This window comes from Chiloscyllium punctatum, chromosome 3 (genome assembly GCF_047496795.1).
Source record: "Chiloscyllium punctatum isolate Juve2018m chromosome 3, sChiPun1.3, whole genome shotgun sequence".
Lineage (NCBI taxonomy): Eukaryota > Metazoa > Chordata > Chondrichthyes > Orectolobiformes > Hemiscylliidae > Chiloscyllium > Chiloscyllium punctatum.
The window spans coordinates 96170943-97176273 of NC_092741.1; the positions used below are offsets into that span (position 1 = coordinate 96170943).

Here is a 1005331-nt window from a genome sequence, read left to right on the forward strand (position 1 = left end):
TGTTGCAAATTGTTTTTTGTAACTATTGGAGAGTAGTTAAATTCCAACTGTAATGTTCTTGTTGATTTCTGGATGAAAATGTAAATCATCGCTGAATGGCAAGGAAATGGCCATGTAAACCTCCCACATTTCACCTATAAGACAAACACACACCACCTTACCCTGGGGCATTCAATTTCTTGTAGGTCAGCAGAGCAAATTAACTCTTTAATATCATATTCCCTCCTTTTATCATTCCCGTATAACCACCTGGATGGAGGATGACAAAGGCACTACCAATTTATTCATAAGAACCTTACAGCCAGTACTTAAGCAAGTTATTGACACAGAACATACAATGATTATAACAACAAAAATCACTAGCCCATGCAGTAGATAGGATTTCCAGGATCCTCCCAGTAGCCATCCTAGCCAGCCATCTCTGTTCTAAGGGCCTTGTCTAAAATTATTCAATAGGTTCCGAATAGACTAAACAGCATGGGTCATGTTGTATAATTCATCCGTAACCTGGGTGATGCAATTGTCCCCCACTATTGTACACACACTCCGCCCCCGCCCCCGCCCCCACCCCCAACTGGGTCAACGGGATAGTCTACCACATATCTGGTCTGTTGTGCATAGAGCCTTAACTCTGCCAATTCCCGATTAATTGCATCCAGTCCCCTAATTGTACTGTTTCCATGGATGATTAACCCACAAATGAGGTAATTTCAGTTTTTTGCTGTCATAGTTCCTGCTGATCCTCTGAGGGACAGTGTCCCCAGGAATCTGGAGCCAAGGGAAAAGCCTAGAGTTAATGGGTCCTTCCAATCTGCACAAAACTCCTGACTGATAGCTCGGGTTACTATTCTGCGATGGGTAAGTGCCTTCTGTGGGCATGAAACAATGAGGAGTCCTACTGTCCCTACAGCAAACCGGACAGGGAGAGCCGGGGTGGTCGTAGTAAAGGTCCAGTTGAGAAAGAACACAAACTCTCTTTTGACCCAGTAGCATTTCACCACTCGGTTATTGGCAGTCACGAACTGTTTATGCCTCCAGTTTCTCTCCTGATTGGAGTTTTCTCCTGATCCGATCAGTTGGTGGTCATAAAAAGAATATGACCAAATGGCTGAGCTGATATGGGTTCCATGCAATGCCTACAAATCCTGCAGTAACATTTAAGCACCTTTCCTTGTCACAGGTGCAGGTAACTATTTCATTGCTTAGCTGGCATGTCTGCAGGCGCATTATTTGTGGGCACAAGAGGTATTTGTGGGAAACAAAGCATAGGCACAGCCCCACCCCTGTCCTTAGAAGAAAAGTGGATAGCTCATGGGATCATACCTGGGTCCTTGTGCAGCTAGGGGGCTGAGTTTTACCTGAAGCTATGCACCATCCCGATGACATCCTTCTAAACATCCCGCTCTGACCTACACAGGGGGTGTCTGAAGTATCTATGGTATATAGGCTGAGGGGGGTCCACCCAGGAATGGCTACAAATAATGCTTCTACTGACTGTACAAGTGGGTAACACACAGTTCAATTACCATGCAAAAGTACATGAGCCTTATAAAACAAATTTTCCTCTAGGCCTAATACCGCAAAGGCTGACATGATACCATAGAATGTGAATGTAGTCTTTAGGCCATCTGAGGGGCTCTTCGTTTACAGTCAGGTGGAGCCAACTCCGGCCTTGGGCTTTGACTGCTGTTGGTGTCTGCAGGAATGGTCCTTTCCACCTGTGTCCAAGCTTGGGGTGATCCCAGTCTTTGATTAGCATGAGTTTTCCTGTTTGTAATCTGGGGGCTCACTCTGGTCACTATTCCTGCTGCCTGAGGGTGGTAAACACAATGGAATTGCTGCTGGATATGCAGCACCTCACATAGCTCTTTGTTGATTTTTCCTATAAAGTGGGGGCCATTGTCTGAACTAAACTGCCGAGGCACACCACACTCTGTCAGGAGTAATTTTACCACTGATGAGGCTTTATTATTAGTGGTCGGAAAGGCTTCGATCCATCTACTAAATATGTCAATAATAACAAGACAATACTTATAACAATGTACGTGTGGCAGTTCAATGAAATCAAGCTGCATGCATTTGAATGGACCACCTGGCAATGGTGTTCTCCCTGCTTTGCACCGCACCCTTGACTGGTATTGTTTTGCTGACATGTTAAACATGATCTGACACACTTTTGGCCTGTCTTGGCCAGTCGGAGGTGCTACCAGGTACTCAATATGATATTACTCATTCCCTCCTTGCCAAGGTGGGTGTCAGTATGAAGACAGTCAGTCAATCAGCATTGGTAATAAAAAAACATCAGGTATACAAACTTGGCCAGCTGGGGTGATCCAGAGGCCTTTTGACGCAAAGTGCGAACACCCATGGATCTTCCATATTTGTTTTTCTGGATCAGGGGTGTTCCCCTGCAAACTTTGCAGTGACAATGTCTGGTGTGCCTGTTGTTTTTGAGGCAGGTGATCAATTTAGTGCCTGCCGGTTCCCAGAGGACCCAACAGAATTGCGAGCTGTTCCCGCGTCTCTGGCACTCGATCAGCTCTGGCATTGCCATTGCTGCTGCCCATATTGTCCATTACATGGGAAACACATTTGATTATGGTCAATTGCTTGGGGAGGAGGATGGCTTTGGGCATATAGTGAGTTCTGAATAGGTAGGTGTCCCCGAGAAGGTCAGAAATCCGTGTTGTGACCATAGCTGGCCAAAGTCATGGGCCACACCAAAAGTGTATCGTGAGTCCGTATATACATTTACTGATTTTCCTGTGGTCACGTTACAAGCCCGTGTTACAGCAAAGAATTCTGCTTTCTGAACAGATACTGGGAGATTGAAGAAGGCTGATTCCAAGGTGTCTGTATGGTTCACGACTGCGTATCCTGAAAGGGTAACTCCTAAGAGTGATATTGAAGAACTACCATCCACAAAGAGGGTAAAATCTGGTGTGGGTAATGGGGTGTCTACAAGGTCTGGTCAAGGGAAGGTTAAGAAGTGGTTGTGCAAAAGGCAATCATTGGGGGAGGGGAGGGGTTCTGAATGCTCCTCTGGGGGTACTCTGGAAGATCGCTTGGTTCAAGTTGAGCAATAGAAGGTCAGAAAGGGGTTATTGAGAAGATCTACTTCGTAACGGCTAAGTCGAGCTTATGTAAGGTGTAGGTTCTGATGGGAAGTCAAGAGGGTTATAATGGCATGTGACAAAAAGATAGTCAGGTATTTTTGAAGAGTAATATTGGAAGTGGAAGTTACAAGGGAGTAGATAGCCAGGCGAGTTTGTGAGCAGGGTGGGAGGCCCATGGCGACAGGGTCAAGGCGAGTTGAGTAATAAGCCACTGGTCTTTTGCGATCCACGTGGGTTTGGGTTAAAACTGCAGTTGCACAGTCCTCTAGGATACTGGCATACAACTGGAAGGGCCGTTGTATAATGGTCTTCCGAGTGCTAGGGCACCGGCAAGGGCTGTTTTTAATTCAGTGAAAGCTGTTCTTCATTTAGGGTGAGGTTGTTTGAAGCCTTGCTTGAGGCCAAAGGGGTTAACTGTTTGGTGAATAATATTACATTAGGGAACCACTGTTTGCAGTAGTTAACGAGAGTCATAGAGATATACAGCACGGAAACAGGCCCTTCAATCCAACTTGTCCATGCCGACCAGATATCTCAACCCAATCTAGCCCCACCTGCCAGCACCCGGCCCATATCCCTCCAAACCCTTCCTATTCATATACCCATCCAAATACCTTTTTAAATGTTGCAATTGTACCAGCCTCCACCACTTCCTCTGGCAGCTCATTCCATACACGTACCACCCTCTGCGTGAAAAAGTTGTCCCTTAGGTCTCTTTTATATCTTTCCCCTCTCACCCTAAACCTATGCCCTCTAGTTCTGGACTCCCCACCCCCCACCCCTGACCCAGGGAAAAGACTTTGTTTATTTATCCTATCCATGCCCCTCATGGTTTTATAAACCTCTATACACACCTCAGCCTCCGACACTCCAGCGAAAACAGCTCTACCCAATTCAACCTCTCCATATAGCTCAAACCCTCCAACCCTGGCAACATCCTTGTAAACCTTTTCTGAACCCTTTCAAGTTTCACAACATCTTTCTGATAGGAAGGAGACCAGAATTGCACTCAATATTCCAAAAGTGGCCTGACCAATGTCTTCTACAGCCACAAAATGACCCCCCAACTCCTGTATTCAATACTCTGACCAATAAAGGAAAGCATACCAAATGCCTTCTTCACTATCCTATCTACCTACGACTCCACTTTTAAGGAGCTAGGAACTTGCACTCCAAGGTCTCTTTGTTCAGCAACACTCCCTAGGACCTTACCATTAAGTGTATAAGTCCTTCTGAGATTTGCATTCCGAAAATGCAGCACCTCACATTATCTAAATTAAACTCCATTTGCCACTTCTCAGCCCATTGGCCAATCTGATCAACTAGGCCTAAGAAGGCTTGCAGTTGCTTGGCACTTGTAGGCAGAGGGGTCGGTAGAATGGGTGTGATACATTCCTGGGTTAACTGTGGGTCAGAAGCACTAAGCAAGGTTTCCAGGAATGTGACTCGGCGCTGGGTGCGCTGAAACTTGCTGGCTGGTATTACTTAGCCCCAAGAATGGAGGGCTTTCAGGAGACAGTTGGTATTTGTGATGTTATCAGATTCCGAAGGGCTAGCTAGGAGCAAGCCATTAACATATTGGACAATGGTGGAGCCGCCCAGGAGCCAGAACTCTGAAAGCTGCTGGTGCAAAACCTAGGAGAATAAAATTGGTGAATGGACAAATTCCTTGAGGGAGGTGCATCAAAGTGTACTGCTGACCTTTGAAGGTAAAGGCAAACAAATATTGGGAATCTGCTGCTAGAGGGACAGCGGAGAAAGCATGCTGTAGATCAACAAGGGTGAAAATACAGGTGCCAGCGGGAATGCTGCTAAGAATCGTTGCAGGGTTTGGCATGACTTGGTGTAAAGGCTGGACTATTATATTGATCTGCCCGAGATCCTGTACTAATCTCCATTCTGGGTGCCCTGGCTTTGGGACAGGTAAAATGGGGTGTTGCAAGGCGATTGGCAGGGGACTAGAATGCCTTGTTGGAGGAACGCATCTATCAAGGTTGATATTCCTTGCATTGCTTCTGGTCTGCTTCTGGCGATTCCTTGCATCGCCCCGGTATAATCTGGATCTTTATAGGCTCCAGGGGAGTGTATCCTACTTCATGCTTAGAGGCCGACCAAAGGTCTGGAAAGGCTCCTTCCAAGAGGTCATGTCAGGGTTGATAGTGGAAAATATGCCCAGTACAGTGAAAGGGCTGGAATAATAAGTTAAATTCCCCTCGGTCAGCTATTGGGGAACATCACTGGGGTCTGACTGCTGCTGTAAACAGTGTGCTAAGAATCCCAGGGCCTTTGCTTTATATCCGTTATTCACAGACAAGGTAATATGAGGAGAAACCAACCCTGGTTGATGCCATAGGTGGATAGGAAAGTCCACTAAGAGGGCTGATCCCTCCTTACTTTCAATGTGCCCTATAACAGTAATAGCGACAATCGAACCTAGGAAGGGAACAAAGGTTGCTGCCAGCTCAGTGGAAGCTCCAGTGAAATCATAGCAAAGGGTTGCATGGGATCAGGGGCCTGCAGGGGAGGTGTAAAATCCTCTGACCTCAAATTGACAGCCCACTACTGGGGGGGTGCAATAGATCCACAATTGTCTCATTCCTGATGAATGGCTTTTGCCCGAAACGTCGATTTTCCTGCTCCTTGGATGCTGCCTAACCTGCTGTGCTTTTCCAGCAACACTCTAATCTAGACTCTGGTTTCCAGCATCTGCAGTCCTCACTTTTGTCTTAGTGATGTTGTTTTCAATCAGCTAATCTTGATTCGGAGAAAACACAACAAATCCCTTCCTTCTAAGTTAATCCCTAAATCAAGGGTTTGGGCAAATCGGATGGTACAGATCTGAAGGCCAAGTTGAACAGTTACTGGTTCCGTCGGGAGATATGGTCTTTCCTTCCCAGTTAGGCTGCTAAGGTTTACAAAGGTGGGTGAAAGTCCAAACTTGTGTTGGTGCACACAGGAGGTTTCAAGTGTTGAAGCTGTGGCGCCAGTATCAATCATAAAGGGGATTTCGTTGCCCTCAACAGTCAAGCAAACTATTGGTTCATCCTCAGGGTCCTTAGTCAATATGGAGTAAATCAAAAGGGCAGATAGACAGGCTGAGAAAGGGTTACTGATTGAGAAAGATCATGTCCTGTTTTGGGATCTATATTGTTGCTGTACTTGTGGGCATTCTCACTGCCAATGATCCCTGCCACCCCAATTAAAACAGCCCTGCGCTGAGCTTTGCTTCGCCAGACGGGACAGGCCATGACAGGGGCGGGATGCAACTGTTGTAGTTGTGGAAAGGAGGTGAAGGGGCATGGGTTAACGGTAAAGAGGAGCACTGGGGCCATCCGGGTGAGAAGTATACCCATGCTATACCCATTGACTGGGTCTACAACAGGAGCATCAGAACCCCTGTGACGGGGCTGACAAGGAGGACGCTGTATCATTTCATATTTGACTGTAGTCTGTTTAGACTCTTTAATGCTATTCCAGTAGTAAGTGAGTGCCCTTCTCATTTGTGGCTGGGTGTAGTCTGGTCAATCCACATTGTCGGTCCGAATAGCTGTGGTAACCCCTTCTGGAACACTCTGCAACAGAAGGGCATTAAACTGGGGTGAGGGATTCCCTGCATTATAAGTGGTGTCACCTGCATAGGTGGCGTATATAGAACAGAACTGATCCCAGAAACCTGAACCCTCCTCCCCCTGCATTGGATGACACTCCAATACTTCAGTTCTATCCAGTGTTTGTTGCAAAGCCCTTTGAAGGGCTCCCCCAATTACCTGGATTTGGTCTCCGGGCTGGGGAACTGCACTGGCAAAGGCCACCCAGTCATTATGTCCTCCCAACTGGGTTTTCCATCTAGATCCCTCATTCGAGGTCAATGTCATACAGCAGAAACTGTAAAGATCCTGAGGTGTGGCTTGATACATTTGGATCGTGCCTAGAATTAATCTATAAAATCGTTGGGGTTTGTTTTTCAGATTGGGGCATGGGATATAATTAAACACGTCTCTTGGGGTTTCCAAGGAGTGTAAACTTGCATAGTGACCTCTCCTGCCTCTCCAGAGTTCATGTTAGAGACTGTCTCAAGTAGGGAACTGTCTCAGTCTGCGTTTATGGAAATCCTTCTCCTTTCTTCTTTGATGGGAAGGACTAGGGTCGACCAGTTCTTTTACAATCTTTCTGGGCCATCCCTTGTCTTCGGGGTTGTAATGGTGAGGCTCGTCATGTTCAGTACTACTGTCTGTGTTGGTGTTTTAGGATAAATTGTTCTGTCCCCTATGCCTCTCAAAAGGGCTAGTCCCTTGCTGTCTCCAGGTGTTTGATCAGGTTCTGAAAGCAACTGTGTTGGTGAAACATTCCGAGGTCTGGTTCTGATTGGGACGGGGATGGTCAACATTTCCTGGGGACTGAAAATCCGGCGGTAGCAGAGGGTAAGGTGGGAGTAACAGTTGCTGGTTCTCAGACTGAGGCTGAGGTGCTGGTGCACTGACAGGGGTATTAGGGTCCTGGGGTTGATATGACAGGGCACTAGACCGAATTTGCCAACCCTCCTCCAGGTCACCGGTGTCATTGTTCTGGAACAGTATTGGCAGACCAGACATGTCAGGAAGTACCCACATTTTATTCCCACTTGAAAGTTCAGCTTGGTATTTCAACTCTAATTCCTTATTTTGCCTCTCCTTTCTCAATTTTTGCTGTTTTCCTTTACTCATATCATAATCCTCAAACTGACTTATCAGCACCTGCCAAGAGTTTCCCTCATTATCACACATTCTAATCCGTCTTTGACGTGAACTATTCTCCCAGCTAGTCTGTTTAGATTTGTTCGTAATTTCCTCTATAGTCTTTCTCCATGTGGATATTAAAGTTTTCCATTTAGTCCCTGTATCTCATTTCCAGATTTCCTCCTCTGTCTTAAAACATTTGTCTATGTCCTGAGTTCCTCCCAGTGGCCAAATTTCATTTCCCAACTTTTTATTTCAGCAGGCTGACAGGCGCCTGAACCTTTCTTCATTTTGGGGGTCATCCCGGCATAACCGATACAAAGGGGTCCCAATGACTGACTTATCCAATGTTTGTCCCATTTTTGTTTTAAGGTCTGAATTTCTGACTTATCTCTATACACTAGTCTAGTGCCTTTTAGTTTCCACACCCACTTTGGGGTCCTGACCTTTGAGTGGGGGATCTCCCCTCTTAACAACAAATCTAAGGCAGGGTGATAGAGACAGACACAGCAGTTTATTTTTACACGATGCACCGGAATCTCAAACCTCACCACTAAAGGACTTTAACCCCTTTTTACCAAGGGGACTTTAACCCACTTTTTCCACAGGACTTTAACCTCTGAATTCCCAGTAACTGATGATTCTGAAAGCAAACCTGTCAGTGTGCAAGTGTTTAAGTTACCTCAGAGATCCCTTCACCACAGAGTCCTAGGGGGCGAGAGATCAACTGAGTGTTAAGTTTAGAGAGAGAAGCATCAAGGTGTTGCTTACCTTGTGGGCCTATCTGTCTCATGCAACCAGCACTCAGACAATCACTTATTCAGTCCACCTTGGTTTCTCCGTGTACGTTGGAATCCCACCACTCCAACAAGGCAGATGAACTCAGGGCATGGTTAGGAACATGGGACCGGGATATTATACCAATTACGGAAACATGGCTCAGAGATGGGCAGGACTGGCAGCTTAATGTTCCAGGATAAAAATGCTACAGGAAGGATAGAAACTGAGGCAAGAGAGGAGGGGGAGTGGCATTTTTGATAAGGGATAGCATTACAGCTGTGCTGAGGGAGGATATTCCCGGAAATACATCCAGGGAAGTTATTTGGGTGGAACTGAGAAATAAGAAAGGGATGATCACCTTATTGGGTTTGTATTATAGACCCCCTAATAGTCAGAGAGAAATTGAGAAACAAACTTGTAAGGAGATCTCAGCTATCTGTAAGAATAATAGGGTAGCTATGGTAGGGGACTTTAACTTTCCAAACATCGACTGGGACTGCCATAGTGTTAAAGGTTTAGATGGAGATGAATTTCTTAAGTGTGTACAAGACAATTTTCTGATTCAGTATGTGGATGTACCTACTAGAGAAGGTGCAAAACCTGACCTACTCCTGGGATATAAGGCAGGGCAGGTGACTGAGGTGTCAGTGGGGGAGCACTTTGGGGCCAGCGACCATAATTCTATTCGTTTTAAGATAGTGATGGAAAAGGATAGACCAGATCTAAAAGTTGAAGTTCTAAATTGGAGAAAGGCCAATTTTGACGGTATTAGGCAAGAACTTTCGAAAGCTGATTGGAGGCAGGTGTTCACAGGTAAAGGGACGGCTGGAAAATGGGAAGCCTTCAGAAATGAGATAACAAGAATCCAGAGAAAGTATATTCCTGTCAGGGTGAAAGAGAAGGCTGGTAGGTACAGGGAATGCTGGATGACTAAAGAAATTGAGGGTTTAGTTAAGAAAAAGGAGGAAACATATGTCAGGTATAGACAGGATAGATCGAGTGAATCCTTAGAAGAGTATAAAGAAAGTAGGAGTATAATTTAGAGGGAAATCAGGAGGGCAAAACGGGGACATGAGATAGCTTTGGCAAACAGAATTAAGGAGAATCCAAAGGGTTTTTACAAATATATTAAGGACAAAAGGATAACTAGGGAGAGAATAGGGCCCCTCAAAGATCAGCAAGGCGGCCTGTGTGTGGAGCCGCAGAAAATGGGGGAGATACTAAATGAATATTTTGCATCAGTATTTACTGTGGAAAAGGATATGGAAGATATAGACTGTAGGGAAATAGATGGTGACATCTTGCAAAATGTCCAGATTACAGAAGAGGAAGTGCTGGATGTCTTGAAATGGTTAAAGGTGGATAAATCCCCAAGACCTGATCAGGTGTACCCGGGAACTCTGTGGGAAGCTAGAGAAGTGATTGCTGGGCCTCTTGCTGAGATACTTGTATCATCGACAGTCACAGGTGAGGTGCCGGAAGACTGGAGGTGTGCAAACGTGGTACCACTGTTTAAGAAGGGCGGTAAAGACAAGCCAGGGAACTATAGAATGGTGAGCCTGACCTCGGTGGTAGGCAAGTTGTTGGAGGGAATCCTGAGGGACAGGATGTACATATATTTGGAAAGGCAAGGACTGATTTGGGATAGTCAACATGGCTTTGTGCGTGGGAAATCATGTCTCACAAACTTGACTGAGTTTTTTGAAGAAGTAACAAAAAAGATTGATGAGGGCAGAGTGGTAGATGTAATCTATATGAACTTCAGTAAGGCATTCGACAAGATTCCCCATAGGAGACTGATTAGCAAGGTTAGATCTCATGGAATACAGGGAGAACTAGCCATTTGGATACAGAACTGGCTCAAAGGTAAAAGACAGAGGGTGGTGGTGGAAGGTTGTTTTTCAGACTGGAGGCCTGTGACCAGTGGAGTGCCACAAGGATCGGTGCTGGGCCCTCTGCTTTTTGTCATTTACATAAATGATTTGGATGCGAGCAGAAGAGGTACACAGTTAGTAAGTTTGCAGATGACACCAAAATTGGAGGTGTAGTGGACAGCGAAGAGGGTTATCTCAGATTACAACAGGATCTTGACCAGATGGGCCAATGGGCTGAGAAGTGGCAGATGGAGTTTAATTCAGATAAATGCGAGGTGCTGCATTTTGGGAAAGCAAATCTTAGCAGGACTTATATACTTAATGGTAAGGTCCTAGGGAGTGTTGCTGAACAAAGAGACCTTGGAGTGCAGGTTCATAGCTTCTTGAAAATGGAGTCATAGGTAGATAGGATAGTGAAGAAGGCTTTTCGTATGCTTTCCTTTATTGGTCAGATCATTGAGTACAGGAGTTGAGAGGTCATGTTGTGGCTGTACAGGACACTGGTTAGGCCACTGTTGGAATATTGCGTGCAATTCTGGTCTCTTTCCTATCAGAAAGATGTTGTGAAACTTGAAAGGGTTCAGAAAAGATACACAAGTATGTTGCCAGGGTTGGACGATCTGAGCTACAGGGAGAGACTGAACAGGCTGGGGCTGTGTTCCCTGGTGCGTCGGAGGCTGAGGGGTGACTTTATAGAGGTTTACAAAATTATGAGGGGCATGGATAGGATAAATAGACAAAGTCTTTTCCCTGGGGTTGGGGAGTCCAGAGGGCATAGGTTTAGGGTGAGAGGGGAAAGATATAAAAGAGACCTAAGGGACAACTTTTCACGCAGAGGGTGGTACGTGTATGGAATGAGCTGCCAGAGGAAGTGGTGGAGGCTGGTACAATTGCAACATTTAAAAAGATATTTGGATGGGTATATGAATAGGAAGGGTTTGGAGGGATATGGCCTGGGTGCTGGCAGGTGGGGCTAGATTGGGTTGGGATATCTGGTCGGCATGGATGGGTTGGACTGAAGGGTCTGTTTCCATGCTGTACATTTCTGTGACTCTTTGACTCTCTGTACGTGTTTATTATAAATGAACTCACATCAGAACTTCCAGCCTATCACGGGTCTAGTTCAGTTTCTAGTCAATAGTTACCTCCAGAATATTGATAGTGGAAGATTCAGCAATGCCAATGTCAGTAAACATCAAAGACCAATGGTTGTCTCTTGCTGAAGATAGTCATTGTTAGGATTTATGTCGCACAAATGTGCTTGTCATTCAAGCCTGGATGTTTGCAAGGTCTTGCCGCATGTAAACACAAATTGTTCCAGTGCCTAAGCAGTCAAGAATAGTGCTAAGTTTTGTACAAACATCAACAGATGCACCCATTTCTGCCTTTATGGTACAGGGACGGTCATTAATAAGCACTTAAAGATGGCTAGGCCTAGGACACTACCCTGAGAAACTCCTGCAGTAATGTCCTGAAGCTAAGATGACTGACCTCCAACAACAACCATCTTCCTTAGTGCTTAGGTATGACTTTAACCAGCAGAGAGCTTATCCCCTGATTCCCATTGACTCGTGAATTCCTGACGCTACACTCCGTCAAATGCAGCATTGAAGTCAAGAGCAGTCATTCTTACTTCATCTCTGGAGTTGAGTTCTTATGTTCATTTTTGGACCAAGGCTGTAGGGAAATCCAGAGCTCAGTGGCTTTGGAGAAACACAAAGTGAGCATCAGTGAGTAGGTTATTCATTTGAGGTGCCTCTTGAAAGAACTGTCGATGACACGTTCCATCGTTTTTCCTGATGATTAAGAGTAGACTAATGGAGTTATGATTGGCTGGGTTGGATTTGTATTGCTTTTTTTGCACAGCACATACCTGGGCAATTTTCCACACTGTCAGGTAGACACCAGTGTTGTAGTTGTAGTAGAACAGTTCATTTAGGAGTGCAGCTAGTCCTGAAGAACAAGTCTTGAATACTATTGTCAGGATGTTGTCATGGTCTGTCACTGTTGCAATATCCTATGCCTCCAATTGTTTCTTGATGTCACATAGAATGAATCAAACTGGCTGAAGACTGGCATCTGTTATGCTGGGGACCTCTGAAGGAATCTAACATGAATCATTCAGTACTCTGGCTGAAGATAGATGGAAATATTTTGGCAATGTCTTTTGCACTGATGAGCTGGGTTTCCCCACTGTATAGATTGGGGATATTTCTGGAACCAGTATTTCATGTTAACTATTTAGTTGCCCACAGTCATTCACAACTAGTAGTGGCAAAATGCAGAGCTTAGATTTGATCCGATGGTTGTGGAGTCACCTACTCCTGTCTATTGCATGCTGTTTCCACTGTTTCACATGCAAGTCGTCCTGTATTGTAACTTCATCAGGATGACACCTTATTTTTAGATGTGTCTGGTGCTGGTCCTGGCATGCTGTCCTGTACTCTTCATTGAATCAAAGTTAATCTCCTGACTAATAGTACAGTGGGAGACATTCTAGCTCAAGAAGTTACAGATTTTGGATGAATTCAAAATTTCTGCCGCTGCTGGCTAACAATGGTTCATGTCTTCCCAGTTTTAAGTTGTTAGATCTGATTGAACTCTTGAACCCATATTGCTGGCATTTAATTGTTGCTAGTGCAATATCCAATGGCAACACTGTAAGGAGAAAGCCAACCACAACATTCTGAGGTCATTGAGAAGTCTTGTCAGTGATACTGATATCAGTTTTTCTTATTCTTTTACTTACAGATCATTTATTTCACACTCAGTGGTAGCTCTGTTGTCCATTTGTGCATCCCCTTCAAATGAGGCAGATGATACCTCTAATTCAGTAACTATCTTAGAACAAATATGCACAGTCTAGTATCGTTAGAGCATGAACAGTGACCCAATCGAGCAAGGAACAAGAGTTGGCCACTTGGCCTTCAAAGCTCCTCCACCATTCAATAACACCATATCTGATTTGATTTTAATCTAAACCTTACAAAAAACAAAGAACAAAGAAAATTTACAGCCCAGGAACAGGCCCTTCATCTCTCTAAGCCTGAGCTGATCCAAATCTACTGTCTAAACCTGTTGCCCAATTCCTAAGCATCTGTATCCCTCTGCTCCCACCTACTCATGCATCTGTCCAGATGCATCTTAAATGAATCTACCATGTCTGCCTCTACCACCTCTACTGGCAACCCATTCCAAATGCCCACCACCCTCTGCGTGAAATACTTGCCACGTGTATCCCCCTTAAACTTTCCATCTGTCACCATGAAAGTGTGACCTCTGGTTATTGAATCCCTCACCCTGGGAAAAAGCTTGTCTCTATCCACCCTGTCTATATTCTTCATGATTTTGTAAACCTCAATCTGGTCCCCCCTCAATCTCCTTTTTTTCTAATGAAAATAAACCTAACCTACACAACTTCTCTTCATAGCTAGCACTTTCCGTACCAGGCAACATCCTCGTAAACCTACTCTGCACCCTCTCCAAAGCGTCCACATTCTTTTGGTAATGTTGTGATCAGGACTGTACACAGTATTCTAAATGCAGCCGAACCAATGTCTTGTACAATTTTAACATGACTTGCCAGCTCTTGTACTCAATACGCCGTCCAATGAAGGCAAGCATACCATATGCCTTCTTGACCACTCTATCCACCTGTGCAGCAACCTTCACGATACAATGGACCTGCATTCCCAGATCTCTCTGCCCATCAAGTTTTCCCAAGGCTCTTCCATTCATTGTATAATTCGCTCTAGAATTAGTCTTGCCTAAATGCATCACCTCACATTTGTCTGGATTGAAAACCATCTGCCACTTTTCTGCCCAACTCTCCAGTCTATCTATATCCTCCTGTATTCTCTGACAGTCCCTTACGCTTTCTGCTACTCCACCAATCTTCGTGTCATCTGCAAACTTGCTGATCTTACAGTCCTGCATAATCTATATTCCCCCAAGGAATAAAGAACATATTTATCTCTACCTTAAAAATCTTCTAAAATTCTGTATCCATTATCTTTTGAGGAAAGGAATTCCAAAGACTCTCAACTCCCCCGGGCAGCACAGTGGCTCAGTGTTTAGCACTGCTGTCTCACAGGCACCTGGGTTTGATTCCAGCCTCGGTTAACTATCTGCATGGGTTTCTTCTGGTTTTCTCCCACAGTCCAAAGATGTGCAAGTTAGGTGGACTGGCCATTCTAAATTGCCTCAGTGCACATGCTAAGTAAATTAGCCATGGTAAATGCAGCGTTGCAGGGATAGGGTGGGTCTGGGTGGGATACTCTTCAGAAGGGGAGTATGGAATTGATGAGTCAAATGGCTTGCTTCCATACTGTAGAAATTCAATGATTCCCTGAGAGAACAAAATGTTTCCTCATTACTATATCACATAGGTGCCCCCATTTTTAAAACAATGATTCCTAGTTCTGGATTCTACCACAAGAGCAAACATCCCATTCCACATCCACCTAGTCATCACCTCAAGATCTTATATGTTTCAACTAAGTTACCTCTGACTCTTCTAAACATCAGAGGACACAGGCCTAATTTGTCTTACCCTTTTTTCATAAGGCAATTCGCCCATTCAAGGCATTAGTCTAGTAAACCTTCTCTGAACTTCTTCTAACACATTTATGTCTTTTGTAACTACAGTGATGAGTACTGTGCACAGTATTCCAGGTATATTCTCAGTAATGCACTGTGTAACTGAAGTATAACCTCCCTACTCCTGCATTCAACCACACTTGCCATTAAACATAATTCTGTTAGCTTTCCTGATTACTTGCAGTGCTTATATATGAACCTCTGTAATGCTTGCACTAGGAAACCCAGATCTCTCTGCATCTCAGAGCTCTGCGATGTCTGCAATCAAACCATTTAGATATCATGCTTTTTTTCCCATTTTTTCTGCCAAAATGGATAATTTCATACTTTCCCACATGTACTCCATTTGCCAGATCTTTGCCCACTTACTTAACCTACACATATTCCTTTGTCTTATGTCATCGTCAGACCTAACTTTTCCTATAGCTTTGTGTCATCAGCAAATTTACCTTCATTCCTTTCATCCAAATCATTTATATAAACTCTAAGGAGTTGAGGGCCTAGCAGAGATCCTCCTGGCACACCACTCATGAAATCCTGTCAGCTTGTAAAAGCCCTATTTATTCCTACTCTCTGCTTCCAGTGAGCCAGTTAATCTTCTATCTATGCCATTCTGTTACCCCCTACACCGTGAGCTTTCATTTTCCACAGAAACCTTTATATGGTACTTTTTGGAAATCAAAGTACAATCCATTCACTAGTTCCCTTTTATCTACAACACAAATTATTTCTTCAAAGAACTCTAATAAATTAGTTAAACATGATTTCCCTTTGACAAAATTGTTTTAGCTATGCCTAATCACTTTGAACTTATCCAAGTGCCCTTTTATGATATGTTTAATAATAACTTCTAACATTCTCTATAACAGATGTTAAGCTAACTGCCTGTCGCTTCCTGCTTTTTGCCTTCCTCCTATTTTCCCATCATAAGTAACCTTCTGAATCTATTGAGTTTTGGAAAATTAAAACTATTCCATTAGCTATTTCACTTGCTACCTTTTTTAAGGGTGAATCCATTAGGACCTGGGTCTTGTCAACTCACACGTCTAACAATTTACTTACCTTTCCCTGGTAATTGTAATTTTCTTGAGTTCCTCCCTCCTAATTATTCATTTACAGTTATTTCTGGTAAGCTACTTTTATCATCTCTTGTGAAAACTGAAGCAAAATATCAATTCCTTGAAAATGGAGTCTCAGGTAGACAGGGTAGTAAAGAATGTGCTTGGCAGGCTTGGCTTTATTGATCAGTGCATTGAATATAGGAGTTGGCATATCATGCTATACAAGATATTGGTTTAGCCTTTTTGGAGTAGTGTTCAGTTCTGGTCTCCCTGCTATAGGAAGGATGTTGTGAAATTTGAAAAGTTTCAGAAATGATTTACAAGGTTCTTGTCAGGGTTGGAAAGTTTGAGCTATAGGAAGAGGCTGAATAGGCTGGAGCTGTTTTCCCTGAGCGTTGAAGACTGAGGGGTGACCTCATAGAGGTTTATAAAATCATGAGAGGCACGGATAGGGTGAATAGCAAAGGTCTTTTTCCCAAGATAGGGGAGTCCAAAACTAGAAGTCATAGGTTAAAGGTAAGAGGAGAAATATTTAAAAGGGACCTAAGGGGCAACGTTTTCATGCAGAAGGTAGTGCATGTATGGAGTAAACTGCCAGGGGAGGCAATGGAGGTGGGGACAATTACAATATTTAAAAGGCATCTGGACAGGTAAGTGAATAGGAAGAGATTTGAGGGATATGGGCCAAATGCTCGCAAATGTGACTAAATTAGTTTAGGGTATCTGGTCAGCATAGACGAGTTGGACCGAAGGGTCAGTTTCCGTGCTGTACATCTCTATGACTCTAAATCATCTACCATCTCTTTATTTTTCATTACTAATTCTCCAGACTCATTTTCTATAGGATCAACGTTTTGTTAATTATTTTCTTTTCTAAACATCTGAAGAAATTTTTCCTGTTTTTATAATTTTGGCCAACTTTCTTTCGTACCCTAATCTTTCCCTACTTGTTAAACTTTTAGTAATGCTTTGTCTTTTTTAGATTCTGTCCAATTTTTTGACCTGCCATTTATCTTTGTACAATAATACATATTCTCTTTGACTTTTTCAATTAACCATGTATGGTGGGTTTGTATCTTAGAATTTTACTTATTTGCTGGAGTGTACTATTCAGAATGTCCTGGAAAGTTGGAATATTCACTTAAAAGTTTGATACTGAATCTCTATTGTCCTATGCTCTAAGTTAACTTTCCAGTTCACTAATTCTACTTTCATTACCTCATAATTGCTCATGTTTAAAATCAAAACAGTAATCTTGAACATATACTTATTTTTCTTAAACTATGTAAAATTCAATCATATTATGGTCGTGATCCCCAGTGTTCATTCAGTGCAAGGTCAGTAATTAATCCCATTTCATTGTTTTAAACATAGTTTAATATAGTCTGCTATCTGATTGGTGCCATAATATGCTGGTCTAAGAAATTGTTCCAAAAACATTCAATAAATCCCTCACCTAGATTACATCTTCCCATTGGATTTTTCCACTCCAGATATAGTTTAAAAATCTTGACGATAATTGCTTCTGCCACACTGTCACAGTTTCTGCCTTGATGTCCTGTCCTACCCTATGGTTACCATTAGGGGGGACCTATAAACAACACTTATAAGTGAACTCTTTGCCTTTATCATTCCTCATCTCTACCCAGACTACTTCTACATTATAAACAAAACAAAAAAGGGTTAGTGGACCCGTTAACTTTGATTTCTCTCCACAGATGTTGCCAGACCTGCTGAGATTTTGCAGCAATTTCTGTTTTTGCTTCTATATTGAGGCTTCTTGAATTTAGGTCATCGTTTTCTATTGTATAAATACAATTATTAATTAACAGAATCATTCCTCCACCCCTTCCTTGCTTCACGTTTTCCTAAATGTCACTAATAATTTGGTCCCAATCTAAGTCATTCTGCAGCAATTTCTCTGTAATGGCCATTAGACCACACTTATTTATCTTAATCTGTGCTACTAGTTTGTCTGTTCTGCTTTGAATGCAAATTCAAATACAGAGCCTTATGCTTTGTCCTGTTATTATTATTGTAGCTGCTAATCTTATTTGCTGATTTGCTCTGAGATCTGCATTTTCTGTCCTGACCTGTCATTGTCTGTTTCTCATTTCCTATATTAATTTCTTCCCCTGTTGAATTTTCCCCACACTGATTCACCACAATTTCCAAAATCTATGCTGAGAATAACTTCTGTAGTCCTGCTAACTATGTCTCTGGGCAAATATCTTAACAGGTGGTGATAGGCCAACTACTTAAACCATTGTAGTTTGTAATGGTTAGATACAACTGAAAGGCTTACTAAACCACATCCGATGATAGCTTAGCATCAAGTATTGGCCAAATATGGCCTGATTTAATGAAGATAACAGGGCCTTTTCTTCAAAGGATTGATAATAATATATCCATTGTCGTTCATGGATTCTTTGCTATGTCACTGTAACCTAATTCAATTCCATTCATAATCATTGCCCACTATTAGTCCAATTACATTTTTATCATGGTCTCTGATCTTTTGGAATACTTGCAAGGGTGGGAGGAGAATTTGCTGGAGTGGATGTTACTGCTGGCAGTTGTTTTAAAAATGGTCTGAAAATTCCAAACAGGATGATCACTTTATATTACAAATTGGAGAAATGGGGAGACGTGAATCCAGTGGATGCTGGAGTGAATATGGTTTCTTTTCCTCAAGGACTATAATCCTATGGAGAGCATGTTGTAATGCATTTGTATTCAATATGGGGCTATCACTCACACTAAAACATTAAATGGGTTATCTTTTCTGTAATTTATTGGTTACTGGGTAATATTTAGTAATGTGTTTTTATTTTGTTTGGTGTAGGAAAAGTCCTAAAAACTAAAATATTATTGTTCATTTCCCGTAATTTGGTTTATTGAAATTTGAATATCTTTTTAAAAGTTATCAGTTTCTATGAGGATCGCAACAGGTTTCATGGTTATTTTTAAAATTTATGACTGTATCACATTGCCCAAGTTTTAGTTTTAGGATGATGTCAGAGTGACAGATGAGGAAAATATGTAAGATTCTGACTGGGCTTCTTTGGGTAAATGCCTGAGAAATGAGCAAACAAATGGCTGTCATCTATTTTGTGGTGGACTTACTCACTGCACTAGGATTAAGTCTTGATTCTGTCCCTGATTATCTAAATAAACGTGACTAAATAAAAGTCAACAAAATTAAACTATTATGTTTTGTCTAAAACTTGTCTTACATTGAGAAGAATCATTTTTCTATCTGATAACCACATGCTCACATACTCTGTATTTATGGAGGAGTCTAGTATAATGGAGCATGATTCCATAATAAGGTGTCAACCATTTAGAAAGTAGAAATATAGTATGGTAGTTAAACTTCACCTGATGTAATGAGTGCAGTTCTTAGCCCTTTGCCTAACAACAGATATACTTGTTATGGGAAAGTGCTGTAGAAGCTCACCACACTAATTCCTGGTTGGTGGGACGGCCTCTTTGAGGAGACAGTAAGAGTCTGTATTTTCTGGAGTTTAGAACAATGTGAATCAATCTCATAAAAATTTAGAAAATTTGAAAGGGATAGACAGAATAGGTGCATAAAGACAACCACCTGATGAAGGAGCAGTGCTCCGAAAGCTAGTGCTTCCAATTAAACCTGTTGGACTATAACCTGGTGTTGCGTGATTTTTAACTTTGCATAAAAGATGTTTTCCTTATCTGTAGGATTGAGAACCAGCAGATGCAGTCTCGGAATAAAAGGTAGCCAGTTACAACTAGATATGGAGGAACTTCTTCACTCAGAAAACAGTGAAACTTTGTGTGAAAAAAGTGGAAGTTCTGCCATTAAGTACGTTCAAAATAGAGGTTGCTAAGTTTCTAATTACTAACGACATCAAGGGCTATGGGGTAGATAGTGAACTTGGCATTGAGATAGTTGATCAGCCATGATCCAAAATGGCACACCAGGCTCAAGGGGCTGTATAGCTTTATCCTGCTGCTATGTTCCAATGAAGTGGAATTTCTTCTCATGGACAGTTAGTTATGTTATGAATCATTTATCTCAGAGATAGTGGGAGTGTAAAATTGACTATACTAAAGGACAATTAGAAAAATTTTCTTTTATCAACAAGGAAGTCAAGGGCCACATGAGGTTGCAGAGAGGAAAGTGGTTCTGAGGCCACAATCTAATTGGCCATATTCTTTTTACAGGGCACAGAAGGCTCATTAAGCCACATAGCCTAATGCTGTTCGTAGTTTTTATGTTCTTTTATGTACTAAAGTGATAAATTAGCCAGGATTCTCTCTCCTGATCATCTACTGGGAAATAAATACAGTGTATGTGAGCATGTGGTTATCAGATAGAAAAAAAGATTCTTCTCAATGTAAGACAAGTTTTAGACAAAACATAATAGTTTAATTTTGTTGACTTTTATTTAGTCACGTTTATTTAGATAATCAGGGACAGAATCAAGACTTAATCCTAGTGCAGTGAGTAAGTCCACCACAAAATAGATGACAGCCATTTGTTTGCTCATTTATCAGGGAAATGCCAACAAACAATCGGAGGCAACCTGCCTGGTTTATAATTTCAACAAAGCCTTTTTGTTAAAGGCTAGTCATCATTAATGGGTAAATTTTCAATGACAATTGCCCTCCCAATCAGAATCCACTTGTCAACTAATCCACACTCTCTTCTCCTGAAGTATAAATGATGAATATCCTGGCAAATACCAGGCAATGACCATCTCTAATAAGAGACAATCGAACCAGCACCCCTTGACATTCAATGGTATTAGCATCACTGAATCCTCCACACGAACATCCTGGGGTTACCATTGACCAAACACTCAAATGGACTCACTGTATAAATATAGTTGATAAAAGAGTAGGTCAAAGGCTAGGAATACTGCAGCACATAACTCACCTCCTGACTCCCCAAAGCCGGTCCACCATCTACAAGGTATAATTGAGGAGTGTGATGGAATATTCCCCACTTGCCTGGATGATTGCAGCTCCAACAACACTCAAGAAGCTTGACACCATCAGGACAAAGCAGCCTGCTTGATTGGAGCCACATTCACAAGTATTCTTTTCCTACATTGATGCTCATCAGCAGCAAAGTATACTACCTACAAGACACATTTCAGAAATTCACCAAACATCTTTAAAATGTCACTTCTATCCAGAAAGACAGGGCAGCAAAAACTGGGAACACCTTCACTTGCAAGTTCCCCTCCAAGCCGCTCACCATCCTGACTTGAACATATATCACCATTCTTTCACTGTTGTTGATGCAAAATCCTGGAGTTCCCTCCCTAAGGACGTTAAGGTACAACATACGGTAGGTTACGGGTGAACAGATACAAGGGAACACCACCTCTGCAAGTTCCGTTCAAGCCTCTCACCATCCTGATTTGAAAATATATTGCCTTTCTTTCAGTGTCACGAAGTCAAAATCTTAAAGTTCAGTCCCTAATGACATTGTGGATGTGCTTACATAAAACAGATGACAGAGGTTCATGAAGGCAGCTCACCTTCTCAAGGGTTACTAGGGATGGGCTATAAATGCTGACCCAGTCAATGATGCCCACATTCCACACATGAATTTGAAAAATGAAATAATAGACTAAAATATTGTGTGCCCCCACTGGATATGTTCTGTTTGTGGGGACGGCACAACATGTAATTTAGAAAGAGTACCCATACAAGTGATGCACTTAATGGTTTTGTATATGTTAATCTGCATGCAGTATACCATAGAGACGTGGTTGTAATGGAACTGTCTGGTGCAGAGCATAGCAGCAGCAGCCCAGTACAGAGAGGATGCAGTGACCTGGTGTAGCGAGGAGGCAGCAGCCTGGTGCAGATCATGATGGCAGCCAGTGGTCAGACCCCATGGAGGCCCCTGTTGCTGGTCTGCTGTGGAGAGCCCTTCAAGCAGGACTCTGATGTTTATCTTTTTAATTTTGCCTCTTGCTTTTCTGATCCATGGCTACTGTGTATAGCTGTAATGTAACTTTTTGTTTTTTTTTATTTGTCTATTCTTTAACTAAGGATTTAACCTAGGTTTTCTGTACTAAGATGGTGCCATGTTGGTCACATTGTTATACTGTGACTAGTCTTGTAACTGAACAAGCTTTATCTAAGTACCTTTGTATCGAAGTGAGCACTGTAAGTGGCAACTTATAAACATTTCACAGTACATGTGACAATAAAGCTAATTCTAATTCTAATTCATATTTGAGCATTGTCAGTGTTCTCAGAACAGAGTGCGAGCATGTTTCAAAAATTAAAGATTTTCCACAATGATTGGGGTTGAATGGGATTTAAACATTTGCCTTCTACTGTACAGAGACTGACCTCTTGTGGATTCCAATTGTATGACACATTTAATTGCCATATCTTAAAGTGTCTGTTTGAATGCCTGTATTGCAAAACGCTATTACATTACTTATATAAAACAATAATTAAATAATTCATTGAAATTCACATATAATTAATTTAAAATCTTGAAAATGTTCCTAACTTAAACTTGGTTAAAAACTGAAGTACTGCTCTAAGATATATCAAGTCATGGTGCTTTTTGTTATATACTTTTTCAAGATTTCATAGATTAATTTTCATATTATTTTCAATTCAACAATGATGGTAAGTTTGCATTGTGAGCATACAGTGGTGACCTGAATCAATAGGGCTCAAGTTTTTTGAAACATCAAACCAAATTCAATCTGGATAAAAGTGAGGTGAGATCAGAGTGATGTTGGAAAAGCACAAGTCAGGCAGCATCCGAGGAGCAGGAAAATTGACAATTCGGGCAAAAGCCCTTCAGCAAGAAAAGAGGCAGGGAGGCTCCAGGGTGGAGAGATAAATGGGGGGAGGGGGCTGGGTGGGTGGGCCTGGGAAGAAGATAACAAAGAGTAAAATAGGTGAATGGGGGTGGGGATGGAGGTGAAAGGTCAGAGGGGAGGGTGGAGCGGATAGGTGGGAAGGGAGATTGGCAGGTAGGACAGGTCATGAGGACAGTGTTGAGCTGGAAGGTTGGAACTGGGGTAAGGTGGGGGGAGGGGAAATGAGGAAATTGGTGAAGTCCACATTGATGCTAAACTCTGGCTTCCAGCATCTGCCGTCCTCACTTGTGCCTATAAGGGTGAGGTGATGCAATTGTGCAGGTCACACAAAGGAAGAAGGATACGATGAATGATAGGATGCCAGGAAACACGAAGGATCTTGGTATACATGTACTTAAGGGATTAGGACAGGTGGACAAAGATGATAAGATGGCATTTGGAATAGTTACTTTATTAGCCAAGGCATAGAGCAGAGAGGTTAAGGTGGGGCTATAGAAACGTTGGTTGGTTCACAGTGTGTGAAGTTTAGAATTATAGGAGGGATGTAATAGCACTGGGGAGGATGCAAAGGAGATTTACTAGGATGTGTAATGGAAAATTAACATTTAATTCTGAAATCTATAAAAGCATGGTTGAAACAAAGAAGTAAGGGCCTGACTTTGCAAAGCATTGCAGACAGACAGAAAAAATGTAAAAGTTAAACTGACAGTAAGGAATTACAAGGACAGTAAACGATCATATCAACAGTCAAGGAATGAGAAAAACAACTCCATATGTGAAAAGGAACTCAAATGTTCCAGGCTCCTGGCCTTGAGATGTTGATAAGGAGAAGTGAAGTATAGTGTAAAGGGAAATGTGAAAGCCGTCAGGCGCCCCTTACATGAGGTGTCTTGCCAATGTATTGGGTCAACTCTGCACAGTCCAAAAATAAACTTATTCTTTGCTCTTGCTAGCATTTGAGTCGAGTCGATTTAATTTCCACGACAGTAAATTTGGGGGCTCGCCCAGGATCCCATGACTGAGTAAGATTCTGAAGATTCCCAGGAGGAGTAGGTGCCAGCGCCTTGAAGGTCTTTCACTTCATCTCAAGCGTTAAGTTGGCCCCTTTGCACAAGAGGGCTGGGAATCTGTGGATCGCCCCAGCGCCAGGGTCCGAATCAAACAGGGTCGGGATAAGAGTCGTGGCTTAAGTAATCCTACATAGAGACTCGTTCTAAGAGAATAAGTGAATCAGGAAGAGAGTCCAGTGAACTCTCGCACGGTATTCAAGTAAAACTCAAGGGAAGGGATTGCTGTCTCTAGAGTGTTTAAGAGACAGCAAGTTTAAGGGTGGTTTTAGACTTGGAGCCACCACTGGCTGAGTTGGACTTGCCAACGTCGTACCAGGTACGTGGTTTCTTGGACCAAGGCATTGAGGCGGACGTGCCCAATGAGAAGGGACCTCCGGAGGTAAAAGCAAGTCATATTGGGAAAAAAAGATAACGGTACTGCGAGAGAAAGAGAGAGAGAGAGCTGAACACTTTTCCAATAACGCTGAAAATGGGCTCCAGCAAGAGCAAACAAAAAGAGGGTCCACAGAGGACTTGGAATGGTCAATCAAAATACAATACATGCTAAATAATTATGGCCCAGGGTCTGTAAGGCAGTTAGAATTGTGGATCAAGGAATGTGATTTTTCGGAGGGAGAGAGTTTTAGTAAAAGGCAGCTGGAAATACTGAAGTCACAGTTGGAGGAGAGAGAGAAGGAGAAACAGAAGGGAAAAATAAATGAATTGGAGTGCTTATAACATGTGGAAGGCGGAGGCTAATATCAGGGAAAGGAAATCTTCAATAAAAGATAGATCAAATACGCATACAAACACCAGCACACATGCAGACGCACACAGAAAACAACCTAATGAAGCTGTACAGTGTCTTAAGTTTGTTTCAGATCCTGACCTTAATGGCTGAACTCCGAGACCTACAGCCCCCCCCTACGAGATCCGCCTGGCGAAGATTCCAAGTCAGCAGCGGCCGCCTCAGGATCTGCTGGATCACCAGTAGCATCTCATACCCACAACAAATCGAAGCAAGAAGCCCAAAAGAAAGATGGCCACTCCAAGACGGAAAGGCATCCAGGGCCAGTCCGCAATCACTCCACGACATACAATCACCTAAGCAGGTGGTTCTGCAAGCACCAATGGTTGAGGTTGTAGGACCAGAAGGGTATCCGATGTTGGTCCACCGGCCATGGACCATGAAGGATTTGGAGGGTGTCTATGCGCAGTGCCTGACCCACGCGAGGTTGGAGGTAATAAGTTCACCGAATAAGTGACAAAGTTCTGCATCGAGTTCCGTCCCAAGTTACAGGAGATGAGACGTCTCCCGGGAAGAAAACTGGGTGCCGATGTCACCAAAATCAGGTATAACTGGCCAGCCGCAAACGTCCACACTAGAGCAGCCGACCCGCAAGCGGAGCAGAATGGTGACTTTAATGCTTTTGCTGCAGCGCTGGCAACTGCCTGTAGGGAGGCATTCCCGGTACGAATGGACATGATCAAAATTGCAATCTGTAAACAACAAGAAGGTGAGACAGTGTCCCAGTACTGTATGTGCCTCACTGAAGTCCATAACACCCATAGTGGACTGATACAACCTGAGGACATAATGACGGCAGAAATCACACCGTATGAGGCACACCTGAGGAACAGCTTCATCAATGGAATGAAGGACGAAATAGCAAAAAAGGTTAAAGACACGTATTACCTGGGACACGGGAAAGCTGAATTTATTAGAACAACATGCGATACATGCTGAAAAATTGCTGGCCCAAGAGAAGGATAAGCGGAAACTAAAGATGGAACAGCAAGCACATAAAGCTCAGCTTACTATAATGCAAATGGTTGCCCAGCTATTGGAAGGAGGTGCTGCGAAAAATGAGAGAGAGAGAAGTGGAGGTCGCGGAAGAGGTGAAGGTCGTGGAAGAGAGGCTGGTAGAGGTAGATCTGGTGGGTGCTTTGTTTGTGGAGCAATGGACCACTGGGCGAGACAGTGCCCGCACAGACAGCCTCAGTTGGCCCTGGAGACTGGACAGCAGGATGACTGACAGGGGATGACTAAAGTGGAGGTGGGCCGCCCACAAAGTACAGGTAAGCCTCTTTCCTTTATGCGTGGCTCCAAGACTCGCTTATGCTAATCTCCTCTACTAACCTAATGGGCACTGAAACATGTCCCACCTCTATATTGAGCGCTGAGATTGCAAATATGCTCAGTATAATGATGATGCGTATAAGTCAATGCCTACCTCTATGTTATATGTGGAAGGTACGCCAGTTACCTTTTTGGTAGATACAGGGACAACATATTCAGTCCTTAAATCAAGCCAGTTCAGAGAGTCAACATAAATAAAGACGAGTGGAAGGTTCCTCAACTCAAAGGGTGCATCAGGAGTCGTGATACAAGAGAGATTTATTAGATTAGATTACTTACAGTGTGGAAACAGGCCCTTCGGCCCAACAAGTCCACACTGACCCGCAATCCACCCATTCCCCTACATTTACCCCTTTACCTAACTCTACGGGCAATTTAGCATGACCAATTCACCTAACCTGCACATCTTTGGACTGTGGGAGGAAACTAGAGCACCCGAAGGAAACCCACGCAGACACGGGGAGTATGTGCAAACTCCACACAGTCAGTCGCCTGAGTCGGGAATTGAACCCAGGTCTCTGGCACTGTGAAGCAGCAGTGCTAACCACTGTGCCACCGTGCCACCTTTTTTACCTATCTCTGATGTCTTCTCTATACCTTTCCTCCTAATATATTCAAACTATGACCCCTCGTACCCGACAATTCTGCCCTGGGGAAAAGTTCTACTGCACCCCTATTGTGTGAAACCAGTAATGGGGAAACATTCCAATTCTTGTTTCTGTTATCAGAATTCTGTCCTTTAAATCTGATGGCTTGGGATCTCATAGTGAAACTGGGGTTGGATTGATCAGTACCCCGACAGGCTTGCAGGTAATATAAAAAGAAGATTTACCAGTGCAGGCTGTAAAATACAACTCACGACCCCTAACATATGTCTATGAATGGTGATTAAGCCAGACAGCGATAAGTTCAGTGAGCAATTCACTTGCCCTGGAAGCAAGTAACCTTGTGAATCCTATGATCACCGATTTTCTTGCTGGGGATATGCTGCACTGCACAGCACGCATACACCGCGATGGCCCTGATGAATCATACGAGAAGGATTGGTTCAGGAGATTGGTTAAACCAGATCAGTTGTTATTGTGCGAATTTTATTGGAATGATCACAGATGTGCAGTTAGTGTGAACTTATCTAAAGTATCTGTGACGGCAAGTAGACCCTATCTTTTTGATGTGGAAGGCTTTTTCCTCACTGTGTCATTGGCGAAGGCGTCCAGCGACAGGTGGCAGGATTTGGGACCATGGGTACTGAAGGCACAAAAAACGTCTTCAGGCCCGATGTGGGTATCTGGTTCAATGCAGATATGTGGACGTATAGGAAGAAACTCAGTTGGCTAACTCAGGCAGATAGGGCAGTCCAGGTAACCCACGTTAGCCCTGAAGTGCCTAGGAGGGTAGCCTGGTATTTCCCTAAGGTAGGAGTCTCGGACCCAAGATTAAAAATGGTCCCTACTGAGTTGTGGGCAAAAGGCAAACATGATGTGGGGCTCATATGAGGCTGTGAACCCATAAGAATAACTTGAAATCGGGGGCTCAGCAAGATGGCGGCCATTCTGTGGAACTGCTATGGACAACTCTGCCGAACAGCCAAGGCATACTGGTGTTTTTTGTCATCCCTGCCCAACTTATGTGTTGGAATTATTAGTTTAGAACCTTACAGAACACATATTTGTTTACATTTGGGAGTGGGAAGGATGCCAATGGGAAAAGGAGTGAGCATACAGCAGCAGGGAGGACACTCCCCTGCAGGACCTACCACACCAGAGACTTCAGCAGCAGCAGCCTCTCCTGACAGACTCAGAGGAATTGGCTGCAGCAATGGAGAGTTGGAGCAGTGATTGAGAAGATCCGTGGGGAGATTCATGCCCAGGTCCAACCTATTGCACCCATGCTGCAGAAGCACGAACAGGAGATCCAGAGCCTCGGGGAGTGGCTGGAGGAGGAGGAGGGTTGAACTAAGGCCGCGGAAGCTGTGATGGAGTCCTCATCCAGTCGAATCCTGGTGCTGGAGCGAGAGGTGCGGGCCTTGCGAGACCATATCGATGCCCTCGAAAGGATAAATGTCCAAATGGTTGGGCTCCCTGAAGGTGAGGAAGGTAAGCAGCCAGTCAGCTTCTTTGAAAGCTGGCTACCGAAGTTTTTGGGCCTTCACATAGAGTCCAGCAGGCTGCAGATTGAAAGGGCTTATTGAGTTACAGTGCACAGGTCAGGGCCAGTTTCAGCACAAGCAAAAAGTCATAGAAGCTTCCAGATCCCTGGGAAAAGATCCACAGGCACTGCTGTACAAGGGGTCAAAAATCATGTTTTTCCAGCATTTCTCTGCAGCTGTAATTCAAAAGAGGAAGTCCTTCGATGAAGTTAAAAAGAGGCTGAGGAACCTGGGCATCCAGTACTCCATGAGATACCCCACAGGGCTCCATTTCAGCCACAAGTTTATACATTTGACTCAGCGGATAAGGCTAAAAACTTTGTAGACACTTTAAAATGGACGAATTGGCTTGAAGAATACAATTAACATTTGTTCTCTTTTTTATCTTTCCCCATGTTTTCCCTCCTTTTTTTTATTCCTTTCTTTATCCCTAATAATTTCCATTTTGGAAAGGGGGGAAAAAATTTTGGAATAAGTTGTTCCTTTTTTTTAATAACTGGATTTTCTGATGGGAAATTTTGTGGATGTTCTTGGTTGTCTCTCCCCCTTTTGTTTTGTTCTGTTTCTCTTTTAGTCACAAGTAGGAGTGACATGAAGCCAGGGATGGGTGGACTGCTCATCCTGACTTTGTCTTTTTTCTGTTGATTGAAGGATCATCTCCTTGTTTTTTTTCTGGCCTAAGGCTGGGGCACAGACCGGGTTTGAAGGAGCTGTGAAGGAGACAATGGGTAGAGTGAGTGCCCCCTATGGCAGGGGGAAAAGTCTTCCATTCAAGATTTTATAGTTTTTTTTGTAGTTTTTGGTAGTAATAGTTGTTACAGTTATAATAGAGTAGTTTTTGTATATATGGTTCTTCGACTCTACGAGTCTTTATTTACTTAAGCTCGGCGATTTGTAAGCAGGGTTCTCCCTCTGAGGGTTCAAGGGTTTCTGAAAGGGGATATGGCTAAGAGTCTTATTAAATGGTGCACCTGGAAAATTAAAGGAAGTCATTCGCCTGTTAAAAGGAAAAAAGTGCTTTCTAGCCTTAAGAGGCTTTGTTGCAAGAAATCCATCTTGATGATGGGGAATACCTGATTTTACAACAGGTGAGTTATTCTCTTCATCCTTTACTACTAAAAGTAGGAGAGTGGTGGTACTTATCCAGAAAAATCTTCCATTCACATTATTAGAGCAGGTGAAAGATGAGCAGCGACGGTTTGTGATACTTAAAGCCCTGATACATGGGGGGGAATATGGCATTTTAAATGTCTACTGTCATCCAGCCCATCCCCTCAAGTTTTTGATAAGTGCTTTCTCTAAGTTGAGTGCTTTTAGAACATGGCACATTATTATAGGGGGGATTTTAATTGTCTTTTGAATCCAACAGTGGACAGAATACCTTGTGGGCCCCCAACTATTTCTTCGCAGGCCAAGCAGGTGGTTGACTTATGCGAGGAGTTGGGGCTGGTGGATATTTGGAGATGTCTTCACCCTACCGGCAGGGACTTCACCTTTTTTTTCAAACCCACATAAATGTCACAAGAGGATTGACCTCTTTCTGGCTCCCTTGGCCCTTCTAGATTCAATTATGGGTTGTAAAATTGGGAATATAACTATCTCTGATCACGTGGAGTATATTTGGAGGTTAAGGCCAAGAGTGAAGGGCTAGGTTTGCGGCACTGGCGTTTGGACCCTTTTCTCCTTAAGGATTCCAAATTTGTTGAATAAGTTTTGAAGGGGTTTCAGGAATTGTTGACTATCAACTCAGGCACGGCCAGTAGTCCGTCTATGCTATGGGCGACTGCTAAGGCCTTTGCTAGGGGATTAGCTATTTCCTATTTGGCTCGCCAGAAACGACAGAAGGGGGAACAGCAGCATCTACTTGAGATGCGGTTGAAAGCCGCTAAGGTGGCACATTTTGTGCGGCCTTCGGTGACTAAGCTACAGCGGATCATGGCCCTCCGGGTTGCCTTGAAATCAATACTGATACAAAATGCAAAGAAAGAACTTGCTTTTGCTAGACAAAGCCTGTTCGCCTATGGGGATAGGCTAGGGAAATATTTAGTGTACCTGACTAGGAAAAAGCGTGCTCCCGATCCATTACTGCAATCAGAGACAGCACCGGGGTCCTTGCATACGATGCTAAAAAGATTAATGAGGCTTTTCGGAGCTTTTACTCTGAACTGTATTGGTCTGAAGGTTGCGAGGACAGGAGGGCTAAAATGGAGACCTTTTTTAAGAACTTGGACCTCCCAGGAGTAACCTTGGAACAGGCCTCTTTCCTTAATGCCGCCTTGACAGTTCAGGAAATACAGGAAGCAACTAAGCAACTTCAGAGTGGGAAAGTGCCTGGCCCTGATGGTCTCCCGGGTGAGTTTTATAAGGAGTTTATAGGGATTCTGTCAGGGCTGATGCTGGAGATGTACAATCACTCCTATATTCATGAATGCCTACCATCTTTGAGATAAGCTAATATTTCTTTAATTCTTAAGAAGGGGAAGGTTCCTGAGGATAGTGCCTCATACAGGCCCATCTCTCTATTAAATTCAGATTTCAAGATTCTGTCCAAGGTCCTGGCGCTGAGATTGGAAAGGGTGTAGCCCCATATTGTTAAAGAGGACCAGACAGGCTTTATAAGGGGCTGTAGGTCCTCAAATATTAGAAGGTTGCTGAATATGGTCCAAGTTGTCGCCAACGATCGATTCAGGGGATGGTGATTTCCTTAGATGCAGAGAAAGTATTTGACAGGGTGGAATGGCCATTTCCTTTTTTATGTGTTAGAACAATTTGGGTTGGGTGGAGTCTGTGCTAGGTGGGTGGAGGTTTTATATCACCACCCTCTGGCCGCAGTCATCACCAACAGGGTGAAGTCTGAGAATTTTAGGATTGGTAGGGGTAGTCAGCAAGGCTGCCCCCTCTCACCGTTGTTGTTTACGTTGGTGATCGAGCCGCTGGCAGAGGCCATTCGTCAGAACGTCCACATAACCACTCCGGAAGTGGGACTGAGGGCACACAAGATTACACTGTATGTGGATGATGTCCTTCTGTTTTTATTGCACCCGATGACCTCCATACCCCATTTGATACAATGTATCAATTCATTTGGGGCTATTTCAGGATATAAGATTAACTTTGAAAAATTGAAGGCTACGCCTTTGGGGAACCTTAAGGATGTGCCAGAAGTTGTAGGTGGCCCTTAGTTCCCTTTAAGTGGTCACGGGCAGGATTCCGATACCGAGTCATTTTTATTACCCCCAAGCTTGATCTGTTATTTTGGACTAAATTTGCTCACTTGCTCGACAATATTAGGCGAGATCTCCAAAGATGGGAGGCTCTTCCAATTTCATGGCTGGGTCAAATATCTCTCATTAAGATGAGTGTTCTTCCTCATTTGTTGTATCCCATGCGTATTCTCCTTATAATGTTGCCCAGGTCAATGCTGCAGAAGCTTATGGGGTGGTTTGGTTCCTTTGTCTGGCATCGTGGGCGGCCCCTCATCAAACTTAGTAAATTGCAGTTGCCTCAAGGAGGGGGAGGCGTTGATTTCCCAGACATCAGGAGGTATCAATAGAATTCCCTACTGTCCTTTGTCTGTGATTGGGTAGGTAATGATACAAATGCAATATGGCTGGATATTGAGGCTTCCCAGGCAAAGTGCCCTCTTATTAACCTGTTGTTCATGCTGAGGGGTGACCTTATAGAGGTTTACAAAATTATGAGGGGCATGGATAGGATAAATAGACAAAGTCTTTTCCCTGGGGTCGGGGAGTCCAGAACTAGAGGGCATAGGTTTAGGGTGAGAGGGGAAGGATATAAAAGAGACCTAAGGGGCAACTTTTTCACGCAGAGGGTGTTACATGTATGGAATGAGCTGCCAGAAGAAGTGATGGAGGCTGGTACAATTGCAACACTTAAGAGCTTTTTGGATGGGTATATGAATAGACAATAGACAATAGACAATAGGTGCAGGAGTAGGCCATTCTGCCCTTCGAGCCTGCACCACCATTCAATATGATCATGGCTGATCATCCTTAATCAGTATCCTGTTCCTGCCTTATCTCCATCACCCTTGATTCCACTATCCTTGAGAGCTCTATCCAACTCTTTCTTAAATGAATCCAGAGACTGGGCCTCCACTGCCCTCTGGGGCAGAGCATTCCACACAGCCACCACTCTCTGGGTGAAGAAGTTTCTCCTCATCTCTGTCCTAAATGGTCTATCCCGTATTTTTAAGCTGTGTCCTCTGGTTTGGCACTCACCCATCATCGGAAACATGTTTCCTGCCTCCAGAGTGTCCAATCCTTTAACATTCTTACATGTCTCAATCAGATTCCCCTCTTAGTCTTCTAAACTCAAGAGTATACAAGCCCAGGCTCTCTAGTCTTTCTCTGAGGAAGTCCCGCCATTCCAGGAATTGACCTCGTGAACCTACGCTGCACTCCCTCAATAGCCAGAATGTCTTTTCTCAAATTTGGAGACCAGAACTGCACACAATACTCCAGGTGTGGTCTCACCAGAGCCCTGTACAACTGCAGAAGAACCTCTTTGCATCTATACTCAATCCCTCTTGTTATGAAGGCCAGCTTGCTATTAGCCTTCTTCACTACCTGCTGTACATACATGCTTACCTTCATTGACTGGTGTACGAGAACACCCAGATCTCTTTGTACTGCCCCTTTATCTAAATTGATTCCATTTAGGTAGTAATCTGCCTTCCTGTTCTTGCCACCAAAGTGGATAACCATACATTTATCCACATTAAACTGCATCTGCCATGCATCTGACCACTCACCTAACCTGTCCAGGTCATCCTGTAATCTCCTAACATCCTCCTCACATTTCATCCTGCCACCCAGCTTAGTATCATCAGCAAATTTGCTAATGTTATTACTAATACCACCTTCTATATCATTAATATATATTGTAAAAAGCTGCGGTCCCAGCACTGATCCCTGCGGTACCCCACTGGTCACTGTCTGCCATTCCGAAATCAAGCCGTTTATCACTACTCTTTGTTTCCCATCAGCCAACCAACTTTCAATCCAAGTTAGTACTTTGCCCTCAATACCATGCGCCCTAATTTTGCTCACTAACCTCCTATGTGGGACTTTATCAAAAGCTTTCTGAAAGTCCAGGTGCACTACATCTACTGGATCTCCCTTGTCCATCTTCAGAGTTACATCCTCAAAAAACTCCAGAAGATTAGTCAAGCATGATTTCCCCTTCATAAATCCATGCTGATTGACCTATCCTGTTACTACTATCCAGATGTGTCGTAATTTCATTCTTTATAATGGACTCCAGCATCTTTCCCACCACTGAGGTTAGACTAACTGGTCTATAATTTCCTGCTTTCTCTCATCCACCTTTCTTAAAAAATGTTACAACATTAGCCACCCTCCAATCCACAGGAACTGATCCCGAATCTATCGAACTCTGGAAAATAATCACCAACGCATTCACGATTTCTCGAGCCACCTCCTTCAGTACCCTGGGATGTAGACCATCAGGCCCCGGGATTTATCAACCTTCAGACCTAACAGTCTCTCCAACACCAATTCCTGGCAAATATAAATTCCCTTAAGTTCAAGTTCTTCAGCCACTGTTACCTCAGGGAGATTGCTTGTGTCTTCCCCAGTGAACACAGATCTGAAGTACCAATTCAATTCTTCTGCCATTTCTTTGTTCCCCGTAATATATTCCCCTGTTCCTGTCTTCAAGGGCCCAATTTTAGTCTTAACCAATTTTTTTGCCTTTCACATACTTAAAAAAGCTTTTCTTATCCTCCTTTATATTTTTGGCCAGTTTACCTTCGTACCTCATTTTTTCTCTGCGTATATCCTTCTTAGTAATCCTCTGTTGTTCTTTAAAAGCGTCCCAGTCCTCTGTTTTCCCACTTATCTTTGCTATGTTATACTTTTTCTCTTTTAACTTTATATGTTCCTTAACTTTCCTCATCAGCCACGGCCACCCATGCCTCCTCCTAGGATCTTTCTTCCTTTTTGGAATGAAATGATCCTGCATCTTCTGCATTATACACAGAAATATCCGCCATTGTTCCTCCACTGTCATCCCTGCTAAGGTATTGCACCATTGAACTTTGGCCAGCTCCTCCCTCATAGCTCCATAGTTCCCTTTATTCAACAGAAATATTGTCACTTCCGATTGTACCCTCTCTCTCTCAAATTGCAGATTGAAGCAATAGGAAGGGTGTGGAAGGATATGGGCTGAGTGCTGGCAGGTGGGACTAGATTGGGTTGAGATATCTGGTCGGCAGGGACAGGTTGGACAGAAGGGTCTGTTTCCATGCTGTACATCCTTATGACTCTATGACATAAGTTATGGACCACTGCCGGAACTCCATTGTCATTAGCACAGTTAATATACATTAGCATGGAGGGAAATGCCTCAGAGTGGGGGTTGTTTATCCAATAGTTCGCCACTTACACCTATAGTTGGCATGCCAGGGTTCCGACCAGGAACGATGGACTCAGGGTTCAAAATATGGGCAGCAAGATGAGTTTCTAGTTTGGGAGACTTGTTTGAGGGGGAGGTTATGATATCTTTTGAGCAACTGAGCCGCAAATACAGGTTGCCCAGCAGAGATCTTTTCCATTTGTTTCAGGTTAGGGATTTCATCCAGAAGAAGACTACGCTTCTCACTAAGCCCTATAAGCCAGATACAGAGAGGTTGTTGCTACGTTCCACAAACACCCTTTCGGTTACTGCCCTCTATCGCCTGCTGGGTGGCAGGGCCTGGCAGGATATTAACCAGTTATGTGAGGTCTGGGAGCAAGAGCTAGGAGTGGAGATTTCTTCTGAAACATGGGAGAACTATGGGAGAATACTCAAAAGATCTCAATCTGTAATAGGACATGCGCTACGCAGTTAACAGTTCTGCACAGTGCTCATCTGGCACCAGACCGTCTGGCAATGTTTAAAAAAGGGGCATCTTCAGTATGCCCCAAATGTAAAATAAGTGTAGGTACTCTTACCCATTGCTTCTGGACATGCCACAGGCTCCGTGTTTATTGGAGCACTGTGACGGGAGGGATAGGGAGGGTATTGAGGACTGAAGTCAAAGTAAGACCATAAGACATAGGAGCGGAAGTAAGACCATTTGGCCCATCGAGTCCACTCCACCATTCAATCATGGCTGATGGGCATTTCAACTCCACTTACTCGCATTCTCCCCGTAGCCCTTAATTCCTTATAACGTCAAGAATTTATCAATCTCTGCCTTGATGCAGAAACAGGCCCTTTGGCCTAACCAGTCCTGAGCCATTTCCCTCTGACTAATGCACCGAGCACTATGGGCAATTTAGCATGGCCAATTCACCTAACCTGCACATCTTTGGACTATGGGAGGAAATTGTACCAGATTGTATTGTAACAACGGAATTTGTTAAGTGTGTACAAGAAAATTTTCTGATTCAGTATATGGATATACCTACTAGAGAAGGCAAAACTTGACCTCCTCTTGGGAAATAAGGCAGGGCAGGTGACTGAGGTGTCAGTGGGGGAGCACTTTGGGGCCAGCGACCGTAATTCTACTCGATTTAAAATAGACTGTGTGCAGTTCTGGTCTCCAAATTTGAGGAAGGACATTCTGGCTATTGAGGGAGTGCAGCGTAGGTTCACGAGGTCAATTCCTGGAATGGCGGGACTACCTTACGCTGAAAGACTGGAGCAACTGGGCTTGTATACCCTTGAGTTTAGAAGACTGAGAGGGGAATCTGATTGAGACATATAAGATTATTAAAGGATTGGACACTCTGGAGGCAGGAAACATATTTCCGATGATGGGTGAGTGCCAAACCAGAGGACACAGCTTAAAAATACGGGATAGACCATTTAGGACAGAGATGAGGAGAAACTTCTTCACCCAGAGAGTGGTGGCTGTGTGGAATGCTCTGCCCCAGAGGGCAGTGGAGGCCCAGTCTCTGGATTCATTTAAGAAAGAGTTGGATAGAGCTCTCAAGGATAGTGGAATCAAGGGTTATGGAGATAAGGCAGGAACAGGATACTGATTAAGGATGATCAGCCATGATCATATTGAATGGTGGTGCAGGCTCGAAGGGCAGAATGGCCTACTCCTGCACCTATTGTCTATTGTCTTTTCCCTGGGGTGTAAGAGTCCAGAACTAGAGAGCATAGGTTTAGGGTGAGAGGGGAAAGATATAAAAGAGACCTACGGGGCAACTTTTTCACACAAAGAGTGGTACGTGTATGGAATGATCTTCCAGAGGAAGTGGTGGAGTCTGGTACAATTGCAACATTTAAGAGGCATTTGGATGGGTATATGAATAGGAAGGGTTTGGAGGGATATGGGCCATGTGCTGGCAGGTGGAACTAGATTGGGTTGAGATATCTGGTCAGCAGGGATGGGTTGGACCAAAGGGTCTGTTTCCATGCTGTACATCTCTATAATTCTAAATGGACGGAAGCATTCCCCACTTCTAAACAGGATGCCAGTGCAGTAGCCAAGGCTTTGCTAACTGAAATAATTCAGAGATGGGGCATCCCTGAAAGGCTCAGTAGTGACAATGGGACACCATTTTTCGATAATGTCCTACAGCAGATCAGTGATTACTTGGGAATAAACATGAGACAACATTGTACCTACCACCCAGCGAGCAATGGGGCAGTGGAAAGAGAAAATGCTATCATAAATTGACAAAATGCTGTGAGGAACTAGGGGTGACATGGACAAAGGCACTTCCAATTGTGCTAATGTATATGAGATCTAGAAGGAGAGGAAGAGCCAATCTTAGCCCGTTTGAGATTTTGTTTGGTAGGCCGCCCAACACAGGAATTGGCCAAGACCTAAGGTAAGACAAATAACAGACCACTGTGAGGATGAGATGTTATGTTACTGTATATAAAACTCTGTACACTTTTGTCTCAAATACAGAATCAAGTGAAAGCAGCACTATCCCAACCAGCAGAAGCTGCATGATCTAGAACCTGGAGACTGGATAGTGGTGAAAGATTTCAGGAGGAAAAGCTGGAAGGTGAAGAGGTGGCTGGGACCATTTCAAGTGCTCCTTACAACACGATAGCTGTTAAGATCACCAAACAAGGCACGTGGATACACGCCAGCCATTGCAAACATGTAGCTGGACTTGAGGAGACATCGGATGACACTGGAACCAAATAGGTGCAAGTAGTGAAACTCCGAAAACCAGATTGGACTAATATACATATGGATTGTAAGGTTGTTAGATGCCTTATATAAATATGGAGCTGCCCCAGCTCACACTGTTAGCAAGTTCCCTGGCAGGACTACTCGTAAGGACAGGGATGTCTGGGATACAGCCGCAGACAGTAATCTTAACCAAGGGTGCTAAGGGGACTTTTACGTGCGACCCATGGCTGTTTAGTAACCAGGATGACTATAAATAGGACAATAAATATTTATGCAGGGATCCTTGTGGTCCCAGTGACTGGCACTTAGTAGTAGCCACTACGGCTACAGGGACATCTGACACGGGAAATAGGTATTCTATTATCAAGGAAGGAGGTTCCCTGGTCACGGGTGATAATATCCAAGACTCAGGAGAGTGATGAGGGAGCCTGGTGATGTGGAATAGATAGACCCTTCTCCGACATCTATAGGCAGGAGAATATAATGGTACAGTTGCCCCCCCCATCCCCGTAAATGCAGTGCAGAAGGTCCTACAGGAAATAGTAGCACCAGGGCACGGCAACCAACCAAATCAAATCATGTGGCATTCCTGGGTGGGCACACAGCCCAATGGTGGACTGTCGAACCAATTACAGAGAGCCTGGCAAGAAATGCTAGCTGCCTGCTTCTGCGGGCAGCGACTACCCTGACCTTGATAGGGGGAGCAATTAGGGCAAATCTCGCGCCACCACCCGAACTCAAGGCTAACTGCAGTCACAATACTGACATGCTTCCGACCACAGCCTTCCATATAGTGGACGGCAAGGGAGAAACATGTATTTGCACAAATCAGGGGAGAACTCATTTGGGGATCTCCCAGTGTACTATTACACCGTACTTGAACAATGACTCTTGCTCAGCAACCTACGCAAATGGTACGATCATAAACATTACTTGTTCCTTTATCAATAATCAGGCCATGATGGCAGGTATAATATGGACCTGTGGAGAGAGAGGGTACCACCACCTCCTTCTGGGATGGAAGGGATGCTGCTACCCCACAGTACTGTCCACTGGCAAGACAGTGTTCGTCCCAAAGGCCAGTAACGAGTGAACCTGACAGGACATCCCACGGCATTGGAATGGGTGCACACTCGCAGACCCAGGAGAGAACATTGGTCTATTCTTTTGGGAGTAGGGACAATGGTGGCAATAAACAAGATTAATGGCCTCGCACGTAGCGTATTACTGTTAGCAAATGAGATGGAGAAAGGTCTAACACTCATTAATACTGAGTTAACGTCAGTAAGGGAATCAGTGATACTCCACATTAGTACTCCACATACTGACGGCTGAAAGAGGGACCGTCTGCAAAATGTTAGGTACCTCATGCTGTTTTAATATTCCTGATGAGTCCCAGAATATCACTAGTGTAATAAATCATATGAAGGCGGCAATAAGACTGCCTCCCCCAGCAGATGACTCCTGGTTCCAATGGCTTACCTCCCCTTGGGGAGTATGGGGGTAGGATTGGTCATACACATTGTGCTTTGTATAGGACCCTGCTTGTGTACCTGCCTACGCCATTTGCTTATGAATGCAGCGGGATAGCAAATGGTTAAACAATCAGAGGCCCTGGTAGTGGGGTCTGTTTGGAGGTGGCGGAAATGTCGGCGGATGATTTGGTTTATGCGAAGGTTGGTAGGGTGGAAGGTGAGCACCAGGGGCATTCTGTTCTTGTTACGGTTGGAGGGGTGGGGTCTGAGGGCGGAGGTGCGGGATGTAGACGAGATGCGTTGGAGGGCATCTTTAACCACGTGGGAAGGGAAATTGCGGTCTCACTACCAGGGATATATTTCCCTCCCCACCCCTTCCGCCTTCTGCAAAGACCGTTCCCTCCGTGACTACCTGGTCAGGTCCACGCCCCCAAACAACCCACCCTCCAATCCTGGCACTTTCCCCTGCCACCGCAGGAACTGTAAAACCTGCGCCCACACCTCCTCCCTCACCTCTATCCAAGGCCCTAAAGGAGCCTTCCACATCCATTAAAGTTTTATTTGCACATCCACTAATATCATTTATTGTATCCGTTGCTCCCGATGCGGTCTCCTCTACATTGGGGAGACTGGGCGCCTCCCAGCAGAGCGCTTTAGCGAACATCTCCGGGATACCCGCACCAATCAACCACACCGCCCCGTGGCCCAACATTTCAACTCCCCCTTCCACTCTGCCGAGGACATGGAGGTCCTGGGCCTCCTTCACCGCTGCTCCCTCACCACCAGACGCCTGGAGGAAGAACGCCTCATCTTCCGCCTCAGAACACTTCAACCCCAGGGCATCAATGTGGATTTCAACAGTTTCCTCATTTCCCCTTCCCCCACCTCACCCTAGTTCTAAACTTCCAGCTCAGTAACTGTCCCCATGACTTGTCCGGACTTGTCCTACCTGCCTATCTCCTTTTCTACCTATCCACTCCACCCTCTCCTCCTTGACCTATCACGTTCATCCCCTCCCCCACTCACCCATTGTACTCTATGCTACTTTCTCCCACCCACACCCTCCTCTAGCTTATCTCTCCACACTTTAGGCTCACTGCCTTTATTCCTGATGAAGGGCTTTTGCCCGAAACGTCGATTTCAAAGCTACTTGGATGCTGCCTGAACTGCTGTGCTCTTCCAGCACCACTAATCCAGAATATGTACAGGCACACCAGAGCAAGTGATGATACCATCAGAAAGCAGTGTTGCAAGTAGATGGTGTCTGAGGAAAGGCCTGGTGCTCCATTAGCAATTTGATGTATAGCTATCTGGCTCTGTATATTTCTTATGTCATTATTGTCATAAAATGACAAAAAGGGGGGAAATGTAATGGAAAATTAACACTTATTGTGAAATCTATAAAAGCATGGTTGATACAAAGAAATAAGAGCCTGACTTTGCAAAGCATTGCAGACAGACAGAAAAAATGTAAAAGTTAAACTGACAGTAAGCAATTACAAGGTCAGTAAACTATCATATCAACAGTCAAGGAATAAGAAAAACAACTCCATATGTGAAAAGGAACTCAAATGTTCCAGGCTCCTGGCCTTGAGATGTTGATAAGGAGAAGCGAAGTATAGTATACAGTGTGAAAGCCGTCAGGCGCCCCTTACATGTATCAGGTCAACTCTGCACAGTTCAATTAGACTAGATTCCCTACAGTGTAGAAACAGGCCCTTCGGCCAACGAGTCCACACTGACCCTCCGAAGAGTAACCCATCCAGACCCATTTCCCTCTGACTAATGCACCTCACACTACAGGCAACTTAGCATGACCAATTCACTTGACTAGCACATCTTTGGATTGTGGGAGGAAACCCACGCAGACATGGAAAGAATGTGCAAACTCCACATAGACAGTCAACCCGAGGCTGGAATCGAACCTGGGTTCCTGGTGCTGTGAGGCAGCAGTGCTAATCACTGAGCCACCGTGTTGCCCTTTGCTCTTGCTAGCATTTGAGTTGAATCAATTTAACTTCCATGACAGATGTTACCTGGGCTGTAGAGTTTCAGTTATGAAGAGATATTGGACAGGTTGGGTTTGTTTTTCTTACAGCAGGGGAGATTGAGAGGGGACAGAAATGGGAGGTATAAAATTATGGGGGACATAGAAAGGGTAGACAGGAAGAAACCTTTCTTCTTGATGGAGGCATCAGTAACCGGGGACATTGTTTTAATGGGGCAGAAATTGTAAAAGAATTGTGAAGATCTTTTTAACCAAGAGGGTTGTGGGAATCTGGAACAAGAGTGGTAGAGACAGATATCATTATAACATTTAAAAAGTACTTAGATGAGCATTATGGGCCAAGTATTGGAAAATGGGATTAGATGTTGGGCCAGATGTGATGGGCCAAAGTACCCTTTACTTTGTTGCAGACCTCTATTACTCTATGATTCAGTGATAGATGATCAGAGGAATAGATAGAGTAGACAGTCAGAAACTTTTTCCCCGGGTACAACAGAGTGTTACAAGGGGACATAAATTTAAGGTGAAGGGTGGAAGGTATAGGGGAGATGTCAGGGGTGGGTTCTTTACCCAGAGAGTGGTGGGGGCATGGAATGCGCTGCCCGTGGGAGTGGTAGAGTCAGAATCATTGGCGACCTTTAAGCGGCATTTGGATAGGTACATGGATGGGTGCTTAATCTAGGTTAGAAGTTCGGCACAACATCGTGGGCCGAAGGGCCTGTTCTGTGCTGTATTGTTCTATGTTCTATGTTCTACTATAAGAATAAGCCAGGAGAGCATTAAGGTGCATTCACATAATGCACAATTTCATCATTGAAAATTTGAACCAAGTTACCCCATAATGTAATATATAAGGAGCAAGACAGAAAATTCCTCAATTAAAATAAGTGTAATTATAGTATTTTTTAAAATTTTGTTTCAGATAGAGCTGGAAATTTTCAGCAGGTCTGACATCATTTCCTTTAACTCACTCATGGGATGCAGGCAACAGTGGCTGGACCAGTATTTATTGCTCATCCCTAGTAGCTCTTGAGAAGCTGTTGGTGAGCTGCCTTCCTGAACCATTGCAATCCATGTGATAGTACCATTGAATTGTATCATGGCCAATATAAAATTCTCTCTTGTTCATAGTCATTGCCTGGCATTTGTGTAGTGCATATTTTAGTTGCCTCTTTTCAGTTGTGCAGTCTTCAGTGAACATCCTCACCTCTGACATCAAAATGGAGAGAGGATCATTGATAAAGTAGCTGAAGATGGTTGGGCCTACACATTATCCTGAGAAACTCCCACATAGATGCCCTGCAGCTGAGATAACTGATCTCCCAGAACCACACAATTTTCCTTTGTACCAGGAATGATTCCAGACAACAGTTCTCCCCTAATTTACATTGACTCTAGTTTTGCTAGGGAGATTTGATGCGGAATAGAGTCAAATGTAGCCTTGAGTCAAGGCCAATCACTCTTACCTCACCTGTGAAATCCATGTTTGAACCAAGGTTGTAATGACATCAGAAGCTGAGTAACCCTGGTGGAACTCAAGGCATCACTTAGCAGGTTATTGCTGAGCAAGTGCTGCTTGATAGCACTGTTGATGATAATTTCCAAGACTTTACTGAGATCAAGAGTCGACTGATGGATGGTAACTGCCAAATTAGAGGTGTTCAGCTTTTTTGTGTACTGGACAGATCTGGGCAATTTCCTTAGAGCAGAGGAGATTGAGAGGGGACACAAATGAGAGGTATAAAATTATGAGGGGTATAGAAAGGGTAGACAGGAAGAAACCTTTCCTCTTGATGGAGGGATCAGTAAAATGTCATATTGCAGCTTTACTGAATCAGCTTGGCTAAGTGCTATAAGTTCTGGAGTACAAATCTTGATTGGTTGCTGCAATACGGTCAGGATTCATAGTCCTTGCAATATCCAGTGCCTCCAGCTGTTTCTTGATATCACTTGGAGTGAATCAAGTTGTTTGAAGACTGGTACTTGTGATGCTGGGAACCTCTCGAAGAGGTGCAAGTGGATCATTCACTCAGCGTTTCTGGTTGAAGATTGTTGCAAATGCTTCAGCCTTATATTGTACTAGTGTGCTAAGCTCCCATATTCTTCAGGATGGAATATTTGTGGAGCCTCCTCCAATGAGTTGTTTAATTATCCACCAACAGTCACGACTAAATGTGCAAAGCTGCAGAGCTTAGATCTGATCTGTCGCTTGTGGAATTGCTTAGCTCTATCGCTTGCTGCTTTGGCATGAAATTAGTCCTGTTTGGTAGCTTCACCAGGTTGGCGCCTCATTCTTAGGCATTCCTGATGCTGCATATGGCAGCCTTGCAGATACCCAATCATGATCTGCTAGATCTGTTTGAAGTCTATCCCATTTAGCACTGTGACAATGCCACAGAAAACAAGGTAAGGTATTCTCAATGTGAGTGTGTGGAGGGAGAAACAGAATTAACAGGCCAGATTTTGTGTGGCTGGTGGCTGCTAATCTAGTGGTCAGAGAAGCAGCAAATAAATTCTGTCAGTTATATTTTCCTTAATTTTCCTGGGAGGTGGGCATTACTGGCAAGGCCAGCAATTATTGCTGATCATCCTTCAGAGCTTGCTAAGCTACTAAGGGTCAACCACATTATTGCAAGTCTTGAGCCACATGCAGGTCAGACACCAGGTAAGAATGGCATATTTACCTTCCTATATATAAAAAAAATACATAGGTTTTATGGGTAATCAATAATTTCATGATCACCATCATGCTGCTGAACAGGAGTTGCACTGTGCATTGAAATTGCCTTCTCCAGTTGTGAAGTTATCTTCTGTTGTGTGCAAATTACTTCTTGTAGTAGTAATATATGATGTGTGAAATTTTCACACTCCCTTATTCTGCCTATCAACCCAGCTGGTAGCAATCATCAAGACAAGTATTTACAGTTCCAGCGCTGATGCTGAAAGAAATTGTTAATGCAGTGCCCTGGTATGTTGGTAAATTTGTGGAACAGAATCATTGGTACTCAAAAGGTGAGAAAGGGAATTTAAAATAAAATACACCCAAGAAATTATGCTTGTGAAATGGTTGGTTTCAAATGTAATTAAGGGATGATTTAGTCCCATTATTGATACTATTGGTGTCGTTAATTTTTTTTTGTCTTCCAATTTCACTACCTCCCCTGGACAATGCTACTACTGCTCACTTCCTATCAAGCCTTTCCACCCAGAATCTTGTTATACTATTTAACCTCCTGTGCCCAATTTTGGAAAAAGGCAAGATGAAAAAGTAGCATTTCCCTCCTCCATTCCACTTTCTGCAGCAAGCTCTAAATATTGATAGCATCAAAGTATGGGGTTATACTTATGTCATTAGACATTTCTGACTTGACAGGCAATTTCCACAAAAATAACTGCGCACAGAGAACAGACAACAATTTCAAATGCAGCCCTCAATGGTGTTCCCAAAGCCAAGATGACTTTAAACAGTTTGCTCTCAAAGATGGGCATGTCTCAATCAAAAGGCATAGATCCATTCCACATGAATCAATTGATCCTGGTCATAGGCATTTCAGCAGAGTAGCAAGACGAAACTTACTCCTAACATCTTTGTGGTTTGGTATTTGAATTAAGTTCCGAATACTCCAGGGAATGATTTGACTTGTACTAGATTTATACTATTTGACATTTGTTTTTCTTAAAGACAGTGTACTCCAAGGGTTCTTGATATGCAGTTTTGAATAAAATCATCTCATCTTACTGCAACTATTCACAAAAGATCTCTGTTTCATATCAGAGGTAATTTGATTTTGGAAACCATTCACTGTCAAAAAAAAGACAAATGATTCTGCCTATGGTCACTGGAAACAATCTGTGACAAGATGCACAGATCATGAATCCAGCCTGTAAACACAGACAGCAGCAAAAAAAAACGTTTCTACATAACTCTATAAAGGTCATTGTTTGCCTTACAGTCAGAGAATGTGTACCTTTGTGCAAAGGCAGAAAAAAGGCATGTTAATTTTCCTTCTGTGTTCCTATTTATTTCCGAATTCTTGAAAGAGTTATGGGTAGATAAGGGAAAAGTAAGGAGACTACAAAAGATGTCGTGCATTTTTTATTTATTCACAGGATGTGGGTGCGCTGTCTGGGCTGGAATTTATTGCCCATCCAAATCACTCAGAGAGCAGTTAAGCTTCAACCACATTTGTGGATTTGGAGTCACATGTAGGCCAGATGAGGGCAACGAGATTTCCTTCTTTAAAGGACATTCGATGATTGTAAAATAGATAGGAATCCACTCCAGTGCTACTCCAAGGTTAAAAGATCTGAACAGGAGGAAGCACAAAGACTAAAATATGTTTTCTTCTCTTGAGTATAGCACAGATGCTGTAGAATTACAATTTTTAGGTCCAAAAAAGTCAGCAGCATTTGGTTATCCTATCCTATCCTTCACCTGGGCAAAAATTACAAGCATATACCACTGGCCATATGGAGATTATTTTCCATAGTTCTACAAGCTGAGCAATTATAAATTCACCACTTCCAATATAATTAATGAATCTCTTAACTTGACATCAACGTAATGTGGCCCAATGGCGTCTTCAAAAGCTCATGACTAGTGCCTACCTGTTTTTTGTGTTTGTGCGATGGAACAGTCATATCAACCACCTGATGTTCTTGGAACTTTTACAAGTTAAAGCAAATGGACACATTGAATCAATTTAGTTGCAAAAAGAGCCATTTCATCCAATGACAATTGCTTTCTAAATGTTTAGGCTATTTGCTGCATCATCAAAGTGCCAGGAAATGATCGTCTCCAAGAAGAAAGAACCTAATCATCTTCCTTAGACATTCTTTGGCTTTCCCAGCATGGAATCTCTCACCACATCCAGGGGAGGTCAGCATTCATCAGAACTTCAATTGAGTGAACCATATAAATACTGGTAATTTAAGAACTGGAAATTCTGTCAAAACATATTCTGACTCCCCAGAGCATGTCAATCATCTACAAATATCCAGAATAAAGTAGTCCATTTGACTGGGAATCCATCTAATAGCCTCAACATTCACTCACTTGACCCATAGTGACAACAGAATGTACAAACTGTAAGAGACACTACTGCAAATTATTAAGGGTCCTTCAACAGCACCTGACTGTGTGTCAGATCAAGTGACAGTATTGTTGCTTTGAAGTGCCCCTCCTCTTGGTCTTTAGCTTCAGGCAATGCTGACTGGCCAGGTGAAAGTTTTTCAATCTCTGAAAGTAGTTTTTCACAAGGGGAGGGTTAGGATGAGTGAAGAGGAAGTGCATGTAAAGCTAGAGGTATATTGCGATATAATCTGCAGCTTGCATGCTATCCAAGATTGCATCACGAAGGTGAAGTGTTATTTCTGACAGTGTGTAAAGGCTGGTATGTACATTCAGGTCATACTGGACAACTCCATCAATCATCAACACCAGATGCCATGGCTTCAACGTAGCCTCATTAATAGTCAAGCTCCATCTCCTAGGAGAGAGTGGGGATATTGAGATATGCTTGACCCCTATTTGTTTTCCTAAGTGTTATTAACAATCTTGTATTGCACAAGGTAGGGAATGTGTTGCAATGCATTTTCATAATGTACCTGTCATGGTGGAATAGCTGGAAGCAAAAAGAATCTTCAAGAAGCAGATATAAGACTTGCAGGAGTGGTAAATGTGTGTGATGAATTGGATTGAATGAATGTTAGACAGGATTATTGATTGCTAGAGATTGCTTATTGGTGAACAATTGTTCTGGTGTAACTGGTGAAATGTATGAGATTGGTGGTTTTGTGAGGAAATACTATTTGAAGAAATAGTTTCTCACCTTGCCCACTTAGGCAAAATTGTTGAACATTTTTAGCACTGTATCTAGATCCTTGAGACCAGATTATTGACATTGATTTTCTTTATTCTTTCATTGTTTCTGGAGGACCACATTTGTGAAGTTCAGCTCTATCTTCCTTTCTACTTTCAAAATGAAGACCTCCAGTCAGATTAAGTAAACTTATGTAGTGCCTTCAATGTAATTAAATATCCCAAGGCGTTTCACAGGAATATTACCAAAGTATGACACTGACTCTTATAAGATGACATTAGGTTCAGACTTTTTAAATCAAATTCCACCATCTGAAATGGTAATAAGACACACTTCATCAAAACAATCCTCTACAGGTCTTCCTCTGAAAGAGATTGAGAGAATTTTGTGACTTGCTGGTTGCTGACGTGGAAGAATTCAATCAAAATGAAGTTATATATTTTTCATACCTTAATCAAGTTGTGGGATACGTCATTTTGTCTCTGGTTACTACCAGATCACATATCCCAGGCACTTCAGTTGCAATCTATTATGCAAAAGGTTATTTCAAAGGCAGTATTCTATTATTAATTTACTTGACTGAAAAACAAGTAGTAGCCTAGAAATAAAATGATGTAGACACCAAAAATGCAACAGGAACATCTACTTATTTTTCGTCTGGAGAGAGACAAATGTAATGTCTAAGAGTTGGAAAGGAAAGAATGGAATAAAGAAGATGAGAGCTATATAAAAACAAATGGACTGTAAGTAATGCCAAACAGAAAGTGAGGGAGGAACAGCAAAAATCCTGGTGAAGAACAACTGGAGTGATGCAATTTTTCAGACACCTTTGAAATGCTTGTTCTCTTTTTCATATTGTATCCATCTGAATTATCCATAGAAATCCCATGAGGGTTTGAGATCTGGAGGTAAACTTGGGAATGACCTATGTTCTTCTCTTGGGTTGGACCATGCTTTGGATATAGTTAGAGATGGAAAACCAGGTTGTTTTATCTGCATTTCATCATATCATCTACTATAAATGAAAGACAATCATCAGTCAATGTAACAAATTTAAACTTTTAAATAAACATTCATGCATCAATTATATGCAGGGTAACAACTATTCTATTCTGATCTTGCATCTAAGAGATGTGACACTTATTCCCATTCAACTCCAACTCAATGATTCCAAGATAGCGAGATTTCAGGTGGCAACATTTGTTGCAGATATTTATCTAAGGATAGTTTCACTGTCCGTAAGCTTCCAAACAATGGTATCCAGGCACACACATTTTATCGTATCATACTGTATATTATTTATAACTTTTCAATTTGGTCTTTTAAAAAAATTTTCAACACACAATCTTGCAAACAGTCACTAAAACGTATGTTAAAATGTTAAATGATTACTGCCACAACCTTATGCAAATCATGACAAATACTGAAAGCAAAAGCAGCATGCTCTCACCCTCTTACAATGAGTCAAATGACCTCCTTCTGCACATAACAATTCTGTGATTTTGTTTTGAAATCCTATTCCCATGAAATTACCAACTATAACACTATTTATGACCAGACCGAGTGTCAATGTGAAAAAATTACTTTTATTACGCCTTTTGCATTTAATTACAAATTTCAACACTTCCTCTATTTGCAGTAATTAGCAGAATGTTTTACAAAATAGCTACAAAAAGGGAGTAGCTGAAAATGTGTTGCTGGAAAAGTGGAGCAGGTCAGGCAGCATCCAAGGAGCAGGAGAATCGACGTTTCGGGCATGAGCCTTTCTTCAGGAATGAGGTAAGTGTGCCAAGCAGGTTAAGATAAAAGGTAGGGAGGAGGGACTTGGGGGAGGGGCGTTGGAAATGCGATAGGTGGAAGGAGGTTAAGGTGAGGGTGATAGGCCGGAGTGGGGGTGGGGGCGGAGAGGTCAGGAAGAAGATTGCAGGTTAGGAAGGTGGTGCTGAGTTCGAGGGTTGGGATTGAGACAAGATGGGGGGGTGAATGAGGAAACTGGAGAAGTCTGAGTTCATCCCTTGTGGTTGGAGGGTTCCTAGGCGACCGCCTCCAACCTCATAGTCCCACAACCCCGCACCGCCCATTTCTACCACCTGCCCAAAATCCACAAACCTGACTGCCCCGGCCGACCCCTTGTCTCAGCCTGCTCCTGCCCCACTGAACTCATCTCTGCATACCTCAACACGGTCATGTCCCTCCTAGTCCAAGAACTCCCCACCTACGTTCGGGACACCACCCACGCCTTCCACCTCCTCCAGGATTTTCGCTTCCCCGGTCCCCAACGTCTTATCTTCACCATGGACATCCAGTCCCTGTTCACCTCCACCCCCCATCACGAAGGACTCAAAGCCCTCCGCTTCTTCCTTTCCCGCCGTACCAACCAGTACCCTTCCACTGACACCCTCCTTCGACTGACTGAACTGGTCCTCACTCTGGACAACTTCTCTTTCCAATCCTCCCACTTCCTCCAAACCAAAGGACTAGCCATGGACACCTGCATGGGCCCCAGCTATGCCTGCCTCTTCGTAGGATATGTGGAACAGTCCATCTTCTGCAGCTACACTGGCACCACCTCCCACCTTTTCCTCCGCTACATCGATGACTATATCGGTGCTGCCTCGTGCTCCCACGAGGAGGTTGAACAGTTCATCCACTTTACTAACACCTTCCACCCCGACCTCAAATTTACCTGGACCGTCTCAGACTCCTCCCTCTCCTTCCTAGACCTCTCCATTTCGATCTTGGGTGACCGAATCAACACGGACATTTACTATAAACCGTCTGACTCCCACAGCTACCTAGACTATACCTCCTCCCACCCTGCCCCCTGTAAAAACGCCATCCCATATTCCCAATTCCTTCGTCTCCGCCGCATCTGCTCCCAGGAGGACCAGTTCCAATACTGAGCAACCCAGATGGCCTCCTTCCTCAAAGACCACAATTTCCCCCCAGACGTGGTCGATGATGCTCTCCACTGCATCTCCTCTACTTCCCGCTTCTCCGCCCTTGAGCCCCGCCCCTCCAATCGCCACCAGGACAGAACCCCACTGGTCCTCACCTACCACCCCACCACCCTCCATATACATCGCATCATCCGTCGTCATTTCTGTCACCTCCAAACGGACCCCACCAACCTCCATATACATCGTATCATCCGTCGTCATTTCCGTCACCTCCAAACCGACCCCACCACCAGAGATATATTTCCCTCCCCTCCCTTATCAGCGTTCCGAAAAGACCACTCCCATCGTGACTCCCTCGTCAGGTCCACACCCCCCACCAACCCAACCTCCACTCCCGGCACCTTCCCCTGCACCCGCAAGAAATGCAAAACTTGCGCCCACACCTCCCCCCTTACTTCCCTCCAAGGCCCCAAGGGATCCTTCCATATCCGCCACAAATTCACCTGCACATCCACATACATCATTTACTGCATCCGCTGCACCCGATGTGGCCTCTTCTATATTGGGGAGACTGGTCACCTACTTGCGGAACGTTTCAGAGAACACCTCTGGGACACCCGGACCAACCAACCCAACCACCCCGTGGCTCAACACTTCAACTCCCCCTCCCACTCCACCAAGGACATGCAGGTCCTTGGACTCCTCCATCTCCAGACCTTAGCAACACGACGGCTGGAGGAAGAGCGCCTCATCTTCCATCTAGGAACCCTCCAACTACAAGGGATGAACTCAGATTTCTCCAGTTTCCTCATTTCTCCTCCCCCCACCTTGTCTCAGTCCCAACCCTTGAACTCAGCACCACCTTCCTAACCTGCAATCTTCTTCCTGACCTCTCCGCCCCCACCCCCACTCCGGCCTATCACCCTCACCTTATCACCCTCACCTTAACCTCCTTCCACCTATCGCATTTCCAACGCCCCTCCCCCAAGTCCCTCCTACCTACCTTTTATCTTAGCCTGCTTGGCACACTTTCCTCATTCCTGAAGAAGGGCTCATGCCTGAAACGTCGATTCTCCTGCTCCTTGGATGCTGCCTGACCTGCTGCGCTTTTCCAGCAACACATTTTCAGTTCTGATCTCCAGCATCTGCAGTCCTCACTTTCTACAAAAAGGGAGTATAAAAACAAGTAAATAAGAGATCATTTAATTAACATTAAATATCTTTACAATTCTATTAGGAAACAGAGGTTAGTTAGAATCAAAACTTGAAAACTGATTATTGTAATATTGTTAATGGAAAAGTAAGGAAATGCTCACTCTGCAAGTTACTTCGCATCAGTATTTACAGCATAGGAAGAGTTCAGCATGCCAGACAAACCAAGAATGTTATTATTGAATCTCGAATGAGAATATATCTGAATTAAAACCGGCAAAATGGTAATGAGGAAATTCATGGCACTTAAGAGTGATAAATTCCTAAGGATGAGAAGGTTACCATTGCAATGTTTTAATGAAAATAAGTCAGAACAGTATAGATGCCCAAGTATGATCTCCGAACTCTGACTTCTAAGGAAGGATCACTTAACCTGAAAAGTTAACTCTGATTTCTCTCCACAAATGTTGTCAGACCTGCTAAGCTTTTCCAGTAATTTCGGTTTTTGTTTCTGAGAATATAACATCTCTTGCTTTAAACAAAGATTCTCTTAACAGCTGCATAATTTCAATCATTTTTAAAATTTTTAATCTAAATTATATAAACTTTACAACTGTAAAAATTAAAGTCTGAACTTAAAACTTTTTGAATGCTTGTTTTCTTTTCTCAGAAAAGCCCATTATTCACTTTGTTGCTCAAGTATTGAAATGTTCTGCCCTCTTCTTCTGAACTGAAGTAGCACAACTGAGTCGGTCTTTGGCCTGCTACCCTGTCACCTCAAGATCTGCATTACAAATTTGCAGTTTGTAATTCTCTTCCAACTACTGCGTGTCTTCCACTAGTTTTTTCAACTTTCTGCTTTGCTTTTCTTGTCTACTTGGCTTCTTACTTTTTGTATTTCCTTTTCTTTTTTTAAAAGCTCTAAAATACCTTGTAATTTGTTACTAGTCTCCAGTAATCCTTCTCTGACTGTTACTGTGTTAAACTGCATCTACAGTTCTCTAATCATTCACAGAATCCTTACAATGTGGAAATACGCCCTTCAGCTGTCCCTCCGAAGACATCCCACCCAGATCCACCCCTTTAACCTATCACTGTAGGCCTGCATCTCCCATGGATAATCCACCAAGCATATGCACCTCTGGACCCTATGGGCAATTTAGATGGTCAATCTATCTATCCTACACATCTTTGGACTGTGAGAGGAAACCCACATAGACATGGTGGAGAATGTGCAAACTCCATACAGACAGTTGCCCTGAAGCTGGAGTTGAACCCGGGTCCCTGGCGTTGTGAGGCCGCAGTGCTAAGCACTGAGCCAATGTGCTACCCCCTGCTAATTTACCACCTTGTATCAACATTATTTTTATTCCATACTCTGACACTTTTGTCAGTCAACAATCTACTTAACTTCTATTTACGTTTCCTCTGCTAACTGTACAAATTGCAATTTCTTTTCTCTATGCTGTTTTCCAGCATACCATTTTATGCTCTGCTCAGTATTCAGGCTTTTTAGGTCAGTGACTTTATTCTCTTATTCTACCTTTTCACCTTGGATTGCTCCAAATTTATGGAAATCTTCCTTTTTAACTGCTTAAATGTTCTGAGTTACCTCTCTTTCCTTTCTTAGCACAAACTCTTTGTGTCTTTTGATATTGGCTTTGAGAACTCTAATATCTGACAGCAATCCACTCATTTGCCTTTGCATGTTTTTTCACATGGCAATGAATTTACCCAAACTATTGGAACCAAGCCTTTGGATAAAGTCAAACTATAGGTTCCAAGCTTTTGGGAGTCACTTCCATTTCCTGAAGTTCTCATTCAATGTTTCTTTTCAGTTTCATTGGTACATTACAAGGACTTGAAACACTATTTTCTTCTCAGAATCATTGGCAATAAGATATTTAAGATCTTCAAAGAGTCCACCTCATCAAACACTCCATGTATATTTAGAACAGATTTTTTTTTTGTTTTCGATTGGAGGGCACTTTTAGTAGACAATAGACAATAAATAGGTGCAGAAGTAGGCCATTCTGCCCTTCGAGCCTGCACCACCATTCAATATGATCATGGTTGATCATCCTTAATCAGTATCCTGTTCCTGCCTTATCTCCATAACCCTTGATTCCACTATCCTTGAGAGCTCTATCCAACTCTTTCTTAAATGAATCCAGAGACTGGGCCTCCACTGCCCTCTGAGGCAGAGCATTCCACACAGCCACCACTCTCTGGGTGAAGACGTTTCTCCTCATCTCTGTCCTAAATGGTCTACCCCGTATTTTTAAGCTGTGTCCTCTGGTTCGGCACTCACCCATCATCGGAAACATGTTTCCTGCCTCCAGAGTGTCCAATCCTTTAATAATCTTATATGTCTCAATCAGATCCCCTCTCACTCTTCTAAACTCAAGGGTATACAAGCCCAGTCGCTCCAGTCTTTCAGCGTAAGGTAGTCCCGCCATTCCAGGAATTGACCTCGTGAACCTACGCTGCACTCCCTCAATAGCCAGAATGTCTTTCCTCAAATTTGGAGACCAGAACTGCACATAGTACTCCAGGTGTGGTCTCACCAGGCCCTGTACAGCTGCAGAAGAACCTCTTTGCTTCTATACTCAATCCCTCTTGTTATGAAGGCCAGTATGCTATTAGCCTTCTTCACTGCATGCTGTACCTGCATGCTTACCTTCATTGACTGGTCTACAAGAACACCCAGATCTCTTTGTACTACCCCTTTACCTAAATTGATTCCGTTTAGGTAGTAATCTGCCTTCCTGTTCTTACCACCAAAGTGGATAATCATATATGTATCCACATTAAACTGCACCTGCCATGCATCTGACCACTCACCTAACCTGTCCACGTCACCCTGTAATCTCCTAACATCCTCCTCACATTTCATCCTGCCACCCAGCTTAGTATCATCAGCAAATTTGCTAATGTTATTACTAACACCATCTTCTATATCATTAACATATATTGTAAAAAGCTGCGGTCCCAGCACTGATCCCTGCGGTACCCCAATGGTCACTGCCTGCCATTTCGAAATGCAGCCATTTATCACTATTCTTTGTTTCCCATCAGCCAACCAACTTTCAATCCAAGTTAGTACTTTGCCCCCAATACCATGCGCCCTAATTTTGCTCACTAACCACCTATGTGGGACTTTATCAAAAGCTTTCTGAAAGTCCAGGTACACTACATCTACTGGATCTCCCTTGTCCATCTTCTAATCTTCAGTGAAGTCTATGCACCTCATGATTTTGAAGTATTGTTCAACTATGTTCTTTCAACTTTTCAGGAACATTCAGATATATGATGTTATTCTATGGTCCAGCTTGATGTTTCAGGTTCAGATTTATTTCTCACCATCTTCTTAATCTGAATGGTTCTGGGAAATGTCAGATCCATATTTTTGTGCAATTGTAAGATTCCTATGCTTGGTATGAAAAAGTATTGTTTTCTTTCTCATTTATACTGTTGCTTTGCCTCTGCTAATTTCTATGCAATTTTTTTTCATTATTTAGTATACCTTTTCCCCAAGGTTGACTTTTCCACAACCTCTGAAATTCGATGCATATGTGTGATTTCCTTCTGGAAAATTTCAAACCAGCGCCCCCAGGAAAACATATAGACCAAATACTGAACTACAGAAGCAATCATCCCAGCACCCACAAATGAACCTGCATTAGAAAATTATTTCAATGAGCCACGACACACCACAGCACAGAGGAACTACAAAGAGCAGAGGAAAATCTCATATACAACATATTCCAAAAGAATGGGTACCCAATGAACACAGCCTGCTGAATTCTCAGCAACAAACCCAAACAAGCAGACAAAAAACATTCCAGAAACCCTAGCCACTCTCCCCTACATCAAAGACATCTCAGAAATGACTGCCAGACTATTCAGACCTCTTGGCATCATGATAGCTCACAAACCCACCAACACACTAAAACAGCAGCGAATGAACTTAAAAGACCCTATACAGACAACAAGCAAAATAAATGTCATTTACAAAATGCCTTGCAAGAACTGTAATAAACACTACACAGGGCAAACTAGGCAGAAAACTAGCCACAAAAAGACATGACTCACTATCACTAGTATTCTTACATACAGATGAGGAAGAACATCACTTCGACTGGGACAAAAAATCCATCCTAGGACAAGCCAAACAGATACACACATGAGAATCCTAAAAGCATAGCATTGCAACAAACACATCGACTTGGACCCCATTTACTACCCTCTCAGAAAATGAACTGAAAATGACATTACCACAGGAAATGACATTACCAACCCAAGGAAACCTAAATAGAAAGGTCATAACACCAATGCTTCATCAGAGGCTCACTGATGATGTTACCCAGTATGGTGATGAAACATCTGAAAATGAACCTTCCAGCTCAGTGAGCAAAATTACATCCAGATTGCCTTCTGTATGTGAATTATTAGTCATCCACAACTCTGGCACATCTTTCTCTATGTTTAGTGTTCATTCTTTCATTACTGTTTAACGCATCAATACTGTTGCCTTTGCCTGGACATAACTAAAGAATAGCCATATGAGTCGTTATTATCTTCAGCCTTTGTTTCAGGCAAAAGCCTTCATCAGGAATATGGGGGTAGGACAGGAGGAGGCTGAGAGATAACAAGGAGGGGGGGGGGGGGTTGGTGGGGGAGGCAATAGTCAGAGTCAAAACCTGTAGTGCTATTAAAGCTCAGCAAATCAGACAGCATCCAAAGAGCAAGAGAGTCGACACACGCATCCCCACTGTGCTGTGGCTGACCACTTCTAAGCCCCCTCCCATTCCACCAAGGACATGGAAGTCCTGGGCCTCCTCCACTACCATTCCAAGCCACCTGACATCTGGAAGAAGAACGCCTTCTCTTCCTCACTAGTTTCCAAACCTCCCCTGCCCCCACCTCATATCAGATTCCTGATGAAGAGCTTTGGCTCGAAACATTGACTCTCCTGCTCATTGGATGCTGCCTGACTGGCTGTGCTTTTCCAGCACATTTTTTGATCTCCAGCATCTGCAGTCCTCACTATCTCATATCAGATCCAACTCGCACCACCCTCTTGACCTGTCACACCTGTCCAACTTCCCTCCCGCCAACCTATCACAATTACCCCACCACCTGCATCCACTTTCTCCTTCCCAGCTACCTCCGCCCCCCACCCTCCTATTTATCTCTCAGTCCCCTTCCCTACCCCACATTCCTGATGAAGGGCTTATGCCAGATGCGTCGACTCTCCTGGTCCTGGGATGCTGCTGTGCTTCCTCAGCACCTCACATCTCGATCAAGCTACGAAAGCCTGTGATTTCACACAAACTATGTTGAACAAAGGGTCAGTTTGACTTGAAACGTCAGCTCTTTTCCCTCCTTACAGATGCTGCCAGACCTGCTGAGATTTTCCAGCATTTTCGCTATGTTGGACTATAACCTGGTATCGTGTGACTTCTCACTCTGGATTCGGAAGAACAGAATGGATTTGAAATAAACTTTAAACAGTGGAACTCAAAAGTTTTGAGTGGGAGTTTGTCCATACTACGTTATCCCCATTGGAACGGCGAGACCATTTTCAAATCAAGAACCCCAATTTCGTATTAGGGAAAACTTTGATCTCGGCTCTCGCTCTCTCTTGGCCACATCAGTAACATCCTACCTTTCGGACCAGCTGGGCTTCGGGCTCAGCGCACCCTGTTTGGTGTTCCCAGGCCGCCCCGCCCCGAGGGTGTGGTCCTATCCACATCATGGAGCACCCACCGACCAATCGGAGTAGGGCTGCGGAGCTTGGTCCCCGCGGTGGCAGCGTCATAACGGTTTCAGAGCGTGGCTGAGCGCGAGGAGTGGGCGGTGAGATCGCGAGCAGGTGAATCGCGGGAGTGGGAGTGTTTGTGGGGTTGGGGAGGGGGCTGACCCGACCCTTCCTGTCCCGTCAACACTCCGACACCGCTTGGGGCCGCTTAATATTAACGCCGAGGGAGGGATCACCGAGCTCTACTCCTTTCTCCTACTGGCTGTGGGCAGACTCCCGATGTGGCGGATCAAAGGATTTTTCTTGTAGCAGAATCTGATTTATTTTAAGGCAGTTTATTATTTGAGGGAAATGTCAGCTCATGTAACTCATTTCTGCGCAGGTTCATAATGGATCTTACCTCACTCGTGTACCTTTTAAAATACGGTGTTGCAGGATCAAAGCTAGAATACACTATTGTAAATACCCTAACTATATTTATTATTTCCCCACTTGGGCTAGAGGATAAATCTTGTTTCAGAGTCTGTGGTGGCGTTCTGAGTGAGACCCATGTAGAATTAAGTGTGAGATGACCCAAACAGAATCACAAGATGACACAGTAAAGAAGGGGGTCATTTGAACCATCTTGTTGGTGTCAGTGCTTTGCTTTAAGTAGCCCTTCCTGTGCTTGATCCGCCCAGTCCAACGAATCTTTCCATATCAAGTATTAATCCGGTTTCCTTCTGAAAATTGTCATGAATCCACTTCCGTCAGCTTTTCGCCTATCCCAGATCACAGTGTCCTGGGTAATTTATTTTTTCTCTCTGATTTCACTTCTGGTATTTTTGCTAATTTATCACTTAAAATCTGTGTCTGTCTGTCACTTATTACTTGTCATTAGAAACAGTATCTCAGTAAAACAATCGAAATCTTTCACGACGTTGAGCACTTCTAATAAATCTCCCTGTAGCTAGTCTCTAAAGGAGACTAGTCTCACGATTTTAGCATTTTTGTGAAAATGTGATGCCCAACATTGTCCATAATACTAGGATTAAGTGATGTTGTCGTGATAATGTTACTGGACAGATAATTCAGGGGCTGAGGCTAATGCTTTGGGCATGTGGGTTTAAATCCAATTTGGCAGAAGGTAGAATTTTAATTAAATTTGATAAATTTGGAATGCAATGCTAGTGGCACTTTGTTGGACTGAAGGTTCTGTTTCTGTGCTGTATATATCTATGACACTAAACCCTTGTCAGTTGCTGTAAAATCCCACCTGATTCACTATTGTCTTTAAGAAATCTGCCATCATTACATGTACTGATACTGGCATTTGACTCCAGACTCAAAGAATGTGGTTAACTCTGAAATTGCCTAGCAAGCAAAAGCACTTGGGAATGGACAGCAAAATGCTATCAGTCCTGATGAGTTATAGAGTCATAAAGCCAAAGCTCTGTCAAAAATGCCTTTTTAACAACTTCTCAACATGTTCTGATATCTTCAAAGGACAAAATATTACTTTTTGTTTTTCATTTTTGTGCCCCTTTATAGTTATACTATGTTATTCATTTTGACTTTCTTCATTCTTTCTCAAATGGGCTATTACGCACCTGTTAAATTTAATTTGCTATGAATCATTTCACCAGATTCCTGAAATCAGTTACTGTATGTTCCACATTTTAATGCATTGGACTCCTTATCATTGTTATAAATGTTGATACTTTGCCTTGGAAACTGATGACCAGGATATTCACATATATTTTAAAGAAAACTGGCATTAATACTGACATTTATGAGGTAGCACTGTATACATCCCTCAAGTCAGAGAACAATTGCTCAGCACTACCCCAAAGTTGTTGTCTCTTAACAAAACTTGTATCCATGCAACTACTGTTCTTTTAATCCTTCAATTCTGCTGAATTTACTTTTTGGCACTTTGAAGTAAGATGAAGAACGGCATTGGTTTTGTCACATGGCCAATAATTATTAAGCACGAATTAACTATGGGATGTCTTCGTTATCCTAAAGTTGAGCTCAGATCTGTTTTCTTAGACTAAATGTTGCCATGAAGGAAGCAAACCTTACTTAGTTCTGGCTACTGATGCATACCAAGTAGTTCACCTAAAAGAATGACAAAATTTTAAGTCGTGTGATGACAATGTATTTCAGTGTAAGATTGAAAAGTAAAAAAAAAAACTTTAAGGGGTAAATTATAAGAGATGAAAGGAAACTTGCAAGGATCGATGAGGAGAAATTTCAAAACTACAATGAGAAATATTTAAACTGGAGTTGAACCTTAGAGTCATAGAGATGTACAGCATGGAAACAGACCCTTCAGTCCAATCTGTCCATGCCGACCAGATATCCCAAGCCAATCTCGTCCTTCCTGCTAGCACCTGGCCTATATCCCTCCAAAACCTTCCTATTCATATACCCTTCCAAATGCCTCTTAAATGTTGCAATTGTACCAGCCTCTGGCAGCTCATTCCATACACGTAACCACCCTCTGCATGAAAACGTTGCCCCTTTGGTCTCTTTTATATCTTTCCCCTCTCACCCTAAACCTACGCCCTCTAGTTCTGGACTCTCTGACTCCAGGGAAAAGACTTTGTCTATTTATCCTATCCATGTCCCTCATAATTTTGTAAACCTCTATAAGGTCACCCCTCAGCCTCCGACGCTCCAGGGAAAACAGCCCCAGCCTGTTTGGCCTCTCCCAAGAGCTCAAATCCTCCAACCCTGGCAACATCCTTGTATATCTTTTCTGAAACCTTTCAAGTTTCACAACATCTTTCCGATAGGAAGGAGACCAGAATTGCACGCAATATTCCAACAGTGGCCTAACCAATGTCCTGTACAGCTGCAACATGACATCCCAACTCCTGTACTCCATTCTCTGACCAATAAAGGAAAGCATACCAAACGCCTTCTTCACTATCCTGTCTACCTGCGACTCCACTTTCAAGGAACTATGAACCTGCACTCCAAGGTCTCTTTGTTCAGCAATACTCCCGAGGACCTTACCATTAAGTGTATAAGTCCTGCTAATACTAGTTTTCCCAAAATGCAGCACCTCGCATTTATCTGAATTAAACTCCATCTGCCACTTCTCAGCCCATTGGCACATCTGGTCAAGATCCTATTGTAATCTGAGGTAACCCTTTTCACTGTCCACTACAGCTCATTTTGGTGTCATCTGAAAACTTACTAACTGTATCTCTTCTGCTCGCATCCAAATCATTTATGTAAATGACAAAAAGTAGAGGACCCAGCACCAATCCTTGTGGCACTCCACTGGTCACAGGCCTCCAGTCTGAATAACAACCCTCCACCACCACCCTCTGACTTCTACCTTTGAGCCAGTTCTGTATCCAAATGGCTAGTTTTCCCTGTATTCCATGAGATCTAACCTTGCGAATCAGTCTCCCATGAGGAACCTTGTTGAAAGTATATAATAGCAAAGGAAAGATAATTGGTTCTGTCGATGAATACACAAAGTAGAGCTAGCTTGAAACTGAAAAGATAAACATTATACAGCAGATAAAACAAAAGTCAGAGCACATGTATAGAACAGCGGATATCTGCAGAATGAGTATGAAAACTGTAAGTCAGCATTAAAACATGAAGGAGAGAAACAAAAGTTTATTATTATATTAGTAACAATCGATTAATGTTGCATGGATTGGGTAAATGGATAAAGTCTTTTCCCTGGGTTGGGGGAGTCCAGAACTAGAGGGCTTAGGTTTAGGGTGAGAGGGGAAAGGTTTAAAAGACACCTAAGGGGCACTGTTTTCACACAAAGGGTGGTGTGTGTATGGAATGAGCTGCCAGAGGAAGTGGGGGAGACTGGTACAATTGCAACATTTAAAAGACGTCTGGATGGGTACATGAATAGGAAGGGTTTAGAGGGCTGTGAGCCAAGTGCTGGCAAATGGAACTAGATTAATTTAGGATATCTGGGTAGCATAGACGAGTTGGACTGAAGTGTGTGTTACCATGCTGTACATCTCTATGACTCTGTAAGAGAGGCAAATTTGTCGTGGGAAGTGAAGGAATAGCAATGGTACCAAATAATATCTCCTTTTTGAGAGAGGTCACATCAATTGATATGGAAATTGCAGAACTACTTGAGCTGTATATGGATAATTAGGAGGCTCTGTTATTCAAAAAATCTATTAAAGATAGAGTTTAATTTATCATCCAAATATTCTATCAATAATTTCTGAAAAAATGTTGGAAGCTATGACCAAAACTTTTCAGACTCCTGGAGGGTAGAATTTGATGTCGTCTGCTGTAACATTTTTGGTAGTGATGGAGCATTTAATCACATTTGAGAATGCTGGTTAGGACCTCCATTAGCCTTCACCCCACATTTAATTGTCTCATTCTGTGAGAAAAATGTTATTGCAGATTTAATGAACCAGATAGCCTGTTTGTGCTCAAGCATTTTATTAAACTGCAAAGTTTTTAATTGGGAGAAAGTGAGGACTGTAGATGCTGGAGATCAGAGCTGAAAAATGTGTTGCTGGAAAAGCGCAGGAGGTCAGGCAGCATCAAAGGAGCAGAAGAATAGATATTTCGAGTATAAGCCCTTCCTGAAGAAGGGCTTATGCCCGAAACATCGATTTTCCTGCTCCTTTGATGCTGCCTGACATGCTGCGCTTTTCCAGCAACACATTTTTCATCAAAGTTTTTAATTGGTCTGGTTGAACAGGTGTAGTGTAAATAATAAATCAATTGTACATTTGAATGGAGAATTACTAGAAATATATCAGTAGTTGTCTGACATAGAGTCATACAGCTGGAAACCGATCCTTCAGCCCAACTCATCAATGTTGACCAGGTATCCCAAACGTAACTAGTTCCGTTTGCTGGTGTTTGGTTTATATCCCTCTAAAACTTTCCTGTTTGTGTACCTGTCCAAATGTCTTTTAAATATTGTAATTGTACTTGCCTGTACCACTTCCCCTGACAGCTCATTCCATATATGCACCACCTTCTGTGTTAAATAGGGCCCCTCGGGTCCCTTTTATATCTTTCTCTTCTAGTTTTTGATTCCTCTCCTCTTGGCTGTTCACCTTATCTAAGCCCTTCATGATTTTATAAACCTCTACAAGGTCACCACTCAGGCTCTGACACACCAGGGCAAGTCCCAGCTGATCCAGCCTCTCCAGTCCCAGGAATATCCATGTAATTTTTTTCTGCACTCTTTCTCGTTTAACAACATTCTTCCTATTGCAAAATGACTAGAACGCAGTATTCCAAAAGTGGCCTTACCAATATCTTCTACATATGCAAGATGACATCCCAACTCTTATATTTAAAGCTCTGTCCAATGAAGCAAACATGCTAAACATCTTTATCACTACCCTGTGTACATGTGATGCCATTTTCAAGAATCTATGAACCCCTTGGCCCCTCTATTCAACAACACTCCGCAGGGTCCTACCATTAACCATGTAAGTCCTGCCTTGATTTGCCTTACTAAAAATGCAACATCTTCCATTGATCTAAATTAATCTCTATCTGCCACTTCTTGGTCTTCAAACTTTGTGAGAAGATTTGTAGCTCGGGTGCTCGTTGTTGTGGTTCTGTTCGCTGAGTTGGAAATTTGTGTTGGAGACATTTCGTCCCCTGTCTAGGTGACATCCTCAGTGCTTGGGAGCCTCCTGTGAAGCGCTTCTGTGTTGTTTCCTCCGGCATTTATAGTGTATATATAAATGCCAGAGGAAACAACACAGAAGCGCTTCATTGGAGGTTCCCAAGCACTGAGGATGTCACCTAGACAGGGGACGAAATGTCTCCAACACAAATTTTCAGCTCGGTGAACAGAACCACAACAACACTTCTTGGCCTATTGTCCCATAAGATTGTACTCTTAGATAATATTCTTTATTATACCACCAATTTTACTGTCATCCACAAACTCAACACCCAGCTTATTCCTTACTCCACCACAACTATCAAGTTCATTCTTGTTTCAGCGAAGGGTATCATACCAAAAGTAGCATTAGGCATACAATCAGTTCTGCCATAACATGGTAGTTCCATTCTCATGCAACCCCTGTGTTATAAGAAAAATGCTTAATAGCAGCACTATCTAAACTATTGGGGCTAGAATCATGTTCTAACCAATATGTGTTTTAAAAACATTGTCCCCAATTTGTCAATTGTGTTATATCAAATTCATATTAACAGAATGTACATTGTAGCAGAATGACCTGTACCTAAAAATAAGGTCTCACACAACATTGTGAAGTGATTCTGATATACATGCAGACCTGATGCAATTTCATAACTAAGGAAATTAAATATCTTGTCTGTTGTGAGATGGAACAGGGATATGGAGGAGGAAGTTTGGGGGTAGTAGAAAGAGTAGAAAAAGAAAAAGAGGTGATAACTCATGAATATCCACTAGCGTGTTGACAGTTGATGGGGCAGCATGTACTAAGAAAATTGTTTCTCTCCTTTTCTGTGAAATAACTAGCTAAAGTTCTGAATATTGAGAAGTTTAGATAAATGTGAGGTGCTGCATTTTGGAAAGGCAAATCAGGGCAAGAATTATACACTTAATGGTAAGGTCCTGGGGACTGTTGCTGAACAAAGGGAACTTGGCGTCCAGGTTCATAGTTCCTTGAATGTACTTACCTTTATTGTCAGTGCATTGAGTACAAGAGTTGGGAGGTCATGTTGCCTCTGTACAGGACATTGCTTAAGCCACCTTTGGAATACTGTGTGCAGTTCTGGTCTCTCTGCTATAGGAAGGTTGCTGTGAAACTTGAAAGGATTCAGAAAAGATTTACAAAGATGCATCCAGGCTTAGAGGGTTTGAGTTATCGGAAGAGGCTGGACAGGCTGGGGCTATTTTCCCTGGAGCGTCAGAGGCTGAACGGTAGTGTTATCGAGATTTATAAAATCATGAGGGGCATGGATAGGGTGAGTAGCCAAGTCTTTTCTGTGGGGTGGGGGAATCCAAAACTGGAGGGTATAATTTTAAGATGAGAGGGGAAAGATTTAAAAGGGATCTAAGGGGCAACCTTTTCTCGCAGAGAGTGGCATGTGTATGAAATGAACTGCCAGAGGCAATGGGGGAGGCTAGTACAGTTACAACATTTAAAAGGCATCTGGATGGGTATATGAATAGGAAGGGTTTAGAGGGATATGGGTCAAATGCTTGCAAATTGGACTAGAATAATTTACGATATCCGCTCGGCATGTGTGAATGAGACCCAAGAGTCTGTTTCCATTCTGTACAGCTCTATGACTATTAATAGAGATATTCTATGATTTTGCTGTCCTTGGCTCCTGTGTTATCATTTTGCCAAACAGCGTATGCAAATAATGTTGACTCTTCTGTTTAGATTCCCTCTAGACAGAGTAGATCACAATAATTCGGCTCCACTATATTTCTTTTGGCAGGCCTACAGCATTAAAATGTTGGCCTTATTATTATATGCAATTCCTATCTGGCATGGCAGATTTCTCTGCTATGCTTATAAATAAAAATGAAGTAAAAGGAGCAACAAAAGGCAGAAGTCAGTATGTCTGTTTAGTCTCTTATTCAAACTTCTAAATTTCTACTTTGGATGCAGAGTGGTTAGGGTTTAAATTGTGCCTGAACTGGTGGAAGTTTTTCTTTCCTTCAAATTTCTGCTCAAACTCTTTTGTATATTGCAGAATGTGAAATCTGCCATTACTGAGTGCAATTTGGCAACATTTAAGAATGTCGCTTTAAAGAATATTCCCTGATAAGCGTAAGAGCAGTAACCTGGTGTTGTTCAGTTTAGTACAGTTGAGAATGGATTTATCACAATAAGCATTTTAATATATTTATAAAGAGTTAGTGACATTTTTAATTTTAAAAAAACTTTTAAAGTTTGCTTTTTAGTGTTCTTGTGCTCAATAGGGAAGGGTCTATTTTTAAATCAAAGTTGTGCGACTAACTGAGGAGGCCACTGAATAAGAAAAGGGTTGCCAGGTCCTTCCTCTTCGTTTGGGAGTAAAATAATTTGGGCTATCCTCTCCAAAACTGGAAGAAAAGGAGAAACCTTGTCTGGTGTTTCGACAAAAGAAACTGCATGCTCGATCCACAATTTCAACCCCCAGACAAGAGAATTACAGTAGCTAAATTGTTATTTTTAAAAAGCAAAACTACTGCAAAAGGCTTTCTTGTATTTGATTTGCAACAATAAAAAATGTTAGGATTTGATGCCAGTATGTTACGAGCTCAATAAGAAGTAGAAGATTTAAAAGTTCTGTCCTTAATCAGTTAAAAGATTTATTGAGACTGTTGTGGGAATTATAATTTCATCCAAAAGCCAGAAAAAGCAAATTTTTAAAAGGGGTGGCTAAATATTTGCAGGTGGAACCTGAGGTCAATGATTAGCCGAGAATAGCAGAAAAGTGGACCAGCAGAAGTATCGAATTTCAAGAAAAAACAAGCAATGATCAGGAGGTGTAGGAGAGGGAGAGAAATGGAAAAGAAAGGAAAGAACAGCGAAGGAGGACAGAGAATTTTAGGAAACTTAAAATGAAACATTCATTAAATTCTGAATATGTAAGAATCTTGAACTTTCCCACCAAATTCTTCCCTTTCCCTTCCGCTTACTCTTGAGTGTTATGAATCTCAGCAACATTAACAAATTTGTCAAAGAGTTAAAGATATATGTAGCTAATATATCTCACTTTTATGCAGATATAATGGCACAATTTTTTAACAATATCAACTCTTGGATGTATAGTGAACAAAGTGCAATTGCTACCGATAGACTTAGTACCAGTCTAAATGAATGAATGAATGAATCAAAACGTGCTGTAGTAAACCAAATGGACTAAGTAGAGTTATGAATGAATAAAGATGCAATATAGTAAACAAAGAGCGATGAGTAGAGTTACTGGTATGAATGAACAAATACGATTTCGTTTAAGTGTTAACGCGAACATCAGTTTCCTTTGTACGAGGTTTATAATGCAATATAGTAGGGTCAACTTTTACATGAGATATATGGAAAATACAAGACTTTTTGTCCAACAATAAGGGGTCAACTTTTACACAAGATCGACTTACACGAATATATAAGGTAAAACCCCTATCTTGAAATAACATTGAACACTGTTGTATAATTTTTCTTCAGTACTTATGTTGAGAATGGTAGTATACTATAGACAAATCCTTTTAAGACTTCAAACTATTGGACAGGGAGGAGGCTTGTTTTATTGGAAAACGTATGTAAGTTGCTTGCAATTTTCCATCCAGGGAAGATTGTGAGTGACACAGCAGAGATTTCTCACTGATTGTGTGGGAGTGCATTTAGCTAAAGTTCTCAAAGTTTCAAAAATTCCATATGTTTTCACATCATCTCTTCTAGCAATTGCACCATCTCAGCAATGTATATCCTACATATCTAAACTTTGATGCTGTTTGTGACCATTTTATTTAGAAATATTTATTGGTACTAGTTATGCCAGAGAAATAAATGTACCCTTGGAACTGGACCCCAATTAAGTAAGCACTTCCCAGATTAGATGGGGAACAAGAGAAAACTTTAGTTGTAAAGAGGTTTTAATATTGCATTGAGCTATTGCATTGATATGTAAACAAAGTTGATAGATGTTATTTCTGTGTTGCAGCTGGTGTCTAAATACCTAACAGTAAATAAATGAGTATCATGACACCTCACATCAGGCAGATGTGTCTTTGCTACTTTGCAATTACCTTGACTCTCACTGAAGCTATATCTCTCCAGCTGAATCAACCAAAAGTGCTGCTGGTATCGTTTGATGGATTTCGATGGGATTACATCCATAGAGTTCCAATGCCACGCTTTAAGTATGTCATGGAAAATGGCATTCATGTAAATCGGGTTACAAATATTTTCATCACAAAAACCTATCCAAACCACTATACCCTTGTTACTGGGTTATACGCAGAGAACCATGGAATTGTAGCAAATAAAATGTATGATCAGGACTTAAATAAAACCTTTTCTATGGATGGAATGGACATATTTGATCCAGTCTGGTGGGATGAGGCCTATCCACTTTGGGTTACAAACCAGATTCAAGGCCATAAGAGTGGGGCTGTAATGTGGCCTGGTACTGATGTTCAAATACACGGGATGTACCCAACTCACTACATGATCTATAATATCTCTGTTCCTTTTGAGGATCGAGTGACCCAGTTGATTGACTGGTTCAGAGGAAAAGAACCTGTTAATTTTGGCCTGTTGTACTGGGAAGAACCTGATCAGACAGGCCATGAGTTTGGGACTGACAACCCTTTCTTGGATAAAGTCATTGCAGATATTGATCTAAAACTTGGCTACCTTGTAGAACAACTTCAGAAAGCTGGACTCTGGAACACGATAAACTTAATAGTCACAAGTGACCATGGGATGACTCTGTGCTCTAGAGACAGGATCATTGAATTAGATCTATACATTGATCGTGATCTGTACACATGGATTGATTTTACACCAGTTTCTGCTATATTGCCCAAAGAAGGTAAGATAACATTTATGACGGTTTCTTTTGATAAATCTTGGATTAAACAAATTTGGAATATAATTCCGAGGTCAGCTATCTTGAACCTGAACAAAGCAACTTAGAAATTTTCTTAATGTTGATAGACTGAGTTGTGGAAAAGAATTGGGTTTTGGATGTCCACATATACAAGTCACTGAAGGCTAATGCACAGCTATAGAAATTAATCTTAAACCTAAAGGAATATTTACTCAAATGGATTGGACTTAAAGCACAAAGGGGGGATTTCAGAGTAGCATTATGTTGATGTACCACCCAGACCAGTGTAAGGTGGTCAGCTATTTACAATTTCTATAAATGACTTGAATGAGAGGATGGGCAATGCATTTGCCAATGACTTAAAAAAGATGTGTAGGAACATTAATTGTGAACATGAAGCTATAAAACAATATAGATAGGTTAAGCGAGTGGGCAAAGATGTGGCAAAATGGAGCACAATGTGGTCAAATGTGAAATTGTCCACTTTGACAGTAGGAATATTACCTAATGGTGAGAGATTGCGGAGATCTGAGATGCAGATATCTGCGTCACCTAGTGTATACATTACAGAAAGTATATGCTATAACTATATATTAAATCAGGAAAGCTAATAATGTTGTTCTTTATTGCAAGGGGAATTGAATACAAAGGAAAGGAGGTTATGCTTCAGTGGTACAAGGCACTGCTGAGACTACATCTGGAGCACTATGTATAGTATTAGTCTCCTCATTTAAAATATGAATGTAAATCTATGGGAAGCAGTTCAGGGAAGATGTATCATATTTAATACCAGGAGTGGAAGGTTGTCTAATGAGTAAAGGTGGGACAGGCTAGGCTTTTATCTGCTGAAGTTTAAAATAAGAGGTAACTTGATTGAAAGGTTTATGATGCTGAAAAATCTTAACATGATGGATGCGGAGTGAATCAAAAAGTAGGGGTTATTGTTTAAAAATCAGGACTTAGCTATTTAAAACAGATGATATCAAATTTTGTTCTTCAGAGGATCATCAATGTCTGGAACTCTCCAAAGAAGGTGGTGGAAACAGCATCCTGAATTTGTTTAAGACAGAGGTGAATAGATTCTTGCTTAACAAGGGGATAAAACTTTATAAGGGATAGGAGGAAATGCAGATTTAGGGTTACATTCAGATTAAATAGTGAAGACAGTTTAAGATGCTGAATGTGCTATTTCAGTTCCTTGTTCGTGTGAATGCTCTAGCTTCATTTCCAGCTATCTTCCAACAAAAAATTTGAATGTGCTTTTTGCACCAGCCACTGATGTGACAGCCATTTTGTTTGGTTGCAGGTAAATACTATGAGATATATCATGCTTTAGTGAATGCTCACCCCAATATGACTGTGTACAAGAAGGAGGATATTCCAGATCACTTTCGCTACAAGCACAATAAGAGAATCCAACCAATAATAGCTGTGGCAGATGAAGGGTGGACAATTAATCAGAATAAGACAACTGGAAAATTTAATTGTAAGTATTTTATTTTTAAAAATGCTTTCTAAAATTCTTTTAAATAAATAGAAAATTTACATGATTTTTGGATAAGGCAGTTATTAATAAAGGGGGGCAATTTCTTCTTGTGTCTAGCTATGCACTTTTGTCACTCTTCAACTATCATAAGCACATTACATGCTTTTATTTGGCTACTTCAAAGCACATTGAGAGAAGATTGCATTAATTTAGAAATCTAAAGACAAAAAAAAATTTCAAACTGCAAGGATAAAGAACTGATGCATGCACCACAATATATGAATTGCTCTTAATAAGACCATAAGACATAGGAAAATAAATTAGGCCATCCAGCCCATTGAGTCTGCTCCACCATTCAATCATGGCTGATAAGTCTCTCAACCCCATTCTCCTGCTTTCTTCCTGTAACCCTTGATTCCCCTTGACAATCAAGAACCTATCTATCTCTGGCTTAAATATACTCAATGATCTGGCCTCCACTGTCTTCTGTGGCAGTGAATTCCGTAGATTCACCACTCTGGCTGAAGAAGTTTTTCCTTATCTTTATTGTAAAAAATCTTCCCTTTACTCTAAGGCTGTGCCCTAAGGTCCCATTCTCTCCTACCAATGGAAACATCTTCCCAACATTCACTGAAACTTACAGAATACTCAATGGCCTGAACAATTATGTCCTCCCTCATCCTACTAAATTCCGTCGAGTGTATTTGCAGAGTCCTCAAACATTCCTCATATGCTAAGCTTTTCATTGCTGGGACCATTCTCATGAACCTCCCCTGAACTTGCTCCAGGCCAATTTATCCTTCCTGAGCTATGGGGCCCAAAACTGTGCACAATACTCAAAATGTGGTCTGACCAGAGCCATATAGAGCCTCAGAAGTACATCCCTGCTTCTCAAGTCCTCACAAAATAAATGCCATCATTGCATTAGCCTTCCTAACTACTGATTCAACCTGCAAGTTTACCTTTAGAGAATCCTGGACTAGAATTCCCAAGTCTCTTTGCACTTCAGACTTCTGAATTTTCTCCCATTTAAAAAATAGTCATGCTTCTATTCTTAGAAAAGTGCATGATCTCATACTTCCCCACATTGTACTCCATCTGCCACGTCTTTGCCCAATCTTCTAACTTGTCCAAATCCTTCTGCAGTCTCCTCACCTCCTCCATACTACCTGTTCCTCTACATATCTTTGTTCGTCTGCAAACTTAACTAGTATGCCCCCCAGTTCCTTCATCTAGATCATTAATGTATGAAGTGAAAAGTTGTGGTCCCGATACTGACCCTTGTGGAACACCACTTGTCACCGGCTGCTATTCCTGAAAAATAGAAATACGTAAATATATTTGTGTACCAATTTTCTCTCTCAGTCTTTTTTAAGCATCTTACTATTTGATTTCCATTGAAATTGTCTTCCATTCTGAGTGCACTTATAGTTTGAGAGTATTTTCAGTACAACTTTTTAGTATTTAATGATCATCTAAAGCTAGACAGAGCAAAAGTGATAGTTGTAAAATCTTACTGGTTCACCAGTGACCTTTTTACAGTGTCCTTGCCATTTGGTCTAACCTATATGTGTCTCAAACTGAATTGGTTAAATCCTGAGTTCATTCTGAAGTCACCTAGCAAGTCATTCTGTTGTATCAACCATACTAAAACAGCTAAAGTTGGGCAACAAATGGCTATCATGCCACTGGCATTCATATCCCAAGTTCCTAACTGAATACGTAATGTTCAAATTGTATCTATCAAAATGATGCATTTTTTTAAGTTAATATCCCCTTTTAGAGATTTACTTTTAAGTGTAGATAACTCAAAACTTAACATGTTTCCTTGGTACTCAACAAGGAACTTACATATAATAAGAACTGATACTCGCGCACCCACATATGCAAGGTTGCCTGGGGATTGGTCAGTTGTTTCTTAGCAACTTCATCAAGCTTTTTGATCATCTTAGCAGCTAGTTCTTTGTTTTCTAGTTCTGACATGATTAATGAAATGATAATCTCATCCCTGCCAAGTTCTTGGTTGCCAAGCAACCAGCACATATAGTGCATTTGTTATAAATTTAACAGTAATTTTAACCTTAACAATTTTATATTCAATCTGATCTAGATTGCCACCATGCAGTTATCACCTTTTCAGTTTCCTTAACAATAGCACAGTTACACCACATTAATCACATGTTTAGAATCAAGATAACAAGACCTTTGGATTTAAGTATCACTTAAACTTTGAGTACTGCAAACAAACTTCACGTCCTTAAAGATTCATATGTTTAGCTGAACACACATTACAGATTCAATATGTTACACCATACCTCTCCATTCTCTTGTCAGCATTTGTTTCTTTTCCTCTTAGGTTGTTTATGTACATCACTCTTCAGCATGCAGGTATAGCAAATGGTAAAGAAGGCAAATGGTATGTTGCCTTCATAGCAGCAGACATGTCTTACTGCAACTGTACAGAAGTTTGGTGAGATATCACCTGGAGTATTGTGTGCAGTTATGATCCACCTATCTGAGGATGGATATTCTAACTATGGAGGAAGTACAGTAAAGGATAACCAGGCTGATTCCTGAATGGCAGGGCTGATGTAAGACATATGACATTTTATGATCAGCCACAAGTGATGGAGCAGGCTTGAAGGGTGAATGGTCTACTCAATTTCTCATTTTTGAAGTTTCACCAGATGTCATACTGCTTGTGGCGCCAATGGGAAAAGGCAGCAGTTAGCTTAAAGAGTCTGACCCTTTAAATCTAATCAGGTTTATTCAGAGTCTAGTTAGGTTTTGATAAAATCTTCCAATTCATGATTCCCTGGCTTCCCCCAAAGAATTCCTTTTTGGAAAACCTCTCCCATAATTGTTTGCTTTTCTAGTTCCTTGCTTCTTGTCGAACTGACAGAGAACATCACAAGGTCACAACAACCCCACAAACTGAGCTATGTCCAGAAGGTTTGAGGATGTTCTGATACGGAGTGAACTTGTGCATTTATTCCCCAGTTCATCCACCAGGTGGTTACTTGTATTTCTTTGATATACAGTTGCTTCTTTTCGACATCTTATGCACTTGGTCTAACTCCTATTGGACTTTGGTCATATGCCATGGCTGTGGAGGTAGGGCAAAGGGGATTCAGTTTAAAAAGAAAAGTGGTCCAGACAGATGTCAAATTGGCATTGGTCACAGGATGACTATTTCTTATTGTCTAGGTCCACTAGCTCCATCTGTTCTACTCAAGTGTAGTTTTGGGGCCAAACAGACCATACCATTGCCTAGGGTGCATTGTGTTACACCATGTCAGAATGATTTTTGGAAGGCTGTCATAACTTATCTCCTCTTGCTTGGGCATGCTGAGCAAGACTCATGACCACTGATGCTACCTTCGTAGTGCAGTTAACGGCAATCTTAAACCTGCATGAGGCTTCCTCCGTAGCCTAGGTAGATTTAAGAGCACATTATATAGTTCATTCCTCCATATTTCATCACTCCAGTGACATTACCAGTATTAAATTCATACTTGGTTTCTGTATTTACAAAGGAGGGTGGAACAGAGGCACAGTGGCACAGTGATTAGCATTCTTGCCTCACAGCATCTGGGACCTGGGTTCAATCCCATCCTTTGGTGAATGTCTGTGTGGAGTTTGCATGTCTTCCAATATCTACATGGGTTTCCTCTAGGTTCTTTGGATTTCCCCCACAGTCAAAAGATGTGCAAGTTAGGTGGATTGGCCATTCTAAATTGCCTAGTAGTGTCTAGGGATGTTTAGGCCAGATGGATTAACTATGGGAATAGAGTGGGAGAGTGAGGTGTCTCGGTGGGATGTTTGTCAGAGGGTCAGTGAAACTTGATGGGCAAAATGGCCTCTATCTGCACTGTAGGAATTCTGTGATTTTATGAGGACACAAATAAGATGCAGAAATGATGGAGAACACAGTGATTAGTGACAGGGAGGAACGGAACCAAATCTGTATTAGTAGAGAAATGGTGTTGGAGAAATTGTTGGGATTAAAGGTTGATAAATCTCCAGGGTCTAATAATTCACATCCCAGAGTACTTAAGGAGAGTCCGAGATATAGTGGATACATTGATGTTCATCTTCCAAGATTCTTTGGAGTCTGTAATATTTTCTAATGTAGTCCCACTATTCGAGAAAAGGAAGGTGGAGAGAAGACAGGGAGTTATAAACCAGTGAGTCTTGATATTGGTCACAGGAAGATGCTAGTCTCCATTATCACTGGTTTTTTTAGCAGAGCACACGGAAACAGTGGTAGAATCGGACACAGCTTGGATGTGTAAAAGGGAAAATATGCTTGACAAATCTACTGGAATTCTTCAAGGATGGAATGAGTTCAGTTGATCAGGGAGCCCAGAGGATGCGATTTATTTGGACTTTCAGAAGGCTTTTGACAAAGTCCCACAAAAGAGATTAATATGTAAAATTAAAGTGCACAGGATTTGGGGTAGTGTATTGAGCTAGATAGAAATTGGTTGGCAGACAGAAAAAAAAGAGTGGCAGGCACTAGAGGCATACTGCAGGATTCCAGCTATTTACAATATATGTTATGATTTACATGATGAAACTAAAGATAATATGTCAAAATTTGCATATGACAGAAAGCTAGGTGGAAGGAAGAGCTTTTTAGGAGAATGCAGAGATGTTGCAGTGCAGGCTGAGCGGTCAAATGCATGGCAGATTCAGAATAATATAGCTAAATATCAGGTAAATTGAGAGCGAGGAATGTTCATCAAGACTTGGGTGTCCTTGTGCATCAGTCACTGCAAATAAGCGCACAAGTGCAGCAAGCAATAAAGAAGGCAAACTGTATGTTGGCCGTCACAATGAGAAGTCTCCAGTACAAGAACAAGAATGTCTTGCTGCAGTTATACTGGGCATTGGTGAGGCCACACCTGGAATATTGTGTGTTTTGATCGCCTTATCTGAGGAAAAACACTCTTTAGAGGAAATGCAGCAAAGATTTACCAAGTTGATTTCAAGAAAGGCAGGATTGATGTATGAGGAGAGATTGAGTCAGTTAGGATTGTGTTCACTGGAGAAAGTGAGTACTGCAGATGCTGGAGATTAGAGTCGAGAGTGTGGTGCTGGAAAAGCACAGCAGGTCAGGCAGCATCCGAGGAGCACGAAAATTGACATTTCAGGCAAAAGCTGTTCATCAGGAAGTGTTCTCTTGTGTTCACTGGAGTTCAGGAAAGTGAGGGTGGAATCTCATAGAAAACCTATAAAATCTATCAGAATTTTTTAATTCATTCATGGGATGAAGGCATCATTGGTTAGGCCAGCATTGCCTATCCTTCCCATTCCTAGTTGCTTAAAGGACAATTGGTGTGGGGTCTGGTATCACATGAAGGCCAGACCAGGTAAGGATGGCAGTTTCCTTCCTTAAAGAACATTATTGAACCAGATGGATTTTTTTTCTGACACTTGACAATGGTTTCATCTCTTAATTCCAAATTCTTTCTTATTGAAATCAGCCTTCACCATCTGTCCTGGCAGGGTTTGAACCTGTGTCCCCAGAACATTATCTGGGTCCTTGGATTAACAGCCTAGTGAGAATACCATCAACCCTACTGGAATTTAACAGAATTTGTCAGATTAGATGCAGGAAGAATGCTCCCTGGGGGGGAAAGTGGTCATATTTGAGCATAAGGGGTAAAGCTTGTCAGACTGAGATAAGAAATTTGTTCACCCAGAGAATGGTGAACCAGTGGAATTCACTGTCACAAAAACTGTTTGAGGCCAAAACATTGTGTTTTCAAGAAGGCGGTAGATACAGCTCTGGTGGCTAAAGGGATCAAAAAAATATGGGGAAGGGCAGGATTCTGGTATTGAGCTTGATGATCAACAATGATCATATTGAATGGCAGTGCAGACTCGAGGAGTAAAATGGTCTACTCCTGTTCCTCTCTTCTACATTTCTATGTAAAAGACAGTGGGACTGCTAATGGTGGTAAAGGAATAAAAGATGTAAAATGCATGTGATCAGAGTCTCAATAGAAGGAAGTAGGTTAATTCCACTGAGAACAAAGCTAACAAGACACAAACAACGTGTGGTAGAGAGCGGGTGGGATCAAAATGCAGGACAGTGTTCATACTCTGAAGTCATTAAGTTCAACATTGAGTCCTGAAAGCTGTAAAATGCCTAAGTGGAAAATGAGGTGCTGTTTGTCCCAGCTTGTGTTGAGCTTTGCTGAAACATTACAGTAGCTGTAGGATGGAAATCTTGGCATGGAAGTGAAGTGGTTTGTTGAAATGACAAGCAAGTGGATGAATGAAGTTATTCTTCGAGACAGGGCATAGATGTTCTGCAAAGCAGTGACCCAGTCTGTGTTTAGCTTTGCCAACGTAAAACAGACTGCATTGTAAGCAATGAATACAGCAAACTACATTGAACAAAGTACATATAAACCGAAGTTTCATATGGAAAGTGTGGAGAGAGGTGAAATGAGCACTTGTTGCAACTTTTCTGGTTATATGGAAAGGTACATGTGAGAGTGAGGAAATATTTAGCCATGATGGAAGACTGGAAGGTGTCATGAAGGGACAGACCCTATGGAATGCTGACAAAGAAGGAGAGGGGGAGATGTGTTTGGTGGTGGGTGGAAGTGGCGGAAATGGCAAAGGATGATCCTTTGAATGTGGAGACTGGTGAGGTGGAAAGGTAAATACAATGAGAACTCTGTCCTTGTTCTGGAAGACGGGGCAAGTAGTGAGGATTCAGAACTGTGGGAAATGAGTCAGACATGGCTAACGGCCCTTTCAATCAAGAAGGATAAGGTTAACATATCACTGGTATATCTGTGGAAAATAGCATCATCAGAACAGATGCAATGGCATCTCTTTTCCCCCACTAACACAGTGTATTTTTGGTCAACTCTGCTGAGAGTAAAGCCTGATTTTCTCTAATCAAACCTATATTCTCACCTATTTTGCATTTCAGTCTCAACTTTACCACTCTTAAGGATTCCGTCTTTTGCTTTGGGCACCTTCACTATCTCTTCTACTTTCTCCTCCCCACTTTGCCAACAAAATAAAGTCATTTTCCAATCCCCTTCAGTTCCAAAGAAAAGTCATTGGATTCAAAACATTAACACTGTTTCTGTCTCCACAAAGTTAAAGATCACACGACACTAGGTTATACTCCCAACAGATTTATTTAGAAGTACAAGCTTTTGGAGCGCTGTTCCTTTAGTTACTGCCAAACCTGCCAGGTGTTTTCAGCAATTTTTGTTTTTAATTCCAGTGAAGTTAATCTGGATTGACTGTCATAGTTCTTCCACTCTTCAGCTCACTCCCAATCCTCCCTTTTACTGTGGTTTAGGTTGTTTTGCTGACATACCAATCAACCCTATTTTCTCTCCACTGATGTTGTCAGACCTACTGAATTAGTCCAGCATCTTTTTGTTTCCTTCACAGTCCTCTATATCTGACTACATTCTAGGCCATCATCTTACATTTTGTTATATTCCCAGGTTCCCTCATTTCCTTGATGCCATGCACTGGCACTTCCATGGGATAGAACATAGAACATTACAGTACAGTACAGACCCTTCGGTCCTCGATGTTGCGCCGACCTGTCATACCAATCTGAACCCCATCTAACCTACACTACTCCATATACGTCCATATGCTGTATAACTTTCCATCAATAGTCTTCAGGTACCACCCATCTGTCTCTTAAATGACATACATACTGTCATTGGCCTTCATGGTCCTCTAAGGCCTTTTTCCTTCCTGTTTTGCATGATTGATTTCCTCAGAAACTGGATTCTTAAGTTGAGCTTCCGTGAAATCTGGGTGTGGGCTCACTAATGTGACCTCTTGATTATCCGTATTGGCTGCCACTATTCTGGACTCATCGTGATCCCAAGACTACTTTCAGTACAATAACTAATGTAGAAAGCTAAGTACCCTATGTTGTATGATTGATTTAAAGAACATATCTAGAAAACAAAGGAAAATGAATTCAAAGTGAGAATGTTAACACGTTGTCTTGGAGTTCGTCCCCATTCATAGGTATTCACCCTCCTAGCTGGATCGTTATTCACTCCTTTACCTGTCCAACTGTTCTTTCTCTTTCAGCTCTACCCTTACCTATCGTTTACTCTTTACCCCCTCCCCCAACCCTATCTTCTGCATATAAACTGATACTTTCCTAGCTGCCATCAGTTCCATGGAAGGATCACTCAACCCAAAATGATAACTCTGATTTCTCTCCACAGATGCTGCCAGGCCTGTTAAGCTTTTCCAGCAATTTATGTTTTTGTTGGAGTATGGAAATGTTTCCTAAAACCAAATAAGTTCAATAGCTAAGTATTTCTTCAATTATAATATGGTTACTGTGGCTTTATTATGAGTTGTCTCAATATGCATTTTAAAAATTATTTAGGATAGTGAAAACGTGTTTGTTATACTCACCTTTATTGGTCAGAGTATTAAGTATAGGAGTTGGGAGGTCATGTTGCGCTAGGTCACATTGGTTAGGTCACATTTGGAATATTGTGTGCAATTCTGGTCTGCTTCCTATCAGAAAGATGTTGTGAAACTTGAAAGGGTTCAGAAAAGATTTACAAGGATGTTTCCAGGATTGGAGGATTTGAGCTATAGGGAGAGGTTGAATAGGTTGGGGCTGTTTTCCCTGGAGCATCGGAGGCTGAGGGGTGACCTTACAGAGGTTTACAAAATCATGAGGGGATTGGATAGGATAAATAGACACGGTCTTTTCCCTAGGGTGAGGCAGTCCAAAACTAGATAGCATAGGTTTAGGGTGAGAGGAGAAAGATATGTAAGAGACCTAAGGGGCAACTTTTTCACACGGAGGTTGGAACGTGTGTGGAATGGGCTGCCAGAGGAAGTGGTGGAAACTAGTACAATTGCAACATTTAAAAGGTATCTGGATGGGTAAAGGAATAAGAAGGGTTTAGAGGGACATGGGTCAGGTGATGGCAGGTGGGACTAGATTGGGTTGGGATATCTGGTCAGCATGGACGAGTTGGACCGAAGGGTCTGTTCCGTGCTGTACATCTGTATGACTCTGTGGTTTGTAACTTCTTAAAACTGTATCAAGAGCAGTTAGAGTATCCAAGTACATTAGCACCTGTCAAAACACACTTTCTGTTCCCATTGCTTATTGCAATTGAATTGCAGATGCATCTGTGCACTTGCATGTGGATCCACGTGGTCATTTGTAATGATAGAATTTGCTGTGTTGAGCATAAATTCTCCATTCAATAAGGACTTTCAGGAATTATGTGCTCATTTGAAATTGATTTTGTTTGTCACACAACTGCTCTTTTCTTTCCTTTAGTGGGTGATCATGGATATGATAACACCATAAACAGTATGCAACCATTACTGATCGCCCATGGTCCTGCTTTCAAGAAGAACTTTACCAAGGAAATCATGGATATTGTTGATGTTTACCCATTAATCTGCCACATTTTGGGAATTGTCCCAATGTCCAATAATGGCACCTTAAACAATGTTCGAGAATTATTAGTTGATGGAAAAATGATCGCAACTGAAAGTTCAGTTGTGGATATTGTATCCCAGGGTGAAATAAACACAAGGGGTTCATATGCTTGGCTCGGAATTCTCCTTGGAAGTGTACTGGTTGTTTGTTTTCTTATAGTATTTGTACAGCAGGTTACAAAAAGCCAGATGTCTGGATTGAATATTCACCAAGGTGAAATGTCTCAACCCTTGCTGTCAAGATGAATTTGAGTGTATTCATCCTCAATTTGAGTGAACTGTTCTTTGATATAGAACTTAACGTTTCTATATACCTTCTGTCAATTGTCATTGATCATCTCAAAATGGTATTAACTATCTGAGAGACTGTAGTCATAAAATATGTGAAATTAGGGTTATAGTTTTGCAGATTCAGAAAATATGTCTGTCAGTATGCCCTGTAGCAGCTTGGGATGGTAACAGTACTCAAGTGGGTCAGATCTACTAGTGAGTATAGAAAATAATGCCATAGAGAAACTTTATTGAGTGATGACTACATGATTAATGTTAAAAGAATTTGGTTAAGAAATATTTACTCAAATACCTTATTATAATTAAAAACTTCACATAACAGCCATTCTAGCAACTGTCACCTGTTGTAAGTCACAACCTAAGACATTACAGGCAGAATTTTGTGGTTCACATTGTTAGGATGGAGAGAGGGAAGGATGGGGTAAAAGCAAGTGGTAAAATTCCCAAGGTGGTCCTCCTGCTACCCCTCCTGCCTCTCCCAACTTAGCTGCAATTTTATGAGGGTCAGATGTGGCCAACTATTTGTCACTTAAAGACTGCCCTGTTCACCCTAAATCTCAACTCTGATGCTGTTTTGAGTTATACAGTGAGAACCCCAGCAAGTCACCACATTTAGGCCTCAGATGTGAAAAGAGTGAGGTCCTCCCTGAAGGATCCCCTTTCCATCAGGTGCCCACTCCCAGACACTGTCAAATAAGTGGGATTGGGTTAGATCCTGCCTCTACTTAACTAATGTCACTTAGTGTTAAGTGACTGTGAGACCACCAAATGTCCCACCAATGTGTTTCATAGCAAGGCAGGAAACTTTATTATTGTAAAAACCTTGCTCTACATCTTAAGCAGCAATGTTTATATCCGTAGATCTTGTAATGTGGCTAACTGGAATGTCCTTCCTATTTCAAGCTAAACTGACCTCCTGGACATCTTACCCAAACAGTGGTTTTATTGTAAAAGTACATGTTTAAACACTATAGCTAAATAATGCAAGGACTGGGGAAGAAAAAGAAGGGAATATCAAACTTCAGTGAAGATGTGTTACTTTATAATTAAACATTGGAAAATTATTTGGTGACCTGTCTCCTCCACATGGAACTCAAACTAACAGTAATTATTACAAGCTGTATTTTTGTATTGAAGTTTCACATAAACCATGATTTTCTAGAATTAATTCCTTCATCACTGTTCTGTTAGTGATTTAGAAGTGACGCCTAAATCATTGTTGTATGTTGAGATCCAGATCCAATTGTGAGTTACTAGTTACTTTGTAGAGAGTAAATCCCTAAGTTGCAATCAAAGAGGTCCCAGATGGAATCTATATACGAAGTATATATGAAGCCTTACGTATGAAGTTTTGATAGTTGTACTTATATTTTTCTGATTAGTAGAATTACAGAAATCCTCATCCGAGTTAGTCAAAATGCTATAACCAATATAGAAAATGCTGGGGAAAAGGACTGACCCAGCATCTATGGAGAGAGAGAGAGACACAGTTCACTTTTCCAGTCCAGTGTACTTTTCTTCAGAAGAATTTTCAGCAAATTATGTTTGTTTCAGATTTTCAGCATTCACATCAATTTGCTTTTATTACACATATCTATGGTTGGTAAAAATATTTTAAGTGTAATTGCAATTCTTGTTCCTCTTCAACTAGGAATTATTTCATGTTGCTTTCACTTGAGTCACTTTGAAATTAAATCTAAAAATGACACAACACCAGGTTATAGTCCAACAGGTTTAATTGGAAGCACACTAGCTTTCGGAGCGACGCTCCTTCATCAGGTGATGGTGGAGGGCTCAATCCTAACAGAATTTATAGCAAAAATTTACAGTGTGATGTTACTGAAATTATACATTGAAAAATTGATTGTCTGTTAAGCCTTTCATCTGTTAGAATACAGTGATAGTTTCACTTTTTACATGTTTTGTGATTTACACTGTCAGTAGTGTGGTGCTTGAAAAGCTCGGCAGGTCAGGCAGCATCCTGCTCTCCTGCTCCTCGGATGCTGCCCAACCTCCAGTGCTTTTCCAGCACCACACTCTCAACTCTAAACTCCAGTATCTGCAGTCCTCACTTTCACCTGTGACCTTATCAGTAACCATCTCCCTGTGACCCCTATCCCACCCTACTTGCTTGTCTCCACAGATTAAGCATTGATCCTTGGTGAAGCCTTCTCTCTCATCCAGCTAAGAAATTTTCTTTTCCAGCGTGTTCAGTCTTTGGAATTAGATTCCACAGAAGGTGGTGGAAGTAGTGCATTTGAAATAAAGAAGGAAGACTCATTCCTGTTTTCTATATGCTCTTCTAGCCCTATTTTTCCCCACCCATGGTACTTTGGCCTTCATTCTTGACTGCATTTAATCAATTGAGACTGTACGTTTTGGAATAAATTTCTACCTACTCTCCTGACAACCCATCTTGTCCACCTTTCTAATCTTTGCTATTTGTTGGTGAAGCACATTGGGTATTTGCTATGTTAAAGTTACTACATAAATGCAAGTGGCTGTATTTTCTGTAATCATGATCAAATGCACCCATTTGTGGCTCTAATCTGCCAGAGGTACAGCTTTACCCATACACTGGTGGAAGATATTTATTAGCATTCAAGAAATCCTATGGTAATTTGGGACACTTGGATCATACACTTAAAACAGAATTTACAAATAAATGAAGCTGATCACCAAGTGGGTTTGTTGTCACATTGTTAAATTAGAAATCCCTGGAAAAGAAACAAAAACAAAATGCAGCTTATTCATTTGGTAGAAATATTATTTAGGGCATATTTCTTTCAATTCCTTTTGTGATCAAAATGATTTAAATAGAGTTGGTATTCAAATTAAAACCTCAACTGCAATCTAAGTAACTTATTTCTTTGAATTTTTCTGGTTTACTCATTTGGGAAGCGACATCACTGAAACAGTGGAGGTGGGGGATAAGAGCATGGGGAAGAGTGCACACTGCATCAACTGACCGTGTAAAGAGTACAACTTACGGTTCTAAAGGCAAGAGTTAGCAGTTTGTTTGCATAACTTTTAAACTGTAATAAGTTAAGATAAATCTTCAAGGAAAAATTGATAAATGCAAATTGTAGTAAATGGATTAAGAGCAATGTAAATGTATTTGATTCAACTATTGCCATTTGATTTTGATGTTTGTCAAAACAATTCATTAAAAAAAATCAAAAAAACTCGTCAAATTGTGATTTTTTAAAAAATGTTCTAGTGTGTGTATTATATATATATATATATATATATATATATAGTGAAATGGAGCTGTGTACTGTGGCATAATTTTTTTTTGTCTAATTTGAAACTTTATTGAACTGTCACTTCAATGTAAACATTTCTCCGAGAGAAACAACTGGTGGTAGTTTAACCTGACAATCACCACACCTTAGATGGAGGGGGGAAGAGGTTTAGAAGCAGAATCATTCCGCTAACCTCAGTTAGTGCAGGAATTCAACCAATACTATTGATATGACTCTGCATCACAAACCAACCATCTGTCCAACTGAACTAAACTAACCTCTTAATAATAGTAAGCAAAGGCTGTGTCTTAGCATTACACTAACTCTGAGAATAAAGCCAAATTAGTGAATTCTTGGTAATAGATATAACTGGAATATATATTACTTACGTCTAAAGATCCATCAATTTAAAAATTGCAAGGACATGTTAATTTAACAATTGGATTCGAATCTAATTTACTAAGAGACAGCAAGTTGTGACAGTACAGAGCCATATGTAAAAGGACAGTGATTAATATGATTCTGCAGTTTCCATTAATTATAAAGCATTTACAAGAACAACTTCAAAAAGTAACATACAAAGAAATCTCAACAATTGGTGGAATAAGTTATGGGGGGGGGGGGGGGCGGGGGGTGTGGAATGTACAGAATGATGCACAAAGTTTAATGTTAATAAAATTAAGGCCCAGGTGTATTACAGAAACCATGTGATTTCCTGCAAAAAAAAGCTGATAATTCCTTTTGTTGCAGAATGCTTACCAGGTTGGGATTGAATGCTAAAAGTCATTAGACCCAGCAGCAAAAATTCATCTTTGTAGATTTATAATGATATATATGTATATATTTTGAGGTAGCTTGCCAGTTTTAAATTTGAGTAGTTGTAACTCATTCAGTGCTTATCTTTAAGTCTTGGTGGGTGGGGCGGGGGTGGGGGAATAAACCAGTGACCGATATTGAGGATCAGTAACGCCTTTAATGACTTGGTAAAGTACTGAAGAACCCAAAAGAACTTGGGTTCAGTCTGCATTCAATTCTGACAAATTTGAAAGTGAGATCCTGAAACAGATGTTTAGAGTTCAATGTAAGAAAAGAATCCCAAGGGTGCTTTAGGCATCACCAGAGACAAGTGTCCAAAGTATATTGTTTTTATTTCATGCGTTTGAGACATTGGAGAAAGTTTTTTTTTCCTCAAGAGTCTCTGTAATGCAAATGAAAAAGTTCATTGAGGATTCAATTCTTCTCCCTTTCCTACACCCAAGCCTGGCCCTACTGGACTAGTAGCTAAATTAGGTAATGCTATAACAGCACTTCAAAACAAGGAGAAATTTCAATGAAATGCTCCAAAACAGTTAATTTTCAAAGCTTTTGCTTTCTTTAAGGATACTTGTATTTTCCAATCCATCAGATTGAAAGCCCTTGGAACAGAAATAAAATCTGCACATCTTGCATTTGAATTGGTTAAGGTGAAAAAGAACACATGGAAACAGTTGCATAGTGGTCATGTCACCGGACCAGTAATCCAGAAGCTCAGGGTAATCCATTTAGGAGATGAACTCAAATTCCACCATAGCAGATGGTAAAATTTAATCTGGAATCAAAACTCTCTCAATGATGGTGACTGTAGAGCTAATCATTGTTGTAAAAACCGATCTGGTTCACTAATGTCCTACAGAGAAGAAAATTTGTCATCCTTACCAGGTCTAGCATGAAGGTTACTCTAGACCCACAACAATATGGTTAGCTCTTTACTGCACTCTGAAGTAGGCAACACCCAAATCCTATTGAATTTTCTTTTTAAAAGTCTGATCAATTTACACAAAAGTGTCTGAGGTTAATATTTAAAGGGCATTGACAGTATAGCTTTGTTACATGTAATTCTATTTACAACAGGCATATCTCATACAACTAAATGGGAGAATGAAAATGAGAGGATATTGATGTCTGTTGAATTTTGTTGATGTAAGAAGTATCAGCCAGTTTAGTTCAGGGGAATGGGCTACCTGGATTACCATTACAGAGGGTTGGCATGACCTTGAAGCACTGAATATCCTCCTTCAGATGCATAATGATATGAATCATTGGTCATTTTAACAAACAATAAATGGAAATAATCCTTGGAAGATATTACTTTACACTTGAACTATGAAGCATGCAGCTTTTACCTGTAAGGATTAGAGAAGGAACCATAGTAAAATGATCCAGTAACTTTCAGCAGCAATGAAAGGAATAGGAACAGTACCTCCATAACCACAGATGATTGAAATGACAATATGATTTCAATGATATGATGTAAACATTTGATACAAATAAAAAATCAAATTAAAATATTTATTGTTCATTTTTAGAATCCAAATAAATGAGAATACAACCAATTTCTGAAAAGTCTTATTACTTTACAGTCATTTATGTACCAAAAGTATCTTATTTGGCTTTGTGTTCGAAAGCCGATTTTTGCTTTCTAAATGCTAATATTTACCATTCTAACATTGGAACATAGCACATTAATAAAGGACAGAATTGTTATTTGAGTTCCCAAGTGATTCAAAACCAGAAATCTAAAAATGAGAAACACCTCCACTTTAAAATTAACCATATTATTGTTGAAGTAATCCATTATGATTGAGGATATACTCAAGTTCAGTATTACTAAAAAATTAAATCTTACAACTAATGATCATGTGATAAATGCTAAATTTAAAAACTACATGTGCTAATTTGTGAATCAACATTTTTAACTTAATTATTTAGCATCCACTGCGTTGCCAAAAAAAAATCAAAGTTGTGTTTTGACTTATGAAAATTAAGAATCCTAGTCCTGAAGCAAATCGATCTGATGAATTGTACAACACAATATTGACAAGAACAGTTTATGAATTGCTAATTTTTTCTTTACATTTTGAAATTCTGAAAGTAATGGGAGGCAGGTTTAATGTTTCATGACTGTGTTCATTTTGTTTTCTCAATTTAAACAGCAGTCTTTGTTGGGGAGCAAGTTTGAGTACTCCTGATACAGGGCTTTTGCCCAAAACGTCGACTTCGCTGCTCCTTGGATGCTGCCTGAACTGCTGTGCTCTTCCAGCACCACTAATCCAGAATCTGGTTTCCAGCATCTGCAGTCATTGTTTTACCTAAATGAAATAAACTGCCTAATTCCTTATTAAGTACTATATTGTTCACACAGCTTGTACCAAACATCTCCAAGTATAATGTGATTGATGCATGATGCAACTATCAGATTTTTTGATGTTGAACATTTACAAATCTTGTGTAGAACATGATCATATTATGTTATTACATTGGCGCAGGAGGGAAGAGAAAGACTGGAACAATGCCATTAAATTTACTATAGAATTATGTCTAGGAATATTAATAAGCCACACTTTTATAATAATTTATAAGTGTAATGTTTGAAAAGGTAATGGGATTTAAAAGCAGCTGAAGAGCTATTTTTATTATTTTATTACTTCAATTTACATAGCACCATTCATGATCTCTCAAAACCCTAAAGCATTTGAAGTGTAGTCAATTTTGTAATACAGGAATCAAGACAGCTTATTTGTGCACATGCTCTCACAACCAAAAAATGAATAGTTCATGTTTTAGGTGGCAGCTAGATGAGTAAATAATTGACCAAGACTCTGGGAGAACATGCATACTTTTTAAATATGTGTAACATATTAGTCCTATACTGAACACAATTTAAATAACTTTATTACTTCTAATCATCATACTTCCTTTAATTCCATTACTTAATGTCTTGTATTTTCTTTTCATTTTGCTAACTTTGAATGCAACTTCTCATGTTTTTTTTAAGTTAAATGAAAATAATCAGCTTTGGCTATTAATGACTTCAAATCAATAGATGAAAGACTTGAGATCGAGTTGAAAACTCAAATAATGGATGGGTTCCAATAATATGTCACTACACCTTTAGCATTAGAGGATTAATGCTCCTAGGTAACTTACCTCATATTTTTACATGGAGTTTACAACTACATTCAAGTAAAAAGAGGAAACTTTCAGGAAGTGAACTCTTATTTTCTTTTCTTGGAGTCACATATCTAGTACAACTGAATCTCTAACTTTGTCTCTATTGCAAAGATTAAGCTGGCAATTGAATGTACAATGGGAATACTGTTCCAGGAAAATGCAAGCTATTTAGCAGAGCAACTTTTAACATAACTTTATTGAGGTGAAGTATTTCCTATTTTCTTATTTGGAAAGTTAATCAAACAATTTTTTGTTTGAAACTTAACAAGAATTCTCTCATTAACTAGCATAAATGCATGAAGTTAACATTGTGCATTAAAATATTGAAAAAGAAACTTAAATACTCAAGGTTTTGAAGAATATAATCCAAGCAGTAAAAAATGCTGTTAACATCTAAAATTTATATCATATTGCCTTCGACTGCTCATTAATATATAATGAAAAGCAATTAGCAATAAATACTGTTTGCATCATTGCCACCTGAACTTTGGTGTCAAAAAACATCTTGTACTTTAACTGTTGCCCACACAAGTTCTTTTTATAAAACCAGCAGGTTGAAAAATATGCAAATGGAGTGATAATGTGTTGGAGCACTTTCCATACTACACTGGATTCAGAAGTGAGGTACTGTATAAACATTTATTACATTGGACAGAATCTTGTCCCATTCTGTGCGAAGTTTAGTTGTGTGTGTGAGTGTGTGAGAGAGAGACAGAGGCAAGATGGGATTTGATCAGGCAAGAAGTTGGGAAGTTAGCATGTCGTGACTCCACAAACTTCTGTCTCCACCCAAATTCAGTCCATGACAGGATGGCCCTTTTAAGCCTAAATTGAATTCTCATCCCCCTGCTTCTTGGTATTAACTCTGCAGGGACTTGTATCTTGCCAAGTGGGGAACATGACAAGCAAACTTGCTAGCTCCTGGTTGGTTGGATATCCTCATTTAAAGGCAGTTGGTGTTCGATTGAGGAACTTTGCAGGGGTCGCTGTGAGCTATTCCTTTGACCCACTGCATCTCTTTCCTCATGTCTCACCAACACTAGCCTGGGATCCAGTGAAAACACTAGATGGTTGCAAGACCTCTAAATGACTAGAACTCTGTGCCCTGGAGTATTTGATCCCCAGATTTTAAACAGAGTGTCTCAATGCTGAACAAGATGTGGTGAGCCTTCCCAAAATGAAGTAACATAGGGTTCTCACCTCTCTTGCAGCCTTTAAGACCACTGTTACTTGCACAAGATTCTAACCTCCAATGTAAGAAGTAACAGTCAATACATGCTGTATGATTCCTTTTGCTTTAGCTATATAAAGCCACATAATTAAATGCACTTGATTGCTGGCTCATACTCAACAAAGAGAACTAGAAGAGTAGTAAACAAATACAGGTGAATTGAAATATGGGTACAATCAACATCTATTCAAGTTGTTATGAGACAGCACAGTCATAACTTCGAGGATCTGGATATTGTAGACCATTAAAGTACTAACTGGAGATTTTTTTTTAAAAACCTACTTCCTCTGGATGGTTGCAATCCATCAAACGGTCATCATATTACAAGCATTGGAAATAATAATTCTTATCATCATAGTGGTTGACCGGGTTAGCAGTAAAAAGTAGTGATAAATTAGTGGTAAATGTTCACAATGTTCTTTTCAAAATACGCCATCTTCAGCACAATTAATATGAGTAAAAACTTTAAATGAAAATTGCTAAAATAAATGTTACTTTTTCAGTTAATGTTTTACTAAATCCTAAATTACAAGTTCATTTCACCCTACCCCCCCTTATAAATTCTATTAAAACTTATCTCCAAAATATAATCTGTTTAAATCATAGTTTAGTCCTAATATTTATGTGCATATTTCCCAATAAACTACTTCAATAACTTTGTGAATATGCAGATAACATTTTCATATATCATTCCTTTGACTCCTCGACTGCCAGCAGATCCAGAGCCAACCTCAAAACAAAAAGACCATTTGAATGCATTGCCACATTGAAGTAAACTGTAGCATTAGAGCTACAGATGCTGACATTATTTTACAGCATTATTCTCCAAGATATCCAAAGTCTTGTCCTCCTATCCATATTCACTATTCATCTATTTATATTCACTTTTTCTTTGAATAAATTGGTTCTGTACTTAATAAAACTGTTAAAGACATTGCATTTTGTGGTCAATAGGCTCCATCATTTCTTTTTAAATCAGTGGCATCTGGAATTCTGATAAATGCCACTGCAAACCCTAAAGTATAATCAAATGCAATCTACATTTAAGCACTAACTAAACCAAAGTCTGTCAGGAAACCTTATTGCTACAACAGGGTTAATGCACTGACAAATAATTTCATCTAAATATACACATATTTGCAGTTTCAATGCACACTCAGTTTTTGGCTTTTTGAGGCTGCACTGTCTACAGTTTCACAAATTTGTTTTTGAAGTTAAGAATTGGAGAACTCAATCACAATTTCAGGCCACCCCAACCTTCAATTGCTGTAAATTAAATTTCCAAATATTCCTATCAAATCTGCTGTAATCAACTCCATCTCAGTTCACGAAAACTATTTTTATATTGACTGCAGGTGTGGATAATCCATGAGAATTGTCATTTTGTTTTTGCTTCATTTGAACTGCTTTCTAACATATCACTTCTAATCTACTATAAATTGTCTTGTGAGTTTGAGCTGTGTACAGTCACTTGCAATCCTAAATGCAGGGGAACTTTACAGAGTTCATTTCAGGAACTGTCTGTATAAATGGGGTAAAATAAAATTGAATCTTTTTAAATGTGGCAGGGATTAATATGGACAAGAACAGATTTGTGAACCTCATTATTTCAGCTTGAATTTTGATAACGACCATTATGAGAAGCAGGTTAATTCCTGTTACTTGGGTGATTTCATCATTACAGCATGCAAGTTAAAGGAACTTGCAGTATTAAAAAGTACTTGGATCATGGAAAGACAAAATAATTCTATTGCTAATATCTCTAAAAATAAAGCACTTCTCCCACTGCCACATTAAAATAAATACATTTTACGACCAGCTTTCCACAATAGTAGGCTCAAAACTACCCTATTAAAGGATCATCATCGTCGTCATCCTGTAACTGGAGACGAGCAAATTCATGTTGTGGTGAAATTCGCTTTTTCATTAGTATTATAAGACAGGACAATGTTACCAATACCATCAAGGAGCCAATTACAATTCCAATTACATCTGGTAGACTCACACATGGCTCATTAGCCAACAAACATCTCACATTTGCAAAGGTTCCATTGTTAGCCTCCTCCTTCAATCCCAGGATGTGGCACATTAACGGGTAGATATCAACACTGTTAATGGTGTTGGTTTTATAAGACTTTCGAAATGCTGGTCCATGAGCTACCAGAAGAGGATGCATGCTGGGTAAAGCATTATCGTAACCATGGTCACCCACTGAAGAAAAAAAGCAAAACAAAAGTCAGTCTTGAAACTTCCTAGATATTGAAGAGATTATTTTCCATGTTTGTACTCCATAATGTGGATCATTCATTGTCCAATGGACACATGCATAAAGCTCACTGCACACACAGTTCAACAGGTTTATACCAGGTTTATCTTCAACATGATCTTCATATACCTTACAAATCCTCAACCATTAATAAATCCATTGTTACTTACACTTCATGTTTTTATTTAGCTTCCTTTTAATACACAATTAAATTTCTTTCACCATATACTTCCATGAATATGTTAATTTAGGAAATTGCTTGTGAAAAAGTTAATAGATATTAATGGCACAATATCTTTGACACTATAAATTACAATGTAATTTTTTAAGTGTTAATACTATATCCTAATTTTCCCTTTGCACAGATGCCAATAAATTTGTTTCTCACATTTTGCATCTGATATCTGCTGATTCCATGTGCTCCAGTTCTCTGTGACTTTGTTTTGGATATCCTTTTTGTTTTTGTAAAGATTACATACATTTTTCTAGCAAAGCATGTTTCTTTCAATGTTTGTCAGTGCACCTTACCAGTTAATCATCTTAAATCTAATCTTCCACACTTTTCTGTACATCTCTCAATGCCTCCACATGCAACACAAACATGGGCTTCTCTTCACTTTAACTTTAGCTTACCAAAATGGTAGCCTAAACATACTGATGTGATTACTAGGTTTGTTTGATGTTGTGGTTCTGTTCGCCGAGCTGGGAATTTGTGTTGCAGATGTTTCGTCCCCTGTCTTGGTGACATCCTCAGTGCTTGGGAGCCTCCTATGAAGCGCTTCTGTGATCTTTCCTCCGGCATTTGTAGTGGTTTGAACCTGCCGCTTCCGGTTGTCAGTTCCAGTTGTCCGTTGCAGTGGTCGGTATATTGGGTCCAGGTCGATGTGCTTATTGATTGAATCTGTGGATGAGTGCCATGCCTCTAGGAATTCTCTGGCTGTTCTCTGTTTGGCTTGTCCTATAATAGTAGTGTTGTCCGAGTCAAATTCATGTTGCTTGCCATCTGCGTGTGTGGCTACTAAGGATAGCTGGTCGTGTCATTTCATGGCAGTTCAAGATGGTGGTGCTGAGTTGGAGGGTTGGATCTGGGATAAGGTGGGGGAGGGGAGATAATGAAACTGATGAAATCGACATTGACGCCATGTAGTTGGAGGGTCTCAAGGCAGAACATGAGGCGTTCTTCCTCCAGGCAGCAGGTGTATAGTGTTTGGTGGTGGAGGCGGCCCAGGATTTGCATGTCCTTGGTGGAGTGGGAGGGGGAGTTGAAGTGGTCGGCCTTAGGGCAATTTGGTGCATGTGTCCCAGAGATGTTGTCTGCAACGTTCCACAAGTTGGTGTCCTATCTCCCCACTGTAGAAGAGACTACATCGAGAGCAATGGACACAGTAGATGAGAAGTTTGGATGTGCAGGAAAATCTCTGCTGGATGTGGAAGGATCCTTTGGGGCCTTGGATGGAGGTGAGGGTAGGTGTGGGTTTTGTACCTCTTGTGGTGGCAAGGGAAGGTGCCGGGAGTGGAGGGTGGGTTGGTGGGGGGGGGGGGGGGGGGGGGGGGCATGGACCTCATCACCTCAGGGGATCTCCCATCCACAACCTCCAACCTCACAGTACTGGAACCCCACATCGCCCAGTTCTACTTCTTCCCCAAAATCCACAAATGTGACTACCCTGGTCGACTCGATGTCTCTGCTTGCTCCTGCCCCACCAAACATATCTCTGCATACCTTGACACCATCCTGTCCCGCTTGATCCAGAATCTCTCCACATACATTTGGGACACCAACCATGCCCTCCACCTCCATGACTTTCATTTCCCCGGCCCCACGTGCCAGTCCTTGTATACATCCATCCACCATGCTGAAGGCCTTCACCAAGCCCTCCGTTTCTTCCTCTCCCACCAACCCAACCAGTGCCTCTCCACTGACACACTCATTCAATTGGCTAAACTTGTCCTCACCCTCAACAACTTTTCCTTCAAATCCTACCACTTCCTTCCGATCAAAGGGGTAACAATTGGTACCTGCATGAGCCCCAACTATACCTGCTTCTTTGTCGGGTACGTGGAACAGTCCGGCTTCCATAGTTACACTGACACCATCCCCCACTTTTTCCTCTGCTACATTGATGACTGTGTCAGTGCCACATCGTGCTCCCACGAGGATGTTGAACAGTTCATCAACTTCACAAACACCTTCCACCCTGATCTCAAGTTCACCTGGACCATCTTGAACACCTCCCTCCCCTTCCTGGACCTCTCCTTCTCTATTTCCAGCACTGACTCAACATGATCATCTACTTCAAACCCACCAACTTCCAAAGTTACCTGGACTACACCTCCCTCCTACAAAAATATCCCTTATTTCCAATTCCTGTCTCCGCCACATCTGCTCTTAGGAGGAGCAATTCCACTCCAAAACATCCCAGATGGCCTCCTACTTAAAAGGACCACAATTTCCCCTCCCATGTGGTCAGCAACATCCTCCAGCTCATCTCATCCACTTTCCACACCTCCACCCTTGAACCCCACCCCTCCAACCGCAACAAGGATAGAACCCCACTGGTCCTCACCTTCCACCTTTCGGCCATGTATAGTCAGATCCCACCACCAGAGATATATTTACCTCCCCCCCCCACCTTATCAGCATTCTGCAGAGACATTTCCTCCATGACTCCCTCGTTAGGTCCACTCCCCCCACCAACCCACCCTCTACTCCCGGCACCTTCTCCTGCCACCGCAAGAGGTGCAAAACCTGTGCCAAAACCTCCCCCATCACCTCCATCCAAGGCCCCAAAGGATCCTTCCACATCGAGCAGACATTTTCCTGCACCTCCAAACACCTCATCTACTGCATTCATTGCTCTCGATGTGGTCTCCTCTACACTGAGGAGACAGGATGCCAACTTGCGGAACATTTCAAAAACCATCTCTGGGACACACGCACCAAAATGAACCCGCCACCCTGTGTCCAACCACTTCAACTCCCCCTCTCAATCTGCCAAGGATATGCAAATCCTAGGCCTCATCCATTGCCAAATCCTAGCCACCCAAGGCATGGAGGAAGAACGCCTCATGTTCAACCTAGGAATCCTCCAACCACATGGCATCAACATTGTTTCACCAGTTTCCTCATCTCCCCTCCCTCCACCTTATCCCAGATCCAATCTTCCAACTCAGCACTGCCCTCTTGAACTGTCCCACCTGTTCATCTTCCTTCCCACCTATCCCCTCCACCCTATCACCATCACTCTTCACCTGCATCTACCTATCGCCTTACCAGCTACCTTCTTCCCCTCAGTCCCATGCCCCTCCCATTTATCTCTCAGCCCCCTTTCCCCTCATTCCTGATGAAGGACTTATACCTGAAATGTCGACTTTCCTGCTCCTCAGTTGCTACCTGACCTGCTGTGCTTTATATTATTTTCTGTTATCTACACGTTTAATAGTACTATGCAGCCAGCTTGACCTCAAGCAAGGAGAAAGTGAGGACTGCAGATGCTGGAGATCAGAGTTGAAAAGTGTGGTGTTAGAAAAGCACAGCAGGTCAGAGTTGACATTTCGAGCTGGACCCTTCATCAAGAGGGGGAAGGGGGCTGCAAAATAAACAGGGGGAGGCAGTTGAGGACTGGAGGAAAGGTAGTTGGAATGGCAATAGGTGGGCGAAGATAGGTTATTGTGATAGGTCGGTGGGAAGGAAGATAGACATGTAGGTCAGATCAAGAGGGTGGAGTCAAGTCGAAGGTTGAAACTGGGATGGGGAATTGTTGGGGGGTGTGGGGAGAATTTGGAAACTGGTGAATTCAATGTTGAGGTTGTGTGGTTGTAGGCTACTGAGACAGAAGATTAGGTGTTCCTCCTTCAGTTTGTGGGTGGCATTGTTTAGGTGGTGATGAAGGCCCAGAATAGACATGTCATGGGGGAATGTGATTGGGAGCTACAGGAAGATTGAGTAAATTGGTGCGTACAGACGAGAGATGTTTTGTAAAACATTCTGCGAGTTTGGTCTTGGTCTCTCCAATTTTGAGGAGACCACATCAAGAGCAACAGATGCAGTAAATGAGATTTGAGGATGTGCAAGTGAGTCTCTGCCGGATATGGAATGATCCTTTGTTGCTTTGGATGGAGGTGAGGTGGGGAGGAGGGGGGAGCAATGGTGGTGGTGTCTGATGCTGCCTGACCTGCTGTACTTCTTCCAGCACCACACTTGATCAACTCAGACTTATTCAGTATCTGCTGTGCTCACTATCTCCTAACAGAAAATAATATGGAGATTGAAAGTGGAATGAAACTAGGAGCCATATGTAATCAAATATCATGCAGTTCGAGAACATATTGGTAGGTGGTAGGACCTGTACAGACTGGGGCTCAAGCCACACTTTGAGAACAGAGTAAATGATCTGAAATAGAAAGGTGTGCAACTTGAGATGATGGCAATTTATTATTTTGCTGATTTTATCCACCTAAGTAATAGAAACCTCAGAAAACTTGTAAGGAGATCTCAGCTATCTGTAAGAATAATAGGATGGTTATGGTAGGGCATTTTAAATTTCCAAATATCCACTGGGACTGCCATAGTGTTAAGGGTTTAGATGGAGAGGAATTTGTTAAGTGTGTACAAGACAATTTTCTGATTCAGTATGTGGATGTACCTACTAGAGAAGGTGCAAAGCTTGACCTACTCTTGGGAAATAAGGCAGGACAGGTGACTGAGGTGTCAGTGAGGGAGCTCTTTGGGGCCAGCGACCATAATTCCATTAGATTTAAAATAGTGATGGAAAAAGATAGACCAGATCTAAAAGTTGAAGTTCTAAATTGGAGAAAGGCCAATTTTGATGGTGTTAGGCAAGAACTTTCAAAAGCTGATTGGGAGCAGATGTTTGCAGGTAAAGAGACGGCTGGAAAATGGGAAGCCCTCAGGACGGAGATAATGAGAATGCTGGATGACTCAAAAAATTGAAGGTTTGGTTAAGAAAAAGGAAGCATATGTAAGGTATAGACCGGATAGATCAAGTGAATCCTTAGAGTATAAAGGCAAAGGAGTATACTTAAGAGGGAAATCAGGAGGGCAAAAAGGGGACAAAGGGGACATGAGATAGCTTTAGTAAATAAAATTAAGGAGAATCCAAAGGGTTTTTACAAATACATTAAGGTCAAAAGGGTAACTAGGGAGAGAATATGGACCCTCAAAGATCAGCAAGCGGCCTTGTGTGGAGACACAGAAAATGGGGGAGATTCTAAATGAGTATTTTGCATCAGTATTTTCTGTGGAAAAGGATATGGAAGATATAGAATGTAGGGAAATAGATAGTGCAAAATATCCACATTACAGAGGAGGAAGTGCTGGATGTCTTGAAATGTATAAAGGTGGATAAATCCCCAGGACCTGATCAGATGTACCCTAGAATTCTGTGGGAAGTGAGAGAAGTGATTGCTGGGCCTCTGATATTTGTATCATTGATAGTCACGGGTGAGGTGCCGAAAGACTGGAGGTTGGCTAACATGGTGCCACTGTTTAAGAAGGATGGTAAGGACAAGCCAGGGAACTATAGACCAGTGAGTCTGACGGCAGTGGTGGGCAAGTTTTTGGGAGGGAATCGTGAGGTACAGGATGTACGTGTATTTGGAAAGGCAAGGACTGATTCGGGATAGTCAACATGGCTTTGTGCGTGGGAAATCATGTCTCACAAACTTGACTGAGTTTTTTGACGAAGTAACAAAGAAGATTGATGAGGGAAGAGTGGTAGTCGTGATCTATATGGACCTCAGTAAGGCGTTCGACAAGGTTCCTTATGGGAGACTGATTAGCAAGGTTGATTTCACGGAAAAGAGGGAGAACTAGCCATTTGGATGCAGAACTGGCTCAAAGGTAGAAGACAGAGGGTAGTGGTGGAGGGTAGTTTTTCCGACTGGAGACCTGTGACCAGTGGAGTGCCACAAGGATTGGTGCTGGGTCCTCTACTTTTTGTCATTTATATAAATGATTTGGATGCGAGCATAAGAGGTACACAGTAAGTTTGCAAATGACACCAAAATTGGAGATGCAGTGGACAGCAAAGAAGGTTACCTCAGATTACAACAGGATCTTAACCAAATGGGCCAATGAGCTGAGAAGTGGCAGATGGAGTTTAATTCAGATAAATGCGAGGTGTTGCATTTTGGGAAAGCAAATCTTAGCAGGACTTATAACACTTAATGGTAAGGTCCTAGAGAGTGTTGCTGAACAAAGAGACCTTGGAGTGCAGGTTCGTAGCTCCATGAAAGTGGAGTCGCAGGTAGATAGGATAGTGAAGAAGGCGTTTGGTATGCTTTCTTTTATTGGTCAGAGTATTGAGCACAGGAGTTGGGAGGTCATGTTGCGGCCACTTTGGTTAGGCCACTTTTGGAATAGTGCGTGCAATTCTGGTCTCCTTCCTATTGGAAAGATGTTGTGAAACTTGAAAGGCTTCAGAAAAGATTTACAAAGATGTTGCCAGGGTTGGAGGATTTGAGCTATAAAAAGAGGCTGAACAGGCTGGGGCTTTTTTTTCCCTGGAGCGTTGGAGGCTGAGGGGTGACCTTATAGAGGTTTACAAAATCATGAGGGGCATGGATAGAATAAATTGACAAAGTCTTTTCCCTGGGGTCGGGGAGTCCAGAACTAGACGACATAGGTTTAGGGTGAGAGGGGAAAGATATAAAAGAGACCTAAGGGGCAACATTTTCACACAGAGGGTGGTACGTGTATGGAATGAGCTTCCAGAGGAAGTGGTGGAGGCTGGTTCAATTGCAACATTTAAAAAGGTATTTGGTTGGGTATATGAATAGGAAGGGTTTGGAGGGATATGGGCCAGGTGCTGGCAGGTGGGACTAGATTGGGTTGGGATATCTGGTCGGCATGAACAAGTTGGACCGAGGAGTCTGTTTCCATGCTGTACATCTCTATGACTCTAATTAGGGGGTGATACCAAAAAGTGAGACTGCCACTACAATCTGTCAGTAATATTTATTATAATGGGACAATTGGAGGGGGGTGTATGTTAAAAAACAAGTGAAGCATTGATCAAATGGACAGCATCGCCCTGAATTGTTCCAAGATTTGACTGCAGCTGCATTGATACACAGCCAGTCAATTGATGATTATTCCATCATGCTGCTGACTGGAGCATTTTAGGCAGTGAAAAGGGTTTGAGGGATTGGGGATGGCACTTGTTGCAGAATGCCCATTTTTGCCCTGCTAGAACTAGGTGTTTTGGTGAAAAATAATTGTGAAGCTTTACCACACACACCCAACATACTGAAACAACACTGGGAATGAAAGCTCAAACTTCAAAAACAAAAATATATCCTTTTGCATTTTGAACTTACTCCTGGTGATTGATCCATTCTGAACAATTGTCCACCCTTCATCAGCAACAAGAAGAATTGGCTGAATCCTTTCATTGTGTTTGTAGTGAAAACGGTCTGGAATATCTTCTTTTAAATATACCTTCATGTGACTGTCACAGTTCAACAACAATTTGTACACATAACTTATGTCTGTTAGAAAAAAAACAAAATGGAATCATGTGTTGAACCTTATATTCAAAACTGACTAAAATTGCATGTTAAAACAAAAGACATACTGTATAACTCTGCTATGTACAATTCAGAAGACAAAAGGCATGTTGGCCTTTATAGCAAGGGGATTGGAATACATGAATAAAGAAGTCTTGTTACAATTGTTCAAGGTTTTGGTGAGCTTATATCTGGATTGTGTGTGCTGTTTTCATCACTACATTTAAAAAAGGAAACATATACCTGCATTGGAGGCAACATAATTAAGATTCACTAGATTAGTCCCTGGGAGGAGTTGTCCTCTGATAAGAGGCTGAGCAAATCAGATTTATATTCTATGGAATTCAGAAGAATGGTTCTATTGAATCGTACAAGATTCTGAAAGGTAAATCCTGAAAAATTGTTTCCAATAGTTAGAAATCAAAATGCCGGAGTAGTCTCAGTATAGAGGCCAATCATTTTGGACCGAGATGAGAAATTTCTTGAGTTAAAGTGTCGTGAATCTAGAGTATTCTCTTTCTCAAATGGCTCTGGAGTCTCCATCTTTGAAAACATGCAAAGTTGGAGTAGACAGCTTTTTGGTCTCTCTGGGAATCAAGGGATATTTAAATTGGGCAGGAAAGTGGAACGGAATCCCAATTTAGCCATGGATCAGCCGTAATTGTATGGAATGGCATAGCAGGTTTGACAGGCTATGAGGTTATTTTAACTTAGACCATTTGAATTTTCAATCCTTTCTTTGACTAGACTTAAAAGTTACAATATGTTTAAACTGAAATTGTCACACTTCTTTCCCTGGACACTGGTCATTAGATATTTAATATCAGGTACACTGTACTCTACAAAACCATAGCTATGTGTTCTGAAATTACATCAAATCGCTAACTGCATCAAGTATATTTACTCCTTGCACAGCTGATTACAATATTTTCAAGAACAAAAACATAAATACAGTCATCATTTCGACAAGCTTAAAGAAAACTTAGTCATATTTAATCAAATATATAAGAGGCATAATCTTGTTTTTATCTGTAAATACACACCAATAACCCTCATACAAATAAATGTTACTGAAGTACCCAAGTTTTAGTAAAGCAACTGAAAGAAACATTACAATCACTTTAATGATGTCAGCCCCACATGACGATATAAAATTGGCCTTTCTACCTATGTCACTAGCAGGAGGTGCACAAGATCAGGTGGAACTCAAACTCAAACTCAAACTCCGGTTTCCTCCCACACTCCAAAGACGTGCAGGTAAGGTGAATTGGCCATGATAAATTGCCCGTAGTGTTAGGTAAGGGGTAGATATAGATATAGATGTAGGGGTATGGGTGGGTTACGCTTCGGCGGGGCAGTGTGGACTTGTTGGGCCGAAGGGCCTGTTTCCATACTGTAAGTAATCTAATCTAATCTATTAGGCTTTAATGGACAGTCACATTTATTGAGATAGAAAGCCATGTTGCTCATGACCCAGTCAGTCTCTTTGCAGGATGATTAGGTTAAAACAGCTTCCTCAAGAGTTCCCCTGCTGATTTCAATTAATCAAATGCACTGAACTGAAGGAATAGTCCAAAAATCCTAGCAGCAGTAGGTCTTTTGACAAGTTGACCTTTTTCTTTAATATGGATGATTATGATGGGAAGTTGACTCCCCCACCATCAACACTCTGCTGACTAGGAGTGTCAGTAACCAGAACGTACCAGTTTCAGACAATTGACAAAAGGACTGGAAGGAAGAGAGGAATTATTTTATGGTGTGAGCTATTATGCTCTGGAATGCACTGACAGCATGCTAGAAACAGATTTTATGGTAGTTTATAAACGGAGAATTTTCTAAAATGGTTAAAAAGGCAGAAAAAGCTGAGGGCTATGAGGAAAATAGCAGGGCATTGCGTCTAATTGGATACCACTTTGAAATAGGTGGCTCAGGCACATAACACTGACAATTGCACGTTGATACCGGAATTTACCAGTCATCAACATTACTTTCAATTGATTTCTGCACTAATTTGAACAGGTACAACAGACAACAACTATAGAAGGTGCCACATGGATACACCAAATGAAGCAATAAAATCAACCAAGTCACAGCAGATGCTCTAGTTACATGACCAGATGTGCTGCAAAAGAAGTGGATCCTAATTTTATTGGAGCAAAGCCCAGATACTCTTAAGAGGGGAAAAAAAGGAAATGAAATTTAACTTTTTAAAGCCAATTTTTCTGAGAATTATTCATATAACAGGTCATACTTTGGGCCTTTATCCTCTACAGTTTAAAAGGTTCAGAGTGATCTCATTCAAGCACACAAAATTGTTATGGTGATTGACAGAAGGGTAAATGCATGAAGGAATGTTCACCTAGCTGGGGGTTTATAGAACCAGGGGCAAAGTGTCAGAATAAGCATCACACCTTTGAAGGTTCAGTTGTTGAGTATATTTATAACTGAGATTGATAGATTTCTACATATTAAAAAAAGGCATACAGGGAAGATGCATCAATGATGTTAAAGCAGAATATCAGCCATGATGTCACTGGTCAAATCTTGCTCCTTTTTTTATGTTCTTTCCTTATACTATAGACAGACAAAAGGAAAAACAAACAAATACAACCTTGTTTACAACCAGAAACACCCACAAAATCTCAGCTTCTCATACCCTTTAACTAAGAATTAAGTCAGGAAAAGTCTTCCATATGCCATTCTCCTCTCCTTCCCTTTAGTGTCTGCATTTACCTTGTGGTTTTCTCTCTCATTTATTTCACATTTTTCTCCCTCCTTCTTCCCGTTCCTGCCTCCTCCCTGGTAATTCACCTCCCATTTCACTTTCACTTTTTTGATTTGCTTTCTCTCCAAACCCAACCATTTTCAGATTTCTTCTATTCAGCCACAATCCCCATCTCCCACACATTCTGTTTGTTTTCTTCATCCATTCTCTTTCCTCTTGCTGTTTTTTTTAAAATCATCGAATGACTAAAAAATGGAACAGTAAAATGGCCTTGGTTGAGTGAAATAAGAAGATGTATTCAAAAGTAGCAATTGGAACAGAACCAGGGCCAGTGCAGTAGCCATCAGACCTTCTCTGGTACCTTTAATATAATAGATAATCAGAGAACTTTAGGGAGAGAAATCCAAAGATAGGACTCAATCAATTCAAGACAGAAATCAAAACTCTTAAGGGCAATAACGAAAAGGTCAGTTTCAGAAGAACAGATGGGGGGAATTAGGTTATTTTAAATTCTTCCATGGCTTTGCCCAATGCCAATGAAATATGTCAGTAAAGATAGAGTGCTGGACAAATAGGACAATAATGTCATTCAAGAGGGCATCAAGAACGTTAACTGTTTGGTTTATATGGAGTAGTGGTTTGGGAGAAATTATAAAGATTGTAGTTTGTCACTGAGAGTGAAGACAAAGGCCAATAATCTTGTCTACAGCAACACAAAAACTGTAATAAAAATAATGACAATTTGGCACCACAAGAGGAATTTTAACTGTTTACTGCTTCCAAAAATACAGTTAAGTCATATGGTACGGAAAAAGACTCCAACTAGCCCACGCTGACCATGTTCCCAAACTAAACAAGTCCCACCTGCCTGCACTTGGCCACATCCCTCCAAACCTTTCCTATTCATGAACTTTAAAATGTTATAACTGTATCTGCATCCACTATTTTCTCTGGCAGTTCATTCCACAAATGAACTGTGCTCTGTGTAAAAATAATTGCCCCTTCTGTCCTTTTCAAATCTTTCACCTTAAAAATATGCCCCCTAGTTTTCAACTCCCCACCTAGGGAAAAGACCCTGGTTATTCACCTTATTTATGCCCATTGTGATCTTATAAACCTCAATAAGATCAGCCATCAACCTCCTATGCTCCAGCGAAAATGATCGCAGCCTTTCCTGTCTATTTTTATAGATTAAACCCTCCATTCCTGGCAAGGTCCTGGTAAATCTTATCTGAACCCCCTCAAGTTTAATAAATCTTCCCGATAACAGGACAACTAAATAAAAACAAAAGCTTAAAATTCACAAAATAGCCCTATTATCTAATAATGGTAATTTATCAATTATGTAGCAAATTGAGAATCTATCAGGGCAACACCACTCTGCTGTTAGCAAGATGCCACTTCCGTGACACATAGAGTCAGAGTCATAGAGGTGTACAGCATGGAAACAGACCTTTTGGTCCAACTCGTCCATGCCAACCAGATATCCTAAATTAATCTAGGCCCATTTACTAGCATTTGGCCCATATCCCTCTTGAATGACATTATTGTCCTGTTTGTCCAGCACTCTATCTTTACTGACATATTTCATTTAATATATCCCTCTAAACCCTTCCTGTTCCTGTACACATTCAGATGCCTTTTAAATGGTGTAATTTTACCAGCCTCCACCAGTTCCTCTGGCAGCTTATTCCATACACTCACTACCCTCTGCATGAAAACTTTGCCACTTAGATCCCTTTTAAATCTTTGCCCTCTCACCCTAAACCCTCTAGTTCAGGATTCCCCCACCCAGGGAAAAGACCTTGTCTATTTACCCTATCCATACACCTAATGATTTTGTAAACCTCTATAAGGTTACCCCTCAGCCTCTGACGCTCCAGGGAAAACAGCCCCAGCCTCTCCCTATCGTTCAAACCCTCCAACCCTGGTAACATCCTTGAAAATCTTTTCTGGACCCTTTCAAGTTTCACAACATGGGGGAGAACCAGAATTGCACTATATTCCAAAAGTGGCCCAACCAATCTCTTGTACAGCTCCAACATAACCTCCCAACTCCAATACCCAATGCTCGACCAATACGGAAAGCATACCAAACGCCTCTTCACTATCCCATCTACTAGCAACTCCACTTTCAAGGAACTATGAACTACCACACCAGGGTCTCTTTGTTCAGCAACACTCCCCAGGACCTTACTATTAAGTATATGAGTCCTACTCTGATTTGTTCTTCCAAAATGCAGCTCCTCACATTTATCAACATTAATCTCCATCTGCCACTCCTCGGCTCATTGGCCTATCTGATCAAGACCCCATAGTACTCTGAGGTAACCTTATTAGCTGTTCACTACACCTCCAATTTTGGTGTCATCTGCAAACTTACTAAACTATACCTCCTATATTCACATCCAAATCAATTATATAAATTACAAAAAAAGCCGTGAACCCAGCACTGATCTCTGTGGCACACCACTGTCACAGGCCTCCAATCTGAAATGCAGCCCTCTACCACTACTCTCTGTCTTCTACCTTTGAGCTAGTTCTGTATCCAAATGGCTCGTTCTCCATATTCCATGATATCTAACCTTGCTAACCAGTCTACCATGAGGAACCTTGCTTTACTGAAGTCCTTATCGATCACGTCCACTACTCTGCCATCATCAATCCTTTTTGTTACTTCATCAAAATACTTAATCAAGTTAGTGACACATGATTTCCCAGCCACAAAGCCATGTTGGCTATCCCTAATCAGTCCTTGCCTTTCCAAGTACATGTAAATCCTGTTCCTCAGGATTCCCTCCAACAACTTGCCCACCACCAATGTCAGCCTCATCAGTCTATAGTTCCCTGGCTTGTCCTTACCATAGTTCTTATTGCACCCAATGCAGAGGAACCTCGATTATCTGAATATCGGATTATCCAGCAAGACTGCAAGATCCCAATGCTTGGCTAAACTAGGTTATCTGGCATTCGATTATCCGGAATTCAATTAACCAAACAAAATACTCCCACCCGTGGTCTTCAGATAATCAAGGTTCATCTGTATTCCAAAACTGGCCTAACCACCAGTGTCCTACACAGTTGCAACATGACCTCCCAACTCCAAAACCTGATGCTCTGACCAAAAAAGGAAAGCATAGTAAACACCTTCCTCACTATCCTGTCTACCTGTGACTCCATTTTCAACCTGTACTCCAAAATTCATTGAGAAAGATGAACTTGCTGTACATGCACAGTAATTAAAAAGCAAACTCAAAGAGTATTATGTTCAGTAATTTCAAATCCAAGCACCCATTGGATGACATGCAAGATACTATTTATTTCTAGTCAAACTCGAGCATTAAAATTAAGCAGAGATTTTCAATCTCAGGTTTTAATTATGATTGGAGAATTCTTTTACTTTGCTTTGCATTTTCATTTAATCTATTTTAATCTTCAATCTTTTTCTTCTTTGTTTCTATTTTTGCACCTGATTTGACACTGAATTCACTCATTAACACATACTTTCATTAGAGCCTGTAACAATCCTTCAATCCAATTTGTTAAACATACAGTTACTTGACCTGTTCATTCAGGTCCAAAATGTCTATAACGGGCAACAGAATTTCAATCTTGCATTTCCAGCAGGTTTTCACAGAAAATGTTGTTATAAATGCCAATTGTTGACTGGTCACAAGAAGTTATGAGCCAATCAAGGATTGAGTTTACTTTTCAACAATTAGTTTTAGTTTAGTTGGTATTATGATTGAGCAAGGGAAGTATTAATATTATACTGACCACAGTTTGACAGAATACAAGCCATGTTTCTGTTGCAAGTGAGGTTGGCCTTACAGTCCAGGTCAAATGTAAGGTCATGGTTTTATTACTGCTTTACTGACCACAGGCTAACATACGCTCAGTAACAGAAGATACAATTTTATTGTAAACAAACTCTGAAGCCATTTTGAAGTGGAACAACTTTTGCTTGAAGTTACACATTAAAAAACAACTCTTAGCAATCCAGATTGCAGTTAAGAGAAGACAGAAGAACTTCAGTCAACAGAAGGAGACACATGCCCTGTCAGCAGTAAGCTGGTGTTCTGAAGTGAATCAACTGGTCCACTGCCTATATTAAGTATCATTTCTTTGTGGGAGAAAGTGAGCACTGCCGATGCTGGAGATCAGAGTCGAAGAGTGTGGTGCTGGAAAAGCACAGCCGGTCAGGCAGCACCTGAGGAGCAGGAGAATCGACATTTTGAGCACAAGCTCTTCATCAGGAATAGCTTATGCTCAAAACGTCGATTCTCCTGCTCCTCGGATGCTGCCTGACCGCTGTACTTTTCCAACATCACACCCTTTAACTATCATTTCTTTGTGTTTATTGTGATAAGTTTCAAAGAACTTATGTAAACATACTTATACATGAGGTTACTTAGAGCAAAGCAAGACTGGAACAACTTTCAGAACTCCATTTATAAATATGATTGACTTACATTTTATCATTAAGGTTAACGTGGACACTCCAGATCTAACTCTAGTAAAAACATTTGTGGCTTAGAAAGTGGAAATTTGCCAAAACAACCATCCAGCACAGGCTACCAATATGAGCAGAAGATACTATCTATGCTGCTTGCTGATTATAAATGATTCCTGTGTGCAGCTAACACCATTATTGGCCTTTTAGGATTCAGCCAATAATCAAAAGATGCTGGAGGTACCAAAATCTGAAACAGAAACTGAAGGATTTCTGCCAGAAATGCTCAATAGGTCAGGCAACATGGTCCTGAATGGACTACGCTCCAGAAAACTGGTTCGGTCTCAATGGACTGAATGACCTGTCTTCCATGCCAGTAATTACTTGAGTTCAGGCAGCATCTATTGGGAGGGATATCTGAAAGGTTAACGGTTTCTCTCTCTCTCTCTTCACAGATGATGTTTGGCTAAAATTTATTGCTCAAATCATTATTACAAAAAACAGACTATTAATCACACTGCTACTTATGAGAGCTGCTCTATGCAAATTGGTTGCTGCATTTCCTATATCAGAATAGTGGCGACACATCAAAAGTGTCCCGAAAGTGTGGATCCAAAAGTGTTTGGATGTCCCGAATTTGTGAATGGTGCTACATACATGCAAATTTTGTTTTACACACCTGAGCCCGCAAGGATAATGCTTTTCTCACATCATATAATTTATGTGCAATGTATCTAAGGTGTGAATAATTTAACATAGTTAGATACTGTATATTAGCAATATATGCACCAGAATCCAGGTACCAACACAGAATTATGCAATTTCAACTTTTGCTTGGTTTAAAACAGAGGTTTTCAAACCAGGGTCTATGAGAGAATCACTAGATGATTGATGTTAATTTCTATAACATAATCCGGTTTTTATTGAACTACTAAATATATTTTGTGAACATCCAAGTACATCTTCTACTATTATAGTTAGAGCTGTTAGAGTAAAAATTATAATCAAGGAATAGAAAGTCTTTAAACCTGTAGTTCAGAATATTATAGTACAATTTCTTATATCTGACTTGATTCAGAATCTCATTTTAGAAATAACATGATTCTACAGTTGTTCAGTCAAAATTGCCTATTTATCACTACTTACTGTTATGGGGCAATATAGCTGTTACTGGAGAGCGAGTCACCTCTGTATAGTTATCACGTCCAATACATTTATCCAATTCTATAACTCTGTCTTTAGAACATTGAGCCATTCCATGGTCACTGGTGAGAATTACATTAATTGTGTTCCAAAGTCCAGTCTTTTGAAGTTGCTCAATTAAATAGCCAATGTGACCATCCACTTCTTTCAACATATTGACTAGCTGTTGACTTTCGGGTCCATAATGGTGTCCAGTGGAATCAGGCTCTTCCCAGTACAATGCACCAAAATTAATGGGTTCTGTTGAGTTGGTAAACCATTTTATAATGTGGTCAACTCGCTTATTGAATGTGATATTGTGGTCATAATTCAAGTAGTAGGAAGGGGTTGTATTTTGTATGGACACATCAGTACCAGGCCACATTACTCCTCCACTCTTGTGCCCTTGTTGCTGATTAGTTACCCAAATTGGTGTAGCCTCATTCCACCAAAATGGATCTTGGTCTGCGAAGACTGAAAAATTCTTTCTGGTGGCTGCATCATACATTAAATTGGCCACAATACCATGGCTTTCTGCATAGCGGCCTGTGACGATGGAATAGTGATTTGGGAAAGTTTTAGTAACAAACACATTTGTTAGATGCTTCACATGTGCCCCATCATCAATCATTTTCTTCAAGTTTGGAAAGCTGTATCGCTCAAGATAGTCAGCCCTGAATCCATCAAAGGACACGAGAAGCAATCTAACCTCGGAGCCGCTTGTTGCATTATTGCAGTGGCACTCGAGGAATCCAGACACAAATACCAAGATGTACCAGAAGCTATGCATTCTAGGATAATTTTCTGCAAGCAGCCACAGCCTTATAAACCTTCAGAAAAGCCTGCTTGGTACACTGAAAGATACAAGACAGTCATTAAATGGCAAAAGCAGCAATCAAAATATGAGTACCTATACTTTATATTTTGAACTTTCCTTTTTTTAAAAAAAAGAAAACAATAGTAACAAAGAGATTCTCACTACTTTGATACCAGCATTTGGCAGGTCCTTTTTGTCCGTGACAAGCACTGTATTAATGCTACAATCTTTGCCTATATCACAGTTTGTGACAAAATATATCAGGCAATTGTTCCAGTAAAGCCAATTTGTTGAGATAAATACTTTGGAATCAAATTACAAAGAAGAAATTGCATATGAAAGCTCAAGCTTCACTAATTATATAAAATAGTTATAATTAAACCAAAGAAAATATTGCAACATTTTCAATTTCTCTTGAGAGAGTTAGGAAAAACTTAATTCATTACCTCAGTTAAACCACATTAGAAAATGTCAGCAAACTTTTGGCACTATTTGTGCTGGACTGGAAATTTTTGAGATGTACTTAAGTTAGTTAACAATTTGCATCATAAATAGATCAGTCACACAAAATCCCTATTTGTATTAACAATTAATAAAAAGGTCTTGGTAAGCTAGTCTATCATAACGATACAATTCTAATAATCTATAAAATTCATTTTTATTATCAGAAAAATTAGACTGAAGTCATCGAAGTTGAAACATCAATACTGTAGAATATTTGACATTTGCCTTGTCAAATGGTCAGTGCTTTGTCATTTTTGAGGTGAACAGTAATCAAGTAATCCTGTTCTCCCAAGAAGTTAAGAGTCAGAGATATACAGCAAGGAAACAGACTCTTCAGACCAACAAGATATTGCAACCTAATCTAGTCCCATTTTCCAGCATTTGGCCCATATTCCTCTAAACCCTTCCTATTCATATACAAATCCAGATGCCTTATAAATGCTGTAATTGTACCAGCCTCCACCACTTCCTCTGACAGTTCATTCCATACATGCACCACCCTCTGCGTGAAAAAGTTGTCCCTTAGGTCCCTTTTATATCTTTCCCCCTCGCACCCTAAAGTGCCCTCTAGCTCTGGACTCAGCCACTCCGGGGAAAAGACCTTGTCAATTTATCCCATCCATGCCCCTCAAGATTTTATAAACCTCTCTAAGGTCACCCCTCAGCCTCTGACACTCCAGGGAAAATAGCACTACTTATTCAGCCTTTCCCCATAGCTCAAATCCTCCAACCTTGGCAACTTTCTTGTAAATTTTTTTCTGAACCTTTTCAAGTTTCACAACATCCTTCCAATAGGAAGGAGACCACAAATGCCACAATATTCCAAAAGAGGCTTAATCACTGTCCTGTACAGCCCCACCTGACTTCCCAACTCCTATACTCAATGCTCTGACCAGTAAAGGAAAGAATACCAAATGACTTCTTCACTATCCTATCTACCTGCCACTGCACTTTCAAGGAATTATGAGCTTGCAGTCCAAAGTCTCTTTGTTCAGCAACACTCCCCAGGCCGTTACCATTAAGTGTATAAGTCCTGCTCTGATTTGGTTTTCAAAAATGCAGCACCTTGTATTTATCTAAATTAAACTCCATCTGCCACTCCTCAGCCTATTGGCCCATCTGATCAATATCCCATTGTACTTTGAGGTAACCTTCTTCACTGTCCACTACATCTCCAATTTTGGTGTCATCTGCAAATTTACTAACTTGCTCACACCTAAATCATTTATATAAATGACGAAAATCAGTGGACAAGCAACCCTCCACCAGCACCCTCTGTCTTCCACCTTTGAACCAATTCTGTATCCAATTGGCTAGTTCTCCCTGTATTCCATGAGATCTAACCTTGCTAATGACTAATAATTAGAAGTCTTAGAGATTTCACAAAATTGCAGGTACAATTGACAAATAGTGATCATTTTGGGAAAATGGCATTGGTCTCATGAAGCTCACAATCACATGGGTCTAGATTTGGGAGTCTGCAACAAAGCAATGGAGTGCATTGTTTGGCTCAAAAGAAAGCTGTGCACAAAGATACAGTTACATCCGTGGCATAGATCTCTTTTCCTGACTGCAGTTTAAGTTTGGAACCAGGGCAAGGGTATTTCCAGTGATGCGTCAGTGGTGATGTCAGCAAGCAAGGCCAAATGCATTACTCTCAGACAGCAAACAAGGAACCTAAAAACATTTTATCCTTTACTTTTAATATAAATTTTCTACAATGAAATAAATGATTACGATTACGCTAACTAGGATTTAGATGGAAGGTGTCAATGACTATAAATGTAATTTTGTTAGAAACAAATCTGTAACCTTCAGCAATACTAACAGTGTAAGAGTGGACGTTAGAGTCAATTCAACTAATTTTCCATTAATGAGTTGGACAGGTGGGTTGAGGGAATGGAATCTCAACTGCACGCCCTCTTGGAAAACAGTACTTAATTTTTACCTCCATAAAAGCGAATGAATTTTGAGAGAGTTAACATTTCATCTGCAGAATTACTAACAGCAACCTGTGGATTTCCAAGGTATTCCATACCCATGTAGACTCCCAAAGTTCCTGTCAATTTCAGTTGAGTAATAGCAGCAAACATTGATAGTGACATTGAAGGTGCCAATGTTAATTCCACATTAAACTCTAAAAGGCTTATTGAAATATTTAGCCACATCTGAAATAACTTTGATATTAGGTCATGATTAGGAGATGCCGGTGTTGGACTGGGGTGTACAAAGTTAAAAATCACACAACACCAGGTTATAGTCCAACAGGTTTAATTGGAAGCACACTCGCTTTCGGAGCGACGCTCCTTCATCAGGTGATAGTGGAGGGCTCAATCCTAACACAGAATTTATAGCAAAAATTTACAGTGTGATGTAACTGAAATTATACGTTGAAAAATTGATTGTCTGTTAAGCCTTTCATCTGTTAGAATACAGTGATAGTTTCACTTCTTTCATGTATAAATCACAAAACCTTTTTTTTAAAAAGTTGCATTCTCGGGTTAGCTGTTAACAATGGTGATGACAATATGTTGAAGGTGTTGACCCCTGTGTTCTTTGTCTATGCCATGATGTTTAGATTGATTCTAATCTAAAAAGTGAGATAACGGAGTTTTACATAAATTCATGCAGTTTTTAAGTAAAGTACAATGTAACCCTGCAAGTACAAATTCACCCCACAAAATATATGTGTGCTTATGGGTCTTTGTCTGCGTGTGTGTGTCTGTCTGGGTTGGGGTTGTGAGTGTGAGAAAGTGTATGTGTGTGTGCAGTGAGTGCAGAGTGTCTTAAGTCTGTGAGGGGGTGCATGTGAGAGTGAGAGTGTGTGTCTGTAAGGGTGTGTGTGGGTGTCTGTGTGCACGTCTGTGTATATGCGTGTCCGTGTATGTGTATAGTGGTCACCTGTAATGTGACATAAACCCAAGGTCCCGGTTGAGGCCCTCCCTATGGGTACCGAACTTAGCTATCATCTTCTGCTTGGCCACCTTTCTCTGTTGCCTGTCCCGAAGTCCACCTTGGAGGATGGTCACCCAAAGGTCCAAGGCTGAATGTCCTGGAACACTGAAGTGTTCCCCAACTGGGAGGGAACCCTCCTCTCTGTTGATTGTCGTGCAGTGCCCATTCATCCGTTGTTGTAGCCTTTGCTCGGTTTCCCCAATGTACCATGCCTCCGGGCATCCTTGCCTGCAACGTATAAGATAGACAATGTTGGCTGAGTCACATGAGTATCTGACATGTACAAGGTGGGAGGTGTCCCCACGCGTAATGATGGTATCTATGTCCACACTTTGACACGTCTTGCAGCATCTACCGTGACAGGGTTGTATGGAGTTGTCCTGAGAGCCGGGCAGCTTGCTACGAACAACGTTCTGTTTGAGGTTTGGCGGTTGTTTAAAGGCAAGTAGTGGAGATGTCGGGAAGGTCTTGGTGAGGTGCTCAACCTCATTGATAATGTGTTGCAGGTCACAAAGAACATGGCGTAATTTTTCATCTCCTGGGAAATACTGAACAACGAAGGGTACCCTATAGTTTGCAGCACGTGTCTGTCTCCTGAGGAGGTCATTACGGTTCCTTGCTGTAGCACGTCGGAACTGGCGGTCGATAAGTTGGGCATCGTACCCAGTTCTTGAGGGCATCCTGGAGTATTTCCAGGTGCCCATCACTTTCCTCCTCATCTGAGCAGATCCGGTGTATGCGTAGGGCTTCTCTATAGGGGATGGCTGTTTTAATATGTTTGGGTGGAAGCTGGAGAAGTGTAGCATTGTGAGGTTGTCTGTGGGTTTGCGGTAGAGTGTGGTGCTGAGGTGACCATCCTTGATGGAGACGCATGTGTCTAAGAATGAGACAGATAGTCGAGAGTAGTCCATGGTGAGTTTGATGGTGGGATGAAACTTGTTGATGTCACTGTGTAGTCTTATCAGTGACTCCTCACCATGGGTCCAGAGGAAGAAAATGTTGTCAATTTGTGAATTTGTACTTTCAAGTTTACATAGTACTTTGCTCAAAAACTGCATGCATTCATGTAAAACTCCGTTATCTCACTTTTTAGATTAGAATCAATCTAAACATCATGGCATAGACAGAGAACACAGGGGGCTAACACCTTCAACATATTGTCTAGCTATCACCATTGTTAACAGCTAACCCGAGAATACAACTTTTATAAAAAAAAAGGTTTTGTGATTTATACATGAAAGAAGTGAAACTATCACTGTATTCTAACAGATGAAAGGCTTAACAGACAATCAATTTTTCAACGTATAATTTCAGTTACATCACACTGTAAATTTTTGCTATAAATTCTGTGTTAGGATTGAGCCCTCCACTATCACCTGATGAAGGAGCGTCGCTCCGAAAGCGAGTGTGCTTCCAGTTAAACCTGTTGGACTATAACCTGGTGTTATGTGATTTTTAACTTTGAAATTAGGTGTTCTTCTATATGACGGATTCTGGGAAGGGTTAAGGAAAGTTAGGCAGAAATCATCCCAACATAGATTAGATCAAAAAGGGACCCTATAGTACTTTTAGGTTGTATTATTGTACAAAGAGTGCACACATTTTTATTGGTGTGATTAGTTATTATTTTTGATTCAGAACCAAAGTAGAATCAAAACTTGTAAAAGTTTTCTGCAAACCTGAGGATGAAGTGAATGAATTTTGACAAAGGTATTAAATGTCTGCACAAAACCAGTTTAATTCTTGCATCATTTCAAAGGATATACCAACTTTCCCGAAATATAAATGTATCAGTCTTAAGAATATACATTTTGACAAAATAATGAGCCAGCATTTCATATTAACATAAAGCTAGCTTCGTAGCTGTAATGTAACAAATTTAATCCAATTAATGCTACCATATACGCATGTACCAATAGAGGAGTCTCCTATGAATAGATAAAGGATCCTAGTTTAACAACTCAGGCAGTTCATATTCTAAATTAATCATACTACCAGTTTAGTCAGCTACTGGGCTCAATACAGTATTTTTGGAGCCTCCCATACTACTGGCTAATTTGTAGTGATAGCGTTGTAGAAGTGTATGACTGTATTGCAAAACTTTTACAAGCAACTGCTAGCTGAATATATAACTGTTTCTACTCCAAGAACTTCACAACAGCCTGCATTTTGAAAAGTAAATCCACCATCTTTTTCTTCACTAAAAGTTCTAATATCTGATGTGGAGGGGTGGATGGGGGGAGCAGAGGGAAGAAGTATTAACACCAGGATAATTTTATCCTGGTGTTGCTTTTTAAAGCCTCACTAAAGCATTGACTGAAGACCAGTGCTTTGACATGTGTGTTTCCTACAGGTAGGCAATGTGTCTACTCACTGGTGGTGCCTTGACGATCAAGTATATAAAATGTAGATTTACAATCAAATAGTAAAGCATACATATGAATGTTCTCAATCCATATCATGCACCATATGTTTAAGTATTGTATCCAATCTGGTTCAAGCAACCAATCTGTATTCTGGTTAGCAGAAAGTAAGGGGTTTGCCAGCCCTTAAGATAGTTCACAGCCATTCCTCCCCAGAATGAGAAAACCAACATGAAGAACTTGAGCTTTTCAGAGTTGGGGAAGGAAAAAGTAAAGCCAAGAGGCACAAGGTATAAAAGACAGTCAACTACTCTTCAAATTATAGTATAAAAGAGAACCAGAGGATACCGATTGAAATTGGTAAAAGACAAATTTAGAATAAATTGAAGGGAGATCTTTGCACAGAGCATGAAAAATGAATTGAATAATTGTGTCATGGAGACAAAAACTCTGGATTTTCCTTGATGAAAAAGGTAAGTTTAGTCAAATGCTGTATCAACTTCATTTAGCTTGGTGCTGTTGTGAGGTAGGAGGAAAGAAGAGAATGTTCCTCACCTAATATGCAAGTGTTATGAGAAGTGATTGAAATCAACATTAAAAATGGATTCTGAAGACAACTTGATTGCTTCTGGAAAGAGGATGTACTGAATCATAGCTCTAATAAAAGAAAAACAATTTTGTCTATGAAACATTCTGCTTATTGACACGTCCTTCTGGTAAGAATGTATGGAACAATCACTTACAGAAAGTATCTAGTTGAAACATACACGTCAAACCAGTATTGAGATAAAGGCCCTAGTTTTACCTGCCTACGCTTGGTGGTAATCGGTCAACGGGACAAACAAAATAGTGGGAATTACCTACTGTATCCCTTCTGCTCCTTTCCGATTCTGTCAACATTCTGTTCTTTTATGCCGGCCACCCACAGGAAGTAAGTGTGGTCCTGATTTAAATTTATGCATCATGATGCAATGATGTTTCAATTTCAAGAACTAACGGAAAAGTGGGGGGAGCTGATGTGCCAGCCCCACAGGCAAAGGACTAGGAAACTAGATCATGCTTCAGAAAAGGCACAGGTGACTCCTCTGGCCTCAAACATCTACTTTCTCCTCCTTCCAATCATAACAATACCTGCTGCTACCATTGGCGCCCATCTCCATTGTTCCCTGATTCTGGCCATCTGTCAGCCGCTCACAATCCTGCTCCTGGACAGGCTGTTATTTAAACCAAACTCTGTTATTAGGACTGCCAGCTTGTTACACTGTTCCCAGGAATTGAAAATAACACTTAAGCAGAAACGCAACTGACATCATTCATATTTCTCCAAACACACTATGTGGTAGGAATGATGCATTGTAAGTTTAGTACCAGTGCAGTAGTTAGTGATTTAGCATCCTGAAATCTTATGTATGCACAATCACTAGCTACTGGCCTTCATTGGCCTCTTTATTAGTTCAATTCAATTCATTTTGAGTTAACTGTTCCACACCCCATCCAGCCTCCAGGAAAATGGCTCTGATGTAAGACAGTACTGGCAATTACACTCCCATTCAACTTCATTCATAAGCATTAATCCCACACCTAAATGCATAAAATAATTTTAAACTTTACCACCACTCATTGTTAAAATAAAATATTGAATGCTCCACAAACAGAAATAGTTAGAAATATATTTCAGATCCATAAACATTTGAAGGGATAAACCGTCAACCACTGAATACTTGTAAAACAGGTACTGCGTTGTGGATGTAACACAAGTAGCTAACCACAAAGCTGGAGGACGCGGGGAAATGAAACAAAAACAGAAAAAGCAGCAAAACCTAAGGAACTGAAACAATAAATTTTAACAAACAGGTTCACAAAAATAATATGATTACCACAGCCAAAAAAACTTTCCTATCAAGTTACTGTTATGCAGATTAACAACATTTTACCTATGCAGGTAACATGATTCCATCTTCTGTCAGCATTTGGTCTGACCTGCCAGGAACTTGTGAAGGATATCCAAAAATTGGAGGAAACAGACTTTAGACACGATGGTTGATTTTCCAAATTTGCTGTTCAAATAAGTAACGGTATTGACAAAGATATCAACTTAAAATTAATAATAATCTTTCTTAATCACATTTGCAGCCCAACTTAAATATTATTGCTTATTGACATTTTTAAAATGCTCTTTGCTGTAATTTAACACAGACAGGTTCGACCAGCTTTGTACATACAAGTAAATCATGTGACCTTTAATGAGTGAGAAACTATGGCTCTGACTATATTAACTGGAAATGAAAACTGGATTATGGAAGTAACTTACAATATTATAGTATATCTCAATTGTTAGAGAGTAAAGATAACATTTCTGATCTTATTATTTCTGTACTGGGATTCTTAGTGTTGGAAAGCCGCATTTCCACAACAGCATTAACAACTACTCTTTCAAGTTTTTCTCCCAAAGCAGAAAATCCTTGATCTTTCTTTGCTAAAGTGGCATAGTGGTCATATCACTGGATTAGTAAACATGAACCAAGACTAATGCTCAGGAAACATAGGTTCAAATCCCACTACAGCAGTTGATCGAATTTTAATTCAACTACCAACCATTGAATTATAAAGCTAGTCTCAATAATGGTGGTAATAATGAGTAACTGTTAAAAACAAACAGATTGTGTGGTTCCCTAGTAACCTTTAGAGAAGAAAATCTGTCATTTTACCTAGTCTGATCTGCATTTGACTCAAGACACACGATAGTATGGTTGACTTTTAAGACGGCCTCTGAAATGCCCAAGCACACCAATATGTTCAAAAACAAATTGAAATGAGCAACAAATGTTGGCTTACCAGCAGCACATTCATCCCATGAAGGAATAAAAAAATGCATACTGACATTATCGTCTGAGGGTCATATCGGACTCAACATTGACTTTGTTTCTCTTTTCTCAGATGTTGACAATTTTTCCAGTACTGTACTTTTGTTTTATTTTAACAGAGAGCTGAGAGAGTGTTAAAGTGTCAACCTAGATTACAAATACCTCAAAGTCTCCTTTGATTTTATAATTTTGCTCTCTTTTGGTCTTCACTGCATCCACTGTGGTTAACAATAATTGTAACCTAAAATGATGAACTTAAGACAGATAATTAAGTTTCTTTCTCCAGAGATGCTGTCTGACGTTTTCATTAGTTTTTGTTTTTACATTCACTTGCTGGTATCTACATTATGCTTTTCATCAATGCAAGATACTGCAGCAACATTTGAAACAGAAGATGGGGATGGTAATAATGATGGTGCGAAGGATATGGTAGTCACATGATTTATCGTGTTGGATAGCACCCAGAGGTCTCGATTACAAAACACGCCAGACTAGCTGTAAAACTTAATTCAATTAACCTAACACTATGTGGGCTGGCATAAGTAAAATATAGCCTAAAAAAAATCACAACATCCTTTTGACAAGGTATCTACGCTGTCCAGCTGGCCTACATAGGGTTCCAAACCCACATCATTCTGTTGACTCTTAATGACCAGAGGGCAACCAGAAACTATACGTAAATATTATTCACATACCACAAATTAACATGCAAACTGGTGAGTGGGTGCAATGAAGATCAAAAAGACAAGATTACTAAATCAAAGGAGACCTTGAGGCAAGTTCAACTATTTGTCATCTAGACTGAGAGAGTGCAAAAATGAAACAAAAATACTGGAAAAATCTGCAGCATCTGAGGAAACAGAAACAAAGTTAATATTGAGTCTGATACAACTCTCCTTTAGAGGGAGTGCTGTATTGGCACAATTGATAGTCATCAGACTCTGGGCTGCCTACTGGGTTCATCGTTTGTTTCATGACTGCTGCCAGGTTGCGTCATCTGGTTACTCCGCTATGCTACTTCATGCTGGCGGCCACTACCTCTGGGGTCCACTCAGTTCCTCTGGGTTGGCTGTGAGGTTTTGGCTTTCCTGCTCCCTCCGTGATGGCTGTGGCTAGGCTGGGTGGGCTTTTCATTCCCTCCTTCCCCCTGGAAGCCAAGACTGCAGGCATTCTGCAACAGATCAATGGCACAGAGCAAATAAGCAGCATTTTGCCAATGCTGTTCAGTGGAGGATGGTAGCTGAAGATGTTCACCAGCTCCCCTGCATTGTTGTACTGCTGTGCATGCTACGGTCTGCAGCAGAAAGCCCTGCATCTCTGACTTCCGTCTCTTGTGGGAATTCTCTGCTGAGCTCAAACATAGACAGTACCCTGTCAATTACATGGGGTGACTCTATCATGTCCATGTGGGATGTAAGGGCAGAAGTGATCTCTCAGGGTGCTTCTGTTGGGTGGTGGGGGTGTCTAAAGGGATCTGAACCTGCTGGGCCAAAACTCACTGGTGCAGACATCAGGCAGTGGTGTGGCATATGGAGAGGCCATGTTGGAAGGCCAGGCAATGGAAACATCCTGAACGAAGATAAGGAAGCTATGCTAAAATGGGTCAGGTGCTGCATTATAGTAATCAACATCAAAATGGTTCTCTGGGCACTCAATGAGATTTCAATTTCCCAATAACTTCAGGAATTTAAACCAATTTGATATCAAAGAGGGCAACATTAAACAGACTACCAATAATTGGTCACTTTATCACATTACTTTGAGAGACTTTTCTGAGCACACAGTTGGTGGCCAAGCTTCGATACATTACAATACTGACTACATCAGCCTTGGACACTAAAATGTCAACCAATGTGTACAGTTTTAAATAAAAGTTCATGTTTTCTTTGTTTGACACATCAAGGAGTGATTCTGCAAATATTCAACACGAAGCAGACCTAAAACCTTGTCACAAATTTTTTAGTTTCCTCCCATTATTCCACATTTTTAATGAGGATCCTTGGATATTATAAAATTGTAATTCATTATTAATTGATTTTCCACCAAGGCTCAAAATAACCTTGGCTCAAATGAATCAAGCAGGTGTGATTCCAAAACGTGCAAGCAAGGTGACAAACATGAATATCTGTTTTTGTTTATATTTCCTTATAACATTAATATACACAAATATCCTGATTGAGCTCTTTACATTACACTGTTAAAATTGAAAACTCCTGTAGAAAAAAATAATTTTCCTTCACCACAATCAGAGCTATTGCACTATATATTTTCTACAGTAACAACTCAGGCTATTTACAGTGTATCTTTGTTTCTGAAACCTTTGCTTCAGTATGGACAGAGATCAAACATATTGCTTATTATATATTAGATTTAGTACAACATGATTAGTATGACATAGCTAGTATGCTTTGATTATTTAAATAACATTTCATGTCACATGATGGAATTGTTGGAAAAGTCTCTTTGAAAACTCTTGTGTTATGCTATTTTGAAACTAAATTGACTAATGATCCATGTGGTTTTCATGTCCAGCCAATTACCAAACATAAACAGCTCTAAGTACAGAACATGAACAAAATTCCAGTTTCACAGTTAACAATATTTTTTGAAAAATAAATACATCTTGCAACATTTATGGAAGAAGACAGGAAAGGAGAAAAAGAGCAGTAGAGATTTCATAAAGGTTTACATGTTTTAATATACAAGGATAAACAGTTTCCAGTAGCAATGAGGTCAAGAACCATAGGATGCAGACAGGAATGTGTGAATGTATACTTTTTTTATACTGCAACAAGTGGTTGTGACCTATAAAACACTGCTAAAGGGGTAGTAGAAACAGATTCAATCTTAGTATTCAAAGGAGAATTGGATTTAATAAAATGAAAAATTTATAGGGTTAAGTGGGAGGAGCAGGAAAATGGGTTTAACTAGATAGCTTTGGCATAGGATTGAGGGCCAACAATCAACCATGCCTCATGTCACCCAACCATTAAATCCTTCATAGACACAGGAACAGGATTGTGCCATTCAGCACATTGAGCCATTTAATATGATAATGGCTGATTGAACACTTCAATGCCTTTTATGCATATTATTGCCACAACCTTTATGCCATTGAAAATCAAACATTTATCAACTTCTACTTTTATCATACTCAAAACCTGAGCTTTCACATCCCTCTGGGGTACAGAATTCCAAACATTCACCACTCAAGTAAGACAATTTCTCCTCAGTCGTAAATGGCATCTCCCTTCCCCTTAACTAGTGTCCTCTAGTTCTAGGCTCTCCAAGCAGGGGAAACATCTTACCTGCTTCGATTCCTTTAATTATTTTGTAGATTTGAAAGAGATCACCTCTCGTTCTTTGAAATTCTACAGGCCCAGTTTGCTCTCTTTTTGGGGCAGTCTTGCCCTTTTGGGAACAAGTCTGATGAAGCATTGTAACATTTACTCTATGGCAATAATACATTTCCTGAGATAGAGACAAAAAACTTCATATGGAACTCCAGGTACAGTCTAACCAAATTCTTAAACCATTTGAAGAAAGACTTCACTATTTCTGAACTCAAATCCTCTTGTGATAAATGGTAATATTTCAATACCTGTCTAATAGCTTGCAACACCTGTCATTAGTTTTTAGTGATTTCTTGACAAGGACACCCAAGTACCTTTGTACATTACTTTACAACCTCCAAGCATTTAAGAAATATGCTGTATATCTGTTTTTCCTACCAAAGTGAATAACCCCACATTTATCCACAGTATATTCCATCTGCCATGTTCTTTTTAACCAATCGCTAAGCCCATCCAAATCCTCCTGAAAACATTTTATATTGTCCTCATGGCAAATTTTCTGTTTAGCTTTATATCTCCTGCAAATTTTGAAATATTATGTTTGGTCACTACATAAAATTTCATTGATATATATTGTGGACAGCTGGGACCAAATTACAGATCCTTGTAGTACATACAAATCCCAGCCTGTCAATGTGAGAATGACCTATTTATTCCTTTTGCTTTTGTTAACTAACCCTTAATTCATGCCACTACATTATCACCTATACCATGTTAACTAATTTTGCCAAACAACTTCCTGTGAGGAGCCTTACAAAAAGCCATATGAAAATCCAAGCTTCAGGAATTGCAGAGATAAGGAGGGGTTTGAAAACAATGAATTTTTAAAAATTTGGACATTGTTGAGTCAATTCAATGACTCAATCAAGGACAAATATAATGACTGAACAGGATTTTGACATAACTAGGAAATTAGCATAACAGCTTTGGACCAAGGTGGAAGATCACCCTGAGAAATTCATAAGTAACAAAGGCATGTCTGGAATTTTCAGTACATGAACTGCGGCAGGGGTGAAACGTGGTGATTTTGATGAAGATGTTATGGGTCAGAAGCTCAGGGTCAAATAGGGCACCAATAAGATTGAGGGAGTCAGGAATGTGGGGACAGAATTGGTAGCAGGGACTGAAGACACTGGGCATCCCGAAAGCGATGAGGCAAGATCAGAGAAAGTGGAGCAGTCACGGGGTGGCTGCCAATTACAACTGGTCACCCTACCTCTTGCACTGGATTACACCTCTTCCCACCCTACCTCTTGCAAAAATGCTATCCCGTATTCCCAATTCCTCCGCCTCCGCCGGATCTACTCCCAGAAGGACCAGTTCCACCACAGAACACACCAGATGGCCTCCTTCTTTAGAGACCGCAATTTCCCTTCCCACATGGTTAAAGATGCCCTCCAACGCATCTTGTCTACATCCCGCAATCAGACCCCACCCGTCCAACCGTAACAAGTACAGAACGCCCCTGGTGCTCACCTTCCACCCTACCAACCTTCGCATAAACCAAATCATCCGCCGACATTTCCGCCACCTCCAAACAGACCCCACCACCAGGGATATATTTCCCTCTCTACCCCTTTCCGCCTTCCGCAAAGACCGTTCCCTCCGCGACTACCTGGTCAGGTCCACGCCCCCAAACAATCCACCCTCCAATCCTGGCACTTTCCCCTGCCACCGCAGGAACTGTAAAACCTGCACCCACACCTCCTCTCTCACCTCTATCCAAGGCCCTAAAGGAGCCTTCCACATCCAAAGTTTTACTTGCACACCCACTAATATCATTTATTGTATTCGTTGCTCCCGATGCGGTCTCCTCTACATTGGGGAGACTGGGCACCTCCTAGCAGAGCGCTTTAGGGAACATCTCCGGGAAACCCGCACCAATCAACCACACCGCCCCATGGCCCAACATTTCAACTCCCCCTCCCACTCTGCCGAGGACATGGAGGTCCTGGGCCTCCTTCACCACTGCTCCCTCACCACCAGACGCCTGGAGGAAGAACACCTCATCTTCCGCCTCGGAACACTTCAACCCCAGGGCATCAATGTGGACTTCAACAGTTTCCTCATTTCCCCTTCCCCCACCTCACCCTCATTCTAAACTTCCAGCTCAGTAACTGTCCCCATGACTTGTCAGGACTTGTCCTACCTGCCTCTCTTCTTTTTCACCTATCCACTCCACCTTCTCCTCCCTGACCTATCACCTTCATCCCCTCCCCCACTCACCCACTGTACTCTATGTTACTTTCTCCCCACCCACACCCTCCTCTAGCTTATCTCTCCACGCTTCAGGCTCACTGCCTTTATTCCTGATGAAGGGCTTTTGCCCGAAAAGTCGATTTCGAAGCTACTTGGATGCTGCCTGAACTGCTGTGCTCTTCCAGCACCACTAATCCATCCTCAATCTACATCTAGAATGTGACATTCCGTTTCTGGATAATAAGGGGATGTGTGTGAAATTGAAGTGGCTGTATCATCAGAGATAATGTAAGTGTAAGAGGAAGAGAAGCCATTGCAAAACATCTCGCATGTTCACCCTGGAGAGTGCAGTGTTATTTCGTCTACTGATCTCATCAGTATGACCGGGTCATATGATATACAATAGATCGAGTTGATGTCCGACATGATAATCCGAAAACGGAAGAACTGTTAACAATTACTAATCTGGCCAAAGCTCTGTCATGAAACATTTAACCACAATTCCCCGTGTATTGCCAGCATTTAAGAAAATGAAACAGCTTCGTTTTGGTGGTTTCCAAATAAAAAATCCGCCCCTAAGATTTACGACAAATATGACTCAGAATGAAACGCACTAAATGAAACCGGTTGCGCTGGTTGTGTAGTGATCTGCAGTAATGAGGTCTGCAAGATACAGTGGCTTACTGAAACACGGGAATAACTCGCAAACACTGCCCGCATGCTATCGCCTGAGCTGCAGAATGTTCTGCTCCACAGCCTCAATCTCTGACTGACACCGCGGCTCGGTCAGTGCTCCAGACTTCACAACTTGCAACATCAACCCACTCAGAACCGTCCGGCCTCTCTGCTTACCTCTCGTGTTACTGTACCTGGCCAAGAACCTCTACACGAATACATACAGAAAAAGCACGCTCCTAACAGAAGAGCAAACAGTAAACATGAAAACAAAAATGGAACGAGGTAACCACAATCGTCCTCCTCTTGACTTCCGCGTCCTACATGTTAGGAGGATTTGATTGACACCCGAGGGGGTGGGCTTTCCAGTGCACAGAAAATTCTACAGGGTATTACCATTTCTTTCATCTTGTCCCACAATTTTCCCCCACAAATACAGCAGTTTTTAAAACGCGTTAGAATAAATACAATTAACTCAAAAGTACCGGGTTTCTTAATCGATCTCCTCCAGGGGTAAAGTATCAAAGTTTAACACTGGGTAGAGTTTAGAATTTATGTGACAAAACTACAATGATGCGCTTTCCAAATATGATGGTAATACCCTAATTATTTACTGATACCTTAGACCTAACTGTCCATGTCGTATTCTGGCGGTGTTACGGGGTGAGACCATTTCCTACGATGGTTCACAACAAACAAAACCCAAAGGCCTGGACCCATTTATTTTGCTAAACTCAGAATTAGCTCCAGCAACAGAGTTGCTCCAGTTTCCACACTCCCAAATTGCAAATGAAAGTTTTTCCATTGACAAAACACTGCTAAATTTAAAAAAAAATTAAAATTATTAAACTAAAATTTTATGAGAAATTTGTAAATGAAAGATAAATGTTTGTTGATGGTGCTTTTCTGGGTGTTTTCAACAAAGATATTCTCTAAGGAGAGTGCAACCCTGCAAGGACAATGGAGACTTTGCCTTTTACTCACATCCCAACCGACTGACGAGATGATGCAGAGGTGCTTGTGATTATAGTAAGACAATACGATGCCCATTGCTGGCACCATATTGCATAATTAATCCTCACCAATGACCATCATGTTGTGTGAATTAGCTGAATTCTTGGTTACTGTAATGTAGATTTGCTGCCATCATTCTTTTTATATTGGGACCTACATTGTCTAGTGTGACTGTGGAAAACCATTAGGTAGTCCAACAAGAAGAGATTCTGACAAGTTATATTGATATGGTACACATAATTATTAACAACGGGGATACCGAGATGGTTTTTGGCCTGTCTGTTAAGAGGAAAAATGATTTCCTACCTTCACTGTGCACCTCATAATTTTGTACACTTTAATCAGGTCCTCACTCAACCATCTCTGCTCTAAGATAAACAACTCCATCCTGTCTAATCTCTCTTCATAGCTGAATCACCCCAACCTCGGCACCATACTGGTGAATCTCTTCTGCAGTCTCTCTAGTATAATCGCATCCTTCCTATAGAGCTCCAGTTATGGCCTTACTAAAGCTTTAAACAGCTCCATCAAACCTTCCTGTTCTTGCATTCAGTGCCTCAACAAATAAAGGTAACCCATATGTCACCTTAACTGCAATATGAAAATGTCATGCTGCCTTCAGGATCCATGGATCACACCAAGGCTGCTCTAATCCTGTCCACTTCCTACAATTCTACCAGCTATCATGTACTCCCTTGCCTTGTTAGTCCTTCCAAAAAGACGTCCTCACATTTTTCACTATTAAATTCTATTTGCCACTCTTCTACCGTTTGACCATAGAGTCATAGAGATGTAGAGGACAGAAACAGAACCTTTGGTTTAACCCATCCATGCTGACCAGATATTCTAAATTAATCTAGTCCCATTTACCAACATTTGGCCCACATCCCTCTAAACCCTTCCTATTCATATACCCATTCAGATGCCTTTTAAATGTTGTAATTGTACCAGCCTCCCCCACTTCTTCTGGCAGCTCATTCCACACACACACTACCCTCTGTGTGAAAAGGTTGTCCCCTTAGGTCCCTTTTAAACTTTCCCCTCTCACCTTAAACCAATGCTTTCTAGTTCTGGACATCCCCACCCCACGGAAAATATCTTGTATATTTACCCTATCCATGCCTTTTATGATCTTATAAACCTCTATAAGGTCATCCCTCAGCCTCCGACACTCCAGGGAAAGGAGCTCCAGTCTATTCACACTCTCCCTTCAATTCCAGCCCTCCACCCTGGCAACACCCTTGTAGATCTTTTCTGAACCCTTTCAAGTTTCACAAAATCCCTTCAATAGAAGGGAGACCAGAATTGCACACAATATTCCAAAAGTGGCCTAACTAATTTCGTGTACAGCTGCAACATGACCTCCCAGCTTCATACCCGATGCTCTGACCAATACGGGAAAGCATACCAAATGCCTTCTTCACTATCCTATCTACCTGCAACTCCACTTTCAAGGAACTATGAACCTGCACTCCAAGGTCTCTTTGTTCAGCAACACGCCCCAAGACCTTACTATTAAGTCCTGCCCTGATTTGTCTTTCCAAAATGCAGCTCATCAAATTTATCTACATTAAACTTCATTTGCCACTCCTCAGCCCATTGGCCCATCTGATCAAAATCCCATTGTACTCTGAGGTAACCTTATTAGCTGTCCAATACACCTCCAATTTCGGTGTTGTCTGCAAACTTACTAAACTATACCTCTTATGTTCATATTCAAATCATTTATATAAATGACAAAAAGCAGTGGACCCAGCACCGATCTTTGTGGTACACCACTGGTCACAGGCCTCCAGTCTGAAAGGCAACCCTCATCCAAGACCGTCTGTTTTCTACCTTCAAGCCAGTTCTGTATCCAAATAGCTATTTCTCCGTATTCCATGTGATCTAACCATGCAAACCAGTTTACCATGAGGAATCATGTTGAATGTCTTACTGAAGTTCATATATATCACATTAACTACTCTGCCATCATCTATCCTCTTCGTTACTTCTTCAAAAAACTTAGTCAAGTCAGTGACACAAAGCCATGTTGACGATCCCTAATCAGTCTTTGTCTTTCCAAATACATGTAAGTCCTGTCTTCCTCAGGATTTCCTTCAATAACCTGCCATCAATGTCAGGCTCACCAGTCTATAGTTCCCTAACTTTTCCTTCCCACCTTTCTTAAATAGTGGCACCATCTTAGCCAACCTCCATTCTGCTGCACCTCACCTATGACTATTGATGATACAAGTATCTCAGCAAGTGACCCAGCAATCACTTCCCTAGCTACCCAGAGTTCTAAGGTACACCTGATCAGGTCCTGGGGATTTATTCACCTCTATGTGCTTTAGATATACAGAACCTTCTCCTCTGTAATATGGACATTTTTCAAGATGGCACCATCCATTTCCCACATTCTATATCTTTCATGTCCTTCTCCACACTAAACACTGATGGGAAATACTCGTTTAATATCTCCTCCATCTCCTGCAGTTCCACATATAGGCTGCTTTGCTGATCTTTGACGGGCCCTATTCTCTCTCTAGTTACCCTTTTGTCCTTAATGGATTTATAAAATCCTTTTGGATTCTCCTTAACCCTATTTGCCAAAGCTATCTCATGTCTCCTTTTTGCCCTCCTGACTTCCCTCTTAACTATACTTCTACAGTCTTTATTCACTTCTAAGGGTCAGTCTCTGCTGTCTATACCTGACATATGTTTCCTTCTTGTTCTTGACCAAAACCTCAGTTTCTCTAGTCATCCAGCTTTCCCTACACCTACCAGCCTTGCTGTTCTCCCTAACAGGAGCATACGGTCTCTGGACTCTTGTTATCTCATTATTGAAGGTTTCCCATTTTTCAGCAGTCCCTTTATCTATGAACATCCTCCCCAAATCAACTTTTGAAAGTTCTTGCCTAATACCATCGAAATTAGCCTTCCTCCCATTTCGAATTTACGTTTTAGATCCGATCTAACCTTTTCCATCATTATTTTAAAACTAATAGAATTATGGTCGCTGGCCCCAAAGTGCTCCCCCACCTACACCTCAGTCACTTACCCTGCCTTATATATCTAACAAATTCCTCTCCATCTAAATCCTTAACACTATAGCAGTCTGGGTCTATGTTTGGGAAGTTAAAATCCCCTACCATAACCACCCTATTATTCTTACAGGATAATTTGTAAAATCTCCTTACAAATTTGTTTCTCAATTTCGTGCTGAGTATTGGGGAGGTCTATAGCACATCCCAATAAGGTGATCATCCATTTCTTATTTCTCAGTTCCATCCAAATAACTTACCTGGATGGCTTCCTAGGAAGATCCCCCTGAAGTACAGCAGTAATGTTGTCCCTTATCAAAAACACCACTCCCCCTCCTGTCCTGTCCCCCTTTTTATCCTTCCTTTTGCATTTGTATCCTGGAACACTAAGCTGCTAGTCCTGTCCATCCCTGAGCCATGTCGCTGTAATTGCTATAATATCTCAGTCTCATGTTCCAAACCATGCTCTGAGTTCAACTGCCTTTCCTGTTAGGCCTCTTGCATTGAAATAAATGCAGTTTAATTTATCAGTCCGACCTCGTTCTCTGTTTTGTTCTTGCCTGCCCTGACTGTTTGACTCGCTCCTTTTCCCAGCTGTACCAGTCTCAGATTGATCTCTTTCCTCACTATCTCCCTGGGTCCCACCCTCCGCCTTCCCCCCCCCCAACCTTACTAGTTTAAATCCTTCCGAGCAGCTCTAGCAAATCTTCCTGCCAGTATATTTGTCCCCTTTCAATTCAGGTGTAATCTGTCCTTCTTATACAGATCACTTCTATCCTAGGAGATTCCAATGATCCAAAAATGTGAACCCTTCTCCCCTGCACGAGCCCCTTAGCCATGCATTCATCTGCTGTATCCTCCTATTCCTACTCTCACTAGCTCATAGCACCAGGAATAATCCAGATATTACTACTCTCAAGTACCTCCTTTTTAAATTCCTGCATAACTTTCTGTATTCACCCTTCAGAATTTCATCCTTTTCCCTTCCTATGTCATTAGTTCCAATGTGCACAATAACCTCCTGCTGGTCCCTCTCCCCTTTGAGAATATTCTGCACTCTTTCCAGGATATCCTTGATCCTAACAACAGGGAAGCAACACAAACTTCTGATTTCTCACTGCTAGCCACAGAAATGTCTATCTGTGCCTCTGACTAGAGAGTCCTCTATCATAATCAATTGCTTGGAACCTGATGTACCCAATCTGTTAATACTGTCCTGTAGTCTAAGGCTTTCTTTCTTGCTATAAAGCACAACACCAATTGTCATGTCATTTGCAAATTTACTGATCATACCTCCTACATCCAGGTCTAGGTCATTAATGTACACAACAAACAGTAAGAGACCCAGTACTGAGCCATTGGACGCAGACGTCTGATCCAAAAAACAACTTTCGACCATCACTCTCAGCCTCCAGCCACTAAGCTAATTTGGGATCCAAATTGCAAAAGTTCATCAGTTCATGGCATATAGCAGCAGAATTAGGCCAATATGGCCCATCGAGCCTGCTCTGCCATTCGATCATGGCTGATCTGCTCCTCGCTCCCATTTTCCTGCCTTCTTCACACAACCCTTCAATTCATTACCAATTAAAACTCTGTCCAGCTCTGCCTTAAATTTACTCACTGTCCCAGCATCCAACGCACTTTGTGGTAACGAATTCCACAGATTCACAATCCTTTGACAGAAGTAGGTTTTTTTTGTTAGCAGCAGGAGGAGCGGGAGTGATGACCAGGGGGCTACCAGGAAGGTACATGACTGCTTTGAAAAGTTACCTCAAGTGTTAGGGCCCTCCATTTTTTGTTTAGCAGCAAGAAGAGCTTGTGGAACGACTAGGGGCTGCCAGGAAGTTAAATTACTGCTTTAAAAGCTTTCCTCACGAATAGGCAGAGTATTCGCTGAGCAGAAGCAGACACAGGACTGCTGAGTAAGTGAAGTAATATATTTGGGTGGTTGCATGACCAAAAACACTACTTAGGTATTGTCTCCCACCCATCCTCCTTCTCTAACCAAAAAAAAAGTTGTGTGTGCCAGATTGGTAAAGTAACTAGTTTTTTAAAAATTCTTTATTCTTCTACAGTCTCTCTGGGAATTTAGAATGGTGGGAATGGAGGTTAGGGTAGTTGAATGTTCCTCCTACAGAATGTGTGAGGTAAGGGTCACCACTAGTGTCCCTGCTGATTTCATCTGTGGAAGTGCTCCTCAAAAACCGCATTAGGGAACTGAAGCTGGAGCTGGAGCTGGATGAACTTCGGACCTTTCGGAAGGCAGAGGGGGGTACAGAAGAGTTACAGGGAGGTAGTCACACCTCAGGTACAGGAAAAAAACAGATTTGGGCTACTGGGAGAAAGTGAGAACTGCAGATGCTGGAGATCAGAGTCAAGAGTGTGGTGCTGGAAATGTACAGCAGGTCAGGCAGCATCCAAGGAGCAGGAGAATCGATGTTTCAGGCAAGACCCCTTCATCACGAATGAGGCTTGTGAACCAAGGGGGTTACAGTCAGGGAATGGAAAGGGAACTGGCAGGCAGTGCAGGGATCCCCTATGGCCATTCTTCAATAATAAGTATACTGTTTTGGATACTTATTTTTGGGCCAGTGGAATTACCAGGGGTAAGCCATGTGGTACAGGTCTCTGGCACAGAGTCTGTCCCTGTTGCTCAGAAGAGAAAGGGGAGAGGAGTTGAGCATTAGTCACTGGGGACTCCATAGTTAGGGGGACAGATAGGAAGGTCTGTGGGAACAAGGGAGACTCACAGTTGGTGTGTGGTCTCCCAGGTGCCAGGGTTTGAGATTTCTCTGACCGTTTTCTTGGGGTCCTTGGGAGGGAGGAGGAGCAGCCCCAAGTCATGGTCCACATAGGCACCAACGACATAGGCAGGAAAAGAGATGGGGATTTAAGGCAGAAATTCAGGGAGCTAGGGTGGAAGCTTAGAGCTAGAACAAACAGAGTTGTTATCTCTGGTTTGTTACTTGTGCCATGTGCCAGCAAGACGAGGAATAACGAGAGAGGAGAATTGAACACGTGGCTACAGGGATGGTGCAGGAGGGAGGGTTTTGGATACCTGGATAATTGGTTCTCATTCTGGGGTAAGTGGGACCTACAAACAGGATGGTCTACACCTGAACCAGAGGGGTACCAATATCTTAAGGGGTAAATTTGCTAATGCTCTTTGGGAGAGTTTAAATTAATTCAGCAGGGGGGTGGGAACCTAAATTGTCGTTCCAGTGTCCAGGAGGCAGGGTGTAGTGAGGCCAGAAATAAGATTTCAAGGTCGCAAGAGTGCGCCGGCAAGCAGGAGGATGGTTTGAAGTGGGTCTACTTCAAATCCAGGAGCATCTGGAATAAGGTGGGTGAATTTGCAGCATGGGTTGTACCTGAGATTTTGATTGGCCATCTTGGAGACATGGATAAAGCAGGTACAGGAATTGTTGTTGCAGGTTCTGGGATTTAGATGTTTAAGTACGAACAGAGAAGGTGGTAAAAGAAGCGGAGGTGTGGCAGTGTTAGTCAAAACTAAAAATCACTCAACACCAGGTTATAGTCCAACAGGTTTATTTGGACGCTCTAGCTTTCAGAGTGCTGCTCCTTCATCAGGTGGTTGTGGAGAATAAAATTGTAAGACACAGAATTTATAGCAAAAGTTTACAGTGGGATGTAACTGAAATTATAAATTGAAAAAGACCCGGATTGTTTGTTAATTCACTCAACCACGTTGGTTTCAGTTCTTTCATATGTAAATCGCAAATCTTTTGAAAAAAATTACATTCTCAAGTGAACTTTAACAATTGGTGTAATGTCGATAAGGTATTGAAGGTGTTAGCTCCCTGTGAGGCTGTATGTGCCACAATGGTCAGACTGATTCTAATCTAAAAAATGGATTTACAGAATCTTACATGGATTCATGCAGTTTTTGAGCAAAGTACAATGTAATTCTGCAAGTACAAATTCACCCCACAAACTTAAATGTGTATGTGTGCATGTGAGTGTATGTGTGTTGGGGGTGGTTGCGGTTGGGTAAAGTGTAAAGGGGTTTAAGTCTGTGAGAGGGTGTGTGGGAGTATATGTGTGAATGTATGAGGGTGTGTGTGTGTGTGTGTGTGTGTGTGTGTCCGTCCGCCTGTCTGTGTGTGTATAGTGCAATTGGGTCACCTGTGGAGTGACATGAATCCAAGGTCTCGGATGAGGCCATCCCCATGGTTTTCAGCCTTTGCTCGGCCACTTTGCGTTGTTGCCTGTCCCGAAGTCCGCCTTGGCGGACAGTCATCCGAAGAGCCAAAGTTGAAAGTCCTGGACTGCTGAAGTGCTCTCTGACTGGGAGGGAACACTCCTGTCTGCTGATTGTTCTGCGGTGTCCATTCATCCGTTATCGTAACCTCTGTTTGGTCTTGCCAATGTACCGTGCCTCAGGACATGCTTGCCTGCAGCTTATGAGATAGAAAATGTTGGCTGAGTCACATGAGTACCTGCCACATACATGGTGGGAGGTGTCCCCATGCGTAATTGTGGTATCCATTTCGAAATTCTGACACATCTTGCAGCGTCTGCCATGACAAGGTTGTATGGTATTGTCCTGAAAGCCGGGCAGTTTGCTGCGAACAATGATCTGTTTAAGGTTTGGTGGCTGTTTGAAAGCGAGAAGTGGAAGTGTGGGAAAGGTCTTGGCGAGGTGTTCATCTCATTAATGATGTGTTGCAGGCTGCGAAGAACATGGCATAGTTTTTTGGCTCCTGGGAAGTACTGGACAACAAAAGGTACCCTGTCAGTAGCAGCTTGTGTCTGTCTCCCGAGGAGGTCCTTACGGTTCCTCACTGTGGCACTTCAGAACTGGCTGTCGATGAGTTGAGCATCGTACCCCGTTCTTATGAGGGCATCCCTGAGTACTTCCAAGTGCCCGTCACGTTCCTCCTCATCTGAGCAGATCCGGTGTACGTGTAGAGCTTGTCCATAGCAGATGGCTGTTTTAATATGTTTCAGGTGGAAGCTGGAGAAGTGTAGCGTTGTGAGGTTATCCGTGGGCTTGCAGTAGAGTGTGGTGCTGAGGTGACCATCCTTGATTGAGAGCATGTGTCCAAGAATGAGACAGATAGTTGAGAGTAGTCCATGGTGAGTTTGATGGTGGGATGAAACTTGTTGATATCACTGTGTAGTTTTTTTACTCCTCGCCATGGGTCCAGAGGAAGAAAATGTCAACAATGTACCTGGTGTATAGTGTTGGTTGGAGGTCCTGTGTAGACAAGTCTTGTTCGAACCTGTGCATGAAACTTTTGGCATATTGGGGTACAAATTTGGTCCCCAAGGTTGTCTCATGTGTTTGGATGAAGAATTGGTTGTCAAAGGTGAAGACGTTGTGATCAAGGATAAAGCAGATGAGTTGTAGGACAGTGCTCGGTGATTGGCAGTTGTTGGTGTTGCGTACTGGGCTGATGCCAGAACGGATTTCGGGACAGGCAACAACGAAAGGTGGCCAAGCAGAGGCTGATAGCCAAGTTTGGTACCCATGAGGATGGCCTCAACCGGGATCTCGGGTGACCCCATTGCACTATACACGCAGACACACAAATACAAACACACACAGACTCTCTCTCATAGACTCACACATACACTCCCACACACCCTCTCACAGACTTAAACCCCTTTACACTTTACCCCTTTACATACACACACCCTCTCACAGATACTCATAATATGCCCTATCCCCCCAACACACACACACACACACATGTGCACACATACACATATCAGTTTGTGGGGTGAATTTGTACTTGCAGAATTATATTTTAGTTTGCTCAAAAACTGCATGATCCATGTAAAACTCTGTAAATCCATTTTTTAGATTAGAATCAGTCTGACCATTGTGGCACAGATAGCCTCACGCAGGGAAGCTAACACCTTCAATACCTTATCTGGGCTGACATGACACTAATTGTTAAAGTTCACTTGAGAATGTAATTTTTAAAAAAAGTTTTGCGATTTGCAAATGAAAGAACTGAAACCAGCATGGTCATTCTAAAAGATGAGAGACATAACAAAGAATCCGGGTCTTTTTTAATATATAATTTCAATTGCATCACACTGTAAACCTTTGCTATAAATTCTGTCTGACAATCCTATTCTCCACATTCACTTGATGAAGGAGCAGTGCTCTGAAAGCTAGCGCTTCCAAATAAACCTGTTGGACTAAAACCTGTGTTGAGTGATTTTTAACTTTGTACACCCCAGTTCAACACGGATGTCTCCAAATCAGTGTTAGTGTCAGACAGTAGTACGGTGGCAGAAAGGACATTTGAGGACTTGTCCTCCGAGGTAGTATGGGCTAAGTTTAGAAACTGGAATTGTGAGGTCACCATGTTGGGAGTTTCCTGTAGGCCTCCAAATAGTTTCAGAGGTGTAAAGGAAAGGTTAGCAAAGATGATTCTGGATATGAGTGAGCATAACAGGGTCATTGTTATGGGGCCACTGTTGTTTGTCATTTTTACAAATTAGCTGGATAAGGATGTAGAAGGATGTGTTCGTAAATTTGTGGGTGACACCAAGGTCAGTAGAGTTGTAGATAATGCCAAAGAATGTTGCAAGTTACAGAGGGACCTAGATAAGCTGCAGAGCTGGGCTGAGAGGTGGCAAATGGAGTTTCATGTGGAAAAGTGTGAGGTGATTCACTTTGGAAGGAGTAACAGGAATAAAGAGTACTGGGCTAATAGTAAGATTCTTGGTAGTGTAGATGAGCAGACAGATCTTGGTGTCCATGTGCATACATCCCTGAAGTTTAAGTATGCAAATTAGCTTGCTGAGCTTGAACGATTGTTTTCAGACATTTTGTCACCATATTAGGTAACATCATCAGTGAGAGTCTCCGATGAAGTGCTGGTGCTATGTCCCACTTCTCTATTTATAGGTCTTGGTTTCTTAAGGTGGGTGATGTCATTTCTGTTTTTTTTCAAGTGAAGGTAGATTGGGTCTAAATCAATGTGTTTATTGATGGAATTCTGGTTAGAATGCCATGTCTCTAAGAATTCTCATGTGTGTCTTTGTTTTGTCTGTCCTAGGATGTTTGTATTATCCCGGTCAAAGTGGTGTCCTTCTTTGTCTGTATGTATAGAAGCTAATGATAGACGGTCATGTCTTTTGGTGGCCAGTTGGTGCTCATGTATCATCATCACAAACTACAACAAATTAGAGGAACCATTCATCACCATCAACAATATCCTAACAGGCATAAAATTCACAAAAGTGGAGAACGTGCTGGGATTGGAGGGCTTGAGCTACAAGGAGAGGCTGATTAGGCTGGGGCTGTTTTCCCTGGAGTATCAGAGGTTGAGGGGTGACCTTATAGAGATTGTTAAATAATGAGGGGCATGGATAGGATGAATAGCCAAGGTCTTTTGTCCTAGGGTGGAGGAGTTCAAAGCTAGAGGGCATAGGTTTAAGATGAGAGGGGAAAGATATAATAGGGACCTAAGGGACGACTTTTTCATGCACAGAATGGTGTGTATATGCAATGAGTAGACATGATTCCCCATGCACAAACCCATGTTGACTGTTGGTTGAGTTGTGACCTGCATGACCACAAGGAATGGACCAGATGTGCCATTCAACCACTTCCCTTCACCACCGCAGCTGCAGAAAGAAGAAAAAAATGGATTTGATTCAAAAGTTAAATGAAGAATAGAAAAGAAATAAGGATGGGAGAGGGAGTGAATGGGCCATTAGCCGAACACTTCCTACCCTGCTGCCTCCGCCATCTTAAGTTATTTCACAGTTATTTTGTTTTTACATTTATTTTATGTTCTTCCCAACTCTCTTCCCCTTCATCTACCTCACAGACAAAGTGGATCTTACAGTATTAGGCGTTAATCCTGTGTGATAGCCGAATGAGATGGCACATATTATCAAAGGAAGTGATGCAATGTCACGTGATCTTGCCCTCTATTGCATCCTCCTGGTAAGTTGAAGCTACTTGGAAGATCTTTCTTAGATGAAATTTTGTTTTCTTTGCCTGAGTAGTCTGTAAATATTCTTTGGCAGAAAAATATTCTAGGTTCATAGAAGAATGCAATGATAAAGTTGAAAAGGCTCTGTTGATGCTGTCTGTGGTTAGACCATATGGAGCTTGTAGATATGGGGAAATTGTGGATCAGGAATAGTTGTGAGTCTATAAGATAACAGGTTCTCACATACCACTAAGCAGTACATTTCCAACTTTGTCTGTTTGCCACTCCACTCCCTCAGTACATCCTCCGTGACCTCATGAAGTAATGTATCTCCTTCCCTGCTCAGGTCCTGCTAATAGTAGATCTTCAGTGGGTGGAAATGTGTCGAGATGCAGGTTAATGCTCCAAAAAAATAGCTACCAATCAGTGCTTCAATGCTAATCTTCATGCTCTTATATTCCATCTTGAAATGAATGCTAACATTGCATTTGCCTTCCTAACTGCCAACTGATCATTTTAATCTTAAGAAAATCCTGAACTAGGATTCCTATGTCCATTTATGCTTCAGATTCCCAAAGCCTTTCACATGTAGAAAATAGTCAATGCCTCTATTCTACCTACCAAAGTGCATAATATCAAACTTTTGCACATTGTATTCCATCTACCACTTCTTTGCCCACTCTCTAGCCCATCCAAGTCCTTCTGCAGCCTCCCCACTTCCTCATCACTACCTATCTCTCCACCTATCTTAGTCTCATCTGCCAGATTAGTATAGGCCTTGGTTCTTTTCTTATTTAGCAGCCTTTTGAATGGCACTTTGTCAAAGGCTTTCTGGAAATCCATACAGATCATATCTGCTGGCTTTCCTTTGTCTAATTTGCTTGGTACCTCATCAAAGAATTTGAATAGATTTGTCAGACATGACCTCCCTTTGATGAAGCTGTGCCAACTCAGCCCTATTTTGCCATGCATTTCCAAGTACTCTGCAATCTCACCCTTAAGAAGGACACTTTAATCTTACTAATGACCCAAGTTAGGCTAATCGGCCTATGATTTCCTGTGTTCTGTCTCCCTCTTTTCTTCAACAGAGGTGTTAAATTATACATTCTCCAGTCGTCTATGAGCCTCCCCTATTCCAGTGACTCCTGAAAGATCACCATTATTAGCACTACAACATCTTAGGACATTTCCTTCAGAAATCTGGGGTGTAGACCATCTGGTCTGGGTGATTTATCCATCTTCAGACCTTTCAGCTTCTGCATCACGTTCACCCCTGCCCCTGCCCCTGCCCCTAACTTGCTTTAAGTTCTGGTATGCTACTTGTGTCTTCCTCTATGAAGACTAATATAAAATACCTCTTCAGTTCTTCTGCTGTCTGATCCAATGAACTTAGTGGCCCAGTGATGAGAATTGGTTGAGGGGATAATGAAGGAGTAGATCTGTGAATATCTGTGCTGGGTGCCTAATTGTTCATGATAAAGATAAACAACTCAGAAGAAAATGTGGAGGGATGATAAGTAAGTTTGTAGATGCCACAAGGATCCACTGGGACATGATAGAGCTGTATGACATTATAAGGGTGAGGTTGGATTGAAGGCAGCTATTCCGCTAAATGAAAGGGTCAATAAGGGGACATAATTTGAAGGTGAAAGACAGGGGATTTAGGGGGATTTGAAGAAGATGTTTAAACCCAGAGGGTAGTGGGAATCTAGACTGCACTGCCTAGGAGGGTAATTGAGGTGGAGGGGTCTCTTCTGCACTGTATGATTCTATGATCCCCTGATGTCCCGCAAGAAGGCACCACATCACTCCATGGCACTACTGTAGCTCCCATTAGCTACAGCTCAACACTTCCATTAAACTGCAGAAAGCAAATGTAAGATGAATGTTGAAATTACCAAACAGTACGGCCCACCAATCTTTCTAAGGGAGAACCTTGTGTTTAAATGGCACCTGTCTGAGCTTCTAGCAAAGGTGCAAAAGCTTGTGACTTAAATCAAGAATTTACTCAATTGGCAATCGATCCTGTCAGTTTCCGACCAGATGAATTGGATCAAAATGTTACCCCACCAATATGTATTAAATCAGCAATACACAGGTAATAAAAGTAATACCAAAAGCTCAATGCTTTTCCACCAATAAATTCCTGAGATGAAGTACAGTGTATTTGTGATTTTCTGAATGCAGACTGATGTAAGGAAACAGTTAAATCCTTTAAATTATAATATAGCATGTATATGTTTCTGCATAGCATATTTCTGTTAGAAAACTGAAAATATTAGTTTAATTTCCAGTAAAATATTGTGGAAAGGTCAGTGTTTTTTTAACTGGCATGGATTGCCCTTGAAAATAGGTGAAGTACTGTGGTGCATGATTAACCCACACTTGTTCACTGTAATGTGCACCAACTTCATGCTGCATGATTTCAGCATCCAGCTGTTGATTAGGTGGACAGATCGCAAGCAGAAAATATTTTCAATGGTTAGCATCAGTTATAGCTAACCTGCATTACATTAAAGAATAGTGCAACATAGAAAAATAGAGGCCTGATGATATTTGAATGTTGCTCTGGACGTCTTTGGAAAAGATGGAAAGGAGAAAAAATATCATACTTTCAGGAGGCTCTCCAGATACATGCCCAAGCACATAGCTATCTATTGCCAGGAGATTAACCCCAGAATCTGAATGAAACTTTAAGAGGTTATCTCAAATTCTGGAAATGGTCGGTGTATGGATTATCAAATACAGTCTTGACAAAGGGTTTTGGCATGAAACATTAACTTTCCTGTCCCTTGGATGCTGTCTGACCTGTTGTGCTTTTCCAGCTTCACATTTATTGGCTCTGACTTCCAGCATCTGCCGTCCTTACTGTCTCCTAGTCACTCCATCTTACCAACTGCATAATAAGTCTCACATACTGTTCAATTCACTTACTGCCCATCACTCATCTGTCAACAATCTCTATCAATCTCCTCTCAAACCTGAATTCATATAGGAACATAGGAAAAGGTGTAGGCCATTCAACCCTTCAAACTTGTCATTTAATATGAACATGGATGATCAAACACTAACCCCGTATTCCTTTACATCATTGGTATTTATAAACCTGTCAATCTCTGCCTTAAACATACTCAATGACTGAGCTTCCACAGCTCTCTGGGGTACAAAATTCCAAAGGTTCACAACCTTCTGAGTAAAACAAGTATCGAAAAAATTCCTAAATTACTTCCCCCTTATTTTGAAATTGTGTTTCTGATTCTCCCCAACCAGGAGAACCATCTTATCTGCATCTACCATGCTTTTAAATATTTTGTGGATTTCAATTAAATCACCTCTCATTCTTTGAAATTCTTTGAAAATACAGGACAAGTTTTCCAAATTGCTTTTCATAAGACACGTCTGGAACAAGTTTGGTGAAGCTTTGTTGCAATAGCAATAAAATCCTTTCCAAGGTAAGATGATCAAAAGCATTCCAAGATGTGGTCAATACAACTGAAGGAATACATTGCAACTCCTGTTAGTACTTTCTCTGTGATAATTGCTAATATACCATTAGTCTTTCTAATTGCCTGCTATGTCAGCATGTTACTGTTCAGTAACTTATTGAACAGATCCATTTGTACATCGATAATTTCTAACCTCTGCACAATTGTTCTTCCTATGAAGTGGATAACCTCACACTTTTTCACATATGTTCCATTTTCCATGTTCTTGACTGCTTAATAAGCCAGTTCAAATCCTCTTGAAGCATCTTTGCATCTTTCTCACAGCACATATTCCTATCTAGCTGCATATCATTTGCAAACTTGGAATGTCCCCACATTCAAATCAAGTGTATATATTGCGAGTAGCTGAGGCCCAATTACTGTTCCTTGCATTGTCCACTAATCTCAGCCTGCCACCAGAGGAGTAACCAATTTTTCCTACTTTTCTTCCATGTTGGTTAGACATCCTTCATCCATGCAAGTACATTGCCTCCTATCCTAAGTGCTTTCATTTTTCTAAACAAATTTCTGTGGGGGACTTTACCAAACCCATTCTGAAAATCCACGTACAGCATTCCACATCCACCAACTCCCCTTTATTAACACTGTTGGTAAAATCTCAAAACCCCCAACAGGTTCATCAGGTATGATTTCACATTCACAAATAAGCTTCACCGAACCTCACAACTACTTTCTGCTGGAAGTCTCATACCCACATCTCTATAAATCATTTTACCTTTCTGATAAACTCAGAGACTGAGATTATGATTAATACAACATTACAGTAAAACCAACACTCACTTGAGAATTTTAAGCAAAATAGTTTCAATTAAATCATAGTTACTTCTTGGGATCAATTTGATATGACGTTAGGTTGCTTAGGAATGATCCATGACCAAACTTGTACTGCTTATTCACTGAGTCTTCCCATGGATTTGTGTACAGTTTAAAAATAAATCATTCAGTAACACTGAGCTGGTGAATCTAAGATGACTGTACATTGCTTAGGAGTGATCTTTGACTGATTTTGATCTGGTTGTTAATATATATTTTCTGTTCTTTTAGGTGCTGCCCATTGATACACATCTTTTGTCTTCTTCCTTGAGTGCCCCTGTATGGGAGTTTTACATGGGGTTACCTAGATAGTTTTAAGAGCTCATTCACAATCTTCATCTGGATGTGGATTGGTAACCTAGATGGAAAAAAATCCATTAAATCAAAAACAGCAATCCGTGAAAATGAATGTATTCATCAAACTAAAGCACCACATTGGCAAAGCTCCTCCAGCAATTGGAGATGACGGCATCATAACTTTCAAGCAAGGTGACATCTTGGAGGAGGGTGGTTGGAGTGGCAACCTTGGTGAGATGGTGATGGCGGTCTGGTTTGGCAGCAGAGTCAGGAACTCTTGGTTGCTGTCGGCCCAGAGTGGGGCCTTCTGGTGTAAGCGAGGCAGGGGCTGCAGCGGCGTTAGCATGGTATGCCCAGAGCCAGGAGTCCTGGTGGCTAAAAGGTGGCAGCGGTGCCAGGGACTCCTGGTTGTAGGGTGAGTGTGGGTTGAACATGTGACCTGGCATCAGCGGGGTGGAACCAGCAGCGAAGAGATGGTGCCTCAAGAGTGGTGACTCCTTTGTTGGTGGGTCTGGTGCAGGCAGCGGTGAAGCAGTGATAGGATGGCAGCACTTAAGTCATTAGTGAGCAAGCTCAGAACTCTCTTTGAGTTATATCATTTATGCTTTTTATTCTGAAATTATTTTGGGATTGTGGGACTGTTGAAGCTTTTCACTGTATTTTACTGTATTACTCATTGTAAAATGCAAATGAAAATAAATAAATCATTCACTTTGGGTATAAAAAATGAGTTTCATTGCTGTATGTCATTTGTAAGGTTAACTGGAGTTTTCTTCTGGGTAGTTGGGTGCATGATTAACTGCTGGTTGGTTAATGCGTTCCCAAGGTGCACCCTCTACACATTTCCTGCTCAAGGAATTTAACTAATAAGTTTTCCGCTACAAGCTTTCTTAGTTTTAGTAGTTATTAATTTTTCCAAGGGTACAATGAGTGCAGGACACACAATAAATCCAGTTGAGTAAATTGTTTGATAATTCAGGCAAACTAAAGACTTGATAAAGACATTTAGGAAATCTTTTTGTTAAAACTAAAATTCATTAAGTGACAAGCGGTGAGGTAATCCTTTGACAACATATGAGGTCTGAAGAAGGGAAAAATATATAAATATGGAATGTTAAAACAGATTCTTCAGAAATCTAAAAGGCTTTATCAGCTGATTGCCTCAAGCTCAAAACCTGTGACACAGTGACTTCTGTGGTACATGGTACTGCATATGTATTTTGTGGTACATGGTACTGCATATGTATTAATCTAAAATCAGTGCTTATAATGGTGCATGTGTAACTGCTGTTATTAATAATTTCCATTGTATGCTTAGTTCTATAAAAAGGCATATTTATCTTGAACTCTATTATCATGTGGAAACATTACAGACTTACAATGAAGAATATTCATTCTCTAACAGTAGATCCAGATGAAGAGGACAAATGTGTTGATATTATTCATAAAATAGAAATTTTAGAATTTGAACTATCTGATTTTCAAGACAGCTTTGTTAACATATTTTATCACAGCATTATCAACCTGGATGCATGATTACAAAAATTTACTTCATGGAAAATCATGGAAACTAATTTGATAAAAGCGAAATACTGTGGATGCTGAATTTGAAATAAAAACAGAAAGTGCTGGAATTGCTCTGCAGATCTGGCAACAGCTGTGTATAGACAAACAGTGTCAACATCTTAAATCTGATATAATCTCTGAAGTTTAAACACACTTAATGACTAAGAGCCCTTTTGATGAGCATTCTAACACAAAAAAGGATCTGATAGTTTGTGATTATTTATAACCTCTCACATCTTGATATGTGTACAACATCATGTAATAAATTTGATGGGTTGTATAGACAGAGCTTGGAAAGCAGACTGGCTTCTGGTTTGGAATCAACAGTGGAAGAAGCAGTAATCTGGGACTGTTATCTCATTCCCCATGCAATTGTTCACTTTATCTTACATACATCAGCAGATCACTCCAACATCCCCACTACCACATCTGCCCAACTACAACAAAAAAAGGTTAAAACTTCACAATATGCTTCTATTAGAAGAGCTAACATGAAAAGAACATAGTGCAAACAGGTTTCTCTTCTTTGCAAGTCTAGATGTGTCATGTTTGATTTTCACAGCTCACAAGCCCTGTGAAATTCCACCACTTTTTTATTTTAGCCTGCAGATATAAAACCTATGAAAAAAATGTCACTAAGATGTTGCCCTCCTGTCAACACTATGTCTTTAGTTGTATTCAATGTTGTTTATTGGCATGAAGAAAGAAGCTGGTATAACATGCTGGTTATTCACTATTCTGTAAGTTTAGATATTTTCTAATCATTCTGTTTACGGATGTTTTTACACACATATAGAGCAAAAGAGACTTGAATGAAGTTCTCCTGGCTTGGAAGTAAGACACTTCCACTGCACTATAAGAGCCTTTGTTTTGTAAGTTTGAGATATTATTCTGAATAAGAAACATTGTGATTAACTAACTTAATAACCTGTGAAAAACCGAATTTATTGTGGGTGAGGACACATGGGAGTTGTCTTCAAAGTAATTGCAATTGCAAAATCTATCTTCACTGCAAAACCACAAAACTGGGCGTAATTTCTTTCTAAAATTCAAATTAGTGAGATTATTAATAAGACTTGCTGTTCATGTAATTAAGTAAGAAATGTTAAATAAGATATTTAAAAATATGTAAAGAGTCCAATCTAGGTGATTCCGCCCCATACCATGCGTCAGCAAAGAAATTTTGTGATTTGGAAGTAATTTGAGCATTGACAAGTCCTGCCTGTCCAACAATACCAGTTTATTGGGGGACAAACTTATTGTGTTAAATTGGCAATCCTTGTCTTACTGATTGCACTGCTGTCTAGAATGAGATGATGTTTAAAAAGTATAATGGGCTCAGGCATAGTATAGTGGGATATTTGAGGATGAGAAAGATGTCCAAGAATAATTTTAATAAATGAAGTATGCTGAAAACTAGATACAATTTGTAAAATGTGAACATATGTTTTGGTGGGTAATGATTCTAGAAAGGAAGGTTCCAGAATTGAATTGAATTGAATTTATTGTCACCTGTACCGAGGCACAGTGTAAAGATTTGTCTTGCGAGCAATACGGGCAAATCACATAGTTAAATAGCATAGCTAAGTAAATAATAGGTAAACAGTGGCAAAAACCAAAACACAGGTACAGGCGAATGCTAAGAGTTTGCGAGTCCATTTAGTATTCCAAAGACAGACGGGTAGAAACTGTTTCGAAATTGGCTGGTGTGTGTGTTCGGGCTTCTGTATCTTCTCCCCGATGGTAGACGTTGTAGAAAAGCATTGCTTGGATGGGATGGATTTTTGAGATTGCTGGCAGCCTTTCGTTGACAGCAGGCCTGGTAGATGGATTCTGCAGATGGGAAGTTGGCCTTTGTGATTGTCCGGGCCGAGTTCACCACTCTCTGTAACCATCTCCGATCTTGAATGGTACAGTTGCCATACCAGGTAGTGATACATCCAGACAGAATGCTTTCGATGGCACATCTATAAAAGTTGGCAAGGGTATTTGCCACCATGCCAAATTTCCTCAGCTGCCTGAGGAAGAAGAGACGTTGTTGGGCCTTTGTTATCAGTACGTCCACATGAAGAGTCCAAGAAAGCTTGTTGTTGATGACCACTCCCAGGAGCTTGACACTCTCCACTCATTCCAACTGTGCTGTTAATGTGTAGGGGGGCATGAGTAACATCCCGCCGAAAGTCAACAATGAGTTCTCCAGGGATTCATGAATGAAACAAATAGTACAATAATGGATGTGAAACTGGATGAAAGGAAGTGATTGAGGAAGCAAAAACATGAAAATTACACTACCTGGTTGAGTCCAAAACCATTGCTGTAGATGATTATGGATCTGATGAATTATGAACTTGATTATGAATATGAGGAATTTCCCTAAAAGTTTATTGAAGGTATGATGCACCTGGGCATGATACAATAAAAGATATCCCTCTATTAGCAATTTGGAAGTCAGAAAAGCAATGTCAAAATAATTAATTGTTGTATTTATCATGAGGTGGTTGTACTGTATCATGAAAAAGTGTTTGATAAACCATCCACTTTCTGAGATATTGCAATCATGCAGGATGATAAATCCACTCCCTGATCTTTTGAGAAAATAACCTGAATGCATAGCAATGTCTTGTACATTATGTGATATTGAGGTGTGATTTATGTGCAAGTGTGATATAAGGACATAATGTTTAGGAGCAGAGATAGGCCATTTGGCCCTTTGAGCCTATTTCTGTAATCAATAACGATCATAGTTGATTTTCTATTTCGGAGTCATCACAAAAGTTAACAATTTTATATATGTACGTAAAATTTCCAAATTTACCTGTCTTTTTGGATCTAGGTTAACAGAACACATGGATCAAGTTTCACTACTTAACAAAAATTGCTATTCATGACAAATAAATAGATTGCAGTTGTGGCACAGTGGTTCAGTGGTTAGTACTGCTGCCTCACAGTGCCAGGTTTCTGCCTTGGGTGACTGTCTGTGTGGAGTTTGCACATTCACCCTGTGTCTGCATGGGTTTTCTTCAGATGCTCCTGTTTCCTTCCACAATCCAAAGATGTGCAGGTTAGGTGAACTGGCCATGTTGAATTGTCCATAGCGTACAGGGATGTGCAGACTAGGTGAATTAGTCATGGGAAATGCAGGGTTACAGGGATAGGGTCTGGGTGTGATGCTCATTTGGAGGGGTGGTGTGGATTCATTGGACTGAGTGGCCTGCTTCCACACTGAAGGGATTTTATCATACCGGTAAATAACAATGAGCTGTTGATATATAACTCTACTGGTTAATCTGTAACTCCCTTGAAAAGCTTTCTGTGTACAAATATACAGATAAATAGAATCAAATAAAACCTTGGTATGATGCATAGAAGGAAAAAACTGCAAAAGCAGTTCAATGACCACTGACAACAATGTCTGTTGGGAAGATTCTTTCAGCTTGCCAGGACTTACTGTTTCTCGATTCCTCTTCTCCAGTTAGTTTAACTTGATTGTAGAGCCACTGAGTGACTGGTTCACAACTTATGAAATCTCTGACTTATTTATTTAAACCAACAGCTTACAACAATTGGTGAGGGAAAATAAATTGACATCCTTCAAACTTTAAGTGCTTTTTTTCTCCTGCAAAGAAAAGGATCCCAGCTCCACACCCACACCAGATCCCAGCTCCCAGCCCTGCCAAGTTTTCACCATCCCTCCAGACCTCCACCTCACTGAGGACGAACGATCAGTCCTCAGCAAAGGACTCACCTTCATCCCCCTCCGTCCACGCATCAATGAATTTAATGCACGTCGTGACGTCGAACACTTCTTCCGCTGCCTCCGCCTCCGAGCTTACTTTCACAATCAGGACTCCCGCCCACTTTCCAAGGACCCCTTCGCCCACCTCCAACACACTGCATCCAACTGGACACCCTGCGGTGGCCTATTATCTGCCCTCGACCTCTTCATTTCCAACTGCCGCCGGGACATTAACCTGTCTACCTCCCTCCCCCACTCCAACCTCTCACCCTCACAACACGCAGCCCTCCAATCCCTCTGCTCCAATCCTGACCTCACCATCAAGCCAGCAGATAAGGGGGGAGGGGGGGTGCAGTGGTAGTCTGGCGCACTGACCTCTACACCGCTGAAGCCAAACGCCAACTCGAGGACACCTCTTCCTACTGCCCCCTCGACCATGACCCCACCCCCCATCAGCAAACCATCATCTCCCAGACCACACAGAACCTCAACACCTCAGGAGATCTCCCACCCACAGCTTCCAACCTCATAGTCTGGGAACCCCGCACTGCCTGGTTCTACCTCCTTCCCACAATCCACCCTGGCCGACCCATTGTCTCAGCATGCTCCTGCCCCACTGAACACATTTCTACCTACCCCGACACTGTCCTATCCCCCCCTAGTCCAGGAACTCCCCACATACGTTTGAGACACCACCCACGCCCTCCACCTCCTCCAAGACTTCCATTTCGCCGGCCCCCAACGCCTCATCTTCACCATGGATATCCAATCCCTCTACACGTCCATCCGCCATGACCAGGACCACCAAGCCCTCCATTTTTTCCTCTCCCGATGTCCCCAACAGTACCCTTCCACCGACACTCTCATTCGTTTGGCCGAACTGGTCCTCACCCTTAACAATTTCTCCTTCTAATCCTCCCACTTCCTCCAGACCAAAGGGGTAACCATGGGCACACGTATGGGCCCCAGCTATGCCTGTCTCTTTGTTGGCTACGTAGAACAGTCGATCTTCCGTAATTACACCAGCACCACTCCCCACCTCTTCCTCCACTACATTGATGACTGCATTGGCGCCACCTCATGCTCCCACGAGGAGGTTGAGCAATTCATCAACTTCAACACATTCCACCCTGACCTTAAATTTACCTGGACCATCTCTGACACCTCCCTCCCCTTCCTGGACCTCTCCATCTCCAGTAATGACGACCGACTTGACGCTGACATTTTTTACAAACCCACTGACTCTCACAGCTACCTGGATTACACCTCTTCCCACCCTACCTCTTGCAAAAATGCCATCCCGTATTCCCAATTCCTCTGCCTCCGCCGTATCTGCTCCCAGGAGAACGAGTTCCACCACAGTACACACCAGATGGCCTCCTTCTTTGGAGACCACAATTTCCCTTCCCACGTGGTTAAAGATGCCCTCCAATGCATCTCGTCCACATCCCGCACCTCCGCCCTCAGACCCCACCCCTCCAACCGTAACAAGGACAGACGCCCTTGGTGCTCACCTTCCACCCTCCCAACCTTTGCATAAACCAAATCATCCGCCGACATTTCCGCCACCTCCAAAAAGACCCCACCACCAGGGATATATTTCCCTCTCTACCCCTTTCCAACTTCTGCAAAGACCGTTCCCTCCGCGACTACCTGGTCAGGTCCACATCCCCCTACAACCCACCCTCCCGTCCTGGCACCTTCCCCTGCCACCACAGGAATTGCAAAACCTGCGCCCACACCTCCTCCCTCACCTCCATCCAAGGCCCTAAAGGAGCCTTCCACATCCATCAAAGTTTTATCTGCACATCCACCAATATCATTTATTGTATCTGTTACTCCCGATGTGGTCTCCTCTACATTGGGGAGACTGGACGCCTCCTAGCAGAGCGCTTTAGGGAACATCTCCGGGACACCCGCACCAATCAACCACACCGCCCCGTGGCCCAACATTTCAACTCCCCCTCCTATTCTGCCGAGGACATGGAGGTCCTGGGCCTCCTTCACCGCCGCTCCCTCACCACCAGACGCCTGGAGGAAGGACGCCTCATCTTCCACCTCGGAACACTTCAACCCCAGGGCATCAATGAGAACTTCAACAGTTTCCTCATTTCCCTTTTCCCCACCTCACCCTAGTTCCAAACTTCCAGCTCAGCACTGTCCCCATGACTTGTCCTACCTGCCTATCTTCTTTTCCACCTATCCACTCCACCCTCCTCCTTGACCTTTCACCTTCATCCCCTCCCCCACTCACCTATTGTACTCTATGCTACTTTCTCCCCACCCCCACCCTCCTCTAGCTTATCTCTCCACCCTTCAGGCTCTCTGCATTTATTCCTGATGAAGGGCTTTTGCCCGAAACGTTAATTTTACTGCTCCTTGGATGCTGCCTGAACTGCTGTGCTCTCCCAGCACCACTAATCCAGAATCTGGTTTCCAGCATCTGCAGTCATCATTTTTACCCAATTGGAATTGATGTTAGCCTGTAATCTCAACTCAGATAAATTTTAGATCATTAAAGGCATTTAGTCAGCATTACTACATACAGACTAAGTTTCTACAATGATAGTTTTCAGTCTAGAAAAAAATTCTATTATAGAAAATGTCTCCAAAGTTATCCCTTTAAAATGAACTAGGACATACCTTGAAGATAGATTGGTGCATATATTTCAGGGCTAGTTTTCAGAGAGGTGGGCACTGCTGGGCTACAGTGCTTTATCTCCCCTTCAATAACCCCTTTGAGTTAGCCAGCGTCCACTTTTTTCTCACGTGAGATGGTTTGCATTGCCCTGAACTGGCTTAACACAAAAAATATTCAATTAGAAATATGGGACTTTTACTGATGGTAGTTAACAGATGAAAATATTAGCAAGTTTATTTGGTGATGGGAGAAAAATAAACATTCATTTGTGTGTAAGAGCAGTTCCAGACATAATTTAAAAAGGGCTAATTTCAAGGCTTTGGCAGTGCAGTGGTAATGTCCCTACCTCTGGGCTAGGAAATTTGGGTTCAAGTCCCACCAGCTTCAGAGGTATGTAATAACATCTCTGAACATGTTGATTTGGAAATATTTATACAAAAGTATTAGTTGTCTTTGCCCTTGCCAGGCTTTGCATGTAATTTGATTAATTGGAAACATGGGTGATTTAGTGGTTATGGATTATGCATGAAAGGAGCCATGGGAGATTTTGTGGGAAAAAGCCATTATAGACATACAAAACAAAGGGAATGGTACTGTCCCTACCTGTGCAAAGGAGATCTGGGTTCAAGCTTGGGAACAGTGATCATAATTCGGTACGTTTTAGAATACTCATGGACAAAGACAAGAGTGATCCTAAAGGAAGAGTGCTAATTAGGGTGAAGGCCAACTATAGCAAGATTTGGCAGGAGCTGGGAAATATGGACTGGGAGCAGCTGTTTGATGATATAGTAAATCCATATTTGATATGTGGGAGGCTTTTAAAGAGAGGTTGATTTGAGTCCAGGACAGACATGTCCCTGTGAAAATGAGGGAGAGAAATATCAAGATTAGAGAGCTATGGATAACAGGTGAAATTGTGAGGAAAAAGGAAGCATACATAAGGTCTAGGCAACTGAAAATAGATGAAGCTTTGAAAGAATATCGGGAAAGTATGACCAATCTGAAACGAGGAATTAAGAGGGCTAAAAGGGGTCATGAAGTATCTTTAGCAAACAGTGTTAAGGAAAATCCCCTTTCTCTAGTTACCCTCTTGCTCCTTATATATTTGTATATAAGGAGCAAGAGGGTAACTAGAGAAAGGGGTGTCCCAGTCAAGGAGAAAGGAGAAAAGTTATGCATGGAGTCAGAGAAAATGGGTGAGATTCTTAATGAGTATTTTACGTTGGTATTCACCGAGGAGAGGGAAATGATGGATGTTGAGGTTAGGGATAGATGTTTGATTAGGTCAAGCCAGCATAGGGAAAGAGGAACTGTTGGGTATTCTAAAAGACATTAAAGTGGACAAGTCCCCAGGTCCGGATGGGATCTATTCCATGTTACTGAGGGAAGCAAGAGAGGAAATAGCTGGGGCCTTAACAGATATCTTTGCGGCATCCTTGAACACTGGTGAGGTCCCAGCGGACTGGAGAATTGCTAATGTTGTCCCCTTGTTTAAGAAGGGTATCAGGGATAATACAGGTGATTATAGACTGGTTAGCCTGACATCAGTGATAGGAAAGCTGCTGGAGAAGATACTGAGGGATAGGATCTATTTACATTTGGAAGAAAGTGGGCTTATCAGTGATAAGCAGCATGGTTTTGTGCAGGGAAGGTCATATCTTACTAACTTAATAGAATTCTTCAAGGAAGTGACAGTTGATTGATAAAGGAAGAGCTGTCAATGTCATATACATGGACTTCAGCAAGGTGTTTGATAAGGCTCCAAGGTAGGCTGATGGAGAAAGTGAAGTCGCATGGGGTCCAGGATATGCTAGCTAGATGGACAGAGAATTTGCTGGGCAACAGGAGACAAAGAGTAGTACTAGAAGGGAGTTTCTTAAAATGGAGAACTGTGACAAGTGGTGTTCCACAGGATCTGTGCTGGGACCACTATTATTTGTGATATACATAAATGATCTAGAGGAAGGTATAGTTGGTCTGATTAGCAAATTTGCAGATGACACTAAGATTGGTAGAGTAGCAGATAGTGAAGGGGACTGCCAGAGAAAGCAGTAGAATATAGATAGATTAGAGAGTTGAGTGGAGAAATAGCAGATGGAGTTCAACCTGGGCAAATGTGCGGTGATGCATTTTGGAAGGTCCAATTCTCGAGCGAACGATATGATAAATAGAAAAGCCCTGGTGAAATGAAAAAGTTGATGTACAGAGAAACCTGGGTGTTCAGGTCCATTGTACCCTGAGTGTGACAATACAGGTCAATAGAGTGGTCAAGAAGGCATATGGCATGCTTTCCTTCATCGTACAGGGTATTGAGTACAAGAATTAGCAGGTCATGTTACAGTTGTATCGGTCTTTGGTTCGGTCACATTTGCAATACTGCATACTGTTCTGGTTGCCACATTACCAAAAGGATGTCAATGCTTTGGAAAGGGTGCAGAAGACGTTCACCAGGACGTTGCCTGGTATGGAGGGCGCTAAATATGAAGAGAGTTTGAGTCGAGTAGGATTATTTTCATTAGAAAGATGGAAGTTGAGAGGGTCCTGATTGGGGCCTACAAAATCATGAGAGATATAGACAGGGTAGATAGCAAGAGGCTCTTTCCCAGAGCGGGAAACCCAATTACTACGAGTCACAAGTTCAAGATTAGTGGGGAAAGGTTTAAGGGAAATATATGTGGAAAGCTCTTTATGCAGAGGGTGGTGGGTGCTGGAACATATTGGAGTGGAGGTGGTAGAGGCGGGCACGATAGCGTCATTTAAGATGTATCTAGACAGATACATGATTGGCAGGGAGCAGAGGGGTACAGATCCTTGGAAAATAGGTGACAGGTTTAGACAGAGGATCTGGATTGGTGCAGACTTGGAAGGCTGAAGGGCCTGTTCCCGTGCTGTAATTTTCTTTGGTCTTGTTCTTTGTTCCACCTGCTCCAGAGACCAGTGGTGTGCACAAGGATCGGTCCTGGGTCCACTACTTTTTGTCATTTGTACAAATGATTTGGAAGTGAACATAGGAAATTTTTAGATGACACCAAAATTAGAGGAGTAGTGGACAGCGAAGAAGGCTACTTCAGAATACAATGGCATCTTGATCAGATGGATCAATGGGCTGGGGAGTGGCAGATGGAGTTTAGATAAATGTGACGTGCTACATTTTGGAAAAGCAAATCAGAATAGAACTTATACACTACATGGAAGGTCCGGGGGAGTGTTGCTGAACAAAGAGACCTTGGAGTACGGGTTCATAGTTCCTTGAAAGTAGAGTCACAGGTTAGTGAAGAAAGTGTTTGGTACGCTTTACTTTATTGGTCAACACATTGAGTATAGGAGTTGAGAGGTCATGTTGTAGTCGTACAGGACATTGGTTAGGCCACTTTTGGAATATTGCGTGCATTTCTGGTCTTCTTCCTATTGGAAGGATGTTGTGAAACTTGAAAGGGTTCAGAAAAAATTCACAAGGATGTCACTAGGGTTGGAGGATTTGAGCTACAGGGAGAGGTTGAATAGGCTGAGGGACTTTGGTAATGAAAAGGGACAAAGTAGGATGGAGTTTTGTTATGGACTACGCCAAACCACTCAAAATATTCTTCTGCAGGCAGCCCAGACAAAATTTTGCTATTTGATTTGTTAAGTGTACAGTGAAAATTGCCCAGAGTAAGTTAGCTAGGTTGCCTTCCAGGTTTTAAAACAGATAGACTGAAACACAAAGAACAGAAATATAGAATACCCACAGAACCCAGTCTATCCAAACTAGACGTAATTATGCTGTTCCAAAAAATATGTGCAACAGTTCTCAATAAACAAACCCCTTAAACACAGAGCAAAAATGAAACAAAGGCTTATAGGTCGAAGTTAGAAAGGCAGAAGGAGAGAGAGTCTAGCAGCCTGTTTCCCCATAGCTCACTGCTGAACTGAACTGACTGACAACAAGAATTCAGCTTCCAGGATTGACCACTCCCCTTTCATTATACAGGTTACTTCTAAAACATGAAAGCTTTGGCCTAAAGTCTCATCTGTTTACGTAGAAACAAAAAGGCCTCCCAACAGCCTTTACATCTCTATACCATCCAGCTGATTTGGAGCCCAGTCTGTTTTACGACCCCTCTGAGAAAAAAATTAAGGACACAGTCTCCTTAAGAAAAGGAACAGCTTTTAGAAAAAAAGACCAGCTTTGTGACAGTTTGCATTGAACTATAAAACACAAATAAATAGTTGTGGAAGACCTGCTTCCTACTTCAAAAAATGGATGACCAGCAATGGAACAGGTTCAGGGCTATTCACATTTCATTCTATTTGCAGTGTCATCTGAGAGTTTGCTCCTGCTAAAATTTCAAATTGTTTAGGTTCTGCTTTAAATTTAACACCTTAATTTCTGGACTAATTTGATGATATTATTTACATAGTCACATTAATACTGTGGAGAGATGTGAATTGAAGTCCTGAAGAATATAACTTTGGTAATTCTAATTCAGAATGAGTACCCAAACCTGAAATTAAAATTATTCAACTTGGTTAACAGTAAAAATAAACTAAGTTTTTTTTAATATTCAATTAAGTCACTTATTATATAGAACCACCTGGAGGTAGGAATAAGTTGAAGGTTTTATTTACTATGTGACACTTGTCACGTAAAATAAATACTTGCATGACAGAATGTGATGGCACGCACATCTCTGCCATGTACATTATGTACATTAATAATCTAGCTACCTGACAAAAGAAGCAGTGCTCCGAAAACTTGTACTTCCAAGTAAAGCTGTTGGACTATAATGTGGTGTTGTATGATTTTTAACATTAATAATCTCATTAAGGAAGGTTGTAAGTGTATTGGAAGCATTGGGTGGGTTGTCGCAAGATTGGAGAGGCTAGGTTTATTTTAGCTGGAGTTTAGAAAATAATAAGTGACTTGATTAGAAGATCCTGAAAGGCTTTGACAGAGTGCATGTGAAAGGATGTTTTGTTGGGTGGAAAATTCAAGAATGAGAAGTCACTGTTTCAAAATAAGGGTTAACCCAGTTAAGACTGCTGTGGAGAATTCTTTTTCTTACATAGGGTCATTACGGTTTGGAACTCTTTTCCTCAAATTCAGAGGATGCAGAATCTTTGAGTATTTTTAAGGCACAGATAGATGAAGTCTTGATAAACAAGGCAGTGAAAGGTTTTTATAGACAGATGAGAATATGGAGTCAGCAGATCAGCTGCGATCGTATTGAATGACTGGCTGGGGGATGGAGAGGGTGCAGGCTTGAGGTGCCAAATGGCCTAATTTATATATTCTTATGTAGATTATACAAATGACATAATGCCTGGCAATGGCTATATTTATTACATAAGTGTGTGCACATTTAAGTTGACTGTCATGTGGTCTGGGGCATGTGGAGAAGTAGATGATAAGGAAACAGTTAGTTTCTTTCCATTAAATTTAGCTCTTCTGTTTTGTCGGAAGGCTGAAAATTTCACTGTTGCTTCCATTTAAATGTCCAGCTGAAATGTAAATTTTAATTGCCAGAGTCAGTCTTTGTAAGTGTGTGGGAAACCTTCTTGTTAAAACTGAAAATCATTAAGTGTATAATGGGATAAATTATTCCTTTAATAACATTGGAATCTGTACTAGAAGAAAACATTAAGAAGCCTGAAAGAGCTTAAAAAGCTGTTTCCCTTGAGTTTGAATTCTTTGATCTCTCTGGTAATTTGTTTGACTGTAACCAACCCTGTGTTTATACAATTATTGCCAGTTATGATTATTACTTTATATATCTCATTCTTGATGGTAATAATTATCTTTTTATATTTAATTCCTGTGGAAGTCATAACTGTCTTTGGACCCTGTGTGGAATAAAATGTAAAGTTGTCATATGTCTAGTCGTTCAATAAAAAGAAAGAGACAACTGATAGGTTAAACCACTGAAGGTCATCACATCTCCAGGGACATGAGATGTTGAGAAGCAGAGTCCTTCTTGGTAACCTCAGCTGGTGCAGGAAATTGAACCCATGATGTTGACATCACTAATCAGCTGTCTGGCCAACTGAACTAATTGACGCCCAACATGTGGGATGACATAAACTTGTAAGTAAAACTTCCATTCCCTAACAAGTGTAAATAAGCCAAGTGGAATGTTTCCATCATGCTATTTCTATAAGAATTCCAGTGCTGTCTCGAAGAACAACAACTCACCTGTCTCCTGGCTTGTATTGCTCTATTGGGAAAGCAAGCTAGTGTATAACGCAAAGGTTTATCAAGCTGTAAAAAAGCAAATCAGTAAGGCAGAGACGGCACAGAAATGGAAAGGAGCCTCTGAACACAATCGTATGTACTTCCTCTGCATTGATCATTCGAATGATACCTCAAACAACTAGGACTACTTATGACATGAGATCATGCTATCATTCATCTCTCGCCAACATGGAAAGAAAATGACAAGAAGGCTGGGATGCAAATAAAGAGGTACACAAACAGGGCATACATCAACTAAGGACATACCCATGTTCCAGCTGACTGCAAGCAAGCAACCCTCCCAGCCCACTCCACCACCCTCCCACCGGGGTATAGAACATAGAATATTATAATGCAGTCCAGACCCTTTGGCCCTCAATGTTGCATCGACCTGTGGAACCAATCTGAAGCCCATCTATCCCACGCTATTCCATTTTCATCCATATGTTTATCCAATGACCATTTAAATGCCCTTAAAGTTGGCGCGTCTCCTACTGTTGCAGGCAGTGCATTCTACACCCCTACTACTCTCTGAGTAAAGAAACTATTTCTGACATCTGTCCTATATCGATCACCTCTCAATTTAAAGCTATTTCCCTTGTGATAGCCATCACCATCCGAGGAAAAAGGCTCTCACTGTCCACTCTCTGATTATCCCTCTGATAACATGATTGCATGTTGTAAGTAGTCCTAGTTGTTTGAGGTATCATTCGAATGATCAATTAGTAATATGTGAACTGTAGTTTTGAATAGCTTGAACCATCTCACTTGCTTTTTGTTAGATTTCAACATTTTGTTTAAAATCAAAAGTGCTAGATAAATTCAGCAGGTCTGGCAGCATCTCTAGAAAGGAAAACATTTTGTTTATAGGCTGAATGAGAAATAGCAACAATCAGTATCAAAACAATAGTCATAGGGCAAATAAAAAGTAAGTGAATCAGCTAGTAAAATTAATAGTCCCAAGAATATATTGCATTAAATGGCATTAAACCATTGGCGTTACAAAACAGCATATCCTCTGATTCAATTGAAGCAATGCCATTGAAGATCTGCTATAATACAATAAAAACAACAAACGGTTGATACTAATGAGTATGTGTAGCTATATGTATCAAAAGTAAGACTGAAGTTCTCAGGGCAGTCACCAATATTCTTCCAACTGTATAAGATCATGAACACATAGCAAATGAAGGGTTTTGAATATTTGGTAGCTTCATGTAGTATATTTATGGTGAAGGCTAAAGATATAAATCCATGAGAAGCAGGTTCAGCCATAAGTCTCATGTTAAGAGGTTATTGGGTGTCGTACATGTTGTTCAAAGGCAATGTCATCTCTATCATTAGCTAGTGACCTAGGAACATTGGAACAGGACAAGGCCATTCAGCCTCTCGAGCCTGTTCTGCCATTCAGATATCATGACTGATCTGTGGCCTAACTTCCTATACTCCCATTGGCCCATATCCCTTTCTACCTTTGCTTAATAAAAATGTAACTATTTCAGATTTAAAACTGATCTAGCAGTCAATTTCCAAGCTATATCAGTAGTTTGCTCTCAGTTCTGTGGGCTTCGATCTTAGTTAACAGTCCCTTATGTGGCACTGTATCAAATACCTTCTGGAAGTGTATTTCATAACATCTATAGATAGTCCCTTGTCCACAACCTTAATCACCTCTTCAAAAAAATTCTATGAGTTTTGTCAGGCATGACTTATCTGTCAGGAATCCACACTCTTAGAACCATGTGATGTCAAACGCAATCAATTCACTTAAGAACTTAATCTCATGAGCATGTTTGGGCAAAATCTGTCATGATGTCTGGTGCTAAGTGATGTCGATGGAAATCAATCTAAGCATTAGTGAATGAGTTAATGGTAAGTAATTACTGCTTGACAACACTGTTGAGGATTCTTTCCATTGCTTTATTGAGCTTGGATCAATAGGGCAATGACAGGAAATATTAAATGAAGGTGTACATTTGGAATACTAAACACCATCAACCAAAGCTTTATCCTGCAAGCAGATTTGTGGGTGACACGGTGGCACAGTGGTTAGCACTGCTGCCTCACAGCGCCTGAGACCCAGGTTCAATTCCTGCCTCAGGCAACTGACTGTGTGGAGTTTGCACGTTCTCCCCGTGTCTGTGTGCGGGTGCTCCGGTTTCCTCCCACTGTCCAAAATGTGCAGGTTAGGTGAATTGGCCATGCTAAATTGCCCATAGTGTTAGGTAAGGGGTAAATGTAGGGGTATGGGTGGGTTGTGCTTCGGCAGGTCGGTGTAGAATAGTTGGGCCGAAGGGCCTGTTTCCACACTGTAATGTAATCTAATCAAATATTTTAATTGACCAAACATTTTGTTATCCTCTGTCAAAATAGAATTACATAGAATAGATGGCCTCATATAAAAGAAATGTTCTTTACTCAATGAAAATATGTCCCCTCTATCTACATTTTGTGGTCTTATATAAAACAATACTTCTTTTCACCTGAGTACATGTTTACCACAGCACCATTCATGTCCATCATCCGCCTGTTATATTCATGATGACTGATAGCTCATGTGACAGCAGCTTCTCTTTAGAGCTATTAGTGGAACTCTGTATTGTTCAAGGTTGTGTACCATTAGGCTGAAATGTTAACCATAAACAGATTAACATGCATAATTTATACATCCTATTCTAGACTTTTTTTCCAATAAGCAACATGACAAAAAATGAGGTACCACAGAAAACAATGTCAGTGAAAGTTTTGACATTCTGCTCAAGAATTTCCAGGCCAAACATTGCCAGATGGTATTCTTTTTGATGAATGTATCACTTTGTTAAAGATCTGATATTAAAAGCCACCATCTGTTGGGTTTTCTTCTTTAGTCATGAAATATCCTCCTAACAACAACTTGCAATTAGAAGATACTGTAGAAAATGTCCCAAGGTGCTTCACAAGAAGGTCACCAAATAAAATTTAACATGGAGCACGAAAAGGAGATATTTGGACAAATGACTCAAAGTTAGGCAAAGACATACGTTTTGTGAGAATTAAAAAAGGGGAAAAGAGGTGAATGGTTTTGAGAGAAAACTTCAAAGTTTAAGATTTTGGCAGCTGAATGCACAGTCAACCTTCTTTGAGCAATTAAAATCAATTATGCACATGGAACCACAATTGGAATGTGGCTCACAGCCAAATATATTGATGGATTTAAACATTTTTATTCATGCATGTGATGTCCATTAATGCATCACTGGCTGGATGGCATTTATTGCTATCTAGCACTTATTACATTCTTAGTTGCCCTTGAGAAGGTAATGGTGAACTGTGCCCTTCAAACACTGCAATACATTTGTCCTACTAGTTTAGGTAGGTCAATCTGCTGTTAGGGAGAGAGTATTTGGGAAAGAGCAACACTGAAAGAACTGCGATATATTAACAAGTCAACTTAGTAAGTGGCTTTGAGTGGAATATGCAAGTCCTTGGCACTTGTATGATTTGAATGTTAATTGACACTTGTCAGCCCAAGCCTGGATAATGTATAGTTCTTGCTGCATTTTTACAAGGACTGCTCAGTAAATGAAGAGTCCAAAATGGTCCTGAACACTATTCAGTCATCAGCAAACACTTCCAATTCTGACTTTACTGTCGAGAGGGGATCATCAATGAAACAGCTGAAGGTGGTTTAGCCCAGGACCCTACCCTGAGGAACTTGGAGCCTCTTGTGGTGCAGAAAACCCAGTACCCCTGGGTTCGAGTCCCATCTGCTTCAGAGGTGTGCTTTAGCATATCTGAACAGGTTGATTTGAAAATATCTACAAATGAATGATGCTCTTGTGGTGCAGTGGTAGTGTCCCTACCTCTGGACAAAGAGGTCTGAGTGCAAGTGCCATCTGCTCCACATGTGTATAGTAACATGTTTGAACAGGTTGATTAAAAAATATCTACCCTGAGGAACTTCTGCAAAGATGTCATTTGAGCTGACATGACTGACCTCTAACAACCACAACCATCTTCCTTTGTGTGAGGTATGACTCCCACTAGCAGAGTGTTTTTCCTCTGATTTCCATCTACTCTAGTTTTTCTAGGGCTCCTTGATACCACACTCAGTCAAATATAACCTTGATGTCAAAGGCAGTCACTGTCACGTCACGTCTAGAAGTTAGCTTTTTTGTCCATATTTGAACCAAAGCTATAATAGGTTCAGGAGCTGAATGGCCCTGGCAGAAGTGAAGCTGAGTGTCAGTGAATAGGTCATTGCTAAGCTTGTGCAGTTTGATAGCACTGTTGATGACAAATTGCATCACTTTACTGATGATTTAGAATTTACAGTAGACTAATAAGGCAGTAACTGGCCGAGACATACCAGGCAACGTTTCTCATTGTTGGTTAAATGCTAGTATTGTAGCTATACTGGAATAGCTTGACTAGGAGCACAGTATGTTCTGGAGCACGTGCCCTCAGTATTATCACTGGAATGTTGTCAGGACCCACAGCTTTTACTGTATCCAGTGCTTCCAGCCTTTTCTTGATATCATGTGGAGTGAATTGAATGGACTGAAAACTGGCATATGTGATCAGGAGTAGGCCAGATAGATCATCCACTTGGTGTTTCTGGCTAAAATGGTGGTAACAGCAGGAGAATTCCTTGACCAGGTTTAACCTGATGCCATGTGACATGATGGTGGAGGACATTAATGTTGAGGACTCCCAGGGCAACTCTCTCCTGATTTTATACCTTTGTCCTGCTACCTCTGCTGGATCCATGGACATAAGCTAGGCTGTTGTTTGATTTTTCTGTGACCTGTCTTCCAATTTTGGAACTAGCTCCCAGATTTGACAGACCTTGTTTGCCATTGTTGTTTCCGGGTAGCTTAGTTGATGCCAGCTGGTCTGTCTGGTTTCAATCCTTTTTTGAGGCTTTTTAATTACTGATCAAGCTGAATGGCTTGCTAGACCACACTAATGTGAGGCTGGCATCAAATAACACTTGCCAGGTAAGAAAAGCAGTTTTCATTCATGAAAGGGGCGTAAGTGAACCAGATGTTTTTTTTTAAATGAGAAACAACTGTGGTTTAATTTAAATTCTTAATTAAGTGATTGCAATTCCACATTTTTATTGAATTCAAATTCTCTCTTCTATACTAGGTCACTGGATTACCAATTCAGTGACAATTGCATGACCTCTCCATTACAAGGGCTGAAGAAGATTATAGAGATAGAGTTCATTTATGATCATGCTGGTGCTGATTTAATAGTGATTGCTTCCAGTTTTGCTCTCTTGAGTGTGCATTTTAGAGTTTAGGGTGGAGCTAAGTATTTTGAGTTTTCTTGCCAAGGCTTCCTCAATCCATTTTACTATTAATCTAAACTACCTTTTGTGTGTATGATATATAGTTTTCAATCATTAGTTTGAAATTAATAATTAATTCAATACACCATCAAGAAGATTTCAAGTTATCATAACTCACACCAAGTTTACATTGATTTCTACATCTGGCAACACAATATTGTTTACATATTCCTTTCCTCCTCCATAATATTCTAATCTCCTGCAGCTGCCCTATCATTATCTGAGATACTTGCACTTTTCTGAATTTCATTGTTTTAGAATTGATCAGCATGCCTAATTCCTAAACTCTAAAGTGCTCTCCTTGAAGCTTCCTGGCTCTCATTTCCTTTAAAGTTTTCCTTTAAACCTGCCTTACTAAACGAGCTTTCAGTCACTGCCTTATTGACAAAGTGATAATTCTCCTATGATATTTTTGATAAGTTAAAAGTACTATATCAATACATATTGTTACACCATGCCATACTTGAATCTGGTATGATTGATTCAAAACTGTTCACCATTCAGGTCTGAAAAAACTTTCACAATTTTGTAAATGTTAAGGTTTTCACATTGAATGACAAACAGATCTTTCTGGCATATAAAATTACCCTTAACATGTTGAAATACCTTTAAATTAATTTGTAAACTAAAATTAAATTTGCCCACTCTGTAACTTCCATATTCATTAGAAAACCACACAGTTTTAGAGAACATGTCAGTACTAAGACTATGCTTTCATTCGTTCATGGAATGTGAACATTGCAAATAATACTAGCGTTTGTTGCTCATTCCTAATTGCCCTTGAGAAGATGTTGGCAAATCGCCCTTTTGAACTGCCACACTCCATCTGTGGTGAGGTTCAGTCCTGTTAGGAAAGGATATAAGGAAGAAGAACAGTAATTTCATTTAAATCCTCTAGGTGGTATACTAGCAATGACTTTAGACAGCCTTTTTAAATGTTTTACTCCAGCCAAACTACCTGTCACTTGTCCACCTACAATTGCACAGTTTTGTCCAAGTTTCTGAAATAATTGCACATATCACTGCATCCCAGAATATTCTTGAGATCGAATATAAAATGACGGAATTAATTGGATCACAAATTTGTGCATGAGCAGATCAGCTGATCAAAGATTTTGTATTATTTTTATACATGTTTTTCTTTCCAGCTCTGTATGAGGCCACATTTATCAATGTATTAAAACAATACAAAGAGGTGCGAATGCTAAATTTCTCCAGCCATTTGTGATTTTGTTTGCATTAATGCATTATCCTCTATGAATAAATCTACTCCTCTAGATTTCAATTCAGTCATTCAGCTGTATTATCATCAATACTGCCCTTGAGCTTGCCTGACTTGGGGATTATCTTACCAATATTTATGAGAAAAGTATAATGATTTTCAAAATTGCACTTACAGTCATACCATCTTGGTTTCTTGACCCCCAAAGAAAATCCAATTATTTTCAAACAGGGAAGACACCGGGTGATCATTAGACAACTGTTCAATAAGTGTTTGAATCTTCCTAAGGGGCTTGTAACATCACTGATATGAACTGATTCTGTAGCATAGCTTAAGGATGTGAGTACATTTCTAATATCTTTCTGATCATAGACATTATATCACATCTGTGGCACAAAATTATATATCAAATTTTATTATTTCTTTTAAGTATGTTTACATTTGTTTTTCATTGAGTTTCTCAATGTGTAGCAGTGTTCAATTAGTGAAAGGATTCCAGCCAAAAAATGTTTCAGTTGATAAGGAAAAATGAAAAAAGTGGCTGTTAACTCTAGACTTGAAAAGGCTCTTGTAAATGTGATGGGATATTCTCCACTTGCCTGGATAAGTGCAGCTCCAACAACACTCACGAAGCTTGACAAAACAGACCACTTGATTAGCATCACATCCACAAAGATTCAGTCACTCCACTAAGCCTCAGGAGTAGCACTGTGTATTATTTAAAAGATGCACTGTAATACTTAGCTCAAGATCGTTAGAGAACACTCTCCAAACCTACAACCACTTCTATCTAGAAGGACAAGGGCAGCAGATACATGGGAGCACCACCACTTGCAACATCTTCGCCAAGTCACTCATCATCCTGACTTGGAAATATACCGCTGGTTCTTCACTATCATTGGGACAAAATCCTGGCATTTCCTCCCTAGCGGCATTGTAAGCAGCTCATCACAACTTTCTCAAGGACAATTAGGGAAGGGGAAAATGTACTGGCCTATGTTGGATAGTGAATTTCTTAATATACTGTTTAAATCTCTTGATTTACCAACTCATCTGCAAGAGTAAGTAAGTTGGAGTACCACTTGCGTCCTCCATAGCATTAAGGCAACATATATCAGGGGCCTTCTGCATTGGTTTGATCTAAACTTCCAATTCTCTCTGCCAATACCTGTGCCTACAATAATCCCAGAGCTGCTTCTGCCTCCCCCACAGTCATTGACAATTTAAACTCCTCAACTATGCCCTCCATCTCAGTCAATGGCTTTTAAAGCCATCTGCCTTGACATGGTCCCAGGGCTGTGAAATACTAAGCCAAAAAATATGACACAATATTTGAACAGAAGTACGGTCCAAAGATGATGAAGCAAGAATTCTTTATTCCAATGGCATCAGGTCAATACAAACAGGAAAGGTCATTAAGGGCAAACACAAACTGTGTACTCTACGCATATGGAAGGACCATGCAGGTTATACTAGGCTCAGGAAGTCCAGGAACCTCTGCTCACCCTTCCCATCAGCCTTCTCTCCACCAAAGGCACTCTTTTCATCCAGTGAGAATATGTTCACCTGCTCCATCTTCCCTCCCTCACCATTATCACCTGCTGGTGGTACTCCCACAGACTTGCTCTGCTCCCTTGCTCAGTGCCATCCATCACTGTTGCTGGCGACACGCTAATACAGGTGCTGCTGCATGGATATATTGTTTCCACCCAATTGTTTAGTGCTTTAGTGAACAGAAAACATGACCAGAGGTCATCCTGATACAGTTTTCACAGTTTGGCAGTTTAGCTTTACTCTGCAATCTGACATCTGTTGTTGCAGATTGATGTGTATCATTCATGATAGACATGTGGTTATTATCTGGCGTTTGCCTTCAGTATCTAAGTCATCATCCTGTGTGATGGGTAGCTGATGACATGTAGTTGAGTTCTGTCACTTGCTCCTTCAAAGGATTGAACAATTCTTAGTCATATAACCTAGGCTTGGCACATGAATGGAATATCTTTCCCCATACCCATGTGTTTGTGTGAAAATCTCAAACCTCTATGCTTTTTTTCTGGTTCACATTTGGATAACAGTCTTTGTGGTCATTGATCATGCTGTTGTTGTATTTCTCCCTTTGTTTCAACTCTGCATCATGTACATGTGGTTGGGCAGTGACATTGTGGCTGGGAAATGCTGTATACATTTGTCTCCCAATCATGAGTGATGCCAGTGAGAGTAAACCATTGGCTGAAGAAATAACACAGATTTATCATAGATATTTGAAATCTTGGCAAACTGCTTTACATTTAATGAATATGGGTTTTACGGTAACAGTACATGCTGTGAAACTCTTTGGCTGAGAGTATTCAGAAAATCAGTATGTTGAACACACTATTTCCTGCACAATTTGAAAGGATGAACAATTGTACACAGGGCCATTGTTGGACAAATTTATCGAACTACACTGAACATACTGAATATGGTTGTAAACATGTCAAGAACTATTTACTTATTTGTCACATAAAAGGAAATTTGGTGAAATATTCAGCTATCAGAATGTACTCATGCCCTTGAACAAGAAATATCAATCACAATCTTGCACTGTAGCAGAAGAGGAATTTTCTTTGGAAGGAGAAGTTCTCTTACTGGTTGAAGTTGATTGAATTGGCATGTTTCACACAACTTGATTAAGCGACCGATGTATTTATTTATGCTCGACCAACATATGGATTAACACATCAATTTTTTTGTGTGTCCACGTGACCTATATGTATATGGTTTAGTATGCATTGACACAGAGATTGCAGAATTACAACTTGTCTGCTTTTTGAGTATTACATTCTTTGGGAGACCTAGTTTATCTTTGAATAACCAGAGCAAAATCAAAAATAGCTCAGGAACCTATTGGTTGCATTCAGGCCACCCACTGATGGTGATCTTTTTGAGCTATTGCAGTTGGTCATCAGTTGAAGTAGCTGATTTAATTTCCTCAGCTTGCGTGACTAAACTGTATAGGATCAATGTTGCAGTCTTTAATCTTTCGTGCTGCAATTGTTGATTTCTTTTACCTTGTGGGTCATTTTGATATGTAAGATCGATAATGCCAATGCAGGGGATGATGGACCTGTTGTGAGCAATTAACTTATATAGATTAGCTTGGGAGGCAAAGGTAAATCTTTGGAAGCTTTGTTGACATTGATCTATGGTTGGCTCTTCTTCATATGCTGTTCTGGAACATTGCATTATACTTTGGATTTGATTGATTGACTGATTTATTTATTGCCAGATTTCTCTGGGTTACTAGATTTCTTACAAATTTTAGCCACACGTCCTCTTATTGACATAACTGGAATTTGTCACGAATTGCGGGATACAGTCTTGCTGGGTGAGACAAGCCATAAATTATAAAGATTTGGATATTCCATTGAACTGTTCAATAGATGCAATAGTTGTTTCAGAATCAAACATTTGCAGATAACATTGGCCTTCTACAATTATTTTGAATTTACATTCCTCTTCTAACAGAGAGCAAATGGTATATTCTTTGAGTTTGTCCAGAATTGTTTTTCTGGAAGGTTTGATTAGATTAGATTATTTTTTATTTGGAAGATATTAATTAGATTAGATTACTTACAGTGTGGAAACAGGCCCTTCGACCCAACAAGTCCACACCGAAGCGCAACCCACCCCCCTACATTTACCCCTTATTAGCATGGCCAATTCACCTGGCCTGCACATTTTTGGACTGTGGGAGGAAATTGGAGCACCCGAAGGAAACCCACGCAGACACATGGAGGACTCCATGCAAACTCCACACAGTCAGTCGCCTGAGGTGGGAATTGAACCCAGGTCTCTGGCGCTGTGAGGCAGCAATGCTAACCACTGTGCCACCCATGGTGCTGTACACAGTGGCACAGTGGTTTGATAATTGTAGTGGCAATGACCATTTCTTGAAGTCTCTCAGCTAAACTTACTTCATTGAAATCACATTCTCTGTCTTTTAATCAGCATCTACCCATGAGCAACAAGAACACGAGAAATACAAGGTTAAGGGGATAGCTGCAAATATGACTTAGGACATTTATATATGGAATAATTAAGAGAGGATAAGAGTGTAATGAACTCAGAGGGGAGAGAACACAATTAATTAATCGGTTTGAAATCAGCAAGGATTAAACATTTGTATTTGATGGGGGGGTGGGTGGGATGCAGTGAAGATAGCTCAGCAAGAATATTTTCATTGTACTGAGGTAGGTCACAGAGAAAAAGGATTTTCTCTGAAAGGCAAGGGGTCCAGTAAGATATGATCTTATTAGAAAACAGTGCCTCAGAAGTAGGGTAGCACATCAAGATGTAGCTTCATGATTAAAAGGCTCCACTGCCACTACAAAAGTTGGGCTGGGAATAAGTGGTAAAATGAATAGTCAGGGAGGGGAGAGCTTTATTTAGGGAGAATGAACCATCACCCCCTCAGTCAGGATTGCTGATGCAATCATCGACAATAAATTTATGGGTGATGACTCTTGTTCACAAGGTGTTCTGCAAGGAGTTGTGCAGAGGAGCAGAGCCCAGAGGGATCAGCTGCCATGGCAGGACCATGCGATTATGAGTGACAAAAAAAAGGAAAGAAAGGAGCAGAAAAATATTGAAAATAGAGTGATGATCTGGGTCACCAAAATGCACATATAATTGGACACAGAAAAAACTCAAGCTTTGTAAGAAAGGATTAAATTTTTCCATTTTACAATTAAAATGTTTTGGCAAGTGAGCTTCATGATCTGCCATAGTTTGGAAAGACTTTCCTCATGGAAACTTCTGCTCTTCACCTCATTAATCATGAACAAAACTCTTGGTTGCAGCTTTCTTGTGGAATCATGTGATCAGATAATTGGAAGTACTCACCATTAGACCATAAGACCACAAGACCATAAGACATAGGAGTGGAAGTAAGGCCATTTGAGCTATCGAGACCACTCCGCCATTTAATCATGGCTGATGGGCATTTCAACTCCGCACTGTCCCCGTACCACTTAAGTCCTTGCGAGAGCAAGAATTTATCAATCTCTGCCATGAAGACATTGCACTCCGTGGCAATGCATTCCACAGGCCCACCATTCTCTGGCTGAAGAAATGTCTGCTCATTTCCGTTCTATATTGACCCCCTCTAATTCTAAGGCTGTGCCCACAGGTCCTAGCCTCCCCGCCGAATGGAAACAATTCCCAGCATCCACCCTTTCTAAGCTATGCATTATCTTGTAAATTTCTATTAGATATCCCCTCAACCTTCTAAACTTTAATGAATACAATCTCAGGATCCTCAGCCATTCATCGTATGTTAGGCCTACCATTCCAGGGATCATCCGTGTGAATCTCTACTGGACACCATCCAGTGGCAGTATGTCCTTCCTGAGGTGTGGGGCCCAAAATTGGACACAGTATTCTAAATTAGAGCTTTATAAAAACTCAGAAGCATATTGCTGCTTTTATATTCCAATCCTCTTAAGATAAATGACAACATTACATTTGCTTTCTTAACCACGGACTCAACCTGCAAATCACCCTTAGAGAATCCTGGACTAGCACTCCCAGATCCTTTCGTACTTTGGCTTTATAAATGTTCTCACCATTTAGAAAATAGTCCATGCTCACGTTGAATTTCATCAGCCATTTCCTGGACCTCTCCAAAACTGTCTAAATCTTTCTACGGCCTTCCCACCTCCTCAGAACTACCTGCCTGTCCACCTAACTTCTTACCATCAGCGAACTTCACTAGAATGCCCCCAGTCTCTTCATCCAGATCATTTATATATAAAGTGAACAGCTGGGGCCCCAACACTGAACCCTGTCGGACACCACTTTTCACTGGCTGCCATTCTGAAAAAGAACCTTTTATCCTAACTCTCTGCCTTCTGTCAAAGAGCCAATCCTCAATCCATGCCAGTAGCTCACCTTGAACACTATGGTCCCTTACCTTACTCTGCAGCTTCCCGTGAGGCACCATATCAAAGACCTTTTGGAAGTCTAGATAGATAACATCCACTGGGTTTCTCTGATCTAACCTACTTGTTACTTCTTCAAAGAATTCTAACAGGTTTGTCAGGCATGACCTCCCCTTACTGAATCCATGCTGACTTCTTCTAATCAGACCCTGCACTACCAAGAATTTAGAAATTTCATTCTTAACGATAGATTCTAGAATTTTACCTACAATTGAGGTTAGGTTAATCAGCCCATAATTTTCCATCTTTTGTCTTGATCCTTTCTTGGACAAGGCGGTTACAATAGCGATTTTCCAAACATCTGGGACGTTCCCTGAATCCAGTGATTTTTGAAAGATTACAACCAATGCCTCCGCAATTTCCTCAGCCAGCTTCTTCAGAACTCTAGGATGTAGCCTATCGGGGCAAGGAGATTTATCAATTTTTAGACCTTTTAGCTCTTCTAGCATTTTTTCTTTTGTAGTGGCTACCATTCTCAACTCTGCCTCATGACTCTCTTTAATTATTAGGATATTACTCATGTCTTCCACTGTGAAGACTGACACAAAGTACTTATTTTTTATATAGATATTTTTATTGAAAAAGAAGATTTTTCAGATTTTTTACAAAATTATAAAAATAGTACAAAATAGTGTATTCCACTTTACAATGTAATAACAACAACAATATAAAATTTAAATAAAACTGACTACTAATCTATTCTACAAAGTACTAAAACATAAAATAGGATATCATACATTACCAACAATAAAAAAGGAGAAAAGAAAATAAGTAAATAAATAAGTAAATAAATAACTAGGTACATATTCAAAATAAATTTATATCAAGTCATAACAAAACCCATATTTATACGGGATTCCTCCTCCCGGGAACCCCCGAACCAGCCAGAACCATCCCCATGACTAAGCAAAGGCCCTGAATATGACCGATATATCTGCTTCAATGTAGTTCAAAAAGGGTTGCCATGTTCTGTAAAATAATTCAGTTTTTTGGTGCACCATATTCATAAGGAAGTCAAGGGGGATATATTCCATGACTATCCTATGCCAATTTGAAAGTCCAGAAGGACCTTCGGATATCAAATTCACTAAGATGTTTTTCCTCGCACAAAGGAAAGGATAGTAAATAATTTCCTCCCATATACATCCGAAGAGGGGAAATTTAGGGAGCCCAAAAGTAGAGACACTGGGTTCAATCCAATCTCTGTACCCAGAATCTTTCCCAAGGCATTTGCTACACTGTCCCAGTATCTGCGGATCTTATGGCATGTCCACAGACAATGTGTGAGAGTACCAACTTCTATTTGGCATTTAGGACACATTGGCAATGCTCCTGCCTTGAACTTTCCAAGTCGCTCAGGTGTCCGTGAGCCCTATGAAGTATCTGCAATTGAATAGCCTGAGTGCCATTACAGATAGAGATCTTCCTAGCATTTTCCCAGACATCCTCTCACATCTCTAAGGAGATTTCCATCCCCAATTCTTGCCTCCAGGTTTATATAACCGTTCCATATCCTTCGACACCTTATTACATAGTAAGTGGAAGAGAGTACTGACCAAGGGCGAACCCATCGGCCGAAGCACTCTCCGTACAATATCCGATTTATAAGGATTAATTATCAATATGGCCTTCTTTTGTATGAAGTCTTGTATTTGAAAATATCGAAAAAGGTCCTTGCTAGGCAGCCCAAACTTCTGACGCAGCTGTTCAAAGGACATCATGACCTCCCCATCAAACAGATCTCCCAAACAGGAGATACCTCTGGTCTCCCAAATTTTGAATAAAGCATCCGTCAGCCCTGGCTGGAATCCTAACGTTCCCACTATAGGGGTGTAAGGGGAAGTTTTTTTTGTAGATTACCCTCATCCTGTCACATTATCCTCCAAGCTTTGATTGTATTTAATACAATAGGATTTTTATAATGATCCATAATAACTCTCATCTTGTCCATAAATAGTAGATTGATGAGGGGACATTTTGCTTGGGAGGCCTCAATATCTAACCAGATTGATTGTGGGTCACAAGAGACCCAATCAGCTACGTAAGATAATAGAGAGCTCAATTGGTACCTTCTGAAATCCGGAAAATCCAGCCCACCCTTTACTTTTGGAAGCTACAGCTTTTCTAATGTAATAAGGGGCTGTCTATGACTCCAAATAAAGGAGCCAAGCCAACCATAGAGCTTATGCAGTGCCTGTCTCGGCAGCATCAAGGGGAGCATTCTCAAAGGGTATAAAAGGCACGGTAGAACATTCATCTTAACCAAAGCTGTTCTACCTAGCCACGATATCAGGAGATCTTCCCAGCGTTGAAGATCCTGTCTTATTTTCTCTAAAAAGTGTGTATAGTTGGCTCTATACAGCTGACCAAATGCTGGTGAAATAAAAATATCTAAGTAAAGAAAACCTCTCAGTGACCACCGAAAGGGGAAAATTGGATATGCTGGCAAGACCTCCCAGTGGCATGGCCTCCGATTTCATAAAATTGATTTTGTAACCTGAGAACATACCAAATAAGTTAACCACTTGAATTAAACGGGGTATAGATGTCAATGGATCAATTAAGAAAAGGAAGATGTCATCCGCATAGAGAGTGATTTTGTGCTTGCCCCATCCAACCTCCGGAGCCGTTCTATTAGGTTCAGCCTGGAATCCATCTGGTCCGGGCGCTTTGCTGATCTGGAGCTGCCTCACCACCTCCTGTACTTCCTGGGTTTCCAGGAGGGCATTCAAGAATGACACCTGTTCTGAGGTTAGGCCCAGGAGGGCCAGATTCTTAAAAAAAGACTCCATCTTCCTTGTTCTATCCTCACAGTCCTGTGACTTATACAATTCGAAGTAGAACTTTCTCAAGGCTGCATTGATCTTCTTACGATCACAAATCAGGGTACCAGCACTCTCTCTAATACACGTAATGGATTAGGGAGTCTTTTTCTTTTGGCAAGGTATGCTAGATACCTACCAGGCTTGTCGCCGTATTCAAATAATCTCTTCTTCGCAAATAATATCTCCCTCTTTGTTGCTTGAGTAAGTGTGGTATTCAAAGTAGCCCTGAGGACTGTGATCCTCTGTAGTTTGGTAATGGAGGGCCTATCAACATACGCTGGCTCAGCCGCCTTCAGGTGAGTCTCAAGCAGACACTGTTGTTCTCCCTTTTGTCTTTTCCAGATCACAGAATATGAAATAATCAAGTCTCGCATGTATACCTTAGCAGTCTCCCACATCACCAAAGGGTTACTGGCCGTGCCTTAGTTGATATCCCAGAAGGTTTTAAATTCCTGCGAGAAATATTTTATGAACTTATTATCCTTCAATAGGAAAGGGTCCATATGCCAATGTCAGGAACCTATCTCATCATCACTAGTCTTAACTTCCATACATACTGCGGCATGGTCGGAAATAGTTATATTACCTATTTTACAAAACAATATTGAGTTCAAAAAGGTCAAAGGGACAAAAAACATATTGATTCTAGTATGGCACTTTGTGGATTAAAATAAAAATAAAGTCTCTACCCTCAGGGTGAAAACACCTCCACATATCTACCAGCCCCAACTCCCTATTCAGATCCGCCAACTGCCCAGATCTCAAAGATATGCCAGCAAAGCTCCTAGGTATCCTGTCCACCTCTGGGTCGATGATACAATTAAAATTTCCTCCTATAATTGTGTGGCGTATCCCGAGAACAATCAACTTGGAGAATGCTTCTGTTACAAATTTAATAGAGTGAGCTGGGGGGGGGGGGTGTAGTGGGGGGCAATAAAGATTAAAAATCCTGTATTCTTCTCCATATATTAGGGCTATAATTAATATATACCATTCAGATTCTTCTTTTTTATGGCTTAGCATTTGGAAGGGAAGATTCTTCCAAATACGAATGGCCACTCCCCTACTTTTTGAGCTGAAAGATGAAAAGAACATCTGGCCAAATTCACCCTGTTGCAGTTTCAAATGCTCCTTATCAAGTAGATGTGTCTCCTACACAGGGGCTAAACCAACACTTTCTTTTTTAAGACTTGAAAATATCTTTTTCCTTTTGATTGGTGAGTGGCTCCCCTTGACATTCCAGGTGCACCACCTAAACAAATGACTAGCCATGATTGTCCAAGTAAGCCCGAGACCCCCCAGGAGGAAGACCCCACCCAAAAGACATTGAATAAAAACCAAAAAAAAAATCCCCTTATAAAACAACTCCTTAAAACAACTAAATCAAAACAGCTAAGGACTACTCCTAAAAACAACATAAAGCATAATTAAAAGGAGACTTTCCCCCTTGTTCACAGGAGGCACTACTAACTTCTAATACTCCCACCATAACATCTCCCAGCTAGAGCCATGCCCTCGGCCCAGACATTACAAAGTAGAATAAATAAATGCCAATATCTTATAAAACAGGAGTTGAAAGTGGGTGACCCACTCATCCCCCCCACATTATTACCTAGATACACTTAGTAAAACAGCATAATATAAAAATATATAAAATTACAAAATTACAATCCCAGCAAGTATTAAGCAACCAAAAAAAAACAACTCATAAACATCCCCCAATAATCGAATATACCATGTGCCTTATAGATAAGAGTCCAAAGAAAGGATAAAGATTGAGCTCCACCCCTCCCCCCACCCCAAGGAAGGATGGAGAAGAGAAAGAGGGAAAAAGGAGGAGAAAAAAACAAAAGGGGGGCAGAATAAAGTCATTATCCATACAGTTCAAGTTGTGCAGTCCATTTGAGAGCATCCAGGAATTCTTTTACTTTTTCCAGTGACCCGAAGTTATATACAGATCCTCCATGACTGAAGCGCAGCATTGCTGGATATCGCATAAAATATTGCATATTTAAATCCCTCAGATGCTTCTTTGCCTCATCAATCGCCTTCCTCTTGCGAACCATAACCGGAGAAAAGTTCTGGAACAACATTATTTTGGAGCCCTTATATCATGGCATAGGAATTCTCTCCCAAGATTCTGGAGGCCTCTAGCAGCATTCATATTTTCCCTGTAATGTTGAAGTTGAACCAGGACCGAGCGGGGGTGCTGGTCTGACCCAGGCCTGCGCACAGCAACCCGATGGACCCGCTCAACCCGCACTCAGCCCAGCTCTGATTCCAGTTTCAACAGCTGTGGAGCCATTGCTCCAAAAATCGAGGTTGTCAATATGTTCCTCTAGGGTCTGGACTCGACGTTCCAGAGCCCGGATCTGACCCATGGATGACTCAACAGTGGTCTTGGAGGCAGCAGCCCGTGGCTCTGCCCACCCCCCCACCCCAACACACTGCCCAAGTTTCTCAATCTCTCGATCATGCTTCTGCAGCATGACCAAGATCGACTCCCACCTGGACCGGATCTCTTCAATGGAGCAACAATCTTCTCTCGGAGTAAGTCCCCTGGGATGGCCGTGGACGTCTCTGTTGCTGCGGGGTGAGGTGGGTGGAGGGGGGGTCTCTGCCTGTTATGAACTTTGAGAACCTTTCCCTTTAGTCATTTTAAAAAGCATCAAACTGCTAAAGTTTGATGCAGAATGACCAAAGCTGCTGGGAAAAAAACTATTTTAAACAATTTAGCAGGTGAGGTGGGGGTGGGTACCCCACTTTGCCTGGGTCTTGGGCAGAGCTCTGCAGACATCAGATTAACTGGCTCGCCACCATCTTGCATCTCCTCACAATATACTTATTAAGTTCTTCAGCTATTTCCTTATCTCCCATCACTAGCCTTCCTGAATCAGTTTGGAGCAGCCTCTCGTTTGTTTCTGATGTATTGAAAGAAACTTTTACTATCATTTCTAATATTACTGGCTAGCTTACCTTCACATTTGATCCACCCTTTCCTTATTTCTCTCTTTGTTATTTTCTGTTTGTTTTTAGTTGTCTTCCCAATCTTCTAATTTCCCAATGCTCTTGGCCACTTTATAGGCTCTGTCTTTTTCTTTGATACATTTCCTGACCTCCTTTGTCAGTCATGGCCGTCTATGCCCCCCGCCCCCCACCGCCAGATAATCTTTCTTTTCTTTGGGATGAACCTCTGTACTGTGTCCTCAATTACACCCAGAATCTCCTGCCATTGTTGCTCTACTGTCTTCCCCACTCGGCTCTGCTTCCAGTCGATTTTCAACAGTTTCTCTCTCATGCCCCTGGAATTACCTTTATTTAACTATAACACCATTACATCCGATTTTGCCTTCTCTCTTTCAAACTGCAAACTGAACTCTACCATATTATAATCTTTGTCTCCTAAGTGTTCCCTTACTTTAAGATCTTTTATAAAGTCTGGCTCATTAAATAGCACTAAGTCCAGAATAGCCTGCTCCCTTGTGGGGAGCAGGCTATTAACATCACAAGCTGTTCCAAAAGCCATCCTGTAAGCATTCCATGAATTCCCTTTCTTTGGGTCCACTGGCAACATTATTCACCCAGTCTATTTGCATAAAAGTCCCCCATGATCCCAGTGGCCTTACCTTTCTAACACACGCTATCTATTTCCTGGTACATCTTGCACCCCTAGTCCTGCACCACTGTTAGGAGGTCTGTACATAACTCCATTATGGTTTGTTTGCCTTTGTGACTCCTCAACTCCACCCACACAGAGTCCACATCATCCGACCCTATGTCATTCAGTGCTATAGATTTAATTTCATTCTTAACTAACAAGGCAACCCCGCGCTCTCTGCCCACCTCCCTGTCTTTTCGATAAGTTGTAAATTCTTGGATATTTAACTGCCAGTCCTGTACCTCCTGAAACCACATCTCTGTGATGCCTATGACATCATAACCATTTATGATGATTTGTGCCTTTAATTCATCTACTTTGTTACAATTATTACCATTGCCGGGACTTTCTGCTGTTCATACTGCTGCACCATATTTAAAGCCCAGCGCACAGACCTCACACTGTGGTGTGTGTGACTGTTGTTACCAAACACAGGGCTCACAGGACAAGTAAGCTTATCCATAATCCAAATTTATGGATAGGGACCTGGATTGATGGTGGACAGGGTTGTAAAGAGGAGGGTTGTCCTTTATCCAACTTATTGCTCCATGAGGCCATGCCATCAAATATAACCAACCTCAACACAGAATGCTGTTTGGATCAATGCAGTGTCCTGGGTGAAGGAGACTCGCAGTAGTGCAGGACTAAGGTCATTGATGTTTTATTCTCCACAAGGGTAACTGTAAGCATTCTCTCTCTGCTACTACGCATGCATAGGATGAACACTCACTTTAACTCTGTCATTGCACATACATCTCATGCAGGTTCACGGACTAAAACCTTCACTACTGCATGCATCATGTACATACAACGCCTCCCCTTCTCCAGGACAACTAACTGTTACTGTCCTCTGTGCTCCCTACTCACCCACCTGGGGCATCTCACTACCTCTCCTGCTCATGCAACACCACTAACTGCTCTTATATCATGTTCCATCATAGTCAATCCCTCCCTTTGTCTCACTGCAGGAGAAATTGCACCACAATCAATCCAGGATGTGTCAAGACCAGCAGAGGATGTGGCCTAGCAGACATGAAGCTTCTCACTCCCTACGAAGAGAAAATTCTGGATTTGGCCAGAGAGTAGCACAGCTGATTAGGTTGAGACATTGACGTGATGTCAGAACATCTGGCTCGGTAAGCTGGATCACAGGTTGGAGGAGGCCACCAATATTATCACTGTCATACTGATTTGTGGACAATGTGGACAATCACTGTATCCTTCAATGTTATCTTAGTAGTTAAAACAAGGCCGCAAGGACTCCAGTTAAAGTTATCTCTACCACCCGGTTTACCAACATTCCAGGTCTCTATCCATAAACTTGGGAGCAAGCTTACTTATTCTCTGAGCCCTGTGTTTGGTAACAACAGTCACACATCACGGTGTGACGATGTGCAGTGGGCTTTAAATATGGTGCAGCAGTATGAACAGCAGAAGGTTCCGGTGGTGACAAGTACTTCCATGCGCAATCAATGAAAAGATAATCTGTAAGACAGTAAGATAATGCAATTTTAATAAAGGAACTTCTGAGCTCTCACATCCATCACAATTAAACCTCAGTGCAGCATGAAGGCTACACAGCAAGGTCATTATCAGGCCTACATAAGTAACTCTCAGGTATTCTATGTTGCATAACCAAAGTTTTCATGCCACACTGAGAGTAGAATTCTGACAGTAAGCCAACATGCTAGCCCCACACTTTGCCCATTCAAAGTAAAGGCTCCCTTCCATATCACACACCATGTCTTTGTATGTTTATAGTTCAGTGTGACATAATTGCTTGATGGCAAAAGTTTTGATGTCCATTCTTGGACAATGATTGATCAGTTGATGAAGTTTAACTTGAAGCCAGATAGGTGGCATTACTGAATCAATGGATGCAAGATTACTGCAATTGCCTCCAGCAGGGCCTCAAATTCTTCAACAAAATTATGCTGCCCCTGAAGAAAATGTCCACCCTCACTGCATGCAGCATCAGCCATTTTGTGTAGTTTTTGAGCAGCTGATCTTGATTTGATGTAGCAAGATTCCAATTTCATGGCAGTGTGAGTAACTTGTAGATTTTGCATATGGCACATAAATTAATCTCCATCCCTCAGATTCACTTTTGTGTTGCTGTCTCTGCAGCCCCTATGATCTTTCAGCCTCCCTCCATTTTCATGCAGCCTCGTTCTACAAATGTACATTTCTGTAGTACTTATTGGCAATCTCCAACTCAGGAGCCAAATTTGAGCTCATTTATATACCACTTTCAATTCTCTTGTCTTCCGCATACGAAAATGGCAACACCCATAGAGTCCATGATTTTGAAAATTCTTGTTGGTCCTTCCTCTTCCCCATACTGTGACCTATTGAATTCCTCCCACCATTTCTGGAGCTCCCAAGCTGTCCTGTTTACTATGAAGTCCCACTGTAAAATCTCCAACTTATTCCTATAACTGTCTCTGTTTCTACAGAGACCCCACACCCCAGATTTTTGTTTGCCATTTTCGTATGCGGAAGACAAGAGAATTGAAAGTGGTATATAAATGAGCTCAAATTTGGCTCCTGAGTTGGAGATTGCCAATAAGTACTACAGAAATGTACTCTGGCCCAAGCAAGTGAATCATTAGCAAGGTATAGTCTAAAGTGTAAAAACTGGAAGGACCACTAGGCCAGTTGCAATCGTGGCAAGAAACTAGAGCAGAAGAGTGCTGTAAAATGATTAAAGTTACTTTTAAATTTAAGCAACAATACAGCAGATCAGACACTGTAGTGGGGTCTCATGGTATAATTCAATCAGTGCTGAAGCATCTATCAATACGCAGGGGAGTTCAGAAACTTGGACTTCAATTCTGAGTAAAGATCCAGTGCTGACTGAGGCAAGCAAAGAATATAATAGTAGATTGAGTAGCTCAGACTAAGAAAATAGCCATATGATGTGACACAGATAAGTTAACCAGATTTCCAAAAGTCAATGCCAGAATATATAGTAAAGCTTTGGGAGATAGGTTAGTGATTTCACACATGTAGGTCATGTGATGCCTTCTTCTGGATAATCGCCAGCCAGAATTGGCAACCCTATTAAGACATTGATTGAATGTTCCCTTTAACTTTTGGATCTAACTTGCCTAGCAGTCTATTTCTGTGTCATGCTCCACGTAGATCTTGGTGATTTGCAACGGTAAGGTCTAATTGCCAAGATCTAAGTGCCAAGATCTTACCATTGCCAATCACCTTCACATCCACTTAGCCCTGAGAGAGAGGCAATGTGGCCTTGAATAACTAAAGCATTGAAAAGAGTATCTATCTTAAGAATAAGCTATTATCATCACCACCTTTTAAACTAGATGGTGCTGAAAATGCTCAGAGGAATTGCATTGCCTGGAGTCAAACTTGACCTCTCTTGATTAACTAGTTCAAATGCATGGTCTCACAGACCATAGGCGTTATAGGGTAGATTATGGCTATGGACATAGCTTTTCCAGTGGCAAAAAGCTATTTTATAATTTATTTTCCTGTGTGGGACATGATGGGAAAATTACAGACTGTACTGGAAAACAGGTGAAAGAACACAATAGTTTCATAATTACAACCATCCTTCACCGTGAGGATCATTTTAGCAAAACCAAACTTCCTCTGGCCCTGGATTATGGTTAGGAAGATATCTGGGCATGTGCATGTGTCTTGGAACAGCCACTTAAAGATTGGTGAGATGGCAACATTCTGATTCCTAGGGGGCACTGCAGCATGAGGTAAAGGAGTGGGGCAAGTGAAAAGATGTTGATGATGTTTTAAAAGGTGAAATGTTTATGTGAAGAGGGGAAAGCTGCAAACTGGGATGTTTCATACAACATGAATGCACAATTTGATACACAAATCATTGGAACCCTGAGACATTTCATGCAAAACCTGAGACTGTTCCAAGTACGTTGGTGTATCTGGTCATTGTAGACAGAGATAATCCTTGAGGAGGATAACTGCTTTTATTCAAAAGTCATCTGTTACAATTTTGTTGAAAATGAATTTGTGTGGCTATAATATGAGTGTGGACTGAAGTAGTGCCTCCCCAGTCAATCTGTTTTCTCAATCCTTCACCTTAATCAAAAACCACAAGTGTTGTTCAACAGAGCCATGTTCATTATGGAGCAGTATTAACATACTTACACAAGTTTCAGCTGATTAATTCTGAATTTATAAAAATCGCTTTTTCTGAAATAAGCCTGTCAAAGAGATTTTTTAATATTTCATATGGTTTTTAAGCAGCTGTAGTCACACTCAGTATGACCTTTATGTTACCTACAGTGAGGCTGCATTGTGTTGATCTTTTAAAATCTGCCTTGGGAACAACAACGAGCTTTGAAATGTGAAATTCTTTTGTTTGCATGAAGAAATCCTTTTCCTGGTTTGTTTCCAACAGTTTGACTTCTGTGGAAAATGGATCAGTTGAGCTTAGCTGTGAACAGATATTTAAACACATTTCTGTTGAGCTTTGTGTGAAGGAAATCAATCCTGTACACAATTAGGGTGCAGCGATGAAATGGTTAAAAGTTGATCCATTTATAAATATAAGCAATATATAAAAGTAAGAACTATGTTTCCTGTTATTAAATTGCACTCTTTTATAACCTGAATGTTACAGCAACTGAAAAGAGCTGGGTCAAAATCCTGGAACTCCTCTCGAACAGCATTGTGGGTGTATCTACACTGGTTCCAGAATGCAGTTCACCATCACCTTCTCAAGGACAAGAAGGGATGAACAATATATGCTGACCTAGCCCAGACACCCATATCCCCAGAATGAATTTTTAAAAATCAAAGAAACTTAAGTTGTTGCTGATGTCGTTATCATAATTTAATAATAAGTAAATAACCGAAATCTGCATTTATTCAAAAATAGTTTCTGGTTGATAACTGTGTGAATAGTTTGTGGTAAATTGTTTTCTTCTGGCTGTACAGTACACAAACTTACATCAAATACATGTCCAGCACCATTCTGATCGAAACTCTGGTTTCCAGCATCTGCAGTCCTCACTTTTGCCTACATGTTCAGATGATCCATTGTTCCAAGTGTAAAATGCAACGGTTTCAATTGCTTCACTTAAAGTTTTCAATGGGTTAAACAACCTAGTGACAGAAAAGATTTAGCCACTCTTAAGACTAACCAAGATCAGCATATTTTGTCAGAGGAATACAGATTGGATTTAGCAAGTCAACAACATCATCTTGTAATTAAATCACGTTTTTTGATTAAGAAAGTATAATCCTTATTGACAGTGACCATTGTGCCTTAACCTTCCTGTTCTCCATGAAACTCTTCATTTTAATTAATCAAATCATCCTAAAATCAAAGGCAAGCCTTTGGCAATTGGGATTGTGTAGATAGGGAGCTCTGCAGATTTTGAAGCATTTAAAATATTAAACAGACTGGATGAAAAATTGAAAATCAGATATATTCTGGAAACATTAAAAATAAAAGCTCACCTCTTGACTATTACTTTCATGATGAATGTGTGTCATAAACAACACATAGCTGAAGTGACCCAATAAATTTAAATGGGTGCTTTTAAAGGAGCAAAGTGCAAGTTCTGCAGGCCTTTCTTCATTATGATGTCCTTCGTTATCATGTCCAGTAAAAGAAATACTGCAAACAGAAAGAATAACATTTAAACAATTATGCTAAGACAATGCAGGTTAATTAGCTACTTTTTAAAAGACAGATTAATGTTTCATGTTGGGTAAAATATTCATAAAATTGAAAGTGAGTTATCCTTTGGATGAGGTTGCCAAGTAATGGAAAACATTTTGCTTTTGACCAGTAAGAACTGTGTGGGGATGTTTATTTTTATATATTTTACATTTTGCTGACTTATTTTAACAATGAAAACCATGTTCTTTTAAGCAGATTAGTTGACATCTATTGGACAATGGGAGATGATGCATTATACACAGTTGAATTAACTTATTTATTCCAAACCAACAAAGTTGTAACTGAGTTACTGTCTGAGTCAGCTTTGTTTTCAAGAGATAGATATTGAGCAGGCAACTGAGAGAACTCCCCATTTTAGTTTCAAATACTGCCATGGGATCTTTTGCATTCACATAAGAGGGCAGATGGTTCTTCAGATTAACATCTCATCTGAAAGATAGCAGCGTTAAACGTAAGCCTGTAAATGCTACTAAGACCACCTGTTTCACACAGGTAGAGGGTTTGAATTTTATGTAGACAGTAGGGAGAATACCATTTAACCTGAAAATGTGAGTGGTGGGGTGTGACGGGATTGTTCTAATGAGTAGTGGAACCTGGGGCTGCAATTTATTGCTGACAGCCCATTAGGTGGCTGTCACCATGGCTGTACTCCCTATTAAGGACAGCAGCCCACTCCCATGAACTGTCAGCTCAATTAGAGGTTTGGCAGGTTAGCAATGCCAAAGGGACAATACTGGGTTGCAACTACAGGATTATAGCACATTGATGGCCAGGTGCCCTCAACTTCAGGCAAATTGGGTCTGAGAGCACCAAAATCAATCAGACAGGTCCCAGATAGTTGGAGGGCAGAGAGGGTTGAGTGTTGGTTTACTGAGGGCAGGTGGCACTGTTACTGTGGGCATGGCCTTTGCCACTGGGTTGGTTCCTGTGCACCAAAGCGTACTTAGAAAGGGTTTGTCCCCTGCAGCCTGTTGACAGGCTGTCAGATTTTACTGGATGGCCTCCTTACATGGTGGAGTGCTCTCCAAACACCAGCAAAATGCCAGCGCTAGCAAAATGCTATGGCATTGGGAAGATAAAAGGCATGCCATGTGCCGCCTCCCTGTGCCATTTTTACCAAGCCTCTCTTCTCTGAGCCAGTTCCCAAAGGATTGCTAAAATTCAACACAAGAGTTCACAAGCTGACAGCTAAATTTGAACTTTTATTTTTATGCAACAATATCATAAATGAGCTGATTAATTGGTGTACAGATTTGGATGAAGCTCAATAAAGTTTCAACACAATTTAATTTCTGATTACTTGTGGCATTTGCAAAACTGTAAATTTCCATTAGGAAATTGATTGTACTGGGCTGTGCTCTTTTCAAACACCAGCAGAGGAACTTGGTTAGGATGCTGGTCAGAAGAGGAGCATGGTAAGCAAGTTATAGCGTCATAGAGATGTACAATACAAAAACAGACCCTTTGGTCCAACTCATTCATGCCAACCACATATCCTAAACTAATCTCATCCCATTTGCCAGCACTTGGCCCACATTCCTCTATGCCCTCTAGTTCTGGACTAGCCCAATGAAAAGATCTTGTCAATTTACCTTATCCATGCCCCTCGTGATTTTATAAACCTCTATAAGGTCACCCTTTAGCTTCTGATGTTCCAGGGAATACAGCCTCAGCCTATTCAGACTCTCCCTATAAGAAAGATTGCCAATCACTACAATTAAAGCAACCTTCTATATCAACTTAAAATATTACTTTTTTTCTACACTTTAGACTTATTACTTCTTTCACTGTGAATTCAAAGAAGCCACGGTAAAACACCAAGAATACCAGATATAAGCTGGTTTGCTTTTGAGAGAGATCGATCCATCTTACAGAACTTTGCAATCATTCAAATGTAACTGGTGACATGGTATTGTTCATGTTTTTATGCTCCCATATCTTTTTTTTATATTGAGGAGTGACGAGTTAACCTTCCTATCATTAGGTCTAGACTTTGATCCTTTCCTGTTCTCTCTAAATGATCCTGAGCTAGTGAATTTCTAGCATTATCTGTCTTGAAATGAGTATTCCTGTGCTAGGGACTTACAAAATTATGGTGTATCTATCTTGGCTACTACTTGATATTGTGGTTTGTGGTGTGTGCTTCATTAGTGCTCAGGATCCAAGATGATCCAGGCTATTCTATAAAGAAAATATGTGGACAGTATATTACAAAAGCTTCATAGAAGGCAATTGTCATAATCAAAAATATTTTATATATGGATTGCAAGTCATGGAATTTATCCATAAAATAATCAACTATATATGTTTTTTGAATGATTTTAATGATTTAAATGAGGAAATTAAATGTAGTACTTCCAAATTTGCTGATGACACATGTCTGGGTGGCATGGTGAGCTGTGAGGAGAATGTAGAGATTTGGTCAAGTTGAGTGAGTGGGAAAATGCATGGCAGATGAAGCAAAAGGTAAAGTCATCACAGCCTGCTGAATTATAGGGTTGCTTTCTCACCAAAGACAGGTGACTGGTGGTGGGCTATCCCGATGGTCACCACACCTCAGCTGAGGGGAGAGGTTCAAAGGAGAATCATTTGTGGTAACCTCAGTCAGTTGTGAGAATTGATCCCACACTGTTACATAACTCTGCCTCACAAAACAGCATCCAATCAACTGATAATGTATAATGTGAATAAATAGGAGAGTATCCACTTTGGTTGCAAAAGCAGGTGGCAAATTATTATCTGAAAGGCAATGGATTGGGATACAGGGAGATGCAATGAGACCTTTACAGTTGCTAAAACTAAGCATACAGGTGCAGCAGTCATTGAAGAAGGCAAATGGTATGTTCGCCCTAGTAGTGAAAGAATTTGAGTACAGGAGCAGGGATGTCTTTCTGCAATTGTACAGGGCATTGCGGAAACACAGCTGGAGTAACATGTGCAGTTTTAGTCTCCTTATCCATGTAAGAATATTCTGGCTATGGTGGGATTTCCCAGACTCATTCATGTGATGGCAAGACTAATGTACACAGAGAGACTGGATCAGGTAGGATTGTAGTCATTAGAATTTAGAAGAAGTTGAGTGGGGGGATAGGGGCGGAATTTCATTATAATCTATAAAATTCTAAGAGGACTATCCTGTGTAAATGTAGGAAGGATGTTCCTGATGACCAGGGAGTCCAGACTCAGAACGAGGGGTTACAGTCTCATGACATGGAACAGGTCTTCTAGACAAATTTGTTGAGAAATTTCTTTATCAGAGAGTGGTGAACCTGTGGAATTCTCTGCCACAGAATAGGGTTGAGGCCAAAACATTGAACATGTTCAAGGAGTTGGACATACTCCTTAGAGCTAAAGGGACCAAAAGATATGGAGGAAAGAGGGTATTAAGTTGGATCATATTGAAAAGTGGAGCAGGCATGAAGAGCTGAATCACCTTCTCCTCTTATTTTCTATTCAGCACTTTTTACCACTGATGGTTCAGGGAACAATATCAATTTGCATGACAGGACACTCATCAGATTCACTGCTAATATGCCAATTTGAGTTTCAACATCTTCAGGGGGTTATCTTAACTTGATCAAAATACATCCACTCGCACAGAGTTAAAATTGGCCCTGCTGTCCAAAAGTTCCAGAACAAATTGTTGTCTCACAAACTTTTCTGTGACTCTGATCATTTAAGAGTTCCCTCAGGTCAAGGGACTGTTTTTTTTGAAATTTTATAAGACACTTTTATCCATGTTCTACTGATGACGATGATGACTTGGTACTACTGTATTTACTTTGACTTGATTCTAATTTCTAGATACCTTAGTTAATTATTTCTCTTTCCAGTACTTTTTCAATAAAATTGGTCAACTGACTAATTACGATTGGTGTGATCTTTTTTCACAGATTTTCAGCTGTGCTTCTGATGTTTCCAACTGTGGTTGAATTTTGATCTGTTGGTTCAATTTCACAAAAAGTGAGAGAAGTGGAACACTATTAATAATTTTCTAGTTGCTCACACTGCGTAAGCTGTTGTTTATCTGAAAGCTACAACAGAGAACATCTGAAACCTTATTTTACATGATGTGATTTGATGCATTATGAGTCTAAATTCTGACAAAATTCACTTCAAAACTCAGAAAACAGCTCAGATAAACTGGATGTGTTGTTATGCCATCTGTAAGGTAGATGAAAAATATTTACTTGCCACATAATGCTCATAGTCTAACTTTTTCTTACCCTGCATGTGTAGTACACATTTCTGATCCTAGCTTCCATTGTTAGGGGCCTCAGGAATATGTAGTGTAGCTACAATCCAGCTGAAATATTGTAGTGTAGGATCAAGAAGGGAAGCCAAGCTGTGCTCCCTTTTTACAACACTAACAGCCATATTCGTGTAGGAGAAGAGTTCAATTGTCCCGAAACCTTACTAAAATGTTACAAAGAGATTTGTGGGTAAGTTAAGTGGGTAGGGGATTAAGGTGATTGGTAAGTGGGTGAGGGAACAGGCTTACAGAGTGTGGGGGAGTGAAGCTGGCAGGTAGATGTGGGAGGCAGGATGACAAGTGGATGAGGTGTTATGGTGAAAAGGGCTAGGTGAGCTGGCACATAAATTAGGGTGATGGGGTATGATAGTAGTTAGATAAGGGCCCAAGGTGGCAGGTGTGGGTGGGAGAAGATGGCTAGTGGGTGAGGAGGTGGAATGGTAGGTTGGTCAAGGGGTTAACTGGCTGATTGATGGATGAGGAGTGGCTTTAGAGTTACAGAGTCATATAGCATAGAAACAGGTGCGTCAGCTCACCATGTCTGTGCCCTCCAACAAACACCAAACTACACTGATCTCATTTACCTGTACTTGGTCAATAGTCTACTATGACTTTGCATTTTAACTATTCATCCGATGCATCTTAAATGTTGTGAAAGTATCTGCCTCCACCACCCTCTCAGGCAGCATGTTACAAATCTGGACCACCCTTTGGATGAAGAAGTTATTTCTCAGATCTCCACTAAATCACTTGCGCCTCACCTTAAACTTATTCCGTCTAGTTTTAAACATTAATGCCATGGGGAACAGATTCTCACAAACTTCTCTGTCTATATCTCTCATACTTTTGCATACTTCAATAAGTCCCCCTCAACCTCCTCTGCTCCAAGGAAAACAAACCCAGTCTATCCAGCATCCCTCAAAAACTGAGACCATTCCCCCTTCTCCTCTAACATCCAGGTGAATGCTTTCTGTACTGTCCTCATGTAATCAGTAATGTCATTCCAGTAATGTGGTGACTAGAACTGTAGCATTCCATCTGTGGCCTAACCAATGTTTCATAAAATATAGGAGACACACAGTCATAGTGCATTCTACACCCTGGGAAATGAAGGCTGCCAATCTGTATGCCTTCTTCACTACCCTGTCTACCTTGCTGACAACTTTATGGATCTATGGACTTATACATCAAGGTCTTTTGGGATCTATCATTCACTGTATACGTCCTTCCCTTATTAAACTTCCCAAAATGCATCAACTCATACTTATCAGGATTAAATTCCATCTACCATGCTCTGTCCAATTTAGCAGCTGATCAATATCAGACTGAAGCCTGAGACCATCCTCCTTAGTATTAACAACACCACCAATTTTTATGTCATCTGCAAACTTACTAATTATACTTTCTACATTCACATCCAAGTCGTTAATGTAATTAACAAATGCAAAGGTTCCAGGATTGATACCTGTGGTACACTGCTGGGTCACAGGTTTCCAATTACATACACAACTCTCCCACCGATACCTATGCCTCCTACTTGTAAGTCAGTTTTGGATCTAGTTTACCAACTTCCCTTGGATTTCATGAGTTCTTCTCGTTTGAAACAGCCTTCCATTTGGAACCTCATTAAAGCTCTTACTGATTTTGTCCCCTTTTCAGAAAAACTCAATTGAATTAGTCGGATAGGATCACCCTATAACAAATCTATGCTGATTATCCATGGTCAGCCCTACCTTTTCAAGTATTGATTAATCCTGTCCTTCAGAACATTTTCAATAATTTCACTACTATTGATATCAGATTAACTAGTCTGTAATTACTTGGCCTAACCTTGATGTCCTTATTAAACAAAAGAACCATTTTAGCTATCCTCCAGTCATCTGGAACTCCACCTGTGGCCAGTGAAGTATTAAATATATCCATCGGGGCCCCAGCAATCTCCTGCCTTATCCCCCATAGCAGCCTGAGACATATTTCATCAGGGCTTGGAGATTTATGCACCTATAGCCTGCTAAAACATGTAATACCTCCTCCTTATTAATCTTAATCTGTCCTAGAACCAACCATCCAAACTGAACTCTCTGACTACAATGCCGTTCTCACCCTATCTTTGTAATTCTCTTTCTCTTAATATACTTATAAGAAGCATTGGAATTTTCCTTGATCCCATCTGCCAAGGATATTTTGAGGTCCCTTTGCCTTCCTAAATTTCTTTTTAAAATGACCTCCAACAAACTTATACTTTCAAATGGTCTCCCATTTTCTTAATGCGCTTTATGTAACTTATGCTTCCTTCTTTTTCTCTTGATATCCCTTGACATCCCTGATGTTCCCTGGACCTGCTGCCCTTGCCCTTCACTCTTCACAGAACACACTGGCCCTGAATTCTCACTATACTACTTTTAAAAGACTTCCACTTTCCAAATATAAACTGACCTGCAAGTCATTGTTCCCAATCTATGTGTGCCAGATGCTGTCTACTGATTGAAATTGGCCTTCCCCCAGTTTAAACACATAACTTCTGCACTATCCTTACCCCTTTCCATAAAGGCATGGAAACATACAGATTTATGGTCACTATCCCCAAAATACTCACCCATTGAAACTTAAACTATCTTACTGACTTCATTCCTCAGGATTAGGTCTAGCACTGCCCCTGTCTAGTAGGACTATCCACGTGCTAGCACAGAACAGCTCTCCCGGATGCACTTTCAAAATTCCAACCTGTCTTATCCTTTCATACTAAGGTGATCCCAGTTATGTAAGGAAAGTTGAATTCCCCTATAACTATAACCTTGTTTCTCTCATATCTTTCTGTGATTTGTTTACATATCCGCTCCTCTATCTCACTCTGATTGTTGGGAGGCCTCTAGTATAATCCCAACAAGATAATTGCCCCTTTTTATTCATAAACTCTGCTGAGATATCCTTGTTTGACTCTTTCCACAATGTCCTCCCTCATTACTGCAGTGATGGTTTCCTTTCTCAATAACGCAATACTCCCAACTCTCTTACTCCCCCTTCCCTACCTTATAGTGCCAGAAACTTCTATACCCTAGAACGTTGAGGTATTAGTCCTGTCCCACATTCAACCATGTCTCAGTGATTACAACAATATCATGTTCCCACAAAATGATCAATGCTCTAGGTTCATCTGCCTTACCAGTCAAGGCATTAAAATCGGTACAATTTAGCTTTCCAGTCCTCCCATGTACCTTATCCTGTTCACATCTCCTCTGTCTACTTTTCTACATTCCTTGTATATCTGATTCAACCTTGCTCCTGACATATCTATTCTGTGCCCCATCCCCCTTTCAAATTAGTTTGAAACCTCCCTAACATCACAAGCAACCTTCCTAACAAGGATATTATATCCATTCTGGTTGAATTGCAGCTTGTGCACGTCCCACCTACCCCAGAAGCTGTCTCAATGATCCAAAAATCTAAAGCCCTCTTCCTATTGGGCCAGAGCAAATAATCCCTCCTCCTACCATTCCTTTAGCCACACATTCATCTGACCTGTCTTCCTATTCCTATACTCAGCTATGCTTGGCACTGGAAGTAATGCGGAGATTACAACCTTAGTTGTCTTCCTGTTTAATCTATTATCACGCTCTCTAACCTCATGTTGCAAGACTTCATCTCTTTTTTCCCTATGTTCTTTGAACCAACATATACTAACAACAATGACTCCTGGCTGTTCACCAACCCCCTTCAAGAATGTACAGCAACAACTCTGCAACATCCCCAATCCTGAGACACCAGAGAGACAACCATTCCAGCGTCTCTTATCATACCATGTTCCTCATACAACTGAGTTCCCTATCACTAAAGTTCTCCCAGTCTTTTTCCTGCTCTGCTCTGCACCACAGCCAGCCATAGTGCCACAAACTTGGCTGATGCTGCTTTCCCCGAGGGGCCATTCCCCCCACTCCAACCAGTATCCAGCACATTTTAAGAGGGGTTATTTGAGAAGGGGACTTTTTGGGTGAGGTGTGTGTTGGGGGCAGCCACAGGAGATTCCAACACTGCCCACACTTACTAGTCTTCCTGATGGTCATCCAATGCTTTCATGCCGGTGAAGTCCTTATTTGCACTGTGAGCACTTACTTGTGATTTAGTGCTGGTGTCAGGGTGTGGCGAGAGTTGGTTGAGGTTAGGTTTGGGGGATTGTTGGGGCATGGACAGGATTCAGTGGTGTGTCAGAAGTGGTCAGTTTTATAGTTCCCCCAGAATTAGGGCAGCATTAATCCCTCAAATCAGTTTCTTGGGTAACTGTCCAGGTAAGTGAATCAGAATCCTTGGAATTCTCTGACTCTAACTCACTGATGAGAAGTTTTATTCGAGGGTTCCAGATGCTAGGTAATTGCCCATCAGAAGTTTAAACTTCCTGAGGGTAGTCCATTTTTTAGGATACATTACTGCAGTGATTATTTGCTCTGACCCAATTTATTGCTGACATAAATCATACACTGGACAATACTCCCTCTGGTTGTCTTACTGTTTCATTACCTTGAACCTTAGTCTTCAAATCTCCTTAAATCCCTTTGCCTCCACCCTTCTTTCTACCTTATTTTCAAGGAATATATTAACTTTTTTTTTGTTTCTCTCTAATCCTTGCATTCAGCTTCACTCAGTGTCCAATGCCATTAAGTCTGTGTGTGAAGCACCCTGGTATTTTGTTTCATGTTAAAGGACGTTATAGCAACAGTAGTTATTGCATCTTAAGGTACTTTTTCAACTTTAATCTTTTTCCTTTGACGTACTTCTTAAAATTAATGGCATAGAAAGACAACACACAAAATTAGGTGGCATTGTAGACAGTATAGATGATAGAATAAATTTACAAAGAAGATACTGATAGGCTAAGTAAATGGGCAAAACTGTAGCAGATGGAGTTCAATGTAAGCAAGTGTGAGGTAATCCATTTTGGATCAAAAAAGGATAGATCAGGACACTTTCTAGATGGTATGGAGTTAAATGTACCTACTAGAGATGGCGCAAAACTTGACCTACTCTTGGGAAATAAGGCAGGGCAGGTGACTGAGGTGTCAGTGGGGGAGCACTTTGGGGCCAGCGACCATAATTCTATTCGTTTTAAAATAGTGATGGATAAGGATAGACCAGATCTAAAAGTTGAAGCTCTAGATTGGAGAAAGGCTAATTTTGATGGTATTAGGCAAGAACTTTCGAAAGCTGATTGGAGGCAGATGTTGGCAGGTAAAGGGATGGCTGGAAAATGGGAAACCTTCAGAAATGAGATAACAAGAATCCAGAGAAAGCATATTCCCGTCAGGGTGAAAGGGAAGGCTGATAGGTATAGGGAATGCTGGATGACTAAAGAAATTGAGGGTTTGGTTAAGAAAAAGAAGGAAGCATATGTCAGGTATTGACAGGATAGATCGAGTGAATGCTTAGAAGAGTATAAAGGAAGTAGGAGTATAATTAAGAGGGAAATCAGGAGGGCAAAACGGGGACATGAGATAGCTTTGGCAAACAGAATTAAGGAGAATCCAAAGGGTTTTTACAAATATATTAAGGACAAAAGGATAACTAGGGAGAGAATAGGGCCCCTCAAAGATCAGCAAGGTGGCCTTTGTGTGGAGCCACAGAAAATGGGGGAGATACTAAATAAATATTTTGCATCAGTATTTACTGTGGAAAAGGATATGGAAGATATAGACTGTAGGGAAATAGATGGTGACATCTTGCAAAATGTCCAGATCACAGAGGAGGAAGTGCTGGATGTCTTGAAACGGTTAAAGGTGGATAAATCCTCAGGACCTGATCAGGAACTCTGTGGGAAGCTAGAGAAGTGATTTCTGGGCCTCTTGCTAAGATATTTGTATCATTGATAGTCACAGGTGAGGTGCCGGAAGACTGGAGGTTGGCAAACGTGGTGCCACTGTTTAAGAAGGGCGGTAAAGACAAGCCAGGGAACTATGACGGTGAGCCTGATCTCGGTGGTGGGCAAGTTGTTGGAGGGAATCCTGAGGGACAGGATGTACATGCATTTGGAAAGGCAAGGACTGATTCGGGATAGTCAACATGGCTTTGTACGTGGGAAATCATGTCTCACAAACTTGATTGAGTTTTTTGAAGAAGTAACAAAGAAGATTGATGAGGGCAGAGCAGTAGATGTGATCTATATGGACTTCAGTAAGGCGTTCGACAAGGTTCCCCATGGGAGACTGATTAGCAAGGTTAGATCTCATGGAATACAGGGAGAACTAGCCATTTGGATACAGAACTGACTCAAAGGTAGAAGACAGAGGGTGGTAGTGGAGGGTTGTTTTTCAGACTGGAGGCCTGTGACCAGTGGAATGCCACAAGGATCAGTGCGGGGTCCTCTACTTTTTGTCATTTATATAAATCATTTGAATGCGAGCATAAGAGATACAGTTAGTAAGTTTGCAGATGACACCAAAATTGGAGGTGTAGTGGGCAGCGAAGAGGGTTACCTCAGATTACAACAGGATCTGGACCAGGTGGGCCAATGGGCTGAGAAGTGGCAGATGGAGTTTAATTCAGATAAATGTGAGATGCTGCATTTTGGGAAAGCAAATCTTAGCTGGACTTATATGTTTAATGGTAAGGTCCTCGGGAGTGTTGCTGAACAAAGAGACCTTGGAATGCAGGTTCATAGCTCCTTGAAAGTGGAGTCACAGGTAGATAGGATAGTGAAGGCGGCGTTTGGTATGCTTTCCTTTATTGGTCAGAGTGTTGAGTACAGGAGTTGGGAGGTCATGTTGCAGCTGTACAGGACATTGGTTGGAATATTGCGTGCAATTCTGGTCTCCTTCATATCGGAAAGGTGTTCTGAAACTTGAAAGCATTCAGAAAGGATTTACAAGGACGTTGCCAGGGTTGGAGGATTTGAGCTATAGGGAGAGGCTGAACAGGCTGGGGCTTTTTTCCCTGGAGTGTCGGAGGCTGAGGGGTGACCTTATAGAGGTTTACAATATTATGAGTGGCTTGGATAGGATAAATAGACAAAGTCTTTTCTTTGGGGTCGGATGTCCAGAACGAGAGGGCATAGGCTTAGGGTGAGAGGGGAAAGATATGAAAGAGACCTAAGGGGCAACATTTTCACGCAGAGGGTGGTTCGTGTTTGGAATGAGCTGCCAGAGGATGTGGTGGAGGCTGGTACAATTGCAACATTTAAAAAGGTATTTGGATGGGTATATGAATAGGAAGGGTTTGGAGGGATATGGGCCGGGTGCTGGCAAGTGGGACGAGATTGGGTTGGGATATCTGGTCGGCATGGAGAGGTTGGTCCGAATGGTCTGTTTCCATGCTGTACATCTCTATGACTCTAAATGATATGCAAAGAAATGTGGGGTTTCAGATATTTAAATGTCACAAACAAAAATACTAGCATTTATATCTAGAGGACTGGTGTTTAAGAATACAGAAGTTATGCTATAGGTACTCAAAACTCTGGTTAGACTCTCATTTTGAGTACTGTGAACAGATTGAGGCACCACAACTTAGAAAGATATACAGGTCTTGGAGGGAATACATGCAGGTTTACAAGAATGATACCTGAACTTCAGAGATTAGGTTTGTGAACAGATTATTTAAATTAGCCCTGTTTTCTTGAGAATTTAGGTTAGAGGGTGATCCAATCAAAGTCTTCAACATATTAACAGGAAAAGACAAGATAGATAAATGATTACCACTGTTTGGGGATTTGAGCATCTCAGGGCATAGTTTAAGAATTAGGGCCAGACCATTCAGGAGAGACGTCAGGAAGTACTTCTATGCACAAAGAGTGGTAAAGGTATGTATCTCTCTTTCACAAGAGGCAGTGGATGCTGAATCAGTTGTTAAATTTAAATCTGACAAAAGCAGGTATATGAAGTTAGGGCACCGATATGAAATGATCTCATTGATTGGCAGAGCAGGCTCGAGGGGTTGACTGGCCTACTCCTGTTACTAGAATATTCACCTTTGTGCAATTTTTAAAATATATCATAAAGGAAAGGTTGCCATTCAGGTCCATTATGGCACTCGGGGGAAAAAAAATGAAGCTTGCCCCTTTTGTCTCCGTTGTGTTCATTTTATGTTAGCTGTCAATCTCTTCCTTTCTCACTATTTTCTTCATCTCTTCCTTTCGGAACGTTTCGAATTCAGCCCAGTCCTGGACTGTAGTATCAACCTGTCGTTTCTCATACGCCCCCTTTTCCTCCTTTCCTTTTTATTGCTATTCTATGCTTTTCATTCTCTTCCTTTTAACCAACGCCTCTGGAAGCGCCTTATTACGTTGTTCCATTTTCAAAGGAATTTTGTAAAAAGCAGGTGTCAAAAGCTTTGTCAAACATCTGTGATTTAGATACAAGCAACTTTTAAAAGCCATGTGCATTGGCAGTGAAAAATTTTTTTTTTAAAAAGATTGTAGGAAAGTTAGCAACGCATCCACTCGTCAGTTATAAGTCACCAGGGTAGTTAATGATCCACTCTGAAACATATTTCATTTTTAAACTTCCTTCTCTGTCAGAAAGTGAAAGTTATTTTAACACTTTGCACCATTAGACTGTAACTCTTTTTGTTGTATTTTGTGCCCGAGTATCGAACGGACCTCTAACTTCTGACTTTGTTTTTAGAAAAAGGGCTGCGTATCCAATAACAACCACGACACTCCTTATCTACTCGCACTTGAACCTCTGCAAATACCGAGTGGGATCTTTCAGACCAGCCTCTGGCCCCACGGCTCTCTACATCACTGGCGCCACACAGGTTTCACCTTCACCCTCGCCGTCCCCCACTCGCCCCTCTTTGAAGGAGCAACCGAGATTTTTTCGCGCCAATACAAAATTGGATAGAGGGTGAAAAGAAGACCCCATGGAGAACGGCCTGGAAGAAAACGTCTACGAAGCCCCCGACATGGAGCTCGAGTTGACTTACGACCCTTCCCTGCAGGTGGACGACGGGGTGCAGTACGATGAGGTGGCCCGCTCCCCCTCGTCCTGTTCCGCTGCCTCGAGCTCGGAGAGTGAGGGCAATCTCAGCGATCAGCGGTGCGAGCCCTCCGGCGACAGCGAGCCTCCCGACGGCAGCGTTTACCAAGAGGTCTTCGACACTCCGGTGGAGCTGGAAGAGGTGCAGAGCGACAGCCAGAGCTCCGGGACTTACGGCAGACACCTGAACGGCAGCAGCCCGGGCCAGAGCAGTGACAATGGCCAGCCTTTCGAGATTTCTCTGTATGTGAAGGTAAGGGACCTGCAGCTCTGGTAAACATGCACAACCCCCTACCTACCCCCTCAATAAACTCTCAACTCCCAGACAAATAGAAGCGTTCGTTTTGAAAAAAGCTTTTCCTCTTCGCAACAATTCCTAGGTGAGTAAAGTCACCGGAATTCCAGATCGTTTCTCGGAACGCTCACGGGAAACGTAAAAGCTCCTAAATATTCCGATATTTTTTTACTTTCAAAAAATTATTTTATACATACGAGCACGGAACAATTCAGTACAAACTTTGCAGAAAGTGCATGGAATTTCGACATTCTGAGGTTCAATCCAATTGCAGCAATTCAATTTTTATACGAGTTTTTTTTGTATGAAGCGTACAGTCGACATGTTTTGTGTTTTATTTATTCAGGCGTTGCTTAATCCAGGATTTAATTGTCGCCAGGAACGTATTTCGGTGGAGGTGAATGCAGGGTGGAAAGTGGAAGAGAAATTGATAAACTTTTCTCATTTTGGAGGAGAGGGGAGCAGCACTGATGATATCATTGATATACTGGAAAAAGAGTTGTGGGTGGGAGCTGGAATAGGACTGGAACAAGGAATGTATTTCATATGCCAGAAAGAGATAGGTGGTGCTGGATGGGGAGGTTCAGCCCTTTTTTTCCAACAAGGACTGGGGAGCCCTGAGACCGTCCTGATGTGAGATGAATGTGTAAAACGATTGTAGGCCCATTGTAAAGAGGAGGCGGCTGGAGCCTGCGAACTGGAAATTCTGAAACTTACGTAAAGCATCATAGACATTATGGATGTAAATGATAAGAAATCGGACAAGGGGAAAAAAGATCAAGCCAAGCTAGGAAGAGATGAGTTCAGTTGCACAGGAGCAGTCCTGGGCAGTCCTGTTTGTGGATTTTGGAAAGGAAGTTGAAGCGAGCTGTGCAAGGTTGGGAGACTGAGCTTGGATGCAGTGGTGGAGGGGAGATCACAGCATGAAATGAGGTTAGTGACTGTTGTGGATGCAGTGGCGTGGTGTTCCATGGTGGGGTCATGGTCAAGGGGGAGTTAGGAGGAGGTATCTGAGAGTTGGTGCTCAGCCTCCACAATATTGAGGACAACAACAGCACTACCCTTGTCAGCAGAGAGAAGAATAGTTGGGTGGACAAAGACTGAATAAAGGTCAGCCTGGGAGAATTAATAGCTGCCACTTGGAACCATAAGTGGCTGATAATGGGTAGTTTGTGGTAGCAACCCATGTGATGACATGGCCTGGTGTGTGGAGATTGGGGTAAGGATGTAGGAGAAGATGATCAGACCTTAAAATTATTGAACTCAATATTGAATCCAGAAAGTTGCAGGCTTCCCATGCGAAAAAATGATGTGTTGTTCTTCTAGGTTGTGCAGAGCTTGGCTGGAGCAGTGGAGCAAGCTCGCGACAGGTATTGGCCAGGGTGCATGGTGGTCTGTTATTTAAACCCAAAATGTTCCCCTATACTTTCATGATTTAGAGAGTTAATTCATTTCTGGCCCCAAACCAATGTGTGCCACAGACCTCAGGGAATTCTGTTCAGTGTTCCTGCTGTTCAATGATGTATGAGATTTATTGGAGCTCTTCCATCCGCATTTGCTAGACGACCTTCCAACTCTCCTTCAGCACCTTACATTGGTGGACACCGTAGTGCAAGCATGATCTTTGCTGTTTTCTTGCTCAATTCTTGCAAAATTTGACATTTGGTATCTGAGCTCTTTGCTACATGTCCACATGCTAACAGGTTTATCTGTTTATCTGAAAGCTATTTCCAGGCTCCAGCTACAACTCCCCATCACACAGACAAACCAACCAAAAATAAATTTCCTGCAATTTGCCTCACAGCAATGAGACATCCCTGGGATATCTCCAATATAAATTCAAACAAACCACGTCCAATTCCTTCTGGTCTGTATTATTCAGTCATTGCCATTGCTCTTCAAGTTCCCTGAATGTTACTCATTTCAGAGACCTCCAATAGTTTTCCCATGGTATTTGGTTTTGAACTTCTTTACAAAAATAAATTTATTTTACTGCAATTTTAAGGAAACAACCCAAAGTGCACCTGCCAAAACAAATTGTAATTTGCTGAGACTTATTTTTAACTGCTTAACTTATTTTAAAGATTTGATTTTTCATGTGAATGTAACTTTACACCTGAAGGTAGATTCTACTGAAATGTTGTCACTTCTCTCTACACATGTTGAGTCTGACATATTCAGTGTTTCCAGCATTTTCTGTTTTTTTTTGTTTTGAATTTCCAGCATCTGCCATATTTTGCTTGAACTCACTAAATGGTTCCAGGACTATGATTTAGGTGAATTTGCGTTCCACTTATGAAAATGCTTTCTATTCATTAACCAGCTGACTGAGGCTGCTAAGAATTAACTTAAAATATGCTTTTTATTTTGAAGAGCATTTTGCCTTCTGCCTGAGTCTCAACAGTACATTTCCCATGTTTACTGGAACATGGCTTTCATCCTTTTCTTCTAAACCATATAATACTTTTCCTGGCCAGTCGCTAGAGTCATAGAGGCTGTACACCTTCGGTCCAAGTTGTCCTTACCGACCAGATATCCTAAATTAATCTAGTCCCATTTTCCCACATTTGGCCCATATCCCTCTAAACCCTTCTTATTCATATACTCATCCAGATGCCGTTTAAATATTGTAATTATACCGGTCTCCAACACTTCGTCTGGCAGCATATTCCATACATGCGCGACAGTCTGTGTGAAAAGGTTGCCCATTAGGTCACTTTTAAATCTTTCCCCTCTCACTTAAATCTATGCCCTCTAGCTTTGGACTCCCCTACCCTGGCGAAAAAGACCTTGGCTCTTTACCCTATCCATGCCCCTCATGATTTTATGAACATCTATAAGGCCACCCCTCAACCTCTGATGCTGCAGAGAAAATAGCCTATTCTGCTTCTCCATAAAGCTCAAACCCTCCAACTCCAGCAACATCCTTGTAAGTCTTTTCTGAACCCTTTCAAGTTAAACAATATCTTTCCTCAAGCAGGGAGACCAGGATTGAACACATTATTCCAAAAGTGGCCTAACCAGTAATTGAGCAACTGGCAGGTGTTATGGACTAGGTCAGACCCCCTCAGACCATTTCAAGAAGGTAGCCCAGACCCTAACTTGTCTGGCTATTTTGAGTAGGGTAAATGGATATTCCATGAGTGATGCAGCTGGTCTAAAACACCTCAGTTTGTTTTAAACAAAATAGAATTTATTTATGGAGTACCGAATTAAACACAAACAAAAGTAAATAGGTTACAAAATAACTTAACCTATCCCGACTTAATGTTGCTGTTTCAAATTCCTGCAACAATCCCCATAAACGCCACTTGTTAAAAAAGTTAAAATCAAACACAGGGTCTTACAGGAGAGAGAGATGGCAGAGAGATTCAGCATGGAACACCTTCATCCATGTAGCTGTTTCTTTTGGATTCTCAGCTAACAACGACCAGCAGCTTTAAACAGCCAGACTGCTAAAACCAAAACAAACCAGAGAAAAGCTGAGATGGGAGAACTGGCCACTCCCCTTTCATTGCACAAGTTTTTTTAAAACTTCAAAGCTTTTTCAAATAGATAAATGCAGACAAATGGAACCCCTGTCTTTACGACCACTCTGGGAGAAAAAAAACAAGGAAAACCGAACCTTGTCCAAGGAACAGCATCATCGCAAAAGTTGGAGTCACTCTTATGGACTAAGCAGAGATGTTCAGCAAAATGGTCACCAGTCTGCATTTGGGACTTGCCGATTATAGAGTCATAGAGATGTACAGCATGGAAATGGACCCTTCGGTCCAAACGTCCACGCTGACCAGATATCCCGACCCAATCTAGTCCCACCTGCCAGCACCCGGCCCATATCCCTCCAAACCCTTCCTATTCATATACCCATCCAAATGCCTCTTAAATGTTGCAATTGTACCAGCCTCCACCACATCCTCTGGCAGCCCATTCCATACACGTACCACCCTCTGCGTGTAAAAATTGCCCCTTAGGTCTCTTTTATATCTTTCCCCTCTCACCCTAAACCTATGCCCTCTAGTTCTGGACTCCCTGACCCCAGGGAAAAGACTTTGTCTATTTATCCTATCCATGCCCCTCATAATTTTGTAAACCTCTATAAGGTTACCCCTCAGCCTCCGACACTCCAGGGAAAACAGCCCTGTTCTGCCCCTCCCTGTAGCTGAGATCCTCCAACCCTGGCAACATCCTTGTAAATCTTTTCTGAACCCTTTCAAGTTTCACAACATCTTTCCGATAGGAAGGAGACCAGAATTGCATGCAATATTCCAAAAGTGGCCTAACCAATGTCCTGTACAGCTGCAACATGACCTTCCAACTCCTGTACTCAATACTCTGACCAATAAAGGAAAGCATACCAAATGCCGCCTTCACTATCCTATCTACCTGCGATTCCATTTTCACGGAGATATGAACCTGCACTCCAAGGTCTCTTTGTTCAGCAACACTCCCTAGGACCTTACCATTAAGTGTATAAGTCCTGCTAAGATTTGCTTTCCCAAAATACAGCACCTCGCATTTATCTGAATTAAACTCCATCTGCCACTTCTCACCCATCTGGTCCAGATCCTGTTGTAATCTGAGGTAACCTTCTTCACTGTCCACTACACCTCCAATTTTGGTGTCATCTGCAAACTTACTAACTGTACCTCTTATGCTCGCATCCAAATCATTTTTGTAAATGACAAGAGGTCGAGAGCCCAGCACTGATACTTGTGGCATTCCACTGGTCACAGGCCTCCAGTCTGAAAAACAACCCTCCACCACCACCCTCTGTCTTCTATCTTTGAACCAGTTCTATATCCAAATGACTAGTTCTCCCTGTATTCCATGAGATCTAACCTTGCTAATCAGTCTCCCATGGGGAACCTTGTCGAACGCCTTACTGAAGTCCATATAGATCACATCTACTGCTCTGCCCTCATCAATCTGCCAACTGCCAGTCTTCTGGCACCTCACCTGTGACTATCGATGATACCAATATCTCAGCAAGAGGCCCAGCAATCACTTCTCTAGCTTCCCACAGAGTTCTCGGGTACACCTGATCAGGTCCTGGGGATTTATCCACTTTTAACCATTTCCAGCACTTCCTCCTCTGTAATCTGGACATTTTGCAAGATGTCACCATCTATTTCCCTACAGTCTATATCTTCCATATCCTTTTCCACAGTAAATACTGATGCGAAATATTCATTTAGTATCTCCCCCATTTTCTGTGGCTCTACACAAAGGCCGCCTTGCTGATCTTTGAGGGGCCCTATTCTCTCCCTAGTTATCCTTTTGTCCTTAATATATTTGTAAAAAACCTTTGGATTCTCCTTAATTCTATTTGCCAAAGCTATCTCATGTCCCCTTTTTGCCCTCCTGATTTCCCTCTTAAGTATACTCCTACTTCCTTTATACTGTTCTAAGGATTCACTCGATCTATCCTGTCTATATCTGACATATGCTTCCTTCTTCTTCTTAACCAATGGAGGAAACCACATTGTGAGCAATGAATACAGTCGACTAGTTTGAAAGAAGTACAAGTAAAATGCTGCTTCATCTGAAGATATGTTTGGAGCCTTGGTAGTGAGCAAAGTAAAGATAAAAGGGTCAATGTTAGACCTTCTGGAATTGCATGAGAAGGTTGAAGGGTGTTGAGAAAGTGTTAGGAGTAATCTTGAAGTAGACCATGGTGTTGCAGAGGGAGCGGTCCTTGTGGAATGCTGACAGTGATGGTGAGGGGAAGTTGTGTGTGATGATATCTTGCTGGAGATGGTGGATTTTTGACATCCGTTTTAACATTAGTTTGTTGTGTTTACACTCGTCCATGTGAGCTGAGAGTTCTGTTGTACAAAGCCCAGATAAACTAATACTGTTGCATACTTAAAAGGGATTTTCTTTCAGCAGTTTTATAATATAGTACATCCAATGTTTGTTAGCCTGATGTTTGCATAAGTTAATGCAAATACCTAAATGTTGTAGAAGCATAGAAATTGGTGCAGGAGTAGGCTATTCGAGCCTGCACCACCATGCAATATGATCATGCAATTTCGGTATCTCACTCCCACTTTCTCACTATTCCCCTTGATGCCTTTATCCGTAAGGGCCACATCCAGCTCCCTCTTGAATATATCTAATGAACTGGCCCCAACAGCTTTCTGTGGTAGAGAATTCCACAGGTTCACTGTACATAGAACTAGATGATAATACAGCCAAAGTTATATTATGGCAAAAAAATTTGCAAGCTTCTGTTCTCTCTGATTTTTATTCCTCTTCCACTCTACAGAACAACACCTCCATTCTATAAAACATTTGTACATGCAGGAAGATGTCTTTAAGTCCTTTCTGAATGTTAAGCAGCATAAGAAACAGAAAAGGTTGTGTGAAACCTGTGGGTTAGGTAAATAAAAATATATTCCAAAAGCTCAGGTCTCCTGTACTGAGTGCTGGGATTACTTTGCATCATTGAAAATGCTTTATATTTTTGAATATAAACTTTTGCTAATATTTTACATGTTTGTTTGACAGAAACTATGAACTTTGCTTGGCATTTACATTATTAGTGATATTTTTATGTCTATTTATTTGTTTGGAAAGTTGATTAGTCTCCCACTGCTTTTTTTCAGATGATTTAGATGGTAAAGTCATCAAGAACTGGCACTCAATGTGGAAAATTATCCCAAGGTATTGAATTATAAAGAAAAGGGACCTAAGAAGAGGTTAGGAAAAGTGGTCAAAACTTAGTAAAGTGGTTAGAGTTTTAGAGGAGAGGGAGGTAAAGAAATAGAAGGGGACTGGTGTAGCAAGCAGAATAGCATACAATCGCTGTTATTTATGTAAATGAACGTGCGGTGGAGGGCAGTAAGATAAAGAACATTTGGACTGATTGGTTGCAATGGTAATGAAGCAATGAAATAAGTACCTCAGTGGCTTAAGAACAACAGGCAGGTGATGTTGGAGAGGATAGTTTACAGTAATTTGGAACAGTAGGAGCTGAAATTCATCCTACCAACATGGAGATTTTGAATAACCTGGTTTTGCTTCTGTTCAGCCAAATTGACTTTGGTGGGAATCAGAGTTTCAGCTAGGTAGCTAACAACAATAGATTCAGTCATCTCAATGTTAGAGAAAAGTGTTACTTATTCAAGACTGAGTAATGAAGATAAAAATTAAAAATAAAGAACTTTCGGAAATCTGAAACAGAAATACCTGGAGAACCTCAGTAGCTTAAGCAGAATCTGTAGAGAGAAGATCAGTTATTATTTTGAGTCCAGTGAACTTTCATCAGATGAGTTTCTGCAACACTTTCTCTTTTTTGTTTCTGGCTAATGAAAAAGCAGTCTGCAAGTAAGGCAGAGCTGGGAGGTTACATGTTAGCATGCATGTGGGTGCTTTACTAGGTGTTTGAATATGGTGTGGCCAAGGCGAAGCAGGCAGATGAGGATGCCTTTAAGGGAATTCCATGATGGTAGAGGGGAAAAAGAATGCGAGGGATGCCCTGATTAGGATCAAATAATTAACAATGGAATAAATCAAGAGATGTCCCATGGAGTTGAAGAAAGGGATAGATGTGTTAGCGGAACATGTGTAATTGAAGGCTACAGAGATGTAGAGGATTAATACTGAACCATTATTATAGTTGGAGAACTTTGTGTTCTGAGTCTGTTGAAGTTAATTAAAAAGGGAGGGGTAGATGAAGTGAGCACATTATTGTGAATGAATATATCTTTGTGTGATAAAGATTTGAGATGAGATCATAGTTAGTGAAGATAGTGGTTGAGGATGATCTTTTTCAGGAGGGGCGTTAGAGCACTGAATTTGGACAGATTTTGTAGAAGTGCGAAGTAGAATTAGCATCTCTATTAACATTCGATTCAAGTTAGCATAATCAGCATCTTGCCCAAGATGCTGATTATAAATTTCCAACAATACCGTTTTATAGCTGCATTGTATTTCTTGGAGGCAAACATATTGAAAGTGGGAATACTTGTTTTCCCAGATCTCTTTCACCCTGCGGTTTGTGTGTTTTCTTAACAGCTCTATCAATGAAATCAGTGTAATTTTGAAAAAACAATTGTAGATCACCACCTGCCTGGATTCTGGATTATGATTCACTATTGTTAATATGTTGAAAATAATGAGGGGGAAGTGCACTTTTTGCCCAAGGATGGGAACCTGCAATAGAAGTGCAATTTAATTTAAAAATACCCCTTTAATGTCATGCATAAAACTGTGTCACATAAGGAGATGGTGGCATCATAGTAATCTTACTCGACTAGTAACTTAGGCTAATATTCTTGTGACAGGGTTTCAGATCCCACCATGGCAGAAGCTGAAATTTGAATTCAATAAAATCTGGAATTAAAAGCTAGTTTAGATATTAAGCATTGTTCATTATTATCTGGTTCACTAATGCCCTTTTGGGAAGGAAGTCTGCAATTCTTGCCTGGTCTGTCTGATGTGTAACTCCAGGCTCAGAGCATTGTGGTAAAAACAATGACTGCAGATGCTGAAAATCAAATACTGGATTAGTGGTGCTGGAAGAGCACAGCAGTTCAGGCAGCATCCAGCGAGCAGCGAAATCAACGTTTCGGGCAAAAGCCCTTCATCAGGAAATCAGAGCATTGTGGTTGAGTCTCAACTGCCCTCTGAAGTGGCCTAGCAACCACTCTGATGTATCAAACCATGATAAAATTGAAAGACACTCATGGATCACAGAGTATGATCTAGGCACTGGAACTGTCTATGGTAAACTCAACCCTGTCAGTCCTGCAAACGGCACATGACTGATATCTGAGGCTTGTGCAAAAGTTGGAAAAACTGTCCTGCCTGACAGTCATAAGTCAAGCTTGAAGAACCATAACTGACAGACAATGTTGCAGACACTATTATCACCATCCCAGGGTAAGTCCTGATCTACTGGGGAGACATTGGTATACAATTGACAAGGAGCTGCCCCGAGAGTCCTTAACATTGACGCTGGATATCATGAAAACTCATGGCATCAGGTCAGTATGAGCAAAGAACCTTCCTGTAGATACTACCTATCGCTGTCTTACACACCCTCCTTACACTCTTTTTTTTTAAGTAGATTAGATTACTTACAGTGTGGAAACAGGCCCTTCGGCCCAACAAGTCCACACCGCCCCGCCGAAGCGCAACCCACCCATACCCCTACATCTACCCCTTACCTAACACTACGGGCAATTTAACATGGCCAATCCACCCTAACCTGCACATCTTTGAACTGTGGGAGGAAACCGGAGCACCCGGAGGAAACCCACGCAGACACGGGGAGAACGTGCAAACTCCACACAGTCAGTCGCCTGAGGCAGGAATCGAACCCGGGTCTCTGGCGCTGTGAGGCAGTCGTGCTAAGCACTGTGCCACCATGCCGCCCCTCTGTAAAACTCTGTAAAAACACAGCTGATGAATTTGAATTTTTCCATGTTGAAGATCACTCGAAAGGAGCACTGAAGGGCACAAGGGCACAGAATATAGGGGGACTTAGTGAGAGTGACACAGTGGCTCCATGGGGGTGGCACCGTGGCTCAATGGTTAGCACTGCTACCTCACAGCACCAGGTTCGAATCCAGCATCAGGCGACAGTCTGCGTGGAGTTTGCACATTACCCCTATGTCTGCATGGGTTCACTCCGGGTGCTCTGGTTTCCTTGCACCATCCTAAGATGTGCAGGTTAGATGAATTGGCCGTGCCAAACTGCCCATAGGATACATGGATGCATTAGTCAGAGGACATGGAGAGTAATTGGGTAGGGGAATGAGTCTGGGGGGGGTTACTCTTCGGAGGGTTGGTGTGGATTTGTTGGGCCAAGTGGCCCATTTCCACACTGTAGGAATTCTATGAAATGTGGGACTTCAGTATTCATTGCAATGGGTGGCTCAGCAGCACTGTTGCTAACAGCTGGCCAGATTTTATCGGGTACAGTTGCTAGACAGGGTCTGCAGTAGGTGTTGAGGGAAAAACTTACCTGAACCTATCATCCCTAAACTACCATTTGTTGATAAATCAGTCCATGATTATATTGGTAAGAGTAATTACTGCATGGTCATTGTGAAGGTCAACATCTGTGTTTATATTGAGAATCCCTTGCATTATGTTGTGTAGCATAATGAGTGGCAGTAACACTGTACTAAATGTGGTAGACTTTGAGTAGTTCGAGCTGATCAAAAATGAAAATCGATGAAGCTTTTGGCCCATCAGCAGTAGCAGAATTGTATTTAACTGCAATTGGTAATCTCATGAGCTGGCATTTCCCCACTGTACCATTAACATCAAGCCAGGAGATCAACCCTTGTTGAATAAAGAGTGTGGTTGGGCATGCCAGGAACAGCAGCATGCATAGTTAAAATAATATGTCTTACTGAAGCAACAACACAAGGCTTACTTGCAAGCCAGACAACAGAAGCAGCATTCAATAGACTGGGCTAGGTGATGCCAACCAACAGATCAGAGTTATATACCAAAGAAAGAGAAGGCACCAAAATATCCCCATCCTCCACATTCTGGGAGAGGTAAGTAGAGGGAAGTGGGGAGGTAGCATATCTCTGCAAAAGATGAAGTTAAAGTGTTTGCATTCATCTTCAGTTAGAAATACCAAGTAGATGATCTATCTCACCTCCTTCTGGAGTCCACTTCCTCACAGATGCTAGTCTTCAACCAGTTCAATTCAGTCCACATAATATCAAAAAATGGTTGAAGGCACTGGATACTGTAAAAACTATGGCCCCGACAGTGTTCCAGTTAGAGTGTTGATAATGTGCTCTGGTGTTAGCACTGAGGGGGTAGCATGCTATAAATCTAGCCCTGCTATTATGTAAGTTGAACCAAATGTTAAAGTTGTTTCTTTAAGGTACGCACAATACCCCAATTTACCTGACTTTCAGACTATGGCTAATAGAAAGCACAGACAGGTTTCTGTACTAAATCAGAATTATTATTTATTCTTTTGACTTTAGTTACAAATAAACATGTCAATCATTGGCATACAACACTACTATCTGAAACTCCAATCCGCCTTACACCCATACATGCAAATAAGTCGGGAAGATAGATAGTGAGTTTTGAGAAGATTTGTAGCTCAGGTTGGGGTTCTGGATGTAATTTTGCTCACTGAGCTGGAATGGTTTGTTTGAAACGTCTGAAAACAAACCTTCCAGCTCAGCGAGCAAACTTACATTCAGGAAAGGTGGATTATTAATGGAGGTAGGAAAAAAAAATGGAAAGTCAGTTCAGTTGTATTTTCTTCCTGATTTTGATTTTGAGATAATCATTCTTTCACTAGCCAGGTCCCTGGTGTTCTGATGTCTTTCTTCCCCAAGCTTCTACTAGTTTGTAGGGAGCATAGAGTGACTGATTCACTTGAAAAATAATTTATCAATTCACCAGTCTCAGCTCACGGCAAATGCTATGGGAAAGGTAACTTTTTTTTTCAAGTTTTAAACCATGTATGTTTTACTGCAGAGAACATCACGTCCTTCTGTGTCTTTTTCTCTCTGTGTCTGTGTCTTTATAAGTTGTTTCCAGTTCCAGCATGCTCAGTTAGCTGACAGCCAATCATCTTCATTTGTGAACAACTCCTTGGCTGATTATCCACACGTTGTAGGAACCCATAGCCACAAAACAGAGTTCACAATAGATATCAAATTCCTTGCTATGAAATTATACATCCATTACTAGTTCTTCTTACAGTCCATAGATTTAAAGACACAAAATTAAAAAGACATAGTTCTTACATCAGGCAGCTAGCTAATTTGTTTCAGTACAGTTACAATATTGGCATTTACCCAGCAATGTGAAAAGTTGCCCTGGCCAGAAAATGCAGGGCAGATCCAACCTAGCCAATTACTAACCCAATTACTAACTCTAGATCATCAACTAACTCTAGAAGGGTGTTGTCAGGGCTATCAAGTGGCATTTGCAAACAAATAATCTGTTCATTGATACTCAACTTGGATTCTGCAAGGGCCATTCAACTCCTTCTTTCATTCTGGTCTGGGTGCACACACATGACTCCCACCCACACAACCTTGTCTTATTTGTGTCTTGTTCACTTTGTTCCTCCTATAAGGGACTCAGTCTCTGTCTTTCACTCCTTTAATTTGCATCCATTTTACAATTTCTTTCTTTTTTATCACTATTAACAACATCTTTGCCTTTTGCACTGGGGCTTTCCACTATCTGTTTCCTAACACTACTTCTATGTCAATAGCACCATCACCATCATTGAATTTCCCAGTAATATCCTGGGGGTTACCGTTGACCAGAAACAGAACAAGACCAATCGTATACATATGACAAGTGCTCGTCACAGGCTCAGAATTCTGTAGTGAATAAGTTGCCTTCTGTTTCCCCAGTACCTGTCCAGCATTTACAAGACATAAATAGGAATGTGATGAAATACTCCCCACTTGGTTGAGTACTGTTCCAATAACACTTGAACATGAATATTTTCCAGGCAAAGCTGCCTGCTTCATTGGTACCAAATCCACCACTTCAGCACTCACTCCCTTTGTTGCAATACATTGTATGATCTGCAGTTATTTTCAAGTCTTCTTTGACTGCATCTTCCACCCTTCAACCTTCGAGTACCAGGAAAGATAAGTATGGTAGATGCATGGGAACATCATACTTCAAGTTCCTTTCCAAGCCCCACGCTATCCTGACTGGCAACTATATTGCCATTCCTTTTATTGTCATTCGATCAAAGTTCTGGAACTCCCACCCCAGCAGCAGTTTGGGTATCCTTATACACAAAGGACTGCAGCGTTTCAAAAAGGCAGCTCACTGCCACCTTTTTGAGGGCAGTTATGAATGGGGTAATAAATTCTGGTTATTCACCAATACATACATTCCCTCGCAGCTTCTTTTCTTACAAAGAAATAGACTGAGAGACAGATTGGCAGAATTATTGTGTTCACTGTGCAGCTAAATTGTTATGGTACTTGGAACCAATCAAAGTAACTTTCAGCCTTGCCACTTGCATGATTATTTGGGGAATAATGATGATTGGAAATAAAAGCAGAAATTTCTGGAAAAGCTCAGCTGGTCTGGCAGTATCTTTGAAGAGCATCTGTGGTTCTTTGGTATAACGCTTAATGATGATTGGAAATTTGCCCAAGTTTTGTTCATCTAAGTTAATAGGATGAGTGTTGAATATTCCACTTTGGGTGGGTGAACTATACCATTAGGCCATCCCAAGATGGCATTATTAAAAAATTCTCTCTCTTTTCAGTCTACATGGTAGACCACAAGAGAAGGATTATTCTGTGCAATGTTGTAATTATCAAACAGAACATCCCTCGACTCTGTGATCACATGGATGATCTATTATATAAGGCTAGAGGTGTTTAGGACAGTTCTATATTTAATACCTTTGGGTGACATACTTCTCCCCATTAGTTTGAAAGAATGTTTACTGATTTTTGTTTTGTTCCACTGTAATTTCCACTGCTGCCTTTCTCTCAGGCAACAGAGGACTGTTAATTCAGAGATATGCCACCTTTGTGACAGGGGACCGGACAAGACAGGAAGGGAGAAAACCAAGGGGAAATTTAACACCAGAACAGATGAAAATAATGGCTTGCATTAAATAATGACACGATTATTTTTTCTGAATTAGACCCATGTGTGTTTCAGATTTCCGTGCCCTGAGCTGCAAACTCTGTGTAGTAACACACAATCAGCTGCACATAGACAAAGTTTAATTAGTTTGTACTTTGTACAGTTCCTAAAACAGCCTTCAAAATTAACAATTGAGGTCAGAATTTGAGAAAAACAGATAGCAAAGTTCAGTTCTAGATTGCAAGCTCAGAACATACTTTGTTCACAAATTGTCCAAAGAGCTAAGATTGACACGTTAATTTTAATTTGTCTTTGAACTTGTGCTAATGTAATGAAGACAGGTGGGCACCTTGAGCATATCATTCCCATCAGATTTTGGGTTTTCTTATCTATGAATTGCCTGTTTACCTTGAAACATGCCTGGTGCAGCTCAAATGGTATATTTATTGTGGGCTATAACAAGTATATCCACCCATCAAAGTATTCTTTACAAAGGTATTCAGCTTGTTCATTTTAATCGTTAAAGAGTTTAATCTACATATACCCTGTGAACAATATATTGTTTTGGTATCCTCATTCAATTAAATTATTTTATGAATTGTATCTTATTTAATGGCATGACTGATCATTGTAAATTGCTACATGGAATAGCATTCCTCATAAGGATGAAATCACTGTTGGTCTGCTCAGGAGCTTCTATTATGCTATTCTCTAACCAAGACACTGTTTTCTTGTTCACTTCAGTAAAATCTCAGTAGCTAACAATAAATTTCTAATCTCACTGTGTGTAGTCTTATGGAATAGCCAAGATATTTCCTCAGAAAAATGGTACAACATTCCAGTTAGCTAAGCGCGACATTGAACAAAATTGGGAGTTGTTTCATCTGCCAAGCCATGCCAAGATTGGTGGCTGGGGAAGATGGGAAGTAAAAAGCGTGTACTTTTAAAGAGTTCTTTATCATTTCATGTAAACACATTGAGTGATATACTTCAAATGTAATCAATTAGTTTGAAATGCAATCTGTTTTCATACAGATAGAGTATCTGCATTTTTAAAAAGTACTGCAAGAGCCTATCTGGAACACACAGGTTAATGATTTATTTTTACTGAGGTTATTTTGTGTATCCCTTACTAGTGCAGTGTTCACTTTAATTATATAGAGATGCTTGCTGTGGTTACACAGGGAGAGATTGGTGATAAGACATGAAGATTATTCCCACAGGGTGGATGATGCATTACACAGATATACAGGTGGATGTGGTTTATAGGTTGTAAATCGTGTGTTACTGTAAGTGCCAATGTGTGCAATGGTGAATGTGAAACTTCTTGATTATTTTTTAGTTGGAAAAAGAAAATCTGAAGCTGTTTGATTCACCATAATCAGGCTAATTATTCAAACAAAATTATTTACTTTGATTATCTAGATGTTGTGTTGTGAAATACTCTACATAAATCTCCCTCCTGCCCTATCCCTCTTGTTCCATTAGAACCCAATTCTTTGACCAACCATCTTAATATTTTCTTCTTTTGGCACAAAATTGATTTCTGTCGAATGACGTTTCAGTGAAACAATTCTTCATATCTTGAAGATCAAGGACTAATCCAGGTTTGTAATATGTTATACGTTTGTGTAAAGCTCCACTTTTAAATTTTATGAAGTAAAATGTGAGATCTGCATACAACAAAAGCATTTTATTTTGGGAATAATGTATAACTAATCATGTTGAAATCTAGGCTTAAATTTTCCAATTAAATCATTCAGTGCCTTAATAAGAACAGCGTATAATCATGTAGTGCTTTTTTTAAACATATTGAAATATTCCAAGAAGCTTCACAAGACACTCTTATAAGTATCACACCAAGACTGATAATGAGATATTGGGTCAGATTGGTAGTTTTTAAGGACTGTCTGAAAGGAGGACAGCAAGTCAAGAAGGTGTAGGGAGGTGACCCTGGATGAATTGTGGAAGAGAATCTTTAGAACTCAAGAATAGGAACTGTTAAAGGCTGGGGGTGGTACAAAAATATAATTTAAAAAGCTGATGGAAAATTATCTTTAACTCAAGGGGCTGGAATGCAAATAGTTGAATGCTATGTTGTAGTGTTGTTTTTCTCCGCACTCCTCCAACATTTTTTTGTTAGCAACCAGAATGAGCAAATTTATATTATTTCATTTTAGAAAATTAAGGAGAGGATTAATTCGCATGTTTAAGGTGCTTTAATGGAGAGAGAGAATTTATTTCAGCTAGTGAGATGGTCCAGAACAAGTGGAAAATAATATTAAACTAGAGCTAAGTTATCCAGGGGTGATGTCAGAAATGAGCTGGAGTGATTTAGCTGCGAAGAGAAACTAGATAGGGAGGGGTAGTTTCTCTGAGCAGAGAAGGATGAAGATAGCATCTGATTGAGGTGTACAAACTTCTGAACAGCATGGACAGTATAGATAAGCAGCACCTTTTCTCCTAGTAAAGGAGTCAGGAACGGGGGATACAGTTTTAGGATAAGGAGCAGGAAGTTCAGAAGAGTTGAGGAAATATTTTTCACCCAGAGGGTTATGGATATCTGGAACTAATTGCTTGAAAGGGTGGTAGAGGCAGGAGCCCTCAAGACATTTGAGGATTATTTAGATGAACATTTCAAACAACATAGCAAACAAGGTTACAGGCCACAAGCTGCAAAATGGGATTAGAATAGATAGATGTTTAATGACTGGTGCAGATGTGTTTGGTGGAAGATACTCTTTCTGTGCTGTAAAGATATATGACTATGATACTTAATATGCTGAGTTACGTTGTACCAGTGACTGGATTTGTTGTGATCCTCTTGAGTGAAGTTACAGAGAAACTGTTTGCATTACAGTTTGTTCGATAACATATTTTCAAGTCAGGTACAGTAAGAATACTGCCTGTCGCTACATTGTGTTGATTGCCCAAATTTCAAAATCTAATCATAGCTGGCTTCAACTAGCTTTACAGATCATAAGAAAGCATGATAGAAGTTCTGAAATCTTCTAGATGTGGATTGTTCTATTCTCAGTATTGAGATGGTACACAATCCAGTTGTACTAATGAAGTAGCAGAGGAGGACATTGAGAATACAGGGCACAAACTTGTGTGACCTTTGAGGTATGGGTAGTTGGGATGGGGAGTAGGATTAAATTTTGTGTGTCACTTTTATTGTTTAGTTAGTGTTAGAACTATGTTCACGTGAAGCTGCAGATCTTCCTTTATCAAGAGACCATGTGCAAAGGAAATTAATAAATGAATGAAACAATAACCAAACTATATATCTCCTGCAGTTAGAAGGATGTTAATACAAGTGTTAATACAGTTTCAATTATGAACTTCTGAACTGAAATAAACATGATCTGATAAAACTTAAAGAAAACTTCTTTCTGAATTCAACTCTTGATCTTCTCAACTAAAATTCTGCTGTTTTCAGTTAATTTCTGAAAACAAAACCACAGGGGGACCCTATTTTGTGATTGTCTGTCTGAGTTACATACACTCATACTTATGAATGCAATCTCCTGTAAGGGTGTAATTTTAAAGATCCAACAAATGAATGTTTCGGGTGTTTACGAATGATTCCTTAATGTTGTTCTGCATCGTGTTCCAACTTGCGTATAAATCGACTTGCAAGTGGACTCCAGAACAGAACCCTTTCACAACCTGAGACTGCCTGTAAGGGCTTAATGTGTTTGCATCACCTGTCATAAACCTAAAAGCATAAACATCTTATTCCATTAACATTCCTATAGAGATTCTACTAAGACCTGAATTGAAATCACATCTTCTTGGAATTGGCACATTTAGGTTACTGTTCCAGAATTATTTTGATTCTTTTTAAAAAGAATCATCCATTGCACTAACCCATATCCATATCCCTTTGCTTTTGAAAACAGTCGAAATACTAAAAATTATATATTGCACCATTAAAATGTGCCAAAGCAGAGCTAAGGAATAACACATTGTTTCTTATCCAAAAAAGTAAAACAAAAATGCCAGAGAAGAGAAAAGGACAAGGCCGAGTGTCCTGATCACCACACAAGGAAGTGGTGACTGGAGCCCAGCTAATGTGCTGGGTTTAACTAGCACTGACCTTGACATGCGTCTGGTGGGGCACATCTCAAGCTGGCAATGGCAGGATTCACGTAAGTGATGGTCAGAGTGAATTGCCTTCCTGTTTTGGTTTTCTTTCTCCTCCAAGCCTCTTTTGAGGTGAGAGTGGCAGCCCTTGACTTCAGGGCTGCAGTCAACTGATTGTGGCATCAAGGAACCCTAGCAAAACTGGAATCAATGGTCCTGATTGCTGGAGGTCAGTCATTTCATCTCAGTTCCGAGGCATCTCTGCAGGAGTTCCTCGTGGTAGTGTCCTTGGACCAACCATCTTCAGCTGCTTCATCAATGACCCTCCTTTCATCATTAGGTCAGAAGTAGGGATGTTTGCCAATGATTGCACAATATTCAGCACCATTCACAACTCCTCAGCCCAACTGAAACAACCAATGTTCAAATGCAACAAGAGATATGGACAATATCCAGGCTTGGGCTGACAAATGGCAAGTGACATTTACCCCACACAAATGCCAGGCTATATTCATCACCAATAAAAGACCCAATTTTACTGCTCCTTGGATGCTGCCTGAACTGCTGTGCTCTTCCAGCACCATTAATCCAGAATCTAGTTTCCAGCATCTGCAGTCATTGTTTTTACCAGTAAGAGACCATCTAACCACCATCCCTTGACATTCAATGGTATGACCATCACTGAATCTCCCACTATCAAAATCCTGGGGGGGGTTATCATTGATCAGAAACTGCACATAAACAAACAGTGGCTACAAGGCAGGTCAGAGATAAAATTGGATCAAATTATGGTCAAGCTTCCGTGAAAGGTGTGCTTTCAGGCCAGTAGTTCATGAGATCGATAATTAATCCTATCTTGTAAGTCAAAACCAAGTATCATTTACTCTGCTCTCTGGTTAGTGCCATAATGTGCTGGTCTAAGAAATTGTCCTGAAAACAGTGAATTCCTCGTGTGGAACGTTCAAAGATGTTAGTAGAGAAAGAGATTCATTCAGCACAGAATCAGATCCTTATGTCCAACTGACATATGCTGACCAGACATCCCAATCTGACCCAGTCCCATTTGCCAGCATTTGGCCCATATCCCTCTAATCCCTTCCTATTCATATACCCCAACAGGTGCATTTTTAAATATTGTAATTGTACCCTCCTCCACGACTTCCTCTGGCAGCTCGTTCCAAACACATCACCCACTGTGTGAAAATGTAGCCCGTCATGCAGTACAGATTTTGACTCCCCCACCCTGGGGAAAAGACTTTGGCTATTCACCCTATCCATGCCCCTCATGATCTTATAAACTTCTATAAGGTCACCCCTCTGTCTCCAACGCTGCAGTGAAAAAGGCGCCAGCCTTTGGCCCATATCCAGCCTCTCCCTATAGTTCAAACCCACTACTCCTGGCAACAACTTTGTAATTCTTTTCATACAGAACTGGCTCAAAGGTAGAAGACAGACGGTGGTGGTGGAGGGTTGTTTTTCAGACTGGAGGCCTGTGACCAGTGAAATGCCACAAGGATCAGTGCTGGGTCCTCTACTTTTTGTCATTTACAGAAATGATTTTGATGCAAGCATGAGAGGTACAGTTAGTAAGTTTGCAGATGACACTAAAATTGGAGATGTACTGGACAGCGAAGAGCATTACCTCAGATTACAACAGGATCTGGACCAGGTGGGCCAATGGGCTGACAAGTGGCAGATGGAGTTTAATTTAGATAAATGTGAGGTGCTGCATTTTGGGAAAGCAAATGTTAGCAGGATTTGTACACTTAATGGTAAGGTCTTCGGAAGTGTTGCTGAACAAAGAGACCTTGGAATGCAGGTTTATGGCTTCTTTAAAGTGGAGTCACAGGTAGATAGGATAGTGAAGAAGGTATTTGGTATACTTTCCTTTATTGGTTAGAGTGTTGAGTACAGGAGTTGGGAGGCCATATTGCAGCTGTACAGGACATTGGTTAGGCCACTGTTGGAATATTGCGTGCAGTTCTTGCCTCCTTCCTATGGATGTTGTGAACCTTGAAAGGGTTCAGAAAAGATATACAAGGATGTTGCCAGGGTTGGAGGATTTGAGCTATAGGGAGAGGCTGAACAGGCTGAGTCTGTTTTCCCTGGAGTGTCGGAGACTGTGGGGGTTACCTTATAGAGGTTTACAAAATTATGAGTGGCTTGGATAGGATAAATAGACAAAGTCTTTTCTTTGGGGTCGGAGAGTCCAGAACGAGAGGGCATAGGCTTAGGGTGACAGGGGAAAGATATAAAAGAGACCTAAGAGGCAACTTTTTCACGCAGAATGTGGTACATGTTTGGAATGAGCTGCCAGAGGATGTGGTGGAGGCTGGTTCAATTGCAACATTTAAAAAGGTATTTGGATGGGTATATGAATAGGAAGGGTTTGGAGAGATATGGGCCGGGTGCTGGCAGATGGGACTAGATTGGGTTGGGATATCTGGTCAGCATGCTCGGGTTGGACCAAAGGGTCTGTTTCCATGCTGTACATCTCTATGACTCTATAACCTCTCTAGTTTAACAGCATTCTTCCTATAGCAGTGCAACCAGAATTGTACATAGTATTCCAAAAATGTTCTCACCAATGTCCTGTACAGCAACATGACATTCCAGCCTGGCTACCTATGACTTCACTTTCAAAGAATTATGCACTTGCAAGGCAAGGTCTCTTTGTTCAAAAGTGCTTCGCAGGGCCCTACCATGGTTTGCCTTACTAACATGCAACTCCTCGTTTATCTAAATTAAACTCCATCTGCCACTCCTTAACCCATTGACCAATTTGAACAAGTTTCTGTTGCAAAATGAGGTAACTTTCTTCACTCTCCACTACACTACCTATTTTGGTGTCAGGTGCCAACTTAATTATCATTCCTTATGTATTCATATCTAAATCATTTGGCATGGTGACTCAGTGGTCAGCACTGCTGCCTCACAGTGCCAGGGACTCACGTTTGATTCCAGCCTCAACCAACGGTCTGTGTGGAGTTTGTACATTGTCCCCGTGTCTGCATTGGTTTCCTCCAGGTTCTCTAGTTTCCTCCTACAATCCAAAGATTGCAAGCTAGGTGAATTGGCCATGCTAAATTGCCCATAGCGTTCAGGGATATGTAGGCTAGGTGCATTACTTAGGGGAAAAATGTAGGGTAATAGGGCAGGGAATGGGTCTGGATGTGTTACTTTTTGGAGGCTCGGTGTGGACTTGTTGGGCCTAATGGCCTGTTTCCACACTGTAGGGATTCTATGATTCTCTGATTCTGTAAATGACAAAAAGCAGTGGACCCATCACTGATCCTTGTGGCACACCACTGTCACAGATCTGCAATCCAAAAAACAACCCTCCACCACCATCTTCTCCTACCTTCAAGCTAATTTTGTATCCAATTGGCTGGCTTCCCCTGGATCCCATGTGGGCTAACCTTACCAGTCTACACTGCAGAACATTGTTGAACGCTTTGCTGAAGTCCCTTTAGACAACATCTACCGCTGTGCCTTCATTTTTGTCACTTCTTCAAAAAACTCAAATCACGTTGGTGAGACACAATTTCCAATGCACAAAGCCATGCTGACCCTATCAGTACTTGCTGTATGCAATATGCATGTAAATCTTGTTCCTTAGATTCCCCTCCAACAACTTACCCACCACTGATGGTAGGGAAACATGAGGTGATGCGAAGAAGGGAGCTATAGAAGTTTCGCACAACCTCCACCTAGACTGTGATTGACAACTGTTTGTTTAGTTCTGCATCCCTCACAATCCATTAACAATTATATTGAGGGTACTAAACAAAAGGTAAGTAATAAGAAAGGGCAGAGAGAAGCTGAGGGTGGAAAGAGTCAAGAACAGTAAAGGAAAAAGATATGGAGGGTGCAACATCATAACAATTATGAGAGAGATCATGCTTACTAATAATATAGTGTGAACTTCCTATCAGTGTCACAAGGAGTACGTGTAATACTTAGTTAGATTGTGTTGATTGCACTCCTATTGTGAAATGTATCCTCTGACTCACCATGGCCAATGCCTATAAAAACTCTTTGCAGTTTTTATAGATAGTGTGAACAGCAGAAGGTTCAGTGAGTGTAAATGTTGACTTGATCATATTGTATCTTACACAGTGGATTTAAACATAATATTGGTTAGATTTATCAATTGCTGTGGCACATAAAATGCAGCTATCAGTCATGCAAGTATTTCTAGTCAAATGAAACAATAGGAGAATTTTCTTCTCTTTTAGCTGCTAGCTGCAGTGGTACTGGTACTTGTAATCCAATTTTGGCCCAAGAGCAGTCAGAAATACTTTCTTACTGAAGTTAAAAAATACAACTTTGGCGCATTCTATTTTTGAGATTGTATCAATCTTTGAATCAGAAATATATTGTAAAGGTAGACCACATGGCCTGAGGAAAATATTGATATTCATCATTTTCCTGACATTTCTATAGTGAGGTTTGCTGTGATTTAACAAATGGAAATGCCAGGAATCTGTAAAATTTAAATAAAGCTTCATTGGCAAAAAATACTGTACTACAATATAAATTAGTGGTGCATTTTGCATAACTTCATGGGCAAAACAGATTACAGTGAAATATTTTATGCTAAAAGTCATTTTTAGCTATCTGTCAATACTTTTATAAATAAAATGAAATGGTATGCCCTTAACTCCTTTGTCCAAACTATTCCCCTGTTTGACGGGCATAAAAGTGAGAAATGTTGGCTTTGCTTGAATAGTATCAAACCATGTTAAGAGAGAGAATTTGCTTTGAACCTACAGGAAATAGTCCAGACAAATTCTTGCCCTCGTGATCAAGTATGGTTGAACTTTTGTGTTCTGGGACACTGAACAGCAGTTTCAGGCCTGTTTAGTTAAATGTTGCTGAAATCTTGTTTATCAGCAGCTATGTGAGTACATTTAATGATTAAAGGTCCATTAAAATAACCATGCAAAGGAAAAGCCAGAAAATGAAAATACCTTCAGATTTACAATTTTGATTCTGTTATTAGCTGATTGTTCAACTTGTTTATTACATACTGATATAAAACAATGTTCATAAGTTCAAGGTGTAAGGTTTTCATTTGCAAATCATATGAGGCAATCACTCTCATCAAAATCAAATATAAGACTAAAAGTGAGAAACTGATTGTTACCTGATTGATAGGACTTTGACACGGCAACATAGAGGAGTGTTGGTACAGTGTCAAGTCAGGATGGTGTGTGGCTTGAGGGATATTTGATGCCTCGGTGCTCCCACTTGTCTTTCTATATAGTGGAGCTCACTGTTTTGAAAGATGCTGTCAAAATAGACTTGGTGAGTTACTGCAGTGCATTTTGTACACAATACACACACTGCTGCTTCAGTTTGTCAGTGGTGGTGGTGGGAGTAAATATTGAAGATAATGTATGAGTGCCAATCAAACAGGTCAGTTTATCCTGGATGGCATCAAACGTTTTGCAAGTTTTTGAAGCTGTACTCCCCAAGGCAAGCATAGAGTATCCCATCACATCGAATCCTGACTTGTGCCTTTTAAATGGTGGACAGGTGTTCAGTTGTCAGGATTTTACTGAGTTAGTTACCTCAGAGTTCCTAGCCTCTGACCTGCTAATGCACCCTTATATTTATGTGGCTGGTCCAGTTCAGCTTTTAGCCAGGGTAACCGCCATGATGTTGTTTGTTTGTAGGGGACTCACTGGTGACAATGCTATTGAATGTCAATGCACTCTTACGCCAAAGTCTTGCAGCTCCAGATGGAACACCCCAAATCATTAAGTTCCTGTTGAAGAAGGGTGAACCGACCCATCTTCTTTATTCTTCCATTCCCCTCTGGTTGGTTGGAACAAGGTTAACTTAAAATCCCTTCCTATCTACCAGACCCAAATGAACTTGTTTCAAAATACTTAATAAATAAATGCAAGAAGAATTAGAGAGTGGTAGAAGAAATGAAAAACCTTGGAATGCATTCCCAAATGTCCCAGATGGCACTAGGATGATAGATAAGATGGCATATGGGATGTTTTTCTTCATTAGGAGAGGTACCTAATAGAAATTCAGGGAAGTAGTGTTGAGACAATGGAAGATACAAGTTAGGTAACAGTTGGAAACTTGTGCATGTTTGATTACCATATAACAGGCAGAGACATAATTGCTGTAGAGAGAGTCAGAGGAAATTTAAAAGAACATTACTATAGTTTGAGGAAAGATTGGATGGGCTAGCGTTGTTCTTCTTGGACTGAGGAGGCTGCGGGCTGACTGCGGCTGACATATACCCAATGAGAAGCTGAGATAAACCAGCCAGGAAAGACCTTTTTTTTCCCCTTGTGGAGAAGTAAATTACCGTGGCCGCAGATTAACAGTAGGAGGATTAGATGGGACGTGGGAAAAGCTCTTTGAGCGAGGTGGTGATGCGTGTCTGGACTTTGCTGTCCAGTTTGCTGGTTGAGGCAGAAACCTTTAAACTCATTTAAAAGGAACTTGGATCTGCCGCTGGAGTGCTGTAACTTGCAAAGCTATGCACCAGGCACTGGTAAGTGACTTAGAATGGGCGACTAATTTATTCAGCTGGCATATGTATCATGGGCTAAATAGCCTTTGTGCACTGTAATTTTCCTGTGGTCTGATATTAACATGGATTATATTAACATGTTTTTTAGGCGGTCAGGCTGTGAGTCCAGAGTTGCTGAGACATCAGTGACAAGTTTCAGAAGCAGGAGCCTGTGGAGCTGTAAGAGGGAAGATATTCTACAAGGCCGTTTAAGAGATGAGCTTTGGGAACTAATGTTAAACAATCAATGAGCTAATAAGTCAGCTTACATTTGTTTTAAGGATCTCAGGGAGACCATTAGTTGAACATTAACTAGATAAAGTAAAATCTGCTAAATGCACAGAAATTTTCCAAAAGGAAACTGATTACAGGGCTTTAGTGTGGAAGTGAGGGTGAATGTTTTGAGGTTTCAGTGACTGTAAGGATATTTCTGGATTAAAAGCAATGAATCTTTTCATTTTATATTTGCAGTGGGAACTCTCCAGAAGTTTTTTGTTTGTTTGTTTAACACCGCGTTTGTGTTATTTTGCTAAAAGTACATTGGCAGTATCTTGCAACTAACATCCATGGATACCAGAAGGAAGATAAAACTTGTGGCCTTCAAGCCAGGTTCTATCTAGGGATCCTGCTTGTCCGATGTTGTTTAGCTGAAATCAGAACATCTGACACTTTTATGTGGCATGAATCATACCTATGTGACATTAATTCTTTAATAATTTTTATTATAATCCTCTTCTGCTGTTTTCCCTCTTGTCGTGCTTCAACAACACATTTTACTGCCTAACAAAACGGAGATGACCTGATTTCAGGTGTTTACCAGTGTTGACAGTCGAGCTTTATAAATGTCAAATTTCTGACTCCATGGTTGAGCTTTTCTTCCTGATGTGCATCGAATGGGGATGAGGATCATGGTCACTGCACAACATCTTATGCGGTGCTTTACAGAACATGTGTTATTGAACACTGAAGCTGTACTTCATTCTGCTGCAATAGATTTAATCATCAGATGTTTGGAACAGTTATGGACAAATAGAAATAGGGTCAGATGGTGTATAATCTGTGTGAGTAGAATTGAGGAACCACAAAGGTTAAAAAAACCTTTGTGATTCCTCATGTATAGGCCTCCAAACAGGAGTCATGGGGTGCAAGATACACCAAGAGATAGAAAAGATGTGTAGGAGAGGCAAAGTTACAGTAATCATGGAGGAATTTCAATATGCAGGTGGACTGGGAAAATCCAGTTGGTAGTAATTCACAAGAAAAGGAATTTGTGGAATGCCTATGACATGGCTTTTTGGAGCAGCTTGTAATGGAGCCCACGAGGCAACAGGCAAAACTGGATTTAGTGTTGTGCAATGAGGCAGACTTGATAAAGGAAGGAACCTTTAGGAAGCAGTGATCACAACATGATCGAATTTACTCTGCAATTTGAGAGGGGGAAGACAGAATCAGTGGTAATGGTATAAAGGCAATTACAGAGGCATGAGGCAGGAGCTGGGTAGAATTGACTTGGAGAGGAGCTAGCAGGAAAGACAGTGGAAGAGCAATGGCAGGAGGTTCTGGGAGTGATTCAGGGACACAACAGAGAACCATTCTGAGGAAAAAGAAGTATGGTCTAAGGAGGATGAGGCAACCATTGCTCACTAGGGAACCCTCGGATAGCATAAAAGCAAAAGAGTAAGAATATAAAGTAATAAAGAAAATGGGAAGCCAGAGGATTGGGAAGCTTACAAAGACCATCAGAGGGGCAACAACAAAAAAATAAGGAGGGAGAAGATTAAATATGAAGTTAAACTAGCCAATAAGACTATAAGAGTTTCTGTAGATATATAAAAGGCAAACGTGGACATTGGGCTGCTGGAAAATGACACTGGAGAGATAGTAGTGGGGCACAAAGAAATGGCTGAGGAACTGAATAATTACTTTGTGTCAGTCTTCATGGTGGAAAACATGAGTAATTTCTCAAAAATTCAAGAGAGTGAGGGGCAGAGCTGATATGGTGGCTATCACCACGGAGAAAGTGCTAGAAAAACTGAATGGCCTGAAAGTGGATAAACCACCTGGACCAGATGGATTACACCCCAGAATTCTAAGGGAAATAGCTTAAGAGATGGTGGAGGCTTTCGGGATAATCTTTCAGGAATCACTAAAATCAGGGCGGGTCCCAGAGAACTGAAAAATTGCTGACATAACACCCCTATTTAAAAAGGGAGTAAGGCAGAGGACAGAAAATTCCAGACCAATTAGCCTAACCTCGGTTGTGGGTAAGATCCTGAATCCATTGTGAAGGATGAGATTTCGAAATACTTGGAAGCATGTGGTAAAATAGAGCAAAGCCAGCATGGTTTCATCAAGGGAGATCATGCCTGACAAATAGGCTAGAATATTTTGGGGAAGTAACAAGCAGGTTAAACCAAGGAGAGATGTAATCTATCTCGACTTCAAAAAGGCCTTTGACAAGGCTACTGAGTAAGATAAGGGCCTATAGTGTTACACACAAGGTGCTAGCATGGATAGAAGCTTGGAACAAATTGGAGATAAAAGGATCCTTCTCAGGGTGGCGGCTGGTGACAAGTTGTGTTCCACAAGTTTCAGTGTTGGGATCACAACTTTTCATGTTATCTAGAGGTCTATTCTGCCGAGGTTTTCAGATGATACAACGATGGGTAGAAGGATAGGTAGCATTGAGGAGGCTGGGAGTTTGCAGAAGGATTTGGACAAGTTAGGAGAGTGGGCAAGGAATTGGCAGATGTTGTACAATGTGGAAAAGTGTGAGGTCATGCACCTTAGCAGGAAGAATAGAGGCATGGACTATTTTCTAAATGGGAAGAAAATTCAGAAGTCTGCCATGCAAAGAGACTTGGGAGTTCTAGTCCAGGATTCTCTCAAGGTAAATTTGCAGGTTGAGTCAGTAATTAGGAAGGCGAATGCAATGATGGCATTTATTTTGTGAGGACTTGAGAAGCAGGGATGTACTTCTGAGGCTCTCTAAGCCTCTAGTTAAACAACATTTGGAGTATTTTGCTCCATATGCCCCATATCTCAGGAAGGATGTACTGGCCCTGGAGCGTGTTCAAGGGAGTTTCACGAGAATGGACTCAGGAATAAAAAGCTTAACACATGTGGAATGTTTGAGAACTCTGGGTCTATACTTGATGGAGTTTAGAAGGATGGGGGGGGGGGAATCAAATTGAAATTTATAGAATACTGAAAGGCCTGTACAGAGTGGATGTTGGGAAGATGTTTCCATTGGTAGGAGAGACTAGGACCCAAGGGCACAGCCTTAGAATAAAGGGAAGACTTTTTAGAACAGAGATAAGGAGAAACTTCTTCAAGCAGAGATGGTGAATCAATGGAATTCACTGCTGCAGAAGGCTGTGGAAGCCAGGTCATTGAGTATATTTAAGCCAGAGATAGATAAGTTCTTGATTGTCAAGGGAATCGAGGGTTACAGGGAGAATGGGGTTGAAAAACCTATCAGCCATGATTGAATTGTGGAGCAGACTTGATGGGCTGAATGGCCTAATTTCTGCTCCTTTATCTAATGGTCTTAAATATTAATCCTCTACTAGACACTCAGAACTGTCAAATGATTCATCAAGAAACACAATGCAAGAATAACCATAACATTATAGTCTAAATTTTCTGGTTTTGTGTTGATCACTAAAGTAGCTTTCCACGTATACCTATCCTACATTGGGCTCAGGAAAGCCTGAAGACATGTAGAAAATCAAATACTTTTTTTTCATAGACTCCTATGGTTGTGCTTAAATGCAAGTTCTTATCAATTAAGCACAGTTATTGGAAAGATAACATTCCTAATTACACCTGGAATCACTTTTTCTGTTCTGCAACTTTCAACCTTGGCACTATTCTGTACCAAGGAGCTTATCTCTCCACTGATGTTTTGCAAGTAAAGAAAAATAATTTCTAACCTTGTGATGATCTAGAACTGTAAACCGTGAAAGATGTGATGAAATGTGCATTTGTAATTACAGTCTGAGCACTCAGCGATATTAAAACAGTTACTGTGGTTTAACAGAATTGACTGATCCAAGGAATTGCTTTCCTTTTTTAAAAATATTTTTATTGAAAACTGTTTCTTTACAAAATTAGAAAGTTACAGAAATATTAAAATATAGGATCATAACATCAAAAACAATAATAAACAATAGAATAACTACTATACTACTCTACAAAAGAAATCAAAACTATACTTATTACAAATCAATAAATAATGCCACTCAGCGCAGCAAGACCACAGCTCTCAACCTTCAAGAACATCAATTATTGAACCCACATTTGTTTGAAATTCTTTCTCTCACGGCCTTAGGGTTATCAGACCAAACAGTTTAGACAAAAGCCCTAATCAAAATGGCGGACCCGACCTGCTTCCAAGTAATTCAAAAAGGGCTGCCACATCTTGTAAAAGTTGTCCATTTTCTGATGCACCATATTTGTAAAAGAGTCTAAAGGAATGTGTTCCATAATTAACTTGCGCCATCCCGACAGACCCAGGAGTTCTCAGACACTCAACACATCAGAATGTTCTTCACACAAAAAGTGAGAATGTTAAAAAGTTTTTTCCCATGTTCATCTAAGCAAGGTCAATTTGGCAGACCCGGGAGCAAAGAGACCAGATCCACCTTGACTTCGGTTGCCAAGACCCTCTCTTTTACTCCTGCCACAGCGTTCCAATATGCACAGAGTCTGTGGCAGACACACAAACAATGAGTAAGGGTACTTGTATTTATTTTACATTTGTGGCACATTGAAGATGTTACCTGCTTAAATTTCACAAGACGATCTGGGGCCAAATGAGCCCTATGAAGAGCTGCATAGCATGGGTCCTATTACATATCGAAATCCTCTTCGCATTCTCACAAATGTCCTCCCATGTTTTCAAAGTGATCTTAACTCCTAACTCTCTCTCTCCCAGACCTCACAGGTCGATGTCACCCAAGGAACCTCCCCCCAACAAATGATAGGAAGTACTCACTAAAACTGTGCTCTTAGCCTGAAGTACCTTTTTTTCTGTATCAGATCTATAACATGCAGTCAAAAGCAGTTCTCCTTTCGGATAAAATCTCTAATCTGAAAGAAACAGAAGAGATCCCGACTTGACAATTCATATTTCTGAGTTATTTGATCAAACAATATCAATGTTTCACCCTCAAACAGACCAAAGAAGACATTCCCTTATCCACCCAAAGTTTAAATCTGAGATCCATTGTCCCTGGCTGGAAACCTGGCATGCCAACTATTGGAGTAAGAAAAGATGTCTTAGACATATTACCCTCCATTGCCCTCATTGCCCTCCATGCTTTGACAGTGTTAGTAACTATTGGATTATGGCAATGTTCTGCAACAGACCTCATTTTGTCCACAACCAACAGGTTGATAAGAGGACACTTCGTCTAGGAGGCCTCAATGTCCAACCATGTCAACGCTGAGTCCCCACAGGCCCAATCACTTAAAAAGATAGGAGGGAGCTCCGTTGATCTCATCTACTGTCCAAGAGGTCCACTCCCCCCAATCCCTGGAGCAGTTGCAGTTTCGCATGCTTAATAAGGGCTGCTTATAATGTCAAATAAAATAACTGAGCCGGCCATTCAATTTCCAAAATGTTTGCCTCGGAAAGAGCAAAGGGAGCATCCTCAAAGGTCACAATAAGCAAGGAAGAACATTCATTTTGATAAGAGCGACTTGACCCAACCATGATATTGGAAGGGACCCCATCTCTGAAGGTCTTGTTTAATCTTGTCAAACAAATGAACAAAAGTAGCCTTGAATAACTGATCAAAGCTCAGGGTAATAGAGAGGCCCAAGTAAAGAAAACCTCCATGTGCTCAATTAAAAGGGAACCTACCTTCCACGCCAAGTGTTCACCTAAGACCACCCCCCCCCCATAGGTAAAGCCTCTGACTTTGAAAAGTTGATCTTGTAAAGGTTCTTTCCTGAGAAAGAACCAAATGAATGAATACAGTGTATCAAACAAGGCACTGAGACTGCCGGGTTCGAAAGAAAAATAAGAACGTCATCCAAATGTAGTGTAATCTTATGCACCTTCTATCCCACCTTTGGGGCAACTATATTAGGGTTCCCACGAATGGCCTCCACCAACGGCTCAATCACCAATGTGAAAAGCAAAGGTGAAAGGGGACAGCCTTGCTGACTGCCCCTACCAATGTCAAACTGATCAGACCTTATACCATTGGTGAAAACCGCCGCTACAGGATCACTGTAAAGGACCCTTACCCATCTAGTAAACACTTCACCCAGGCCAAACTGCTCCAGAGTATAAAAAAGATATGGCCATTCCACCCGATCAAATGCCTTCTCCGCATCCAAAGAGACCACTAATCCTTGAATTGATTGTTATTTGCACACTTGAATCATGTTAAGCAACCTCCTAACATTATTAGAGGATCTGTGACCCTTTATATAGCCCATCTGGTCTTCTTTAACAAAAGAGGACAACACCCTGTCCAACCTCAATGCCAGAGTCTTAGACAACACTTTAAAATCCTAATTTAAGAGTGAGGTAGGTCTATAAGAAGCACATTCCTCCGGGATCTTCTCTTTCTTAAGGATAAGAGAGATATTAGCCTCTCTCAAGGATGGTGGCAGGCAATCCTGACTTTATGAATAGTTTATACATGTCTCTCATCGGTCCTGACACTATGTTAACAAATGCTTTATAAAACTCACTGGGCAAGCCATCAGGGCCAGGCGCCTTTCCACTTTGAAGTTGCCTAACTGTCTCCAGTATCTCTTGTGTACTAAGGAGAGATGCTTGCCCAAGAAGATCCAAGTTCCTGACAAAAGACTCTGTTTTATCCCGTCTATCCTCACAATATTCAGACTGATGCAGTTCAGAATAGAACCTCTGAAACACTGCATTGATCTTTTTAGCATTACAAGTAAGAGTCTCATTCCCTTCCCTAATAGAAGCCATTGATTGGGAGGCATTCTTCTTCCTAACTAGATATGCCAAATATTCAAACAAACTTTGCTTTGTAAAGGAAACTTTCTTCCTGGCTGTATGTGTTAGTATGGAGTTTAGGGTGGATCAAAGGGCTGTGATCTGCTGCAGCTTAGTCACTGACGGTCTACTGTAATATGCCATCTCAGCTGCCTTCAGTCATGCCTCAAGCAGATGCTGGTGCTCTCCATTTCATCTCTTCTGACTCGTCGAGTATGAGATAATTATCCCTCTCGCATAGGCCTTAGCAGTCTCCCAAAGAATGGACAGATTACTAGCTTTACCTGAGTTGGTGGCCAAAAATGCTTCTAATTCCCAAGAAAAGTACTCAGCAAACTTGCTGTCCTTGAGGATGAAGGGATCCATTCGCCAGTACCGACAGCTCATTGCATTACCCTTAATCTCGACCACGAAATATACAACTGCGTGATAAGAGATGGCAATATTGCCAAATGAACAAGATAACCATCAAATCTAGAACAGCCATGGGAGTTAGGAAAAAAAATCAATCCTTGTATGGCACTTATGAGGATTGGAAAAGGACATAAAATCCCTGCCCATAGGGTAAAAATGTCTCCAAACATCTACCAACCCCAGTTGCACACATAGATCACCCAACTGTTTAGATTGTGGAGAAAGTTTTGGGGGGCCTTTGGGCATTCTATCCAGCACAAGATCCATAAGGCAATTAAAGTCACCCCCCTTATAATAACATGCTGTGACACAAGGCTTAGATAGCGCACCAGTCAAACACTTAAGGGGTTGGTCCAGAGGGCGATAGACATTCAATATACCATATTCTTTGCCATGTATTAGGGCCCTAAGGATAACAAACCAACCATCTTCATCTTTAACACAATCTATTAAATTAAACGGAAGATTCTTCTGAACGAGTCTAGCCACCCCCTGCTCTTGGTGTTCAAGGATAAGAAAAACACCCAATCAAACCCGCCTTGCTGTAACTTCAAGTGTTCCTTATCATTAAGGTGAGTCTCCTGCAATAGGGCAACATCCACCCTCTCCTTTTTGAGGCTCGATAACACCTTTTTCCTTTTAAATGTTGGATGGATCCCTCTAATATTCCGTGCACCATTTAAGATCACTGCTTGCCATGATCCTTTGCAACCACCTTTGACCTGCCAAGAGGAAGAATTCTATTTACAGTATGCTGAACATTTGAAAAGATGACACAAGGAGTCTTTTTACAAAAAAACAAAAAACTAAACCAACTACAAAACACAAAAGGCATTTAATGGGGGACTCTACCCCCTGCCCATACAGGGCGCTTACACGACCCATGCACATCTCCATTCCCCCATCTAGCTTGAGCCGTACCCCAGACCCAAGCAATGAAACGAAACAACAAAATAGTGAGCACTCCGTCCACCCCCAACTATAAATCAACATCAGTCCTAATCAGAGGAAAGAAAAACATACCAACAGCAGCTTCTTTAAAAAAAGGGTAACATTACAAGAAACATAGCAAGAGAAAAAAACATTATTGTCCATGTGTATAAATCCATCCGAATTATTTTAACATGTCCAAGAAATTTTTCACTTGTTCTGAGGAGTCAAATGACCTCGCCATCTCCTCGTGAAGCACCTCTGGGTAGGGTTTTCTTTCTTAAGAATTATGTGAACAATGGTATTGATTCCTTTATTATATGGGCAGAGTAACACTTACTTGGCATTGAGTAATAGATCTTACTATTTTTTTGTTAATTATAGATTGTGTATTTAGTCTGATCACTCTACCACCTTGTAAACTAATCATAATTAAATATTTCATTTTTAGTCCGTAAGAAATGTAAGTGGAACTTGATGCTGCTATTCCACTTTTTAGATGAAGCTGTGCCGTCCTTGGCAGCTTAGTAAATGAGAAAGCTTTTTATAGAACTACTCCCCTCAAATCAGATATGCTCACTGAGTAATGGCCCGTTTAATGACTGCATTAAGAAGTAAAGGAACATCTGTTATTATTTCTATGGAAAGCGGCAATATGTCAGATCATTGATTGATTGCATTTGAAAAGTTTTATGGTTTTCCACTGATTAACAGAGGTGAAGAAAAAATTGTTATATTTTGGGGAAGTACATATGTACTGTGATGTTCCTTAGTGCAGGTGTTAAGTTGATAATTGTTAGCTTTAAGCCAACCATACTGCACTCACCCACACGATAATTCAAGCTAATTTTCCATATCAACCTAATAGAAACAGCTTTGATAGACTTCCAGCATAATTGCTCTGTGCTCAGGAACCAAACTTGGGGGATGGGAGGAGTCAAGAATTATTATCTTCCTCTGATCTCTGTAGCAGTATAAGCAGATTGACTTGTTTCCAAGAAGGTGAAGCACTGACAGCATCCAAGTACTTGACAAAGTCTGTGACATGGAGGTGCTGGTGTTAGATTGGGGTGGACAAGATCAGATGTCAGATGACACCGGTTATAGTCCAACAGGAAATCACAAGCTTTCAGAGCACTGCCGCTTCATCGGGTGAAATGAGAGAGAAGCATATGGGTACAGAATAACGCCGAGTTTGGATGTTGCAGAATAAAGAAACGTTATTTAATTTAAAAGTTTATAGGCAGAGAGATCCAAAGACATACAAATGGAGTGAGTGGGGGGTCAACAGGCTGAATAATAGGTGACTGCAGGTAATCAAGCGTGTCAGATGGTGTGAGTAAAGTGTCAACAGCTGAATAACTAGCAAAGGGATGACCTATAATCCGATTAAATGAGGCAGAGAGATAATTACAAAAAAAATTTAAAATAAGCTGGTACTGGAGACAAACCATATGTCTAGAATAACATGCTAGGTATAAGAGTCGCATGCCAAGGATCTAACCAAAGTAATAAGTAATCCAAAACTGTACAAACTAACTAAGGTAGAGAAATCATGACACTATCACCTTGATAAATTGTTGAAACAAGACAGTAAGGAAGATTTTACAGATACAGGACAGTGTGGTGGAGTCACATGTAGCGTGACATGAACCCAAGGTTACAGTTGAGGCTGTCTTCATGGGTATGGAAGGTGGCTATCAGTTCTTGTTTGATGATTCTGCGTTGTTGTATATCTTGAAGGCCACTCTGGAGGACACTTATCTGAAGATAAGAGGCTGAATGTGTCCCCCGAATGGGAGGGAACATTCCTGTCTGACGATTGTTGCGTGGTGTCCATTAATTCCTTATTGTAGCATCTGCATAGTCTCACCAAGGTATCAAGCCCTGGGGCATCCTTGCCTGCAGCGTATGAGGTAGAAAACATTGGCCGAGGTACATGAATATCTGCCATATATGTGGTGGCTAGTGGTCCCATGTGTGATCGTGGTATTCTTGTCGATGATCTGGCATGTCTTGCAGAGGTTTCTGTGGCAAAATTGTGTGGCATTGTGATCGATGTTGTCCAGAAGGTTGGGTAGGTTTTGCTGTTGTATAAAGGCGAGAAATGGAGGTGTAGGGATGGTCTTGGTAAGATGTTCGTCGTCATCAATGACGTATTAAAGGCTGTGAAGATCATGGCGTAGTTTCTTTGCTCCAGGGAAGTACTGGACAACGAAAGGTACTCTATCCTGTGTCAGTCTTCTGAGGAGGTCATTGTAGTTTTTAGCTGTGGCACAAAAGAACTGGCATACTGTCCAGGTGCATATGGCAGTTGCTCTGTTCAGGATTGTAGGAAACTACAGAGGCTGGTGTGCACAGCCCAGGCCATCACGGGAGCCAATCTTCCAACCGAGGACTCCATTTACACGACTTGCTGCCACAAAAAAGGCTGCCAACATCATCAAAAGCCCTTCGCACCCAGTAATGATCACCTACAGCCTTTTCCGTCAAGCAGAAGATATCCTGGCCACACACACCATTAAGTTCAGGGTCAGCTTTTTCCTAGCCATTATTGAGTGTCCACTTTAGCCTCAAATAATGCTGACCTTGCTAACATTGATTTCTCTTGCATGTCTTGTGCATATGATGCTCATCTCATTGATTGACAAGGATTCCTCAGGGCATGGTGTATTGGCGAGAGCATGCAGACACTATGACAATGAATGAAGGAGCACCAAGCAACAATTGCTAGACAGGAATGTTCCCTCTCAGTTGGGGAACACTTCATTGGTCAAGGACATTCAGCCTGTGATCTATGGATAAGTGTCCTCCAAGGCGGTTTTTGGGATACACAATCATGCAGAATTGCCGAGCAGAAACTTATAACCAAGTTCTGAACCCATGAAGATGGTCTCAACCATGATCCTGGGCTCACGTCACGCTACATATGACCACATCACACTTCTGTAACTGTAAAATCTTCCTTACTGTTCTGTTTTGACACTATGAACTTGATAAATTGTTATTTTGTTAATTGTTAATTAAATAATTGTTAATTATTTTGTACAGTTTTGGATTACTTACTTACTACTTTGGTTAGACCTTCGGCATGCGACTCTTATACCTAGCATGTTATTCCAGACATATGGTTTGTCTCCAGTACCACTTATTTTAAATTTTTTGTAATTATCTCTCTGCCCCATTTAATCAGATTATAGGTCACCCCTTTGCTATTTATTCAGCTGTTGACACTTTTATCACGCCATTTGATACTTGATCACCTGCAGACATCTATTATTCAGCCTGTCAACATTTCACTCACACCATTTGTATTGTCTTCTGATCTGTCAGCTTATTGATCTCTCTGCCGATAAATTGTGTGCCTGTGTACTTCATTCTCACTTCACCTGATGAAGTGGCAGCACTCCTAAAACTTGTGATTTCAAATAAACCTGTTGGACTCTAACCTGCGATCATCTGATTTCTGACTTTGACAAAATCTGCAATTGTAGAAAACTTCATCAATTGTGCCGTTTAAAATTGAATACTTCACCTTTCAGACCTAAAGCAATCTTATTCCATTACTATCCTAGTGTCATTGGTGACTGATTTTACAACAGTGGTAAGGCAGTCATTTCATTTTGTTCAACAAATGAAATTGGCATGAAGGACAATGTGAAATAAAATTGTTGCATCATTATTATCTTCTGTGATTCAGCAATGAGGTCATTTCCAGAACTAGCTATGTCTTGAATTGAAAAATGCAGTGCTGGAAAAACACAGCAGGCCAGGCAGCATCCGAGGAGCAGGAGAATTGACGTTTCGGGCATAAGCCCTTCCTTTTCCAGCACCACATTTTTCAACTCTGGTACTCCAGCATCTGCAGTCCTCACTTTCTCCTAGCTATGCCTTGAGCCAATTTGTTCCAGTACAGCTACAGTGCCACTACCTGACCATATGGATGCCTAAGTAATGCCACCTTCATAATTAAAACAAAAAAATTCCAGGCTGTCTTTGGAGTTGGCACTAAAACACTTGTGAAGTACATTTTAAAGACTTACTGAAACTGTTACCAACAAGTTTTATTGCATATCTATTGAAAAAATTGACAGTTCAGGACCATCCCACAAGAGGCAGGGTTTTTCAGATGGCCAGGATTTCTACTTTGCCTTCTCAAGAGTTGGGAGGGAATGTATCCACAAATTGTAGCAGCTGGGAACACATTTACCAAAACTGGCTGCCGTGCTCTGAGTTAAATTGTAGGTAGGCTATGGGTGACAGGAATCACACCCGACAAATCTTACAGCTTGCATGCTTACTGATGGGGAAATCTGTAAAATTGTGCACAGATCTGTTTGAGAAATTTTTATCTCCATTAACTTGCTTCAGTTTCAGAAACTTGTATTGGTCACTTGCATTCCATGCTGCTGTCATTAACTGCCTGTGTTAGCACATTTTAGAAAAGTTCATCCTTGTTAAGAGGAACAGGAATTCAATTTAGTTCACATAGTGGGAGTGATCAATGCAGATTTCTCATACAGCCGTGGAGTGATAGAGTCACACAGCATGGATGCAGCCCCTTCGTCCAACTTGTCCATGCCGACCACATTTCACAAGCTAAACTAATCACAATTGCCTGTATTTGGCCCATATCCCTCTAAACTTTTCATATTTCTGTGTCTGTCCAAATGTTTTTTGAATGTTGTAATTGTACCTAAAGTTGCTCTGGCAGTTATTTCCATGTACGCATTACCCTCTGTGTGAAAAAGTTGCCCCTCGTTCCCTTTTAAAACCTTTCCCCTCTCATCTTAAACCTATCCCCTCAAGTTTTGAATTGCCCTACCCTAGGCAAAAATGATTGTTATGCCCCTCATGATTTCACCCCATAACCTCCTATGCTCCAATGAAACATGTCCCAGCCTATCCAGCCTCTCTTTATAACTCAAACCTTCCAGTCCCAGTAACATCCTTGTAAATCCTTTCTGCACCCTTTCCAATTTAATAATATCCCTCCTATAGAAGGGCGATCAGAATTTTACGCAGTACTCCAAAAGATGCTTCATCAACGTCCTGTACTGCGCAACATGACATCCCAACTCATACTCAATGCTCTGATGGGTGAAGGCAGGTGTGCCAAACACCATCTTCACCATCTTGTCCTCCTGTGACCCCACTTTCAAGGAACTATGTACCTGCACCCCTAGATCTCTTTCTGTTTGACAACATTCCCCAGGGCCCTACCATAAATAGTGTAAATCATGCCCTAATTTGCCTTACTAAAATACAACTCCTCCCATTGAATTAAATTAAATTCCATCTGTCATTCGTTGGCCCTTTGGCTCAGCTGGTCAAGATCCTGTCATACTCTTAGTAAACCTTCTTCACTGTCCACTATGCCATCAATGGTGGTGTCATTTACAAGCTGACTAATCATACTTTGTATATTCTCATCCAAATCATTTATATAAATGACAAAGAACAAGCAGACCCAGCGCCAATCCTGCAGAACACCGCTGATCACAGGCCTCCAGTCCGAGAAACAATCCTCTACCACCGTCCTCTGTTTCCTACCGTCAAGCCCATTTTGTAACCAACTGGCTAGCTCTTCCTGGATTTCAAGTGATCTAACTTTGTTAACCAGTCTATCATGCAGAATCTTGTCAAAGACCTTACTAAAGTCCATGTAGGCAATGTCTACCATTATGCCCTAATCTGTCGTCTTGATCACATCTCATGCACAAGGCCAAGTTGACTATCTGTAATCAGACTTTGACTCTCCAAATGCATGTAAATCCTGTCTCTTAGAATCCCCTGCAAAAATTAGCATCAAAGCAAAACACTAAATACTAGAAACCTCAAGTTGTATGTTTGCTTGCTGTACTGGTAGATTTGTTCTCAGATGTTTTGTCACCATGCTAGGTAACATCAGTGAGCTTCTGGTGAAGTGCTGATATTCTGTCCCGCTTGCTGTTTGTGTGTCTTGGTCTGGTATGGTAGGTGATATCACTTCCAGTTTTTTTTCTGAGAGGTTGGTAAATGGGGTCCACATTGACATGTTTGTTAATGGAGTTCAGGTTTGAATGCCATGCCTCTAGGAATTCCCATGTGTGTCTTTGTTTAGCCAGTCCCAGGATGAATGTGTTGACCCAGTTGGTCATGTCTTTTGTTGGCCAGTTGGTGCTCATGTATGCTGGTGGCTAGTTTCCTACCCGTCTGTCCAATGTAATGTTTGGTGCAGACATTGCTGGGTATTTTGTACAGACTTGTGCCTCATAACCCACTTCACCTTCAACGACAAGATCTACAAACAAATCAATGGGATGCCTATGGAATCACCAATATCAGAACTCTTAGCAGAAGCAGTTATGCAGACGTTAGAACAAACAGCCCTTCCCATAGTCCAGCCCAAGCTTTGGGTCCACTATGTGGATGACACCTTTGTCATTACGAAACGCAACAAATTGAGAAGAAACGCTTGAACACCTAAACAACATCCTTACCAGTATAACGTTCACCAAAGAGTAAGAGAATAATAACAGACTCCCCTTCCTAGGTGTCACAGGAGAACGAAAAGCCATTGGAAAGCTGCAGACCAGCCTTTACAGGAAAGCCACACATATTGACCACATACTCAACTACAGGAGCAATCATCCCAATACCCACAAATGGAGCTGCATCAGGACATTATTTAAATGAGCCACAACATGCTGCCACAACCAGGAACTAAGAGAAGCTGAAGAAAAACACCTGTACAATGTATTCAGGAACAATGGGTACTCAATAAGCACTGTCCATCGATTCCTACACAGCAGACCTAAACACGAAGACACTACATGCCCAGACACTCTCGCCACCCTGCCATACATTAAAGACATCTCGGAGATGATGACCAGACTACTCTGGCCCCTAGGCATCATGGTAGCTCACAAACTACCACCACACTGAAACAGCTCCGGATGAATTCAAAGGACCCCGTTCCAACAACCAGCATACACAAAATACCCTGCAAGGACTGCAACAAACATTACATTGGACAGACTGGTAGGAAACTAGCCACCAGGACACATAAGCATCAACTAGCCACCAAATGACATGACCAACTATCACTAGTATCCTTAACCAGAAGTGCTATTACCCACCACAACAGACCAACACACATAAATAGCAAGCGGGACAGAATACCAGCGCTTCAAATCAGAGACTCACTGATGATGGTACTGAGCATGGTAACAAAACGTCTGAGAATAAATCTACCAGCACAACTGAGTGACAAGCTGAGCTACAAATCTCCAAAATCGCAAACTGAAAACCTGAAATTAAAAACAGAAAATGTGTGAAATAATTAACAGATTTGGCAACCTCTTTTGGAGAGAGAAAAACAGTTTAATATTTTATGTTGGTGGCTATTCATCAGAATTAAGTAGGACTGGAAATGTCACAAATTTTGAGCACATGAAAGGGAGGAGGGTGAGAAAAAAACAGCAAAAGGAGGCATTTGTGGTATGGTAGAGGGAAGGAGGACCTAAATAACTAAAGGTTTCATGGTGGAAACAAATGGGATGATAATAGGACCAATGAAGAATGTTTCTGAATGAGCTGTTCATGGCAAGACATCTGTTCTCTGAATGTAAGGCAGTCTGTTCGGAAAGAAATAAGAGAGAAAACCAACAAAAAAGGGGACCAAGATTATGAAATAAGATTATTGCATCCAGAATGTTGAAAGAGATGCTGTACTTGAAGCTTGTGTTGCACTCCATTGGAACACTAACAAACAAAGGACCGTGAGAATGGAGTGGAATTAAGGCAGGAAACTAAAAACAGTTAACTGGAAAGTCGTCACTTTTTTGTGGAATGTTCACAGATATTCTAAAAGTGGTCAAAAGAGGTTTGACCACCTCAAAGTGAAGGAGATCACATTATGTGCAGAGAATCTTATATGCTAAGGTGAAATAAATACAAATCATTTGCTGTTTGAAAATCAATAGATATGATTATTGATATTATTGGCATTCCACTTTGCTTTGAATTTATTCCTTAACTTCAGATTTCATGTCCCAGAAGCATTTGAAGTTGCATTTATCAAAATCAAAGTTTCAGTATTTGGACGTGAATTACATTTAACTCCGATTTCCTGAATTATTTGCATATTTTAGATGAATGCACGTGTGGGCGGCACGGTGGCACAGTGGTTAGCACTGCTGCCTCACGGTGCCAGAGACCCGGGTTCAATTCCCGCCTCAGGCGACTGACTGTGTGGAGTTTGCATGTTCTCCCCGTGTCTGCGTGGGTTTCCTCCGGGTGCTCCGGTTTCCTCCCACAGTCCAAAGATGTGCAGGTCAGGTGAATTGGCCATGCTAAATTGCCTGTAGTATTAGGTAAGGGGTAGATGTAGATGTAAGGGTTATGAGTGGGTTACGCTTCGGCGGGGCGGTGTGGACTTGTTAGGCCGAAGGGCCTGTTTCCACACTGTAAGTAATCTAATCTAATCACATGAACTTCTCCAAGGTATTTTTGAAATAGTGTTGTGAAGCAGAATTAAGTATTAAACCATTAAGGCATCTACAGTTTCCCACATCATCTGTAACTTCACATAACCATTTCCAACAGGCTGTATGAACAGAGAAGAACACTTCTGCAGAGGTCACTAGGACTAGCATAAAATGTCACTCTGATTTGAGCTTGTTAAATCAGTGCCACTTTTACTCTTGTCAAAATAAATTTTCGAGCTTTAAAAATCTAATGCTGGTTCCACATTAGCTGTTAAATAGTCCATTTTTAAAGGTTTAAAGGTTTATTTTGACAAACTGTTAATGATCAAGCAAAAAACAAAATAAAAGTAAAGAACTCTGAATGCTAAAGGTTTGAAAAAAAGGAGAAATTTCTGGGAAACCTTAGGTCTGTAAGCATCTGTGGAGAGAAAGCAGAGTTAATAGTTTGGGTCCAGTGGCTTTTCCAGTAGTAGCTGGGAAAAGGTGATATTTATGCTGATGTTGCTAGTAAAGGAGTGAGCAAATGTGTGAAAATGCAGCCTAGAGAGAGTGAGAGAGAAAGAAAGATAGGCAAAGTGATGGTTGATAGTAAGGCAGGGAGGAGGAAAAGCTGATAATAGGGACAATGAGTAGGTGAAAATGGGTTGGTTGTGCTGAAAGCAGCCCATGTCATGACTGGGAGGGGTAAAGGATATGGAAGATGGTGTTCAGGCTCTGAAATTATTGAACTTGATATTGAGTCCTGAAGGCTGCAGGGTCCCTGAGTGGAAATGAGGTGTTGTTCCTCCAGCTTATGCTGATCCTCACTGGAGCACAGCAGCAGGCCTGAGACCAAGGCGTTGGCCAGGGAATATGGTGATGTATTGAAATGTCAGGCAACTGGAAGCTCAAGGTCACTTGTACGGAATGTATCATTCATCTGTTTGGCTTGATGGCTCAGTAATGCTTTAATTTGGTGAATTTTATGGTTTCTAAAATGTAACAGTTGCAACCATCCTCTATTGTTGTGCTTGTGTGACTGAACTGTTTCTCTGTTTCCTTGGTTTGTGGAATGACACACATTTGGCAATTCACTCCATTTTACAGAAATTACCTTTTGATCATTCTATTGCACTGTTTGACATTATATCAGTGAACATAGCTTTGTGTTTATTGTTTGAAGAACAATAGTATTGCATGTCTGTACAAGCCTGCCCCTCATTCTTCCTTCCAGAAAAGCATTTTATAACACAAGTACTCCTGTGAATTAGATTTTGAAAATATAAGTACAGCTTGCTTTTACTCATGTTTCTTCAGAGATCAAATCAAATGAAAATCTAGAAAATTCTGACATCTTTGTAGAGTAAATCTTGTCTACTCCACAAGACTGGGAGCAAACAATGTGATTCCTTAATAAATAGTCAATACAATGCCAAAGGTTGATTACTAAACTTAGTGACCTTGGCTTAAGCCCACTCTCTGCAACTGAATCCTTAGTTTCCTGACCCACGGGCCACAATCAGTGAAGATTGGGGACAATATTTCATCCTCACTAAAACTCAACACTGGAACCCCCCAGGGGTGTGTACTCAGCCCCCTACTGTATTCACTGTATACCCATGACTGCATCGCCAAATACCAGACTAATGCCATTTACAAATTCGCTGATGACACCACCATAGTCGGTTGAATCTCAGATGGCGACGAAACAGATTACAGACGGGAGGTGGAAGACCTGGAAAAATGGTGCACTCAGGACAGCCTAGCTCTCAATGCCAGCAAAACCAAGGAACTCATTATTGACTTTCGGCAGGATGTTACACATCAACAGCACAGAAGTGAAACGAGTGGAGAGTGTCAACCTCCTGGGAGTGGTGATCCACAACAAGCTTTCTTGGACTCTTCATGTGGACGCACTGGTTACAAAGGCCCAACAATATCTCTTCTTCCTCAGGCAGCTGAGGAAGTTTGGCATGACGGCGACCTTGACAACTTGTATAGATGTGCCATTGAGAGCATTCTGTCTGGATGTACCATGACCCGGTATGGCAACTGTACCATTCAAGATTGGAAATGGTTACAGAGAATGGTGAACTTGGCCTGGACAATGACAAAGGCCAACCTCCCATCTATAGAATCCATCTACCAGGCCCACTGTCAAGCAACAGCTGCCAGCATTCTCAAAGATCCATCCGACCCTGGCAATGTTTTTCTACAACCTCTACCACCGGGGAGAAGGTACAGAAGCCTGAACACATGCACCAGCCGGTTTGAAAACAATTTCTACCCTACTGTTGTTAGAATGCTGAATGGACTCACAATCTCTTAACATTTGCCTGTACCTATGTTTTTTTGTTTTTGCCACTGTTTACCTATTATTTACTTATCTATGCTACTTAACTCTGTGATCTGCCTGTGTTGCTTGCAAGACAAAGCTTTTCACTGTGCCTCCATACACGTGACAATTAATTTAATTCAATTTATTTTAATTCAATGTTGCAACTTCCTTCTCAATAAAATCAAAACCATATGACAGTTTAAAGATGAATTAACAAGATGGCTTTTGATGTAAATGTTAATACAGAAGATACAGTAAAGGCAAATTATGGCATTGCTTTACTTCTGATGATGTTTTATTTAAATTGATCCATTTCTTGCATGTGTCACTGCCTGCATCTCATTCTCTTTCACTCTTCCCCTCTTTCTTACATTTTCGACATGACCTACATACAACAAGCAGCAGAGGAGTCAGGAAGCTGATGATCTGTCAGGTGCCTTCAGCTGAAAACATACATTCCCTAGTTGTGGAATCTCATATTCTGTTATTGTCATTTACACCAAAATGCCGCGGGAAAAAAAATGCTCATGTTACGATGCACCACCCTTAGCCAAAGTTTCATTAACATTTTGATTCTTTATATCCAACTTGTATAAGCTGCTTAGATGAATTCACACTCTATGCTTGAACATATCCTACCTCCCTGCACTGATAGATAGGTGAACGCTTCAGAGCTATGATTGTTCAAGTGCAATACTTGTAAGAAGAATGCGATGGGTGAAGTTAAAATTTAAAATTTGCTGCTCGTGTGTAGACTGCTGGAGTCCTCTAAGGCTAATGTCTCTGATTCTTTTCTCATTGGTCTTCCCATCTTGTTGTCCTTCTCCTTCTTCATTACCTTTTAATCTATTGGTACTAAGATTGCTACTGGGTTCATGGTTCCAACATCTGGTCTGATGTTAGTGAAAAAACAGGAATGCATGCCAAAGAGCACAATGTGTATCTGTTTGCTTTTCATTCCCCAGATGGTACAGCCCTTGTTGCCTAATCCTTCCAACAAATGTGACAGTTTCATCTTAATATTCAATTTTATATACAGGAGCCTGATTGACCAGTGACATCCCACCACCCTCCCACTCAAATAGAACTACTAAAATTGCTAGTGATTCTTAGCTGCCCATATTTTAAACGGTTAGTGATTATCTGAAGGTGATAAGGTAGCTGTATCTAAAGTTTTTAACCTTAATTCCATTAATGTTGACTGATAATTTACCTTCAATACAAAGTCATTAACACAGAGCTCATATAATCAATTCTTCTGGTTTCTGTTTGATACTCCTTTTGGATACATGCTGTTTTTCCTTACTAAGTGAAAACAAACCTGGGACCCTTTCATTTTGCACTTTGCATTCTGAGAATCACTCTTTCAGAATTAGATTTTTACAAGATGGTTGTACTACATTTTTAAGCTTTGATTTATTTTTCCATGTTTCCTTTTTACAGTGCTCCCTTTGGAGTACAGTTTTCTCCACCATTATTGTTGATGGCTTTGTTGTTTCCCCTTTGATTTGATTTATCATTGTCATGTACCTAAGTAGAGTGAAAAGTTTTGTTTTGTGAGCAGTACAGGCAGATCATAACATACAAGGTCACACAGATCATAGAATGGTTAGACAGAGTGAGGCATACAAGGTTATGGCTACACAGGAGGCGCACAAAATCAAGATCAATACTAGATTTGAAATTAAAGAAGTTCATTCAGCAGTTTGATAACAGCACGAAAGAGGCTGTTCTTGAACCTGTTGTTACAAGTACTTTATGTTCTGCCTGATGGAAGAGGTTAGAAGAGAGTATTACTCGGGTGAGAGGGGTCTTTGATGTTGGCAACCTTTCCGTGGCAACGAGCAGGATAAATGGAGTCAATAAATACAAGGTTGGTTTTCGTGATGGTCTGGGCTATGTACACAATATTCTGTAGTTTCTTACAGTCCTGGATAGAGCAATTGTCATACCAGGCTGGATAGAATGCTTTCTATGGCACATCCATAAAGGTTCATAAGCGTCCTTATGGACATGCCAAATATCCGAAGCCTCCTGGGAAAGAAGAGGCATTGCTATGCCTTCTTGACTGTCACATCTACATGAGAGGTCCAGGAAAGATCGTTGATTATCGTCACTCTAGGGACTTGACGCTCTCAACCCTCATAATCTCAGTTCCATTGATATAGATAGGGTCATGTCTGCCCCCTTCCTGAAGTTGATGATCAGTTCTTTTGTTTTGCTTACATTGAGAGAGAGGTTGTTATCATCGTACCATGACACCAAACACTCTATCTCCTTCCTGTATTCTGACTTATCCAACCTACAATGGTGGTGTCGTCAGTGAACCCGTAGATGGCATTTGTATGAAATTTAGTCACACCATTGAGTGTGTAAAGGGAGTACGGTAGGGGTTTGAATGCACATCCTTGCGGGGCGTCGGTGTTAAGGGTTGCCGTGGAGGAGGTGATGTTGTCTATCTTCACTGAGGATCAGGAAGCTGAGGATCCTTGCAGAGTTTGGAGCTGATATCGAGGTCTCTGAGTTTTGAGATCGGTTTGGTTAAGGTTAACCTGTTGAAAGCGGAGCTGTAGTCGATAAGTAGGAGCCTGATGTAGTGATCTGTATTATCCAAATGTTCCAGGGATGAGTGCAGGGCTAGGGAAATGGCCTCCACTATGGACCTGTTTCACCAGTAGGCAAATTGCAAGGGTTTGAGGTAAGCTGGAAGGCTAGAGTTGATGTTAACCATGACTAACCTCTCGAAGCACTTTGTGATTATGGAGATCTTCTTTGTCTTTCTTCAATCTTCCTCTTTAAATTTTGTCCATTTTACTAATTCACTCAACATTGCTGCTCTTTTCCCTGATCTTACTTTCATAGAGATCCTGAGGCCCAGCTTCACTCCTCACTACAACATCCATTTCCACTACTCTTTCTCTTTCCCGAATGCATTGATTAGCCCCATTCCCCACCCCCAAATATTCAGCTCCCACGCTGTCCCTTATACCCCTATTACTTTGACTGTACCCTCTCAATCTCAGTTTGTTACCTCTATTCCTCAGGATTATTCCATTGCCATGATAACCATGCCCTTTAAGTTGCTGTTCCTTCCATTTCTTTGCATCCAGTCTGTAAACTTCTTTAAATTGATTCTCCCTCTCCCCATTTTGTGAATTAGGCCATTTATAATTTGTTATAAGTTGATCTCCTACTCCCTGCCATAGATTCATAAAGCCTCCTATCTAATTACATTTTCTTGCCTGCCTTTTTAAAAGTTTTGGGTGGGCCTGGAAAATTCTGTTGGTTGTGACTATAGTGCATGCTATTCAAACACTCATCTCCAGAGGGTAGCAGTGCGTAGAGGATTGATGTGCTGTGATGCAGTTCTTCTATTGTTGGGCTGACAACAGTTCCAACAAATCAACAAGTGCTTTGCTCATAATTTATTCTTGTAAAGGAATTTTAACCAATTCAAATTCTATCTGAAGTTTTTTATAATTTGTACACCATGTTGCACTTAATGATTTTTATTCCTTTGAAAATATCTTTCACAACATTCCTCAAGGCATTGTTTTTTTCGATGGGGTCAGTGCTTTTTCTGTGGTGTTTTAACAGGCAGTGTAGATTTTAAAAATCAAAATATAGGTTACTCTGAGCAAAAACAACCATGGGAGGAATCCAACGCTCAGACTAGAACTATCTGTAACATTAAATAAAGAGTGATTCACAATCTCTTATCATTTTTATTCTGTGAAGATACATTTTGTCTCTTTAACATGAACATAAACGTAAATGTAAGCATAACCCAGTTTATACTCTTCATGTTTTTGCTAACCTCTGTGGATGGATGAGAAAATTAACATTAGTTTTTCAGCAGTAAAACATCTTTCTAGGAAAGTGTAATGTATTTGATGAAGCCACTTGGTTCAACAATGACTAAGTAAATAAAAACAGAAATCTACATCCATTTCGCATTTAGTTAAAATAATTAAAATCCACAAATCTTAATGTTGGAGAAAATGGGCTTTTAACATTTCTGTTAGCTAGCTCACTGTTCTCCCCTATAGAATCATAGAGATATACAACACGGAAACAGACCCAACTTGTCCAGCTGACCAGATATCCTGAATTAATCTAGTCACATTTGCCAGTATTTGACCCATATCTCTCTAAACCCTTCCTATTCATAATTCATTCATGGATTGTGGACATCACTCATTAGACCAATATGTATTGTCCATCCCAAATTGCCCAGAGAGCAATTAAATAATTGTCAACCACATTGCTTAGGTCTGGAGTCATACGTAGGCCAGACCAGGTAAGGATGGCAGTTTCCTTCCCTAAAGGACATTAGTGTTTTTTCGACAATGGTGTCATTGGACTTCTAATTCCAGATGTTTATAGAATTCCCATTCCACTCTCTGCCATGGCAGGAATTGAACTTGGGTCCCTAGGACATTTTCGAGGAGAAAGTGAGGACTGCAGATGCTGGAGATCAGAGCTGAAAATGTGTTGCTGGAAAAGCGCAGCAGGTCAGGCAGCATCCAAGGAACAGGAGAATCGACGTTTCGGGCATAAGCCCTTCTTCAGGCTTATGCCCGAAACGTCGATTCTCCTGTTCCTTGGATGCTGCCTGACCTGCTGCGCTTTTCCAGCAACACATTTTCAGCTCCCTAGGACATTTCCAGCGTCTCTAGATTTATAGTTTAGCGAGAATATTACCAGGCCCTCATATCCCCAGAAATTGAAGTCATATGCCAATCTAGGTAGGGATAGAAGGTTTTCTTCACCAATGCTTCATTCAAAGGAACAAAAAAAAATGCAGTGGAATAGATTAGACTCTATAGTTCTGACTGAAATAGAAATATTGGTCAAATGGCAACCCTGTGCAGTTATATCTATAATTTCTAGGTAATTGACTGTATACAGTTGTCTTTAGTGTTACTTGGGGGGTATACAAATGCTTGGTGATTCCAATTATTTGTACATTTGTTTATTTCAGTTCATTTTCATCAAGTTAATATTAATGTCTTATTTCAGATCAAATATCAGGAAAGGATCCTAAGGTATGAGGGTGCTTAAGGAAAGGTTCATTGTCTCGCTCTTAGTATTGTTATGCACGTTTGTTGAATAACACAACAGTATTATTTGAGCGTGATAGTTCCTAGTTAAACATTAAACAATTTAAAAACTGACCTTGAGCACACTCCAGTGTCATAGAGTTATACAGCTCAGAAACAGATTTTTTGGTCTAACTAATCCATGCTGACCAGATGTTGTAAACTAATCTAGTGCCATTTGCGAACATTTGTCCCAAAACCCTCTAAACCCTCCTTATTCATGTAACCATCCTGGTGCCTTTTTAAATGTTGTAATTTTATCTCCCTCCACTACCAGTCTGTTCTATACATGCACCACCCTCTGAGTGAAAAATCCTCAGATCTCTTTCAAATCCTTTCCCTCCCACTTTAAACCTATACCTTCTAGTTTTGGACTCCCCTATTCTGGGAAAAAGACCTTGGTTATTAAGCCCCTCATGATTTGATAAACCCCTATAAAGTCACTCCTCAGCCACCGTTGCTCCAGGGCAGAAAAGCCCCAGCCTATTCAACCTCTCCCTATGGCTCAAACCCTCCAATCCTGGCAATATCCTTATAAATCTTTTCTAAATGTTTTCAAGTTTAACAACATCTTTTCTATAGCAGGGAGACTAGAATGTGTTTTAAACAATGCAACAATTTACCTTTATAAACAGGATTTTGGCTGTAGTTTGATTTTTTTAAAAGTAACTTTTGCAGATATTCCAATTATATTTACTTCCAGTTTAGGATATTCTTCTGGCCCATTTGAATTGAATTTGGAAAATGATTCGCTTTGGTTATTTTAAATTGAAACTCAGTAATTCGTGATTTTGAACAGTCCGTTGTGTTAACCAGTCCATAATGTGTACTATTTCAACTGTAGTTCAAATAATGAAAGCCCATTATGATAATAGAACTTTAATCAATTCAGAGTTCAAAATAATTGTTCAAAAGGAGATTTTTAAAACCGAATAATTTGCAAGGTAAGAAAAATGCAGCTCTGAAAAGCATTAGTTCAGACAGGTCAAATTAAATAAAGGATTTTGTTTGGATTGATAGCTCCACTTACTAAATGGAATTTGAACTAGGGTGTGCAGATTATGAGCTCAGCAACTTCCTCTGTCCACGATTGGTTCAATCTCGCACTTTGACTTCAGCTAAAAATAGAATTGGTATATAAAAATAGCAGTGTGTTCTCTCATTCTGCTGCTGAACATTTTACTTGACTATCAGTTCACTTGCACAGCAGCACAGATCCTGGCGCAATACAAAGTATTTGTGTTCAAATCTCAAATTATTCAGGATGTCAATATTTTGACTTGCCACCTAGAGTGCAGGGGTTTATGACTTACAACAGCAAAACCTTATCAAACTACTGTCAAACCTGTCCCTCAGAATTGCATGTGTAACACTAAGGGAGTGACATCTTGGCTGGATTGTCTGTTTACAGTTTATGATTTTTTTTTCAGCATTAGGAAGCCACGAATTACTCTGAATAGTGTATATTTATATAATTGTTGCAGGGAACTGCCATGACTTATTAAAATATTTGGTATATGTCTCAAGTTTACAATGAGGAATCCATGTGTTGTGTGACAATGCCCTCTTGTTAAATGGCATAGAATTAACACAGATCTAGTGGCATGTTGCTGGGCATTTGTAAGATCCTGTGGGCCTCAACAGAATTGTATTCTATGTTAAGCTGTAAATTGGCTCAGAATCTGCCATTACTGTCAGACCAGATTCACTGACAACTTAAAAGGACCATGCTAGGAAGAGCATCAGGCAAACCTAAAATTGAGTTTCTAACCTGGCAAAAATACATGAGACTACATGCATGCTAAACAGCAGGAGCAATATACTTTTTACAAATCTAATTAATTCCACAACCAGTGGACATAAGAAAGCTGGACGCCACTGTCACATCCAATTGTGACTGATGGACAGATAAACAACTAATAGAAGGAGGCAACTCCAAAAATATCCCTGTCTTTAATGATGGCTTCACCCAGTCGTCCAAAACTGACAACTGTGCTATTGTGAAGCTCAAAAGGAGGCTCAAGGTGGATCATCCACTTGGCAGATCTGGCTAAAGATGGATACAGATGCATCAGCCATGCCTTTTGCTTGATGTGCTGGGCTGCTCCATCACTGATAACGGATTTGTTTGTGAAATATTCTCCAGTTACTTGTTTAATTGTGCACGCCATTTCATGACTGGATGTGGCAAGACTAGAGCTTTGACCCAATCCATTGGTTTGAGAATGCTTAGATCTATTGCATGCTGTTTAGTGTGCAATATTACTGTTGTTGTTTCACCCGGTTGACACCTCCCATTTATTAGCATGCCTGTTACTGATCCTGGCATGTCCTTCTGCAATAATCATTGAATCACAGAATTTCTACTTTGTCCAGAACTGACGTGATTTTGTAAATTTTTATCAAATCTCCTTTAATTTTCATCTTTTTCAGGAAAAAGCCTCAATTTGTCCAACCTTTTCTCATAACTGAAGTTTCTTACTGCAGATGCATTTTTGTAAAGTGCTTCTATACTCTCAAATGCATTCACATCCTGTAGTGTGGCAACAGAACTGTACAGAGGCTCCAGATGAGGTCTGAGCAGTGTCTTCTATAAGTTCAGTGTAATGTCCCTAACCTTATAAATAAATGTTGGGCTCGCCAGTAAAGCCCACATCCTGTGAATGAATTTTTAAAAATGTGTTCAAGCATCGTCTCTAACTAGTTTTCTTTCTCTCTCTCTCTCCCTCCCTCTGTCTCTCTATCTTTCTTGTCCTGGGCGTACACCAGTATTTGAAATTATACATGCTGTACTTTATTAATGTTTGAAACAAATGTACCAAGTCCCACCTGCATTCCCAAAAGCCATCACTGCTTACCAGACATCTGAAGGCACCATCTAGCTAATCCCTCATTTTATTTCAAAACCTGTTTGGTGTACCAAAACTTGAATTTTGAGTAATACATGTTGTTAATTGTTGACTGGATTGAGAATTAATTCTTCTTGATAGAAAGCATCACCACACTGAAAACCTCACAAATCCGATACCTGAATCAGTTGAATCCGGTCAATATTGTAATATTGTGTTATGTAAACTTCACTAGCTTGCATTTGACTTGATCCAGCACTGAATCCTGTAATTAATTTTAGAAGTGTCAACTGGAAAGAATACTACTTGCATGTGCATTCTTATGGGGGTAAAAAAGAATGCTGTTACTCAAGGAACTTCAGACATTTCTGGAATTGTCTGCATCTGTAACAGATCGATCTTTATCTTTATATATTTCAGGAATCACTTCGTTAATGAATTTGATCACTAAAGAGATCACAGGATTGGATTAATCTCTGCTGAATGCGTAATTCGATCACTCCTGTTTAAAAGAGGTCATTAAGTCGATTACTTTAGCTTCAAAATATAAGGAGGAAAAACTTGATTGGTTCTGTACTCTTTCAAATTGGGAATCTAAAAGTATTGAAATGTTAAATATTATTTACTAGGACTAAAGGACAATTTTATCTGAACAAATGCTCTGTGCTTAGAAAAATGAGAGACTTTTACCAAAAACAGTAACTGCATTATTTATAATCAGATTAATATTCTAGCTGGTTGTGTATCTTCTGAATAGGAGTTACTGAGACTGTCAGTACTGCATAAGCAAACCTAATTATACATACTACAATTAAGAATAATTTATCATAATTACAATCAGTTTATTAAATGTGGGGAAAAACATAACTTGATACCAAACAGTACTTTTTCATCTTCCTCACAACAAAGAATTGTGATAAACATATTTTAGAGGGCTTCTTTAGGGGATGGAATTGCAGTGTGTTTTACCACATGGATTACAAATTTAATCAAAGGTTCTACCATAGAATTATAAGTTTTTTGCATCAAATGTTTGTGGACTAAATTGAAAACAATAAGGTCTGCTCCAGTAAGGTGATAGTGACCACCATTCAGTTATGTTTACTTTAGCAATGGAAAGGGATAGGTATATAATGCAAGGCAAGAGTTGTTGCTGGGGGAAAGGCAATTATGATGCGATTAGGCACGATTTAGGATGCATAGGATGGGGTAGCAAACTGCAGGAGATGGGCACAATTGAAATGTGGAGCTTATTCAGGGAACAGCTACAGTGTGTCCTTGATGAGTCTGTACCTGTCAGGTATGGAGGAAGTAGTGGAGCGAGGAAGCTGTGGTTTACTAAAGAAGTTGAATCGTTGTCAAGAGGAAGAAGAAGGCTTATGTTAGGATGAGATGTGAAGGCTCAGTTTTGGTGCTTGAGAGTTACAAGTTAGCCAGGAAGTACCTAAAGAGAGAGCTAAGAAGAGCCAGGAGGGGACACGAGAAGTCACTGGCAGGTAGGATCAAGGAAACCCTGAAGCTTTCTTTCGGTATGTCACAAATAAAAGAATGACTAGAGAAAGATTCGGGTCAATCAAAGATAGTAGTGGAAAGTTGTGCGTGGAGTCCGAGGAGAGAGGGGAAGTGCTAAATGAATAATTTTCGTCAGTATTCACACTGGAAAAAGACAATGCTGTCAAGGAGAACATTGCGATACAGGCTACTAGACTAGGTAGAATTGAGGTTTACAAGGAGGAGGTGTTAGCAATTCTGGAAAGTGTGAAAATAGATAAGTCCCTTGGGCCGGATGGGATTTATCCTAGGATTCTCTGGGAAGCCAGGGAAGAGATTGCAGAGCTTTTGGCTTTGATCTTTATGTTGTCATTGTCTACAGGAATAGTGCCAGAAGACTGGATGATAGCAAATGTTGCCCCCTTCTTCAAGAAGGGGAGAAGAGACAATCCTGATAAGTATTGACCAGTGAGCCTTACTTTGGTTGTGGGTAAAGTGTTGGAAAAGGTTATAAGGGATGGGATTTATGATATCCAGAGAGGAATAAGTTGATTGGGGTAATCAACATGGTTTGGTGAAGGATAGGTTGTGCCTCACAAACCTGATTTAATTCTTTGAGATGGTGACCAAACAGGTGGATGAGGGTAAAGCAGTTGATGTGATGTGTAAGGATTTCAATAAAGCATTTGATAAGGTTCTGCACAGTAGGCTATTGCACTAAATACAGAGACGTGTGATTGAGGGTGATTTAGCATTTTGGATCAGAAATAGCTAGCTGAGAGAAGACAGAGGGTGGTGATTGATGGGAAATGTTCATCCTGGAGTTCAGTTACTGGTGATGTACCACAAGGATCTGTTTTGGATGCACTGCTGTTTGTCATTTTTATAAGTGACCTAGATGAGAGCATAAAAGGATGATAGCTTAGTAAATTTGCAGATGACACTGAAGTCAGTGGAGTTGTAGATAGTGCTGAAGGATGTTACAGGTTACAGAGGGACATAAATAAGCTGCAGAGCTGGGCTCAGAGGTGGCAAATGGAGTTTAGTGCAGAAAGTGTGAGGTGATTCACTTTGGAAGGAGTAACAAGAATAAAGAGTACTGGGCTAATGGTAAGATTCTTGATAGTGTAGAAGAGCAGAGAGATCTCAGCATCTCTTCATAGATCCCTGAAAGTTGCCACCAAGGTTGATAGGGTTGTTAAGAAGGCATATGGTGTTTTAGCTTTTATTGGTAGAGGGAAAGTGTTTCAGAACTATGCAGTCATGCTGCAGCTGTACAAAACTCTGGTGTGGCCACACTTGGAGTGTTGCGTATAGATCTAGTCACTGCATTATAGAAAGGATGTGGAAGCTTTGGAAAGGGTGCAAAGGAGATTTACTTGGATGTTCGCTGGTATGGAGGGAAGGCTTTATGGGGAAAGATTGAGGGCCTTGAAGCTGTTTTCATTAGAGAGAAGAAGGTTGAGAGGTGACTAATTGAGACATATAAGATAATCAGAGGGTTAAATAGGGTGGACAATGAGAGCCTTTTTCCACTGATGGTGATGTCTAGCACCAGGGGATGTAGCTTTAACTTGAGTGTTGATAGGTATGGGACAGATGTCAGAAGTGGTTTTTGCTCAGAGTAGAATGGGCTTGGAATGCATTGCCTGCAACAGTAGTAGACTCACCAACTTTAAGAACATTGGATATAAACATATGGATGAAATTGGAATAATGTTGGATAGACAGGCTTCAGATTGGTTCCACAGGTAGGTGCAACATCGAGGGCCAAAGGGCCTATATGGTGCTGTAATGTTCTATGTTCTAAGACTTTGAAAGTCCATTTCAGTAATTCTAGATCATTAGAACACCTATTTTTTCCATTGGGACAGCATATCAAGGATATATCATAAGCCACAATTTCCAGGTGGTTTCAAATTTCATTGATATTCATTCTGAAGATTGAAATGAATATTGCAAGAATTCTTTCTAATGAAGCTTAATATTTCCATTTAATACCTGTTAAAGGGACCTTGCCTTTATTTAATTTGTATTTTTAAAAATTGGGGACTGAAATGAGAAGATGTTGTCTTTTTTAAAAAGAAACTGGTTGAATGGGTGGCTACAGCTTTGAAAGCAAGTAACCTTACACCCATTGCAGGCTTCATACAAGTAATGGAATAAGCAGTAATTACAGAGTTACAGGCAGTTTGGTGCTGAGGGGTGTTTAATGCAACTTTTGCTGGCAAGACGTTGATTGATCTATAGACTAGTGACCAGTTATCAGTGACATTGACATTCTTTTGCTTGTGTGATTGATTCTCAGATGACTGAACAGCTTGCACCTGGGAACAAGTTACAGAGAAAGAGAAGTATTCGGCTCTTCCCCAGCTTGGGAATGGTCTCTCTATAATCTGGCATCAAAACTCATTGTAAACCTGAAGAAACCAGTTTACCTTTCCTTCAGTAGTTGTAAGCTGTGACTTACAACTGATAAGTCGGAGACATTTTTGACAGGAAGGAGAGCCATAAGATTATCTGAATAACAATGCCTGGGAACAAAGACAACTGAACTGTCTTTCCAGCTTTTTCATGCTATTATAACCTATTTACCCAGGCGAAAGTGATGACTGCAGATGCTGAAGATTAGAGTCGAGAGCAGGTCAGGCAGCATCTGGGGAGCAAGAGAGTCAATGTTTGGGGCAAAACCCCTTCATTAGGAATGAGGAACCTATTTATCCAGTCTGACTGTGTACATGTGTAATGGTGCATTTTTAAGAGGATTAGATTTTTAAGTAGCATTATGGTTTATAACTGTTTGTTAGTAGTTAGAGTCTAATTATTTATAATAAATAGTGATTCTTATTCAGTACAGAAATCTTGTCTGTACTTCCTATCTTTCTGGGTCTAAAAGTCATATAAATTGGGGAAACTCTGCGTGCTTTTTAAAAATGTTTTACTTTTGTGAGCGTGCTGCCCCAGTGAGACATGACACTATTTAACTTACAAGTTACTATCAGTCCTGTGATACCAGTTCCTCCATGTCACAGAATTAGGACGAATGATTATGATCTATATTCTCAGGCATGTGGTAGTTTCACTTTTTTTAATATTAAAACATTCAGAGGTAACTGTTACTTTGGGTGGTTATTCCTTCTTTGTTGGGTTTTCCTGTCAGAAGGTATCCCAGGGTGGCAGTGATGAAGTACTCTTGACAATTTGAGCAATGTTGATAGAAGCTATTGTTGAGGCACATAGACCATTTGCTATCTGATAGACCCAGGAGAAAGTGAGGACTGTAGATGCTGGAGATCAGAGTCAAAAGGTGTGGTGCTGGAAAAGCACAGCAGGCAAGCAGCATCCGAGGAGTAGGAGAGTAGACGTTTCGAGCATTAGCGTTTTATCAGGAATCAGGATAGACCTAGTCAAGGCTGAATCTGACGGAATTGGTTTCATTTATGAATCAGGATTACCTCCAGATTTGTTGAGTTTAGAGGTAACCTAAATTAGCCAGAAGGACTTCTGACACAAGGCACATACTTATTTAATACTGACTGATATATTGTAATTCAGACGTAGCACTGTATTTAATGTACAAAACCATTAAAACTTTGTGAATTATGCACTGTTAGCATAGAACCACCTGTATTGCAGGTTGTAGGTTGATTACGTTAGTGATAGAAATTTCCATGTGATGACTGAAAAAACGCGATAGTAGCTGAAGTAAGAAATGCCCAAGTCTCATTGGGATCATCAATAATCTGAGAATTCTTGGCTCCATTTTCCTGCTTTTTCCCAATAACCCTAGATTCTCTGTAGCCAAGAGCATGAGAGTTAAGGACACCTTGTCAGAACCTGAAACGAACTGGAATGGGACTGGAGAAATTCACTGTAATGGGTCTGGTGTTTACCAATGAGATATGTAGGCCGAAGAAAGCAGTTTTGCTGAGGGAGTGTGAACAGCTGATGTCTAAATCTCAAAAAAAAACACAGAGGGTCATGGTAGAGGGTTGTTGTTCAGACTAGAGGCCTGTGACTAATGGTGTGCCTCAAGGATTGGTGCTGGGTGCACTGTTGTATCATTTATAGAAATTATTTGAATCACAACATTGGAGACATGGTTAGTAAATTTGCAGATGACACCAAAATTGGTGATATTGTGGACACTGAAGACAATTATTGAAGAGTACAATGTAATCTTGATCAATTGGAGCAATGGGCTGAGGAATGGTAGATGGAGTTTAATTCAGATAAATGAAAGGTGTTGTATTTTGGTAAGACAAACCAGGGTAGGGCCTGTGGAGACAAACTGTGAGACTTAGAGGTGTTGGTACATATTTTTTGAACATGGTGTCAGAGATAGACAGGGTGGTGAAGAAGGTGTTTTTATGCTTGCCTTCATTGGTTAGAGTATTGAGTACAGGAGTTGGGATGTCATGTTTCAGCTGTACAAGACATTGATAAGGCTATATACGGAGTACTGTGTGTAATTCTGGTTGCCCTGCTTTAAGAAGGATGTGATTAACTCAAAAAAGATTTCCAAGGATGTTACTGGGACTGAAGGGTTTGAGTTATAAAGAGAGGCAGGATAGGCTGGGACTTTTTTCCCAGGTGTATAAGAGGCTGAAGGTGACCTTGTAGAGGTTTATAAAATCATGAGTGGCATACATAGGGTGAATAGGCAAGGTTTTTCCCCCAGGATAGGGGAGTCCAAAACTAGAGGGCATAGGTTTAAGATGAGTGGGGAACATTTTCAAACAGAGGGTGGTATGAAGTGGTAGATGCGGGTACAATTACAATATTAAAAGATATTTGGACAGGTACACAGATTGGAAAGCTTTAGAGGAATATGGGCCAAACAAATGCAAATGGGACTAGTTTGAAAACCTGGTCGGCTTGGATGAGTTGGACTAAAGAGCCTGCTTATGTGCCTTATAACTCTGTCATATAAGACTGTTAGTACCCGAAAGGTTAAGGACATCTCGACTGACATCATAAAAAGTAATCTGTCCATCAGATTATAAATACTGGGAGGAGCGAAGAGTTCTTTCTGTTCTATGAGTTCTTTAGGTGTTCAACAAAAGGTGCCTAGTGTTTCAGTAATTGTCCTTGGTGTGAACAAAAATAGTAACGAATAATTTAGATTAAGCTGAGCCTGATTCTTGTATCTCAGATATAATGTAACTGGTTACAAGTAATATGCAGTAAACCTGTTTATTGTTCATCAGAATTGAGCCTGCCTTCTGCTGAGGAGTACATGTGGGTATCCTTCCCAACATGAGTGGCTTAGATTGATGAGAAAGTGAGGACTGCAGATGCTGGAGATCAGAGCTGAAAATGTGTTGCTGGAAAAGCACAGCAGTCTAGTTTTGACCTGCTGCACTTTTGCCTTAGATTGATGCCAACAAGAAAGATTGTGTCACCAATCTACCTGAAACGTCTTAGATGATTCTGGAGGAATCCAATGACACAATCTCTGGATTACTACTTGAGGTGTGAGCTAACTGATATTGGGTGAATAAGACAATAGTGTTGAATGCATAACTGAACATTGTGTGGCAGAAGTGGGTTGTGACTAAGGAATCAGCTGCTACTGGCACTGGGGTGGTGAGAACTGTACCATTGGAACGGCCTTCAACTGACCTACACTCGGGCCAATTTACAGTGAATTGTACAGCTAAGATGAATTGTACACTCATCTTAAACCTATGCCCTCTAGTTTTGGACTCCCCTATCCTGGGGGAAAAACCTTGCCTATTCACCCTATGTATGCCACTCATGATTTTATAAACCTCTACAAGGTCACCTTCAGCCTCTTATACACCTGGGAAAAAAAGTCCCAGCCTATCCTGCCTCTCTTTATAACTCAAACCCTCCAGTCCCAGTAACAATTAAAGAATTGGGAAAAGTTTCATGTGAAAGGATGTTGGAAAGTTAATGAGAAAAGGCAAGGCAATAGTGCGGGCTAGCAATTCAGACAATACTTAGAATCACAGAAGTGGTAAAATATGAATTATCCATTTTCAACTTCAGTCATCTAGTTTTAATATCAGAGACTTTCATGAAATAAAAAGCAATTTTTAAAATGAAGAAGCATAGACCTAAAATGGCCAAAGTGATCAGCTGACTACACACTGGGGCAATCAGGGAAAACGAGAATTTATGAAATAACCTGAACTGAAATTAAAATGTTATCTACAAGCCAGTCATCCAGTTAGGCACCACAGAACTCATGTTGCCTGTTTTAAAATATAGTTGTCCAGTAATGTGCTCCTTAATTACCTACGGTCGCCTGCAACTATTCAGCTTGAGCTGCACAATAGAGCAGCAGAAAGGCCAAAATAAACTCTGATGGTAACAGTCTTTCCCCCTCTCGAAATTGAAACAACTGTTAATATTTTGTCTGGCCATAACCAATTTATTTTCATTAAGGTAAATACATTTTTAAAAACTATAATAATTGGACATAATAAAACTGTAAACTTTGTGATTTTTGATATAATTTTTCCTGGTTTATCAAGAGTGCTGGTTCATAAGTTGCCAGTTAAAACAAAGTTTGCTGTATTTCTATAGCCATGGCACTTTGTTCTAAAAGGTTTTTGAAACTTAGCTGTCGAGTAATTGATTAATTTTTGGTTCACTAAAAGGCTTTATTTGTGGCCCAACTTGGTATATAATGGGGCCTCAAAGGCTTTTCTAATGTGCTGTGGAATTTTTTTTAAGCCTGGAGGAGGCGCTGTTGCACACTCAACTTCAGGTTTTTTTACACACCTCTGAAGATTTTGAAATAGGATAGCTGTATAGAGCAGTCCTGAGAAGGGAGTGATGGATTTAACTGAATTTGATTAGTTTGGAATGATAAATTAGTGTTAATCTCAGTTCAGAAGTGGTTACCTAAACTGAGTGCAGTGAACCTCAGATTCCTTTTGGAGCTATCACAATTCCAGTTTAAAAATTGAAGTCCCAAGTGACATATAACTGCCAAGGTGTTAGATATAGGGATACCAGTATGAATATTTATGAATGGTGTTATTCTACCAGGGGTGTTTTAGGTAACATAGCAAACCAGCTTTGTTTCTTTTCAATTTATAAAGGAGTGTTTTACAATTAATGTGATGATATTTTTACTGTGTTTTAAAATCTTTGTATTTGCATTGTAAATAAATAGTTAGGATTATTTAATTTCATAATTCTTTTTGGAATTTTATTTGTACACAGTATGCAGAAATGTGCGCTTATGGTTCAGCAAGAGATGATTTGTATAAAACCAAAACAAATAAAATTATAATCTATCAAGACAGGTTCTATCTGGGATCTGACATCAGCTGGAATTATGACAGGTTCTGAGCTAGGAATGGTATTCAGGCACCTCAGCTGCCAAACTACACTGACCATCAATAAACCACTGGTATGGTGCTACTGATCTTCTAAAATTTATAGGTGGGAAATTGTGAGCATGTATTCCTGGAAATTTCCAATATTTAAATCATTCGGCAAGGTCTTTTCAATTATGTAAGCTCTCAAAATTGGCTATATGTTAAAGGTGCCTCTGTGTCTGTGGTAAAACTGTATTTGTTTTTTAAAAAATGACATGAAGGATTGTTTTAGTACTGCAGCACCAAGCTACAGTCATACAAGATGATTGGATCCAATCTTTGTTTCACTAAGTTGCAAGCTGCAGTCGCTGTTGAGCATGACCACAGTCATGACCACAAATCCTGCTCCGTGGTGTGGGGGAAATCTATGAGAAAAGTCAGTTCAATATTGCTGCAAATGCTGCATTACCTGAGGCTGCAGCTGATTTAAATGACAGTACTGCCTACTTGAAAATTATCTGAAAAACTCTTAGGGGATAAATCTGAGTGTGTGTACAATTCAATGGATAAAATAAGCATTAGGAGATGGAAATTATTTTGGGTCCATTTACAAGCTCAGACTCAATGTTGTATGAGCAGCATACACCCAAGCACTTCCCTAATGATTGTGAAAAGATTTTTTTTAAATGAATCTCTTGGCATAGGTTTGGTCCTACCTTAATGGATTTCAGGGCAGGATGTCTAAAGCCAGTAGTCCCCATGAACTTATCAGAAGACTAGTTTCTGGTCCTACCAATTGCAGCAATGAATTTAGGGAAGAGACTTCCTGTGTGTGATTTTACTGTACTCAGGATAATTATGCATTCTTCCCACCTCCCGTCTATAAAGATTAAACGTAAATATGGTGTACTGCTTTTGGCTTTAAAGCCGCAGGTTCAGTTTCACTCAATGAATGGGTGAGGTGATGAATGTCTGCCTATGTTGAATAATCTCAGCATTTTTCAGTGTGCCAGCATGAATTGGATGTTAATCAGTGAGGTGAAAGGAACTGTCTGCCTTATTGGTTGAAAGAAAATAAATAAAAAGAGATTAGTGGTTACTGACAGATTGGCTCCTCCCTCTATGTGTAACCCAGCCCCTCTCTTACTGCCAAAGACTATTTTTGGCTGCCTTCCTATCTCGCTTCGAACATGCACAATTAATAGAAGTAGGCAGAGAGAAGCTCTGCACTGTAAAGAAAAATGAAACTAGAGGTACTTGTTGCTTTCTCTAAAGATCATTACCTGTAGTTGTGTATCGCAACCTGGAATTATAGCACACTCGTCTTCAATGAAAGTTTTCGTAAGATGGCAGGAAAACGTTGGTGATATTAAGTTTCACCAAATGATATTCATATCTTGATGGAACTGTCCTGGTGCAGACATGAGTGAGTGGTTTCTTATGGATTATTGAAGCTCTGAACTGAAGAACAACAGGGGGATCAGAGGATCTAAACCCACTTTGACATGGCTGACTTGGATCCTGCCAATGGATTAGACAAGCACCCTGAAATTGAACTGTTTGTTAAGGTAATGCTGTCTAAGCTAGGTCCTTCATCATGCAAGGCAGAGGGATTTTATTTAGAGTTACAGGTCTGTTCATAGAATGAGCATGAAGACCCTATACAATGATATTTCAAAATGGTGTACTGTCATATTTGTAGTTTAAACACACTGAAGTTTGCAATAAGCTTTTTATGATCACCTGTTTTTGTAATATTTGTACAACAGGTGTGTCCATTGAAACGTTGGTTTGAGCTGCTCACGAGTGACTACTGGAAAAGATAGTGATGTCATACAGTAAATACTCATCAAAAACAATAGTTCCATTTCACAATCAGTTATAAACTTATAAACACAACAGAACATAATGCCATCTCTCCTAATAAAAGGAATATCCATCAAGCTTCTATCATGTTACATAAATTAGTCTCGTTTATCCTGCTGGCTCAAAATTAAAACTGGGATATTTTCAGTGGCTAAATAACAATGTATTTCATTATATGTTTACCCAGTTCTCTCATTTAATTAATTGGAAAGTAGTATTGCCAAATAAGTAGCCCACTGAGCATAAAGATCCAAAGTTTAATTTCTATTTTTAACTGTTAACAGATCTCCATCAAAGTGAATGAAATAGACCAAATTTTTCTCCATGTTAATTCATTGTGCAGTGGCAACAGTAAAATCTGTTAGTAGCTGAACTGTATCAGTTAGGTAGTAGAATTCAAAATGTACTGAGACTGCTTGAGACTGTACCTAGACACAGCTTGTACTTATTTTAATCAACTTCTTTGGATTTGTTATAACACAGCTCCAGATCAGAGATTTGAACCAGGATATATTGGTTCAGAGGAAGAGACATTGCCCTGCATTACAACTTGTAAATTAAAAAAAAAATTTTTTAATCAACTTGTTTAGAGATGTTGTTACACACCCATGGAACAGGTGATGCTTGAACCCGCCGCTCCCAACTCAAAGGTAGAGATACTACCACTATACAAGAAGTGCCTCACTCCAGTCACATAAGTGGTATTTAAGCTGTTCAGTGGTTTGGTCCCATGTGTTTGACTAATTATGTCCATGAAGAAATATGTAGAAAACGAAACTGCAACACTTTAAACAGAGTGATGTCAAACAGTGAATAATAAACAAAATGTTAATCTGGACTATTCAGACTACAGGTGGTAGGGATTGAAATGCAAATTCAGGACTGATGTCAGGAGGCCTTCCTTCGGACAAAGATTTTGCAGTAGAGATCTGGTCTCTGGGTAGAGTAGTAGAGGTGCAATTAACCTTTAGAATCAATCCACAACCAGTTAGTAGCAGGCACAGAGGAACTGTAATTCCTTGGAATCTGCACCGTCTGAATAAGAGGGGCAAAATACCCAGAAAACGGAAAAAAAATTTAATTCCAATGAGGAGAAAAAAACAATCTCTTCATTAGTCTGCCTGAGCTCTATTTGTTGAGATAAATATAACCACGTTTTCAAAGCTGCAACTTCAGACTACATATGAAATAAAAATGTAGCTCTGCAGCTTAGCAATAGGTTGCATAATTCTGTGAGAAGCAAAAGCAAGTTGAATGGACTTGAAAATCTACTTTGTATCTGTGTACCTATGAACTGAAATTTTCCATCCAAGTGACATCAACCTGAATGAAGTGTCAGGAAAATTTTCAGGGAGCATCCTACACACCAAGGACAATACTGTGGGGCAGCACAGTGCAGAGGCAGCACAGCAGCTCAGTGGTTGTCCCAGTGTCTGAGGTCCCGGTTTGTTTCCACCCTCCAGTGACTGTCTGTGTGGAGTTTGCACATTCTTCCCACATCTGCGGTGGTTTCCTCCAGGGGTTCTGGTTTCCTCCCACAGTCCAAACTTGTGTAGGCTAGGTGGGCTAGCTGTAGGAAATGCAAGGGTACAGGGATAAGGTGGGGGGAGGGGAAGTGGGACTGGGAGAGATGCTCTTCAGATGTTTGGTGTGGACTCGATAGGCTGAAATCTCCAATCAGGGCCAGTTAGAAATTTAGCCTATTAGAATTAGAAATAATGCCTACTGTGCATTATTTTAGAAGTCCCTGGCTGCCACATGTCTGTTGAGTGCAAAGTCCAGACCCTTGTGTGGAATTAAAATGGTTGACAGGCATTATGGCAGTGATGTTTGGCCTTTGATTTGTGAAAACCCTTGAAAATGTCAACATTTCAATTGATTCTCTGTGATAAATTCCAGAAGATTAGTTCAGCTACCAAAGCAACAACATAAAGATAATACCAGTTATTGGTTTTTATTAATGGATTTTATTTTTGGGGTGGCATGGTGGCTCAGTCATTAGCACTGCTGCCTCACAATGCCAGGGACCTGGATTTGATTCCAGCCATGTGTGACTGTCTGTTGTAGAGCTTGCACATTTCTCCCTGCATGTGTGTGGGTTTCCTCTGGTTTCCTCCCACAGGACAAAGATGTACAGGATAGGTGGATTGGCCATGGAAATACACAATTACAAGGAAAGGGTAGAGGGGTGGGTCTGGGTGATCTGCTCTTCAGAGGATCAGTCTGGAATCGATGGGCTGAATGGCCTGTTCCCACTCTGCAGGGATTCTATGATTTATAAAACAACAAATGAAAAAAATTTGAAGTCTTGAGGAATTCACTACAAACCCTTTGCACATCCCAAGAGTGCCAACCACTAAATTCTGGTTTGCTTTTAATGAACCAGATCATTACACTGCACCATGCACAGTTCAGTGTTACATTTTACAAGCTGGTTTTTCCAGGGTCCATCCCTCTTTATATATTCTTGTGAATAAGTGTAAGCCATCTAGAGTGTGAAATTCTGAAAGCATGTCAAACACTAACGGGTGTGAAGTTTGAGTAAAACTTTCAAATTTGCTGAAGTCCACCCTAAATATGTAAGCCAGATAATAACCAATTATAATACATTTGCACTGCTGAAGGAGGCCACTCAGCCCATTGAGTCTACATCAAAGAGCATCTCATCCAGACTCAGCCCCCTACCATATCCTGTAACCCCACATTTAGCCAATAGAAATAAAAGTTGTTATTGAACTCAATTAAAAAACAAAGAACTGCTGATGCTGGAAGTCAGAAACAAGATCAGAAATTGCTGGAAAAACTCAGGTCTGGCAGCATCTGTTAACTTTTATTTCAAAAATATACTTTATTCATAAAAATCTTTATATACATACACAGTCACTTAAGCAGTTCAGTTCTGCACAGTAGCATATGAAGAAACAAAACAAACAACGGAGTTTGACTGTATCCAGCAAACAAGCCCATTTCTTACTTCTACAAGTCTATATTTACATACATTTGAGGCATTGGGAGGGTCCAATAACTGAATGGACCCGATTTAACTTCAGCAGAAAGATCTTTAGGTGGTGATCTTTCCAACTGCACCTTGGTAGCAGCTACTCCAGACTTAGTGCATCCCTCATCACATGATCCTAGACTTTGGAATATGCCAGTCTACAAAATATGTTGAGGTCAACTTGTTTTTGAAAAAAGTTGCTTTTGAAGACCATAAAGTTTTGGGTAGACCAAAGAGTCTCCTTCACTGAGTTGATAGTCCTTCTTACGCAGTCGATGTTTAGTTTGGTGTGCATCCTGGAGAATAGACCTTTTATAGAAGAGTCCTGCATCACAAATCTACTCAGGATGAACCTTGACAAAAACGTCTGCACCTCTCTCCAGATTTCCTTTGCAAAGGCACATTCCCAAAGGAGATGTGGAGATGGTGACAGTCTCAAATCGCTGCCGTCACCCTCCCATCTTGGTGATGCCAAGAGTCTGGGCATTTGTGAAGGACCTCACAGGTAGTGCCCTACTCCTCACTACCCGAGCAATGTCTTGGTGCTTGTTGGAAAGTTCTGTTGATGAGGCATTCTGCAAAATGACTAACAGTTTGCTCAGGGAACAACCCGACAGAAACCAGACTCTCCTTTTTCCTGCAGGGTCTTATGGATACGACGTGCTGACCACTTCCTAATGGACTTGGAGTCAAAGGTGTTTCTCTTTGCAAATTTCTCATTAAGGAGAATGACGAACTGATTAATCAGATATTGCACCTGAGAGCATTGTATTGCACCAGAACAGCAAATAGCTCAAAAGTGGACAGTGGGGATTGCATACCTAATTATCCTTTTGAATGAATGAACTGACTGTCAGATGACTTCCACCTTGGAAGAAGAAATGACAGGGGAGCTGTTTGTTCAGGCAAGTTAAGTGGGGGGAAGCTGTCTGTGCTTCTTCATAAATACACCAGTCAAATGTTGCGCTCTACATTTACTGCTGTGCATCAACAACACAGTTTGATTTATTTAAACAGTGTACATTCCATGTGTGCATATTAGCCCCTCTGGTAACATCAAGGCAGTGTATAATCATGGATGACCTGTTAAAATTCAGAAAATCAGCTTGAGATTCATCCATTTGGATTATGGAGTTAGCTGGCCTGAGGTTAAGAGAAAGCACATCATATTTTGCGCAGCACTAAAGAAAGTCCTTTGCAATCTGAATCTGGATAGAGCAACATTGGGAATATGTATGAGAGGTTATGATCTGGCTGTAACACCAATGGAGACCATTCACCATGGCAATGTGTGTTTCAGCATGTCCAAGGCACTTGGAATGCCATAAAAATAAAGGGTGCTTGAACTGTATATACAACATGTACACCTAAGTAGATTCTCAATGTCAGTTCAAATAAAAAGGCCTTCCTATAATATTATTGCAACAAGTAAACACCAGTTCAAATCACAAAGTGAGACATGCACAGAAAGAAAACATAGGTGCCCATTGAATAAAAGCATATCACAACTCTCTTGCTTGATGGCATTTGCTTTGCAACCTTGGCTCACAATGTTGGTAAACTGGCTGGTGGCTCTAGATCACATAAAATTATAGAGATATACAGCATGGAAACAGAACCTTCAATCCAACTCGTCCATACCCGTTAGATATTCTAAATTAAATCGAGTTCCATTTGCCAGCACTTGACCCATGTCCTTCTAAACCTTTTCTATTCATGTACCCATCCAGATGCCTTTTATCTGTTGTAATTGTACCAGGCTCCGCCACTTCCTCTGGCAATTCATGCCATACATGCAGCACCCTATGTGTGAAAAAGTTGCCCCTTACATTTTTTTTAAATCCTTCCCCTCTCACCCTAAACCTATGCCCTCTAGTTCAGGACTCCCCCTACCCAGGGAAAAGACCGTGTCTATTTACACCAACCTTGCCCCTCATGATTTTATAAACCTCTATAAAGCACCTATCAGCCTCCAAAACTGGCAACATCCTTGCAAATCTTTTCTGAACCCTTTCAAGTTTCACAACATCCTTCCACAATATTCCAAAAGTGGCCTAACCAACATCCAGTACAGCTGCAATATGACCTCTCAACTCCTATACTCAATACTTTAACCAATACAGGAAAGCATACCAAATGCCGCCTTCACTATCCTATCTACCTGAGACTCCATGTTCAAGGAACTATGAACCTGCACTCCAAGGTCTCTTTGTTCTTCAACACTCCCCAGAACCTTACCATTAAGTGTATAAGTTCTCCTCAGACTTATCTTTTCAAAATGCAGCATCTCACATTTATCTAAATTAAACTCCATCTGCCACTCCTCAGCCCATTGATCCATCTGATCAAGGTCCCGTTGTACTCTGCAGTAACCTCTTCATTGTCCACTACACCACCAATTTTGGTGTCATCTGCAAACTTAGTATTCTCAAAAGATTATTAACTATGCCTTTTATATGTGTACCTTGCCTTTAAGGACTACAGGTGCTGTGTAAGTATAATGTTGTGATTCTCCCTCGCAGTAGGCCTGCAAATTGCATGCTGTGATACCAGTTCATTTGATGTAATTCCATTTCATAACTTGTAATATGTTTTACTGTAATGAATAAGCTATCCTATGGAGTTGATCAATCCTTGACAAGCAATTGATTATTAGATCATTATCATTAATATGACAGTACTCTGAACTAAACAATTATTTGAGCTATGCATGGTCAGTTTGTGTTTTAGCAATGGCAGCTGAAAATGAATTGCTGGAAAAGCGCAGCAGGTCAGGCAGCATCCAAGGAACAGGAGAATCGACGTTTCGGGCATAAGCCCTTCTTCAGGAATGGCAGTATGGTGTGCTATGGTCACTTTATTGGATCTTGCATTGCGTAGGTTCACATGTCAAGAATAATAATTTGAGTACCACAGGCACTATTGGGTCGGTGTCTCCAATAGACAATACTGTTTTTAGTACATGGTCATGGATACTCCATATTTATCCAAATTCAGTGTTTCATCCAGTTTGTTTATAGAGTTAATTGGCCCAAGAATAACAGAAAGCACATTATAGTTAAATTGAGCAGGAGATTAGTACAATGCACTGAGCAATTAATTTTTGAAATAAAACTTTTTTAAAAATTGAACTAATGTTTAGTAAGGTAGAAATTAATTTATTTCCCAGGTCCCATGTAGAATTTGAGCAATGTATTTATAAAGAGGTTGCTGCAGTTGGTGTTGTCCACTAGCATTTGTCTAAATATAGCTTAAACCTATAAATATCACCCTTGCAATGAAACTAAAGATATGGGTTGGCTGAAATATTTTCCTGTGTTAGTGTGAATCATGCGTTGATCACGAAGAAAGTTATTCCCTTTTCAAAACTGTTGAAGTATCTATATTCTAAAGCTCCATTTGCATTAATCTAAAATTGTTGCTGATTCAAAATGTGGGTACTAGTAGTGTTCAGTTTTGTTCTTTCTTCCTGGCTTTAAAAAAAAGGTGCTTGTGCGTCCAGTTTCACTGAAATAATGACTATATCAGATACAAAAGAACAAACATAAAACTTAATTGACAATCCTTTCTTCAGACTAACCTCTGTGATTCTGGGCTATATAAAGTTGAGCATTTACTTCCACAATTTATTTCTAAACTAAGTGTGAAAATAATTCACTGCAAAACACAACAGCAGTGCCAGGAAGGCAATGCCAAAATGTAGGAAATACTGTACTTTTACGATGCAGGGTTACTCACTTCAATACAAGATGAAATAGAGACTGAATTAGCTTCACAGTCCAACATTCTGAAGGTATGTAGCAATCTTCATTGGCATACGGCTGTCAGTGACAATAGAATCTGCAAGGGTGGATGAAACTCCAGTTAGTAATTTGAAACACCAGTGTTTGGATCAAATGTCAATAGTGAAGAGAAAATGCATTGGAGTAGATTCAATTCTGAATTTTCACTGCCACTTTGAACATCATAGATACAATGAGTGAAATAGTTTTTTAAAACATTTCTCCTAAGTTTTTTTGATGCACAACATTTTGTCACAGATTTTCCTTCCTGCATGTCTTCCTTGTCTTGGCAGAGTTGAGAGATAGCTAGAAACCTTATGATACTGTATCAGCTGACACCCAATAGCAGGGAACTTTCCAGAAGGTTTGCTTCACATGGTCCAAATATATATCAGTAATGCTACTCACTAATGGCATGATGCTGAGATGAGCTGAGTGCATCCATCACTAGTTTATCAGTAATGTTTCTGAAAACAACTTTGCAAATATACCTGGTGACGTAAGCTAGGAAAGCTGGTCATTTTAAAAAGGTATTCAACCACCTTCTATTTGAGAAACACTAAGCTCAATCATGATTTGCTGTTGTTAGAAGTAAAATGTCGAAATATTTAAACATGTTGGTGTGATAGCTAATCATTACCAATGTCAGCAGCAATGTTCTCTTTCATAGTCAGAACTATGTCAATGATGACAGAGACAGAAAATCAAGGTAATGAAAGCTAAATGTGAGATTGTACAATAACAAGGAATCCAACTGAGAAGGAAACAGTAAGGGCTGCAGATGCTGGAAGTCAGAGTCGATAGACGTGAAGCTGCAAGATCACAACAAATCAGGCAGCATCTAAGGGGCTGGAAAATCAATATTTTGACCTGAAACCTTTCTTCAGGACTTGGGTGGGTGTGGGGGAGGGGGAGGGGGGGGGTGGAAGGGAAACCAGAAGTATACAGAGGGAGGGGGAGTTGTACTGGGGAAGGTAGACCAGATGGTGATAGGTAGATGCAGGTAGGGGGTCATTGCAATTGGTCAGTGGGAAGGGTAGAGCGGATAGGTGAGTAGGAATATGGACAAGTTAGGATAGGTCAGGATGGCAATGAGGAGGGGTGGGACTAGACATGGGATAAGACTGGGGAGGAGGGACTTTGAAGTCAATTTTGAGGCCATGGGGCTGTAAGCTTCCTAGGTGAAACATAAGGTGTTGTTCCTCCAGTTTCTGTTTGGTCTCACTTTGACAGTGGAGGAGGCCAAAGATGGTCCTGTCGCTGGGGACATTAAAGTGAATGCCTGTCAGAGGGTCAGGTTGGTTGATGCATGCAGAGCATAGATGCTCTGCAAACCGGTTCCCAAGACAGCATTTGGTCTCCCTGATATAGCGGAGACCACATCGGGCGCAATGGATGCAATAGGTGAGGTTGGATGATGTAAGATGAATCTGTCATATCTGGAAGGATTGTTTAGGGCCTTGGACATAGATGTGGGGGCACCTGTTGCACCTCTTGCAGTTGCAGAGAAAGGTACTGGGTGTGGTGGAGAAGTTGATGGGGAGTGTAGAGTTAACCAGGGAGTCATGGCATGATTGGTCCCTGGAGAAAGCAGACAGGAGTGGGGGAGGAAATATCTTTTCGGTGATGGGGTCTGATTGTAGATACAGAAATGTTGGAGGATGATGCATTGGATTCGGATGTTGGTGGGGTGGTATGTAGGGACTAAGGGGACTGTATCCTTGTTGGGGGGGAGGCAGTTTGAGGGCAGAGGTGCGGGAAATAGAGGAGATGCAGTTGAGGGCATGTTAATTACCAAGGAGCAGAAAATATGGTAGCGAGTTTTGAGAAGATTTCTAGCTCAGGTTGAGATTCTGGATGTAGGTTTGCTCGCTGAGCTGGAAGGCTCATTTTCAGATGTTTCGTCACCCTCCTCCCCAGCCTTATCCCATGTCTAGTCCCACCCCTCCTCATCGCCATCCTGACCTATCCTAACCTGTCCATATTCCTACTCACCTATCCGCTCTACCCTTCCCACTGACCAATTGCAATGACCCCCTACCTGCGTCTATCTATCACCATCTGGTCTACCTTCCCCAGCACAACTCCCCCTCCCTCTATATACTTCTGGGTTCCCCCCCCCCCCCAACCTGGAGAAAGGTTTCAGGTCAAAATATTGACTTTCCAGCCCCTTGGATGCTGCCTGATTTGTTGTGATCTTGCAGCTTCACGTCTATCGACTCTGATTTCCAGCATCTGCAGCCCTTACTGTTTCCTTCTCAGTTGGATTCCTTGTTATTGTACAATCTCACATTTAGCTTTCATAACCTTGATTTTCTGTCTTGGTAACATCATACTAGGTAACATCATCTTTGAGCCTCCGGTTGAAGCATTGCTGATTTCTATTTATATGTTTGGGTTTCTTTGGGTTGGTGATGTCATTTCCTGTTCTTTTTCTCAGGGGTTGGTAAATCAGATCCAAGTCAATGTGTTTGTTGATAGAGTTCTGATTTATTAGGATAGAGTCCCCTTAGTCCTCACATACCATGGCACTAACCTCCAATCCAATGCATCATTCTCCGTGATTTCCACCACCTACAACCAGACCCCACCACCAAAACGATACTGCCTTCCCCATCCCTGTCTGATTTCCGCAGGGACCATTCACTCTGTGACTCCCTCATCAATTCTACACTCCCCACCAACTTCTCCACCACACCCAGTACCTTTCCCTGCAACCGCAAGAGATGCAACACCTCCCCCCACACCTCCCCTCTCACCTCTGTCCAAGGCCACAAACAATCCTTCCAGTTCTGACAGAGATTAACCTGTACATCATCCAACCTCACCTGTTGCATCTGTTGCTCCTGATGCGGCCTCCTCTATATTGGGGAGACCAAACGCAGTCATGCGAACCGGTTTGTGGAGCATCTGTGCTCTGCACACATTAACCAACCCAACCCTCCAGTTGCCAATTACTTTAATTCCCCTTCCCATTCCCCCAGCGACATGACCATCCTTGGCCTCCTCCACTGTCAAAGAGAGCCTAATGGAAACTGATGAACAACACTTTTTATATTCCACCTGGGAAGCTTGTAGCCCAATGGCCTCAAAATCGACTTCACCAGCTTCAAAGTCCCACCTCCCCCAGCCTTATCCCATGTCTAGTCCCATCCCTCTTCATTGCCAACCCGACCTGTCCATCTTCCACTATCCGCTCCACCTTTCCCACTGACCAATCACAATAATCCCCCCGACCTGCATCCACCCATCATCATCCCACCTCTCCTTTCCCCAGCCCCACCCCCACCCCTCTATATACTTCTGGGCTCCCTCCTCCTCCCTAGTCCTGATGAAGGGGTTTGACCCGAAATGTTGACTTTCCTGCTCCTTGGATGCTGTGCTCTTCTAGCTTCACATTTATCAATCCTGCTGTGAAGCCCTGTTTTTCAGTATTGTCAATTCAGTTAAGGTTTCAGAGTATTTGATTTAGAACAAGGATGGCTATTTTAATGGGAAATGTGAAATTTAGCAAGTTTGGTTGTCTAACTTGGATCCAGTGCATCAAAAAACAGGGGTGGAGTAAGAAGTATCTTTTGGTGGCGGGGTCTGATTGTCGGTGGCGGAAATGTCGGAGGATGATGCATTGGATTCGGAGGTTGGTGCTGTGGTATGTGAGGACTAAGGGACTGTATTCTTGTTGGGAGGAGGGGGTTTGAAGGCAGAAGTGCAGGAGATGGCGAAGATGAGGGATTCCTTAGTTACTGTGGAAGGGAAACGACAGTTCCTAAAGTAGGAGAATATCTGGGTGTCCTTGTGTTTCAAAGTATAGTTCTAGTGACAAATTATGCTTATTGTTTTTATTTGTTGCTTGGATATTAGTGTCACTGGCTAGGTCAATATTTAGCCAATTTTTATTCCCATCCCTAATTGCTCTTGAAAAGGTGATGGTGAGTTACCTTTTTAAACGCTGCCCTTGAAGCAAGGGCATGTGGAGACAGGCAACAAACTCTGGTCAACCATCGATGCCCACATTCCAAGAGTGAACAAAAAACATCCTTGTGGTGTTGGTACACCCACAGTGTTACTTGGAAGGGGGTTTACAACCTTTACCCTCTAACAGTGAAGGCACAGCAATTATAGTTAAGAATTAGGGTGGTATTTGTTTGGAGAGGTACTTCTCATTGATGGTACTGTTGCATCTGTTGTGTTTGTCCTCCTAGATGGGAGAGGTCACATGCTTGGAAGGTGCTGCCAGGTATCTTGGTGAGGTACTGCGGTGCATCTTATAGATACTGCCACTATATAGGTGGTGAAGGGTGTTTTCATTTATGTTGCAAGGTGAGGTACTAATCCAGCAGGCTGCTTTATTCTTAATTGTGTTGAGCTTCTTGCATGTTAGAACTGCACCCTTCCAGGCAAATGGAGAGTATTCCACCATGCTCCTGACTCTCTCTTGTAGGTGGTGGAGAAGCTTTGGTGATTCAGGATGAAATTTACACTGTAAAGACTATCCCATCTCTGACCTGTTTCCCTTTTGAATAAATAATTTCAGGAAAGGGGGCATGGAAAAGGAATTGAGTGTAAATTGATCAGATTCAAGAAGAGATAGACAAGCATTGAAATTTTAAGTAGAATGATCTTTGTGGAATAGTCCATAGCCTACCTTGAAATCAAATAGAGCACAAAGATTGCAAACATTGATAAGAATACAGAGAACATCGTAGGGGATCCCAAAACTATTTGGATTGGTCTTGTCATTGTTAACTGAGAACAGGTTGTTGAATAGCTAATCTGAGAATAGAGAAATAATGAAAGGTTGAGAGAAGATGCAAAGTGATTGTGTTATACTTATGCAAGGAAACCCTCTGTCTTCAATTGACTTGACCTAAGAGGAGCATGAGGAAACAGGACATGGATGAATCCATACAGGGTTAACAAGGTAATTGTTAAAGAGTGGAAGGAGATGTTACTGCTAGAGATATTCTGGCTATGATCAGATGGGCAAGAGTGGAACCAAGTAGGAGCAGTTCAGTTGAGTTGTATAACGAGGATGGTGCAGTGAATTGAAGTGAGTAAGAATTTAATTTGTTCACTGCATCAAGATTTTAGGGTAACAACCAGTGTCTTTAGTGCTGATCTGCTCATCCTAAATATATTTGTGAATTCTGCACACATCAGGAGGCATTATTTAACATTGTGGGAAATGGGCTTAATATTTGATTAAAATTGGATTGTTTTTCCAATGCACATGGCAATCTTCCTGCATGGATGTGGAGCTGGAGTCATTGTTGATGCAGATTGATGTGTGGAAACGAAGTATGTTTCTGGCAGGGGCCTGAAAGATCCTCAAGGGCCCTTGTCAAGAGGTCCAATGATCTCAAAAGACTGGTCAGCATCAGAGAAATACTTTTTTGTTTGGCATTTTGAACCTTCCACTGTCTCAGAGCTCAAATCACCACATCCCTATCCATCACCCAGCAGTACCTCTGGCACTTGGGACACTGGCCTAACACTTCACCCTCACACAATGACGAATGCTGCCAATTTCATCTCCACATTGCTGCTATGTTTACTTGCACTTTTTAAAATTCACTTGTGGGAAATGGCATTATTGGCTCGCTGGCCTTTCTTGCTCATTCACAGTTGCCCTGGAGAAGGTAGTGGTGAACTGCCTTCTTGAACCATTGCAGTCCATGTGCTATAGGTAGACTCAATGTCCTTGAGGAGGGAATTCCAGAATTTTGACCCAGTGACAGTGAAGCATTGCCAAGTCAGGGTGATGAGTAACTTGGGAGTGGAACTTGCAGGTGGTGGTGTTTCGAAATATCTTTTTAGATGGAAGGGGTCATGGGTTTGGAATATGTTGTCCAAGAAGCATTGGTGAATTTCTGCAGTGCATCTTGTAGATAGTACACACTTATAATTGAGGGAGGAGGGAGTGTATATGATGTCAATCAAGCAGGCTGCTATGTCCTGGATGGTGTCAAGTGTTTTAACTGTTGTTGCAACTGTACCCACCAGGACAGTGGGAAATGTTCCATCACACTCCTGACTTGGCTTTGGGGAGTCAGAAGGTGAGTTACTCATCGCAGTATTCCTAGCCTCTGACCTGCTCTTGTAGCCACTTTGTCTATGTGGTGAGTTCAGTTGAGTTTCTGGTCAATGATACCTCCAGGATGTTGATAGTGGTGGATTCAGTGATGGTGGCACCATTAAGTGTTAAGGGGCAGTGTATAATTGTCTCTTATTTGAGATGGTTATTTTCTGGTAGTTGCATGGTGTGAATGTTACTTGCCACTTTGTCAGCCCAAGGCTGGATATTGTCTAAATCTTGTTGCATTTGAACATGGACTGCATCAATATCTGTGAAATTAGAAATGGTGTTGAGTATTGTGCAATCATAAGTGAACAGCCCCAGTTTTGACCTTATGATGGAGGGAAGGTCATTGGTGAAGCAGCTGCAAATGGTTGGGCCTAGGAGACTCTCCTGGAGGAGTTCTTCCAGAGATGTCCTAGAGCTAAGTTGACTGACCTCCTTCACTACAATCAAATTCATATTTGCCAGGTCTGACTCCAAACAGTGGAGCATTTATCCCTGATACCCATTGGTTCCAGTTTTGCTAGAGTTCCTTGATGCCACATTCAGTTGAATGCAGTCTGAATGTCAAGGCCTGTCATACTCTCCTCACCTCTGGAAATCAATTATTTTGTCCATGTTTGAACAAAAGCTGTACCATGAGGTCAAGAGCTGAGTGGTCCTGGTGGAACCCAAACTGAGTGTCAGTGAGCAGGTTATTGCTGAGCAAGTGTTGCCTGATATCGCTGTTGAGACACCTTCCACCATTTTACTGATGATAGAGATTAGACCGACGGGGTGGTAATTGGCCAGGTTGGTTTTTGTCCTGCTTTTTATGTACAATTTTCCACATTGCCAGTGTTGTAACTGTACTGGAACAGCTTGGCTAGGGGAGCAGCAAGTTCTGGAGCACAAGTCTATTGCTGGAATGTTAACCGGGCCCATAGCCTTTGCAGTATCCAGTGTCTCCAACCATTTGATATAATGTGGAGTGAATCAAAATGGTTGAAGACCGGCACATGTAAAGCTGGGGACCACGGGAGGAGCTCAAGATGGATCATCAACTTGGCACTTCTGGCTGAAGATTGGTGTGAACACTTCAGCCTTTTGCACTGACTTGCTCTGCTCATCTGTCATTGAAGATATAGATATTTGTGTGAGCCACCATTGGTGATGGACATTGAAATCCCCCACCCAGTGTATACTTTGCCATCCCCAGTGCTTCCTCCCTTTCATTATCTGCTTTCAGATGCAAGAACTATAACCTGCCCAACCCAGGCAGCCGCAAGAGGTAGAGACAGAGACCATCAATTGAGTGACTGTGGCAGGACTGCAGAGCCTAGATTTGATATTGGTTGTGGAATTACTTAGTTCTGTATATCACTTGCTGCTTTTGTTGTTGGACACAGAAATAGCTGTGCTTGGTAGCTTCACCAGGTTGACAGCAGATTGGTAAGGATGAGGCCCAATATGTTTTTCCCTCTTGGTTCCTTCACCCATCTGCCGTAGACCCAGCCTAGCAGCCATATCCTTTCAGACTCAACCATCTCAATAGATAGTGCGGCTGCTGAGCCACTGTTGGTGGTGGACATTGAAATTGCCCAACCCAGTGTACGCTTTGCCATCCCCAGTGCTTCCCCCAAGTGTTGTTCCATTTGATTCTCTGCTTTCCTATGCAAGAATTGTTACCTGCCCAGTCCAGGCAGCCTCAAGAGATAGAGATGGAGACCATCAGCACAGCATTTTTTAAATAACCTTTTCACCTTATCTGACACTCTTCATTTACAGCTCAGATATTGGCACTGTGCGCACCTTGTAAGTTCATGTTGAGTTGTGATAAGTCAGTGTTGTTATCCAGCCACGAGTGGATGGCAATCAAGCATAGTGCCAAATAAAAATACTGTGTTGCTGTAAAATTGAAATAAAAACATAAGTGCTGATTATACTGAGCATGTGGGGCAGCATCTCTGGATGGAGACCAAAGTTAATCTGTAATCTTTCATCTGTAGAGGATGTTTTATTTGCCAGTCCTCTGGAGGCTGAGGGCCCAGGGAAGTTGATGGGGCAACATACAGGAAAGTGTTGATCAACATGGAGATTGAGACACTGGATGTTCTGATTATACTATCAAACAGCTGTCAGTCATAAACAAGGTGCATGAGGGAGAGTGGCACCACCTTTACAAAGGGCATTGTGGAGAGCTTTAGAGATCGGCAACCTATACTTGATCTCCCTATCATGGCACAGTATGCAGGGGAACCATCATTGTTGTTTTTATTTAAGCAACATTCCTCTTACAGCATTTTTATGGACATGTTGCCTACTCCTCCACCATCCCCCTATGGGAATATGGTAGCATTCTGATAAACACACAAAAACACCTTTCAACATTAGCTTTTTCAGACACTTTCCTAGTAAGAAGATAAATTGCTATGAATTTTACCTCTGGTCCGTCAGAAGCCTGACCCAAACATGTATTTATGTAGTGTATTTTGTGACCACTAGATGTCTCACTCCACTTTCCACCAATAAAATACTTTTTGAAGTGAATTGATAATGTAGGAAATATGTCAGCCAATGGGCACAAAGCCAACTCCCACAATGACCACACAGTCAGTTATAGTGACAGTAATTAAGGGATAAACATGTTGATCAGGTCATTGGGATACCTTCCTGCTGTTCTTTGAAACAGTGCTATGGGCTCTTTTACAACAATCCAAGCATTTTAGAGTCCTAACTGAAAGGCAGCATTGCCCAGCACTGCACTAGACTGTCAAACTTGACCTTTTGTCCCTGGAGTGGGACTTGAACCTGGAATCATATGGTTTAGAAGGAATGTTACCAACTGAGCACAGCTCCAATAACAGAACTGGAGAATCTATCCTGTTGCTTCATACTACTTTAATCAAGGGTGGATAATACAGAGATTTCCACACCTTGTTTGTTCGATTTTTATTTCTTCTAATGACACATTAGTTGGTTGGGACATAAGACATCAGGATAATACTATTTCCATGTACTTGTGTGCTCACAGGGGTACTGAAAGGTAGGTGGGTAGCAGGCTGCAGTGTTACCTCTATGGGGATCTGTAGCAAACCTGCCACTAAAAGCAAATGGATATCTCACAAATGAACAAATTCTGCAGAGATTATGGAGCAATAATATAGCTTGGTAAAGTAATGGAGCGTTGAAGCAATATGAACCTCTGTATTCACAAACACTTAAACTGTAGAAGGAATAAACCATTTTCTGATGTCCAAACTGCAGCTATCGCTGACATACCTGATGCAACCAAAGCTATGTTAGAACGACTATAATTGGCAGCAGTATTTATGCAGTGACACCAGCTGAAAGTACACATTTGTCAAAATTAAGTCAAGACAGGATTAACTGGTCTATGTTTCTCACCCTGCCATATAAATATTACCATATTGTCAGAACTGACTGCTAGGTAATGAGTAACTAGTCTTGACACTGTAAGACCTGTGGTGTCCATAGAATTGTATCTGATTTGATAATAGACATCTCCAGAGGAATGGGGACAAAATGTTTATAAATTGCAGTCACAATGGACCAAATTTTGCTTCCTAAGAGGGCGTAAGTTTGTATGCAGCTGGGAATTTAAAATCTGCAGAAATTCAAGTAGGAAAATAGTTCCAATCTATTAATATCTATGATTAATTTGATGGAGGTGGGGGAGGGTGAGAGTGGTGAGAAGAGAAATGTATTACATACTAATACCTGGAAAAGTGCTGGTGTAGTGGTATTGTCTCTGGATGAGTAAGCCAGAATCCCAGGTATAATGCTCTGGGTGCATGGGTTTGAATTTCACCATGATAAATCAATGATTCTGAAATAAAAACCTAGCCTAATGGTAAGCATGAATCATTGTTGTAAAAACCCAACTGGTGTCATAATGTCCTTTTTAGGGAAGGAAATCTGTCATCATTACTTTGTTTGACTGACCTGTTGCTCTCTGAAGTGGCCCAGCAAGCCACTTAGTTCAAAAGCAGATAGGGATAAGTTATTAATGTTGGCCCAGCCAGTGACACCCACATCCCATGAATATTTATATATTTTTAAAATTCACATAACTAGAGCAAAATATCAACACAGTTTCCACGCATATTAGTAATAGTTACACTGGAGAATCCAAATTTTAGGTGCTGTAGTTGTATGCGTGTACTAATAATTTACACCAGTCATCTTCCACTCTATTCATGTGAATCTGTTTAAATCTATTCTTTTTATCCTAAATGTTTATCTAGAATCCCCTTAAGTGCATCTATACTAATTATGTCACCTCAGCTACTCTGTGGCAGTCAGTTCCACCTTCTAATCACCCTCTTAAATTTAGTGCACATCATAAATTTTCTGAGCTTCCTGAAACCCAATGTGGATGAGAATGCACCTGCCAATGAAGGGTGATTTAAAGATAAGGGGTAATATTCAGTGCATACGATATTAAACCTACAGCTTTGTTACTATTGGATCAATAAATTGAAGACCTCAACAGATATCAATAGATATCTGGCGAAGAGGAATCAAAGATCATCAGAATGATGTTATTGGGAAAGATCCAAGAAAGGAGGCAATCAGACTGAGGTAGTGACAGTGGTTGGGAGAGGATAGATAACAATGGTGGAAAAGTGTCTTGATTAGTTTCTATGGGAGGGAGTAGCGGTGAGGATCAGGGCAGTTGTGGTCACAATTGATGGCTGAATTGGGAGAAGCTCTTGTGTTCCTCTCAGCTCCATATTCAAATGAACACTTCATAAATAATAGGATCCCTATAGTGTGGAAGCAGGCCCTACAGCCCAACAAGTCTACACTGATCTTCCAAAGAGCTCCCACCCAGACCCATCCTATACCTGTAACCTCACATTTGCCCAAATAATCTGCACATCCTTGGACACCAAGGGCAATTATTTTGCGTAGCAAATACACATAACCTGCACATCTTTGGACTGTGAGAGAAAACTGGAGGACCCAGAGGAAACCCATGTAGACACTGAGAAAAACAGTCATTCAAAGCCGGAATTGGATCCAGGTCATTGGTGCTGAGGCAGCAATGCTAACCACCATGCCACGGGGCTGCCTCCTTACTGTGTTTGTTACAGCCTGCAGCAGTCCTTTTTAAGCTCTGCCTGGCAAGCCACAGGTAGGGTATGGTTATCCTGAATGCAGCTAAAGTAACCCAATATTTCAGAGGAGGCTTCAAATAGTCATTAAGTTATTAACATATTTAACTAAAAGAAAACGGTACTTGCATGTATCTTTGAAGGACCTTTGAAGACCTTAGGATGCCTTTAGATGCTTAGAGCCAGTGAAATACATTGACAGGGATCACACTTCAAACGTGAGGGTTAAGGTATCTGCTTTAAGCATCTCAGCACCTGATTTTTCCTCTCCATTTGTCCACCCCAAAATGACAGACACTCATGGCTCAATAAGCATGTGATTTCTGTCTACTATGTCAGAAGCTTAGGAGCCCATTTCTGCCTGAAAAGTAAGCATTGCATCTTAGACAACCTTAATCTTGTTCTGGTTAAGCCATTTTTGATTTGAACTTGATTTATTATTGTCACATGTACCTAGGTACAGTGAAAAGTTTTGTTTTGCATACAGTACAGCCAAATCATAGCATACAAAGTGCATTAGAGTAATAGAACAGACCAAAAGAATATGATGTGATGGCTGCAGAGAAGGTGTACAAAAAGAAATCAATGTTGTATTTAAAATTTGAGCGGTCCATTCAGAAATCTAATAAAAGCAGGGAAGAATCCGTTCTTGAATCTGCATGTTGAAGCTTTTGTATCTTTTGCTCAATGAAAGGGATTGAAAGAGGAGGTAACCAGGATGAGAGGGGTCTTTGATTATGTTGACTGACTTCCTGAGACAGCGAGAAGTATAGATGGAGTTAGTACATGGAAGGTTGGCTTGAGTGATGGACAACTGTGTTCACATCTCTTTGGTTTATTTATGCTCCTAGACAGAGCAGTTGCCATACCAAGTCAGGATGTGTCCAGATAGAATGCTTTTTAACGTGCATCTATAAAAATTGGTAAGAGTCTTTATAGACATGCCATATTTCCTTAGCCTCCTGAGGAAGTAGAGGCGACGTTGTGCTTTTTTAACCATAGTGTCAATATGGATGAACGAGGACAAATTGATGATCAGTACTCCTGGGAACTTGAGCCTCTTGACCATCTCCACCTCAACACCATTGATGTAGATAGGGGTGTGCCTGAAGTCAGTGACCAGTTCTAGAGCGATTGTTATTTTTACATCATGTCACTAAGTGTCTGCAGTCAGTTCTGCTATTACATGTGTTTCTTCAATGCGAATTTGTTATAATGTGATTGAACAACTTACACCATTATTTGTAGAACACAATATTTCCTTAATTGGCTATAACATGATTCCAATCCCATTAAATGGTGCTGCTATTATGCAATTTTCTTATAACAAGGGATTGTATGGGGATGGAACTATTGTGTTATATCAGACAGACTGTACGTCTTTCCTGTATTCTGTTTTGTCATTGTTTGAGATCCGCCCTATAACAGTGGTATTGTCAGTGAAATTGTAGATGGAGTTAAGATGGAATTTGGCCACACAGTCATGCGCGAATAGGGAGTATAGAAAAGGGCTGAGTAGGTCTTGGAGTTTGAAGATTAATTTAGTTGGAGTTATGGTTTCATCTTATTTTCATTTCATTCCACTTTTCACCAATGACTCCAGGCATTAGCCTGATCAAATTTTCAATTTGGTGCTCAGCAAGGAAATTGTAATCATACTTCATGTTACTTGAATTCACAAAGCAAGGCCCTTTACTAATAAATATGCTGTGGAACAGTCAGCATGATCTAGACATGTCTAGACATGTTTGATTGCTAGAAACCTAATCAAAGATTTAACTATGGAAACATAAACAAATACCTGCTTTTTGCATAGCAATCTAATTAATAAGAGAAACCTTGTAACTAATGGGAATATTGAATTAACATTACCTTGGCACTCCTCTGGACAATGCCACTTTATGGTAGGATAGCATTAGTTCTGCTCCCATTTATATACATGAAGTACTCCAACAAACAATTTGATCATAGGCTTATTCATTAGTGTTGGTGTGTTCATGGTCAAATGTTTGTTTAATTTTGAAGAAGGAGTTATGAGAGATTAATAGACTTATTCTTCTGGTGACTATTAATATGATAAGTGTTCGCAGGAGGAAATGAAGCAAGTTTGTTATCAGTGCTTATGAAATAAAATCCCGCAGTAGGATTTCACAGCTTTAATCTCTGAACAGAACTTCACTAACTTAAGTTGTTTCATTTCTGTCCTGTGACCTGAATAAATAGAGTAATAGATTAGCATTTATTTTGTGCAGTAGTTTCATGTCTTACAAATTAGATTGAATGCCTAACTTGTTCCTTGATTAGAGGTCATTCCGTAAAAGTGCTGTTATGTGATGAGGAAGATGCAAATGAAGTTGCAGGCCAAATTAGTTTCATCTGTCTTAAATGCACTTGCATTTTGCTGTCTTACTTTTTGATTCCAGTAGAATCAGTGTTACAACAGAATTTGTCCGCCACATTGAGGTTTGCCAGTTATTGGTTATTTCCTAGATCTTTCACCATTTGGAGTATGTTGTGTTGAATTATTGCACTGTTCTCCATGTTATTCACTTGATGAAAGGCTCATGTCAAACCTAACAGTAATAAATATTGAATATTAGTAGTCACTTGACACATTCCATTTGGCTATTGTTGGATTAGTGATCATGCTGCATTATTTGTTGTTAAAATGTTGATGTTTTTCTGAATGAATGTTACTTTGATAAGAGTAGCTGTGAGTTGCAACTTTAGCAACTCTGGTTTGGGTAGGAACAGTGGAAAGATTTTAAGTGAGCTCTACATTCCTCACTACCCTGCAAATAATTTTTTTTTTGCCTGAAGTTAACACAATTAAATTAGCCATTATTGTTATGGTCATAAATAGAAATGTACTACAGTAAAATGAATGCTGACGTATAGAAATCCAAAGCAGGATGTTAATCTTGAAGGCTCTATGAGTGTTGTGTTATCACATCTCCCTTTTTAAAATCAAAGTTAAATCACAGAAGTGATTTTAATTAATAGATGTTTAATAGAACGCACATAAAAATCTTGTATTAAATAAACTGAATTCCAGAACATGCAAATATTTAATTTGTTTGATGGCATCAATGAGAAAAAAAAATTAAATTTTAAGACCTGACAATCTCAGCTCAAAAATGAGAGGGGAAGAAAGCTTGCTCCATTCCTACCATCATGGTGGCAGTGACAATCTTCCATCAATCATCAAGTCAGAGTTATACAGTATGGAAGCAGATGCTTCAGTCCAACTAGTCCATGCCAATCATGTTCTCAAACTAAACCACTCGCACCTCCTTGCTTTTGACCCTTTTCATTCCTGTACTTATCCAAATGCCTTTCAAACATTGTAACTCTATCTGAAACTACCACTTCCTTTGGCAGTTCATTCCATACAAAAACTACTTTGTATTTTTAAAAAAAAGGTTGCCCCAATGACCTTTTAAAATCTTTCTCCTTTCTCTCTCACCTTAAAAATATGTCCCTGAGTTTTGAAGTCCCTCACTTTAGTGAAAAGATCTTTGGTGTCTATACCCCTCATGATTTTATAAACCACAACCTCCTGTACTCCAGTGCAAAATGTTCCAGGCTAATTTTATAACTCAAACACCCTCCATTCATACTAGCATCCTGGTGAATCTAATCTGAACTCTCTCCAGTTTAATAATATCCTTCCTATAGCAGGGTGGCCAGAACTGGTCATGGTACTTCAGAACAGGCCTCATCAACATCCTGTACAACCTCAACGTGATATCCCAGCTCCTAAACTCAGAAGGTCTGAACAATGAAAGTAAGGATGCTAAATATCTTTTTAACATTTTGTCTACCTATGACACAAATTCCAAAGAATTATATGCCTGAACCCTTACATCTCTCTGATCTATAACGTTACCCAGGGCCTTACCATTAATTGTATAAATCCTGCCCTTTGTTTGTTTTACTAAAATTCAGTTCCTTGCATTTATCCAAATTAAATTCCAATCTGTCACTCCTCAGCCCATTACTCTAATCTCTTTATAATCTTAGATAAGCTTCTTCACTGACCACTATATCACCAATTTTGGTGTCATCCACAAACTTACTAAACATGCCTCCTATATTCTCATTCAAATCATTTATATAAATGACATACGAAAGTGGACTCAATACTGATCCTTGTGGATTACCACTGGTCACCGGCCTTCAGGCCAAAAAACAACTCTGCACCACTGCCCTCTGTCTGCTGAAACCAATATTGTATCCAATTGGTAACCTCACTCTGAATCCCATGTGATCGAACTTTACTAATTAGTAGGGCCAAGCGGATTAAGAATAATAATTTCACCTAATTGAAATTCAACCTCGGCCAGGGAGAGATCATAGAAGTAGGTATAGGAGTAGGCCATTCAGCCCTTCCCATCTGCTCTGCCATTCATTATGATCATGGTAGTTTGATCATTGTTACCTACCAGTGGAAATCTTTTCAGTCATAGGATTTAATGTGATAATTCTGAGGAACTATTCAATATATTTTAAAAAACTGACAGGTTTAATTATGAAGATCATCGGTTGCATAATTGCATTCCTCATTTTTCGTGGTGTTATCACTTTGGTGTGTTCCGTCTCCATGTTACAAGCCTTTCATTCAGTTTTGAAATAGTGTCAGCACCTGAATTGTAAATAAGTCAACTTGCACCAAAGATGCTGATTGACTGTTTCACTTTTTTTTTATATGCCAGGCTTCTAATATTCAGTATTTTCTTTTTAATTCCACTATCATCTGTTGTTTACCTGAGGTACGTAGATTAAGACCTTTTCTCTTTTTGCTATTTATCGAGAGGCAGCTTAATCTAATGGAGACAATGGAATTTTCATAAATATTTCAACTACAGTAGTGAGTTTAAATTTCAGCCTTGGCTTTCACCACCTGTCTCACATTTATAACTTGTAAAGGACCTTCAGTGCTCTTGGACAGAAAACAGAGTGGAAATTTGGCTCCGATTTACTTTACGCAACAAACATCATGACTACTTTACAGCACTGAATTGTAACGCATATATACTTTTAAGAATGACAGTAATTGAGCCAAACCTATTTCAAAATGTCTTGTCCATTATCAGCTTCATGACAAGCATAATGTGACTGACAATACGACTATCACCATTGAAAATGGAATTTTGGGGGTGGGTGAGAGGTATGGTAATGAAAACTGGATGGTGCACTGGATTAGTAGATTACCTTTTATGCTCAAGTTCTTGGGGTCAAATTCAATGTAAATTGATGGAATGGAAATCTTCTTGGTACTGTGGCTAAATTTGTTTATTATGAGGCGGTATAGTCTCTGTCTTGGCAGAGTTAGAACTCTCTCTTCCATGGACAGAGGATTGTGGGCCCATAATTCTTGAATGTATAATCTCACTGGCAGGCTAATACTACACTGAGGAAGTTCTACGGTGACCTGGTTATTGTTGTTCAGATGTATTGTTAATATTAGAAATTAGGTGATCCCCCAGATGGAAGTAAAACATCTTGCACCATCATTTAGAGCAGAATAGAGGCATTCTCCTGCTGTCTTGACCAATATTTATCTCTCAGCACAATCCTGTTGGCAAGAAGGTGATGTCATTATATTATTGTGCAGGCCACAGCAGCTTTTCAGCTCCAGCCTATCAAATATCATGTGGTCCTGAGGCCAGATAGCCATGAGGAATTTAGGTTGGTGAGAGTGATTATGGTACAGTGGCTCAGCTCCATAAAATTAAATTTACTTGCACAATGTTGATGCCTCCCCCATTGTGTACCTGTAAAATTAGGTGGAAAAAGCTCATTCCCCTACTCTTTCCAGTAATTTATTGCCATTGCAAATGTAGCCCAAATATGTTAACACATCATAATAACAATTGGTAGCTCAGTGATTGTATTCTTGGACCATGAATGGAAGAGCCTTGGGAAAAGTTGATGTACAGAGAGATCTGGGAGTGCAGGTCCTTTGCACCCTGAAGGTTGCTGCACAAGTGGATAGAGTGGTCAAGAAGGCATATAGTATGCTTGCCTTCATTGGACGGGGTATTGAGTATAAGAGCTGGCAAGTTATGTTAACATTGTATAAGACATTGGTTCAGCTGCATTTAGAATACTGTGTACAGTTCTGTGTACAGTACAGTTTGTGGACACTTTGGAGAGGGTGCAGAGAAGGTTTACAAGAATGTTGTCTGGTATGGAAGGTGCTAGCTATGAAGAAAGGTTGAGTAGATTAGGTTTTTTTTCATTGGAAAAAAGGAGATTGAGGGGGGAAACTGATTAAAGTTTATAAACTGATGAAGGGTATAGATCGGGTGGATAGAGACATGCTTTTTCCCAGGGTGAAGGATTCAATAACGAGAGGTCACACTTTCAAGGTGAGAGGTGGAAAGTTTAAGGGGGATACACGTGGCAAGTACTTCACACAGAAGGTGGTGGGCGTTTGGAACGCGTTGCCACCAGAGGTGGTAGAGGCAGGCACGGTAGATTAATTTAAGATGCATCTGGATAAATGCATGAGTAGGTGGGGAGCAGAGGGATACAGATACAGATGGTTAGGAATTGACCGACAGTAGACAGTACATTTGGATCAGCTCAGGCTTGGAGGACCGAAGGGCCTGTTCCTGGGCTGGAAATTTTCTTTGTTCATTGTTCAAAAATTTACAAATAAACTGGAAATGAGTTCAATTCCCACCAAGACAGCTGAAGAACTTGGATTCTGGTAAATACATCAGGAATAAAAAAGCTAGTATCAGTAAATGGTAATTATGGCATTTCTGGGTAGAAGCATCTGCCACCATTCCACTTATCCTTGACTACTGGTCTAGTTGGTTTACCATGGTACAGATACAACCACTAGTAAGTCTTAACAAAAGTCCCTTGTGTTAACAGGTACAATTTATCACTTGATAGCAATTATGTATAAGTTACATTAGCTAGCTAAATATTATCCTGATAGTCTTTGGAACAGATGTCACATCTGTCAGTTTCAAGATCCAGAACTATCTCCACATTTCCCCACCTATAACTGTATGACATTATCAGACTGAGTGGAACCTAATGCAGCCTGATGAAACATTAATTCCTTCAGAACCACTATCTTGTAAACAGTTATCATGAAGCTGCCACATTATACTAAAAACAATCTGATTCACTGCATGACCATCATGGAAGGAAATCCTTTGTTCTGTGATCTGGCCTACATGGGACTTCTAAGCCACAACAATATAGCTGAGTGTTGAGTTCTCTCAGAATGGTCCAGCAAGTCACTCAGTTCTATCAATACAGTTATAGGTTTCAGCCACTGCCACACCCAGCCAATTTGATCCTATAAAGTCTGTCTCAATAACTCGTGAGAACTTGTGCCAAAATCAGACAAAACTATACTACACATTAGTGAAGCATAGCTTCAAACATACACAACATCTTACTTTAATCTAAAAGATGATTTATCATTAGAGACTATTCAGATGTCTGCATTCTGGTACTCAAGGTTCCTTGTATCAATACTTGATAGTGTGAAGCGAACACCAGACATTTCTGCATAATAAGCAACAGCAGCATATAGGAGCTTTAAAAATCTCTTGGTCCTTCACAGGGACATTATAAAATGAAGTATGACACAGTCACACAGGAGGTATTGGGTCTGATGAACAAGACAAGTGTCTTTCAGGACAGTAGGCTATAGAAGTGAAAATATGTAGGGAGGGTATTCAAGACCATAAGACATGGAAGCGGAAGTAAGGCCAATCGGCCCATCGAGTCCACTCCGCCATTCAATCATGGCTGATGGGCATTTCAACTCCACTTACCCGCATTCTCCCCATAGCCCTTAATTAATGTGACATCAAGAATTTATCAATTTCTGCCTTGAAGACATTTAGCGCCCCAGCCTCCACTGCACTCTGCGGCAATGAATTCCACAGGCCCACCACTCTCTGGCTGAAGAAATGTCTCCACATTTCTGTTCTGAATTTACCCCCTCTAATTCTAAGGCTGTGTCCACGGGTCCTAGTCTCCTCGCCTAATAGAAACAATTTCCTAGCGTCCACCCTCTCCAAGCCATGTATTATCTTGTAAGTTTCCACTAGATCTCCCCTTAATCTTCTAAACTCCAATGACTACAATCCCAGGATCCTCAGCCGTTCCTCATATGTTAGACCTACCATTCCAGGGATCATCCGTGTGAATCTCCACTGGACACGCTCCAGTGTCCTTCCTGAGGTGTGGGGACCAAAACTGGACACAGTCCTCCAAATGGGGCCTAACCAGAGCTTTATAAAGTCTCAGGAGCACAACAGTGCTTTTATATTCCAACCCTCTTGAGATAATTGACAACATTGCGTTCGCTTTCTTAATCACAGACTCAACCTACATGTTGACCTTTAGAGAATCCTCAACTAGCACTCCCAGATCCCTCTGTACTTTGGCTTTACGAATTTTCTCACCGTTTAGAAAGTAGTCCATGCTTGTATTTTTTTTTCCAAAGTGCAAGACCTCGCATTTGCTCACATTGAATTCCATCAGCCATTTCCTGGACCACTCTTCCAAACTGTCTAGATCCTTCTGCAGCCTCCCCACTTCCTCAGTACTACCTGCCTGTCCACCTAACTTTGTATCATCGGCAAACTTCGCTTGAATGCCCCCAGTCCCTTCATCCAGATCATTAATATATAACGTGAACAGCTGCGGCCCCAACACTGAACCCTGCAGGACACCGCTTGTCACCGGCTGCCATTCCGAAAAAGAACCTTTTATCCCAACTCTCTGCCTTCTGTCAGACCAATCCTCAATCCATACCAGTAGCTCACCTCAAACACCATGGGCCCTCACCTTGCTCAGCAGCCTCCCGTGTGGCACCTAGTTTGGGTCCTAGGCAACAGAAGCACGGCTACAAGTGGTGAAGTGATTAAAATCAAGATATACAAGACTCAAAATTAGAGTAGCAAGGATATGCCCGAGTTATGGAGTTGGGGAGATTATGGAAATAGGGAAGGATGAAGCTGTGGAGAGATTTTCAAACTAAGATGAGTATTTAAAAATCAACATGTTGTCCAGCCAATAACCAATAAAGGTGTCAGCAAGCCCAGGAGTGATGAGGAGGATGGGAATGGAGAGATGTTAATGAAGATATGGGCAAAAGATTTTGGATGGCCTCAAATTTATGGAGGATAGAATATTGGAGAACAGCCAGTAGTGCCTTGTAGTAGTCATCTCTAGAGGCAACAAAGTCATGGATGAGCATTTTAGCAGTAAATGAACAGAGGTGAGCAAAGTCTTGATAATATTAGGTGAACATGGACAATATTAATGATGACATGAACATAAGATTGAACCTTATTATGGGATTAAATATGACACCTAGGTTGGAAATAGAATGACTTAATCACTGTCAGGTTGAGGGATGAAGCCAAAAACCATAGGCCTTTACATTGGGGACTGAAGTAAGAGTGAGTTTTTGCCTTTTACCCTTCCATGTGAAATGTTTTGTAAGCCTGACATCTTTGAGATAGCACTTTCTGCTGTGATAACTTAAAAAGTTATGACGCAAATGACTAAGGGATGTGTGCTATGACAGTTCTGTGCAGAATGGAGGATTTTTGAATACATAGATTGATAATTGGTGCTAAGGACACTTTTTTTATTAGGTTTTTTTGATCTGTCGGTATTCTATGTTAGTCTATTAAGACATGAGAACCAATGGTTGCATAGCATTGCTATTGCTATCGCTATCACAGTGATCATTAAAACAGATAATGTGGAAGTTCAGGAGCAGTATTCAAGTGAAAACAACAAACTGCAAACCTATGATATGTAGCTGAGAAGAATAACTGTAAATTTCAGCAGCCACATTCCTATCAATCAGAATACTTTTCATTATACTACTATGCAATTTTAATTATATTGGGATTATGTTTTTGCTCCTAATATTTTGTTGAGATTGCATTTGATTCCTTTATGATAGAATGTATACCAAATCAATAAATTAGGCCTATAGATTATTTGCAGGACTTTTGTTTTCAGCCTCCGGTGATATACAGTCTTTGGGGAGCTAAGGTATCAGCTGTTCTTCAACAAATAGTGAAGGATGTTCTAACAAAGACTCAGCTGTTCTTTATTGACAGAGAATACAAAGACAGATAGAATCTGTAGTTAATATAAAAGCACAGTAGTTATTTTATTATCACAAGCAACCTCCGTCACACAGTTCATTTGAAACCAGAATAAAGACGCTATCTTTTCATCCAAACCAAAAGGAACCGCATTAGCTTTTGAGAAAATAATGTATTGATAGTGACACTTTGATAGCATCACATTCTTTGAATGAAAGTGGAGTCATAGGCAGATAGGACTGGAATGGGAGAGGGGGCCCAGAAGTATATAGGAATTGGGAGGTCATGGTGCAGCTCATATAGGACATTGGTTAGGCCACTTTTTGGAATATTCTGTGCAATTCTGGTCTCCCTCCTATCAGAAGAATGTTGTGAAACCTGAAAGGGTTCAGAAAAGATTTGCAAGAATGTTGCCAGGGTTGGTGGGTTTGAGGTACAGGTAGAGGCTGAATAAGCTGGGACTGTTTTCCATGTAGCATAGGAGGCCGAGGGATGCTCATATAGAGGTTTATAAATAGACAAGGTATTTTCCCAGGGGTGGGATACTCCAGAAATAGAGCACATAGGTTTAGGATGAGAAGGTAAAAATTTGAAAGGGACCTAAGGGGCAACCTTTTCACACAAAGGGTGGTGCTTGCATGGAATGAGCTGCCAGAGGAAGTGATGGAGACTGGTAAAATTACAACATTGAAAAGGCATCTGGATGGGTATATGACTAGGACTAGTTTAGAGGGATGTGGGCGAAGTGCTGACAACTGGGACTAGATTAGTTTAGGGTATTTGATTGGCATGGATGGGTTGGACCGAAGGGTCTGTTTCCATGCTGTACATCTCTATAACTTTAAGTGTATATCAAATCTGCAATTACAGGTCTTTTGTGTGCTGCTGTTCTTTACATTTGAAGTTTGAGCCTACTGATGAAAGTATTGGAACCGATAACAAAACTGTTTGAGGAGCATTCAGCTAAGTTTACCTTTCTGACTTAGAAGGCAAGAATTTGAACATGTTCAAGTGAAGCTCAGATACTAAAAGTTGCTTGGTCATTTAGGAAGGAATCTCCTTCTGTATTTTTGATATGTTAATATATGATTACAAGGAGCAAAATAATAGTCCATTAAAAATGATTCCAGTATTAAGTATTTTAAAATAAGTTATTATGAATAACAGAGCATGAGTCCAAACATAGGAACAAAATTAGATAGCCTGTCTGCTAATATCTGGAAAAACTTCAGTTCTGGCAATATAATGAAACTGGACATTGGATCAAAATTCTGAAGAAAGTTATCTTTGTGTCAATGTATTTGCATAAAATGTAGTAAAGAAATCATGAGCCTTTTTAAAGTAGATTAACAATTTAACTGAGCTAGTTCACATAGCATTTTATTCTAGCATGTTAACCAATGAGCTGAGAACAGTGATCAGTGGAATTTCAATCCCTTTGAGAATATGAGAATAAACATGTGTAAACTGATTCATTTGGGACTACAAGCCCATCCCTTTTTACTTAGAGGTTGTTTGAATCATTGTCATAGCAATCTAAATAAATTGCAACTGGTGTGGTCTGATGGACATCTGGGGCAACTTTCTTTTAAGATTAAACCGAGATTTCCAATACATTACATTTGAATTGTTAGAAATGAGTTCTAGTGATCAAAAATAGAAAGATGCTATGTGCACAGTTTTCCAATGTGAGTTTATTGTCGCCATTTTCAGCACCAGATGCATATAAAGATATACAGGGGGAACCCTTGTGATGGGAGGGGAAATTTTCAGGTAAGTGAATTGCAAAGCAGTAGGACTTTAAAGTAGATAAGGTGTTGAAACAATAGTCGGAAAGCTTGATTGGTCAGCTCAAAATGCATTTCAGTCAATTAACAGCTTTTAAAAGAGACCAAGAGGAGGGAGTGACAAGAGAGTTACAGAAACTAGAGAGTTACAGAAACTCAAGGTTCAGGTGTCAGTTTGCAAGCAATTGATGTCATTTCCTAGCTTCAGCGTCCCTGTTTGAAATATAATGAGGTAGTTTCCAAGATCCACTACTTCTGAGTTACTTTCAAAACATCATCCCTGTGAGTTGTTATTACAAGGAGATTCCACTCGTTTTTAGGCCGCACCTTGCTGGTACTGTCATGCAATAATCTGTTCCATGCTGCTTGATAGTTTTCAGTGTCCTTGTATCTGGCTGTACTGACTCCACCTCTATGCAAACAATGTTCCACTGTCCTTGACAGTTAAGTACACCAGTGTCTGCATATTGGCTACAATCTCAAAGTTCCTTGTGACCATATCAACATGTTGGTATTCATCAGCCTGGCAAGCTTACTTTAATGAATGTCAGCCGTGCCTTCAGTGCCAAGTGAGTGGATGCAAGAAAGATCTAATATTAGTCTTGTGGGTGTTCAAATATCTTAGTGGGTCTGCCATATCCACTTCATTTGGGAATATACATGTTCACCTTTATTAATTATCATCATCATCATTAATCATTAAAATGCCAGTTAACATAGGCCACTTCATGTTACACTGTGTGACTGTGCCATTGTGCAGTTCTCCTCCTTCTAAAGGCCTCCAATTGTGAGATTCAACTGCATGGGAAACCCATTGGTATGCGGGAGGCATAAGAAAGACATGATGTAAGTGTTAGAAATGGATGTGGAGCAGGTCTTGGTAACTAGAACTCATCATTGAACAATGTATGTTATAGAAAGAGCCAGGAGACCTTGGAGTGAGTACTTAGACATAATATCACTTAACCTGATGTCATCAGCACTGATAGCTACAACATTTTAATTAAAATTACTTGTATTCACATAGTGCCTTCCACAAATTCAAGACATGACAAACCTCTGTAGTCAATTACATACTTTTCGTTGTATGGTTACTCTTATAAATAGGAGGTGCCACAACCAATTTCACTCAGGAAGAGTCCACAAACAGCAATATATTAATGACGAGGTAGCATGTTTATTAAAGCTGGTTGAGAGATAAGTGTTGGCCAGGGTACCAGGAAGAACTTCCCTGCACTTCTTTGAATAATATAACAATATCTTTTACAAGAAAAAGGGCATTAGTACTAACCAATATAAATTTCTTATCGGTAAGACACATATAGAGCATAAATGCTAACAGAAAATAGTATTTTTCTAGAAGAGTGAAAATGACTTAGAAATGGCTGGAGTGCACGTATCTTAAAGCTATTGGATCTTACCTAGTCTTTTCCTCATACTTAGCAGAATCTACCAAAACTGGACATCTATTTAATGTAGTCGTAATTAGGAAAAGATCCTGCATTCTCAAATGTGAGTTTGTTGCAAATAATGTGGAAATTGATTTTTTTTTGTTATATACTTTGCAGACAATATATAAATTACTGTTTAATTCTCCTGCAGGCTGGCATTGATGGAGAGAGTATTGGTAATTGCCCCTTTTCTCAGCGTCTCTTTATGATTTTGTGGCTGAAAGGTGTTGTGTTCAATGTCACAACAGTTGACCTAAAGAGGTAAGGGATTAAAGTTTACTTAAAATAAATTCTAATGCAGATCACATGCCACTTAACAAATCAGATGCATTTGAAAAGGACTATAAACATTTATAAAGAGAGTATTCAAGGATTTTGCTTTTGTAAAGACACCATTTTTAAATCTTGGGTTGTCCTTTGATATCTCATTCTGTCTTCTATTTGGCATCCACTTTTGCTGTCTGTTACCCCATCCTTCAGCTTCATTATCACTTAGCCCTGTCACTAACAAGGTCAATCAGCTGCCTGAGTCCTGTTCTTTGGAATTTTTGTCTACTATTTCTCTTTCCTCTTTTAAAATTGTCCTGGAAATCTCTTTTCAGTTAAGCATTTGTGCACCTGTCTTAAACTCTCATAGATTGTTGTTACTCCAAACACTTTTCCGCTGGTGTTGTTAGCTGTCACTTTTTTAGTATTGCTCTCAAATACTTTTTTCCCCTTTGGTTAAGATGCAGACATCATGGTTGAGTTTTTTTTTTCATTTGTGGGAAAAGGGTGCTGAGGCCACTTTAAAGCTGACTCAATAAAATGATGCAAACATTAGAGAAAAGGCACTGAATTCCATTGGTTAAACACAAATATTATTCGGTGATTCCATTTGTATGTTTCTATGTCCTCTGCCCACACCACTCTCCTAACTGCCGTCCAAGGCGCCAAGGAATCCTTCCACATCCATCAGAAATTTAATTGCACTTCTACCAATGTCATCTACTGCATCCATTGCACCCGGTGTGGTCTCCTCTACATAGGGGAAACAGGACACCTTCTTGCGGATCATTTCAGAGAACATCTCTGGGACACCCACACCCACCAACCCCATCACCCCGTGTCTGAACTCTTCAACTCCCCCTCCCACTCCATCAATTACATGCCGGTCCTGGGCCTCCTCCACTACTAAACCATGAACACCCGATGCTTGGAGGAGGAAAGCCACATATTCTGCCTTGGGACTCTGCAACCACATAGGAAAAATTGGATTTCAACAGTTTCCTCATCTCTCTTCCCCCAACATTATCCCAGTACCAAGTTCCAACTTGGCACCGCCCTCCGGACCTGTCCATCACTCCCCCTCTGACCTATCACCTACTCCCTCACCTTCATCCACCTGTCACTTTCTCAGCTACCTTCCCCCAAACCTCACCCCCTCCCATTTACTTCTTGGCCCCAACCCACAAGTCTCATTCCTGATGAAGGGTTTATGCCCGAAACATCAATTCTCCTGCACCTCGGAAGCTGCCTGACCAGCTGTGCTTTTCCAGCACGACACCCTCGACACTGTCAGTGAGTCCATCTCAAGTCATTTGACTGAACTCACAGTTCTATGCTGGGTAGCTGTTTGAGGTTCTGCATAATAATGAGGCTTTCAAGCTCAATGAGAAGTGGACTCTTACTGCTAACACCATACCTTCTGTCAGATGTATTAATGATAATTGTGTACAATTCAGCAACAAGATGATTTAATCTATCCAGAGCTGCACAGAAGAATTAAAAAATAAGGAGGCTACTGTATAGATTCTCCTCATCTCAGACCTAAAGTGGCATTCCCATTCATTATGCCCATTAATTTAGGGGAAACACCCAAACAGGGGAAACACCCGACTTGCATCTACCATATCTCTTTTAATATTTTGTAGGTTTCAATTAAATGACGTCTCCTCCTTTGAAACTCTAGAGAACACAGATCCAATGTTTATAGGATAGTCCTGCCATTTTGGGAACAAGTCTGATAAGTTTTTATTGCATTCCCTCCTTCCCCTGAGGTAAGGAGACCAAACTTCCGATGTGGTCTACCAAGCTTCTTTTGCAATTGAAGTAAGACTTTATTATTCCTGTACTCAAATCCTCTTACAATAAAGGATAACATTCCATAAGCCTTCTTAATAACTTGCTGCACCTACATATTAACCTTCAATTACTCATGAACAAGGACCATTTGTACACATACATTTTCTAACTTCTCACCATTTAAGAATTACTCTACATGTCTGTTTATCCAAAGAAATTAGATAACACCACACTTATCCACATTAAATTCCACCAGTCATGTTCTCATTCATTCAAAAGACATTCCCACTTTCCTTTATATCACCCACAAAACTGAAAATATGCAAATTTAGTCCTCAATTCCAAATCATTAAAATGTATTGTGAACAGCTGGGTCCTAAGTACTGAACCTTGCAGTACCCACTAGTCACAGTTTGCCAGTACAAGAATAACCCATTTATTCCTACTGTTCTCTGTCTATTAGCCAATCATTAATCCATAATAGTACAATACCTTCCATCTCTTCTGACAATCGTAAATATGCCATGGTCATCAACTATTCTTTATCAGTTTTGATATTAATATTGATTTTTTTGGAAGATCATCATCAATGATTTGGCTATATCTATAGCAACTTCCTTCACACTCTGGGATCTAGACTTTCAGAACCTTGACTGTACCTAAAGTGAATCCATATTTGTTGTAACCAATGTTGCTGCTATTTCTAGCAACTGTTGGGCCTTTCTTTAATGTATTCAGGTTTGATGTTATTCAAAGCTAGGTGAAAAGGTAAGCTGTGAGAAGGCTGCGAAGAGAGAGACAAAATAAATGAATGATCACTAAGGTGGCAATGAGAAAATAATGTGGGGAAGTGTGAAGTTATTTAACTTGTTAAAAAAAATGTAAATGTTGATATTCAGAGAGGCTTTGGTGTACTCAGACAGAAGTAGCTTCCCTTGACTGGGGAACATGGACTATGGGAGCAATCCTCCGTATAAAGGGGTTGATCATTTTGGACTGAGATTAGGAAAGGTTTTTCCAGTCAGAGAGTTGTCGATGCTCCATCACTGTGTTTAAGACTGAGATAGGTAGATTTTTTATAGGAATCAAAGAATACAGGAATCGGGCAGGAAAGTGAATCTGAGGCAGATGATCAACAATTTCAATTTAAGACTATCATTTGTTCCATTTCATTTTCCAATAACTGCCTGAAATTGTGGTTTTTTAAAAATTGGTTAACTATTTCAAATTTCTACAACCAAAATAATATTCTTCAGCCTGAGCCCAGTTCACTTCAGAAAACTAAACAATTCAGAGCAATGTATCTGATTTATTTGCTATCTTTGTATCCAGTAGTTGCAATTATGGATAAATTTTGTTCCTTATTTATAGAAAACCAGCTGATCTACATAACTTAGCTCCTGGTACTCACCCTCCATTTCTGACATTTAATGGAGAGGTCAAGACAGATGTCAACAAAATTGAAGAATTCTTGGAAGAGGTACTATGCCCACCAATGTAAGTACATAACACGTCATCTTTCATTTCACACAGTTAACCCTGGCTCTAGAATCCCTCTGCATTTCAGGACTCTACACTCTCTCAGCATTGAGATAACACACTTCTATTTTATTGAGTTTGAGAAGATTTGTAGCTCAGGTTGAGGTTCTGGATGTAGGTTTGCTCGCTGAGCTGGAAGGTTCATTTTCAGACGTTTCGTCACCCTACTAGGTAGCATTTTTAGTGGGCCTCCAGGTGAAGCGCTGTACGTGATTGCTGCTTTCTATTTATATGTTTGGGTTTATTTGGGTTGGTGATGTTATTTCCTCCAGTGATGTCATTTCCTGTTCTTTTTCTCAGGGGGTGGTGGATGGGGTCTAACTCAATGTGTTTGTTGATAGAATTCCAGTTGGAATGCCATGCTACTAGGAATTCTCTTGCATGTCTCTGTAGACTACTCAGACCCCTTGCATCATGGTAACCTACAAACCCACCAACACATTAAAACAGCAGCTAATGAACTTGAACAATCCTATACAGACATCAAGCAAAACTAATGTAATTTACAAAATACCCTGCAAGAACTGTAACAAACACTACATTGGACAAACAGGCAGAAAACTAGCCGCCAGGATACATGAACATCAACTAGCCACAAAACACCATGACCCTCTCTTACTAGTATCAATAAATACAGATAAGGAAGGACACCGCTTTGACTGGGACAACACATCCATCTTAGGACAAGCCAAACAGACACACAGAGAATTCCTAGAAGCATGACATTCTAACTGGAACTCTATCAACCAACACATTGAGTTAGACCCCATCTACCACCCCATGAGAAAAAGAACAGGAAATGACATCACCAAAGTAAATTATATCGCCGACCCAAATAAACCCAAACATATAAATAGAAAGCAGGAATCATGTACAGTGCTTCGCCTAGAGGCCCACTGAAAATGTTACCTAGTAGGGTGACGAAACATCAGGAAATGAACCTTCCAGCTCAGCGAGCAAACCTACATCCAGAACTTCTATTTTATTCTTTGGGGCAAAATAGAAAATTTTACACTTTTCTGTTATACTTTATTTACCAGATCTTTGCCCAATCACTTAAATTACCGATTTCTCTTTCTATGTTCCTCACGTCCTTTTCACAATTTCCTTTCCTTTTTAATTTTAAATCATGTGTAAATTTATCAAGCATAGCTTTGGTTCCTCCATCCAATGTGTTTATAAAAATTGTAAAAGGTTGAGGCACCAGCACTGACCCATGTGGCACACCAATATTTGCTTCTTGTTAGCCAGTCAATGTGTTGCCGATATGAATGAGCTCCTATTTTCCTCAATAGCCTTTGATGTAGCCCCAAATCAAAAGCACAAAGTAAGTACAGTATATTTATTGTTCTCCTATATCCACAGCATATATTTATCTTCAAAGATCTCCAGTAGAGTGGTTAAACATGTCTCCCCTTGATAAAACTCTGATGCTGCCTGATTTTCTTGGTCAGGCGGTGTCCTGCCGTAACATCATTAGTAATAGTGTCTAACATCTTTCCTCTGTCAGATTTTAAACCATTTGGCCTGTAGATGGTTACTTGGAGTTAGTAGTATGAAAAATGGACAGCAGAACCTTTTGGAAGCTAGGAACAATTAGATTAGATTAGATTAGATTACTTACAGTGTGGAAACAGGCCCTTCGGCCCAACAAGTCCACACCGCCCCGCCGAAGCGTAACCCACCCATACCCCTACATCTACATCTACATCTACATTTACCCCTTACCTAACACTATGGGCAATTTAGCATGGCCAATTCACCTGACCTGCACATCTTTGGACTGTGGGAGGAAACCGGAGCACCCGGAGGAAACCCACGCAGACACGGGGAGAACGTGCAAACTCCACACAGTCAGTCGCCTGAGGCGGGAATTGAACCCGGGTCTCCGGCGCTGCGAGGCAGCAGTGCTAACCACTGTGCCACCGTGCCGCCCGACTGTTTGTGGACTGTTTGCAAAAAGGACTGTAGTTCTGTGGATAGTTTGTCCCCATCCTTTTAGGAATAAAAGAATTACGTGTCCAGGAAGTGTGTGATTCAATATCAACATTAGTAAGATTGAAGTTAGAGTCCATTCAGCAGTCTAATTATATCAGGGAAGAAGTTGGTCTTGAACTAGTTGGTTCATGTGTTCAAGCTCTGTATCTTCTGTCTGATGGAAGAGTTTGTAGTATTCACTAGTATTTGTAATTTTCTTGAGTTCTGCTTTCCCTTACACTTCCTGATGTAAAGATATTACTAGAGTTTTATTTGTAGTTTCTACAGTGAAGACCGGATGGCCCATTCAATTCATCTGCCATCTCTTTTATTTTCCATTGCTGATCACTAGAGAACTAACATTTGCTTTATCCCTTCCTTTTGTTTTAAAAATCTTTCTAGTTATGCATATTTTCTGCTTTTTAAATTTCTTGTCAGTGTTTTGATGTACTCTAATCTTGCCCTTCTTGTTAATCTTCTAGTCATTCTTTGCTGCTTTTTATATTCCATAATCTCTTGGCTTCCAGTTGAAATTTTTTTATTGTAACAAATGACAAATTCCTCTTAACTGAACACTATTTTCTTTTTTGTCACAACTTTTACTTTAACTGTGAAAAGTACACCTATCACACCCATCATACTCTCCACAGAATAAAAGTTCTTTTTTTGCAAATAGTCCACAGTTATGCGTAGATTCCAATGGGTTGTCCTATTCATATTTTGTCAAGTAGTGACTGTCTTCAGATGCTTTCCTAATTTTTTGGAGGCTTTCATAAATCACTAGCTCCAAAGTCTGTTTCAGTTATTCATCTTTTCCTTCGTCCAGCCAGACCAAATTCCCAAGAATTTGTCATGGCTATCTGATGTGAGTTTTTAACTAGAAACCTGTACAATCAGTTGCAGGAGCTTGCAATGTCAGGCAAGCAGTCTTTTCTCTGCGGAAGACTTATGACCAAGTAAGAAGATGTGAACTGGCTTCTCTCTTCACAGCTTTCTTGACCAGTAACAATGAAGGTGTCAGGTAAAATATAGGTAAATTGTTTTTGCTGTAAGAAGTAAGGAGCCAATCTTAAGGTTTTATTGCATTAAAGAAAGAACAAATTTATTTCTGTTCTTGGGATTAGGAAGTGATAATGACACCACATCATGCATTATGTTTTCGAGCAGTCTGTTAGGCACTTGCACACACACACACAATAATGCATGTATGAAGTTAAAGCAGAATAATATCCAATACAAAAAAAGTAAAAAATATACAGTGCACATTTCCTTGGTTGTCCTTGCGACATTAGATTTTAATTTGAAACCATGTTTGGTTAGTTGGTTTCTTGAACTGTCAGTAATAGTGAATATTGCAGTTATCTTTAAGATCTGACTGTTTGGTGTTTCTTCCCAGTTAGTGCTGCTGATCTGGGCACCTTAAAACTTTGTCCTCCTATTCAATTCTGTATTCTTAATAATCTCCTCTTGTTTGTCAAAAAGTCTCCTTGAGATAGCAGCTTGTTTGTATTTTCTGTGTCAGTTGGAGCTATTGTTTACACGTTTGATATTGCAGACAATGTCTCGTCTCAAACATGTGAAATCTCTCAGTACTGTTAATCAAATAAGAGGTGAAGTCTTCTTATGCCTTCAATAGGGTTTAGTTGATTTGTTTCATTACCCCAAGGGAAAAAAAATCATACTGTCTTCAGTTTAATCCTCACTGAATCCTTGTAACTTGGCTAATCTATGTGGGTCACAACTATGGACAATTAAAGTCAGACATTTAGTCCCTTTTTAAAACTGGCAATGAAAGTCTGAAGTATTAAATCACCAATCGAATTTATAAATTAATAATCCCTATTTTAAATCATTATGACACCATGCAGAACCTCTGTCTATCATCTAAAGGAAACGTATAATCTATTCATCAAATGTCTTCCTCTGCCCTCTTCCCCATAGCATGTGAAACAATTGACTTTGTATCTCCGTAGAAATGCTAATTAGATATCCTTATTCTCAACACCCAGACATAAATGGCTAATTTACAATACATCTAATACTTAAACAATATTGCCAATACCTAAAACATCTTTCTGAAGAAGGATCACTGGACCCAAAACGTTAACTCTGATTTCCCTCCTCAGATGTTGCCAGACCTGCTTTTTCGAATAGTTTGTTTTTGGACCTAAAACACCTTTCTTTGACTTGGGAGACTGAGATCTGGATTTTTATTCCAAAGGTGTATACACAGACCTGGAACAATATTTAGCATGCCACTCACCTAAGGACAAAGTGCACTGAGTGGTATGATCTAAATTCTGCAGTGGTGATGGTGGTGCAAGATATAGTCAGGTCTGTTATCCCAGATGCGGATTCAAAGACACTGAGGGGGGTTTATTAAAAAGCCCACTTTGATTTTCTAGGACTTTGTCCAAGTTACTTCATTAACTATTAGGTCCATCAGTAGTTAATCCCTTATTAAAATAAGTATTTTTGTTCATAACCCTACATTAAAGATCTTTTGATAATGAACTTGTCAATCAGACTATGAACTTGAAGACCCATTATTGTATTGCAAGATTGTGAAAACCATTAGACAGTAATTATACAGTAATGATAATACGTCCTTCCTCTTCCATCCAACATTACCTCATTGCTACTTGTCTCATGGCCCTTGGAAAATCCCAGACTTGCCTAGATTTCAGGGCATTCTTCATTGCTGTTCCTCCCTGGATAGTAAATATTTTCTATTTAAATGGTTCAGAGATGTGCAAATGGGACTCGAACATAGGCCTCCTGCTACAGTGCACCACAAGAGGCTCCACTCCCAGATAAATGCCTGCAGTGCATTCAGGGGCTGTTCGTACTGCAGTCAGCTGTTTAAGATGGGAATACCGCCCTATCCTAGGAGAACGTCTCACCTGATGATAGTTAAAGCCCATTAACTACAACATTAAAATGAGGCAAAGCTGGCCAAACTGAATTAGGCCTGTCTGCTGACATCACCCTATAATACATACATTGAATGTGTCTTTGTTGGCTGATTATCAATTAAATTTTTGGTAGTAGCACAGGAAGGGACAGCAGTAGTTACTTTACTGCCCCAGTAGAAGAAACGAAGCAGGTCTAAGTAAAAGCTTCATAAACAAATCCTGTATTTCCCTTGAACATTGAGCATTAATTTTATTAGGATAATTTAAGAAGGTTATATCCATACAATATTTTAATCCAATTTGCAGGATATGGAAATAGGTAACATGTTTACATTAAAGAAAAGCTTTTCTAAGGTCTTGCCTTAAGAAAGATCATTCAGCCAGCAGCAATTTTCAAAGAAAATTACTGGTGTGTTGTCAAAACAATATGCGAGCACAGTCATGGTGAAACGGACATTATCTATTTAATGTGTAGATGTAATCTCTACATCCTCTCTCTCTACAAACATATATTCTACACATTATTTTTGGAGATTACCACTGTTACCAGCACCACAGTGGCTCAGTGGTCAGCACTGCTGCCTCACGGCACCAGGGACCCAAGTTCGATTCCTTGTCTGGGTGGAGATTGCACATTCTCCCTGAGCCTGTTTGGATTTTCTTTGGGTTCTCTTGTTTCCTCTCACAGTCACAAGCTGTGCAGGTTAGGTGGATTGGCCATGGTTATGAGATTATGGGGTTAGGGTGAGGGAGTGAATCTGGGTGTGATGCTCTTTCGAAGGTAGGTGGACTCGATGGGCCAAATTGCCTGTTTCCACACTCTAGGGATTCTCTGAATAATGTTACAATTATATATGCATGAATAATTTAACTAGAGACTTTAAGGTCTCTGTGACATCGACAGATTGATATTTGACTGCTGCATTATGTGGACACAATGTCTGGAATGCCCCTTTTGTGAATACAGAGCTAGATTTGAAAAAAAGCAATATACTACTTGAGACAGGTGTCCCATTCTTCAACTTGTGCTGGTGGAAAATTGATGACGATAAGGACAACATTTTATTAGACAAAACATTTTCCTCTGTTTTCCTTTTGATTAACTGATTACGAATGGAACAGAACATGTCGCTTGAAAATGGATTAGAGTAGCTTCAAGTAAATATTTTATGCCATGAGTGAGGTTTTTTTATAGTTGATATAATACCACTAAACTTCAACCAGGGCCATACGTAATACCTAAAATGGTTATAAAGGTGTAAAAGTTCCCCCAATTTCACATTAGAACTTTAGCAGAACAATGGTAATAATGCTAAAGCTAGGAAAAGATGTTTCTTTAGGATTTCCTCTTAAGGTCTGGGAAATTCTACCCAATTTACTTTTATTAAGAACTGTGAGAATGAATAGGACCTCTGAGTTTGATTTTACTGGCAAATTAATTTGTTGTTCTTCTATTTTGAAAATATGCTTCTCATCGTCCCTGTTAAATGATTTCTAGTTTTGGATCTTTTTCTTCTCTGACATTTTCTTCTCCTCATCTGACTTTTATTTGTGCATTTATGACAAGGATCATTGAATAGAAATGAGGAAATGTCTCAATTTTTCCTTTTCCAATGCTGGAAATGCTAAGGTCATCTAGCACCATTCAATACTGAAATTGAAGTTCTGACAACTTAGCTGTCTTTGTGGATTGGTTGGTCACTGGGAGAGAAACAAAACACAGTTACCAGACTGCATTCTTTCCCTTTTTTTCTAGGTTCTCTCATCTGTTCCTAGATGCCAATATTGCTTGCCGCTGACCACTCTGTGCTCCTCTGTGTTGAATCAGAAAGTGTAGTGAGGGCACGGAATGAACTTTAATGTATCACACTAAAAGTAGCTTAACATCAGCACTACAGATCGAGCTGATTGAGTCCTCAAGGACATTGATGCATGGCTAGGTATGCAGCAAGGGTGAGGGAAACCACAAGAAGCAAACACATTTTTGAATTCATCCTCACCAATCTGTCTACCATAGATTTATCTATCCATGGTCATATCAGTAAGAGTGACCACTGTTCAGTCTTTCCAGAGAGAAGTCCCATTTTCACATGAAGATACCCTCCATCATGTTGCTTGGCACTACTGCCAAGCTAAATGGGATAGCTTTCAAACAGATGTAGCAACTCCAGATGGGCCATTCATGAGTGCTGTTGGCCAACAGCAGCCACAGAATTGTACTCAAATGCAATCTGCAACCTCGTGGCTCAGCATTTTCCCCTACTCGGACATTACCATAAGACAGGGGAGAAACCCTGATTCAATGCAGAGTGCAGGGGGTATGCCAACAGCAGCACCAAGCATATTAAAAATGAGGATAGGATAAAAATGTGGACTTCACCAGTTTCCTCATTTCCCCTCCCCCACCTTCCAGCTCAGCACTGTCCCCATGACCTGTCCTATCTGCCAATCTCCCTTCCCACTATCCGCTCCACCCTTCCCTCTGACCTATCACCTTCATCCCCACCCCCATTCATCTATTGTACTCTTTGCTACCTTCTCCCCAGCTCCCTCCTCTTTATCTCTCCATCCTGGAGGCTCCCTGCCTCCCCCGAAACGTCGGTTTTCCTTCTTCTCGGATGCTGCCTGACCTGCTGTGCTTTTCCAGCATCACTCTGATCTAAACTCTGGTTTCCAGCATCTGCAGTCCTCACTTTTGCCTACTTAAAAATGAGGAGTCAACCTAGCGAAGCTGCAACACAGGAATGCTTACTGCTTGTAATAATGGGTGGTCATGAAAGATGCAAATCTCACCAAACATTACCAAAATAGCTAGTATGTGAGATTGAAAGGAACTCATATTCGTGCATTGTTAGGTTTTCTACTGATATATCCCATTGAATTCAGTAGCAGGAGCTTTGCTTTGTATCAGACAAGATACAGGAATTGGGTGGTGCAGGGGAAGAGTGGTCTGTTGATGCTGACACTGTTCATTTTCATTGCTGATGTTGGTCATCATACAGCAGACAAAATTTAAAAGCTGCAGTAATACTTAAATGTGAATTTTATGAATGCTGTTCTAATTTGAAACTGTCAAGTGAATCACCCTATGTCCTATGATCAAATTGTACATTAGTGATGTTAGAAAAGGCAAGGGTATTCTGAATTTTTCGGTGATATGTGATCGTTGTTACAGACTTGCAACTTAAATCCCTGTGGGAAAAAAAATCATTGGGTGTTTCTATGAATGTCACAACTACATGACAATTTCATGAATATGGTATATGTTGAATATGAGAATGCTAATAAGAATGGTCAAAGATCGATTTGTATCTTTTTTCAGGTACCCTAAGCTTGCAGCAATGCACCATGAATCAAATACTGCTGGAATTGATATCTTTGCAAAGTTTTCAGCATATATTAAAAACACAAGGATAAATGCGAATGAAGGTGAGAATTAAAGCTCATATTATTAGACTAGAGATTGTCAAACTTCAACATCAGCAAAATGTTACATGGACACTTAGATATTCCTTATATTTTAGCCTGTGTAATGAGACAGGAATAATTAATAATGTCATAATTAGGGATCTTGTTGGAAGGAACGATCACAATATGGCTGAATTTAGAATACAGATGGAAAGTGCAAAGATAAAATCCAATATCAAAACCCTGTGCTTAAACAATGGAAACTACAATAGGATAAGGGCAGAGTTTGCTAAAGTAGACTTAAGCAAAGACTTTATGGTGGGACAGTTGACTAACAGTGGTGCAACATTTCAAAGTGCTCAGCAAAAGTATATACCATTAAAAAAGGAGGGACTGTAAGAAAAAGGGTAGTCTGCCATGGGTGTCTAAAGAAATAAGGGAGGCAATCAAATTGAAAGAGAAGGCACACAAAGTGGCCAAGGTCAGTGGAAAACTAGAAGATTGGGAAAGCTTCAAACATAAACAGAAAGCCACAAAAAGCTACAAAGAGCAGTAAGATGGATTATGAGAATAAACTAACTCAGAATATTAAAGACAGTTAGCAAAAGCTTCAATAAAAATATAAAATGAAAAACAGTGGCTAAAGTAAACATTGGTCCTTTAGAGGATGAGAAAGGGGATTTAGTAATGGGATATGAGGAAATGGATGAGGCACTGAACAGGTATTTTCTGTCGGCAAAGAGACAAAGGTAGGTGAGGACCTGGAAACAATCATTATCATGAAAGAGATAGTGTTGGGCAAGCTAATGGAGCTAAAGGTAGACAAATCTCCTGGCCCTAATGGAATGCATCCCAGTATATTAAAAGAGATGACGGAAGAAATAGCAAAAGGAATTGTGGTAGTTTTCCAAAATGCACTGGACTCTGGGTCATTTCCAGCAGATTAGAAAACAGCAAATATGACGCCACTATTTAAAAAAGGAGGTAGACAAAAGATGGGGAATTATAGACCGGTTAGCTTAACTTCTGTAGTGGGGAAAATGCTTCAGTCTATTAACAAGGAAGAAATAGCAAGGCATCTCATTAGAAATTGTCCCGTTGGGCAGACACAGCATGAAGGGCAGGTCATGCTTAATCTGGAATTCTCAGAAGACATTACAAGCACAGTGGAGAACTATGCAGTAGATGTGGTGTATCTAGATTTCCAAAATGCATTCAACAAGAAGTCGCACAAAAGGCTGCTGCATAAGATAAAGATGTAAGGCATTGCGGACATTGTATTAGCATGGATAGAGAATTGGTTAACTAACAGGAAGCAAACAGTGGGGAAAATTGAGTGTTTTACTGGTTGGCAATCAGTGACTATTGGTGTGCCTCAGAGATCAATGTTGGAACTGCAATTATTCACAATTTACATAGATGATTTGGAGTTGGGGGCCATGTGTAGTGTGTCATACTTTGCGGATGACATCTGAGATGAGATCTAGAGCAAAGTGTGCAGAGGACTGTGAAGCTTTGCAAAGGGATATAGATAGTTTAAGTGAGTAGGTAAAGGTCTGGCAAATGGAATAGAATGTTAATAAATGTGAAGTTATCCATTTTGGTAGGAATAATAGTAAAAAGGACTATTACTTGATTGGTAAGAAATTGCAGCAGGCTGCTGTGCAAAGGGACCTGGATATCCTTGTGCATGAATCAATGAAGGTTGGTCTGTGGGTGCAACAGGTAATTAAGAAGGCAAATGGAATTTTGTCCTTCATTGTTAAGGGGATTGAGTTTAAAAGCAGGGAGGCTATGTTGCAGCTGTATAGGGTGCTGGTGAGGCCACACCTGGAGTACTGCGTGCACTTTTGGTCTCTTTAACTTGAGAAAGGATTAGATTAGGTTAGATTCCCTACAGTGCGGAAACGAGCCTTTCAGCCCACCAAGTCCACACCGACCCTCCAAAGAGCAATCCACCCAGACCCATTCCCCCTACATTCTTGTTGCTGTATTGTATTAATAAAGTTAGAACCTTCAGGTTCAGTAAGTTAAAATGTGCGGTCTTAGTGTAACTCATTTGTTGTTTAGGGTACTGGGCAGAGTTAACATGGATTCAGCTATTAAAATTCTAGCCAGCACTTACTCAAGGTTGATTATCATCAATTTTAACAAAATCTTTTTTTAGATTATTTAGTGTGGAAATAAGCCCTTCAGCCCAGCAAATCCATACCGACCCTCTGAAGAGCAACCCACCCAGACCCATTCCCCTACACCTAACACTACAGGCAATTTAGCATAGCCAATTCACCTAACCTGCACATCTTTGGACTGTGGGAGGGAACCGCAGCAAACTCACACAGACACAGGGAGAATGTGCAAACTCCCCACCAACAGTTGCCCAAGATGGGAATTGAACTCAGGGTCCTGGTGCTGTGAGGCAGCAGCGCTAACCACTGAGCCACCGTGGATGTACTGCCACTAGAGGCGTTGCAGAGGAAGTTCACAAGGTTGATTTCAGAGGTGAGGAGGTTGGTTTATGAGGAGAGACTGGGATTATATTCATTGGAATTTAGAAGTATGGGGGGATCTTATAGAAACATAAAATAATGAAGGGAATAGATAGATAAGTAAAGAGGATGTTTCCACTGGCAGGTGAAACAAGGACAAGAGGGCATAGCCTCAAAATTACAGAGAGCAAATTTAGGACTGAATTGAGAAAGAACTTCTTCACCCAGAGGGTTGAATGTATGGAATTTCCTGCACAATGAAGTAGTTGAAGCTTCCTCAATAAATGTTTTTAAAGCTAATATGGGTCATTTTTTGAACAGTAAAGGAATTAAGGGTTATGGTGAGAGGACTGGTAAGTGGAGCTGAGGTTACAAAAAGATCAGCCATGATCTTATTGGATGGCGGAGCAGGGTCAAGGTGCCAGATGGCCTACTCTTGCTCCTAGTTCTTCTGTTCTAACTTGGTGTGTATCTGTACTAAGCTGAAGAAAGACAATGAGGAAGAGTCTTCATTGTTCAGTTTTCTAAAGTAGAATGTGAATTTTGAGGTCACCAAGGATTTATTTGGCAAGGAAAAAATAAATGCAACTCAGTTACTCCTCTGAAACCGGTCATCCTGTAATACTGTGTTTACAATGAACAGAAAATCCATGTCACTCTCAGGATGTCAACTGACAAGGGAGTTCTGGGAATCCATCAGGGACAAGATAATATAGGAGTTAGGACAAACCTTATGCAATCATCTTACACATATCATGTATAGGATGTATAGTACGATTTGACATCTGAAGATAGCTTGATCCTCTTTCTCAAAAATGTTGCAGTGAGTTGAGAGAGGAAACTCTTGTAAGCAATGACGTGGAGGCTTGGATTCTCTTGTACCCCCTGCACAAGGAGAGGATTCACAATTTTATAAATTCTGTCCATTATTGTACAATGAAGAGTGTAATTATTAATCTGAGGAGCTGGATTATTGCATTTTAAAATTGGATAAACATAATCAGACTATGGTAAAATTATAATTGTGTTGAATTGTGACATCTGTAAATCTGGTGTCCTCTTTGTATTGTTCTTTTTGTTAGAATTAAGATCACAAGTTCATTAATATCTTAATTTTTCATGTCCTCACATAAATTTTCTGAGCTCTCGCTGCTAACATTTTTCTTACAACTTGTTAATTAAAGGATCAGTTCATAATTGTAGCCTTGTGTGTAGTGGCAGTCTTGAACTTCCTGTGCTGTACTTGAAGCAATTCATCTTTTAATTGTCATTGACCTGCAACAACAGCTCCGCGAGGAAGGAAGTCAGTATAACTTCAAATAACAAAATGTGCATTAGCACAGACTTCTCGTATCTGTTCCTAAGCATTACTTACATTTCAAAGCTGCCAAAATATTCTTGGTAGCATTTGGAGGCAGTTGCCCATGAGTATTATACTAAAATCTAAAATTAGTGCATTTTTTTGTATTAAATTTAGTTGAGTGCCTGACACGTGTCAAAATTCTGTTGTTTAAGTGCCTCCAAGCTAGCCAACAACAGTCATTAATGAAGCAGTTGATGATATTTGGGTCTAGGACACTCTCCCGAGAAACTTCTGAAGTTGAGATAATTAGCCTCCAACAGCCAAGACCATCTTCAGCCAAAAGGAATGTTTCCCTCAATATTATTTTAAAAAATGTATTCATAGAATTTGGGTGTCATTGGCAAGACCAACAGTTATTATCCACCTTACCAAATCTACAGCTATCTTAGATATATCAGATGGCAGTTGAGAATCAATCACGTTGCTGTAAATCTAACATCAATCCTAGTTTATAATTCGACAAGGACAGAGGATTTTCTCTTAAGGACTATAGTGACCAGATGATGCCATTACTAATATTAGTTTTGTTTTAAATTTCAGATTTATTTAAATAACTTAATTTAAATTTCCAGCAGCCATAGTGGGATTGAACACTTGTCTCCATGTCATTGGTCCAACAATTCAGATTACACCTTCAGTAGCATAACTACTGGGTTACTGAACCTGATTGATCTCAGTTTTACTGGGGCTGTTTGGTGCCAAACACCCAATTGCTAACTTGATGTCTGGTGTAATCACATTCACCTCACATCTTCAAGGGTGTAATAAGGTCTGGAGCTGAGTCGTCCTGGGAGGAGCTTCTGTCGGATTCTCAGTTTTTTTGTGAGTATACAATGCTGAATAGTACTTTAGAGAAGCCCTTCCATTTCTTTGATTATTGAGAGTAAGCTATTGGAGATATGATGACTGGATTGGACTTGTATTGCTTTGTATAGACAGGATACATTTGGGGCAATTTTAAAGTTTGTCAGGTAAAAGCAATTTTTTATTTTGGCCAGAAACATGGCTAGTTCTGGACATCTAGTCCAGCACTACTGCTAGGAAGTTATCAGAAGCCATAGCCTTTGCAGTATTCAATGCATTTAGTTGTTTCTTAATATGAGGACATAGTGATATAATGATAATGTCACAGGATTAGCAATCCAAACCTCTGGGCAAATGTTCTGAGAACAATCTCAACATGGCAGATGATGAAATCTGAATTCAGTAAAAGAAAATCTGGGAGCTAGCCTCATGGTGACCATGTAATCACATTCGATCGTTATTGAAGAGATTATGTAACAAGACTGCCATGTACTGATCTGATCAATTGGCTGTGGGATAACATAGCTCTGCCTGTAGCATGCGACTTCCACTGTATTTTCTGCTATTGCAGTCAAACTGGAAGTCAGTGTTGTTAATATCATTGTTGTACCCAGAAGGAAGTCAGCACCTATTTCAAACATAGACACATCACAATGCTACTGATGTTACCATAGTGCACTAATTGGACCCTCTCCACTTTGTTTGTTACCTGGTTAGCTACTTCACTGGCCAAACCACTTGTAATTTTCCTCGTCATCTCTTTTTGGACCTTTCATTACCTTTCTCCTTGCACTCTGTACCCTTACTAGCACAGTATGTTAAATAGCCAGGGTGCAGGGCACTGAGTGACAAGGGAAAGTGAGAGTTCTGGAGCCTGATGGCTATTAATAGAGTAATTGGAGAGTTAAGACTATAAGACCGTAAGAAATAGGAACAGGAGTAGGTTGTTTAGTCTGAACTGACATTCCTCACATCCACTTGCCTGCCTTTTCCCCATAACCCTTCATTCCTTCGATCGCAGACTTAAGTATACTTAAGTATACCCACAGTTCCAAAATTCTCAACTCTTTGAGAGATATTTCTCCCTAACTCAGTCTTTATTCTGACACTCTGCCATTTCTATAAAGTCTACTGATTCTCCTCTATCCACTCTGGTTGAGACTTCGTCAAAGCTCTAATAAATTAATCAAGCATGATTTCCCTTCCAAGAAACCTTGCTGACTCTGCTTGATGAGATTACAATTTTCCAAGTGTGCTGCTATTACTTACTTAATAATTGATTCCAATACTTAAAATAGATGTTAGGCTAATCTGCCTATAACTTCCCCATTTTTTGCCTTATGTATAGGTTGTAAACGAATATTGTTTTAAAGTAACCAAGAAGTTTGGTTCTTATGAAGAGCTGAAGGCACCTTATTAAAACAATTGTTGTTCTGAAAGCATTGTAAGAACAATAAACCCAGCAATAGATTAGCAGGGTATTTTGTGTTTATATTGAACCTGTGATTACCTCCAGTAGAGTAAGATTTTTTTGATTAAACTACAAAAGGGTTTTGGTACAGTTTGGTTGGGATGTCACAGAACTGAATCGACTGATGAATGCCTGCAACTAATGATTAATATCCATGTTGTGTTGGTAGTCATAGTACTGTGTCCCTCTGATATCTGGAGATTTTATTTTGAAGTCTTGGAACAAGCATTTTCCCATCACCAATTTACACACTTCTAATAGCTCTTTGTTTCTTGTTACATTCATAGTTCTGTGAATGTTGCAATTGTGTTTTAAGATGAGTTGGAATTAAGTGCGAATAAAAGTGAATATTCCATCATAGATTCTGAACCAACAAGATGAGCTTGGGGAAAGAGAGGAGAAAAAGAGAGAGGGGAAATAAACAGTTAAATTAAAACAAAAAACATTTCATTCATTGAATTGAGAAGGAAGTAACTATGAGGTTAATCTCAGTTGTGCTGCCCAGTAAGAGATGGTGGATCACAATATTACCAAGGTTTGAAAATTTCAAAAGGTGCATGGCTTCTTGCTCTAAAGGTAACATTTTTTTTCTGTTAACGGTGGTGTTGATTGTCTGTTAGGTGATGTTTCTTCTAAATTGGTAAGTTGTTTAAATTACAAATTCAAGCGTTGATATCCTGAAAGCAGCCCTTAATTAGCTTTAGTATTCCTGCTCAAGTTAGGTTGCTACATTCCATTTTCATAAATTAACATGAAATTGAATGGACAAGTAATTTTAACTTCAATGATTGAGTGTATGAACAGGAAGGATTAAGAGGGATATGGGCCAAATGCTAGCAAATGGGACTAGATTAAGTTAGGATATCTGGTCGGCATGTATGGTTTGGGCTGCAGGGTCTGTTTCCGTGCTGTACTCTATGATTTCATAAACTAAAAATAATCCTACAGTGCCCTCTCATGCTATTGGAGGAACCTGCAATACTAGTATACCTGCTGTCAATTAATATATTATTCTTGTTCAATTAGAATGGATCTTGATGCTTTTCTCTTTCGTTACTCTGTGAATGTCACAATTGTGATTTAAGATTAATTTGATTGGAGTGAAAATAAAAGTGGATAGCTCACCTTAGGTTCTGAACCAACTAATGAGCTTGATATGAGTGGTAAAAGAAGATTTTAATCATTGATATATACAGACAGATTCAACAGCAAACTCTACTGCTTATTTGAATTATATGAAAATATAACTACTTGACAGCAATAAAGTTTTGTAACTCCCAGTAACTGATTATTTGTAGTAGATTGATTAGGTTTCCTTAATTGACTAAAAAAAACACAAACATGGTTATGAAAATTAGTTTTATCCTTTGGTTGCCACCTGGTCTACAGATATCTGATTCTTGAGAAACTAATATATCAAAAAACCCATTGAAACCAAACTGAATAATCTAACATAAAGCATGATTGGTAAGTAATATCAAATTGCAATTTGTCATCTGTATAAATTTTCCACTAGGGAGAACATGCAACACTTAATGCCGTTGTAATATTGCGTTTGCATGTTTTATACTGCCAGTTTCCTTTTTTCTGTAAAATCAGAAGAAAAAAAGTAAACTTTTACATTTTGTACTTGACTGCATCCAAACATCAATAAAGTATTTAACTTCAATGAAAAATTGAGAGCACTATTTATCAGTGTTATGATCGGTAAAGCCACTAGAAATCTTTTAAGGTGAACACTAAAATGCAACAAATTTCTTTTGCATGTTTAGCAGTTGGAATTGCATTGAATATTGAGATAATGCAGTGAAAGATTTTCCCTTGCAGTGGTTTCAGACCCATTGCCGTATCCTCACCTAATACCAATTGACTCCTAATGAAGTATTTATTTAGCATCATAGCACAGCTAAAAATATTTTCAAATACTGAAATTAGGTGGTATTATTTAGCATTTACAGAAGCATTCCAATTGGGTAAAATATCAATTCACAAAGTATTTGTGATACCTTTGGACGTATTTCCATCTCTGTGTTTCACTTGGCACCAATAGAACTTAGATAGGAAAGCTAATGAATCCTTTAAGCTGACAGATGTTAGTTGTCTCTTAATTTAGGAAAAGTAGTGAATTAACTAAAAAAAGACTCAATTATCTGAACATAACTATTTGTAAATTCATTGTGAAAATCCAAATTCAAGCCACTCTAGTTTTTAGCAGCTATTACAAATTATTGGTGCTAAGAGGAGACAAATAGTAACTTTGGCTGAAATTGCAACGTTAAATTTAGGTCAATTTCACTTCGCTGATGGTTTATTTATTTATTTTAAAACACACACAATGGGCAGTTTAATTCCGATGGAGCCTTGAATGTGTGAAAGCTAGCAGTCATTCACATTACCATGAGATAGTTTTGAGTTAATATTTGATTCACTATGATTAGGGATAGATGCAAGGAGATCAGTTTGATCATTTATAGATTTTATGTTGACATCAGCAGTCCAGTACTATAGTATCTAATCCCTGTAAAAGGATTGCTTATAGGGATTTGGTTTATTAGTGTTTGATATTGGAATAACAATCCAGACCTATGAAGATTCAAATCCTTGAATTCCAAACCAACCTTAACACTGTGGAATTTAAATTGATTCAATCAAATCTGGAATTGAGAACTATTATCTCTAATTGTGACAGTAGAACTATTGGATTGTTGTAATAACCCATCTGATCCATCAGTGCCCTTTAGGGAAGGGAGTCTCTTGTCTTTAGTTGATCAAGCCTGTGTTTGGCTTGTACAAGAATGGCCCTGATATTCCCATGATCAGACACTTGTTGGAGCTGTGGACTTGTTCAGATGACATGGAAGTTCCCCAAGCAATTGACTCTATGGGATTTGTTCCTCTGTCATTTTCAGGACTGGCAAGAAGTCTAATCAAAGCCCTGAAAGATCTGGATGGTTACCTGAACACTCCACTGCCCGAAGAGATTGATGCTGACTGTGTTGATGATGTCACCATATCCCATCGCAAATTTCTTGATGGCGATGAGTTCACATTGGCTGATTGCAACCTTTTGCCCAAGCTTCACATTGTGAAGGTAACCAATACATATGTATAAAACAAAACTCTGTAGGCCAACCTTTGTTTTTAACAGTTGGTAAAGAATTTTCTAGTTTTTTTTTCCTGCTGTATATAGTCCTGTGTTTTGATGAGATTTTCCACATTTGATTCTGAACAATTTGGAAAGTTGGTGGTTATCTGTTATGATGCATGAGGCCTTTTTACACCATTTCCCCCTCTGTTGTTTCCCGTATGTTTCTGCTAATGGAACTCTAAATAAAAATAGAACGGTGCTGTGATTTTGGGATTATATGACAATAGTAACTGATGACTGAGTACTACCCTGATGTTGAAGATTGTGTAACACTAAATTGCTTTATTTAGAACTATGGCAACATTTCTCAGAGGTCTGAGCTCTCAGGATGTAGGAGCAAATGTTAGTGTACTCCAGCAGCACAAAATGGGTTCATGTGGCAGTTGTTATTTCACCAGAACAATTTTAGTTAACTTGAAGAACATAGCCACGATTCTTAATATCAAGCTAAGTAAAAGCATCAGTGAGGTTAAGAAAAGTGTCCACAAAGGCATTCTGTCAAAGCTTCAGTCAAAATACATCTGGATATGGTGAAAAAATCATAATCCAACTTGCCACAATTGCATTGAAATTGCCAATTTCAGTCCTTGCGCATGAAAATAAAAGGATATTTTGTTCTATTCTTGACCCTACACAATTCGTAAATTCTGCATCCCTGCACTTCAGTAAAGGAAAACCACAGAACACCAGTCTCTCTCTCTGGACTAGGACTCTAGCAACTTCCATTGATTGGGATAGGGGCACGCAAATACTGAAATTTCTATTCTTAATTAAGCAATCAACTGGAACTGTAGAGCCCATGCAGAAAACATCACCTGCACATTAATAAACTTTGAGAATGAGATTTTTTTTAAAAGTAAATTTCTTTATGTTTGCTCATACAAAATGTTATTTGGAACGGAGAAGATCTGGAACTTCAACTAGTTAGAGAATAAAAGGAATCTCTCTTTAGAAAACCAACAACAAACAAAACCATTATTATGACCACAGTGAATTTCTTCAAGATAGAAGTAAAGGGGAATATTTTGACTAATGCATGATGTCTGTTGCTTTTCAGGTTGTAGCAATGAAGTATCGGAACTTTGAGATCCCAGCAGAAATGACAGGAGTCTGGCGATACCTGAATAACGCCTATGCACGAGATGAGTTCACCAATACATGTGCGGCAGACAATGAAATTGAATCTGCTTATGCAGATGTGGCAAGACGGCTTTCAAGATCTTAGATCGAAAGTACAGTCATTAAGGATCAATGCTAATGCTACAAAATGGGCTCGTATCACAGGACTGCGTTTGATTGCCTTGGTTATTAAACCTAATCCCATTCGCTGACACTATAATATTTCAGCTGCTTGTTTTAGTTTTAAATAACATGACAAATTTCTAATCAAGCACTGAGCATAAATTAAGTGTGATGTTCCCCTGCCTGCCACACCCACCCTCCCGAATTAATGAGTGTCCATTGTTCATTTTTTGATAGAAGCTGTTTGGAGTTTATTGCCTAATCTTAAAATTGCAGCTAACCTTTAGATTTACATTTCAAGGAACCGAGTTAATGTGACACTTCTTGTGATAGAAAAAGTGCTGCAAATTATAAAAATATCCGCAGCCACAATGATTCAATTTATTTTTCCAAAGCGTAAATTGACTGTTGAATTTGGAGCTCAAGTTGAGTCTTTATGAAACTGAAATAAATTTAGGCTGAGAAGCCACTGAATTACGATTGGCTACCCTAGTTAACTCAGACCTCACAAGCTTCAATCTCAGGCAAGCAAAAATAAAACTTTAGTGATCGCCGATTGGAGCCTTTTTAAAAATAAATTTCTTTAACATTTGATCAATCAGAATATTTGTAATTTTTTATGATACTTTAATTGTATCTGAGAGCCAGGTCAGTCTTAAATGAATCAAATATGACAGCTTCTTCTAAGGCATACAAGCCAAAATATTCAGTTATGCTTTTGAATGATGTTCCTGTTTCATTTCAAGGCATTTTAGTGTTTTATTTCAACTCTGCATTGTCAGTGGAATTATTGAGGGGGTGTTTTCTTATATGAATGCTTCCCATTTGTTTTTATTTTTCAGTCTCATTTCTGAGCTGTGATCACTTAGATTAAATTAAATGAGGCCTAATATTACTTTGAAACATATTTAACATGAAAATAAATCTATTATAGCTTTTCTGGCATTTTAAGTCCCAAAGCCCTTTACAGTATACCTAAGAAAAAGATGTGGGATTAACAAAAGAAAAGTCTGCTATATCCCAGAAAGCAATTGAAATTTTTATGTTATAGAGCTGCCAAATATAAATTGAATATTTTGCAGATAACATTAGGCAGACAATTGGAAATCGAACAATTTCATAACTTATAGTTTCTAACCGTGTGTGGTATTAGTAGTGCATCTGTTGTTGTGTTAAGAGAATTTTATTTGTCCACTATTTTACGAAAATAACAGGAAATAAGATGGCTGTAGCCCACAGCAGACATGAAATAGATCTTGTTACTGTAAACTAACTGGGTGCTATCATGAACCCTTTTAGACTGGAGAGAGATTCACAGAAAACAAACCACCAGATACACAAATTTCAGGTGTGGGCAGGTTGTCTCATCTCCATTTTCCAGAATAAAGTTAAAGATGACTGATCAGAAATGATTTTGAAATGTGGGAATTTATTAACTAAAAACTAAAACAAGATTGTTATCGTTTTGTTAATTAAAAATCAGTGTTCGTATTGATGGCAAAGACTAGTGATGCTTCTTGTTATAGCATCAGCAAAATAGTACATAAATGATTAAATTGCGCCCTCTTGTGATTTTTTAAAAAATTAACTGTGGACGATTTTGCAGACTGAACCATGATTTGTTGTAACTGAGCATCTAACAGTGTTTGGCATTTGTTTGACTTGCCCCAACTCATTTAAGTTTTTTAGTTCTTTGCATTACCAGCTTTTGAAAGTTAAAGCCGATTACAGTGCAGTGAGGGAAACTGAGTATCTGTGACCTGACTGAACAAGATTGGCGGAGTCAGTGTTGGACTGGGGTGGAGAAAGTTAAAAAGAAAATCACACACCACCAGGTTATAGTCCAACAGGTTTATTTGGAGGTGCTAGCTTTCAAAGCGCTGCTTCTTCATCAGATGGTTGAAATTAAATTCCCACCTGATGAAGAAGCAGCGTTTCGAAAGCTAGTGCCTCCAAATAAACCTGTTGGACGATAACCTGGTTTTATGTGATTTTTAACTCTATCCATCTCCTTAACCATTGACATTGAACCATTATGAGATTAACAGCTCAAAGACTGACAAGGAAATGCAAGATAGAATGAATGAAATCAGAGTCAAATTAGGTACAGAGTAATATTGTGGGAAAGAATGAATGGATAGAGAGAGAAAAACATAGATTTATTTTAGAAAAACATTCATCCCATGAAAAATCACCTGATGGTTCCTGAATGTATTTGTAATAATTTATGATAGATAGCTTAAGGATCACGTTCTGGCCTATTATGATTGCTTCAGACAAGGACACAGCAAGGTTTAACTAAACAACACACATAATCCAGCGGGTTGTCCATTTTGTCTTGTATTACAAATTTAGCCAGATTTGAGCCAAAATGATAAAACTACAGTAAAAGACTCTATGACAAGGTGTTGCATTCTATTTTAATGAAACTCATCACAGATTGAAATTTGTATTCCATTTTATTTTAAAACAAATTTTTGCTTTGTCCAGTAAGGCAACTGACCAGGGTGGGGCCATTTTACTCAATCGACTCAAAAGTTCACGTATTTGCACCACAAATGCAACTATTGATCCAGAAAGTTATTGACTTTGTTCTGTTTAAAAGAAGCTTTTGTTGCTGTTTCACTTCATATTACTTAAATAGTGTTGATTCCATTGATTACTGATCACAATTCATTGATCATTGAATGTTAAGCCTTGTACTTCTGTTTGGGAACATCTATCTTCAGTTGTTGGTGCCCTTACAGATTTACTCAATTTATTTCTGTATTAGTGGTCATTTCAGACGCTGATGTTTTCCACTTGGTAGTAACTGGTATTCTTCTGGGATGGATTTTCCTACATTAGTACCTCCAATACCTCTGAACTACTACTTGCCACTTTTTCCCTGCATTTACCCCAAACTCACCTTCATGTGCAGCCTCATTAGAACTAAACCTTGCTGAAGGATACAATGCCACTACATGGTACACCCAATTCAAGGGAACAAGACAGCATTGAAGAGGATAGGTGAGCTTGGAAGACTGCACTATTGATTTGCTTGAAGGCCAAGACTTTGCTTTTCTTGTCTTGGTTCACGAGAAAAACTGTGGTCTGTTATCTAATCTGTCTACATCAGCAATTCTATGCCTAGCAAATATTTTTTGCTGGGCTCTAACAAATGTATCTGTGATGGTAGTATATAGCTTTTTCACCTGTATGAATCATGAACAATATAATAAGATTGTCCATCAAACAGAAATCAATCTGTCTGGTGGGAAGAGTGATGAGTATCAGTGGCTCTCAGTTTTCAAGCCTGTGAATAGTGCAAGCTTCACCGTCAGCACTGTGACTGGAAGGAAACCAGTCTCTGTGAGTGCACTGTTAACTGAGATGATCTTAAGTTGTTTCTGAAAAATGTTGTCTTCTTTCCCTTGATTGTATATTTATATACCACACACTATTCCTAGTGTTAGGGACTCTTCCTACCACTCCATAAGCAGTTAATAGGAATAGAAAAGCACATTGAGATCCATATGATTAACCAGCCTGCCTAAGTAACATCATATGCTCTCATAAAGCTCTTTGCAATTTTCTTAAATGTATTACCAAACTTCATCTTCACAGCCATGCTTTGCAAATTGGCAGTGCAAATTGGCTCTAATTTTTACTTTCCTCTATTCCTGTAGAGGGGTGATAGATATTAAGGCATATCACCTTCACATTATAATGTTACATCTCAGATTATGGTCCCTGGGTGGAACCTTGACTATAGTCTATATTGTGGACGGCTCCTTCTACAGTTATACCAAAAACATCTCATCATTCCCACCAGCAGAAGTAATCTAAACACTCAAGATTTTCCTGGCTGCTTGACGTTTACTGAAGTGGGAGTCATGTCTCTGCACTTGATTACAATTGAGTGATATACTATAAGACTCATACATTGTTACTTGTTTAGTCACCTCGTGTACACTGTTAGATGACTTTGACTTTTTATATGGTCTTTGCACATTTCAGGGACATAACCAATTCAGAAATAATAAATTTGTTTTAGATCTTAAGTGAATATTTTTACAGTAATTTGCTTTGCTTCATTGCTATTTCAAAATTCCTTCGTAGAGCCTAAAATTTCACTTTCAGTTTATTTCATAGCCACAATTTTCAGATGATACAAAGCTACCAGAATTTGAGAAATTGATTTAAAAATAGAATTGATAACATTATTTTAAAAAGGAAAATAAAATGTCAATTTGATTTTAATAAAGGCAAAGTCACCATATCCCCACTGTACCATAGGACTGCTCTCTAACATTAGAAAGAGATGACTGGTGGTGTTTTAACCTGGGGGTCGCCATGCCTCAGGCAGAGGGAGAGGTTGAGAAGAAGAATCCTTCACATTAACCTCAGCTGGTGAAGGAATTGGACTTAGGTGTGACTGAGCTAATCAACCCCATATCTGACATAAATACAGTAATAACCCACCAATGGAACTGACTATACACTGAATGAACTATCTTTCATTTGGTACAATTTGCCTTCCTTGTGTTCAATCGTATCACCTGTTGCTGTGTAGGGCAACCACCTGGAATAGCAGAACAGTTGTCATACCACTGAGAAAACAAGCTGCACTGTTGATGTAAAATTACAATTTATTTCACTAATGTCTTGTACACCCATTAGTTCATTCAGCAGGTTGGAGCCAAAGTTGAGAATCTGTGCTTGATATATTTGGATTTTTTCATTGCAATTTTTGAAAAGTGAGATTTAAGAGGCTTTTAAAATTCTAAAACTTCTGAAAAGTTTGGATTGTATAATTATTGAAAGATAATCTTCAACAGTTGCAGAATCAATAAAGAGAAGTCACTTATTTGAAACTGCGACCTGAAGTGTTAACAGAAAGTTGAGCAGAGGTCCTTCATGTGGGGTTGCTCAGAGGGCGAATTTCTTTCCACAGAAAGTTGTCTAACCAGAAATCATACCATCCAGCATGACTGTGGGGACAGATTGGGATAATATAGGGATTAGTTTGAGTTTACTGGAGCCAATAACCAACACACAAACATGATGGGTATAATGTCCTGTTCTAGTACTGTAAGTTTTTCTGGTTCTCAAAAGCTATTATTTGCCAATGGTTTGTGACCTCTGCAGCTCCATGTAATATATTAATGATATACAAGCTACTGTACTTCTTAACATAATTGTAACTGAAAATGCAAACAGTTGAGTAACTATAGGATTATTATTAAAACCAGACTTTCTTATTTTATTACTTGTGATTATGAATATGTTCAATGGCATTAGCAAAGTTCTTTTAAAAAGTACTTCCCTTATAAGATATCATTTGATGTAAATTGAGTCATTTTCATAACTCTTGTTTTAGATTCTTTTAAACCACAAAAGTCTTTGTTTTTATTCATTACTAGCCAAAATAATTAGTAAATGGCTTTCATAATTTTAATTTTAATTGATTTGATGACTCCCTTAACTTACATAATAAAATGTTTGTCTTGTACATGTATATGGCATTACAGCAAGCCTGTTTGCAAATCTTAATCACAATGGTGACACTGCTGGATGAGTTAGCTGCTGAAATGATTTAATAATTTGCTCTGATTATTTGCACTGGTTAGATAATTACTCTTCAGTCTTGACTGGCAGCTGCTAAGGAAATAAAAATTGTATATTTTCACAGCACACGTTGAATCCTCTTGTCTTTTTTGTAAATAATATAAACTGGAACCAATGCTAATTGAACTAGTATTTTACACTCTTTGAGAACTGAGAACCCTTTCACTTCAGCTGCTGCTAAATCCTACATACTCTATCAGTGCAACATTGGTGAGACAATGTTTTGCTTCTTTTCAATGTTGTGATTACCCTAGAAAATAATGTGTAATTTTTCTGTATTTCTGTCATTTATGGTTAGAAAATGCCAGACAGCTGGATATATTTTTCAATGAGTTGGAGGTCATTCCTGAGGCATATGGTTCTCCCAAGTTCTAATTATAGAAAGAGGGTTGGCCAAGATTCAAGTAGAAAGTACAGCTGAAGGGTGTTTTATTTTTGCTACTCTTTGAAGCTCACAGCCTCTGTTCTGCTGCTGTTTTATAGAATGGTAGCTGGATTAAGGATTAACAATTCCGTTTCTGAACAAAAAGATAAAATATGGATGTGGATGACATGAATCAAATTATCTTGAGCTGAGGCAAAACAGTTAAATGCAAAATGAAAAATACTGATTAAAAATGATACTCCACTGCACGAGCGCTGTGACTTAAAAGAGTTTTTTTTCAAAATGCTAATTGCACAAATTATCATCTACTCTTTGATACAGGAACTGAACACTGCCCTTTCTGACTGGTGTTCTTTGATACAAAATTAAAAGTGAGCAAACCTCATTTGCTCTGGTCTTTGAAGCAGCAGCTGTGGAAATGGATTTTATTCTGGACTTTGTAACTATATGAATCTAGAACTCACCCCTTAAACTGCAGCAAGAGAAAGTTTACTTGTACATATGTTCCTGAAAGAAAATGACAGCTAAAATTGACTCATAGTTGTACTAGTATTGACTGCTTAGAGAATGAGTGTTTTTTTCAAAGTAACACTTATTGGAACTTTGCTCTTTGTAATACTTCACATGCCATTGTCAAGATAATTTGGTGAGTTAATCTGTCCATGTCACTAATTCACTGTCTTCTATTTATCATACTGAAGCAATAACTGCTGGTCCCAGGACAGCATAAATCCTAAACATTGCTATTCGATAATAGTTAGTCAGATTCTTCAATCTCACTGTAACCTAACCAATTAGCAAATCTGGTTAGGTCTGTATGTTATCAGAATAAAGTGGGTGTTCAATATATATTCTAGATGGCTTCTATACTCTAATTTAGACTGATGGGAAGGACTAACATTTATATTCACACCTTTTAACAGAAAAACATCCCAAGTGACAATTATTCAAAAAATGTTGAAGCAAAATATTGTATGTGGAACTTCAAAAGCATGAATACTTAGCACTATCTTTCAATTTAACTTCCAAACTTAGCATCAGCACAAATATAAAAGTCTTGCTATCTGGGGTTAAATGGCATCAGCTGACCACAGACCTCTTGCTTTCCTCACCTTAATATCTCCCCACTTGATTTTATGCTTTCTAAGAATCAGGAATAGCTACGACCCAGTTATAGTTGCATAAAGGTTGATTGAAAGAGCACTCTCAATGTATTGATGAAGAAGAACCATCATGTGATTCAACAGATATTACCCCAACAACAGGACTCCTATAAAGTCAGGATCTGCAACTAGAACTGATCATGATTAAGTGGCCAGGCCAGAGCACAAGGATATGACCAACTAAAGGTCACGGATGAATTCTGCTGCAGAGGTGTCTGGTGAAAATTTTGTTTGAGGGATACAGATGTTTGGTGCATTTCATGCTAACCTCCATTCACTTTCAAGGAACTTGGAGGATTTTGACTTCAACGTGGGAGAGGGCATTGTGAAGAAATTGGAACTCATCCTTTCCAGGGAGGAAGTTGTGGTTAACTTGGTGAAAGCACTTTTAGATTCAGCCATGTCCAGTGGCCAACATCTCATTTTCCATTGCAACAAAGGCAGTAATCAGCCGGCATCTCAATGTTACATTAGAAACTCAGACTGAGGTTGTGAGATCCATGTTTTTTTTATGCTGGCTCAGACAGTTACCATAATGGCTGCTGATCTTGGTGCTCAGAATTGGCTTTGCTGACAATCTGGCAATCTACACACTAATAGGTCAAGGATTGTTGAGTTGTGTGTGTGTGTGTGTGTGTAAGGAAGAGAGAGGTATATAGTCATTCCTGGAGCATGAACTTGCTGTCCTTTATATGTGCAACTGCTACTGCAACTCTCTCAGTGCCCTTGTTATTGCCTGTGAGTAGCCTGAACTGCACCTGCCAATGCCAAGGTGACACAGTCAGAAGCTGGGTGTTTTAAGCCCAAAGCTCTTTAAGATCAATCAGCAAGGCCATCTTCCATCTTCCCCACGTAAAGTAAGCATCTTTTCACCAGTCATACTACAGTCCCCAGTGTAGCACTACACAAGGGCACTGGGATAGACAAAGGCACCAGCCAGATAGGCAGTTAAGGAAATGCACAAGGGAGAATAATTTGTTCATGTTTATTTAATTGGATATGTTCATTGCAAGCCTGTTATCAAGGGGATGACTTGATGGTCCATGGTAGTGGAATGGCAAGTAGAGGAATAGTAAAGCCTTGGTGATAATGAGTGGATTTTCCAAAGAAAATTAAGTCTGAATGGATGCTTCCAGAGAGCTTATCCAGTAGATACAGTAGACCAGAAATATTGCAGAGTACGGTAGCGCTCCACCCAAAACACTCAGATATGGATCCACTGCTACAGTGTCCTGATAGTCTATTCCATAATCATTTTTCTAATTTATTCTTTCCCTAGATATGAGTATTGCAACTTTTAGCCATATCGAATTGTCCTTGGTAAAATTGATGATGTACCAACTTTCATAGCTGCAGTTCATGTGGTGTAGGTACACTTGGTGTCAATACAGAGGTGCTTTTGAGCCAGTGATTGTAAAGAATAGATATATAGTTTCAAGTCAGAATGGTGTGTGGTTTGGAAGGGAGGTGTTCCCTTGCATCTGTAGCATTTGTCCTTCTGGGGATTTGGAAAGTGCAGTCCATGGAGCCTGGCTATATTGCTGCAGTGCATCTTATAGATGGTACACTGTGCCACTGTGCATTAGTGGGAAGGGACCAAATGTTGAAAATGGTGGGATGGTGCCAAATGAGCAGCCTGCTTTCATCCAGGATGGTATTGAGCTTCTTAAGCATTGTTGGAGCTTCAATTATTCAGGCAATTGGGGAGTATTCCATCATACTCCTGACTGAACTGAACTTTGTGTGTATGATGGACTGGCACTGCGATGACAGGAAGTGAGTCACTCAACACAGAATTCCCAGTCTCTGAACTGTTTTGTGACCACAGTATGTATATGGCTGATTCAGGTCAGTTTCTAGTCAGTGCTAACCACTACCAAGGTGTTAATGGTAAAAGGTAATGGCAGAGAAGATCATTGACGTAAGTATGTCTCAAGCAGCTGCCTCTGGTTCTTGGTGGCAAAGATGCAGGATGGCAGTCACTATGATTGTAGTAGGTTATGGATTATTGCACACTGATGACTTATTAATGTGGTTGTAATGATCCTTTTAATGCATTGTTAAATTGATTCTGCAGACCAACAAATGGCTCCCTGCATGATTGGAAATCCCACTATCTGAAGAAATTCACTGAACTAGTTCTCTCTGCCTAAGGAGGAAATGTTAATATTCTCTCCTGTCACATCAGACCTCTGTTACCTTCTGGATATAGATATTCACAATATCACCTGTTCCTGCCTAACATGATCTGGTTGCTTAGACCTTGATAGCCATCAGCAGCACCAACGATACCCAAGTATCCTGTCAAAACAGGTGGTAAAGCATTGTTAAATCTGAGGAACATTAAGTATGGCTCCTGGGGAAGGTATAGATGGTGGAAGAGCTGCATTATGTCTCACAGTCAGGACATAATTTGCCTGTAAATGACATGCTCATGACATCATCAGTGCATCATAGCATGTGACCTGAGGCTATAATGTCTCAGTCTCCATTTTACCACTTGGACATGATATGTTATTGAGGGTATTGCTGGCCAACATACCTGTCTCAGGCTTGCTGCAGTGCTCAATGAAGCTCAGCACAGCTGGAAAAAGAGCACCTCACTTGAGAACTCTACAGCTTTCTGGACTCAATATTGAGTTCAACCATTTCAGGCCTTGAGACACCTTCTCCCATATCCTTACACCAACCCTCATACACCAGGCCTTGTTATCACATGGTCTGCTATATTACCCATTGTTAGCCACAAATAGTCCCCATTAGTAGCTATTTATTCTCCTAGACTGACCATTATCATTCCTTTGTCTGTCCAACTATTCTTCTCTTTTTTTGAACTCTAGCTCCACCTACTGTATATTCCTTACCCATTCATCCCCCCAACCCTATCTTCTGCCCAAAAAACAACTTTTACCTGAGCTATCATCCATTCTAAACTGGACCCGAAAGTTTAACTTTGATTTCTCTCCACAGATGTTGTCAGATCTGCTGACATTTTCCAGCAATTTCTGTTTTTAATGTGTTGAGGGAAAAAAAAATCATTTGTGGGATGTGGGCATCACAGGTGGCTAGCATTTTTATTACCTGTCCCTAGCCACCTTTGAGAAAGTGATGGTGAGCTGCTGCATCGAACCCCTGTGGTCCATGTGCTGTGAGTTGACCCATAATGCTCCTAGGCAGAGAATTCCAGGATTTTGACCCAGGGGAAGTGAAGGAACAGTGATATATTTCTAAGTCAACATGGTGTGTGGCTTGGAGGAAAACTTGCAAGTGGGAGTTTTCCCATGTTTCTGTTGCCCTTGTCCTTTTAGATGAAAGCATTCATGAGTTTGGCAGGTGCTGTCTAAGGATCTTTGATAAATTTATGAAGTTCATCTTGCAGATAGTACACACTGCTGCTACTGAGTGTCAGCGGTGAAAGGAATGTACATTTGTGAAGGAATGTACACATGCCTGTCAAGTGGGTTGCTTTGTCCTGGATTGTGTCAAGCTTCTTGAGTGTTGTTAGAACTGCACCCATCCAGGCAATGACACTCCCGACTTGTGTCATATAGATGATATTTAGCTTTGGTGTGTCAGGAGTTGAGTTACTTGCTGCAGTACTCCTAGTCTCTGACCTCCTCTTATAGCCACTATGTAAATAGTGTCCAGTTGAGTTTCTGGTCAATGGTAATCCCAAGAATGTTGATAGTTGGGTATTCCGTGATGGTAATACTATTGCATATCAAGGAGCTGTGGTTAGATTGTCTCTTATTGGAAATGGTCAATGCCTGGCATTTATGTGGTGTGAATGTTATTTGCCAACTTGTCAGCCCAAGCCTGGATATTATCCAGATCATAAATCATCACTGAATCCCTACAGTGTGGAAACAATCTCCATTTGGTCCAACAAATCCACACCAACCCTCCAAAAATGTAACCAACTCAGATCCATTCCCCTACCCTATTACTCTACATTTATCCCTGACTAATGTACCTAACCTACATATCCCTGAACATTATGGGCAATTTAGCATGGCCAATTCAGCTAACCTGCACATCTTTGGATTGTGAGAGGAAACTGAAACACCTGGAGGAAACACACGCAGACACAGATAAGGCTGGAAACAAATCCAGGTCCGCGGCACTGTGAGGCAGCAGTGCTAACCACTGAGCCATCATGCTGCCCTGCATTTGAACATGGATTGCTTCAGTATCTGAAGGATGGTGAATGGTGCTTAACATTGTGCAATCATTGGCAAACATTCACCTTTCTTACCTTATGATGGAGGGAAGATAATTGATGAAGCAGCTGAAGATGGTTGGGCCTAGGACATGACCCTGATGAACCCCTGCAGAGATGTACTGGAGCTGAGATGACTGACCTTCAACAACCACAATCATCTTATTATGTGCTAGGTATGATTCCACCAACAGAGAGTTTGTCCCCTGAGACCCATTGATTCCAGTTTTGCTAGGGTTCCTTGATGCCACACTCAGTTGAATGCAGTCTTTATGTCAAGAGCTGTCATTCTCTCCTCATCTCTGGAATTCAGCTCTTTATTCCATGTTTGAACCAACATTATAATGAGGTCAGTAGCTGAGTGGTCCTGCCAGAACCCAAACTGGTATCATTGAGCAGGTTATTGCTGAGCAGGTGCTGTTTGACAGCGCCATTGATGCCACCTTCCATCACGCTACTGATGGCCGAAAGTAGATTGAAGGAGGAGTAGTTGGCTGAGTTGGTTTTGTCCTGCTTTCTTTTCTCAGGGCATACCTGAACAGTTTTCACACATTGTTGGTTAGATGCCAGTGTTGTAAGTGTACTGGAACAGCTTGACTAGGAGAGCAGCAAGTTCTGGAGCATACTTCTTCAGTAACCTTTGTTGTAATTCAACAACTAAATGTTATGTCCAGATACTTACGTATTTGAATGCAACATTTGCATATGGCAGTGTGTCTGTTTGATGTTTGAAGGCTATAATATCTTGGAACTTTGTTATGTTAAAGGTGATAACATAAGCATTGTCATACAAGGTAAATAGCCTGGTGGATACAGACTCACATCAGAAGTGCTTTTAGAGAAATCCTATGGTGGGTAGTGCTATTAGTGGAAAATTCTCCTTTGTTAAGTAGAGCTTCCGTTTGTCAGTTATAAAATTTCACAGATACAGAACCAGAAGCATTGCAACTAAAGCCTTCATATCTTTTGTAGATTTGGTTTGGACATGTGACAAAATCCTAACTGGTCCTTTGTAGGTGTAACTACTTTTGACAACTGTAAAAACAATTCAAATTACTTCCACAAATCCTTGAAGAGCAGGAATAGACATAGTCACTTGATCTGTAAGGTGGATAGCTACCCATGTAAATGAGACTGGTGGACTGGGGGAAGGTTGGTTAAGGTTCCTCATGAGTACAAGCCTGCACTCGAACTGCACAGACCAACTTTCAAAACTCTTGTGTCAAACGAACTGCAATGGTTGATTGCTGCTATGATTGCCGTAATCTATTCTGACGAGTGTGTTGTGTAAGCTAAACAGTAAACAACTGGTGCTTATGCCATTTACTGACCTTAAGGTTTCATAGGACTGGCACTAGCAACAATCCAAAGCCCAGTTTCACCATTTCTTGTGTTTGTGCTCTGTGTGGCTGTTTAACTGTAACACTGATGATGAAACGTATCTTATACTTGCAGTTTTAAGTTTGACAAACCTATTTCAAATTCTCTGGTCTTAGCTGCTTGAACTGTATGTTTATTATGTCAAGGTTGCTTTGTTTCAAAGCCTCCCCTGTACCTAATGGCCCTCTAGTGCCCTCTGCAGCAGAAAAAGATCATAGCATGAGCAGGCAGGCAAAGTCGAAAACAAAAATCTAATTTTAGAATTGTGGTTTGCTTACCACCCATTTTCAAATGCTAATAACCAGCCTTCAAATGGTGCAGTGTTTCTTCTGCACATCTACAGAAACAATGTGATCGCTTTACACAAATCCCATAAACGTGGAGCAGGGTTGCATTAATTGCCAACAACTCGTGAGTATCAAAATTTCCAAATAAAACTGGCTTAAAGATGTCCTTAAATCATACCAGTACTCCCTATCTATGGTAAACAACTTGGATAATGGCCTGTAATTTGCAACAGCAGAACATTTAAAGGCATCTGCTGCCAGTTAGACATGCTCTTAATCATCAAGGATTTTTAAACGTTTTTATGCAGTAGTTTATTAAAAGTACCAACTGATTAAAGAAAAGTCTCAGTAAAGGAAGCTGAGCACTTGGAATCTGTGTGAGACAGAAAAAACAACTGAGCATTTCCTTAACCAATCTGACTAAAATGCAAGGATTGAGTGTAAGAGAGAGTGAATATAATGTCAAAGCATGTAAAGAAAGGAACAAAGGTAAAGGTGGAAAAGAGAGATTAAGAGAGGAATAAAAGGAATTTTTAACAATTACAAAAATGTTATATTTTTTAAATTGTCAATTTCTCTGTCCGAGAAGTAGCTTCGATGTAATTAGCCCATCATATTGTTAACAGGGAATTTAGAGTGTCTGAGCAAAAATAATTTTTTTGTGGCAAGATCAGTTCATAATTACCACTCAAATACAGTCCCTCGAGCTATTTCATGCACTAAGATCCCTCTGTTCCTCCACACTGCCAAGAATCCTATCCTTAGTCCTGTACTCAGCTTTCAAATTTGACCTTCCAAAATGCATCACCTTGCATTTATCCAGGTTGAACTCCATCTGCCACCTCTCAGCCCATCTCTGCATCCCGTCAATGTCCTGCTGCAGCCTACAACAGCCCTCTATACTGTCAACGACACCTCCAACCTTTGTGTCATCTGCAAACTTGCTGACCCATCCTTCAATCACCTCATCCAAATCATTAATAAAAATTACAAACAGTAGAGGCCCAAGGACAGAGCCCTGTGGAACACCACTCACCACAGACTTGCAGGCAGAATATTTTCCTTCTACTACCGCTCGCTGTCTTCTGTTGGCAAGCCAATTCTGTGTCCGGACAGCTAAGTTCCCCTGTATCCCATTCCTCCTGACCTTCTGAATGAGCCAACATCTGGCAGAACTTAAAATTCAATTCATAAATCTGCAATATAAACCTAGTAGCTGTAACAAAATGAACTAATCATTGTTGACGTAAATATATCTGGTTTCATTAATCTCCTGTAGTGAAGAAAATCTGCCAATCATACCTGATCTGACCTACATATGACTCCAGATCCACAGCAATGTGATTGACTTTTAACTGCTGTCTGTAATGGCCCACTAAGTCACAGTACAAGGGCAACTAAGTATAGTTAACATTGTTGGCCTTTTCCTGTTACAAATTCCATCGTGCACATTTGCAGTAGTGATTGTCTTTATAAGTTTGTCACTCTTCTAAGTACTTTCTCTTGCCAGTGGAGCACCATCACTTTGTGTCTCACAGCTCATTAGCTAACACTTCAAAGAAACTTCAATTATTATGTAAACTCTTCTGCTCTAATTGCTGTATAATTTTAAGTTTTGCTACTTGGGTATAAACAATATCAAAACACTATAAAAATTACGACTGAGCAGATTATGTTGCCATGGGGGTCTGAGTTTTATCTGCCCTGATACAATCATCCTTGCCTTTTAATCCTTCTTTATTTTATTCAGTTACCTGCTTACAATGCCACAAAAGAACAATTCATAAGAATAACATTTCTGATATTGCTCGCTTCAAATTATTCAAATGGCTAAACTGACTCACAATGCTGTTTGTGAAATGCTTTAGGTCCCTGCAGTGAAAGCCCCTTTGAGAGACTCGTGCATATGAGATGAAACCAGACATTTTGTACTTGCCTGTGGGCTCAGTTAGACTTTATTGCCTGCTTTTTACCGATTAAGATCATTTGGAATTAAGGATTTAAGACCAAAACAGCAGTGAACAAGGGAGAGGAGATGGTCTGCAATTAGATGTTCAAAGTTAGGTAATGATTATTTTTAAATATTAATGATTGATTCATGCTCACTATCAGCCATTAGAATTTAATGCTCAGAGGCCATAATATTGGAATAATGATAAATATTAAACCTAAGTAAATGGCTGCTATCTCCTGATGGTGGAGCTGTGCAACTGTGTAATGATAGTGAGAGGATTGTTAAGTACATGTGATATAAAATAATATTTTCTTTGCAGTTTGTGGCAACTGGTTATCAGCGATGAAGGAATGATAATCATGTGGAGATAAGGTTTAAGGTCTGTGCTATCATCTAAACGCAATAATGATGTGAGTGAGACTTGCAAAAAGGATGGAACTAGGATAACTCGGGGTACAGATGTCTGCTGCATGATCATGTTTAAAGTATTAATAAATGCTGTTTAAAGAAATACTTTTGAGGTCTGTTCTGAGCTTCTCTGAATAGACAAACACAGATGATGGGCTGAATGGCAGCTTTCTGCATTCTGACAATTCTATAAAATGAGCACACCCTGCTATTGATACAAATAAAGGTCAAAATCTTATGGTCTTTGAAAAATATCAGCCATCATGATTTTTTTCAGCTTCTGATGTCTGAAGCACACCATTTGTTAGTATTTTTCAGAAGACAGCCTATAAACAAGCTGTCTCCAATTTCTCTGTCCAATTAAACACTGCGGATCAGTTCCTGAGACAGAAGGGCCAATCAGAGCAGTGCTGAACAATCAATAGCCCCAAAAGGATGCTGCTGAGAAAGGTGGGAGAGCACAGTTGCACTTTGAGATGGAGGCACCCACAAAAGAATGCTACATTTCAAATAATAAAAATGCACACTTGTTGCAAATTGTATGTAGAGCCTTTTGTCGAGTCCATCAGGAAGGATGCAAGCCTGAAAAGGGGTGACTATTCCAGGCAGCAGAGGCCTGCAGGTCAAAGCCTCCCTCTCCTTGGATGATGCTGCTGTTTTTTTTTGCTCAGATCCACTATTGGTGCACAGACTCCTCAACATCTGCGACAAGTTTGAAATGGCCTCAACAGGTAAAATGAGGCAAGAGCAAAGCCATGATCTCTGGAAACTGGACTAACCAATCCTTTAGCCCCTCACTGTCAGGTTATCCAAAGGTGCAGGGAATATGATTCCGAGAGGCCTGGGCTTGTGCATATCACCAATTCGAGGCATAAACTGGTAGATGGGACAGTTCTCCCTCTCCATTCTGGGCAAAAACTTGGTCGTCAGGTGTGAGGTGCTCTTCATGTTGTATGTGGCACAGGTCTGGCAAATCACCCAATCTTGCACCATTGCAGTCACCCAAACCATCTTCCACTTCATCTGGAGGTCAAAGATTGACCAGGTCTGAAGGGACACCATGTACAAAGCACCGGGTAACAGGCCGGGGGGTGGGGGAAGAACATACCCAACGCAACCTTCATCTTGATGGCCACCTTCATGTGTGGCTGCATAAAGCTTTGTGTAACTTCACGATTTGCCAACACCAAGTGTAACTATGTACTAACATTATACCTCTCCCTGGCATTATGAAGGATGGGTCTGGCCTTGTTGACATGGAACACTCTAAGTTGTTGGACTGTTCCATATCAGCTATTCCTTTTGTGAAGGAAAACACCTTTGACCACAAGTCCATCAAGAAGTGATCCGCATGTAGCATCCTCGAGATCCTGTGGGGAAAGGTAGAGGGCATATCCTGTTGCTTTGTCCTGAGCAGACTGTCAACGTCTTGGCTGCTACTTTCTCTGCAATCTCTCATGACGTTGTTTCCTCCTGGATTGAAGAACTGCATGAAAGGATCTAAATCTGAATTTACCTGTTTATCAAGGGGTATGTTTATGGGATGTTACTATATTGGAACAGTCAATTAGTAATTAACTATATCTACTATTTCGTCAAGTTTTCCAATAGCTAAGTTATTCTAAATTCCTTTCTTATCTATAGTGTTTAAATATATTGTGTTTTGCTTAACATTGAGTAATTTGACCAGTCTCATCACATCTGGAACATGCACTTCACATCTATCTTCAAAATAAAGAAAAGTTAGGATCTCATCTACCTTCTTAAAATATTTTGAGGGGGTCTGGCCTGGTCCATAACAATGTGCTGAGGAATGCACTAAAGTTTAGGGCACATGCCGCCAGCGTGCAATGGGGAAAGACTACCATCTAAGGTCATTCTGCTGAAGTACAATGGAGGTTCAGTTATCAGACCTTTTCAGCCTCAAAATATATGTAAATATAGCTCTGCATAGTAAAAAAAAAGCCTAGTCTTTTTTTAACATTTGCAGAGAATGCCAAATATCTAATATTTATTGTTATTCATGTACAAAAACTGTATAGAAATGCTTCAGTAACTGTATATAGATAAAATTTATATAAACAAAATATATTTTTGCAATTAAAGATAAAACACACGTGTCATGCTATCAGAGTGAGTGAGAATCCTTTAAAGGGATTGCCTGTGGCCATGGCTGTGGTCATCTCTTTCTGGCAGCTGGGGGTTTGGGGCAAGTGTCTGATGGCCTCGTTGACTGCCGCTGAGAGGCCACCATCAGGTAACTCTGGATTTCAGCATTAGTGAAGGCTGTGTCTATCATCATCAAGATAATAGTAATTTATAGAAATCGCCCTCTATGCACAGCCTAATTGGTAATTGCCCGAATTGGCTGCCTGCCTCTATGCAACAGGTTACAGTTTTCACGATAACCTGCAAATTAAAAAGGAAAGAATGTAAGGATTGGATCTCTAATGCAAACAATTTTCAAATTCTCTTCCAGCTTCAAAGCCACATTCTCTGGCCTCCGAAAATGCCTGAAGTTTTCACATTTCATTTAGAACCTGAATGATTTCCACCACCTATCGGTGTGATTTTGCAAACACAGGCTCAGGTATATAAAAATTCCACAAGTTCATACCATTACATTGATTGACCAATATTGGGTCAGCTGTGAGTCTGACCTCAGAGTGAAAGCTTCATGGCTTCAAGTTCCAGTCCAAGCTCGAACACAACAGTCAAGGCTAATAGTCCACTGCAATACTGTATGAAGTATCTTTTGAATGAGATATTAAACTGAGACCTTCTCAGATAGATGTAAAAGATGGCACCATTTTTTGAAGACAAATTAATCCTGATGTCCTGACCAATATTTATTTCTTGATCAATGTCACAAAAACTGAATCTAATTATTGTCATATTGCTCTCTGTGGGAGCCTGCTGAGCACAAATTGGCTGCTCTGTTACTAGCATTACTACAGTGAAAACTCCTCAAAAGTACTGAATTGGCTCTACAGCCCTTTGGAAAGTCTGCTGGTAATGAAACATTCTGAATAAATGCATGAGTTTCTTTCACAAAACCTTGTCTTGTCTAATGTTCTGGTGACGAGGAAAAATTCTACATACCTTTCAAAATAAACTGGGCAGCATTAGTTTACAGAATGACTTCAAAATCCTTTAGTCGTGAACTATATCAGCAAGATGATCCAAATAAATCTCTCTATAGAAATATTGTGCTAAAGTTTACCAAACATTGGCTAAGTTTCAATTTTGCAGAGTTTCATAGGGGTTTTCAGTGAGCTTTTGCAAATTTTCTCCTGTAATTCTCTGCAGCTCACCTCTATCTTTATGCATCATGTTGCTATGATCCCACTTTTATGTTATCTTGTACACAGAAGCAACAGACATATTCTGTTGTCAGGTCCTCCTGGAGTTTACACCATTGGCACCATATTTGAAATCTACCAGTAGACCAGGTCAAACACTGGCTGCACCGAATAGCCCTCCATAGTGTGCACTTGCTGGGGTGGGGGGAAACAAATCAAAAGCATCTGTGGGCACACTGGCAGCATAAGAGATACTTTTGGAAATACTAGGCCTCATTTGTAAATGTATTGCTGTTTAACATTATCATCAGTCTGATTGAATGTCATTGTTACTGCAGCTACAAGAATCAAACTACATGTTGGATCTATCCTTACTGCCATACCATGTTAGAAACCTGACAAAGGGAGTGCTACTCTATCTCCAACACCCAACAGAGTATAGCATCTCATCATTGTTCAATTTGGGAGCATCACATGATGTAAACTATTCAAACAGGTGAAAATTTTAATTTTTATAGGTAAAGAAAATAATCAAAATGAATTGCATTTTCTTTTGGAAACAAATAGGGGCTATTGCCTTTCTAGCAACAATAAATTTAGTCAATGAATGATTTCACCATCTAGATCTCACCTATTGGGACTGGGTGTTAATTCAATCCTATCTGCGTTGTTGCAATCAATGCTGCACCACTCTATCTGGCTGAAGATGATGTTCCACTTGCTCAATGGTCTCACCACCTTCTTTAGAAGACTTCAGCTTCTGTCCCAGTTTTTCAGCGTCCATCACAACCCCTCTTTCCAGTTGTGCACAGCACAGCATGCAAGGATTATATAGAACTCTCTGACTGGACTGGACTGGAAAGGCCTCCCAAGCTAATCCAAGCATTGGAACCTCATCTTCAGGAGATCTGCTCCACGATACCCTGGTGGAAGAATGAGCTGCATTGTATCTATGCTTAATCTCCATGAGGGGGCTGAATAACAGAATCATCCGCCACAATCACAGAGGGTAGCCCTTTTCTCCCAGTAACAATCACTGGTAAGGCATCCAAAAAACATTTGAAGAATGTGAGAGTTCTGAAGGATATAGACATCTTAGCAGCTTGCAGGATATCTGGATTAGGTTTCTAAGGAGTGGTACTGTTGAGCTCATCACGTGGAAACAAAATGAAGTGTGATCAGTTACAGCCTTGATATATTTGTGGGTTGATGATTGAGAGATCACACTTAAATCTCTAGTGGATATTTGGAAGCAGCTAGTTGCATAAAGATTTAGTTCAGCTGTCACTTGGATCTTGGATTGTATTTGTGAACATGGCCCTGGGTTGACACTTATAAGATCACCTGTGATTACCTCTGCTTCACAGAGATGACTGTGTTGAATCTGCAATAACCAATGACATAGACAAGATGCTTTTGTGGCCAGGATTTGTATCCAAAGAGTTGAACACTTCACATGCAGGATGCTATGATAACAGAAGTCTTTAACTGTACTGTGTAAATGCCTAAATAATACAATTACCCCTCTAGGTCTCATCACTCACAAATACAGGGTGCATCCTCAAACAGCAAATAACTATATTCTCCACCCATACTGACTGTCATGGCCGCCATTTCTCATTTTCTTGAGTGTTTCGATCAGAGTGAAAGGCAATGAAGGCCGCACCCTGCAGAGTGAATCCCATGTTCAGTCTGCTAATCCAGTGGATTGTCCCAAACTATCATGTTCTTTTCTTCCTTCCACACCCAGTTATCGATTCGGTTCTGAGTTTCCACACATTCCCACTCACCTCTTTCAGTTACATCTTCATCTCTCCACATTACCTCCCAAACCCTGGGTCTCAGCTTAGTCATGCCAAACGTAGTGAGGCACTGACACCTCACCCCCATCAAAACCAGAGTGGTGGTAACCATGATGGTAACACCCCACCATCCTAACAACAATAATACATCATACTTTCTCACTCTTATATGTTTATGTATTCCCCCCTTTTCCAGTTATTGTCTCCTCCGCACCACCGCATGCTGCCTTCAATCCTTACAATTGACTTCCTCAACTACAGTAGCCACTGATATCCTGCTTGAATTCAGGAAGTAGACCACCCCAGGCAGACTGTAGTTCATCTCCCTGACCAACTTGGAAGAACAACCCTAACTGATGAGTGACCTGCGACTGATCTGTACAGAAATTCATGGCTGACCTACTGTGGCTTTCTGGACCAGTTGCACTGAACTTACAGGACTAACTACGCTCCAACTCCCAGACTGTAGTGATACAGAACCTCTGATCCTGACCACCTCCAAGAGGCTGATTGATTGTGCCCAAGCCCCCAAACTGATAACAGACAACGCCTTTGACTTACTGTACCTGGATCCCCTGACTGACATCAGTCCCCCTCGGCTTGACCAAGGTCTGCTCCCTTTAGATTTAGAGACATGGCCATTTGCTTGAAGCACATGCAGTACGCTTGCTGTAAATGTTGATAGTTCAATACAGTACATTTAACATTGATGTAGTACAATACTATACAGCAATGCACCCACACCTTTGACTGATCACTACAGCCATAAGCTGGAATTCCTGTGAGCCTGTAAGTTCTGAATGAGGCAGCAAATGTAAAATGCCTATTTTAAAGTAACACTCATGCCTAAGAAGGGAGGGAGGCTGAAGATGGGAAATTATAGCCTGTTAGCCTGATTTTCATCGTTGGTAAGACTTCAGACTCCATTATTGAGGATGAAATTACAAAGTATTTGCAAGTGCATGGTAAAACAGGGATGATCATGCCTGACAAATCTGTTAGAGTTATTTGAGAATGTAACAACTGAGTTAGATAAAGGATAGCCAGTAGACATTATCTATTTGGATTTCCGAAAGGCCTCTTCCAAGGTGCCACACACAAGGCTGCTAAATAATGTAAGGGCCCTTGGTGTTAGGGGATTATAATGGCATGGATAGAGGATCGGCTGACTGGCAGAAGGCAGAGTGGAGGGTAAAGGGTCTTTTTCAAGATGGCAGCAGTGACTGGTAGCATTCTGCAGGGGTTAGTGTTGAGACCAAAACTATTCATGATATATATTAATGATCTAAACAAAGAAACTGAGTGTATTGTTGATAAGTTTGCAGATGACACAAAGATAGTTGGAGGAGCTGGTAATGTTGAGGATGCAGGGAGGCTGCAGAAGGGCTTGGACAGGCTAAGAGAGTAGGCTAAGAAGTGGAAAATGGAATACAATATCAGGTTATGCACTTTAGTAGGAAGATTTGTGGCATAAACTTTTTTCACTTAGAAAATTTTCTCTGGAAATCTGAAGCAGAAAGTGTCTTGGGAATCCTCCTTCGGGATTCTCTTAAGATTAATATGCAGTTAACAGTTAGAAAGGCAAATGTAATGTTAACATTTCTTTCAAGCGGTCTAAAATACATGAGCAGGGATGTACTGCCAAGGCTGCAAAAGGATCTGATCAGACCACGTTTGGAATATAGTGTGCAGTTTTGGACCCCATATCTAAGAAAGGATATGTAGGCCTGAGAGGGGGTCTGGAGGAGGTTTGCAAGAATGGTCCCAGGGACAAATGGTTTATCATGTAAAGATCTGTTGAAGATTCTGGGTCTGTACTCGATGGAGTTTAGAAGGATAAATGAGGATCTGATTAAAACTTACAGAATACTGAGATACCTGTATACTATGGACATGGAGAAGATATTTCCACTAGTCGGTGAGACTAGAGCCCAAGGGCACAGCCTCAGATGATCCTATAAAACTGAGATGAGGAGAAATTTCTTCTGCCAGAACATTGTGAATCTATGGAACTCATTGCCACAGAAAGCTGTGGAGGCCAAGTTGTTGAGTGTGTTAAAGTCTGAAATAGAAAGGTTATTGATTAATAAGGGGATCAAGGGTTACACGGAGAATAAGGTTGAGAAATATATCAGCCATGATCAAAGGGTGGAGCAGACTCAAAGGAGGATTCCCAAGACACTTTCTGCTTCAGATTTCCAGAGAAAATTTTCTAAGTGAGACAAGTCTATGCCACAAATCTTCCTACTAAAGTGCATAACCTGATATTGTATTCCATTTTCCACTTCTTAGCCTACTCTCTTAGCCTGTCCAAGCCCTTCTGCAGCCTCCCTGCATCCTCAACATTACCAGCTCCTCCAACTATCTTTGTGTCATCTGCAAATTTAGCAACAATACACTCAGTTTCTTTGTTCAGATCATTAATATATACCATTAATAGTTTTGGTTCCAACACTAACCCCTGCAGAATGCTACCAGTCACTGCTGCCATCTTGAAAAAGACCCTTTACCCTCCACTCTGCCTTCTGCCAGACTAATTCTGCTCCAATATTTTATGGTCTTATTTTAAAGCATATAAAGGTAAGGCAATACAGGTATACTGTGAACATCCAAGCAAACTGAAGTGAGTAAATGCTAAGAATGACAAAAACCCTGAGGTGCCCCCTGCTGTGATGCATTAGATAGGTACCTGTTTTTATGCACAAAGCAACCTGACAGCAGCATTACAATGCAAGGTGTTGACATACTCCAAAGTGCAGCATTGAAGTGGAGAGCTGTATCCCAAGTGAATTGAAAAAGTGCCAACATGATGTGGTGAGACTGGCACGTGTCTGAAGCTAACTCTGTATATAGGGAATGCTGATGGTTGTTGCCCTTGGAAGGTACCACAAGCTGTTGGAGACTGTTGCTCAGTTTGGAAGCTGGAAGAACAAATGGCAAGCTGGAGCCAACAGGTGCCTGTTCAGGCTTTCATGTGAGGAATTGTTGCCATGTGGGAGAATACCAAGCTGCACACAAGTGAGGTGAGTTTAGGTCCTAATGAGATGTAAATGCATACAAATAGGACAATTGCTACACATTACTGAGGTTCTCATTTTGCCATTAAACTTTGGGTAGAAAATCAGGCTTGTTCTTCTCAATGTCGAGGATCTTATCTTTCTGATCTCGCTATATTTTTGCAACTGACTCCACATAGCTGACGGGAAGATCCAACATGATGCTTGGTAGCATACAACTTGAATATTGCTGGGGGTAAAAAAAGACAGTCCTGAAGCTTTTCATCAGAATGAAGTTAAGAATATAAAGTTTCAAATGATCACAACAAGTTTGGTTCAATTCAGATAGGCCAAGATATTCTCCATGGGGAACTGTGGCTTTCCAAATTCCAGGGCATTTCAGAAAAAGGGCCCAAGGCGTGAATATATTCCTTTCCATTTGCAGAAAATGGATCCCTGTATATGCATATACATCATTTATAGCAAATGTATCTGAGCAGCAGCATGTATAAATTTAATGCTGGGTACATAAGCTTTACATCCCAATGAGTGACTAATTATATCTAACAGTATATTCCTTTGGTTGTTTGTAATAGTCAGAGTAAAAACTATGCTCAACCAGCCTGGGCTTACAAAGCCAAGAATTAGGAATCGGCTGGTAGATGTGATTCTACAATTGGGTATCTGCTAAGCAATCCTCAGTAAGCTAAGTGATCCTAAGTACCACCGTAAATCTGATACAAGATGATCAGTTGATCTCATAATGTAGTTTGTTTACACTTGGTAGAAGTGTGGGCTTAGGTTGTTGTCCTTTTTCAATTCTGTCATGATTCAACGCAAAGAGTCTAAATATTGCAAGCTCCCACGTGTACTTACCACACTGACCATATCACCTGCTTGAGTCCTTACACCAAATGTGGTTAAAAAAATTATGTCTACGGACTAAAATCAATACAATATGTTGTGGTTGAAAGGGGGGATCAACTTATACACCCAGATTTTTGGAGCCATAAAAAAATTATCTGCCAAGTCAATTTATATGCTAAAATTTATGGTATTTGCTGATGCTACACTCACCATGTATTCTCCCTGCAGCCAAAGTTTACAATTCTTTCCTTAATTGCTTTAGGTAAACTCCACAAAGCTTGACTTATCATAACAGGTGCTGTTAAATATCTCTCTAAAATACATACTAGCTGAGGAGACGAATTTATCGTTCTAAGCTTGAGTTGGATTTGACATGATTACTGAAAAGACCCTAAAATGCAATTACACAAACTTGTACCTAAGACCGTCTATGGAATTTCAGTCTTCACCCATCATACAATTAACTATAGCGTATCATTTTGATGAAGTAAATAATCTGATGTACAGGTGTGTTTGGATTTTGGAGACAAACAGCAGTCTCAGCAATGGCTGCTGCTCATCATTTAAATCCGGTTGGCTTTTGGCTTCACCAAACTTCCTTCCCACATTTCTCACTGCTTGTCCTGTGAGAAACACAGCTCCTGCACATTTAGGTGCTTCATATTTCAAAGTTTCAGTGCCTGTGTTTCCATGTTTTAGCCTTGACATGGAGTTCATCACGGCATTGGGGGTTCAGATCCAGAGATTGAATTCCCACCCGTCCCACCCTTCTTTTGGTATAGACACATACCAGTTTGCATTTGTCAAATGGAAATCCCTGTCCAGCTGTCTTGGCATTCCTCATCTCCATTCTTCTAAAATTGCTTAAGTTTAATGTTGCCATGGGTAATCCATCCTGTTTATCTATTTCCAATATATACTTACATATATTTACCAGAGGCCAGATAAAGGCAGGTTGCTAATTCCATTAGAGATATAAACAAATGAGCACTTGTATAAAATAACAAAGTAATTACTTACATATGTTAAACAGTAAAATAAGACAATTAATACATTTGTAGGTCCTACTTTCTTCTTTTGTAAAAGCTCCTCTAGTTTATCTTTCCACGCTTCAGGCTCACTGCCTTTATTCCTGATGAAGGGCTTTTGCCCGAAACGTCGATTTCGAAGCTACTTGGATGCTACCTGAACTGCTGTGCTCTTCCAGCACCACTAATCCAGTTTCTTATTTTGTACCCTAGTGAAAATTGAGCATACAGTACTGTGCATTGTTAATACCTATATCCCTTTAACATCAGAATTTGGCAGAGTCACCCATGCAACTTTCATTACCACATTCTTATTTATTTTGAAGGTAATAACAATGTGGTTTTGGAATTTTGTTTGGTAGTTTGTTGATCTATTGCTGAATTCTTAACCATTTATCCTGCACTCTTCTCTTGACCAGATTTATTACTTTTGCAGCTTTTTGGATGAATTGATCATTTTGCACACTGTTGCACAGCCAAGTCACTAAAGAGATATATCTAGATTGTCATAATTGAGGAGGAAGTTACAATATTCAGATAAAGGCAAATACTTGCGATGGTTGAAAATTCCCCATATTCTTGGAAACACTCACTAATTGGGTAACACTTTGGCCAAGATTTTCCATTTTGAAGCAACAACCCTCTTGGCTGGGATCATATCTATAATATCCAGTGTAAGTTATCTCATATGATCACATATTTCTCAGCTGATTATTTATGCAAGCCAGACAATGCACAAGTTAGTCAGTGAATCACATATGACAAGCCAGCGGGTTTCAATACCAGCAGAATCTGCCAGGGTCAGAGGTTCTGGCACCATATTTAAAGGACAGCTGGACAGCACTTCAGTCTCTACATCAAGAACTTTACAGGACCCTATCAGAATCACCTCCAGAAGTCTAGAAAGAGCTGTGAAGAAGTTGAAGCTGGTTGCTGAGTTTACAAATGCAGTCTTGTAGATATTGCAGGGCAGAGTCACGGAGAGAAGACTCATTCTGTTCCAGATGGATGACAAGGAGGTCATTCTATCAGATCCAGCCAGCCTGGCAGTGGAATGCAGCAGGAGTCAGTGCCACTGGCCTCCACAAAATGGACAGATAGGGAGCATTACATTAAAATAAATGGTCTTCTGCACTCTGCAAGGGTAAACGGCATCTGCTACTATATACTTTTATGATGTCATTCACTCTGCTGACAAATATGCATCTCATAAACAATCAGAGACTGCAAACCTCAGCATCACATGCATGATGCGAACTCAAGGGCACACACCGAGCTGATCCTCCAAATACTAACCCTGCCTGCTCACTGAGTTAACAAATTGCCAAATTGCATGTCAATTTACTGCAAATGTGGAGTCAAATGGAGGAACAGGCTTTATAGCCAAAGTACCCACAGAATCACAAAATTGTTATGGTGCAGAAGGACACCACCGAACCTGCTATATCTATGCTGCCTCTGATCTGTCACAATGTTGGTCTTTTTACAAGGTTACTATGCCCTTGAGTTTTTGTTTTCCAGATAGGGGGTAATTGGACAGGCTCCAACTAGGCTGGGCTTGAAAGGTTCATTAGGGCCCTTTTTGTTTACCCCTAACAGATAATGCCTTGAGCCAAAGGCTTTCATGTCTTAAAAGAAAACCGGTATAATCAATGGGGAGTGGCCAGTTAGCTGTATAGTTAGCCTTTGTTTAGATTATAGAGTTTTTGATCCAGTTCGGTAGCAGTGTGTGTGTGAAGAAAGTCTACTAGGGCAATTCCAGCCGGGTACTGGCTCTCTCTCTTCAAGCTTGTAAGCCCTGATTTGTTTCATTTTTACTCTTTGTGCTAAGGAATGTGTTTATTGGGACTATTTCAAGTATTTTCAGAACAACATCATTAAGTTGGGATAGTCTGTTGGGTTTTGGAGAGGGTAAGTTATCCGGTATTCTATTTTCTGTTCTTTATGTTTCATTCCATAATCTTTGTAAATAAATTCTATTTGTTTAAATCTTGGCAGTCAGATCAGCTAATTCACTCTGGGAATACTCACTATACACTTTTCTAAAACAAATAGCTAAGTTACAGTCTGGGCTATCGCTTAGAAATCTTTTGAAGGGTCAGGCCTGGTCCAGAACAGATTGGGGGCTCTTTGCAGCATTTAAACAGCAAGTGGTAGATGTTAGTGTCTTATTTTGGCTGTTGATTTAGTTAGTGTAAACAGCGATTGGATAGCAATGGCTCTTTCAGTTATCAAGGAGGTTCTGGAGGTGGAAGAAGTGACCTGGGGGTTTTACAAAAGGCAACTAAGACCAAGCTGTAGGAATTAGTAGACAAGCTGGAGTTGAAGTTACCTCTTAACATGATGAAAGATGAGGTGATCTCAGCAGTAGCTCAACATTTACATTTGCTGGAAACACCATCAGGACCTGTAGACATAGCTAAACCTCAATTGCAAATTAAGAAGCTTCAGTTAGAAGCCGAAATGAAACAGTTTGAGTTATGATTAAATTTAGAAAATGACACTTAGAAAGGAAAGTCAGCTTAAAAGGATGGAGATGAAGACTGAAGGTAAGCTTAGTCAGGAAGTAGGGTGAACTCATGTGGAAGAGCAGAGAGTTAAAGCAGCAAGGTTAGCAGATGAAGTGGCTGTTGATTATGAGTTTGCCCATAAAACAGTTAGCTTCCAGAATCAATTTCAGTCCATGAGGGACAGAAATTGGGGCAAAGACAAATCCTCCCGTGAAAAGGGAAAGTTGATCTTAATGAAGATCATAAGGACAACTTACCCCAAGGTAAAAAGGAAACTCTTGAAAGGGTCAAAGAAGGTGAAAAGCTCTGGTGTTTCCATTGCAATAAAGTAGGCTACGTGAAATCACTGCAAAGGTAAACGTTTATTCACATAGGCCAGGAGCAGCAAGTAAGGAGGTTACAGTATTAAGGGACACAGGATCCTCTCAGTTTGTGATGCTGAAGGATGAGGAGATATGTACTCCTGAAGGACTATTGCCAGAAAAGGTACTGGTAACAGGAATTCATGGTGAGACTAAAAACACTCAATTATGTAAAGTGAGGCTAGAGAATCCAAGAAGAGTGGAGAATTTATGGTAGAGGTACTGGGACAAACTCTCAACTCCAGGCGTAGAATTTGTCCTTGTGAATGATATAGCTATTTCACCAGTAAGTGTGCTGCCTATTGTGGTTGAAAAGCCAGTGGAGACTCAGGGAACTGAAGCAGTGCAGGACTTTTACCCAGGAATCTTCCCTGATTGTGTAGTGATAAAGTCACAGCGTCACCAGTTGAAACAGGAGAGATCAAAGGGTATACGATAAGGAAGCTGAAGTGGCATTAGCAGAGACTATGTTCAATCAGATAGTTGAGATAATACAGGAGCAAATATGTAATCATGCAGGTATCGTTAGCTCTGCAAAACTCATTGAGTTTCAGCAGAAAGATGAAAATTTAAAGCAGTTCTATCAAAAAGCATATACTGAGAAGGAATCTGAGTGTTATTACCTGAAAAATAATGTCTTAGTGAGGAAATGGAGACCATCACATATTTAAGCAGATGAGAAATTCATCAAATTGTCTTGCCAGTGAGGTATAAAAGGGAGTTGTTGAGATTGACACATGAGCTACCACTTGGAAATCATTTAGGAGTCAGGAAAACACAAAAAACACAAAGAAATTTCTACTGGTCTGGACTGCACAAGGATGTAGTTGAATTTTGCCAGACGTGTCATACACGTAAGGTCATTGGAAGATCACAGACGATAATAAAACCTGCACCTTTAATACCGATTCCAGCAGTTGAGGAACCTTTCACAAGTCTTGATTGATTTTGTAAGTCCATTATCTCAAACAAAAAGTAGAAATCAGTATTTATTGACAAATAATAGATGTATCAACTAGATTTCCAGAGGCTGTCCCATTTTGCAATATCACAGCTAAAAGGATTGTAGAGGAATTACTCAATTTTTTTTACCGGATACGGACCACCAATAGAGATAAAGCTGGATCAAGGGTCAAACTTCACATCCAAACTATTCAAGGAAGTCATGGACAGCTTCGGAATATAACAATTCAAATCTATTGCCTTCCATCCAGAATCACAGGGAACGCTGGAAAGGTGGCATCAAACACGAATTACTAAGGTCTTATAATCAGGATTATCCAAATGATTGGGATAAGGGAATTCAGTTTGTGCCTTTTGCAATCAGAGATGCACCAAATGAATTGACCAAATTCAGTCCATTTGAATTAGTCTTTGGGCATGAAGTGAGAGGACCATTATAATTGATTAAGGGAAATTAGTAAGTCAGAATTCAGAGACCACACATTTGGACTATGTGTCAAATTTTAGAGAATGATTAAACAGAGCTGGGGAGTTGGCTAGACAGCATTTAAAAATATTGCAGCATGTACTGAAACAGGAAGCTGACAGGAAATCAAAATTTTGCAATTTTGCTATCAGGGATAAAGTATTGGTGTTATTTCCAGTAATCGGTGATCCTTTAAAAGCAAGGTTTAGTGGACCTTATCAAATCAAGAGGAAATTGAGTGAGGTGAACTACTTGGTAAGGACTCCAGACAGGAAGAAATCTCAGAGTGTGTCATGTGAATATGCTCAAAAGGTATTTTGACAAGGAAGGGAAGCAAGAGGAGCAGGTGTTAATGATTACAACCCAAAAGGAAGAACCAATTTCAGAGCATTCTAAATGGGACATGCCGCAAATTAAATTGGACAATGAGGAATTTGTCAAAAATTGGGATAAATTATTGAGTTATCTTCCACAAGAGAATCAAAATGACCTGGAAGAGTTATTATTATTACATGGAGAGATATGTGGAAATAAACTGGGGAGTACTAACCTAATTGTGCATGATGCAGATATAGGAGATACTGTTCTGATTAAGCAACATCCTTATAGGCATAACCCTTGAAAGTTGGCACAAATTCAGAAGGAAATTGAACACATGCTCCAAGACGACATAATCAAAGTGAGTTACAGTGACTGGTGCTCACCCATAGTCATGGTGCCAAAGCCAGATGGTACCCAACCATTATGTGTGGACTATCGCAAAGTCAACACTGTTACAAAGACTGAGGCATATTTAATTCCATGGTTGGAAGACTGAGTTGAAAAGGTGGAACAGGCAACTTACATTTCTAAGTTGGATTTGCTCAGAGACTACTGGCAGGTACCTTTGTCAGAAACAGCAAAGGCAATTCCGGCTTTCGTGATGTGAAATGGACTATATCAGTTTAAAGTCATGCCAATTGATATGAAAAATGCTCTGGCCACATTTCAAAGATTAACCAATAATGTCCTTGCTGAATTACCCAACTGTGTTGTGTACACCGATGACCTGGTGATTTTTAGTCACACATGGAAGGAATATTTACAACATCTACCAGGCTTGTTCAGTCGACTTCAGAAGGCAGGCTTGGTGATAAACCTGGCTAAAAGTGAATTTGCCAAAGCCCAAGTCACCTTCCTGGGCCATGTTATTGGACACGGACAAATGGCACCACGGGATGCGAAAATGAAAGTAATTGGGGAATTTCCCATACCATCAACAAAAAGAGCAGTATTATGGTTCCTGGAATTGAGTGGAATTTATCGAATGTTTGTGCCAAACTTTAGCAGTGTAGCAGCTCCATTCATTGAATTGCTGAAAATAGGCAGAAAATTTCAGTGGACAGCAGACTGTCAGAGGGTAAAAACAATGACTGCAGATGCTGGAAACCAGATTCTGGATTAGTGGTGCTGGAAGAGCACAGCAGTTCAGGCAGCATCCGAGGAGCAGACTGTCAGAGGGCATTTGACTGCCTTAACCACTGTCTTGGTATTAGCTACACCTGATTACACAAAACCTTTCAAGGTGGCTATCAATGTGAGTGATGTTGGTGTTGGTGCTATGGTCCTGCAGGAAGACGACAACAAGATAGAAAGGCCTATTGGGTACTTCTCCAGGAAGTTGAACATTCTTCAGCAGAAATATTTGACAGTTGAGAAAGAGACTTTAAGCTTGGTGTTGGCATTACAGCATTTCAGCGTTTATATTATCAGCAATACATCTGAGACAATCATATACACTGATCATAACCCATTGAAATTTGTGGAGATATTTAAGGACAAAAATGCCAGACTGGTTAGATAGAGCCTGTTGTTATAGCCATTCCATTTGAAAATTGTGCATGTGGCAGGTCAAGAATATTTGATTGCCGATGCATTGTTGAGATTCGAATGAGAGATGGAGGCGTTTGGTGGTGGGAGAACCACAAACTGAATCCCAATGTAGTTGTGCATGTTTTCATGTTTATAGTCAGTGAATGTATGTATGTGTTTTAGGGTACTCTGCATTTTTGTGGGGTTTCGAAAAATAAAGCCATCTTTGGATATTGATGGTTCATTTTTTTAAGGGGGAAGGCGTCACAATATTGGTCCTGTTCCAAGGTTATTATGCCCTCAAGTTTTTTTCCTAGAGAGGGGGTAATTGGCCAGGCTCCAACTAAGCTGGGTTTGAAAGGTTTATTGGGGCCCTTTTTGTTTACCCCTAACAGATAATGCCTCCCGCCAAAGGCTTTCACGTCTTAACAAAGGCGGTATAATCAAAGGGGAGTGGCCAGTTAGGCTGTATACCTAGCCTTTGTTTAGATTCGAGTTTTTGATTCAGTTCAGCAGCAGTGTATGTGAAGAAAGACTGCTGGGGCAAGTCCATCGGGAATTCTCTCTCTCTCTCTCTAACTTTAAGCCTGTTTTTTTCATTTTTATTCTTTGTGCTAAGGAATGTGTTTATTGGGACCGTTGGAAGTATTTTCAGAACAACATCATTATTATAAATTCTGTTTGATTAAAACTTGGCAGTCAGATCAGCTAATTTACTCCGGGAATATACACTATACACTTACCCAAAACAAATAGCAAAGTTATGGTCTGGACTACCTACTTAGAAATGTTTTGAGGGATTGGGCCTGATTCATAACAGAGCGTTTTAACGTAATGCCAACATCTGACTTTTCTCTGGAACCTTGAACATTGTTCCTATTTAAATAATCATCAAATGCCCCCTTGATTTGCTTCAATTGAAGCTTTCTCCACCGTCCTTTCAGGCAGTGTTTTCCAGACCTAAACCACTTCTAGTGTGCAAAAGTATTTCCTCACCTTACACTTGCTTCTTTTACAAAACACTTTAAATCTGTCTCAAAAGAACAGAAGAACAGTTCTGAAGAAGGGTCACTGGAACAGAAATGTAAACTTTAATCTGTGTCCCCTTGATCCATTTACAAGTATCAAGTTTCACCTTGTCCATTCTGTCCAGACCCCTCGTGTTTTGAAAACATTTATCAAATGTCTTCTCAGCCTTCTTTCCATACAGCATGGAAACAGACCCTTTTGTCCAACTCATCTATGCTGATCAATTTTCTCAAACTAAACTACTTGCCTGCATTTGGCCCATACCCTTCCTATTAATATAACTATCCAAATGTCTTTTAAATGTTGTAACTGTACTTGCCTCACAGCATTGTAGATAGAACATAGAACGATATAGCACGGTACAGGCCCTCCAGCCTTCGATGCTCTGCCGGCCTTTTATCCTACTCTAAGATCAGACTAACCTATATACCCTTTACTATACGATCATCCATTTGCCTATTCAAGAGACGCTTAAATGTCCCTAATGTATCTAACCCAACTATCACCGCTGCCAGTGCATTCCAAACACCCACCACTCTCTGTGTAAAGAACCAATCTCTGACATCTTCCCCTAAACCTTCCTCCAATCACCTTAAAATTATGCCCCCTTGTGATAGATATTTCCATGGGAAAACGTATCTGTCTATCCACACTATCTATGCCTCTCACCATCTTGTCCACCTCTATCAAATCACCTCTCATCCTTCTTTGCTCCAATGAGAAAAGCCCTGGCTGCCTCAACCTTTCTTCATAAACCATGCTCTCCAGTCCAGGCAACGTCCTGGTAAATCTCCTCTGCATCTTCTCTAAAGCTTCCACATCTTTCTTATAATAAGGTGACCAGAACTGAAAAGAATATTCCAAGTGTGGTTTACCCAGGGCTCTATGGAGCTGCAGCATAATCCCACGGTTCTTAAACTCAGTCCTGCTGCAAGTGAAAGCCAATACACCGTATGACTTCTTAACAACCCAATCCACTGGGTGACAACTTTAAGGGATCTATGGATATAGACCCCAAGATCCCTCTGTACCTCCACATTGCAAAGAATCCTGCCTTTAACCCTGTATTCTGCATTCAAATTTGACCTTCCAAAGTGAATCACTTCACCCTTTTTCAAATTAAACTCCATCTACTACTTTTCAGCCCCGTTCTGCATCCTGTCAATGTCCCTTGGCAACCGACAATATCCTTCCACACTATCTACAACTCCATCAACCTTAATGTCATCCCCAAACTTACTCATCCACCCTTCCACTTCCTCATCCAAATCATTTATGAAAATCACAAACAGCAGAAATCCCAGAACCGATCCTTGCAGAACACTGCTGGTCACCAAGCTCCAGGCTGAATACTTTGCATCAACCACCACCCTCTGTTTTCTATGAGCCAGCCAATTCTGTATCCAGACAGACAGGTTTCCCTGTATCGCATGCCTCCTTACTTTCTGAATGAGCCCACTATGGGGAATCTCATCAAACACCTTGCTAAAATTCATGTACACCATATCCACTGCTCCACCTTCATCAATATGTTTTATTACATCCTCAAAGAATTCAATAAAGACGGTGAGGCATGACCTGCCCCTCACAGAGCCACGCAGACTATCTCTAATCAAACTGTGGTTTTCCAAGTAATCATAAATTCTATCTCTCAGAATCCTTTCCAATACTTTGCCAACCACAGATGTAAGACTAACTAGTCTATAATTCCCAGGATTATTCCTATTCCCTTCCTTGAACAAGGGAATAACATTTTCTGCCCTCCAATCATCCGGCAGTACTCCAGTGGACAGTGAGGACATAAGGATCATCACCAAAGGCACAGCAATCTCTTCCCTCACTTCCTTTAGTAACCTCGGGTATATCCCATCTGGCCCAGGGGATTTATCTATCCTTATGTTATTCATAGTTTTTAGCACAATCTCCTCCTTCACATCAATCTGTTCAAACATATTAGTCTGTTTCACCCTGTTCTCAGAAATGTCAGGGTCCCTCTTAGTAGTGAATACTAAAGTGAAGTATTCACTAAGGACCTCCCCTACTTCCTCTGACTCCAGGTGCAAGTTCCCTGCACTATCCCTGATCAGCCCTGCCTTCACTCTGGCCACCCTCTTGTTCCTCACATAAGTGTAGCATGCCTTAAGGTTTACCCTATACCTACCTGCTAAAGCTTTCTCATGCCTCCTTATAGCTCTCCAAAATCAATTCTTCAGTTCCTTCTTGGTGACCTTGTAATCCTCTTGAACCCTGTCTGATTCTTGCCTCCTCAATCTTATAAGCTACCTTCTTCCTCTTGACTAGATTTTCCACAGCCCTTGTCACCCAAGGTCCCTTCACCTTACCATCCCTTCCTTGCCTCAGTGGGATAAACCTATCAAGCATTATCAGCAGGTATTCCCTAAACAACCTCCACATTTCTGTAATGCTATTCCAGGGAACATCTGTTCCCAATTTTGGGATCCCAGTTCCTGCCTAATAGCCTTGTAATTCCCTCTCTCCCAATTAAATACTCCCCCATACCATCTGCTCCTATCCCTCTCCTTCACTATAATAAAGGTCAGGGAGTTGTGATCACTATCACCGAATATGCTCTCTCACCAAGAGATCTGACATCTGGCATAGTTTGTTGCCAAGCGCCAAATCCAATATGGCCTCCCCTCCAGTCAGTCTATCAATATATTGAATCAAGAACCCTTCCTGGACACACCTGACAAAAACTACACCATCCAAACTATTTGAACTAAGGAGGTTCCAATCAATATTAGGGAAGTTAAAGTCACCATGACAACAACTTCTGCACCTTTCCAAATTCTGCCTCCCAATCTGGTCCTCCGTGTCTCTGTTGCTACTGGCAGGTCTGTGAAAAACTCCCAATAAAATGACTGCTCCTTTCCTGTTTCTGACTTCCACCCATACTGTTGCTGTAGTCAAACCCTCCTCGACAACCTCCCTTTCTGCAACTGTGATACTATCCCTGACATACAATGCCACTCCTCCACTTCTTTTACCTCCCCCCATTCCTTTTGATACATTTAAGCACCATTCCTGTCCCTGTGATATCCAAGTCTCCGTAATGGCCACATTATAGTTCCAAGTACTGATCCATGATCTAAGTTCATCACCCTTATTCCTGATACATCTTGCATTAAAATAGACATACTTCAACCCATCACACTGACTGCACCTTTGTCCTATCAAGTGTCTATCCCTCCTGACAGACTCTGCACACTGTATCTGGCTGTTCACTACCTACTCCATCATCTGATCCATAGTTTAGGCTCCCACCCCTGCCAATCCAGTTTAAACCCTCCCAAAGAGCTCTGCAAACCTCCTGGCTAGGATATTGGTGCCCCTCCAGTTCAGGTGCAACCTGTCCTTCTTGTACAGAATCCATCTTCCCCAGAAGGTATCGCAATGATCCACATATCTGAAGCCCTCCCTCCTACACCAGCCCTGCAGCCACATACTCATCTACACTCGTCTCACTAGATTGTGGCACTGGTAGCAATCCTGGGATTACTACTCTACTTGTCCAGCCTTCTAGTTTCCAATGTAACTCCCTATGTTCTCTTCTGAGGTCCTCCTCCCTTTCCCTACCTATGCCATTGGTACCGGAGTGTATCATGACTTCTGGATGCTCTCCCTCCCCCTTAAGAATCCTGTAGAATCGATCTGAGACATGATTAGATTAGATTACTTACAGCGTGGAAACAGGCCCTTCAGCCCAACAAGTCCACACTGACCCTCGGAAGAGCAACCCACCCAGACCCATTCCCCTACATTTACCCCTTCACCTAACACTACGGGTAATTTAGCATGGCCAATTCACCTAACCTGCACATTTTCGGACTGTGGGAGGAAACCGGAGCACCTGGAGGAAATCCATGCAGACCCGGGGAAAATGTGAAACTCCACATAGACAGTTGCCTGAGGCGGGAATTGAACCTGAGTCTCTGACGCTGTGAGGCAGCAGTGCTAACCACTGTGCCACCATCCCTGACCCTTGCACCCAGGAGGCAACATACTATCTAGGAGTCTTGCTCGGGACCACAGAATTTCCTGTCTTGATTGACCTCTTCTCCACCAGCCCCCCCCCTTCCCTTCTGAGCCACAGAGGCAAGTTCAGTGCCAGATCCCTGGCTGCTGTGGCTTTCCCCGGTAGGTCTTCCCTCTCAACAATATCCAAAATGGTGTACTTATTATTGAGGGGAACAGCCACAGGGGGTCCCTACACTGACTGCCTATTCCCTTTCCTTCCCCTGATGGTCACCCTGCTACCTTTGTCCAGTAACTTAGCTGTGACTACCTCCCTATAATGCATCTCTGTCACCCCCTCAGCCTCCCAAAGGACCCAAAGATCATCCAGCTCCAGTTCCCTAACATGGTCTGTGAGGAGCTGGAGTTGGGTGCACTTCTCCCCAGCAAGGTCAGCAGGGGTACTAAGTGGTGACCCTTACCTCCCACATCCTGCAAGAGGAGCATGCAATTACCCTAGCCTCCATCCCCTCTGCTCTAAATTGCCAAGACAGGTTGAATAAATGAAAAAAAGAGTCAAGTTTCAAGTGGTCCTGGACCAATATTTCAGGCAAAAGCCCTTCATCAGGAATCTAATCCCACTACTACCAAAAAGAAAAAAGAAGCCTTACCTTACCAACCCTCCACACACTGTCTCTTTCCTTTTGGTTAGAGGAGGACCTGCCCTACTTATCATTTCCTGTTTTCCCAATTACCCTTAACCCTCCCACCATTTCTATTCAATATTTCTATTTTATCCCAGACCCCATGACTATCATGATACATATGTCCTTACTGGCCCTGTACATTCCCCATCTTGAGGCCAGAGTGACCATGTTTTGTCTTTACCCTCTTTTAAAGAATGTCAAATTCCTACCCCATCCTATAAGATTTCACATTATTTTCTTCAATTATCTCTATGACTGTATTCATCCACTGAGCTAGAAAATAAAACCAAACTAGCCCCTAGACCTGAGCTGTCTGCAGACCTGTCAACACCATGGACAGATGCAAAAGTCTCTACTTTATCTATAAGCCAACCTCCTCTCAACTGACCATGGCCCATCCCTGGAATGAATTTGCAATATGATCCCAACTGACAGACCATCCAGGTCTGCGCTGATTTTGCTTTACCTCCAGTAGTGACGGTGGCCCAATTCTCAGACTGCAATAGAGCCAATCCCTGGACAGATCACCTGTGTCCATCCTGCTGGACTGAAAGTAGCCCAACATCTGACAATGTAATGGTGTCCCTAACTTACTGAAGTGACCTTCGCCCCACTGAACTTACATTTCGTTTCCATCACTATACTCTGTGTACATACATTTGCCACATGAGCAGCTAGCATGCACATCATTTGTTGTTGATGCAGCATCATGTACAGTGACATTTGCCTTCCCCTTTCATAACTTCATTTTTTCCTACAGTCACTTGCTTCTGACCTGATGTCTGCGCTAAAGTCACCCTCTGAGCTACCTGCTTCCCTTCTGCACTGAAGTGTCATTTCCATACAAAAGCCTGACTCTGTACATTGAAGTGTCACCTGCAAAGCCAACTTTGGTGCATTGCACCAGCTAACTGGATAATAGCCATGCACCAGGGCCATGTCCAGTCTCAGTCAATTTAAAGGCACTCACTGCATTTGAGAAGGTTATAAGGAAAATGAAAAGGTTTGGTAGAGGAAGCCAATACTGTAATCACCTTGATTAGAGGCTGAAGAGCAAAGTCAACATGAATATGTTTGGTTTTTGCATACTCTGTTTATTACAGAAAGAGTGTGGGTAAAGGCAATGGTCATATTAAGTGGTGGAGTAAGTTTGATGGGCTGAGTGGCCTACGTCAGTTCCTATATTCCTACACAGTGGAGTTTCTGAAGCATTAAGTATCTCATTTGAGTAGAAGTTAATTATTTTACATAAAATAAATCTGTTAAAAAATTTCAAATTAATATTACAATATTTGCAAGAAAGTTCAACTCATCCCCAGACAGTATAGTCCACACAATACTGTCATAATTGACTTAATATTTACAAAATACACAGTCATCTATCTGGTCAAAGGTAAAAACATTCCATATCGGAAATTACTGGAAATGCATAGATACAAATATGTCCATACACCATATTTCATTCTGAGTTGCTTAAGTAGATCTTGTTCAGTATTTTTGGCTCGATTGTACTGAAATTAATACATGTAAGTTGCTTTAAATGCAATCATATACAGTATAATTTACTATTCATAATCTATTCTACTGATATTTAATATGTTATTTAGTAGGGCAGTTCATTATTTTATCATTCACCATTGACCACATGTAGCTGTTGGAAACTTGATGTTAAGTTTCCATCCAAATAATGAATGACGTCTTTCAGAAAAAAAATTATTTACTAATTTCAGACTGGGTAAAGCTAATTATTGATGTCCAGAGAGCATAGCAAATGAAAACAGACTAGGTTTCATTGATATTCTCAGTCTTCCTCTTTTTATTTTGTTAATACACTAAATGAGTGGAGAGTGTCAAGCTCCTGGGAGGGGTCATCCACAACAAGCTTTCTTGGTCTCTTCATTTGGATGCACTGGTTACAAAGACCCAACATCTCCTCTTCCTCAGGCAACTGAGGAAATTTGGCATGACGGTGAATACCCTTGCCAACTTTTATAAGTGCGCCATCGAAAGTACTCTGTCTGGATGTATCACTACCTGGTATGGCAACTGTACCATTCATGATCAGAGATAGTTACAGGGAATGGTGAACTCGGCCCGGACAATCACAAAGGCCAACCTCCCATCTTTGGAATCCATCTGCTAGGCCCACAGTCAAAGAAAGACTGCCAGCATTCTCAAAGATTCATCCCATTCTGGCAATGTTTTTCTACAACCTCTACCAATCGGGGAGAAGGTACAGAAGCCTGAACACACCCACCAGCTGATTTTGAAACAGTTTCTACCCTACTGTTGTTAGAATACTGAATGGGCTCTCAAACTCTTAACATTTGCCTGTACCTGTGTTTTTGCTTTTGCCGCTGTTTACCTATTATTTACTATCTTTGCTACTTAACTCTGTGATCTGTCTGTATTGCTCGCAAGACAAAGCTTTTCACTGTGCCTTGGTACACATGACAATAAATTCAATTCAATTCAAATACCCTTTCAGGTATATTATTTTTAATGTTTTGACACTATCAGCTCAATCATATTGAACATTCAAGAATGGGGTGTCAGAGCAAAGGACAATTTTCAGTTCATTTACATTAGAATTCCTGATATGATTTAGTGATCTGTGTAAAAGGAGCGCATAATACTCACTACATTTTATTTGAGTTCAAATCAAGCAATTATTTTAGAATCATAGAAGTAATTAAAGAAAGGAGAATTCTAAGTACATCATGAATTTGTCAGTAATTAAGGCCCATCTAATTCTTTCAATAAATGATAGTTATTTACCATTAGCGACTTTTGAGTAGATGTGTAGCTCAGGTTGATGATAACTATGTAAGTGTGCTCGCTGAGCTGGAAGGTTTTTATTCAGACATTTCCTCACCATACAAGGTAACATCATCAACGAGAGTCTCTGGAATTACTGGTGGTATGTCCTGCCTCTCTATTTATAGGTTTTGGTTTCTTAAGGTGGGTGATGTCATTTCAGGTTCCTTTTTTCCAAGGGAAGGCAGATGGGATCTAAATTGATGCATTTATTAATGACGTTCTGGTTAGCAAGCCATGTTTCTAAGAATTCTCATGTGTGTCTTTGTTTTGCCTGTCCTAGGATGTGTGTGTTGTCCCAGTCAAGTTGGTGTCCTTCTTTGTCTGTATGTATGGAAACTAACGATAGTGGGTCGTGTCTTTTGGTGGTAAAAACAATGACTGCAGATGCTGGAAACCAGATTCTGGATTAGTGGTCTTTTGGTGGCCAGTTGGCGTTCTTGTATCCTGGTGCTAAGTTTTCTGCTAGTTTGTCTGAGGTAGTGTTTATTTTACAGTTCTTGCATGGAAACTTGTAAATGACATTAGTTTTACTGGTGATATCCTGACAAGTATAAAATTCACAAAAAAGGAAAACGACAACAGATTCCCATTCATCAAAGATGCCAAGATAGAAGAGGACTAAGTAATGGTCTCCTTTGATGTTATAGCCCTTTTCACATTAATTAACATTGCCCTGGCCAAAGAAGCACTGGCATCACTACCAGGAAAACCAGGACCACAAACACCAGACAGCACCAATTTCATCAGTAAAGTCAACATCCTCAAGCTAATAGACCTCTGCCTCACCACCCACTTCACATTCAAGAACAAAATCTACATGCAAGTCAATAGAATGCCCAATGGATCATCAATATTCGGGCTCATAGCGGAAGCAGTAATGCAGAGACTTGAACAAGCTGCCCTCCCATCTATCCGACCCAAACTTTGCGTCCACTATGTAGATGACACCTTTGTCATTACAAAATGGAATAAAGTAGAGGAAACATTCATCACCATCAACAATATCCTGACAGGCATAAAATTCACAAAAGAGGAGAATGACAACAGACTCCCATTCCTAGATGTGACAGTTGAACGTACAGTTAACGGAGAGCTTCAAACCAGCGTCTACTGAAAAACAACACACACAAACCAAATACTTTGCTTCAGAAGCAATCATCCCAACACCCACAAACGATGTTGCATCAAGACATTATTTCAACAAGCTACATCACATTGCAGCACCCAAGAAGTACAAAAAGTGGAAGAAAAATATCTATACAACATTTAAGAAAATTTGGGAACCCAATAAACAATCCACCGATTCCTCAAAAATAAACCAAAACAAGTAGACACAACACAATCAAAAACTATAGCCACATTACCTTACATCAAAGATATATTAGAAATGACTACCAGACTACTCAGAACCCTTGGCATCATGGTAGTCCACAAACCTACCAACACACTGAAACAGCGACTAATGAACCTAAAGGATCCATTCGATACCACCAACAAATCTAACATCATTTACAAGATACTATGCAAGAACTATACAAAACACTACATCGGACAAACTAGCACGAAACTTGCCACCAGGATACATGAACACCAACTAGCCACCAAAAAAAATGACCCACTATCACTGGTTTCCATACATAAAGACAAAGAAGGACACCACTTTGACTGGGACAACACACACAACCTAGGACAGGTGAAACAAACACGCACAGGAATTCTTAGAGGCATGGCATTCTAACCAGAATTCCATCAATAAACATCAGTTTAGATCCTATCTACCTTCCCTTGAAAAAAAAGAACCAGAAATGACATCGCCTACCTTAAGAAACCAAGACCTATAAACAGAGAGGCAGGATATACCACCAGCGCTTCACCAGAGACTCACTGATGGTGTTACTAGTCATGGTGATGAAACGTCGGAAAACAAACCTTTCAGCTCAGCGAGTTCACTTACATAGTTATTAACCATATTACAACTCATTTTTCTCAAGTTGAAATAAAAGTATAATCCACTCCCCATGTTTGCAGTGAGGCAATGAATATGTGAAAGCACGGAACAAGAAGAGATTATTCTATTCCTACAATTTCTTTTTAAAGGATGTATTCAATTCGCACTATTAATAAATTCAAGCAGCATTTGTAGTATTGTTTTTCTTTTTATTTCATTGTATTATAAGATTAGTTGTACAAAATTAACAAAATTGGAATTAGGAGGTTGTGTGGCACAGGGGGCAGCATCATTTTCTCAGAGTTGAAAGGTCAGATACATAATCACACCCTAGGGACGTGATGGCAAAGAACGATGTATTCATAACACAAATCAACTGACTTGTCTATCTACTTGAAAATCATTCCAACACAGGTCGATGGAAGGTGGCAAAAAGCAGCAGATTTCCTAATCCAGCATGTGATTAGAATGAAGTTGGAGTCTCAATGCTCATTAACCATAGGTCTAGAATACAACAGGGTATGTAAATGTTGTCACAGCAACATCAGACCTCCTGAGTGACTGAAAATACAACAGTTTGAGACTTTAAATCCAGCTCATATAATTTGTTAATTTTTGAAAGAGTCCATGCTCTTTGTTATCTAAAGGGGTACAGTCAAGTTCCTATGAACCTCAATCATCAAGTCTGATCCTTAAGATCACCCTGTGTTTGATTGTGTTTTGTAAGAACTGTTCCTCATTGATAAAGAATTTACAACAAATGTTTAAAAATTGTACTGAAATCCGTTTCCTGATTGATCTTGTCATAAGTTACAGCACTTCAACATGTACATATAATTCACCTTTCTTTTTTTCTTCATTCATGGCATCTGAATGCAATTAGCAAGGCCTGCAATTTCACTCCTCCCCCATTGCTTTAAATTAGAGCTGCCTTCTTTAATCACTGCAAATGTTGTGGAGTAGATCCACTCACAGTGCTGTTAGGGAGGGAGACGAGGATTGTGGCATAGTGACAGGAGCAGTATATTTCCAAGTCTGGATGGTGTGTGACTTAGAAGAGAACTTTGAAAGTGATGGAGCTCCCATGCATCAGCTGCCTAGGAGCCAAGTGATCCCAGGCAGGTTGGGGAGCAAGTCCTAAAGGTGAGTCCTGGACAGAGGCCAGTGCCTGTAGGCAGCAAGGCCTCATGTTCTGGGCCCTGGTGGGCACGGACTCAGTGGAAAAAATGGCTATAACTTGAGTACTTTAAAGACACTTTTTATTCTCACTCTGGACTATTTAAACTCTGTATTTCCATGCTAGTCTATTTATTTACTACTTAAATTCTGTAACAAAAGTATCTGTAACCAGGTACCCTATGCCTAGGATGATGCTCAAGAGGTGACAATACCTAGTTTTCACTGCACTCATTCAAGTGCACTTGACAATAAAGGCTATTCTATCTAATCTACTTCTGGTTGCTAGATCCTGCTGGTCTGGAAGGTGATGTCAAATAAGTATTGATTTTATTCTGTTATCTTATGTTTCCAAATCAAATTAAAGATGTTTGGTAGCAAAGGAAATGTGTTAGAATGGAGTAGTGTTTCCTAATTTCACTACTGAAAGATCTAGTTATAACTTGTAGATTATGCGTAAATGTTCCTAGACAGGATATTTCTGAGAGGACAATTATAATCATCCACAGGACATGCCAACTGGACTGATGGAATCAATATAATAAACTTTAACTAATACAATTACCATCACAGAACAGACAACTGAAAATGTTAGGACTTGTTCAATCAAGAGTAAGAAATTATAAAAATATTTTTTTAAAAGTGATTACGATGAACAAACTCTCTGGCAATGAAAAAAAAATTTCAAGTTTGGCATTCATACCTTCATTAGAACATTATAAAATGGTAAATGTGCACTTCTAAAAAAAGTAATTTCTCTTAATGCTCTCCTGTGATTTCATGTACACATTCAAATCCATATTTAATTTCTATTTGTGGAATTTATTATATTCTTTAGAGTCATAGAATCATATAGAGTCAGAAACGTACTGCTCGAAAATAGACCCTTCCGTCCAACTCGTCCATACCGACCAGATAATCTAAATTAATCTAGTCTCATTTGCCAGCATTTGGCCCATATCCCTTTAAAGCCTTCCTATTCATGGACCCATCCAGACACCTTTTAAATGCTGCAATTGCACCAGCCTCCACCACTTCCTCTGGCAAATCATTCCATACATGCACCACCCTCTGTGTGAAAAAGATGCCCCTTAGGTCCCTTTTAAATCTTACCCATTTCACCCCTAACCTATGCCCTCTAGTTTTGGACTCCCACAACCCAGGGAAAAGATCTTGTCTATTTACTCTATCCATGTCCTTCATGATTTTATGAACCTCTATAATGTCACCCCTCAACCCCCAATGCTCAGGGGAAAATATCCCCAGGTTGTCCAGCCTCTCCTTATAGCTGAAACCCTCCAACCCTGGCAACATCCTTGTAACTCATTTCTCAACCCTTTCAAGTTTCACAGCATCCTAAAGCAGGGAGACCAGAATAAAATACTGTCATCCAAAAGTGGCCTGACCAATGTCCTGTTGGTTATGACTTCCCAACTCCTATATTCAATGTACTGACCATTAAAATAAAAGCATACCAAACGTCTTCTTCACTATCCTATCTACTTGCGACTCTACTTTTAAGTAACTATGAACCGGCACTCCAAGGTCTCTTTGTTCAGCAACACTCCTCGGGACCTTACCATTAAGTGTAAAAGTCCAGCCTAATTTATCTTTCTAAAATGCAGCACCTCACATTTAATCTGAATTAAATTCCATCTGCCACTCCTTGGCCCATTGGATCAAGATCCCATTGTACTCAGAGGTAACCTCTTCGCTGTCTATAACTCCAATATTTGGGTCATCTACAAACTTAATAACCATACCTCCCATGTTTAGATCCAAACCATTTATTTAAATGATGAAAAGCAGTGGACCTAACACCAATCTTTGTGGCACATCACTGGTCACAGGCCTCCAGTCTGAAAAGCAACTTCTACCCCAATTCTGTATCCAAAAAGCTAGTTCCCCCTGTGTTCCATGTGATCTAACCTTGATAGCCAGTCTACCACAGGGAACGTTGTTGAATGCCTTACTGAAGTCTACATACATCATGTGGATTTTCACTTCCTGCTTTACCATCTATGGGAATACTTCAGTCTGATTGGTTGATCAACCTACGTGCTATTTGCCCTATTGTTGGATTGTTTCAAATCCCATGGAAAAGCCTTGAAATCCAACATTATATTAGTAAAGAGTATGCCTGCTCTTCAGTTCCACCTCAAACCTTGCAGATAGCCTTCACGAAAGTCAACACCAAGGATACTTCCTTCATCAATGACCCGAAAATCAGGCCACTAACTTCCATGAAGCAGCAATGATAAACTTAATTAGTCTAATTTGCAACCAGAGTGATCAATGTTTATAATTTAGGAAGAATTATACAGTTCCCTGTTGACAGATTTGCCAATGGGAATGAGGGGAGTTGATAAATCTTTGGGTGACTATCTCATTGCATAGTCCAGACATCAGCAATCAGACATCAGCAATCTCAGCATGATTTTACTGGTGAAAAGTGAGACAGAGTTGCCCTCCCACACTCATCTCAATTGAAGCCCTTAGGTGCCAAATAGTGGTCATTTAAAGCCAGATTCTTACACAGTTGTATATTTCTGTCATTGAGAGGAGGTCAAATATGGGTGGGTATCAGGTAGGAAAGACTACTCAGACTTTAACAGGAAAAGGAAGTGGTGTCTCTTTCATAGTCCACCTTTAACAATTGGAACCCCCTCCCCCAGATGCTCTTCTATTCCAAGGCTTTGCACCCCATCCTCCCACCCTCCTTATCCCTCTTCTGCTGGTGCTTCCTCTCTATGAATCAGTTGTGTGGCATGGGATCAACTAATGGGATCACCTTTTAAGTGATAAGCAAGAAAACCTACCACACATTAATTTGTTCAATTTAGGATATTTGGTGTACATATTCTTTAAGTGTTATTGATTGCTTTCCCAAATATTTATTTCAGTAGAATTGAATTTGTAACATACTCTGCTCTTAGGCAAATATTGTAACACAAATTCCCTAAGAAAACAAAGGAAGGTTCTGAACATCTCTTAACAGCTTTGAAATATCTGTATTTGAGTACACAAAACCTTTACGGAAAGCCATCCTTTACCTTAAGTTTCCTGCTTTCATATAGAGGGACTGGCTTGAAATGCCAAGGCAAGTTCATGCTTATCATTGAACAGGAATGAGAACTCCTATAGTTCATTTTCACATTGGCACAATCTGATTGCTGTGAAGATTTATCACATTGACGATGTTGTTTCTGTAAACAAATTGACAGAGTAGTTATCTGAAAGAATTAACATTTTTCCAGCACAAGTTTCCACAGACAGATTACTGTAAGAGCTGATAACTTTTAAAAATATTAGCTCAAATTAAGAAAATGAAATACTATTTGACAATGTACACTTTTAATGAATAATAAATGCTATAATTTGATTTTATGAACAATCTATTATTAATGGAAGCCTTGCCTGCCAGGAATATGTCATTGAAATTTAGGCACTTGACATCGCACTATTGTATGATTTTTAAGATTAGTGGTTGGAAGTGTTTGCCTACATGTATCCAAAATTGAGAAGTGCTGCTACAGATGTACCATTTAAACAAGTATGTGTTTTGTATGAGACTCGGGTGGTTCCTTCTGGTCTGTGTCTCTATCAGTCCCCCACTCTGGTTGATGATTGTCAGATGTCCTCCTTCTCGCAGATGATGCTGCTTTGCAGAGGAAAAGGTGCAGGAGATGCTGGTCAGATTGTTCTATACATTTTTCTATGATCTGTCAAGATTTTTCTTCAGGATCACCACATATGGACCTTCTTACGATAGATTTCAAACATGCTGATGCACAGTTCAAATTATTAATTGTGCTCAAACCTTGATTTCTGCCATGACCTTTAAAGGAAGACAATGCAAATACATACCTTAAAATTAAATGCAATGTTTGTCTGGGATATTTTAGTTTTGATCAGCACTGCACATTAATTTCACCAATCTTTTTGAATTCAAATAGACCAATTAATTGACATCTTGAATTCTGTGTAACCACTCTGACACAATCAAACTCCTGCTCTTTGAATAATGCAGTAATAAGAACTTTGGACAATCTGTGCTGCTAGTCATTACATGGGAAAAGTAATGAATAATATGTCCCAGCTGAACAGTATTTTTGAGACGTACTTAACTGATCTTGAGTTATTGTAAATTTATTCATGTTGCAAGTGTCCATTCTGGTGCCATGAAATTGTTAGAATAAACATTGCATTGGAATATGATCTAGGCTATAAACTGTACAACGGCTTTATTAGCTAAAAGGGATAACCAAGGTAACTGATCATACTTACTGTTTGGTTTATCCCTCCTTAGAAGATAGAGAATAACAAAGTTGTTCTGGATTAGTGGTGCTGGAAGAGCACAGCAGTTCAGGCAGTATCCAAGGAGCTTCGAAATCGACATTTCGGGCAAAAGCCCTTCATCAGGAATAAAGGCAGTGAGCCTGAAGCTTGGAGAGATAAGCTAGAGGAGGGTGGGGGTGGGGAGAAAGTAGCATAGAGTACAATGGGTGAGTGGGGGAGGGGATGAAGGTGATAGGTCAGGGAGGAGAGGGTGGAGTGGATAGGTGGAAAAGGAGATAGGCAGGTAGGACAAGTCATGGGGACAGTGCTGAGCTGGAAGTTTAGAACTAGGGTGAGGTGGGGGAAGGGGAAATGAGGAAACTGTTGAAGTCCACATTGATGCCTTGGGGTTGAAGTGTTCCGAGGCGAAAGATGAGGCGTTCTTCCTCCAGGCGTCTGGTGGTGAGGGAGCAGCGGTGAAGGAGGCCCAAGACCTCCATGTCCTCGGCAGAGTGGGAGGGGGAGTTGAAATGTTGGGCCACGGGGCGGTGTGGTTGATTAGTGCGGGTGTTCCAGAGATGTTCCCTAAAGCGCTCTGCTAGGAGGCGCCCAGTCTCCCCAATGTAAAGGAGACTGCATCAGGAGCAACGGATACAATAAATGATATTAGTGGATGTGCAAGTAAAACTTTGATGGATGTGGAAGGCTCCTTTAGGGCCTTGGATAGAGATGAGGGAGGAGGTGCGGGCGCAGGTTTTACTGTTCCTGCGGTGGCAGGGGAAAGTGCCAGGATGGGAGGGTGGGTTGTAGGGGGGCGTGGACCTGACCAGGTAGTCACGGAGGGAACGGTCTTTGTGGAAGGTGGAAAGGGGTGGGGAGGGAAATATATTCCTGATGGTGGGGTCTGTTTGGCGGTGGCAGAAATGTCGGCGGATGATTTGGTTTATGCGAAGGTTGGTAGAGTGGAAGGTGAGCACCAGGGGCGTTCTGTCCTTGTTACGGTTGGAGGGGTGGGGTCTGAGGGCGGAGGTGCGGGATGTGGACAAGATACGTTGGAGGGCAGCTTTAACCACGTGGGAAGGGAAATTGTGGTCTCTAATGAAGGAGGCCATCTGGTGTGTTCTGTGGTGGAACTGGTCCTCCTGGGAGCAGATACGGCGAAGGTGGAGGAATTGAGAACACGGGATGGCATTTTTGCACGATGTAGGATGGGAAGAGGTGTAATTCAGGTAGCTGTGGGAGTCGGTGGGTTTGTAAAAAACGTCAGTGTCAAGTCGGTCGTCATTAATGGAGATGGAGAGGTCTAGGAAGGGGAGGGAGGTGTCAGAGATGGTCCAGGTAAATTTAAAGGGGACTTTCATGTGAACTGGATAAGATGCTTCAATTCTATCAGTTTGGTAATCATCCTCCCTCTTAAAGCATTAGATACATTGCTCAAACTATTTTTCAAAATTTGCCTTAGCCATAGAAATACTTTGACTATAAGAGCAGGTCAGAGTCTGAGAATTCTGTAGTGAGTAACTGAACTCCTGAGTCAAAGCCTAAGAAATAGGTCAGGAGTATAATGTAATGTTCTCCACTTGTCTGAATGAGTGCAGCTCGAACTACAATCAAGAACCTTCACACAGTCCACAAAAAAAAGCAGCCTATTGGGTTGGCATCTTATCTACCTTCACGCCCTCAACCATTGACATGCAGTAGAAATATTGTGTGCTACATGCAAGATGCAGTAATTTACCAAAACTCAAACCACACACCATCCAGACTTGAAACTATGTGGCAATTCCTTCACTGTTGCTCAGTTAAAATCCTGGATATCCCTTCCAGACAGCATTGTGGGCCTACCTACACAAAGTGAGCTGCAGTGGCTCAAGAAGGCAGCTCATCCTCACCTTTTCAAGGGGATGCAAGGATGGGCAATAAATGCTGAGCCAGCCAGTGACACACACATTCAATAAGAGCAAAATAAAGCAATACTTTAGCATGCAATAATTTATCCAGTTTTGAAATCTATTGTTCGATGGTGTGAGATAGAGTATATGAGTCCCCTTTCACTCATGGCTGACCATGGGTTGCATCCTCGTGCTTGCTGCTTCCCTGAAGCAACGTCGCTTGTGACTGAAGAGACCAATACTGGGTGAGAGTCCCATTCGCAGAGGTCACATCTGTATGTGGTCATTGATCTGCTAGAGCTGCTGCACTCCTTCCTTCGTGCCCACTTGCCTGCTGCAGTGCTCAATTTCTTTTCCCCTGTTTTGAGGTGGTTCAGGGTTCAGGGTGCTTCTCCATCTCGTGCGGTCAGCTGCAAGCCTTTCCCAGGGCTCCATAACGATATCACACACCTTCATGTCCCTCAAGCAGACATCCTTGTAGTGCAGCTGGGGGCTCCCAGGGGGTCTCTTTACAGATGCAAGCTCTCCATAGAGGATATCCTTTGGGATATGCTCTATGCAGTGGACGCAGCACAGCCAGCGCAGTCTCTGCTGCCTGAGCAGAGTGTACATGCTGGGAAGCCAGCGTGAGATAGGATCGCTGCATTGGACACTGTCTTGCCAGGATATGGCGGATACTCCTCAAGTGGACAGTGTTCTCTCCTGTCTGGCATGTGTAGTCCACATTTCACTACTGTACAGCAGTGTACTTACGATGCAGGCATTGTAGACTGACATTTTTGACTTCACTGTCAGCTTGGGATTTGTCCATACTCAAATTGTGAGGCGAGCAAGAGTTGAGTCTGCTTTTCCGATCCTCTTGTCAATCTCTGTGTCCAAGGAAAGGTTGTCAGTGATGGTAGAAACAAGGTACATAAACTGATGGATGACCTTGAGTTCATAGTTAATGGTGATGACCAGCAGTGCCTCTGGGTCCTGTCCCAGGATGGTCTTCAGATTAGTCGTCAGCCTGAAATCCTTGCAAGCATGAAAGAGGCGAGCTATCAGTAACTGGAGTTCTTGCTGGGTGATGTTGCATTTGCAACACACATCGGCAAACAGCATGTCCCTGATGAGTGCGGCACATACTTTTGTCTAGGCTCTGAGTTGGGCCAGGTTGAAGAGCCTGCTGTCTGACCAACTGCGTAGGTAAATCCCTTCCATTGTGGTGCCAAAGGCATGTTTTAGGAGCACAGCAAAAGCAAAAAAATCCCAAATTGTGTGGGAGCGAGGACTCAGCCTTGTTTGACACTATTGCAGATATCGAAGGGCTCAGTAGAGCTGCCGTTGAACTGCACTGTCCCCTTCATGTTACTGTGGAGGGATTCGATCATGTTCAGCAGTTTCAGTGGGCAGCAGATCTTCAGAAGAACCTTGAAAAGGCCGTTTCTGCTGACCAGGTCAAATGCCTTGGTGAGGTCGATGAAAGTGACATACAGGGGCATTTTCTGTTCTCTGCAGTTGGCAAAGGGAGAAAATCATGTCTACTATTGTGGCACAGTGGTGAGCACTGTTGCCTCACAGCACCAGAGACCTGGGTTCAATTCCCACCTCAGGCGACTGACTGTGTGGAGTTTGCACGTTCTCCCTGTGTCTGCGTGGGTTTCCTCTGGGTGCTCTGGTTTCCTCCCACAGTCCAAAGATGTGCACGTTAGGTGAATTGGCCATGCTAAATTGCCCGTAGTGTTGGGTGAAATGTGGGGGAGTGGGTTGCAGATTGGTGTGAACTTGTTGGGCTGAAGGGCCTGTTTCCACACTGTAAGTAATCTAATCTATTGACTTTTTAACTTGAAAGCTGCACTGATCCTGGGTATACACATTCTGCCATTTTCTGCAGGCAAGTCAAGCTGACCCGAGCAAAGGTTTTGCCAACAGTGTTGAGGGGAGAGAGGCGTCTGTAGTTGTTGCAGTTGCTTCTCTCCCCCTTATCCTTGTAGAGGGCAATAATTTTGGCATCTCTCATGGCCTGCAGTACAGCTCCTTCTTGCCAGCACAGAGAGAGGACTTCATGCAATGGGAGCAGTAAGCTAGTCTTGCAGCAGTTGATCACATCAGGAGGAATCCTGTCGGTACCTGGGGCCTTACCTGAAGCCAGGCTGTCAATGGCTTTGCTGAGCTCTTCTACTAATGGCTCTGTGTCTAGCTCATCCATGGCAAGCACATGATGGCATCAAATGCTTAAGTGGACACTGTATACTCTCTGTGCAGAGATCAGAGTAGTTTTCAACCCACCTCTCCATCTGCTGGCCTTTGTCTGTGATTACTTCCCCAGTGGAGGATTTGAGGGTGGCACTGTCTTGCTCTGAGTTGGTCCTAGTGCCTTCTTGATGCCTTCGTACATTCCCCTAATGTTTCCCATTACAGCAGCCATCTGAATGTCCACACTCAGCTGTGTCCAGTACCAATTAGCACAATGCCTGGCAGTCTGCTGAACCTTGTTCCTGGCAGCCCTGAGAGTCTGCAGGTTCTTCCCGCGAGCTGACCACTTGTACTCAGCTCGGGCTTCAACAACGGGGGTCATCTCAGTTGCTTTAGCTTCAAACCCATCATCTTCTTCCCAAAGATAGCCAGGGATGTGCGGTGCATGGTATCCCGCAAGGTTTCTGACTTTTCTGTGGCAAAGTCTCTGTATTGCAAGACGCTGAGTTCTCTTAAAAGCCTCTGAGAACTTTGCATAAGGTCTGGCTGGGACATTTTGCTGACTTTGATGCGAGGGTTCCCCTGTTGCTTAGTGTGATGGAATCTCTTAGGTTTAGCCTAATCTTGCAATATTCTGCACTGTGGTAAGAGCATGTGTGGTGAATGTGTTTGATGGCAGTGCGCCTAACAAGGATCAGATGAAGTTGGTGCCAATGCTTTGAGTGTGACTTCTCCAGAAAACCTTGTTCTGAGGCTTGACCTGGAAGTAGGAGATGGCGATGCACAAATCGTGGTAAGTGCACAGCTTGAGCAGTCACTGTCCATTCTCATTCATTTCGCCCACACCATAATGCCCAAGGCAGGAGGGTCACGAGGCGTGGTCTGCACCCACTCTGGAGTTGAAGTCACCCAGAAGAATAAATTGCTCCTTCCTAGGAATGCTGTTCATCTATTGTTCAGAGGTTTGAAAAAGAATTATTCTATTCAGAGGTTCATATTGAACACAAAACACTAACTCGGTTTCTCTCTCCACAGATGCTGCCAGATCTGTTGAATTTCTCAATCATTCTGTTTATCGTTCAGAAATTTGAGTAGAGCCAAGCAGCTCATATGATTTTACTGCTGCACTTTGGGACCATAAAAAAAATGTTTGAGTACAGACCTTGGCATTTAATTATTGTGTCAGTATTATAGAACCCTCATCGAACATCTCCAATTGATTTACAGGATACTTCTACACTTCAACACTGCACCTCAGTTATCACCATAGTGCTGCAGTAAGGACATTTAGTACTCAGGGACACAACCCCAGCTCGGGGATTGTACATTCACTCTGTTTGCACTCATTAACTGGACCTACCTGGATGCTCACAGCAGCCTGCCTTGCCTTGTCTTTGTGCTTTGCCCCTAAGTAAGAGAAGATGGTGGCACTCAGTTTAGTGGAGTTTAGAACACCACTGACAGTCCTCTGACATTGCTCTGCATTCTTCCAGGGTAACTGACCCAGGTGGAAACCACAGACCAGACTGGCAACGTCTGGTGCTGTTGTCTTCACTGCTGGTCCTAGGAGAAGAGGAAATTCTGCCTCTGCATCACCTGTTGCACCAGGATCTCCAAGTTCCTACCTGCAAAGTAAGACACCAATTATCCCTTTTCAGCTATGTCCAGGCAAATGTCAGGAACTGTGCATGGCTGCTCTGAATTAAGCTCTGCCTGCCTGGGTGAACAACAGCCTTTTAAAGATGGCATTAGTGCCATGAATGCCAGTCCATCCTGGCAATGGCAAGTGATCTATTTGTAATGAGTGGTAAAATGGAACAGAGAGTATGCCACTGAAGCAGGGTAGGTAGAATTCAAAACACATCGTGATGTTGAACACTTCTTCCACCACCTCTGCCTCCAAGCTTACTTTTTCAATCAGTACTCCCGCCCACCTTCCAAGGACTCCTTCGCCCACATCCAACACACTCCATCCACCTGGACACCCTGTGCTTGACCTATTATCCGCCCTTGATCTCTTCATTTCCAACTGCTGCCGAGACATTAACGCCTCAACCTGTCTACCCCCTCTCCCCCACTCCAACCTCCCACCCTCACAACGTGCAGCCCTCCACTGCCTCTGCACCAATCCCAGCCTCACCATCAAACCAGCAGATAACGCGGGTGCTGTGGTAATTTGGCACACTGACTTCTACACCACTGAAGCCAGATGCCAACTTGAAGATGCCTCCTCCTATGCCCCCTCGATGATGACCTCACCACCCCATCACCAAACCATCATCTCTCAGACCATACACAACCCCATCACCTCAGGAGATCTCCTACCCACAGCTTCCAACCTCATAGGTCGGGAACCCCCCACCACCCAATTCTACCTCGTTCCCAAGATCCACAAGCCTGACCACACCAGCTGACCCATTGTCTTAGCCTGCTCCTGCCCCACCGAACTCATCTCCACCTACCGCGATACTGTCCTATCCCCCCTCATCCAGGAACTCCCCACATGCGTTTGAGACACCACCCATGCCCTCCACCTCCTCCAAGACTTCTGTTTCCCTGGCCCCCAACGCCTCATCTTCAGCATGGACATCCAGTACCTCTACACCTCCATCTGCCATGGCCACGGCCTCCAAGCCCTTTGTTTCTTACTCTCCCAACGTCCCCAACAGTACCCTTCCACTGACATTCTCATTCATTTGATTGAACCCTTAGCAATTTCTCCTTCAAATCCTCCAACTTCCTCCAGATGAAAGAGGTAGCCATGGGTACCCATATGGGCCCCAGCTATGCCTGTCTCTTTGTTAGCTACGTAGAACAGTCCATCTTCCATAGTTACACTGATACCACTCCCCATTTCTTCCTCCGCTACTTTGATGACTGCATAGACACCATCTCATGCTCCCGCGAGGAGGTTGAGCAGTTCATCAACTTCACCAACACATTCCACTCTGACCTTGAATTCACATGGACCATCTGTGACACCTTTCTCCCCTTGCTGGACCTCTCCATCTCCATCAACAACAAGCAACTCAACACTGACATTTTTTACAAACCCACTGTCTCCCACAGCTACCTGGATTACACCTCTTCCCACCCTACCTCCTGCAGAAATGCTATCCCGTATTCCCAATTCCTCCACCTCTGCCATATCTGCTCCCAGGAGGACCAGTTCCACCCACAGAACACACCAAAAGGCCTCTTTCTTTAAAGACCATGGTTGAGGATGCCCTTCAACACATCTCATACACGTCCGGTACCTCTGCCCTCAAACCCCACCTCTCCAACCGCAACAAGGACAAAGCCCCCTGGTCCTCACCTTCCACCCCACCATTCTTCACATAATCTGCATCATCTACTAATATTTCTGCCAACTATAAACAGACCCCACCACCAGAGATATATATCCCCCCTCCCCCATCTGCTTTCCGCAAAGACTGTTCCCTCCGTGACAGCCTGGTCAGGTCCACGCCCCCAACTCTTCAGCCTCCCCACCTGGCAATTTCCCCTGCCTTCGCAGGAATTATAAAACCTGCACCCACACCTCCCCCCTCACCGCCATCCAAGGCCCCAAAGGAACCTTGCACATCCATCAAAGTTTCACCTGCACTTCCACACATGCCATTTGTTGTATCCGTTGCTCCCGATGCGGTCTCCTTCACATTGGGGACGCCTTCTCACAGAGTGCTTTAGGGAACATCTACGGACATCTGCACCAATCAACCTGCATAATAGAGGAATTAAGGTTTTTCACCCCTCTGTGCCACAGTTATGTCTGCAACATTAGCTTAAGTTTTCATCCCAGCTAGAAAATAAAATTACAAACTAGAACCTTAAGGAAACTAATTGATGTGTTATTAATTTATAAGAGAACAAAGATAATAAATGCAAATTAGTCACATAGCAGTTTCTGGCAAATAAGAATTCAGAACTGGCTAATCACCTATTTGCACGAGATAGTTGCAAACTCTCTGCCAGACTTGCAGTTCCTTTTCTTGCAGCAGCTAAATTCTTTCCTGAACACAAATCCAGACCTGGCTTCTATCTAAGATGCTTAATGTGAGTTACTATGGAAATTAAAAGCTAAATGCCAAAGCACTTTAGAAGAACTGTAAATCTCAGGACCACCTGCAATAAAGGATAACATTTATTGTGAAAAAAACATTTGGGTCTTTAAATGCGGAATTGTTGAATACCTCCTTATTTATTGCTGCACTCAATGACTCCTTTTAACCTCAGTGACCATGGTGATCTTGTGGTAGTATTATTAGCATCAGGGTGAGGGTGAGGGTGATTCAAAAGTCTCAACTCATTATGTTGGTATTACAATATAGAAGGTAAGCTGTCATTTTGTTTTGACTAGCTAAGTACTTGACATACACCATACTCAAGAGGTTTCAAACCAAACTTCTGAGAAATCCACCAAAATAACATTTCTGTTTTCTGATGTGGAATATGCATTCACTGAGGAAAGGGACACACCCCAGTCACCACATCCAGTAGGATCAGCACAGATGCAGAATGTGAACGTGGGCTGTCACATTTTCTACAGAGAGTAAACATTTCAATCCATATGTTAGCGTGTTAGCAGTTCACAAAAATCAGAGGCTCATTCTGTTTCATTGTTGAGCAAACGTAATGAGACAGAAGGACTATTTCTCTCATCAGTATGCAGGGGTGGGGGATAAGTTTGGTCATCGTGGAGAGGGATGGCTTGTTTCTCATGTTTTTGTTGTTTCTTGCGCAATGGGGAGACAGACTGTGTTTATTTATATCCTACCTCTTGTTTGGGTGGTCAAGGGTGGAGCAAATATTTCTGGCCACTTTTCCATCTGGTGCACAGTTTTATTATGTGGATTTCTATAGGGATTAAATTATCCTACACATTTAACTATAAAATCTTAACAGGCAATATCAAAAAATAGTGACCAGGGAGATAAACTTTCTCAAAGCCATCTGTGTTTATATTAGTTCAGGAAATCTTTTAAGCTTCTACAAAAATGAAAGACTTAGTACCTTCATAAGTATTCTGCCATGGTGTTACTTGAGGTTTCTCTCACCTACATGCTCTTCAACTGAACTATACAGCTCTTCAGTATGGTCGGTTACATTAGACTTCAACTATATAAGGTTATATATGTTATGTGTATTTTTTGGAGGATTCATCTAGTAAAGCAGTAAAGAGAAGCCAAGATTACAAATCTGATTGGTTAGGACAGTGGCCTGAGAACACTGGTCTCAGTCAAGGACTCAAATTGTAGCGGTGCAGTCAGAATGGATGCCAGGTTACAAAATGGATTGGCTCGGAGAGTACTGTTGGGCCAGAATGTTCTGATGATGCACAGTTAAAGTTACTGAGTTTAAAGATGTATGAGTTTAACTATTGTGGTCGATTTCTATTGGTCAAGCGGTGCAAATAATTGGTTAGAATCTGTTAGTTATATTGATCCAGATGCACATATTGGGCAAAATGTTACAATTCTATCTGCAAAAACAGTTTAAAAACAGAGGTGCATCCCTGAAATCTTTACCATTGTCACAGAACATTCATTGAGGAGCATTTGTCAGGGATAAGATGTACAAAGGTGTGCAGGTCAGGTGAATTGGCCTTGTTAAATTGCCCACAGTGTTAGGTATATTAGTCAGAGGGTTTGGGTGGGTTGCTCTTCAGAGGGTCGGTGTGGACTGGTTGGGCCGAAAGGTCTGTTTCCACACTGGAGGGAATCTAATCTAATCTAATCTAATCTAATCATAAGAGTTACAGTAGACCATTGGCTAAGAAGTTAGCATTTGCATAGGATGTTGCCAGTCAACAGTATTTTAATGGGCTGAGGGATTGCCTTAAGAATCCAATATAAGGCTTAGTTAGTGACTAAAGTAACTGTCACAGGGCTGAGAATTGCCAGAAGAATACAAAATTGGAGATCAGTGAATTCAGTACAGTCAGGAGTGACAGGGCTAAAGTAATTGCTTTACAAGACAGTGAATAGAAAATGTATAACCGTTTAGCTGCAGAGGAATCATTCGCTCAGTTAAAGTGCAACTTGGGAGAATCAGAACTAAATATATGGTCTTAGTCACTCTGGGAAAGCTACAGACACTGTTTTAAAAACATATTTATATACTAGCGATAGGGAGAGAGAGAGAGAGCACTGAACAGGCTATGTAACGTCAGCCAATAAGGTGGGCTGAAAGTTTCACCAGTTAAGCCAGATTTAGAAATACCATGTTGCAAAAGGAGCCATGCGAATTGAAGTCTTAATGCAAAACAATGTGTATATATTTTAAAATGAAATTGTCGAAGAGACTGGGTGCAAGGGAGCAAGAAGTGAAGACTCCAGAAGTCTCAGAATTCACAGAAAAAACTAACCAATAAATGTTAAACTTATGTATTGTACCATGCCTTGACGAATGAAATATTAAGTGAAATAACTCCACAGGGGTCAATATAGTCCACCCCTCATTTACATGTGGAGAGTCCTTGATATTGATCCAGCTCCCTCAGAACCAGCTCTCAGAGTGAACAGAACCCCTGACCCTCCTGTTTATTTGTTTTTTACAGCACCTCTGGCACTCCATTTTTTTTTGTGACAGGTGGTCTGACACTCCTCTATATATATTGTTTTCTTTTTTTTGAAATTTTACCCTCCTGTTTATGTCTGCTAGACTGGGCTTCCTGATTTGACCAGAATCAGGGAACTCATTCTATGAGGTCCAGCTGGTTGACCTTGTTACAATCACTACATCCGTCCCCCTCTCGGGGTGTTTTAGCACCGGGTCAGGTTCCTCCAAATCTACCTTTCAGATACGAGCAGCATGTAACACACAGATAACTCGGTTCTGCTGCCTGCAGCATTTTGGAAGAAATTCATTCTTCTCATCAGGTTATAGAGTCATAGAGATGTACAGCATGGAAACAGACCCTTCGGTCCAAACCGTCCATGCCGACCAGATATCGCAACCCAATCTAGTCCCACCTGCCTGCACCCGGCCCATATCCCTCCAAACCCTTCCTATTCATATACCCAGCCAAATGCCTCTTAAATGCTGCAATTATATCCGTTGTTTCCATCTCAGACTCCAAACTGTCTTCAAAGATTGATGGAGAGGGAGAACTCACCATTTCCAAAATAGTTGGAAAGGCTGTTGAGAAGATGGGCATGTTTTGCACACTGTTTGTGAATTTGTAGCATTAATATGGTCCACATTCTTGTTCAGGACCCTTGCACCTATCCAAACTTTATATGTCACTGGACCTGACCTTGTCTCTCATCCATAGAGGTCCATTCCTGTGGTTCCCACACCATATTTCATCCCCTGAAGTAAACTGTCTCTTGCTTAGTGGAATCCTTTGTCCGGCTTTGGATGTCATTTCACCATTACCCTGAGGTCCAGGAAGATCAGATTTAACCTGGTGCAGAGGCTTCTCCCCATTAGCAACTCTGCTGGAGCTATCTCTGTAATTGCATGAGGGTGGTCCTGTAATAAAATAGGAACCAGGACAGTTTGGTATCTCGTGAAGCTGTAGGCTGTTTCTTTAAGCTTGACTTCAAAGTTTGGACTGCTGTTTCTGCCAGACTATTGGATGATGGATGTTATGGAGCTGTACTGATATGAGGAATATTATTCAACTTTAGGAAATATTCAAATTTCCTGCCGATAAACAATGGCTCATTACCTGTGACCAACACTTCTGGAAGACCATGTCTCACAAAAGATGTGCACAGCTTTTCTATTGTCATCCCCATATTTGACAAATGAACTCTTTGCACAGCCAGCCACTTTGAGTGGGTATCCACAATGACTAAGAACATTGAGCTCATGAAAGGACCTGTATAGTCTATGTCTAACTGGTTTACCTGGCCATTTCCACAAATGTGAGTGAGTTGTTTGCAGTAATTTTGTCCTTGTGGGCACTCTGCTCATTAATCCTGGCCACCAGGTGTAACTATTCACCAACACCTTTATTTTGGAGAGATCTGAATGAATCTGATGGACTTCAGCCAGTATCTAGCAGTGACATTTGCCCAAGACAATCAGTATTGCTCCCCACAATAATATGTCCTTTTCTACTGTGATCTGGTCTCTCCAGGTCCAAAAAGGTTTCACTTCTGGATGTGATGGTTGTTTGGTTTCTCTTATCACCACCAGCTGTTTCAGTTTTGCCAAGATCAGATCTTCCTGCATCTGAAGTCTGATACTGTCAGCTGTGACTGGAAGTGTGTCCAGAAAATTTAAAACCATTTTGGACTCTTCCAGTGGCAGTACCACAGGTGGTGTATTTGCCAGCGGGAGGCTGCTCAATGCATCTGCATTTGCTAGTTGGTCCAGGACAGTATTCCAACTTGTTATTACATGCATTTAGTTTTAGAGACTACAGCTGAGTTTAGCTGAATCTCTGGGCGGCACTGTCTTGACCTCTTTAAGTAGACCTAGCAGGAGTTTGTAGTCTGTTATTATTACAAATTTATGTCTGTAAAGTTGTTGGTGAAAATTCCTAACTCCAAATACGACCACCAAACCTCCCTTCTCTACCTGGCCGTATTTTTGCTCTGCATTAGCCAAAGTCCTGGATACATACTCTATTGGGTGTTCCTCTCCATTGGGCAACCTTTATACTACCCCAATGCCATATAGGGAGACATGTCATGTCAATACCAGATCTCACTTGGGATCATAGTGTGCCAACACTTGAGGATTATAGCACTTTCTTACTTTCCTGAAGGCAATGGCTTGGCTATGCGACTATTTTCAAGGCTGATCCTTTTTGTGGGGAGAGAGGAAATTACAGTCTTTGAAGAAGGAGGCCATCTTGGATTTTTTTAATGGTAGAATTCATCATTCTGGGAACAGATGCAGCAGAAGCAAAGGAATTGGGAACAAGGGATGGCGTTTTTACAGGCGGCAGGGTGGGAGGAGGTGTAGTCCAGGTAGCTGTGGGAGTCAGTGGGTTTGTGGTAGATGTCCAAGTTTATCCCTTATTCCCAATTCCTCCAACACATCTGGACATAGGATAACCAATTCCATCATAGAAAATCCCACATTGCCTCCTCCTTCTAAGACTGCAATTTCCCCTCCCACATGGTCTATGATGCCCTCCAGCACATCTCCTCCATTTCCTACACCTCCGCCCTTGAACCCCACTCCTCCCAAAGCAACAAGGACAGAACTCCCCTGCTCCCACCCCACCAACCTCCGTATATGTCACACCATCCTCAGCTATTTCTGCCACCTCCAAATGGACCCCACCACGAGGGATATATTTCCCTCCCCACCCCTATCAGCATTTCAGAGACACCATTCCCTCTGGGACTCCCTTGTCAGATCCATGTCCCCCAGCAGCCCTCACCCAACTCCTGGCACCTTCCCTACTACCGCAAGAAATGCAAAACATGCACCCACACCTCCCCCCTCACCTCCATCCAAGGCCCCAAAGAATCCTTCCACATCTGACAGAAATTTACATGTATCTCCACAAATGTCATCTGTTGCACCCAATGTGGTCTCCTCTACACCTGGGGGACAGGACGCAAACTTGCAGATCATTTCAGAGAATATTTCTGGGACACCCAAACCAACCAACCCCATCGCCCTGTGGCTGAACACTTCAACTCCCCCTCCCACTCCAGCAAGGACATGCAGGTCCTCGGCATCCTCATTCGCCAAACCCTAATCACCCGACAGCTGGAGGAACAATGCCTCATCTTCCGTCTTGGGACCCTACAAACACACGGGATTGATGTGGATTTCACCACTTTCCTCATTTCCCCACCTCCCCACCTTACCCTAGTCCCAAGCCTCCAACTCGGCACAACCATCTTGACCCATCCTTCATCTTTCCCATCTTTCTGTTCCACTCTCCTCCCCGACCTATCACCTCCTCCCCCACTTTCATCTACCTATTGCATTCTCAGCTACCTTCCCCCCAGCCACACCCCCTCCCATTTATCTCTCAGACCCCCAGCCAACAAGCCTCATTCCTGATGAAGGGCTTATGCCCAAAATGTCGATTTTCCTGCTTCTTGGATGCTGCTTGACCTGCTGTACTTTTCTAGCAACACACTCTCAAGTCTGGTCTCCAGCATCTGCAATACTCACGTTCTACTCCCTGCAACATGCCTTGCCAATTTTTATACTCTATGCTCTGAGTAATGATGGCATACACCACCATGATTATCTTATCTACTTGTGTTGCCACTTTCAGAGGTGCTTAGATCCCTCTGTATGGTAATGCTTCAAAGGGTTCTGCCATTTATTGTACACTTCCCCCTGCATTAGAGCTTCCAAACTACATCACCTCATATTTGTCAGGTTTAAGTGCCATCTGCCTTTTGTCCACCCAAGTCTCCATATATCAGTATCCTACTGTATCTTCTAGCAATCGTCCTCGCTATCTGCAGCTCCCACAATCTTTGTGTCGTTCGCAAACTAACTAATCAGACCTCCTACATTCTCTGCCAAATCATTAGAAATTTGAAAGCTAGATTTCACTACTATGAATAAATCTACATGGGTACTAGGACCTACAGTGGACGTATTATGAGCAGTGATGGCAGATATCTTAAGAAATAGAGTTAGAAGAAATAGTAGAGTGGACTCAGATGGAATCCAGGATTTAATAATGAAATGTTTCAGTAAGGGGACTACTGGGTCCTTTGAGGAAGTGATAAAGTTCAATCAGAAATCAGTAGACCAAGGCAAAGCTAGAGCTGGTTACACAGACAGCTCTTTATGGTGCAGAAAGAGATACCAAAAACAGAAGTGGGATAGAAGAAGAGAATGAAAGTTTAAAAAGCAGATATAGAATTTACAAAGAAATGAACATCAATCAGTAATGATGTCACAGCATTTGCTTCAGATAACTTTATAAGCAGGGAGCATTACTTTTGGGTTGGAGGAGGTAAAGCAATCATTGAAACAGCGTAAGAGGAAAACAAGAGACACAGGTTGGTGGATGCAGGTTGCTCTCTAGGAATTTATGAAGCAGTCTACAGGGAGACAGGTCAATGCCATGTAGAGATTGAGCTGATGAGAAAGAAACTAGGAAGTTAGCAGACAACAATTTCAGCAGTGACAACTAGGTTCCTGGGTTCCATTGATGAGGTAAGTAATTTGGAAGATAATGTAGAGAGATCCTCTCAATCAATGGATTCAGCTCCAGTAGTGATAGTACAGACACAGCATGGGATCAGGCGAAGTAGGCAGAGTGAGCTATGAAACAACAAACTCTGCAGGCAGTGGGAAGGAAGGAGCTGGAGCGGAAAATGTTGTCAGGACATGTTGCCAAAGGAGAATTGCAATAAATTAGGATAGGTTGCGAGGGGTAAATACAACTAAGATCAGATGGAATTGAATGAGAAATGCAACCAGTATGGCCCAGGGAGAAATTGCCCATTGCAGGCCAGAAATCTGTTTAATTATCAGGGAACTTGTGCTGAAATCCGGGGTGGGAAAGTTTCAGGAAAGAAACCTCAGTGATGGAAGGAAGGGTGGATGGGGTGGCCTAAATGCTAGTAAGTTCCATGGTATTCTGCAGCAACAGATAACCCTTTCACTTATTGCAAAAAATAAATAAATTATATGGATGGGAAAAGTTTAAGGAGATTGCTTTTTTACCATGTTTAGAGGAAAAAGAGATGAATAGTTGTTTATTGAGTGTGATTCTTTGTGGGAATTTTTCCATAAAAGTCAACGAGAAATAAGACTTTCTTCCAAATAAAACTCAGAGTTGGTATAAAGTGCAATATTTGTGATTTATTGCAGTGTAAATCAGTGTCCATTGGCTACGAAGGTTTTCGCCTAGTGACTGAGTTTTATCTGAGTGCAAAATGTTTCAGTATGTTTACATGTGCACCTATTCAGTAAGTTACAGTTCAGAGCCAGAGCTAAATGAGCAGCGCTGAGTAATAATAACATTCTTCCTAATACACTTTGTCATCTTTAGTTGTACAAAGTAAAAGGAAATTGCAGATATAGATCTTTTTCTATTGTGGAATGCCTGCACTTTCATCCTCAGTTGCTTCGTCTTCTATCAGTTACTAAATCTAATTTTCTGCTGTAAAGTATTAACTTTAAGGTCTCTTTGATTTTTGGACTAAGTCCAAATAATTGCAGGACTAGGACATTTTCAAATGATATTCAAAGCTTTGTAGTTCTATAATATTCTGATAAGATTGACTTTTTCATAGTACAAGAAACAATGATAGCATAGAAGAGGAGGGATATAAGCCTTTTCTTCATAAACTACCAGTGGGTTATTAAACTGAAGCACATTTTTTAAAATGCATCTAAATGTATCTATGATTAAGAATGGAATTGAATGTCGATGAAATTATAATTGCTGTGCTGCAGGCATAATGAATGAATATTAAAGAAAATTTGATTCACTTCGTGCAAGCCCACTCTGCAGCCCTTACATACTGCAGATGGATTGAACTACCAAATGGTGGGACTTCCACCTACCAGTCAGGAATCGGAGCTGCTGGCCATCTTTCCCAGCACTACCAAAGTTCAATCGTGGATGCTGCCATTTACTACAGCAAGAGGCAAGAGAGACATTATGGTCAAACTGGGAGGTATGTCCTGGGATTATAGTGTGCTGAAGTATCCCAGAGCCCAAGAAAAGGGGAAAGATAGTTGGGGGTTGGGTTCTGTTTAATGTGTAGCATGTATGGGGTGTTAGTTTTGGGGTGAAGCCTTCAACATGCAACACTGCCTGAATGAGAGGCTCCCATAGAAACATAGAAAACAGGAGCAGAAGTAGGCATTTGGCCCTCAGAGACTGCTCAACCATTCAATATTATGGCTGATCATCCAGCTCAGTACCCTTTTCTTACAGTGCCTGAGATCTCCCTTAGTCTTCTAAACTCCAGTGAGTATAATCCCAACTGATCCAGTGTCTCTTCATTCCTGTCATCCCAGGAATCAGTCTGGTAAGCTCTTGTTGCACACTTTCCATAGCCAGTCTATCATTCCTCAGATAAGGTGGTAAAAACTGAGCACAATACTTCAGATATGGTCTCACCAAGGCCTGTACAGTTGCAGCAAGTCTTAGGTGAGACCTTATCAAAGTCCAAGTAAACCCTCTACTGTATCCTTTTAACAACTCTGCTAGTTTTATCTTCAAAAAGTTCCAATAGATTTGTTGAGCATGATTTCCCTTTGGTAAATCCATGCTGCCTGACTGGCTGTGCTTTTCCAGCACTACACTTTTTGACTCACCCGTTATGATGATGGAAACATATTAAATCTGGTCAATTAGTTTGCTAATGTGCCTAATTGACCTCTAATTATTCGGTTACATGTATAAAGTAAGTTGCTGATCATGAGGTTGAGCTTGAAGGGTGATGGAAAAGTGGTATGCTGGTCACCTGAAAACACATTCCAGGGAGTATAATTTTGTTCCTTTCCAAAGATGCTGCCTGACCTGCTGAGTCATTCATGCATTTTCTGCTTTGAATATTGTTTCTTAAGTGGTATGTCTGCCAACCTGTTAGCTGTTGTTGCCTCCTGTTTCATGCCTCTTTGTAATACAAGAAAGAGGCAAGTCTGTCAGTGAATGATGTGCTATGTATTTGAGGGATGTGCTGGCCTATCATGGCAGTGTGTGCTCATTGTGAGGTGTAGTTGTGAGGCTTGAAGCAGATCCAAGTCAATGAAACTATGAATGTTAAATAAGAGACCTGTCTGATTGGTGATACGGTATGGTTTATTGAGCTGTGTGGTCAACTAGTGGTGGGTTTGGTAGGATGTGGTTGTGCTTTATGTCTCCATGAGTGATATATAAATATGGATACACTAGCTTGCATGTGTGTAATAGAAGACCATTCAATGTTTTAAAATACCTTCTTTCTCATGTTTATAGGTATTTGCTGACAGGTTAGACTTTTTTCCCAAGTGGCCGCAGACAGGCTGATTAACAAACAGAGTACAGATGATAGATACATATGATCAAACATCAAAAATTGAATACTATATCTTCTACCTATCTTGTAAAACTAAAAGACCTTATACAGTCATAGAGTCACATAGCATGGAAAGAATCCCAATCTGACCTAATCACATTTGTCAGCATTTGGCCCATATCCCTCCAAACCCTTCCTATTCATGTACCCATCCAGATGCCTTTTAATTGTTGTAATTGTACCAGCCTCCATCCATAATCTCTGGCAGCTCATTCCATACATTCTTGAAAAAGTTACCCCTCAGGTCCTTTTTAAATCTCTCCCCTCTCATCTTAAAAATATGCCCTCTAGTTTTCGACTCCCCTACCCTCGGAAAAAGATCTTGACTATTTACTCTATCGATGGCATTCAGGATCTTATAAACCCATATAAGGGCATCCCTCAGCCTCCAAAATTCCAATGAAGAAAAACTTCAGCCTCTCACGATAAATCAAGCCCTTCAGCCCGGCAACATCCTATTAAATCTTTTATGCACCCTCTCAAGTCTAACAACATCTTTCCTATAGAATGTTCTTTGGATTAAACCATCCTAGACAACATATGTTTACACAAAGTCACTTGTAAGTGTTCATCTTGCCCACAAAGTAAAAAATGGTCTTTGATGTATCTGATAATGACACTGAGATCTTTGAACCTGAGGTTGTGGTTCTGTGTAATCATCCCAAAGAGGCAAATGATCAACATCACAGTCACTCATTGGAAAAGGAAAACTATATTTTTAATATCAAGAGTACTTAGCTTGTAATGATTTTTTTCTGTATAGTGATCCATTACTGTAGACCTCACCCACTTATCTACCTACACACCTGAGCTAGCTCACCTAATTACCAACCTATGCACCTCACCTATTCATGCACCCACCCATTAATGACTCAACCACTCACCCATTCTCTCATCAATTCACTAATATTTATCAAAAGGTAGAGCTTTAGATACCCAGTAGAATACAGCAAAATGGGGTGGCACAGTGGCTCAGTGGTTAGCACTGCTGCCTCACAGCACCAGGGACTCAGGTTTGATTCCAACCTTGGGCGACTGTCTGTGTGGAGTTTGCAGATTCTCCCCGTGACTGCATGGGTTTCCTCCGGGTGCTCCGGTTTCCTCCCACAGTCCAACGATGTGCAGGTCAGGTGAATTGGCCGTGCTAAATTGCCCGTAGTGTTAATACATTAGTCAGAGGGAAATGGATCTGGGTGGGTTACTCTTCAGAGGGTCAGTGTGGACTTGTTGGGCCAAATGGTCTGTTTCCACACTGTAGGGAATCTAATCTAAAAAAAATGTGCTCTAAAAAGTGGGGTAGGTGACTCCTCTCTTACTTTAACTCTACAGGGCGGCACGGTGGCACAGTGGTTAGCACTGCTGCCTCACAGCGCCAGAGACCTGGGTTCAATTCCCGCATCAGGCAACTATCTGAGTGGAGTTTGCACATTCTCCCTGTGTCTATGTGGATTTCCTCCAAGTACGCCGGTCTCCTCCCACAGTCCAATGATGTGCAGGTTAGGTGAATTAGCAATGCTAAATTGCCCGTAGTGTTAGGTGAAGGGGTAAAAGTAGGGGAATGGGTCTGGGTGGGTTCCTGTTTGGAGGGTCGGTATGGACTTGTTGGGCCGAAGGACCTGTTTCCACATGGTAAGTAATCAAATCTGCATACAGGTCGTTCTGCTATAACACTCATTCTGTTAACGTGAATTTGCTGTACAGCAATTGATGAATTGGGGAAACTGTTTCTAAAGTGTGAACCTTTAAAACATGTGTTGGCTGTAATGCGATTACATCACCAACACTTTAAACGCTCTGTCTAAAGTGCAATTTTTCTATAATGCGGGGTTGCACAAGAAGACAACCATCACATCATTGAAGAACGACCTGTATTTCTTTGATCATCAAGATTGAAAGATCCCAGAAGAAATATGCAGTGGTGTCTGGATGGATGCATCATTGTCCACACTAGCAATGTGCCCAGCATTATCACTACTCAGATATTAGATTAGATTAGATTCCCTACAGTGTGGAAACAGCCCCTTCGGCCCAACAGTCCACACCGACCCATTTCCCTCTAACTAATGCACCTAACACTACGGGCAATTTAGCATGGTCAATTCACCTGACCTGCACATCTTTGGACTGTGGGAGGAAACCGGAGCACCTGGAGGAAACCAACATAGACACGGGAAGAATGTGCTGATTCAGGTTGTGATTTGAAACTGACAAAACATGACAACAGAAAATAAAACTATGCAATGAGGAATTGCTCACATAAGTAAGGCCATTATATGGTTTCATGATATCTTTCAGAAGATGCTTTGCCACTTTGCTATGCCATTGCTATGCCACTTTGAGGATAACTGTTCTAGTTCTATGCTCATTGCAATTTTCATCAAGCAATGAACTCTGACTGAGGACAGATGCTAACACTTTCACATTAGATGGGTTGGAAGACGGTGAATACCTCTTATGTTGTCATGTAACTTCAGCTTCAGTTGCTGGCATTTTGTACTGCGGAATCATGGATAGAATCATAGAGTCATAGAGATATACTGCAGGGAAACCGACCCTTCGGTCCAACTCTTCCACGTTGACCAGATATCCTAAATAAATCTAGTCCCATTTGCCAGGTTGTGTTGTGGATTTGCATTTGTTGAGCGTTAAGTTGGGAATCAGTGAGCTCTTCCATATTTGGTCACATATTTGAGCATGTTTGGCTGTGATTAGGCACATGTTGGTGAGATTGCAGAGTTCTCTTTGTCGGCAATTGAGATGATTGGGCAAGTTGTGACTGCAACTTTGAGACTGAAAGTGCCTTTCTGTGTAACATCTTCAAGTCTAACATGGTGACTTGGACTGTTTAAAATCATTATTGACCATGGGGAGATGTGTCCTTCTTTGTGGAATTCATGTCTTAATGAGTAAGAATAACTTTATTTGGTGTAACAAATTTACATACAGCAACTAAATGCCATATATTATTTACATGTATTGCCCCAATGTAATTTTGGAGAACACTTACTTACACATCAAATTTGACATGTATTCTGTGGGTTGCTCAAATACTAACTGGCTGTCTGCTCCAAGACAATATATGAGTAAGGCCTTGATGTGGCTCACTGCAATATCCCACTTCCATTGCTGTAGTGAACAAGCAGGTTATGAAATCCAAAATTCACTGATGCTATGGCATGCTCAAGCTGATGAGTCAATTTGTTCACTGATACCATCTTTTTCTCATTGTTTCAATTCCAGTAACTTTCAGCATAGATTGCAAAGGGCAACCATCTCAAACTTTGCAAAGCTTATGGAACTGATCCATCAACTCTTGAAACCCTGACCACTCAACAATGTCCTAATACTATCTGAATAGCCTGTCAAATATCTAAAAATCTTCCACCTTGGGACCCTCCAACCACATGGAAACAATATCTATTTCACTAGTTTCCTCATCTCCCCTCCCCCCACCTTATCCCAGATCCAACCCTCCAACTCGGCACTGCCCTCTTGAACTGTCCTATCAGTCCATCTTCCTTCCATCTATTCACTCCACCCTCCACTCCAACCTATCGCCATTAACCCCCACCTTTATCTATCGCATTTCAACGACGTTCCCTCCAGCCCCACCCCCCTCCCACATATCTCTCAGCCCCCCTGCCTTCTCCACACATTCCTGATGAAGGGCTTATGCTCGAAACGTCAACTCTCCTGCTCCTTGGATGCTGCCTGACTAGCTGTGCTTTTCTAGCACCACACGTTTTGACTCTGATCTCCAGCATCTGCAGTCCACACGTTCTCCAAATATCTAACTAGCCACCTTGACATGACCCAACCAATTAACTACCCCCAAACCAACTCTCCAATTATTCACCTACCCAGCTGCACACTTTATGTAATCACCAACCTCACCCACCTATCCACTACATACTGAAGCCAGTTCACCTAATTACCTATTTATACACCTCACCCATTCATGCATCCACCCATTCATTGACTCACCCACTCACCCATTCTCTCATCCATTCACTCGCATTTGTTGAAAGATAGACCTTTAAACACCCAGTAGAATACAGCAATTAGCATTGTAAAAAGTGGGCAGGTTAGTAAATCATCTTTTTCCTTAACTTCTTCCAACCTCTGTGTATTTCTTTGATTGCCAAGATTTAAAGATCCAGAAGAAATGGACAGTAACATCAGGACGAATGCCGCACTTATCCACAATAGCAATGTGCCGAGCATTACCACTCCTCTGAAGATTCTGGCTGTGATTTAAAAATATGACAAAACATGATAACAGAAAATAAAATTATGCTACAAGGAAGTGCCCACATAGATATGACCTTTACTAACTTCTATAGACATACTTGATCTTTAATTTCTTGTGAAAATTTTAGCTGTGCAATTAAAATAGCAAACAAATTGAATATATGTCACGTTATGTGATCATCCGACATAGAAATCATAAAATTACCATGAAATAATATTTTATAGTATTCAATTTTTCATAAAATACAGTATTATGAGGGACTTAATATCAGTTTAAACTTTATGGTTCAGAGTTTCTCTCTTTACTGTATTACAGCATTCTGCAAAAGATACTTACTAAAGATAATTTTGAAGAAATTATCTTTGTAGAAATTTATGTGTTTCTTGAAAGGTTAAGCATTCATTTGCAAGGAGGCAACTGCGTAATTTTCTTTTAAAGGATCAATGATCATGGAAATAATTCTCACGAGGTTATGATATTATTGTCAAATGTGTCACAAAATGTTGACGAGGATTTTTGGCAGACCTTCTCCTTTATAACCATGCTCTAATTTACCCTTAAGGTTGGTGCCATATACACTCCGATAAGGTTAGACTTAAGATCTGACTGTTCAGTTTTCTATTAATGCCAAAGGGAAACATGCCACTGAGGCGCCAGTGAATTGATGGAATAATGACATGGCCAGCATGTTGTGGCCATGTTTGGAATGCATTCCAGACCTTAAGCATTTGCTCCTGGAACCACCAGAGCTAGATTATTGATTTTTGAACATTGCTGAATATTACATTCTTTACAAAAAAAGAGAACAGTTACAGCTTTACTTTAAATTGCAGGCGGTTGCCAAGTTCCTCTCTTCATCACTGACAGTTCACTTATTCCACCTCTCGAGTCAATATTATCACAGTCATTTTTTCAAACCTGTCTGCGTAAATCATCACTGTGTTGAATTTCACAGCGAGCAAACTCCTGTACAATACACTCCCAGTCAGCAATAGGTGTTCTCATCAGCAGGGAAAGAAATAGCCAATAACTCTGGCCAAAATGACAGCCGAAATTTATCATGGCCCACTTGGTGCATTTTACAAACTCAGAGGGAACATAGGCATGTACAAGATGAATAAGTCATCCTCACACAAGGATTACTTTAAAAGGCAATATCACTGTGCAGATATAGTTTTGCATTCAAGCCTTTCTTTCATTTGCTAAAGTACAATTCTAATCCTTTGAACACTGAATTTTTGGAATGCGTACATTTTCAGCATAAAATCAGAGCTTAAGTTAGCTGACACTACAAAGGCTCATGTTCCTGATCTTTGTCCAAAGAACATTGCCGTGCCTGGGTATATAATTCAAGAAAATGTTGCCCTGGAGTTTCATGGGAGTGAAATGTGGTCCATTGGTTTATTCCAATGAGGTACTTGGGGAGGGGGGGGGGGAGGTTTCCTAGATTTAAGCCTTATTTTCTGTCTGAAAGATTTGCTTGCCATTTCAGCACAGAGAAAAAAAGGACAGCCTTAAACAGCTCCCAAAGTGTAGCAACTTACAGGGTCTTGGTCGGCACATCAGCAAGGGCTGAAGTGCTTGTACTGCGCTGCAACAGATTTCTTAAGCATCTAGCAATCCTGGCCCATATGAGTTCTGTGTTGCAGGAAATAGAGTCTATTTTGGGCAGGTCAGGAACAACATATCTGAATGATGTTAAAGCAAGAAATGAGCCATATGACTCAAAGTACAAAAACCATAAGTCCAGCTGTCACTTCCCCTCAGCTCAAATGATCTTTTAAAACTCAGTGGTCTTAATTAGCTCTCTATTACTGGAAGGGGTTTGGGAGCTGAATGTTTTGTCCAAAGGGGTGAGTAATTTTAACCTTGCACACAGCTCAGACTGTTGCAATTGCTCACCATCATGGCCCAGATTATTTCCCCCTCCTTGGTGCTACATGTGAATTTGAACTACACTAAATCAGGCAATGCAAGTGTCATACCAACCTCCGCAAACTAAGAAATATATTTCTTCTGTAAGTAACCACACCACTTAGTATGGTGCTATTCAAATCCTTCATAACAAATAAGCAATCTGCACTTCAGTACATTAAGCTTGCTGCTGCTGACCATGCAGCTGGTGTGCTGAACATTACACAAATGTTTCCACTTGCTTCAGTGGAAAATAAGACCTTGCAAAATGACACATGTATATTTTTGTGCTGGACGTCATATAACTTTCAGTTCCATTTAGTTAACTCTGAGCTTCTCATGAAAGTAACAGGAGCCAGGAGGGAAATTATATTAAGCTAAATCTGTTAATAATATTGTATGATTTTGGTTTTATATGATTTTTCCTAATTAACATGAAAATAGACAGCCATTTCTTCCCTATCTCAACCTCTTACCATCCTTAAAATGCTAGAGTTCTAGTAGCTGCAAATGTTCATTATCAAAATTATTTCTGTGACAGACAGTTGGAGAGAAGCAATACATAAAACAGAATCTTCCCAGGCCCAGAACAGCATGGCTACCACAAGAAATTTGGGGAAAGTCTGAGCAGTTTCCTGGTGACTTCAGTCTGCTATTTCCTCCTCCAGATACCTTGGATACCCAGCACCAACATTTCATTGCATACTCCATGAGCTGTACCCACATGTTCCCCACTGTTACGGATGTTGTCATCTGACATTTGCCAACCTCTCCACTTCATCATGGCACATCTCCGATCCTTTCACTTCTGCCCTTTAGTGATGTGTTCCAGCATTTTTCATTGCAATGCTTGTGCAAAAACACTTTGCACACAGGAACAGGCACCTAGCTCTTGGACTGGAACAGGCTGCATTTCAGGGCTTCTTAGCTTTTATTCATTTTGATCTACCTAGATGTTCACAGTATCTCTGCCTTGCCTTGCCTTGTGCTTTATTGCATTGGCCCTCAGCTACATTTTAAAGGCTCACAGTACTTCCTTGCCTTTGCAATTGGTGTGGACATAAAATCAGATAACTTATGATGTTTGTCAGCAGTCATCAGGCAAAGGAGGTGCATTTTGTTATACAGTATAGTTCTACGTCAGTGTTCCTGCTGGGCAGCATGGTGGCTCAGTGGTTAGCACTGCTATCTCACAGCGCCAGGGACCCAGTTCAATTCCAGACTATCTATGTGGAGTTTGCACATTTGCCCCATGTATGCATGGGTTTCCTCCAGGTGCTCCAGGTTCCTCCCACAATCAATCCAAAGATATGCACATTAGATGTATTAGCAATGCTAAATTGCCCATAGTTTTCAGGAATGTGCAGGCTAGGTCGATTACAAGGATAGGGTGGGTCTGTTCAGGGAGTTGAAGTTGACTTGATGGGCCTAATGGCCTGCTTCCACACTATAAGGATCCTATGATTCTTTGCATGTCAGTCTTGTGTGGTATATGTGACAAGTATACTGTATTTACAGCAAGTGAACAGCTGTGTCTCAAAGTCTAAGGGGAACACTCCTTGCTCAAGTCAAGGGCAGCATCAGATCAGGGGCATATGTTACAAACTGTACAGAGCAGTTCTGAACTGCCAGCACTCGATCTGGTGTACAAGGTCCTTTTAAAAATGGTGTCAGAGCTAGGGATCCTGGGATATCCTGGCAGTGGTGAGTATTTTTGGCTATAGTTAAGTGGGAGAATCAGCTAATCATTGAATGAGAGGGACTGTTCTGTAATTATTTAAGTGAGATTGGGATGATCCTGGGAGAAATCTCAAAAGACAATGTGGAGAGAAACCCTTAATTAAATTCAAAGACAATAACACGTAGCCAAAATATGGGATGATTCACCCCATTATGTCTCTCTCACTTTACCTGACAAAGCAGAACTACTCGTGTGACAACAAACCTCTTTAAGTTAATATCAAGTAATATGATGAAGTGAGATAGATATAAAAATAAGATGAATCTCTGATACTGGTAAACCATATGTAAACTTAAAAGTCAGTTATTACTTATTCTGTCTTGGGACGTGGGCATCACTGGCTTGGACAGCTTGTAATTAATTAAATAATTAATTCCCAAAGAGGTTAAATTATTTATATATACACATCAAACCATTGAAAAAGTGCATTTGGAAATTCCAAAGGGGATGCGCTATCAATGATTAAGAGATAATAAATGTGCTAAAAGGTACATGTTAAAGGCACTGTCACATATCAAAAAAACTCTGATTTATTTTTTCAATAGCCAAGATCAATTTCCTGAGCTTGAAAGCTAAATTATCTAAAGGCAAACAGTGAAATATTCTAACAATGGGAATTTCAGAGTAAATGGGCCCTTTCCTTTCACAATGCCAAATACATCAATCAGATACTGATGCTGCCTGCATGATGAGCACTTGACCAACCCCACGATTTGGTTAATGTGGTTGGTGGAACTTCAGTTAAAACTACTAACAATAGAGGATTTGAAAGGGTTACTGCAGTATTAAATTAGAAATAATAAAAGTGCTGAATAAACATATTAGTATTTTTCTGTAGCTCTTATTGAGGAGCATATATGTAAAGATCCTTCCCTGTATGGACTCAAATGTAAAGAAAATTGACTATCGAAAATTTATTGGGTGTGATTATCATTATTAATGGATTAGCCAAGGAATCTAATACATTCTAAGTCTACATTTGGCTTAGTATGAACTGTTTATAAATATGAAGTGTTGTTTTCAGAAAATTATGCTTTAAATATAGAAAACGCCTGAAAATTCAAAACAAAAAGACTGTAATAATTTCACATTAAAATTAACCTTAAAATGCTCTAGAAACTTTTCTTTACTGCTTGATTTCCAACAGTTTCACTATCTTTTCTAACTAGTTTGGTTAGTATCTTTTGGATTCTGTAAAACATATTATTAATATACCAAGAATATTTTCATCTGCATTAAGAATTGTGTTCTTATATTTATGAGTTGTACCATTCTGTACATACCAAATCATAACTGATTTATGATGGTTTCACTTTGCAATGTACAATAACTTCTCCAATCCAAAAATTCACTGTTCAGAAAAGCTAGCTGTCTGGAAATTCTTCAGTCAGGCTCCTGATGTCAACAGCATTATTTTAGCACAGTACTTTGAAAGTGGAAATGTGAAGGATGCATTATTTTGTTAAGCAAAACAATTTTTAATCTTGCTTGATAATATTTTGTTACTGGTTAATGTTTCAGGAAAATATTTATATCTAAATGTTTTCCGATTCACATATTTGTGGTTAGGCATTCTAACATTGCTCTATAATACAGAAGATTCTGAAAGCCAGAAATGACTTTGCTCCTAATATTCCAGACTAGAAAGATTATAGTGCATTATCAGTGGTTCATTTTTCCACAATCTGGGCTTTTTGGAAGAAAACTGTGTTTTGTTGACAAACTTTCACAAACGTTATCCAAATGCTCTGGATGAAGGTTTGCTTGCTGAGCTGGAAGGTTCATTTCCAGATGTTTCATCACCATACTAGGTAACATCTTCAGTAAGCATCCAGAGGCTCACTGAAGATGTTACCTAGTATGGTGAGAAAACATCTGAAAATGAACCTGCCAGCTCAGCGGGCAAACCTATGTCCAGAACCTCAACCTGAGCTAGAAATCTTCTCAAAACTCACTAAATATCCAAATGTTTCTACAAAGTAACGTAAAGCTTTTTTCATGGACTGATAAATCCCAAGATGCAAAGTGTGTATTAGAAAGTCAGCAAGTGGTACAAAGTACTTTAGCACTTGAGAACATGGAAAAATAACACTTCTTTTGCACTGTTCAGCAGACACGGGGAGAATGTGCAAACTCCACACAGACCGAGGCTGGAATACCCAATGGCTGAGTATTTGCGCTTTCATTCTCTGAAACATGACATGGACAAACTTAAAAAATGAAAGAACATTTACATTGGGAACTTAATCATACATTAATCAGTATATTTATTGCTTATATTTATAGAATGATTGCATATTGATTGGGCTACATTGATATCTGAACTGCCACACCTGAGAGTATCATAGAATCCCTTCAGTGTGGAAGCAGGACATTTGGCCCATCAAGTCCACCCCTTACCCTCTCCCTGTACCTCTGGCTAACCCACACATCCATGGACACTACAGGCAATTTAGTATGGCCAATCCACCTAGCCAGCATTTCATTGGACTGGGGGAGAAAACCAGAGCACAGTGAGAGAAAGTGCAAACTCCATCCAGACAGTCACCCAAAGCCAGAATTGAACCTAAGTCCCTAGCACTGTGAGGCAGCAGTGCTAACCACTGAACCATCATGCAACTCGCTATCATATATAGAATAATTGTGTTTATTGTTTACAATCAGTCCCTGGCATTGTGAGGCAGCAGTGAGCTGCTATGCTACCCTTGAATTAGTTTTGGATTAGCCTTTGGATTCGTTTCATGAAAATATATTGACTAATCAATCTGCAAGAATACTTTTGTTTCTTCTTGAGATCCTGTAGTGATATCAAACCATAAAAGAAGTCAGGTGTCCCTTGGATACAGCCATTTTTCAGAGTCTTTTCCATAAACTTTAAAAGTATAGAAATTGACTGAAAGTTCATAACAGACTGGGGTAATGGTACCTGTTTCAGGACATTAATGTTGAATTACTGTCAGCATAATGCTTTAGCTTAACAACAATATTATGTTCTGAAAAAAGATTGTCTCTCACCACTGAAACTATTACTAATAGGTTTCTTCGCATTCTGAGCTGAGGGGTATCTGTCGTGGCATGTTTATTTCAAGAAAATTGCAAAGTGTTTCTGTTGCAATGTGGTTTGGAGAACATTTTTATTGAAAAGACAAATAGTTTATAGGGGCAGCTGTGACTTAGTAGCATTCAAGCTACTGGGTTCCAAAGTTATGTGTTCAGGTTATACTCCAGTACTTGAGCAAAATAAATCAAGGCTGATGTAGCAGTGCAGTATTGACAATATGTTGCCTTATTAGATGATGGATTACTGTATTATAGAGTCACAGAGGTGTACAGCATGGAAACAGATCCTTCGGTCCAGCCCGTCCATGCCGACCAGATACCCCAACCCAATCTAGTCTCACCTGCCAGCACCCAGCCCATATCCATCCAAACCTTTCATATTCATATACCCATCCAAATGCCTCTTAAATGTTGCAATTGTACCAGCCTCCACCACTTCCTCTGGCAGCTCATTCAATACACGTATCACTCTCTGTGTGAAAAAGTTGCCCCTTAGGTCTCTTTTATATCTTTCCCCTCTCACCTTAAACCTATGCCCTCTAGTTCTGGACTCCCCCACCCCAGGGAAAAGACTTTGTCTATTTACCCTATCCATGCCCCACATAATTTTGCAAACCTCTATAAGGTCACCCCTCAGCCTCCAACGCTCCAGAGAAAACAGCCCCAGCCTGTTCAGCCTCTCCCTATAGTTCAAAGCCTCCAACCCTGGCAACATCCTTTTAAATCTTTTCTGAGTAATTTCAAGTTTCACAACATCTTTCCGATAGGAAGGAGACCAGAATTGCACGCAATATTCCAACAGTGGCCGAACTATTGTCCTGTACAGCCGCAACATGACCTCTCAATTCTGTACCCAATACTCTGACCAATAAAAGAAAGCACACTAAACGCCTTCTTCACTATCCTATCTACCTGTGACTCCACTTTCAAGGAGCTATGAACCTGCACCCCAAGGTCTCTTTGTTCAGCAACACTCCCTAGGACCTTAGCATTAAGTATATAAGTCCTGCTGAGATTTGCTTTCCCAAAATGCAGCACCTCGCATTTATCTGAATTAAACTCCATCTGCCACTTCTCAGCCCATTGGCCCATCTGGTCAAGATCCTGTTGTAATCTGAGGTAACCCTCTTCGAGACCTGATTTCCTTAATCAGGTGGATGCAAATATCTTTGTGGCACTAGTTGGAAGAAGGACAAAGAATCCTTCCCAGTGTCCTGACCAATATTTATCCCTTAATCAATACTGGAACAGATTATCTGGTTCTTATATCAATGGAAGTTTGCTGGACGTAAAATTGCCTGATGCATTTCTTAAATTGTTACAATTACATTTTAAAAGTATTTAATTGGCTTTAAAACACTTTGAAATGTTCAGTAATCATGAAAAGCATTATAGAACTGCAAGCTTTTCTCTTATTTTGTGTGTGATGGAATTCTACTTTTACTGGATTGTTTTATATCACATTGAGATACATTAAAACAGCTACAAGATACTCAAATTCCTCAAAGATTCTACCAGCTCTATGCAGTTTCAAGTTATTCTCTAAGGCACAGAACCAAACATCAAATTAGATCCCCTGCAGTGGGGAAACAGGCTCTTTGGCCCAACAAGTCCACACCGGCCCTCTGAAGAGTAACCCACCAGTCCCATTTCCCTCTGACTAATGCACCCAACACTACGGGCAATTTAGCATGGCCAATTCACTTGGCTTACACATCTTTGGATTGTGGGAGGAATCTGGAGCAAACACAGGGAGAACAAACTCCACACAGACAGTCACCTGAGGCTGGAATTGAACCTGGAACCCTAGTACTCTGAGGCAGCAGTGCTAACTGCTGATCCACCGTGCCATTCAGGAAGGTTAGAATTACAGGTGGAATCTTGGTTTTCTCATTTTAAAAACTAGCTTATCTGGAAAGGCCAAAGTTTCTAGATACTTGGAGCAGGCAGGCATGAGAGATACACCCAGTTGGCACCTGAACCTCTCTGCTTTGTGCCTATAAAATGTCCACCCAAGACTCAAAAGGAGACAGTAACATAAATCAACAATGGGCACAGTCTTGTCACTTACATTTGGAACGCAGTCCCAGGATCTTTACATGTAGCATTCAATAACATGGGTGGATGCCTCTGTCAATATGTAATCTGAAACATTTTTTATGCTATTATAATGATATTGATGTCTGAAACATTTGAAACTCAGACTCTTCAAAATTATCTTAATACCCCATACTGCCAATTGAGAAGATTCATAGAAAACAAAAGTGAACTTTTTGAGCAAAAGAATAATTTCAGAGAAGCCAAGAAGGTGATTTTGAATTCTTGAATGCATGCTGTACAATCTATCAAACAGTACTTCTTATTAATGCATCTTAATGCATGGTCGATAAAATAATATTTTGATGGGATTTAATTTAGATTATTTATTGAGATAACAAATACACCAAAGAAGAAAAGCAACAAAAAGATAATACTTAAAAGAAAATCTCAGGACCATGAAAATAGTTTGTTGTATATGCTCTATTTACTGATAATAGAGGTGGTTATGAAGTTAGTTTGGTATGTCAGCGCCTAACAGTCATTGGTGACAAGTAAAAATCAGCACATATCTGAAGGTTGTCTTGCGTTTTCACAGATGAAGTGTTGTTCTATAAGCAATGAACTCTGCTCTGCTATTCAGATCCGTTCATGTCTGCAAAGGTGTGACATGACAGCTAGCCATTCTTAGATGAACAACATATGTGGAGTAGCTATAAACTCACCTGGTATTCATCAAACATCTGTTTTAAATTCCAATTCCCTGAAGGCATCAGTGTTGCTACATTGGCCTTGTTTTAGTAGCTGTTTGTCAAATTCAGTTTGGAGAACACTTCATCACAAATCTGAGTGTAAAAGCCAAAAAAAATTCTGATACTATATTTTTAAAATCAAACTTAGTGCAAATATTTTCATGTTTCTTTCCCTCTTGTTACTGTTTGCAGGGTTTTCAGTTGTAACCTGAGTTATCTTATTGGCAGAATTGTAGAAAATTGGATGATTTAAACATCATCATAAAGTGTTCTTTGGGTATAGCATTTAGCATAACTTATGCAATATCCCTGCATGATTTTCATGCATGATGAGGGAGAGATCATTTGTCCGTTGGGATGGGAAATCAGAAGTGCAGCAGCTCACTAATTGTGAAGGGAAGTAGCATTTTCTTTTCAAGGCTGACTTAATGGACAGTTTGCCTGAAAGAGTTCTCAGAATTACTCCTTTAGGTGAAGGGAGTCTTTTTTTAATTGGAGGAAGTAACCTTGACAGTTTTTGATGCAGAAGAAATCTTCTAAATATGCCCAGTCTACAAAAAGCATGACAGGAGGTAACAAACATTAAGTGAGAAGAAAAGGTTCTTGAGACTAAAAAAAGAGCTTCTACATAGGATGCACTGATGGAGAAAAATGAGAGAATGTCCATACAAGGCAGGTACTCAACTTAGAGTACATGTTCTGTCATTTGTTAACCCTGTTAGTATCTGGTTAATCACATTGTTAAGTTTATTACTATCTTTATTTAAGAGAAACAGGTGGTGGTTATTAATTGTCTAAGCACATATTAATAGGGAGCAGCTGTTCCATTAGGTATGGAATACAGAAGTAAGATTGAGGAAACCAATAACTCTTTACACAAAAAAAGTATCTTTTTGAATCTCATCAATTAGCTTGGTTTCTATGAACATTATAAACTGAAATTGCATAACTTTCTTTCAGTCACACAATTCTGACATGTTTCTAACAAGCTCATTTGAGCATTGGTCTTGTGACTCAGAAATTAGTGTTCCGGACTCCAAACCAAAGACTGTGGATCAATCCACACTTCACACTTGTTGGCCACAGTAGCAACGTTCGGAAGATGGTTCAACAGGTTGGTAAACAGCCTGCTAATCTTCTTAACTCTTGTTTACTATTTTCCAAAGTATGTATGAATTTATTGTATTTCCTCTATAATTATTTGCATGCCCTCAAATAGAATGATAGCTGACCTTTTTCATGTTATCTCCTAATCCTCTTCAGAATTGCTTCAAAGGATGGGTGCTTGCAGGGACAAGGAGAAAAATCATACACACTGATACTTCTCTTGGCTCCTATTCCCATCCCAATCCAATGCCTTTCACACCTCCTGATTCCCAGAATTTGGAACCATAGTCTTGGCTTTTGTTTTAAGAACATAGGATATTGTATATTCTATGCATCTACAGTAGTTACAAAACCCATCAAAAGCATATGTTTCAGTAGGATACACGTTGCATCCACAACTTTGTCAGAAAAGTAGACATAACTTGGTTGTTCGTATTATGCAACCAGCTCTGCTCCTTCTACCCTGGCCTTATAGAATATCTTGACAGCAGCATCCAAAAGGCTTGAACCTCACAAACGCAGAGACATCAAACCCCTGTAAAAATGAAAACACCTTGAAGTAACAGTGACATATTCTATTTTTGCATGATACCTTCTTTAATTTAACTTTAGAATGACAGAACCTTCCTCTAGATTAGTACCAATTCACCTATAAAAGTGCAATATTTCTATCCACACAATAGGTTAAAAATGGAAAAATTGCACTGTCTTAATGATAAATATTTTCTTATTTTAAATTGAATCTAACCACACTTAAAAAGGTATAGCATGGAGCATGTAATGAATCATGGTGGAACTTACAAAGGAGAAAGTATCGATCAAGATGGCCTTTGTTAGCTTAATCAAAGGTTTCACAGTATAGGCAGGAAGGAAATCTGTGACTATATGGAATGGAGGAAATATTTTGCAGCCTATCATAACTGAAGAACCTTCATATAATAGAAATCAGTGGAAGTTGCAAAAAGAAGCAAATTCTGATAAGAAGAATGAACAATATAACCCATTTGCATTCTTTGAGGAATTTTTAACAGATAGTCAAATCAACTGCAGAATTTAACATTATTGCAGATTTTAATTTGATATCAGATGATAAGGTGACAAATTCAAGAGGAATGTTTTAATTTCGTGAGGCAGCATAGTGGTTCAGTAGTTAGCACCGCTGCCTCACAGTGCAACAGACGTGGGTTCGATTCCATCCTTGGGTGACTGTCTGTGTGGAGTTTGCATATTTTCCCTGTGTCAGCGTGGGTTTTCTCCCGCAATCCAAAGATATGCAGGTTAGGTGAATTGGCCATGCTAAATTGTCCATAGTATTTGGGGATATGTAAGTTGGGTGCATTAGTCAGGGGTAAAATGTAGGGGAATGGGTCTGGGTGAGTTACTTTTCAGAGGGTCAGTGTGGACTTGTTGGGCCAAAGGGCCTGTTTCCACACTGTAGGGATTCTATAATTCTATCTTTTTCTGTCAAAGCAAAATTATCAGCACTAGAGACAGATAAAAACATAAGTAAGCAGCAATCCTCCAGTACCATAAATTAGAATCAGAAAATGCCCGGTGCAGCAGTACAACATCAGTAGAGGACAAATGAAAATGCCCAACCTGAAGTAAAGAGTTTGTTTACCTCAACAGATAAATATCAGAAAAAGCTGAGAATAAAGATTTGCTTGCACAGATGAGCTGCATATGACACTGTGGAAGCCAAATCAATGCATACAGATTCAGCACACAGTCAAGAAGAAGAAATTATTCAGCTCAGAAAAAGGAAACCAAAGAAGAAATTGCTTGTTTCCACCAAACAGCCATTTTCTGTAATGGAAATTCAAGGAATCAAAGCTCCCCCAGATGTTGTTTTCAGGTAACTATGTGATCTAAGAAGATATCCTCTGCATAAGAAATTAGAGGTCCACCAGAAAAGGTATTGGACCAACTGCCTAGCTTAACAGGAACTAAATCCTTCTTTAATGACATCAAGCAATAAAAGGTCCTAGAGTGAAGAGACAGTTTAAAGACCACTCAAGATCAAGATCAATAATCTTCAACCAAAGACCAACGTGTTCTGGAAGAAATATGGAAACCTCCAGACTGACTGAATTTGTGAAATCAGAGATTTGGGGGAAGATGGGTATTAAAAAACATGTGAGTTCATGCATGAATATATAAACATTAATTATACAATAAACATATGGGGCAGATGTATTAGATAGAGCACTGAATCTGATTATGTCATATTGTCTTGAGTAGGGGTAAGGCAGAGCATCTTAAACTCATATGTCTCTTCATGGTCTTATGAATAATGTTTATCTGACAAATGTAACATGAAGATTGCTATCATGCAACAAACTACATCTTGTTAGATAAAATCCTTTCCTTGTTAAGATTCACTAGTAGTTGTTCCTCTATCACAGTAAATAAACTAGCACCGAAGGCCCAGCCATAACAAGCGGAATGGTAACAACATCTTCTGCCAACAAACATCACAGTAAAGTTCATCAAGGACTTACTCAGAGATATCATGTCAGCTCAATAGGATAATTTGCTTCATCTTGCTAGACTCCAACACTCACTCAATAATTTATTTAATCTAATACTCAAATCCACTTTGAGTATTAAATAATATTCCATTAAACTGTTCAGTAAAAATTTGATTAAAAAATTGTCATGTCAGAGCTGGGGTTTTTTTCTACATTTTCAGGTGTTATTGAAAGATAAGATAGGAGGACTGGTATTTTCAAAAAAACGGAAACAAAAGCCAATGTTTACATGACCTTAACTACCTTCATTTCCTGCTTTTACTCTAAATATAATTCATCTCTATTTTGCATTTTGTTTTATGGACCATAATCGCTGAAGTAGCCATAAAAGTGGATGTTCATTTTCCTGTGCCTTGTGGAAAATTACTTCTTTTTGCAGCCAATCATTTTCTGGGCTTTCCTTTGCTGCAACCTGCCCTCTAAACCTGTCTTGTTTAAACTCCCTTTTCTGGGTTGTCTCCTCATCTGCTTGTGTATTTCTTCCTCTTGTATTTCCTGATGAAACAAGACAATTTCCTAAAACTCCCTGTATTCTCTTGCACACAGTCAATGTCCAGCTCCCACTGGATTTTCATGCTCTCAAATTGACCAGCATTCTATGGCTGAATCCCAAGCTGTCCTCAACACAGTTCACTATTTAACAGCTCAACTGGAATTGAATATAAGAGTTGACACTACTCCTCATATATCTTTCTTTAGTATCAAAGACCTGTAAATCACAAGCTCTCCTTTTTGACAGTCTTTTCAAAATAAAGCTTCAGCTTACGGATGTAAATGCATGTGTTTATTTTTAAATAAATGCCAGTGTCACTTCCTCAGATTACAGACCATGGACTGAAACTGTGACTCATAGCTTCAGCAACAAACCCCGACTGTGAAGTGGGCTTGATGATTATTTGGCAAGCCAGATAGTATCTCCTTTCCTTCAACCATGGCTCTATTTGCTCAATGTAACAAATACAGTAAATGAATGAACCACTTGTATGTCATGTGTAGCATTTGCATGTAGATGTAATTGTTTAAAAAGTGACATAAAGCCACTGGAATAGTCTGGAGAGATTCCCTTGGTTTCTAACCATGACATACAGTAAGAAAGTGCATAATGAATAAATCATACATTATAAAACAGATGTTAACTGCTGGTGAGACATGCAAAAAAAGGTTAATTGTGTTCCAAAAGAAATGCATTGCTGTTTGCAATGATAATCTAGAACACATGAGTCTGATAAAGTCTGTCCACTGTAAACTATTTAGACACTGATTTTATGCAATGCATCACTGAAAATTAGTTTTAGCTGTCTCCGTATATTTATTTTAAATTGTTGGAATAAGGATTTATAACTTAATGTTTGCTCAAGGATGCCAATATTGTAGATTTTTGCACAGCTTAACCTTTTTATTCTTCGTTCTTTCATGGGTTGCAAGCATCATTGGTAAGACTAGCATTTGTTGTCTATCCTTAACTGCTCCTGAACTGAGTGCTTCCTAGGTTACTTCAAATGGCAGTTATGAGTTAAATGCATCATTGTGGAATAAAATGTAGGCCAAACCAGCTAAAGATAATGGATTTCCTTCTTTAAATAATATGAGTAAACCAGATGTTTTCTCTGACAATCGAAAATACTTGCGTGGCACCAATACCGGGAGTATTTTTCATTTCCAGATCTCCATTAATTGAATTTAAATTTCACCAACTACTGTGTTTAGATTTGAACCCATGCCCCAAAATCATTAACTTAGGTCTCTGCATTCGAAGTCTAGTGTAATTACCACTATAGCATTAATTTCCAGTTACAAAAACCCTATAGCTAATGTTGCATAAAACATGAGGATGGGAAAGATGGCTAAATTTGATAACAAGCCAGACATTTTTTTGATTATTCATTCTTAGGATGAAGGCATCACTGGCTAGGCCAGCATTTATTGCCCATCCCTAATTGCCCAGAGGGCAGTTAAGAGTCAACTAAATGGATTGGGTCTGGAGTCACATGTAAGTCAGACCAGGTGAGGATGACAATTTCCTTCCCTAAAGGACATTAGTGAACCAGAAGGGGTTTTCCTGACAGTTCATTCAACCCAGGTCTCCAGAACATTACCAGAGTCTCTGGATTAACAGTCCAGGAACAATACCATTTGGCCATCATCTCCTCTGATGCTGATGATGAACATGCTGAATATGATGTGCTTTTTACCCATTCTCATTCATTGCGATACAGACAACATGTGAATTTCATGCAACCTACTCATTTCCACAATTTTGGCATCCAGCAAGCACTGATGGTTGTTTATTGGCAGAACACGTTAGCAAAAGGTCAATGATATAAGTACCTAATAAGAATAGCCAGCACCACTTAAAGGTGAGAGGCATCATGATTGGATTGGACACTGGCAGTTCCTGTGGGAATTTTCACAACATGGGCAACACTGAACTGTACATGGTGAAAGAGACTGTTTCCAATGATTCCAGATGCTGCACTGAATGCTTTGGTAAAGTAGGTGAAAAGAAAAGAAAATGTCTTGAAGACACACAAAAAGCTGTGGAAGCAGATATCTATGAAAATCAATTGCAGGAGTTTGTCACCCAGGATCCAGATGCAGTGCCATAGAAGTTGAAAGGCCTCACATTAGTTGTCAAGATCAGTGAATTCAACTCCAGATGTTACTATATCCTACCAAATGCATAATAATCTCTCGTACTAATCAAAATGCGTTATGCCCACCACTCATCTCCCAGCAATTTTCACCAGTTGAGGCACATACCTACATTCAGCTGCTGCCCCACATCCTCACGCACTAAACGTTGCTGCAATCCTCCCAACCACATCTCATAGGCTGAGCACACTGCCAGCCTATCAAACTTGGCAGCCATCATCCACAGAGATTCCATCACCTACAATAATGCACATCCCTCTCTCTTACAACAAGACCTAACCAGAGAAACACAAGTACACCTGTAGACATTAATCCTGAGGAGGAGATGATGCTTGTTATTATTGCTAACACCATTGCTGAAACCATGGCCAGCAATGAAGCTGAAATGATTGAAGATGGCTATACCCTTATACCTAATCCTCTTCATCACAACCCAGCTCTCCTTCATGCTTCCTGTCCACAAAAGCTGCATGTGTTTTAAGAATCCACCTCCTACTTCCCTTGACCAGCTAACCAGCTCCTTAGGCACAGACTTTTTAGTTTCTCCTTTCAGTTACCTAAGAAGTGCAACTACTCAAGGAACAGCCAGAAGACAGTAATGACGAAGAGACTCAATTTCATGATTCAAAGCTGCCAGTTCAAATACTGATATTGCACATAATTTAAAAGATAACATGGAGTTGGGGTCTCATGGTGGCCAGCAGCAGGTTTGGGACAAAGGATAATACAAGCATCAGCTCATTGGAGGGGAAGGCTGCATATGTGCTCTGCTGCTGGGGACTCAGATCAACAAATTGACGTACTCAGGTACAGACCAGTCGACTCATTGTCTCAACCTACTCCTGTCCCATTGAATTCATCTCTGTATACCTCAATATCGTCCTGTCCCCCTTAGTCCAGGAACTCATCTACATTTGGGACATGCCCAAGAATTTCCTTTCCCCAGCCCCCAATGCCTTATCTTCACTATGGACGTCCAATGCCTGTACACATGTATCCATCACAATGAAAACATCCATGCTCTCTGTTTCATCCTCTCACACCATCCAAATAAGTACCCTTCCACCAACACCCTCATCCGCCTGGCTGAACTAGTCCTCACCCTCAATAATTTCTCCTTCCAATCCTCCCACTCCCTCCAAATCAAAGAGGTAGCCATGGGCACCCACATGGGCCCCAGCTGTGTCTGCCTCTTTGTCAGGTATGTGGAATAGCCCATCTTCCACAGCTACACCAGCACCAACTCGATGACTGTATCGGTGCCACCTCATGCTCCCATGAGGGGGTTGAACTGTTCATCAGCTTCACTAACATCTTTCATTCCAATTCAAATTCGCCTGGACCATTTCAGACACCTCCCTCCCCTTCCTGGACCTGTCCATCCCTATCTCCAGCAACCGAATAACCACAGACATCTACTACAAACCCACGGACTCCAACAGATACATGGACTAAACTTCCTCCCAGCCTGCAAAAACGCCATCCCTTATTCCCAATTCTTCCACCTCCGCTGTGTCTGTTCCCAGGATGACCATTTCCACCATAGAAAATCCCACATGCCTCCTTCATCAAAGACCACAATTTCCCCTCCAACGTGGTCAACAAAGCCCTTCAGTGCATCTCCTCCACTTCCCACACCTCCACCCTTGATTCCCATCCCTCCCAATGCCATAAAGACAGAAGCTCCCAGTCCTCACCTTCCAAGCCACCAACCTCTGTATACTTCGCATCATCCTCTGCCACTTCTGCCACCTATAAACAGACCCCATCACTCGGGATATATTTCCCTCCCACCCCTATCAGCGTTCTAGAGTGACCATTCCCTCCATGACTCCCTCGTCAGATCCACGTCCCCCACCAGCCCTCACCCGACTCCCAGCACCTTCCACTGCCACCACAGGAAGTGTAAAACTTGTGCCCACACCTCCCCCCTCAACTCCGTTCAAGGCCACAAAGGATCATTCCATATCCAACAGAAACTTACCTATACCTCCACAAATGTCAACTACTGTATCCATTGCACCCGATGTTGTCTCCTCTACATTGGAGAGACAGGACGCCAAGTTATGGATCATTGAAGAGAACATCTCTGGGACATCTGCACCACCCTCCCACTCCAGGAAAGACATGTAAGTCCTGGGCCTCCTCTACTGCCAAATTCTAACCACCAACACCTGGAGGAAGAATGCTTCATCTCCTGCTTTGGGATCCTGCAACCACACAGGATAAATGTGGATTTTGCCAGTTTCCTCATTTCCCCTCCCCCCACCTTATCCCAGTCCCAAGCCTCCAACTCGGCACTGCCTTTTTGACCTGTTCATCCTCTGTCCCATGTATTCGCTCCATCCTCCTCACCGATCTATCACCTTCTCCACCACCTTCATCTACCTATCACATTCTCAGCTACTTTCCCTCCAGCCCCACCCCCCTCCTATTTACCTCTCAGCCCTCCGGTCCACAAGCCTCATTCCCCTGATGAAGGGCTTATGCCTGAAATGTCGATTCTCCTGCTCCTCGGATGCTGCCTGACCAACTGAGCTTTTCCAGCACTGCACTCTCAACTACAGACAAAAGGTGATATGCATGAAAACATTCTTGGTGCATTATCATACTTCCCCAAAAACTGGTGGTGAATCTCAAAAAGCATGGACTACTTCAGCATCAATACTAAAAGTAGCTTAAATCCCACCATCTCACTCCTCACACACTGCAAAAGGGTCAATGGACCCAAAACATGAACTCGGCTTTCTTTCCGCAGATGCTGCCAGACCCACTATGTCTCTCCAGCTATTTTTGTTTTTGTCTCTTCACTCACTTCTGACCCAACCACGATGTAGTGCCTGATGAGTGATGTGCAGTTTCCATTGCAGCAGAAAAAAAATCATACAACTGCTGCAATGCAAAGGTCAGCTAGCTGGCTAGTGTGTTCAGACTGCTGACATACTGGTGTTTTGATGATAATGTACAATGCGGCTTGCAGATTGTCACAGCAGTTCAACAATCTGTACACCAACAGTTCAACAATCTGTACACCAACAGCTCACTCCTATTGATGCATCATTCTGGCTGAGTGACTGTGGCTCCATGGAACACTGGTATCCCCTTTTGGGAAGACAGCATTCGATCTGCTGTCTGCCATTCTACCCCTTCACTCTGCCTGTCAGTTAGCCAGTTTAGACTGTTACAATCCATGTCAGGATGATGCAATCTGCAACCAGGCCTTCTATGCTCAGAGCTGCTTTTCCCAGCTGGAGTAACACAATATCAGATCACTGGGGACATGCGAAAACAGGTAGAAAATGTGCACTCAGAGAAGATGCAAGGATAATTAATTAATGTTCATATTGGTATACCATGCTTTGATTCATAAATTTTGTTTACATTGTGGTCAAATGGATACAGTGATACTGAGAGAGGGAAAGTGAAGAGATGGACTTTGGTTAATTGGGGTATCATATTTGAATGACACCTCAGCCAGAAGCAACTGCCAGTCTTTCCTCTTCCTCCCTCCCCTCCACCTTCTCATGCTCACGCTCCGCTGTTAACCAGTGGCAAGACCCAATCCCTACTCATAGTGATGGACCATCCAGGTCTTTGAAGCAATGCCAATCATCACATTTTATGTTGTACCATGGCTTTTATTGTATGTGTTCTACGTCCATTATTCAATGTAGTTCTGTTATGTTTCATTGGATGCAGGTGACAGCTGTTAACTGGGAATTTACTTGGGCTTCTATAAATATGAACAGATTAAAGACAGAGTTTGAGTAAGAGGGTTGCAGGTTTGTAATGTGTCTTTCATGTAAGTGCTTCTAAGTACAAGTCAAGGTTCACTCCTGTTTTATACTTCAGCAAAACGTCTTCAAGAAAGTGATGCATTTGTGCATGGTACTGCACCGACATCATGGGCCATGTCATCACAGATACTCCTCACTAACTGTACTTTGATATGATTAGATTAGATTACCTACAGTGTGGAAACAGGCCCTTCGGCCTAACAAGAGAAACCAACCCCCCTATATTTACCCCTGACTAATCCACCTAACACTACAGGCAATTTAGCATGGCCAATTCACCTAAGCTGCACATCTTTGGACTGTGAGAGGAAACCGGAACACCCAGAGGAAACCCACGCAGGCATGGGGGGAATGTGCAAACTCCACACAGACAGTTGCCCGAGGCGGGAATTGAACCCAGGTCCCTGGCACTGTAAGGCAGCAGTGCTAACCACTGAGCCACCGTGCTGTGTTCTGATAGCTCAAATGTCAGTGGCACAAATAAAGTATCATGACTGTTGCTCAGTTGGTGGGCATTGAGCTGCACGATTTGGAGCCAATGGTCACACATCAGCTGGATGAGTACGAAATAGAAGCTCTTTGGGTTTCAGTGCATCTTAGGCTTGACATGTGGTACCTGCAAAGCTATCTGTATGTAGTCAATGGCATCATGTTGCTTGGAGGTGTTGTAATACTAGTGAAGTGACATGCTTGTTTAGTTTTCTTGCATCTGGCAAGACCAAAGAGATGACCTAATTGATCCTTTCACAACAGTAGATGGTAAGTAGACACATTTAAAAATCTTTTCACAGGATGTGAGTGTTGACTAAGCCAACATTTATTGATCATCCCTTGTCCTTGATAAGGTGCTGGTGAATCATCATCTTGAACTGTTGCAGGCCACATGGTATATACAGAGCCAAAATGCTGTTGGAAATGAACATCCAAAATTTTGACCCAGTAATTGTAAAGAATGGCAATATAGCTCTGGAAAGGTGTGTGACTTGGAGGAGAACTTACAGATGACATTCCAATTAATCTGCTGCCCTTGACTTTTAAATGGAAGGGGTCATAGTTTCAAAGGTGCTGTCAATGGAGCATGTGCAATTGCAGCAATTCTGGTTATAGATGGTAAACACTGCTGTCAATGGGCATCAGTGGTGGAGGGATTGAAAGTTTTGGGTAGTAAATAAGGTACCAGCCAATCAGGGCTGCTTGTCCTTGATGGTATTAGTGTTCACAAGTGTCATTGGAGCTGTACTCATCCAGACAGGTAGGATAATACCCCTGACTTGTACCCTGTAGATGTTGGATAAGCTTTGGGTTACTCATCTCAGAATTTCTAAACTCTAACATATTGTTTTAGCCACAGTGTTTTTATGATTGGCACAGTTGGTTCAATGATAATCCGAGTATTTTGAGAGTATCAGTGACGGTAATACCATTGAATGCAAGATAGTTGCACTCTCTCTTATATTACATGGTCATTTTCTGGGATTTGTTTTGTGAAAGTAACTTGCCACTTATCAGCCCAAGTTAAATATTTTCCAAGTCTTGCTGTATTTAAACATAGAATGGTTCAGTATCTCAGGAATCACAAATGGTGCTGAACAATGTGCAATCATCGGCAAACATCCCACTTATGATCTTATGATGAAGGGAAAGTAATTGATGAATTAGCTAAAGATGATTGGGCCTAGGACGCAACCCTGAGGAACTTTTGCAGAGATATCCTGGAGCTGAGAAGATTGATCTCATTCCCGAAGAAGGGCTCATGCCCGAAACGTCGATTCTCCTGCTCCTTGTATGCTGCCTGGCCTGCTGTGCTTTTCCAGCAACACATTTTCAGCCCTGATCTCCAACAACCACAACCATCTTCCTTTGAGCCAGGTATGACTCCAATCAGTAAAGAGTTTTCTCAGTGATTCCAGTTTTGATGGTGCCTTGTTGCTACACTTGGTCAAATGCTTCCTTGATGTGAAGGGACTAGATCAGAAGTCACACAACACCAGGTTACAGTCCAACGGGTTTATTTGAAATCCCAAGCTTTCGGAGCACTGCCCCTTCATCAGGTGAAATGATTAAGAGCATACAGGCACAGAATTTAGAGGTAGACAGATCATTGGGCAGAGAGATCAAAAGATCATACAAATTGTGCGAATGGAGTGTCAATAGGCTGAATAATAAGTCTCTGCAGATGATCAAACGTGTCAAATGGTGTGAGTAAAGTGTCAACAGTTGATTAGTAAGTGAAGGGGGTGAACTATAATCCAATTCATTGAGGCAGAGAGAAAATTACAAAAAAATAAAAACAAGGTGGTGCTGGAGACAAATCAAGTGGCTGGAATAACATGATAGGAATACAGTCGCATGCTGAGGGTCTAACCAAAAGTAATAAGTAATCCCAAACTGCATAAACTAATTAAGGTAGAGAGATTATAACAAGCTAGCAAAGTGATTGTGTTAAAACAAGAACTGAGGAAGATTTTACAAATACAGATGTTTGGCAGGGTTACATGTAGTGCAACATGAACCCAAGCTCACGTTGAGGCTGTTTTCATGGGTACGGAACTTGGATATCAGTTTCTGCTCAGTGATTTTCCAACACCGGCATCTATACATCAATGTTAAGGGAGATCAGATTTATCTCATCTTTGAATTAAGCTGTTCTGTTCATGTTTTCCAAAGTCTGCGATAAGGTAAGGAGCTGAGATGAGAACCTTTTTGAACTATAACTGAGTGTTATTGAGCAGGTTAATGCTGAGTAAATGCTGCTTGATAATACTGTTGATAATACCTTCCATCACTATGCTAATGATTGAGGGCGAAATGGTGAGATGGTAATTGATTAGGTTGAACTGGTCCTGCTTTTTGTGCTTAGGCCACACTTGGTGATTTTCCATATTGTCAGATGGAGGCCTATGTTGTAACTGTACTGGAACAGCTTAGCCAGATGTAGAGCTAATTCACAAGCACAAGTCTTCAGTACTTTAGCTGGAATATTGTCAGGACCCATAGCACAGTATGGGTGGTGTTGGTGTAGTAGTAATGTCAGTGGATGAATGTTCCACTGTCACAGACTAATGTTCCAGGGAGATGTGTTCAAATCCCATGATGACAGAAGGTGAAACTTGGATTCAATTTTAAAAAATGGAATTGAAAGCTAGCCTAATGGCTGGTGACCATGTGTTGATTGTGGTGAAACATATCCAGTTCGCTTGTATCTTTAAGGATGAGAAGTCTTGTGTTTGATTTGACCTTCATATGGCTCCAGACTCACACAATGCGATTGACACTTAAGTGCTCTCTGAAGTTGTTCTGTTGGCTACTCAGTTCAAGAGTAATTTGGGATAAGCAGCAAATGCTGGCCTTAGCCCATGATGTCCGCATCCCATGAAAGAATACAAACAGTGATTTCAACTTCTTTTTTATATCACACAGAATGAATTGATTTGGCTAAAGACTAGCATCTAGAGATCACCCAATCAATACTTCTAATGATAAATAGTTGCAAATGTGCCACCTTGATCCTTTTTTATTGATATGCTGGTAGAGTTTGGGAAATGCCAGAAAATATGGTTACAGACTGTGGTTGAATATAATTCTGCTGCTGCCTGTGGGACAGGGTACATAGAATAATAGAACCCCTCAAGTGTGGAACCAGGTCATTCAACCTAGAGCAGCTCTCTCAAATGCCAGAGAGATCCAACCCATTCCTGTAACCCTGCATTTCCCATGGCTAATCCACTTAACCTATATGTCTTTGGACTGTGTGAGGAGAGTGTACATCCAGAGGATACCCACACAGACACAGGGAGAATGTGCAAACTCCACATGAATAGTTATGCAAGGGTGGAAGTTAACCCAGATCCCTGCTCTTGTGAGGCAGCATTGCTAACCAGTGAACCACCTTGCAAACCCAGGAGTGATTCTTAAAAATTTAATGGTGATTTCCAACAGAGCTAACATTTCAAGATGAATATAACAGAACTGAAAGAGGTTAGAAAATAACATCTTTTTCATACTATATCCACTGGGGAAGCAGGAACAAGTGGAGCAGACTGTGAGGGTGCCCAGACTTTCTCCAGCACTTTCAGTTTTTATTTCATTTTTCTAGCATCTGCAGTATTTTGCTTTAATTTGAATGTTTAATTCACTACTACTTCTGTTTCAGATATGCCTATCTTGAAGATGCCCTTCTCTCCATTTTAAACTTTCAGCTTGTTAACATTACTTCTCTGACCACAGATCCAGTCAGAACTGCTGAGTTTCTCCAGCACTTTCTGTTTTTATTTCAGATTTCCAGCATCTGATGTATTTTGTTCTGATTTCACTAACTGTAAGAGTTAAATAGTGTCAGTGTGACTTCTTCCTGCTGCTGAATGCGTATTCAGTTGTGGTGTGAGATTAATAGAGGGCTGTTAACAATGTGGATCTCCAAAATGGCAGTGCTTACAACAAGTAGATGTTGTACACTGATTGATGTTATGATCTGCCTTCAATCCTGTGGGGATTGTGAAGCATGCATATGATGACACCTTCACCAGTACAGTTTCCATGTATTTCCCCCAATAGTGTGCACATGAGCTCCTTGCATGTGAATTTATGATCTAAAGGCACTAGTAAAGTACTCTAAAGTACCCAAAAATCTAGCTAAAGCAACCCTAATTCTCATCATTATGCCTTCCCTACTTAATGTTTCTTTTAAATTAGGAAAGTTCTATTGGATCTTATGGTGATTAAGCTATCAAAACCAGGCCTGTCACTAAAAGAAATTTTGCTTACCAGCCTCTTTCAAAGTGAGATATCTCATGAGACATTAGGAATCCTTAACATTGGCTAATGTCAAAGTTACAGTATGCTGTCTAGAAACTTATTTTTATTCAATTATGTTTGTGGAAACTACTTGGCAGAGCGGTTGACATTTGAAATGTCTGAACCTTTAAGTATTATCTTTCTTTGCACTGCATGTGAAGTGAAATACAGAGGAATTGAAGTATTGAGTCTTTTCCTGCTGTACAGTATATAATTTACATGATGTGAATGGGTACTCAGGAAATCAGCTATGCTGAAGACAACATTCGTCCATAGAATAAATAATAATGATTTTAGAACTGAAAGGGGATAAATGTACTGGGTTACTCCTGAAAACTTCTAATAGTAAAGCATTGTGTATGGTTAGCTTTATTCTGGATGATTGAAGATGAGGATTATAGTTCAACTCATATTATTTTACACACTTGACTGCCTGTGGTAAATGAATGGAGTAAGTCCATTTCCTTTATTTTCCTTTTGTTGGCCCATGATTTTAGTCCTGTCCCTGCTTTGAATTATAATGCATATGGATTCTGTTTAGTCCTAGAATGGAAATTAAATTGTTACCTTTAAAAAGTGCTAAAAGAATGTTGTGAAATGGAATCTACGGGGCAATTACATCACAATTTTGGAACAAATAGCTATGGGCTATGTAAATGATTACAAAAGTACAATGTAACTATGAAAATAACATCACCTCTTTAGTTACTTTTAGTCTCAAGAGAGCATGTTAATGAACATGGACAGAGTCACAAAATGCGCTACTGCATTAGACCATAAGACCATAAGACATAGGAGTGGAAGCAAGGCCATTTGGCCCATGGAGTCCACTCCACTATTTAATCATGGCTGATGGGCGTTTCAATTCCATTTACCCATACACTCCCCATAGCCCTTAATTCCTTGCGAGATCAAGAATTTATCAATCTCTGCCTTGAAGATACCCAATGTCCTGGCCTCCAATGCACTCCATGGCAATGAATTCCATAGGCCCACCACTTTCTGGCTGAAGAAATGTCTCCTCATTTCCATTCTAAATTGATCCCCTCTAATTTTAAGGCTGTGCCCACGGGTCCTAATCTCCCCACCTAATGGAAACAACTTCCCAGTGTCCACCCTTTCGAAGTCATGCATTATCTTGTAAGTTTTTATTAGATCTCCCATCAACTTTCTAAACTCTAATGAATACAATCCCAGGATCCTCAGCTGATCATCATATGTTAGGCCTACCATTCCAGGGATCATCCGTATGAAAAATTGACTGCATTTTTTTGAATACCTCCACTGATAGGTGGTAAAAACGATATCTCCCAATTTGCATTTGTGCCATATCCAATTTCATCTCAATGAAAATCCCAGGTGGATGTTTTAAAACTCATTCAGTCACTTGAGCCTCTAAACAAATGACAGTGACTGTAAAAACAGAATCATTCAGATGAATTCCAATTTTCCAGGTAGTAGTCATAATTGTTTTATCATGTAACCATCTTCAGAAAGTGCTTTTTTTTGAAGAAACCAAGATTGTTCTTTGCTCCCTTGTTATTATATTGATGTAACACCGTATAACTAATTCCACTGACAAGTAATGTCACATTTAAAAAATAGTCAATGAACAATACATCTATACTCAGAATTCAATCATTGTTAGTTATATAAATAAATTTGTTTGTTTGTAGTAATTACAACAACCTATTGTATTTCTTTTGAACCATTAATATAATAAAAGGTCTCCTCCATTCACAAGAAGATTATAAAACAAAGTTTGATACAAAACCATGAAAACTATTAAGTTGGATGACCAAAATCTTGATCAAAGATAGGTTTTAAGAAAGAGGAAATTAGCTACAGAGATGGAGGGTAAACAGAGAAAATTCCAGAGCTTGGTGCATAGATGCCTGAATACATAGAAACAGTTGTTAGAGCAATTACAATACAGCAAATATACCAAATTCCGCCACAAAGAAAGTTCTTTTATGAGCAACTGTGTCATGGCTGCCACCTGGAGACTTGCTACGTGCCCTACTTTGTGAGTAGGTCTGCCAATATTATGTGCCAATTGGGCACTTGATAGCCCACCAGTGTGCCTTTCTCCAGGATCACAAACTTGGTGGTGGTAGATGGGTGGGTTAGGGGAAGGCCGGACTTACCATATAAGGAAATGTTTCTGAATGGGTTAATGCTGAAGACTGTATTGAACTCCAGCCAATCTGACAATGTCACATGGATGTGTGGGACAAAAGCCAATGCACAGGAGCACTGGATCTTGAAAGCTGTCACCTAAGTCTCCTTGCATTCATTGCTTAGACCATGGACTAAAGGAATTGATAGTGTAGTGCTGGAAAAGCACACCAGGTCAGGCAACATCCAAGGAGCAGAGTAGCGATGTTTCTGGCATAAGCCCTTCATCGGGAATCTTCAATTGACTATAGGAGTTGAGATGCCATGTTACAGTTGTATAGAACATTAGTAAGGCCACTTTTGGAGAGCTGTGTACAGTTCTAGTTGTACTGCTATGGGATGGATATTATTAAATTGGAGAGGTTACAGAAAAGATTTGCCAGGACATTGCCAGGATTGGAGAGTTTGAGTTACAAGGGTAGGCTGGATAGGCTGGGAATTCTTTCACTAGATCATAGGAGCTTGACGGGTGACCTTATTGAAGTTTATAAAATTATGAAGGGCATAGATAATGTGAATAGCAAAGGTCTTTTCCCTAGGGTGGGGGAGTTCAAAGCTAAGGGTTTAAGATGAGAGGAGAAAAATTTTAAAGAGATGTGACAGGCAATGTTTTCACACAGAGGGTGAATGTTTTCACACTGCCAAAGGGTAGATACAATTACAGTTACAACATTCAAAAGATATTTGGATAGGTACATGAATAGGCAAAGTTTTGAGGGATATGGGTCAAATGCTGGCAAGTGGGACTGGTTTCAATTGGGAAACTTGGTCAGCATGAACTGGTTGGACTGAAGGGTCTGTTTCTGTGCTGAATGACTCTTTAACTATAGTGGTCTTTGCAATAATGTGTAATATATAATGTAATTTGTGCCTGGTTGCCTCCATGCAATAAACTATATCTTGTTTCTGGCAAGAGCCTCTTTTCATTAGACTACCTAGTGGTTTTATTCTGTGACAACACTAGACCAACCAGGAATTTTAGACCTTAATCTAAGAGGAGAATGGTGACAGCAATTCTACCTTATGGTTACCAAGACTCCAGGTTTTTCAAGCAACATAATGTCAGGGATAGTGATTTGAAGGTTTAGCCACACTTTGACAACATTGCTCAATGAGAGCTGCAAGTCAACTAGAGCTCAGTAGCATTTTTGAATGACAATGCCACCAGGAAGGCAGATGCTACAGCAAGAAAGGCACTGTTCTGAGGCCTGGACCCCAGGGCAAATCTGTGTGATGGCAGGAGGGAACTTATGGAGAGGTCACAAGAAAGTGGTTGCAGCAAAGTGATTCTCAGTGGTCTCACCCACAACTTTCCAATGCCAGGTTCTTTGATCAGGTACTTAGTTCGTTGAAATGAGGCAAATCTCTGCAAGCAAAAACATCAGGCGTGGCTAGTTATGTGCACTATATGGTGAGGCCCCCCACTCACTGCTGGTTTAAGAATAGTAGCAGAGAAGTGAGGTCCTTATCTGGACATTTATTACACACTTTAAATGCATCAATTTGTGACAAGGTGGGGATGCGTATGAAATTCCTGGGATGGGCATAATCAGGGTAGTGAATGAATGATGGTAAGAGCCCTTCTAGCCATATTCCCTCCAGATTAAGTGTCCTTCCCATTATCAACTTGCCACAGTATAGTACACATAAAGTCCACACCAGGTCTCCAAATTAATTAATTCATTGCATTTTTAAATGTAATGTCAACACTATGGTTGGAAGTTCTGTCTACATTGTACAGTATATACATTTTAAAAGCCTGTGCAGCTCCTGATGTTTTGATCCAATGGCAGAAAAAGCAAACCACAGCCATGCAGATTTCACTCCTCACTTACATAACAGTAGTGTGCCCAAACCACAGCTGCAGCATCAGTTGAAGCTAACTGCCTCTAAAAATAAAATCAAATAGGCAGCTTCAATTAATATGATAAAAATTACTGTGTTTGTTTGCCCAGTGACAAGTTTATTTATATGAGTAAACAGTTGTGACTCAAATTGCCAAAATTAAGTTCTATATTTGTCCACTTGTGTGGTCAATGATGATTTTGGCATAAAAATCGGTTAAATCTATATTCCATGTTTTCAGTTGCTAAGTCAGAATGACAGACATTTTAAAATAGGGTTAGGAAGTATAAGGTCATACATTACAAATACTCTCTACTTCCTGCTGCATCCAGCACTGAGATTAACTGCAAAGTGTCGCAATTTATTCATTTTTACTAATTTAGAGGTAGTCAAGTTAATTTAGAAAATCCTTTTAAAGCCATTAACATCTTAACAGTGGAGGCAGAGGAGAAAATACAGTTTGTTTTCACACAGCCGGTGATCTATGCTCTCGAAAATATTGAGTAATGCTAAATCACACAGCCAGTACCCAGACAAAAAGAGCAAAGATTAATTGTGTCTATGCATAAAGTACACATTTTTGTAATTGAGCTTCACTGCAGACAGTAGCATATCTTTCATATCGGATGGAGAAAAGAAGATCTATTTTCAATAGTCAGTCTTTCTGAGCGGCTAACTGTGGTAAGACAGTGACACGGATTTTCCAGATGGCAGTGGTAAGTGGAGCTCTGAATTAATCTCGACATAATTATTCCACCTCCTTCCCAGTAGAGCAAGCAAGCAGAACCTTTATGTTTTTGCAGTTGAGACAAAGGTGGGAAGAGGCAAGCTGATGTTGAAATGGCCACGTTAAAAGTCCTGTCTCTATTCAGCAGTTTGACAACTCTTCAGATCTTGTCATACTGTAGCCTTCTGGATTTCACCCTTGGCAGTGGGCTGTGTGTCATCTGCAGCATGTCATCACTCTGTTAATTGTTGTTCTGGTATTCCTTCACACTGAGCTGAAAATGTGTTGCTGGAAAAGCTCAGCAGGTCAGGCAGCATCCAAGGAACAGGAGAATCGACGTTTCGGGCAAAGCCCTTATTCAGGAATGAGGAAAGCGTGTCCAGCAGGCTCCACACTATCTGGCTTTGTTTTTTCAGTTTGCTGTTTTCATTGATGTATTGTACACTACCCTTAACTGGGTTCTATTCATCCTCAAAGTTGTTCTGATTAGTGTCATGGTTTTATAATGGACTCACTGCACACATTGGAAACTCTGTTGGTAGCCACGTTCCTGTGATGGGGTGTGTGAATCTGACTTTTGCCTGACGTGTAGCTGAGGTAGTTTTGTACCTGCATGCCAGTTATACACTATCTTCATTTCACCTTTTTTTTGAGAAGGCCATCCTGTATCAAGGAGAGTTTGGCTAGGTGATGGTTGGCAATGTCATTCTCACTTGCTTTCCAAACGTGATCTCTATTGGTGATGGTATACAATTCCAGAGATGTAACTCAAAGTTGTAACGTGACAACACAAAAATCTTGTTTTGTTGTCCTACACTTCAGGTGGATTGATATAACCATTTCCTTAGTGAAGCTGTTTAAATTTGGGTAATGTGTTGAGATGTCACATTTCATCTGTCTGCCTGTGTGCTGCAGCCCATTATCAGAAATGATTTTTACAGTGGCACCAAGGAAACTGAATACCATGCTCAGTGCTCAGTTAGAAATTGGGAAATATAATTAGTGACTAAGATAAAGTCATTCCCATTCACAGGAAATAGATCAATGGTAATTGTGTACCAAGAGATTAACAGGGTCTTGTGTGGGCATAAAGATCCTCCGCGATGAGATGGCTGGTGGCCCTGAAATGTCTCACCCATCCTTACTATTTGATATTAGCATTTATCTCTGACCAACATACAATATCATGTGCCAATTGTCTCATCTGCTCTGTCTAGATCCCTGAAAGTGGCAACACAGGTGGATAAGGTAGTCAAGAAGGCATACAGCATGCCTGCCTTCATTGCCTGGGGCATCGAATATGAAAACTGGCAAGTTATGTTACAGCTGTATGAAACTATAGTTAGGCCACATTTGAAATTTTGCATGCAGTTCTGATCACCACACTCCCAGAAGGATGTGGATGCTTTGAAGAGGGTGCAATAAGTTCTACCAGGATGTTGCTGGTCTGAAGGCTTTTAGGTATGAGGAGAGGTTGGATAAAGTTGGATTCTTTTCACTGGAAAGATGGAGGCTGAGGGGCAACCTGATAGTGACCTGCAAAATTATGCGAGGCATAGTTAGGGTGGATATTCAGAGGCTTTCTCCCAGGGTGAAAAGGTCAACTACAAGGGGAGAGGGAGAAAGTTTAGAGGAGAAAAGGCAGGAAAATATTTCACACGGAGGGTGGTTGATGTCTGAAATGCACTGCCAGTGGAGGTGATGGAAGCAGGCACATTAGCAACATTTAAGGTGTGTCTTGATAGACACATGATCGGAAGGTGAACAGAGGGATAGAAATCATGCATGGCCAATAAGTAAGGGGTCTAAATAGGAATTAGGAATCGGCTCAAGCTTAGTGGGCTGAAAGGTCTGCTTCTGTGTCATATTGTATTATTGTATTGTATCTTTATGGGCAAGAGGTGCAATGAATAAAAGTAATAAATAACATGGTATCTTTCTGCTCACATTTGCTATGTAGTACAGCCTAATTAAATCAAAGTGAAATATGGATGGAATCAGAAAATATAAAACAACTCAGAATTTGATTCAAACACAAGGAAATACCTCTCAGCTCTGAATGTTTTATCTTACACCAGAAGATTTCTACCTTTTTGCTGAAGTTGGTCAGGAAGTGGACTAGGGGTGCAGGAAGTTGGGCAGGAGCTGGACTAGGGGTACAGGAGGTTGGTCAGGAATTAGACTAGGGCACAGAAAGTTGGGCAGGAACTGGACTAGGGTGCAGGAAGTTGGGCAGGAGCTGGACTAGGGGTGCAGGAAGTTGGTTAGGAGCTGGAATAGGAGTGCAGGAAGTTGGTAACAGACTGGGATAACTGATTTCACAATATATTATCACTATTACTTCACTGTTTCCCCAGTATGAATATTGGGGATTTGGCGTGGAAGGTGGAAAGGCATGGTGTGGTGGCTGGGAGATACAGTTCTGTCCATTGACACTGGGGCCAAGGGGAATGGGTGATGTACCATGGGTTGGCATGGATGGAGCATGAGGTATGTATGTACGGCAGAGAGATGGGTAAGAATATGTGAGGGCTGAGGTTGGGGGGCTTTTTATTTTGTTTTTATTGTGTTTTATTGCATTTTTAAACAGCTGCAACAAATTTTCACTACCATAGAGTGGACTTTTTAAGCAGCCTGACTGCACCCAGCAGCACTTGTAGCTGCCTCTTTCTTGAAGCAGTAAGTTTGGCTCAAATTTTCACTTGCCACTCCTACATCCACCCCCTTTCTTCATGGAATGTGAACATTGCCCCGGAGAAGGTAGTAATGAGCTGCCTTCTTGAACTGCTCCTGTCAGTCCGGTGTGGGAATGTACTTAACTCCACGTTCAGAACAGCTCCTAACTTTTGACTCCCCTTTTAATCAAGAATCTATCGAGTCCTGCCTTAAAAAATATTGATGGTAGCCATGATGTGGAGGAGCCAGTGTTGGACTGGAATGGACAAAGTTAAAAATCACACAACACCAGGTTATAGTCCAACAGGTTTATTTGGAAGTGCAAGCTTTCAGAGCACTGCTCTTTCATTAGCTAGCTACCTGATGAAGGAGCAGTGCTCTGAAAGTTTGTACTTCCAAATAAACCTTTTGGACTATAACTTGGTGCCATGTCATTTTTAATTTTAAAAAAAATTAGGTAACTCTGTCTCTTTTGCTGGAAGTATTTCCCTTTATTTCCTCCTTAAATGGCCAACCCTTTATTATTAATCTTTGTCTCCTGGTTCTAGTCCCTCCCACGAGTGATAACATCCTTTCAGTGTCCATCCTGTCAAGTCCCATTATAACGAGATCAGGTTAGAAATAGAGGATGGAATCTTTTTGAGACCTGGTGACATGGATTATGTTGAGGTTTATGGCAGAATTACACAAGAGATCCAACAGGCCTATTTTGACATCTGGAGTACCTCACTGCATCATTTATGCACTGACTGAGCAGTGCAGTGAATTTCTTGCTAGACAGTGGTGAGTTGCCAATAAAGGAGGATTATTGATTGTTCAACCCCTTATTAATGCCACAGTTCATCTCATTAATATGCAACTGTTTACATTAACAAACACACCAAACAAGCTAGATCAACTTCAAAAACTCTTAACATGGAAATCAGAGCAGATACATAGCAACTTCAGCTCACTGCTTGCCTAAAGAATCTCCATTGGGCACCAATGTCTCAGGGAATATTTTATGGGTACCTGTCACATGAACTCCACATCCATGGACATTGGCATCTGACATGTGCCAGCTCTAAGCTTCATGGCATATCTCCAATCCACTTAAAGGAAACCTCTCCACTTCAATGCTGACCCTTTGGCTGCAACTGTTACTGTCATGCTGCAGCAAGGACACTACTCACTCAGCTAATGTAATCAACCAGACTGCATCTCCAGGCTGTTTCCTTCTTTCACAGTGCCCATTCATGCTGAGCCTACCTGGATGTTCACAGCATCCCTGTTGTATTGCCTTGCCTTGTCTTTCTTTGTTTTGGCTCCTCAGCCAAGGACACCAGACTCACTGTGTACTGTACTGCTGTGCCATTTTCACAGAATCACAGAAGTGTTACAGTGCAGAGGAGGCCATTTGGCCCATCATGTTTGCAGTAATGCTGTTCAAATGAGCACCATTACCCAGAGCCAATTTTCTGCTTTCCTCATGCACATTATTTCTATCCAAATAATCATCCAGTTCCCATTGTGTTCTAATCCTCTAAACTAATGTTTCTTATTCCTGGCATAATTTCAATAAATCGCCCCTGCACACTTTCTGGTGTGATCACATCTTTCCCATAATGTGATACCCAGAACTGTACTCAATACTCCAGCTTAGATCAAAAAAATGTCTTGCACAAGTTCAATGTTACATTCCTGCCCTTGTACTCAATGCCTCTATTAATAAAGTTGAGGATACTGTTTGCTTTACTTACTGCTCTGTTTACCTGTTCTGCCACATTCAATGATCCATGCACATGAACACTTAGCTCCCTCTGCTCCTGCACTCTCTATAGATTTCTCCCTTTTATGTTATATTGTCTTCCAACACGCATCTTACCAAAATGCATCACTTCAAACTTCTCTGTACTTAACCTCATCTGGACCTATTCACCCACACCACCAACTTGTCTATGTCCTTTTGCACAGTCCTCCTCACATTTTACAATTCTTCCAAATTTTGGGTCATCTGCAAAGTTTAAATTTGTCCCCAACAGATCATTATTATATAACAGGAAAAGCAAAGGTCCCGATACTGACCTCTGGAGAACTCTGACACAAACCTTCCTCCAGCGAGAAAAATATCCACTGACCATTACTGCCTGTCACTCGTTAAGGAGTCTCCATGACACTGGACTCGTTTAGCTATAAATTCTGTGAGCATGATCTTAACCTCCACAACCACCTGATAAAGGAGCAGCACTCCGAAAGCTAATGCTTCCAAATGAACTATAACCTCGTGATGTGTGATTTTTAACTTTGTCTACGCCAGTCCAACACTGGCACCTCAAAGTCTCTATCACTCAGTAATTTTATAATCAATGTTGCTACAATCCTTTTAATTCCAGGAGCTATAACTTTCCTTACAAGTCTGGTGTGTGGTACAATTTCAAACATCTTCTAGAAGCCCATTTACACCACGTCATCAGCATTGCTTTCATTGAGCCTTTCCGTTACTTCCTCAAAAAAACTCTAGCAAGTTCTTTCAGTCAACTGCTGGTACTGGGGGATGAGGACATCCTGTCTATGCACCAGCCCAGCCAGCTGGACCTCTAGGTCCTTGCCTATAAAGAAGGGAGTCAAATGTTCCTTGCCTCCCATGTCCTGAACAAAAGTCAGGGACTGTGCAGGCCTGGTCCAAACTGACAGTGCTTATCTGCGTGCGTGATGGCCTTTTAAAGATGATCCTGGTGCCAGGGATGTTGGCTAATTCTGGCGTATCTCAGCAGGAACACATTGTTCCATGAGTGCCATGTGGTAATGTGAGGCTAGATTTGGTTGAGGGAGATGTAATCAGGGTAGGGTAAGTAGTTAATGAGGTGAGTTTCTTTAAAAAAAATGCATTAGGCCTCATGTGAAAAACTCTCCAAAAATTCACGCAACTAGCACTTAGCCAAGATTCAGCCCAAATGTTTAAGAAACAATATAACTAATTAGGAAGAACAGACATAGATACTAACAACATAAAAGATAAGGATTAATGAAGAACATAGAGTTAATCATTAAATACCCATTTCAACTAGCAGGAGAAACCAAAAAGCTTCAGTTTGAAATTAAAATAAACCTGGAAGGGGACATGGAGATGTCACATTTATGAATGAATTAAGTTAATAGACTAACATACAATTGACAATATGAACAATAGATTAATTACACAACAGAAGGCCTGGAAAGAGATATAAAATTATCACACCAGGTGTGAAAATAAGATTTTAACTACAATGAGATGTTGGAACCAGAAAACCTGATATATGTTAATTGTTAAAAATCACACAACGCTAGGTTGTGGTCCAACAGGTTTATTTAGAAGCATTAGCTTTCCAAACTGACGAAGGAGCAGCGCTCCAAAAGCTAGTGCTTCCAAATATACCTGTTGGATTACAAACTGGCGTTGTATGATTTTTAACTTGAAAATCAGTCCAACATCGGCATCTCTACATAATGGTATTTTAATTGGAAATTGAAAAGACAAGGAAAAGATTCTTGTTATATCAATAACATTAGACACCAGGATTAAACAACCCTATGAAATATGAGTTGAACTAAATGAAACATCCTTTTCCTAACAAAATCTTTAATGGAGGATTATTTTAAGATTTAAGGATTAAGGGAGCAATGACAGAAATCTCTAGAAACTTCACAAATAAATTGACTGGATAAAAGCTCACAACTTCATAAAGGCTTATCCACTATATAATTAAGGAAAAGTGTTCAATGATGCAGGATCTAATGACAGTGGGGGGAATCTATATGGAGGGCTTACCCACACATTTGTGTAGCAGATAGGATCTGAACAACGTAAAAGGCAAGACGCTTTCACTAAAATTTTAGAACTATGAGGAACCCCAGATAATACTTCTTAAAGTGGAATTCAAGATTATTGGATTAGCCATGATCTTGTTGAATGGTGAAGCAGACTTGATGGGCCAGATGTCTTTAACTGATCTAACCTTACTCTAATGTACTCCTTAAGTGAGGAAGTACATTCTGAAGAAAAAAATCCAGAACCTTAAATATCTTGGACAATTATACCCTTACTACAGCTTGTTAAAATTAAGAAGGCTGCTTAGAGCAAGATAAGATTTTTGGGCAATTTCTTTCTCTGTGAGATGGTTACGGTAATCCTACAAATCTGAGTGGTTGTGGGATTGACAAATTTGAGGTCAGTAGACAGAAGGTATCAGGGAAATACTCTTGATCCGAATGAACTATAAGTAAGAGTTAAATGCTGTAAATCATCTTACCATCAGGATCGTATATGTTTCAATGAGATCACCTGTCATTTTTCTAAACACCAACAGATGCCGGTTCAAACTGTTTGTTCTTTCTTCAGAAGGTATCTCTACCCATCCCAGGAATCAGTTGAGTCAAATTTCTCTGAACTGCTTCTAATACATTTATATCCTGTCATGTGGTTAAGAAACAGAAGGAAGCGTATATCAGGTATGGACATGATAGATCGAGTGAATCCTTAGAAGATTATAAAGGCAGTAGGAGTGTACTTAAGAGAGAAATCAGGAGGGCAAAAAGGGGACATGAGATAGCTTTGGCAAAGTTAAGGATAATCCAAAGGGTTTTTACAAATACATTAAGGACAAAAGGGTAATTAGGGACAGAATAGGGCCCCTCAAAGATCAGCAAGGCAGCCTTTGTGTGAAGCCGCAGGAGATGGGGCAGATACTAAACAAATATTTTGCATCAGTATTTACTGTGGAAAAGGATATGGAAGATACAGAATGTAGGGAAATAAATGGTGACAACTTGAAATATGTCTATTTTACAGAGAAGAAAGTGCTGGATGTCTTGAAATGTGTAAAAGAAGATAAATCCCCAAGACCTGATCAGGTGTACTCTAGAACTCTGTGGGAAGCTAGGGAAGTGGTTGCTGGACTCCTTGTTGAGATATTTGTATCATCTATAGTCACAGGTGAGGTTCCAGAAGACTGGAGGTTGGCCAACATGGTGCCACTGTTTCAGAAAGGGGTAAGGAAAAGCCAGGGATCTATAGACCGGTGAACTTGACATCGGTGGTGGGCATGTTGCTGGAGGCAATCTTGAGGGACAGGATGTACATGTATTTGGAAAGGCAAGGACTGATTAGGGATAATTAACATGGCTTTATGCATGGGAAATCATGTCTCCGAAACTTGATTGAGTTTTTGGAAGAAGTAACAAAGCGGATTAATGAGGGCAGAGTGGTAGATGTGATCTATATGGACTTCAGTAAGACGTTCGACAAGGTTCCACATGGGAAACTGGTGAGCAAGGTGAGATCTCATGGAATATAAGGAGAACTCACCATTTGGATACAGAACTGGCTCAAAGGTAGAAGACAGAGGCTGGTGGTGGAGGGTTGTTTTTCAGACTGGAGGCCTGTGAACAGTGGAGTACTACAAGGATCAGTGCTGGGTCCACTACTTTTCATCATTTATATAAATGATTTGAATGTGAGCATAAGAGGTAGAGTTAGTAAGTTTGCTGATGACACCGAAATTGGAGGTGTAGTGGACAGCGAGGAAGGTTACCTCAGATTACAACAGGATCTTGATCAGATGAGCCAATGGGCTAAGAAGTGGCAGATGGAGTTTAATTTAGATAAATATGAGGTGCTGCATTTTGGGAAAGCAAATCTTAGCAGGACTTAACCACTTAACAGTAAGATCCTAGGGAGTGTTGCTGAACAAAGAGACCTTGGAGTGCAGGTTCATAGCTCCTTGAATGTGGAGTCGCAGGTAGACAGGATAGTGAAGAAGGCGTTTGGTACGCTTTCCTTTATTGGTCAGAGTATTGAGTACAGGAGTTGGGAGGTCATGTTGCAGCTGTACAGGACATTGGTTAGGCCACTGTTGGAATATTGCATGCAATTTTGGACTCCTTCCTATTGGAAAGATGTTGTGAAACTTGAAAGGGTTCAGAAAAGATTTACAAGGGTTGGAGGATTTGAGCTATAGGGAGAGGTTGATTAGGCTAGGGTTGTTTCCCTGGAGTGTCGGAGGCTGATGGGTGACCTTATAGAGGTTTATAAAATCATGAGGGGCCTGGATAGGATAAATAGACAAATTCTTTTCCCTGGGGTGGGGGAGTCCAGAACTATAGGGCATAGGTTTAGGATGAGAGGGTGAAGATATAAAAGAGACCTCAGAGGCAACTTTTTCACTCGGAGGGTAGTACGTGTATGGAATGAGCTGCCAGAGGAAGTGTTGGAGGCTAGTACAATTGCAACATTTACAAGGCATCTGGATGGATATATGAATAGGAAGATTTGGAGGGATATGGGCCGGGTGCTGGCAGGTGGGACTAGATTGGGTTGGGATATCTGGTCAGCATTGATGAGTTGGACCGAAGGGTCTGCTTCCGTGCTGTACATCTCTATGACTCTATAAATAAGGAAACCAAAAGCTGTACACGGTATTCCAGATGTGGTCTCACCATAGCCTGCAAAACTGCAGCAAAGCATCCCTACAATAATACCCAATTTCCCTTGCAATAAACAGCAACATTCCATTTCCTTTCCTGATCATTTGTTATACCACTATATTGATGTTTTATGATGCTTGTATTAGGACACCCAGATGCCTCTATATTTTATAGTTCTGCAATTTCTCTCCATTTATGTAATAAACAACGTTTCAAATTCTTTATAATAAACTCTAACATTTTCACTACAACTGATGTAATGCTAACACGTCTGTACCTCCCTATTTTCTCTTTCGCATCCTTGTTAAATAGTGGAGCGGCATTTGCTACCTTCCAATCCACAGGAGTAATTCTGGAATCTATAGAATTTTGGAAAATAATCACTAATGTATCTATTATCTCAATGGCCACCTTCTTCAACACTCTGCATGTAGATCATCAGGTCCTGGGGATTTATCAGCTTTCACCTCTGTTAATTTCTCCAGTATAACCTTCTCACTAAGGCTAATTTACTTCAACTCCTCATTCTACATAGCCACTTGTATGTCTAATTTCCAGAAATCTTTAGTATCTTCCTCAATCAAAACAGATACAAAGTAATCATTTAACTTCTCTGCTACTTCTCTATTTTCCATTATAAGTTATCCTGACACTGCATGCATTGGACCCACATTTGGTTTAACCAAATGATTCCTTTATATATATGTATAGAAATCTTATAGTCTATTTGTATGATTTTTGGCAGGTAACATTCATTTTTTATCTATCCCTTCCTTATTGGTTTCTTGGTCCTTCTTTATTGCATTCTATATACCTCCCAATTCTTACTATTCCTGAATTACTGGTATTTTAGCAACTTTATACACCTTTTCTATTAATCATAAACAATTCTGAGCTTCCTTTTATTAGCCACAGTTGACTGTTTTTGAGTTTTTGCACCTTTGAAGGAATGTATATTTGCTTAAGTGAAGCAATGGTTCTTTCAAAATTATCCATTGCCTGTGTCCAGTCATGCTTTCTAATTTACTCAGTCAAACTCACGAATCCATATGCCTTATGCCTTCATAATTTCTTTCATTCAAATTTATCTCCCTTGCATCAGAATGAACTACCTCATTCTAAACATAATACAAAACTCTATCATAATGTGGTCACTCATCCCAAAAGATTTTTGTACAACAAGGTTGTTAATTATCCCTTTTTCATTACATAATACTTGATCTAAAACACCAATTAGTTTAGTATGGTCCTTCATATACTGCTCCAGAAAAGCATTCATAAGACACACCAGAAACTCATAGAACATAGAACATAGAACATAGAACATAGAACATAGAACATAGAACATAGAACATAGAACATAGAACATAGAAGAATACAGCGCAGTACAGGCCCTTCGGCCCTCGATGTTGTGCCGATCAAAGCCCACCTAACCTACACTAACCCACTATCCTCCATATACCTATCCAATGCCCACTTAAATACCCATAAAGAGGGAGAGTCCACTACTGCTACTGGCAGGGCATTCCATGAACTTACGACTCGCTGAGTGAAGAACCTACCCCTAACATCAGTCCTATATCTACCCCCCCTTAATTTAAAGCTATGCCCCCTTGTAATAGCTGACTCCATACGTGGAAAAAGGTTCTCACTGTCAACCCTATCTAACCCCCTAATCATCTTGTACACCTCTATCAAATCACCCCTAAACCTTCTTTTCTCCATCCTTTATATCTTTAGTGCTCAATGGTTTACCCATTCTATACACAGTTTGAAATCATTTTAATCTCTGTTGTCCATGCTACATGCTCTTCTCATTTTGTAATAATACACGCATTATGTAGCTGGTCAACCTGAATTTAAGTATCATGTGTAATCTCCAGAAGCTAAATACCAATGGACAGCGTGAATTGATGCCTTCTTCCTGGCTTTGCATGAGGAACCAAGATTAATTATAAGATTGTCATTCTTATTTTGACTATGATCAATCTAGATATCAGTCAGATCTTTCCCACTCAATATGGCTCAATGCCACACCTACAGACCTAACCACCAGGGAGATTGTCTTTAATGTTGTACAAATAATTTATATTTTCAATTGCTCATGTTGCCTGGCTCTATACTTGATTAACTCCATGTTTTAAAGATTTTACTTAACACAAGAATTATTGTTTACAATTAGAAATTAATGATGGCAATTTCAAGAATTTCTAATCAGTATATAATGGAATTTTCAACAATAATTTACTTTATATGGCTCATTTAGTACATAAAAGCTTCCCAAGATTCTTTGCAGAAATGCAATCAGACAAAAAGTTGATAACAAGCCAAAGAAGGAAATTTTAGAAGGATGACCAAACGCTTAGTCAAAGTGATAGGCATAAAAATATTGATGGAGAGGGATAGAGGGATTTGGAAAGGATTATTAGAATTCCTTGTTAGCCATGTTTCCATACTGTATGGCTGTATGACCCTGTGACTCAAAGTGCAAAGTGACAACTGCCTTCTTGCTAACATTGGGCTGGGCCGTGGTTCAGGGTAATAAGGTATTGAGTGCTGACTGATGATGTGAGGATACATAAGTGGTCCCAAGTTAGTGCACTGGAGAATTCAGAGGAGTGAAGTCAGCTGGAAGTCTTTCTGGAGGAGCATGGATAGGGAGGGATCAAATTACAAAGAAGCTAAAATAGAAAACAGAGCATGTTAAATATGTAACATTGGAGGACTCTAAATAAATGCAGGTCAATAAGAGGAGTCATGGGTTAATGAATTTGTTACAAAATAGGAACTTTTTTTTGTTTTTGAATTAAAGCAATCATCTGTTTTCCACATCACCTGGCTCTCGCATTTCTTCATTCATTCTAAAATTTTGCAAATGCTGAGCTTTGCAAATCAATATCATATATAATCATTGAAGTGCTTCTGAAGCAATTTGCCCCCTTTACTTTCTCCTTTCTGCTCAGGATCTAATCTTGCATGGACTGTGGAAACTACCATTTCAGCAAAAATTAAGAGTTATATTTTAATGGACAAGCACATATTGGAAACCGCTCAGTGCTATTAATGCAATGATGCTGTTATATTTTTCATTACAAAATTCAAATAAAGTACATCAGCACTATGTAAATCATTTTGTACATTAATGAGCATCCTTAAAAAGGGGACTTTATTTCATAATAATTGTGGAATTCATATGAAAATAAAGATTAACTGTGTCACAGATAGTCTTCAGGATGGCATCATGTGCTCCAAATGTCACAATGATAGAAATGTGATGTTTGTTGAGAGCATTACGTTAAATCTGAATCATATAGGATTGACTTCCCCAATAATTTAATTGATTTGGAGGTTTTCTAAATGAGTCGGACAATATATCACCCAGTTTCACATAATGCAAAATAAAGGGGGCAACATGGTGGCTCATTGGTCAGCACTGCTGCCTCACAGTGCCAGGGACCCAGGTTGTGTGGAGTTTGCGCATTCTCCCCGTGTCTGAGTGGGTTTCCTCCCACAATCCAAAGATGTGCAGTTTGGGTGGATTGGCTATGCTAAATTGCCCATAATATTCAGAAATGTGTATTTTAGGTGCATTAGTCAGGGGTAAATGTAGAATAATAGGATAGGGGAATGGGTCTGGGTGGGTTACTCTTCAGAGGGCTGTGTGAACTTGGTGGGCCAAATGACCTGTATCCATGCAGTAGGGATTCTATTATTCTATAATGGGTGATTCTGAATTGCAGAAGTTCTGATCAAGACTTTTCCATGGAAGAACTGTAAGTCATTTGCAAAATTTCCTCCAGAGACTGTTGTAGTTTGAATTATGGCTTGAAGCATACTTGAATCCCAGGAATCAATTTTAATGCCTAGAAATCATACTTGTACACTATCATTATTTTTAATACATGCTGTGGAGATAGTAGTTTAACTTTGTGCACTTTTTTCCAGTACTTTCTGTCTCGGTGAACATTATGTGGTGTTGAGTATTCTCCACCATGGAATGGTAATTGCATCAGAATCATTAAGCTTAGGAAACTTAAATTAATCTGATGCAAGTAGGTTTATCTGGTAATGACTGCTGTTGGTTACAAGGAAATAGCACAGTTATTATATATGTTTTCACAACGGAAAATACTTGTCTCTCACTATTTTCTAAAATCCTTCCTGACAGTGCAAAACATGTGCTTAGGGTAATTTGATGCTGGTTTTTATTTCATTAAAAAGTGAGAAGTGATTATGTCATAAGGTGTAATATAAAAGCAGATGCTCATGATTAGTACAGGTGTGGGTAAGGGTCTCCATACATAAACCAGGCAAGAAGATGTGTCATCCTCATTCATGACATGCGAGAAATATATTTTGGATGAGGACAGGATAGTGGCATTCAGCCAGCAGAGTGCGGGCAAACTTCTGGAGCAGCAGGTTCAGATTTACGTAGAGTCCTGGACAGCTTGGAGCATCACAACTACTAAGGGTTTCATTTTGTTGTTCAGTTTTCTCATGTAATAGGTTTAAAATTACTTACTTTCCAATGCACAATTTCGGGGAAGTAGTGGCTTAGTGATAATGTCAATAGTAAACCAGAGGTCCAGGCAAAGGTGCATGGGTACAAATCTTTTCAACCTTACTGCGAATCCTCTTGCAAGGATGCCTACCTTGAAGAAGTTCTCTTCCCCCCTACAAGAAAGTCAGGGAGTCTCTCTCTCTCACACTGCAACCCCCAGGTCATCTCCTCTGCCCCGAAGCTCTTCAACCATGTCCTGAAACAGACTCACTCAGCACCGTCCTCATGACCTGCCCTACCTGCCAATCTCCCTTCCCACCTATCAGCTCCACCCTCCCCTCTGACCCATCACCTTCATCCCCACCCCCATCTACTCATTGTACTCTTTGCTACCTTCCCCCACCCTCCTCTCTGACCTATCACCTCCATCCCCACACCCATTCACCTATTGTACTCTTTGCTATCTTCTCTCCAGCCCCATTCTCCCCACCCCCCCCACCCCATTTATCTCTGCACCCTGGAGGATCCCTGCCTCCATTCCTGATGAAGGGCTTTTGCCCGAAACATCAATTTTCCTGCTCCTCGGATGCTGCCTGACCTGCTGTGCTTTTCCAGCACCATTCTAATCTAGACAAATCCCACCACAGTAACTGATGGAATTCGAATTCAAATGATGTAATGGAATAAGAAATTGGTCTCAGTCATGGTAATCATGAAAGCTATCATCAATCGTAAAAACCTATTTTACTTCCTTTAGGGAAGGAAATCTGCCATCTCTTACATGATCTGGCCTAGTTTTGACTGCAGACACATAATAAAGTAGTCACTGTTCCATTGTCTGAAATAGCCTGGGAAGCTGCTCAATTCAAGGCAATTATGGAGTGGCAATAAATATCACTTTCAGTGATGCCCTCATCCTGTGAAAGACTAAACAAATGCCACACAAGAACTGCCAGTAGAGGGAGATGTTTAATTGCATGAATGAGTTAGCGTAGTCCTGAGAAATTATAATTCAGGTTCGTTTAACAGCATTTGCCACTGCTGTTCATTTATCAAATGGTATTTTCAATGATCAATCAGAGAATTCATTCAATTCTGTTATAGGACTTGGCATGCCTTGAGCCTAACAGGAAGTGCTGATGTGGGACAGCTGAGTGCTACCCTGGCATTGAATTGGAAGAAAAGGAACAGTTGTTGGATTTGTTTACCTTCACATCATGAACTCATGTGTTTGCTATTTTTTGCTCCGCTTGACTGTTGTGCCACAGCTTTTTCAACACCAGAGAGAACAAACACTCTCAAAAGGATAGAACTATAACTGATCCTTAGTTTTAATGCAAATGACATTTTGCATAAGATTCAGCTTAATTTGCTAAGTGATACACCCAAGCAGACACCAAAACATTAATTATCTATAGCAAGCTCTGTAATTCCCTCTCAACTTCCCCCTCCTACTCATTCAATTAACTCCAAAGAAACTTGGTCGTGCTCTTTCGTTTTAGGATGTTTTTGAATGGCTTACATTAAGCACATTTTAAGCTGATAACTTCCTTATTTATTGTTAATGTTTTTATATTGTTGAGAAAATATAGTATTTTTAGTGACACAAATGAACCTACATAATAAAGAATATATACATATTCAGGCTAACAATATTTTTGATCTGCATGTTTTTTTCAACTCCAACACATTTTTACCTAAGCAACAAGTGACTTTGAATTGCCTTCAAACTTTACCTTGACAAAGTTGTAATTTGTTAACATAATTTTTTATGACATATTATGGGTTTTTTTTGAAAGATAGGAATAAAACATGCAATGAGGAACAAAGGGTGTATCAGATATGATGGAAATATTTAAACCATGCTGCAATATTCACAGCACTTGAGTTAGCTGATAGGACTTAATCCTCAAAACAATATCAGTGCTCTGAAATAAAACAAAAATACAGATAACACTCAACTAGACTCAGAACATCTGTGGAGAAACAAAGTTTATGTTTCATTGGAACTGGGATTAAGTTAGAAATGAAATACAACAGTTGGTCAAATGAGAGAACATAGACATTTCTTTTCATTATTTTTCTGTGATAAGATAATGGCCAAGCAATGATTATAGGGCAAGCAAAGAAACAGAAGATATGTCCAGGAGTAGTCTGACTGATAAAATACCCAGCCAATTCCTGATTTTGAAAATCATCATCAGTAGTCCTCTTAGCCTTCTCTTCAAAATAGACAGTCCCAACTTCTTCAATCCATCTTCATAACTGAAGCCCCACATTTTAAATATTTCACTAAATATAGAATTATTAGTTCCATTTCTAATTGATCAGGGTTAAGTTATTGAGTGATTGTAGTTTCAAAATCTGCTCATCAGTGTAAAGTAGAATTTTCAACAATAACTTGCATTATACAGTTAATTTACTACAGAAAAAAAAGTCCTCCTATCATTCCTCAAAGAGAAGTAATTAAACACTAACTTGATGACAAGCCAAAGAAAAACATTTTGGAGGTTAACCAAAAGCCTGGTCAAAACAATGAAGCTTGAGGAAGCTTTGAATGATAAGATGGGATTTCAAGAAGCAGAGAGATTTAGGAAAGAAGTAGCAGTATTAGAATTCATGTTGAGACAAAGTTAGAGATAAAATTGTCTTCCTTCTAACATTGGGTTCTAACATGGTTCAAGGCAAGAAGGTACTGGACACCTGAAGGTGAAGGTCTGTGGACCAAGGGTGAAGAAGGATGCAAAAGATGCTAAAGTCAGCAGAATAGCTGTACATCTCAATGACTCTATGACTGTAATTGAGAGTTCAAGGCATTGAGGTCAAATGGGTATAGGACTGGAAGTGATTAATGAGACCAGGAAGAACAAAATCACAGAGCTAATTGGTTTCTTTCGGAATTGCAAGCAAATTTAAGCAAAGGTAAGCAAAAGAAGGAACGTTGTGTAAATAGAATTTGAAGTATGATAGCATGTGGAAAGGTATTTCCATTTTATCCTTAGAATTATAGCAATCAGTACTTTGTTTTTTATTCCTTCTTCTGGCTAAACAAGTACATAATTTATTCTAAATGTTTACATGGACTCAAACTTTCCAGAATACTATCTTATGTGACCACTGAAGAACATCTGAAGCAATTTGCTCCCTTTGGTTTGTGTTGTCTTCCATGAGATTTAATCATGCATGCAATCTGGATGCTACCATTTCAGTGGAATGAAGCTATGCCACTGGAGACTGTGACTGTTATTCAGCTAATATAATGTAATTGTTTACTGTGAGAGAAATTGAACTTCAATTAAACAGCAGTACTGATGAAATCACATCTGAAATTATGAGCACAGTATTGGTCATCTTGTTTAAGGAAGGATATAAATGTGTTGGAGGGAAGTCACAGCAGAGTGACTAGACTAACACCTGGAATGGGTGAGTTTGTTTTAAGAGGAAAGATTGGACAAGCTTGGCTTCTATCTGCTGAAGCTTGGATGTGTAAAAGTTGAATTGATTGAGATATCGAAAATATGTAAAGGGTCTTGATGATAAGTTGAAGGGTCAGTTCGGAGAACAGTCATACCAGATTTGAAATGTTAAGTTTGTTTCTTTCTCCATAGATGGTGTCAGACCCATTGAGTTTCTTCAGCATTCTCTGAGTTTGTTCCTGCAGAGTCTTGACAGGTTTGACATAGGATGGATGGGAGAATTTATTTTATGGAAAAATCTAAAAAGAAGGTCTCCTTTTAAAAATAAAGGATCACTTCATTTAAGGCAAAGATGAAGGGAGATTTTTCTCACAGTGGGCTATATGTCTTTGGAACTCTCTTCTTCGAAAGGGCGATGGGAGGAAAATAAAGATTTTTAAAGCAAACATAGATAGACTCTTGATAAGTATTAGGGTGAAAGGGTCTTGGGAGTAGGCTGGTGTTAATTAACCCTGAGTTTAATGAAAACCCAGACAGACTAAAGGAGTCAAGGGGCTGAGTTCTACTCTCCATATGTTTGATCATATGTAAAGTGTCAGTAAATAAAATTAAAACATTCAGGATAGGAGGAAATATACAGAGGAACCTTGATTATCCGAAGAACATGGGTGGGGAGTATTTCCTTCAGTTAATCGAATTCCGGATAATCGAATGCTGGATAACATTGTCTCGCCAAGCATCGGGACTTTGCGATCTTGCCAGATAATCGGATACCTGTATTCGGATAATCAAATGCCAGATAATTGAGATTCCTCTGTACATGCATGAACTGAGAACTGATTAAAAGATAAAAAATAGACCGTAGGAATGAACGTTTATTTTTCAAGCTGTTAGACTGTGACTAATGGGAAACTGTAAGGATGCTAGCTTTTCATAATCCGTATCAATGATTTGAGTATGGAGGTTAAATGTAACATTTCTAAGTTTATGGATGATGCAAAACTAGATGGTGTGAGAATTGGGAGGATGCATAGAAGCTTCAAGTGTCTTGGAAGATTAAGTAAATGAGCAAAATTTGACAGGTGGAGTATATTATAGGGAAATGTGCGGTAGTTCACGTTAGTAGAAAAAAACAGAAATATAGAATATTTCTTAAATAATGAGTGGCTGATGAGTTGAACTTCAACTGGCCTTTGCTATCCTTGTTCATGAGTTACTGAAAATGAACAAGGAAGGTACTGCAAGCAATTTGGAAGACAAATAGTCCTTTGACCTTTAGTACAAAGGATTAGCTCTAAGGAATAAAGATCTCTCACTGCAACTATTTAGAGTCTTGGTGTGAACCACACTTGGAGTATTGTGTACAGTTTTGGCTCCCTTACCTGAGGAAAGATATAATTGCCAGAAAGAAAGTGCATTGAAAGATCACCAAACAAAAAGCTGTGATGGAGAGGTTGTCCTATGAGGAAAGATTACATAGACTGGGCCAATATTTTCTCAGGTTTAGAAGAATGAGAGATGATCGCATTCACACTTACAAAATTCTTACAAGGATTGCCACCTTGAGGCAGGACAGTTCCCCTATTGGTGGGTGGAGGTGGATTCTGGAATCAGAGGACTCAGTCTCAGAATCACAGGTAGTCCTTTTCGAATTAAAATGAAAAGAAGTTTCTTCACTCAAAGGGTAGTGGATTTTTAGAAGTTTCAGCTCCACAGAGAAGCAGGGAAGCAAGGCTGTGGTTTAAATGGGAAAGGGAGCCCAACAATGTCTTTAAAATTGGACAGATTTCCAGATTCAAATCACTGCCCCTGCCACCCACAAAACAGAAAAGGTTAAAATTGAAGATGATAGATTTGCTGTAGGGCATTGGTGGGCAAATCACCAATTTTAAATTCTGGACTATCTGTTTTTTTGCGGGATGGAAATTGTTAAATTTGTTAAATCTTTAGACGGAGAAATATATTTTGCCCTCACAGCTGATGGGCTATAGAGGGAGAGACTTTTTTTGAACAGTTTGTTTAGCTACCAGCATTTTCAGACTTAGATATTAAATAACACTGCATTACTTGTGTCTCAAGGCCATTATCTGCTACTTTAGTAATTTTCCAGAAGATAATGCATATTTTGTTCTAGACAAAACAGAACTCTCATGAAGAGAACAGAAAAGTTCATAAGTTCATAAAATATAGGGGCAGAATTAGGCCTTTGACCCAGCAAGTCTGCTCCACCATTCGATCATGGCTGATATGATCCTCAGCCCCATTTTTCTGCCTTCTCCCCATAATCCTTCAACTCATTACCAATTAAAAATCTGCCTAAGTCCTCCTTAAATTTACTCACTGTTCCAGCAGCCACTGCATTTGGGAGTAGCAAGTTCCACAGATTCACAACCCTTTAAGAGAAGTAGTTTCTTCTCAACTCTGTTTTAAATTTGCTACCCCTTAACCTAGCACTATGACCACTCATCCTATAATGCCCTACAAGAGGAAGCATCCCCTTCATGTCTATCTTTTCCATACCTTTTATCATGTTTAATATCTCAATTTGATCTCCCCTCACTCTTCTAAATTCCAGACAGGATAGGCTTAAGCTGTTCAATCTCTCTGAATATGCAAACGTGGCAGTGAACTCAAATAACCCTTATCCAGTAAAACATACTGGAAAGGGTGGCAGATACCAGGAGGAACAGCAGATGCAATCAGGGCAATATCATATAGTAAGCAGCAGAACAGTTTAAAATTTCACGTGCAGTCCACAACCACAAAGAAAAAAATACAGAAGAAAAGAAAATTTTGAAAACAGGTGAGCTGATCACCTTAAGAACATCACCACTTTAAAAATTACACAGAGTCAGCCAGCAATTATAACACCATAGTTGACAGAGAAAGATTGCAGCAGTCATGGAAACAGCAACAGGGCAAGCTGAGCATACCTAAGGCGAACTTGCACCAAGAAGATGGTAAGATGAGTAGGAAAAGGAATGTAAGCTAAGAGAAAGGGAGAAAAGCCAGCCACACTTTGCAAAAGACAGAGAAAATGCCTAATTTACCCTGGAAGAAGCAGAAATGATATTTTGAACTCAAATTATACTTTGAAAAGGCAGGAGAACCTGGCAGGCAATACAGATATACAGTATTACAAATAAATAGCAATTTAGGAGTTGAGAACAGCAAGTCACTACTACACAGCTGAATTCTATTCCATCAAATAGAAATTAAATATTGATTGGAAAATGTAATACAGCATCACAGCAGAACAGACTTTAAAAAGACTGGCAAATTAAAAAAAATGGTGCTCAGTGGTTCCAAAGACTAAGTTGAATCTAAAACAGCATTTCTGAATGCAAGAATACAAGCTAAAAGAACAGCAGATTACAAATACATTGAATGAAACAGTTTTGAAACCGTTTTCAATAATAAAAATTGAAAAAAAGCATTGAAGAGCAATAGAAAAAAATATATCATTATTCCACAAAGATTCAAGGTCACAAATGACAATACTGGCAATCTTTGAAGTGACAGTTCTTTAACATGCAGCATTGCCTCAAAATTAAGCATCAATTCTGAAGATCAGAAGAATAATATACTATTCAGTGGCTTTGATTGTAGATTATGTTATTAATGAAAGGTTATTTATCAGAGTACAGATACTTTTGAAGATGGACTAAGAGCTTTTAATAATTGCTTCAACTTAAGAACAAACAAAGTCCTTGTAAGAACAAGATTTAGAAAAAGACTTCAGTTTCAAGGAGAATATGTAGACAATTTCATTAATGAACACCATAGATAAATAGAAAACTGTGAGTATGGAGCTTTGAAATCAAAATTCATAATAGATAGAAGTATTGTCCCTGGTCCACGAGCTTAAAGGACTCCCTGATGATGCTAAGTGACAACTACCTGTCTTAACAGAGAAGCGTTGCTGTGTGAAGGAAATTCAGGAGATTAAATACCATCTAGGTAAAGAAATAGACCAATAACAAGGTCTACAAGGAGACCTGTCCTGTAAGAGAGAGCCCCCAGTAGAGAAACAATTTTTGGATAACAAACAAGGTCCTCAGTCCTCACATGAATGGTGTACCATCTTTCCAAGTTTGAAGAGATAATATTCTGAGATAATTGTGAAATGTCCAGAATGTCTGCGTTTGTGAAATCAAAGACTAGTGATTGATGGTAATGCCATAAATATCAAAGATCCATTGTTCAAATCTCTCTTGGAGAAGATGGTCATTGGATCATAGCAGATTGCCCCCTCCTCAGGGGTTAGGGACTGGATCATCTCGGTGATCAGAGATTAGGTACCCAGCAGTGGATCAGTCTCAATTCAGATCAAAATACACCCCTCCACAGGTAAAACAGTGGATCTGCCTTAGCCTTTAGACCCCTTGCAAGATCTAGTGTCAGACCTATCTAATCCAGAAACCTCCGTTGGATTTACAGGCTTCAGGCACCACTTCCTATTCCACCTCCCAATGAATCAAAATATTAAAACTACTTTTAAGGAGTCAGTCCTATAACCAATTATCCTTAGGTTCAGTTTCATCCTGGTCATCCTCCTCTGCACCTTCTGCAGAGCGTTCATACCAATCACAACCTGTGGATACCACACTGGACTTAGTGCTTCAGGAAAAGAGGATCCCTTCAAGCCTGTTTTCTAATTTGCTCACAGAGGTTGTACTCCAGCTGGGCAGTCCCACCCAGCTCAAACTTGAAACTTGAGCCTCAGCGGAATTGTTTGAGCAGGATGTGGATTTCCAATAATAATGTTGGCTTCATGTTTTTTTTCAATGATGTAATAAATCTAGTTATTTAGATTACTAAGTGAATGTCTTGCCATGATACATTGAGTTAACTCTGTTTTAGATTACTTATAGTGTGGAAACAGGCCCTTCGGCCCAACAAGTCCACACCGACCCTCTGAAGAGCAACCCACCCAGACCCATTCCCCTACATTTACCCCTTCACCTAATACTACAGGCAATTTTAGCATGGCCAATTCACCTAACCTGCACATCTTTGGACTGTGGGAGGAAACCGGAGCACCCAGAGGAAACCCATGCAGACACGGGGAGAACATGCAAACTCCACACAGACAGTTGCCCAAGGTGGGAATTGAACCCAGGTCTCTGGTGCTATGAGGCAGCAGTGCCAACCACTGTGCCACCGTGCCACCCATCTAGGTGATCATTTCAAGTTGATGAAAAATTTTGCACCACTCAAGAAATTAGTAGATTTTTACAAATGGAGAAGGTTATTAGTTCCATTTTAATTATTGTAGTACATAAATCCCAGTTTTAGCATCCAATTGCTTCTTAAAACATCAATTGCTTTTACCCCAACAGTTTACCAAGGAATCCCACGTCAGCATATTTTACATCCCATGTAAGCACGTTTTTTAAATATAGAACATTTCTATTACATTTACCTTTTACCAACCTGAATCTATGTCCTCTTGTTATATACTTGTTACTTAACTTGAAATCATATTCCAGATTTAGCTATCCCATTTCCTTAACTTCTGTAAGAACATATCTCAAAAACCTTAGCCATAATGTTAATTCTCCATGATGGGAAAAGGGAGCTGCTAAAATGAGCATTACCCAAACTGCCACACAAGATTCCATTGTTATTTTTGCATGGCAACATAAATGGTGTTTGAGCATCCTGTTGTGGAGACATAGGATATTTAATTAAAGTATTTAAATCTATCTTCCACAGTAAACCTGTATTTTACAACTCCTGCACCTTTTCCAAGGAGTTGAGAGATTCAGTGGTGAAGAAGAGGCAGGGTCCACAAAGTGCTATCTTTCTCAGTACTCCTTGAGTGTCAGAAGCAGAAGTGTCATAGGGTCACGCAGCACTGAAGAGACTCTTTAGCTTATAGAGTCTGTGCTGATCAACCAACACTGACCTCACTTTCCAGCACTTAGCAAATAGCCTTGAACGTTATGACATTTAAAGTGCCTATCCACCTATGTTTAAAGGCTGTGAGGTTTAAATTCTCTACTATTCTCCCAGGCAGTGCATTGCAGATTCTCACCAACCTCTGGGTGGAAACATTTTTCCTCTCATCCTTTCTAAACCTCCTGCTCTTCACCATAAAATTATGCCCAATAAAATGATTATTGACACTTCAACAAAGGGAAACAGCTGCTTCCTGTGCACCTTGTCCATGCTGTCATAATCTTATACACCTCAATTAGGTCTCCTGTCAGACTTCTCTCCTATAAAGAAAACAACACCAGCCTGCCCAGCCTCTCTTCAGAGTTAAAAAAACTTCAACACAGGCAACATCATGGCGAATATCCTCTGCATCCCCTCCAGTGCAATCTATTGCTCTACCAAGCTCCTCCAGGAAAAGTTCAAATGACACTCTGCCGAATGCACTTTTCTCTCTTCCCTGCTCTATTTGTCAAGCTCCCTGCTACCCCAAGTATGATGGCATTTCTCTATCCATCCAATTATTATAAGACCATAAGACATAGAAGCAGAATTTAGGCCATTCAGCCCATCGAGTCTGCTCACCATTCACTCATGGCTGATAAGTTTCTCAACCCCATTCTCCCACTTTCGCCCTGTAATCCTTGATTCCTTTGACAATCAAGAACCTATCTATCTCCTTCTTAAATATACTCAATGACCTAGCCTCCATAGGCTTCTGCAGCAGTCAATTCCATAGATTCACCAGTCTTTGACTGGAGAAGTTTTTCCTTATCTCCATTCTAAAAAGTCTTACATTTAAGATCATCACAGTCCCCTATCCTATCCCAAATAAACCTGAATGTCTCTCTTCCCATGTCACAAGGCCAGGTGATATCCCTTCCAATGTCCACGTCAGCTGCAGTATCTTGCTGCCAGTTTTCTCACCTGGCAACCTGCCAGCAGTCAACTGGGTGGTCCCCTGTGTTTAAAAATGAGAGAAAAAATATAATGAAGGCCTATCAATAAGTTTTGTTAGAGTACAGCAACTCCGTTGTTTCTGGGCTCCTTGGCGGTTTTTGGCCTGCTCTATGTTCCTATTTATATATTTTTCCAGATTGAAAAAAACCTATGTAACTCCAGTACTTCCTCATAATATGAGTGGTCACTCCACTGGCAGTTCTCTTCGTGCCTCCAGAATTGTGAATCTTTCCACTGTGAATTGGTGACCAGAGCTACACAGGTCTATTAAGTGAATGTCTGAGCAGCACACAACTTGGTTAGGACTTTCTTTGACTTATATTCTTCTGTTTTGGCTCTGTAATACAACATTATATTAGCTTTGCCACTCAGCATTTGTTGGATATGTTCTATTTTTAAAGAGGGTTGTCCAGCTCTGCTTCTTATCAAATGGAACCTCTGTTGTTCAACAATAGGGATACTGTCTCTTTATACAAAGACAAATGAAGAACGAGAATAAATATTTTGACATGGTGAAAAAATACTAGACACTTGGACAGCTTGGCGCCTCACCCTACCATAGTCCTTGGAGGGTTAAGGTTTCAGACCACAACTCTGTATCTGCCAACATGCGGAAAGTGTTAGTGACTGGCAACTGCTTCTGAGCTCTCTTCAGCAATTCACACTTCATTCATTCAAATCCCAGAGTGCAGCAAAAAGCAGTTAATCAGATCAGCTGTTATATTCTTGCAACAAAGAAAAATCTGATCCTGTCATGGTAGACGATTAGATTTCAGAATGTTTGGATTGTGTTCAGACCAGATTAATTGCCTGTGCAGAGTCAGTATTCTTCTGACCCTTTGAGGACTGTAAAACAGTTACAACTTCTTCCATCAAATAAAAAAAATGAGATTGGCATTTTGAATCTGTTTATTCAGACATTCTATGTTTGCAGTTCTGTGATTCTGCAGCTTGAAATATTTATTGTTAGAACCTGGTAAGCAATGTTGAAAAATGTACAATAAGTTTGAAAGCTTGAAATATGCTCAAAAAGTTAGCTACTTGCTTTGCATATTTCATTTTTTAATATTAGAAACTAACAAATACAGAGAGAGAAAATTTAAACTTGCAAACCTGATACAGAGAGAACTTCACACAATTAATTTTTAAATGACTGAAAGTCACACCACATTGTCATGAAGATAGTCATTTTAATGAAATTACAATACAGTGAAAGCATTATGAAGTGCAAACATGTAATACTGAACTCAGTTTTGCTGCGAGAATGAGTTGCAACCGAATCCAGGATGTACATACACATATATGTACATCCTGCTGTTATCAGACTCTGCTGTATGAACTGATAGCTCACATTGCTGTATGAACTGCTATCCCAGCCTGCTGTATGTACAGTTATCTCACCCTGCTGTATGAACTGTTATCTCACCCTGCTGTATGAACTGCTACCTGACTCTGCTGTATGAACTGTTATCTCACCCTGCTGTATTGAACTGCTATCTCTCTGCTGTATGAACTGCTATCCCAGCCTGCTGTATGAACAGCTATCTCACTCTGCTGTATGAACTGTTATCTCACCCTGCTGTATTGAACTGCTATCTCACTCTGCTGTATGAACTGTTTTCTCACGCTGCTGTACGAACTGTTATCTCACCCTGCTGTATGAACTGTTATCTCACCCTGCTGTATTGAACTGCTATCTCACTCTGCTGTATGAACTGATATCTCACCCTGCTGTATGAACTGTTATCTCACCCTGCTGTATGAACTGTTATCTCACCCTGCTGTATGAACTGTTATCTCACTCTGCTGTAAGATCTGCTATCTCACCCTGCTGTATGCACTGTTAACTCACCCTGCTGTATGAACTGATATCTCACCCTGCTGTATGAACTGATATCTCACCCTGCTGTATGAACTGTTATCTCACCCTGCTGTATGATCTGCTATCTCACCCTGCTGTATGATCTGCTATCTCACCCTGCTGTATGCACTGTTATCCCACTCTGCTGTATGATCTGCTATCTCACCCTGCTGTATGAACTGTTATCTCACTCTGCTGTATGAACTGTTATCTCACCCTGCTGTATGAACTGTTATCTCACCCGGCTGTATGCACAGTTAACTCACCCTGCTGTATGCACTGTTATCTCACACTGCTGTATGAACTGCTATCTCATACTGCTGCATAAACTGCTATCTCACCCTGCTGTATGATCTGCTACTGGACTCTGCTGTATGAACTGCTATCTCACTCTGCTGAATGCACTGTTATCTCAGCCTGTTGTATGAACTGCTATCTCACCCTGCTGTATGAACTGTTATCTTACTCTGCTGTATGAACTGCTATCTCACTCTGCTGAATGCACTGTTATCTCAGCCTGTTGTATGAACTGCTATCTCACACTGCTGTATGAACTGCTATCTCACCCTGCTGTATGAACTGCTACTGGACTCTGCTGTATGAACTGCTATCTCACTCTGCTGAATGCACTGTTAACTCACCCTGCTGTATGAACTGTTAACTCACCCTGCTGTATGAACTGTTAACTCACCCTGCTGTATGCACTGTTAACTCACCCTGCTGTATGAACTGCTACCTGACTCTGCTGTATGAACTGATATCTCACGTGAATGTATGAACTGCTATCTCACTCTGCTGAATGTACTGTTATATCAGCCTGCTGTATAAACTGCTATCTCACTCTGCTGTATAAACTGTCAACTCACCCTGCAGTATGCACTGTTATCTCAACCTGCTGTATGAACTGCTATCGTACCTTGCTGCATGAACTGCTATCTCACGCTGCTGCATGAACTGCTATCTCACGCTGCTGTATGAACTGTTAGCTCACCCTGCTGTACGCATTGTTATCTCACCCTGCTGTATGAACTGTTATCTCATACTGCTGTATGAACAGCTATCTCAAGCTGCTGTATGAACTGCTATTGTACCTGCTGTATGAACTGTTGTCTCACCCTGCTGTATGAACTGTTGTCTCACTCTGCTGTATGAACTGCTGTCTCACTCGCTGTATGAACTGCTGTCTCACTCGCTGTATGAACTGTTATCTCACTCGCTGTATGAACTGCTGTCTCACTCGCTGTATGAACTGTTATCTCACCCTGCTGTTTGAATTGTTATCTCACCCTGCTGTATGAACTGCTGTCTCACTCGCTGTATGAACTGTTGTCTCACTCTGTTGTATGAACTGCTGTGCACCATGAAGGTTGCTGCCAGCATACTCTTTTGGTTTTGGAAACCAAAGGATCTGCCAATTCTAGTGGGTTAGAAGAAAGTCAAGGCTGATTTAAGTCAAAGAATCTCATTCATAAGATATGATTTATTGTATGTCAGCAGGAGAATCAACATTTCAGGCAAAAGCCTGATGAAGGGCTTTTGCCAAAAACATTGATTCTCCTGCTCCTCAGATGCTGCCTGACCTGCTGTGCTTATCCAGCACCACACTCTTGACCTTGGTCTCCAGCATCTGTAGTCCTCACTTTCTCCTTATTCTAATCGCCACCTGACATCCCAAAGGCAAGACAGGAAGTGACACAACAGGCTCTCCCTTGCCACACCTTCTGATTTCCTCCAGCCAATAGAGGCTGGGGTGAGAGCCTCAGGCCCCATGATCACCAAGGTGGGCAGGAAGGGAGGGCCCATACATAACCCATTGTTGCCCTGGGGAAGAGGCACTGCCCCCTGGAGGGGAGTGATTTCCCAGTGGTGCTCTCTCTCCCCAGGGGATGAGCCCACTGCCTAACCTGCTTGAACCCCCGGGGGCTGCAGTAGATCCTTCTGCTGCTGCCATTCCACCAGTCCCCAAGGATGACCTAGAAACTAACGTGGGCCATGTTGCAGGCTGTAGTATTATTTATATACCAATTGGGGAGGAAGGTGTTATTCTCACTCCTCCCTCCCAGACTGCTTTTCCAGGCACCTTGGCCCTGGGGGAGGATGTTTTCCCTGAGGAATCATGCGTCCCAGTTTCAGGAGAGGAGCGGGGCTCAGAGCCTCTGCCGCCCGATGACCCAACCTTGGGGCATTCCGAGAAGGGGTGCACAGAGGAAGTTACCATTGATGATCCTGGACTTGGAGGAGTTATTTGATCCAGAGTCACATCTCGGTCAGCCCGATATGGGCCTGGCCCTCCGTGGGGGGTGCATGAAATGAAGAAGGCTGCAGTCCCTGACCTGCAGCTCGTCTGGTCCCAGGGTGCATACGTGAGGTGACTGATCCAGCTCCTCCAGGACCTGGACCGTGGCTCCCCGTTCTTCTACTCACTGGAAAAATGGCACGGCACCCGTCAGCAGCTCCTTGTGCTGCTGGCTGACGACGGGATCCGGATCCTGGAGGGTATCAAGGCCCAAATTCGCTCCTATTACACGTCTCTGTTCTCTCCAGACACAAGAATGCTCGCAGAGTTCTGTGGGAGGACCTGCCGCAGCTCAGCCCGGAGGACGCCGGAAGGCTCGACAATCCCGTCACCTTAGAGGAGCTGACCGGCGCCTTCGACCAGCTCTCAAGGGGCAAGTCCCTGGGGCTGGACGGGCTGACTGTGGAGTTCTTCGGGGCGTTCTGGGACATCCAGGGAGTGACTACACACAGGTTCTGGGGGAGTATCTAACTGCTGGAGAGCTGCCCCTTTCTTGGTGCAGGGCTTTTGTTCTTTGAAGAACTGGCATCTGGTCTCCCTCGGCACAGATTACACAATTTATGCGCGGGCGTTAGCTTCTCGCCTGGCTTCCGTGCTGGCCCACATGATTCACCCGGACCAGTCCTACACTGTCCTGGGTCAGAGAATACACAACAATGTCCACCTGGTCCAGGACCTGATCCATTTCTGTCGACGGGCTGGTCTGCCAAGCGCCTTTCTGTCATTCGATCAGGAGAGGGTGTTTGATAGGGTCGATCACGAGTATCTGCTCAGGGCTCTGCAGGCATTCGGGTTCGGGACGCAGTTTGGCACCCGGATCTGACTTTTGTACGCCGCCGCAGAGTGTCTGGTTAAAGTTAACAGTTCTGGTTAAAGTTGACAGCACCCCTTCGCTTCGGGAGAGGAGTACGTCAAGGCTGCCCCCTGTCCGGCCAGCTGTATTCCCTGTGTGTGGAGCCTTTCCTGTGCCTCTTGCGGAGGAGGTTGTCGGGGCTGGTTCTGCGCGGCGTGGGCACGGGGGTGGTCCTCTAGGCTTACGCCGACGCGAGCTCCTCACTTTCACCGACCCGGCTGACCTGGGGAGGACACGTGACACTTGACTGCCAGGCCATGTAATCGGCAGCATCTTCCGCTAGGATCAACTGGGCCAAATATCCCGGACTACTAGTCGGTCCATGGCGGGTGGACTCTCTGCTGGAGGAGTTACGGGGATTCAGCTGGAGTACCACCCATTTCCTGGGGGTCCACCACAGCCCAGTTGAGGAATCCTGGCCGGTGAACTGGCAGGAGCTGGAAGCCAAAGTCTTGGTCCACACAGGCCACTGGACAGGACTGCTCCGAGTGCTATCTTACAGGAGTCAAGTGCTGGCCATAAACAGCTGGTGGCTGCCATGCTGTGGTACCGGCTGGTCACTTTGGTCCCTCCTCCTGGTTTTGTCACTGGCATCCAGTGAATGTTGGTTCACTTCTTCTGGGACAAAAAGATGCACTTGATTACTGCGCTGGTCCTGAGCCTCCCTATTGAGGAGGGCGGTCAGTTGCTGGTGTGCATCTGCACCCAGGTCGCGACTTTCAGCCTTCAGGCCTTGCAGCGATACCTTTACGTCGAGCCTCCTACTAAGTGGTGTGCCCTGGTGACGTATTTTTTCCGCCAGGTGCGTAACCTCAACTATGACACGCAGCTCCTGTTCATCGACCATGACAGTTTGGAGGCTGCCCTCAGGACACTGCCTGTCTTTTATCAGGAATGATCACTGTCTGGAACATGGTCGAATCGCATCGTGCCTACCCTCCAGCAGGAGTCGCGGCTGTTATCAAGGAGCCTTTGCTCAGGAATCCGCACCTCCGTACTCGCGGGTTCGAGTGGCTGTCGGAGGGGAGGGCGGTGGCAGCGAGGATGACCAGGGTCGGGGACATGCTAGGTGGCAGGGGCCTGAGCTGGATGCTGCCACAGGACATAGCGAGCAGGGCAGCAGTAGATGTCCGGTACGAGGCCACTGCCATTCGACGCCTTAGAACGGCGGTGCTCGGACCTGACATAGTGCACCAGTTGGAAGATGCTCAGGTGTGCGGTGGGATCCTGTCTGCGCTCACCCCTGCCCGGACAGAATTTTACATTGGTCCCAAGGTCCCATACTTCCCCTGGAAACCTGTACCCCACAACCTGAACCGCTTCCCAAATTTTAGTTTTGTCCCTTTTAGAGATGTATCACGGCGGGCTCTCAATAGACTGCTGCTGCACACCATCCACCTCTTCTCCCTCATCCACTGCCCAGACACACCTTGGCGTGCCCATTTGTCACAGGGCAGTGGGGATCCTCAGTGGAGGGCTCTCTACATGGGAATCCTCCCCCTTTCTCTTGGGGATCTGGGGTGGAGGTGCTGCATGCGATAGTCCCCTGCAACCACACATTGCGGTGGTTCATGGACTCCCATTCCTGAAGAAGGGCTTATGCCCGAAATGTCGATTCTCCTGCTCCTCGGATGCTGCCTGGCCAGCTGCACTTTTCCAGCACCACACTTTTCAACTTATGGACCCCCACCCCAACTACTTGTTCTGTAGTGCTGTGGAGTCCGTGGACAATGTATATATTTAGTGTGGGCGCTTGCACTCCCTTTTTTGATTTCTTTAAAGAACCTCTCCTCTGTTTTTGGTTGCACTTCAGTTCCACCCTCCTGATCTTTGGCCACCCAGTGCGGAGGATGGAGGGTAGGTCAGAGGACCTTCTTGTCGGTCTGCTCTTGGGCCTGGCCAAACTGGCTATAAATAGGTCCAGGCAGCATGCTGTGGAGGGGTCATTATGGCCGATTGCCTGCCCCTCTTCCGAGGGTATGTCAGATCCCAGGTGTCCCTGGAGAAGGGGTACGCAGTTTCCACCACTACTCTCAACATTTTCAGGGAAAGGTGGTCACCTCAGGGAGTGGAGTGTATTTTTCCTCCTCCAACTCTATTTTGATTTAATCCCTGCCCTCCCCTTCACTCTTTGATCACACAGCAATGCCCTCTGAGAAGGGCATTAGTTGTCACTGGCCACTTGGGTGTTTCCTTTCTTCCTAGTGGTGGAAATTGAATAAATATTTGTACAACTGTTGTATTTCACTGTGTCTCACACCTGCACACACACAACATGTTATGCAGTAGTTTGGGGGCAAAGGGAAATAAAAGTCAGTTTGTTTTTTATTTCTTTTTTTTTCCTTTTTTCTATTTTTCTGGATGCAGGTATGAGACACAGTGAAAAACAACAGGTGTACAAATCTTTATTCAATTTCCACCACCAGGAAGAAAGGAAATATCCAAGTGGCCAGTGACAAGCAGTGCCCTTCTTAGAGGGTATTGCGGTGTGATCAAACAGTGAAGGGGAGGGCATGGATTAAATCAAAATAGAGTTGGAGGGGGAAATAATGCCCTCCACTCCCTGCAGTGCAACCCTCTCCCTGAACAGCTCAAGAGTATTGGTGGACACCGTGTGCTCCTTCTCCAGGGACACTTGGGATCTGACATAAATAGCCAGTTTGTTTTTTTTCCTCTTTTTTTCTGATTTTCTTTCTTTTTTGCTTTACCCCCACACTACCACCTAACTGCAGTGGTGCTTATTTTTCCCCAGCACCCATGTTTTTTATTGTCTTTTTTTTCTTTTTGAATTAACTCTACAATAGCCAATCATCAAATCACACTTTATTTCCAGCTGAAAAGTCCTTGATACTGATCCAACTTCCTCAGAGCCAGCTCACAGTGTGAACAGAATCTCTGATACTCTTGTGATTTAAAAATTTTTTTTATTACCCCCATACTACTGCCTAACTGCAGTAGTACTTATTTTTCCCCCCGCACCCATGTTGTGGGTATGCAGGTGTGAGACACAGTGAAAGACAACAGATGTCCAAAACTTTATTCAATTTCTACGAACAGGAAGAAAGGAAATACCCAAGTGGCCAGTGACAAGCAGTTTCCTTCTTAGAAGGCAATGCTGTGTGATCAGTGAAGGGAGGGCATGGATTAAATCAACATAGAGTTGGAGGGGGAAATAATACACTCCACTCCCTGCAGTGCCCACCTCTCCCTGAACAGCTGAAGGGTGTCGGTGGACACTGTGTGCTCCTTCTTCAGAGACACCTGGTCTCTGACATAAATAGTCAGTTTGTTAATTTGTATTCCTTTTTTATTGAGGATTGATTTCTAAACTGCCTGATCGACACAGTCAGTGTGCTTCAGATGTAACTCAGTTATCATTAGGGAATTGTTATTTCACTAGCTGGTAGCAGCCTGGGTGTTACTCTTTTCTCTTTTACTTTGAGTAAAGGACTATGCTAATTTTGTGGCAGGGCTTAGCCTTTGCATTCTGGTTTCTATTTTTTTTAATGTGTTTTCACTTTTTTTGGTGTTTGGACAGAGCCCCTGTGAGAAAATACATCTTTCCAAATGAGCTCTTCCTGTATGAGTGGGCCTGACTCCTTTGTGGGTGACTAGGCCTCGTTTGGATGGGCCAGGCCTCTATGGAGACTGAACACATATATGTGCATTGTGGACTCTGCCTTGGGAAGTGGACCAAACACCTGTGAATTAACTTCAGCTTCACAACATACTGTCTTCCTATGAATGGGCCTGATTCACTATGGATGGACCAGGCCTTGAAAGAGACTGAACACCTGTGTGTGCTGCGGGGTGTGCAATTGTTGCCTTCGGGGTATGAACTCTTCCTTCGTACTGGAAACTGTATGTGAGGATTATGTGAATTCTCTTACTATATGTGGGTTTTGTAATTAACTATGTCTGAGTGCGGGCCAGAGCAGGCGAGTCAGTACATGGGGTGGCCAGGAGCTGAAGGGTCAATGATTGACCTGGAAGAAAGTGGGCTGGAGGGGGTCTGTTAGTATGCAGGGTGACAGGGAGCTAGGCAGCCGAAAACATGCCCCTCGGAAAGTTGGTCCGGGGTGGGGCAGCTGGTACACGGGCTGGCTTGGGGCCGCAGGATCGATGGCTGGCCTGGAGGAAAGTGGGCTGGGAGGAGCCTGTCAGGGCCAGGCAATTGATAGCATCCTTGCAGGAAAGCCGGTATAGGGCAGGCTGGTCAGTACACAGGGAGGCTGAGCCAGGCAGCCGACCAGGCCGTAGGTAGGCCGACCAGGGAGGACCAGTCAGTAAGCAGGGAGGCTGGGAGCTGGACAGCTGATGGCCGGTCTGTAGGAATGCTAGCCAGGAGAAAGGGTCAGTCAGTATGCTGGGCAGCCGGAGAGTGGAAGGCCAACAACCAGCTTGTAGGAAAGCGGCCCTGGATTGTCTGGTCAGTTTGTGGGGCAACTGAGAGCTGGGTGGTCAATGACCAGCCTAGAGGAATGTGGGCCTGGGGATGATCGGTTAGTATGCAGGGCAGCCAGGGACCGAAAGGCCGACTGTCCTGCAGGAAGGCTAGTCAAGGATAGTCCGATCAATATGTGGTGTGGACGGGTGTCAGGCTTTTTTTTGAGCTGTATTGGGTCTGTGCTCTATGCACTGTTTCTCATTTGATTGCACTGTCTTGTCTGTGTTTGTTATGTGATGACTGAAAGTGGGATTTGAGGTTTGTCCTCATCTCCCTGAAAATTGGTTGAACTGTGGGGTTTAGGGTTTGGCTTTGCTGCCCTTTCCCTTGTATATAGTGGGCTTTTGTGAACTGCTGCTTTCTGTTTGTTGTTAACTGCGTATTTTGTACTGTTTAATAAAATTTTAACAAATAACCTGGAGATCTCCTATATCTGCACACATACGACATGGGTACTGGGAAAAATAAGCACTATCGCTGTTTGGCAGGAGTGTAGGGGTTTATATATAAAAAGTATATATTTAAATAACCAGGAGACTAGAATGTCCTCAGTTGTGGGCAGACTGTGAGCTGGCTGGCCACACAGCCAGTGTACTGTGCACAAATGAATAAAGGTAAAAACAATGACTGCATACGCTGGAAACCAGATTCTGGATTAGTGGTGGAAGAGCACATCAGTTCAGGCAGCATCCAAGGAGCAGTAAAATCGACATTTCGGGCAAAAGCCCTTCATCAGGAATAAAGGCAGAGAGCCTGAAGGGTGGAGAGATAAGTGAGAGGAGGGTGGGGGTGGGGAGAAAGTAGCATAGAGTACAATAGGTGAGTGGGGGAGGGGATGAAGGTGATAGGTCAGGGAGGAGGGTGGAGTGGATAGGAGGAAAAAAAGAGAGGCAGGTAGGACAAGTCATGGGGACAGTGCTGAGCTGGAAATTTGGAACTGGGGTGAGGTGAGGGAAGGGGAAATGAGGAAACTGTTGAAGTCCACATTGATGCCCTGGGGTTGAAGTGTTCCGAGGCGGAAGATGAGGCATTCTTCCTCCAGGCGTCTGGTGGTGAGGGAGCAGTGGTGAAGGAGGCCCAGGACCTCCATGTCCTCGGCAGAGTGGGAGGGGGATTTGAAATGTTGGGCCACGGGGTGGTGTGGTTAAGTGGTGCGGGTGTCCCGTAGATGATCCCTAAAGCGCTCTGCTAGGTGGTGTCCAGTCTCCCCAATGTAGAGGAGGCTCCAGTCTCCCCAGTGTAGTCTCCTCTACATTGGGGAGACTGGACGCCTCCTAGCAGAGCGCTTTAGGGAACATCTCTGGGACACCCGCACCAATCAACCACACTGCCCCGTGGCCCAACATTTCAACTCCCCCTCCCACTCTGCCGAGGACATGGAGGTCCTCGGCCTCACCACCAGACGCCTGGAGGAAGAACGCCTCATCTTCCGCCTCGGAACATTTCAACCCCAGGGCATCAATGTGGACTTCAACAGTTTCCTCATTTCCCCTTCCCCCACCTCACCCCAGTTCCAAACTTCCAGCTCAGCACTGTCCCCATGACTTGTCCTACCTGCCTACCTTCTTTTCCACCTATCCACTCCACCCTACCCCCGACCTATCACCTTCACCCTCTCCCCCACTCACCTAATATACTCTATGCTACTTTCTCCCCACCCCCCACCCTCCTCTCACTTATCTCTCCACCCTTCAGGCTCTCTGCCTTTATTCCTGATGAAGACCTTTTGCCCGAAACATTGATTTTACTGCTTCTCGGATGCTGCCTGAACTGCTGTGCTCTTCCAGCACCACTAATCCACAAATGAATAAAAGGTTACTTGGTGATGGGATACCAGTCTCTGTTCAGCTACTACAGAAACCTTGTTGAAAGGTACAGTCAGAGAAGGCATGATGCTTAATTCTTGCGAGCATTAGTGCAGCAGGAATTTGGGATATCAAGATAAATTAAGATTTTACCTCATTTACAAAGGCCTTTTAAATTTAATTTGGCAATCATGATCTGTGGCAAAATTTTCTACCAGTAGCCTAGCACGAGGAAGTATGTTAGAAAACACCCAGATTTCCCCAGAAAAGTCAAGCTTTGCTTTTATGTTCTCCTTGATCTAATTTGAAATTCACACCAGCGAGCAATTGACATGACTCTTGTGGAAATCTATAAAAAGACAGAAAATCTTTATAAGAATAATCAAATGCTTTTCTAAAAGTTAATTTACTTCATATATTTTCAGGGTTGCGCTATCTTTTCTGAAAAGCCAGTTGATTCTCCATTTTATTGTTCACTTAAAAAGAAGACAATTTCTAACATTAACGACTCAGGTCATTGTGTGTGGGAATGCATTACACAGATAGGAAAAGTTGAAAGGCTGGAAGATAGTGGGAGGAACTCAGAAACATAGAGTAGAGGATGGGGAAGACATATTCCAAGTATGAAAATGCAACAAAAGTGAAGGCAGAAAGCATCTTCCACAGAATATATTTGTAACTTCTATTTCTGTATATTCAGAGTTCATTAATTATTATATGTGCTTACAATGCTATAAAAGTTATCATGCTGTAAGTTACTTACACCACAGAGTGAGTTGTGTAAGGAGGAAGTATTAAATTTCTTCATTTCTACATTTAAGTTAATATTTTGAATTAATCAGGACAATGTAAAATATATTGTGCACAATGAGCATATTGAAAGGCCTGAACTATTAGTGTATTTTAAATATACAATTGAAAAAGGGAAACATGAAAAGCAATAATTTAATTGATGTCAAATGTGAGCTTATGACTTGAAAAATTGATATGATGCAAATGAAATACAGCTGTCCTCCAGAACAGTGATAGAGCTCATTAAAGGTGCACAAAAGGTAAAGATGAATAGAAACATGGTGGAGATCAGATCCATCAGGTCTCTGTTTGTATGTACTCATGCTTGATTTCAGTTTACCTTCCATCAGCTTTTCATCAAAGTGGGTGGGTGTTTCAGAATAGTTTTGGTTACAGTGGGAGTTGCAGCATTTAAGTGTTCACATATTTTTTGCTTTCATGTTCAAAATATTTGTAATATAACTTCCAATTGAGTCATTTGTAAGAACAGTAAAAGAAAATAATTGACTGCATAGTCCTGAAGTTTTGTTCCAAAGAAGAGTCGTCCTGGACTCAAATTTTTAATTCTGTGTCTGCCTCCACAAACTGCTGAGCTTCTCCATCATTTGATGTGTTTGTTTTGTATGGTTTGTTTTCTTGTGTATTTCATTCTGTGGATGGCAGAGTTTTCTGGAAAGCTTTTGATACATTATGAAAACAAGTTATCCTTTAAGACTACAAATATTGAAAGAAAAAAAGTTCTATTTACTTGTAATATTTGGCTGATGAAGAAAAATAGAAAAAATGCACGTACACAAAGCATTGTGAAAGAACCTATCTGCCAATTACCCTACAAGCTAATACATAATGACAACAAATACCTTACTTAAGCTTGTCTATGGAAAGACATATGGAGGCTTTACTTCAGCCAACAGGTTTTTGGAAGTGCAGTGCCACATTTTGAAATCTGAATTGTAGAGCTTGCATAATTTTTCAAGTGGCTTTTCAGCTTACCAGAATGAATGATACATTTATGTTTCAAGCTCATTCCCAGATCTCACAAAGATCTTTAATACTACCTGCCAGTCAGCACTGCACATTTGTAACAAACAGCTGACTAACACACTGTTTGCAAGAGCAATCAACTTCACATTTTTTCTCATGGGAAATTATCAAGAGAAAGAGTTGCTCCTTAACTTTTCCACATTGGACCATGGGGCTGCTGTCACAATGGCAGAATGAAAAAACTAGACAGTTAACAGCTTATCGCCATTTGTGTTTTCTGCCAGGCTGTAACGGCCGAGGAAGAAGTCTCCATCTGAGTTCAGGAGGAGGAGACTGGCCTCCCAGTCCAAGTAATCCTGGGTCAAATTCAGAGGGGGAGTCATTAGCTATGGTGTCACCTCTTCAATCTCCACCAAGCATGGGCCAAGGACCACCTATGTTCTGCTAGTTGGTGTTCTTCAATGATAGTAGTCTGTCTTTATTATTGATCCCCACCATATCCCTTGATGTCGGGTTTATGAAGCATTCAGGTGCCGCCTTCCTATGTGCAAAAGGGCCACCTGCGTAAATGTTGTGCTAAGCCTCATGGAAAATCTAACATTATCTGTCCCGCTTCTTGTAAAAGAAATGGACACAAAATCACAAGGAATATAAATAAGATATCAATGAAATAACTCTACAGAGGCTAATATTCCATCATCAAGACACTCTTTATTTGCAAATGGAGAGTCATTGACACTGAATCTAACTTCCTCAGAGCCAATTCTCAGAGTGAACAAAACCTCTGACACTCCTGTTCCTTTTTTTTTCTCCGCCCAAGTGCGGTAGTGCTTATTTTTTCCCCAGCACCCATGGACACTCCTGTTCCTATCTGCCAGCCAGGGCTTCCTGATTGGACCAGATTAACAGTGCAAATCAGGGAAACCATATTCTATGAGGTCCACCTGGCTGACCTTGTTACAATCACTACAGTTCAAAATACTCAGGAGGTCTGTCAGAATCTGTGGTGAGAGAGAAACAGTTAACATTTCAAGTTGTGACCATGACCTAAAACTTTAATTCTGTTTCCATATCTATTGACTATTTTATTTACTTTTTTCTCTTTTCATTTTAGATTTACATCATCCACAGATATTTTGGATTAGTGCCACAAGAACGAAGAACAGGCCAAGACTGGTGGAGGCTTCCAAAACATTTGTTCTCTGGCCTTGGCTATATCAGGGCCATTGTGTGGTGTCTTTCAATGATACAAAGTTTCTATGCCGCTTTACATTGCTAGATTTTGATATAAAAGGCAGTCTTTTGGAATACTGAAGAGCCTGGACACTGACTTCATCCCTGGCTTTCTGATCTGAAGATACGTTGTCAATGTTTTGACTGGTGTCCTGATGTTCCATCACACTATTGTTACCTCAGTGCCTTCTTCCATGTTAGGTATATTGCACGTTTCCCTTAATTGGATTTTGTTCCTCCTCAGGTGTTGCTCCATCAGATGGCCTGGTTTCATAAGCCTTCTCTCTAACTGTTTGTCCTAAGCATGTATTGCCTAAGGTTAATTGTCCTGGCAAAGGCAGTGGTCAGTTGTCTTCTCTTGAACTGCTGCAATCTTTCTGGCTAGGGATGCACACTGGATTGTTAGGAAGGAAGTTCCAGGAATTTGAGCCAGTGAAGGAATGGCGATATTATTCGAAGTCAGGATGGTGTGTGGCTTCAAGGGGAACTTGCACATGGTGGTGGTATCCATGTTCTTTTTAGTAGTAGAAGTTGCGGTTTAATAAGATGCTGTCTGAGGAGTCTTGATGAGTTTTTGCAGTTCCATCCTGCAGATAGTATTGTGCAATGGTTGTGAAAGAAGGAAATGTTGAAGGAGATGGATTGAATGCCAGTCAAGTGTGCTGTTTTGTTCTGCAAGGTGTCAATCTGAGTGTTGCTGGAACTGTACCCATCCAGGCAGGTGGACTACATTCTGTCACACCATCCAGCTTGTGCCTCATAGATAATGGACAGGAGAGATCCAGTTAACTTTCTGTTCAATCGTGATCTTAGGGTGTTGGTTGTGGGAGATTCAGTGATGATGATGTCAGTAAACATCAAGGGCAGTGGCTAAATTCTCTCATGTTGAAGATTGTCATGGCCTGGCACTTGTGTTATGACATGAGGTAAACCCTCCTGCATAATTTAAAACCAACAACAGAGAAAAGATTTATCCCACTGCAGTAATCTGTAAAATTTCGAGTAGCCAAGAACTATTTAATGTAAAAATTAACAACTTTATTTCTCAAAGTATAACTGAGAATAATTAACTAACAACTATTTACAATTCCTTCATCAAACCTACCTTTTACTTTCCCTTCTATAATACTGGTCTGATAAAAAAACTCCCAGTTAAGATTTACAGAAAAGTCCAAATTTTAAAACTAGCCAGCGATCGAATCTTCTTTTTATCTTCATCAGTAGATTGGCTCCCCAGGTCAGTGTTGAGATTCTTCTCTATGCAAACCCCTTCTCTCAATGGATACCTCTCAGAGTCTGACTAGCAGTCTACAGCTGTTGGTCTGGTGGCAGTTCTCCTCCCAACTGTTCAATTTTCTCCAGTCTTATACCCAAAAGCATCAGATTGTGTCATTGACTTTTAAGATTGTCAATATACTCGATCCAAACTTAATTGGAACTTGGTATTTTGTCGGGGTATAATTTAAACTGATTGGCCGAATTTGAATCTGTTTTGTCATTTCTAGGCAACGAGCTACCCCAGTAGCTGGAGCACATATTACATTGTCCTACTGAGAACACTTGGTGCTGTCACTGCTAGCTAATACTCTCTTAAATGTACAGTACACCCACATCTTCATAACACTTGTTTGGTGTAAATGTAACTTGCCACTAATCACCCCAAGCTTGGATGTTGTCCAGGTCTTACTGCACGTGGACACAGACTGCTTCAATATCTCATGTGTTCTAGATGGTGCTAAATATTGGACAATTGTCAGGGAACATCCCACTTCAGATTTTATGACCGAGAGGAGGCTACTAATAAATCATCTGAAGATGGGTAGGCTGAGAACATTTTCGTGAGGAACTCCTGCGGTGATATCCTCGTGCTGAGAGAATTGAGCTCCAAAAAACTACAAATATATATCTCTCTATATCTTTGTGGGGCCTTTCTTGCTATTTTTAGATTTGCTTGAAGAATTAAATCTGTGTAACCGTTTATCACCAACTATTGGCATCTTAACATTTAATTGAGCTGGTTCTGTAACTGCTTAATCTATGAAGTATAGCTGCATCCTTTGATCAAAATTTTAGAACTCAATGATAAATCCATGGCTTTCTAGTTCACAGTAGGGGTTTTGGTGCCATATGTCCATTGTCCTTTTGTCTTTTCAATTTATATTTAACTTTGTGTACTCATTCTGTGCTTTCAGAGCTGCACTGGTGTTCTTTTTTCATTATTGGCCTAAAACTCGTTTTAGTGTTTTTCTTATTGGTTCTGCACTGTTCCTAATGCAGTCCACTTTGTTGAATTTAGACTGGCTTTTTCTTACTTTATTAAGAGGCAGACTTCTGAGGGGCATTCAAATTTTAAATGGCCTTCAGATAGGATAGGTTTGATTCAGCTAGCTGCTTGCACAAACCTGGCCGAATTGGAGATTATACACAGTTTGCAAAGAAAGCTTATTTTGTTTTGTGGTCTGAACTTTGGAAACTTCCGGTTTGTTGTTGTATTTTGCTTGCTATTGCCCCTTGGCTTTTGAGGCTTTTTTTTTGTTTTTGTTGAAGAAAATCCTAGCTGCGTCCCATACATTGAAAAACTTGTGTTATTTAAATATAATACAAATTGTGTGTGTGAAATCTGTTTGCTTGAGTTTCTATGTTTATTTACAGTAATCCTAATACATACATATTTACAGCACAGTGTAAACTCCAGGCACAATGTATAAGCATAGAGCGGTACAGAGCAGAGAGCTCTAGTCATGTCATAGCACCTGGATACTTGGGTCATTTATATATTGATTTCCTAAATGGATATCACTTCAAAGGTGATAACACAACAAGTAAGCAAACTATATTTACACACTTGAATGTTTGCTCTCGGCTATTGGTGTTGTTAAAGTAAAAAGTGCACTGGATCTAAAATCTGGCCCACCAGATATAAAATTCTCATTTCTCCATTGGCCTTTTTTTAATTGTCAACCAGTGTAACCAATTCCTACCTGCTATGCTGTAACTTCTTACTGCAAATGTCTCATCAACTATTCAGTACTTTCTAGGTCTCATACAGTACTATACAAACATATTTTCTTGTAAGGATCCTTCCATATCCATCACAAATTCACCTGCACCTCCACACACATCACTTACTGCATCCGATGTGGCCTCCTCTACATTGGGGAGACAGGCCGCCTACTTGCGGAACGTTTCAGAGAACACCTCTGAGACACCCGAACCAACCACCAACCGCCCCAAGGCTGAACACTTTAACTCCCCCTCCCACTCCGCCAAGGACATGCAGGTCCTTGGCCTCCTCCAGCGCCAGACCATGGCAACACGACGCCTGGAGGAAGAGCGCCTCATCTTCCGCCTAGGAACCCTCCAATCACAAGGGATGAATGCAGATTTCAACAGCTTTCTCATTTCCCCTCCCCCCACCTTATCTCAGTCCCAACCCTCGGACTCAGCAATGCCTTCTTGACCTGCAATCTTCTTCCCGACCTCTCCGCCCCCAACCCCTCTCCGGCCTATCACCCTCACCATAACCTCCTTACACCTATCGCATTCCCAACACCCCTCCCCCAAGTCCCTCCTCCCTACCTTTTATCTTGGCCTGCTTGGCACACCCTCCTCATTCCTGAAGAAGGGCGTATGCCCGAAATGTCGATTCTCCTGCTCCTTTGATGCTGCCTGACCTGCTGTGCTGTTCCGGCAACACAGTTTTCAGCATATTTTCTTGTAAGCCAAGTTAAAATAAAGAGAACGTGTTGTACCATGTGAAGCAGTCTCTGGCATGTATTCAGTAGCAGGAGCAGAAAATCGGGCAGGGAACCATTATGCTGCCTCCCAAAATGTTATTATCTCATCTGGGACTTTCAACCGTAAGTGGCAGAGGCATGTAAAAGTTAGGATATATACTTTTTTTTATGGTGCATCATAGTAATGCTGTGTTTTGGAAAAACTACGGCTGAGATGATTTTAAAAACGGTCATCTTCCCAGTGCAACCAATTGCAGAACAACTAATTGCATTGATCATAGTGAGCGATTTGAAAACTGTAATTAAAATACATTCTTCTCAGTAAACCCTGAATGTGCCAACAACATTATATTGTGGCAGATGCATAAGACTTGATTAGATTTTCCAACCTTCTCATTGTTCTGATTACTCTGGGAATTGAAGATTTATCTCCTGTACACCGGACTAAGCAACCCTGGAGATAAATTACAGTGGTATTAAAATATGGGTATTTAAAAATTTTTTTTTGAAAACTTGTTTTTAACAGTTATGAAAATATTGGAAACGGGAAACATATGGCTGTTTGATGAGAAGGGGAGGTTGACAGCAGGAAGTAATGTTTCATACAGTGCGTTAGTAGTGTCATAGAGTCATACAGCACAAAAACAGAATCTTTGGTCCAACTAGTCCATGCTGAACATAATCCCTACCTAAACCAGTCGCACTTGCTTACTCCTGGCCCACCTCCTTCCAAATCTTTCCTATTCATGTACTTATCCAAATGTTTTTAAACACTGTAATTGTACCCACATCCACCATTTCCTCAGGAAGTTCATTCCACATGCCAACTACCCGCTGTATAAAAAGTTTGCCCCATGTCTTTTTTAAAACTCTCTCGTCTTACCTTAAAAATGTGTCCCCTCATCTTGAAATCCCCCATCCTAAGGAAAAGACAACTACTATTAACTCTTTTTATACATCACATTATTTTATAAATTTGTATAAGATCAGCTCTTAACCTCCTATGCTTGTGTAAAAAGTCCCAGCCTATCCAGCCTTTCTTTATAACTGAAGCATTCCATGCCCTCCAACATCCTGGTAAATCTCATTTGAAGAATCTTCTGGAATACATTCAATCAAATTGAGCAACCTTAGATACCATCTTCCTCCCATGAAACGTGAAGGTCTAATATTTAATTTCACTCCTTGAACAGTAAACTGGTGGAACTCATTGAGTACCCATTACATAACTGCCAACTCCAATTCCCACTAATTTCAACAATGTTGAAAATAGGTCAACCTCTTTAAAGAGTAGTCAGTTGATCAACCAAGCAAAGAAGGTGAAATTTACCGCTGAGATTTCCAAAGGAGACAGAAATCCTGGCTGGAGTCTGACAGAGAGAAAAAAAATTAAATTAACTTGACCCTAGAAAATAAGGCATGATCAGGAGCACTGTCATGCCAAATTTGTGCCAGGATTCTATTGGAGCAGAAAATCTCAGCTGAAATGCTTGCTACTCCATTGTGTGCAGGTGATGATTGGCAATTTGGTCACAATCCATGTTAATAGTAAAGTACATAAAATTGTTGTATATAATGGATTTTTCAAAATCTATAAATAAAAAGACGGTAAAACAAAGGAATAAGATGCTGATAGATGAAACACTAAAGTTACAAGAATGTTGGTTTAGTCAGTTTCCATGAAGAAAAATAACAACTGACAAATTGGAGAACTATGTTGCAATTTTTCTTGTAATTTTGTACTTTCAATTCAGTTACTGAGAAATTTGCTTTGTGATTTATATCAGGCCACGGCTCTACAAAATCCTCATGCCATCAGAGAAATGTAATGTTTCATTTTCTAGGTATAGAGAAACATTGTTTATTTAGAGATTCTTCAGAAGATTGGCTCGAAGCATTCCTTTTCATATTAATTTTTACATATTTGCAAATGTCAGTTTTAAGCCTTCCTTTGCACCCTAACAATTTACCAAATAATTTATCTTTGCATCACAACTTTGTTCATACTCGGTAGTCTAATACTCCGGTGAAGCAGTTTTCCAGAGCCAGAATATTATGCCCTCCTTGGTGACCTTCCCCAGGATATGTCTGAAGTGCATCTCTCTTTAACGCAATTCTAATTAAGATTTCTTTTGGATCCATGGTAGCATTTATCATGCAATCATACAGCACAGAAAGAGGCCATTCAGTCTATTGTGTCCAGGCCACCACCTAGGTAGTCACACACCTGTACTATCAAATTTTCCTTTTTTAAGATTATAGAAGCATAGAAAATACAGGAGGCCATGCATCATTTCTGAGTTGACCAAAAAAGATCAGTCTAATCCCACCATTCAGCTATTGGTCTGTAACCTTGCAGGTTTTAAAATATGCTGAAGGTCTATTCATAGAACATGGCTTCAGTGAATCATACTTTGGATAAAAAAAACATTAATTCTCAACTGCCCTCTAATCCAATTACCAATGGCAGCAATGCACATCTATGCACTTGATTATTGACCTCTGAACAAGGGAAATAATCCACTTTATGAACGCCATCTAACCCAATCATATCCCTACAGTTTGGAAATGGCCATTCGGCCCTGAGAGTCCGCAGCAATCCTCCAAAAAGCAGACCCAGACCCCGAACACCTCCCTCCACCCCGCTATGACCACAAACCTGCATTTTCCATGGCCAATCCACCTAACCTACAGATCTTGGGACTGTGGGAGGAAATCTAGATGTGCGAACTGCACACAGTCACCTGAAGCTGGAATCAAAGCAAACATCTATGTAAGTGACAACCTTAAGTTAATTCTCCCTTCAGTTTCCTAGTTTCAAAGAAAGCAACACCAATCTCTCCAACCTTTGCCTTATCGGTAAACTCCTTTACTGGGAATAATTTTGGAATAGGTTGTTCTGTTCTATCTAATAGGGCAATGCATATATTATCTCCAGTAAACCTAAGAAGCTGAGTGTGGATAGTGAGCTACCTAAGACTCCAACATTTTTTATAACTGTTACAAAGATTAAATGACTGAAAGACAAGCGTTTGCTAACACCGATCACCGCGAACAGCTGCACATGCGCACGCCTTCGGGACTGATTGAGTCGCTGAACGGTGCATACGTCATTGCGTCGACATCACGTGACGTCATGTCTACGTGCGTTGGCGCACGTGCAGAGAGTGAGAAGGACCGAGGAGCTCAATGTGGACGGGGTTGACAAGAAGAGCCCTGGACCCGGAAGGCTATGCCCCCCCACCTCCACTCCACTCTGCTTGCATTTTGCACTTCCTCACCGGCTCTCTTAGCCCCCACAACTGCTTCTCTCCTGGATACCAGCTTCTCTCCATGTTCCGATTTTCCACCTGTCGCTATGTCCCTTTGAAACCTGCGCATGTGCAATTTAAAGTGTTGAACGGTGAACGGTGCGTTGGTGCCAAGAAACGCACACTTTCTTAAGGCACATTGTTCCTCTGTTGTAAACTTATTTTCAATAGAGAGTCATGATTCGAATCAAGATGGAGAATGAGATATTTAGACACTCTGCTGACATGGTATAACAGTGAGTATATCAGAAACATGTAAAGGTATACAGATTATGAGACATAAGGAAACACTTGCTCTGTATGCCTTCTGGTGATCACATTCTTTCTTTGATAAAGTGAACAAATTTTCATGCAACTTGTAATTATGACCTTATAGTGATTTATACAGTTCCAGCATGACCTCCTGTTCTCATACTCTGTGCTTTAGCCAATAAAGGAACCCACATGCTTTTCTACACTAACTTCATATTCCTTCAAGAATCAGTGGGTATACACTCAAATATCTCTGTATTCCCTTGCTGTCAAATGACCTCATATTTCTTGCCTTGTTTGTCCACCCAAATTGCATTACTGTACCTCACATTTCTCTGAATTGGAAATGGATCAACTCAGTCCCAGAAATTCCTCAGGGTACTGTCCAACTGTCAAACGTCTTCAACCAGTTTGTTAATGACCTTACCTTCAAAACCACAGAAATGGGGATGTCCAGTGATGACTGTACAGTCCATTTATATATCCTTCAATAATTAAACAGTCTGTGCCCAAATACAGCAACACTTTTGCTGTTAAGCAAAAAGGCTAATTCATACAAATGTAAAGCAATAACCATCTCCAGCAAGCGATCTCATCACCATTGCCTGACATTCAATGGTATTACTGTAATCAAATTTCCCGTTTTCAACATTCTAAAGGTTGCTATTGATCAGAAACCTAACTGGACTGGCTACATAAATATTGTGGATACTGGAGCAGAATAGAAGCTGACATTTTATGACCAGTAATTCACCTCTCTCCTCAAAACCTATCCATCATCTCCAAGGTACAAATCAGGAATGTAAAACATATTCTCCAATTTCTTAGATGAATGCCATTTGCTGTGTGAAGTGTTGTACTAAGTAGAAAACAAGGTGGAGAAGCAGTACTTTATCTAAATGGTCCTGTTTTGAATGTGGCATAAGAAGAAAGGTGCCTGGGGATGTGCATATTCAAAAATCTCTGGAACTGCAGAGGCAAATTAATAAGGCAATTAAGAAAGTGCACGAGATACCCATCTTTGTAAATAGGGTACTGAATACAAAAAAGATGAAGGGCTGTTGTGGTGCATTTGTAGTGTCCCTAGCTCTCGGCCAGGACAACAAGGTTCAAGTTCCACCTGTTCTGAGGTATAGAGTAACATCTCTGAACGGTTTATCCAAAAAGGTATCATGCAAAAAAGATCAAATCATACCCTTACAAAATGGTGGTTAGTCTTTCGCTGGAGACTTGTGTGCAATGCTAAGCACTACGATTATTTCTTGAAATCTGAATGTTGCTGACAAGATTAGCATTTATTGCTCATCCCTAATTGTCTTGGAGAGGGAGGTGAGTTGCCTTCTCATACCACTGCGATTTACTTGAAACATGAATGTATCCAGTGATGTTCCAGGAGCAATTCCATGATTTTGACCCAGCAGCAGTGAAGAAAGGCAAGTATGGTTTCAAGTCAGGTTTGGGTGTGACTTGCAGGGGAATTTACAGGGGGTGGCATTCGTATACACCTACTGTCCTTGTCCTTTTAGTTAGCAAGGTCAGCATTTCACAAGTGCTGTTGCATCCTGAAGATGTTACACATTGCAGGAAGGATAGCCCAGTTCTAGAGAAGGTACAGAGTATATTTACCAAGGCAATATATGAGATGACAGCATCCAGCCGGAACTCTATCAACAAACACAGAGGTAGACCCCATCTACCACCCCCTGAGAAAAGGAACAGGAAGTGACTTCACCACAGGATATAATATCACCACAGGAAATGACATAACCAACCCAAAGAAACCCAAACATATAAATAGAAAGCAGGAATTTTCAGCATTGCTTCGCCTGAGGTCCACTGAAGATGTTACCTTGTAAGGTAACGAAGCGTCTGGAAATGAACCTTTCAGCTCAGTGAGCAAACCTACATCCATGACACTATTCAGTTATGTAGAGATTTTGGAGAATATTCAGCTTCCTCATTTAAGTGTCTGAGTCATCAAGTAAATTATAGTATAAGAGACTGATACTTATGGAGTTACTACAATCCTGCACTTAAGGTGTCTTTGTATTCCTCGCTTTGTTCACCCCAAATGCATTATCTCACACTTCTGTGGATTGGAAATCAGTCAACTTAGTCCAAGGATTCCTGAAAAAGGTTAAGTGCAAACCTAAGAGTGGCATTCAAACTTGTTCAGCGTTTTATTGAGTAAATAGGACAAATAGTTCACATTAGCATCTTTTCTGAAATTAAAGACTTTAAATAATTAAATAAAGAACTAAAAAGGAAACTACAAGAAATTTCTTCACATGGAGTGTTAAGATCACAAATGCACTATTTGAAAGAAGGCTGGAAAACCTTTCAAAAGCAATTGAACAGTATGTTTGAAAGGAGAAATTTATGGAGTTAGGGGGAAACCATTGTGTGGAACTAACTGTGGAGAGTTCTTGCTAAGAGACAGACTGAGAGTGATATGCCAAATGGTCACCTTTAGTGCTGCAAGGTTCTATGTGTGAATTTTTCCAACCCTTTGAAGCTAGGCTGAAAGGTCAGAGGGCCAGCGATATGATGGGGGAAAAAAATCAGATTAGGAGCCCAAAATCTTTCCACTATAATATATTGTTAGTTCAGGAACAATACAGTATGGCTGCTCAGAAGTGAAGCAACTAATTGACTAAGTGGGGACCACTTCTTGCCCTGCTCTTCCTTAAGCATTTTACCCACAGTGAAGACCCCACTGCCTCACGGGGAAATTACCTGGTAATTTTCTCTGAGGTCTCCTTCTCAATGGATAATTCTTGTGAATGGAACCTCAACCCTGGCTACTTCTCATGGTTGTAATGTGAATGCTATGATATGTGTTCTTTGATAGGACTGACAGCTTTTGGGGTGAGCACCAATCCTCTCAACTAGATAGTAGCTCAAGTGGGGGCATTTAAACGGCTATTGTAGGAAAAATCAAATATCATGGTCCTAATATCTACTGGAGTGGGGTCAACTCCTGCTTTTTTCTCTGGCATTAGTATGTTACACCCAATGGCAAAATCCGGACCTATTTGATTGTGTCTATTAGAATTCTTTATTGGATAAAACTGCACCAAATATGCAATGCCTGACTTACCAAGTGTTTCCACAATACCTTAGTTTTGTATCAAAAGAATAAGATTACAAGAGTGGAAGGATAATTCCATAATCATATGCTGAAAGCCAACAGCCAAGCATTCAAAATGCTTACGTTAAAGAATTGGCCCTGTTGCTGTACACTCAGTCCTTGTTATCCATTGATTTGCTACCCATGGATCCACAAACGCCTTATTTTTTCCATTTGGGTGGATCATGAGGCTGATTGTAATTCGATCTCTGCCCATTATAACCTATTGCAAGTTCTACCCAGTGGCAATGCAGAATTATACCTTGTGCCCTGGAACTTGTCTCCATTTTAACAAAGGTCACAGAAATTGTGAATGCAGGATTGTAACTCCATAAGTATTTGGCTATCATACTATGATTTGCTTGATATCTCAGACACCTAAATCAGGATCATAATAACACTTCAAGGAGACTTTTTCAGTAACAACCGGAAAATATTAGTCCATAAGAACCAGAGCAAACCTGAATTCTATAGTTATAGCTACACATCCTTTACAGTATCTTAACATAATCAAAAATAGATGAAACATTCATAGAAAATGCCATTTTATTGAGAATGAAATTCAAACTTAAATCAATGTTACAATCATGACAATATGTCAGACAAGGAATTTTGCATTTTAGTGACAAAAAAATCATTATCTTAGCATTATTCCCTTTTAAGACATAGCAAAGTGATTCATAATCAATTATGGCGATGGCTTGAAACACAATGCATTTGTACAGTATATTCAGTGCAAAGCAATTATTGAGTAACAGCAATAAAAAGCTTGTATTTATACAAAAAGTAAAAATCAAAAATCACAGAATAAAAAGGTAGAAGTGTAAGTATACCTTCGAAATTAAAACTGCAGAATGTTGTCTGTTTTACATACATAAAAAATGAATAGATTAAAATGTATGTTTTTTTCATGGAGCTCAACTATCTGTGATAATTACATTAGAAAGCTAGGATTTCCATTTCTTGCCTACAAATAAAGAGTACAAAATATGAACTGTATTGTAAACTGCTGAAATTATGATAAAAGAAGCCTTTTTGTGTTTGTAAAGAGAATTCAGCATTGAAAATAATGTGTATCAAATTAGGGATGGATGAGACTTGCCTAGATCCTATTCAATATTTATCAGTGAAAAAATTACTGATCTTGTTCATTGTATTTCATAAATTCCTGTCACAGGATAAAGGATGTTTTCCACTATTGCAATTTTGAGAGTATTACTTTCATAATGCTAAACAGTCTTATGCATGTTTTAACGTTGCAGTGAAGAGAAGAAAATACAAATGTTTTAGCAGTAAATGGACAAAGCTTATTTGCTACCAGTATTGGCATGTTACATCAGCAGAATGACTGTCAGCTAAAAAAAAACTCAAAGTTTTATGTATTCCTTTTGACAAAATTGCATTCATCAATTATTAACATAAGCTATGTTCAGCAAAAATTTTGATTTACAGCTAGAATCAGTGCTTCTGCTTCCTTAGCAAAAATCTTATTAACCAAATTCTAAAGCAAAGCAAATTCTCGTGAACAGCACAAAATTAGACATGGTTTTAAAGTGTAAATCTGATTTTCACTGCTAAGAGTTTTTGATTTGCATCTGACAGAATTCACACCCGCACAGTATTCAATGAATTACTTTGTCACAAAACATTAGGATATTGTGTTGAATGATAAAATTATTATCAATAATTAGAGAAAGGAAAATGGAGAGATAACAGCTCCCATATTTAGCACTATCCCAAGGATCTCTGCAGAATCATGTCTCATCAATGAAGGAATCAATTTATTATTGACAAACAGTCTGGGCCAAATCTAAATTTAACATTTCAGACATGCAATTTTAGTTGTGATTACAGACTGCAATTAGAGTGATGGAAAGCTGAATTCCTTTTTGCTGGGATATAATACCTCAGATTATTTACTACCACGAATTAAGAAATCTCAGTGTACTGTAAAGTCTATTAATGTGCATCCCCATTAACAACAGATTTATTAGTAAAACATCTAAGGCATCATGTAATGCAGTAAAAATGATAGTTTGAGTTAGTAGTTAGTGCCGTAGAAAACTAACTTTATTGGAAACCCCAAAGGATGTTAGCACCTGCAGTAGAAAACCTGTTCCTAATGGGAAAGCGATGAATACATTTTGTTTGATATTGAAAATGTATTGCGATTATTAAAACCTTTGCCATAGGGAATTAACTTGGTGGATGCTGGATGTGATGCGAAGTGCTTTTGACTGTACAAAATCTTAAATTTGGTTCCAAAATTGCTGCCTGCAGCCCTACAAATATCACATCTTAACAAAATGTACTTTTTTAAAAAATCATTTTATATAAAAAAACATATTTAAATCTTTGAACGCCCAACTTTAGCAATAAAAATTACATTAAACAAATAAAGTACCTCTTATTAAATAGGTAACAGCTTGCACCGGCAGTAAGACTTGACTAGTTCGACCTTGAGTTGTGTAACCTGACACCTGCTTTCTCAAGTTCTGTTGAAAACTCCTGAACTCATTACCTGTACAGATACATAAATGTAGACTAGTGGTTTGCTTCAAGCTACCACTTGCAATAAATAATATCAATAAAGTTGTCCAGCTTTAATGTAAATTGGCCATATTGAACCTTGGGTCCACAAAAGCATGCTTCACACAAGAAATTTGCAGTAAAAAAAAGTATTATATCTAAATATTGAAAAATATTTGACTTTATTTAATACATAAAATAGTAATGTCTAAATTTTAGAATAGAACAAATCATTTGAAATTTAAAGAAACATTAGGATATGTAGATATTGAATTCATGTACCTCTCATGAATTTTGTGCTTTTAAATTATACTCAGAAACACATTTCCAAGTGTAATATTCCCGAGTATTGTATTTATCAGATTTAAAGACTTACATCTCAAGTACCTTGGTTACTATGAATCATGGTAGATTCTTTAGTATTGACACATCTCCACTTGCCTTAATAAAAGCTGAACCAAGACAAGGTCTCAAGACTGAGAGTTAGACATGATAATACTTATTTAGAGTGGATCTCAAGGAAGTAATTATGAAGAGTAGACACTACTTAACTGTGTCATTTTATTTGTACTTGAAGGCAAGCAGATTTTACATAATGTTATTTCTCTAATTTTTTTAAGAAGACAGATACAACTGTAGGTGTCAGAGCACACCAATAAATGTCAACTGATTTTCAGTAAAATAGTGAATCAACTAAATCCCCACTAGCTCCTGCTCATGTAAATCTAGTTAATGCTGCTATGACTGAAAACTACATTAACTATTCAGTGAAAGTTACAGAATTTGCTTTTTTAAAGATAATGAAGTATCAGATCACATGAAGAACTTGTTCAGGCATTATCTTTGAGAACAAATTTTTGATTAAGCACATCTGCTTGAAACGTAGAACATTTTCTTCCTTTGTTGATACCACTGGGTCAGCTATGCACTTTATAATTAAGGTAATCCATTTGAGTAGATCACAACAAGATTAATATTAATAACTGCCACCTTTTTCAAGTATTTAGACAGCTAAAGGTACTAAACTGTAATGATGCTGCAGTAGACATTACTATTTTAATGTCGCTATGTCACCAGGAAGAATCTTTCAACTATTGAGTAAACAATAGTCAATAGAAACATTAATGACACTGAAGTAGAGTGAGATTGCTCCAAGCCAGATGGCATTTACCTCGTTTTAAACTGGAAACCATTTGTTTGAAACATACTCAAAACATAAAGAATGAAAAAAACAGACAGTCCTTTTGAAATCTGCAGTAAACATTCAATTAACAGGCATTTTTGGGTAAACGGCACTTAGAAAAGAATTAATTTTCAATTACATTTAAAGGGAATTTGTCAAGAAATCAATAAAGAAAAATTCTACCCCTCTGCACAGTTACAACTGAGTGCATACATGTACATTTCTGGTACAACTATTCTAATAGTCAACTATGTTCCCTCATAGACGATTTAATTAAAAAAGTTAAAGTGGGTAACCATTTCTTGGAGGACTTTTCATCTTCTTAAGCTTAGAGTCCTCATATTCTTCTTGCTTTTCGCCACTTTTCTTGCTATTTTCAATATTGTTCAAATAATTGTTTATAAATTACTGCAATTTGTACACTGTCACTTTCTAAAACAAGATGGTTTTGCTGAGTACCTTGAAGTTCTTCATTTATTTGGACAAGATAACAAATTTACTCAAGAACTTATTAAAAAAAAGCAATGTTATGTGCATATCTTGAACAGTACAGAAACATCTTCAAATACTGCATCAGTTCTTTCACTCAACAGTCTTATGATGATAAGATGTTCTTCCAGTTAAAAACTGCATAATAGGCACTATTTAAATGATGACTTGTTATGTATTCAGAGTCAGTAGGGTCTCCAGACAGACTCATCAATCCTCCCAGTGGAAGTCAACACAGTGGGAGAATTGCTATGGCTAGCATCAGTATCGACAGCATCATTTTGGTTGGGCAGGTTGGGATTAAGGAGTGTACTACCAGTTGATGCACTGGTGCAAGGTGGCAACATTCTGGAAGGTGAGCGTTCTCCCCCTGCCACCATGGAGAATTGGTAAGATCCAGAAGAGGCGCCATAGTAGAGATAAGGTGCACTGCTGGTCTGGAAGGGTCCACTTTGGTTTGGGGATGAGCCAGGATAGGGTGGTGGTAGGTAAGTGTGATAATGTGTAGCTGCAGACATACCCAAAGACATGCCAGTTGTAACTGGAGTTGGTGTATAGGTGAAGGCAGCTGGGTAGTGCATTCGAGGATTTGAGAAACGGCTCTCTGTGAGGGAAGAAAGACCAAATTGCCGTGGGTCAGAGAAGGGACCAAGATCTGTAGCACCTAGAAAAGAAAAGAGAGAAAACATATCTTGCAAATCACTCAAAGAAACATTCACGTTCTATATTAAACATTTTAAAGATATATTCTAATTCATATCTAAACACTGTGGCCCCCTTGTGCTGAAACGAATGTGACTAGTCACCACCAAATTTAACACTCACTTTCTTCTTTCACAATGGTGTTGACTTGTTATGTGCTGTGCTACCTGAGGATAATACACAATATATTTTATCCAATCATGAGGCTTAGTGTGGTCATGAAATTGCCTAATGAGAAGTTAAAAACTTGAAGTGTACATGTTAATGATTGGAAACTTGAGGTGGCATCTTAGCTGCCAAGAATTCCCCGTTACATGGTTTCAGGAAGGCCCACAACATCCTATACCAATCAAGGATCAAGAGGCTAGCAGTAAACCTTTCCTGGGGATCAAGGACCCCCAGGGACAGATGTCTCATCTGCCAGCTGCTCAAAAGCTAGTAGCTGATACGTACTGTGCAGCAGCACTGGTGAGGTAATGGCTGTTACCATTAATGCACCTTCCTAAGAACTTAGTTGGGCAGACCTCCATCCCAGCTGAAAATGTGTTGCTGGAAAATCGCAGCAGGTCAGGCAGCATCCAAGGAACAGGAGAATCGACGTTTCAGGCATAAGCCCTTCTTCAGGAATGAGGAAAGTGTGTCCAGCAGGCTAAGATAAAAGGTAGGGAGGAGGGACTTGGGGGAGGAGCGTTGGAAATGCGATAGGTGGAAGGAGGTCAAGGTGAGGGTGATAGGCCGGAGTGGGGTGGGAGCGGAGAGGTTAGGAAGGTGGTGCTGAGTTCGAGGGATTTGACTGAGACAAGGTGGGGGAGGGGAAATGAAGAAACTTGAGAAATCTGACGAACTCAGATTTCTCCAGTTTCCTCATTTCCCCTCCCCCCACCTTGTCTCAGTCAAATCCCTCGAACTCAGCACCGCCTTCCTAACCTGCAATCTTCTTCCTGACCTCTCCACCCCCATCCCCTCTCCGGCCTATCACCCTCACCTTAACCTCCTTCCATTTCCAACGCTCCTCCCCCAAGTCCCTCCTCCCTACCTTTTATCTTGGCCTGCTGGACACACTTTCCTCATTCCTGAAGAAGGGCTTATGCCCGGAACGTCGATTCTCCTGCTCCTTGGATGCTGCCTGACCTGCTGCGCTTTTCCAGCAACACATTTTCAGCTCTGATCTCCAGCATCTGCAGTCCTCACTTTCTCCTCGCAGACCTCCATCCCACCCAGGACAGGGTCTCTGTAAGGGATTGTTTCTGTGCTGTACATCTCTATGACTGCCGTTACCTCCCTGCCACTAAATCCCCTCCCCCCACCCCGCCAAATCACCAGCTCACCCTTACTATAACTCCCTAAGGTCTGCAAAAGCAAATATGGCAAGGTTTAATTGACATAGTGAGCTCCCTACTTGCCACTGTGTCATTATAATTCACCACCCTCCCTCCCAATCCAGTAGCCCTGATTTCCCATACTTCATGGGGAAGTTGCATAATTCCAGCAAATGTTACTTTACACAAATTAACTGTGCATTATCCTCAGGTAACATTGACTGCAGCAAACTTACTCATGCTTCAGTGTAGACATTGTTATGTGGGAATGAAATGCATTGGTTGTCAGCACAACATCTTGCATGACACCTTGGGTGACAAGTGAAAAGGACCCAACATGGAATAAAGTCTCTCATTCAATCTCCATGATACATATTAAAATGACATTAGTAAGATGGTACTGGTTTCAAAGCAGACATTTTAGATTGATATTCAGATTGAGGCTATATGATGATCTAATTTCACCCTCACAATTTATGATATTATTCAAACTTGAGATTAGTATATAGATTCATAGAATCATAGTGCAGAAGGAGGCCATGTGACCATTAAGTCTGCATTGACCATCCATGAATTATGCTTGTTGTACTGTATGTTTGTATATTTAAATTCTTATACATGTATTTATTGCATACGTTACGATTCCATGTTAGAAACAGATTGTAGCTTTGGCAAATGTGTATTAACATCAACCGGTTGGACAGATGCCATAATATTGTAGCTATCGGTCAGACTAGGCCTAGAGCCAGCCCATGACTGTATTGGGACTACCATATTTCTAGAGGGACCTGAAGTCCCAGTATTGCTTCACAGTATTGGTTTTCTATTAATTGTCACGGTGTCCTGCCAATTTCCTAAAAATAGTTCAAATGACGTGGTTTTCAGTTATCTTTCCTTTCATATATAAATTGGACTTGCAGATTGGGGACTGAGTAGGGGAAATCTGTGTGAAATGTTGTCCTTCATCTTGCAAACATGCATCACATCACATTGGATAACCAGTGGACCTGTACCCTTCTTCCCACCCTATTTGATGTCTCTCAGGGATTTATTGCTATATTTTTGGTGCCAATAGTTCCATTGCAGATGATGTTTTTTAAATTATCTAGATTGCCAATTATGGTTGGACATATTCCGGAAGATGCTTTCATATGATGTTCCAGACTCTTGTGATTGGTCCTCCAAGCTGTCAATCATCATTCTAAAACTTCCTAAGACCTTTTTTTAATATGTTCATGTTTTGATTATTCTAAATCTGATCATTCTATGTATTTCTCACTGTTCCCCCTCACACAGAAAGAAAATATTGACTCCTCCACCACTTCTGGAATTAATGTTGATTTTTTTTATACAAAGGAAGGTACACAACTAAGAACTAGTGGGAAAAATGAATTATTAGAGGAGGCCATTATCAGCATCAGAAGGCTGAGCATTACCCAATAGTCACACAAATAGCTGACAAATTTAGAACACTGGCTATTAATGAGACTCAAATTCTTGAACAGTACTAAGAGACCTAAAGGAAATATGTTTGATTGAATCCCAAGAGCATTCATGATTGTTCTTTATGTAAAACTGAAGCCTTTTGTAAAAACAAAAAAGTTTTATTTTTATAATAAAAAAAATTCCTCTCCTTTATATTGTCTCCTGTCAAAAATTAATCCAATGTGCTGATCTAACCTTTCTATTTTCATTCTTACATTTACGTTACATTTACTGTTGAGATCTGTATCATTGTTCTTTAAAATTATATGCAAGTCTTTAGAAATCACAAGGTGTTGATTCTGAATCTATGAAATAATACACAAAATTTCAAAGAATAATACTGTTGTTCTATTTATGAAGTGTTTTTTGAGGAGCCATAGTGAGAAGTGTGATACAATGAGCGATATATAGAGAGCCCAATGTGTGCATACTCAGTTGAAGTGGGAGCTATAAATAACATGTGTTACGTATCAATATATCAGACATTTTCTAATGAGAGCCTACTGTACCTTAGCTGTAGGCTAACAAAGTAAGTACAAAGCTCATTATGTATGTGGTCCCCACAGTTCTAGTTAAACAGAAGTTAGGTAAACATCTTAGAACTATTTTCAACTATATTTTTCCTGGAGGGAGTACAGTTATTTTTATCCAGTATAATTAATATATATGATTTGAAACACATTCCTGAACCAACTCTAAAGGAAGTCTGCACATAAAACTGAATGGAATGCATTATTACTTGTTAGTTTGTGCCTAAACAACAGCAGATATCTTAGGTAAGGAATGCAATTCTTTCTACAGTATGTCTGGTATGCCCACTCTCAGCATTCTTTTACTTAGGGGGTATAGGGTGTGGCCAGTCATGCTTAGACACTTTCCTCCCACATCCTGTCTCTGTAACCCAACAAATGCCAGGAGTAGGTGCCAGCAACTGTAACTTATGCACGATTAAAAAACGTCATTCAAACCTTGAAATTATGTTTTAATGTTATATAAAGATTGGCAGTGATGAATGGGATTTTTGGTGTAGTTTGGAGGAATGGGGGCTTTGTGGGTGCAAGATTGGTGAATAATTTTTACAACTGAATGATATTCCATTTTTTCCACTCACCCCAACCACAATCTATCCTGATTTTTTCAAGACTCTTTTCTTGAATTTCTTTATCATTTACTACATAGCAAAAGGCAGTAGGAGGAAGGCACAAAGATGAATAGTTCATTTTTTATGAAAACAAATCTGGAAATCTGAAACAAAAACAGAGAATGCTGAAGAGACTTAGCAGTTCATTTTAGTATTGCTCTTCATCATTTCAAATACTATTGAATAAAGATGTCATGGTAAGGTTTTCATTTGTGCAATTTTTTAATAAGATTTTGGGTAAGAGTGTTATGATAAGGTGTTGCAGATAAGTGGGAAAGTATTGCATAGGGTAACACCAGTGGTGAAGAGATGCCGTCCTAGGGGAACAGACATCTGTGTACACATTTACAGGAGCGTGCTTTGATCAAAGACATCCTGACTGTCTCCTCCCTCCCTTTATCTTCCTGTCTCCATGCTGAGCATTCCTCCTGTGCAATGCCTGTTCTATTTCCCTGTTGTATCGCAAACCCAGTGGCACTGCAGCTAGAGTCTCTGCACCTGCTGTAGTCTCTATGAGGACAGGTCATTAAATCCCCTGTGCTATCTACGAATTCAGCAACTCAGTACACTGCTCACCAGAGAAACACTGCACAGTGCTTGCGTAAACTTTCATTAGTGAAACTTACTGTAAATCACTTTGGCTAAAAATTAGATGGCTGGATTAATGTGATTGGTTGGCAGATTTCGTATTATGGAAGTGAGTGAGAAGGTATTCGGGTAGCCACCCAACATGTTACATGCACCAACCCCAGCCAAAACACACCCTGTGGCAGCAGGTAATATCCAGTCCCTTGTGTAGGGTCCCTGTTATTCTTTGGTGGGTGGGCACATGCAGTTAGTAAACCTGCACAGTCCAAATCAAATCAGCAGGACATCATGAAATGGACATTTGGTATATGCCCAGTCCAAGCTGGCATTGTGTTTAGTGCTGGACACAGCGTGGGGCTTGCCAAGGGTTATGTGTACCATTCTGTAAGTCTCCAGTTTCCACAGTGCTATCGCTAGAAAGGTTACCGAAACAAATTTACAGCTTAGTGTTTAGCAACCAAATACACTATTACCTCAGTCTATCTTTTGCATCTCATAATTCGAGACACACCAAAACTACCAGCGTTGCAAATCATTTTGGCCTGTTTCCATTATGTTTTTACAGCAAATAGGGCAATTTCCTCTTTACCCAAGGTACAAAGACATAAACTATAGGAATAGTCATTTTAAAGTCTAAGACAAAGACTTACAGCTGTAAGTATTTGTCATTGTTTACATGTACTATTCTACAAGAGGATATGACTGTTCTTTGTCCAATTATGGTGTTCTCCAGTTTTATTTTGCAGTTGCTGTTGTGTGTTTGGAATGTGCTTCATTTTGCTATGGCATCCTATTTCATTTTATTTTACAAATTACAATAATTACTTATGTCTTTTGATCTAAGCCTTTCTTTCAATCCCCTTCTTCTGAACAGACTGATGAATGCAGAGCTGTAGGTTCATGGGAGTGGGGAGAAGGGGCAGTAGTTCCAGGGCACCTTCGCCCATATGTTCAGTCTTTACATGTAAACTGACAGTAAACTTTCACAGCCTCAGCTTCACAGAAATTGAACTGTACCGAGCATAAAACCCATGAACCACGAACAATCTCTTTGTTCTTCCTGCAGCCACTGTTTCCAACCATCAATGGAACTGGCTGCCCAAAGGGCCACCTGGTTGAGTTAGGAGCTTGCTTTTATCATTTAAAGCTGGTTATACTTTTTTTTTATTTCAAAAATATACTTTATTCATAGAATGATTTGATGGTCTGTACATTTGATCATGCCATACATATGTCCATATTTACAAACACAGATTCGACTTTATTCTTGTCCTTTACAATCCTGTGCATTTTTTCAATCTTGTATATATACATATATTTGGCTGAGGCATCAGCAGAGCCCAAAAAACGTCTGTATGGGCCCCCTGTTCTTCTTTCGGCAGGCAGATCTTACACGGTGGTCTTTCCCCACCGCGCCTTGGCGGCAGCTGCCCCAAGCTTCAGCGCGTCCCTCAACACGTAGTCTTGGACCTTGGAATGTGCCAGTCTGCAACACTCGGTCGGGGTCAACTCCTTCAGCTGGAAGATCAACAGGTTTCGGACCGCCCAGAGAGCGTCCTTCACCGAGTTGATGATCCTCCAGGCGCAGTTAATGTTCGTCTCGGTGTGAGTCCCGGGGAACAGGCCGTAGAGCACGGAGTCCCGCGTCACGGCGCTGCTCGGGACGAACCTCGACAAGCACCACTGCATTCCTCTCCAGACTTCCTCTGCATAGGCACATTCCAGAAGGAGGTGTGTGACAGTCTCGTCCCCCCCGCAGCCACTTCGAGGGCAGCGTGCGGTGCGGCAGAGAGTCCGGGCGTGCATAAAGGATCTCACAGGCAGAGCCCTTCTCACCACCAGCCAAGCCACGTCTTGGTGCTTGTTGGAAAGTTCTGGCGATGAGGCATTCTGCCAAATGGCTTTGACAGTCTGCTCAGGGAACCGCTCGACAGGATCCGCCCTCTCCTTTTCCCGAAGGGTCTCAAGGACGCTACGTGCTGACCACTTCCTGATGGACTTGTGGTCAAAGGTGTTTTTCCTCATAAATTTCTCCACGAAGGACAGGTGATACGGAACGGTCCAACTACTCGGAGCGTTCCACGGCAGCGAGGCCAGGCCCATCCTTCGCAACACCGGGGACAGGTAGAACCTCAGTACGTAGTGACACTTGGTGTTTGCGTACCGGGGATCCACGCACAGCTTGATGCAGCCACACACAAAGGTGGCCACTCCAATGTGATGATGAAATACAAATATACAACCTTGTGAAAATAGTGCAGTCTAAACAGGAGTCCTTAAAGGGACCACTGTATGTTGCTTGTGAAGTAAATAATTACATGTTTTGTGAATGAGGAGGAACATGATGAATTCTCCCTGGGTGTATGAATATTTTTTGCACTACCACTGTATTCCATCATATGTTTTTCCTAAATATAAAACTTCTTGTTCAACTAATGCAGGTACATTTGAATGTTTATCCTGTCCAATCATTCACCTGACTGACAAACGACCAGTCATCAAAATCAGAACAGCCTTGCTGATGACATTGGGCAAGCACCACAATCACACCACTCACTGCTCAAAGCTACTCCCTAAAACGTAATGTTTTGACCAAGCTTTTGGTTACCCATCCTAATGTCCTATTTAGCTTGATATAGCATTGTAATTGATAATATTTCTATGAAGTGCTTCGAGATACTTCACAGTTTTCAAGATGTTAAATAGATGTAAGTCATTGCTAATGAGGTGATGGAATCAGAAAAGCAGCTAAGTTCACACATCAAAAACTGAACTTGAGATATTTCTGGTCTTTTTTGACTCAAATACAATCAACAGGGTTGCACTTATCATCATCTGTGTACCCATGATCTTTCTTTTCTATGAAATACAGTCAGTTCTATAAAACGATAGTTGCGTTCTTGAGCAACCCCGCATTATGGGAAAATCGCACTTTAGAAACCGTGCTTGTGGTGCCAGCGCTGTAATCGTATTACAGCCAAAAAATGTTTTAAAAGTTCACGCTTTAGAAAGTGTCCCCAATTCGTCAATTGCATCACAATGAATTTGCGTTGACGAAAAGAGCGTTATAACAGAACGACCTATACATAAATCAGGTAAACTGGCGATACCACAGAAACCATTGTAAAAATCCTTTACTGTAATTTACAAATAGAGTCTTTAAAATCCAAAGGTAAAAATGCTGTGTGTTTAAGAAGCCCACACAAGTTGTGACACGTGACCAGTATATCATTGCTCAGGACCTATTGCGCAGTGAGTGCGTGAGTAGGGACCCCTTCAGAGAGAATAGCATGAATCGGAAAGTCATATGGAAACGCTTTCATTGAACTGTTTCCATGAAATTTTTAATGAGCCAAAGCCTTTAGATGTGGTTCAATGCCTTAAATTAGCAAAATAAAAAAGGACAAATCCTCTTTTCCTTTCAATCCATACTCTGCTTTAAAAAATTAAAAACCACTAATTGCTTCTGGTTCAACAACAGAAAGACATTAAAACAAGACCTTCCTTCTAAAAATAGCAGCAGCGCTCTTCAGATTCCTATTCAGAATCAATAGTGTTTCTCCCAGTCAGATTGTCTGCTTGAGGCATATAATGTAATTTTTCATGTTGAAACAGGTGGGAGAGTTCAAGACTTAATTACATGACTGGTCCATTAAAATTGCTTCCATCAATTATTCATTTTGCCAAAACCTGAAGTGAAATATCTCTGGGATACAATCAAATTGTGTAATTTAGCTTACAGTAGTAGAATTAAAACTTATCAGAATTCAAAAATCATATGTTCGTAGGTCATTACATCTAAGCATTCAAACTTATTTGTGTTTATATTTTGGAGTGATTGGAGGTGAAGTTTAATAGATTAAAAACAGGTGATGCAGTCCTTGTAAATAACAAGTAAGCTCTCTGAGCTTGTTTTGAATTCTTATCCTTTGTTTTTAGATGTTACTCAGGTTTGATATTCTATCTTGCTAAGCAGTATGAGGAAGCCAAGATAGCCTGTCTGAAGCTCATTGTTGCTCCCTTTTATTGGACAATATGTAGATTAGAACTCACATAGAAAGCCGTGAAGAAGCCCATTCATCTGGTCTGTTAGTTATGCAACCAATATATTAATGGCAGAGGAGAGCAATTACAGGGTGGAATGAAGTACACCCCACCGTCTGCTTTAACATAACTAATTATATTATAAAAGTCTCAGATTTGTTTCTAGAAAAAGGCAATGTAAAATTGCAGCAAGATTTCAAGTTCCTTGAGAAACACTAACTGATTTTACGTTGATGTCCCCAAAGATTAATACAATTATTTTTAAGTCTCACAGTTAGAATAATGTTACCATATGTGAAAAGAAATGTGCTGATTTAGTTTCCTTATTGCTATGTACTTTCTGTTGGAGGCACTCCCTCTGAGTACGAAGTATACCTGTTAGCTTTCTTCAAGCAAAAGCAATCAATTCTACAGTACATGAGGGGAAGTTGAGCGATGGCACTACATACACAAAAGTTGGTTATACCAGCTCACATTTTAAAGCTATTATAAATCATTTATCCATTTGAAGAAAGGGGTAATTTTCAAGAAGCAATTGGTTAAATATTTATTATAATCATTAGATGTGTAAGCTTCTGATTTTTGGAAAAATATCTGTGCAATAATACTTAGATTGTTCTGGCTGAAAAATGTTCAGATTGTTTCTGCCCTTTTGCCTACTTATTGAAGACTTCTGATTTCTCAGCCATGGCTAAAATCTGAAATCCTATAGCTACCAGTCTTTCCCCTTAAGAAACAATCAGTCCTATGACTGAACTTCTGATCCAAAAAAAACAATGATCAGCAGAGCAGTAGAGATTAAGTTTAAAAGGCCCTAGTTGTGGATATACATTTTGGCTTCCCAACCGCAGCATGCATTCATAAAAGTAACTATTTGCCATTGTGGGCTTTATGATAGTACTAAGCATTGGAGCATGAATGCTTTCTTAGCACTTGCACAATTTGCGCCTACCTACATGCTCACACCATCCATGCTTTGCATTGTCTTGCATGCCATGTCAGCCAGAACCAAAGACTTTCACCACTGCCATTTTGAGGTGCTGTTTAGCCCAGACACACAGGCTGCTTGCCAGTAGGGATTTGTCTAGTGGAAGGTAAACATTTAGTAAATGGCAAATTAAGGTGTTAATCCAACACCTACAGCATGCCCATCTGTATGTGTGATAAACATGCTGCATATTTATGAAACCAAATGGCTAGGTTGGAAACTGATGGGGTCTAGTCCTCAGTCCATGGGCTTCAACACAGTCAGTTAACCACTTGGGATCTCCCCCAGTACAGGCCAGTATGTGCATGCATGTGTGTGGCAGGCAGTCAGTCCTGTAGTGTTAGTACATGCAATCGGGGAAGCCTAAATCATCAGTTGGGGAGCTGCCAACACAGCGATCAGGGCTGTCATCAGTCTTGACATGGGGTTGATTGATAATGGCAGCCAGAGATGTGGAGTGGGGTGGGTGCAGTTGATGGTTACGGAGAACTACATTGGATGGTCACAAGAGGAGACTTGGAGCATAACTGGCCTCGAGAGGGTCAGCTGAAAGAAGCATCAAGATACAATGTTGGAATTCGATGGACTGGGACAACAGCAGTGGGCAAAGCTCAATGTGGTGGGTCTCTACATGGCGGTGGTGGGGGTGTGAGGAAAGGTGTCGCTGGGATACAAGTACTTCCTTCTTAGTGACGTTGGTTGGACACTCAGCTGGCATGGTTCCTTCACCAAGTTCTGCATAGGTTAAACCTGAATCTGGATGGATAATGCAGGCATGTTCCCAATTATCAAGGTGCAGCCTGTCTCACAATGTGGTGAGGTGTGCTCAGCCCCCATTTGCGGCATCTGCCACCAACAACTGACTGATTGATTGCCTTCCTGTATGTGATACTCCCCTACTAGACAGTGATAAATTGGGGATATCCAATGGACCTTAGGAACAGAGTAATAGTGACTTACATAAGGTGGTTAAACCTCGTATAGCTACAGACAGGTGAAGTATGTTGCATGGCAGTTAAACAGTGAGTAGGATGAGAGAATGTGGTTATACGTGTGAGGAAATGACAGCCATGTTGGCTATGTGCCAAGGACAACATGGCTTTGTGCTTCCTGTGTCATGATATTGCTAGTGAGGGACACCACCAGATTACCAATGCTTGGCCCTGTGCACATAAGCCCTTCAAAGAAGGATATATGGATGCTCGGGATGTGGATATTTATTGATTGTCAAGTTTTGGGAACAGCAGGTAGTAAGATGTGGTGGAAATTGGATGTAAGAGATATAATAGGGATATGATAGCTAGTTGATGAGATGCGCTTCATTAATACAGTAAGATAATAGGTAAGGAAACAACTCACTTGACCATATGGAGAATAACCTTCCGAAAACTCAATGCAATTTGGGTTTAGCAAACAAAAATATAAGATTCAGCCCAATATCTTCCTGCTCAGTCTGTACTTCAGTCCTTCCAGCAGGCAATCAAGGGAGACATTGACAACTGATTGGGAGCAGAGCAATTATCCACAACATGACAGAAATACAAAAGAATGTTTGGCTAATCTACAAAATAAAATCTGTTTGAATAAAAAAAACATTTAAATAAGTAAATCAAAGCTTCCAGTTTTTAAACAAATCCATTACAAACATTTTTGTAAATGCATTTATATGTGCTTTATAATTAACCTCAAGAGAAAAAGAGAAAAATATAATTAACTTCACTGAACAAATTTGCTCCACTGCACAACCAACTTTGCAGATCACCCATTAGACATTTGGCAGCCCCAACAGTCAATGTGAATGAACATTCACTGATTAACTTGAGCTAAAGATATACATTTTCTCTAAGTCACTGCAACAATACATAAACAATTTCAAATAACCTTAATTAAGTTCTTTGACAAGGTGACACACAGTGAATGACAGTAATGCTGTGAATGCTGCATATTTAGACGTTCAGAAAGCATTTGATACTGTGCCAGGTTGGTTGGCAAATTAGAAATGTTTGGGATTGATTGGTGGATCCTTGGTAGCATGGATTAGAAGTTGGCTAAAAGATAGGAAACAGCAGGTAAGCAGAGATGAGCATTTCTCAGATTGGAGATAAGTTCAAAGTGGCATTTCCCAGGAATCAATGTTGGGACTCTTGCTCTTTCTGATTTATATACATGATTAGGAGATGGGTGTTGAGAGCAAAATCTCTAAATTTGCACATGATACCAAGATAGGGAGAATAATGAATTGTGAGGATGCTGCTGAGCTATTTCAGAGGGACATTAGCAAATTGGCCAAATGGGCAGACATCTGGGCAGATGAATTTCAATGTAGAGAAATATGAGGCAATGCATTCTGGTGGAAGAAACATTGGGAAACAGGACAGGCTCAATGGTACAACGTTGAGGGGAATAAAGGAGCAGCGGGACCTTGGGATTCATGTGCATGATTCTCTGAAAGTGGTCAGGTAAGTTGTAACAGTTGTTAAGAAGCCTTATTGGATCTTTAGCTTTATAAATAGAGGCGTGGAGTATAAAAGCAAAGAAGTGATGCTACATCTTAAGTGATCATTGGTCAGACCAGGTTTGGAGTATTGTCTGTAGTTCTGGGCATTTTTTTTAAGAAATGATGTTAAAGCCCTGGAGAGAGTTCAAAGGAGATTTATTAGAATGATGCCAGGAATGACAGATTTTAGATATGAGGAAAGATTAGAGAAATTGGGCTTATTCTCCTTGGAGCAGAGAAGATTAAGAGATGATCTCATTGAGGTGCTAAGAATAAAAACAATTTTGACAGGTAACAGAGGATATCCCGTTTCCACCAGTTACCAGGGGTCACAATTTCAAAACTGTCAAAAGAACTAGGAGTGAGATGTGGAGAAATTTCTTCCGCGGAGAGTTGTTACAATTTGGAATATGCTACCTGGGAGAATGGTAGCGGTGGATTCCATGGGAGGTTTCAAAAGAGAGCTGGATGTATATTTGAAAGTGGTGAATTCAGAAGGCTATGGAGATAGGACTAGCTGGGAAGCTGTTTCAGGAGCTGATATAGAAACACTGGGTCATATGGCCTTCTGTACAGTAAAATTCTTTGATTCTATGAACTTGTTCAGATTTAGCATTTTTACTGTAACTTCCCTTCATTTTCCTGTGTCAAAGCTCTTTATATATTCAGGAGCCTGCCAGGTTGAATCATTACCAGCAAATTTTCAACGTAAGGTTTGAATTTGGTGAAGCAGTGTTGTGGTTGGTCTGTTGAGAATTCTTGTAAAACTAAAAATCTACCTTTTTAGGTTAGAATTGCAGAATCATTATAGTGCATAAGGAAGCCATTTGTCTTTTTTGTTTTTACCTACTTTCTGAAGGAGCATTTCATTTTAAGCATTGTTCTGCTTTCTCCCCGTAACACTCGCATTGTTCCTTTTCAATGAACTCCCTTTGGAATGCCTCAATTGAACGTACCTTTACCACATTCTAGTCCAACCACACTCACCACAAGAAAGGCTTTATTCTTATTTTCCTTTTGCTTTTTTGGCAATAACTTAGCAAAGGTGAAATGTAAGTAACAGATGTGAAAAAACAATAAGGGCAGGCCCTTCCCCAATATTTAGTGATGCAGCTGTGTACACTATGACTGCTTTGGCAGTGGTTTTATTTGTACTTGGCAGTACGTTTTCACACTTTGTGCCTCAAGATAATGGCCTTGAATTTCCCCAGGGGCTCACCTGATCGCCTGCTGTTACTTTAGCAAATGTCAGTAGAGCTACAAGCATAACACCATAAATGGGCACTTCTGGCAATGTCCCACCAAAGTTACAGCATGGATTGGGGCAAACCCTTGATGTAATTTGATGGCAACATTAGCACACTTTGTATTTTTCGCTATACACTATCAATGATGCAAACCCAGCCATAGTTTGGTACAAGTTGTGCCAATCCAGGGGAAAAAAGTACAACGAAATTACTGCCTTGTACACTGACCCAGAGTGGCACTCAATCATTGCTTAAGTGCCTCCTTTCATAAATAATCAAGACTACTTTGATCATCATGTTGGAGGACATAGCAGTGTGCAACAACTGCTGCCTATGAGAGGACTCTCAAATAAGTGAATGGCATTGCTGCATTACTGAAAAGAAACTAGCACTCTCTCTCATATATCCCGGTTATGCTTCTGGCTGGGTAAAACAAAATAAAACTTCCCATTTCACTGGCACATCAGATACTTCCTTTTCACAGTTCTTCAGGATGAAGGATGCTTTTCACATCGGAAACTGGAATGGAACAATAAATTGTGTCTGCCACATTATTAGCAGAGGTTAAACTTTTAAATACAGGTTATACAGAGATTATGAAAGAATTTAACCTGTCTCCAAGCAAATCAACTGTTGGTGCATTAAAAACCAAAACAATTAATGCCTCATAAAATGATGTGTGGAATTATCCACAATTAACTGTAGATTATTTATCAATGAACCTGCAGTGATGTTATGATATTTATTTGACTGTGAAAGTATCACACAAAAACAACTCAAGGACTGCAGTTGGTGCAGTAATAAAATCCACCAAATAAATACATTGGGTGGGATTTTTGCATGCCAATGGTTTCAGGAATAAAGGCAAGGCTGGAATTGCAGGCTGCTACCCTGCATGTCAGCACCATCCTAGCTTTCACTCATTTCCAAGAAGGATAGATTGTGACCAGAACAGTTGCCTGCCTGCAAGTGGCAGGGTAACCTTGAAGGTAATTAAGGGGGCTTTTAAGTTGCCTCTTGTCCATTGATTAGAATTTTTCAGTTGGCAGATGGATCCCATATTGCAGCTAAAATGGAACAAGAGAAAGCAGTATCCATGTAAGTAGGGAGTGGGCAGTGTTTCATGCTGTGCAGGACTCTTACCCATGGCGGTGGAGTAAGGCTTCTGGGCCCAGGCTTGTCTGCTCCGTCCATTTTTCTTTTAATTAATTTTCCTTTTTTCCTCTCTTTTCTCATTGTTTTTCTTTACTTTCTCTTTTATTTTACTTACCTCTTGTTGAAGAGCTTGGTCACAGTGACGGCATTGGCAGCAGTGAGTGACACCAGCATGAACTTGCAGTGGCAGCAGACGGGTTGTATTCCCAGTGGCTTCTCTACTGACTTATGGCAGCTGCAGCAGAGACGATTTTGGGTTCCTGGCAGTGTATGTGTTCAGACTCAATGGATTCATGGAGGTGTTGATGGAGGCGAGTTTGGGCCCAGTATGAGACCTAGTGGCATCAGCAGCGGCTACTCTGGTGAGGTGTGCCTGAAGTGGATTCATGGTGGCAGCTGATTTGAGATTGGGCCAATATGGTACCTGGTGGCATCAGTGGCCTCTTCATTGGCAAGGCTCATTGAGGTCTCTTAGTGGCGAGGGTGTTGGTGGAGGTGAGATGGCGCCAAAGAGTGGCGATGTTCATTCTGGCAGTGGCAGCACAGCAAAGCGGACTCCTGCTTGGCCACCAGGCCAATGTTGGAGCACATAACAAGAAGGACTGTAAAATTGAACACTTTTTTCTTTACTTTTTGCCTTTATATTCTGTTTTGAGTTTTTTTTTCTGTGATTTAAGATGACTCTGAAGAGTGGTAACAGTATACAACATTTTTTGTTGTACTTTGTAATTCAGTACATGTGACGATAAATAAATCACATCTGATAAATAAAATCAAATCTGTAAATCAAATCAAATATCTAGCATGGCTGTCAGGCCACAATTCTGGCCATTTAATGCTCCATAATCACAGCATGGCACCTATACCTTCTAAATAATCAAAATTTTTCTCTTGATGTCTCTTGTGAGTTGGGGCTGACAATCTATCAACATTGGAGGGCCTCCTATTGACTCTGGTCTCAGGACACTAGTTGCTGAATATATCCTCTGATCATTAATTAACCAGCTCTCCAAAGATTGCACAGACGGAGGGCCAAAAATCACAGGTTCACATGCTCCTCCTGAACTGGGTCTCTGATCCTCTTTCCTCAGTCCAGTAGGATCAGTGGAGCCTCAGGCCCTAGTTATTGGGCCCTGTTGTAACTCCCTATCTCGAGGCCTGATCACACCATTCAACGTGGGAACCTAGAATTGATCCAAATGTTGTGGTCCCGATCCCAAATGTAAAATCCAAATCTAAGTGCTATTAACGTCTATGAAATTCAGAAAATAATTATAAACTTTTGAAACATTGATCTTGGTTTATAATAGCAGCCAAAGCCTTTGATTTGATTATTGCTCACAATCCGTTATGTAACAGACAGGGAGAAAGCATAGTTTTCTTGTGTCACAAAGTTATTCTATTTGTATTTATTTCATTCTTGTATTATTCTCTCTACATTGCCTTAGGCCATAGTTAGTCTGGACTGAATTATCTGTATATGAGGAATTGCTGTGGTTACATTACCACAACTCAAGCCCCACTTCCTATTAACATATTGCACAGAACAAGAAAGGGGTTTCTGTAGTATTGGTGAGTGAGCCTCTGTTTACCCAGTCATGGATTTTAAATTAATCTGAAGTGAAATTATATCAAGTTGTTACTTGTGACTTTAGAGAGAACCTGAAGTGCCTATTGCTGCCACCGTTATTCATATGGAACTGTTTTATTCTGTACAGAACCTGGAAGAGATTTGAGCCAGTCAATAGGAGGTTTATTGGAGATTCAAAACAGCAATTGCTTAACAATGTGCTACTTGTAAAGTTTTTCATATACTTTAAAAATATCACTGAACCAAACAACTTAAATGTGTTCTAAATATAACGTACAGATCAAATGCAACAGCTGTTTTAGGGTAGTTCTTTCTCATCTGCTTTTATTTCAATATAAAAGATGCCAAAATGTTTTTCGTCTAATACTGTAAACTTAAATTTATTTCAAAAGGGAATTCTTTTAATGCACTGAAAATTCTGATTCTTTGATGCTGCTGAACATGGTGCAAAGTCCTAATTGCTCACAAGGGACTAGTAATTAAACTGTTCATAAAAGTAAAGATTGTTGTTTTTTTGCCCCAAAGAAAAGTACACTCTAGTTAAAGGAATGTTTACTTCCTATTTCATAGCAGTGTAAAATAGGTTTGTTTTTAAAAAAAGATAAAAATCCGTTGGATGTTTTTAATAGTTTGAAACTAATGTTCTGTTTCAGCAAAGGTGATTCCATTGGCTAATTTATTTTAGTAGGAGAAAGTGAGGACTGCAGATGCTGGAGGTCAGAATCGAAGATTGTGGTGCTGGAAGAGCACTGCCGGTCTGGCAGCATCCAAGGAGCAGGAGAGTCGACGTTTCAAGCATAAGCCCTTCCTCAGGAATAAGATTTGTGGCCCAAGGGGACTGAGAGATAAATGGGAGGGGGGTGGGGTGGTGGGCTGGAGGGAAGGTAGCTGGGAATGCGATAGTACATGGAGGTGGGGGTGAAGGTGATAGGTCAGAGAGGAGGATGGAGTGGATAGGTGGGAAGGGAGGTGGACAGGTCAACAGGGTGGTGCTGAGTTAGAAGGTTGGTTCTTGGATAAGGAAGGAAGGAGGGAAGGGGAATGAAGAAACTGGTGAAACCTACATTGATCCTGTTTGATTGGAGGGTCCCAAGGCGGAACCAAACCCTAATCACCCAATGCCTGGAGGAAGCTCGCCTCATCTTCCTCCGTGGGACCCTCCAACTACATGGGATCAATGTAGATTTCACTAGTTTCCTCATTTCCCCTCTCCTCACCTTATCCCAAATACACTCTTGCAACTTAGCACTGCCCTCTTGAATTGTCTGACCGGTCCATCTTCTTTCCCTCCTATCCACTCCACCCTCCTCTCCAATCTATCACCTTCACCTATCGCATTCCCAGCTACCTTCCCCCCCAGACCAAGCCCCCTCCCATTTATCTCTCAGCCCTGTTGGACCACAAGGCTCATTCCTGATGAAGGGCTTATGCTCAAAATGTCGACTCTCCTGCTCCATGAATGCTGCCTGACTGGCTGTGTTTTTCCAGCACCACACTCTTTGACTAATTTATTTTAGTGAAATACAAACCAATCAATAGATCAAACTGGCATGGGTAATTTATCAACAAGTAGCTGCAAAATGTTGGAGTAAGTCAAATGTAAGTCAAATTCAATGTGTGGAAGGTCACATATACTGTATGATTGATTCTGCTTGATTGAAGGAGCTTGTGCTGTCTCTGTGAGAATAAGAGTAGCTTGTACTATAAATATTGTACATTCAAATAAATCATGACAACACCTAACTCTAAAATGCCAAAGGGAAATGGAAGCTGAGGGAAGTTGATTGAATTCTGTTGGCACCTTTCTTTGACTTTTAAGCAGAATGTTCCTATTATTAAAAAATCAGATTTTTAATTGCCACTGTTACGCCAAAGGACAGGGCATGTTTGATGTACATCTTTTTTCTCCTCCGATTCACGTTTTTCCTTCCTGTCCTGAATGTTGTAACTCCTGCTGGGATACAGCTCCATCGCTATTGGCATAAACTTTAATGCTTCATTGTACTGGATGTTCTCCATGTATTACTAAGTTTTGGTTACAATTTTCTCTTTTAAAATAAAGTGTGGGGGCAAGCATGTTAGGTGTCAACTACCTCACTAGCTTCACCATCATGAAAACTCAACTAATCACATGACAATCAGCTGTTAGATCACTTGGAGGAGCTGGTGTTGGACTGGGGCGGACAAAGTTAAAAGTCACATAACACCAGGTTATAGTCCAACAGGTTTATTTGGAAGCACTAGCTTTCGGAGCGCTGCTTCTTCATCAAGTGGCTGTGAAGTGGAACCCTAAGACACAGAATTTATTGCAAAAGAATACAATGATATATATGAACAAACCTAGATTGTTAAGTCTCTCACCTTTTATAATGGATTTGCTGGTTTCGGTTCTTTAATATGTAAATCGCGGAACTTCTTTTAAGTAACATTCTCAAGACCATTTAAGCTTTTATAACCAAACGTGACATCTCAGTTCAGAGAATGCATTAATGGGGTGAGTCAGACCAATCTTGAGTCAGACTGGTTCTATTTCCAAAATGGAATTTACAAATATTATATGGATTCACTGCCTGCATCAACTGCTTGGAGGTTCTGCAATTTTTGAGCAAAAGCAAATGTATCTGCAAATACAAATTCACCCCGTAAACTTATATGTGTGTGCGCTTGCAGGAGAGAGAGACAGGATTAGTGTGTGACTGCGAGTGTGAGTGCACATTGAAAGAGTGTCTATTTGCGTGTGTGCGAGTTTGGTAAAGTGTGTATGTAAGTCTAATGGAGCATAACCCTGTGAGAGGGTGTGAGTGTGGGAGGTGTTATTTTGTGTATATGAGAAAGAGAGCTTGTGTATGAGAGAGGGTCTGCATGAGTGAGTGAGTGTGTGTGTGTGTGAGAGAGAGAGTGTATAGTGCAGTGGGGTCACCTGTTGTTTGACATGAATCTAAGATCCCAGTTGAGGCCATCCTCATGGGTACCAAACTTGGCTATCAGCCTCTGCTCGGCCACTTTGCGTTGTTGCCTGTCCAGAACCCCGCCTGAGAGGATGGTTACCCGATGGTCCGAGGCTGAACGTCCCTGACCGCTGAAGTGGTCCCTGACTGGGAGGGAACACTCCAGCCTGGTGATTGTTGCATGGTGTCCATTCATCCATTGTTGTAATGTCTGTTTGGTCTCGCCAATGTACCATGCTTCGGGCATCCTTGCCTGCAGTTATATGATGGGCATTCTTCAATGTGTATGCTAGCCTATCACAGACCTCGACAGAAGCATTCCTCCTGCTCCTTAGAAATTGTCAGTCAGCACAGCAGCTTCTGGATCCGAAAGACTGTTTTTTGAGGCCTACTCCTCAGAAGTGTCAATGATGAGAAGGTACAGCTTTTCTTTCCTGTTTCACATGGTGAAGTAAGGAGAGGATACAGTGATTGGGATCAGAGACAAGGGCAGGGGTGACTTTCAGAGGCTTCACTCTTGTCCCCTCAGCCAATTCTCCCATTTTCCCAAAATAGGACGCAAGTAACATAGTTTACCTTGTCAGGAAACCAAATAAATTTCTTACCTGCGAGGAAGGCAGAAAATCAGAGAGGTAGCAAGTTAAGGCTCTTAAGTGGTTATTAAATAGCCAGTGAATGACCTTAATTGGTGGCAGGTTGAGAAATTCCCTACTGAACCTTTTGCCGAGCAGTTGATTGGTGAGATAGCGAGAAGGGGGCAGTTATCTCACCAGTGCCTACTCGCCTGATTATTGCAATGTCTTATACCTCTCTCACCACCTTTTGGGAGAGGAACATTCTACACTATTTGACTATGTAGTGAAGGAGAGCATCGTGATGTATACTTATGTGATGAAGCTGCTTCTTGAACAAGGTTATGTTGTACTTGTTTTTTTTCCAAAAGTTGTTGCAAAAGACAGAGGTTCTGATTTGTCTGGGATTAGGCCACTTCAGTTATGGCTAATAAATATTGCCTAAGGCAACAATCAGGAGAAAGGGATTTTAGATTTGTTTTAAAATACTTGTACAATGAAAGGGAATGGCCAATTCTCCCAGTGCAGGGATCTTTCTAGTTTGGTTCAGTTTTTAATGGGGACTCAGAGAAACAGCTGTTGGTGTGAAAAGAGGTTCCATTCAGCAAACAGTCCCTAGCTAATCCTCTCTGCCATTTCTCTCTCTCTCCTGTAAGAACCTGTGTTTGAACTTACCTTTTTGCCAAGGGGCATGTTATTGGGATGTTGCAGGAAATTGGAACAGCACCATTAAGTTGCGATAGAGTCAGTTGGTTTTTCAGATAGGTTAAGTTATTCTGTATTCTGTTCTCTTTTGTTTGTGTTTCATTTAGTAGTGTGTAAATAAATTCTGTTTTTAAAACTGGAGTGGTTTGACCAGCTGCATCATTCCTGGAATATCCACTGTACATCTGCTTAAAACAACTTGAAAAGTTAGGGTCTGGGCTACCTTCTTGAAATGTTTTGAGGGGGTCTGGCCTGGTCCATAACACTTATCAATAGGACACACTGTTACTCACCCTTCCTTGTGTCCTCCCAGTACCCAGCATAGGGACACTGGTTAATTGTACCACTAATTCAATTTTTGATATAAATACTGTTTAATTACTTGGAAGTACTGAACTTAAACATTGTTAATTGGAGACAAAAAATTAAAATGTTTCATCTTGCGCTCAAGAAGCACACCGAACAAATTTTATAACTATTTCACACAGCATGAGAAAAGGTTGCTGATTGGTTGGACCATTATCAGCATGGAGACTCAACAAGAAACCGTCGCAACTGAATTGTGATTACTCATGTAAAATGATGGTTCCAAGGTTATAACCAAAGGACCTACTACTACACACAACAGAACAGCTGCACTGCAAAACAATCTGGAGAGTCACTTGTTGGACTTGGACATGTGTGATTGGATTCTTCCTCATGGCTCATGCTTGTATGGGCTGTCCAAGCCACACAGAAGTACTGCAATGTCTGGTTCTGCACAACAATGAATTAACGAAACTGTTGTGTGAGCTGGCGTAATCAATTCTAAATGAGTTTACTGTGCACTGAATTAACATACATTGTGAAGGAATGTTTCACATTCGCTAAGACCATACATGACCTGCACATTTTGAGTAACAGTCCATGTGCACTTTCAAAATTGCTAACTTTTTTTACCAACAAACTGTTCAAAGAAGCTTTTGACATTTGCATTGTATCACCATATCATGGCAATCTCGACTTGCCACCTGTGAGTGAATCAGTGTGCATAGAACTCATGAATTTAGCAACCCATGCAGTTGAGTTCAGTTTAAATGACACCATGTATGTCAAAATCGATGACTTTACAATGGGACCTTTTCCACATTCAACTCTTGCTAATGTTTATGCTGGTTACCATGAGAAATGCATCTTCAATGGACAGACCACAAACTCCTACCCATTGTATATTTCTGGTACGTGGATGGAATATTTGTGACATTTGAATCCACAGTTACATCAAAATATTTTGTTACATAGTGTAATACATTCCAACTTAGCACTCAAATTTACCATTGAAATGGAACAATCAAATGAGCACCCCTTATTAGTTGCCAGAGTTCTTAACTATTATCTGTTAGAAGTCAAGACATACTGCAATCACATGTGCTCCAAGATCAGTTTTATTGACAAAGTTGTGAACAGGGACCAAGCCATCTGTTCACTATGTAAGTTTAATTCTGAGAAAGGCCACATGAAAACTATCCTGCATTATAACAGATACCCTGATCAAATCATAACAATTGCAAAATCAAGAAAGTTCCTACATGTATCATTTTTGACCCTGAGCAGTGCCACATTTACCTGGAAGGGAAAGATGCCTCAAACATTTGAACAATAGGAGGAGCTAGCTGTCTCTTGCTGCTGCTATGCAATAACTCCACAAATAGTTTTCTTCACTAACAGGATGCTGCTGTCAAGCCAAAAAGGCATTTTGCCGACCAAATGAAGAAGCAATGTGATACATGATTTTCAGTACTGAAGTGATACCATGAATGTAGGCCATATATCCCAATAACTGGTGGACTATATCAAACAACACGTCCCTTCGACCATTCGGAGCTGGCAGTATGCTTATTGTACTCAACCAGTCCATGCTTTTAAGCCTTAGAAAATCATACCCACTATTTGATGCCATTCTGCTATTGGAAATGATTTATTAAATCATCCAGACTGTGCTAACAGTTACATTGGAAACTAGTTTAAAGCCATTTGTTATGCTTGCTAAGTGATGCATTTATGCATGCTAGAAGTCACATATACCATGGGGAGGAGATGATCTGGTGGTACAATTACTAGACTGTTAACATAAAGATCCTAGTAATGGGGATCCAGGTTTGAATCTTGCGACGGCAGATGGTAGAATTTGAATTCAACAAATATCTGGAATTAAGAGTCTGATGATAGCCATGAAATGATTGTCAGAAAGGACCCAAATGGTTCACTAATGTCCTTTAAGGAAGGAAACTGCCATCCTTATCTGGTCATGGACTACACATGACTCCAAATCTACAGCAATGTGGTTTTATATATGTATTTTATATGGACTAATGTGTGCGTACATTGAAATTTTTCATAAAATTGTGTCATGGAGACAGCTAATTGCTGCTTGATCTCCATGGCAACACCTTGACCAATCACTATCAACTTATCTGATCTGAGAATTAAGATTGACAGGTAACTGTTTTTGCAACATCTACGTGCCAACGATAGCCCAACCAATCAGACTACATAAGATGGTACATTTTTATTCAAGTTTGTTTCTTGCTTTCTAGTTCTGATGACTGCAAGATAAAAAAATTCAAATTCTTGTCCCCCTTTAACAAATGTTTAAATACAGATTTAAGAATCAAGTTGGGCATACTAATAGATTTTCAAAGAAAGATACATTTTATAAACAGAAGTTATGCTTTATTCAACTAAAGGCAAAAAAGAAAAGTCCTTAAATTGTTGATCTATTCTGAGGGAGAATGGTAAAGTGTGAGTCCAGGAAGAGTTTACCTGAACAGTTGCTACCACAGCCAGAACTAAACTTTTGCTACTTCCCACCTGTAAGGCATGGTTTCTGGGATAGCCCTGTGGAAGTGGTAGATTATGCACCCCAGGACTCAGCTGGGACCTGGTGAAGCGTCTGCACATTGAGTGATATCTGGTTTTGGCTTACCATGTTGGAATGGGGCTCATCCAACACAGAAATCTTTGTCTCTTCTATAGTGGATGGTCAGTTTCTGGAGGTACTCCTGGCTTAATTTGTGGGACGTAAGTATAGGATTCACACCCTGGTATCCAATCAAATGCCATATTGTATAGGACTTCTGACATAGGAGCATGTTACAAGTTGCTTCTTGGAAGAGTAGTCAACCATAACAACAACAAGTAGTTAAGTACAGGATTAAAAAAAATGTCATCTTTAGATTATTTTCATTTTAAAATTTTCATTATTTGGATTATCACCTCTATGGCTGGTTTATTTAACACTTACCAATGTAAATGTTGGCAGAAACAAATATTAATCTATGATGCTGGCAAAAACCAGAAGAAGCAGAAATAAACTTTGTTCACAGAAGTTTAAGCAGGTGCATAAAGGAGGCAAGAAATGGAGAGATAAGAGAGTATAAAGGAAAACATTTTGGAACCTATGACTACAATGGACGGTCGTTGGAGGAGAACAGAGTTGATTGGGGGAGAACAGAGTTGATTGGGGTTGTAAGCCTGGAGGAGTTTCAGAAAGGCAAGACCGCAAAATGATTTTGACACAAGGATGAGAATTTTAAAACCAATGTTCTGACGTGGTAGGAGTTAATGTAGGTTAGTGAGTAGTGGAGTGATGGGTGAACCAGACTTGCTGTGGATTAGGATATGGGCAGCAGTGCATTGGATGAACTCTTATTTATGGAGTGTAGGAGATGGGAGTTTCCAAAAATGCTGGAATAAATGAGTCTGGAAATAAAATGTTGGATGAGCAATACAACATAGATGAAGCAAGAAACATGTTTATCACGTAGACGGAAAGGAAAACTGCTTATTAGAACATCATCAGAATGTTCTAACTATATGCAATGGTTTGAGATACTGGTTACTTTTAATACATATCTTGGGTGCTGACTGTTTATTCAATTTTTCCATTATTTCCACAGATCTTCAACGTGCTGCAGAATGGTCAGTGAGAGAATCCCTACAGAAATTCATCACCAACTTCAGAAAAGGCTTCGTTGACATTAAAAGTAGTTTCAAAATATTTTTATGAAACCTCTTATTAATCATAGACTTAATCTTTCATACGTCAAATTGGAAATGTCTATCCAAATCCAATAAGAAACAGGTAAAGTCCATTGAGGATTTTTGCCTACACTGCACAGAATATAATTAGATGGAAGGAAACTGAAAACATTTTTACATTTATTTACAGGTACAAAGATAAGTTATCAAATGAATACCATGACTATGAAAAATACCTAAAACCTTTGACCAAATACTTTGCAACAGTAAGGAAAGAAAACAAGCTGTCTGGATTTTAAGATAAGGAAGTAGTATTTCAAGAGAAAGTAGTTATGACTTCCTTCTGTACATTTTCAGTAACTAAATTAATGACTTAAATTCCCACCAAGCCATCCCACCACATCCCAACTCCCCCCCACACCAGACCTCCCAACCATATTCAAAAGTTTAAATACACAGAAAATTACTCCTGAAATTGTCTACCTGAAAGTCGTCTTGGCACGTCAGCAGTGATTGCAGGAAGCCCTGTGGCACGGGCGGAGGAGAGAGGGGTTGTGGAATGTATGGAAGGTGAAGTCATCTGACTCAGATAGGGTGGGTATGACTGATCATATGACCATGGTGGTGATGACTGGGCCTGCCTGGGGTCTGTAAACAGAGGAATCAGTCAATACTTTTTTCCCATCTTTTACCTTGCCAGAAAAAAACTCTCTATCACTGATATTGGCCCGATTCCACCTCGTATCTACTAAATGTCAGTAATATAAAACACTCTCCTCTTACAAAATTGCATTCACTTAAAACATTTTTAAAACCTGTGTAAAGCAAGAACTTAAATAAATATTTATTATCCTTTGCAATCAATGTGCTACAGCTCAAATATCCTTTATTTCAATATTGTAACCAACACTGATAAAATCATTATCTGAAAATATTAGACAACTTTTGTTTTCTTTTGCAAAAATGCTCTGATTCTTTTCAGAAGCATGCTATGCATCACTCAGTCATTATAAAATATAGCCACAAAACACAACAACAGCATTTATGCCTCTTGGTTGTGAAATGCTCCAGAATTTTGTAGAGGCATTAGCTAAAACAATTTGACTCAATATGAGGAAGGCATATCCTGTGTTTCGATTTCAGTAAATTGTTTTATCTGTATAAATGGCAAAGTAGATATTAAAGCTTTATCACAATACAGTTTTTACATGTAGTATTAGAATATAAAGCTTAAGGAAGCAGAGAATTGTTTGCATTCGTGAGTAAGCATTGCAAGGTCAGCAATTAACATCCACACTAAATCTGCAATGGCTTTACCATTTCATTTAGTTTGGCCATGGCAGAGGATTCACAACTTTGCTGAACAAAGGACAACAGGTAGGGAGAAAAACTGAGCTGTGCTGTAGCTGATAATGCAACATCAACAAAGGGACCAAGCCACAGGTGACGAGGCAATATGGGGTCAACAAGAGGGGTCACTGACTAGAGGTTTGGAGGAATTGTCAGAAAGAGCAGGATGGGATTGGGGTGTTTCCCAGGGCCCTCCAATGTGATAACTTATCCATCTGTGGTAGGTTTAATACCTCTGACAGTGGGGTGAGGCCATTGAGTGGGCAATTGTGTTTCAACTGGCCTCTGGAAAAGAAGGTAATAATCAAGCCTTCTGGACCCAGATTTAAGTGTATGAAGGCAGGAAGGTTCCTACCACGGGAGGAGGAGAGTTGGTGAACAGATATTAAATTCTATTGTATCCCAATGTGGTACGGTTTCGATATTCTATTGGCAGATCGTGCAATTAAAGTCTTACTGCATGGAATGTCTGAAATGTCATGAGTGACCTCACTTTCAATTGACTCTGAGTAAATGAATTCTACTGCACATTTTTCTCCAAACATTCATTCTAAAGAGTAACTGTTCTCTGCAACAGACATATTGAAAATAATTTTGTTCAAGTGTTAAGTCAGGGACACAGACCTATATAACACAACTACATTGTTTTGTGAAGAAACATCAATTTGAATTTTAAAGCAGTACAGTCATTTCCTAAAGGGTCTAATAGAACAAGTAGTTGTTAGTTGTTCAGATTTTCTTTTTATAACTATAGTACAATTAGAACTGAATTGTCATAAATTGAAGTATGTTTATTCTGCATATAACATAACTTGTAAAGCATAATGGATAAGTTCATTTGAATGGTGGGTATTATTTCTGTACCAAGTGTTGCAATGTCACAAAGCAATAATTCAGCAAACAATTGTGGGCGGCACGGTGGCACAGTGGTTAGCACTGCTGCCTCACAGCGCCAGAGATCCGGGTTCAATTCCCGCCTCAGGCGACTGACTGTGTGGAGTTTGCACGTTCTCCCCGTGTCTGCGCGGGTTTCCTCCGGGTGCTCCGGTTTCCTCCCACAGTCCAAAGATGTGCAGGTCAGGTGAATTGGCCATCCTAAATTGCCCGTAGTATAGGTAGGGGGTAGATGTAGGGGTATGGGTGGGTTGCGCTTCGGTGGGGCGGTGTGGACTTGTTGGGCCGAAGGGCCTGTTTCCACACTGTAAGTAATCTAATCTAATCTAATCAATCAATTCTAACTTTATTTTATTTATTCATGGGAGGTGGGTGATTCTCCAGCATTTAATACCCAATCTTGCTTTCATTGAGAAGGTGGTGGTGAGCTGCCTTCTCCATTAAGTGTAGGTAGACCCACTAGGGAGGGAGTTCCATGATTCTGATCCAGCAACTCTGAATGGCAAAAGGTTTCCAAGCTAGGATGATGAATGGCTTAGAAGGGAACTTGCATGTGGTAGTGTTCCCATGTATATGCTGCCCTTGTCCTTCTAGAGAGTGATTGTTGGTTTAGAAGCTGCTGTCTAAGTAACTTTGATGAATTTTATACATGGTACACAATGCTGCTACTGAGCGCTGGTGGCGGAGAGACTGAATATTTGTGGATGTGGTGACAATCAATTGGGTTGCCTTATCCTGGATGGTGTCAAACTTTTTGCATGTTTTTAGAGCTGCACTCATCCAGACATGTGGGAAATATTTCTTCAATTCTGACATGTGTCTTGTAGATGATAGATAGGTTTGGGCAGTCAGGAAGTGTGGCAGGGTTTCTAGCTGCTGACCTGTTCTTGTGGGCACTGTCTTTATATGGCTAGTCTCGTTAAGTTTCTGATCAATCTCAAAACTCGCTAAGATCAATAGTAAGGATGCTGATAATGGGGAATTCAGTGATAGTTATGGTGTTGCATGTCAGGGGCTGTCCTTGACAATTGTCTCATTGTTGGAGATGGTTATTGCCTGGCACAAATGTTTCTTGCCACTTGTCTGCTCAAACCTATATGTTGTCGAGATCTTGCTGCATTTGGACATAGATTGCTTCAGTACATGTATGCTATCATCAGTGAACATCTCAATGTTTTATGTTAATGGAAGGAAGGTCATTGATGAAGCAGCTGAAGATCTCCTGCAGAAATGTTATAGAGTCATACAGCATAGAAACAGACCATTCAGTCCAATTCGTCCATGCCGACCAATTTTCCCAAACTAAATTAGTTCCATCTTTACTTGGCCCATATTCCTCTAAACCTTTCCTATTCTTTGTGCAGCTGAGATGGCTTACTTTAAAAAAAAACACAACCATCTTGCTTTTTGCCTTTGTGACTCTAACTAGGAGAGAGAGTTTTGCCCACAATTTCCACTGACTCCAGTTTTGTTTGGGTTCCTTGATGACATACTCTAATCTGTAAAATTTTGTCTATATATACATACACACAAACAATAGGGTCCTGGATTAGTGGTGCTGGAAGAGCACAGCAGTTCAGGCAGCATCCAAGTAGCTTCGAAATCGACGTTTCGGGCAAAAGCCCTTCATCAGGAATAAAGGCAGTGAGCCTGAAGCGTGGAGAGATAAGCTAGAGGAGGGTGGGGGTGGGGAGAAAGTAGATTTCGGAGCTACTTAGATGCTGCCTGAACTGCTGTGCTCTTCCAGCACCACTAATCCAGAATCTGGTTTCCAGCATCTGCAGTCATTGTTTTTACCTCAACAAACAATAGGGTGACTAGGCAAGCTGGACTGTAGACTATAAAATGAAAAGGTTAGTCGAGCTAGCATGATTGACATAATGTAAATCTAATTCAATCATGTCAACCATGGAGTCGTCACATTATCATGAGGGACAGTGATGTAATCCAAATCCAATCACATAGTAAGATAAAGCTCCAGCACCCTCAAAGTATAAAATTAAGTTGTCTCATGGAACCAATTGTTACAGTAAAAAAACTAAAGACCAATGAGTTATTTCAATCACTAGAAGAGAACAAAATGTGTCGTGTTACCCAGAAACCACAAGTTGGTATCCCAAGTGGACCAAATGAAAATCACTGCCTGCATTAAATATCATTATTTTGTACTTGTTTTGATAAACTTAATAAATTCTGTGAAACTTGTGAAAACATACTTGCACCTGAAAGGGTCTTGTAAGTAATCAGGACTAGTAGACCCTGTAGATTGACTGAGATGTGAAAGACAATGATTGTAATTGATGTAGTTCTTACAATTAAAGTTGGAGCGAAAACCAAAACCTTCCAGTCATGGTATCACTGAAAGGGAAATCATGAGATTGAACACAGAGGCTTTGTATGTGGTGCATAGTTGTCAAAAATGAAAAGATAAACATAGAGCAAAATTGTAAAACAAAAAAGCTGTGTTTACTCTCTGAACCAAATTGGGCAATTTCCTCTGCAACGACTGCATCAGGTGTGGGAGGTGAATTGGCTGAGGAGCTCTTTTACTGTGTTTTTTGTCACTTGATGTAACTGTGTTAATTTTCCATGCATTCGATAATGGATGTATATTGGGCAGGTATTTAGCGATGAATGACAGCACATTTATACATGATTTTTGCTAGGATAAAAATTGGTAACAGAAGGGATAGTCCAGAGGCAAAGGAGGAGACTTTAAGGAGAAAAAAATTATAATCATTTCAAATGTACTGGCCAAGTCAGAAATTAAACTCTTCTTATTCCACATTTTATTTGGCCTGTACTACCAGCCATGCTAATCTGCAGAAGAAACCAAATCATATTTCTTTCCAAACATGGACAATCCAGCAGCTGGAATAATATTGCTGAGAATCCATCAAAATCAAGCAAATACTCTTATCCTTAATTATTGGTTACCATCAATATAAACTCTCGGGGCAGACAAAAGTTCTGCAACTACTAAATTGCAACATTGAACAGACAGAAGAAAATCTGCTCCCATGACTTTAAAAACTGGATAATGTTGGTTTAAAACATTGCATTTAAAGTTGCAGCTCTATAGGAAATAGGTAGACAAAATTTTACCTAGAATCTGTGTGGGTGTGAGACCGTTCAATTCAAAGAAACAGTATGTCAAGAATTACCATACACAATCTTACAATATGTAAAACAGTTTCTGTTTAAAGTTAAAAATCACACAACACCAGGTTATAGTCCAACAAGTTTATTTGGAAGCACTAGCTTTTGGAGCTGATGAAGGAGCAGTGCTCCAAAAGCTAGTACTTCCAAATAAACCTGTTGGATTATAATCTAGTGTTGTGTGGTTTTTACCTTTGTACAGCCCAGTCCAACACCTGCACCTCCAAATCATGAATTCCTGTTTAGATCAGCTGCTAGTTTTGTATGCAAATAATGTTTTTTATCAGTACACATAAGCTGCGCCCACTTGTTGTCTTTGAGCACAGGTTCTGGTCTAAGTAACACTTAACACTTTCTTATCCAAAGTATTTTGTTGTGGTGTCGCCTCTCATTTACACCTCCACCTTTTCCAGAATTCCTTGTTTGCATCCAACCAAACCCCTGTTAGAGCACTGGAACAGCTCTCAATTACAAATGACATTCTATGTAACAAATCATGTTAGGACTGTAACAAAGGTAAATCATCCTTCCTTATTCTTCTTGTTTGTAGCCTTTGAAGGTGGTACACTACACCAGCACCTCTAATGCCTTTCCAACTGGATGGAAATCCCTCCTTGGGAACATGCTTATCTATTTTAATAATGCAGACTAATACTTGAAATGACAACTGTTCCTGCTTCCAGACTATTACTTCTGGTGCCCCACAGGCATTTGCATCCGTACCTATTTGCTGCCCTTCAGCAGCACTACCTAAAATAGTGAATTTACCACCTCTCCTGAGTCCTGTATAGTTGCTAAATGATCTGACAATTTATCCAATATCCAATACTGGATGAGCAGAGGTTCCCTCTAGTTAAGTACTAAGAAGGCTGAAGCCATAGCAGGAAGATGAATAGAAATTTTGTTATTGGTGAATTCTGATGATCTGGAATGCTCTGCCTGAGTGGTAACTTTCAAAAGGGAATCCTCTGTTTAGTAAAAATAGAAAAAAAAAATGCTGGGATTTAAGAAATGAGAAAAGGAATAGAACACATTTGTAATTCTTTGAAAAGCCAGTAGAGTGAAAATGGTTTGAATGGCCTCCCTCTTTTCTGTGTGATTTCAGGGTTCCAAATTCCTGGCTGTCTCTGATCCTACTCCTTTCATGACACTGATCTTGTCACAAAAGTGTAAGTAGTGTGAGACCTAATTAATGTTATCAGACTGCAATGATTTAAATCTGAATGAGGCACTTGTCCATCTGGGATGAGGGCCTCATAAATGGACCAAATTGCACCTGATAAAATGATGTTGAAGCATATGTACAATGTGGAATTGATGAGTCTGGCACATATCTGATCCCCATTGGGTTTATAAACAAAGGACAGGGCAGTTAAAATTGGGCTAATAGTGTAACCAAAATTAATATCAGGATGAGGGTTGGTTTATTTTGCTTGTAACAGTTTAACTCTATTTCCTTTTAATCTTTTAACTACTGAAATTTCTTTGCAGCTACTCAACCATTTATTTATTTCCATTATATTGAATTACAAACATAGTTATCTGAAAAAAAATATGTGATATTAGCAGAAGGTAAAGCTTGAAAGGGAACCTTTATTTGTTTCAGTAAGGCAGGAAAAATGTAATTTTCCTTCTGATAATAGATGTCATCATAATTCTGTGAGTGTACACACATTACAGTCTAATGCTACTCTACAATGTAGAAAGTTTTCCTGATGATTTTTTTACATCAGGTGAGCTTTGTGATATTATCCCATTGTTCACATTAATGTGAATGCTACCTTTGTTGATTTGGAATAACATCTTGCTGTCTTTTTGCCACAATCATTTGACTAGCACTGAACTCTACGTTTCATGCGTCATCTTTATTTTATCTTGCTTTGCCTGTTGATGCCAGGGTTAAGCAAACTAAACCTTGTTGCTGGAGTGTCTTTAAACTCTAAATCATGAAAGTGAGCCACCAATAGTAGACAGTGGAGTTATTCTATACAAGAACAGAAAATTGTCAAGTATGTCTTGAAGAGAAACATGGAAATTGTTGCCCAGTGTGTCACCTTACTAATACTTATATAACCACTGCTTCAAAATCTGTACAAATCTTTACACAGCATCATTCAGTGTTGAAAGCATTGGTGGAATTACAGAGGAATCTCGATTATCCGAAGAACATGGATGGAGGGAGTATTTTGTTTGGATAATGGAACACCGGATAACAGTGTTTAGCCAAACATCAGGACCTTGTGATCTTGTTCAGATAATCCAAAATTCGAAAAATCGAATGCCGGATGATTGAGGTTCCTCTGTAGTGTGTTTGGCTGTATTCTTACTCAGAAATGTTTCAGACTCTTCTGACATAAACTGTGGATGGCTATCTTACACCAATAACGCAGGCACCAATTAATCCTGTGAGCACCATACAATATTTTGAATTACCTTAATTTCCCTAATAGCAGGTTCTCAAAAATAAGTCACAAAAATATCTCCATTTTTACTTTCTGAAATGAAATGCAAAAGAAAACCCTGCTCCAGCCTTATCATCAGCTTTCTGTTATGCATTGGCCTGAGGAAACATTAACTTGTAGATTCACAGCAGGAGATCATCATTGGACTCCCTGACACCTCCCAATGGAGAGGGCAGGAGAGTAGCAGAATAACAAAGTGCTCCGTTCTTGCAATAAATTACACTTATCCAATATATTATCATTAAAAGAACAAAAATAGGAAAGTATTAGTTGGACCTTCACTTAATTTGACTTGAGTTAATAGGTTGATAACAAAAATATGCTCACAGCATTTTATCAGGAAAGTACAATGTTTGTTGTATATCCTTTTTGTTTAATCAATGTACTTCCTGTTGCATCTTGTTATGAAAGAAACAAAATTTCATGGCATGTCAGATCCTGACAGGTTTGAGACAGACTTGTTGGCGTAGCTGGCGTCTTCTTATTTTGCAAGAAGTGAATGGCTGCCAACTCTAGTTTAACTGTCAATTATCTCAATAATCAGCCACGCACAGAGTTTAATAGCTTTGCACTTATGTGCACTTGAGCAATTGAATTCATGGAGAAATGAAATCACTTCTTTTAGAGGCACAGTTCTTTCAAATGAATGTTTCTAAATAAAATTTAGCATTTGGGTCATTGCTGTGCACAATGTCTTTCTTTTTGTTCTGTGTTCCATCGGCACTTCACAACTCCAGGGACCCAGGTTCAACCCGCCCACGGGCAACTGTTGCATATTCTCCCTTTTTCTGTGTGGGTTTCCTCCGGGTACTCTGGTTTCCACCCACAGTTCAAAGTGTACAGATCAGGTGGATTGACCATACTAAATTACCCATAGTACCTAGGGATTTGCAGACTAGATGGGTTAGCCATGATAAATGCAAAGTAATAGGGACTGGACGGGATGCTTTTCAGAGTGTTGTTGCAGACTCCATGGGTTGAATGGCCTCTTTCTGCACTGTAGGGATTCTATGATTCTTTGGGGCCTCCAGCAGTGGCAGAATGGTGAAAGTGCTGGATTAAAAATCCATTGGGATTTCCTGTGCAGGTTCGAATCCTGCCAATCATATTTGGGCCAGCACGGTGACTGAATGGTTAGCACTATGACCTCATAGCGCCAGGGACCCAGGTTCAATTCCAGCCTCGGGCGATTGACTGTCTGGAGGTTACATGTTCTCCCTGTGTCTGCATGGATTTCCTTTGGATGCTCCATAATCCAAAGATCTGCAGGCTACGTGGATTAGCTATGAAAATGCAAGATTACAGGGATGTGGTAGGGAGCTGAGTTTGAGTAGAATGCTCTTCAGAAGGTCAGTGTGGAAACAATGATCTGAATGGCCTACGTCCATACTGTAGAGATTCTATGAAAAGATTTCTGTGATCTCCATTCTTTTTCATTTACATGTTCCCTCAATCATCTGCTCTCACTTGTTTCTTTGTTAAGTGGCGAAAATCTCTAAAACCTGGATGTTAATATCTCTGAAGTCAGTTGACTTGAAATTTTCCTATTTTGGAATATCCACTAAGGAACATAGAATGAGGAATTGGTCATTCAGCCCATCAAGAGTGCATTTAGATCATGGCTTATCATCTATGTCAGTGCTAATTTCTGGCATTATCTCCATAGTCTCCAGAAATCTATCTTAAATATGCTCAATGATTGAGCTTCCACAGCTACTGGATGTAGAGAATTTCAAAGATTCACCACTGAACTTAAATGAGCTAACTCTTCCCTGCCATTAAGTCCTTGCTTTAAGGCTCAACAACCAGGGGAAACAACTTTTCTACACTCACCCCATCATACTCTATAATAATTTTGATAAGTGTCAACCCCCATTCGACAAAGCTCCAGGGAATATAGATCCAGTCTCCTCAATCCCTCCATCCCAGAGATTAATCTGGTGAACCTCGCTTAGAATCCCAATATGGCAATATAACCCTCCATTGATAAGGACACCAAAACTGTACACAATACGTTAGGTGAGAAATCACCAAGACTCTATGCAACTTTAGAAAGGCAACTTTATTTATGTACTCACGTCCCCTTGCAATAAAGACTAACACATAATTTGACTTCTTTATTGATTGTTTCACCTGCATGCTAACTTTTAGTGTTTTTTTTAGCAAGGACACTCACATCCCTTTGATCACCAGCACCTCCTCCCTTCCACCATTTCAAAAATATACTGCCTTTCTTTCTACAAAAATGAATAATTTCACATTCATTCGTCTCACATTCATTTGTTTTATTCTAGCTCATTCACTCAGCCTATCCAAGTCCTCTAGAAGCTTCCTTGCATTTTCCTTACAACCTATGTTCTTACCATGTCAAAAGATAATTTACACTTATTACACTTGGTTGCTACCTGCAAATCATTGCTATAGATTGTAAACTGCCACAGATTGCGAAGAAAATTGTCGCAATACTCTTTACCTGTGACTAGATTCATTGGTCAATAATGACTAAATTATTACTGTTTCAAGGGAACACTCCAAGTGGTTACAAGAACAGATTATCTACCAATTCACTAGATTGCACTTATATTTCTAGTTGTTTTTAGATTAGATTAGATTACTTACAGTGTGGAAACAGGCCCTTCGGCCCAACAAGTCCACACCGCCCCGCCGAAGCGCAACCCACCCATACCCCTACATCTACCCCTTACCTAACACTACGGGCAATTTAGCGTGGCCAATTCACCTGACCTGCACATCTTTGGACTTGTAAGTCAAACAAAACAAATCCTGGGTTGATGCTTATATTATAAAAGGGAATCGAATTATGTGATTCATGCTTTTCAAAACAAAATAAGTATCCACACCATGATTCCTGCAACATGCTACCACAACAATCATGAAACTGTTAGAAATCTTTAAAACAGTTTAAAAGCTTGCACTTAGCTGCTGTTGGCCCTTTGCCAAAGTATTATGCTTGCCAATGGTCAGTAAAGAAGGTTACACTGGGTTGCCTGGTTCTGCTTGTCTGTATTCCCATTGAATTTTTGATTTAAAACTCGATGTGTAACAGGTGTCATCAAGAGCATGAATTAGTGTAAACTGAACTTTTGGCCTTTGTGGTGCAGTGGGAGAAAGTGAGGTTTGCAGATAATGGAGATCCGAGTCAAGAGTGTTGTGCTGGAAAAGCACAGTCAGTTAGGCAGCATCCAAGAAGCAGGAGAATTGATGTTTCGAGCATAAGTCCTTCATCAGGAATGAGGCTTCTGGGCCAAGGGGGCTGAGAGATGCATGGAAGGGGGTTTGAGCTGGGGGGGAAGGTAGCTGAGAATGCGATAGGTAGATGAAGGTGGGGGTGATGGTGATAGGTCGGAGAGAAGGGAAGATGGACCGGTAGGACAGGTCAAATGGGCAGTGCTGAGTTGGAAGGTAGGATCTGGGATAAGGTGGGTGAGGGGAGATGAGGAAACTGGTGAAATCCACATTGATCCCATGTAGTTGGAAGGTCCCAAGGCGGAAGATGACGCGTTCTTCCTCCAGGTGTCAGGTGGTAAGGTTTGGTGATGGAGGAGGCCCAGGACCTGCATGTCTTTGGGGAAGTGGGAGAGGGAGTTAGTGTTCAGCCACAGGGCATTGGGGTTGTTTCATGCATGTCTGTATTCACATTGACTTCATTGTGCAAAACTCTGTAACAGGTGTCATCAAGAACATCAAGTAGTGTAAACTCTACATTGGGAAGACAGGATGCCTCCGTGTGGAACGCTTCAGAGGACATCTCCGGGACACACACACAAAACAACCCCATCACCCCGTGGCCAAACACTTTAACTGTGTTGTAGATGTAAGAAGCACAGTATTATGCTTGTTCAGTGTTAGAAGTTCATTATAAAACTGAGTTGTTATTGAAGCGAGGTAAAGATTAAAGGGAGATATATAAGTTGCTGTGCAAAGATAGTGTCAAATTTGAATATGAACATAAGGTTCCAGTAAGATTTAACTTTACTGAAACAATCCATTTATGGAGGGAAATGCGTTGCCTGGAAAGAGGAGATACGAATGGCATTATGAGAAGTGACATGAGAATAGAATTAGTTGAGGTAACTCATTGAGAAGGATACTGGCACAAAGCTCAAAGGCTCCTATGCTGGACTGTTTTTTTGTTAAATTTGGACTCAAAATCATGTGCTTTACAAACTTCCGGGTTCATGCATGAATAATGACCACTTCGGTAAGGTAACACAGGGTTATCGCACCCCTAATAGAATTGTACAGCAGAAGTCAACACCTTTGAGGAGGAGAGAGAAGATTGACTTGGAGATTAAGTAAATAGATATATGCTTATGGTCAACAGTATATGCAAAAGGAAGAAGACTACAATCAATCATGTTACCTTAACATGAACTGCCATCAATATATATAGGAATTTAAAAAATAAAGACAACTTTTTTAAGTATTCGGTTCATCAGATATTATGCTATCAACAATTGAATACACATTGTCAATCTCCATTTACAAGCACTTCAATAAACGTAAATATTATAAGTACAAACTTATTAGTAATGAAGAGAGTTAGAAATATTGTTTTGAACATCACAACACAAGCAGCAGTCAACTCTACTCAAGTTTGTACATACCTGCAATCTGAGGTGTTGTCTGAGGACTGAAAGGAGCTGGTGCAGGATTGAGAGAAGGACGAGGACTCCGTGTTGTGGCACCCACTGACATTGCAGTTTGGCGAAGGCGTTCCAACTCACTGAGACGTTCTGAGAATAATCCAACTTTGGGCTGGTCTTCAGGCTTCTGTCTGTGTCCTGGTTAGAAGAAAACAAAATAGCAATCTACAAAAATTGCCTTGTAGCCACTTATGCTTAAAAATGTAGGCTTTTCTGTAAAAATAGGAATTTATTCTCAAAGGCAATCCAATCATATTGGAGATGCTCCAGAGATAAGCCAGCATAATAACAGTTGAGAACTACACAAAAGGAGGACGAGTCCGAGAGCAGAGTAGTTGGAAAGTACAAGGTAGAGAGTAGAGCAGTGGATAAACAGTAGTCCATGAATGGCACAGGACACAAAAACAGAGTAAGGTTTCAGTACCAGTGAAACTAAGTTATGGATAAATATTGAGCTTTTCTTTAGTCTTTATAGTATATGAGTGTCACTGACATTTGTTGCACACCTCTAATTGCCTTTGAGTGGTTTGTTCGATCACTTCAGAGATCAGTTAATAATCAACCATATTGCTGTGAATCTGGAGTCACATGTAACCAAGAGCAGATAAGGTCAACAAATTTCCTTCTCTACAGGACATAATTGAACCAGATTGACTTTTACAACGATCAATAATTATTTAGTTTGTGGAGAGTATCATGAACCTGGCAATAAATGTTGGCATCTCAAGAAACTTTACCTCACAGTTAAACTAAACTCTGAGTTGCAGACAATGCAAAGCATCAGGGAGACGAAGAGGAGGCAGTTGCACTCCTTATATAGTTAATGGTGCAGAACTCATTGGTGGTCAGGGACATGAGTTGTGACTGTGATTCAGGCAGGACCCATGTTTAATGCTGGAGGAGCTTTTCACTTTACTATTATCCAATAAGCACAAGGTTGTCTGTGTGATTGAGGGCAAAGTTTGCAAAGCAGATGGGCAAACTGACCCAGCACTATTATACATAAGATAATTCAAGTGGGAGTAATAAAAATTAATATAGTACTAGTGGGGAATTGGGAAGTTAGGGGTACAGATACTGTTCCCTGTAGTTCCAGATTTAAAGACATTCCCTCAAGCTTTGAGAAAAATGGATGTGAGGGGAAGGATCTAGTTGTTGTGGTCTACATTGGAATCAATGACATAGAAAGAACTAAATGTAAGATTCTACTAAGGGAGTTTGAGGAGCTGGGATCCAAATTAAAAAGCAAAATCACACTGTTTTGGATTATTATTAAACTTTGTGCAAATTTGCAGATTGATAAATGGATTGGAAGGTTAGATGCCTGTGTAGAAATCATAAGATTTGATTTTTTTTGAGCACGTGCATGTTCTGGAGAAAGAGGTGACTTCTGTTGGGAAAGGCTGCACCTAAACCAATATCATGTTGAATCAAATAACAACAGTAGTCAATTGGGATTTAACGAATGAAGTAGGCCAGGAATGTGATGTTCGAAGGACTTTGGAATGGTCCATTCAAAAGCATTAAAAGAAAATTGCAGAGCAGAGTGGAAATTTGGGTAAATATAAAGCCAGTGGATTGGGAATGAAAGTCACTTTACAAAGGGTATTAGTGACATCAGTTAAAAACAAAAATAGTTAAAGCCAACTGTACCATATCAAAATACTTGAAGCACTCATAACAAATCAGAAGTAGTAATTACACAGCTAGAAATAAATGGGATCAGTTAAACTAATAGCTATTAGATGTAGCTAAAGAGCCACAAAGTTTCTGAAAGGTCACTGGACCTGAAACATTAATACTGATTTTGTTCCACAGATGCTGAATTTTTCCAGCAATTCCATTTTTTTCTGATTTCCAGCTTTTGCAGTTCACTTAGCTTTTTGTGAAGTTAATATTGCTTATTTTAGGAGAGAGTGGAAAACTAGACGAACAGGAGAATGAACGAATCTTAGCTCAGAAATGTAAGGTCTCTTTAGGTGGAGATAAGAAACAAGATAGAGAAGAAGTAATTTATATTCCTGCTAATAATATTTAAAGCATTGGACACAGTATAAATCAGGAAAGTGAAGTTTCATGGAACAAAGGTAATACAATAATCCTGTGAGATTTAAGGTTGATATACAATGTGTAAATCAGATTTATAATCTGAATGGAGAGGACAAGTTCATGAAAGTTCTTTTAAATCAATTAAAGAGTAGATTAGATTCCCTACAGTGTGGAAACAGGCCCTTCGGCTCAACAAGTCCACACAGACCCTCTGAAGAGCAATCCACCCAGACCTATTCCCCTACATTTACCCCTGACTAATCCACCTAACACTACGGGCAATTTAGCATGGCCAATTCACCTAACTGGCACATCTTTGGACTGTGGGAGGAAACCCACGCAGACACAGGGAGAATGTACAAACTCCACATAGACAGTCACCCGAGGTGGGAATTGATCCTGGGTCTCTGGTGTTGTGAGGCAGCAGTGCTAACGACTGAGCCACAGAGCTGCCCCAAAATCTAAACTTAATTAAATCAAATTGAGCTGAAAATGTGTTGCTGGAAAAGCGCAGCAGGTCAGGCAGCATCCAAGGAGCAGGAGAATTGACATTTCAGGCATGAGCCCTTCCTGAAGAAGGGCTTATGCGCGAAACGTTGATTCTCCTATTCCTTGGATGCTGCCTGACCTGCTGCACTTCTCAACAGAAAAGGGGAGTATTCACACATAGCGAGCTTCCATCTGTGGTTCCTGAGACCTGCAGCTGGCAAGACAGAATACTACAGTGTGTTCGGAGATTGACACGGGTGAAACAACTGGACAGGACCATCCTCTGCACCAAATAAAATGGCCTGAGAGGAGTTTCTGCGAGATGGCTCATATTCTTAGGCAAAGGTTCCTGAGGGAGATTTAAGGGTCTGAGGCCAATGTGGAATTCACTCCAAATGGGGGCAGTCTCAGACAGAATTTCACCACAAGCCTGACTGACCTCAATACCACAAGATCTGTTGGGACTGAGTGTCATAGTTTTGAGGCCATAGATGGCATCAGCCATAATCTTTTCATTGGAGTGTGTACAGGATAATCTTCCAGATTAATATGTCAAGGAAGCAACTAGGAAAGAGGCTATTTTTAATTTATATTGTTAAAGAGCTTTGAGAAGGTAATAAACTGACAATTGAATTTGATAGTGACTTCGTAAAAAAGACTGGAATCAGAAATCTAAACAAGTTATGTAGTTATGAAACACAAGTTGGTTAACCTCAAATGTGAAACAATTTCAAAAATACAATAGCTAAGTGATGGCAAGCATTTATAGAAAGAAATCACATTTTGTAATGAATATTACATGCTCTAAGGAATGAAAGTCCATAGGAAAAGTAGTCTAACCATTGCTAACAAGGGAAAGTAAAGATGACATTTGATTAATGGGAGAAGTTTATAATATTGTCAAAAAGCCTCAAATAATAGCAAAACATTGTGGTTCTGGAAATTTGAAATGAGAACAGAAAGTCCGAGAGAAACTCAGCCTGTCCAGCAGCATTTGTGGAGAGAGAAAGAGACTTAATGTTTCAAGTCTCAAGACTCATACTTGGTTCAGAAGAAGAGTCTTTGGACTTGAAATGTGCACTCAGTTTCTGTCTCCACAAATGCAGCCAGATTGGTTGAGTTCTCCAGAATTTTCTGTTTTTATCTTAGACCTGGAAGCTTGATGATTGAGAAGATTTTAGGATTCAGCAAAGGTTAACCTTGAAATTAATATTGAGAGAGAAATGGAATACCAAATAAATTAGCAAGGGACATAAATAGCAACATAAAAACAGATTATAAAATGCTCAATAGATATGTCAGAAAAGATTTGCAAAAGAAACTGGGGAAACTACCACTCAAGAGATTGTTACTCTCCTTTCTATATCAATGAAGAGCTCTGCATTTCCAACAAGAGATTCTGATCAGGGGTCCTTCATGAATGGGGAGAGCACTTTAAATCTGACAAGCCCCTTGAAATGCCAAATGGTCGAGGGAAGGCAAATAATATCCACAATTGTGCAGCCTTCAGTTGCCACGTTTGTGATATAAAGGTCAACATCATAGACAGCCACTTTGACAGTTCCTGTGGAAGGGTAAGTACACAAGGTAAATGTGAGGTTAGAGTGCCAGAAAGGTTGGGTGCCAGGTGGGTAGCATGTCAGTTGGGTACGAGGTCACGTAAAGGGTGCTAGATGGGTAGGGTGCATGTTGGGTAACAGATAAGGTCCTTGTTAGGTAGGTGGCCAGGTAAATAACCTGGAGCCAGGTAAGTCAGAGTCATAGAGATGTACAGCCCACGGTCTAACTCGTCCATACCGACCAGATATCCTAAATTAATCTAGTCCCATTTCCCAGCATTTGGCCCATATCGGTCTAAACCCTTCCTGTTCATATAGGCATCCAGATGCCTTTTAAATATTATAATTGTATAAGCCTCCACCATTTCCTCTGGCAGCTCATTCCATACACGCACCACACTCTGCGTGAAAAAGTTGGCCATTAGGACCTTTTTAAATATTTCCCCTCTCACCCTAAACCTATGCCCTCTAGTTTTGGACTCCCCCTTGGCTATTCACCTATCCATACCCCTCATAATGTCACCCCTCAGCCTCCAATGCTCCAGGGAAAATACCTCTAGCCTATTCAGCTTCTCCCTATAGCTCAAACCCTCCAACACTGGCAACATCCTTTTATGTCTTTTCTGAACCCTTTAGCAGGGAGATGAGAATTACACATAGTATTTGAAAACTGGCCTAACCGATGTCCTGTACAGCCACAACATGACCTCCCAGCTCATATACTCAAGGCACTGATCAATAAAGGCCAGCATATCAGATGCCTTCTTCATTATCCTGTCTAGCTGGAACTATGAACCTGCACTCCAAGGTCTCTTTGTTCAGCAACACTCCCCAGGACATTACTATTAAGAGTATAAATCCTGCCCTGATGGCATTTTTCAGGTAAGTCAGGGTGAGTAGGAGATTTCAGAAGAGATGGCGCCATGTCCTGGGGTTGAGGAGAGGTATTACGTCTGGTGGTGGGGGGTAATGGTGTTGGTTGCTGGTGGGAGAGGAACAAGGTGAAGTAATATGTCCCTGAGGGCTATGCAGAGTGTCAGGTCTGGCAGCAGGAGAAGGCAGCTCAGGCTCCAGTAGCAGGGAAGGAGGTTGTTGAATCCTGGGGACCTGGCAAGAAGTATGTCATGTCTGACAACAAGGAAGGATGGGGTGGAAGGAGGAGAACTTGTCCAGTATTTCCCTGATCATCATATAGTATTAATTGTCTGGAGATAGGACCTCTCACTACGCAGAGTGAGAAGATTTCTGATTCTGAGTGAAGCCTAAGACTGCAGGATTTTGAAGATATAAGAAAAGCAATATTATGAAGGAATTTAAATACAAGAATGAAAATATTAAACTGGTAGAATTGGTAGGCCACCTAGAAACCAATGCATGTCACCAATCAAAATATGTTAAACAAGACATTGTATGTCATAGGATACAGCAGCAAAATTTAATGTGTTGATATTTGTAGACAAATAGATGTTGGAGAATGGGCAAAATAAAGCATTGTAATAGGTGTGTCTGGAAGCAACAAAACCATGCATATGCTTTATGCTGCAGATGGACTGAGGCATGAGTGAAGGTTTTGCAGAGGTGATTTACAAAGCATTATGACCCCAAAAGTTTGGGAAAGGCAGATGACGCAAAGTACGACCAGGGCAAGGAACAAGTTGTGGCCAATCATGAGGAAATTTCAATCATACTCAAGATATCACAGTGATACTCACAGTAAGGTATAGGTGACAAGTCTCCTATTATGGAGAAAATGGAAATACTGAAAGGAAATACAGTTGTGATTCTTGATCCTTTGGTAAAATTCAAGGGACTTGTGGTCACTGGGCTGTGCAAGAAAGGATTCATTACTCCAGAATCTCTGAATAATAATGATAACTACAGCAACCCTTCTATTGGAAATGGCACAGATGAAATTAGCTCTTGTTGTAAGCAGAGATGACCTTTGAAGAGATGCTTGCAACCAAGAAACTTTTTAAAATGATACACAATATTTACAAAGGTATGCAGAAAACAGCATCCACAGAACCCTATTGTTCAGGTCCTAGCTCCATGTGCAATAACATGAGTAGGCATCACTAATGATTTATGCTGTTCCTTATGGGTGGCACGGTGGCACAGTGGTTAGCACTGCTGCCTCACAGCCCTAGAGACCCGGGTTCAATTCCCGCCTCAGGCGACTGACTGTGCGGAGTTTGCACATTCTCCCCGTGTCTGCGTGGGTTTCCTCCAGGTGCTCCGGTTTCCTCCCGCAGGCCAGGTGAATTGGCCATGCTAAATTGCCTGTAGTGTTAGGTAAGGGGTATGGGTGGGTTGCGCTTCGGTGGGGCGGTGTGGACTTGTTGGGCCGAAGGGCCTGTTTCCACACTGTAAGTAATCTAATCTTAACATGATTGGATTTAACTATTATCATGCATCTCCTTAGTCTTCATTCAATCCCTTTAAATCATTATTACTTAAATATTAAAATTTCTCTTAACATTTAACTATTAACAGTTTCCTTACTGTTATACCCCTTCAAAGTCACTTTTGAATATTGTTCTCATGTTGTGTTGAAGAAGGATTCTGGTAGTTCACTTGCTACACCTGGGGAGGTGGAATGTTTTCACTGGGAAAGCCTACAGGGTGGTTTGATTGAAGTCCTGGAATGCAACTGAAGTTGTGGAGGAACTGTGCATGTTGAACTGCAACCTGAAGGGGTTTCAGTGATTGTTTCTGTCATTTTTGATTGAGTTACCTGAGAATCTGAGTATGGAAACCATCCAGCTATTGGTTTGTCCTTTAACACAATGAAAGCACTTTAGTTCCTTTGAATGATACCACTGGTGTGTGAACAAAGGTGATCTTGGCTTTTGGAACCTCATCAGCATTGAGTCTGAGAGCCACATCTCCAGAGCGATCCTGCTTCCAGTGTGGGCAGGTTGTGAGCATGGTGTCATTGAGTGTAAGGCTGGTCTGTCCTGTAACATTTCTTCTTCTGATGTACATGTTCATGGTCTCACCCTGTTATAGTCAGTGTTAGTGCTTGGAATGGGTTCAGAGCCTTCAGACCTTCAACAGTAATTGTAGAGTGGAGCTGAAATGGACCAATGTGGAGAGGTAGTTGAGTAGGACTAAATGAAATATGCCAATCCAACTCAATGTTCTAATAGTTAATACTCCACTTGCTTCACTATTGACTTGAGAATGCTTAAGTAAGCTTGAAACATTGAGGCCACAAAGGATTAGAAACTGGTGATAGTAAGTTATGGCTCAATACCGGAAATGACTACATCAGGAATTTTGTTAGCATAGCATGACTTAACTGTTATCCCACAACTCCAGTGAGAATGCTCAGAAGACATGTTGGCAAGAGAACAAATCAGGACATTCAAGGGTGGGCGTTCATAAGACTGTGGTGATGGGTGCCTCAGTGAGCTATCTGAAAAATGTAGAGAGACCATAGCTGTGAAGTTATCCGACATACAGCAGTTCAAATCTGAATGGCAACAGAAAAAGTAGGAAAATGGAAGATGTCAAATTAGATTGAGAGGATCACAATACACAAGAGTTGAGAGGTGAGGTATAATGACTGAGTGACATGAAGGGAAGGTATTGGCAGGTAATGGCTCAAGCATTCCTATGAAGAAAAGAAAGGGAGTTGGAGGTAGTGAGTGCTGAGCAAAATGACCAGAGGCACAAAAGGAATTCAGGTTTCCTAGGAAAGAGAGGTTACACCCGAAACGTTGACTTCTCCACCTCCTGATGCTGCCTGGCTTGCCATGCTCTTCCAGTCTCCTGCTTGTCTACTTTGGATTCCAGCATCTGCAGTTTTTTTTGTCTCTATGGTAAAATAACTGGTAGATATCTTTCACCCAAAGTATCATGACATGGTAACTTAGTGGTTAGCACTGTTGCTTCACAGTGTCAGGGACCCAGGTTTGATTCCAGCCTCGGACGACTGTGTGGACTTTGCACATTTTCCCCAAGTCTGTGTGGGTTTCCTCCGATTTCCTCCCATAATCCAAAGATGTGCAGGTTAGGTTGATTGGTTGTGCAAAATTGCCCCGTAGTGTCTAGCGGTGTGTAGGTGGATTAGCTATGAGAAATGCAGGGTTACAGGGATAGGGTAGGGGGGCTGGGTCTGGCTGGGATGCTCTTCAAAAGGTCGGTGTGGACTCGCTGGGCCAAATAGCCTGCTTCTGCAGTATAGGGATTCGATGATTCTAACTTTAGATTAGATTACATTACAGTGTGGAAACAAGCCCTTCGGCCCAACAAGTCCACACCAACCCGCTGAAGCGCAACCCACCCATACCCCTATATTTACCCCCTACCTAACACTACGGGCAATTTAGCATGGCCAATACACCTGACCTGCACATCTTTGGACTGTGGGAGGAAACCCACACAGACACGGGGAGAACGTGCAAACTCCACACAGTCGCCTAAGGGGGGAATTGAACCCGGGTCTCTGGCGCTGTGAGGCAGCAGTGCTAACCACTGTGCCACCGTGCCACACACTGTGGATCATCACTAGTTTTTGAAATGAGCGCATTAATATGTCAACTCATTAAATATTCACCATGAGTTTAAAACATTTTATTCATGTTCCTTTGTATAATTATACCAGGCATTATTATACCAGGGCTAGGTAACATTCACTTTACAATGTCTGAACAAGTGGACAAGTGTGTTGTTTATTAATCTCTTAGATAAGGAGATGTTTTGCCCTTATTTTATATAAACTTGACATTCCATTGTGGGAAACACAAACTAGATTGTCTTCAAAATATATGAGAATGTTATTGGCAGGACTGGATAGATTTGAAAAATATAATATTGATTCAGTGCTCCTGGGCATTTTATAAAAGTAATTCCTGTCCATCCTGTTAGTAAAGTGATATTTTGAGCCGTGATACACAAATGACTGTATGACTGAGCATATTGAAATCATCCGCTGGCATTTCCAATAACAGCTGTGGCTATCATTATTATTCACAGATTCTGAAGAAGTTTTGCATGCAAACAAGTCAGTCACGCAAATCCTTTTTCTTAGCATCCCAATCATAGTCAAGTACACATACACTGCATCTTATAAAGGAGAAAAGAAACACAAACACTCACAGTAAAAACAATAGCCTACAGGTGCATTCACTGTTTGGTTTTTGTATAAATACAATGGAACAAATGAAAGCAAAATAAAGTCACTTTGTATAGTTTGGACCTGCCCATCAGGCCTGCTCTGGCTGCTTTTAATGGAAGAAAAATAAATACCTAACTGAAGAAAAAGGTTGCTTGAGCCAGCTAATTGTCTTCTGCTAATTGGCAATGATTAGCTCAGTCTACCCCACTCAACTCTATGGATACATGAGGAAAAGAGGAGATGCTTTGGATTTCAAAGATATTTTTTGAACATTTTAGAAACATCTTTCTTTAGTTATTAAATGTAGTAGATTATTATCTGGATTTACTTCAGGAATAAACATGTTAAATTAAAAATAATTTACAATGGAGCGGCAGCTCCTATAATACAGCAATGTGTACTGTAAGTATTTTTCTTTATTTCTGGGAATAGAAACCAATACTCAAACGATGATCACATTACATTTTGAAAGGATTCAAAATAAATTTTTCCTATACTTTTATGTCTGTGTCACTATATATGCAATCATGTCAAATAATCAGCTTATTGAACAAAGCATACTAATTTGAAATATATCTCCATGCAGGTAATACATTTAAACTCATGTTACACATTCAAATTAAGTTTTTATTCTATATAAATAGTTCTGCAGATGTAAAATATAAGTGATTAGGAACAGCAGCAGCTGCTGTTATGATTATATCTAAGTTAGCAAGCATATGCCTGCATTTATTGAATGATTGTATGTAACATGGAGTGTTCTTGTCTGATACATCATAGCAATAAAAGCCTCTTTTGGAATTTACATACAAAAGGAGAAAAATGAAGAAAGATCTATGCTCTGATGGAATTACTGTTCTATTCAGTACTGGTCTCCAACCAGAAAAACACCCATTTATCCCAATTCTCTGCTTTCTATTGGTTAACCAGGCCTCTATCCATGCTAGTCATTCCCTGCAACTCCGTGCATTCTTATCCTATGGATGAGTCTTTTATGCAGCACCTTATCGAATGCCTTCTGGAAATCCAAGTATACAATATCCACTTGTTCCACTCTATCCACCATGTTTGTTACATCCTCAAAGAACTCCAGTACATTTGTCAAACGTGACCTTCCCTTCCTGAATCCATGCTGCATCTGCCTGATGGAACTCTTTCCATCCAGATGTCTCACCATTTCTTGTTTAATGATAGCATCCAGATGTTAAGCTAACTGGCCTGTTGTTACCTGCCTTTTGCCTACACCTTTTTTAAACAGCGGCATGACATTCGCTGTCTTCCATTCTGCTGGAACCTGCCCGGAGTCCAGTGAATTTTGGTAAATTACCACTAAGACATCCACTATAGCTTCCACAATTTCTTTCAGCACCTGGGATGCATTCCATCAGGCCCAGGGGACTAATCTACCTTTAGACCCTCAAGTTTGCTCAAGGAAAGCAAATCTTAGCAGGACTTATACACTTAATGGTAAGGTCCTAGGGAGTGTTGCTGAACAAAGAGACCTTGGAGTGCAGGTTCGTAGCTCCATGAAAGTGGAGTCGCAGGTAGATAGGATAGTGAAGAAGGCGTTTGGTATGCTTTCGTTTATTGGTCAGAGTATTGAGTACAGGAGTTGGGAGGTCATGTTGCGGCTGTACAGGACGTTGGTTAGGCCACTATTGGAATATTGTGTGCAATTCTGGTCTCCTTCCTATCGGAAAGATGTTGTGATACTTGAAAGGCTTCAGAAAAGATTTACAAGGATGTTGCCAGGGTTGGAGGATTTGAGCTACAGGGAGAGGCTGAACAGGCTGGGGCTGTTTTCCCTGGAGTGTTGGAGGCTCAGGGGTGACCTTATAGAGATTTACAAAATTATGAGGGGCATGGATAGGATAAATAGACAAAGTCTTTTCCCTGGGGGCGGGGAGTCCAGAACTAGAGGGCATAGGTTTAGGGTGAGAGGGGAAAGATATAAAAGAGACCTAAGGGGCAACATTTTCACGCAGAGGGTGGTATGTGTATGGAATGATCTACCAGAGGATGTGGTGGAGGCTGTTACAATTGCAACATTTAAGAGGCATTTGGATGGGTATATGAATAGGAAGGGTTTGGAGGGATATGGGCCGAGTGCTGGCAGGTGGGACTAGATTGGGTTGGGATATCTGGTCGGCGTGGACGGGTTGGACCGAAGGGTCTGTTTCCATGCTGTACATCTCTATGACTCTATGACTACCCCCTTAGTGATAACAATTGAAGACTCAGAATGAAAAGAAAATGTGATGCTGATGGAGAAGGTGGACAATGACATGAAGCAGAGGAAGCTAAATAAGCACATGAGCAAGAAACGATCAAAAGAATTCATAAGATTCATGAGGAACATAAGCACCAGCATAAGTTGATTGAGGTAAATGGCCTTGTTCCTGTAATATAAATTTTGTTTAATTCTACGCATTGCAAGACAGAGAAACAGAACCAAAATAACCAAGAGTGATTAAAAGAGAGCTATGCAGACAACATTGAGCAGATACAAACATCACTTAACTTTTGGCACTAGCCTAGATAGTTACGTTAAGTTGAATTTTCAAAAGTGTACATTTCTATAATTTTCTTTAACTTGTGGGAGGCTTGCATTCATTTAAAATATACTGGTATATTTCTGCTGGAAGAAATATGAATTAAAAGGTACAAACAAACAATTGTTTTAATGCCAAGGGATTAATTAAGCACAGTAAAAAATAGATGAAGGGAAGAGAAGGCCTGAAACAAGAATGGGTAAAACAGCTGAAATCTTGCTCGAGGGTCAATTTTGACCTTTTACGCTACTGTAGGAGAAATGGCTTCCAAAGTGTCACTATCATTGTAAATCATCCCATCATGAACATACTGAAATTGCCACTGATCAGAGCTGAACTGAACCATTCGTGAAATGCTATAGAATATATAGACCGGATACTCTGTGACAGACAGTTCATCTCCTGATACCTCGATAAGTTGTCACCAGAAGTGTGATTGAATTGTCATTATTTGTTCAGATGAATGCAGCCACAACAGCTATCAGAAATGTCAACATCATCCAGGACAGAGTACTTTGTTCAACTGCATGCTACTGTAGTCAATATATGCATCTCTATTATCAGCAGACTGTGACTGTAGAATATACAATTTACAAGATGTACTGCAGAAACTCACAAAGATTATTTCAATGGCAATTCCCTTCTCTTTACCTCCCTTACACAATAAAAAAAAACAGGTATATTGTGGAAGCACCATCTCTCTAGGCTCTTCACCAAGCCACACAGCACCCTGACCTAGACATATACCCTGACACAGATTGTCACTGGATCAGAATACTGGAACTTGAAATACCATAATGAGACCATAGTGAATATGTCAATGATCTAGTAATTCAGAGACTTGGACAAATCCAGAATGAGTTCAAGCATCATCTCTGTAAGTGGGGGATTTAAATATTAACTAAATTCATCTTTTTTTTAGATTACATTACAGTGTGGAAACAGGCCCTTCGGCCCAACAAGTCCACACCAACCTGCCGAAGCACAACCCACCCATACCCCTACATTTACCCCTTACCTAACACTACGGGAAATTTAGCATGGCCAATTCACCTAACCTGCACATCTTTGGACTGTGGGAGGAAACCGGAGCACCTGGAGAAAACCCACGCAGACACGGGGAGAACGTGCAAACTCCACACAGTCAGTCGCCTGAGGCGGGAATTGAACCCGGGGCTCTGGCGCTGTGAGGCAGCAGTGCTAACCACTGTGCCACCGTGCCGCCCACACGGCACATTTATATCTTAAGTACAAAATGAGTATTAGTAATGCTGATTGTCAAACTAATAATAATGGTCTTATAATGAACTGCTTTTCAGGGATTGATTAACTTTGTGAGTTAAAATTATTCAAAATAGTAAAACATATGATGCAATTAAGGAGACATTAAAGCGAACCAATTCCTTTCTGAATATGTGCAGCTTGCAGATCCACAGCAGACTTGCAACATTATATACACACAGCATATGGAGTTCTTAAAGTTAATTGCTTTAAAGGAAAGATACACAAATAACATCCCCTTCCTTTCCCAAAGAAAGTTTAACTACTTATATTAACATATGAGTCTATGTATCTTGCTTAATTATAGGTAGTTCCTGATGTAATTACGTATTTTCTTAATGCCAATAGCACGTGCTTTTGTTAGCAAAAACATTTTACACAAGTCTTCACTTGATCACACCAGTTTTCATGCCCTGTGTGTTTACCTCTTTGCAGCTGCTTCTGTCTCATCCTGAAAGTAAGAAAATGTATAATATTTTTCTATCCTGTCCCTGGAATTGAAGATATTCCAATTTTACAAAAAAACATCATATTGACTCCATTGTGTTGACTACTGTAGCTAACTAAATCCCAGAAAACAGCTGATGCCATTCATTCACTTTTGAGTGCAAAGTCCAGCCCATAATTTCCTTTTCTTGGATCAAACTATCATAATGATGCATTATGTAATCTTTGTGATTCCACCCATTCCAAATCAACAAACTAGTTAAATAATTCTATTAATTGAATGTAACTTTAAAATATCGTAACTGCAACTACTTTATTTATTACTTGGTAATAAATTTAATTTTCTATAAAGAAAAATAGGTGCTTTGAAATAATATTTGATAAATTAATACATATTGGCAAAGTACACATCACCATATTTATAAACTAAGGGCTTTTTCTTTATTCTATGCTTTCATTAGTAAGAATAGTTTTCCTAAAATATTAAAAATGACAGATGAATTTGTTCTGAGTATGGTGGTTTGCAATAATATTCCTTACATATGTCAACCAGCTAACAAGGTAATGATGTAAAAATTAAGCATTTACTAAACTGAAGTTTGGGTTCATTTTGTTGGTGCAGACATGGTTTACACAAGGAAGTAACATAGAAAACTTAGCAATGTGTGAAACTGGATTCAATCATTGTAAGAAGTTGGGAACTTCAGAAACAGTTTCATGATAAAAGACAAAGTACCTGATTACAGTTGGGACATTAATGTGAAGATAAATTACAAATACAAAGGTAAACTTAAGTTGTTCATCTCTTTTGTGATCTGTGGCTACTATTTGGCCAAGTCTAAAGTAACACTGGTTATTTTGCAAAATCCATTTTTGTTGATACTGGGACATACTGTTAAGTTTTCCATGCTATACTAAGCCCATCTGCTGTCTTGCCATGAATTTCAACTCCAACTGTGATTCTTGCAATGGTGAAACAGACTGTTTGAAATCTTGGTTTTCTGTTCAATCCAAAGTTGAGTTTCAAATGTCACATCCTGTACATTACCAAGATAATCTTATCCTAACTCTGCAGTATCAGTCACATCTATCTGTACTTACCCTACTGCAATTACTGGTTGACTGACAGGAAACAAACAGTAGGAATAAACGGGACTTTATCTGAATGGCAGGCAGTAACTTGTGGGGTACCCCAGAGATCAGTGCTCAACTCTAGCTACTCATAGTATATATTAATAATCTTGAAGAGGAAACTAAATGTAATATCTCCAAACTTGCAGATGACACAAAGCTGAGTGAGAGGGTCAGCTGTGAGGAGGGTGCAGAGTGCTTAAATGCAATTTGGATAAGCCAAGGCATAGGGGCAAAGATTAGGCCATCGGCCCATCGAGTCTGCTTTGTCATTCAATTAAAACTGATAAGTTTCTCATCCCCATTCTCCTGCCTTCTCCCCAAAATCCTTGATCCCTTGACAATCAAGAACCTATCTATCTACCTATGACCAAGCCTATATAACCTTCTGTAGCAGTGAATTCCAGAGATTCACCACCCTCTAATTGAAGAAGTTTCTTTTTATTTCCATTCTAAAAGGTCCTTGAGAGGATCCTGGACTAGGACTCCCTAGTCTCTCTGCACTTCAGACTTCTGAATTTTCTCCCCATTTAGAAAATAGTCCATGCCTCCACTCTTCCTAACAAAGTGCATGACCTCACACTTTCCCACGTTGCACTCCACATGTCCAGAAATAGTGGTGACAGTCTAAGGATACAGAGTAAACCATTAAAGACTGAGGTGAGGATGTATTCCTTCAACCAGAGAGTATGGAATTCACTACCCAGAAAACAGTCAATGCCAAACATAGTCTGACTTCAAGAAGGGGTTGTATATCGCACTTGGGGCTCAAGGGAGATCAAAGGATATTGGCAAAAAGCAGGAACAGGCTGTTGGGTTGGATGATCAGCCATGATCATAATGCAGGCACCAAGTTCTGAATAGCTGATTCCTGCTCCTATTGTCAATGTTTCCATATTGGGAGACTCAACACCTTAGCCCATTTTTGTGATTTCTAGACTCAATTTTCTTGCCAACTTCCATTTCTTCTTTCATAACCCACCTGCTTCAGGCTTTTCTGATGCTGTATTCCATCACCCAATTCTTACTTACATTGTCTCTTAATTACCTCCAATATGTTGAAGTTAAAAGCATCGTCCTTGTCTTCAAATATCCTGAAATATGTACCTTAGCCTAGCTCTCCAAATATTTCCAACCTAAATCCCCTCCTGCATCCTTTGCTTTACATACCATGGAAATTTGTATAGCCACTGATAGCAGAAACTTGAAACACTTTTCTTCCACTATCATACACTCTCTAAAAATCTCAATCTTTTCACTTTAACAATTTTCTCAAAAGTCTTAATTCCAACTAATATTTGTCAATTTATTTTTCTATATAGATTCTTATCCTTCCTTTGACTGATATTGCCCCTCTCCAATTTGTACAACACCATGAAATATGTTGTGCCTTAAAAGAGTATACAAGTTACTGTTGTTGCTTTATCTTCCACTGCTGCTGGACACAATAGTCACTTCTAAATTGATGCATTCCAGAATAGATTTTCTGTTATCCCCTTTATGAAGTAATCCTAGCTAACCATCATTCTTCAACTAATATCAGTAAAACAGATGAACTGGCAATGCAGCAGCAATTCTAATAATAGGTCATAGACCTGAAATGTTGGGTTCAGTTTTACAGTATGTAAAGAACAAGCATGGTGGACCCATAAAATGATGAGAAAAAGCAGGGTGGTGGGGAAGGGCTGTGGAGAGCTAGTTACCTTTGTGCTACCATAACATTCTGCCAGGGATAAGAAAGGTGGAGGACATGTCATCTGCTTAGAGGCCATTGTAATATAAAAGTGGTTAATTAAGTATGTTTTCTTATTATCATTGGCATTTTTCAGTGACTTGTATAGTGACTGCTTGGTGAATACTGGCAGCCTTCTTTCAGGCTAAGTTTGGCAATGGGTCTTCTAGTTATCCACTTTATAGTTCATGAAAGTATCCATCTGGTACTTATAGTACCATGCTTCCCCCATCAGCCCTTACCAACCATCCAACCATTACCTCATTTGTTGCAGTCAGACTCCATTTATGTTGCTCCAAATGTGGTGTTCATTACTGTATTTCTCAGCTAACTGCAGTCTCAGCAGTGGCTACCACTTGAGATGAGTTTGAATCCTTTAAATGGATGGGTACCCCAATGACTCATTAGTTAGGTAATGGACCCAAAACCATTTTGGGTTCTGCCAAATGTCTGAGATGGTATTGCCCCAACTTTCTAGTCTGTCGCTGTGGCCACTGCCACGCATTAACTTTATTTATCTTTTCACTGAAGCTGATGGACCAGCCATAGCACTGCCAAAATTATTTATTATTATTAACTTGGAACTTATCCAGTTTGCCACTTGTGGGATCCTATTGTATGTATTTTATACCATGTTTGCTGACATAACAACACTTTGCTCCTGGACTGACAGCGAATGCTGCACCTGGCTGTGCCAGGACCCTTGACTGAAGGCTGTCTCCTTGACCTGACTGAGAATGGCTCATTTTAGGTTTTGAGACATGGCCACTTGGCTACAGCACATTTCATAAGTTTACTACGTATATCTGGTGCGGGTGTGAGATTGATGGAGCTTGGTGCCTTACAGCAACATGTCCACTTCCTTGACTAGTGAATGTTAATAACCGTGACAAGGCACCTGCCTTTGTGTTTGTGTTAAATGGCAACACAATGCAGAAATGCTGTGAGCCTTTATGTCCTGTCTGATGAAACAAACCCAAAAAGGCAAGAAAAGGAAGGGATGCTATGAGCATCCAAGTGGGTGCAAAGTAAGTGAGTCATGAGATACATCCGGGTTGAATCTGTCAGCTGGGTGCCTGAGCCCATGGGCAAAGTACACTGGCAACAGCATTACAATGAAAGGCGCCAGTGCAATACAAAGAGCAGCACTGAACTGCAGAACCATGGAAATGGCAGTGGCATTGGGTTGCAGGCAGGCACTGCCTGTGGATAATGCTGGGAGAATTCAGTGAGTGCCATTTAAGATGGACGCTTGCAGTAGCAAATGGTGAGGTGGAGAGTCCAGGTACCCATTATGGTTTTCATGTCAGGAATTGTAGCTGCCAAATTTCTCTGTGCTAGGTGGAGAATAGGAGACTGCTTATCAATGAAGTGAGATTAAGAAAGGAAGACAAGCTAATTGTACGCAAATTCATGCAAATAAGCTTCTCACCACTCACTAGCAAGATTCCCATTCAATACATGGTTGGAAAATCAAACTTGTTTTCCTTTCAACAGCGAGAATCTCACTTCTGCTGATCTTGCCATATTTTCACTAATGCTAAGTCTTTCAGGAGCTAGAAAGATTTTTCTCACTGTCTTCTGGAATTTAACCCTAACCTGTTCTTTGTCAATATTTTTGATCTGTGATGCTACAGGAGCAAACTAAACCTGAGACATTAATGTAATGTAATCTATAATTTATATATCTTGAATGTAAGTAACTGAATATCTGAAATACTCTACTCAATATTAATATTTGAATATGAATTCAATCCTTGCTAAATTATACTCTTTGACTGAACATTGCTACACTTAACTGGAATTGAAAACAGTAGCTTGATGCTGGCAGTGCAAAGATTGCAACACTTACAAGAGCCAGTAACCTCCTCTAGTTTCTTCTCCTGTTATTGTACCTGCCTCCAGAAAAGGAATCAGCATAACTGTGAATGGCAGCCTCCCATTAAATGAGAATGAAAATGATTAATGACTTTCTGTCATGCAGTAATTTTCTCCCAATAAATTCTCTTAAGCACAAACTGGTACTTGTAGCCTGACAGTGGCTACTAAGAAAAAGAGAGCTCCCATAACAATCGGCAAAAAAAACTCTTTAAATTATGCCTTTTGCAGTTGCCTCAGCAGCCTGCAGCAAACAAATGCTGAAGAATGCTCGTGGGAGTGCAAGAGGATATTTACGTGACTGAAGTGTGGGCAAGGAGCCAAAACAAGCAGCTTGATGTCATCTCCAGTGTAAAGAAGCCTTGCAGACAAAGCTTGCACTTGTGCAAAGGTGAGGCCCAAATAACTAAGCGACTGCTGCACTCAGAATCTGAACAATATCTGACAAAACTTTGATGAAATCAATACCATATTTAACAAGCAAAGGAAAATAGTATTTGAAGAGATAATCTCAACAAAGCTAAAATTGACTTCCTCAGATATCCATTTGCAATATATAACAATGCTATATATCAAAAGGCTCCATTCTACACTGACGTTTTAAAGTTGCTTCTCATTAGCCTTTCTCTTAACCAACATTCAAGACAAAGTAGAGGATTGCAAATAACTTTTGGCTTCTCGAGTGTTGTGACTCCAGCAACCATATCTCTGGTCCCCAGATCAACATTGTTGAGATCAGAAATTCAGCACCATGGGCTATCTAAGCTTCATCCCACAAATACAATGCACCATATGCTGCTGTTCTGCCATAATAGCTAACACTTAATTTGTCATTCTATTATATTTAAGAATAGACTGTTACCATAAATATCTAGATTCTGCTCGCTATTTGTGAATCATTAACCAAATTGATAAATGGAAAATGACATTTTGTACCCTTAATTGAATTGTCAAACACTACATGCTTCTTTATTACATAATATTTCACACATGAGTTGAGATTAACATGTAGAAAACTTCCTTGAAAATAACCAAAGATTATTTCCCTGAAAACTGCAGTTCAGGATATATGCTCGGCTTTAAGCATTCTTACACATGCTAAAGGCTTCACCTGTTGTATTTGTCAAAGAATTCAGAAAACAGTGATGTAGAATTCTTCTGAACATAATGGATGAGAAACTGTGATCCACACTGACCATTTTTCAGCAGTAAAACTGCCCTTATAAAGCTCTAAAATAGATTTGTTACGTGTGTAAACATATAGTACAGGTCACATTACATACCATATTGTTGAGACTTTTAATATGCATACATTCTACGGTCTCTAAAGTTGTACAGAAGGAATATCATGAAGCCAGTTAGCTTACAACACCTGATAACATATCAGCAGAGCTTAAAACTCCAGCCAACATGCTGAACACATGTTCAACAGAGGAAGAAAGCCCTCACCAGTGCTGCTTAAAAGAATTGTCACCTTTTTTAACAGACCACTTGGTAGTTTTCTTTCTGGCTGAGGCTTTGGCATGAGATATGTTTGGCCCTTTGTCCAGTTGTTTAAATTGCAAAGTCTATAAGAACTGGTATGGCAGGTGTCAACGTAAGTTTTGCTGACTTCAGAACTTTTCAGCACAAATTTCAGTTGCTTCCAGTCATGGGTGCAGTCATAGCCATTCGACTAGGAATGCACGATGATTTAGAAATGAACAGAACAGAATAGGAGAAGATACTGGAAAATGTAGGTGGGAGACTGAAGGTTACTTTGAGCTAGAATAGTGCTGACTATGGATTGCTCTAACTCAGCATTGATGACAGCATGGGCTGGCTAGCTGACAGACAGCAGCTCGAGGATTGGAAGAATTGCAGGGGTTTGAAAATGAATGTTATTTTCCTGAGAGAGAACAGCAGGTTCATGCTCCATCAAGCCATTTCCATTGTTTTGTGTCAATGCCTCAGCAATCCTAGTAACCTGTTGGAGGATGGATTGTTTGACTACCTTAAGATTTGCAATTAGCTGATTGATCAAACGATCATAAGGAATAGGAGAACAAGTAGGCCATTTGGCCCATGAGCTTGGGCTGCCTTTAACATGATGATGGTTGACCTGATTATGGCCTTAACTCCAGTGCTATGTCTGCTTCCACTAACCCTTGACTGCTTGTAGATCAAAAATACGTCCAAATATGTTTTAGGTTTTTGCAATGATTCCCTCTCCTCATTAACTTTTAACATGGGTTGTTCTGTAGTCATAAAGCATTTCTATTAATGGCCTCACTGTGATCTGCCAAATTTTCATCTAAGTTTCATCTGTCAATCTCTTTTCTAGAGTGCAAGATGAGGAAATAATGATAACAAGTTAAAGAGCAATATTTTACTAGCATAACGTTGGTATTAGACACAGACTCACCTTGGATTCCATGAGGGGGGGGGGGAGGGGGGGTGCGGTGGGGAAGGCAGGCAGTACCTATGATGCGATGCAAATAAATTTCTCCCCACACTTTATTACTCAATTGCTTCCATAGAATTTCTATTTAATGTAAACTCCCATGCTGTTGCTATCCCAATCTGTATTAATAAAATATACAGACAACATTCCTGTTGGCTTCCACTGGTGCTTCTGTTAAACCGTCCATTAAGACATAAGATTTTTGCACCAGGCCGGTTTGGTTGACTCACACACATTCTTATTTCATATCTGTGTGAAGTGACCAGTCTCTCCACATTCAACCTTCCCATAACTAACTTGGTACATAAGAAATGTAAGAAACATCATCTTCCCAACCATTCAATGCACCCAGTGTATGTATATATACATATGAGGAAATATTTTTGTGAGCAGGCAATGGAATTTGTGGCCACTGGAAAAATGCACATATATCAAGTGCTAGCAAAATCAATTCATTTAAAATATTTTGTTTGTGGATAGTAAATTATGATGTACTATACTTGTACATTGCTTGCTCAGAATTTAAACATCTGATGAGTTGCAAAGTATAGTATAGATAAAATTGTTTCTGAAAAACTGAAATTGCTTAAATGCTGGGGAAAGATTCAGATATTTGTAACAAAAATAGAAAACACTGGAAACACACAAGTCAGTTAGCATTTGAGGAAACAACACAAATACCAAATAAAGTAATTCAATATTTCAAGTGGAGAAGTATTTGAATACAAAACATTTACTTTTTTGATCGCTGTTGACTGTCTTGTTGCATATTTCCAGTACTTTTTCTTAGATGTTTCATGGTTTAAGTAACTGGAGTACTTCCACTGTTTAAAGATATTTCACCAGGCATTCTGATTTATAGTTTCACGTGCAATGTGAAGATTTGGATTTATTAGTTTTACCTACATTAGAAATATGCATCGAAGCAAGCAGAGAGCATTCCTAAAGGAAAACTCAGATTGCTAATGGTAAATAAATAATAAGAAATAATTTGGGGATTACTCAGCCTAGTGATATTCAAACTTTGGTCTGGTTATACCAAGGAGTGGCAATCATAGGCAGATTGCCACTGTGCTGCGACTTTTTCTGTTAAGACTGAGCTCTGCATTTCTGGTGAGCAATTCCAATTCCAGCTTCTTCAGAAAAGTGGAGCATACCTTAAATCTAATGGTTCCCTCATAATGTAGGTTGTATAGGTAAATGTGGAGTTAGAATGGCAGCAGGTTAAAGGGTTAGTGTGACAGATGGCCAGGATGTCAGTTGGAGAGAGTGCCAGTGAGATAGGGTGCCAGGTGAGTGACATTCCAGGCAGGTGGATATTGTGACAAGTAAATTATGGAGTACTTAGTCAAGGGGGATGTGAGCTAGGGTGTTTCAGATTTGGCAGGGAAAAAAAGGGGGCTGGGACACTTAGGTGGGCGGAATTATAGTCCAGTGAGTTGCTGGTGTATTGTCCAGTAGGTAGGGTGGTTTGGGCCAACCAAGGAGGACATAGGATCCAGCAGGAAGAAAAGATAAGTCTAGCTCATGGATTCAGGTCAACTCCAGCAGTGGGAGATGAGTCATGTTTGGTTTGCGGGAGGATCCCTGGTAAGGGGTTGGTTGTCAGCAGTCCAGGTGGCATAAGTGGAAAGCGGAGTTATAGTTGAGGGGGTGTTGGGCTGAGTGGTGGGTTTTGACTTTAATTTAATAGTTGCTTAGTAGTTAGCCCAAGTTTTAATGCTCTATCCTTTCCTGGGTAACAATTAACTTAACTGAAGTTTAATTCTTCAACTTTAATAGAGTTTCCCAAAGCATTCCAGATGGAGAGAATTGCCTATCAGGATCTTCAATTTCCTGGGCAATTCCCATAGAATCTGCTGGGTGTGGGATTCAGCATGATCCCATTGTGAAACTACATTGCTCCAATGACTATTTGGCCATCAAAATATTTGAGCAAGTTTTGATATTATTCATGGCTCTCTGGAAGAGGTCTCAGGCTAAACATTCAACTAAATACTTACCAATATTTCACTAAAGTCCTGAGTACTCCATATACCAAATCATTAGTTTCAAAACAGTATTTTAAATGTTCTCCACAAACAAAAACAGAAATGGCTGGGAAAACCCATCAGCTCTGGCAATGCTAATCAAAGTTAACGTTTCCAGTCCAGTGACCCTTCTTCAGAGTTCTGAAGAAGAGTAACTAGACCCAAAAGATTAACTTTGATTTCTCTCCATAGATACTACCAGACCTGCTGGGTTTTTCCAACAATTACTCTTTTTGTTTCTGATTTCCAGCACCCACAGTTCTTCTTGTTTTTTCTTTAAATATTGTATTTTAATGTGTCCTTTAAAATTATTACAAGTTAATATTGACAGCTGATAAAAATACTGTGGGAGTAAGCAGTTGCTGCAGGAAGTCTTTTAGAGTCTTCTTAATATAATATTTATTACAATGAAATGGGACTCTCAGCACATCTATAAATTCTGAACCCATCCCAAATTCTGGTGGTACGATTATTAGAATGTTTGTGCTTGGAATGCATCTGTAAAAGCAGGTCAGTGGTATCTGTCCCAACTTCAACAGTAAGAAATTAAGAAAATAAGAATTCGGAGCTGGAGTAGGCAATTCAGCCCTTTGAACCTCTCCGCCATAAAATATCAGAAGTCACATGACACCAGGTTCCAGTCCAAGAGGTTTATTTGAAATCACAAGCTTTCGAGGTGCTGCTCCTTCATCAGGTGATGAATGGCCTTCATCTGACAAAGGAGCAGTGCTCCAAAAACTTGTGATTTCAAATAAATCTTTTGGATTATAACCTGGTGTTGTCTGACTTCTGACTTAGTCCACCCCAGTTCAACACCAGCGCTTCCACATCACAGCCATTTAATATGATCAACTCCAGTTTCCTGCCCGCTCTCCATAACCTTTCAACCCATTATTGATCAAGAAGCGGGAGAGACACACAGCCACTCCAATGTGGCCTTTCTCTGTGCTGAAGCAAGAGCAGTACCAAAGAATCTGCAGTCCTAATAGTAGATTTAAGAGGATTTGTTCTAGGATAAATTACTTTTATGTCCTGTAATGATTGCTTGCATTATTTGAGCCAGAATTCTGTTGAAACCATTAAAAGCAGTGGTTGGAATTTCTAGAATAATCTAGGAATTCTGGATAAACATCACTAAATTAGGGAAGTGGGAAAGAAGATTTGTCACATTCCTGTCCCACTCGCCACAGCAAGAGCTGGAGTTCAGAAAATAAGGGCAAATTCTAGATGGAAGGTGGTACCACCCCACTTTATAGCTCCTTGACCAGAAGTTCAGACCATTTGTTTATTTGTAGTGTCAGAAGACAGTGAATTCTCCTGTTTTTTTTTCAGCAGAACCTTCATGTTAATCACTGTTTACAATTCCTAAGAAAATTTAAAGCTTGCTCTTGGGCAGGTCACTCAACTTTAAGCCCTCTTGAAACTGATATCATAACTTCCTCATATCATCTTGTTAAAAATCATTTGATTTATTTGTTTTATTGGAGGTAGCATACGGTTAATATGTTAATAATACACATTAAGTAGAAGGTAAATGATATCAGATGTTATTATTAATGATTAGATGTTAACTGGTGTGAAATATTGTGTAGGGATTGAGCAATATAAGGGTAAAGCAGCTGTTCCTGATTAATCACTCCAGACATTTCCTATTGTGTCCTGTCATCACCTGAACTTCAGTCACAAACTACTGCACTGCTTTCTCTCCGTCCAAAACACATGCCGATTTGTTCTTATCGTTTATACAGTGCAACAGCAAGAACTCTTTTTTCCACATTTATTGTTTAGACATGAGCAACAAGTTTTTACTGGGCATTACATTTTTCAGCCAAAATGTTCTGTTGATGTGATTAAACAGGTAGATGTCTTATAAGTCAAAATTGTTCATGGTCAATGAAATGTGTGGTATTAAACTGAAGGTTACTGGTCTCTTTAGTCATAGCATTTTGAAATAAGACAGCAAAACACATAATCCCTACAGTGTGGAAGCAGGCCATTCGACCCATCGAGTCCACACTGACTTTCCAAAGAGCATCCTACACAGATCCACCCTACTGTAACCCTGCATTTTCCCATGGCTAATCCACCCAGCCTGGACATCCTTGGACACTATGGGTAATTTAGCATGGCCAATCCATCTCATCTGTATATCTTTGGACAGTAGGAGGAAACCAAAGCACTAAGAGGAAATTTACACAGACACAGGGAGAATATGCAAACTCCACACAGACCATCGCCCAAGTCTGGAATTGAACCCAGGCCCTGGTGCTGTGAAGTAGCAGGGCTAACTGCTGAGCCATTGGATTTCATATGTAGTTTTTTTTGTATTAGCAGTAGAATTGGGGCATTATAGTGACACTTGAGGTGGGCGAGCAATCAGCTTGTATGATAATGCTAGCACAAGGCTTGTGCCATTTTGAGTGACATCTTTTATTGCCCACTTCAAGCACTGACGACTTCTTATTCCATGCAGGAATGAAATGGGAGCTGAGGATAGAAGTGGAATTTCAGGCTAAAAAAATCTGCACTTCGTGACCTGAGGAAATGATTTCTTGCATCAACATAAATCCTTACCCAGTGAAGGGGCAATGAGTGGGGGTAGGTGAGGAGAGTGCTGTGGTGAGTCGCTATGGTGAATATTATGATTGAGGGTTAAAGAAGGCATTAGCCTTCCTCATAATGCCCAGAAGAACATTCCAGCTCCTATTAGATTAGATTAGATTACTTACAGTGTGGAAACAGGCCCTTCGGCCCAACAAGTCCACACCACCCCACCGAAGCGTAACCCACCCATACCTCTACATCTACATCTACCCCTTACCTAACACTACGGGCAATTTAGCATGGCCAATTCACCTGACCTGCACATCTTTAGACTGTGGGAGGAAACCGGAGCACCCGGAGGAAACCCACGCAGACATGTGCAAACTCCACACAGTCAGTCGCCTGAGGCGGGAATTGAACCCGGGTCTCTGGCGCTGTGAGGCAGCAGTGCTAACCACTGTGCCACCGTGCCGCCCATAAAGGCACCAATATACCTCATGATTGCACAGAAAGGAGTAAAATTGACACAAAAGATTACATTACTATACCTCTACTGGCCCTGGATCTATATCATCTGACAGCTTTCGCAACAATGTCAATGATCTGTACAGCCCAAGGTTAAGAGCCTGCTGAGATCTGAGTAACATCTCTCGATCCTGACTTGGTTCTAAGCTTATGTCTTCTTCACAGTAACAATTCTGAATTCATTTTGACTCTTAACATTGTGGATCCCCTTCATGGGGAGGTGATGATCTAGAGTATTAATCCAGCAACCCAAGTAAAGTTCTGGGGACCCACTTTCAAGTCATACTTTGGCAGATGGTGGAAATTGAATTCAAAAAAGAATCTGGAATTAAGAGTCTAATGATGATCATGAAACTGTTGTTGTTGGTCCGGGGGTGGTGGGGTGGGGTTGCGGTTTGCGAGGATGGTGATCTGGTTCACTAATGCCTTTTATGGAAAGAATCTGCCATCCTTACCAGGCCTGGCTTACACGTAACTCCAGCTACACAGCAATGTGATTGATTCTTACCTGCCTTTAGCAATTAGGAATGAGCAGTAATTGCTGGTCTTGCCAATGAATCCCATCTCACATGAGTGAATAAACCAAAATTACAGTTTCCAAATTTCAGTGGGGCAGTGGTCCTGCTGAAAAAACTTTTCTGACGTTTCCTAATCTAAGTAAATTTTACAATATTCCTGCCCATTGCCATCACTTTATACTAAAGTCCTTGAAATGTCCCTAAGTTTTAGATTGCATCATTGTGAAATCAGCAAAATGACAGGATTTCATTCATTATTGATGCTAACTTCCTACTGCTTTCTTTTGCTGGCATCTCATCTGCAGTATGTCACCTTCCTTATAACTTTGTCTTCATTGAACTATTGATCCAACTGTAGTTATTTAAGAAAGAAATGCTTCTAGCATATATACTTAATGCAATACTGCAAACTTTCTGTTTTCATGAAAATGTTGACTTACAAAATGCAACAACCCCCAAAGCTACTTGTTCTGCATTACAAACTATTTTGTTTTGGGTCTGTAGTTAACCATGTACAACAATCCTGTATGTCTGCTATTGGTTCATGAAATATTGTTGCTGCTGTTAGCTAGAGAATGTTAAATCATTTGATTGAGATCACTACAGCTTTGGATTTGAATCAATTGCTTCACCAGTTTAGATAAGAGCAGTGATTTTTTTCAGCCACATTTACCATTCAGAAACAATGCATAAAAAGTCTCTAATGGATTTACAATCAAGTAACAGGAGTAGAACTCTAAATTTGTTGAAATGAAAATGATGGTCAAATTTGAATTCAATTCAGATCCATTGATTGGTATAAGCCTGGCATTTGCAATACAAATGTGAAATGACTTTATGCAACCCCAGCACTACTATGGACCTGGCACATTTTGCTGGCCCAAATCCAATGCTGGTGTAAGCAGTTTATAATATTACCTGTATATCATTTCACACCAGCACATTAATTTCTCAAAGGACAACAAAAAGCAACCTCATACCAAGCATTTAATAACACATGGCAATATTGCTGCAATCCAATAAATTATTCAACAGTTCTTGTACTACTATGTAGTCTTCAGAGAATTCAATAGGCAGCCTTTCTGACTCTATGCAAAGCGTTAGCGTGTAACAGAGTCTGCAAACAGGATTATCTCGCTTTCTGTTATGCTATTGCACCATTCGCACTACAATGAAATGCACCTTAGTCTGTGTGCCTTGCACTGTTCACTGTTTACTTTCAAACAGTAATCAACACAATGGTGACAACAATAACTCCTGTGGACTGTATTGCTGTTAGGAGATGATCAGTTCTAAATTGAGCACTGTCCTATACATTTTATAAAGTGCTGCACCATACTGATGGTCAGTTTTGTGGGCAATGCTGCATAGATGTAGCCAATATATCAAGGTCCGAAGGTGAGATAAACACTTTCTTTATAGGTTGTAAACTCTGTAAAAAGCTTTGGACATTTAACCTTTTAAATATGATAATTACATTTTCTATGACATTAGTTATGAACAGAGCATCGGATAAGTTTAAAACAGATTTATCTGTATTCTGGACAGGGAGGCGAGGAGAAAAGAAGATCTAACTTTAATTCAGATCGTGCCTAGACAATCTCAGAATACCCTGAAGCTCTTTACAACCAATGAAGTTCTTTGAAAACTATTTACTGTTGTAAAGTAGGAAATGTGATATCTAAAATACATAAAGTGATATCTGACAAACAGCAATGTAGTAATGACTGGCTAGAGAAATCTATTTTATTCATGTTGGTTGAACAATAAATGACCAGGACACCATGGAGAACACCCCTGTTTTTCAAATATACAGTATTTGGAGCACAAAAACTGCATATTTTGGGCTGTTAGTGTTTATGCATTGCCATATTCCATCTTACTCCATCTCACCCCATCAGCAAATTCTTCTATTCTTTTCCCAGCAGAGTGACATGGTGGCACAATGGTTAGCATTTCTGCCTCACAGCAGCCAGGACCAAGTTCAATTCCAATCTTGGGCAACTGCCTGCATGGAGTTTACACATTCTCCCTTTTTCTGCGTGGGTTTCCTCCCACAGTTTAAAGATGTGCAGTTAGGTGGTTTGGCCATGCTAAATTGCCTGTAGTGCCCAAGGATGTGCAGGCTAGATGAGTTAGACATGGTAAAATGTGGGGTTGGGGGGGACTGGGTCTGGGTGGAATGCTCTTCAGAGGGTCAATGCTAACTTTCCCATGTGTGTTTTTGTTTCAGGGTGTTTTTTTTTCCAAACTGAGGAGACTCGAAATCTCCTGGGTTTTTTTGTGCTTATATTTTCTCCTGCACCCATGATGTGTGTGTGCAGGTGTGAGACACAGTGAAAGATAACAGGTGTACTAATCTTTATTCAATTTCCACCCCCAGGAAGAAAGGAAACATCCGAGTGGACAGTAACAAGCAGTGCCCTTCATATCAAAGGGCAATTCTGTGTGATCAAAAAAGTGAAGGGGAGGGCAGAGATTAAATCAAAATAGAGTTGGAAGGGGAAATAAAACACTCCACTTCAGGATGTTTTATTGGAAATATATCAATTGATCCAAATTATAGTGCAACAACAGATGTTAACTAGTCTGTAAATAATGAACCAAAAGAAAATACTTTTGATTTACCTAAACATCTAGGAAAGCAGGCATTTTAATCTTTCCACGTTATAGGGGTTCTATGATCTGAAATTCTATGATTTTCTCCCACATGACTTGCCCACCTTCCTGTAAATGCATATATACTATTCACCTCAACTACAACTCAACTGCATTGTCACCTCTCTCTGTTAAGACAGTTCTCCTGAATCCCTGATTTTAATTAGTAGAGGCTATCTTATAATTGGCAACGGTCATTAGCTCAATTGGCTGAAGGGCTAGCATGCAGATCAGACTAAAATCAACAGTAGAAGGTTCAATTCCATTCCAGTTGGATGGTCTTGGGGCCCCTCCTTGCTCTACCTGTAATTACATATCATAGCACTGTGATACGTAAATAAACACCAGCAGTTGGCCATTAGGTAAAGAACTGAAGAGGATGTTAGATTATGATCTCTCTGAATGAGGGTGGACTGACTGATGAAAGTGCAAGTTAATGAAGGACACTTTTTAAAAAATTCATTCATGACATGTCGGCCTAGTTCATGTCGAGGGTGATGTCAGTACTTTTTAAAACATTGAGTTAAGTAGCCTTTTTAATTAAATCCATAGCTTCAAAATCAAAACCTGCTCAGCGAACCAGAACAACCTTCTAATGTTATTAATAACTTGAACAAATAATGAGCAATGAAGACATGAAACTTTTGCAGCAATGGCCTAATTGGAGACTTTTTTTTGAAAATGACCTGTCCTAAGTGAAAAAATGCCCAAATTTTAGGAGAGTAGACTAATTTGAACAAAAGCATTTCGGTGAAACTCTACACTACTGAAAAAAAAACTACATTTCAAAATTTTAGACAGAATGCTTCAAGAGTTCTACAGTGTACTGTAGGAAGGGTTTAGAGGAATAAGGGCCAAATGCTAGCAAATGGGACTAGATTAATTCAGGATATTTGGTTGTTGTGGACGAGTTGGAACGAAGGCTCTATTTCCATGCTGTACAGCTCTATGACTCCATAGTGTGGGAAATGGAACTTCATTTTCGTTTGCTTGTAGAATATAGTCATCAAATTAAATATATTCAAAATTAGGTTCACTTCTGAGTGATAATTTATATTATTTCTGCCTGTTTGCAAGGATCTCTGGAAAATCTTTTTATTAGCAAAGCTGGTGGGCACAGTAATGTCAGCTTTCCAAAAATGTACTCTTCGCCATAATAAAGAAGGATGCGGTTTAAGAACCTTGGCAGAGCATATTGTGAATAAACTGCTGATTTAAAAAAAAACATACCACAAATTTGTATTTTAAAATCAAAATGCTGCTTAACAGGGAGTCAGTGCAGATCAGCAAGCACAGGTGTCAGTGAATAAACATACAGTGGAATTTTCAATAACCTTGAGATTAGAATCATGGAAAGTGGAAGGCCAGCTCGGTGTGCATTACAATCATCAAATCAAAAAGTAATAAAGGCATAGATGAGCTCAGAGGAGAGAGAACATGATGAGCTTTGATAGTTGCACATCAGGCTGAGTGAAGAAAGTGAAGATAGCTTATTGAGAAAATGTTCATAATTAGTGTAAGACAGAGGACAATTGCTTTGAATTTTGAAGTGAAATATGTTGATCCAGAATCAGAGTTCAAAGGAAGATGAAGTATTCAAGGAGTAAAGAGACAGACCAAGGTGACATTTTGGTGATAAAAACCACACCATCTGCACTAGTGTGTTTGGGGAAATTGGTGGAAGATATAACCTGATGGGGAGGCTTTATTCAAGGAAAACTATCATCCCTCAGCCAGGTTTCTGGCAAGACCATGACGTTGATGCAATTATTCACTATGAGCTCATGGACAACAGGAGCCAAATGATCTCAATTTAGACCAGAGAGGAGTTGAAAGATTGTCTGATGTTGCTTTCAGTTTTTGATTGATTGACCAATGCTTTGAGCCATCCCAAATTTTGCAAACTGAGCTGTCACCATCATTCCTTGATTTTGATGATGTGGCTGAAAGCAGGAAGCTTCTGTGGCAAACACTTCCTTGTTAACAGAAAGCTGCTGTAGTCATTTTCCACAGCTCTTTTTCTTTTTTGTCCTGCCATAATTTTGAAAGTTCAAGAAAGCTGCAGTTCCGTTAGGCTATTTCTAGTACAGGAAACACTCACAAAATATGCACACTTCTACAAAATTTACTAAACCTGTCACAATTCTACCACCATAAGAATGTAACTCCTTGCTAGTGTGCTAGACAAGCCAAAGACTTTTAAAGGGGTGCTTTGGGCTATCTTCACCAACCGTTCCACTTGCTCCTCATTCTCCACCTTAAATTACAAAGCTGCTCCACAAAAGTTTTAATTTTTGGAAGATGAAGAGAAGCACAAAGATCCCTAAACAATTTCTAATATAATGGTCCAGATCTTCTCGTCTCCAGGTAACTGGAGATGAGAGGAACCCTGGAGAATGTCAGGAACATGTGTAAGTTCTGACATACTAAATATATGAAAATTGTACAGATATTTATGTACAATCTGATAGGAAATTACTGGGCGTCTGTATCCCTCCAAATAAATCCCGACCCTTAATAAGAGTTGGAGAATTCAGAGAATTCTGATTTACTTAGCTGAACAATTAGCCAAGTAATGCTAAAGGATTAAAATCTGCTTTAACTTCTACAAAACTGAGCCCCCACTCAATCGTATTGCACATTATATGAACACCCAGCACCACCCACCAGTAGATTCTGCATTAGACTTGCCCTGTCTCTCATCTTCAAACTCCCCTCTGTTCTGGCTTAGCATCAGCTTCAATAGTCCTCTTCCCACTGTCACTCCACACTCAACCCAAACACACATTCGCTCTTAGGACCCAGACATGACCTCACCCCACTTCCCTATCACTCCAGACATGACTCAAAGCACATCCCACCCCACTCAAGCTCCAAAGCTAATCAGGCCACCCACGCCTTCTAGACTGAACCTTCCAACTTCCAGACCTGACCCCCTCCATTGCACCTCCCACCCATTCCAACTTGACCCTGTCTTCTGTAACCAACTCTGTCAACTAAAACTCTTGACTCACACTAAAGCAGTCTACTTGAATTGACCTGTTCTGACTCCACCTCTGTCCTAAATACAAAAGACCACACCTTTGTCCCAGACTTCACACACTTGAAAAGCCTGCAGTTACAACTTGACCACCCACAGATCCTAAGACCTTACCCGCCACAGCTGCCACCCTGACACCCATCTTGAAACTGTACCCCCTCAACCAACTTGTGCCCCAAAGCTTCACATTACTGATGCCATAGTTCCTTGCCCACTGGCCACCACACCAACTACCCTTCATCCACCAGAAACCCTATCCTCACACCTGTACCAACCCACTGTTTTTAACACAAGAAAGCCAGGTTAAATGACTCCTTTTAAAACATGAATTCATTTGTTCTGGGAGGAATGTATCCACAAGTGAAGGCAACCTTTTAAAAGAAACCTTTTTACAACCAACAAAGATGGTGTATAAAGAAGGGAAGCCAATTTACCTTTCCTCACCTGGGAGCTTAATGGGTTTCAGATATCCCTTCTGGAACTGTAACAAATTGGGGAACCTGACTTGGTGACTGGTCTTAACGGGATACGAGTGTATGTTTTGTTCTGATCAGGTTTGGAAATTGGGCTTCTGATTCTGATCGGAAAATTTGGGGCAATGACTTCATAGGGAAGTAAAACATTCTGTGTCTTGTTTGCATGGGGTTTCCCTCAGTAGAACTGACCAATTTTTTGCTGTTACCACCTCTCATTAATACCTAGTTTTTATCTACATTGTTTCACTGCTACCATTCACACTCCCTTTGTTTTTTGCTTTGGGCTACTTTCACCAATCTGTTTCACTTGCTCCTCAATCTCTCCGTTTCCTCCAGCATAAAACTCATCACTTTGCAGTCCCTTTCAGTTACAAAGAAATCATATTGAATTTCAAATGCTAATTGTTTCTTTCTCCCACAGATGCTGCTAATCTGCTGTGTTTCTCCAGAACTTTCAGTTTTATCTCACAAGGTGTATCCTTTCTTGTTATTTTGGGGTAAATTTAGTATTCCCCAAATTCCACTGGGGTGCTGCACTCAAGGTGAGCACAGGGAGGAAGGAGTATGGTGCTTTGTCTTAGGCACCCCATTTCAAGCATAGTTGCCATTGGGAGTATGAACTTGGTGAATTTAAACTCATGCCGCATGTATGTAAATGAACAAGAAAGTGATTGTACACTTGTGCATGAAAACTGTTACCTGTGCTAGGGATTATACTTATGAATCACTTCACTAGAAATGCATGTTTTAGTTGTATACCATTTAGTAGCACAAGAAAAATAGCTCTAACTACCTGACATTAAAGGATGTACTAGCAGAAGAACTATTTAAAGCTCTAATGGACTAATGAACTCAAACAACACCAGAAGTGAATGGTATTGAGATATCTGTACAATGCACTTTGTCCTGTTCCGATGGAGTTCACAATTTTTCATTCTCAATGTCATCAAAAATCATTTATAAATATTCTGAACCACAGTTAAAGACTGCAACTTTAAAGTTGCATATGTTATGGAGCTCATTGAAGGGTGTGCACATCTTGCTTTCTGTTATAAAAGATTTCAAGTCATTAACGTTGAGTAGAAGTCCATAGATCAGTAAGATTCAGGTAATATGATTTAGTAAGAACCTTGTCAAATTGATCCCAAAGTGATTTGTAAGCAGTCAACTGTTTTTTGACACAAATCTCAGAGCTTGGATCCTGCACATTTGCTATTTTGTTGCATGTCCCGCAGTTTTGAACCATGATAAAAGAAAGCTTTGGACACATTTTATATGCCATATTTGCTATTCACAAGATATTTGACTGGTGGTGTTAATGATGGAAGATGTGGACAATCAAAGTAAGATCCTATGAATCACGTTCAGATTAAAAGGAGAATCCTCCAAGACACCTGGTTATCAAAGTCAAACAAGGGTATTCTTCTTCTCAGATCACTCAGTTAATTGTTCTATTTCCCACCCCAAGAAATGGTAGGTGTCATGTTTGGAGGAGGGATTTCTGATTATTTTGCCTCCTGTGCCATTTTTGTAACTATTGAGACGGTCTCTGCCTTGTATCGTATGTTAATCATTGAAAATATAATGATATGCAAATCAAACAAACCAAAGCAAAATGACTAAACATTGGTACAAAGCATTAATATTTTATTGAAAAGTAAAAAATGTTTTTGTTCGTGAACATATTTTGATCTTCCTGATGTGTTGTTTTTATTTTTTGGTTTATCATCTTGAAAATTAAAATCTATATTATTCAAGCTCTATCTATTCTTGAATTTAATGACAAACTGTCAATAATTCTAAAAATTTGCATGTTGCATTTGCCTTTTAATTGCATAGCAAAAATTTATCTGAAAGGTAAAATTTTGATACTTAATTTGGGTTATTTATTGCAGTAACTCATTTTGCAATAGGTGACCTGATAATTTATTTCAGGAATTAAATAACTACTTGAGCACATTCTGAATAAAACTCGTTATACACTTGTTCAGGAGCACTGACAACATTTTAAGTACTCTGGGTCAATACATCAGAAAAACAGAGGATTGCACAAGCAATTGGCTCTAGATGTGTCACTTTTGCCCTGACCAACTATTTAACCACTGAAAAGTTAAAGGACTGAAAGAAAAAGAGCAATCTAGAAATTCATCTGCTGATTATTTTTGAACAAAGTAATGAAATCCTTTAAACAATGTTGAATCAAAGCTCAATGGGGAAAAAGTTCAAAGTTAAACACAGCAATTATAAGATGGAGGAATATTTAATCTTTTAGTGCATGATGGTCATATACTCTTAAGAAGTCTTTCCAAGAGGGAGTGCCAGATGTTTTCTCTTTAAAAAAACACCTGTGATGTAATACTGCTTGCTTGGAAACAGACGGTGGAAAAAAATCTGTTACTGACATGTGAGTTAAAGAGATCAACTGTCAACAGCTGGAAAGCTGATCCTTTAAACACACTGGAAATTGTGACATTTTATGAACATAGCACGCAGCAACTCTAAATCAGAAAGGAAAGCACCTTGCAAAACCTTGCCAATCTGAAAGCAATGTCCATTTCCCTTTTTCCCTTCAGCTTGCAAGACTGTTTGACACCTTAAAACATTGTTAGACTACATTGATTATCCACCCAATAACACCAATAACACTCCATATTAATATCATTTTCCTCAAGTCACAATGATCGGCAAGTCCTTTGTGTTGGTGCAGAATTTGAATTACTAATGAAATTGGTGGAACTACCTGGTATTGAAACAAAATGACAAACAAGCCAAATTCTTTCAGCATCTGCAGTTTGACCATCTGCAACTATGGATGTCAATCCCATTCCAAATCCTAGTGACAGGGTCAATTTTTGAGATTTTTTTATTCACCCTGCTCATACATACTTGTGGAGCACGTGGGACTTGAATGCCCACCTAATGGCACAGGGACAGGGACACTATCACTGTGCCACAAGAGTCCCAGGGTCAATTGTCAATTTAATACGAGTGCATTAGCAGTGTCCACCTCCAATTACAGTAATGTGCCTCCTCCCAAAGGGGCAGGTGGCTCAATAACCCTATGTCTCATGAAAATTGGAATCTTTTTTGGGGCATTAGTGTGACAACCCAGTTCCCACATATCATATAACCACCCCACTGCAAATGGTTGGACTTAAAACAAGGAACAGACTCCATGTGGAACTGGGTTCCATCCTTTATTTTGGTCTTTTAACTAGAGGCTTTCTCAAGCTGTGCTAAACCAAGATAGGAATTTGAGATGTGAAAGTGATATTGTTCAAAAATAGCCCCAATTTTAACTACTCCAGCTCACTCCTTTCATTGCACTTCCCACTCCCACTTGCTAGCTTCCATTTTGATTTCACTGGGTTCAGCTGGAAATTAGACCTACAGTGTGGTGATGGAGACCTGAGTTAAAATAGTCAGATTTGATGCTGTTGAGTGCACTCACCAAAAACAAACTCTGTGAAAATGTGAGATGTGACTTCTGAGGAGGGGTTGTTAGTGGAGAGGTTACAAACTTGAACATACATATTTGAACACAAGTCTAGGATAAAGATTTTGCTCTGAATTTGATTGGTATTGCCTTAATTTTTCGTACTCCCAACATACTGAATATTCTGTCTATCCAGTGCAGGCTCCCACACATACTGCAGACTGTCTGATGAAATATTTGCATGTGATCAGCTGCTAAATATAATTTAAATAGATCTAGCAAACATTTATACAACTGCATTCTTACCTACTACACAAGGGAACTGCTAAAATCCTGATTAATCATTCACTGCTGACTTTTTGATGTCACATCGGAACTTGTGCTTTAGAAAAGCAATTTGCTTTGGTTCTAAAGGACAAAACATTGGTGCAACAACCAGACAGAGATAGTTGATGGGGTGAATGCTGTCCATGAGATTCGGAGAACGGAGAACAGTGCAGCACAGTACAGGCCCTTCAGCCCACGATGTTGTGCCGAGTATTTCCCTTAATCTAAGATCAACCAAACCTACACACACCTCAATTTACTGCCATCTATGTGTTTGTCCAGCAGTCGCTTCAGTATCCCTAATGTCTCTGACTCTCCTACCACTGCTAGCATTGCAATCCATGCACCCACTACTCTCTGTGTAAAGAATTTACCTCTGCCATCTCCCCTAAACCTTCCTTCAATCACCTTAAAATGATGCCCCCTCGAGACAGCCATTTCTGCCCTGGGGAAAAGTCTCTGGCTATCACTCTATCAATGCCTCTCATTACCTTGTACACCTCTATCAAGTCACCTCTCTTCCTTCTCTCCAGTGTGAAAAGCCCAAGCTCACTCAACCTCTCTTCATAAGCCAAGTCCTCCAATCCAGGTAGCATCCTGGCAAATCTCCTTTGCACCCTCTCTAAAGTATCTACATCCTTCCTATAATGAGACAACCAGAGCTGGACACAATATTCCAAGTGTGGTCTAGCCAGGGTTTTATAGAGCAGCAGCAAAACCTCGTGGCTCTTAAACTCAATCCCCCTGTTAATGAAAGCCAAAACACCATACGCCTTCTTAACAACCTGATCAATTTGGGCGGCAACTTTGAGGGAACGATGTACGTGGACCCCAAGATCCCAGTGTTCCCCCACACTGCCCAGAATCGTAACTTTAACCATGTATTCAGCATTCGACCTTCCAAAGTGAATCACTTTGCATTATTTAATGGTAGGACAGACTTATGGGGCCAAATGGCCTACAGGGAAAAGAGCAGGGGCATGAGACATAGCAAGTTGCTCTTGCAGAGAGCCAGCAACAACACAATGGTGGAATGGCCTCGTTGTTAATGCAGGGACTGTTCTCTGATAACACTGCCAAACCACACTTGCCTGAATGCCATTTGCATCCCTGCAACCCTCACATGGGGCTCCACATCACCATCAAACAGGAGACACATGACAGCTATCTGGCGTAGAATTCTGCCTTATCTTCCATTTCCCCCAAGCTGCTGTGGGGGGGGGACTGGCACACAGGCCAAATAATATACCAGCTGTCTCAGTGAGATCCTGCTAACTCAGCACAGTTTCAGTCATGGTCTGTCCTGGTTGAGTCAGCATTTACGTCAAGCCTTTGTCACTGGATAACTGTGAAACTGAACGTAGCAGTCAATTTATCTCATGACTGAAACTAATGTTAAAAATCTTGCCCCAATCCCTAATAATGGGCACAGGATCATTTACATGAATCCAAAAGATCCCTCAGTACAGTGACTCTCCAACAGGGCAGCACTCCCTCAGCAGTGACCCTCTAACGCTCCCTTTTCAAATATAGATTTTTATTGTACAAGTAACCTTTTTAAGTATGCATACCCCAAAGTGTGTTCATATTTTGCTTCTTCCACCCATCCAAAGAGTTCATGTAATATAACAATTCTTTGAATGCTGACCATCTACAGTTACTCATGCATAAGTACAAACTGATAATTATAATTAATTATATAATTCATCTGTCTAATTAATTATGTCTGGAACAATTGCTCTACTTAAACGTCAAAGGGACGTCATAACAGGAAATCAGACTGGGCGACAGAATAATCTCACACTTTATCATTGTACATACTCCTTAAATTAGCTGGAGCTCAAGAGAACTTTCCCATTTTCAGAACAACATGGTACATAATAAATCACAATCCCTAAATTTTTTTTATAGAGAATACTATATAGGACAATATTGAAGCTCTAAGAGATGATGGAACTAACCATCTATCTCATGTGCAGGCATAGTCCCATTCTCTTCTTGGTAATCTCTTGTTCTCCTACATACTCCCTTCTACACAGGAGATACACAACCTCAGAATCATTACACACAATCCTTAGCATCATATGTTAGCAGTCTTGGAGCCAGAATTATAAAACCTTTGTCTTGTAGGGCAAGAAGAAAAATGCCAATGGTGCAGAGTAAATCAATGTCACCTTCTTGCATCTTGCACCAAAAATACTGCAAAAAGGATCTTTGTATAAAATAGATTGATTATCTGAACAGCATAGTCTACAGGAATCACTTTCAAGTTGTTATAAAAGAACTTTGCATAATTTGTATGATGTGGAGATGCTGGTGTTGGAGTGGATAAAGTCACAAATCACATGACACCAGCGCTCCAAAAGCTTGTGATTTCAAATAAACCTGTTGGACTATAATCTGGTGTCATGTGACTTCAAGATTTGTATGCTCATGTGGAGTAGTCCAATATTCATACTTGTCTAGTTCTACTTGAGTTCAGTCTTGACCACAGTCAACAATGTAGCATATATTAATTCCAGAATTACCTACACTAAGTTGTCAATCATACGTCACTTAAACCCATTCACATTACCTCTTATGAATGCCCTGACCATTGCTCTCAAGGCCTGACTCTTCAGAACTGTTGTTCTCAATCACATAAATTCTGTTGGCATAGACACGTTGTTGAAGAAGATAATAATGAGATCAAGTTGTTGATACAAAGTACTGTTAAATTCTTCAGAACTACAGAAAATAATCTTGACATATTTTTTAATCTGTGCACAAGTTTTAATTCAGTGCCCAATGGCTTAAACATTAAACAGCTACTGATATTACATTCATCATTTAATTTTACCATGGCAGTCCAAGCAGAAATTCTACTCACATCTAATTCTGATGTTTTACCCATGTGTAATGACAAATAAATAAAATCAGATTAATATTCAATATTTGATGTAACATCTATTCTACCCAACCAGCTTAGTTTATTGCAGGCTGAAAAGTGCTATTTAAATAGTATGCCTATCATATTTGAGGCTTTCATATCTTCCTGCTGGATTTCACTGCTGGAATCTTTCCCACATGAAGCTGAAACCCAAGCTCTATTAATGAACAAAGGTTTTTGTTCAGAAAATTTGCATTTGTATGGAAATAATGATAGTTTTAAAATGATCTTTTCTCTGTTGCTACTAGTATTGATGATAAAACTACTATGGCTGATTTTATAATCCAGTGATTTTGGTTGGAAGTGGTATTCCCCTTTCTGTATAACAGGTAGAAAAATCATAGGCTTATAAATACATGATGCATTGTCTACAAGCACCACCCACCTCTGGAAGTACCAGATCAGGAAATTACTTTACGAAAACTATAGGGGTGATTTTAAATTCCAAAGTCTGCTGCAATGGGATTCAATCCCTGTTCCCCACAACATTACATGGGTCTCTGGATTAACAGTCTAGCAATAATACCACTAGACCATCACTTCCCCTAATTTATACTTACACTGCACAAAATTTGGTAACTGCTTTTCTAAGAGCAAAACTGGAAATTTGTCTCCCTCAGAAGGAAACCTGGCAACATATCTATCCTGTTGGGTTCTGCTAAAGAGTACAAAAAAACACCTAGGTAAAAACTAAAAAGGAATCATAAGGAAGACATTGAAATGGTTCTCATGCTTTCCCTTTCTTCACATGTTTGTACACAGTATATTTGTTTCTTTGATTATACACGGATATTTGTTATTTATTTTTATCATACCATTCTGCATTGCACTATATTTAATTAATGTTTTTCTTCCCTGACTTCGCTTTTCTTTTTGTGGTTTACTTCTTTTATCTTCCTTGGTTGCTTCTCATGTTCTCTTTTTCTCCTGTTGTTTATCTCTCTTGTTTTCCTCACTCTTACTTTCATCAACCTACAGTAAGCAGTAGGGATGATACTAATAAATTTCAAGAGACAGAGAGAACCATGATTTAATTAATCGCAGCAAGGTGTGGAGTGAGATCGTATGGTAGGAAGAATATGGAGAAACAATAAAAAAAGGCACAAGTTTGAAGGAATTTCAAAAAACAGTTATCTTGTGTTTGCATACAAGTCTTTAAAAATGATAGTTGTTAAAACAGACAGAATCTTTGGCTTTAAAAATAGAAGCATTGACCACAAAAGTCAGAAATGTATGTTAAACACATATAAGGTATTAGTTTGGCCACAGTTGGAACATTATGTTGAATTCTGGGCACTACACTTTAGGAAAGACATGAAACCTTGGAGAGAGTACTGGAGAGATTTACTGGAATGATTCTAGGGATGAAGAATTATCATTATGTTTTTAGACTGGAGAAGATGTGGTTGTTCTCCTCGATGTAGAGATAAATTGATAGATTTGATAAAGTGTTTATGAAGGATTGAGATAGAATAAGCAAAGAGATACTGTTTCTGATGACTGAAAGGTTGATAACAAGATTTCAGACACATTTAATCTGATTAACTAAAGAACCTGAGGAGACATGAGAATGGTATTTTTAAGCACTGAATGGCAAACGTTTGGAACACATGGTCTGAACAGGACAGTGGAAACAGATTTAATAATAGCATTGAACAGGAAATTGGATAAATATTTGAAAGAGAAAAGCATTCATGGGAATACAAGGAAACAATGGGGGAGCTAGATTAACTGGCTTGCTTTTGAAATTAGTGCAGTGCAGACTCAATGGGCTGAATGGGTTCCTCTGTGCTTTACTGTTCTTTACTTCTGTAAAAGCGTATTTTACTCTGTTTATTTCTAAAATTTAAAATTTGGAATATGAAATAAGCAGACATGCATGTTTTTTGATGAATTAACAGTCAGCACTGAAGCATAATACCATTTTAAACCAGGTTTAAGTTATGTAATAAGTGGAATCATTGCATACATTCCAACTACTTTCTAAATGAGATTATCAGCCCATTTGATCCATAGATTTTGAAAATGAACACAAAAATATTATGTAAGCTACTTTGTCCTGAATAATGGTTTGATACCACTGAATTCTATGTGAGAATAATAATATAACAGTAAGATGGCTGTTGTTCATCAAAAATGACAAGTGACTGCACCTCCAAAATATTGAGGATTTATGTTCATTTCATGGCCATTTAGTAGCTATCCAAAAATGCCAAAGCTAATTATTTTATAGTTAATTCAGATGTAATGAGCTAAAAAGGAAGGGTGTCAATATTCACATCAAATTTAAAATCCTTATGATTTGTGTGCCGCAAGATGGTATACTGCTCTGTTGTGCTACACAAATGGCCAGGATCAGATAACTGAGCACAGATTGGGAATTCTCATCAGTAAACTTTACATTTTGGATGTATTACCACCAAAGCACAGGAAGCTTCAATGTCATAATTTAATGGAGATTTTGCTGACTATTGTTCATCAGCATTGGAGAATGCTTAAGCACTTTCACAGGAATATGAGGAAACAATGGGGAAACTTGACTCATTGGATTGGTCTTGAAATGGCCACTGCAGACTCAAAGACACAGCTTTATCAGACAGTTTCTAGTTATGTCATCTTGACACATGATGATCCAGCAGAATCATTGATTTTAAAATGGTTAATGATTTGGAAATTCATGTAATCAAACAAAAATACCATTATTTGTCTGTATGAATCATATCAGTAACGAACATAGGAAAGTGCCACTTACTTCTTGGTTCTCTTGGCCCATCCACTGTAACTTTTATAGCTCTGTGATAGGTGGCCACTTGAGGTGGGTTTGTGAATACTGTAATTGTCAATGTAAAACTTTTACCTGAAAAACACAGTGCAGATTAATTTTACTTCTTATATGACCATTATGCCCAAGCTTCCAAACAACAATCATTGTACATACTGTTCTGTAGCATGATGATGGTGTGGTCTTAAATAACTGACAGCACAGGTATTTATCATTGCACCCTGAAGTGAGCATTTACCAAAGTGACTTGTGTTTTCAACATAACATTTTGGGTGGATTATTTTTGCCTGATATGGTCTCCATTCCCCTTCCCTCAGTTAAAACATTTGGGGGAGTAGTAGTGCTCTATCCAAGCACTGCTGTCATTGAAGGCTGGGAACTGCATTAATTACTTAAAAATTAGACTTTAAAAAATTCATTCATGGGATAAGGACATTGCTGTCTAGGCCAGCGTCCTTTGTCGATTCCTAGTTAAAGTTCAACTATATTGTTGTGGTTCTGGAGTCACATGTAGGTGAGACCAGACAAGGATCCCTAAATGGCATCAGCAAACCAGATGAGTTTTTTTTTCCTGACAATAAGCAATGGATTCATGATCATCATTAGATTCTTAATTCTAATTTATTTTCATTGAATTCAAATTGCACCATCTGTTATGGTGGGATTTGAACCCAGATCCCTAGAATATTTCTGGGTTTCTGGATTAACAGTCAAGCAATAATATCATTAGGCCATTGCCTCCCCCCTCTGCCCCTATCTGGGTATTAATGAGAATGAAGGGTCTTAATAAGCTCAAAGGAGGGTGGAGGGCTTCCCCCTTTCCACCATAAGACTTCAGACAGGTCAGAGAATGAATGTATATGGTGGGAAGGCCAGCCACTTGGTCTTACCATACCTCTTAGCCACCATAATAACTGACAGGGGAGTGGAAACATCCAGCCCTTTATCACCAAGATCTTTGTATTAATGTTGGTAAGTGTGTGCTTACTTGTTATTTGCAGAAAATGTTATCATACAAAATAGGGGTTGTGACCAACAATTATTTAATAAACAGTAATGTTAGTGAAAACCACTCAGTCTCCTGTGGCATGAACTTTTGCCAAAAAGTCTTTTATATCTATAATCTGTACTTCTTCATTAATATGAGATCTGATAATGTAATCACATATCATATCACTGAAAACAAAACTTTGTGCACTTGGAAATGTGTAGGACGGTTTTTAAGACATTACCTATGCGAAGAGTTTGCATTTGTGCTCATGGAAAATACATTTCTGATGGAAAGAGATGAAAGCATTAATCCTATATTGATGGAAGTATTTCCATTTTCGGTATATCTATCTACTGGGAAACTGTTTCCCTTAGTCTTATTTAATAATAATAAAATAATTCTACAATATGTCATTTCCGGCAAATTACTATATACCAAAGAAACATTTCTGTTGTTTGAGAATACCTTAGCTCACTATTTTATACATTAAGAAGTCTGTGATTAAGCCCATGTGGCTGAAAAGCGACATCATATTCTCATGGTCTCAAATATTACTGTTCCTTCTGAATCAAGTGATTGTTTCATCATTGATTGTGTTTGATTCATTAAAGTTGTTATGTAATTCAAATATCCAAAAAGGCCCATTTTATGTAGGAGATTCTTTCAATACCCCTTCCTAATCCTGTTCAGAAACACACTATTTTATCCATGTAAAAATTACATGTATTATTTACTCTCCTTATGTAAGTCCCCTTAGATTCATTTGACACTTTCTACAAAATAAAAACGGTGCTCTATCCCATAATTTAAGATCAACTTTTTGGTATCTGAAGTCAGCTTTGTATCTATGTAACGTCAATGACAGTTGTGAAGATATAACAAAACTACATTCAAATCAGAAGCCTCAATGTCAGTGTAAATGTTTCAAAAGCCAAACATAATTTTTTTGTGGCTGGAGTAAGCCATGTGTGTTGGAACAATTTGTAGCAAGCAAGAAAAAGAATTGGTTCTCTCCATCACACTACTGAGTTTCTCGCCACTTGTTTGCTTTGCAGGGTAGTATTAGAAATAGGCTACATGCTTTCCTGCTAATGAATTAGACCTCACATTCCTATTGGATTTGATGGCCTTATGCCTTATAGCAAGTAGCTTAAAGTGTGACATTGTAGTACTGTTGTACGAGGCTGGCCACATAGTTGCAGTGGTTGGGAAATGCCCTGAAAGTAAGTTAACAAACTAACAAGATCGTAAGTGTTCTTCAATAGAACATTAAGTATCCTCAAAAAGAAATTATTATAAAAAAGAAATATATGAGATATGTGCAACAATATTTTAGCTATTGTTCATGCATGCATTTAGGATATCACCACAAACAGGAAATGGAAAAATGCGTCTCTTGACAAGGTTTATTTTTGTCTGTCGACTGATTTTAGCAAAAAAAAGAGTGAAAGGTCATTTCACACTTGTATCTAAAGACGTTATACACATTGAACAACCCTAACATATATTCAGGAGGTCTCAATGTGCTTCAAAACCAGTTAATTACATTTTGGAGTGCAGCTAGTGTTGCTTTGTAAACAGACCATGATAATATAGTCTGATTTTTCATTTCAGAGTGCATCATCTTCATGAAAAACAAAAATGCTTTATTTTGTTTGATAAAAAATAAAGGTACTGACCCCATACTTGGGAGTGTAGGTGATAACCAGCTAAGATTTGCCACTGGAAGGATAAAGTTACAGAAATACGTAATGAACACAGGAATCTGAGGAGGTGTGTATAGGAGCAATTTACAGACATTAGTTGAGATAAGGAGAATAAAGGATTTCAACATAAGGATGAGAATTTTAAAGTTAGGGATTTTGCAGATTCTGGCCTTAAATTACTGTGAAGACCTATGTGATGTCTTACCCTATTAAACAAGGAGCACAAATGCAAATTTCCATTGGACGGGCGACTGTTTTGAGATAAAAAGTCATAAAATATAATAAAATATGCAGAAAATTGTTACTAAAGACGGAAATTGTAAAGCTGAACTGGAGAGGCTTTGAACTGTTGAGTCTGGTGACAGTGAAGTCATAGGTGAGGTGTTTCAAGAATAAAATGTGCTGAGGCATGGCCAGAGGCCAGTGATGTTACAGCAGTGGAAGTAATGGTTTATTTAATGGATAGGATAAATACTTCAAAATTCAGATTAGGGATGACTAGAATGTAGAAGAAGCAAAGACTTGAATTTAAACAGCATCAATCATCATTCATAGTGTCCCAAGGTATTTACAGCCTACTAAGTAAAGCGTAGTCATTTTTTTTTTAATGTGCACAGTGCACTCCCACTAAGAACTATGTGACAATGGACATATATGTCTTTTACAGCCACCATAAACGTCAGACAAGGCTTTGGTTTGACATTTCATGTGAATGGCAGCACCTTTCATAGTATTGTACTATCTAGGTTTTTGTGCTTAAAGTCCCGCTCACAGACTGAGACCTACAGTGTCCTGCACTGGAAGTAAAAGTATTGTTGGCTGACCCACAGTTGAATATGAGGCTGTAAGCATTCAATTTCAGAAAGAGACAGTATTCATGGAAGAGTCTAGATGCATTAGTCAGAGTATAGAAATTGTAGCACCAAGAACAATGGGCAGGGTTTTATCAACTTGTCTGAGGTGTCATCCGCGGTCCAGAGAACTGGTGTGGGATGGCCATGGTCATCACTGAAGGAGCCTTCCCTGGATTCAGGATCACGAAAGCTGTAGTCCCATACGCTGAAAATTGACAGCGAATCGAAGACTGGTAATTTTCTACTGCAAGCACTGATACCTGAGGAGCAGTGACAGCTGTGGTAATACATTCAGGTCACACATTGCCAAAGAACCATAGGCCAAAGGTGATTGAGGGCAGGATGGGGTTTGCGGGAGCAGGGATTGCAGAAGGAGGGGAAAGCAGTTTGGAGGTAAGGGCAAGACAAACTGCTAGTGGCCAAGCCCATGTCCATTGTTGGTCTTTCAATGTGACACTGTGCCTGAAAGTGAGGGATTACATCCAACTCCCCCTGCCCCATCCCTAACAAGAAGGCCTCTGGCAAACCCAAAGAGGCATGGCTTAATGGTAAAAGTAGAGTTAGCAATATATAGGTAATTAGGTTAAAGTTTGTAATTGAGTATAATTATGTTGCTCATAACACATAATGAATACCCAGTTTGAGCTGCTGCATCTCTTCTGAACCTATCTCATTCAGTTCTTAGTGTCCCAGGAGTGCGTACTCAGCCCCCTAATGTACTCACTGTATACTCATGACTGCATTACCAAATACCAGACTAATGCTATTTACAAGTTCACTGATGACACCGCCATAGTCGGTTGAATGGATGGCGACACAACAAACTACAGTCAAGAGGTAGAAGATCTGGAAAAGTGGTGCACTGAGAACGACCTAGCTCTCAATGCCAGCAAAACCAAGGAGCTCATTATTGAGTTTCGGCGGGATGTTACTCGTCCCCCTACACATTAACAACACAGAGGTGAAATGAGTGGGGAGTGCAAAGTTCCTGGGAGTGATCATTCACAACAAGCTTTCTTGGACTCTTTATGTGGACGCACTGGTTACAAAGACCCAACAATGACTCTTTTCCCTCAGGCAGCTGAAGATATTTGGCATGATGGCGAATACCATTGCCAACTTTTATTGGTGCACCATCGAGAACATTCTGTCTGGATGTATCACTACCTGGTATGGTAACTGTACCATTCAAGATTGGAGATGGTTACAGAAAGTGGTTAACTCGGCCCGGACAATCAGAAAGACCAACTTCCCATCTGCAGAATCCATCTACCAGGCCTGCTGTCGAGGAAAGGGTGCCAGCATTCTCAAAGATCCATCCCACCCTGGCAATGTTTTTCTACAATGTCTACCATCAGGGAGAAGGTACAGAAGTCTGAACACATGCATCAGCCAATTTCGAAGCAGTTTCTACCCTACTGTTGTTAGAATACTGAATGGACTCACAAACTCTTAACATTCACCTGTACCTGTCTTTTTGTTTTTGCTGCTCGTTACCTATTATTTACTTATCTGTGCTACTTAATGTTGTGATCTGCCTGTATTGCTCGCAAGACAAAGTTTTTCACTGTGCCTCGGTATACGTGACAATAAATTCAATTCAATTCAGTTCAATTCAAAGCATGATGGACAATTTCCTCAGTTTGAAGATGGGATTTTCTCCACACAGGAGCTGTGCAGTGACCGTTCCTACCAATAATGTCACGGACAGACACATTGGAAATAGGTGGATTAGCAAGAGCAGCACATATTTAGAAATAGAGATGGAAATGTTTGGAATATGGGCTGTGAGACATACTGCTGTGAGTAAGACTATGTGGGGCTACTGCTTGACTGTACTGTAAGGCAACTTGCTCAATTTTAGCACTAGTCCCTGATATTATTAAGAAGTATGTTGCATAGTGTGCTATTGCTCTTTCTAGATCCTAGATTGAGACTGGATGGTCCATCCTATTTTATTCCTGTTAACTTTTCTATGGTGGTTTGTACAATTGACTGTATTCCCGAGCATTTCACATGGCAGATAAAAGTCAACTGCAATGCATAAATCTGGAATCACATGTTGGTCAGGATGGCAGATTTCCTTCCCTTAAGGAGGTTAGTGAATCAGATGGTTTATGTTGTGATAATAAGATAATTTTCTGGTCATTATTATGACAATGAGCTGTATTTTTAAAAACCCCATATTAAGCAATTTAAATTCAACTAGCTACAGTAGTGGGATTTCAGTTCATGTCATTAACCTGGATTATTAGCCCAAACATACTGACAGGGCTCCAATGTTGGGGGGAGGGCAGTCATAGGTCAGATTATATTTTTCAATCTAGATAACCAATACAAAACAGATTGCATGGTTATTCATTCATTTATTGTTTGTGAGACTTTGCTAAGAGCAAAGGTTAAGGTCAAAAGCAATTATATAGTTTTTTTTAAAAAAACACTTTGGAACATCCAGTGATGGACCAGTATCCAACTGCAAATTCTTTAATCCAAGAACATAATGCAATGAGGCAAGAATGGATATTACATCCGTAATTCCTACATGATAAAGTGTCAATAGCTCAAAAGTGGCTGTAAAACATTTTGGGACATGCAGGAACATGAAAGATATATAAATTACAAGACTTTCTTCTTTTTTATATTGATCATTGGCTCTGCAGTGAACTGAAAAAATGGGAACATTTATCTGAAGACTGCATTTTTCTGCGTGACTGCCTTACTTTTTTAGAGTTAACTGAATATCTGTTAACCATCTAAATAGTTCAAGAAGTCTGTCATTTAATACCTTGGAGTGGCTGCACAATTTGTGAAATGCTGGGGGTATATCAGAAAATGGAATAGATTGTATGAACAAACGTCCTGTACCTTTCAAATGCACACATGTAATAAGTTAGATATGCAATTGTTAGTCATTTCCAATAGCAGTTAGTGCAGTAATGCTTCAAGACAGGAAGAGGTGGGCGTTGTAAAATGAGTCAATAAAACAGTCATCGCTTTGCATCAATACAGAACTTTGCATAAACCAATGAATGAATCAGAACAGGCTGTTTCACAGTCACTTGATGGATGCTCATATCCACATTTGTTTAAAGGCCCATCATTGTATAAGTGCAAACTTCAACTTGTTTAGCCTTTCTGTTTAACCTTTTTTATTTATGTTGTTGAAACATCTTTGAGCCATTAACTTGAGTAAAATTTTCAGTTTACAAATATCTGCAAATTACTGTCCACTGTCTATTGTCCACAGACGCATTTTTGTATTGGATCTTTTTTATTCTATTTGTACCAGTTCAGCTGCCTATGTCAGTCTGCTGTCTAGGATCAGTTAATAGGTAACTCTGGTTTTAAGTGACTAAGTAATTTGAATGTTTGTTTCTCTGTGTTACATTGACTGGGTCTGTTGGTGGTGGCTCAATGAATGTTCAGAAGAAATGGGCATCAATTAACGATCTTATCTCTTCCTCTCTCCCCTCTTGAATTGAATCTCACTAGACAAGTCTCGACTTAAAACCTCTTTTGTAGCTCTTCCTGCCTTTGGCGTACTCGGAGCTGGAAACAAGCCGTCTGCTTCAAAGCAAACCAAGGGTTTGTTCCACGAAGATCATAAGAAAAAAGGGTCAAGTCTGTTTGGACATAATTACACTTCATCAAAAGAAGCTTTCTTCATCTCCCATGCGTGAAAAGCCTGCAAGCAGTTAGCCTTTTTTTGAAAAAGGGAAAAAAAAACTTTTTGGGAAGGGAGCCAAGAGAAAAGCAAAACAGTAAAACTGGGTACACCACTCCTTTGTGATTTCTTTGAACTTTTTAAACAAGCTGTTCAGGTACATTCGGTTTATGTGTTTACATAATGCATTGACTTAAAGTCCTTTGGTTAGTACGTTTCTTTTTACAGAACACAAGAGACTTGGCACCCAATGTGAGTTTTAGAAACCCCCTTTTTTTCTCCCTTTTGATAAGGATTAATTTTAGAAAATTGTTGGTGTGTAAGAGAAATCCTTCCGGCTGTTAACTATATGTCTGTTTCAAGCGAAAAATGAAAGCTGATCCAGTAAGGAATAATGTGGAATAAAAACTGTCAATTCGCTAATTTCTGAATTTCAGACGAGGGTGATGTATACAAAGACATTGAACCTCAGAACGCAGATACTTTTCAGCAATGGGCATCTGGAAAAAATGTTTTTGCAATTTTCTCCAGATTTTTCAACTCATCTGCCTAAACACTGTTTCCTTGTTTAAAGACAAGACTACAGTCAAATTAACCGTCGACTACGGGAAAGGGAGAGAAACAGGAAAGCAGGAGAGCGAGTTTCCAAAATTCCGAGAAGTTGACGCGATAAACAGGTGGAAAAGAAGTCAACAAAAAAGAAACAGTAGAGATAGATGGACTGCCAGGCAGATACATAGACCCCACACTCATTCTTTAAACCCGGATAAAATTAACTCTTGTGAACAATAATTTTTAGACCAGCATAAATGCAGGATGGCGTCACGTTCCCGTGCCTAGGAAATACCACTTCGACCACACGCAAGCACACACACATCATTATGTATAATGTGTAAAGCGGGTAAAGTATTCATGCATTTAAACCAGGTAAATTACTGTACCCCTTCCACTTCGGCCCACGAAACGCAAATCATTGAAACGAGCCACTTGGTTTTTCATTACTGCCGAGGCATTGCGGAGTTCAGCCGAATAATTCTCATCATTGCCGGCCATAACGGTGACCACAGTGCCGTCAGGAACATCCCCCAAGGCTACCACCTGTCACAGGGGAACATCAATACAGCATCAATACGTGGGCTAGCCGACTTCCAAAAGCGAACAACCTGTCTCTCTCCAAAACCTGGCACTTTACTTAAATAGCACATTTAAACATTTGCTGAAGACCTCCCTTAAAGATAGTTTTGCTGATGGTAGTTTTGTTCCAACTCCCCTCATACGTTTAAAATTAAAAATAATATGATGTTGACTTAAACCTGGGATATATTCTATTGTGTAGACGTAAAAAACAGTCGGTGTGGTTTGCAGGAAAATGTGTAAACAACTGTCTCAGTTGTACCATTCCCAATATCCGTGACTGTTCATCATTACAGTAAAGCCCTATTTAGGCTTTTCGGGAATTAGTTTGAAACGTACATTCTGCTCTTTGTAAAGCAGCTGGAATGACCATGTGTTACCATTAAGTTACTATTACTTAAGTTACTTTGTTTTCTGTTGGATGTATTTATGTAACAATTACTAAACGCTAAATATTCGAGAATTGATCCACATAATGTCCTCTGACATGGGTCTGTCTGCACGATTAGTAAGTTCTGTGTGCCATATGTAACATTCACCGTTTTGTCAACTCTGTTTAAAAGCGCAGCTTTAGAAAGTTATAACTAAAATGCTACAAATTCTCAAAAAAGTGATTTTATGACCACAAATACGCACTAAAAGTGGCAATAATACATTTACATTCACTTCAATGCGTCGAAAATCCAAACCTTCACCTTTGCAAAGTTTTTACCGCTCGGTTTTGTTTCCAGTACTTTGTTCCAACTTTGGACGAACTCTGAAAAGAAAACGGCTTTTTTTTTACCTTGAATGCCACGGGCAGTGTTTTATTACACCTCCAGTGGGACGGTAAGACAGAACAGAGGAAGTTAGGGCTGTCAGTCCGGACCAGCTCTGCCGGATGATCGGCAATGATATCCACCATGGTTCGGTTCTCATGGGGTCGGATCAGAGACCTGCCAAGCGCCGCCGCAGCTGCTGCCCCGGCTGTTCCCACTCCGGGCCCGGGCTCCTGGTGAGGGACCATCCCGCTCACATCGCTCATCTTTCCCGATGCTGGTAATGTGGTGGACGGTGGAGTAAAGCGCCGGCTCGTAGTGGGATCTACGGGAATACGCATCACAACACTTTGATTAGGGGCTTACAGTAGCCACAAACAGTCAATCTGTCCAATTAATGCCAGTTATTGTCACTCAATCCAGTCCACTTTCTTTATTTTTTTCGTCCTCTCTCTCCTTTTAAATAAAGAAGTTTCTTTTTTCAGGAAGGCCAGTTATTCTTCCTGCAACTATTAATATATTCCAAATGTATGTCTTTGGGGACAAAAAATTCGAATCCAACTTGTGGTCAAGGCGATCAAGAGGGGGGGAAAGCCACAGTTTCCAACTGGTGGTTTCACGGAGGTTGGGATTATAAAGCAAGTTTGTGGTCATGAAAAAAGTGAGCGATGATGAGACATCAAAGAGCACGTGGTGGCTGTAGGAGTCATACACGAATTTAAAATAGTGTTCCCTTGTAAAACAAGAGGCCGAGACGATCACGCTGGTATTTTCCAAATCTGATTCTTGTCCCAAATATATACATAAATGTATACTTTGATCCTCGCTGATGGGGAAATAATTTTCAGCGAACGGCTGTAGATTGCACACTAAAACATATCCTTGAATGAATGAAAGTTATAAAGCATACCCCCCCCCCCTCCGCAAGAGTAAGCCTTTTCTTAAAAAAAGCTCTATGAAAATAATTTACATATCCAATCGTAAAAAGTGCAAACGCCTACTTGTTATGATTCGAGCCTATCAAAGCCCTCAGATGGTTTCTTCACAGCTTATTTCCTCAAAAAGTGTTAGGAGGCAGCCGACTTCCAGTTTCTGTTGTGGCTTTGCTTAGGTCTTAAGTCCTGCCACTGGGTTCATTTCGATTATGTGTTCAAATATTTGCGCAACACTGTAAATCGCTTCTAAATGCGACACGCAGCCTGCGCGGCAGTATCACTGTGGGTTAATTTTATTAAAATTATTTAGGAAACATGAATGAAAGGACGAAGAGCGCACTGGGCTTGGAACGAATCGAATCTCAGCCTGTTAACTGATTGCTGTAAATTAGCGGTAAACCCAACGATAACTTTCAAATGTACAAAGGCTACTTGAATTTGAGTGAGGAAGCAATTATTTAGCCAGTCAGTAATCTGGCACTGGCATCGCTCTTGTTAAACCAACTTCAAACGACGTGCTTTTCAGAAGTAGTCATCAAAGGGACATGATATATGACATGTAACGCAACGTCAAAACGCTATATTAGATACACTCATTACACAGATTGACTAATAAAATAGGGCCTTGGCTTCTATCCAGATAACTATATACTAAATTCAATAATAATAATCCGCAACATTATATTTAGTGATTAGCGAGACCAAAGAGAGCATATGTAAAATGTCTTTCAAATTCTACAGTGACGAGTGATGACTGCCTAACGCGACTGCTAGACCATCCCGTTTAATGTAGCTTGAAAAGAAACTTAAATAAAATTAGAAGTTGGATATATCTTTATTTACGTATTTCGTAGACTTTCCCCCAACTCACAAGGAGTCCTGATCAAGGCGTGGGTACATTTTTAAAAAATATATATTGTTAAACTATTTAAGTAGCATTAATTGAATAGCCTCGAAATTCAGTATGTGCTGAGGGAATATCTGGATTATAAACACAGCGTGGGGTGGATGGTTGGCATTCAGTTTATGTTGCAATACCGCCAACGCACCACACCAACATGCTACACCAGAGCTCGCAGAGACGAGCAAAAAGCTATCATACTCCCGTTTGTATCAGATTTCCGCGCACCCGTCTTGATGAGCTCGCGCATGATTTGACTGACGTGACAACCATCCACTGAACGATGGCACAGCGCCGAAGCAACCGCGAAGCCAATCAGCGCCGGCGAGGGGCGAGCAACGGGTCGCGCTTGGCCGGTCCTGGAACTCTGTTGTCAATCCACCTCGGCGCCGCTGGGAATTGTAGTTCCCATTCTCCGGAGATAGGAACCACGGACTACATCTTCTCAGCGTGCGCCTCGAACTGCGACTGCGCGAATGTCAGTAGGCCGGAAGTGTCGGCTGTGCGCGCGAGGAGCTGTCAGTGACCGGAGGAGAGAAACAGATCACTGAGACAGTTACGAGGCCAATGCCTCATGGTAGTAGCTAAGTGTCTGGTTATAGGAGACTTGCTCACTAAAACAAAAGTGAGTAGAATGTTCGGGGCAGCTTTTGTGCCACAGGTCCACATTTTCAATTTGATATATTTTAGCACTATCTTCCTGGCTCCCTTAATCCAGTTTGTACTTTTCTTGTTAGGTAACACATTGTAGGCTTGAGGTAGAAGGGGAAAGAAGACGTGGCGGGTTGTTCGCTGCACGGCGGCTGAAAACATTTGAGAGCGCGTGGTGCGTTACATATCCACTCTTCAATCCTCACACGAGCAGCCTAACCCACCCCCACCTTGGGGCCAGTATCAACTACAGACCGCCCCCTCCTATCTCCCGCGCACTCAATGCGGCCACTACATTCTGTCTCTTCCCCCCCCCCCCCCCCAACCAACATGCCCCAGTATGGCCAGCAACTTCTCTACTCCTCCTCCCCTCCCTCGCACCACCCACTGCTTTCCAGTACAGCCGGTTCCCTCTCCCCACTATCTTCCAGTAAACAGTTATTCTCGCTTCCCCGCCCGCCAGGACAGCCAGTGTCTCCGCACTACTGATTCCCAATGCCACCATCGCTCAGAGCGAGCAAACAGAATCTTCACCGAGCATCCCACCACCATCAACCTTTCCAACTCCCAGTGCAGCGAGCAGACCCCCACCGCCTCACCGTTTCCCATTGAGACTAGTATTCGCTTACCCCTGGCCCTCCTTACCCAAAAACTCCAAAGATGTGCAGGTTAGGTGGATTGGCCATGGTAAATTGTCGGGGGTGGGCGGCGGGGCTTTGGAGAGTTGGTGCAAACTGATGTGCTGAATTGCCTCTTTCTGCACTATCGGGATTCTATGATTCTAACTCCACTTCACCATTTCCCATTGCAGCCTGTATCTCCCACACGATCCTCATCTCCGTTGCTATTATTCTCCCTCCACCTCCGATGAAGCCAATATCCTCCTTAGAACCATCCCTAAATGCAGTCACCCTCCACCCCTCTCCAACTTCAGTTGTTGCCAGCACCCTGCCACTGCTTTCCTTGTGGCCGGTGTCCTTGCAATGCATTCAAGGGCAGCCAAGAATGATTGGACTCTCATGATCGAAAACATATAGTCTATTTTGATTATTTGTCCTTTTGCTTTAGAATCTCCCATTCCAAGCACTTCTGTGGAGAGTTGAGGTAAGTGCCCACACTAGATTAGTGCTGCTATTTAAACAGTGTTTAATAACAGTTGTAGAATTACCTAACACCGTTTTATAATAAAAGATAGAGGGGTAGGGTAGGGGAAATCATAAAAAGTTATGCCATTACTCGTCACTAGAATATGATTGAACATTTACACACCATGTTTCTACTAATGGACAAAGATTGTGGATATGGGCTTGCACAAGGCATTTGATAACTTGAGAACTACATTGGATGGTGGGCAGATAAATAATGGATTAAATTTGAGGGAAATTTGAAGTGATTCATTCACCCTGCTAAAATGAGAGGTAGTATAGTCTAAAGTGTATAGTTGTATAAGATCATAGGAACAGAAAGATCTAGGGGTAGGTATGCACAGATCTTGCAGGTAAAATGTCAGGTTGAGAAAATAGTTAATGAAGCATGTGGGTTGTGGGCTTTATAGTAAAACAATACAAAAATTAAGAAATAATGAACCTTTTATAAAACATACATTCGGCCCTAACTATACTATTATCTCCAACTTTTGGCACTGAATTAGGTGTCATCTGAAGGTATTAGAGCAACGTGGAAAAGAGCAGTTGCAAGGACTTGGAACTTAGAGTTGATAGATTGGAGAATCTGTCTACTCCCATTGGAGAAGAAAAGATAGAGGGTATTTTATAGTGGTTTTCAAATTTGTGATGGATCTGGATAGAGTAAATAAAGAAAAATGTGTCCCCATTGGCAGAAAGATTGAAATCTTGAGGTTTGGTTTAAAAATAAAGTAAGTGCTGTGAAACAAAACCTTTTTTAAAGAAGTGAATAGTTATGATCTGGAATTCACAGCGTGTGTATGTGGTGGAGATAAATTAAATTGAAGTTTTCAAAAGATAATTATATAAGACACGGGGAGTTGAATTAGATGAGCTGCTCTCCCAGAAAACTCTGCACAACAAGAGGGTGATGTGCTATAACCATTTTATGATTGAGATAAATTGTGGTGTTGATGAGTTGCTGCAAGCCCCTAGTTTCCATTTTTTGGTCCCTTTGCAGACAGCACTTTGTATCCAGTGTTATTTTAACACACCATTGAGCATTTAAAAAAAAATCATTGAGATATGGGTAAGTTGGTATTGATTTGTTATCCATGAGAAGGTACTGGTGAGCCATCACTGCAGGCTGTTGGGGGGTGTGGGTATACTCAAAAGGCTGTTAGACAGAGTTACAGGAATTTTACCCAGCAATAGTGAAGGAACAACAATATAGTTCTAAGTGAGGAGAATTTGTGGCTTGGTGGGAACTTGTAATTGGTTGCAGACATGCAAGATATGTTATTCAGGATATTGTCAGTGGTACTCTTTACCTGTATTTGAATGATATGATATTAGTTTGTAGATACTGCACATGATAGGAGGTTTCAAGAATATCGTAACTTATAAAATAGGCAGGCATGACATGAAATATAATACAGATGTCACTTAGTTTTGATAGGAGGATTGAAAAGAAAATATAAATTAAACATTGCAATTTTAAAGAGGGTGCATGAACAGAGGGACCTTTGTATATACCTACACAAGACTTTGACGATGTTTGGATAAGTTGAAAAGGCTATTCAAAAGCCATATACAATCCTGGACTGTATTGATAGTGTACAAAAAACACTATCTGCAGCCTCAAGTGGAGAATTACTCTTGATTCTTGCTACTAGATTTAAGGGAGGATGTTAAACCTTTAGGGTATGGAGATGATTGAATAGGATGTTACCAGGGATGACAAACTTCACTACCATGTAGTGATTTGAGAACTTGAGATGTTCCTTTTAAAACGGGGAAAGCTAAGAGGGCAATAATAGAGATATTCTAAATCATGAACTGTGTTGAGTAAGTAACAAACCAGTTGGAATTTTAAAAGTTTTCCTGGCCGTAGTGAGAGTGTGAGTTGCTGTCGTAGAAAATTGGCATAGACATGACGTTCTATGGTCGAGTAAATAGGGCAAATAGTTTCAGATGATACAGATTTTAAATAATTTGTAAAAGCAGTAGTGACAGGTGAGAGAAAATGTGGCAGGTTATGATCTTGAATGCACTAGCTGAAAGGATGCTGGAAGAATATTTTCCATTCACTTTCAAAAGGGTTTTGAAGAAATAGTTATGGGAAAATATGCAGAAATTGCAGATGAGTGAGATTATTTGGATAACTTTGTCAAAATTACCCCACCTGTGCTGTATCATTTTATGAATGCTAATTGAAGCTAGTTTTACAACTCTGTGCTCCTACTTAAGAAACCAGCACACTTGTGGATTTGGAAGAGAAGATAATGCCTGACAAAACTTCACAATATTTCAGTAATTGACGTCCCACTTGGACTAAGAGGAAAGAAACCACCTCCCCCACCAAGCACGATGTGGCTAGATTTTCCAAAGATATTGGACAATATTCCCTTGTGAATATATATCAATTGAACTAGAAAGTGTTGATGATAAACCAGATGAAGTACAGAGAGCAATTAATACTTATTAGACAAGCTATATTTTTAGTGGGGGTTTTTGCATTTACTCCAAGGGCTTCATGTTGGAGCCACCACTTTTTCATTTGTATAAATGCTTCTGATTTATTAACTCAATGCAAAATGGTTGTTTTTCTTTGTCGCTGTACAGGACTTTGGTCAGGCCACTCTTGGAATACTGAGTTCAATTCTGGTCTCTTGCCATAGGAAAGATATTGTTGGACTTGAAAGGGTGCAGACAATATTTATAAGGATGTTGTAGGGTTGGAAGGTTTGAGCTATTGGAAGGGGCTGAATAGGTTGGGGCTATTTTCTCTGGAGTGTCTGAGGTTGAGGAGTGACCTTAGAGGTTTATAAAATTATGATGGGTGTGGATAGGGTGAATAGCCAAGGTTTTTATCCCAGGGAAGGAGAATCTAAAACTAGATGGCATAGGTTTAAGGTGAGAGGGGAAGATTTTAAAAGGGATCTAAGGGGCATCATTTTCACGCAAAAGGTGGTGTGTCATTTGAATGAGCTGCCAGAGAAAGTGATGGAGGCTGGTATAATTAGAACATTTTAAAAGGCATCTGGATAGGTATATGAATAAGAAAGGTTTAGAGGGACATGGGCGCAATGCTGCCAAATGGGACTAGATTAATTTAGGATACTTGGTCAGTGTGGATGAATTGGACTGAAGGGTCTGTTTCATGCTGTACAACTCTGATTCTCTGACTCAAAGAGCAATGAAATTGAAGGAAGCATTCAAAAATAAAAGTTGGCAAAATGCACATGTAGGAGGAGAAAGTGAGGACTGCAGATACTGGAGATTAGAGCTGAAAATGTGTTGCTGGAAAAGCGCAGCAGGTCAGGCAGCATCAAAGGAACAGGAGAATCGATGTTTCGGGCTCATGCCGAAATGCACGTGTGGATGAGGGATATTTAGTGCAGATAGGAGTGTAGTGTGCAAAAAAAATTCTAATAATTTCTTGTTCAGAAATGTTATTACACTTGCAATGGGTCTCAATTTAGAAAGGACATTCCTCTTGTAGAGGTATCATGTTTTTGTATAATATGGAAAAATGCTTGTGTAGAGTATTTTAGATTGAACAGTAGAATTATGACAAGGGGGAATAGGAGTTAAACTAGCAAGGTAACTCATTGTCAAGAAGTTCTTGACACGGAGCATGCTAGATAATTGGATTGGATTTCCAGATATACTTATTGAAAGTGAAAATATTGGGTATAGTACATTATGTATTTCAGTAGAAGGACTCTTAAGTGTTTTTGTATTATATTAAGTTTTCTTCATCTGTGATCCCATTTCAAAGAGAAATGGGAGGTAAACATGCTAAGAAGTGTGAAAGAGAGCTTGCAAAGGAAATAGAGATTTTAATAGTGTAAGAATTATGTTGATATAAAATGGGTCTAAAGAGGCTGATATTTTTTAATTGAGAGAAAGGGAAGACTGGGCTGGTTAATCAATAATTTTATGGAACAGCCGCAAGATAAATATTTTAAAATAAACTATTAAAAATGTTAATAAAGTGCTAGAAGTAGATGATGTATATCCAAGAATGTTAAGATTGAAGCTCCCTCTATACTGTCCCATCACCAAACTCGACCTGGTAGAACATAATTAGGTATATCTTTTGAATATTCAATTCTAACAATATACTGTTAATACCAAAGTCTAACTATCTAACAAGGATTTACATTACCTGCTGAATCTAACCTCATATAAAAGACGCAAGATATTTTAGGGGAGTAGTGTTAGATTATTTGTTGTAGTTTTGGATCTTCCATTGATGCAAGTGTGATTCATTATTTTCTGTGCTAAAATATAAATTAGTTACTTGACTAATTAAAAAAAATCCGGAGATGGACATTGCTGGCTGGATCCATCCCAAACTGCACTTGAGAAGCTAAGCTCCTCTTAAGTAAAACCAGTCGACTACCTTGATTAAAAAAGTTTGAATTAACAGATAAATATTTTACCCACAAAAATTATTCACATTAATAGTAAACTTTTGGAGACAAGTACATTTTGTAGTGGACTAATATTATCTGTAAAACTGACCTGATTGATCAGTGAGCACCTTCCAGTTAAACATGCAGGAAGCTTTTTGTGTCGGCTTTTTTGAGAAGAAACTCTGGACGTTTGCGTCTGAAAGGGGTGAAAATTATATTAAAAAATGAATTTGTATGTCTGCTTTACCATTTTTAAACTTATTCAGTTGCTGCATTGTTTTGTGTAGTGCAGCAATTGATACAACCTAAGTATGATTTCTGAGTTATGTTCCTTGTTTTGCATGTTTCAGATTGTTTAAGTTGCAACAACCGAGAATAACCATTCATTCCAATTGTTGTATTTCAGTTTCCAAACTTCAGGTATATGCTAGTGCTTTTTAATGACATGAGCTCGTTGTCTTCACTGTCTTCCAGCATTACTATCTAACCAGGCCAACAATTCTATAGAAATGAAATTCTCTATTACATCAAAGTATATCAACTTGCTTTTCATCACTTAAAACCTTGTGGTATTGAATATCAAGTATTCTAAAGTTTTAATTCGTTTGATCTGTATGGCACTACATTTTTCAGAAACTTGTGTAGCATTAAAAATACTTTAAAATGTAAAAGCATTTCCTGTTGCATTTTGCATCGTCTAACCTTTAAAATCAATTTTCTTATTATATGCTGATCATTCTTCTTACTGGTCTCTTGCCACTTCCTTGCATTCAATATTCTGTTAACCTTTACTGTCAAACCCAAAGTATGCTGTTCAGGATTTTTCTAAAGGAAGTTTACAACTTAGAATGTCAGTGTACAGCAATTTTTATGTTTTTGTTCTTGGCTTGAAGTGGGTACATGCTTTCAAGTGGACTACTGTAGTTATGTATCCTGTGTATTATCTTAATATTGAACATTTGGCAGAGATATTAAATTCTATTATAATCTGTTAATCTATTATGAGTATCTTTTTGGTAAAATTCATTCTGCATGCAAATATTATGAAATCCAACTTGTGGAACGTGTTTTAATAAATGTTTGCAAAACTTATAGGGCCAGAAATTTAAACGTGTTGGGAGCTCGTAACATCTAAGTTCTGTCAAATGTGCTACTTGCCAACTTAGTCCTAATTTTAAAGATTCATTGTTTTAAAGAGTAATTACTTGGTGGAACCGGATAATCAGGATGAGTTTTGTAAGAATTTGGTTGCCTCTGACTCATGCAAGATACTGATTTATTGGAAGAGAATTAGAAACAAGTCTCATACTTTATTGTTGAATCTGACGGATCTTAATTTTAATGTGACTATGGGTTCTGAACCTAAGCAGGTGAAGGCAGGTTTGGGTTACATTGTTCAGAATAAGTTAATAAGGGATTGATTGCTTGAGAGATGTAACTTGATATAGTTCAGTGCAGTTTTTAGAAAGTTGCTTGTTCTTATTTTTTCCTATTTAATGTGTGTTAGAAGAAGCTGTTCAAGGATGTTTGAGATAGTGAAAGTCACCAAGGAAATATTCTCTTAATCATGGACCAGAAACTAAGAAAAATCATGGAAAGGTTAGATTGAATTCATGCACAAAAATAATACTGATGTCATGATTTGTCTTGTTTGGGAAAATATTGGGAAACCAATAAGAGATGAAGCCTCTGTTCGCCAATCTAAAGCAGGCTTATAACAGGTTGGTAGAAAGGAAGTCATAAGGTGCATCACAATTCATGGAGTCCCTGAGAAGTATGTATAACTTACAGAACATGTACTAGGAGTACAAGACATGTGTAAGATTTGAAATCAAAGTTGGGTTTATCCAAAGATTGGCACTGGTCTCCTTTCTTTTCCTGATTGTCATTAATGTTCCAACTAAGTAACACAGAAAATGTCATGGACAATAATATTTGAGGATGCTAATGAGTTGTGTAGGGGTTGATGTTAACTTTCCCGAGTATCTGGAGAACTGGAGAATAGTGTTAGAAGATTGGGATGCAGAACAGTAGGCAAGAACCCCATTTGCAGAATCTGGGTTTGAGACTAGAGAAGAGGATTGGGTGATGATGTGTAGAAAGTGAATGGGTGAAGTATGAAAAGTAAGTGGTGACAGAAGATTGAAGTTTGGGAATGAAAATTGAGTAACGGTTTTGCTACAGTTGGAGAAATTGGAAGAAATGCAGTGGAATGTGAAGTGATAGAGAAGTATTGCTGAAATGGCAAGAAAATATCTGCAAGACAATTGTGAGCCCTGCTTTGAAGTTTCATGGCGAAAGTTGCACAGCATTGATAGCTGACAAATGATGCAATTGAAATAGATTGTGGACTCATGTGCCACTTATTACAGATGTGTGTAATAACACCTCTGAACAAGTTGATTAGAAAAATAGATTAATTTAAAAAAGTCAGGAACACTGGGCAGTTAAGGAAAATTGTCGGAGCATTGAAAGATGTGAAGAGATTGAAATGGTCTGATCGTCTGTAGCTGAGAGAGCACAAATGTGGCGAGATGAGTGATGGAGGTTAACTGCTCGGAAGGATTACAGGAATGCCTGTGATGGGCAAGAAAGTTCAGTGGTGAGAGACATAGTCGCAGTAGAATTGGAAATAGAATGGGTGACTGATGGAAGAAGGTGCATTATGGCACCAAGTAAAATATAGGAAACTGAAAGGAGCAGATATCTATTCTGTAATTAATTAAGACCATTAAGAAGTTGAATTTCATGATTATCAGTTCTTGATGTAAGCAAAATTATGGAAAGCGTAACCATAATCATCTGTTTTATATGCACTGAAACTAGAGATATTGCTTAAACTTTGTCTTTAATATCAAATTTAGGTAAAATTATTTTCACACGTAATTGATGATGTCACACATTTGAAAGCAATAGCTAAAGTTGAAGTACTTAGGTATCCTGTACAAATTTCATCTGGAGACAATTCTAATTACTGCCTGAGAAGCCAACAGAGGAAAAGCATTTTCTCTATGATACAATTTCTCATCCCCATTCTCTTGGCTTCTACCTGTACCCCTTGATACTCAAGATCTGGTGTTCTGTGGTAGTGAATTCCATAGATTCACCACTCATTGGCTGAAGAAGGTTCTCCTTATCTCCATTCTATAAGGTTCTTCTTTTACTCTAAAGCTGCGCTAGTCTCTCCCAAAAATGGAAACATCTTCCCAACATCTACTCTGTCCAGGCCAGTCAGTATTCAATAAGTTTCAATTAGATCCCCCCTCATCCTTCTAAACTCCATCAAGTATAGACCCAGAGTCCTCAAACATTCCTCATATGTTAAGCTTTTCATTCCTGGGATCATTCTTGTGAATCTTGATCATTTAATATTTTTTGATCCTTGGCAGGAATGTCTCAAATTCTCATAGGTTAAATATTCTAAAGAAATGTTCATTAGAAATCTTTGCAAATTTATTCAGAAGGAAGCTACTTATGAAACACAGTTAATGTTATACCCATAAGCCTTAGAACTGATTTATTTGTGGTATTGTTGGTAATGTTAATTGTAGTTCAGACTTGTTAAAATGGTCTTCACAGACTTTAAACAACTGAATTTATTTTAACTTGGTACAGCAAACAGCTACATTTCATTTCAAAGCAACTGATATGTTACCGTATATTGAAAAATTTCAGTTTCATGTTCAGTGTATTGCTTAAAGTAAATTTTTAAATTTTTTTTGGTTATATTTTAAATTCTGGAAGTGAAAAATTTGGCTGTTTACAAAACAACCTTTGTAAAAAAGTCAATTAACTAACTTCCAATGAGTAATTTATTAAGATCATCAAATAGTATCTGCTGAAGCAAAAAGAGGCACCTGCCGAAAATGTCATCTTTTTAAATGGAGGCTTTTACTAGAACATTTGAATGGTTTAAGACCACAGAACTAAAAGTTGCTTCCTGCATAAAGTCTGATATATTGCTCAATCTGCTCAATGTTGTTATTCACGAGTTTGAGAGTTTCTAACCTGCAATTTTACATTTTAATATCCCTTTTCATCAGCCATCTAGCATTCACTGTAATGTGTAACTAAAACTAATGTTCTAACCAAGCTAGAAGTAGGGAGGAATTAAAATAGAATTTTTCATTGAGTCTTTTAGATGTATTTGTGAGAAAACCTATCCACTCAGTGCTTAGCAAGTAGTGATTGAGTCAATTAGTACACATACAATTAGGAAGAAGTAAGATAAATACGTGAACTGCAACAAATGAAAGGTTATCTTTGATGTGACTACAGGAAAAGGATAGCTTAGTGGCATGCTGTGCAGACAACAATCTTTCCCTCAGTGTTAGTGAAGCAAAAGAGCTGGTCATCTACTTCAGGAAATGGAGTGGAGGACACGCTCCTATCTGTATTAATGGTGCTGACATGGAGATGGTCAAGAGTGTCAGGAGTAAATATCATAGGAGAAAATATCACCACCATGGTCCATTCACATCGATGCTGCAATCAAGGAAACATGCAATGCCTCAACTTAAGAGGTTAAGGAAATTTGGTATGTCCACAGTGACCCTTACCAATTTTTACAGATGGCTCATAGAAAGCATAGTATCTAGATGCATCATAGCTTGGTATGGCAACTGCTCTGCTCAAGACTGCAAGAAATTACAGAGCGGTTTTCAACGTAGCCCAGTCTATCATGAAAACCAGCCTTCCTTTCATTGACTCTGTATGCACTTTATGCTGCCTTGGGAAAGCAGTCAGCGTAATCAAAGACTCCTCCCACTCCAGTTGTACTCTTTTCCATCCTCTTCCATTGGGGAAAAAAGATACAAAAGTTTGAAAGTATGTACCAACAGATTTAAGAACAGCTTCTTTCCTGCTGTTATCGGACTTATGAACAGACCTCTCATATATATTAGAGTTCATTTTTCTCTGCATTGTTTCGAGCTGGAACACTATATTCTGCATTCTGTTCTGTTTTCCTGATGGATTATGCAAGGTATGATTTGTCTGGATGGCACAATAAACAATTGTTTTCAGTGTATCTTGGTACATAGATGTACAGCATGGAAACAGACCCTTTGGTCTAACCCGTCCATGCCGACCAGATATTCCAACACAAACTAGTCCCACCTGCCAGCACCCGGCCCATATCCCTCCAAACCCTTCCTATTCATATACCCATCCAAATGCCTCTTAAATGTTGCAATTGTACCAGCCTCCACCACATCCTCTGGCAGCTCATTCCATACACATACCACCCTCTGCGTGAAAAAGTTGCCTCTTAGGTCTCTCTTATATCTTTCCCCTCTCACCCTAAACCTATGCCCTCTAGTTCTGGACTCCCCGCCCCCAGGGAAAAGACTTTGTCTATTTATCCTATCTATGCCCCTCATTATTTTGTAAACCTCTACAAGGTCACCCCTCAGCCTCCGACGCTCCAGGGAAAAAAGCCCCAGCCTGTTCAGCCTCTCCCTTTGGCTCAAATCCTCCAACCCTGGCAACCTCCTTGTAAATCTTTTCTGAACCCTTTCAAGTTTCACAACATCTTTCCAATTGGAAGGAGACCAGAATTGCATGCAATATTCCAATAGTGGCCTAACCAATGTCCTGTACAGCCGCAACATGACCTCCCAACTCCTGTACTCAATACTCTGACCAATAAAGGAAAGCATACCAAATGCCGCCTTCACTAACCTATCTACCTGCGACTCCACTTTCAAGGAGCTATGAACCTGCACTCCAGGGTCTCTTTGTTCAGCAACACTCCCGAGGACCTTACCATTAAGTGTATAAGTCCTGCGAAGATTTGCTTTTCCAAAATGCAGCACCTTGCATTTATCTGAATTAACCTCCATCTGCCACTTCTCAGCCCATTGACCCATCTGGTCCAGATCCTGTTGTAATCTGAGGTAACCCTCATCACTGTCCACTACACCTTCAATTTTGGTGTCATCTGCAAACTTACTAACTGTACTTCTTATACTTGCATCCAAATAATTTATGTAAATGACAAAAAGTACATGTGATGATAATAAATCAAACCTTCAGAACTTGGAACTTGGAATGTCAACTTGTTTCATTTTTATAAAATTCCACCTAATTTGTACTTCTGTATTGACTTATACTTTAGCTTCTATCAAAAATCCAAGTGTATACGGAATACAGGGAGAGCTAGCCATTTGGATGCAGAATTCGCTCAAAGGTAGAAGACAGAGGGTGGTGGTGGAGGGTTGTTTTTCAGACTGAAGGCCTGTGATCAGTGGAGTGCCACAAGGGTCGGTGCTGAGTTCTCCACTTTTTGTCATTTACATAAATGATTTGGATGCAAGTATAAGAGGTATAGTTAGTAAGTTTGCAGATAACACCAGATGGGTCAGTGGGCCAAGAAGTGGCAGATGGGGTTTAATTCAGATAAAGCGAGGTGCTGCATTTTGGGGAAGCAAATCTTAGCAGAGCGTATGCACTTGATGGTAATGTCCTCGGGAGTGTTGCTGAACAAAGAGACCTTAGCATGCAGGTCCTGGAGTTGCAGGTAGATAGGGTAGTGAAGAAGGCATTTGGTATGCTATTGTTTATTGGTCAGAGTATTGAGCACAGGAGTTGGGAGGTCATGTTGCGGCTGCACAGGTCATTGGCTAGGCCACTATTGGAATATTGCGATTCTGGTCTCCTTCTTGCTGGAAAGATTTTGTGAAACTTGAAAGCGTTCAGAAAAGATTTACAAGGATGTTGCCAGGGTTCGAGGATTTGAGCCAAAGGGAGAGGCTGAACAGGCTGGGGCTTTTCTCCCTGGAGCGTCGGAGGCTGAGGGGTGACCTTGTAGAGGTTTACAAAATTATGAGGGGCATGGATAGGATAAATAGACAAAGTCTTTTCCCTGGGAGTCCAGAACTAGAGGGCATAGGTTTAGGGTGAGGAGGGGAATGATATAAAAGAGCCCTAAGGGGCAACGTTTTCACACAGAGGGTGGATCGTGTATGGAATGAGCTGCCAGAGGAAGTGGTGGAGGCTGGTACAATTGCAACATTTAAGAGGTATTTGGATGGGTATATGAATAGGAAGGGTTTGGAGGGATATGGACCGGGTACTGGCAGGTGGGACTAGATTGGGTTGGGATGTCTGGTCAGTTGGACGGGCTGGACCGAAGGGTCTGTTTACATGCTATACATCTCCATGACTCTTAATAATTTATTTAACTATCTGAATTGTATTCTGAAGAAAAGTCATAGTGGAATCAAAACATTCATTCTGTTTTTCTTTTCATAGATGGTACCAGACCACCTACATTTCACGTTTGTTTCTGATTTCCAGTATCCACAATGTTTGGCTTTTATTTACAGAAGAACCTTGATAACTGAAAAAAGTTTGGAGATGGCTTGTATGGAGCACAAATGCTGGACTGTTGAAATAAATGATGTGGTATTTTATGGGCAAGATTTGTGGTTAGTGTTGAAGCTAGTTCCCTGCTGGCCACAAAGATCTACCAACCTCAGGACATAGTTTTCCCCTTTCTTGATAGAGTTTAAGTATGGAATCAAGCCAAGGGTCATCAGATATGCAGCGACAGTAATTTTAGTAAGCAGGACAAGTTGCCAAGCATACTGACATCTTCTCACAGCGATAACCCAGAAATTGACGACACTTTATTTTTCAATTCAATGAGTGAAATAAATGATTATTAGATTTTTGATAGATGTTAAAACACGAATAAAACCAAATATAGGTGGAATGTTCTAACAGTGAAACAAATTGTCAGCCACAAATATGAAATTAATTTACAGAGTTAGAGGTGTTTGGCACCATGTATGATGCAAGAAAGTTATTTACAAAACTGTGTTACTTTTCGTTATGCAAGGTTTCACTTTTTCTAAGGGCTTTTTTGTTTAAAAGAGTGAGGCAAATAGTTTGAAAGTTCATTCTTTTTCATTGCACACCATGGGGGAACTGCAACTGGAAACCTAATCGATGCATAGAAACATTGACAGCAACTTACAACTTGAAGCATCTTGTGTGTGTGGACTCCCAAGAGTTACTGTCAGTTTCACTGGAGTAATGCCTGCAAATTCTGATAATTTTGCCATAATTAGCGCCTCAGAATCTAGACCTTTGTAACTGGCATTTTTATCCCACAAATATCTCCATATAAGGCTGTGCAAGCTAAAAAGGCCTTATGGAATTGGATTTGGTTTCTAATCAAGAAGATTGAGAACACACACAATTCAGATAAAATAAAAAAAACTAGTTTGGTTTATTGTCACGTCTACTGAAGCAAAGTAAAAATCATTGTTTAAGAACGATGTAGGCAGATCATAGTAAGCAAGGATGTACAGACCATACTGTGTTTAAAAAAAACAACTTGGACAGAGGCATACAGGTTATATAGGTGATGTATATGTGAGGCAGGTATTGATATGAGTAGTGAACACTGAAGTAGGGGATTATGTTATACAGGCAAAAAGCTTCAATCAGAACTAGAGGTGTGGAACACCTCCACAGCATAAATGAAAGGATAAAAGGATTGGGCCTGCAACATAATAGAATGATCTAGTATGGTGAAAGTATAATTTGTGTAATTAATCTAATTAAAATTGAGTATTGTAGTTTGAGATGGTTGCAGTTTTGCTTTAAGAATCCAGGAAAAAACATTTGTGTGTCTTGTGCACTTATTTGTAGCTGTTTGTATCTTTGAGTTTGGAAAAATCATGTGGTCTATGGAGGAAATATACTTAATGAAATGAATATGCTTTCCTAATTCAGTACTACAATAACTTTAAGTGGCAGACTCCTAATAAATTTTAGTGCTGCCAGTCTGACTCTTCAGTTAAGTTGGATGATACTCAAAACAGGGAATGGAATGGAATGAGAAACTAGTTTTGTCAGGCTTGCCCAATTTTAAACCAAAGTAAGACCGTTTCTACTTTTATTTCTTAAAAAGGATGCTTAACTGATGGATGATGGAAGATTGCATCAAAATATATTTTCAGTGTAATATAAAATAAGCTTGAAAATTTTAAACCTGTATCTTACTTTTTCATTTTGCCCGTGAAGCCTTGAAATATCTCTCTCAAGTTGTGTGAGTCTGTTCCTAAGTAGGACAAAAGACAGAATGGTGTCTCAGACTGGATTGAGATAGAATCATATAGTGTAGAAGAAGTTCTTCAGCCCATTGAGTCACCAAAAATAGACTCAACCTTTACTAGAGTCAAAAAGTGTGGCACTGGAAAAGCACAACAGGTTAGTCAGCACCCGAGGAGCAGGAGAGTCAACGTTTTGTGCATAAGCTCTTCAGGAATGTGGGGAGGGGGCTAAGAGATAAATGAGAGAGGGCTGAGGGTGGGAAGGTAGCTTGGAAGACGATTGGTGAATGCAGATGGGGGGGGATGGTGATAAGTCGGAGGGGATAGTTGGGAATGGACAGGTGGGAAAAGTTCAGGAAGGTGATACCAAGTTGGAGGGTTGGATCTAGGATAAAGTAGGGTTGGGAGATGAGGAAACTGGTGAAATTGGTGTTGATGCAGTGTGGTTGGAGGGTTGCTAGGTAGAAGATGAGGTATTCTTCCTCCAGATGTCAAGTGGCTAGGATTAGCAGTAAAGGAGACCCAGGACTTGCATGTTCTTGGCAGAGTGGGAGGGGGAGTTGAAGTGGTCGGCCACCAGGGCGGTGGGGTCGTTTTGGTGCATGTGTCCAAGAGATGTTCTCTGAAGTGATCCGCAAATTGGTGTCTTGTCTTCCCAAAGTTGAGGAGACCACGTCGGGACCAATGGACACAATAGATGAGGTTTTTTAGATTAGATTCCCTACAGTGTGGAAACAGGCCCTTCGGCCCACACCGACCCTCCGAAGAGTAACCCACACAGACCCATTTTCCTCCGACTAATGCACCTAACATTATGGGCAATTTAACATGGCCAATTCACCTGACCTGCACATCTTTGGAGGGTGGGAGGAAACCGGAGCACCCGGAGGAAACAGACGCAGACACTGGGAGAATGTGCAAACTCCACACAAACAGTCGCCCAATGCTGGAATTGAACCTGGGACCCTGGTGCTGTGAGGCAGCAGTGCTATCCATTGAGTCACCGTGCTGCCCATTTTTGGATGTGTAGGAAAATCTCTGCTGGATGTGGAAGGATCCTTTGGGGCCTTGGTTGGAGGTTATGGGGAGGTGTAAGCGCAGGCTTTACACCACTTGTGGTGGCAAGGGAAGGTGCTGGGAGTGAAGGGTGGGTTGGTGGGGGGTGTGAACCTAAAGAGGGTGTCACGGAGGGAATGGTCCCTGCAGAATGCTAATAGGGGTGGGAAAGGGAATATATCTCAGGTGGTGGGGTCTGACTGTAGATGGCGGAAATGGCAGAGGATAATATGTTGTATCTGGAAATTGGTGGGATGGAAGGTGAGGACCAGTTTGGCTGGGGGAGGGGGGCTGGTTTTCTATACTTGTTGCATTTGGATGGCTGGGTTCAAGGGCGGAGGTGCGGGATGTGGAGGAGATGCGCTGGAGGGCATTGTTGATCACAGGGGAAAGGAAATTGCAGTTCTTTAAGTAGGAAGCCACCAGAGGTCTTTTTCCCTCCCCACCCCAACGGAGCACCATCCTCTTGAACTTCTTCCACTTGACAATCTTCCTTCCCACCTATCCTCTCCACCCTCCGCTCCGACCTATTGCCATCACCCCTCACTTGCATCCACCTATAGCCTTCCAAGATAACTTCCCACCAATGCATTCCTGATGATGGGCTTATGCTCAAAATATAGACACTCCTGCTCCTTGGGTGCTGCCTGACCTGCTGTGCTTCTCCAGCGCCGTACCTTTTGATGTTGATCTCCGGCATCTGCAGTCCTCACTTTCTCCTCTACCTTTACTAGTCAACTCTCTCATATTAGGCCTAAACCTTTGGATATTATGACATTTCAAGTGCTCATTCAAATACTTTGAGGTTGTAAGATTTCATCTCTCAACGACCTTCCCAGGCATTCCAGACCACCATTAACCTCTGGGTGATAAAAAGTTTCCTCAAATCCCCACTTTAAACTTATGTCAATTAAATGGAGATGCCACTTTGGACAATACTTGCATCATATCAAAAGTAGACATATGTGGAATTGTACTGGAATGATACTTTCCTTGAATTGCATTATAGCTGTGAAAAACTACTCCCAGTGTAAAGAAAAGTCTCTAATTTGAACATGTGTTCAGAAAGAAACTGGAAAGCATTGTTTGAGAAAGATTGTAGTATGATGAGAAACAGATTTTCTGTTGTAATGTGTACTACGTAAGATAGGATTAGTACAATAAATGTTACAACTGGCTGTTTTAAGAGTTAACACGTCACAGATCCTGTTTGTGTAGGTTTCTTGAACACATTTCTAAATTATGAAGATAAATGAATGTTGAGCAATTACCTGCAAGGCTACATAGTGTGAAAAAGAAATGTAGAAGTGTTTTCTGTTTCTATGCCTTAATTTTACAATGAAATTGGTTGAGCTTTTCCAGAATTCAACAAATAAACAACAGATGAGGGGATTTAATATTAAAGAAGTTGTCTGTGTACTTGGAGACATATTTTTAGATTCTTTCCTATTGCTGGAATAAATAAAGGAATCTTATGAAGATTTGCCAATGAATCTTTGATGGTTTGAAATTCTTACGTTGTTTAGCTAATGGGTCTAAAATGTGTTTGTCACTCTGGCATTCGATACTGATTATAGGCAGACTTAGTTTCTAAAAATCTGATTTACTTTCATGTTGTGAGACAAGTAACTCTTCAGTGTGTGTACATGTGTTAGATTTGAAACCATAATTTTTTTTAAAATTTAAGAATTGACGTAGCATGTCCTAGCTATCCTGTTTGTTCATTTGATGTTAGGATCCATTTCCTGTAATTTATAAATGAAAATATTAAGTTGCTATCAAACAGCTTGTTTGTTTAGAATTTTTTATTCACAGTGATGTTAAAATATAGCATTAATATACCTGAAAGATACATTAAAGTATTTGGAATCAGAATTAATTTGAGTATGGAGAAATGGACTAAACAGTGTATTAAATTGTGAATGTGTGGAATCCTTTGGAGGGAGTTTCTTGTTAAAATACTGACTTGTTAAACTCCAGACATTGGATCTTGATCTAAGCTTCTGTTAAGTGCAGATGATCAGGCAGAATAGCTGAGAATTTTTGCACAATTTGATCCTACCCAGTTTACTGAAGTGAGCCTTCTGAAAACATGCTAATACTTTTTTTAACGCTACATTGTTAAGGAGGAGAGAAATAATATAACTTAAAATGGAAAGTAAAAATGAAGGAAACTAAGTATTTGAAAAACTGTATAGCTAAACGTTGTGTGCTGATAATTTGCTTGCAAAGTATCCCTAATGTGCAAAATTTCTACAAAATTTACAGAAATTTTGGAAAGGACAAAAAAAATCAAAAAGAGAGTGAATGAGAATTAATAGATTTGTCTGAAATTACGTTAATCCTGAAAAATATTTTTACTTTCTTCCTAACTAAAAGTTTGAGGCTTTTAAGACTTCCTGGGATTCTGCATCCTGTGGCTCGTCAGAAAGTTCTGTCTCACTAAGTTGCACTACATGAACTAATATTGGTATAATTACTAATCTGTTTGGCGACTTTTTTTTTTAAAAAGTATTTTATGTTACCTGATAAATATTTTTCTGAATAATATGATGATCTTAACTTGCATATATTATCTGCTTTGCCAATCTTCTTGCATCCAATTAATTTCAAAGGTGGAAGTTGAATTTCTGAAATAAGCCATACAGCACTTAATTTGTTGGAAAGGAATTTGTTGGTAATTCTAAAAACTGCGTATTAAAACACTAAAGCAAATATTATTATACTGTGTAGATTTCAATTAATTTTTTTTAAGCTTGTTATTTGTATGTGCATATTAACGCAATCTTAAATCCAGGTATCAGATCAGTTTGTTGTTTGATGAGAAACAATGAGAATGTCTGCTCAAGCATATTGAAAATTTTGAGGTGCAACAATATCTGTTAACATAAATAAGATTCTTTCTTTGTTTCTTTTAGATGAGCAGTAATGCGGCCAGCCCCATGTCAGTTGCAGGAAACACAGCGTCCAGCAGTGGAAGGGGATCAGCAAAGTCAACTAGCTTTGTTACAGAACTTCAGACCATGATGTATGTAAACAAATCAAATGCTAAATATGTGTATCATTCATAACAAATAGAAAATGTAAACTTGCCCATATATAATCAATACATTTCATTTGACAGTATTGCAAAGTAACATGACAGATAAAATTTGTGTATTCCATACAATCTGTAAAAAATATTAGTTTTTGACGAGACAGAAAATTGTATTACAATGGACCATTTGGCCACCTCTAGTTTTATTTAGGGAGTGATTAATTTGTCATAGCCAACTTCAGTTTTATGTATACTTTTTGAGGTTATTGTAATTTTTCCTTTGCATTTGGCTGACTAGATTATGCTCTGATGAGATAGATGTATCCTAATGTAGGCTTCTGGAATTGTTCAGGAAGGAAACTTACTGGTAGGTGTTATTTCCAGGCACAAACTACCAAAACAAGATGGGTTATTTGAACTCATAGCTCAATATTATGCATGCATTACCTGTTTAATGAGACAAAACTTAACTAAGGGAATCTTAGATTTGTTGGTTAAATTGGAGGTTTAATTTAAAAAACAAAAATACAACATTTGTCCACCCTACATTGTAAGGTTCACATTGATCTTTAATGGTTAAAAGAAAAGGGGATGATCTTAAAAATAAATTCATAATAGTCTAAAATTAATGGATATTGGTATTATAGCTTATTACTTTTTTTACCCTTTATTTCCATTATTGAGTCCTAGCTGGAATTATCTTGTAGACTAAGGCTGTTACTGCCCTAAGTCCTCACTGCTTATTATAATAATTAGCTAGTACAGATATTATAATTTTTTGAACATTTTGCTGCAGGTCTACATGTCTGGATGTTAGAAGGGAATCTGACTTACCAGTCTTAGCAAATCATTTGCCTTTTACCTCAATGAATCACTGCTATTTTAATTCACAATTTTTGCAAACTACATTAAACTTTTGTTGTGGTGTTCTTGTGTGCACACAGTAGCATTCTTTTTTAAAGTGCATCTGTCATTCTGGTTTTATTTAGTTGTGATCATAGGGACTAAACAAAGAGTACCTTAATTTCAGTGCACAATAGTAACAGTGGAAGCTACTGCCTAAGTAGCTGCCAGTGAATACACATCTGTCATTGATAATGCAGGTGATATTTACAGATTCAAAACAACCACCCTTAAACGAAAGATCAAAGCTAGTTTTGGCATTTCAAAACGGTATTTGGGCTGACAGATTTTTCAATGCATTTATGTAAATAGTGATATCCTGTTCTGTTTGGTTACAATTTCTGATTTCTTCTGCCTTCATGGAGGTCTCTAATTGAGATCACTTGTATGCATATATAAAAGCGAAGAAAATGGCTCATGGAAACTTGAAATGGGCAGAAGTGCTTATAATGGAGTAAAAGCCTTCACTGTAGTTAATATGGAATAAAAATCTCAATGTTTTTATGAAATGTTTTCCAGCATACTATAACTTTCCTATTTTGTATTAAATTATGGCTTCCTCAGATAACTGTTGATTGGAGCAACGGCTTTGAACTGCTACAACCCATATTTGAAAATCGCTAAAGAGATCTAATAAGTGCATATCTCCCATGGCATTAATATTTTTTGACAGTATTTTAGAATGGTTGCTAAATGCATGACATTGTGTATTGCTGCAGGCAAAATTAGGTGTTTAACAGCAATGAGATGAATAAAATTTGAACAATAACATTGACCTTGAAGAGGTAACTTTGTAATTGTAGAGACATGTTAATTAGTACATTTTTGACCAAAATATTTTGTTTCAATTTTTTCACAATATTTTACAATATTTGCTTTCTTCATGTGATATTGGCAACTTGTCATGATTCCAGCTAATGGTAATACTGGACAAGTCATTCCAGAATGAAAACTGTCTTGATAGATCACATATAACTAATTTTTGCAATAAAACAAAGAACTATAAATGCTGAAGAAACTCGGCAGTTCGGGCAGCATCTGTGGATAGAAAGCAGTGTTAATATTTCGAGTCCAGTTCTGGGTCACTGGACTCAAAACATTAACTTACTTTCTCTCCACGGATGCTGCAAGACCTTACTGAGTTTCTCCAGCAAATTTTGTTTCGTTACCAAGGGGGTCGTCACTGAATCACATTCTCACCAAGTTGCAGATATTGTTTAACAACAGAATTTAAGTTTTTACATACAATAAGAATTATGGAGCAATATATGACAGTTATAAATTCTTTACATAACTTTAAGCCTGTTTCCAATGTCAGTTGTTTATAGATACTCTGCCTTGCTTCTGCTCTCACCCCGACCCCGCGCGTGTACACGCGCTCACTCTCTTCACCAACCCCCCCTTTGCGGGTGCTTGCTCGCTCTCTCCACTTGCACGCCCGCGTCGCCTGTCGTTCCCGCTCGCGTCACTTGTTATTCTCCTGCGCCCGCGCGCTTGTCGTTCCCCCCGCGCGTGGTCGCTTGTCGCGCGCCTCCCCGCGCGAACGCTTGTCGTTCCCCCATCACGCGCATTTGCTTGTCGTCCCCGCCCTCCCGCGCGCGAGATCGCTTGTCGTTCCCCCATCACGCGCATTTGCTTGTCGTCCCCGCCCTCCCGCGCGCGAGATCGCTTGTCGACCTCCCCCCGCACGTACTCGCTTGTCGTTTCCTCCCCCCACGTGCTCTCGCTTGTCGTTCCCACCCCCCCGCGCGCGCTCGCTTGTCGTCCCCCCCCGCGCGCGCTCGCTTGTCGTTTCCCCCCCGCGCGCTCGCTTGTCGTCCCCCCCCCCGCGCACTCGCTTGTCGTCCCCCCCCCCGCGCACTCGCTTGTCGTTCCCCCCCGCGTGTGCGCTCGCTTGTCATTTCCCCCCGCGCGCGCTCGCTTGTCAGTTCCCCCCGCGCGCGCGCTTGTCATTTCCCCCCCGCGCGCGCTCGCTTGTCTTCCCCCCGCGCGCTCGCTTGTCGTCCCCCCCCACGCACACGCGCTCGCTCGCTTGTCGTCTCCCCCCCGCACGCGTGCTCGCTCGCTTGTCGTCTCCCCCCCCGCACGCGCGCTCGCTTGTCGTCTCCCCCCCACGCGCGCGCTCGCTTGTCGTCCCCCCCCGCGCGTGCTCGCTTGTCGTTCCCCCCCAGCGTGCGCTCGCACTCGCTTGTCGTTCCCCCCCGCTCGTGCTCGCTTGTCGTTCCCCCCCAGCGTGCGCTCGCACTCGCTTGTCGTTCCCCCCCCCCGCTCGTGCTCGCTTGTCGTTCCCCCCCCCGCTCGTGCTCGCTTGTCGTTCCCCCCGCGCGCGCTCGCTTGTCGTTCCCCCACCCCCGTGCGCGCCCTCGCTTGTTGTTCCCCCATCACGTGCATTCGCTTGTCGTTCCGTCCGTGCACGCTCGCTTGTCCTATCCTAACCCCCTCCCCCGGGCGCACTTGCTTTGCCTCACTCCCCCCGCGCCGCTTGCTTGTCGTTCTCCTCCCCCCCCCCCCTCCTCCTCCTCCTCCCCCCCCCCTCCTCCTCCTCCTCCCCCCCCCCTCCTCCTCCTCCTCCCCCCCCCCCTCCTCCTCCTCCTCCCCCCCCTCCTCCTCCTCCTCCTCCTCCCCACCTCCTCCCCACCTCCTCCCCCCCCTCCTCCTCCTCCTCCCCCCCCCTCCTCCTCCTCCTCCTCCCCCCTCCTCCTCCTCCTCCTCCTCCTCCCCCCCCTCCTCCTCCTCCTCCCCCCCCTCCTCCTCCTCCCCCCCTCCTCCTCCTCCTCCTCCCTCCTCCCCCACTCCTCCTCCTCCTCCTCCTCTTGTGCGCATGCGCTTTCATTTGCTCCCACGCGCCCCCATCCCACCCTCTGTCCCCTTTACCACCCCCACTTGGCTGTTGATGAGATGAAATAAATAAGCTCCAGCAAATCTTATGCAAGAATTTACATGGAGAGGTTGCCACAAAAATGTATTTTTTTTGTTCTATTCTTTCTCCAATGGACCCTGATAGCTACCATAAAATTTTAATAATTTGAAGCATATTTTGAATTTTTTGAGTCATTGTCACAAAGAAGTGAGCACTCGAGTTGTTAAAATGTATATTTGCTTTTTATGTTGTAATTATTCAGCTCTTTGACCAGCAGTCACCTCGGATTATGCAACAGAGCAGAGATTGAAATATTTCTTGCAAAATACTTTTCAAAACGCCATTCTCAAATGAGTTGACAAGTTCTGTACTAAGAAATATTCTGTTTCGTCCTCTTGCAATTTTTTTCATGTTTTCAATTATACTGAAGTCTAAATGTTTAGAGTAGCCACACGTCAACTTTGTATTTTAAGGCGATTGTGTTCAATCCATGAGTCACCTTATCATTATTTCACCAGTAAAAAGCCACCTTTTTTCTTCTGAGGATGCAGATTGTGAGGAATGGCAGATTTAGATAATTAGACAGTGTGATAAGCGGCTTAACTGATAGCACTAAAGGCAGTAGAACCAATGCAGTTGGAACAAAAGATGTATACTCACCAAAGGGAAACTTAAGTAATTGTTATTTCTTAAAGTAATGCCAATTTGTTTGCTTAATAGGAAGATTTGCAGGTTTGTGGTCTATATGCATTCATTGGTTTTACTTGACATTACTTTTACTGGACTTATGAAATTCTCTGGAATTTCCTTCCAAGGCCTACTCCGTACCCGACTTGAGGCCCATCTATTTGACCGAATATAAAAAACATGAGAGTGACTGAATCTTGGGGCACGTTGGAACTGATTTCACAGCAATGGGAATAGAATCAGTTGAAGGAGATGTACTGGCTTTGTATAGTCAAAGAGCAATGAATCTAACAGAACAGTATACGGACTGGATTGCTAAAGATACCAAAAAGTGTGAAGTGATCTTTTGAAAAAAAAGAGGGTCACAAAGAAGCATAATGTGCCACAGGTATCAACATGTGTGATAGATATGCAGTTCTCTGTTGCTTTTAAGTAGAAACATGGAGCGATTTTAAATAAAATCAGGGAAACACTGGAGTTTTCATACTTAACATATCCTGGCATATGACACTGTTTTGTTTAAAATGTAAAAGATCAATTCAATATTATATTCAAGATTTGCAATGAATTTAATATTATTTGAAGATGTCCTTGATTAGAGGAACAAAGTGTAATGCATGACTTGCAAAGCCTTTTTACTTATAATTATATTACATTAACATTTTAAAACTGGAGTAATAAATGTTTTGAGCATTATGAAAGAAGGCCAAGTTAACCAGCATATACAGTGTGGTTAAAGTATACAGGAATGTTTTTGAAGAGTTGTGAAACTTTATCAGATTGTGACACCTTCATCTGGAACTTTAAAAGAATACTGAATTGAAAAGAACAGATATGTTCCAGTAAAATATGTTGGAACTCTATTGATGATTCATCACTTAATTTAAGTTGTTAAAATTAAAACAAATGCTATAGAAACTTAAGTGTGGAAAAAACTAACATTTCAAGTTCAGAATGACTCTTCTTTGAAATTCCACATAATCTTTTTAAATCTTGAAGTGGTACAATAATTCTTATTTAAAAGTATAAAAATATTGCTGTACCCCAGTAGCTGTAATAATCTGCAACTTCTCATTTTTGACATATAAACAGAACTAAAAATGACACTTGCTTAATTTCTGAGTCATAGCACCATGGCCAATTAGTCATGGTATGAATAGTGATTTTATTTATCCCAGTAATGTGACAGTTTATTAATAAAATGATATCCAATAGGAGTGTACTTTTCTTTTTACATTTCAGCAAGTCTAGTACAGTATAAAAAGATTCGTATTTTTGTGCTTAGCTTTCCTAGAGAAGAGTTGATGACTGAAAGTCATTATAATCCATCCTGGTGTTTGTTCTGCAGTCTGTCTGTGGACCCATTAAATCTCATGGTATCATAGGCAAGGAAAATTCCTGCTGATTACCATGTTTTTGGAACCCTGCCATCCCATTAGGTATTATGGGCATTTAGCAGATCTGCATCTTCTTGGACCGGTAGATTTCCTGCTATACCATTACAATCAAGTCAAAGGATCTACCCTGGTTCAATGAAGAGTGCAGGAACAATACCAGGTATAGCTAAAATCAATATAGCAAATGATAAAGCTAAGCAATTCCTCAGCCACCTGATCAGATCTAAGCTCTGTAGTTCTGCTGCATTCAGTAATGAATGCTTGTGGACAATTTGACAGCTTTGTGGAGGAGGAGGATTGACAAATATACCCATTCTCAATGATGGGGGAGCCCAGCACAAGATGAGGCTCAAACATGTGCAACAATCCTCTGCTGGAAGTGTCAAGTGGATCATCCATCTCAGCCACCTACAGAGGTCCCCAGCATTAAAGATGCCATTCCTCAGCAAATTAGATTCATTCAACATCCTATCAAGAAATGGCTGGAGGCCTTGATATTGCAAATGCTATTTGCTTGACAATACTCCAGCAAGGTGAAAGTGAGGACTGCAGATGCTGGAGATTAGAGTCAAGATTGTGGTGCTGGAAAGGCACAGAAGGTCAGGCAGCATCTGAGGAGCAGGAGAATAGATGTTTCGGGCAACAGCCCTTCATCAGGAAACCTTCAGGAAGGGCTTTTGCCCGAAGCAGCAATACTTCAGTAATATTAGTGAAGATGTGTGCTTCAGAACTTGTTTTGCACTAGCCAGAATGTTCCAGTACAACTTCAGATCTGTCATTTGCCCTTTCACATGAAACATTCCCCAGGTTATGTCCTGCATACACAGCTGGAAGAACCCAACCCAGCTAATTACCACTCCCTCGGTCCGCTCTCAATCATCAGTAAAGTGAGGGATGGTGACATCAAAAGTGCTATCAAGCTAATACCTGCTCAGCCACAACTTGCTCACTAATGTTCAGTTTCAGTACCATCACAACCACTCTACTTCAGACCTCATTACAACCTTGGTTCAAACATAAGACAAAAGAGCTGAATTCCAGAGGTGAGATTGGAGTGACTGCTCTTAACATCAAGCTGCATATAACTGTGCATGGTATCAAAGCGCCATGGCAAAAATGATGTCAGTGAGAATCAGGACATTCTGAATTCTGTTTTGGAGTCCTACTGAGCGTGAAGTTATTGGAGTTCAGTCATGTTGGCTCTGGGACATCTCTGTAGGAATTCCTCAAGATAGCATCCTTGTCCAACCATCTGCTTAATCGATGATTTTCCCTCCATCGTAAGGTCAGAAGTTCTGATAATTGCACAATGTTCAACACCATTACAGACACTGCATCAGCTCATGTACTGACAATACGAAGGTTTGGGCTATGAAGTGGTAAGTAAGATTCCCATCACACAAGTGCCAGACAATGATTTCCTCCAAGTGTGAACCTAAGCATTTCCCCTTGAACTTAATTGATTGCTACCCACAAACGTACTAACTATGCCTTCTATATTCTCATCCAAGTTAGTTATATAAATGACAACCAAAAGAGGACCAAAAACAATCTCTGTGGAATGCTGCTGGTCACTGGCCTCCAGTCTGAAAAGCAACTCTCCATCTTTACTCTCTGTCTCCTGCTGTTAACCCAGTTTTGATTAGATTAGATTTCCTACAGTGTGGAAACAGGCCCTTCGGCCCAACTAGTCCACACCTATCCTTCGAAGAGTAACCCACCCAGACCCACCCAAAATTACTTCAAGGTGGACATCCTTGGAAGAGGCTTTGTAGTATGGTTTGCAGCAATTAGAGGAAAGTGAGGACTGCAAATGGAGAGTCAGAGTTGATAAAGTGTGGCGCTGTGAAAAAACACGACAGGTCAGGCAGCCTCTAACAAGCAAGCGAGTCAGTGCTTTGGGCAGGACTTCTTCAGGACTCCAGACTGTAGACCTCACTTTCTCCTAATTGCTGCAAACCAAACTGCGAAGTCTGTTCCAAGGATGTCCACCTTGAAGAAGTTTTCCTCCTCCCTCCACAAAGATCTCAGTGAGTCTCTCTCCAACTTCAACTCCTTGATCATATCCTCCATTCTGAATCTGTTCAACCACATCCTGAAACAATCCCATTCCTGCAGCCATGTTACCTTCCTCAATACCTGCCTATGAAACTGGCTTATCTCCCATGGACTCCAGACAACATTCAAACTGTCTCAATTTGGATCAAATCAGGACAGTCCTGAAGAAGGGTTATGCCCGAAATGTTGACTCTCGTGCTCCTCAGATGCTGTCTGATCTGCTGTGCTTTTTCTAGCGCTGTGCTTTATTAACCATGTTTGTTTGCAATCTACTTTTAAAATGCTCTTGTGGTCCAAGTAAAATGAGTGGAAAAATGAAATTGTGATTTCCATGCCTTTTTAAAACTGGCATTTTAGAGTCAGAGTCGAAGTCTGTTGTCTTGTTTTAAAATGGGATAACTTTTATATGAAGGGCATTTAAGGTTTGACTTTTAATTCTGTGTCACTGAACTAAAAGAAAATTCACACGGCCATGATGTATTATGCAATGGCATGTTGTTTGGCTGGGTTGTTCTTCACTCCTCCGAGCAACAGGAGTTAGACAGTGTTATAAAAAGCTGGAGCTATTGTGGCTTTTGAATCATCTCTTAATTCTTCTCCAAACAGAAACTTTTACTTTTGCAAGGGATCTGACCAGAATTACAAGTGAAACACTCATTTCGGTTATAGATAAAACAGTGGAGCTCTAAATAACCATTGCTTTGTCTGGAGAATGGTTATATGGGTGAAATACATAATCCTGCTCTCTTTTTACTGTGTGACCCAGTGTGACAAATGGTTAGTCTGTATCCTTGCTGCAATGATTCATGGTTACTTGAAAATAACAATTCATAATTGACAGGAAAACTGTCAAGTTTCAGACTGAAGACCATGAACTGAAACAAAGTGGAGATTACTAAAGGTGACTAGGGAGTTTTCACTGAAGATGAGTCAACTTTAACTTGTGACATCATTCTTTACTAAATTGAAGAGGCTGAAAATAATTCAAACAATTATTTACCATATTGTATCTTAGTCAGCAATGAGAAATCACTGCACATTTGTCTAATTAAGGCTTAGTTGCTAATTAAGCCACAATATATAATAAAATGATTCTCTTTCAGAAATGTTAATCAGTGGACATGGATTCTGTTCTGATCACTAAATGTTTTGTTTGAATAAATAAATACAAAAATTAGAGACTCTGAATAATCTGAAATAAAACAAAAAGTACTTGAAGTGTTCAGTTGGCTGGTTGGCAGCTGAAGGAAAAAGATAGATTCATCTGTTGGATGAGGAATCCCTCTTCCAAATGCTGGAACATTATGTGCATTTACAATTTTTTTGTATTTATTAAGGACACAGTGGTGGCATAGTGGGTGACGTCACTGGACTAGGACGTGAGAACCTCATGCTATCACTCTGGGCACATGAGTTCAACACCCACATGTAGATGATGAAATTTAAATTCAGTAAAAATCTGACCTAATGGTGACCATGTAACTACGTTCAATTGTCATAAAAACCCATCCGGGTCCCTGATGTCTTTTAGGGAAGAAAGTTTGGCACTTTACTTTGTCTGGCCTAAGTGATGATTCCAAGTTCTTAACTGCCCTCTGGGCAATAAAAGCCAGTGATGCCCTTATCCCAGGAGCAAATAATGAAAATTGTGCAGTGAAGTTGCACTGATCGCTTTAAAGGGTCAACATCTCTGATCAATTTATGATTGAAGGAAGTTAATTTGAATCCCTTGAAATCACAAATTTTTATCAGCAGATTTTTTTTCTCATAGAATAAAAGCAATAGATATCTCAAATGTTTGGAGAAATGTCAGTGAAATGAATCTGCTAAATGCACTGTTATTTCAGCAATCATCACATAGTGCGACTTGCTTGTGTTCTGGTCCATCTTCTAAAACAGCTGAACTAGTTTGATCTTGCTGTGAACAAACTAACTGGATTTATTGTTATTACTGCACAACAGTGGCTATAAAATAAAATGCTTTGAGGGGTGCTGACATTTTGGAAGGTGCTATAGAAATGCAATTGTTTTTGATGTATTGAATAAAACATTCCTTATTCTTTCTAAAGCAAATAGAAAAGCAACCCATTGTTTGATTCTTTAGTGTACCATGAAATATTGATAAAATATAACATAGCCTATTCGGCCTGTTGAACTTCTTTCAGCATTCACTTCAAACATGGCTTCTAATTCTAATGTTCTAATTCTAATTCTAACATGTTCTAATTCTATTTTCCCACTTTGATTTCGTAACCTTGCTTATCAAATTCCTAGTCCATCAACCTCTGTGGAGAAAGGGAGGTCTGCAGATGCTGGAGATCAGAGTCAAGAGTGTGTTACTGGAAAAGCACTGCAGGTCAGGCAGCATTTGAGGAGCAGGAGAATCGATGTTTCAGGCTGGAGCCCTTCATCAGGAATCGGGGGCTGCGGCCCGAAACATCGATTCTCCCGCTCTTTGGATGCTGACTGACCTGCTGTGCTTTTCCAGCAACACACTATTGACCTCTATGTTGACCTATTTGACAGCAGCATTTTGCAGAGTCCCAGAATTCTGGACCTTTTGTGAAGCTGTGCTTCCTGACCTCACCTGGTCCAACTCTTAAGGTTATATTCCCTTCTATTTGGTTCTTTGAGAGGAATGGTTTCTCTTTATTTACCTTGTCAATTCCTTTAGTCATCTGCTGCACCTCTGTTCGATGTCCCCTTTGGGAGATCACGACAATTGAAGTCTGGACAATTCAAGTCTGAACAATTAGCAACTAGCAATTTAAGAATCAACCTGTTAATTGAATTTGAAGCACTACATGTGATTGCAATGTTTTAGTGTAGTTTAAGAGAATGATGGCCAGGACCAATTTTTATTTTATTCACTTGTGGGATGTAGGCGCCCTGGCTGGACCAGTGTTTATTGCCTATACCTGGTTGCCCTTGAGAAAGTGGCAGTTAGCTGCTTTCTTAAACCACTGCAGTTCATGTGCTATTGGTAGATCAACAGTACGATTTGGAAGGAATTCCAGGATTTTGATCCAGCAACAGTGAAGTAATGGTGATATATTTCTAAGTCAGTGCAGTGAGTGATTAAGTTGAATTTCAGTTTTATTTCATGCAATCACAAGTGTTTTAATTTCATGTTTTTTTTAAATGAAAACTGCAAGCTTGGTAGGAGTAATGACAGCCTGTATGAAATTTAGTTTCTAGGTTAAGATTATGTATTAAACTTCTATTTGAGCACCTATCTTTAACGAAACGCTGTTGAAGCATAAATTTTGTTTCTAGAGAATAGTTTTGTCCTAATTTTATTTGGGGAATCTCATTTAATTTTATAAACATTATCAAGCATTTGTTGGGTCCAATTTTAACTTCTACCTTTGAATAGACTCTTGTGTCTGAAATGATGCTTTAGATTCTAGATACTCCACCACTGCAATAGCTCAAATTTTCTGATTGGCAACAGAAGTTATGCATCAGGATCATGGGGAGACAATGCTGTAGCTTTTCTGTGGAAATTTTGTTGAAACTTGTGATGGACAATTACCCAGCGACTGAAAATCTCTGAAACAATCTCCAATTCTCAGTTACCTGAATCATTGCAACTCACAAAAATTAGAAGGATTAAAACCTGCTCTAACTGTCGGCTAACTTAAGTGAATTCCTGACTCACCCACTGACCCGTCCAGATTCCTACCTCCATAAGCACCCCTATCCCCACAAACCCAATGTTCCTCTAACCTGACAGCCGTAGTACCCCCAATCTGTTCAGATCTTCATCTCTTTATCTCATACCATCCCTCCTCACTCAGCTGACTTTGTGCTCCTTGTACACCCTACCTCCACAGTGCTGTCACCACCTGGCATCCTGTCTCATCACTTGGTTTACATACAAATCTTTTCTCAGCTTTCATTTAAATCAGTGTCATTGAAAACTTCCTGCCAAAAAAGGAGTGTACTTTCAGTGCCATTCCACTTCTGCCTGTGCGGACTCTTGGGTTTATTGCTTTGGTTGGGAAGACTCCTGGCCCCAGGACCTAGATATAAAGCATTGCTCCGTACACTCACATGTAAGCAGATTATGTATTTGCAGTATTTGGTAACACGGATCAAATATTGTCTTTCTAAAAATGTTGTAAACTAAGAATTATGTCAGTGCACCTTAATCTTCAAATGTGAACTTTGTTATTTGAGTAAATGTCAGAGTTTTAGTAGCAAGTCATCACTTTGTTTGTATTTTGCACTTGTACAGGAGGAAGAAAAAAAATGCATGTTTATATTAACAGCATGTTTTTCACCTGAATGTTTCAGTAATTACATTTGGAATGAGTTAGTTATGTGATCAGCTTTTATGCTGATTCCGAATGCATTTTAGTGATTAATTTTAGAGTACTTTAAACAACTTATTTCTGTTGTGATTGTAAGCTATATTTTAGATTAGATTAGATTCAGTACAGTGTGGAAACAGGCCCTTTGGCCCAACAAGTCCATATCAACCCTCCACAGGGCACCCCACCCAGACTCATTTCCTTAGGTTTACCTCTGACTAATGCACCTAATACTATGGGCAATTTAGAAAGCCGATTAACCTGACCTGCACATCTTTTGGAATGTTGGAGGAAACCAGAGCACTCAGAGGAAACCCTCGCAGACACTGGGAGAATGTGCAAACTCCACACAGACAGTCGCCCTAGGCCAGGATCGAACCTGGATCCTTGGCGCTGTATCCGAAAAACTTACCCACATTATCTGAACAGAGCATAATATCAACAAACTTTAATGTTGTAAATGGCATGTAGGAACAATGCAAGTAATGGCGTGTACCTGTAGATGTAAAAGTTTATTACTTTCACAGAATCTTTAGCTTTGTGAAAATAGCACAAATCACTCTGTGTAATACAAAGTTAATATAGTTGCTACATTCAGCTTGAATGTAAAATATTTGACCAACATATTTGTATAAATATTGAGTTTGCTATGGATGACGGGATGTGCTAAAGGTAATAAAAATTTACCATAGGTACAGGCATACTGTTTAAGTTATTTTATTGAAGTTTAGGATTAATGAATTGGAGCACTGAAGCAAAGATGTGGTATAACACTATTACTGGGGCATACTAGTGAGAAGATGCCAGATTTTGCCTCTTTTTGCTATTTGCCAATTGTAGTAATAGTTATTTTGGCTTAAAATCATCTTAATTATTATTTCAAATTTAAAATAAAAATACGCTATGTGACTTCTTGGGTTGCCATTTAATCAGTTGTCCTTTTATTTCTCCTGAATCAGTAAGAAGCTTGTTACGTGAATGTATAAAACATAAAAAAACGTAAAAATGTGTATGTATGTATTTCTACACCCTAACACTGCAGCAATGCAAGACTTGCAGCCTTTAACATTCATCATTGCTTTTGGGTATTGTCATTAGTTGCCTCAATACCCTGTTTCATTTAAAATGAGGCATTTGTTGGTGATTTAGAATAAAAAGACACTGCTTTAAGTTCAACCTTTTTTTTGGAATTTTAAGATTTTCAATCTGGAATAATTTGTTGTTTTCCTCAACTTTGCATTTGCTACAAATAAAGGTGACTTCAGAACTTATTTCCAGGCCAACCTCTTCCTTTAAATTGATGGCCATTAGATAGACGATTATAGTAGTTCAAGTTTGAATGCTGCTATAAGATGATTAGCTTTATTATATTTAGATTAAGTGGCAGAGAGGTATGAAGTCAGACATTGGGTGTATTACGTGCTTAATGTAGATGTCTAAATTGTAAGCATCCCTATAAAGTAGGATACATTTCTAGTACTGTTACCTGATTAAAAGCATGAAGTAGGATCCAAAAGTACCCTAAGAATTGAGCCATTATGTTTGTATTCTTGCATTTATACTCCTAAACATATTTTTGTCGTGCTCATGTTGGTGGACTGCTGACAGTGTGCACTGTTCCACAATTGTGATGATTTTCATGTGTTAAGTGCTTTGCAGCTTCTTTTGTGATATTATTTGTTCACATATTTTGTGTTCTTTAGTGCTGACATTTACTTCCTGTAGGATATATACACATTAAGTTTATGCAATATATTAACTGTAATTAATGTTATCAAATTTGTCTTATGTTGTCTTTAAACAATTTACTTTTACTGTCATGCATGTACTTTTGAAAAGGGGGAAAGATGTTTTGGATATCAATCTAAAAAGAACTAAAATGCAGTGAGTTGGCCTAAATTTGTTTCCAGTCATTTTGATGACTGCATCAAATAATCCGGATCATATGATGTTTACTGTGTTTGAAATGATTTTATGCCCTGTATGTGAGAGAGTACAGAATATGGATGCTTTTAAGCAATGAAATTCTATGAGACAAAGATTTTTGACTTGCTATCTTCAAAGAAAAGTTTTCATGAGTAACATATAATTAGGCTGTGCAATTGCATAAATTTGTATTCCATTGTCAAACATTAATAAAACAAAGCATTGTGTGAAGTTGTTTAATTAACATAGCATGATTTCATAAATTCTTCTCACAACAAATATTATTTGTGGGCTTTGACCTTTGTATCTGACTTTATAACAGTAAATGAACTTGTCCACTTTAGGAGGAAGACTAGAAAAGCAGAATATTTCTAAAATGAAGAAGATTAAAAAATTTTGAAAGGCAGAGCGATGAATCACTAAAGATTGACATGCATATACAGCAAGTTATTGGGAAAGCAAATCAAGTGTTCTTTATTCAAGGGAAATGGAATATGAAAGTAAAAATGTTTTATTGCAATTGTGTGCCGCATTGATGAGGTTATATCTGGAGTACTGTGTATGGTTTGGTCTCCTTATTTATGAAAGGAGTCAGAGAAGGTTCACTCAACTGATACCTGAGGTGGAGGAGTTATCTTATGAGGAACAGACAGGCTAGGTCTTAGTCCATTATTTAGAAGAATGAGAGATGATCTTATTGAAGATCATACAAGTTCCTGAAGGGACTTGACAGCTTGGATGTTGAAAGGGTGTTTTGTCTTGTGGGAGGAGCTAGACTAGGGATGCAGTTTACAAGTATGGGTCTTCCATTGAGACGGAGGTGAAAAGATTCTTTTTTCTGAGGGTCGTGAGTCTTTGGAACTTTTTCCCCAGGGAAGTGGGGAAGCTACATTTACAACATTGTTAGACTCTTGATTAACAAGTGAGACTGAAGTTACCAGGGTTAGGTAGCTATGTAGAGTTGAGGCCAAATGCCAAGATAGTGGCTTGTATTAATATCACTGGATAAATAATCGAGGCACAATCTGATGTTCTTAGTACGCAGTTTAAATTTAGTCATTGCAATTGTTAGAAATTGAACCTTGTTATTAAGTAAATCCTATTAATAAATCTATTAATCCTATTAATTAAAGGCTATGTCTCAGTAATAGTGACTGGCAACGATCGCTGATTTGTTATACAATAAAAAAGCATCTGGTTCACCATCATTATTCCGGAAATGAAATCTACCCTTTTTGCTCAGTCTAGCCTTAATGAGTTCTGAAAAAGGGTCATTGGACCTGAAACGTTAATTCCGATTTCTCTTCACAGATGCTGTCAGGCCGGCTCAGCTTTTCCAGTAATTTCTGTTTTTGTAGGCTACATATGCCGACAAGGTAAAAACAATGACTGCAGATGCTGAAAACCAAATACTGGATTAGTGGTGCTGGAAGAGCACAGTAGTTCAGGCAGCATCCAACGACCAGCGAAATCGACGTTTCGGGTTTCTGATTAAGGGCTTTTGCCCGAAACGTCGATTTCGCTGCTCGTTGGATGCTGCCTGAACTACTGTGCTCTTCCAGCACCACTAATCCAGTACATATGCTGACAGATCAACAGCATTATAGTTGACTCTTAAATGTCCTTTGAAATGACCAAGCATTATGCTCATTTCAAGTGCAATTTTGGATGGGCAAGAAATATGGGTGTCACCTTGCTGTGACACTATATCCCATGAAAGAATAAAGAACAATCAGGTTACCAATGATAATCTTATAGGATCATACAGTACAGAAGAGACTATTTATCCCATTGAATCTGCACTTACAAAAGCTACTCTAAATCTATACTCATCCACTTTTCAACAATTAGCCCATAACCTTGAATGTTATGACAGTTTAAATGCTATTTAAGTATTTTTAAAATGTTGACATTTCCACCTTAACTGTGACCTACTTGAAGTATTTTTGGTAAATTCAACATAACCTCCTGCTGTTATTATCTATGCCACAACTAATAAAGGGAAGTGTCCTATGTGCCACCTTAACTATCCTATTAACCTGACTAATGCCTTCAAGAATTTGTAATGGAGCAGGCTAGAGGGGCTGAATGGCCTACGTTTGGTCCTAATTCTTCTGTTGTGTGTTTGAATTGATGGTTATCAAAAAGTAAGAAGTCTACATGACTTTGAAGTACTTTGTAGGATGGTCTTTGGGACCGATAGAATCAACTGTCATTTTCCTCCTAAATATGTCAACTTGAGTCCACTGTATAATATGAAGCCATAGATAACTGCTCTATGAAGTTGTGTTTTAAATTGCACATTTGTCTGATTTACACCTACAGAAAGTTGTTAGTGCAAAATGCAAAATTTTCCCAGCAAATTAATATCAGTTATTTTTAAAATGTTTATTTTTGAAGGCTTGATTATATCTAATTACCATTATTGTTTCTATTTATTTTTACAAGTAAAGACACTGGCAATGCACTTAATAATGTTCATGATGCTTGCTATGCACATATGTATTCCAGATGAAGTCTTACCTCAACTCACCTTGCTTTGCGACTGCATCAAATTATAAACCCAAATAGAACAAATTTTTACTACGATTACATTGCACTTCTTTAAAGTTAATTCAGTACAAAATTTGGCTACATTGCCGGGGACAGTGAGTAATATCTTGTTTAAATACTTCTATATTTCAAGAACATTTCACAATTAAGCTGTAAGAATGTTTCAGTGTTCATTCTGCAATGAACCACAAATTTCTGGAAAATATATTAGCTGTTGAGGGTGTAAACTGGGATTCATATATGCTCAGTCCGTGTGCTATATTTATGAGCCTTGCATTCCATTTGCTGAGGCAGTATAATTGACTGAAGATGTTAGTTTTTCAATGTTTAAAGAAATAAATATTTTTGACATTTAATATATTAAGACTTAATTGAGACAGGGAAATGTAAACAACCAGATTTTTTTTCATTTCAACATTTTAAGAATGAGTGACACTGATTTTTTTAAAAAACGCTCAAAGGTGTTTGGTTAAAATGGAAAGTAGGACAATGAATCATAACTCGTTGGCTGGAAACTATGGATTTTCATTGGTTCCTGAAATTTGCCCTGTTCAAATTACCCATAGCCCTTGCACACTTCACAGTAATTTGCTTTTTAGAACAGTTTACAGGTTGGACAACCATATGGAAAATGCAAAGACTTATTGAGAGGATTTTGGTGTTTTAGCACTGAGTATCCTTTTCAACTTTTAATACATATGTACAAAAGCTTTCTGAGAACAGAAAGAAGCAGCAATTTATTTAGAACTGCATTTATTTTAAAACTCAATGAGCCATGTAATTTCACACCTTTATTTATAAATATCTTTGAAAAATTGTCAATATAACTGTAGTTTATTACACTCAGTTTAACTATTAGAATTAAATATTCGCATTTAAATAAAAGGTGGTCTAACATGTAATATTTACATCATTGTAGAGTGAATACTTATATTTAACAAAACATAATTGCTCTTCTAGAAAAGTTCATTTGCTTTTCACCAGCATACAAACATCCTGAGAGACAGTGTGTGGAATCTCACGGTTGTAGTCATGGACCTTGGCAACTCTGCATATCAATTTCCAGGAGCTTGGTTGGGATTAAGTACTAATCAGGCAGCCTGTTGTGGTTCCCATACCATGGCAACCATTTCCTGCCAGACTACCTGCTGCACAGTGGGCACTCTGCTTGTTAGAAGTTCTGACTGTGCAAACTCAGAGTGGAGCTTAGTGTGAAAATGAGTGAAGTGGATTGCCAGAGATGGTCAGAGAAGCTCGAGCATTGGAGTGAGAGGGAATCCAGAGGGTCCCTCCAGTCGGATCCTTTATTGGACTCAGCTCACTATTGGGCATTCTTCATGTAAGAAGCTTTCTAAAAAAGTCGTTAGATTGCGACAGATGTCGCATTCACATTTGTTCCTCACTAGCAATTCATATGTGCATATTTGGCAAAGCCCATTGAATAACAGGGTTGGGAATTCTGGCTGTTTATTCTTCTTCATAATCCAGAGATGTTTGGCCAAGGTATGCTAAATTAGGCAACATCATCAATTCATTTTAGCTCTTAACTAGACCTTATAGCTCTGTCTCATCCAATGTGATGTGTATACCATGTAGCAATCAAATTTGTTTTGACTCTTGTGGAATAAAAAAAAGCTGCTGGGTATTTGAAAGTTGAATATTTGGGAGCAGTTGAGGGAAATGTTTTCAGTTGCAGACTGAAATGACTGAGAAATACTTAAAAGTTTTCGTAAATGTTATAGAAACATTAAAAAATAAGAACAGGAGTAGCTATTTAGTTCTTTGAGCCTGCCGTGCTATTCGTTATGGTCATGGCAGAGTATTCAACTCAAGAGCCTATTTGTGCTTTTCCTTCATATCCTTTGATCCCTTTTTCCCCAAGTGTTATATCAAATTCCCCCTGGAAATTATAATGTTTTGGTGTCAGCTGCTTTCTGTGTTAGCCAGTTCCACAGGCTCACTATTCTCTGGATGAAGAGGTTTTGCCTCATCTCATTCCTAAATGGATTACCCCATAGCCTTGAACTGTGATCCCTGGTTCTGGATTCCCCCGCCATTAGGAACATCCTTCCTGCATCTACTCTGTCTTGTGCTGTTAGAATTTTATAGGTTTCTATGAGATCATGCCCTTGCCATTTTTCTGAACACAGTGAGTATAATCTTACCGGACTCAACATCTCATTCGTCAGTCTTGCCATCCTAAGAAGAAGTCTGGTAAAACTTCACTGTGCTCCCTCTATATCAAGGACACCGTTCCTCAGACAAAGAGACCAAAATTGCATACATGTTCCAGGTGTGATCTCACCAAGGCTCTGTATAATTGCAGCAAGAATTCCTGCTCTTGTACTTGAATCCTCTCACTGTGAAGACCAATATACAGTTTGCTGCCTTTACCGCCTGCTGTATCTGCATGCTTACTTTCAACTGATGTACCAAGACTTGTGCGCATTCCCATCTCTCAGTTTGTAGCCATTTAGATAATACTAAAGTGGATAACCTCACGATAATCCATATTATATATGTATTTGTCCACTTACTCCACCTGTCCAAATCACAGTGCAACATCTCTGTATCCTTCTCACAGCTCAGCCTTCCACCCAGTTTTGTGTCATCTGCAAATTTGGGGATATTGCATTTAGTTTCCTTATCGAATCATTATATTTTTATCTTATCATCTAAATATGAAACTCACTATTATCTTTTCATTAATCAAATGTTACAATGATATTTACAATAATAAATTGTGGCCAGCTGGTCATCTTGGTATGACTGGATCCATACAATTACGCTCAATTTTTTAATGTCTGTGAATATAGCATTTGTCTTAATAGTTTTTGTTAGTTTTGTATGGACTTGGGGTTGTGCCAGCGGTTGACAGTAAAATGTGGGAGTTTGAAATGAAGGTAGATTTTCCTAATTCATATTGTGCTCTATGGATAAGTTAATCTTCATTGGAACTTGACATTTAAGTTGCTTTATTTATTTCAATGTACAATAGACTCAGTAGTGCAAATCATGGAAAGTTAATAGGCATCCTTTAGTACCCTGCCACTTGCTTGCCACAGTATTTAAAAAAAAAAGCTCAATTTTCTATTTCTTTTGGGCTGTGCCACTGAGGAATGCAATCTCATTTGATGCTCTGTTTGAATACGTTAAGCAGAAATAAGTATTTACATTCAACAATGTAGTGCAACTTAATATTCTCACCACAGATTTCAAGCTTAACAATTGAACTATATTCTTATTTCATTTGAATTGATTTCATCAATTAGCCTCCTGCTTTGGAATCATGACTATTCGTTTAATAACTGCCTTCAGCATTTTAGTATTTTCCATTCTGACAGAGGAGAAAATGTTAATGAACTGTAGGGGGGGGAAGAAAGAAATCCTTTTACTGTATGTAGTGTAACTTAGTCATAAATGAAAGTTGCTTTTGTATCAATTCAAAGTTGATAACAATGATGACATAGTGTCTGATCGATGTTACACAGACTCACCATTTTTAGTAAATTTAACTTGATTCAGTATGGTTTTAGATCATGAGAATGGCGTTAATACTATTGGCAAAGTCATTGTGTGGTCACATTGGGCTGCTTTTAGCATTTTGTAAAGAGTAATTAATGTAAGCCATAGAGTTTGCATGCTAATCGAAAAAGTAGTTATGAACCAGTGGTTACTAAATTTAGCATCCTGAGGAATTACTAATCATCTATAATTATGATGTTTATTGATAGATGTCAGGTCATTAAATAATGTGCTATTTAAAGTTCTTGTTGACGTTATTACAATAATAAGGCCCTATTCATTGTGAGTGGATTCATGTTTGGACTTGTGCCATTCTCAAGACTGTTGCTTTACTAGTGTACTGAATCTCTTGTAGCCAGTGGTTGAACTTCAACAATAATTTTAGATTGATGCAACACTTTCAGACATAAGTTTTGGACTTAATAATTATCATTAGGCTCTTGCATTTGCTCAGCTGGATAAGTCAGTGAAATTAGTGAAGCATACACATGTGGAGTCCCTTGCCTGTACTAAGTTAGTTGATCTCAACCAGATTAATGTCATGGGTACAATTGGGTGCTGTACTTTGTGACGATAGAGAGAAAACTTAGTAATGATACTTGATCCTGATCAGTATGTTAACAAATCCTGCTAGAACTGTATGTGTGCCTGTATGTATACATTATGAGGAATGGATTGCACCAGTCATGCTGCTCTTTGTATGTAAATAGCTTGTCATCAGTGCCTTTCTTGGGTCATGCTAAGATTGTGCTCTGTGGAGAGATACATAAGTCACTTGTTATTTCAGCAAGTGATTGAAGGTTGTTGGATTGTTAATTCATTGGCCTGGATTAATAATCGAGAATGTGAGTCCTGATATCTCCATGGCAGTTTGAGGAATTGCATTCAATTTTGTAATTGACTCTGAGAATGAAAATTCATTTTAAAATAGTGATGCTATCAAATTGTCATTAAAAACTTGAATGGTTAACTGATGTCCTTTTTTGGGAAACCACCTGCTGTTCTTGTGTGATTTGGCTTGTATGCTGGCATCAGACATAGTCACATGTTTGACTTTTAATTGGCTTTTGAATTGGGCTCATCAGGTTAAAGTGAGTCCTGCAGATGCTGGAGATTAGAGTCAAGATGTAGTGCTGGAAAAGCACAGCAGGTCAGGCAGCATCTGAGGAGCAGGAAGATCGACGTTTCGGGCAAAAGCCCTTCAGTAACCTGATGATCAGGATCAGGGTTCCTGATGAAGGGGCTTTTGCCTGAAACGTTGATCTTCCTGCTCCTTGGATGCTGCTTGACCTACTGTGCTTTTCCAGCACCACACTCTTTTTCACTGATCCTCCTACTGTCTTTAACTTTCACTTGCATTTTGCTTCCATTTTGAAATTAATACTTTTTAGGACACTATAAATGTGCATTCAAATTTATTTTTAGAGCGTGACCATTCAATGCCACTCCATTAAATTGTCCTTCAACGATATCAATATTTCAAATGATGGTTGAGGGAACAATCAATGAAATCAGATAAATGAATAAAAAATTGAACTGACAGAATAAAAGTAGAAGAGGGATAGTGATTAATAGAAGTAGGAAAGACCTGTAAAAATTTCCAAATGCTTTTTGGGAGAAAAAAAATCCTGAAGGGTAGGGTGTATATAACCAAATAAGCAAAATAAGAAACAAAAAATTGAGCTGTAAATTTGATGATATGTTCTCTTGCATTTGTGTGAATTGGTTTAAAGCTCCCTCTAATGAGGTTTTCAACTTTGCCACAGTACCAACACAGCACTTAACAAAATCTCAAATGGTCTTTTATATGACTGTAATGAAAACAAACTATCAATCTTTGTCTTTTTGTCTACATCCTTTGACATGACTGATCACCCCATCCTTCCTCCAACTCTGTCCAACTGGCAGCTGTTTCCACTCTTATCTGTCCATTTGAAGTTGGTGGCCACTTCTTGGTTTCCCACAGTTAACTATCCTTGGCTTCCTCCTACTTCTTATTTATGCAGGTCTTCAGTGATGTCACTTAAAAAGTGTTAGTTTTCATGTATTCTGAAAACATGCAGCTCTATCTCACCCATTGCCACCATCTTTTTTTTGGAGTTGCCTTTAGTGCTGATAAATTATCTGACTGTTTTTCTAATGTCTGGTGGTGAATTAACAATATTTGCCTCAACTAAATATTAGGAAAACCAAGCCATTGTCTTTGGTTCCTGCTACAAAGTGACTGTGTCACTGGCAACTACTGGGGCTGAACCACACGGTTTGTTTTCTTGATATCATATTTAAGTCAGATGTGCCTAACAACTGTGCTGTCACATTGCCCAACGCGAACTCTACTCATCTGCTGAAACTCTCATCCATGCCTTTGCTTCTAAATTTGGCCCGGTGGCTCAGTAGTTAGCACCGCTGCCTTACAGTGCCAGGGACCCAAGTTCAATTCCAGCCTTGGGCAACTGTCTATGTGGAGTTTGTACGTTCTCCCCGTGTCTGCGTGGGTTTCCTTGTGGTGCTCCAGTTTCCTCCCACAATCTAAAGATGTGCAGGTTAGGTGAATTGGCCATGCTAAATTGCCCATAGTGTTTAGAAATATGTAGGTTAGGTGCATCAGTCAGGGGTAAATGTAGGGGAATGGATCTGGATGGTTTACAGTTTGGAGGATTGGTGTGGACTTGTTGGACTGAAGGGCTTCACACTGTAGGGTTTCTATACAAAAAAACTGTTCTGACGCGCTGATAATCAGCTTTTCATATTTTTCCCACTATAAACTTGAAATCATCTATACTTTGCTGCCAGTGTTCTTAACTGTCTCAAAGTCATCTTCACTCATGCTCATTAATATACACTAGTTTTCAGTTGAGCAATGTCTTGCCCATTCCTGGCTATGTGATCACCCATAACACTCTCCAAGGTATCTGCGCTCCTCTAACTCTGGCCTGTTGAGCATTAGATATTAAGAGCTGCATAGTTGATGGCCTTGCTAAGCTCTGACATTCTGTCCCCGAACCTCATCATCATCTTTTCTCCTACAATAAACTCCTTAAAACCAATCTTTTTGACCAGGCTTTTGGTCATCTGCCCTAATGTTGCCTTATGTGGTTTTGTTTTATTGTTCCTTTGAAGAGCCTTGGGATATTTCATGATGTTTAAAGTGTATTATAAATAAAAGTTATTGTTTGTCAGATTTTAATCTGACTTTGGATCGACTAAATACCATCTACCTGCTCAGTTTGGCTTTTGTTCCATGTGGACTACATTTCCAAGCTTGTACTCCTGTATTCGAATGAATGTGATGATAGCATCTAAATGTAAATCTAACTGTCTGTGCAGCTATGGAAATGTTAATTAGGTTCTATGAAAGCATGCAAGTTTTTTGGCTTTGTGTTTGATTTAACTATTCTTCACCAGTGGTTCTAAGTTTAGGAAATTAATGGTATCATTATTGACACTGTTTGTGGAGCCATAGCAAAGGTGCTGTCTCCTCATGGGATGAGAATTTCCAGGCCCTGAAAATCAGAAACCACACTTCAGATTTAGGATTATCTATAAGCAATATCAAGAGTTTCACTAGCACTTTTGTAGTATTACAAAGAGGCTTTTTTCACTGCTTAAACAATTAATGATGACATGCTGCAGGAGAACTAATACAAACGCTTTGTTATCATAGCTTACAATTTTTGTTTTTATTTTAAAATTCATCTTAATATGATCACCAATGGTGTATAAAGTATTCTGCAGTTTTCTAAAATTCTGCATATTTCTAAAATGCTCTACAAAAGAATCCCAGGCAATTCAGTAAATGCTAGTCATCTTTTTTGAATTTCATTTGATATCCTATTGCATGTAATAAACCTCTAGAGCTTCATAATTCTTGTGGTCTTGCAAAACTTTACATTTCATTTCAAAGCTGAGTTGTGGACTAAGTTCTACATTCCTCAGCCACAATTTTTGTTCTTCTATTCCTCGGATTGGTTGCTTCTACTAGCTTTCTTCTAAACTGCGGCTTCAGTACATGGTTTTTTACTATGCGAAACAACCTAATATTTTCAATTTATTGTACTTTGTAACTGCAGGTTTCTAATGCAATTAGCTCATTGCTGCATTTTCTGCAAAATGAATTGTGTAAAGCCATGTTGTATAAGGGGAGGGGTACATTTGTTCTGTTAGTTTATCAAAAGTCACATACAACCCAAAATGTTAATGTCAGATTAGAAGGAGGAGAAAATATATAAAACATGGATTTTTTGATTGTTTAGAAAATGAGATTCTGGAGCAGTGAAACTCCAAAATTAACTTGCATTTTGTGAGCATCTCTTCTGAAAAATTATTTTTGGAATAGTAGCAGTAAAAGTCAGTCTCTTCAGCTGCTATGTTCTCTAATTGCTCTTTGTAGAAAGTGAATCAAGTAAATATGTAAAAGCTTGATCTGAGTCGATCAAAGAAAATTTGACTGTTTCTTATTCCTAGTCTGCATATGGAATGGCAACAAAGTTAGCAAGGAAATGCTTTAAACATTGAAGGAGTTTATTTGTCGTAACCCATACAGGTTCAATAAACACCTTTTCAAAGATTATTTCAAGTTCAAAGTTTGTGAGAAGATTTGTAGCTCGGGTGCTCGTTGTTGTGGTTCTGTCGCCGAGCTGGGAATTTGTGTTGCAGACATTTCGTCCCCTGTCTAGGTGACATCCTCAGTGCTTGGGAGCCTCCTGTGAAGCGCTTCTGTGATCTTTCCTCCGGCATTTGTAGTGGTTTGAATCTGCCGCTTCCGGTTGTCAGTTCCAGCTGTCCGCTGCAGTGGTCGGTATATTGGGTCCAGATCGATGTGCTTATTGATTGAATCTGTGGATGAGTGCCATGCCTCTAGGAATTCCCTGGCTGTTCTCTGTTTGGCTTGACCAGCTATCCTTAGTAGCCACACATGCAGATGACAAGCAACATGAATTTGACTGTGACAACACTACTATTATAGGACAAGCCAAACAGAGAACAGCCAGGGAATTCCTAGAGGCATGGCACTCATCCACAGATTCAATCAATAAGCACATCGACCTGGACCCAATGTACCGACCACTGCAGCGGACAGCTGGAACTGACAACCGGAAGCGGCAGATTCAAACCACTACAAATGCTGGAGGAAAGATCACAGAAGCGCTTCACAGGAGGCTCCCAAGCACTGAAGATGTCACCTAGACAGGGGACGAAACGTCTGCAACACAAATTCCCAGCTCGGCGAACAGAACCACAACATTATTTCAAGTATTAATGGAATTTAAATGTGTGAATTCCATTTAGAGCAATGGAATCATCAAAACTTCTAGTGTAATTATGACATTAGAGAGGTATTACTGTTATTTCAAGCTAATATTATTTGGATAGTGTTAGATTTTCTGATAGTGTTCCTACGTCTGGGTCAGAAGTTTGGGTTTAAATCCCACCTCAGGACTTGATGACTAGAGGCTTATATCTAGATTTCTGGAGTGCAGTTGATAAACTGCCACATCAAAGGTTATTGCAGAAAATGAACACTGTGTAGGAGGTAGCATATTTACATGGATTGAAAATTGTGTGGCTAATAGGAAGCAAAAACGGTATGTAACTGAGTCCCTTTCAGGTTGTTAAGATGTAACAAGCAGTTTGCCACAGGGATCGTTGCTGGGACCTCAACTGTTTACAATTGATGTAAATGACTTAAATGAGGGGTCAGAAGATATGGTTACTAAATTTGCTTACGACACAAAGATCAGTAGGAAAACAAATTGTGAAGATGATAGGAGGTTACCAAAGTTGTAGATTAAATAGGTGGGAAAAGTCGTGTGAAATAGAGTATAATGTGTGAAAATGTGAAGTTGACCACTTTGGCAGGGAATATTTTTTTAAAAATCACGTTATTTAAATGGTGAGAGATTGCAGAGCCTTGAAATGCAGAGGAATCTGGGTGTCCTCGTAAACAAATTGCTAAAATGTATAATATAGTACTGCAAGTATCGTTCATCACAAGGGGCATTAAATGCAGAAGTTGGGAGGTTTTCCTTCAGTTACAAAGGTTACTGGTGAGACTGCATCTTGAGTACCTTGCACAGTTTTTGCCCTCCTATTTAAGGAAGGGTATAAGTGGGTTGAGGCAATTCAGAGAAAGTTTACTTGACTAATACTTTGAATGGGGTCGAGAATGTTGTGCTGTAAAAGTACAACAGGCCAGGCAGCATCGGAGGAGCAGGAGAATCAACCTTTCGGGCAGAAACTAGTGTTGAGTTTTTGTTGAAAGTTTGAATTTGTTATATGCATAAAGGTAGATTGATTATCAATAAAATAGTGGGTTGCTTTAACTGTTTTTGGAATGATAATTGTGATAGGTTCAATTGCAATATATTCCTTTTAATCTCTCATGAATGTTCACGGTAGAACTTAAGGAGCAACATCTGTGAAGAATAATCGTATTGTCAGTAATTATTACCATTTCTGTTTCTCTTTAAAAGTGTCATCAGTGGCTGATGTGAGATTGCTGTGCTCCAAAACACCAGCTTGCTGATTACATATGATTCACAGTAGAAGTTAGAGACATTATTATAGTTGTAGTTGTATGAATTTCTGATTTATTTTCAACTTGTGCAGTCTATTTCATTTTACCAAGCCATCTACAATGATGCGTTGCATTTTTAGTCAAAGTTTTTAAAAGAGAAGCCTGGTATTGTTCTGATTGAGTGACCTTTACCTAAGTGATTTACTGGCACTGTCTTATCTGTAACACCTTAGGAAAGGAAAGTAATCTTAGTGGTGATGCACAAAACTACATGTTTGTAACGATCATTACGCAGACATGGGGAGAATGTGCAAATTCCACACAGACAGTCACCCAAGGCTGGAGTCGACCCTGGGTTTCTGGTGCTGTGAGGCAGCAGTGCTAACCACTGAGCCACAGTGCCACCGTAATCTTGCTTAACTGACAAGTATGCAAAAATAACAAATAGAGAGCTTAGAATATGAATTCCTAATCTATGATTGGAAACCCTATGTGGTTTATTCATTTTTTTCTCTATTTCAGTTCAAAGTTTAACCCACTGGAGTAATCAATAAATATATGATGTGGGCTGAAATTGTTGAATTGTGCTGCTGAACAAAAGATATAGTTATTATTTAATATTGGATTGAGAATCATGCCCTGCTTCTACTTGTTTTGAACATAGCTACTTTAAACATGATTGTGACATCTTTGTTGCTTATGATAAACAATATTGCAAATAAAAGCAAATTACTGCGGATGCTGGAATCTGAAACCAAAAGAGAAAATACTGGAAAATCTCAGCAGGTCTGGCAGCAGCTGTAAGGAGAGAAAAGAGCTGACGTTTCGAGTCTAACTGACCCTATGTCCAACAAATATTTCACTTGTAGTGTTTCATGAGAAAGTGGGGATCTCTGTACATTATTCTAGTTCAAATGCTTCATTATTTGTTTTAAATTTTAATATGTGCATTAAATGTGCATGTTTGTGATATGACAAGATTTTGTGAACTTAGCATTTAAAAAATAAATTCACTGTTAACTTTAGCAGCAACTGTAAAAAGGTGACCTGAAGTGAAGTATGTTATTGTAATTTCCAGGAAATCTGCCATTTTGTCTCAAATTTTAAGTAATTCGATTCTTGCTGTAGGTTAATGGATGTTAAAGGCCCTGTGACATTATGTAAGGAAGGACAAAGAGTGATTATTTTGAAATGTAGAGCTTGCAGTCACATGAAGTGCAGGTTAGGGAGATTGGCTATCTTAAATTGCCCATAGTGCCCAGGGATGTGCAGACCAGGTGGATTAGCCATGATAAGTGCAGGCCTACAGGGGTAGGATGGGTGGTATGTTTGGGTGGGATGCTCTTTGGTGGCTCGGTGTGACATGGGAGCAGGATGTAATCAGTAATTGGAGTGAGATGTAGTTCACGTGGCGAATTACGACTGATGTAGATCCATTGTATATGAATATCCTGCAGCTGTGTGGTAGATTCTGTGTAGCTTTGATCAATACCATTGAGTTCCTATTAATTTGTTGTTCCACATTAGCAGAATCTTGGGCATACAATGTCTGCTATAAGAGAGCAAAAATAACTTGTGTAGAACTCCTTTGGAATGGTGAAAGTACTTTGTCCAGGTGCAATGTAAATTTCAAATACTTTCAATGTCATCTCAAAATTTTTATGAAAGTTTATCTTTCACAAAAATGTGTAATAAAGTAATAGCCTTCAAATCATGGATTTTGATTTTTCTTGTTGAACAAGCTTCTCATTCTCAGCTTTCACAAAGTGATAAATGCAAGTACATAACATGCTCACTAAAAATGTGAACAAGCAGCCATTTATCTGAACTTGTTTCCTATTCTTAAGTCATTTTTACTTTTAATTCCTGTGACATTCCTATTACATGAACCTCAGTTTTGTTAACTGACATTTATGTGGTGCTTTAAGTGCTGTCTTCAAATCCATATAGACAGCATTCATTGTATTCTGCTCGTCATTGCTTTCTGCTGCTTCATCAAAAGAAAATTACCTTAGTCAAATATGATCTGCCTTTTACAAACCTGGTTATCTTTCATTAACTTGAGCTTTTCCATGTGCCTGTTAATTCTTTTCTCTGGGTATCTTTTCTAAAATGCTATTTACCACAAGTGTTATTCTGACCAGCCTTTAGTTCCTCAGAATATCATGCACTCTTATGTGAATAAGGTGTCACATTTGCCATTCATCAATTATCTGTCACCACCTCCATATGTGAGGAAGATTGGAGAATTTATGGGGCAAGAATTTCTGCTATCTCCACTCCCAGTTGCTTTTGCAATTTGACATGCAAGACATCCTGACTGGGTGGGTCATCTACTCTTATCCATGGGCAGTGTTTCTACAATTTTCTTTTATCCAATTTTTATTCCATGCATTAACACTACCTTTTCTGCTACTGTACACGTCAGTATCCTCTTTGTGCTTCTAAACACATATGACCTTCATTGTCCCTGAGGCCCGTTCTTAGTTTGTAATTTGTACTGCAACTATATTTAAAAATCGAGTGACATTACTACATTTCTAACATAACACTTTTTTGTGGGCTATGACCATCGAAGGTCAATCAGAGATGACATATTGATAGGTTTTTGGAAGCAAAAACTCAAATATACTGGAAAAGCTCAGCTGACCTGGCAGCATCTCTGGAGAGAAATCAGAGTTAATGTTTTGGGTCCAGTGACCCTTCTTCAGAATTGATAGATTTTTGGGTTAACTTTTATGTCAACTGCATTCTCTTCTCATTATTACTGTCAATTTTATTTTTTGCTTTGTTTCCCCTTTAAACTTGTTAGTTTTGGACTAATTATTCTTTGATAAATTAATCTGATTTGCATCATGCATTCTTTTTTGTTTTTTATTTCATCATATTCTTAAAATCTCTCAATTTTATCAATCGATTGGTAACTTTAAAAATTTCACACACTCCTTGACATTAAATTACTTGCATCTTTAGTTTTTAATACAGTTTCTTTTATTGCCTGATTATTGGTTGAACATGGAAAGATGTGACTTGCATTAGCCACTTTGACATTATTCAACATACGTGTGAAGAAAAATTGAAGGTTTATGGACATGCAATAAATTTATCCATCTTGAATGTTCTTCAGTGGTAATAATACTATGAAAAAATGATGTGGATAATATAGCTGTTTTATAAATAAAGTAGCAGTGAAAGTTGTACTCAGTATTACCTTTCTGACTGGTGAACAATTTGTGAAGGAGAAAGTGTCATGCACTTAACATCATCCTGAGATTTGGTGATCTGGCTAACACTGCCCATCATTTTCTAATTTTAGATCGAATGGTGAAGAACATTTCAAGCAAAACTTTAAAGGCCCGAAACTGCACATCCTCTATTGTATAGATGATGTATTTTTGATTTAAAATTGCTTAATTTTATGTGTTTGTTTAATAGTTTGACCACTGGCATAGACTATTTCATGAAGAAACTGAATAGAAATGTTTGCAACTTAGAGGTTAGGGCTGTGAAAGAAACTCTTAAAATTTTGGTATAGTTGGACATGAAATAAATAATACTTGACAATGACATGGCATTACTGTTGATTTAAAGGCAAGTATTATTTTTTTTAAAAAATCGCTTTGTTTTTCTTATGACAGGAAGTAAAGCTGTTTTTAATTGCAATTTAATTGTAATGCTGCTATTCAAAGCTGACTTGTATTTGTTAGCAATGATCAGTATTCATTAAACATCTACATATTTGCATTTAAAATCTATATTCATGGAGGTTTAGAATTCTGCTTAAATACCATAATTTATCTTGTGATAATGCATACCAGTAAATACAATGCTTTGAATGTAAAGTGAAATGGAACGAGCTTCTGCACAATTGCTGTGCTACAATTTAGGAGAGAAGAAAGTTTGACTCGTCGTATTCTGTTTTGTTATACAATGTAAATTCTGTTTTAAAATGCTAGCTAGATATTTTCCTCTACAACTTTGTAAATATATTCTTTACAAAACATTGTTAAAAGTTTTAGTTAATATTGGTCGTCAATTCTCTTTTTCTTTCATTGGAATGTTAAATTCAGAAGACTTCATGAAGCCTGTGACTTAATAAGCTTTAATTTTGTAAATGTGTATGAAATAATTATTGCTAAGAATTGAGAAATCTGGTTTTGCTTTTGTTCTAAATTTTTAGTTTGGTAGAAAACTTGCTGAAAACACTTTTGTTTAATTTAAATGAATGACCTTTTTATAAGGGAAATTTAAACTTCTGATTGAAAACATCAGTTAGGAACATAAGTAATCATGTGGAAATCACTGAAACCTCACGTTTTTCTGCTGTGAGCCAGGCAGTAAAACAGCTATGACAATGTTGTAATAAATTTGAGATATTTTGAAAGCTTTAGGAAAAAAATATCTAACTTAGATGGTTATAAATAAAAATTAATTGGGCTATAGTGCCTGAGTAGCGGCATATAGTATTAAATAACTCAACATGAAATACCTGACCTCTAACTTAAACTGTGCAAACCTACCTCATAGCCTACAAACACATGGTCCACGTTTCAAGGTCATGGATGCAAAATTTATTGGGTGCTCCAAATACAGTCAATTGTATTTTTAACCATGAGAAATGGAAGGAGAATGTATATGTTATTTGTGGCTAATGAAGAAAGTCTATCTGTATTGCTTTATGTCAAAATGCTCTTTACATGCTAAAATACCCTCTAACCTTTTTGTTGAATTGCTTTAATATGCCCCTTGTAAATAAGCTCACAGTTTGTAGGTAGATGAAAAGAAATGGGTGAATAATCAAGTAGTCTTATTTGCCATCATCTGGCTTCTAATTACATCTCCTCCTCCAATCCCCCAACAAGACTCCCAGACCCAGTCATTAAAATAGTTTTTTGTTGGGGTTATGTGGTAAAGGGAGGATGTCTGGCTGGCTTTGTGGATGTCTACTGTCTATGGACAAAAAAAAAACCCATGGTCACATTGCAGTTGTAGATTTACTTAAATCAAAAAAAGAGAGTTTCATTTAATGTTGCTGAAAATGTTGAAAATTGGTGTTGGGAAAACACATTGTCTACTTAGTTCAGTTGCTTTGCTTCAACAAAGAAGATTGTTTGAGTAATAAGTGGATTGTTTTACGGGACTATTTGGAGCTACTTTATCCTCTAAGAATATATCTTGTCCTATTAACAACCATGCTTTAACTATAAAATTTCAATATTATTTGAATTAAGATTCTGTCAAAGGCACTATTCTGTTTGGCATAACTTCAAAATTCAATCAGTTAATACAAGCATTGTGGTGGTACAAAACTACTTTGTTATTTTTAGTTTTAGTAACTGCCATTGTGATTAATCCAGAAGCCTAATTTACTTTGAGTATTTGGTCTGGAAGATACACGGTCGGATAGAAAACAAAGTGCCTTTCTAACTAAAATAATTGTAATTGCAATTTCTTCAAATACATCAGTCAAAAAGGGTGGCACTGGAAAAGCACAGCGGGTTAGGCAGCATCAGAGGAGCAGGAGAGTCAATGTTTTGGGCATAAGCCCTTCATTGGGAATAACATTTCTGATGAAGAACTTATATCCAAAATGTCGACTCTTCTGCTCCTCGAATGCCGCCTAACCTGTTGCATTTTTCTAGTCCCACCCTTTTTGTTTTCTGACTGTCCAGCATCTGCAGTCCTCACTTTCTCATATCTTAAAATAAATGCTAAATTTTTAATGCTGCATGTTTTCCCAGACGGTTACTCCTGGGCTTTTAAAAGCAAAATGCAAAATAAGCAAGGGTGAAATAAGAAACCAAAACCTTTTCACTCAGTGTTAAATTATGGAATACACTGCCTGGAAGTGTAATGGAGGCAGGTTTGAATCTATCACTCAAAGGCATTGGATGATTATTTGAATAAAGATCATGTGCAGGGGTATGGAGAGGAATCAGGAGATTGGTACAAGGTATTTATGTTCATTTAACAATTGTAGTCACAATAGGCTGAGTGGCTGCTCCTGTGTCCTAACCTTTCTGTCATCCTATAAAAGTTAGTTCTTGCTCCAAACTTTGTCTAGCTATCAATTAGATCCCTCCCATTAAAAGAAAACGGCTAAATCAGTCTATTCACAGACTTGGCATTATATTTCATGCTGAGATGAGATTCATGTCATTATTGAGATTACCTATTTCAATCTCCATGGAAACATCTTAGCTTGGCTCATCTGCTGCGACCCTCATTTGTGTCTTTGTTACCTTTTTCCAACGTATTCTTCTGGACTCCCTTTGTAAGCAGAAAGCCCTGTTGTCCCTGTTCCATTTTGCCTATTATTCCTGTGGTTGCCAAGTTCTATCAATTCTTGGACAGGCAGTGTCTTGATCTTAAAGTTAACATACTTGTTTACAGACATTTCATGACCTCATTCCTTTTTGGATCTTTTAGTCTCTCAATCCCTCTGAAATATCTGCACTCGTATAATTCTAGTCTTTTAAGCGACCCTGATTTTAATGTCTGCATTAGTAATTGTGCCTTCATTTGCTTAGATCCTAAACTTGTGGATATCTACCCCCCTGCATCACCTTTCTTCCACTTTTTTCCTTTACCTTGCTTTCCTCCTTGAAAATGCTCCTTGACACTCATTTCTTTTACCAAACATTTGGTCATTTAACCGAGTATTATCATATCCGTGTCATAATTTGAAATGCTTCTGTAAAGTGCTCTGGGGAAAGCTGAGCACATCAACATACGTCGACTGTGGCAAGGCTGCCATGACAAAACAAACTGCACATCAAAGTCAAGTAGAATTGCTGACAACAATGCATCCCTTTCTGTTGAGCTCAATGCTTATTTTGAACAGAAGATCAGTGAAATGATGCACCTGTCTTGGTATTTTTGAATGCACCTGTACGTGCAGAGTCAGATTGGCCTTCTTGAGGGTGAACCCACAGAAAGCAACTGGACCACATGGAGTCCCTGGCTGTGCACTCAGATCCTGTCCAGACCAGCTGGCAGAAGTATTTGTAGATATCTTTATCTTCTCCTTACTACAATCTGAGGTTCCTACCTGCTTCGAAAGAAGGCCACTATCACCTCAGTGTCAAAAGAAAATTGGGCAACGTGCCTTAAAGACTAGTGCCTGGTGGCTCTGACATCAGTCATTATGAAGTGCTTTGAGAGGTTAGTAATGGCACACATCAACTCCCGCCTCCCAGATTGCCTTAATCCACTACAGTTTGCTTGCTGTCACTGTAGGTCCACGATAAATACAATCTTCCTTTCCCTACATTGATCCTTGGAACATCTGGAAAATAAGGACTCCTATTTATTGACTTTAGCTCCATCTTCAACACCTCAATTCCAACAAAACTCCTTTCCAAATTGCAAAACCTAGGACTCTGCTCCCCCTCTGCAACTGGATCCTCAGCTTCCTGACCCGCAGACCCTAATCAGTAAGGATAGGCAACAATATCTCCTCCACAAAAATCTTCAACATTGGTGCTCTGCAGGCTGTGTACTCAGCCCCTTGCTACACTTCTTATACACTCATGATTGTGTGGCCAAATTCAGCTCTAACTTCATTTACAATTTGCTGATAACACTACTGCAGTGGAATGGGTCACAAGCAAAGACAAGACCAAGTACAGGAAAGCTTAGTGGCATGGTGTAAAGATAACAGTCTCTCCCTCAATAGCAGCAAAACAAAGGAACTGGTCATTGACTTCAGGAAGCAGAGTGGAGGACATGCCCCTGTCTAAATCAGTGGTGTTGAGGTGGAGATGGTTGAGAGCTTCAAATTCCCAAGAGTCAACATCACTAATGATATGTCCTGGTCTATCCACATACACACTACAGTCAAGAAAGTACGTCTACGCGTCTACTTCCTCAGAAGGCTAAGGAAATTTGACATGTCCACAGTGATGCTCAAGGATTTTTCAGATGCATCATAGAAAGTGTCCAATCCGCATGCATCACAGCTTAGTATGGCAACTGCTCTGCTCAAGACTGCAAGAAATTACAGACAGTTGCGAATGCAGTCCAGTCCATCATGAAGACCAACCTTCCTTCCATTGACTCAGTCTACACTGTCTTGGGAAAGCAGCCAACACAATCCAGGAACCCTCCTATCCCGGTTTTACTCTCTTCCACTTTCTTCCATTGGGCAAAAGATACAAACGTTTGAAAACGCTTGCCAACAGATTTATGAACAGCTTCTTCTCTGCCATTATTAGACTTCTGATCGGACCTGTCATTTATTTGAGTTGATCTTTCTGTGCACCTCCTGTGTAGCTGTAACACTATATTCTGCATTCTGTACTATTACCATGATGTACTTGAGTAAGGTATGATTTATCTGGTTAGCACACAAAACAATACTTTTCACTATCTCAGTACACATTACAATAATTAAACAAATCAAAAATTTAATCTGTCATATAAAGGTGCTACATAAATAAATATGGACGAGAATGGAATAGTGTAGGTTAGATGGACTTCAGATTGGTTTCACAAATCGAAACAACATCAAGGGCTGACGGGCCTGTACTGCGCTGTAATGTTCTATGTTCTAAATATGTTATTGGCTTTTGATGGTTGTCTAATTTTTCTGATTATTCCTAACTGTAGGTTGTAAAAGAATTAACTCTTTCAGACAATCTGATGAACCCTACTAACTAAGATTTTCTCTATAAAGTAAAACCAGGTACCTCTGCAACATTACTTGGAGGTGTTCTTATACTTTACCTGACAGTGTAAAAGTAAGAATGAAAAGGCAATATATCTTGTGTGCAGTGACTGAGATAATTTTTTTTTAAGAAATCTACCAAATGTTTATAGTATTGTTTATTCATAAATGCTGCTATAACCTTTTTATGAGTGATAACTTTTCTGGGATAGAAAACCTGCATGGACTTTGATTTAGTCAGATCACAGTGGCACGGTAGTTCAGTGGTTAGCAGTGCTGTCTCACACTGTGGAGCCAAGTTCGATTCCACCCTCTCGTGACTGTCTGTGTGGAATTTGCTCATTTTCCCTATGTCTGCTTGGGTTTCCTTCAGGTGCCATGGTTTCCTCCTACAGTCCAAGGATGTGCAGGTTATGTATAGCCATGCAAAATTGCCCCATAGTGTCCAGGGATGTGCAGGCTAGGTGGCCTGCCATGAGAAATGTAGGGATACAGGATAGGGTAGGAGGTGTGGATCTATGTAGCATGCTCTTTGGAGGGATGGTGTGAACTTGATGGTTCCACATTGTAGGGATTCTTGAATTAAAGCTGTTCGCCTGCAGTCATGTATGAAGTGGCAGTTTTGAAGGTAAAATCAATGCGGAGTGCATTGATTGTTCTATTACAAAAGATGTCCTAGGTATACAGCAAGAGAGATTGTGATAGAACTTAAATCTTTTTGTTTGTGGTGATTCACTTGATTATATTATATTCTTTGTGATATTAATGTTTTTGAAGTGCATGTGTGATCCAGTTTTGCCTGTAAACTGATACATAAAATCATTCCATTTACATTTTTTGAAATAAAATCCCCATAATGTTGAGTTATCAGAATTTTTGTACTTTGCGAAGTAGAAATTTTTGGCTACCTTGATCGTAGGTTAACTGCTGATTAAGTTCTAAACTTATACTAATTGTACATTTTCCCCTGAAAGGTTCTTTTAAATTTGTTGTGTGATCTGTCTGTAATTGCATTGTTGTGTGTTATACACTGTATTTAGCCTTTCCTTCCATTAAATGGTTATTGGTTGATATGTTGGCTTCTCTGAAAATAGGCTATTTGTGGCTTGGGTCCATCGGATATGAATTGTAAATGCGACGCTGAGTGGAAAGTTAATTTTAAAATTTGTTAATAAAGTTTGATAACCCACCTGGGTGAGAAATAAGTGTATTATTGAAACTAGAACAAAATTTGCATCTGTTTCAATAGGTAACTACTTACAGTATTTTTCTGGAAGCAGAATAATGAAACTTCTATCTGAACTTGGCATTACCTTAAGGGTAAATGTTTGCTTAAATGGAATTAAGATTACTTTCAAGTTAACATTTCAGTAACATAAGCACTTGAAGAATAAAAATCTGAGAGAACTGTTAGAGTTGAGGATTGAGACTCTCAGGATAACTAGTCCAGGAGAACTGCTAATTAATTTCTCTCTCAAGCATTATTCTGTGCCTTACACAGTTCAGAATGTCTTTCACAGTGATTGAATCAAATGGGTCCATCTTTTTAGGTTTAAGACTTTACAATGCTCTGGAATGTGGAAAATATGTTTGAAAGCGAAGATTTATTAAAGAAGATGCCTTTAGAATTTTCATCACAAAATTTCAGCTTTTTTAAAAGTAGGGAGATTTTCAGAACATTTGGTCAATATTTATACCTGAACACACATGACTAAAACAAGAGACCTCAACAATTTATCACCTAGCTCTTTAAGAAAGAAGAGTTTATAAGTTTATACAGTTTATAATTATAGTTGTATTTGCTGCAACACTTTCCTTTGTGGCAATGAATATACTACAATAAGTACTGAATTATCTATAAAATACTCTGGGATGTTTGAGGTTATGAAAGATGGGATATAAGTGTGAATACCTTTTCCTTCCCTTCCAACAGAATTTATTGCAAAATGACTTTAAAAAATGTTAGAGGTCACCACACATAGGATACATTTTGTTTCAGACTAACTGATGTGTTCAATTATGAGTTTTATTTAATTGGCTATGGAGTTTACACAAACAAGATGTCTAGTTTGATAACAAGATCTTTTCTTCCTCACTTTTATATAAAGTTGTAACATGCAGCATTGAGTACTGGATATATTTTGTATTTTTATAAATTCAGTTTCAAAATTAAATACATTTGAATGACAGACTTGAAGAATTTGAATTAGTTACACATTAAAGAACTCTGACTTGTAAATGTGCTTTAAATTATATTTAATATGGTCCCTGCTAAACATTGGAGGTGGTGAAAGGGCTAAATAATTATACATACAGTGCCTGGATGGTTCCACTTATGGGATTGACACTGCCTTTGAATTTTAACAAAAGGTTTTGTATTCTGTCTGTCTCTAATTTCAATTTGAAACTAGTAGACAAACTTTGCTTTTCAGAACATCAGTCTGAAAAATGAATAATTATGCGCCTTTAATCATGTAAAGAGCAGTGCAAAACTAATATTGTGATGAGTGTTATCTCCACACGCGCTTAGTTTACTTAATTCTTCACTCTTTCACTATACTCTTAGAAAAAGTGCCTTGAGTTTCAGACACGTTTTTGTACTGCTAATTTAGCATACTGAAATGCAATGCACTTTCCATAACTACTAGAAACGAAGGCTTGAAAATTATCCCAGTGTAATCATTTTGTATATTGCATGTTTTGTTAGTGAATAATACTCTTCTGAGGAGCATTTTTAAAATGTAAGCTATATATGCATCATTGTATACAGAATTTATTCCGAAGTAAAGGGAGTATTTGAAATATTGGATTTTCATTGCTGTATTGTATTAATAAAGTTAGAACCTTTAGGTTCAGTAAGTTAAAATGTGCAGTCTTAGTGTAACTCATTTGTTGTTTAGGGTACTGGGCAGAGTTAACATGGATTCAGCTATTAAAATTCTAGCCAGCACTTACTCGAGATCAAGGTTGATTATCATCAATTTTAACAAAATCTTGTGTTAGTATGTTTGTGAATTTAATTTATTAATAAACTGTTAGCAGTGTACTACTGTTTTATTAAATAATATAATTTCACGCCCAAGTGTTTCATACATATTGCCTGATTTGTCAAATAAGTTATTTGTTTCAAATTTTAGTTCTTTATCCTATATGGCCTTAACAGAAGTTACAGATTATCTCAGCTGAGTACTCTACAGGGGGATGGGAGTGTAAATATTGTAGTACATCTTTTGATGGTTCTGCAAGAAGATAAGTAAAAATTTTGCTCTGGAACAAGAAATATTTTTTATCGTAACATTCAAAATCATTTAATATCCAGCTTGTAATTTACAGTCTCTTCATCTCGAAGGAATAGTGGAGAATTAACATTTAAGGCTTGCTGTGTATTTATAATTTAATTTTAAATTATAGAATAAATAATTGATACTCTATGCATTAAGCATATTTAGAATTTGACTTCAAGCATGAAATAATACATTTCTGTGAAGCTACTATGTAAACCTATTTTTCAAAATTACAAGTTTTTATTCTAGCTGGATCCAAGAAACAAGCCTTTCCAACTGTTGTTTGGAAGTTCTAGTTAAATAGAATATTCACAGCTGTAAATCAGCATTATCTGTTGTAGACCTTTAAATAATGTGGCCCAGCTACTCAGCGGATGTTATTCACAGTGACTTACAAAAACAGTTTATAATTCTGTGAAGATTTGGCACCTGTTTTATAACAAATGCTTCCTTTTTCTTTAATTTTCCTTTAGCGCTCAACTGGACTGAATTTATTTTTGGATCCACTACTTTGTTAGTAATACCAAATATAACTCTGAGCTATGTTAATTACAATATATCAAGCAACTGACCAGGACTAACATTTTAATTGTGCACTCTTTGTAGAATATGGCAGGAAGGATAAAAGTTGCTGCAGTGCTTAATTATGCAATAACCTAACATTGTATAGGCATGTATGACTGTGAAGTTAGTAGAGAGGCATAGAAGAAAAGAAGGGACTATCTTGGCATTGTGTGTAATTAGTCATTTAGTTGATTCACAAACTGGATTTCTCCTTGACATGTTATCTTACCTATAGTAAACAATGTGCTTGTGACATTTTACCACCTGTCTTTGTTAGTTGGGGTTTCTCTGCTTTGGAAAATCAGGCTATGAATGCACAAGTATGAAGTAGAAGTAATACTTGAGATTTAAAAAAAAATGTGTTGCAATGCGTGTAAGTCCTCAGTTGTGAGATAAAAAGTTCAACAGATCACTTGTAAAATATGAACAATAAATCAGTATTGTCACTTTGTGATTTATTTTCACATGAACACATTGGCTTATTATGAAATTTAAACTATTTCTTGATGTTCCAGAAAATTTTCTTATTCTCTGAAAATTGTAAAATCTGAAATCTCAATGTGATTACTTATGTGAAGCAGAAGAATAACCTAATACCTGCAGGAAGTTGAAAACAACACCATAGGTTCTTTTGATGTGATTGTACATTGTCTCTTAGGAAAATTCTATGAAATGTTTCTATTTTTAATTTTTTTTAAAGCAAGAATCTTGACATTCCACTAATTTTATTCATTTACTGTTGGTGATTTTTAATCATTATTAGTTTGATATGGTTAGTGCAGATAAATTGCATTCATTTTAATTAAAAGTGACTCTATATTGCTTCCCAAAAGAGTTCCCATTTATTGTTAAGATATGTCAAGGATTTAAACCTCTGGGCACACATTTTGAAGAGTGAAGATTAAGAGTGGTGCAGGAAAAGCACAGCAGGTCAGGCAGCATCCGAGGAGCAGGAAAATCGATGTTTCGGGCAAATGCGCTTCATCAGGGCCATACGTTTTGAAGACATTGGTTATTTACTTTTAATCACGTCAGTTGATGTTGAGATTAAATATAGTTGTAGGCGTGCAAAACATGCTACTAGTTCTAAAATTAAGTTCAATTATTTGACAAATATTCTAAATGCTTTAGTAGTCAGTGAGTACAGTGTCCTCACTGTTAAGGGTTGGCAGGTATATTCTATTTTAAGCAGTAAAACCAGGTCAGCCACATACTCACAAATCCATAATAAAAATATCAAAAAACTTCTGTATGCTTCCTATACAAAGTAGTAATCAATATAATGTGTTGCTATGATTGAATGAACTTATTTATAAATAGGTTTATCCTTATTATCCTCATTCTCTTTTGTAATACAAAGTTAAAACTAAAATATTATTATCGACATGTTTTATAGACCATCTTCAATTTGTTTGTAATATGTTCTGTTTCTTTATCCCGAAAGAAATGTACGCCACAGAAATGTTGGATGGGAAAAGATAGGTTATAGTCCTCTAGTGACAAATAGGCATTATGTCCTTTCCACAAAGCATTTTTCATACTTTAAATTTTAAGTCATCTTGTTCTACATCTAAATGTGAAGAAACCAAAAACCTTACTATTTGGAATAAATTTGCTTTTATTGAGTTTTAAAAATATCCAGTCAGTTTCATAACTGCTTTATTTTTCAGTTGCCTCACTTTTACTGCATAAGTAAGCTTGTGAAGCAAAGTTTAGTATTAATCATCAAATTATTAGGTTATATAAGCATGTACAAAATGGAAATATTTATAGTAAAATTCCATTTCTAATGTAAGGGAATATATGATTTGTACTTACCCCAGAAGAAATTTTGCTGACATGATGTGACTGAACTGAACAGGCTGTTAGATGCCATACTACTACTTTCAAATATACTTTTTGCTTGTGGTTTTGGTGTCCCTCGAAGTCTTAAACTGAAAATATAACCATTGCAGAGAAGTTTAAGAGCTTGCCAGCGGTGCTTAGGTGAGCTGTTTGATGTCATTTACTTGTTGGCCACAAAATAACATACAACATGCAAATAAGACAAATAAACATTTGATGGGCAAGTAGTTACTGTAAAGGCTGTGGTTAGCAGGCACTTACTGACAGAGTTGGTCTTGGTGGCTGGTAGTGACCTGCGGAGATTAACCATTTAGAACCAGAGGTTCTCTTGTCGTTCTGGAGAGAAAGTTGCACCGCACTTGTGGTTCTGTGGTTGTTTGTGAGGCGAATGAAGCATTCACACAATCCAAAAAGCATAAGCTTTAAACTCTTCATGTACTCTTACTGGAGAAGCTGAATCACATGGCTTGTGACATCATGATATACAAAGCAAAGTGGGACAGCCTATCCTTGTGGATTTTCGACAAAAGACTTGTGGTGGACTCTTCCTGGCATAAAGAAGGACCAGCTTTAAGTTATATGACTCATGGGGATTTAGACAGCATTACAAATGCAGTGAAGGGAGAAAAAGAACAAACTCATCTACAGATGAAGCATATGGGCAGCAGGAATGACTTGCAGTGCTCAGTTTAATCTTACCAATGCAATGTCATTTCAAACATAACTTGCTGACAGATGTTATGTGAAGTTCTTTAGATTGGTGATGACTTAACAGTTAATCAGTGCATTTGTCTATTGTTGAGACAGTCTTATTTATTTGTTTCTTTTCGGAGTGATTTTTTTCATCACCAACCTTGTTCTACACACCCCCACTCCCTAAATCCTTGTTAACATCATGCTGCTCCTTTTTGAAAGAGTGTCACCAATGCTACGTCTGGTTACCAGAAGGTTATTTGTGTATTCTGTACTGTAACTTCATCTTGTCAAACTACAAGCTTTGAGATTCCAGTGCAAGACTTAGTGCGTATTATGTTTTCAGTTGCTGTCTGGGATCTTTGTTTTGAATAAAAAATGTAGTAAGTTAACTTATTTCAGTTAAATGTTACAGAATTTTTAATTCATCAATTATTTGAATTGGTCAGCGTACTTTATTGCATATCAATTAAGCAAATAAAATCTCTTTCTGTTTAAAGTATTAGAGAAGCGTTTGTCACCAAATTTCCATGTAAGGTTCTTTTATAAATTTTCCACATACTCATACATATTAATGTGATCTTCAAGATTATTACTGTCCTTTCTTTAAAATTTGCTAGTTGAGGAATTATCAAATAATTTGAAGGCTAAATGATGTCAGTAATAGTTTACCATTGTAACTGGTTGTAGGTTTTGGTTTACTTTTTGGATTTATATTTTGATTGGCAGGATCACATAATAAAAGGCACATGAGGTCAAGATGCTAGGTAAAAGTTGTTTAGGATACTTTATAAAAAAAACTTTTCTTTCCCCATGTACTCCATTAATTTTGCAGAAAGACTGATGTCTAAATTTCACATTTTGCTCTCACAAGGGATTTTAAACTTAGCCACACTGAAGTAAATCAGTTTGAACTGCAGACCTCGAAACCAAAAACACATTGAAATCAATCTTTAGAAATTCTCTGCGAAGGTAAATTTAAAAGTAAATTCAAATTCAGTTATGGTACAGTATTATAGGTCAGAGTTAGAAATAATTTCATATGAAGTATATTTAATTGTAAAATAAGAATTTTCTCATCTGTAATGCAAAAAAGGTATTCAAAGTTTCTGCTCATAGTCCTAAGTATTCTTAGAGAAAATGGATGAAAATAGTTACTCTTAGGTAAAATACACAAATCTGTAGCAGTGATTTAGGTCACAATGTGAGAGTTATGTTGGCTCTGTCACAAGTAGTTTACTAATCTCGTCATTTCCTGACATGTTGCACATTTGAGAGATTTTGAATTATCTTAAACCAGCAACATTGATTAGTTTTGATGAATTCATATTGCCGATGTCATTGTAGAAGCTGTTGAGTTATCCCAGATTCCAAGATGATAAAGATTCAGCAATGATTTATTGGAGAGACTCAAACTGTAAACCTTTCATAATTTTACAACAGATTTTCTGCAACATTGTAACATCTAGAATGAAAGTTATAATTGTTTACCATTAGAATGTATTCTGTTAGTGTTTTGGAAAGATCAAACGAAAGACAGCTTTAATTATGTGCCTGTTGTTGCCACTATCCAATTGTATTTGGTGTAGTGGAAGCTGAACTGTAGAGCTAAAAGCAAGCAATTTAATTTGTTTGTAGTTAGTCAACAGTTGGAGATATTTTTACGATTCAATACAGATGTCCTCTTTTGGCATTGTAACGTGGATATCAGCAGCACTGATCTGTTTAAGGATACAGGACTTTGTTTCAGTTACACATTTGACAGGGTATTGCTGCATTGTTAGTTGCCTGTCTTCATACTTAACAATTGATTTTTGTATTAATTTGCTTTAAGATTCTGTATTCTACGAAGAACAGTACAGCTAAATTTATATTTTGACTTCCATCCATCTTCTGTAGCAGGAAAGAATATGGGTTTCTTCACTATTTGATAAATGAGAGTTTTGAGACGATGAAATATAGTTTTAGGTTAGTTAAAAACTCAATTAGTTAAAAACTCTAATTGCTTAATATAAAATTATTCAACTTACTTTACCTTTTTAAATCATAGCCCAGAATTTATATTCAGCAACTGATCTTGTTGAATGTTTTCTATAAATATTTTAAAGGGACCTAGAGCATCAATTTCTCTATTAAGCAGGTTAAGAAGCCAATCAGATTGAACATTTTTGAGAGCGCAAATTGAGAAGTAAAATCACATGTTATAATCTACTTCTCACTGTGTCTATTCATATAAAAGTCAAACTTATGATCAGTATTTTTCAGGCAAAATATTTCTGTGAATGTAGCTGTCAGCTTTTACATGGATAATGTTCTTGAGCCACTTACTTTAAACTAAGATGCACCCACCCTGTATGCATGACATTGCTATCAAAAGAATCCACAAGGTAATGTGGAAAATGGTGCCCACATCAACCTTTATTCTCTCTCTCAATACATGGGTATTTATGTAAGTATTATATGCCCCTATTGATTTGATGTGATTTGATTTATTTTTGTTGCATGATCTGAATTACAGTGAAAAGTATTGTTTTGTGTGCTAACCAGACAAGTTATATTTTATATAAGTACACCAGGGTAATAGAATAGGAGAAAGTGAGGACTGCAGATGCTGGAGATCAGACCTGAAAATATGTTGCTGGAAAGGCGCAGCAGGTCAGGCAGCATCCAAGGGACAGGAGAATCGATGTTTCGGGCATGAGCTCTTCTTCAGGAATGAGGAAGGTGTGCCAAGCAGGCTAAGATAAAAGGTAGGGAGGAGGGATTTGGGGGAGGAGCGTTGGAAATGCGATAGGTGGAAGGAGGTAAAGGTGAGGGTGATAGGCTGGAGTGGGGGTGGGGGCGGAGAGGTCAGGAAGAAGATTGCAGGTTGGGAAGGTGGTGCTGAGTTCGAGGGTTGGGACTGAGACAAGGTGGGGGGAGGGGAAATGAGGAAACTGGAGAAATCTGAGTTCATCCCTTGTGGTTGGAGGGTTCCTAGGCAGAAGATGAGGTGCTCTTCCACCAGCCGTTGTGTTGCTATGGTTTGGCGTATGGTCTGGAATAGAATACAAAATCTACAGTTACAGCTATACAGAAAATGCAGAGATGTTCAATTCTAATAAATGAGAGGTCCAGTCATAAGTTTGGTATCAACAGGGAGGAAGCTGTTCATAAATCTATTGGTATGTGTTTCAAACCTTTTTCTGGTGGAACAGGTGGAAGAGAGTATAACCAAGATGGGAGAGGTCTTTAATTATGTTGGCTGCTTTCCCGAGGCAGTGGGAAGTGTCGATAGAGTCAATGAAAAGAAGGCTGGTTTCTGTGATAGGCTGGGCTGGATTCACAATTATGTGTAATTTCTTGCAGCCTTGGACAGAGCAGTTGTCATACCAAACAGGGATGCATCCAGATAGGATGCTTTCTACTGTGTATCTCTTAAAAATTAGTTGGAGTCATTGTGGACATGTTGAATATCTTTAGCCTTCTGAGGAAGTAGAGGTGTTGATGTGCTTTCTTAACTGTAGCATTGACATGGATGGACCAGGATAGATCAGTGATAGTTACTCCTAGGATCTTGAAGCTCTTGACCACCTCCACCTTAGCACCATTGATACAGACAAGGGCATGTCCTCCAGTCTGCTTCCTGACATCAATGACCAGCTCCTTTGTTTTGTTGGCATTGAGGGAGAGATTGTTGTCTTCCATGTCTCTTTGTCTTCCTCGATCTGTGTCTGACGCCTCCACCATTTCCTACACCCCAGGAGTGGCAGTGATGGTGTTGGCTGGACCTAGGATGTCAGTGTTGTTTACAGAAGGACTGCACATTGATTTTCTCAGTTTTGGTGCAGAGAGATTGTACACAAGCCTGATTGGCAAAACCTAAGCCACCCCTCCGAAAAGCAAATACTCGAGACAAACCTGTATATTGTGGAATCTGGACCCTACATCCAGTTTCCATGTGAAATATTTATTACTCTTCTTTGATCAGTTAGTTTCTTGCCTCAAAATCAAATTTGATCTGAACACTTCCTTTATTAATTGACTCATGGGAACTGGTGAATAATAAGTATCTTCAAGATAATTATTATTTAATGCATAATGTGTTAGGGTTTTTGAAATGACTGTGGTGACCATACTTGGTCCTGAAATCTTTTGTTTTTGATCCTAAAAACATTTAGTTGTCTTGTACATCAAATATACAACAAATTATTTTCACCAAAAATCACGTGGCTTGTTTAGTTATAATGACTTGGACATGGATTAAAAATTCAGTTAAATCTCAATTAACAAATTAACATTTGAAATGTTTTTTGTGCTCTAAATAGTGCTGTACATAAAATGTTAACATTTGTGTTGAATTGCATCTGCAGTACTGCAACAGTGCACCCTATGGATGATCAGGGTATTTCTAATATCAGCTTCTGAATTTTTGCTTTTAACTGTGCATGTGTAGATATCGAAGTTAGTGTCAGTTTCACAATAGTGATGGTGTCTTACCATCATCAGTCACAAATTCTGGGCAAAATTGTCTTGTTTTTATTATGTGTCTTGTGGTGTCCCATTGTTATAACTAATTACCAACTAATATTAAAATATTTCCTAAAACAATTCTGATCAGGAGGAAGTATATTTATGCTACTAAAGGTGATGTGGGTCATCATAGTCATTGTATGCAGTTAAGCTCCCAACATGTTGCCCCTTAAGCCAGACAGATGAGAAGATTTTCATTTATGAAACATAGAAAAATGCCCAAATAGATTCACCGAGGGGAGGTGAAGGCTGAGTGGATTATCATTGGACTGCTAGTTTAGAGACTCTGGTTATGATCTGGGACCTGGGTTTTAATCCTGCCATGACAGTTGGTGGAATTTGTATTTAATAAATATCTGGAATTAAAATTCTACTGATGACCATGAATCCTTTGTCGACCATTGGAAAAACCCAACTGGCTCACTAATGTCCTTTAGGGAAGGAAACCTCCATCCTTACCTGGTCTGGCTTACATATGACTCCAGACCACATTTATCTGCATTCTGGCTAATTAGGGATGGGCAATAAATGCTGCTTTAGCCAGCAACGCCCTCATAGAACAAATAAAATCACAATCTAGATGTATACTGAAACAAACATTTGGAGGACTCATCAAAAGATTAACATTTGAAATGCTTTTCTAAAGAACTAGTCTTCATGAAAGAATCTTAAAGGATATGAAGAAGTTGCAAATTAGAAGGATTTGTGCAGCAAATCCTAATACTTTAGAACTTTGCTGGTCAAAAGCATGATGGGTTGCATAATGGCCATTCATTGGCATGCAGAGATGTGGGGAAGGATAGGAATGAATTATTGCAGCTGCTGGAATCTGCACTGAAAATAACAACTGCTGGAGATCACAGCAGGTCAGACAGTATCCATAGAGAAAGAGCAAGCTATTGTTTCGAATCTAGATGACTCTTTAACAAGGAGATTATGTTCACAAATGTCTGACTGGCAAAGCCTGAGCCTCCCCTCTGAAAAGCGAAAACTGAAGAGACAAACCTGTGCAGTGTGGAATTTGGACCCTACATCCTGTTTCCATGTGCAACATTTATTACTCTTCTCAGATCAGTTAGTTCCTTGCCTCAAAAATCAAATTGATTGCCAAGTGGGAACTGGTGGAAGTACCTTCAGGATAATTATTATTTAATGCATATTAAATCAGGATTTTTCTTATGATTGTGGGGAAGGATTGTTGGACTTGGGGATTGTTTAATTGAAGGAGGTCTCAGAGATAAGGGAGTGAGGCCACAAAGGAGTTTAAATAAAGGATGAAAATTTTAAGTTGGAGGCATTGGAGATAGTCCAGCAACTTTTATAGGCTTGTAAAGATGGGTGAGCAGGTCTTGATATAGATAGAATGCAAAGAACAGTTTGCGGGTAAGATAATGCATTATACATTGAGGACAAAAGGCTGTCCTAATTAGTCAATTTTGAATGAAAGATTCAGCAGTAGGCAGGCTATTCTGGAAAAAGTTAAAAATCACACAACACCAGGTTATAGTCCAACAGGTTTAATTGGAAGCACACTAGCTTTCAGAATGTCGCTCCTTCATCAGGTGGTAGTGGAGGGCTCAATCCTAACGCACAGAATTTATAGCAAAAATTTAGTGAGATGTAACTGAAATTATACATTGAAAAATTGATTGTCTGTAAGGCTTTCATCTGTTAGAATACCGTGATAGTTTCACTTCTTTCATGTGTAAATCACCAAACCTTTTTTTTAAAAAGTTGCATTCTCGGGTTAGCTGTTAACAATGGTGATAGCTAGAAAATATGTTGAAGGTGTTGACCCCCTGTGTTCTCTGTCTATGCCATGATTTTTAGATTGATTCTAATCTAAAAAGTGAGATAACGAAGTTTTACATGAATGCATGCAGTTTTTGAGCAAAGTACAATGTAACCCTGCAAGTACAAATTTACCCCACAAAATATATGTGTGCATGTGGGTCTTTGTCTGTGTGTGTGTGTGTGTGTGTGTCTGTCTGTCTGTCTGTCTGTCTGTCTGGGTTGGGGGTTGAGAGTGTGAGAAAGTGTATGTGTGTGTATGTAATGAGTGCAGGGTGTCTTAAGTCTGTGAGGGGTTATGTGTGGGTGTAAGGGTGTGTGGGGGTGTCGGTACTCCGATGTGCCACAACAAGGAACCGTAATGACCTCCTCAGGTGACAGACACGTGCTGCAACCAACAGGGTATCCTTCGTTTTTCAGTATTTCCCAGGAGCTGAAAAACTACGCCATGTTCTTCGTGACCTGCAACACATTATCAATGAGGATGAGCACCTCACCAAGACCTTCCCCACACCTCCACTACTTGCCTTTAAATAACCGCCAAACCTCAAACAGAACGTTGTTCATAGCAAGCTGCCCGGCTCTCAGGACAACTCCATACAGCCCTGTCACGGTAGGCACTGCAAGACGTGTCAAAGTGTGGACATAGATACCACTATTACGCGTGGGGACACCTCCCACCTTGTACATGGCAGGTACTCATGTGACTCAGCCAACGTTGTCTATCTTATACGTTGCAGGCAAGGATGCCCTGAGGCATGGTACATTGGGGAAACCGAGCAAAGGCTACAACAACAGATGAATGGGCACCGCACGACAATCAACAGACAGGAGTGTTCCCTCCCATTTGGGGAACACTTCAGTGTTCCAGGACAGTCTACCTTGGACATTCGGGTGACCACCCTCCAAGGTGGACTTCGGGACAGGCAGCAGTGAAAAATGGCTGAGCAGAGGCTGATAGCTAAGTTTGGTACCCATAGGGAGGGCCTCAACCGGGACCTTGGGTTCATGTCACATTACAGGTGACCACCATTGCACTACACACACACACAGACACGCCTACACACACACACACACACACAGGCACTCCTATACACACGGGCACATATATACACGGATACGCACACAGACACCCACTCACACCCTGACAGGCACACACTCCCACACGCACCCCCTCACAGACTTAAGACACTGACTACACACACACACACTTTCTCACACTCTCAACCCCCAATCTAGACACAGACAGACAAAGACCCACATGCACATATATATTTTGTGGGGTGAATTTGTACTTTCAGGGTTACATTGTACTTTGCTCAACAACTGCATGCATTCATGAAAAACTCCATTATCTCACTTTTTAGATTAGGTTCAATCTAAATATCATGACATAGACAGAGAATCCAAGGGGCCAACACCTTCAACATATTGTCTAGCTATCACCATAGCTAACAGCTAACCCGAGAATGCAACTTTTTAAAAAAAAAGGTTTTGTGATTTACACATGAAAGAAGTGAAACTATCACTGTATTCTATCAGATGAAAGGCTTAACAGACAATCAATTTTTCAATGTATAATTTCAGTTACATCACACTGTAAATTTTTGCTATAAATTTTGTGTGTTAGGATTGAGCCCTCCACTACCACCTGATGAAGGAGCAATGCTCCGAATGCTAGTGTGCTTCCAATTAAACCTGTTGGACTATAACCTGGTGTTGTGTGATTTTTAACTTTGTACACCCCCAGTCCAACGCCGGCATCTCCAAATTATATTCTGGATAGAGAAGGAAGTGACAGTTGGCCTTTGAAAGTGAGACATTGTAGGCCTTGAAGCCCTGGACTTAAGGGGATGTCATTAAAGTTACCACTAGTGTTGTTCAATTGAAGTCATTGATTGGGAAAGGAATTCCATTTTAAGCAAAATGGGAAGCTCTGGTCTACTGAAGATTGAAAGTTGGGCAAGTACAGAGCAGTGAAAGGGTTGAACAAAATTGTTGGCAGGTTGAGTTGGATGTCATAACTGTGCCAACAATAATATATTGCTTTTATTTGACCAAAGCAATAAAGAATTGTACAACCAAAAATGTTCAGTTCAATTCTGCAGCTCTCTGTCAGGAAATCTGTTTAATTTTTATTCCATGGATATCCTGTGACAGCTTCTGTTGAGGTGTAGAGCCAGTTATTTATTAAGAATTGGAGGACACCATGAAGATCCCTCCTCCTCACCCTCACCTTTTTCCTGAGATATGGTAACCCTCATGTTAAACTCACCACCAGTAGCCGTGCTTGCCCCCACTGCGTGCACATGAGTCAGCAGCCCTTTGGTCCTCAATCACAATGGCAAATTTACCTTTACTTTTGCTCTCTGTGCTTTGTAGTTGATAAATTGCACTTTGTTTCAAGTTGGAATGACATATCAATATTCTTAGTCAGACTTGAAAAGCGATGTTATTAACTCTTAGTTGTGCTCCGAAATGGCCTAGCATTCTATTGTGACAGACCGCTAAAATTTTGAAGAAAGAAATGAAACTGGACAGACCATCTAATAGTAGCCAAGACAACAAAAGCAAACTCGACCCTGTCAACTCAGTAAAGCCCTCGTTACTAAACTCTGGGACTGATGTCAAAATTGAAAGAGTTGTCTGTATTGTAAGGTGTGATTGTCCCAGACAACAATTTCACTGTGCGCTGGGTATGTCCTGTTCTACTGGTAGGACAAATCCAGTATAGGTAGCAGCACAGTGGTATACAGTCGGGAGGGAGTTATCCTGAGAAATCTCAGTGTTGACTCTGGACCCTGTCTCATAGCATCTGGTTAAAGGTGGGCAAGGGAACCTACCTCCTGAGGAAGCACAGAGTGTGACAATGGTGTAGAATGGTGCGGGATGTCAGTGTCTGGCACCAAAAGTCGCTTAGCAGCATTACGACTGACAAACTGGTCAAATCTTAAAGGTTATCGTTGCTAGATTGGGTCTGCAGCAGATGATAAAAGAACTGATAAGAGAGACTACCACACAACCTCCTCTTCAAGCTGTTTTCTATTGATGCATCTGTCCATTGGTGTTGGTAGGATTGATCACCTGTAATGTCAGGTATGTGATTTTCTATATGTTCTGATATAATTAGTTATTGAGCTGTGATGGTCCCCACACTCCTGTATGGTTCTGAGATGTGGACTGTCTACACCAGACACTTCAAGACTGGTGCAGTATCACCAACACTGCCTGCACAAGATCCTGTGAATCTGCTGGGTAGAAAGATGCACCAACATCAGTGTCCTTGACTAGGCAAACATCCCCAGCATCAAGGCACTGACGCCATTGATTGGCTATGATGGGCTGAGCATGTCATCTGCATGACCGACCTATGACTCCCCAGCTTTGAAATGACAGGCGAGCTCCAGGTGGACAGAGGAAATGCTTTAGTGATACCCTCAATGCTTCATTGACGAAATGTGACATTGCCACAAACACTTGGGAATCATTGGCCCAAGTCAACCAAAGTGGAGGAGGAGCAGCCAGAAAGGCACTGGGTACTTTGAGACTTGAAATGGAAGCTATGCAAAGACAGCAAAAGGAATGCATTGCCACACCAATGTCCCACTCACCCATTCCCGTAACCACCATCTGCCACAGTGTAGCTGAGGCTGTGGTAGCTGTATTGGTCTGTACAACTATCTGCTGACTCACCCTGAGTGCGGAAGAGAGTCATCCTCGTCTGTGAGGGATGTCCATTGACTATGATATCATTTTTAAGCTTGGATGTTTGAATTTTTGAATTAGTTCCAAATGGTGTTTTCTGTATTTGTAAACTACTTAGTGATTCATTTCTAAGCATTTCTGTAGCTATAGTGATTTACTTCAAAGCAACTTGGAAGAGAAGTAGCCTCATGGACTAAAGGATTTTTATTTATATTAAAGAGAGTTTATGACTGAACAATGTAAACAATTGTGCATCATGGTTTTAGCTGGAAATATCTGGACTTTGATTTTGTTTTAAGCTCAAGATAAATACCTGTTGCTTGGGGAAAGTAATAGTTTATAGTTTCAGTTTAGGGTAATTCTGCAAAAGTCTTAAATGAAGATGGCTTTCTAAAGTTCTACTTCTGTGAAAGGGAGAAGGTAAATAAAATAGATTGCATTAGAGTGAGACTTTTTCTAATTGTATCAGACCAGGATGGTTTGGAGAAAACCCTGAAGAGCTTGTTTGAAGCTGAGAACGTTTAGACTGAATTGTATGAAAGCTCCAGAAAGAGGCTGTCAGATTTTCCAAACTGAGAGTGAAAGTCCCAGTTAAGTTAAACCTGTAGAGAGGTTGGAGAAGGTGAGTTTTGCTGGTATAACTATTTTGCAAGGCTTGCTTTTGGGTACTGTTCATGGATATTTTGGAGATCTCCAAAGGAGTGTTTTTTTGGGATTAGTGGCATTATAAGTTATTGTGTCTTTCAACATCTTTATGTAATTAATAAATAGCCTGCTTTATTGAATTTGTTTTTCTCATTTGCTTAATAAACTTCTTTCTTGTTAAAACCAAATCTGCAACAGTGCCTGCTTGTGTCTAAGTGAGGCTGAGTGTGGTATCAAAGAACCTTGGCAAAACTGGAATCAGTGGGGATCAGGTGAAAAACTCTTCAGTTATACTTGACATAAAGAAGGAAGTTATGGTTTCTTGTGGTCATTCATGTCAGCTCCAGGACATTCCTGCAGGAGTTCTTCAGGGTAATGTCTTAGGCCCAACCATCTTCAGCTGCTTTATCAATGTCCCTCCCTCCAACATAATGTCAGAAATGAAGATGACTGCTGAATGCATAATATTGAGACTGAAGAAATCCATATCCAAATGTAGCAAGACCTGTACAATACCCAGACCTGGAGATATAAGTGGCAAGTGACATTTGTAAATCACAAATGTCATCTAAAGACCATCTCCAGAAAACAGAATCCAACCATTGTCAGTGGCCTCCACTATCAATATCCTGAAGGCTACTATTGACTGGAAATTGAACTATAAGTAGTGTGGATATAAAAGTAGGCCAGAGGCTAGCTACTCTGCAGGAATCGACTCACTACCTGATTCCCAAAAGCCTGTTCACAATCTACAAGGCACAAGTCAGGAGAGTCTTGGAAGATTCCCACTTAGTTGAATGCGTGCAACTCCAACAATGAGAAACTTGATAGTAGATTGAAAGCCTGATGGGAAAAAGCAGCTAGCTTGATTAGTACCATGTCCACAAACACTTGCTCCACTACATATACAAAATAGCAGCATTGTGTACTATCCTGAAAATGCAACACAGACATTTACCAAGGCTGCTTCAACAGCGTCTCCCAAATTTGTGACCCCGTAATATCTGTAAAGACAATGTCGGTAGATGTGTAAGAACATTGCCACCTTCACAACGTCCTGTCTTGGACATGTAACACTGTTCCTCCACTGTCACCGGGTCAAAATCCTGGACCTCCCTCCCTAACAGCATTGTGGATGTACCTATTCCAAATATACTGCAGCAGTTCAAGAGGCTGCTTAACACCACTTAAGGTAAAAAAAAAATGCAATAACATACTACGATTGAATGTTTTTAAAAATAAATTAGGTTCCAGTATTCTGAACAAGACAATAGTTTGCTTGCAATAAGAAGAGGTGATGGTCTGGTGGCATTATTTTTCGACTATTAATCCAGAGACCTAGATAGTGTTCTGGAGTCCTGGATTCAAAAATCTGTCACAGCTGATGGTAGAATTTTAACTCAATAAAAATCTGGAATTAAGAGTCTAATGATGACCATGAAACTATTGTTGTTCATTAGAAAAACCCATCTGGTTCACTTTTGTCTTTTTAGGGAAGGAAATTGCCATCCTGACCTGGTCTTGTCTACATGTGACTCCAGACCCACAGTAATGTGGCTGGCTGACCTTTAACCACCCTCTGGGCAATTAGGGATGGGCAATAAATGCTGATCTAGTAGTGACTCACTCATCCTGTGAATGACTTTTTAAAAAATTTAGGGGAGATATAGCAGGTAGTTCTTAGACTTTGACTTTCACAGTTCGTTAGCACTCTAACCCAGACTAGTATGCATGAGTATCTCAGGAGCCCTGAGTGCAGAGGGTTGAACCTTGCTTTTAACCCCTGTCTCTATGTATTCTTGAAAACAGGAAAATTCAAGATATCTCTTGTCTGGATTGCTTTTCTTTCTCCCACTGTGTTCACACACTGAGATTCTCCCAGGAGATTACAGTTTTTAAATATCCCTTTTCATATCCCTTTTCAAACTTCTTGAACACCTTCAGATGTAATACTTCAGGCTTTGTTTACAGACATCAACTAAAATTACATCCATAGTCCTTATTTGGCTATATCACCCCTTCTTAAAGATCACATTGTAATTGAAAGTTCAGTCCATCCATAGGTGATCTGTGTTGTTCTGTGCACACGATCAACCTTAACGTTTAGCTCTGCCCTCAATTTTTAATCTCCTCTCTCTTCAATCCTTCTTTCATTATCCTTTATGTCTCTTGTTTTCTGTCTCAGCTTTCATATTTTGGTTTCACCTGTACCTCGGCCACTGCAGTACACACGTTTAAAATGGGAGGTGTTGATAATCCAGGTCATTGCGGTCTTGTTTGTTCACTGACTTTGGTAGTGAATATCCTGAAGAACGAAATTATCATGTATAGATAAAAGGAAAATAGGAAGAAGTATGCAGTTTGAATGTTGGAAGAGATAATTGGGCTTGACAAATGCCAATGAATGTTCTACAACATGGAAAACTCCTACCATTTAGATGGCCAAGGGCAGAAGGCACAAAGGTACATAACCACCTGCAACCATGCATCACTCCTGACTTATTTACCATGCTTGCCTTCTTAATGGCACTGTAGGTTTGCTAACACAAAATTGACTGCAGTGGTTCCAGAGTGTAACTCTTTACAATGACCATTTAGGGATGGACAACAGTGTAGGATGTGTCATTGATGCCCGCATCACATGAAAGGATATATGATATAAATATGTTGTATAAAAGTCTGATTATGAATTGCTTTGCAAAACTATTATTTTATCTACTCAAAAATCCATAATTTCATATGAGCTACTCCAGCCTGCTTGTTGGTGGTAACTGGCCGGATGAATGAACTGAACTGATGGGTTGGCTGACTACTGGTTTATATTTGCCTTTTCAGTGAATATAAGTCATATGACTCAACAGGAGCAAATGTTTTATGTAATCTAAATGAGAGTTGTATTTTTAAAATTGTTAAGTGGATTATAACATTTCTACAGTTTTTTTCTGATTGGAGTTATGAGTCATGCAAAAAAAGTGGAGGTAAGGCTGCAATCTGATTAGCCTTGATTTTACTTGAAGGTGGAGTAGAATTGAAAAATACTTTGCTGGAAAAACGCAGCAGGTCAGGCAGCATCGAAGGAGCAGGAGAATCGACGTTTTGGGCATAAGCCCTTCAGGCTCCTTCCTGAAGAAGGGCTTATGCCTGAAATGTCGATTCTCCTGCTGCTTGGATGCTGCCTGACCTGCTGCGCTTTTCCAGCAACACATTTTTCAGCTCTGATCTCCAGTATCTGCAGTCCTCACTTTCTCTTGGTGGAGTAGAATTGAAGAGCTACCTAGATCACTTTTGCTATTTCTTATACAAGAACATTAAAACAAGTTTAATCCACAATATACCAAATAAAGTGCTGTAAATTTGATTTTTTCAGGAATGGAGCATAGTTGAGATCCTGTGTACAATTGGAGAAAGAATTCTTGCCCATTGACATACAATATATCCTGTTCTAAACAGCATTGTACTGCTGAATCTTTCTTTTGTACTACAATAGAAATATGCAGATTTGTAGAATTGGATTGAGAAGGGGGTTGTGTTTGGGATTGGAAGCAGTTTCTCAGGTGAGCAAATTGCAAAGCTCCATACAATGAATAGACTAGAACATTAAAGAAGTTTTAACGTCAAGGAAATTTTCACTTGTCAATGGGGATCCATTGATCAGTAGTGATATATTTCAATCATTGGATCTGCAATGCAATAGTACAGTCTACAACAGATACAGCATCAACAGCAACACTGCTTTTCTTTAGTAACTGATACATAACAGCTTGAGGAAAGATTTTAATCTTGACTGTTTATAAACATGAGGCAAGTATGTAGGTTAGACTGCCTAAGAATTACATTAGTTAATTTATAGTGCAACTGAACACACAAACTCTAAGATGGACTCGGTATATAATAATCCTTAAGACTTTTGGGTGCATGTACCTATGTGAATGTGGAGCATGGGAGTAAGAAATGCTAGCTGTAGTGCATCCACTTCAATGCCTCAGTAGTTGTACTGCTGAGACCTGGAAAGTATAGGGTTATGCTCAAAATGCTCTGTAATTTATGGAAGTCACTATTTCCTTGTTTCTTTTTTACTTAATTGACCATAATAAAGAAAGGTTATGTATGGGAACATTTGAGTTATTGTCTTGAATTACTGCAAAGGATATGCCCAAGTGTTGACAGGAAACTGTTGCCACCAGAGTCACATTTGCCCAGACCCTTATGTCAAATCTTGCGTCAAATTTACTGTTGCTTTTCACAATTCCCTATTGGTTTTTACATTTTAATTGACAAACTTCCAATAAATCTTAAAAAAAAGAAAATCTGAGGCTTGTGATATATACTTCAGCCTCATCCATTGAAGGATGAATAGTAGCAACTGTCAGACCAAAATTAAAAACTTAAAAACTTAAACTTATCTCCTCTATCCAAATCCTATATGGTTGGTTCTCATGATCCTATTATCAGAAAACCAAATTCTAAATTTAGATGTGAAAACAAAACATCCTTGCTTTGATCAAAAATTTATCATAAACTTGTATTTGTATAACTTCTTATCTTTCTGATGAGGTATCCTTAAAAACTTCACAGTTTACTCATTACTTTAAAGTGTATTGATAGCTTTTATTAGGTAAATCTGGAAATCACATTAAAAATGGAAAGAACTGTGGATGCTGTAAATCAGAAACAAAAACAGAAGTTGCTGGAAAAGCTCAACAGGTCTGGCAGAATCTATGAAGAGAAATCCCGAGTTCACTGAGGAAGGGTCACTCGACCTGAAACATTATTTTTGATGGAAAACTGCCTGCTGTTTTCCAGATAATTTTAAAATTGGAATGTAAAGTAATGTATTTAAGTTTTTAATTTAGTGACAGAAAAACGTCATGGAGCTCATTTACTCATTTAAGAACATAAGCTAGGAATTTCCTTGATGCTGTTTTTTTAACCCTCACACAACAACTTTGCTATAAGTGTGGCAGATTCCTTGTTGATATTTGTAAATGGGTTTTCTGTTAAACTTTGCGAATTTACAGCAGCTGAGTGGGAGCAACTCCAAAGAATTTCTTAGCCATAGAACTGATCCTGCCAAAATTATTCTGTAACTGTAAAGTGCTTGGCAGCATTCTGAGATTGCACTTGAGTACTACAGAAGTCAAAGTTATTTTCAAGTTAGTTCTGAAATAATTTGTTGATTATATTTGACATTGTTGCTATCTAACAGTTAAGAACACCTGGGTACAGTGAAAACAAATGTATTTTATTGGTTATTCTTAAAATCTTTGTGTCTGCAAAAGGGCTGCATGAGGGTGTATTTCCAATGTTTGGGCGTAAAGCTGCAATATGAGTGTAAATAAGCTCTGAAATACCTGCTAAAAAGAACCATTGTTGCTGGACCAAAAAGGATTGCTTTCTTTCAGATTAGGCAATGCAGAGTACATACCTAATGTAGAAGGTGCGAAACAAAGAAACTTGAAGGGTTTTTTGAAATCGTAACATCTCTTAACTACCAAATCAGGCCTGGTGCCCTTTTATTGATTATATTTGTAATAATTGTCAATTGTAATGATCGTTTCATGTTTTAACATATGTGTTGATTTGCACAGCCATGTGAATGATAATATGACCATGATTTTTGCTTTATTATCAAATGTATCTCATATAAATTAAACCCCTCAGATTATTGATTTTGAATTCTTTTCTCCTGTTGCATATCCCCTTTCTTCATCCTAAAACTCCATGAACTCATCCAACATATGTGAAAACTATTTATTTGCCATAAAAATGCCTAATTACTTAAATCCCTTTTATATGTTTTATCTTTAAATGCTCTCTTTTGATTTTCTCTTATCTCTTAATTTCTATTTTCCTTTAAGGTTTCATTCTTTATACCTGCTGTTTCTTCTTTAAATCACTAATGATCCATCTCTAACCAGTGTTTTCATCCTGTGCAATTCTTCAACTCGCTGCTGTTCTTTTTCCATGGTTAATGGAGCCAAATATGCAGACATCAGTTGTTGTCCAATACAAACTATTTCTCATTCAGAATTTTCAATCAGTTGTTTGTGATGTTAGCATGGCATAGCACCATAATGAGAAAGGAAAGAGAATTTTATTCTTTGTGTCTGATCTTATAGTTTTTAAATATAATTGGGTTGCTGCAATCATGTTGCTCGTTTTTCATAGATTACACTGTGACATTGTATGGCATTGGGGAAAATAACTTAGTCTGCTTGAATGCTAAAGTCTTTTCCCAAGATATTCTAAGCTTTCAAAACTGGATTCTAACCTGGGGTTTTGCTTGTGAGGAGCTGGGACTCCTTACACGTTAATTTTCCTTTACTGAATTGTTTTGCTATCTTGAAATTTCCTTTTGAATGAATGCAACAGCAATTAAGTAGTAGTAAAGTATGTATTTTTAGAACATTACATTTGGTATAATTGCTTATTTTAGATGGTTTGCACTTATTGCAACATCTTATTGAGAACACTGAATTTAAGTTCATACAGCCTGTGCAGTGCTGCATGTTAATGCACATTCGATGAGCCCATACTTTATATTTTATGGACAGAAATATTTAGTTCCTCAGTTCAGCTTTGAATCTCCCAGTCCTGCGCACTGAAACTACATTGCCATTCAGATTTCATATAGCAGTTCTAGTTCATATTTTTATTTTCATAAACATTATTTTTGCATATCATTATTATTCAGTGATTGTACTGACTTCATTTGCCATACATTTCATTTCAGCCCAATCATATAACTAACAAAATTAAATTCAATGTTTAGGGAGCTTTAATGTCACTGTGAAAATTTTATATTTTCATCATATTCTTATAATTTTATTTCTGACGTAATTTGCAATTAAAAGTATTGATCCTTCTTTAAATGTCAAATGACATTGAGAGCTAAAGGGTGGGAAAGAAGCAACAAACTTATATTTTTATTGTGCATTATTATTTTTCAAAAAGTTCACACTATCCATTAAAGATAACTGATTTAGAGGTGCTGGTGTTGGACTGGGGTGTACAAAGTCAAAAATCACACAATACCACGTTATAGTCCAACAGGTTTATTTGGAAGCACTAGCTTTTTGAACACTGCTCCTTCATCAGGTGGAAGCTAGTGCTTCCAAATAAACCTGTTGTACTATAATCTGGTGTTGTGATTTTTAACATTAAATATAATATACATTATATCTATCAACTTTGAATAACTATGTAAAGTTCAGAATGAGTCAATTTCTTTCAATAATGTGCATGTATTTGTGGGTTATCACAACTTTCAAATGTTCAAAGCTTTTCACAGCTATGAATTATTTATAACGTGTGGTCATAACTGTTATGACACTGCAGTGAACCCATATGTTATTTAAACCAAATCAGAACTGCAAAAAGAGGAAGAAGAACATCTCTACAAGGTATTCGCCAAAAACGGATACCCCCGCAATTTCATCAACAGATGCCTAAGGGAAAGACAACGGAATGAGGACATGCCAAAACCCAAAGGACTAGCCACGTTACCATACATCAAGAACATTTCTGAACTGACAGCCAGACTGCTACGACCACTAGGACTCATAACAGCACACAAACCAACAGCCACTCTCAGACAACAACTCACCAGGACAAAGGACCCGATACCCAGCATGAGCAAAACCAACCTAGTGTACAAAATCCTGTGCACAAAACACTACATAGGACAAACAGGAAGACAGCTAACGATCCGCATCCACGAATACCAACTAGCTACGAAATGACACGACCAGCTATCCTTAGTAGCCACACACGCAGATGGCAGGCAACATGAGTTCGACTGGGACAAGACTGCTGTTATAGGACAAGCCAAACAGAGAACAGCTAGGGAATTCCTAGAGACATGGCACTTATCCACAAATTCTATCAACAAACACATCGACCTGGACCCAATATACCGGTCACTGCAGCGGACAGCTGGAACTGACAACCGGAAGCGGCAGGGACAAACCACTATAAATGCTGGAGGAAACAACACAGAAGCGCTTCACAGGAGGCTCTCAAGTACTGAGGATGTCACCTAGATAGGGGACGAAACGTCTGCAACGCAAATTCCCAGTTCAGCGAACAGAACCACAACGAGCACCCGAGCTACAAATCTTCTCCCAAACATTATCCATAAAAGCTCACTTTGCCTTGTAATCTGTTCAAATATGAGTGACAAGAGAATTTCCAAATTCTACTATTAAAAGAAAAGAATATCAATTTATTCTATAAGTCTAAAAGTGAACATTAACCAACAACTATTCACAACTTGAAGACATCCTCTCTCTTAACTGCCTACTACCTGCCTCCATCTCTATAACAATATGCTGTTCCAATAAGACACTTATTAAAATTACATCAACTTAACTTCAAAACCACACAGTGGCTGTTGTCTTCGGTGTCTTTCTTCTTCCAGCTGAAGATCTCCCTGGGTCATGGTCTTACTTTCTACTACAAATATGTTTCATATGAAAAGGTACCTTTGATAGAGAGTGTTTCCTAATTTCTTGGGGTCTCTTGATAGCAGTTGTTCTGTTTCCAATTTTCAAAATGCCTACATTTTTATATCCCCAAAATTGGCTTATCTCATTGACTCAATGCTGGCAAAACATTAAATTCAAACTCGATTGGGCTTTAGTATCCTGGGGCATAATTTAAACTGGTTAAATTTGAATTGTCAAAATAGCAACCAACTCAAATATCCATTTCACAGCCAAATGTTACATATTTTCAAATTTCCAGTGCACTCTGAGACTGCTGTTTAGTCATATCAAAGGCGCTTATAAGCATTCAGTTCAGAACAGCATGTGTTGTCTCTTAAAGGGACAGTAAATACCTTCAACTTCAGAACATAATTGTGTTGGTAACTGCTTTAGCCATTTTGTTATTTTGAGTGCTGTAAGATAATGTTGTACCAGACTAGTGTCTTTAAGTAATCCACGAATAAGATGTTCTAAGGCACATTGTACCAAATTGATTAACTCTGAATTTGTCATGTGTGCAAATGTGGAATTCTGATTCCCAGAAAGCAGTGAGCATGGAATTTATTCAAGGCTAAGATCGTTAGCTTTCTGATTGACAAGAGAGTGGAAGGTTACAGGCAGCAGACAGGAAAATGTGGTAGAGACCAAAACAGATCAACCAAATGACCTACTCTTGTTCCCAAGCCCTATATTCAAATGCAGCACCCATTTTCCACATGCATTGCTGCCCCAAAATCAGTGAAGCTGAATGACCTGTTAGTTTCAGGGTTTTTTTTGGTAGATTTGTTTGAAGGAGGTATGTTTGTCGAGACACAGATTTATTTTTAAACAGGAAGTGATATTGGATCTTCAACGTTAATCTGTTTAACCTTCAAAAACAATGTGAATATGCACAGCTGGCAAATTTAAAAAACTTTTCTATAATGCATAATGTTTTTGAAAAGGAGGAAAAAATATTTTTAGTGCTGAAGTATATCTTTATGATTCTGATGAATGTACATGCTGCTCCAAATGTAAGTTTTTGTAGGCAGTTTGTGCCATCTAATTTTAAAAAAAAAGTTTCTCATTGGACATTGGAAAGTAAGAAAACACAAAGATTGTGACTGAGTGCAGCTGGAGATAGAGTGCAAGCTTAGGATTTAAATAAATTATAAAATTTTGAGCATTAACCTCTTCTAAAATGAAGTCACATTTGTGTTTAGGATTCAGCTACATTTTCTCTTAAAGTTGTCTCAGGGATAAAATATTTCCGTAAAAGAGGCAGCTGCACTTAGTGAATTAAGTAGCTAGTTCAAACTGGTTTCTGTACTATGCAGTGACAGACTTGGCTCTGTAGAACTTCAATTAGTATAAATACATGTGACTTTGCTAGACTCTTGAGAAAGTAAGCAAGCATGTGAGGTAGGAGCTCATGATTGAGTGCAGCTATAGATTATGCATAATATTGGAAATTTAGTGAGAGAGGAAAGAGGTGGTGCTCTGACCATTTACAAATAAGGGGTGATCCAAAAGAGGGAAACTAGGATCAGCCTGAGATACAAGAGTTGATACCTGGAAACATTTAATTAAGAAAACAAGTGAGTAAGTTCCTAGTGTGTTTTAAGTGTTCTTTTTTAATTCTGTAACTGGGCCAATTTAAATTGGTACTGGACAATATCTGTTTTGCATTTAGTTCATAGATTTAATCCGTTTGTATATAATTACAGGCAATTATGTTATTTTTCTTAATCTAATTTTTTAAACTACAATAAAGATGACAGGGCAGGTGACATACAGTAGCTGCAGTACTGCGCAACCACATTTGCGGTAAGTGTCTGCAGCTTGAGAAGCTTGATTTCAGAATTGATAAGCTGATTTGAGATAGGGGCATTTTGATGCAATAGGGAGGAATGACGTAGCTGGACACCACGTTCACAGAACCCATAAGCTATGTACTTGACATTTGGTCTGAGGTAAGGGACAAGGGGATGACTCTGAGTAAGGCAGCAGGACCTGGAAGCTGGGGATAGAAGGCCTCAGCCTCTGCAGTTGTCCAGCAGATTCAGTATTCCTTGTAGTTATGCAAGGGGACAATAAAATTAAGGTGAACAGATATTGTTCATTGTAGTCAAAAGAGAGAAACCCAAAGGCTGTGTTACCTGCCCCATGTCAGGGTTAAGGACAATAACTCAAGGCTGGAGAGGAAGGATCGAGATTCCGTGGTTCATGAATGTACTAATTACATAGTTAGGGCTAAGAAAGAGGTTCTGTTAAGTGTGTATAAACATTTAAAGGCTAAAATAAAGGAAAAAAGTAGAATCACAGAAAGAGTCTCTGCTTTACCATCTGATTTACAAGATTTACAAACATAGATCATTGAGTAGGAGAAAATGAGGTCTGTAGATGCTGGAGATCAGAGCTGAAAATGTGTTGCTGGAAAAGCGCAGCAGGTCAGGCGGCATCCAAGGAGCAGGAGAATCGACGTTTTGGGCATGAGCCCTTCTTCCTGAAGAAGGGCTCATGCCCGAAACGTCAATTCTCCTGCTCCTTGGATGCCGCCTAACCTGCTGCGCTTTTCCAGCAACACATTTTTAGCATAGATCATTGAGTGCAAAGCTTAAAGTTGGAGTGGGTGAAAGGGGTTTTAATCAGTAGGATGCAGGTGACAGTACTGAGGAAAGACTTCATAGTAAAGGGTCTTCTTGGTAACATGATGGAATTTCACATTCTGTTTGAAAGTGAGAAATGTGAATCCATAAATAATGTCTTCAAGTTTAAATACAGTTGCAAAGGTATGAATGCAGAGTGACTAAAGCGGAGAAGGTAATTGGACTAAAAGGAAAGATAAAAAAAGTAGTGATAGACTTTTAGATAAGTTATTACTTGCAGCAAGAAATATATTTCATTGAGGAAGAAAGCGCATCCATCTGACAGTCTATCTGTGAATGAGTAGGGAAGTTAATGTTGGTAACAAATTGGAAGAAGAGACTCAGTGCTGAAGATTAGTGAAAGCTAGAACATTCGTCAAGTTTTAGATGGGTAAAAAAGTGATGAGGGTGAAATTGGACTATGAGAGAGCGAGCAAGAAAAATAAAAATAGCGAATAAAATCTGCTACAAAAAGTAAAAGAGTTGGGTTCTTAAGGGCTGAAGCTGGAGGATTATTGATGGAAAATAAGGAAATGGTAGAGGCTTTGACCATGTAAGTTCATATACTGTGAAAACATCCTAACAATATCAGAAGCAAAAATGTGGGCAGACCTTAAAATATTAATTTGAAATGGAGAAAATGTAATGGCAAAACTAATGGAGCAGCTGTATTCAGAATAATTGAAGTTCAAATATTCATCACATGTGGGAGAGACATGTGCTAGGGGACATAGATTACAGGTAAAGGGTATCCAAGTTAGGGGTCATCAATGTTTGGAGCTCTCTTCTCGGGATAGTGGAAGTAGGATTTTAAAAAGTGGAGGTGTGGATATTGGACTGGGGTGATAACCTCATGCGAGAGAGTTGTCCATATGTTTCTTTGCAGTTGTCCGTTCATAGAGTCATAGAGATGTACAGCATGGAAACAGAACCTTCAGTCCATCCTGTCCACGCCGACCAGATATCCCAACCCAATCTAGTCCCACCTGCCAGCACCCGGCCCATATCCCTCCAAACCCTTCCTATTCATATACCCATCCAAATGCCTCTTAAATGTTGCAATTGTACCAGCCTCCACCACATTCCTCTGGCAGCTCATTCCATACACATACCACCCTCTGTGTGAAAACGTTGCCCCTTAGGTCTCTTTTATATCTTTCCCCTCTCACCCTAAACCTATGCCCTCTAGTTCTGGACTGCCCGATTCCAGGGAAAAAACTTTGTCCATATATCCTGTCCATGCCCCTCATAATTTTGTTAACATATATAAGATTAGATTAGATTACATTACAGTTTGGAAACAGGCCCTTTGGCCCAACAAGTCCACACCACCCCGCCGAAGCGTAACCCACCCATACCCCTACATCTACATCTACCCCTTACCTAACACTACGGGCAATTTAGCATGGTCAATTCACCTGACCTGCACATCTTTGGACTGTGGGAGGAAACCGGAGCACCCGGAGGAAACCCACGCTGACACGGGGAGAACGTGCAAACTCCACACAGTCAGTCGCCTGAGGCGGGAATTGAACCCTGGTCTCTGGCGCTGTGAGGCAACAGTGCTAACCACTGTGCCGCCATGCTGCCCAAAAGGTCACCCCTCAGCCTCTGATGCTCAAGGGAAAACAGCCCCAGCCTGTTCAGCCTCTTCCTGTAGCTCAAATCCTCCAACCCTAGCAACATCCTTGTAAATCTTTTCTGAACACTTTCAAGTTTCACAACATCTTTCTGATAGGAAGGAGACCAAAATTGCACCTGAAGAAGGGCTCATGCCTGAAACGGCAATTCTCCTGCTCCTTGGATACTGCCTGACCTGCTGCGCTTTTCCAGCAACCCATTTTCAGCTCTGATCTCCAGCATCTGCAGTCCTCACTGCCTCCCAACTCCTGTACTCAATACTCTGACCAAGAAAGGAAAGCAAACCAAACGCCGCTTTCACTATCCTATCTACCTGCGACTCCACTTTCAAGGAGCTATGAGTCTGCAATCCCATGACTCTTTGTTCAGCTACACTCCCTAGGACCTTACCATTAAGTGTATAAGTCCTCCTAAAATTTGCTTTCCCAAACTGCAGCACCTCGCATTTATCTGAATTAAACTCCATCTGCCACCTCTCAGCCCATTGGCCCATCTGGTCCAGATGCTGTGGTAATCTGAGGTAACCCTCTTCGTTGTCCACTACACCTCCAATTTTGGTGTCATCTGCAAATTTACTAACTGTACCTCTCTTATGCTCACGTCCAAATCATTTATGTAAATGACAAAAAGTTGAGGACCCAGCACCGATCCTTGTGGTACTCCACTGGTCACAGGCCTTCAGTATGAAAAACAACCCTCCACCACCACCACCCTCTGTCTTCTACCTTTGAGCCAGTTCTGTATCCAAATGGCTAGTCCTCCCTTTATTCCATGAGGTCTAACCTTGATAACCAGTCTCCCTTGGGGAACCTTGTCGAACGCCTTACTGAAGTCCATGTAGATCACATCTACTGCTCTGCCCTCATCAATCTTCTTTGTTACTTCTTCAAAGAACTCAATCAAGTTTGTGAGACACTATTTCCCACGCACAAAGGCATGTTGACTATCCCTAATCAGTCCTTGCCTTTCCAAGTACATGTACATCCTGTCCCTCAGGATTCCCTCCAACAAGTAGACCACCACTGAGGTCAGGCTCACCGGTCTATAGTTCCCTGGTTTGTCTTTATTGCCCTTCTTAAACATTGGGACCACGTTTGCCTACCTCCAGTCTTCCGGCACCTCACCTGTTACTATCGATGATACAAGAGGCCCAGCAATCACTTCTCTAGCTTCCCACAGAGTTCTCAGGTACACCTAATCAGGTTCTGGGGATGTTTCCACCTTTAACCGTTTCAAGACGTCCAGCACTTCCTCCTCTGTAATCTGAACATTTTGCAAGATGTCACCATCTATTTCCCTACAGTCTATATCTTCCATATCCTTTTCCACAGTAAATACTGATGCCAAATATTAATTTAGTATCTCCCCCGTTTTCTGCGGCTCCACACAAAGGCCGCCTTGCTGATCTTTGAGGGATTCTGGATTAGTGGTGCTGGAAGAGCACAGCAGTTCAGGCAGTATCCACCGAGCATCCAACATCATCTGGAATGATGAAAGGCTTTTGCCCGAAACGTCGATTTCGCTGCTCGTTGGATGCTGATCTTCCAGCACCACTAATCCAGAATTTGGTTTCCAGCATCTGCAGTTATTGTTTTTACCTCGTTGATCTTTGAGGGACCCTATTCTCTCCCTAATTACCCTTTTGTCCTTAATATATTTGTAAAAACCCTTTGGATTCTCCTTAATTCTATTTGCCAAAGCTGTCTCATGTTCCCTTTTTGCCCTCCTGATTTCCCTCTTGAGTATACTCCTACTTTCTTTATACTCTTCTAAGGATTCACTCGATCTATCCTGTCTATACCTGACATATGCTTCCTTCTTTTTCTTAACCAAATCTTCAATTTCTTTAGTCATCCAGCATTCCCTATACCTACCAGCCTTCCCTTTCTCTGACAGGAATATACTTTCTCTGGATTCCTTGTTATTTCATTTCTGAAGGCTTCCCATTTTCCAGCCTTCCCTTTACTTGCGAACATTTGTTTCCAATCAGCTTTTGAAAGTTCTTGCCTAATACCGTCAAAATTGGCCTTTCTCCAATTTAGAACTTCAGCTTTTATCTGGTCTATCCTTTTCCATCATGATTTTAAATCGAATAGAATTATGGTTGCTGGCCCCAAAGTGCTTCCCCACTGACACCTCAGTCAGCTGCCCTGCCTTTTTCCCAAGGGTAGGTCAAGTTTTGCACCTTCTCTAGTAGGTACATCCACATACTGAATCAGAAAATTGTCTTGTGCGTACTTAAGAAATTCTTCTCCATCTAATCCGTGAACACTATGGCAGTCCCAGTCAATGTTTGGAACGTTAAAGTCCCCTACCATAACTACCCTATTATTCTTACAGATAGCTGAGATCTCCTTAAAAGTTTGTTTCTCAATTTCCTTCTGACTATTGCGGGGGGGGGGGGGGGGGGTCTATAATACAATCCCAATAAGGTGATCATCCCTTTCTTATTTCCTGGATGTATTTCTGGGAATGTCTTCCGTCAGCACAGTTGCAATGGTATCCCTTCTCAAAAATGCCACTCCCCCTCCTCTCTTGCCTCCCTTTCTATCCTTCCTGTAGCATTTTTATCCTGGAACATTAAGCTGCCAGTCCTGCCCATCCCTGAGCCATGTTTCTGTAATTACTATGATATCCCAGTGCCATGTTCCTAACCATGCTCTGAGTTCATCTGCCTTCCCTGTTCGGCCCCTTGCGTTGAAATAAATGCAGCTTAATTTATTAGTCCTGCCTGCCCTGAGTGTTTGACTTACTTCTGTTCTCAACTTTACCAGTCTCAGATTGATCTCTTTCCTCACCATCTCCCTGCGTCCCACAGCCCCACCTTACTAGTTTAAATCCTCCCCCAAACAGTTCTAGCAAATTTCCCTGCCAGTATATTAGTGACTGAACAACTAGGAACATTATAGACAACTACCTGCATATCAACCAAAAACACCCGTCAACTCAACAGACTGTTCGAGACCTTCAATCCAGACCTTCAGAGTACCCTTTGCACTCTCATCCCACATATTTCTCGCATCAGAGACTTCTACTCCCTTCCGAAGATATACAAAATCTGGACATGCCATCATATTAGGCAACAGGACTCTGTGTGAGAACTTCTCTAGCTATGTCAAGAGCATCTTGAAACCCATTGTATGAAGAACCCCCAGCTTCTGATGTGACACTACAGACTTCTTACATAAACTCAGCACCCATAGACCAGTTAAGATTATAAAACATCGGAGCAGAAGTTAGGCCTTTCAGCCCATCACGTCTGCTCTGCTATTCAATCATGATTGATGAGTTGAACCAGGAACATTCCTTGTTACAGTGGACATTTTGGTGGTCTACACCAACATCCTCAGCGATGACATTACTGCAACAACCTCAGTACTCAACACCAACTGCAAATTTCCAGAAGCCATCCTACAACTCATTTGCTTCAGCGTCGACCACAACGTCTTCACCTTTGACAACCAGCTCTTTATCCAGACACAATATACAGCCATGGGGACCAAATTTGCATCCCAATACGCCAACATTTTCATGCGCAAGTTTGAGCAAGACTACTTTGCTGCACAGGACCTCCAACCAACACTGTACACCAGATACATTGACATTTTCTCTGTTGGACTCATGGCAAAGAATCACTGAAACGATTACACAATGTTATCAATAAGTTTCATCACACCATCAGACTTACCAAGGACTACTCTTCAGAATCTATCTCATTCTTGGACACATGCATCTCCATCAAAGACAGACACCTCAGTATCTCACTCTACTGCAAGCCCATGGATAACCTCACGATGCTGCACTTTTCTAACTTCTACCCTAAACATATTAAAGCAGCCATCCTATATGGACAAGCCCTGCATATACACAGGATCTGCTCAGTCGAGGAGGAATGCAACGGAATCTTAAAGGTGCTGAAAGATTCCCTCATAAGAACAGGACATGATGCTGAACTCATTGATTGCCAGTTCCAATGTGTCACCATGAAAAACTGCAGTGACCTCCTCAGCATACGACTGATAGAATACCTTCTTCGTCCATTACTTTCCCAGAGCGGAGAGACTACACCTTCAAAGCCTTCAAATTGTCTTCGATGACAATGAACATCTCATCAAGATCATCCCTGTACCTCCACTTCTCACCTTCATACTACCAAATCTTAAACAGGCAATTGTTTGCAGCAAATTATCTAACCTTCAGGACAACATTTACCACAACACCCACATAACCCTACCAAGGCAACTTTTGCAAGAAATGTCAGATCATTGACGTGGACACTACCATCACACATGGGAACATCACCTACCACAGACATGGCAGATACTCACGTTACTTGACTAATGTCCATTTCATACGCTGCAGGCAAGATGCCCCAACCATTGACACCATTAACTTGATAACATGTAATAATTTCTCTTCCTTATTTTGTTTGTACTGTTTTGGATTACTTATTACTTTGGTTAGACCCTTGGCATGCGATTCTTATATCAGTCATTTGGTTTGTCTCCAGCACCACCTTATTTGTAATTTTTTGTAATTATCTCTCTGACTCAGTTAATTGGATTATAGGTCATCCCTTCACTTGTTATTCAACTGTTCACACTTCACTCACACCATCTGACACCCTTGATCATTTACAGAAACCTATTATTTGGTTTGTCAACACTCCACTCACACCATTTGTATGATCTTTTGAACTTTCTAATGATAAAGTCTGTGTCTTTGTGAGCTCTTTACTTCACCTGACAAAGGGTCAGCACCCTGAAAGCTTGTGATTTCAAATACAGTACAACCTTGTCGTCATTAAGTGCTTCGCGAGTCTTGTAATGAGGCATATTAACCCTGCTGCCCCTCTCATAGGACGCCCTGCAGTTCGTCTATCGACCAAACCACTTAACAGATGTGCCATTTCCACCATCTTCCATCTGGCCCTCACCCACCTGGAGAAGAAGGTCACCTACATCAGACTACTGTTCAGAGACTTCAGTTCTGCATTTAACACTATTGTTCCTCAGCACCTGATTGGAAAGCTGAGTCTGCTGGGCCTAAATGCCTCCCTTTGTAACTGGATCCTGGTTGTCCTGACAGAGCGACCTCAGTCATTCTGGACTGGGAAGAGTATCTCCAACACCATCACACTGAGCACAGGGGCCTCCCAGGGCTGTATGCTCTGTCCAGTGCTGTTCACCCTGCTGACACACGACTGTGCAGCAATGCACAGATTGAATCACATCATCAAGTTCGCTGATGATACAAGTGTAGTGGCTCTCATCAGCACGAACGATGAGTCAGCATACAGTGAGGAGGTGCAGTGGCTAACTGACTGGTACAGAGCCAACAGCCTGTCTCTGAAGATGGACAAGATTAAAGAGATGGTTGATGACTTCAGGAGAGCATGGGGTGACCACTCTCCGATGGATATTGACAGCTCTCCCCTGGAGATTGTGAACTGCACCAAATTTCTTGGCAGTGGAGAATCTCACCTGGATGTTCAATACCACCCCCATAGCCAAGAAAACTCAGCAGCATCTCTACTTTCTGCCCAGGCTGAGGAAAGCCCACCTCCCAGCCCCCATCCTCACCACATTCTACAGAGGGTTCATTGAGAGTACCCTGAGACTGCCTGGTTCAGGAATTGCACCGTCTCACATCGTAAGTCCCTACAACGGATAGTGAGGACAGATGAGAAGATCATTGGCGTCTGTCTTGCCTCCATTACAAATATTTACATCACACACTGCATTCAAAAGGCTAAGAGCATTGTGGAAGATCCCAAACACTCCTCACTCAAACTGTCCTCTCTCTTGCCATCTGACAGAAGATACTGGAGCATTCGATGTCTCACGGCTAGACAGTGCAACAGTTTATTTCCCCAAGCCTCAGGCTCCTTAACAAGGTATGATCGGACTCTTTCCCATCTGAAATTCTTTGTACGACTTTGAATTGCTGCTAGAAAAATGTTTATTATTTACTATTGTTCTGTTACACTGTAACTAGTGTGTTTTGCACTTCTTATGCATTTTATGCTGTGTAAAAGTGTAGTTTGTGCTGTCCATGTTGCACCCTCGGTCCTGGAGAAACGCTGTCTCATTCTTACTGTATCGGTTGTATTTGGTAGAAATGACAAATAAAAAGCTACTCGACTATACTCTCTACTTCAGTACAGTTGGCTATAACGCGTGTTTCTTCAACATAACTTGCATTTAATAGAATTGAAGAACTTTGGCTGTCATTTTTTGAACGTGATCTTTCCAAACCTGCGTTGGCTATGATGTGATTTTGGCCCCATTACGTTAAATGGAGCGGCTGTTGTGTGATTTTCTTATAACGCGAGATTGCATGAGAACAGAACTATTGCATTATATCAGAACTAGTGTCATCTATTTCTCTCCTAGTTTATCATGAATACTCTTTTTGTTTCTTTTGCTCCATCTCTCTGGATTCCCCCCCCCGTCATGCTTCCCTTCTCTCGTGCTCGCTCCCTCGCCTGTGCCCACGCTCCCCCTGCCCTGCGCTTGCTGTTTCTATCTACTCAATTCCCTCCTTTCTCCCCCACACCCTTGCCATCAGCATAAATGCCATTTCCTAGCTTTTGGTTCTGACAGAAGGTCCCTCCTCACACTTTATTACTTGAAACACCTCTTTTCCCCCATTTACTAAATTCACTTTTTAATTTACAGTCCCAGATAATACTTCCTTAGCATCTCTCCTACCCTGGTGCTATCTTTTTCATGCTGCCAGCATGCTGTTACTGACTCATGCTTATACCATTCATGCAGTGTAACTGGGTTGGTCAGGTGATTTCTCTCAGACTGCCAGTAATTCAAACATAATTAAATATTCTAATTATAATTCAACTTTATCTCATCTGAAGAGCTGTCTAAAATATGGAGGTGGTTTTGGCCAAACATTTAGGCTTTGAATGGTTTGTATTCATCTGTTGTCAATAGGGCAGGAAGTCTTTCAGAATCCCCAGGAGTAGGGATTGGGAGATATTAGCTTCAGTTAGTTTTGCAGACTTGACATCCCTTTCAATATTTTGGTGAATAGAATTTATGGAGTAAAATTAAAAAAAAGTAATCTTGATCCATGTTGAGACACTTGCATCAGTTCAAAAACTTATGATTTTTTAAAGAAAAAGTACAATTCCTGTTTTCACTTGAATTAGAAATGCTTATTTGATGTGAATGCTTCTTCATAAAATAATCAAATGTTTGCAATACAATTATAAGTAGAATATAGTACTGAATAAATATACTTATCACTGGCTGCTGGAACTTAATCATATCAAGTAAATGAGCTTCTGTCATTGGAAGGATTAAAACTTTTCTGAATGGTTTTATCAATTTAAAAAAAAACTCTGAGTTTAATGCTTGATGTGAAACTTACACTGTGGAATATCAAAACTACGGTGAAGAAAGTCGTAAAGTTCTTCCATGAATTGTTTTTTGAATGGCTAATGAATTGAGTGGACATAATAGTTGAGAAAAATACTTACTTATTTTGTAGTATTTAATTTTACATAGTCAAATCTCTGTCCAATTCACTTTCATGTCTACTTCTCATTTTGTGTGTCATGAGAATCATCTTGCAGTATTAATAAAAGTCACAGTAGAAGCTGTATAATATTGATTGTACAAACTTGATTTGGATGACTAATGAGCAGAGGTGAATAGTAGGAAATACCTTTTCAGAGAAGAACAACATTAGGAAAAGGCAAGGCAAGAAGAATCATTACAGTAGTTGAAAAATTGTATTTAAAATGTGTTTCTACTCTCTGCATTGTTCAGGTTTTCAGCATTTGCTATATGTCCATCCCCTAACAGCTGCTTTTGGGTTTCTTTGAGCTCTGTTTTTGAATTGCTGATGTCTGTATCTCTTAACTGAACAAATCAGGTTTTATTTAAGGCAGCACACTGAATATTTTTGTGGTGAGTTAAATGGTTTCCATGGGTTAGCTTGGAACAATTCAGTTTATGTTGTGTGCTATGCCTGCAAGTTTTCAAATGTTCCTACTGCATTGCAATCTATCGTTGTCATTAGATGATAAGAACATAAAGCAAAGAATATAGGAAAGTCATTTCAGTAATTGAATCTGGAAAGTTCACAAACCATCTCTACTTTGCCTGTCACTAACTTTACTAAACTCACTTAATCTATGGAAGGACTAGTCTACCATAGGCAAATCTCTAAGTAGCTAAAATTCTGCTAAGATAATTGAGCCAAGTACTGAGATTTCAATCTAACCTTTCAACTCCTGCCTTCCCTGATCAATTATGATCTGCAGTTAAAAAGGAAATATTTCATATGATCTAGATTCGGATTCATTAGAATGCCTAGATGCACCAAATAGATCAGATTAGAACATAATCTGTGAAGAGATTTTTTTTCTCTAGTTGGAAGAAAATTAGTTTAAGAACAGAATGGGCCTTGAGGAATATCGGGAGAGTAGGGCCAATGTTTAACGAGGAATCAAGCGGGCTAGAAGGGGTCATGAAATAACTTTGGCGAGCAGAATGAAGGAGAATCCCAAGGCCTTTTATTCATATATAAGTAAGAGGGTAACTAGAGAAAGAGTTGGTCCACTAAAGGATAAGGAAGGAAGCTTGTGTGTTGAACCTGAGAAAATGGGTGAGATTCTCAATGATTACTTTGCATCAGTGTTCACTGAGGAGAAGGATATGGTGAATGTTGAGATTAGAGACAGAAGTTTGTTTACTCTGGATCGCGTTGACATAAGGGAGAAAGATATGTTAGGTAGGCTAAAAGATATTAAGGTTGTCAAATCCCCAGGACCATATGGGATCTATCCTGGGTTGCTGAGGGAGGCAAGGGAGGAACTAGCTGGGACCCTGACAGATATCTTTGTAGCATCCTTAAACACAGGTGAAGTGCCGGAGGACTGGAGGGTTGTTCATGTCGTTCACCCTGTACAAGAAAGGTAGTAGGGGAATTCCAGGTAACTACAGACCAGTGAGCCTGACGTCAGTGGTTGGAAAGTTGCTGGAGAATGTATTGAGGGACAAAATCTATTTATATTTGGAAACGAATGGGCTTATCAGTCTAGGCAACTTGGTTTTGTGCGGGGGAGATTGTGGTGTACCAGCTTAATAGCATTCTTTGAGGAAGTGACCAAGTTGATAGATGAAGGAAGGGCTGTAGGTGGAATGTACATGGACTGTAGTAAGGCATTTGATAAGGTTCCCCATGGTAAACTGATGGAGAAAGTGAAGTCACATGGTGTGCAGGGTGTTCTAGCTAGGTGGATAAAGAACTGGTTGAGCAATAGGAGACAGATTGTAGTAGAAGGGAGTTTCTCAAAATGGAGAAAGCTGACCGGTGGTGTTCCACAGGGATCAGTGCTGGGGCCACTGTTGTTTGAGATATACATAAATCATCTGGAAGAGGGCATTGTTGGTCTGATCAGTAAGTTTGCAGATGGTATGAAGATTTGTGGAGTAGCAGAAAGCATAAGGGATTGTCAAAGAATGCAGGAGAATATAGATAGACTAGAGAGTTGGGGGGGAAGAAGTGGCAGATGGAGCTCAGTCCAGGCAAATGTGAGATGATGCATTTTGGGAAGTCTAATTCTAGAGTGAACTCTACTGTAAATGGAAGAGCCTTGGGAAAAGTTTTTGAACAGAGAGATCTGGGTATTCAGATCCATTGTACCCTAAAGGTGGCTGCACCGGTGGATAGAGTGGTCAAGAAGGCAAATGGTATGCTTGCCTTCATTGGATGGGGTATTGAGTATAAGAGCTGGCAGGTAATATTACAATTGTGCAAGACTTTGGTTCGGCCATATTTAGAATACTGTGTACAGTTCTGGTCACCACATTACAAAAAGATGTGGACGTTTTGGAGAGGGTGCAGAGAAGGTTTATGAGGATGTTGCCTGGTATGGAAGGTGCAAGCTATAAGAGAGGTTGAGTAGGTTAGGATTGTTTTCATTATATAAAAAAAAGGAGATTGAGGGGGTCCAGATTGAGGTCTACAAAATCATGAAGGATGTAAACAGGATAGATAGATTTAAGCTTTTTCTCAGGGTGAGGGATTCAATAAAGAGAGGTCACGTGTTCAAGATGAGAGATGAAAAGTTTAAGGGGAATACACGCAGAAAGAACTTTACACAGAGGGCGGTAGGTGCCTGGAATGCGTTGCCAGCAGAGGTAGTAGAGGCAGGCACGGTATATTCATTTAAAGTGCGTCTGGACAGATACATGAGTAGGTGGGAAGCAAAGGGATACAGATCCTTGGGAATTGGGCGATAGGTATAGACAGTGGATTTGGATCGGCTGAGGCTTGGAGGGCCGAAGGGCCTGTTCCTGGGCTGTGAATTTTCTTTGTTCTTTAGTTTGATTGCTTCAGTGACGTTTTGGCTATTATGTTCCTTAAACTGTGAACACAGCTGATCAACTGCCTGATTTTTACCTAACTTAATTTCAACTAATTGAATCAACATAGAATTTGTTGGTGGAGGGTAATTAATCAAGTGTGAAGATCATTTTGCACTTGTTCCTACACACCTAATTTATTTAATCTACTGGCCTCTGTTTTAATCTATTTACCTGCTTCAAAAGTAAAATGCACCTTTCATTAAGATCTTGCAGGGGAACCTTTCTTCTGAGCAAGGCAGCAATGTTTACTACTAGGTAAATCTTTTATCTGCAACATAGAAGAGAGTGTGTATTATGGTTATGACACAAAATGTGGCTATTTAACCAATCTATTCCATTGCAGATCTCCATAGAGCAAACTACTCAGTCCATCCTAATGCTGTAACCCAGTTGCTTTAAAGCTTATTTCTCTCAAATGCCATTACAATTTTCTTTTGAAAGCATTGGTAGTCTCTGCTTCAACAACTCCCATAGACATTGAATTACTAATCATTTACATTTCGTATGATTCAAAACAAAAAATTGTTCACATCCCTCCTGTATCCTTTGGCAAAGCAAACTGTGTCCCTGAGCCCTTTTACTATCAACTGATGAGAACAGCTTTTCTTTTTTTATACCATATCTAAATATTTCATAATTGTATACCTCGAACAGAATACCTCTCAACCTCCTTTGCTGCAATAAGAATGACCATATCTTGTCTAACATAGCCTTATATCCAGTATTTTTCATCCCTGGAACTGTTCTGGTAAATATCCACGATATCCTCTCAAGACCCTAATCAACTGCTCAAAGTGTAGTGATCTGAACTGGACAGAATATTCTAGTTGTGACCTAGCCAGTGGAAATTCTTAAATGTTACTAGCTTTGATTCAATTTCACTGCAAGGTTGGATGACTAGCTGCCATCCTTTGCACAATGGTGCTAGTACCTACATCCATTCTTAATCAAGACTAAAATATTGGGTCAGTTCAACAGTTCATGCAACTGTTTCCTAGTCAAACTTCTCAACATAAACTCAAAGATTTCCCACCTCACAGAATGTTGATCAAACAATCTGAAATTGATCCATTTTCATTGCAGTGCTTCAAAGAGGAATTGATTATTGTATCTGTAGTCATCCGTGGTTCCATCTGCAAAAATATTGTCTTGTTGGGATCAATAGTAGTTTTAAAATGTGAAAATATTTTAATATTGTACTCCTTCTCAATATCATTTGTGTTTAAGCAGCTTGGGAACATTGGACTCATAGTTTTAGTGACCTGTCCACTAAATCATACATGATCTCTTTCCGACACTGATAATCTAAATACATTTAGTACTTCATAGTATCCACTCATTGACCTTCATATCATGAGGAAGGAGGGGCTGAGATTTTAAAAATACAGTTGATGGAAGAGATTTGCAGAAAAAGGGTGGTCTGAAGTCTTGGGGATATTTATGAATGAGGTAAGGGTTTTGCAATCGATATCCTTTTACTGATTGTTATGTAGTGTGGGAGGAAGGAACCTTAGGTTGCAGCCTGTCTTTTAGTCTCTGGTCAGGGTGAAGATCAGAGGGTGTCCTGGTAGTTTAGCTCTTAGTCTAAGCTAGATCTACCACCTGAAGTGTCTAAATCAGTGGATAAAGTTCATCAGCCTATTTGCCTATGAGTTCTATTGTACAAGTGACTTTTTATTGTATGTTGGCAAGGCTTTCCAGTTCTCTCAACATTTGAAATCTGTAGACACTCCATGGTACATTTAGCATTAGCTCAACCAGCTGCACAGCCTTAATTTGAATATTTTTAACAAAAGTTTAAAAATAATTCAGATCTGGCAGCATCTGTGGGAGACATGGAGTTAATTTTTTTTAGGTTAGATTCTCTACAGTGTGGAAACAGGCCCTTCGGCCCAACCAGTCCACACTCACCCTCCGAAGAGTAACCCACCCAGACCCATTTCCCTCTGACTAATGCACCTAACACTATTGGCAATTTAGCATGGCCAATTTATCTGACCTGCACATCTTTAGACTGTGGGAGGAAACTGGAGCAAACCTACGCAGACAGGGGGAGAATGTGCACACTCCACACAGACAGTCACCCGTGGCTGGAATCAAACCTGGGATCCTGGTGCTGTGAGGCTGCAGTGCTAAACACTGAGCCATCGTTAATGTGTTGAGACTGGTGTGACTCTGTAACAGATTTGAAAAGGTAACTCTCTTTTTGTCCACAGATGCTGCCAGACGTGTTGAGTTTTTCCACCATTCTCCATGTTTCAGATTCCCAGTACCTGCAGCTTTCTGCTTTTATTTAAAAATTATTAATTTGTTTGGACCACCTCTCAAAATATTTCTGTTTTTAATGGAAAGGTAATTATTGATGTATTCTTGTGGTATTTCATTAGTACCAGGTCTTGCTATTTAAAAAAAAAGTGTAGATATCAAACTGCAGCAATGACAAGGATGAATATAACATGCACAAATCTGAAGGATCTTGACTGGCTTTTCATTGAACAGCGAAATGGCAAAAACAAAAACGCAAGTTGCTGAGAAATTTCAGCAGGACTGACAACATCCATAAAGAGAAAGCAGTGTCAACATTTCAGGTTCAGTTCTGAGGAAGTGAAAACATTGACTCTACTTTCTCTCCACAGATGCTGCCAGACTTGCTGAATTTGGATTAGATTAGATTACTTACAGTGTGGAAACAGGCCCTTCGGTCCAACAAGTCTACATCAACCCTCCGAAAAGCAATCCACCCAGACCCATTCCCCTACATTTACCCCTTCACCCAACACTAAGGGCAATTTACCATGGCCAATTCACCTAACCTGCACATCTTTGGACTGTGGGACGAAACCGGAGCACCCGGAGGAAACCCACGCAGACACTGGGATAACGTGCAAACTCCACACAGACAGTTGCCTGAAGCGGGAATTGAACCCGGGTTTCTGGCACTGTGAGGCAGCAGTGTTAACCACTGTGCCACTGTGCCGCACTGTGCTGAATTTCTCCAGCAATTTATGGTTTTGTTTTAGATCTCCAGCATCTGCAGTTTTTTGTTTTGAGCAATGGCAGATGCAGATTAGTGCAGAGAAATGTTATGAGTTGTTGTGAGAATGGAGATTACATTGGAGCATGCTTGGAAGTATTAGACAGGCGAGACGTCTTGTGGGTTTTAATGCGCAGATAGTTTTAGCAACCGGTCCAATGTTTCAGGCTGTTTACATAAATAGCATGTGAGGATATGAGGTAAGATATACAAGACATTAACTCAGCTAATTTTATGATTGACTCGAGTACAACGAAGTTCTGGTTGGCACCAATTTATAGCAGAATTTAAAGGCATAATGCCTGAGGGGAGAGAGATTCTAATTGGCCTTTTCTCACTGGAAAGAGAAAATAGAGAAGCTCTTTCCCAAAGAATTTGGATGATTTTCAACTGCAAGAAACCCTAAGAAAATGCTTAAGGTTTACTGTTCCTTTTTGTCTTTGCAAAGGCAGTTCACAGTCCAGACAGCTGACTTGCTGTTATTTCCATCAATCACAATTCACTAAGATGAAATTGTGTAACTTTTATCATATGCTTTCAGAAAAGCCTTGTGAATTGAATCTACTATTTAGCCCTTACCCACTTCAAAGAATTAATAAATTTCTGATGCACAACCTGTTTCAAGCCATTCCTTATGGGCTTCACCTGCTTTTTAAAAACAAAATGATGGATCACATTAAGTGCTCTTAAGTAGTTTCTGCACTATTGATGTTAGGCTATCTAGCCTATAATTACTTAATTCATGGCAGTCCTTTTTATAATAAGTTAGTAATAAGTAAGCTTTAGCCCTTAAGCAAACATAGTGTGTATTGAGGCACTCATTTCTTTTTTGAAAAAAAAAACTCATGTCTTATTTGTATGGTCTACTGTGGAAATCTGACCTGATCCAGGAGCACGATTTCTGTCATAATAACAATCTTCCTTCAATTTAATAAAGCGTATTTCTCCATGAAATTCTTGATTCTGTTCATTATTTTATAAAAATATAAATCACAAAAGCTTCGCACAGTTAATTTCTTGGATTTTATAATGATATATTTTGTAAGCTATGTACATTGTGAAGTAATTTCACAAGTTCTGAAATGGTGGGTCCGGCATGCAGGGAACTTTATGCTTCAGGCCAGCTGCATCTTTCACTCTGTATTCTTTTCCATTTTTTTTCCTCTTTTCTTCCATCTTCTGACATCGTTAGGAAGCTGGAGTGGTGTTGGAGGGCTGGGGGCCACAGCACTGGTGGTGCTCAGATCACGGACTCTTGGTACTGGTAGGTCTAGAGCCTGGACTCGGAACTCGGTGGGCTCTTGGCTGCAGGAGAGCTTGGCACTTGGATCAGGTCTTCGACAGGCCCACAGCGGGGATAGAAGGGTTGTTGGTTGTGGCAGCGCCTGATGGGTTGTCGACTGTGGAAGAGCTTGGTGCCCGGAGCGGAGCTGCGATCTTTGTATTGTCTAAGGTTGAGTTTGGCGTAGACTGGAGGCAAGATCCCAGTGCGGTCTGCTTGTAGGCCTGTAATGCTGAAAGTTTTATTTCTTTACCTTTCTAATTTATTCCTAATATCCTGTACCCAAGATGGTGTCTAAGTAGCAACTTGGTAAACTTTTCACTGTACTCATATGAATACATGTGACAGTAACCCTAATTCAAATTTGTTAGCAATGTGATTGGCAGAGATTGCATTCAGTGAGCAGCACCTCTTTGTTCATGCAAGTTCAAGTACCACTTGGAATAAAATATGATTTAACAAAATGTTAATTATACTAATGTTTTGCTGTTTTGTACAAGTTTATACAGGTTGCACAAGATTGAAATCAAGTATTCTCAATCCATTTGCAGTTGTTTAAAGCAGGAAAGCTAGTGTGTGCAATGGTATAAGCCTGGCCTGTTACCTATTTGAAGGAGAAAATGCAATCAAATCTGTTTGAACTTTGAATTCAGACTTGTTACTGTGGGAATAGAAATTAATCACCACAAGACTGCAAGCTCCCCTAACAGCCACATGGCATTCTCACTTGGATTTTTATTGCTATGTGCAGGATCAGAGAATTGCTTTGGTGCAAAGTAAGCGATTGAGCCCGTCATGTCTTCTCTGGCTCTCCCACTGTATTATAATTTAGTGCAATTTTTCCACTCTTTTCCGTTAAGCTTTCACATTACATGGTCATTTAAATAGAAATGAAGGCCTTTTGAATGCCTTGGTGGAATTTGCCTCTGTTACACGTCCAAGTAGTGCATTCTGGATTCAAACTGCACACTGTATGGAAAGTTTTTTTTTTCTTTCATGTTGCACTTACTAATTTTATATAAGAGCAAGGAAGTTATGCTAAACTTAACCAGGTCATTTGTTTGGCCTCATCTGAAGTATTGTGTATCGATTTGGGTGTCACACTGGAGACAGTGCAGAAAAAATATATAAGAATGATTGTAACAATGCAAAACTTCAGTTGGTGAAAGATTGGAGAGGTTGGGACTGATGGAAGTTTTCAAAATTGAGGGGGTTGGATAAAGTAGATAAGGAGAAACTGTTCCCACTGCTGAAAGGGACAAGAGGGTACAGATTTGAAGTATGATACGAGAAAATCCTTTCTAACGCAACTGGTTTGTGCCTGGATTGTACTGTCTTGAATTGGAGGCTGAGTCAATCAAGGCATTTTAAGGGGATGTTATTTCTATTCAACCAAACATCACGTAAAAGGGGCAGAGAAATGCAAAGGATTGGAACAAAGTTATATTGCTCGTTGGAAAACTAGTGCAGACAGGATGGGATGAATGGTCTCCTTCTGCATCATAACAATTCTATAAAATTTGGAAGGAGCTAGAAAACTTAAGTCAAAGGTCATAATATCTCCATTATTACCTCTACCAAATTGGCATAGGGCAAATCTGATTAGAGAGATGAATATGTGGCTAAATGACTGGTGTAGTATTAATGAGTTCTGATTCATTGGGTGCTTGCACCAATACTGGGGAAAGTGGAATCTGTACTGATGAGAATCTCCCCCTGAAGTCCGCTGGGCCATACCTCTGTGGACGTAGAGAGAGAATTTTGAACGAAATAGTGGTGGCAAGGGTTCAGATTTGGGAAGATGTGGTAAATCGAAGAATAGGGCCAAAGACAAAGGTGCTAATACTGTACAGGAAAGGATAAACAGTGTTTCAGAAAGGGATAGAGATTACAAACCTGAGAGGCAACCAACAGAAGAGATTAGAATTTTAAAAAAAGTATAAGGATAAAACTAAAGAGCTCTGTATCTGAATGCACATAGCATTTGAAACAAAACCGATGAATTGAGGTTACAAATAGAAATGAGTAAATATGATTTATAACCATTATAGAGGAATGGCTGCAGAATGACATAGTATTGAACCTTGAAGGCAATAGCACATTTAGGAAGTTAGAAAAAGTAGAGAGAGATGGCCCTGTTAGTATTGACCCAATAGAAAGGGCTAACCTTGTTTAGGAAACCAAGATATGGAAATAGTTCAGATAGAAATGAAAAATGATGAAAGCCAGAAGTCAGGGCGTGGTCTGCGCACTCCCTAATAGCAATTACGTATTAAAGTGAAGCATAAAGGCAGAAATAATGAGAGCTTATCAGGAAGGCACGGTGATAATCACGGGAAATTTTGATCTACGTATTAGCTGGAAAAGTCAGATGGACAAAGGTAGCTTAGATGAGTTCATGGAATGCTTGTTCTGGAGCTGACCAAAGAGTATGTTATAATTGTATTGGGTATTGTGACAAGATTAATTAATGATCTCATAGGGAAAGGCCCCTCCATCTAGGTAGCACTGACTATAACATAATGAAATTTTACTTTCCGTTTAAGGAAGACAGGAGTGCATCCGAGACAATTTTTAAACATTTAAATAAGCGAATTTGAGAAACCATGAAAGAAATGCTGATTGACGTGAATTGGCAAATTAAATTAAAGAATAAGTCAAGGAAGATGCAGTGGCAGATATTTAAGGTGATATTTCAGAATATACAGAATTGATATTCTGGTGATAAACACTCCAAGAAATGGATCTACCATTCATGGTTAACTAGTAACTTTAAAGAAAGCATTTAATTGTTTTTAAATTATGCAAAGTCAGGTGCCTGGTCAGAGACTGGGCAGAATATTTAAAAAAAGTAAATAAAGGCCAAAACGTTGATTAAAAAAAAGTAACACTGTAATAGAAGAGAAGGATGGTTAGAAATCTAAAATAGATATTAAGCTTTTTAATAAATATTTAGAAAAAATAAAGTTAGCATTGATCCTGTAGAAAATGAGAAAAACAATGGAAATTGCTGGAAAATCTTAGCAGGTCTGGCAGCATTTGTGCAGAGAAAGCAATGTCAACACTTCAAGTGCAGTGACCCTTCTTCAGAATTGAACAGAAATTGAGACTGGATAATTAATAATGGAAAATAAGGCAAAGGTTTTGAATAGATGTTTTATATCTGTCTTTGCTATAATGAATGCAAATGAAATCCTAGAACCAGCAATAAATTATAAAATTGAAGAGAGTACGAAACTCAAGAAAATTTCAATCACTGGGCAAGTGATAAGAAGTAAATTCTGAGAGCTACAGGCTGACAAGTGGCTGGGTTTTGATGGACTTCATTCTAGGGTCTCAAAAGAAATAGCCTGTGAAGTAGTGGTGTGTTAGTTCTAAATTCCACACCTGCCAGTATTGAGTACATTTTCAGTTGTATTTTCCACCTGACATCTTTCCTAAGCATATTCTCTCCTCTTCATTTTAATTTCTATATTCTTTTTCATTTAGGGAGGCTAGAATTTGTTTGCCCTTCCCTTCTCTTTTGAAGATATATGCCTTGATTTACATGTAAGCATACTCTTCTTCAAAGGATGTCCCATTGTTCAGCTACAGTATTTCCCATCAGCTACAGTGTTTCCCATTTGGCTCTAGTCTCTCGGTACCAACTCTATTCTTGTTCCATTAATGTTGGTTCACCTCCAGTTAGTATTCTTACTCTGGATTATCTGTTGTCCTTTTTCCAACATCATGCTAAACCTTTTATAGAGTCATGCAGCATGGAAATATACCCTGTGGTCCCACTGGACCAAGTTTTCCAAGCTAAACTATTCAATTTTCCTGCATTTAGTCCATATCCCTTGGAACCTTTCCAATTCATATACCTATCCATGCCACTTCCTCTGGCAGTTCATTCCATACATCAATCACCCTATGTCTGAAAAGGTTGCCCCTTAGTCCCTTTTAAAATTTTTCTTCTCACCTTAAAAATATGCCCCCTAGTTTTGGACTAACCCACCCTAGGGAAAAAGACCTTTGGTATTCACCTTATCCATGCCTTATCATGATTTTCTAATCCCTGTAAGGTCATCCTATAACCACCTATACTCCAGTGAAAAAGGCTCCTGCCGCTTCTTATGTGATTATCACTGTTCCCTAAATGTTGCCCATTGATGCTTGATCCAGTTGGCCTCTTGTGTCTCCAAGAATCAGGTCTATTGCTCTCTCCTGTATTGTGGACTGGATACACAGTGTTGTCCAAAATTCTCCTGGACACAATCTAATAATGCTATTCCTGTTTACACTTAACACTATTCCAGTTTATATTATTATAATGCTATAATGGTACAGTTCTGTCATTTCCTTGCAGATTTGTTCCTTTCATCCTTAAATGATGCCAAACAAAAAAAAATTAACTATCGTATTCCTTAGCCCTAGTCAAATCTATTCTGTACTTGAATCTTTTGAAGCATCCTTTTTCTTCAACACTACAATGCTGTGCTTAACCAAGACTGCCATCTCTCTTCCTGTTCTTTCTTGCTTATATTTTCTGAGTACCCTGGAAGCAGAAATATTTAAATCCCAGTCTGACTTCCTTCATCCAGGTCTCTGTTATTGACATAATATCATAAAATGCACCTGTATATCATCAGTTTTCACCTATTCTAATACAACCTCTCTTTTCCTGTGACAATAAAATCTAAAATCTAAGTCTACTACCTGTATTTCCCTGTATTTTGTGAACCTTGGTATTCTAATATTCTGAAAAATGTGTTGCCGGAAAAGTGCAGCAGGTCAGGCAGCATCCAAGGAACTGGAGAATTGACATTTCGGGCATAAGCCCTTCTTCAGGAATGAGGAAGGTGTGCCAAGCAGGCTAAGATAAAAGGTAGGGAGGAGGGACTTGGGGAGGGGCATTGGGAATGCGATAGGTGGAAGGAGGTTATGGTGAGGGTGATAGGCCGGAGAGGGGGTGGGAGCGGAGAGGTTGGGAAGAAGATTGCAGGTTGGGAAGGTGGTGCTGAGTCTGAGGGTTGGGACTGAGATAAGGTGGGGGGAGGGGAAATGAGGAAGCTGGAGAAATCTGCATTCATCCCTTGTGGTTGGAGGGTTCCTAGGCGGAAGATGAGGCGCTCTTCCTCCAGGCGTTGTGTTGTCATGGTCTGGCAATGGAGGAAGCCAAGGACCTGCATGTCCTTGGCAGAGTGGGAGGGGGAGTTAAAGTGTTCAGCCTTGGGGCGGTTGGGTTGGTTGGTTCGGGTGTCCCAGAGGTGTTCTCTGAAACGTTCTGCAAGTAGGTGGCCTGTCTCCCCAATGTAGAGGAGGCCACATCGGGTGCAGCAGATGCAGTAAATGATGTGTGTGGAGATGCAGGTGAATTTATGACAGATATGGAAGGATCCCTTGGGGCCTTGGAGGGAAGTGAGGGGGAGGTGTGTGCACAAGTTTTGCATTTATTTGGTTGCAGGGGAAGGTGCCGGGAGTGCAGGTTGGGTTGGTGGGGGTTGTGGACCTGACGAGGGAGTCGCGGAGGGAGTGGTCTTTCCAGAATGCTGATAGGGGAGGGGAGGGAAATATATCCTTGGTGCTGGGGTCTGTTTGGAGGTGGTGGAAATGGCGAAGGATGATATGATGTATCTGGAGGTTGGTGGGGTGGTAGATGAGGACCAGTGGGGTTCTGTCCTGGTGGCGATTGGAGGGGTGGGGTTCAAGGGTGGAGGAGCGGGAAGTGGAGGAGATGCAGTGGAGAGCATCGTCAACCACGTCTGAGGGGAAATTGCGATCTTTGAAGAAGGAGGCCATCTGGGTTGTTCAGTATTGGAATTGGTCCTCCTGGGAGCAGGTGCGGCGGAGGCGAAGGAATTGAGAATATGGGATGGCATTTTTACAAGGGGCAGGGTGGGAGGAGGTGTAATCTAGGTAGCTGTGGGAATTGGTCGGTTTATAGTAAATGTCCGTGTTGAGTCAGTCGCCCGAGATAGAAATGGAGAGGTCTAGGAAGGGGAAGGAGGAGTCTGAGACGGTCCAGGTGAATTTGAGGTCAGGGTGGAAGGTGTTAGTAAAGTGGATGAACTGTTCAACCTCCTCGTGGGAGCACGAGGTAGCGCCGATACAGTCATCGATGTAGCGGAGGAAAAGGTGGGTGGTGGTGCCAGTGTAGCTGCGGAAGATGGACTGTTCCACATATCCTAGTTGATTCTAATATTCTGTCCTGGTTCCCACACCCCGTGGAGTTAATTTAAAGCCTGCATATAGCATGGATAGAATTGCCCACAACGAGTTCAGTCCTGGCTGGGTTCAACTTTTCCAGCTCAGACATGTGCTGTCTCCCCAATGAGCCAGTCATAGTGACCCAGGAATTTGAAACATTCACTAACTCATCAAACTCTTGGTAATCCATTTTTCCTCTACTGCACTTCACTGTTGCTAGAACAAGCTTGTGGAACTCTCTTCCTGAATGTGCTGAGTGTATCTGCACCATGCGTACTCCAAAGATTCAAGCTACCGGCTCATTGCTATCTTATTGGCACAAATGTTTGTGGAGACAGTGAAGCTCACATTCCACCAAATCGCTCGTTTTTTTTAGAAAGAGTCAAATTTCAAAAACACAACCCATTGAACTGAAAAGTAATGGTACAGTCTTTGTAAAATGCACAGAACGTTTGCACAGTAAATGATGTTTGCATAATAAAATCTTGTGTTTTCTGTTTCGCCCCAGTTGTCAAGTTTGCACAAAATATGTCAACTACATTGAATTGGTCTTGTTTGCATTAAAAATACTTGTAGAGTATTGAAGAAACAAACGTTAAAAGATTTGAGTCCTGACACAAGATATTTAGATACAGAGTTGTTCTTGGATTTGCCAGCTGAAGATCTGTAACTTTAGTTCTTTGCAAACATTCTATTTACTCCCTGGACTTGGCTTTGGACTTACAAGGACATTGATTCCCGGGCTATGAGGTTGATCTATTGTTAATATGGTATCAATACACAAGGAAATATCTGACTTGTTAATTCTTTCAGAATTTACTAAAAATGTTTAATGTAGTTAGTTTTAAAGTAGTTAGTCACAGACTTGTTATTGTGTTGAGCTAAAAGCAGTCTATTTTCAAAGAATAAAAAGCTGTGCAAAGTGGAGGAAAACAAGTCGGTCAGACTGAAATCAACATTTGTTGTCAACAACAGTATAATAATCATGACTTTATAAGCCTGATTTTGTGGTTTGAAGTTTGATTTGTCATTCTGTTGCATACTGATTCCATTTTGCATTAGATGTGAAAGGTCAACTTAAACATTCGGCCTTTGTTATGGTGCACCAAAAGAAGTAATGTTTCTGAGAAGTAATTCTTAAGTTAAATGTTGTCACATGAATCCATCTCACAGAGTGGACGTAGCTTTTTGTCTGAGTAGTCTAATTTTAGGTTATTTATATTTAGAAATGCAAGCCAGCTCTTAGACGAGTCCATTCTGTAATTCTGTTTTGGAAGCACTTCACCATGTTGTATGTTCTGAATAATCTGCTTTTATTATCTTTTTTAAGCCGTGCATTCCAGATCACAACACGACATTGCAAAAAGGCATTTTTTCCTCATGTTACCTTAGGTCCATTTGCCAAAAGCCTTATGTCTGTGGACTCAGGTTGCTGACTCTTCTGTACAGAAACCTGTCTTTTCTTATTTATTCCATCAAAACAGTTCATGAATTTTGATTAATACTGTTAAGTCCACCCCTTATCCATCTGTTTCAAGGGGAAATGGGAGGTTTCTTCAGTCACCCCATGCGCTGGATGTCATGTATTCTTGGTACCATTTTAGTAAATCTCTTCTGTACCCCCTCCAAGATTTTGCCAACCTTCTCCCCATATGCACAATCAAACACAAAATTCCAGTGAAAACCTTGATTTATAAATCTTCAACATAACCTTCTTGTTAAATATGAGTTATCAATCCAGTGAAGCTACAAAACAAAAATACTTATGTGCCAAATGGCATAAGCAGCAAATGATAGACAGCTAGGCAATCTGACCAATTGGATCTAAACTCTGCAGTCCTACCACTTCTAGTCATGATTGGTGGTGGACAATCAAACACCTTACTGGAGGAGATAGTGCCAGAAATATTCCCTCCTTCATTGTTGAGAGAGCCCAACACAAAAGATAAGGCTGAATGATTCTCAGCAACCTTCAGCAAAAAAGAGCTAAGTGGATGATCCATCTTCGCCTCCTTCAGAGGTCTCCAGCATTACAAATATTCGTCTTCAGCCAATTTGATTTACTCCACATCATGTCAAGATGTGCTTGGAGACAATGGATACTGCAGAGGCAATGAGTCCTGAAAATACTTCGGCAATAGTACTGAAGGTTTGTGCTCCAGAGCTTGCCACACTCCTAGCTGAGCTATTCCAGTACAGTTACTGTAGTGGCATTCACTCTACAATGGAAAATATTTGAGGTACATCTTGTACACAACAGCAGGACAAATCCAACACAGCCAATTACTGGCCCATCAGCCTTGATTTAATTTGAATTATTTATTGCCACGTGTACCTTGTTACTACATACAATGAAAAGTCTCCACTGATTGGAGTTATATCTCATACATTGGAAGATGGTCATAGTTGTTGGAGGTCAGTCACCTCAGCTCCAGGATATCTCTGCAGAAGTTCAGGGTGGTGTCCATGGCCCGACCATCTTCAGCTTTGTCATCAAAGACCTCCCTTCTATCATTAGCTAAGAACTGGGGATGTTCACGTGATTGTGCAATTTTCAGTATCATTAATGACTTCTTAGATACTGAAGCAGTCCGTATTCAAACGCAGCAAGACTTGGACAATACATGCTTGGGCTGAAAAGTGGCAAGTAATATTTGCATTGTATAAAAGCCAAACAATGACCATCTCCAGTAAGAGTCAATCTAATTCCAGCTCCTTGATATTCAATCACTTTACCATCATAGGTCCCTCACTACCAATGTCCTGCGAGATACTATTTATCAGAAAGTGAATTCAACTTGTCCTGTAAGTACAAGTGGTTACAAGATACGGTCAGAGACTACGACTGCTGCTGTGAGTGATGCACCTCTTATCTCCAAAAGCCTGTCCACCGTCTGCAAGACTCAAATCAGGAGTGTGATGGAATACTCCCCACTTTCCTGAATGTCTGCAGCTGCAACAATTCAAAGACTTTGACACCATCAGGACAAAGCAACCCATATCCACAAATATTATCACTCCATTGCCAATTATCAGTAACAGCAGTGAGTACTATCTAGAAATTACACTGCAGAAGTTCTCTGAAGGTCGTTAGACAATACCTTTCAAATCCATGACCATTGCCATATTGAAGGACAAGGGCAACAGATACATGGGAACGCCACTACCTACAGGTTCCCCTCCAGGCTATTCACTATCCTGACCTGGAAATATATTGCTGTTCTTTGTGTCTGTAGTTTACAGTACTGGAACTTGCTCCTTAATGGCATCATGTGTCCAGCTATAGCGCATGGACTACAATAGTTCAAGAAGGTAGGTCACCCACCTCCTTTGTAGAACAGCTAGGGATACGCAATAAATGAGGCCCAGCCAATGATGCCCACATCCCATGAGTGAATAAAACAAAACTCACTGTTCATTGTATTTTTGTATCATCTGCAGATTTTGAAAAGATACTATTCCCTCAAGTTCAGGCCATTCATCTAAAGTATAAAGAGAAACTCTGGTCCTAATATCAATTTTTGGGGCACCTTGTACATATGGAAGGCATAGTTGATAAAATTGGTGGCACAGTAGACAGTGAAGAAGGTTTTATGTAAAATTATAAAGGGATCTTGATCAAATGGGTCAATGGAAAAATGGCAGATGGAGTTTGAGCTATAGGGAGGGGCTTAAACAGCCTGTGGCTGTTTTTCCTGGCATGTCAGAGGCTGAGGGGTGATATTAGAGAGGTTTAGAAAATCATGACGGACGTGGATAGGGTTAAATGGATAAAGTCATTTCCTTGGGGAGGGGGAGTCCAGAACTAGAGGGCATAGGTTTAGGGTGAGAGGGGATAAATTTAAAAGGACCTAAGGGGCAACCTTTTTGCACAGGGTGGTGCATGTATGGAATGAGTTGTCAGAGGAAGTGGTGGAGGCTAGTAGAATTGCAACATTTAAAATGCATCTGGATGGCTGTATGAATAGGAAATGTTTAGAGGGTATCAGCCAAATGCTGGCAAATGGCACTAAATTAATTTAGGACATTTAGCCGGCATGAATGAGTTGGACCGAAAAGTCTGTTTCTGTGCTGTACATATCTATGACTCTAGATAAATGCGAGGAGTGCATTTTGAAAAATCAAACCAGGGTAGGGATTACACAATGTGTTGCTGGAAAAGCGCAGCAGGTCAGGCAGCATCCAAGGAGAAGGGCTTATGCCCGAAACGTCGATTCTCCTTCTGATCTCCAGCATCAGCAATCCTCACTTTCTCCTTGGGTAGTGTTGTAGAACAAAGGGACCTAGGCGTTTAGGTACATAATTCTTTGAGGTTTGTGTCACATCTGGACAAGGTGGTTAAAAAGGCATTTAGGTATAGGAGTTGGGAAGTCATGTTGAGGGTATACAGGGCATTGGTGAGCTCTCTTCTGGAATAGTATGTCCATTTCTGGTTGTGCAGTAATAGGAAGGATATTGTTAAGCTGAAGAGGGTTCAGAAGAGATTTACCAGGATGTTGTCAGGTGTAGAAAATTTGAATTATAAAGAAAGGCTGGATAGCCAGGGATTTTTTTCACTGAAACATAGGAGGTTCAGTGGCATAACTTCTAGAAGTTTATAAAATAATGTGGTGTATTGATAGAGTTAATGGTAATTGTCTTTTCCCTAGGAGGGGGATTTCAAGATAAGGTAGCACATTTTTTAAGGTGCAAAGAGAGATTTAAAAAAGACATGAGGGATAATCTTTTTACACAGAAGGTGGTTTACATGTGCAATGAACTTCCTGAGGAATTGGTGGATGTGGATACAATTAGTGTTTAACAGACATTTGGATAGATGCATGAATAGGAAAGATTTGGAGGTTATTGTGCCAAGAGTAGGCAGGTGGGACTAGTTTAACTTGGGATTATGTTTGGCATGGACTGATTGGACTGAAGAGTCTTTTTCTGTGCTGTGTAATTATGGTTCTGTGACATTCTCTAGCCTGAAAAACAGCCATTCGCCACCCCTTCTTGCTATCTATCCCTTTGTTAATTTTGAATCCCCACTGCATTTGCCTTAATGCCATATATTGCAATGTCACTAATCCTCTGTCTATTTCTTCAAAAGAATACAAATTAAGGTATCCAAATATAATTTGCTTTTAACAGATCATGCTAACAATCGTTTATGATCTCATGTCAGTTTTTTCTGGTTATTCAGTTGATAGCAAATTCACCTATGAATCACAAGGTCAGATTTCAAGTTCTGTTTCAAGGCTTGAATACAAAATTCCAGACTGGTACAGAGGGTGTATTATACTATTGGAGACATCTTTTGAATGAGTAGAGGCTTATTTGCCTACTTGTAAAAGATCTCATAGCACTGATATTTCAAAGACGAGTGGAACGTTTTCTTGGTTTCCTAGTCAGCATTCATCCCTCAATCAAAATGAGAAGAAAAACATCTAGTTATCAATGTGTTGCTGTTTATTGTAATTTACTGAGTGTGAATTCGTTCCTGCATTTCTTATGTCATGACAGTAAATGCCCTTCAAAAAGAGCTTTGTTGGCTGTAGAGAGCTTTGTGCCAGTCTGTGGTTGTGAGGAAAGTGCTCTTAAAAATGCAAGTCTTTTCTCTTTCTCAACTAACTTTGTTCTGAATTATTGTCTGTAAAGGTTTATCCACCACTGATGTTATGCTGATTGACCTGTCATTTTCAGATTTATCCCTTCTATTGAACAGGTGCATGTGTAACATTTCTAGTCTGCTTCAATTCTGTGGCACCAACTCATATTCAAGGAACATTGGAATTTACTCTGCCTGGAGCCTCTATAATTATCTTATTTCTTTCTGGTTTCTACAGTCCTCTCCCCAACTGCCTTTGCTTTTCCCTCTCACACATTCACTTTCATATCTGATTTCTTATCTTCATCAGAATATTTGTTCTTTGTTTGCTAAAACATACCAGCATGTAGAATAGTGCAGTTTGACCAAAAAGTGCATCCTTAAATTTTCTAGATGGACAATCAGAATTATTAATGACTGATGATGGTTAGATGAACAGAACACAATGGAAGCATGTTATGGATTCACAGAATGCATTTAATCACAAGAGTTTACTAAGTATATAGCAGCATTGTTAAAAATCAAGAATATCAAGTTAGGGTAAAATAGGTGTTGCTGAGACTGCAAAAGAATTGGGAGTAATGCATTCCAGCAATCAATACTAGATAGGCTTTCATTCTTGTTATGCATAAATAACTCGAGTGAATAAATGGAAAACACTCTTCAAATTTGCAGACAGAGTAGATTGTGTGGCAAATAGTGAAGAGTATAGTGAAGGAGCTCAGAAAGGTATAGATTAGCAGACAACACTGGCTGTCACAGTGCATTATTGGACAGTTTTGGAGAGGTAAGAAAGAAATGGATGTTTACATTCATTCTGATCCCAGGCAAAACCCACCAATTGTAGGATTTTGTCTAGGATCAGCAATTACTTTATTAGTTTTGTTCATGATTTAAATGGAAAAAAACTACTGAAAACTTAGAGAACTTGATAACTATGTTATTTTAAATGGTTAATAATGTTAAAGGTTTACATTATAAATACAATGTATGCACAAATTACTTATTTTCTGAATCAAACTTCTAAATTCAACTTTCCTTCTACATCACTTTGATTTACCCAAAATTCAAGTCAGATACTGAGAAAAATGTTGAAGGTTAATTACTTTGTCTAAGTACCATATTCATAACAGGGTCGAGATTTCTTGGGAAACACTCTTAATTTACTAAAACTTTCCCCTCCGAGCTTGAAAGACATTGATTTTCAGGCAAGAAATCTAGAAGTGCAGGTTGATTAAATGTCCTTCTGAAAGCTTCTAATTTGACAAAGTCTTTTAAGTATTTTTAACTAATTACCCGCTTATAGCCAGGTGGAATGACAACCTAATACTGCCAGCCCTTACCACCTTTTGTTTATTTGATAAATTTCTCAAGCGCTGGGAAACCTGATGTCCATGGGTTTTAAATAATAATCATGTGGATAGGCAACCTCTTTTTGAATGTTTTCACTGTGGCTCCTGTAAATGCATTGAGTTGGAGATGGTCAAGATCATGATTTTAGAAATGTTTACTTTCAACTCACCTATTCTGACAATGTAACATTTTCGCAGGATAGTTTCTAAAAATTTATTTACAGGATGTAGGCATCGCTGTTTGGCCAGCATTTATTGTCTGTCCCTAATTGCCCTTGAGAAGGTGGTGGTGAGCTGCCTTCTTGACCTGTAGTAGTTCACCTGCTGTTAGTTGAACCACAATGCCATTAGGAAGAGAATTCCAGGATTTTGACTCCGTGATGGTGAAGGACCGCTGATGTATTTCCATGTCAGGATGGTGAGTGGCTTGGAGGGAAGCATAAAGTTGGTGGTGTGCCCCTATATCTGCTGCCCTTGTACTTCTAGATGGAAGTAGTTGTGGGTTTGGCAGATGCTGTCTGAGGATATTTAGTGAATTTCTGCAGTGCATCTTGTACTAACTATTGCTAAGTTTAAAATCACAACATCAGGTTATAGTCCAACAGATTTTATTGGAAGCACACTAGCTTTTGGAGCGCCGCTCCTTCAAGGAGCAGCGCTCCGAGACCTGTTGTGTGATTTTTAACTTTGTACACCCCAGGCCAACATTGGCATCTCCAAATCATGACTAACTATTGCTAGTGAACGTCTGTGGTGGAGGGAGTGGATGCTTGTGGATGTAGTGTCAATTGAGCGGGCTGCTTTGTCCTAGATGGTATCAAGCTTCTTGAGTGTTGTTGGGGATGCACTCATCCAGGCAAGTGTGGATTATTCCATCACATTCCTGACTTGTGCCTTCTGGATGGTGGACAGGCTTTGAGGAGTCAGAAGGTGTGTTACTCGCAGCAGTATTCTTAGCTTCTGGACCTGCTCTTGTATCCAGGAATGTGTGCAGTTTCTTAAAATCTGTGTTTGGGAGAAGGGCAGGAATGAATTAAATGACTGATGTAACAATGGTGCAAGGTGAAAGGAAATAAACGTATGACAGATTTGGAAAAAAAAGACCGGTTCAGAGGAAAGGTCCATGCTAATAGGAATTTGAAATGAAGACAGTTATGCTAAACTGGTGGCTAAATTACGGTGATGTTGTCTGTGCAGTTGTTGTGAATGATAGAGAAAAATGTCCCATTGCCACAGTGCGAGGTTTCAATTATGGCTTTGACTAAGCCTGTTTCACTTGATGGAAATGAATATGTGATGAAAGAGATTCAACGATGGAGCCAGGAGAAAAATTAGAGCAGATTTAAGAGGCAGCACACTCTCAAGTACTTCATCTCCAACCTGGCTTTCCTTTCTAGACTTGCATAGAAGGGAATCTCAGTAGAGAATTCGATTTATTTTTCCAAAATAAGAGTCCATTTATTTCTTGTTAGAGATTTCAGAAGTATAACTTATTGCAAAGCTCACAAGAGAATAACTTGTTGAATGTTGCATTTCTAAAGCAGAAAATTAAATGTCTGTGACAATCAAAAGTTAAAATTTTTAAAAGCACTATCATTTCTCCCAGTTTGTATTTTCATTATCTTATATTTTTAATTTCAAACAGGCCAGTTTTGCAAAAAAAATTAGTATGCTTAGATGCCTATGTAGAAATGCTTGTTAGCACTTAAGCTCAATAAAGGATGTCATTTATTAGCTCGAACATTTATTGTTTAAATTAATTTGCTAGGGTATTTACATAGAATATGTTTTCTTGGCTATTGCTCAGATATAAGAGCTTGATTTATCTAAGTGGTGGAGAAGGTTGAGCTCTCTGTATCGTGGTGCTAACTATTAGAATTTTTAGAATGGAAATTTCACAACTTCAGTTGACAAATAGTTTGATGGACAGTCTCAGGATAATTATTGTTTTCACCATATTTGACCAGTCTCAGCCTTACTGCTTTGCTTCAATGTCTGAGTCTTCCTGTAATTGGGTTTATCACGATTAAAGCTCTCTATAGACTATGACGTAACTTTTTTGAAAAGGCTTGGGCTGAACAGAGCTAGAAAGGAATGTTAAAACCTTTCAGATTTTCTGATTCACATAATTTTTTCCTATATTTAAACTGTTTATTCCAGAAATTCTCAGTTTTATATATATGTGTTCTTTCCATCATGCCAAACTGTTACCTCAGCTAGATATTTGTGGTGACATGTGACCCCAATTTTGGATTCAGACAAATATTTGCTATGTAAGTTAATTACTCTTTAATATTTGTTGCTAGGTTTCCAGAGACTATCCTTTCTCCTGTAAATCAGGAATATTAAAACTTTGCAAAACCATGCTCCTAAACTACATTTAAGTTCTACAGAACTGCTAAATTAACAAAAAGAAAATATTGCAGACACTGGAACCTGAAATAAAACAAAAACGTTAGAAATTCTCAGCAAGTCAGGCAGAATTTGTGGAGGGAAACAGTTACTTTGTGCCAAATTAATTTATTTCGTCCTGCATTTATTTGCATAAGTGCAAATTGTTCTTAATTTCTGTTCAGTGCTGCCCTTTAATTCTTGTAGGTTTTAGGTCTAGACCAATATGACCTAGTACAGGTTCATAGGTAAAGTTTTTTTTTCCTTTTTTTTTCAATTTTTAATATGCATTCATTGAAGTTTCTAATGATCTTGTCCGTAAACCAAAAGGTCAAAACTTGAATTCCTCATTAAGATTGAAACTGTTGGGTTGAAAAATAATCTGTGGGTGTGGCAGCATCTGCAAAGAGAAAGAAAAAACAGAACCCAATATTTCAGGTCTGTAACTTTCATCAGGACAAATGAGAGTTCCTCACATTGTTCTTGTGCAGGGAAAGGGAACAGAATTATCATAGAGACAAAGAATGGCCACAGCAGCATTTGAGCTCTATGCTAGGTAGATAGCATTTAGCATCGTTTTAGATTCTAATGTTTTTCAAATGATCAAAATTAATTTGACAAAATGTTTTATTTTGATATTTCAAAGCAGGAGTCCTGCTGTCAGGATTCCTGAAAATTAAATCCAGTTTGTGAAAATTATCGTGCTGATACTGGCATAATTGTGCATAGCTGACATCTAATTAATTTCAATTTTTGCATATTTTTGACTTATTTGCTTCAGTTGATTACAAACATCAATATTTAAATATTCTTTTGAGAATGTGGTCTCTTGTTACTCAGGCAAAAGTGAGGACTACAGATGTTGGAGATCAGAGTCTAGATTAGAGTGATGCTGGAAAAGCACAGCAGGTCAGGCAGTATCCGAGGAGCAGGAAAATCGACGTTTTGGGCAGAAGCCCTTCATCAGGAATGAGGCAGGGCTTTTGCCTGAGCCGTCGATTTTCCTGCTCCTCGGATGTTGCCTGAACTGCTGTGCTTTTCCAGCACCATTCTAATCTAGTCTCTTATACTCACTTCATTGATGGTGGTGAATTAACAAGGTGACTGAATACTTTACTGTCTTAACTCTGTGGGCAAATTCAGCAATAACTATTAAATCAAACAGATAAGTCAGAAGTTTCTTTCTCTGTGTGAAACTAATTTCCAAATCCACGCAACCCATTTTTTACTTCTTGTGCAGGAGCACAAAGATTCTAAATGTTGAGTTTAAGCATCCTCTGTTGGTACTCAGTTATGAAATCATAATTGTCTTTAACATCAAAATTTTAAATAGATCTAAATATGATCTAGAACTTAAAATCTGAAAGAATTGTGGATGCTGCAAGTCAGAAACAAAAAACGAAATTGCTGGAAAAGCTGAGCAGGTTTGGCAGTATCTGTGGAGAGAAATCAAAGTTAATGTTTCTGGTCCAGTGACCCTTCTTCAGCACAATGGAAACGTTACTTTTGAGTTTCTAAAGTAACAGTTGAAATTGTATTGTTGAAAACAGACACTTCACTGAAGATTTTCACTGGGAACTTTAGGGCAACTTGCAGGGAATAATGATGTAAAGAGATCACCACATACTGAATGATGAGTGTGCTGATTAGTTGCATTCTCTGTTGAAAACACCAGTTAGATGATGACTGACAGTTAATTGTTAAGATTTATTTCAATTTAAACCAAGCAGGATCATTCCGCTCAATCAAGATATTACCCTGAGAAATAATCCAGAGAATGGCTGTCATTATGTTGTTGAGTTGAAGCAGGAGCAACATATGCATATGTTCTTTTCGTCTGCAAAAAATAGGACTTTGTATATCAATATCTAACTTCCAGTCTGTGAAAGTTCGCCACATTGCAATCCCAACTGAGCATCATAAATTGGTTATCAACATAATGCTCTGTATTACTCAGTATTATTTAGTAAATGCTTTTCAATTATGGAGTCATGTCTAATGTTGGACAGTTGGTCTTGAGAAATTGCTGAAGAGATAAAGAAGGTTAGCATGATTCAGTGTGCATTCTTCATGAAAGGTGTTCAATAATACTACTATGAAATCATTTCCAATGTTAGTCTTTAGAATTTTGCAGGCACAAGCTATTTAGGTGTGTTCATTAATTTTCCTGTTGTGAACAAACAAAGGGATATGCTGTTTTATAAGATTCACCAGTCTTTGGTATATATGACCTGCATTAGTGGCATCATATGACACAAACTCATGATTTGAGGAATATCAAAATGTTGAGCAGCCGTTGGGCATTGATTAGTTTCACATTGACACTATACAGTCACGTATTCAAGCTGTTCTCGAGTCAAAAACATATCCTGCCTATCACATAAATGAGTAATATGAGTTTCAATACCTTTTAGATACAACCAGCCCACACTTGCAAAACATAATGTTTATGCAATTGCTGAATTATCCTAAGTATGTTTTTTTAGATTAGAACAGGCCCTTCGGCCCAACAAGTCCACACCGACCCGCCGAAGCGCAACCCACCCATTCACCTACATTTACCCCTTTACCTAACACTACGGGCAATTTAGCATGGCCAATTCACCTGACCTGCAAGTCTTTGGACTGTGGGAGGAAACCGGAGCACCCGGAGGAAACCCACGCAGACACAGGGAGAACGTGCAAACTCCACACAGTCAGTCGCCTGAGGCGGGAATTGAACCCGGGTCCCTGGCGCTGTGAGGCAGTAGTGCTAACCACTGTGCCACCGTGCCTCCCTGTATCTTGACCACTTAATTGTCAGTCATCTAACTGGTGCATTCCCTTTGGAGTGCCTCTACCAATCAGAAGTCTCTTGCCAACCAGTCAGCACTTTGTTATCATACAATATTAAATGCTTTCCCTTGACTTTGCTGTTGTTGTGAATTATCTTGATAAATGTTTTGACAGTTGTCTTTTTTACAACAATAATCAAATCCTTTTCCACCAAACAACAAATTGAAAACACACAAAAACAGAAATTGCTGGAGAAACTCAACACTTATGGCAGCAGCTGTGGAGAGAAAGCAATGTTGATGTTTCAAGTCCAGTGATTCTTCACAATATGAAAAATCACTTTTTGTAAAACTTGTTTAATCTTATCTTGGCGCAAGAAATTTATATTGCACTGGAGATGTATTTTATAACCAAGCTGAATTAAAAAGATTCCATTTGCACAAATGATCACAATATTTGTGTCTTCTTTAGATTTAACTGCTTTTCCTGTACAGAAGTGTACAGATATTATTTATACTGACTGTTTTGGCTCAATAATCTTTTTTCTAGCAATAGGACTTCAAGACTTCAAACAATAATTATCTGTTTCAACCGCGCACATGAGTGTGCGTTCTTGTCTCCTTTAGCTTGTTCTGAGAAGTGGTGGTAATGGCTCCATGTCCATTATTCTGTACACAATTTGACTTCTCAGGTGAATCATCAGTGTTTGGACAGACTAGATTGGGTTGAGATATCTGGTCAGCATGGACGGGTTGAACCAAAGGGTCTATTTCCGTGCTGTACATCTCGATGACTCTCTGACTCTAAAACACTCTTCTGAAAGGAGGAGCAAGTAAAAGCTGACCATCTTAAAATTTTAAGGAAAATAGAATAAGCATCTGTATTCATGACTTTTTATAGACAATTTCTACATGCTTCCTAATTAAATAATCACCAACAAAACTCTGTGTATAAAAAGTTAATTAAATTGCAATAACAGTTTAAATTCCTGGAGGAGAAAGAACAGTAAGTTGCTTAATTGCCTTTGGTCTGGAGTGAAGGAGACTGTGTTATTGCTGCTGCCTTTCTTACTGGCTACTTGCTTCCCGCTGTCTTTCTCTGTCCTGATGTTTCCTGTACTCCTTGTTTTTAAAATGATCACTTATTATCCTGTCCGTGGTTTTCCATTTCATTTTTCGCCATTGGCTTCTCAGCTGTAGGTTCATGAAGTAGCTATTTCCAGCATGGACCCATTCCTGCATGGGACAGCATTTAAGTTTCCGTTAAATTTATTTTGACTTTGGAATCTATACGTGACTTGTTCTCATAAGTAAATGCTGAAACTCTCACTTTAGTACAAAATTATTTGAATTCTGTGGGTTAAAATTGGTTGACAACTACATTATCAGGCAAAGCTGTAGAGAGATTATTGGGATCATCTAGCAATTGCCTGCTGAGGTCAAGTTAAAATGCCAGTTATGGTTAAGTGTTGCAAATGCTAACTTTTCTGCGGGCTCCAGCGATTTCAATTGAACCAGTTGGCAGTGGCTGAGATTGAGACATCCTTGTAAACTATGCATTCACCATTTGATAAAGTCAGGTCTGAGTAAATGTTAGCTTTTTAAAAATTATTTTAGTGTTTTCCAATGCATGCCAGCCCTCAGATGGTAGAAGATAGATGAGAGACATTAAAGGCAAAGTCGCCATAGTCCTATCAGACTATAGGGCTGCTCTCTCATTAGATAAGGGTGACTGGTGCTGGTTTAACTGAAGAGTCACCACATCTCAGACAGGGGGAGAGGTTGTGCAGGAGAGTGCTTCATGACAACCTCAACCAGTGCAGGAATTGAACCTGCATTTTTGGTGTCACTCTGCCTCACAGACAAACCATCCAGCCAACAGCATAATTTGGGTTATCTATGCTTTTATCAAGAATGGAAGGAAATTGTGTGTGATAAAATTTCAAGAAGTAATTTAAAAATTCAGAATTACTTTTCCTTTACATCATCGTGGCCTGGAGTAAAAGAAATCATTGTTTTGAAGTCAGTATAAACAGGAAAAGCATGAACTGTCAAGGTACTTATTTTTTGCATATTGTTTATGCAAAAGTATTGATGATGAGAGTTTACGCTACTTTTCTGAAGGTGAATTGGTAGGTAGAGTTGTTAAACATTGGATAGCAAGTCTTGCTACTGCATACCTACTACCACCTTGCCACCACTGGGATTTTACCTGTGCTGGATAAGGCAATAGGCCTTCCCTGCCATTATATGAATGCATAGTTCCGAGGATGTCTTAGTCTCAGCCATTTCTGACTCGTTCAGTAGAAATTGATGGAGCCTATAGAAAAGTTAGCATTCGCAACACACTTAACCATTTTCACTTTACCCCAGCAAGCAACTGCCAGATGCAGTTTGCCTGTGGGCTGCTTGAGGTCCTTAAGTGGTTAACTAATAACCACTTCAAGGATTTTACCTGTGGTTTGGTGTGCCAGGGCCAAATGTCCAGGAACCTTGTTGCTGTTTGTGAGGGATGCCTTCTGTTCAGGCACCTATTCTTTCCTGAGGAACCCAGCCCCCACACCCCTCACCAAGGCTTCCCAACCAAGCCCTGACAAAATCTCAGGCTTGACTTTATGTCCACATGCATAGGTAATGCTTCTTCAGTGACTGCCTGTTGCCCCAACTTTGGCCACAGCTATCAGTGGTGCTGTAGAACTGCAAGTCATTTGATTGGCAAATTGCTTCAAAGAGAAAGGTAATATATACTTATAGATGTTTTTGATCGCCCTGTTATGATACACTATTGGAACATGAACCTGTGCCTCCTGAACCATGGCACCACAGCTGCCACTGTAGCATTTAGGTATGCCTACCTGAGCCAATTAACATTTTTAATGTCCATGAACACTCAGCCAGGTGGTTTGGCCTAGTGACTTTATCTTGTGTGTAATTCTTGGAACAGTTAAGTTCTGGACTTCTACCTAAAGTTAAGAATGGCAGTGAAATAAGGGCTGTTCTGAAATCATGGCACAACCTAACATTTAAATACAATGGCATTGGCAATGTTCAGAGAATAATTGATTGCTTGATGTCTTGAATGGAGAGTGGAGAATGGAATTGAAAGCTATAATAAATGGAGGAAAATATAAAAATGAGATGAATTTCTGAGAAGACTGTTGAAGATGTGCTGGAGGAAAATGGACCATTTTTTGGATTGAATCCAGGTTTTTTTATAAATAATGGAAATGGTAGTGGCTCACTATTTGGTACCTGCCTATCAGTGTGGTACAAAGGTCTATAAAAGAAGGAAAGAATTAAAACAGCTGTTTTTTTAAATACAAGAGAAAAAATTGAATGCAGAGATATATTTCACACAAAAGAGATATTTGATTCCATTCCTGCTAATTTAATGAAAAAATCCCAAAGCATTTTCTCATTTTTTGGGAAATAACCATTCACAACAAGCTCTTCCATGTTAGCCTGATGATTCAAAGGATTGTCATTCATTTGATTCAAAAGTTAATCTTTGGTGCAACCTAGAAAACCTTGTGTAGACTTACTTTAGAGGCTGAAGGACCTTTGAATCTGTTTGATTATGGCACCTTTCAAAGCTGTTTCTTTTTTTTTCTAATTTGGTATTGGGAGGAGGGGTTTCGTGGTGATGTTGTGCAGGCACAGAGACATCTGTTAGTGTTCAGAGTTTTGAAGCTGTCTGGAAAGATTAGTTCTCAAAACTCCTAGGTTTAGCCTAATATTCAAATCAGACTTTGTACATGCCAAGGCACCCTCCCTTTGGAACTTACTGTCTTGTATGATTCAAAATTGTCATGAAAAGGTGTAATTCCTATCCACTTTGTGTCAGCGAAACAAAAGAACAAACTGTCTTTTATATTAAATGTTACTAATATCCTTGTGATGATCACAGAGTTGCACTCAATGTATTCTAAATTTCCAATCAACGCATGGCTTATTGAACCATAATTGTAACATTCTACTCTGTCATGCATAAATTAGAATTAATGCTTAAATACCACCTGGGCTTAACGAAATTTTCAGAAATCCAAGTGTGCCCCTTTGATCGAATTTCACAGAATCCCTACAGTGTGGAAACAGCAGGCCATTTGGCTGAACATCCCCTTCGGAGGGTCAGTGTGGATATCCCACCCAGACCCATTCCCCTACCCAATACTCTACATTTCCCCTGACTAATCACCTAACCGATGCATCCCTGAACATTATGGGCAATTTAGATTGGCCAATTCACCTAATCTGCACATCTCTGGACTGTGGGACGAAACCCACGCAGACACTGGATGCAAACTCTTCCAGCCTCAGGTGACAGATCTCCAGCATCTGTAGTCCTCACTTTCTCCCAGTCTGTGTATTGTACCTGGGTCCCTGGTGCTGGGAGGCAGCAGTGCTAACCACTGAGCCACCATGTTGCCCTTGCATTAAAGTAAACCTGTGACCAAACAAATAATAAAAATCATAGAATCCCTACAGTGCTGAAAGTGGCCATTCAGCCCATTGAGTCTACATCGACCATCCGAAGAGCATTCCACACAGACCGAGCCCCAGCCCCCTACCTTATCCCTGTAGTACCTACACATTCCTGCATACAGGCAATTGAGCATATCTAGTCCACCTAACCAGCACACCTTTGGACTGTGGAAGAAACCGGACAACCTGGCAGAAAGCCCTACAGCCACAGGGAGAAAGTGCAAACTCCACACAGTTGCCCAAAGCTGAAATTGAGCTCAGATCCCTGGTGCTATGAGGCCACTGTGCCATCTGTTATTTGCCTGTTATAATTGCCTGCTATGTTGATTCTGCATCTTGTTCTCATGCTGATCTCTCTGACCTCTGCCTCACCAATCTTCCATTAAAACTCATCTTAAGCTAAAGAAAGCATCTCGACTTTCAGTTAGTCATTTTGCAAGCTTCTGGAATCAATATTTAAGTTCATGAATTTTCACCTGTGCTTCCATTTTGTTTCCTTTTCTGATGCAATTTTTACTCATGTTGTTCCCTGTGCCAGTTACAAATTTTTTTTCTTGACTACCATTTCTTTTATCCTAGCACTACCAACTCTTTTGCCGTATAATTTTTTTCTCTCTCCCATCTTATTGCAGACTTCCACTTTTGTTCTTTTCCCCATCCACTCCTTTTTCATTTGCTGAAGACCAATTCTGTTTTTCACTGAAAGAGCTGCAGATTGCTGAATTGAAACATAAAGAGAAATTGTAGGAATAGCTCAACAGGTCTGGCAGCATCTGTGGAGAGAAAACAGTGTTAACTTTTTGAGTTTTGTAACCCTTCTTCAGAACTAATTGCCACTAGGAAATAATGGTATTTATGCTGATAACAGAGATGTTTAAAGCCAGGGAAGAATGAGTGCATTAGTGGAAATGGAGTCCAGAGAATGAAAGAGAAAAACAGACCAGGAAGGGATTTTTGATAAGAAGCCAGGAAAGAAGAAAAGCTTTCCTTGTAATACTGGTGACACATAGGTGATACTGAGAACCATGAGTGGGTGAAAATGGGTTGGTTGTGCTGAAAGCAACCTCTGTCATGACTGGACTTGAGATGTGGCAAATTAAAAGACATGGAAAGAGATGTTCCTAAGGCCCTAAGCTTGTTCAACTTGATATTGAGTCCTGAAGGCTGCAAGTCCCCACGCAGATGATGAAATGCTGTTCCTGCAGTTTGTGCTGATTCTCACTGGGGCATTGCAGCAGTCTCGAGACAGAAATTTTGGCAAGGGAACATGGTGTTGTGTTGAAGTGGCAGGAAACTGAGAGTTCAGGGTCATTCTTAGGGACAAAACATAGGTGTTTTACAAAGCAGCCACCCAGGCTGTGTTTCATCTTCTCATGGTAGATGTATTGCGAGCAGCAAAAGCCGTAGTCTAAATTGAGTGAAGTGCAAATAAGTCACTGCTTCACCTGGAAGGTTTGTCTGGGCCTTGTATAGTGAGGAGGGAAGAGGCAAACAGGAAAATATTCCATCTTCTGCATTTGTGTGGGATGTGGGGAGGAGTTGGGGATGGAGGAGAAGTGAGGACCATAGAACATAGAACAGTACAGCACAGTACAGGCCCTTCGGCCCTTGATGTTATGCCAACCTTTTATTCTACTTTAAGATCAAACTACGTACCCTTCATTTTACTCTCATCCATGTGCCTATCCAAGAGTTGTTTAAATGCTCCTAATGTATCTGATTCCAATACCGTTGGCAGTGCATTCCACGCACCCACCACTCTGTGTAAAGAACCTCTGAGATCTCCCCTCAACCTTCCTCCAAACATCGTAAAACAATGCCTTCTTGTGATAGCTGTTTCTGCCCTGGGAAAAACTCTCTGACTATTCACTTTATCTATTCCTCTAATCACCTTGTACAATTCTATCAGTTCACCTATCATCCTTCCAGTTCGCCTATCATCCTTCTTCGCTCCAATGAGAAAAGCCCTAGCTCCCTCAACCTTTCTTCATAAGACATGCCTTCCAATCCAGACAGTATTCTGGTAAATCGCCTCTGCACCCCCTCGAAAGCTTCCACATCCTTCCTGTAATGAGACAACTAGAACATAACAAGTGTGATCAAACCAGGGCTTTATAGAGCTGCAGCATAACCTTGCGGCTTTTAATTGCAATTCAGCTGCTAATGAAAGCCAACACACCTTATGCCTTCTTAACAACCCTATCATCTTGGGTGACAACTTTGTGGGATCTATGGGCATGAACCCCAAGATCCCTCTGCTCCTCCACACTGACAAGCATCCCGCCTTATCCCTGTATTCTGCATTCAAATTTGACCTTCCGTAATGAATAGCTTCACACTTTTTCAGGTTGAACTCCATCTGGCACTTCTCAGCCCAGTTCTGCATCCTGTCAATGTCCCGTTGCAACCTACAATAGCCCTCCACGCTATTCACCAGTCCTCCGACCATCACGTCATCTACAAACTTACCAATCCACCCTTTCATTTCCTCATCCAAGTTGTTTATAAACATCGCAAGGAGCAGAGGTCCCAGAATGGATCCTTGCAGAATACCACTGGTTACCAAGCTCCAAGCTGAATATTGTCCATCTACTACCACCCTCTGTCTTCTATGGGCCAGCCAATACTGTATCTAGACAGCCAGATTTATCTGTATTGCACGCCTCCTTACTTTCTGAATGAACCTACCATGGGGAACGTTATCCAACACCTTGCTAAAATTTATGTACACCATATCCACTGCCCTATCTTCATCATTGTGATTCGGAGAAGCTGGTGTTGGACTGGGGTGTACAAAGTTAAAAATCACACAGCACCAGGTTATAGTCCAACAGGTTTAATTGGAAGCACACTCGCTTTCGGAGCGACGGTCCTTCATCAGGTGATTGTGGAGGGCTCGATCGTAACACAGAATTTATAGCAAAAATTTGCAGTGTGATGTAACTGAAATTATACATTGAAAAATTGATTGTCTGTTAAGCCTTTCATCTGTTAGAATACAGTGATAGTTTCACTACTTTCATGTGTACGTCACAAAACCCTTTTTTTTAAAAGTTGCATTCTCGGGTTAGCTGTTAACAATGGTGATAGCTAGACAATATGTTGAAGGTGTTAGCCCCCTGTGTTCTCTGTCTATGACCTGATGTTTAGATTGATTCTAATCTAAAAAGTGAGATAACCGAGTTTTACATAAATTCATGCAGTTCATCATAAATTCGTCATTGTGTTTTGTCACATCCTCAAAGAATTTAGTAAGGCTTGTGAGGCATGACCTAACCCCTACCACCCCCCAAAAGCCATGCTATTTTCTCTAATCAAACTATGGTTTTCCAAGTAATCATAAATCCTGTCTCTCAGATTCCTCTCCAATAATTTTCCCACCACAGACGTCAGATTGACTGGTCTGTAATTCCCAGAGTTATCCCTATTCTGTTTCTTGAACAAGGGAATAACATTTGCCACTCTCCAATCATCTGGTACTACTCCGATGGACAGTGAAGACAGGAAGATTATCGCCAAAGGCGCAGCAATCTCTTTCCTCACTTCCTGTAATAACCTTGGGTATATCCCGTCTGGCCCAGGGGACTTATCTATCCTTAAGTTTTTCAAAACTTTCAGCACATCCTCCTCCTTAACATCAACCTGTTCAAGCATATCAGCCTGTTTCATGCTGTCCTCACAAACATCAAGGTTCCTCTCAGTAGTGAATACAGCAGCGACGTATTCATTAAGGACCTCCCCTGATTCCTCAAAAATTTTTCATACCCCCTTCTAGCTCTCCTAAGTCCATTCTTTAGTTCCTTCCTTGTAACCCCCTAGAGCACTGTCTGATCCTTGCCGCCTCAACCTCAAATAAGCTTCCTTCTTCCTCTTGACTAGATGATCCATATCCCTTGTTACTCAAGGTTTCTTCACCCTACCATCCCTTCCATGCCTCTGCTGGATAGGTTTGTCTCACTGTCAGCAAGTGCTCCCTAAACAACCTCCACATTTCTGTTGTGCATTTCCCTGAGAACATCTGTTCCCAATTTAGGAACCCCTGTTTCTGTCTCATAGCATTGTAATTCCCCCTCCCCTAATTCAATATTTTCCTTTATGGTCTGCTCCTATCCCTCTCCATAACTATAGTAAAGGTCAGGGAGCTGTGATTGCTATTACCAAAATGTTCTTCCACTGAGAGATCTGACACCTGACCTGGTTTGTTGCCAAGTACCAAACCCAGTATGGCCTCCCCTCTAGTCGGCCTACCTACATATTGAGTCATGAATCCTTTCTGGACATACCTGACAAAGACTGCTCTATCCAAACTATTTGAACTAAGGATCCAATCAATATTATGGAAGTTAAAGTCACCCATGACAACAACCCTGTTACTTCTGCACCTTTCCAACTTCTGCTCCCCTGTGTCTTTATTGCTACTGGGCAGTCTGTAGGAAATGCCTGATAAAAGTGTCTGTTCCTTTCCAGTTTCTGATTTCAACCCATACTGACTCTGTAGACAAACCCTCCTTGCTGATTTTCCTTTCAGCAGCCGTGATATTATCACTGAGTCGCAATGCCACTCCCCCACCTCTTTTACCTCCTCCTCTATTGCTTTTGAAACATCGAAACCCTGGAATATCCAATAACCATTCCTGCCCCTGTGATATCCAAGTCTCCGTAATTGCCACAGCATAATTGTTCCAAGTACTGATCCATGCTCTTCAAGTTCATCACCCTTATTCCTGATACTACTTGCATTCAAATAGATATATTTCAATCCATCACATTGACTGTAACTTTGCCCTGCCAACTGTCAATCCTTTCTCACAGACTCTCTGCATGCCGTATCTGGCTGTTCACTAGCTACTCCATCCTCAGGTCCATAGCTATGGTTCCCACCCCCCGCCCCCTCAGAGCAGGGGGACTCTATCATCATTGTGGGAGTAAAGAGAAGGGTTGAGGGCTGAAGTACACACTAAGGGCTCTGTCAACCATGTAGCAAGGAATCTTTTGTTGAGGGTGAAGGTCACATTTCGGAATCCTCCTGTGGAAGCAGGCATGATTAGAACAGATGCCGTGGAAATAGAGAATATTAAAGAATGAAATGAGTCCATTGTGAGGTATGTGAGAAGATGAAAGTTTCTAACTTGGCTCTGATAAGAGATCACTAACCTGACCTGTTAACTGTTTCTCACCATAGATGCTGCCTAACCTGGTGAATATTTCCAGTATTTTCTGTTTTATTTCAAATAATAGCTGTTATCCACTGATATGTGGTGACCTTAGATTTAATGGCTTCATTGGCAGGATTTCAGTAATTTCTACATCAGTAATCAATATACTGTCTGCATAAGAATATTAAGAATAGGAGAAGACAGTGACTCTTTGGGCCTGCACCACCAATTCATTATGTTCTTGCAATTCAACTCCACTTGCAGGCTTAATTTCATGAGAAACCAACAATCTCTCTCTGACAAGTTTCTATTGTTTCATATTAGAGGGAATTGAAATTTCATAGATGGTAATGCTACCAACACTTAACAATTTTAGTATTAAATATTTTTTCTTTTATTTTAAAGCATTTAATTTAGTGGGAAATGGAAAGGGAGACACTGTTCCCCACTTCTCCTTTGTCTCCTTTTTCAAGCCACATTTTTGCCTCTTGCTTCTTATGTATAATAGTACATTGTAGGTGACCTGTATGTGTGAAATCAACTTATTTTAAAAAGTATTACTTTTGCCTCTAAGATTAAATGTAACATTGCATTCCATTCCAGAATTACAACCCACAATTTAGGGTTAGCAGATGGAGCAATGTATTGTTAGCAGATGGAGCAATGTATGCCACCTTTACATTATTATATGATTTGGATGACCCTGTAGCAATGTTGAAACTGTTCTCATTTTCCTGAACGACATTCTCTCAAACAAGAAACAAATTGACTAGTTATTCTTCTCCACCTTTCACTGACTGTGGGAGTTTTTTCTAGTGTTTTCCAAATTATTTCCTCCTGGAAATCCATTTTGAAGGTTTAAAGCTATTGCAATTCCTCAGTGAGATCTATAAGGTGGTGGTTATATGTGGGAGCTGAGAGAGAGAAGGAGCCCATTAGAAGGGAAGACATAGCTGTTATTACTCAATCAGAGCTCCATGACACCCCTCAATGACCGTGACCATTATAAAGTCAGAAGTAGTTTAGGTGCTATCTACATGTAAAGGTAGAATCTGACAGGGCCTGAATGACATGGGCTATGGCAAGAACTGTAGCTGACTTGTGTGAAGTCTAGTGAAGTTTATATTCATGTATCGTTTAACTAACTTTCGGGCAGCGAAACAAGATTCTAGCTAGGCACCTAGTTGAGGTGCCTTTTAAAGGAGTATACTACTTGTTGACGATCTGCAGATCTTGCTTCATTAATATGCAGCTTCCAAACGTAATACCTGCTGTGAACAAACTAGAAACCATGCATTCTTGACGAAGTCAGAGCAGGTAGCTGGCGACTTCAGTTTGCCATTTGCTCCAAAGGGTTTCCATGTAGAAACTAGGCACCAATATCTCAGCACGTGCCCTTTGGATACTAGCCACTCGAACATTGACACCTGACACATGCCAGCCTCCTAAGATCCCTCATGGCACATCTCAGTTCCACTTACAGTGTGCTTCTGTGTTTTAATGCTGCACCTCTCATGGCAAGTGTAATTATAATGCTGCAGAGAAAACACTTTGTGCTCAGGAGCATGCACCAAGCTCATGCACTGGACCAAGCTGTTCTCTCAGCACTCACTCACTTTGAGATATCCTGGATGCATGCAGCATCCCTGCCTTGCCTTTTTGTGCCTTGGCCAGAAATACTCAACGGACTGCCCTATAGTCATGCTATTTAACACAGACATGACGTCAGAAAACTTGACATATTTGTCAGCAGTCCTTAATAAAGCCAGGAGATATGGCCTTCAGTAAGTCAAGGGCAGCCTCCTATACTATTTTGTTTATAAACGGTCTGTCAGCCCCTTGCGATGGTCAGAGTCAGGATCTTCTCCTAAGAATAGAAAGTGAGGACTGCAGATGCTGGAGATCAGAGCTGAAAATGTGTTGCTGGAAAAGCGCAGCAGGTCAGGCAGCATCCAAGGAACAGGAGAATCGACGTTTCGGGCATGATTCCTGAAGAAGGGCTTATGCCCGAAACGTCGATTCTCCTGTTCCTTGGATGCTGTCTGACTTGCTGCGCTTTTCCAGCAATACATTTTCAGCTTTCAGCTCTTCTCCTAAGAGTCAGGAACTAAGTATCAGGCAGCCCTTACCTGTTTTGACTCTTTCTGTCCTATTGTGGGCTTTTTTTGCTTGGAATAATGAAAGTAGGTGGCACTTACCGTGCAGGTGGGGAGGTATCCTGAGCGAATGAATAGGTAGCATTGAGGGCATACAGGGTTGGTGAGGTTGGGGTGACTGACAGTGAGGAATGATCCTGCAGGCAATAGACTGGTAGAGCATGAGCCTTGGTGGAAAGTATATGCAGTAGTGGAGAATGTAAATGTGAAGTATTGGAGAGAAAACAGTGGAACTTAAGATGGTCAATTGGAGAAGATCATTGACCGTCTTTCTATGGTACTGGGTGTTCCTCCAGATGATGGAGACTGCACTGCATCTGGCCAGCTGACATTATCTGGTGTTGTGGCCTGCATTGCTGTTCCTGGGAGTAGATAATGTTAAAATCTCTGCATCACCCCTTGCAGCAGGACCTTCAAGTCTCTACCCATAAACTGGCGTGCTAAGTTACCCTGGAATGGCTGTATGGTTGGGCAGCATAGAGCGACCTCAGCTGTTTGGGTGCACAGTGACCTTTCAGAGATGGTGCTGATGCTGGTCCATTCTGGGATATCTTGGCAGTGGCAAGTTGTTTCTTGTAGGCAAGTGGTAGAATGGGGCTAGAATCAAATGAGAGGGATAACCATGAACTTGGAATAGGTAGCAAAATAGGTGCATTTTGTGAAATGTGAGAAAACCGCAAGGCCTTGATAAACCCTCCTTGTAATGTGACAAAACTGACAGCGAAAAATGTAGGATTTGACTCTAAATTCTTTGGTAAAGAATGGATTCAAATGAGTTGTTTCTTTGGTATTAAGCTAGAACTGCGCACGCAGTGCTAAAAACGATTTTGGAAATTATTCATTAATCTTATTCCTTGTAAAGATATGCTGTTTATTCTATCATGGACTAATCCAATCCTGTAAGTCTCCTGGATAAAAGATCTGCAGTTTATTTTTCTTGAACTCACTTAATTTAAGTAAAACAAAGGAAAATCTGATGTATATTTGCAACTGTAGCTATTTGCCTTGGTCTGATACTTTCACAGGGTTGTAAAAGGTTGTATTAATTTCAGATTTGCTTACATGATCAGCAAACAATTTATCCTAAGTTTCATTCAGGAGAAAAGAAGCTTTAAACCACTAAATATAATCACTTTTAAAATGCTAATTGTACTATGAAAATTACAGAAGTAAATCTGTGGCCATGCATTTGTTTATTGTGTTGTGGAAGATAAATATTTTTAATGTGCAATATTATTTATGATAAGAGGATCTTGCATTAATAACTATATTAAACATCTTAAATATGCAGGCACTTCCTATTGTCACAATGGGGATACCATTGACCAAGAACTCAATGAGACTTACCACATGAACTATAAGAGCTAGGAATACTTCCTGACAAGTTAGGACTGTGATGAAGTATTCCCCACCTGCTTGGATGGCTGCCGCTCTAATAACACTCAAGATGCTTGGCAGCATCCATGTTGGAGCAGCCCGCTTAATTGGAACCTCATTCACTCCCTCCATCACCAACGCTTAGTAGCAGCAGTGTGTACTATCGACAAGGTGCACTGCAGAAATTCACCAAAGGTCCTCAGACTGCGCCTTCCAACCCCACAACCACTTCCATCCAGAAGGATAAAGTGGTGTACATGGGAACGCCACCAACTGCAAGGTCCCCTCCAAGTCTCACACCACCTGACTTGGAAATATATTACTGTACCTTCACTGTCACAAGGTCAAAATCCTAGAATTCCCTCTCAAAGGGCATTATGGATCAACCCACAGCAGGTGGACTGCAGTGGCTCAAGAAGGCAGCTCATCACCACCTTCTCAAGGGCAAGTAGGGATGGGCAACAAATGCTGCTCATCTCACATGATTAAACAAAAATTGTTTGTTATATATGTCATCTCCAAGTAGGAACCTTTTTTTTTGTTACAGCCGGTGGGACGTGAGGATTACAACATAACAGGTTTGCGTATGAATTTAGGAGCCGGTAATGAAAGTGTAAAATATGTAGGAATGGCTTATTTAAAATTTAGGACTAAACGAAGTTTTTTTGGTTCCTTTATCTCTCGTTCTTTTGATATGACTCACCCTAAAAAAAAATTACACTTGGTGTTATCTTTCTGGGTGTAGCTCCCAGCTTTTTAAAAAAAACTAAAAAGCTGTTAAGTTTTTGTTACAATAACATAAAAACAAAAAAAAACTATAAATACTGGAAATCTGAAACAAAGCTGACAGAACTTATTAAAATTGTGTGTCATGGAGCAAAATAGTTCCAAATTCACTTTAATATGACTTAGAGTTGTGACAGATGGTCTGAATAGCTTTCTTCAATGTTAAAAATTTTTATTTTTAGATTAACTTTAATGTATGATCTATTTGTAAATAGTGCTTGGAATAGAAAAGAACAAAATCTTTTTGAGGATACATTCCCTATAAAATTCTTTTGTGTACGGCCGATTTCTTTGCGTGCAGACCTTTCATTGTTTTAGTACAGTATTTAATGTGGAACAAATTCTTGGTTACTGTGGCAGATTAATGGGAAAGTTAGTGATGGAGCTTCATTTCAATTTGTAATGTAGGTGTTAAAAGCATTGGTTCTCCTTATTTAGTGGCTTTTCATACACAATAAAAATACTGTAAGATTCTCTGAACCTTTAACTAAACCTTCTCATCAGCTTCATATCGAAAAGTGAAGACCAAATTAATACCTTAGAAAGATGATGTGCCACATTGCCAGTATGCCAATAGAGTCAGAGATGTATTGCACAGAAACAGACTCTTCAGTCCAACTCGACCATACCGACCAGATACCCCAACCCAATCTAGTCCCATTTGCCAGCACTTGGTCCATATTACCTCTAAATCCTTCCCATTGATATACCCATCCAGATACCTTTTAAATGCTGGAACTATACCAGCCTCCACCACTTCCTCTGGCAGCTCATTCCACATATGTGTAAAAATGTTGCCCCATAGGTTCCTTTTATATCTTTTCCCCCTCACCCTAAACCTATGCCCTCAAGTTCTGGACTCCCCCACCCTAGGGAATTGTCCTCATCTGTTTATGCTGCCCATGCCCCTCATGATTTTATAAACCTCTGTAAGGTCACCCGTCAGCTTCCGACGCTCCAGGGAAAACAGCCCCAGCCAATTCAGCATCTCCCTATAGTTGAAATTCTCCAACCCTGGCAACATCCTTGTAAATCTTTTCTGAACCCTTTCAAGTTTCAGAACCAGAATTGCACATACTGTTCCAAAAGTGGCCTAATCAATGTCCTGTACAGCTGTAACATGACCTCCCAACTCCTATACTCAGTGGTCTGACCAAAAAGGAATGCATACCAAATGCCGCCTTCACTATCCTATCTACCTGCGACTCTACTTTCAAGGAGCTATGAACCTGCACTCCAAGGTCTCTTTGTTCAGCACCAGTCTCAAGGACCTTACCATTAAGTGTATAAATCCTGCTAAGATTTGCTTTTCCAAAATGCAGCATCTCGCATTTATTTAAATTAAATTATATAAGCCACTCCTCAGTCCATTGGCCCATCTGATCAAGATCCCGTTACTCTGATTATGTCCTACCATAATGTCTCTGGCCCAGTAATCCATAGGCTGCATGGGGACAGGTTCAAGTTCCACCATGGCAGCTGGTTGAATTTAAATTTAGTTAATAAATTCTGAATTGAAGACTGGTCTCAAGGATAAAAAGTTGTTTCATGAGTAAACTTTGACAAAAGGAATGCATGCTTAGAATTACTATTGTGAGTCGGAAGTCTGAAGATAAATGCTTCTGTAAAATGCCTTGAATTATCTCCAGTAGATATAGTTAATGATCAGACAGTACATGGCCTCAGTGATTTTTTTTTTACAGAAGTGTGCATGCTGAGTCAGTAAATTCCTCCATTTACTTCCCTTGTTGACATGCATCACCACTTGCAATTTAAGTAATAAATGTAGCAAATTGTATGGAAATGATTGTCAAGATTATGCTTAAAAACAATTTTAGAGGAGTTAGTGATGGCCTCACTTGGTTGTCCTGACTATCTTGATTGAATACACTTTCATTAGCATAAGCATAGACATAGTATACACTTCAAAATACCTTCAGGGTGGTATATCTGTACTGTTGTGCTTGTATTGTTACTATCTATATACAACTCTCTGTGTGGCATTTAGTTAATGAAATGCAGATTGAAAAAAATGAACATTTACAATTAGCTGTAATCATTTCTGACGCTTGGCTGAAAGTAAACACAAGTTATTTTCAATATAACCTCATAGCATCCTCAGCATACTATATTACATAAAGAGCTTTTCAGTCAATGTGGTTAGAAGTGAAATGGGATCAACTGACTGAATATTAAATGAGCCAAATGGGATAGTGGGCGGACAAATAGTGAGCTGTTTTCAGTGTTGAGAGGACCAATTTAGTATTGAGAAAGGAGGACTGTGATGTTGCCCAATCTTACTCTAAGATTTACAAACCCTCTTCAATTTTCTTTTACTCAATATTGAACAGATTGGCTTGGTTATCACTTCTTTATTGACAGGAAGACGATCACGTTGGCGATGGCTGAAAAAGCTGGTAGAAGAATGAGAGCTATCAAAGGAGTTCAGCCTTGCTTTTCATCGCTACCAAAGTTCTATTTTCTCGCTGATGGAATGTCAAAGCGATATTTCATAGACAACTGAAGAAACCTGTTCTTATTTTGAATTGAGACATGTACTATTTAAAGCAGCTTGTTCCACGTTGGTCCATCTGTTTGCTTTTTAAATTGCATCTAGGCTAGCAATTATCCATCAGGTTCTGATGGTTGCACCAATATTGGAATGGCATGTTCTTAAGTCAGGCCTCTGTTTATACCAGGAAGGTGCCCAGAGCGGGATCTGAACTTTTTGCCTCATTTCGAAAACTTTGAACGATATTAGCAGTGAAGCTTCACTCCTTGTTTCTCATTTCTATAGAATCCACTCGAAGCTCACGTTCTCATCTGGAACCTTTTTCCTTCTTCCAGAAGATGAAGTACATATCTACCATCAGTACAATACAGTAATGCTTTGCTGGATCATATACATCAGGATACATACAGTTGATAGCCTCTTGATTGATATTGAGAACCACTTTTCCAAGTCTTACTGTTCTTGCTGCCTGAAGGCTTAAATTTATCTCATTTATAGCGATGGTTCCACCTGTCAGTTTTCACCTTTGCTTAAATCAAACAATTTAGATCAGTATCCTTTTACCTTTCACCCTCCAACTCCCAATCCCACACTTACCTCTCAAAATTTCTCATTTATTTGCTGTTTGCTTTTTGCTTTTCCTGGGACTGTAACGGTCAATTTCTAATCTTCCCTGAATCCACTGATGTAAATTACCCATTCAAAAAAGGTTGAGTGTTTGATAACTTTTGCCAGTGTCAGTCTGAACCCATAAAATTTTGTGACTGACACATGTTGGATTGTGCCATCAGGAGAATTCCTAGAAAAGAGGCAAATGGATTTCAAAATTAGAGATTAGAATTCACCACACTGAGAAACATGGATGGAAGAATAATGGTGAATGAAGATGACTAAGGTAATGCTATTTTTTAATATGTTGTATGCATTGCTGAATCTGAGTTTTGCTATTTTGAGGTGCAATTGAAATATATTGGGTGTAGGCTGCTCTGTGGAAATGAATCATTTTCCCGTTAATCTGTGTGCATGCAGGATTTTGTTTCAATTTGAAAATTACTTTCTAGACTCTTGTCGTACAAGGGAATGGGTTCCATTTGACTTAAAAGTATAGTTTTCTTTTAAGTTAAACGCTTTGCAAGCCAGTACAGTCTCCTGCATTGTTTGTTGCAGGAGAGGAAAATTGAAAACCTTCTGATCTATTGCGATAGCAAATTCTGACCCTTTTAGTAAGTTATGTTACAAGCTTTCATGTTCTGTGTAGTATTGGGGTAATAGTCAGGTATATTACCAATAATCAGATTGCTTGTTATTTTATGTTGTATACCAGAACAAGTCTAGATTTCCAGTGTAAGTTTTAACAAACTAATTCCAATTTTTACTGTTAATCAGTGTAGCTATATAGCTGGTGTGTGAATTGCTGGTGTGTAAATGCTTAAATATTTTGATATTATTGTGGAAGTGTGCTATTTCTAAATCTGCATCTTTCAGATATAGGTGGAAGACAATGTTGTAATTTTTTCCACCTTAGAAACATTTGAAAAGTTGCTACAGTTAGCTGCTCAAAATTTGCATTCCTGCTGAAAAGAATAGTCAGCTATGAATTAAAATAATTGTTCACCTCTGTAAAATCCAGAATAAATGTGACTGACCATTTCTCCACTGCTGGCCCCCCTCAAAAAAAGGAACAAAAATAGAAAATACTGGAAACAGGTCAACACATGAAGACCTTTATGCTGAGTTTGCACAGTGAAATCTCCTCCAGCTGACAGTTAATGTTCACAATTGCTGACTTATGTTTTTCTGGAACTTGTTAAGGTGCTTGAGTTGGGATGAGGCATAACATGCAGTCAACAATTGCAGATGCATTTTAGCTTGCTCTATTATATTGACATACATTTTGTACTTTAAAATAAAGAAAAATTGTACTTGACTCAGTGAGACTAGCATTAATAACCAAAGTGCCGGGATATCACAACAGGCTGTTATTCCACTTTAGACAGGCAGGATGCTGGAAGAACACAGCAGGCCAAGCAGCCTCAGGAGGTGGAGAAGTAGACATTTTGGGTGTAACTCTTCTTCAAAACTGGGGTTGGGTGTGGGGGGAGCTGCAGGTAAGGGGCGTTGTGAGGGCAGGGTGGTTAAGTGGAGATACGTGAAGACAGGTAGAGGGTATGACCTGGCTCATGACTCCCACTGACCAACCAGGTTGTACCCTCTACCTGTTGTGTGATGTTTGAATTTCAGTAAGGTATCTCAAAATTGAGTAATAGGTGAAGCCAACTGTTTCACACTGTTACAAATGTAGTAGCAATGCAATTGTATTTACCACTAACTTGATGCCATATTCAAGTCAGAAAGGCTGTTCTAGTTATCTCACAAACGAGTTATGTGATATTTGCATTTCAGTGCCTGTTTGATGCTAGCTATGTAGGCTGGTGAATTGTATCAAATAGTTGTTTGTACAAGTAAGGTACTGAATGTACCCAACTAGCTTACAAAACTTATAATCCCTAACATTACATGTGATTCTGCAATTGGATTACATTTGGTAGATAATACTGAATGTGAGAGGAATTATGTTCACCGGCAGTTTAAATTATCAATTGTCAATCAGTAAGCCTCAAGTTTTATTCTAATGCTGGTTCATGTCCTGCATTGTAGCTTCATCAGGTTGACATCACCATCTTAGTATGCTAGGTGGCATGCTGTCCTGAATTCCTGATTGAATCAGGGTTGGCTATGATTAAGTGAGGGATGATATGCTGTGAGATCATAGACGAATATAGTCCTGCCCATGCTGGCCCAAAACATCTCATGGATGCCTAGTTTTGAGCCCCCAGATCAATTCCAAGTCTATCCCACTTAGCACTTAGTAATGTCAGATAGTGTAACACAGGTGTTCTCAATGTAAAGACAGGTCTTTATCTCTACAAAGACCTTGTAGTGGTCAGTCCAACCAACACTGTCATGATCTGATATGTCTGCAACAGATGAGCGACTTGCTAGACCATTTCACAGGACAGTTGAAGGCCAACCACATTGCTTTCTTCTAAAATTATATTGGCCAAACCTGGTAAGGCAAATTCTCTCCTCTAAAAGACATTATGGAATCAATGGGTTTTTATGACAACTTTAGTAATTTTTTAGTCACCATTATGGAGGCTGTCCTTTTTTTTTCAAATGTATTACTTAATTGGATTACTTTGCTGAAATGGCAGTCACAGGTGGCAGAAATGGTAGTGGCGACAATGTAAACCAGAAGAAGGCACCGGCTGCTTTGATGTGGTGGGCCCAGTGTCAGGTTTGAGCCTAGGCAGCTTCAGCAGTGGCTGCATTGCCAAGATGGGCCCAGCATGAACTCACAGTGGCAATAATGTCACTGGAGGCAAGGTAGCATCGAAGAATGACAACACAGTTCGAGCAGTGGAGGCACGATTCCAGAACGTGGCTGCGCCCAGATACCTGATGGCAGAGGCAGTGGCTTTCTGGCTTCAGTGGCATGTGAGGACTCAGTAGCTGAGTGTTCGCAGACTCGTGGATGGACTTTGTGGCTTTGTTTTTCTGATGCGAGGACTCATGCCAGAGGTAGGGAAATGATCTGGATGTTTCCTTCTCTTCTGGCTATTTCTTTAATTTCTGCTTCTATTTATAACCTAGTCTTTTGTCATTCTCCAGTAAGATGGTGACACCTTACACTTTTCACTATACTTTTGTATTCTTGTACTCAAGTACACATGACAATAAAACTCTAAACCTGAATCTACTGCCATTCAATTTTAGTCATTGGATTTGAACATGGTTCTCTGGAGCATTAGTTCGTTACAAGTCTTTTATTGAACAGATCCCTATAATATGTGAAAATTGGCTGGAAATTTTAATTACATAATCGTGATTATATTCGAGTAATTAATTACCCATTAATTCATGTCCTTGGTCATGTAAACAGCCTTCATATATATGTGGATTTACATTTTTTTTGTTTTCAGTACAGAAATAATTTACATTAACTGAACTATTTCTCGACCTATCACATACTAAGATCTTTAAAATGATATATTCTTAATGTTAAATTTCTGGAAGTATAGTTGATCTCAAGCAAGAAATAAAAAAACTGCAAGTCAAAATGTTGTTTGTAGAATAAATCTGATAGGATATGCCTTTCTAAAGGTATTTAGTCATTGTACAGATTACTGATTGTGAAACTGATGTTGGTCAACTGTCTTTTCCCAGAGCCTGGGGATATCCTGTTTGTATAATTGCTGGTCTATATTGAAAATATGTAGACATGATTATTACCAACAGTATGAATAATTGTACCAGTCGGCTGGTCTGTGGTCGGACTGTCTAGAGTAAAGATGTGGAACCGTTGACACAGAAGTTCACAGAAGTTACTGAATTCCAAAGGTCTTGCTTTATTCCAAAAGCAACATGATAATTTTTGGCTTGTATTATAAGTGCTATTATTAATAATTATATAACTTTTTTGTTGTGTCAGCTGTGTTACATAGCTGTTGTACAGAGAATGTGTTCCTTTGTGGTCAGCAAGGATACTTTATCAAGCTGGAATAGCATTGACTAATTTATAGATAGAGGGATTATTGCAAGTAAGAGGTCAGATATATAACAAGCTGAAGTATTTTATCACTAACTGAGGGTAGTACTTGATTGAATTCAGACAAAGAAAATGTGGGAGTTCTTGGTTGTGTGTTAGTGGACAAGAACATATTACATTATCATCAAAATTCTAAAAGCTTGTTTTCATTTCAAGGATGTCAGTAGCTTAATGTGATTACTTGTTGGCATAGAGTTGAAAGGCTGCATAATGTTACATACTTGATTGAATTTTTCTTTAACCAGTCATATTCATGGTTTTAACCCAAGGGTGCACGAAAAGGGAAAGTTAAACAGTCATCCAGTATAATACAATATAATAGAATAGATAACATTTCTTAAAGCAAAGCAGTTTGAGTTGTTGCTCACAACTCGAGTGGGCATGTTCGCTGATGATTGCATAATGTTCAGAACTAATCATGACTCAGATACTGAAGCAGTTTCATTGATATTTGATATTTTGTTTGGCATTATCCATTTTTAACCTCTGAGTATGGAATTCTATGCTCATCTGCCCTGGATTTCTATGGTTGCCCCCACTACCCCAGTCTTTAATGGTTGCATTTATTCTAATGATGCTTCAATTACTTTCCGTTTACCCTCCATGAATATGCAGATTCGTACACTATCACCTGATGAAGAAGCGATGCTCCGAAAGCGAGTGTGCTTCCAATTAAACCTGTTGGACTATAACCTGGTGTTGTGTGATTTTTAACTTTGTACACCCCAGTCCAATACCGGCATCTCCAAATCATGCAGATTCATGGCATTGAGGGAGATTGCTTGTTTGACCACTATTTCCTGTAATTTGTCTTACAGCATGCTGGAAAATTTGTACTTGGAATTAAAATCAGTCTCTGATGAACAAGCAAGGATGTGATCAAACTCATCACATTTCCCCAAATTTCAAGCCAGCAATGTTCAAAAAACTATTCATTGCTATTACAAAAATTTCTCCCTTTTCTGTAAAATTGATTTTACTTGCATGCTATTATTTAATGAACTGTGTGTTATCTGCAGCAGATTAAATTTTTCATGTGATTGCACTGTTTGGTCTGAGATGTCAATCTAATCAAACAGTCCATTGTTCATTCATACATGACTAACTGGAAGAAACTAGCAGTTTTAAAATGGCCTTGAATCTCATCAGATATTGGAAAACAAAATTTAAAAACAATCGAATGTGGGCTTTAAGCTGTACACCATGTTTTACTATTGTAGTACAAAACAGAACAAATAGTCTTGAAGGGGGATTCATGTAAGAGACCTGAGATGTACCTTCTCAAATTCTGGGGGAATGCTTCTTCATTATCGGTTCAATTTTGGCATTTAGATTTTGTAAGAATCATTGAATTCCTACAGAGTGGAAGCAGGCCATTTGGCCCAACAAGTCCATACTGACCCTCTGAAGAGTGACTCACCCAGACCCATTCCCCTACATTTACCCCTGACTAATGCACCTAACTTACACATCCCTGGACACCACGGGCCATTTAGCATGGCCAGTTCACCTAACCTGCACATCTTTGGACTGTGGAAGGAAACCAGAGCGCCCGGAGGAAACCCACGCAGACATGGAGAACTTGCAAACTCCACACAGACAGTTGTCCGAGGCTGGAATTGAACCAGAGTCTCTGAGGCTGTGAGGCAGCTCTGCTAACCACTGAGCCACTGTGCCACCCCAAATGTAATATGCATTGCATTTTTGAAATATTGGAAAGAAAGACAATTTTCTGTTTTATTAAAGCTGATTTTTTTTTTGTGTTTTGGATAGGTGTATTTCCCAGCTAGCCTAGTGTTCATTGCCCACGCATAACTTCCCTTGAGGTGGTGATGAGTTGTATTCTCAAACTGTTGTAGTCAATAAAGTGTTGGTATACCCACAATGCTGTTAGAATTTATGCTAAGTGCTTGTAAGCAATCCCAAAATATTCCCTTTTCCCCAAAGCTGTTCTTCTCTTCCTTCAGCAGCAAAGTTTCTTGAAGTTTAGGAATATAAGCTGTCCAGGTTGGAAGATTCCAGCCTCATCAATGTACTTAACTGACTGATCTCCTTACTGTGGTTGTGTAAACTTAGAAGGGGTGGTTTTGATTTATGTTTGAGATATTTAAAGTTAACACCATACCTATTTAAAATCCTCAAGCTTTGGAAAGTTAAGATCTAGCCTAGTACTTTAAGGAAAAGCAATCATGGAAGATTCCTAATTTTTAATATAGCATATTGATGTCATAAAAATGCATTGAAAGAAACCAAGTATTGTGCAAATTGAGATAAATGAAAATGAATCTTTCAACATTTCAACATTTTTTCCTTAACTTTCACCTGTTTGCAACACTGTGTAAAAATTAAGGCAAGATCAGCATTGTTATCTATGTTATTAGCACTGTATCAACATACTCATACATTTACAATCTGTGTTTGGGTAGTATTAAAAACCTTTGAATTTAGCAATTAAAATATACCCATTGTAATATGCTAAAACAACTATTATAGCTTTAACATAAGGAAATGTATTTTGTTTCAGTCACTCATGGGATTTAGATATAGTTGGCTAGGCCAATAGTTATAGCTCATCCCCAGTTGCCACTGAGAAGATGGTGGTAAGCCATCGCTTTGATCAGCTGCAGTCCAAGAGATGTAGATGAATCTATGGTGCTGTTAGGAAAGGAATTCCAGGATTTTGTTGAAGTGACAGTGAAAGATCAGTGCTATTTATCCATGTCAGGTTGATATATGTCATGGAGGGACGCTTTCAGGTGGTGATATTCCATGTATCCATTCCTTTAAACTTCTGGCTGTTAGAGGTCACAGGTTTGGAAGGTGTCTTGGAGAATTGCTGCAGTTCATGTTGGAAATTATATACACTGTTAACCACTGTGCATGTTCAGTGGAGGGAGTAAATGTTTACTGTGGTATATGAGGTGCCAATCAAACACGATGCTTTGCTGGATATGTCTTGGTTTTGCGGACAGGAAATACATGGCCACTTTTCCACATGAAACAAAAGCTTGGATATTTAGAATTTTTTCGTATATTTGAATTTGTCCTCCTCCAGTCCCTACCTATGTGGACTTCAGTAAGGCGTTTGACTAAGTTCCCCATGGGAGACTGGTTAGCAAGATTAGATCTCATGGAATACAGGCAGAACTAGCCATTTGGATACAGAACTGGCTCAAAGGTAGAAGACAGAAGGTGCTTTTCAGACTGGAGGCCTGTGACCAGTGGAGTGCCATAAGGATCGGTGTTGGGTCCACTACTTTTCATCATTTACATAAATGATTTGGATCTGCACACATGATGGCAACATGGTGCCTCACAAACCCACTAACACAGCAGCTAATTAACCTGAAAGACCCTATACAGACAAGAAGCAAAACTAATGTCATTTACAAAATACCGTGCAAGAACTGTAACAAACACTACATTGAACAAACAGGCAGAAAACTAGCCACCAGGATACATGAACACCAACTAACCACAAAACAACATGACCGTCTCTCACTAGCATCCTTACATACAAATAAGGAAGGACATCACTTCGACTGGGACTACACATCCATCCTAGGACAAGCCAAACAGAGACACGCACGAGAATTGCTAGAAGCATGCCATTCCAACCGGAACTCTATCAACAAACACATCGAGTTAGACCTGATCTACCACCCCCTGAGAAAAAGAACAGGAAATGACATCACCGCGGGAAATGACACCACCAACCCAAACATATAAAGCAGGAATCATGAACAGTGCTTCGCCTGGAGGCCAACTGAAGTAGGGTGACGAAACATCTGGAAATGAACCTTCCAGCTCAGCGAGCAAACCTACATCCAGTATAGTTAGTACGTTTTCAGATGACACCAAAATTGGAGATGTAGTGGACAGCGAAGAAGGTTACCTCAGATTACAACAGGATCTGGGCCAATGGGCTGAGAAGGTAGGTGGAGTTTAATTCAGATAACTGCGAGGTGCTGCATTTTGGAAAGGCAAATCTTAGCAGGACTGGTACACTTAATGGTAAGGTCCTAGGGAGTGTTGCTGAACAAAGAGACCGTGGAGTGCAGGTTTGTAGTTCCTTGAAAGTAGAGTCGCAGGTAGATAGGATAGTGAAGAAGGCGGTTGGTATGCTTTCTTTTATTGGTCAGAGTATTGAGTGCAGGAGTTGGGAGGTCATGTTATGTCTATACAGGATATTGGTTAGGCCACTGTTGGAATATTGTGTGCAACTCTGGTCTCCTTCCTATCAGAAAGATGTGAAACTTGAAAGGGTTCAGAAATAATTTACAAGGATGTTGACAAGGTTGGTGGATTCAAGCTATAGGGAGAGGCTGAACAGGCTGGGGCTGTTTTCCCTGGAGTGTCAGAGGCTGAGGGGTCACCTTATTGAGGTTTATAAAATCATGAGGGGCATGGATAGGATAAATAGAAAAAGTCTTCCTGGGGTGGGGGAGTCCAGAACTCAAGGGCATAAGTTTAAGGTGAGAGAGGAAAGATATAAAAGGGACCTAAGGGGGCAACCTATTCATGCAGAGGGTTGTGTGTGTGTGTAAAGAGCTGCCAGAGGAAGTGGTGGAGGCTGGTACAATTGCAACATTTAAAAGGCATCTCGATGGTTGCATGAATAGGAAGGGTTTAGAGGGATGTGGATCAACTGCTGCCAAATGGGACTAATTAGGTTAGGATATCTGGTTGGCATGGACAAGTTGTACTGAAGGGACTGACTCTATGACATTCCTCTCCTCTGCCAGGGAGAAATTGATTCCGTTATTTTTAATGTTAGTTGTACATCACTAAATTGTCTGAAGTTATTCTCTTAGTTGAAATGCCTGGTGTTCAGTATTAGCATTCCTCTGAGCTGACCTAATGTGATAATTCCTACTAGATGGTCTTAACTGAGGACAGTTAAAACCATTGACACAAAAGGCTAGTTAGGAGAGAATTCTTACTTTGCAGAGTCCCAGTTGTCGCAACATTGAATTTTCATCAGTTTCTGAGGCCCACGTATACAGGCACAATAGTCGTGAATCTAATTTATCAGCATTCATTTCAAAGAATGGCTGACAAAAATGATAGCTATGTATAAAACTCACTAATTTGTTCCTGTTATTGCAGGAAATGAACCAGTGTCAAACTGTATCAGACATGCCTACAAGGTTATATTATTCAACCCTTATAAATTTTCTAATGATTTATTTAACTGTGCCGTCAGGTACAAGAAAATGTCTACCTAGGTTAAAGCTTCTAGGCCTGAAAAAATGGATGTCATTTCAGTAAACAAGCAAAACCTATTACTGGTATGGTTAAATTTAATAGAAAATGTTTGAGTTTTTTCTAATCATTAACAAATTATCTGACTTTATGCAGCAACCACATAAATTCATTACCCAAAGGATTGGACAGTTTTGGATTTACAAACCAAACCAGAATTGTAATTTTTTTTCTTCGTAGTTGGCTCACTGGTCTATAGTTAGCACAATTTGTCATCAGTGACATTGTGAGGTTTCCATTTGTGAGACTGTTGATGATGTGTGTTTTCAGGGCAATGGTACAAGTATTTGAATGTTGGCTTCAACAAGTTAAAGCTCATACCAATACCCCCAGAAAACAAATGGAGACTATTGGAATAAAATGTTTTATTAAAATATTTTTTAAAAGAAGACAAGTATGAGGGCATGAAAGCAAACTAAAGTGGCTGAATTTAAAAAAAGAATTGCTGATGCTGGACATAAGAACACAAAAACAGAAATTGGTGGAGAAACTCAGCAGATTTGCTAGCATCTGCAGAGTTTTGTCTCCTCAAGCTGGCAGACCTGCTGAGATTCTCCAGCAATTTCTGTTTTTGTGTGTACCAAAATTGGCTAAAGTGGGTTAGCAAATTAAGTTAAATGATTGGTCAATAGAAATGCAGAAGATGATATTTAAGGGGCTATTTCAGAGTTTAGGAGAAAGAGAGGACTGCAGATGATGGCGATCAGAGTCGAGAGTGTGGTGCTAGAAAGACACAGCAGGTCAGGCAGCATCGGAGGAGCACGAGAATTGACGTTTTGGACATAGGTCCTTCATCAGGATGAAGGATTTATGCCCAAAATGTCGATTCTCCTGTTCCTTGGATGCTGCCTGACCTGCTGTGTGTTTCCAGCACCACACACTCAACTGTTTCAGAGTCTACAGAAGATGAATTTCAATGTATAAAAAAATTCCGTGGCTGAATACAAGTGGCAATTTTAATTCTGCCCCTCACTCTCCCAAGCGCATGCAAGTCCTGGGCCACCTCCACTGCCAAATCAAAGCCACTCGCCAACTAGAGGAAGAATGTCTCCTTTTCTGCCTTGGGACCTTACAACCACACGGCATAAACATCAACTTCACTAGTTTCCAAATCTCCCCTCCTCCCATCTCCTCCCAGATTCAATCCTCCAACTCAGCATCACCCTCTTGACCTGTCCCACCTGTCCATTTTCCTTTCCAACTATCTGCTCCACCCTCCCCACCGACTTATCACAACTACCTCCCACATGCATTCATCGATTGCCTTTGCAGCTACTTCCCAACCCCACCTCCCTATTTGTCTCTCATCCTCCTTCCCCCTCCACATTCCTGTTATGAAAGCCTTATGCCCCGAAACATCGACTCTCCTCCTGCTTGGATGATCCCTGTCCTGCTGTGTTTTTTCAGTGGCACTGTTTCAACTCTGATTCTCCAAAATTTGCAGTCCTCACTTTCTCCTATAAATATTTAAAGAAGAGCGAATAGAAGTGAATGTTGGTTCTGTGCAATGTCTAACAGGAGAATTAATGATGGACAGTAAGGCAATGGCAAATGAGTTGAGTAAGTATTTAATATGACTCCACTTTGGAGGATACAAGTAACATTCAAAAGGAGCAATAAATTAGGGAATGGAATGGAGTGATGAACTCTGATGTAACAGAATCACCAGGGAAATGTTCCTGAGCACATTGTTCAATCTGCAGACTGACATTATCCTAGGGTCTTAAAATAAGTAGTTAGTGAGATGGTTGGTGTATTAGTTTTAATTTTCCACAGTGCCATGAGAGAGGGAAAGCCAGTAATTTGACCTAATGACACTGAAGGAATGGTAATATATTACCAAGTCAGGATGGCGAATGACTTGGAGGGGAACATGGTGGTGTTCCTGTATATCTGCTGCCCTTGTTTTCTAGATGGAAGTGGTTTTGGGTTTGGAAGGTGCTGTCTGAGGATTTTCAGTAAATTTCTGCAGTGCGTTCCGTAGATAGTACATACTGCTGCTACGGAGCATCAGTAATTAAGGGAGTAGATGTTGTACCAATCAAGCAGGCTGTTTTGTCCTGGATGTTTTCAAGTGTTTTGAGTGTTGTTGGAAATGCATGCATCCAGGCAAGTGGGGAGTATTCCATCAAACTCCAGACTTGTGCTTTTTAGATGGTGGACAGGCTTTGGGGAATCAGGAGGTGAGTTAGTTGCTGCAACTTTCCTAATTTCTAACCTGCTGTTGTAGTCGCTGTGTTTATGTAGTGAGTCCAGTTGATTTCTAGTCAATGATAACCCCCAGGGTATTGATAGTGGGGCATTCAGTGATTAGTAACACCATTGAATGTCAAAGGGCACTGGTTAGACCTCTTATTGGTGATCATCATAGCCTGACATCTGTATGCCACAAATGTTACTTACCACTCATCAGCCAGCCCAGATATTGTCCAGATATTGTTGATTTGAACATGGACTGCCTCAGTAACTGAGGACTCGCCAAATGGTGCTGCACATGGTGCAATCATCAGCGAACATCCCCACTCCTGACCTAAAAATGAACTTTGCCTTAAATTTTGTAACTTATGGTTTCACCAGTGACTTCTGTCATTAATATAAACACCATGGTAAGGTGACTTATAACACTTTTAATTGTATTTTTCTTGTAAAAGTACAGATGACAACAAATTCTAAATTCTATAATGGAGGGAAGGTCATTGAAGTGGCTGAAAATGTTTGGGCCTAGGACAATATGCTGAGGAACTTCTGCACAGATATCCTGGAGATGAGATGACTGGCCTCTAATAAGATGACTATCTTCCTATGTGAAAGGCGTGACTCCAACCACTAGAGAGTTTGTTCCCGATACTCAATTATTCCAGTTTTATTCGGGCTCTTTGACGCCACACTTAGTCAAATACATTCTTGATGTCAAGAGTGTCACTCTCACCTCACCTCGCAGATACTGCTTGGAAGCACTTGATGACATCTTCCATTACTGTACTGATGATCAAGAGTAGACTAATGGGGCAGTAGTTGACTTGGTTAGATTTGTCCTGCTTTTTATGTACCAGTCATCCCTGGGCAATTTTCCACATTATTGGGTAGATGTCAATGTTGAAACTGTATTGGAACAGCTTGGCTAGGGGAGTGGCAAGTTCTGGAGCACAAGTTTTCACTCCTATTGCTTTTGCAGTATCCACTGTCTCCAACTGTTTCTTGATTTCATGTGGAGTGAATCGAATTGGCTGAAGACTGGTATGTAATGCTGGGGACCACTAGAGGAGGCTGAGATGGATCATTCACTCAACACTTCTGGCAGAAGCTTGCTGCATCACCTTCAGCCTTATCGTTTGCACTGATGTGCTGGGCTGTTCCATCACTGTGGATGAAGATATTTGTGAAGCTGCCTACTCCAGTGAGTTGTTTAATTATCCACTCACGACTAGATGTGGTGGTACTGCAGAGCTTAGATCTGATTGTTGGTTGTGGAATTGCTTAGCTATGTCATCATTTGTTGTTTATATTGTTTGGCATGCAAGTAGTCCTGTTTGGTGGCTTCACAGGTTGATACCACATTTTCAGGTATGTTTGATGCTGTTCCAGGCATGCCTTCCTGCACTCTTGAACTAGGGTTGATCTCATGGTTTGGCAGTAATGGTTGAGTGGGGATATGCCCGGCCATGAGGTTACAGATTGTGCAGAAGTACAGTTCTGCTGTTGATGGCCAATGGCACCTCTTGGGTGCCCAGTCTTGAGTTGCTAGATCTGCTCAATGTCTTTGCCATTTAGTGTGGGGATAGTGCTGTACAACACAATAGAGATTATTCTCAATGTAAAGGTGGGACTTTGACTCCACAGTCACAGTGGGACTGTGTAGTGGTTGCTTTCACCTATACTGTCATGGACAGATGTGACAGCAGCTCGCAGATTGGTAAAGACAAAGTCAAGTATGTTTTTCCGTCTTGGTTTCCTCTCCACCTGCTGCAAACCCAGTCTAGCAGCTATGTTAAGTGCCAATAAGCATGATCAGTGTTACTGCTGCTGAGCTACTCTTGGTGTTGGACACTGAAATCCTCCACTCAGGTTACATTTTGTGCCCTGGTCATCCTTAATGCTTATTCAACATAGAAGACCAATGATTCATCAGTTGAGGGAGGATGGTACATGGTAATCAGCAGGAGATTTCCTTGCCAGTGTTTAACCTGAAGCTGCGAGATTTCATAGAATCTAGAGTCGATGTTGTGAACTTCCAGGACAACACACTCCTGACTGTATACCACTGTACCGCCACCTCTGCTGGGTCCGTCCTGCCAGTGGGACATAATATATCCAGGAATGGTGATGGCGGTGTCAGGGACATTGTCTATAAGGTATGCTTCCGTGAACATGACTTTGTCTGCCTGTTGCTTGACTAGTCTGTGAGACAGCTATCTCGATTTTGGCACTAGTACCCAGTTGTTAGTAAAAAGGACTTTGCAGAATTGACAGGGCTGCCTTTTCCAGTGTCTAGGTTGATGCCAAAAAAATCCTCACTCGCAGCATATCATCATGTAAACTCAGGAATACAGCTATGGAAAGCTCCCAGTCTGCCTCAGACTATTTTGAATGTGGAAAGTTTCTCAAATGTTTGAAAAATAGCTGTCTCATGAGTGGTATTCTTCACTAATAGAATACTTCCACCAAGCCAAACGTGCTACTTTGTTTCCCACATTGATGATCATAATAGATCATACGATGTCCACCAGACAACAAAATAGAGAGTGAATGCTGGAACAAAAAAAAAACAGATATCGTAGAAGTCAAGCATTTACATTTTTGCAAATCTGGACTATGTTTAAAATTGTACATTTCAGTAGAAAATGTATCATGCATAATAAGTCCACTGCTAGTTGTCTGTAGTGCAATTGCTAAAGTAATTGTTTCAGTTTCATAGTCCATAAACAAATTTTAAAGGATTGTGTTTCCTGGATCTTTAGCAATTAAAGGGCTAGTCCAATTGCAGTCCTCACTTTCGTCTTGCAGTTTTTCATACGTTTCTAACAATGATTAGAATTAAATCATAAGAGCTCAGTCTATTATGAAAATATATTGCATGGCAGTACTGCCTTTTAGAATCACTTTATTTGAATTGCACAACTGGACCAATAATTTGTTGATCGTGGAGACATCTTCATATTAATGAGAGCATAAATTAATTGAGAAGGTGAAGAAGGGCAGTTTATATATATGCTTGGATGCAATAGCCTGTACTATCATCTGTGGTGTAAAAAAAAAGGTGGTGCAAAGAAGCTTCCCCTTGCTGCCAATCTAAGATGAGGTTGAAGTTCTGGCTACAATGTTGTAACCTTGATTTTCTTCATGCAGTTTCATTTGGGGACATGAGATCACAGAATTACCCTTAAGTGACTCTTGTGTGTATTGTCCTAAAAGCAAATTTTTGCTCTTTCAAAAAGTAAATGTATATTTGAAAATGTTCACTGCTTCATCATAAGTTGGTTGGTATCCCTTTTAACTGTAAGAGCTTTTGTAACTTTGTAGTAAGAAATTACAAAATCCTAAATTACATAAATATGTCTGTGTCTATTCATCAAGTAGAGGCATCCTCTTTTCTTTGGAAAATGTTCAATACATAGCTTTTGGGGGAAATCAAATTTGGGCAGTCAAAAGGATATAAGTTAACTGGAAAGAAACTAAGGAAAGTTTAAGTTCGGTAAATAATTTGAAAACTAAGAACATTTTTTATGCCACTTCTTTAATTCTGTGCCTTCTCATTCTTGAATTTTGGGTATGCTGCTTGTAGTGAGGAAACCAAAAATAGGGGAAAAACATACTTGACTTCATCCTAGCCAAGCTGCCTGCTTCAAAAGCATGCTTTGACTGTTGTAAGAAGTAATGGTGGTCACATGTCTTGTGAAAACAGCAGAATATGCCAAATACTTATTCTCTATATTTGCATAACATTTACAAATGTAATTGGGGATTGTCATATTTAAATTTTGAATTGTACCCCTAGGAATTGTTGCAGTACTGCTAACACCCTGAAATTAATGTTCTGGTCAGGCTGTCCTATTATGGCCATGGTAGCAATTGTCTCAGCTATAGGATATGATGCTGAAGAGAATATTTGAGCATATGGTTTGGTTAGCCAATGAAATATCTTTTTGTGGATCAGCTTATTATGATAGTTGGAGTTGTGTTGCACCATGAAAAATGGCATTGGATGAGGGAATTCTGTCTATTTCATTAGAATCTTTATTCCTGAACTCTTGTAATTAATTTCAAGATCTAGGACATTCCAATTATTTTCTGTTGCTTTGGTTTTCAGGAGAGTGCAACAGCTTTCTTTCTATTTCTTATTTCCCAGATTAATGCACCAAAGAAATATGATTGTGGCAATATTTGTCTCACTGCCTCTACAAGGATACAGAGAACCAAAAAAGTGAAACCTCAATAGTCAGGACAAAAGCAAAATGTGTGATAGGTAGAGAGCCCATGTTAATACTTGAGAAAGTGAGAGTATATATTATAAGGAAGGGAGGTAGCCATTATCTGAAGGATGGGATGTGTGACTGTCATTTAAAGGTTAGGTGAGGAAATCTACAGCAGAGAGGGGATAGAAACAGATTCTACTTAGAAAGAAAAGAAGGTTAGGTGTAAATCCAACACAATGTTATGGGGTAAACTTTCTTACTTTTTCAAGTTTTAAATGCTATATTTGCTCCAGGTGATCCTTTATTATAAGAATGACATTATTGTAGCTACTTTAAGTTAACTTAGTCCTAAGCAATTGTAAGTGAAATTTATGCCCATCAAAAAAACTTCTCTTTGGTCTTCCCTCTGGAAAAGGAGAACACAAGTACAGAATTCAGCAAAAGGAATTGTGAGGAACATGCATAGTTTGACATAAGAAATGGGGAGGTATTGGAGGTTTTTTCATACTTAAAAATAGACCAGTCCCCATCCCAGATGAATGGTATCGCTGCCTGCTGGGTGGGTGGGGGTGGGAAATACAAGAGCTTTGACACAAGTTTTTAATTCCACTCTGGCCACACGGGAAGTGCCAGAGGACGGGAGAACAGCTAATGTAGTTCTACTCCTTAGTGATGTACCAGGAAATTACATGTCAGGGAAACTACTTGAGAAAATTCTGAAGGAGCAAATTAATACCTACATGGAAAGGCATGGGCTAATTAGGAATAGTCAGCATGGCTTTGCCAGAGATAGGTCTTTAAGTTTGATAAAAATTTTTTTGAAAATGTGATCAAATGTGTGGATGAGGGAAGTTCAGTTGATGCAGTCTATATGGATTTTAGCAAAGCTTTTGACAAGGTCCCACATGGGAGATTGATTGAGAAGGTTAAAGCACATGGAATTGAGGGAAACTTGGTGAGATGGATTAGAAACTGGCTTAGTAAAAGGATACAAAGAGGAATCGTAGAAGGCTGTTTGAGTGACTGGAGACCAGTGTCCAGTGGTCTACTAGGATCCTTCTTATTTGTCATATATATATAAACGATGTATATGAAAATATGGAGGCAATGTTAGGCAAATTTGCAGACAACGCCAAGATTGGTAGAGTGGTTAATAGTGAAGATGACAATTGTAGGTTACAGGAAGATATAAGTGGGTTGGTCAGATGGGCAGACCAGTGGCAGATGGTGTTTAACTGTGATCACTTTGGAAGAAGAACCAAGATGAGGGAATATCTCCTGAATGGCAAGACACTGGGTAGCTTAGAGGAACAGAGGGATCTTTAGGTAATTATTCACCAATACCTGAAGTTGGAAGAACATGCGAATAAGACAGTTAAGAAGGCATATGGGACACTTGCTTTCATCAGTTGTGGTATGGAGTATGGTGGTAATGTTGGAGTTGTACAGAGCGTTGGTCAGGCTGCACCTGGAGGAATGTGTGCAGTACTGGTCACCTCACAACAGGAAAAATGTGATAGCACTGGAAGGACGCAGGAGGTTCTCCAGGATGTTGCCTGGGATGGAGAAATTGAACTACACAGAGAGACTGGATAGGCTTGGATTGTTTTCTTTAGAGCAGGGAAGATTGAGAGGGGATGCGATTGAGGAGTATGGGCAGGGTGAATAGAGAGTAGTTGATCCCCATGGTTGAGGGATCAGTCACAGGAGGGCATAATTTTAGGGTAAGGGGCAGGAGATTCAGAGGGGATTTGGGAGAAACTTTTTCTCATGAGAGATTAGAATCTGGAATGCTCTGCCTGGGAAGGTAATCGAGGCCAGAAACCTTATGATCTTTAAAAGCATATTTGGATGAGTGGTTCAAACTTCATTACGTTCAAGGATATGGACATATGCAGGAAATTGGGATTAGTGCAGTTTTTTAAAGGTGGGTATGGCAGTGCAGACCGAATGGTCTGAAGGGCCTTTTCTGTGCTGTATGAATCAGATAGAAGGAGTGCAGTTTTCTTTCAGCTTCTCTCATTGAATTGGGCCAGATGTAGTAGTTCTGAAACACAGTCCACTTCGTGACCCCATCAAGACTCTTTAAACCCAATCTCAGAACAGGATAATAAACTCCTACAGCACTGTGATATAGTTGACCACCTGTATTGTTAGATGTTAGCTCGACCAATCCAAAATGAATTGTTGAGCATTTCCCCCAGACTTTTATCTTCCTTTGTTATTAACCAATGAGTTGCTTGGTGTGATAGAACTTACATATTACTGACAAAAGAGACATGCTATAATTGTTTCAGGAGTGACTTAAGAATACCAAATGTCAAAAGAGAATAAACTATATGGCATGAAAAACAGGTAGTGATTGATCAACAAGTGTACTCGACCAATGATTACCTTCTATTCGTTATTATGAATTATTATTTCTCCTTTGAAATTTGATACTCTTGCATCTGTCCTTGTGAATGCAAGATGAAAAGCTTCAATAGTATGTCACTTTTTTAAGGAATTTATCCAGTTTCCCAATGCCTTAATCTCATTCATTCGTGGACTTGATGGACTCCTGTATCATAATGACTATGGTATTCCAACATTCCTCCGTGAAGAAATTTCTGCTAATTCTTTTCTTGGTTGTTTAATGAATTTTTTAAAAAATTGCTAATCATAGATTGGTTATTCTGTAGTCAGCGGACTTAAGTATTTGTAACCACTATGTCAAGATTGTTTGTATCTTTAGTCAGCGCTTGGTTAGCCTTACTTTGTGGGTGGAAATAAGTTCTTCTTTAGAGGGAGGTTTTAATATGCCTCTCATGATCCATTTTAACCTATAAGGTATGCTCTTTCGGCCTGTACACTTCTGTATGTATGGTGTCCTGCACATGCAACTTACTATGGTTTCCACTTGCACTTGTGTTATAAGTCAGTTTGTTTGACATCTAACTGTGCATGCACTACAATTTTCACCAATTAAACATTGGAAAAGCCAAAAGTGATGTTTACAGCCATATCACAAGCTTTTGCAACTGGTATTATCTCCTTCCAAGCTGCTGTACTGAAAATCAATTAGATGATTTGCAACCATGGCATTGTATTCAACACCAATCTGAATTTCCACTTTTATTCATGCGAATGAAGTTAGGCTACAGATCAACCACAATTGATGGGCAGACAGAACATGCTTGAGGGGTTAAACAATAGACTTCTGTTTCTAGGTGTCATTTTTATCGCAAAGGCTGTTTATTTAAACTACTGCAATATCATTACCCTGTAGCCTGTAACCCTGTGTCATTTTTGGCACTACAACTCTCATCGAAATCAACTTCACTTTCAGACTTAACTCTTTTGCTCTCCTCGACAATCTCCCATCTTTCACTCTCCCTAACATATTCAAAACTTAACTATGCATGTCTGATCCCACCCCAAGTCTTGCTCAACCATCACTCCTGTTCCTTATTAATCCATGCTGGCTTTCAGTTCTAACCCAAAACCCAGGAACCAATTTAAAATTCTCATCATTGTATCAAGATCTCTCATGCTCCCGGTCCTTAATTTCTCTCAACCCTAGATCTATATCCTTCTGTTGCCAATTCCTTCATGTCTCACCTCATGTGTATTCCCTTCTTCCAACACTTCACCATATGTAGCTGTGACTCCAGGGATTTAGCTTCTAAATCTGCAAATCTTCAATCTTGCTGCCTCTTAACCTCATCGTCTCCTAAAAGATAGTCTTCTAAATCTCTCTTTGACCAAATGTTTGTCTACCTGTTTCTCATAGGTCCTTTGGGTTGGCAACCGTTTTTCTCTGATTACAGCCCTATGAAACTTGATGTTAAGTCAGCTTCCTAAATATATGTTGTTGTCATTGTTATTATTATTATTATTATTAGTGTCTGCTTTTGATTTTTTGCAGTGATGATTTATAATTCTTTGTGAGTTGTGAAGATATTCAGTTTCAGATATTTTCTAATCACCCTGTTTAGAGATGGTATTGCATATCTCTGGAGCAGGTGGGACTTGAACCCAGCCCCAAAAGCTAACAGGTGGTGACACAACACTATACAAGTTTGATGCTGTATTATAGAAATCCTGGCATAGTTTATGAGAAGAATGTTTTATCTACATTTTTTGGAGAACAGTCAGTGATACATATTTCATTATGTATCTTTGATCATTTTAATCCTCTGGTTTGCTATGGTATGAACTTGTTGGGAATTATTGATTGTTTTAACACTTCATTGTTAGAATTATGACTGTTCTGAAAATAAATTTGTTACTCAAAGGGTTGTTAATTTTTGGAATGCTCTCACGCAGAGAGTGGAACATGCTTCATCATCGAATTAAGGTTGAGATAGACAGAATTTTGGTATCTGAAGGAATCAAGCAATATTGCAAGTGAGTGGAAAAGTGGAATTGAACTGATGATCATCCATGATGGTATTGAATAGCAGAACTGGTCTCTGCCATGTTTCTTAAGATCTTAGTTCACATTGTTGAAGTTAAAATTTTTGTATGCATTATTTGTATCATATATCCACTTTAAATTAGTTATTAGATTTTAATTTAATATATAGTTAATATCAATGTTTGGTAGGTTGCCTATGCAATTATTTCAAGTATTTTGACCATAAGTTAAAAGAATCTGCATATAATGCAGAATACAGGAACTATTCAAAATTTGTTTTTATAAAATAATTGTTGGGGAGGTGGGTGGTTTTTTTAATGGACTTGTACATGTGCTAAGTCATACAGTTTTCTTTCATGTCTAGAGGTGTGAAATGCATTTGAACATTTGCTCTTTGTGTCATGCTGCACTTAAACATTTAATTATTTTCCTGTTTAGTTTTTTCTTAGATGTGTAATTTTATGTAATGGAATCAGTATGTGCATGCCTTATCTACTGTATAAGGATTTTTCTATTTTGTAGTTTGAGCATTTCCTAATAGTAAACCCAGACAGACAGTGGTTTTTAAGGTTAAACAAACAACACCGGCAAAATATCAAAAATAGAAAAAAGGATCTAGCATGAATGTAATCGGGTGTGAGTGCTTTAATGTGTGGAGATAAGGAAGTGGTCGAAAAGTTTGGAGATGGATGTGAGGTATTATGCATTATGATTCTGCATTTGCATTTTTTAATGAACTAGACTTTAAACAATAGCAGTATATTTGTCAACCCTGATCTGGGCTTTTAGTTTAATGTCCTTTTGATCACATGTATCACATTTATTCACATATGTATCATCGTGCATTTGCCTTCTGTTACTACTCTAGTAGTGAAATCATTGTGTGTATTTTTGCCTCTTCTGGACTACATTAATCCAAAGCTTTCCATGCAAATATCCTATTCTGCAAATACTCTTTTTTTTTATATATAGCTTGCTAATATAGGTAATCATTTACATTGGTTTTTATTGTTCTTTGTTTAACTGGAGCCTTTCAAGAAGAAGTTTATCAAAGATTTTTTTAAACTTCAAACCAATTGTAATTCACAGATAGGTGAATTGATGGTTCTGGTAGAAATAAAAGGGTATTACTTAATTACAATTGTGAAGACATGGCTGCAGGGTGACTAGGAATTTAATGTTAAAGGATATTCAACATTTTGGAAGGATAGGCAAAAGTGAAAAGGAGATTTGGGTAATGTTGATAATATCTGTGTATTAGTTGGAGAGGATCTTCTGTTGAAAGAATATGATGTAAAATCTGTTTGGTTGGAGCTTAACATCAGCAAATGGGAAAATTGATGGGCATGGTTTCTAGGTCACTAAACAGTAATGGAAATATAGGGCATGGTATAAATTAGGAAACTAAAGGTGCATATAACAGGAGGAGTAGAATAATCAAGGGTAGCTTGAGTCTATTGAACATAGATTTCATGCTATGGAGGAAGAATTCTTGGAATGTGTTTGAGATTTTCTGGGGCAATGCATTGAGGAACCAACAGTGGCACAATCTATTTTAAATGTAGAATGATATAAAGAGAAAGGGCTAACTAATAATATTGATCAAAAAGAACCATTAAGGAATAATGACTATAGTGTAGTCGAATTTTTCATTATGTTTGAAAACATGTGGTTCATTCTAAAACTAAGGTTTTAAATCTCAACTAGGGCAAGCTATGAGGATAAAGTTGGGTTTTGTAGATTTATGTTAACAGATTTTACAGTAGATAGGCAGTGCCCTGTTTTAATGAACATATAGTGTCTATTATTTTAAAACAAGAATTCCCAACAGGAAAAGCAAGAGAGCCATAGTTAACACAAGATGTTAAAGGTTTAGATTGAAGCATGAGACTTATAAAGTTGTCAACATGTTGCAAGCCTAAGGATTGGGACAACTGTAGAATTCAGCCAAACAATTGATAAAGAAAAGGAATATTTTATATTAATATTAAATTTCTAGAAACATAAAAATGGATTATAAAAGCTATTATGGGTATGTAAAAAAGAAAAAAATTACCAAGGACAAGTGAATCCACTACAGACAGAGACAGGAGAATTTATAATAGGTGATAGAGAAATGGTAGTGAAGCTAATTAAGTGCTTTTTGTCTATCTTCACAGAGGAAGGCAGAAGTCTCCCTGAAATAACTACAATTCAAAGTTTACTGAGAATGTGGAACTGAAAAAAATGAGTATTAGTGAAAAAGTCATTTTGGAGAAATTAATGGGACTGAAAGTTCAGAAATCCATGTGATCCGATGGCTTTCACCATTGTACTTGAGGAATTACATTTTCTTTTGCTCAAAAACTGCATGAATCCATGTAAGACTCTGTAAATCCTTTTTTTAGATTAGAATCAGTCTGAACATTGTAGCATAGATAGTCTCATACAGGGCCGCTCACACCTTCAATGCATTATCTGGGCCGACATGACACCAATTGTTAAAGTTCACTTGAGAATGTAACTTCAAAAAAGTTCTGCGATTTACATATGAAAGAACTGAAACCAACATGTTCATTGTAAAAGATGAGAGACTTAAAACTTTTTCGATATATAATTTCAATTGCATCACATTGTTAACTTTTGCTATAAATTCTTTGTCTTATGATCTTATACTCCACAGCCACCTGATGAAGGAGCAGCGCTCCAAAAGCTAGTGCTCCCAAAGAAAGCTATTGGACTATAACCTGGTGTTGTGTGATTTTTAACTTTATAAATCCCAGTCCAACACTGGCACCTCCAAATGACTATGTTGAGAGGTATAGATAGAGTCGATAGCCAGAGACTTTTTCCCATGGTGGAAATATCTATCATGAGGGGGCATAATTTTAAAGCAATTGGAAGAAGGTTTCAGGGAGATGTCAGAGGTACGTTTTTTTACTCAGAGAGTGGTGGGTGTGTGGAATGCACTGCCAGTAGTGGTAGTAGAGTCAGATACATTAGGAACATTTAAGTGACTCTTGGACAGGCACATGTAAGATAGTATGATGAAGTGTACTAGTCTGATCTTAGAGTCGGATAAAAGGCCAGCACAACATCGAGGACCGAAGGGCCTATATTGTGCTGTACTGTTCTATGTTCTATGTACTATATAGAGCCATCGAGATGTACAGCACAGAAACAGACCCTTCAGTCCAATTAGAACATAGAACATTACAGCACTACAGGCTCTTCGGCCCTCGATGTTGCGCCACCCTGTGAAACCAATCTGAAGCCCATCTAACCTACACTATTCCATTCTCGTCCATATGCCTATCCAGTGACCATTTAAATGGCTATAAAGTTGCCACATCTAATTGTTGCAGGCAGTGCATTCCATGCCCCTACTACTCTCTGAGTAAATAAACTTCCTCTGATATCTGTCCTATATCTATAACTCCTCAATTTGAAGCTATTCTCTCTCGTGTTATCCATCACCATCCTCGGATAAAGGCTGTCACTGTCCACCCAATCTACTTATCTTCTATGTCTCAATTAAGTCATCTCTCGACCTTCTTCTCTCTAATTAAAACAGCCTCAAGTCCCTCAGCCTTTCCTTATAACCTTCCCTCCATACCAGGCAATATCCTGGTAAATCTCCTCTGAACCCTTTTCCAAAGCTTCCACATCATTCCAAAATGCGGTGACCAGAACTGCACGTAATACTCCAAATGCCGCTGCACCAGAGTTTTGTACAGCTGCAGCATGACCTCATGCTTCCAAAACTCAATCCGTCTACTAATAAAAGCTAATGCACCGTATGCCTTCTTAACAGGCCTATCAATTTGGGTGCAATTTTGAGGGATCTATGTACGTGGACACAGAGATCTCTCCGCTGTCTACACTATTGAGAATCTTACCATTCATCCAGTACACTGCATTCCTGTTACTCCTTCCAAAGTGAATCACCTCACACTTTTCTGCATTAAACTCTGTTTGCCACCTCTCAGCCCAGCTTTGCAGCTTATTTATGTCTCTCTCTAACCTGCAACATTCTTTGGCACTATCCATGTTGTACTGACCATAGTGTCATACGCAAATTTACTAACCCATCCTTCTACACCCTCATCCAGGTCATTTATAAAAATGACAAACAGCAGTGGACCAAAAACAGATCTTTGCGGTACACTAGTAACCGAACTCCAGGGTGAGCATTTCCCACCAACCACCACCCTCTGTCGTCTTTCATCTAGCCAATTTCTGATCCAAACTGCTAAATCACCCTAAATCCCATGCTTGAACAAGTGAACAACATTTGCTATCCTCCAGTCTTCTGGTACTCTTCCTGCTGACCAGACATCCTAAATTAACCAAGTCCCATTTGCCAATATTTGACCCATATCCCTTCCTATTCATATACGATCCAGATGCCTCTTAAATATTCTAATTGTACTCCACCACCACCTCATTCCATTGATATACCACCCTCTGCATAAAAAGATTGCCCCTTCGATTACTTTTTAAATCTTCCCCTCTCTCCTTAAAACTATGCTTTCTAGTTTTGGACACACCTACACTGGGGAAAAGATGTTGTCTATTTACCCTATCCACCCCCCCCCATGATTTTACGAACTCCTATAATGTCACCCCATAGCTTTTGATGCTCCAGGGAAAATAGCCCCAGCCTCTTAAGCCTCTCCTTATAACTCAACTCCTTTAAACCTGGCAACATCCTTGTAAATATTTTGACCCGTTTCAAGAATTGCATGTACTATTTCAAAAGTGGCTTAACCAATGTCCTGTACAGCTGTAACATGACCTCCCAACTCCTATACTCGGTGCACTGACCAATAAAGGCAAGCATACCATATGCTGCCTTCCCTATCCTGTTTACCTATGACTCCACTTTTGAGGAACTATGAACCTGCACTCCAAAGTCTCTTTGTTCAGCAACACTCTCAGGACCTAATCATTAAATGTATATGACCTGCCCTGATTTGCCTTTCAAAAATGTGGCATCTCATATTTACCTAAACTAAATTCCATCTGCCACTCCTCAGCCCATTGGCCCATCTGATCAAGGCTCTGTTTTACTCTGAGATACCTTCTTTGCTGGAGAAAGTAAGGACTGCAGATGCTGGAGATCAGAGCTGAAAATGTGTTGCTGGAAAAGTGCAGCAGGTGGGGCAGCATCCAAGGAGCAGGAGAATCGACGTTTCGGGCATGATCCCTTCTTTGCTGTCCACTACACCACCTTTGGTGTCATTTGCAAACTTACTAACCACGCCTCTTATATTCACATCCATATCATTGATATAATGGACAAAAAGCAGTGGACCCAACACCGATCATTGTGGTGCATTGCTGGTCACAGGCCTCCAGTCCAAAAAGCAACCATCCACCACCACCTTCTGACTCCTACCTTTGAGCCAATTCTGTATCCAAATGGCTAGTTCTCCCTGTATTCCATGTGATCTAACCTTTGTTAGCCAGTCTACTGTTCAGAACCTTGTCAAATGCCTTACTGAAATCCATATTGACCATGTCCACCGTTCTGCCTTCATCAAACCTCTTCATCACTTCCTCAAAAAAGTCAAGTTAATGAGTCATGATTTCTCACACACAAAGCCATGTTGACTATCCCTAATTAGTCTTTGCCTTTCGAAATACATGTAAAACCTGTCCCTCAGAATCCCCTCCAACAACTTACACACACTATTTTCAGGCTCACTGGTCTATAGTTCCCTGACTTGTCCTTATCACCTGTCTTAAATAATGGCACCACGTTAGCCAGTCTCCAATCTTCCAGCACCTCATCTATAGCTATTGATGGTACAAATATATTAGCAAGAGGCCCAGCAATCATTTCCCTTGCTTCTCACAGAGTTCTAGGGTACACCTGATCAGGTCCTGGGGATACTTCACTGGACATACTCCCTGCAATATCCTCCCTAAGTACAGCCTTAATGTTATCCCTAAACAAAAACGCCCCCCCCCACCAAGTGCATGCCGCGTGCGCGTGCACACACACTTCTCTCCTTCCTATATATGGCCTCTATACCCTGGAACATTAATAGCTATGATATCAGAGTTCCATGTTCCCAACCATGCCCTGAGTTCATCTGCCTTATCTGTCACCCCTCTTGCATTGAAATAAATGCATTTTAATTGATCAGTCCTACCTCATTCTCTGCCTTGCTCCTGCCTACCTTGATTGTTTAACTTCTTTTCTCAACTGTACCAGTGGAGTTGATTAAATGTGGAGCTGGAAAAAGCAGGTCCAGCAGCATTGAAGGAGCAAGAGAGTCGATGTTTCTGGCATGACCCTTCATCAGGGGGAAGGGAAGGGCTGAGAAATTGATAGGAGAAGGAGAAGGGGCAAGGGGAGGGTAGGTGGAACGGCGATACATGGGTACAAGTAGGAGGTGATTGTGATAGATTGGTGGAAGTGTCGAATGGATAGTGGGAAGGAAGATGGACAAGTAGGTCAGGTCAAGAGGGTGGTGCCAAGTCAGAAGGTTGGATCTGGGATGAGTGGGGGTGTGCGGAGATGTGGAAACCGGTGATGTTAATGTTCATGCCATGTGGTTGTAGGCTTACGAGGTAACAGATGAGGTGGTCTTCTTCCGGTGCGCGGGTGGCCTAGTGTAGGCAATGGAGGAGGCCCAGGATGGATATGTCATTAGGTGAGTGGGAGTTGAAATAGATGGCCACAGGAAGGTGAGGTTGGTTGGTGCATATGGACCAGAGATGTTCCCTGAACTGTTCTGCGAGTTTGCGCATCGCCTCTCAGATGTAGAGGAGACCACAGCGAGAGCAACGGATGCAATCAATGAGGTTTGAGGATATGCACATAAGTGTCTGCCAGATTTGGAATGACCTTTGGGGCCTTGGAAGGAGATTGGGGGTGGTGCTGTGGGTGCAGCTCTTACAGCGGCAGAGGGAGGTGTCAAGTGTGGAGACGGGGTTGGTGAAGTGTTTGGAACTAATAAGGGAGTCGCGGAGGGAATGGTCCCTTCAGAACCTAAATGGGAGTGGGGAGGGAAGTATATTTTTGGTGGTGGTGTCTGACTGAAAGTGCCAAAAATGGCAGAGAATGATGCACTGGATTTGGAGATTAGTGGGATAGAATGTGAGGAGCAGGGAGATTCTATCCTTCTTGTGGTTGGGAGAGTGAGTTGTGAGGCAAAGGTGCGGGAAGTGGGGGAGATGAGACTAAGCGCATTGTTGATCACAGGGAGGGGAATTTATGATTCTTGAAGTAGGAGGATATCCCTGGAATAGAATCGCTCCTCCTGTAGCAGAGAGGCGGAGGAATTGGGAGTAACGGATCCTGTTTTTACTGGAGGGAGGAGGGTAGGAGGAGGTGTAGTCAGGGTAGCTGTGGGAGTTGGTGGGTTTGAAATAGATGTCAGTGTTGAGTTGGTCACCAGAGACAGGTCCAGGAAGGGGTGGGGAGCAGGGGGAGGTGGGGGAGTTGTCGGAGATGGTCCAGTTGAATTTGAGGTCAGGGTGGACGTTGTTGGTGAAGTGGATAAACTGTTCAAGCTCCTCATGGGAGCATGAGGCTGCGCCAGTGCAGTCATTGATGTAGTGGAGATAAAGATGGGGGATGGTGCTAGTGTAGCTGTGGAAGAGGGACTGTTCCATGTATCTTACGAAGAGGCAGGCATAACTGGGACTCATGTGGGTATTCATAGCCATCCCTCTGGTTTGCAGGAAGTGGGAAGATTTAAAGAAGTAGTTGTTTCGGGTGAATACCAGTTCTGCTAATTGAATGAGTGTCACTGAAAGGGGACTGACAGGTCAGCAGGGCAGGAAGAAATGGAGGGCTTTTAGGCCTTATGAGGAATATAGGTGTAGAAGGATTCAATGCCCACAGTGAAGATGAGGTGTTGGGGGCTGCGGAATCTGAAGTCATGGAGGAGGTAGAATACGCAGGTAGTGTCTTGAGTGAATTCGGGGAGTTCCTAGACCAAGGGGGACAGGACAGAGTCTAGATAAGCGGAGGTGAGTTGAGTAGGCAGAGACAATCGGTTGACCAGGGCAGTCAGGTTTGTAAATTTTAGGTAAGAGAGAACTGGGCAATATGGGGATTGGGTAGTTCTGAGGTTCGAGGCTGTGGGTAGGAGATCACCTGAGGTGATGAGATTGGGTATGGTCTTTGAGATGGTTTGCCTTCGATCACGCTGCCTACACTGATGCCACTGCTTACCTAACTTCCAAAATCATCACCGATTGCTCCCATGCACGCTCCCACTCCAGAGACAGTCTCCACCCCCACTCCCGAGACAGTCTCCACCCCCACTCCCAGCTCCAGCCCCAAGCCCTCCTGGGTATTTACCATTCCTCCCAGACCCGTCCCTCACTGAGGACAGTCAGTCCTCAACAAAGGACTCTCCTTCATTCCACTATGCCGCCATGTCAACAATTTCCATATGCGTCGTGATGTTGAACTCTTTTTCTGTTACCTCCGCCTCCGTGCCTACTTTTTCGATCGTGACTCCCACCCACCGAAGACCTCTTCTCCCACCTACAAGAAACTCCATCTTCTTGAACATCCCATCCTGGCCTCTTACCCTCCCTCGACCTCTTCATTTTCAACTGCCATTGCAACATTAACTGCCCAATCTCTCCACCCTTCTCACCCACTCAACCTCCTGCCCTGCGCAGCCCTCCACTCCAACCTCAACCTCACTATCAAACCAGCTGACAAGGGAGGTGCAATATGGCACACTGACCTCGACATCGTTGAGGCCAGAAGTCAACTCGCTGACACCTCCTCCTCCCTCAATTGTACCAGCCTCAGACTGATCTCCTTTTCTCACTATCTCTCTTTGGTACACCCCACTCCCTTGTTTAAATCTTCCTGAGTAGCTCTAGCAAATCTCCCCACTAATATATTAGACTCCTTCCAATTCAGGTGTAACCCATCCTCCTTATACAGGTCACGTCTACCCGAGAAGATATTCCAATGATCTAAAAATGTGTATCCTTCTCTCGTGCGCCAGCTCCTCAGCCACGCATTCATCTGTCCTATCCTCCCATTCCCAGTCTCATGGGAAACACATGGTCCTGGGAGTAATCCAGATTTTACTAACCTCAAGGACCTACTTGTTCTTCTTCTCTTCCTTATCATTGGTCCCAATGTGTACAATGACCTTGTGCTGGTCACTTTGCCCTTTGGGAATACCCGGCACCGTCTGAGACATCCTTGACCCTGATAACAGGGAGGCCACATGCCTTTCTGATGTCACGCTGTCAGCCGCAGAAATGTCTGCCTGTGCCTCGGACTACAGAGTCCCCTATCACAATCGATCGCTTGGAAGCTGACATACCTCTCATTACTGTAGAGCCAGTCACAGTACCAGAAATATGGCCAGCATTCTCCCGAGTGATATTTTCCCCCCATAGTCCATCACACGCTACATTTTCCAAAACAGAATATTTGTTTGAGATGGGGATAATGACAGGAAACTCCTGCACTACCTGCCTCCCTCTCCTCGAGTTAACCCAAAAACTTCTAGCTTCCTGAAACTAATTAGAGTCAGCATAGGTTTATGGAGAGGAAGTCATGTTTGACAAATCTGGTTCAGTAACAGGGACATGTTATGTATTTGGATTTTCAGAAAACTTTAGATAAATATCCTCTCAGGTGATTCATAAATAAATCAAAGTGCATGGAATTGGAAGTATTATATTCATTCAGATTGAGTATTGGTTAACAGACAGAAAACAAAGAGTCAGAATACATTGGTCATTCTCAAATTAGCCTGCTGTAAAGCAGTGGAGTACTACCAGGATGTATGCTTGGAACCCCCTACTGTACACAGTGTATATCAATGATTTGTGGGAGCCAGTTTTAATATTTCTGATTTTGTAGATGATTTAAAACCTTGTGGGATGAGAGTTTCAAAGGGAATGCCAAGAAGCCTTAAGGGGCATTCAACAGGCTAAGGGGCAAGGTGATGTAACACAATGTTGTAAAATGTAAGATTATCCACTTTAACAGAAGCAATGAAGTTGCAGATATCTCTTAAATGGTGCGAAGTTGAGATGTTCAGTGGATTGTTGTTGAGGTGGATGATCAACCACAATTTAAACTGGCAGTGTGTGCTCAAGGGGCTAAGTGGCCTACTCTTGTTCCTGTGTTGCCATGTCACCTGAACTAGTTCATTCGTAACCTTTCACATAAAGCCAGAATGTTTGTCAGGAATGTGTATATGTTTTATATATTTACCATGGTTTTGTAAGTTATTAATAGTGATGCAATATTTCATTTATGACAAAATGACTTGGTAATTTTTCATGTGGGCTTGGCTGTCTTTCCATTTAAAATGAACAGACAATGTTCTTAAGTCTAGTGTTGATAACTAGGTTAAATCACCCTAGTTTTATCTTGAGGATGGGTTTTAATTTTTATCTCAGAATTGTAGTTCTAAGTTGGATACATTTGGGTAGTGTCAATCTAGTTCTAAATGGACATGGGTCTATAATTTGAGTGAAAGAAGGGACCTTGCTACACTGGTGAAATGGGTGGTCATTGTCTGTGGTTGCAATGAAAGCACAAAGTGGGACATGGAATAGGAAGCTTTGCCCACAGTTGATAATTTAGGAGTAATTGATCCTAATATTGCAAAATGTTAAAAAAAAATGTATTCTTTACTTATTATTTCCATTCCTTATGTAGAGCACCTGTGAAGATACAAAACTATCCTTTGCCTATAGAATGGTTTCTGAAAGAGATTACTTACATTTTTGTGTTTTCCTGTAAACTCTACATTTTCAAGTTAGAAGTGTATTTTTATTCCAGTATCAGATTTGAGTTGTTCTCATCTATTAATACAGCTGATCTTGTTTTTAACTGTTCATTAACTGTTCCCTTACTTGTGTTGTCATCCTACTGCATACACAAACAATCCATAATCTTTTTGACAGCAGAAATTCAGGTAGAGCATATTTTGTCTGTTTTAGAATAAAATGAATGATAGGAGCTAAATTTCTAACTATGTTTGAGCTTACATCTGTGCCTTTGTCTACATTTTTTGTTTATATCCACTCAAGAGTTTCACACCTAGTTTGCAATTCACATTTAAAAAGAGCTAATGATGTTTACCTTTGTTGAAGCAGTCTTTGAGGTTCCAAGAAACCTGCTTGTCAAATTTATTTTATGATTGCCTTAACTAACTGTACTTAGCATCAGTGTTTCAATCTGAGGTGGACTTGGCATTCTGCTAGATTTCTTATGTGTGCAAGATGCTATAACATTTCCTGAACATTTCGTTAGTTTTGCAATCATGGTGAATTGAGAGGGAGAGAAAATGTAAATGTATAATAATGGTTCTGGTATCAATGTAATTCAAAACTTATCATGATGGATGTGTTCTGCTTTGGCATAATGGATTGGGAGGGATATGTTGAATGATGGATATTGACGCATTGCTTGTTAGCTTGTTGATTAATAGTGAGGTATGTTTGTGCTAATTTAGAAACACAATGTCACCATAAAAAAACTTTCACTCTGGGCTTGGAGCCTCCTTGATAAATTGATCTCCATCTATAATGGAATTGTTTAGTCTGGGACTTTGGTGTTCTGGCTCAGGTGAGCATTTATGTGCATCTGTGTTGGCACAAGTGTTGCTAGGGCTATGCTAATGAAGAGATCTCCACTGGCTATAAATTTCGGGATGTCCTAGCAGGCCAAACCCAGCACTTACATAATCATAGAGTCATAGAACATGAAAACAGACCAACCAATCCATGTGGAACATAACTCAAACTAAACTAGTCCCACCTGCCTACTCCTGGCCTGTATCCTTCCAAGTTAGCACTGCTGCCTCACAACGCCAGAGACCTGGGTTCAATTCCCGCCTCGGGCAACTGTCTGTCTTTGCACATTCTCCCTGTGTCTGCGTGGGTTTCTTCCGGGTGCTCCGGTTTCCTCCCAAAGTCCAAAGATGTGCAGGTTAGTGAATTGGCCATGCTAAATGGCCCGTAGTGTCAGATGAAGGGGTAAATGTAGGGGAATGGGTCTGGGTGGGTTGTTCTTCGGAGGGTCGGTGTGCTCTTGTTGGGCCGAAGGGCCTACTTCCACACTGTAAGTAATCTAATCTCTCCTATTTATGTATCTATTTAAATGTCTTTTAGATGTTGTAATTGTACCCGCAACCACTCAGGAAGTTCATTTCACATGCAAACCACCCTCTGTGTAAAGAAAATTGCCTCATGTCTTTTTAAAGTGTCTCTCCTCTCACCTTAAAAATGTGCCTCCCAGTTTTGAAATTCCCCATCTTAGGGTAAAAAGCAACTGTCATCAACTCTATCAATAACATTATTTTATAAACTTCTATCGGGTCACCCCTCAACCTGTTATACGCCAATGAAAAAGGGCCCAGCCTAGCCAGCCTTTCTTTGTAACTCAAACCTTCTATACTCAGCAATATCCTGGTAAGTCTGTTCTGAACCCTCTCCAGCTTGATAATATCCTTCCTATAACTGGGGTGACCAGAAATGGACACAGTATTCCAGAAGAGGCCTTACCAATGTGCCGTATAACCTCAACGTTACTTCCCAACTCTTATACTCAAAAGACTGAACAATGAAGACAAGCATGCCAAATGTCTTTTTAACATCCTGTCTATATGCTATGCAAACTTTAAAGAATTATATACCTGCACCCCCATGTTCCTCTGTTCTACAACACTACCCATTAATTGAATAAGCCCTACCTTTGTTTGTTGTACCAAAACGTAATACTTCGCATTTACTCCAGATTGAACTCCACCTGCCATTTTTCAGCCCATTGACTCATTTGATCAAGATCCTTTTGTAATCTTAGAAAACCATCTTAACTGTCTATTATGCCACTAATTTTGGTGAAATCTGCAAACGTACTAACAATGCCTTCTATATTTTTCATCTAAATCATTTATATAAATGATTGATGAAAGAGGGCCCAGAGCTGATTGTTGTGGAACACCGCTGGTCCAAGGCCTCCAGTCTAAAATGCAACCCTTCTCCATTACTATTTGTCTCCTGCCATTAGGCAAATTATGTATCCAAATGGCAGGCTCATCATGAATCCCACATGATCTAACTTTACTAAATAGTCTACTGTGCGGAACCTTGTCAAAGGCTTTACTAAAATCAAATAAACAATGTCTACTGCTTTGCCATCATCAACTTTTTTGGTAACTTCCTCAAAAATGCAATCAAGTTTGTGAGACACAATATTCCTCGCACCAAATCGTGCTGACTATCCCTAATCAATTTTTGCTTCTCTAAATGTCCGTAAATCTTAACTTTTGTAATCACCTCCAATAGTTTACCCAAACTGAAGTCAGACTATAGTTTCCTGGTTTTTCCTTACAACCTTTTTAACTACCCTCCAGTCATCAGATATTTAGACTATACATGTGTATTGATTCCCTTCTGTTCAAAGGTTTACAAATTTGCAAAATTTAAAAAGTTTCAAATATTAGATTCAGAATGGTGGTGCTATATCGTGACAGCGGTATTGATAAATGCCTTTATCTGCATCTGCTTTTACACAAATTTATATGACAGGACATTCATGAAAAGTTACATCATAGACACTGCATTTTTGAAATTGCACAGGGGGTCAGGAAATTACATATTTTAAAAACAATGCTATATTTACGCTTCCAGTTAAATAGTGTATTTTATTTTTGAGCTGTTTTGCATGTGTGTGGTCAGATAAAGTAGTCTTACCATTGTTGTGGGATCTGTGTTCAGTGTTTGTGAATATACTTGGGTGGTCAATACCAGCAGCTTTAAAACAAACATCTACCTTTCAGGAATGAGTTGGTTGATTCTTTCAAATTGCTTCTTGCATGTACTGTAATTATTTTCAACGTACATTTGTTCTGTTTTAGTTGTAGCAGTTATTGTGCAAGTGATTGGTCATTGTTTGAACTACTTAAAATAATTGTTAGGTATAGCTATTCATAGACTTACAGTGTAAAGTATCTGTCTCATGTAGGGGTTAGTCTTTAGGTTTTCATAAAGAAGAATTTTAAGACTAAAAGTATCAATTATTTTAGAAATTTTAACCAATCCTTCAAGACTCCCACACAAATGCATTGTGCTTTGGGACAGACTAACTGTGCGAATAGAATGTATTTTATGAAAGTCTTTCTTGATTTGTCAAATATTGCTAAATAGTGTTGCAATTTGACTCAAAGCGTATGATAAATTAACGTTGTAAAACCATGATTTTGTCAAAACTAATGCAGCCAAGGCACGTGTCTCAATAGTGAGACAGCACTGTCTAAATAATCAACTTATGCTTTTCTAACAGGTCAGATGGATGCAGGTTTGACAGGCTGAATGGTCTTCTTTGTTTATTGTAGTCTTCTCATAGATTTACATTGAAAAGTTTAGAAAAATATATTGAATGTTTTATAAAATAAAACGAAAGAAATATAAGCTTGAACTGCTACAGCCTGAGCAGTTAACTGTCAGTCATAGTTCTCAGGTATACACTGATTTGTCAGGGAGTTGCCATGGGAATGCAGCAGAAATAAGCAACCTTAGTGACCCCTTCCTTTCAGCATAGTAGTTGAAATGAAACACAAATTTCTTTTGCTTACACGAAATGGGGTCCAGTGGAGTAATATGTAAAGATTCTAGCACACTTAAATTTATTACACTGCAGCCTTCTGATAATCTTTTAATTGGTTTTGTGTACAATTCTTAGAACAGTCTGATTATTTAATAAATGATATAAGATTGTATTAAGCACATGGGATCCTGTTGTGAGCTTATGTCAGTTGAGAGAAGAAAGGCATATGTCAGGATAATCAGTTGACATGCACCAAAGCACTGATGTCAATAATCAGCAGCTCAAACGTATTCATGGCAGAATAGATCAAATCTTGCAGATTGCCGATAGCTATTCAAGACCCGAAGGGCAGGATGAAAATACTGTGGAGGTCATCATACAAAGGAGAAGGTGGTTTGCCCAGTAAGGGAAAAGCAGCATTTTCACTGAAAAAAGCTCACTCATTTCACATACAATTTCATGACATGAAGGAAGCAGAGTAAGCGCAGTACGATGGCCATTGAAGAAATATCAGGTGAAGATTCCAAAAAAACACTCTACATCATAAAACAGGTTAGTTCAATCAAATCAATAGGTAATATGTGTTTTGTGCTGACCTGATGGTCCCCTTCTGCAGTACTTGTTCCAAAAACTCCTAGACAGCAGGGCATTATGTCCATCATGCCCTCCACAGATTTCAACATGGCAAAAATGAAACTCGTGCCAAGAGAATAGATTATTCATTGAGTCAAGTTAATGCAATGCAGTCCCAGAACATAGGTGACAAAGTGAAACTACTGTGTCAGCCGGATCAATCTAAAGCTTTTTATCTCTCCACCCTTCAGTCACTCTGCCTGTATTCCTGATGAAGATTTTTTTGCCCAAAACGTCAATTTTCCTGCTCCTCGGATGCTGCCTGAACTGATGTGTTTTTCCAGCACCACTCTAATCCACAATCGAAAACTTGGACTGGTGATGCCAAAAAAGATTTAAATTTGTCGCAGCAGACAATACCATCGATCATGGGGTAGATCCAAGAAGAGTACAACAATATGTTCATAGGGTTCGGATGTCATCCAAGAGAATATCATCTTGAAGTAGTTGAAACTGTAAGACCAATTCAGCACCTTGAATTAAATTCCAACTCCCCTTAGTATCTGACAAGATAAAAGACCTGGAAAAGCAGGAAGTAAGCCTAACATCTGTGGTGGGTAAGTTACTTGAGAAGATTCTGAGAGATAAGTTCGAAAGACAGGACTTGATTAGGAGCAGTTAGCATGGCTTTGTGCATGAGAGATCATGCCTCACAAATTTGTTAGAGTTCTTTTGAAGTGACCAGAAAGGATGACGAGGGCAGGGTGATTGACGTGGTCTATATGGATTTCATTGAAGCCTTTGATGAGGTTCCACATGGTAGGCTGCTCTGGAAGGTTAGATTGCATGGAATTCAGGGGGAGCTGGCCAACTGGATACACAGTTGGCTTGATGGTACGAAGCAGAGGGCAAAAGTGGAAGGATACTTGTCAGACTGGAGGCCTGTGACTTGTGGAGTGCCTCAGAGGTTGGTGCTAGGCCCATTGCTGTTTGTTCTCTATATCAATGATTTGGATGAGGGTATACATGTACAAGGCATGATTAATAAGTTTGCAGCTGACACTAAAATAGGCGGTATTGTGGATAGAGAGAAGATTATCAGAAATTGCAGCAGGACCTTGATCTGCTGGGGAAGTGGGCTGAGAAATCACCAATAGAGTTTAATATAGATAAGTGTGAGGTCTTGCATTTTGGAATGACAATTCAAAATAGGAGTTTTATGGTGATTGGTAGGTCCTTAAGGAGTGCAGTGAAGAGGGATATAGATACAGATCCTTAGAAAATAGGCGACAGGTTTAGATAGAGGATCTGGATTGATGCAGGTTTGGAGGGCCGAAGGACCTATTCCTGTGCTGTAATTTTCTTTGGGTTCTTTGAGCTGAGGGACCTTGGAGTTCAGGTGCATGATTCTCTGAAAGTGGAGTCATAGGTAGACAGGGCAGTCAAGAAGGCATTTGGCATGCTAGCCTTCATCAGTCAGTGCATCGAGAATAGAAGTTGGTAAGTTATGTGGCAGATGTATAGGATGTTGATGAGGCCATACTCGGGGGTATTTTGTTCAGTTTTAGTCACCTTGCTTCAGAAAGGATGTTATTAAATTGGAAAGAGTGCAGAAGAAATTTACAAAAATGTTGCCTGGGATCAAAGGTCTGATTTATAGGAAGAGGTTGGACAAGCTAGGACTTTTTTCTTTAGAGCGTAGGAGACTGATGGTGATTCTTATAGATGTGTAAATGCACTCTCTCTTTCCCCGGGAATTCAGGACTGGAGGGCATCATTTTAAGGTTAGTGGGGAAAGAATAAGAGGGACCCTTTTTTACACAAAGGGTGATACCCATATGGAATGAGCTGCTAGCAGAAGATGTTGAGGTGGGTCCATTAATGATATTTAAAAGACATTGGGACAAATACATGGATAAGAAAGGTTTACAAGGATATGGGCAAGTGCAGGGAAATGGGGTTAGTATAGATAGACATATTGGTCAGCATGTGTCAGCTTGGGCCAAAGGGCCTGTCTCCATGTTGTCGGACTCTATGGCACTATAATCAAGAAAGGGGCAAACTTTCACAGATTGGATTAGCAATGGAAAAAATCATGAAGCTGAGAGTTTGCATTGACACAAAATATTTAAATAAAGTTCTGAAGAGTTTAATTATGCAATGCCAACCCTCAAGGGATGTTTGCCACAACTTCCAAGGTCAAAATCTTCATCCCTTGTAGCTGTGCAGGATTGGATTTCCTGGCAAGTAAAACTGGATGAAAGCTGCAGCGTTCTAACTACTTTCTGGGTATTGAGAGATGCATATGATTGCACATATGATTTGCAATATTCATAGCTCCAGAGGAATATCAGCACGTACAAAATGAAATAGTAATTTTTCTGGTGTGGAAGCTATCATGGATGATTGTTAGCTTGTGGAAAACTTATTGCTGACTATAATCAAAACATAATGTGACTGCATGACAGAGCTCACCAGTTAAGCCTGAAACTGAACAAGAAAAAATTACAATGAAATATGCCTGAAGCCAAATATATAGGCCATTTGCTAACAACAATGATGCATGATGAACAGATATAAGAATAGTGTGATCATTTGTTGCATTTGTCAACTATTTAGCAAATTTCTTGCCTAATTTTTTGAAGTGTGAGCCATTACACCAACTCTCAGCCAACAATGCGCAGTTTAGTTAAGGAACAAGAAGACTGAGTGTTCATGTAAAAAAAATTATGCAACTAGTGATGGCAATTTCAGTTCTTAAATATTGAAGGTGCCCACCCAACAATATGGCACTTGGAGCCACCCCATCGCAGCAAGGGCAGTCTGTTACGTTTGCACCCAGGCTGTTAACACAGTGAAGTTATGCTCAAATTGAAAAACTGGGCCTGGACATTATCTTTTATTAAGAACATATTCTTAATACCTACTTGGAAGTGACAAGATGACAGTCAAGTCTGACCACAATCACTTTGAAGAATTTTCTTTAAACACCTGTTTCCAGGAGTTTTCAAAGAATGTTACTCCAATAACAGAGATATTGTCTGGATGTGACATGCAAGCCAGGGAAGCAAATTTATTTCAAAGATACTGAGAGCTGAACTCTCAATGAAGAAAGTAGAGAATGCCGTGACAAAGCGTGAAATCTTCTAGATCCAACATGAAAAGCAGCTCAACAAAAACTGAAGAACCATGGATGCTGGTAATCTGAAACAAAAACAGAAATTGCTGGAGAAATTGCTGGAGTAACATCTGTGGAGAGAAAGCAAAGTTAATGTTCCAAGTCCAGTGACCCTCCTTCAGAGTCTTTCAGATACTGAATATAACAGATAAGCATCTTGCTCAAATCAAGCAAATGATGAACGAATATTGACTTTGCTCCTTTTTTTTCTGATTAATTCTGCCTATCCATACAGGGCCAGGCATATTTGCAACCTAATCCTATTGCACACACAAAAGATTGAATTGAGGCTCTAGTAGCTGTGCAGCAATGTTTTGTTTTCGTTTTAGGATTGTTGTTGCTTTTGTTGCATTTTCTAGTCAATGTATTATCTAAACTTGTAGCATTTTCTGTATGGTGAAGACAGCTGGGAAGGCGCGAAGATTTCTCTCTATTTAAATTAAATCTGTACTTTCTGAAATAAAAGTTATAGAATGGCTTGGTGATAATGTGATAAAATATCTAAATTATGTAAAACATGAACAAAGTCTTTCAACTAAATTGAAAATGCCTCAGTCACTTAGTATGGCATGATCCTCAAAGCTTCTGTTGATATTTTACGATCCTCCACTTTATCTCCCTCTCAATTCTCTTCCATCTAGCTATTGTTAGGTTTGATTTGAGCTCTGAGAATGTTGTCATGTGCAAAAAGACCGTCCCAGGCTTTCCTTGTCATCTAGAGTACTTGGAGCTATTTTCCCTTTGGCATGAACGCCATGTTAAACCTGCTCACTATATGTTTGACTTTGCCTGCTAGTATGGAGCTGTTACTTCAATTGCTTGAACTGACCACAGTGTCAGCTTCCCTCTCCAGATAATATAACTGGTGTTTCTGTGCTACTGAATTCTGGCAATTTTACTGATGTTGCACAACAATTTAGCAGATGTACAGTAAACTGTACTGAGGAAGTAAAACTGACTATTCAAAACGTGACCATTCAGTTCTCTTTCATATTATTTTACTGGCATCAACACAGTATTATAGTTTGTATTCATACTCTATGAATGTGAGTTATGAAGTGCAAGCCGAGATTGTCTTTTTTATCCATTTCAAATTTACCAAACAGAATGCAAATAATTCTAAATTTCCAATTTGTCCCTTATGGCTGCTGACTAAAACATTGAACAGCATTGACTTGAAAGAAAGCTGTTGTCTGTATTCTTTTACAAATACATCTATTCGAAAGATTAATTTGTAGTAGCAAGTATATGGAAAAATCCGGTCCTTCCATAATACAGGTCAGCTGTTTTCTGGATAAGATAAACCTAGTTTTCATCTGCTCTCTCAGGATGTAAGGATCCCTTCACACCATTTTGAAGAGGAACAGAGGAATTAAGCCTGAGGTCTCAGCCAATGTTTATTCCACAGTCAACATCATTATATTTTTTAAAAACTATTTGGTCATTTGCACATTCCTGTTTGAGAGAGATTGCTGTGTGCAGATTAGTTACCATGTTCACTACAATGCCATTGTCACTACATTTCACAAGTACAGAGTTTGGACATCCTGAGCATGTAAACGTTGCAGTATAAATGCAAATGCTTCTGTTTTTTAGATTTTCTTAAATCATCAGAAAAATTATTTAGTGTTTGGTAACTGTTGACATGTTATGAAGGGGCAAGTTACACAGTCATGGTACAGGTTACATAGATGGCTTAAAAGCAATCATGCCAAGTATTCTACAATCATTTAAGTGTATGATGCACCTAAAGTTCCCCAACATTTCTTATTTGTCTTTGATTCCTCTGCCCCATTGTATTTCTGCTCACATTACTGGCCCAGACTGCTGGTTAATAACCTGAGTGTTCTGCAAGTTGAGCACATTCAGGAACTCTTGTCAGATAGTGACAAGATGCTCAGGTGTACAAACATGCAAAATCACCAGAAGTAGCTGCAAATTAGCAGGTCCATTGACAGCATTTATACCTTTTTGCTACTGAAATAGTAATTTATTATTTTAGAAATAACAGGCAGTATATGGTGCTGATTTTGATAGTGAGGGGGCACTTAACTGGTAGGAAGGTGATAGGTTTGGAACCCATCACCTGCCACCTACACCCTGATTGTCAGTGTCAAAGAGAGATTTCGAGTCCTACAACTTGGAAACAGGCCCTTTGGCCCAAACTGGTCCATGCTGACCAAAATGATGTGGTGGAAAGACTTGTGGTGACCCTACCACCCCAAAGCCTGTTCATTGCCATTGAGTGAGCAATTGATGCCCACAAATGCACACATTGATCCCCAGTAGTGTTGACTTAGCAATGGGCAGTGTTGTCCATGCTGGGATTGTAATGATCAAACTTGTGCAAGATTGTATCCGGCTATCTTCAGACTGGAGATTCCATGTTCTACCTGGTGATTTTGCAAACATCTGCCCCCAATCAGCTTTTGAAAGGTCTTGCCTAATATCATCAAAATTAGCCTACCTCCACTTAGAACATCAACTTTTAGATCCAGTCTATCATTTTCCTTCAATATTTCAAAACTAATAGAATTATGGTCTCTGGCCCCAAAGTGCTCCCCCACTGATACCTCAGTCACCTGTCCTGCCTTATTTCCCAAGAGTAGGTCACGTTTTGTATCTTCTCTAGTAGATACATCCACATACTGACTCAGAAAATTTTCTTGTACACATTTAACAAATTCCTCTCTATCTAAACCCTTAACACTATGGCAGTCCCAGTCTCTTTGAAAAGTTAAAATCCCCTACCATAACCATCCTATTATTCTTACAGATAACTGAAATCTCCTGACAAATGTGTTTCTCAATTTCCCTCTGACTGTTAGGGGGTCCATAATACAATCCCAATAAGGTGATCATTCCTTTCTTATTTCTCAATTCCACCCAAATAACTTCCCTGGATGTATTTCCAGGAATATCCTCCCTCAGTACAGCTGTAATGCTATCTCTTACCAAAAACACCACTCCCCTTCCTCTCTTGCCTCCCTTTCTATCCTTCCTGTAGCATTTGTATCCTGGAACATTAAGCTGTCAGTCCTGTCCATCCCTGAGCCATGTTTTTGTAATTGCTATGATATCCCAGTCCCATGTTCCTAACCATACCCTCGGTTCATCTGCCTTCCCTGTTAGGACTCTTGCATTGAAGTAAGTGCAATTTAACTTACCAGTCCTACCTTGTTCTCTGCTTTGTCCCTGCTTCCCTGACTGACTTGCTTCTTTTCTCAACTGTACCAGTCTCAGATTAATCTCTTTCCTCACTATCTTCCTGAGTTCCAACTCCCCAATCTTACTAGTATAAATCCTCCCGAGCAGCTCTAGCAAATCTCCCTGCCAGTATATTAGTTCCCTTCCAATTCAGGTGCAATCCATCCTTCTTGTACAGGCCACTTCTACCCCAAAAGAGATTCCAATGATCCAAAAACATGAATCTTTCTCCCATACGCCAGCTCCTCAGCCATACATTCATCTGCTCTATCCTCCTATTCCTACCCTCACTAGCTCATAGCACCGGGAGTAATCCAGATATTACTACCTTCGAGGACTTCCTTTTTAAATTCCTGCCTAACTTTCTATATTCTCCCTTCAGAATCTCATCCTTTTCCCTTCCTATGTCATTGAAACCAATGTGTACAATGATCTCATGCTGGGCCCTCTTCCCCCTTCAGAACATTCTGCACCCTCTCTGAGACATCCTCAATCTTGGCACCAAAGAGGCAACACACCATTCTGACTTTTTGCTGCTGGCCGCACAAACGTCTGTCTGTGCCTCTGACGAGAGAGTCCCCTGTTAGAATTGATATTCCCCACATTACACTAGAGCCTGTCTTGATGGTTTTGCCACATTTCCCTGAGAGTCCATCACCCCTTACATTTTCCAAAGCAGCATATTTGTTTGAAATGGGATAGCCACAGAAGACCCCTGCACTACCTGCCTATCTCTCCTACCTTTCCTGGAGTTAACCCATGTATCTGACTGTATTTGTGTCCTTTCTCCCTTCCTTTAACTGCCATCCATCACACCCGCTTGCTCTTGTAAATTCTTCATTGCCGCTAACTGTCGCTACAACTAATCCATTCAATATGATAGGATTTGCAACCAAAGGCATTTATTTTAGATATACTCCTCAGTAACATGTAAATTCTCTCTAAACTCTCACATCCAACAAGAAGAGCCAATCACTCTACTAAGAGTCATTTTTGCTCCTTCACAGTCTATAGACCCAGAAAATAACACTGTCTTATTGCTTAAAAAGCATTGCTCCCGGCCACCTTAATACTTATGGCTTATATTTTTAAATTTCAGTCAAGAGACAGATCTCAATAAAAGATATAATCAAGAAGGATCCCATTCTACTCACTATTGTAGATTTGCAGCAAGGCTACACTGACAATTATGCACTTACCTATTTCTGTGCTGTGACCTGTCCCAAACAGGTTCCTCCGAAATCGGTTTGATAGTGAACCTAGTACAGTCCTGCCAATTCTAGGAGAAATTGCTTGCTTTCCATTGAGTTTTGTTGCTGTTTGTTCATATACTTCACCAATTTGTTTTGTCCTATTGAAATTCTGTGCTATTCTCTGCACAGTATAACATGCTTCCAAGTTTTATATTATCTGTCAAATTTGAAATTGTGTCCTGCATGCCAAGGTCACTGATGTATATCACAAAAGACAAGGGCCCGATAACTGATCCCTGTAGAATGTCACTGCAAACATTCCTCCAGTTTGATAAATATTCATTAACTGCCACTCTCCATTTCCTATTATTCAACCCATTTTGACTCCATGTTTTCTACTGTCCCTTTTATTCTGTGAGCTATAACTTTGCTCCCAAGCCTATTTGCAAGACTGTATCAAATGCCTTTTTGAAATACTACTTCCACCACATCATTGGTATTACACTCATTAACCCTCTTTGTTAGGTCTTCAAACAAGCTTCAAGTATGATTTGCTGGTTTTCTTTAATTATGCCACATTTGCCCAAGTGACCTATTATTTTTGTCCTGAATAATTGCATCTAGAAACTTCCCCACCACCCAAGATAAACTGACTGAACTGTACCTGCCAGGTGCGACAAAGCTGTGGCTTCTTCAAGAGGTTATTTTGTCCCGGTTTTTTGTTTAAGACTGGTTGAATGCAAGGTATCGAAGCATTTATGTATAAGGTACTTAAGGAGGGACTGGGGCACCTAAACTGGGAACGGATGTTCTCAGGAAAATGCACGGCAGAAATGTGGAGGTTGTTTAGGGAGCACTTAATGATAGTGCTGGATAGAGGGGTTTGTCCCACTGAGGCAAAGAAGCGATGCTAGGGTGAAGGAACCTTGGGTGACAAGGGATGTCGAACTTTGAGTCAAGAGGAAGAAGGAAGCAGAAAGCTTACTTAAAACTGAGGAGGCAAGAATTAGACAGGGCTCTACAGGATTAGAAGGTGGCCAGGAAGGAACTGAAGAATGGACTTGAGAGCTAGAAGGGGATCATGAAAAAGTTTTAGCAGGTAGGATTAAGGAAACCCCTAAGGCATTCTACACTTATGTGAAGAACAAGAGGATGACCAGAGTTAGGGAAGGGCTGATCATGGATAGTGGAGGGAACTTGTGCCTAGAATCGGAGGATAGAGGAGAGTTCTTAATGAATACCTTGCTTCAGTTTTCACGACTGAGAGGGACCTTGACGTTTGAGGACAGCGTTGAACAGGTTCATGTTAAGAAGGAGGGCGTGCTGAAAATTTTGAAAACATAAGAATTGATTAGTCCCCTGGACCAGACAGGATATACCCAAGATTACTACACAAAGCGACAGAAGAGATTGCTGTGCCTATGGCAATGATCTTTGCATCCTCGCTGTCAAATGGAGTAGTGCCAGATGATTGGAGGTGATAGATATTATTCTCGTTCAAGAAAGGGAATAGGGTAATCTTGGGAATTACAGACTAGTCAGTCGTACATTTGTGGTGGGCAAATTATTGGAGATGATTCTGAGAGACAGGATTTATGTTTACGTGGAAAACCATAGTTTGCTTAGAGATAGTCAGCATGGCTTTGTGAGGGGCAGGTCATGCCTCACAAGCCTTTTTGAATTCTTTGAGGATGTGACAAAATATATTGATGAAGGTAGGGCAGTGGATATGGTGTACATGGATTTTAGCAAGGCCTTGGATAAGGTTCCCAATGGTACTCATTCAGAAAGTAAGGAGGCAAAGGATACAGGGAAATTTGGCCGTCTGGATACAGAATTGGCGGCCCATAGAAGACAGAGGGTGGTAGTAGATGGGCAATATTCAGCCTGGAGCTTGGTGACCAGTGGTGTTCTACAGGGATCGGTTCTGCTCTGTGATCTTTTCATGAATGACTTGGATGGAAGTGGAAGTGTGGGTTAGTAAGTTTTCCACTGGCATGAAGGTTGAGAGAGTGCTGAATAGTGTGGATGGCTGTTGTAGGTTGCAGTAGGACATTGACAGAATGTAGAACTGGACTGATAAGTGACAGATGGAGTTCAACTGGAAAATGTGAAGTGATTCATTTTGGAAGGTTGAATTTGAATGCAGAATACAGGGTTAAAGGCAGGATTCTTTGCAGTGTGGAGAAGCAGAGGGATCTTGGAGTCCATGTCCATAGATCCTTCAAAGTTGCCATCCAAGTTGATAGGGTTGTTAAGAAGGCATATGGTGTGTTGGCCTTCATTGCAGCGGGATTGAGTTTAAGAGCTGTGAGTTTACGTTACCCCTGTTAGACCACACTTAGAATATTGTGTTCAGTTCTGGTCGCCTCATTATAGGAAGAATGTGGAAGCATTAGAAAGAGTGCCGGGGAGGTTTACCAGGGTGCTGGCTGGCTTGGACGGCATGTCTCATAAAGAATGATTGAAGGGGCTAGGGCATTTCTCATTGGAGCGAAGAAGGGTGAGAGGTGACGTGATAGAGGTGTACAAGATGTTGAGAGGCATAGATAGAGTGCTTCATTAAAGACTTTTTCCCAGGGCAGAAATGGCTATCATGAGGGGGCATAATTTTAACGTGACTGGAAGAAGGTTCAGGGGAGATGTCAGAGGTAAGTTTTTACACACAGTGGTGGGTGCATGGCATGCACTGTCAGTGGTAGTATTGGAGTCAGATACATTAGGAGCATCTAAGCAACTCTTGGATAGGCACAAGGATGATTAGTAAAATGAGTATGTAAGTTAGTTTGATCTTAGAGTAGGATAAGAGGTTGGCACAACATCAAGGGCCGAGAAGCCTGTACTGTGCTGTACTGTTCTGTGTTTTATGTTCAGTTGAATTTCCTAAGAAAGTAAACAGCTTGAGGGGCTTTTGGGTTTTTTTAAAAGATGGTAAAGTAGAGCCAGTCAGGTGGGGTGTGGCCGGCTCTCATAGATCAGGCTTTCTAGATTTTAGTTTTTGGATTTAGCTTTGAGCAGTTGCTATTGTGAGTGAAGAAGTAGAAGCTATCTTTTCCCTTTCTAGGTTACAGCTGGAAATGGACTTATCTAAACTGCTGGGTTACCTGTAGGACAAACCTATTTTTCTGAGTTTTCCGTTTTGCAAAGGAGTGTGTGTTTATGCGTTGTTACTATATTGGAACTATTAATTAGTGACAGTCACTGCATCTATTATTCTGTTAAATTTTCTAATAGAATTATTCAAAGTTTTTTTATTTGCGTTTTAACTATGTTTAAATAAATTGTATTTCTTAACATTGAGTATTTTTACCAGTTGCATTGCATGTGCAACACGGCACTTCACATTTGCCTTTAAAATAAGAAAAAGGGAGGCTCACGGCCACCTTGTAAAATAATATTTTGAGGGGATTTGGTCTCATTTATAACAAAGGCTTATCTTTACATCAATTTTTGAGCAAGTATTTGCATACTCAAGTCCTCTGGCACCACCCCTGAGCCCAAAGAATACTGGATTTTCACTTTTCACTTCCCTTGGATGCATCTCCTCGGTTTCTGATGTTCTTATCAAGTAAAGACAGTCTATTCAATACCATCAGGTCATCAATTTAAAAACTTCAAGTGTATGAACCACCTTCCTCCTTCTTAGCCATGACCGAGGCAGAATCTTCTTTGGCCAAAACAGGTACAAAGTATTCATGGGGTATTTTAATCATTCACTCACCTCTGTATAAATAGATGTTTTTGGTTCCTAATTGGTCCCACTCCTTGATTACACATGTGGAATACTTTAGGGTTCCCTTTTACGTTAACTGACAGACATTTATGGTGGAGAGTGTGGTGCTGGAAAAGCACAGCAGGTCAGTCAGCATCCAGGAGCAGGAAAATTAACATTTCGGGCATAAGCCCTTCATCAGGATGAAGGGCTTATGCCCGAAATGCTGACTCTGCTTCTTGGTTGCTGCCTGACCTGCTGTGTTTTTCCAGCACCACACACTACTCTGATCTCCAGCATCTGCAGTCCTCACTTTCTCCTACACTCTTTTCATTTTTTTTAATTTCTCTAATTTGTTTTCCAATTCTCAACTGAGCATTCTGTACTCAGCCTGATTCTTGGGTTGTATTGTTCATAGAGCTCTGAATTTTGTGTAATACCTTTTTGACTCTTAATAATTGTTCTGAAACCGCAGCTAAATGAACAGAAAGTTATGACTTCTTCAACTTCCAGGTTATTTGTGAAATCTGGATTATACATCCTGTGTGTTAATGTGCATCATGTGTTCATTGTGTGCCTCTATGTCATTGTCCACATGGGCATACCTTGGCAGCAATGAAAAATCTATGAGGAGGCTTCCCTCCTGTAGCCATGGCTGTCCAGGCCTTTTGATGCCTCACAAACCAACACAGGAGAGAGAAATTTAAGTGTGTGCATGTTTTAATATAAAGGAAGTAAAAACCAATTTTATTCAATGGTAATAGGAAGTATTGGAGAAATTCAGTAGGAATAGCAACATCTGTGGAGAGAAAAATAATTAATGTTGTGAGTCATCTTTAGTACCTGTCCGGGTATTACCGTTTTGATGAATTGGCACAATACTCCTTCCAAGGCCATTATGTCCTTTTTATGGTTTGCAGTCTAAAACTAAACATGATACTACAGTTGGTTTTGACCAAGCCTCTGTAGATCTTAAGTGTCACTTTTTCACTTCTGAATTTCATCCCCTCATGCCTTTGGTTCAGTGTGAATCCTTTTCTGTCCATGTGATTTGATATCATGGCCAAAAAAAGAGAATCCTTGCTCCATAGATTAGTTATTGAGAAATATATGAATCCTCCTGTGTTTATAGAGGCCAATGAAATAATGCAAAGTAAAATGATAAACAACTAAAATAAACAAAACAAGTTGATGATTTGTAGATCAAGTCCTTCAATAATCAGTGAGAATCCATTTTCAACTGTTCCTCCATAATGAAAATAGTAAGCATTCAATTACTCGCTATAAAATATGGACCTCATTCTCTAGCTGTCTTCTTGCAAAGCTAGTGTCATTAGATTTTTAAAACTCAAATGTGCTTGGTGTCGTGAAGTCACAAATAACCCATGTCTGAAAGAGCCACTCCTCCACACCACCCCCACTCATCCTGTCTGAAAGGGGTTACTTCCCTGAGGGTAGCATCTTCCCTTTTGATGTGGGGATGGGAGGCTCCCATCTGTCTCTAATTTTTGCCATGGATTAAATGATTGTAATGACGTTGAAAGTGTTGTTTGCTGTCATATACTCTGTAAAACTGACAGCAGCTTCTTGGGTCTGCATATTTGCTGCAAAATGTTGCTGTTATCCATTTCTGCACTCCTATACTTTGTGCCCTTGAAGTCCTAACAGATGGAAATCATTTAGAAGTCATTGATTTGGCATAACCTTCAAACTTTAATGTTGCTATTTTCACTGTAAAGCTGTTGATAAGTCTTTGTGGCATAGTTATACATAGTTATTTAATGAAGTACCAAGATCTTATGCTGCTGAGCAATATCTCTCACTGGGAAAAGCTAATTTTGTACTTGAGGAATGTCAAGTTTTTTGACTATTATTAAAAAAAAATATTTTAAAAAAAGCTTATTATTTTTACTTCTATCTTAATGTCTATTTCTCAATGTTTATTTCGGTCTACTAAGAGTATAAAAAGTGAACAAAGTTAAAAATCCCGCAACACCAAGTTATAGTCCAACTGGTTTAATTGGAAGTACAGCCTTTTGGAGCGCTGCTCCTTCGTCCAATATCTAGTGGAGAAGGATCATAGGGCACAGAAATTTTAGCAAAAGATCATAGTGTGTGTGTGTATGTGCACGCACACACTTGACAGAGTTTATGATTGAGTGTGATGGAGTATATGCCTGTGAGAGGGTGTGTGCATGGGTGAGAGTGTGGGGCCAGTGTGTGTCTGAGAGAGAGAGCGTGTGTATGAGAGAGGGTCTGTGTAAGTGTGAGAATATGTAAGTGTGTGTATATGTGTTTGTGTGTGAGGGAATGTATCGTGTAGTGGGGTCACCTGTAGTGTGCCATGAACCCAAGGTCTCGGTTGAGGCCATCCCCATGAGTACCGAACTTGGTTATCAGCCTCTGCTTGTCCACTCTGCGTTGTTGGATTTCCCAAAGTCTGCCCTAGAGGATGGTCACCCAAAGATCTGAGGCCGAATATCCCTGACCGTTGAAGTGTTCCCCAACTGAGAGGGAATACTTCAGCGCTACTCAATGCAGAATCTATGGGGTGAATTTGCATTTGCAGAAACATTCTATTTTGTTCAAAAAGCGCACAATCTGTAGGCAGTCAATCCATGTGACATTTTATAAATTCCTACTTTCGAAGTAGAACCATTTGACTCAAGTTTAGAATACATACAGACTCTAACCAAACACCTCTAATACATTGTCTGAGATGTCACCTTGTTTTATAAAACCTTAAGTTATCTTGAGAATGTGACTGGAAAGAAGTTCTGGGATTTACATATTAATGAATCAAAACCTGCAACCCATTCTAAAGGGTGGAAGACATAACAGCAATCTAGGTTTGTTCAATATATTGCATCAGCTGTATGACGCTATGGTCTTTTGCTATAAATTCTGTGTCTGATGATCCTGCTCCACTAGCTGGCTGATGAAGGAGCAGCGCTCTGAAGGGTTGTACTTCTAACTAAACCTGTTGGACTATAACCTGTGTTCTGTGATTTTTAAGTTGGTCTACCCCAGATCAACACCAGCACCTCCACATTATAAAAAGTGAACAAGAACTGCTCATTACTTCCTAATTTGCTATATGTGAGAATTTTTTATTCTGACTGGATATTTAACTCCTCCACAGTTGATGCAAAATTTAAATTAGCATAAAGAAGGGTGAAGTTGGTGTCACAGAGTTTTTGAACCGCACAATGTGAGTCAGTAAGTCTACCGCTGCTGTTCAAATTTCATGGCAACCAGATTCAGAAGGTGATGTTAGGAACTCAAAGAAAGATGGTATTGTTATTATTTCCACTATGCATGTACAAGAAACACATTTTCCCCAATGTAATACTTAATTGATAAGAAAGTGCATGATATTGATTTCTTAGGCCACTTGGCCTGAAGTTCCTGGGGATTATACTGCAACCATGGCAGAATGAGAGGCGCCATTCACCCTAGCTAAAACTGAAAACCTTGATCCTTCTGGGGTGGATTTATTTACATGATTGCGATGGATGTGTCAATTGTGATGTTTCACTGACACCCTTTCCTGGGGCAAAATACAAAAACTGTATCAAGTTCCCTGAATGCAGCACTTCTTAAAGTGGTCGTTGAGCCCTGAAGAAATTTATTAATTTTATCTTGAGAACTGCAGTAGTCCTTTCTGATATCTCAATCATACTTAAGGCAGCTCTTATCGAGTGTAAGTTCAGCTGACGATATAATTGGTGGAATTTCTCTGAAATTCTGTGGCATCTCTCCAAGCTGTATTTTCTTGACACGTGGGTTAGGAGGATGAGATGATGGAAAATATGTCCATTGATTCCATTGGAATTTCCATATATTCTTGTCTTCCAAGTATATGGTTAGGAATTGCCTTCACAGTCCCCTAGAATTTCAGGGGAGTTTGTGTTTTTATGAGAGAGTATATTTACTAGCCGCAAGACAGCAATCTTATTCTGTTTTGTAAATAATTTGAAATCTCAAAAGTGATTGAATTCTTCTAAAGTTTAATTTTTGTCTATACAATGAAAGATTTTCAAATTATAATTCTTATAAGATTGGACTGGATAGACAGATGTAAAGTTAATGAATTTAAACAAGAAATTATGAGGTATAAAAGAGACCATGAAATGTCCTTAGCAAGTATGATCAAGGAGAATACCAAGACATTTCATACACTTATGAGGAGCAAGAAGGTACCAAGGGAAAGGGTGGGTCTACTCAATGACAAAGGTGGGGATTTATGCTTGAAGCTAGAGGAAGTGCACAAGGTCTTTAATGAATACTTCATATTGGTATTCCCTAACGAGAAGAACATGGATTAGGGAAGTGTATGTTGATATTCCAGAGCATGGTGATTAAGGATGTCGTGGTAGCTTGAAAATTATTAATGTAGGTAAGTTCCCAGGGCCAGATGGGATCTGACCCAGGATATTGAGGGAAGGAAAGGAGGAGGTTGCCTGAATCGTGAAAGAGATCTTTATGTCCTCTTCAGTCACAGGTGAGGACCCAGAAGACTGGAGAATAGTAATGTTGTTCTTTTATTTAAGAAGGGCAATCCAGAAAATTATAGGCTGGTGAGCCTTGCTTCAGTGTAGGAAAATTATTAGAGAGGATTTCGGGACAGGATTTACTCACATTTGGACAAGATTGGACTTATTAGAGTTAGTTAGCATGGTTTTATGCGGGGAGGTCTTGTCTCATAAATTTGAGTTTTTTGAGGAAGTGATAAAGATGGATTAATGAGAGTGGGGCAGTGTATAACTTAATTGACGTAACAAAAGAATTTGACAAGATCCATCAAGGTAGGTTGATCCAGAAGATTAAATGACATGGGATCCATGGTGAGTTTGTAAGTTGCATACAAAATTGGCTTGATCATAGAAGACAGAACGTAGTTGTGGAGAGGTGGTTTTGACTGGACGTCTGTGACCAGTTGTGTTGCACAAGGATCTGCGCTAGGACCTCTATTGTTTGTAATATATATATAATTGGATGAAAATATATATGGTCTGATTAGAACGTTTATAGACAACACGAAAATTGGTGGAGTTCTGAATAGTGAGGAAGCTTGTCAAAGGACACAGCAGTATATGGATCATTTGGACAGTTGTGTGGATAAATAGCAGATGGAGTTTAATCTGCACCAGTGTGCAGTATTGCATTGCAAAGTCAAATGCAAGAGGAAATTATACAGTAAATCTCAGGACCTTTAGAAGCATTGATATCTTGGGGTGCAAGTCCCTATCTCCCTGAAAGTGGTGAGAACAGGAAGGTTTAGAGGAGATGTGTGAGGTAAGGATTTTTTTATACACAGAGGATGGTAAGTGCATGGAATGTGCTGCCAGTGGATGTGGTAGAAGTAGATATGAGTGTTGCATTTAGACAGACACATGAACATATGGGAATAGAGGGATGCAGACTGTGTGCAAGTAGATAAGATTAGTTTAGCATGACAACATGATTGTCGTGGACATGAGCTCAAAGGTCTGTTCCTGTACTTTCCTGTGTTCTATAAGTAGTTTATAAGCTGTTCTGTGTTTTACTTTTCCACCATGTTCTGATGCTAGTTATAGAGGATCCTTCGCCTCCAGCAAGTGATGTCATCCAGCAAAAATGTTGATTATTTCTTATACACCATGATACAAATCAACAGTGTGGGGGTCACCTGACAGCAGTTTCTGGATTTCTGTTCTATTGTGCATGTTTGGATGTTGGGAGGTGTTGTCAGTTGTCATCTTAAAACAGAAGATTCCAGGCCTTGAATATTTCTGGCAGCAATTTGACTTTAGTTCTGCTATGTCTAGTGGTTGAAGAGCTTGTTTAAGCCTCTCGTTGTCCACTTCAAGATTTTACTTTTGTCACAGGCCAGTTTTGAGATTTCTAGCTTGTGTTTGCATTAAGTTCATTGCCAAGAGAGCTCAAGATTATATGTCCTCCTTTGTGTTAAAGCCAAAAGTCTTTGACTCATTTCACTAGCAGGCTTCTAGTCATCTAGCTGGATGATAATTTTTCAAATGGATGCTGTCTTCAGTTTAAAAATAGCAATTGACTTTAACTTGTTGCTGTTAACCAGAGCCACAGAGATTATGATGATCAAGGATCCAGATTGGTGCCCTTACTAATTTGCAGCATTTTCATTTTACCATCAGCTAGGTGACATACTCAGAAGCTTATCAGAATAGTTGAATTTTCAAACCCAGTTATTGCTATTGAATTATTATTTTGATTTGTGGAGCAGTTAACTAAATCTAAAATGTAGACTTGGGTTTACAGCTTTGAGACCAGTTATTCAAAGATACTGCTTCAATAAACCATGATATTTTCAAGGGTTATTATGCAGAATTAATAGCATAAAAGATGGTAATGTCAATTTAGTGATGTACGATTGATTTCTGTTTACTAGGGCTTCAACAGTGCACCCTTTAAAGCAACAAGAAATTACTGACACTAACTTCTCATTTACCACATTAAACTTCATATGCACAGATGTTGGAGGCTGATGTCAGCTTCACAGAATGACAGCCAACATTGACAGTTTCACTGAGATTATGATGGAAAAGTCTGAGTAATACATTTCAGTTGAACATTAACTGTCTCGGGGGTGCAAATTACAGTCGATCAGAATTGCAAACTAGGAATTAATGATCAGTGAAAATTTTGTCAATAATCAGTAAGATCTCAAAGTTTGGCCAGCTTGGATTATGCTACCCTTTGGTTTGCAGATTGGTCACAGAACCAAATCGACCAGTCAAAAATTAACTTTCAACTTGAGCTCAGACTTGCTTAATGTGTATTGTCAGAGCATTTCGCTGCAGAGCGTTGACTTGAATTCATGATTCTAAGAGGTGTGGACTTTTGGAGCTACTGCAGTTTGTCTTCCTCCTCTTCATCCCTTCCTCTGCCCCAATAATATTTCTGCTTTGTGTTTCTGATTCTGGTTCCCTTGCTGATTGACATGTCACTGCTGTGGAAAATGATGATCTTATTCTTTTTAAAATTGCACTTTTTCACTTGTAAGCAATCAGGATTGTGTAAAGTATTGGCTTTTGCAAATGATACTGGAAAATAATCTCCCTTTTTGGGTCATACAGTAAACCCCTGAAAGCTATTTAAAGTAGTTTTAAAAAACAAAAGTACATATAAGATGCTTTGCAGCCTATAAAATGCTCTAATCAATAATATTTGTTTTGTTCTGAGTGACATTGAACAATGATTTGAATTACTTAATAACTACCTATGTTCTTTACATTGAAAATCATGCGGTCATTTCCAGAAATTAAATTATAGTTACTGCTTTTCTTTGGGAAGTTTAGGAAAGAATTGTCTTTAGACTCATCCCTGTTGCTTTTCCCATTTCCATGTGCAGTGGTATTCAATGTTTGACTCAACAGTCATTTGCAACCCCACCTTCTTTTCAGCTGTGACCCTTATATGCCCGTTGGTAGTTGTTGACTGTGCTATAATCCAGTGATGCTTGCTCTTGTTTCCTTGCTCCACTAAAAGAAAAGGCACTGCTAAAATGAAAATAAATTCTATTTTTCATCTTACAGTTAAGAAACACCTGGTTCTACTTGGTAAGTGCCCACAGTGGCATAACATGAAAATAAGAATCCGTGTGTGTGGCCAAGATTCATTCTTCAGAATTCCAGTGTGTGGTTGTGATTATGCACATTGACAAAAAATATAAACTAGCCTAAGATGATGAACTTGACAGGAATTGAATGAACTTTAGAAAATGTGCTTCCAACATCTTCAGCTTTATCTTCATATTTAAAATTGAGGACATTTTAAAATTAGTTTCATTCAAGATTGAGTTTTTGTGAGTATTATTGAATAAAATAATAGTGAGAATGCAGAATTTTAAATTGATTTGCAGAACTGATTTTTTTACATTGAGTTTGCAAAGCCGTGCCTTAAACACAGTTAATCTCATAAATCTGATTCCTGATGTGAAAGATTGGGTGGAAGCACTTTGTGCAAGAGCTTCTAAAGGAGTAGAATTAGAAGTAGCTAGTTGCGGTTTTCAGAGTCACTGTGAGGCTGAGTCCCCCAGATGTTATGAAATCCTGCCCTGTGAATAATGGAAAAACAAGGTACAGTAACTAGTCAGAACCAGCTGCAAATGATGTGCTTTGGTATCACCTGATTTAATCTTAATGTTTTAAATTCACTTACACATTTTGTGCTTTGTTTCTGTTGCCAATTTCCATACTCTCTCAAAACTGCTGAAGCGTGCATTTGCTATTTGTGTTTGCAGTATACACTTTTTACAATTTGTGGTTTTAGAAATTGGATAGAGTTAAACATCATTCTTGAAGCCTTAATTTTAAACAGCTGTGTAGTGGTATATTTACTGACGTGAAAATACTTAGAAATAATAAAAGCTGACAATGCTGGAAATATGCAGCGGGTCAGTCAGCATCTGAACAGGGGGCAAAAAACATTCTGGGTGTGACCCTTCCTTAGGCTTGTAAACTGAACTTTCTACAAATGTATCTCTAGAATCTGATGTTTTTATTTCCGATTTCTTCAATTTTCTGTTTTATTACACACTTCTTGCCGGCCATTTGTAACATTTAATACTGAATGAATTAATTTAATTGACCGATGAAGATGGGAATTGAATAAATCTAGTCTAAAATGTTATGTGAAGCTTTTGTATTTCAGCTAGTATTGTACTTTACACAAGTACTAAATAATGAGTCTTTTTGGTAACATATGTTCAAGAAACTGTCATAGACAAGCTGGTATAGAGATGGGAAAACTGCATTCAGAGCTACTAAAATAATATAATTTTCCCCCAAACGTTCTTAAAATTCAGCTTTTAATTGAGCTTTTGGCACACACTCTTACCTCTTTCACAATGGAGCATAGCCCTTTTTTCTCAATTTTCTTTAATCAATTAACACATGGACTGCTGCAGTTCAAGAAGGAAGCTCACCAAAACCTTCTCAAGGGCTACTAGAGATGGACAATAAAATGCCATGGGCTAGCCAGTAATGTCTGCATTCCACAAGTGAATAAAAATGAAAAAGTTTGTGAAAAATTAATGATGTTGTCACTGTACTGGTAGACAACAGAACCTGCTTTGTGCATTATGCTTGAGTACATTTTTTTTCTCTTAAGCTTTAAAGTTGAAGTTCAAAATGCCTAACTTCTTCAGCCACTGGCTGATGTTGGGACTTTCATAAGAAGCATTTAAACCATGATTATATAGTTATCCTTTGTTTAACTGGAATTTTGTAAGTTGAGTGGATATTGAAATGTCCTTTGCTGTGTGAGAGATATGATGACTGACTGCCAGCCAAGTAAATGTGGAAACTCATGGTCCAAGCTAAAATGGAACTTCGTGAGCTATTGAACTTGTTGCAAACTTTTAGTAAATAATTTTATTGTATTATATGCTGTCAGGAATTGGTGTAGTTTTAATGGGTATATGATTCAAGCCTTTTACTGGTTCTTGTAGGAAAGATTTTGCTGTATTTACTTAATTTTGTGCAAATAAATCCAGTCAATGAATTTAAATTCTCTGTCCAGTTTTTTTGCAGTGTCCTTGTATCACTGAATTGCAAAGTGACTTGGAGAAATACCGAGGGTGGTGGGCACTCAAAATCTAGGCATGTGCATGGATACATGATCTCTGCAGGGCTACCAGGATATGAGGTCTGCTTTCATAAAATGTATTGCAGAAGGGAATGGCTCATTTCAAATACAACAAAAAGTCATCACATCAAGAACAGACAGTTGTGGGAGATTCCTGTTTCATCGTACACCATTATTTAAGATTTTGCCCTCAATATCATATTCTCCAGGATTCTGCTGAGGCTTTGAGATATTATTTGCACAGTTAGACAAGGTATAGTGTGCTTTGAGTGTCAGCTGTGGCTCAATTGGTAAGCATTCTTGCCTCTGTTTCACAAGGTTCCCAATGAAACCCCTTCTCCTGGGCTTGAGCTCAAAGTTCATGGCTCACACTGAAAAAGTATTGCCATGTCAGAGGCAATGCTTTTTGGATCATATATTAAACTAACACCATGTCTGCCTACTTGAGTGAATGTCAAAAATCCTTTGACACTATTCAAAAGACTAGAGAAGTTTTTCCTAGTGTCCTGACTAATCTGACAGTCATTGTTACAAGAAGCAGATTATCTGGTCAAAACTGCTTGTGCTGCATTCAGCTTGTGTTTTCTGTATAAGAGAAAATAAGGACTGCAGATATTAGAAATCAGAGTCGAGTGTGATGTACATTTCTAAAGTATTTTAAGAATGAGAAAAGCAAAAAGGGAACTGTTTAAAAATAAAAGACTTGCATTTATATTGCACTTTTCATGACTGTATACCCAAAGAATTTTAGAGCCAATTAAGTACTTTTTGAAGTGAATACTATATTCTATTATCGAAAAGTCGAGAGTGTGGTGCTGGTAAAGCACAGCAGTCCAGGCAGCATCCAAGGAGCAGGAGAATCAACGGTTTGGACATAAGCTCTTCATCACGAATCTGACTCCTGATGAAGGGCTTATGGCTGAAACATTGATTCTCCAGCTCATCAGATGCTGCCTGACCTGCTGTGCTTTACCAGCACCACACTCTCGACTTTTCGATAATAGAACATAGTGTTCACTTCAAAATGTACTTAATTAGCTCTAAAATTCTTTGAATATACAGTCATGAAAAGTACAATATAAATGCAAGTCTTTTATTTTTAAACAGTTCCCTTTTTGCTTTTCTCATTAAAATACTTTAGAAATGTACATCACAGATATTATGGCACCTCTCACAAGCTAGTTTTACTGTATATGTGTGCGTCCATGTTTTTCTAACATAATTGACTAGATTATTTGGGAGTACTTGATTTGACAGATTGGGCAGCATGGTGGCTCAGTGGTTAGCACTGCTGCCTCACAACAGCAGGGACCCAGTTCAATTCCACCCTCTGGCAACTGCTTGTGTGGAATTTGTATGTTCTCCTGGTGTCTGCACAGGTTTCTGCAGGGTGTTCTGGTTTCCTCTGAGTCCAAAGATTGCGGGTTAGGTGGATTGGCCATGCTAAATTGCCCAGTGTTGGGGATGTGTAGTTTAGATATGTTAGCCATGAGAAATGTAGGGTTGCAGGGAAAGAGTAGGGGGATGTGTCTCGGTGGGATGCACTTTGGAGTGTCGGTGTGGACTTGTTGGGCTGAACAGTTCATCAGTTCATAGAGTTCTAATTTTCAGCCATTGGTCTTTGTGAGAATGAGCAAGATAATGTCCCAAGAGGTAATGCAATCTGGAATGCAGAATTGGTTCCTTATCTTCCCTTTTGTGATATCAATTTGTCTCATCATTATAATGCTGTGACATAAAGCAGTTTGGACAAGCTGTTGCCATTTTGGATGAATGGTAGTAAGCTCCTCCCAGTCATTCATGTCAATGCTGTTGCATTTCATGTGCATACCTACAAATATATGAATTTATGAATTAGGAACAGGAGTAAGCCATCCAACCTATCGAATCTGCTTCACCATTCAATAAGATCATGGCCGATTTGATTGTAACATCAAATCTGCATTCCCATCCATCCCTGATAACCTTCCACATAATTGCTTAACAAGGATGTATCTGATTTTAAGAAAGAATTAAGGCTCCTGCTTCCACCACTGTTTGAGTGGTCAAAGCCTCAAGATCCTCTGAAATTTTCTTTCCTCAACTCTGTTTTAAATAGGCAATCCCTGTTTTTTTTTAAAAGTGCCCTTTTAGATCTAGATTTTTTAATAAGAGGAAATATCTTGTCCAGACCCCTCACATCTTTGTTTCAATCAGGTCCCTTCCTAAACTTCAGTGGATACAGGTCTAGTCTGTTCTCATAAAACAATCCTCTTATTCCAGGTATTATTCTAGTGAACCTTCTCTGAGCTGTTTGCAGCACACTTGCATCCTTCCTTAAGTTGATCATTATTATACACAGTACTCCAGATGCAGTCTCACCAGTGCCGTGTATAGCTGAACCAAAACCGCCCGAATTTTATATTCAATTTGAGAACAGGAAAGTCCTACTGCAATTATACAAAGTGTCAATGAGGCCATGTCTGTACTGTGAACAGTTTTGATCCCCTTATTTAATGAAAGATATTGTTTTATTAGAGGCAGTTTAGAGAAGATTTATGAGGATGATCCCTGATATGAAGGGATTATCTTAAGGCCAAAGATTAAACAGGTTGGGATTATACTGACTAGAGTTTTGAAGAATGAGAAATGATCCCTTTGAGACATATCGAGTTCTAAGGGACATGGCAGAGCAAATACTGACAAAGTATTTCTCATGGGAAAGTTTAGGACCAGAGGGCATAGCATCAGAATTAAGAGGTGCCAATTTATGACTGAAATGAGCAGGAATTTCTTCTCTCTGAGGGTTGTGTGTCTTTGGAACTCCTTGCCATAGAGAGGGGCCAGAGTCCTTGTGTGGATGTAAGACTGGGATAGATGGATGCTTGATCATTTGGGAAATTGAAGGTTATGGGAAAAATGCATGTAAGTGGTTGTGCAGAGTGACAGATCAGCCATGATTTATTGAATGGCAGAGCAGACTGAAGGGGCCAAGCTACCTACTTTTTTTCCTATTTCTGAAATCTTATTATATTCAATTCCCCTGCAATATATTATAATATTCCATTAGTTTTTCTAATTAACTGCTGTACCTGGATACTAACCTTCTATGGTTCATGCACCAGGAAACTCTAATCCCTTTGCATCTCAGAGGTTTGCTATCTCTCACTGTTTAGATAATATGGCTCTTCTTTATTTTTCTGACCAAAAATAGGCTATTTTACATTTTCCCACATAATATTCTGTCCCATCTTTGTACCCTCACTTTATCCATTTATCTCTTTTTGTTACCTCATCATTGTTACAACTTACTTTCCAACCGACATTTGTGTTGTCAGCAATTTTGGCAACCATACCTTCTGTCCCTTTGTTTAATTAATTTACATAAGCTGCAATCTGTTGACCTTCTAAATGTCTTGGGAATGTTTGTCTTTGTCTTTCCCTGGAGCATTGATTTAAGTGTTGCATATCAAAACCTGGCAGTGGAAATGTTTTTTGGCCATCTAGACACATTGACCAGTCCGTTGAAGATGATTCTTCAGATGTTTGAATAGTCATGAATCTGGTTTCAAGAGGGACACCAGTATTTGTTCGCTGGTGCTCCCAGTGCATCTGGAGGATGCAGCTGAGATATTGCTGTTTAATTTTCTCAAGCTATCTTATTTGTCACCAGTATGTAGTCCAGGAGTGTGAGATAGCAACAGTTCTATATACTTGGATCTGTTGAGGTCTTCGTTGTTAAACACTGTGTCTTGGTTTGGGGAAAGCTGTTCTGAAGTTGAGTCATATGCAATTTGAAATGCTAAATTTGTTCCTTGCTTCAATGGTACAGCTAGACCTGCTGAGCTTGTTTAGCATTTTCTTATTTTAAGTTCAGCTGATCCAGTATTGAATCTCTCTACCATTAGTTGCCTTTTGAGACAATCGCCTCTCTAAATTCACTCTAAATTACTTTTCTCTGTGTGAACCTCAGATCTGTGCAGGGCAGCAACTGGAGAAATCAGAAGTGAATATGTTGGCATGCCTGTTGACAAGTACACACTCTTGGAGTGGCCATGCAGCTCGGAGAGAATGTTAGTGACTACCAAAGTATAGTGAGTCCTCAACATAGTCCAGAGTGTCTCCTTCAGTATATAGGAACTGGAATGTTTTGCTGACTAGACATGGTTTCCATGATGTCGAGGTGCTGGAGTTGGACTGGGGTGAGCAAACTTAGAAATCACACAATACCAGATTTTAGTCCAACAGGTTTATTTAGAAGTACAAACTTTTGGAGCACTGCTCCTTCGTCCTGCTAAAGGAGCAGTGTTCCAAAAGCTTGAACTTCGAAATAAACCTGTTGGACTATAACCTGGTGTTGTGATTTTTTTTTACTTAGACATGGTTTGGCAGCATTCAAGGGCCAAATTCACTGTAAGCGCAATTGAGGAGATCAAATGTGGTATGCAGTTCTGGCACCTAGTGGACAGTAATACTGCAGTCATCTGCAAACTGTAGATTGTGTCTACACTGCATATCTTTGGTGGTCAGTTTAGCTTTGGCAAGGAGGCAACTGAATATAAGAGTTTTCCATCTAAATGATACGTAATACTGACACCAGAGGGCAGTTGATATTTGATGAGGTAAATACCCCCTGTAAGTAGATTGTAAATAATATAAAAACCATAACACAGCATTGCTTGAACTCTGTATGGATTTTGAAGGCATTTGTCTCTGATCTCCTATTCAAGACAATTGTCATTTAATTATGAACCAGCTGCTAGATTGTAATGCCAATTTTTTGGACTTGCCAATTTCTGAAGCACAATCCCAGCACCTCATGATTTATTCAACTTAATGCTTTAGTCAGATTGATGACTGCATTGGATTGTGCCTGTTGTTTTCTTGGATTTGTCTGGCAGCAAAGACCATGCATAGGATCAGGAAGATCTAAAACCACATTGTCTTACCAGGGGTTTTCCTCGGCCACAGAAAGTGATTCAGGAAATATCATGTCATTGTTTTCCCCACTATGGACGATAGTACCCACCGCACAATTTAATTCTCATTCCTGAAGCCAGAGAGTTTTTCTTCCTCCCAAATCTACAGGATAAGCGCATAGCGTTTTGATGAGAGAAAATGTCCACCAACTTTGAACATTGCAGCAGGAATATTATTGTGACTGCAGACATTGTTGCTTTTCATCCATTTTAATACTTATAGCTCTCCCATTGGTGGTTCAGTTGTGGCTTTTACCACAGAGTTCCCATGGGAAAGCTTGGAAAGTATCAACAGTGATGTGGATTCAGGGTTGAGTTGTTGCAGAAATGTTCTTTCCAGCATGTCACCCTTGAGAAGAGGAACATTGCCTGTGAATGAAGAAGAATTTTCCCATATCACTTTATATGACAAGTGGCATGGTGGCTTCAAAATGTGTTGTCTGTCAGAATGGTTAGTATCTTATTAATCCCTTGGATTTTCTTTTCCCAACACTTGCCCTTTATCATCCAGATTTATCTTTGAATATCAGGCTTCAGTTATTGGAATGCTGCCTTCTTGATTTGCAATCTTCAGCTAGGCAGCAGGGACTGCTCATTTCAGGCGGTCACATATTTAAGCATTGCTTTTGTCAGCCTGGTCCTGATGACAATTATGCTGGATACAAGGGTCAAGTGCAATTGACTCTTTTAGATGCTATTGGAATTCAGTTGGACATGTGTGCTGTACTTGGAATTCCTGTCTTTGCTCAGGCTGTTTCAGGGCTGAGAGTTTGTTTATTCTAGAATTTAAGATTTTGCAATATGGCAGTGTTAGCTAGATATTCATTGCTGAGCTCAGTGATCTGTTCAGAAGGCACCGGTCCCCCTACATTGAATTGAGTGTTACTTGCAGCACTTATCACTTTTCTAATCACAGGTTATCTAGGTGCTGCTTTGTTTGTTCTTGGATTTTTTTATCTGTACTTCTGGTAGAAGTGTGTTTGTTATAATAAGGCCTTGATGAGTACGGTTTGTTAGGTGAAGGATGCCATTTCTGTTGGCTTTTTTATTGTTATTTTCCCAGTGCTTCCTCTCTTGACATTAGGGTGCCATTCAACCTTGGCATTAAAGTCCCTCAGAAAGGTGGCGCTGTGGAGAGGTAAGGCTCTGTGGTGATTTTGAGTTGTTTTGTACAGGTAGGAAAAACACTGTTCCTTTTTATGACTTAGCATAAAAAGAGATTAAAACGCTTGTTTTTTGTTATGTTGAGAATGCTCCCATGGCCCTGACAATATACAGCTTGATATAATTATATCAGATCCCGATTTGTATGCAGTAAACAACATTTTCATTCTGAATGACTTGGGGATTGCACCCAAATCTGGACATTTGTTCCTTACCTTGTAAAATACTGAATTTAAGCAAAGAACCATGAACTATAGATTTGGATAAATATTGATGTAATTGCGCCAGAACTTTTGCCAAAATCTAATTTACTGCTTGCAATGTTGAATTGACCTTTTTAATTCATCATTTTTAAAATCTGTTTAATGCGTTTTGGAAAACTACTTTTTTGGGGTGTCACACAGTTTTTATTTAGTACAATACTCTACTGCATGTAGTCAGCCAGCAGGAATAGATTTCTTTAAGTAACTATTTACTGTCGATTACTTTCACTAATACTGAAGGGGATGTAGCATTTTGTTAAGCTAAAAAGATGGCACTAATGTGCAACGTGTCCTAACTGAAAGTAATTTAATTTCATCCTGTGTTAAGACTACACCAGGTGCCCTAAGATTTGTGGCTTTCATTGGCTTCAAAAGCCCCAGACACCAGGAAGCAAACTTGGCATGCAAATGAGAGATTCTCTGAGTCCCCAGTAAGAATATGTCTGTCAATTATGTGACCTTTCTAGCTAGCCTTTTCGTGACAACACAGCGAGTGCTCTTTTCCGGCATTGAGGTTACCACTGATGACATACAGGACACTTTTAGAAAATGCGTAAATCCAATTGTGAGAAAATTTTTAAAAAGCAGAAGATTCACTTTTTTTGGTTTCACATTCTGTGGGGCTTCCTACAGATGTCTGATCATTGATTGTGATGTGTACCATCAGCACACAAAACACTTTTAAGCAAGGCTTAGTAATTGTGAGTTAATATTTTTATTGATTTAATTTGCGGTCATTACTTGGTGTGATAATTCTGAAATAGAAGAAATCTGCAAAATTCTGAAAATGCACAGTACATCCATCAACAATTCTGATTAGAATCTCCAGCTGAAAATTTGCTTGAAGCAAAAAGTCAGTTTACAATTTGCTAACTAGATGCTGATTGAAAGAAAGTCAGAATTTTTGACAAATTTCAGAATAATTTTACATTTATTTTAATTTACTGGCCCTAATTGATCTCTTTGCACTCCCCTCTCCAAATTTCCCTGAGCAACAATTCTGTAAGGCCAAGATGTTGACTTCATCTCAGTCTTTTAGCTGACAAGTGAACTAAAAGGGATGCAGGAACTGAGATCTTATCGATCTATCTGCAGGCCGCCTTCTTATCTGCATGTAAAGAGGCCAAATGCGAAGGAGCATTGCTGGACCTAGTAACAGGAAATAAGAGATCAGGATTAAGTGCAGTTGTAAGGGAACGTTTCTAATCTCAACATATTAAAATTTGAAATAAAGATTGAGACTGATATTATTAAGAATGAAGACTTGACAAATTTGAAAAGCTGTTTCTATAGGAATGAGTGCAGAATTAGGTGAAGTTAACTGTAAAATTCACAGTCAAATGTAGAAAAAGTACAAAATTAGAAACCTTAAAAATAAAGGATAGAGTCCAAGAGAAATTTGTCCAGTTTAAAAGTGACAGAGCATTGCTGAATAAAAAAATAAATGGAGATTGAAACTGAAAATAAATGCAATACACAGGCACCAGTTAAAACAATGTCAAAAAGGAATAATAAAAGGTTAATAGTGAAGTCAAATAAAGTTAGAAAGTTGAGGAAAAGCTACAGAAGTAAATTGTCAGGGAAGATAAAAAGTAATATATCATTCGACAAAAACACATGACTTGAGACACCATAGGATAGACTTGATAAACTTGCAGCTAATAAAGAAAAAAGGCAGTAATATTAAGTAACTGCTTGACCTTAGTATTTGCCAACAAGACCATCATGGTGCAGATGACTTGAGTGATGGCATATAATACAAAGACATGTAAGAGTACAGAAAGATGCGATTTGGATGGTTTATACCACATGCGCATTTAAGGAAGAAATGACAGAAACACTAATGCATTGTTGGATTGAGCAAAAATCCCCATCATACAAAATAAAGGACAAAACTCTGAACTCTGGCTGCAACAAATATACACAAATTCCCACCTCCATCCACCGATTGTACTCTTGGCTACCTTCTTCCCAGCCCCACCCCTCTCCCATATCCCATTTATCTCTCCACTCTGGAGGCTCCCTGCCTTCATTCCTGATGAAGTACTTTTGCCCAAAACATCGATTTTTCTGCTTTCGGATGCTTCCTGACCTGCTGTGCTTTTCCAGCGCCACTCTAATCTAGACTCTGATTTCCAGCATCAGCAGTCCTCACTTTTGCCATTCTAACATACACATCCACTCTAAGAGAACAGTCAAACAAACATAACATTTTAGACCAAAACTAATTTTTACAACTCGGGCTACCCAACGCAGACAGTATGGGGCCTATACACATGCCGAACATCTTCAATCAAAATACATTCATACACGCTCTTAATTATCAGGAAGACATTGATCTCAAAGGGAACACCAGAAACACAGTGGCAAGCACACATTTGGCAGAAGGATAAAGGGCCCACAGAGCCCTACCTCACCTGAAACATCTATTCCCCAGCAGCATTCTCCACATCTATTTCCCCAGGAGGCGTTTCAAGCGGCTATTCTCTGGCAGCAATCCCCGCAGGAGGTGTTCTCGCGGAGTGTCCCAAAGGCAGCGAACCCAGAGAGCAATTCCAATAACTACCGACGCAGGCCTGTTCTGAACCAGGAGAAACAACAGCAACCAATTGCAATCAGCAGACCTACGAACCGACAAACTCTGAAAACAGCTGACCCGACTGGGCCTCAGACACGCCCTGAGGTGAAAACCCAGCCGCAAAACCATCAGCAAGTAAGGACAACCAAGTATTCACCTTATAGATCCAGTATGCATCCTTTTGCATCTGTGGACTCAACCCAGACTGAAGGCCTATGCAGTCCGAAGTCTTCACTAAGGGACCGGGTATGGCAAGCGGAAGCAATTTCTGAGATCGCAAAGTTTCTGACCTCGCCAACAGGGAAGAGAGGTGGGTGGTGACAGTGCATGGGACCCCAAGGGTAGGAAGCCTGACTAAAGTATCTATGCTTAAAACTGCTATTTAGATTCTGATAGTATTTAATTTGTGTTTAATTTATTAATATATTTGATTATTGTCCAATGTATGATTGATAGCATTAATTTCACTGTTTAGTGCTTTTACCTCTATTCCTTGTATTATATTTACCTTTTGTATTTAATAAACACAGATCTTTTACCAAGAAATACTGCCTTCTTCATTTCACATTCCTTAAATAAGCCAAGTGTCCAGAACCAGGGTTCTGGGGTTGATTCGAATCACTTAAAATCAGCAAATTACTGAATCCAAATCCGAACCCTTAAGCATACATATAGAAATAATTCGCAAAAGGAAATAACGCCAGAGGACTGATGAATAGGCAATGCTATTCCAGAGGGTGGTATGTGTATGGAATGAGCTGCCAGAGGAAGTAATGGAGGCTGATACAATTGCAACATTTAAAAGGCATTTAGATGGGTGTATGAATAGGAAGGGTTTGGAGTGATATGGGCCAGGTGCTGGCAGGTGAGACTAGATTGGGTTGGGATATCTGGTCAGCATGGACGGGTTGGACCGAACGGTCTGTTTCCATGCTGGATATCTCTATGACTCTATGAATGATAATTAGTTTAATGTTAGTGCCAGTGAAGATAATGGAATTCTTAGACCAAGGTATAGAAAAAAAAAATCCCAAAACTGAAAAGATTGAGTGGTCAGTGTGAATTTGAAAAGAAAATGGGGTTATTTTAAGATGTATTAGAAAAGGTAAGTGAAGGTATTGTGGTGGATGCAGTATATTTCAATTGCCAAAAGATCTTTGGAAATAGACTTGTGATTAAGGTCAGAACATGTGGAGGCAGGAGACCAACAGCAGAATGGACGGCAAGCCCAGTACAAAAATGTAGACAGCACTAGGACTCAGTCTGGCATGTGAAATAATGTTTCACAATGATTATTCTGGGACCATTGGAAGTACATTTTTAAACTCTGCAGTGACATTAAAATCAGCTGTCATAAATGCAGAGGAGAGCTGGGATGCAGAAAATAATTACAGGAAAGTGTGAGTAAATTTACAGAATGAATTTGTAATTTGCCAACAAATTTTAATTGGACAGTTGTGAGATCAATATTATTTCGGAAGAATAAGGAGAAAAATCTTTCTAAATGGCAGAACTGTACATGCTGATATGCAAATCTCCATCAGTAGTCTCATGGCTTAATAAAGCCAGTATAAAAGCAACCAGAACAATGGGGTTAAAAACTGGAAAAAAAACTGTGGAGGCTGTAAATCAGAAACAAAGACAGGAATTGCAGGAAAATCTCAGCAGGACTAGCAGCATCTGTGGAGAGAAACCAGAATAAATGTTTTGGGTCAAGTGACCATTCCACAGAATGAACAGGTTCTGAGGAAGGGTCACTCGACCAGAAGTGTTAACTCTGGTTTCTTTCCACAGATGCTGTCAGACCTGCTGAGCTTTTCCAGCAGTTTCTGTTTTTGTGCGAGCAATGGTGTTAATTTCTAACGGTCTAGAATTGAAAAGCAGAAACGTTCTGTTAAGTTACTAAAGACCTTGGTTATATCACATTTAGAGTATTACTATAAACAGTTTTGCTCTTCATCTTGTGAAGACGAGATGGGGAATGAAAAGTACAAAGAAATTAGTGGAATGGCAGGAAAAACAATGAGAGATTGTGTGTGTCAGGAAAGTTTGAGCAAACTTTGACCTGCGTGCCCTAAAAAAAAAGAGTGAAAGGTGATCTGACAGATCTGTAAAGTTATGAAATGTTTAATCGAGTGGCTATGTGGTGCAGTGGTAGTGTCCCTACTCTGGATTGGGGAGGCAGGTTCAACGTCTTGAATAATATCTCTGAACAGGTTGATGATGAAAAGTGAGTGACTTTAGAGAATATTGGTTGAACTTAACGATGACTGCAGCAATGATACCACTACAGGGAACTGTGGCAAAGCAGACAGGCTTCGACCAACCAGCTCAGCTGCTGAGATAAAACCCATACATAGTTTGAAAAAAGACGAAAGAATATTGAAGTCATTTTGGGTATATAGGGTGCAACCTTTTATGGGGGACTAAAATGTAAGTAACTGCTACATTCCTGATATCCCATTTAATCTGATATTTCTCACATTTTGTTTGAATACCTTAAGAGGCAGTGGTCATCCTATATACTCACAAGTGCTTCAGATGCATCATTTAAAAGAACCCTTATACATTTAGCTCACCGGGAAGGAGGAAATCCTTTGGGAAACAGGACCACCACCCTTTACAAATATGCCATAGAAGACATTCTATTCGGGTGCATAACTGCCTGGTACTGCAACTGTCTGCCCATGACCATAAGAAACTGCAGAAGGTTATGTACACAGTCCAGACCACCACGGAAGCCAATCTCCCATCCATGGACTCCATTTACATTTCTTGTTGCTGCGGAAAGGCTGCCAACATCACAAAATACCCCTCCTGCATCAGTAAAGATCTTTTCCAAACTCTTCCGTCAGGGAGAAAATAGAGAAGCTGAACACATGCACTAACGGATTCAAGAATAGCTTCCCTGCAGTTATTAGACCGCTAAATGGACCTCTCTAACTTCAAACCATGTTAATCTTGCTTTGCACAACTCCTGTGCAGCCATAATCTTGTATATCTCACTTTGTCTAAGCACCTTATGATCTGTAAGTCCTTGTTTGCTATGGTCTCTGAACAGGTTGATGATGAAAAGTGAGTGACTTTAGAGAATATTGGTTGCAAAACAAAGCTTTTCACTGTACTTAGGTACATGTGACTACAATAAATTAAATCAAATAATTGTCAATTCACACAATACTGATGTTCAGCAGTCATTATGGGGTAGTCCTTCTAGATCTCAGTGATAGATTAATGTCCTCTTGTACATGCCAACATCAGGAAAGGAGAACATGGATTATGGGCGATGTACCTGGACTCCATGTCCAGGTGGCAGAAGGGCAGACTTTCACCCAAGACAGGAGTGGATTGTTGAGGTTGTGAAAGGTTTAATCAAATCTGTAAAATGTTTAAAGCTAATGATTGTGTTTGATGTTTATGTGTTAGCAAGTTTTGAGAAGATTGGTAGCTCAGGTTGAGGTTTTGGATGTCGGTTTGCTCGCTGAGCTACAAGGTTCATTTCTAGAAGTTTCGTTACCCTACTAGGTAACATCTTCAGTGGGCCTCAGGTGAAGCAATGCTGAAAATTCCTGCTTTGTATTTATATGTTTGGATTTCTTTGGTTTGGTGATGTCATTTCCTGTGGTAAAGTAACTCTCTGTTCCTTTTCTCGGGGGTGGGGGGTGGGGAGGGTAGATAGGGTCTAACTCAATGTGTTTGTTGATAGAATTAGATCCCATCTACCACCCCTTGAGAAAAGTAACAGGAAGTGACTTCACAGGAAATGACATCACCAACCCAAACATATAAATAGAAAGCAAAAATTTTCAGCATTGCTTCGCCTGAGGCCCACTGAAGATGTTACCTAGTAGGGTAACGAAATGTCTGGAAATAACCTACAACCAAAATATTTGTGTACTCAACTCAAAGCAAGTTTCTATGGTAATATATTTGGTGACAACCTGTATAGTTCTGATGGAAGGTAATTGAACTGGTGGTATATGAGTTGCTGAGGATTGCAGATCTTTTTTTAAGTAGGATTCCTGCAAAAGGGAGAGAAGCAGTAGCACTCTGGTTTAAATAGTATAGCATGGGAAGGTGTCATAAAATGACAGATATTGCTTGCATTTGAGAGACATGTGGTGGTAATGCCTGGCAACCAATCCTGTGTATGACATTCTTGTGCAGTGGCAAGCTTGCAATGCTTAGTCTAGTGATAGTATAAGAAATTGAGTAAAGAGTAGCATTTGCCTGGTGGACTGCACAAGATAATATGTTATTATAGGATTGCAATCCAGTAATGCCTCTCGGCACCACAGACACTGCTGGATCCATCCCTATCAAAGCCACCTTTTTTTTGGCTCTGTAACAAAGTTGTGTGAGGATGAGGGTAGTAAGTGAAGGTTGGTTGATGCTTCTGATTTGCAGAGAATGAAATGCTCTCCAGATACCTTTTTGAATATTGTGCCTGGAAGACCCCAGCTTGGGGTGAAAACTTCTGCCTATTTACCACTCCAGTTCGGCATTTTACCTGTGTGTACATATTTAATGAGCTTAACAGAATGTAATTGTGGGGAAAAAACCCAATTCACTCCGAAGTGGAAGTACCTCTCACTTTGAATTCACTTCCACACTTATTCTGAGAAAAAATATTCCCATGTCTTATGAAACATGAGAGATGACATTGGGCTTTAGCTAAATGATCTGTGTTTTTCCTGACAGGTTTCTTTCTTCTCTCATTCTTCCCCAGAAATATGGTACTGTCCCAAACCTTCCGTTTTAGTCATGTAATTGAACCTTACAACCCATTAAGGGGAGAAAGATAGAGCTCAAGACTTCTGTGACTTATTTTTAAGTACCCTCCTGGGAAGCAGAATTCAATGATTCACTTTGAAAGCTTACAGAAAGAACTGCTCCCAAATTAACATGTGGTTGGTTGGCAAATTATATGCAGCAGTTTAGAAAATCAGCTTGTGTTATTTAGAGAGCTTCAATAGGGATGATAATAAAGGTATTGTGGAATGTTTCACTGTCATGGATGACGGAATGGAAAATTGATCAATGTTCATTCTCCTCATCATCATCCAGTGACCTTGTTAAAAATGTAAACATCTGGCGAGGTCAGGATTTAGCTGAGTTGTAAAACTCCCTGCAATCGATTAATTTGTTCACACTCGATGTCTAGGTTGACACCCATAAAGAGCCTATTTTGAGAGATATGGAATGGTGACTAGTTTAGCAAGTTATTCGGCTGAGTATTTTGGTTAGCATACAGGGTTGATGAAGTGTATATGGATTTCCAGAAGACATGAGCTGCCTTTTTTCCAGCAAACTTAAAAGCCATCAAATAAAAGGGATGACAAAAACAACCTAGCTACCAAGTTTGATAGAGAACAAAGAGAAATTATGAACTGTTATCTTTCAGAGGAAGATGTGGATTAGCACTACAATCATTGCTTTCCTTGATCTATTTTAAGGAACCAAACTTGAATGTGCAGAGCACAGTTTCAAAATTCGCAGATGACATAAAAAATCATGAGTTGGAGATGCCGGTGTTGGACTGGAGTGTACAAAGTTAAAAATCACACAACATCAGGTTATAGTCCAACAGGTTTAATTGGAAGCAGTTGAAAGCTAGTGTGCTTCCAATTAAACCTGTTGGACTATAACTTGGTGTTGTGAGATTTTTAACTACATAAAAAATGGAAGTATTTTGTAAAGTGTAGAGATACGTTTCAAGTGAAAATGGACAGATATGTGGCAGGTGAAATTCAGTTTGGAGGAATGTGAAGTGGTAAATTTTGTTTAGAAGGACAAGGAGGGCGATATAACATAAAGGATGCAATTCTAATGGAGGTGCAAGAACAGACTGACTTGTGGCAAATTGTTAAATGTGGCAGGATATGTTGCAAAAGCATTTAATAACATATAGGGGATCTTGGACGTTATAAATAGAGGCATAGAATATAAAGGCAAGGACTCCCACAGTCCAAAGATATGCAAGTTAGGTGAATTGGCCAAGTTAAATTGCCCATAGTGTTCAGGGATGTGTAGGTTAGATGTATTAGCCAGGGAAATGTCAAATAATAGGGTAGGGATATAGGTCATGGGGCGGGGGGGGGGTGGGGGGAATACTCTTCAGTACATCGGTGTCGACTTGTTGGGCCAAATGCCCTGTTTCCACACTGTAGGGATTCTATGATTGTGCTGAACATTTATAAAAGACTGGTTTGGCCTCTACTCGAACATCGAATCCATTTCTGAGGACCACACTTTACAAAAGATGTGAAGGCATTAGATACGGTCTAAGAAAGGTTGAGGAAAATGATAGGCTTCACCTTTATGGATAACTGAGAAGCTAGTAGGAAAGAAAGGTTATGCTGATATTAGATAGAGGTGATAGAAATAGATGGAACTAGATAGAGTGGATAGAGAGAAACTGTTCTCATTGGCAGAAGGGCCAAGAACCTGAGGTGAATGTCAAAAGAACCAAAGAGGACATGAGGAAAAAAGGTCCTTACATAGCCAGTGGTTAGGATCTGGAATGCACTTCCAAAGAGGGGGTGGAGACAGATTCACTTGTGGTTTTAGAGAGAGAATTGGATAAATATCTGAGGGGTAAAAGTTAAAGGACAACAAAGAATAGATACTGATTGGGGCAAGTTGAATTTATAATGCAAAGAGCTGACATTGACATTTTGGGCTGAATGACCTTCTGTACAAATCAATAACTTCAATAGAGGGAAAGTGTTTGTTTTAATGTATATCCGATCTTTGGGATTCTTCAATATGCCATTTCTACTTTGTGATGCTGCAGATGCACAGTGAACCCATGTGATTTAAAGAAAGACAGAAGTTAGTGGAACATGGGACCTGTTAAATAACTTCTCTGAATATAAAAAGTGCAAATAAAATATGGTTTCCACAATAACATTTTAGAGGTGATGTTCATGACCTTGTTTTGTGTGATACATTTGCTTTTTAAACAAAGCGGAGATTGCAAAATTCATCCCTGTAAAAATTACCACAGTGCCATTATTGAAGATTTATTATGTTGTTTTCTTTGAAAAAAATAATTTGTTTTCAAGTAGAGATTGATACTTTACAGTTTTGCAGTATCAAACATTTAATACAGTGAAGAGAAACAAGCAGTTGTGGAATGGACCAAACACGATATTCAGTGAAATCCCAAAGATTTCAAAACAGAACTTTACATTAAATTTCAACTTGAAATTGAGTATGAAAGAAAATAAAGCATCTTAACCTAGTTCAATATTTTGAGCGATTACTGAGTATGCCAGTTCGGCATGTTATTAAAGCTGATGGATACAGATTGCTACAACACTCTATAGTGAACTTGGCTGGTTTGCTATTCTAGGAGAAAGTGAGGACTACAGATGCTGGAGATCAGAGTTGAGGGTGTATAGCTGGGAAAGCGCAACAGGTCAGGCAGCATCCAAGGAGCAGGAGAATCGACATTCCGGGCTTGTGGGCCCGGGGCTGAGAGATAAATAGGAGGGAGGTGGGGTTGGGGGAAGATAGCTGAGAAAGCAATAGGTGGATGAAGGTGAGGGAGAAGGTGATAGGTCAGAGGCGGAGACCGATGGGCAGGTCTGGAGGGCAGTGCCGAGTTGGAGGGTTGGCTGGGATAATGTGGGGGGAGGTTGAAATGAGGAAGCTCTTGAAATCCACATTTATCCCGTGTGGTTGCAGGGTTCCAATGCGGAATATGAGGCATTCTTCCTCCAGGTGTCAGGTGGTAACGGTTTGGTGGTGGAGGCGGCCCAGGACTTGCCTGTCCTTAATGGAGCGGGAGGGGGAATTGAAGTGTTCAGCCACGGGGCAGTGGGGTTGGTAGGTGTGGGTGTCCCAGAGATGTTCTGTGAAACGATCTGCAAGAAGGTGTCCTGTCTTCCTGATGTAGAGGAGACCACACCGGGGCAACGGATGCAGTAGATGACATTGGTTTGCTATCTGAATCAGACCATCAGACCATATTATCAGACCATAATTGAGGTCTACAAAATCATGAAGGGTATAGACATGGTAGATAGAGATAAGCTTTTTTCCAGTGTGAGGGATTCAATAACAAGAAGTCACGCGTTCAAGGTGAGAGGTAAAAAGTTTAAGGGGGTTACATGCGGAAAGTACATTACACAGAGAGTGGTAGTTGCCTGGAACATGTTGCCAGCAGAGGTAGTAGAGGCAGGCACAGTAGATTCATGTAAGGTGCGTCTGGACAGAGGCATGAGTAGGTGGGGAGCAGAGGGATACAGATGCTTAGGAATTGGGCGATAGGTTTAGACAGTGGATTTGGATCAGCTGAGGCTTGGAGGGCTGAAGGGCCTGTTTCTGGGCTGTAAATTTTTTTTGTTCTTAATTATTGATATATGCACAACAGCAATATCTTCTAATACCCATGTAAATGTAGTTATGATACATGAACATTGTGTGCTATAGGAGCACACAAGGACTAGATCGAACATGCAGTACCATTTTTAAAAAAAATTAACTATCAAGCAATTTCAATTCCAGTCTCAAAGGATCTTAAAATATTGCATTCATTTGTGACTATTTTATGTTTTTATTGTCTCCATCCTGGTAACACACTGACTGAAAGTAGTTAACTGCTGCTGTTTTTTTTTGGTTGTGATGGTGTCCACTAAGAACAAATGAAATTGTCTGAAGCACGTCTCTTATTAGATTCCACAGTGACCTTTGTACCTTCTTTCGAGAATATGGTTAATTATTTAAAAAATACTATTTGTTTTATTTCAACTTTCCAATTTTTTCAGTTAACTTCTAAGCACATTTAGCCTTTTGGATGGAGTTACAATGTTAGCAAAAAGAGTATTATTTTCTCATTTTAGAATCCATTATTGAGCACCAAAAAACAATTCTCTCTACCATGATCCAAAAGTGTACCTTAATTTGCATAACCAGAGCTGATGTCATGTACCTGTAATTGATGCCACTAATTCGGTGCTGGCTATTGTGGTTCGGATTTGGAAAATAAATTGAAACTGCTCAACATCATAGGACCTAAATGATCAATAGAATTGGACAGGACACAGGAGTCTCAGATTTCCACACAGCAGTGGCAAAATTTGATTTAACTGCATCTGCCAATTCCACCAATAATTTTGCTAATTTTACGTTATGTATATTATTGCTTTCTTCTTTAAATAGTCAAGGTGAAAAGATTGCTTCTGTTCAGACTCTGTAGAGAAATTTCAAGTGAACTGGTGCCAGTGATAATTGTATACCTAGTACATTGAGAAAATCTTCTCTCTCCCCAACAAAATTCTATGTATAGCATGGCTCTATTGGTAGTGATCATCTTTCAGAAAAGGAAATATCAGAAGTTTGAATCCAATCTGCATTTTACCATGGAGCTAACCATCCTTTTTTTCCCCCTCGTGTAATATTTTCTGCTATAATGGCAGTGGAGAATATGTTTAGCAGCAAATCACATTATTTAAGTCATGCACTTGCTGCTTGAAAATGATATATACTGATGGGGATAAATGTAAATGTTTGCCACTGAGCATAAACTCTTGCCATCCTCCTGCAGGAAAATCCAATTGTTAAAATTTTCAAGTAGACTATCATTAACTGCCAATGCTTTATGATCCACAAATAAATGCAATGCTAAATGTTCTGTGTTAAGTTGCATATTAAATATATTTTGTTAAATTTCTCAAAGCTTAAAGTAAATTTGATACAGTAAAAGATTCGCCTGCGGCTTTTAGTCAGAATATCAGAATTCTTCATTTATGTGTTTATTTAATAAAGCAGAATAACTGATCCTTTGGATCAATATCGTCAATTTTCTGAAATAGGAAGTAGCTAGATATGCGTGTGAGCTACATTGAGGGAATATAGTAATGATCCATTTTTGTCTAAAGTAACTTGATGAATTGAGAGGAAGAAGCTCCAGACAGTTTTGTAATGACAAATAGCCGTGTTTTTCTAGTCATGTTAGTCTACTAATTGTCTAGCCTGTGCTCAGATGTTTTCCCCTTAACTTCCTCAATATCTTTAAAGATTCTATTGTTTATGAAGCTATGACAACAGTCAGCTATGGTTTGGAAAAACTAAAAATTGGACAATGATTGCATTTTATTCTCAATAATTGTGTATACAAAGTTGATTAGCACTGTTCGCTGTTGTCTAATACTGACCAGACAGTAGGGTGTTTCCATTAGTTTCACAGGATATCTGGATAAAGGGAATTTCAAGCTCCCTTTTGCATCTTAGAATTTTTAGCACTTTTTAAAAAACTCTCCTGAGCATGTCATTTAAGTTATACAAAATGAATTGACAGATTGTTCGGAACATATTCTATCTACAGTATGTCTTATGGTATTTATTGGAAGAAGTATTCTGATTGTCCAGCATCCATCTTGTAGAACATGTATGTAATTTATTAACCTTCCTACTGAGCTCATCTAAAAGTCACATCTGATCCGAATATTTTGCCACTGGTCTGCCCATTACACATCTGAAATTCTACTTGAGTAACCAGAGTAATTGACAACATATGTGCCTCAAGTATACATCCTCACACCCTGATTCCTGTAAGGACTCCATCCCAGTTTTCTCTGTCTCTGTATCTGTTCTGATGATACCATCTTCCATGGGGAAGCCTTTGATATGACCACTTTTGTCCTCAAATAAGGATTTCCCATGACTGGTTGACAGAGGCCTTAGTTGTGTTTGACCCATCACCCACACTTCTGCCCTTTTCCTTCTCCCCCCTCCCACAACAACGATAAGAACCTCCAGTCCTCACTTACTACCATACCAGCCTCTGCATTCAAAGGATTGAAAGCAGCCATTATTATCACCTCCAACAGATGCCATGATTAGATACACATTCCCCTCCATTCCTTTGTCAGTATTCTGCAAGACTGTTCCCTTCAGGACATTCTGGCCCACTTCAACATCTCTCAATCCTGTGGCACCTTCCCATGCACTTGCAGAAGGTGTCATGCCTCCAACCTCCTCTCAATTTTCCAGGTCCTCCACCTCTCATCTGCAATTTGTTTCGTCTGAGATTTGACCGAGTATAGTGGTGTCATCAGCGAACATGTAAATGGCATTACTCTTCTATTTGGTGATGCGGTCATGGGTATACAGTGCGTACAGGCGAAAGTGAGGACTGCAGATGCTGGAGACCAGAGTTGAAGAATGTAGTGCTGGAAAAACACAGCAGGCCAGGCAGCATCTGAGGAGCAGGAGAATCGATGTTTCGGGCATAAGCCCTTCTTCAGGAATGAGGCTGGTGTGCCTGAAGAAGGGCTTATGTCCGAAACGTTGATTCTCCTGCTCCTCGGATGCTGCCTGGCCTGATGTGTTTTTCCAGCACCACATTTTTCAACATATACAGTGCATACAGTAGAGGGCTGAGTACGCACCCCTGGGGGGGCTCCAGTGTTGCGTGTTAGTGAGGATGCACCTTCCAGGTGAAGCAGTGATTTACGTGCACTTCATTCAATCTAGTGTACTGTAATTGAATTGAATTGAATTTATTGTCACGTGTACCGAGGCACAGTGAAAAGCTTTATCTTGTGAGCAATAAGGCAGATCACGTAGTTAAGTAGCATAGATAGTAAATAATAGGTAAACAGCGGCAAAAACAAAAACACAGGTATAGGCGAATGTGTTTGAGTCCATTCAGTATTTTAACAGCATTAGCATTAAAACTATTGCGAAACTGGCTGGTGTGTGTGTTCAGGTTCTGTACCTTCTCTCCGATGGTAGAGATTGTAGATAAACATTACCAGGGTAAGATGGATCTTTGAGAATGTTGGCAGCCTTTCCTTGACAGCGGGCCTAGTAGATAGGTTCTACAGATGGGAGGTTGGCCTTTGTGATTGTCTGTGCCGAGTCCACCACTCTCTGTAACCATCTCCAATCTTGAATGGCACAGTTGCCATACCAGGTAGTGATACATCCAGACAGAATGCTCTCGATGGTGCATCTATAAAAGTTGGCAAGCGTATTTACCGTCATGCCAAATTTCCTCAGCTGCCTGAGGAAGAAGAGACGTTGGGCCCTTGTAACCAGTGCGTCCACGTGAAGAGTCCAAGAAAGCTTGTTGTGGATGACCACTCCCAGGAGCTTGACACTCCCCACTCATTCCACCTCTATGCTGTTAATGAGTAACATCCTGCCGAAAGTCAATAAAGAGTTCCTTGGTTTTGCTGGCATTGAGAGCTACATTGTTCTCAGTGCACCATTTTTCCAGGTCTTTCCACCTCCCGTCTGTAATCTGTTTCGTCGCCATCTGAGATTTGACTGACTATGGTGGTGTCATCAGCGAACATGTAAATGGCATTAGTCTGATATTTGGCAATGCAGTCATGGGTATACAGTTCAAAGTTTGTGAGAAGATTCGTAGCTCGGGTGCTCGTTGGGGTTTTATTCGCTGAGCTGGGAATTTGTGTTGCAGACATTTTGTCCCCTGTCTTGGTGACATCCTCAGTGCTTGGGAGCCTCCTGTGAAGTGCTTCTGTGATCTTTCCTCCGGCATTTGTAGTAGTTTGAATCTGCCGCTTCCGGTTGTCAGTTCCAGCTGTCCGTTGCAGTGGCCAGTATATTGGGTCCAGATCGATGTGCTTATTGATTGAATCTGTGGATGAGTGCCATGCCTCTAGGAATTCCCTGGCTGTTCTCTGTTTGGCTTGTCCTATAATAGTAGTGTTGTCCGAGTTGAATTCATGTTGCTTGCCATCTGCTTATGTGGCTAATAAGGATAGCTGGTCATGTCGTTTCGTGGCTAGTTGGTGTTCATGGATGCGGATCGTTAGCTGTCTTCCTGTTTGTCCTATGTAGTATTTTGTGCAGTCCTTGCGTGGGATTTTGTACACTATGTTGATTTTGCTCATGCTGGGTATTGGGTCCTTCATTCTGGTGAGTTGTTGTCTGAGAGTGGCTGTTGGTTTGTGTGCTGTTATGAGTCCTAGTGGTTGCAGTAGTCTGGCTGTCAGTTCGGAAATGCTCTTGGTGTCTGGTAGTGTGGCTAGTCCTTTGGGTTGTGGCATGTCCTCGTTCCGCTGCCTTTCCCTTAGGCATCTGTTGATGAAATATATCAACGGTGCGTACAGTATATACAGCGTACAGGGTATACAATGCGTACAGTAGAGGACTGAGTACGCACCCCTGGGGGGGTCCGGTGTTGAGTGTTATTGAGGATGAAATATTGTCCCCAATCTTCACTGATTGTGGCTGGTGGTCAGGAAACTAAGGATCCAGTTGCAGAGAGTGGGGCTTAGTCCGAGATCACTAAGTGTAGTAATCAGTCTCAAGGGGATAATAGTGTTGAAGGCTTAACTGTAGTCAATGAGTAGGGATTGAGAGTGTGTTGCTGAAAAAGCATAGTAGGTCAGGCAGCGTCCGAGGAGCAGAAAAATCAATGTTTTGGGCCAGAGCCCTTCATCAGGAATGTGCCTTCATTCCTGATGAAGGGCTTCAGCCCGAAACATTGATTCTCCTGCTCCTCGGATACTGCCTGACCTGCTGTACTTTTCCAACAGCACACTCTCGATTCTGATCCCCAGCATTGCAGACTTCGCTTTCTTCTAGTCAATGACTAGGCTTCTTACGTAGCTGTTCTTGGTGTCAAGATGTTCGAGGGAGGAGTGAAGGACAGGTGAAATGGCATCCGATGTGGATCCGATAGGGAAATTGGAGTGGATCAAAAGTAGTGGGGAGGCTGGAGTTGATTAATGCTGGATTAGTGGTGCTGGAAGAGCACAGCAGTTCAGGCAGCATTACCTTGGAGTTGATTAATGCCATGACCAGCCTTTCAAAGCACTTCTTGACCACTGAAGTTAAGGCACTGGGTGGTAGTCATTGAGACCTGCTGCATGAGCCTTCTTTGGCACAGGATGATGTTGGCCCTCTTGAAACAGGCAGGGACAGTGGCCCCCTGCAGGGAGAGGTTGAAGATGTCTGAGAAGATCTCTGCCAGTCGATCTGCGCATGCTGTGAGTGCCTGGCCTGTTCCCATCGCTTTCCTTGGATTCACATGAAGGAAAACTGATCTGACCTCTGATGCAGTGACTGTTGGGATAGGTTCATCAGGACCTGTCAGAATAGGTATTACCTCTCTGCCAAAATTCTGCTCAAAGCGAGCATAGAAGGCTTTGAGACGATTTGGGAGGGATATGCCATCGTCTGCTATCTTGCACTGTCGCTTCTTAGATCCTGTGATGTCATTAAGTCCTTGCCATAGTATCTGGGTGTCTGCCTGGGTCTCTAGTTTGGATCAGTATTGGTCCTTGGTTGTCTAAACGGCTTTGCGAAGGTCATACTTGGATTTCTTATAATTGAGTGGGTCTCCTGATCTGAAGGTCTCATGCTGGTTTTTAGCAGGTTCTGTATGTCCTTATTTATCCAGGGTTTCCTGTTGGGGAACACACGGATTGACTTCCTCAGTATGCATTGCTACTCACAATGTGGTCTCCTTTACATATGGGAGACGAAACATGGGCTAGGTGACTTCTTTGCTGAATACATATGTTCTGTCTGTTAAAGAAACCCTGAGCTTCCAGTTTCCTGCCATTTCAACACACCACCATGTTCCCTGGCCAACATCTCTGTAGCCGTAAGTCGACTACCGTAAGGAAACTGCATGCAACAGTAGTAGACTTGCCAATCTTAAGGGCATTTAAATTGTCATTAGATAAATATATGGATGAAAATGAGATAGTGTGGGATAGATAGGCTTCAGATTGGTTCTACACGTCAGCGCAAAATTGAGGGCTGAAGGGCCTGTACTGTGCTGTTATGTTCTATGTACAGTGTTCCATCAAGCCTCGGTATATGCTTGTAGAGCAGCATCTTATTTTCCACTTGGGGAACCCTGCAATCTTTAGGATTTAATATCAAGTTCAATAATTTTAGAGCCTGATTCCATCCTTCCATGTTTTTTCACCCATCCCCACATAGAGTCCTGTTATCACACAGTCATCCATTCTCACATACTCCAATAATCACATTATATGGGTTCCATTCAGAACAGCTAATCTATTTTATCCTATCTTTAGCTCTTATTATCATTTCTTCAGCTTTTCTTCTGAATGTCACAAGCCCCCTCCCCCCAACCTTGTTTTCAGCACAAATACCACTTTCTACTGGCTGTAAGCAGTTCTGATGCAGAGTCGCGAGACTCTAATCATTAGCAACTGTTAGCAGAGTTGCCAGACCTACTGAATTTCTCCAATTTATTTTTTTATTCCTGTTTAGTCAGTTTGCTCAGTTGATGGATGGCTGGTTTGTCATACAGAGTATGTCAACAGTGTAGTTCAACTCCCAAACTGGCTGAGGTTACCATGAAAGGCTCTCCTTCTCAAAACAACCTTTTGCCTGAGGTGTGGTAATCTTCAGGTGAAATCACAAACAGTCATCACACTCTAACAATCATGCCCTCTCTCTCTCTCTCTCTCTCTCTCTCTCACTCACACACACACACACACACACTCTCTCTCTCTCTCACACTCACTGTTTCCTTCTCTCTCTCAGGCTCTCGCTTTCACAGTATCGCTCTCTGTCACACTCCCTGTCTCTCATACCTGTGCTTTCAGTTTCTCACTGTTTCACTCTCGCTTTCTCTCTCATGTACTCTGTTCTCGCACATGCTCTCGATCTCGCGCACACACACTCGCTCTGTCTCTCTCCTCTCTCTCTGATGTGCTCTGTCTCTCTCTCACACAATCTCTCTCTCTATTGCTATTTGTGTGTCTCTCTCTCTATCTCCCTTGCTCTCACATGCTGTCTCGCGTGCACTCTCTTGCTCACACTCTCTCACTCCATGTGTCTCTCTGTCTCTCTCTCATGCTCTCCTCTCTTGCATTCTTATTGTCTGTGTCTCTGTTTCTGTCCCTCTCTCTCTCTCTCTCACTCACACACACACACACGCGCACTTTCACACATACGCTCTTTGTCTCTCACATGCTTTCTTTTACGTGCTCTCTCTCTTGCATGTGCGCGCTCTAAGTCTCTCGCATGCTGTCTCTCTCACATGCTTTCGCAAGCTCTCTCTGTGTCTCTGTCTGTCTCTCCCTCTCTCACGCGCTCTGCCTCTCCCTGTCTCACCCGTTCTGTCTCTCCCTCTCTCACACTCTCCTCTCTCTATTGCTTCCATTCTGTCTGTCTGTCTCCCTCTCTTTGTCTGTCTCCCTCTCTCTCTCACAACAGAGCTCGCTCTCTCACGCTCTCTCTCACATGTTCTCTCTGACACACACTCTCTCTCATGCACTCACTCTCTCACACGTGTTCACACACATGCTGTCTTCTCTCTCTCACTCTTCTCTCCCGCTCTCACTCTCATGCTCTTTCTCTCTCTTCAGCACACTCTGTCTCATGTGTTCTCTGTCTCGCACGCGCTATCTCTCCCTCTCTCTGTCTCTCTCTGCCTACCTCTCTCACGTTTTGTGTCTCTCTCTCTCTCACACACACACACACGTGCTCTCTCTCTCGTTCTCCTCTCTCTTTCTCTCACTCAATGTCTCTCTATTGCTCTCGATCTCTCTCATTCAGTATCTCTCTCTCTCACTCTCTTTCTCTAATGCTCTTTCTCTCTCTCTCTCTTACATGCTCTCTGTATTGTGTGCTGTCTGTCTCATGCACTCTGGCTTGCGAGCACTCTCACGCACTCATTCTGTGTTTCTCTCTGTCTCTCCCTCCCGCTCGCGCTCTTTCTCTCACACACTCTCTCACACGCGCGCACACACACACTCTCTCCCAGTCGCGCCTCTCACGCTCTCTCTGTCCCGTGCACACACTCTCTCTCACGCACGCGCTCTCTGTCTCTCTCTCTCCCTCTCCCTTTCTCTCACTCTTATATGTGCTCTCTTACACGCGCACTCTCTTTCTTGCTGTCTCGCTTGCTGCCTCTCGATTGTTTGCTCTCATTCGCTCTTGCTCTGTCTCACTCTCACGGTTTCTCGTGTGCGCTCTCTCTCATGCACGCACTTTCTCTGCCCCTCTCTGTCTGTCTCTCTCACACACTGTCTGTCTGTGTCTGTCTCTCTCTCTCTCTCTCTCTCTCTCAGAGCAGCCCAATAGTTGGATTAGTAACTTTACTTTGGTCGTTATTGTTTATAATGTTGTTAACTTTGATTATGATATCTGTGTAAGCAAGAATTTTTTTTCAGTTTTAACAATGAGGAAAACAGCACAGTTGTTCTAAACTAACATAACAGCAAAATAAATCTGGAAAAATTGGATAAATCCGTAACCAATAGTAATGTGGTAAAGAAACAAGTTTTGGGAAAGCAAATCACTTTCCTCGTTTACTCATTCTTGGCTCTGCCCTGCACATAGGATTCAGTCCTTCATTTGATTTTCTAAACGATAAAAGTAGTTACCCGTTCACTTAAAGGGCATTACAGTACTTGCTTTTTAAACTTACTTCCTTTCCTATCATCCAAGGTACCAAACACATACTTCAGATGAAAACTGGAAAATGCTGTCTTGTCATTGAGTTTAACTACTGTAACTATCACTCTCAATGCTGTGTCCCCTCAACTGGGGTCAGCAAACAAATATTGAATGAAAGCATTGTAGAGAACTGCCATTCAGTTTGTATGTGTGACTCCAGTTGACTTTTTAAAATTCTCCACCCTATATTCTGACATCTTTGTTTTTGATTCCTTATGTTGTTTGAACAAAGCTCAAGGAACAGCAGCTCATGCTTTGATTAGGCATTTCTACAGTTTTCCAGACTCGAGACTTTTCTAAAACCAATTAAGTCTAACTTTCTAATGAATGTTCATGACTCTAAAACCTTTAAAGCACACTTAATTTCTCTACAGCTGCTACCAGGCTTGCAAGAAGTCTGGCCTAATATGACAGTTGCCACTTAATACGGTACTTTTGCAATTCGTAAAGGTTACAATTAACTTGTTAGATTATTGCAATGTTCCCTTCAACAAAAATTATTTTGACGGAAAAATACAAGGTTTTATTTCATTTTAAAAGTTGACATGAGCCTTCTATGGAGCATTTAAGTAATGACCATCAAAGTTGCTTGAACTTTACTGTTAGTTTTAGTCCAATACAAGCCTCAACATTTTATAACAGTGTTAGTTATGATTGTTAACAATTTAGGCTGGTTTAATGTCAATAAAAGGTGGGACGATAAGCAGAGATCGACGTTTGGAGCATAAGCCCTTCATAAGCAGAGATATAAAGAACAGTTCAGGTGCAGTCAGTCATGACTTGCAAAGTTGACATTATTCACAAATGAAGGAGCAAAATGTGACCGTTAATTGAGGTTTACTGGACAAATCAGTCCAATCTGAAAAAAAGCACATAAATTAACAATGAAATTATGGTTGCTTTGTGAGATTTAATTATTTTCAAGGTAAAAGTATCAGGGCAATTTTGCAAACATTTTAAAAAAAACATTCAAACTAGTGATCTGTTGATTGAACTTTGTGATTTTTCTTCGGAGCATATTTGTTTTGTACACTAAGTTCATGTCTGTTCAGATGACACAATGTAGTCGGTGATTATAGTGTTAACAGCTCATAATATTCTGACCATCCTGCTAACGAGGAAACTGAAGGAGAAATAACAGAAATTTCTGGATATATCTGTGATCAAATTACCATGTATGCCTACTTAGTATCTGTGTATCAAAAGTATTTAGCAGGTGCTTGTTGTCTGAAATTACAGGACATTGAGGAGGGAGAAAATTGGATGAGAATCCAAGATGGCGGCATTCTGTTAGGATTGCGTTTGCTGGGCTCCCCGCTACAATACTGACCCAACAGGGCTAGAACCCATCCCATACACTTAACTGTGAGTAAAAACACTGTAAAGGAGCTAGCAACCCAAAAAAAAGACTTACCTTTGTCCTTGCAGCTGGAGAATACTGAAAAAAGGAGGAAACTCGCCCGGGACCGAAACAGTTGGCTTGCTTATTCACCAGACTCTTGCAAAACTGGCCAAATCACGTGAGGTCCTGAGGAAGCAGAGTCAGGAAAAAATTGAAGAGAAGCTGGCTCCTGCATCTGCTATGCTGCAAGACTGGGAAAAAGGACTGATGAGCTCGAGCACCAGGCTGCAGGGATAGATGCAGAGACTGACTCCTCCAAGAGCCAGATAGAAACCCTGGAAACGCTGGTCCAGGGTCTGTTGGATCTGATAGACTATCTTGAAAATGGGCAGAAGAAAGAACCTCTGCATTGTTGGCATAGCGGAGGGGATGGGATATGAGTGGCCGATCGAGTTCTTTGAGAAGTGGTTCTCGGAGTTCCTTGGTTTGGAGATTGAGAAGGGAAGGATATCAATTGAAAGAGCCCACCTAAAGCCAGGTGTGGATCACTGCCCACACCCTGTGCTGGTAAGGTTCCATCATTATAAAGACAAGCAGAGGGTCATGGAAACCAATATGTTGAAGGTGTTGGTCCCCTGGGTTCTCTGTCTATGCCATGATGTTTAGATTGATTCTAATCTAAAAAGTTAGATAACGGAGTTGTACATGAATGCATGCAGTTTTTGAGCAAAGAACAATATAACCCTGAAAGTACAAATTCACCCCACAAAATATATATGTGCATGTGGGTCTTTGTCTGTCTGTGTGTGTCTCTGTCTGGGTTGGGGGTTGTGAGTGTGAGAAAGTGTGTGTGTGTGTGTAGTGAGTGCAGAGTGTCTTAAATCTGTGAGCGGGTGCGTGTGGGAGTGTGTGTGTATCTGTGTGTATGTGTGTCTGTGTGTATAGGAGTGCCTGTGTCTGTGTATAGTGCAGTGGTGGTCACCTGTAATGTGACATGAACCCAAGGTCCCGGTTGAAGCCCTCCCGATGGGTACCGAACGTAGCTATCAGCCTCTGCTCGGCCACTTTTCTCTGCTGCCTGTCCCGAAGTCCACCTTGGAGGATGGTCACCCGAAGGTCGGAGGCTGAATGTCCTGGACCACTGAAGTGTTCCCCAACTGGGAGGGAACCCTACTGTCTGTTGATTGTTGTGCGGTGCCCATTTATCCGTTGTCGTAGCCTTTGCTTGGTTTCCCCAATGTACCATGCCCCTGTCACGTTACAGGTGATCACCATTGCACTATACACACACACACAGATACTCCTACACACACTCACACACACACAGGCACTCCTATACACACAGACACGCACACGGACACCCACACTCCCACACTCACGCATGCACCCCCTCACAGACTTAAAACACTCTGCACTCACTACACACACATATACACTTTCTCACACTCTCAACCCCCAACCCAGACAGACACACACACACAGACAGACAAAGACCCACATGCACACATATATTTTGTGGGGTGAATTTGTACTTGCAGGGTTACATTGTACTTTGCTCAAAAACTGCATGCATTCATGTAGAACTCTGAGCTCAAAAAATGCATGAATTTATGTAAAACGCCATTATCTCACTTTTTAGATTAGAGTCAATCTAAACATCATAGCATAGACAGAGAACCCAGGGGACCAACACCTTCAACATATTGTCCAGCTATCACCATTGTTAACAGCTAACCCGAGAATGCAACTTTTTTTAAAAAAAAGGTTTTGTGATTTACCCATGAAAGAAGTGAAATTATCACTGTCTTCTAACAGATGAAAGGCTTAACAGACAATCAATTTTTCGATGTATAATTTCAGTTACATCACACTGTAAATTTTTGCTATAAATTCTGTTAGGATTGAGCCCTCCACTGTCACCTGATGAAGGAGTGTCGCTCCGAAAGCGAGTGTGCTTCCAATTAAACCTGTTGGACTATAACCTGGTGTTGTGTAATTTTTAACTAAATAGACAAAGTCTTTTCCCTGGGGTCAGGGAGTCCAGAACTAGAGGGCATAGGTTTAGGGTGAGAGGGGAAAGATATAAAAGAGACCTAAGGGGCAACATTTTCACACAGAGGGTGGTACGTGTATGGAATGAGCTGCCAGAGGATGAGGTGGGGGCTGGTACAATTGGAACATTTAAGAGGCATTTGGATGGTTATATGAATGGGAAGGATTTGGAGGGATATGAGCCTGGTGCTGGCGGGTGGGACTGGATTGTGTTGGGATATCTGGCTGGCATGGACAGGTTGGACCAAAAGGTCTGCTTCCATGCTATACATCTCTGTGACTCTATGACTCTCTATGTAAAGGTTTGTTCTTTTCTAATAAAATAATTTCAAAAACTTTGGAGGCATGCTGTGGATTAAGGAGCAAAAAGATTCAGCGTCTTGAATTTTTTTTAGGGGAATTCGATAGGATGAAACCAGTCACTATATGCTTAAGTACTACATAAAAGAGGTTTTATTTTACTCCAAATATCTTTGCAAAATTACATCAAAACAAAGTTATTCACTGTTCTGTCGTAAAGTTTAGCCAAAACTAGTAAGGGAGGACCACACAACACAAACCACAGTAACACTGCACAGCTTAAAGTGATTATAATAACATAGATTTTTAACAAAGTTGAAGTAAACAGTAAATAATATGTCCCTCTTGTAACTTCCATATCTGTTTCTTTCCTTTGGTCTATAGAACAAACTAGCAGAATAAAACATTTAATGTACCACATTTACACTGTCATGTATATGTTAATTATCATGTCAATCAATTATTACACTGAATGCCACCAGTTTGCAGGACAGCAAGCCAGTTGCACATTCTTACTCGTATCTTATTATTCTTTAAAAATAATCAATAAACAATCATTAGTTAGTACATGACAAATGATGCACTGAACAACTGGAATAATAATTAAGTGAAGTAGTTCACTCAAAAATCAAACAAGTGTGACACAAAGCATGCGCAAAAAATGGGATCAATCATTTGTCTAATTGGAAATACTTGAGCTATGACATTAACATTGTGTGGTTTATTTTTCTATGAACTACCAATCCTTGTATATTCTATCAAGCCACATTAGCCTTATTTCTTGAACCAATTTTGACAGAAATATACAATGTAAAAGTCAAAGGGTTTCTTCAAGTAGCCTTTCGGTGCAAAATACAAAATATCAACATCAGGACTGGAGGTGAAAAAATTTTTTTTATTATTAATGGGTACGGAACAAGCCTTCGTCTTAGTTTATGAGTGCTCATTCAATCACTTGTTACATGGCTGTTTAGAGTCAAAAAAGAAACAAAATCAGTAAGAATTGGGTGTAATAATTTGGGTATAAAGTTAACTCCCTAAAATGGGTGAGGGTTTGGATGTGCTGGGAAGTTGAGATGTTGTTCAAAAGAAATGTTGCACAATGCACCTCAAACCTGCTTGCTTCTGATTTTGATAAGTTATGACAAGGGATGGATGATCAGTTGGTGCTTGGGCAGTGAGGGGTGGGGAGCAGAGTTGCTGAAATCTTTTAAGCAGCTCTATGCCTTCATTCAATACATTTTTTATGTTTACCTATGTAGGCTAGGCTTCCCAGGCTTTAGGAAACTGGGCATGTAAAAGGATACAAGGAGAACTCCTGCTGGCTGGGAGAAACATGATCAACTCTGACTCTCTAGGCTCAGCAATCTAAGACAGTAGTTTAATGGGGCTGGTCTTCAGATAAAAGTGCATTGTCTCTGGACAAGCTCTTAGTACAAAATCTTTCCTTAATTGGATCCATTTCACAGCAACAAATGCAGAAATTGCTGGAAAAGCTCAACAGGTCTGGCAGCATCTGTGGAGAGAAAGCAAAATTAATGTTTAATGGCAAAATTTGGAGTCACAAGCTGCTTTGTGTTTAGTTAATGAAGTCAGCAGGACAGGTCACAATTGGTGAAATGGATATTGCTCATTTTTTTTAATCACTTGTAGCAATGGATTCACTAGAACACTTCAAGTTATCTGGAGACTTTGCCTTTGCATGCTATTCCTCACCCCACTAGGAGAAAGTGAGGACTGCAGATGCTGGAGAGTCAGTTGATAAAGCGTGGTGCTGTAAAAAGCACAGCAGGTCAGGCAACTTCCAAGGCGCAATAGAGTCGACATTTGGGGCAGGACCCTTCTTCAGGACCCCTCCCCTCTCACTACTTTCAATGACACTCAAGAAAGCCCAAGATTTGCTGTGAAATTGAGTTAAGATAAAATGGAATCAGAATTTTGAGAGAACTGGGGCCACTGATAGCTGGCCTAATGCGCAGTGGTTGGTGCAGGATCAGAGCACACTCTGCAATCTCAGATGCTGTGTGTACGGATGAGTTTTCATGCGCTGAGTATGGTTTATGAGATATAGTAACTCCACAATTAGCTAATATGCAAGAGTAGGAACATGGGACTTAGAAGCAGGAGTAAGGATCGGTGATGGCTCCATTACATTTCATCATTTTATATAAATGATTTGGATGTGAATGTAGGTGGTATAGTTTAGTATGTTTGCAGATGACATCAAAATTGGAGGTGTCATGGATAGCGGAGAAGGTTACCATTGATTACAATGGGATCTTGATCAGATGGGCCAATCTGCTGTGGAGTGGTAGACGAGGTGCTGCATTTTGGAAAAGCAAATTAGAGCAAGACTTATACACTTAATGGTAATGTCCTAAGGAGTATTGCTGAACAAAGAGATCTTGGAGTGCAGGTTCATAGTTCCTTGAAAGTGGAGTCACTGGTAGATAGGATAGTGAAGATGGTGTTTGGTCTGCTTTCCTTTATTGGTCAGGTCATTGAGTATAGGCATTAGGAGGTCATGTTGTGGCTGCGTGCAGTTCTGGTCTCTTTATCATCGTAAGGATGTTGTGAAACTTCAAAGGGTTCAGAAAAGATTTACAAGGATGTTGCCAGGCGGATTTGAGCTGTAGGGAGAGGTTGAATAAGCTGGGGCAGTTTTCCCTGGAACATTGGAGGCTGAGAGGTGGACTTTACAGAGGTTTATAAAATCACGAGGGGCATGGATTGGATAAATAGACAAGGTCTTTTCCCTGGGTTGGGGAGTCCAGAACTAGACGGCATAGGTTTAGGTGAGAGGGGAAATATATGAAAGGGACCCAAGGGGCAACCTTTTCACACCGGGTGATACCCGTATGGAAGGAGCCGACAGAGGAAATGGAGGAGGATAGTACAATTACAGCATTTAAAAGAAACCTGGACAGGTATATGAATAGGAAGGGTTTGGAGGAATATGGGCCAAATGCAGGCAAATACTTTTCGTCATTTAGATAAATGATCTGGATGTGAGCATAAGAGGAATAGTTTGTGAAATTGCAGATGACACCAAAATTGGAGATGTAGTGGACATCGAAGAAGGTTACCTCAGATTAAAACGGGATCTGGACCAGATGGGCCAATGGCCTGAGAAGTGGCAGATGGAGTTTAATTCAGATAAATGCGAGGTGCTGCATTTTGGGAAAGCAAATCTTAGCAGGACTTATACCAAGTTTCTAGGGAGTGTTGCTGAACAAAGAGACTTTGGAGTGCAGGTTCATAGCTCCTTGAAAGTGGAGTTGCAGGTAGATAGGATAGTGAAGAAGGCGTTTGATATGCTTTCCTTTATTGGTCAGAGTATTGAGTACAGGAGTTGGGAGGTCATGTTGCAGCTGTACAGGACATTGGTTAGGCCACTGTTGGAATATTGCATGCAATTCTGGTCTCCTTCCTATTGCAAGGCTGTTGTGAAACTTGAAAGGGTTCAGAAATGATTTACAAGAATGTTGCCAGGATTGGAGAATTTGAGCTGTCGGGAGAGGCTGGATAGACTGGAGTGGTTTTCCCTGGAGCTTCAGAGGCTGAGGGGTGACCTTTTCGAGGTTTATAAAATCATGAGGGGAATGGATAGGTGTTTTCCCTGGGTTGGGCGAGTCCATAACTAGAGGGCATAAGTTTAGGGTGAGAGAGGAAAGATATAAAAGAGACCTAAGGGGCAGCTTTTTCATGCAGAGGATGGTGCGTGTGTAGAATGAGCTGCCTGAGGAAATGGTGGAGGCTCATACAGTTGCAACATTTAAAAGGCATCTGGATGGGTGTATGAATAGGAAGGGTTTGAAGGAATATGGGCCGGGTGCTGGCAATTGGGACTAGATTGGGGTGGGATATCTGGTCAGCATGGACGACTTTGACCAAAGGATCTGTTTCTATGCTGTACATGTCTATGACTCTCAGCCATTTGCTTCTTTGAACCTGTTTTGCATTCAATAAGGTCATGGCTGACCTAGATGTGGTCTCAATTCGCACTTTCCTGTCTGCCCATAAGACCTAACTAACTCAACCTTGAATAAGTTCATTGACCCAGCCTCCACTGTTTTCCAAGGAAGTAGATTTGACAGAATAACGACCCTCTGAGAAAGAAACATTCTCCTTATCCCCATATGAAATGTGTTGTGGATCAAACTAAATCCCCTCGGGCGGCATGGTGACTTAGTGGTTAGCACTGATGCCTCACAGCAACAGGATCCCAGGTTTGATTCCAGCCTCGGGCACATTCTCTTCGTGTCTGCGTGGGTTTCCTCCGGATGCTCCGGTTTCCTCCCACAGTCCAAAGATGTGCAGGTCAAGTGAATTGGCCATGCTAAATTGCCCATAGTGTTGGGTGCATTTGTCAGAGGGAAATGGGTCTGGTGGGTTGCTCTTCGGAGGGTCGGTGTGGACTGGTTGGGCAGAAGGGCCCGTTTCCACACTGTAGGGAATCTAATGTCCCTAACCTAATCTAATCAAAATATATTAAGATGATAACCTTGACCTGAACTTTTCCTTATTTTAAAGGCAAGTGCCAAGCATTGGATTCTGGATGTAATTCGATTTGTTAAACTATCAGTCTTAAGCATAACACACTTTCTCCTTAAACTATACTTGAAATACAACAAGGGAAAGAAGAAATTGAAATAACGACTATTGAACAGTAACTGTTTTAATATAGTAACATCCCATAAACTGTTGGCAAAGGCAAATTTGATAAAGTAGAACTGGAACCCATCCATTCAGGCTGCTTCTACTGTTCCAGCTTTAAAAAAACCCTAGGTCCTGGAAGTTGTTCACTTTATTGACTATGGAGCAGACTGCCTGTCACCTCTACCACAAGCTTCCTTCATAAAGAAAACCAGGGCAAAATATGCTTCTTAAAGCCATACTATTGTCACAAAAGCAAGACCTTTTATTCTGAAACTCCATCTCCTAGTTTTATTTTCCAATGCAAGAAAAAATACTCTCATAATCCAGTTTGTCAAGTCTCTTCAGAATATTATATAGTTCAATAAGATCACCCAATGACTTTTACAATGTATATTTCTCCTAAATCCAAAGAAATGCCCATTTACCTTAGTGTCTGCTTCCAGTTAGTTAACCGATCCTTTATCCATGTTAAATATTATCTCTTGCATCGTGAGTCCTTATTTTGTGTTATATCTAAACTTCCTCAAATGTCTTTTGGAATTCTAAATTCCCCTTTGATGTACATCTCCATGTTCCCCTTTAACTACCTAGCTTGTTACTTCCTCAAAGAAAATTGTGAATAAATCAGTTAAATACATAAATTAGTTAAAACAGCCTACCCACCGCCACAATCTCTACTCCCTCCAGCCCCAGTCCATTAAGCCCTTTCCCAATCACCAGCACTAGTGACTTCTAACTCCTCCCTAATCTATGATCTTTGACCACTTATTGTCCCAGTGACCCCTCCTTAATTGTGGTGTATTCACACAACTCAATCTCTATCCAGACCGTTGCTAAGCCTGTCTAATTCTCAGGTGCAACCTCTATAGAATATTTCCAACTGAAAAACAGCTACAACCTCTCATCAAGTTAGGTTCTTGGTAGGAAATCAAATTTTGAAAACACAATTTTCCTGAAATTAAACCTGCCCTGGAAACAACTGGTTTTATGGATTCTCCCACTTCTCAAAATCTCAACAAATTAAATATTCAATTAGGATAATATTTAACTTTAACATGTAATATTATAGCATTGCTTTCAATGGGTGGCCTAGGAATAGTATTTATATTGTGCAATGCTTACTCAATCATATCAAGTTATATTGCTGCATATATCTGATGCTTCGCTTCATGTGAAGGGAGTTTTGCTCATATGTGTTGGAATGCTTAGGTAGAGCTTGGCGTTGAGATTATAAAATCCTAGTAAGGTTCCAATGTGATCATCTTTACTGCAGATTACTGACTGCAGGTGGCTTCACATCTCTTTGTTTTAGCCTTTGGTAAAATCCGATTGTTGGTCTCTGTCAGTCTTTCAATGTTGGTGAACGCTGGGCACCATTTCTCATTAATGGAAAATGAACAACAGAAACAGTTCCAGTTTAATTGGCACAAGTACTACATCTTCTCATTGTTGAAATTCAATAATGAGGTTAGTTAGGGTGATAAACTTGATACATCATGTGATAGTGAAAATTTAGATTGTGAGGAGATAGCGAATTATCTAGAATGTTATTACATAAAATTGATATAGTTCAATAAGATCACCCAATGACTTTTACAATGATTATTTCTCCCAGAAACAGGTCTCTGATGATGAACTGTCTCCCAACTAGAGCTGTAATGATGAACTGGTTGTGTCCCTACCTGTGGAACAGGAGTCCTATCTATCATAGCAATGCATTATACCATGTATGAATATGTTGATTAAAAATACAGTATCAATATCCATACAACTAGAACATGAGATATTACAATGCATTTGTTGCCCTTGAATAGAAATTTATATCGAATTTATTTGTTGCTCTTCTTGCTGTTGTTAGCTTCAATTAGCAGCTGAACATATTGGAAGTATAGGAGTTGGGAGGTCATGTTGCGGCTGTATAGGACATTGGTTCGGCCACTTTTGGAATATTGCGTGCAATTCTGGTCTCCTTCCTATCAGAAGGATGTTGTGAAACTTGAAAGGATGTTGCCAGGGTTGGAGGATTTGAGTTATAGGGAGAGGCTGCATAGGTTAGGGCTGTTTTCTCTGGAGCGTCAAAGGCTGAGGGGTGACCTTTTAGAGGTTTATAAAATCATGAGGGGCATTGTTAGGATAAATAGACAAAGTCTTTTCTCTGGGGTGGGGGAGTCCAGAACTAGAGGGTGAGAAGGGAAATATATAAAAGGGACGTAAGGGGCAAATTTTTTATGCAGAGGGTAGTACATGTATGGAATGAGCCGCCAGAGGAAGTGGTGGAGGCTGGTACAATTTCAACAGTTAAAAGGCATTTGGATGGGTATATGAATAAGTAGAGTTTGGAGTGATATGAGCGAAATGCTGGCAAGTGGGACTAGATTAGGTTGGGATATCTGGCCGGCATGGACAGGTTGGACTCTAGAGATATATGGAGTAAGACTCCACAATATTTATACAATTTGTATCTTGTAGGATTCATGCCTGTTCCAGTTGTCTGTAATGGCATTTTTAAAATATAGTTTTATTAAGAAAGGGCAAGTTCCCCTGAATATTCAAAATATATCTGTACATGTATCTCTGAAAATTGGATCTATATGCCTTCTGTCTGTGTGGAAAGAGAAGTGTCAGTGAGAAAAATCACCTTTTTAATCTTGAAGTTTTAAATTTTGTTTTCCTGTGAAAGATTTATCTGAAACTCTAACTGTAATTAAGTTTGTACTTTTAAAAGTTATTTTTTAAAAATAAATGAAATGCCCAGCTGTGACCTAAATTTGCTTCAGAATATTTATCCTGGTAAATAGTTACAGGAACATTTCTTATTATATTTGGATTTGAACATAAAAATCAACAATTAGTGGTTCTGATTAATGTAAAGTCATCAATCAACTGATATCAAAGGGCAGTTTCTGCTGATTTAAAAATGCCCCTACCACTAAGGGTGCATTTCTATTCTTTCGAACAATCATTTTCTCGCTCAACTAACAAATGTGACACCACATGTATTTGTTGGAGCTGTTAAGCTCATATTTACTACTCAAGTAGTTTTAGCAGAATCCATCACTTTAAGAAATCATAAATATTTTCCAGTTGGATTCTGCAACTTTGATAAATTTAACCCATTACAAGCAGCTTAAAATAGACCTCCACAAAAATGTTGTTTACAGCTTGACTATGTCCATTGTCCTGTGTTTAATTTAAGAACCAATATTAAAAATACTTTACATTTTTGAGGTTTCTGTATTTCAAGTTGAGTTCTTTTTCTGCACTGAAACATTTGAAAGAAAATGGATACGTTCAAGAACATTGGATTAAAGGAAGAAAATAAAACTTTTAAGGCACATGATAATATCTGGAAAAATGCTTTAACCTCATAATGCGATCAGAATGGGGAGCAAGCCTTATTTTGTGCCGGAAAATAATATTTGATAAATCTATTAGAAGATATTGACTGGCAGCTTCCAGTAAGCCATGATTTCTTTTTCCTTTATTCATTCACGGGATGAGTGTGTTGCTGGATAGGCAGCATTTATTGCCCATCCCTAATTGCCCAGAGGGCAGTTAAGAGTGAACCACATTGCTGTGGGTCTGGAGTCATATGTAGGCCAGACCAGTAAGGATGGCAGTTTCTGTACCTAAAGGACATTGATGAACTAGATGGGTTTACTGACAATTGACTCATTGTCATCATTAGATTCTTAATTCTAGATTTTATTTAATTTAAATTCTACCACTTGCCATGATAGGATTTGAACCCGGGTCCCCAGAACATTATCTGGGTTTTTGGATTAATAGTCTTGTGATAATACCACTAGGCCCTTGCCTCCCCACTGTTAATTTCACTGTTGACACCTGCAGTTGATTGAGGAATTTGATTTATCAGTCAACTCTTGAGTTCTGTGTGTGGAATCATAAGAGGTGGGTGAGATACTGTATGAATATTTTGTGTGTCTATTTGCTGTGGCTAAGGACATGGAAGCTAGGAATCTTGGGGAAATAAATTGTGATAACTTGAAAAGCGTTCATATCACAGTAAAGAAGGTGCTGGAGCACTTAAAACCCATACAGATCGTTAAATCCCTGGGATCTGATCCTATATTTCTAGGAACTTTGTGGCAAGCTAGGAGAGAGATTTCTGGGCCCCTTGCTGAGATATTTTAATTATCGACAACCATGGGTGAGATGCTGGAAGACTGGAGGTTGGCCTATGCCGTACTATTATTTACCAAAGGCTGTAATGAAAACTGAGGGAACCGTAGTCCGGTGAGCCTAATGCCAATGGTATGTAAGTTGTTAGAGGAGATTCTGAGGGATAAGATTTACATTCAAGGAAAGGCAAGGACTAATTAGGGATAGTCAACTTGATCTTGTGCATGGGAAATTGTGTCTCACTAACTTGATTGAGTATTTTTGAAGAAGTGACAAAGAGGATTGATGAAATTAGAGCAGTAGATATCTATATGGACTTCAAAAGATTCAACAAGGTTCTACATGATAGACTGGTTCATAAGGTTAGATCACATAGGATCCAGGGAGCGCTAGCCAGTTGGATTCTAAAATGTCTTGAAGATAGGAGTCAGATAGTGGTGGACCTGGGTTGCTTTTTGGACTGGAGGCCTGTGATCAGTGGTGTGCCATAAGGATTGGCGCTGGATCACACTTTTGTCATTTATGTAAATTATTTGGATGGGAATATAGGAGGCATAGTTAGTAAGTTTGCAGATTACATCAAAATAGGTTGTGTGTTGGACAGTGAAGAAGATTATCTTCGCATCCAACAGAATCTTGATCAATGTGCCAATGAGCTGAGGAGTGGCAGATGGAATTTCATTTAAATAAATGTGAGGTGTTGCATTTTGATAAAAGTATACCAGGACAGGCCTTATGCAATTAATGGTGGAACCCTGGAGTGTGTGGTCGAACAAAGACAGCATTTGGCATGCTTGCCTTCATTGGTCAGAACATTGAGTACAGGACTTGAGATATCATGTTGCAGCTGTGAAGGACATTGATAAGGGCACTTTTAGAGTACTGCATACCCCTTCTAAAGTAAGGATGTTGTTAAACTTGAGAGGCTGCAAAAAAGATTTACAAAGATGTTGTCGGGACTTGATGATTTGAGTTATAGGGAGAGACTGAATAGGGTGTGACCTTATTCCCTAGAGTGTTGGGGGCTGAGGGTGACTTTTTAGATGTTTATAAAATCAGGTGGGGTATGGGTAGGGTGAATAGCCAAGGCCTTTTCCTAGGATAGGAAGTCCAAAACTAGAGGTTTAGGTAAGAGGGGAAAGCTTTCAAAATGACCTAAGGGGTTATTTTTTCATACAGAGAGTATTGAGTATGTGGATTGAACTGCCAGAGGAAATGGTGGAAGCTGGTACAATTACATCATTTAAAAGGCAACTGGATGGATACATAAATAAGAAGGGTTTCGAGGGCTATGACAAATGCTGGCAAATGGGTTTAAGTCTGATTAGGATGTCTGTCTGGTTGGTTTGGATGAATTGCCTGTTTCCGCCCTATATGACTCTGTGACTCTTTAATTGGAGCTGCATCCAGCAGGTTTTCCTCATGGCGAGTGCAGCAAGTCAGCTGCCACAGACTACACCGGGCTCCACACTTGATCATGATTCTCTGAATTGTAGTCTGAGGTTACACTCTAGATTAGGGAATGGCCATTTTGGAATGAAATGAAGAGAATCTGTTTAGCTCTAAAGATTCTTGATTTCACAGGATTGTGGATACTCATTTGATTCAGATTTGAAATGTGGACATTGTGATTTAAGGGTTATGAAAAGAGGGTGATTAAGTGAAGTTGATATAGAAGTCCAGTCGTGATCTTGCATAGTGGAACACTCTTAAATTGCCATATGAACCATTGCTTCTGTTTCTTTGGATGATATTTTGGGAGGCAGCGGTTTTTGGAGGGCCAGTGCTTACTCAATGGGCTGAATAGCTCTATTTGTGTAGTAGGGATACTATGATATGTCCAGAAGTAATGCAGTAATTCTAAACCCTCCATTTATTTCTTAAGTTCAATTGTGACGAGTGGCATAAACCTCAATGTTTTGTATACTATTTAATTTGGAGCACATTTGCTCTAATTAAACTGAACAAAGTTAATTTGCCTGAACAATATCATAATTCTGGAAAGATTTGGTGATGATATATTGTCTGTAAAACCTAAGTTGTACAAACTTTCTTTGGGAAAGAGGCAATTCTATGTGCAATAACTTTAGTCACCATTGCAATGACATGAAAATAATATGATGATAATATTGAGCGCTGACACATTTCGTAATTAGTACGTAATCGTTGAAATGGACAAAATGCACACAACTTTGTGTATGCATACAGCTGGCATTAAAGTAGTACAGATAGAATTTTACAGCTTTCCACGTACAAGAACTGACACCTGCACAGAATTATGAAAATACAGTTTTCAGGTTTGCAACGATTCAATGAAGTACTTTTTCCCTCAACACCTTCCACTTCCATACCAAAAAAGGTCCTGTTTAATGTGTGAAGGAGTCTTACTTTTACTATCCTCTTTAAAGCTCATTGATTCAATGAAAACTTCAAGAGGCTGGTGAGCCTAAAGTTCTTTTAACAATTCAGTACATTGTAGGAATCACTTTAGTACAGCTATGTTTTCTTAATTCAAATGTCATTGCCACAACTGATTATTATTATAGACAAGTTATTTATATTAGATATAGAGTAGAAGTGGTGTATGTTTCGCACTTTAGTGCTCAGTTGCCACTTTTGGACCAAAGTTGATACTTGGGCCCATGTTATTGTATTTTCTGCATTGTGCATATTACAAATAATTATCAATTTTAGTGTGGTAGAATCTTGGAATAACTGGAATAATATTTTAGTAAATGTTATGTGATGCAGTGAGAACATAACAGAAGAGTGAATTCTAAATTATATTGAGGGTCCAAGCTTTTAAGCTCATTTGTGCTACATAGAAAGAAGAAGATAAAATAAACAGTTCGACAGAAGTGTGAGTAGAACTAGAAATAGCGGATGTCTTCAATGTATTTTTAATTCATTCTTCATCACAAAGACTGGATAGAGTTTTGGACTAATTTGTTAGGTTTAGAAATGTGTAAGTTCTACAGATCAACAAGTCCAATATTATGAAAAACTTGCAATTAAATGCCAGCACAAGAAACAAGAGAGGAAATAGGTGAACCTCTACTTGATTTTCTGAGAGCCCCTTAAACATACCTACTATATTTGAATGCTATTAGATCGTAAGTGTAATCTCAATATTTGAAAGAAAAATGATGCATGTGGACCAATTAGATTAAATGGATAGTGGATAAAATAATGAAGAGAATTTTACAAGACAATAACAATTTTCCTTAGACATCGTAAGAAATAATGTGAAGATTTTGAAGTCATATATTGTCTCTCAGATCTGGTAGTAATCTTTTGAGGAGGTAATTAACTTAGAAAAATAATGCATTTAGTTTTTCAGAGAGCTTCTAGTTAAGCTCTGAGGAGTTTTATAAAGAATAAAGCTCAGAACCAATAGAAAAATAACAAATTGAACTGAAATAGAAAGATGATGAAAATTGTGTGTTTTTCCATGCTCCCTCTCAACAATTATCCATCTGTATTTTGGAGTTAAATTACTATAGTGTAAAGCCAAAGAGGCCTGAAACAGTTTGATTTTTTTGTGAAAAGGTCATGTAGAACAAATCTTCTTGCTTACAAAGAATGTTTGCATCTTGAAACCCCAACACAATAACTCTTATAGCTGGTTGATTGACCTAATACAGTTTACATATATAAAAATTCAATCTTGCTGAAAAGAAGGTAGAGTTATGTAGCTGTTTTGAGTTGTGATCTAGAAATGGTTTAAATCTCCCAAAAGTGTTTTTTCAGTGAAACCATAGTTTTACAAATAGTCTTCCTAACCAATTTATTTTCTTTCTCCATGTTATTTCTCCTTCGATTTTACTTCTAAGTTTAAAAGCATTCCAGTTTTTTCGTTGACGGAAAATATGCTGAAACAGCAATCCATGAAGTAAACTCAAAAAATTTAGGCTCTGACTTGAATGGCTTTTTTAATTTCACTAAATGCATTTTCTTTCCAAATTTTTTGCACCCGCCACTTCAAAAGACTGATCAATGTTGTACAAGCTGAATCAGAATTTTAGGCCTTCTTCCAAACTAGCATTATCACTTATTGAAAGACTCTTGCCTCTATTAAACAGACAACATGGCACCATGTTTGATAAGTAAAGCTTTGCAGTCAGAAATGTTCCGGAACAATATCTCTTGTTCCGGAACAGTAAATCTCTTGTCTGACTTTAACCCACCCAGATAGAGACTAAAGCCAATTTCCTTTCCAACTAGTAGCAAAGGCAATTCAAGTGACCCAATTTATGAAGTGACAAAGCACAGTCCATACAACTGGTGAAGCATTCAAAGAATAAGTTCACATTTATTTGATATGTTTTCTGTTATTTCTCCTATCCATCATGCTACCTGCTATTTCCCGATGGACATTGACCTTTGTTAATGCTTCTCTGTAATAACTGATCTTATGAAGATATATTGCAGTGGGTTAATTAATTCACCTTTTTTTTAGTGCAGGTTTCTATATCCCTCCTTCAGGGATATCCTGTTGACATATCCTTTATACAGCCCAGTTGAGATTAGAAGTTATTTAAAAACAAAGTCAAACTAAAACTTGTGTCCAAAAGTTTCAAATCACAATGTGCTGTCTTGTTATTGCTACTAATTTACTTATAGCAGTGCTGTAATTTCCAGTAAATGTAAGCTAAGCATGCATAAGCTATCAATTTTTATTGAATTAGTGAAAGCAGTTAATTTTAAATACACTAAAAAGTTTATAAATCATATAATCTGCTATTTATTTTCATATATTTTAGAGTACCCTCTACTGAATGACACTTTGAATTGCATATACAACTTGCACTTTCTTCATTGCTCTACAAGTACTATTTACAAAATGTGGATTCCACCACAGTCACACTTTAAACTGCAATCACTTTCTACCTTGGAATGATATCACTTTGAATATCAAAATTAGGTTTCTTCCCTTAACACAAATAAGGGTCCTATTAGTGTTAATGCGAGAATTTTTTTAACAATTTATGATATTGAAATAATATATTTGGAACGTTTTTCTATATGAGAAGTGCAATAATGTGTTTAATAGGATGATGTGTTGAATACCAGTCAAAAGTAGAATAGACAAATTAGAAGATGCCAGAGGCATGGTCAAAGAGTGGAGTTTAGAGGTGACTGTTGAAGGGTGTTAGAGAGTTAAGAAGTGAAAGCAATTCCAAGGCAAGGATGACTGAAAACTCTGCCATGAGTGATGGAGGTTGTAATGAGATCTAAAATTGTGCAGTTGACTGGTGATGTGCAGTTATATAAACCACAGAAGATTGGCTGAATGCCATGTAGTTTTAGACTTTATTAAGCATGTTTATCTTTTCAGTCTACAACCTATCTGTCAAAAGAAGTTAAAGGGCGAAAAGATATGTCTCATGCATCCAGTAAGGACTTGAGGATTCCTTTATTTTTTCCAAGCGACTTTCAAAGTTTGAAGATTAAATTGTCAAAACAAGTGTAGCATCTGTTTAAATCTCTGATAGCTAATATCTGTGTTCGGTTATGTGTTAACAGAACTACCTGTGATCATAGATTCTTTGGATTGTTAGAAGCACAAATGAAAAGTGTTAACAATTCAGTTAACAATCTGTCCAGATAATTTTTGAGGATGAAGCAAAGTTATTTAAAATGTGTAATAATTTGGAAACCAAATAAGCCAATTCTTGAGGTTTTTTTCATGGAAATTTATTTTTATTTAAAGGTTGTATGTCAACAAGCTTACTAATTGTGCATTCAGTAATATACTTCTATCCTGCTGACAAGTCAATATCCCTGTCAATATACTTGGCATAACTCCTTGTTCTTATAAAACTTCCAGCTTATTGTGAACAATGACTTGGGAGATGCTACTGTTATTTTTTAATGACGTGTCACACTTCCCAGTCTTTTTTTCCCTTTTGTAGCACAATATCACATCAATAAATTATGTGAAAAGTATTTTCAGAACATTGTGTTTTTAAAGTGGATCAATACTGTTATACATTTGATTTTGCAGCTTTATAATACATTCAATTATAAAATGTAGCTTCCAATGAACCATGTATTGCAAAAATGGGCTGAATTTCTAATATTAATGTTGCCATATCTGCACTTGTAAACAAAGTTCATAGATAACTTTGATAAATTTTCAAATTTGCATGCTGTTTACCTTGTGAAGTCATGCAGGTTTGAATAATGCTCCAATTTTCTCTCTCACCATATTGTATTGCATTAGAAACATTTGGTTTTACTAAGACTGAGTCTGTTTCACCATGTGTGCAAATAAATACAGACTGGTGAGTCTTTATCCTTGTTCAAGCACAACATACAGTAGGGCCACGTGCTACAGTTTCTTCAAATGTAAAGAAAGAAATGTATGTCTCAAATGTGGTGAAGGATCTGGGTGTCCTGCTTCATGAATCACAAAAAGTTGGTGTGGAGTTTCAGCAGATGATTGGAAGACAGATGGAATGTTAGAGATTATTGTAAGAGAAGTTAAGTATGAGGGCAGGGGAATGCTGCTAAAGCATGGCAAGGCCCTGGTTAGACTGCATTTCGAATACTATGTGCAGTTTTGGTTTCCTCACTCAAAAAAGGATAGAATTGCTTGAGAAGCTGTTGAGAGAACTTAACTAATTCATGTGATGCAAGTGTTGTGCAAAGTGGCTTGTGAGACATAACAGAAGAGGTTCTTATGAGGGAAGTTTGATCAGGTTGAGCCTCTACCCATTATATTTTAGAAAAGCTAGAAGCTGGATGCTAAGAGGATGTTCCCTCCTTATGGAAGCATGTAGAGTAAGGGGACAGTTATTTAAAAATAAGAGATCTCCCATTTAGCACTGAGAAGAGGAGAATCTTCTTTGAGAGTCATTACTCTGTGGAATTCCCTTCCTCAGAGAGCAGTGGAAGCTAGGTCATTGAATACATTCCAAGCTGAGTTACAGACTTTTGATTGAAGCAATATGGCAGGCTGCAACCTGATCTTACTAAATGGAGGAGTAAGCTCGGTGGCCTGAATGGCCTACTTCAGTTAATTCATGTGATATTGAGTTGTTGTACATGGCTGCAGTTACTGTTGATTAAATGGTCAAATCATATTTATCTTCCAAAATTCCTTTCTGGGAGTGTAGCATTCTGCTTTTGGAAGGGTGGCTGGGTAGATTCTGAGACTACAAATTAAATGGTCCTATAATGATATGATCTGACCAGATTCTTGCTCAGCTTTTCTGAAGATGCTGAAGGTGGAACCATCTGTGGATTCAAATGTAGACTGGTTGCTGATCATGTATTCCTTTGGTCAGTTCACTGAATTTGTATGCAACTCAGCTAACTAATTTGACTCATTTTGAGGAAGCGTAGATATTCTGGCTGCTGCAGTTAATCATAATATTGAATTCAAGGAGGTTGATTGGAAACCACCAGCATTCTGCTTATTTGGAAACTGTGTGGCTGCAACAAGGTATGCTGGGTTCAGGTACTTAATGAAAGATAATTAAAGACACACTATTATTGCTGTGTGATGGTTTTACATTGCAAAAGCGTTCAATTTGTGTGTCATAACAGCATCAGGACAGATGCCCGCTCAATTAATGCATAACTTTAGAAATGTTAAAAGATGAAAGGGATATTGATGTGATACTTAGAACAAGTGATTAGTGTATGAATGCACTGCCTGGGCAAAAGAAGATGTAAGTGTTTAAGTGCTAACACATCATCATAGAGGATTAGTTAACTAACATGAAGAAGCGAGAAGTGAGTCATTTTTGGGTTCACGAGCTTTAGAGTGCCACAAGGGTCAATACATTTCTGCTGTATATCAATTATTTGGCTGAAGGTGGGAGAGTAAATTAGGAGGACGACATTATAAATCTACAAAGGGATGTTTGAGTGGTTAAGTGGATCGGCAAAGAAATTGGCAGGTGGAACATAATGTAGGAAAATATGATCTTGTCCATGTTATCAGGAAGAATAGAAAATTAGAATTCTTGTTCAATGAAGTGTGCAAGGTGATGTGTTGGAGCAGCAGCAGATAAACGTAAAGGTGAGGTGTGTCAACCTGATGAGGCTACAACCCAGGTCTACCTATATACCAGGTAGCAGAAGCTGCATGCATTGGACAGAACTGAGAAATCTCAAGACAAGCTGATCAGATCAGGCTTGCAGTCTGCCATGTCCAGTTTTGAATGGTAATGGACAATCAAAGAATTATCAAGAGGAGGAAAGTCCACAAATGTCCCAATGCTCATTGATGGGGGAGCATAGTACTTTAGAAGAAAAAAAATCAAAACTGGAACATTTGCATTTATCTTCAGCCAGAAGTGATGATTAGATGATTAACCATGGTCTCATCCTGAAGTCCCCATGAACTCTTCAACCAATTTGATTCACTCCACGTGTTATAGAGAAGTAACTCAAGGCACTGGATACTGCAAAGGCAATGGGTCCCAACAGTATTTGAAGAATAATACTGAGGTTCTGTGCTGTAAAACTAGCTGTGCTGTTTGCCCATCTGTTTCTGTGTAGCTGCAATGCTAGCATCCAGGCAAGTGTGGGGAAAATTGACTTGATAAGTCCTGCCTCCCAAAAGCAGGACAATCCAAGCTACCTAGTTGACACCCTGTCGGTTTCCTCTTGATCATAAGTAAAATAATTTATTGGACCATTGATCATGCTAACACATGTCCCTTTGACAGGAATAACTTGCTCGCTGATCCTTAGTTTGGGTTCTGCCAGGGCCACTCCACTCCTAACCTTATTATTGCCTTATTTACCAGCTTTGTAATATTGTAGCTTCAAGTGCATGTCAAAGGCTAGGAATCCTGTAAAAAGTAATTTTTCTGCCATCTTCCCAAAGCCTGTCCACCATCTCCAAGGCAAATGTCAGGAGCGTGATTGATTACTGTCCATTTGCCCAAATGGATGCAGCTCCTACAACACACAAGAAGGTCAACACCAAGGCAAAAAGACACACTTGATTGGGATCCTATCCACCATGTTCAGCATTTGTTTCTTTTACCACTGATTCAGCAGTAACTGCAGAAACTCTTAAAGGCTAATTCATCAGGACCTTCCAAACCCCAACCTCTGTTGCATTGGGCAAGGGCAGCAAATACACAGAAACACCATTACTTCCAAGTTTTCCACCAAACTACACATCACCCTGATTTGAATTATACTGGCATTCCTTTAATAGTCAGTTTGTTAAAATTTTGGAACTCCCTTCGTGACAGATTGTGGATGTTCCTACATTCCAAGGACTGTAGTAGTACATAGAATCTAGGAGCAGTGATAGGCCATTTTCCCCTTCAAGCTTGCTCCACCATTCAAAATGATGGCTGATCCTTTATCTCAATGCCATTTTTCTTAATTTTTTAATGCCCCTTGATGCCTTTGTTTTCTAAGTATCAAGAAAGCAGGTCGCCACCATCTTCACCAGTGGATCCATGGGCGTGGCTTGATAGGCTGGGTATTGTGAGGATCTCTTCCCCCACTTTCCTTCATGTTAACTCTGCTTTCTCTCTACAGATGATGCCAGACCTGCTCAGTTTCTCTAGAAATTTCAGTTTTTGTTTCAGTCTTCCATTTAAGATGAGCTTGAGGAAATTTGTATTATGTCCCATGGTCAGTATGTTGTACGGTGTGAAGAGACATGCTCCTGTTTTGAAATATAGTAGCTAAGTATTATCTCAAACACTTAAGTGACTGAGGATTTTAATGTTTTTACATAATAGTTGCAATAAATATCCATGGATTCTTCAGTATATTAAATTCATGCCCAGTTTCTGCTGCTGTGGGAAATAATAGTGTATAAACATTATTGCATCAGATCAGGAATCTGCTAGAGGCAAACTCAACCCCACTGCAAGTATCATTCTTCTGTGAAAATCTCTTCCTCAGAGAACAGTGAATTCAGGTTTGTGCCTTCTTGATTGACAAGTGAACCAAAGGTTATAAAGGGTGGACAAGAAAGTAGAGTTGAGGCCATAATCGGATCACCCATGATTTTATCAAATGGTGGAGCAGGCCCAAGGAGCTGAATGGTCTAGTGTTGTTTTGAATTTTGTATGTTTGAGTGATCCATTATTTCACTTTGAGATAGATTGTTATAAAGTTGAAGGAAAGTAGTTGTAGAATGGAACTAAACCGCTGTATCTGTTCTATGATCCTGTTCACCTGATGGTTTTGAAATTGTAGAAACAAAAGATCACTTCAGGGTGCCAGTTGCAAAAGAATCAAAGTGAATGAAAATAATAGAAGAAGCTACATCTTAGAAATGGAATAATCAGTATTGAGGTGTTTTTCACAATATAATGCAAAAGTAAAAAGGTGGCATAAGAACTTCAGGCTGAATTGTATAATCCTTCAGTTTAAGTCTGATGTTTCCAGTGGTCTAAAATAATAATTGATGTAAAGGAAGTGACTGTGGCTTATGAACATGTTGGGTTCCTTCCTCTTTCTCAGCATCTGTGGTGATACAGAGCTGGCTGTATGTGTGTGAAACAGTTTAGCAGACAGCTGAAAGGAAAGTTGAGAAAAGTTGCATTGAGATCGAAACCTGCCTCGATCTAAATGAGGATAAAGACAACGTGATAGAATTGCGCCATCAGCTGTTCTACCTTAGAGTCAAGTTGGATGGGATGGAGCTATACTTTGATTTTCATATTCATCAAAATAATTTAAAACATTATCTCTTCAGTTATCTGACTCTGTAAAATACACGTTTTCAAGCTACTGGTTCCACTGCAGGTGTCCAAACTGCATGAAGGTTTATGCAAGCAATGCTGAATTAATTTGGATATCATCCAGGGTTGTTGACTGGATGAATCTTTATATCCTGTGGGCCCATTAATCAAATTAGAGCTTATTTCATGATCGCTGAATTCATTTTAATAAGATGATGCGATGATTACTTGGGTAATAAATTATCATCTCTAACCAGCAACTCTTAAATTCATATCAAAATCGTAATTGTCAGTTTGCTCGTATTTTTTTGAGCAGAAAGGCAACGTTCCATTCCATTTTGAGAGAAAAAATTACCAAATGCCTACATCCATCAGCAATGGAGAAGATAATGATTTTGATTAGTTCATGTTTGTCTGTAAAAGTCGAATAGACCTTATGGTGGATCTATATAAATTGAACAGCACTTAACTTAAATTTTATTTAAATGTTTCCTAGACAGACAAATTTATTTATTCACCAATCTCCAATGCTTCTGTGGTATCCATTAATTAATATGCAAAGAAGACCATGTTTGGTCTTTGCAATATGCTGTGTAATGTTTTTGATTTTCATGATTTTTTATGCAGGTATTTATGGATATCCTTTCTTGTGAACAATATATTCAGTTATACATGGAATTTTAACCCCCTCTGTGTTTTTGCTTTGCAGGTATGGTTTTGGTGATGCCCGCCGACCTCTCACGGAAACTGCTGTTTTAGTTGAAGATATAGTGCACTCTCAATTGATTAACATGGTAAGATTTATTAAAACACACAATTGAGACTTGAATTCTTGGCTAATATTTATTTGAAAAATGAAGTGTGTCTTTGGGGCACGCTCAATGTTGTGATGAAGAGCATGTTACCCTTATTTTAACTGAACAGTTTGGTAAAAGAAATGGATAAAGTGAGGACAATGTGGTGGAAACCATATGTAGAACTTTCAGAAGATTTTTGATAACATGTCACTGATGAGACACATGACAAATGTCAAGAAGTATGGAATTGAATACTAGATAGAAATATGGATTGAAAGATAGCTCGAATAGAAAATGCATTGTAGGAATTAAGCAAAATTTCTCAGTCAGTCAAAGTGGTGCCTCACAAACAACTGTTAAGGGACCATCATCGTTTATCATACGGACAGTCACTGGATTATGATTAGGTTCCAATCTTGAGTACATTTGTAAGTCAATTTGTATAACAGTCAGATCACAATATAATATAACCATTTGTAAGTACGAAAAAATGTTTGAATGTCATATCTTTAAAATTAATATAGAATCACATTTGTAATTACAGGTAGTTCTTCCATAATGCGATGGTTATATTCTTTTGCAACCTCGTGTTATAGAAAAATCACGCTTTAGAAACAACACTTAGTGTTGGAAATGTAATCACGTTACACAAACACATGCCTTAAAAGTTCACACTTTAGAAACAGTGTCAATTGTATTATAGCGAATTCACGTTAACAAAACACGTGTTATAGCAAAATGATCTGTATGGGACGTTTGCAAGTTGAACCTTTGTAAACTTTGACTATGTACATAACTTAGGAATTGAAGGAATGATGCTGAAATGTCAAATCAGGCGATAATTGGTAACTGAAACATTTAACAGCTATAAAAAGATTTATTAATGGATTGAATAGAAATTTACAAGATTTATTTTGACCTTCTTTATACTTGATTTATAAATAGTCATTTTAAATATGTAGCAATCAATAGTTATGTATTATAATCAAATGTCTTACTGTTTTCTGTGGAAATTCATATGTGACACCATTTAATAATCTCAGATGTGCACTCTTGCCTCTTTTAGCCTTGATACATAGAGGAAGGTTTTGGTGTAAGTTTGACTCATTTTAGAGCACGTGCAGAAAGCTGTGAATTTATATGCCAAACCAGGACTCTAGCATAATCAAAGCTTAAAATTTAGTTCATTGGTGGAGTGCTGCAATGTGAAAGGTACCATCTTTTAGATGAGATTTTAAAGGAGTTCCTTGTTGGCCTAGTCAGGCAGATGAAAAAAAATTTGACTGGCACAGTTCAAAGTAAGCTGCTGGTGATCTCATTGTCCAAGCCAACATTTGTACTTCAGCCAATGTGCTGAGACCAGCTTAACTGCTTTTACCTCATTGCAGTTTGTGGAACGTTATTGCAGCCAATGTTCAGACATCATCCATAACATTGGTGGTTGCATGCCATAAACTAATTTGAAGTAATTTATCTGCCATGAAATGCTTTGCAATCTTCCGGGGATGTGAATTTATTGCATAACTCTGAGCCATTTCCTTATATTATTAAAATGATTATCAAATATGTTTCATTTTGAAGCCAAAAATTCTTGATATAGTTTAATAACTGATTGACTTGAACTGGTAAACGATGACATCTTTCTAAAGTGTCATATTTGCCAGATATACTGGACAGTGCAATGGTTGGCACCTCAGCACTATATAAATTAAAATACCTGGCACAGGATTGTGGTTCCTTTTAAATACTTACAGCATTATTCTGTTTGATTTGATTAAATTTTATATAATTCCCATGTTATCAGCAGAAAATTTGAATATGTTATTCTAGAAATGACATAAGCATTAAACTTGGTACATCCACTTGAAGTGGGAGACGAGGTTCAGTATTATTTACTTTTAATGCATAATTCCTAACTCTACAACCCACCACGAGTGCCAGTAAGTATCTCTTTATAGTTATCTTAAGCAACATTTTAGGTCATATCATGACACATCTCAGTGTCATAGAGTCGTTCAGCACAGAAACAGATTCTTTGGTGCAACCAGTCCATGCCAAACATAATCGCAAACTAAACTAGTCCAACCTGCCTGCTGTTGGCCCATATCCCACCAAACCTTTCCTATTCATGTATCTATGCAAATGTCTTTTAAATGTTGTAATTAATTCCACACTCAAACCACCCTCTCTACAAAAAGTGTGCCTCGTGTCTTTTTTCAATCTTTCTCCTCTCACCTTAAAAATATGCCCCCTCGTCTCAAAATCCCCCATACTACAGAAAAGACAACTGCCATTAACTCTATTTATACCTCTCATCACTTTATAAATTTCTATCAGATTGCCTCTCAACCTCCTACACTCCAGTGAAAAAGGTGCCAGCCTTTCTTTATAACTCAAACCTTTCGTACATGGCATCAATCTGATAAATCTTTTCTGAACCCTCTCCAGCTTGGTAATATCTTTCCTACAACTGGGTGACCAGAACCGGACACAGTATTCCAGATGAAGCCTCATCGATGTCCTGTGAGCATGATTTCCCAACTCATATACTCAAAGCATTGTGCAATGAAGGCAAGCATGCCAAACGCCCTTTTAACCACCCTGTCGCAAATTTTAAAGAATTATGTCCCTGATCATCTAGGTCGCTAAATTCTACAACAACACTCAAGGACCTACCTTGGTTTTAGATTAGATTACTTACAGCGTGGAAACAGGCCCTTCGGCCCAACAAGTCCACACCGCCCCGCCGAAGCGTAACCCAACCATACCCCTACATCTACATCTACATCTACCCCTTACCTAACACTACGGGCAATTTAGCATGGCCAATTCACCTGACCTGCACATCTTTGGACTGTGGGAGGAAACCGGAGCACCCGGAGGAAACCCACGCAGACACAGGGAGAATGTGCAAACTCCACACAGTCAGTCGCCTGAGGCGGGAATTGAACCCGGGTCTCCGGCGCTGCGAGGCAGCAGTGCTAACCACTGTGCCGCCGTGCCGCCCACAAACTTCCTAACCATGCCTTTTATATTGTCATCTAAATCATTTATATAAATTACAAATAAAAGGACCCAGACTGATCCTTTTATTCCACTGGTCATAGGTTTCCAGTCCGAAAAGCAACTTTATTCTCTGTCTCGCGTGGTTAACCCAATTATGTATCCAATTGGGCAAGGTCATCCTGAATCCCACGTGACCTAACTTTATTAATTAGTGTACCATGCGGAACCTTGTCAAAGGCTTAACAATGTCTACAGCTGTAAGATCATCAATCTTTTTGGTAACTTCCTCAAAAAAATATAATCAAGTTCATGAGACACAATTTTCCTCACACAAAACTATGCTGATTATCCTTATCAATTTTGCCTCTCTAAATGTCTGTAAATCCTATCTTTATTAATCACCTCCAAAAATTTGTCCACAACAGAAGTCAGGCTCACAGGTCTATATTTCCTGTATTCTCCGAACAACCTTTCTTAAACAAAGGTGCAACATTAGCCACCCTCCAGTCATCAGGCACCTCACCTGTCATTATAGATGATGCAAGTATTTCTACAAGGGTTCTTGTAATTTTCTCTCTTAACTTCCCATGACATTCTGGGATTCATTAGATCAGGTCCTGGAGATTTATCCACCTTTATATTCTCTAAGAACTCCCAAGTTTCCTCTTCTGTAATGTGAACTGTTTTTAAACATCAATATTTATTTCTCTGCATTCTCTAGACTCTATTCTTTCTCTGATGCAAAATATTCATTTTGTATTTCTCCCATCTCTTGGGGCTCAACACAAAGATGACTTCCTTGATCTTAAGGAGACCCTGCCCTCTCTCTAGTTACCCTCTTGCACTTTATGCGTTTGTAGAATCTCTTTGAATTGTCCTTAACCTTATCAGCCAATGCTATCTCATATCCCCTCTTTTTGTTCCTGAGTTCTCTCTTAACAATGCCCCATACACTCCATGCATTGATTAAGAGATTCAATTGAATCAAGTTGTCTATATCTAAAATAAGATTCTCTTTTATTCTTGACTAGAACCTGAATACCTTTATTCATCCATTGTTCCTTAATCTTAACAGCCATACCCATCACATGGACATTCACCTCCTGGCCCATTGCATCATAATATTTCCTCTGTGTCCTTTTATATGTACTCAAGTCATTATCCTTTCAGAGTCTCCCCCAACCCCACACCCCATAAGTTTAGCTATTTTAATCAGTCTTTTCCGGGATGCTATTATATGTCTCTAGATCAGTTGGGGTATTTGGTGGGATTTTCCCTGGCATCCATATGCTTCTGGTGTAAGTTGCTCCGTTTAGTGAGGGTGTAAGTGTACACATACATACACAATATGCGAGGACTCAGTGTCTTTTAATCACTCTCAGATGAACACACATTCCTGGCAGGTTAAAGTCGCCACTAGTACTATCTAAAACAACCATTAAGTACTTGCAATTGTGAATTGATTTCTGCTGCAAACTGGTACATTTAAAAAAAACTCCTGGATTTTTTTGAAGGTGCTGCATCTACAGGGAATGATGTGCCAGGTGTCAAAAGACTTGGTCTTGATTTTGAAGATTTGACACAAATCAATTACCTGCATGTAGTAGTGAGCATTCCCCTGAATAATGACTGTGGGAAAGAGCAGAAGTTGAAAAGTATGGGGTGAACTACTAGAAAAGAAAGGAAGTGGCAGGGAGAAATTGTCTCCTTCTGAACCTATCTAGGAATGACACTGCTATACCAAATTTAGTAAGGAACAATGTTCAAGTTCTCTGCACTTCAAATTGATTTTGGTGAAATCTTGTCTGGCTACAGCCACAACTGGCACCTCAACAGGATGAGGAATGCATTGCTGGTGCTTGTCAATTTGACTGTACCATGAATGTTTCTGTGCTGGGCTTCCTGCAAACTGGAGCTGAAGAATTTTCAATATTCCACAGTTTATAATTCATTTTTGGTCAAGATACATCTGTATGGCTTTCTACTCCAAGAATTAGCTACATTTTATGTTTCATTGCTTGTGAGTAGTATCGTGAATGATCATTAAGCTTTGCAAAGACTGCAATTTGCCCCATAAAGCAGAGTAGATTGACTTTACATGTCAGTTTGTGAGCATTACACGTCACTTCTAAGATGTACTATTCACTCAGTGTTCAGCTGGTGCAGAAGCATAAGAGAATCACATGACCAGTATCTAGTATGCTGACAGCAGTTATGATGCCTTCATTTTGTGGCAATCTGAAGTGAAATGTGTATTTGAGCCACTACAACAAAGAAACATTTGATTACTTGATGATGAGGACACTGCTACGCAACCAATTACACAAGTAGTATGCTAACAATAAAAGCCATGTTGCCCAGTGAAATTTGATAGAACAAATCATTGATATCCTTAAGTTCCACTATCTTGACAAATTTTGTGATCCTAAATTGCCTGACCTGAAAGATAAATGCATTTAAGTATCAATCAGTGCACTCAGGGGAGTGCAAGAGCTTATGCTGTTAGGAAGAGAACTAAAATGCTGTGACTAGTTGACTTTATAACCTTTTGACTTTGTGGCCGAAGATAGTTGTTATTGAAGGAGTAAATGTGCTTGTAAATGCTTATTATTATAACTTCTGACCTAGGTGAAAAGTCATTTGACCCAAGTACTGCCAACTGCAATGTGACCCAGCTAACAGATATATTTCCTTTGTAGTTTTCATGTATTAAGTAAAAGGTTGCTGCTCTTTAAGGGTTTTGCTTTACTAAGAGAGCTTCCTCTGATTTTTCTTTTCTATTAAGTTGTATTTTATTTCTACTTGCAGCTTCATTCATATAATTGTCAAGTAAAAGTAAAGTATATGAAATAATTATGTTGTTGATTTCTATGTTAATGACTGCTTTAAAGTGTTTGCCATATTATTTAGTTTGCATTTAGAATGCTTGTAAAGTAAAACATGCAGCTGAGTTTATGCCTCATTCCTCATGTTAAAGGAAATTATGAAATGAATTATCATTATGAGAAGGGTGGCATGCTGTAGCATTGAAAAATATCTTTACTGGAAACTAGCTGTAAAATCTATTCATTGTTTGAGATAGAAATGAGTTATTGTGAGCTGTGCTTCTGATAAATCAGAGACATTCCTAAGAGTACAGGCCAACTTGTGTCTCTTACCAATCAGTGGAAGCACCCAGCGAGAGATGACTGAAGCAAACTAGTGACTAGCAGGAGAGTCATAAGGATTATTTTAGTCAGAACCTGTGTTGGGGGGAAAATACTACTTAACTGTCTTTTTAGTTTATACCCTCTGCCAAGCAACCTCTATTCCTTTTTTATTGTCTGTCCGTGCATTAGGGGAATTTAAAAAGGAAGTAAGAGCTCACAACATATGTTGCAGGAAACGCAAACTGGTTTTCTTCGAATTTAATGTGAATTTTGCTGGTAGGGAACAGAGAGATCACTCCCAATCGAGGGAAGAATTGAACACCTCTCTCTTTTACTCTCTTTCTCTCATTCTCGCTGTTTCTCTGTCCCTCTCCCTCTATCTCTATCTCTCTCTCTGTCTCTAATTTTATCCCTGGTTCCAAGCTGTTCTGTTACTTGAGAACCAATGACGTAGTTGTTGGCAGACAAAAAAGTCAACAATAGCTGGTCACTAATCCATAGACCAATCAATTTTTTTTGTTGCCAGCGAAAACTGTTTCTCTCGGCTCCAAATCGTTTACACCACAAAGTTACTTACAATACCTGCTATGGATGTCAAATTACGTGCTTATACATGTAATTTATGCTGCCTTGGACAAAAGGTTTTTAAGTTTTAAAAAAAACTTGGACAATGAAAGTGGGGTTGCCAGTTCTCCCAGCTCAGCTTTTCTCTGGTTTGGTTTTTAGCAGCCTGGCTGTTCACTAAAAGCAGTCAATTTTGAGGCTGCAGGTCCAAGAATTACCTACATGGAAGAAAGGGCTCCAGGCTGAGTCTCTCTGCCATCTCCTTCTCTCTCTTATAAGACCCTGTATTTAACTTTATCTTTTTTACCAAGGGGTGTTTATGGGGATTATTGCAAGTAATAGTGAAAAGTGTTAAGGACCAAGCCAGACCCCTCAAAACATTTCAAGAGAGTAGCCTGCAACTTAACTTTGCTAGTTGTTTTAAGCAAGTAGAACTCTGATATTCCAGAGTGATGCAGCTGGTCACACCACTTAATTTTAGACAAAACAGAGTTTATTTACAAGATTACTGAATGAAACACAAACCAACGAGAATAGAAAATAGAAAAGCTTAATCTACCCTCAAACGCAATAGATTATTAATGATGCTGTTCCAAATACTTGCAATAATCCCCATAAACACCCCTTGGTAAAAAAGATAAAGTTAAATACAGGGTCTTACAAGAGAGAGAAGGAGATGGCAGAGAGACTCAGCCTGGAGCCCTTTCTTCCATGTAGGTAATTCTTGGACCTGCAGCCTCAAAATTGACTGCTTTTAGTGAACAGCCAGGCTGCTAAAAACCAAACCAGAGAAAAGCTGAGCTGGGAGAACTGGCAACACCATGTTCATTGTCCAAGTTTTTTTTAAAACTTAAAAACCTTTTGTCCAAGGCAGCATCTGTGGGCTTTGGTCAAACTGGTTCTAAAACCCTTCAAACCTAGATCTTTCGGAATCACCTCTGGAAAATTGCTTTGGGCGGCATGGTGGCACAGTGGTTAGCACTGCTGCCTCACAGCACCAGAGACCCAGGTTCAATTCCCACCTCAGGCGACTGACTGTGTGGAGTTTGCACGTTCTCCCCATGTCTGCGTGGGTTTCCTCCGGGTGCTCCGGTTTCCTCCCACAGTCCAAAGATGTGCAGGTCAGGTGAATTGGCCATGCTAAATTGCCCGTAGTGTTAGGTAAGGGGTAAATGTAGGGGTATGGGTGGGTTGCGCTTCGGCGGGTCGGTGTGGACTTGTTGGGCCGAAGGGCCTGTTTCCACACTGTAATCTAATCTAATGTAATCTAAAAAAAAAGCCAAGGACAGCATAGCCTTGTTAAAGGAGCAGCATCATCACAAAAGCTTCAAGTGTTGCCACAATTTGGTGCCATTTTGAATAATCTAAGAATAAAGAGGTATGGCTGAAAGAGAGCCCATATTCGTTCCAACTTCTCATAAATTCATTTATTTAACTTGCTGTCTGGTTTTCTCTCTCTCTTGCCTCATGTCTGCTTGAGTGCCTCTCTCCAGCAATCCATTCCAGACCATTCCTGTTCCTTATTCCTGAGCTCCTCAACCCTCTATGTATCACTCTCTCGTTCCAATGCTCTCCCTTTCTTTGCCACTGTTTCCTCTCCCTCATGTCTCCCCACTCTTTGCTGCTGTAACCCTCACAAAACTTTCTAGCCTTTCTTGTGTGCTTACAGTTATGAGACCACATCTTCCCTTGTTAAAAAAGAAGTGGAATGGTAGGTCCACTCATCTTCACATCACAAACACTCAACACTATCAGTATGGAATAAATAACAAAAGCCATAATTTAAATTGTGCCTTCCTAAGGAAATCAAAATTTTTATTAGTTTAAAGAACATGCACCACATCCTGGATTTCACTGCATGATGTATTTAATATGTGATGCCTTTGTTGCCATTGTATTGTGCTAAGTCGCCTTATTGAACCTAACTAGTTGCTGAATGGTTGCTTTCATCCATTTCTTTTGGGATGTCAAACAACATTCATCATTTCTGCCTTTGACCTCTGTGTGGAAAATACTGTCACAAATCGCAGTTTCTTTTCTGTAATATCATAGGTTACTTGTTCATCTATTAAGTTTCATCTCTCAATATCTGCAACCAATTCATTTGTGAAAGTTTTGAATCCTGGTTCGAGATTTTCTTGAATAATTTTTTTCTCTCTATTCCACCTTGAACAGGATTAGTTTCTTTGCCTCTGTTCTTCATCTTGCCATTGCTTAATGTTTATTCTCCATCTCGCTGGTGCATTTATATCCTCATGTATTGTTTATTGGCAGTTTGTCTTGCCCATGCAACACAGAAAATAAAATCATTCATGGTAAGGTCCTGGGGAGTGGGGGGTGGTGCCGGTATACCTGTGGAAGATGGGCTGTTCCACATATCGAACAAACAGGCAGGCATAGCTGGGTCCCATGCGGGTGCCCATGGCTACCCCTTTGGTTTGGAGGAAGTGGGAGGATTGGAAGGAGAAGTTGTTGAGGGTGAGGACCAGTTCAGCCAGGCGGATGAGGGTGTCGGTGGAAGGGTACTGGTTGGGATGGCGTGAAAGGAAGAAACGGAGGGCTTTGAAACCTTCATCGTGGTCCCGGCACCACCCTCCGCTCTTGTCCATCACTCCTCTCTCTGACCTATCACTTTCTCCCTCACCTTCATCCACCTATCGCTTTCTTAGCTACCTTTCCCCAAAACCAACCCCCTCCCATTTATCTCTCAGCACCAGCCCACAAGCCTCATTCCTGATGAAATGCATATGCCAGAAACATTGATTCTCCTGTTCCTCAGATGCTGCCTGATCTGTGCTTTTCCAGCATACACTCTCGGCTCTGGTCTCCAGCATCTGCAGTCCTCACTTTCTCCACACTAGTCAAGGGTAAGTATAGAGTAATAGGGGAGGGCAATTGGTCTGGATGGGTTACTCTTCAGAAGGTTGGTGTGAATTTGTTGGGCCAAATGACATGTTCCCACACTGTAGGGATTCTATGATTCTGTTCTGTGAATGAAGAGCTAAGAGCTTGTAAAATGCCATCAGTGGATGTCCTAATAATAACTTTACCTTATTGAGTGGATATTTCATGTTATTGAGATAATTTGAGGCCAATAGAATTACAATTTCCAGTCAGTGAAAATTCATTTATGGTATATGTAGTTGTATGTATAGTATTTATAGTGTATAGTAACAGAATATAGAAGCAGCAGTAGGCCATTTGGCCCTCCAAGCCTGCTCTGCTATTCATTATGATCATGGGTGTTCATCCTTCGGTACCCTTTTTTAAAATTTTCTCCCATTTCCTTTGATCCCTTTAGTCTGAAGACAAATGTCTAAATCCTTCTTGAAAGCATTCAGTGTTTTGGTGTCAATCACTTTCTGTGACAGAGAATTCAACAGGTTCACCACACTGAGTGAAGAAGTTTCTGCTCATCTCAGTCCAAAATAGCATGCTCCTTACCCTTAAAGTGTCATTAGGAACATCCTTCCTGCATTTACAATGTCTTGTCATGTTAAAATTTATAGGTTTCTGTGAGATCCTCCTATTCTTCTAAACTCCAATGACTTTACTCCTAACCAATCCATTGACTCTTCATATGTCAGTCCTGCTGTGTCAGGTAGCACTCCCTCCATAGCCTTCGTCAGATAAAGAGATCAAAACTGCCCAAAGTACTCCAGATGTAGTCTCACCAAGGCTCTGTACAATTTCAGCAAGACATTCCTACTCCTGTACTTGAATACTGTTGCTATGGGGACTAACAAACCATTTTTCTTCATCTCCACCTGCTGCACCTGGATTCATACTTTCACTGACTGGTGAACAAGGGCTCCCAGGTTTCAATGCACCTCCCCCTTTCCTGGTCAATTGCCATTTAGATAATAATCTGCCGCCTTGTATTTGTTGCCACATATTTATCCACATTATACTTCATCTGCTATGTATTTTCCCACTCAACTTGTCCAAATCTCACAGGAGCATCTTTGCATCCTTTTCACAACTCACCCTCTCACCAGCTTTGTGTCATCTAGGAAATCATAATACCTGGAGAGAACAGCTAAGAGAGTTCCACACCAGTTTTTCTCAGCTCTAATAGAGGAAAATGATCGTTTTACATTTTCTAATAACTTCATGAATTGTGGCTAAATGGAATTGCAGAGAAAATTGATAGCATTCAAAATGAATCTAAGCAAGTTAAGTGAATGAACTGTAATCATGGTGAAACCTAATGTGGATCAAGTGAATATGAAAACAACTAGTGTACGAAAAGAGTCCTACAGCATGGGAACAACAACTCGTCCATGCCATCCAGGTTTCCTAAGCTGAACTAGTCCCATTTGCCTGCGTTTGGCCTATATCCCGCTAAACCTTTCCTATCCATGCATCTGTCCAAATGTCTTTTAAATGTAGTAATTGTACCTCCTCTACCACTTTTCCTGGCAAGGCAAAAGTGAGGACTGCAGATGCTGGAAACCAGAGTTTAGATCAGAGTGGTGCTGGAAAAGCACAGTAGGTCAGGCAGCATCCGAGGAGCAGGAAAATTGACGTGCAGGAAACGTCGATTTTCCTGCACTTTTCCTGACAGCACATTCCTATTCAGGTCTGTAACACAATATAATTTTCTACATTATAACTTTTTGGTAGGTCGATTCTTAAAATTTCAAATAATGTAAACACTGGGAAATATTTGTAAAGCAAACTATGACCTCAGTATGTCATTAAAGGGCAAAAATTGATAAAATTGAACCTCATTCCTATGGAATTGCTTATTGAGGTAAGTCTTGATGTGGGCGTTCAGTGCAAAAGGGAAGAGAGAATTTGCATAAAAGGTGTTTGCTTTTGTAATCTTTGTTTAAGCAGAGTATAAGACAACTCCTGAGCTACCATAAGTGAAAAGGAACATGCTATAGACTTTCAGTTGATAATTAATTCTGCATGAGCATTTTTTTCTTTTGAAAACGTGTCAAATTAGTAGCTACGATCTGGATTAATAGGGGTGAATATAGGCATAAACATAGTCATTTACTCTGTCCAGTCCAATGGTTATAACCCTGTTATGACCTTAAATTATTTTTCAAATGCTCTAGGTCTTAGATCAATATTGAACGTATTCCAAAGAAAGATCAGTGGGCCCGAAATGTTAACTGTGCTTTCTCTTCACTGATGCTGCCAGACCCGCTGAGTTTATCCAGCAATTTCTGTTGATTTCCAGCATCCACAGTTCTTTTTTATTTTTGTTTAAAAGTGTAGTTGATTAAAATATAGGATACTTTGAATGGCCAATCATTTATTTGTTTCAGTAGGTAAGTTGAATTTTTTTTAGATTAGATTACTTAGTGTGGAAACAGGCCCTTCGGCCCAACAAGTCCACACCGACCCTCTGAAGAGCAGCCCACCCAGACCCATTCCCCTACATGTACACCTTCACCTAACACTACGGGCAATTTAGCATGACCAATTCACCTGACCTGCACATCTTTGGACTGTGTGAGGAAACCAGAGCACCCAGAGAAAACCCACGCAGACACGGGGAGAATGTGCAAACTCCACACAGACAATTGCCTGAGGTGGGAATTGAACCTGGATCTCTGGCGCTGTGAGGCAGCAGTACTAACCACTGTGCCACCCACGGACTATATATCATTGGACTATATATTGCATTGCAAAAGTGTAAGGTATAAAGCTCAACCAGGTTTTTGTTTTGGCCCATGGGTACTCTTCTTTTAATGATGTAATAGTCTTGAAATCTAAAATTAAACTTTTAAACTATCAGATGACATCTAATAATTCTCATTTTCCTACTACCTTTATCAATCCCTTCTAACTTAGAAAATATATAGAAAAATCAACTTTGTTGTTTGACATGCTATTCTAAATTTCACCAGCAGATGTTACTGCTAAAAAATATACATTGCATTTGTTCCAAAGCACTCAAATATGTTTTTACTGAGAAAATACAATCTTTTTGAAGGAATGTACTTATAATTTATATCATAAACGCATCTGTTGTTTATGTATGTACTTAATTAAGTGGATATGTTTAATTAAGTATAACTATGGTTCTGAGGAATCTCGTTAGAAGATTGGATTTGTAAGTTGTTGAAATTAAACAGTCTACAGAAAATCCAGAGAAACTGAGTATTTAGTTGTTTCATTTTTCAAAGATTGCCAGCACAGGAAACTGTGTCAGACTGATTTGAATGGATACAAAGTGATATGAAGTTTTGAAAATTATCTGGAAGAGGATTGGTTAACTTTTAAAAATAAAATGATAAGTATCTGAGAGCATTATCACTGTCTTAAATTGTCAAGCTATTTATTTGTCTTGACTTTACATTATAGTATCTTTGCTATATGGTGTTCCAGATTAGAATTTACTTTTGCATTAAATGTAAGATGGGCAGTGCTAGAATTTACAACTGTATGTAAAAGGCAGGATTATTTAATATCACAAGATTGATAACATCATAATGAAAACTAGGCTATGATAGAAAGGTTGAAGTGCTTTTAAATGATTCTCACTTGTAACGATACCATCCTAAGAGAGGACAATAGGTACATGCACCGCAGAATCACTGACATAACCTCCACAGTAGTATCTCTGCAATCCTAGCTATTTGTTGTAGCTTTGACTGCTCAACTGTTGTGTGATGCACCACTTTTGAACACTTTATCCACAGCCATGATGACAGCATTCTAATCCTACAGTAAGGTGGGTTTGAATGATAACCAGCATAGGTCACTCATCCTCAGTTTGAACTGGCATTGCTCTGCTCAGAACATTGAGCAACTTCATCTTATCCTGAAATAGAATTTGAGACATTGGCCTTCATGCTCTGGATAATGGTTGGGTTCATAACTTGACCTTATATAGTCTGCTGCCACTTCCACATTAGAAGGATGAGTTATAAACTCTGCGTTAAGCTTTGCACCACATTGAAGCTAGATTCCTTCATTGTCCTTGACCTTGAAAAAGGCTGTGCAGTCAAAATACCAATGCATCAAATATTTACGTGTGCATGCCCAACAGCCTTTCCAAACAATCTGCCTTATTGGACCTTTCCAACCAAATGTATCTGTGACCTTTCCCTCTCGGGGGCCGAACATATGTTCGCTGGACCTTGCTGTAACTCATGTGTAGCCAGGAACTTGCCACTGTCTTGAGAGCAAACAGTTACAGGATCAGAGTTATTGGCTGGCAAGTTGTGGTGCTTTGTCTCTTCCTGTGGCCCTTCACCTTTGTGCATCACTGTTTAGGCACTGTTTCTGGCTATCTGAAATTATAGGTTCATAAATTTGGGGTCACAGAAAGCAAGAAGTGGATGGTCACAACATCTGCAGTTTATACGTCATACCAGAATGCAGAATGGGGATGGTATGTTTTGAGAAGGTGCAAAAGGCGGAAGCAGAAAGTTGAGGGTTACCTGGACATTTAAAAGGCAGCTGGATAGTACATAAACAAAAAGTGTTTAGAGGGATATTGGTCAAATGCTGGCAAATGGGTGCGCTTCCGTTTAGGATATATGGTCAGCCCAGACAAGTTGAACTGAAGGGTTTGTTTCTGTGCTGTATAACTCTGTGACTTGCCCCACAAAGTATCATAGAATCATACAGTACTGAACGTGCCCTTCAGCCCATCATGGTTGCAATGGCAAAAAACTTCTCTCAAATCTACAATAGTCCTACTTTTCAGCACTTGGCCTACAACCTTGAATGTTATGATATTTCAAGTGGTCATCCACCTCCTTTTTAAAACTATGAACTTTACTACTTCATCTACCCTCCCAGCCAGTGCATTTCAGATACCTGCCACCCTCTGGGTCAAAATATCCTTCCTCAAATCCCCTATAAACCATCTGTCTTTCACCTTAAAATTATGCTCCCTTGTACTGACCCTCCAGCTAAAGAGAAATGGGAAGATTTTACGTGTATTTCATCCAAATGAAAAAGGTGAGGAAATACTTCACATTTTCCTGATCATTTTTCCCAAAATAATTTTGTGTGAAGTTAAAAGGACTGAATGTAATCTAGTACACAATATGTCATGGCTGTTCCAGATTTTGTGCAGAATTAAATATTAGATTGCGGTGTGATTGTGATATCACCATGCAGAACCATTGTATTCGGCTACCTTTTGCTGTAGCCATCCTCCCGTCACTCTCCCATATGATTGAGGTTCTGTCGTTATCAGAACGAGAACTATCCATGTTTGATAATTAAGTGATGTTCTGCTTTTGTATTCAGTGTGTGCATCAAATGCACTCCAGAATGGATTGATGTTTATTTAAGGTTTCCTTCATTCTGCTTGTGATGACGGGCATTCTGTGTTGTGCCAGTAAGATATTTCTTTCTATTTCCTTCAACAACTGCCCTTGTAAGTGGCCTACAATTTTTGTGGCTTTATGAACAGTTTGTGTAATTGACTCATGCTCTCTAGGAACTTTGTTATGACTGCTCTGAACTAGTTCATAAGGAAAAACATAAACAACTTTTTCCAAACAGGAAAACCTAAGCAAAATGGATTACTTAAAATACAAATGACGTGGAAGCTGTAGCTAAAAGAGCTCAAATGAATAAGTTTCCAGTTGTAACTGGTATTTATTCCTGAGAGATGAGGACAGAGATTTGTGAGGCATTCTTAATATTTAGATCCTAATCAACTGGCAGCGCATGAGTAATAGGCTTGTATGTTACACGTTTTCAAAAACATGGTTAAAACGTACATGGTTGGATCTAATTTTTTCCCCCATACTGTTTAAATAGTGGAATTGATTATCAGGAGTAATGCTGGGATTGTCTATACAGCAATAACGTTATTGAGATCAACAACATTCAACAAACACTCTACTCCTAGGGTTTGTTTCACAAATTCCAACTCTTTGGTGGAGGTCTGTTAGAGTGATTGTGAATGTGCTTTCATACATGTTCCAATCTCCCTCCACTTCCAATTATGTTAGCTAATGATGCAAACAATATCAGAATCAACCGCAGAATTGCAGCCTCTTCAGCCTTTTGTCTGGTGGCCCTGCTTATCAGAGTCTAAGAATTCATTATGATGCAAGATTAGTAAAGTTGTCAAGGTTGACAACAGGAAGCAACATACACTCTATTATGTGGTTAAAGGTTAATCTGTACAGTATTTGTAGTTGGATCCTTCTTTGGATCCTTCCAGTTTCTTTTGTACTGCAGTGGGAAATTAACTGCATGGATTACCTTGAAATTGGAGATGAATTACTTACTGTAACCACTGTGCTGCTCAGCACTCCTTTTTGCTAAGGGCACATATTAAAAATGCATATACTTTGAGTCATTTTAAATGCTTTCAAGTTTTTGCACTGAAGGTGTAATAGTGACACAATTCATACTTCAAGCATGTTTCTTCCAAGATTATATCTATCATTTTGTCAAACTAAAGTTATTTGCTTTTTAAGACATCCACTCTGTGACAGAAAACCTATTTGAAAGTGTGCCTAATAAAGAGTGTATTTGTGCCAGTACTTAAAAGGGAAAAAAGTTAACTAGTAATTCTACATAGATGAATTTGTTAAGTTAAATTTGGTGGTCAAACCAGCTCATAAAACACAGAGTTACCTCAATGAGTTCTAAAGATGATAGAATCAAGAAATAAATCATCACTAGGTTTGATGACAATTTACCAGTGGATTTACAAGTTTATCAAAATAATGATGTCCATGAGCACATAAGCATAATTAAGACCAAATGCATGATTCTGGGTTAACAAACCCAAATATTTTTTGACTACAAATTCCGGACTTGAGGGAAGTAGCACTGATCATGCCATCAGTATATCGGAGAAAGAATTGTAGGTGGGGGTTGCAATTGGCATTGCCTGGAGACATTACTTCAACCAAAGACTACCCAGCACCATAATTGACAGGGCCCTCTGACAGGTCCGCCTATCTCCCGTCAGCCCTCACCCCTTGTCTTCCCTCCCACAACAGTGATAGGGATCCCTTTGTCCCTCTCACCTACCATCCCATCAGAATATCCATCATTGGATCATTGGCTACTATTCCAACCACCTCCAGCAAGATGCCACCACAAGAGAAAAATTCCCCTTGCCAGCCTTTCATAGCGACTATTTCCTTCAGGACACTCTAATCCACTCCTCCTTCCCTCCCAACATTACCCCCACAGCTAATGGCAGCTTCCCCTGCAATCACAGAAGATGTAACACCTATCCGTTTACTTTCTCCACATCGTTCAAGGTCCCAGACACACCTTTCAGGTGAAGCAACGCTTTATCTGCACTTTACTCAATCTAGTCTACTGCATTCGCTGCTCACAATGTGGTCTCCTCTACACTGGGGAAACAAAACGCAGAATGGGTGTCTGCTTCATAGAGCACCTATGTTTTTTTCCTCAAACAAGACTGTAAGCTTCCTGTGGTCTGCCATTTCAACACACCATTGTGTTCACTGCTTCAGTACTTCAGCGCAAACTGGAAGAACACCACCTCATTTTCTGCTTAGAAACTCAGCAGCCTTCTAAATTTAATATCAAATTCAACAATTTTAGGGCTTGAGGCACCTTCTCTCATCTCTTTATTCTAATCCTCACTCACCAGGCCTTGTCATCACACACCATCCATCGTCAGCTACTAATAGCCCCTATTAGCAGCTATTCTTTCTCAGGACTGACCTTTACTCACTCCTTTGTCCATCTTTTCTTTTCTCTCTCTCTCTCTTTGGGCTCTATCTATACCTATTGTTTACTCTTCCATCTCCTCCTGCTGCATCTTCTGCATAAATACCAACCATTTCCTAGCTACTGTCAGTTCTGAAGAAGGGTAACTGGGCCCAAGATGTTAACATTGACTTCTCTCTGCAGATGTTGACTGACCTTTTGAGTTTTCCCAACGCTTCGTGTTTGTTTCTAGTTTCCAGCATCTGCAGTTCTTTTGATTTTTGTTTTCTTGCCCTATATTTATATATTTTAAAATCCTTCAATCCACTAAAACATGTTACAACCAGATGAGGAGGAGAATTGGCTTCATTCTTTAATGTCCTTTCATTTGGTCACTATGGATATTTGTATTATGTTTTTGCATGTAACTATCATACTTCAGTTAAATCACATTTTGCTGGAAAATGAAGGAGCCAATTACCAAGGTTTTCTAAGAATCATGTAATCCCAAGAAAAGAATATAAAAACACGACATCAGACATAAATGACAAGTTTAAAAGGGAGTCTGGTACCAACAGAAAAAATAAGTTAGGTCATTAAAAGTTCCTTCGTCTTCCACATTAGGTGTTTAACCTGAGACCATGGTTATTTCAGGTTGATATGCATTTTGAGTAGTAGTCCTTTTGAGGTCTTTGTAAGTGCTTTTCAGATTTTCTTTTTGATGAGACACTGATGATGAGAGAAACAGACATGAAGAGGGAGACTTCCAGCTCATATTGTCACAAATTTGTTTCTTTTTGCTTTGCTACTCTAAAGTAGCTTGTTGAGATATAATTCAGTTCATGCTTTAGAGTCTAGATGCATTGTCTGTCCATACTGGGTGGCTGGCAGGCAAGCATTTCACCTTCCAATTAGTGAATTATCATACATGTGTATTAAACATGAAATTAACATTTCTTGGCGCTGACTCGGTTGCCTAGTCTTGATGTCTTTAATTGAAGATAGTAATTTGTGCACAAGCAGCTTTGTTTCTTTCACATGTGTCTTACAAAACTTGCCTCAATCTGTAGTCAGATGACTACTGCAGACATTTGAGGTCCATGTTTTTATCTTTGAAAGGTCCAGGAAGGTCCCAGATATAAAAATCAGATGATGGAAGTTAAAGTTTAATAGTCCAAACTTACCATTATTGTCACAGACTATAGAAACTTGTACGAATTGAATGAACTTGTGGCTCCAATCAGCTTACTGTTGCTGACAAAAAAAATTGATCGAAACTAACTAGAAGTTGGGCAGAGAGTATTCCTACTGGTGTATTCCAAAGTTCTACTGGCATTTTCCAGTGTAAGTGCCATTTGTTAATTTTATCAATTGCATTTTTTTTTGCTTTATTCTCATTCTGGGATGAGGGCACTGCTGAAAAATTCACCAATTGTTGTGAATCCTTAATTGTTCTTGAGTGATAAAGGGCAGTTAAGTATTTAATCTTGCAGCTGTGGCTGGTGTGTCTTTGAAGAGGTGCAACACTTAATTAACACCTTTAAATCGGTCTCTCAGTGTAATTGAAAGCTTTATTTAATATTTAATGATACGTGAATAAGTGAGGAATTGAGAAATCAGCTAGAAAAGAGGAGATGCAGTTTCACATGTTGATTCCCATTTTAAGAACCTGGAGGAGTGAAAGTACGATTTATACCTTTTAAGTAAGACTTCAGCCTCCCCACTTCATCCAGCATGGCCCCTCCCCTTCTCATTCTACACCAAGCCCAATGGTCCATACCTGTTTTCAGTCTTGATAGCCCAATGCTTCCCAGAAGGAAAGAAACAGTAAAATTGTGAATGATACTGGTCCAGCTCATGATGTATATTCTAATATGGAGCTCCAGTTGCCCAGTATGTTCATTTTCAAGTGTAACTGGTTTTTATTCTGGGTTCTGCCATAACTGTTAAAAGGTTATTTTCTGGGTCTAGATTGGGGTGGTGTCTGCCCGCAAGTCATAACATTAGTTTGCATTGACATGAGCAGTTTGTGTTGTTTGTAATAGCTGTTGTTTGCATTGAAATTGATTGTGCTCTGTTGCCAGATGTTAGACAGGTTCTTAAATGAAGAGCTTCTCAGCTTCAGTATTTCTTTCAAGGCAAATTAAGTTTGGTGTATTCAGAGGAGATGATTGTATGACGTTTCGTGGTGACTCTGCTAAATGAAAACACAGATTTGGTATTATCAGAATGTTCTGTCCGATGCTTTCATTTTAAGAGCTCCTCAACACTTGTTGATGGAAGCACCTGGCTGAAACCCAGTGTACACCAAATCAGATGCATTGTACTGCAGTGGCTATTAGCACTTGCTGTAACAAAAATAAATCTATAGCAATAGCAAATAATTACAAATAGTTCCTCAGATGTATCACTAACTTTAACGTATGATTGGGGTAGTAATCAATGTAACATCTTTTAACAGCAGCATTCCGGATATCTGTAAAGGATAAATTGTACTTACTTAGATCTTTAGATATTGTGACAATAACAATCATTATCTTGTAACTGTCTGTATAGTAAATGAATTTTTGATTTGCATTTGTTTTAAACTTTTATTAGAAATGAAATCTGAGTTTTATCAGAATATACCCATTCATAAGCTTATCTTCTCAATATTTTAGTTCAAAACCAGATACATGTTGCTTGCTTGTTTAACTTGCTTTACTTTGAAAAATTGGTGTTTGGTTCAGTATGTTGTTTGGTTTGGTATGTTTTCACCATTTATAATTCAGTGTATAAAAGCCCTGTATAGTTTTAGTAGTAATGTATCTTTCTTTTGCCAAAATAACACCAGACTAAGGAGTGTCTGCCTTATGATTGGAGAAGACAATCACAATTAGAAACATTGCTATAGCTGTGTAACTTTACAACATAGTGAACGTGCTAAGGTCAAACTGTCTTTTAGTTTGTCTTTGCTGCATTTGCATGAACCTCTCTGTGAATCCAGCATTAATGGGACCACAGTCGTAGGATATATGAAGAGATATACAATAAAGTACAGGTTGGTGACGTAATCTGGATGTTTGACAAGCTGAGTAAAAATATTGTACAATAATAGTGAGGATGATTAATGTATCTGTAACAGATAAAATTACATTATTGGTATTTAACTAATGTGCACCAGTGTTCATTCTGTATTTGGTAATGAAGTGTTAATTTTCAATACCTATTTCATAACTAGTTAGGAGAGTCAAACTGTGTTTTCTAAAAAAAAGTATTTCAAACAAAGCAAAGTGGTAAAGTAAGCATATAGATTACTAGACATTTGTTTTGTCTTTTATAAGATAAAGGTGTGCAGTGAATAATCTTAAACATTCCTGAGTTCCAGAAAAACCTGCCCATAAACATTCAGGTTATAAAACCTTTATGAACGGTGAACAAATTTTTGATTTCTTCATATTTCTTCTTATTTCAAACATTCACTCCACCATGGCACTCTGTTTGAAAACATTAATGGACTTCCAAGATACAAATCTGGTTTATAAATGTGCCGAGGGTATGATCATGTTGAAGAAAACCCATTATAAGACTGTTAGCCGTAACACTGCCTCTCTTGAATATGGTTTACAAATATTTGTCTGGAAATTAGATGCTTAAGTATTGTATCTCTGTTCCATCTTACATCCAATGATGCTAAAGTCCTTTGTGATCTCCATACTTCTCCAAAACTCACTTCTCTGGCCTCCTTGTTGTGACGTCCAACTAATCAAACACCTGCATACTGCCTACATCATATCCACACATTCATAATCTTTATCTTTGCCACACTTCAAACCATTTCTTCCCTTCACAAGCCATTCACAATCTGGTTGAACAACGCTAAGATATTCTCCAGAATTAAATCCAATTGCAAGCCATTTGATTCTCCAATTTTGCTTCACTATGCATTTATCTTCTACTCCTTCAGAATCTTTATCAATTTTAGGCCTACTGTCTTAACCCTAAACTCCAGCATTTGCCACCTCAAAACCTTTTGATTGCACTGTGCCACAATTTTTTTTTACTTACTTGTAGTTGCACAGCAACAGTTTTTCTTAGAAAAATAGCTTTGGATTTTATTTTGTTTCAACAGTCTAATATGAAGTTACAGTATAGATTTTAAGTACACAGAGATCCTAGACTTAAGTGGAGGAAGCTTTTAAAAGATGTTCAAAGCACAAACCAAATTAAAACTTTTGAGTTATTGCACACATTTGCTCGTGTTCAAAAATATTGTTCAGTTTTGGAAGTCAAAATAATCAGGTGTTAAATGTTGTGTTTTAAATATTTTAATTTATTATTTTTGGGATGTGCATATTGCGGACTGGGCCAGCATTAATTGTCTATTCCTACTTGTCCTTTTGCTGCAAGTATACCCAGAATGCTGTTAGGAAAGGAGTTCCAGGATTTTGACTAAGTGACAATGAGGGAACAGTGATAGAGTTCCAACACATGGTAGAGTGTAGTTTGGAGGCAAGCATGCAGGCGATACTGTTCTTATGCACCTGCTGTCCTTGACCTTCCTGGTTATATTGTCAAGAGTTTGAAAGGTGTTGTCATATATACCAAGGAGCAGGAATAGGTCATTCAGCCTATCTGCCATTTTGTGATATCCAGACTGACCTGGTTATAACCGCAAGTCCACATTCCCACCTAACCTTTATAACCTTTTACCAGCCTGTTTATCAATAATATTCAAAGATTCTGCCTCCACAATCTTTTCAGGAAGAGAGTTCTAAAGGCCCTCAATGTATGAGAGAAAATGTTTTGCCTTATCTCCATGGTGGATGGAGAGTCAATAAATTATTGTCACAAATTTGTATTCTTTATGCAGGGGAATTAGATGTGATGTTGCAGCCTCTAATTTTCCATAAAATACTTTTCTCACATTTTCACTTTTCTGAGTTAGTAATGTTAAAATTCCTTAAAATGTACATTTCTTAATAGGCCCAGGATTTTTGTATCAGGTGCATAGGAACAGGAATAAGCCAGTCAAATTCTTGAGCTTGTCTCTTCCTTCAATTAAATCATTACTGATCTGTAACCTAACTCCATCTACCAGCCTTAATTTCATAAAACTTCATACCCTTGCCCAAAAAAAGTCCACAAATCTGTTTTGAAATGTTTTGTTGTTCTAGCCTCAACATTTTCTGTGGGAGAAAAATCATTCGAGAATTCAACCAGACTTTGGATGAAGTGTTTCTTTACATTTCTAAAAAGCCTGTTTGTAAAGTTTACGCCCCTTTATTCGAGACTCCCTCACCAGAGGGTATTGTTTCTTTTGATCAGTTCTTTTTCTCTTTTAAATTAAAAATCTCGCAACGCCAGGTTATAGTCCAACAGGTTTATTTGGAAGTACTAACTTTCAGAGTGCTGCCACTTCTTCAGGTAGCTGTGAAGCATAAGACACTGAATTTATAACAAAAGATCACTGTGTCACGCAATTGATATGATATATTGAACAAATCTAGATTGCTGTTAAGTCTTTCATCTTTTAGAATGGATTACAGGTTTCAGTTCATTAATATGTAAATTCCAGAATTACTTTCAAGTCACGTTCTCAAGATAACTTAAGGGTTTATATAAAAAAAAGGTGTGATGTTAGAGTCTGACTGTATCCCAATCTTGAGTCAGATTGGTTCTATTTCCAAAGTAAATTTGAAAATATTAAAGGATTGACTGCCTGCATTTGACTGCCTGTTTTCAATGCAGGCTACCATTTTCTCTATTAATCATATCAAATTGTTAAGTCATTTTAAACCTCAATTATATCAACCCTTAACATTTTATACACAAGGAAATCCAAGCCTGGCATATTCAACACAGACTCTATCAACAAACACATCGACCTGGACCCAATATACCGGCCACTACAGTGGACAGCTCGAACTGACAACCGGAAGCGGCAGAGACAGGCCACTATAAATGCCGGAGGAAACAGCACAGAAGCGCTTCACAGGAGGCTCCCAAGCACTGAGGATGTCACCTAGACAGGGGACAAAACGTTTGCAAGACAAATTCCCAGCTCGGCGAACAGAACCACAACATGTCCCTGTAACTTAGTTGCCATAACTGTTTTAGTTGCAAGGTTTGTAGCTCAGGTTGAGGTTTAGGGCGTAGGTTTGCTTGCTGAGCTGTAGGTTTGATATCCAGACGTTTCATTACCTGGCTAGGTAACATCATCAGTGGTGACCTCCAAGTGAAGCGAAGCTGTTGTCTCGTGCTTTCTATTTATATGTTTGTCCTGGATGGGGTTCCTGGGGTTTGTGGTGATGTCATTTCCTGTTCGTTTTCTGAAGGGTTGATAGATGGTATCGAGATCTATGTGTTTGTTTATGGCATTGTGGTTGGAGTGCCAGTCCTCTAGGAATTCTCTGACATGTCTTTGCTTAGCCTGTCCCAGGATAGATGTGTTGTCCCAGTCAATTGGTGGTTTCTTTCATCCGTGTGTGGGGCTACGAGGGAGAGAGGGTCGTGTCTTTTTGTGACTAGCTGGTGTTTGTGTATCCTGGTGGCTAACTTTCTTCCTGTTTGTCCTACATAGTGTGGCAGTCCTTGCATGGAATTTTGTAGATGACGTTGGTTTTGTCCATGGGTTATACTGGGTCTTTTAAGTTTGTTAGTTTTGTTTGAGAGTGTTGGTGGGTTTGTGTGCTACTAGGATTCTGAGGGGTCTTAGTAGTCTGGTTGTCATTTCTGAAACTTCTTTGATGTATGATAAGGTGGTTAGGGTTTCTGGCTGTGTTTGGTCTGCTTGTTGTGGTTTGTTCTTGAGGAATCTACGGACTGTATTTTTTGAGTAAGCGTTCTTCTTGAATACATTGTATAGGTGGTTCTCCTCTGTTTCCTGAAGTTCGCCTGTGCTGCAATGTGTGGTGGCTCGTTGGAATAGTGTTCTGATACAGCTTCGTTTTTGTGTGTTGGGATGGTTGCTGGTGTAGTTAAGTATTTGGTCAGTGTTTGTCGGTTTTCTGTATATGCAGGTTTGTAGTTCTCCGTTGTCCTTTCTTTCGACTGTGACGTCCAGGAATGTGAGTTTGTTGTCGGTTTCTTCCTCCTCGGTGAACTTTATGCCTGTGAGGGTGTTGTTGATGATGCGAAATGTCTCTTCCATCTTGTTTCGTTTTGTGATGACAAAGGTGTCATCTACGTAGCAGACCCAGATTTTTGGTTTGATGGTTGGTAGCTGAAAATGTGTTGCTGGAAAAGCGAGCAGGTCAGGCAGCATCCAAGGAGCAGGAGAATCGATGTTTCAGACATGAGCCGAAATGTCGATTCTCCTGCTTCTTGGATGCTGCCTGACCTGCGCTTTTCCAGCAACACATTTTCAGCTCTGATCTCCAGCATCTGCAGTCCTCACTTTCTCCTTGATGGTTGGTAGGGCTGTTTGTTCTTTGCATCACTGCTTCTGCTATGAATCCTGATAGCGGAGATCCCATCGGTGTGCCGTTGGTTTGTTTGTAGATTATGTTGTTGAAGGTGAAGTGGGTGGTGAGGCACAGGTCCACTAGTTTCATGATGTTTTTGTTGGTAATGTGATTGATGGTGGTTGGGGTGTGTGTGATGGTCTCTTCTAAAAGTATGGTAAGTGTTTCCTTTGCTAGGTCGATGTTGATGGAGGTGAACAGTACTGTTACATCGAATTAGATAATTGTTTCGTCTTCCTCTATTTTGGAACAAACTGCCAGAAGAAGTGGTGGATACAGATACAGTTGCAACATTTATAGACATTTGAATAAGAAAGATTTGGAGAGATATGGGCCAAATGCAGGCAAATGGGACTAATTTGGCTTGGGAACATGGTTGGCATGGACTGGTTGGACGGAATAGTCTGTTTCCATACTTTATGACTCTATGACTCTGTAACTTCACATAAATAGCATCTGTAGATACTTCCTTAACCATTCGGTTCACAATTTTCTGAAAAAAATGTACTCTGCTAAATTTATTAGACAAGCTTACCCATGATAAATCTGTATTGGATCTATATAAATTCATATTTCTCATTCTGCCAGATCCTCCCTTACCTCATGCATATTCTTGTGTCATTATACCAATTAAATATTTGAGAATATCTTCCCTAATGTGCGAATGGTTTATTTCTCATCAGACTGTCAGTAATTGGACTTGTTCTCATTATTGTTATTGAGATCTGGGTAAATGTACCACATTGACTACTTATAATTCGTTTATTTGGGGTTTAAGTTGCTTATTAATTTAACCATGCATCTGTTCTAGGAGCTGTGTCAGTCAAATATTATTTTATTGTATTATAATTTTATTAACATATGTTATCGTTATTAGTAATATCAATTTAAATAGTGCCTTTAGTTTCTCTCCTTGTTGTTTCCAGGGCAGCCATGCAGATTTATTCTTGGTTACAAGATCAACATTTCTTGGTTTCCTAACTGCTACGTCTCTCTTTCCTGCTCATCTGCTTGCAACCTCTCCATAAATATCTAGGCCATCGAGTGAGATTATTTTGTTTCATTGAAGTCAGAAATCACTGATAGCTTTGTTTTATATTATTACCATTGTGTAAAAATTCCAGATCGAGTTAGACAGCTTTATTGAAACTTTTGTCTTTCTGTTGTGAAATAATAGCAGCTTCTGATTCATGTCAATCTCATGCCACCTTTGCTTAATTTGTACAGAGTTTACCAATACTGAAAAAACATACAGACACAACATGTGACTGCTTGATTCATTCAGGCTGCAAGGGGATTCTGTTGTTACTTCACAAAAATTGGCATAGAACAATGAAAAGTCAACTCACAAAAATAAGATGTACAAACCACGTAAAGAAATAAGCAGCGTCAATCAACCTAACATCCTAACAAAGACCAGACGTGATTTCTGCAACAATCAAGGCTAAATCCAGTGCATTAGATTAAAAAGTTCCAGTTTATGTTCCACTAGATCTGTTTACCCTGAATCCATCATATAATCGGAGACGTCAGTGCTCACAAAGCAAATTAATTGAAAAACTAAAGAGATAAATTCAAAGAACTGAATTATAAATTTGCTATCCAGTTCTATAGAACTTGAGTAACACTACTATAGTCATAAACTGCATATCTACAACATGGGTAATCTTAGCATTCATAAATTATTAGCTCATGTAAATTCTACAACTGAGATCTGATGTTCTGTCCAATGTTTAACTTTTTGCTTTCTTGCCAAATTCTGACTGCATTTAGTCATCTATGTTTACACATGCAACTTCATTTTCCAAATCAGTCACTAGCCCTCTTTTTGATCTTTCGTATTTTGGAACAACACAGAGGGAGGGTAGTCAGTCCATCAGGCTTTTTGCCACTCCTTTGAACAAATGTTGCAAAAGTGAGCTTTTCATAAGATGTCCATGATCTGGTTGTCTCTTTAATTCAAAGTAAAATAAGGAAGCGAAGAGGTTCTCAACATCTGTTATGATTTCGGTTGACAACAGACTGATGTGATTTGGTGATCGTGTGAGTGGGGGACCCAGGTTCATCAACTTTTTCACCATGTTGTTACCATGACCCCACCTACCTTCCCAGCAACACCACTTATCCTTCCATTATATAAACATAAGAATCAAGGAGTCTATGCTGACTGGTTACAAATAGTAGAGAGCCAAGGTGCCTTATTAATGTGAACTGAACAAATGTTGGTTACCTGTAGCAGCATTCAACACTGATTTCCCCATTCTGAAAGAATTCTGAGATATTTTGGTGATCAGCCTTGATCCATAGAATCATAGAATCGCTACAGTGTGGAAACAGGCCCTTCAGCCCAATGAGTCCACACTGACCTCCAAAGAGTTACCCATCCAGACTCATTCCCCTCCCATATTACTCAACATTTACCCCAAAATAATGCATCCAGCCTACACATCCCTGAACACCATGGGCAATTTAGCATGGCCAATTCACCTAATCTGCACATCTTTGGATTATGGGAAGAAACCGGAGCACCTGGAGGAAACCCATGCGGACACGGGGAGAATGTGCAAACTCCATACAGACAGTCAACCAAGGCTGGAATCGAACCCTGATGCTGTGAGGCAGCACTGAGCCGTCATGCAGCCAAGAAGCCGATAGAGGTAATGAGGGGAATCTTCATTTCCATGATAATTTGAATAATGCGTTGTAAATTTAATGCCCTTTGGATAAGGAGTAAAAGAAAGAAGAAATTGCTCCATCATCAGCAGATATCCTGGCATGTTGTCAGTGTGATATGTTAATTTTCACTGGTACATGTATAAGCAATTGCTTTGGTGAGTTCAAAAGGGAATGAAACAATTATTTTCCTGTTATTCCTCTGTAACGTCTCTCTCAAGGTGATTTTTGAGCTAAGTTTCAAAGCAATGTTTAGAAATTAAGATCAAGGAATGTAGGAAGATCCTACTTTCCAGAACTTCATTTTAAATTACTATCTTTGCCTGGTCTAATCAACATATTGTAAATAGTCAAAAGAATGAACAATTTTGTTGTTTGTTCTTTATTCTGTGGAGAAAGTGAGGACTGCAGATGCTGGAGATCAGAGCTGAAAAATGTGTTGCCCGAAACGTCGATTCTCCTGCTCCTTGGGTGCTGCCTGACCTGCTGCGCTTTTCCAGTAATGTATTTTTCAGTTCTTTATTCTGTACTGGTTAAGTAATCCAAATGCTGCTAATTGGCTTTTGATCTCCAGTAGTAATGGTTTTTCAGGACTTGAGTAAGTTCCAAGGTATGCAATCATTCACATTGTATCTGAACAAACAAATTAATATATTTTCATAATGGTGCAAGCTTTGCACCTATGAAGAGCACAGTAATTTAGTTCACTTTATAAATATCATGAAAGCTGTTGTAAAGACATAAAAAAGGCAAATAAACTTTTGGCATTTATGTCAAGGAAATTAGAATATGCAAATAGGGCAGTAATTTTTCATTTGTATAGTGTAGTAATTTTAACGAGGTCAGCCAGGTGGACCTCAGAATATGAATTCCCTGATTGGGGTTGTTAACCCAGTTCTCAGGGAGCCCTGGCTGATAGATATAAACTGGAGTGTCAGAGGTTTTGTTCACGGAGAGCTAGCTCTGACGATGCTGGATCAGTGTCAACGACATTCCAAGTGTAAATAAGGAGTGATGGGATATCAGCTACAATGAAGTTATTTCATATAGAGTCTAGAGCAGACTTCATTCATCCATCTTTCCTCTGTCAAAAGTGCAGCAGTACCAGGAAAAATATATTGACCTTAGAAGATAGATTCTGCACTGATTCACCACAATGTTACCAAGACTGAAATGGTTAAATTTTGAGAATAGTTTAAATTAAGTTGACTTGAAATCCTTCAAGATTTGCAAGCTTGAAGGTTATTGTGATTGCAATATTTAAAATGATATGGGTCTCCGTAGGGTAGATACAGATAAAGTATTTCTCGACTGGGATAATTCAAAATCAGAGGTTATATTTTAAAATTAGAATGAAGCTATTTAATAATGAAACTTTTTGACATATAAAGTAGTAGAAATCTGGAACACTCCTAAAATGCTGAGGATCCTCGATCAATTGAAAGGTTTAATAATGAGATAATGATGCTAAAGTTCTAGAGGACCAAAGAGCTGCTCTCTCATTAGAAAGGGACAGAGAGAAGTAGGGAGAGAAAGATCAATTCTTTATTGGTGGTGGTTTGAGTGAGATCAATTCTTTATTGGTGGGTGAGAGTGAGAAGTTAGAATCTTCATGATAACCTCAGCTGGTGTAAAAATTGAATCCATGCTGTTGATTTAATCAGAAATTAACTGTCAGGGAACTATATAAACTGACCCCCCCCAGTTGAAAGCTTAAAGACTCATTGTTACTATTCATTAGGTATGGATATCCTGAGGCAGAAAGCAAAGGTGGATAAATGGAATTGTGATGCAGATCAGTAACAATTCAATTGAATGAGAAAATGAGCTCAAGTGACAGAATGATCTACTCCTGCATCTACATTTTGAAAAAAGAACCAGCATTTTCCTTCAAAAATAACATTTCCATTTATTTAGTTTTTTTTTCTTGATAAGTAATATGGCCTGAGTCAAGTTTGCACCTTGCAATGTAGAAAATAAAAACGTTGCCAAGGGCTCATGGGTTTGAACTAAAAGACGAGGCTAAATAGGCTGGCGCTGTTTTCTCTGGACTGTCAGAGGCTGAGGGGTGACCTTTTAATGGTATATAAAGTCATGAGGAGCATGGGTAGGATAAATGAACAAAGAACATTACAGCACAGGGACAGGCCCTTCGGTCCTCAGGCCTGCGCTGATCCATATCCTCTGTCTAAATCTGCCGTCCATTTTCTAAGGATCTGTATCCCTTTGCTCTCTGCCCATTCATGTATCTGTCTAAGTGCTTCTTAAATGATGCTATCATTCCTGCCCCTACTACCTCCCCTGGCAACGCATTCCAGGCACCCACCACCCTCTGCGGAAAGAACTTTCCACGTATATCTCCCCTAAACTTTTCCTCCCTCATTTTGAACTTGTGATCCCTAGTAATTGAGTCTTCCACATTTCAAGTTTCAAGTTTCACTTCCAAGTTTTTTGCTATCCACCCTGTCTACACCCCTCATGATTTTGTAGGCCTCAACTAGGTTCCCCCTCAACCTTCTTTCCAATGAAAATAATCCAAATCTACTCAACCTCTCCTCATAGCTAGCACCATACCAAGCAATAGCCTGGTGAACCACCTCTGCACCCTCTCCAAAGCATCCACATCCTTTTGGTAATGTGGCAACCAGAACTGTATGCAATATTCTAAATCTGGCTGAACCAAAGTCTTATACAACTGTAACATGACCAGCCAGCTCTTGTACTGTCTACCCAGTCTGATGAAAGGAAGCATGCTGTATGCCTTCTTGATCACTCTACTGATCTGCGTTGCCACCTTCAGGGAACAATGGACCTGAACACCCAGATCTCTCTGTACGTTAATTTTCCCTGGAACGTTTCCATTTACTGTATAATTCGCTGTAGAATTGCATCTTCCCAAATGCATCACCCTGCATTTGTCTGGATTGAACTCCATCTGCCATTGCTCTGCCTTACTCTCCAATCTATCTATGCTCTGCTGTATTCTCTGATAGTCCCCTTTGCTATCTGCTACACCACCACTCTTAGTGTCATCTCCAAATCATTTTTGCATATCGCAAACAACAGTAGTCCCAGCACAGATTCTTTTGGGGCACCACTAGTCACAGGTCTCCATTTTGAGAAGCTTCCTTCCACCACTACCTACGTCTCCTGTTGTCCAGCCAGTTGTCTATCCACCAAGATAGAACAGCCTGGACCCCATGCGACTTCTTCATCTCATCAGCCTATCATGGGGAACCTTATCAAATGTCTTACTAAAGTCCAATTGTATGATATTCACATTCCTTCCCTAATCAATCAACTTTGTCTCCTCTTCAAAGAATTCTATTCAATTTGTAAGACATGACTCCTGCACAAAACCATGCTGCCTATCACTGATAAGGCCATTTTCTTCCAAATGGGTATATATCCTATCCCTTAGTATCTTCTCCAGTAGTTTCTCTACCGTTGACATCAGGCTAACAGGTCTATAATTACCTGGATTATCCCTGCTACCTTCTTAAACAAGGGGACAACATTAGCAATTCTCAAGTCCTCTGGGACCTTCCCCGTGTTCAAGCATGCTGCAAAGATCCTTCCAAAAATATACAGGATCTTTTCTCTGTGTGGGAGTCCAGAACCAGGTTTAGAGTGAGAGGGGAAATACTTAAAAGGAATCCTAAGGGGCAATTGTTTCACGCTGAGGGTGGGGCTTGTATGGAATGAGCTGCCAGAGGAAGTGGAGGAGTCTGGTACAATTAAATCACTTAAAAGACATCTGGATGGATATATGAATAGGAGGGGTTGAGAGGTATATGGGCCAAGTGCTAGCAAATGGGGCTAGATTAATTTAGGATATCTGGTTTGCAGGGAAGAGTTGGACCGAAGGGTCTGTTTCCGTGCTGTACATCTCTATGACTCTATAACTATCTACCTTACAATGCAATCAAAATTAAGCCAAGTACAATTTCGGCTTTTTTTTACTTCCAAGTCATAGCCAAACTACCTCTCCTGACAATTAATATGGTTTTGACTGCAATCACTACACCTTGAATGCTTCATCCACCTCAATCGGTTCTGTTTTATCACACAAAGCACATTACCACATATATAAATCTTCCTTCTAATTTTATCATATTTTTCCTTCTCAACTCACTTATCCATACCCTTTAAATTAGTTGGCACTACTGGCAAAAGCACCTAGTTTGGTGTCATAGACACTTTTTAAAAAATCAACGCGTTCAGGGGCATTATTACACGTTTCTGGCACAGAGGTAGGAACACTACCACAAGTGACATCCTGTGAAAACTTGGACACCGTGGAGCATATCACAACCTGCAAATCATTTGGGGTAACCAGGAACAATGGCCATAAAACAAGCTATGAGGCTGTGTTAGCAACTACCTTTGGTTATATTACGAGCTATTGCTCCATAAACCTTTGCTGTCTGTCTTATAGATGCAATGATATCACACCAACAACATGGCCAATGTTTATCCAATGCAAATGAGCAACATAGTAACTGAATAACTACATGTTTCTGGGATTGGATGGTGATTGCAGAAAGGAAATTTTTTGGGTAGAAGTGACCTGTGCAAGAAGGACAGATTGCACCTAAATTGAATGGGGACTTATATACTGGCAGGAGGATTTGTGAGAGCTGCTCGGGAGGATTTAAACTAGTAAGGTGGGGGTGTGGGACCCAGGGAGATGGTGAGGAAAGAGATCAATCTGAGACTGGTACAGTTGATAAAAGAAGTGAGTCAAACAGTCAGGGCAGGCAGGGAAAAAGTAGGACTAATAAATTAAGTGCATTTATTTCAATGCAAGGGGCCTAACAGGGAAGGCAGATGAACTCAGGGCATGGTTAGGAACATGGGACTGGGATATCATAGCAATTTCAGAAACATGGCTCAGGGATGGGCAGGACTGGCAGTTTAATGTTCCATGATATAAGAGCTATAGGAAGGATAGAAAGGGAGGCAAGAGAGATGGGGGAATGGTGTTTTTGATAAGGGGTAGCATTACAGCTTGCTGAGGGACGATATTCCTGGAAATACATCCAGGGAAGATATTTGGGTGGAATTGAGAAATAAGAAAGGGATGATCACCTTATTGGGATTGTATTATAGACCCCCTAATAGTCAGCGGGAAATTGAAAAACAAATTTGTAAGGAGATCTCAGCTATCTGTAAGAATAATAGGGTGGTTATGGTAGGGGATTTTAACTTTCCCAACATAGACTGGGACTGCCATAGTGTTTAAGGGTGTAGATGGAGAGGAATTTGTTAAGTGTGTGCAAGAAAATTTTCTGATTCAGTATGTGGATATACCTACGAGAGAAGGTGCAAAACGTGACCTACTCTTGGGAAATAAGGCAGGGCAAGTGACTGAGGTGTCAGTGGGGGAGCACTTTGGGACCAGGTAAAGGGACGTCTGGAAAATGGGAAGCCATCAGAAATGAGATAAAGAGAATCCAGAGAAAGTATATTCCTGTCAGGGTGAAAGGAAAGGGTGGTGGGTATAGGGAATTCTGGATGACTAAAGAATTTGAGGGTTTGGTTAAGAAAAAGAAGGAAGCATATGACAGGTTTAAACAGGAGAGATTGAGTGAATCATTAGGAGAGTATAAAGGAAGTAGGAGTATACTTGAGAGGGAAATCAGGAGGGCAAAAACAAGACATGAGATAGCTTTGGCAAATAGGAGAATCCAAAGGGTTTTTTCAAATATATTAGGGACAAAAGGGTAACTAGGGAGAGAATAGGGCCCCTCAAAGATCAGCAAAGCGGCCTTTGTGTGGAGCCGCAGAAAATGGGGAGATACTGAACAAGTATTTTGCATCAGTATTAACTGTGGAAAAGAACATGGAAGATGTAGATAGTGACATCTTGAAAAAGAGGAGGACGTGCAGGATGTCATGAAACGCATAAAGGTGGATAAATCCCCAGGACTTGATCAGGTGTACCCTAGAACTCTTTGGGAAGCTAGAGAAGTGAGTGCTGGGCCTCTTGCTGAGATATTGTATCATCAATAGTCACAGATGAAGTGCCGGAAGACTGGAGGTTGGCTAACATGGTGCCACTATTTAAGAACGGTGGTAAGGACAAGCCAGGGAACTATAGACCAGTGAGCCTGATGTCAGTGGTGGGCAAGTTGTTGGAGGGAATCCTGAGAGACAAGATGTACATGTATTTGGAAAGGCAAGGACTGGTTAGGGATAGTGAACATGGCTTTGTACATGGGAAATCCTGTCTCTCAAACTTGATTGAGTTTTTTGAAGAAGTAACAAAGAAGATTGATAAGGGCAGAGCGGTAGATGTGATCTATATGGACTTCAGTAAGGCGTTCGACATGGTTCCCCATGGGAGACTGGTTAGTAATGTTAGATCTCACGGAATACAGGGCGAACTAGCCATTTGGATACAGAACTGGCTCAAAGGTAGAAGACAGAGGGTGGTAGTGGAGGGTTGTTTTTCAGACTGGAGGCCTGTGACCAGTGCAGTGCCACAAGGATTGGTGCTGGGCCCTCGACTTTTTGTCATTTGCATAAATGATTTGGATGCAAACATAAGAGGTACAGTTAGTAAGTTTGCAGATGACACCAACATTGGAGGTGTAGTGGACAGTGAAGAAGGTTACCTGAGATTACAACAGTATCTTGATCAGATGGGCCAACGGGCTGAGAAGTGGCAGAAGGAGTTTAATTCAGATAAATGCGAGGTGCTGCATTTTGGCAAAGCAAATTTTAGCAGGACTTATACACTTAATGGTAAGGTCCTAGAGAGTGTTGCTGAACAAAGAGATCTTAGAGTGCAGGTTCATAGCTCCTTGAAAGTGGAGTTGCAGGTAGATAGAATAGTGAAGAAGGCATTTGGTATGCTTTCCTTTATTGGTCAGAGTATTGAGTACAGGAGTCGGGTGGTCATGTTGCGGCTGTACAGGACATTGGTTAGGCCACTGTTGGAATATTGCATGCAATTCTGGTCTTCTTCCTATTGGTAAGATGTTGTGAAACTTGAAAGGGTTCAGAAAAGATTTACAAGAATGTTGCCAGGGTTGGAGGTTTTGAGCCATAGAGGCTGAACAGGCTGGGGCTGTTTTCTCTGGAGCATTGGAGGATGAGGGGTGACCTTTTAGAGGTATACAAAATTATGAGGGGCATGGATAGGTTAAATAGACAAAATCTTTTCCTGGGGTGGAGGAGTCCAGAACTAGAGGGCATAGGTTTAAGGTGAGCGGGAAAGATATAAAAGAGACCTAAGGGGCAACGTTTTCATGCAGAGGGTGGTGTATGCATGGAATGAGCTGGCAGAGGAAGTGGTGGAGGCTGGTGCAATTGCAACATTCAAAAGGCATTTGGATGAGTATATGATTGGAAGAGTTTGGAGGGATATGGGCCAGTTGCTGGCAGGTGGGACTAGATTGTGTTGGGATATCTGGTCGGCATGGACACGTTGGACTAAAGAGTCTGGTTCCATGCTATACAACTCTATGACTGGTAAATGCTTGTGATAATTCTCCACATGAGCCTCTTTCCTGCCCAGTTCCTCTGATAACTGTTCCTTTCTTCCTGATAACCTATACTGTTTGTCTCACCTACTCTGTGTAGTAAAGAGATCCACTTCCCACCCTGCTCTTGATATAAAGATGGTTTTCTACATTCTTTATTGGATCCATTATTAATTATCTTGTGTTATATGTCCTCTTGTTTTGAATGCCCGAACACTTGCCCTGTATATGCAAGTGCCTTTTAAATTTTTCTCTGAATTGGAAACCTTAGTTTTCCTTTTTTTTTGCACTTTCTTCTCCAGTGTCTCTATATCCCTTTTGTAATAAGGTGAGCAGAACTGTACATGTTGCTGCAAATGTGGTGTGAACCAGATTCTGCAGAAGTTTAATTTGAGTTCTTTGCTTTTCAACTTGTTTTGGCTTTGGCAACATTTTTATATCCTATGAAAGACTAGTTAAAAATATTTTCCTCCAGAGATAAGACTTCGTATTTGGTTTGTATCTTTTTATTTCTTGCTGACTTGTGTTAATTTTCATGTTTTAGTTTTATATGTACCCCTAAATCCCTTTGCTTCTCAGCTCCAGTTAGAATTCTGTACAAGTTTATTAATTATTGTATTTTGTCACAATCTTCTTTAAGACTAGCCCATATCGCTGGACTCTGTGTCCTATGCTCAACACACAGTCCCTCTTTAAGCTCTTCCCAGGTTACAGTGGGTCACCAACATGCTGGGCGATTACCCTTCATATCCATCATTGTTGGTTGGAATTTTGTGTACTTTTGCAGCCAACTAATCTTGCTGCTACCCTCCCCATTTATCCACACTGGGGATTGCTGTTCATTGCCAGCATTCTCAGTTCTGAAACATTTTAGCATTTCCATCAATGCATCCCAAATTTACTGATTGCTGCTTGCAATTACAAGAGTTTTGTTTTTACCCAGTCCTGTCTGCTGAAAAATGAAGTGCTAAAGTCAGCTCTTTGTACTAGATGATACTGTCTTTTTTAAAATTTAGGAGCAAAAAACATATGAAATTGCTGAACAAAAATTACTTTTCTTAACAAAATGAAAATGATTCCACTTGTAAATAATCTCTGATCCACATTATTTGGTCACTTCCTGCATTTTCAACAACAGCCTTGTAATTGGTTGTGAAGTTATCAGTTCCTTTTCATCTATATCGTTAATGTATAAAATGAAAAGTTGCGGTTCCCAACGCTGACCCTTGTGGAATACCACTAGTGGCCATCTGCCATCCTGAGAATGACCCTTTTATCCCCACTCTTTGCCTTCTGCCAGGCAGCCAGTTCTTCTATCCATGCTAGTGCCTTGCCTCTAACACCATGGGCTCTTATCTTACTCAACAGTCTTCTGTGTGGCACCTTGCCAAAGGCCTTCTGGAAGTCCAAATAGATAACATCCATTGTCTCTTATTGGTCTAACCTACTCGTTAACTCCTCAAAGAATTCTAACAGCTTTATCAGGCATGACCTTCCCTTGATGAAACCATGTTGACTTTGCCCTATTTTACCATGCACTTCCAAGTAGTCAGAAATCTCATCCTTCACAATGGACTCCAAAATCATAACCATGACTGAGGTGAGGCTAATCAGCTTGTAATTTCCCGCCTTTTGTCTTACTCCCTTCTTAAATGGGTTGGGCGTTACTTTAGTGATTTTTCACTCCTCTGGGTCCTCTCTGACTCCAGCAATTCCTGAAAGATCACCACTGACATCTCCACTATCTCTTCAGCTATCTCCTTCAGAATTCTGGGGTATAGTCCATCTGGTCCAGGTGATTTATCCACCTTCAGACCTTTCAGTTTTTCTAGCACCTTCTCCTTGGTGATATCCACCATATTCTGCCCCCCTAGTTCTCATTTTTGGGATTTTATTTGTGTCTTCTATTGTTTACACAGATGCAAAGTACTGGTTCAGTTCCTCAGCCATTTCTTCGCTCCCCATTACCCCTTCTCCAGCGTCATTTTCTAGCAGCCCAATGTACACTTTTGCCTCTCTTTTGCCCTTTGTATATCAAAAGAAACTCTTGCAGTCTTCTTTTATATTACTGGCTAGTTTACCCTCATATTAACGTTCTCCTTCCTTATTTATCTTTTAGTTGTTCTCTGTTGGTTTTTGTAAGTTCCCAATCCTCTGGCATCCTGTTGCCCTTCACTGCATTAAATGCATTCTCTTTTGCTTTTATGCTGTCCCTGACTTCCTTCGTTAGTCATTGTTGCCTTGTCCTCCTTTTAGTGTGCTTCTTTTTTGTAGGGATAAATTTATTCTGTGTCTCCTGAATTACTCCCAGAAATGCCTGCCATTCCTGTTCCACTGTCGTTCCTGCTAGGCTCCTCTCACAATCAATTCTACCCATCTCCTCCTTAATGCTTCTGCCATTGCCTTTATTCAGCTGTAACACTGTTACCTCTGATTCTACCTTCTCCCTCTCGAATTGCAGGGTAAGGTTGATCATATTATGGTCACTGCCTCCTAAGGGTTCCTTCATCCTAAGCTCCCTTATCAAGTCTGTCTCATTGCACATCACTCTATCCAGAATTGCCTGTTCCCTTGTGGGTTCCACCACAAGCTGCTCCAAAAAGCCATCTCGTAGAGATTCCACAATTTATGGGCGGCACGGTGGCACAGTGGTTAGCACTGCTGCCTCACAGCACTAGAGATGCGGGTTCAATTCCCATCTCAGGTAGCTGTCTGTGTGGAGTTTGCACATTCTCCCCGTGTCTGCGTGGGTTTCCTCCGGGTGCTCTGGTTTCCTCCCACAGTCCAAAAATGTGCAGGTTAGATGAATTGACCATGCTAAATTGCCCGTAGTGTTAGATGAGGGGGTAAATGTAGGGGAATGCGTCTGGGTGTGTTGCTCTTCGGAGGGTTGGTGTGGACTTGTTGGGCTGAAGGGCCTGTTTCCACACTTTAAGTAATCTAATTTAATTCCTCTTCTTGTGACCCACTACCAACCTGATTTTCCTATTCCATCTGCTTATTGAAATCCCCCATGATCACTGAAACCTTACCTTTTCTATCTCCTAGTGTGTCTTGTACCCCACATCCTGACTATTGTTTAGAGCTCTCTACCTAACGCCCATTATGGCTTTCTTTTACCTTTGCGCTTCCTCAATACTTCCCACACATTCTACATCATCTGACCCTACATTGTTTCTTGCTATTGCTTTCATTTCTTTTGTTAGTAATAAGGCAACCCCACTACCTCTGCCCACCTGTCTGCCTTTTCAATAGGATGTGTAACCTTGAATATTCAGTTCTGATCCCCTTGCAACCACAACTCCATGATGCCCACCACATCATACCTGCTAATTTCGACCTCTGCCACAGTTTGTTTTCTGAATTTGTCTTTTGCCAAATGCGTGTTTATGAGACATTACTATATTCGAACAATTAATTAGTTATAATTAATGTACGTATTTAGATTAGATTAGATTACTTACAGTGTGGAAGTAAGTCTGTTAAGTTTTCCAATAGAGTTAAGTTATTCCAATTCCTTCATCCTTTTGTTTTATTTTAACTATGGTGGATGAATAAAATGTGTTTGACCAATTGAATTGCAGCACTTTATATTTACCTTTAAAATAAGGAAGTGTTAGCGTCTAGGTTATCTTTTATTTTGAGGAGGTTTGGTGTGATCCTTAACATGATTATGATGCATCATTTGAAATCTCAAAGTGATAACTGTAAATATAAATAGGACCCGTATGTTATATGTGTAATATTTTTGCAATACAGTAAAACTGCTATCTTGTAAAATCTGTATGGTTATATAAAATCTGTATGGTTATATAAAATCAGATTGGTTCTTAGTAAAATATCGAAGTAGGGGGTCAGTTAGCTCAGTTGGCTGGTTGGTTGGTTTGTGATGCAGAGTGACGCTCAACTCAATTTCCTTTGTGTGTGGGTTCAATTCCTGCTCTGGCTGGTTGCTATGAGAAACTCTCCTTGTCAACCTTTCCCCTCATTGGAAACCCTGAGGTTAAGTGACTACCTCACTTTAACTATGTCTGTGTCTGTCTATGGTAACTTTATCTTTCACTGCAATGTGCATATGTTGCTTGATCATGTGTTCACAATCATTTTTATTATTTTATTGAAAGTCTATTGAAAGATTTTCCATCTAAACAGTTCTAGTGAGATTGCATCATACCAGACAATGCAATCAGATTTTTCAAAGGCAAAAGTTTCAAACCTTTCTTAGAATGGCACTAAACTTATATGGTTCCACTTTAAAATGTTAATAAGTGTCTCAAGAGTGTTTCTTCTTTTTACAGTATGTACACAACACCTTGGAATTAAACTGTATTGAGTCAATAGTTTTCAAGGTATAACATAATTTTCTGATCATATGAAATTTTCTAATAAACTTTAGGCATAATATTTGTTATTTAAAGAGTGATGTCATTCCTGAACAAATATGATTCCAGACTAAAATTTGATTTGATAGATCATTTTCTTTTCGGTTTTAATGAAACACTGAAACATAAACATGTGATGCTGCTGATTTTGTTTTAACAGTAAAAGAGTTTATTTCCAAAAGAAATGAAGAAAAATAAAATAAACCGAGCTATTCACAGTTTAAAGATTTTGAAACATGCACAATAATACAATTCCATTAATTCCAAAAGCACTCATTTACAGTTTTCATACCAGAAAGAATTCTCCTGTCTGTCATATCAAGGCTTGGTTTAACTGTGTCTTTAATTCTCCTTCTTCAGAAACCAATAGCCTCTTGAGTCTTCATGCATCTGTGCTTAGACTTTCTCAGATTCAAATGATGGGTAATGTTCTAACGAACAACTTCTAACCTGAAACTTCCAAAGTAAACCCCTTCCACAAACTTCTTTCTTTCTTAATTGTTTAAACTGTCCCATATCTTACACATCTAGTTTCAGCCTAGACCTTTTACAAATATAACCTAAAACTTATTTCCCAAGCTGAGTGTATATTCTAAGCTAATAAATAACTTCTGGATTTTTCAACTTGAAACCTAATGTACAATTATTTATCCTGTTCATTCATAAAACTCACCAAATGAAAACATTGTTAGTCTCCAGAAGGTGTCTGTCATACTCAGTTTTAGAAGAAATCACCTTGTCTACAGAAATGCTTGCAAGCTAATCATCCATAGGCACAGATTGAATCCTCATGATACTTGTTTAAAACTACGCACTAAAACAAATGCTATTAAAATATCTATAAATCAGATACCTTACATCACAACAGCAACAACGTACTTATGTTAAAGAAGTTAAATGCATACAAGTTATTAGAGGCCAGAAGAGATGTTGGACAGTTTATCTTGGCTACAAATTGCAGTACATTGTGTGCCGATTACTGAGTTATTCTGTGCTGTGATGATAATGTAATCTTTAGTTTTATTATTCCAAATATGTAGATTTGGTGGCACTGGAGGAAATCATAATTTGATTTGGATTTTTTACACATTTTACAGTTTTATTTTATTCTTTCACCTTGTACATTAGCACTGATTAATATAAATTAGCAATATGCTGTCAAAGATTAGCAATGCATCATCAAGATTGTTGGAATTGGTATTGACCTCCTTGACTGTCAATGGGGATGCATACATTCTAGCAAGTGGAGAGCATTCCATTGATTTCCTGACTTATGCCTTTGTGGTGGACCAACTTTGGGGAATAAGAAACTGAGTAACCAACAGAGTTCCTGGGATCTGCACTCTAGTAGCCACAGTACTGATATGGTTACTCTATTCCGTTTCTGGTCATTGCTAATCCCCAAGTATTTGAAGATGAGTGATTAATTATGCTAATGCTGTTGAATGGTCAAGGAAAGATGGTTTGATTCTCAGTTGTTGGATATCATCATTGCCTTGTGCAATTGTATCTTGCAGTTGTTACTTATCACTTATGAGTTCAAGCCTGGATGTTGTTCAGGTCTTACTGCATGTTGATATAGACTACTTCATTATCAGAGAAATTGCAAATAGTATTGAACATTTTACAATGATCAGGGAATATGCCTGTTTGATTTTTATGAATATGGTGGAATGCAGAGAATTCCCTGAGGAACACCCTCGAATGATGTCCTGGGACTAAGCTGATTGACCTCCAATGACAACATTGGATATCTTTCCAACGGGTGAAGTCCTGTTTATTTCCGTTTTACCAGGGTTCTTGATATCACACTCCGTGCAATGCTGCTTTCGTAACAAGGGCAGCCACTCTTTGCCTTACCAGATGAATCAAATAATTATCGGGAGTAGGTGGCAAAGTGATTTTCTGGTAATTATAATAGATACCTGTGAAATAGAAGTAGTGAAAAATATTGTTTATTTATCATCATCCTCCATATGTTAAGAACCAAGTTTTTAAAAATTTTCTTACTGACAATAGGAAATCGTTCTCATTCCAGGAGTAAATTGTTTTCATCTGCAGGGAATGCAAGGGAGGTTGCCATGCCATAATAGGGCTCCTAAGTTGCACCAGGCAGTGTCTAATACAGAGTTAGCCATCAAGGTACAAACCATTGTTAATCCTCTCTCTCATAAGCCAGAGATTGGCAATTCCCTCAAAGTATTTTGCAGGCGTCTTAATAAAAAGGAGAAATTCATTCTCTTGTTTGACACTGTAGTATAGATTGGGATTGATTGAGGTGGATTTTAATTTACAGTGTTATTAAAGCAGGCTGTTGACTAAATAACAGAAGTGTAATACATCTGTCTGTGCCTTTTACAGCCAGCCACTGCGTTGCCAATTTTTTTTTTCTTGATGCAACCAATTTGGTGAAATGGGTTAAGGTGATCCACGGAAGTTGATTACAACTCTAGAATTTCAAGGGAAACCAAATGTGAAATTTGATGCATTCTGAGGTTGAAGTGACAGAATAGAGTGAATAATGTTCAAAGACTTAAGTAGTTTCCCTGAATTCGATGCTGGAAGCTATTAGGGACCTTTGAGGGATAATGTTTCTTGTAAAAGAAGTCAGCTAGTAAAACCAACAAGGCATGATGGATGAAGTTGGTAGCAGGAATTTGGTGCTATACTGATAGTCAAAATGCTGAAAGAAATTGACTGAAGCTGGGTAGGTGAGTACAATGGCACATTCAGTTATGTGCATCAACCTGACTCTGCCTTCTTCATCCTTCCATGCTTCATTAGATTGCGATATGTTCATCAACTACTGACATTCACCCTGTCCCATAGTCACCTTCAACACATGCTCTCCTGCTTCACATACGTCATGTCGTAGGATCCTCCTCTTCTTGTAGAAGAGACCACTGGACATGAGGGCGAGTAAAAGATTTACTGGCCAATTTGCAGCTGACAGTTGCAGAGTTGATTGTGCTGGGTGAATATCAACATACTTGGCCGTCAGAAATATGCGAGTCACAGCTACGTTGTGATAGAATTATATATCAGACTCCCAAGTTTAACAATGTGGGACTCTGATATTTAACAGACTCAATTTGTTTGTGTTCAACATTTATTTGTGTTCACTTGATATCAGCAGTCAGCACAAAATGGTAATGATCTAATTAAAACACAGTTTGGAACACCACAGTTTTGGGCCCCATATCTCAGGAAGGATGTACTGGCCCTGGAGCGTGTTCACAGGAGGTTCATGAGAATGCTTCCAGGAATGATAAGCTTAACATATAAGAAACGTTTGAGGACTCTGTACTCAATGGAGTTTAGAGGATGAGGGGGGAATCTAATTGAAACTTACAGAATACTGAAAGGCCCTGGCAGAGTGAATAGTGGAAAGATGTTTCCATTGATAGGAGAAACTTTGGCACAGCCTTAGAGTAAAGGGAAGACCTTTTAGAGCAGAGCTAAGGAGAAACTTCTTTAGCCAGAGAGTGGTGAATCCATGGAATTCACTACCACAGAAGGCTGTGGAGGCCAGCGCTTTGAGTGTACTTAAGACTGAGATAGATTCTTGATTGTCAAGGAAATCAAGGGTTATGGGGAGAAAGCGGGAGAATGGGGTTGAGAAACTTAACAACCATGATTGAATAGTGGAGCAGATTCTGTGAGCTAACTGGCCTAACATCTGTTCCTCACATTTATGGCTTTAATCTCCGACAATACATTTAGCATCCAGTAGAAGGTGTTATAAAGAATATAACCACTACTACTTCTCAGATTACATGAAAGGATATACAAGCTGTGCACCAGATCAGATATTTTCATTTTAGCAGGACTGGTCAGAAAAATGGCTGCTTTTTAACTTGATAATTTGTACATTGCATGTGAGCATGAATGGATTGTGGAGCCAAGAACAGCAAAGCAGGGTTGGTATCAAATGCTCTTGATCACCATACATTCTGTTCAGATTGATGCAACGTTTGGGGCCATTGAAGAAGAGAATATTTCTGAAGCAGCAGTAAACAGTGTGTGGGATAATGCGAGACTTTTCAGCTACACTGCATGTTTACACAGCTTGGAGGACCCCATCATGAGTATGAGTGGAATAATGCTGCAGACCTTTGCAAGCCTATTCAATATACAGATAATACAATTAAATAGTGCTTCAGCATATTCATGAAACTTATCTGAGGAATCTGCCATAGTTACTACTGCTAGTGCGATTACACATTTGTGAATCTCTTTATCAAGTCCAATTGCTTGAACACCATCAGTATTAATGTAACAATGCCCAAAAGAATCAAAAACAATTTTGTACTTATTTCAATGAAATTAACAGACCTTTTTTTTTCTGTTAAACAATAAATGAACATAACTGTACCTCATCTATTTCCTTACCCAGTTGTGATGTTTTATTTCAAACAGAAGTTTCTGGTCAAGTAGGGCTTCTCTTTCCTCACCCATAATTTGAAACAATTATTATAATGTATCTGATTTATTTTTGTTTCCTGTGTCTGACCAATATTATGCAAACTGAGCTGGCCATCATTTCCTGCATCTGTTTTGAAGCAATTGGTTCAGCTGTCCAATTTGTTTTTCTGTAAGCAGGTGCATAATTTTAGCCAATAAAGTAAGCACACTGATGTTTCTGTTTTAAGTTAACTGAGATGTTTAGTGCCTGCTAACTCTACCCATGCTGATCTAGCACAAATAGCAAACATGATATGTGGTTCTTGCAAATTTATGAATTGTGGTGGCATTTTTCTTCTAAATCACTATGTGCTCACTGTATGGCTAGCACCATGAGTTTACTTGGTTGGTTTCAATTTTGACTTATGGCTTGCATGATCTGCGCTTCTGAATAATTTGTTATGTGTAGTAGGTATTTTTTCAGTGGGTAAATAGATCTTTGTAGGGAATACATATTCATATTTATGGACCATGTGGAGAACTGGAAGACATTGAACTGTTTGGACACGTCATGCCTTAAAAAAAGATTTCCTTTTTAAACAAGGAGTTTGAAGGAAAGTGGTGTTGCTTGGAAATTTGGTCAAGGTTAATATGTGCTGTGATTCACATGATTATAGAAAGTCAAATGGCTTTAGAAAGCAAAACATTTTGTGAGTTGAGAAAAGGGAACAAAGAAAATTTAAAGCCCAGGAATAGGCCCTTCGGCCCTCCAAGCCTCTACTGTCTAAATCTGCCACCCAATTCCTAAGCATCTGTATCCCTCTGCTCCCCACCTACTCATGCATCTGTCCAGATGCATCTTAAATGAATCTACTGTGTCTGCCTCTACTGTCTCTGCTGGCAACGTGTTCCAGATACCCACCACCCTCTGTGTAAAGTATTTGCTGCATGTATCCCCCTTAAACTTTTCACCTCTCACCTTGAAAGCGTGACCACTCGTTATTGAATCCTTCATCCTGGGAAAAAGCTTATCTCTAATTACCTTGTCTATACTCTTCATGATTTTGTAGACCTCAACCAGGTCCCCCCTCAATCTCCTTTTTTCTAACGAAAACAAACCGAACCTACTCAACCTCTCTTCATAGCTAGTACCTTTCATACCAGGCAACATCCTCGTAAACCTTCTCTGCACCCTCTCCAAAGCGTCCACATCCTTTTGATAATGTGGCGACCAGAACTGTACACAGTATTCTAAATGCGGCTGAAACAATGTTGTGTGCAATTTTAACATGACCTGTCAGCTTTTATACTCAATATCCCGCCCGATGAAGGCAACATACCATATGCCTTCTTGACCACTCTATCCACCTTAAGGATACAATGGACCTGCACTCCCACATCTCTCTGCTCTTCAACTTTTCCCAAGGGACTTCCATTCACAATATAATTCGCTCTGGAATTAGACTTGCCAAAATGCATCACCTCACATTTGCCTGGATTGAACTCCATCTGCCACTTCTCCGCCCAACTCTCCAGTCTATCCATATTCTCCTGTATTCTTTGACAGTCCCTTATGCTTCCTGCTACTCCACCAATCTTCGTGTCATCTGCAAACTTACTGATCATACCAACAGTGCCCTCTTCCAGATGATTTATGTATATCACAAACAACAGTGGCCCCAGCACTGATCCCTGTGGAGCACCACTGGTCATCTTACTCCATTTCGAGAAACTCCCTTCAACTACTACTCTTTGTCTCCTGTTACTCAACCAGTTCTTTATCCACCTAGCTAAAACACCCTGCACACCATGTGACTTCACTTTCTCTACTAATTTACCACGGGGAACCTTATCAAATGCCTTACTAAAGGCCATGTATATGACATCAACCATGTGTATGGCATTGAAACCTTGCACCCTGTGAAGGAATAAGAGTGATTACAATTTGAAGATTTCTCTGGTCATTGCTGATTGTTTTGCCTTCAATACTACCTCAAAATTTGGGTCATTGTCTGTATTTTGCTGATTAAGCCCATCAGATAGTTTGTTCTGTTTTCCCATGGATGTTTTTCGATCCAAGGTTTTTAAATGGATTTCATTAGAGTTATGGTTCTTTTATTGTACAGAAAGATCAGCCTCTTCAACAATAGTTGTTTTCTGCTCATTAGATTCTTGATACCATGCTGTGTTGTATATTAAACCCAGCTCTCAACAGTCTGGCAGTTGTCCCATAAGTCAGTTTTACATCATCTTATTTTCCGCAATTCTATAAAAGCTTCAACAGCATTCTCTTAAATGTGTTGAGGTTTTATTAGAACCAATGCCCAAATGTAAGTAGTGCATTATTCACAGTACAAGATCTCAGTGGACTAAATTTGAGAGGCTGAAGCAAAAAGTATCATGACAGGAGATCAAATGTGTTTCAGAAATGCCAGTCTAGGTATACCTACGTTTAGTCTGATATTTTCTTCAGCCGGTACTCCTGCCATGTTAATTGTTTCATGTAGTCCAGCCAGCCAAAAACAATATGCAGTGTCAGCTCTGTTGATATGTGTCAAGTGAACAGCACCTCATTAACCACAGTATTGCATTAAATCAAACATTTGAAATGTTTCAAAGTGCCTGGGTTTTTATCAAATCTAAGGTAAGGAAAAATGATCTTGTCATGCAGAAACTTGAATCCAATGATCAGATTTTGTTTAAGATTCTTCAATTGTTAAAGTTCTGATAAGAGCATCAACATGACTAAGAGTGGTAAAAACAGAACAGATCTTCCATTGCATACTTTTGCTAAGATGTAGATGGTAGCGCTATGCTAATTAGATTAGATCAGATTACTTACAGTGTGAAAACAGGCCCTTCGGCCCAACAAGTCCACACCGCCCCACGAAAGCGCAACCCACCCATATTCCTACATTTACCCCTTACCTAACACTACGGGCAATTTAGCATGGCCAGTTCACCTGACCTGCACATCTTTGGACTGTGGGAGGAAACCGGAGCACCCGGAGGAAACCCACGCAGACACGGGGAGAACGTGCAAACTCCACACAGTTAGTCGCCTGAGGCGGGAATTGAACCCGGATCTCTGGCGCTGTGAGGCAACAGTGCTAACCACTGTGCCACCGTGCCGCCCACGGTGTTTTTAGGCAAGTAATGTGCTGGAAACCTGTGTTCTACTCCCAAAATGATAACTGATGGATTTTGAATTTGACTAAACCTAGAATTGAAAACTAGTCTCTGTAATAGCAAAGACGACAACTCTCATCGATTGCTGTAGAGATTCATCTGGTTTATTAATGCACTTTAGAGATGGCAATCAGCCATCCTTACCTGGTCTGGGTACGATTCCCTCCAGATTCACAATAAAGTGGTTGACTCTAACTGCCCTCTGAAATGACCTAGCAAGCACTCCATTCAAGCGCAGTTAGGGATAGGCAACAAATGTTCACCTTGCTACTAACGCCCACAGCCCATGAAAGAATTTTTAAAAATTCAAAGATAGCGAAGTTATTAAAGTAGAAATTAACTGACTGACTTGTAAGATCATAAAGGAATTTTTATTTTAAATTTATTTGAAAAAAGACTTTCCATTTTTACATTTTGCTGAGCCTTTTCCCAAACTCACCTAATCCACAGATCAGCTGAGCATTTTACACTTGCCCTGAACGTCAGCTCAGTAAAAGTTCTTTTTGGTTTCCATTACCTTTGTGTTCAAATAACTGCATTAACTTTGTTGTTCAGTGACAAAATAAAAGCTAGAAAACAGTAATCTTAATTTAAACAAGTCCAACAGCAGCAAAATAGATTTGAGTTGGTAGGAAATTAAAGTAGATCTATCCCAATGAAATAAATTAGAAGTTGAAAGCTAGCTATCAATGCCACACATGATAATTACATATGAGAGGGCTACAACAACAAAATACTGATTCAAAGATCAGGGTTGTAATACGACAAACCCCAAATGGACAGAGTTCTTTCTTATTCCTATAGTCCCCGTGGTTCCTGAGAATAATCAAATTTCAGGAACAGCATTGAGAATATATTAAATTGTTGTGATATTTGTAAATGGTAAACAAACACTGCAGCCCTTTCAAGTAGAAAACATTTAATGCACCTGCAGGGCTACTCCACAGCATAAACTCAAGTGAAATTGCAAACAGTGAGAGCTGTACATGGTATTAATTTGCATACTGAGGTTTACTTTCCAAGTCCATGGAAAATACAAAATTCCACGGAATGTCCAACTTACTGTAAATACTCAAATGTAGCTTATTGCATGTAAACCACTTTATCATAAAAGGGAAGTAACCTTTTACCTTAGTCACCTTCTGGTTACTGATTTTGTTCTGATATCACTTTTTTTAATCTGCTCTGTCATTCCGACAAATCTAAAGATTCCACCTGTGGTCAATTAAATGCTCCATTCTTGTAATGCACCATGGATCTTGTAATTAGTTATCAGAATGAGAAATCAATATCTCTTGTTGCTTCACTGCACATTTTCTGTTTTCTACCAAATGATTTGTCATGTAGTGTACATTATCTGGAGCAGCAAGCATTGTCTGTCACACAAATTAGCTTTAATAGCTAAGTTGATGGTGCGAACTGGGTACCATAATATCTAGTGATCTATCTTCTGAACATGTTAAGGATGTAGCAATTACTTAAATGTATACATCTGCTTCAGGTAATGTCTATGGCTGGTTATGCATTTGACATGTTGACATGGAAAAGCACTGGGAATTGTTTAATACTTTCACTTATACATGAGTCAAGTTGTTTCGACCATCAAATAAAATACATACATCAGTACTTGAAGATTCAGTGCACCAGCACTGCTATTTGAAAATACAACAAAATTAAGCCTTTGTATGATAAATCTGTTATTTGATTTTGCTGACCTACATCCAGTTTTGTATTTCTCATTTTATGTCAAGTAATAGTAAAATGTATGCATAAAATATGTTTTAAAATATTTAAATATTCTCCTTTTGAGTGTACCAGAAATGAATTTCCATTCATACTGTCTACTCACGTTTAGGCAGTTGGCCTCAGTGACGCTTGCGATATGGTATTCCTTTCAATCCTATTCCTTAGCCTGATTACATTGGTCCTGCGTTCATAGTCATTTGAAGTCACTTTTCTTATTTATTGCATGCCTTCTCACTTCTCTGCTAATGGGTGAATAAAGTTCATGTTCTCACTTCCAGAACTAGTTGTGGAGTAAGAAGCACAGACATTCATGGGTTAACTTGAGGCAGTGTTTTTCAGATGGCAAGTTTTTTTTTGTCTGCTGAAAATGTTAGTGAGAACCTATTCCTAATACTGACAACTGCCTTCTTGCCATGTAACCCTATTATTGTGTAACTTTCTGGCTCTCTACTCCTAGCAGCATCAGAGAATGTGGCGGTACTGAGAGTACATTTAGTAATCTGAATAGTTGATAGGAGCCACAGGATGGTCCAGGCTGTCTCAGCAGGATTACCAGAGGAGTTCAGTATCAGTGGGGGTTTTGGGTTATGGGTATTCCTATCTATCACTTTCTTACGTACACTCAATGACTTGGCTTCCACAGCCTTCTGGGGCCAACACATTCCAGAGATTAACCACTCTCTAGCTGAAAATATTCCTCCTCATCTCAGTTGTAAAGAGTCATCTCTTCACTCTAAGGCTGTACCCTTGACTCCTATTCTTTCCAACTCATGGAGACATCTTCCAGCCCTTTCATTATTCGATAAGATTCCCCATATCCTTCTAAAGTCCATCAAGTACAGACCCAACGCCCTCAATCACTCTTCATATGACAAGACCTTCATCCCCAAGTCATCTCTGGACCCAGCACATGCTCCTTGAGCGAAGTGGCTCAGTGATGAGCAGTGCTGTCTCACAGGACCAAGAATTTGGGTTTGATTCCACTCTCAGCTGACTGTCTGTGTGGAGTTTGCACATTTTCCCCATGTCTGCCTGGGTTTCCTCTGGGTGTTCCAGTTTCCTCCCACAGTCCAGAGATGATCAGGTTAGGTGGATTGGCCATGCTAACTTACCTTTGGTGTTCAGGGGATATGCAGTCTGGGAAATGCAGGGTTACAGGGATATGGTCAGGGGGTGGGTCTGGGTGGGATGCTATTAGGAAGGTTGGTGTGGACTTGATGTCCACCTACTTCCTCAATGTAGGGATTTGATGATATGGGGCCTAAAACCTCAATATTTCAAATGCAGTTTGACCAGAGCAGTATACAATCTGAGCAATACATCTCTGTTTTTGTATTCTACCCTCTTGAAATGAATGTTAACATTGCATTTCCCTTCCTAACTGCCAACTGAACCTACATGTTAACCTTAAGAGAATCCTTAAGATAAACAACTGTGGACCCAGCATCAATCCTTCCGTAAACTGCTGGTCACAGGTCCCCAGTTTGAAAAACAATCCTCTCCCACCATCCTCTGTCTCCTACTGTCAAGCCAATTTTGTACCCAATTGGTTAGCTCTCCTTGGATCGCATATGATCTAATTTTACCACCACTCCACAATGCAGAACCTTGTCAAAGGCCTTGCTAAAAGCCATGCAGACAATGTCTACTTAACTGTCCTCATCTATTCATTGTTATATCCTCAAAAAACTCAATCAAGTTTGTGAGACATGATTTCCCATGCACAATGCCATGCTGACTATCCCTAATCACAAGATCCCTCTTTTACAATTCCCACATTTTTCTATGGTCCCACATTTTCCTCCTGGTCCCACTTTCTGGTTCTGACCTATTCTATTTCGACATTGGCACTTACTTCCCTGTATTCATTGTCTGGGGCACCCAATTCTCAGAACTTCTCAAATCCAAATCTTGCTTCAGTTGTGTAAAGTCTTGGTGAGATGTCATGTGGAATATTGTGTACAATCTGGTCATATTATCTTAAGGGCATGCATACCATACATTGAATGCAATGGAGGTTCACCAGATTAATCCCTGAGTTGTCAGGATTGTATGAGAAAGTTTTGAGGAAACTGGATCTGTATCCTTTAGAGTTTGAAAGAATATGAGGTGATCTCATTAAAACTTATAAAAACTCTTACAAGACAATAAGATGGTTATGGATAGGATATTTTCCTTTCGCTAGCAACTTGAGAGCCATTGGACAATACATCAGAGTAAACTATTTAAAACTGAGATGAGGAGGTTCTTCAGAGGATGGTATATCTTAGAAATTCTGTACCACAGAAGGCTGTAGAAGCTCAATCATTGAGCATGTTCACAACAGAAGTTGATAGGTCTCCAGAGACAAATTACATTTAAGGATATGAAGAGGGCATAAGAAAGTGACATTGAGGAGATAATCAGTCATGATCTAGGATAGTAGGGTAGGCTTGATTGGGTTGAATGGCCTACTCCAACATCTATACATCTCCCATTTAATCCCCAGAAATGAGTGTTCTGACATTTGGCAGTTCCTCACTGTGATGTGGCACTTGCCACAAAGTTCTAGAGTAGAAAGTAGAAAATTAGAGAAGGTGGAAGGCAAATGGGTAACATCAGTACAAGTTTAAAGAGGTAGAAAGAGAAGGTAAATGACAGACAGAAAAAAAGATTAATCATTCTTCAGTGAGTTGGTCAGTTATTGGCTAGTGATGAATTGCATACCTCCTTGAGCTTTTTTCTTGCTTCAACATCTTTGGCCATCATCATCCATCTTTCTTCAAATCCAGCTACATCATAGTGATGTCATGATGTGGAGGTTGAACTCCTCTGCTAATTAAGCTAAACAACCAGAGAAGACCGCCTTGCCTTGTAGTCAGTTAACGATGTGTGAATGAAAGAAAATCCTTGATTTCCACAGTATAAATAAAAGGTAGCAATTTATTTACTTAACCCTAACAGTGAACACTAACCAAAGATATTAACAAATCAAACTTTTTCCCCTAACCACTACTCCTTAGCTGTCCACAATTCTATTAAAATGCTGTTCTAATAACACAATTAATAATAACAGTAAATTAGCACTTAATTTCTTAAAGTCCACACAGAATAGATCCTCCTGAACTTTGTGTTTTTTCTTCCATCGTTTTCCTTTTTCCAGAATTCCTTTTCAACTGATTTCTGATGTCAAGAATATTAGCTGACCGCACTGTAGTAGAGTGTGGTGCTGGAAAAGCACATCAGGTCAGGCAGCATCTGAGGAGCAGGAGAATCGACGTTTTTGGGCATAAGCACTTTGGGCATGCCCGAAACATCGATTCTCCTGCTCCTCGGATGCTGCCTGACCTGCTGTGCCTTTCCACCACCATACACTTGACTGATCTCCAGCCTCTGCAGGCCTCACTTTCACCTGAATGCGCTGTAGTACAGTTTATGAATAGATGGATAGATGATGTTTTTCTCTTAGAGATTTCTTGTGAGAGCAAGATGTTTATTTCTTCAGATGGCAGTTAGCTCTCTTAATTTTCAAAATGCCTGCATCGTTTATACCAATGATTGCATATTAAATTCTTATAATTTGTTTGGCTTTTATGTGTCAAAGCAATCCATTTTAAATTCAATTGGTCCTTAGTCTCCAAGTGTCTTTTTAAATTAATTGACTGAATTTAAGCTGTTGTCTGGGTAAAAATGCTGCTTGGCTATTTGAAACAAAATGTCAATTCATTTTGGGTGCTCTCTGCACATTTGTACTTCAAACTGCTGTTCAGACATCCATTTTTAAATCTCTCGGCAGAGAAAAGAATACCATCTCTGAAAGGGATGTCACAATGCTTTCCCCCATTTTTATCATTTTTACACACCAACTTTGTGACAGTAGGTAAGATCAAAGCCAACACTTTCCAATGAACGTGTTGGGACCTTTGACCAGTCAGGAGTTGTTAGTATACAATGTACTTTGGGAGGTGAGTATTTGACATTTTAATGCAATGGTCTGTCCGCTCAGTTGCTCTGAAAATAGTCACCTCAATATTTAGAGTGCCTGCTTCCTAGAACATGCTTGCATTCATGTGGTCCATGCAGCTGACATATATGATCTTCTATTATCTGCTCTGATATATTGTAGTGTGTTTTGGATAAAACAGTTTGTTACAATATTGCAAAATGTTAATAATGATTTCTAATAACACTGACATATATCACATTGCTCACTATAAACAATACTATCGGAGATCTGTAAGTGAATTTAAAATTATTCTTCTACATCTGGTGACATTATGACTGTTTCTGGGACCTGCATTGCTGTGTGTTATTACAGAGACATCACAGAGCAAATAATTCCAATCGTTGGTCCACCAAACAATTAACATCAAATATCAATCAGATTGCACATGGGAAAAAAAAGTGTCAAATCATTTTCCACCATCATGTCAGCTCCTCATTCACCCTGTCTATTTTTACTCACTGCATGATCACTCCTCTGTCTCAGACAGCTTACACTTTATTTGTCCTAATATCAGTTAAGTGTTCTGACTGTACATCCATCTTTCCGCCTCCCAAAAATTCCTTAGTGCTTTAATCCCTAGCTTTTTGTGTTGTCTTTATGTCTGCCTGCTAATAGCATCTTCACGTGTCTGGATTTGTTGATATAGGAAAGGCAGGTAAACCTGTTTAAGATGCTGAGGTACATAGAGATGAAAAAAAGGTTAAAGGATTATTTCTATAGTAATAGAATTGCTCTGTGTCTTATTGTCCTGCAGTGCCAATAATAACTATAAAGACTGTTCAGTACAGGTATATCTCAAAATTGAAGAGTATATCTTGTTGAAAGCGTTTCGTTAAAATCTAAGAAACCAGGATAAAGACCAAGACCTTCTGTGCAAATTATCATCAAAAGCGAAGGGAAGGAGCAGAGGTCACAATCAGTTTGTTCAACGTTGTGTTAAAACTTTCCTTTAGCGCTACATCACAGTGAACTTAATTAATGTTTGTTTTCTTTTCAATGTATAAACCTTTCCATATTTCTCAATTCTTGTTGAATTAAAAACAGTTTTAATTGACTTAATTGTAAGCAAAGTGTTCATGACATGTTATATGTTTTGCTGAACATTTCATACTTAAAGCATTGTCACTGTCTTCTCCAATGCTGCCTTAGTTGCTGAGCATTTCTGATGTTTTCTAAATGGAATTCACGTTTTCAGCATATGGAATATTTTGATTTTAGGATCTATCGTATTTGTTTGGATTGAAGTTTATAAATATCATAGAGATTTTTCGAAGGAAGCATATATTCAAATTCAAATCCATCATGTTTCAATTTTAGCTTGTAGCAATCATGTATTTGCAAATTCAAATCATGTCCTGTATTTCTCTGTAATTTATTTTTGATTTTGAGCTATGTCATAAAACACAGGAAAGGAAACTGGTAAAATATAAACACCACATTGATTTGCATGTGCTTTCAAATAATGTGGTGAGAAAAGGCATGTTAAAATTGATGAAAAATATTAAATTATGTTAAGTACTTAACCATATTACAATCCTAATGTTAACACCTAACAACTTATTTTTAAACAAACTAACAACTAAATATTAAGCCTGATCTATTTTAAGATTTAAATACACTGGGCATTAACTTGGGCATATGAATTCAAAATCCACAGGTCTTCAGGCACATTCTTAATGTAACTGAAACAGGAGTGTGCTACTAATTTAATAGTACACCGATGCACTGGGTCCCAGTCATACATTGGAAGTTACTAGGGTACAGTCTTTATCTGTCTGAAATAAAGTAATTCTCTGGAGTGATGTGTGGCTAGTGACAGGCAGTTTACACCCTGGGAATTCCTACATCCTGGTAAATAATGTGATCCATTATGCATTCAACAAAGGTGTAACTGATAAAACCAGGCTTCTGACTATGGGCAGCAATGGGATCCACCTGGGAAAACAGAATTTAATAAATATAGGTGCAGCTGCAGGGCACCCTAGAAATGTTTTTGGGGAATGGAGGAGAAGGAACACTCTGGTGTCACCATATCTGATCTGAAGTTTCTCTGATTTGTCTGTCAATTTAACCTTACCTACCAAAGCCAGCATAATCTCCATGGGTTTGAACTTTGAGGGTTTTTTTTTGTATTTTCTTACAAATTTTGTTTTTGTCAGGGTAAATGAAACACACTGTATTTGGACCAAAGAAAAACTCAGTGAGAAAGATCCATTTCTATTTTACCACAAGGGTTATGGAAGAAACTTGTATATGGTTACAAAATATTGTAATGTCTGAGGATTGGACATGTTGTAGAAACAGTCAAAGGTCACCAAGTCATTCACAAGAAGTGAAAAGTAGAGCATGTAGAACTAACGGGGAATATAAAACAGAATGTAAGATCTTTTGCAGTACTATGAAAAGAGAGGATTTTGTGGCACAGTGATAGCATCCCTACCTCTGTTCCTGGTGCAAGTCTGTTCTGCTCTGGAGATGTGTTAATAACATGCCTGAACAGGTTGAGTCAAATACCTATGAAAAGAATGAAAGTAATTTTTAAAATTAATTTATGGGATGTGGACATCACTGGCCAGGATAGCATTTATTGCCCATACCTAATTGTCCAGAGGGCAGGTGAGAGTCAACTACATTGCTGTGGGTCTGGAGTCACATATAAGTTAAACCAAGTAAGGATGGCAGTTTCCTTCCCTAAAGAGCATTAGTGAACCAGATGCATTTTTCCAAAATCGATTCATGGTCATCATTAGACTAGATTTTATTTTGTTGAATTCAAATTCCACCATTTGCCATGATGCGATTCAAACCCGGGTCCCCAGAACATTACCTGGGCCTCTAGATTAACTGTCCAGTGATAATACCACTAGGCCATCATTCAGATCTCAGGAAATTAGTAGATGTTAAACATAATGTTATTGTTCAAGGGAACAAAAACATCTTCACAAAACTAATCAAAATTCACCTCTGTCTTAAAAGGCCAAATTCTAAAAATATTATCTTGTGCATCTTTATCATAATGTTCAAATAAACTTAGGTGAGACTCAAACAGGGAATGCCACAAATTAGCATGAAGCAGTTACCAAAGCAAATTACATTTCTGCAAGGGAATTGAAGTACAAAAATGAATAGGTCTTGGTACAATTGGTGAGATCACATCCTGGAATGCTGTGAACAATTTTGGTCTCTGGAGTTTAGAAAAAATGAGAGGAAATCTCACTGAAAAATTAAAGACTATGAAGGAATTGACAGGATAGATACTGAGACATTATTTCCCTGGCTGCGGAATCTAGAACTAGATTAAGTGGCTGATGAGGCAAGATTTCTTCAGTCAATTTGTTGTAAAACTTCGGAAATCTGTACCCCAGAGATTATGGATGCTCTATAATTGAATGAATTCATGGCCAATATAAAAACATTTTTGGTATCTCAAGGATATGTTACCGTTCAAGATCAAATGTGATCATAATGAATGGCTCAGCAGGCTTTAGAATATCTGCTTATTTTGTTCCAGAAAATGAAGGTGGGTGTAGTTGGCTCTAAACACAGTCCACCTCCCATTTAAGAGATGCAGCCTAGGGATTTCAGTTGTCCTGGGAATTAAATGTTGGAACCAGCTCAAACCTCTGCCTAGTCTTCTATTTCAAGGCAAATTAACTTAAAGCATTTGGGAAATGCCCTGATACCAGGAGGATATCTCCAAGTTGTGCACCTACCTAATAAATATTAAGTTTCCTAGAAATGTTATCATTTAACAAACTCGCAATTTCTTTAGTGTTCATTGTTATTGCCTTTGCTTTTCTGAAGGATTGATTTGAGTCTGTTATTTCCAGCCTACCTTTATTCTATTACATCACTTTGTCGTACATCCAGCATCAGTCTCTGTTTTATGTTCACTGCTCAAACTTTATCTTGTGCTGTCCTTTTCATCTTATATTGTCCAGGATTTCTGCATTGCACAATCCTTCATTCCCGTATCATCTTATATGTCCATGACTTTGTTAATGAATTAGGAAAGTTTAAATTTTTTGAAAAAATAATAATTGTACATCCCTTGAATATACTTGTAATAAGATTCAGTTCCGTCTCTCTGAACTAGATCTGATATCACAATTTTTTTTACCACTTGGGTTTTTTCCATCATTCTTGTTGACATATGCAATATTGATACTATTTTAATTTAAACGCAAAATTTGGAGAATACCTATGCATGTGCCATGATGCAATAACCTATTCATGTACCCCGATGCAATGTTGTGGAGAACATAGAGCATTGCAGTGGATAAAAGAGGATTTTTAGTAAACTAGGAGGTTCTGTATGGACATTGCCTTTGATGCAATTAAGCAAATTATAAGGAACAGCTTGAGTACGGACAAAGGAAAGTTTAAGAAATCTAATCTGGATTAATTCCGAGTTAGCAAATGAGGAGGGGGGTGAGCGACACCATAAAAATAATGATTACCATTTCACCATACCAGGCAATTAAGCTTTTTGTTTTTAAAAAAAAGTCAACATACCATGGCAGCTGACCTGTTGCACAGTTTATGGTGGGGTCTATGGCAAACGTAACTTTTGTAGAGAATCCGAGATATACTACCAAACTTCAATTCCGGTCTAGCTCTTATGAGTTCTTCTAAGTTTGAGTTTGTGAAGCAGCCAACAAATTTGCAAAATAACATGAATTACTAACCCATACAAATTCGAGGGAAAGGTTTAAGTGTGCCATGAAATAACATCATCTTAAAACAAAACTTAAAATGTAAGTATTTTTGCTGTCACTCCTATGGAAATCATTTTACATTGGTAAAAGTAGTTCCCTTAGAAAATGAAATCTGGGCTTTAGAATGAATAATGAATAGATTACTCTGTTGAAGAGACACCTGTTTCTACTCTGAGGAATGAAAGCTTATAATTAGTGCACTAAAAATGGTGCATAATGGTCTATCATATTAGGGTGAATTCTTCTTTGGTATTTCTTGAAAGCGAAGTAAACAACTTTATTTCATCTAATTCAATTTTTGTTTCACTAATATATTTCTCTGTGTTGATAAATTTGTGTACATAGTTTCTTTATTTAAATAAATGATATCTTCCATACTTTGACCATGTAATGACTAAGGATAAATCTAATGTCAAAGGTATAGGAACCTTAGTTCACTATTTCTACTATAAACAACAATGAACGTGCTACACGATAATCATAATAATAATCAGAAGCACTTTAAATTTTTTTTCATTACAGTGTAGTTATACAGCAATTTCCATATTATAATTTATTGACTGAACCATATGTCTTAATACATCAACCAAAAAGGAAATATACCCCTTTTCTGTGACTTGAAACAGCTACTGTTGTTCATTTTTTTTCAGTGCTGAATAGACAGAATTCAAATTTTAGACAGCGCAGGAGTTGAATGAATCATGTTCCTATTCAACTGCAGCAGAGTGAAAGTGGTAGCTCTTCCATACATATTGAGTTAAATATCAGATGGGTAACCTGCTTTTTTGGGAAAAGAAGTGATAAAATATAGCATTATATAGAATCATAAAATGGTTACAGCAGAGGAGGCCATTCAGCCCATTGTGTCCAGGAGCAATATAGCTTTGTCCTTTCCCTGTTGTCCTGCAATCTGTTTCTCTTCAGGTGCTTCCAAATTCCTTTTTGAAGGCCACAATTGAATTTGTCTCTTTCAGGCAGTACATTCCAGATGCTAACCACTCACTGCAGAAAAATGTTTTCTTTCCATTCTTTCTTTGTTATTGACTTGTTCTTTCGCAAATGGAAGCGTTCCTCTTACCCTTCCCCCTCTGTCTGTCTCTCCCTTCCTTGAATGCAATATACATTGCGTTAAGCCTTTAATTCCGTTAAATTTTAGTTAAACATTCTTGCTAAGATAGTTGGATTACTTCATCACAAAACACTTGGAGTTTATTTACATGCAGTTTACAAGTAAAAGTTTTGTATCATTCCCTTAGTTACACCAAGTTGCGGAAATCTCACAAGTCAGAGGAGCTCGGGTCATAGCAGCAGAAGATATTCTGTTCTTAATGCGGAAAGACAAGGTAAATATGCTTTAAATTAGGTTCCAATACTGTATATTTAGATTAGTATAGTACTATGAAATGCTTACTTAAAACACAATCTGATCATTTGTTAGAGGATTGTTTTGGATCTGACAGTGTGCTTTCCACAATATTAAGTAAAGGTAAGGAAGACTTATTTAGTTTATCCTTCCTGAGGAATATGTGGTCCCTTATCAGTATTTAACAGTCTCCCAAGTGAATGTTGCTCCAGTGTCCTAACTGAACATTATTTCTTTTATTAACCATGCTATTGATTTGAAAAGTGCTCCTACTGAGCACCTTCCTGTCTTCCATTATAGCTTATTTGTCTATAGCTTATAGTCAAAAACTGTCCAAAATAGCACTCATCCTCACAGAAAAGATTCATCTTGTCTACTTCTTTATCTGATATCAAATGGGGCAACGAGAGAAGCTGCTCAGCAACTCAATTAATGAGGGGTCAAACTGTCCAAGGCTCCAGCTCTTCTGCTCCAATTACTGAGGTAACAAGAATCCAGAGATAGTGTGATCCTGTTAGGGTGAAAGGCAAGGCTAGTAGGTGTAGGAAATGCTGGAAGACCAGAGAAATTAAGGTTTTTGTCAAGAGAAAGAAGAAAACATATGTCAGGTATAGATAGCAGGGATCAAGTGAATCCCTAGGAGAGTATAAGGCAGTAGGAGTGAAGTTAAGAGGGAAATCAGGAGGGCAAAAGGGTGACACGAGATAGCATTGGCAAATTCGGTAAAGGAGAATCTCAAGGAATTCTACAAATGCATTAAAGACAAAAGATTAACTAGGAAGAGAATAAGACCCCTTAAAGATCAACAGGGTCATCTATGTGTGGAACCACAGGAGTTGGGGGAGATACTAAACTAGTATTTTACATCAGTGTTTTCTGTAGGGAACCATATGGAAGATATAGAACATGGGGAAATAAATAGTGACATCTTTAAAAATCTCTATATTACAGAGGAGGAGGTGCTGAATGTCTTAAATACCTAAGATGGATAAATCCCCAGGACCTGATCAGGTATATCCTAGATCTCTATGGAAAGCTAGGGAAATCATTAGTGGGCACCTTGCTGAGATCTTTATATCATCGATAGACACAGATCAGGTGTCAGAAGACTGGAAGTTGACTGACATGGTGCCCCTATGGAAGGACAGTGATAAGGGAAAGCCAGGGAACTATAGACTGGTGAGCTTGACCTTGGTGGTGGGTGAGTTGTTGAGGAAATCCTGAGGGACTGGATTTACATGTATTTGGAAAGGCAAGGGCTGATTAGGGATAGTCAACATGGTTTTGTGCATGGGAAATCGTGTCTCATAAACTTGATTTGTTGCTACTTCAAAACACTCAATTAATGAGGGCAGAGATGGACGTGAACTAATGGACTTTAGTAAGGCATTTGACAAGATTCCTCATGATATGCTGCTTAGCAAGGTTAGATCACATGGAATACAGGCAGAACTAAGCATATCGATACAGAACTGGCTTGAAGTTAGAAGACAGAGGTTCGTGGTGGAGGTTTGCTTTTCAGACTGGAAGCCTGTGACCAGCAGTGTGACACAAGGATCGGTGCTGGGTCCACTACCTTTTGCCATTTATATAAATGGTCTGGATGTGAATATAGGAGGTATGGTTAGTAAGTTTGCAGATGACACCAAAATTGGAGGTGCAGTGGACAGCGAAGAAGGTTTCCTCAGAGTACAATAGGATCTTGATCAGATGGGTCGATGAGTGACAGATGGATTTTAATGTAGATAAATGTGAGGTGTTGCATTTTGAAAAGGCAAATCAGGGCAGGACTTATACACTTAATGGTAAGTTCCTGGAGAGTGTTGCTGAACAAAGAGGCCTTGGAGTGCAGGTTCATAGTTCCTTGAAAGTGGAGTCGCAGGTAGATAAAATAGTGAAGAAGGCATTTGGCGTGCTTTCCTTTATTGGTCAGTGCATTGAGTACAAGAATCAGGAGATCATGTTGTGGCTGTACAGACATTGGTTAGGCCACTTTTGAAATACTGCATGCATTTCTGGTCCCCCTGCTATCGGAAGGATGCTGTGAAACTTGAAAGAGTTCAGAAAGGATGTACAGGGATGTTACCAGGGTTGGAGGATTTGAGCTATAGAGAGAGGCTGAGTAGACTGGGGCTACATGCTCTGGAGAGTCAGAGGCTGAGGGGTGACTTAATAGAGGTTTATAAAATCATGAGGGGCATGGATAGGATAAATAGACAAGATATTTTCTCTGGGATGGGGAAGTCCAGAACTAGAGAACATAGGTGTAAGGCGGAAGGGAAAATATATAAAAGGGACCTAAGGGGCACCTTTTTCATGCAGAGGGTGGTGCCTATATGAAATGAGTTGCCAGAAGAAGTGGTGAAGGCTGGTACGATTACAACATTTATAAGGCATTAGATAGGTTTATGAATAGGAAGGGTTTAGAAGGATATGGGCCAAATGCTGGCAAATGAGACTAGATTTATTTGGGATATTGGCATTGATGAGTTGGACCAAAGGGTCTGTTTCCATGCTGTATATCTCTATGTCTCTATGACATCCTTTCCTATGGAGTTGACCCCTTTTGTAAAGTAAATGTGTGATGAGTTCCTTTCTGAATAATTAAGGCTAGATTTCCAATATCAGGACAGGCAGCTTGAATCAGAACATTTCTGACAACTTACATCAATCTCAGTTCGATGTGTCCCAAATCTCAATGTTTGCATAAAGGATTATGCGTGCAGTATTGATTCAGGCCCACTGACTTTGGAAGCCTATCCTAGGTAGATACGAGAGGGCAGAAATAGGCTAAATCAGGCCATTTAGATGACTTGCTTCATCCCAGCTATGTTACAAACTGTTAGGCTATCTAGCCTTTGTCTCTCTCAATTACTTAACAACCCATATAGCCCCCTCATACTTTCTAATGAACGCCTTGCATGTCATTGATGCCAGTACATTGCCAATTCAAACCCCAAGCACACTACCACCCGTCCCCACCCTCCTTTGCTGCTCATACTCTGTGTTTGACTTCCATAGTCACTATCCAGGACCCGCCAAGGGCAAACATCAGCAGCCTTGTGGAAATAGAGACAGATAGCCAAGCATTCATAATGACAATGATAACCCATGGAGAAATCTCAACAAATATCTGTAGTGATACTGGTTGACAGGACCAGATAGTATTTTTTTTCTAAAGCTACAGTAGATGATCAAACCTGTCCAACAGAGTGCTCTTTTTTAAACTCTGTGACTGTTGTAGTTTTTATTTTTGTAAATTTGAAGAGCAGAAGGTTTAAAAATCTTCAGATCATGAAACTTGTACACTGTCCTTCAAGAGTGCTTTGGGCCGAAGGGCCTGTTTCCACACTGTAGGGAATCTAATCTAACTAATCTGCTCCCTCAATTTGTACCTGCCACACTGTAGGTTAGACCGGCAAAGATAGGATCTGTTTGAATTCAAAACTCTGTTCAAATGACCATGCTAAATTCAGATTTCCCTCCTGTGTGAGTCATGCCCTGGGCCTTTTTCCCTCCTGGCAAAAGTGATTGTTGGGAATGAGGAAAGGATGGATTGTCTGTATCCAGGTTCCACAAATTATGTTTAAAAGTCCATGGAGTTGTTCCAAATCTGTGAAAATCCAGTTTGTTGAATCCTATCCCTCAGAATTTGGACTTGCACCCAATGAGTTGTAATTTGTTGGCAAGAGATATGAGAAGTGCAACAGTAACCAGGAAATTATATTTTAGCAACTTCAGGAGTGAAGGAAAAATATTTTTTTTAATTTAAAACATTTAAATATATTTCTTTGACTTGTATATTACAGCCTTCAACCTTTGTAAGTATTAAAATGTCTTGTAACAGTTTAAATTTTAAAATGCATGTTTTCTTGAATTTAGTTCTCTTGATTTGAAACTCCAAGCTGATCATTTCACTGAACCTTAGTAACATTAAAGAAATAAAAGTCTTTACATGATTTGAACTAAATAGGTTTGAAGGCAGCAGTTGTTTTTGAATTTAAAGTTTTCTGTTGTAACTCAATGTGTTTTTAATTCAGCTCCAAAAAAATCAGATCCAGTTAGAATGGAGAGAGAGTGTGGAGTATTTTATCTTCAAAAGAGTTCCCAGTATCTACTAAGATCAGAGTGTAGTCAAGAATATATTTGCTAACTTGAGAAAAACATCTTCAGATTTATTGCCCAACTGAGATATGCCAGTTAGGATCTTCTTTCTTCCAGGTGTCTTTTGGTGCACTGATATTACTATGTGGTAGCAATTGCCTGCATCTGAGAGCAGCTGTATTCTTTTTACTGAGGCTTGTAACTTCAAAAGAGTCTGGAAGCCCATCCAGAACTGCTTGATTCAGGGAAAACAAGAGACCAGATGGGATGAAAGAGCAAGAGAATTATCAAGAAGAGATGATAGAGTTCTAATGTTTGCAACATGCTTGTAACAATCTCTGAGACATTTATCTGTGGAGATCTTAATATTGGAAAACTAGCAATTTTCTGTTATTAAAAAGCATTGTGTTCTGTAAATGTTATTTAGGTTGGTTTCCTTTGCGTGTATATTTTCAGCATATGAGAAAATAAAATTCAAGTAGTACTTTAATGCAAAAGAGCTTTATTGTTTATTTATTTCTCTTTGTTTCCAGAGAAAATTACGCCGATTGCTAAGGCATATGAGTCTCCGGGATTTTAAGTCCAAAATTATTAAGGGAGTTGAAGACGAGGATGTTATTGAAGCAGGTACTTGAAGGTGTAATTATCTCTCATGACGCAATTAGCAACAAGAGAACTTGTAATAGAGTTCAAATTTTTGAAAGCACTAAAATTCAGGTTTTATTTATTAAACTGAAAGTGAATCCTAATGAAACAGTAATGGACAAGTGTAGCAAATTAAAGACTTTAGCAAAAACACATGACGATAATTATAAGAGTAAAGTTTAGAATTTACAGATGGATGTTAGCATTGTTTGATGCTATCTGAACTGTTCTTTAAATAGTTATGATGATGGGATATTTGTTTTTGCATTCACAGAAATGTACATGAGAAAATATACATTTCAGAAAGAAACTATTAGAGTTTACAAAGGAATCATTCTCAGTTGCACCACACACAGTGGTTTACGACTCTCATCTCCCGTTGCTGGAATTATTTCCCAGTGATATTGTTTGTGCCTTAACATCCCTCCCAAAATTCAATTCTTTTATTCACCCGTTTACAATAGTTGGTTCTTCAAACCCCATTTTTCCTGATGGCTTATTATTTTGTCGCAAGTATTTAGTTTTCATTAGCTGTCTCTGTTTCATTATCCTGGGTGTATTTCCCTTTTCTGGCTTTCCTTCCCCATACTTGTCCTTTTCACTTTCTCTTTTCTCTGAAGTGATGAAAAGACCTACAAAGACACTGTCAAATGTTGCTGCTTCTGCTGGAATAATTTAGTATGAATATCAGACTGATAATCAACACCATCAAATACCTTTAAAATAACATTACAATTAAATGCCTTCATCATTTAAAGTCAAAGCCAACAATTTAAGAAGAGTTGAAACATATTTGCTGCAAATAAGTTCGATAAAGAAGCCCAGAAATTCTGATTAACAGTGGGGTAGATATGCAGTGACGACTTGGGAAATTTGGGCAGAACACAGTTTTTGCCACTTTCCTTTTACATCAGAGCCTTCAAATAGTTAGGTTGAGAACTTGATCGTCCTCACTCCCTGCCCTGTATTCCCAATTTGGTGCTTGGGTATCTTACCACTTAATAAAGTTTTTAGTTGTAGAAGTAGGCACATATGCTGAAAAGAACCATTCACAAATCCCACAATGTTATATTCTATCATCTGTCAGTCCCAGAGACATCAAGTAACCTTGATATCATGTAGCACTTTAACCAAGTATAGTGGCAATCTGAAACATTCTCACACTATAAAACCTTTTTAGTCAATTGAAGATTGTAATTGATTAATTTTTGTCAGGCAGTGAATGAAGGAGTATGGATCCAGAGTGAATAGATGGAATTTAGAAACTCATCAATTATATTCTAATTGAATGGTGGAATGGTAGAGGTTCAACGGGTTCAATGGCCTGCTCCCGCTAGGTGTTCTTTTGTCAGTTGTAGTGGCTTGACTTGTGCTGGCTTGTATAGAGGGCCAGTTAGCTCAGTTGACTGGATGGCTTGTTTCCAATACTATGTGATGCTAAAAGCATTGAATTAATGCATGGACTGAGGTTACCAAGAGGACTGTCCTTCTGAACCTCTCCTGAGGCATGGTGACTCTCAGGTTAAACCACCACCATTTGTCTCTTTATAATGAGAAAGCAGCCTTATCGTCTGGTGAGACTATGGCAACTTCACCTTGGTTTTTTATTGTCTTGACTCTCCAAGGAAAAGAGGAAAGAACCACTCCAACAAGTCCTCAGGTCTGTAAAATGATTCCTATATTAGATTAAATACTGGTAATACTCAAATATGAAATGGACTGATCTTGACAATTTGAGAAGTTAATTGCAGAGACAGAAGAGCATGAAGATACTCTGCCCATCAGACCTCAGTGACATCAATATGCTGCTAAATTTCAATGCCAAATTGTTCAGTTTATTTTCTCACTTTCTCATTAAGAATAATTATAGATCTAATTATTGCCTTTTATTGTAGTAATATGCTAGGTGCCTTGAATTTAACGTTGCTGAATGTTACTGTAGGATTTGATATAATTTGGCCAAAACAGTATTAGGTTTGAACAGATTGCTTTTGTTGATTCGCCAACTAATTTGCACCCCATTTCTTCTACAGTACAAATTGTTGTGATTGAAATTTGGTATTCTTGTGTTTGTCCTGACCAGTATTCCCGTGCTACATATGTACTGTATGGTCTGCAAAGCAGAATCTTAAGCAAAATATCTCAGTCCATGCATCTTTTCCGTACCCATAAGCAATCTCTTGGTTGCCTACTTTTTAGACTGAAAGGCCGAAACTTCATTCAACATTTTTTGTTTTCACAAATATTGTTCCTGTCAGTAGAAAATTTCCAGTCAGCTTCCGGGTTGCCTGGTGGCAGAGTCAGGGTTCAGTCTTCCTAGCAGACTTCAATCCTTCCCCTAGTGGCAGCTGCAAGCTACTAGTCGGAGTGTTCTGGTCTAAGTGTTGCTCCGACTAACTATTTTAACTTTGAGATTTGAAATATTGGAGAATGAATGCCACAGTTTTCAAGTTTTTACTCTCTCAGTGCCTACAGTATCATGCTACTACTTTTAAGCTGGAAGACTTTTGATTTGCCTTCCAAATTTGAGACCCAAACTAGCATTCTTAATCAGAAAGCAAGGCTGTTCTCTGGCCATTAATTGATCTATACAAGGAAAATCGCATTGTGTGACTGTCGACAAATAGAACATGCTTCTGATCTCCATTTGGCCTGGGAGGTGAGGCTCAAAACTTCTTCGAAAAAATTATGCTCATGGTTTCTCCAGATATTGCCTGATTTGACTGATATTTTAGTACATATTTCAACATTTTATAAGCTTTCATGAATGGAGCTATACATTGGTTGCACATGTTTAACATTGGATTTGCCAAAATGCTAATTCTCTTTTAGTCTCATCCTTAGTTGTTTCAACACTATTCCTGACGTACATATGTTGTCTCTATTTTATTCCAATCTGTAGCAAATTATAATCATCTGCATTAAATTCCATCTCCCATCTCCCTGCACATTTACATATCTTGTCCAGTCCGTTCTTTGATTTCTGAAAACCCTCCTGATTCTGTGTAATTTGGTATCATCTACAATTTCCTCACTTTCCAATAAATTTCTGAATCCAGGTTAATTATGTTATTTTGAATGAGTGGTGGTTCCATTTTTTAGGAATGGAAGAAAATTTGACTGAAATTGTATATTTTGGGGATTCTTTAGAACATGGACTCCATGCTAATTTATTTCCAATCTTAAGTGACCAGTGTTCAGTGTTTCCCTCATTATTGTTGATGGTGCTTTGATATTTTTTTCATGTATTCCTTTTCAGCAGTGTATGATAAATATCATATATTCCTATGTGTATATTTGTTTTGACCTCATTTGTTGTGGTCACTAGTTATACTTTGAAAACCTTTGTGTCTTATAATGGCCCATGTGAAGCCAAAAACTTGAAACAAGGGATTTGAATTCCCAATGACCAACTTAAAGGAATTACATAAGATTTCACATTTTAAGACTTTTGCTGTAACAAACAACCAAATTTAAATCAACATCTGGTAAACATTATGCAGTCAGGAACTAACTTAAACTTAAGAAATTATAACTCTTACTAATGAAGGTGACCAGTATCCCCGTGCTACATATGTACTGTATGGTATGCTTTCTACAGAGTTGCATTCTTTTCAAAAATCTGTCAAAACTTATTCCTAGATTTCAACTGGTTCAAGTCTCCACAGTTCATAAATTTGGAACATCCAGTCATCATCAAAAGTCCACTCCCTCAGTTTTCTGAAGTCCCTAAATTGAATTTCAGCAGTAAGACCCACTCCAGTGATTTATTTTCCAAATCTCACCAAGGTAATTCTTCCAGTAAACTTAAATCACTGCAGATTCCTTCATTTTAACCTGTGGACAGGCTATCCTCCTCGTTCTGCTGAGTAGTGAACAGACAAGATAACCTTTTTTCCCTCTGCACACTGCAACAACTGCTATCTTCTCTCTATTTCTTTCACCCTCTCTCTTCTCCCCCAAGCCTCCCACTTCTCTCACTCTCTCTGTCTCCCTCAGTCTTCCTGTTCAAATCCCTAAGACAGAAAGTTTGCAACAAAAAGAACATCTGCTCTGCCTTTGTTCTTAAATATTAAACCTGGCATGTGCATTGCAAATAACACAAAACCTGAACCTTCATTTTCCATATCAATCTAGCAGTGTGGCTTGTTTTTTTTTAAACAGAACTCAGCAGATCACATGACTCTTGTTTTAAAACATTGTAATCTTATAAAACACCTGACTTGTAAGAGTGAATGTACAATGTTCAAATATTCTCCTGTTAATACATAGAAGTGATGTGGAGGTGTTAGTGTTGGACTGGGGTGGACAAGATCAAGAGTCAAACAACACCAGGTTATAGTCCAACAGGTTTACTTGAAATCATGAGCTTTTAAGGCATTGCCGTTTTATCAGGCGATGTGAGAGAGAAGCACACAGGTACAGAATTTATGGCAGACAGATCAAAAGACCATACGTGTGTGAAGTGTCGACAGGCTAAATAATAGGTCTCTGTGGGTGTTCGAGAGTGTCAGATGGTGTGAATAAAGTGTCAACAGCTGAATAACAAGTGAAGCGATGACCTTCCAATTAAATGATGCAGAGAGATAACTACAAAAAATAAAATTAAGGTGGTGGTGGAGACAAGCCAAATGACAGGAATAGCATAATAAGTATAAGAGTCACATGCAGTTACTTGCGGTGTTCCACAAGGATCTGTTTTGGGACCATTGCTGTTTGTCATTTTTATAAATGACCTGGAGGAGGAGCTTGAAGGCTGGGTGAGCAAGTTTGCAGATGATACGAAAGTCGGTGGAGTGGTGGACAGCGAAGAAGGATGTGGCAGGTTACAGCGGGATATAGATAAGTTGCAGAGCTGGGCAGAAAGGTGGCAAATGGAGTTCAATATAGCTAAGTGTGAAGTCATTCACTTTGGTAGGAGTAACAAGATGGATTACTGGGCTAATGGTAGGCTACTTGGTAGTGTGGATGAGCAGAGGGATCTTGGTGTCCATGTACACAGATCTCTGAAAGTTGCCACCCAGGTAAATAGTGCTGTGAAGGACGCATATGGCGTACTGGGCTCTATTGTTAGAGGAATTGAGTTCCGGAGTCCTGAGGTCATGTTGCAGTTGTATAAGACTCTGGTGCAGCCTTATCTGGAGTATTGTGTACAGTTTTGGTCGCCATACTATAGGAAGGATGTGGAGGCACTGGAACGGGTGCAGAGAAGGTTTACCAGGATGTTGCCTGGCATGGTAGGAAGATCATATGAGGAAAGGCTGAGGCACTTGGGGCTGTTCTCATTGGAGAAAAGAAGGTTTAGGGGAGATTTGATAGAGGTGTACAAGATGATTAGAGGTTTAGATAGGGTTGACAGTGAGAACCTTTTTCCGCGTATGGACTCAGCTGTTACTAGGGGACACAGCTTTAAATTAAGGGGAGGTTGGTATAGGACAGATGTTAGGGGTAGATTCTTTACTCAGCGGGTTGTGAGTTCATGGAATGCCCTGCCAGTATCAGTGGTGGACTGGTCATTCAAGCGGGCATTGGATAAACATATGGAGGTTATTGGGCTAGTGTAGGTTAGGTAGGCTTCGGTCGGCGCAACATCGAGGGCCGAAGGGCCTGTACTGCGCTGTATTTTTCTATGTTCTGTGTTCTATGCCGCAGGTCTAATCAAAGTAATAATTAATCCAAAACTGTACACACTAATTAAGATAGAGAGATCATAAGAATTTATCAGGGTGATGGTATCAAAACAGGACAGTAAGGAAGATTTTACTGATACAGCAGTGTGGTGCAGTCACATGTAGTGTAACATGAACCCAAGATCACGGTTGAGGTTGTCTTCATGTGGATGGAACTTAGCTCTCAGTTTATGCTCGACAATTCTGCATTGTTGTGTATCTCAAAGGCCGTCTTGGAGGACACTTACCCGTAGATGAGAGGCTGAATGTCCTTGATAGCTGAAGTGTTCCCCAACTGGCTAGCTGTTATTGCGCAGTGTCCATTCATCCATTTTTGTAGGGCCTGCATAGTCTTGCCAATATACCATGCCTTGGAGCATTCTTGGCTGCAGCGTATGAGATAGACAATATTGGCTCAGTCACACGAGTATCTGCCCTGTGTGGGGTGAGTGGTGTTCCCACTTGTGATGGTAGTATCCATGATGATCTGACATGTCTTGCAGAAGTTCTCTCTGCCGCATTTAATCACACTATAGGTCATCCTTCGCTTGCTATTCAGCTGTTGACACTTTATTCACATCAGCTGGCACTCTTGATCACCTGCAGAAACCTATTATTTGGTCTGTCAACACCCCCCACACACCATATGTATGATATTTGATCTGTCTGTCCATTGATCTTTCTGCCTACAAATTCTGTGTCTGTGTGCTTCTTTCTCACTTGACCTGACGAAGTGGCAACGCTTTGAAAGCTTGTTATTTCAAATAAACCCGTTGGACTATGACCTGGTGTCATCTGACTTGCATAGAAGTGGTAAATTAGAATATTCACTGCAATATTTTCTGCTTATCTCAGTCCACTTGTATCTTTTTTGGTTTTTATATCTTTTCTGCCATTTGTTATTATGGTAATGAAATCATTTTTAAAAAATGCTTAGCTTCCATTGCTAAGCTTTTTATCCCACAAGTTTCTATCTGTCCATCTGATCTTTTTAGCATGCTTTTGACAATTTCTTAGAATCATCCTAGTAGACCCTTTCATTGTGTTCCCTTCGAGATTTGTACTAGCAGACTTTATTTCACTTTTAATTTAGTTTGACTGGTCATATTCATTTTTAAAGGTTTTCTGCTGAAGTTTTGTTGAGCAATCTATATTTTGTCTGAAGCGTTCTGTAATTTCTGAGCTAATTGCAATACCAATTGTACCCTGCTCACTTAATTGATCAACTTCTTTAAGAATAACAACCAACGTTGTCCCTGCCCAATTTATTTGCATTTCCTCAGCCCAATCAAAATCATTTCGTTCTCCTACCAGAAGCCCCAATTGCTTTCAATCCAACTCTCATTACAATCAGAAAATGGAGGGTGACAATTGAGGGGGGAGCAGCAAACTATTTGGAAAGAGGGAAGAATTGATTGTCTGGGAGGGACAGTCAGCTCTGAATTTTCATGCATTGGTGCTCAGCCTGACTCACATTAAGGTGGATAATGTTGAGTAGTGGCTTCAATGTTCTGTTTCAGGACTTGTGGTTAAATAACATTTTATTGAATATAACTGGCCAAGTGCCTGTTGCACTCAGTGTAGGCCAATTTTGGAACAGGGGCTTCATATTTGTATGAACAACTGGTCAATCGTGGGCCCAGGATCCCTTTATTTGTGGCTTCTACCAAAATATACTTTTCAGCCCAAACTTTGCAGTCTCATGCTATTCACTATAATGGATGCTTTGCACATCCTTCTCAACTGAAATCATGCATGGCTGTATTGAATTTCTATGCCAATATTTCCATTCAACAACTAAACAAAGCACTGTTTTTAATTTCATTTAATTATTTTCTAAATTATTATGTTTGCAAATGAATGTTAGTCTTGCTTCGTATGTCACCCATACTACAAGCGTGCCTGATACCAGTATTGTGTAGAAAATTGTAAAAAGTTATTCCATTCCACTGACCTTCAATTTATTGTTTTGAGCATAAGATATAATCAAATTGGAAGATTTTCATGTTCAAAGTTTAACATTTTGTTTTCAGCTGCTGTTGTGAGATAGTATCATTTTTGTTGCATTGCTATCACTGTTAATTATTTCTCTCTGTGGCATTGAAAGTCTGTCATTACTGATGTTTCTGTTTTTAACAAGTGGGTGGGATCTGATCCAAAATATATTTCTGCTGTACTGAAGTCTGCCTCGCAGGTGATAATAAGTCCCAGGCTCATCTGTGCTACAGATGTACAGGAATTTACATTAGTAAATTACCTTCCTTCCTTTTCTCGCCCACACATAGACAAATCCAGCAGCAGTATAAACAAGCGCCAGAAACTCTACCAAGAATTCCTCAGCTCCATTGATCAAACAGGAGAGCTGCTAGGTTTGCTTGAGGAAGATGATGCTGATGAAGTCAAACAGGAGCGGCTGGAGGTGGGTGGAGCATTCTTTGCTGACCACAGTGATTCATTGTATCAGAATTAGTTTGTTCACATTAATAAATTCTGATGTTAGGAAAATTTGAGGTTTTACCAACATCTGCTTTCTTGACATTTTATCAGGGTAAAATGATTATACTGTGAATTGGACTCGCCATGTGTTTTCCCTCGTATCTTGCCTTCACGCTGCATTTTTCAAACCACTTAATATTTTGCACTGACTTTCCAGTAGGTCTGCACCTTAATAAAAATTTTCTGAAGTTGAAACCATGTTCACAGATGAAATTATTTCGCTAATATCTTGCGGGTCAATCTGTTACTTGACCTTGAGGACTTTGGGAAAACAAATATCCAAATGTGTTTTTTGTATATGAATGTCCTTGCAATTAGGAGTTGGGGTTTCCAGACTCAACCTTTGATGATTATTTCAAAAAATTGTTGTCTGTGGTATGGAAATTGCAGATAATCAAGGAATTTTTTTTAATATCAGAGGCTATAAACTTCATCTAGTTTAGAAAATATGCCCTGAGAATATGATGAACTCGCTTGTTCGGGTAGCAGGAATCAGAAGCTTCTATTGTATTCTTAAATTTTGAGTGCTTTTGAGTTTGAAAATCATTTTGTGGTGTATTCCATGCTACTAATGTGAATCATATCAAACAATACAACTTTGATTATCCACATGCAAGATTATCCTGCCACACTTCAGGGGTTTCTGTCAGAATATGAAAACATGGCCAAACATGAGCTCTTGGGAGAGGCTGAATTGACTGGGGCTGTTTTCCCTAGAGCACCGGAGGCTGAGGGGTGACCTTATAGAGGTTTATAAAATCATGAGGGGCGTGGATTGGGTAAATAGGCAAGGTCATTTCCCTGGGGTGGGGAGTCCAAAACTAGAGTAATTTTTAGAATACTCATGGACGAAGACAAGAGTGGTCCTAAAGGAAGAGTGCTAAATTGGGGGAAGACCAGCAAAATTCAGCAGGAGCTGGTGGTAGTGGATTGGGAGCAGCTGGTTGAAGGTAAATCCACATTTGATATGTGGGAGGCTTTTAAAGAGAGGTTGATTAGAGTGTTGGACAGACATGTCCCTGTGAAAATGAGGGAAAGAAATGGCAAGATTAGGGAACCATGGTTGACAGGTGAAATAGTGAGATTAGTTAAGAGGGAAAAGGAAGCATACATAAGGTGTAGGTGACGGAAAACAGACAAATCTTTGGAAGAATATCAGGAAAGTAGGATCAATCTGAATTGAGGAATTAAGAGGGCTAAAAGGGGTCATGAAAATCTTTAGCAAACAGGGTTAAGCTTTTTATTCGCATAAAAGGAGCAAGAGGGTAACGAGAAAGAGTTGGCCCACTCAAGGACAAAGGAAGAAAGTTATGGGTGTGATTCTTAATTGAGTACTTTGCATCAGTATTTACCTAGGAGAGGAACATGACAGATGTTGAGGTTAGGGATAGATGTTTGATTGCTCTAGGTCAAGTCGGCATAAGGAAGGAGAAAGTGTTGGGTTTTCTAAAAGGCATTAATGTGGACAATCCCCAGTTCTGGATGGGATCTATCCCAGATTATTGAGGGAAATGGGAGAAGAGATAGATCGGGCCTTTAGCAGATATCTTTCCAGCATCCTTGAACATGGGTGAGGTCCCAGAGGATTGGAGAATTGCTAATGTTGTCTGCTGGAGAAGATTCTGAAGGATCGGATCTGTTTACATTTGGAAGAAAATGGGCTTATCAGTGATAGGCAACATGGTTTTATGCAGGGAAGGTCATGTCTTAACAACTTAATAGAATTCTTTGAGGACGTGACAAAGCTGATTGATGAGGGAAAGACTGTTGATGTCATATGCATGGACTTCAGTGAGGTGTTGGCTAAGGTTCCCCATGGTAGGCAAATGGAGAAAGTGAAATAGTGTGGGATCCAGGGTGTACTGGCAAGATGGATAGAGAACTGGCTGGGCAGTGGGACACAGACAGTAGTAGTGGAAGGGAGTTTCTCAAAATGGAGAACTATGACCAGTGGTGTTCCACAGAGATTTCTGTTAGGCCACTGTTGTTTGTGATACATATAAATGATCTGGAGGAAGGTATAGATGGTTTGATGAGCAAGTTTGCAGATGACAGTAAGATTGGTGGTGTAGCAGATAGTGAAGGGGACTGTCATAGAATGCAGCAGAATATAGATGAATTGGAGAGTTGGGCAGAGAAATGGCAGATGGAGTTCAATCCGGGCAAATGTGAGGTGATGCATTTTGGAAAATGAATATCAAGAGTGAAGAATACTGTAAATGGAAAAGCCCTGGAGAAAATTGATGTACAGAGAGATCTGGGTGTTCAGATCTATTGTACCCTGAAGGTGGCAACGTAGGTCGACAGTGGTCAAGATGGCATATGGCATACTTTCCTTCATCGGACGGAGTATTGAGTACAAGAGTTGGCAGGTCATGTCACAGTTGAAAAGACTTTGGTTCGGCCACATTTGGAATACTGCATACTGGGTGCAGAGGAGGTTCACCAGGATGTTGTCTGGTATGGAGGATGCTCACTATGAAGAGAGGTTGAGTAGATTCGGATTATTTTCATTAGAAAGATGGTGTTCGAGGGGGGACCTGATTGAGGGCTACAAAATCATGAGAGCTATAGATAGGATGGATACGATGATGTTTTGTCCCAGAGTGGGGGACTCAATTACAAGGGATCATGAGTTCAAGATAAGAGGGGAGAAGTTTAAGGGAGATATGCTTGGAAGCTTCTTTACGCCTGGCAGGTGGTTGATGCCTGGAATGTGAGGTGATACCAGCAGAGTTCATAGAGACAGGCACGATATTGTCATTTAAGATGTACCTAGACAGATACATGAATAGGCAAGGAGCAGGGGGATACAGATCCTTAGAAAATAGGTGACAGGTTTAGATAGAGGATATAGATCATTGCAGGTTTGGGGGGCCAAAGGGCCTGTTCCTGAGCTGTAATTTTCTTTGTTCATTGTTTTTATGTAGAGGGTGTAGGTTTATGATGAGAGGGAAAAGATTTAAAAGGAACCTAAGGGGCAACATTTTCATGCAGAGGGTGGTACGGGTATGGAATGAGCTGCCAGAGGAAGTGGTGGAGACTGGTACAATTACAACATTTAAAAGGCATCTGGATGGATACATGAATAGGAAGGGTTTTGAGGGATATGGGTCAAATGCTGGCACATGGGACTTGCTTAATTTAGGATATCTGGTCGGCATGGACAAGTTGGACCGAAGTATCTGTTCCGTGCTGTAGAACTCTATGGCTATGATTCTGTGAAAGGAGATCTGCAGGTGTGAGCAGCCAGGGGAACAGCATTTGGCTGGTTATATGTGCCTCATTGTGATTTGCACCAATTACCTAGGTCTCTTTAGCCTTGTGTAATTTCCCTTTGTTTCTTCAACCCCATGTAGAAAAGCACAATTTATGTGCTTTTAATACTCTGTTGTACCTTCTCTTCCACTCCCCCAACTTAGAATGGTAGGGAAATCTTGAACACTCTAACCTTTATGTTCATAAGCTATATTTAAACTTCTGTATTTTGCTTTTTTGCCTGTACCTCTCCTCTACTTCCCAAGGTATGTTTATTTTGGGATGTAATCATCACTGGCAAGACCTGTATTTATTGCCCATGCTTAATTGCCTTTTGAAAAGGTAATGAACACTTTCTTGAGCCATTTTCGTTCTTATAGTATAGACACACCTCAGGTGCTGTTATGGAAGGAGTTCTAGGATTTACTAATTTATATTTCTCCTCTGCCTTTGTGCTATTAATTCCACAATCCTTCAGTCTAATTCATTAAGAAGCTACACAGCTTTTAGATTAGATTACTTACAGTGTGGAAACAGGCCCATCGACCCAACAAGTCCACACCGACCCGCCGAAGAGCAAGCCTCCCAGACCCATTCCCCTACATTTACCCCTTCATCTAACACTATGGGCAATTTAGCATGGCCAATTCACCTGACCGCATCTTTGGACTGCGGGAGGAAACCGGAGCACCTGGAGGAAACCCACGCTGACACGGGGAGAATGTGCAAACTCCACACAGACAGTTGCCTGAGGCAGGAATTGAACCCAGATCTCTGGCACTGTGAGGCAGCAGTGCTAACCACTGTGCCACCATTCCACCCGCTGCTTGGTTTGTTCATTCCGATCCCATATGTTACTTCTAAATTCCTGAATATTATTCAGCAGTGGTGGTATTTAGAGTCATAGAGCTGTACAACACAGAAACAGACTCTTTGGTCCAAGTAGTCCATGTCAACCAAATATACTAAATTAATCTAGTCCCATTTGCCAGCATTTGGCCTATATTCCTCTAAACCCTTCCTACCTATATACCCATCCAGATCCCTTTTAAATGTTGTAATTGTACCAGCCTCCACCACATCCTCTGGCAGTTCATTCCATATACTCACCAATCTCTGCATGAAAAGATTGCTCCGTAGGTCCCTTTTAAATCTTTCCCCTCTCACCTTAAACCTGTGCCATCTATTTAGGAAAAGACCTTGGGCACCCTATCCATGCCCCTCATGAATTTGTAAACTTCTATAAGGTCACCCGAGCCTCCAACTCTCCTGGGAAAATAGCCCCAGCCTATTTAGCATCTCCCAATAACCCAAGTCCACCACTCTTGGCAATATCCGTGTAAATCTTTTCTGAAGCCTTTCTGTTTTCACAACATCTTTCCTATGGCGGGAGGCCAAAATTGAATGCAGTATTCCAGAAATGTCTGAACCAATATCCTGTTGCAACATGACCTCCCAACTCCTATACTCAATGCACTGACCAATAAAGGCAAATGTACCAAATGCAGCCTTCACTATCCTGTCTACCCGCATTTCCACTTTCAAGGAACTATAAACCTGTACCCCAAGGAATCTTTGGCAGTACTCCCCAGGATTTACCATTAAGTGTATTAGTCTGTCCTGATTTGCTGTACCAATTACTAAGGTTTCTTTCCTGAAAGTCTCATTCCTGGGTTTATTGGATATTATTTGGAATTCAGTTGCAGGTACAACCTACTCATCGAGACTTTATGCAGCTCATCCTCTACAATTTGAGAAAACCCTATTGGGGATCAGTGTTGTAACTGGAATATGGTATTCTGAGAGACTCCTGCATGAATAGCATCAGTAAACAATCCAGTAGGATTATTCCCTATACTATGTGGTAATGAGGCCAGAGATAGCAAGATCATACAAATGAATGCATGGTTAAAGAACTGGTGTAGCAGGGAGGGGTTTCAGATATCTCGAGCATTGGAATCTCCACTTTAGGTGGTACCTGTAGAAGAAGGACAAATTGCACCAATATCTTTACTGGGAGGTTTGCTAGTGCCACTCGGGAGGACTTAATTTAGAGTGCCAGTAGGGTGGGAACTAAAGCAGTGGGACAGCGTGTGCAGTTACATAAGAGAGGAGAAGAGCTAAATCAACTAAGTCTGGTAGGAAGAACAGGCAGGACAGGTTAACGAACTCAACAGGGCTGGCATCTGAGGTGTATTTGAGTACAACAAGTAGAGTAGAAGAGCTTAGAGCATAGATTGGTACATGGAGTTACGATGTTGTAGCCATTACAGAAACATGGTTGAGAGAAGGGCAAGTCTGGCAGCTCAACCTTCCAGGGTTTGGATGTTTCATGTGAGATAGAGTGATAGGGAAGTTGCATTATGCATTAAAGAGAATATCGCAGCTGTACTGAGAGAGAACACCTTGGAAGGCTCATCCAGTGAGGCCATATGAGTATGACTTAAGAATAGGAAAAGTGCAGACACTTTGCTGGGATTATACTGTAGGTCTGATGCTAACCAGTGGGAGACAGAGGAACAGATATGTAAGCAGATCAGGGAAAGACGTAAAAATAACAGGGTTGTTGTAGTGGTTGATTTTAACTGCCCCAATATTGACTGGGATTCCCTAATGCCAAGGGCTTAGCTGGGGCGGAAGTTGTTAGGTGAATCCTGGAGGGTTTCTTAAAAAAAGGAAAGTCCAAGTGGGGCTGGGGCCATAATGGACCTTGTATTGGAGAATGAGCCTGGCCAGGTGATCAAAGTTATAGTGGAGGAGTATTTTGGGATCAGTGATCATAATTCAGTAAGTTTTAAAGTAGTTATGGAGAGAGATAAGACTAGTCCTCAAGTGAAAGTGCTGAATTGGGGAAGGCTAATTGCAAAATTATTAAGTAGGGACTGGAGAAGTTAAATTAAGGCTCGCTGTTTGAGGGTAAATCTATATCTGACGTGAGAATCTTTTAAAGGCCAGTTGATCAGAGTTTGGACCAGCAAGTTCCTGTGAGGATGTAAGGTAAGGATGGCAAGATTCGGGAACCTTGGATGACGAGATAATGAAAGTTTAGTCAAAAAGGAAAAAGAAACATATGTAAGGTTTAGGAAATTGAAATGAAATAAGCCCAATGAGGGGTATAAAGGAAACAAAAAAGAATTTAAATAAGAAATTAGGAGGGCTACAAAAGGCCACAAAATGTCCTTGGCAAATAGGATTAAGGAGAATCCCAAGGCGTTTTGCATATGTACAGGGGAACCTTGATTATCCGAACGTGATGGGCGGGCACTATTTCGTTCGGATAATCGATTATTCGGTTAATCGAATTAATGCCTTTTCTCTGGGGCTCGGAGATTTTAAAGTCTGCTCACTGTTCAGGAGGTAAGGCAGCATGACAGCACAGGAGACCCCGCCCCCAACCCCATCTGACACTGTTCTCCCCCCACCCCACCCCGTGCAACACCCCCACCCTGTCTGATACCGCCCCGTGCAACACTCGCGGCCCCCCCACCCCATCTGACTCCACACCCCGTGCAACACTCCCACCCCCAGCCCCGTCTGACACCGCCCCCCCCACCCCCAATCCCATCTGACACTGCCCCCCCACCACCAACCCTGTCTGATGCCGCCCCAACCCCGCCTGACTGGAAACCAGCAACAAGGCTGCTGCAGTTACTTTTGTGGGGTAAGTTTCCAAATAGCGTGCGCACACACTTTCACATGACTTTTCACTGCAACTTTTTGGCCAGTTCCACGTTTGCCCTGTACAGAACAATGTTGGAGAGATTATTTGGGCAACAGGAATTTGGACAGAGGAACCACACAAGGTTTTCTCCAGTCTCCTGGGACCTTACCTATGCTAAAGAGGATAAGAAGGTCTCAGGAGACTTGAGAAAACCTAGTGTGGTTCCTCTGTCCAAATTCCTGTTCTGCCCAGGCTCTTGCTCTCTCCATCCTGAACCTGTTCTCGCTAGGCTGTTCCTGCTCTCTCTCCAGGTTGTTACTGCTCAGTTCAGATCATTCTTGCTTTCCTGTTTTGTTCAAGTTGTTTCTGTTTTCTCCATAACGTTCCTGCTCTTTCTCCAGTTTGTTTCACTCTGTTCATTTTGGTCCTGCTCTTCTCAGATTCTCTCTGTCTCCAGATTATTCCTTCCCTCTCTGTTTCCAAGTTCTCTCTCTTTTCTTTTCTCCAGGTTCATTTTCTCGCTCTCTCTCACTGTCTTGCTCTCTCTCCTCTCTCCCCCCTTCTGTACCTTGTTCTTGCTCTATCTGTCTGTCTGTCTCCAGGTACACTCTCTCCGTCTTTCCCTCTCTCCATCTTGGTGATCAATAAACATATATAAATTATGTTAAAACTTGTCATTGTTGCCCCTCTTCCTATCATTTGTCTTTGATACCTTGCTACTATGGGCTGATAGCAATTGTACTCGAAACTTGTCCAAATATATTGATGAATGGAGTATCTCAGGCCATGCCTGAAAAACCTAGAACTTCATTCTTAATGTACATTCTGATTCATTTTAGAAGACTTTGGGCTGTAAGCTTCCCAGGTGAAATATAAGATATTAGATTAGATTCCCTACAGTGTGGAAATAGGCCCTTCGGCCCAACAAGTCCACACCAACCCTCCGAAGAATAATCCACCCAGACCCATTCCCCTATCCTATATTTACCCCTGACTAATGCACCTCACACTATGGGCAATTTAACGTGGCTAATTCAGCTGACCTGCACATCTTTGGATTGTGGGAGGAAACTGAAGCACCTGGAGGAAACCCACGCAGACACTTGACTGAGGCGGGAATCGAACCCAGGTCCCTGGCACTGTGAGGCAGCAGTGCTAACATTGTTCCTCCAGTTTCCATTTGACCTCACTCTGACAGTGGAGGAGGCCAAAGATGAACATGTTTCTGGGGGAGATGGAGGGAGAATTAGTGTATGGCAACCGGAAGGTTGAGTTAGTTATAGCCCAATCTTCAACATTGACTTCACCAGCTTCAAAGTCCCTCCTCCCCCAGCCTTATCCCATGTCTAGCCCCACCCCACCACCTTGCCTCCCTGACCTGTCTATCTTCCTACTCACCTATCCTCTCCATCCTTCCCACTGACCAATCACAATAATCCCCTACCTGCATCCAGCTATCAACATCCCACCTACCTTTCCCCCAGTCCCACCCCACCTCTCTCTATATACTTCTGGGCTCCTTCCCTCCTCCACAGTCCTGATGAAGGATTTCAGGCTGAAGCATTGACTTTCCTGTCCCTCGGATACTGTCTGACCTGCTGTGATCTTCAAGCTTCACATCTATCGACTCTGACTTCCAGCATCTACTATTCTTGCTGTCTACCAATATTACAATGTGTTTCTGCCACAAATTTAAAATCTCTCAAAACCTTTTGCATGTGGTTATTTCAGAAGTAAGCATGTTTTTATTTTTGTTCGAATAATTATTTTGAAAATAATTTATGATTCTTTAACATTTTTACCCTCAGTAACAATTTTTCATCCAGCTTCAAAATAATGCAGCCATTTTGTTTTGTGTCCCAGAGAGCTGAGCGCCAAACTCGAATGATGGATTCATCCCAATATGCAGAGTACTGTGAAAGCCGCCAGCTGAGCTTTGGTGAGTACAGTCAGACCTTGGTAAATATAAACTGAATTGATTATAATTCAGTGCTACTGCTGATATCATTTTGTATATTGTAACTAATAAGATGTTGGTGTTGTATTTCTTAAAATGACGCATGTCTGCTCACCTATTAGATGCAAAATTCGATGTAAATGAGCTTTAACGGAGGAAAGGTTTGCACCAAATTTCCACCATTACCTCCACTTCTTTATCCTCCTTTGAGTTCCTCTTTAAAATATTTTCTGTATTTAAGCTTTTGTCACCCCCTTAATTTCCTGTCCTTTGAGTTGACATTGATTTATTTCTGGTTACATCTTTGTGAAGCATTGTTTATTTTTCTACATTAAAGATTCTATAGAAAGGAAATTGTTGGTGTATAGCAATATTGATCATAATTCCAGGTTTATTAAAGTGGAATGGGAGAGATTACGGTTGGTTACAATTGAGTGGGAGACTAATTAATTATATGCAATTAGAATGGGCAGAGGGGTGAGGGGCTGCTCACTGTAATGTAAGCACACTGGATGAGATACAGATCACTGTCTTGCTTGAAGGTTGTGCCATTGCTAATATGATGTGGAGAGGCCAGTGTTGGACTGGGGTAGGCAAAATTTAAACTCACGCAATGCCAGGCTGTAGTAGACCAGGTTTATCCGAAAGCACTAGCTTTTGGAATGCTGCTCCCTCAGGTGGTTGTGAAGCAGCACCAGAAGACATATAAAGCAGCGGCATTCCGGAAGCTAGGGCTTCTGGATAAATCATTTGATTATAGCCTGGTGTTGTGTGATTTGTAACATTGCTAATATGTTTAGAGGACTGTTGTGCAACAGATTGTGAAAATTGATCTATTTGAAGCACTAAGCACCTACTTTTTTAAAGGCACTTGGTTCACCCTTTTTTAAACCACGTACTGGGCATCATATGTCTTGAATTTCAAGTCAATGTTCATTGATTGTGAAGTTGCTTGGTCTTTTTGTAAATCTCATGTCTGCCTTTATGCCTGTCAGGAGTTGTAGATATTTGAAGTTATTTTGAAGTTCAGTTAGGTGTAGCCTGTGAAGGCACAAGATCCCCAACTCAAACTGTGACATCCTTCTAAGAAATCATTTTGAAGATCTGGTGTGAGAACTGAAGAAACAAAACAGATATGCTCACTAAATGTCTTCTGGAAGAACACATCTCTGAAATGTGCTACTTCTGAGGAGATTCATGCAGTGACACCCATCCATACGAATGAGGGTGCCAAGCTGAAATTTTGCAAATCCTATTTTATTCTCCAAAACCTGGCAAATGTTCTTTTCCTAGGGTCCTTTACTTTTCCTTTTACTGCGGCATATGTGGGTTTGTGAGTGCACTTGTGTATTGGCTTATTGAGAAAGGTAAATACTTATAATTACAAATGTCAAACTATTACATCGGCTTTGCAATTTTTTCTCAAAAGACTTGTTTTATAATCTGTTGTTTATTATAGAAACCTGTTTGATGGATCTTTTTATTCTGAATCTAACGGAGGTAAACTAATAATTAGTCATAATCTGTAATTCGGTAATCTGTACTGTTGAGAGTAGTGGGACTAGATCAGGATAGTACAATCACTAACATTATTACAAGTAGACTGGGAAGTTGCAGTACACAACTTTCTGTAGCTTTAATCTTTTGTTTTATTTTATTCTATCACAGTTTATTGCCTTACTTTGTCCAATGTATTGTTTGGATTGGAACGTAGAAGGTCTTCAAAATCAAGTATGCATGTTGAACATTCAACCAAGTGTAAATCATGTAGTCAGTAAGGTACATTGGCATGAAGTGAATCATCATGATATCGAAGGTAGAGTTTGCAACATATTTTATGATTTGACAAAATTGTTCAGTTCCAAAAAAATAGGCTATCAAATCAAAATATTCCATATATATCATTAGAAATATGCTGTGTACGATTGAAGGCATATGGCAATAGCACTGAAAGAGCAGAATTTTGCAATTCTACATTGGAAAATTTTATTCTGACATTAAAGAATTTTACAAATTTAAGGCGTGATACAATGAAATTATGCCAAGAGTGATTGTTGAAAATCTTAGTGCACTCTCCCTATCATTATCTTAGCATTAACAGTAATGGTAGGACCTTGTTCCTGACTTCCCTTTATGTGTTCCAAGTGGAAGAGGCTCCCGACCAGCATTTAATTATTTTTACATTAATTTGAAATGAATAATATAATTTCATGAAAGATAATTGTAAGTTCTGTACATTAAATCAAGAGTAAAGGAATTAACATCTTGCAGTCAGTGAAACTGTATGAGCTGTGGATCATCAGCAACTAATGCAAATTGACTGATCACAAATAACTTCAGCATTAAAAGGATCTTTTGTTAACAAAGTGCATCTAAGCTTTAAAACTTCCTGCCGTGATGTCCATTCATTTCAAGCCAACTTGGCCAAAGCTCCACATTCCATGAGCTAAATACTGTGTTCACATAATTAATGCTCATTGACATTTATAACTTAGTTACTGGAAGTGTTTGTGAACTAGTACAATAACAGGTTGTAAATTTGAAAGCTTGCTCACTACCTCGAGATGTTGTTAATAGATGAGTAAGAGCTAGGTTAAAGGTCACAAATGCTGAAGAAATAAATGAAGTCATGATAAAGTTGCACATGACTTTAACACGGACAAAAACAGAGCATTATTATTTAAACAATCTGTAGATTGAAAGGTTTCAAAAAATCTCAATCTCATTTTCAACATGATTGAAGTGAATAATTCTTTTTGAATATCTGAAATCTGGTTTATTAGATGCAACATTTCAAATAACACATCATGCTGAGCACAGCATGGGCGTTTTGGGACAAAGTAATCTGCTTTTCCTTTTCTCCAGTAAATGCCGAGAAGTAATTTACAGTACGGAGTTTGTTATTGAGCTGTAAAAATGAGTGTTTTTTTTTTCTGGGATTCTAAATAGTTGGTGACTATATTTTGAAGTAATACACCGCCAAATGTCTTTATCCCTTCCTGCCTTTGAAGTGCAGCTGCTCTGACACAGTCATAGTCTGGGATTCATTCTGAGCTGAAAATATCATTGTGTGGTGCTGATCGTGATCAGCAAAATGTATATAAAGGATACTTCAGGGATGAGTGATTTGTGGAATGGGTGCAAATGAGTTGCATCGAACAGAGAAGCTAAACGTTCATTCTCAACTCTTATCACCAGTACCTGACAGTTGCTATTTCTAATAGGTGATCAGTTTAAGTGAAATAAACAGTGTTGGATTTGGTTAGAGGCTGCTGACAGCAAACATGTTGATATCACATGAGATTATCCAAGTTTTGTTGATAATAGCTGGTACGTATTTTAAAATAAACTCAAATCAGGTGTGGATGGTTTACAAAGTAATAATTAAACCCATCAGTGTGGCACGTCCTTTTTATTTGAAAGTGAAGAATGCTTTGTGTCCTGATGAAGGTGATATTACTCGTCTGCACCAAATATGATTTTAGATTAGGTCTTTTCCTGAGCTAATTATTTCTATAAACAATTCCTTCAGATTGGCAAGGACTTCAGTCTTGGCTATTTTTACGTATGGATACTGACAGATATCATGAGGCATATTTACATTAAGCATTAATATTTGTAGTTCTGTAACATCAGATTTCACAATTATACATTTCATTACTCTTCGAAGACCCTTAACAACTCATGAAATAATTTTGTGGCAATTTCTAAGGCATTGAGACTCATCTTAGAATTGAAGTGCCACAGTCAAAATGAAGTTTATTTTGTTCATTCATGGCCTGTGGACATCACTGGATGGCCAAGCAATATTGGGCGAAAGTGAGGACTGCAGATGCTGGAGATCAGAGTCTAGATTAGAGTGGTGCTGCTCCTCGGATGCTGCCTGACCTGCTGTGCAAATCCAGCACCACTCTAATCAAGGCCAAGCAATATTGCTAGTTCCTAATGGCTCTTGTAAAGGTCATATTGAGTTGTCGTCTTGAACTGCAGTTAATTTAGTGAAGGTAGATGTGCTGTCTACAATGCTGTTAGGGAGGGATGTTCTCAAATATTGACCCAGCAACAGAGAGAATAGTGGCAAATTTCGAATCAAGACGGTTCATGTGTTCGAGGAAAAATTGCATGCAGTGATGTTCTTGTGGCTCTGTTGTGTTTGTGATTCGGGAAGGCATTCTTGAAGAAGCCTTGGGGAATTTTGGTAGTGCATCTGGTAGATAGAGTCATAGAGATGTACAACATGGAAGCAGACCCTTCGGTCCAAATGCCCATGCCGACCAGATATCCCAACCCAATCTAGTCCCACCTGCCAAACCCGGCCCATATCCCTCCAAACCCTTCCTATTCATATACCCATCCAAATGTCTCTTAAATGTTGCAATTGTACCAGCCTCCACCACATCCTCTGGCAGCTCATTCCATACACCTACCACCCTCTGCGTGAAAAAGTTGCCCCTTAGGTCTCTTTTACATCTTTCCCCTCTCACGCTAAACCTATGCCCTCTAGTTCTGGACTCCCCGACCCCATGGAAAAGACTTTGCCTATTTATTCTATCCATGCCCCTCATAATTTTGTAAACCTCTATAAGGTCACCCCTCAGCCTCCGACACTCCAGGGAAAACAGCCCCAGCCTATTCAGCCCCTGTAGCTCAGATCCTCCAACCCTGGCAACATCCTTGTAAATCTCTTCTGAATCGTTTCAAGTTTCACAACATCTTTCCGATAGGAAGGAGACCAGAATTGCACGCAATATTCCAACAGTGGCCTAATCAATGTCCTATACAGCTGCAACATGACCTCCCAACTCCTGTACTCAATACTCTGACCAATAACGGAAATCATACCAAACTCCTCCTTCAATATCCTATCTACCTGTGACTCCACTTTCAAGGAGCTATGAACCTGCACTCCAAGGTCTCTTTGTTCAGCAACACTCCCTAAGGCCTTACCATTAAGTGTATAAGTCCTGCTAAGATTTGCTTTCCCAAAATGCAGCACCTCACATTTATCTGAATTAAACTCCATCTGCCACTTCTCAGCCCATTGGTCCATCTGGTCCAGATCCTGTTGTAATCTGAGGTAACCCTCTTCGCTGACCACTACACCTCCAATTTTGGTGTCATCTGCAAACTTACTAACTGTACCTCTTGTGCTCGCATCCAAATCATTTTTTTAAATGACAAAAAGTAGAGGGCCCAGCACCGATCCTTGTGGCACTCCACTGGTCACAGGTCTCCAGTCTGAAAAACAACCTTCCACCACCACCCTCTGTCTAGGGAGTGAATGTTTGTGAATGTGGTGCCAAACCAGGAGGCTGCTTTCTCTTCGGTAGTGTCAGCTTCTTGAGTGTTGTTGGAGCTGCATTAATTTAGGAATGTGGGGAGTATTTCATCATGCTCCTGACTTGTGCCTTGTAAATGGTAGGGAGTCAAAAGTTGATTTACTTTTCTCCAGGCTTCCTAGCCTCTACCTTTTCTGGTAGTCACTATACTTATGCAGCTAAGTAGTCCGATTCCTGGCCAATGATAAGCCCAAGAATGTTGAGGGTTGGGCAGTTCATTGATGGGAAATACCATTGAATGTCAAGGGCTGATGATTTGATTCTGTCTTATTGAGTTTGGTCATTTCCCGACACTTGTTAGTTTATGTGGATAAACTGTTTTTCCTAGGTTTTAAGTGTGATTTCCTTTAACATGAAGTGTTAATGCAGGCAGATAAAGACATAAAACACCAATGGCATTACAAATTTTATAAATAGAGGCATAGAGTGCAAGAAAAGTGATAGATTTGTTCAGCAAGCAGATAAACTACAGTTGGTACACTGTGTCTGGTTTAGGCTGTCATTATAGAAAAACACAATAAAACAAAAGAATGTGCAATATAGATTCATCTGGTGGAAAGTAACAACTACGAGGAAAGATGTGCAATATTAGGACTTTCTAATGAATCAATGGCTAGATGGCAATTTAATTCAATGTTTAAAATTATAGATAGTTTAGATGGTGTACCAGTGATGAGCGGTGATCAATCAAATTGTCATTGAATGAAAAGGCATTTCTTTTTCTATGGGTGGATGGCTTTTAGGAATTCAATAAATGCTTAATTTGCACTTACCCATTTAAGGCTAAAGTCACCCAGCTGTTTGCAACCTTTTGAAGTACATTTGTCTTAATGATGGGATTCTGGTTGCAATTGGTAACAGTTAGGAGAAGTAGTGGCTCAGTGAAGATTCCTATTTTTAAAAATCGTTTATCCATCATGTAGTTAGTAAAAGTCACATTAGCACATCTGCTTTACATGCTATACATACACAACCCTAATGTGCATGAAGTTTGCTGCTCTTCAAGAAAGAATGTTATATTTTTGTGATCCTTAAAGTAGGATTGTAGATTGTAATAATGTGATGTCCACGCTGTTGTGTGAACGTAACAATGTTTAATGAACATAACTGCACAGAGGATGTTAAGAGACGACCTTTTACTTGGAGGCTTACAGATTCAGCCTTTAGATCCATCTGATCGAATGTGACTATGACATGGATCACGTTTCACATGCTCAGTAGCCATACTGAGAGTAAAGGTACAATTCTCTTTACATTACATTATTCCCCAAGATATTTCACAGCATCCCTTTTTTTCCATTAACAATTAACCATGAACATTTAACATTTTTACTCTTCTTTGCCTGCTGTCAACCCCAACCCCTCATAATGATCCTACTTAGTCTTGTGTACATGAGGGACCAATTTCTAATGGTGTTTTTGGTTCCTTTGGAGGATGTGCAGGATATATGTGCTTTCATGTTCTTTACTTGGTTGGCCAACGCATTGCTGGAATAGAATGACAGCTTTTAATGATGGCTGCTCACCAAATCATTGGCTATAGCAGTGGTGAATACCAATCAAGGGAAAGCTGGTTCATAGGAGAAGATTCTAGGACTTGAATGGTTATATTATGTGAAGGAATATCATTAATAAGGGACCAACGATTCTTGTTCTCTCTCTCTAGTGTTTAATTTGAAGTCTTTCATTAATTGAAGCAGAGTGTTTCCTTCAGTCAGATATTCATTGTGATCTTGAATTCTGATAATTTCTAAACAAAGAGGCTTTTCTTCCATCAAAACATCTTTTCTGTGTCACAGTGGTGAGAACATTAGTTGACTCTGTGAAAGGTTTTTGCAAATTTTCTGCAAGCGCCTCATTTTCAGCCTGCAATGCTTGATTTTGCTGTTTGGTTGGACTATTATTTCAGTATTCTCATTGAGATCATTGGACTGTGATAATTCTTATTGAGTCCTGAGGGACAGGGTGTACATGTATTTGGAAAGGCACGGACTAAATAGGGATAGTCAACATGGCTTTGTGCGTGGGAAATCATGTCTCACAAACTTGATTGAGGTTTTTGAAGAAGTAACAAAGAGGATTGATGAGGGCAGAGCGGTAGATGTGATCTATCTGGACTTCAGTAAGGCGTTCGACATGGTTCCCCATGGGAGACTGGTTAGCAAGGTTAGATCTCACAGAATGAAGGGAGAACTAGCCATTTGGGTACAGAACTGGCTCAAAGGTAGAAGGTGGTGGTGGAGGGTTGTTTTTCAGACTGGAGGCCTGTGACCAGTGGAGTGCCACAAGGATCGGTGCTGGGCCCTCTACTTTTTGTCATTTACATAAATGATTTGGATATGAGCATAAGAGGTACAGTTAGTAAGTTTGCAGATGACACCAGAATTGGAGGTGTAGTGGACAGCGAAGAGGGTTACCTCAGATTACAACAGGATCTGGATCAGATGGGCCAATGGGCTGAGAAGTGGCAGATGGAGTTTAATTCGGATAAATGCGAGGTGCTGCATTTTGGGAAAGCAAATCTTAGCAGGACTTATACACTTAATGGTAAGGTCCTAGGGAGTGTTGCTGAACAAAGAGACCTTGGAGTGCAGGTTCATAGCTCCTTGAAAGTGGAGTCGCAGGTAGATAGGATAGTGAAGAAGGCGTTTGGTATGCTTTCTTTTATTGGTTAGAGTACTGAGTATAGGTGTTGGGAGGTCATGTTGCGACTGTGTAGGACATTGGTTAGGCCACTGTTGGAATATTGCACGCAATTCTGGTCTCCTTCCTATCGGAAAGATGTTGTGAAACTTGAAAAGGTTCAGCAAAGATTTACAAGGATGTTGCTAGGGTTGGAGGATTTGAGCTACAGGGAGAGGCTGAACAGGCTGGGGCTGTTTTCCTTGGAGTGTAGGAGGCTGAGGGGATGACCTTATAGAGGTTTACAAAATTATGAGGGACATGGATCGGATAAAAAAACAAAGTCTTTTCCCTGGGGTTGGGGAATCCAGAACTAGAGGGCATAGGTTTAGGGTGAGAGGGGAAGGATATAAAAGGGACCTAAGGGGCAACTTTTTCACGCAGAGGGTGGTACGTGTATCGAATGAACTGCCGGATGTGGTGGAGGCTGGTACAATTGCAACATTTAGAAGGCATTTGGATGGGTATATGAATAGGAAGGGTTTGGAGGGGCCAGGTGCTGGCAGGTGGGACTAGATTGGGTTGGGATATCTGGTCGGCATGAACGGGTTGGACCGAAGGGTCTGTTTCCACGCTGTATCTCTATAACTCTTGAGTTCTGAATTGTTCAAGTTAATTCCTTTCTACAGCTTTAAGCTTGGTGAAGGCCATCTATCTCTCCATGAGTTCAATAACCTGATCTGGTCAGCTGAAAAATCTCTGTTGTGATTCCATGGCTCACTGGAATCATAGAAATATACAGCACGGAAACAGACCCTTCAGTCCAACTTGCCCATGCCGTCCAGGTATCCTTTATACACCTAATCCCATTTTTGAGCATTTGGCTCATATCCCTCTAAACCCTTCCTATTCATATATACTCATTCAGATGCCTTTTAAATGTTGTAATTGTACCAGCCTCCTCCACTTCCTCTGGCAGCTCATTCCATACATACACTACCCTCTGAGTGAAAACATTGCCCCTTAGGTCCTTTTTATATATTTCCCCTTTCACCTTAAACCTATGCCCTGTAGTTCTGGACTCCCCCATCCCAGGGAAAAGACATTACGTATTTACCCTCATGATTTTATAAACCTCTGTAAGGTCACCCCTCAGCCTCCGGCACTCCAGGACAAATAGCCCCACTCCATTCTGTATCTCCCTATAGCTCAAAACCTCTAACCCTTGCAACATCCTTTTTACATCTTTTTCGAACCCTTTCAAGTTTCACAACTTCATTTCGATAGCAGGGAGACCAGAAATGTGTGCAGTATTCCAAAAGTGGCCTAACTAATGTCTTGTACAGCCACAATACAACCTCCCAATTCTTGTACTCAATATACTGACCCATAAAGGAAAGCATACCAAATCGCAGCTTTACTATCCTATCTATCTGCTTGAAGTCTTCTGCTGATATCAATGCAAATCAATAGTTTCTCCATTTTGGATATTAATACATTCTGTTTTTGAATAAAATATCTCTTTATCACTGAATAGCTTCTTCTTAATTAGTTAATTGAAGTTGTTAGAATTGTTGGGCCTTTACTGAGGATTTAAGTTTTTCTCTGAACACGCCAAATATACATTGAAGTTCTGTATTCACAATTAAAAAGATTTGTTGCATACTGTTGGCTTCTGTTTGTGTGGGCGTGACACTATCCAGCTTGTCTGAAGCTTCAATGATCTTGAACTAGTTTTGAAGGTCTCAGTATGCCATGCATCTTGGCTACTATTCTGATATTAGTAATTTTTGAGCCGTAAAATTTTAAAGGTTTGAGAATTTCTGTTCTCAACCTCTGTAACATCTGAAAGGATCAACATCTACACTGATATCCAATTTGAACCAGTTTTTCTCCCATTTACTTTAATCTCCGAATACCAGAACTCATCCCAAGGGTCTGTCCCCTCCAGGAAATCAAAATCTTGCTGTTGATAATCACATCACTCAGGAAGAATTCTTCCTGCCATTGTGTTAAATCTCCAACTGCAGTTACTCCCACAGACTCCTATGGGTGTTTTTCTGCCACTGCAGCCTTATTTCACTGTCTCTATTTACTCATATGACTCTGGTTCCTGCAAGTGGAGTTCCATTGTGGCTTGGACAGCACCCTTTTTGTTGTGTGCTTGCTGTCACTGTATTTTCTAATTGCTCCTTTCTTCCCACCTCATAAGGATGTCTATTTCTGTAATACTTGCTAAAAAAAAACTAGCTTACCTTGTTTTCTGGTCGAGGCTGAGAGCACCAATTTATCTCACGTTTAGGAAGTCCATATGTGTGCACAATGGAAGAGACCGTGCGCATTTGTCCCAAGCAGCCTTTTTAAACATTTAAAGGGCCTGGTCATTTGGAGTGTGCCAGTCCAGCACATAAATTAGGAGCTGGCATTTAGCTAGAGAGTCAGTGTCAGGGAACCATCCAGAAGATGAGAATTGAATCACTAGGAGGTGAGCAAATGTTCAGGCACTCTGTTACAGCAACATTGTTGATTGTTATTTAATAGAGCCTTTGTAAGTGAAGATTGAAATTCCCCAGAGGAATTTTTGAATATTAACAAGACCTTCAATGAGTTTTGTCAGCTGGGTGATCTTTTTTCACTTGTTTATTAATGTATATGTTCCAGGCTAGGCCAGAATTTATTCCTTATCTCTAATGTCCAGAGGGCAGCTAAAAGTCAACTTGTGGATCTGAAATCACATGTAGTCACATAAAGTTACTTCCATAAAGGGTATCAATGAATCAGATGGGATTTTATGACAACAGTTACATGGAAACTATTAAGCATCCATATTTTACTGAATTCAAATTTCACTGTCTACCATGTTGGGATTCAAATCTATGTCCCCAGAACATTAGCAAGGAGTTCTGAATTCCCAGTCCAGTGACATCACCACGACTTCTCTGTTTCGATCAGATCCATTGGATTTGTCTTTGTCGTACAAGTTTGACCATAGTTTTCTGTGTTCCTCATGTTGATTTTGAATATTAGAGAAAAGATAGCTATTATTTGCTCATTCGTATTGTCTCTCGTGCTAAGTTTGTGTATTAGAGTGTAAACGAAATATTGAGAGCTATTTTATTTTTCTTACCTTGGATAGTAGAACTTATATGGGTGTTCAAGCCAATGCGATTTTAAGGCTTTATTCTTTAGTAAAGATTTAGGATTCTTAACCTTCATCTACTTGAAACAAAAGGCTGATGGTCCCTAATCAAATCATAAGTGTACAGTACCTGGGGGTCTGGTGTCGAATTGTAACATACTTTACTTAATGCTGCTAACCATGTACTCTGCCATTGTCCTTCTTGTATGCTCTCTTCAACATTGCATGGCATTTCCCATTCATTTGTAGGTGTATGTTGAAACATGTGGCTACCCAGTCTCTACTGAGGTTGAGTATCACTTCAGGTATTTTCCCCACCTCTGCATTTGGATTGATAGGCTGGGCTTAACTACAGGTTCTTGTCACTCACCTCTGGCTCTATGGTCACTATTGCCCATGTTGTAATGTGAGATCTAATGTGAGTGAACAGCAACAAGACTGTTGAACACTTCTGTACAGAAAGAGTGGTAAAAAAGGATATTTTATTTGAAACTCTACAAGTCCAGTCTCCACTTCCATGTGATCTGATATTACTGTGAGATAGATCCATTCGTGCGTGCTCAGTAGCTTTACTAAAAGTAAAAGTACAGTTCCTTTTACAGAGATCATAGAGGACTTTCTTTTAGAAGCATAGAAAATAGGTGCAGGAGTAGGCCATTTGGCCCTTCAAGCCTACTCTGCCATTCTAAATGATCATCGCTGATCATCTATCTCAGTACCTTGATCCCAGTTTTTCCCCTTACACTTTTGAATTCCTTTATCTCTAAAACAAATTATCTAATTCTTTCTGGAAAACAGTAAACATTTTGGCTTCAATTTTTTTCTGTGGCAGAGAATTCCACAGGCTCACCATGCTTTGGGTGAAGAAATTTCTCCTCACTTCAATCATAAATGGCTTTGGGTGAAGAAATTTCTCCTCACTTCAATCGATTATGGCTCCTGGTTCTGGACTGCTTTGCCATCAGGAACATTCTTCCTACATTTATCTCCTATGTTTAATTTTGCAAAGATACAATCAACAGAAATATAGTAGTCAATACGCAGAGCAATGGTTGTGTCATTGCCTCTGAGGTAGGAGACCCCAGTTCAAGTCCTACCTGCTCCAGATATGTGTAATAACATCTCTGAACAGGTTGATTAGACAATATCTAAAATAAATTAAGCAGGCACTGAAATTGAAAGAGAAGGGAATGTTGTGGGTGACTGAGGAGAAGTGGATAATTGTGTTGCAGAGGGAATGATTCTTTTGGCGAAAACAAGGAAAGCCCTATACTGTTAGGGAATGGATAGGAAGAGCAATAGAGAAGAAGTGTATGCAATGAAAAGAATGAAAATGTGGGAATTGAATCAGAAAGACAAGAAAGCATATGTGAGGTGGAAAGCACACAAGGTCATAATGATTGAATTTCTAGTGACATTGAGAGAGATATGTGATAGAAGAAAAATGACAATTTGAGACCAGGAATAAAAACACAATGTAGACTCTAATTAATATATTAGAAATAAAGCATGTCACAAGGTATATTAATTGCTCGTTTTCAGATTTTCTGCATGGCACATTCATTTTGATTTTGGGAATGCCACTTACAATGCTTGTATGTGTTGCATTTGAGATTTGTGGCTGTTTTAATAGACAATAAATTTCTCCCTGAAGCATGACAATCCCTGAAGTATTCAGACATTATTGTGCACATTGTAGGAAATTATAAAACTATCATTTCATGTAATTAATGACTGGAACAAATGATTTGCTAAAATATTAGTTGGTGAACACAGGGATACTTTGTAAACAAAGGAAAAAGTGACATGTTTAACAATGTAAACTTGTAGCAGTTTTGTAAATTAATTACTTGGTTTTCAGGTCACAATAACACACTGAAAAATCTTTGCCATCCTTCCAGTATGTTTGTTGATTTAAAATGTACAGCAGCATCGTGTTTTTCTAATTTCTTTTATATCTATAATTGACAGCCAAAAAACCAACCAAGTTTAAGGATTGGTTGGACTGCAGCAGTATGGAAGTGAAGCCTAATCCAGTTGCTTTGGAGATCATGGCATATCTGGCACAAGAGACAGTGGCCCAGGTAATGTGCAAGTTTTATAAAATGGAGTATCCTATGATAGAGTCATACATCACAGAAACAGACCCATCGGTCCAACTTGTCCATGCCAATCAAGTTTCCCAAACTAAAGTGATCCCATTTGCCTGCTTTTGGCCTAAATCCTTCTAAATCTTTCCTGTTCATGTACCTATCCAAATGTCTTTTAAATGTTCTAATTGTACCCGCATATGATACTTGGGGTAAAATTAATATCAAATTTTTAAAAAAGACAGAAGTGCAGATGCTGGTCTCGCAGCACCTGTAGAGAGAAGGCAGAGTTGACCTTTCAGGTCCAATAACCCTGCTTCAGTTCTGAATACGAGTTACTGGACTTGAAATATCAACTCTACCTTCTCTCCACAGATGCTGGCAGACTGCTGAGATATTCCAGCTATTTCTACTTTATTGCACAACTTTGGGATTGGTGAATTTCTTAGTTGAGTTGTGAACACGGTGGCTCAATGGTTAGCACTGTTGCCTCACAGCGCCAGGGACCCGGGTTAGATTCCAGTCTTGGGCGACTGTCTATGTGGAGTTTGCACATTCTCCCCATGTCTGCGTGGGTTTCCTCCAGGTGCTCCGGCTTCCTTCCACAGTCCAAAGATGTGCAAGTTAGGTGAATTGGCCATGCTAAATTGCCCGTAGTGTTAGGTGCATTAATCAGACTGAAATGGGTTTGGGTGGGTTACCCTTTGGAGAGTTGGACTGAAGGGTCAGTTTCCACACTGTAGGGAATCTAATGTCTAATGTCTAATATAATGCCCCAATGACATTTTTATTAAAATGCTATGAGCAACTCAATTTTAAAAGAAACAATATTTTTATTTTTAAGCTGGTGGATCTAGCCCTTTTGGTGAAACAGGACATGGCTGCTAAAACAGGGGATCCATTTAATAATGCCAAATCTGTAACACTTGCACATCACAATGCTTCATTACCTGAGGTGAGTACTGGAAGCATATGCAATTTTAGCAAAAAGGAATTTACCTTCTGCATTTCTATCAAAGCACCAATTTTCACACACACTCATCATTACTTGACACCAACACAAAGTACAATCTGTTTACAAGTGTTCTTTGTCTTTTTAACTGAAGTTTGAAAACGTTGTACATTTCAATGATATTCCATATGCATGCTGCAAAGTTAGCTTCTACACGTAAAATTATTATTTATGTGAATAGTAATTGCACTTTGTCACTTAAGTGACAATGAGCCCTTCTACTGTTATTGACCAGAAATTGTGCAAAACGCATCAACGTATAGAATCCCTTCTGTGCAGAAAGAGCTCATTTGGCTCATCGTGCCTGTGCTAACCCTCCAAAGAGTATCCCCCCAGACACGCACTCCTGCCTCATCCTCATAACGCAACATGGTTTTTTTTAAAAACCATGGCTAATCAACCTAACCCACATGTCTGTGGACACTAGAGGGCAAATTGTTTTAGCGTGACCAATTCACCAAACCCTGCACATCTCTGGATGGTGGATGGAAACCCAAGCATCCAGAGGAGATCCACAGAGAGAGAAGGTGCAAGCTTCATACAAACAATCGCCCAAGACTGGAATCAAACCCGTGTCCCTGGCACTGTGAGGCAGCAGTACTCACCACTGAGCCACACTGCCATCTGCACATATATCTAATGTGTCAGAAGTTTCAGAAAATGTCAAACAACTAGATAATTCAATTTTAACTGAACCACCAGTCAATATATTTATAAGAAGTGAAATGGTAATCAGTCAGTTCTGAAATTACACATAATACTTACATTTTAAATGTGCATTAAACTGTTTGCTGAGTCCAATATAAATCATATTGATAGTTTCTTTAAATTGAAATTATTTTCAATTTTTGGGTGCCTTTTTAATCTTTTGTTAGCTTGTATTTCATCTGAAAAATGCAGTGTCTGCTATTGATAATCAAAGGAAAAGGGTAGTTGTCCTACTGAACCAGGTCCATATAATTTGATTTTAAGGTGAGCCTGTGAATTGACAGTAATAAGAACGCTTAAATGTAGAAATCGGAGTACTGCACTTGTTTAGGGCCCCGATTGTAATTTTCCGTTGTTGTTATCACTGCTGATGGTAATACTGGACAAGTCAGATACCAGAATAAGACTCAGCTTGATAGATCATAAGTTTTATTTTTGTTTACCATAAACGTCAGTTACTGAAAATATTCACAAGAGGCTGCCAGCATATCTTTAAGTTTTCTTAAACAAAAGAAAAAAATGCAACCTATGTTCTACTATTCCAGAACTATTTACTAACTGTCTCATTACAATCACAAAAATAGATTCAATCTGTTTATCCAAAGAACAACTTTAGGGACATTAAACCACAATGACGGGTCACCCCATCTCCAGCTAAAGCTCCTTGTTCAGCTGGCATAGTCATCAGTTCCTTTTGGAAAGGTTTCTACGTTCACTTAATGCTATTTTCTTTAGTTCTTGTCTCTTCCTGAGACCTTTGAACAAGATGCCAACACAGCTTACCTACTACTTAACATAGATTCCTTAATTTCATGTCTTCACCATAATGTTTTGTATGAACTTCCTCGATACCTCCAAAGCTTTCTGTGGATGGCTTTCTTCTTTGTCCAGTGTTAAGGACCACGACTCTCTGAAACAACCTATTTCTGTCTGAATGAACTTAGTACTGGCTGAATGAATCTACTTCTAGGCCCATTTGTCTCTGGGTTGTAAAACCCAAATCATCAAAACCCCAGCACTCAACTTCCCAGTTTTAGCTGTTCATGTATCTAATATCATTTTATTCTTGGAAATGCTGTCTTTAGCTCACTGTTCCAGCTAACTTTCTAGCCATTCACAGAATGGAAAACAAAATTCAATCTTTCCTCCTCTTTAGAAATTAAGTTCCCAAAAATAAAAGAATATATTATGAACATTCATCACATAACGTGATGAAGTCTGCTCAATATTTCTATTTGTCGAGATAGCAGTTGGCTTATATAACTCTTAAAGGAATAACTGGATATTACTCATAAAATGTGTAATTTTTATTTTTGTTGGAACTGCAACAACTCCAACTGGATGCGCTAATAAGATCGATCCATGACTGGCCCACTCAAGACCCCTTCAACATCCTAAGGCAGTTGTTAGATCTGTCACAGAAAAGTGAAATTCTTTTAATTTGAATGCTCCAATTTCTTGCCTGTTGTGAAGTGTTTGAATTCCTCAAGTGCATTATTATTAAAGAGTAGAGCTAGTCTAATCAGAAATGAAATAGATTTGCCACATGTAACACACTTTAACAGCATTTGCAGATATTAAAACTTTTACCTATCCATTTTCTTCCATTTCCCTGATCTTTGGAAAGTTTTGTTTTGGAGGCAAATCATTCAAACAAGATGTCCAGTGCATTGATACATAAAGAAAGCATAAATTGCACAATTCTGCCTGGTGGACCTGGCATGACTTCTGGTCTCTAAATTACTTATACAATCTATTTTAATCCCTAATTTTAAATGTTTTAATGACATCACCTACATATATCTGTGATCATCTTCAGCCCTATAGACACCATCTCCTAAAGACTCTGATCTTCTGTTCTGGCCTCACTTGTGGATCTCTATTGTCCTACATCTCACCCAAGCTTTAGTAGGCATTCTTTCATCAGTTTAGGTTTTATTCTTTCAAACTTTCTTTCTAAACACCTCAATCTGTCAGACTTACTGTTGAAACACACCTTCTTAACAGTATTTGCAACAATATGAGAAGCATATTTGAACATTTCCCCATGTTAAAGGTATCATATAAATGGAGTTACTTGTTGATGACAAGACAAAGCAGTTATTGATGTTAGTGAAATATCTGTGGAAAGGTTAAATCTGCTTTGTGGATATAGCTCCCACTAGCTCATCCTTTTTCATCCATAATGCAAGTTATTTTGTTTGATATTCCAAATGAAATTTAAACATGGTTTCCATATAGTTAAGGAGATATGCAATAATTCAGCTATGAAGCTTGTAGTTTACCTCTTTAATTCTAAGATGTAATAGCTGGTTTCAATCACCTGGTAGGATGTTGGATCAGCCATGACTCTATTGATTGGTAGGGGAGGCTTAAGGAGCAGAACATCCTGTTGCTTTTTCTTGTGGTCTTATCTAGGTTCCTGCTTAAATTAATCCAAGCTCTGGATTGTTCAACCAGTAGTTTACTGTCAATAAGTTTTCATTCCATTGGTTATACAGGCTGATTCAATTTGACATATTAAATCTCTTGAATAATTTTAAAAAATATTTTTATCTTTTCCTTTTTCTTATGTTATACCAAAAATAGGTTAATGAATTCACAATATGGGCAAAAGGGCTGGACAATAAATGTTGGCCTAGCAAGTGATGCCCACATCCCTTAAATGAATAAACAGAGCTAACTTCCTTAAACTGTACATTATAGATATCACTTGGCTATTTAAATTTTTTACCAAATAAATATTTTATTTTGTCATAGTGGCTGTCTTAGTGGATGACAGTGGGTGGAATGTTTTTCTCAACTGTTCAAACATCCACAACAGCAAAGGTCTGTCTGAAGCCAGGAAGATGATGCTGCATTATTTGAGAGAAAAGTATCTGAAGGATTACATAAGTCAGTCAGAGGGTCAAATAATTTACACAAACTAGAATTCAAGCCTTGAATATCACTTTTGACTGACATTTGCACACTAGCTTCTCCCACAGGGCAGATTCTACTGGTTGATTCAAACAAAAATGAGAAATAGAGAAGACAGCTCCCTCATCTAGCAAATAGCCATATAGGTAAAATTGGTTATGTTCAAAGAAATACCATGGTGGACCCCAGTGTTGATCAACCTTAAAAGGGGTAATATGAAGAAGATTTTAGCTATAGTGTTAGTGTACATGCACTTGATTAATAATTGGATTGATTACTAAAACACTTGGAGTATTGTCATAGGAATCAAAGTGTGTTATCTTTAAGGTTGTTAATCATCTAATTTATTTTTGCAAAGTCAGATACCCAATAAAATGTGTGATTCTTATTAGACTGGGAATTGTCTAGTTTTATAGACAAACTAATATGTTTCAGCATCTCAAACTGTTACTTTTTATTATTTTAGATACAATTTCAAGTTCAGTCTGTCAGTTTGAAGAGCAATCCTGACTCACCAGAAAATACACCCCCGTCAACACCAACAACCCCTGCATCAGCAGCACAGCACATTGTCTCTAAAACACATTCAGGAAATTTGGGGAATGGAGGCATAGGGCAAGATTCCAGCAATACTAAAGCTAAAACCCGCAAGAGAAAAAAGGTTGGTAGACGTTGTTTACTCAGTTAAGCAACTTATATGTATTTGACCATCTTGCTGTGTTAAATAGAAATCATCATAATAAAAATGTATGAACTAGATTTTAGTTTTGGTAAAGTATTAGACCATAATACCGTAATAAATGGAAATAGCCCATTTGGCAGCTCAAGCCTATCAAGCCATTTAATATGATCATGGCTAATATCATCAATTTATTAGGACAAGAATAGTTTATTAAGTGTACAAGAATGAATATAGGATTTGGAGATACCTTTGGCTTATTCAATTCAAACAAAAAATTGGTAATCTTTGCAGTTTTTCAGAAAGGGAAATCTGTTAACTGACCTTAAACCTGAATGTGAAATTATCAATAGCTACTGAAGTGGGAAATTGCTAATTTCCCATTTTCAATAATTCAGGAGATTTTGAGTTTACCGATTTAGTGTTATTTTATTCCAAAGGTTAGCTGCTCCTGGAACTAAAGAAATTGTGGTTAAACTGATGTTGGACAGCAGGGTAACTAGGTGTAAAAGGAGCTGCCAGTTGATTGGCAATTACCTGCTTTGTGTCAGAGATTAATTGCAAACTTATTGCATCTTAATTTATTTTGTAAAAATTGTTGTTTTATCCAGGGTTATGTCAGTAAAATTTAATGGTTAATGAAATTGTTATAGATAGCGAGGAATTCTTTGCTTGGAGGATGTTATTTAAACCCAAAATGAATGTGCAACATCTCAACATCAATGCTAATTTAATAAGATTTGGTTCTCCTAAGCTGTGCCATGAATTGTCAGTTCTGCAGATTGCTGAAATGGATTGAATTCATGAAACAAATTTAATGCTCCATTGAAATTCATTCATTTCAGCCAGTCTCAAAGCAGAATGCCCAATAATTCAGGGTGATAATACTTTGCTGCTCTCCCAGCTAAATAGGGACATATAGAAGTAGTGAAGAAATGTTGTGGAGTAATTTGGAGGAAAATAGTTTTTCTTAAAACAGAAACAAAATAAACCAAATGATTACAATTCCACTTGGATAAATCAATTTAATTTTGATCTTTGTAAATGTAAACTAAATTATAAGCTTTTTATGCCCCTGTTTACTGCTCCTACAAACTTTGAAAAGGGACCATTTATATAGAATGTTGTATGGCATATGCTTATACCGAAAGTCTGTCAAATCCTGCTGGCATGAAAATGATGTTGTCCTAAATCTAGATTTCTTTTTTGATTAATTATTTTTCTCATTTTAAACACTGTACTCATATGACCTTAACATATGAGGAATGTTTGAGGACACTGGTTCTATACTTGATAGAGTTGAGATAGATGATGCAGGAGGGGGAAGGGGCAGTGGGATCTCTTTGAAACGGACAGAATATTGAATGGCCTGGACAGAGTGGATGTTGGGAGGATGTTTCCATTGGTAGGAGAGACTAGGACCCAAGAGCACAGCCTTAGAGTAAAGGGAAGACCTTTTAGAACAGAGGTAAAGAGAAGCTTCTTTCAGCCAGGGATTGGTGAATCTAAAGAATTCACTGCCACAGAAGGCTGTGGAGGCTAGGTCATTGAGTATATTTAAGATGGAGATGCATAGGTTCTTGATTGTAAAGAGGATAAAGGGTTATGGGGAGAAAGCAGGAGAATGGCATTGAGAAACCTATCAGTCATAATTGAATGATAGAGCAAACTCAATGGGCTGAATGGCTGAATTGTTGCTCCTATGTCTTATGGTTTTCTGAGGATGTGTTGAGGGGGGAAGTGCAAAAAGAGTCATTAATCCCGGTGTATGAGAATTAGAAGTCAGTTGACATCAGCTGTGATATGGCGTAAAGTAACATAAAGTGTTTTGCCATCGTAACGATTGGTTTTATGGCATTCCCTTATTTTATGGACTAAGGTGTTTTGATCTGCGTAAATGCATTCCAATTTTTTTAGTGAAAACTAGCAGCTTAATAAATCCAGTCTGGTTCAGACACTGCTGGATTTCTGAGAATGCATCATTTTTTCAAGGACAACGATTTTAACCTCAGTGCAATCTTGGATAGATTTGCACATGCTAGTATTCTGTAGACTGATGTGAACTTTCTGCACCCATTGAGAGTCCCTTTCTACTTTGGCATTAAATAAAATAACAAAATTCTGATGTTGATCTGTTGGTGATAATATTTGGAGGACCACTATTCAAAGAGACAGATATGGCCTGACTTTTAGGTCATTTTTTTTAGAACTAACGGTTTATTTCCACCATGACAAGTGAATGCAGTATTATACAGCATGAGGTTTAAGCTGTTGCTGCTCATGATCATGACAATTTTCCATGTACATGATCAGGAGTTAACACTTAACAGAAATCATCACTGTGCACCTTTTTTTTAAAAAACATCTTTTTTATTGCTCATTTCTTATGAGTGAACTTAGTGACTATCATCAAACTTTTGCTGCATGGAGTGACATTACAGCAGTTAAGGAAAGAATAAATAAATTTGATAGCTGCTTCCATATCTGCTTGTGTGATTGTGTGATACTGCTTCATTAAGCTGAAGGAATTGGGTTCACCTGCATAAATGTTGTGATTTGACCTGTTGTCATATAACATAGGAGCAGAATTAGGCTAGTGCACCCAATGAGTTCTGCCATTTGATCGTCACTGACATGTTTCTCAATCCATTCTCCTGCCTTCTCCCTGTAAACTTTAACCCTTACCAATCATAGAACATAGAACATTACAGCGCAGTACAGGCCCTTCAGCCCTCAAGAGCCTATTTATCTCAATCTTAAATAACTCAATGACTTGGCCACCACACCCTTCCACAGCAATGATTAATCACTCTGTGGCTGAAGGAATTCCTCCTCATCTCAGTTCTGAATGATCGTTCCTTCATCATGAGGCTGTGCCTTTGAGTCCTAGTCTCTCTTATTAGTGGAAACATCTCCTCCATGTCAATTCTATCTCGGGCTCTCAATTCTGTAAATTTCAATGAGAATTCCTGCTTTCATTTTTCTAAACTCCATCAAGTTCAGACCCAGAGTCCTCAATAGCTCCTCATCCCCAGCCCTTATACCCTGGGATCATTCTTGCAAACCTCCTGCCGATCCCTTCTAACATTACATTCTTCCTTGGATACAGCCCAAAACTGCTGTGACTATTCTAAATGCAGTCTGAACGGAGCTTTGTACTGCTTCAATAATGCACCTCTGCTCCTGTATTCTTGCCGTCTTAACATTGCATTTGCGTTCCTAACTGCCAACTGAACCAGCATGCTAACCTTAAGAGAATCCTGAGTTAGTACTCCCAAGTCCTTCGTGCTTCAGATTTCCGAAGCCTTTTCCCATTTAGAAAATGGTCTACGCCTCTATTTTTCCTACCAAAGTGCATCACTTCACACTTTCCCACATTGCGCTCAATCTGCTACTTCTTTGCCCACTCTCTTTCTGCAGCCTTCTGCTTCCTCAACGCTACCTGCCCTTCCCTTCATCTTTGTGTCAACTGTGAACTTAGCAGAAATGCCCTCAAATTTCTTTGTCCAGGTTGTTAATGTATAACGTGATAAATGTGGTCCCAACACTGACCCTGCAAAGCTCAACTAGTCACTGGCTCTCATCCCAAAAAAGACCTCTTTATCCTCGGTCTCTACCTTCTGCTATTCAGCCAATCCTGTCTCCATGCCAGTACCTTGCCCCTAAATCCATGGATTCCTATATTATTTAGTAGTCTCCTGTGCAGCAACTTGTCAGAAGCCTTCTGGGAATCCAAATAGATCATATCCACTGACTCCCCTCTGTCTAACTTACTCATTATATCCTCAAAACATTCACACAGATTTGTCAGGCATGATCTCCACTTGATAAAGCCATGCTGACTCAGCCCTATTTTACCATGCACTTCCATTACTTAAAAATCTCATCCTTAATAATGGCCTCTAAAATCTTGCCAATGCATGAGGTCAGGCTAAGTGGCCTACAGTTTCCTGTCTTCTGTCTCCCTTCCTCCTTAAGCGGGGTTGTTTCATTGGCCATTTTCCAGTCCTGTCAGACCCTTCACGACTTCAGTGATTCGATTAGATTAGATTACTTAGTGTGGAAACAGGCCCTTCGGCCCAACAAGTCCACACCAACCCGCCGAAGCGTAACCCACCCAGACCCATTCTCCTACATTTACCCCTTCACCTAACACAATGGGCAATTTAGCATGGCCAATTCACCTAACCTGCACATTTTTGGATTATGGGAGGAAACCGGAGCACCCGGAGGAAACCTACGCAGACATAGGGAGAATGTGCAAACTACACACAGAGAGTGGCCTGAGGCGGGAATTGAACCCGGATCTCTGGCGCTGCGAGGCAGCAGTGCTAACCACCGTGCCACCCACAAAGATTACTGTATCATGTGCTATTTTAAACATATAATCTGACAAATCAAGAAGATTTAACTCTTCTTTCTGAAGGAAATCATGTTTATTGAATTTATTGGAGTAATGCTGTGGGTGAAAGGGAACCAGTGGACGTGGTACATTTGCGAGGAGCAGGCCCAGGGCGCAGGCTGGTGTTGGGGCAGGTCACAGGGCGGAAGCTCGTGTGGGGGCGGAGCAGGTTCTAGAGCAGAGGCTGGTGTGGGGAACGGGTCCCAGGGCGGAGGCTGGTGCTGGGAGCAGGTCCCAGGGCGGAGGCTGGTGCTGGGAGCAGGTCCCAGGGTAGAGGCCGGTGCTGGGAGCAGGTTCCAGAGCAGAGGCTGGTGCTGGGAGCAGGTTCCAGAGCAGAGGCTGGTGTGGGGAACGGTTCCCAGGGCGGAGGCTTGTGCTGGGAGCAGATTCCAGAGCAGAGGCTGGTGCTGGGAGCAGGTTCCAGAGCAGAGGCTGGTGTGGGGAACGGTTCCCAGGGCGGGTGCAGGGAGCGGGTCCCAGGGCGGAGGCTGGTGCTGGGAGCGGGTCCCAGGGTAGAGGCCGGCGCTGGGAGCAGGTTCCAGAGCAGAGGCTGGTGCTGGGAGCAGGTTCCAGAGCAGAGGCTGGTGTGGGGAACGGTTCCCAGGGCGGAGGCTTGTGCTGGGAGCAGGTCCCAGGGCAGAGGCTGGTGCTGGGAGCAGTTCCCAGGGCGGAGGCTGGTGCTGGGAGCAGTTCCCAGGGTGGAGGCTGGTGTGGGGGGTGGGTCACAGGGTGGAGGCCGGCGTGGGGAGTGAGTCCTGGAGCAGCTGAGAACAGGGCGGAGCAAATTGGAGGTTTAGAGTGGCACGGGGACAGTTGTCAGGACTGTGGACTGGTGTGGGCATTCAGCCCAAATGTGGAAACCCCTGCACTGAGCTACAGCAATGTATTGTTTACTGTAATTCGTTTATCTGACAGTAATGTCTATCCTTTTAACTATGTCTTATTTCTGACTTACACCATGAACCACTGTAAAGTAGTGCAACTACTTCTCTTTTTTTAATTCCTGTTCTGTATCTAAGATTTTTACCTCGGTAATTGTACCTAAGATGGCAACATTGCAAAACTTTTCACTGTACTCGTCTACTGTGTATGTGAGCACATGTGGCAGTAAAGTATATTCTTTGAATTTCTAGAAGGCATTTGATTAGGGTGGCGTCAAAAGTTATTGTGGAAGATAAATGCTCAAGGTTTAGGACAAAAAATTGGAACAAAATGGGAAACAATTTTGTCATGATGGTCATTGACTGTTTGGCAAGATATAATGAGTCTTGTGCTACTGGACCTCTAACTTCTTACAGTTTATATAAATGAGTTGGGTCAGGTAACCAAAAATATGGCTACTAACTTTTTTGATGGTATAAAGACATGTAGGAAAGTTAACTTGTGAAGAAGACATAAATCTAGAAAGGAATACAGACAACTAAGTGAGTGGCAAATGGAATATATTATAGGAAGATGTGAAATTATCAATGTTGGCAAGATAGAACAACATATTTTTTAAATGGCAAGAGATTGCAAAGCTCTCGGATGCAGAGGTTTGTGGGTGTCCTCTTGCATAATTTGCTAAAAGTTGTGTGCAGTTACAGCGAGCTTTTTGCAAAGCCAATAAAATGTTGTAATTGTTTTGAGGGGAGTTATTCAATAGTAAGGAGGTTATGTTTCAGTTATACCGGCCATTGCTGAGATCATATCTGGAGTACTGTGTACTGTAATGGCTACCATATTAGGGAAGGATGTAAATAATTGGAAGCCATTCAGAAAAGGTTTTCTAGATTAATGCCTGGAATTATTGGGTTGTCTTATGAGGAAAGGTTGGACAAGCTAGGCTAGACCTGTAGCTGCTAGAGCTGAGAAGAGAAAAAGATAACTTCTTTGAAACATATCGGATTCTTAAGAGTATTAAGCAGGTGGGTGTGAAAATGATATTAGCTCTTGTATGGCAATTTAGATCAAGAGATCACTGTTTAAAAATAATGGGCCTCCCATTAAAATAGATAATGAGAAATTTCTTCTCTTAGAGCAGTGAGTCTTTGGAACTATCTTGAAGGGCAGTAAAAGCAGTGTCTTTGAATATTTTTATAACAAAGGTTAATAAACTATTGATAAGTAAAGGTTAAATGCAGTAGGAAGGAATATCGAGTGCTCAGGTCAGTCTACATCTTATTGAAGGCAGAGCAAACGAAAGCGGTCAAGTGACCTACTAGTGCTCCTACTTAATATGTTCATAACAAATGAAGTCATTACAATTCTAGGACATTGGGCTTTAAGGGAATGATGGTAACTTAGAATCTCAGGGGCTATGGTCATGCGGGTACCAACTGCTAAACAACTCTCCCTAAACAGCATAATTTTTACATCTTTTCAGATCCTATTGCATTGCAAACTTATTTAAGCTTAATACAGGACTGATTTGCACTAGAGCTGATTAGATTTTCTTATTATCACACATCCAGCAATTTTGCTTGGGGTCATTGCCTTTAAGCTGTACACAACTTTACTCATTAAATTTGTGGCCTTTGAAATGAATCTGGCTTTCATTTGCATCCTGTTCAGTAACATTTGTGCTCCTGATGGGCTGAGCTCCCAGATTTTAGCAGATTATTCAAATATTTCCATGTTCATAGATCATAGAATCCCCACAGTGTGGAAGCAGGCCATGTTGCCCAACAAGTTCACATTGACCCTCTGAAGAGTATTCCACCCAGACCCAAACCCTTACTCTATTACTTGACATTTCCCCTGCTTAATGCATTTAACCTACACATCCCTAGCAATTTAGCAGGGCCAGTTCACCTAACCTACACATCCTTGGACTGTGGGAAGAAACCAGAGCATCCGGAGGAAACCCACACAGACACCGGGAGAATGTGCAAACTCCACAAACAATCACCTGAGCCTGGAATCGAAGCCAGGTCCCTGGCACTGTGAGGTAGCAGTGCTAAGTCAGAGGATCCAGCACTGAAATGTGCAGTCTTCCAAATAGACATTTGAGAAATGTATCCATTTCTGGAGATAGAGACACACGTGAAAGAGTTGAAGATGATCACTTATATCCAAAGACTGAATTGTTAAAAAAAAGTATTTGCAAGACTCGAGTTTCTCGGCTTTAAAATGAGATAACTGAAAGAGAATCCGTCAGATGTATAAACAGTGCAGAAAAGCTGTGCTCAGAACATTGACATCTACCTAAGCTCTGACTGTGGGACAGAAGAAAATATGTTTAATTGCTCAAAGCCAAACTTGAGCCCCGTGAGAAATTCATTCTTCACTCAATGTGGTGAACACATGAAAGAGATTTTTGAATCACACAGGGCAAGGATTCTAATATTCTCATTTAAGTTGGATGCTGTTTAGGATTTGATTTGATCAGTATGAATGAGTTGAATGCCATCCCTCATCTCTATATATCTCAAGATGTGTGATTCAGACTTCCACAAGAAAAAATACATTTCCATGAAGTAATCTCCAAGAAGTTTATGGGTACAATTACAATGTTTATAACACATTTGGTTAAGTACATGATTAGGAAAGGCTTGAAGGATATGGGCCAGGAGCAGGCAGATGGGACCAGTTTGGTTTGAGATTATGTTCGGTCCAGACTGATTGGACTGAAGGGTCTGTTTTCATGTTTTATGACTCTAAGTTCAGCATCATTCAGGATAAAACAATCAATTTGATTGGCATGCCATCAGCCAGGTATGATACATTCACTCATTTCACCACCAATGCACAGTGACAGCAATGTGTACCATCTACAGAACATGCTCCAGTGAATCACCCAGGCTTTATCAATACCAACTGCTCACTGATCAAACTGCAGGAGTTTGTAGTGTCAGTGTTGGACTTTGTACCGTGTTGTCAGTATAGCTTCTGTTTCGGAATTGGTTTGTGATGGTACAAGAATGTTTAAAGAGAAATAAAGTAGCAGGGTAGATTTGGAGAAGAGCATGTTTTCTGTAATTATGACTAATCTTATAACTAGAAAAATAAATATCAACATTTGTTCATCAAATTTTACTGCCCATCCAAATAATATTTATATATAGGATGTAACTTAATGTAGGATTTCTCGAAACTAAATATTCAAAATGACTACTCCTCCAACTCCTGAAAACTTCCAAAACGCAAACCTGTTGGAAGAATTGCGCAACTGGTTGCGAATCCATTAGAAAATGAAAAAATATAGAAGATGCCAACTGAGGCACATCTAAAAGGGAATAAATGCATTCAAATCAATCATACTTTCTATCAAGCCTGAGAAAGCTAGTTCCCCATGCTATTTCTGTCTGAATACAGGCACATACAAAACGTAATTTTCCAGAACACCTCTTTAGAAGACTTACTGCATGATTAGAATTTTGTGGTTTTGTGCATTCCACTGCTTAATTCAAATAATCAACAGTCCATCGATGCTATCATTCTGGAATAGTGTGAAGCAACTGGAAAAATCTTTATATTCTGAACAAATACTGCCTCTTTACAGGAAGTGGATTTGAAAATTTGGCAGAGAATTGTGTTAAGACTAAACCACCAGAATATCCTAATATTGTTTAAGTACAGTCCTGGTTTTGAATTGATTAGATCTCACAGAAAATGCTAAGGAAATTTGATTATACATCTACAAAATTTAAGACCATTTTAGTTGTGTTATTAATGTGCTCATATAATAAATAAAACATACATTTGTATAAAATAAATTGACTTCCATCAAATCAGCCTGTGGTACCTTGCAACCCACATGAACAGACACATGAGACTTTGTTCTATCCTTTATGTCTTGCATTGATGTGAATCTCCTATGGATTATTCCAAAATCTGAATGTCGACATAGTCTGATTAAGGTAAAGTTTGACAGAAGGATGAATATCACTATAGCCACTATGGGCTCTGTCAACTTACCATTATGACCATTAATTAAGCTATGTAAGAATAGACAATAAATGTTTAAACACTCAGAAGAAACTGCGTGCTGTTAATTAATTTTCCCAATAATTGGAGTAGTATTCTCAAAAGTTCCAGTAAAGAAATGTTTGAGCTAGGAAGTTTGGAGCTGTGGAATTCTCATAAATATCCACATGTATGATATTTTTGTATTCTATTCCTGTAAGCTTAAGATGACACTTGTATGCCTCATTTCTCCTCATCTTCCCCTCCCCAACTCCCATAAACAAGGGTTATATTTTAACATAGTCAAGACAATGCTTTGCCATTATCAACTGATCTCTTCCACAGAAGAAAATGATAAATTAACATTTTTTCTCTTTATAATTGGCTAGATTATTAACAATGTAGCTAATTTTTTATTTACAGAAATTAAATTATTTTTCCCTTAAACACACTTCTTGTATCAGAACCTGTGAAATGTTAATTAAATAAGATGTTTATACTTTTGGGTTTATAACAAGCAATGTAGCAATGAAGCCATTTGTTTCCTTTTCCTTTTCAATTCAGCCTCATGTGATTATATTTTGGTGACTAACCACCATGTTAACTGACTGAACAAAAACAAATTCCATTAAGTCAGGTTTTATTCTCATCTGAATTATTTAGTTGAATCATTAGGTGGGATCATAACACACTATATTTGACAAATAATACTGTATTTATAGATGAATCTAACAACAATGATTTCCATGCGTTCCTTTACACTCAAATTCCCTTCATCCTTCCTCAACTCCTTCTGTGTATGTCTTGGAAAGAGACTCCCCAAATTTGTACAGCTTCCACCTGCCTAGCCTTTAGTCTTCTGTTCACCACAACACTACTTCACCTGTCTGAACTACTCCTTCACTTCCTCTTTTAATGCCCGTGTCCCTAACAAAATCTTTACTCTAACTCCCAGGGTCATAGTGCTCAGGTCCAAAGGGCACAAAATTTCATATGTCTGGATTAGTCATTCATCATCACATTTTGCTGTAGCATGATTGATGTCTTTGGGCCTTGTTGTCCTTTACCAAAGGAATCCATTACTTCAGAATAGTCATGGAGAGCAAAGATTATTCCTGGCTTTTCTCTGCATTACCTTTTTAAACTCCTCTGATGGCTTCTTGGTCACTAGGATTCACACTTTATGTTCTGCTGATTTTCTTCCTCGTCCTTTTCTCAAACAATTCAAGGTTCTCCTGTCCTTGACTTGAACCCACATCCCTCTCTCGTTTAGCTCCCCCATGCCCTCTCAAAATCATCTTTCCCGGAATTTTGTTCTGTTCCTTTGACATCAGTTCCATTAAAACATTTCCTTTTGCTCTTTATACTAATTGACATTGTGAATGGTTATTACTTTTCAGGCACTATTGCCATTGATTTCATCTGTGCTTACCTAAAAAAAACGCATTCTTAATTTCTCTGCACTTGCAAACTGTCAGTTACATCATCTTTTCCACTCATTTTCATGAACCTGATGTTACCACTCATAACCAAATCCATGTTTCCCATTCTTTCTGATTTGAGTCTTACCTATCAAATTATATTCCAGCTACAACACAAACCATGCCTAAGCAAAGTCAGAAATTAAATCCTCTTTGATTTATTTCTTCTCATCCTCCTTGAGCTCTTTGTGGCCTTTTTTTAATGATCACCAATGTAATCTTCCTCCAACTTCTATCCGTTGTCTGGATCAGTGGACTGTTCTCAATTGGTTGCAATCTTATTTATCCCTTTCCCCGACCATGATCTCAGGTAAAGTCAGACCTGCTTCTGAATTAACTCTGTGACCTTTCTAATCCAGCATCATTTCCATCACAATATTGCCTCTTTCCACCTGTATGGTGTTGTCTGCTTCCATCCATCTGTTGTTGAAAGCTTCATTCATCTTTGTCACCTTAAAATCTATCTATTCCAGTTCTTTCATGCCGAACACACAAAAAACCTCCCACTTTTAACATGGCTTAGCTATTGTTCATATTCCTCTTTGTCACAAGTTCTGTTCATGTCACTCCTGGTCTTGTTGACCAACATTCAATCTGATTCCCCCAATGCCTCTAATTTCAATTTGCATTTGTGTTTCTAAATACGCACCATGACTTCATATCTCCCTCTTTTGATAGACTTGCAACTTTGATTTTTCTGTTCCTCTTGTGGCTCCCATCTCCCATTATCCAATCATCAACTGTTTGGAACCCATGCTCCAAAATTATCCTCCTTAACCTTTGGAATATTTTGTGCAGTTTTGGGCCCCATATCTTCAGAAGGATGTGCTGGCCCTGGAGCATGTTCAGAGGAGGTTCACGAGGATGGTCTCAGGAGTGAAAAGCTTAACATATAAGAAATGTTTGAGGACTCTGGTTTTAAACTCGATGGCGTTGAGAAGGATGAGGGGGAATCTAATTGAAATGTACAGAATACTAAATGGCCTGGCCAGAGCAGATGTTGAGTAGATATTTCCATTGGTAGGAGAGACTAGGATCTGAGGACAGGCTTAGAGTAAAAGGGAAGACCTTTTACAATAGAGTTAAGGAGAAACTTCTTCAGCCAGAGAATGGTGAATCCTGAAATTCATTGCCACAAAAAGCTGTGGAGCCCAGGTCACTGAGTTTATTTAAGACTGAGATAAATAGGTTCTTGAGTATCAAGGGGATCAAAGGTTACAGGGAGAAAGCGGGAGAATGGGAAACAGAAACCTATCAGTCATAACTGAATCACAGAGCAGACTCAATGGACTGAATGGCCTAATTTCTGCTCCTATGTTTTGTGGTCTTATAACATTTCTGCCTCCTCTTCTCCTACTTTAAGACTCTTAAATCCCAACTTTTTGCAAGCCTTATGGTCACTGATTCTAATGTTGCTTCCTTTAGTTGAATATCCATTACTTTTTTTCCCCTCTCCTGCCTGTGTGAAGCAACTCAGAAAAGAATTAACATGTTAGAGATGATATATGAATACAAGGTAGTGGTGGATGCTGATGGATACACGTCCTTCTACCATTACAAAGTGTTGCAACTGAAGTTATTTTAAGTTTGAGAAAATAGTGTTCATTTTCGTCAGCATGGCAATGTTCTGTTCTGTTTTTAAACCATGTGATTGTGCCTTCACAGCATTAATTTTGAGTTTATCAAAATTGTGATAATGTTCAAGGTTACATACAGTAGTTGCACAATGGGATGTCTTCATTTTAATTAAATAAGTTTATTTAAATTATAAACTACACTTGCAGGGAAATATGTGAAGTGTAAAGTCTTGTTTTAGAAGAATTATTACAATTTATAGCAAGCATTCTACATGAGTCATTTCTTTGATAAGAGAATGTTGCAAATCATACAAGGGCATTTTTAAACACATTCTCTGAAAAAGGGCTGTAATCTTGTGCTTTCTTAATGTATTATCTTGTTTACTTTCTCTGTTGATTTTTGTTGCCTTGAATGGACCAAATGTTAAGCAGTTACTTTATCAATAGTTAGCATCTAGTTAGTTATCACATATTTACAAAATAGACAAAGTCCATGAATAGCTGGATGATTCAGCACAAGTTTGAGGTTTCTTTTTACTTTAATAGCTTGGGAGACTTTAATTGCTTGAAAAGCTGCAAAGCTGTTAGAAACGCAACAAAATTCTTCAAGAGTATTTAGAAACAGATTATCAAATAATAATAAAACAAGAAGTATGGAATAGCTAATTTAAAGACAGTTTTGAAAGTAAGTTTGACAAACTATGCTTATAGTCAGATACTTGTGTGGTGGCTTATTAGGATGTGCTGTTCTCAGTTGTGAATTATATGCAATACATCAGATTTTTCAGATGGTACTGAAGGATCTATAAATAAAACTCTTTTCTTCAGATAGGTGTTATTAAAATCTGGGGAATGGATGTGCTTATGAACTACTTCAAGGAAAACTTTATAAACTAAGACTTACTGAAGTTGTGCGAGACAGATAATCAGTCAATGTAGTTTTAAACAGAGTTAAAAATCACACAATGCCAGGTTATAGTCCAACAGGTTTAATTGGAATCATTGGCTTTCAGAGCGTCACTCCTTCATCAGATGGTTGTGGAGGACGCAATTGTAAGGCACAGAATTTATAGCAAAAGTTTACAGTATGATGTAACTGAAATTATACATTGAAAAATACCTTGATTGTCTGTTGAGTCTTTCATCTTTTCGAATACCATGATAGTTTCACTTCTTTCATGTGTAAATCGCAAAACCTTTTTTTTTAAAAGTTGCATTCTCAGGTTAATTGTAACAATTGGTGTTAGCTAGACAATATGTTGAAGGTGTTAGCTCCCTGTGTTGTCTGTCTATGTCATGACATTTAGATTGATTTGAATCTAAAAAGTGAGATAACAGAGTTTTTCATGAATTCTTGCAGTTTTTAAGCAAAGTACAATGTAACTCTGCAAGTACAAATTCACCCCACAAGATATATGTGTGCATGTGGGTCTTCGTGTCTGTCTGGGTTGGGGGTTGTGAGTGTGAGAGAGAGTGTATATATGTGTGTATGTGAGTGTAGAGTGTCTTAAATCTGAGGGGGTGAGTGTGGGAGTGTGTATGTGTGTCTGGAGTCAGGGATTGTGAGTGTCTGTGAGAGAGAGTGTATATGTGTGTGCATGAATGTAGAGTGGTCTAAGTTTCTGAGAGGATACACGTGTGAGCGTGGGAGTGTGTGTGTTTGTAAGGGTGTGTGTGAGTGTCTGTGCATGTCTGTGTATATGTGTGTCCGTGTGTATGTGTGTGTATAGGAGTGCCTGTGTGTGTGTATAGTGCAATGATGGTCACCTGTAGTGTAACATGAACTCAAGGTCCTGGTTGAGGCCCTCCCTATGGGTATGGAAATTAGCTATCAGCCTCTGTTCAACCACTTTCTGCTGCTGCCTGTCGTCCTCATTTTCTTCCTCTGGACCCATGGCGAGGAGTCACTGGTAAAACTACACAGTGATATCAACAAGCTTTATCCCACCATCAAACTCACCGTGGACTACTCTCGACTATCTGTCTCATTCTTGGACACATGCATCTTCATCAAGGATGGGCACCTCAGCACCACGCTCTACCACAAACCCACAGACAACCTCACAATGCTACACTTCCACCCAAAGCATATTAAAACAGCCATCCCCTATGGACAAGCCCTACGCGTACACTGGATCTGCTCAGATGAGGAGGAACGTGACGGGCACCTGGAAGTACTAAGGGATGCCCTCATAAGAACTGGGTACGATTCCCAACTCATCAACCGCCAGTTCCGACATGCCACAGCAAGGAACCGTAATGACCTCCTCAGGAGACAGACACGACAGACCATCCTCCAAGACGGACTTCGGGACAGGCAGCAGCAAAAAGTGGCCGAGCAGAGGCTGATAACTAAGTTCCGTACCCATAGGGAGGGCCTCAACCGGGACCTTGGGTTCATGTCACACTACAGGTGACCATCATTGCACTGTATACACACACACACACTCCTATACATACATACACACACACATTCCTATACACACACATACACACAGACACTCACACACACCCTTACAGACCACACACACTCCCACACTCACACATGCATCCTCTCAGAGCCTTAGACCACTCTACACTCATGCACACACATATACACTCTCTCTCTCACAGACACTCACAACCCCCCACCCCAGACACACATACACACTCCCACACTCTCACATGCACCCCCTCACAGACTTAAGACACTCTACACTCACTACACACACATCTACACTCTCTCTCACACTCACAACCCCCAACCCAGACAGACAGACAGAGACACAGACAGACACAAAGACCCACATGCACACACATAGTTTGTGGGGTGAATTTGTAATTGCAGAGTTACATTGTACTTTGCTTAAAAACTGCATGAATTCATGTAAAACTCTGTCATCTCACTTTTAGATTCGAATCAATCTAAACATCATGGCATAGACAGAGAACACAGGGGGCTAACACCTTCAACATATTGTCTAGCTAACACCAATTGTTACAATTAACTTGAGAATGCAACTTTTAAAAAAAGTTTTATGACTTACACATGAAAGAAGTGAAACTATCATGGTATTCGAAAAGATGAAAGACTCAACAATCAAGGTTTTTTACAATGTATAATTTCAGTTACACCACACTGTAAACTTTTGCTATAAATTCTGTGCCTTACAATTGTGTCCTCCATAATCACCTGATGATGGAGCGGTGCTCTGAAAGCTAGTGTGCTTCCAAGTAAACCTGTTGGACTATAACCTGGTGTTGTGTGATTTTTAACTTTGTATACTCCAGTCCAACACCGGCATCTCTAAATCATAGTTTTAAACAGATTGTGTTTAAGGAGAAATGGTGATCACTGTTTCCAAAAGGTGGGAGACATGTTTTAACAATTAAAAAACTTTATTCCTCTTCCTGTGGAGCCAGCCCCAAAGGCCAGCCTCAGTTAGTTGGAGTACCACAGCTGTGGAATTTTTCTGGCACAAACAAATGACTCCCAAACCAGATATACGGCCAGCTTGAAAGTGGCATTTGTGGCTTAGGAGAGATATTGCTCCATCAGAAATGGCTTGCCATTCACCCCACAAAGCTGTAGCCAATGTCTTCAAATCAGGAACCTAGTTGGGAGCAGCTGAAAGTTTTAAAATGAATACCTGTGGTTGTCTCTTGTTTTACTGTAACTGTATGTTTTTGTCTGCCGTCTTGTGGATTGCTTGGTGTTTGCGAATTTATTGTTCTGTTTTTTTAATAGATATATATGACATTCCTTTTGCCAGGACATAAATACAGTCAAACTATAGTACATCTGGCTCTTTGTGAAGATTAGCCTTTGAATCAGGAACATGTTGTAAAGTCAGATAATGTGCAATTGAAGGTTTCACTTGAAAGTGTAGTAAAAATACTTTGTCCATTACTAGTCACATAGCAGAATGTAACTTATGAATGCTTAACTGCTTTCTATGAAGTTTTTTTGCCAACATTTAAATAAAGACTTTAACCAGTTAATTTTAAATGTGTTTAGGCTGTCATCAAAATATTCGACATGTAATTTCATTTGTTGAAATGAAGTTGTCAAAAAATTATTACAAAGTTTTGGTTAAGCAAAACCTTCAGTTTTACATTTGATATCTTGCCATGAATATGGTGTCTGGTGAAAATGTCAAATCTCAATCTCCCCAAACAACATAGCAATTTCAACTGAGCCATTCATCAAGTGTGCTTTATCAAGTTGATTAATGTATTATTTTAAATCAGCATTTTCTGCAACCCGTCAAGAAATATACAGCCTTGTTTGTTGTGAGACATAACGCTGACTCAGATGTACCTTAGATTGACTCGTTAGACGGAGTTTCAATTCCGATTTAAGTTCCAAGAAGCAAGATCCAGAGGCTAATTTGCTTACTGCCTTGGTTTCTTGGTATTTGTCCTTTGATTTATTGATTAGTTGGCTTTATATTCTTTCAGTCGCTCAGTGTACCTGCTTGCTATTGTGTATATTAACCTCTACAGTTATTTTGTTCAAGTAGGAAGTGTTTTCATTTTGTTTGGCACATATGCTATTGTACATTTATTTAAGCTTCACGGTCCTTTAAAGGTTACTAGACTGCATCAGACCTGCCCAGCTAATTATATCCATGAAAAATGCAATCTTCTACATGGTTCAGTGCACACAGTACAAAGAATTTGATCCTTAGTTGAATAGTGTTCAGAGAAAGCTCATGTTACTTACTGCAGTGGGTTTGAAGATTCATTGTCATTTGTTCAATGTAACATTCAGAATTCTGGAAATATTCAGTGTAATTCGAAAAAGAGTTTGCTTGTTCAGTGGCACAGCTAATCCTTATATATATTGATGCCTGAATTATAAAATACTGCATTTTGGTAATAAGATTCTAATGACAACAGTGTGGACTTAGGTTTACAATCAAATCAACCATTATATAATTGAGTGGCAGAACAGACTTGAGGGGCCAAGTGGCCTATATGTGCCCTTACTTCTTTCTGATCCTATAATTTGTTTTCCTCAAATGATATAAATATTCATGGTCACAACATATTTAGATTGAAAATAACATTACTTTTGTGGAAAAGATGGAAGAAAGTGAAGCATTGAGTCATTTCACGATGACATCACAAGCAGCTGACCTGTTTTAATGTGATTTCAGAATCTCAAACATCTTCATAAATAAAGATTTTGCTAAACATGTTTATAAAGATTGTAGCTCTTTCAAATCAGTTTGGAAAATTTAATCATGAATGCATATGCTAAGAATGGTTTGGACCATTCTAACAAACCAATCCATTTCAAGTTGCATTGACAGTCATGGAGATATAAAGCACGAAAACAGACCCTTCAGTTCAACTTGTCCATACCGACTGGATATCCTAAATTAATCTAGTCCCATTTGCCAGCATTTGGCCCATATCCCTCTAAACTATATTCCTTTTCATATACTTAGCCAGATGCCTTTTAAGTATTGTAATTGTACCAGCCTCTACCACCTCCTCTGGCAGTTCATTCCATACATGCAACACCCTCTGAGATAAAACAGGTCCCTTTAGGACCCTTTTAAATCTTTCCCCTCACACCTTAAATCTTATACCCTCTAGATTTGGACCCTGGGAAAAAGACCTTGACTATTCACTTTATCCATGCCCCTCATGATTTTACAAACTTCCATAAGTCACCCCTCAGCATCCAATACTTCAGGGAAAATAGCCCAACCTATTCAATGTTTCCCCATAGCTCAAGCCCTCCAACCCTGGCAACATCCTTATAAATCTTTTCTGAATCCTTTCAAGTTTCATAACATCCTTCTTAGAACAAGGAAACCAGAATTGAACACAGTATTCCAAAAGTGTCCTAACCAATGTCCTGTACAGCTGCAATGTGACCTCCCAATTCCTGTACTTAATGCACTGAAAGATAAAGGCAAGCAAACCAAAAGCTGCCTTCACTACCCTGTCTATCTGTGACTCCACTTTCAAGAAATTATGAATCTGCACTCCAAAGTCTCTTTGTTCAGGAACTCTCCCCAGGACCTTACCATCAAGTGTATAAGTTCTCCTGTTATTTGCCATCTCAAAATGTAGCACCTCACATTTATCTACATTACACTCCATCTGCCACTCCTCGGCCCATCTTACCAAGGTCCCATTCTACTCTGAGGTAACCTGTTTACTACTCCCTCCATTTTGGTGTCATCTGCAAACTTGCCTTCTATATTCACGTTCAAATCATATATATAAATGGCAAAAAAAACTGTGGACCTAGCACTGATCCTTCTGGTCACAGGCTTCCAGTCCAAAAAGAAACCATCCACCACCACCCTCTGCCTCCTACCTTTAAGCCAGTTTTGATGAACTCAAACAAAATTTTAATTCAATGTTATTCATTCTGTTCAGAAGAAAAACCTACAGAGTAATTGCACAGTAGTTTCTTTGGATGGAAATGACAGTAAATTACACCCATTTCTTAGCTCAAAGTAAAATGTTTTCCAAGGTTATGTATTTTCACTAAGGAAGTCCAGTATTTTGTTTATTACCTTGATTCACAAGGTTGAAATAGCCTCTAAATATATCTTTGGATATTGTTTGATCTGAAGTGTTTGTGCATTCCCTGCCTCTTCCCTTGACTCCTCACCTAATTTTTTCCAGATTCCCTCAATACATCCTCACAAATTGACATTTTGTATTCCCAGTCATCGCAATTCTAGTCATCACTGTCACTAAAAACAAAAATCTGAAGAAGCCCATTTAAGAGCATTTCCCTCATGGTTTTTGGAAGTTGCATCTGCTTAAACGTTTTATACCTTAATATAAAGTTTGTGAAATTTTACCTGGAATGTTAAGAAATTTGGACTGTGAAGCAGTATCTTTAAATGCTAATAGTTGCATGAAAGTCGCAAGATAAAAAGATTTTGAACCAGGAAAATTTAACAGTAATGTTTAAAGGATTAGTAGAACTATTTTTGGTCAAGAATAATAGTACAAGCAATATATCTCTGAAGTACAGCAATATATCACACTAAACTCAAATTCTGATGACAGGTTGGAATCTGCAAAATTGGCAAATGGCACAATAAGGCATCAGGAGAGTATGTCTGATGTCTTCATGTACTATGCTTTTTTTTAATCTAGCCTATTTGTCTAATCAACTTGTTCAGAGAACTTATTACACACATTGGAGCAGGTGGGATTTGAACCTGGGCGCCCCCGTGCAGGGGTAAAAACACTTACCACTATGCCACAAGAGACCAAGAGCAGAAAAGGTGACAGGCATCCCACTCAATTGAGCCACTTAAGCAACCGATTAAGGGGCTTTACTTACCCACTGACAACGTGCTGATGCAGGCATGCAAGACGAGCCAATGAAATCTGACATCTGCCAGTGGATTCCAAGAGAAGTAGTCCTTTTTGGTCTAATGGAGGGGCCCCATCTGGTGAGGCACCACCTGTGCTCTGTACTGTCATACTCTATACCCTCACACCACCCTGTTAAGGTACATCGGCCGGCCTGGTATTAACATCCCTAGATCCCACTAAGCTATCTTCAGGTACACCCAGCCCATTAGAACATAGAACAATACAGCGCAGAACAAGCCCTTTGGCCCTCAGTGTTGGGCCGACCCGTGAAATATTCTCAACTTGTCCCCCTACACTATCCCATCATCATCCATGTGTTCATCCAAAGATTGTTTAAATCTCCCTAATGTGGCTGAGTTAACTACATTGACAGGTAGGGCATTCCATGCCCTTACCACTCTCTGAGTAAAGAACCTGCCTCTGACATTAGTCTTAAATCTATCACCCCTCAATTTGTAGTTATGCCCCCTCATACAAGCTGATATTATCATCCTAGGAAAAACACTTTCACTGTCTACCCTATCCAATCCTCTGATCACCTTGTATGTCTCTATCAAATTCCCTCTTAGTCTTCTTCTTTGCAATGAGAATAGACCCAAGTCTCTCAGTCTTTCCTCATAAGACCTTCCCCCCCCAGACCAGACAACATCCTGGTAAATCCCCTCTGCACTTTTTCCAGTGCTTCCACATCCTTCCCGAAATATGGCGACCAGAACTTTACCAAATATTCCAACTGTGACCGCACCAACCTTTTGTATAGTTGCAGCTCTGGAACTCAATTCCTCTACAAATGAAACCTAACACACTATATGCCTTTTTAACAGCACTATCAACGTGGCTGACAACTTTCAGGGATTTATAGACATGGACTCCAAGATCCCTCTGCACATCCATACTACCAAGAATCTTTCCATTGACCCAGTACTCTGCCTTCCTCTTATTCTTCCCAAAGTGCATCACCTCACATTTAGTTGCATTGAACTCCATTTGCCACCTCTCAGCCCAATTCTGTAGCTTATCTAAGTCCCCCTTCAATCTGTAATATTCTTCTAAACTGTCCATTACTCCACCGATTTTAGTGTCAGCTGCAAATTTAGTAATCCATCCACCTATGCCTGCGTCTAAGTCATTTATAAAAGTGACAAACAGTAGTGGTCCCAAAACAGATCCCTGCGCTACACCACTAGTAACCAGACTCCAGGCTGAATATTTTCCATCAACCACCACTTGCTGCTTTCTTTCAGAAAGCCAGTTTCTAATCCAAGCTGCTAAATTACCCTCAATCCCATGCCTCTGCATTTTCTCCAACAGCGTACCATGTGGAACCTTATCAAAGGCTTTTCTGAAGTCCATGTATACCACGTCACTTGCTCTACCTTCATCTACATGCTTAGTCACCTTCTCAAAAAACTCACTGAGGTTTGTGAGACACGACCTGCCCTTGATGAAACCATGTTGACTATCTGAAATCAAATTGTTGCTTGCTAGATGATTATAAATCTAATTTCTTATCATCCTTTCCAAAGCCTTTCCTACAACAGAAGTAAGGCTCACTGGCCTATAATTACCTGGGTCATCTCTACTGCCCTTCTTGAGCAAGGGCACAACATTTGCAATCCTCCAGTCCTCTGGTATTAAACCTGTAGACAATGATGACTGAAATATCAAAGCCAAAGGCTCTGCTATCTCCTCCCCAGCTTCCCAGAGAATCCTCCTATAGATCCCATCCGGCCCAGGGACTTGTCTACTTTCATTCCTTCTAGAATTGATAGCACCTGTTCGTAACTAAGCTCGATACTTTCTAGTCTAATATCTCGTACCTAATTCCTCTCTTCTACAATATTCTCCTTTTCCTGAGTGAAAACCGATGAGAAATGTTCGTTTAGCACCTCTCCGATCTCCACAGGGCCCACCTTCAACGTCCCATTTCTGTCTTTGACTGGCCCTATTCCTACCCTAGTCATCCTCTTATTCCTCACATACCTATAGAAAGTTTTAGGGTTCTCCTTTATTCTATTTGTCAAAGTTTTGACAAAGGGTCTGTTAGACTCGAAATGTCAGCTCTTTTCTCTCTTTACATATGCTGCCAGACCTGCTGAGCTTTTCCAGCATCTGCAGTAATTTGCTTTCATCCCAGTTGAAGTGGGCTCATCTCTGGCTTTCAGCCAAGCTGACAATGCTTTGGCCTCAGTCATAAATATCAGCCTTTAGGCTCTCTAGAGCCTTCTTTTGCAATTGATAGGAAATATAGAAACAAGTCATGCATTTATGTAATCACTCTTCTACATCTCAGGTCTCCCTCAAGCCCTTTGCAGTTCAAAAGTACTTCATTGGTTGTGGGTGCTGTTGTAATGCAGGAGGTATGGCAGGCAATCACACATTGTAATAAATAAATAAATTGATTTGGAAAAAGATCAGAAGTCAGTGCAGCATCTTTACCTCTGGAGATTTTGCCTCATATTATTTGTAACATTTTACACAATAATTGCACGATGTTGTTTGGTGCTACATAATTTATTATTTTGAATTAATTTTAGCTATTGTACTTCTCTTGAAGAATTCAGGTGAAAGTACTTAGCTTCTATTTTTAAATATGAAGTGTGCTTTCATATTATCTGTGAGAGTTCATAGATTCATTTTAGAAATCACAGAGATCTTTATCAGCTATAGAATGACCACAGTTTTCTTGGATTGTACAAGATTTACTGGAAAGAACCACGCCCACATTCCCTGGTTCTGCAGATTAGAAATCTTGTTCAACCAATGTAATTTGAGCAATTGTGAAGCTGTAATTACATGTGCCTTTTTAGCCTCAAGCTAGTTAGAGAAGCATCAGTGTGACTTCTTGGATGTCTCAAATGGCACTAGAATCCAATAGTGATGATAACAAGGAACTACACAAGAAAACAATATGGAAATAGTAATCAAATAGCACACATACTCCAAACTTTTGTGGGTCAGACCTAGTACAAGTAGGAGAGTAGAAGAAGTAGAGTAGAACAGCATGATTCTGTTCTTTTGTTGCATCTACAGAATAATAAAATAACGTGTACTGTTTGTGATTCTTGTTTTTTAAAAAAAGTAGTGATTTGGAATGTTGTTATTTAAAAACAGGTTTTTTTATACATTTTCTCCAGTTTACAATCCACTAAAAGTTTGTATTGAGAGAAAAAACACAGTGCTAATAAATAATTACATATTTCTGTAATTAAATAAGTAAAACCCCATTTCTATGCTTTATTATAATTTGCATTGTCCAGGTATTTCTTTCTCATGAATACATAACAAAATTCCACCTAAAAACGTGAGGATTTTCTGAATTGTACACTTTGTGACGTTCAAAATGTAGACAGGAAGATCCCATCTGATTTGAAAGTTATTTATCAACTTGGAAGAAAAATTGAAGAAAGAAAATCTTGATGATTGCTTGTATTGTAAAGCAATAAGAGAAATTATTGCCTTCATCGGTTAACTCAAGCATCATATAATGCACAATTATAGCAAATTTTTGTAAGTTTAATAGTCGTGTTGAATGATAATGTGATTTAAGCAAACAGATACATTTCTTAAAAAATCTTGTGCATTTTTAATTAAAAATTGATTACTTTTAGAAGGAAACTATATGGGTTAATTGTTGTAACAGCAAAATCATCTTAAAGGGATAGACTTTCTTCTGGTTAAAAACTTAATTTGTATTATCAACATTAATTAGTAAATGCACTGTCTCCAAACATGTTGAGTCATTTTAGGTTATTCTAGTATCTTAGACACGTAGCCACAGTGAATATTGATTAACTACCCTGCAGTTGATTCGTTATATCGAAACTAACTTAATTCTCTCTTATGTCTAATTTAGTGCGTTTTCCAATATCTAAATGACTAATCAATATCAGTGCCAAGTCGTTGGTCTGAAATAATGAACAGGATTTTCACCCCAGTATGGAGTCAAGAACAGACATGGAGGACATGTAATTTTGACATTAGCCCACTTGCTAGTTTATTGGCATCATCCTCCCTGAGAAATTTGGCAAAGACCATATCAGAGCACTGAATTGCAGCCACCTAAAATGACGGTCAGATTATTAAAGATTTCTTCGAGATTTAACGGCCATTCTTGATTTCAAATTTGTTAATATTGCTATGAGAACATCTCTCTGCTTACCTCCAATGGCAGGCTGTAATTCTTTAAGTACTAAAAAGAGAGCTCAGCCACCATCTCTTATTGGACAAGAAGCGTACCCTGCAGCTCCTATTTGAACGCTTCAGGCAAAATCACTGTGGGAGAGCTGTTTCTGATAATGTCCTGACCCAAAGTGCAAATTCCTGCTTCTTGACTCTGTTTTGCTGCCTGCTGAGTATTTCCAATACGTTTTTTTTATGTCAGTACCAGGAATCCTGGCTACATTCTCTTCTGCCCAGTGGCAAGGTCCAGTCCTAGTGGCACAGGTACCATTTATAAGCATGCATATAAGTGATCTGGCTGAGATCTGCATAAACTGATGATCCAACCTATGATACCCATAGTCAATATACTTCCGTGTATCTTCACATGAATTGAGGGTCACTGATAATGCTGAAGACAAGTTTTACTTTGTACATGCAAATGACATTTCACATATACATTCAATTGGTAAATTATCAATTGCTTCCACAAAATATTTCATTAGACGGTCAGTGTGGACTGGTTGGACCGAAGGGCCTGTTTCCATACTGTAAGGAATCTAATCTCTTCTAATATCCAAGAAGACAGATATTAGTTAAACTGCAATTTTCTTTTGCAGTGTAAGTAAAGTTTTGTTATTAGCTTTAACTTATAACTTACATAGCTTAAATTTTTATTATTAATTATGATTGCACAATTATATTAAAATATTGTTACATCCAACAATAAATTGATTTAGTTTTTATTTTTCTCTGCTGGCTCATTCCTATGCTGAGTCTGAGCAAAACTTTATTCAATGTGAATACATTCAATTTAAAATGCTAATCTTGTTGAAGCTACTACACTGTAGGTCTTTTATCTGGAATTGTCTTAGTGTTTTTGATTTAGTTAAGAATTTATGATTTTACATTACAGAGTGCTGCAGCTTGTGGTCTAGAGACTCACAGTGATGCCATACAGCCCAGCCACATCAGAGAGGTGATCCGACGGTATAGCCACAAAATTGGCCCTCTTTCCCCATTCACAGTATGTAATAACAGCTATAAAAAGTTATATTTATATGTAAACGCGTTTTTAGTTTCAAGTGGTCAAAGTTCGAAGTATTGAAATTGTTGTGAGCAATTTGTGGCAGCAGTAATTTTCTTGAGAAGAGAAGTTTATGAAATTCTCTAAGGAGAATAAATACTTCATTTTTTGGCAACTGAAGTATTACTCAGTATTCTTTTCCATTACAGTTCACTTGTTTTATGTTACTTCAGCACCTTATGGTTGACATATCTAGTTAATTCAATTGCATAGTCATTCATGTAGTTAATTAGCTGAATGGTGGACTAATATCCAACAAGTTGGGCAGCACAGTGGCTCAGTGGTTAGCAATGCTGCCTCACAGTGCCAAGGACATGGGTTCAATTCTCGCCTTGGGCAGCTGTCTGTGTGGAGTTTGCACGTTCTCCCTGTGTCTGCGTGGGTTTCCTCTGGGTGCCCACGGTTTCCTCCCACAGTCCAAAGATGTGCAGGCTAGATGAATTTGCCATTCTAAATTGCTTGTAGTTTTCAATGGATTAGTCAAGGGTAAATGTAGGGGAATGGGTCTGGGTGGGTTGCTCTTCGGAGGGTCGGTGTGGACTTGTTGGGCTGAAGGGCCTGTTTCCACACTGTAGGGAATCTAATCTAATCTATAAAAAGTTTACTACACACTGCTATTACTGGAAACTTTGCTTTAAATACTTTCAGTTAAAACATTTGACTTAATAATGACTTTGTCTCAGAATTGAAGACTTTCAAGAGCAAGAAGCATTAAACTATCAACTCCAAGCAACTTGATTCTTAGTTTTCTGAACTATCTGGTGCTTTTTGACATTTGGTTATAGGATTATAGCCAACATGTAGTCTGCCAAACTACAACCAGCTGGCTTGGTCATAAAAGTTGGAATGTTTGCTTACTTTTGTTATCACACTTAATAAAGTTCAAATTAACCATATAGATAGATATGTGGATGGGATCTGTTAAGAACTGTAATTGCTAATATTTCTTTCCATAAAACTCTGAAGTTATTTTAATGGAAAATAACTTGTCTTTCCTAAGCAACAGCATTTAAAAAGTATTGATCAGCATCTTCTACCTCCTTTTATGTTAGCATTACAACAAATAATTATTTATTGCAGCTCACTCACAAATGTCATACAATCTGAAAACATTTTTAAAATAAGTTATATTGCCACACTCTTAGTAAATGAGTATTTTTTTTCTTGATCTGCATAGGTCAGTATAAATCAAAACAGCTATATAACAAAAATTACAATTGTTGCTTATAACAGGGGCGGCACGGTGGCACAGTGGTTAGCACTGCTGCCTCACAGCGCCAGAGACCCGGGTTCACTTCCCGCCTCAGGCGACTGACTGTGTGGAGTTTGCACGTTCTCCCCGTGTCTACGTGGGTTTCCTCCCACAGTCCAAAGATGTGCAGGTCAGGTGAATTGGCCATGCTAAATTGCCCATAGTGTTAGGTAAGGGGTAAGTGTAGGAGTATGGATGGGTTAGCTTCGGCGGGGTGGTGTGGACTTGTTGGGCCGAAGGGCCTGTTTTCACACTGTAAGTAATCTAATCTAATTACATCATTTACAATTCACTTTAAAACTGCAGGATTTGATGTTATTTCCTGATTGTTCCTGTTAGTTAAATAACAGAGAGTAATAAAATTAGAACATATAACTTAGCCTTGAAATTCCTATAATAGCTGGAAGATTAGAAAAAACAGCAGTATTTCTGTTTGGTGTAAATTCTAGTTAATTTGATTATAATGAGGTGCTCGTGCTATTTTGGCAGATTGGAGTGTTAGTTTCAGCAGGGAGTTAACTTTGCCGTCGTGTCATAGCCATGCTGACAAAATGACAAGATGAGCTGCAAGCCCAGAATTGATTTACCTCTTTCTCAGGGCCACCAATTTCTTTGTGATTCTTTGCCAGACGGAAATTGACATCTTAAGGATAATTGCTGTCGCACAGTACAACTGCTGCTTTGTCAGGTATACAATACACCCGTGCTGATTTAGGAATGCTCATGAGTCAAGAGTGTGGTGCTGGAAAAGCACAGCAGGTCAGGCAGCATTTGAGGAGCAGGAGAGTCAAAAGCCTTTCATAGGAATGCTCATGTCATTCTACTAGTTTAATCTCTTCTATTGGCATCACCACAAATAAGGTAGACTCAAGCAGCACCACCAAACTTCTTATGGAACTCCCATGCCTGTAATCCTTCATTCACAGTGATGAGATCTGCAGTCATCAATCTGCTCAGCACTCTGCTATATCTACTTTTGATTCCCTTGGTAACAAAATCATTACTTTTATCCACTTGGATGATCCAACGGATGAGACCCCCCGTATAGATCCCTTGAGTTATTCATCAACAGATCCAGCTGCACTATATCAAGCACTGTCAGGGAACAACTTCAAATCCAATTTATTCTAACTGTTTCCTTCTCCTTATGAGATGTCGGTCTTGCTTTCAAAGCTACTGCCATTCTTTGCCTGCCCATCCATTTTGGATGGAAAAATAAAGTATGCAATATGCATGCTGTGGAGAGAAACTGAAATGTCTGGATGAACAGAGAGAACCTAAGAATAAAATATGTAATCCCTTGAAGATATCAAGCCAAGTAGATAAAACCATGAAGAAAACAGCAGTAATTCGGATATTATAAATTAGTGAAAGCATAGTAAGCTGAAAGGCTAATAATAAACTTATCAAAACATTAGTTCAACTACAGTTAGTGTACAGGATTTAGCATTAGCACTTCATTGTAAAGCTATAGGGCTTGAACATCTTAGATTCAATAAGACAATCCTGGGAATGTGAATTGTACTATATTTAGAAAAGACATAAGAAACTAAGACAAACCACACTATAGTGCAGACACTAACAGAAAATTTGAGATTTTTGTAAACTGAGGTTTTCATTTAGTAATGCAATGAATGAATAAAGACTATTCACTGTGATTTATCTAATTTTAATGAGCTGAGGTGTGGGAGGGGTTAGGCAACCAGTCCTCTCCCAAAAGGCAATTTTATATTAATTTTTTCATAAAATTGCATAAGTCAAATGTAATCTATATTCCTATTTCAATACTGACTGGCTAGGTTTCACTGACATCCAGAAATTTAGCAATTTATAGGGGGTAAGAATGACTGAATTAACTTTTCAAGCACTTGTATGGGGCAGGAGGAGCAGCTGTAATTTCTGCCCTCATTCTCTCCAAAGCTAACCCTCAGCCTCTGGAATAAAAGCACAGAGGCTGGTATCCCTCCACCAAGTCACCCTTTATTTACTTGTGCTGGGTTTCCTCCGGGTGTTCCAGTTTCCTCCCACAGTCCAAAGATGTGCAGGTCAGGTGAATTGGCCATGCTAAATTGCCATGCTAATCGTGTTAGGTGCATAAGTCAGAGTGAAATGGGTCTGGGTGCGTTACTCTTCGCAGGTTAGGTATAGACTGTTTGGCTCTGAAGGGCCTGTTTCCACGCTGTAGGAATCTAATCTCATAACTCAGTACACTGGCTGTGGCCAGTCAGCTCGGAGTCAGTGCCCTGAACAGAGGAGATTCTAAATCCCCTGTTTATATTGATTAGTCAGGGCTTCCTGATTGGCCCAGGTTAACAAGGATCTCATCATCAATGAGATCCACTTGGTTCCAATCACTACAGCCACCAAAGTACCCCACAAACACTGACTACTCACCATCTCTTTCGCTAGTCTCTCAACCATAGCCTCCTGACTAAGCCTCCCAACACAAAGTACCCACCTCACTTCCAGCATTGCTAACCCTTCCCTATTCCCAAAGGGCTCCTCCAAGGACCTGCAACCAGAGGTACAGACAACCCACCTACCTGCTCTTGAGTTTTGGCACCTTTTGGTTCCAGTAGGATGGCAGGGAGACCTTAAGGTGACAGACAAGCTGACTTCTGTGGGGGGGAGGGGTGGGTTGGGGGGGTGGGGAGGGAAGAGTCCTATGGCAACGAGAATGTACATTGAGGGAAACCCAGACTTAATTCCTTGGAAATTCCACCATAGCCACTATCAAGGTCAATGGACAAATACCGTCCTTCTATGCTATATCCTTTGACAGCTCTATGACCCTTCTCCAACCACCTCATCTCTGAATTTGCAAATGAACAAAGAACAAGAGTAGGCTACTTGGCCATTTGAACCTATTCTGCCGTTCAATAAAATCATGCCTGATCTGATTTTAATGTCAAATCTATATTCCTGCATATCCCTGATAATCTTTAATTTTCCAACATTCAATGTTCTTTACTGTGTTTTTGCTGCCTAGCTCTATGTCAATCTTTAAAGATTGTCATGTTTGAATATCTTCAATAATATTTTCACAGGTGCAGACCGACAGTTTAAACGATTAGGTTAACTTCCAAGTACCCTGACAATTATTCCATAATGCTGGATAATCAGCACCTTTTTTTGAAAGATTAAAGGCACCCAATAAATGTAAATTCTTGGTGTTTGAAATGGACATAGGAAAGGACAGAGACGCATTGAAGCAAAGTCTCATACTTAAGTTCCTTTTCCACCATTCTTTCCAATCCCACATTCCACACCAATCATGCTACTATTCCTGAGTTATGAGGAACTTTCAAAGGAAAAAATAAATAAATTCCAGTTGCATGTGTGATGGAATTCAGTAAATACAGCTTATTTAAAACACTTTAGGAAAGAGACACACAAATGATAATTGTAAAATAAAGTAGATTTGCGTTTGCATTTTATTCGTGCCAACAGTGTCAGTAAGTAATGATTAAGCTTATGATGAATCTTTATGTATTTTTAGCCTTTAAGTATAGTGTTTAGTCAGCAACTTCTCATATCACATGAGATAAACAAGGAAGACAGATTTTAAAAGCACAAATGTTGTGGTTATTAATTTGATAATGTTGGCTAGAATGCTGATGTGCAAGTAACTTGAGTCATTAGTATATAAAGGAAGCAATATCAGAATATTCAGGATAACGTGTTACTCATCATCTAAATTGCAACCTATTGTGCATTTACTGTGCATTTATCTTTGCTGATGCAGTTCAAGTACCTGCCAGAATCTTGTCTCTTGTCAATCAAGTAGTTTTAGTCGCAGTCATGGTGCAGAAAGCATGTCACCCACAATCTTTGGTCCGAGTGATTCCAATATGACAGCTGGAAGCTGGCATTGGTTGGGGGTGAGGTGACCTTAAAGGGATGATAGGGAAGATAAACTGAAATGGAAGAGAATAGTATGATACTGTTTCTCAAAAATGTTAAGTAACCTAAAACAAAAGCAGAATTTTATCTATTAAAATGGTACCAGAATGTCAGGATAAAATCAAGTTAATGTGTCTTGTTATAATAGCTCTTTGATCTGGATGTATAAGTTGTGTTGTTTAAAAACTGAGAACGATTTGGGAATACTATCTAAGAATGGCAAGGGTGAATGTTTAAACTGCCAATTATATATTGAATATTTCACATTGCTTTTAGTTTATATAGATAGGCATTAACACTAACAATTTAGTGTAAATTGGTTGGAATTTTGCCTTTTTTTCCTCTAAAATATCCACCTGTCTCTTGTTTTCATTTCTGAATTCACTAGATGTTTGATCATGGATGCACTGCTGTCTCTATTAAATCTGTCCCCATTTTTTGTGGAGCCCAAGATTGAATATTTGCAATCCTTTTATTTCTGCGACAGCACTGAAACGATTCTCATCGAAGTTACAAATGACACCTCGTATGATACTGCCAACAATACACAATCTCTCCCATGTTGTTTAATCGGCAGCCTTTAACACAGTCAAACTTACCACACGTTCCAAAGCTAATAAAACTTTTGTGACATTCAGTGCATGAAATACTAGCCCAACTAGTATCTAATTATAGTAATAAAATAATTTGTCTATTTGGCTCAAATGTTAAAGTAGTAATTATAGAAAAACTGCTGGTATTCTCTGCCATTGCACTGCTAACTCTGAGTACCTTCTGGAGTCCGGATGCAGACAGTTAAAATCAGAAGTTGCTGTTAGTAACTTTGTACTGTTGTGCCTTTGAAGGCTTTGCAGATGGTAAATAATTCAAAGTCACTGAACTGACAAGGACTCTCATTTATGTTTTTAATATTATTTTAAAATCTCTTGAAGATATTACACCTTGTTAAATGAGGTGTAACTGTGTCTTTAAGTCATACTAAATTAATGATTATTATTGAACAAGCTCTCTGGTCCTGAATAACAAACTTATGATGAAGAGCTTATGCTCAAAACATCGACTCTCTTGCTTTTCGGATGCTGCCTGACCGGCTGTGCTTTTGCAGCATTTTGACCTTCAATACAAGCTAAAAATCACACAACACCAGGTTATAGTCCAACATGTTTATTTGTAAGCACTAGCTTTCGGAGCATTACTCCTTCGTCAGGTGGTTGTGGAGTATAAGATTGTAGGACACAGAATTTATAGCAACAGTTTACAGTGTGATGTAACTGAATTATATATTGAAAAAGACCAGGATTGTTTGTTAAATCTCTCATCTTTTAGAATGGGTGTGATGGTTTCAGTTCTTTCATATGTAAGTTCCAGAACTTTCTTAAAGTTACATTCTCAAGTGAACTTGAACAAATAGATGCCATGTTAGTCTAGATAATGTATTGAAGGTGTGAGGTGCCCTGTGTGAGGCTGTCTGTGCCCCAGTGTTCAGACTGATTCTAATCAGTTTGGGGGGATGGGGGGTGGAAGTGGTGATGGAAGTGGGATATGAGTGTCTGTGAGAGAGAGAAAGAGAGAGTGTGTGTGTGTGAGTTTAAAGGTGTATAAGTCTGAGAGAGGGTACGAGAGAGGGTCTGTGAGAGTGTGTTCGTGGGGTCATCTGTAGGGGACATGAACCCAAAGTCCTGGTTGAGGCCATCTCCATTGGTACCAAACTTGGCTATCAGCCTCTGCTCAACCACTTTGCATTATTGCCTGTCCTGAAGTCACCTTGGAGAATGGTCACCTGAAGGTCCGAGGTCAAATGTCCCAGACCACTGAATTGCTCTCTGACTGGGAGGGAGCACTCCTGTCGCTTAATTGTTGTGCAGTGTCCATTCATCCATTGCCATAGCCTCTGCTCGGTCTCGCCAATGTACCAAGTTTCAAGGCATCCTTGCCTGCAGCGTATGAGATAGACAACATTGGCTGAGTGACGTGAGTACAGGTCACCATGTATGTGACAGGTACTTATATGACTCTGCCAACGTTGTCTATCTCATACGCTGCAGGCAAGGATGCCCTGAGGCATGGTACATTGGTGAGACTGAGCAGAGGCTACAGCAACGGATGAATGGCCACCGCACAACAATCACCAGCCAGGAGTGTTCCGTCCCAGTCGGAGAACACTTCAGTGGATCCAGGACATTCAACCTTGGACCCTCGGGTGACCATCCTCCAAGGCAGAGTTCGGGACAGGCAATAATGCAGAGTGGTTGAGCAGAGGCTGATAACCATGGGGATGGCCTCATCTAGGACCTTGGGTTCATATCGCGCTGAAGGTGACCCCACTAACACACACACAGGCGGACAGACACACGTACACTCATAGACAGACAAACACTCCGACAGACACACACACACATACTAACTCCTGCAGATGCTCTCATACACAAGCTCTCTCTCTCTTACGCTCACACATACACTCCCACACTCACACATGCCCCTCTCACAGGCTTTACCCCTTTACACTCTCATACTTACACACACACATCTCACAAACATTCATTAACCCGCCCCCTCACCCCCACTGCATGCATACACACACACACACACACACACACATATATAGGTTTGTGAGGTGAATTTGTACTTGCACAATTACATTTTATTTTGCTCAAAAACTGCATGAATCCCTGTAAGATTCTGTAAATCCCTTTCTTAGATTAGAATCCGTCTGAACATTGGGGCACAGACAGCCTCACACAGGCCCCTCACACCTTCAATGCATTATCTGGGTAAACATGGCACCTATTTGTTCAAGTTCACTTGAGAATGTAACTTTAAGAAAGTTCTGGAAATTACATATGAAAGAACTGAAACCAACATGCCCATTCTAAAAGATGAGAGACTTAACAAACAATCCAGGTCTTTTTCAATATATAATTTCAGTTACATCACACTGTAAACATTTGCGATAAATCCCGTGTCTTGCCACCTTATACTTCACAACCACCTGATGAAGGAGCAACACTCTGAAAGCTAGTGCTTACAAATATATCTGTTGAACTATAACCTCATGTTGTGAGATTTTTAACTTTGTTCACCCCAGTCCAACACCAGCACCTCCAAGTCCTTAAGATTGCTCAGCCTTTGGCTTTGATCTTTATGTCGTCATTGTCTACAGGAATAGTGCCAGAAAACGAGAGGATAGCAAATGTTGTTCCCTTGTTCAAGAAAGGGAATAGAGACAACTCTGGAAACTATAGACCTGTGAACCTTACTTCAGTTGTGGTTAAAGTGTTTGAAAGGGCTATAAGAGATAGGATTTATAATCATCTAGGGAGGAATATGTTGATTAGGGATAGTCAACACGGTTTTGTGAAGGGTAGGTCGTCCTCACAAAGCTTATTGAGTTCTTTGAGAAGATGACCAAACAGGTGGATGAGGGTAAAGCGATTGATGTGCTGTATATGAATTTCAGTAAAGCGTTTGATATGCTTCCCACGGTAGGATATTGTGCAAAACGCAGAGGCATTGAATTGAGGGTGAGTTCGCAGTTTGGATCAGAAATTGGCTAGCTGTAAGAAGATAAGAGGCTGGTGGCTAATCAGAAATATTCATCCTTGGGTTCAGTTACTAGTGGGGTACTGCAAGGGTCTGTTTTGGATCCACTGTTGTTTGTCATTTATATAAATGACTTGGATGAGGGTGTAGGAGGATGGGTTGGTAAATTTGTGGATGACACTAAGGTTGGTAGAGTTGTGGGTAGTGACAAAGAATGTTGTAGATTACAGAGAGATATAGATAAGCTGCAGAGCTGGGCTGAGAGGTGGCAAATGGTGTTTAATGCAAAAAAGTGAGAGGTGATTCACTTTGGAAGGAGTAACAGGAATTCAGAGTACTGGGCTAATGGTAAGATTGTTGGTAGTGTAGGTGAGTAGAGAGATCTGAGTGTCCAGGTACATAGATCCTTGAAAGTTGCTACCCAGGTTGATAGGGTTGTTAAGAAGGCATACAGGATGTTAGCTTTTATTGGTAGAGGGATTGAGTTTGGAACCATGAGATCATACTGCAGCTGTACGACCACATTTGGAGTATTGCGTACAGTTCTAGTCACCACATTATAGGAAGAATGTGGAAGCTTTGGAAAGGGTTCAGAGGAGCTTTACTAGGATGTTGCCTGGTATGGAGGGAAGGTGTTATGAGGAAAGGCTGAGATACTTGAGGCTGTTTTCGTGAGAGAGAAGGTCGAGAGGCAACTTAAGTGACACATATAAGATAATCAGAGGGTTAGATTGGTCGGACAGTGATGCTGATGGCTAGCATGAGGGGACAGAGCTTTAAATTGAGGGGTGATAGATATAGGTCAGATGTCAGAGGTAGCTTCTTCACTCAGTAGTATGGGCATGGAACGCACTGCCTTTAACAGTAGTAGACTTGCCAACTTTAAGGGCATTTAAATGGTCATTGGATAGGCATATGGACAAGAATGGATTTGTGTAGGATAGGTTGGATTCAGATTGGTTCCACAGGTCAGCGCAACATCAAGGGCCAAAGGGCCTGTACTGCACTGTAATATTCTATGTTCTATGTTCTAAAAGCAGTTCAGCCAGTCCTATTACCACATTCTTTGCCTGTAGCCATGATTTGTTTACATTTGCTTTTTAAATTATTTAATTGTTTCTGCTTCCATCACTCTCAGGCCATGCATTTCAAATGCTAACCTGTTCCTACATCAAAATGTTCATCCTTATTTTGCTGATTGCTTTTTGGCAATGACATCAAGTCTACATTCTTTGAGCATTAACCTTTCTGCCACCAGCAACAGTTTTTCTCTGTTTAGTCAGTGTGCACATTCAGAATTTTGAATATCTCTATCAAATGTCCGCTCAGCCTTCTCAAAGAAGAATGACTACAGGGTCACATAACTGAACTCTATTTTCCCTGGAACCATTCTTATAAACTCCCTCTGAATCCTCTCTAATGCTTTCATTTCCTTCCTATGTTTTGCAGTATTTAGCAAATCCTTTTGTCCAAATGAACAATATCAACTACATTTACAACCTCTATCACTCGTCCAAAAGCTGTATCAATCTGGTTAGTACACTTTGTCCTTATATTCATGCTGGTATTTCCAAATTCAACAATTACTTGAATAAGTACTTTTTTTTACTGAAGTATTTCCCACCACTAAAGTTAAACAGATTGACCTGTAGTTGCTGAATTTACCCTTCCATCCTTGTTTGAACATTCCTCCAGGCATCTGGCATCACATCTTTATCTTAAGATCAATGGGTGATTAGACTGGTTTGATGCCAGAATCTCAGCAATTTCTTCTCCTCTTTTCTTCAGCATCCTATGATGTATCTTGTCTTTCCTTGGTGACCGAGGTGCAGCCAGCCTCTGATGCCTACTGTTTTTTAAGTTTTGAAGCTATCTAAATCTCACTTATTTTTTCACTAAGATTTAGTCAGCATCTTCTTCCTTGGTGAAGACAGATGCAAATTGCACATTTAGTGCATCAGCCATTCTCTCTTTGTCATGTTTAAATCCTCTTTTAATCCCTGGCAGTCTCCAGCTTTCCTTACTATTTCTATGCGTCTGGAAGTCTTCTACATTTTGGTTTTTGATAGCTTCCAATCTTTTCTCATTCTTTCTGTCTTGGTCTCTTTGATTTTTTTTCTTTGTTCCCCTTTGAACTTCTTAATTTGGCCTTCATTTGTATTATCAATCTTGCATTTTTGATGTGCCACCATTGGCTTCTTATTTTGTTCTGCTTTTCTCAATGCAGACATATATTCTGGCTTTGTTAATTTTGTATAGGATCAAGCTGGGCTACTTCCTTGAAGTGAAGTGTTTTTGAATCCCATATGGATGATAAAAATGCCAAAAATATGGCATATATATATATATATATATGTATATATATGGATAAATGCTATCAAACTTTCATTTTTCCATTTTCTGTTCTTTAACAGCAGAAGTTCTTAATTTGAATAATGCTGTTATAATAATAGGATGTTTTGTTTCCTATTGAACAACTGGGCATAAAAATGTAACAAGACGAAATGAAAATTAATTGTCATTCTTATCTGTAGAATGTGAAGTTTAAGATGTAAATTGTGCCCAAATAAACAGGGAAGAAGATTTTCAAAATATATGTTGTGTTTATAGTTGCCACATATACTAATTGTCTGTTATTTGAATCCAATAATGTTTTCATAAAAATCAATAAATGCCTTTCCACTGAACAATTCTGATTTGAGTCAAATATTGCTATGTATAAAGCTACCAAAGAGCAAACAAAGTTTAAGTGGGCAAAAAGCTGCCAACATAAGTCCAATGGCAGATAAAAACTAACTTGCAAAAATATTTTGAAAGTGGAATCATTTAAACTGCCCTGATTTACATGATTTTGTAAATGCTTTCAGCCTACAACTTGTCTTCTCAAGTAAGTAGCCTTATGTGGTGCGATAAGTGGTCTCCAACAAAATTGAGGCACAAGTTAATTAATTCACAACAACGTAATTGAACTTATTCACCAAGTTGCAATTTTTATACATGAAATCATGCAACAATGCTTCCATCATAGGCTGTCTCATTTCTGATGTCTAGAACTTGATTTATGTTAAATTCCAAAAAGAATTTGTCTATCTTTCCTAATATGAAGACTCAATTTGATAGTTGTCCACAACTCTCACGAGTGATTTATGTGGTTCTGAGAAGGATAGGATTCAAGTAAGTTTTGTTCCAAATGTCTGTTATGGACTACAAACTCCGGATTGCAGCCTAAAGCAGCCATTTTCACTAATGTGAGAGTTTCAAAGGGAGGCTGAGCCATTCTTTCCATACATAAATTCTGAGCTTTGAGGATATTTTGATTATCAGCATGCATCAACATTATAGAAAAAAAGCTACTTGCTTATTTGAAATTAGAAAGTCCTAAAAATAATTGCTACCATTATTCTATGTTCCTAAATTGTAATAAAATAGAAAAGTAGATCTTCATCTATCCACTCAATAGTTGACACCTCATGGGGTCTTGAGCTGGTCCAACAGGAACGAGGTACTTGCTCCCTATGTGATTGAGCCAACTGACCACTACACCATGGTAAAGGAGGTCTTTCAAGGTTGGGGAACTAAAAGATAAGTGGTAGTTGTAGGGGATTCTATAATTAGGGGAATAGATAGTGCCATTTGTTAACAGGATCAAGAGTCCCACGTGGTGTGTTGCCTGCCCGATGTCAGGGTAAGGGATATCTCTGATCAACTTGAAAGGATATTGGAGAGGGAGGGGACGGATCCAGTTGTTGTGGTCCATGCCGGATCAACAACATAGACAAGACTAGGAAAGAGAACCTGTTCAAGAATTGTCAGGAGCTAGGAACCAAATTAAAGAACAGGTTCTCGAGTTAACATCTCCAGATTACTGCCTGATCTACGTACACATTGGAATAAGGACAAGAATTAGGGAAGTAAACATGTGTTAAAAGAGTGGTGTGTGAAAGAAGGATTCCTTTTCATGAATCACTGGCATCAGTATTGGAACAAGAGGGAATTTTACTACTGGGACGGTCTCCCACGGAACCGAGCTGGGACCAGTGTTCTTACGAAAAGAGTAAATAGGCTAGTCAACTGGACTTTAAATTAGAAAGTGGGGGAAGGGAAGGGAAGGGTAGAACATCCCCCAGTGGGAAACAAAGCATCAGATTAACATCAATAGGGCTGAATTCAAACGTGTGGAAAAATAAGAACAAAATGACAGAAGCAGAAGTCAGGAGAAGTTATTAAAGTCTCCAGCACAGGAACAAATAGGGGAGAGTGTTTGGAAAGGGTTAGCAATCAAACTTCAAGCACACTGGACAGATGAGAGAGAGTTAATACAGGACTGAAGGTGCTATATCTGAATATGTTATATCTAAATGAATCTTAAGGAATAAGATAAATGAGCTTGTGGCGCATATCGAAATTGGCAGGTATGAAATGGCGGGCATCAGGCTGCAAGGGAATCAGGATTGGGAGCTGAATATCCAAGGATATACATTCTATCGAAATGATAAGCAAATAGGCAGAGGGGTTGGGTGGCCTTATTAATAAGGAATGAAGTTAAATAAGTATTAAGAAATGAAGTAGGGTCAGATGGTGTAACATCTGTGTGGGTAGAATTGAGGAACCGCAAAGATTGAAACAAAACCATAGTTGGAGTGATGTACAGGCCTCCAAACAGTCGTGAGGCGCTGGCGTGCAATATACATCAGGATGTAGAAAGGGTGTGTTAGAACGGCAAAGTTACAGGTTGGTAGTGGATCGCAAGTAAAGGAGTTTGTGGAGTGTCTATGAAGTGGCTTTTTGGAGTTGCTTGTGGTGGAACCTACTAGGGAACAGATAATACTGGGTTTTGTGTTGTGCAATGATGCAGACTCAATCAGGGAGCTTAAGGTGAAGGAACCCCGAGGAGGCAATGATCATAATCTGATTGAATTTAATCTGCAATTTGAGAGGGAGAAGCTAGAATCAGATGTAACGGTATTACAGTGAATAAAGGCAACTACAGAAACATGAGGGAGGAGCTGGGTAGAATTGACTGCAAGAGGAGCCTAACAGGAAAGACAGTGGAACAGCAATGGCAGGTGTTTCCAGGAATAATTCAGGAGACACAGCAAAAATTCATCCATAGGAAAATGAAGCATGGTACAGGAAGGATGAGGCATCCATGGCTGACTAGAGAAGTCGAGGATAGCATAAAACAAAAGAGAAAGCATATAATGTGGAGAAGGACAGTGGGAAACCAGAGAATTGAGAAGCTTACAATGACCAATGGAGGGCAAGAAAAAAGGAGGGCAAGAAGGAAAAAAAGAGGAAGAAGATTAAATATGAGGGTAAGCTAGCCAGTAATATAAAGGAAGACTGTAAGAATTTAGATTTATAAAGGGCAAAAGAGAGGTTAAAGTAGACATTGTACTGCTGGAAAATGGTGCTGGAGAGATAACAGTGGGGGACAATGAAATGGCTGAGAAACTAAATAATTACTTTGCATCAGTCTTCATGGTGGACAACACAAGTAATATTCCAAAAATTCAAGAGAGTGAGGGGACAGAGCTGAATATAATGGCTATCACCAAGGAAAACGTGCTAGAAAATCTGAATGGCCTGAATGTGGATAAATAACCTGGACTACACCGCAGAGTTCTAAGAGAGATAGCTGAAGAGATATTGAAGGTGTTAGTGGTGATCTTTCATGATTCACTAGAGTCAGGGAGGGTCCCAGAGAAATGGAAAATTGCTAACCTGACACCCCTGTTTAAAAGGGGTGTAAGGCAAAATTACAGATCGATTATCCTGACCTCGGTTGTGGATAAGATTTTGGCGTCCATTGTGAAGGTTGAGACTTCTGAATACTTGGAAGTGTATGGTTAAGTAGGGCAAAATCAGCATGGTTTCATTGAGAGGTGGTCATGACTGACAAGTCTGCTAGCATTCTTTGAGGAGATGACAAGCAGATTAGACCAAGGAGAGCCAATGGATGTTATCTTCCTGGACTTCAAGAAGGCCTTTGACAAGGTGCTGCAGAGTAAGATAGGAGCCCATGGTGTTAGAAGCAAGGTGTCAGCACGGATAGAAAATTGGCTGTCTGGCAGAAAGTAGAGTGGGGATAAAAAGAGTCTTTCTCAGGGTGGCAGCTGGTGACAAGTGATATTCTGCAAGCCTCAGTGTTGCGTCCACAACTTATTACTTTATACATTAATGATCAAGATGAAGGAACTGAGGGCATTCTGGCTAAGATTGCAGGTGATACAAATATAGGGAGAGGCACCGGTAGTATTGGGGAGGCAGGATGGCTGTAGAAAGATTGGACAGGTTAGGACTGTGGGCAAAGAATTGGCAGATGGAGTACAGCATGGGCAAATGTGAGGTCATGCACTTTGGCAAGAAGAATAGAAGCATGGATTATTTTCTAAATGGGGAGAAGATTCAGAAGTCTAAAGTGCAGAAAGAAGTTGGAAGTTCCAGTAGAGGATTCACTTGATTGAGTCAGTAGTTAGGAAATCAAATGCAGTGCTGGCATTTATTTTGAGAGAACTTGAATATTAAACTAGTGATATACTTCTGAGGCTCTGTAAAGCTCTGGTCAGACCACATTTGGAGTATTGCGTGCAGTTTTGAGCCCCATATCTGAGGAAGGATTATAGACCTTGGAGTGTGTTCACAGGAGGTTCACGAGAATGGTCCAAGCAATGAAAAGCTTAACATTTGAGGAACGTTTGAGGATTCTGGGTCCATACATGATGGAGTTTAGAAGAGGGGGAGGGATCTAAGTAAAATTTACAGAAAACTGAATGAATGGTCTAGACAGAGTGGATGGTGGGAAAATGTTTTCTTTAGCAGGAAAGACTAGGACCCCAGGGCACAGTCTTAGAGTAAAGGGAAAACTTTTTAGAACGGAGATAAGGACAAACTTCTTGAGGATGTAGGTTTGCTCGCTGAGCTGGAAGGTTTGTTTTCTGACATTTCGTCACCATGCTAGGTAACATTTTCAGTGAGCCTCTGGATGTAGCACTGGTGATGTGGCTCCCTTTCTATTTATATTTTTGGGTTTCCTTGGGTTGGTGATGTCATTTCCTGTGGTGACATTATTTCCTATGGTGATATAATTTTGTGTTCTTTTTCTCAGGGGGTGATAAATGGGATCCAAGTCAATGTGTTTGTTGATAGAGTTCCGGTTGGGATGCCATGCTTCTAGGAATTCTCATGCATGTCTCTGTTTGGCTTGTCCTAGGATGGATGTGTTGTCCCAGTCAAAATGGTGTCCTTCCTCATCCATATGTAAGGATACGAGTGAGAGTGGGTCATGTCTTTTTGTGGCTAGTTGATGTTCATGCATCCTGTGGCGAGTTTTCTGCCTGTTTGTCCAATGTAGTCTCTGTTACAGTTCTTGAAAGGTATTTTGTAAATTACATTAGTTTTGCTTGTCTGTATTACATCTTTCAAGTTCATTACCTGCTGTTTTAGTGTATTGCTGAGTTTGTGGGCTACCATGATGCCAACGGGTCTGAGTAGTCTGGCAGTCATTTCCGAGATGTCTTTAATGTAAGGGAGATTTACTAGGATTTCTGGACATGTTTTGTCTGCTTGTTTGGGTTTGTTGCTGAGAAATCAGTGGACTGTGTTCATTGAGTGCCCATTCTTTTTCAGTACACTGTATAGGTGATTTTCCTCTGCGCTGCACTGTGTGGTGGCTCGTTGAAATAATGTTTCAATGCAGCTTTGTTTGTGAATGTTGGGATGATTGCTTCTGTAGTTCAATATTTGGTCCGTATGTGTTGTTTTCCGGTAAACGCTGGTTTGAAATTCCCCATTGGCTGTTCGCTCTACAGTGACGTCTAGGAATGGCAGTTTGTTGTTGTTTTCCTCCTCTCTAGTGCATTTTATGCCAGTAAGGGTATTATTAATGGTCTTGAAGGTTTCCTCTAATTTGTTTTGTTTAGTGATGACAAAGGTGTCATCCACTTAGCGGATCCAAAGTTTGGGATCTCTGATATCAGGGTTCTTAGCAGAGGCAGTAATGTCGAGACACAAGCAAACAGCTTTGCCAACCGTCGAACCCAAACTTTGAGTCCGCTACCTTTGTCATCACTAAACGAAACAAATGAGAGAAAACCTTCAAAACTGTCAATAATACCCTTACTGACATAAAGTTTACTAAAGAGGAGGAAAACTACAACAAACTGTCATTCCTAGATGTCACAGTAAAGCAAACAGCTAATGGGGAACTTCAAACCAGCATCTACAGGAAAACAACACATACAGACCAAACATTGAACTACAGAAGCAATCATCCCAACATCCACAAACGAAGCTGTATTAGAACATTATTTCAACGAGCCACCACACAGTGCAGCGCAGAGGAAAATCGCTTATACAGTGTATTGAAAAAGAATGGTACCCAATGAACACAGTCCACTGATTTCTCAGCAACAAACCCAAACAAGCAGACAAAACGTGTCCAGAAATCCTGGCCAATCTCCCTTACATCAAAGATATCTCAGAGATGACTGCAAGGCTACTCAGATCCCTCAGCATCATGGTAGCCCACAAACCCACCAACACACTAAAACAGCAGCTAATGAATTTGAAAGACCCCATACAGACAACAGGCAAAACTAATGTCATTTACACAATACCTTTCAAGAAATGTAACAAACACTATATTGGACAACAGGCAGAAAACTAGCAACAAAAAGACATGACCCACTCTTACTAGTATCCTTACATATGGATGAGGAAGGACAACACTTCAACTGGGACAATACATACATCCTAGGATAAGCCAAACAGAGACACGCACGAGAATCCATTGAAGCATGGCATTCCAACTCTATCAACAAACACATTGACTTGGATTCCATTTACCACTCCCTGAGAAAAAGAACATTGAAATAATGTCACCACAGGAAACGACATCACTAACCCAAGGAAACGACATCACCAACCCAAGGAAACCCAAACCTGAAGGTTCACTGAGGATGTTATGGTGAAGAAACATCTGAAAATGAACCTTTCAGCTCAACGAGCAAGCCTACATCCAGAACCTCAACCCAAGCTACAAATCTTCTCAAAACTCACTAGAAATTTCTTCAGCTAGAGAGTGGTGAATCTCTGGAATTCACTGCCACAGATGGCTGTGAGAAGGCCCGGTCATTGAGTATATTTAGGACGGAAATAGATAGGTTCTTGTTTGTTAAGAAGATGGAGGGTTATGGGGAGAAAGTGAGAGAGTGGGGTTGAGAAACTCACCAGCCATGATTGAATGGTTTAGCAGATTTGGTAGGCTGAGTGGCCTAATTTCTGCTCCGATGTCTTAATAGTCTTTGAGTGTTTTTTTGAGTTGAGCTTTTGTTATAGGCTATTTAATCTGTGATAACCTAGTAAAATCCAACTTCTTGTCCCCAAACTCAGACTGAGATCATATTTGTGCTAAAACCATACTTCAGACCCCAACTAAGGAAATTACCTAGATTTTTTTTAATCCATGGAAGCGATTATAATGAAAATGCTCTATTTCTAGGATTCAGACAAATTTAAATTGCTCCAACTTTACATTTAATGTTAATGAAATTACTTGACCCCTTGATGAGTTGATTTTCTTCTGTTTATTTATATTGCACATTAATCCATATGTGACCACTAAAACCTCACTGCCTTCTGTGATATGTTTTATATATTTGACATTACAGTTCTTACATGGTGGCAAATCAACAGTTATCGTTTTCTCATGTCAACTATTACAGAAGTGCAGCAAGCAGCACAACCAGACCACTGTACATTGCCCAATAGACCTCAATATGGTCAGCACAGACAGACTGTTTTAAACTGTCATGGCATCTTTCTTCCCTTTCCACAAGAACATGTGCAGTTTCATCAGTTACAATGCAGGAAGATCAAAATTGTGGTAAATTATGGTAGTGTCCTGGCAATATTCTTCTAGGCATATTTTTCTCCATACAGCTATTGTATGGTTTTGGTAAGTCAATTGATAATGTCAAAGCTGATGGCATACTGTTCAATTTGGCAAGATTGTGCTCCAGCACCAAAGTGTGTAATGTGCTAGTTCACTTGCAACTGCTTGCAGAAAACTTCAGCCTGCCTGCGGGGAGTTTAGGTTGACAGTCGGTGTCAGACAAATCAAAGTTATTGACCAGTACAGAGAGACCCTGGTAAAGACCTTTTTTAAAATTTTCTGTATTTTTTGATTGTGGACTGAAATTGGAATAAGCCTATTGAATTCAGAGAATGCAGTGGCGATAGAATTTCCCTCGCACTCTTGTGTGTTGCTGATGCATAATCCAGTTCTTGCTGCAGTACTGACAGTGTAGTGACAATAGCTGTTCTATATGCTAGAACCTTTGTTGGCATGTAGCAGTCTTTATTAGTCAAATATTCTTTGCAGTAGTTTGTAGAAGAGTAATCCGGTGCAGAGAGCAATAGAGACCAGTGTGGCTGCTCAATACATTGTGATACACCATTGTCCCAATTTAGAAAGTTGGGTTGTACAATAGCACCTGTCAAAACTGCACATTTCATACTCTTAAGCTCTTTTGACTGAGGTTCACACAGCATTGAGGGTCGTATTGCAAGCAATCAATCCCAGGAACATTTTTGCATCGGGGAGTAGTCAATCCAAACATACCAGACAGTTATGGGTCAGAAAAATGTAGCAATACTTTTTTGTACTGAATTTTATTTCTGATTCTGGACAATTTCATTCTGGGTACGTATTATGAATCCTGGAGTGAGGATTTATGGGGTAATTCAGCAGGATGTCAGAGAAAATATCTTTTTTCTAAGATCTACGCAACCATGTCCATTTTATGCAAAGTGAGTAAGGTCATTGTACTGTAAAATTCCACACTAAGATAAATGTGCGATGTTTTGCAAGAACAATGCTTACCATCCATTGTAATTTTTCAAGAAAGGAGAATTCTGGATTTTGGGACTTGTATTGGTTTGTTGGCATACATTGTTTGGTCTTGCATAGTTTCTAATTATCAAATGTAAGCAATGTTAGCAGTGATTTGCTTTTGGGCAAATGATCTTTACAGATGTTGCTTGACCTCCAAAATGTTGTCATGATATTATTTATGTTTTTTCTCTAAGGCAGTAATGATTCTGTATCAACTAGGAATGCTTCAATTGAGCCGCCCTCAAAATTGGAAGTGCTCAATTGGAAGGACCTGCTGGACCTTCTGGAATTTATAGCTCTTTGTGAGCTATTGAATTATTCCCACTCCTCTGCTGTTACCCCAGAGGCTTGTAAATGGTTTCATTTCAAATATAGACCGAATTCCTCTTTGAAAGTTGCTGTTGAAACTGTTTTTACTGCTCTTCCAGGAATGTCTGACAAGCAGAACTCTCAGTGTAAGAGTCTAAGCTTCTTTCTTTAATTATTTTCTCTGGTTTCTGACCATCATGTCAGTGCAAAAGAGCTCCTCTTTCTTTACTGAAACAAAATCGTCCATTATTTCGAATATACCAATAAAATCCCTTAACTTTCTCTGCTGTAAAGAGAGAAATTCCAACTGCTTTAGATTTTCAAGATCCCTGGTATAATCCAAGTAAATCTCCTCTGCACTCTGTACAAGAGCTAATCCTAACTAGCACTGAGTGCTTTTCATCATCCATGTATTCACAGTTCATGACTCAAAGGAAAATAAAGCCCAGTGAAGAAGGATTGTAGGAAGGAGATAAGCCAACCATAGTTAACCAAGGAAGTGAAGGATAGTATCAAATTGAAGAGAAACACAGACAATGTGGCAAAGATTAGTGGTAAACCAGAGGATTGGAAAAGTTTTGAAAGCCAACAAAAAATGATGAAAAATAAGAAAAAGGGAAAAAACAAAAGAAACTAAATTTGACAGTAAATGAGTAAATAAATAAATACAAACAACAGGGTGATCTTTAAACGTATGATTAGGAAAAGAAAAGCAAAAATGAATACAAGTTTCTTAGGGAATGAGGCTGGGGAATTAATAATGGGGAACAAGAAAATAACAGAAATAGAATAAATGCTTCGCATCAACCCTCATTGTAGACAACACTAATAGGATTCCAAAAATACTAAACAATCATGGGGCAAAGGAAGGAAGAGGAAATAAATACAACAACTATCCCGAGAGAGAAAGCACTAGGGAAACTAATGTAGCTGAAGACCAGTAAGTCTACTGGACTTGAGCGTATGCATCTTAGAATATTAAAAGAAGTAGCTTCAGAGATAGTGAATGCACTGGTAATAATGTTCTAAGAATTTTTAGATTGTAGAGTATCTTCAGGAATTGGAAAACCACATGTACTGCCCTATTCAAGAAGAGGAGACAAAAAAAACTGTAACTTGACATCTATCATTAGGAAAATGGTAGAGTCCATTATAATAAGATGTAATAGCAGAGCATTTGGAAATACATAATCTGATCAAACAGAGTTAACATGGCTTCATGAAGGGTGAAGCATATTTTTAATCAGTAAGGGACTCAAGATGTTTTTGGGAAAAAGCAGGAAAATTAAGGATTACCAGCTTAAACGTGATCTCCTTAAATAGAGAAACAGACTCAATGAGTCAAATGCCCTACTTCTGCTCCTGTTTCTTAGGTTCTTACACTGACATAAGGTAGCAGAGTGGCTCAGTAGTTGGCATTGCCTCCTCATAGCGCCAAGGACCCAGGTTCAATTCAAGCCTTGAGCGACTGTCTGTGTGGAGTTTGCACACTGTCCCTGTGATTGTATGGGTTTCCCCCAAGTGCTCTGTTTTCCTCCCATAGTCCAAAGATGTGCAGGTTATGTGGACTGGCTATCCGAAATTGCCCATTGTGTCCAAGGATGTGTGGGCTGGTGGATTAGCCATACGAAATGCAAGGTTATAGGATTAGAGTAGGGAGGTTATTTTGGGTGGGTTATCTTCGGAGGGTCGGTAGGGACCGATGGGGTAAATGGCCTGCTTCCACACTGTAGGGATGCTATGAATCTATGACTCCAATTTAAGCAATGTGTCAGTTTAAACATTTTCATGCTTTAAGCCTTTCCGTGCTTGTGCTACTCCATGTCTCTGTAACCTTAACCAGCTCTAGACCCTCTGAAATGACAACAGTCCTTTAATTTTGACCTCTTACACATTTTTGGTTTTAATTTCTCCACCATTAGTAAGCTTTACTTAAACTACGGGGGTTTATCTCTGTAGTTTCGTACCAAAACCTCTTCATCTCTATATCTGTTATCATTTAAGGCACTTCTTGAAACCTGTCTCTTTGAATGAGCTTTTATCATCTACCTTAATATACCTGAATCTAAGTCAAAATATATTCCGAAGTGCTCCTGTGATGTACGTTGGAATGTTTTACAATATTGATGGTTCTGTACAAATGCAAGTTGTTGTTCAGAGTTGATTCAGTACTCCAGCTCACAGCCAACTAGTGATACAAAGATCTGGTACAAATTCCTTACTTTGTTTTCCTGCATAACCAATTCTCTGAGTTGCAGTGTAGTAGGATTTTACTACCTAAAGTTGGTCTAGACCTCTTTACTCCATTGCAGGTCTCATAGATCTTATGAATTATCCCTAGATGTGACAACATAGGGAGAAAGGGAAATGAATAGTGTCAGTTCTATATAAAGGGGTAATAATCAGGAGGAGTCTCATTGTAATTTCTGGTACACTTAAGATTTCTTCTCACACCTGATGTCCTCATGTAAAGTTTTGAGAATCATTTTCTGATGTTCCACCATTTGAGAACAAAGATAAAATTAAAAGATTTGATCGACCCTTTTAACATGAGCGTAAATAGGATTATGTTCTTTCTGCCATATAAACTTCATCTGAAGAACGTCTGTCATTTTCAAATTATGATTGTTATTGTTATTCTATGAAATAAATGTATATGTGCCGTTTCCCAGCCAACATGAATTTTGATGATCGAGATTTCTACATTTTTACCCGTATTATCACTTAAAGAATTCTTTATGTTATGGAAGAGAAATTGAATAATGAAGAGGAAAAAAATGGCCTCACTTCTGCCACAGATTTATGGAAGCTAACATTTTCTTATATGAATGCCTATTTTTGTCAGGATCCATCTGGAAACATTTATTTCAGTGCCATGCAATCTATCTGTGGATTTTGTTCACAGCATACCCTTTTGTATATTTCTTGCCTTAAAATTTATAAATGAAATCTAGTTGAAATGTTGCCAGTAAAGCATGGTTTGACTGATTGCTGCTTGTGCTGTTTACCTGCTATTCATTTGTGATTCAATTTCACTTCCCCCTTCATACTGCAGTCAGTACAACTGACTGTCCTTTAAAGCATGAAGTTTTTCAAAATTGTTCCACGATGAGCTTTGAATGCATCTAGCCATGTTGTACTGAAGAACTAAATTTAGTCTTTTGTTTAACAGTCCCTGCCCCATTCGTTATACGTAGGGATACTGTAGATGCATTAAAGAAAGTAACAGTTGTTGCTGCTCTTTTCTCCCATGACACATTGGCATGGAAGTAAGTTAACCATAATTTCAAATAAGATTTGCCAAATTATGTTTGTCAATCAGCCAGTGTTTGAATTGCTTCATCCCATGTGAGATGATCAGAAAATGTTGAAAGAAAATGTAATTTTCTTTGAGCCAGCAAAGATTTAAATAAACATCTTCATAAGTCTATTTATATTCCCATACTTTCATTATCCGACCTCTTTAAATTGTTATGTTTCATTTATATGTGTTGCCAGGGGTTTGCAAATGGTTTTAAATTTGCCAATTTAAGGACAGTCACTGGGCTTTTTTTTAACAGAAGGTTCAGCAAGATAGATCTGACTCAGTAAAGTCTAAAGTTGCATTTACAATTTGATGTCTGAAGCATGATTATTGCCATTCTTTAATGTGAAGTTTTGAATCCAGGTTCCAACAGCAACGTGTAGTTTCAAGTGATTATTGTATGATCTTAGTTTATGTATGATCTTAGGAGAAATGAGTTTAGTCCAAGAATAATTCTAGTGTGATTTGAACAAAGAGCAACTAAATTTTGTGCTTAAACTGTATGCGTAAACTGTGTCAGATGTTTTCATTGTGCAAGGAGGAGAGTGTGAAACACACATTTTTGTTTTGGAACATTTCATTTGTTTGTTTTATGTGATGCCCATGGGCCACATACGTGAAAGTTTGAGAGTACAATTTCCTTTCTCGGTGCAACAACACAAACTCTGCATGTGTCCATACTGAAATATTTGCTAGCTTGGCTCTGGAGTATGCAACAGATCCATGTGGTCCTTGTCTTTTGAATAAAGAAAATCCCTGGATATGGCAGCACAGTGAGAAGAAAGGAAAATGACTGGCGGTTCTATGCAAAGAGATAATAATCAGGCAAAGTCTTGGTCTTCTTTCTGGAATGCTTAAGATTTCATTCTTCAACTTCTGTTAAGAGACACCTTCCTTCACATCTTGGAGCAAATTAAATGAGCTTTTAAACTCTTAGCTGTCCAGCTCCTCCACTTCTCCAAACTGAAGAATTTACTGAACTGATTATTTATTTCCGATATTAAAATCTGAAGAAATTGGCATTTCAGAGTTTAAACAAGTTTCTCTACTTGAATAGGTTCAAGCCAAGCCGATCATATTATTTTGTTTATCTCCTTTCACCCCAATTAAAATATAATCAGCCTCTGCATCTCTCTGTGTATTGATAATGTCTGTTTTCTCCTCCTCCTGCATCTAACATAAATATGCATGGTGGCTCAGTGGTTAGCACTGCTGCCTCACAGCACCAGGGACCCAGATTTGATTCCATCCTCAGGCGACTGTCTGTGTGAAGTTTGCACATTCTCTCCATGTCTGTGGACCTTCTTGCACCAGTGACTTGTCTAATTGCCCACATCCATTCATGACTAGGTATGGCAGAAATTTAGAGCTTAGATCTTTAGGTTTTGAATAGCTAAGCCTTAGCTATTACTTACCACCTACATTGATAGGCACATGAGCAGTTCTGTTTCGTAGCTTCACTAGATTGACATTTCATTTTTAGGCATACAAGCTGCTGCACCTGGAGTGATGATGCTGCTCCTTCAACAAGGTTATGATGTCCTTGGCTTTTTTTTTCAGAGGGATCATAAATGAAGAGTTACCAAGAGGTCTGGCTTGGATGGATTTTAGGTCCAATTTGATTATAACTAACATATACTGCAGAATGAAAGGGGATGGCCAATTCTCCCAGCTCAGCTTTTCGCTGGTTTGGTTTATAGATTAGATTAGATTACTTGCAATGTGGAAACAGGCCCTTCGGCCCAACAAGTTCACACTGACCCGCCGAAGCGCAACCCACCCAAACCCATTCTCCTACATTTACCCCTTCACCTAATGCTATGGGCAATTTAGCCTGGCCAATTCACCTGCCCTGCACATTTTTGGACTGTGGGAGGAAACCGGAGCACCCGGAGGAAACCCACACAGACACAGGGAGAATGTGCATACTCCACACAGACAGTTGCCTGAGGTGGGAATTGAACCCAGGACTCTGGTGCTATGAGGCAGCAGTGCTAACCACTGTGCCACCGTGCCGCCCAAGCTTTAACAAGCAGTCAGTTGTGAAGCTGCTGGACCTAAAGAAGCTGATTCTCTCTCTGACATCTCATTTGTAAGAACCTGTATTGGATTTTTCCTTTCTTTTGCAAGGGGGTGCTTATGGGGATTGTTGCAAGTATTTGCAACAGCGTCATTAAGTTGGGATACTCTGTTGGCTTTTCAGATAGGTTAAGTTATTCTACATTCTGTTTTGTTTTGTTTGTGTTTCATTTGGTGATCATGCAAATGAATTCTGTTTTGCTTAAAACTAATTGGTTGAACCAGCTGTATCACTCCTGGAATATCCAGTTTACACCTGCTTAAAACAATGAGCAAAGTTAGGGTTTGGGCTACATTCTGGAAATATTTTGAGGGGGTCTGGCCTGATCCATAATACTGGCATGTTCTTTTGATGTTTTCGTGAACCTGAACTCATCCCTGGATTGATGATGATGGTTAAATAATGTGTGCTATAAAGGGTGTGGTGCTGGTAAAGCACAGCCGGTCAGGCAGCATCCGAGCAGCAGGAGAGTTGACATTTCGAGCATAACCTCTTCATCGGGAATGTCAGGGAGGCCAACGGGGCTGAGAGCTAAATGGGAGGGGGTTAGGACTTGGGGAAAGGTAACTGGGAATGCACTAGGTAGATGGAGGTGGGGCGTGATTGTGAAAGGTCAGAGCAGAGGGAGGAATGGATAGGTAGGAAAGAAGATGAACAGATAGGACAGATCAAGAGGGCTATGCTGAGTTGGAGGGTTGGATCTGGGATAGGGTGGGGTTGAGGAAATTGGTGAAATGAACATTGATCCCATGTGGTTGGAGGATCCCAAGGTGGAAGATGAAGTGTTCTTCATCCAGACGTCAGGTGGCTAGAGTCTGGCGGTGGAGGTGGCCCAGGACTTGCATGTCCTTGGCGTAATGGGAGGGGGAGTTGAAGTTTTCGACCACAGGACAGTGGGGTTGTTTAGTGTGTGTTTACAGATTGTATCAAAGTACAATTCTGCTGCTGAGCTTAATGGACGCAGAGTTTGAGTTGATACATCTGCATGAAATCTATAGCACGATGATAGTGCCACAAAACGTGAGAGCGAGTATGCTCAATATGAAGACAGTAGTTCATCTCCACAAGGACTGTGCAGTGATTATTCTTAATGATTTTGTTATGGATGAATACATCTGCCAGTAGATTGGTAGGAATGAGGTCAATTATGTTTTTCCCCCTGTTGGTTTATAAACCACCTCTACATAGCTGCAAAGCTAGTCTAGCAGCTATGTTCTGTAAAATCCAACCAGCTTGATCGTTAGTGTTGCTGCTGAGCCATTTGTGTTGTTGGATATTGACTCCCACAACAACTCCATCCTGACTGTATGCCACCATACTACCACCTTTGAAGCCAGTGGGGCAGGACATATCCAGGATTGGTGATGGTGTTGTCTGTGACATTGTGTTAAAGGGACAGGAAGAAACTGCTCCCCACGATGGGGAAATCAATGACCGAGGGGAATACAGGCAGTGAGTTTCAGATTCCTGCCATCCTCTGGGTGACAAAGTGTTTCCTCACATCTCTTCTAAACTTTCTGCTCCTTACCTTAAATCTATGCCCCTCGGTCATTGATTTCCCCCATCGTGGGGAGCAGTTTCGTCCTGTCCCACCCTGTCTCCAAAGCCTGGAGATGATGTTCAGTCCTTGTGCTATTTGAAGGCATGGAGTTGTTCATTATCTGAGAAATTTCAAGTGAAGCAGAACACTGACTCTGGCATTGCTGAAACAGTTGAATTTTTTGGGTCTAGGGCATCAGCATGGCAAACTTTTATAGTGATAGTCTGACCATTGGCTTGCAAAAACCATGGCCATTTTCTGAAGCAGACTATTGAGATTTTTTTTCTCCAAGTTCCAAGGGTGTTAATTGACAAGGGTGCCTCAGTGCTAACCCCAACCAAATACTGCCTCAATTTTACCATGCATTTATAATTTAGCTCTCGTATCCATATTTGGATCAAAGGTGCAACAAAATCTAGTGTATGATGGACCTGATGAAACAGGCCAGCTGGAGATCCAGCTCCTAGAATCCATTGCACCGTAGCCGGGACGTTGTCAGGGTACATAGCTTTAGTGTATCCAGTGCTTTCAGTTGTTTCTTAATTTTAAATACAATGAATGCTGGCAACACAGGAAGAGTCCGAGATGAATCATCCACCCTGTACTTCTGATTTAAGTTAGTTGTCAACATTTTAATCCTGCCTTTTGTATTGCATGCTGAGCTATGTTATTTTAGAGGATAGGGAAGTTTATGAGGTCCTCTTTTACTGTGAGTTGCTGCACTGTTCATTACCATTTATGACTGGATGTAGCAGGACTGAAGAGCATTGATCTGATCCATTATTTATTGAATCACTTAACTCTGTCAATGACAAGCAGTTTTTGCTGTTGAACATGCATATATTTTTGTGTTATAGCTTCAGCAGCTTGGTGTCTAATTTTCTGCTATGTCTGTTGCTTTTTCAATTATACTGTTATGCACTGTCTTTGAATCATTGTTGTGTGCCTGCTATAAGGGTTATTCTGGGCCATAAAGTTACCGATTATTGTGAAATACAAATCTGCTGATGGCCGTCGGCATTTCATGGGTTCCCAGTTATAAACTGCTAGATCCATTCTGGAGTTGTCCCACAGATAGTACCACATTAGACAGTGGAGGGTGTCCCCAGCATAGCATAGCTCTGACAGTTAATTGCTGGGTTTTCAGGTTTCTTCTTTAAATGTTAATAGGATCATAGCATATATGATACACACTCCTGCCAATGTACATCAATTGTGAATGGTAATATTGACTATATTTGAAAAATAATTAATAGACAATAAAAAAACTTTGAACCCAGCTAAGGATGTGAAACCAAGTTTAAACCATTTGTGTGTTGTTTAAAGTATTTACAGCCATTAAGCTTTGTAAAACAGAATTTTAAACCATCTGTTTCCTTTCCTGCTACACATGCTACATAAAATTGTTGTCAAGGGAGTTTCGTGAAGCAGTTTGAGCAATTTAATGGTGCTCTCCTCATTAATTACGAACTCTGAGCACAAGTACAACATGGAGGCAATCTCACACTCTCCGCACAATATTTAAACTCCAGCTGCGCACCATTTCGAAAGCTTCCATCCAGGTCTAAAGTAGGCACCCAGGTCAGTACAGTGTCCATGGCCCAGAGAAATGTGCAGCAATGCCTCAAGATGATTCATGATCTTTGGCACTCTGAAAGGGAAAATACTGCCATCTGCTACCTTGCACTCAAACGTTGCCAATGCACCCAACTCCCACATGGTCTACTGCTCTAATACAATATTGCATGCAGCATCTTCCCTCAATGACTTTCACCCACCCATTCTCCACGCAGCTGACCCCTCACCCATTTGGTCCACACCGACCCTCCGAAGAGCATCTCACCCAGACCCACCCACCCCCCAACCCCCAGCCTATTCTATTCTTATAACTTTGCATTTCCCATGGCTAATCCACCTAGCCTGCACATTTTTGGATTGTGGAAAGAAACCGAAGCAACCGGAAGAAAAACACGCAGAATTTGCAAACTCCACACAGATGTTTGTCCGAAAGTGGAATTCAACCCATGTGTCTGGTGATGTGAGGTAGCAGTGCTAACCACTGTAACACTGTGCCACCCCAGATACATCACCACCTTTCCTAACTGAGGCTGGAACAACTCCTTCACTGACTGTAGAAATCCTCGAACAGTCTAAGCACTGCTCCCCTTCAACTTTCAGGCATGTTAATTTGGTTGAAGCACATGCTGTGCATTTGCCATGAAAGCTGATGCCACCTACTGTGTGACATTGCTGTTACCTCCAGACTGTAGGCCAGTTTGCTCAACTTGTTACTGTTGCGGATGGGATACCCCAAATCATTAAGCTTCTGGGTAAGGAAGGATGGACTGGCTATTCACCCACCAGTTGATCACAGGAGGATTAATATTAAAAGGATCTCTTCCCTTGTGAATAAATTTCTCCCTAATCCAAATGAACTTGTATTTCAAAAGAATCCAATTTGACAAGCTTTCTTGCTTCCATGAACAAAAATAATAAGTTTATTAATTATTAAATGTGTAAAGAATTAATACTGCAATGCACATACGCACAGGTTAGAAATAATAGGTGTGTCCATAAAGGTAAAAAATTAACACAAACAAGTATTTGGATCAGTCTCCGAATTGTTCATGAAGAGCTGCTAGTTAGAAGTTGTGGCCATTGCTTTGGCGGTTACATGTAGCTGTTATCTTGGTGGTTGAGCTGTTGATTTTGTAGAACGTAGAACATTTCAGTGCAGTGCAGGTCCTCAAACTGTGGAATCAGTCTGAAACATATCAATCCTATACTACTCCATTTTCATCCATATGTTTATCCAATGACCATTTAAATGCCCTTAAATTTGACAAGTCTACTACGGTTGCAGGCAGTGTATTCCATGCCCTAACTACTCGAGTAAAAAAAAACTACCTGTGACATATGTCCTATATCTATCACTCCTTAATTTAAAGTAATGTCCTCTTGTACTAGCCATCACCATCCGAGGAAAAAGGCTCTCACTGTCCAGCCTATCTAACCCTCTGATTATCTTATATGTCCCAACTAAGTCACGACTCAATCTTCTCTCTAACAAAAACAGCCTCAAGTCCCTCAACCTTTCTTCATAAGACTGTCCCTCTATACCAGTCAACATCCTAATAGATCTCCTCTGAACCCTTTCCAAAACTTTCACATCCTTCCTATAATGTGATGACCAGAACTTTTCGCAGTACTCAAAATGTGGCCGCACCAGAGCTTTGTACAGCTGCAGCATGACCGCATGGCTCTGAAACTCAGTCCCTCTACCAATAAACGTTAACACACTGTATGCCTTCTTAATAACCCCATCAAACTAGGTGGCAACTTTCAGAGATATATGTACATGGACACCAAGTTCTCTCTGCTCATCTATGCTACCAAGAATCTTGCCATTAGCCCAGTACTTTTTACTCCTGTTGCTCCTCCAAAGTGAATCACCTCTCACTTTTCTGCATTAAACTCCATTTGCCACCCCTCATCCCAGCTCTGCAGCTTATCTATGTCCCTGTATAACTTACAACATCTTTCAGCACTATCCATAACTCACTGAACTTAATGTCATCCACAAATGTACTAACCCATCCTTCGATGCCCTCATCTAGTTCATTTATAAAAACGACAAACAACAGTGGCCCCAGAACAGATCCTTGCAGTACACCACTGGTAACTGAACTCCAGGATGACCATTTCCCATCAACCACCACCCTCTGTCTTCTTTCAGCTAGCCAATTTCTGATCCAAACCGCTAAATCACCCTTAATCTCATGCCTCCATATCCTACTGTGGGAACCATATCAAACACCTTACTGAAATCCAAATACACCACATCAACTTCTTTACCCTCATCCACATGTTTGGTCGCCATCTCAGAGAACTCAATAAGATTTGTGAGGCATGACCTACCTTTCACAAAACCATGTTGACTATCCCTAATCAACTTATTCCCCTCTAAATGATTATAAATCATATCTCATAACTTTTTCCAACACTTTATCCATAACCGAAGTAAGCCTCACTGGTCTGTACTCCCCTTCTTGAACAACATTTGCTATCATCCAGTCTTCTGGCACTATTCCTGTAGACAATGATAACATAAAGATCAAAGCCAAAAGCTCTGCAATCTCCTCCCTGGCTTCCCAGTGAATCCTAGGATAAATCCCATCCGGCCCAGGGGACTTATCTATTTTCACACTTTCCAGTATTGCTTCCCCTTGTGAACCTCAATTCTGTCTAGTCTAGTAGCTTGTATCTCAGTGCTCTTCTTGACAACATTGTCTTTTTCCAGTGTGAATACTGACAAAATATTAATTTAGCACTTTCCCTCGCTCCTCAGACTCCACACACAGCTTTCCACTCCTATCCTTGATTGGCCGTAATGTTTCTCTAGTCATTCTTTTATTCCTGACATACCTATAGAAAGCTTAAGGGTTTTTCTTGATCCTATCTGCCAACAACTTCTCATGTACCCTACTGGGACTTCTTAGCTCTCTCTTTAGGTCTTTCCTGGCTAACATGTAACTCTCAAGCACCCTAACTGAGTCTTCAAGCCTCATCTTAACATCAGCCTTCTTCCTCTTGACAAGAGATTCAACTTTTTTTGTAAAGCATGACTCCCTTGCTCAACCACTTCCTCCCTGCCTGACAGATCCATACTTATCTTGATCCTTAGTTTTGTAGATTGGTTGTTCTGGTTGTAGTTATGATTCTTTCAACAATAGTGGCATTCAGGGTGAGAGTGAATTTTGGTGTCTGGTTTTCTTTTGCAACACCCGTACTGAGAGAAGATTTTCCTTTAGGTTCAACACACAGATGACTAGAGGGGTGGTAGACCTTCAGCTATGACTTTCTTCTATGACCTTCATAGCATGCTAACATGGAAATGTTACAGGCTAAGCCAAATAAAACTTCATTTTCCCCCTTTATGAGTAATACAAAACAACCAGAAGAGATGAGAAGTGTTCATTTTCTTTATACAGCAAGTTGTTAAATCTGAAATGCACTGTAAATAAACAAAGCAAAATAATTTATAGAGATCCAGGACAGAAACAAGGAAATGGAATTGATTAATTACTCCAGAGCCAGTCGGTGTGATGAACTGAGTGGCCTCTTGTGCTATATCATTCGATGATTCTATAATGACTTTGTCAATAACTTTCAAAAATTTATATTAATATTTGATAGGTGAAGAGCTGACAGCTTATACATGTAATATAGTACCTGCAGGAGCACTAAGCATATAGTGGTCAGTTTTTCGATGTGACCATTAAAGCTGAAAATAACGAAATATAAAAATACAGATGGTTGCAACACCAGTCATTGGAACTAAAGGAAACACCAGCATGATGACCGTGCAAATTAAGAACTGAATTGTAGTTACATCAGCAAAACTTTAACAGCAGTTGTATACCTTACTGCTCTTCAAGAAGAATCAAACATTCCCACATCACACAATGAGTCACCTGTCTTAAGCAAAGGAAACATCTTCATCATACTGTTGGAGAATTGTCCACTTACAAATTGAGGCCACAAAACTTGTGAAATTGGCGAACACTGGTTTATTTCTCACGATATGGTGGGGAGGAGAAATTGACCAGACTAATACAATACAGTCACTTTGCACAGGTTAGGTGAATTGGCCATGTTAAATTGCCCATAGTGTTAGGAGCAGGGATAAATGTAGGGGAATGGGTCTGGGTGGGTTGCGCTTCGGCGGGTCGGTGTGGACAATTTGGGCCGAAGGGCCTGTTTCCACACTAAGTAATCTAAGTAATCTATTTCTGCATCATTGCTTATGCTGTACATTTAAATTATTCCAAGCCTTTTCACAAAGACTCCCAGCTATTAAAGGAAACACCAAAATTAGCATGGCTTTACAAACTATTAGCTTTGGTGCATACTTCAAAGGACAGGAAAGTGGCAAACATAAATCTCTTGGCTTGGATTATTCCCCACAGCAGCAAAAGAATATCTTGCAATGTTCCCTTTGGTATAGCTGCCCAGAGCTTTCTCTCTGACTTGGCACCAGAGCCCTCCAGTAACCTTTGTCTCTTTTAATGTGGCATTGTCTGCATGGGATCTATCTCATCTGTGAGCAAAGCAAGCTCTTTAACCAATCAGATTGAAGTAGCCTTTCTTACCCACATAGGGTCTAAGCTCAGTGATTAAAACTTGGGAATATAAATTACATTTTAATCAATTGCATGAAGTGTAAGGGAGATGGATGAGAGTTAAGAGTGATAAAACTTTTTTTTATTTTTAAACCTTTATTTTCTTGAAGGAATGACCCTTCTCATTTGTAAAATTAATTTTTCAGGGCAAAAAAGGTTTTTCAATACTTAATTTATTACACTGCTTAAACTCTCTCTCATTCCCAAATGCAAGAATCCTAATCTTATCGGTCATCTTTAGTACAAACCTGGTGTATAATTGCTTTATGTTCATGACATTAAGGTATTTTATGTGCCACATCTGTCCACAGGGACTGTAAAAGATCATCTTTTGTAGGAATAAGGCACCATTAACTAGATTTCATAGAACATAGAACAATACAGCGCAGAACAGGTCCTTCGGCCCTCAATGTTGCGCTGATAGGTTTAGGGTGATAGGAGAAAGATATAAAAGAGACTTAAGGGGCAACTTTTTCACACAGAGGGTGGTACGTGTATGGAATGAGTTGCCAGAGGATGTGATGGAGGCTGATACAATTGCAACATTTAAGAGGCATTTGGATGGTTTATATGCATAGAAAGGGTTTGGTGGGATATGGGCTGGGTGCTGGCAGATGGGACTAGATTGGATTGGGATAGGTGGTCAGCATGGACAGGTTGGACGGAAGGGTCTGTTTCCATGCTATACATCTCTGTGACTCTATGACCTGTGAACTATTCTCAGCTCATCCCCCTACACTATCCCATCATCATCCATGTGCTTATCTAAGGATTTTTAAAAAATCTCCCTAATGTGGCTGAGTTGACTACATTAGCAGGTAGGGCATTCCACACCCTTACCACTCTCTGCGTAAAGAACCTGCCTCTGACATCTGTCTTAAATCTATCACCCCTTAATTTGTAGTTATGCCTTCTCGCACATCATCATCCTAGGAAAAAGTCTTTCACTGTCTACCCTAATTGATCCTCTGATCATCTTGTATGTCTCTATCAAATCCCCCCTTAGCCGCCTTCTTTGCAATGAGAATAGACCCAAGTCTCTCAGCCTTTCCTCATAAGACCTTCCCTCCAGACCAGGCAACATCCTGGTAAATCTCCTCTGCACTTTTCTAATGCTTCCACATCCTTCCTGTAATGGGGCGACCAGAACTGGACACATGTGTGGCCGCACCAGCATTTTTGTATAGTTGCAGCATGATATTGCGGTTCTGGAACTCAATCCCTCTACCAATGAAACCTAACACACCGTACGCCTTCTTAACAGCACTATCCACCTGGGTGGCAACTTTCAGAGATCAATTTCCCTGCTAACTTCACCACCTATGTGGACACCAGACGTTGCTGTCAGATTTACCCTACAATAATGATAGCTGTTGGATTCACCATTATTATTACAATAAAGTGCATATTTTGTTTATATGAAAAGCTTTTAGTGTTATGGGTCAGCACAGTGCCTCCCACCCCCTCCCAAAATGAAGTATATTATGGCGATAGCCCAGGCTCTAACTTTTATGTTTTTTGTTAAAGTCAAGTGTAAGGCACTATGTTCCGGTTCTGATTCAATTGGTCCACCACTGTTTTCATCAAAACACACTTTACTCTTCCATACGATAAAAATACCAAAAAAAAGCATAATATTACTCTATTGAAATACTTAACAAGATAGTGTACTATTTAATCACTATTCATGAACTGTTCCAATATAGGCAGCATCCCATAAAAACACCCTTGGCAAAGGCCATTCAGCAACACAGTTATTAGTCTCACGTGCTTCTCTCCAGTCAAGTGGAACAAAACCGAAAGAAACAACCTTTCCTTTTTGTTTGTGAGGAAGCCTCTCTGTCTAAGACTTCACTCGTGCAGCCATAAGCTCCAGCAGCCAGCAAAAACCACCAACTAACTAAAAGCAAAACTAAAGTCCTTTTGGGTCTGTGTGAGCATGATCCCACCCACTCATGATTCTTCTGTCTTCAAAAAAAGGAAAATTCAAAGCTGTTTATCAACTGCCTGTCTGAAGGAGATATTTTAGCACCACATCTCTTAAAGGCATAGTATCATCACATTAAACATTGGTGAACAAGTGATATGTGATTGATATAAAAGCAGAAATTGCTGGAGAGACTCACCAGGTCTGGCAGCATCCGCAGAAGAAAGTAGAGTCGACATTTTGGGTTCAGTGACTCTTCTTCGGAACAGTCTGAAGAGGGTGCACTGGATCCAAAACATTGAATCTGCTTTCAGTCCGTAGATGTTGTCAGATCTGCTGAGCTTCTCTGGCAATTTCTGTTTTTGTTTCAGATTTCCAGCATCTGCAGATGTTTGTTTTTTGATATACGATTAACCTTGTATACATACATTGTTAAAACAGCTTTTGAAGTGATTCCACTTTGATAATTTTAATGGTTAAATTAAAATACTGTGGATTCTGACAATTTGTTGTATAAATAAAGTTTTGTATAAGGTCTGACAGTATCTCTGCAGAGAGAATCAGTTCTTCAGAACTAAAGGTGATGGTTTTATGCTGTTAACAGGGGAACAGGGAGAAGACACAAATGTAAAGATCTTGGTCAGGGTAAGAGCGTGGGAGCAAAATGAGTGATAATGGTTGTATTTTAAAATAAAGTATCTAGAGTGAATGTGAACCATCCAAAGCTATCCACCATTCAATTAGTCTGAAGCCCACTTATGAACTGATGACTTGTGAATTTGTTTATATAGGTATAGAGAAATAATGACTTTATTTGATGTATGTGTGAGATCATAAAATGTTTTTCTATGATCTCTTTTGTCTGTGTTTCATTGTTTATTTTCAGAAGGTTAAGAGGTATTAAGTGCTCTTGAATTAATGCTTTTTTTTACCTAGACGGTTCACATATGCTATTATTACAGGTTGATTGGTTTGTACATAGTATATATTGAATGATTTGGAATGGAAGGACTATGGGCTAACATAGAGCCTATGAGGGCATTTGTGGGTAGTTAGGAGGTATGTGTTGGTCTGGGAATGAGTAGAGTGTATGATGGGGTGAGAGAAATAAAGGCTGTAGGCCCTAAACTATAACTGAATATCTGAGACAAACTCCCAGTAAATAGAGGTGGACCTCTTAATCAGCCCAGCTCAGTTCTGGCTATCTCACTTTGACCATTCTGGAGCAACAATAGAATGTAAAGGGACAGTTTATACCAAGGTGGAACTTGATTTGAGCTATCTGCCCCTGTGAGGAAAACACAGCCCTAGACAGTTAAGAAAGAAAATCTTTCTTTCTCTCAGTAGTGATGCACTATTACTTGTCACATCACAAAATGGGATGGAGTGTTCTTTTTTTTAAGATTGCTTAGTTGAATTATCTCAAATAAAGTGAGAATTGCAAATAGGTTTCATTCAACAACTTGATCTATCCTCAGTTCATTCGTAGGGATGTTTATCTTCTCTAGAAAAGTAAAACCATTCAGCAGTATCTGTTTTACCTCTCTATGTAATGTACCACATCCCACTTAAACTTTATAGCATAGAAAAGAAGAAATAAATTAAATTTATATAGGCTTAACAAAATCTCAAGACAAATCTTTTGCACAAGTGCAGTCATGCACGTTATTTGGGCATGATGAGGCAAATCGTTTGCTCCAAGAAAGGCCATACAAACAATAAGTACTAGTTAGCTTCAAAAGAAAACTGCAGATGCTGGAAATCCAAAATAAAAGCAGAGATTGCTAAAGAAACTGAGCAAGTCTAGCAGCACTTATTGGAAAGAAAGCAGAGTTAACATTTCAAGTCCAGTGAGCCGACCTCAGAACTGAAAGTCGCTAGGAAAAGGTGGTCCATACACTGAAGACAGAGAAGGAGTGAGTGAATAGATGGAGATGGATCCCAGAGAGAGATAATTTTACTTATTTCCAATACGAGGCAGTGAATCTGTTCTATAACATTTTTAGTATATCAACTTCCTCTTGAAAAGATGAAGCATAAAATGGGACCCACTACTCTGGGTATTGTCTTAAAGATCTTACCCATAATGATTGTCCTCCATATATGACCCCTTAACAGGAATAGACTAAGTCAAAAAGTCTAGTGCTGGAAAAGCACAGCAGGTCAGGCAGCAGCCAAGGAGCAAGAGAGTCGCCATTTCAGGAATGTGGAGGGGGAGGGGGCTGAGAGATAAACATGGGGTTGGGGCTGGGGGAAGGTAGGTGGGATGGTGATAGGTGGATGTAGGTGGGAGATGGGAGATAATTGTGATAGGTTGTTGGGAAGGTTGGAGCAGATAGGGAGGACAGGAGAAGAGGGCAGTGCCAAATTGGTGAATTGGATCTGGGAAGAGGTGGGGGGAGGGGAGGTTTGGAAATTGGTGAAGTCAATGTTGATGCAGTGAGGCTGTAGGGTCCCGAGGCAGAAGATGAGGCATTCTTTCTCCAGTTGGGTGGCTTTGATTTGGTGGTGAAGGAGGGCTAGGATATGCATGTCATTGGGGGAGTGGGAGGGGGAGTTGAAGTGATTGGCCACAGGGCAGTGGGATTGATTAGTGTATCAGACCAGAGATGTTCCCTAAACCACTCCGCAAGTTGGCGTTCTGTCTTCCATTCTGGATGAGACCACATCAAGAACAATGGATGCAGTAAATGAGGTGGGGTGGATGAGCAGGAAAATCTCTGCCAGATTTGAAATGATTCTTTAAGACCTTGGAATGAGGAGAGAGGGGAAGTGTGGGCGCAGGTTTTACACCACGTGCGGTGGCAGGGAAAGTGCCAAGTGTAGAGGGTGTTTTGGGTGTGTGTGTGTATGTATGTATGTGTTTGGGGGGGAGGTGAGTGGTGGGGTGGCATGTACCTGACAGGAGTGTTGCAGAGGGAATGGTCTCTGCGGAATGCCGATAGGGGTGGGGGAGAAAATGTACTTTTGGTGGTGGTGGTATCTGACTGTAGGTGGCAAAAGTGGCAGAGGATAATGAACTGTATCTGGAACTTCATGGGGTGGAAAATGAGGACCAGGGGTTTCTATCTGTGTTGCGATTGGAGGGTTGGGGTTCGAGGGGTTGGGGTTCAAGGGTGGAGGTGTTGGAAGTGGAGGCGATGCAATGGAGGGCATTGTTGATCACGTGGGAGGGGTAATTTCAGTCCTTGAAATAGGAGGACATCTGGGATGTCTTGGAGTGGAATTGCTCCTCCTGGGAGCAGGTATGTTGGAGATGGAGGAATTGGAAGCAAGGGATCCTGTTTTTATTGTGGATTTGAAATAGATGTCCTTGTTGAGACTCTTTCCAGAGACAGATGGAAAGCTCCAGAAAGGGGAGGGACGTGTCAGAAATGGTCCATGTGAACTTGAGGTCAGTGTGGAAGGTGTTGGTGAAGTTGATGAACTGTTTAACCTCCTCATGAGAACATGAGGTGGTGCCAATACAGTCATCAATATTGTGGAGGAAAAGGTGGGGGATGGTGCCGGCGTAACTGCAGAAGAGGGACTGTTCCATGTCTCCCATGACAAGGCAGGCAGAGCTGGGACCAAGTGGGTGCCCACGGCTATCTCTCTGGTCTGTAGGAAGTGGGAGAATTTGAAGGAGAAGTTATTGAGAGTGAGGATTACCCAGCAATGAAGGATATCACAGCTAACTGTGATTGTAGCATCACCCATATACATGCATTCACCTCCTGGGACACCATCAGTATCCACAATTGTAGAACATTATCATGGCTGTGCAGAGCGAACTTGAATAATTATTTAAAAATATCTGTCACAATCTTAAGGCTAAAACATTTTCTACCTTTGCTGGATTCCTCTTTAACCAAAATAATATTGATGTTCTTTCCTGCACTTGATTGACAACTTGAGACTACTTGACGCTGTGCTCTCCTCAGAGCTTAGCAGTACAGTTTATGGAGTCCACTTTTCAAGTCTCCTCAGCAGGTAACTGCAAGTTTTGTGACAAATTGAACCTTCCTGTGAGCAACATAGGGACAGCATGCCTTTGGAAGGTGTGTGTTATTTAAATTAACTCATTGTTTTCTGGGGAATTTGCTGTGGTGATAAGCTGAATGTGGTGTTATAATATGGCAGCAACGCTTTCATCTGCAAATAATCTTTCTAAAATCAACCAAGCACTGTTCTCAAGACTGGGAATATTTTATTCTTTCTTAGAATGTGGTGTTAATAGTTTAAAAGCAGGCTGCACTCAACAGGGACTTAATTTGTCGATAAATTTTACAGTAATTTACATTTTATTTCATGATACTTATGAGTTCCGCTGGCAGAATAGTCTGTCATTTGGACTGTCATCCATAATTGAACAGATTGTTTATCTTTCAGATATTGTGAAAATCATTCTTGCAGTGCACATCATAAATTTGTTTAAAGATAATCATTGTTCCTTTTCATTTATTCTTTCCCCACCCCCTTTCCTGCTTTGTTGGCTCTAAATGGAACTCAAGATACAGAGGACAGCTGAGGCAAACAATTTCCCTCCTTCCGTGCTGCCAAATCTGGAAAAAGCTCCTGGCTTCCTATCATGAATAACTTTTTTTGACATGCCTGGGCCTTTTGGACAATATTATGAAGGCAGTCAAAGGGTTTTATTTTCAACTTCCTGTCTTGCTAATAAAGCAGCTAACATAGTTGGATTTATTTTCCTTTGGAATATACTATGTTCTGCCCTGTAGTCACGTAAATTGAACACTGTTTCATTTAACATATTCTTACATTCATGTTTTTTTTAAATAAGTATTTTTATTGAAAAGCTTTTTAAATCTTTTACATAACATTTATATATAAAGAAAAAGAATAACACTATTAAAACACAAATAAAAGTAGTACGAAAAAAGGCCATAGCATAGCACTACTGTTAACAAACAATCCATCTATTCTACCAAAATAAACATATCTACTTAACTAAAACTAATCTACAAACATATTAAATAAATACTAGTTTAATTTGCATTCAAATAACTTAAATTAAATAATATCTCACTACTTTATTCTATCTTACTCATCACATCTCCGCTGAGGCTCCCATCCCTGGGAATACCACCTACAGTATCCACATTCTTTTCCTGCCAGTCTCCTCCTCCCAGGGACCCACAGGCACCCATAATGATTCCCATAGCTATACCACAGCCCTTACTAATATTACCAATAACTCTGCGTCAATATAATTTAATAAGAGCCGCCACATCCTATAAAACTGTTCTGTTTTGTGAGGTCTTCTTGGGGGAGCTGCTCCACCACCAGCCTATGCCACCCCACAAGAGCTGGTGGTTCTTCTGATGTCCAATTTGGTAGAATGTTCTTCCTCGCACAATGAGTAAGGATATTACACTGTCTCTTCCCGCGTTCCCCCAGAGAGGGCAAAGTTGGCAACCCCAAAAGAATAATTACTGGATCCATGTTAATTTCAATCCCCAGGATGTCCTTTAACTCCTACTATAACACTCCAATATCTTTGGATCTTGCAACATGACCAGTAACAATGTGTGAGAGTGCCTATATTAATTTTACATTTGGGACATCCTGATGACGCTCCCTTCTTGAACTTAGTTAGCCTCTCTGGTGCCATATAAGCCCTGTGTAAGATCTTCAATTGCATAGCCTACGCTCTGTTACACACTGAAATTTTCCTTACATTCCCCCAGATGTCTTCCCATATTTCTGGTAAAATGACATTCATGTTTTAATAAAATCTTCGTTCTGTAATGTTTGCAGAATAACCTCCATAAAATGGATTTGGTTGACTATTTTTATTTCATTTACTTAAAAACAGTATGAAATTGTAACATCCTTTCTATTGATATTCATAGTGTCCTTTAAATAAATAAAATATTGTTTAAAGACTGCAGTTGAACTAACTAATTACTCGTGGATGCCTTATCACGTTCAGCTGAGGTTGCTCTGGGTGCCATTTTAATGAAGGAATTGAGTCATCTGAAGTAAATATGTGCATCGTCTTTAAAATAGCTCTCTGCAGGGTTTCACGTGGATTCATCAATGCATTCATTACTAATCTAGCTTGAGTCAATCAACTTTTTAATGAATTTCATTGTACTATATGCTTTCTTTAATACATAATGATATTAAGGGGACACTTTGATTCAAATTCAATTTCATTCAAGTAGCTAATTTTACAATATATGCGCTAACCCATTTAAATATCAGTGTAGTATGGGTATTTGCCTTTCAGTGTTTGTTAAATAATGTTACTTTCAGATATTTTGTACAATAGAGTGAAATAATTGATAGTAACTGTTAGCTGCAAAAGTTTGGCAGGTATTTCTTTCTCCTAATAAATAGGAAAACAAACTGCAAATACATTTTAGTGGTCCTTTTTGCAACTACAAAGGTTAAAATCTTAATTGTTATAAATTTAGTATGTGCTATCAGAAAAGAAATTATTTGAAATTGTCATAGAATAATTCCGGTATAAATGACAACTTCAAAAATATGACTCTTAATTTATTGTTTTTTTTTAAAAGCTGTTACCACATCTGCTTATAATTTATTTTCTTTTCCATTCTGCAAAAGTAAACAGTTAATTCTGGAAAATTTGATGTATTAATGCACATGTTCCACTCAGTCTCTGAGTTGTTGGAACTTCTATATCCTGAACCAAAGTACTTTCTTTCTTCTGTCCAGGAAGGAAATTTTTGTTGCGATATGCTTCTATTACTTCCCCTGCAACATCCGCATATTATAAACTTACCGAGACAGATTTTGGACTCTCAACCCTTTTCTAATTATGTAGAGTATCATTTCAGTTGTGTATATATTGCTCCCAAACTGCCATAGGAAATATTAGTCATCTCTTAATGCTTTAAAAAACAATTTCATTTGCATTGCAGTGTTCAATATAACTTCCTCTCAGTGCTAGACTTACAAGATCAAAGATAAAAACTCAGTGCTGAGCAAACCAAAACAAGACGTTAATTTTCTTCCTCTAAACTGATGTGGCAGTTAATTCAATGCACTTTGTCTGGTGGATAAGAAAAAAAACGTCTCTGCAAGCGATACCCTTCTAGTGCAGATGGAAATTGATTTTTTTAAACATAAATAGATACATATAAATGTATACACATTTACATATAATATCTGGTTTATGGGTTCCAGGTTATTTGGAATGGAATGAAAGCTAATGGTACATCCTGCTTTTCCTTTTGTAGTCTGCCAGCGAGCAGCCAAGCCAGGAATTTCCCTTCTTAGGGGCAGAGCTCTCTCCATGGCTCTTAACTCAAAGCTTTGACTGTCTTGGCCTAATATCATGATTTGAGTTATGGTATAAACATTTGGAAAAAAATGCAAGTATGAAAGGAAGTGTCAAAAAAAGCTAGTACAGCCAAACTGATGCATCAGAAGACCAAGAGAAATAATAAGCAATGAAATAATTAACACATTTTATATCACATAAATTGTTTTCAAGATTTTATATTTGAGAGGCCATACCAATACTGTAAATAGTCAATAAGTATCCCATAACATTTGATTCACATTAAATATAGCTGTTGCACATTCTATATTTTTCACATTTCAATATATTTCATAATTCTCACAATTTTATACTAGATCATAGAACTGTACACCACAAGGTGACCATTTGTCCCATCATGCTTTTGCCTGTGGAAGTACGTTGCTGGAGCAGTTTCTTATTTACTCTTATCAGAATTCTCCATAATTTTGAATGTATCAATCAAATTTCCTCTGTTATGATAAATCAGGTAGCACCTCTGGAGGGAAACAAAGTTAAACTTCCAGGTGCTTTCAGAACCTTCGCCAGAAGACGTTTTCTGTTAGTAAACCCACCTACCTTTTGATATTTGAACCAAAACTTTTTGGTTTTATAATGGCTGAGTGAGTAGGCCGGTGCGTGGCAGATGAAGTATTATGTGGATAAATGTGAGGTTGCATTGTAGCAAAAGGACAAGACAGATTATTATCTAGATGATAGTTTGGGAAAGGGGGAGGTGCAACAAGGCCTCTATGTCCTCGTACACCAGTCACCAAAAGTCAGCGGGTGGTGAAGAAGGCAAATGTTATGTTGGATTTTACAGCAAGAGGATTCTAGTACAGAGGCTGAGATGTCTTGCTGCAATTGTACAGGGCCTTGGTGAGAACACAGCTGGTGTTTTGTTTACAGTTTGGTTGCCTTATCTGAGGAAGGATGTTCCGGCTATGGAGTGAGTACAACAAAGGTTTACCAGACTGATTCCTAGGATGGCAAGATTGACTTAAGAAAAGAGACTGAGTTGGTTATATTCACTGGAGTTTAGAAGAATGGGAGAGATCTCATATAAACCTATGAAATCCGGTAAACAACAGAAAGTGCCTTTCCAGTGACAGGGGAGTCCAGGACCAGGGGTAAGGATATGGGGTAGGCCATTTACGTCTCAGATGAGAAATTTCTTCACCTTGGAAGTGGTGAGCACATGGCATTCTTTGCCGTGGAAACCAAGGACAAACAATGTTTTCAATAAGGAATTAGATATAGATCTTGGGGCTAAAGGGGATCAGAAATCTATGCAAAGCAATCATCTATAAAGAAGCCCACCCCACGTTCATAACATGCTGCGGAGATGTTAAAGTGCTAGAAAGTTCCATCCTCTGGAGCTGCCAGTCCATTCTTATTCACCAACAGTCCATGCACGACAAGCTCTGTAGTGGGCAGTAACACACTGTAGGCAGGCCAACGAAGAAGGCCAAGTTGCTTCCACTGTGAGGTAAGTCAGGTATATTAACTGGCAGCATTTACTCACCTTCGGGCAGTTATTATGACTTATGTCCATAACAGTGATATTGCATCATACTACGGTTGCCTCACATTAAGACAAAAAAATCTCTACAAAAGACAGTAATCTCATATTGTGTACAGTTCTGGTCGCCATATTTCGGAAAGGATGTGGAAACATTAGAAAAGCTGCAGAGGAGATTTACCAGGATGTTGTCTGGTCTGGAGGGAATGTCTTATGAGGAAAGGCTGAGAGACTTGGGTCTGCTCTCATTGGAAAGAAGAAGGCTAAGAGGGGATTTGATAGAGACATACAAGATGATCAGAGGATTAGTTAGGGTAGACAGTGAAAGTCTTTTTCCTAGGATGATGACGTCAGCTTGTACGAGGGGGCATGACTACAAATTGAGGGGTGTTAGATTTAAGACAGATGTCAGAGGCAGGTTCTTTACGCAGAAACTGGTAAGGGCGTGGAATGCCCTATCTGCTAATGTAGTCAACTCAACCACATTAGGGAGATTTAAACAATCCTTGGATAAGCACATTGATGATGATGGGATAGTGTAGGGGACGAGCTGAGAATAGTTCACAGGTCGGCGCCATATCAAGGGCTGAAGAGACTGTTTTGCATTGTATTGTTCTATGTTCTATCAAGTATTGGATATAAAATGAACTGTCAGCTATATTAAAGTTTTATTTTACTTTGATAACCTTTGATAGAAGTTTAATTTGCAAATTTATGACTTGAAACCACAAGCAGAACACTACCTTGTAGACACTTCATTATGCATTAAGATGAAGGAAGGGTATGACTGTTCTCTGTGTTATATATCTTCAAAAACAAACTCCTCTGCCACTGGTTTGAAGCCACATGGGCATGAAAGGTTTCAAGCTCATTCATTGGTCTTTGTTGCTTTTTTTCTGACTTCAGCAGGGATAATTAGGAGGATACTTAAAGAGGGCACCACCAGTTCTTAGGTAATTCTATCAGTGTACCTGCTAGTTTTCTTTTATTAATTAACTGGATATCAGTATCACTGGTAAGGTCAGCATTTATTACCCACTGCTATCTACCCTTGAGAAAGTGGTAATGAGCCATGCTTTATAAACTGCTACAGTCTATGTATTACAAGTACGCTCAGTGCTGTGAGGTGTGTGTGTATGCATGTGAGGTGAAAGATTCCAGGATCTTGATTCAACAGCAGTGAAGGAATGGTGTTGTTTGACATGGTCAGGAATGGTGTATGATTTGGAGGAGTACTTGCAGGTTATGATGCTTGCAAGCACCTCATTCTCTTTTTTTAATGGTGGTAGAGATCATGAACTTTGGAGACTCTATGGCAGAAACATTAGCAAGTTGCTGTAGCGCATCCTGTTGTGGGCACAGTCTACTTCCAACTCACCACTTCCACCCCTAAATCTAGTTCCCTTTCCACCTAACCAGCCATTGTATTTAACTTGAAGTGGTCAAAACCTGTTTATAAGATATCTGTAAATTTTCCTCAGTTAACCTGATCAGATTTATGCTGTGAAACCCAAATGTAAACATAATTTTACCTCAATTCTTTCTTTTTCAACTTTTGCCAGCTGTTTAAATAGCTGATTCATTGGTGTTAGCTCTAATTGTAAGAATCCCAACACAGTGCTTTGGTTTATTGACACAGTCATAAACTGACATCTTGGACAGAACACTTACAAGCATTTGAAAATGAATAACATTGCCATTAAGGAACTGGTAAATTCTGAAAGAAGTCAGTTGATATATTGTTAGTGAGTTTTGAGAAGATTTTCAGGTTGTAGGTTTGCTCGCTGAGTTGGAAGGTTCATTTTCAGACGTTTCATCATCATACTAGGTAACCTCTTCAGTGAGCCTCTGGACAAAGCACTGCTGATGATTCCTGCTTTCAATTTATATGTTTGGGTTTCCTTGCGTTGGTGATGTCATTTCCTGTTCTTTTTCTCAGGGGGTAGTAAATGGAGTCCAAGTCAATGTGTTTTTTGGTAGAGTTCCGGTTGGAATGCTGTGCTTCTAGGAATTCTCACGCATGTCTCTGTTTGGCTTGTCCTAGGATGGATGTGTTGTCCCAGTTGAAGTGGTGTACTTCCTTATCTGTGAGGGTCACGTCGTTTTGTGGCTAGTTGTAGTTCATGCGCTGTGGTGGCTAGTTTTCTGCCTGTTTGTCCAATGTAGTGTTTGTACAGTTCTTGCACGGTATTTTGCAAATAACATTAGTTTTGCTTGTTGTCTATATAGGGTCTTTCAAGTTTATTAGCTGCTATTTTAGTATGTTGGTGGGTTTGTGGACTACCATGATGCCAAGGGATCTGAATCGTTACTATATTGTTACAGTGTACTACATTGGTGAAAGTGAGGACTGCAGATGCTGGAAATCAAAGTCGAGTGTGGTGCTGGAGAAGCACAGCAGATCAGACAGCATCTGAGGATCTGGAGAGTCAACGTTTCAGGCAAAAGCCCTTCATCAGGAATTTGGGGGTGGAGAGATAAATGGGAGGGGTATGGGACTGGGGACAAGGTAGCTGAGGGTGCAATAGGTGGATGGAGGTGGGGGTAAAGGTGATAGGTTGGAGGGGAGGGTGGAATGAAGAGGTGGGAACGAAGATGGACAGGTGGGACAGGTCATGAGGGCGGTACTGAGCTGCAAGGTTGAAACTGGGATAAGATGGGGGGAGGGGAAATGAGGAAACTGGTAAAATCCACATTGATGCCATGGGGTTGGATGTTCCTGAGGCAGTAGATGATGCGTTCTTCCTTCAGGTGTCAGGTGGTGAGGGAGTGGCAGTGGAGGAGACTCAGGACCTGCATGTCCTCGGCAGAGTGGGAGGGGGAGTTGACATGTTCAGCCACAGGGTGGTGGGGTTGGTTGGTACGGTATCCTGGAGATACTGTCTGAAGCGCACTGCAAGTACACGTCCTGTCTCCCCAACATAGAGGAGACCGCATTGGGAGCAATGAGTACAGTAAATGACATGTATGGAAGTGCAGGTGAAACTTTGATGGATGTGCAAAGCCCCTTTGGGGCCTAGGACAGAAGTGAAAGGGGAGGTGTGGGCGCAGGTTTTGCCATTCCTGCGGTGGCAGGGGAAGGTGCCTGGAGGTGTGGTCAGGTTGATGGGAGACGTGGATTTGATGAGGTAGTCGCGGACGGAATGGTCTTTACGAAAAACGGATATGGGTGGGGAAGGAAATGTATCTCTCTATCATTATACTACATGGCTTATACTGATTAGCCAGTTCGGAGGATAATTTGAGCCACTAGCCAAACTAATGATTAGAAGCTGGCATTTTCATTACCTCTAAACTGACAATAAATACTTTTCTTCAAAGCCTATCCTTTCAAGTAGAGAAACCCCTAAAACATTCAAATAGCAGATTTCATGGATTGATGTAAGAATCATGTCATCACAATCAGCAAATTAAAACCACAGAAAAATGTATAAAATTTACTTGGCATTTACGTATCAAGCTGAGTCCTCTGCCATCAGTTCAAGGGATTACCTTGGCTATGCTCCTTTTGTCCAATTTAGATGGAACCGTTGCAACTGTAGTATGCACCTCGATATTGACTAAAGCATGATGTCTCCCAGGACCATCACTTCATCCAACAGGGCAATGGCAACATAACAACATCCAGCAAAATTAATCCGGGACAAAATAAAGCAAAGTACCACAGATACTGGAAATCTGAAATGAAGTGGGAAAATTCTGGAGAAACCTTTCAGTCCTGGCTAAGAGACCGAGAAACAGAATTAACGTTTCAAGTCCAAAGGCTCTTCTTAAAAACTGGGCCTAGCTGGTTGGCCTTATTGCAAAATGCACCCGAACTTGTCTCAGACATAATCTGAGGGGCTTTACGATCTGGTCATAGTGTTATCAAAGCTGCGCATATGTCATGTTAAGGGATTGGCCGGGTTATATTCACTTGCTGAAGAAATGGTCACAGCTACAGGGGGGCAATTGGAGATAGTAGCACATGACTGGGAGGTTATCGTATTATGCAATCCCAAGGCTGAGAAGGGTTGTGAGGTTCTCATTGCAAGTCATGGTCATTCTGGCATTAATATGGAAAGAGTACAGGTCCAGCAAGGGTATCAGAACCTCCGTAGTCACGGGCTGTAGAGGTGTAGCAGGGAAATTAATGGTCACGTAAAGAGGTTCAGCTGTAGGGGCAGGATGAAGGGCCATCAGTGCCGCACAATAGGGGATATAAAGAATGGAGAGTAATTCGTGGGTCACAGATCAAAATTGCAAGTCACAGCAAAAATCACAAAGTCAAACCCTTGCCATATTGATCCAACAATCAACTATGCACTAAGGGTTCAATAGTAATGTGAAAGTCCCAAAGTGGGAAGCGTAGGTAAATGTTACTTGAAAAGGAGCAGAGTGCAGGTCTGGAATGTGAGACCACATAAAGGACACCTTCACTAATCATGGTACCAGTTGTTTCATGATTCCATACATCTACTTTCAGTTCTCACTTCAGTAGAATACCAACATCTGTCATTCCATCTAGAGGGTCTTGCAGTACAATTTTTGTGTCTCTACCTCTTGGCCAAAAGATCCAGGTTCAAGCCCCACCTGTCTCTGAAGTGTATTATGACAGGATAATTATTTTTTTTTCCCTCATTCCATTTAATTTTGACCTGCCACCATGAAGGACTGATTGAGACAATGTTATGCCCTGATTGCCATCTTTTGATCTTTGAGGTCAATTTGTAGTTTGAGGTCATAGCATGAGTCTTAACACCTGAGTGATATGTGGTGATGCTGAGAGATGCAGGCTTTGAGGCCCTGCAAAAAGTATGGCGCTGGAATGTTTGATCTCATAAGGTCCTGCCAGTATTGAAAACTTCCAGCATGCTTACCTCTTGATTTGTCAGGGACCTTATGAACATCTTAAAAGCACACAACTGTGAGAGGTAAGTCATGTGATGCCATCCAGCACATTTGTTGCCATACTCTAATTTCAAAGTACAAAATTCTATTTGTTGACTTTGTGGCTGTATTGTTTTAGTAAAGGAACACTAACTAGCAATGAAGGTCTTAATAACCTTCCTTTTGAATTCCTTATTTGTTTAAATTACATTAGAGCTGCAGCATTGATCAAAACTAATTCTGGGATATTGTGACTGATCCCTAACTTAGGCTGTGGCACATTATGGAAAATCTCTTAAAATACACCCATTCTCAGTCTTGTGGCAATCTTGAAGCCAATAATTAGCAAATCTAGCACTAATCAGAAATATTTGTATGGAACTGAAAAATAAAATAAATTTATCTTGATTGAAATAATTGGAGCATAATCAGATAAACACCATTTCTCACTTGTCTAGAAGTTTTAGAGACTCAGATACGATTAGATCCTTTTGAGGATTGATGTTGATAATTATAAATGACAAAAGAACATAAACATTGTGGATATTTATGTGTGTGTTTAAGTCAAAAACTAGAGTACAAATGTCATGAAGTTAAACATAACTTAGTGACCACTTAACACACACAAACAATAAACAATATAGAATAAATAAATTGACCACAAGAAGTATTCAGCACTGATGCAACCAATTGCAAAAGTGAATAGACATATTCTTGGTTTAATGTGGAATAAGTCAATGATGGACTAAGCCTGAGACAGAAGTGATGAACAAATCTGTACCAGCCTTATCTCAAGGTAACTCAATCTGGATCAATTCAATTTTCAAATGTAAAAAAAATTGACTTAATATTTATGACAATTTCAAGACAAAGTTAATTTTTCTTCTGCTTCTTCAAATGTTGATTTGTTAGATGAGTACAATCCATAAGCTTTAAAAATCAAGCAGGGCATCATTAAACCAGAACTTCCCAATTTGCCTCATGTTTTTCTTTTTTAAGATGTATTGCATAGCACTTCAAATTTTTCTTACAAAAATAGTGACATGCTTCTTTGACATTCACTCTTTTGGGAGAAAATTAGTCATTTGTTTTTTGGAATAGTTTCTCCTTTTCCCTTTGGAACTTTCTATTAGGATAGGTAATGATATGATATTCATTTTGATAAATGATCACTGGACCTGAAATGTTGACTGTACCTCCTCTCCACAGATGCTGCCAGATCTACTGGGTTTTTCCAGCAATTTCTGCTTTTATTTCAGATTGCCAGCATCCACAGTTCTTGGTTTTATATTAATGATATGCAAGTCAACCTTGTAACATAGGAACACAAGTTGGCCATTCAGTCCCTCGAGCCAGTTCTGCCATTCACTGAAATCACAGCTGATCTATGGCCTCACATTATATACCTGCCTTTGGCCCTTATCCCTTATTAATTTTTGTTAAGCAGAGGTATTCTGTCTCAGATTTAAGATAACTTGTAGGTGAGGAAAGCCAAGTTATTCAATCCATTCAGAAAATCAAACATTTATTTACATACAGCATACCATTCAATTGTTTAGTTTTAGTCATTTTAAATAATTGCAGGATTTTAACTTCACTCTTCTATTTGAAAGTTTATTCAACATGATGGACACTCTATTTGCAAGGAAGCATGTTTCAATATTGGATTGTAAAATTACCTTTTAATGGTTGAAAACTGTGTTCTGTTCTACTCCCATGTACTTTAAATAAAACATTGTAAAATCATCCTGTTATGATACAAGCACACTCATTTCTCATTGCTGCCTAGAAATTCCATGGCATTAACTCAGACATGAACCTGCTGTTGATTATCACCTACAATGCATCTAAAGCAAATGCAGTCAAGATAGATCCCATAGATTCTGCTGCTTGGTCCCCAGATATTTGTGATACTGCAGGTCATCAAATCACATTCAACTTTACAAGGGATCTTCTCTTTCAAAGATTCAGTTCGAAACTTGGACCATCATGGACTTCCTAATGACAGAATCATTGAATCCCGACAATGTGGGAGCAGGCCATTCAGCCCATCACGTCCACACTGACCCTCCAAAGAGCATCCCACCCAGATTCACCCCCCCCCCCCCCGTAAAGTATACATTTCCCATTGCTAATGCACCCAGCCTGCACCTCCCTGGACACTATCGGAAATTTAGAATAGCCGGTCCACAACCTGCACATCTTTGGACTGTGGGAGCAAACCACAGTACCTGGAGGAAACCCACACAGACACAAGAAGAATGAGCAAACTCCACGCAGACAGTTGCCCGAGGATGGAATTGAACCCAAGTTCCTGACACTGTGATGCAGTAGTGCTAACCAGTGAGTCACCATGCTGCACTAGTTCGCATTCTTTCAGCTCTCTTCCCCCCCTACCCCGGATTCTGGAAAAAACTTAATCTTGTCCACAGACAGCTAGCTTCACCATGCTGGCACTAACCTGTGTTTTTCTGAGCTTTAATCATGCTCAGCAGTGTACAGCAAATAATGTTTGAGGATATCCATCACTCTTGTTCATGACTGCACTGCCACAGGCTTCTCCTGAATCCCACAGTTCCCAAGCATTTTGTCTGATTCCTAAACCCAACACCAAGTGCCCCTCCAAAGTTCTTCAGACTCTTCCTGAGTCTGCACCATTCAGAGCCTGCCAAAACCATACCCTTGTGCAATGCACTTTTCTTCTGTTGAGTACTTGACTGACTAGCAACATGAACATTGTAACCTTCTCCTCGGACTGTTGCTGTCTAATTGACTAAACTGATAGTTCAGTGATACGTGAACTATTCTAACCTAATGATTAGCCCTTTTTCCAAAGCAATATTGAATGTAATTGACACTTTAGAATAGTCAAATGTGGCAACCCTTTGGAATTCCCTATTCCCCGAATGTTACATTATCAACAGACTGCTACCTTGACAATACAATTTGGATTCCCTCACACCCTCCATGGGAATGGCCACTCTTTCAAAAGAGGATCTCCTGCCTGAGTCATTGATGACAAATACATTCTTCCTTCAAAAAAGCATCAGTGAATCCTGCTTTGACAATCTATCATGCCTCTTCTCTGAAAATGTTTGGAACTGATTCTCTGTATTTGTTTTTAATTTACTCATTTATGAGCTGTATCCCAGGCTGCTGTGAGAGATTAGGGAGGAAATAACAAGGGCCCTGGTATTTGTATGACTGGTTCCAAACAGTTTGTCATTGATATTATCCCCCTGGATGTCGATATTTGGGTATTCAATTATAGTCATCCATTGAATGACAATAGGAAATGATGGTTAGATTATCTCTGACTGGGGATGGTTATTGCTTGGCATGTGTTTGGCAAAAATGTTTGTTGCTACTTACCTGCCCAAATCTGGCTTACTGCACCCTTTGGACATGGAATGCTTCAATATTTGAGATATTTCAAATGATGCTGGACTTTATGAAGACATCAGCAAACATTCCCCCCTTCCTACTTTATGATGGAGTGAAGATCATTGACGAAGAAGGTGAAGATGGTTAGGCCTAGGACACTACTAGGAAGAACTCCTCCAGAGGTGTCCTAGAGCTGAGATGACTGACCTTCAACAATGACAGTCATCTTTCAATGTATCAGATATGATTCCAACCAGTGGAGAATTTGCCCATGTGGATTCAAGTTTTGCTCAGATTCATTGATGTTTCACTCTGTTAAATGCAGCGTTGATGTCAAGAGCAATCTTTCTCACCTCACCTCTAGAATTCACTTCTTTTGTCCGTGTTTAAGCCTAGGTTGTAATGAGGTCAGGAGCTGAATGACCTGGCAGAACCCAAAACTGAGTGTCAATGACCAAGTGCTACTTGATAGGGTTCCGAAGAAGGGTCACTGGACCACCTTCTTATGTGCTAGAGAACAATGTACACTGAAAACAGTAATGCATAAAACTGATTGTATTGTAATCTGTGGCAAACAACACCAAGTCTCTTCAATCAATCAAATAGAGATACTCTCATTGAGACATGGAGATAATAAATCAGGATACCAAAATCAGAAATTTTAATTCACATTTACATCAATGAACAGATTTTTTTTAATAAGGTTTGACAGTAATTTTATTTGGAAAGGAGGAGACTTCACACTTGTAAGATTCAATTTTCAGGGCCACAGGTTATCCATCAATAGTTATTATGTATTGTGTCATTAAAATGTACTAATTTTTAACTACGGAGCAGCAGAATCGACGTTTCGGGCATAAGTCCCTTCTTCAGGAATCCTGAAGAAGGGCTTATGCCTGAAACGTCGATTCTCCTGCTGCGCTTTTCCAGCAACACATTTTTCAGCTCTGATCTCCAGCATCTGCAGTCCTCACTTTCTCCTAATTTTTAACTACACCAACCTTAAGGTAGTTTCATTTGTATTTAGGGCATGTATTAGAAGTTAACATTGTGAAGTTATTTCAGTGCCAAGTTTTATTAGCAAAGATTGTGACACTGCTCTGAGTCAACAGCATCTAAATTTAACTGATCTTGTGCACCAGAGCCTGTAATAATAGTGAGTGCAATTAGCTTTACCAATGTCAATTGTCAGAAAAATCCAGTAGGTTCACTCATGTCCTTTAGGAAAAGAAACAGCCAACTTTACCTAATGTGGTCTACATTTGACTCCAGATCCGTAGCAATGTGGTTAACTCTTAACTGTCTTCTAGGCAATTAGGCATGGACAATAATGCTGGCCTGGCCAGTGACACCCACATCCTTTAAATTAATCATTTATATTAAAAAAAGATTATTACCACTGCATTATTATCATAATCTGGACCAATAACAAAACTCAATTGATCATTTTGTTTCTTTAGAAAAGAAAATAGTGTCTCTTCAATATAAAATACTTCATTTCCCTAAATTAAGGGTATTGTTTTAATAAAATCTCCTATCTAATAGGGCACTTGTGCAACTGCTGTAACATTCCTTTCTGACCAAATTAGGTATTCCCAGTAAATGTGAGAATTGCTAGCCTGACTTCAGGTATGGAACATTCAGTGAGCAACACCAGTGGAAATAAAATTAATTAACATCCTTACTGGCTCTGGATGCCAGTCAAAAGTCCCAAGTAGGAAAATCCAGTATTCGCCAAGTACTCTTCTGTTCTTGGCTGATCGTGTATTTTCCCATCTCAAATGGCTCCCGATCAGCATCTAGGGCTGGAAAGTACGCCAATGTGTGGGCGCTTTAGTGAACTTCTCACTGCAGTCGACTCAGTTGTTCCCCACTGCCAGGGAGCAGCAAAATATAGGTCTCTATGGGAAGTGGAAACTAAATCTACAAATATATCTGATGAATGAACATATTTTAACCACTTAGTGACATTCCATATGTGGAATGTTAGCTTATCCCCTTTATGACTAGTTTGATTTTAGTTTTAAAACAAATAAACAAAAGTTGAAATTTCTGTCAAGTCCTTTATGCAACTTATATATTTAGGTTTTAAAAAGTGAATATAAGTCCAATGATTATGAAGCAGCATCAGTAGGGGAGAGTTATGTGTCAGAAATTTTGTAATAAGATAATCCGTTTCATTTTTGTCCCTTTTAAGTTAGATAATTTATCTGTCCTGAATTGAAGTTAGTATGATGATGGGGAAGTGACAACCAGAACAAATGAACCATAGTTTTGTGTGTCTTACCAAAGTTTGTCCTTTGTAAATGCCCATCAGATATTGTACATCTGTATGTACTGTGATTTCCCTTTGCTTTTCTTTTACCGTTCACAGAATGTAAACGTCGATGTCTAGGCCAGCATTTGTTGTGCATCTTTAATTATCATGGAGAAAGGGATAGCTGCTTTGTTTAGCTATTAGTGTAGATGGACCAATTGTGCTCTTAGGAACGGAGCTCCAGGGTTTTCACCTAAATGTTGAAAGAATGGTGACATAGTTGCAAGTCAGGATGGTTTGAGGCTTGCAGGGGATCCTGTAGGTGGTGGTATTCTGATCCATTGGCTGCCCTTTCCAGCTCAAGGTGCTGTCAAAGGAGCATTGGTGAGTCATTACAGTGCACGTTGTAGATTGCACACACACAGTTAGTGGTGAAGAGGGTGAATTTTGAAGCTGATGTGGGAGTGCAAATCAGGGATGTTGCTATGTCCTGAAGTGTATTGAGTGTCATAGGAGCTGCACACATTCAGTCAAGGGAAAGTTTTATATGACATTCCTGATTTGTGCCTTGTAAGTGATGGACAGGCTTCAAAGTGACTCACTCACTGAAAGTTTCTCAAGCTCTGACCTACTGCTGTAGCTAAAGTATTTATATAGCTGGTCTAGTTACATTTCTAATCAATTGTAACACACAGAATTTTGTCAGTGGAGAATTCCACATTGGCAACACAATTGAACGTCAAGGGTTGGAAGGTTGAATTCTGTCTTGTTGGAGATGACCTGGCATTTGTTTCATACAAATGTAACTTGCTGGTTATCAACCCAACCTTGAAGGCTGTCCAAGACTTGTTGCATATGTACATGGACTACTTCTTTATTAGACGAGCTACAGATGGTGTTGATCATTGTTCAACATTCAGTGAACATCTCTATTTCTGACCTTATGATGCAGGTTTGGCATTGGTAAAGAAGCAGAAGATGGTTTGGCCCAGGACTATTATAAGGAACTCCTGCAAAGATCCCTGTGATTGTAATAATTCATCTCCAACAACCACAATCATCTTTGTTGATGACTTCAACCAGTGGATAGTTTTCCTCTGATTAATCTTTTAACCTGAAAATGAATGCATATGTTTTTGAAAGCTAAGCATTTTTTAATTCTTTAAATGCTAATCATTACCTATATAAAGTCAAACCTTACAATTTATTCTTCCAATCCAACACAGCGACTTCCACTTTATAACCTTCATAATTTACTTTGTTTAGATTTAAGATTCTTACTTCAGATTTAACTACAGCTTTTTCCAACTTAGTGTAAAATTCTATCACGCTATGGTCAGTATTCACTAAAGGTTTCTTTTATTACAAAATTATTAATTATCTCTATCTCGTTGCATGATACTACATCCAAAAAAAAGCTTGTGCTTTAGTTGTTTCCTCAATATCTTTCTTACATTTGTTCCAGAAATGTCTCCTACCCAGTTTATGTATACATTGAAGTTACCCGTGATTACTACATTTCTTCATGCACCTCTAATTTCCTGATTTATTCAACTTGCATAACGACTACTGTTTGGTAGTTGAGAAACCACTCTCTCCATTTTTTGCTGTCTCTTTCTGTTTATTAGACTCACCCAAATAATTCTACACCCTGTTGTTCTGATCAGAGTTCCTCTCTCAGTAATACATTGATCCTGTCTCTTGTTATCAGCACTGTCCCAGATCCTTTTTCTTTTTCTGCTATCACTCCTAACTGACAAATATCATTTAATATTCAATTTCTCATCTTGGTCACCATGCAGCCATGTCTTTGTAATGGCCATTAAGCCATACCCCTTTAGTTCTTCCAGCACCATCAATTGGCACATCTTGAATGCTTTTAATTCTGCGTTTTAACGCTATTCTGTAATTGGACCTGTTTTCCACTTTCATTTACTGCTTACAAGTTAATGTTGTGGTTGTTTTGTTTTCTTTCAGTTAGTCAGTGTTACACTGTATATTATTAAAAACAATGGCCCTTAAATATTATGTTGTAAATAGAGTTTATAAAAAGTCAGCTGTCTGTGGAATTTTTAATGCATGTATTTTGTTTGTTTAAACTGCACCTGAGTAAAGGCCAAGCTGACAGGGAGTGTGACTTAATCATTCACCTTACCAATCTTAAATCCTGCTGGTTTGATGATATAATATAGGCAGGAATGGACAAACAATTGCACTGCCCTCACCAGAAATTTTATTCTTTATTACTTTGACCTACAGAACTGAACTGTTCACCACTTCATCATGAATCTAATTTGTTGTATTTGAAATTGCAGTTATTTTAAATTAATTACAGATTGGTTATCTACTTTTTTATAGGCGTTCAGCATATATTATGCAGCTTTTTTAAAAATTCACTAACTAGTTAATGAATGAGGTAATCAACCAGGCTATTCACAATTGAAATTACTATCAGATTGCAAATTTATTTTTATAATGGTAGTCCAAATTAAATGCATCGTTATTCTTGTATAAGACATTATGCCATTCGGAATTGTTTTCACACGCATATTTCCTTTGATTTAGTATGCTGCTTTTCTGTACTTTATCAACTTTCATGCGTTAATTCCAAATGTCAACATTCCCTACCTGATTGCAGTAGTTAAACTTTGTGAGCAGCTTTGACCTTTGACATTTGCACTTTAAATCATTTAACAAGTCTCCAAATCAATTCTAAATAGTTAGAAAGACCAGAGAAACAAAGCACCAATCAATTGTTGGATCTTTCTCCATGTGCTGTCTTGTGATTTTCAGCACTAGTTGTTCATTCACTTCAATTAGATACCTCCTTCACAGATCAAGCTGAGGTTGGGAAGTTACTGTTCAAGGCGTAAGAAGTCTGCACACGTATCTCCAATGTATGTGCTCTGTAGTTCCTCATACTAATACAGACAATAGTGACACTATTTTTAATAATTGTATATTTTAGCTTTTAATTGTGTCATATAACATGAGTAGAGGAATCTCTAATGCAAAACATTGAAGATTTTTTAAGACAAAGCAAAACTACATTTATAGTCTATCTTCTACATTTCAGGCAATTCCAGCTGTGCTTTCAAACAAATTGAAGAGTTTGAAGTTTAAAAAAACTCATTGTTATGTAGTAGCAAAAAAAATCATTGTTTGGCTGACTTGTATCTCACTTGTAGCTATGTTTCAGGTTTCTGTAATACCGATTGCATTGAATTTAGGGAATCATGATCAATTGCAGAAAAAGCACATTTGGAAGGTAAGAGTAATAATCAAATCAGTAAAGGGGAGACAAAAGGAGTTAGATGGAAAACAGAGATCAAAAACTGAAGAATAGAAAAAGTGTGAGGGAGAATGGACTGCACAGGGAGAGGAGAAAAGGGTGAGGGAAGAAGTTGGGGCAGGTGGATAAAAGTGAGGAAAGAGAAATATGGGAGGAGAAAAAGAGTAGAAGAAAAGAAGGGAAATTAACTAAAGGAGATCCAGAGAGTGGAAGAATGGTTAGTAGTGTGGTTCAGGAAAGGGAAGGAGAAGCAATCGGAGAAGAGAAAGAGTGCTGTTGCGTGAATTGTCTCATACGGTGCCAGTGATTGGTTTGAGTGTCAGCAGAATTGACGGTAAAGATTGAGGTTTTGGGGAAGGAAAAGCTTGTTTTACTCCCTTTGGTAGAATGAGTTGAACATTGCAGTCTTGGTTGAGAGCCAAAAGCCCAGTCAGTATCTTGGTTGAGTGCCTGTTCACTGGAGGTGAGCAGGGATTAGATCACAGTACTGCCCTCTGAGTCAGGGGGAGGTTAAATTATATCCAGTAAGATAGTATTGCCTGTCAGTTGAAAGTTGGGGTGGGCTTGAGACTATTGCTCAGTTTTATTTTGAAGTTGTCTGCTTGCATTAATTCCAGCTTACCAACACCAGATCATACAGTTGTGCCTTCGAGCTGTACACCAGGACACGTGGTTGTGTTTTTGCACCATATACCACAGAGACATGCTGTTGATCTGAGTCTCACAACATTTCTCATCCACCTCTGGTTTGGCTTCTGTTCCAAAGTCTACCTAAAAACATATAAATTCAGTTTAAAATATATAAATTCCCTTACACCAGTCAAAATGATCCTCACTCTACTTTGGCCTGCACTCTGAAAAATGGCATATCTTCATTTTATTAAGAGAATGCCCTTGATAGATTGTTTTCTGAAATATATCTATGTGCAATTAGAATAATAGTTTAGTAGCTGAGCATCACGCCAATTGACAAATTTGGGCAATTTTCCCAACAGATATCTTACCTCGGATGTTCAAATTAACTTCCTTTGAACTGGAATGAAATGCTTTATTTGTTGTTGCATGTCAGATTTCATTGTACATAAGACAAAAAACAATATTTCAACTCACAGTTTAAGATTTTCATGTGTGCATTTGTGATTAATAGTTGTCCAGGAGATGATGGCTAACCAATTGGCAAGCAATGCTGGCCACAGTTTTCAGTGTTTACTCCTTTCCTTTAACCAAGTAGTGCTGCTGCAGGTGATCCATTTGAATCTGCCACTGTTAATACAATGTGGAGCTGGAAAAAGTACAGCATGTTCAAGCAGAACCAGAAGAGCAAGAGAGTCAACATTTCGGGCAGGACCTTTCATCAAAACTTTCATACTCCTGATGAAGGGTCCTGCCCAAAACATCAACTCTCCTGCTCATCTGTGCTTTTCACAGCTCCACATTGTATCATCTCTGACTTACCAGCACCTGCAGTCCTCCCTATCTCCAATCTGCCATTGAGCAGGTTTGATGATCTGTTAAATTAGTATTGATCAACCATCAATTTAAAGGAAATCTCCAACGTATGTTACTATTGCCAAACTTTTTTTCACTTCTGACAAATAAATGATCTCTCATTACAATTATACCATCAAAGCTTTGAAATTTGTATAGTTTTAAAAACTTCTGGCATTTCTCCTGTACCAGATAGACTTATTCAAATAATGTTACATTTAGCAACTTACTGTAGAGTGTTCAACTCAGAACTGGCCCAACTTGTTCAAAAAGAAGGAACCAAACTATTTTGACAAAACTTAAATTGCATAAACAGGACTAGGAAACTTCTGAAGATTCAGCAAGTGATCTGTTCGACACTGGAATTTAAAAACTTAGTAAAAGTGACATCATTGCATTTGGACTGATGCTTCTCAATGAGCTTTTAATTATTTGTTTCATAAGCCTTTCACGTAAACATATGACGCAAATGTAAAATTGTTGATGATTGCACTGTAGTATCAGATAACAGTTGGAAACAGAATTCTAAGTTTGTTCCATTAAGAAATAATAGGTACTATGCACTTCACTGAGGAGGTTAATTGTGATGGATATATGGAAATACTAGGCCTGCCTTTCTGGATTGCATTGCAAACTTCAGCAAATAGTATGTGACTTAAAGAAAATGCTGGTACCCAATTGCAGTCTTTACTTAGTATTGTATGTGGTTTATTTTAAATTTTACAGAGAAGAGGCATACTTAAGAGGCTTCTGTTAGATGTGACTTGCCTTGAATTTAAGATTTTGTGACTTGCTGGAAATGTAAACGTAAACTGGAGTCAGAAATGAAATTACATATTACATTTTCTTTAATATTTTGTTGTATTGCATGTAATTAGAGAGTGTATTCTCATGTAAATCAAATTTTAAACTCCCCGTCACTCACTCATTGATGTTTGAATACAAAACCTGGTACTTGTTTCATGAAGTTGTGATTGTTGCAGAACAATAAATTAATGAGCCAACTTCTTTCGTGAAAATTTACAGTATAAGCAAAGTAGGAATTTCTTGCCCGTGTTCCTAAGAGACTTGAAAGTATTGACAGCCTCTCTAAAGCGAATGTAACTGTATTGAATTCAGTCTTTTTCTCTCTCTCTTTAATAGAGTGCTTACCGCAGAACTGGAATGACGTTTCTAGCCTGCTGAGGGCGGAAGGAACAAGAAGGCTGTTGTTACTGAAAGGTGAAGTTGCTCCAAGAAAACAAGAGTGTGTCAGTACACTGTGTACGTGTGTTTGTGTGTGTTGGGTGAGCATTTGTGTTAAGTCACTGACCTGCACCCTGCCATTATTCCTGTTTACTTGGTGGAATGTTTTAGTTAATTAAAGGCAGGATGTTTGGCCTGCATGTAGGTGGATAGGAATGCAGATCACCAGCTGCCAGCTCACATCCATGACTATTTGTGTCATAATGCTTAAACAGAACAAAATCCTTTTCTAACAAAGTACGTGTAAGGGGGTAATTTTCAGAGTTTGTATTTGTGGTGTGAAGCCTCACCCACCAGGAGGGAATTTGGATATGTGCTATATGTGACTTTCAATCATTTAAACTAATTTGAGCTTCTGAGTTATCACTGTATGCCACCAGAAGGTGAAGCTCCACAACAGGGGTGTGAAAGACAGAAAATAACTCTTAGAATCTGTTATTGTGTACTTTAAGTGAACTGGAAAGTAGTTTAGAACCTTTACAACTGTACTTCATTAATCTTGTGTTGTATTTTTTATGGAGGCAAGTACTTTTCTACTCTGAAATAGTCAAGACTTGAGTTATGATAGGACAGTAATTGTAACACTATGTATGTACATACGTATATATCTGTTACAATATCATAAACATCTATAAATGGGTTGAACAACATTAAAGCAATTGCATTTATAAGATAAGGTGATGAAACAACATTTCCATGATTTGTTGTTACTAACAAATCCAAATGTCGTAGTTTATTGATTTCATAGAACTACCATATAACAATATATTCACTTTCATGAATAGCTATGGCAATAAATGCAGAAAGAAGCATATGCAGTATTTAATGGTAATGTTATATTTGCATTAATCTGTAAATCATTTTAGACTGAACATGTCTTTTCTCCTAACTTAATTCAAAAGATTTGCTATAAATACTGACTGGACAGATGTAAACGTTATTGTGCCACTCCCAAGGTCAAGAATGCTCACTTAAGATTGAAGCACCAAGTCGGTGTTGAAGAGACCTGAAATCAAATGTCTCATTCTTACCTTTTATTTAGATAAAGGTTGCTGTAACATAATTTTTGTAAGAGCTGGTGTGCAAAAGTTGTGAATAAAATTGTGCCTTAAAAAAATGAATTTGCTTACTTGATTTAGTAGTCCTTTTCAATAATAATGTAACAATAAATAATGATTGATGAAAATGACAATGTTTCTATGAATAATTCCAAGTAGAATATTTGGATTATCTAAAGTGATTTAGAAAAACTGTTGAGGGTTGAATTTTGTTTGGGATGTAACAGCCAAACTGGCAAATGGCTTCTCCTAAAAAAACTTTTAGTCTGGGTGCATTTTTTAAAAATCTCTGCCAGAAGGAAAAGTAGGTATATTTATTTTTTTATCTAGAGTTTGTCAACCCATCCTTGGTTAGTGTGAGTACCCCAATCTATCAACAAGAGATAGAATCCCTAAGCAAACACTACAATTACATTAACCACACACTGGGACCAGGTTATGCTGGCAATTTCAAAATGCTGCTTGATGAAGAGGGTCATAAAATGCACAATGTGCGTGCTGCTTTCTCACATTCAGTCAGGACCATGTTTATGTTATAAAAAAAATGCCACTAATGTATGGAGACCTCATAACCTTTTCCTGGTTTCCTGTTAGATTTGTACCAAGCGGTTTGTATATAAATACTCCTGAAAAATTCATTCCAGATCAAACTATTTCAAATGTGACTATAGAAGAATATGTTTTAAAAATATATATAGAATCAGGAAAAGGATATTGAGCCTGAAAGATTTGCTTTTTCTGGCAAATGTCAAAACTTCTTTCATGTCACCTAATATCTCAATGTGTTCTATCTCCAGAAACCTATTTAGATTGTGTTCTTAACCCACTGATGTTATTTACTTCATTAAGCTTCCCTGGTAAATTAGGCATTGGTCTGTTACAATAATATAAAATGGTGTGCCTGAATTACTTTGCTTACGATCTTCCTACTTGTAAATTCTGGAATTTTCACCTGAAACATTCAAAAGGGATAAATATTCAGTGTTATTTTATTTCGTTCATTCAGAAACCAGACTTTTCTTACTGGGTCTGCATTTACTATCAATTATCCTTGAAAAGGTGGTGGGTAGCTGTGTTGTTGAATCACTGCAGCCCATTTGTCCGGAACGAGTTCCAGGATTTTAACTGAATGACAGTAAAGGGGCACCAATGTATTTCCAAGTCAGGGTGGTGGATAGCTTGGAAGGGAACCTGAAGGTGATGGTGTTCCCATCTATCTGATTCTCTTGTTATTCTAGATGGAGGTAGATCTAGGTTGTGAAGGTGTTATCGAAGGAGCATTGGTGAATTACTGCAGTGTGTCTTATAGATAGAAAGTAGGACATGACAGATTCCCTTTCTTGGCTGTTTGCTCATTGTAGTGGTGATGTACAGGGTTAAAAGAACCACCCAGCTGAAAGAAGGTTATTAACTTTCTGCTTGCTGCCAGGGTAAGTGCCACCTTGTGCTCACAGGAACCAACATCCCTCACTAAATCTGTCACGGCACACTCTTTTCACCAGAGACTATGGCCTGTCAATATCAGTATCACACGTATCATGTCTACACTGTCAGCCACCTCAACTCTCAAGCTATTCATCCTTCCTGCCCTCTGTACTTTCCACTCACGCAGTGGCACACCTCACCATCTGTTCTACACCAAAACCTCTCCAATCCAGTTCCATTAAATTTAATCCCCTCCTTTGTGTCATTTCAGGAGAAAAAATTTCAAAACTGGGTTGAGAGAGTGAAGAACAATAGATCAAGACTATTCATGTGAGGATGTGGAAACCTGCATGGCTCTCCAATTGAGTGAGCTGCATTGTGGTCCCACTAATACTAGTGGTAACTCATTCTCATCCTGAACAAGCTTTTCCCCCTTTTCATAATTAATTTCTCTCTCTTCTTGGGCAAATACTGATGGGATCTGGTGAAAGATTTCTAAAACGAGGTCAGCGGCACCTACTTTTAGCTCCCCCTCTACCTTTGAGAACCCTCAGAGGTTGAACCATGACCTGTACCCCCCCACCAGCTCAGAGATTTTCAGTGGATTCTCTATTCAGCTTGACAGGACCTTGATCAAATGGGCCAATGGCTGAGGAGTAGCTGATGAAGTCTAATTTAGATAAATATGAGGTGCTGCATTTTGGAAAGACAGGACTTATACACTTAATGTCAAGATTAGAGTGGTGCTGGAAAAGTACAGCAGGTCAGGCAGCATCTGAGGAGCAGGAACAATCGACACTTCGGGCAAAAGCCCTTCATCAGGAATGAGTCTGGGAGTCTCAGGGGTGGAGAGATAAATGGGAGGGGCGTGGGGCTGGGGAGAAGGTAGCTGAGAGTGCAATTGGTGGATGGAGATGGGGGTGAAGGTGATAGGTCGGAGAGGAGGGTGGAGCGGATAGGTGGGAATGGAGATTGACAGGTGGGGGAGGTCATGAGGACGGTGCTGAGCTGGAAGGTTGGAACTGGAGTGAGGTGCGGGGAGGGGAAATGAGGAACCTCGTGAAGTCCACATTGATGCCATGGGGTTGAGGGGTCCCAAGGCAGAAGATGAGGCGTTCTTCTCCAGGCGTCACTCCACTACCGTCTCCGACCTATCACCTTCACCCCATCTCCATCCACCTATTGCATGCTCAGCTACCTTCACCCCAGCCCAGCCCAGCCCACCCCACCCCACCCCCCCTCCCATTTATCTGTCCACCCTTGAGGCTCCCAGCCTCATTCCTGATGAAGGGCTTTTGTCCGATATGTCGATTTTCCTGTTCCTCTATGCTGCCTGACCTGCTGTGCTTTTCCAGCACCACTCTAATCGTGACTCTAATCTCCAGTATCTGCAGTACCCATTTCTGCCTCATACACTTAATGGTAAGGTCCTGGGGAGTGTTTCTAAACAGAGAGATCTTAGTGTGCAGGATCATAGTTCTTTGAAAGTGGAGTCCCAGATCAATAGCGAAGGTGGTGTTTGGTATGCTTGCCTTTATTGGTCAGTGCATTGAGTATAGGAGTTGGGAGTTATTGTTGTAGCTGCACAGGATATGGGTTAGGCCATTTTTGGAATACTGTGTGCAAATCTACTCTTCCTGCTACAGGAAGAATGTTGTGAAACTTAAAAGGGTTCAGAAAGAATTTACAAGGATGTTGTCAAGGTTGGAGAGTTTGAGTTATGAGGAGAGGCTGAAATAGCTGGGTCTACTTTTCCTGAAGCATCAGAGGCTGATGGGTGACCTTATAGAGGTTTATAACATCATGTAATAGTAATGAAGGACAAAGAGATGCGTGTAACATCCCAAAAATTCGAGAGTTGGGAGGCAGACGTATGGTGACCATCATTAAGGAGAATTAAAACTGAAAGGTCCAAAGGTGGACAAGATAACTATACCTGAGACCTCTGAAGGAGATAGCGGAGGTGTCAGTGGTGATTTTTCAGGGATCACTGGAGTCAGGGAGGGTCCCAGAGGACTGGAAAATTACTAACCTGACACCCCATTTAAAAGGGAGTAAAGCAAAAGACAGAAAATTACAGACTGATTAGCCTGATCTTGGTTATGGGTAAGATTTTGGAGTCCATTGTGAAAGACAAAATTTCTGAATACTTGGAATGTATGGTAAAATAAGGCAAAGTCAGCATGATTTCTTCAAGGAGAGGTCATGACTGCTAGAATTCTTTGAGGAGTTAATGAGCAGATTAGATCAAAGAGAGCCAATGGAATGCTTTTGACAGGAGGCTGCTAAGTAAAATAAGAGCCTAGGGTGTCAAAGGCAAGATGCTAGTCTGGATAGAACTGGCTGTCTGGTAGAAAGCAGAGAGTGGGGATAACAAGATCCTTCTCAGGATGGCAGGCAATGACAAGTTGTGTTCTTCAAGGGTCAGTGTTGGGACCACAACTTTTCACTTTCTACATTAATGATCTAGATGATGGAACTGAGAGCTAAGTTTGCAGATGATACAAAGATAGATGGTGGGACGGGCAGTATTGAGGAGGCAGGAAGGCTGCAGAAGGCTTTAGACAAGTTCAGACAGTGGGCAAAGAAGTGGCAGATGGAATACAACGTGGGCAAGTGTAAGGTCATGTACCTCGACAGGAAGAGTAGTGCATAGACTGTTTTCTAAATGGGGAGAAAGTTCAGAACTCTGAAGTGCAAAGAGACTTGGGAGTCATAGTCCAGGATTCTCTTAAGGTAAACCTACAGATGGAGTCAGTAGTTAGGAAGGAAAGTACAATATTGGCATTTATTCTGAGAGGACTAGAAAATAAAAGCAGAGATGAACTTCTGAGGCTTTATAGGCTTTGGTCAGACCATGTTTAGAATACTGTGAGCAATTTTGGGTCCCATATCTCAGAAAGAATGTACTGGCCATGGAGCAGGTCCGGGAGAAGTTCACAAGAATGATCCCAGGAATGAAAGGCTTAACATATGAGGAACATTCAAGGACTCTGGGATTATACTTGATGGAGGTTAGGAGGAGGAGGGGGGTTCTGATTGAAACTTACAGAGAATAGAAAGGCCAGGATAGAGTGAATATTGGGAAGATGTTTTCATGACCAGGGGTGACTAGGACCCAAGCCTTACAGTAAAGGGAAGACCCTTTAGAACAAAGGTGAGAATCTTCTTCAGCCAGAGACTGGTGAATCTAGGAATTCATTGCCACAGAAGGTTTTTGGAGGCCGGGGGGTCATTGAGTATATTGAAGACAGAGACAGATAGGTTCTTGTTTGTTAAGGGAGTCAAAGATTGCAGGGAGAAGGCAGGAGAATGGGGTTGAGAAAGTTAACAGCCCTGATTGAATGGCAGAACAGACTCTGTGGGCCGAATGGCCTAATTTCCGTTCCTCTGTCTTATGAGGAGCTTGGATAGGGTGAATAGACAAGGTCTTTTCCCCCAGGGTGGGGGAGTCCGAAAGTAGGTGGCATAGACTTAAGGTGAGACGGGAAAGATTTTTTGCACCCTTTTTGCACAAAGGGCGGTGCGTGTATGGAATTAGTTGCGAGTGGAAGTGGTGGAGGCTGGTACAATTACAATATTTAAAATGCAACTGGGTGGATATGGGCCAAACGCTGGCAAATGGGGTCAGATTAGTTAAGATACCTGATTAGCATGGACGGGTTGGACCAAAGGTTCTGTTTCCATGCTGTACATCTCTGACTCGATCTCAATCTGGTGAGCACATCACTGACATGAGCACAATTGGGTAAAGAAGAAAGCTGCAGGTCTCTGACACTGAGGATTACTGGAACCAAGCATCCACTCAGTCCCAGGCAAAAGACCAATCCTGCCTTCATCAAAGTGCACAGACAGACTCGGGAACATCAGACAGGTTTATCAGAGAAGGATGCAGGACTCCACCAATGTTATCAGTACCATGCTGACTCTGATATGTGTACATCGTGTACCTTCATGGATTGGCTGCCTTCTATTTTGGAGAGCCACATCTAACATTGTCAATGACTGTCCAATATAGGCACAACCTTTCATTCCACTGCTTTAGCCGTTGGTGCTCATCATCAATGGCAATGCAAAAGGAGACGAAGACCTCAAACTCACTTCAGGTGCTCCTTCTTCTCAGGAAGAAAGGGTGGTGCCAATAGGCATCCAGATAGAAAGGAACCACAGACATGATTCCCAGAGGAATTCCTTTCAGGAAACTCCAGAGGTGTGAAGTCTTTGACACCACAGCCTGTAGATATCCATGTCGGGTAAGTTTGTAGCTGGGCAGGCCGCACTCAGCAGGCCTGGGCCCTCTAGGATCCAGTGCCAAACTGGGTAGGTGATGCCCTCGTGGTAATATCACTAGACTAGTAACTCTGAACCACAGAATAACACTGTAAGCATGTAGGTTCAAATCCCGCTGTGGCAGATGACCATAAGACATAGGAGTGGAAATAAGGCCATACGGCCCATCAAGTCCACTCCGCCATTCAATCATGGCTGCTGGGCACTTCAACTCCACTTACCCGCATTCTCCCCGTAGCCCTTAATTCCCCAAGACAACAAGAATCTATCAATCTCTGCCTTGAAGACATTTAGCGTCCCGGCCTCCACTGCACACTGCGGCAATGAATTCCACAGGCCCAACACTCTCTGGCTGAAGAAATGTCTCCGCATTTCTGTTCTGAATTTATCCCCTCTAATTCTAAGGCTGTGTCCATGGGTCCTAGTCTCCTCACCTAACGGAAACAATTTCCTAGCATCCACCCTTTCCAAGCCATGTATTATCTTGTACGTCTCTATTAAGTCTCCCCTTAATCTTCTAAACTCCAATAAATACAATCCCAGGATCCTCAGCCGTTCCTCATATGCTAGACCTGTCATTCCAGGGATCATCCGTGTGAATCTCCGCTGGACACGTTCCAGTGCCAGTATGTCCTTCCTGAGGTGTGGGGACCAAAACTGGACACAGTACTCCAAATGGGGCCTAACCAGAGCTTTATAAAGTCTCAGTAGCACAATGGTGTTTTTATCCGCCTTCCGCAAAGACCAGTCCCTCCGCGACTACTTGGTCAGGTCCACGCCCCCAAACAACCCACCCTCCAATCCTGGCACATTCCCCTGCCACCGCAGGAACTGTAAAACCTGCGCCCACACCTCCTCCTTCACCTCTATCCAAGGCCCTAAAGGAGCCTTCCACATCCATCAAAGTTTTACTTGCACATCCACTAATATCATTTATTGTATCCGTTGCTCCCGATGCGGTCTCCTCTACATTGGGGAGACTGGGCGCCTCCTAGCAGAGCGCTTTAGGGAACATCTCCGTGACACCCGCACCAATCAACCACACCGCCCCGTGGCCCAACATTGCAACTCCCCCTCCCACTCTGCCGAGGACATGGAGGTCCTGGGCCTCCTTCACCGCTGCTCCCTCACCACCAGACGCCTGGAGGAAGAACGCCTTATCTTCCGCCTTGGAACACTTCAACCCCAGGGCATCAATGTGGACTTCAACAGTTTCCTCATTTCCCCTTCCCCCACCTCACCCTAGTTCTAAACTTCCAGCTCAGTAACTGTCCCCATGACTTGTCCGACCTGCCTATCTTCTTTTCCACCTATCCATTTCACCCTCTCCTCCTTGACCTATCACCTTCATCCCCTCCCCCACTCACCCATTGTACTCTATGCTACTTTCTCCCCACCCCCACCCTCCTCTAGCTTATCTCTCCACGCTTCAGGCTCAATGCCTTTATTCCTGATGAAGGGCTTTTGCCCGAAACGTCGATTTCGAAGCTACTTGGATGCTGCCTGAACTGCTGTGCTCTTCCAGCACCACTAATCCAGAATTTTTATATTCCAACCCTCTTGAGGGTGGTGAAATTTGAATTCAGTAAAAATCTGAATTTAAAGGCTAGCCTATGATAACCAGATAAGGACTGACAATCGTCATTAAAAACCCATCTGTTTCATTAATATCTTTACCTCATCTCGTCTACATGTGATTCCATAGCATGTGGTTCACTCTTAACTACCCTCTGAAATGGCCCAGAAAGCTATTCAATTTGAGCTAATTAGGGATGGGCAAAAATGCCGGCTTTACCAGTGACCCAGATCCCATGAGTGAACATGGAAAGGATAACCTATCAAGTTTTCCCAGACCAACATGGCTTACTACAGAGACACTCCCTTCACCCTGGGAGTCATTGCATACAGGAAAGTGCCAAAAGACTGGATGATAGCAAATGTTGTTCTCTTGTTCAAGAAGGAGAGTCGAGATAACCCTGAAATTATAGACCTGTGAGTCTGTCTTTGTGGGTAAAGTGTTTGAAAGGGTTATAAGAGATAGGATTTATAATCTTCTAGAAAGGAATAAGTTGATTAGGGATAGTCAACACGGTTTTGTGAAGGGTAGGTTGTGCCTCACAAACCTTATTGAGTTCTTTGAGAAGGCGACCAAACAGTTGGATGAGGGTAAAGTGGTTGATGTGGTGAATATGGATTTCAGTAAAGCATTTGATAAGGTTCCCCACGGTAGGTTATTGCAGAAAATTTGGAGACATGGGATTGAGGGTCATTTAGCGGTTTGGATCAGAAATTGGTTATTTGAAAGAAGACAGAGGGTGGTGGTTGATGGGAAATATTAATCCTGGAGTTCAGTTACTAGTGAGGTACCACAAGGATTTTTTTTGGGTCCACTATTGTTTGTCATTTTAATGACTTTGAGGAGGGCATAGAAGGATGGGTTAGTAAATTTGTGGATGACACTAAGGTCGATGGAGTTGTGGATAGTGCCAAAGGATGTTGTGGGTTACAAAGAGACATAGGTAAGCTGCAGAGCTGAGCTGAGAGGTGGCAAATGGAGTTTAATGCAGAAAAATGTGAGGTGATTCACCTTGGAAGAAGTTACAGGAATGCAAAGTACTGGGCTAGTGATAAGATTGTTGGTAGTGTAGATGAGCAGAGAGATCTCAGTGTCCAGGTACATAGTTGCAAGTTGCCACCCAGGGTGATATGGTTGTTAAGAAGGCATACGATATGTTAGCTTTTATTAGTAGAGGAGTCGGGTTTCGGAACGATGAGATCATGCTGGAGCTGTGTACATCTCTGGTACGGCCACATTTGGCGTATTGTGTACAGTTTTGGTTGCCGCATTATAGGAAGGATATGGAAGCTTTGGAAAGGGTTCAAAGGAGATTTACTAAGATGTTGCCTAGTATAGAGGGAAGGTCTTACAAGGAAAAGCTGAGGGATTTGAGGCTGTTTTTTTAGAGAGAAGAAGGTTGAGAGGTGACTTAGTTGAGACATAGAAGATAATCAGAGGGTTAGATAGGGTGGACAGTGAAAGCCTTTTTTCTCCGTTGGCGATGGCTAGCACGAGGGGGTGATAGGTATAGGACAGATGTCAGAGGTAGTTTCTTTACTCCGAGTAGTAGGGGCATGGAATGCACTGCCTGCAACAGTACTAGACTCGCCAACCTTAAGGGCATTTAAATGGTCATTGGATAGGCATATTGACAAGAATGGAATATTGTAGGTAGGATGGGCTTCAGATTGGTCCTCAATGTTGCACCAACCTTTGGAACCAAAGGGCCTGTACTGTGCTGTTATGTTCTGTGTTCTACCCCAGCTGCAGACATTGAGACTGCACAGATAATAGACAATAAGTGCAGGAGTAGGCCATTCTGCCCTTCGAGCCTGCACTGCCATTCAATATGATCATGGCTGATCATTCCTAATCAATATCCTCTTCCTGCCTTATCTCCATACCCCTTGACTCCACTATCTTTAAGAGCTCTATCCAACTCTTTCTTAAATGAATCCAGAGACTGGGCCTCCACTGCCCTCTGGGGCAGAGCATTCCACACAGCCACCATTCTCTGGGTGAAGAAGTTTCTCCTCATCTCTGTCCTAAATGGTCTACCCCGTATTTTTAAGCTGTGTCCTCTGGTTCGGCATTCACCCATCAGCGGAAACATGTTTCCTGCTGCCAGAGTGTCCAATCCTTTCATAATCTTATATGTCTCAATCAGATCCCCTCTCAGTCTTCTAAACTCAAGGGTATACAAGCCCAGTCGCTTCAGTCTTTCAGTGTATGGTAATCCTGCCATTCCAGGAATTGACCTTGTGAACCTACGCTGCACTCCCTCAATAGCCAGAATGTCTTTCCTCAAATTTGGAGACCAGAACTGCACACAGTACTCCAGGTGTGGTCTCACCAGGGCCCTGTACAGCTGCAGATGCACCTCTTTGCTTCTATACTCAATTCCTCTTGTTATGAAGGCCAGCATGCTATTAGCCTTCTTCACTACCTGCTGTACCTGCATGCTTGCCTTCATTGACTGGTGTATAACTGGTGTATAACAACTGTAGTAACATCTTTGCGACAGGCCAATTTCAGCTCCTGATTCAACTTACATCTGACATCCAGACTACTGTTTGAGGGCCTGTAGATGACTCCCAAGAGGGTCTTTTTACCCTTAGTATTTCGCAGCTCTATCCATACTGACTCTACATCCCCTGACGCTAGGTCCCCCCGCGCAAGGGACTGAATATCCTCCCTTACCAACAAGGCCACCCCACCCCCTCTGCCTGTCAGTCTGTCCTTACGATAGCACGTGTAAGCCTTGAATATTCATTTCCCAGGCCCTGTCCACTTGAAGCCACGTCTCAGTTATCCCCACAATATCGTATCTGCCAATTTCCAAACGAGCCTCAAGCTCATCCATCTTATTTCTAATGCTTCGTGCATTCATGTATAGTATTTTTAATTTGTTACTGCTCTCACCCTTCCTATCAACTCCTATTTCACTCAACCTTACAGCATGATCCCTTTCCGAGTTTTCTGCCTCATTGATACAATTGTCTTTCTTGAATTCTCTTGTTCTAACTTTCCCTTCAATTTCCTTCTTAAACATCCAGATTGTCCCCTCACCGACCTCCCCCGCTACTTAGTTTAAATGTAGCGGTGTTGCAGTAGAAAACCTGCCTGCCAGAATGCTGGTCCCTAACCTATTAAGGTGCAAACCATCTCTCTTGTAGAATTTATGCTTACCACAAAACATACCCCAGTGATCCAAGAACTTAAATTCTTGCTTCCTGCACCAGGTCCCCAGCCACACGTTCAAGTCCATTATCTCCCTGTTTCTGGCCTCACCAGCCCGAGGAACTGGAAGCAAACTGGAGATAACCACCCTGGATGTCCTGCTTTTCAGCCTTCTTCCTGGTTCTCCGAAGTCCCGCTGTAGTATGTTCCTCCTCTTCTTCCCGACATCATTTGTGCCGACATGTACCACCACCTCTGGCTCTTCACCCTCGTCCTTGAGGATTTCCTGCACTCTGTCCGCGATGTCTTTCACCTTGGCACTAGGAAGGCAACACACCATCCTTAAATCCCGTCTGCTGCCACAAAAACCCCGGTCAGTTCCTCTCACTATGAAGTCCCCTATTACCACGGCTCTGTGCGATGTCCGACTCTTCCGCTCTGCCTCTGCACCAACTTTTGATTGACAGAACTGGCCGCCTCGCAAACTGGCAGTGTCATCTGTCTCTACTGTTTCCAAAAGCTTCAACTTGTTCCTGACAGGTACTTCTCCCAGGGTCTCTTGCACCTGTCTCCTCTCTGCATTCCTCATCGTATGCTCTCTTCTGCTCTCGTCTGGCCTGATTGGTGTAATAACCTCACTGAAGGTCTTGTCCAGAAAGATCTCATTCTCTCGGATGAGCCTAAGGTCCTCGAGTTCTTTCATCAGTGCTGCAATATGCTCTGTCAGTAACTGAATGTGCTCACACTTTCCACACATATATGAGCCACACACACCAGAATTGTTGACCTCCCACATCAAGCACGTAGCGCACTGAACCAGCTGGGCAGTCATGTCTTCACCCTCTTCAACTGTGGCGTAATCACTTCACTCAACCTCCTTGTCAAAGACTCCTGAGCTGAAGCCTCACTCTTCGATCCAAACTTCCTTAGACCCTCTTTTTGTGGCAAGTCTGTGGACTCTTAATTTAGGTTAGAGGAGGAAGGAGGGAGGGAGGGAGACCCTACTTTGTAGGACCTGGGGTTCAGAACACACCCACTCTAATAGCAATCGCTTACCTTCCCGACCGGCTTTGCGCTCCACCTGAACTTCCGCCCAGTTCCCGCCGCTCTCTGCTGTACTGGAAGACAAATGAATTAAAGCACCGACTGAGGGCATACAGTCACCATGGGTGACACTTCATTATAAATAATTCTGTACCGTTGTAAGTGGATGTTCGCTTATACTCTTACAATGTCTTAATCAGATCTGATAGCTACGAAAGGATTGGAACAGTCACATCCATGTGAAATATGAATAGCCTTTTTAGCCATCCCAAGGATAAAAAGAAATCATACTGACCAAACATTACTCATCACTTACAAGCAACTATGACTGCAGATAACATCAGGCATCCGGAATTCTTGAACTATGAGGTTAATGACTGTCACCAAGTCATTGCAACTTAAGTGAGAGAGCATTGAGACTACATTTAATGTGCATGGATAGTGGTAGGACCTCTCCTGCACAACATCATCCTCATTTACATAAATCTTATGAGTGAGAACCTTAAATCAATCGTTCCACACATCCCTGTAGACTCATTTTCATTCTAATGAAAAGACTATGCTCCCAACCTGGCTCCCTGTCATAAAGGACTGTAATGTTCAACATTCAGACACCATACTCTGACTGAAAGACACCTAACCCCAGAGTAATACCATGTTAATGCCTTTTATCAGTAACTGCTGTATTCTCCTGAACAGTAAGGGGGACCTATAATTTGCAGGTACTTTAAAGTGGGATCAACTGATAATACCGAGCAAACAATCATGTGGCTAGGAAAATATTTATTCAGTCACAAAAGTTCTCAGGCTGCAGTCCATACGTACTGTTCACTAATGAGGAGGTAGCTTGCCATTATAACCAACAGAAATCAACACAATGAGAGTCTAAACCTAGTTCATTCCTCTAGAATCTCTCTCTGCGAACTATCATGCTTTCTTCGATGCCCTCCCAGTCAGTGTCCTTATCCTCATCCTCAGAAGTTTGCTTTTGATCCTCCTGGATGTTTCCTCTGCATCCAGGACAGGTCTCCCCTACCCACCTCCAACTACTTTGTCGACTTCAGTTGTAAAAGGCACAGTATACTCCAATCATGTGGCACTCCCCTTCTGGGGTATACTATGAGGATCTGCTGGAGGTGTCCGGACAGCAAAAACCTATCTTGAGGAGGTCTGTCATCTGCCCTGGAGGGAGCATGGGCAACATTGTGTCCCCATTCTAATAAACCAAGAACAAAAAGAACAAAGAAAATGTACTGCTCAGGAATAGGCCCTTTGGCCTTCCAAGCCTGAACCGATCCAAATCCACTGTTGAAACCTATCGACCAATTCCTAAGCATCTATATCCCTCTGCTCCCCACCTACTTAGGCATCCGTCCAGATGCACCTTAAATGAATCTACCGTGCCTGCCTTTACTACCTCTGCTGGCAACACATTCCAGGCACCTACCACCCTCTGTATGAAGTACTTGCCGCGTATATCACCTCTCACCTTGAAAGCGTAACCTCTCGCTATTGAATCCTTCACCCTGGGAAAAAGCTCATCTCTATCTACCCTGTCTATACACTTTATGATTTTGTAGACCTCAATCAGGTCCCCCCCCGAATCTCCTTTATTCTAATGAAAGCAATCCCAACCTACTCAACCTCTCTTCATAGCTCGCACCTTCCATACCAGACAACATCCTTGTAAAACCTTCTCTGCACGCTCTCCAAAGCATCCACATCCTTTTGGTAACGTAGCGACCAGAATTGTACAGAGTATTCTAAATGTGGCCGAACCAAAATCTTGTACAATTTTAACATGACCTGCCAGCTCTTATACTCAATACCCCGTCCAATGAAGGCAAGCATGCCATATACCTTCTTGACCACTCTATCCACCTGTGCATTCACCTTCAGGGTACAATGGACCTGAACTTCCAGATCTCTCTTCAACTTTTCCCAAGGCTCTTCCGTTTACTGTATAATTTGCTCTCGAATTAGACTTCCCAAATGCATCACCTAACATTTGCTTGGATTGAACTCCATCTGCCACTCCTCTGTCCAACTCTCCAGTCTATCTATATTCTCTTGTATTCTTCGACAGTCCCCTATGCTTTCTGCTACTCCACCAATCTTTGTGTCATCTGGCAGCTTACTAATCAGACCAACAATGCCCTCTTCCAGATCATTTATGTATATCACAAACAACAGTGGCCCCAGCACTGATCCCTGTGGAATACCACTGGTCACCTTTCTCCATTTTGAGAAACTCCCTTCTGAGAAACTCCCTTCTACTACTCTCTGTCTCCTGTTGCTCAACCAGTTCTTTATCCACCTAGCTAGAACACCCTGCACACCATGTGATTTCACTTTCTCTATTAATTTACCATGGGGAACCTTATCAAACGCCTTACTAAAGTCCATGTATATGACACCTACAGCCCTTCCTTCATCGATCGACTTGGTCACTTCCACAAAGAACTCTATTAAGTTGGTATAGCACGATCTACCCCGCACAAAACCATGTTGCCTATCCCTGATAAGCCTATTCTTTTCCAAATATAAATAGATTTTATCCCTCAGTAGCTTCTTCAGCAACTTTCCCACCACTGACGTCAGGCTCACTGGTCTGTAGTTACCTGGAATATCCCTACTACTCTTTTTGTACAGGGGGACAACATGAACAACCCTCCAGTCCTCTGGCACTTCACCTGTGTGCTACAAAGATATCTGTCAGGGCCCTAGTTATTTCCTCTCTCGTCTCCCTCAGTAACCTGGGACAGATCTCATCCGGTCCTGGGTATTTGTCCACCTTAATATCCTTTAGCCTACCAACATATCTTCCCTCCTTATGTCAACGTGATCTGGAGTAAACAAACTGCTATCTCTAATCTCAGCATTCTTTACCTCCTGTTCCTCAGTGAACACTGATGCAACGTAATCTTTGAGAATCTCACCCATTTTCTCAGGTTTGACACACAATCTTTCTTCGTTATCCTTTCGTAGACCAACCCTTTCTCTGGTTACCCTCTTGCTGCTTATATAAGAATAAAAGGCCTCAGGATTCTCCTTAATTCTGCTTACTAAAGTTAATTCTTGACCAGTTTTAGCCCGCTTGCTTTCTCATTTAAAATTGGTCCTACTCTCCCGATATTCCTCCAAGGCCTTAGTTCTTAGTTGCCTGGATCTTATGTACGCTTCCCTTTTTCTTTTGGCTAGTCGCACGATTTCTCCTGTCATCCACGGTTCACGAATCTTGCCTTTCCTATCCCTTGTTTTCAAAACGACATGCCTATCCTGCACTATCTTTGAAAGCCTCCTACATATCGAATGTGGACTTTCCTTCAAATAACTGTGTCCAATCCACATTTCCCAGCTCCGGCCTAATTTTGACATAGTTGGCCTTGGCCCAGTTTAGTACTCTTCCCTTAGAAGCATTCTCATCTTTGTCTACGAGTATTCTAAAACTTACAGAATTGTAGTCACTGTTCACGAAGAAATCCCTCACTGCAACTTCTATCACCTGGCCTGGCTCATTCCCCAACACCAGGTCCAATATGGCTCTTTCCCTTGTTGGACTATTGACATACTGCTCTAGAAAACTTTCCTGGACGCTCCTTACAAATTCTGCCCCATCCAGACCTCTGACACCAAGTGTATCCCAGTCAATGTTGGGAAAATTAAAATCTCCCATCACCACCACCCTGTTGCCTCTACATCTTTCCATAATCTGTTTACCTACTCGGTCTTTGACCTCACGCTCACTGTTGGGATGCCTGTAATACAGCCCCACCAATTAAACTGCACCCTTCTTATTTCTCAACTCCACCCATAACACCTCACTGCTCAAACCCTCCATATTGTCCTCCTTTAGCACAGCCGTGACATCATTCCTGACCAGCAATGCAACTCCTCCCCCTCTTTAACTCCCCTCCCTGTCCTGTCTGAAGTGTCTATATCCTGAAATATTTTGTTGCCTAATTAATCTGAAAGTTTCGTAAAGGGGTCATCAGCCATATTTGGTAGTAGTAGTGTTTGTCACCCAACAGCCAATGCTGTATAGCCCAAGGTGCAGACTTCCAAAGTTTGGCATCGTTGGTCACAAATATGTTAACCATTCATAAACTGGAAATGTTTTTGGTTGACAAACTCGACAGGTTGGTGATAGGGAACTTTAAAACCAATTTGGTTTTAAAGCCTCATGCCTGAAGGAAGCCAATATTGAAAAATCCCAGTGTGCAAGCTGCTTGACCCTCCTCATCATGGTGGAAGGATGTAAAATGCTGTATTCTGGAGAAGACCATGTCAGGATAATTCCGGATACATTCATGGGCTGAAGAATAGAAATTAACATATGAGTCTCCAGTTGTTCCATGAAATGAGTCACTGGCATAAAATAATTGCTAACTTATTTAGTGATGCCCACATTGCATGAGCAAACAGAAAAAAAATCTTCTCATTTGTCCCTCAATCTTTTCTAATTTACAAACTACTGATGGGGTAAACATTCACTTCACTATCGATTATTTCCCTATTTATTCCCTATTTTCCTATTTACTCCTCTCGGATATCCAAGAACTGAAAACTGATCAGGAAAAGGAAAAGCTTTGGAAAAGTTGGAAAACAGAAAGATAATGAAGAAGAAGTACCTTTACATGTTTTCTCATTTGCAGACAGCAGCTTTGGAATGAATACTGGGCAGATCTTGGAAGTAGGATTCACACACGTGGTGAAATAACAAGCCAGGGTGTAATGCACAGTTGCTAGCTTGCTGGAGGAAAAAGGCAGGCAAATTCAGATGCAGAGGGTTCAAATAAGCCTTTCAATGAAACAATATAGAGAAGGCGGCTGATGGAAAGGGAATGAAATACTCTGTGCATTGGCAAGTCTGCGAACAAGAAACCTAGAGGAATCCAGCACCAAGTTGGACAGGGCGTTGTGCAGAGTTTGGAGTCCTCCTGTCAGCATGGTGGCCATTTCCATGAGAACAATCTCACCCAGCTAGCTGATAGGATAAGATGTAAGAGGAGAATGGGATGGTCTACCATGACAAAGGCTGAGGAGAGATACTTAATCTTCACCAGAGTTGTACAGGATGATCTTGTAATTTGGTTGAAAGCCTTTTTGATTCCATGATGTTTACACTTGGTGTACTCCCTTTGGATTAACATCAGTATTCACAACCACAGGTAAATCTCATGAATCGTGCATCTTTAAATACTGCACAATGTTTAGTTGTGATAGCATAACTCTGGAATTTTATTAAATAACATTTGTTGTCTGAGTTGATTCCAATAATCTCTCAATTGTCACTATTTAGATTCTCCTGTCTTTAAGGAAGGTGAACTGAAAAGCACTCCTGAACAAGATAAACCAACAAATGTTTATATTACAAACAATTGGAACTAAAGAAGAGTTATGATGGGCTCAAAATGTTAACTTTGTTACTCTCCTTATGGATGTTGCTTTTCGGGCAGCCCGCTGGCTCAGTGGTTAGCACTGCTGCCTCTCAGTGCCAGGGACCCGGGTTTGATTCAGCCTCGGGTGACTGTGTAGAGTATGCACATTCTCCCCTTGTCTGTGTAGGTTTCCTCCAGGTGCTCCGGTTTTCTCCTACAATCCAAAGGTGTCCAGGTTAAGTGATTGGTCATGTAAATTGCCCATAGAGTTGGGTGCATTAGTCAGGGGTAAATGTAGGGTAGGGGATTGTTTCTGGTTGGGTTATTCTTTGAAGGGTCCGTGTGGACCTGTTGGGTTGAATGGCCTGTTTCCAAACTGAAGGGAATCTAATCTTTTCCATACATTCTCCTTTTATTCCTTCTGAGAAAAGCCCTGTTTATGGGCTAGGTAATTCCAAGCTAACGGGTATTGTATTTATGTGAACACAGTATAAACCCAAGCTACCATTGTTATGCCTTTGTGTATGTGAAGGATCCAGGAACAGTAAATACCTCTGTCTGCCCACCTTCCATTCCCATGTATCTAATAATGTGTAACCATTTCATGCAGCTCGTGCTTCATTATTTCTGTCCAACCATTTTCTCAATGGATCCTTGGGCATGACTTGCAAGTTCTCAATGCACTTCCATTGTTTGGAGTTACCACTGAGACCTGTTAAAAAGATAGGAACTAGGCAAAATCAGGAACTGCCCCGACAGTAAAAAGCAGCAAATGCAACAATATGCAGAAAAAAAAGGGTATGTGGGTGACCAATAAAGTAATTTAGTGATCAGTCTGTGCTTTTCAGAGTCACTTTATAAGTGGATAATATTAAAAATATGTGGGAATATGAGCAATTTTACTAGGCATACTTGGTTGTGTGCAACAGTTTTTTCATGAAACATACACAGATAAGACAATGCCCATAAAACAATGCCATATCCTGTACATTATTCTGTTAGAATGAAGTGCACATAATTTAAGAGGAGCATACCCATTGCAAGGTTGTGTTTCCTGTGGTGCATTTTATCAGACAAGTCTCATCAGAATGATTCAGTCGAAACTACCAGAGAAACACACTTTAACACTTAAAAGAACCTGTGTACCAACAGCAGTGATCAATAGTTAATGTTGGAGTAGATTGATAGGTTAAGAATGAAATTTTTGTTGTGTTCAATTTGAATCTCTCATCAGAAGAGTTGGGAGATGCAAAAGGACTCATGCGAAATACTATATCTACTTCAGATCATAAAAGGACCCCACTGCACTCCATGATCACATTGTCATTAAGCAGTGGATAGATTCCTGTACATACGAAACTGCATTCCTGCTGATAGTGCCTGCTAAAATACAAGGCAGACTGAAAATGTTATATATAAGCTGCCCTGTAGCTTTATTTGCCAAAAATTGACTTCTGAAGCCAAAAAAGGCAAATTTTCACTCGTCGTTTTCTTGCTTGTCCTAAAACCTTACTGAGGAGGCAACATGGAGACACCTGTCCATCAACTCCATCAATGATTCCATCTTTGTTACTATGCACAACCATTTATCACATATCTGGTCGAACTTATGTTCCTTTTCTGTATATGCAGCTGGCACTAGAGAAGTGTTAAGCGCTGCTTGATCATGTACATCAGTCAAGCATTCCTCCACCCAAGCTGCACAGAAACTCCCACTTGGCACTCAAATAGCAAGAATCATTAGGGAGCATCTTTGAAACATCCAAAGCTATCAGAAGAGCAAGGGGATGTAAATGTTGCAAGAGGAAAGGAGCTCCAGGGTGATTTGTCTCGTCTGTTTGCACAAGGACCTTTTAGAGGCATCCTACTACTACTGGCAAATCGCATATTTGCCAGCTGGGAAAAATACTATGTCCCTTTATACATTCCATGGGCAACTGACAAAACATTTCAGATTGGCAAGTCAGTCTTCCGTTTGGACCTTGGGAAAGCCAACAGTCTAACTAGTTTCCAAAGGTCACCTGAAATTATCCTGGATATTTCAATTCTGTGACTTTAACAGCAATAAGCAGAGTTATGCCTGTACAAAATATTGTCCTGTTTGTCAAAATCTCATGGTGGATGTAACTGTGCCACTTGTACCTCAGAAATAGAGTTAGAGAAAACAGATTTCCTCAGATATGGTCAAGTTGGTTTGCCAAGATCTAAAATCTAAAAATGGCCTGATCTAATTGGGGACCAAACACCCGTCTTTCCTCCCTGACCCTGAGTTTCTCATTTTCCAAATTCCAAACAGAGAGGAATTTCCATGTGAAGCAGTGTGATACCTGAGTGACCAACTGATGAGAACACCAATGTTGTCAATGCAACCCCTGGGGGAAATAAACGTTCTGTTTGTAAAAGAAACAATTGTCAACAAGAGGAATGGTTTATAATGCAGGAACAGAATGCCACGTCAAAAGGAAATAACAAAAGAGTCAGTTCTAGCTTGAGGAATGGAGTTTCTTCAATCGATATAGCATAGAAACATAAAGAGCAGATCTGCAAAGAATCAGGAATTGGAATGTGGAGTTAAGGAAAGTTAATGCCAGAGTGGTAAGCCTATTAGCATCTGCAGTAAAACTTTCTTTTTTAAAAAACCCATATAACCCTTCTCTAGGGTAGGTTCTAAGTCTATCTGGCTAATTCCATGTTTCTTGCACTCAATCAGAGAGGCCAACATTGAACTTTGCTCCTTACAAACTATCACCAACTTGATGTTGTTCAAGATGATTAACTGACTAATTTGCATCATCAACAGTGTTTCAGAATGATCAGATATTATTAATACTCAAAAGAAAAGAGATTCTTTAATAGAAGTTACCTACCATCAGGCCTTCAAAAGGTGGTATTACTATGTGGCAGTATCCTTCTTACACAGATGATCCAATGCCAGGACTGTTTAGATATGCTGATGAAATAAATGTATATGCTGACTTTCTTGTCCTGTCAAGAATTACTCTTCCTCCTCCAAATGATTTATAAATGTTGTGGATCCCCGATTGCCACAAGGATTGTCATTGTAGCCAAAAACAACAATTAACATGTTACCTGCAAGATTCTGCAAATGGCAAATGAGATGAATCTGAGTTGGTCTCTTGTTGATCTTCCCTCTGTACACATCTTCTTAAATTCTTTAAGGTATCTCACTATCAAAGTAAGATTCAAATTTAGAGAGAGTAGTCTATTCATTCAATGGATAAGAATTATTTTTACATCTGGGAATACACATTTGTTACAGTTCTAAATTACGTTAGCATGAACCGGTCAGTAAATAAACCTCGGTACCTACTTAAATTGTGCTTGAAATGTTTTTAGTATTTCATTATATAACTGTGGTATATTTGGCTGCTTTAGTTCCATTAATATCCCAAAGGTATGATTCCTGTGGGTTCTGCATGACTTAAAGCATAATTCAGGAATTCTGTAAATTGCCTGAAACATTTTGCTGATTTTTTAATGCTTCAGAGTAAGTGACATATATTGTTACTGTCTGCCCCAGGAAGTCTTTTTCCTGATTTAACAAAAGTAAAGAAACATTTCTTTTAACATTCAAATGTACACCATTCCTTTTGCCCAACATAAACAACTCAATAGCGACATATTAGATTGATTCCCAGTAATAACAACATTGTAACAATTGGCGATTTTATTTGGAAGAAGAAAAATTTTTTTTGTCAAAATAAGGATAGATCGTTAAAATTTATAGTCAGCGCATTGTGTGTCCAAGAAGGCAAGATGACATGCTACAGCTGGTTTTGGGTAAGGAATCAAAATATTAAATTGAGCCGAATACATAACAAAATGTCATCATTTTTAAATTAGAATTAAATTTTCAAAAATTTAAGAGGAGAAACCCGTGGGCACAAGACAAATTACATTGAAATTTTCTGGTGATAAATGAATGGACATGTCTAATTTAGATTACTATGCAGATTAGTGGGTAGATTTGACTGAAGAATTAACATTAGACACACTGAGGTAATTTTATCTAACTAGTTTGTTATTACCAATTGGGATGGAATTGGATGGATCACTGGTTATAAAGAGGGACCAATCCAATCTTTAATGAAGGCAATGGCAAATGGGTAATGGGGAATAAATTTGAAGTTCTACCCAAACCAAAGAGTTTTTCATCAAATGGGTGAGATTAGAATAATTTCCAATCCATCAAAATGCCTCTCTCTGCGAATGAGTTGAACTTGTGACTCCTTATTGATTTTTTACTTGTTGCATTATTTTATCAATTCCTACTTTTGTCATCCTACCCAAGTCAAATGGGCTGGCTGCCTGTTCCTATTCTTGCAGAAGTCTCTTGCCTTGTTTCTGCTAGTATGACCCAAAGGTCTAAGAATTAACTGGCCTTGTCAATTAGACAGGTTTTTGTGTCTTAAGCTCAAGTACACTTCTGAAGTTTCTCTGAAGTCTGAGTTCATTTGGTTAATTCCGTTAGCTAGTTTATTTTGCAGTAGATGAAACATATCAAGCACAGAGTATGATGAAAGCCACTTGGCCAAGTTAGTTCATCTGCTATTTGCAAACCATTTTAAAAATAAAGATCAGGTATGGTAGACCACTTTGATGGCAGTATAAGTAAAATCTCATAGTCTCACCAAGGTTCTCAGACTGCAGATGCATGCTGCCTGACAGACTTGCTGGTTCATGTGTCTTGTTCTTATTTTAAAAACATTTCCTGTCTCCCACGGAAAAGTTTGTCAATAAACCTGGACTAAATGCTTTCTTGAATGCCTAGACTTCAATAGTGAATTGACTTTATTTGGGTTCTGGCAAATAATCTGTCCGTGTAGCATTTAAAATCACCTTGTGTCTGCCTATGACTGGTATGTGCAAATGCAAATGACATTCTTTTTCTTCTTTTATCATGACAGTTGTGTACCATAAATGCCAATTACATCAATTCAGAGCCTACTATTAACGCAGCCAATCTGCCTTCAGGAAAGCAAGTGATTACCAAAACAGATATCTCTTAAATTCCATTCCCTATCCTATCCTGTTCCACTAATTGGGTAATATAAAACAACACCAATGACAACCTACCATAAAAATAAGGCCATCCAAAACTCTTCCGCTGGTGTCCTAACTCGTACTAAGTTCCATTTACTGTGATGGTGTACCTACGTTGGATTCTGGTCAAGCAATGTCTTAATTTGAACATTTGGAGCCCTATTTTCAAAGATTACCACCCAGTACCTACCCAGGAGGAAGGCTTGCAAGCAAGTGTGGTGGGACTGTTGTGATTTCTCTTTTAACATGGTAGTAATGAATGTTTCAATGATTTTTTTGGAGGACACAGTATAGTCTGTAATGGCAGCAGGAGAGTAAGAAAATCTGAAGTTATTGACTTTTTAGTGAGGAGAAAAGGAAAAGTCTGAAAAGAAATACAGTGATGTAAGACACAATCCAGGACAACAATTTTCTAAGAATATTAATGTCTCGAAAATGAAAAGGTGTTTACTGACACATTTGTTCATACCAAAAGATGTATAAATCTATCCATCTTAGCTATAAAAGACCAACTAATAAGGTTTTCTATGATTAACGTGTTGAGTTCATAAATTCATAAGATATAGGATAGAATTAGTCAATTTGGCCCATCAAGTCTGCTCCACCAAATGATGATGGCTGATATGATCCTCAGCCCCATTTTCCTGCCTATTCTCCATAATCCTTCATCCCATTACCAATTAAAAATCTGTCTAACTGCTCCTTAAATTTTCTCACTGTTCCAGCATCCACCACACTTTGGGATAGCAAATTTCACAGATTCACAACTCTTTGGAAGAAATAGTTTCTCGTCAACTCTTTATTTAAATTTGCTGCCCCTTATCCTAAGATTATGACCTCTTATCCTGGAATGTCCCACAAGATGAAACATCCCCTCCGTGTCTATTTTATCCACACCTTTTACCATCTTGATTACCTCAATTTGATCTCCCCTCATTCTTCGAAATTCCAAAAAGTACAGGCCTAAACCGTTCAATCTCTCTGTGTATGACAAAACCGTCATTCTCTGGGATCAATCTAGTGAACCTCGTCTGAACTGCCTCCAATGCCACTGCATCTTTCCTCAAATAAGGGGACCAAAACTGTGACAATACGCCAGGTGCAGTCTCACCAATGCCTTGTATAGTTGCAACAATACTTCCTTACCTTTATATTCTATTCCTTTAGCTATAAAGCCAACATTCCATTCGCTTTCTTTATTATCTGCTGTACTTACATATAACAAGTGCACCTGAGTTGTATGTTCAAAATCATTACCAGTTCCCATTAACAATGTTACTTCTTTGCTAAGGTGTCAATCTTACCTCTAGCCAATTCTGACTTTCTGGGATTCCCCAATTGTCAGTGTTCCATGTCTGGTGGCTGTGTTTTCTACAAATTAGCCACCAAACCCTGAAAGAGCCCATTAAATCTTCCTCTGCCTCCATTTCTGATCCCTTGTATTAAGTCCCTCCCTAAAACGGAGCTGTTTTAATCTACATTTTGAACAACTAGCACCTCAATGTAGCTCGGTGTCACAGTTTGACTGCTAAAACACCTGTGTCGTACCTTGGAGCATTTTACTATGTTGAAAGTTTATGGAACTGCAGGTTATTGTGGTTTTGTCAGATTGGTGGGGGCTTGAACTTACAACTAAAGACTTAAGTACACAATCTAGGTTGGAATTTATGTGCAAGACTAAGGAAGTGCTATGCTGTAAGACTTGCTATTGGATAGGTATTAAACCTCTCAGAGTGATTTGAAATAATCCATGGTATACTAATGCGAGAACATAGAGTCCTCTTGGTGTCATGGCCAACATTTATCTTTCAACCAATATCTAAAATAGATGATTTGGTCATTTATCTCATGGCTGTTTGTGGGAGCTTGCTGTACACAAGTTTGTTGTGCATCACAACAACGGGTGCATTTTAAACATTATTCTTAGCTGCAAAATACTTTACAAAGTTCTGAGATCATAAAAGGTGCTTTATAAATGTAGTTTTTAAAAAATTTTCTTACATATCTTTTCTGATTTGCTCAAAACATGAGTTTATATAATCACACCTTAACTTAGTTTACCATTCCAGTCCAATTACTCACAGTCTTAATGTCACAGTGACACGAAGTGCCTATTTTTGTGACTGATGTAGGATGGTCTGTGGTTTTCAGCACAATTAGTTTTTGTTTGGAGTTTGAGTGTAATATCCCCGTTTCTTAAAAAAAAAGTTTCCTTTGTTGTCTGCCCTTCTTCCTGCACAATGACTATAATGATATATTTGGATCATTCTTGATGATATCAACACTGCATTTGCTTATATTGGTTTGTGGAGTATTTAATATAATTTGACAGTTATGAGCACAACAGAAGCTGTGTAGTGTGACTGAATCCTATAACATTAAACTTATTGGAAGTGAAACTAAGTTCATAAACATTCTGAAGAGAATTGGCACCATTTCCATACCTCAGGTTACCTAAGAGGATATAAACTGCCAGGGATATTTTTCTTTTATGCTTATTAAAAGCTGCTGTATCACTTATTTTTGGCCTTGATACAAAACTCTTGTCTTCTCACTGTTAAAAATAGATTTACAGAAAATAAACCATATACCGGAGAAGAATGTAACATTTTGATATGTGTCACAGATTTGAAAGCATTAACTCAGCAGGGAAGAAATAGGCTTTTTAAAATGTTTTCTACCAGATGCCCATTGAATGTTGTGTATATTGTGTTGTGAGTACATCAAATTCATTAAAGCCAGCAAAATGTTTTTTATTTGAGATTAAAAAGAACATTACAAACTCTATAAGCCTGAAATAAATTTAAAAGATCCTATGAATTGACAGCTTATTATCTGACAGGAAAATTAGTTTTGCATTTGGTGGTGAACCTTCATCAGATTTGTCACAGCTGGACTGGAGGAGCTACTTTTACAAATTGACATGGAAACTTCAGGATGTGCCAAGAAAGCAAAGAGAACAGGAGGAATAGAAACAGAACTATCAAATGGTTCAATCCTGCAACAGATATTTTAATACTCCATCCCATATACACAAGACACCTCTTTAAAATTGATTATCACAGCATTTTTGATTGTCAAAATATCAGGAAAATTCAGCCGTCTGTTTAATTCAGTAAGATTACGTTTGTGCAAACAGGCAATACTTTTGAATTCAATGAATAGATACAGATTTGGAAAACAGAGAATAAACTATTTTATAAAAATGTGAAGAAATCTTGCTATCGCTTAAGTCAGAGTCAGCCCAGTGCAAGGTTGAGACGGGGTTAAAGTGGTTTATTTTATTAATTATGGGGTCACTGGCTATGTCCATTCCTAATTGCCTTTGATGTGGTAATGATAAACTGCCTGTTTAAATTGCTGTAGTCCATGTGGTGCAGGTAGACTTGCAATATTATTGGGGAGAATGTTCAATGATTTTGACCTAGAAATAGTGGAGGATGGTGATATATTTCCAAGTCAGGACCGTGTATGAAGGAGGAGAACTGCAAGTGATGGTGTTCCCATGTTTGTACAGCCTTTATCCTTTTAGGAGTCATGAATTTGGAAGGTGCTGACTAAGGAAAGCATTGGAGATAATACATACCACTGCTACTATGTGTCAGTAATGCAGGCAGTAAATGTTGAAGGTGTTAGATTAGGTATCCATCAAGTGTGCTGAATGTGTTAGGTTTTGTGAGAGAATATTCCATCATTGTAGCTGTAGAAGGCAGGCTTGGGGTATAGCAATTTCTGGAGCATTAGTCTTCAGTGCTCTTGGAGGAGTATTGTCAGGGCCCACAGCCTTAGCAGTACCCAGTCCCTTCAGCCATTCCCTGTCAGGTGAAGTGAATTGAATTGGCTGAAGGCCCGCATCCAAGAGAGGCTGAGATTAATTGTCCAAACAGCTCTTCTGCTGAAGTGTTAGTATCTGTCCTCTGAAAAGATTTACAAAGAGTTCATCCCAGAGGCAGTGAACTAGGTAGATGTTATTGATACTTGAAAAATAAATAATATAATATCCTTAAAGTGCGGTTTGAAGGTTTATCTCATTGTGTAAGGTATAGCTTTGCTGAACAATCTTACATGAATTGATTCAATTTATGTTTACAGGAGGACAATCTAATCACCCAGTTTAACAAAAACATTAATCTGCTCAGTGAATGAGCTAAACTCATCTTGTCTAGTGAGTTAGACAGCAAAATCATGAATAAACATTTCTTTATAATACATTTAGAATCAGTTGTAGCCTGGCACTGTGGATAATGGTAGCTCCAATTTCTTTCCATCTTCCTTTAGATTAGATTAGATTACTTACAGTGTGGAAACAGGCCCTTCGGCCCAACAAGTCCACACGGACCGGCCAAAGCGCACCCACCCAGACCCATTCCCCTACATTTACCCCTGCACCTAACACTATGGGCAATTTTAGCGTGGCCAATTCACCTAACCTGCACATTTTTGGACTGTGGGAGGAAACCGGAGCACCGGAGGAAACCCACGCAGACACGGGGAGAATGTGCAAACTCCACACAGAGAGTCACCTGAGGCGGGAATTGAACCCTGGTCTCTGGCGCTGAGAGGCAGCAGTGCTAACCACTGTGCCACCGTGCCGCCAACAAAGGGATGATTCCAACCAGCCAACAATTTTTCCAACTGGGCAGCACAGTGGCTCAGTGGTTAGCACTGCTGCCTTACAGCACCAAGTACCCAGGTTTGATTCCCGCCTCGGGCAACTGACTGTGTGGAGTTTGCACATTCTCCCCGTGTCTACGTGGGTTTCCTCCGGGTGCTCTGGTTTCCTCCCACAATCCAAAGATGTGCAGGTCAGGTGAATTGGCCATGCTAAATTACCCATAGTGTTAGGTAGATTATTCAGGGTAAATATAGGGTAGGGTAACGGATCTGGGTGGGTTACTCTTCGGAGGGTCAGTGTGGATATGTTGGGCCAAGGGGCCTATTTCCATACTGTAGGGAATCTAATCTAAAACCCATTGATGCCAGTAGTGATTGGAACCAGGTTGACCTCATTGATTACGAAGTTGTTCATTTGGATTGTTAACCTGGGCCAATCATGAAAATTTTGGCTGACCAATATAACCAGGGGACTCAGGGAGAGGTGGGCGCCGCAGGGAGTGGAGTGCATCATTTCTCCCTCCAACTCTATTTTGATTTAGTCCCTACCCTCCCCTTCACTGTTTTGCTCACACAGCATTGCCCCGTGGTTTGAAGGGCAGTGCTTGTCACTGGCCACTCGGGTGTCTTTCCTATCTTCCTGGTGGTGAAAATTGAATAAAGATTCGTGCACTTTGTGTCTTTTCACTGTGTCTCACACCTGCACACACACACACTATGGAAAAAAAAATATATAACCAGGGGACTCAGGGAGAGGTGGGCGCCGCAGGGAGTGGAGTGCATCATTTCTCCCTCCAACTCTATTTTGATTTAGTCCCTACCCTCCCCTTCACTGTTTTGCTCACACAGCATTGCCCTGTGGTTTGAAGGGCAGTGCTTGTCACTGGCCACTCGGGTGTTTTTCCTATCTTCGTGGTGGTGGAAATTGAATAAAGATCTGTGCACTTTGTGTCTTTCACTGTAATAAAAAAAAAAATAACCAGGGGACTCAGGGAGAGGTGGGCGCCGCAGGGAGTGGAGTGCATCATTTCTCCCTCCAACTCTATTTTGATTTAGTCCCTACCCTCCCCTTCACTGTTTTGCTCACACAGCATTGCCCTGTGGGCAGTGCTTGTCACTGGCCACTCGGGTGTCTTTCCTATCTTCCTGGTGGTGGAAATTGAATAAAAAAAAAGTATAACCAGGGAACTCAGGGAGAGGTGGGCGCCGCAGGGAGTGGAGTGTATTATTTCCCCCTCCAACTCTATTTTGATTTAGTCCCTACCCTCCCCTTCACTGTTTTGCTCACACAGCATTGCCCTGTGGTTTGAAGGGCAGTGCTTGTCACTGGCCACTCAGGTGTTTTTCATAAAAAAAATATAACCAGGGGACTCAGGGAGAGGTGGGCGCCGCAGGGAGTGGAGTGTATTATTTCCCCCTCCAACTCTATTTTGATTTAGTCCCTACCCTCCCCTTCACTGTTTTGCTCACACAGCATTGCCCTGTGGTTTGAAGGGCAGTGCTTGTCACTGGCCACTTGGGTGTTTTTCCTATCTTCCTGGTGGTGGAAATTGAATAAAGATTCGTACACTTTGTGTCTTTCACTGTGTCTCACACCTGCACACACACACCATGGGTGCTGGGGAAAAAATAAGCACTACCGCAGTTAGGCGGTAGTGTGGGGGTTAAATAAAAAATAAATAAAAAAAAAGAAAGAAAGAAAGAAAAAAAAAATAACCAGGGGACTCAGGGAGAGGTGGGCGCCGCAGGGAGTGGAGTGCATCGTTTCTCCCTCCAACTCTATTTTGATTTAGTCCCTACCCTCCCCTTCACTGTTTTGCTCACACAGCATTGCCCTGTGGTTTGAAGGGCAGTGCTTGTCACTGGCCACTCGGGTGTCTTTCCTATCTTCGTGGTGGTGGAAATTGAATAAAGATCTGTGCACTTTGTGTCTTTCACTGTAATAAAAAAAAAATATAACCAGGGGACTCAGGGAGAGGTGGGCGCCGCAGGGAGTGGAGTGTATTATTTCCCCCTCCAACTCTATTTTGATTTAGTCCCTACCCTCCCCTTCACTGTTTTGATCACACAGCACTGCCCTGTGGTTTGAAGGGCAGTGCTTGTCACTGGCCACTCGGGTGTTTTCCCTATCTTCCTGGTGGTAAAAAAAAAGAAAAAAAAAGAAAAAAAAAGAAAAAAAATATATAACCAGGGGACTCAGGGAGAGGTGGGCGCCGCAGGGAGTGGAGTGTATTATTTCCCCCTCCAACTCTATTTTGATTTAGTCCCTACCCTCCCCTTCACTGTTTTGATCACACAGCATTGCCCTTTGATGTGAAGGGCAGTGCTTGTCACTGGCAACTCGGGTGTTTTTCACATCTTCCTGGTGGTGGAAATTGAATAAAGATTGGTGCACTTTGTGTCTTTCACTGTGTCTCACATCTACACACACACACACCATGGGTGCTGGGGAAAAAATAAGCACTACCGTCGGGGTTAAATAAAAAATAAACAAGAGTGTCACCTGCACACACACAACTTGGGTGCTGGGGAAAAATAAGCACAACCGCAGTTAGGTGGTAGTGTGGGGAAAAAAAAAAGAAAAAAATTAAACAGGAATAAAAAAAAATTTAAAAAAAATAAATCCAAGGCCTTACAATGTCTACCAACATCGTTGAGCCATTTGGGGAGAGGTATGCACTGCAGGGAGCGGAGTGATTTATTTCCTCCTCCAATTCTGAAAAAAAATATAACCAGAGGACTCAGGGAGAGGTGGGTGCCGCAGGGAGTGGAGTGCATCATTTCTCCCTCCAACTCTATTTTGATTTAGCCCCTACCCTCCCCTTCACTGTTTTTGATCACACAGCATTGCTCTTTGATGTGAAGGGTAGTTCTTGTCACTGGCCACTCGGGTGTTTTCCCCATTGTGTGGAGAATTGGCTCAGTATAGGACTGTGACTCTGTGTGCGCGCACACGTGCAAGGACTCTCCCTGGTGCTGCTTGGGGCCTGCCTCACTGCTGCTGCCTGGGACTTGCCTTGGGGCCCCTCCCCAGGACCTCCACCACCACTGCTGCTGCTGTTGCCTGAGGAGAGGCCTGCCTCCACTGCTGCTGCTGCCCGAGGCCTGCCTCCACCATCACTGCCTGGGACTTGATTTTGGGGCTGCCTGGGACTTGCCTTGGGGACCCTCCCCAACAGGCCTGCCCCCCACTGCTACTACCGAGGAACTGCCCAGGAATTGCTAGAGGCCTGTCTCCACTGCTGCTGCTGCCTGAGGCCTGTCTCCACCACCACTGCCTGGGACTCGCCTTGGGGACCCTCCCCAACAGGTCTGCCCCACACCGCTGCGACCGAGGGCCTACCTGGGACTCGCCTGGGGCCTGCCTCCACCGCTGTTGTCACCTGAGGCAGGTCTCCACCGTCGCTGCTTAGGACTCTCCCAGCAACTTCCACCACAGCTGCTGCCAGAGGCCCGACTCCACCACCAGCAGCAGAGTATGGCGAGCCCGAAGGTCGCGGGGCCCAGCTGCACCTACGCCAGGGTAGCCGCTGCCTTAGGCTCGGCTCTCCCGACCCTGGCCGCAACCCAAACCCCCTTCAGGCACCTGACCAAGCGCCTGGGGGTAAAGGCCTATCCCCACCCCAACATGACCATCGAGGCCTGCAGCAAGGCCATGGCTAGTGTGGTCGGCCCACTGGCCATCGTCGCTGCGGCCCGAATGTACGGGAAGGCCGTATTTTTCCTAACGACCGAGCAGGCGGTCCACCTGGCCGTGGAGAGGGGGCTCACTGTGGGGGGGGACACATTTGCCCGTCGACCCTCTGGAGGTCACGGCCCAGAGGGTCGTGATCTCCAACGTCCCGCCCTTCATTGCCAGCGAGCTCCTTCTCCCCCACCTCACCACCTTGGGGGAGATCCGGTCAGGGATCCAACCGCTCCTGCTCGGTCTGAAGGACCCCGCCCTCCGGCACATCTTCTCCTTCCGACGCCAGGTGTTTATTTGCCTGGCCCGGGAGGTGGTCACGGAGGGCTCGTTTACCCTCCTCCACGAGGGCGCGGCCTACCACGCCTTCTGGACGGCGGACTGTGCCACCTGTGCCGCGAGGTGGGGCACATTAGGAAAAACTGCCCCACCCAGAAGGCCGCCCAGCCCTCGCCAACGGCTGACGGTGGTGCCGCCGCTCCCCCACCCCCAACCTCTCCCCCCCCCACCCCCCACCTCCCCCGCCCCCACCCCCCCCCCCCACCCCCCACCTCCCCCCACCCCCCACCTCCCCCCCCCACCCCCCCCGCCCCCCACCTCCCCCCCCACCCCCCACCTCCCCCCCCCCCCCACCCCCCACCTCCCCCCCCCCCCACCCCCCACCTCCCCCCCCCCCCCCCCACCCCCCACCTCCCCCCCCCCCCCCACCCCCCACCTCCCCCCCCCCCCACCCCCCACCTCCCCCCCCCCCCCCCACCCCCCACCTCCCCCCCCCCCCACCCCCCACCTCCCCCCCCCCCCCACCCCCCACCTCTCCCCCCCCCACCCCCCACCCCCCCCCCCCCCCACCCCCCACCACCTCCCCCCCCACCCCCCACCTCTCCCACCCCCCCCCCCACCCCCCACCTCCCCCCCCCACCCCCCACCTCCCCCCCCCACCCCCCACCTCCCCCCCCCCCCACCCCCCACCACCTCCCCCCCCACCTCCCCCCCCCACCCCCCACCTCTCCCCCCCCCCCCACCCCCCACCTCCCCCCCCCCACCCCCCACCTCCCCCCCCCCACCCCCCACCTCCCCACCCCCCACCTCCCCCCCCCCCCCGCCCCCCACCTCCCCCCCCCCCACCTCCCTCCCCCCCCCCCCGCCCCCCACCTCCCCCCCCCCCCGCCCCCCACCTCCCCCCCCCCCGCCCCCCACCTCCCTCCCCCCCCC

General features: G+C 40.2%; 5 protein-coding genes and 2 long non-coding RNA genes across 16 annotated transcripts; 4 read left to right on the plus strand and 3 right to left on the minus strand.

Annotated features, from left to right (window-relative positions):
* Positions 1-56612: 56612 nt before the first annotated feature.
* Positions 56613-81481, plus strand: enpp5 (ectonucleotide pyrophosphatase/phosphodiesterase 5). Of its 3 annotated transcripts, none has more exons than XM_072557003.1 (4): positions 56613-56693; positions 66189-67061; positions 68386-68565; positions 77888-81481. In XM_072557003.1, the coding sequence occupies exons 2-4, from the start codon at positions 66218-66220 to the stop codon at positions 78295-78297; spliced, it is 1434 nt and encodes a 477-aa protein (XP_072413104.1). In that variant the 5' UTR covers positions 56613-56693; positions 66189-66217; the 3' UTR covers positions 78298-81481. The 3 variants fall into 3 exon arrangements, with proteins under 3 accessions (XP_072413104.1, XP_072413110.1, XP_072413114.1); XM_072557009.1 differs by lacking the exon at positions 56613-56693 and adding an exon at positions 56813-57364; XM_072557013.1 differs by lacking the exon at positions 56613-56693 and adding an exon at positions 65613-65638.
* A 2415-nt stretch (positions 81482-83896) lies between these two features.
* On the minus strand, positions 83897-121019 carry enpp4 (ectonucleotide pyrophosphatase/phosphodiesterase 4). 3 transcript variants are annotated; one of them, XM_072557021.1, is made up of 5 exons: positions 120872-121019; positions 113538-113660; positions 104929-105818; positions 96416-96586; positions 83897-89019 (listed from the first exon to the last, which is right to left on the minus strand). In XM_072557021.1, the coding sequence occupies exons 3-5, from the start codon at positions 105752-105754 to the stop codon at positions 88652-88654; spliced, it is 1365 nt and encodes a 454-aa protein (XP_072413122.1). In that variant the 5' UTR covers positions 105755-105818; positions 113538-113660; positions 120872-121019; the 3' UTR covers positions 83897-88651. The 3 variants fall into 3 exon arrangements, with proteins under 3 accessions (XP_072413122.1, XP_072413123.1, XP_072413121.1); XM_072557022.1 differs by having other exon boundaries at positions 113538-113593; positions 120872-120959; XM_072557020.1 differs by lacking the exon at positions 113538-113660 and having other exon boundaries at positions 120872-121012.
* On the plus strand, positions 120826-137911 carry LOC140463262 (uncharacterized). Its single transcript, XR_011954650.1, has 4 exons — positions 120826-120979; positions 132555-132673; positions 136027-136114; positions 137213-137911. It is a non-coding gene; the product is annotated as an uncharacterized lncRNA (long non-coding RNA).
* Positions 137912-175265: 37354 nt separating this feature from the next.
* LOC140463283 (uncharacterized) lies at positions 175266-189428 on the minus strand. The gene is made up of 3 exons (XR_011954652.1): positions 189305-189428; positions 175920-176079; positions 175266-175562 (listed from the first exon to the last, which is right to left on the minus strand). It is a non-coding gene; the product is annotated as an uncharacterized lncRNA (long non-coding RNA).
* Positions 188969-310996, plus strand: LOC140463269 (chloride intracellular channel protein 5-like). Of its 2 annotated transcripts, none has more exons than XM_072557029.1 (6): positions 188969-189610; positions 283052-283161; positions 286336-286461; positions 294718-294824; positions 303840-304021; positions 305136-310996. In XM_072557029.1, the coding sequence occupies exons 1-6, from the start codon at positions 189242-189244 to the stop codon at positions 305301-305303; spliced, it is 1062 nt and encodes a 353-aa protein (XP_072413130.1). In that variant the 5' UTR covers positions 188969-189241; the 3' UTR covers positions 305304-310996. The 2 variants fall into 2 exon arrangements, with proteins under 2 accessions (XP_072413130.1, XP_072413134.1); XM_072557033.1 differs by lacking the exon at positions 188969-189610 and adding an exon at positions 250904-251276.
* Positions 310997-453309: 142313 nt separating this feature from the next.
* LOC140463289 (runt-related transcription factor 2-like) lies at positions 453310-608319 on the minus strand. Its single transcript, XM_072557051.1, has 10 exons — positions 608207-608319; positions 607919-608034; positions 553794-553880; positions 545676-545974; positions 544699-544855; positions 536513-536617; positions 494556-494732; positions 482546-482710; positions 457581-457724; positions 453310-455380 (listed from the first exon to the last, which is right to left on the minus strand). The coding sequence occupies exons 2-10, from the start codon at positions 607974-607976 to the stop codon at positions 455247-455249; spliced, it is 1326 nt and encodes a 441-aa protein (XP_072413152.1). The 5' UTR covers positions 607977-608034; positions 608207-608319; the 3' UTR covers positions 453310-455246.
* On the plus strand, positions 547950-973941 carry supt3h (SPT3 homolog, SAGA and STAGA complex component). 5 transcript variants are annotated; one of them, XM_072557082.1, is made up of 14 exons: positions 547958-548110; positions 548223-548311; positions 549205-549240; positions 566724-566833; positions 788492-788576; positions 847216-847302; positions 851960-852053; positions 860026-860159; positions 869019-869094; positions 882184-882296; positions 883147-883257; positions 887408-887602; positions 912386-912496; positions 972719-973941. In XM_072557082.1, the coding sequence occupies exons 4-14, from the start codon at positions 566724-566726 to the stop codon at positions 972758-972760; spliced, it is 1158 nt and encodes a 385-aa protein (XP_072413183.1). In that variant the 5' UTR covers positions 547958-548110; positions 548223-548311; positions 549205-549240; the 3' UTR covers positions 972761-973941. The 5 variants fall into 5 exon arrangements, with proteins under 5 accessions (XP_072413191.1, XP_072413199.1, XP_072413164.1 ...); XM_072557063.1 differs by lacking the exon at positions 548223-548311 and having other exon boundaries at positions 547954-548110; XM_072557090.1 differs by lacking the exons at positions 548223-548311; positions 883147-883257 and having other exon boundaries at positions 547950-548110.
* The last annotated feature ends 31390 nt before the right edge of the window (positions 973942-1005331 follow it).

Bases quoted from the DNA above. Each gene is read 5' to 3' on its own strand.
- enpp4 (XM_072557021.1), bottom strand. From the start codon at position 105,754: ATGCATAGCTTCTGGTACATCTTGGTATTTGTGTCTGGATTCCTCGAG. The intron at 96,587-104,928 runs GTAAGTAGTGAT...TTTTTCTAACAG, and splicing joins AGCTATATTGCCCCATAACA to ACATAAGTTATGTGTACAAA. The intron at 89,020-96,415 runs GTAAGTTCAAAA...TTTTTTCTTCAG, and splicing joins GAATGGATCAATCACCAGGA to TGGGTGACCATGGTTACGAT.
- enpp5 (XM_072557003.1), top strand. From the start codon at position 66,218: ATGAGTATCATGACACCTCACATCAGGCAGATGTGTCTTTGCTACTTT. The intron at 67,062-68,385 runs GTAAGATAACAT...GTTTGGTTGCAG, and splicing joins TGCTATATTGCCCAAAGAAG to GTAAATACTATGAGATATAT. The intron at 68,566-77,887 runs GTAAGTATTTTA...TCTTTCCTTTAG, and splicing joins GACAACTGGAAAATTTAATT to TGGGTGATCATGGATATGAT.
- LOC140463269 (XM_072557029.1), top strand. From the start codon at position 189,242: ATGGAGAACGGCCTGGAAGAAAACGTCTACGAAGCCCCCGACATGGAG. The intron at 286,462-294,717 runs GTAAGTACATAA...ATCTTTTTTCAG, and splicing joins GAGGTACTATGCCCACCAAT to GTACCCTAAGCTTGCAGCAA. The intron at 304,022-305,135 runs GTAACCAATACA...GTTGCTTTTCAG, and splicing joins CCAAGCTTCACATTGTGAAG to GTTGTAGCAATGAAGTATCG.
- supt3h (XM_072557063.1), top strand. From the start codon at position 548,060: ATGGTAGTAGCTAAGTGTCTGGTTATAGGAGACTTGCTCACTAAAACA. The intron at 549,241-566,723 runs GTAAGTGCCCAC...TGTTTCTTTTAG, and splicing joins CACTTCTGTGGAGAGTTGAG to ATGAGCAGTAATGCGGCCAG. The intron at 883,258-887,407 runs GTGAGTACTGGA...TTATTATTTTAG, and splicing joins ACAATGCTTCATTACCTGAG to ATACAATTTCAAGTTCAGTC.
- LOC140463289 (XM_072557051.1), bottom strand. From the start codon at position 607,976: ATGGCATCTAACAGCCTGTTCAGTTCAGTCACATCATGTCAGCAAAAT. The intron at 457,725-482,545 runs GTAGACAATTTC...TTTCTTTTCTAG, and splicing joins CGTGCCAAGACGACTTTCAG to GTGCTACAGATCTTGGTCCC. The intron at 455,381-457,580 runs GTATGTCTGCAG...GTATCTGTACAG, and splicing joins TACAACTGGCATGTCTTTGG to GTAATGAGTTCAGGAGTTTT.